This window comes from Macaca mulatta, chromosome 3 (assembly GCF_049350105.2).
Source record: "Macaca mulatta isolate MMU2019108-1 chromosome 3, T2T-MMU8v2.0, whole genome shotgun sequence".
NCBI lineage: Eukaryota > Metazoa > Chordata > Mammalia > Primates > Cercopithecidae > Macaca > Macaca mulatta.
Genome location: NC_133408.1, coordinates 128,060,897 through 129,214,329, shown reverse-complemented (window position 1 = coordinate 129,214,329; position 1,153,433 = coordinate 128,060,897). Strand labels below are relative to the sequence as shown.

The window sequence follows — 1,153,433 nt, the reverse complement described above, 5'->3', positions numbered from 1 at the left end:
AGACTCTATCTCTCGATGCAGTGTCACATTGCCAGGGAATTTATAGAAAAGGAAAAACAATCTCTGGCTATTTTTATAATCCTTCACAATGTGTACATCTTATCTACCCACAGCTTTCCCCCATCTCAATGGATGGCAACTCTATCTTTCCATATACTCAGACCAAAATTTTATAGTCATCTTTGAATACTTTCGTTTTCTCATATGAAATTTCAAGCTATCAGAAAATCTTGTGGGCTCTGCCTTTAAAGTATATCCAGAATCTAGCATTTCTCATGACCATCACTGCTAGCATTCTGGCCTAAGCCACCATTATCTCTCACCTGGATTACTACAATAACTTCCCAGTAAGCCTATCTGCTTCTACTTTCACCTTCCTACCACCTGTTATTTTCATCACAACATCCAGAGTAATACTTTTAAAACATATATCAGATCATATCACCCTTCTGCTTAAAACCCTAAAAGTTGAATACTCAGAATAAAAGCAAAGACGTTGAAATGGTCCACAAGACCTCACACAATCTGGCTGCCCTTTTCTTCCCTGACCTCATCACCTCCTCTCCACCTCACTTACCCCATTCCAGCCACACTAGCCTTTTCATTGTCCTTTGAACAAGTCACATATTAGGGGCTCTGTTTTAACTACTCTCTCCAACCAGAACATCTTGTCCCATGTATTCGTTTACTAACTCCCTCATCTCCTTTGTGTCTTTGCTCAAATATCACCTTCTCTGAGACCTTACCTGGACCATGCTAATACTCCACCCTGCCCTCCCCAACCCAGAACTTCAATCCCATTTACACTGCTCTCTTTATTCCTTTTTCCATAGCACTTAAAACCTTCTATACCTTTATTCATTAGTTTTATTGTGTATTGTCTATTTTTCTCAACAAAAATTCAAGTTCCACAAAGGCATGAATTTCCGTCAGTTTTGTTCACTAATATTTCTCAATGTCAGAAGAAATTGTCATAGAATTGGAAAAGGGTGAGAGAAGATTACTAAGTGTCCTTTCAGTGGAATCCTGGACATGGTCTAGTAAACTCTCCGGGGATTTTCAGATTCCATACATATGTGCACCTTTGATTGTCTTTAACTGATTCTGTTGAGATAGAAGTTAGCTTAGAAAGAAACAGATGGTAAAGCAAGTTTCTCTTTCCATAGGAATGCAAGTGATTTATGTTCAAAGCAATGTAAATGTATTTTGTTCTTTACATCTTGTTGATCCCATCATTAATGGAGTTAAATACAATATTTGACATGTGTTTAAATCTTATGCCTATCAATGTCATATTTTTACCTTTTTGATAATTATTTTCCAGCACTGTTGCAAGTCACACACTGGGATCACCAACTGTACAGACCTGACAGAGCCATGGAAACTGTCTTGCCAGAGAAGCATACTCCATGGGCTATTTAAACCCAAGCACATCTTTTCTTGGCTTCCACAGTGAATCCCAGGGGGCAACAGAAGCTCATCTTTGCTGATAATTTCTCTAGGATTTTTGTTTCCTCTCTACTGATTTTGTGTTTTGTTTTTGTTACTGGTGTGTAGACAGCTAAAAAGAGATTGTCCATTCATGGAAGCAATGATTGAGAATTTGGTTTATAGTCTAACCCTTGGTGAATTATCTAAACCAATGAGAGCAATCTGTTTTCTTAGGTGGATTGCTGTCATTCCAAGCACGCAAGTTGGGTGAAAGATAAGAGAAAATCTGATTTGTTAGTCATATTTGCCTGCTTGTTTGTATGTCTACTTGTAAGCACAAATCAGTTAGGAATTCATACCCACTAAGAATAAGAAATGCTTTGAGATCTGGACCAGGGATTTCTTTTTTTTTTTTTCTCTGTTCACTTTCAACCCATAGCTGAAGTTGTACAACTTAGGATATTGAGCTCGCTGTGTGCCTCTGTGTCTAATATGTCTGTGTATCTGTAATTGAGATAAGTCTTGACCTCTTGTTATATAAATACAAAATGTTTTTCTCTCTCCAGAGAGTACAGAGTTAATCATATAAATTATAATGTCTCTTAAATGAGTGTCATTCTAATTAGTCTATAGAGATAGCTATCAACATGGTCTAAGCAACCACTATCTCTAATATTCCCATAATTCACAAAACAATAAGGAAACTGAATTTCTAATAAGTCGAATATGCTAAGCATTTAAGAAAAAATTCCTTTTATAGAAGCTGCTAGCTCAGAAATACTTAAGAATCCAAGATCACATTACTAAGATTTGATTACATGGATTTGATAGTTTAGATTTTTTTTAAAAGAGCTATGTCTTTTCTCTAATTTTCAGTTAAATTTAACAGAAATTTGCTTTTTATTTTTTAGACGAGCTAAATTGTCTCTTCACGAAGAAACTAGTTAATATAAACTTCCTAACATGACTCCAACATCATATTTAAGCTTCCAAAAAATACAAATTTGTGTAAAACTAATTTGAATCAGTGTGACAAACTTTATATCAACAGTAATTATGATACAATGTTTCAGCTTAAACATAATTTCTAAGATCTTAGGTAACTTAAAATCTTAAATTAATATTAAATTGAGTTAGCTAACAGGTAATTCTACATAATTTCTAAGTAAGATAGAATACTTAAATATTGGTTACCCACCATAATTTTGTTTGTATGTTATTCTTATGTACTGTAAAGTGACTGTTTTTTGTGTCATGTTAATGTGCACATTCATTTTTGGTACTTTATCATGTAAAGATATTACATGTGGCTAAAAAAAAGTTGGGTAATATGTATTCATAGTCACGCTCTGCTAAAATATTTGTATGATGATTTTCAGTTGCCTATCTCTCAGCTTTCTCTGTAAAATAGAAGTACTTTTACCAATCTGTATATGCATTCAATATATTTATAGGTGAATTTTTTATTTTAAATTAAAAGGAAAAAAGACCAGCTGAAGTAATCAATATATTATCCAGTTAAAACCTCTATTTAGGCACCCCATTACAAATGGGGCACATAGCAAATGGAATAAACATGTGGTGAGTCACAATAAAAAAATTAATGAGCACTTTCAATGTTACAAGTGATTAACTGAGGCTCACGTAAAATAGAAATGCAAATTAAGTGTAAAGAGTATTCATGAGTTAGAAATTAAGGTGGTATAAAAACAAGGTGGCAGACATGAAATGGTAGAAGAGGCTAAATCACAGAGAAGGCTGACCACAGTGGCCACGAGAGAGGGTTTCTAGATGAAGGTCTCTGGATAGTCTCCACAAAGAGATGTGGAAGAAAGGAAAATACCCAAAAACTCTAATCCTCAAACCCCCTATTGAGTAAATCCTCCTATAATCATTTAGCTGTCCAGTTCATCCTTCATAGTGCCTATATGCTATAGCCAGAAATCATGAAACACTATAAGTGTCGATTGCAGCTAAACATCAAAGGGAAACACACACACACTCATGAAGAGACATGGTAACCACATGCATAAAACTTCTAACTAAATAGTCCCCTGCAAGTTTAAAGTATCTGAGTTGGGTAAGCCAATAAAGTCAGACTTTCCTTGGTTGCCTCTTCACTGAGAACATACATATAACTTCCACTTGGCTTAACTGTTTCTGAAACTGATTCCATTTCAGATGATGTAAGGAAAGGGCTCCTTCATTTGCATTTCATCCCTGAGACAATGTGATAGAGCTTAGAACTCAAATCAGAGATAATTGGGTTTAACTCTGGTTCCACTTACCAGCTCTGTGACCTTGAGACAATTACTATGTATTTTACATCCCAGTTAGGTGAAGAAGAACAAAATAATACCCACATCAATAGGTTGTGGTGAGAACTAAACATGATAACCTATTTAGAACTTAGCCACAAAGCACCTGCCACAAAGAACTTGCTCAACAAATATTCTCATTCCTTTCTCTTCTTCTTACAAAGTGTCACCATTTGGGGAATAATTGGAGGATCCACTACAGCATTTTAAATATCAGATTTCAAAGACAACAAGTTGTGCCTACTGAATTTTTTCCCAATACAATCAATCACCGGAATCCTTAAAGTTCTATAATTGATTGCACCCCCATCTTTATCATGTCATGGCACATTCAGAAAATAATAGTATTAACATAGCACACAGAGATAAACAGACAAGGCTCATCTCGGCTGCAGGCAACAGACTTTGCTCCAGCCTCCCTGTGATCCCCTTGCTACCCCTCAAAACGAGGTAGTTCCTGTTTCAGTTCATTTGAAACTCATTTGAGGCATACAAGTGAGTCGCAGCTCACCTACTAGAACTCTAGGGTGGTTCTTAAAGTGTGTTCTGCAGACGAGCAACAGGAGCTACCTCGGAACTTGTTAGAAATTCAGTCTCTTCCCACACCCCATTCCTACTGAATCAGCAGTTCTGGGATTGAAGTTTAGCAATTTGTTCTAACAAACCCTGCAAGTGATTCCCGTGCACAGTTGTTTGAGAACTGCTCTGTATCAACCTCTGAAGTTCTTCAGTGACAAAGAACCTTTTTGTCCCCTATTGAACATACTATTTTTTTTTAAAAATTGTGGCTTTAGGGATAGAGAGACATGTGACTCTGTGGTAGGACCAACTCCCTGATGACCTCTTCCCACAGGAAAATTTAGTTAACAGCTAAACACCCTAATCAACTGGCTTCAATCTACTTCTCCCACTAATCTTCCTTTTCATGCATGGTATGTTTCAAGACAAAATAGTAGAGTTCTGTCACCCCAAAACCCAGAAGGAAAATGTGCCCTCACGGGTTGGAGGGTTAGTATATGGCAAGGGGAAGGGGAAGAAAATAAAGAGTCATGATGGAAAATATTTAATTCCTGGAAAACCTTTCCAAAGGGCCTTAGGTCCTTTGCTGCCTCCTAGAACCTATTTCCTTGAGCAGCTATGAAACTTGGTATTTTGTTACAGCCACTCTTGCCTAGAAGATTAATGAAATTTTCTACTTGGGTTTTAGGAGGGGAACCTTTAACCTTTCCTACTCCATTACATTAAGAAAATTAAAGTTAAATAGCCTAATGGGGAAAAGGGGGAATTTATTCCATATTTCATAATTAAAGTGATCAAGATGATCAGTTGAAACTGTGCAGCATATCAAGTAACAAATGTGAAAAGGAATTGTTCTTCAGATTAAAGTGCTGTCTTTATTATAAAGAAAGCATTTTTAAAAGGACTTTTACATTTTAAATAGCATTTCTCTTATTCCCTTATGGCCACAAAAAATGAGAGACTTGTCCTTTTGTTGTAACTAATTTCCCAGTGAAAGAGTCACTGTAGGGGTGAGAATAGCACAGCTCCGAAAGATCTGAAAAGAGAAGATTGATTTATCTTTTGACATTTTGGTTTCTTGTGTATTTGTTAAAAATTATACCATTTTAGTGGAATACGTTTTAACAAATGTCAACCTCAAGCATTTTCACATTTTTAAAAAACCAATTCCACATGTTAGCTGGTTCCTTATTCACACCTCCAGTCCCAATACAGCCTGAGGAGCATGTACTTAAGAGGGATTGGTCTCCACTGAACTTGTGTAAAAGAAAATTTAATGTCTCCCAGTGCTCCGATTAAAGATTTCTTTTTATTGCTTCACTACTTTATATCATGTGTTCTCTTCCTCTCACAAGGAATGTTACTCGTTTCTATTTTTATCTTTCTTGTTCTATACTTATATTTTTATGGTATTTATTTCTTTAAAATGTCTTCTAAATTATATAGCGTTCTCTACCAATAGTCTTTAAATTTGCCACAATCGATAAACAATTTATTCTCCTAAATTTTTTGCAGAATGTGTCAATCTCAAAAGGGTTTTTATTTCATCCAAATGTGAAAATGAGATTCTACCTCTCGTTCATATGCATAGCAATGTCACTATTACTGGATCTCAAAAGATATCATTTATTTATAATATTTAAAAGCTACATTTTTTTTCACTTCTCTGTTCTATTTGTGTGTTTTCTATTTGGTTGTCTGTTGTTTGTATGCTAATTGCCACCTCTACAAAGAAATTATTTCAAAACTCTGGATCAGAGTCTAACATATGTTTCTTAGATTTTATAGGTTATCAGAATACACATAAAGAATGGTAGCCTCTCTTTGCTGATTTTTCTATGTAGTTCTAATTTGGCATAGCAGCAGGCAATAAAATATAGAGATTTTGAAATCAGAGATTCCTGGGTTCTAATTCTAGCTCTACCTCTTACATACTTTAATGACAATGAGAAAAGTGCTTGATTTCAGTGCATGCAGATAGCAAGCCTTACGGAGACATATCACCCATTGACCTGCAGAGAGATTCACCTGATCTGGCAGACAAGTGTCCCATTTTTTCCTCACCACTCAGAAGCTGCACTCCAGGTTAACATTAGAGAAAAACTATAAAGATATCCTCCCCTGATTAGAAGGAATTATTTTTACAGAAGAATGTAAGAATAACCATATGCCATCATTAGAAGATCTAAGATCAACAGTGGCAAGTACTTTATCAGTATTTTAAGAATCAATTTCTTAAAGAGGTGTACTTCATTTTCTATAATGAGCATGGACTTTAAGGTCACAGAGTTCTTGAAATCATAATTTTAAAATTTATTGGAATAGAAAAAAATTAAGGAAAGAGAGAGGGAAAGAAACAGGGACAGATGAAGAAGAAAAGAAAGAAAATAAGAAGAAAAGAATGAGTTAAATGACATTAAATAAAGAGACCTAATATGAAAATCAGGTATTTAGAACAAACTAAACATTATTTTTAAAACACTTAAAACATCATAGCCAAAAATTCACATTGGACGATTAACTCATTATACTAACTAGCATAGTAAAGGCTCTGAAAAGTCCGGCTTTTGTCTAGGTTGTTTTAGCCTAAGATTTCCAAAACTTCTTTATTTATGGAACCATATATTTTTAGAACACCTCCAGACACTTTATTGAACTAGTTTTTTAAATAGAAAAATTGGAGACTGCTAATCTAGGCTAATCACTCAGTGTACCTAAAAACTCAGAGCCAAGTATTGAAACATCTGAATTACCACAGATTAATACAGTTGGGGCTTTATTGCCTGTCTCCATATATTGTGGCCCAAACAGATCCTATGCCATTGACTGGCTGTATTAGACATTTACACACTTTTGTTTACATGGTCCTTTCTCTATTAATCAAAATCCTGGTTATCCTCGGGACCCAGCTAAAATACCTTTCTCTGGGTAAAATTCATATAATATTTTCATTCTCTGGGATCCCACAATACTCCGAATTTTTACCTCTATTGCATTCTTTGACTCCTGGTATTCTCTTTTTAGAATTAGGTCATAATATACACACTACATAAATTAATATGGCTCTTACATCATATTGCCTTATATCATAGTTACATATAATTTGCCCTCAAAAGGAGGCTTCAAATCCTTTTGAATATTTAACTTTTCGATTAAATTCTACAGAATGGTTTACATAGAATAGACACTCAAATATACTTCCCATTTGAATGAAATGAAGACCAAGAATTGAGACATTATTTGACATTAGGAAAGAGGAAATTATGTTCATTTCTTATATTCCCTTCATTCCCCACTGAGACCCACATTTATGAAACTTAAGAAGATAAAACAACATGTTTTACCCTCTGACATGAAAATATCATGGAGAAAGATCCATTTGGAGTTTAATAATTTTTGAGAACTGGGTCATATGCATCTTATTACCACATAATTTGGGTATTTCAGTATAGCCAGATTGAAGATTGCAGCAGAGCTAATAAATGCATTCAAATAAAAGTAAAAAGTCAGTGTGCATGATTCAAATCCAAAATACATTCACAGCAAGTTTTACTGGTCTGTATCTCTCATCAGGAGAATTTCTTTTCCACTTGGTTTACTTGCATTGGCACAGTTTTAGGGAAACTAATCTATAGATAATCCTTTATTTTAAATAAAGCAATGATGGAATTCTACGTTTCTCATTTATTACCTTTATTGTGTTACATTCCATTTCATAGGAAAAATATTTCCCAATAAATGGAGTTAAAACTTTGGTGAGATGGGATCTAACCAAAGAGCTCGTTAAACACCATAGTTTTCCTACAGACACATAAATGTCAGAAACTAATGTTCTTCTCATTACTTGAAGAACATTGACATTTAACCCCTTTCCATTGCTGGCCACAATCCTAATCCTCAACAAGTTATCCAACTTGTGGGAATTACTTAATTTTCTTCTTGCAGCTCCTAAAACTGTGGTTCCTACCTGATTTAGTCTAAATATTTACCAAATACAGTAGAATTAAGCTATATTTTACTATCTTGTAAGTGCCAATTTGGTACTTTATACATAAGAAATATCATAAACCTCAAAATTCCTTATGTGTGAGATTTTATCTCTACTTCCTTAAATCTATACATAGAGTTCATTAACAAAGAATTTAAGAGTGAAGGCTAGTGTGTATCCATATTGCCATCCTTGGTGTCTTTTTTTCCATCGGCTTAGAGAAAATAATTTGAATGATGCATTATTGCTAATGGTAGTTAACATTTATCAGGCACTCTTGTAAGTTCTTTATGTGAATTAGTTCATTTAATCTTTGTAACAATCTCATCAGGCAGGTACTATTATTATCCCATTTCATAGAAAAGGAAATTAAGCCACATAAGGTTAGTTAACTTGTCCCAGATTAATGAGTGACAGGTATGGTATTTGAACCCAGGTTGTCTGACTTCAGTATCCACACTTTCAACTACGTCACTACATAACCTCTTTTGCAAGTCTGAACAAGAAAGTAAATTATCTAAAATGCTAGGCCAAAGATGACACAATTAGCATTGTGTTAAGCACCTTTCAAGCATGTCATTAGAAATATTTTTTTCAAAGGTGGCTTCTTCACTCACATGTCTAGATCTTTGGCCTCTCTCTTTACATGTCACTTCATCTTCTAGGGCCTGGGGCTGTCAGACTTCTTACGTGGTGGCTCAGGGCTCCAAGAACCACTGTTCCAAAAGAAGAAATTAGAAGATATCATTCTTTTTAGGCCTAAACCTGGAACTGGAAGATGCCATTGTTTTTAGGCCTAAACCTGGAACATCACCTCTGCTACATTCTGTTGGTGAAAGCAGTCACAGAGCTTGCCCAGGTCCAAGACAAAGGTTCATAGTTGCCCACCTCTTGATAGCAGGAGTGTCAAGAAATTCATGGCCATTTTTAATCTGCCACACCAAAATTAATGTATCTTAAGCACTCTTTCAAACATGTCTCTAGACATACAGTATATGTATGTGTGTATATATTGTAAATTTTAAATAAATGGAATGGTATGACAAATGCTGTCTTTGTAGACTCCTTCCTTTAGTTTGCTTTTCTTTTACTTGCCTCCTTTCTCTACTCTACTTTCTCCTCCCAAGCACATGCCTCCTTTCCCCAGCCAGAAAACCAATGTTAATCAGCTAGAGTGTATCCTTTCCTGTAGTCATATAGTCATGTTTAACAAATACACGTGCATACACACCCACACACACGTTTATTAAGTCATTTAACAGTTGACAAAGACTCTTTCCTTGACCACTCTTTCCTTGACTAACCATCTTAGTCAGGTTTCTCTAAGCTGTCTTCTCAACTAGACTTTGGCCTTGGTCTTCAGTGTCCATCCTTGTCAGGCTTGCGTCACTCAGCTTTAGAAGAATCCTGTCAAGTCATTTTAGCCAGAATCCCCCTTATCCTTGATGTTTCCTCTTAGTAAGTTCTATCTACCTAACAGAAAATACCTCTTAGTAATTTTCCTGCTTCTTGGCTATAAATCTCCACTTGTCCCTGCTGTATTTGGAATTGATTTCATTTCTATAGTAAAATCTCTTTTTTCCTACAGCAATAATTCCTGTATAAGATCTGTTTTTACCACTCTAACTACTGTCAAGCTCTATTTTTTTTAACACAATACATTGGACATCCCTTTAAGTTGCTTGGAAAGGAGTTACATTATTTTTATCGGATGCATATCTATGCTGCTACTAACATATCAAAATATATTCAAACATTTCCTCTAAAGATGAAAAGTTATTCCAATAAAATTATGAAAAGTCCCAAGGGTAAAAAGACATTGGATTAAACACATGTAATAACCCCTTTTTTTCCCCTAAAGTCTTACTAAAATGATTTCACAGGGAATTTTTTGTAAGTCACAAACCCACAATGACAGAGAAAACAGAAGAGTGCACAGTAGCAACAAAATTGGGGAAATTAAAAAACAGATGGATGTTTTGCAAATCATCTATCAGACCTGAGGAAACTAAAACCTAAATCAGCATTGTGGAAAGCCAAGACAAACAAATTTACACTGCAAAAGCCCCCAAAAATTGGAATTGCAATATCAAACATATCTCTGGAAGAATAGGAAACTAGAGCAAAGACTGAAGGTCTAGTCGCTAGACTGGTTAGATTGGTTGAGGATCTATTTAAGAACCAGTTAGATCCTAAATCTCAACTCCACTCAGAACAGGCAGAAAACTGCCCTTCTCCAACCCTGACAGGAGACTGAAGGTTTAGTCTCTAAAGAGGCTAACACAAAAGATGTGGCAGCTACTGCTACATGTTCACCAAAATCAGTTTCCTTTTCCTTCTGGTCACACAGCTAGGCCACACTCGTCAGCCTCCCTTGCAATGAAGAATGACCATGTGACTGAATTCTAGCCATTAAGATGTGGATGAGAGTGATGTGTTTCATCAAAACTTCCTATAAGTAAATATCTTATTTTCCCCTTTTAGCCAATCAGATGCAAAGGATCCAGTATAAATTCTGATGCCACAAAACCGAAAGAACTTTGTTCCCTAAATAACTGTATAGAAGGCTGTCTGCTGAATATCACACTAGACTTTGGGTAAGCAAGGTATAAGCTTTGACTGTATTAAGCCATTATGATTTGAGAATGTATCACAACAGCTATTTCATATTTTAACTTACATAGAACCTATTACCCCGATATAGGATGGTATTATAGTAAAACTGAACTAAAATATGCAGAGTTGAGATGGCATCTAAGTGAACAAACAAGACAGGCTGGAAGGCTGTAGATCCCTGTAATGCCAGGCAAAACATTTGATAAAACTGCCTCTGTGATAACTTGAAGACAGGCCACAGTTTACTGAGTCTATAGCCCTAGAGGTAGTGTTCAGAAAGTGTCAGAGAAATCACACATATTGGCTACTATTACGCTGCCTTCAGCAAAGTATGGCATGAAAGACAGGAGTTCAGGCAAGAATTTGCCTGTTTTTCAAGCAATAACAGAAGAGAATAGAAAAAGCTCAAAGTCCAAGGACTTTACAGGGTTTGAAAAATCTGACTTTTCTTTACCCAAATAGTAAGACAGATTTTTTTAACACTTTGAGGGACAAAGTCCAGTGAGCTTTTTCTGCTAAGTGACTCAGCTTTGCAACAGAAATCAGAAGAAAGATACCACCTTCCCAATAAGCCACAACTCAGAGGAGCCATGTTTAAGTAGAGAGATGTAAAAGTGAAGAAATAAACAGGGAAACCTTAATAATTACATCTAGGAAAAAATCTATGTGACTGGTGACCAGCACACAACTTTCTAAAATCAAATAGATCAAAAACTATCAAAATATTGGTGGAATTGCCAAAGAAATCATGAGGCTGGTTTGGAAAATCCTGGCTTGGAAAAGCCTTAATATAACACTTCAGAAGGAAGGGACAATGAGCACCACATACACTCCCAAAAAAAGGCATCATTGTCAAAGTCTGTTTCTGATGTGAGCATAAAGGATAATAGGCAAGAAAGGACCTCCCAAAAGATCCAAGGGCCATGAAGAGTGATCAAAGCAGTGCCTTTCCAAAAGAAGAATCAGGGAAAACCAAGGAATCTCTTCCACCTCCAGGATAGGCAGGCTTTTGAATGCTTGTTTAACAGAATTTCAGAAGTCATAAGCCAGAGATTGCTGTATCTCTCTCATCCTTTTCTTTTCCATATAGGAGTTTTCCTTGTCCCTGTACCATCATCACTGAAGGGGCAAGGAGAGCAGACAATTTTTCCTCCTGGTTCATATGTTAATAGTTCACAAGTAGACACATCCAGCCCTCATAGAGAAGACGGCATATCTCCCAGAAATCCACAAGTTGTAACAGGATGCAGTGACCAGATGGGTTATCTGCCTTTGGGATGGACCGGGGTAGTATGTTCTATGTGTGGAAAGAATGTGAGACAGATCCTAAGTGACCAGCAGGGCAAACAGTAGCAGAGACGGCTTTATGTTCATCAAAGTCCTTTTTTCTCCTCCTCCTGGGCACATGCTAGACTACATTTTCCCAACTTGCCTTACATTTGGGTCTGATTAAGTATAACTGTGTTTGCCCCATAGGGTATAAATGTAATGCTGTATACTGGTTCTAGACCTGGTCAATAAAAACCTTCCAAAGTGACTCTCCCTCTCTTTTCCTATCTGCTGGCCAGATTCGGAGATTTAGATGAGAATTCCAAGGCCCTCAGAAATGGCAGAGCCACAGGATAAAACTAATAATGAAAAGCCTAGGTACCTGTGTGAACATGAAAGAATAAGGAAAATAGTGAAGAGAGAACCACCAACAAAGAATTAAGAACATTTTCTAGAACCAAAAGACCTAAACTCTGTCAAAGCAAAAGTTGTACCAGAGTCAGACAGAAAAAGAAGGCAATCAAGACTGTCCCAGTAGAGAAGAAAGGTCAAAACTAAGTCTGAGTTCAATGTCACTGAAACAAAGGGAGGGAGAAGTTTCAAGATCTGGGGTGGGTGATTTCAGACCACCAGTATATGCTAATTGGCTTCACCCAAAGAAAAAGTAAACTTTCTTGTACGCTATCTTCACGACAGGAAGTAGTTTTACAATTCTCCTCCCACGGAGAATGAGTGATAGGGGGCCCAGCTTCCTTGATGATTATAATACAGTTCAAAGGCTTGGCAGCCAAGTCCCTGAGAAAGAAAATCATGGGTTGTAAAACCATGAAGAGGCCTTTCAAAAGATTTACATCTCGAAGGCGCAGAGAAAGAATTTATAATTCCAAATTTTCTAAAGCAAATGCTCTTAGAAAAGAGAGGTCAGAAGAAGCTTGTAATCCAGAAGAAAACTGTCTAAAGTTTAGTCAAAGTGAGGAGAATGTTAACACCCTCTTGGTCAGCCCCCAGACTGCAAATGCACAACAACTTCTCAGGAGACTAGATAAAAACAGGCCCACAAGAAGGCACACAATTGTGAAATTTCAGCATAGTGGGAGTAATTAAAGATCAAGTTTCTACAGAGAAAAAACAGATAAAAAACAAAACATGAGAAATTTGGATGACTTTGGACCTCTCGAAGCAACACTGGAAGCTAGAAAGCAATGGCACAATGCCTGCAAAATTCTGAAGGAAAATAATATCCAACATAGAATTCTATCTGCAGCCAAACAATCTATCAAGTGTGAGGATAAAATAAAGATTTTCATACATGCAAAGTGTCAATTGTTTCTCATGCTCCATTTTTCAGAGTCCATCGAAGGGTGTGTTCAACCTCAACAAAGTTATTAACCAAGAAATAAGAAACCTTGGCATACAGGAAAGAGGAGATTAAATACAAGAAAAAGAGAAAAAGAACCTCCAGGTAGTGGCAAAGGGAGACCTCAGGGAAACACCTGTGCATCACGCACAGCAGGCAACCAATCCAGACAGGAGCCTAATAGGAAACATTTAGATTTCTCTAAAATGGAGAAATTAATAGAATACCTAAGGCATCAGAATATCTTGGGAGGAGATTAAGACAAGTTGATGCTAAGTTTTGAAGTGAATGAATGGTAAGTATATTTAAAATTGAGTAAGCAAGCAAACAACAACAAAAAAAATCATTATAAATCCTTAAGAAAATAAAAAGTATGAGAATGGAGCCGGGTGTGGTGGCTCACACCTGAAATCCCAGCACTTTGAGAGGCTGAGACGGGCGGATCACTTGAGGTCAGGGGTTCAAGACTAGCCTGGTGTCAGGTTCACGACTATGCCAAAGGTCGTGTTGAGGAGGGAGTGGGTGAATGAGCAGAAAGAACACTTGCGGGGCCATAGGCAGGTGAATGATTTTATTCAGCAGCAGCTCTCATCAACAGTTTTCTTACACTAGCTCTCTACACTGTTCTCCTTTATTTTGCTTGCTTAGTCCGGCGGCCCACACACACAGCTGCGTGGCCTGCTCTCCCTTACCTTAAAGGTCAGCAGCTTAACTCTTTCTCTCTCCAGGCATGAGCAAGCCCAGCTGTGTCCCGGCTACCCCCATCTTTCTGCAAAGACGGACAGCTCTGGCTTTCTCTCGGCACCAGCTCCTGCACAGTGTCAACAGGGCAGTTATACCTTTTACAGACAATAGTGTCTTAGAGCCGAGTGATGGCCTTCTCTTTGTTATGTCTACATGGCTATGATAACAATACACCTATGCTCTAGACTTGCTGAGTCATGCAGGATGTAAACGTCCTACCTTGGCCTATCCTTGGCAAAAGTACAGCCATGTTCCTTACACCTGGCCAACATGGTCAAATCCGTCTCTCCTAAAAATACAAAAATTAGCTGGGCATAGTGGTGTGTGCCTGCAGTCCCAGCTACTTTGGAGCTGAGGCAGGAGAATCCCTTGAACCCCAGAGGTGGAGGTTGCAGTGAGCCGAGATCACGCCACTGCACTCCAGCCTGGACAACAGAGTGAGACTCTGTCTCAAAAGAATAAAAAAAGAAAAAAAAAAGAATGGAGAATGATCATAGTATGCTAAATACCTCATCTGTGAAGAGGGTGTCAGAGTTATAATAATATAATAGTGAATAGTTATCTAACCAAAATGACATTGAGAGGGTGGGGGATAGGTACGTTGCATGTATGGTGGGGATAGGGAACAAAAGAGAGCTGAATTCTTATCTACCATAGTAGGATATCAATGTAAAATTCAACCTAAAATAGGAATCTATCAGTTATTTGATTATTGCCTCTGAAAGAGGGAAAGCAGGGCAGAGGAGCCAACAAGAACTGCTAGTTTTTAAAGGGGAAAAAAGCCATATAAAACTATTTGACTATTAAACTGTGTTATACCTGATGTAAATGACGAGTTGAGGGGTGCTGATGAGTTGATGGGGGCAGCACACCAACATGGCACAAGTATACATATGTAACAAACCTGCACATTATGCACATGTACCCTAGAACTTAAAGTATAATAATAATAATAAATAAATAAATTTTAAAAAAATAAAAAATAAACTGTGTGCAAATATAGCTTCATTAAAATCACAACTAAATAAATAGAGTAAAAGTAAGAGACAATTTTCCTTACCAGATATCAAAGTGTGCTATTAAGCCATTGCATTCAAATCAATTTGTCATTGCATGGCAAAGGACAAATAGTGAAACACAAAAAAAAGCTAAATCCAAAGAGATTCCACTATGTATGAGGATTTATTTCTGAAAAATGTGACATTGAAATTCTTTAGAAAGACAGACAGTAGAATGGTGGTTGCCAGAGTTGGGAAGGGAAGTGGGTGGGAGGATAAGGAGAAGTTGGTTAATGGGTAAAAAATCTAGTTAGATAGATAAGTTCTAGTGTTTGGTAGTACGATAGGGAAATTATAGTTAACAATAATTTATTGTATATTTCAAAATAACTAGAAGAGAAGAATTATAATGTTCTCGACACAAAGAAAAGATAAATGTTTGTGGTGATATCCCAATTACCCTGATTTAATTACTATATATTATATGGAAGTATCAAAATATCACATGTACTTCCAAGTATATATAACTATTACATATCAAATTTTCAAAAAATAAAAATAAATAACTTCTGTAGGGAAAACAGATTGGAATAAGTGACCACCCATCTGGAGGAAAATAAAATTATATCCCTATCTTCCACAATACAGAGAACTAAATTTGAGAAGCATTAAAGACAAATATTAAATTAAGCCACAAAAAACAACTTGAGAAAACATCTGGAAGACTATATATATACACATATATATAACTTTAAATAATTCTTTGAAAAAAAAAGCAGACCTACTTAACTTTATAGAAATAAATCATTATATGGCAAAAGATGCCCTAACAAAATCAGTAAATACCAAGTTGAGGCCAGGCACATTGACTCATGTGCTTTGAGAGGCTAGGGTGGGAGAGGGGGATCTCTTGACTCATGTGCTTTGAGAGGCTAGGGTGGGAGAGGGGGATCTCTTGAGCCCAGCAATTTAAAGCAGACTACAGTGAGCAATGATCACACCACTGCACGCCAGCTTGAGTGACAGAGCAAGACCCTGTCTCGAAGACGAGAAAGAAGAAGAAGCAGCAGAAGCAGAAGAAGAAGGAGGAGGAGGAATAGCAAGTTGAGTAAAAATATTTCTGACGTATATGTCAGATAAACCGTTAATCCCTCTAATATCAGAAGTTCTCCAAATTGTTAACTAAATCACAAACCAATATGAACTTCAAGCAGGAATTGATAATTTACAGAAAGGCAACTCCAAATGGCCAATTAATCGATGAAGATATACTTGAACTTTCAGGTAGTCAGAGGAAAAACAAATTAAACTAGCTATATTATGAGATTACATATTCATCAGATTAGCAAATTCTTTGTTCAGTAAAGCCCACTATCAGTGGGGCTGCAGGAAAAGGCATTGCTAGACAAAATGTTAGATGTTACAAGTATTTTTAAAAAGGGATCTGGACACAAGTAAGAAAGTATCCTCTACCTTCTTCCCTTTTCTTCCTGTCCTGTCCATCCATTGCCTGGTGAGCTCTGAGTTTTCCTTCTGAGAGGATGCAGAGCTCTTCATAATTGTACCCAGATGTGACTGGGTCTCCAGGCCCAGCCAGTTAATTTACTAATGGATCAAAAGCTTGATCCTTCGAAGGGCTTAAAATTGGGTGATTAGAAGCATCTGGTACTCACCTCCTCCACAAAGAACAGAAATAGTAGATAATCACACTTTGAGTAAATCACCTAAGAGGGAATGCTACAAGGCAGCAGAGAATTGACAATTAACAACTGAGGCAAGGAAGGAGAGAGTACTGAGGCAGCCTGCTCAGACTGGATCAGCTAGGAGGCTGGAGAGGTTCCCCACTGTGAGGAGAGAGTGAGTGTGACCCTTAGCTGTCCACATTCCCATCAAGGGCTCCTGAAATCCTAGCCACAGGAAAGTCCCTTGACCCACCAGGCCCTGAGACTAACATAGGGAGCTGCTGGAGACCATGTGATGGCATTGCTGCAGGAAGGGAAGTCACACCAGGTTCCACACACTCCCCAAGTCCTAGGCAGCTACAGCAAGGCACTATTTTATAAAGCCAGTCCCCACCAGACTGCATCCTGCCCTGAGGCCCAATAGCCCCTGCATATCCACAACCCTGGCATCCCATTGACATCCCCTATCCACACCTGCTGCCACCAGAGCCAAAGCATAAACTGTTGGCAGCAACTGTGCAGCCCCCAGTAGCAGGGCCACCACACATTTAAAAGCACCCTGAAGAAAGGTCACCCCACCTATAGCCACCACCTGAGGCCAAAGCTATGTCACCAGCCACCTGTGTATGACTGCTGCCAGCGAAAACAACCCCACTCTCCCCAGCAGCAGGGCCATAGCACAGCCACTGCTACCCCTACCCAAGCATTCCACTGAGGACCTAGGGATCACCCTGTCCCTGCCCACCACAGCCAGTGCCTACACACACCACCAGAGGGCCTGAGGACAGGCCCACTCAGCCCAGCTTCATCCACGCCAGTACCTGAGCACTCCACCTGGGAACCCGAGGACAGACCCACCCAACCTGCCACTACCATCATGCTGGCACTTACCTGCACATACCACCTGTGGGCACTCACCTGCACACAGTACCAGCATGGACCATTTGGGAGCCAGAGGATTGGTGCACCACTATTACTGCCATAGCCCATACCATGCCTGCTGCCCAAGGGCCCAAGGACCCACCTACCTGCACAGCCCACTGCAGCCACTGCTGGCACCTGAGTAAGCCACCTGAAGGCCCAAGAGTCAGCCATCCTAGACCTGCTAACATCAGTGCCAGTTAATAACTCTACACTAACAAACTGGAAAATCTGGAGAAAATTGATAAATTCCTGGACAAATACAACCCAACAAGATTGGACCAGGAAGATATACAAAACCTGAGCAGACCAGTAATGAGTAATGAGATTGTATCAGTAATAAAAAGTCTCCCAACAACAAAAAAAATCAGGACCAGATGGCTTCACTGACAAATTATACCAAATTTACAAATAAAAACTAACAACAATTATCCTCAAACTATTCCAAAAAATTGAAGAGGATGGATTTCCCCCTAACTCACTCTATAAGGACAGCATTACTCTGTTACCAAAACCAGACAAGGACACAACAACAATTAAAAAAGAAAACTATAGACCAATATCCCTGATAAACATAGACACAAAAATCCTCAAAAAAATACTAGAAAATAAATCCAACAGTACATCAAAAAGCTACTACACCATTATTAAGTGGAATTTATCCAGTGGATGCAAGGATGATTCAATATATGCAAACCAACAAGCATGATATATCACATCAACAGAATGAAAGACAAAAGCCGTATGATCATCTCAATAGATGCAAAAAAGGAATTTGATAAATTTCAACAGTCCCTTATGACAATAATTCTCAAGAAACTAGGCATAGAAGGAACAAAATTTAACATAATAAAGACCATTGTGATAAACCCACAGCTAACATTATCCTGAATAAGGAAAAGTTCAGTCTTTCCTCTAAGAACTGGAACAAAGCAAAAATGCCTACTTTCACCACTCCTATTCAACATAGTACTGGTAGTCATATCCAGAGCAATCGGGCATGAGAAAGGAATAAAAGGCACCCAGATTGGAAAGAGGAAGGTCTAATTGTCCTTCTTTGCAGACAACATGATCTTAAATTTAGAAAAAACTAAAGACTTCACCAGAAAGTTTTTAGATCTGATACACAAATTTAGTAAAGTTTCAAGATACAAAATCAACATATAAAAATCAATACCATCTCTGTACACCAATAATGAATTAGTTGAAAAAGACATCAAGAAGGCAATCCCATTTATAATAGCTATTTTAAAAATAGTAGGAATAAATTTAACCAAGGAGGTAAAACAACCTCTACAAGGAAAAACACAAAACCCTGATGAAAGAAATTGAAGAGGACACAAATGGAAAGACATCCCATGCTCATGGATTGGAAGAATTAACATCATTAAAATGACCTCACTACCCAAAGCAATCTACAGATTCAATGCAATCTATATCAAAATGCCAATGTCATTTTTCACAGAAATAGAAAAATACATATGAAATTCATATGGAACCCCCAAAAAATTTCAAATAGAGTAATCCTGAGCAAAAAGGATAAAGCTAGAAATATCACGGCACCTGACTTCAAAATATATTACTAGGCATAGTAATGAAAACAGCATGGTATCAGATAAAACCAGACAAATAGACCAGTTCAACAGCTTAGAGAATCCAGAAATAAATTCATATACTTACAGCCAACTGATTTTTGACAAAGGCACCAAGAACTTACATTGGAAAATAGTGTAATGATGTTAAGAAAATTAGATACTTATATGCAGAAGAATGAAACTGAACCCCTATCTCTCACCATATTCAAAAAAACTCTATATATGTTATACAAAAATCTCTCACCAAATACAAAAATCAAGTCAAAAAGTCACTACATACAAAAGTAGATTAAATACGTAAACATAAGACCCCAAACTATAAAACTATTAGAAGAAAATAAAAGGGATACACTTTAGGACACTGATTTAGACAAAGACTTTTTGGGTAAGACCTCAAAGGCACAGGTAACAAAAATGAATATAGACATGGGACTATATTAAACTAAAAAGCTTCTGCACAGCAAAGGAAACAACCAATAGAGTTTGGAGAGACAATCTGTTGAATGTGAAAAAAATATTTGCAAACTATTCATCCAACTGAGGACTAATATTCAGAATAACAAGGAACTCAAACAACTCAGCAGTAACAAAATAATAATAATCCTATTAAAAAGTGAACAAAGGACATGAATAGACATTGCTCAAAAGAAGACATACAAATGGCCAACAGTTAAGTGTTGGCCCAGTGTCACTAGTCACTGGGGAAATATGTATCAAAACCACAATGAGATATCACCTTAACTCAGTTAGATGGCTATTACTAAGAGACAAAAAAAAAAAAAAAAAAAAAAAAAAAAAAAAAAAAAAACAGATGTTGGCAAGGATGCAGAGAAAAAGGAACTCTTATACACTGTTGGTGGAAATGTAAATTGGTACAGTCACTATGGAAACCAGCATGGAGATCTCTCAAAAGCTAAAAATATAAGTAAAATACAATCCAGCAATCCCACTACTAGATATTTATCAAAAAGAAAAGAAATTGATATCTCACAAAGATATTTGCACTTCTATGTTTACTGCAGCACTATTCACAATAGGAAAGATATGGAAGCAACCTAAGTAGTCCATCAACAGATGAGTGGATAAAGTAAATGTGGCATATATATACAATGGAATACTATTTGGCCTTAAAAAAGAATGAAGTCATGTTATGTGCAGCAGTATGGATGGAATTACAAGTCATTATGTTAAGTGAAATAACACAGGGACAAAAAAGACAAATGTTGCATGTTCTCAGTCATACATAGGAGCTAAAAAAGCTGATCTTATAGAGGTAGAGATAGATACCGGAGGTCGGGAACGGTATGTGGGTGCAGAGGCAGGAGGATGAAGAGATGTTGTTTAGTGGGTACAAACATATAGATCGATAAAGGAATCAGTTCTGATATTTGATAGCTGAGTAGGGTGAATATAGTTAACAACAAATGTATACTTCAAAATAGCTAGAAGAGAGGGCTTGAAATGTTCCCAACACATAGATATGATTAAATACTCACGGTAATAGATATCCTAAATACCCTGAGTTGATCATTACACATTCTGTGCATGAAACAAAATTTCAGATATACTCCATAAATATGTACAAATATTATGTATCAATAAAAAGTTAAATTAAATTTTTAAAAAGCAATCTGGCATTATCAATTAAACTTAAAATTCATACAACCACAGACTCAGCAATCTCTTGCTTGGATATCTATCACATAGTGATAAAAAACACAAATGAGTATGGATATTGGTACAAGAATGTTTATTGCAGCATTATTTGAGGTGACAAAAATTGGCAACCTAGAGGGTTTTTTAATGGTGCCACTGATGAAAATAGCTGCTTCAATAGATTAAATCACAGAAACGGAATCAACACACTCAGCTCCATTTAAACACTGTCCTTGATTTATCAAGAAAATTAGTATTTTCCTCCTTCTTCCTTCTTTACAACCTGTCTCTTGATTTTATCTATCCCAAACACTCAAATTTCTGAGACCCATGTCAGCAAAATACCTGGTACTCACAGAGACAGTCACAAAGCTTTTCATCAGAAGAAATTACTTTATTTTTGTTTTCCACACTCACCATTGTTCTCTGTGGATGTATTGCTTCCCATTAGATCACACCTCCTTTACTAATATTCTGCTTTCAGAGATCAGCAAATTGAGTGACAATTATATGGCAAAAAGCAGCAACATCTAGTATAATCCCAGATACATAAAACAATATTATCTAACTGTCTACCTTTCTCTGGAATGACATATCAAATTATCAACAGGTAAACTCCAGTTGGTTGGTGAAATCACCACTAATTATTTTTGTTTCTGTTCACGTTTTATTCAACTAACATATACTTTCATAACTGGAAGCCCCAATAAAAATAATTTTTAAAGTATTATCACAGTTCCAATTTTCTTCTTTACTTATGTTGATGTGTGTATATGAGAGTGGGAGGAAAGGTATAATCTTTTCAAAAACATATTTATTTGAATAGTGGAATGAATAACATAAAGAATTAAAAATATAAAACATACAAAGTAATGAAACAGGAATGATAGAGCTACTTTACACATAGGATTACAAACGAAATTTTTAAATGTAATATTTGAAGAAAGATTCCTTCCATTTTTGCAGCCTCTAAAACCTGAGAAACCATTCAATGGATTACTCTTCACTTGCCTTTGTCCAATAGCCGGGCATATAAAAGACAGATGCTAATACACCTACATAAGTAAGATTTTTCTCTAAAGAAGGCTCTGAAAGCGTAACTCCATCGAAAATATGTTAGCCCATAAAATCAAGCGACTGCCATTTTTATTTGGGAGCTTACTAAGAAATAAATCTCTATAAGGTTATATCATAAGTAAAAATAATAGAAAGAATCTTGAAGAGATGACACACAAAAGAAGCCATATTTCTTTCATGATGGAGAAAATCACATTATGTGTAGCCTTTCTAAGAAGAGATGTATTGAATGCACCATGAACTTGAGGATACTATGTCAAGGAGAACTAAAACTCCATGTAAGTTGTCCTTTTGATTTAAAGTTATAATGCTGTGCCCTCCCTCAGTTCCATGTGGCATTATGTTTCAGCAACTCAGTGCTCTAAAGGGAGTTCATACAATAGAAACAAAAATTATCTCAGTCTCATGATAGCAAATGTCCTGATTAACATAACACAATGTAAACAGTGGTAAAACAAAACCAGAATCAAAGTCAGGAGACTTGAATTCTATACCTGAAACTGTCACTGGCTGATCTTGAATAAGTCCCAGAACTTGTTTTCTCTCCTATAACATGGTTAAATTAGGTGATCACTAAGTCTCCAGCAATAAATGTTATGGCTTTGCAGTTGGTTATAATTAGGACTGAGGAACTAATGAACAGTTATTTCAGCCTAGTTGGATATAACTAAGGGCCTCCTCTCCTATTCTCTTCAGTACCTTAGTACACATGGTCTTCTTTCATTCTTCATTGCCCTTTCCTTTCTCCTTCTGCCAGTTCTTTCATTCAGTGCTACCATCCATTATTCTCCAATAATAATAATGGCATTCATTGAACACCTTCTATGTGCCAGACTCTATGTAGAGCATTTTATATTTATTTTCTCATTTAATCTTGACAACCACCTTATGAAATAGATTAAATTGCTTTCTCATTTTACATATCATAGGCCTCAGATTTAGAAAGACAGTTTTTCCTTCACTCTACCTATGACTTCTAAACTAAGTATATACAATAGAGCAATCATTCCAACACCTTGAATGAATGAAGTCCTTGGCCATGGTGACAGGAATAAAAGGATCAAATAAGTAATCTTCTCACAATGTCTCAGATCACTGCTGCTGTTCATGATTCTTGAGCCAATCACTGAAATAATGTCCAAGATTTAAGTGGGGCTGTTAAAGCTGTTTGGAGAAGAGAATGATTTCTCTAACTGCCTTTCTACAATCACCTGCATAGGTCGTAAGGTGTTTCAGTGATAGAGTTTGGCTGTGATATGTCTACTTTGATCAAGGACAAGATTTCATCACTCACAAAAAAAATAAAAACTAATAATTAACAGGTCAGGAGCCAGAGACAAACATTTTTGTCAGTCACTTTCTTCTCTTTCTAATCAATTGACTATTATTGCTCTTATAATTGCCTATAAACTGTTCTTGCAAATATTTTAAACTCACAAAGACGTGAAAGTTAAGGAAACTATGATATGCATTATATTGTGGTTATAAAGAGTAAAAAGGCTTTTTATCCTTGAGATTATTTATCTTCTCTAAGCTTCAATTTCCTCATTAGTAAAATGATGAAAGTACCTAGTTTTAAGGATTTTTATAAGGATTAAATAACATAATGTATGTGACATGCTTGAAATGGTAAGCATTTAATCAATATTACATACAGATGTAGACATATAGAAAACGAATGATTATTATATAAAGATACAAACATATATACAATAAGTAAACAGATGTTAGAGATAGATAATAGATGATAGATAGATAGATAGATAGATAGATAGATAGATAGATAGATACACAAACACACACAGAGAAAGAGAGCGAGAGAGAGAGATGGAAGTGAGCCTAAACATACATAGCTTAATGCTTTCTCTAAACTTCATGAAAACTATTTAGACCACAGAATATGCTCAGATAGCATAACACCAACCCAACCACGCAAAATATCATCCTTTCTTTTTCTACTAAGTTTGAGAAAGTCTGGTGGTAAAACCACATAAGGAGAAAGCAGCAGCACCAGAGGCCCTTGATGGCATTTGTTTTTAATGCAAAAGGCTCTGGAGCCACCTTGCGGCCACATAACACAGCAGGCCCCACCACATCAAGCTCTATGGGAAGTAGAAGTCTTCGCTTTCCAAAGCCCCTTTGTGATACTAGTAAGATGAGTTGTTTCCTTGACTGGTAATTAGAAGAAGAACCCTGTCCCCCTCAAATGGAAATGGTGCATACAGCTCGCTCTGTTGCCCACAAATCTGTCTCTGTAGTTTTGACTGCATTAACTCAACCAGCCATTTTCCCTGTGAAGCTTGCAGTGGGTTCTTAAGGATCCTGCAGTAGCCAGTCCCTAGGAGAGACAGGCATGTTATACAACTGACTAGAATATGATGAGAAAAGAGTTATAATAGAGATGTGTACAAATGAAGTAGGCAGAGACGATGGCTTTGGGGAAGCTAACCAGAATTTTCAAAGCAGAACTGAAGAGAGGCCTAGAGCAAAAGCTGAGTGGGAGAATTCAATTCGATAAATGTTTTTGAGCTCCAGCTGCTATGAGTTAAGCTCTCTGCTAAGGAGTAGAGATCTGAAGATGGCTAACACCTTAAGGAGCTCATGTCCTTAAGTGCTTCCTTCCAGAAACACTAAAGAATCTTCTTTCAGGAAGCACTAAAGAAACACGACCAGTACCCTGTGTTAGAAATTGCCTGGTTATCCCACACATGCAGTAGGTCTAGGGGAGGAATGCTACTAAATGTATAAAGTAAGTTCCTGGACATAAAAATATTTCTAGGCCAAAGGAATACTTAATCCTTATACATCATTTCTGGTTTGAGAGGGAAAACAAAACCATTCTTTTTCTTCTTTCCAGTGAAAAATCTTTCACTCTTCTGGGGCCAAGTTCAAATCATCATATCTTCCATAATCAGATAAATTCCAAATCACTGCACTGTCACTTAGAGGAATTTTAAGTACTTTAGCTCTTATCTTATTACCCACCACTTCCTTCTCAGTGATTATGAAATTTTCCCAGTAAACCCAATTATTTGCATAGCTTGTCTCTTCATTTCACCCAAATAAATGTGGAAGGCAGAGAACAAGTCCTCAATTTTTGCAGTTCCAAAGTCCATACACTCCATCCCCTTCAACTGCTCTTGACTACCATCAGTCATGAGCTCACTTACTAACCTTCACCTCTCCCCACAAAGTTGTGAACGTTTCAACTCATATTTATCTTCTTTCTTCTAATTCCTGAGAAAAAGGCGTCTCTGCTTCTGTTGAAAGATAATCTTTCCACTATTTTCTGGATTGTTCTCTCTTTTTCATGTATCTTCAATCTCTTTTTTATGTTGTTCTCTTTCTCTCTGTCTATAGGAAGAATCTAATGTCTCTTACCCTCAAAAGACCATTCTCCAGCCGCTTCCCCAGCTCTCTCCTTTTTTTTTTAATGCAACCTTATTGGAAGCTACAGTCTTTGTCTTCACTCTTTCTTTCCCCAGTTCTTCCTTGATGCACTGCTATCTGGTTTCCACCCTCAAAGACTGTTCTCATACAGTTAGCAGAGTCCTCTGAAATGATGAGCCCAGCAGACTCTTTTTTTATGTCCTATCTTATTTTTGCCTTTTTATAGCTCTTGAAACTGTGGACCACTTGTTTCTCCTTGGAATTCTCCCCGAGGTACCCTTCACTCAATAATTATTTATCAACTACTCACTACATACCATACTTCATATTAAGCCTGAGGAGCCAAATGGAAGGTAGTCATTCCTGTCCCTCTTAGTTTTCATTCTAACAGAGAAGGCTGAGTACAAGGTAAGTAGGGTGCAGAAGAAAAATTATCTCAGTCTCCTGATTCTTTTACTGAACCTTTCCACATTCCCCTTTTCCCTACAACAAAGATCTCTCTAACTTTTGGTCACACCCCCTATCCATGTATGCATTCCCAATATATTTATAGCTAGATACATATACACACATATGTATTCTCTCTCTTTCTCTCTCTTTTCTCTTTCTCTCTCATTAGCTAATACCCCATGATAAGACTACTTGTCATTAACATTAACTATGCTGTACATAAATCCACATTTCAGATAGTTTTCTGGATGGCTTCCAGAAAATTACTTTGTAATGAAGCTGATAAAGAGATTAAACTTGGATAAGAAAAATGCCAACTCCGCCACCTTTTGTTTGCTTATGTTTTCATTATGGATACTTATCTTCAAACTGAAATTTCTTTGCAGAAGTCTTTTAAGTAACTGTTTAAGTTGGACTTATCTAACAGGATTTAGCACAATATTGTATATATACAATGCACTTAATAAATTTTTATGAATAGATCGAATATGCATGAGGGCTTAGGTATTTTCTGTGCTAAGAAAAGATAAAACCTGCTTCGGGTGGCCAGAAGGACAGAAATCCAAGGTCCTGTGAGAAACTGGAAAAGCTGCTCTGGCATGGTTCTAGATTGCTGCACACAGATGTCTCACTCTTGGGAATATAATCACCCTGATTAGTCAGAAATGACAGAAATGGGTAGGCACCACCTAGAGCAGAATAGATGCCAAAAGAAGATGATTATTATGGGTAATTGGCTTAAAATAAGAGAAAACAAATATATAATAGATTTGTCTTCTTAATGCCCCTAGTATTGGTTTTCAATTATGGCACCTGCTTATTTCTCTATAAATAAAAAGAAGAACAGATTTTATGATAGTGTTTTAGTATGTTTTCACACTGCTGATAAAGATATACTTGAGACTGGGTAATTTATTTTTAAAAAAGAGATTTAGTGGGCTCACAGTACCATATGGCTGGAGAGGCCTCACAATCATGGCAGAAGTCAAAAGGCACATCTTACATGGCGGCAGAGAAGAGAGAAAGAGGACCAAGCAACAGGATTTCCTGTTATAAAACCATCAGATCTCATGAGACTTATTCACTACCATGAGAACAGCATGGGGGAAACTGCCCCCATGATTCAATTATCTCCCACCAGGTCCCTCCCACAAAATGTGAGAATTATGGGAGCTACAATTCAAGATGAGATTCGGGTGGGGACACAGAACCAAACCATATCATTCTGCCCCTGGCCCCTCCCAAATCTCACGTCCTCACATTTCAAAACCAATCATGTCTTCCAAACAGTCCCCAAAGTTTTAAGTCATTTCAGCATTAACTCAAAAGTTCACAGTCCAAAGTCTCACTTGAGAGAAGGCAAGTCCCTTCCACCTATAAGCCCGTAAAATCAAAAGCAAGTTAATTACTTTCTAGATACAATGGGGGTACAGGCATTGGATAAATACACCCATTCTAAATGGGAGACATTGGCCAAAATGAAGGGACTAAAGGCCCGGTGCAAGTTCAAAATCCAGCACGGCGGTCAAATCTTAAAGCTCCAAAATGATCTCCTGTGACTCCACGTCTCACATCCAAGTCACACTGATGCAAGAGTTGTGTTCCCATGGTCTTGGGAAGTTCCACCCCTGTGGCTTTGCAGGGTACAGCCTTCCACCTGGCTGCTTTCACAGGCAGGCATTGAGTGTCTGTGCCTTTTCCAGGCACAAAGCGCAAGCTGTCAGTGGGTCTACCATTCTGAGGTCTGGAGGACAGTGGCATGCTACTAACAGCTCCACTAGGCAGTGCCCCAGTGGGGACTCTGTATGGGGTCTCCAACTCCACAATTCCCTTCTGCACTGCCCTAGCAGAGGTTCTCATGAGGGACCTGCCCCTGCAGCAAACTTCTGCCTGGACATCCAGGCATTTCCATGCATCTTCTGAAGTCTAGGTAGAGGTTCCCAAACCTTAATTTTTGACTTCTGTGGAAACACAGGTTCAACACCATGTAGAAGCTGCCAAGGCTTGGGGCTTGCACCCTCTGAAGCCATGGCTGGAGCCACACCCTGGGACCTCCTAACCATGACTAAAGCATCTGGGATGCAGGGCACCAAGTCCCTAGGCTTCGCACAGCAGAGGTCCCTGGTCCTGGGCCAGGAAACCAAACCTTCCTCCTAGGCCTGTGCTGGGAGGGACTGCCACAAAGGTCTCTGACATGCCCTGGAGACATTTTCCCCATTGTCTTGGCAATTAACATTTGGCTCCTTGTTACTTATGCAAATTTCTGCAGCAGGCTTGAATTTCTCCTCAGAAAATGGGTTTTGCTTTTCTATTCCATAGCCAGGCTACAAATTTTCCAAACTTTTATGCTCTGTTTCCCTTTTAAAACTAAATGCTTTTAACAGCACCCAAGTCATCTCTTGAATGTTTTGCTGCTTAGAAATTTCTTCCTCCAGGTACCTGAAATCATCTCTCTCAAGTTCAAGGTTCCACAAATCTCTAGGGCAGGGGCAAAATGTCACCAGCCTCTTCACTAAAACATAGCAAAAGTCACCTTTACTCTAGTTCCCAACAAGTTTCTCATCTCCATCTGGGACCACTTTAGCCTGGATTTTATTGTCCATATCATTATCAGCATTTTGGTCAAAGCCATTCAACAAGTCTCTAGGAAGTTCCATACTTTCCCACATTTTTCTGTCTTCTTCTGAGCCCTCCAAACTGTTTCAACTTCTGCCTGTTACCCAGTTCCAAAGTCGCTTCCACATTTTCAGGTATCTTTACAGCAACACCCCACTCTACCAGTACCAATTTACCGTATTAGTCCATTTTCACACTGATAATAAAGACATACCCAAGACTAGGTAATTTATAAAGAAAAAGGGGTTTAATGGACTCAAAGTTCCATGTGGCTGAGGAGACCTCACAATCATGGCAGAAGGCAAAAAGCATGTCTACATGGCAGCAAAAAAAGAGAAAGAGGACCAAACAACAGGGGTTTCCCCTTATAAAACCATCAGCTCTCATGACACTTATTCACCACCACAAGAACAGTATGGGGGAAATCATCCCCATGATTCAATTATTTCCCACTGGGCCCCTCCCACAACACATGAGAATTATGGGAGATACAATACAAGATGAGATTTGGGTGGGGACAGAGCTAAACCATATAAGATAGGAAGGAACCAAGGTTCCACAGATGGTGGAACCAAGCAGTGCTCCCACTGAACATTCCCCATGTCCAGGCATAAATGGAGGGCCAACAGGAAGGCCATGTGAGAAAACCTCTACACGAGAATGTTGGTGGTCAGGACACATAAGAGGTCTCCACTGTAAGACACACTGCTGACTAACAAGTTTACCCCCTGAATCCTCAGAAGGACTCCAGAATAAAGAAACCATTCAACCTAACAAAGAAAGAAATCAAAGCGCCCAATCTAGTACGAACATAGAGATCAGAATTGTAGGTTAAAATGTAGTAGAGGCTTCCAGTTGTTCATCAAAATTTGCTATCCCTGCTTCCATAGTGGTGGACCTTAAAAACTGGCCACCTGGTGAGAGACTACTTTCCGTGCCTATCTTGCCATATAAGTAAATTATCAATGGAAAATGAGAGGAAGCAATTGGACAGTTTCTATCTTAATTATTTTAATAAAATAACTTGTCTTGGTCTCATACTTATTCCTTTCTTGCAATCTAGATCACAGTTGTACCCATGCCACAATTTCAATCACAGTGCCAAGATCAGTGCACTTGGAGACAGCAGAGCAACAAGATGGAACAATCTGGGAATCCCTGAATGACCTCATAGAGCAGACTAACTCTACTAAATTGGAATACTCACTGCAGTACTGTTACATGATGGTGAAACCATCTTCTTAGAATCACTCTACATTATTTTGGTACTCTTTGTTGCAGTAGCTTAGCCCACACCCTAACTGATACGAAAGAAAAACTGAATGTATCATAAGATAATTCCTGTTAACTGTTACCTCCCTGAATCCTCCCAACTTTGTGTAGCCTGAGGAAATTTTGATTGACTATATGTGGTCGCAGAGGTAGTCCAGTACAGTGGAAAGAGCACTGAAGTCAAAGGGACTTTGACTGAAGTCTCAGCTTGACCTCTAAACACTTTGATCAAGTTACTTAAATGTTCCAAGCTAACGTTCACCTATAAACTGAGGATAATAACTCTACAGAAGGGATATTGGGAGAATTAAATGAGGTAATATAGAAAGCCACATAACACAGTCTTAGGAAAGAGTAGTATTTTCATAAGTGACAGTATCCCTCCTTTCATCCTTTCTTCTGGAAGCTCAAATCTGGGAAAAAGTAAACATGTTGTGACTCCTAAGGCAGAACCCATTACTAAAAATGTTAGGTCAAGCCAGTCATGATGGCTCATGCCTGTAATCTCAGCACTTTGGGAGTCTAAGGCAAGAGGATCATTTGAGGCCAAGAGTTCAAGACCAGCCTGGGCAATATAGCAAGACCCTGTCTCTACAAAACATTTAAAAAGTAGCCAAGGAAGGTGATGTACACCTGTAGTCCTGGCTACTTGCAAGGCTAAGGCAGAACAACAGCTTGAGTCCAGGTGTTTGAAGCTGCAATGAGCTATGATCACACCACTGCACTCCAGCCTGGGCAACACAGTGAGACCCTGTCTCTAAAAATAAATAAATAAATAAATAATTTTAGCTCCAACGCTACAAATCAGCATTCTTCACCTATCCATTGGACCACCTTCCCTGTCGAATATTCTCCAGCTCCCTATCTCCTACTACTCAAGATATCCAAGACCTGTAGTTCCTGTGACAGTGGCATCCCTGGACCCACATGTTCCTGTAACAGAAAGCAAGGAGGAGGAGGATGTGGACTACAGTAGATAAGAAAATGTTCCCTATAAAACATAAAACAAATGGATGTGTGCCCATAGCTTTGATCTAAGTGATGCCTAGACATTCATGGGTTCCATATCCATGTGCTTTATATGACTTCACTGGAGCCTAGGGCTAAACTTACATTCCACAAGCATTTACTTTGAGTCTCTTCCATCAACCTCTAATTTACAAGAGATGCAAAGATAAAAATGGCAAAGTCTCTGCTCTTTTAGAGCTCACAATTTAATGAGGGAAATATAAACACATATAAAAATCTCTAATATGGATAGACTCTGAAAAGTGCTATAATATTAGATCAAACAAGGTAGTGTATGAGCTAAGCTACTATAACAAAGAGAACCAAGATAGAGAGGTTTAAAGATAGTTGATTTCACTATCATGGAATGTTTGATATGGACATGTGGGGCAGGGAGAAGTTGCCTAGAATAAGTAATATTATAAAGGTGGTAAAATTTGTCCTTGTGGTCCTAACCCTTCTTTTTTCTCTAAGGTACAACCCCTTCATAACCTTGTAGTATAAGTGTTCGATATCCTGATATTTCTTTCTCCATGCCAGAACGTACTTTCAGAAAAAGCTGAAACATTCTTTACAGTAGGATGTAAATAACTGATAAGGCTTAATATGGTACCATTGCCAGGAACTTTAGTCTTTTCATAGATCACTACATATTTAAAGCCAATAGAATATATCACAGCATTTTGAACATCATTGAGCAGTACTCAGGCAGAGATCTGTGAGCTTTGAAATGAAGCGCCTACTCTTACAACCTACCTGAAAATATGTTTACTGTTGCCTGTCTTGGTGAAAGAGCAACAAGGGACTTGGAGTTTGGGAGAAAGAATTCAGAAGAATAGTTAAAACCTCCAGTCCCAAGAGCAGACCTTCCCTCTACCCCCAACCACTTTTAAATGCAGACACTAGGGACAAACTGACCACATACTTTGAAGATTACAGTAGATCTTGAACTAGTAAAAAGAATGTATCACAGGAGGTTAACAGAATCAGAAATTTTGGTCAGTGAAGCTTTATCATGTCTGTCTTAAAACAATTATTTTGACAAAATATTTCTCCTTGAACTCTAGGTAATTTTTACTGTCGTTTCAAATAAAAGTCTGACCATTCTTCTTTCATAAGAGGCAGACTTGGAAATAGCGTTGGTCATTATTTGAATCGCTGTCCCCTCAGGAGTTAGTTTGATTTCCAAAGGAAAAAGCTTAACATAATTCTTGTCATTCACTTAAAATTTACTGTCTATTTCTCATTGTGATTCTCTTTAGTAGTATGATTTATTTTATTTTATCTCTCACACCGTAGTATTTCATTTACTTTTAAAATGGTCGTCTCATCAGGTTCTAAGATTAGGTTGCTTATTTGTCAGACAAAAATACTCATAGATTCTAAATTATATGTTCTCCACAGCATGTTACTATGAAGTCACCAATTTAGTATTTGACCTCAAATAACACCGAGGTCCAATTTGTTAATACGCACTCTCACTATAGTTTAAGTTTATTACAGAATATTCTGAAAGATCCAAATTTATTTGTAACTCATGGTTGAATCCCATTTGAAATCCTCTAGTTGTTTAGAGTCACAGCAAAACTAGCAACTTGCCTTTCAACATTTGTAATAGCATAATGTGGCTTTCCACAAGCCACACTTGTTTTTAGAAGTATGTGCTAAACAGGCTGACTCAGCATTCTGAGATGCTCTGGCATTGTATTACCCGCCCCCCAACAAACATTATTTTTCTTTATCTCATACCTCAAATTACAGGTTATTTGTATGCAAAAATTGCAGATAGTTCATCTATGATACTAACTCCTGGCAACTCAATAAAAGCTTTTTAGTAACATTTTTTTCTTAATCGAATATTGTGTTGCTTTTATAACATCTACAAACTAATTGGTAAATTATCTTACACTTTTAATCATTTTACTTTGGAACATACTGTATTTATTCTCCACACTAAAATATTGGACAAAAAAAAATACTTTTATAAGAAGTGCAGAAATAAAATTGCTAAAGTCTAATTATAAAAAAAAAATATTTGGGGTTTGATCTTAAATGTTTTAATTAGAAAAGGAAAAGCAGTTTTAAGTGCAGCTTGCTTTATAACCATATTAATATCAACATATATTATTATGTTAACACAATAACTCTTTTCCCTTTTCATACGGAAAATAGATTGTGAAAAAGAGAATGACCTTTGTTCTACCAAATGTTAAACAATGAAAGCATATCGTTTTGTCTGACCATTTAAGACCCATGATCACTTTTAAAACTCAACAATGCTTAGACACAGTTAAAAAGTCTTAATTCTTTGTAGTCTGTGCTACATATACAAAGATTACACAGATTTTTTTTCTAAAACTTAAATTATTTTCTAGTTTCACTAGAAACAACAGGTGTAAGATTCTATTTCCACCACAAGGGGTCAGTCCACGGTAATTTAATCTTCAAAGGGTTTTAAAATAATCCATGGAAAGTCAGTGACTACAGAAAATACTTCTATCAAAACATGAACAGTCTTCGGTGCCCTAGCAGTTGAATAAAAAACAATCATGGAAAATGTGGTTGAGCGTTTATTTTCCTTTGCGTTTTCTACTCAGCTTAGTCCTGAGAATGTTGTATACCAAATCCCCGGAATTTTGCAATTCATGTCTCAGACACTACCCTGAGGCTGGTTCCAACGGAGAGAAGTAAATCCCCTGCTCAAGTTGTCTTTTTCCAAAACTTTGGAATATTAACAGTTAACTTTACTTTAGGTTTGGAATACTTTGTTGAGCTAGGATATGGGAAGCTGCACTTAAAAGTTGAGGCAAGGAAGGGAGGGACAGAGTAAACGTGGGGTTTAAGGTTTTTTTCCAGCTGGGGAGCAGGGTTTGTGCTATTAAAGGTACACAATTTGAACAATTTAGGGAGCAAGGCACTCTCAGAAAATCAGCTTCGGATTCCTCAAACTGTCAGTCACAGCCATTTCAGGACGGGCTGTTAGGTTTTAAATAAGCAGGCTGGGCTTGGTGGCTCACGCCTGTAATCCCAGCACTTTGGGAGGCCGAGGCGGGTGGATCACGAGGTCAGGAGTTCAGGACCAGCCTGGCCAAGATGGTGAAACCCCGTCTCTACTAAAAATACAAAAATTAGACGGGCGAGGTGGCAGGCGCCTGTAATCCCAGCTACTCGGGAGGCTGAGGCAGGAGAATCGCTTGAACCCGGGTCCGGAGGTTGCAGTGAGCCGAGATCGCGCCACTGCACTCCAGTCTGGGCGACAGACTGAGACTCCGTTTCAAAAAATAAAATAAAATAAAAATAAATAAGCTAACGTGTGGGAAGGGTTTGTAAGCTCTAAACGGTCTATCTCAAAGTGTGATCTGGGAATGCTTCCATATCTCATGTGAACTTGTTGGAAATGAGAGTCTCAGGCCCCATCCCAGACATACTGAACCGGAAACTGTGGGTGGACAGCCCAACATTCGGTGTTTTAATAAGCCCCCGGGTAAATTCTTATACACGCTAAAGTTTGAGAACCACTGCTCTAGAGAAATGCACAACGTTCCTTAGTGGAGATCAAACAAAAGGCGAAGGGTTGGAGGGCGCGGAACAGACCTCAAGGGCAGGGCACAGGGCGTTTGAGAGGAAACGGAGAGGTCGGAGTGCGACTTGGGGAGTCTTAGCCTCCAGGACGGTCCCGAACCCTGAGGACGCCGGGCGCCAGCAGGTGGCGCTGGACGCTCAACTGACAAGGAGGCGGGGCCTGCAGCAGGCGTGGAGGCTCCGCGCTCTGGAGGCTTAGGCGCCGCGTGGGGCCGGCACCTCCGGGCAGCAGCGGCAGCCGAGACTCACGGTCAAGCTACGGCGAGGAGTGGGTGAGTCCCTTGAATCGTTCTCACTGGCCGCTTGCTCCTCGAGTCTGCCCGCGTGTCCCTGCAAGGCTGGGCGCCGGCTTCCAGTCTTGGGAGGGGTGTAGTGGGTCGCACGCCTTCTCGGGACCCGGACGGTGGCCCTCCTGGGTGAGCGTTGCTCAATTCTCCCCTTATGCGCGGCTCCGGGACGCGCTGCCTTCCAGCCCAGCTGGGTTGTGGCCGGGCCGGGGGTTGCGGGGAGCCAGGGACTCACAGGAAGCCTTTTCGCTAGGGGCTTAAGGTTGTGATAGATTATTAAGTTTGTGCTCAGGTTGCATTTTGATGGCAAGTTTTTTAACGTGGCAAAGTCGCCAGAGTTTGCTGGGCATTGACGAATGATTGGTGCACAGTACTTAAAATCGTGCTACTTCTTGTCTTCGGGTTTCCTGGTAACAGAGTTTTCATTTTTAGTCCTTAGAACACTGGCCCTACTCTTTTAGGATCTGGGTGGGGTTCAGGTTCCCTCCAAAATAGTCAAGGCTTTAAGTATGTAATTCTGGTCAAATCCACTGGAAGGAGTTTGTAGACAAATTTTTGTACACTTCCAAATTTCTTAACTTTGTTACTTTTGTAAAATACATTTCCCTCCACATCCTGACACGTAATAAAAGGTTATTCATTTAACATGAATGTTAAGCATAGAGAGAAAGCAATGCTTAAAAAGAAAAACAGCGCAGTGGAAAAAAAAAAAAAAACTCCACTTAGTTAAATGTAAAACAAGTGTGCACTTGAAAGTATGAAAGGTTGGAAATGCAATGCAACCCACAGTGTATTCTAGTCATTGGGCTTCTTCATATTCTCAACTGTGGGACATAAACATGAGTCAGTTGGTCTGTGCCAACATTTAGGAACACCAGGGCAGCCATCCTGGTACAGCAAAACAGCAGTCGCTTTAGAAATATGCTTCACTTTTTTAAAAGGGGGTGGAAGAGAACTTTGGGTCGACTTCTGGAGTTCCTAACATTTTAACACTAGGTTTTCCGTTATTTTTCTTTTTATGAAAAGATTTTACTGTAGAACTTAAATTACATTTTGGTTAATGTCTGATGGAAACTAACAAATTTATTTGACTCATAGTTTATTTTCCTGGTTTATGGGCATAGAACTGACTGTGGACCACCCAGTCAACAAGCTCCCTCACTGTCATGGGCTTTTCCTTGGCTTTGCTCTTGAGTGTGGTCTCCTTACCATGCAGACAAATGACTGGGTAACTCTCCAGGGCCACTCTGGTTTTCCACCCAGACTCCGTTTGCAGTGGCCAGCAGTCAGCAAACACTGCCAACCTGCTAGCTACCCCAGGACTGGGTCTAGAAGACAGCCCTCAGCCTTTTCCTCTGCTTCCCTTCCCATGCCACTATCTGCCTATAAAACTTTATCCTCCTCTAGGATACATCGCTCTACCATGCAGTTACTTGTTGAAATGCCTACCTTCTCTTCTAGACCTCAGGGTTTTTCGGAAGAGGCTTTATCTCATTTAACTTTGTATTTCTCCTGCCTTACATTGTTGTTCACAATATAGTTAATGAATTCATATTGAATAAATGTAGATTAATTTGTTACCATCCTGCAACTCTCAAAGTTAAAACATCTTCTAAACATAGTGAATTATTTCTTACATTTGATTATAGTAGGTGACACTTCCATTCCTAGCACCTCCCTCCCTGACCCCACAAACTATTGTGTTGGTGATATGGTTTGGAGCTGTGTCGACCTCTCAGATCTCATGTTGAAATATAACCCCCAGTGCTGGAGCTGGGGTCTGGTGGGAGGTGATTGGACCATGGGAGCAGTTTCTCATGGTTTAACACCATCCCGCCCTTGGTGGTGGTGTCACGTTAGTGCAGGGGTGCCCAACCCCCTGGCCGTAGACTGGTATCAGTGGCCTGTTAGGAACTGGGCTGCACAGCAGGAGGTGAGCAGCAGGCCAGCGAGCATTACTGCCTGAGCTCCACCTCCTGTCAGATGAACGGTGGCATTAGATTCTCATTAAGTGCACGAACCCTATTGCAAACTGCACATGCAAGGGATCTAGGTTGTGCGCTCCTTACGAGAATCTAACTATTGCCTGATGATCTGAGGTAGAACAGTTTCACCTCGAAACCCTATCCCCCTTCCCCCACTTGGAAGAATTATCTTCCACGAAACCAGTCTCCGGTGCCAAAAGGGTTGGGGACCGCTGTGATAATGTAAGACGCCTGCTCCCACTTCACCTTCCGCCATGAATATAATACCTCTGAGGCCTCCCCTGAAGCAGATGTTGCCATGCTTCCTGTACGGCCTATGGAACCATGAGCCAATTAAATCTCCTTTCTTTATCATCATTACCCAGTCTCGGGTATTTCTTTCTCGCAGTGCGAGAACAGCCAGATACACTTGGTTAAGTCACCAAATCACTTGGAATAATGCTTCTTAAGGAGACAGAGTGTCATTTCCTCCAGAGCAGGCATGAGTGTCATTTCTGTTTTCCTCTTTAATGTTGATCACAGAGTTGGGTTCATAAATACTTGATGACTGGCATATGCTTTACTCAGAATTCTTTTGCGTGCCAGTGGTGAACACCCAAATCACACTAACTTAAACAACCAAAAAAAGGGAATGTGTTGACTGTCTAACTGAAAAATTCAGGATCTAGTCTCAGGGACTGTAAACACTGAAATATGCCAGCAGGACTCTTCTATGTCTTCCTCCACTTGTTCTGCTTCCGTGTTGGCTTTCTTCTTTTCTAATGAAAACATCTTCCTTCTTAGAGCATGGAGAAAAAAGCATGGCAGGCTCATACTGTCCTATCTTAACAAAATGTTAAAAACATCTCATCTCTCTCTTCCACTTCCACATATAAATATCACAGAATGACCATGGTTTAAGTAGGATTCTGTGCCATCCCTAAGCCAATCAGTGGGAGAATAGGAAACTGATTGCCCAGGCCTGACTCATATACCCACTTCTGTGACCAGGGGATGGGCGTTACTATTTTGTGCAACCTCCCAAAATCATATTGGAGGGAGGGACGGGCATTTCTCCAAATGGAGGAAATGTTTTAAATCAGAAAGGAATGTGGGCAAACTAAAACAACAAATATCTTCATCATGAATGTTCTGTAATTTGGAAATAGATAATATCTGGAAAATATTCCACGAGTACCTCAACAAAGAAAATGCCGGCATATGTAAAAGCAACTCTTTATTCTTTGTTATGGTTAAACCTTTCAAACTTGGAGAATGTTTTGAGAACAGTCATGTCTCTTTATGACAGGATACATTCTGAGAAATTCATTGTAAGGCAGGATTTCATTGTTGAGGAAACATCATAGAGTGTACTTGATACCGCCTCCTGCCTACTTAGGCTAGATGGTATAGTCTATTGTTTCTAGGCTACTAATCTGTATAGGGTGTTACTGTGCTAAGTACTGTGGGCAGCTGAAACACAATGGTAAGTATTTGTGTATCTGAACATAGAAAAGGTATAGTAAACATACATATATAGTATAAAAGATAAAAAATTGTTTATTTTGTACAGGACACTTACTGTTAATGGAACTTGCAGAACTGGAAGTTGCTCTGGGAGAGTCAGTGAGTGAGTAGTGAGTGAATGTGAAGGCCTGGGACATTACTGTACACTACTATAGACTTTATAAATGCTGTACACTTAGGCTACCCTACATTTATGGAAAAATTATTTTCTTTAATAATAAATTAGCTTACTGTAACTTTTTTACTTTATTAACTTTTTTTTACTCTTTTGTAATAACACTTAGCTTAAAACATAGTCACATTGTACAGCCATACAAAATATTTTCTTTGTTTATGTACTTATTCTTTAAGCTTTTTTTCTATTTCTAATTTTTTTTTTTCTTTTTAGACTTTTTGTTGAAACTAAGACACACACACACACATTAGCCTAGGCCTACCGGGGTCAGGATCATCAGTATCACTGTCTTCCACTTCTACATTTTGTCCCACTGGAAGGTCTTCAGGGGGAGTAACAGGCAGTGAGCTGCCATCTTCTATGGTAACAATGCCTTCTTCTGGAAGACCTGAAGGAACTGCCTAGGGCTGTTTACAGTTAGCTCTTTTTTTGTAAGTAGAAGGAGTATACTTCACAATAATGATAAAAAGTATAGTATTGTAAATAGTAGGCAATAGGAATTTTTTTGCTCCATTATAATCTTATGGGACCACTGTTACATATACAGTCATTGACCAAAATGTTATGTGACACATCACTGTATTTTAAACTATTCCTGGAAACAGCTTTCCACCTAAAACAGTACTACACGTGTTCTAAAATTCAGAAACATTTGGAATGTTTTCTGTCAATCAAATTGTTGTATATCTAATCTGTTTTTCTCATTGAATTTCATAAAGTGTAAATTGAAGATGTATTCCTCTGGAAACAAATTCAGAACTAATAAAAACAATGAATAATACTGTGACATATGTTTACTTTCCCTAAAAAATGTTACACCAATCCTGGATGAGGATCTGTGAGTTTGCTAAGGAAAAGATTCTTTTATCAAGTGAGAAATTTGAAAAGTTGTTTTCCACAGGGTTGGCCAGAAGACTGGGCACATCATTAATGCAGCACAACTCACCACTTCCACTGGAAACATACTAGCAATTCACATCTTCACATCTTCACATCTTCCAAACAAAGACCAACCTCTTACTCCAAAGGAAAAGTGGTACTCTGAAAATACTGTTTCAGACTCCAGTGTCAACCCCAAAATTCTGTTAAACATAAATCTTACATCAGCTACCTCCAACCTCCATTGATGACATTATTACTCTCAATATAATGCATTCCTAATTATATTTGCCATTGAAAGGAGTTGGCTTTCCTCCAGATGGAAACCTGAAGTTAAATCTTCCTAAAGTAAAGGGCAACATCTGATCCTTTGTAATCCATACAGGCACCTGGGTTATTCATGGAACAAATAAGTGGATAAAAAAGAGCAGGTACCATTGATAAGAGGGCATTGGTTTGAAACTCTTACAGATTATAATATGAAGTTAAATGTATAAATCAGTCACTATTTGAATTTTTATTGTACTTTATCTGCCACTCTAGTCTTTAAGCAAGTAAATTTTTATATTGTTCCATCAAACATTCACATTTTCATAAGTAGAATAGACATGAAAGTAATTATTTTTATTTTTACAGGTGACTGAAGCCATACTATTTTATAGAATTAATGGAAAGCAGAAAAGACATCACAAACGAAGAAGAACTTTGGAAAATGAAGCCTAGGAGAAATTTAGAAGAAGATGATTATTTGGTAAAATATTAATAATAACAATAATAAATAAAAATTTACATCTTTAAACATAATTGAGATGCCATTCTGTATCTCCTAGTGTTATGAAAGTGATTTTTCACCCTAGTCTGCTGATATCTGGACTTGTATTATTGTCACTGATACTGTGCAGGACAGAGTAGCATGTGTGAGAGAAATAGTACCTTCACTGATTTTCAGGGACTTAGCTGAATAACCTTGAATAAGTTACTGAAAATCTGGGGTCTTGGTTTGTCTATACCATGCAAGCCTTGGACCAGATCATCCCCAAGTCCCTTCCAATTCTTTCTAACAGTCTATAGTTCTAAGTTTTAAAAAAGTCATCAATGCCCATTTAACAGTAATTTTGTAAGCAAGCATTTTTGTCATAGATACAATGGCAGCTTGCCAAGAGATCATCTAGTAAATTGACAAATCACTGTATAACCAAATAAATCTACTTTTGGATAAGAATCACTTTTTTCACTTTTGGTTAAACACAGGATTAAGTGTTTCTTACTACATTTTTTGACTGAAAAAGTGGCAGAAAATTTTGGTTCCAAACTCTTCCAAATTATCTCAGTGTAAGTCTTAGTGGAAATTATTTATTTAATCAATAATTTTAATAGGGAAAAGTAATAAATTATAAGCATATACTTTATAAAAGTAACAGTGTGCATAAAATGAAATAATTTCATTTTTCAAGTTAACTGTCTTACCTATCTGAAGCATGTATTTCTTTTGTGCAAAAGACAAAAGTCTTTCAGTGCTCCATAGACTATGCTATCTTCAACTAACCAGTGTTCAAAAGCAAGATTCTGAATGCCCTTATTCAATGAGAAGCACAATGATTGAGCAATAAGTAATTAGTTCAAGGGATCCCATTGTTTTGTTCAATTTTAAGATGTTTATTTTCTTTCCTTTATAGCATAAGGACACAGGAGAGACCAGCATGCTAAAAAGACCTGTGCTTTTGCATTTGCACCAAACAGCCCATGCTGATGAATTTGACTGCCCTTCAGAACTTCAGCACACACAGGAACTCTTTCCACAATGGCACTTGCCAATTAAAATAGCTGCTATTATAGCATCTCTGACTTTTCTTTACACTCTTCTGAGGGAAGTAATTCACCCTTTAGCAACTTCCCATCAACAATATTTTTATAAAATTCCAATCCTGGTCATCAACAAAGTCTTGCCAATGGTTTCCATCACTCTCTTGGCATTGGTTTACCTGCCAGGTGTGATAGCAGCAATTGTCCAACTTCATAATGGAACCAAGTATAAGAAGTTTCCACATTGGTTGGATAAGTGGATGTTAACAAGAAAGCAGTTTGGGCTTCTCAGTTTCTTTTTTGCTGTACTGCATGCAATTTATAGTCTGTCTTACCCAATGAGGCGATCCTACAGATACAAGTTGCTAAACTGGGCATATCAACAGGTAAGATGACAATGCTGACACTGTTACTAATAAAAAGTCTAAGTCACCTAACAAATTAATCATTTCTCATTGTAATATCAATACCCCAACCCTGTTGAAACTCTGTTGAAAAGTCATCTATTTTAAAATTTTTATTATAATTTCACTAGGGCTTGGTTGTCAGACTGTTTTATATTGAGAAATGTTTTTTAAACTGAAAATAAGGTACAACTTTAGCAACATAAGAAACATTTTGTTCATGGACAAGGCCACATTTCAAACTTCTACCACCCTCACAAGATTACTTTTTAATACTGTTGTTCTTCTTGTTTACCACATATGCATGCACATTGCAGTTCTATTCAAGTAAACCGTCAAATAATTATTAGAAAATTAACAGATTATGGAAATATTGCATTCAAGAAAAAAAGTGATAGCTCCTATGTCATTTGTCTTAGAGGAGTGCAAAAAAAAAGAAAGAAAAAGTCATAAATTTGTAGAGACCTGTTATCAGGGCTTCATAGTAGACACAGAGAAGAGTATAGAAGGAGATTCATATTCAGGAAATAACTGTTGTTTGCATTTCTTTTTTCTTTATTTACCTTCTGGTAGGTCCAACAAAATAAAGAAGATGCCTGGATTGAGCATGATGTTTGGAGAATGGAGATTTATGTGTCTCTGGGGATTGTGGGACTGGCAATACTGGCTCTGTTGGCTGTGACATCAATTCCATCTGTGAGTGACTCTTTGACATGGAGAGAATTTCACTATATTCAGGTAAATAATATATAAAATAACCCTAAGAGGTGAATCTTCTTTTTGTGCTTATGATATTGAATATGTTGACTTTATCCCATAAAAAATAACAAATGTTTTTCAATAGCAAAGATCTTGTACTTGTTCCAATTAGTAATGTGCTCTCCTGTTGTTTTCCCTATTGCTTCAATTAGGACAAATGTTTCCTAGACATAAATAAAAGGCATTAAAATATTCTTTTTTTTTTTTTTTTTTTTTTTTGAGATGAAGTCTTGCTCTGTTGCCCATGCTGGAATACAGTGGCACGATCTCGGCTCCCTGTAACCTGCACCTCCTGGGTTCAGGTGATTCTCCTGCCTCAGCCTCCTGAGTAGCTGGGATTACAGGCACCCATCACTATGCCCAGCTAATTTTTGTATTTTTAGTAGAGACAGGGTTTCCCCATGTTGGCCAGGCTGGTCTCGATCTCCTGACCTCAAATGATCCTCCCACCTCGGCCTCCCAAAGTGCTGGGATGACAGTCGTAAGCCACCACGCTCAGCCTGCTCATTCTAATATTTGAAACTTGTTAGACAATTTGCTACCCATCTAATGTGACATTTTAGGAATCCAATATGCATGGTTTATTAGTTCTTTAAAAATAAAAATATTCTTTTACTTGTCACCTGAATTTAGTAATGCCTTTTATGTTACACAACTTAGCACTTTCCAGAAACAAAAACTCTCCTTGAAATAATAGAGTTTTATCTACCAAAGACATTCTAGTATCTCATTTCAATGGCTGCTTTTTCCAGCTTACATTTTATATAGCTTACTCACTTGAAGTTTATAAATATTCTTGGAATTTTAAAACTATCTCAGATTTACTGAAGTTTATATTCTGGTGGTAGATTATCCATAAAAACAGTGATGCACCAGAATTCACTCGGGGATCCTTGTGTGACAAGGTTCAAAGGACTAAATTTAATTCAGTCATAAACACTGCCAGTTACCTTTTATGGGTAGACATCTTTGGAAATTTCCACAAGGTCAGACATTCCCAACTAACTATCCCTTCTACATGTCCACACGTATACTCCAACACTTTATTAGGCATCTGATTAGGCTGGAAAGTATGCCTCCATCTGAATGATTCCAGTGTGGCTTAGAGTTGATACCACATTCTCACAGAGTTTCCTAATTTTATAGGTTCAGCCTGATAGCCATTGGATTTCTCTGGTCCTCATTAAATAGCTTTCTTCATACATTGCTCTGCCTGTTACACATATGATGAACACTGCTTTTTAGACTTACTTAGGAATTTAAGACTGCATCTTGACAACTGAGCCTATTCTACTATATGCACAATACCTAGCCCATAATAAGTATACAATACACATTTGGTAAAATTAATTTTCAACCAATGACATGTGTTTTTCAACTAGTTACCTAGAAATGTTTCACTTAAAATCTGAAAACTGGTTACACTACAAGTTACCTTGGAGATTCATATCTGAAAACATAAACTTAGCTATTTGATGGTATTCATTGGGACTTAAGAATGCGCCTGAATAATTGTGAGTTAGATTTGTTCTGGCAGGCTAATGACATTTCCAGTAAAGTGAATAGAGGTCAGAAGTCATATAAAAGAGCTGTTGTCAGAACACTGTTAAGATTACATAGGTGAACAACTATTTGTAAGCAACTTTATCTCCGTAGTGACAAAGCAACCCAATGCAAGCTGAAATGTTTCATCACATCTCTGGATCTCTCTATTTTGTGCAGACATTGAAAAAATTGTTCATATATTTCCATGTTATCAGAATATTTGATTTCTTAAAAACATAGGCCAAGTTCATTCAATTCATTATTCATTTATCAAAATCAGAGTGAATCACATTAGTCGCCTTCACAATTGATAAAGATCACTGAAGTCAAATTGATTTTTGCTATAATCTTCAGTCAGTCTACCTATATTTAATTGAGCATCAAAATGTGCAAATCATTGTGTTGATTCTGCAGGGATCCTGTTGTAAGTAAGACTCAGTCCCTGATTTTAGGTGTCTTGTGATAGCAGAATTAAGACAAATACACAAGAGACAAAGCACAGAAAGTAAATATCATAAGGGGATGTACAAAATGGTGGAGAAAGAGTAGACAGAGTTTTTGATCACCTGCCTTCAAAGAAAGGCTGTGAATTTTGTTCACTTAAATAGCCTGGAGACAAGAAATTACCCAAAAGTAAGGTGAGGAGGACAGGCAAAAAGAGTATAAAGATGTGAATGGACATTGTTGAGAAATGTGATAGGAAAACAATCATAGATAAAGGATTTCCAAGCAACAGAGTATATCCAGATGAGGTAGGATGGGATAAACTCTTATTGAACCAATCTTCACCAATTTTGTTTTTCTCTTGCAGAGCAAGCTAGGAATTGTTTCCCTTCTACTGGCCACAATACACGCATTGATTTTTGCCTGGAATAAGTGGATAGATATAAAACAATTTGTATGGTATACACCTCCAACTTTTATGATAGCTGTTTTCCTTCCAGTTGTTGTCCTGATATTTAAAAGCATACTATTCCTGCCATGCTTGAGGAAGAAGATACTGAAGATTAGACATGGTTGGGAAGACGTCACCAAAATTAACAAAATGGAGATATCTTCCCAGTTGTAGAATTACTGTTTACACACATTTTTATTCAGTATTGATATATTTTATCACCAACATTTCAAGTTTGTATTTGTTAATAAAATGATTATTCAAGGATCTTGATGTTTCTCTTTGTATATGTGTGATGAGTTTGAAATATGTATATTTCCTTGCAGATTTGATTCAACGCAAAAAAAATCTTTTAATATGAATCTCTTCCACTTTCTCTATGATAAGAGTAAGCATGACAAAAAAAATCATATCTGATTTGTCAGATTATGTAGCATTATAAATAATCAGGGGCTTTGAAATACCACTTGTTGCTACCCATTATACAGGTATCATTAGCTATGAAAAGTTTATTTTATCTGAATCTACAACAAAAGCATAATAAGCATTTATTTACTATTGTTAAAGAACTTTCCTTTGTCTGTACCCAGGTTTTACTAATGGAACACCTATCTCCAAAAACACTCAGACTATATCTATGCAAGTAAAGCAGCAGAGTAATATCAGATACACAGCCAGGCAAAATGAAACTCAGGCTATCCAGGAGAAAAAGTAAATTCAATAATTTCCACCTGAGTCATGTACAATTCAGTTTTACTTTAGTGCATTGGTAAAAGCATAACATAAAACATTTCCTGAAAGAACAAACTATACATTAACTGTCAGGACTTGCTAACGCAACTGTTAGCTTCAGAGGTTTTTCATAATTAGCAAAAGTAATCACAAGCTTTATCTTTCATAGTGGTGAGCCATTTATTATTAAAGACAATACAGCTAATGGTGCAAATTAGGAAAAACAATTAGGTGATTCAGTAAGTGGAGTCCAGTGTTTTGTTTTTTGTTCTATTGCAAAGGATGATTATTCATTATTAGATGGGGGATAAGGAACCTCCTTGGGCACAAATTTGAACTTTGCATTATTGGAGTTCAGACATACAAAGATATGTTTGCAAGTAGTGAAGAAAGGATTTGAGAGCAGCAATTCTGAACTGGAACCAGGGCAGACAAGAGTGCCCTTGAGAAAAAAGTCAGCGTAAAAGAAAAAGAAATCTAGGACTCTAGAATTGCAAACCAGATTCATCAAGGGAACAACATACTATGGGACCACTTAACTAAGCATGACGTCATTCTATAATCAACCAGCTCTGAGATGCAGCAGTCAAGTACCATAGTCTCACCTGCATGGCAAAGTGTCAGCATCTCTAGTACTGAGAAGGAGAAATCAAGTTTCAGCCTTCCTAGTACCAACACATAATAGAGGCTGCAGCTTGGAACCGTTTGCAGGTGAAGTGGCACCTCAGTGAAGCTTTCATGGACAACAGCCGAGTTCTGGCTTGATTATTGGAGCCCTGTCTTGTCAGCCATGGTAACAAGCAACAACAGGCCATTCAGAAACACAGAATATACCTTTTTGAGAATTCCTAGTTATAGGAGAAAGGGAATCAACAAGGGCCTTAAAAGCAAGGCACAAAACATCTAGATTCCACTTTTACTCATAGATTGGTAAGAACTAAACCATTCACTCTTTGTAGCTTTTCTGAAATTTTTACAATGATTGGGTAATATTATGAGCCAAATAAAACAATAAAAATTGTCTTTAAAATAACAATTACAATGTTCTGGTATAAACTTGGATTTTCTTCTGCTCACTCCACTAACATCTATAGAGCATATTCCATATGCCAGATCAGTGCTAAACAGAGGATATAGCCAGATAGAAATGATCTAGTCTCTACTCACAGTCATGGGGAAGAAAAATTTTAGTACGCCAAAGGAGTCTAAGTGTACTGGTATCACTTAGGAAGGAATGACCAGTTCTGTTTACAAGAACAAAGTCAAGAAAGTATAAGGTTGAGCCAGAAAAATAAACTATTTGAGCTGGATATTGTGTATGTAAAAGTTCCTCAGAATGGGAGTGCAGGGTGTAATGTGATGTGTTGGAAGACCTAGCTTAGAGTGGCTGCAACAGAATATGTGAAAGAAATACCAGATTACATATAGACAAAGGATAGATAGGTCAAGGTCATTGTATGACATGAAACTAAGTTTGGGTTTTGCCCTTTAGGGAGTAGGGAAGCCACTAAAAACTTTAAACAGGAACTAAACATTATTTGGGAGCTCCTAAACATTATTATTTTAGGCATTAAACATTATTAGATTTGCATTCTAGAAAGATCTACCTGTAGACTATCCAGGAGATTAATTTGATGCTGAGGGGCAAAGGGTGAAGGCAAGTTATAAAACAAAAAAAAATATTTAAGGAGACAACCGTAATATTCCAGGGCAGCAACAATAAATTCCCAAATGAAGGTCATTACAGAGAAGAAGATAAAAGAAGAGAGCTAATGAAATATGATAGGAAGATAGAAATTCTAGTCATTCATGAACAATAGAATATGAGGAACAAGGGGGAGGAAGATATTTAAGGTAGAGCTTCTAGGATTCTTTTAAATTGGATGACTTAAGAATGACACCATTAAACAGGATAGAAAAATTCCACAGAAGGAACAGGTATTTTAACCGAAACAAAAACAGAGTGTGTGCTGTGTACATTGTGTGCTGTTTACAATCATCTCAGTTGTTAAGGAACACAGTGTGTTTTTTTAGTTTCAGGGTACACAAATATAACTATGAAAGACATATAGTTTGGGATGCAGAAAGGAAAAGGTATTTTTCCTGCTCCTTTGAAAGGGTGCTTTATAAATAAAACTTTTTATATAGTCAACACACTTATATCTGGATAATTATAGATATGAATATAGATATGAGTGTCACTGCTATAACACGCACAGGGTCCTCCTGGAGTAGAAGGAACAGCACCTGGAAAACAGCTGGCTGTGAGCCCAGTGCCTTCCTTCTCCAAGCAGAGCTCTCCTTCCTGATCAAAGTGAGTCCACCTGGAGTTTATTTTCTTTAAAGATTTGCTCAATAGAGATTTTATTATCTTTGGTTTTTAAAAAAAAGTTAAAATGATATATTTACTATTTTAATAATGAGTTACATTTAATGTTTTATGGCAACAAAAAAGAAATATCTGATTCTGATGAGGAGAAACCAGCGCAAAAAGGCTGCAAATACCAAAAACCAGAAGCCCTCTTCTACTCCAAAGGATCAAAACTCCTTGCCAGCTTCTGAATTTAAATTCAGGAATCTCTGGACAGAGAATGAGTTTGACGAATTGACAGAAGTAGGCTTCAGAAAGTGGGAAATAACAAACTCCTCCAAGCTAAAGGAGCATGTTCTAACCCAATGCAAGGAAGCTAAGAACCTTGAAAAAAGCTTAGACAAATTACTAACTACAATAACCAGTTTAAAGAAGAACAGAAATGACCTGATGGAGCTGAAAAACACAGCACGAGAACTTTGTGAAGCATACACAAATATCAATAGCCGAATCAATCAAGCAAAAGAAAGTCTGTCACATATTGAAGATCAACTCAATGAAATAAAGTGAGAAGATAAGATGAGAGAAAAAAGAGTGAAAAGAAATAAACAAAGCCGCCACGAAATATGGGACTATGTGAAAAAACCAAATCTACATTTCATTGGTGTATCTGAAAGTGATGGGAAGAATGGAACCAAATTGGAAACACTCTTCAGGATATTATCCAGGAGAACTTCCCCAACCTAGCAAGGCAGGCCAACATTTAAATTCAGGAAATACAGAGAACACCACAAAGATATTCTTCAATAAGAGCAACCCCAAGACACGTAATCATCAGATTCACCAAGGTTGAAATGAAGGAAAAAATGTCAAGGGCAACCAGAGAGAAAGGATGGGTTACCCACAAAAGGAAGCCCATCAGACTAACAGCAGATCTCTCAGCAGAAAACCCTAGAAGTCAGAAGAGATTGGGAGCCAATATTCAATATTCTTAAAAAAAATTTTCAACTCAGAATTTCATATCCAGCCATAATAAGCTTCATAAATGAAGGAGAAATAAAATTCTTTACAGACAAGCAAATGCTGAGAGATTTTGTCATTACCAGGCCTGTCTTATAAGAGCTCCTGAAGGAAGCACTAAACATGGAAAGGAACAACCAGTACCAGCCACTGAAAAAACATACCAATTGTAAAGACCATTGACACTATGAAGAAACTGCATCAGCTAACGGGCAAAATAACCAGCTAGCATCATAATGGTAGGATCAAATTGACATATAACAATATTAACCTTAAATGTAACAATATTAACCTTAAATGTAAATGGGCTAAATGCCCCAATTAAAAGACACAGACTGGCAAATTAGACGATGAGTCAAGACCCATCGGTGTGCTGTATTCAGGAGACCCATCTGACATATAAAGACACACATAGGCTCAAAATAAAGGGATGGAGAATATATTTACCAAGCAAATGGAAAGAAAAAAAAGAAGCGGGGGTTGCAATCCTAGTCTCTGATAAAACAGACTTTCAAGGGCATTACATAATGGTAAAGGGATCAATGCTACAAGAGGAGCTAACTATCCTAAATATACATGTACCAAATAGAGGAGCACCCAGATTCATAAAGCAAGTTCTTAGAGACCTCAAAGAGACTTAGTCTCCCACACAGTAATAGTGGGAGACTTTAACACCCCACTGTCAATATTAGAAATATTGACGAGACAGAAAATTAACAAGGATATCCAGGAATTAAACTCAGTTCTGGACCAAGCAGACCTAATAGACATTGACAAAACTCTCCACCCCAAATCAACAAAATATACATTATTCTGAGCACCACATCGCACTTATTCTAAAGTTGATCACGTAATTGGAAGTAAAACACTCCCCAGCAAATGTAAAAGAACAGAAATCATAACACTCTCTCAGAACACAGTGCAATCAAATTAGAACTCAGGATTAAGAAACTCACTCAAAACCACACAACTACATGGAAATTGAACAACCTGTTTCTGAATGACTACTGGGTAAATAACAAAATGAAGGCAGAAATAAAGATGTTCTTTGAAACCAATTAGAACAAAGACACAATGTACCAGAATCTCTGGGACACATTTGAAGCAGTGTGTAGAGGGAAATTTATAGCGCTAAATGCCCACAAGAGAAAGCAGGAAAGATCTAAAATTAACACCCTAAAATCACAATTAAAAGAACTAGATAAGCAAGAGCAAACAAATTCAAAAAGTAGCAGAACACAAGAAATAACTAAGATTAGAGCAGAACTGAAGGAGATAGAGACATGAAAAACCCTTCAAAAAAATCAATCAATCCAGGAGCTGCTTTTTTGAAAAGATCAACAAAATAGATGGACTGCTAGCCAGACTAATAAAGAGGAAAAGACAGAAGAATCAAATAGATGCAATAAAAAAATGATAAAGGGGATATCACCACTGATCACACAGAAATCCAAACTACCATCAGAGAATACTATAAACACTTCTAAGTAAATAAACCAGAAAATCTAGAAGAAATGGATAAGTTCCTGGACACATACACCCTCCCAAGACTAAATCAGGAAGAAGTCAAATCCCTGAATAGACCAATAACAAGTTCTGAAATTGAGGCAGCAATCAATAGCCTACCAACCAAAAGAAGTCCAGGACCAGACAGATTCACAGCCAAATTCTACCAGAGGTACAAAGAGGAGCTGGTACCATTCCTTCTGAGACTATTCCAAACAATAGAAAAAGAGGGAATCCTCCCTAACTCATTTTATGAGGCCAGCATCATCCTGATACCAAAACCTGGCAGAGACAAAACAAAAAAAGAAAATTTCAGGCCAATATCCCTGATGTTCATCAATGCAAAAATCCTCAATAAAATACTGGCAAACCAAATCCAGCAGCACATCAAAAAGCTTATCCACCGCAATCAAGTTGGCTTCATCTCTGGGACGCAAGGCTGGTTCAACATACGCAAATCGATAAATGTAATCCCTCACATAAACAGAACCAATGGCAAAAACCACATGATTATCTCATTAGATGCAGAAAAGGCCTTTGACAAAATTCAACAGCCCTTCATGCTAAAAACTCTCAATAAACTGGGTATTGATGGGAAGTATCTCAAAATAATAAGAGCTATTTATGACAAACCCACAGTCAATATCATACTGAATGGGCAAAAGCTGGAAGCATTCTCTTTGAAAACCGGCACAAGACAAGGATGCCCTCTCTTACCACTCCTGTTCAACATGGTATTGGAAATTCTGGCCAGGGCAATCAGGCAAGAGAAAGAAATAAAGCGTATTCAATTAGGAAAAGAGGAAGTCAAATTGTCTCTGTTTGCAGATGATATGATTGTATATTTAGAAAACCCCATCATCTCAGCCCCAAATCTCCTTAAGCTGATAAGCAACTTCAGCAAACTCTTAGGATACAAAATCAATGTGCAAAAACCACAAACATTCCTATATGCCAATAACAGACAAATAGAGAGCCAAACCATGAGTGAACTCCCATTCACAATTGCTACAAAGAGAATAAAATATCTAGGAATCCAACTTACAAGGGATGTGAAGGACCTCTTCAAAGAGAACTACAAACCATTGCTTGAGAAAATAAGAGAGGACACAAACAAATGGAAGAATATTCCATGCTCATGGATAGGGAGAATCAATATCATGAAAATTGCCATACTTTCCAAGGTAATTTATAGATTCAATGCTATTCCCATCAAGCTACCATTGACTTTCTTCACAGAATTGGAAAAAACTACTTTAAATTTCATATGGAACCAAAAAAGAGCCCACATAGCCAAGACAATTCTAAACCAAAACAGCAAAGCTGGAGGCATCACACTACCTGACTTCAAACCATACTGCAAGGCTATAGTAACCATAACAGCATGGTACTTGTACCAAAACAGATATATAGACTAATTGAACAGAGCAGAGGCCTCAGAAATAATGGCGCACATCTACAACCATCTGATCTTTGACAAACTCGACAAAAACAAGCAATGTGGAAAGGATTCCTATTTAATAAATGGTGTTTGGAAAACTGGCTAGCCATATGCAGAAAGCTGAAACTGGATCCCTTCCTCTTGCCTTATAAAAAATTAACTCAAGATGGATTAAAAACTTAAACATAAGACCTAAAACCATAAAAACCCTAGAAGAAAACCTAGGCAATACCATTCAGGACACAGGCGTGGGCATGGACTTCATGACTAAAATACCAAAAGCAATGGCAACAAAGGCCAAAATAGACAAATGGGATCCAATTAAACCAAAGAGATTCTGCACAGCGAAAGAAGCTATCATCAGAGTGAACAGGCAACCTACAGAATGAGAGAAACTTTTTTGCAATCTATCCATCTAACAAAGGGCTAATATCCAGAATCGACAAAGAACTTAAACAAATTTACAAGAAAACAAACAACCCCACCAAAAAGCGGGCAAAGGATATGAGCAGACACTTCTCAACAGAAGACATTTATGCAGCCAACAAACATACGAAAAAAGACTCATCATCACTGGTCACTGGAGACATGTAAATCAAAACCACAATGAGATACCATCTCATGCCAGTTAGAATGGCGATCCTTAAAAAGTCAGGAAACAACAGACTCTGGAGAGGATGTGGAGAAATAGGAACGCTTTTACACTGTTGGTGGGAGTGTAAATTAGTTCAGCCATTGTGGAAAACAGTGTGGCGATTCCTCAAGGATCTAGAACTAAAAATATCATTTGACCTAGCAATCCCATTACTGGGTATATACCCAAAGGATTATAAATCATTCTACTATAAAGACACATGCACACGTATGTTTATTGCAGCACTGTTCACAATAGCAAATACTTGGAACCAACCAAAATGCCCATCAATGATAGATTGGATAAAGAAAATGTGGCACACATACACCATGGAATACTATGCAGCCATAGAAAAGGATGAGTTCATGTTCTTTGCAGGGACATAGCTGAAGCTGGAAACCATCATTCTCAGCAAACTAACACAAGAACAGAAAACCAAACACCTCATATTCTCACTCATAAGTGGGAGTTGAACAATAAGAATACATGCACACAGAGAGGGGAACATCACACACAAGGGCCTGTCAGGAGGTGGGGGGCTGGGGGAGGGATAGCATTAGGAGAAATACCTAATGTAGATTACAGGTTGATAGGTGCAGCAAACCACTATGGCACGTGTATACCTATGTAATAAACCTGCACGTTCCACACATGTACCCCAGAGCTTAAAGTATAAATATATATATGGTTATATATATATATATGGTTACATATATATGGTTTTATATATATATATATATATGGTTTTATATATATATATATCTCCAGAATCAAAGAAAACTAATAAAAATTATGTAAAATAAAAAAAGAGATCAAGACCACCTGGTCAACATGGTGAAAACCCATCTCTACTAAAAATACAAAAATTAGCTGGGCATGGTGGGATGTGCCTGTAGTCCCAGTTACTTGGGAGGCTGAGGCAGGAGAATCGCTTGAACCCGGAAGTCGGAAGTTGCAGTGAGCTGAGATCACGCCACTACACTCCAGCCTGGCGACAGAACAAGACTCTGTCTCAAGAAAAAAAAAGTAAAGTAATGTGTAATAATTTTCATATTTTGCTAAACAAGACAGTTCATACTCAAAGAGGAACTCCTCCTAAGAACAATGGAATTTTTTAAAAAATGGTTTTGTCTATCTGAATTGACTGCAGAACTGCCACATCAGTCAGAGTGCTTTTTTGTTTTGGTTTGGTTTTAACTGAACATTTTATAACGTGATAGCAAGCACTCCTTACCTTAACAAAACTCAGATGTGTAGTTCACATCTTAGCTCATCACACACGACTTCAAAGCCATGGTGAACTGACTGGGCCAGGAGCTGAGCGAAGAGCTGGTTGTTGAAGAGCTTGAGGCTGCAGTCGCTGGGGATCTCGCGGACAGTGGCTGAGTGGAAGCCGTGTTGATAGTTGCAGTTCCAACTCTGCACAAAGATGCTGCTGTCACTCGCACACTCGGCATAAACCTCTCCCCCAACATAGTACAAGTGCATACCTGCAGACACAAAAACACAGCCTTCCTTCACATGCCCTTTCATAGCATGCCTCTCCCACTGATTCTTGAAACCCTAAAAGATGTGACTCTTCCCTGTCAGGTTGGTTGTCAGATCACTGATCAGATGAATGAGATGTGTGACCTAAATGCCGCTTAGTTTAATTATAATCAGTACTTTTTCCATAAATCCATTTAAAAGTGGATTGTGGTCAGGCGGGGTGGCTCATGCCTGTAATCTCAACACTTCGGAAAGCTGAAGTGGGCAGACCATTTGAGGTCGGGAGTTCAAGACTAGCCTGTCCAACACGGTGAAACCTCTTCTCTACTAAAAATACAAAAATTCGCCAGACATGGTGGCAGGCACCTGTAATCCCAGCTACTCAGGAGGCTGAGGCAGGAGAATTGCTTAAACCTGGGAGGCAGAGGTTGCAGTGATCCAAGGTAGTGCCACTGAACTCCAGCCTGGGTGCCAGATCGAGATGTAATCTCAAAAAAGTAAATAAATAAAAATTCTAAAGAAAGAGTACTGCAACCCATGTTAACAGTCACTCCCAAGAACCAGTCAGTAAGGTCTCAAATACTATTCCTCCCATCACTCCTCTTTATTTGTTCCAAAAATATGGTATTATAATATTAGAAATGAAGTGAATATATGACACAAAAAATCAAATAACCTTCTTGTACCTATACAAATTTTAAAATTTAAAACTGGACACAGTTAATATCATGAAAACGTTACTTAGTGCACACGTTAACATTAAACCCACTTCAGAGAAAACCACAAATGACGCTTAAAAAATTTACCAACACTTATAAATTTGTTTCTCTTAACAAACACCTCAGAGACCTATTTCATTTAAAAGTTTTTCATCCATTAATATAAATCATATAAATAATGTCTACTTTTTATTTGTGAACAGCGAAATTTCTACCACATTTTCAGATACAATAATATAAAAACTCATAAGCAAAATGTAGACTATATCACTTTATCTAACATTCTTGGAATTAATGTTCAAAAGAGCATCCTAAGGCTGGGCACTCAAACCTGTAATCCCAGCACTTTCGGAGGCCAAGGTAGGTGAATCACTTGAGGTCAGGAGTTCGAGACCAGCCTGACCAACATGGCGAAACCCTGTCTTTACTAAAAAATACAAAAATTAGCTGGGCATGGTGAAACACGCTTGTAATCCCAGCTATTAAGGAGGCAGAGGCTGCAGTGAAATGAGATCACGCCACTACTGCACTCCAAACTGGGCAACAGAGTGAGAGTTCATCCCCCACCCCCGCAAAAAAGAAAAGCATCCTGAGAATGTTGCTGCTCATGCTAATTTCAATTCCAAACTATATTTTAATTGATTAATTCCCTCCAAATGTCTGGGTTTGAGATTTAATATAAATGTATAGCAAGGGACTGATGTTAGAAAAAATGAAGAAATTCTAGTCTAGTGAATATTAAGTATCAGAACAATTTTACTCCAACTTTTGATGGGAGAAAAAGTCTTCAGCACTAGAAGTCAGTACGATTATACATACAATCACTATGCAGTTAAAAGGTGTAGAAACAATCCAGAATATACTTATATATTTGGGTGTCCTCAAAATGAAATTGCAAAACTTTTAAAGAACAGATCTTACAGGCTTCCAGGGCTGCTCAGGGTCCGGTGTGCATAACTTTGAAATTCGGAAACGTTACTGATATAGCTGCTGGGAGTTTCTGTGGCAGGTCCTAAGTAGCACGTGAGGCAGTTCTGCATTATATGTGATTACATCCCACCATATTTATTGTTTCCTTTTCCCTTAATAAAATTTTAGAAAAGGAAAAAAAAGTATGGAATCTATAAAATTCAACATACAAATTAATAACAAAATTATGTGATTTTCATTAGTAACACTAACTGTACAATTTTCTTCCAAGAAAATGAACAACATGTAGTAGTAGCTCCTTTTTTCTAAAACCTGTTTTCAAAGTAGAAGGGTTAACATTTTTCCAGTTTGGACTTAATGTAAAGTTTAACTCCGTTAATTACAAGTCCTTTTTTTCATGTAATTTTTTCCAGGTGTTTTTAAGAGGCCCTTTGAAGAAGTAATATATTATTTGATCTTTGATTTATGAAAAATAATCCTGTGCTTTAATAAATTAATGAATCACTCACTTGTGACCATTACACACGACCCAAAGCTAAAGTTCAGTACCTTCTTATTCTCAGCTAGTTTTACTTCTTCAGCTGAGGTCCTCACATTTATTGCTATTGAGTATATTATATTCTGAGAATTATTATTGGGTATCCATTTTAACTGTGCCAACAACAAGCTGCCAGTTCCTGCAGCTATAAAATTATTGAGCTGGAAGAAACTGATGAGGTCACCTGAACACTCTAATCCCTTGCCCAGAGGCATGACCCCACTGAAATGAGGCCTCCCTCAGCAAAATGTTCCTATTGCTGAACAACATTAAACAGGAAGAAGAGGGGAACAAAACATAGGTGCCAAAATTGTAATGGTAAGAAACTTGTTGCTTTTCTTAGGATCAAAATCCCCTCCTGTACCTCCACTGGACCAGGGAATAACTGACTGGACAAGATCTCAGTGTTGAAGAGCTAGGATGTTATGCTTAGGGCTGCTGATGAGCATGTTATAATGATTGACACATGCCAAAGCACATGACCCTGAGAAATAATTTCAAATCTACCCTTGTCTTGTAACTTAAAGTTGTACTATAACAAAAGTATTCATGGGTTTAAACACAGTGGAGTTAAACACTGTAAGAGCTGGAAAATGGGTTTTATTTTCATTATTTTTTTAATAAAAAGAAACTTGTTGAGCAAATCTCTAACAAAAGCCCAGCATGTAACAGAGGTCAGAGTTGAAGTGGACTAGCAGGACCAAGAGCCCTGCTCTTTTGTTGCCTCTTCCATTCTGCTCACCAGCCCTTGTGACAATTTGGGCTCCATGGTACACAATTTGAAAACCCCTCCTTATTGACACAGATGAGGAAATTGAGCCCCAGAGTGTTTAAGTTACTCCAACTTTCTCAATTACTAATTGGCAAATGTATATCATCAAGCCTTGTTGAATTAAATACAATAATTTTGACTAGCCATCTCTTTCTGTCAGGGATTGCTTATTTGAAAGGCAGAGAATTATACTCAAACTTGCTCAAGTAAAGGAGGAGATATTGACAACATAGAAGGGGATGCTGATAAAGTGAAGAGTGACAGCTTCATAAGCCCTGAAGCAGGGATCCTACAAGACAGAAATTAAATTCATTTGCTTGTTCTGTCTCCGTAGATGGGCATTGCAATGCTTTGAAGTTCAAAGTGGGTTATTTCCCATTTTTCCCTAATTTGGCAACTAGATCAACAGCTGAGAAACAAAGGTGCTAAATAAGATTCATTCTAATTTCAGAAAACATCCAACTGTGAAGTCCAAGGGGGCTTGTTGAGAGCTGCTTCCAGCAAAACTAGCACTACAAAGACTCACCACCTCACTACCCATACATAATAAAGAGAGAGGACAGAGGGAGTGTGATGGTGTCCTTTGGTCTGGGAAGTATAGTGTTGATGAAGACAAACTATGTTGGTGTCTTCACCTGTGAGGGAAGGGAGCACAGTTTAAACTCTTTACCTACTCTATACCTATTGGGGGAACCTGCCCCCAATATTTCAACATAGGTTCTTTCTATTTTCACTAAGTGTCAGCCAGCTGAGAAATAAAGAGAAAGAGTACAAAGAGAGGAATTTTACAGCTGGGCCTTTGGGGGTGACATCACATATCGGTAGGACCGTGATGGCCACCTGAGCCACAAAACCAGCAAGTTTTTATTAGGGATTTCAAAATGGGAGGGGGTGTATGAACAGGGAGTAGGTCACAAAGATCACATGCTTCAAAGGGCAAAAGGCAGAGCAAAGATCACATGCTTCTGAGGAAACAGGGCAAGGACAAAAGCAAAGATCACAAGGCAAAGGGCAAAATTAGAATTACTGATGAGGGTCTATGTCAGCTGTGCACATATTGTCTTGATAAATATCTTAAACAACAGAAAACAGGGTTCAAGAGCAGAGAACCAGTCTGATCTCAAATTCACCAGGGTGGGGTTTCTTCCCCACCCTAAAAAGCCTGAGGGTGTATTTCAGTCCTTATCTCAACCGCATAAGACAGACACTCCCAGAGCGGCCGTTTATAGACCTCTCCCCAGGAATGCATTCCTTCCCCAGGGTATTAATTATTAGTATTCCTTGCTGGGAAAAGAATTCAGTGATATCTCTCCTACTTGCACGTCTGTTTATAGGCTCTCTGCAAGAAGAAAAATATGGCTCTATTCTGCCTGATCTCACAGACAGACCTTATGGTTGTTTTCCCTTGTTCCCTAAAATCGCTGTTATTCTGTTCTTTTTCAAGGTGCACTGATTTCATATTGTTCAAACATACATGTTTTACAATCAGTTTGTACAGTAGTGGTCCTGAGGTGCTGGACATTTTCAGCTTACGAAGATAACAGAATTAAGAGATTAAAGTAAAGACAGGCAGGCTGGGCACGGTGGCTTATGCCTGTAAACCCAGCACTTTGGGAGGCCGAGGCAGGCAGATCATGAGGTCAGGAGATCAAGACCATCCTGGCTAACATGGTGAAACCCTGTCTCTACCAAAAATACAAAAAATTAGCCAAGTGTGGTGGCAGGCACCTGTAGTCCCAGCTACTTGGGAGGCTGAGGCAGGAGAATGGCATGAACCCAGGAGGCAGAGCTTGCAGTGAGCATAGATCACACCACAGCACTCCAGCCTGGGCAACAGAGCAAGATTCCATCTCAAAAAAAAAAAAAGACAGGCATAAGAAATTATAAGAGTATTGTTTGGGAACTGATAAGTGTCCATGAAATCTTCACAATTTATGTTCCTCTGCCGTGGCTCCAACTGGTCCCTCCGTTCGGGGTCCCTGACTTCCCACAACATACACCCTTACTGAAGAAGATGAATGTGACCAGAAAATAGCATACAACTACCACACTGACTAGTCTCACTTTAAATTTTTGATCACGACGTTAAGTGAACTTTCAGTACTGGCTTATCCTCATATATTTCTATAAGAACTCTGTTTTCTCTCCTATTAAAACTGCTGTTACACATCTTCCTTCCACTAAAATCGACAATAGCCTCTCCACTTATACCCAATTGGTAGATTTTCCTTAGGAAATAGATGCAATCAAAAGAGAATGAGTTCATCTTCTCACCAACAAAATCTATTGATCAATGCATCTGGTACCCACGTCTTCTGCCTATTACAACAGAAAAATTATCCCTCTCCCAGTCTATGTCCAACTCAAAGAGTTTTGGTCTTAAATTGCACTCATCTCTCCTGTGTCATCAATTTACCCCTTTCTGCTGGATTATTCCCATTAATACTCAAGCATTAGATTAAATAAATAAATAAATAAAACTTCAGACCAACATGTCCCTGTAGTTTCTACCCATTTCTCTGCTAACCTTTAAAACAAAATTACTATAGATACTTGTCACTTTGATATTAATTTACCTATTCAGCTTTCTTTTAGTTAGTATTTGCATGACATATGTTTTCTCGTCCTATTATTTACAACCTTTCTATTTTCCTATGTTTTTAGATGTCTTTGGAGAACCATATATAGTTTAGTTTTTTAAAAAGAATTCAGTCAGGCAATCTTTGCTTTTAATTGCAACCTATAGGCCTACATATTTAATGTCATAATTGATGTATTTGGACTTAATTATACCACCTCACTATTCGCTTTCCATTTCCTCATTGGTTCTATGCTTTTTTTTCTTTCTCTCTTATATGGCCTTATTTCAGATTGATTGAGATTATTTATTATTTCAGTTTTCCCTTCTCAAGCAAGCATACTTCATCTTACCATTTTTAGAAGTTACTCTAGAGATTATAATATCATCAACATAGCAGTCTAATATTTATCGGCACTTTTACCTCTTCTTGTTCAATGTCAGGAACTTCTACCCTTTAACTTCATTTAACCCCCTTTTGACATATATGCTATTGTTATCATGTATTTTAATTCTATATATATTTAAACTCAATAGAAATTGTAATTATGGTTTTATATTTATTGAGATTTATACACAGTTACCCTTTTGGTTAAAAACAAAAAACAAAAAACTTTAGTGTTCCTTTTAGTGTATAATGCATGCCTGCTGGAAAAAAATTTTTTTCCAAGTTTTTGTTTTGAAAATATCTTTATTTTATCTTCATTGTTAAAGAATACATTTTTAGATGTTTAGAAATCTAGGAGGGCAGTTATTTTCTTTCGGAACTTTGTAGGAAGTTTCATTGTTTCTGATGAAAGACAAAAAATCTCATTCTTTTTTTTTTTTTTTTTTTTTTTTGAGACGGAGTCTCGCTCTGTCGCCCAGGCTGGAGTGCAGTGGCCGGATCTCAGCTCACTGCAAGCTCCGCCTCCCGGGTTTACGCCATTCTCCCACCTCAGCCTCCCGAGTAGCTGGGACTACAGGCGCCCGCCACCTCGCCCGGCTAGTTTTTTGTACTTCTTTTTAGTAGAGACGGGGTTTCACCGTGTTAGGCAGGATGGTCTCGATCTCCTGACCTCGTGATCCGCCCATCTCGGCCTCCCAAAGTGCTGGGATTACAGGCGTGAGCCACCGCGCCCGGCCAAAAAATCTCATTCTAACCATAGCTTCATGAGATCCCTATGGCTACTTTATAATTTTTTTTTTTTTTTTTTGCCTTAGTTTTCAGTACTTTTGCTACAGTGAGGTTAAGTTTTGTTTTCCTATTAGTTATCTTAGATAGGGTTTACAGGCAGGCATTCTTGAACCTGGAGTTTGATACCATTATCAGATTTGGAAAATTCTCAGCCATTATCTTTTCAAATACTGCTGATGTCCCATTTTTCTCTCAACATTTTTAGGGTTTCAATTACCCACGCTAGATGTTCTCACTATATCTCCTATTTTATAACTCTCTCTTTTTATTTTCTTTTTTTTTTTTTTTCTATGCTTCATCCTGGGTAATCCTACCTATTTCCTAATTCTCTCTTCAATTGTGTCTAATCGGTTATTAAATCTATCCACTGAGTTTTTAGTTTTAGCTCTGAGGTAAACTCAGTTTTAGAATTTTAATTTGTTTTCATAGCTTCCAATTTTCTGTCAAATTTCCTACTCTTGTCCTTAATCTCCTTCAGCAGAACAAGAATCCTAAAGGTGAATCTATCATCTGAAGTTCATGTGAGTCTCTTTCTATTGTCAGGTTTTTTTCTCCTTATTTTTCATTAATTCATTTTATGTACTAACATGAACTGGTTATTTTTACTGAGTGCTGGACATTATTTTTTTTAATCATACAAATAATTTGAAGCGATGATGACATTATGTTACTCCAGAGAGAATTTGTGTTTTCTTCAGACAGGCAGTTAGGGGCTCTAATAATGTGGGAATCTCTTAATCCAATTTTAAGAATTGAGTTTACCTAAAATTGGGTTTAAGCCCCTGCCAAACTTGAACTACTTCTGGTTCACATTTATTCCTAAGAGTAAGTTCCCTGAGATTCCGACCCAGAGCTTGATGGAGAGTGGCTCCAACGGCTTTCCTCCTTGGCATACTCTGGATTACAGATTTAGTTCCATTAGTCTCTTGAGGCTACTAAAAGTGCTCTTTAAGTCTTTCAACCTCTCTGTTACCTCTTCTAGAATCCCCTAATGGAAAAGTAAACTTCAGTGCTGAGTTTACCTCTCTTGGTTTCTTTCTTCCTCCAAGACTTATTACCCATCGCCATTTTGTTGGCTACTCAACATCTTCAGGCACAGAGTTTTTATAATTGGTCTTGCTTTTCTAGTTGATCCCAGGGTTGGTACATATAACCCAGGAATGACCAGCAGCAGAAATCACTAGAGAGAGTTGATTACATTTGTTATCTCTACGTCCCCCTTTTCCATTTTCTGTCTTCTATTCTGTCCAGTGTTATCCCTCACTGTTGCACTACACCTCTCTTGTCAAGATGACCAAGTGATAAAATCTCAGTCCTCATTTTACTTGCTCATCCAGTAACATTTGACAAGTTTTATTCCTCTCTTTCTTGAAACATTTTATTTTCTTGGCTTCTGGAAAAATCTACTCCCTGAGTGATTTTTCTGTGTCCTCTGCTGGCTCCTCTTCCCTTTCCTATCATCTCAGTGTTAGCAAATTGATTCCTTGATGTCCTTTTCTTCCCTTTCTACAAACACAATAGAAGTAATCATCTCCTTTAGTCTCATGGTCTTAAATATTAAGCTGGTGTAAAAGTAATCGCTTTTTCCCCATTACTTTCAATGGCAAAAATCTCAATTACTTTTGCACCACCCTAATAAAAAACATTAAAAGTATGTTGATGAGTACCAAATTTATATCCCTAGGCTTTCATCTGAGCTGCAGCCTATTACATCTGCCTTTTTGACAACTTCTCTTGAGTATCTAAAAAGCATCTCAAACATAAGATTCTAAAGGTAAAATCTTAATTTCTTTCCCATTTTCACCCAGTTGCTCAAGACAGACACTCAGGATTTATGTTTGGTACTTTTTTTTACTTCATACCCATATCCAATTTACCAGTAAATTCTACAGGTTTGACCACCAAAATATGTTCTGCATCCGACTGCAACCTCACTAAACTCATCGAGGTCCAAGTTGCTGCAATCTCTCTCCTAGGATTCTTTCAACAAGCTTCCCAAATGGTCTTCCTGTTCCCACTCTTGCCCTCATCCCCTGCTACCACTAGCAGAATATTTTCCACCCACCAACCAGTGTAATTCTTCAAAAATGTAAATGCTATCCGGTCACTCCTATGCACAAAACTCTCCAATGTTTTCACATAAATTTAGAAATAAAAGCCAGGCTCTCTACCATGGTCTACAAATCCCCAAAACATCTGGACCTTGCTTGCTTTTCTGAACTCATCTCCTGCCACTCTTTACCTCACTCAAGCCACTCACATTCCACTGGTATTCTTGCTTGTCTTCAAAACTAAGCTCATTCCTACCTTAGGCCCTTCATATTCTCTATATCCTCTGTCTAGAATGTTCTACCTATGCCTCAGTTTTTACATGATTAGTTTTTTTTTCATCATTCATATCTATGTTGAGATGTCACCTCTTCAGAGTGCCTTTTCCTGACTATTCTACGTAAAATAGCTCCCTTCCTGTATCCTTTTCCTGGGCTTTATAGTTTTTATTACTCTGCATATTATGTCTTTTATAGGTGTACTTGCATTTCCTGGTTGTCTGTTTCTCCTACTCAAGAGAACAGAGATTTTTATCTTATTTGTGATAGTATTCTCATGACTTAGAGCCTGGTACATCATAGAAGCTCAATAAATACTTGTTAGATGAATGAATGAATGGGGAACATGGTTGTGTTATCAACAAATGGTTGAGACACTGGTGTTTAGAAAACAAAAATGACTTAGATAAGTGATTCTCAAAGTATGCTCCACAGACCAGGAGTACCACCATCATCTGGGAGCTTATTAGAAATGCAAATTCGGGGCCCCCTCAGCCTAGACCTACTAAATTAGAAACTGTAGATAAACAGAGTGATCTGTTTTTTATCAAGACCTTCCAAAGATTCTGATATATGGTAAGTTTGAGAACCACTGGTTTCAGGGATAGGCCAAACCTAGCTTACTACCTATTTTATAATAAAATTTTACTGGAACACAGCCACTTCCATTCATTTACATGTTATCTATGGCTGCTTTTGCACAACAACAGCAGTACTGAATACTTGCAACACAAACATTATGGCCCACAAAGCCTATAATATTTACTATCCACTCCATTATAAAACAAGTTTGATTACCTCTAATTTAGATCAACACCTTATACCATGTAATTATGGTAAAGTAAACACACACTATTTATCTTCTTTTTTACCCAAATCCCACTGAAACTAAAGAAAAGCTATGACTAAAGAAGGCACCATAACAGACTGAAAAATAGAAAAGGGTAGCATCAGTGGACCAGATTATTTGAGGAATTTCCAGGACACAAAAAACATCTGGGGGAGAGGAGACACCAATGAGATCAGATTAACAGAAGCAAGTATAGAGACTGCACCACAAGATTCAAATAGAGGCTATTGCAAAAAGCAGCAATAGTTTCTAAGAAAACCGCAGATGAGTATTTTTTTCCAAGTAAGCAAGCTAAATCAACCCCAGAGAAAACATTTGGTGAATCATTAAAGGACTACCATCAGAAGATCTGCCCAGTGACCCTTCTCCCCAAAGACCTGCACAGCTAGCTACAGATCTCATTTATAAACAAAGCTGAAAGGCTTTGGGAAAGGCTCGTGGCTTCAGTACTGGAGTCTGAGAAGCAGAGTCCAGCAAGAGTTCCACAGTGACAGCAGAGGCACAGAAAGAAAAGGGAAGTCTGACTACAGCATTTGCCACCAAGATAAAGTGTCATGTACAGGTCTCTAAAGTAAGAGTTCTGAAATAGGAGACTTCCAGAATAGCTTCAGGAAAAAGTACAAGGTAAGGACAGGAAACCCATGTTTACCCAGTAAACAAACGACTTCCCAGTACTTATGGATTAAATTATGCCCCCCAAAAGATATGTTAAAGTCCTAATCCCTGGTACCTCAGAATGTGACCTTATTTGGAAATAGGTCATTGCAGATGTAATTAGTTAAAATGAGGTCACAAGGGAGTATGGTGGTCTCTCAATCCAATATGACTTGTGCCCTTGTAAGAAGAGAGAGATGGCCGAGTGCAGTGGCTCAAGCCTGTAATCCCAGCACTTTGGGATGCCGAGATGGGTAGATCACCTGAGGTCAGGAGTTTGGGACCAGCCTGACCAATATGGTCAAACCCTGTCTCTACTAAAAACACAAAAATTAGCTAGGTGTGATGTCAGGCACCTATAGTCCTAGCTACTCAGGAGGCTGAAACAGGGGAATTGCTTGAACCCGGGAGGAGGAGGTTGCAGTGAGCCGAGATCATGCCATTGCGCTCCATCCTGGGTGACAGAGCAAGACTCCATCTCAAAAAAAAAAAAAAGAAGAGAGAGACACAGAGAGGAGAACACCATGTGAAGACATAAAGACACACAGACACAGAGAGAAGACGATCATGTGAAAAGAGAGACAGAGGGCCAGGCATGGTGACTCACATCTGTAATCTCAACAATTTTGGAGTCCTGGGTAGCTCAAGACCAGACTGAGCAACATAGTAAGTCCCTGTCTCTACAAAAATAAAAATAAAAAATTAGCCAGGCATAATGGCATGTACTTGTAGTCCTAGCAACTTGGGAAGCTGAGGCAGGAGGATCACTTAAGCCCAGGAGTTTGAGGCTACAGTAAGCTATAATGCACTTCAGCCTGGGTGACAGAGCAAGACCCCGTCTCTTAATAATAATAATAAAAAGACAGAGGCAGAGAAGCTGGAAGAAGAAAATAATCTCCTAGAGGCTTTGGAGGTTGCATGGCCTGACACTACTTTGATTTTGGACTTTTAGCCTCCAGTACTGTGAAAAAATGAATTTCTATTAGGCCACTTAGTTTTTGATTTGTTAGGGCAACCCTAGAAAACTAATACACTAGACCTCTGGCCATACATTCTACTGCTCCCTCTTCATCACCAAAAGTGGAACCTGAATTAACAGACAATCAAATTATCACCAAATACTTGGGAAAATTAACATCATTAGAAAGGATCATCTGATTCAAATAACAGAATAACTAAAACTTGAAGAAAATTAATGGCAGCAACAGAATAAGACTTTTTAAGTACAATTTATTTGAATGTATTAGAGAGTATATTACTTTAATTAGCAAAAATATGACAGCTATGAAAAACAGAAACAATTGGGATTCTTGGGAATTAAGACTATTATTACTATTTTTTTTTTCTTAGGGATGAGATCTCACTATGTTGCTCAGGCTGGACTCTGACTCCTGGGCTCAAGTGATCCTCCTGCCTCTGGCTCCTGAGTAGCTAGGACTACAGACCAGCACCACTACACCCAGTTTAGTTACCAAATATTTTTTAAACTATAAAAAACTATCCTGCATAGTAAAACACTGTTTATTAACTTAAAAAAAGAAAAATACTCATGGAAAACAACAAAATACCTTTTGGCATGCAAAAAGGCATGCATATTTAAGAACACATATGAAATATCTTAAATAGAAACAATGGTGGGGAGAATGGGAACAGACATCAAGGATGAAAGTTTTGAAAATAAACAAATGAGCTGGGCATGGTGGCTCTCGCCTGTAGTCCCAGCACTTTGAGAGGCCAAGGCAGGCAGATCACCCAAGGTAGGGAGTTCAAGACCAGCCTGACCAACATGGAGAAATCCTGTCTCTACTAAAAATACAAAGTTAGCTGGGTGTGGTGGTGCATACCTGTAATCCCAGCTACTCAGGAGGCTGACGCAGGAGAATCACTTGAACTCAGGAGGCAGAGGTTGTGGTGAGCCAAGATTGCACCATTGCACTCCAGCCTGGGCAACAAGAGCGAAACTCCATTTCAAAAATAAATAAATAAGTAAAATAAACAAATGAGCAATCCTAAGCCAAAAGAACAAAGCTAGAGGCATCACATTGTCAAGAGATCCTTGGGGTGTTGCTTTGCCAGCCAGAAATCTCTGTGGCTGGTGACACCTTTTCTCAGGATTTTTACTCAGGCCTGCTGGGCTCATTACACCCACTTGGCCTGGCAGGCTGTGCTTGGCTCACACCTCCGGCCCAAATCTCATGCCTCCCAAGGATGAGCCAGGCACAGAGTAGAAAGGGGTGTGTGAGTGAGAATGGAGTTCAGCCACTGGGCACAGCCAGGCACATGGACTGTGGCAAGGTGGGCAGCTCCAGGTGCCAGCATGGGTACCAGCTCCCTATGAAGCTGCGTCTGGACCAGGCATACCTCAAGCAGCTTCCACAGCTGACACCAGGGAATGTGGTAGTACCCAGAAGCTTGGAGATGCCAGGAATCTGCAGAGCCACCAAGAGGGTGGCACAGCCCTGACTTGGGGAGCTCCTAGGTCTGGGATCCCCAAAGGGCCACAGCTGTCTCTCCTTCTCTCTTCTTTCTTGTTGCCTGCAACGTGGGGGCATATTTCATCCCTGTTTGTGTTACAGCTTTTTTAGCCCTCCCATTCTGCAAGTCCTGAGTTCTTCTCTTGCATCCAGGAAGAAAGAGGTATGCAAACATGTGGAGGTGAGCAAGGTGAAGAGGAGATTTATTGAGTGACAGAGGAGACCCTGGAGTGGGTAGCTCTTCTCCACAGGCAGTCATCTGATCATCTCCTTGATCTGACTGAGCCCAGGGGTTTTTATGGGCTTCAGAGGGGAGCCCATAGAAAGCATCATAAGTTCCCATCCTGGTTCCTCAGTCAGGCCTCTGGATTCAGGCCATCCCTGGCTCAAACGTGGGGCTTCACTAGGGACCTGCCTCTTCCTGCCCAAGAGCCTGCCTGCCTCCTGCTGTCATCCACAGCACCCAGGCTGTTTGTGCCAAGAGGCAACTGCAGGCCAGTGCCAAGCTGCCTTCAGTAACCCCCCTCACCCTCTCCCATGCTTGTTGATACCCAAAGTCTGAAGGGGGCCGAGGCAGCAGGGGGCTGGTGTGTCAGCACTGCTCCAAGCATGTGCACCCAGCCAGGTTGTGACAGCATCTGGGCTCAGCCTCAACTTTGCTTCAAGATCAGAGCAGGCACCAAGAGTGGGGAGAAGCCAGGCAGTGGGAGCAGACATCTCCAAGCCTGAGGGAGCAGAGGGGCTTCCTGGGCCCCCAAGAACACAGGTATGCCCAGGTCCACAGCTGTGGCTTGAGTGGCTGTAGCTGTGCCTGGGAAGCTTGAGGTTTCTGCACTGCCAATTCGGAGGGGCATGGGGCTTCTGCCTGTTCCCAGCTCCCACTGGCTCCATGGAGCTCAAAGCCCAGGCCATGCCTCCCCAACTGCAGCTGGTGTCTTTGCAGCCACCACTCCAGGTGGGTGGCTGCTGCCATCAACATTACCTCACTTAAAATTATATTACAAGGCTTTTTATCAGGGTAAACTGTCAGTCAAAAAAAGAACAAAAAAGAAATAGAAAAAAATTATACTACAAAAATATAGTAATCAAAATAGCATGGTACTAGCATAAAAATGGACACATAGATAAACAGAACAAAATAGAAAACTCAGAAGTAAAGCCATGTACCTCCAGTCAACTCATTTTTAACAAAGTTGACAAAGGTAGAAGAATGAAATTGAACCCCTATCTCTAGCCATATACAAAAATTAACTCAAGATAGGTTAAAGACTTTAAGACCCAAAACTATAAAAATCCTAGAAGAACACCTGTGAAAAACTCTTCTGGACATTGGCCTAGACAAAGAATTCATGACTAAGGCCTCAAAAGCAAATGCAACAAAAACAAAACTAGACAAATGTGACTTAATTAAACTGAAAAAGCTGCATTGCAAAAAAAAAAAAAAAAAAAACAAAACAAAACAAAAAACAAAAAACTTAACAGAGTAAACAGACAACATACAGAATTGGAGATAATATTTGCAAACTACATATCCAACAATGGACTAATATCCAGAATATACAAGGAGATCAGCTAAAAAAACAAAAAACAAAAAATAACAACAAAAATAAAACCATTAAACATTAAAAAGTGGGCAAAGGACATGAGCAGACATTTTTCAAAAGAAGACATACAAGTGGCCAAAAAGCATATGAAAAAAATGCTCACATCACTAATCATCTAATCATCAAAAAAAGGCAAATAAAAACCAAAATGAGATATCATCTTGCACCAGTCAGAATGGCTGTTATTGAAAAGACAAAAAATAACAGATGTTGTCAAGAATGTGGAGAAAAGGGAACACATACACACTGTTGGTAGGAATGTAAATGAGTACCTCTATGTAAATCAATACAGAGATTTCTCAAACAACTAAAAATAAAACTACCTACCATTCAATCCAGCAATCCCACACTGCATATATACCCACAGGAAAAGTAATCATTATATTAAAAAATACTTGCACTCAGATGTTTACAACAGTGCAATTCACAATAGCAAAAATATGAAATCAACCAAAGTGTTCATCAGTGGATGCTTGGATAATGAAAACGTGGTATCTATATACCATGGAATACTACTCAGCCATAAAATTATATCTTTAGCAGCAATATAGATGAAACTGGAAGCCATTATATTAAGCAAAATAACTCAGAAAGTCAAATACCACATGTTGTCATCTATACCTGGGAGCTAAATTATGTGTACACAGGGACATAGACTGTGGAGAAATAGACTCTGGAGATTCAGAGGAGTAGGAGGAGAGTAAAAGATGAGAAATTAATAAGTACAATGTACATTATTTGGATGGTGGTTATACTAAAAGCCCAGACTTCACCTTTATGTAACATATCCATTTAAGAAAACTAACTTGTATTTCCTAAATTTATACAAATTAAAAATGAATGAATGAAGGAATGAAACAAGACACATGGGCAAATTATAAAACTGTGCTATGAATTAAGATGGTGTGATTAACTATTTACACCCAGGATCCAAAAAGGAAAAAACTTTACATATTAATAGGGAAACTAATTTCCAAAATACATATAGCTGAAGATTAATTTACAGAACTAAATGTCTAAACTGAGAGATTCTCCCAGAACACAATGTAAAATTTAAAAAATCATAAAATGGAAAATGTTGAAGAGTTCAGGGGCATGAAAAGAGACCCAAATGATCTCAAATACCCATTGTGTAAGTTTCAGAGGGATGCAATAGAAGCAATAAAATAAGAAAACAAATAAATAATGAAGTGAAATTTCTTGGAGCTAGAGAAAGACACTAGACTTCAGAGCAAAAGCTCTGTAAGATGAAGGGGCTGAGGAGGAAGGGGAGGAATGCATGCCTTTGCAAGCTTGATGGAACTTCAGGCCACCAAGGATAAGGAGAAAAATCCCAAAAACTTTCATAGAGAAGAAACAGACTTTTTTCTTTGAAAAGAAGAATCTGATTCCAAATAATTGAGGAGACTAAGTAGGTGACTATGCTCATTGCTAAGATTTGGCTCTAGAAAAAGCTGGGCAGTATATGGTATTGCTAGAAGGGATGTCATCAATAGTGAGTTAAGTGTACTAAAATTACCATTTTTCTCACAAAGCTTCATGTTCTGAAGGGAAAGAGGCAATTATAATTCTGGTCCCAGCTATACATGGGCTGGTGCCAGTGTATCATCACCCAACTGCTTCTCTAAAATCCAGCTAACATCCATCTCTCATAAGAAGCAGCATTTATACAAAGACATTCTAATGTCTACACATCTATAATCCAATATCTGTAATATAATCTATAATCCAATATCTGTAATCCAATATAATATATATAAACGCTAACTAGCATCATTTCTAATTATAAATCCCTATGAAGTCTCCTTTATAAATGACAGCGAGGCCAGCATACGGAGACTTTTCCAGAGTCATGCGCTTGTGGGTGGCAGAACAAGGGCTGAGAGCCAGGCCTCCTGACTTTGTAGCCAGTAGTACTGGTACCACCATGTCATGCTGACAGCTCAGCACCAATCCTGCTATACTCTTGTGTTTTCTCATGTTTGTGATGAAGTATGTACATCTGCGTCATTGGAAGGCTTGGAGAAGAGTCCAGAGGTGCAAAACAAAGCAAATCTCCCCACCCCTGGCAGAATCTTCAGTCCCAGCCTAATGAGCTCACCAGCTCAGTAAGCTCTGCAACTGCTTCAGGTTACCAGAAGAATAGAGTATGTAACAGTGCTAGGAAAAGAGACACTTAAAAACCCACATCCAGGCATTGTTCAATGACTGCTTGTAAATACTTTATGGCAAAATTCTTTCTGGTGGCACAGAAGGCCATGAACAGTCTGACACCTCCATTAGTCACCTCCATTAGTCACCACTACGACTTCCTGACCCATCTCTGGGTTTCACTTCAGTTTTTAGATCCCCAGCCCTAACATTTAAGCAAAATTTCATCGATAGTTCCTCTTCAAAAGCATTTCCAGAATAACTATTAAAATCCCATGGACTAGTCAAGATAATGAGATATGCTTTCGAGTGAACAGATTTATTTTTTTAGAATTTATTTCTTCCTTTTAGAGATTTATTTTTTAGCTTACCAAAAAACAAATCTAATGTGAAACTTATTGAAAATTGTTTTAAAAACTTGAAATGCTACTACAAAATAGCCCATTATTGCCTAAGCTTTCTATACCTACTAGAGTTTTCTAAATCTCTACTACATAGGCTAGAGAATTAACATTTTTTTATATGTACGATGCAAATCTAGCCTCTCTGAATTTTCTTTAAGGCCAACTATTTTAATATAGGCCAGTATTTTACTCTCTCTATTATTCAATCGCAAACCATGTTTCTTTCCTCACAGTAGTCCATTTTGACAAAACCCATCTTTTCATTCTTTTCAGCAAATACAAAAATTGGGATTCATTCATGAGAAGTCAGTGAAAATAAAAATTATTTCAGATTTTCTTTACATTTGTATAATATCACTAGTAGAGGAGGAATGGCTTTCCAGATAACTTGTTGGGAAAAAAATATAAGTGGGAAATTACACTAAGCCTATATAAACAATTCCAAAATAGAATTCTCTTTTCTCCTTGGTAAACAAATGCTTGATTTTCATAATTCAACATATAATTTTAAACTAGGGCAACCAAACTTGTGACATGTAAAGAGGAATTTTATTGTTAAGTTACACTAGTATACTGCAAAGTCATACAAAATACAAAGGAGTAAAATATATTTTTTAATAATCTTGCACAAAAATGCTCAGGAATCTTCTACCTGAGGTAACTATAGGAAAAAGAACACTAGGTCAGCTGAAGGCTGAACTAAATTTTGTTCCATAAAAGTTGGTGAGTTTCATTTTTCACTTCTAAGGGGATAAAGGAAAAAGAATGTACATTTTATTTAAGAAAACCCAGAATACTGCCAAAAGTTTGCCACCCACTTTGGCATTCTGCCTTTATCCTGAAAGATAATTTCTTCTCCATTATAAACAGCCTATGTGAGATGAACTGTCAACAAGAGGGAAGCTAGAGTGAGAAAAGGAGAAAAAGAACAGCATCATGCAAGGAAAGTTATGAAGTAAATTGACTCATGATTCTCTCTTGGCTTGCATTTATTTATGCAAATAGAATTAAAAAGTCAGATAGCCCTAACGTTAGCCAGATGAAGTGCGGTTAGAAATGGTTGACTGGAAATTCTCTTGCTTTCATCAAACAATTGGTATGTGAATATTGCATCAGCTTGGTCCTTTTGATGTTCCTACATGACTTAAGAAAACTTTATATGTCCAATAGTGTATTTCCAATGACAAAAACTCTGCTGTGTGATTTTAGAAAATCACTAAAATTACCAGTACTTCTGCTAGATCTTTCACAGTTGCAAAAACAAATGATTTTGAACAAGGTTCTATTTTTCAAGAAAATATTCAACTAAATGCAGGGAAAGTAAGTGCAAAATATGTAGGGAAGGCACCAACCAAATCATGCAAGGAGAGATTTTTCTAGACTTCAAAGAAAAAGTATTCAGTGACTCCAAGGTGTGGGGCAAGGGAGGCAGGGGAATAATGAATTTGTTTCCTTTGCATTGTTCTACTTCCTTGTTTGCTGTGTTGCACAAACTCTATTGAATATCAAGATTTGGCCTCTTATGAATAAGACACTTAATAGAGAAGAATGTCAGTTTTTTCAAGCCCATAAATAACTTTTAAATGTTCTTAGAATTTTACAATTGGATGAAAAAGCATCAAAAAACAGAGTTTGTATAATTGTATCATTAAAAATATTTTCAATTACTATTCAAGGAGTTAATTGATGCTGAATACAAAATGTCTAAGATTTATTATTTAAGTTTATGAGCTAAAGGAAATCTTAGTGGTTATCGAGCCTAACTTCATTGTTCTACATTTCTGTTTTGTTTTTTCCAAATAATGTATCTTGTTTGCTTCACGATTATGTTAAAGAAAGAGGTTTTTTCAGAAATAAGAAATAGATTATAAATTTTTAAAAAGGAAAGAAAATTGAGGAAAGAGGGAATTAAAGGATATTGGATAATATAGAGAAAGACATTTACAGGGCATAAAATCATTTCTAGTGGAAGGAGGACACATGGATTTGTCATTGCCAGAGTACCTTTTGTTTTTCTGAGCATTTTGTGAGATGGCCAATTTTACCCAGCATAGAATCAAGTAAGAATGAAACTGAAGTAATTTGCAAAGTTGAAAGTTGAGTATGACCATAAGCCTCCAATCCCAGTTCCAGCCTGCACACGATGCTGGGAATATAGTTTGAGTATTTGTCTCTGCCCCAATCTCATGTTGAAATATAATCTCCAATGTTGGAGGTGGGACCTTGTGGGAGGTGTTTGGAACATGGGAGCAGATCTCTAGAAGCTGAGTAAATGCCAGCACCATGCTTCCTGTAAAACCTGCAGAACCATGAGCCACTTAATCCTCTTTTCTTTATAAATTACCCAGTCTCAGGTATTGCTTTACAGCAAGGGAAAAATGGCTTAATACCTTGGGCATGCTCCAGTAGAGATTAGAATTCACATGAAACAACAAGTGAGAAACAGGGAGAAAACTATTAAGAGATCTATGGTAGGGAAGATTGTGGCTGTTGTCTCCATTTACTTTTAGAATTTCTTCGTGTGTGTGTGTGTGTGTGTGTGTGTGTGTGTGTGTGACAACTAGTAGAAACAGAATAACCAAATCTCTTAGCTAGAAATGACTTTATATGTTGTATTACTAAAGACGTCCAATTTCCAACATCCTCAATATATACAGTGACAGAGGACAGATAACTCACTATTTTGTGGGGTAGTTTATTCATTTGTGTAAATACCAGCCATTGTTCCTAATATTGTTATCAAGGGTCTCAACCTGAAAATAAATTCATCTCCCCCACCCATCTTTCACAACAACAAAGCAAAAAATTCCCCTTCCAGACTTTGTCACATCTGTTAATAACATAGCCATTTTATCAAACTCAAAAACTGTGTGCTCCCTTACATTTAAAAATCCAGTTATCAAGTCTTGCTAATTCCAGTTTGGACTCGGTAGCATCCATTCCTACCCAGTTTCGTTTACAGCATACCATCACTTCTGCTGTACATTTATTCATCACACAGACAAACTCTGATACAATATGGAGGAAGATTATGCAAGGGCATGAATATTAGGAGGAACCATTGAGGAATATTGTGGAGGCTGGCCACCACACAAGGTAACAGAAAAGATGACCACCTACAATGTTAGGATCACTGGGAAGAGGACATCTTTCTCCGTAGGTCTAGAAGGAAAAGTTCTAGAGATAACTCTAACTGGCTTAGTTTAGATCATGTGCCCATCCCTGAACCAATAATTATGAAATGGACTCCCTTAGCTGACCAGACTCCAGACTTGGGTCATGTGCTCTGCCTATGGTTTTTCTTTTTTTCTTTCTTTCTTTCTTTTTTTTTTTTTTTTTTTTTGAGACCGAGTCTCACTCTGTCGCCCAGGCTGGAGTGCAGTGGCGCCATCTCGGCTCACTGCAAGCTCCGCCTCCCGGGTTCGCGCCATTCTCCTGCCTCAGCCTCCCAACTAGCTGGGACTACTGGCACCTGCCACCATGCCAGGCTAATTTTTTTGTATTTTTAGTAGAGATGGGGTTTCACCATGTTAGCCAGGATGGTCTCGATCTCCTGACCTCACGATCCGCCCGCCTCAGCCTCCCAAAGTGCTGGGATTAAAGGCATGAGTCGCCGTGCCCGGCCTACCTATGGCTTTTGAGGGCAAATGGTGTCATCTCCACCTGAACCACTGAATCATAAAAGAGGGGTTGCTGAACGGAAATACTACATATATCCTCTATTCTGCCTCACACTTCAACTGCTTTCTTGGTCCTCTAAACATCCTCATATTACTCTGTCTCTATCTTCCTTTTCAAATGGTACATAGCCGACAAATTAACTTTCCTAAAACTCAACTTGGATCATATGTTTCCTTTTCTCAAAATCTTCCCTAAATGGGTCCTCACACTTAAAAGGTAAGTCCGTAGTCCTTACCTGGCATTCACACTGTTCTATAATCTGATCCCAGATTATTCTAGTCTAATCTACACTTTTGCACCTCCAAAAAATGTCAATTTACTCACTTTCTTCCTAAAATGACTTTGACTCCATGGCCTTGTTCACATTGTTCACATTCTTTATTCACCAAGAATACCTTTTTTCTCTCTTCTTCCCTGTTCAAAGTCTACCCATTCTTCAAGTGCAAGTCAGAGTTTACTTCCATATAGATTTCTATAGTCATCCTAGCCTGAAGGAACTCCTTTCTCTCCCTTTCGCTCTCATGATATTTTTGATGTATCATTCTTAAATAATGATGAACTGCTTTATTCTATTATGAATTCATATTTCAATAAGTAACACATATTATCTAGCCACCCATATTGCAAATATCTTAAAGGCAAGAACAATGGCTTATATTTCTTTTCATCCCGTGAGAGGCATAGCTTGCATTTAATAAACATTTATTTATATCTCTGGATAATTATAAATATGAATATAGATATGAGTGTTACTATACTACGGCACTCACTTTTAAAAAGAAGACTTAAACACACTAGCTTCAGCCAAAGTCCACACCAGACAAAAGCTGTTCAGTAATTAGAAAGATACTCCAATTCTAAAACGATGTGCACTTACTACTACATACCTGCAGAAAATGAGTTGCTACTTTTCAAAATGAATGGGATTGCTGAAGCAATAATCTAGATTATTTTAGCCAACAGTTATATATATATACTCCTACTTCAAGTTAGCTATCTACAATGGTTAGATATACCACATACTGCTATTTTGCTCCTAAAGGAGTTTGTTTGAACTGAAGCATAGTCAGCACAAATTACTTCTAGGAAACCATTTCTGAGAGAATTTGGCTCTTTACATTTTTGGCCAGAATTCCTTGAGTTTTGGCTTCCAGTGTGTATTTTGCTTTCCTGGTAGAAATGTGTACTCCTAGTATCTTGTTGGCAAGGATGCCTTGCCAGAAGGAAATACACACTACTTTCTTCATAAAAGGATGGGAACACTCTTAGGTAGACTATTGGCATGTAGTCTAAGTGAAATGAGCCCACCCATCATTACAACCTTACCAAATATGTAAGACACTTCCAAGTATTGTGGATAAACACTCCTAGGTGTTTTGCATATACAAAATCATCCAGAAGTTACTCTAGAAAGGATGGCAATACAAAATATTATGCATGTTCCAAGAGAATAATAATGACTGTCATAAATAATTATAGAAGGTAGAATTTTTTGTGAGTTTGGAAAGCTCAGGAAAGGTTTCAAAAGGAAACGGATCTAACCAATGGATCACTTAGTAGAGATGGACCATTTAGTAGAGTCCCACAAGAGACAGGACTAAAAATGACATATTCTAAGCCAATAGTATAGAAAAAGGGGGCTTACATAGAGGCCTAATAAGTAAAATAAGGTAGGCAATTTGGAAATACACTAGAGAAAAGCTTTAAGATTCTGTATTTTATACTATAGACAATGGAGATTTTTGAGTTTTCAAGCACCAGCAAAATAGTGTTTTAATACCAAATTGAGATATAATTGTCAGTTTTAAAAATATATATGTTTTCTAAAAAAATAAAATCACTAAAATAATTTTGAAGAAAAAGATAAATCAAAAAAGATCTTTTTGATTGTTTTCAAAAAAATCAAAAACATTCTTTTGGAATAGAAAATACACATAGCATTGGATGGAATTAATAAAGTTCAAAGTCAAGATCATGAGTAGGAAGTATAGAATTCAAGCAGTTTAGAGGCTGGACCATGAAAGGTAATATTATAACTAAAATGATTCAGCACTTCATTCACATTTTGTGCTTTTTCCCTGATTATAAAATAACCCAGATATAGCAATTTCACTTCTGGGTACTTACCCAAAATATTTGCCATTAGTATCTCAAAAAGATGTCTGCACTCCCATGTTCATTGCAGCATTACTCACGATAGCCAAGATATGGAATTCATCTAAGTCTTCATCAGTGGATACATGTATAAAGAAAATGTGGTGTATATACACAATGGAATATTATTTAGCCATAAAAAGAACGAAATCCTGACATTTATGACAACATGGATAAACCTGGAAGATATGATGCTAAGTGAAATAAGCCAGGCACAGAAAAAACAAATATGGCATGTTCTCCCTTGCATGTGGTATCTAAAACAACTGAACTCAAAGAAGCAGAGAGTAGAATGGCAGCTGCCAGAGGCAGGAGAGACAGGGGAATAGAGAGATGATAGGTAAATGATACAAAGCCTCAATTAGACAACAGAAATAAGGGTTTTTATTCTTTCAGATATATTGTACACCATAGTAAATACCATAAATAATAATATATATTTCAAAATCACTGAGTAAATTTCAAATGTTCTCACAAAAAAAAGATAAGTATTTGAGGTGATGGATATGTTAATTAGCTTGATTTAATTATTCCACATTGTATTCATCAATCATAACATCACTTTGTACCCCATAAATATATACAAATATAATTTGTCAATGTAGAGTTAAAAATAGAAATTACAGAAAAAATAAAATAACTCATTATCCTTGTTTTAAAAACTTTGTTAAAAATTTTAACTATATAAAATACAACTGGGCCAGGGACAGGGCTTACACCTGTAATCTCAGCACTTTGGGACTCCAAGGTGGGAGGATCTCTTGAGATCAGGAGTTTGAGACGAGTCTGGGCAACATAGTGAGACCCTGTCTACAAAACAAAAACAAACTGCTGGACATGTGGTGCATGCTTATCGTCCTAGATACTCAGGAGGCCGAGGTAGTGAGCCCAGGAGTGTGAGGCTGCAGTGAGCTATGATCACACCACTGCATTACAGCCTGGGTGATGAAGTGAGATCCTGTCTCTAAAAATATAAAATAAAATAAAACTGGCATATTGGTAAAAAGTTTACCAGAAAAGAAAGAAATATAATTAAAAATGTAAATACAACTGTGATACGAAAGTGATATCAAAAATCTTTGCATTGAAATTTAAATACTTTGATTTTTAGTGAGAATTTCACTCAGAACCTACTTACAGATACTTTTAACATGTTTATAGCAATGTTTAACTAGTGTATCAGTTTATAGCAGCTAAGATACAACTTAGAAGAGTTTTGCTGCTAGGTGCTGTGATATTAATAACATTAGAAAGTTAAAACCAACATTGAGAGTAGAGACAAAAAAAGATGTGAAAAAATTAATTCACCAGTTAAGAGTAGTTCCCTTAAGTATATAAGCAAACAGCTACTTGCATCACAAATTATTGTAATTATAACAAAGTAATTTACATTTCTAATGACCCTGCATCATGAAGAAAACATAAAATTAAATGGCACTTAATCTATTTAAGAGGACTTAAACAAATAATTATCACGAATAATTTTTTTTTTTTTGAGACGGAGTCTCACCTTGTTGCCCAGGCTGGAGTGCAGTGACTGGATCTCAGCTCACTGCAAGCTCCGCCTCCCAGGTTTACGCCATTCTCCTGCCTCAGCCTCCCGAGTAGCTGGGACTACAGGCGCCCGCCACCTCGCCCGGCTAGTTTTTTTTTCTGTACTTTTTTTTAGTAGAGACAGAGTTTCAACTTGTTAGCCAGGATGGTCTCGATCTCCTGACCTCGTGATCCGCCTGCCTCAGCCTCCCAAAGTGCTGGGATTACAGGCGTTAGCCACCGCGCCCGGCCTATCATGAATAATTTTTTAAAACTATTGGACAATTATCTAAATAATTCCATAATTATTCTGAATAAATGATAAGCTGTGATCATCCTAATTGGCTTGGGAAAGGATTTATATTACAATAACATTCAAAAACTGAAAAATATGAAAAATTAAGGTAATAATAAAGTAACATAAAATAAATTAAAAGTTGCAATTACATTAAAAATCACTGTGGCCATAATTATGACCTGTAGACACATCTGGAATACAAGAACACAGGCACAGAAGTCACTTAACAAATTTTTCTTTTTATGAGTGATCAGCAATGAGTATTTTAACAGCTTTTAACACTACATTCAAACATCATCACACTTTAAAAAAGGGTTTATTATTGAATCAAAATATCTTTTTGGCAAAAAGTTAAAGCATAAGTTGAAATGTGATGAGTACAAAATGATTAGGGGGTATAATAAAATCATTATTCATCTTAATGCTTCATACCAGCTAGCACTCCAAGTTAGCAAAAGTCAAACAGGAAAAACAAGGATTTTAAAAGTTGATTATAAGATGAAAAATACTAACAACTATTTTTGGCACCTGTTTAATGCTTTGTGGCTCTATACATTTCTTAACTTGTCCTGCTTAGACTCTTTCAGTGCTTCTTTATTCTAGTATTCATCCTTTCCCAATTCAGTCTATGTGCTCTGAAGGAAAATTACCTCTTCCCTAGATATAGGGGTGGACTCTGGATCAAACCACATCTGAAGCTTCTTTATCACTGGATCTTTCAATTATGAAAGCTAATACCCTTCTTTTATTGGTCAAGTCATTTGGAATTAAATTTTATTTCATTAGAAAATTAAATTATATCACATATAATGTATATGAAATATGTATACACAATTAAAATAATAATAATAAAATGAACACTCATGTACCAGACCAGCTTAAGAAATAAAACAGTGTTCAGAGCTCTCCTAAGTGCCCTGCCTTATTATAACTGGCTTCCCAACCCAACCCTGAGAGGTACACACCATCATGAACTTTTGGTTTATGATATATAACAAATATATTTTCACAACGTGACTAACCTTTTTTAGTTCCTCTATGGTTTCCATTCATTATAGAGGGTTTTTAATTTTAATGTCAAATGGATACATTTTTTCCTCTGCTAGTTCATATTATTATATGTGTCTTATTTAATAGACCTATCCTGGCTAGGTACAGTGGCTCATGCCTGTAATCCCAGCACTGAGAGAGGCCCAAGTGAGAGGATCACTTGAGCCCAGGAGTTCCAGGCTGCAGGAAACCATGATTGTGACACTTGAAAGATATATTTCTATGTTTTCAAGTTTTCCTTTTCATAATAAGTATTTTATTTTCTTAGAATTGATTTTGTGGGGTAAAGTACAATTTCACATTTTTCATAAAATTATTTTTCACAAAGTAACATAATGTAACCAAACTCAGGTTTGGCTGGTAGCTGCCTGAAAAGCCAAGTACACAAGAGGCAAGGTGTGGTGGAAGGAAAGCAGCTTTATTCAAATGCCAGCAGTTGAGGAGACGGCTGGGTTCAAGCTGCAAAGAAACCATCTGAAATTTTTAAGCTAAGTGAAGGAGTTTATGAGGAAAAACACATGGGAGTAGTGCAGGGTGCAGGTCTGCATGTGTTGTTCCCATGGCTATCTTGAGCTATTGCCCATCTGGGTGTGGCTGGCCCCATCTAGGTTACCAGATGAGTTGTAAATTAACCACCTAAAGAGGGAGAAGTCTGCAGCTAGGTCTCCATACCTGGTTTGTTTTGAGATTAGCTGGTGGAATTTCTAAGCAAGCATATAGTCAGATAAGCATGCACGGTGCAAGGAAGTTTCTACTGGGAAAGAGGGAAAAACAAAGAGCTTCACAGTACATTTTAAAGGTATATTCTGAGATTAGAGAAAGTCTAAAATGCATTTTAAAGCTAAGATACTCAGTTACAAAAACAATAGTTCTTCCTTCCCACTGACATACAAGGCCTGCTCTATCATAAATCAAGTTTTGTTTTCCTCTATGCCTGCACCAGTCTTTTTTAATTGAGGAAATATATACATATATAATTCACCATATTTACCATTTTTAAGCTTGCAGTTCAGTGTAATAAATACATTCATATTCTTTATTTTCCCTCTTCATCCCCCACACCCTCTTCTTAACCTCTGGTAACCCACAGTCTACTCTCTACTTCATGAAATTCACAATTTTAGTGCCCACATATGAGTGAGAATGTGAGATATTTGTATTTTACTTAACATAATGGCCTCCAGTTCTATCCATGTTGATGCAAACAACAGGAGTCTGAATAATAATCCATAGTGTATATATAACACATTTCTTTATCCATTTATACATTAGTGGACATTTAGGCTGATTCCATATTTTGGCTATTGTAAATGGTGCAGCAAAAAACAGTGAAGTGTACCTATCTCTTTTATATATTGATTTCCTTTCTTTTGGATATATACCCAGTAGTGGAATTGCTGTATCATATGGTAAATTCATTTTTAGTTTTCTGAGGAACCCCCATGCTGTTCTCCATAGTGGCTATACTAATTTGCATCCCCACCAACAGTTTATGAGTGTTCCCCTTTCCCCACATTCTTGCCAGCATGTTATTGTGCCTGGATCAATTTTAATGCAACCTATTCTATTCCCTTAGTCTGTCTAACCCTATAATATAGAATTTTGTAGCTATATAATTATACTCGTTATCTAGGAGGGCAAATCATACTATATTGCTCTTCTTCTCTGGGAATTTTGTGACTATTCTTACCTCTTGCTCATCCATATTGATTTTTGAATAAACATATCTAGTTCCATAAAAAATCTTGATGGGATTTTGACAGAAACTACCCTGAATTGTTAGGCATATTTGGAAAGAGCAGCATTTTCACAATACTGAGTCTTTGTACACAAGATTATGAAAGATCTTTACATTTGGATATTCTTTAATGTCTTTTTCCATATGGTTTATACTTTTCTCCATGAAGTGCTTACATATCTTTTATTAGATCTATTAATGGGTACTTGGTATTTTCAATTGCCATAATAAATGGTATCTTTCTTAACTGCATTATTAAACTGCTCATAGCTGATGTATTGACATGCAATTAATTTATGTTAATGCTTTAAATTGAGCAATCGTGTTAAACTCTCTTATTAAATCTCATAATTTTTCTGCAGACCCTTGGGTTTTCTATGTAAAGTCATTTCATTTATGAATGACAATGTTTCCCCCTCCTTTTCAATCATTATACTTTGTTTCTTTTTCTTTCCTCACTGCACAAGCCAGGACTACAAGTAAAATGTTGAACAGTGATGGTGATAGAGAGCATCCTTGCCCTGTTTCTTATTTAAGAACATGCATTCAACGTTACCTCAGGGAGTGTCATAAATCCTGATGGGATGCTGAAGGGGGATGGTCTTTATCCTGCACCAGTTTCCTGCTGGCTTTCAGTGGTGACCCTGCCTAATAGGGGAACTCATATGGGCAAGATGATTGTTGGTAGCCAATTTTAAAATAAGATAACAAGCTTTTGAGCCAGGTTGTCTGGCTCCAGCTTATTCCCTTAGCCTGTCAATGCAGTTAGAACCAGAGGAACAAAGTTATAGGAGCTGACCAAAAAGCTGAAGGAAAGAGTTATTTCTTGGTCCTTCTCAAGGGGAGGAAAAAAAATACTGAAAGCAGTGACACACAGCAAAAGTTTAATTTTTGAGATATGATTGAGAACTTTTTTTTAAAAGAAACAGGTCATAAACTTAAAACTAAATTTTTTAACATTTTAGTGAGAGAAAAACAATACTTTAAGGAAACTTTATTTTAACATAGTTTAAGATAGGGGACCAATCTTAGAAAGATTATTATAAATAATCTCTTTTTAATAATAACCAACTTAATCTCCTACAAAATTCCTTTTATAAAGTCCACTTCATGAACCTTATGATGACTTGCACAGACCATCTATGATATGCTTGGACTTTCTGACTTGTCCTAAACGTTTCTCTTTCTTAAATAATCAGTCATTTTACTTTAGGACAAAAGTTGACCACACAAGATGCTTTTTTATATAAAATTATATAAAATTATTCTCTTTTTAAATCTTCCTTACCAAAAAATACATCTTCATATCTACATGTTTCTTCATATCTCTCTTTTTCCTACTTACTGATTTCTTTCTAGCTTACTTCATAATTAACCATTTGTAGTCCATAGTTTGAGCTGACCGTTAGATAACCCCTGAATTACATAAAATTATTCTTTTCTTTTTAAATAAGACTAGAAACTGGGAGGCTTCTGGCCTCCAATGCTTCCCAGAGAGATGCAGAATTAAACAACCCAACGAACAAAAATCATTAAGAGCAGAAGGAAAATGATAAGTGTGAAGTTCAGGGAATGCAAGCATAGGGCTATGTGCATCAGAAGCTGCTGCCACAATAGCACACAGGACTCTCTATTTTACTGGCATGTTGCAAATAGGCCTAGTTTCCACATAGGAAAGAGAATGCTGTTCCCACCAGGGAAATCCCTGTGGTAGGTCCTTGTAGAACTACATGAGGCTTATTAGTGTTTATCCCAGATTTATTAGCTGGTATGCTTGGATCCCACTCTCCCCAAGGGTCAAAGTTCTTAGGCCTCATAGCTGAATAACAGTCATCTGCACATAAGGCCCCATTTCCAACTTTTGAAGCTTGCATGTAATATTAAGGGCAGACTGACTTATGAAGTGCTGAGCTATAACAGTGCTTCAACAGCACTGTTATGGGAGTGATTAACATAATGTATTTTAGAATATCAAAGTCATAATATTCCATTTTATCAAGAATTCCAGTTTTGGCCCCTTGACCCCATGCTTCCCTTCCTTCCCTTTCTCTATGTCAGGATTGTTGTATACCATAAAAGCAGTATCCAGAAGCTGTGTCTGAGGTGTCTGAGGCCCCATTTCCAACTTTTGAAGCTTGCTTCTAATATTAAGGGCAGACTGACTTATGAAGTGCTGAGCTATAACAGTGCTTCATCAGCACTGTTACAGGAGTGATTAGATTGACATAACATATTTTGGAATATCAAAGTCATAATATTCCATTTTATCAAGAATCCAGTTTTGGGCCCTAGACCCCATGGTTCCTTTCCTCTTCTGAATCTGTTAACTGGGTTTTGAATTGCAGTTGCACCCCTATTTTGACCATAATATCATTCCTAGCAGGGAAACTGGGCAACTTGGCACTACCAGAAATTCTTGTTGAAATATTTGGGTTCTTTGTTTTAAATTGACAAATCAGAGAAGCAGTAAAAAATCTAGTTTGTGGCTTTTCTTCCATTCTGATAACACTCATAGACCAAGAGGAAAGTTTTCCTGCATAAGCAGTAAGGACATAGTAGTTTGCCCCTGTATTGAAAAGAAACTGAATTTGGGTGTCCATGCTGTCCAGAGTTACCTGGGGTTCGTCAATGGTAATTATGATATTCCTGGACTAAGGGTGGTGAGGGAGACCCTGGGCCCCTTCAGTCTTCATCCAGTTCCTCCCTTTGCATTGCTAGAGTTCTGACTGGCCAAGCCCCTATATGGGAGTGGGGCAGTCAATCCTCTAGTGTCAGAGATCATAACTGGTATCTTTGCACTGATGGCAGGGGCCTGGTGGGGGTCTGGATATAATCCTTCATCCAATGTCCGTTCTTTTTGCACTTTAAGCAAGGGTTCCTACCTTTGGGCCCTCACAGATTTCCTTTGACATCTTTTGGGCCTTTAGGGCATTGCCAGTGACAGCAGCCATAATTTCAGCTTGCCATTTATTTTCCCTCCCTTTCTCTAGGTCACGATTGTTGTATACCATAAAAGCAGTATCCAGAAGCTGTGTCTGAGGTGTCTGAGGCCCCATTTCCAACTTTTGAAGCTTGCATCTAATATTCAGGGCAGACTGACTTATGAAGTGCTGAGCTATAAGTGCTTTCCCTTGTTGAGAGGCTGGGTCTAGGTTAGTGTACAGTTAGTTTAACCAGCTGTAAAACATAGCCATGATTTTTCTCCTTTTCCTGGGTGACTTCCCTCAGTCATTCCTTTTCTCATTCTTCCATGAAAGGTCAAAAACCCAAAGACAAGGTTTGAAAACCATTTGCAAACTTCTTAGGATTTTCAGAGTAACTCTCTAGTTTTTCTTTACATTGCTGTGTATCTGTTACCTAAAAAGGGGCTTGGACTAGCATTGGGCACACTGGCCCTGCCACCTCTCTGAGAGGAAATAGGATTGGGAGGTAGAGTATGGAGTATCTTTCTATTGTGCAGAGGACTCAGCAGAATTTCTGTTGACTCTTGTGGTTTTTCTTCCAGTGTGCTAAGTGAAGAGTTACGTGGAGGCAGCAGTGGTTCCCTCTGAGAGACTGGTGACCCCTATAGCAGAGAATTATTTATGAAGTCTACATGTGTCTTAGAACTCTCCTCTTGAGTACGTTTTCTTGAAACTTTGCATATAGATGGGTTCTACTAACGGACGTATTTTATCTCCTGGGTTGTTAAATGCACGCAGTGAACAGGTTTGACAATCAGCTTAGCCACTGAAGCCAGATTATATCTGATAGTGTTTGTTTACCATGGCTAGTATGGCATCCCTCCCCTTGTGGAAGGAGTCATGCAAGGTTTTTATAGCTTTCTACTGGGCTGCTTGAGGGAGATATAATTTTGGCCATATATGTCACCAGAGTCTTTGTTTTTGACCCCCTTGCTCTTTTGATTAGTTGTTTTTCTTGTACTGTGTAGTTAGGTTTTACAGGGGAATTACGATAAGGAAACAAAGCTAAAACTGGTTGGTATTGTATTCTGAGGGTTGCCACTTTGGCTTTCTTATCAGCCTTCCTGTTTTCCAGCACTATGGGCTTAAGTGTTTCTCATGCCCCCTACAATAAATTATAGCTATAGCCTTTGGTAGATATATGGCTTCTAATAATTGAAGAATTTCAGCCCCATGTTTTATGGGGAAATGCCTGCCAGTTAGTAATTCTTTTTCTTTCCAGATTGTGGCATGAACATGAACCACAAGGAATGTATATTTGGGAACTGAATAGATGTTAAGCTTTTTCTCTTTTTCTAGTATTAGAGTCCAAGTAAGAGCAATGGTCTCAACTTTTCATGCTGATGTGCCTGGGGACAGCAGCTGGACCTCAATATGGTATTGTAATTTACTATTGCATACCCAGTCTAGCATTCTCCATTTGACACAAAATTACTGCCGTCTGTGAACCAGTCATCTTCAGGGTCTGGGAGAGGCTGATCTTTTAGATCAGGCCAGCTCACATATGTGTGTACAATTATCTGCTTGCAGGAATGATCATTGGGTCTGTGGGCAGTAGTGAAGCTGGATTCAGGGTGTTACAAGTTTTAAGGATAACTTCTGGATTACTTTAAAAACATAGCCTTATATTTGGTTAACTTTTCTCCTGCCATCCAAATGTGTTCTTTTGCCTCCAGTATTGATTTAAGCTGGCATGGGGTTAGTACTTCCAGTGGTTGACCCAGAGTAATCATAGTGGCTTCCTCTACTAAAATAGCAGTGACTGCTATTGCCCACAAGGAGCTTGGACATCCCAAGGACACCCAGTCCAATTTCTTTGAAAAGTAAGAGATTGGTCGAGGTTCTAATCCTAATTTGGTGGTTAGGAAACCCACCACTATACCTTTTTTTTTCTTTTTTTTTGAGATGGAGTCCCCGCTCTGTCGCCCAGGCTGGAGTGCAGTGGCACCATCTCGGCTCACTGCAAGCTTTGCCTCCTGGATTCACACCATACTCCTGCCTCAGCCTTCCCAGTAGCTGGGACTACAGGTGCCCACCGCTTCGCCTGGCTAATTTTTTGTATTTTTAGTAGGGACAGGGTTTCACCGTGTTAGCTAGGACGGTCTCGATCTCCTGACCTCGTGTTCCACCCGCCTCGGCCTCCCAAAGCATACATTGCCTTTTAGCTTCATGTAAAGAAAAAGGCTTAGTGAAGTCTGGGGTGCCTAGTGCAGGAGACTTGCTGACAGCTTGTTTTAACTTAGTGAAGGCCTCCCTTATTTTTGGTGTGCATTCAATTGACTCATTCTCTGGCCCCCACATGACTTCATAAAGGGGCTTTGCTATAAATCCAAAATTGGGAGTTCATATTCTGCAAAATCCAGCCATCCCCAGAAAAGAACAAATTTGTTTGGTGTGGGGTGGGTCTAATCCACATATGGCTTGCACTTGCTCTAGGGATATCTGTTGGGATTGAACCGTCCCCCAGTGATTGAGGATGCAGCCAAGGGGGAAGCTGGGTGAGACTGAAACTGAGTTTCTTATCTTCTATCTGTAGACAACAAGGAAAACTTGAAATTTAGAACATTCTGGCCTAAGGCCACACATTGGGGCGTCCCCCATGGAAGGGCCTATGCTGGGGTTGAGGGCCAAGAGGGCATCCCCTGCTTGGGCCTCTTCATGACATGCCATATGTCTCTGGCCTAAGATGGGCATCAGGACCACTTGAAGAAGGATTCCAGCATACTTGGTGACCTATGATTAAGCTTCCCTTTAGTCCCCAGGTGCAGCCCTTGGCTTTTGGCATCCCTGTAGCTGCCCTAAATAGTTTTTTTTTCCCAAATGGTTTCCTTAACTATTGTGGTAACTGTAGTTTGAAGGGCAAGGAATTGCAGACTGCCTAGCTTGAATTTGTTAAAATTGGCCTCTTGATAAGGGAAGAGAATGCCCTCTGACCAGATAAACTACGTGCAGTGATTTCCCCATGGATCCACTGTACAATTTATGCAATGATCCAAGAGTCTCCACCAGGATTTTTCTCTTAGCACCAGGTCTGCTAAACTAAAACGATCCAGATCTGGTCCCTCACAAAAGAAGCAGGGTTTTTTTTTTCCTTATTTAGCTATTGCCTTGGTCCTTTGGGTCAGGGTACACCAATTACTTGTTTCAACATTACAAAAGTAAAAACCAAAATATTATGTCTTGCCACACACACAAATACCTCACAGGCACAGGGATTTGTCTTGCACCTGGCGAAGCCTAATTGCTCCATTCCCCACCAGGTTATCCTGTCCCGAGTCTTCCATCAGAGGGGCACCCTAGTGGCTCTTAACTGCCCATCTTGTGCACCCAAAGAGCGCCATCAGAGGAAAGAAACAGAAAGCAAAACCAAAAATAAAAACCCCAAATTGGCGCTTACCTCCTGGCTGGCTTACCAAAAATACTACATTACCAGCTGATGTTGCAAAGTCCCAGGTTCTTCACTGAACAAAGAACTGGACATGACATACAAACAGCACAGCAGCAAAAGATTTATTAAGCACAGTACAATTGTCAACGGACTGGGCTGACCCGCAAGTGGTGTCAGCCCCGATTTGTTACATTTCATGGCCTTTTATATGTCTTTTTACTCTAACTTACTATATTTTTTGTGTGACCAATTGCTCATCCTTTCCTTTCCCTTATTGCACCTTAACCTTACTTTACCTCTTGTAGGCTAATTGCTTATCCTTGCCTTTCCCTTATTGTGCCAACTTACTGTTTGCCTCTTTTTATCTAGTATGCTCTGCTTTTGTTTATGTTTTGCTTTTGTTTTTGTTTTGAGATGGAGTCTCACTCTTTGCCCAGGCTGGAGTGCAATGGTACGATCTCAGCTCACTGCAACCCCTACCTCCCAGGTTCAAGCGATTCTCCTAACTCAGCCTCCAGACTAGCTGGTAATATAGGTATGTGCCACCATGCCTGGTTAATTTTTGTATTTTTAGTAGAGACTGGGTTTCACCATGTTAGCCAGGCTGATCTCGAACTCTTGACCTCAAGTGATCCACCCACCTCAGCCTCTCAAAGTGCTGGGATTACAGGTGTGAGCCACCACACAGCCCTCTGCTTTTGTTATCTTGCATGCTCTCCTTAATCTAGCCTACATCCAACAGGTCCCCCTCACCCCCAGCTTCCTCTGCTATTCACTTACCTCAATAGTGATACACTTATATTGTATTTATTTTCGTTGATATTGGCCTGGTTTCTCTTTTGAATCTGTAATTTTTAGTTGTTCTGTGCTCTTGAGCTTTATGCTTAACTTTTATAAATAGCATATGTATGTATTTGTTTTAACGTAGTCTGAAAATTCTCTTTTAACTGAATAGCTTATTCCATTCATATTTCTGGTGATTACTGATACATTTGGATTATTGCTACCTTCTTTTTCTTTTTTTAGAGAGATAGGGTCTCTTCTGCCACCCCAGCTGGAGTGCAGTGGCGCCATCATAGGTCACTGTAACTTTGAACTCCTAGGCTCAAGCGATCCTCCTGCTTCAGCCTCCTGAGCAGGTGGGACTACAGTTGTGTGCCACCATACCCAGCTAATGTTTTATTTTTTGTGGAGACGAGGGGGTCTTGCTGTGTTGCCCAGGCTAGTCTCAAACTCCTGGCTTCAAATAACCCCCCATCTTGGCTACCCAAAGCACTAGGTTTACAAACATGAGCCACTGTGCCCAGCCTATTTCCACCTTCTTATTAACTGATTTTTATTTGCTTCATTTTTTATGCCTTTTCCTCTTTCCCTAAATTTCCCTTCTTTTTCCTCACTCCCAGCAGACAACTTTGCATCTCATTTCACAGAGATAAAAGAAGCAATCAGAAGAGAACTTCCACATGCCCCCCACATCTAGCCACTTCACTGTATGAGGGACCCATCTATAACCCTTTCTTCTATTGAGGATAAACTGTTCATTCTCCTAGCCAAGGCCAGCTTCACTATTTATCCACTAAATACCATCTCTTCTTGCCTACCCAGTGACCTTGCTCAATTCTCTACTCTTTCAAATCATCAGTCTTTCAATCTCTGCTGGATCATTCCCATAACTATACATATATAGGATTGTTTTTCCATTTTAAAATATCTTTTTTTTCTGGACTCTATCTTCTCCTTCAGCTACCACAATTTCTCTTCTTCAGCTTACAACAAAACTCTTAAGAAGAGTTGCTTATACTTGCTCTCTCCAGTTTCTGTTTTCCCATTCTCTGAACCAATTCCTATCAGGTAAGTTACCAATAACCTTCTTCTTCTTTTTTTTTTTGAGGCCAAAGTGCAGTGGTGTAATCATAGCTCACTGCTGCAGCCTCAAACTCTTGGACTCAAGTGATCCTCCCGCCTCAGCCACCCAAAGTACTGGGATTATAGGTATGTGCTACTGGGCCCCCGACCTGCACATTTTAAATCTTGTTCTCATTTCTCATTCTACTTGATCACTCAAAGGCCAAGCTGCTCAGGAGGCTGAGGTGGGAGGTTCACTTGAGGCCAGCATTTCAAGTCTTGACTGGGCAACATAGCAAGAACTCGTTTCTAAAAAAAGGAAAAAAAAAAAAGGATTTGACACAGCTGATTATTCCCCTTTCCTTGAAATATTCTTTTCACGTGGTTTCAGGACACTCAATTGTCCTGCTTTTTCTCTTACCTCATTAGTGCCATCTTCTTAGTTTCCTTTATCCTTACTCCTTATCTCTCTCATTACTAAACACTGGAATACTCCAAAACTCAATCCTTCAAACAAAAGAGGGGTTCTCCTCTTTTCTAACTACTCTCATTCCATTGGTGATTTCAAGGTTTGTATATCTTATATGCCAATAACTGCAATTAATATCTCTAGACTAGTCTTTTCCTCTGAACCCCAGACTCAGATATCCAACTCTTCACTTATCATCTCTAACATAACATTCCCAAAACTGAATTCCTGATCTATTTGCCATCCTAATTTGTTTGACACAATCTCTACCTTTTCAGTGAATGGCAACTCCAAGTCCTCCTGTTAATCAGGCCTAAAATCTTGCCATTATCTTTGACTCTTTTCTTTTCTCAGACCCCACATTCAATCTACCATCAAGTTCTGTTGGTTTTACTTTTAGAATACATTTGAGAATCCTACATTTCCCCTAACTCCACTCCTGCCACCTTCATCTGTTCCACTCTCACCTTCCACGTGCATTATTACAATAGCCCCCTAACTAGTTTCCCTGCTTCCATTCTTGTCTCCCTTCAATCTATTTACCACACTGTAGCCAGAGTTAGTCTGTTAAAATGTAAATCAAATCCTATCACATCTACTTAAAATCCTCCATGGCTTCGCATCTCATTCTTTTAAATTTCTTACTTAGCCTGCAACACCTTAAACAATCTCAGCCCAACTGCATCCCCACATCCTACCTTCTGTCCAAGCTCTCTCACCTCATCTCCCTCTAGTTGGTCTCATTCAGTCTCTTCTAGACAATCTGACTGTTCTGTGGACACAGCTCCTGTCTGGCCTCTGGGTCTTTCCACTTGATTTCACACCTACTAGGACATTTTCCCCTAGCTGTCTACATGGCTCACCTACTTATCTCTCACTTCCCACTAAAATGTCACCTTGAAGGCCATTCCTGGCCATATTCCTTATTTACTTCCCTTCCTTACTTTATTTTTCCTGTAGCATTTATCATCAAACATGCTTATATTTTTATTTATACAACTTATGTATTGTCTGTCTTTCTTCAATAGAATTGATGCCTCATCTTTGGCATCTTGGTGCAAATTAGAAAATGATTCAGGCATGTGCATGTTTGCACAAACACACACACACGCCCATCCCACCCCATGCACAGGATTTGGTTAGCAACTACATTTGTGCAAAGAAAAAGGCATGGGTGGGAGCAGAGTAAAAGATGAATTTTATTCACCTCTAGTGCCCCCCTCCGCATTCAACTCCTCAGTCAGGTACCTTTGGGCAGAACATGATGCACACGATTGACAGCCCTAAGTAGAATGTAAGCTTCATGAAGACAGGGATATTTTTTGTCTTATTGCTTGTTGTTCTGTCCCCAGTCCCTTAGAGAGTGGCACACAAACAATAAATATTTGAAACATAAATTAATAGTGTGGAAAAAAAAAAAGGGTAAAAGTTATCAGTTGTTATTTTAAAATAAAAAACTAAATGACATAATCCTGGAAAAGAGGGCCTCAGAACATTGATGATGTTCATAAAATGGGTAAAGTGACTGCTATAAAATAACCTAGGAATTAAGATAATAAGACTTAGAATACGTACCAAATATTGGAAAGCATGGGAATTATTTTATTATGTAACTGTATAATAAAAACAAGAACAGGAGAATGTTGTTCTTGGCACTTTTAAGTCAATGACCTACCTCTTACTTTTTGCCTTGACTAAAATGCACCGCAAATTTTAAAGTCCTTTGAATGGTACATTCTTTGTTGATTTACTTTTAGAGAGAAATACTGGATTGTTCAAAATTAATAAACAGGAAAAAATAAAGACTATGGAAAGTCTGTACACAGTACCTATCCCAGTGTCTCTTTTATTAAAGTTTTATTTCCTCTTTATTAAAATGTTTGCTCAATTCTCTCGCCCATTTATTGAAACATAAACTGTTGCTTCTCATCTGAATTTGTGTGAGCTATTTTGAAATATTTAAGACATTAATCTTTCATTAAGTTTAGAGTAAACATTTTCACTCAGTTTATGTTTTGGAAAAAATAAATAGAACTTTAAATTTTGTTTAGTCAAATTTGTAAATCTTTATCTTTGAGATTGCTGTCATCTATTCAAGCTTAAGTAGTCCACCAGCAATATGACAAACATTCATTTCTGCTTTTTCTGATTTTCTTTTCCATGTGACTTTGAAATTTTAAAACTTAAATATCTGATAGAAATTAGTTTGGTGTATTGTATGAAACTGGTACTATAAAGCAATTTGTTGCTTAAAAACCCTGTATCAATTCTGGTAACATTTGTTTAGAAATAAATAGCAATCTCTTTTCAGAGATAGCTGGATTTAGAGTCATAAAATTCCAACGTTACAAAGGACATTTTTCTTTTACTTAAATTTGTTTTAAAAATAAGTTAACTATGTTAAATGTATTTTAAAAGATAATAAAAGACAGATTAAAATCAGCTCCTGCTTTAATATCTCCTCCATTACTAATCCTCTGATCTCTTTACAGTCATGAAGATCAAACATTTATGTTTCTAGAAACAGAAGTTGTATTTGTTTCTTAAAGCTGGTTTCTTTTATCAGGTATTAACAATGGGCATCAAAAAGGTGATGAAATGGTATGAAACCATGAAATAATGTATTTGTGATTTTTTTAAAAGAATAAAGCCATGCTTGTGTCTGTAGTCGCAGCTACTTGGGAGGCTGATGAGGGAGGATTGCTTAAGCTTGGGAGTTTGAGGCTGCAGTGAGGTGTGATCACACCACTGCTATATCAACTTACTTAATAGTATATAGTATACACTGTACTATACTATACTATATACTATACTATACATACTATATATAGTATTCCATATATATGCTCTCTCTATATAATATATGCATATATAGTATACTATATATGTAGAACTTTGATCACAGAACTGATCAGTGTTTTTAAGTAACTATATATTTATACATTTATATTTATACTATATATAGTATACTATATATTTATACATTTATGCATATTTATACATTTAGATTTATACTATGTATTTATACATTTATATATGTATACATTCATATTTATACTATATACAGTATAGTATTTATACAGCATAGTATTTATATTTATAATATATATAGTAGACTAGTGTTTCCCAACTTTGAAAAAAATATATCTCATTTTAAAGAAAAAAGAAGGGAAAAAAACCCAGTGACTACACTGTTGACTTAAAACTTTTAAATTAAAAATTGCATAAATATATTCAAATATAAAATGAATTATAAATTTCTTATGATTAGAGCTTACACACAACTATAAAACCAAAACAAATTGCAAAATTGTTAAATTATAAAATCTGGGCACTTTGCATATATCAACTTACTTAATATTCACAACCCAATGAGGTGGACATGATTATTATCGCCATTTAATAGATGAGGAAACCAAAACTGGAAGAAGTTAAACAACTTGTCCAATGTCTCAAAACTGATAACAGAGCTGGATTTCACAGAAAAGTTAACAGACAAGCAAATGTGAAGAATGATATTGTTTTACAGAAATTAAATTGCTCCTTGTAATGTGAATATGGTATTGACTTTAACTGTAGATCTTCTGGCTTTAACATACATAAATTAAAATGAGTTGGATAGTGACTAATTTTTCCCACCACTTGTTTTTCTCGTCTGTCAATTTCTAAATATATATTGGTGCATCACAAATTAATGTCATTTGGTCTTCATTTTAAGGGAATGGCTTGTTACAAATTAAGTCTACATCTGTTCTCTCAAGTTTTTTCTTACAATTCCTGGTTACTATTTTTATTTATTATTGGGATTTAATTCACATACTACACAATTTATCCTTTTGAAGAGTACAGTTCAGTGGCTTTTACTATATTCACAAACTTGTGCAGCCATCGTCACTAATTCCAGAATATTTTCATCATATCAAAAAGAAATCCCACACCCATTAAGCAGTTAATATAGTTTAGATATTCCTGCCTTCGAAATCTCATGTTAAAATTTGATCACCAGTGTTGGAGGTGAGGCCTAGTAGGAGGTGTTTTAGTCATGGAGGGGCAGACCCCGAATGGTTTGGTGCCATTCTTATTAGAGTCAGTGAGTTCTCACTCTTCATCCCATGAGAATTGGTTGTTAAAGACAGCCTGGCACCTCCCTCCTCTCTTTCCTTCCTTCTTGCCATGGGAAATCTGCTCCCCTTCGCCTTCTGCCATGAATGGAAGCTTCCTGAAGCCCTCACCAGAAGCAGATGCTGGCACCATGGCCATGCTTCTTGTATAGCCTGTAGAACCGAGTCAAAAAAGTTCTTCTCTTCATAAACTACCCAGCCTAGGCATTCCTTTATAGCAATGCCCCACACTCTTCCCCACCAGCCAGTAGGTTGGCAATTATTCAACTATTTTCTGTGGTGATTTTCCTATTCAAAACATTTTATATAAATGGAATCATAAAATATGTGGATCTTTGGGTCTGGCACCTTTCACTTAGCATAATTTTTCAAGGTTTATGTTGTAATCCATGCCAGCACTGAATCCCTTTTTATACCTGAATAATGTTTCATTTGTGGATGGGATCATATACATTTCATTTATACTTTAATCAATTAATGGACATTTGGGTTGTTTCTACCTTTGAGCTATTATAATAATGCTGTGATGAATATTCGAGAGCAAGTTTTTGTCTAAAAATGTTTTCAGTTCCCTTGAGTATATAGCTAGGATTGAAATTGCCCAACTGTTTTCCAAAATAGTTGCACATTTTACATTCCCACCGGCGATGTATGAGGATACTAATTTCTCCACTTTCTCACCAAGACTTGATATTGTGATACTGATTTTCTGATTATAGCCATCCCAGTGGGTGTGAATGGTATCTCAGGTGGTTTTGATTTGCATTTATCTAAGGATTAAGGATATTGAGCAGCTTTTTACTTGTGTATTAGCCATGCATATCTTCTTTGAAGAAATGTGTATTCAAATTCTTTGGCCATTTTGTAATTCAGTTATTTGTCTTTTTATTCAGCTGAAAGAGTTCTCTCATTAAGATGTGACAGGTTAATACAACACCAATGCAATGATAAATGCAAAAAAACAGGGGCTCTGAAATTGCATGGTTGTACTCAGTTATAAGGTGGTCATCCATGAGATCCAGAATCAAATTTGATGAAATGTTTAAGATTATAATGTTTTATAATTTGTTTTTTTGAAAATATGCATTTTAAATATTTGCTAGAGAGCTCTAATATCCTCAAGAATACCTACAATGTAAACACTGTTCTATGCATAGACTAAATCCTTAGCAACAGACAGAAGGAGCTGAGTGCTCTTTGAGTGAGGGAATGGGCTGGACCAGTGTTTGAAGATTTAAAAACCAATATGAAGACATATTTTGACACTAGGACATGATTATATGTTTATATTTAAGGAGAGTCTGATTATCATCAGAAAAACTCTATAATTTTAAAATCTATAGCCGGCAATATCCATGAATTCAGCCCAGGTCATCAAATGCTGGAAGCACATGGGTCAGATTGACTGTCTCCATTTTTTCTTGCTAACTTCAAAGCTATGAAGAAATCCAAAGCCCTGCTGATAGTCTGCCATGATATATTGTTTTAAATGCCTGAAAAGTTTTCCCTTCCTACGGGGATCCCCCAAACACAACTATCCTTACACCAAGCCTCTATTCAAATTTTGGTTCCTCTTTCTAACACTGGTTGTCAGTCAACTTTGCAGGTCTATACCAACTGCAGATCTAGAGCCAATGCTTATAGCTGAAATTTTCTGAAAATTCCTTTAACTTTAGATAAATTTTTTAAATTACCACAAAATTAGTTTAGAAGAATTCGCAGAGAGGTACATTGGGAGGGAAATAGCTTTGACGCCTTTTATGGATTTATGACCGAAGCTATCCAGTCAAATTCCTCCAGGTATTTTTGCTATTTCCTAGGGATATATTGAAATTATACACATTTTGAAGCTTCCTTAATCAATTTAAACAAATACAAATAATAAAATTCAGTGTCAATGAGATACTGAATGTAAAAGATAAAAGTACATCCATATTTTTATAATGATTTTTCAATTGTTATGGAAAGAAATATGAGACTATGTAAACAGAAAAATAAAATTTCTTTTAATTAAAGAAACCCACATTTAAAAATATATCCCAAGAAAATATTCCCATCACTTATTACCCCAAAGAGTAATTTGCTCAAGGAGGTTAAAGTGGTGTTACTTATAATAGTTAAAGAATCAGAAAATGTACTTTCCTAAAATTTAGGGTTCAGAAAACTAATCTAGGCCAAACACAGTGGCTCAAACATGTAATCCCAGCACTTTGTGAGGGGGATGGGTGATGTGGGAAGATCACTTGAGCCTAGGAGTTTAAGATCAGCTTGGGCAACCTAGGGAGATCCCCTCTCTATAAGTAATAAATAATTATCCAGGTATGGTGGCGTGTGCCCATAGTCCAGCTTCTGGGAGGCTGAGGCAGGAGAACCACTTGAGCTCAAGAGGTTGAGGCTGCAGTGAACCTTGATCATGCCACTGCACTCTAGCTTGGATTGCAGATTCAGACCCTGTCTCAAAAAAAAAAAAAAAAGAAAGAAAGAAAGAAAGAAAGAAAGAAAGAAAGAAAGAAAGAAAGAAAGAAAGAAAGAAAGAAAAGAAAAAGAAAACTAGTCTATACTAATATATAAATTATATGGACATTAAGAATTATAAGACTTTAGACCACGTTGATCTCTGGAAATATGTTCATGAAATAATGTTAATTATAAATATGTGTTTTGTACAGATGTACATTCGGGCATTTTAATAGATTTATAAATCCTTCTGTATCATTTTGTGTTCAAAGACAGTGTATTTCTTTTTTTTGTCGTACTTAAACAATTCATTTTTTATTTTAATAGTTTCTGGGGAAAACGTAGTTTTTGGTTACATGGACAAATTCTTTTCTAGTAATTTCTGATATTTTGGTGTACCCATCACCAGAGTAGTGTACACTGTACTCAATATGTAGTATTTTACCCCTCACCCCACTTCCCCCTGAGTCTCCAAACTCCATTATACCATTCTGATGCTTTTGCATCCTCATAGCTTAGCTCCAGCTTATGAATGAGAACATATGATGTTTGGTTTTCCACTCTGAGTTAGTTCACTTAGAATAATCTTCTCCAATTCCATCCAGGTTGCTGAGAATGCCATTATTTCATTCCTTTTTATGGCTGAGTAGTATTCTGTGGTGTATATATACTACATTGTCTTTATCCACTCGGTTGATGGGCATTTAGGCTGGTTCCGTATTTTTTGCAATTGTGAATTGTGCTGCTATAAACATGTGCAAACACAGTCTATTTCAAACAGATTGTATTTATATGTATAAATCTATTGAAGTATATGAATGTACACTGACAAATAAATGTAAGGGGATGTTAACAGAATTTTATGTTTATTAAATTCTTTGGTTTCAAAACAAAGCAACATTTCACAAAAATTATTCTATTTTATTATAAGCGCTGCTTACAAACAAATTTGTTCAAAACAAATTTGGGGTTTTGGGGAATAGCTTAAGTTAAATGTTTTTACTATAGGAATTTTCAGAGCCTTTATTAACATACATTGTGGATCTCTAAAATGAGATTCCTCTTATTGTTTATCTCAAAATCTATTTACATCACGACTTACATTTATTTTGTGTAAATAAATCTGTATAAATCTTTTTTGCACTTGTTATTAATTTATCGTTTTCACCAAACTGTAACTTCTATCAGGACAGGTAAATATATCTGTCTTCTTCACCACTGTTCCTAGAGTGCCAGCCAGGGCATATAGAAGTGGCTCAATAAATATTTTTGTAGTGAATGAGTTTCTAGAGCAGCATTTAGGCAAACTAGTGCCTAAAGTCACACATTTGGGGAACTACCACTCTAAAGTCATTCAGTTGCATAATAACTTCAAAGGAAAAAAATGTGTTAATACCTCTAGGCCACTAGAGATCCATTTAATAATTATTGCTTCACTTCAGTTGAGTCACTTACTACTTTAGGGAACAGAAGAGATTTCTCAGAGAGCACCTCATGACCTGGAAAAGTCTTGCAAAATCATTTTCATACTCTCCGTCTCCAACTGAAAAACAATGATAAAATTAGTTACCATGGAAGTTAAAGGAATCGTGCTGTGTATTAACACCAACAGTCTTCTGGAACACATTTGGTAACATTAGATTTTCCATCAAAGATATTTGCTTATTTTAGTAGTTCAAGCATGTAAAAGAGATATCCCTTCTGGAAACTGCAAATTGTTGACTCACTGATTCTCATTTGGGAAAAGGGATTTCACATTACTTTATTTTCTAAATAGTCAAAGCCCATATTAAGACAGCTTTTAAAAATATTTAAAATCTATGGCTTACCTACATGTTTTACACTATAATTTATGGTTGTAGAAGTTAGAAAGTGCAATTCGTTTTAATAACCCTGTGGGCGGCCGGGCGCGGTGGCTCAAGCCTGTAATCCCAGCACTTTGGGAGGCCGAGACGGGTGGATCACGAGGTCAGGAGATCGAGACCATCCTGGCTAACACGGTGAAACCCCATCTCTACTAAAAAATACAAAAAAAACTAGCCGGGCGAAGTGGTGGGCGCCTGTAGTCCCAGCTACTCGGGAGGCTGAGGCAGGAGAATGGCGTGAACCCGAGAGGAGGAGCTTGCAGTGAGCTGAGATCCGGCCACTGCACTCCAGCCTGGGTGACAGAGCAAGACTCCGTCTCAAAAAAAAAATAAAAATAAAAAAATAAAAAAATAACCCTGTGGGGAAGTTATATAATTCTATGGCTTTTAAAAATATATGGAAAAGCTATATACTTTTCGTTAACTGCTAAGATTCATGAATTTTCTCCACAAGTTCTCCAGAAGAACTACTAGAAAAAACTCCATGAATCTCATTATTTGACAGTTTTGTTGAAGCGAAATTATTAAAATTGATATTAGATTTAATGACTTGTTTCCAGTAACCAAAATGGAAAGTATTCTACCAGCTGTCGATGGTTCCACACTCTGACACATCGTTAAAACCTTAGCTTCTGCCTAAACTTTAAACCTTAATAATATTTGGTGGTAGGGGAGGGGTTACATTTCAAGTCAAACAAAGGATGTATTTCCAAAGCAGCATTTGCAAAGGTTAATCTGTATATGGACTACAAAGGGGAAAGTGCAGTGCCCCAGTGATCGATCTAAGACCCCCTCTCGTTGTTGTTGTTGTTGTTATTGTTTGTCTGGTTAATAAACCACCTAGAGGGAAAATTTTTAAACCTAATTTGTTGAAATGGTACTTTACTAATGTAAGAAAAAAAATTTCCCCAAATTGCAGAATTTTTGGTAAATTGATTTTACATTTGGGAACAAAGATTTCTTGCTTCTTCTACTGACAACTTTTACACAAAAGATAAAAGGTACTTTTACTTGGTAATCTGCAGGGAGAAAATGTACAGAAACCCAGAGCCAAAGGTGCTCTCAGGGGATTCCCTGAAACATTCAAAGCCATAGCTGCCCCAGAAGGTAAGTGGCTTTCGCAGGAACACAGGTCTCCTGACTCAAGGCCTAACCTTCCTTTCCCCCACACCAAAGCTCGCGCGCGGGGCACCAGCTAGAGTGAAGGTCAAAGTCAACAGAATAATCTCTGCAGTTCATGGTCTGTGAGGGTCCTCCTATCCGAGGGAGTGTTCATGAAAGGGTATTTCGGAACATTTTATTCCAAGGACACAGTCTAGTCAAAAGACGTTTGGGGTGGGGCAAACATGGGGCAAAAGAACACCTACAAAAGAAAAAAGCGCAGTTTCTTGGAGGCTTGTCAGAAGCTAAGACTGGGGAGGTGGGAACCAGGGCCCTTTGGCGAGAGTTGGTGTAGGAATCGCGTCAGAAAAGCAATTTCTAGAGCGGAAAGGTGACCCCACATTACAAAAAGAAACGGAGTAGAAAAATGGGCTTTACTCTTCTAGAGCTGCTTCAGAATCTCCTGAAGACCAGGGAGGAACCCTGCAGGCGAGCCAGGCGGATACTCAGCCGCTCCCGATAGAGGGGTGCGCAAAGCTGCCGAGCCGTGTGTATGTGGCTCCCTAGTGCACTCACTGCTGGCTCCCTCTCGGTGCTCTGGGCCCTCCCCAGCTCCCCCAACACACCCCCGCCCCCTCCGAGCTCCCCGACTCCTCCCCGGCTCTCCACTGCTCTTCCCGACTCCTGTCGGCGTTCCTCGGGCCCTGGGTGCCACGAGCTGTCCAGAAGCGCAGCCCCTAGCGGCGCGTCACTGCCAAGCCGGCCTCCGCGCGCCTCCCTCCTGCCTCTTCCCTGGCTGTACACGATCCAGCTTGGGTAGGCGGGGAAGCAGCTGGAGCGGGACCGCAGCCGCAGCCACCCTGCAGCCGCCAGTCGGAGGTGCAGTCCGTAGGCCCTGGTCCCCGGGTGGGCCCTGGGGAGTCGGAGCCGCTCCCGGGGAGCTGCAAGGCTCGCGCCCGCCCGGCGTGGAGGGCGCGGGGGGCGCTGAGGTGAGCGGGTCGGGGAGGAGCGTGAAAGGAGGTGGCGGCGGCGGAGTTGAGGGTCAAGATGCAGTCGGCGCCACGAGCTGCATCCATTCTCCCCGATTCCGCGCCCTCAGCAGGCGTCCGCCCTGAGCTGCGGGGTCCCTGATCTCCTGGCACCTTGAGATGGAAAGTGAGAAGGGTGGAGAAGGGTGTCTGTTCCACTGATTCCCCCTCCTCCTCCTCTTGGTCTCCTAGAGCTAAGGGCAAGTCCTAGAGGTTGGGCCCAGGAGAAAGAAGGCCAGGAGACATTGTCTCAGGTAGGATGGGTCCCAGCAGGAAAGGACAGGCAGGTTACTTTCGCCCCCTTGGTAGTCTCCCTGCTACTTTTGGTTGATGCAGGGAATTTCATGGAAGATCGTGCAGTGCTGCTTGTGAACAGGTATTTCTAGCAGTCATTTTGTTTATTTCCGAGTAATGTAATCGTGGTGTGTTTAGGCCATTTCTGTTAGAAAGTAATTGGCCTCTTCTTTGACTGTCCTAAATTATCTTTGAGCCCTGTGTTCAGCCTCAGCCAAAACTTGTTGAAAATTATGCCCTAAAAATCTTGCTCTTAAAATAGAGCAGAGAGATAAAGAGCATTTTTGTTGGGAGATTTCCATTTATTATCTCTGCCACCCCGTGGAGAAGGATTGGTGTCAGTTTTTACTCCTCGGGCAGTTAGTTTTTTAGATGGAAAGACAGTCCAGGCCATAGTTAATTGTCGCTCATCACTATAGGAGAAACAGAATTCAGACTCCTGCCCCACCCCCACCCCCAACCTCCTGACTTAGATTCTAGTCCTTTTAACAGCCCCGCTGTTTGGAACCGTTTTTGTTTTCTAAAGCACCTCCCCATCCTTCCTTTCCTCCACTTTATTATTTCTTCATTTTATTGATCTCTGTTTATTTTTTTCTTTCTTTAACCCTATAATTTTTTTTTACTCCGATTCTCTCTCGGTTGCTTCAAAGCTTGAGGCTATTTAATGGAAAAACAAAACAAAACAAAACACCCGTCCTAAATAATTTGCAGGATGTTTAGAAACATAAGAGTAACTGTATATGCTGCCATTGGGGTAGCTGCACTTTCTGCCTCTTAGCTAGTCACTCTGTCAGGGTATGGGGAAATGAGACAATGTTGAGAATGATAACTTGAGCAAATTTGCAGTAAGGAAATGAAAAGCTTTATCCAAGTCACTTTTTATTGTACTGGTGCTATGGAAAATGTGGTGAATGAGCATAGTTGTATTTTAATACTGAAAAAAAATAGGACAGGTGAAGACAAATTTTTAAAGAAAGGATTGTAAATGAGTTAGAAAAGTGAGAAAGAGGATACACCAAAAATGCGAAAGAGTAAGACTGCAGGTGTGATAGAGGACATAGGACATCAGGAGATGTATTTATTCCTGCTGGGCCAGAAACCAGGACGTTGAGGTAACTGAGACTTTAACATAACATTTAACATAACATAATATTTAACATAATATTTAACATAACATTTTAACATAACATAATATCAACATTGATAAATCACCTACCCCTTCAGGGCCCACATGTCTTTTCAACAAAAAGAGAAGTCTGATCTAGAGAATTATTCGCTTTTTGTCCTGAATTTTTTTGATGCATTACATAACAAAGAATTTTTATGGCATCCTAAGTTACACTGCCAGACAATGTGGAGGCAGTGATCACGGACAAGACAAACATGGTTCTTCCCTCATGCAGCTTATTGTTCAATGAGAGAAATAGTAAACAGAAAAGAAACAATTATATAAAATATTACAAAATAAATTTAACAAGGGCTGAGTGAATTATTCTGCTATGGAGATGGAACAGTATATGAAAAGTTCCCAAGGTACATAAAGTGGTTGTTCTTTTCTCCTTCTAGAAGAGGATGCTGTGGGTGAACAATACAGATTAAGGTTAGAGAGGGGAAGCGGGGGCAAACTCATTCGGGACCTTCTATGTGATAGGAAGGTGGCTGTAGTTCTAAGTAAAGGAGCACTGATTTTAAGGAGAGACTTTTTATGATGATTTACATTTTAAGATGATCTTAGCTGCTGTGGAGATGGTTTGGAAAGGGTCCAAAGAGAAAGTAGGCTGACCCATTAGGAAATGTTTGCAGAGTCCAGGTGAGATGATAGAAACCTGAACTAGCCTGGTATTGGTGGAGAGGGATTTATGAAACATGTTGGAGAACAAGAGTTGGTGCAGGATTTTATGTCAAAACTGAGAGACAGCAAGGACTCAAGAATGACTCACAATTTTCTGATTGGAGCAACTGGTGGGTAATGGTGGCATTTACACATTTCCAGGCAAATGGGACCAGGTCTGGGTGGAAAAAGTTCAGGTTTGAACCTGTGAAGTTTGAGATGTCACAGAAAGAGGTCATAACCATATTCCCTGGGGAGGCAAAAAAGGGAGGCTCTCCAGGACATAAGTGGATAGACTGGTCTTTGATAGGTAAAGTTGGTGATTGTTAATTTAAGGTGAAACTAATGAGCTCAGTTTTCTGGTTTTTCTCCAGCAACCTTCACCAACGTGGATACAGATACAGAGAAAATGGATAGCTGGGTTCTTCCAGGACTAGAGTTTTGCCAAGCAGATATGATGGAGAGTAAGAGAGTTAAGGATCTTTTCAAGGGAGTGACTATAAATCTAGTCTCGGTTTAAAGAGATACCAGAGCAGGCTGATGGAGAGTACAGGATATTAAGCAATTAGAGAGGTCGAGGTCAACAGATCAGATTTCTTTTGCTGTCTAGAATTATCAGTGTGGATATTTAAACTAAGATTATTGGAAGTCCTGCAGATAGTGCTTGGAGATTTCAGGAAGTGAATGACTGAGGTGGGGTAGAGGCAAAAATTCATTACCTCCAATGAATAAGTCAAGGAAATAGCCCCTGAAGTTGAATGGTTCATCCACTTGCATGATAAAGTCCAGGAAAAACGTGATAGTTATTGGGGTAGAGAGGATGACCATGTGTATACTGGGAGCCAGAGTCTGCAGTCATAAGGAATAAACTAGAAGTCAGTAGAGGACAGCAGTGAGGACAGCATTAAGGGCAGGGAGAGGGTATGGTGAAGTACCATGAGTGGGTGTTTGCAGGAGAGACGATGAAGAAGAGATGTTCAGATGTGGGCCCACAAAGTGAAGGTTACGCCACCCCACCTCATGACCCTGGAGAGTTAGGTTTTCTTGATGGCCTCTCCAAATCAGCAGGTTGTGAAATATCATCAAAACCTCTGCGGACAGCCCTTTCAGAGCTGCTGTCATCCAATAATAAATGTCCTATTTATGTGTGAAACAAATTAGGTTCTATTTTTCAAAATTAACATAGCACAACAGCTGCCATTCAGCTTCAGGAATGTTCAGGAAATCCTTCTAAACTGAAAACCTTAAGAGGCTGTCTAGCTGAGTGTAACTGAATTCCCTATCATAATAATACATTCTCAAGTATTAAATGTGTACAGCAAGTCAAATGCCCATTCAAGAAAACTATGTCCTTGACACACACTTTTAGATTGAGCTCCCGAAGTTGAAGTGTTAAATACAGGGTGGTGATATTACCATTATCACACAGCTTCAAGACTTATTTAGTGTTGGAAACTACCACCAGAGTCAAGTATAACCTATTTGTTTGCCATTTAACAAAGGAAATCGAGACTCAAAGGATCAAAGTGATTGCAGAAACTTAGGCCTGCCCTTTTACCCCTACACCATGAAAACACAACTTTCTATAAATGACATAGTTGTTTTTTGGTTTTGTTTGTTTTTGTTTTTGTTTTGAGGCTGAGTCTCACTCTGTTGCCCAGGCTGGGGTCCAGTGGTGCGATCTCAGCTCACTGCAACCTCTGCTTCCCTGGTTCAAGCGATTCTCCTTCCTCAGCCTCCCAAGTAGCTGGGCACCTGCCACCACCCCTGGCTAATTTTTGTGCATTTTTAGTAAAGATGGGGTTTCATCGTGTTGGCCAGTCTGATCTCGAACTCCTAACCTCAAGTGATCCACCTGCCTTGGCTTCCCAAACTGCTGGGAGTACAGGCGTGAGCCACCACACCAAGCCTATAAATGACAGTTTTATCAGTTATTTAATTTGGATTCCTTATGAATAACATCAAAAGAAAAGGTAGAGACACTATGGGCATCACCTGGGAGCTTGTGAGAAATGCAGAATGTCTAACCTCCCTCTAGACCTAGAGAATCTTAGTGTGCATTTAAAAAAGATCCCCAGGTGATAATATTTGCATTAAAGTTTGACAAGTGCCTTTCTAGTGAGTCATTCCCTTAGAAACACCGGTCTGCTCAGGTCAGCAGGATCGTGATGTCTGGAGAACCGGGGAGGGGATCCCCTTATAGAACAGAAAGAAGATATATAGTCATAGAAACATTCTGAATTTTGAATATTATGAAACAACAGGAACAAAGTGTGCTGTGCAAGGAGTGACGCATTTTAAGGAATGGCATTGCCCTTCCCAGAAAGTGGAGAGAGGAAATTGCAAAATAGTGAGTGGACCTTCTGATACTGCTCCTCCTTGAGTGGAAAAGGGGAAAGAACTGCATGCGTATTCAGCGTCCTGTATTCAAAGGTAACTGCTTGCTACTCTTTCACAATTGTAATTTTTCATTACTACAAACAACAATGTAAAAATTAACATAAGTGAAGGTCAAAAAGCCACATCTACTATCGCCAAATGATTATTAGAATAAGTATTAGATTGAATTCTGAATCTTTTAGTAGAATGATTTTCAATCTTGGTTGCATAATAAAACATCTGCTAATCTTTTTTTAAAAATGTTGTGGCTTAGGATGAACCCCAGACCAATTAAACGAAAACTGGATGGTGGGGGTGACCTGTGATCACTGTGTTTTAAAACTCCCTGGATCATTAGAGCATGCACCTAGGGTTGAGAAACACTGCTTCAGTAGCTACATTCAGAAGCAACTCTGAGATTGCAGTTCTGCCTCTCCATGTGCCAAAACAGTGTGACTCTCCCTTGCTACCATAAGCATAGTGCCAAGCCAGGTCAGCAATATTCAGGTCACACTCACTGGCCAGTAGGGTTTTCAGAACCTTGAGGGAAGTAGGATTTATTTCTTGAAGAAGCCTGCTTACACTAACTTTTAAGACAAATTGATACATGTTACATATTTATGGGGTTCACATGAGTATTTGTCATATCCGTACAATGTGTAATGATCTGGTTGGGATTTGGGGGGAATTCATCACCTTGAGTACTTATCATGTCTATGTGTTAAGAACATTTCAAGTCATCTCATCTGGCCACTTTGAAACACACAGTACATTGTTACTAACTATAGGCAACCTACTTTGCTATTGAACATTAGAACTTATTTCTTCTAACTGTACATTTGTATCCATGAACCAACATCTCTTCATCCCCTCCTCCCATCAACACATCCTTCCAGCCTCTGATATCTCTTATGCTAATCTTTACCTCCATGGGATCCACTTTTTTAGCTCCCACACACGAGTGAAAACATGCGATATTTGCCTTTCTGTGCCTGGGTTATTTCACTTAACATAGTGGCCTCCACTCCTATCCATGTTGCTGCAAATGACGTGATTTCATTTTTTTAAGGCTGAATAATATTTCATTGTGTATACATAACACATTTTCTTTATCCTTTTGTTGATGGACATGTAGATTGATTCCATATCTTTGCTAGTGTGAATAGTGCGCAAAGAAAACAAACAAACAAACAAACAAAAAACCCTGAGGACGGGTATCTCTTTGATATACTAATTTCTTTTCCTGTGGATAATACCCAGTAGTGAGATTATTGGATTGTATGGTAGTTCTATTTTTAGTCTTTTGAGAAACAACCCCCATACTGTTGTCCACAGTGGCTGTACTAATTTACATTTCCACCAACAGCGTATAAGGGTTCCCTTTTCTCTGAATCCTTGTCAGCATCTGTTGTTTTTGTCTTTTCATAATAACAGTTCTAATTGGGATAAATTGAAGTCTCATTGTGGTTTCGATATGCATTTCCCTGGTGATTAGTGATGCTGAGTATTTTTTCATATACCTCTTGACCATTTGTCTTCTTCAGAAAAATGTCTATTCATGACCTTTACCCATGTTTATGGGATTATTTGTTTTTTATTGTTGAATTTTTTTAGTTCATTGTATATTCTGGATATTAGTCCCTTGTCAGATTAATCGTTTGCAAATATTTTCTCCTATTCAATAGGTTGTCTCTTCATTCTGTTGATGTTTCCTCTGCTGCACAGAAGTCTTTTAGTTTAATATAGTCCCATTTGTCTGTTTTGTTGTTGTTGTTGTTGCTGTGCTTTTGAGGTCCTAGCCATAAAATCTTTGCCTAGACCAGTGTCTTCAAATATTTCCCCAATGTTTTCTTCTTGAAATTATATAGTTTTGGGTCCTATGTTTAAGTCTTTAGTTGACCTTGAGTTGATTTTTGTATATGGTGAGGGACAGGAGTTCAGTTTTATTCTTCTGCATACAGATATCCAGTTCTCCAAGTACCATGTATTTGAAGAGGATATCCTTTCCCCAGTGTATATTCCTGGTGCCTTGGTTGACAATCAGTTGGCTGTAAATGTGTGGATTTTTTTTTTTTGTGGATTCTCTTAATCTGTTGCATTCATTGGTCTGTGTGTCTGTTTTTATACCGGTACCATGTTTTTTTGGTTACTATTGCCTTGTAACACATTTTGAAGTCAGGTAGTGTGATGCCTTCAGCTTTGTTCTTTTTGCTTGGGATTGCTGTAGCTATTCAGGATATTTTTTGGTTCTATATGAATTTTAGGATTGCTTTTTCTAATTCTATGAAAAATGACATTAGTATTTTGATAGGGATTGCATTGAATCTGTATATTGCTTTTGGCAGTATGGCCATTTTAATGATATTAATTCTTCCAATCCATAAGCATGCAATATTTTTCCATTTGTTTATGTCATCTTTAATTTCTTTCTACAGTGCTTTGTAGTTTTCCTTGTAGCAAACTTTCACCTCCTTGGTTAAATATATTCCTAGTTTTTTGTTTTGTTTCGTTTTGTTTTTAATAGCTATCGTAAATGGGATTGCCTTCTTGGTGTCCTTTTCAGCAAGTTCATTGTTGGTGTATAGAAATGGTACTGATTTTTGTATGTCGATTTTGTATCCTGCAACTTTATTGAATTTATTTATCAGATCTAAGAGTTTTTTTGTGAAATCTTTAAGTGTATCTAGATCTAAGATCGTATCATCAGCAAAGAGGGACAATTTGACCTTCCTGTTTTCCAATTTGGGTACCTTATATTCTTTCTCTTTCCTGGTTGCTCTGGCTAGGACTTCCAATACGATGTTGATTAGAAGCGGTGAAAGTGGCATCCTTGTCTTATTTCTGTTCATAGGGGAAAGGCTTTGAGCTTTTCCCTATTTCAAAATAATGATAGCTATTGTTATTATTATATAGATCATATAAGCCCTTATTATGTTGAAGCATATTTTTCCTATGCCTAGTTTGTTGAAAGTTTTATCATGAGGGGATGCTAAATTTTCTCAAATGCTTTTTCTGCATCTATTGAGATGATCATATGGTTATTGTCCTTCATTCTCTTTAGGTGATGTATCACAGTTATTGATTTGCATATGTTGAACCATCCTTGTATCCCTGGGATGTGTCCCTGGAATAAATCCCCTTTGATCATGATGTGTTTTTTTTATGAGTTGTTAGATTTGGTTTGCTTCTACAGACACACACACACACACACACACACACACTTTTTAGGAGACAGGGTCTTGCTCTGTTGCCCAGGAGGGAGTGCGGTTATGTAATCATAAATCACTGCAGGCTTCAACTTGTAGGCTCAAGTGATTCTCCTGCCTCAGCTCCCGAGTAGCTAGGACTTCAGGTGTGTGCCACCACGCCTAGCTAATTTTTAAATTTTTTGTAGAGATGAGGGTCTCATTATGTTGCCCAGGCTGGGCTTAAACTCCTAGCTTCAATCGATCCTCCTGCATTGGCCTCCCAAAGTGCTGGGATTACAGGCATGAGCCATCATGTCTGGCCCTTGGTTTGCTAGTATTTTATTGAGAATTTTTGTATTTGTGCTCATCAGGAATATTAGTATGTAGTTTTCTTTTTTGTTGAGGCTTGTTTGCATTTGGTATGAAGCTAATGCTGATCTCATAGAATGAGTTAGGCAGAATTCCCTACTGTTCAATGTTTCGGAATAGTTTGAAGAGAATTGGTGTTAGGTCTATTTTGAAAGTTTGGTAGAATTCGGCAGTGAAGCCATGTGGCCCTGGACTTTTCTTTATTGGGAGTTTTAAAATTACTGCCTCAACTTTTTTGTTATTGGTCTGTCCAGGTTTTCCGTTTCTACCTGTTTCAATCTTGGTAGGTTGTATGTGTGTAGCAATTTATCCATTTCCTCTAGGTTTTCCAGTTTGTTGGTGTGTAGTTGTTCATAATAACTTCTCACGATTTTATGTATTTCTGTGGTATCAATTGTAATGTTTCCTTTTCCATTTCTGATTTTTTATTGGAGTATTTCCTCATTTTTTCTTGGTTAGTCTAGCAAGTGCTTTATCGATTTTATCTTTTCAAAAAACAAAACTTTTTGTTTCATCCATCCTTTGTGTTGTTTTTTAAGTCCCAATTTGTCTAGTTCTGCTCGGATCTTTATTATTACCTTCCTTTTACCAATATGGGGTTTGGCTTGTTTTTGCTTTTCTAGTTCCTTGAGGTACATCATTACGTTGTTTATTTGAAATTGTTATGATTTTTTGGTGTAGGTGCTTATTGCTATAAACTTCCATCTTAGCACTGCTTTTGCTGTATCTCATAGGTTTTGGTGTGTTGCATTTTTATTTGTATTTGTTAAGGGAGATTTTTTGATTTCTTCCTTAATTTATTCTTTGCCACCGTAGTCATTTAGAAGCATGTTGTTTAATCATTTATTTTTACAGTTTCAAAAGGTCCTCATGTTATTGACTTCTAGTTTTATTCCATTGTGGTCTGAGGAAATACTTGATATGACTTTGATTTTTTAAAAATTTGTCAAGTCTTATTTTGTGTTCTAACATGGTCATTCTTAGAGAATGTCCATGTGCTGATGAAAATTTGTATTCTGTAAGTGTTTTATAAAATGTTCTGTGAATGTTTGTTAGGTCCATTTGTTCTAACGTATAGTTTAAATCTAATGTTTCTTTGTTAATTTTCTGTCTAGATTATCTGTCAGATGCTGGCAGGGGGTGTTGAAGTCCCCAACCGTTGTTGTATTGGAGTCTGTCTCTCCTTTTAGATCTGATAACATTTTATTTATATTAATATATCTGAGTGGTCTGTTGCTGGGTGTATATATGTTTAGAATTGTGATATCCTCTGGCTAGAATTGATCCATTATCATTATTTAATGACCTTCATTGTCTCTTTATACTGTTTTTGACTCAAACTCTGTTTTATTTGATATAAGTATAGTGACTTTTGGTTTCCATTTGCATGGAATATCTTTCTCCATCCCTTTGCTTTCAGTCTTATATGTGTTTTTATAGGTTAGATGGGTTTCTTGTACCCAGCATACAGTTGGGTCATGATTTTTTATCTATTGCTAGTCTATATCTTTTAAGTGGAAAATTTAATCCATTTGCATTTGAAGTTATTCAACAATGAAAACTTCCCAAGTCTAGTGAGAGATGTAGACACCCAGATACAGGTAACTTAGAGATCTCCAAAAAGATACAATACAAAAAGGTCTTCCCCACAGCACATTATAGCCACATTGTCAAAAGTAAAAGACAAAGAGTGAATTCTAAAAACAGCAAGAGAAGAAAGACTAGTCAACTATAAAGGAACCCCCAGCAAATTAAAATTTTTACCTGTTCACATTCTGATTTACAGAAGGGGTTTGAGCTTGCTTTGTAAAATAAACAGATAATTAATGTTGTTTTGTTTTTGTTTCTGTTTGAAAAAGTCTTGATCATCATGATTGTTAGATTTAAAGATTTTGCAATTCTTATATTTTGGGAGATGCTACGGTATATACTCAGAAGAACTCCGGGCTGGGATATAGGAAACTTGGATTCCCTTGTGTGAATCTAGCAACCTTTTTTACCCTTAGATAATGCACATGATTACCATTAACTTTTGAATGAAGTGAGCATGGATTTCATTACTTCTGGTTTCTCTAACCGCTCTTGATGCCCAGCATTGCCAGTGACATCTCCAAATGGATATTGACAGTTTTTTTCCTACCCTGGTACCTCTGACTCCTGCCTGCCCTTCTGGGTGCATGGACCACGCCAAGGGAGTGGTCTGTCTTGAAAGGTGTGAAATGAAACATGTAATTGATTTAAAAATAGTAAAAGTTCTTCTTTCCCAGGATTGGTTACTCCTAGGTAACGCTGAGGAGGAATGAAATGACCAAAGAAAAAGGAATAACATACTAATTTGAGTACAACTATAATTGTTACACCTTGATACTTATAACCCCAAGAAAACACCCTTTCCTAAACTCCATACATACACCTGAATAACACATGTCTCAGCTGGACTGACTACCTGGGTTCAAATCCTGGCTCCCCTGTTTTCTGTCTTTATGTCCTTGGATAAATTAATTATCTTCTGCAGGTCTCAGTTTCCTCATCTACAAAGTGGGTGTGACAGTATTAGCATCTGTCTCTTAGGGTGGTTGTGGGGATTCAATCAGTTAATACGTAAAAACCACAAGAGAGCTGAAATACATTATGTCCTATATAAACATTAAGTAATATTATGATAATTATTGTCTTTCTAAAGTTTAACATACTGATGTATTTGGAGTTACTGGATGTGACTCATTTCTAGGGTAAAAAGTTGAATTTTCCTGGCTCTAGTCATTTCAAATTTCATTTAGTAAACCAACATATTTTTGAAACATTCCACCTGTGCCTGTAAAGTCCATTAAATCCTCTGAAGTGGTCCACATCTGCTATGAGCATAAAAGAAATTGTGCAATGAGGGTAGAATGGAAGAGTATTTTTCTTTCAGACCCAATTTTGACACTAATTCATGGCAACCTGATTTGTATTCTTGAGCAAATTATTCCAAATATGAACATTTCAGATGTTAGTCTCTCAACTAAAAAATAACTTGAGATATTTTTCCAGGAAGAATAACTGCATCATAGTTTATGCAGCCAACAAATAAAACGGCGTCATGTTGAGGTCCAAAGGGCGTGGGTGGATGAGCAGAAAGAATACTCCAACAGCTGTAGGCAGGTGAAAGATGATTTTATTCAACAGCAACTCTCATCAACAACTTTCTCACACTGTCCATCCTGTCTCGGCTGCTTAGTCTGGTGGCTCCCACACACAGCTGCGGGGCCTGCTCTCCCTTGGCTTTGGAGTCAGCACCTTAACTATTTCAATTTCTCTCTCTGGGCATGGGCAAGCCAAGCTGTGTCCTGGCTCCCCCTGTCCGTCTGCAAAGACAGACAGCTCTGACTCTTTCTTTCTCTGGGCCCAAGAGTGCCTGTACAGTGTCAGCAGGGCAATTATACCTTTTACAGACAATAGTGGCTTAGAGCCAAGTGATGAGTTTTCCCTATGTTATAACGATGGTGGTGAGCTTCTCTGTTATGTCTACATGGCTATGATAACAAGTGAAGTTATATGCCTGTGCTGTAAACTCACTCTGGATGCTTACCTCTGCCTGTCCTTGACCAAAGCACCGCCATGTTTCTTACAAAGGGGAAGAAAAAGATTTCATAAATATTATATAATTTAAGACCATAAGCATATTACTAATCCCTTTTTCCATAGGTAAGCTATCTTTCTTAATGATACATTGTAAGATCTAGAGTGAATGATAGAAGTCCATGGTATTTACTCTTTTGTTATATTTTGATGCCTATTTTTCTTAAGATATTATTTAAGTGCCAGGGTTCATTGTTAGCTGATTTATCTAGCTCTCATTTAATGATAAAGTCACTAGCTACTGAAGTATATAGGGAACTTTATAACCTCCACCTCAAATGACTCTAGACAGTTTTGGTTTAAATGGCTTTTTAAAAAATGGTTTTTCTTTCTTCTCTTGTCTTGTGATCCATCACTTAGTATCACAGTCCTCTCTGCCTCTAGCAGCATTTGTGATTTGCTGCCTCTGATCTGCTCAGAAGCTGGGTAATCATGCTTGTTACAAGTGTGTTTTTCAAAAAAGTTCTGAGTGAAAACCTCAGTCTCTTTTCTCATGTGCTCTAGTGAGGTAGGAGGCAGATCTTGACTCCAGAGGCAAGGTTCAGACACTGGACCAAACTGAGGTCAGGGCAGAAGCACCTCCCCATAAGACATGCCCACCAGTGTGCCATGTCAGTTTACTATTGCCATGGCAATGCCCAGAAGTTACCACCCCTTTCCATGGCAACAGCCCAACAACCCAGAAGTTACAACCCTCATCCTAGAAATTTCTGCATAAATCACCCCTTAATTTGCATATAAATAAACTAGGTTTAAATATGAGTGCAGAGCTGCCGCTGAACTGCTACTCTAGGCACACTGCCTACGGGGTAGGCCTACTCTGTAAGGAGCAGTACCTCTGCTGCTGCTGTAAACTGCTGCTTCAGTAAACGTTGCTGTTTAACACCACCAGCTTGTCCTTTAATTCTTTCCCAGGCAAAGCCAAGTACCCTCCTGAGCTAAACCCCAATTTGGGGACTTTCCTGTCCTGCGTCACTAGTGCCTTGCTGCTCAAAGAGGGGTCTTCAGACCAGCACTGGTATTGCTTTCATTAGAAATGCAGAATGTCGCGCCTCCCTCCAGACCTACTCAATCAGAATCTATATTTTAACAAGATTCCCAAGTGATCTGTGTGCACATTAAAATTTGAGAAGCCCCACTTTAGCACATCACCTTTGTGACAGTTAATTTTCCTATTGAGATGCTTTTTTAAAACACGAAAGATTTATATGATATGAAGAGAAACCAGAATAGTGATCCTTTTTTAGCTTACAAATTGTGTCTTACTGTGCTCTATGTTAAAGTGTGGTGAAATATTTTACCTCTAGAAATACACAGTATTACAATGTCTAGAAGTGTTTTAATGTTCAGTAATAGGTAACTGATGAACATTTTATTTTCTCTCCCCTAGGATATTTTTGGTGATCTTGGAAGTTCTGTATCATGGAATCAATCTCTATGATGGGAAGCCCTAAGAGCCTTAGTGAAACTTTTTTACCTAATGGCATAAATGGTATCAAAGATGCAAGGAAAGTCACTGTAGGTGTGATTGGAAGTGGAGATTTTGCCAAATCCTTGACGATTCGACTTATTAGATGTGGCTATCATGTGGTCATAGGAAGTAGAAATCCTAAGTTTGCTTCTGAATTTTTTCCTCATGTGGTAGATGTCACCCATCATGAAGATGCTCTCACAAAAACAAATATAATATTTGTTGCTATACATAGAGAACATTATACCTCCCTGTGGGACCTAAGACATCTGCTTGTGGGTAAAATCCTGATTGATGTGAGCAATAACATGAGGATAAACCAGTACCCAGAATCCAATGCTGAATATTTGGCGTCATTATTCCCAGATTCTTTGATTGTCAAAGGATTTAATGTTGTCTCAGCTTGGGCACTTCAGTTAGGACCTAAGGATGCCAGCCGGCAGGTATGTATTTTACATTTTTATTCTTATGTATCTGGTATTTTGTAGTTAAACAGCTAAACAAATATCAAACATTTTAAAACTAAATTCTGACACTTTCCAATGATTATCATTTGAAAATTAATTATGAGCACCTGAAGATTAATGTCCTGACCTTGTAAGGGCACATTCCCATTCCCAAAATGATGTGGAAATCTGGGAAAATAATGTGAACTTCATCCAGTTCAACTTGAGAATAAAGCAGATGGGGAGCTCGGTCAACACCATTGTGGAATGAGCTTTTATAAGTAAACACATAAAATATGTTAAAAATTTTTTTTAAATGTGCTTATGCATTATAATTAAGCATGATTATAAAACACTTTTATTGTTTTTGTCCGTAAAGACAATTGATTCGATTCCTTAGAAAATAAGTTTAAGTATTATATCATTGTATGCTGTATATCAGAGTCATGATAACCATTTACTTTCCAGTCTTTATTTTAATGACTAAAAGAACATATGCTTTTCTACAGGCTATTTCTGAATCTTTTTTTTCTTTTGCATATCCACCAAAGTTTAGCAGTAGATATAGAATAAGCAAATTAGAACCAGGACCTGTGAGACAAACCTGAATTTAATCATATACCCATATTTATACCAAATTTAAATTTTTAACAGAAAAAAATGTGGAACAGTGATGAAATTCAAAATAAGCTACAAAATAGTCTAAATTTGTATTTTGTAGTGTTTGTGCCTTTATTTTGAATGTTTGGTTTATTTTTAGACTTATTATATCATATTATGTCATATTATAATTTATACAAAATTTTTTCCAAATGAGTTTTTAAAAAAATTTATTCCACCATTGTCACGACTGTAATGAATTAATTTAGAATACTTTTTTCTTACTTCTGTTATAAAAGGACCTCTATTTTAAAAGTTCATAAATGATTATATAATATTCATTCAAATAGGATTTGTCCTTCATCTGGCTAATGTTATCTGAGATTAATAATCCAAAGAGTGTTATATTGTCACCATTACATAAATAGAAACATGCAAATATTTCTATGTGGTCTATTTTAGAGTCCTTATACAAACATCTTTAGGGATATATTTAGGAATTTGTTTTCCCCAAACATTATTTGGAGACTTTATAGCAATATTTTTCTAGCCTTGAATGAAGTGGCCTACCCATTAGTAATAGCAGCTCACTTCAGTAATGAACTTGGGGCTCAATAAACACTTGTTGAATTTTCAACTATATTATAGTATCTAACAGATTTCGATAGTTTGAAAGCCTACCCTTGCCTCCACCCATCACGTCATTAGAGTTTCTGTAAAAGTAGTATCTTTGTCTTAGAAAAGGACAGTTGCTTTTCTATTTAAATTAACTAAGCCTTATAATTTTTTTACTTGCCAGGTATATCATCATTATTTAGAGATGAAAGAATTTAATATACTGACCAATGAAATAGTATACCTGAGATTATTATGGTTTTTCTGAGATACTTGGTGTATTGGTTTCTAAACCTAAATTTTATTTAAAATCTTATTAAATTTTATTTAAAAATATAGCATCATGACATAATTTAAAGGTTTTAATTGCAGATGGCCATCCAAAGTGCATGCCCACTTCCAGTCATGCTAAATATCTGTAAAGGGCAGTGTTTGCACTCATACTACTAGACAGAACTGCTACAGTGCTAAAACTACATATTGTTCATGACAGCAGGGAGTGCCAGCCCCACACTGTCCTCTGTGGGAATTAGGGAAGTGGAGTGGGGCAGGGGCATGACCAGCAGCTCAAAGTCCACCTAAACCCCTGGAGAGGAGGCCTTACCCGGCTGCTGCTACTGAACTATGCCTAGAAGAGTACACTTTTCTTTCCACCTGCCCCCCCCCGCCACCTGGGGGATCCCCTCTGACGCTCGAGGTTGCAGCTACATTTTCCTGCATTTTATTGTCCTGTTATCATAAGTGGCAAGGACTTTTTTGTTCTCATGACACTGTTTAAAACCTATTAGTAATAGGTTAATACATTCATAAATGCCTTATCTCCTGAACTTTAACCATTTGCATCACTCAGGTTCATTACAGGTGATGCTCCATAAGTGGAGCATGCGATTGCTACCATTTTTATAAACAACGGTGATAATGCTGAGTCTTTTTATTTTTCCCACAGGTTCATATATGCAGCAACAATATTCAAGCCCGACAACAGGTTATTGAACTTGCCCGCCAGTTGAATTTCATTCCCGTTGACTTGGGATCCTTATCATCAGCCAGAGAGATTGAAAATTTACCCCTACGACTCTTTACTCTCTGGAGAGGGCCAGTGGTGGTAGCTATAAGCTTGGCCACATTTTTTTTCCTTTATTCCTTTGTCAGAGATGTGATTCATCCATATGCTAGAAACCAACAGAGTGACTTTTACAAAATTCCTATTGAGATTGTGAATAAAACCTTACCTATAGTTGCCATTACTTTGCTCTCCCTGGTATACCTAGCAGGTCTCCTGGCAGCTGCTTATCAACTTTATTACGGCACCAAGTATAGGAGATTTCCACCTTGGTTGGAAACCTGGTTGCAGTGTAGAAAACAGCTCGGATTACTAAGTTTTTTCTTCACTGTGGTCCATGTTGCCTACAGCCTCTGCTTACCAATGAGAAGGTCAGAGAGATATTTGTTTCTCAACATGGCTTATCAGCAGGTACTGAACATGCTTGTTATTTATCTGATGCTAGTAAAATACTTTTTATTAGTATAAATTATAAAACATAAAATTTTGCATGCCTTTTAATGGAAATTTGATTTTTGTATACTATGGGAGGGGAAATAATTGTTCTTTAAACAATGTTTTCACGTAAGAATTATGTGGCTAATTCAAAATTATTTCAAGTAAAGGCTGCTACCATCCTTTTCCTTACAGAATAAAAGCAGAAACGTAGAGGGTTGGGTTCTCCCCTTTTTTCAATGTTATAATTGCAATGAGTGCTTTCAATATTCAACAATTCATTGTTTTAATGTTTTATAATTGGTCGTGCTCCACAAAATGATGAGGCAACTCTCAGTAAATATATACGATAAAATTAGAACTGGTAAAAATACAAAGCAGAACAGGAAGACAAGATCAGGAGAAAAAAGTCGAATACACCTCTGCTGAGAGTGTCTGCACAGCTTCTCTTTTGGCTTTGAGATTTTCAACACGATGAGAAAGGAGACCCTATTATTTACAAAGCTCTTGTTATCAAAAACTAGAAAACAATAGTTCCACGGGTGAAGCTTTTCTAGCACTTAGCTCTCAAAAAAAAAAAAATCTTAGGGAGCATTTCATGGAAGGGGCTTGATGATGAGCTAGACTATGGTTTTCCTCCATAATTCCCAATCCACAAATGTAATTTAAGGGGTTTCCCTGAAGCTGTTTGGTATAACATTTCTCAATGAAAGCCAAGAACATTGCACCAAAACAAATGTGTAAAAGCATGTGCGTTTTGTAAGGATCGAAGGCATCATAGTCCAAGTATGTGGCATCTAGTAATTAAGCTTGTTTCAACAATAAAACCTAAAATAATATTTTTCTAATTAGTAGATTGATAACCTTTAAGCCATTCACTTTCTGGGGGAAAAAAACACTTCTCTTAATGAGATACTAAGGCTTTTATAGTTGCTCAGTTGGCTCCCTTACCTCCTTCCAGTCATTTGCCCAGATCTCACCTTTTCAGTGAGTCCTACGCTGGATACCATTTTAAATGCTGCTGCCTCCACCCCAACCAGTATTCCGAATCCCGCTGACTTACCCTGCTCTACCTTTCTTTTTTTAATAACGCTTACCATCTTCTAACACACTTGACTTCCATGTTAAAAATACATTTACCAGTGTTTGCCTTCCCCCCTCAGAATGTAAGTTCATGAGAAGAGGGATCTTTGTCCATCTTTTTCACTGATACATACCCAGTGCCTAGATCTGAGCCTAGACATTGTGGACACTCCAACAGCCCATTTGTGGGATGAATGAATGAACTGGGAGAGCAGGTAGATCCAGGTTGTAGTCTCTGAGTACACTGGGTAATGCTGTTATTCTGTATTGTATAGATATCAAATAAGAAGATGGTAGCAACTCTGGGGCCTCTTTTAAGATAATGGTATGATTGCCTCAGGGAACTAATGGTTAAGAAGCAGCTTTTTGTTGTTGTTAAATTTTAAGTATGTTTTGTTAACTGGAATTGGACAAAGTTAAACTGTTGTTAAGTTAGAATCTGTTTTCCATTAATAGATACTTATTTAAATAAAAAATTTCAGCTGATGGAGTCCAATACTTGATTTATACTCTAATTATATTCTGAGTGTAAATAGAACTTCTAAAGGTAGTCCCTACACAGAATACCACAAATTCAGAGTTAACTGTCTGACTTGATTATACACACATTATCAATGTAAGTAAAAGATGTTTGGAAAAATACTGCATATAAATGACACAGTCAGAGAGTTGGGAATCATATTAAATTAGGCAGTTCAAGTGGAGAAATATTTGAGCTCCATTGGCCTTTATAGCCAGGGAAATCATAGCTTTCTAGGAAGAGAAGATGAGAAGAAAGACAAAACAGAGATATATTATTCATGTGATGGAAGAAGATACTGACGTAGTTTAGAAATTCCCTGCCTGGATCCAAGTTGAACTAAGGCCAGACTGTATCCCAGATATTCAACCAAGTTTAAACCAGCTTGTAAAAGTACTTCGAAACTAAGTTTAACTCCAGTAACTTCTTTTGTGTCACCCTAGAACCAACCACTAGGCATTTTATGGTGTTGGACTCCAGAGTCCCTGTAATGATGATGTATTACAAATGTGATGGCAAAGCTTTGCCCCTTTATTCTAGCACGTATACAAGGAAAGAGAAAGTTTTGTCCTCCTTTTGTTTAATTCTCTTTTCCCCTACACCTGGAGCAGTATCATCCAGTAACATGTTCTCTATAATGGTTTGTTAGACTGAATTAGTGCAACTTAAATATGTCTATATATGACCAGGTTCTTCTTATGCCAAGAGTGAACTCTGCTGAATCAGTTAATGTTCTACTAAACAAAGGAAGTTCACATTTGCTTTCTTGTTAGGTTCATGCAAATATTGAAAACTCTTGGAACGAGGAAGAAGTTTGGAGAATTGAAATGTATATCTCCTTTGGCATAATGAGCCTTGGCTTACTTTCCCTCCTGGCAGTCACTTCTATCCCTTCAGTGAGCAATGCTTTAAACTGGAGAGAATTCAGTTTTATTCAGGTATGTGGGGTTTTGTTTGGTCAAGGACTGTGCAGGATAGGATTTCCTTGTTAAGAACAACTGAATTTTAAATCTTTTCCTTATAAAAAGGGTGCCTTTGAGAGTGTATTTATGCATCTAGATACATTATGCTGGAAGGCAGCTTAGGACTGCTCTGGTTGAGTAAGTGAAACACCAGTCAGTATATGATTGTACTGGAAGACTTTGACAGCACTGCCTTCCTATGTTAAGAATGAAAAGTTACCTTAAAAGAGAAAAAAAAAATGAAAGTGGGGAAGGATGAGCTTAGATCAAATTTAATGTTGCAAGTCAATTTATTATTAGCCAAGTTAACGAAAATTTATTTTATGTTTTGAGTCATCTTGATCTGTCCAGAAAAATCTTATTAATTTGAACTCAAGTGGGAGTGTCAATCTGAATATTTTAAAGAAATGTGTGTGTATATACACACACATACAAACACAAGCAGTGGCAAACTAGGTAACTAGATTAATGGATTATAACATGCAGCCAGCCTTAAGAATTTTGTTAGTACAGGTATTTAGTGTATCAGTAGTACACTAATATGTATGGATGTCTGTAAAGGGATTTCAAACCACCATGGTATTTAATAAGTTAAACATTCACCCTCTCCAATAATATCTAAATAATAAGGTTGCATATTTTAAAAATACATGACTGAAACATGGACCCTTCTTGTATTTTTACAAAATCTGTACTGGTTGTATCCAAATGGTTTACAGCACAGTAGACAAATTCATGTCCTTTGGTGGTACACTTAAGTTTTGTTTCGTTTCATTGCTTATTTGCTTGTTTTTTTTAAGGTCATGTAAAAATCTCATTCAAAGCAAGGCCATAATGCTTATCTGAATTTATTTTTCCTTTTCAAAGAAAAGGGAGAGTACTTTCCCAACAGCTAGTTTAAACATACCTGAAAAGAAATAGAAGGTTCTAGACAGATGCAAATTATCATTATAAATTTAGATGAGTAATTGCAAATATTTTGCCTGCCGGAGGGTTGATATTTTCTCAGTAAAGTTAGACATTACATCATTATACGGATGTAATATTACTTTTCTATAACAGACTATTTTTCAAAGTAAGCAGTCTTAAACATAATAATTTAGCAAACTAAAGAATGGTGATCTTTTAGAATTTAACCTGTAAAGTGCCTAACTGAAGTATTCTTATTAAACTCTGTATTTGAATTCTTGTTTATATTAATACTGCAGGATTTTTCATACTTGCCTATTAACCAGTGTGTATATGTGTGTGTGTGCCCATGAGGATGCTCATTTAATTTTAATTTAATTAATTTTAATAATTTTAAATGAGTTTATTTAATTTTATCATATATCTGTTTATGTATTAACAGGTATGTGTCACCTAACAATGGGGAACATTCTGAGCAATGAGGCAATTTTGTCACGTGAACATCATAGAGCATATTTATACAAACCGTGACCTATTGCTCCCAGGCTACAAACCTGTACAGCATGTTACTGTACTGAATACTATATGCACTTGTAACACAATGGTAAATATTTGTGTACCTAAACATATCTAAACATAGAAAAGGTACAGTAAAAATAGGGTATATAATCTTGTGGGACCACTGTTGTATATGCAGTCCATAGTTGACCAAAATGCCCTTATGTGGCACATGACTGTATTTATGTGTATGTGTACACACACACTCACACACACACATATATACACACACACATTTCTTTAATACACAACTGGTGGAAATGTGAATAATTTTTATAAAGAAGAGTTTAGCAGTATGTATCAGTACCCTTAAGGAAAAGCTAGATGTTTTGACCAATAATCCTACTATTAGAAACCAGTCCTAAGAAAATAAATCAAAATATGGAAAATGGCCTAACATGACATTTATAGTTGAGGAAAATTGGAAACAGTAAATTATCAACAAAAAGGAATGGTTGAATAAATTATGCACATCCATTCAATAGAATATTATACAGTATTAATTCATCTTCATACTTAATGACATGAGGAAAATGTTCTTGATAAAATAAATGAAGTAGTAAGAATATTGAAGTGTGTGCAATCGCGCCTCATTTGTGTAACATAAGGTGTGCATATAAATAATACATATATATGCATATATAAAAATATTAATATTGTTTAATTCAGTAGAGGACAAAGGTTAACTTGATAATTTAAGACAAAATAGTTTTATCAAAATATAAACACGGTATATCTTGAACTTAATTTATGGGTTTCAGTCATTTGTTTCTTATTCTTTGTTTCTTTTCCTTTCTCTCCTGGCCCAAGTCTACGCTTGGATATGTCGCTCTGCTCATAAGTACTTTCCACGTTTTAATTTATGGATGGAAACGAGCTTTTGAAGAAGAGTACTACAGATTTTATACACCGCCAAACTTTGTTCTTGCTCTTGTTTTGCCCTCAGTTGTAATTCTGGGTAAGATCATTTTATTCCTTCCATGTATAAGCCGAAAGCTAAAACGAATTAAAAAAGGCTGGGAAAAGAGCCAATTTCTGGAAGAAGGTATTGGAGGAACAATTCCTCATGTCTCCCCAGAGAGGGTCACAGTAATGTGATGATAAATGGTGTTCACAGCTGCCATATAAAATTCTACTCATGCCATTATTTTTATGACTTCTACATTCAGTTACAAGTATGCTGTCAAATTATTGTGGGTTGAAACTTGTTAAATGAGATTTCAACTGAATTAGTGATAGAGTTTTCTTCAAATTAATTTTCACAAATGTCATGTTTGCCAATATGAATTTTTCTAGTCAATATATTATTGTAATTTAGGTATGTTTTGTTTTGCCCAACTGTAACCCTATTGTTACTTTATATTTCATAATCAGGCAAAAATACTTACAGTTAATAATATAGATACAATTTTAAAAACAATTTGCAAACCAACAGAATTTTAAGCTTTTAAAATAATTTAATGGATATACATTTTTTTCTGAAGATTAAGATTTTAATATTCAACTTAAAAAGTAGAAATGCATTATCATATGTTATTTTTAAGAAAGGACATATTATATTAGCATCTAGGTAAGGGTGCATGATAGCATTCCTATATTTCTCTCATAAAATAGGATTTGAAGGATGAAATTAATTATATGAAGCAATGTGATTATATGAACAGACACAAATTAAAAAGACAAATTAAACCTGAAATTATATTTAAAATATATTGGAGACATGAAATACATACTGATAATACATACCTCATGAAAGCTTTTATTCTTTATTGTGCTACAGAGCAGTTTCATTTTCATATTAATATACTGATCAGGAAGAGGATTCAGTAACATTTGGCCTCCAAAAGTGCTATCTCTTAATACAGTACCAATCCTGGGAATTGTATAATAGTTCATACTTAGAACAAAAGTATCAAGTTTGCACACAAGTAGTCTGTCAGCTGACCTTTGTCGCACCTTAACCAGTCACCACTTGCTATGGTATGGGATTATACTGATGTTCTTTGAGGGATTGTGATGTGCCAGGCATGGTTCTAAGTACTTTACTTGTATTATCTCATTTAATACTTAGAACAACCCCGTAAGATAAGTAGTTATTATCTTCATTTTACATATGAGGGACCAAAGGATAGAAAAGTTATTTTCCAAAGGTCATGCAGTTAATAAATGGTGGAGTGAGCACTCAAGTCCAGGTAGTCATATTCCAGAGGCCACGGTTTTAACCACTAGGCTCTAGAGCTCCCGCCGCAGCCCTGTGCATTGTGTTCACAATGCCAATCTAGATGCTTCCTCTTTTGTATAAAGTCACTGACATTCTTTAGAGTGGGTTGGGTGCATCCAAAAATTGTATAAAAATATTATTATAATAAACTTATGACTGCTTGTAGGGTAATTCACAGTTACCCTATTCTTGGTTGTAACATGAGCCTTGAGACCCGTGGCAGTCCATATGCCTCCCTATGCAGTGAAGGGCCCTAGCAGTGTTAACAAATTGCTGAGATCCCATAGAGTCTTTCAAAAATCTCTGTAGACCTGGTTTTCTCCTTTTCTCTTCCTGAGAAGTTCTCCTGCCTGCATAACCATTCATTAGGTAGCAATTTACAAGCATGAAGGATATTAGGGCAAGTGGCTAATTATAAATCTACTCTAGAGACATGTAATCATACAGATTATTCATAAAATTTTTCAGTGCTGTCCTTCCACATTTAATTGCATTTTGCTCAAACCGTAGAATGTCCTACATTTCCCCCACCCCCATTTGCTATTTCTTTATTAAAATAGAAAATTATAGACAAGATACAATTATATGCATTCCTCTTCCTGAAATTATAACATTTCTAAACTTACCCACATAAGTACTACTGAATCCAGCTGCCAACAATAAAAAGACTTTTATTTAGTAGAGACTACCTTTCCCACCAGTGGCTCTTTTCCTACAACTGCATTGTCAGTTTGGTAATTCACTCATGATTCTCTAATGTTCTCCTCTTGGTGAATTTTATTATCTTGTACTTTCTAACTGAGCTCTCTCTTTTCTTTATTTTAATTATATTTCTCCCCACTTGATAATCACTTGTTAGTTCTTGGTGGGAATTCAGTTGGGCAATGATAACTTTTATGGGCAAATACCTAAACATTCTATTATAGTGAACTAATGAAAATAACAGCATATTTTCAGTATTTTCTTGTTCCTTAAATTCCAGTTAACACTATGCTTAACCGTTTAATGTGAAAACGAAATGAAATATTCCTAAAAGTTAGATGACTATTAAAGCATATATTGTTGCATGTATGTATTAAGTAGCCAATACTCTAAAAATATCACTGTTACAGATAAATGAGGCCTTTAAAAATATGAAAAACAAACTTTTGTGAAAATGTATAAAAGATACATCTGTTGTTTCGAATGGCACTATCTTCTTTTCAGTACTACAAAAACTGAATAATTTTGAAGTTTTAGAATAAATGTAACATATTTACTATAATTCTAAATGTTTAAATGCTTTTCTAAAAATGCAAAACTATGATGTTTAGTTGCTTTATTTTAATTCTATGTGATTATTTTTCTTAATTGTTATTTTTTTATAATCATTATTTTTCTGAACCATTCTTCTGGCCTCAGAAGTAGGACTGAATTCTACTATTGCTAGATGTGAGAAAGTGGTGGTGAGAACCTTAGAGCAGTGGAGATTTGCTACCTGGTCTGTGTTTTGAGAAGTGCCCTTTAGAAAATTAAAAGAATGTAGAAAAGATACTCAGTCTTAATCCTATGCAAAAAGAAAAAAAATCAAGTAACTTTTTTCCTATGAGGAAAATAACCATGAGCTGTATCATGCTACTTAGCTTTTATGTATATATTTCATATGTCTCCTGTATTAAGAACATTTAAAATCATATTTAAATAGGAATATATTCATGCTAACATTATTTTTCAAAATATACATGGAAATTTAGCCCAGATTGTCTACATGTAAGGTTTTTATTTAAACTGTAAAATATTTAAAAGTATGAATAAAATATATTTATAGGTATTTATCAGAGATGATTATTTTGTGCTACATACAGGTTGGCTAATGAGCTCTAGTGTTAAACTACCTGATTAATTTCTTATAAAGCAGCATAACCTTGGCTTGATTAAGGAATTTTTCTTTCAAAAATTAATCTGATAATAGTAACTTAAAGTATATTATACTTTCATTACAATCAAATTATAGAAATTACTTGTATAAAAGGGCTACAAGAATATACACAATTTTAAAATATTTTCATATATCTCCTATCTAATATGATAACTTAATTCTTCTAAATTACCACTTGCCATTAAGCTATTTCATAATAAATTCTGTACAGAGTTTCCCCCCAAAAAAGAGATTTATTTATGAAATATTTAAAGTTTCTAATGTGATATTTTAAATAAAGTATCATAAATGTAGTAAGTAAATATTTATTTAGGAATACTGTGAACAATGAACTAATTATACCTGTGTCAGTCTATGAAATCCCTGTTTTGAAATAAGTAAACAGCCTAAAATGTGTTGAAATTATTTTGTAAATCCATGACTTAAAGCAGGATACATACATAGTTTAACACACCTCACAGTGTTAAGATTTATATTATGAAATGAGATGCCCTACCTTCAATTGTTCATCAATCAGTAAAACAAATTCTGATATATATTCAGTACAAATGATTAGCCCTGAATGAAATGTAATAATTTCAGTGGAAACTCAATCTGTTTTTACCTTTAAACAGTGAATTTTACATGAATGAATGGGTTCTTCACTTTTTTTTTAGTATGAGAAAATTATACAGTGCTTAATTTTCAGAGATTCTGTCCATATACTAAAAATGTTTTGTTCAGCCTAACATACTGAGTTTTTTTAACTTTCTAAATTATTGAATTTCCATCGTGCATTCATCCAAAATTAAGGCAAACTGTATGGATTCTTCCAGTGGCCAGATGAGCTAAATTAAATCACAAAAGCAGATGCTTTTGTATGATCTCCAAATTGCCAACTTTAAGGAAATATTCTCTTGCAATTGTCTTTAAAGATCTTTTGCAGCTTTGCAGATATTCAGACTGAGCTGGAACTGGAATTTGTCTTCCTATTGACTCCTTTAAAAGCTGCTGCCCATTGCATTCCTGAACTGTCCTTGCAGTTAGGTGTACATGTGACTGAGTGTTGGCCAGTGAGATGAAGTCTCCTCAAAGGAAGGCAGCATGTGTTCTTTTTCATCCCTTCATCTTGCTGCTGGCATTGTGGATATAACAGGAGCCCTGGCAGCTGTCCCCAGAAGATCAAGGCCACACCCAAAGAGGAAGGCAGATTAGAGACCAGAAAGACCTTGACTACTTCCCTACTTCCACTGCTTTTTCCTGCATTTCAGCCATTGTAAATCTGGGTTTGTTACATGACGTGAAAATTAATCCTTTCTGCCCTACAGTTCTTTATCCTGATACTGTTTAACACTGTCTGAATTAACTAGACTGCAATAATTCTTACTTTTGAAAGCTTTTAAAGGATAATGTGCAATTCACATTAAAAGTGATTTTCCATTGTCAATTAGTTATACTCATTTTCTTGCCTTGATCTTTCACTAGATATTTTGTATCTGCTTGGAATATATTGTCTTCTTTTTAACTGTGTAATTGGTAATTACTAAAACTCTGTAATCTCCAAAATATTGCTATCAAATTACACATGTTTTCTATCATTCTCATACTGCCTTATAAACATTTAAATAAAAAGTAATTTAATGCTTTAACTTCTGTTTTGAAATGTTGTATACACGTGGATTTTTTTTCTTACTGAATAATAATTCCAGTATTTGATGGAGGCCTTCTAATAATTTTCTGAGTTATTTCTTTTCAGAAGCATCCAGAAAGCAATACACGTGATAGTTTTGGAGGGATTTTGTTTGTTTTTACTGAAGTAGTCATTTAGAAAAACCTCCATTTACATTGATTTTATTATATTATTTCATTTTACTAGCATTCATTAAGCATCTTTAAATCAGAACACACACAATATTCAAGCTATTCTGTAAACCCCCTGCTAGCAGAAATTTTATCTTATTTACTACTAAATCCCCAGTATCTAGTATAATATGGTCTATGATGGATACTAAAGAGATTTTATAATAAATCATTACTCATTTTTATAGAAAATTATGTTTTTTATTACCCCACATCCGTGCAGCCATGCCTAAAACCTTTTGCCTCTTCCTCATGCCCTTCCCATCACTGCTTCTGCCTCATGCCTTGCCTCCTGGCCAGTGGCCTAGCGCTACCCTATTGTCCTAAAGAGGAGTTTCTGCTGCTGCTGCCACTACCACCACCGCCACACTGCTATATGTTGATGAGTCCTGTACACGGTGCCATTGACAAGGAGAAACTGACCTTTGTACCTGTGCACCAGATCTGTCCGTGGAGGTTCTGGCTTCCCCAGCTGCTGCCTGGAAATGCTTAGGTGCTAATATCCTGAGAGTAGGATTGTCAGGTAAAATACAGGACTCTCAGTTAAATTTGAATTGCAGACAAACAAGAAATTACTTTTTATTATAAGCATGGACTTTTTTAAATTTTTCTAAATCTGGCAACCCTACTTAAGGAGTGAACTTTGAACAAGGAGATACAGCACAAAATGAAGCTAGCAGATAAATTCTCCCTTCCTTTCCCCCAGATAGGCTGTTCTAAAGTGCAGTAATTCAGAAGACCTTCATGAAAATCTCCTCAAAGACCGAGCAATTAACTGCACTTGTTGCCACCTATAACCAGCTCAGTAACACCTGCGTTTGTGTTCCCTTCTCCTAGTGCCTCACTTCCATTTTTTTCCTCACTTCTGTTTCTCAGAGATAGTACTCCCCACAGAGTGGCAGCAGGTGAATGTTGGTGTTTATTTATGGCAGGCTTGGGGAACCTAGACTAGTACAGTACTTTAGGTAGTGGATTCTTCCAATGGGAAGTGAAACAAGAGACAAATGATGACTTTGAGAAAGTCAGGCACAGGACCCTGCAGACTCAAAATCCAGATTTGTTAAGACCCCTGAGAGTAGAGAAACCCCTCATGGGCAGATTCACATTGATCAAATGTACAGTGATACACTGTTAAATCAGAATAGTAACTTAGTACTACTGTGTGAAATATCAGTGTCCTGTAGTCAAGAATACCATTTGTGCCTTAATTAAACATACTCTTTTCTTGAATCTGCTGTTTATAAGAATTCAAGTTATAATTCAAAATATATTGGGATCTGTTATGAGCTGAATTGAATTTCCTCAAAATTGCTACATTGAAATCCTAACTCCCACACTACCTCAGAATGTATTTGGTGACAGGATCTTTAAAGAGGTAAAGTGAGGTCATACAGTTGGGCCCTAATCCAATATGATTGGTGTCCTCATAGGAAGAGGAGATTAGGAATCAGGCATGCACAGAGGGAAGAACACGTGAAGTAAAAGGGAGAAGACGGCACGCCAAGGAGAGATGCCTCAAGATGAAATCAATCCTGCCAGCACCTTAGTCTTCAACTTCTAGCCTCCAGAACTGTAACAAAATAAATTTCTGTTGTTAAAGCCACCCAGTCTGTGGTATTTGTTACAGCAGTCCTCAAAAACTAACACAAGGTTCACAGAATCAGAACAAGTCAATTTAGATATAGAACTCAAATAATTAATGTCATTAGAACAAACTTGTCTGATTAATCTTGCTCCACAATAAAGACAGTTCCATCCTGGGATAATTGCACTATAACCACCCACCATTTAAACACAATAATAGTTATTCTAAAATCTCAGGAACATTTTTTTCATATAATTATTCCCATGTCATGGAACTGAAGCTTTGATTGGGTAAAAGTAGCGCTTTATAAATTCTTCTTTTCATTTATTATAATCTGTTTACTTTTCCACTAAACATGAGTAGTTCCTGCAGCTTCCTACTTAAAAATCACTTGCAGTTTGGGTTATTGTTGGTATAATTTTCATCAGAATGGTTGACTTCAGGGGTGACTATTCTTTTACTTTCGTTTTCTGTTCCACGTACTTATTCTTCCCAAATGTGCATTAATGATTCTGTTGGAAAGACGTAATTACTTTTGTTTTGTTTTTAGGCCTTGTTTCTATGCTGTCAACCTGAAAAAATTTTTTAAAACAGTGAAGTATAGGCTGGGAGTGGTGGCTCACGCCTGTGATCCTAGCACTTTGGGAGGCAAAAGTGGGCAGATCATTTGAACTCAGGAGTTCAAGACCAACCTGGACAACATGGTGAAACCCCATCTCTACAAAAAATAACAAAAATTAGCCAGACATGGTGGCATGCACTTGTAGTTCCAGCTGCTCGGGAGGCTAAGGTGGGAGGTGAGAGGTGGGAGGTGGGAGGATCACCTGAGCCCAGGGAGGTTGGGGCTGCAGCGAGCAGAGATCATGTCACTGCATCCCAGCCTGGGTGACACAGTGAGCCCTGTCTCAAAAAAAAAAAAAAAAAAAAATTAAGTGTAATAAACTCTAGTTTTGTATGCATTTCTTCTGTTACAGAATTTCCCTAAAGCTATCCTATTAAAAACTATGATTAGATTTCATATGTGCTATAAACATTCTTTATTTAAAATAAATTACTCTAATTAAGAAAGGAATAACATTTGCTTGAACATTTAGAACATCTGTAGAACATCTGGCATTAGAGACTACCAAATTCATATGTAGTCTAAAATACTTATTAAACACATTCTTAATTCAAGAATATATAATTATTCATATAATTAGAAATAATTATAATTTTACTAAACACTGCTAATTAGGCAGAGTATAAACAAGAAAAAATCAGAAGGAAAATAGAACCACAATTTGTAATATATTTATTTTAAAACATATTTAGCTTTCTTTGTTACTTCTAAAAGTAAAAATTGTAAGTCAATATATTATTAAAACTTCCAGTTAATCTTTAAGTCTACAGGTGCTACTAAGAAATTGCAATTTGTAACTTAACAGAGATACTAAATTCTGCAGAATTGTTACCAGATTCAAGCATTTCTCTTCTCTAGGTATAACTCATTTCTCATGTTTCTCTATCTTTTTGCTGAAATAATTTACTCCTTCAGTAGTCATTTCACCCTTTCACCCTTCTGCGTTTTTGTGTCATAACAGAAGAATCAATGAATAATGATTAAAATTAAGTCAACATACCTAATATAAACAGTTAAAGCTTTCATGAAGCTTAATCTTTGTGCACTTACCAAGAAGAAAAGTAAACCCAGTATTATTTAGGAACAAAGGACTTGGAAAATCCACAAATGGAATAATTAGTGAAAGCCAATTTTATGGAGGCCATTAAAACTACTCCAAAGCAATAATAGTGACAACACACACACACAAGTACACACACACACACGAGCAATGCTTCTCAAATTTTGATGTGTGTACTGATCACCTGATGATCTTGTTAAAATGGAGATTCTGAGTCAGTAGGTCCACCACGGGGCAAGAGAGTCTCCATTCCTAACAGAGCCCCTAGTAATGCCAGTGCAGGTAACCCAAGGACCCCATTTTGAGTAGCAAGGACGTGGAGTATTTACCTTACTTTGGAAAACTTACAAAATGCTTTAATTTGGCTTCAAATCAAAATAAAAAGTAATTTATAATCCTTGAAATCTTTTAATGAACATTTTTTGAGTAACTAGTATGATATGGACCAGGAAGTCCCAAAGTATGTTCTCTAGACCAATAGCATCAACATTGTTTGGGAACTGGTTAAAAACGCATATCCTTGGGCCTCACCCAGACTTATTGAAGCAGAGACTCTGCAGGTAGGGCTCAAGATTCTGTTTTAACTATTTCTCCAGATGATTCTGATACACTTTAGGTTTTGAAAACTACTGCTCTAGACAGTATGCTGAGGGTCTGGGGTGCATATCACAGTAACTGTCAAGAATCTCAGTACAGTAGGAAGGGATCCAGTTGCTGAACCAGTTGATACCATTAAGTATGTGATGAGTACAAAAACAGAATGACAGACAAGGTGGCACCCAACACAGAGGATGTAAAGATTTCCTAGAAAATGTCATGTGAACTGAATTTCATAGGGATTAGCCATCTGAAGACAGTGGCATGTACAACATAAAGCAAATGTTATGCAGGAGGAATCCTGCTGGCACCTTTGGAAAACTGCAGTAATTCACCCAAGATGGCTGGCTGTGGGGTGTTTGAAGACCTCTCTATCCTTGTCCTTCTCACCTGTCCATGAGTAAAACAAATACCATTAGAGCTAGAAAAAAAAAAAATTACAAAGCTGAGTCTATTAACTTGCCAAGCAAGAGAACTTACTCCGTGAAGAATTTCACTGAGGAGGGAAAGTCAGGGGTTTTGAAATGTTAGAAGTGGGGAGCTCATGGGGCTTATGCTAATTAAGCATTGGAAACTGGCACTCTGGATATAGGGCAGAATGAATATATAGGTCTCTACGCCGTTGGTTAAATAAAATAAATATCTCATTGTTCACTAGTCAGGAAAGTCTCTTCAGTTAGGTCCAGTGAGGAAGGTGCCTGTCTAAGGTCACTGAGGCTTAAAGACCCTTATCAGCTTCAGCCTGTGGTGTTAAAATACAAGAATCAGTTGCTGTCTCCTAGGCAAGCTCTACTTTAAGTGGAAATTTTTCCTTTCCCCTCCCTCCTCTTCATCTTTCCTGATCCTGAGATGCTAGGATGACCACACAAAAGATATGCAAATAATCCAGTTGTCAGCTCTCTGCCACCATCTTGGTCTGGGATGCCATTCTCACAGGACTCCATTGTGTTCATCCAAGTAGTTTTGGTCTCCTTTTGATGTGGTTTACTTGGACTGTGTAACAGCAATTAAGGTCATATGAATAAAACACTTAACACAGTTTGCACTTTCCCTAGGTGGAAGCAACCTTAGACCTACTAAACTGCCCTCTAGATGTAAGGCCTAAGAGTGGTTCTAAAGAGATATCGATCAGTAGCTAGGTAGCAGAGTGGTGCAGCAGAAGTGTGTTGGGCCCATAGATACCAATGAGTAGCTGTAGAGATGAAAGAAAAACAAAAAGAATGTGGAAGCCTAGGCAAGGGGGTTGGAAAAAGAGGAGAGGGGTCAACAATGTAAAATACTACAGATTAGTACAACAGGATGAGAAATGGAAAGTGTTAATAGACTTTGACCCCAAGTGTCAGTGATCTCAGTTTCAGAAGGCTGAGAATGAGAAAAGTGGAAGAATGACTAGAAGTGTGGAAACAGGTGCTAGAAGTGCTCACTACTCTCTCAACAAAACTCGGTCTCTTTGGCTAGGATTTACAATCAAGTGCTGCCAGTCCCAATCTAGTGTTCCCATTTTTCTTTTAGGGCCAGAAATATTCAACGTCTGAGGTAGAAGGAACCTTCAAAATCACTTATCAACCTCATTCTAGAAATGAGAAGTCCTGAGAAATGAAGTAATATTTATTTTCATTGAGTTTATACGTGATTTTAAATTCATAAATTCTATGGACGATACAAAAATGTACATTTAAATCTTGAATAATTTTTGAAAGTTTAAAAAACAGATTAAAAGAGTCAAAGTTTTTCTTAATTTTCACAGTTACGGTGTTTGAGTTATTAAATTATACTGATGATCATCATGAGAAGCTTTCTATTATAGTCGTGACCCTTCTTGTATTATTATTCAGGCTACAATGGATAGGCAACAACATGTCAACTGAAAAATCATGAGATCTATAAATTTAGAAAGGAGACTTTATTTCTTATAATGAGTTACAACCTGCAGGCTGGCCATTCTGCAGGCTGGGAAGCCCATGCTCCCACAGAGACAGTCAACAGGCACTTTGAAGGAGGTGGGGTTGGAACAGAAGCTTTATGCCAAATGAGTTGGCTAAACAGACATATTCAACAGATTTAAGAGGAGCTGTGAATCTTCACTAAGAGGGGTACTGAATAAACATGCATGTGACATGCATCCTGTGCTCACTGTGGAGTGGAAACTTAACATTTAAATGCATTAAGTCCCTATACATCAAAAGGAGAAGCAGAGACGTGAATGTACTAGTACTTGGTCTCTGTAAACCTGCCAGAACCAGTCCATGGTGGGTGGTCTTTTATCAGGGGAAAGGTACTGAATCAGTCCCTTGTCCAATCAAACCTGCAGTTATGACTTGTGGAACAGGAGGATCTTGTTAGTCAACATCTGGCCATGGATGAGCTGCAATTACTTCAATATTGCTTATGTCGAGAGCAGTTCTTATTTAGCAGCTAGAGAAAAAGAAAAACATTGCAGCAGTTAAAACATAGGTTATTCTTTAAGTGTAGGTGTGAGTGACTTAACTCTTGCCTGGCATGGCCTTAGGTCTTGCCTATAATTTGTTATTGCCACAGAGTCCATTCTGTTAGCCTTCTGATCTCTATTTTAACATTAATGCTCGTCAGTTGTTGAGTCTAAGCCCTCAAAGGGACGGGGAGCCGAGCTTGGTGGCATGTGCACCTGTAGTCCCAGCTATTCCCGAGGCTGAAGCGGGAGGATCATTTGAGCCAGGGGTTGGAGGTTGCAGAGCTACGATCCTGCCACTGCACTCCAGCCTGGGGCACACAGTAGACCATGTCTCAAAAACGAGGAGTGTGTGGGGGCGTGAAAAGGGAGGAGGTTGGCGGTTATAGCGAGGCGTGTCCGTCCTTCCGTCCTGTCAGGGCCAGGAATTCAGCTTTTAAGGTTTATCGGGGGTCCCCTTGGCCAAAAGGGGGTCCGTTCAGTTGGTCGGGGGGCTTAGGATTTAATTTTTAGTTCTCAAGCAGTAATAAAGATAATGATAATCTTGACCATAAGGGGTGCTATGCCAAGCACCACTTAACAAACACTGTCATCTCATTCAATCCTCACAACAGTCCTTTTACAGATGAGAAAAGTGGGACTTCCAGGGATAACTCGCTCTACATTCAATAATCTGACTCAAAAGCCTTTTTAACATTTTGTACAATACCTTTTATGTTTGTTTAACTATCTAGTTGGGCCACTAAAGTACAGACAAAAGCTGGGGAATGTAAGCAAAACTGGTCATTTCCCTGGGGTGAGAGAAACGCTTTCAACACTATCCGTCCATCGTATCACGCCTAAGGTATGCCATAGACATCCCTCACCCCTCCACCCACTCATGCCTGTTTGAAGCAAGACTATCAAGACCGAAACACACTGGGCGCCTAAGGCACCACTCCCCGCTGCCTACCAAGGTGCCTCCTGCAGGCTCCTTACCGCAACCCTGCAAACCCGCCCTGCCAGGAGCGGAGTGCAATTAGGCTTTCAGGTGGTTTGGCTCTCCGGCTGTCCGTAGCCTCTGGCCCCGCCCCCTAGCAACGCGCTGGCTTGTGTTAACAACCGGCCGGATATCAGACGCCTGCGACAGCTGAGGGGCGGCCGCGGCGCTAAGCGGACTGTATGGCGGTGGCCTAGGCCCCTGGCGGAATTTTGGGACCTTTCGCGACTCTAGCGACTCTCAGGCTGCCTTCCCTTCTCAGTGGCGGGGCCTCTTTGGGCCCAGCGGCTGCAGGCGCGCTGTAGGACAGGAAGATCCCACAACTCTCCACCCCGCCGCCACAGGCCATGTGGACGAAGGAAGCCGCGGCGACTGCCGAGGCCCGGGAATCCGGCATCAGGAACAAGTCTAGCAGTTCCAGTCAAATCCCGGTGGTTGGGGTGGTGACGGAGGACAATGAGGCGCAGGTATGAGCAGGTGTCTGGGCTTTCAGAGGTGGAGGGGGTGGGGATGAGGTCTCGAGACGGGGTCCAGACCTGGGGGTGGCAAGGGCGGAATTGGGGACAGGAGTGAAAATGGGGGAAGCCGCGAGATGGAGATTCCAAGCGCAGAGCTAATCCCGATCCCCCACCCCCTGCGAACTGCACCGGTTGTAAGGGGCTGGTTGTTGTCAACCGTCCTGTCCGGGGACCAGCGCTGTGTGGTCCTCCTGGAGGGTCCCAGCAAACTAAGCGGGGCTTTGCCGCACTTCTTCGAAAAGTGGTCACAGAACTTCTGGGAGGAAAGGAATCATTCTTAGCAAAATCTGATTTGATGGCCTGATCAGTTTGCACTGAACTTTTTAATATGTAGATTCCTGTTATCCAGTGATGTTCTTGATATAGGTGTAAATTTTCCCATGCTTAAATTTGCTGCGACTAAAGCCTGCCCAGAGGGGAGGAAAACGCTGTTAAAATTAGAAATTAAGCATTTTTAAAATTTGAAATTGGGAGCTGGTTGTTATAGGTTGGGTCGGAGAGAACTGGGAGAGAATAGAGTTGATTTGTTTTATTGTGCTTGTACTGTATTTGGTTTTGGGTTTGCTTTTGTTATGAATACAAAATTCACTCTTGCAAGTTGATCTGTTGAGAAATTCCACTTGAGGGCCTTGGATCTCCATTCGAGGCGGAGGTGTTTAGAAACCCCAAGTTGTTTGTATCCTACTAGGATTCCATTGCTCCCCCAGAGAGCCTTGATCGTGCCTTAAAAGCCGCGAATTCCTGGAGGAACCCTGTACTGCCTCACACTAATGGTGTGGGGCCACTGTGGGAATTCCTGTTGAGGCTCCTCAAATCTCAGGCTGCGTCAGGAACCCTGTCTCTTGCGTTCACATCCTGGAGCCTTGTAGAGTTCCTTGGGAGTGGTCAGTTGACTGGGGACCTCTTCTACCATGGGAACAGAGTTGAGCTCTCCGAGGTCTGACATTTACGCAGTAAGCTGCGGAGCAACAGCACTTTGCATGAGGAGAAATAGGTGTTAGGGGAATTTGCCTAATCCATTTTGTTGACCTATTCCCATCTGGGCGGAGAGAATTTTGAGGAACAATAGCTCTCCACTCCCTGGACTGCAAGAAAGATCAACAGTACAGCCATACTCCCAGGCACCGGGCAAAACTGGAAAGTATGTGAATTTGATAACTGATGGCTCTCAGTCTTCCTTTACTTGCTCCAAGAAAAATTGGGCAATGCTCTACAAGGCAAGCAAGAGTAGCTCTTTTTTTTTTTTTTTAAGGAGAAATACTTTTTAAAAGCCATTGCCAAAATAGTCCAAAACATACCAAATAAAACAAGTATACTTGTGTATATGTGTATGCATTTTCTCCCCTTTTTAATTTTCTTTCTTTTCTTTCATTACTATGGCTCTTTCCAGGGCCTAGGATTCTCTTCCAAGAAGAAATCAATCAATTTGCATTAATTCATGTTTCCGACTTGTTAATAACTAATTCTAGGAGTAGTAACATTTTCGAAGTACTGAGGAGAATTAGAAGAGGAACTTTTTAAAGCTGGGAGAAATCTTAGTGATCCTCAGCCTTCTTGTTTTTTGCCTGTGGTTGTTTTTACAAACGAGAACCCTAAGTTCACGAGAAGTTAACTGAGTTACTCAGTTTCTTTACTCATGGAATGGGAGTCTAGAGACCCTAGAATGAAAAAATGATAACCTTTTAGACCTCTGCCTTAGGCCAGTTTAGGAAAGATCCTCAGAACTGTTTCCAGTTTTTTTCAACCACTGCACATTTGCAAACTTCTCTTCTGCCTGTGTGTGCTTCCGAGACAGTATATCCTAGTGGCTAAAGATGAGAGTATCACATCTACTTCAGTTCATTGTCAGATCATCACTTACCAGCTATGTGACCAAAGGCAAGTATCTTAACCTTTCTATCAAATGGAGATAATGATAGTACTCATGTCCATTGTAAAGATTAAATGAAATAATATATATAGGCCGGGCATGGTGGCTCACGCCTGTAATCTCAGCACTTTGGGAGGCCGGGGAGGGCAGATCACGAGGTCAGGAGATCAAGACCATCCTGGCCAACATGGTGAAACCCTGTCTCTACTAAAAATACAAAAATTAGATGGGCAGGGTAACACACGCCTGTAGTCCCAGCTACTGGGGAGGCTGAGGCAGGAGAATCACTTGAACATGGGAGGCAGAGGTTGAAGTGAGCCAAGATTGCGCCACTGCACTCCAGCCTGGCAAGAGAGTGAGACTCCGTCTCAAAAAAAAAAAAACAAAACAAACAAAAAAAAGAGATAATATATATAGCAAACTTATATAATAATATAGAGAACTTATACAGTGACCTATATATTGAAAACAAGCAGTTATCAACATCATCCTTTATCCAGGGAACTAGAGCTCCTAAAATTATTTGGGCCTTAAAGCTAAGGGATTCTCTAGAATTCTGATTGTACCCACTGGCTTCCAGGATGTGAGAGTGAGACTGGATGCCCCTGACATCTTATTTGCTTTAATGCAGATTTTGGTCTGCTCACTTTATCCCTTGAGAGATGTTTCTCAGTTGCAGCTGGATTTCCTAATATAGAAATGCTACTTTGGCTACCTAGGCTTTTGATAGCTGTTTTGTATCATTTTCTTTATTACAGACCTAAATTGAACCTTTCAGTTACCCTAACCTTAGTTTATGTAATTAAGGAAATAGGCTTGAATATTACTGCCTAAGGCAGCAGGTAAAATGTACGGGTTATTTTGCTGATTTTTCCGTGTGTATGATTTACTTCTGCATTAAGTGGTATTTTTTTCCTGCATCTTTCACAAAAATAACTTTCATAAAAGGCAATAGCTCTTATAAATTCTATCTAAGCTACTACAAATGGTATTCCTAGAGTATTAGATTTTTCTAACTTTAGTAACTTTGAAATGTTTTTTGATGGAATTATGGAAAATGTAAATATAGGTTATGAGTAAAGTTATTAGTAAATAGGGAAACAATAGTTTAGGAATCTGGGATTTTGAATTGTTATTTTTGTTCCATGTTGTGAATTTCTCATAGACATATTCTATGTAAGTATTCTATCTTCAGATTTTCTCCCTATAAAAATTTTGATAATCCCTACTGTAGTGATTCCAGCGTCTTCTTTTTTAAAGTGATTTATCATATCTTTCCAGTTTTGAAACAATAAAATAGTACCAGAATTTTGGTGGCCATTTTCTAATTGTGAGGAACTTAGGACACATTGCTTGCCCTTTCTGTGTCTGTTTCCTCATCTGTAAAAGATATTTTTAGAAATGCCTACCTCATTGAATTATTGTGAGAATTAAAGTATTTGTAAGGCATTTAGCACAGTGCCCAGCACATGCATTCCAAGTGCCCCACAAATGGCAACTTTCTGTTATTATTAATGACTCTTGTCATAACAGCTTTATTAAATTATTAAATAAATTCAGATGATATTTACAGGGTGATATGGTTTGGCTTTGTGTCCCCACCCAAATCTCATCTCAAATTGTAATCCCCAGGTGTTGAGGGAGGGACCTGGTGGGAGGTGACTGGATCATAGGTGTGATTTCCCCCATGCTGTTCTTGTGATAGTGAGTTCTCAGGAGATCTGATGGTTTTATAAGGGGCTCTTCCTCTTTACTCTCTCTCTCTCTGTCTTTCCTGCCACCTGTAAAGGTGCTTCCCCTTTGCCTTCCACCATGATTGTTTTTCCTGAGGCCTCCCTAGCCAGGTGGAACTGTGAGTCAATTAAACCTCTTTCCTTTATAAATTACCCAGCCTCGGGTGTGTCTTTATAGCAGTGTGAAAACAGACTAATACATTGGGTATCAAAACCTACCAAATAGGAAGATAGTTCTCGGATTGTTTTTCTAGTATTAATCCCAGTGTTTATGTGTGTCTGGCTTCCTACAGGAAGGTAGAGGTAATGTGGTTTAACAAGTGCTTCATCCCTTGGAGAGTGATGGGATTGGCAGTGAAATTCACCTTAATCATATGTTGAAATCACAAGATATCTAATTGGTTACCCTTTATTTTCTATTTAATGTTGTTCCCCTCATTCTAAAGAATCCCAACCCCCTTTAGAGCAGTGCTTCTCAAACTTTAATGTGCATATGGAGCACATGGGGATCTTATTAAAATGTGGATTCTGATTCTGTCGGTCTTAGATGAACCCCAGTACTCCGCTTTTCTAACAGGTTTCCAGGTGATGCTCATGCAGCTAGTTGGAGGACCTCATTTCCCACTCTGAGTAACAATTTATATAGTGATTAGTTGACTGGCATAGGTATCATGCCTGAACTTCCTTGCTCAAATTTGCTTTCCCTCTGAGAACCTGTGAGAACTTCCACAATCTTTTAGTCGATGTCATATCCTGTCACTGTCTGTAATACTTCCATGAACTGTGTGCTTAAAATTGTCTAGCCTTGTTTAAGGGTTTTTGCAAGAAATAACCTGTGTAGTTGGTTGCATGTGTCTATAGTGCCAGCTACTTGAGAGGCTGAAGGAGGAAGATCGCTTGAGCCTAGGAATTCGAAGCCAGCCTGGGCAAACATAGGGAGACTCCCATCTCTTGAGAGAGAGAGAGAGAAATTGAGAGAGACTCCTTGGTTGTCCATTGAGGAGTCAGGCAGAGAACTAAGGAACAAAGAACCAGAGTTTCTACATCAGACAGACCTGCTGGCCGATTTATTATTAATAGCTATGTGGCTTTAACAAGTTAGGTCCCAGGGCCTCAGTTTCATTAAGAGGGATAATAGTACTACCTTTACTTGGTAGATTAATTGAGATGAAAAATGCCAGACATATAAAAGGACCACTATAAGTGTTAGTCTCTTTCCCTGTAACTGAGTATCAAATGAGCAGGTTTCTCCCCTCTGAAATGTCCCTGGGTAAAGTGGGAAATAAGTTCATCCTATAATTTGAATGAAGTCAAGTCTAATTTTCTTCAAAGCAATTTATTAAACTTTTGATCTTAAAAGGTTTTGTGAATGCTTTTACAATTTCTCCATAAACATCTTAAGATGACAGTATTTTGATATTTACATATGTATGTTCTGTTTTGTTTCTACTCTCTGCTTGTATGATCTCATTTACCCCAAATCTTCAATTATCATGTTAAGCCTATGATTCAGAAACCTCTGCCCCAAATTTTTCTCATCTCCAACCGCCAACACAAACCTCTTCCTCCAGCTTTCCCTGTCTCAGGAAATAGTGAAATCATTTATATACTTCCTCAAGCCAGGGATTATCTTCAGCTTTTCCCTTCTTTCTCCCACTGCATCCAGTCACTTATTAGGTCTTGCTGAATCTACCTCTTTAGATGTTTTTAATTCCATTTGATGTTGTTTATACCAGTTGCTGCTACCTATTCAAGGCCCAAAGTTATAGTCTACCTCCAACCCAGTCTTCTCCAGTTCAGTCTCACACAGCATACAAGATGATCTTTTCATAATTAAATTCTTCTGGTTAAATATTGTGGAAATAAATGAAGACTACCACGATAAACAGAGACTGTTTATTCAGCAGTTGCTATAGGGAGGGAGTCAGCCACTCTCACTTTTTGGCAAAGACTCCAATGCAGCCTGGAAAGCTTTAAAGTGGAACAACAACAAGAAAAAAGATGTGGGGGAGACTTCAGGTCTACTCTAATTGTAGGTTGCTGACATGGGAAACCTGGAGGTGGGCTAGCTAGAAGCAGGGTATCCTCTGTGATTGAATTGGAAGGCATATTTGGCTTTCTCTGGTTGGTCTTAAGTTGGAAACAGAGGAACAAAAACCAGGAAAGCTGGCAGTCATTGACCAAATCCTGACTTTTCTGAGCCAATTGCTGCAGAGGTTGTCGGCCAGAGTTATTTTGTCACATATAGTCTGGCCAGTTTTGTTTATATGTTCAGTCCCAAACCGTTCAATGGCTTTTTAAGATCCTTGTGTTACATACAAATCCTTCTGTAAAATCCCATGCCAGACCAATAGCTGCATGAGATGAGGACATTGTTATTCCCCACATCTCGCACAATTCCTGAAACAACAACAACAACAACAAAAAATTACTAATAAATAGTTATAGAAGGAGGAAAAGTCTAGGGAAGCTAGAGGGAGAGAGAGAAATCTTTAAAAATCTGCCAAGCAGGTAAAACCTAGAGTAACATCAAATGGGTAATGCAAGATAAATCTAAGAGGAATCTATGCTTTAATCTTTACTACTCCCTGTTCTTTTAAAAATTATACCTGGTCATTTGGAGAAAAAAATATGAAAATACACACAAATATTAGAAAGAAAATCCTGCATTGGGCTGGCCCAAGTGCAGTGCTGTTTACAGCTAATTGATTACAACCAGTTACAGATTTCTTCCTTCTCCATTCCCACTACTTCCCTTGATTAGTCTTAAAAATATATATATATATATATATATATTCCTGCATTGACATTTCATTCCAATATCCCAGTCTAACCCTCTAAGCAAATATTTCAGAAAACCAGAAAAGAAAAACCCACTATGTGTGTGTGTGTGTGTGTGTGTGTGTGTATGTATAATTTGAGAGTGTAGGAGGAAAAGAAAAAAGACAGCTGAGGTGTAGTGGTGGATATCACTGCCAAATCCCCAAATCTTAAAAGGCAGAAGTCTATTTACCAAAATTTTTGGTAACAGTAAATTTAACTATTTAACAGTAATATTTAACAATTTTTAATGGTAACATAAGACCAGGTATAGATTAGTATTTAGTAAATCCTTTTTAAAATTATTTTTAAAAGTAAAAATGGCTGGGCATGTTGGCTCATGCCTGTAATTTCAAAACTTTGGGAGGCTGAGGCTGGCACATGGCTTGAGCCCAGGCATTCCAGAACAGCCTGGGCAACATGGCGACACTCTATCTCTACAAAAAAAAAAAACAAAAATTAGCAAAGTGTGGGCTGATGTGCCTCTGCAGTCCCAGCTCCTCCACCCAGGAGGCTGAGGTGGAAGGATTACCTGAGCCCAGGGAGGTTGGGATATGCAGTGAGCCATGATTGCACCACTGCACTCCAGCCTGGGCAACAGAGTAAGACTCCATGTCAAAAATAAATAAAAATCCATATAATTTTGAGTAAATGAGCTCATTCAGATACTCCACAGACTTAAAGTTAGTATGTTTCATTACAAATTGTTTTTGATGCCATGACATCTCAGTTAGGATTAATTTTTTTTAACTGCTTTTGAGAGAAATGTTTTAAGATCAGAATATATGAATTTGTAATTTTTAAGGGCAAGGAAATACTAAAACTAAGACAATGTAATAATGATTATGTAGAAGTATGGAAAAGTATGTACTGCAGATTTAAAACTCAGAAGCTGCCATGGTATTAATTAAGTGAAATTATGTGAAATACTTATGCATGTAAGGAAAAACAAAATATATAAAAATAAAAATAGATGTCATTTACTACATGATAGGAATAAGTAGGATTTTTTCCCTTTTGTATATCTTTTATATCATCATTACATCATCTTTTCCACCATTTATTTTAAAGTAGAAGTAAGCGTGAAAGCAGGACAGAGGATACAAAGAAAACTGGGAGAGCTTAACTCCTGTAATGGGGGTAAGAACTGTGACATAACACTGAATTAAGAATAAAATGTCAGGTAGCAAGGCATTAACCCCCAAGATAAATATAGTCAAAACCACACTTAGAATTTGTAGATCTCTGTATCATCATACTTTACCTTTGATCGGATCATTTCTTTTTTGTTGTTGTTGGGGTTTTTTGTTTTGTTTTGTTTTGCTATTTGTATTTGTTTGTTTGTTTTTTGAGATGGGCTCACTCTGTCACCCAGGCTGGAGTGCAGTGACGCAATCTTGGCTCACTTCAACTTCCACCTCCCAGGTTTAAGCAATTCTTCTGCCTCAGCCTCCCGAGTATCTGGATTACAGGTGCCCGCCATCACACCCGGCTAATTTTTTTTGTATTTTTAGTAGAGACAGGGTTTCACCATGTTTGTTAGGCTGGTCTCGAACTCCTGACCTCAGGTGATCCACCCGCCTCTGCCTCCCAAGGTGCTGGGATTGCAGGCGGGAGCCACCGCGGCCAGCCTTGTTTTGCTATTGAGTTGTTTGTGTTCCTTGTATATTCTTATTATTAATCCCTTGTCAGATGGATAGATTGCAAATATTTTCTCCCATATTTTAGGTTGTCTCTTCACTCTATTAACTGTTTTCTTTCCTGTGGGTACACTTTTTAGCTTGGTGTAATCCTGTTTGTCTATTTTTGCTTTTAGGCCTGCACTTTTGAGGTCCTACCCAGAAAAACCTGTGCCTAGACCAGTGTCCTAAAGTGTTTCCCCAATGTTTTATTCTAGTGACTTCATAGTTTAGGGTCTTATATTTAAGTCTTTAATCCATTTTGGTTTGATTTTTTTGTTTGGTGAGACATAGGAGTCTACTTTCATGCTTCTGCATATGTCTATCCAGTTTTCTCAACACCATTTATTGAAGAAACTGTTCTTTCCCCACTGTATGTTCTTGGTACCTTTGTCGAAAATGATTTGGCTATCAATACAGGGACTTATTTCTGGGTTCTCTGTTCTGTTCCATTATCCTATGTATCTGGTTTTATGCCAGTACCATGCTGTGTTGGTTACTATAATTTTGCAGTATATTTTGAAGTCAGGTAGTGTGGTGCCTCCAGCTCTTTTCTTTTTGCTCAGGATTGCTTTGGGTGCTCGGGGTCTACTACTTAAATTTTGGATGATAGTACCCATTTCCTTCCCCGTTTACCAATGAATAACTTTATTATAATATAGCCTCTTCTTGGTTGCATTTTCCAAGTATTTATTAAGCAACTAACAATATTATATGTCAGGCCCAGTGTTGGATTCTGGGAGTGCCTGAAAGCAAAAATTTTTGCGTTTTTTTTTTTAAATTTATTTATTATTATTATACTTTAAGTTGTAGGGTACATGTGCATAACGTGCAGGTTTGTTACATATGTATACTTGTGCCATGTTGGTGTGCTGCACCCATCAACTCATCATTTACATCAGGTATAACTCCCAATGCAATCCCTCCCCCCGCCCCCCTCCCCATGATAGGCCCCGGTGTGTGATGTTCCCCTTTCTGAGTCCAAGTGATCTCATTGTTCAGTTCCTACCTATGAGTGAGAACATGCGGTGTTTGGTTTTCTGTTCTTGTGATAGTTTGCTAAGAATTTTTGCTCTTAAGAGAACTTTGGGGCAGAGAGTGTTGGGGAACGAACATGTAGACCCTTTCAGAACAATGCAATGGTAATTTTAATGGATATAAACTTAGGGTGCTATGAGAGCACAGCATTTTTCTAGCATTTTTTCATCCTTTGGGAAGGTAATATCTGAGCTTCGTCTTGAAGGACCTGTGGGAATTAACCAAGGAGAGGAATAGGAATGTAACAACATGAGTGAAAACAGAGGAGATGTGAGAGGCATTAATGGGGAGTCATTGAATAGTTTAGATGGGTCATGTTCAGATTTGAGTTTTATTGTTCTGATGGTAGAATAGAAGATGGTGTTGAAGGGTGCAAGAGTGGAGTCAGAGAGAACAGCAGGAACCACCTGAAATTAAGTAAGAGCTAAGAACTGAATAAATCAGTAAGATGGAATAGGCTCAAGAAATATTTAAGATGTAAAATCTGTAGAACTTGGAAGTTCCTGTTTTTTTTTAAAATGTGGATGACTGGAAGAATGCTGGTACTAATTGAGATAAGGGGATACCTAGTTGAGAAAAGCAATCTCCTACCTGTAGTTTAGAAGCTGCTCTTACCATGTATCTGCATAGGCAAACTTAGTGTAATGTGTATACAAGTACAAGATAATTTTATTTCTCAACGTGTGGAAGTACTATTATTCTAAATATTTTCTTGGACCCTTCAGGGCTGATGAAATTTTAAAACGTCAAGATTATATGAAATACTAGAATTCAGGAGGGGTCTTTTCCCTCAAAAATCTATTTATTCCTGTAAGTTTTCATCTACTTTTCATTCTCCCCTTACTATCTTAGTGTCATAAAATGTTTTTTAAGTTACCAAGGGAAAGTATCATATAAATTAGTGTGTTAGATATGACTTATTGATATAGAAGATGATATAGAATAGTAAGAGTTGTGTGTTTTTTAGGGTGTTTTCAAGCCTATGGACCTTAATCGTGTCATCAAACTCCTTGAAGAGACTGATAAAGTGAGTAAGCTTTGAGAGAAAATTACTCCGCTGCATTACTTACAAACTGTTTCCCTGAAAGGTAACATATATCCCTTCAAATGTAAGTCTCATTTATGTCCTTTTGTTGAAAACATTTTAAATAGTACATACCTTATATTCAAGGACTGTTTAAATTTAGTATGAATATATTTAATGAAGTGGGGAGACTGGAGGAAGACAGTAGATTTGCTTTTATGAGATGGACACACCCATGGTGGCTGTACCAGAAGGAATCCTAAGAGTAGAGAAAGGATCATCTAGCGTCTGTTAAGTGCTTGTTACCTAGTAGGATTGGAGGAGGGGAATGGTAGAAAACAAGGTACTGTGGTGTACTAATTATGAAATCAGGATAGATACACACAAGCATGTACACATAGATAATTTATTTTGAGAACAATCGTATATAGGATATAATGGAAATTAAGTTATTTTAGACACAAGACTCAAAATTGGGAAAGTAGGCGTTGAGAGAAAAGATAACAAATGTATATGCACACATGCTCGTATGCCACCTGATGTTATCAAGAATCGACTGAATGCCTAAAAGCCAGCACACACTAGGAACTTATGTGGTGATTTCCAAAAAGGAATACATATTGTGAGTAAACAGAAAATGATTTGACCCCAAATGTCCATCAATGATAGACTGGATAAAGAAAATGTGGCACATATACACCATGGAATACTATGGAGCCATAAAAAAGGATGAGTTCCTGTCCTTTCCAGGGACATGGATGAAGCTGGAAACCATCATTCTCAGCAAACTAACACAGGAACAGGAAACCAAACACCCGCATGTTCTCACTCATAAGTGGGAGGTGAACAATGAGAACACATGGACACAGGGAGGGGAACATCACACACCAGGGCCTGTCAGGGGATGGGGGCCTAGGGGAGGGATAGCGTTAGGAAAAATACCTAATGTAGATGATGGGTTGATGGGTGCAGCAAACCACATGGCACGTGTATACCTATGTAACAAACCTTCACATTCTTCATGTGTATCCCAGAACTTAAATTACAATAAAAAAAATTTTTTAAAGAAGAAAATGGGTTGACCATAGTATAGCCTATCAAAAGAAAACAATGTCCCATGAATAGGAGTCACAAACATTTGGTCACTGTTTTCACATTTTTTATTCTCTGTTTTTTTACATAGAAAGGAGAAAAAAATGACTATTGGAATAATTTATCTTTTGCTGGCTATCATTGTTGTGAAAAGTATTTTTATTGTAACTATATCTACATTTCCTTAAAAAACAACAACTACATAGAGTGCCTATTAGCTGTTTAATAAGGCTACAGAGAAAAAGTATAGACAATATCACAGCTTTTCAGGAACATTTAAGATTAAAAGGACAGACAGAATTCAGTCATGGAAACCACTGTGTAGAAGTTTTGCTTGCTTATTTTCATTTTTAATTGACTTAAGATGTTTGGCTTGCACAGAACACTGAGCATATTTTAGAGGTTAAAAATACAATTTCTACAGACAGCTTTCCAAACTTGACTTCTAATACCACCACTTTTTAGCTGTGTATTTTGGACACATTACTTTAAAATGTTTCAGCTTGTGTTTCCTATTCTGGAAAACAGAGATCATAGTAGTATCTTCCTAATAGGGTCATTTTGGAAATTAATGAAGTGATAAGTATATATGGTGCCCATGTGGTACATGCCATAGAAAAAATATTCAATGTACTTCAGCTGTTGTTAATATTATCTCTGGAAACAATTACTGCTTTTATATTAACCTAATTTTGATTCCCAATTTCCTAATCAAATTTAAATGATAGTTTATTTTTGATACATAATGTCTGTAAATGTTTATGATGTTATGATAATAAAATGTGATATTTTGTTACATGCATAAAATGTATAATGATCAAGTCAGAGTATTTAGGATATCTACCACCTCTAGCATTTATCATTTCTATGTTGGGAGCATTTCAAATCCCCTCTTCTAGCTAGTTTGAAATATACAATACATTATTGTTAACTTTAGTCACCCTACTTTGCTAACAAATATTTGCTACCACAGTCTTCCTACCTTTTGTAACTATCATTCTAGTCTGTATCTCCATGAGAACAACTTTTTAGCTTCCGCACATGAGTGAAAATATGTGATATTTGTCTTTCTAAACCTGGCTTATTTCACTTAATATCTTGTAGTTCCATCCATGCTGCTACAAATGACAGGATTTCATTCTTTTTTATGGCTTAATAGTATTCCATTGTATACATGGACCATATTTTCTTTATGCATTCATCCATTGATGGACACTTAAGTTGATTCCATATCTTTGCTATTGTGAGTAGTGCTGCAATAAACATGGGACTGTAGGTATCTCATTGATATACTGATTTCCTTTCCTTTGGATAAATACCCAGTAGCGAGATTGCTAGATCATACAATAGTTCTGATAGTTTATTTTTACCTTCACTGTTTCAGAAAACATTTTTTAACACTTACATTATAATATAGCAACTTAAGAATTACTTGATAATTTTAAAGTGTCTACTTTTTATGTTGAAGAATTTTTTTAAATCTCAACAGATTTAATAGCACAGAAGAACTAAAATAGGTCATTTGTTTTAGGATGGCTTAGAAGAAAAACAACTTAAATTTGTCAAGAAACTGGTACAGTGTTTTCAGAATGGACTTGTATCCTTTATGTTTGTATGTATGTTCATTTCATTTATTCTGAAACAAGAGAATTTCTATTAGAAAATGTATTAGTTGGCCGGGTGCGGTGGCTCAAGCCTGTAATCCCAGCACTTTGGGAGGCCGAGACGGGCGGATCACGAGGTCAGGAGATCGAGACTATCCTGGCTAACACGGTGAAACCCCATCTCTACTAAAAATACAAAAAACTAGCCGGGCGAGGTGGCGGGCACCTGTAGTCCCAGCTACTTGGGACTACTCTCCTGCTGAGGCAGGAGAATGGCGTAAACCCGGGAGGCGGAGCTTGCAGTGAGCTGAGATCCTGCCACTGTACTCCAGCCTGGGCGGCAGAGCGAGACTCCGTCTCAAAACAAAAAAAAAAAAAAAGAAAATTTATTAGTTTTCTATTGCTGTTGTAACAAATTACCACAAATTTGATGGCTTAAAACAACATAAAGTTTTTATCTTACAATTTTGGAGGTTAGAAGTCCAAAATCAGCCTCACTGGACTAAAGTCAAGATGTTGGCAGGGCTGATTTCTCCTTAAGACTCTAGAGAAGAATCATTTCCTTGCCTGCCCCAGCTTCTGGAGGCTGCCTACATTCCTTGCCTCATGCCCTCTTCCCCCCACTGGCATCACTGTCACCTCTGTTCCTGTCATCACATCATCTTCTCTCTGACCCTCCCTTCCTCCCTCTTTCCTTTATGAGGATCCCTGTGATTACGGTGGGCCCACCTGGATAATCTAGTATAATTTTCTTATCTCAAAATTCTTAATCATATGTGCCTTTGCTATGTAACATAGTTACAGGTTCCGGGAATTAGGACATGGACATCTTGGGGAAGGCCATTAATCTGTCTACCACAGAAAAACTGGAGAGGCCATTATTCTGTCTACCACAGAGAATATCTAAGGTTTTATGTTCTTTACAAAACTGTATTTTGTATCAGAGAATGTAAATAAAATTGAAGAAACAATGTAACACAAGTAACTGTGGATAATATCAGTTTTTGTAGATTCAGAAAGACAATAGATATAGTTAGAGGGCCAAGTCAAAGTCATTGTTTCTATTAATTTACATGGGCAGTTGTACCTTTGATAAACTTCTTAACTTCTTCATCCTTGTAAAGTAATAGAAGCTCATGAGGTTGTTAGGAAGATTAGATGAGATCATGTACATGCAAGTGCTTGATAATCTGTAAAATATTATATAAATATACTATCCCTACTAAGTATACCACCCTGATCAGAATACATGAAAACCAGTGTGTCTTAAAACTATCTGTACATAAAAGCCGAGTGTGATGGCTTACACTTATAATCCCAGCAGTTTGGGAGGCCAAGACAGGAGGATTGCTTGAGGCTAGGAGTTCAAGACCAGACTGGTCAACATACCAAGACCCTGCCTCTACAAAAAAACAAATAACCAGGTGTGGTGGTGTGTGCTAGCTACTGGGGAGGCTGAGGCAGGAGGATTGCTGAAACCCAGGAATTCAAGGTTACAGTGATTTAAGACTGTGACACTATACTCCAGTGTGGGCAACTGAGTGAGACCCTGTCTCAAAAACAAACAAACAAACAAATACTACCTGTGGATAAGAATCAGTTTGTTGTTAGGTTGTGTTTTGTTTTCGGGGGTTTGTTTGTTTCTTTGTTTTTGAGACAGAGTCTCCATCCAGCCTTAGCTGCCCAGACTGGAGTACAGTGGTGCAGTCATAGCTCGCTGCAACTTCAAACTCCTGGGCTTCAGCGACCCTCCTACCTCAGCCTCCCAAGTAACTGGGACTACAGGAATGCACCCACCACGCCTGGTTAATTTTTATTTTTTTGTGAAGTCTCATTATGTTGTACAGGTTGGTCTCGAATTCCTGAGCTCAAACAATCCTCTTGCCTCGGCCTCCCAAAGTGCTGGGATTACTGGTGTGAGCCACTGCAGCTGGCCATTTTTTTTTTTAACATTTACATATATATGCTGTTGTAAAATACAATAGAAGTATCCCACAAGTATTAGATTGTTATAAAAGTTTTTATATGCCCACTCTCGCTTTCTGTATTCATTTTGTCACAGACTGGTAAATACACTTTCAGAACTGATAGTGGTCCATAGACCACACTTTGAATAGTATTCATCTAAATCAAGCTTGACCAACCCTCAGCCTATGGGCTGCATGCTGCCCAGGATGGCTTTAAATGCGGCCCAACACAAATTTGTAAACTTCATTAAAACATGATGAGATTTTTTTTGACAATTTTTTTTTAGCTCATCAGCTATCATTAGTATTTGAGTATTTAATGTGTGACCCAAGAGAATTCTTCTTCTTCCAGTGTGGGCCAGGGAAGCCAAAAGACTGGACACCCCCGAAAATGATCTTGAACAGTTGTCTGACTTGGTCTAAAGAAGTTATTAAGCCCATGCATTGTGGCTCATGCCTGTAATCTCAGCACCTTAGGAGTCTGGGGCAGGAGGATCATTTGAGGCCAGGAGTTTAAAACCAGCCTGGGCAACATAGCAAGACCCCACCTCTACAGAAAAAAATAGCCATGTATGGCGATGCACACTTGTAGTTGTATCTTCTCCAGAGGCTGAGGCTGAGGTGGAAGGGTCATTTGAGCCCAGAAATTTGAGGCTGCAGTGAGCTATGTTTGCTCCACTGCACTCCAACCTCGGTATGGGTGACTGAGAGAGACCCCATCTCTAAAAAAAAGAAAAAAAAGTTATCAAGCTCTAATATTAGCTCGTTCTAGTTCAAAACCTCTTAAGACTTCCATTCAGAAAAATGTTTCTTATAATTTTATCTAAATCTTTTATTATATTTTATTCTTGGTTTTATTTGGACCTGTTCAATCTTAGGGCTTGTGTATATCAAGCCCTATTTACTGGTAGCTGAAAATGTCTACTAGCAGGTGATTTCTTTTCCTATTTTAACCTGATACCTCAACACCTCCATTTTTTTTTTTTTTTCTTCATGTAAACCGTTGGTGGCAATTGGCTCTATTTCTGATTCCCTTTCATAGGCTGGCTATATAAATTGTAAAACTTAGCAAAGTTGGAGAAGTATCTTGGTCACTTCTGTAGGAAGTTAACAGAGCTTTCTATTTCCAGTGTACCCTGCTCTCCCATCTTTTCCTAAAAGGTCCTAGAAAAAGGCTAGAAGTAATAAGATTCAACCAAGAAGTGTAAGTCACATCTACCATAATTTCTTAGCTATAAAACAAAATCAATGAAATGTGTTTATGTGCCAATGGGATTTTTTTTTTTTTTTTGAGACGGAGTCTCACTGTGTCACTCAGGCTTCAGTGCAATGGTGTGATCTCAGCTCACTGCAACCTCAGCCTCCTGGGTTCAAGCGATTCTCCTGCCTCAGCCTCCTAAATAGCTGGGATTACAGGTATGCACCACCACGCCCAGCGAATTTTTGTATTTTTAGTAGAGACGGGGTTTCACCATGTTGGTCAGACTGGTCTCTAACTCCTGACCTCGTGATCCGCCTGCCTCGGCCTCCCAAAGTGCTGGGATTACAGGCATGAGCCACCACGCCCAGCCAGCAGGATTTTTTAATAGATAAAATAAAAGATGCTTTTGTTTAAAGATCTAGAAAGCCTATATTTTGCTTTCATATTAGTTTCAGATAAAATCCTAACCAATTTAAGCCTTAAACACAGGAAAATGCATCTCAGTTTAATATTAATAAAATAGTAGAGTAAAGTAAGGTTTGGATTGCTTATTCTGAGACAGCATATGTTTGTGTGGGTGGGGGTTGGGGGTGAAGATGAAGGGTATAATTGACCCTAATCAATATGTTAATGTTTCCAATGTGCTATTACTCATTGCCAGTGGAAAGTTATTGATCAACTGAATCTGTGTTGTAGCAGTTGGTAATCCAATTCTAAAGTTGTGAGAGGAAAAAAATTTTGAGTAGGTGTTTTTCTGAGGCAAAAATGAAATTTTTTTTTTTAAAAAAATGGTTCTAAATTTCCTTTTTTAGACTTCAAAATAAGAAAAATTAAAACAGTATCTACCACATTTGGCAAAGTAGTTGGAATTCTATATACTTTCTTCACAGAAATACTATAAAGAATATGTTAATAAAGAATCTTAACTTTATTAATTTTATTTCTTAACTAAAAATATTAAAGCCATTAAGGGATTTAGCACAGATATTTAAAATTCTGAATCTGTGTGCAGGAAAGATAAAAAACCAGCCTCGTTTTGTAGAATCTGCATATGATATCATAAAACTGTGTGGGTAAGTTATCTTTCTTTAACTTTATTTTGCATTAACATGGAGTGTGTTGTTATGTTTCTTGTATCACAAACATACTATGCATTATAGTGTAGCAGATTGCTACAGAACTCAAGAAAACTTCAGTTCATCACTTGATTCCAGCAGTTGGTATTTCAGGTAATCGGTTTGCTGTGGTCTGAGACTGCTAACCACAAGAGATTAAATTCTAAGTATATTGAAATGCTGTCTTGTAATTAGTTACTCTGAAGTAAATGATGAATATTAGATGTAACCAAGGAATTATAGTATTTTCAGAGAATCTTTGAGTGAACTTATGGATATGCTTGTAGTTTCAGTCTAGTTTTTTTCTCTGTCTTTAGAAAATTTGGGTCTCAAAGATATATTAGGTTATATGTCATGTTTTATCTGATTTTTGAAATTTGAGTGAAGAATAAAATATCATCAGTTACATTTGATATATATTTTAAAAATGTAAGTTAGAGGTAAGAATTGTAAAATTAACGTGCCTTATTCTTTCTACTGTTGGTTCTTTAACAAGCTCTAGGAACTGAATATATGGTGCTCCCTTGGTGCCACATGGTGGCTAATCTAGGTATATATTAAAATATCCATTTTTAGTTGCTTAATGTAATGTAGTAGGGAGGAATAAACCTTTCTGACAATTTTAGCTTCTGAACCTTTCTACCAATTTAACTTTTTAGATAACAATTATTTAATATACAAATAATATATAAATAATTGAAAGGTTTAGTGGAATTATGCATACATGGTAGGTTCTAACTCTCACTTTTAGATTTAGCAGCAATATTTAAAATGTTTGTAACCACTTAAATTTATTTTTTTGATATCTGAATAAAATAACCAAAATAATATATTGAATGCCTATACCATGCCTTGCTTTTTAATAGATAGGGACAATGGAAAATAAATGGTTGCTCTGGTGTTTTCAAGGAACAGGTTGGAAATTATTATTATATTGACATATGATTATATAATGTAAAACTTTTAAATCTCAAGGCTTTGCAAGTCCTAGAATACCAAGTTTATAAGCATTACTTTCAATGTCTATGCTCCTACAGAGCTCTGCACAAAGTTCATTCTCTATGAAAACTTGTGACTGAATGTTTAATTGTATAGCTGCAGTCTTCATTTTCCCTCATATTTCATAATTATTCACATTGTTAATTTTTTCTACTTTTCTAATTTCAGCTTATGTCTAGATAACTTCTCTACGCCTCACCCTCACTTGTTTCTCTTTTCAAGACATTTTTGGAAGATAAAAACAATAAAAATAAAATAATATTTCCATTTTGGCCTCCAAGTAGTATGGTTTTCTCACTGCATCAGAAGTATAATGCTAATTTTTTCATAAACTTTTTGGTTGAAAACTCTTCTGATGCTTTATCTTATAGGTTGTCTCCTTTGCTAGAAAAGGAAAAAGTTTGGGAACAAAAAGTACTAGTTTTAGAGTCCTTTACTTTAGAGATCCAACAAGCAGCTGGATAACAAATATAATACGTTATTTGTTTCAAATGACAAATTTAGACAAACACTAGAAATGAACTTCTGTGGCATTTATAAAATTATACTTTTTGTAGCTTGCTCTTCAGCTATCTTTAAACTCAAATTGGCCTGTATATTGCTATTAATACATCCTCATGTGATAGTTCTCAATGCCATTTTCAACCACTTCTTTAATTTTTCTTGAAAAATATGAATGAAAAGTCCTCTCTATATAGGATATATTGTACTTTAAATAGTACAGGAAGTTCAAATTTTGAACTCATGAAATGTCAAGATAGTTTATATATTTAAAAAATAACTTTTATATTATCTTTGAAATTTAGACTGACCCAGGTTTATGTGCCAGATCTTTTAAGATTTATAAAGAAGTTACTTTCAAATAACTTTGGTTATAGTAGTTGTGAAATGCAATTCTAATATAATTAATATTTCTTAACTTGAATGCCTTAATGTCTGCAAAAGCATTCTGTTACTTTGTGGATAGTTACTAACCCAGCTAATAAGGAAAAATGCACTAATCTCTAAGAATGAATAAACTATTGATTTTGCCTAGAGTTTTGAAAATTTCAGGAAAAGCTCTTAACCAGTTTTTAAGTCATTGGTGAGCTTAGATCTATGGTTTGTATCAGATTATCCAATGTCGTACTAACTTTGATAGAATTAAAGCTATAGTTTATTATTATTTTGGCCTCAAAGATAAAGAGTGTTCCTAAGTTTTTTATTCATGAAGTGATGCAAAATGACTTTCTTAACCTATGCCTTTTACATCCATTTCTTAATTTTTATAATTACCATAATATTTTCTTTTTGGTCAGTTCATTAGAAACATTTCTTTTCTTTTCTTTTTTGATGGAGGCTCGCTCGCTCTGTCACTTCTTTTGTTTTATTTTTTGATGGAGGCTCGCTCGCTCGGGCTGGAATACAGTGGTGCAATCTCAGCTTACTGCAACCTCCGCCTCCCAGGTTCTAGCGATTCTCCTGCTTCAGCCTCTCGAGTAGCTGGGACTACTGGCGCATGCCACCACGCCCAGTGAATTTTTGTATTTTTAGAAGAGACAGAATTCACCATGTTGGCCAGGATGATCTCAATCTCTTGACCTCGTGATCCACCCACCTCGGCCTCCCAAAGTGCTGGGATTACAGGTGTGAGCCACTGCACCTGGCCCCAGAAACATTTTTAATAGTTACAATAGTATTAAACTATAATACTATGTATTACAACTGGTAGTTAATACTTGTCAATTCCCCAGGGCTAAAGAATAGAATATTATTATTAATTTATTCTTTAGAAACGAACTCTCCCCCATTTACAAATGATGCTTCAATCAAAGACTTTATTAAAAATTACTCTTACGATTCTTCACTCTTATTGAAGCTTGCCATTTTTGAAAAAGAAAGTATCGGATGAAATAACTTATGCTGAAGATACTGCTAATTCAATTGCGCTTCTGGGTAAGTTAAGATTTCCTTAAGGTATATGGATGTAACATATGATAGGTCCTACTAACAAGGAAGTATCTATTTTCCCCAAGTTTCACTAAGAGGACTCCTTCTCCATGTCTAGGATCTTCTGTTGTTTCCTGGTAGTGAATTAATCACAGTGTGCTTGCTGATAATTCTGGTATGGTATTCTGCTCAGGTTGTTTCATGATACCAATAAAAGTCCGTCTTCTAAGTACAAGGACAGGCTGGTTATGTAGTTTGATGAATTGTTATTTAGTTTGATGAAGTGTTTGTTCACTATTTTTATAAATCAGAAAGTATACATCCCCCTTTTTAAGTAATCATGAAAACATTTCAACTTTGAACTCTAATATTTAATTGCTACAATCATAGAATTATTCATTAAATGATCTAAAATTTTAAATCAAATCATAAAATGATAGCATATTAAGAACTTCAGCATAATGCACATAAAGATGCAGATGCCTGTATTTTATACACAAAAATATGAAAAGTATCATAAAAGGGTAGGTATTTACATACGGGTTATCACTTGATTTTCTAAAGAAAGAAAACAATTTCCAGGGAAATTAGATCAGGGAAACACTGGCTCTTTGAGTCAGCTCCTGGGACATGACAACATGTTCTCAAAACAAATCGTACATTAAATCAATACTTACTAGTTTAGGTCTTTATTTGTACAGGAGGAACAAAAGATACACAATTGATCCAATGCATCTTTAAAAATATTTGCTGAGTAGTGATGTTCCCAGCATTACACTCCATATAGAAAGATGTTAGAGATTCAACTGGAATGAAGAAAAAAAAGGATTTTTATTTTTAACATAGACACTAACCCTTTTATATCTCAGTAGGTTTTATAGTTTTTAATTTTAGTTACTTTGGGAAAACTACCTAGGGTTCACCTACTCTACAGCCCAGAGTAGGTGAAGGTGTTGTGGAGATTAGGTTAAACATGAGGGGGGCAGTTTAAAGAAAAACACCTTAGGGAGCAGGCAGGTTCAGAAATATGGGAATTTTTAATTATGTGAATCTCTATCATCAGTGGAAATTTACAACGAGAAGCCAACTCAAAAGAGGACATGGTAGTATTAACAGAGAAAAAGTGTAGTTTTTGTTGGTAACATTTTTTAAAATACCCCTGTTGCCATTATTTTTAAATATTGCTTCCAAAAGTGTTGACAGTCACTTGTATTATAAATACAGGCCAATTTTTTACTGAGTGTCAGCTTGTTCTTTGCTCAATGACTGGTACCCTGCCTGCACAACATGTTACTATCTCATGTGACAACAGTATGAACTCTTAACTTTAAATGAGTTTCCTTTGCTGATTACTGACTGCAAGTACTGCTCTTCTGTCTCTTGGTTTTTTTTAATGGCTGGAAACATTAGTTTAAACTAAAATAATTGTATAGAAGATGAAATGTTGAACAAAAACTCTTCATGATTTTAGTAAGAACTTCCAGTTTCTACTGTGTGCTAATAAGTTATATTACATTTTCCTCCAAATGATACATAGATATTTCTGACTCAGAAGCAAGATTCTGGAAATGGATGAGGGAAGAAGTTGGTACTCTGCCCTGAGATTATGAAACAGGAAGCTATGATAAATTATCTAAATTTACAGGAACTAAAACAGTGGAAAAGCAGACGAAAGACCCTAGAATTTCCCATAAGCCTGCATATTTGGATAGTCTTGTTGGAAAAGCTTAGTTGTTCCTGTTGTGTAAAATTTTTAAAACCTAAGTAGTGATTTTGCAACTCCAAAAGAACAGTCCAAAAAATAAAATTTAGAGTTAGAATAATCTTAAAACTGTCGTTTTTAAGTGATGTCTTTTGCAGAGATTCTCCTGAAGCTAGGGTCAGGCTTTCCTTTGTGCTTTCTCATTCTGTCCACCTGCCACCCCACTTGCTAACCACCTCCAGAGATGAGCATCTTGCAAGGGCTAATGCAAAAGAGGAATTGCTAATTATTCTTTTACCCTCAGAGAGTCCAACCAGTTCTAGTTTAGTTCTAAGGTCGATATCACTGACTACAGCTGTCCTCGGGCATTCAGAGAACCTGGATCATTTCCATAGTCCCACAGATCATTTTCAGATACCCTTGAGGATCATGTTTATAGGACTTCAACAGAGTAGATGCAAATCCAGTTTGAAATACAGGCTGAAGCCAATTTAATTGTAGTTTAGATATGACTGAAAAGGAAACTTCCTATTCGCCAACCCCACGCAGACAGCTTGAACATAAAACTATTATCCTTGCCTGTGGGGCAGCTGCCTAAAAACTCACTCTCTTCCAGTCTGCCAACAAATTGAAGAGCAAAGTTCACCTGAAACTTCTCTAAGCAAAGAACGCATTAGTAAAGGCAAAAAATTACTGACCCTCTAGTTAGGGAGAAAAATGCTAACCCATATCTTGTCAAAGTAATAATAGTATCTAATACATGTAGAACTTACAATATGCTAGATGCTTTTCTCAGCTCTTTTCTCATATTAGCTAATTTAATCCTCACAACAATCTTAAATGTGGTAACTATTGTTATACCTGTTTAATAGATGAGAAAAGTAAGACACAAGTTTACATGGGTAGTAAATGGCAGAGCCAGGATTTAATCTTAGACAGTCTGGTTCTAGCATTTGTGTTAATAATCATCATTCTTTTCTCCCTAGAAAGGAGAGGTTGAATTGATTGAGGGGCCAAATGTATAAGGATGGATTCAGGGTACTGTTTATATGTATATGTATGTATATGTGTGAGCATATGTATAAAAATATGTATATAAATTGAACATGATCCAGTTTGAATCTCTGAGAATATTGTTAATAATCATCATATTATTAACATTTTATGCCTAAATTCTACAAATAAGCTTATGACAGTGTTGTTAAGTAGCACCTGTTTATCTTTCTGGCAGGTGACTTAATGAAAATACCAAGTTCTGAATTGAGGATACAAATTTGTAAGTGTATTGTTGATTTTTATCATGCAGAACCACCAAAGAAGCATATTCCAGGTGAAGTTTACAATGGTCTTTCAGTGATAACTTGTGTATTTAGAAAACAGAACATTCTCATTTCTCTTTGAATTTGACAGACACAGTGGGCTCATAAATGTAACACATTAAAAAGAAAACTTTTTTTGTAGTCTTGATCTCTTCGGTCATCTTTTAAAAGTTATATATGTATTTTTCAGTTTTTGATTTGCATATTTTTATTCTGATGCTAAATATGAACAAATTTGTAAAGTGATGCCCAATTTAGTTTATTAATAATCATAAATGTTACTATTATGTAATACTATTGATAAAATTATTTTTTAAACACTTTATAATTATTTATAATATCTGCCCCCACTCAGTTAAATGTTAAACTACCAATACCAGGGCCATTCTCCATCATGTTTGGGAAAATAGTTCTGTGTGTTATAGCTAAGGGACCTTAATATATAGTGATAAGTGAACCACACTGAATTGGGCAGGAACACGACAGTGGCACGTGCACTGTGAGGATATAATGTTAAGATGTACTTCTTACCTTCATAGTTTCCATAATTTCTAATCGATCCAGGAAGGGAGAGAAGATATAAACAATAACTTCTTAAGTTATATGATTCTTAATATAGGTGGAAATAAGAGTCTATGGTAGTTCAAAAGAAAGATTATTTAAGACTAAGGAAAAATGGGAACCAGAAGTCAATTTAAAAAGGACAATTTAAAAAAAGAAAAAAGAAATTCAGGGAAAACAGAAGTAAGTCAAAAAGTAAAACACAAAAATGGAACAACAGCTAAACTAGAGAAATGAATAAGGAGATTCTTAAATGTCCAATTTGAACTACTGATGAGATAGATGGGTAGGAGTGTCTTGGTAGATAAAGGATATTGGATACTAAAAGCAACAGGGACCAGAAATACAGGTTTGGAATCCACCCAAATAGAGTTGAAAAGCCACCAGAATGGTTGAGTTTGCCAAGAGATAAAACAGATAAGCAGCAAGGCATGAAAAATGACATGGAGAGTGTCCATACTGAGGTTTGGAAAAAATGATTAAAAGAAATTGGCAGTGAAGGGAGGTTCAAAGAGGAGGAAGAAAACCTAAAGACTGCCATGTCTTGTGTGCCAATGAATGAAATATTTGACAAAGGAGGAGGAAGTTGTCTCAGTGTCAAATGCTGCAGAGTTTTCTGTAATCGAAGAGTTAAAAGGCCAAGTCAATGTGACACCTGAAAAGTTGTAGTTAATCTTTGACAGATCTATTGATACACAGTGGTCGGGGCAGAGGCAGGATTAAAGAATCAAGAGGATTGGCCGGGCGCGGTGGCCCAGCCTGTAATCCCAGCACTTTGGGAGGCCAAGGCGGGCGGATCACGAGGTCAGGAAATCGAGACCATCCTGGCTAACAAGGTGAAAGCCCGTCTGTACTAAAAAGAATACAAAAAATTAGCCGGGCGTGGTGGCGGGCGCCTGTAGTCCCAGCTGCTCGGGAGGCTGAGGCAGGAGAATGGCGTGAACCCGGGAGGCGGAGCTTGCAGAGAGCCGAGATTGCACCACTACACTCCAGCCTCGAGCCAGACTCCGCCTCAAAAAACAAACAAACAAAAACAACAACAACGTAAAAGAATCAGAGAATTGTGAGAGTAGAGGCACTGGATTTGAGACTGAGAGAGTAGTGGTAGTTCATGAATGCAGATATATCTTAAGATGAGATGGTGAAGAAAAAGAAAAGATGGAGAACAGCTCAACTAGTGCAGTCAGAGAAAGGTTATTTGGGTTTTTAGGATAGGAAGAAATCACATTTGTAGGCAGAAGAGCTAGAAGCTGGTAAGAAAGAAATGGGAAGGCGAAATAGCACAAGAGGATGGAATTAAGAGCACAAGCTTAGAGTTAACCTTGGCAAAATACAGACGCCCTTAAAAGAAAGGGAGACAAGTGGTGTAGGACTTAAGACAGAGGAGTATTATGGGGCAAAGACGTGAGGTTGATTTGGTCAGGCTCTGAAAATTAGGAGTCAGTGCTCTCACTATCACACAGTTGGTTTCAAGTAATGGGTATGGCCAGACATCTGGGACTACAGCTGAAAAGTCCTCAGTACAGTAGTTGAAAGAGACACAGCCCTGGAGACAGGAATTAAGTCCATGAGCTTTAGTAGTGTTGTATCCCTCTATTAAAATGTACCAGCAATAGAAAAACATACAGTAAATATAAAGTACATTTTGGTCCATCCATATGATAGACTATTATGCACTTAAAAATCATGATTTTAGAAAATATTTTATAGGATGGGGAAAAGCTTACAATAAAAGTTTAATGAGTACAGTAGAATATAAAATTCTGTATACTAGTATGTTGTTAAAATTGTATGCATACATTAAAAATATCACAAATATATGAAAATGTTAATGTTATCTCTAGATGATGAAAATATAGGCAATTTTTATCTTCCTCTTCTTACTTTTTAAATGCTTTTTAAAATTCATGTGGTGAGTAGCTAGAGCATATCATAGAAAGCTCATCACTGCATTGGACAGGGTCTTGTCCACAGCCAGAGATCATATTTAGAAAGATAAGACAAACTGACAGATACCTCAGAACTAGGGCAAAGTTAAGGAATCTAGTTGGACTCAAAAATCAAAAGTCAAGGAATTAGATAAGTGAGATCACTAAGAAAAAATAAAGCATCATCTCAGTAAATGAGGACCCTTTGGTGTTTATTTAATCCCTCTAGTTGAATGTAGTTAGGTAAGCACCTGTATACCTGCATCAAAAGGAGAGTTAGTATTTCTCACAGGTGCTAAGACAGAAGGAATTTTTATAAAATGTGTCACCAAGAATCAAATTTCCCTAAAATACCATTAAATTCATTCACAATTATCAGAGTAGCATTACATTTTTCACCTCTTATTTTATTGCGGACACTACATAATTGTTGTCCCTTGAAAGTACTGAAGTAATGCATTGGACCCGAACAGTGAAACTGACTAGTGAAAACATTCAGTATTTGTAATCAAATCATTTTCCATTATAGAAAGTCATATCTACTGACAAGAAATATTGTTCTTTTTTAGAATTTAGGGTGTTTCCAAAATTCATGGTCCTATTTTAAATACTACACCAGGGATCAGCAAACCCTGGGTCCCAGGTCAAACTAGGCCCACTGAAAACAAAATTGTGTTAGAACACAGCCATGCCCATTTATATTTGTACTGTTTATTACTGCTTTCTTGCCACAATGTGCTATAGAGCTGAGTAGTTGACAAGAAACCTTATAACCTGCAAAGCTTAAAATACTGTATGCCCCTTTACAGAAAAAGGTATGGCTCATCCCTATGCTGCACAATTCATAAATTCCATACACTTTTGAAAAGTTGTTCTTGCTGTTGCTTAATAATAAATTACTCATTCTTTTGTCTTAATGATCATTCTATGAGATAACTGTTTGTATTTATTAACTAATTGTTGTTAGGTTACCAGCAAGCAAGTTCATCATACAAGATTCAAATGGCTGAAGTTGGAGGATTAGCAAAAACAATGGTCCAGTCAATCACCTTGCTTGAACATCAACTTGTTGAGAAACTTTGGGTACTTAAAGTTCTGCAGCATCTCTCGACTTCTGGTTTGTATATTATTAAGTTTAAACACTTCATTGTCAACTACTTTTGTTTCTGTCTAAAAATGTCAATATTGTAAAGCAAAAATAATGTTTAAAATTTATTTTCAGAAGTTAATTGTACTATAATGATGAAAGCACAAGCAGCCAGTGGAATCTGTACTCACCTCAATGACCCAGATCCCTCTGGACAGCTTTTATTTCGTTCATCAGAAATACTTTGGAACTTGTTGGAAAAGTCTTCAAAAGAAGAAGTCATACAACAGCTTAGTAACTTGGAATGTTTGCTGTAAGTGTATGTGGTTAGATAGGAATGTTCTTTTAATCTTAAAATGATAGCCAGTGACATAACTAACATATTTGTTTGAATCTGTGTTCAATTATGTTTTAGATTCATGTAATGGCTATGTTTCAGGATATCTTCTTTGTGCCATGGTATAAATGAATCTGCACAATAACAAGCCACACTTTTCTATGTGGAAGGCTCTTGAAGTAGCTTCTTAACACTAAATTATACCTTAGAATATACATAAAGTAAAATTAGACTTTAGAAGAACAATTTCATTTATTTATCCAGTGAATCTATTATTGAGTGCTTACTATCTTCCAGATATTGCAGTAAGCATTAGCAACAAAATGTAAGCCTTCAAGTTGCTTCTTCACTTATTCAACAAATAATTGTCTGCTCTATGCCAGCTTCAGTATTAAGCCATAGAAATACCACTGAAAACAATACAGATATTGTCTTTGCATTCGTGGAATTTACATTGTGCTAGGAGGGATGGACAAGTAAATAGACAACTAAAAGAGAACATACTAAATGTTATGAAACAGATTATTGTAAGATGTACATGTTCTTCAGAAGAAGGTCAATCAGCACATTTTTGTTTGCAAGTGACTAAAAACCCAACTGATCAAAGCAATATAGAAAATTTATGGCTTATTTAACTACAAAGTCAAGGATAAAACTGGTTTGATGTACAGCTTTATTCAGGGATCAGCAGATATTAGGACTTGGTCCCCCCTCTCTCTACATTGTCTTCCATGGTGTTGGCTTCATACCCAAGCCTATGTGGTAAGACCTAAGAAGTCTAGGATCACATCATCTCAACCTCAAATCAAGCAGAAGAGAAACCTTGCTATCCTGAAGGCTCAGAGAAAAGTCTTTGAATTGAGTCCAGTTTGGCCCTGAATGGTCTAATATTGGTCAAATGCCCATTCCACAGTGACTTATTAATGCCAAAAGAAAAAATGCTCTGACTGGTGAAAAGGCAGCTGAAGGCAGCCTCACAGGAGCAAAAGTCAGGAAGGACTAAATGCCTAAATAAAAATAAGAATGCTGTTCTTATAAAAAGGGCAAGTAGGTCCCAGGAGGCAAAGCAACAAACGTCTACTATTAATACAAGGGAACCTAACTCAGAGTTGGAGAATTCATAACTGCTTCCTAATGAACTCAAGTCTAGTAACTGAATGACAAACAGGACTTGGTAACACAGAGAAGTTTTGCATGCAGAGAGCGTCCTAGACAGGGAAAAAAAGTGAAAATATAATTAGCAAAATCGGAAAACTAAAATTCAGTATGGTGAGAGCAGAAGGAACAGGCTACAATGGTGAGAGATGAGGCTAACAATGTTATCAGGGCCCATAACATGAAAGGCCTAATAAGCCTTGCTTGTTAAGGAGGTAGGACTTAATCCGAAGAACAAAGAATAGTCTTTAAATGGTTTTACAAAGGAAAATGACATGATTGAATGTATTATAGAGCTGTCACTTTGACCACCATGTGTAATAGACTGGTTTAGTGGATTCTTATCTGGTACATAGAGAATTAGAGGCAGATTTCGAAGTGTAAAAAATGTTAAAGATACGTTCAAATCAATAGTATAATATAAAAAGGGAGATTTTGTTGATAGACATTCAGGTAGTATTTCCATAAAAGTATGTGTCTTAGTTTGAGCTGCTATAACAAAGTACCATAAACTGGGTGGTTTGTAAACAACAGAAAGTTATTTTTCATAGTTTTGGAGGCTAGAATTCTGAGATCAGGGTGCCAGTGTGGTTGGGTTCTGATGAGGGTCCTTGTCTGGGTTGCATACTGCTGATATCTTGTATCCTTTCATGGAGGCAAGAGAGCGAGACAGCTCTCTGGAGTCCCTTTTATAAGGGCACTAATTCCATTCACGAGGGCTCATTACCTCCCTAAGACCTCACTCCTAAGACCGTCACATTGAGGGTTAGGATTTCAAAATATGAATTTTGGAAGGACGCAAACATTTAGTGCATAACAATATAGTTTTTAAAATATGATTTTACTTTCTAGGGCTTTGAAGGAAGTATTTACAAATCTGTTTATGAGAGGTTTCAGTCATTATGACCGTCAGCTTAGAAATGACATATTAGTGATCACTACAATTATAGCTCAAAATCCTGAAGCACCAATGATTGTAAGTATGAATCAAATTGCATTAATTTTAATTGTGGAAGTGGTGGGCATGGGTGAAAGAAGTCCTATATTATGTTGTAATATTTGTGTATTTTGTTGTAATGCTAAGTTATGCTGTAATATCATGATGGTCACCAGTATGCTTATCACTCTGCCAATTCTTCTTTGCAATCCTTTGGAAATTTGGAATCTTCTTCATATTGTGTGATTTATACACGTATTTACCACTTATGCTTTTCTTTCCTTCTTGATGATTTGAGTTTCCATCTGGCATCATTTCTCTTTCACTGGAAGAACTTTGTTTACAATTCCTTGTGGTGCAAACCTGCTGGCTGCTGGCAACAAATTATCTTAGTTTTCTTTTTATCTGAAAATATATTTAATTCATCTTAATTCTTAAAGTCTGTGCTCATTGAATATAGAACTCTAGGCTGAAAAGTTTTTGTTTAGCATTTCAAAGATAAAGTTCTACTGTCTTCTGGAGTCTGTTGTTTCTGATGAGAAATATTCAGTGTGAGGTTCTATGGTGTAATGGTGAGTACCCTGGACTCTGATGAGAAGTATTCATAATTTCAAATCATTATTCCCCTATGTATAATGTATCATCTTTTTCTCTCACTGTTTTCAAGATTTTCACTCTATCTTTGGTTTTTAGCAGTTTCGAAATGATGTGCTAAGGTGAGATCTCCTTTGTATTTGTTCTGCTTAGGTTTCATAGAGCTTCTTGGAGATATAAATTTAAGTCTTTAATAAGATTTGGAGAACTCTTGGCCATTATTTCTTCAAATATTTTTTCAGTCCCATTCTCCCTACTTCTTCAGGGACTCTGATTACTTTTATGTTTGACTTTTTGATATTGTCCCACAGGTTTGTGAGGCACTGCTCACTTTTTTCAATCATTTCTCTCTCTATTCTTCAGGTTGGATAATTTGTATTAGTCTATATATTTAAATTCATCGACTTTTTTATTTCTGTCATCTCCATTCTGCTGTTAATCTCATCCATCGCCTTTTTACTTCAGATATATTTTTCAGTTTTAGAATTTATTTTGATTCCTTTTTACAGTGTCTCTCCTAAGAGTTCTTGTCTTTCTATTCATTATGAGCATCTTTACTGTAGATTCTGGTATACTCCTCTGATGAGTTTTTAATAACAAATAACTATACATTTAACTTGGCTGTACTTATCCCTTTGAGGTATGACATTCCAAATCTCAATTCAGTTCTTGCCTGGGATGCTTGAGTATTCTCTGCACTTGTGTGGTTCAGACATCAGCCAGATATTTGGGAAGAGTTTGTACACAGAATTTAGCATTCTCTCTCTCTGGCTCTCTCCTTTATGGGATTTCTCCCTTCACTTTCTAGTGTTGGTGGTTGCCTCTGTCTTCTGGTTCTTCAGGCCACTAAGACCACAGGGTTACTCTGAGTTTTAGCATTCCCACGAGGTATAGAATATGGCCTGCTCTCAGGTCAAAAGCCTTTTTTTTTTCCTGAGACGGAGTCTTGCTCTGTCACCCAGGCTGGAGTGCAGTGGTGTGATCTCAGCTCACTGCAAGCTCCGCCTCCTGGGTTCACACCATTCTCCTGCCTCAGCCTCCTGAGTAGCTGGGACTACAGGCGCCCTCCACCACATCGGGCTATTTTTTTTGTATTTTTAGTAGAGACAGGGTTTCACTGTGTTAGCCAGATGGTCTCGATCTCCTGACCTCATGATCTGCCCACCTTGGCCACCCAAAGTGCTGGGATTACAGGCGTGAGCCACCGCCCAGCCCCAAAAGCCTTTTTTTAAATGGGAAACTCATTTAGTACCATTCCCTTCTACAAAATTCTGACATCCCTCCAGTGTCCGCTTACTCTTGGTCACACGATAGTTTTATTTGTCACCAGCAGGAGAATTTCTCTCGGAGCTACTACTCATCTGTACCAGAAGCTGAGCCTTCACATATTTTTTAATTAAAAATCATTGAATGATTGAAATTATTTAATAGAGATCCTTGGCAACAAGATTCACAAGTCAGGCACGTAAGTTCTAGTTGTGCTACAAAGAACTGGCTATGAAGACCTCAGCCCACTAACAGTGGACATCAAGTAGTCCCCATATAAGAGTCATGGAATTCATACTGTGCAAATAGGGAAACAGTCCTACATAGTATCCTAGTTAAAGCTGCGACTTATAGGTGAAACTTTGTTTCTCTAGAAGCCCCTGTTCAGTTAGTAATTTCTCATTAGTGTCCTTGCAAACATTCAGATGAATTTCACGAATGCGAGTCAAAGGAAATAATATTATCAGCATCTAAAGAAACCATATAGATCCTAAAGTAATGGGGCTATAAAACTACAAGCTCATAAGCCCAGGGTTTGCCCCTGTAAACTCTCCCTAATGTGCAAAGTCCAACTAGGATATCTCTGTCAGGAATGCTGACATGCTAAAATGTTTGCAACTCTGGTGATTCTTCGGGGCTTTTCATGCTAAGTAGGAACTACTTTATTATCTCTTGACCAAACGTTTGACATAGCAAGAATGACTGGGGTAGAAGTGGAGGTGTTTAAGAGGAAAGACTGTTGAGAATAACTGGATTTTCCTCCCTTACTCTGTCATTTGAAGTATAGATAATGAATTATAGAAGTAACTATGAAGACCTAATATACTTTGGATCCTTAACAATTTTAAACAGACTATTCATAGAATAATATAAAATATTTCTTAGAACCTACAGAAGTAAGTTTAAAATTAAATAAATCTGGCTTATTTAATTTTAAATAAGCTTATCTGGCTATATGTTTTTATTTTTTGCTTCACCCTTTATTACTATTCATGCTTTATGAATTCAAATGAATGACAGTAGGATAATTTGATAAATGTACATAAGTAGTAAATGTGAGTGTGTGCATCATAACTTGCATCTTATTCATTCATCTTTCTGCTTATTTTATGTATTTATATTAGGAATGTGGCTTTACCAAGGATTTGATACTGTTTGCCACCTTTAATGAAGGTAAAAAACATAAAACTTTCAACTTCTTATAATTATCTTGATGAGTCTTGTACAACATTTAAGCTTTCATTTTACTTTTTTTCCCTCACAGTTAAAAGTCAAAATCTTTTGGTAAAAGGACTTAAGCTTTCTAATTCCTATGAAGATTTTGAGTTGAAGAAATTACTATTCAATGTAATTGTGATCTTATGTAAAGATTTACCTACTGTACAGGTAAAGAGTAATCAAGGCAGGAAAATCAATAAAAATTGTCTCACTTTATAGTATAACTATTTTAAAGTCCTGACTGTAAATCTTTTATCAATTCATATATTTACCATAGAAAGTAGTAAAATTTTACTAACCTGAATTTTAGCTTTAAAATTTTTTCTTTGCTTATCTGTTAGTAAACAGTGAAGTACTTAAATTTAAACTACATAAACCAAAGAAAAATAGTAGAACCTAAGAGATTTAATGATACAGTTAGATCTCTTGAATTAGACAGCATAAAATGAAAGAAGCTTCACATAGGCCTGTCCAGCCTAATAATCTGTCTCTGACCATAGTAACAAGGGCTGATTTAATGCTGGAGAAAATTATTAACCTCTGTGATGCCAATCTCAAACTCTTATGAACCTGTTTTTTCAACACACAAGTTTAGTGTCTTTAATTACTTTTACTCTCTATGAATTCATCTTAATACTTTGTTTCCTGCATAACAGCGTGATGTAATTTGAAGAACATTGGAATTGAATTTCACTTCTGGCTTATCACCTACTAGCTACGTGGCCTTAGCAAAATTACCTCATCTATCTGTGGTTCATTTCCTCCTTCTGTAAAGGAAAGATTATAATGCTTCGGCCCTGCTCACAGGTCTATTGTGAAGTTTGGATGAAGGTTTTTTTAACTATAAAGTGATAGTAAATGTATTATTAACAATTCTGTTAGTTTAGTTAGTTGCTGCATTAAGTGAAATTTCCTTCTAGTCTAAAACTCTACCAAACTCCAAGGATTACCATAAAAAAGAAGTAGGAATTCAGTCTATCAACTTCACCACCAATAATATAAAGATGGGATAGTCTAGCAGTAAAGGCTTTATAGTCAGACAGAATCTCAGTGCTACCACTTTCTAGCTATGTGGCATTGAATGGGTTGTTTGATTTCTCTAAATCCCAGGTAGCTCAACTTCAACATGGGGATAACACCTACCTCGAGATTATTATTAGGATTTAACCGAGCTGAGCATTTTCTTAGTAATGCAACTTTAAGGAATATATATATTTTCAAATGCTCAGGAAAAGAAAAATTGTCTTTACAATTATAACTTTGTTATTTGTGACCAAAAAAATACATACTGTGTAGAACCTAAATGCATTTTCCAAAATGCAAATGGAAAATCATTTGGAAAATTATTCCATAAAGTATGGTTTATTATTCCAATAGAGTATTATATAAATTTTAAAAATTAGACCTATAAAGATAATAAAATTTACACTACAGTTTATAAATCAATTCTAATTGATTGAACAACATTTTATAGACAACACAGCCAAGTAGCACAGATTATGGTGACGAACTTCTTAAAACACTTTGTGAGCAGTGAAATCAATAATTTTTATGTGTCACATAATTTGTGGTCCAGTAATATTGCTAGTAATGATAATGAATATGTACACTATCATTTGCAATACACAGGATTTTTTTTTTGAAACATCATATACTTAATTCTAACAATAATGTTAGAACTAGTAGTTATTCCTGTTTTCTCAACCCTAAATCTTGCATTCTTTTCACATGGAGTAGTAGGGAATTAGAAAAATTAACTATTTTTGTGAAAATCTTTCTAGAACAATGCTAAATTAAAAGAAAATTAAATATAATATAGCATATGGGGTTTTATTCTCTTGTGAATCATAAATATGCATCCATCAGAATTAGCTGTATTAATTCTGTTGTCATAATAGCTATGCATTTTAATCTCATTTTTATTAAAATGATAGGTTCAATAAAATTTTAAAATACTAGGCATGTAATGAAGCATGGCTTGTGACCTAACTGACATTTATTTGGCAGAATGTTTATGTAAGTTCTGTTGCATGTGGTTAAATATTCACTTAGTCATTACCTCAGACAAAGTTGTTTTTTATGGTACACAACTGAGTCTGTGAGATATTTCCTTTTTAAAAAGAGAGTGAGGAAAGAAATGTCAGCACTTGCCCCAAAATATTCTACTCCTGTGGTTTTATTATAAGCAGGAACTAAATTACATATATGAGCAGCAAAAACAAAAAATTAACACATATTTTATGTTATTGTCAGAGAGTACATACCTCAGAAAAGAGGATTATAACCGTTATTAAATTTTTGTTTTTTTATTATCATTTTTTTGCTGCCTATCATAGATTGGGATTATTTTATAAAGGAATTATTTTGAAATAATCCTCAATAAAACATCAAAATGTAAATTTTTAATTTAATTGCCTTAAAGTATTTTTAGCTATGTTTCTAACAAAGTATCCTTTGTTCTTTCTCACAGCTATTAATTGATGGCAAAGTTATTTTGGCTTTGTTTACCTATGTTAAGAAGCCTGAGAAACAAAAGATAATGGACTGGTCTGCAGCACAGCATGAAGAATTACAACTGCATGCAATTGCCACTTTGTCATCAGTGGCTCCTTTATTAATAGAAGAATACATGTCATGCCAGGGAAATGCTCGAGTCCTTGCATTTCTAGAATGGTGTGAGAGTGAAGGTGAGTGGCCCTTCAAGATTCTTGTCAAAATTTTAATCTTCATATTTCAACTGAATGCTCAATATATGCATAGAAATAACAATGAAATCAGTTAAAGCTATGAGAAGTAAAAACATATAGACCTGTCTTCTTAATGTATTTATATGTTGTTTTAAGAAAAACACAGATTTGATTTAAAGTCAGACATTAGTAAACCTCATAGTTGATGCACACCTGAAAGAAATCATACATATAATTTAAATTTTTGTATTATTAGACCTATCTAAAAATTATATTTTGGAAGAAAATAAATCCTGGGAATGTTTTATTTGCTTTGTTTGTTTGTTGAGACGGGGTCTCACCCTGTCACCCAGGCTACAGTGCAATGGCATGCTGATGGCTCACTGCAGCCTCAACCTCCTAGGCTCTAGCGATCCTCCCACCCCAGCCTTCCCAGTAGCTGGGACTACAAGTGCATGCCACCATGCGAAGCTAATTTTTGTATTTTCTGTAGACAGGATTTTGCCATGTTGCCCAGGCTGGTCTCAAACTCCTGGGTTCAAGCCATCTGCCTACTTCGGCCTCTCACAGTGTTGCGATTACAGGCATGAGCCTGAAATCAATTACAATATTGCCCAGTCTGTCAGTATTATAATACATTCATTCAACAAATATTTATGACTGCCTACTGGATACTAGATACTGTCTTAACTACTGAAAATACAGTTAGGCTTTAAATAAATAAACATCATTTTCTCTATGGAGCTTAAAATCTAGACCTCTAGCCAGAAGTAATGACTCCAATGTGGTCTACCAAATTAGTAGAGCCCCAATTTGTTTGTATTTTGTTTCAGTTCTTAGAAAGGAAATAAGAAATACATTCATTTTTAAATAAAGTTTTATAAGGAGGATATTGCATCTTTTCTGGTAGTAAATTTGCTCTGGAAATAATTTTGTATGATGCATTTTCATTAGATCAAGAGTATCGCCCATTTATGCATGAAGGAGGAAAAAAAAGATAGCCTTTTTATTCTCATTTCTAATATACTGAGCTACTAAATTTAGTCTTGTAAAATTATTTACCACTAAATGAAGCAAGTCGTCAGTCTATCCTTTATATCATTTATGTTCATAGAAAACTTTAAGGCAAAAGGGGAAATGCTGGCTAATAAGAGAAAGACTGATAGCTAATAGTTTTTCAGAACCTACTATCTGGTGAGCCTTAAACACCTTCCAAGTATTAAGTCATTTTAATCCTCTCAACAAACCTAGGAGATATAGGTACTATTATTATCCCTGTGTATCAGATGGGTAGAACTCAGTCTAAGAAGCTAAATAATTATTCCTGGCCACAAGTGGCAGAGCAAAAATTTAACCGAGGTTCTATAATAGAACCCACAATTGTAACCAACATTCAATACTTAGAACAGTATTTTCAACTTTTTTTTTTAGCTGGAAATATAAAGCTACTTCTAAAAGAAGCTTTTAAAGAAAGCATAGCATGAAGAAGGGAGGATTTGCCTTGCTACTTATCAAGACCTACCATAAAGCTATAGTAATTAAAATTATGTGGTACTGGGTCATGGATAGACCAATGGCATGGAATATATGGAAGGTTGGCATTATGAGAGATGATACTGCCAATCAGTGAGGGAAGGGTGGTGTTGGGGCAGTTGGTCCTCCATGTGAAAAAATAAAAATTAGACCTCTTCACTTTGTTTTTTCTAAAAATCAATTGCAAAAGTAATAAAGACGTAAATATGAAAAGTCATACAGTGAAACTCTTAGAAGAAAACATGGGAAAATATCTTTTTGCTAGATATCAGCGTAGGAAAGGTTTCTTTAAAAATACTCATGAGTTTAAGGTATAAGAAAAGATCGATGCATTTAACGACTGTAAAATGTACAAATGTCTGTTTGACAAAATCTAAGTGAAATACTAATTTACAAATTGAGAGATGACATTTACTACCCCTGTGACTGGTAGTAGATTATAATCCAGGTTCATAAATAACTCCTATATATCAACAAGAAAACAACTCAGTAGAGAAGTATACAAAGACTAAGAACTGCCATGTCACAGAGAAAACCCTACATTTTCAAAAACCATTTTAAAACTCTCAATCCCAAGGCAATCAGGTAAGTGCAAATTAACAACAATGAACTACCATTTCACATTTAGCAGATTTCATGGGAGAAAATCAAGGCCAGGTGCAGTAGCTCACACCTATAATCCCGACACTTTGAGAGGTCAAGGCAGGAGGATCACTTGAGGTCAGAAGTTCAAGACCAGCGTGGGCAACATGGTGAGACCCTATATCTTAAAAAAAAAAAAGTCAGCTGGTCATAGTGGCACACATCTGTAGTCCTAGCTTCTTGGGAGGCTGAGGTGGGAGTATCACTTGAACCCAGGAGATTGAGGCTGCAATGAGCTGTTATCATACTGTTGCCCTCTAGCCTGGGCAACACAGCAAGACCCTGTCTCTTAAAAAAGAAAAATTAACTCATCTTATACATTGTATCTTTAGTAAAATTCAGTGTGGATGTATCCTATATTATTCTGGTCACATGGAAAAATTCTTCTCAATGAATATAAGAGGACATGAACCAGAATGTTTATTGTAACAATTTATACTAGTGAATGGATAAACTATAATTCATTTATTAAAATGAACGCTGAAACCAATTAAAATGAATAATCTAGATCTACTTGTGAAAATGTGAATAATTTTTAAAATAAACATGTTGAGTAACAAAAGCAAATTGCAAAAGATACATATAATATGATACATTTGAGTAAAATTCTAAAACACCTACTTCTAAGAATAAGAGGGAAAAGGGATAATATTTTATTTCTCTAAAAAAACTAAAGCAAATATAACAAAATTTTAACATTTGTTTAAAGTTTTGATAGATGTATAAGATATCTGATATATTTGTTTTATTTGAAATGTTTTTGTTTTAAATTATCAATTTTTCTCCACAGATCCGTTTTTCAGTCATGGTAACAGTTTTCATGGTACAGGTGGCCGAGGCAACAAGTTTGCCCAGATGCGTTACAGTTTAAGACTCCTGAGAGCTATGGTCTACCTCGAAGATGAGACTGTAAACACAGATCTTTGTGAAAAGGGAACAATTCAGCAAATGATAGGTAAAATATAATGTGATGGTTTACTGATGAAAGAGAAATATTTTTAATAGTAGTAGTTTTGTTTGAAATATTTTTCCAAAATTTATTTTGTCTTTATGACTGAGAAACTCCTGAATATTTTCTTGATTTTTGTTTCATATTGTTGCTATAAATCAGTGTGTCTTCTTATTGAAATATCATACTCATTAACCCTTTAAACATTTATTTCTTCAACTCAGATATCATTTCATTTAGGATTATCTTTAACTTGTTTTAAAATGGGCTATTGTTATGGTTTATTCTTTTTGTAATAAAGGTCACCACTTTTGGCCAAGTCTTTTGGAACTATTTTAAAACAGGGTAACATGGCATGTTCCAATGCATGTGTCATAACAGAACATTGGTACATTGGTATTTACAGAAATGTACAGAGGAGTTTCTTTTCTGATATGAAATATCAGAATATCCTTGACTTTCAACTTAACACTTGGCTATGCTAGATGAGAAAATAGAAACTATGTATATCATAGAAAGATAGCGTGTGTTACCCTATATGTCATCAATTAAACACTTAATGAGTTTCCCCTAAAATAAGTACACATAAACTCAGTGTAAAATTCAGAACCCCTAAACAAAAGCTGCTTTGTCTTTTGTTGTTTAAAAAACAAATAGTTCTCTGGATCATACCTTTCCTTGACTTTGAAAAGAGCTATTTCATTCATATTCAGGCTTTGCTTCACTAGTCAATTATATAATCTGCTAGATGTCCATTAATTATAAATGTCTACTCAAAAACTCTTCTACTTGTTAAATTAAGATGATTACTCTTCCATCATTAGTGGAGTGGTGCTCTCCAATAATAATAATACAGGAAATAACAGGAAATCGAAGTATATTAAAAAGGTGAAACATTTACCTTTTTGCCCAGTTTGTTTGTGATGAACAAACCTGAAAGTACGTTTTATCATTCCTGTGCACATTCTGTTGTACAAAACTCAGTCTAACCAGAGGAAATCCAGGACATGTAATCTTTCATATGTCTAGGAAGAATTCTTAATCCTACCTGCACTAGAGAATGGGGTAGGGAAAAGGGAAAACAAATAGCAATGGTTTTTTTCTTCTTAAAATCTTTTCCCTTTAACTGGAAAGAAGCTGATCTTTATGTTAAGTTCTTAGAGGCAGAGACCTTGTCTTATTGAGTCTAACGTGGCTTTGTAGTAGTAACGTGCTCAATAAGTAGTAACTAGATTTTAAATGTAAATGTTTATATCCTTCCTGGGTACAGTGTACACTGCAGTGATGGGTGCACCAATGTCTCAGAAACCACCAATAAAGAACTTATCCATGTAACCACAAACCACCTGTTCCCCCAAAAACTATTGAAATAAAATATAAATGTTTTATTTCCTGTATAGACACTGGTGTTACAAACATGTATAGAGCAGGACACTGAGGATCTTTTCCTTAATGAGAAAACAGAAACTATGTATATCATAGAAAGATAGCATGTGTTGTCCTACACGTCATCAATTAGACACTTAATGAGTAGTACAGAGTAAATGTTACAGAAACTAAGAGTCTTGGGTAGTTTTCAAGGCTGGGAAGTCTTAGGATTCTGTGAGATCAGGGTAGTTTAGAGGTGGAAAAGAAGAGATGGCCCTCAAGCAAGGAAATACCATGAACAGAGAGACATGGTCCTGAAATATGCATGGTGATGTGTTCAGAGCTAGTTTAAGAGGAGCCAAAGTGTTATGAAGGTAACACAAGACAGGTTAACTGTATAGTCAGAGGCCAAGACGGAATGAGTTTTGAGTGATTGACAGTAGTTCGAACTTCATCCTCTTAAGGCATGGAGAGCCTCAAAGGGTTTTGATTAGTGAGGATATATGTACAATGTTGTGTTTTAGGAAGAAGAATCTGGGAGAAATAGAATGATCTATAACAAGGAGAGAATAAAGGCAAGGAGTTGAAAGGTACATAAATATGAGCATTATACTATGTGTTACAGGCAGCAGGGAAAGTTTCTCCCTGCACTCAGGTCAGAAGAAGAATGAGATGATCTAGAAAGAAGAAGCAGACATATGGCCAGTCAAATTGGATTCCCAGAAGATGTTCCTGATAAAGCGATATAGGCCCCTCTATCCGTGGCATACCCCAGCACTGGGTATCCAGCAGGCTCAACTAGCCTCTCTTAGGGTCTGATCCCCCACCTGTAATTCATCTAATGGGACCTAGAATAGTCGCTAAGGCCAGTTATGGAGATAGGCTGTGATTTCTGTGGCCCTTCTGCTTTGGAACATAGCTCCATACTTTCCCGCTAATGCCAGTTACCCTTTTAACAGAGAAAAAGTGACTTTTTTTCTTTATTTAAAGCTTAAAAAATCCTTTTTGGGGCAAAAGTGTATCATGAATATCATTTCATCGGTGTTAGTGGCCATCTTCAGTCCTTTTCAATTTCAATTACAAGCAAAAGAGGGATTTTAAAGGACATGGAATACTGTTACCTAAAGTTGTTTAAAACACCTTCAGTTAGACATCAAGGAAAGATGCAGAAAGCAATAACAGGAGTAGAAAATGCACCTAAAGAGATCTGCCGCCTTTGCCTAGAATTGACCCTGTTAACCATGAGGAGAAGAAGAGATGAGGCAAACCACAGTCAGGAAATTTGGTCATATATTTGCAAAGGCCCTCATTTCCTACCTCTTGAAACGCTGCATATTTTTAAACACAGTTTGCTGAGCAAAGTATCCGGTTATTGGGGCATCCTTTAATGACATACTATTAATTCTGTACTAGAATTTCTGTATATGTGAGGCTATGGATTATACTGAGAAATTCTGTATATGTAGGTAGGGCTACTGATTGCATTGAAAGCTCTAGGAATTCATTTATCATCTTTTCACAGCCTCTAGGTTACTGTGCAATGAAAATATCCTCTTCGAAAATAGTTTTTCTAGGCTGGGCATGGTGGTGCACACCCGTAATCCCAACACTAAGCCACTCTGTAACTTCCTGGGGTCTGTTCACATGAAGAACTATATCTACTCCTTCGGTTCCGAAAATTTCCTGTTTAAGATAATTTGTTTTAAATTATTTCTTAAATAAATAATTCCTCCCTTTCCTACTTTATCTGTCCCCTAAAATTGCTTTTTTACCAGAGAAATACAGCAACATTGTTAGAAAAATACTATTTTTACTACAATTTAAAAAACTGTACTTACTTATTTTCAGGAATTTAAAATAAATTATTATAAAACTAATCATTTTAAGAGGGGGCATCAATCAACATGCCAGCTTAATAATATCCCTTGATACTTTTTGTTTTATTCCCTTTCTCCTAAAAAAAGTCATAAAACTTGCACTTTGATTTTCTTCAACAATATAATGACTGCAGTCTAGCATTATGTCAGATTAATTCTTAGATTAAGATTTAGAAGAGATTTCCTAAAAGTAATTGATCAAAATAAAAGTAGTATCCAATAACTATATATACTTTGAACATTTTCATACCAGGAATCTTTAAAAATATAATAAGCAAGCCTAATGAAAAGGAAGAAGCCATTGTTTTGGAAATCCAGTCTGATATTTTACTTATCCTATCTGGTCTTTGTGAGAATCACATTCAAAGGAAGGTATGTATGCCTGTGAAAGTTTTGTTCAGGTCTCCCAGTCACCTAACACTATAAACTATTTTTGGAAGTTTCTATAATTGTATTTAAATTTGTGAAAATTTAATATTTTTGTTAATAATTAGAGCATAATTATATAAAGTAAAAGGTAAAAAATATACAACAGTATACACCCATTTAACTAACACCCCCAATTAAAACAGAGAATATTTCTATGTCTATAAAATTTCCTCAACCCATTAGAAGCCATGCCCCCGCTCACTTCCAGACAAACTACTATTCTGTTTTCTATTCCTAAAGGTTGGTTTTGCCTATTCTTTAAGTTTATATGAATGGAATCGCACCATATTTACTCTTTTATTCTGGATTCTGTCATCCAGCATCGTATTTTAGAAATATATCCATGTTGACCGGGCATGGTGGCTCAGGCCTGTAATCTCAGCACTTTGGGAGGCTGAGGCAGGTGGATTGCCTGAGGTCAGGAATTCGAGACCAGCCTAGCCAACATGGCGAAACCTCATATCTACTAAAAATACAAAAATTAGCCAGGCGTTGTGGTGCGTGCCTGTAATCCCAGTTACTCAGGAGGCTGAGGCACGAGAATTGCTTGAACCTAGGAGGTTACAGTGAGCCCAGCTCTCACCACTGCACTCCAGCCTGGGTGACAGAGCGAGACTCTAAAGCAAAAAAAAAAAAGAAAGAAAGAGAGAAAGAGAGGGACAAAAAGAAATTCATGTCATTGCATGTATCAATAATTCATTTCTTTTTATTGCTAAATTGTATTCCATTGTGTGAATATACCAAAATTTGTTTATCTGTTCCCCTATTGATAGGTAGGCACTTGGGTTGTTTTTATTTACGCTATAATGAATAAAGCCTGAGTGAATATTCTTGTGCTAGTCTTGTACTACTGGGTATAATGCTTTCATTTATCTTGGGTAAGTATCTACAATTGGAACTGATGTATCATAAAGTAGGTGTATCTTTATAAGAAGCTGCCAAAGAGTTTTCCAAAGTGGGCTATACCATTTTAAATGTTGTTTGGGGTTTGAATTGGGATCAAGCCTAAAGCCAAAAGTTAGAACAAGATCTTAATCCCCTTTTATCTTTTGTAGCTCCATAGTGAACTCTGAGGCTCAGAGATTGATAATTTAAATATTAAATAGCAAGGGATGGAATTGTAAATATAAAAACAAAAAAAAAAAAAACGATGGTTTCAGTAGATAGATTTTAAGTGAATGTTTAGCTCCAAGCTTTGAGGCAACTTCTCATTGTATTCCACCACCCTGTGCCTGGGCTCCTCTGGAAAAATAATCATAATCTTGCTTACTGGGAACCAGAACTGAACATCAAGGCAATGAGAAAGGTAATTAGTAAGAGAAAAATATTAGGTGGTTAAAACTTCGCATAAATTATTAAAGGTTTTAACTACATTTATATCCTATTTCTCTCTTGGGGTCATTAGAAAATCTTGCATGATAATTCTTACTATCTAAGAATTAATCTGACATAATGCTAGACTGCAGTCATTATAATGTTGAAGAAAATCAAAGTGCAAGTTTTATGACTTTTTTTGGGAGAAAGGGAATAAAACAAAAAGTATCAAGGGATATTATTAAGCTGGCATGTTGATTGATGCCCCCTCTTAAAATGATTAGTTTTATAATAATTTATTTTAAATTCCTGAAAATAAGTAAGTACAGTTTTTTTAATTGTAGTAAAAATAGTATTTTTCTAACAATGTTGCTGTATTTCTCTGGTAAAAAAGTAATTTTAGGGGACAGATAAAGTAGGAAAGGGAGGAATTATTTATTTAAGAAATAATTTAAAACAAATTATCTTAAACAGGAAATTTTCGGAACTGAAGGAGTAGATATAGTTCTTCATGTGATGAAAACAGACCCCAGGAAGTTACAGAGTGGCTTAGGCTATAATCTACTTCTTTTTAGTACATTGGACAGCATTTGGTGAGTATTACTGTACTCAAATTAAGTAGACTCACAGCAGTCATGCATCACTTTACAACAGTGAGGATACATTCTGAGAAATGTTTCCTTAGGCAATTTCATCTTATGCAAACATTATAGGGTGTAGTTACACAAACATAGATGGTATAGCCTACTACACACTTAGGCTAGATGGTATAGCCTACTACATACTTAGGCTAGATGGTATAACCTAAAGGCTACAAACTGTATGTCATGTTACTGTACTGAAAATTGTAGGCAACTGTAACACAATGGTAAGTATTTGTGTATCTAAACATGCCTAAACATTTAAAAAGGTACAGTAAGACTATAGACTAAAAGATTTTTAAAAATTCATATACTCGTATAGGGCACTTATAAATGGAGCTTGCAGTACCAGTTGCTATGAGTGAGTCAGCGAGTGAATAGTGAATGAATGTGAAGGCCTAGGACCTTATTATACATTGCTATAGACTTTATCAACACTCTACACTTAGATTACACTAAACTTATTTTTAAAATATTTTTCTTTTCTCAATAAGTTAACCTTAGATTACTGTAATTTTTTTTACTTTATAGATGTTTTAATTTTCTTTAAGTTTTTGGCTCTTTTGTAATAGCATTTAGCTTAAAATACAAATACATTGTATAGCCATACAAAAAATATTTTGTTTCTTTATATTTTTTATTCTGTAAGTTTCTTCTGTTTTTAAAAACATTGCATTGTTTCTACTTGTTAAATATTTTGTTAAAAACTAAGATTCAAACACAAATTAGTCTAGGCTTATGAAAAAATTATTTCTGTGCATATATTTTATTAAACATGCATAGATATTTCTGTCCACTATACACCTAGATGTAAAAATGGCTAGATCTGGGCATTTTTATGTCTGTTCAACTTTAGGAGATAATACCAAAAAATTTTCCAAAGTACTTACATCAATTACACCTTTCCCAGTAGCGTGGAAGTTTCTCCTTGCTCCACACCCTTACCAACACATTGCATTATATCTTTCATTGCAGCCATTCTTGTGGACTTGTGCCAGTGTCTCTTTGTAGTTTTAATTTTCACATTTCTGATTGCTAGTGAGTCATTTGCCATTTGAATAGCCTCTTTTTTGTGAAATCCCTACTCAAGTCTCTTGCTCACTTTTCTACTGAATTACCTATTGTTCTTTACAGAGTTCTTTATATGTCCTGGACATGAGCCTTTTTCTGTTATATGTTTGTCAAATATATTCTGCCACTCTGAGGCTTACATTTTTCACTCTCTTCACTCTCTTTTTGTTGAACCAATAGTCTTAATTTCAGTATGGTCTAATTTGCCAGTCTTTTTTTATTGTCAGTACTTATAGTGCCCTGTTTAAACAGTCTTTCCTTACCCCATAGTTATGGAGATCACTGCCTATATTTCTTCTAGAAGCTTTATTGTTTTTGCCCTTTACATTTAGACCTACAATCTACCTGGAATTGATTGGTATGTATGGTGTAAGGTGAGGTACAAGTTTTCCTTTTTTTGTGTGGATGTAATTCAATGCTGTTTTTGGATAAACCATCCTTTACCCACTGCTTTGCAGTACCTTCTTTGTACAAATCAAATGTCCATATATATCTGGATCTATTTCTAGGCTTTCTGTACTGTTCTACTGTCTTTTGTCTATCCTTTTGTAATGTGCTATTTTAATAATTAGGTCTTTTTAATAAGTCTAGACATCTGGTAGAGTAAGTCTTTCTACTTTTTCCTTCTCCATTAAAATTGTCTTAGCTTTTGCTGACCCCTTGCATTTGGATATTATATTAGTCAAGGTTCCCCAGAGAGACAGAACCAGTAGGAAAAAACATAGAGAGAGATTGAGATTTATTATAAGGAATTGGCTCACACAATTATGAAGACTGAAAAGTCCCAAGAACTACCGTTGGCAAGTGGAATACCCAGGAGTACCGATGGTGTAGTTCCAGTCTGAGACGGAAGGCCCAAAGACCAGAAAACCCGGTGGTCTAAGTGCCAATCTGAAAGCTGGATGCTTGAAGCACAAGAAGAGCAAATATATCCGTATGCATCTGAAAGCCTGAGTCCCAGCTCAGCAGTCAGGCAGAGGAGTTCCTTCTTACTCAGCCTTTACATTCTGTTTATATCTTCAGTTGCTTGCATAAGGCCCACCCACATTAGTAAGGGCAGGCTACCTTATTCAGTTTACTGATTAAAATGTTAATTACATACAGAAACAGTTTCACAGACACATCCAGAATAATGTTTGCCCAAATCTCTGGCCACCCCAGGGATAAAACCTGGGACCACCTGAATGGGAGGAGCAAAGCTGATGGCATTTTATATACCAGCCTCTACCCCACTCCTACTGTCTACACACCATGATGAAACAGGCAGTAGAAACAATGTCTTTTCTTTTTTTTCAAGAGGAAGCTATGTTTAGAAAGGGGACACAGGAAAGTGACCACAGCAGGCTTGCAATTTCTGGGAGGAACTAAGAATAGTATCTGTTGCTACCACCAATGATAGCTTGTTCAGTCCACATTCCCTATCAGGAAAAAAAGTGTAAGTAGCCCCAGCAGCAGCTTTAACCCCTGATTCCATGTGAGCTGCACAAACCAAAGTAGGCACTTTAGCAAATTGTTACAGGAAAGGGGTCCTGATCCAGACCAAAGAGAGGGTTCTTGGATCACACACAGGAAAGAATTCAGGGTGAGTCCAAAGGATAAAGGGAAAGCAAGTTAATTAGGAAAGTAAAGCAATAAAAGAATGGTTACTCCATAATCAGAGCAGTGCTGAGGGCTGCTGGTTTCCCATTTGAATGGTTATTTCTTGATGACATGCCAAACACAGGGTGGATTATTCATGCCTCCCCTTTATAGACCATATAAGGTAACTTCCGGATGTTGCTGTGGCATTTGTAAACTGCCATTGCACTGGTGGGAATGTAGCACTGAGAACAAGCAGAGGTCACTTGCGTCACCATCTTGGTTTTGGTGAGTTTTACCTGGCTTATTCACTGCAACCTGTTTTATCCCCAAGGTCTTCATGACCAATATTTTTTGTGACCTCCTATCTCATCCTGTGACTTAGAATGCCTTAACCATCTGGGAATGCAGCATAGCAGGTCTCAGCTTCATTTTACCCAGCCCCTATTCAAGTTGGAGTTGCTCTTGTTCAAATGCATCTAACATTTTCCCCATCCCTTTCATAAGAGAAGCCTTAATCCTAAGGGTTGCAGAGGGTTGAAGATCCATCTTCTGTAACACCTTCAGGCTGAAGAGGGGTGATAATATTCCTGCCTATCTATTACGGTCTCTTGTGTTCAGGGTACAGGGAGCTCAGTCAGAAAGCATCGGTATGTCGAGGATCATTCATAACTCCTGAGTTCTGACAAAAGTGATATCTGAAAGATTAATAATTGAATATTAGTTGTTGATTAATATTGACAAAATTGAATAGAATATTGATTCAGGTTTTCACATTATCTAGCCCTCTTGTTTCTTCTGAGCAGCAGTCAGAGATCACTGGTGGGTTCCCAGGAATGAGCAACGTTAGTCTAAATTGTGGAAACAAACTTGAAAACAGCTGATGAGACTAGAATCTTACAACAGGTGCACCATAGTTCTTGAAACATATTTCTCTCTCCAGTTTCCCATTTATCCTAAAGACAAATGATGGCAAGACCAATTTGCTTTATTATACTTGGCCTGATTATTTGTATAAGGTGCAGCAAGAATAATTATTTGCCATATGGGCTATTTGAATTGGCTTTGATGGACCTCTGTTCCATAAGGAATCTCAGATAAGACTTTTTTAAAGCCAAGCCCAGCCATGGTTTGTACCCTCACATACCTAAGAGTTGGGTAATTTCCTCTTCTCATGAGGTCCCAAGATAACTTGGGGCTCCTGTGCCTGTCAGAAAGTGACATTCTTTATTTATCACAGGTCAGGAACCCTATACAGAGACTGTGTAGATAAAGTATCCAGTTTTCCCAAAGGACTTTTATTGGCTTTACACATCAAGTCTGATTCCTCAAAGCACACCATTCCGGTCAAAGCCTTAGTAAAATAACCAGTGTCTCCAATTGTGTCCTGTTGCAAAAGAAAATAGATTCTTATTGCATTTCTTGTTGCAAATATCTATAGTGCCATAAATTAAGAATACTCACGAATAGTTGTCAAATTCTGGTGAAATTGGGTAGAGAAAAACAAATATACTCCAAATTCTGTTCACAGGAGCATACTTTACCTAATTGTTAAAAGCTGTAAATAGCTCCAAAGATGAATTGTCTTGACTCTGGGGGGAAAAAAAGGATCAGCAGTGTTTTAAGCAACAAATTAAAAGGATTAGTTTAGTTTAGTCTACACAATTAATTTCTGTTTGATATTCTTGAACATTTCAGCTCTCTATGAGAGTTCTGAAAGGTTTTTTCCTCTATTCAGAAGTCACAATCTCCAAAGTTATCAGAAACCTGCATTTAAGAATGCCTGTTACAGTTCTATAGCTGACTATAAATGACCTTTTGAAGAGGATCAAAACAAAACAATTGTTTATGGATGACAAAACATCACACAGTCAAAAACACAATTGACAAAGCAGTTTAGTCACCTCGGTGGCATACAATGATTTTATGTAGCAATTATAACTATTAATGACCTATACTAAGTCATATCAGAATTGTAGGAGTTTCCCATCGTTTTGGAACACATGCCAGTAACACATTTATGCAAATATAGCCCAAAGAAAGCTAAATACTGTTTCACATTTGACAATGCTTCCTATATGATGTTTATACCAAATAAGCCAAATTTTACCTTTACATTAGTGTACTATTTTAAACTCAATTCTTAATAAAACCTTATAGACATATCTACCCAATTTTAATGTTTGAATAATAGCCCTTTAATTTTAGCCAATGGCCACACACAGAATTTCTTTTACAATTTTTCACAAACCTGCCCCAACTTGCTTAAACCTTCAGCTTTATCTTATCTAATTGTAAAACATCCTTTAACCCTTTAATCTAGGCAAAAAAAAAAAAAAAAAATCCACATTCCCATGACTTCTTATAATCTTTTGACAAAAACATTTCACTTTCTTTATACACCTTACATATAAAATTGTTTCTTTAGTAGTCTCAAATACATGTTACACTGTTAACTCTTTGCGACTTTTGCTTTTGGCAAAAAGCTCGGTAAGTTCAGCATTCTAATTATATACTAGGCATGGAGCCTAGGACCCAGACAGAAGTACAGATAAGGTTTGACTCTTTCTAGCATCTTATTCCATGTGTCCCAGGCCTTACCTAGCCATAAAGCAGGCAAGTTACAGTAACAGTCATAGTGGCATTTTATGAAGCATTAAGGGGGCCTAACGACCTTCAAATTGTACAACATTTCTTGCACAAATTCCCTTTCACTAATCCTTTCACAACTTACATAGACTATGACATGCTTAGACTTTCTAACGTGTCCTAAACATCCCTCTTTTTAAACAACCAGTTGTTTTACCTTAGGACAAGAATCTACTCTACAAGATTGTTTTTTATATAAAATCTGTTTTCTTTATAACCTTCTTTGCATAGCTGGGGGCATGGCTAATTTCACATGTCCCCAGGCCCTATCTACAATCTAATGCTCCTAAATAAATTGAACAATTTTCAAAAGTCAAAGAAGCCACTTATGACCTTAAAGCATTTGGAAAACCTGATACCTGACCTGCATAATTTACACCAAATATTTACATTTTTGAAGATATTTTTGTTTTACCAATCATCTTTATTAAAACTGTTTTGATTTCCCGAAGATTACTAAAGTCACATGAACTAAAAGGCATTCTACTTTTTACTTTTTATTTTTTTAACCAAAAAAATGTTTGATTTAAGCTCTTATTATTAATAAACTAATTAGAGCTCTTTCATATATAAACATCACACACATAATACATTTAAATACAGAGACACGCAGAAGATAAAGGACTCCTTCCCTAAGCCAGGAATTGAACCCTGAACCTGGGCCGCCATTGTGGAAACAGAAAGCATGGCCACATGGTTAAACAAGGTCAATCTCCCAAAGACATACAAGGCAAAAGGGAAATCGTGTCCAGTTTTAGATTTTTGGGGGACCTGCAGCAAAATTTGTAACTGACCAGTTTGCTGGGCCATTTTGAAAGCAGGCTTACAGGTGCCCTATGATCTCTCCTAAGGTACCCCTCTTTATGACAGAACAATACAGAAAGACAAAGTACACCAGATTGACTACAGCTTAAGATTAGGCTTGCAAATCATTTCTTCCATTAGTCAAAACTTTACAGAGGAGACAGTGATTTTACCATTCATTCAACTGGTTTGCACAGAGGGGAAGGGAAGGGATGAAGGGAAGGGAGCATTTCTTGTGGCAGTGTGAGAAAGGTAAGGTGCTCAGGGAGGCCAGAGAAAGACCTGCCCATTGGTGCCAACACTGAATCAAAAGTGCAGCCAGTCGCTTTTAAGTCGAGAAGGGATCCTTTCCAGCATTCCCATTTGCTCTCAAGTTTCCCCTTTTAGGGAGGAAAAAGCTCCCTATGTCCCACAATTCTGTACGTGCCTAATCCTCTCACCTGTAACCATAAGCAAAAAGTGCAAGGCAGATTGTTCCAAAGAGAATAGCAGTTAACATCACATAGTGCCAAACCCATTTTAGCCCAAAGGGACTTTACTGAGAGGGGCCTCTAACCCCCTAACTCTTATAAGGGATTCTAACCCTCCTATATTGGCCTTCAAACCAGGGTCAGTCAAGTTTCCTTGCTTTTTAATAAGAGGGGCTTTTACCCACTTTGACTTAAGGAGAGACTCTAACTCCCCTAAGTTGACCTCTAACCCAATGCCATCCTTTAGCTGAGTACCCCACCACTTACCCAAGGTCAGCCAACCAGGGCTGCCATCTCTTTCCTTTGGATTGGGGCTGAGGGCTTTCTTCAGTATTGTCCCTTCGGGGCTTGCCAAAAAGATGTCACGAGACCCCAACACTTACCCAATATTAGCCTTTGGGTCAGGGTTTTCTCATTATCGTCCCTCCCATGATTGCCAGAAGGATGTTACAGGAAAGGGGTCCCAATCTAGACCCCAAGGGAAGGTTCTTGGATCAGGTGCAGGAAAGAATTCAAGGCGAGTTCACAGGGTAAAGTGAAAGCAAGTTTATTAGGAAAGTAAAGGAATGAAAGAATGGCTACTCCATAATCAGAGCAGCCCTGAGGACTGCTGGTTGCCCATTCGGATGGTTATTTCTTGATGATATACCAAACATGGGGTGGATTATTTGTGCATCCCCTTTATAGTCCATATAGGGTAACGTCCTCATGTTGCCATGGCATTTGTAAACTGTCATTGTGCTGGTGGGAGTGTAGCAGTGAGGATGACCGGAAGTCACTTTTGTCAGCATCTTGGTTTTGGTGGGTTTTAGCTGGCTTCTTTACTGCAACCTATTTTATCCGCAAGGCCTTGATAACCTGTATCTTGTGCTGCACTCCTGTTTCATCTTTTGATTTAGAGTGCCTTAACCTTCTGGAAATGCAGCCCAGTAGGTCTCAGCCTTATTTCACCCAGTCCCTATTCAAGATGGAGTTGCTCTCGTTCAAACACCTCTGACAAAATAATCTCAACTGCAAAGATGAGATATAATCATTATCCAGTGTTTGAAGTGCACCAACATCTTGAAACAGCAATGTCGACAAGGCCTGTAAATATTTTACAGAGTTTCATTCTGAGCCCAATATGATTGACCAAGGCCTGAGGCACAGTTTGTTGTTTGTTTGTTTGTTTGTTTTTTAGACAGAGTCTCATTCTGTCACCCAGCCAGTGGCGTGATCTCAGCTCACTGCAACCTCCACCTCCTGGGTTCAAGCTGTTCTCCTGCTTCAGGCTCCTGAGTAACTGGGATTACAGGCGCCCACCACCATGCCCGGCTGATTCTTGTATTTTTAGTAGAGACCTCGTTTTGCCATGTTGGCCAGGCTGATCTCAATCTCCTGACCTTAGGTGATCCACCCCCCTCAGCCTCCCAAAGTGCTGGTATTACAGGCGTGATCACCACGCACAGCCTGAGGCACAGTTTTAAGAGGTCCTGAGAAAATGTGCCTGAGGTGACTGGGCTACAGCTTGGTTTTATACGTTTTGTGGAGATATAAGGCATCAATCAGTACACATAAGGTATGCATTGGTTTGGTTCGGAAAGGAAAGGCAACTCAAAGCGGGAGTTTACAGGTCAGAGGTGGATTAAAAAATTTCCTGATTGCTATCTGTTGAAATGGGTAAGTTATTATTTAAAAACTGGGGATCAATAGAAAGGAGTATCTGGGTTAAAATAAGGGATTGTTGAGGCCAAGTTTCTTATTATGTAGAATAGTTGGTAAATGTCTCTTATCAGACCTTAAAAGGTGCGGGACTTAGTTAAATCACTCCTGGATCAGGAAAATACTTGGACAGGAGAGGGGATTCTGTACGGAATGTAGATTTTCCCCAGTAGAGACTGCTTTGAAGGGCCATTTAAAAATAAGTCAAAGGAATATATTGTGGGGCAAAATACTTCGATTTCTTTGAGAGCCAAATGTCATGTGATGCTATACCAGAGTCAAGTTGGAATTTGGTATCTCATTGCTGTGAAGTCTGATTTTTCATTCTTAAGATCTCTGTTTTAATGTTAATACTCACTGGTCGGTTGTGCCTGAATTCCAAAGGGAGGAAGGTATAATGAGGCATGTCCAACCCCTGCTTCCCATCATGGCCTGACCTAGTTTTCCAAGTTTACTTTGGAATGCCTTGGCTGAGAGAAGGGTTCGTTCAGTTGGTTGGGGGGCTTAGAATTTTATTTTTGGTTTACAGCAATAATAAATGGATATATCTTGCAAAAAAGTTACGAGACCAGCCAGAGAAGATCACTAAGAATAATTAATATCACAAAAGCGAAGGAGAATGTTTTATCTGTAGGAAAGAAATAAGCAGTTATGAAAAAGAATTGATATTGGTTTTTAAAAATGTTGAAACTAAACAATGCTGGTAAAGTTTCTTCGAAGTTCTATTTTTTTAGGTAAAAACATTAGCTACTTGATTTAAGAAAATGAAGAAAACATATTCTTTGAAAATGCTTTGATAAAAATAAAGCTGTACAAATTGAGTTTAAGGATAAATATTTATCAAATGAATAACTTTCTTTTAATTTAAGGTGCTGTATTTTGGGATGTTATCCTTCAGAGGATTATTTTCTTGAAAAGGAAGGCATTTTTCTCCTTTTGGATGTGTTGGCAGTAAGTATGGCTATAACAATTGTAAGACAAAAGACAAATATGTCTAATAAAGACCTCTTCCAAATTGAATGCCACAGAGCACTATTCTATGAATAAATGTGCCCCAAATCATGTTCAAAGGCACGGTCTTAAACAAAATTGCTCCTAGAGATTCATAATACACAGTGTATTAAAGGCTCTGAAAATTCCTCTGGTTGGAAAATCATTTTACCCGTATTTTTTCAATATTTTCAAATACATGGGAATAAAGAATCTGTTTTTTCTTTGTACTCCATCAGCCTACTAAGAAACAGCTTGTGAAGAGCTCGACCATATCAAAACCCATAGTCATTTATTAATAACTTCTAGTTTCTTCCCCTGATATTAAAATATAAGGGCCACGTTAGACAAGGAGCAAAGATAAGCATTTTTAAAGAACTATGTATTATTTGGAGGTAATGTGAAGAAGTCTAGTGAGTCATAGATCATTGTTTTGCAGAATGAGCAGGTGTGAGCAAGCTAGGCCTTCCAATAGAGATGGTGCCATATAGGAGCTGTGAAGAATATGGCCCCTTAATAGCCTCAATTCTAACTGGAGTCCATAGTCAGGATGATATGGGAGGAAACGTACAATTTCGCTTCAATAAAACTTTGAGATTCTCACACAGGGATCTAGCCAGATCCCTGTGATTCTGTGATTGCCACCATTCTTGATTTTATTAACAGAATAACAAACCTACTTTGATTTAGCAAAGGTGCTAAAATTATTTGTGCCCCTTAACCTCCCTGAAAGTTAGTTCATTTCTCTCTTTTCAATTTCTTTACCTGTAAAACAGAGATAACAACATTATATATCTTGTTGTATTGTTGGAAGGATTAAATGAGTGATTATATGTGTGCATGTGCATCTGAGTGTGCATGCATACATATATATTATGGATTAAATATAGTGCCTAACACATTAGTCCTGTGTTTACTGTTATTATGAACATTATTATTAGAGTATGTTTAATGCTGATTCAACCAAATTAATTGCAAATTACAAATATTATTTAATGAAATTTTTATATCAATTTCAATCTTTCACATTTGCCTGTCTCCTGAAGTAGAGAAATAAAAAACTCATTTCCTTGAGTGTTTTGCTTAATACAATTCTGCTGAAATAAAAAGTATGCAATGATAACTGCTAATCATGGTTAAATAATAATGAGAGCTTACTATGTGCCAGGCAGTCTCATATAACTCATAATAACCCTTTGCAGGTAATATTATTATCCTTTCATTTTATAAAAGGAAACTGATGATGTTTGCAATTGAAACAAAAGCTTACATATTTCCTTTGCTATATTCCAATAGCAGTATACTATAAAAGTTAATCAACAAAAAGTATTTCACATAGAAGAATTAGATTATGGAGGCCATTGCTTTGGATGGAATTTTCTATACCTAAATTTTGGTGTGCTGAAAACTACTTGTAGCAAAATAAAGGGAATATGCTTTATAATAGGAGAATTTTTTTGAATCCTTAAATACTCTTTTATGGATGATGATTGCCACAAAACCAAATTACATCTTGTTTTATTTTCATATGTGATTGTCATTTGCAGTTACCATCAGTTACTCTCTTAATAACAAAGAGATTACAGTTAGTATGAATCTACAAGCCTTGATAAAGCATATAAATTGGAAAGATCCTGTAATTACAGTGAACTCTGTATAACACTGTTGAGCTTCACCACTTAAAACCAACATCTTCACTTATTTTTGCAAATCTCCTTTTTCCAACTCAACGACATCAGTCACATTTTGGTCATGATATATGTTTATAATGACTTCAGAATTACATTAAATCTTTTTCTTTTTATCCTTTTAAATTTCTAATGTTTGAAAATATAGTCATTACAATGGATGTCCATTTTAACAGATTTTCCTGACTCTGAGTTTAGAAGAAACTTAATGATAATACAAGTGTTTCTCTCTCTTTTTTTGTTTTTGAAGACAATAATTCTTAATATTGATTGCAACTTTTTTCCTTTTCTGTTTCCTTGCTAAAGTTGAACCAAAAAAAATTCTGTAATCTAATACTTGGAATAATGGTTGAATTTTGTGATAATCCCAAAACTGCAGCTCATGTCAATGCTTGGCAAGGGAAGAAGGATCAAACAGCTGCTAGTCTTTTAATTAAATTGTGGAGAAAGGAGGAAAAAGAACTAGGAGTAAAACGTGATAAAAATGGGAAGATCATTGGTGAGTATATTTATAATTGTTAGTAGAAGCAATTAATGTCTATATTTTAAAAGATCTTTAAATGGTATTAGGAAAGCATCAGGCCTTTCACCCCTTTGTCTAATTTTTTTTTTTTTTTTTAACAAAGGTTTGAAAATTTTGCTATCATAAGTGATTGGAAGAAAACTAAGTAAGTTAGTAGTAGGTTCATATTATTAGAGAATATTTTTAGGAAATGGTATTTAATTATATTCTTTAACTAAAAAAAATTAAAGTAGTTCCTAAAGATGCTTCTTTGGGTTTTCTGCTTTTACAGATAGATTTGGTAATATTTCATTGAGATGTAAATAGATTGCTTCAAAATAATATTTTGGCATTTTATACATTTCTGTTCATTTTTCCTTTTTTTAAATCCATTAGGCATTATCCATAAAAAATCCATAAAAAATGGATTTTTTAAATCCATTTTTCCTTTTTTTAAATCCGTTTAATCCATGATCTGATTAATGTTTACAGAGTTTACTTTTTATATGAAAGAAGATATTGTTTCCTAAATAAGAATAGTCCAAATGTTCAAAAATGTTAATTACTAGATTCTAAATTAATGATACTTACAGTATCATAATTTTTAGTTCATTTACATATTCCATACTGCTATATTACTTTTTTTTTTTTTTTTTTGTGAGACAGGGTTTCACTCAAGTCACCCAGACTGGAGTGTGATGGTACAATCTTGGCTCACTGAAACCTCTGCCACCCAGGCTCAAGCAATTTTCCTGCCTTAGCCTCCCAAGTAGCTGGGACTACAGGCGTGCGCTACCACACCCAGCTAATTTTTGTATTTTTTGTAGACATGAGGTTTCACCATGTTGCCCAGGCTGATCTCAAGCTCCTGGGCTCAAGCAATCCACTCACCTCAGCCTCCGCAAGTGTTGGGATTATAGGCATGAGCCACCACACCTTTCAATATATTACATTTTCTTTTTTTCTTTTTTTTTTTTTTTTTTGGAGACAGAGTCTTGCTCTGTTGCCCAGGCTGGAGTGCAGTGGCACGATCTCAGCTCACTGCCACTTCTGCCTCCCTGGTTCAAATGATTCTTCTGCCTCAGCCTCCCAAGTAGCTGGGTCTATAGGCACATGCCACCATACCCAGCTAATTTTTGTATTTTTTTATTAGGGTTTCACCATGTTGGCTAGGCTGGTCTCGAACTCCTGACCTCAGGGGATCTGCCCGCCACCACTTGCCAAAGTGCTGGGATTACAGATGTGAGCCACTGCACCCCGCCTACATTTTCTTTTTTTTTTTTTTTTTTTTTTTTTTTTTTTTTTTTTTTTTTTTTTGAGACGGAGTCTCGCTCTGTCGCCCAGGCTGGAGTGCAGTGGCCAGATCTCAGCTCACTGCAAGCTCCGCCTCCCGGGTCTACGCCATTCTCCTGCCTCAGCCTCCCGAGTAGCTGGGACTACAGGTGCCTGCCACCTCGCCCAGCTAGTTTTTTGTATTTTTTAGTAGAGACGGGGTTTCACCGTGTTAGCCAGGATGGTCTTGATCTCCTGACCTCGTGATCCGCCCGTCTCGGCCTCCCGAGTGCTGGGATTACAGGCGTGAGCCACCACGCCCGGACCCCGCCTACATTTTCTAAGCCTTTTAAGATTCTTATGGTTTCATCTAAATGGTTCACATTTTTATTTATTTTATTTTAGGTTCAGGGGTACACATGCAGGTTTGTTATATGGGTAAACTCATGTCACAGGGGTTTGTTGTACAGATTATTTTGTCACCCAGGTACTAAGCCTAGTGCCCAATAGTTATTTTTTTCTGACCCTCTCCCTCCTCCCACTCTCCACCCTCTAATAGGCCTCAGTGTGTGTTGCTCTCCTCTATGTGTCTATGAATTCTCATCATTTAGATCGCACTTATAAGTGAGGACATGCGGTGTTTGGTTTTCTGTTCCTGTGTTAGTTCGCTAAGGATAATGGCCTCCACCTCCATCCATGTTCCCTCAAAATACATGATCTCATTGTTTTTATGGCTGTATAGCATTCCATGGTGTACATGGACCACATTTTCTTTATCCAGTCCATCATCATGGACATTTAGGTTGAATCCAGGTCTTTGCTATTGTGAACAGTGCTGCAGTGAACATTCATGTGCGTGTGTCTTTATGGTAGAATGATTTATATTCCTCTGAGCATATACTCAGTCATGGGATTGCTGGGTCGAATAGTAGTTCTGTTTTTAGCTCTTTGGGGAATTGCCCCACTGCTTTCCAGAATGGTTGAATTAATTTACACTCCCAGCAACAGTGTATAAGCATCCCGTGTTCTCCACAACCTTGCCAGCATGTTATTTTTTTGACTTTTTAATAACAGCCATTCTGACTGATGTGAGATGCTATTTCATTGTGATTTCAATTTGCATTTTTCTAATAATCAGTGATATTGAGCTTTTTTCATATGCTTGTTGGCTGCATGTATGACTTCTTTTGAAAAGTGTCTGTTCATGTCCTTTGCCCACTTTTTAATGGGGTTGTGTTTTTTCTTATAAATTTGTTTAAGTTTCTTATAGATGCTGGATATTAGACCTTTGTCAGATGCATAGTTTGCAAAAATTTTCTCCCATTCTACTGGATGGTTTTTCATCCTGTTGATAATTTCTTTTACTGTGCAGAAGTTCTTAAGTTTAATTAGATCCCATTTGTCAATTTTTGCTTGTGTTCCAATTCCTTTTGGCATCTTTGTCATGAAATCTTTGCCCATTCCTAAGTCCAGGTTGGTATTGCCTAGGTTGTCTTCCAGGGTCCTTATAGTTTTGGGTTTTACATTTAAGTCTTTAATCCAACTTGAGTTGATTTTTGTATATGGCATAAGGAAGAGGTCCAGTTTCAATTTTCTGCATATGCCTGGCCAGTTATCCCATCACCATTTATTAAATAGGGAGTTCTTTCCCCATTGCTTGTTTCTGTCAGCTTTGTTGAAGATCAAATAGTTGTAGGTGTGTAGCCTTGTTTCTGGGCTCTCTATTCTGTTCCATTGAACTGTGTCTGTTTTCGTACCAGTACTATGCTGTTTTGGTTACTGTAGTCTCGTAGTTTAGTTTGCACTTAGGTAATATGATGCCTCTAGTGTTGCTCTTTTTGTTTAGAATTTCCTTGGCTATTGGGGCTCTTTCTGGTTCCATAGGATTTTTTTAATAGTTTTCTCTAGTTGCTGGGCACGGTGGCTGAAGCCTGTAATCCCAGCACTTTGGGAGGCCGAGACGGGCGGATCACAAGGTCAGGAGATCGAGACCACCCTGGCTAACCCAGTGAAACCCCATCTCAACTAAAAAATACAAAAAACTAGCCGGGCGAGGTGGCGGGCGCCTGTAGTCCCAGCTACTCGGGAGGCTGAGGCAGGAGAATGGCGTAGACCCGGGAGGCGGAGCTTGCAGTGAGCTGAGATCTGGCCACTGCACTCCAGCCTGGGCGACAGAGCGAGACACCGTCTCAAAAAAAAAAAAAAAAAAATTTTCTCTAGTTATGTGAAGATTGTTGTTGATAGTTTTATAGAAATAGTATTGAATCTGTAAATTGCTTTGGGCAGTATAACCATTTTAATGATACTGATTCTTCCTATCCTTGAGCATGGGATGTCTCTCCATTTGTTTGTGTCATCTCTGATTTCTTTAAGCAGTATTTTGTAATGCTCATGGTAGAGATCTTTTGGCTGCCTGGTTAGCTGTATTCCTAGGTATTTTATTATTTTTATGGCAATTGTGAATGGGATTGTGTTTCTGACTTGGTTGTTGGCTTGGCTGTTGTTGGTGTGTAGGAATGCTAGTGACTTTTGTACATTGATTTCATATCCCAAAACTTTGCTAAAGTTGTTTGTCCGCTAAAGGAGCTTTTGGGCTGAGACTATGGAGTTTTCTAGATACAGACTCATGTCATCTGCAAACAGGGACAGTTTGACTTCCTCTCTTCCTGTTTGGATGCCTTTTTTTTTTCTTTCTCTTGCTTGATTGCTCTGGCCAAGATTTCCAATACTATGTGGTGAAAGAGCGCATGCCTGTCTTCTGCCAGTTTACGAAGGGAATGCTTCCAGCTTTTCTCCATTCCATATAATGTTGGCTGTGGGTTTGTCATAGATGGCTCTCATTATTTTTAGATATGTTTCTTTAAGTATTGTTTGTTTTTAAATGAAAATACTTCACTTCTGATGACTTGTATCTTCCTTCAATCCATTTTTATTGTTTCTGAATTTTGACCTATAGCATCATAAAATAGTTTTTATATTTATAGCATAATATATAGAAACCAAAAGTAAAGAAGGTTACATCACTGTTAAACTGACATTACTCAAGTTCTGGATTTCAAAATTTTTAAAATTAGTTACATAGAAGTTTTACTTTTAAAAGGTAATTTTTTTAAATTTTAATATTTTACATAAGCAATAAAAATGAAAGCTCTAAGTTTTGCCACAGAGTGGGGAAGAAATAGCTGCTAAATTATTATTTCAAAAGTGTAACCATGTAATAGGCACTATTTTTTTTTGCTACAATATTTTTATGTATTTTATGTTATCTAGAGTAAAATCTCAAAATTAAGTATTTGTTTACTATGGTTTTGATCTGTCCCTTTTCTATTTTCATGCTATCCAATGGTTAGATACAAAAAAACCTCTATTTACTAGCTTTCAAGAAGAGCACAAAATCATCCCACTGCCTGCTAACTGCCCATCTATTGCGGTTATGGATGTTTCTGAGAATATTAGAGCAAAAATTTATGCTATATTGGGCAAACTAGGTAAGAAGTTCTCTTCAAATTTGCAAGAGTCTATCTGTTTTGCTAAGTATACACACTGATTTTACTTTGGAGTCAGTTTTTCAAATATAATGAGCAAAAGTCTCTTTACACAGAGAAATGCATTTTCCATTGTTACCCCAATTCCCAAACTACACCCCTCACCAGTTAAATCAGAATCTCTGTGTGTGGGATCCAGGCAACAGTATTTTTTAAAGCTCCCCAGGCAATTCCAATGTGCAGATAGGATTAAGGATAGTTAGTTTAGATGATTAAGCTTAAAATACTAACATTCTGAGTCACTTGAGTTTTTTTTTAAGTCTTTGCTTTCTATTAAGGAAAAAGTTATCAAACACTTTTCAGCTTCTGAAGTAAGATATTATTGTCTGACTACAACACAGAAACTATTCCTATATATTGGATGACCTGGCAGAAATTTATTATAGAAGGAAGCCTACTCACAAGCTACTCACAGAATTAACTTTATCATAAAGCAAGGTGAAATCAAAAGTAACTTTGCATTTGTTTTAAGATAGATAAGATAGATAGATAGATAGATAGATAGATAGATAGATAGATAGATAGATAGATTCTTTTAATCACTTGCCCTGCTAAAGTAATTCTGTCTTTATAAACTTTATTTTAGATTTTGAAAATTTACCTGGCCTCTCCGCTGAAGATTTTGTCACCCTCTGTATCATACATAGATATCTTGATTTTAAAGTAAGTATCTTTTTAATAACCTGATTATTAAAATCTAGATAGCAAAAAACTAACTGGAAAATAAAAGTTCTATTCATGGTTGTAAGCAATCATCTACATACTGTATAGTTTTTATTTTTCATTTTGCATCTGATGCTGTTGAAGAAATACAGCATACACCCATCCCATGATTGGGTGTTTTTCATGGGATAAGATCTCATCCAACTTAGTTTGTGAAAGAAGATGTACAAAACTGATATAAGCCGGGCGCGGTGGCTCACGCCTATAATCCCAGCACTTTGGGAGGCCGAGGCAGGCGGATCATGAGGTCAGGAGATCGAGACCATCCTGGCTAACACGGTAAAACCCTGTCTACTAAAAATACAAAAATTAGCCAGGCATGGTGGAGGGTGCCTGTATTCCCAGCTACTTGGGAGGCTGAGGCAGGAGAATGGTGTGAACCCGGGAGGCAGAGCTTGCAGTGAGCCGAGATCACACCACTGCACTCCAGCCTGGGCGACAGAGCGAGACTCTGTCTCAAAAACAACAACAAAAAAAACTGATATAAAACTATTCAGAAGCCTACCAAAATATATATATATATTTTTTTTTTTTTTTTGAGATGGAGATTTTGCTCTTGTCACCAGGCTGGAGTACAATGGCATGATCTTGGCTCACTGCAACCTCTGCCTCCCAGGTTCAAGTGATTCTTCTGCCTCAGCCTCCCAAGTAGCTGGAATTACAGGCACCTGCCACCACGCCTGGCTAATTTTTGTATTTTTAAGTTTTTGTATTCTCATGCTTGTAATCCCAGCACCTTGGGAGGCTGAGGTGGGTAGATCATACGAGGTCAGGGGTTCGGGACCAGCCTGGCCATACAGTTTCTTCTCTTTGGAGTTGGAATTAAATAAGTTATTACTTATTAAAACAAATTATTAATACTTATTAAAGTATTATTTTATCATTATATTATGATCCAATCTTGATTAAAAGATAGTAGGTTACTTACCTTGCTAGTTATAATTTTGTCAGTAAATACTTTTGAAGTCTCAAGAAAGTCTTTTTAACATTCTCCTACTAATATTAGTGCTGTGTATTTGAATGTTGTAAATGAGTAAACATCTATCATCTTTCTTTCTTTCTTCCTTTTTTTTTTTTTTTTGAGGCAGAGTCTCACCCTGTCACCTAGCCTAAAGTGCAGTTGCATGATCACCACTCACTGCAGCCTCAACCTCCCAGGCTCAAGTGATCCTCCAGCCTCATCCTCCCAAGTAGCTGGGACTACAAGTGTGTACCACCATACCCAGCTTTTTTTTTTTTTTTTGGATAGAGACAAGGTCTCACTGTGTTGCTCAGGCTGCCCTCAAACTCCTAGGCTCTAGTGATCTATCCACTCCACTCAGCCCAAAGATGAATTTTTTCCTTATCATAGATTTTTTTTTCTTTAATTTTATGGGTCCAGCACACTTCTGCTGCACAACTCTGCTCTTTTTTCTCTAATTCTAAATACACTCAAGAACATTAATTTCTAGACAGCCTAGAATATGAAATGGAGCCACTGGCATGACAGAACCATGGAGTTAAAAGCTTGAGATTCCATTATAATTTTCCTTAGCTAGAAGGTGAGGGGCAGGGCCCCTTTTCTCAGGGTGGCTGGGTTCTAGGGTCCTAGTAATCCCCATGTTCATTCTCCTACAAGTTCATCTTGACCTAGCCTTCAATACATAGCTTTAGGGAGGAAAGTAACAGTAGTTCAAAAAGATGAGAATAAATCAGCAGTTTCTGCAGCTGTGAAATCAAGGTAACCATAAACTAGAAGGCAGTAATGATGGTGATGATGGCAGTGAACTAGGCATAGGAGAGCCTTATCCATGAATAAGGCTCCATTGAAAAACATTTGGTAAATTCCTACTGAGTACTCAAATGTAGCTGGTACCCTCAATCATTCCCAATGCACTTATTCCCAAGAAGTAATTTAGGAAAAGTTTAAGTGTTAACAGGAGTAACTAACCATTTAAAAGATTGTATAATTGTACAATTGCATCATTTATTTTTGGTTAATTTAACTTTGTTAAACTTTGTTGTAACAGATTGGAGAAATATGGAATGAAATATATGAAGAAATAAAATTAGAAAAATTAAGACCAGTCACTATAGATAAAAAAGCTTTGGAAGCTATTACAACAGCATCAGAAAATGTTGGAAAGATGGTTGCTTCTCTGCAAAGTGAGATAATTGAAAGCCAAGCACGCCAAGATGTGCAAAATGAACAAAAAGTATATGCAAAAGTAAGCTACATAGGTAGTGAGGAGGGAGAACGAAGATAGGTTGGTTAATGGGTACAAAAATACAGTTAGATAGAATAAGTTCTGCTGTTCAATAGCACAGTAGGGCAACTATAGTAACAATAATTTATTGTATATTTCAAAATACCCAGAAGACTTGGAATGCTTCTAACACAAAGAAATGATAAGCGTTTGAGGGGATGGATATCCCAATCACCCTGATCATTACACATTGTATGCACATATCAAAATATTGCATGTATGCCATAGATATGTACAACTAGTATATATCAATAAAAAAGTAAGCCACAGATACCATGAAGGCACAAGATATTAATTTCAATGTATAAACCCAGATGAAGTTATCCATAGCATATATTTTTCTTTCTTGTGTTTCAGCCTTGAGTTATTTTGTGATTTTCTGTTAGAGTCATTTTCAGTGTCTCTGTGCAGTTTTAAAAGAAACTATGAAGTTTGAGATTCAGTTACTGTATTCAGTGCTGTTTTTTTGCATTATAATTTTATTTCTACAGTCTTAAATTTTTAAAAGGCAGAGAGATACTTGAGACATGCCACTGCACTCCAGCCTGGGTGACAGAGTGAGATTCTGTCTCAAAAAAAAAAAAAAAGAAACTGATCTTTCTCATTTCAGATACAGGCCACACACAAGCAAAGAGAGCTGGCTAATAAATCATGGGAAAATTTCTTGGCTAGAACATCAAATGCAAAAACGTTAAAGGTAGGATTTTTAATATATTACAGTATCCACAACAAATAGCCAACTCTTAACAGACAGACTTTTTCAGGAACAAATATTCATTCATTTTTTCCTAGTGACCTTTCTATATACTACCAACACTATTAGATGCTCATAGGCAATTTAGAGTGATAACTGAAACTGCATTTCACAGTTACAGAAGGTGCTGCTTTGAGTTTCATTTGGTGTATCAGGGAGAAGCAAGGCTGATGTTCTTGACCTACATAAAGAAGAAGATGATAGCCAGGAATGAGCAGGAAAAATGTGTTCTGCTTTCCATTCTGAACTTGCTTATTCATTGATTTCTTTTCTGTGAGAGGCAAAGTAAAGGACACAAAGAGCAGCTATCTTGTATTGCTTTCTCCCCCATAGAGCTTTCCCCTCTGTGATCACCAAAAGAAGCATTATGTTAAAACTTAAATGTGAACTGGGGATAAATATGCCTTTGTAGAAAAATGTAGTAAGCTACTTCAACTGTAAGCTAGAAACTCATCTAAAAAATGTATAGTGCTAATCATTCACTTGAAATATGTGAGAAACACCATGGATTTCCAGAATTTCATTACTTTCCCCAACCTATTTCCATTAATATATTGGATACACTTTTTAAAAAATCTCTCCTTCATTTCTGATACTTTGGATACACTTTACCTAATGTTCCAATTCTTCCTGTAGATATAAAATTGCTAAATGTTAGTCCACAAAGACAGTGGAACCATATTAAGATAGCAAAACCAAAGTTAAGAACAAGCTCACTCAAGGTACCAAGTTACCTTCCTTTTCACTGATAGTTCTTCTCAACTCTATTTATAAAATATCTTCATGACTGCCTGTATTTTTAGCACTAGTTAATGAAAATCAGCTCCTTTCCTGCAGATGGTTTATTACTTCACATTTCACTTGTTTAGTGTCGCAAATAACTTGAAAATAACTTCAAATAGCTTAAATATAACTGCAATGAATTACATAATTTATATTATTCTGAATGCTTAATATGTAAGTATACTTAATTAGTTGGTAATTTATGCAACATATTTTGCAACATGCATCACCTGATATAAATTTAATAGCTTATTAAATTATGTGCTAAAAATTGAACCTGATTTCTTTAGGACCTGCTTGACTCCTTGGTCATGTATGACCAATACTTCCGGAAATCTCTGGAAGACTTTTAGGTGACAGGAGTCTTCTTCAATGTGCAAAGTATCTAACTTACTAATAACTGTCTTTTTAGTCTAAATGAGTAAATGTAGATTTCAGCGCTATCTAATAAACAGCCAAAGCATAAGCTAGACACAATTAAATATATTTTTCATTGTAAGTACCATCATTACTGATTTAATAGCAATTAATGTTTTCTTTCTAATTAAAAAATCCTCAGAAAGCAAAAAGGCTTCAAGAAAAAGCTATAGAAGCCTCCAGATACCATAAACGACCACAAAATGCAGTATTTCACGGAACAGATATTAAAGGCCTTAACACAACGGTAAGATTCTTTTTCTCCATAACATTTTCTTAATAGACATTAAATTTAGGGTGTTTGTACAACTGTGCAAATGTACTGAAAACCACTCTAAAAATTTAGAGTTATCACTCTAAATTTTACACTTTAAATGGGTGGATTATATGGTATTTAATTATATCTCAATAAAACTGTTCAAAAAAGAAAAAAAATTAAAATTTAAAAATTAGAAGTTAAAAAATCTAATTAAAAAAAAAACTTAGGTTCCCAAAATTTTATTTATATGGGATTTTCATCTCACATTTTTTCTTTTTGCTGTTCAAATTTCACATCATTAACACATGTTTATCTCCAAGGTATATCCACTCTTGCCCAGTTCTGGTTTAGAGTAGGCCCAGTCCTCCAGGCTTTCTAAGAAACTGCTATAAACACTAGTCAGCTTATAACTGTCCTTATCTCTCTTTGACAGAAAAGACGCAGTGCTTCATTTTCCTGGCAAATAGATCCCAAGTGTTCCTGGTATCCTCTGCTAGACTTAATTTGCCCCCAGTTACAAAGCTGATAAGCAATAGAAATAGAATTCAAACCTACTTTTCCTGGCTCCGATGCCCTTATGTTTCTATTATACCATAACTACCTCCTCGTTACTCATATGTACATTTGTGTCTTTTCAAAAGTAAGTTGAAGGATGAATTTTTCTCTTGTTGAAAATTGTGTAAATGGACTTTTGACATTTACCTTTTGCCTTTTTTAGGTGCCCTCTGGTGGGGTAGTAACAGTGGAAAGCACTCCTGCCCGATTAGTAGGAGGACCTCTGGCTGATACGGATATTGCTCTTAAAAAACTGCCCATTCGAGGAGGAGCCTTGCGGAGGGTGAAAGCAGTTGAAATTGTGGATGCACCAAAAAAGAGTATTCCTACGTAATATATTCTAGAGACTTTTTGAAATAAAATCAGCTCGTAATTTTTTAGTTGAATATATCTTTATACATATGTAAAGCCAATATTTTAGAATAAGTATTTGAGTATAAATATTTTAGTAAAATACTATAAAAATAAAAGGACATATAATTTATTTTTATGGAAAACATCAACATGTAATATCAGAAGAGTTGTCATCAGTTTCTTTGGAAAGGCTCCCAGTTTTATTAAGTGAAATTGTAAAACATCAGTTAGGACTCTGTTGGTTGCATATGAACTATTCTAACTAGTTTAAGCCAGAAAAAAATTTCTTACAGGCTCTGTATCTATCAAACCTAGGAGGAATTTAAACTACAGGCATTGCTGAATCTAAGGACTAAAACTATATGAGTAGGATCTTCTCCTTCCCTAGCAGCTCCTGGCTTATATTCTCTTAGGTTCATGCCTGTGTCTCCGTGGTTTCTGCAAATGCCTATGCATCTCAGGACCCCGATTGCCCACATGCCTACTTCTGAGCCATTCACCATGACTTTGGCCATGGCTGAGTACTGCCTATTCCTGGAGCCAGAAGCAGGGCAACTCCATCCAAAACATATGGATAGAGTGGGGAATCAGGGTACTATTACCAGAAGCACGTATATATGAATATTGGACAGCAAGATAAACAATAACTCTGCAACAAATATGTTGGTCAAAATAAAATTATGTTTTCTCTGCTATAAAAGCTAATGTTAGTCATGAGCTAAATGGTAAAAAAGAAAAATATAGCTGGTTTTACTCTTAATGTATAAATATGCAAAGCAAACTCTAATGCTGCTTCTCTTCTTTGATGGGGAAGAGAAAGGTGTAATGGGGGAAGTGTTTTCCCTCATTTGGTAGTAGAGGTATCTTGTCAAAGAATAGGAGATAAATGCCTTTATGCTAGACATAGAGCAAATCTGTGTCCCTGGATGCCGTTATGAAGTCTCCCTCTCCTGCCTTCATTCCCTTCACACTCCTCCTCCAGCCTGGAAGCCATAAAGTTGAGTTCGTGTCCAGGGATCAGAGAAACAAGGACCTGTTTCTTAGGAAAATAAATGAATTTGAGTCTCGATTCTGGGCCCATGGGGCACACTCAGCAGTGTACTGGTAAATGTATAACTACTGCCTCTCCAGGAGGGAAAAGCCCTGATTTACATCATGTTCTCACCAATTCACACGGTATAAATACTGCCACTATTACCAATCTCAAGCTACCAACGTGATGCCATTGAATACAGCATTGGGAAAACATAGATAGCGTCTTTCATTATTAGATAAGAGCAGGCTGTATCACCTCAATGGACCCACATTTTCCTCCCTCTTCTTTCTTCCTCCTCCCCCTCCTCCTCCTCCTCCTCCTCCTCCTCTTCCCTCAACTCACATTCTTCTAGGGATTTTCCATTATCCTGTCTGTGAAGATAGTAACGTCTTCATTGAGGGGTAGAGGTTGCAGCTGTTGTTATTGTTCTAATTAGAATGAGTTGCCAGTTCACCTCTGATTGGCGGCCTCTCACCCTGGCCCAGATGCCCATCTTCTTGTGCCCCATAGGAGTAGATAACATGCATCACTTTATCAGTGAGCTTTGTTCTCTCCTGAATCCCTTCCTCTAGTCTACCACCCTCAAGAAGATATTAGAAGGCATAATTTGTTTCTTTCCTTCACAGGAAACCCTAAGCATGGGTAGGAGCATACAACAATGAGATGCCCATACAAAAAGCACCAGATACATCTTAGGTACACGTCAGTAAACCCAGAATTGATGTAAAGTGTCCATGGCTAAGAACAACGAACCTTCGCTCCATTTTGTAGACTATAAGCTCTCTAAGAACAAGATAGACACCATATCTCATTAATTATTGTACTCAGTATCTCAGGAAATAAATTATTAGATAATGTGATGGTGGCCTCAGCTCCTGGCAGCCTTTCCCTTGAGCTCTGCAAATGCAGCAAAGTACTGAGCTCAAAGGGAAGATTCAGCCAACAAAATACTATACAAGTAATGCTCAACACAGACAACATGTTAGTTTAAATGTATTTACTTCATAGCCGGGCGTGGTGGCTCATGCCTATAATCCCAGCACTTTGGGAGGCCGAGGCGGGCAGATCACGAGGTCAGGAGATCGAGACCATCCTGGCTAACACGGTGAAACCCCGTCTCTACTAAAAATACAAAAAATTAGCCAGGTGTGATGGCAGGCACCTGTAGTCCCAGCTACTCGGGAGGCTGAAGCAGGAGAATGGCGTGAACCCGGCAGGTGGAGCTTGCAGTGAGCCGAGATTGCGCCACTGTACTCCAGCCTGGGTGAAAAAGCAAGACTCCATCTCAAAAAAAAAAAAAAAAAAAAATGTATTTACTTCATAACATGATAGATTTTTGAAAATCTACTACATGAATATAACTAAGGTGTGGAAATAGTACTACTTGCTTGAGAATCATTTTTGTATGTAGTACAACTAAATGTCTCAGATTGATTAGGACTGACTCTAGATAATTTGTGATGTCTGTGGACCTTTCTTCTTCCATGTAGGTTTCGTCCATCAGCAAGAAGAAAGGTAAAACAGGGCAGATTATTATGTAACAGCTATTTAATAGACAAATAAGTTAAAGTTGATGGAGAGCAGTAATGTTCCTTAATGCAGACACTTGTACTTGGTAGACAGATTCACCCAAGTTTGCATATTATAATTCCAGCCACCACACAATGAGTGAGTGAATCTTTCTCACAATGTCACTAACTCTAAGTCTCTGTCTCTCATCACATCCTATACTCTCACACCACCCCTGAGCCCTAGGGGACATGATGCCTACCCGATCCTGCCTGGCTGAGAGAAGGATGGTATATTTTCTTACACTAGTCAAGTGAGACAAAATTTCAAGCTTTCAAACTGAAATTTTTACTAACCAACTGAATGAAAAGAAAGTCAAAAGAATAAAAGTGTGGAATTCAGTGAGCACAGATAAAAGTAGCTTCAACAATCTCAGTAATGAGACTTTGACCACATGGGGGAGCTCAATCTAGCATGGTTAAACTAATTGTCAGACAGTGCTTACTTAACATTGGGTGAAAAATCAGTGAATAATTAGGTGAATAACTTTCATCCATCTGGCATCCTCAGTCTGCCTCATGGAACATAAAGTATATTTTACATACAACTATATTATCCACCTTAAGTCTTTTCAGGTCAAATATCCAGTTTCTTTCATCATTCTTCTAATAATATAATTTCTAGAATGTATGAATCTGGTCAGCTCCATCTGAAGTGCTACAATTTGTTAATATTCCTCTAAACTGTGACCAAACGGAACAAAGATTTTTCAGGTGAGCAGGATCAATGTAGTCCCTCTCATTTTTAACATGCATTCTGCCAACACAACCTTAACTTCATTAGTTTCATTATCAACCATTTTTCTTTGTTGCTTATATTTAGTTGCCTTTCAAGGAAAATGTCAGGGATGCTTTCTGAAAAAGAATAGCAGATCCTGACATCCAGGAACTATCCTGGTACTATCAGGTCAAAATTCTATAGATAGACCCAATACCCCAACTTTGGTTTCTAATATCATTCTCCAGTAAAACGAGCCAGGGCTTCTTGGAGAAATGGCTAATTCTAAGGCTGGGGCAGAAATATATGAGTCTGGAGCATCTTACTGAGCTCCCAGTGGCCAAAGCTGGAATGATTTGAACAAATCAATAATGTAGGTTTGGATTATAAACCAAAGTATAAACAAATGTTCAAACTCCATACTGATATAAATAAATGATGAAAGGAAGGAAAAAAGGAAGGAAGGGAGAGAGAAAGTGGGGGAAGCCTCCATACAAAGAATTCTAAATGATTTATGTAGATATTCCCTCCTCAAGAAGGTAGAAGATAACTACCCATTCTCAAGTATGGGTTATGCTTAGTGACTTCTTTCCAGAGGATATAATATAGAAAGAAAGTGGAAAGAAACTTTACAATGGAGAAAATTGGCAAACACTACCTTAGCCAAGATTAAACACCATCAATGGCAAGTCACGTCAATGACATGTGCCTTTGATATGACGTGTTGAGTATGATTTGCCTCTGTGGTCTTCATCCCAAAAGCCTATAATACCAGTCTAACAAATACATCAGGCAAACCCAAATTGAGGGGCATTTTGCAATATACCTGACCAGTACTCAAAATTGTCAAGGTCATCAAAAACATGGTCTGAGACATTGTCACAACCCACAGAAGCCTGAGAAGACATGGCAACTCAGTGTAACATGGGATCCTGGAACAACAATAACAAAAAAGGAGCTTAGGGGAAAACTACTGAAATCTGAATAAAATGGGAAGTTTAGTTAATATTGTATTGGGTTCAGCCTATTAGTTGTGACATATATAATATAAGATATTAACAATAAGAATAAACATGGGGCCAGCACAGTGTCTCAGGCCTGTAATCCCAGCACTTGGGAGGCTGACTTAGGCAGATCACTTGAGTCCAGGAGTTGGAGACCAGCTTGGGCAATGGAGTGCAATCCTGAAATACAAAAATTATCTGGGAGTGGTGGTGTACACCACACCTGTAGTTCCAGCTATTTGGGAGGCTGAGGTAGGAGGATCAATTGAGCCTAGGAGGTTGAAGCTGCAGTGAACCGTGATTGCATTACTGACACAGCAAGACCCTGCCAAAAAAAGAAAAAAGAAAGAAAAAGAAAAAAAATGGTGAGAAGTATATAGGAACTCTGTACCATCTTGCAGCTTTTCTTCAAATTTAAAACTATTTTAAAATGAAAAGTTTATCAAATGTACAAGAAGAAAACATTAAAAAGTGGGCAAAGGACATGAACAGACACTTTTCAAAAGAAGTCATACATGCAGCCAACAAGCATATGAAAAAAAAGCTCAATATCACTAATCATTAGAGAAATGCTATCAAACCACAATGAGATACCATCTCACACCAGTCAGAATGGCTGTTATTAAAAAGTCAAAAAAATAACAGATGCTGGCAAGGTTGCAGAGAAAAGAGAATACACTGTTGCTGGGAGTGTGAATTAGTTCAACCATTGTGGAAAGCAGTGGGGCAATTCCCCAAAGAGCTAAAAACAGAACTACTATTCGACCCAGCAATCCCATGACTGAGTATATGCTCAGAGGAATATAAATCATTCTACCATAAAGACACACGCACATGAATGTTCACTGCAGCACTGTTCACAATAGCAAAGACACGGAATCAACCTTGTCTTTGAACATGCCCATGATGACAGACTGGATAAAGAAAATGTGGTCCATGTACACCATGGAATGCTATACAGCCATAAAAACAATGAGATCATGTATTTTGAGGGAACATGGATGGAGGTGGAGGCCATTATCCTTACCAAACCAACACAGGAACAGAAAACCGAATACCGCATGTTCTCACTTAAGTGGGAGCTAAATGATGAGAACTCATGGACACAAAACGGGGAACAACAGACACTGGGGCCTACTTGAGAGTGGAGAGTGGGAAGAGGGAGAGGATCAGGAAAAATAACTATTGAGCACTAGGCTTAGTACCTGGGTGATGAAATAATCTGTGCAACAAACCCCTGTGACATGAGTTTACCTATAGAACAAACCTGCATGTGTACCCCGAACCTAAAATAAAAGTTTAAAAAATAAACAAAAGTTTACTTAAAGTTCAAAAAAGAGTCTGGCCAGGCTTGGTGGCTTATGCCTGTAATTCCAGCACTTTGGGAGGCAGAGGCAGGTGGATCACCTGAGGTCAGGAGTTTGAGACCAGCCTGGTGAACATGGTGAAACCAATCTCTACTAAAAATACAAAAAATTAGCCAGGCATGGTGGCAGGTGCCTGTAATCCCACCTACCCGGGAGGCTGAGGCAGGATAATCACTTGAACCCGGGAGGCGGAGGCTGCAGTGAGCCAAGATCATGACGTTGCACTCCAGCCTGAGCAACAAGAGCGAAACTCCATCTCAAAAAAAAAAAAAAAGAAAAAATAAAGATTTGATAGAAACAGCAGAGGAACTTTAGGCATAGATAATTATTAGCCCTTGTATCATCTTATGAAGAAATATTTGTGGGGTCAATATTAGATCCTTTGCCACCTTTTTTCTCCTCAGCCTTAAGCTCTCTGAAAAATAACTGGTTATGAGCTAAGCCAAATGAGCTCAGCATAAACCCAAAGCTGTGAAACTGAGTCTTTACCATGGTACCACTACAAGAATTGGTGGTTGGTTTGTTTTTTAAAATGATCTCTTGACTGATCTAGTCAAATGATTTTGGATAGGACAAAAGAGAAGTACATATTGTCCCCATTCAACTTCATTTTGACCACCCTCTTTTTTATCTTCTATTCTGATATCATAAAATTGCTTTTGAATTAGATATTTCAGTCTATCCCCTGCATTGTCCCACTTCAGTGTCAACTCTGTGAGTCAAGGATTACGTCTGGATTGTTCACTAATGTACCCTAAAGCTTAATGAATATTTGTTGAATGAATGAATAATGAACAGAAAGAATAAGTTTTTTTATATGCAGATGACACTATTTGTGCCAAAAACTGGGAGGAATTTACGTTATGTAATCACCATCAAAAAGCTTAAGATAAACTGTTTTAAAACCAGATTGCCCAGTTTAGCAAATGTTCTTATTTTTAACCCAATGTAGTATGTGAATTCAATTAAAAGAACTAGAAAACCATTTTGGCATTAACTGGAAGACTAATTTTATTGATTTAAGCTAAAATGTTTATCATCACTGAAATAAAATTGTCATGACAACTATGAGTGATTGAGGACAACTGGTTGAATAAGTTTTTAGACTAAAATTACATGGTCTTGCTTTACAGCATTGAACTTTTGATCTTCAATCAGTTGCCCAGATTGTAAAAGAGAACTGTTTTTTAAGGAAAACCGTAACACTGCTTCTAGGTACCACTTCAGCTCCTCTGCAGGAAACGAATTCTAGGATAGCTGTCTGGTCATTTTTATGAGAACATTAGCCCTACCCTCCAACCAGTTGATTTTCTGAGCTTAGGGATCCACCCTTAATTGGCAAGATAAGAAGTTTTCAATCTAGGCAAGTATTAGCCCTACAATCTCATATTATCTGCTACTCATGCAAAACTGTTTATATGATATATTACTGAATGCTATGAGGTCCTTCTTTAATATTGAAAATTCCTAACCTGGGGTTTATGCAGCCCCCTGAAATTACATGCAAAATGTAATTTTATGAGTGTTTATATATAAAATCCCTAATAAATTATCTATATGTCATCAGAATTTGAAAGTGGCCCATAATGTAAATAATGACCCTCCTTTAATTCAGTTTATTCTTGGATCAAGTCAAACCACCAGACAGCTCGTTACTTGTTCAGTATTATTTTAGCCGATTTTATAAACTTTTTATATTTTACTGGAACCGGATTGTATAAGAGAGAACCCGTCATTGTAAGGATACTTGAAACCAGTGCTGTAAACCGTGGTAGCCACTGTGAAAACCTATGGGTCAGATTTTTATTGATTCTTTGTCCTGGAAAAGTCTGGGCCTCTATTGAACATGTGGTTTGGTTTTTCTTATAAGCATGTGAATCTTGAAACTGTTCATGTGTCCCTCTTCACTATGAGAAGTGGGAAACAGACCAAATTTATAGGCACCCTTTATCAAAGGTATAGGCATTTACAACATGCATTCAAAAAGTATTAATCTAAACCATAACTCCATTGTGTTACTTCCCTGTCTTCATGTCCCATTGTTCCAATTTCCTCCACTACTTCATGTTTTCCTTTTCTTCTTTATATGTCTTTAAAGCTTCACATCTTTTTTGAAATAAGATGTGAGATATAAATTGGCAATATAAAAAACAACTCATCTAACACAAAATTTCCATCAAATTGTACTTTACTAAAACGAAGTTTCTTACTTTTTGTTTATTGTTCCTTTTCCAAAACAAAGACAATAAAAATGAGAACATAAAAAGATTTTAGTCCTTAATGCATAGAAAAATACTTTAATATAGAAGATGGCTTGGTAATGAAATGTACATTTCAGAAACCACACAATATACTACATTAAATATTACTTTTTAGGATAATACTGCCATTAATTTTGGCACAGTTTAAAAGTCAATATTAATGTATAAGATACCTTATAAAATTGGTTACAATTTTATTCCATTGACTATTGTATTAAAAATATATATCACATTTGCCTTTCAATTGATGTTTTCTTTAAAACAAAGACAGCTTCTAAGTAAAATATTATTGAGAAATTACCTGAAAATGTTGGAATAATTCAATAGCAATAAAGCAATTACAACAAAAAATGACCAGTATTAAAGAAATAATTTGGATAACTAATACAAGAAATATTTGACCTCATAAATACAAGTTTTCAGGTCGCTGTCATCTTGCTTGAGGTATTTTCCATGTTTTCTCTTAATGTAATACTCTCATTTTGTAAAATCTAGTCCTGTAAGATTTAAAAGAAGAATTGTTAATATTCATTCCAATATGACTCTTAAGATTTTCTGCTTTTATATAGCCCTATTGAAAAAATGAATTTCAAAAGCCTAAATACATGTCTGATGTTTAAAATTTCTTCAACAAATGTAATATGAATAATTACAGGGTTAAATGGCTTTCTTACAAACTATTCATGGGGAAGCAAGGATAATTTTAATTATCTACCAAAGTGTATTATATTCCAAGATCATTTAGAATTGTTTGTATATCAGAGCTTGTGTGGTTTGTAAATAATATAAAATGAGTAAAAATGAAAACATTTTTACTTTTCATAAAAACATTTTTACTTTTAACATTTTAGGGAAAAAAACTAAATATGGCAAATTTGCTACTTTGTTGGATAACTTGAAAAAATCAGAAGAATTAAATAGTGACTTTTAAAGAAAAGTAAACTGCTATTCTCTTACATACACATTTAAATTACCTCCTGTTATTTTCTGTGGAAAATTATATTTGGGGGGCATCACCTGTCTTCTGCCCATTCCATGAGACCTTGAAAGCAAGCAGTCTACATACATGTCCCAGAAATCCTGAGCTATGTTTAAGAAGAGATTATAATGTCCAGGCCGCTGAGATTTTTGCAAGAACAACATGAAATTCCAAAAAGCATCCACATTGTGCTCTATCTTGAGTTCCTTGAGATCTATCAATGTCAAAGAGCAAGCTTTCCAGCACTGGAGATCAATGTCTTCGGTGATTCCTGGGCTAATGCTGGCAAGCACTCCTTTTTGAAACTCAAAGTCAGCGTTAACCAGATTGATCAGTATCATGCAGCCCAGCTGTAGAGAGAACCATCTTCTTGTAGCAAAACACATATTCTATACAGAAGAAAAATGAGGGAGGATATATTTAACTTAAAAAAGTTATGCAATCACTTGATCTAAAAAACTATAAATACACATATATTTGCTTTTGATCGAGCCAAATTTGCTTACTAGGTATTTGTTAGTTTTTTCTAAGCCACTGATTCTCTCACACCTTCCTTTAGGATGTTGCAGTTCCAGTTTGATTTACAACGTTCTGATGAAGAGACTTCGGGAGTCATTGAAATCCAACACATTTATGAAAATGCAAAGGTTCATTTCATCACAGACCTTTAAAACTGGCAGAAACCTTAAAGAGCTTGCGCTCCAACCTTCTCCCTTTACCAATTAGAACAGGGTTCCACAAGTCTTCAGACTCCTGACTGCCTATCCAAGACTCCTGTCTACCACAACACATTTCAACTAAGTGGATCGAAATGTAGTCCTTTCTACATGTAACCATAAGAAGTATTTTGTTGTTGTTAATTGAGATATTATTAACCCAAATGGTACTAGATCTCACAAGCATCGTTTAAGTTTCAAAGTTACTGCTGTTTCCATTTTCATGTATTGAAAAATACTTGTTACGCACTAATGTCCGGTGTATTCCTGGCTTCCCTCAGTTTGTTCAGGAGCTGGCTGGAGAAGATGAACATAGACATACATGAAGTGGCACGAAAACAAAGGCGATAAAAATCTTTCTAATGCCTCTTTGCATGTTTCCTTGCCAACTGATTGTTCGGTAAAATCGGCCCAAAGCACATAAGAGGAAGTTAAGGACTAAGTTGGCATTGAATTGCCACACACCGACTGTTCAAGACTGCTGTTGGAAATGTCCCTTTTACAACATTGACAGCCAACGGGGAGGGATAGGGGGAGAACAGATCCAGAACACAGGACTCACCTTTTCTCCCCGTACACCGCCGTCTGCCACCTCCCCAAAAAAAGTTGGGCTGAAGAGAGAAATCACACGAAACAAATCTAAACAGTACATTCAAGTCGTTTCACATCGTCGAAAATTGTGCAAATTCCCCAGACAAAGCTGAAAGCCGGCAGTTTATGACACGTGTTGTATCGGAGGGGCTAGGGTAGTAGAACCAGGGAATTTCTTCCCCCTCAATTTCAGGTTAGCGCCTCGCCCAGTGTCCCCCGCACCAGGTCAGGTCACCTGGGCGCAAAAGAGGGAGCCCACGCGTGAGTCGAGGACCTCGGGTCGACGGCCGACGCGCGCGTCGCGGAGCGGTGTCCTGGGTGTGCTGCGCTCGCTGGGAGGAGGACCGGGCGCCTCCTGCTCAGGAGGACCCCTGCCCTCCCTGGGTCCCGACTCCTGCCAAGGGCGCCCCTGCCCAGCGGACCCACTCCCCGAGGCAGGCGAACTGGGCGAGGCAGCCCTGTGACACCCACCCCGAGCGCTCACCGGGCGTCCGAGCTCGCCCAGCGGAACCGTCTCAGCCGCGTTGCGGTCCGGCGCTGGGAGGCTCTGGCTGGCACTGGCTAACCGCGGGTGGCGCTGCCGGTTCTGCTGCGGCCGGGCGGGGTTCCCGAGACAGACCTGCTGATGGGACCGCGATCCTTTTCTAGAGGCTGATTGAGGGGACAGAGCGTGGGTGGCCGCGCTCTCGAGGCCCCTCCCTGAGCTCCCCCAACTTCCCAGCCTCCAGACCTCCGGGCCCTCTGTGCCCTGCGCCCCTGCCTTGGCGGCTGCTCTTGCCTCTCCTGCCCTCCTCCGACTTTCTTGCTATCCCAAAGGGTGAGGGTCTTCTTCGGTCTCTCCTTCTTACTTTGTTCCTTCTTTTTTCCTAGCTGAGAATGCCCATCTCGGCGGTAGTCAGTCCACATACCCAAGTCATCTTCCTCCGCCCACCTATGCTCCACACCGTATTCTCCTACCCAGAGAAAAATTCTCTTAAGGCTGTGGACTCTATAAAAATCTTAAACCTCCCTGAACGGTTCTAATCTCTAGCTAAACACCGTTTATTATTAACACTAACACATACACACGAACAACCATATCCTTGTTCTACCTAAATACACACTCTGGGGGAAAAGTTTCCTTTAGCCCTTCGTGGATGAAGACCCCAGCAAGTACCTTGAATTTCACATATGTATGTTGTCCATCAATATCAGCCCGAACACATCACTTGGACTATATATGAGTTTAAGTCTATCTGCTCTGCCCAGCAGCGATGATCAGATGGGGCTAGGGAAATCAATCCAAAGCCAGCTGCCTTATCCCCATTTCCCCTCACACAGGCCACCCTTCTCACAGGTTCTTGAGCTGGGGTGGTGAAATCATGGGGTGAGATGAGTGCCAAACCGAACAGCCCAGTTCCCCAGTCATTGTCTCCGCTAAAGTTCACTTCTCCCAGGACCCACTATTATTCAGAGCTCCACCCTGTTCTCATCATGTCGGTGAAGCTAACGTGGTCAATCATTCGTTCTGCCCTGGCAATGCCTTTCTGCGCCCCTTCTATCTGCAGGACCACCTACTGCACAAAAGAGAACTGAGAAAAGGAGAAGACGTGCTTACTCGGATTAGGTGGGATACACACGAATTCATCTCACACCAGATATTCTTCTGCTCTAGACTTCCAAGTGTTTCAGTCCACCATTAAACATGGACTCTCACAATTAGCAGAGACTCAGAGTGACCTAATCCAACATCCTAGCTGAAACTTGAACAAACCACCCTCCCAAGGAATGTGTCCACCCACCAAAGCCACCCTCCCAAGGAATTTGTCCACCCACCAAAGCTGTTGTCCAATGTGACTTAACCTTGGGCACACGTCTCCACCCCCAAAGGAAGCAACCCCTTCCATCTTTGGGATAATGTTGGCCCTTCAATGCTTCCTTCTAAAATGAATTGGCTCCATTTCTCTGTTGAATAACCATGTAGTTCCTGTCTGTCTTTTTTTGCAAGATATACTTTATTTTTCATAAAACTTTTTTATCTGTATACAAGTATTGCAAAGCCTATTGAAAAGTTGTAAAATATAGAAAAATATAAGGAGACAGGTAATAGTTGTCATTAAAATGCATTTTTAAAGAATATTCTAATATTAGAATTAGAGTAATGTACTAAATAGGAGTACATATTTGGGTTTGATTATTATAACACACACACAGGAATGGTATTCTGAATATAGAACTTATATAGATCAATAATAGAAAAATAAGGGTAATTCACAGAAAAGTAGACCTTAATATTCAGTAAACATGACAAAAAATACTGAAATATTTTAAATTTAGATAGACTTAGTAACAAAGCCATTTCAAGGAAATGATATATTGTCTTCCCCAAATAAAGCTTAACAAAAATTAATTTGATAAAATATAATCTCAGCAATCTTTTGAGAAAATGAACACTTCTTATGCTTTTGATGAGACTATCAGCTGATATAATCACCATGGAAGAAAACTGGCATTATCTATTTAATCTGAAAGTGATCCAGAAATTATACTCTTGATGTCTACCCCCAAGTCAGTGAGAGAAGATATTCTTTATGTGACTGATTTTTCTGAAGAGTCTACTTGCTACATTCAAACAGAATCTGGCAAAATGATGACAAACATAATTTTTAAATCATCATTGGGTAATCAAGAAAGTGAAATCTCCAGGGAAAAAGGGGGTGGAGGGGAAGCATAAATAATCAGAGTAAGGAAAAGAAGGAAGAGAAAGAGAGAAGGAGGAGAGGAAAGTGAGATGTAGATAGTAAATTTAGGCTTTATTAAAACTAGTAAGTATCTACAGTAAAGACTGAGATATAGATATTGAATTTAGACTTCGTAAAGTTGTTAAATATGTATGCTAAAATTTCTTGGGCAATTTCTAAATGACAGAAATAGAGAACAATACTCTTGAACCAGGGAGAATAAAAAATGAATAAGAAAAACAGATTGACAAATAAAAAAACTAATTGAAAAAGCAAGAAGAGAGAAAAAAGCACAGCAAAAGTGACAAGTAGAAAGTGCATTTATAAGATTCAAGTCAACAATCATGATAAATAGTCTGAACTTGTCGATTAAAGGATGGAAGATGTGGTTGGATTTTAAATTCTGCTATGTGCTTTTACAAAAGATACACACACAAGAAATGAGGACAGAGAAACTTGAAAAGAATGGAAATAAATATACCATGAAAATGTTAATTGTATTTTAAACTGACAACTTTATTAATACAAAAAAGCATGATAAAGGAGAAAGGGGAACACTACATAATGATAAAATACTCAGTTCAGAAGAAGATAAAAATATTCTAAATTTAGATACACCTAATAACAAAGCCACCGAATACATAAAGCAAAAACTGACAGAAGTAGAGGGAAATTTTGACAAACTGACTATCATAGTGGGAGAGTTCAACAAGCCTTTAGGTTAAGACGACAAATAATTACTAAATGTGTAGATGATTTGAACCATCAAGTTTATAAGGAACCATGAAACTTGAAGAACACATTCCTCCCATTAGAAAATGAAGCAAGTCTCATGAAATTTAAAGCAAGTCTCAACAAATTTCAAAAACTAGTATCACTCAAACTTTGTTGCCTGACCACAACACAGAAAGTTTAAAAGTCTAAAAAGTGTTTTAAGAAATATAAAAACAAGAACGTAGTTTTTCATGTTTTGAAATTTAAGCAATAAATGTACCTATTTATGCAATAACTTTAAATAATAGATTTTAAAATAAAATACAATGGAAATTATAAAATACTTCAAACTGTGTGACTAAAAAACATTGCATATCAAAACTTGTGAGAAGCCAGTAAGAGAGTCCTTTAAAGGACATTAACAGCTTTAAACACTTGTGCCAAAAGAAGAGAGGCTGAAAATCTGACATGAGCGACAAATGCAATCAAATTTAACAGCTGGTAAAATAGAAAAACAAGGCTCTCAAAAGTTAAGAGATTTTTACAAAAACACACATTAGTGAACTAGGGCAAAAAGTTGATTCTTTGAATAAAATAAAGCAACCTCTGATGAGGCTGATAAAGAAAGAATATGAAAGGTAGAAAATGATATATATCTACAGATAGCTAAAAAAAAAAGATTAAAATTAGATACACGAATACTAAGAACCAACATATACCACGTATTTGAAATTTTAAACGAAATTAATAAATTCCTAGAAAAATATGTATACAACTTGGCTGGGCGTGGTGGCTTACGCCTATAATCCTAGCACTTTGGGAGGCTGAGGTAGGTGGATCATCTAAGATCAGGAGTTAGAGACCAGCCTGGTGAACCTGGTGAAACCCCATCTCTTCTAAAAATACAAAAATTAGCCAGGCATGGTGGCGCATGCCTGTAAGTAGAGTAAAATTTCTGGATCACTTTCAGATTAAACAGATAATGCCAGTTTTCTTCCATGGGAGGCTGAGGCAGGAGAATCACTGGAAACCGGGAGACAGAGGCTGCAGTGAGCCGAGACTGTGCCACTGCATTCTAGCCTGGGCGACAGAGAAAGACTACAGGAAAAAAAAGAAAGAAAGAAAGAAAAAAAAAATCTGTAAAACTCATGTAAGAATAACTACAAAGCCAGAATAGTAATGCTGTTTAAAGACCCTAAGTAAGTAGTTCAAAATCTTCCCACTGGAAAAACAAAAAATCAAGCCCATATGATTTTGCAGGGCTACTTTGAAGAATCAAGTACTTCCTGAAAATTAGAAAAGAAGGAAATCTCCCAGACTCATTCTAACAAAATGAGACAAGGACAATCTGAAAAAGAGTAAAGTCACAGGCCACCTTATTAATGATTACAGATAAAAAGTTCTGAACAAAATGTTGACATACCAAATTCAGTAGGACTTACAAAAACACAGCAGTATCAAGCTTGGATTATCCTCTGGATGCACAGGTAGTTTAACACAGGGGTGCCCAGGCCATAGACTGGTACCAGTCTTGGTCTGTTAAGGACCCAGCCGTACAGCAGGAGGTGAGCTGTGGACCAGCGAGCATTATCACCTGAGTTTCCCTCCTGTCAGATCAGCAGCAGCATTATTCTCATAAGAGCATGAACCTTAGTGTGAACTGCACATGCAAGGGATCTAGGTTGCTGCTCCTTATGAGAATCTAATGCCTGATGATCTGAGGTGGAAAAGTTTCATTCCGAAACATTCCTCCCTGCCCTCCCCACCCACCCCATCTGTGGAAAACTTGTCCTCCACAAAACCTGTCCCCCGTGCCAAAAAGGTCGGGGACTATCGATTTAACATATTAAAATCAATGACTATATTTACCACGTACACAAATTAAATGGGAGGCTGGGCACAGTGGCTCATGCCTGTAATCCTAGCACTTTGGGAGGCCAAGATAGGCAAATTGCTTGAGTTCGGGAGTTCAAGACCAGCCTGGGCAACATGGCAAAAACCTGTCTCTACAAAAAATACTAAAATTAGCCAGGCACAGGGGCACATGCCTATAGTCCCAGCTACTTGAGAGGCTGAGTCCAGGAGGTAGAGGCTGCAGTGAGCTAAGATCATGCCATTGCACTCCAGTCTAGGTAACAGAGCAAGACTCTGTCTCAAAAAAAAAAAAAAAAAAAAAAAAATAAAGGAAAATAAATTGATAAAATTCAACACCCATTCATGATTAAAGAACAAAAAACACTGTTAGCAAACTAAGACTAAAGGAAATTTTCTTAACCTCATAAATGTTACCCACCAGAACCCTACAGCAAACATCTTTCTTATTGTAAAATATTAAAAGAATTCTCTTTTAAATTAGGAGAAAAGACGTGCATCATCTGTGCTAACATTTAAAATAATACCTGCAAAGAAAGGTTTAGAAAAAAAGTGGGGAGCGGTATAAGCAAAAGAAAGAAAGAAAAAGCAAGAGCAAGAGAAAGGAAGAAAGGGAGAGGAGGGGAGGTGATGGGAGGGGAGGGAAAGGAAAGGGAGGAGAGGGCAGGACAGGGGAGGGCAGGGAAGGGGAGGGCAGGGAAGGGAAGGGAAGGGAAGGATCAGAACTGTATAGCCTAGCAGAGAGGCAGCAAAGCTCTTGGTGGGCACGGAGCTTGGAAATCAACTGCCTGGGTTTAAGTCCTGCCTTCTGCATTCAGATGATAATTTGTGATTTTGGGCAAGTGATTTAATCTCTTCGTGGTTAATTTCTTTGTGAGTAAAATGGAGATGAAAAATGAACCTGCTTAAAAGGGCTGTTGTGATAAATATTTAGCGTTCTGAACAGTGCCTAGCACAGCATGCTATATGGAATCATTTGTTTAGAAATAATAATAACATAAATTATATTGACAAATTAACAAGTTTTGTTAGGTGGTTGAATATAAGATCAATCTACAAAATCTATTGCATCAACTATATACGAGCAAAAGACCAGAACATATAAATTAGAAAAGAGATACCATTTACAATAGCAATAAGATGTATAAGGAAACTAGGAATATATTTAACATAGGTATATGAATTCTTAGTGGAGGTTTTAAAAATTTTTATTGAAAGACATTAAAGACAATCTAAATAAAAATAATGCTAATATATGATCTATAAAGATATCTGCCCAAAGTAATATATGCATTTTCAATCAAAATCACAATAGGGTTAATGAAAATGTGATGCTAAAAGTTAAATGGTAAAGCAAAGTCTCAAGATAGCCAAAATTCTCCTAAAGAAGGCCAGGCACAGTGGTTTATGCCTGTAATCCCAGCATTTGGGGAGGCCAAAGAAAGAGGATTGCTTGAGCCCAGGAGTTCAAGACCAACGTGGGCAACACAGTGGGACTTAGTAAAAAATTAAAAAATCAGCCAGGCATTGTGGTGTATGCCTGTAGTCCCAGCTACTTGGGAGGCTGAGGTGGGAGGATCACCTGAGCCAGGGAGGTTGAGGCTACAGTGAGCCATGATCACACCACTGCATGCCAACCTGGGCAACAGAGTGAAACCCTGTCTCAAAAAATAAAATTCTCCTGAAGAAGAACAGTAAGGAGCACTAGTTATTAAACAGGAGGTTATTGGCTCAGGAATAAAGAAATTAAACAATGGACCAAATTACAGACCCTAAAAATAAACCTATCCATTTATAGAAACCCTATATAAGACTCACATTGGATTTTCTTATTTTTTTTAAATTACACTTTAAGTTTTAGGGTACATGTGCACAACGTGCAGGTTTGTTACACAAGTATACATGTGCCATGTTGGTGTACTCTGCACCCATTAACTCATCATTTACGTTAGATATATCTCCTAATACTATCCTTCCCTGCTACCCCCACCCCACAACAGGCCCCGGTGTGTGATGTTCCCCACCCTGTGTCCAAGTGTTCTCATTAGAACAGTAGATTTTCAGTAAATAAAGCTGGGAAAACTGGTTATCCATATGGAAAATGAAATTAGATTCCTATGTTATACCATCATAAAAATCAATCCCATGTATATTATTAATTTAAATATGAAAAGCAAAGCATTTGTACTTTAAAAAGAACATCAGAAGAATATCTTTCTGATCTTGGGGTTGAGAGGGACTTCTTACACCAGACACAAATAGTGCTGACCATAAAAGAATAATTAATACATTTGACTACATTAAAATTAATGTCCTGTTAATCACAAGACACTATAAAGATAAAAAATAATTATACTCGGCCGGGCGCAGTGGCTCAAGCCTGTAATCCCAACACTTTGGGAGGCCGAGGCGGGTGGATCACGAGGTGAGAAGATCGAGACTATCCTGGCTAACATGGTGAAACCCCGTCTCTACTAAAAATACAAAAAATTAGCCGGGCACGGTGGTGGGCGCCTGTAGTCCCAGCTACTTGGGAGGCTGAGGCGGGAGAATGGCGTGAACCCGGGAGGCGGAGCTTGCAGTGAGCCGAGATCACGCCACTGCACTCCAGCCTGGGAGACACAGCGAGACTCCGTCTCAAAAAAAAAAAAAAAAAAAAAAAAAAAAAAAAAAAAAATTATACTCTGAGAGAAGATATGTTCAGCACTTATAATCACAAATGAATTAAGAGTCAAGATAGAAGACCCTTCCATTGAATCGACAAGAAAAGATAAACACAATAATAGAAATCTTGGCAATAGGCATAAAGAGGCATTTCACAGATTAGGAAACATAAATTATGAATAAATACACATACACATTCATTATTTAATTGCAAGCAGGAAAGTGCAACAGCGTTAATGAAAATGTGACTCTAAGGGTTACATGATAAAGCAAAAGCCTAAGATAGCTAAAATTCTCCAAAAGAAGGCCAGACTCAGTGGCTGATGCCTGTAATCCCAACATTGGGGAGGCTGAGGCAAGAGGACTGTATGAGCCCAGGAGTTCAAGAACAATCTGGGCAACATAGTGGGGCCATGAGATGTGAACTTGTACCTATCAGGTCAAACATTAAGAAGTCTGACAATATCAAGTGTTGGGGCCTGGGTGTGGTGGCTCATGCCTGTAATCCTAGTGCTTTGGGAGACTGAGGCAGGAAGATCACTTGAGGCTAGGAGTTCAAGACCAGCCTGGGAAAGGCCCCTACTCCACAATTTTTTCTTTTTAACTGGGCTGAGTATGGTGTCATGTGCCTGTAGTTCCAGCTACTTGGGAGGCTGAGGTGGCCAGATCACTTGAGCTCAGGAGTTTGAGGTTACAGTGAGCTATGATCCCACCACTGCACTCCAGCCTGGGTGATGTGAGACCCCGACTCAAAAAATATCAAGTGTCAAGTGTTGGTGAACGTATGAAGAATATTAATCAGGGTTCTCCAAAGAAACAGAACCAATAGGATCTAGCTAGCATATGTATATATTATATTTTATATAAAGATATATATATATATATGAAGAGATGTATTATAAAAAATTGGTTCAAGTGATTATGGAGGCTGAGAAGCCCCACAATCTGCCATCTGCAAGCTAGAGACTTAGGAAAGTCAGTGGTATAGCTCCAGCCTGAGTCCAAAGGCCTTAAAATGAGGAAAGCTGACAGTGTAAATTCAAGTCTGGGCCTAAAAGCTTGAGAACCCGGACAGCCAATGGTGTAAGTTCAGTGTGAGAGCTGAAGAAGATTGATGTCACAGCTCAATCAGTCAGGAAGAATCAGTAAATTCTCCCTTCCTCCACCTTTTTGTTCTATTCACATCCTGAGTGAACTGGATGATGCCTATACAATGAATTGGCTGATGGGGAGGGCAATCTGCTTTATTCAGCCTGCCAATTCAAATGCTAGTATCATCCAGAAACACACTCATAGACATACCCAGAAATAATATTTAAACAAATATCTGGGTAACCCATGGCCAGTCAAGTTGATACATATAACTAACCATCACATGAGGCAGTAGGACTCTTGCAGAGTGCTACGAGGAGCATAAATTGGTACAATTCAACTAGAACACAAACTGGTTCCATATTCTAAGTCTGAACAAGTATGTAACTTGCAATAAGTTTTTCAATCTCAGGAATATATCTTGAAGAAATTCTGGCAAATAGGTGACAAGCGACATACCCTAAAGTGGAATATTCATGGCAGCATTGTTCACAAAAGCAAAAACGTGGAAAAAATAAAAATGATCACTAACATAATAGATAAATTAACTGTGATATAACCAACATTGCAAGATGTTATTTGGCAGTGAAAAGGAATAGAGTACAGCTATATGAGTTACAGATTTTAAATAAATGAATTGCTGAAGATATCATTTTTATAAAGTTAAAAGACAAGCAAAATTAAACCATATATTCTTTACAAATACATACATTTGATAAAGCAGTTTTAATAGTAAAGAAGTAATTCACACAAATTCAGGAGAGTGGTTAGGTTTGGATGTACAAGGAAACAAGATCTGGAAAGAATTCATAGAGAGCCTCTACAGATAGTGATTTCATTAGTCTTCTCATGCCTATGGTTTCTAACTATATATGTTAGAATATTTAGAATATGTATAACATGTATAGGATCTGTTAGAATATATTTTTTCTATTATCAAATAATGCATAATAAAACATTTAGAACAATGATAGAAATGACATATTTCAAAGATAGAAAGATAAAACATGGGCCGGGTGTGGTGGCTCACACCTGTAATCCCAGCACTTTGGGAGGCCGAGGTGGGCGGATCACGAGGTCAAGAGATCAAGAGCATCCTGGCCAACATGTTGAAACTCCGTCCCTACTAAAAATACAAAAATTAGCTGGGCGTGGTGGTGCGTGCCTGTAGTCCTAGCTACTTGGCAGGCTGAGGCAGGAGAATCGCTTGAACCTGGGAGGCGGAAGTTGCAGTGAGCTGAAATTGCGTCTCTGCACTTCAGCATGGGGACAGAGTGAGACTTTGTCTCAAAAAAAAAAAAAAAAAAAAAAAAGAGAAAAGAAAGAAAGATAAAACATGGTGATTTATCGCATTGATATGAGATGGAGCTAAAAAAAAAAGAATGAATGCTTTCAACATACCTGCTTATGGAGTGACATTGACAAATATGAAAGATTGAAAGGAAGATGATTAGTAGGGAGAATGAATTTGATTTAGGATGTGTTGTATTAGAGTTGATTCTGGATCTTCTGGAGTATGTAAAATTTATCTAGAAATATAACTAGCTTGAGAGGTCTCTGTTTTGACAGAAAATTAGTGCCGCAGTTCGAGATTAGCCTGGCCAACATGGTGAAACCCCATCTCTACTAAAAATACAAAAATTACCCGGGCATGATGGTGTGCACTCGTAATCCCATCTACTCAGGAGGCTGAGGCACGAGAATTGCTTGAACCCGGGAGGCAGAGGTTGCAGTGAGCTGAGATTGTGCCACTGCACTACAGCCTGGGCAACAGAGTGTGACTCTGTCTCAAAAGAAAAAGAAAAAAGAAGATTAGTGCCACCATGACAGTATACATTGATAAAAGAAAGTTCAGATGAATATGAGGACCTATGCCCAAATTTAGGGGCTCATAAACTACAAATGGAATCAATGAAGGAAGAAGGGAAAGAATAATCAGCCTATGCAAACTCCAGGGTGATATAATGTCACAGAACCAAAGAGAGGATGTAGTTGAAGAACCAGAAGACTGCTGTAGGGTCAAACACTTTTGAGAGGGGTAGGAGAATTGAATTTGATATAGATTTTTCATTTGGCAAAATGGAAGAGAAGCAGCAAAACTCAGAAGCATACAACACAAGTTAAAAGAGCCATGATAAATTGATGTAAATGTTCAGATTTTACAGTTGGTTATTTATAAAGTCAAGTGTATTATGTAACAAATCCACCTAATTTATCACCATGGTCCAAACAAGGCATCTAACTAAGCAAATATGTTTTCCAAGCCATGCATTTTTTAATTAGAATTGCCTTCACGAGCAGCAATGTATTCACCATCATCACATTCCTAGAATATTTCTATTATCCCCAGACATCATCTATGAGTTATATCATAGAGCATCTTTTTATCTCTGTCACCTGACCCAACTCTAAAGCTCATTCTACATAATTCAGATTTACCTCTGCAATTGGGTGTCTATATTCACTATATTACTTGACATCAATTTTTGAATGACTATAATATGTTGTCTTTCTTCCATGAGAGCATATAATGCTATCCTACAAGCTTATAAAAATAATGTCTTTATTTCACGTTTTTAAGGACTGGTATATAGTACAAAGGACACAATAAATATTTTTAGCTGATTTCTATTTCATATCCATGCTATTGCCCCCTCTGATGGAGTTTTGTCAGCTTTCCACCAGCCACACCCCTTAATTCTTTCAGAACTCCAGTGTTGCCTGAGATTTCCAGGTTTAATCAGACCAGTAGCCTATTCATTTGTCCACATGCTTCCTACTTTCCAATCACTTAGTGCAGTTTTGTCACATTTGTGTTAATCCAACTTCTCCTTTATTGAGCATGCTTCTCCAGGAAATATTGCCATCATCACTCCCCACTAACTCTAGAAGGTCACTCCACACACCATCAGAACATGTTGACTGACTAACGCTGCTGAATACCTACAAAAAGAATAATTTTTCAATTCATTAACTTTTTGACTCAGTATAATGAAAGACATTAATTTGAAACATCGACAATTGCAATTGCCTCTAGTAAACTTTAATAACAATGCATTTATCAAAGTGTGATTCAATCACCTTGGGGAGAAAGCAAGCAGGAAATGAAGTTGAAACAAGTAAGTACCCTTCAGAGAAAACAAGCACTTATTGACAGCTGACTAATTGAAGAGAAAGAGGGCATTCTTTTTTCAGGAACACAGGAGACAAAGATAAACAAAAGACTGTCTCAGAGACAGGAAAAACATAGTTCAGGAGGGAAGTGAAAAAGAGATCACTAGTCCTTACCTCTTCCAAAAAGGATGATTAGTAGAAAATATTTTGTCATTGTTTAAGAACAAGAAATAAAAGTTTATCCTAGGACATAAAAACAAACACAAAAGATTGTATATTCCAGGATCATCATTTTCCTTCTTTGCATAATTTTTAGCGGTTGTTCCAAGGATTGCAATATATATCCTTAATATTTCAGACTACTTAGAGTTAATATTGAATCAATTCATTTAAAATGTAGAAATTTTGCAAGGTATGAGTTCATTTACTCACCTTTTCATCCTTTTTGCTATAGTTGCCAAATGCATTACATTTATACACATTATAAATCCCATGATGCAATGTTATCATTTTCAGTGCTCTTTATTTTTTGCTCCTGGACCTGATTTTCCATCTGGTTGTATTTCTCTTCAACCTGAAGAACTTCTTTGGTATTTCTTGTAGTACGTGTCCACTGGCTACATATACTTTTAGTTTTCTTTATCTGGAAATGTATTTTACTTCACCATCATTCTTTTAGAATTATTTTCACTGGATATAGAATTTAATGTAGTTTTTGGTTTTGTTTCATTCTTTAAAGGTGCTGTTTCACTGTCTTCTGGTCTCCATTATTTCTCTGATGAGAAGACATCAGTCATTCAAATCACAATTCCCTTTATATGTAATGTGTCATTTTACTCTGACAGCTTTCAAAATATCTTTAGTTTTCTGCAATTGCTGACAATGTGCCAGTTGTGTGCAACGAAATTCTGACATTACCTAGAGTTAGGTCAAATTTCACAAGTTAAGGGTACAGTTTTCCATAAGAGCTCCCTTATTTTGTTACAGGTAGATAGGCATGAGCAGGGCAGGTGAGGGCTCTTCCCTAGCCACTAGGAATGTCAGGTGATGGTTCAGCAATTATCACATTGACTCTCTAAAAGCGATACATTGGTAGCCAGTGCAAGGGAGAGGCCATTTCCTGATGTTCCACAGCTACTCCACTGAAGTATTCACTGAATATAGATGCCAGAGAGAAGGAACTTCCTGGGCGTGCACATTAAGGTTTGCTGAGCTTCTTGTTATTTTATTCTTTTTTAAGACAGGGTTTACTCTGTTGCCAGGTGGGACCGCAGTGGCATAATCAGAGCTCACTGTAGCCTCGAACTCCTGGACTCAAGCAATCCTCCTGCCATAGACTTCCAAGTAGCTGGGCGCACAGGCGTGCACCACTACACCTAATTATTTTTAAATTTTTGTAGAAACAGGGTCTTGCTTTGTTGCTCAGGCTTGTCGCGAACCCCCATTGTGTCTTGGAAGTAACTAACTTGTTTTGTCTTTTACTTAGGTGGAAGAGACTTGCCTTGTCTCAGATAAGACTTTGGACTTGGACTTTTGAGTTAATGAGAGAATGAGTTAAGACTTTGGGGGACTGTTGGGAAGGCACGATTGTGTTCCAAAAGTGAGAAGGACATGAGATTTGGGAGGGGCCAGGGACAGAATGAGCTTTGGAAGGGGCTGGGGCAGAATAATATGGTCCGGTCCTGTGTCCCCAAGTAAATCTCATGTTGAATTATAGTCCTCAGTGTTGAAGGAGGGGCCTCGTGGGAGATAACTGGATCATGGGGGCAGACTTCTCCCTTACTGTTCCTGTAATAGTGAGTGAATTCTCCTGAGAGCTGGTTGTTTAAGGTGTGTAGCACTTCCTCCTTTGCTCGCGCTCTCTCCTGCTCCACCATGTGAAGATTTGTCTGTTTCCCTTCACCTTCCACCATGATTGTAAGTTTCCTGAGACCTCCGCAGCCATGCTTTCTATACAGCCTATGGAACTATAAGTCAATTAAATCTCTTTTATTCCTAACTTACCCGGTTTCAGGTAGTTCTTTACAGCAACGTGAAAATGGACTAATACAGGAAGGAAATTCTGGGGAGCACAGTTGCAGCTGAATTGGAACGGTACAAAATTGCCACAGTCCTGATCTTTACTAAACATACCATGATAAAAAAGAGAGTGAGTAACCCTGACGCCACCATGGACCTATTTAAAAAGATACGAAGTGAGGTTTCAGGAATTTTAAGACCTACAGAATGTAATAGGACAAAATAATTCAATAAACTCAATTTTCTGGTTCTGACCACTTAACAACTCCACCTGAAATTCTCAGACATTATGACTAGTACTAGCACGGCAGTTTTCTTTTCTTTTTTTTCTTTTTTTTTTTTTTGGTGGGGCGAGGTGACTACTGTTTTTAATAAAATGCTAGGCTGGATGGCTTTGACTCTGGTAGTTCCTATGTGACTTTGTAAATAAAATGGGCAAGATTGCTCAATTTTATGTCTTAATTCTGCTATAGCCTTTTATATTTAGCCTCATAGTAATGTTCTCTAAGTAACCTTTGTTTGCTTTCTGTTTTAATACTTTAATATCTTGGAAGGGATACGAAATTGATGTAATTATTGGTTTTTCTCCTGTGTGAACTGTAAGTTAATTTCCATACATTGTTTTAATGTCGCTTTCTTTTAACAAAAGAGTTGAGCTTCAAGTCAGTGACAAGTAAATATAGAATATAAAATTTTAAAAAATAACAAAAAGAGTTCATCAGCTAATAAGACACCTTTTTTCTTTGTTAAAAGATAAAACTATATTTCGTCTATGAAAGAATTTTCTGTCAGAAATCTTACATGGCAAGATTGACAACAATAATATTTTTTCTAAGATGAAAAACATTTTCAAATGAGAGATGAACTCCTTAATAAAGACGCAATCAGTCTTGTCAGGGAGAGGATTTACACAGTAAATAAAGAGAAGTTCAAATGTGATATTAATGGCACACAAGAGAGCAGTTCTCATAGTCCAAGATCAGTCCTCAGACATTTACGTGAAGAATTATTATTTCCTTTACATTTTGGAAGCAAAAAGTATAGAAGAGGTAGGAATAAATATCAGTTATTATAATAGAAACGTTATAAAGAGAAAAAAATTCATACTAACATCTTCTCCAGCTCGCCTATACTAAATTATTAACTAAAAAGAGAAATGACGAGTTTCAGATCATGCAGAGAAGCAAGAAAGTACAGAAAATAATGTATCACATTCAATTTCAGCCTCTAATTTCCTATTTCCCCTAAAAGGAAGTATCTCAGGATACTGAATTACAAGTTCTAGCTAACACATCAAGATGAAGCAGATGCTTTATACCAAGTAAGGTGCCAGACCCAAACTCAAATTTTTAAAGGAAATAATCACAGAATTCTTAGACCTCTTACGTTTTCCACTCCCAATGAGAATGGAATAGAGGGTGCCTGATCTCTTTCTTCATGCTCATTAGGATGGGCTGGGACCTCCACCAAGTCTACTGATACTGCTTATTATGTTATTCCTTCAGTGGTAAGGCATAATAACTGCATTCTGATTCATATCCAGGGAAATCAAGAGATGGAGAAATTGGTCCACCAACCACTTTGGTGGTAAAGGAGGAGAGTTTCCTTTGTGATTGGCCCGCACTCCTAAATTTGCCCAAGTAAAATCTACATGAGTGTTTCCCATGACTTGGAGGTGGATTGCGTATGAGGTGAGTTCACCTAGGATTCAGTCCAATAGTGCTACTGAAAGAGATCAAGTGGGCCCTATTCACAAGGATGAAATCTAGGTGTATGCTGGATTGCTGGAGGTAGTAAGAGTGGAGAGATTCTAAAGGCACCACTCAAATAGAGACCTGTTCACTAGGGAACCAGAGGCGAGAGACTTCAATGATGGAACTTAAGTGCCCACAAAAGCACTATGAGAGAGTTAGCCCTAAATATCTGCCAGTTCCAGGAACTCAAATCTGGCCCACCAAAGACAAGTTAAAGTAAGCATTTCCATATTACCTTTCTCTTCTTCCCTCCAATGCTCCAAATCTAGAGTGCCCTGAAGCTATGGTAAACTGGCATCTAAAATCAGCACTAGCTGAAGAAACGACGTAACTTTAAATTGAGAATTTCAATTATTATACAGAAACCAACACTCTAATTTCTGAATCTAGACAGTGTTTTGGGCCTTAAAAGGTCCTTAGGACTGCTCATTATCTAAATGTGAGCAGAAAATCTTGGAACTCAAATTCAATGATAGGTAAAACCTTCCACCACTGAAAAGATTTAAGACATAATGAGAGACCAAAAAAAAAAAAAAAGTTTTATTAGGATTTATGCTTAGGGGTTCTTCAATGTAAAAGTAATATAAAAATCACCTTCACATAAACCTTCTAGCAACTCCATCCTATCAGGCTCCCTAGAGAAAACAACTTGTTCTTTACTCTCTCTAAATAAGGACTTACCCTCTCCTTTGTTCATCAGAAACCTTATTGACATTTTGTTAGACCTCAGTGGTGATTGGGAGGTGATGCTTAGGTATAGGCATTTGTATAGGAATACATGCTTGGAGGCCTTTTCCTCCCCAACATTTGTTACATACTGAGGTTTTGGTCTATTTTTTTTTCTTACCAAGAATTAGACTTAAAATTTATATAAAATCAAAAGTTACAGGGATTATACTATCTTTTGATATCTTCATTTTTTCTCCTTTGTTAGCATTTAGGGCATACCCCATCACTCCAATTGCCTCACAAGTAGACATTTCCCAGTCAAATAAGATATGGCCTAAGGAAATGGCACATAAGTATAATTTTAGTGAAATAACAGAAACAAAGTTCTAGTGGGTTGAAGACTAAATGGGAAATACAGAAATGGATATAAGAAATGAATACCAAAATTTCTGGAAGCTCCACAGTAACCAAATGAGGAATTCAGTGCTGTTGCAAGAACTAGATTGAATGAAAAAAATAAAGTTAAAGGCCAAATATAATTATTACAGACCTAATTTTTAAAAATTATGACTCTTTTAAGCACTTATGATGCTTAAAAAATATTTTTAAAATCTGTATTTTTATGTTCTATGTAACTCACGTAAAATGAATTCTCATTAAACTTCATTTTTACTTATACAACCATGTCTTCCAATAAGTATATGTTCTATACCTTCTCAGAGTATACTCTCTGTTCTGTGTTGTATGTAGAATATACAATGGGAATAATTGTGCTCAATTACTATTCTGTCCAAAGCTGTAGTTTTCTGTCCAACGCTGTAGTTTACCATGTCTAGAGTGATAGTCTATAATACATGCATAGGACAATGACTGACATATTCTTACAATATCTTCTTTGAAGGGGAATATTTTGATTAATTTATGATGTGGTAGTAATAAATACTTAAAATAACACACGAACACACTAATATAAGCACTGATTTCATTATTTTATTTTATTTATTTATTTAAAGACAGAGTCTCACTCTGTCACCCAGACTGGAGTGCATTGGCATCATCATGGCTTGCTGCAACCTCAACCTCTTGGGCTCAGGTGATCTTCCCATCGCAGCCTCACAGGTAGCTTAGACTACAAGTGTGTGCCACCATGCCCAGCTCATTTGTTGTGATTTTTGTAGGGTTTTGCCATGTTGCCCAGGCTGGTCTCAAACTCCTGGACTCGAGAGATCCACCTGCCTTGGCCTCCCAACGTGCTGGGATTACAGCTGTGAGCCATGATGCCTGTCTTTTGTTTCTTATTCATAATATCTAAGAATTCTAATTTGCTGTCAATGGTTATTGCTTTATGAAATCTCAGTAACAAGAAGCAAAGAAAATGAGTTTGGTAAATGAGAATTCTCAATACATTACCAACTTTTCTGCTCAGAAGTCCTCTTGTTTGAACAAACGGGAAGCATTATCATGAAAGTCTCTTCTGATGATAATTCCACTGTCATTCTAACATCTATCAATGATTGAAATAAAGTATAAAAAATGAGAGTAACCGATGACTAACAAGATAGTAGAAGACCCTTAAAATATTTTTATTCCTGTAGTACAGGTGGTTGACAATGGGGGTCTTAAAAAAATGATTCTACTAATTCTCAAGATTTCTAGAAATGCTTCTTAAGAAGTAACCTTTACATTATATCCTTCAAATTAAAAGCAAAGTGCCTTAAGAACAAAGCAAAATCGTGTTCCATAGGAATAAGTTTCCTCCATTCACCTGTATGAATACAGGTATCAGAAAGATTAAAATTTGCTTCTTTCTGTCATTGACACAACTACTCTGCTTATTCTTGCTTAGTTATTTCAGTACCCATGACAGTGTTCCAGCACATAGCTGAGTATGTGGGACAAATTAAGAACACAGAAATTACTATATTAATGAATGAATAAATGAATGAAAAGTTGAAGTGTAAGTTCCTAGGAAGAAAGGCAATAAGATAAATCCACTTTTTTTTCCCTCACATAGGCCTTGTTTGAAGACAATAATTACATGGCCTGAGGCCCTCTCTTTGACAATACTTCATTGTTACTTAAAGAGGTCTTACCTAGTATGTAAACTTCATTTGTCTGATCCATTTAACCTCATAATTTGGGAGATACAATGGTTCTCAGAATCGTAATATTTTGATGGCATGAAACAGTATTTGATACATCTGAAGGATTATAAGGCTAATGAGTAAGAATAACTATGCTCCACTTCAGGTGGTTTGTATGATATAGGAGTTAGCAATCTAGTTCTTGTCTTTTGTTTGAATAAGTTAACAAATATTCCTACAGTATCTACTGAGTACAAGGCCTGAGCCAGATGGACCCTGTTAAGGACTCCTGAACAAGCAGAACCAAAAGCATGATAGAAAAAAGGTAGAAATCTAAGAGCAATTGAGATGGTGACACAAGATCAATTGAAATATTCTTGGCCGGTACGGTGGCTCAAGCCTGTAATCCCAGCACTTTGGCAGGCCGAGACTGGCGGATCATGAGGTCAGGAGATCGAGACCATCCTAGCTAACACGGTGAAACCCCATCTCTACTAAAAAATACAAAAAAACTAGCCAGGAGAGGTGGCAGGCGCCTGTAGTCCCAGCTACTCCGGAGGCTGAGGCAGGAGAATGGCGTAAACCCGGGAGGCGGAGCTTGCCGTGAGCCGAGATCCGCCCACTGCACTCCAGCCTGGGAGACAGAGCGAGACTCCGTCTCAAAAAAAAAAAAAAAAAAGAAATATTCTGCAAAGCCGAGAATGAAGTTAGACACTTTTCATTTTAGTCTGCTGACAAAATTAAGCAATATAACGTCACAAAATATTAGATTTGTTAATTATATATTTGTCTATTTTATGCTTAAGTGTATCTACACTAAATGTTAGATTAAATGCAACGTGGTGTTAGTATTAGACCGTAAAGTCATAGCTGAAAAACCAGTGAAAGCAAATAAAGTCTATAGTTTAGTTAATAATATTCTAGCAATATTAACTTTTCTTCGTTTTGAAAAATGGTTATAAAAGATGCTAACATTCGGGCAAACTGGATAAAGGTTACATGGGATCCCTTTTGGCTATTTTGTAACTTTTCTGTAAATTAAAAATTTCTTCAAAATAAAATTATTTAAAACTCTAATTAGAACAACTCTATATTAAACTTTTTTTCGTAACCCTCATTACTTTGTATTAAAATATTTTTAAAACCAAATTGTGAGTCATGTCAGTGGCTTATTTGGGACTTTATTCAAGACTCTTTAATGCCACTGACTTTAATGGTTTGCCCATATATCAAACTGAGCAACCCTGAGAAGACATCCTTTCCTCGTCATGGCAGAAGTACTAGTATTTTCCCACAATGACTTCTGCCTTAGGTCTGAATAGTGTCCTAAACATTTTGCCTCATGTTCATTTTAGCTGCACATTTTAAAGGCAACAGTTTCCAGTTACACAATGTTTCTTTTACTATCTGGTAATGAGATTTATCATAAATACTTCAGGCTCTGACCACATTTTGTCAGAGGTAAATATTATGCTTTCTTCTTTGTTTACAGTACACAATGATCCTCATCATTTTGAGATATTTCTATATCAATCTCTCTTTTTTTTAGTTGCTGTGATCATTTCTCCATGTATATGTTACATGAAAGAAAAGTATTTGAGATTGTGTTCACTAACAAGAAATAGGCATTGGAAAATAAGTACATTGGGCTCAACACTATTCTGACACAATAGGAAGACCTAGTAAGATAGTAATCTTAATGGCAGCAAATGTTATTAACATTAAATTAAAAACATCTACACAGCAACAACCTAATGTTCTGATTAATGAGAGGTATGAACACTGATGGAAATCAGTATCTGTTGCTGGTGTTACTATTCAATGTTAATACACAGAGGGAAAATACAACTATTGCAGGTTAAATGATAACTACAGCTTTTCTGATTGGTGATTGTAAGCAGGAGGTCCAGTAGCAGCAAAGTAATCAAGACAGGGGTTTTCATATCATATCTTTCCAAATAATCACTGTCCTAAGTGAGGGGTGGAAGACACTGTCACATTGAGGTATTGTAGCAGGACGAACTGCAGGCAAAACTTCTCAGACACCAAGATGTAGAAGGAAGGGCTTTATTCAGCTGGGATCATCAGCAAGCTACTGCCTTAAAATCCGAGCTCCCCAAGTGCACAATTTCTGTCCCTTTTAAGGGCTCACAACACTAAATATTTCATATGAAAGGGTTGTGATTGATTAAGCAATTTAGGGGATACTGAAAGGGGTTTCATGCACTGGTAGAGAGAAACAGAACAGGGCAGGGAGTTTCACAGTGTTCTTCTATACAATGTCAGGAACATCAGTTTCTAAGTCATAAGTTGATTTTTAACTACTGGGTTTAGGCCAGGCAGACCCAGGCCTGGGGCTGGGCTGCCTGTCTTTGGTTTTACTTCATTGTTTGTTTTTTAAAAGAGGTACTGAGTATAAAACAATACAAGAGGGTCTCTCTCTTTCCTCAGTATTAGTTTTCACGGTGCTATGAAGAACTGTGCAGACTCGGTAATGTATAAAGGAAAGAGGCTTAATTGACTCACAGTTCCATATGGCTGGGGAGGCCTTAGAAAACTTACAGTCATGGGGGAAGGGGAAGCAGAAACAAGCACCTTTTTCCCCATGGCAGCAGAAGAGAGAACAAAGGAGTGACTTCCAAACACTTATAAAACCATCAGCTCTTGTGTGAACTCCCTATTAGGAGAGCAGCATGGAAGAAACCGCCCCCCATGATCCAATCACTTCCCTACCTCCACGGTGGAGGTTACAAATTAAGATGAGATTCGGGTGGGGACACAGAGCCATATCATATCAGGATGTGAAAGGATTCTAGGAATTACTCGTTTTGGTTGTTAAGAATTATACAGCTAGCAGCCTTGTGCAGGGCCGTTTACTTCAGCTGCATACGTTTTTTCGCTGCATGAGGGGCTGGGGAGAGCTACTCTCTTCCGGTCCTGAAAAATAATCAAGACAGTGAGGGGTTTTCACATCGTGTCTTAGTTCTCACAAAGGCACGCTTCAAATGACGGATAAAAACCCGTCTTCCCGACTCCAAGAAGCTTCTTTCTCTTACTGCACAGGAGTCCTCTTAAAGAACTCAGATCCTGACATTATTTTCAATAAAATTTTGTGCCGCCGCAAGTTTTAAATTTATTGTCTCCTGGAAGCTTTGGCTGAAGACTACTCAGCTCGTCACTGAACTAATGGCTTTTGGGGGTTCTTTTTCCTCAGTTGAGTTTCTGTGTCTTTTACGCGTTTGGTTTTATGGTCCGTTGGAGGTTTTTTCACGCTGAGGGTGAAGATTCTTAGTTTCTTCAATTAGCATAAAAGCTGTTCCAAGGCCGCTGGGTCTTCAGTTCCATTCTATTCAAAATGTTAATTCCTGAGGCACGCAACCTGCGCCCTACTGTCCTTTGTCCCACCGCTTCTCGAGATTATCTTCGTGTTTTAAGAGAGAGAACGCCTTCCCGCCACACCCGTGGGCTGCACCGCACAGCGCATGCGGCTGTTCGCTCTGGAGAGCACCACAAAACGCACGCGACAGTCCGCCGGCGTGGGCGGAGGAGAAACGCGTCGGCGCCCGGCGGTGACGTCAAAAGGCTGCGCTGTACTTCGGCTTGTGCGGCTTCGGCAAGAAGGTTTCCTGGCCTGTTGCAGCCATGGTCCATTGCGGTTGCGTGTTGTTCAGAAAGGTCCGTGCGGGTCCCCTCAACCTGGTCCCCTTAGCGCTGACGGCTGTAGTTCTCCCTTGCTCTCCTGTCTCTCCACTACTTTCTTTGTGGCGGCCTCTTGCTTGCTTGGTTTTCCCATAAACTTCTCCGCCCCTCCTGTAGTCGCGCTTTGCCAGTAAGCGGTGACAATGGTGTGTGTACCTGGCGTGGTTAGGACGGTTGTTTGGGGGCAGGGTTTGAAGTTCTTTAGAGACATCGTGTGCACGTGGCATGAGGAACTGGGATACCTGCCTGCTGTGGCCCAAATGTTGTGGTTTTTTCTTCCTTTAAGTAATGTCTACAGTGTGTTTTTATATATTTCTCCTTGAGTGTACTGTTTGTTTTTCTAATGGATTTTTATGAAGACACGAGAGCGTTTAATTGATGTGCCTTCTTGCAGAACATTTAGGTCGATTTTTGTGTAGTGTCGGTCTTAAGAATCGTTTCCATAAAAATTTACAACAGCTTTGAATTAAAAAAAAACAAAAAACAAAACTTACCTACTAGTAATGTTTTGTGAAACGTTGCCTGCGTCATGTTTTGGCCATTACTTTATTTCTAACGACCGGAGTAAAAATGCTCCTTTTAAAATAAGGCTCCTAAGCCCCTGAATCTGATTTATCTAGAGCAGGAAAAAAGTGTTATATATTTAATGGAACTGTAGAAACTCTCCTCGAGTATATCAGAATGGTCAATATTTCAACTTTTTTGAAAAAAAAAAAAATCCCAGATGTTTTTGGTAATTGCTATCTTAAATGACTAGAGATGTGGATTATGAATTTAAGAAATTGCTCCGTAAGTTATTTTAACAGCCTAAGAAGTTAATACATAAGTCCTTTACCTACAAGAAATTCTTGAGTCAGTGAAGGAAGCAGGTAAACACTAAATGCAGCGTAAGATTTATAAAGGTGTAAGATAGAGATTTAATCAAATTGCTGGGAGAGCCAGCAAAGTCAGAGAATTGATTAGAGGAATTTAGAAAGACATTAGTAAATATGACATTTAGGTGGATTTATGATAGGAAAAAGAAATGACATTCTAAGTAGAGGAAAAGCGTGAGCAGAATGGCATGTAGAAATGGCAGTATTTCATGTAGTACAGAGCAAAGAGGAAGAGGGAAGGGTTGAGCAAAAGAAAAGGATACAGGAAGGAGCTAGGCATGGTAGGTGAGCCTGCTGTTCTAGCTGTTTGGGAGGCTGAGGTGGGAGGATCCCATAAGGCCAGGAGTTCAAGACCAGTCTGGGCAACATAGCAAGACCCTATCTTTAAAATAGTTGGGTTGGTGGTGTGGTACCTGTAGTCCCAGCCATTCCGGAGGCTGAAGTGGGGGAATTGCTTGACCCCAGGAGTTTGAGGCTGCAGTGAGCTATGACAGTGCCACAGCACTCCAGCCCAAGCAACAGAACCAGATCCTGTTTCAAAAAAAAAAAAAAAGATAACCAGAAGGGTATTTTAGTAGCTTTGGATATACAGTTGACCCTTCAAGAACATGGGGGTTAGAGGTGCCCCCCCCAGTTGAAAATCTTCATATAACTTTCAACTCCCCCCAAAAACAACTACTAATAATCTTTTGGCTGGAAGCCTTACTGATAACATAAGCAGTTAGTTGACACATATAGGTTATATATATAGTATATACTGTATTCTTACAATAAAGCTAGAGAAAAGAAATTGTTACTAAGAAAGTCATAAGGAAGGGAAAATATATTTACTGTTCATTAAGTGGAAGTGAATTGTAAAGGTCTTCATCCTTATAGTCTTCATGTTCAGTAGACTGAGGAGGAAGAGGGGGAGTTGGTCTTGCTATATTGGGTGGCAGAGGCAGAAGACGTGGAGGTGGAGGAGGTGGAAGGGGAGGCAAGAGAGGCAGACACACTATGTATAACTTTATGGAAGTACATCGCAATTTCTGTCATGCTTTTGCTTTTCTCTTTCCCCCCCAAAAATGTTTCTATAGGGTACCAGTACCTCTTCCACCATTTGCTTTAGTTTCAGTGCCTGTTTCACAGACGGATCCACGTCATGAAAGAAGTCAAAAGCAGTCCTGAATAATAGGAGCCCTCCTGCCAGATTGTCTAATGTTAGTTTTTCTGATAGTTTATTCTGTGTTTTCTTCCTTGTTATCTGGTACTGGATCTGAAGCACTCATCAAGCTGTCTTCTTTTAATTCCTCTGGTTTGTTATCTGTTAGCTCTTGAGTTTCTTCAAGATCCATGTCGTGAAGTCCTTTACCCACTCTCCTGCCGTTTTTGGCATATCCACAGTCTCTTTCATGATTTCCTTAATTGACTCTGTTGTAAATCCTGTGACGTTACAACACAACACCTAGACGAAGTTTTCCCCAGCACGAACTTACTGTTTTGGGCTTATGGCTTTCATGGCTTTTTCAATAACAATGACATTTTCAATGATGTAATACTTCCAGACTTTCCTGAAGTTTTCTCTGTCGGTGTTCTTTTCCATAGCTGACAATCCTTTCCGTAGAATATCATGTTTCACGAGCCTTAAAGGTCCTTGCGACCCCCTGATCTAGAGGCTGATTTAGAGACATTGTGTTTGGGGGCAAGGACACCACTTCGGTGCCTTTGGTGTTGAACTCATGGGGTTCTGGGTAGCAGGGAGGGGAGGCACTGAGAACTTTGTAAGTCAGTCTCGTATTGGGAAGGTACTTCCTGACTTCAGGGAGAAAGCATCCATGGAACCAATCCAGAGAAAAGGTTTTTTGTTCTCTAGGCCTTCTTGTCCAACAAAGACTGGCAGCTGATGTTTATCTTTCCCTTTCGAGATTGAGGGGTTAGCAGCTTCATAGATAAGGACAGTCCTGATTATAAACACAACTGCATTTGCACAATACAATAGGGTTAGCCTATCCCTTCCTGGGTTAAATCCTGGTGCTCACTGCTCTTCCTTACTAATGTCTTTTGTAGCATGTTTTCCAGAATAGGGTACTTTTGTCAGCATTAACAACCTGATTTGGGAGATGCTCTTTCTCAGTGATTTTCTCAATGGCGTCTGGGAACTCATCTGCTGCCTGTTGGTTGGCAGAACCTGCTTCTCCTGTTATCTTGATATTTCTAAAGCCAAAGCCAAACCGATTTCTTCTTCTTTTTTTTTTTTTTAAATTGTACTTCAAGTTCTAGGGTACATGTACACAACGTGCAGGTTTGTTATATAGGTATACATGTGCCATGTTGGTTTGCTGCTCCCATTAACTTGTCATTTACATTGGGTATTTCTCCTAATGCTATCTCTCCCACAGCCCCCCACCCCATGACAGGCCCTGGTGGATGATGTTCCCCTCCCTGTGTCCAAGCATTCTCATTGTTCAGTTCCCACCTATGAGTGAGAACATGTGGTGTTTGGTTTCTGTCCTTGTGTTAGTTTGCTCAGAATGATGGTTTCCAGCTGTATCTATGCCCCTGCAAAGGACATGAACTCATCCTTCTTTATGGCCACATAGTATTCCATGGTGTATATGTGCCACATTTTCTTAATCCAGTCTGTTGTTGATGGATTGGTTCCAAGTCTTTGCTATCATGAATAGTGTCACAATAAACATACATGTGCTTGTGTCTTTATAATGGCATGATTTATAATCCTTTGGGTATATACCCAGTAATGAGATTGCTGGGTCAAATGGTGTTTCTAGTTCTAGATCCTTGAGTAATTCCCGCACTGTCTTCCACAGTCAAAAGTCTTTCGAAAATTATCAAATCATCCTTTGCTGGCAATTATTTAGCTTTAGATCCTTCACATTACTTTTGCTTTTAAATTGTCATATAGTAACTTTACTTTTTCTTGAATTGTATTAGTCTATGTTTTTAAAATAGCAATCCTGCATCTGCATAAAAGTTGCATATTCAATACAAGATAAAAAGTTAATTTACAAAAAGTGCAAGGTTTTCACACCTCTTGGCACAGCTGCAGCAGTGGGTTATGAAGTTTTTTTCTTTTTTACATTGATTTTTATTCTGGATTCATTTATCTTGAAATAGCAGGCCATCGCAGCTACAGATTTTAATCTGTGGTATGTATCAAGCAATTCGTCTTGTTATTGTAATGTCATGACTTGACTTCTTGGGAGCACTGCCAGCATCACTAGTGGCACTTTGTATGGGTTCCATGGTGTTGTTCGAGGTTTACAGTGTAACACTGAACAGGATGAAAAATGCAAGAGAACTGTGAGAGATCACTTTTTACTGACTTACAAAATTTACTGGCAAGATGAACTGCCCATGGAGAGATGAGTAGTATCACATGGCCTTTTTGGTGGCAATTTGGGACACTTGAGCTCACTGAAATAGCTACAGGAGGTAACTATGAAATTATTACAGTATTCCAGGATGTACTACAGTTAATTTTATGCAGTTATGATTTAATACTGCATTTTTACATTTGCTGACATTTCTCTTGACTGCAAATGCTGCCATGTAAGGTCTGCAAGTGTGTGTGTAAGTTGTGATAAATTTTAATTTTTTTTTTTTTTTTCCAGACGGACTCTCGCTCTGTCGCCCAGGCTGGAGCGCAGTGGCCGGATCTCAGCTCACTGCAAGCTCCACCTCCCAGGTTTACGCCATTCTCCTGCCTCAGCCTCCCGAGTAACTGGGACTACAGGCGCCCACCACCTCGCCCGGCTAGTTTTTTGTATTTTTTAGTAGAGACGGGGTTTCACCGTGTTAACCAGGATGGTCTCGATCTCCTGACCTCTTGATCTGCCCGTCTCGGCCTCCCAAAGTGCTGGGATTACAGGCTTGAGCCACCGCGCCCGGCCAGTTTTAACTTTTTATAATAGATGTGTGGCCAGGTGCAGTAGCTCATGCCTATAATTCCAACACTTTGGGAGGCCAAGGCAAGAGGATTATTTGTGGCCAGGAGTTTGAGACCAGCCTGGGCAACACAGCAAGACCCCATCTCTCGTTTTTTTAAAAATTAAAATAGGTATTTGTATATTTTATGGAAGTAAATGACAAAATAGATTAGTATCTGTGTATATTTTTTGCACTCATGACACAACCTTTCTTAACTTTTTTCAGGATTTCCCATCTATGTGGTTTGCAAGTTTTTTCAAATTGTTGCAAAGCTCAAAATTTTCTAATGTATTTATTGAAAAAAATCTGTGTATAAATGGACACACACAGTTCAAACCAGTGTTGTTCAAGGGTCAACTGTAGTACTAAGAATTTTTTGCTTTATTTTGTAAGCATTTTTTTAAATGCATGGTTTTTGAGTAAAGGAGAAACGTGATTAGAGATCAGATCAATTTCAGAAAAATACTTCGGGCAACAAATTGGAGAATGCAATAAGGAAAAAATGATTAGACACTGAAAGGAGCTCATGTGGTGCAGGTACTAGGGCAGTGGTACTGGAGAGAAGAGAGTAGGGCTTTGGGACAAGAAACAGGTGTATTCTGAAAGACTTCCATTTGTGTAGTCTCAATAGATAAACCATAGTTCCATTATTTGAGAGAACATTGGAGGAACAGATTTTACCTGGCGAAGAGTTTGGTGGTGTTATGTTAACATTTATTTTTGAGGTGGCTATTATTTATTCAACTGATATGTAAGAACAAGTTACATATTAGGGGATTTCACATATAAATTAGATACACATTCTGCTCACATTGCTTTATCCTATTAAAAGATTTCATCCTGATGGAAATGTCTGACAGATTAGACATAGAAAATATCTCACCTAGGTGATGGTTATTGGTACAAGCAGAAATTACCCAGGGGAGAAAGTGTAGAATGAAAACAGGGCCAAGTCAGAAACCCTCAGGATGGGTGGGACAATAGTTGATAACTGAAAAAACTAAAAGGGACTTAAGAGAAATAATCAAATGGGAAAGGGGGTCAGATCAGAGATGTGGAGGTGAGCTAAGAAGATGTTACAGAATTGGCATATAAAAAGCTATTAACGATTTTTTAAAAAGAAGTTTTGGTGGAAGAAAGAACTAGAAAGCGGTTCCAAGTTGATACGCTTGGTATACAAATGTTTTTTCTCTTTTTTTTTAAGTATGGAAATTTCATCGATAACCTAAGACTCTTCACCAAGGGAGGATCCGGTGGAATGGGTTATCCTCGTTTAGGTGGAGAAGGTGGAAAAGGTGGTGACGTCTGGGTTGTAGCCCGGAACAGAATGACTTTAAAACGACTTAAAGACAAGTATCCTCAGAAACGGTTTGTGGCTGGAGTAGGAGCAAACAGCAAGTAAGTAATTACTGAGTGACTTAAAATTTAGAAAATCAAACCCTTCTGGAAATTTTTTTTTAAGTTATAAAATAAAAACTTAATTGTTCATTTGAAGTAAATTATTTCCTGTATTTATAACTGAGCAAAAGCCTAAAATGTCTCAACTCATGAAAGACTGATACTAAAGAATATTTCAGAGTTTTAAAACTTTTTGTCCGTTTCTTTTCCCAATGTCTATCTGTATTCTTTTTGCACTTTCCCTGTTGAAACCGAAAATTATCTGAGTTCCCACTGTTTTTTTCTAAAATTATCTTTGACAACCTTTAAGAAAACTTTCTCAGTCTTAACCATGCTACTCCACCCCACTACCATTAGAAGGCAAGATAGCCACTGTTAACCTTTTCTTGACTTTTCTAAGACTTTCTGTGTGTTTACACAAATGCAATTATGTGCATAAAATTTTAGAATACAAAAATGAGAGTACAATATTTTACAATCTGCTATTTTTACTTTTTTTCGCATGTCAAAATTATTCAGAATACCTGCGTAATAACTAACAATTTATTTTGTCGTTTGTCTATTTAGGTTATTGTTGATTTTTTTTTTTTTCCGATTATACCTATAGTACAGCATCCTGTGTAGATACTATTTTACATGTTTGTTCAATTATTATTTTGATAAATTCCCAGAAGTAGAATTACTAAAACGTTTGTACTAATTTTTTCTTTTATGAGCAGTTTAAGAGTAGCTAGATTTGCCTTCTTTAATGTAAGTACCTTCCTTCGAGGTTAGTTTTTTAGAAGCTTTGCTATTTGGTGGATTTTTTGTTTTTTTATAGATTCATTTTTTCTTTTTTTTTTTTTGAGACAGAGTCTCATTCTGTTGCCTAGGCTGAGTGTAGTAGGCACTATCACAGCTCACTGCAGCCTCTACCTTTCAGGCTCAAGTGATCCTCCCACCTCTGCCTCCCAAGTAGCTGAGACTACAGGTGTGTGCCACCATGCCCAACTAATTTTTAAATTTTCTTTTTTTTTTTTAATAGAAATGGGGTTATGCTTGGTGTTCAGGCTGGTTTTGACCTCCTGGACTCGAGATCCTCCTGCCTCAGCCTCCCAAAGTGCTGAGATTATAGGCGTGAGCCACCATGCCTGGCTTTTTCTACCTTATTTGTATTGTAGCAATAATCTCTTCATTTCATGGTTGCAATATTTTAGTTTCAGGTTAAAATGACCTTTGGTGGTTAGCTTAGTGACTTAAATCATTACCCAGTGCCATTTTAGTGGGATATAATGTCTAAAATGCAAAGAAATAATTAGGGATAATTTTAGTTTTTTTAAACCTTGTGTTTGACCATTTAACATCTGCATTAACCAGAGAATTGATTGCTACTGTTCTTTGTAACCATTTTGTGTGTGTGTGTGTGTACATACACAAGCATACATATATATATGTATACTTTTTTTGGTAGAGTTAGTGCACTGAAAGGCTCCAAAGGAGAAGACTGTGAAATCCCTGTGCCTGTGGGTATTTCAGTAACTGATGAAAACGGTAAAATTATAGGTGAGTGTACTATAACTTCGAAGGTTGTAAAAATGTGCACATTTTCTAAAATTAAACAATGGAATAGCTGCTCTTGAGTTTCAGAAGTTTTTTAACTAACAATTTTAGTTACTACTCTATAAGAGAGCATTTTTAAAACTTACAAAAGTTAAAATGACTACTAGATTTAAGATTGTTTTAAAGATGTTAGAGTTCTTGCTTGGTCTTAAAATATATAACTAGGCTCTTTTCAATTGCTTACTGAAGTGTTTTTCTGGGGTCAAACTTTCAATAGATTTGTAAAATTGGAATTTCCTGGACTGTTTTTCTGAAAGAACAACATTCCCTTAATGATTCTACTTATTATAGATTTGTAATTGAGAATTTCCTGGCATGTATTTTTGAAAGTAAAATATTACATTAGTGATTCCACTTACTAATCTATAGATTTGTAATTTTGAATTTCCTTGCCTGTATTTCTGAAAGAAATAGATTACATTAGTGATTTCACTTATTGATCTTTAATGTAAATATTTCTCTCTCTCTTTTTAAGGAGAACTCAATAAGGAGAATGACAGAATTTTGGTAGCTGAAGGAGGTCTTGGTGGTAAATTACTTACAAATTTCTTACCATTGAAAGGCCAGAGACGAATAATTCACCTTGATCTAAAAGTTATAGCTGATGTAGGCCTAGTAGGGTAAGTATCATTCATTTTTTATTATTATACTTTCAGAGAGATAGTTCTTAAATAGGAAATAAACGTAAATGGTAATTTGGGGCCATAATTATTTCAAATTTATGGAATTTGGTTGTTGTGTATGTACTAGAAAAATATGCTGCTAAATACTGTTTTCAAATTACCAACATAGAGTTTCATAGTTATTGCTTATTTGTAAAATTAAGACCAGAGCAATTGAATAGATCAGTGGGAATGTTAGAGAATGCGTAAAGAAAAATCAATCAAATGCAATAGTATAAGAAGGTTAAATAATGTTACCGGATATTAAAGAATAATAAATCCAAACAAACCATATTATTATTAAAAGTATATAGAAGGAAATAAAAAGGGAAAAATGATTGACATAACTCTTTTGGGTCTTTTTTTTTTTTTTTTTTTTTTTTGATACAGAGTCTCACTCTGTCACCCAGGCTAGAGTGCAGTGGCGTGATATTGGCTCACTGCAAGCTCGGCCTCCTGGGTTCACGCCATTCTCCTGCCTCAGCCTTCGGAGTAGCTGGGACTACAGGCACCCGCCACCATGCCCGGCTATTTTTTTTTTTTTTGTATGTTTAGTAGAGACGCGGTTTCACCATGTTGGCCAGGATGGTCTCGATCTCCTGACCTCGTGATCCGCCTGCCTCGGCCTCCCAAAGTGCTGGGATTACAGGCGTGAGCCACCGCGTCCGGCCTCTTTTGGGTCTTTATAATAGAGACATTAAAGTATCATTAGTCAAATGGTTAAAGACCAATACAGACAATCTCAATCCTCAGACTTATGCACTGTTGCTGCCAAATTGAATCCTGCTATGACTGTTTGTATATCCTTCTTGCCTCTGCTTAGTATCTATCTAGTCCCAGTACTATAGACCTCAGAAGAGTGTCCTCTTCCACCAGCCTCCATTCTTTCATGAAATAATGCTGTTTAGCTGTGGAGTTGCAGTGTGGCTACTACACTGGAAGGGGATAGATAGCAGGATACAGAATACATAAAGGGGCTGGGTGCGGTGGCTCACTCCTGTAATCCGAGCACTTTGGGATGCCAAGGTGGGCAGATCACGAGGTCAGGAGATCAAGACCATTCTGGCTAACCCAGTGAAATCCCGTCTCTAGCTGGGCGTGGTGGCGGGCGCCTGTAGTCCCAGCTACTCAGGAGGCTGAGGCAGGAGAGTGGCGTGAACCCTGGAGGCAGAACTTGCAGTGAGCCGAGATCGTGCCACTGCACTCCAGCCTGGGCGACAGAGCGAGACTCCGTCTCAGAAAAAACAAAAAAAACAAAAAACAAAGGAAGAGAAAAACTTAAATTTGCATTTGCTCTCTCTCCCCCATCCCGCCTCCCTCCTGCCCTCTCCCTCCGGCCCTATCACAGTATTACACAGTTACTCAGATGGAAAGTTTAAGAGCAAGATAAGGAAAACTGCCTTGTTACTGTCCTACTTCAAATTCCTAGTTCTATTTTTTGCTTCCCCGTAGCTTCTTTCTAAGTTCTTTTCATCTTCCTCTTCAGGCATCTTACTGCTTCTTTACCAGACTCTTAAGTCTGAATCCCTCGCCTTTTGCCCTGCCTGACCAGCCACTAGAGCTTACCACCATTGGTTTAGGGTTCACAGAGGCCCCGTTCGTGCTAAAATTATAACAAGAAAGATGTGATCCTGGCTTTCCATTCACATTTATTTTTTTTCAATAAAGCACAGTTATGAGAGTTATTAGATAGAAGTTCTGTAATCCTCTATATTTTCAGGAACGTTATGGGCTTAATAGGGTTTTGTGGGCAAGCCTGGCAGTCCAGCGAATCACAGTTGCATTTGGCATGAAAATGGGTTTCAAGTTCTGAAGAGAAAACTTTACAGTCTAAGAAGAGCCTAGCACGGCTTAGTCATAAAAGTGGAGTGGCATGGAGGACTCAGCTTAGACTATTTAGGTTAGGATCTCAAATCCTCTGGAGGCTAGCCAGCTGGTCTTGGGTAAATTATACAGCCTCTCTAAGCCTTTGTTTTCTCTTCTTTTTTTCCTTTTCTTTTCTCTCGTTCTTCCTTCACTGTAGTTTTTTTTTTTCTTTTTTCCACCACGTCATTTGTTTTCTCATCTTTAATAGTGTATCGAGATAGGTCTTTCCTTAAAACGTTGGTGGGTAAGATAATACATTTACAGCAGAAGACATGGTTTGCATTTTTGTACGTTCAATGAATTGTAGCTGCTGTCTTCATCATAATTATATTGCCAACTTACTGGAATACTGCATATAGTGATATACAAAGCTTTTCAGAAGTAGGTTTGAAATTTGTCAGTAATTAAAGCATCAGGATTCTTAAGCATATGAAAAGAGAATGGGGGGAAAAGATTTTTAAATGGAATGTTTAACATGTTTTCTAGTGTTTTTAAATTAGGCAACTATTCTTGAAGAGTTACTACTATGAATACTGGCATAAGTAGATATCCTTTTAGCTGGTTTTGGAAATGGACTGAATGAATCATAGAAGAAAGTTATTGTACAACTAACAGATTTGTGCTGCTGTTGTCAAATCTGATCTTTGCATAGGCTGCATTTTAGCCTCTAAAATTTTCACTGGGTATTTTTCAAGAAAAATTTCAAGTATCTGTTCTTCAATCATTAGCATCATCTTTCTATTCATACTTTGATCTTCTTGGAAATAGTTGCTTGCATTATGTGTTCAATCATTATGAAAATATGAGGATGCTGGAAACCAGCAAGTCCAGCTAGTAATAATTGTGGATAAAAATGGCTGCAGTTTGCTTTTCAAAAGCTCTAAGAACCTGGATAAAACAGGGTATTAAAAAAACATATGTTCCAAGAGAAACAAGTAATTAAGAAACCTCACATAATTTTATTTTAAATTCATTACAGAAAGATTTTTTTTTATGAGGGAAATTGTTGAAATACTTTCAGCTTATAATTTTATAGAATTCTAAATTAATATTTGCAGAATATTTCACCATTATTCCAAGTGAAAGTTTGGCAGAGTTTTTGAAATACCTTCTTCAAATTTGAATTAAGAACTCTGTGAAGGCAGGAATCATTTTGTCTCATTGCTTAGTATGTTGCCTGATACAAAGTCAGTGCTCAATAAATATTTGTTGGATAAATTTAATGAAAATATATGAATGAGATTTAGGAATGAATGTTTTAATTAACCCCCATTCCTAGTACTGTCTTTCATACATGGTGGGCCTTTCTTGAGGGAAATTTAGCAGTATAATCAAAAGCCTTTAAAATGAGCTTATATTTTATCCAGTATTTCTTCATGTAGACATTTATTCCAAGAAAGAAGTCAAAGATGTGTGCAGAGAAGTCCTAGCCAGAAAAATCAGGCAAGAGAAAAAAAGGGCATTCAAATAGGAAAGAAGGAAGTCAAACTATCTGTTTGCCAACCATATGATCTTATACCTTGAAAACCCTAGAGACTCCTTCAAAAGACTCCTAGATTTGATAAATGAATTCAGTAAACTCTCAGGTTACCAAATCAGTATACACAAATCAATAGCACTGCTATACACCACCAACAACCAAGCTGAGAATTAAATCAAGAACTCAATCCCTTTTACAACAGCTACAAAAAATAAAATACCTAAGAATATACCTAACCAAGGTCATGAAAGATCTCTACAAGGAGAACTGCAGACACTGCTGAAAGAAATCGTAGATGACGCAGACAAATGGAAATACATCCCATGTTCATGGATTGGAAGAATCAGTACTGTGAAAATGACCATACTGCCCAGAGAATCTACAGATTCAATGCAATTTCTGTTAAAATACCAGTATTATTTTTCACAGTATTAGAAAAAACCCTAAAATTCATATGGAATCAAAAAAGCCCGAATAGCCAAAGCAATCCTAAGCAAAATGAACAAATCTAGAGGAATCATATTACCTGACTTCAAATTATATTACAAAGTTATAGTAACCAAAACAGCATGGTATTAGTATAGAATTAGGTACATAGACCAATGGAAGAGAATAGAGAACCCAGAAATAAAGCCGAATACTTAAGACCAACTGATCGTTAACAAAGCACACAAAAACATAAACTGGGGAAAGGATACCCTATTCAAAAAATGATGCTGGGAAAATTGGATATCCAAATGTAGAATAATGAAACTGGATTCATATCTCTCATTATATACAAAAATTAACTCAAGATAGATTAGGTTTTAGTCTAAGACCTGAAACTATAAAAATTCTAGAAACGTAGGAAAAACCCTTCTGGACATTGGCCTAGACAAAGAATTTGTGACTAAGTTCTCAAACCAAATGCAACATAAATAAATAAATGGGACCTAATTAAAGTAAAAATCCTCTGCACAGCAAAAGAAAGAATCAACAGAATAAACAGCCTACAGAATGGGAGAAAATATTTGCAAACTATGCATCTAACAGAGGACTAATATACAGAGTCTACAAGGAACTTAAATCAGCAAGGAAAAAACAATTCCATTAAAAAGTGGACGAATGACATGGGCATTTCTCAAAAGAAGGTAGGCATACAAATGGCCAAGAAGCATATAAGAAAATGTTCAGCATCACTAATACTCAGGGAAATGCATACTAAAACTACAGTGATTTACCAACTTAGCCAGAATGGTCATTATGGAAAAGTCAAAAAACAATAGGTGTTGACATAGATGTGGTGAAAAGAGAACTCTTATACCTTTTTTTTTTTTTTTTAATTTTTTTTTTTATTACACTTTAAGTTCTAGGGTATGCACCACATGCAGGTTTGTTGCATAGGTATACATGTGCCATGTTGGTTTGCTGCACCCATCAACTTGTCATTTACATTACGTATTTCTCCTAATGCTATCCCTCCCCCAGACCCCCACACCCTCACAGGCCCCGTTGTGTGGTGTTCCCCACCCTCTGTCTATATGTTCATTGTTCAGCTCCCACTTACGAGTGACAACATGCAGTGTTTGATTTTCTATCCTTGTGGTAGTTTACTGAGAATGATGGTTTCCAGCTGCATCCATGTCCCTGCAAAGGACATGAACTCATCCTTTTTTATGGCTGCATAGCATTCCATGGTATATATGTGCCATATTTTCTTAATTCAGTCTATCATTGATGGACATTTGGGTTGATTCCAAGTCTTTGCTATCGTGAATAGTGCCACAATAAACATACGCGGGCATATGTCTTTATAATGGCATGATTTATAATCCTTTGGGTGTATACCCAGTAATGGGATTGCTGGGTCAAGTGATGTTTCTAGTTTTAGATCCTTGAGGAATTGCCACACTGTCTTCCACAATGGTTGAACTAATTTATACTCCCACCAACAGTGTAAAAGCGGTCCCATTCTCCACATCCTCTCCAGCATCTGTTGTTTCCTGACTTTTTAATGATTGCCATTCTAACTGGCATGAAATGGTATCTCATTGTGGTTTTGATTTGCATTTTTCTGATGACCAGTGATGATGAGCATTTTTTCGTATGTCTGTTGGCTGCATGAATGTCTTCTTTTCAGAAGTATCTGTTCATATCCTTTGCCCACTTTTTGATGGGGTTGTTTTTTTCTTGTAAATTTGTTTAAGTTCTTTGTAGATTCTGGATATTAGCCCTTTGTCAGATGGGTAGATTGCAAAAATTTTCTCCCATTCTGTAGGTTGCCTCTTCACTCTGATGATAGTTTCTTATGCTGTGCAGAAGCTCTTTAGTTTAATTAGATTTCATTTGTTAATTTTGGCTTTTGTTGCCCTTGCTTTTGGTGTTTTAGTCATGAAGTCATTGCCCATGCCTATGTCCTGAATGGTATTGCCTAGGTTTTCTTCCAGGGTTTTTATGGTTTTAGGTCTTACATTTAAGTCTTTAATCCATCTTGAGTTAGTTTTTGTATGACGTGTAAGGAAGGGATCCAGTTTCAGCTTTTTACATATTGCTAGCCAGTTTTCCCAGCACCATTTATTAAATAGGGAACCCTTTCCCCATTGCTTGTTTTTGTCAGGTTTGTCAAAGATCAGATGGTTGTAGATGTGTGGGGGTATTTCTGAGGCCTCTGTTCTGTTCCATTGGTCTATATATCTGTTTTGGTATCAGTACCATGCTGTTTTGGTTACTGTAGCCTTGTAGTATAGTTTGAAGTCAGGTAGCATCATGCCTCTAACTTTGTTCTTTTTGCTTAGGATTGTCTTAGCAATGCAGGTTCTTTTTTGGTTCCATATGAACTTTAAAGTAGTTTTTTCCAATTCTGTGAAGAAAGCCAGTGGTAGCTTGATGGGGATGGCGTTGAATCTATAAATTACCTTGGGCAGTATGGCCATTTTCACGATATTGATTCTTCCTCTTCATGAGCGTGGAATGTTCTTCCATTTGTTTGTGTCCTCTTTTATTTCATTGAGCAGTGGTTTGTAGTTCTCCTTGAAGAGGTCCTTCACATTCCTTGTAAGTTGGATTCCTAGGTATTTTATTATCTTTGTAGTAATTGCAAATGGGCGTTCACTCATGATTTGGCTCTCTGTGTGTCTGTTATTGGTGTATAGGAATGTTTGTGATTTTTGCACATTGATTTTGTATCCTGAGACTTTGCTGAAGTTGCTTATCAGCTTAAGGTGATTTTGGGCTGAGATGATGGGGTTTTCTAAATATACAGTCATGTCATCTGCAAACAGGACAATTTGACTTCCTCTTTTCCTAATTGAATACCCTTTATTTCTTTCTCTTGCCTGACTGCCCTGGCCAGAATTTCCAACACTGTGTTGAATAGGAGTGGGGAGAGAGGGCATCCTTGTCTTATGCTGGTTTTCAAAGGGAATGCTTCCAGTTTTTGCCTGTTCAGTATGAGATTGGCTGTGGGTTAGTCATAAATAACTCTTATTATTTTGAGATACATTCTGTTGATACCTAGTTTCTTGAGAGTTTTTAGCATGAAGGGGTGTTGAATTTTGTCAAAGGCCTTTTCTGCATCTATTCAGATAATCATGTGGTTTTTGTCTTTGCTTCTGTTTATGTGATGGATTAGGTTTATTGATTTGTGTGTGTTGAACCAGCCTTGCATCCCAGGGATGAAGCCAGCTTAATTGTAGTGAATATGCTTTTTGAAGTGCTGCTGGATTCGGTTTTGCCAGTATTTTATTGAGGATTTTCGCATCGATGTTCGTCAGGATTATTGGCCTAAAATTCTTTCTCTTTTTTTTTTTTCTTTTTGTATCTCTTCCAGGCTTTGGTATCAGGATGATGCTAGCCTCATAGAATGAGTTAGGGAGGATTCCCTCTTTTTCTATTGATTGGAATCATTTCAGAAGGAATGGTACCAGCTCCTCTTTGTACCTCTGATAGATTCGACTGTGAATCCGCCTGGTCCTGGATTTTTTTTGGTTGGTAGGCTATTAGTTACTGCCTCAATTTCAGAGCCTGTTACTGGTCTATTCAGAGATTCAACTTCTTCCTGGTTTAATCTTGGGAGGGTGTATGTGTCCAGGAATTTATCCATTTCTTGTAGATTTTTTAGTTTATTTGCGTAGAATTATTTATAGTATTCTCTGATGGTAGTTTGTATTTTTGTGGAATCAGTAGTGATATCCCCTTTATCATTTTTTATTGCATCTATTTGATTCTTTTCTCATTTCTTCTTTATTAGTCTTGCTAGTGGTCTATCTGTGTTGCTAATTAAAAAAAAAAAAAAACAGCTCCTTGATTCAATTTTTTAAGGGTATTTTGTGTCTCTGTCTCTATCAATTTTGCTCTGATCTTAGTTATTTCTTGCGTTCTGCTAGCTTTTGAATTTGTTTGTTCTTGCTTCTCTAGTTCTTTTAATTGTGATGTTAGGGTGTCAATTTTAGATCCTACCTGCTTTCTCTTGTGGGCATTTAGTGCTATAATTTCCCTCTACACACTATTTTAAATGTGTCCCAGAGATTCTGATACATTATATCTGTGTTCTCATTGGTTTCAAAGAACATCCGTGTTTCTGCCTTCATTTCATTATTTACACAGGAGTCATTCAGGAGCAGGTTGTTCGGTTTCCATGTAGTTGTATGGTTTTGAGTGAGTCTCTTAATCCTGAGTTCTAATTTGATTGCACTGGTCTGAGAGACAGTTTCTTGTGTTTTCTGTTGCTTTGCATTTGCTGAGGAGTGTTTTACTTCTCATTATGTGGTCAATTTTAGAATAAGTGCAGTGTGCTGAGAAGAATGTATATTCTTTTTTTTTCTTTTTTTTTTTTTTGAGACAGAGTCTCGCTCTGTCACCCAGGCTGGAGTGCAGTGGCGTGATCGCGGCTCACTGCAAGCTCCGCATCCCAGGTTCACACCATTCTGCTGCCTCAGCCTCCCGAGCAGCTGGGACTACAGGTGCCCGCCACCATGCCTGGCAAATTTTTTGTATTTTTAGTAGAGACGGGGTTTCACCGTGTTAACCAGGATGGTCTCGATCTCCTGACCTCGTGATCCGCTCACCTTGGCCTCCCAAAGTGCTGGGATTACAGACCTGAGCCACTGTGCCCTGCCAAAGAATGTATATTCTGTTGATTTGTGGTAGAGAGTTCTGTAGATGTCTGTTAGGTCCAATTTGTCCAGAGCTGAGTTCAAGTCCTTGATATCCTTGTTACCCTTCTGTCTCATTGATATAATATTGACAGTGGGGTGTTAACGTCTCCCATTATTATTGTGTGGGAGTCTAAGTCTCTTTGTAGCTCTCTAAGGACTTGCTTTATGAATCTGGGTGCTGTTGTATTGGGTGCATACATATTTAGGATAGTTAGCTCTTCTTGTTGAATTGATCCTTTTACCATTATGTAATGGCCTTCTTTGTCTCTTTTGATCTTTATTGGTTTAAAGTCTGCTTTATCAGAGACCGGGATTGCAACCCCTGCTTTTTTTGTTTTTGCTTTCCATTTGCTTGGTAGATCTTCCTCCATCCCTTTATTTTGAGCCTATGTGTGTCTTTAAACATGAGATGGGTCTCCTGAATACAGCACACCAATAGGTCTTGACTCTTTATCCAATTTGCCAGTCTGTGTCTTTTAATTTGGGCATTTAGCCCATTTACATTTAAGGTTAATATTGTTATGTGTGAATTTGATCTTGCCATTATGATATTAACTGGTTATTTTGCCCGTTAATTGATGCAATTTCTTTGTAGCGTCAATGGTGTGTACATTTTGGTATGTTTTTGCAGTGTCTGGTACCGGTTGTTCCTTTCCATGTTTACTGCTTCCTTCAGGAACTCTTGCAAGGCAGGCCTGGTGGTGACAAAATCTCTCAGCATTTGCTTGTCTGTAAAGGATTTTATTTCTCCTTCACTTATGAAGCTTAGTGTGGCTGGATAGGAAATTCTGGGTTGAAAATTCTTTTCTTTAAGAATATTGAATATCGGCCCCCACTCTCTTCTGGCTTGTAGGGTTTCTGCCGAGAGATCCACTGTTAGTCTGATGGACTTCCCTTTGTCGGTAACCCAACCTTTCTCTCTGGCTGCCCTTAACATTTTTTCCTTCATTTCAAACTTGGTGAATCTGACAATTGTGTGTCTTGGGGTTGCTCTTCTCAAGGAGTATCTTTGTGGTGTTCTCTGTATTTCCTGAATGTGAATGTTGGCCTGTCTTGCTAGGTTGGGGAATTTCTCTTCGATAATGTCCTGCAGAGTGTTTTCTCACTTGAATCCATTCTCGCACTTTCAGGTACCGAACACCAATCAGACGTAGATTTGGTCTTTTCACATAGTCCCATATTTCTTGGAGGCTTTGTTTGTTTCTTTTACTTTTTTTGGTCTAATCTTGTCTTCTCACTTTATTTCATTAATTTGATCTTCGATCACTGATATCCTTTCTTCTACTTGATCGAATCGGCTATTGAAGCTTGTGCATGCATCACGAAGTTCTCGTGTTGTGGTTTTCAACTCCATCAGGTCATTTAAGGTCTTCTCTACACTGTTTATTCTAGTTTGCCATTCATCTAACCTTTTTTCAAGGTTTTTAGCTTCTTTGCGATGGGTTAGAACATTCTCCCTTAGCTCAGTGAAGTTTGTTATTACCGACCTTCCGAAGCCTACTTCTGTCAATTCATCAAACTCATTCTCCGTCCTGTTTTGTGCCCTTGCTAGCGATCAGCTGCAGTCCTTTGGAGGAGAAGAGGCTTTCTGGTGTTTGGAATTTTCAGCTTTTCTGCTCTGGTTTCCCCCACATCTTTGTGTTTTTATCTACCTTTGGTCTCTGATGTTGGTGACCTACAGATGGGGTTTTGGTGTGGATGTGCTTTTTGTTGATGTTGATGTTGATGTTGATGCTAATCCTTTCTGTTTGTTAGTTTTCTTTCTAACAGTTGGGCTTCTTAGCTGCAGGTCTGTTGGAGTTTGCTAGAGGTCCACTCCAGACCCCATTTGCCTGGGAATCACCAGTGGAGGCTGCAGAACAACCAATATTGCTGCCTGATTCTTCCTTTGGAAGCTTCATCCTAGAGGGGCACCCACCTGTATGAGGTGTCTGTTGGCCCCTACTGGGAGGTATCTCCCAGTCAGGCTTCACGGGTGTCAGGGACCCACTTAAGAGGCAGTCTGTCCTTTCTTAGAGCTTGAACGCCATGCTGGGAGAACCACTGCTCTCTTCAGAGCTCTCAGACTAGGACGTTTAGGTCTGCCAAAGCTGTCTGCTGCTTTTTGTTCTGATATGCCCTGCCCAGAGAGGTTGTCTCTAGAGAGGCAGTAGGCCTTGCTGAGCTGTGGTGGGCTCCACCCAGTTTGAGCTTCCAGGCCTCTTTGTTTACACTGTGAGCACAAAACCTCCTACTCAAGCCTCAGCAATTGCGGATACCCCTCCACCTGCGAAACTGCAGCTCATGACAGGTCAGTCTTAGACTGCTGCACTAGCAGTGAGCAAGGCTCCACTGGCTTGGGACCCGCTGAGCCAGGCACAGGAGGGTATTTCCTGGTCTGCCGGTTGCGAAGACTGGGGGAAAAGCGCAGTATTTAGGCAGGAGTGTACGATTCCTCCAGTACAGACTGTCACGACTTCTCTTGGTTAGGAAAGGGAAATCCCCCAACCCCTTGCACATCCCGGGTGAGGCGACGCCCCACCCTGCTTCGGTTCGGCCTCCGTGCACTGCACCCACTGTGCCACCAGTCTCAATGAGATGAACCAGGTACCTCAGTTGGAAATGCAGAAATCACCCATCTTCTGCGTCAGTCTCGCTGGGAGCTGCAGACCGGAGCTGTTCCTGTTTGGCCATCTTGTAACTTAACTTTTACGCTCATAAAGTCATACGGAGTGGTATAATGGACGTTGGAGACTTGGAGGGAGGGAGGATAGGAGACTCAATGGGAGGGAGGATAGAAGGGCAGTGAGGGATGCAAAATTACCTATTGCGTACAGTATACACTGCTTGGGTGATGGGTACACTAAAATTCACTGGTGAGTGAGAATGTAAATTAGTACAACCTATATGGAAAACAGTATGGAGATTTCTCAAAGAACTGAAAGTAGAAATATCATTTCATCCAGCAATCCCATTACAGGATATCTACCCAAAGGAGAAGAAGTCATTATATCAAAAAGATACCTGCACACGTGTTTATCACAGTATCATTCAGAATTGCAAAGACATGGAGTCAACCTGAGTGCCCATCAACCAGTGAATGAAGAAAATTAATTGTGTGTGTGTGTGTGTGTGTATCTAGATATACACACACCATAGAATACTACTCAGCCATAAGAAAGAATGAGGATATCTTCCTAAGGAAGTAACTCAGGAATGGAAAACCAAGTGCCACATATTGTCACTTATAAGTGGGAGCTAAGCTGTGGGTACACAGAGGCATTCTGAGTGATATAATGGACATTGGAGACTTAGAGGCAGGGAGGATAGGAGGACTGTGAGGGATGAAAAACTACCTATTAGGTACAATGTACATTACTTGGGTGATGCGTACACTAAAATCCCAACTTTGCCAGTACACAATCTGTCCATGTAACAACAACAAAAATATCACTTTTACCCGTAAAGCTATTGAAATAACAACATTAAAAGAAATAGGCCGGGTTCAGTGGCTTATGCCTGTAATCCCAGCACTTTGGGAGGCCGAGGCGGGCAGATCATGAGGTCAGGAGATTGAGACCATCCTGGCTAACATGGTGAAACCCCGTCTCTACTAAAAATACAAAAAAAGTTAGCCAGGCATGGTGGTGGGCGCCTGTAGTCCCAGCTACTCAGGAGGCTGAGGCAGGAGAATGGCGGGAACCTGGGAGGCGGAGCTTGCAGTAAGCTAAGATGACGCCACTGCACTCCAGCCTGGGCAACAGAGCGAGATTCCGTCTCAAAAGAAAAAAAAAAGATATGAACCATTAAGCCATGAAAAGATGAAAAAAAGTTGCAAAGGTTTAAACATAGTCATTGCATTGTTTAAAGTTGTTTAGAAAAAAAGCAAATAATACACACTTGTTTGCATAAAGAAAAAGGTGTCTATGAGTTCCACCACCCAGAAATGACTATTAACAGTGTCTACCTGTATACGTATTTTTTACAGTGTTATTTAGAGTGAAAAATTGTAGACAACGTAAATGTCTGTCAATAGGAAATTAGTTAAGTAAATTACACTTCACCACTGAAAAGTGTTCACCTTATATTATTCAGTTTAGAGAGTAGGCCAACCAACTATAAAGTAGTTTTCCCCTGCTTCCTTCAAAAAAATATTAAAACTTGAACATGGTGAAGACTCTGTAACAACTGCAAATTTTTTACAGAAAATACAGGGAAAAAGAGCATGTTAAGTGTCCATGTAGGTGCCAGTAGAAAAATGAAGACTTCGGAAAAGAAACTCTAGGACAAATGACCCAGTTTCTTTAAAAATAAAATTGCAGATGGGAAACAAGATGGAAGGGGGAGCTTGAAAAGAGATTTGAGACACATCAGGTATTTGTAATGTACAGACCTTATTTGGGTTTCTATTCAAATCAAATTTTAAGAAGTGTATTGCCAATGTATTAATATTTGTTGAAGCTGGGTGATAGCTAAATGGAATTCATTACACCTCTCTACTTTTGTATATATATGTTTGAAAATTTCTGTAAAAATTTATTTTTAAAGCAGTTTACAAAACAGTTTAATATTTTGTCAGTGTTTAGCTTGAGATAGTAAGTTGCAGGTGTATTTCTTTTTTTTCTTTAATTTCTTTCTGTTTTTCTATGACTTCCAACAGGTTTTTATTTTTAAATCATAATTAGAATAATTATTATACACTTTCAGTACTGAAACATCTTCAGTGTCCAGCATGAATTTATCTTTACCTTTTTTGTAAGTGTATGTTCTCAAGTTTTTCAAGATTATTTATAATACATTTATATTCTACTTTTAATCCCAAATATATTCAAGAAGACTACTTGAATTGTTAGGAATTCAGAGATAATAATATTGACATTTGTGTATAATTTTATATTCTTGTTTCAGATTCCCAAATGCTGGAAAATCCTCTTTGCTAAGTTGTGTTTCTCATGCAAAACCTGCAATCGCAGATTACGCATGTAAGTATAATTTGATTGTATATTTTAATGAGTGGAGGTAAACTTTTAAAGACTAATACTTCTCTGAGAATGAATAAAATGACAACTCTGAGGGTATCCTTAGTTGGAAAACTTTTGGCAGATAGAGTGCTGTTGCACAGGCCAAAGTGCAGTTGCATGATCATGGCTCATTGCAGCCCAGGCTAAAGCCATCCCCCTGCCCCAGCCTCCCATGTAGCTGGGACTACAGGTGTGTGCCCCCATGCTTAGCTAATTTTGTATGTGTGTGTGTGGTGGGGGGGGCAGGGCAGGGACAGGGGTTTCCTTATGTTGCCCAGGCTGGTCTTGAACTCCTGGGCTGAAGTGATCTCCCACCTTGGCCTTCTAAATTGCTGGGATTATAGGCGTGAGCCATCCTCCCCAGCCATATTTTCCATTGATCTTTGAAACCTCTGTACCCCTCAGCAAAGTTTCTTAAACATGTTAGACACTTTATTGCATTTATTTTTCTGTTGCGTAGTAGTTTATTTGGTTTAGTTAGGATTTTATGAACCACTTACCCTTTATCAGGCACTGTGATAAGTACCAGGAAGACTGCGTTGAGTACTTCCATTCATTTAGCAGATACTTATTTTTAGGAGCCATATTAGGTTCTGGGATTACAAAGACTGATAAACAGAAACAGCTCCTATTTTGACTTTTATTGAGTTTGTAGACTAGTGGAGTAAGGCATATATATCACTGATAAATATAAGGGAATATAAAAGGATACTATGAAAGAGTGTAGATGACTGCTTTAGGCTTCCTTAAGGATGTGTGATTTTGGACTGATACATGAGGAATAATTACGAGTTAATTAGTAAAATAGAGTGGAGGGTGAAGGATCTTTAATCAGAGGAAATAGATTTGTGTGTCTAGAGAACATGAAGTAAGGGAAAGAATCGAGATGAGCCTGGAGGTGTAAGAGAGCATATCACATAGACCGTTTAGGCTGTATTTGATTTTTGTATCTTAAGAGCAATTGGAAGCATTTAAGCAAGGGATAAAATGCTTAAGTTTGCTTCTCACAGAGATCTCCGCCTATAATATAGAAAATGGATTGGCGTGGGACATGAAGGGGTCTGAGAAAACCAGTTAGTAGGCTCTTGTGGTAGCTAGATGAGATATAAAAGAAGCTTTGGTTAAAAGTAATGAGTATGATAAGATCTCTGCCATCATTAAAAGGATAGAGAATGCCATTAACTTGGAAAATAAAATCAAGCCGTTCTAAAATTAGACTGACGAAGTAGAGTGAAGTTTGGGCTAATTGCTATAAATCACAAGGCCAATATTTGTTATAATATGTAGGACTTGAGAAGGGAAAGCTTTTAGTCATAGGAAAGAGGCTAGTGTGGGATTGATGAGGCTTAAGGATAACAGTGAGAAGGAACTAGAGGATAACTGAATGAGAAGGAACTAGAAAAATTTCACCCACAGATCCAGTGATAGAAACCTAATATCTGACCCTCCTGAACATCTATCACACACCTTAAAGTGCAATAGAAGAACGTTGAGGTTCAGTAATTACATTAGGCCTATGCAGATTATAAAAATCTGTATTTGTCTTTTTCCAAATACTATTTATTTATTTGTTTGTTTGTTTATTTTAGAGACAGGGTCTAGCTCTGTCACCCAGGCAGGAGTACAGTGGCATGATCATCATACCTCACTGCAACTTTGAACTCCTGGGCTCAAGCAGTCCTCTCACCTCAGCCTCTGGAGTAGCTAGGACTACAGGTGCACTGCCATGTCTGCCTAATTTTAAATTTTTTGTAGAAACAGGGTCTCACTATGCTGCCCAGGCTCATCTTGAACTCCTAGCTTCAAATGATCCTCCTGCCTTGACTTCCCAAAGCATTGAGATTACAGACATGAGCCACAACACTTGGCCCTCCAAGTACATGTTAAATAGCAAAGATAATAATAGTTTCCATTTTAGCAAATTAGAGCAAAATCTGAATTGAAGTATTGTTTATTCCACGCATAATGCCAAGACAGTTTTGAGAGTACCAGCCCTAAAATAAATTCTACTCTTAATTTATTGCTGTGTTTTCTTTTAGTTACAACATTAAAGCCTGAACTTGGAAAGATTATGTACCGTGATTTCAAACAGGTAGGTGTTTTTAAATTAAAACACTATATTAGAAGTCAGAGTACTTGGTTTTGGTACTTACTTGGATTTTATAGTATTTGCCTGTTTCTGTGGTGTTAGGGGAGAAAAGGTAACAAGATTTTGTTTATAAGTGAAACTGGTCAGATTAATTCTGAGCACTATCATAATAAAATATTTAATTTCTTCTTGCAAAGGTTAGGTCCAGTTTATCCCTACAACATTATGTCTTCTTGGTCTTGGTTTCTTCTTATTGCAAGTCTTCCTTTTACTACTATATTGGATTATTTTTCTTCATTTTTTAAAAATACTCTCTAAAGTTCGTGGTAATAATTTTATTCCAACTTTCTTTTTTTGAAAAAAAAAAAAGTTTTAATGGAGTTTTGATCTCAACCAGCTATTAAAATTCATTTTTCCTTCATAAGTAACAACTGTGGATCTTCTGCATAATTAGAATAAAATTAAAAAAAGGAAAGTAACAATATTTAAAATATAATGTACAATCTGGTAGGTGTGCTCCTTAGCATTTACCCTTGTACATTGAAAAGTTATGCACACACAGAAGTCTGCACATGGATGCTTATAGCAGCGTTATTTATAATTACCAAACCTTGGCCAAGATATCTTTCAGTAGGTGGATGGGTAAATAAACTGTGGTATATATTTAGACAGTGGATTATTATTCAACTCTAAAAAGAACTGGGGTATCAAGCCTCTAAAAGATCTAGGAGAACCTTAAATGCATACTAACTGAGAGAAGCCAATCTGAAAAGACTGTATGATTCCAACTATATGACATTCTGGATAAGGCAAAGCTGTGGAGACAGTAAAATCAATGACTGCCAGGGTTAGGGAGGAAGGAGAGATGAATACGCAGAGTACGGAGAACTTTTAGGATATACTATAAAGTATGATACGTATAGTAAAGTATGATACTGTATAATATTACAGCAACAGAATGTTGCTGTAATGGTAGACACAGTATACGTTTGTTAAAATCCATAGAATGTATAGCATCAAGAATCAAACAATGTAAAGTATAGACTTTGGGTGCTAACGATGCATCAAGATAGGTTCATATAGTTTTATGACGTAATTTAAAGAAACATTAAAAAATTATATGCTGTTGTAATAGTGATATAACATTAAAATATAAAACTTCAGTTATAGAATGTTAAATGTAAGTAAAATTGTATTAAATATAGGATAATATGAATAGAGAGAACAATATTTAGAGGAAAAGAGAACATCGTTTATACCTAATTTTTAAGAGAAATCAGTAGAGGAAATTTCAGGACATGAGACTTCTGTTATGCATGCTGCTTTGTCAGCTTCCTTTAAAACCCTGAATTCTTTATCTACACTGGGCAGGGGATGTCGAGTACTGCCTCTCATTCTTGATTGCACTTCAGAATTATCTGGGTGGTCTAAGAACAGCAATGATAAGTGATGCTTAGGCCCCAGAGATTTGAAACTAAATCTCTTGGGGGTAGGGCCTGGGCATTTGTAGCTTCTAAGAGTTCCCTACATGATTATGATGCCCAGTGAAGTTTGAAAAGCACAAGTGTGGCCGGGCGTGGTGGCTCACACCTGTAATCCCAGCACTTTGGGAGGCTGAGGTGGGCAGATCACGAGGTCAGGAGATCGAGAGCATCCTGGCTAACATGGTGAAACCCCATCTCTACTAAAAATACAAAAATACAAAAAAAAAAAAAATCAGCCGGGTATGGTGGCAAGTGCCTGTAGTCCCAGCTACTCCAGAGGCTAAGGCAGGAGAATGGCATGAACCCGGGAGGTGGAGCTTGCAGTGAACTGAGATTGAACCACTACACTCCAGCCTGGGCGACAGAGCGAGACTCTCTCTCAAAAAAAAAAAAAAAAAAGAAAAAAAAACCCCGCAAATGTAGAATGATGGTTAATAATTATTATTCCCTCTAAAAGGAGTCTAGGCAACTGTATTCTTCTATTAAGTTGGTGCAAAAGTAACTGTGGTTTTGGCCATTAAAAGTAATGGCCAAAAGTAGAAGAAAGTAGGAGAGCCACAACTACAACTCGGGTTTGTCGAATACTGTTTCACCTGACTGATCTTACCTGAATACTGGAACAAGATGAGATGATGACTAGGTGACAAGGAAGCATGCTCAGGTGAATGAACTTCTAGATGATAGAGCTCTGCTCCTCATGTAATGCCATGAGATTTGCTTAAGTAAAAACAATAATGACCTACAAAAATGTGAAGCATTAACAAACATGGCACTACAAAGAACAGGTGAGGAGAATCACACCTCTATTAATATAGTAAAGTCTGTTAAAAGTAATGCCAAAACCACAGTTACTTTTACACCAACCTAATACTTGGTGAGAATGGTTGATCATCCTGCTAGTATAATATGAACAGAAAAGGAACAATGGTGCCAGATCATTACAAATTGAATTTAAAATGCAGAGCTGTACCTGGTAAATGTCTGCTGAATTAATATCTTTGTAAACTTGTATGAATTCAGAGTGTAAAGGTTGAAATTCTATGAAAAGTTCATATTGGACAATACCATTTAGGACATTATAAATAAATTTTAAACTAGGGATTAGTGTGGTGGCTCACGCCTGTAATCCCAGCACTTTGGGAGGCTAAGGTGAGAGGATCACTTGAGGATAGGAGTTTGAGAGCAGCCTGTGCGAGATAGCGAGACCCTGTTTCTACAAAAATTTTTTTTGTTAACTGGGCATGGCGGTGTGCACCTGGCATCTTAGCTGCTTGGGAGACTGAGGTGGGAACATGGCTTGAGCCCAGGAGCTCGAGGCTACAGTGAGTTATGGTCACACCACTGCACTCCAACCTGGGTGACAGCAAGATCCTGTCTCTAAAATAATAATAAATAAATGTTAAACTAATCTGTAAAATTCCTCGATTATTAGATTGATAGTAAATATGGGACTCTAATATCTGATAACAAGATTTTAATTCTTAATACTGTACATTAATTTTGCTTTTATAGTATCTTGACTTTTCAAAGATTTAGTGGTAATCATAAGTTAGGAACTGTTTATATTTGAAATATCTTGAGAATTTTTGGATGTAATTGAACTTGTGGTTTTCATACATTTTCCTTTTTCATTAACCATGTAACTTTGTATTAGATATCAGTAGCTGATCTTCCGGGTTTAATAGAAGGAGCACATATGAACAAAGGAATGGGCCACAAATTCCTCAAGCATATAGAAAGAACTAGACAACTACTTTTTGTTGTAAGTCATATGCATACTAATGTGGTGATGTTCAAATAAATTGAAAACCAATGAATTTAGTTTTTCTAAGAATTTTTTTATAAATAAGAAAGTGGTAGCATATGTTACTCCACTAAGTCTTTTATAATACGGGGATGGAAGTGACATTGTTTACTATATCATATGTAAGTTTGGCCATACTTGCCAACATGTATTTCCTTAAGATTTCCAACATACTACTGTATTATATAGTATTATAGTATCTCTTTCATTCTTCATTGATGGTGCTAGAGTTATATATGAGATTGTCTTTATTCATACAAATTGTCTTATCCTAGTTTTTTATTAATGACTAATTTTATCAGCATAATTAAAGTTATCTTAACATCTCTGTTTCCGTTACTTATTTTGAATTACTAAATAACAAGTAGAGTACAGAGAAATTGTTTTTAGCTTGAGAGAGTAAAACATTTTAAAATATAGAAATGTATAGCTATTCTTATGTTAAAGGCTGTCTCTTTCCTTCTCTTTTTTTAGGTTGATATTTCTGGATTTCAGCTTTCTTCTCACACTCAATACAGAACTGCTTTTGAAACCATAATACTGCTTACAAAAGTAGGTTTTCTGTTTTACTGTGTTCTGTATTTGGTCAAATATGTAGGAATATAAGACTATATGAAATAACATAATTACAGTCTACACATACTCTGCCTTTAAAGCTTTGATGTCAGTTAAAGAATTACTTAAACTTGTTGTCTCCAGTTCCTCTACATTTGTTTACTCCTCAAACTACTGCAATGGACAAAATACTCCTGGGCTTCCAAATCCCTATTACATACTTTCCCAGACTTTTATCTTGCTTCAGCTTTGGCACGTTGTCTAATTCTTCTTGTTTCTCATTCTTAGTTTTGTGACCTGTAATCTTCTGGTTCTATTTCTACTCTTAACAGTATTTCTCAGTCTACTTTTTAGGCTCTTTTTTTCCCTCATCCTTTAAGTAACATTATTCAAAGTTCTGTCCTAACCTTATTTTGCAATCTTACCCACTCTCATTGCTTTAGTTACGATTAATAATACTGATAACTGCCAGATCTGTAGCTGATACCTAGATCTTTTCATTGTTCTTTTTTTTATTTGAAACAGTCTTGCTTTGTCTGCCAGGCTGGAGTGCAGTGGTATGATCTCAGCTCTCTCTGTCTCCCGGGCTCAAGTGATTCTCCTGCCTCAGCCTCCCAAGTAGCTGGGATTACAAGGGTGTGCCACCACGCCTGGCTAATTTTTGTATTTTTAGTAGAGACGGGGTTTCACCGTGTTGGCCAGGCTGGTCTCGAACTCCTGACCTCAGGTAATCCACTTGCCTCAGCCTCCCAAAGTGCTGGGATTACAGGTGTGGGCCGCCGCACCCAGCTTTTGTTGTTCTTTATACCAGATGCCCATTGGACATCTTCTTTGTTTGGATGTCCCATTAGTCACTTAAACTTAATATGGATAAAAGTAAACTTTTAAAAAACTTTTCAGCCATCCCCATAACTTAGTGAATGTATGAGCTATGTGATACACTGATTCTTCTCACCACCTACACAAGTGCTGTCAGTTTTTAATCCTAAATCTCTCTGAAGTCCATCCTCTTGTCTTCATCTACACTGTTACAATCATCAGTCCTTCTTACTGGAATATTGAATCTGGTCATGTCCAGTCTCCCTGTGTCCTGCCTTGCTTCTCTCTAGTCCATTTTTTATATGGCAGCTAGAGTGATCTTCGTAAAAGCACCAAGCTGATGCTGATGTTCCCTGCCTAAAACACTTTGATGGACCCCCATAGCTGTTAGGTTAAAGTCTAACCTGAGCATGATTTATGAAATCTGCAAATTTGGGCCCCTGCCTAGCAGTCCTCCATAACCCTGTCCCCTAGATGCTATATTTCAGCCATGTGATTTCTCTCATGGCTGACAACATGATGTTGCTTACCTCCAGGACTTTATAGATCCTATTTGATTTGCCACTTCTTGTCTATAATGATTAATACTGCTGTGAACATTTGTGTGCAGGTTTTTGTATAGACGTGTTTTCATTTCTCTTGGATATATACTTAGGAGTGGAATTGCTGGATCAGATGGTAATTATTTGTTTAACATTTTGAGGAACTGCCAAACTATTCCGAATTGGTAGCACCATTGTGCCATTTTACAGTCCCACCATCAATGTATGAGAGTTCCAATTTTTCCACATAAATGTCAACACTTGTTATTGTCTGTCGTTTTTACTTTAGTCATCCTAGTGGGAGTGCAGTGGTATTTTGTTATAGTTCTTATTTGCATTTCTCTTAAGATTACTGATGCTAAGAATGTTTTCATGTGCTTATTAGCCATTTTTGTGTCTTTGGAGAAAAGTCTGTTCAGATTCTGTGTGCATTACTATTTGTATTATTTGTCTTTTAATTGTTGAGTTGTAAGCATGTTTTATATTTTTGGAGATAAGTCCCTTCTTTTTTGGGATGTCGCCTGGGCTGGAGTGCAGTGGCACGATCTTGGCTCAGTGCAACCTCCGCCTCCTGAGTTCAAGTGATTCTGCAGCCTCAGCCTCCTGAGTAGCTGGGATTACAAGCACGTGCCACCATACCTGTCTAATTTTTTATTTTTAGTAGAAACAGGGTTTCACCATGTTGGCCAGGGTGGTCTTGAACTCCGGACCTCAGGTGATCTGCCACCTCGGCTTCCCAAAGTGCTGGGATTGCAGATGTGAGCCACCATGCCTGGCTGGAAATAAGATACATAATTTGAAAATATTTTCTCCCCTTCTGTGACTTGTCTTTTCACTTTTTCAGTGTATTTTTTGTGTCTTCTTTGTGGCAAAAAACATTTATTTATTTAATTTTCCAGTTTTATTAAAGTGTAATTGACATAAATTGTGTGTACTTAAAGTGTACAATTGATATTTGGATATATGTGTACATCGTGAAATGATTAAATCAAGCTAATTAACACGATTCGTCATCTTACATTTTTGTGTGTGTGCTGAGAACATTTAAAATGTGTTTTAGCAATTTTCAAATATATAATACATTAACTATAGTCATCATACTGTACAATAGATATCCAGAGCTTATTCATCCTATTTAACTGAATCTTTGTTCCATTTGACCAACACCCCTCCATCCTTCCTCCCCCAAACACCTTGGCAACCACCATTTTCTCTGCTACTATGAATTCAACCTTTTAAGATTCCACGTATAAGTGGGATTATGCAGTTTATTTGTTTTTCTGTGCTTGGCTTATTTCACTTAGCATAGTGTTCTCCAGGTTCATCCATGTTGTTGTAAATGACAAGTTTCTTTTTTTAAGGCTGAAGAGTATTCAGTTGTGTGTGTGTATATCACATTTTCATTATTCATCCATTGATGGACACTGAGGTTGATTCCATGTCTTGGCTATTATGAATAATGCTTCAGTAAAAATGGGAGTGCAGAGATCTGTTTGACATACTGATTTTATTTCCTTTGGATATATATCCAGAAGTGGGATTGCTGGATCATTTGGTAGTTCTATTTTTAATTTTTTGAGAAATCTTTATACTGCTTTTTATAATGGCTGTACTAATTTACATTCCCACCCAACAGTGTTCAAGCGTTCTTCTTTCTCTATATCCTTGATAACACTTGTTTTCTTTTGTCTTTTTGATAATAGCCATCCTTCCAAATGTGAGGAGCTATCTCATTGTGGTTTTCCTTTTCATTCCCTAATGATCCGTGATGTTGAACATTTTTTCATACACATATTCACATGTTGGTTATTTTTATGTTGTTGAGAAATGTCAATTCAGGTTCATTATCCATTTTTAAATCAGGTTTCTATTACCCAAAGTGATCTGCGGATTCAGCACAATCTGTATCAAAATTCTAATGACATTTTTCACAGAAATAGAAAACAAATCTTAAAATTTGTATGGAACCACAAAAGACCCTGAATAGCCAAAGCAATCTTGAGCAAAAAGAACAAAGCTGGAAGCTTCACATTACCTAATTTCAAAACCTACTACAAAGCTATAGTAATCAAAACAGCGTGTTACTGGCATAACAATAGACACATAAACCTATGGAACAGAATCCAGAGCTCAGAATTAAATCCATGCATTTACAGTTAATTTTCAACAAAGGAACCTAGAACACACAGTAAGAAAAGGGCAGTTTTCTTTTTCAATAAGTGATATTGAGAAAACTGAATTTCCACATGCAGAAAAGTGAAATTAGACCCTTATTTCACACCATGTGAAAAATCAGTTCAAAGTTGATTAAAGACATAAACTCAAAGCCTGAAACCATAAAACCACTAGAAGAAAACAGAGAAGTTCCATGACATTTGTCTGAGCAATTATTTTTTTTAATGTGACCTCAAAGCATAGGCAACAAGAAGAAAAATAGACAAGTAGGATTGCATCAAACTAAAAAGCTTCTGCACAGCAAAAGGAATAATCAGCAGAGTGAAGAGGCAACCAAGGGAATGGGAGAAAATACCTGTAAATCATATAACTGATAAGTGGTTGCTATCCAAAACATAAGGAAGCAAAACAACTCTCAATAGCAAGAAAACAACCCAAAATTTTTAATTTTGATGAAATTCCATTTGTTTCATTCTTTTCTTTCCTTTTTTTAAATTAAACTAAAGTTTTTTGTAGAGATGGGGTCTTACTAAGTTGTCAAGGCTTGTCTTGAACTCCTGGGCCCAAGTGATGCTCCTACCTCAGCCTCCTAAAGTGCTGAGATTACAGGCATGAGCCACCATGCCCAGCCTTATTTATTTATTTATTTTTATTACAAACAGGGCCTCATTCTGTCATGTAGGCTAGAGTGCAGGCATGATCCTAGCTCACTGCAGCCTCAAACTCCTGGTTGGTAGCCTTAAGCAGGCTTCCGCCTTTTATCTACTCTTTTACTTGTGCTTTTCATGTTGTATCTAAGAAACGGTTGTTTAATCCAAGGCGACAGAGATTTATTCCTAAGTACATTTACTTTTTCCAAGAATACTACAGGTATAACATTCAGTGATCATTACTGACTTCTGAATTTTATCTGTGTGAAGTCCAGATACCCATATTTGACTCCAGACACAAAATTACAACTGTCACTAGGATATCATTTAAGCTAAAACACACTAACACTTGATCTAACTAGAATCATTTTTTGAAATTCTTCCTTTTGTTTTCTGTTGTTGGGATTTATTGCATTTCAGTGACGTGAATGGGCTTTAGATCACCTAGGTCATTAATTACCAAATAAGTAGTTTATACAGAAACCAATACTAAAATTATTGGGTTTTCTCTTTTGATTTAAAGGAGTTGGAATTGTACAAAGAGGAACTTCAGACAAAACCTGCACTCTTGGCAGTTAATAAAATGGACTTGCCAGATGCCCAAAGTAAGTTCCATGAATTGATGAACCAGCTCCAGAATCCTAAAGGTAAGCCTATTTATTCATTTAATTCTAATTTAAAGAATAATTACAATGTACAGAGAATGCTGTTATAATCAGTGGAAAAGAAAACTGACAGTTTCTGCTCTTAAAAGTCATATTTGAAGAAAGAATGTACAAAACATATAAATAACATTGTAACATAATTATCAAATTCTAGAATGTTCGATATGGACAGTAAATTAAAGGAGACAAAAGAAAGATTAATTTGAACTAAAAAGGTAGGCTTCATGAAGAATAAAACTTAACTTGGGCCCATAAAGCGTATGTGGGATTTGAATAAAAGGAGGAAAAAGTCAGCATCTACCCTGTGAAGTCTTTCATTTTCATTAACATACTTCACAAGCTCTTCATTCCCCTAGTACTATACATCATAAAATTAAAAACAGAACTAAGAAGTTCTAAAGAAGTATGTTTCTTGGCAAAACTAACTCTATAGATAGTTTCTGAAGAGGATGAGTCTTCTGAAAAGAACTGCATTTTTCCTGTGTATGTGTGACACAGAAAAATAGAAGCTGTGACTCCAAAATGATTTATTTGTCTGGAATTTACTTCTTGGACTATATGTAAAGTAACTTAAAGGGATTCTCCACAGTTTTGAATATTGACATTTTCAGAACACCTTGTATCCTGTGGCAATGATGATTTCATTCAGAGTCTAGTAAAGAACCTCATGCACAAATGAGGAAAAGTAGGGTGTATGGTATGTGGCTAACATGTTTTTCAGTAATATGTCTCTTTTTATTCTTGGTAACAATTGTGGGAAAATAGATTATAGTGTGCTAAGACTGTCAAACGGCACCAGAAGGTCCTTTCCTCTCAAAAATCTTTCCACTGTGTAATTTACATGTTGGAGCTGTCCTTGAGTTAATAAATTACTCATGGGATATAAATAATCCCTAATAGTAAATAGTCTTCATTCCTAATGACATTTGCTTTATAAGGTCATTAGTTCTGTTTGCTAGTTGATCTTGCAGAGAAGGGAATTTTCAGAGGAAGTACCAAAAGTGGGGGTGACTCAGGAGTCCATAGTTGTTCTGATCTATTGTGAAATAAAATATAGGCCCTTTAGTGATAATCCTGAGTTAGCCTCTCTGGACTTTCTTGGGGACCTTTGAATCTCAGAAAGCAAGCTCCATGTTGTCTTTTCCACCAATCTGTTTCAGTTCAGCCTTTCTAGTTCATATCAGTTAATCCATCCAATCAGTATGCCATCTCCCCAGCCAATCAGTATGCCATGGTGACAGGGTAAAGGTAAAAGTAATATAACAGTTGTTAGCCCATGTGGGGTGATAGATTGGACTCATCTGAAATTACCTTCCCTTGAATTCTCTATAATACCTCTTCAGTTTTTGTATGGATCCTAGCATCATTGATGATAAACCTATACTTTCAGGAAGTTAAAGGTCTCCAGTGTCCTGAGGCCAAGTAGAATGTCTCAAATTATAAATGATGTTACTATTTTTACAGAAAATGTCTTTCAGAGAATCAGTGCTGCCTTGCCTTATTTAACCCCCTACACAAAATTTATTACTTCCTTAAGTAAGTCGTTTTTGTGATTCATCTTCTATTCATACTTAGTTTGGTTTAAAATATATTCATCTAACAAGTATATTTTGTGCCAAGAACCTTACCATAATCAATAGTAAAATCCAAAGCTCTGAGAACTTTAATTAGAGAAAAAAGGGGAAAAAAGGCATGAAAAATGCTAAGTTTTTGGTTCCCTGCTTCACAAATCAAACCAAAGTTTTAACTAGCTTTCAAAAACAATGAAAATCTGCTTAGTTTATGTTCTTTCTTTTAGATTTTCTGCATTTATTTGGAAAAAACATGACTCCAGAGAGGACTGTAGAGTTCCAACATATCATCCCCATATCTGCAGTTACTGGAGAAGGTATCGAAGAATTAAAGAACTGTATAAGAAAGTCACTGGATGAACAGGCCAACCAGGAAAATGATGCGCATCATAAGAAACAATTGCTTAATTTGTGGATTTCTGATACAGTGTCTTCTAGTGAGCCACCATCAAAGCATGCTGTTACTACTTCCAAAATGGATATAATTTAAATATATTAAAAATGGTATTAATGGAATAGTTATTTAATGCTTAAAAACAAGGAAATCCTTTCGTCTGTGATAACCTGGAGGACATGTTAAGTAAAATAAGCAAGGCTTAGAAAGACAAATACTGCATAATCTCACTTACATGTGGAATCTTAAAAAGTTGAACTCATAGAAGGAGAGAACAGAATTTGGTTATCAAGGGCTGGTGGGGCAGTGGAGGATTGAGGAGATCGTCAAAATATGCAAAATTTCGGTTAGACAAGGAAACTGAGTTCAAGAGATCTATTGTACAGCTTGGTGACTATAACAACAATGCATTTTGAAACTTACTGAGTACATGTTAAGTGGTTTTTCCAAAAAGCACGTAAGGTAATGCACATTAATTGGCTGTATTGAGCCATTCCACAATGTATAGATATTTCAAACATGTTACACATGATAAATCCATAGTTTTTCTATGTCATTTTTTAAAATTATATTTAAATTTTTTATTTTGAAAGCTTTTTCACAGATCTTTTTTTTGGTATTATTACCTTCTGATATATGTGTCATTGTTAAAGAACCATACCTTTTAAAGTTATCATTTTGTAATTAAGTACATCAACAGTAAAAAGTAACTAGTGGCCAGGCATGGTGGCTCACGCCTGTAAACCCAGCACTTTTGGAGGCCGAGAAGGGCAGATCACTTGAGGTCAGGAGTTCAAGACCAGCTTGGCCAACATGGCTAAACCCTGTCTCTACTAAAAATATGAAAAATTACCCAGGCGTAGTGGCACATGCCTGTTGTAGTCCCAGCTAGTCTAGAGGCTGAGGCGAGAGAATCGATTGAATGCAGGAGGTGGAGGATACAGTGAGCCCGAAATCGTGCCACTACTCCAGCCTGGGTGACAGAGCTAGACTCCATCTCATAAAAAAAAGAGCTAAAAAATTACATTTTACAAGTTTATGGCCAGCCCACCTATAATAACATTCTCTGATATTCCTTTACTTAGGATGTCCCTATTGAGATCATTTTTTAAATTTATGTAGAAGGATTCTGTAGATTATTATTAGAATGAACAATTCAGTTTTTTTTTGTTTTTGAGCCTGTCTTGTACCTGGTTGCACTAAATGTATAATAGTTAACTTTGGTGGAGACCTTAAAACCCTAAATTTGAACACGTGTTCAATGATAATAAAGATATAACAGAAACTAACAGATAGGTGTTTGTGATTTGAGCTTTTGGAAAATTTTCTTTTCTTGAGTATAATATTTTTTCCTGAATTGGAGGAGGCAGATCTATATGTTTTGTTTTTCTTTTTGTCCTAGTCTGTTTCACTTTCTTTTGTCCTAATCTATTTAATTTCCCACTTTGTTATTTTAGTAAAGAGAGAATAAATAGAAAGTGCAGGCCAGCCATGGTAGTTTGGGCCAGACATAGTGATACATGCCTGTAATCCTAGCACTTTGGGAGGCCAAGGTGGAAGTATTGCTTGAGCCCAGGAGTTCATGCCTGAGCAACATAGCGAGACCCTGGCTTTCTATAAAACAGAATGCAAACTTTAATATTATCGACAATCAATATAAGAGATTGCAATTTCTGAATTTCTGCCTGTTTCACAAATACAAATTGGACATTTTCCTTTTAAATGAGTTTTATTATAAAATGTACATATTGATAGTAAAAACAAAAAATTCAAACAGTACAAAAGCATATAAGTAAATGATAAAAGCTCCCTTCTTTGTGCATTAGGCCCCTCAGTTCTTCCCAGGGAAAATGATTGTTAATAGTTTACGTTCTTGCAGAAATTTTTTATGCATAAATTTGTACCCAAAAAATTAATTATATAAATTTTTTCCAACTTAATTTTTTTTTACAAAATAGTAACAAGTTAATGAGCTTTAAAAAAATTGTACTTCAGGCCAGGCATGGTGGGTTCATACCTGTAATCCCAGCACTTTGGGAGGCTGAGGCAGGAAGACCACTTGAGATCAGGAGTTCAAGACCAGCCTGGCCAACATGGCAAAAACCCATCTCTACTAAAATACAAAAATCAGCTGGGCATGGTGGTGCATGCCTGTAATCCCAGCTACTTGGGAGGCTGAGGCAGGAGAATCACTTGAACCCAGGAGGCGGAGGTTGCAGTGAGCTGAGATCGCGCCATTGCACTCCAGCCTGGAGGACAAGAGGGAGACTTCTGAAAACAAACAAGAAAGTACTTCAAAAATTATTCTTCAATACTGTTTTTAAATTAGAAATTATTTTGGAATTTAATGTTGCATACAGCCTGAGATAGGGCTATTCATCCTCTTGTAAAGTATTAAAGAAAAATAATGCATTGTTCTCAGCTTAAATTTATTTCTGATTTGACAACATGAGTGACATTTTCCCAGTATTATTTCACTTATATTTGTTTTATTTTCTGTTCCTGACTCCTACCTCCCATTCCAGTCCCCAGACTGTCTTTTGTATTTCTTTTTTCTTCATTGCTCACGTATTTATTGAGTGTCTCTCCTGTACCAGGCACTATCCAAGGTGCTGTATGTAACATGTTGACGAGAACAGACAGGACCTACTGCCCTTGTATATCTTGCATTTGATAACAGAAACTGCAGGGGATTGGAATAGCCTCTTTCCTTAACAAGAAAAGAATAAGAGTGAGGAAAAATGTTTGGAATTTGTAGTGATCACAGTGACCAAGTTTTGTATTGGGTATGTTTTACATTTGTAACTTCAGTGCTATTTTTTTAAGCTCCATTATTTTCTAAATGTAAACAAGTAGCAATATAAGGATAGTTTCATCAGGTGAATGTGTGGCAAAGGGTAGTAGATGTGTGTTCAGCATTATTTGCCCTGTCAGTGCCCAGGGTGCCACTCCATGACTAACTGAAACATTTTATTATGTGACTCACTAAGATGTTCAATTCGTTAGTATTTTCTGGTCACTGAAAGTGTACTCTATGTACCTTTTTTTGACCTTTGATTTTTATTCTGATGGAGAAAATCAGATTCCTTTTTTATATTATAAAAAATAATTTTGAAACATAAGGACTTATTTTGAAGTAAGTCTTTTAACATTATCTCAGATGCATTTTATTTTGTCCTTAAGACTTTCATTTTTACGTTTCAAAATGCAATTTTCAAAATACGTACTTTTTTGAAACACTTATTATATTACTGAATAACCAGAGTATTAAATTCAATGTATAGCAAATTTTTACAAAGTCCCAGTAGTTCTTGCAGAGCTTTCTATAATATCAGATTTATTTACCATCATGAAATAGAAGTTTATACAGTATTAAGTATATTGTACTATGAAGTTGGACCTGTGCACTGAAAAATTCCAAAATACCTATTACATTGTGCTTTTTGTGATATATATTCATATTATTTATTATAGCAAGATGAACTTTTTTAAAAATGGTAAACATGTATTAGTTACATAATCAGGAAAAAAGTCATCTTTTATAATGAGAAAAATTACGTCAAGGATATTTCGTTTCAAGTTTTGTCCAATTAGTTTTCTTGTAAAGTTATGTGTTTTCTTTTATCTCAGTGCTTATTTGCTCTGCAAGGATGGAGGTTAGAGATTCTTTTCAGTAGTGAAAGCTACAGACTTTTCTTGCCGGAAAATGTACATAAACACATAAAATATTGTCCAAGCAGTTTCACAGTGTTTGCAAAGTTCAGATTGAAAACCCAGTTTTACAAATCCCATCTAGAAATTTGCAGTGTCATTAAGGTATATTAAAAATAATTTTTCAAAGCAGTAGCATACGTGCACTTTAAAATTGTAGCTTAATAAAAATTAGCAATAATATAACTTGTGTAAACCTACACAAAAGATATCTTATTGCAAAAATATGGCAACATTTTGCTTAAAGACCAAATAGTGAATCGAATTTAATGCATATCTTTAAATCCTTAACAGTATCTCAAATTTGGTTTAAATCTGTCTCTCCGTACAGAATAGAAAGTGAAACAAATCCAGAAATCTTGTTTGAGTACATGCTCTGTGCTAGTAATCATATCTAAAGTGGTAATGTTACCATATGCTGAGTACTGTGCCGAGTAAATCACATATTTTAACTTATTTAAACACTGCCCTGTATTGCCTGCTAGCCATGTAATTTTTTTTAAGTTTGGTGGTGAATACATGAGTTGTTTTTTAAACTCTTTTGGGAGCCTAAAAAATTTGAATTTTATTTTATTTTATTTTATTTTATTTTATTTATTTATTTATTTATTTTTATTTTGGAGATGGAGTCTCGCTCTGTTGCCAGGCTGGAGTGCAGTGACATTATCTTGGCTCACTGCAGCCTCCCACTCCCTGGTTCAAGCAATTCTCCTGCCTCAGCCTCCCAAGTAGCTGGGATTACAGGCATGCACCACCATGCCCAGCTCATTTTTGTATTTTTAGTAGAGACGGGGTTTCACCATGTTGGCTAGGATGGGAAAATTTTTTTAAAGACATTTATTTAAAAAAAGTCTATGCCTTACAAAGTTTATAACTCAAGAATTAATGAAATAAACAGTGGACAAAAAGTGTTGGCAGACAACATGTATAATTTTAATTGCAAAGTTAAGCAGTGAAAAATAAACGTATTTTTTTCTTAAAGAGATTTCATATCTGTTTTATTTGTTTAGTTTTATTTTTTATTCTTTTTAAAGACAGGTTCTCTCTCTGGAGTGTGGTGGCATGATTGTAGCTCTCTGCAGCCTCAATCTCCTGGGCTCAAGTTATCCTCCTGCTTCATCCTCCCAAGTAGCTGGGACTACAGGTGTGTGCCACCATTCCTGGCTAATTTTTAAAAATTATTTTGTAGAGACAGGGTCTTACAATATTTCCCAGAGTGGTCTTGAACTCCCTGCCTCATGGAATCATCCTGCTTCAGCCTCTGAAAGTGCTAGGATTATAGGCATGAGCCATTTATGCCCAGCCAGTTTTCTTTTTTCTAATTGGAGCTTGGCAAGTAGAGGGAAAGATACTAGGGAAATAGCTTTAGTTTTGAGTAGGTGTCAGTAGCTAACTGAAGAAAAAGCAAAATGAAATAGGTAGTAGAAATGAGAAAGGGAGAGAGGGAAGAAGAAAAAAATATGGATGTTGGAAAGTAGTTGTATGTCTCTCTGGATAGCTCAGAAGTATCAGGTGTGGTTATTGCCTCAGTTGGCTTTTGTAAGCATTAAAAAGCCAGGGGCGATTTCAACTACCATTTCTGACCATCATCAACCACAAATTTTAGGCAATTTGTTAAAATTGTTTAAAAATGTTGTTAATAGTTGTTGGGTACCTGGAAGACTTCAGAGAAAGTAATCACTTTTGTATATATTATTAATTGTATATAATAGAAATTAAATTCTTTGGGATGTACAGATAAGATACCAAGCTATGTGAAGCATAGATGTTACCCAAGTCATGTCCCTTTGAAATACGTGGAATTTGAAGAACAGGACAAGCAGCTTATGTTATAACTAATTTGCGAGCAATATATGGCAAGATAGTCTTTTCCTATTTTCTAAATTCTGAGTGCATTGAAAGTTGAAAGCAAAAGACAAAAGCTTCCTTTGTTCATGGCCCATATTCCAGTATATTTTTCTGAAACTGCCAATATCTTCTGATTAGTACTTTCATTTTTTTATTTGGTTACCAAACACTATTGTTGGTATTATTTCTATATAAAAGGTTTTAAGAAAACTGTAGTATGATTTTCTTAAGAAAAAAGACATGATTGTAAGCTAAAATATGCCTTCAGTTTTGTGTGCTACAAATTGAGGGAGATTGAGAATATTTTAAATCAAGGGCATACATTGAGTAAAAGCTTATGACTTTGGATGGATTTGAAACATGATTAAATGACACAGTACATAAAAGTCCTGAGTCAAGTGAATTCTAATGGGAGAAATAAAGACTATATAAAAATTGAACCTCTGTTTTGAAAACAAATCTTTCCAGGAAGTGGTAGTGGGGTCAAGAGAAATTGTTAGAACAATAAAATGAGCACACATGACCTTCCTTTCCTATAAAAATATGAACCAGAAAACTCCCTCATGATTTCCTCATGTTACTTAGAATAGTGTGTATTTCAGAACTTTTCCATTTAATATTTTTGGATCACAGTTGTCTTTAAGTAACTGAAACTGAGGATGGGGGGAAGGGATGCTTAAAACCTTAGATAGTACCAAACCCTATATATATTATGTTTTTTTCTATCTATATACAGCTATGATAAAGTTCATAAATTAGGCACAGTAAGAGATTAATAATGTTAAATTGGACCAATTATAACAATATATTGTAATAAAAGCTATGTTAAATATGGTCTCCCTCTCAAAATATCTTTACTGTACTGATTATGTGAGATGATAAAATGCCTACATGATAAGATCATGTGAGGTGAATGACATAGGCATTGTAACGTACCTGGTATTAGGCTACTGCTGACCTTCTGCCAATACCTCAGGAGAATATTTTGCTTGGGGTGATCCTGGATCATCGAGCCATGATGTCAGGATCAGATGATATCTATCCATGGTGAATGGGAGAGTAGCATATACAGCGTGGATACACTGGACGAAGAGATGATTCACTGCCTGGCAGGATGGAATGAGATTTCCTCATGTTATTTAGAATAGTGTGTATTTCTGAACTTTTCCATTTAATATTTTTGGGCCACAGTTGACTGTAAGTAACAAACTGAGGATGGGGGAGAAGGAAGGACTACAGTAAATACAAGTTTATAATACCTCATCAAAAACTCAACAAAAAATTTCTATTTAAAACTGAAAAAAATTAGTGGTGATGGTAGGAGCAGGTGGTAGGCATGGTAAGAGACAAAGATTTAAAGCACCTTAAGGCAGTTATGGGCAAAAGCCTTTATTCTATTAATTGGCCAATTCTTCTGTAAATCCTCTTCACTCTCTTCCTCCTTCTCCCTCTTCACTAAGTAGCTTTATTCAAGAATCTTAGAAGCAGATGTGCTATCCAATTTGATGGTGCACTACAAATTTCTAACAGTTTGTAAAGTGACATCTCACTGTTTAATTTACTCAGAACCTTCTTCCCTTCCTTTATTACTTTGCTAGGGCTGCTGTAACAAAGTATAGCACACTAGGTGGCTTAAACAATGAAATTTATTATCTCACATTTCTTGAGCCTGGAAGTCCAAGCTCAAGGTGTTGGCAGAGCTGGTTGCATCTGAAGGCCATGAGAGAGAATCTGGCTCATGCCTCTAGCCTAGCTTCTGGTGATTTGGGGCCAGTTTTTGGCATTTCTTGTCTTGTAGAAGCATCATTCCAATCTCTGCCTTTATCTATACATGGCGTTCTCTTTGTGTGTGTGGTTGTCACCAAATTTACCCTTTTTATAAGGACATCAGTCAGATTACGGCCTACCCTAATGACATCATTTTAACTTGATTACCTCTATAAAGACATTATCTCCAAATAAGGTTGGATTCTGAGGCAATGTTGATTAGGACTTCAACATACAATTTTTGAGGGATACATAAAACTTAACACTTCCCTATTTGATGTGGTTTGAATGCTCCCTCCAAATCTCATGTTGAAATGTGATTCCCAGTGTTGGAGGTGGGCCCTGGTGGGAGGTGATTGGATCATGGGGGCAAATCCTTCATGAATTAAGGTTTAGCACTATCCCCTTGGTGATGAGTGAGTTCTTGCTCAGTTTACATGAGATCTGGTTGTTTAAAAGAATCCGGGACCTCCCCCTTCTATCTCTTCTTCCCACTCTCACCATGCGACATACTTGCTCCCCATCACCTTCCAGCATGATTGTAAGCTTCCCGAGGTCTCACCAGAAGCAGATGCCAGCACTGTGCTTCATATAAAGCCTGCAGAAGCCCAGCCTCAGATTTTTTATAGTAATTCAAAAACAAACTGTTTTCCCCTTTTCACTTCTCAACTAGCAGTGATAATATACTTTGCAATTACATTTTCCAATTTTGCAATTAATCGATAGGTTTTTTTTTAATTTGACAGGCTTTTTTAAAAAAAAGTATAAGGGGAGTAATTTTTATTAATCTGTATTTGTTGAATTACAGTCATGGACTTGGAAATGCTCTGGTGAGATATGACTAACAGAAAGGGAACAGTATCTGCAAGTTAGTTTACATTTTGGAGTTTATGAATTGTATAAAGCTTAGAGAAGACAAATATTCAGAGAAGGGTGAATGTACGTAAGATCTGGGTTAAAAAAATAGTGTAAGGCCATTCCAAGTTCAGGAATACCTGACATGAGCATTTAGAGTAAATCTTAGAGACGGAAATCTAAAATAAGGAGATGGGCCTGAGTTTATAGAGTTCTGAGCAATGACAGCAACCTTTTAGGAAGTCCACCACTTAATACTTCTTGATTTGGGGCATATTAATTACTCTGTATCTCAGTTTCTCTGCTGGTAATGTGGGGTTGTTGGAATTAAATAATCTGTGAAAAAGAGCCCACTGCTTAGTATGTAATAGGGTTTTCTGTTTTAAATTTAAAATAATAGGCTGGACGCGATGGCTCACACCTACAACTGCAGCACTTTGGGAGGCCAAGGTGGGCAGATCACTTGAGGTCAGGAGTTTGAGACCAGCCTGGCCAACATGGTAAAATCTTATCTCTACTAAAAATACAAAAATTAGCCAGGCATGGTGGCACACACCTGTAATCCCGGCTACTCAGGAGACTGAGGCAGGAGAATCGCTTGAACCCAGGAGGCGAAGGTTGCTGTGAGCCAAGTTTGCGCCACTAAACTCCAGCCTGGGTGACAGAGCAAGTCTGTCTCAAAAAAACAAAACAAAAATGTTGAATAATAATAAATTACTGGATTTTCTATTATTTTAAATTCACCATTACCTATGGAAATTGTTGCACCTATCTTGATCTAAGGAGGTGAGGCCTTGAATAAAATTGTGGTAATTATTTGTAGTGAATAAAGGGCAAGTGGATATTTCAAAGGAAGAATCAAAAGAAATGTTTCCTCAGTAACTGACCCTAATGAGTTGGAGATATGTGAGCTCTCTGACCAAGAATTAAAAGTAGTAAAGAGATTCAGGGAACTCCAAGATAACACAGAAAAGCAATTCAGAAACTTATTAGATAAATGTAACAAATATTTAAATGTTAAACAAATCTTGGAACTGAGAAATACATTTGCTAAACTGAAAAATTCAGCAGAGTGGATCAAGCAGAATAATCAGAGAACTCGGACCATTTGAAAATACACAGAGGAGAAAAAAGAAAAGAGTGAAAATCATTGAAGATCACCTTTTGGGAGTAAAGATATCTGAGGGGAACAAATCACCTAGAAGATACAGAAAATTACCTCCAAAGACCAAATCTAAGAATTATTGGTGTTCCAGAGGGAGTTGAGCAAGAGCAGGGGTAGAAAACTTATTCGAATAAATAATAACAAAACTTGAGAAAGAGATAAATATCCAGGTACTGGAAGGTTAGGGATCACCAAACAGATTCAGTGCAAAAAAGATTACCACAAGGCATGTAATAATCAAACTCTCAAAGGTCAGGGACAAAGAGAATACTAAAAGCAGCAAAATAAGCAAATAACATAAAGGAGTTCCAGTTCATCTGGCAACAGACTTCTCAACAGAAACCATATAGGCCAGGAGGGGTGCAATGACATTTTCAAAGTGCTGAATGAAAAAAAAATCTGTCATCCAAGTATACTGGAACCAGAAGTAATCCTTCAAATATAAAGGAGAGATATGTCCTTTCCCAGACTACCACCAAATCCATCTTACAAGAAATGCTGAAGGAAGTTCTGCAATCTGCAAGAAAAAAAACACTAACCATGCAGAAAAAAACCCTGATACATTTGAAGATATAAAATCCACTGGTAAAATTAAGTACACAGACAAATCCAGAATATGCTAGTATTGTAATTTTGGTGGGCAGTTTATTTATAACTCTAGTATAAAGCCCAAAAGTCAACTCTATCAAAAACAGTAATAGCTACAGCAACCTGTTAAGAGGTAGGCAATAAAAAATACGTAAATTGAGATAACTAAAAGTCAAAATATGTGGGACATGGAGTTAAAGTATACAAGTTTTGTGGGGTTTTTTTCCACTTTTTTTGTGATCTAAGTTGTCATCTTAAAATAACATTTTTTTGTAAACCTCATGGTAATCTTACACAACAGTCTGTAATAGATTTATTAAAAATGAAAAGCAACTAATTAAAACATACAATGAGAAAAAATCATTAACCCATAAAGGAAGACAGGAAGAAAGAGAGGACTTACAAAACAACCATAAAACAAGCAAAAAAATGGCAGTACTTATCAAATAACAACTCTGAATGTAAACAGATTCAGTTTTCCAGTGAAAAGGCATAGAATGGCTGAATGGATATGAAACAAAGTATATTCTGCCACTTCACCTATGAGGATGCACATGGTGAAAGTGATGGGGTGGAAAAAGATATTCCATGTAGCTGGAAACCAAAAAAGAACAGAAGTAGCTATACTTAGATCAGATAAAATTGACTACAAATCAGACTGAAAAGAGACAAAGAAGGTCACTATATAATGATAAACAGATCAATTCAGAAAGAGGATATAACATTACAAATATCTCTGCATCCAACACCGGAGGTCCCAAACACATAAAGCAAACATTAATAGATCTAAAGGGAGAAATGGACAATAATATGGTAATAGTAGGGTACTGGAACTCCCTGTGCTCGGTAATGAACAGATCATCCAGAGAGAGAATCAACGAAGAAGCATTGGAGTGAAACTGAAAATTAGGCCGAAAAATGTATCTGATGGAGCAATATTGGTTGCTCTGGAGCCTCCAGAACTGAAAAAGAGCTGCAAGTGTGTGCTGCTACGAACATCTTTCCAGAGCCTTTTCTGCACAGCTGGTATTGGCATCATACCAAAAGCAGTGTTTATCAAACTAGAGATTAAAAATCAAAATTCATTTTTGCGATAATGACAAATGCCCTGGACCTAACACACATGCACTCGTGTGAGACAAGGCCCATAGGTATCCTCACCTTCCCTCTCCCAGCTCTAGTTAATTTTGAATAATTGTGTATTGTCAGAAAAGTGATCAGTATTAGTTTTTGTTTTGTTGTCCCAAAAAATTTTTTTATTTTTTAATTTTTTGTTTAAAAGCAAGGCATGCTGTGTTGACTGTATAACAGACTAATTTGAATTGTTAAAACTGCTCCCTGGTTCTATTCTGGAGAGTAATCTGGGACATTTTAGTGAGTTTTTCCCCCTCTTTTTTGGGAGGGGGAGTATGGGAGGGGTTTGATTTTTAGTCTTGTTTATTTAAATTAACCAATGGATAGCCCTTAAGGGGAGGAGGACAGATTGATTCCACATTTCCACTTCTTAGATCTCATTTAGAAAACATGTTCTCAATCTAGTGCCCTTAGGAAGAAGTATAGTAAATGCTTCATTTAATAAAGTGCTACTTTTTGAAAGTTTCTCTCTACCCTTGAATAGATCCAGTATTTGATGATACTCATGAAAGTGTGTGGAACCTGTCTTGTCCCTCCTCTTTTCTAGTATGCACTATATATGTGACTGTGACTTTCAAAGACATTTGTTTGCCATTTCCTGATTTGGGGGGAAATTAATTCCTAACTTCGTTCATTAATAAATGAAGAAAAGTATTGCATCTTTGAAATACACTAACTGGATTGAATATGTAATTTTTTTTTTGAGATGGAGTCTCGCTCTGTCACCAGGTTGGAGTGCAGTGGCACCATCTTGGCTCACTGCAACCTCCACCTCCCGGGTTCAAGCAATTCTCCTGCCTCAGCCTCCCCAGTAGCTGGGACTACAGGTGCATGCCACCACACCTGGCTAATTTTTCTATTTTTAGTAGAGATGGGGTTGCACCATGTTGGCCAGGATGGTCTCAATCTCTTGACCTCATGATCCGCCTGCCTCGGCCTCCCAGAATATGTAATTTAAAATAAATTTTTCTGTCAGTCATTGTCTTATATCCTTAGCATAGATTTGCAACTCAGTAATATATTTTATTCCTAGAATGAAGGTGGAGACCTGGTATGTACAGAAAATATGAGAGGTGGTGCTAGAAGACATCTATGGAATGATCCACATCCTTTCAAGTTATGAGACTGAAGGCCTAATCCATTAAGAAGCTGGGGGTGAGGTGAGGGTGAGGAGAACACTTAACAACATTGGGAATAGTCAGGGAATCCCCTTATTTCTGTTTCGCATATGAGGAACCCTAGAGCAGCCAGATGGGGCTCTCTAGTTTAATAAAATCATGGAAAGAGTCTTAAGAAGGCTCTTCTTAAGTGTTAATAGGGATTTATCAGCTTGTTTTTGTTTCAGTTCCCAATTTCTAAAAATGTTTAGGTAATCTTTTCCTTTCCCCAATCCTAATTCTTATAGATTCGTTAGTGTTGAACCAATGATTTCTCATGTCTCAACTCTTTATATATGCATTCTTTCCAGATGTATTACATTTAAAAAGCCCTATGCATACACACATACACACACACCAGACTGAACCATGAAGAAATAGAAAGCCTCAATAAACCAATAATGAGTTAAAGAAAAAAAAGTCTCCCATCAATAAATAAAAAATAAGCCCAGGACCTGATCACTGCTGAATTCTACTCAGCATTTCAAGAACTAACACCAGTTCTACTCAAACTGTTCAAAAAGATTGAAGAGGAGAGAAAACATCCAAACCCATTTATGAAGCCAGAATTCCCCTGATACCAAAACCAGACAAGGACAGAATGAAACAAGAAAACTATATAGGCCACTATCACTATATAGGCCAATATCACTAATGAACATACATGTAAAAATTCTCAACAAATTTTGAGATACTGGCAAACCAAATTCAACAATATGTTAAAGGCTGGGTTCAGTGATTCATGCCTGTAATCCCAGCACTTTGGGAGGCTGAAGCAGGAAGACCACTTGAGGTCAGGAGTTCAAGACCAGCCTGGCCAACTTGGCGAAAACCCATCTCTACTAAAATACAAAAATCAGCTGGGCATGGTGGTTCATGCCTATAATCCCAGCTACTTGGGAGGCTGAGGCAGGAGAATCGCTTAAACCCGGGAGGTGGAGGTTGCAGTGAGCCAAGATCACGCCATTGCACTCTAGCCTGGGTGACAGAGCAAAACCCTCAAAACAAAACATTATAAAGATCACTCACCATAATCAAGTGGGATTCATTACAGGGATGCAAGGATGGTTCAATACATGCAAATCAATAAATGTGATACACCACATTAACAGAACCAAGAACAAAAACCATATGATTATTTAAATAGATACTAAACAAGCACTTGATAAAATTCACATCCCCTTTTGATTAAAAAAAAAAAAAACCTCATCAAATTGGGTATAGAAGGAACATACCTCAAAATAATAAAGGCCATATATGACAAACCCATAGCTAACATCATACTGAACAGGGAGATACCGAAGGCCTTTCCTCTAAGATCTAGAACATGACAAGGATTCCCACTTTCACCACTTTTATTCTATATAGTACTGGAAGTCCTAGCCAGTACAATTACACAAAGGAAGGAAAGAGCATCTAAATTGGAAAAGAAGAAGTTGAATTAGCCTTGTTTACAGATGATATGATGTTTTACTTAGAAAAATCCACCAAAAAACTATTAGAACTAATAAACAAATTTAGTAAAGATGCAATATACAAAGTTAACATACAAAAATCAGTAGCATGTATATATGCCAAAAGCAAATGATTGAAAAAGAAATGAAGAATGGAATTTTATTTATAATAGCTCCAAAGAATATAAAACACCTAGCAATTAATTTAACTGAAGATGTGAAAGATCCATACAAGGAAAACTATAAAACACTGATGAAAGAAATTGAAGAGGACACACAAAAAAATTGGAAAGATATTCCATGTTCATGGATTGAAAAATTAATATTGTGAACATGAGACTAACCACCGCTATTGACAGATTTAGTGCAATCCCTATCAAAATACTAGTGGCATTTTTCACAGAAATTTAAAAAAATTCTGAAATTTATATGAAACCACAAAAGACCCTGAATAGCCAAAGCAATCCTGAGCAAAAAGACCACAGCTGGAGACATCACACTACCTGACTTCAAAATTTACTATAAAGGCATAGTAACCAAAACAGCATGGTACTGGCTTAAAAAACAGACACAGAGGCCAATGGAACAGAATCAAGAACCCAGATATAAACCCACGCATTTACAGCCAATTCATCTTTGACAAAGGCACCAAGAACATATAATGGGGAAAGGACAGTCTTTTCAATAAATGATGCCGGAAAATTGGATATTCATATGTTGAAGAATGAAACTAGACCTGTATCTCTCACAATATACAAAAATCAAATATAAATGGATTAAAGACTTAAACCTAAAACGTGAAACTATGAAACTACTAGAAGAAAACATTGGAGAAACCCTCCAGGACATTGGTCTTGGACACAAGGATTTTTTGTGTAAGACCTTAAAAGCACAATCAATGAAAGCAAAAATAAATAGGATTATATCAAGCTAAAATGCTCTGCACAGCAAGGGAAACAATCAACAAAGTGAAGAGACAACCCACAGAGTGGGAGAAAATATTTGCGATCTACCCATCTGACAAGGGATTAATAACAAGAACATATAAGGAGCTCAAACAACAGCAAACACACATACACACACACACAAATAACCTGATTAAAATATGGGCAAAAGATCTGAATAATTTCTCAAAAGAAGACATACAAATGGCCAACAGGTATACGAAAAAATGCTGAACATCACTACTCATTAGAGAAATGCAAATCAAAACTACAATATCTCTTCCCAGTTAAAATGACTTTTATCTAAAAGGCAATAATAGATGCTGGCAAGGATGAGGCAAAAGGGAAACTCTTGTACATTGTTGATGGGGATACAAATTAGTACAGCCACTATGGAGAATAGTATAGAGTTTCCAAAAAAGCTAAAAATAGTACTACCATATGATCCAGCAGTTTCACTACTGGGTGTATATCCAAAAGAAAGGAAATCAATATATTGGAAAAACATCAATACACTTATGTGTATTGTAGCACTATTCACAATGGTCAAAATATGAAATCAACCTAAATGCCCATCAGTGGATGAATGGATAAGGAAAATGTGCTATATTTACACAATGGAACATTATTCAACTATTACAAAAGAATGAAATCCTCATTTGCAGCAACATGGATGGAACTAGAAGCCATTATGTGAAATAAGCCAAGCACAGAAAGACAAATAACACATGTTTTCACTCATGCGGGACATAAAAAAAAAAAATCTCATGAAAATAGAGAGTAGGCTGGTGGTCACCAGAGACCGGGAAGGGTAGGATGGAAGAGGGGTTTGAAAAGAAGTTGATTGGTGGGTACAAATATATGGTTTGATAGAAGAACTGAAAGCTAATGTTAGATCAGTATGGTGACTATAGTTTACAGTAATGTGTTGTATATCTCAAAATAGCTAGAAGAGAATTCAAATGGTTCTAGCATAAAGACAAATATTTAAGGTGATGAATATCCCAAGTACACTGATTTGATCTTTACAAATTATATGAATATATTATATGATCATATCTACTTCTAAACACTATGTACATCTATCACACATCAGTAAAAAAGGAAAAAAAAAAAAAGCCCTGCTGACATCCTGATTTTAGCCCAGTGTCAGACTTTTGACCTCCAGAATTGTAAGATAATAAATTTATTGTGTTTTAAGCCTTTCAGTTTGTGATAATTTGTCACAGCAGCAATAGAAAGCTAACGCAGTGACCAAATGGGAATATCTGTAGAATTTTGGTGGTGAATGGTACACGGCAGTGAATTTAAGATTTGACTTTCTCCTTAAAGAATCTCTAATGAGAAAAACAGGAAAGACAGGATTGTTAATTGCAGATCTAAATTCTTTTTTTTTTTTTTTTTTTTTTTGAGACGGAGTCTCGCTCTGTCACCCAGGCTGGAGTGCAGTGGCCGGATCTCAGCTCACTGCAAGCTCCGCCTCCCGGGTTCACGCCATTCTCCTGCCTCAGCCTCCCGAGTAGCTGGGACTACAGGCGCCTGCCACCTCGCCCGGCTAAGTTTTTGTATTTTTAGTAGAGACGGGGTTTCACTGTGTTAGCCAGGATGGTCTCGATCTCCTGACCTCGTGATCCGCCCGTCTCGGCCTCCCAAAGTGCTGGGATTACAGGCTTGAGCCACCTTGCCCGGCCTGCAGATCTAAATTCTTATCTAAAGTATTTTTGAGAATTATATTCCAATTATTTAACTACTGAACTCCAACAGGGTATTTAAGTATTCTGTTCCATCTTTGCTATGCCAGAGGCAGGCATTTTAGACCCCAGCTTGAACAGTAAGTCTAGGAATAGGGTTGTCTTTCCTTCCTTTTTGTGCTGTGATTTTTTAAATTATTGTAATCAATTGTCTGTACCTCCCAGCTCAAGTCCTCTAATCAGGCAGCATTCATCAGTGATTGGGAAATAAGTTATAAAATGATTTTGTACATAGTTATTTGATTCAATTCAGCTTTATAGATGAGAGAACTGAAGTTCAGAGGAAATAAGTGATTATCCTTTGTCACATTGCTATTATCCATCTGCTATTGCCAGAGCTGGCCTGGAGCCCAGAAATCTTTTCACCACCCAGTGCTATCTTTCTTCCTCATTATTACATTTCCCGGTCTGGCCTTGGGATTGGATTGCTTCTGGCCTTAGATAACCTTATCTATCCTCTAAAGCAGTATCACACATAAGAAGGAGGTAGCAGTGGAGTGATAGTAGCCTCTCTACCCTCCCTTTTAAAAAAGTCTCTGACAAATAGTCTCATTGTTACTAGAGCAACACAAAATGGAAAATGCTAATAGCAAACATATAGTCATTATGTGTCAGACACTGTTGTAGCCATCTCTATAGTAATTCATTTAATCCTCATCACAATTTTCTGATGTAGATATACTGTTACGGATGAGACCTTGAGGCACAAAGGGGTTACCTCACTTGCCCAAGGTTATACTTACTTGGGATGGGTGCCATCCTTTTGTATAAACTATGATACTTTTTCTCCTTTTTATTTTGAAAAATTTCTAAGATACAGAGAATTTGAAGGAATAGTACAAGAAACACCCATAAACGTATTTTTCATGAATCAGTTATACACTTTGCCACATTTTATATCCATTTGTGTGTGTGTGTGTGTGTGTGTGTGTGTGTGTGTGTGATCATTTCGAAGTAGTAGGCATCACAACACTTCAGCATCTTTTATTTTTTAAAAACTCAGATCATTGCTATTTAGGACTTTGGAATCCTTTAGTTTAATTCAAATATTCATTCACTAATGCAGGACTTCACATTCGAGAGAAGCCAACAGAGAAAGGGACAGGACAGTAGAAATTGTGTGGGAGAGTAAAATTAGTTCAAATATCTAATAGCTAGCTATATATTCCGTACTTTAGCTATATTAGGTCCCTCAATTTTCAAGACAACAGTATGATGTGGGTGATCTTATCTCCATTTTAACAGATAACCTCCAGACATAGAGAGATAACTTGCCCAGGGCCACCCAATCAATACACAGCAAAGCCCCATACAAATCTGGGCTGTTTGGTTCTAGACTTTGAGCTCTTTTCTACTTTGTGCCTAGATAAACCTTTGAGAGGAAAAAAAAATCCAGATTTAAGAATTTTTGCTAACCTTCTTACGGGCAAGTCACCTTCACTGGGGAATATTTACTTAGGTACCCAACTCAAAACTACTTTTAGTTTTGTTTCGTTTGGCCTTTTTTTTTCTTTAACCGATAACCCAATTCTAGACAGAACATAAGGTGCAAGAGAAATCCGGGGAGGTGGAGGGGGAAAAAGGGAAAGGCAGGAGGTGGTCGCAGGATGTTGCCTGCGGCTGGCGGCCCAGTGGATTCTGGGAATTGTAGTCCCAGCCATCCAGGGCATTACCGTTCAGGGCCACGGGAGAACCTGACTGCGCTCCCAGAAGCCTCCGGTGTGCCTCTCTGGGAACGCACTTCCTGGGACGCTGAGAGGGAGACGCTCCAAGAGGCTCCTCAGTGTGGGCGAGTAAAATGCCCTGCGTGTGAGAAGCAGGTAGGTGTGGTCAAGATGTTCCGATTTCTGGGTCTTTTGCATAAGTAACTGAGGATTTTATGTAAAATAGCTAAATCCAGGGGAATCGGGAGCATTGGAAAACGCTCACCACATCTGTGGATGTGAAAATTGAGTAGGTATTTGATAAGGCTTTAAAAAATTATTTTGTACACAGGAGTATGGAAATGTCGAGGTGTGTTGCCGGAACCGCCAAGGGCTGGGAGCTTTGCTGGCGCGGGTTTGTGGGGGAGCCCAAGCTGCTATTTTTGAATAACCAGCTGATGCTGGTTGTGTAATGATGACCTGCTTGCGGTTCAAACCCACTCAGTGTTGCAGGGATGGGCTAGCTCTGAGAGCGTTAACAGTCGCTGTTGCGGTCTCTCTCCATTGGCTGTAAATAGTAGGGCATTTTTTTCTTTCTGCCAGGTCTGCGTCTACTAAGCACAGGGCTCTTCGAAAAGAGGGAGGAGGAGAGGAGGCGGAGGGGGGCGGAGGGGGGCGGAGGGGGGCGGAGGGGGATGCGGATTGCCCTGGGAGCTTGTTTTGCTTTTCTGTAAGTTCTATGTTCCCGGCCTTGTGAGGGGCCCATAGCCACGGGAAAGGTCAGACTTGGTGACCTCACTTAAAATGATTGCCCAAGGAGTCTATGTGTGTTATTTAATTGTAAAGCGATTTCCTCTGACTTTGGAGTGAGGAATTATGCTTGATATCAACTCAAGAAACACATTTGGGGTGGGGGAGGGGTTGGGACTGGACCCCACGGGACTGGACTGAAATCTCCGAGCAGCCAGCTGTAGAGAGCATTCTACATAATGATCATAATAGGGCTAGTGATGAACGCCTCAATCCAGGAAACTCTCAGGCGCACATAATAATGAGTTTCCATTCTCATCTTACCTGTTTGAGATAAATGGTATTTGAAGAGTAAGTGACTAATGTTTAAAGTAGATATATAGAAGCATCTTCAAATGGCAGGTTGAGCCATTGGTGAAACTATTTTTTTTAAGCATTCTAGTTGCAAATTTCAGGATGCAGAATTCAGATCAATTTTGTCTGGTCTTGTTGTCAGTGTCCTTTTTTAAAATTTAAAAGAAAATTTCTTTTGCTTCCAAGACAACTGCACAATCTTCCCCACCTTATCCTTTCACCATAGTCATGAAAATGATCTAAAGCATTCATTAAATATCAATCATATATTCCCAAGACAGCAAAGTGTTTTTCATCCCCATTTCTCCTATATTCTCGTCACAAAATGAGTTATTTTTTTCCTTCTATTTCTATGTATTTTTCTATATTCTATATATTTCTCATATATAATGCATGAATTAAGGAATAAACAGCCTTTTAATTTTTATTTTTGTATTATTTGAGACAGATCATTGCTGTCATCCAGGCTGGAGTGCAGTGGCATGATCATGACTCACTGTGGCCTCAAACTCCTGGGCTCAAGTGATCCTCCCAGGTCAGCCTCCCAAGAAGCTGGGACAACAGGTGTGCACCATCACACCTGGCTAATTATTATTATTATTATTTATTTTATTTATTTTTTTTTTGAGCCAGAGTCTCCCTCTGTCGCCCATGCTGGAGTGCAGTGGTGCAATCTCGGCTCACTGTAACCTCCGCCTCCCAGGTTCAAGCAGTTCTTGTGCCTTAGCCTCCCAAGTAACTGGGACTATAGGCATGAGCCACCATGCCCGGCTAATTTTTGTATTTTTAGGACAGATGGGGTTTTGCCATGTTGGCCAGGCTGGTCTTGAACTCCAGCTCAAGTGATCATCCTGCCTCAGCTTCCGAAAGTGTTGGAATTACAGGTGTAAGCCGCTGCACCCCTGCTCAACTGCCTTTTTAAAAAATTTACTATCTGCCGTTTTTAGTATAACATTTCATTGGTTTTAGGTGATTACTAATCATTTCTTCTAATTCATGGGAATTCAAGCAGAGCTTTTAGAGAAGTACTGTGTTAATTTGAAGTATTTTTCCTATTTCTTTAGGCTCAGATTATTGCTACTGTGTATTCAGATCTGCATGTTTATCTTCTAAGCTGAATAAAGTTGTTTTGGAACTGTCGGGTACCTCAAAGGGTAAGTACGTCCTTTAATTATATCTTATTTCCCTCCCTCCTGCTACCATGTCTGCCAACAATGACTCTTTTTTTTCCTCTCGTTCAACAAAATAAATGTATAGGACAGACCTCTCTTGTGAGTGCAATGATTGATGACTTACAGTTTCTCAGAAAACCCAAATTATAGGTAGAAGGAACTCTCAATGTTACCATCAAGAATTAAGTTAGGGCTGAGCATGGTGGCTCAGCCCTGTAATCCCAGCACTTTAAGAGGCTGAGGTGGAAGGATCCCTTGAGCCTGGGAGTTTGAGACCATCCTGGGCAACATAACGAGATCCTGTTTGTATGAGAAAATTTTAAAAAATACCTCACACCAGTTAGAATGGCAATCATAAAAAAGTCAGGAAACAACAGATGCTGGAGAGGATGTGGAGAAATAGGAACACTTTTACACTGTTGGTGGGATTGTAAACTAGTTCAACCATTATGGAAAACAGTATGGCGATTCCTTAAGGATCTAGAACTAGAAGTACCATATGACCCAGCCATACCATTACTGGGTATATACCCAAAGGATTATAAATCATGCTGCTATAAAGACACATGCACACGTATGTTCATTGCAGCACTATTCACAATAGCAAAGACTTGGAATCAACCCAAATGTCCATCAGTGACAGACAGGATTAAGAAAATGTGGCACATATACACCATGGAATACTATGCAGCCATAAAAAAGGATGAGTTTGGGTCCTTTGTAGGGACATGGATGCAGATGGAAACCATCATTCTCAGCAAACTATTGCAAGAACAGAAAACCAAACACTGCATGTTCTCACTCATAGGTGGGAACTGAACAATGAGATCACTTGGACTCGGGAACGGGAACATCACACACTGGGGCCTATTATGGGGAGGGGGGAGAAGGGAGGGATTGCATTAGGAGTTATACCTGAGGTAAATGACGAATTGATGGGTGCTAACGAGTTGATGGGTGCAGCACACCAACATGGCACAAGTATACATGTGTAACAAACCTGCACGTTATGCACATGTACCCTAGAACTTAAAGTATAATAATAATTAAAAAAAAAAAAAATTAGCCAGGTGTGGTTGCACATGCCTATAGCCCCAGCTACTCTGGAAGCTGAGGTGGGAGGATTGCTTGAGCCTGGGTGGTCGAGGCTGCAGTGAGCCATGATTGCACCACTGCACTCCAGCCTGGGTAAGAAAGCAAGACCCTGTCTCAAAAAAATAGAAGCCAGCTGCTATTAGACATATGTACTCTTGTAACTCTCTTGTAACTATAACTCAGAATTGTGCCTGGAAAAAATAGTGCAGGGTCTATGAGATCTGTGACTTCCTAAAGCTCTCAGCCACTGTTCCTGCTCCAGCCTTCTTTAAATTCTATTCAAAACCACAGAAAATATATACTTTGAAAATATTTTTATTTGAAATTATGTCTTTGTTAACATTTAATTGTGTACCAAATTTTATCTTCTTTTCTAAAAGTCATGGTGGAACAGAGGGTCAAATGACAAATCTGAAGTGGTTATTTGAAATAGAGTCTATATTTGATTTAGTCAGTGTCTCCAAAGAGAATGTTCTGTCCTTCTTATTATATGACTATAACCTATAACCATCTGTGGTCATTTGCTGAGGGTCCAGAAGAAAAGTATGTTTCTAGTTGAAAAAAGTAAATAAGCCTGCTAATAATCATTACTGACTTACATTTCTGACCGTATTCTGGTTTACAAAGGACTTTGCTATTCATGATTTTACTACTTTGTGGTATACTTTGAAAAATTTGAGGTTCAGAGGACATAAGTGACTTGTCCAGTTTGTAAATGATAGGTTCTGAGTGGTATTCAGGTCTTTGGTCTCCTGGACAACAATACCAAGCAGCTTCCTAGATGGAAACAACAAACACACTTAGGTGTATGTACGACGTAGCTCAAAGCTGTCATCCAGCTAGTACTCATGACTGCTTGTCAGATTTGTTAAAGTGTTCTTAGCCTGGCACATTTTCCACAGTCCCTAATTAGGGATTTTCACATGGCAAAAAGATGTTTTTTTCTCCATTAAAAAATATATATATTGTTTAGCTTTACTAAATATTAATTTGATATATTAACCACTCTTAAGAGAAATATGTCTAATTCATGACATACCTGTTAAGTTGAAAACAGAAGAATCAACACCGGAACAATGGACTTTTTGTTTTTGAAATGGAGTCTTGGGGTTTCATCATATTGGCCAGGCTGGTCTGGAACTCCTGACCTTGTGATCTGCCTGCCTCGGCCTCCTAAAGTTCTGGGATTACAGGCATGAGCCACCGCGCCCGGCCAGGAATAATTGACTTTCAAAGCATTGTTGAAGTTAGCCAGCGTTGCTAAACCTAGATATGTATTCCTAGAAGCATAGTCTGCATGTAGGTACCTAAGGATGGCCTTGTCTTTGCTAAGCACAGGTTTCTGGGGGAAGAAAATGAATGTTGTTTTGTAAAATGGGAGAGTCTTTTGGCCAAAAAGGAGAAGGCAGGGGCACAGTCTAGAAGCAGTCTGGATGTATCAGAATGCAGGGTGGTGTGAATTGTCCCAAATGAAGCGAATGGAACTGAGACTAAATTTCTGTGTATATTCTGACTAGAGTTATACAGAACCTCCATTTGTTTGCTCATTCATTCAGAAAATAATTGAGTGCCTTTTATGTGCCAGTATAGGACACAGTGAACAAAACAAAGGGATCTCTGTCCTGGAATTCACAGTCTGATGGGAAAGAAAACAACACTGAACAAGGAATTATAAGAACGATCACTGCTACAGAAGAAAAAGTGCAAAAATGCTACCACAGCATATAACCAGGGGTGGGGGGAGGTTTAGGGCAAGCCTCCCTGGATACTAGAAGAATGAGTAAATATTAGCCAAGCAAATAATAGGTTGGAATTAAGAAAGTTCTAGGAGAAAGACCATGAGGGAAGGCCCTTAACCGAATTAGAAAGCGAAAAATTTGGGAAGTTAAAAGAAAGGTGGTGTGGCTGCATAGACTGTAGTGTGTAGGGTGGAAGAGTGGCACATAAGAAGGTTGAGAATTTGGTAGGAATCAGGTGGTGTAAGCTATGGGGAGGATTGGAAACTTTAGAGACTTTATTCTGTGGGAAATGGGAACTTATTGAATGGTAAGAAATGGAATGGCGGATGAGGTTTGCATTTGAAAAAAATTATTGTGGATTAAAACTAAATGACACAGGACAAGAGTAGTCTTTTTACCCTTGCAAGTATGAACAAATCCTAATCTGGAAGTCAGCATTATCTTTGTTTTAAAACATCAAACGTATTCTTTCCCCAAACTATCCTATAAAATTTTACTTTAGGCATGCTGGCTTACTTTTGTAATCCCAGCCCTTTGAAAGGCTGAGGTTGGGGGATTGCTTGAGCCCAAGAAGTCAAGACCAGCCTGGGCAACATAGCAAGACCCCATCTCTACAGAAAACCTAAAAGTTAGCCTGGCATGGTGGCATGCACCTGTAATCCCAGCTACTCAGGAGGCTGAGGCAGGAGGATTACTTGAGCCCAGGATCTCAGCTCACTGAAATCTAGTGAGCTGTGATCATGCCCTGCACTCCAGCTTGGGTGATAGAGTAAGACCCTGTCTTAAAATAAATTACTTTCTCTTTCTCGTTGGATATATAACTTATCAAACCATAAGCATGTGAAATTAAGAACAGGGCATAAAAGCGAAGTAGCCAAAAGAAGCTACAAGGAGCTAGACATTAATTCCAGCATCAGGCCAAAATTTAGCTTAAGAATTAAGCTAAAGGTTAATAGTACTTCCCTTCTGAGAAAGTGCCATGGTATCCTTGTTGACTCTGTATAGATAGGCCTTTGTCCATCCCTGAGATCTGAGCTAAAAATGCTTCATCAAAGGCAATTTCAGAGAACCAATATAATATTTGTATTGATTTGATGCAGATTACAGTTAAAAGCACTTCATACTGAAATATATATTGCCCCACCTCTCTTCATTAATGTCATTTGATAGTCTATAGGCTAAGAATTATAGGAATTTATTTTTCTTAATAATTAATTTTCTTTTTTTTTTGGTAGAGATTGGGTCTTGCTATGTTGCCCAAGCTGGTCTCAAACTCCTGGGCTCAAGCTATCCTCCCACCTTAGCCTCCCCAAGTGCTGGGATTACAGGCATGAGCCACAGCACCTGGCCTGGAATTTATTAATAATAGAGTTATACATCCTGATCTTGTTTCTCCATTTACATTTCAGGAATCAGTGTTACAGGGCAGTTTGATTGGAGAAATCTCAATTACATTGAAATTCCAATTATTTCTATACTACTTCTGTTTTTTGTTGCTGTTTGTTTTGAGACAGAGTCTCGTGCTCTGTCGCCCAGGCTGGAGTGCAGTGGTGTGATCTAGGCTCACTGCAACCGCTACCTCCCGGGTTCAAGCGATTCTCCTGCCTCAGCCTCTTGAGTAGCTGGGATTATAGGCACGTGCCACCATGCCTGGCTAGTTTTTGTGTTTTTATTAGAGACGGGGTTTTACCATGTTGACCAGGCTGGTCTCAAACTCCTGACCTTAAGTAACCTGCCCGCCTTGGCCTCCCAAAGTGCTGGGATTACAGGCATGAGCCAATTCGCCCAGGCAGTATACTGCTTCTGAAAGCAAGAAGGAATTGTGATTGCATTAGGACTTTGAGTGGGTTATCTGAAGACTTCTGAAGCTTGAGAGAAACAGAGGGAACCTTTTTCTTATGTCTTCACAACTTTAATCAAATCCTTATTCTCCTTCATTTCTCAGTCTTTAACTCCTGGCTGATAAATTTTTATGAATAGGTACCTTATTCACTTTGCTTAACACCTAACAATAATCACTTGATATGTAGTAATTATACAGTTGATTCACCACCAGCACTTTAAGTTTACATAAAACAGCTGTTTCTTTCCACAAGCCTGTCTGTAGACACATTGGGGGCAAGGTTCAGGTCTCAGTGGTCTTGGTATTTTTCCAGGGCCTAAGTTTACATAAAACAACTGTTTTTTTCCACAAGTCTGTCTATAGACACATTGGGAGCAAGGTCCAGGTCTCAGTGGTCTTGGTGTTTTTCCAGGGCCTAACAGAGTGTTTTGTGTATGCTAGACACTCAGCACGATGTAAGTACTTGTTGAATAAATGATTGCTTCTTACTAATAACTACTTCCTTGTACAGTTCTTCATTACCAGTGGCCCACCTTTGTGAGTTACTGGGGTCTTTGTACAGAGCCCACTACTCGTTTATTCAAATAATCCTAGAATCACTTGTGTGCCAGGCACACAAGTTGTATGGGGGCGATAGGTGAATAAGCAAAGACCACCAGAGAGCTGTATCCTAGACTTTGGCATCTCTAGTAGCTTTTTCCAGTGCAAACATTCTCAAATCTGTACTAGTTTCCATTGCTGTACTGAGGTGTTTGGTTGCCACAATTAAGCAAGACAACTTTTTCCCAGTTTGCATGGAAAAAAATACTGTAATTTGTCTCTCCCTTTCATAAAATTTTCTTAAACAATTGCTACTTCTAATAATATTGACAGAAGGTAACATAATAAATAGTAAACTAATACTAATGGAAAAACTTAGAACTAACCATGTTTAACTTGAGAGCTTTAAAAATGGTTACTTGTGGTTAAACTCTGATTTTATATTGTACATTTATATATGCTTTGTATATATTTGAATATATATGTATGTACACATAGGCATTTTTTTGGTTAGTAAAATTATTCTGGCTGGGCGCAGTTGCTGATACCTATAATCCCAGGTTGTCATTTCAGCACTTTTGGAGGCCAAGGCAGGAAGATTGCTTGAGGCCAGGAGTTAGAGACCAGCCTGGCCAACATGGTGAAACCAGTTCTCTAAAAGAAGGAAAAAAAGAATGGGAAGAAGAATTGGGGGGGGTGGAAGGAGGGAGGAGGGCTGGTTCACACCTGTAATCTCAGTACTTTGGGAGGCTGACGCTGGTGGATTGCTTGAGCACAGTTTGAGACCAGCCTAGGCAACATGACAAAACCCTGCCTCTACAAAAAAACAAAAAACAAAAATTAACATAGTGACATGTGCCTATGGTCCCAGCTACTCAGGAGGCTGAGGTCGGAGGATCGCTTGAGCCTGGGGGGTCAAGGCTGCAGTGAGCCATGATTGTGTCACTGCACTCTAGCCTGGGCAACAGGGTAAGACTTGTTTCAAAAAAAAAAAAAAAAAGAAGAAAAAAAAGAAAAAATTATTCCTGTATTATATGACTAGATTAAATATGCAAATAACATTGTTTTCTAAAGAACATTGTGCCCTTCCACTGGAATTCATGAGAATCACATTCTAAGCCAGCTTCCTAGCATTTTGGTCATAATTGTCTTTCTGATCCTAAAAACTTAGAAACAAACTTCACCATCCCAGCAGATAATACTTGATTCTGCAAAGGATGATGGAACTGTATACAGAAATAAAAATTATTCTCAACCTTGCCCCTTCATCATGCTCTGACCAAAAAAAGTAAACCTTATTGAAGTAGTCTGCTCTATTTCCTCATAGTAGATATTATAGAAGGCAGAGAAAAAACATTTGAGTCGTGCTTCGAGAGTGAATATCAGACCCTTGAGGAAATTAAAGCTGAATATAATGCAAGCTTTTTATAGTTTGTCATATACAGAAAAAGAACATGGCCTTTTAATTTGTAATGAAAGTCCTGGTGACTGTTTTTCTTATAATAGCATTAATAGAAATAGGTTGTCATTACTTGAAAAACGTTTGCATTCATCTTATATGAACAGTAGTAGTAATAACAAACAAGTGCTGTAGATTTCCCTGAAAAGCACTTGGGTCATCTTGAATCAACAAGGAAGTAATTAAGCAGAATAATTTCAGGTACCAATGTTCTCATCTTTTCATTTGACTGACTCATTGGAGATGAGCTCATTTACTTTTTATAATTTCCTCGTGTGCCTAGTACATAGGAATGAGATCAGTTTGATTTTTCTTATTTAACATTCATTCAATGAATGTTCTTTGAACTGCTCTGATGTGCTTGGCATCACATCAGATGCAAAGTGATGAGCTGGGTCACTGAACGCTAAGAAGTAGTTAACACTTGGCGTAGCATTTATTATGTCCTAGACATGTTTTAAGCACTCAACATTATATTATCTCATTGAACCCATAGAACAACCCTGCGAGGTTGGCACTGTTATTCTTTCCATTTCACAGATGAAGAAAATGAGGCACAGGGAAGTTCTGAATCTGGCCCAAGGTCAGTGAGCTAGTAAGTGAGGAGATGGGGATTAGAATTCAAGCAGCCTTGCTAAGAGTTGACTCTCAACCATTCCCCTGTTCTGTACTGCTTCTTTCCCTACACCTTTGCCTTTTATGAGCCACCTTCACCCCTGCTGCATGAGCATTTGAGGCTGAATTTGTGGTGTTTGTAGCTAACTGATGATTGATGAGTGCGCCCTTGCTATATGAGTGCCTGACATATACAGAGTGCTTGATATATGTGTTTTGAAAGAACGATTATTGACAAACAAGAAGATTGAAGGTGTAATTGTAAGAGATTTTAACATTATCTTGGTTGTTTTTTAATTCTGAAGAAAAATACTGATGACTAAAGATTTTAGTTGCTCCATTACCCAGTCAGTAATAACCAAATGTGTGTGTACCTGTGCTCTGAGGTCACACACACCTGCATGTATATACATTTGTATTGTACGGAGAGGAAACGGGAGAGACTTTCCCTCTTTGCATTGACATTTCATCATTAAATGTTTTGCCAGTTGGCACCACCCTTCCTGCTCTGTTCTGCTATTGTCCCCTCACGATTTATCCTCTTGTGTGTCACCCCCTAGTCTGACTGACAGCACTCCACAAGCTTGCCTGCCATGGGCTGTCGGGATGTCCACGCAGCCACAGTCCTTTCCTTCCTATGTGGAATCGCCTCAGTAGCAGGCCTCTTTGCAGGGACTCTGCTTCCCAACTGGAGAAAATTACGATTGATCACATTCAACAGAAACGAGAAGAACCTGACTGTTTACACAGGCCTGTGGGTGAAATGTGCCCGGTATGACGGGAGCAGTGACTGCCTGATGTACGACACTACTTGGTACTCATCAGTTGACCAGCTGGACCTGCGTGTCCTCCAGTTTGCCCTACCCCTCAGCATGTTGATCGCCATGGGTGCCCTGCTGCTCTGCCTGATTGGAATGTGCAACACTGCCTTCAGGTCCTCGGTGCCCAACATCAAACTGGCCAAGTGTCTGGTCAATAGTGCAGGTTGCCACCTGGTGGCTGGGCTGCTATTTTTCCTGGCAGGTACTGTGAGCCTCTCCCCATCTATCTGGGTCATCTTTTATAACATCCATCTGAACAAGAAGTTTGAGCCAGTCTTTTCATTTGACTATGCAGTGTATGTCACTATTGCTAGTGCTGGGGGCCTGTTTATGACTTCCCTTATACTGTTTATTTGGTATTGTACATGCAAATCTTTGCCTTCTCCTTTCTGGCAACCACTGTACTCCCATCCACCCAGTATGCATACTTACTCACAGCCCTATTCAGCACGCTCTCGCCTCTCTGCCATTGAAATTGACATTCCAGTAGTTTCACACACCACTTAATGGGGAAATAGTTAATTGTTAAAGAAAACTTCTTGTAGCCTCACATTCCCCTTGTGCAAGGAGCTCTTTTGGACCTATATACATTTTCCTTTGTTTTTGACCAATCAATGAAGCCAAATTTGTATGTCCTGGTAGAATGAAGTGCTGCTAGTTTTTATGAGAAGTACATTATATTAAATGTGAATTTTTTTATTTTGCTTCTTATACTGGAAGGAATTTTAGCCTTCATATTGATATCTAATTAATTATTTAAGTGGAAGAGGCCTGCATCACAATTGAGGTAATTTAGAGCAACATGTTAAAGAATCATGGTTAGCAGAAGCTGTTGCATACAATCTTCATGAATATTTCAGTGTATATTTTTCTTTTTCTATAATACCTTTAACTGCAAAGAAAAGGCAGTTTCAAATATAAGAAATTTATTTCAGGTAAGGGTAATATTTTAATAGTAGTCAATAATCTAGCTTAAGGCTGTAACTCTTCTCTCTCGGGGCTAATTGTATGAATAGGTGTCAGTATATTGAAGATTACTTTCTTTTGTGACTTTCTTCTACCTCATGCCAGTGTTTAAAAGTAAAATGTATTTTAAATGATGTTAGACTAAGACCACCATTCTAAATATCACCTACTTATGAATAACATATAATACTTTTTAACATTAATGATTCCATAAATTGTGTTATTGGGATTAGAATGTGCTTTATGACAGGTTAGTGTTTCCTCTGAGGCAGAAAACCCTTTTTTGGAGATATCATCCATCAAGCAGTACTCATGCCCGTATACAATCTCTTAGTGGCTAAGAGAAGTAAATAAAAGGGCCATAATCATTTGTTCTCTTTCAGACATAATTTAGTAGGGGACAAGAAGTCTGTTCTTCAGTGACTACAATAGAGATTTACTCTGGTGACTGCCTTTTGAGTTATGGGTGATGTAAGGTATGGCTTTACCATAACCTTGATTCATTCACCCTTGATTCATTTCCCACCCCTGTCACTGATTATTTCCTTGAGCATATATCTCTGCCTAACACTTTAGTAGGTGCTATAGAGGATATATGAAAAGTATGAGATCTGGTCCCATCCAGTAAGACATTTTAATAGAGAAGATCAAAATGTTACCTGATGGTTGGGGAATAGTCTGACTTCATTGGCAGTTGGCCTTAACTTCTTAATCATTGATCCAGGAATATTTCAACCAGAGGCACAACTTTCTGGCAGACAGACAAATTGTACAACACCAACAATATCCTGGACCTTGAAATTCTGTTTACTTCAGTCCATTGTATCCTTAAGGCACCTGTGCTAGCCTAGATTTTGTAATAGCATTGATTTATGAGAATGGGCAAAAGTGGTAGAGAAATTGTTCCCTCTCCACTTCTGAAAGTATGATGATGTATTAAGGATGGAGGAGTTATTTTTGATGAAGTAACAATTAGATGAAAACCATGTTAAAACTGAGATGAACACTTAGAAATTCAGGGATATTGGGTCTTTAGCCTTATGAATTTGAGCTGCTTATTTAATTAGTGTGATTTGCTACATATTAGTACTATATTCATAAGGATTTTTTATTAACCATTACAGATTTTACAAACAGCTAGTTATATGGTAAACAGATTATTATGCCTTTTTGCAATTCTGAATATGATTCTAGTATTTGTGTAGATGTATTTGGTACTTTTTCCCCTAATTCCAACACTAGTTTATATATATATAGCAAATAAATCTAGTTGTATACATTTTTAAATGCTGTCAGTAGAAAGCACACAAGGTTATGATTTTTTAAATTACTAGCTTCTGATTTCTTTCACTTCTGATCCTTTTCATTTTTCTTAGCTGTAGCTGAGTCTTGATCATTTTAAGACAACGATGAGTAGAATTTTGAGATTAATATTAATTTTCCCTTTTTGTTAATTTCAGTCCCCTCTCACTATGCTTTTGTCCAGAATGATCAAGAATTCTACCATCCCTTGGGTCGTTGTGTATAAACAATGTTAAATAAAGGTAGACTCAGTCATTAACATATTAGACAAGTTTTTTTAGTCCATGAGATTGTAAATATAAACGTTAACTTTCCTATAAGAATCTTTTGGCTTTGTATTCTATAGCCTCAAATTGGTATTTATTATGGATTCACTAGACAAACAGCTGTTTCCTTATCGTCTTTTTTCTTTAGTGTTTCTGATTTGCTATCAGTAGCTATTTTTAAAGCCATCAAAGGAAAATAATTATTTACAGTTTTTGAAGTCACTTTTGAGCCCTCATCAAGCTCTCATTGTGATGGGAGGGATACCTTTTTGTTGTTAAAAGCCTATTAATGTTAAAGGCCTTTTATGGAAACCAACTTGGAAAACCACCTTAAATGTGGATGTATCAGATTTGGTTTATCCAGCCATGGGAGAGAAAACCTAAGTTTACTTTACTTGTACATACACACTACAATGGATAGTATGTTTGCTGTAAACTACAATGTAAAACCTCAATAAAAGTGCACTGTACTTCTTGATGTTTATTAAAAGATGTATTTTTACAAGTTTCTGCTTCTGTTTTTTTCCTCAGTGTTTTAAGGTGAAATATTTTGAGAAATGTTTCTCAGATGTATGTAAATTGAAAAAGACATTTCCATTTAAAGCCCTAAAATGTATGAACTCGAAGGCCGGGTGCAGTGGCTCACGCCTGTAATCCCAGCACTTTTGGAGGCCAAGGCAGGCGGATCACTTGAGGTCAGACACTTGAGAGCATCCTGGCCAACGTGGTAAAACGCTGTCTCTACTAAAAATACAAAAAATTAGCCAGGCATGGTGGTGTGCACCTGTAATCCCAGCTACTCAAGTGGCTGAGGCACGAAAATTGCTTGAACATGGGAGATGAAGGTTGCAGTGAGTTGAGATCATGCCACTGCATTCCAGCCTGGGTGACAGGGAGTTTGTTTCAGAAAAGGAACTAGAAAGGAATTGGAAAACATGGAACTATTATTCCACAAGTGCCAAGACACTGTATCCATTTCTAAGAGTAGTCCGAATGGTCCTGTGGTCCTAATAGTTCACTGGGCTTTTTTTTTTTTTTTCTTCTTTTCTTTCTTTTTTTTTTAAGCAGTCCGCAAAGAAACAATTTGTGGGCCAGACTGCCTCATCAATGGAGTTTTCTCAGCCTATGATCTTAGAGACTGGGAGTTCAGTTCTCAAACAGTTAAGTAGAGGGAACTTTCCATACTCATCAAAGCTCGAGGTTACCAGGAGAAGTGACAGTCATGTCACCTCAACATTTCTGAAACCTGTGATGAACGTATAGTTTTGGATTACACCTGTGTTGGGGCATTTCTTACATACACTTCTCACTGAAACCTGTGGCTCTATTGGTTAGATGGCCGAGCCATATGTTGCACTGGAAATGAGAAGCTACTTCAAGCTGGGTTACACTAAAGCACAACAGTCCAGAGTGGACTTATTCTGCCAAAAAGTGAGGAAATGCTCAAAGAATTGTGGGAGCTTATCAAATTTCACAGGCTCCAGATTGAAGGTGCTCCCATTAGCCAAATCTGGGACAATCTGAATATCAAAATAAATGATAGTAATGGGTTATAACTCATTGAATAAAATACAAATCCACATGTCCATGCTGATATAAATATGGAAGAAAGAAAAGTTCTTTCTTATAGTAAAATACCAAATAAGAAGTAGAGAAAAAAATGAGAAAAACATCAATGGGGTTAAAACTAATTGACTGAATTTTGTATGAGAGGCAAGATATTTACTTAGTCTCAAAGTACAAAATGGCTTATTAATTTCAGAGAGGAAAATAACTTCATAGTGGATAAACTTGGCAACCTTAGCTGAGTGATCAAGTTTGTCGCCAATAATAAGAAAAAGCAACAACATGCACTTCCTTATATGATGCAAGGAGAAGGCCACCATATTTCTGAGGTCTTGCCTGAGTCTAATCTTGAAACATGCAGCTCACTGGTCCCATTTTTGCTTTTCGTTTCCTTCTCTATCCTGATCTCGTATCTCTTCATTTTTAGAAAAATGCATAAAAATGTAGTCCTATCTCCAAAATATTTTATAAAATAAACTATTTTAGGAGAGATTTTTTTAAAGAATTTGTCGGATCATCTGTCCTGAAAAACCAAAAAGTCCCTGCAGAAGAGTTGTACATCAAAGTCACAGAAATACAGGACTGGATGGGAACTTAATTAGCTGTTCCATTTCTGTTGGTTAGCAGTGTCTTCAATCTGAAAGCATATTCATGTTACCCCACACACACTAGAGGACCCTTTCCAGGAGAGGCTCATTCACCTTGTACCTGCTGGGTGGCTCATTACCCCTCCAGCCCAGCCAGCTTCTGTGTCAGTGCCATAGCATGCAAGAAAGCCCTTTAAACCTCACTGCAGGATTGTGGGACTTGGGGAGAAAAAGCACATCTATATCCTGCCTAGTGTTCATATCCAAGTCTGCTATTAAAGGGAGATTTAGGTCGGTTTGTTGTATTTTGTTTCAAAATAGGCCAACTTTTCGGACTGTTCTATAGAAAATTGTATTCAGCAAAATTTCGGGAAGATAGCAAGATGGGGGATGAGAAGAAAAGACAAGAACCTTTTTCTTATATGAAAAACCCAGTGTGACTGGACCTCTTAGCAAAAGTCTAGTAATCATGATTTTGGGGTGGTCTTATTAACCAAAATCCTCTTTAGAAAGATAGAATATGTGCTCATATCTCCAGGATTTTGCTTTATAGAAAAAAAGGCACCGCTTCTCATTAAGAGAAAAGACATTATTGATACTTTACATTATATAATACCTAGTGGCCTTGTTCCCAAGGTTCACTCTCAAATTGTTGAAAGTGAATCTAGTAAATAAATCTAGGTAACTCACTTAAATTTTTAAGTAACTTTTGCCTTTCTCTCCATGCCCCCTTTCTTGACCTCACTTTCAAAAGATAATCTTGTGGTGTGGAAGATCCAGGTGGCAGTTTAGCACCAGGAGGCTGCTGCAGGGAACCCCCAGGCCCTGGTAGCCCTTCTCTGGGGTGAGCCCATCTTCACCTTTGCTGGCCATGTGGATGAGGGCGGAGACTCAACTGCTCCCTTGTGTTCCAGAACTGCTAACCTGCTTCTCCTGCTGCTTCTGCTTTAAGAGCTCAAAGGTATTAGTGGAGTGCTGGAGCCAAGTGGTACTGGCCCCCAAGAACCAGTGTGTACATCTCTTCCCAATCCCCCAACCTGTGACATCATATTGGTTGCTTGGAATTGGTCAGGGTGAAAGTACTTATGCTCTAGAAATTGTTAAATGCTACAAGTTAGGGCTTTGCTTTGCCTTTTCCTGAGAGCTGACTGTTAAACATTTACTGGCACACCACTGCTTAGGCAAGACACGTTTGCTGAGATTCAGGTTAGCTAATGAGGAAATGAGAAATCATAGGAATGCTGAGAGTTGTAAAACTTTATCTGTGATAAAGGGGCTATCTGAATAGCCTCTTAACAGGTCTCTCTGTCTCCAATATTGCTCTCCTACCCTACCACAAATTTATCCTATACACAAGGCTGCAGAACGATCCTAATAATATGCAACTGAGGCCAGGCGCAGTGACTCATGCCTGTAATCCCAGCACTTTGGGAGGCTGAGGCAGGTGGATCACCTAAGGTCAGGAGTTCAAGACCAGCCTGGCCAACATGGCAAAACCCCGTCTCTACTAAAAAATACAAAACCGGGTGTGATGGCATGTGCCAATAGTCCCAGCTACTCAGGAGGCAGAGGACAGGAGAATCGCCTGAACCCGGGAGGCAGAGGTTGCAGTGAGCCGAGATCGCACCACTGCACTCCAGCCTGAGTGACAGAGCAAGCCCATCTCAAAAAAGAAAAAAAAATGCAACTGATACCTAGTTTCTCCCATACTTAAAATAAAATTTGGCAGCTATATCTTAGAACAGTCTAAGCACAGAGACATGAGTTGTCTAGGAGAAGAATTTTTTCACTGTGCCCAGAGATGATAAGACTGTTGGTGATTATTGACACTAACAATATCTCACAAGACAAACGTGTAAAAAAAAAGTGAATTTAATAATAAATAACGGGAAATATCCCTTTTCTGTGACTAAATTGGTCACATTCCTTATTCAAGGAATATCTGTTTCCTATATTATTCCAAGAATATCTGTTTTCTCTTTTATTCATTATTATAGAAAGAGTGGCATGATGAATGTGGTAGCTAGCCTCCAAGATGGACCCAGTGCTCTTGCTTCCTGATATTCATACCCTGTGTATTTTCTTCTCCCATTGAGCAGGCTGTGTTACCAGTAGGATTTTGCAGAAATTATGGTGTGTGACTTCTGAGGTTACAGATCATAAAAGACATAGCTTCTGTTTTGTTCTCTCTTGGATCACTTACTCTGGGGTAAACCAGCCACAATGTTGTGAGGACACACACAGCTGTAGGATTAACATAGGAAGAGCTGAGGCCTTCTGCCAACAATCTGTACCAATTTGCCACCCATGTAAGAAAGCCATTTTGGAAGTGAATTTCCCTAACCCCAACCAAACCTTTAGATAACTGCAACCCTGGCCAATGTCTTGAATGCAACCAGAGTGAGAGACTGAAAACCAGCATCACTCAGCTAAGCCCTCCCACCTTCTTGACCCACACAAATTGGATGAAACAATTCTTATTGTTGTTTTAAGCTGCTAAATTTGGGGGAGGTTGTTATGCAGCAGTAGATAACTAATGCAAAGAGCATAGAGCAGTTGCAGGGGATCAATCCTGAGGAGTATTTATGCTATAAGTACTGTGAGCTTTCCTTGCTGCATATCAGAAAAGCTCTTTCTCATGATCTCAGATTCCCTTGGAAGGTGCTGACTATTGCTATAATGTGGTGAAACAACTTAATCTGAAGGTAGGGAGAAGGGAAGATCTGAGCTTAGATTGGGAGCAGAGTTCTTCCTAATTTTGGTTAGGTATGAATGGCTGCTATTGTTACCAAAGCAATAAACTGAACACTGGTCATACCTGAGGTTTGGAATAGAAGATAAACACATTTGCAATCAAATCAATCTGATACACATAGTGGTTATGTTGTCATATGGTTAGTAGGAACGAATAAACCAATTCTATAAAAAATACATCATCTGTTAGTTTTTATCCAACTAGCCAGTTGTATCTAGGGCCAACCCTTTAAGAAGATACAACTGATAGTTTCTCAGCTGGGAGCGGAAATAGCTGATTCCAAGATTTTAGGCAGTTGAATTGAAGTGATGCCTCCCTCCAGTAGCAGCAGAACACTACAGCTTATTCCTCCTGCTATAGCACTGCAGGGTAACCAGAGTTAACAATAATTTTATTGTATATTTTCAAATAGTGAGGAGAGGATTTTGAATCTTCCCAACCCAAAGAAATGATAAATGTTTGAGGTGATAGATATGCTAATTGCCCTGATTTGATCATTACACATTGTACACATGTTCAAAATATCCCACTGTATCCCATAAATATGCACAATTATTATATGTCAATTAAAATAATAATAATAAATAGCAAGATAAAAGCCCATAGCAGTGGTTGTGAGATAAGGGTTGGGAGAAGGAAGCTGAATTGTACTGACATTTCAGTATAGTGAATTTAATCTGATTGTTTTCCCAACATTTGGCTGAATCTGATGGCTTTAGACTTTTCAAAGGAAGCAGCCTAAGGACAGTTGAGCTCCTTGGTTGGGAATAAAAGAAGTTCATGGAAGAAAATGTGACTGAAGTGAAGGAATGGATACCTCTTGCCCTTCTGCTGTTTTCAGGCTGCTTCTCTCCCCTCTCAGCCTGTACAACTTGTCAGGCACTAAGGTTGAGAAAGCCATAAAATGCTAGTGAAATACGGAGAGACTGTTAGTTTTCCCCCACAATGCCAATGGACTTAAGCTAGCTTTGGCAGGGAACAGAGCAGGAATTAAGGAAATCCCAACACCTTGTGGCAAATGAGAATTATCTAGTTCGGCTCCAAATGAAATTCTGTGCCCTTAGGAGTGATATTGTGAAAGAATGATGAACAAAAAATCAATTTATTCACAGAACAAAAGCATATCAGTGTTAAAGAAATAAAGGAATTAATTTTTTTTTTTTTGAGACGGAGTCTCCTTCTGTCCCCCAGGCTGGAGTGCAGTGGCACAATCTCGGCTCACTGCAAGCTCCGCCTCCCGGGTTCACGCCATTCTCCTGCCCCAGCCTTCCGAGTAGCTGGGACTACAGGCACCTGCCACCCAAGCCCGGCTAATTTTTTTTTTTTTTTTTTTTTTTTTTTTTTTAGTAGAGAAGGGGTTTCACCATGTTAGCCAGGATGGTCTTGATCTCTTGACCTCGTGATCCGCCCACCTCGGCCTCCCAAAATGCTGGGATTACAGGCGTGAGCCACTGCGCCCGGCCAGGAATTAAAATTTTAAAAATGTTTCAGAAAGAAAAAAATGGCCAAAAAAAAAAAAAAATTGTCTTATCCTGATTTTTTACTTAAAATCCCTGCCGTTGTCAGTCACCTATCAAGAGACTGGCAGCCTGTCTTTCTATGTTTATGTGTTTGTTTTGTTTCTGCAGATGCCTCTGAAATCTTTGTTAGAGGCAAAGGCACTCAGACTGCCAAGAGAAATTAGCAATGTTTCCACTGTGGCATAGACACAGATCACACCAAGGGCAAATAGAATCATTCCCCTGCATACAGCCCCAACTCCTGCAGGATCTGTGCTTTTGGCTGGTATGGTGACATGAGGGCAGGGTCGGCTTCATGGGCATGTGGCCTTTGCAGTCACAGAGAACCCAGCACTCAGAAGGGCTCTGCTCTTGTTTTAATATTCTGTGGTGGGTTTCTTGAAATTCTTAATTTTTGAACAAGTGATCCTGCATTTTCATTTTACAGTGGGCTCCACAAATTATGTAGCTCATCCTGTGTCAGTGTGCTCTGGGGAAGGCAACACACCAGCTTTGGAGGTAGGCAGGCTTGGAATTCCATCTAAACTGCCTCTTACTACACAATGGGAAAATTATCCTCTGAACTTCAGATGTTCATCTGCAATTAGGACAATGCCGTCTACCTCTTGGTGTTATTGTGAGGATTAGACACTGTTGTGAAGGAATGCAGGTAAAGTGTCTAGAACAGTACACCTGGCTTCACTGCAATTATTCATAAAAGCCAAGTCTGTATATTGAATCCCAGTTGATGTTAGTGCTGGTCATAAAAATAAGAAAAATATGTTTTCTTTAGAAAAGCAGCTCTCTCTTTTACATCTTACAGGAAGCTGTGGACTTACATTGCCACAGCTATCACTGTTGCCAGGATTCTCATGGCTTCTTATTGCAGTTGCAGCCAAAGTAGAGACCAAGAAAATTAACAATCCTCTTAAATATTAGCTGCTTCTTGTAAGATAGTTGTTTTTCATGATTCCATATCAGAAACAAGTAAGTCAATGAATTTTCCCAATTCTTTTAAGAAGATATTAATGTGACTAAAATACACAATTTAAAATACATGATGCCCTTTCTGACAGCCTGGAGAAAAGGATGTTTCCACTGTTCCCACTGTCAAAGCAGCGGGTCTATTCCAGCCCCCAAATAGCTGCAGTCAGAGAAACTTACTTCCTTGTTTATTACTTCCAAAGGTAGAGTGATATTGGAGCACCAATTTACCAAACCCAAACTCTAAGTACTACCTTGATGGGCTGAAGTAGTCCCTATTGTGGGGAGAGGATAGGGAGCTAAGACAGGCCCTGACATTACACAGGGTTGAGATGATGTACCTCAAAACCAATGCCCATGACACCGTGTCTAAATATAGCCTATTCTTGTTATTCATTGTCATTCATTGTCGTTATTTTCTGTAAAGTAGCTATACATACTGAATAAGCAAGCACTGAACCATTGTTCTTAGAGGAGATTCAGGGTTAAGTCACAATCTTTGGTCACAACATTTTCATCAGTTGGCCAGTACATAATCTTGTTTTATGAGTGTTTCTGTTTAAAGATGCTTTATTTAATGTATATTCTTGAGTCATTATTATTGAACTCATAACCAATGGCACTATAACTCATGCCTGAAGGAAGCTTATGTAATACACACATTTTCCCTGTAAGGCACGTCACAGTCTTCTCCTGCTTAGGAACACTAAGACGGCACTTCCAAACTGTGCTTGGGGGCCATTTTAAACAAAATCACCAACCAAAAGTACAAAAACATGAAAAATGTGGCACTTGTTTTTGGTATGAGAGCTGAAGTGAAGACAGACTATCACCATCTTAGGCCTCAACTGGGAACATGCACATCAGGCCATTCAAGTTTTCTGTGGCTCTGCACATGTCCAAGAGTGGCCGTGAAAGTACAGTGAGTATTGATTTGGGAGCTACGAATACATTTTAGTGAGTAGGTAAATTTGCAAATGTGGAATGCACACATAGTGAAGATTAATTGTACATGGAAATGTACATGGTGGAGGAAGTGATTCTACTACCTTAGTAGACTTGAAGAGAAAACACATCTGTTGGTTGAGAGATGCACATACATGTGACATCGGGCAGTATCTCTCACATCATTTTCAAGTAGGATGCAGCAGAGATCACATGAAGTCAGAAGAACTGAGATTTCTGTGGTTTCAGGTCTTTGTCTTACTAGCTGGGCAACTTTGAGTAGGTGTCTGAAAACTTCGTTTCTCGGTTTCCACAACTGTCAGTTGAGAACAATAATCATCTTCTTTCAAAGTGTGATTGTGAGGGTGCAGTGGGTTTTTCTTTAAGTTCTGGCTTACTGTGACCTAATTTAGGGGCTAGGATTGAAGATGGTGAATCAGGTGTCATATTGTGTTTTAGAATATTCCTTTGTATATGGTTTGTCTCCCCAGAAAGAAAAGCAGGTGCCAAGTCCATACTAATATTTGGATTAGGGTAATGAGTACGTTTTCATTCAAAATGCATTATGAATCCAAGGGAATAGAATATAACAATAAGCATTTTCTGGTTAAACTGGCCATGCTAATTAAGATAAAGTAATTGAATCAATAGTTTTAAGGCCTACACCAACTTCTAGGATTTTAAGAGCAAAATAGGAATGAGAATTAACAACTTCTGATATGACAGCCTCAAAGGAAGAGCCCAACAAAAAGTTGGCTCCACTGTGTTGGACAGCAGTTGGGGTAGGTGGAGGAGACACATTAAAAAGAACCAACCCTCATCCCAGCCTGGAACTACTGCACTGTTCTTCCATCATGTTGAAGACACACCCCAACCTTTCAATTCTAGGACAGGAAATATGAAATGTACACATGTGAGTCATGGGCCAGGAAGAACCTTTATATTTCATCAGTTACCCTCCGTGTCCACCCTATAGAGATGTATGCCAGAGCTGTAAGTGTTCTGCTCCCAGGTCAGGGATCGGGGAGAGGACACTGGGCACTTATGCCATTCTATCTTTTTAGATAAAAATTTGTCCAAAACTCAATAGTCAGACTTACTTTCCTCATCTTGAAATTCCTAAGGCTAAAGACTATGTAATTTAGTTCATTAAGATAGACTAGAAAAAAATTTTATGTCAACACAAAAATAATTCTTCATGAAAAAATAAAATAACATATAAACCTGCTTTAAAAATTGTAGAATTCTCCATGGACAGAAAATATTAGGAATTGACTGGTATCTATAAATAACATACATATATACTCAGTGGAATACTATTCAGCCACAAAAAGGATGAAGTGTCTTTTGCAGCAATGTTGATGGAACTGGAGGTCATTATCTTAAGTGAAACAAGTCAGACACAGAAAGTTAAATCCCACATGTTCTCACTTACAAGTGGGAGCTAAATAATGTGTATACATGGATATAGAATGTGGAATAGTAGACAATAGAGACTTAGAAGGGTGGGGGAGTGGAAGGGGGTTGAATGGTGAGAAATTACTTAATGGGTACAATATACATCATTTGGGTGGTGGATACCCTAAAAGCCCTGACTTTACCACTGCAACATCTATCTGTGTAACGAAATTACACTTGTACCTCATAAATTCATACGAATAAAAAAATAAATACTGTTATACATGTTACTCTGTTCATACAATTTCTTTCAAATGGAAGATGTCTAAAAAACAGCTGTGTCTTCAAGTTTGGTATTCCACATCATCATTTGCCAAGATGAGGACTTTTCCCCCCTGTTCATTGTCATTATTTTATTTTATCTCGATATAAAACTAAGTTAATGAGCAACTGCTGCTAAATGTTATCACCTAACACTATTGATTCACTTTCCTGTTTAATCTATATCACCTACTTTTTTCTTTAAAAAACTTATTTTATGGCCAAATATTTATTTAGCCCTACGTCTACATGCAATTCTTATATTTAGAACTTCTTAATCAGAAACTAAATGTGGATTTGGTTTGAATGCTTGCTTTAATGACTAGTTTATTATGAGTACAGGAGCAAATAAGTGATATCTGTTTCCTCATATGTTTGTGATGATTTGTTTTACATCAACATAAAGTATGCAACTCTATATGAGAGCATTGGGAAGTATCTGTAATGATATGAATTTTGATAAGCTGAATGTTATCTAGAGCCTTAGGTTTTCTCATGTTTTTACATTTCTCAGTAGTAAGGTCACACTGAGTTTTGTCATATTTAGCTTAAGGGACACCAGAGGGGACACCAGAGCCCAGGCCAAAGCCACCTCTTCCTAGTGCACTGTCACCCACCCTGTCCCTTTTCATGGGCATCTGTCTTATATTTTATTCACCGTGGGCCTCGTTCTTGTTTAAAACCCAACGAATCTTTAAAACGATTCAGCAGTAGTACTTGAGGGGGTCACTCCACCCAGATATATTTTACAGTTTAAAATTCCACTCCTATAGGGATGGTTGAAGCCAAAGTTTTTTTAAAGCTATATAAAAATGTAAAAAAAAATGCCACTTCTAAAGATTGGAAACTTTAACCTCCCCACGATGAATCTACAGTGGTGGAATTTCAGGTGACAAACATGTTAGAGGTGAGACTTTCTGAAACCTGAGTTCCCCCTGAAAGCCCCCAGATCACACCATATGAACCTACCCAATTTTAGCGTTTTTAAGAGCCTCATGCAAGCATATGAAAACTCACTTAAGATTTCTTTATGATATCTAAAAGACATTTTGAAGATCATTTTGTGATGTGGCAAACTGTTCTTGTTTTAGAGTTGTGCTGGGTGGCATGTATAAGCACCAATTATTTTAAAGTGAAGGACTACACAACAAAAGTTCTTTCCAGTTTCCCAATTTGATTTATACACCTGGCTATAGCTTTATTTCTGTGGAACTATCATGACATCTAGTGGCTAACCTAAGTAAGGCCAAAGAATGGTTTCATATGCTATTTTCCTTAGCTAAATTCACTTAAATATGAGAACTTGCTATTCAAATACTGTAATAAATATCCTTGTACATATATTTTTATATACTTAATTATATGAGATAAAGATGGAGAAGTAGAGTTTCTGAGTGAAAGGATATGTGTACTTCGAATGCTGATACTGCCAATTCACCCTCCCAAGAAGGTTGCACCAGTTGGAACTTCTATAATATTTCTTCTCATCATCCCAATGATGAGTATTATCAAATATGTTAATTTTTGTTTTAGTTTTTATTTCTTAATGAATGAGAAAGCTTATCTTTTTATGGCTCCCACACTCCCCAACCTCTGCTCCGCCATTTTTCTCCTTCTTTCTTTCTTTGTTTTTTATTTTCTTTGGCCATTTGTATTTATTTATCAGTAAAGTGCCAACATACATATTCATCCCATTTTTTAAAGATTTACTGGTCATAAGCATCTTTTTTGTTTGTAAAAGGGTATTGCATATTGAAGAAATTTACTGTCATTTGCATTGAAAATATTTTTCTTAGTTTGCTTTGTGATTATTTTTTGCTTTGTAAAGATTTTAATGTTTATGCAGTCAGGTATATCAGGATTTTACTTTTTTGTTGTTGTTGAGACAGAGCCTCACTCAGCTGCTCAGGCTGGAGTGCAGTGGCATGATAATAGCTTACTGCAGCCTCAATCTCCCAGGCTTAATCGATCCTCCAACCTCAGCCTCCCAAGTAGTTGGGACTACAGGTGTGTGCCACCACACCCAGCTATTTTTTTTTTTTTAATTTTTAGTAGAGATAAGATCTCACTATGATATCCAGGCTGGTCTCGAATTCCTGGGCGCAAGTAATCCTCCTGCCTCCAAATTGCTGGAATTACAGGTGTGAGCCACTGTGTCCAGTGGTATTTTCCTTTATAGTTTTAGTTTCATGTCATATTTAAAATGTCCATCTCCTCTGATATGGTTTCGCTGTGTCCTCACCCAAAACTCACCTTGAATTGTAATAATCTCCACGTGGCTAGGACAGAACCAGGTGAGATAATTGAATCATGGGGGTGGTTTCTCCCATACTGTTCTCATGGTCATGAATAAGTCTCATGAGATCTGATGGTTGCTGTCTTGCCTACTGCCATATAAGACGTGACTTTGCTCTTCCTTCACCTTCTGCCATGATTGTGAGGCCTCCCCAGCCATGTGAACTGTGAGTCCAGTAAACCTCTTTCCTTTGTAAATTACCCAGTCTCGAGTATGTCTTTATTAGCAGCATCAGAAGGGACTAATACATCCTCTCCCAGACACAAAAATTAAAAATAATGTATGTTTATTTATGTAACATAATCATGTATGTTATTTAGTTTTAGTTTTTACATTTAAGTCTTTCATCTATCTATTAATAGGATTTTAGTGAAATAGGGTAGGCAGGGATTTGACTTTATTCTTACCCTAGCAATGTAAAGGAGATTGGTAAATATAAGTGTAGCTATTAAAAACATTGAGTGTAGGTATCTGTACTGACGAGAAAAGATGTCAAAAATATGCAAAGGATAAGAAGACATTAGGAAAATGGCCGATAGGAGACAGAACTAACATGCAGCTACCACTTGAATGGAAAAAGCAGGTGTGGAGACTCATATTGTGAACTTTTGCTCCAAGACCCACTGCAGGAACATACCAGGAAAACAAAGAATTCACAGACCCTTTGAAAGAAGCGACTTTGGCTGGGCACGGTGGCTCACACCTGTAATCCCAGCACTTTGGGAGGCCGAGGTGGACGGATCACAAGGTCAGGAGTTTGAGACCAGCCTGGCCAACATGGTGAAACCCTGCCTCCACTAAAGATACAACAAATTCGCCAGGTGTGGTGGCACATGCCTGTAATCCCAGCTACTAGGGAGGCTGAGGCAGGAGAATCACTTGAACCTGGGAGGCAGAGGTAGCAGTGAGCTGAGATTGCATCATTGCACTCCAGCCTGAGCGACAAGAAAGGGAGGAAGAAAAGGAAGGGAGGGAGGGAGGGAGGAAGGAAGGAAGGAAGGAAGGAAGGAAGGAAGGAAGGAAGGAAGGAAGGAAGGGGCTTGCCGCTGCAAACTCTGCAAGATAACTGAAAATGGAAGGAAGGAAGGAAGGAAGGAAGGAAGGAAGGAAGGAAGGAAGGAAGGAAGGAAGGAAGGAAGGGAGGGAGGGAGGGAGGGAGGGAGGGAGGGAGGGAGGGAGGGAGGGAGGGAGGGAGGGAGGGAGGGAGGGAGGGAGGAAGGGGCTTGCCGCTGCAAACTCTGCAAGATAACTGAAAATGGTAAGTTCCCAAAATGTGAGAGGGGAAAACTCTGCCTCTGAATATACATCCCCACTGGGGAACCTGAATATCCAGATCATGGGAGGATTTAACCTTACCTAGAGCTGAAAGGCAGCTAGCAGAACTGGGGACGGGTCACAGGATGAAGGAAGCTTTTAGCTGAACTTTGTAATAATTTCGAATGAGCACAAATTTTCCTAAGCAGAATCCAGGGGTACAGACGGGAAGTACAGATACAAACACAGGAGGCACAACCAAAGGAATAGGCAGGCAGGGAGGGCAAGGCCTGAGAGCCCTGCTTGCTTTCTCAGCAGGGAGGCTTGTAGCCTTGGGGCAAGATCTCAGCCCTGCTCGCTAACTGCCTGGATATAAATTCAGTGCTGTTGGCCAGGCACAATGGGAGTAAGATTAGCCTTGCTGGCTGTGTGGAGGTTGGGTGAAGTCTGTCACTACCGACTTTTTCTCACTTCCTTGGCTACCTGTATAACACAGCAGAGGCAGCTATAATCTCTCTGAGAACATAACTCCATTGTCCTGAAAACCACCCTTCTATCCCCTACAGTGGCTGCAGCAAGCCTCGCCCAAGAAGATCCTAAGCTCAGACCTGGCTAACTCTGCCCCAACCTGATGGTATTTCTTTACTGACCCTGCTAGCTGAAGACAAAAGACATAAACTGGTGGGAGCTCTATTGCCTTGCTCATGGCCTGAGAAACCGGAGTACTTATCCTAGGCAATGTAGGGGAAGCTTGTATCCACCTCCTACTACTGCAACTGGTGCTGTCTTGAAAGAGCCACCTCCTGGCTGGAGGCCAACCAACTCAAGCCACTACAACTCATAACAGAACAACCCCACTCCAAAGAAGGAGAAAACAACAGCTAATTCCACCACGTGCAACACCCTGGCTAACCGGAAGTCCTGAGTCTGTCCACATGACAGCTTCACTGCTAGCATAACAAGCATTTGAGAAAGCCAGCACACTACACATATCTACAACCAAGGACTCTCACAGAGTCTACTTTACTCCCCTGCCACCTCCACTGGAGCAAGTATGCATGGCTAGGAGACCTGAAGACAGATCACATCACAGGACTCTTTGCTGACAACCCTAGCACCAACCTGGAGTCCGGTAGCCCTCCTGGGGGGTTAGACCCAGAAGAGCAATAACAATAACTGCAGTCCAGCTCTTTGGAAGCCCCATTCCTAGGGGACTGGGGAGAGCTTCACATCAAGGGATCACCCTCTAGGACAAAAGAATCTGAACAGAAGCCCTTGAGCTCTAGATCTTTCTACTGAAACTGTCTACCCAAATAAGAAGGAACCAGAAAAGTAATTCTGGTAGTATGACAAAACAAGGTTCTATAACACCCCCAAAAGATCACAATAGCTCTCCAGCAATGGATTCAAGGCAAGAAGAAATCTCCGAATTACAGGATAAGGAATTTAGAAGGTTTATTATTAAGCTACTCAAGGAGGTACCAGAGAAAGGTGAAAACCAACTTAAACAAATTAAAAAAAAAAATACAGAATATGGATGAGAAAGTCTCCAGAGAAATAGATATCATAAAGAAAAGACAATCACAACTTTTAGATATGAAAGACATACTTAGAGAAATTCAAAATACCCTGGAAAGTTTCAACACTAGGATCAAACAAGTAGAAGAAAGGACTTCAGCACTTAAAGACAAGGCATTTGAGTTAACCCAATCTGACAAAGATAAAGAAAAATAATTTTAAAAATGAACACAGCCTCCAAGAAATTTGGGATTATGTTAAATGACCTAACCTAAGGATAATTGGCGTTCCTGAGGAAGAAGAGAAATCTAAAGTTTGGAAAACTTATTTAAGGGAATAATTGAGAATAATAGAGATCTAGACATCCACATGCAAGAAGCACAAAGAACACCTGGGAAATTCATCGCAAAAAGATCATCACTTAGGCACAGAGTCATCAGGTTATCTAAAGTCAAAGGAAAGAATCTTAAGAGCTATAAGGCAAAAATATCAGGTAACCTATAAAGGAAAACCTTTCAGATTAACAGCAGATTTCTCAGCAGAAACCCTACAAGTCAGAAGGAATTGGGATCCTATCTTTAGCCTCCTTAAACAAAATAATTATCAGCCAAGAATTTTGTATTGAGTAAAAGTAAGCTTCATAAATGAAGGAGAGATAAGTCTTTTTCAGACAAATCCTGGGGGAATTCACCACTACCAAGCCAGCAGTAAAGGAAATGCTAAAAGGAGTTCTAAATATTGAAACAAAACCTCAAAATACACCCAAAATAAACTGTTACAAGATCCTTAGGGTGTCACTTCACCAGCCAGAAACCTCTGTGGCTGGTGTTGCTTCTGCTTGAGTTTTGCTCATGCCTTTTTGGCTCAGCAGGCTGCAATCAGCTCACGCTACTGGCTCAGATCCCAAGCCTCCCAAGGGCGAGCCAGGCATGGAGCAGGGAGGAGTGTGTGAGTGAATGAGCACAGGTTCCAGCCACTGCCCACAACCAGGTGCACTGGCTGCTGTAGTGGGGTGAACAGCTTCAGGTGCTGGCACAGACACTGGCTCCATGTGAGGCTGTGGCTGGACCAGATGTACTGCAAGTGGCATCTGCTCTGGGCGCCAGTATCTAGACAAGGGGAACACAGTGGGACCTGAAACCTCAGAGACGCCAAAAACCACAGAGCTCCAAAGAGGGTGTTACAGCATGTCACAACCCTGACTTAAGAAGCCCTGAGGTCTGGGCTCCCAGAAGGGCTGCATTTCTTCTCTCCTTCTTGTTATGCACAGCATAGTGAGCAGGGAGATGTTTTGCGGGGGCATGCTTCAGCCTATTTGTGTTACAGCTCTTTCAGTCCTACCATCTCCCTCTAGCCCATGACTCCTGGACTGGCCCAGCCCTGCTGCTGCTTCCCATTGTGTGGGGCGCCACCTGGCGTTGGCAGAGAGTGGGAGGGCTATAGTGTTACAGCAGCTCTGGCTCAGGGAATGCAGAAGGGTTGCCACTCTTCATTCCCATAATTCAGGAGCATGTCACTGCCTGCAGCTCATTGAGCCAGGCAGGAATGTGTTACCGCTCCTTTCACTTCCACTGTTTGGCAGGTCCTGAGTTCTTGTCTCATATCCAGGAAGAATTAGGTTACATGGACTACTGGAAGGTGAGCAAGGCAGAGAGGAGCTTTATTGAGCAACAAAACAGCTCTCAGGAGACCCAAAGTTGGTAGCTCCTATTCACAGGCAAATTGTCTCAACCAGTGTTTGAGTCTGGTTGAGTCTGGGGTTTTTATCTGCTCAGAATGGAGGAAGTGCATGCTGATTGGTCCATGTGCAGCCATGGGCAGGCCATCTTATTGGCTGAAGGGTATCAATGAAGTTCTCACTCTGGGTCATGAACTCCACCCAGAACTGGCAGCCTAACCCCCAGGCTTCAGACTGTCCCTAACTTAAGGATGGGGTTTCACTAGCGACCTGCCCCTTCTCACCTAGGAAACTGTCTACATCTTGCCACCATTAACATACCACCCACAGCACTCAGGCTGTCTATGCCCAGGGGTGCCTGCAGGCCTGCGCCAAGCTTCCCTCAGCCCCCTGACCTTCCTTCTGTGCTCTTTAGCACCCAAAGTTTGGACAGGGCCAAGGTAGCAGGGGGCTGGCATGTCAGCACCACCCTGAGTGCACACATACCTGGCGGGGTTGCAACAGTACCTGGGTTTGTCTGCAACTTTGCTTCACACCAGGATTGGCACCGTCTGTGGGGAGAGGCTAGGGAGTGGGATCAGGCACTTCTGAGCCTGCAGAGGCAGGGGCTTCCCAGGCCCCTGAGAATGCAATGATGCCTAGGTCTGGAGCCGTGGCTGGATGGATACAGCTGCACCCAGGAGCATGGGCTCTAATCTTGCCAACTCAGTAAGGTGCAGGGCTCCTGCTGGGATCACCTGTTCCTGGTTCCCACCAGCTCTGCAGAGTGTGCAGCCCTGGCCATACCTCCCCCACTGCAGCTGGTGTCCTCGCAGTGGCCACTCCAGATAGGCTGCCACCACCATCAGAACTCCCTTAAAGCATAAATCTCACAGGGCCTATAAAACAATAACACAATGATAAAACAAACAAACAAACAAACAAGATGTTCAGGCAACAGCTAGCACGATGAATAGAACATTACCTCACATCTCAATACTAACATTTAAGGTAAATGGCCTAAATGCTCCACTTAAAAGATTCAGAATGGCAGAATGGATAAAAATTCACCAACCAAGCATCTGCTTTCTTCAAGAAACCTGCCTAACAAATAAGGACACACATAAACTTAAGGTTAAAAAGGTGGAAAAAGGTATTTCATGCAAATGGAAACCAAAAATGAGCAGGAGAAGCTATTTTTATATCAGACAAAACACACTTTAAAGCAACAACAGTTAAAAAAAGACAAAGAGGGACATTATATAAAGATAAAAGGATCAGTCCAACAGGAAAATATCACAATCTTAAATATATATGCTCCTAACACTGGAGCTCCCACATTTATAAAACAATTACTACTAGACTTAAGAAATAAGACAGATAGCAACATAATAATGGTGGGGGACTTCAGTACTCCACTGACAACACTAGACAGATCATCAAGACAGAAAGTCAACAAAGAAACAGTGAACTTAAACTACAAATGGACTTAACAGATATTTACAGAACATTCTACCCAACAACTGCAGAATATACATTCTATTCATCAGCACAGGGAACATTCTCCAAGATTGTCCATGTGATAGGCAACAAAACAAGTCTCGTTAAATTTAAGAAAATCAAAATTATATCAACTACTCTCTGAGAACACAGTGGAATGAAATAAATTAACTCCAAAAGGGACCCTCAAAACTATGTAAATACATGGAAATTAAATAATATGCTCCTGAATAATCTTTGGGTCAACAATGAAATCAAAAGGGAAATTTAAAAATTCTTCGAACTGAACGATAATAGTGACACAACCTATCAATACCTCTGGGATACAGCAAAAGTGGTGCTAAGAGGAAAGTTCATAGCATTAAATGCCTACATCAAAAAGTCTGAAAGAGCACAAATATACAATCTAAGCTCACACCTCAAGGAACTAGAGAAATGAGAACAAACCAAACCCAAACCCACAGAAGAAAGGAAATAACAAGATCAGAGCAGAACTAAATGAAATTGAAACAAACAAACAAACAAAAAAACAAAATACAAAAGATAAATGAAACAAAAAGCTAGCTCTTTGAAAAGATAAACAAAATAAGGCCGCGTACGGTGGCTCATGCCTATAATCCCAGCACTTTGAGAGGCTGAGGTGGGCGGATCACAAGGTCAGGAGATCGAGACCATCCTGGCTAACACGGTGAAACCCCGTCTCTACTAAAAAATACAAAAAAATAGCCGGGCGAGGTGGCGGGCACCTGTGGTCCCAGCTACTCGGGAGGCTGAGGCAGGAGAATGGCGTGAACCTGGGAGGCGGAGCTTGCAGTGAGCTGGGATCCGGCCACTGCACTCCAGCCTGGGTGACAGAGCCAGACTCCGTCTCAAAAAAAAAAAGGAAAAAAAAAAAAAAAAAAAAGAAAAGAATAGAGAAGATCCACATAAGCTCAAGTAGAAATGAAATGGGAGATATTACTACCAATACCACAGAAATACAAAAGATCATTCAAGGCTATGAACACCTTTATATATATAACAAACTAGAAACCCCAGAGGAGATGGATAAATTTCTGGAAATATACAGCCTTTCTAGATTAAATGAGGAAGAAATGGAAAGTCTGAATAGACTAATAACATTTAGCAAGACTGAAGCAGTAACAAAAAATTGCCAACAAAAAAGTTCAGGACCAGATGGATTCACAGCTGAATTATATTAGACATTCAAAGAAGAATTGGCACCAATTTTACTAAAAGTATTTGAAAAGATAGAGAAACAGGGTATCCTCCCTAAATCATTCTATGAAGCCAGTATCACCCTAATACCAAAACCAGGAAAGAACATAACAAAAAAGAAAACTAGATACCAATATTCCTGATGAACATGATGCAAAAATCCTCAATAAAATACTAGCTAACTGAATCCACAGAATGTCAAAAAAATAATACGCCATGATCAAATGGGTTTCATACCAGGGAAGCAGTGTTGGTTTAACATATGCAAGTCAATAAATGTGATACACCACATTAACAGAATTAATATCAGAAATCATATAATCATCTCAATAGATGCAGAAAAAGCATTTGACAAAATCCAGCATCGCTTTATGATTAAAACTCAACAAAATTAGCATAGAAGAGACATACGTTAAGGTAATAAAGGCCATCTATGACAAACCCACAGCTAACCTTATGCTGAATAAGGAAAGGTTGAAAGCATTCCCCCTGAAAACTGGAAGAACACAAGGATGTCCACCTTCACACTTCTATTCAACATATTACTGGAAGTCCTAGTCAGAGCAATCAGAAAAGAGAAAGAAGGGCATCCAAATCGGTAGGGAGGTAGTCATATTGTTGCTGTTTGCCAATGATATGATCATATTACTAGAAAACCCTAAAGACTCATCCAAAAAGCTCCTAAATATGATAAATTAATTCAGGAAAGTTTCAGGATACAAAATCAATGTACACAAATCAGTAGCACTGCTATACACCAACAGCAACCAAGCTGAGGATCAAATCAAGAACTCAATCCCTTTTACAATAGCTGCAAAAAATATATAAAATACTTATGAATCTACCTAACCAAGGAGTTGAAAGACCTCTACAAGGAAAACTACAAAATGCTGCCGACAGAAGTCATTGACAAAACAAATGGAAACCCACCCCATGCTCATGGATAGATAGAATCAATACTGCCAACAGCATTCTATAAATTCAATGCAATTCCCATCAAAATACCTTCATCATTCTTCACAGAACTAGAAAAAAATACTAAAATTTAGATGCAACCAAAAAAAGAGTCCACATAGCCAAAGCAAGAATAAGCAAAAAGAAAAAATCTGGAGGGATTCCAATTTCAAACTATACTACAAGGCTATAATTACCAAACCAGCATGGTGCTGGTATAAAAATAAGCACGTAGACCAATGGAATAGAGTAAATAACTCAGAAATAAAGCTGAATACTTACAGCCAACTGATCTTTGACAAAGCAAACGAAACCATAAAATGGGAAAAGGACACCCTATTCAACAAATGGTGCTGGGATAATTGGCAAGCCACATGTAAAAGAATGAAATGATCCTCATTTCTCATCTTATACAAAAACCAACTCAAGATAAATCAAATACTTACATCTAAGACCCAAAACTCTAAAAATTCTAGAAGATAACATCGAAAAAGCTCTTCTAGATATTGGCTAACACTTCTACACAGCAAAAGAAATAATCAGCTAAGTAAATAGACAACCCACAGAGTGGAAAAGAATCTTCACAAATTTTGCATTTCACAAAGGACTAATATCCAGAATCTATAAGGAACTCAAACAACTTGGCAAGGAAAAAACAAATAATCCCATCAAAAAGTGGGCTAAGGACATGAATAGATAATTCTCAAAAGAAGATACACAAATGGCCAACAAACATGAAAAAATGCTCAACATCACTAATCATCAGGGAAATGCAAATCAAAACCACAATGCAATACACCCTTACTCCTGCAAGAATGGCCATAATTTAAAAAAATCAAAAAATAATACATGTTGGCATGGATGTGGTGAAAAGGGAAAATTTTTACACTACTGGTGGGAATGTAAACTAATATAACTGCTATGGAAAACAGCGTGAAGATTCCTAAAAGAACTAAAAGTAGAACGATTATTTGATCCAGCAATCTCACTACTGGATATCTACCCAGAGGAAAAGAAGTCATTATAAGAAAAAGACTCTTGTACTCACGTTTATAGCAGCACAACTCACAACTGCAAAAATACAGAACCAGCCTAAATGCCCATCAATCAATGAGTGGATAAAGAAAATGTGGTATGTATACAACATGGAACACTACTCAGCCATAAAAAGGAATGAAATAATGGTATTCACAGCAACCTTGATGGAGTTGGAGATCATTATTCTAAGTAAAGTAATTCAGGAATGGAAAACCAAACATCATATGTTCTCACTTATAAGTGGGAGCTAAGCTATGAAGACACAAAGGCATAAGAATGATATAATGGACTCTGGGGACTCAAGGGAAAGGGTGAAAGTGGGGTGAGGGATAAAAGAATACACATGGGTACAGTGTACACTGCTTGGGTGATGGGTGCATCAATATCTCAGAAATCGCCACTAACAAACTTATCCATGTAACCAAACACCACCTGTTCCCCAAAAACTATTGAAATGGTTTTAAAAAATAGAAAAAATAAGCTTAGATGAAAAAAATATTCAAAGAGTAGAACAATACTGAGAATATAATTCCATGTACGTAGAAAAACTATTTCTCTGCAAAGGCACAGAAAATATCTGAAAGGACACACACACACACCCACACACACACAAATGCTTGTGCACACACAATTATTAACAGTGGGTACTTTTAGGGAATTCATATAGGATACTGGCAAGATAAGCAGAATTTTACTTTTACCTCTATACAGATACGGTTCTCTACTATTTGAATGTATTACCACAAACACACATTTCTTCTTCTGTTATAAAAATTATTTTAAAAATAATATTTAATATCATGGGAAGATATTTAATATCTATAGTAAACTGAAAGGTCAAGGTATAAAACAATAAGTAAAATACGATCTTGTTTTAGAAAAAAATATTGTTTTTTGAGATGGAGTTTCACTCTTGTCACCCAGGCTGGAGTGCAGTGGCGTAATCTTGGCCCACTACAACCTCTGACTCCTGGGTTCAAGCGATTCTTCTGCCTCAGACTTCCCAGTAACTGGAATTACAGGTGCCCACAACCATACCAGACTAATTTTTGGTATTTTTAGTAGAGATGGGGTTTTGCCATGTTGAGCAGGCTGGTCTCGAACTGTTGACCTCAGGGGATTCACCCACCTTTACCTCCCAAAGTGCTGGGATTACAGGCGTGAGCCACCATGCCAGCCTAGAAAATACTTATGCAAAGAAGTAAGATTGGGTGGGTATACACCAAAATGTGAACAATTATCTCAGAGTGTGTATTAGTCTGTTCTCATGCTGCTAATAGAGACATACTCGAGACTGGGTAATTTATAAAGGAGAGAGGTTTAATGGACTCATATTTCTACATGGCTGGGGAGGCCTCACAATCATGGCAGAGATGAAGGAAGAGCAGAGGGACATCTTACATGACAGCAGGCAAGAGAGTTTGTGCAGGGGAACTCCCATTTATAAAACCATCAGATCTTGTGAGACTTATTCACTACTATGAGAACAGTATGGGGGAAACCATCCCCATGATTCAATTATCTGCACCTGGGCCTGCCCTTGACACGTGGGGATTATTACAATTCAAGGTGACATTTGAATGAGGACACAGCCAAACCATATCGAAGTGGATGAATTTGGATGATTTTTATTGTTTTCTTTTGCACTAATCTTGATTTTCTAAACACTTTTTATCCTTTAAGAGTTTGATTCATCAGGCATTTCTTACAAAATGATATACTTAATTAGTACTCTTGAAAAGATAGATCTCTGATTCATGGAACCAGAAGATAATTGGATACAAAACTATCTGATGTGAAAGTTATTTCTTCCACCAAATTTCAGTCATGTAAGATCTCTTAATTTTTGGATTTATTCTCTATACATGGTGGACTTCATCTATATTTTATGTGGAATAAGTAGCAAATACTTCTGAGCTTCTTCAAAATGAAGTGGAAAATAAAATATAAAATGAGTGAAGAAATCAGAAAAAGAAAATATGACAGAAGGAGAGAGAAAATGAAATCACAAGATGAACTCTACCCCTTAAGGGCCAGCACTTTTTTTGAGGGTGATCTAGTCATGCATCACTTAATGGCAGGGATACGTTCTGAGAAATGCATCCTTAAGCAATTTTGTTACTGTGCGAACATCATGGAGTGTACCTACACAAACCTAGCTGGTGTAGCCTACTACCCACCTAGGCTAGATGGTATAGCCTATTGCTCCTAGACTAGAAACCTGTACAGCATGTTACAATACTAAATGCCACAGGCAATTGTAATACGACAGTAAGTATTTGTGTATCTAAATATATCCAAACATAGAAAAGGTACAGAAAAAATATAAAAAATAAAAAATGGTACACCTCTATAGGACACTTACCATGAATGGAGCTTGCACAACTGGAAGTTGCTCTGGGTGAATCAGTGAGTGGGTGGTAAGTGAGTGTGAGGGCCTCACACATTATCATACACTATCATAGACTTTATAAATGCTGTACACTTAGGCTTCACTAAATTTATAAGAATAAATTTTATTTCTTCAATAATAAACTTAGCCTACTGTAACTTTTTTACTTTAAACATTTAAAATTTTTCTTTTTGACTCTTTTGTAATAACACCTACCAAATTGTATAAAATATTTTCTTTCCTTTTCTATAAGCGCTTTTCTTTTCTCTTTTTTTACTTTTTCATTTTATTTTATTATTATTTTTCTTTTTATTATACTTTAAGTTCTAGGGTACATGTGCACAACGTGCAGGTTTGTTACATATGTATACATGTGCTATGTTAGTGTGCTGTACCCATTAACTCTTCATTTACATTAGGTATATCTCCTAATGCTATCCCTCCCCCCTCCCCCCACCCCACAACAGGCCCCTGTGTGTGATGTTCCCCTTCCTGTGTCCAAGTGTTCTCGTTATTCAATTCCCATCTATGATTGAGTACATGCAGTGTTTGGTTTTCTGTTCTTGCAATAGTTTGCTGAGAATGATGGTTTCCAGCTGCATCCACGTCCCTACAAAGGACATGAACTTATCCTTTTTTATGGCTGCATAGTATTCCATGGTGTGTATGTGCCACATTTTCTTAATCGAGTCAGTCATTGATGGACATTTGGGTTGGTTCCAAGTCTTTGCTATTGTGAATAGTGCTGCCATAAACATACGTGTGCATGTGTCTTTATAGCAGCATGATTTATAATCCTTTGGGTATATACCCAGTAATGGGATGGCTGGGTCAAATGGTATTTCTAGTTCTAGATCCTTGAGGAATTGCCACACTGTCTTCCACAATGGTAGAACTAATTTACACTCCCACCAACAGTGTAAAAGTGTTCCTATTTCTCCACATCCTCCCCAGTACCTCTGGTTTCCTGACTTTTTAATGATTGCCATTCTAACTGGTGTGAGATGGTATCTCATTGTGGTTTTGATTTGCATTTCTCTGATGGCCAGTGATGATGAGCAGTTTTTCATGTGTCTGTTGGCTGCATAAATGTCTTCTTTTGAGAACTGTCTGTTCATATCCTTTGCCCACTTTTTAATGGGGTTGTTTGTTTTTTTCTTGTATATTTGTTTGAGTTCTTTGTAGATTCTGGATATTAGCCCTTTGTCATTTGGGTAGATTGCAAAAATTTTCTCCCATTCTGTAGGTTGCCTGTTCACTCTGATGGTAGTTTCTTTTGCTGTGCAGAAGCTCTTTAGTTTAATTAGATTCCATTTGTCTATTTTGGCCTTTGTTGCCATTGCTTTTGGTGTTTTAGACACGAAGTCCTTGCCCATGCCTATGTCCTGAATGGTACTGCCTAGGTTTTCTTCTAGGGTTTTTATGGTTTTAGGTCTAACATTTAAGTCTCTAATCCATCTTGAATTAATTTTTGTATAAGGTGTAAGGAAGGGATCCAGTTTCAGCTTTCTACTTATGGCTAGCCAGTTTTCCCATCACCATTTATTAAATAGGGAATCCTTTCCCCATTTCTTGTTTTTCTCAGGTTTGTCAAAGATCAGATGGTTGTAGATGTGTGGTGTTATTTCTGAGGGCTCTGTTCTGTTTCATTGGTCTATATCTCTGTTTTGGTACCAGTACCATGCTGCTTTTATTACTCTCCCCTTGTAGTATAGTTTGAAGTCAGGTAGCGTGATGCCTCCAGCTTTGTTCTTTAGGCTTAGGATTGTCTTGGCAATGCAGGCTCTTTTTTGGTTCCATATGAACGTTAAAGTAGTTTTTTCCAATTCTGTGAAGAAACTCATTGGTAGCTTGATGGGGATGGCATTGAATCTATAAATTACTTTGGGCACTATGGCCATTTTCATGATATTGATTCTTCCTATCCATGAGCATGGAATGTTCTTCCATTTGCTTTTGTCCTCTTTTTTTTCATTGAGCAGTGGTTTGTAGTTCTCTTTGAAGAGGTCTTTTACATCCCTTGTAAGTTGGATTCCTAGGTATTTTATTCTCTTTGAAGCAATTGTGAATGGGAGTTCACTCATGATTTGGCTCTCTGTTATTGGTGTATAAGAATGCTAGTGACTTTTGCACATTGATTTTGTATCCTGAGACTATGCTGAAGTTGCTTATCAGCTTAAGGAGACTTTGGGCTGAGACGATGGGGTTTTCTAAATATGCAATCATGTCATCTGCAAACAGGGACAATTTGACTTCCTGTTTTCCTAATTGAATACCCTTTATTTCTTTCTCTTGCCTGACTGCCCTGGCCAGAACTTCCAACACTATGTTGAATAGGAGTGGTGAGAGAGGGCATCCCTGTCTTGTGCCAGTTTTCAAGGGGAATGCTTTCAGTTTTTGCCCTTCAGTATGATATTGGCTGTGGGTTTGTCATAAATAGCTCTTATTATTTTGAGATATGTTCCATCAATACCGAATTTATTGAGAGTTTTTATCATGAAGGGCTGTTGAATTTTGTCAAAGGCCTTTTCTGCATCTATTGAGATAATCATGTGGTTTTTGTCTTCGGTTCTGTTTATATGCTGGATTATGTTTATTGATTTGTGTATGTTGAACCAGCCTTGCATCCCAGGGATGAAGCCCTCTTGATCATAGTGGATAAGCTTTTTGATGTTTGCCAGTATTTTATTGAGGATTTTTGCATTGATGTTCATCAGGGATATTGGTCTAAAATTCTGTTTTTTTGTGTGTGTCTCTGCCAGTCTTTGGTATCAGGATGATGTTGGCCTCATAAAATGAGTTAGGGAGGATTCCCTCTTTTTCTATTGATTGGAATAATTTCAGAAGCAATGGTACCAGCTCCTCCTTGTACCTCTGGTAGAATTTGGCTGTGAATCTGTCTGGTCCTGGACTTTTTTTGGTTGGTAGGCTATTAATTATTGCCTCAATTTCAGAGCCTGTTATTGGTCTATTCAGGGATTCAACTTCTTCCTGGTTTAGTCTTGGAAGAGTGTATGTGTCCAGGAATATATCCATTTCTTCTGGGTTTTCTAGTTTATTTGCGTAGAGGTGTTTATAGTATTCTCTGATGGTAGTTTGTATTTCTGTGGGATCGGTGGTGATATCCCCTTTATCATTTTTTATTGCATCTATTTGATTCTTCTCTCTTTTCTTCTCTTTTATTCGTCTTGCTAGTGGTCTATCAATTTTGTTGATCTTTTCGAAAAACCAGCTCCTGGATTCAATGATTTTTTGAAGGGCTTTTTGTGTCTCTATCTCCTTCAGTTCTGCTCTGATCTTACTTATTTCTTGCCTTCTGCTAGCTTTTGAATGTATTTGCTCTTGCTTCTCCAGTTCTTTTAATTGTGATGTTAGGGTGTCAATTTTAGATCTTTCCTGCTTTCTCTTGTAGGCATTTAGTGCTATAAATTTCCTTCTACACACTGCTTTAAATGTGTCCCAGAGATTCTGGTATGTTGTATCTTTGTTCTCATTGGTTTCAAACAGCATCTTTATTTCTGACTTCTTTTCGTTATGTACCCAGTAGTCATTCAGGAGCAGGTTGTTCAGTATCCATGTATTTGAGCGGTTTTGATTGAGTTTCTTAATCCCGTGTTCTAGTTTGATTGCACTGTGGTCTGAGAGACAGTTTGTTATAATTTCTGATCTTTTACATTTGCTGAGGAGTGCTTTACTTCCAACTATGTGATCAATTTTGGAATAAGTGCAATGTGGTGCTGAGAAGAATACATATTCTGTTGATTTGGGGTGGAGAGTTCTGTAGATGTCTATTAGGTCTGCTTGGTGCAGAGCTGAGTTCAATTCCTGGATATCCTTGTTAACTTTCTGTCTCGTTGATCTGTCTAATGTTGACAGTGGGGTATTAAAGTCTCCCATTATTATTGTATGGGAATCTAAGTCTCTTTGTAAGTCTCTAAGGACTTGCTTTATGAATCTGGGTGCTCCTATATTGGGTGCATATATATTTAGGATAGTTAGCTCTTGTTGTTGAATTAATCCCTTTCCTATTATGTAGTGGCCTTCTTTGTCTCTTTTGATCTTTGTTGGTTTAAAGTCTGTTTTATCAGAGACTAGGATTGCAACCCCTGCCTTTTTCTGTTTTCCATTTGCTTGGTAGATCTTCCTCCATCCCTTTATTTTGAGCCTATGTGTGTCTCTGTATGTGAGGTGGGTCTCCTGGATACAGCAAATTGATGGGTCTTGACTCCTTATCCAATTTGCCAGTCTGTGTCTTTTAATTGGAGCATTTAGCCCATTTACATTTAAGGTTAATATTGTTATGTGTGAATTTGATCCTGTCATTATAAAGTTAGCTGGTTATTTTGCTCGTTAGTTGATGCAGTTTCTTCCTAGCATCGATGGTCTTTACATTTTGGCATGTTTTTGCAGTGGCTGGTACCGGTTGTTCCTTTCCACGTTTACTGCTTCCTTCAGGAATTCTTGCAAGGCAGGCCTGGTGGTGACAAAATCTCCCAGCATTTGCTTGTCTGTAAAGGATTTTATTTCTCCTTCACTTAAGAAACTTAGTTTGGCTGGATATGAAATTTTGGGTTGAAAATTCTTTTCTTTAAGAATGTTGAATATGGCCCCCACTCTCTTCTGGCTTGTAGAGTTTCTGCCGAGAGATCTGCTGTTAGTCTGATGGACTTCCCTTTGTGGGAAACCTGACCTTTCTCTCTGGCTGCCCTTAACATTTTTTCCTTCATTTCAAGTTTGGTGAATCTGACAATTATGTGTCTTGGAGTTGCTCTTCTTGAGGAGTATCTTTGTGGCATTCTCTGTATTTCCTGAATTTGAATGTTGGCCTGCCTTGCTAGGTTGGGGAACTTCTCCTGGATAATATCCTGCATAGTGTTTTCCAATTTGGTTCCATTTCCCCCCTCACTTTCAGGTACACCATTCAGACGTAGATTTGGTTTTTCACATAGTCCCATATTTCTTGGAGGCTTTGTTCATTTCTTTTTACTCTTTTTTCTCTAAACTTCTCTTCTCGCTTCATTTCATTCATTTAATCTTCAATCACTGATACACTTTCTTCCAGTTGATTGAGTCAGTTACTGAAGCTTGTGCATTTGTCATGTAGTTCTCGTGTATGGTTTTCATCTCTATCAGGTCATTTAAGGACTTCTCTCCATTGGTTATTCTAGTTAGCTGTTCGTCAAATCTTTTTTCAAGGTTTTTAGTTTCTTTGCGCTGGGTTTGTAATTCCTCCTTTAGCTCGGAGAAGTTTGATTGTCTGAAATCTTCTTCTCTCAACTTGTAAAGTCATTGTCCGTCCTGCTTTGTTCTGTTGCTGGCGAGAAGCTGTGTTCCTTCAGAGGGGGAGAGGTGCTCTGATTTTTAGAATTTCCAGCTTTTCTGTACTGCTTTTTCCCCATCTTTGTGGTTTTATCTACCTTTGGTCTTTGATGATGGTGATGTACAGATGGCGTTTTGGTGTGGATGTCCTTTCTGTTTGTTATTTTTCCTTCTAACAGTCAGGACCCTCAGCTGCAGGTCTGTTGGAGTTTGCTCGAGGTCCACTCCAGACCCTGTTTGCCTGGGTATCAGCAGCAGAGGCTGCAGAAGAGTGAATATTGCTGAACAGCAAATGTTGCTATCTGATCGTTCCTCTGGAAGCTTCGTCTCAGAGGTGTACCCAGCCATATGAGGTGTAAGGTGTCAGTCTGCCCCTAGTGGGGGATGTCTCCCAGTTAGGCTACTAGGGGGTCAGGGACCCACTTGAACAGACAGTCTGTCCATTCGCAGATCTCAAACTCTGTGCTGGGAAAACTACTACTCTCTTCAAAGCTGCCAGACAGGGACATTTATATCTGCAGAGGTTCCTGTTGCCTTTTGTTTGGCTATGCCCTGTCCCCAGAGATGGAGTCTACAAAGGCAGGCAGGCCTCCTTGAGCTGCAGTGGACTCCACCCTATTCGAGCTTCCTGGCTGCTTTGTTTACCTATGTAAGCCTCAGCAATGATGGGCACCCCTCCCCCAGCCTCGCTTCTGCCTTGCAGTTAGATCTCAGAATGCTGTGCTAGCAATGAGGGAGGCTCTGTGGGCGTGGGTCCCTCCAAGCCAGGTGCGGGATATAATCTCCTGGTGTGCCGTTTGCTGAGACCCTTGGTAAAGCGCAGTATTGGAGTGGGAGTGACCCAATTTTCCAGGTGTTGTGTGTCACAGTTTCCCTTGGCTAGGAAAGGGAATTCCCTTCCCACTTGTGCTTCCCAGGTGAGGTGATGCCTCGCCCTGCTTTGGCTCTCTCTCATTGAGCTGCACCCACTGTCCAACACACCCCAGTGAGATGAACTCAGTACCTCAGTTGGAAATGCAGAAATCACCCGTCTTCTGTGTCACTCACGCTGGGAGCTGGAGGCTGGAGCTGTTCCTATTCGGTCATCTTGGTGCAGAGGCCCCCACCCTTTTTTTTTAAAATAATTTTTTTAAACTTTTTAAAAGTTTTTGTAAAAAATAGGACACAAACACATACATTAGCCTAGGCATACACAGGGTCAAAAGCATCAACATCACTACCTTCAACTTCTACATCTTGTCCCACTGGAAGGTCTTCAGGGGCAATAACAGGCATGGAGTGGTCATGTCGGATGATAACAATGCCTTCTTCTGGAATGCCCCCTCAAGACCCTGCCTAAGGCTGGTTTATAGTTAACTTTTTAATATACATGAATAGAATGACTACACTCTAAAATAGCAATAAAAAGCAGAGTACAGTAAATACATAAATCAGTAACATGGTTGTTTATTATCATTATCAAGTATTACATTGTATTTCGTCTGTTTTCACACTGGTACAAAGAACTACCTGAGGCTGGGCACAGCAGCTCACGCCTGTAATCCCAGCACTTTAGGGGGCTGAGGCAGGCAGATCATGAGGTCAAGAGATAGAGACCATCCTGGTCAACATGGTGAAACCCTGTCTCTACTAAAAACACAAAAAATAGCCAGGCATGGTGCTGTGAACCTGTAGTCCCAGCTCCTCAGGAGGCTGAGGCAAGAGAATCGCTTGAACCCAGGAGGTGGTGGTTGCAATGAGCCGAGATCATGCCATTGCACTCCAGCCTGGTGAAAAAGTGAGACTCTATCTCAAAACAAAAAACAAAAAAAGAACTACCTGAGACTAGGTAATTTATAAAGAAAAGAGGTTTAATTGACTCACAGCTCTGCAGGAAGCAGGTTTGGAGGCCTCAAGAAACTTACAGTCCAGTGGAAGGAGAAGGGAAAGCAAGCACATCTTAGCATGGGAAAGCAGGAGAGAGAACAAGAGAGCAAAAGGGGAGGTGCTACACACTTTTAAACCATCAGATTTTGTGAGAACTCACTCACTATCATAAGAACAGCAAAGGGGAAATCTGCCTCTGTGATTCAATCACATCCCACCAGACCTCTCTCTGACATGTGGGGATTACAATTCCACATCAGATTTGAGTAGGGACACAGAGCCAAACTATATCATACATAGTATACAGAATTATATGTGTGTTAGTTGTATATGACTGGCAGCCAATAGGTTTAGGTACACCAGCATTACCACAAATACTTAAGTCATGTGTTGTGCTACAATATTACAAAGTCTAGGACATCACCAGGTTATAGGAATTTTTCAGTGTCATTATAATCTTACGGGTCCACTGTTGTACACATGGTCTGTTATTGACTGAAACATTATGTATTGCATTACTGTACTAACTCCTCTAAGCAACCCCCTAACTCTTACCCAACCCCAAAAGAGAGCAGAGCTGGGGAGGGTCAAACTGTCCTGAGACAGAGGCCAGAGAGAAATTACTCCAGTGCATGAGCTATATGCAGACAGTAACAACAATGACAGCAACAGCTCCTGAGGCTTCCTATGGGTCAAGTTCTATGCTAAATCATGATTTTATTCAAATAAACAATTTTATTTAATCTTCACAAGAACCCCATTCTTAGTAGGGAACATTTATTCCTCCTAAATTCCACAAGGTGGGGAACATCACACACCAGGGCCTGTTGTGGGATGGGGAGTGAGGGAGGGATAGCATTAGTAGAAATACCTAATGTAAATGACGAGTTAATGGGTGCAGCAAACCAACATGGCCCATGTATACATATGTAACAAGCCAGCATGTTGTGCATATGTACCCTAGTACTTAAAGTATAATAAATAAACAAACAAACAAACAAGAGATGGGGTCTTGCTATGTTGCCTAGGCTGGTCTCCAACTTCTGAACTCAAGTGATCCTCCCACCTCAGTCTCCCGAGTAACTGAGGACTATAGATGCAAGCCACCATGCCCACCTTCATGTGTTATAAAAAGTGTAAGACAATATCCCATTGTGGCTTTAATTTGCATTTCTGTGATGATTAGTGATGCTGAGCATTATTTTCATATAGCTATTGGCCATTTGTATGCCTTCTTTTGAGAGCTGTCTATTTAGATTCTTTGCTCATTTGGTAATAGGGTTGTTTTCTTGCTATTGAGTTCCTTATATATTCTGGATATTTACTTCTCATTAGATGTATGGTTTGCAAATATTTTCTCCCATTTTGTAGTTTGTGTCTTCACTCTGTCAATTGTTTCCTTTGCTGTGCAAAAGTTTTTAGTTTGATAAAATCACATTTGTCTATTTTTGCTTTTGTTGTCTGTGCTTTGGGGTCATATAAAAAAAATCCATCCCCCAGACCAATGTCGTGAAACTTTCCTCCTATATTTTCTTCTAGTAGTTTTACAGTTTCAGGCCTTATGTTTAAGTCTTTAATCTATTTTGAATTGATTTTTACATATGGTGTAATGTAAGAGTCTAATTTCATATTTATGCATATGGATATCCAATTTTTTCATTATCATCTATTGAAGGAACTGTCCTTTCTCCATTGTGTGTTATTGGTACCTTTGTTGAAAATCAACTAACTGTAAAATGCCTGGGTTTATTTCTGGGCTTTCTATATTGTTCCATTGATCTGTGTGTCTGTTTTATGCCAGTTAAAATTGTTTTGGTTACTATAGCTTTGTAGTATATTTTGAAGTCAGGTAGTGTGATGCCTTAAACTCTGTTCTTTTTGTTTAAGATTGCTTTGGTTATTTAGGGTCTTCAAGAGTTCCACGCAAATTTTAGGATTGTTTTTTCTATTTCTGTGAAAAATGTCATTGAAATTTTGATAGGTATGCATTTAATCTGTAGATTGCTTTGAGTAATATGGACAGGTTAACAATATTAATTCTTCCAATGTGTGAACATGGGATATCTTTCCATTTATTTGTGTCTTCTTTATTTTTTTCCATCAATGTTTATAGTTTCAGTGTACAAGTCTTTCACTTCTTGGTTAAATTTATTTTTAACTTTTTAAATTTTTTGTAGCTATTGTGAATGGGATTTTAAAAACTTCTTTTTCAGCTAGTTCATTGTTAGTATATGGAAATGCTACTAATTTTTGTATGTTATTTTTCTTTCCTACAACTTTGTTGAATTTCTGTATTAGTTTTAACAGTTTTTTGGTAGAGTTTTTATTTTTTAAAATATATTATAATATTATGTTTTCTTCAAACAGAGAGACATATTTTCACTACTTCTTTTCTAATTTGAATGCCTTTTACTTCTTGCTCTTGTCTAATTGCTCTGGCTAAAAGTTCCAGTACTATGTTGAATAGATGTGGCAAGAATGGGCATCTTTGTCTTGTTCCTGATCTTGGAGAAAGTGCTTTCAACTTTTCATTGTTGAGTTTGATGTTAGCCATGGTTTTGTCATATATGGCCTTTGTTGTGTTGAGGCACATTCCTTCCATACTTAATTTGTTGAGAGTTTTTAATATGAAAGAATTTTGAATTTTGTCAAATGCTTTTTCTCCATCTATTGAAATGATCATATGGTTTTGTCTTTCATTCTGTTAATGTTGTGTATCATATTTATAGATTTGCATATGTTGAGCCATCCTTGCATACCAGGAATAACTCCCACTTGATCATGGCGAATGATTCTTCTAATGTGCTGCTGAATTCGGCTTGCTAGTATTTTGTTGAGGGTTTTTGATTCTATGTTCATCAGGAATATTGGCCTATAATTTTCTTTTTTTTGTAGTGTCCTTGTCTGACTTTGGTTTCAGGATAATTCTGGGCTCATAAAATGAGTTTGGAATTATTCACTCTTCTTCAATTTTTTGGAAGAATTTGAGAAAGATTGCTATTACCTCTTCTTTAAATGTTTGGTAGACTATGAAGTGAAGCCATCAGGTCCTGAGCTTTTCTTTGATGGGAGATTTTTGACTACTGATTCAGTCACCTTACACATTATTGGTTTGTTCAGATTTTCTGTTTCTTCATAATTCAATCAGGGTAGGTTTTATGTTTCTGGAATATATCCATTTATTCTACATCATTCTATTTCTGGCATATAATTGTTTATAGTAGTCTTTTATAATCCTTTGTATTTCTGTGATATCAGTTATAATGTCTCCTCTCTCATTTCTGATATTTATGAGTCCTTTTTCCAAAGTCTAGCTAAAGGTTTGGTGATTTTGGCTATTTTTTCAAAAGTTTTCTTGATCTTTTCTATTGTTTTTCTAGTGTCTATTTTGTTTATTTCTGCTCCAATCTTTATTATTTCTTTCTTTCTGCTTAAATTTCTTTTTTTTTCTAGTTCCTTGAGGTATAATATTGGGCTGTTTATTTGAGATCTTCTTTTTTGATGTAGGCATTTATTGCTACAAACTTTCCTCTTAGAACTGTTTTTGCTTCATGACATAAGTTTTGGTATGTTGTGTGTCCTTTTTCATTTGTCTCAAGATATATTTTGGTTTCCCTTTTAATTTCATCTTTAAACCATTAGTTGCTCAGGAGCATGTTGTTTAATCTCTGTTTTTGTGAAAGTTTCAAATTTCTCCTGCAATTCATTTCTAGTTTCATAGTATTTGGGTTGGAAAAGATACTTGATATGACTTCAATCTTCTTACATTTGTTAAGTCTTGTTTTGTGACCTAACATATGATCTATCCTGGATTATGTTCCATACACACCTCAGAAGAATGTGCATTTTGCTGCTGTTTGAATGGAATGTTCTGTTTATGTCTATTAGGTCCATTTGGTCTAAAGTGTTGTTTAAGTCATGTTTCCTTATTTTTTTCCATCTGGATGATCTGTCCATTGTTAAAAGTGGGTTATTGAAGTCCGCTCCTATTATTGTATTATTGCCTATCTCTCCTTTTATAACTATTAATATTTGCTTTCCATATTTAGGTGCTTGGATGTCTCTTGCTGTCTTCCTTTGTGATTAGGTGATTTTTCTCTATGGTATGCTTTGATTCCTTTTGTTGTTGTTGTTGTTGTTGCTGCTGTTGTTGTTGTTGTTGTTGTTGTTGAGACAGGGTTTCGCTTTGTCATCCAGGTTGGAGTGCAGTGGCATGATCTTGGCTCACTGAAACCTCTGCCTCCCAGGTTCAACCAATTCTCCTGCCTCAGCCTCCCGAGTAGCTGGGATTACAGGTGTGCACCACCATGCCTGGATAACTTTTGTATTTTTAGTAGAGATGGGGTTTTACCATGTTGGCCAGGCTGATCTTGCACTCCTGACCTCAAGTGATCTACCTGCCTCGGCCTCCCAAAGTGCTGAGATTACAGGCATGAGCCACCATGCCCGGCCTGATTCCTTGCTTTTTGTCTTTTATGTATCTACTATAGGGTTTTACTTTATTGTTACCATGATGCTTACATAAAATATTTTATAGTTTTAACAGTCTATTTTAAGCTGATAATTTAACTTTGATTGCATACAGAAACTATATTTTTACCCCACATCATCCACATTTTATGTTTTTAATGTCACAATGTACATCTTTTTATATTTGTATCCCTTAAGAAATAATTATAGACATTATTATTTTTTAGTAGTTTTGTCTGTTAACCTTCATCTCCTGTGAAGGTATTTTTGTGCATGGGTAGTTATTCAAATTGATGTTTCTGTGGATGGACAAGCACTAGAAAGTCCTATTCTGCCATGTTGCTGATGTCACTTGCTCAATATTTTTTATTATTATTAGCTCAGTTATATTATTTTCTTCATCTAAAAACATATGAATTCGAAACTTTGTATTTGTTGTTGCTTTTTAAAGAATTGTTGAACTATCCTTGATTTCATTCCACTTGTTCTTGCAAAATCACATAAACACGAATTCCAGTGTATGCATGTGAATGCATGCACACATGCATTTGGTAAAGGGAGGAGAGGAGGGCCTAACATTTATTAAACATTACATGCCAGACACCTTGCCAGTATTGTTTATTTTTATTAGTGGAAAAAGCTACAGAGACTATTTCTGAAAATGTTTTTGAGGCTAGATATGAAAATTTTCAACAGCACTACAAACAATTCTGCTGAAAGAAAGAGCCATCCTCCTGAGGAATTCAAGACTGACTTAAGTCTGGATTTAGATTTAACTTTAAATTCTCTGCTAAAGACATGACCTTCAATTTTTTTTCCAAGAAATGTTTTTGACAGCCTGTAAAACAAATTCGACTCACATGAGAATGTAAATCGAGTTAGGATATAAAAATCACATATGTTACTTTCTGGCTCCCTAGAAGTTTGACAGCAGAGTTTAGGTTGCAACAAGCTTCAAGATACCCGAGAAGACCTTTCATTTCAAGGTCTGAAATGATTAAATGATTAAAATTGCTCTTTAATAATTAAACATACCATCTGTATAAGGCAGAGGGTGACCTTTCACCTACGGTCTCTCAGGCTGTTCTAGAATTTCTGCAGTTGGCACATATGGTATCAGAAATCCATTGCTATTCTTCCTTTGAAATATTAGAAGAGCGGACTTAGAGCAGCTGTTTTTGTGCTGCCAGATTTCATTGAAATGTAGATTTTAAAAGCCCTTGGCTTGTCATTTTGAGTTAGCTTACCTTAATCACAAATCTCACCATAATGTAATTCAAGTGATGCCTGAAACTCAATATAGCAGAACATTTGCTGAACAATGCACTTAGCAATAATAACCAAGCAAAATGTATATTTTTCACTGAAATATCCTTTTCATGTTATTTGTGCCCTCGAAAATGTCTAATAGATTATAAATACTCCTTTTTCCAAAACAACAAAATACCAAGGAAACAATCTTGAGTCATCATGCTCTCTTTCCCCAAGTTGGAAATATATAAGGGAATACGACATTTGGAGATTTGCTAGACTATCTGCTTTAGGATTTCAAGATTGATAGGACTACTAAAAAATTGATGCAACCCTGTCATTAAGCCAACTGTAGTAATTAGACTGCAGTTGATGAGTACACTTGTATGTTTGTCTTAAATGTCATATCAGACAACTCCACAGTTTAGTGATTGACAGTTATAATGGTCAGAACAAAGGAATACCAGTCACCATAAACATAATTTCTCTGTGTTTGGGGGAAGGAGGTATAGACCTAGCTGTAACAGTACTTGCTAATTAACCTGTAGTATACTGGAGACTTTTAATGTGCCTGCCTTCAACAGGCTGTTTGTTTATTAAAGTTCAACTGTTGGACTACATTCAAGGGCTTTCAGTGTTGACTTTAGTACTTCTTTTGGAGATAAACATAATTCCTCACTTTCGTTTAAAGACTTTGTAAGAACTTTTAACGCTGAAAGCAAAGATAAGTGAGCTATTCTTATTCTTAAAATATACTTCAAATTTTATTTTTAAAAGGCAAACTGTGGGGATTTTTCTCTTATTATTTAAATTTGTTTCTCATATAAACATATAGCCAGGAATCAGGAAAAATGATCTTGTTTGCTTTATTGTTGTATTTATTGTATTCAGGATTGGAATTTAATGTACTGAATTTTAGATGGAATTCATTGGGCATAAGGCATAACATAAAATAGAGTACAGTTGCCATTTTTTCCTCCAGCAAAATTTTAAGTCATGGAGATAAATAATGAGTATTCATTTATTTATTACAAAATATGTATTTATTAGTTCCTCTTAAATACATTCTTTTTTGTGTTGGAATACTTACCACCATGGATGAGACATTTAAGAACTCAATCTATACATAAAATAGAAGAGAGGGCAATTCATTTTGTGAAGGCAAGTTATGCTAATTATTCACTAGCTGCCATGATTTTGTCATGTCCCCCAAAGTTCATGTGTTGAAAATTTAATTTCCAATGCAACAATGTTGAGAGGTGGGACCTTTAAGTGGTGATTAGGTCACGAGGGGTCTGCCCTCATGAATGGATTAATGCCATTATCTAGGGAGTGGTTAGTTATCATGGGAGTAGGTTCCTAATAAAAAGGATGAGTTTGGTTCCCCTTCCTCTCTCACATGTGTGCTTTCTTCTCCTTCTGCCTTCTACCATGGGATGATACAGCAAGAAGGCCCTTTGGACTTTCTAGCCCCCAGAACTGTGAGCCAAATAAATTTCTGTTCATTATAAATTACCCAGCCTCAGGTGTTTCTCTACAGCAGTACAAAACAGACCAAGACACTGGCTAACCCTCCAAATTCATTCTCCATCCTTCTCTGCCCTACACTGACCTACAGATTGTATTATCTGAGTTTCTTTATTCCTCTGACTTTGGGAGAATAGATAGTAGGAGAAGAGAAAGATTTAGATATTTATTCCCTCTACTCACTCAGCCAAACTATGTTTCCTTTACCTTATGAGCACAGTTTCTATTGGGCAATTCTTCAGTTCTCTCTGATTTCAGCCCCTCCACTCCCTGCTCTGTCTCTTCAGTTGCAGGGATGGTAATAGCTTCTCTTCGTTGTTAGTCGCTGGGTGCTTCACCATCTTTGGTTATTGTTACTCTTGACACCCCTCTGTATTTAGTCCCTTCATTGAATTATCTTCAATTTAACCATCCTGCTGGACTGCTTACTGTCACAGACAGGAATATGGAAGGTAAAGGAAAAGAATACAGGGATTTCTTTACCTTCAAATTTTCAGCACGGAGACCGTGATAGATCTGAACAAAGCTACTATCCAGATTAAAAACATGCAATTTCTGTTGCTGCCAACAGATGGCATTAGTAGTCATACTTGGTTATTTGGGGCCATGAAGTGTTCTGTTCTTGACTCTTAGCTGCTGTTCTCTATTTTTAAAAAATGTTTTACAAATATTAACTCCATCCACACCTGATAAATGCAAAACAGTAAGAGTATTGGTAAAAACTATTTTAGCAGGCATACATTTGTTTATGATAAAGCCAAGAATAGAGATTATTCAAAACAGATGGAAAATAGAAAGAAAAGAACAAAGTTCGCATATGCACAAGGAATGAACTTTTGAAAACAGGGATAATTTTAAAGGGACAGAAAAATGTTGTGTCTAATTGTTATGGACTGAATTTTTTTCCTCCCAAAATTCATTTATTGATGGCCTAACCCCTAATGTGGCTATATTTGGAGATAGGGCTTTGAGGAGTTAATTAAGGTTAAATGAAGTCACAAGAATGGGGCCCTAACCCAATAGGACTGGTGTCCTTATGGGAAGAGGAAAAGACAACGGAAGTGTATGTGCACAGAAGAAAGACGACGTGAGGACCCAGCAAAATGGTGGCCCTCTGTGAGCCAAGGAGAGAATCCTCAGGAGAAACCAACCCTGCCAGCAATTTGATCTTGGACTTTTAGTCTCCAGAGAAGTAAATTTGTGAAAAATAAATTTCTGTTATTGAAGCCACCCAATCTGTTGGATTTTGTTATGGCACCCCTAGCAGACTAATACACAAACCCGTGGACAATAATCCCCAAGAGACTAAGTGGCAAAAGCAATGAGAAACATAGTGTTTGCATGTGTGGCTAAAGGCTCAGTATTAATATCAAATGCCCGTTAGCATTAGGAGAGGGCTAGGAACTTGTTCCAAAACTGAAAATGCCAAATGACCCTGTGGCTTCTCCCATAGGTGACTGGATGGTTATTGATGCTATGAATCCAATTAGGAAAACTGAAGAAAGAACGAATTTGATGGGGGAAAATGAGTCTGACTTTGGGCACACTGAGTTTGAGGTGTCTTAAGGACATTCAAGTAGAGACATCTGAAAGAACTTGGAATATTAGACTAGAACTAAGGTGATAAATGATTTGGGGATAAAAATTCAATTAACACATATGATTGGGTTTTAGTTTTAGTTTTAGTTTTTTTGAGACAGGGTCCCACTCTGTCACACAGTCTGGAGTGCAGTGTTGTGGTCTCGGCTCACTGTAACCTCGGCCTCCCGGGCTCAAGCAATCCTCTCTCCTCAGCCCCCCAAGTAGTTGGGATTACGGGCACCCACCATCATGCCTGGCTACTTTTTATGTATTTTTTGTAGAGATGGGGTTTTGCCATGTTGCCCAGGCTGGTCTTGAACTCCTGGACTCAAGTGACCCACCTGCCTTGGCCTCCCAAAGTGCTGGGTTTACAGGCATGAGCCACAGTGCCTGACCTAAAACATATGTATTGAGCACTTACTGTGTGCTAGGCACTGTCTAATGCTTAGGTTACATCAGTGAACAAAAGAGGCAAAAACACATATCTCATGGAGCTGAAGTTCTGGACAGGAGAAAGAAAAAAACAAAAAGCAATAACATAATGAGTACATTATACAGTATTTAGGAGGCAATTCAATGTCTTAGGGCAACACAGCATGCCAAGGGAATTGGAGATGCTGGTGTGAGGAGGTGCAGGTTGCAATATTCTCTAAGGTCATTCAGGTTAGGTCTCATTGAGAAGATGGCATTTGAACAAAGACTTGAAGGTGAAGGAGGTAGCTAAGGGGCTATCTGAAAAAAGTGTGGTCCAGGAGAGGGAATAACCACTGAAAAGGCCCTAGGGTGACAGCATGCCTGGTGTATCAGAGAGACAGCAAAGATTCCAGCAAGGTTGTAGACTAATGAAAGAAGAGAAGAGTAATAGATGATGACAGAGCTACAAGGTGGAGGAAGTATCAGGTCACGCAGGCTAGGTCTTTTGTAAGGAGTTTGGGTATTACTCTGAGTGATATGGAAGCTTCCAAATAGAGTTGTTACCTGGTCCTTCATTTTAAAATAATTACTGGCTGCAGTATTACCAATAAGCAGTGAGAAGAAGGAAGGTCAAGGGTGGGAGCAAGGAGACCAGTTGGGGCACAATTGCAGTAACAGAAGAGGAGGTAGAAGTTTGCTAATTTGAAGGTAGAGGTGATTTACTAATGAACTATATGTGGAGTTTCAGAGAATTAAAGGAATCAAGGATGACTTCAAGAGTTTTGGATTGAGAAACAAGAAGGATAAGAAAATGGATTGAAGAAAAGATCATAACTTTCAAATGTATTGAAATGTTTGTTGCCATCTATTTGCATATGTTGAATAGGCATTCTGATATGTTTGACTGGATATGAGGAGTGAGGTTCAAGCTAAAAATATAAATTTGGGAGTGAGCAGCACGTGGATGGTATTTACAGCCATGCTATTGATTGAGATTACCAAGATAATGAATGTACTTAGAAAAGAAAATCAAGAATTCAGTCGAGTTCACACCAATAGTAACAGTTCTTGGAGAAAAGGAGCATCCAAAAAACAAGACTGAGTAGGAGCAACCAGAGAGGTAGGAGGGAATTTAAGAGAGCATGGTGAACTGGAAGCCAAGTGAAAAAGATACCAAGGAAGATGGTATGACAAATTGCACCAGATGGTGTTAATAAGTCAAGGAAGATGATGACTGAGATTTGATCTCCATGTGCTACACTGAGGTTAGCACATGGAGGTCTTTAATGTCCTTGACAAGAGCCATTTTGTTTTTTGTGTATCCATTGTATGTTTTTTGGTTTGAGGTTACCATGAGGCTTGCAAATCCTATCTCATAACCCTTTATTTTAACCTGATAACAACTTTACACTATTTGCGTAAATAAACAAGCAAAACGAACACTGATAAAAACTCTACACCTTAACTTCCTCTGCTTTTTAACTTTTTGTTGTTTCTTTTATATCTTATTGTACTGACTATATCTTGAAGTGTTGTAGTTTTTTTTTGTTTTTTTTTTTAATTGTTTCATCATTTAGTCTTCCTACTTGGTTGGGATAAGAGTAGTTTACAAACCACAGTTACAGTGTTATGATATTCTGTGTTTTTCTGTGTTCTTACTTTTACCAGTGAGTTTTGTATCTTCAGGTGATGATTTATTGCTTATTAATGCCTTTCTTTCTGATTGAAGTACTACTCCCTTTAGCATTTCTTGTAGTACAGGTCTGGTATTGATGAAATCCCTCAGCTTTTGTTTGTATTAGAAAGTCTTTATTTCTCCTTCATGTTTGAAGGATATTTTCACTGTATATACTATTCTAGGATAAAAGGTTATTTTCCTTTAGTACTTTAAATATGTCGGCCAGGCGCAATGCCTCACGCCTGTAATCCCAGCACTTTGGGAGGCTGAGGCAGGCGGATCACGAGGTCAGGAGATCGAGACCATCCTGGCTAACACGGTGAAACCCTGTCTCTACTTAAAAAAAAAAAATACAGAAAAAAATTAGCCAGGCATAGTGGCGGGTGCCTGTAGTCCCAGCTACTTGGGAGGCTGAGGCAGGAGAATGGCGTGAACCCAGGAGGAGGAGCTTGCAGTGAGCAGAGTTCACGCCCCTGCACTCTGGCCTGGGCAACAGAGCGAGACTCCATCTTAAATAAATAAATAAATAAATAAATAAATAAATAAATAAGTCATGCCAATCTCTCCTGGCCTGTAAGGTTTCCACTGAAAAAGTTTTGACTTAGAAAAGTCTGTTGCCAAGCGTATTAGAGCTCCATTGTAGGTCATTTATTTCTTTTCCTTTGCTGCTTTTAGGATCCTTTGTTTATCCAAGAGCCATTTTGGTGGAGTGTGGGGTTAAAGTCTGATTGGAGAGGGTTTAAGAGACAGATGGAGCCAGGTGTGGTGGCTCATGCCTGTAATTCCAGAACTCTGGGAAGCCGAGGTGGGTGGATCACTTGAGGTCAGGAGTTTGAGACCAACCTGGTCAACATGGTAAAACCCCATCTCCATTAAAAATACAAAAATTAACTGGGCATGGTGGCACACACCTGTAGTTCCAGCTACTCAGGAAGCTGAGGCAGGAGAATCACTTGAACTTGGAAGGTGGAGGCTGCAGTGAACCAAGATCCACCACTGCAGTCCAGCTGGGTGACAGAGCGTGACTCCGTCTCAAACAAACAAACAAAAAAAGAGAGAGAGAGAAAGAGACAATTGGATGAGCACTGAAGTAAATAATCAAGAATTCTCTTGAAAAATTTTCTGCCAGGGGGAACAATGAAGTGATTGCTAGTTAAGGAAGTGGCATTAGGACAAGGTATATGAGTGTTTTTAAAGACAGGATTAACAACAGCATATTGACATATTGTGGGGAATGATCCTATAGAGACTGAAAAATGAGGGATGCAGAAGAGCAAGAAGAAAGTTGCTGGAGCAGTATTGTTGGGAAGATGAGTAGGGTGAGATCTAGTGCCCTCAGGCAGTGTGTAGGGAACACTCTCTCTGTGTTTTTCCTCTACTCACGGCACTCATCAACAATCATCAACACAGAAGAAGATTTTGTGACCAAATATGTGGGGCTTTATTCTCCACACACCAAGCAGTGGACACCAGCTCAGTGTCCTCTAATTCAGTTCGGACACTATCTACCCAGAGACAATGTCAGATCCTACAGGTTGAGGGCCCAGTCCCCAAGACTACCCTACCCCCCTCCACCACATACCAGTTGCAAGTATGGGCCTTTGGAACTTCTGACCAACCAGTTTCAAGGTTTTTGTTTTTGTTTTGATTTTTGTTGAGACCGAGTCTTCCTCTGTTGCCCAGGCCAGAGAGCAGTGGCATGCTCTTGGCTCTGTAACCTCCACCTCCTGGGTTCAAGCAATTCTCCGGCCTCAGCCTCCTGGGTAGCTGGGACTACAGGCAGGCACCACCATGCCTCGCTAATTTTTGTTTGTTTGTTTTTTTGTATTTTTAGTAGAGATGGGGTTTCACCATGTTGGCCAGGCTGGTCTCACACTCCTGACCTCAAGTGATCCACCTGCCTTAGCCTCCCAAAGTGCTGGGATTATAGGCGTGTGCCACTATGCCTGACCTCAAGTTGGAGTACTCATAACCCCCTCCTTGGGTTCAATTAATTTGCTAGAGTGGCTCACAAAACTCTGGGAAACACTTACTTACATTTACTGGTTTATTATAAAGGATATTATGAGGGATACAGATGAAGAGACACATACATAGGACAAGGTATGGGGGAAGGGGCATGGAGATTCCATGCCCTCCCTGGTGCACCACCCTCCAGGAACCTCCACATGTTCAGTTATCTGGAAGCTCACTGTACCCTTTCCTCTTGAGTTTTTATGGAAGCTTCATGATGTCAGCATTCCTTCTCCCAGGATATAGGGTCAGACCCTCTCATGGGAGGGTCTTAAGACCCACAATCAGAAAGTCAGGGAAGCATTGGAGTCCTGCCTTGAAGCAGGAGAAGGTCGGAGTCCCACCCATGAGGCCTCACACACCCAACATTATCACAAAAGACTGTAACAAGGGCAATGGGAGTTAGGAACCAGGAATTGTAGATGAAAACCAATATATAACATGACACCACAGGCAGGTTTGGCTTTGAAATGGAGTATGAAGGAAAGCAGAAATGTGAGTGCAAACATGGGTAAATATTGAGGTGGAGGCTGGGGAAATTTCCTTCTGGCTGGTTTCATTTTTTCTGAGGAAGCATAAACAGGTCATCAGCTAAGAGTGGTTTGGAAGTGTGACAAGTGGCACTTGTTATGTTGGGGGGTGTGTGAGATTGCTGATTCCAAGTTGGCCAGAGTTGGGGCTACCTTCCTTCTCTGGGCAGGATGGTACTTTTGATGAGGCAATGAAACCTCAGTCACAAGGCACTAAGACACTGAGGCCAGCTCAAGGGTTTCAGGCATCATGGGTTGTGATGTCACTTTCTCAACCCTCTGCCTAAGGTGGGATGTTGCAACTCCCTGAATAGATTCAGGAACCCAGAGCTGGTGAGATACACATTTGGGCCAGGGGAGGAAGCAGTAGGCATACCAAGGTGATGCTCTGATGGAGGGGATGTCCTGATATTTTTTTTTTCTTTTTTTTCTTTTTTTTTTTTTATTATACTTTAAGTTCTAGGGTACATGTGCATAACGTGCAGGTTTGTTACATATGTATACCTGTGCCATGTTGGTGTGCTGCACCCATCAACCTGTCAGCACCCATCAACTCGTCATTTACATCAGGTATAACTCCCAATGCAATCCCTCCCCCGACTCCCCATAATAGGCCCTGTGTATGATGTGCCCCTTCTGGAGTCCAAGTGATCTCATTGTTCAGTTCCCACCTATGAGTGAGAACATGCAGTGTTTGGTTTTCTGTTCTTGCAATAGTTTGCTGAGAATGATGGTTTCCAGCTGCATCTATATCCCTACAAAGGACATGAACTCCTCCTTTTTTATGGCTGCATAGTATTCCATGGTGTATATGTGCCCATATTTTCTTAATCCAGTCTGTCACTGATGGACATTTGGGTTGATTCCAAGTCTTTGCTATTGTGAATAGTGCCGCAATGAACATACGTGTGCATGTGTCTTTATAGCAGCATGATTTATAATCCTTTGGGTATACCCAGTAATGGGATGTCTGGGTCCTATGGTACTTCTAGTTCTAGATCCTTGAGGAATTGTCATACTGTTTTCCATAATGGTTGAACTAGTTTACAATCCCACCAACAGTGTAAAAGTGTTCCTATTTCTCCACATTCTCTCCAGCACCTGTTGTTTCCTTTTTAATGATTGCCATTCTAACTGGTGTGAGACGGTATCTCATGGTGGTTTGATTTGCATTTCTCTGATGGCCAGTGATGACGGGCATTTTTTTATGTGTCTTTTGGCTGTATGAATGTCTTCTTTTGAGAAAGGTTTGTTCATACCCTTAGCCCACTTTTTGATGGGGTTGTTTTTTTCTTGTAAATTTGAGTTCTTCGTAGGTTCTGGATATTAGCTCTTTGTCAGATGAGTAGATTGCACAAATTTTCTCCCATTCTGTAGGTTGCCTGTTCACTCTGATGGTAGTTTCTTTTGCTGTGCAGAAGCTCTGTAGTTTAATTAGATCCCATTTGTCAATTTTGGCTTTTGTTGTCATTGCTTTTGGTGTTTTAGACATGAAGTCCTTGCCCATGCCTATGTCCTGAATGGTATTACCTAGGTTTTCTTCTAGGGTTTTTATGGTATTAGGTCTAACATTTAAGTCTCTAATACTTCTTGAATTAATTTTCATATAAGGAGTAAGGAAAAGATCCAGTTTCAGCTTTCTACTTATGGCTAACCAATTTTCCCATCACCATTTATTAAATAGGGAATCCTTTCCCCATTTCTTGTTTTTCTCAGGTTTGTCAAAGACCAGATGATTGTAGATGTGTGGTGTTATTTCTGAGGGCTCTGTTCAGTTCCATTGGTCTATATCTCTGTTTTGGTACCAGTACCATGCTGCTTTTGTTACTCTACCCTTGTAGTATAGTTTGAAGTCAGGTAGCGTGATGCCTCCAGCTTTGTTCTTTAGGCTTAGGATTGTCTTGGCAATGCAGGCTCTTTTCTGGTTCCATATGAACTTTAAAGTAGTTTTTTCCAATTCTGTGAAGAAACTCATTGGTAGCTTGATGGGGATGGCATTGAATCTATAAATTACCTTGGGCACTATGGCCATTTTCATGATATTGATTCTTCCTATCCATGAGCATGGAATGTTCTTCCATTTGTTTGTGTCCTCTTTTATTTCACTGAGCAGTGGTTTGTAGTTCTCTTTGAAGAGGTCCTTTACATCCCTTGTAAGTTGGATTCCTAGGTATTTTATTCTCTTTGAAGCCATTGTGGAAAGTTCATTCATGATTTGGCTCTCTGTTTGTCTGTTACTGGTATATAAGAATGCTTGTGATTTTTGCACATTAATTTTGTATCCTGAGACTTTGCTGAAGTTGCTTATCAGCTTAAGGAGATTTTGGGCTGAGACAATGGGGTTTTCTAAATATTAAAAATTTCTTGTTAACTTTCTGTCTCGTTGATCTGTCTAATGTTGACAGTGGGGTGTTGAAGTCTCCCATTATTATTGTATGGGAGTCTAAGTCTCTTTGTAAGTCTCTAATGTCTTGCTTTATGAATCTGGGTGCTCCTGTATTGGGTGCATATATATTTAGGATAGTTAGCTCTTCCTATTGAATTGATCCCTTCACCATTATGTAGTGGCCTTCTTTATCTCTTCTGATCTTTGATGGTTTCAAGTCTGTTTTATCAGAGACTAGAATTGCAACCCCTGCTTTTTTTTGTTCTCCATTTGCTTGGTAGATCTTCCTCCATCCCTTTATTTTGAGCCTATGTGTGTCTCTGCATGTGAGATGGGTCTCCTGAATACAGCAAAGTGATGGGTCTTGACTCTTTATCCAGTTTGCCAGTCTGTGTCTTTTAATTGGAGCATTTAGTCCATTTACATTTAAGGTTAATATGGTTATGTGTGAACTTGATCCTGTCATTATGATATTAACTGGTTATTTTGCTCGTTAGTTGATGCAGTTTCTTCCTAGCATTGATGGTCTTTACATTTTGGCATGTTTTTGCAATGGCTGGTACCGGTTGTTCCTTTCCATGTTTAGTGCTTCCTTCAGGGTCTCTTGTAAGGCAGGCCTGGTGGTGACAAAATCTCTAAGCATTTGCTTATCTGTAAAGGATTTTATTTCTCCTTCACTTATGAAACTTAGTTTGGCTGCATATGAAATTCTGGGTTGAAAATTCTTTTCTTTAAGAATGTTGAATATTGGCGCCCACTGTCTTCTGGCTTATAGAGTTTCTGCTGAGAGATCTGCTGTTAGTCTGATCAGCTTCCCTTTGTGGGAAACCTGACCTTTCTCTCTGGCTTCCCTTAACATTTTTTCCTTCATTTCAAGTTTGGTGAATCTGACAATTATGTGTCTTGGAGTTGCTCTTCTCGAGGAGTATCTTTGTGGCGTTCTCTGTATTTCCTGAATTTGAATGTTGGCCTGCCTTACCAGGTTGGGGAAGTTCTCCTGGATGATATCCTGAAGAGTGTTTTCCAACTTGGTTCCATTTTCCCCCTCACTTTCAGGCATAGACGTAGATTTGGTCTTTTCACATAATCCCATACTTCTTGAAGGCTTTCTTTTTCCTCTTTTTTCTTTAGACTTCTCTTCTCGCTTCATTTCATTCATTTGATCCTCAATCGCTGATACTCTTTCTTCCAGTTGATCGAGATGGTTACTGAAGCTTGTGCATTTGTCACCTATTTCTCGTGTCATGGTTTTTATCTCTGTCAGTTCGTTTATGGCCTTCTCTGCATTGATTATTCTAGTTATCCATTCTTCCATTCTTTTTTCAAGATTTTTAGTTTCTTTGCGCTGGGTACATAATCCCTCTTTTAGCTCTGAGAAGTTTGATGGACTGAAACCTTCTTCTCTCAACTCGTCAAAGTCATTCTCCGTCCAGCTTTGATCAGTTGCTGGCGATGAGCTGCGTTCATTTAGAGGGGGAGATGCGCTCTTATTTTTTGAATTTCCAGCTTTTCTGCCCTGCTTTTTCCCCATCTTTGTGATTTTAACTGCCTTTGGTCTTTGATGATGGTGACGTACTGATGGGGTTTTGTGTCCTTCCTGTTTGTTAGTTTTCCTTCTAACAGTCAGGACTCTCAGCTGTAGGTCTGTTGGAGATTGCTTGAGGTCCACTCCAGACCCTGTTTGCCTGGGTATCAGCAGCAGAGACTGCAGAAGATAGAATATTGCTGAACAGCAAGTGTACCTGTCTGATTCTCCCTTTGGAAGCTTTGTCTCAGGGGTATACCCCACCGTGTGAGGTGTGGAGTGTTGGTCTGCCCCTAGTGGGGGATGTCTACCAGTTAGGCTACTCATGGGTCAGGGACCCACTTGAGCAGGCAGTCTGTCCGTTCTCAGATCTCACCCTCCATGTTGGGAGATCCACTGCTCTCTTCAAAGCTGTCAGACAGGGTCGTTTGCATCTGCAGAGGTTTCTGCTGCTTTTTTTTGTTTGTTTGTTTAGCTGTGCCCTGTCCCCAGAGGTGGAATCTACAGAGACAGGCAGGCCTCCTTGAGCTGCTGTGGGCTCCACCCAGTTCGAGCTTCCCAGCAGCTTTGTTTACCCACTTAAGCCTCAGCAATGGCAGGCGCCCCTCCCCCAGCCTTGCTGCTGCCTTGCTGTTAGATCGCAGACTGCTGTGCTAGCAATGAGGGAGGCTCCGTGGGCATGGGACCCTCCTGGCCAGGTGTGGGATATAATCTCTAGGTGTGCCGTTTGCTAAGACCCTTGGTAAAGTGCAGTATTGGGGTGGGAGTTACCCGATTTTCCAGGTGTTGTGTGTCTCAGTTCCCCTGGCTATGAAAAGCGATTCCCTTCCCGCTTGCGCTTCCCAAGTGAGGCGATGCCTCGCCCTGCTTCAGTTCTCGCTGGTCGGGCTGCAGCAGCTGACCAGCACTGATTGTCCCACACTCCCTAGTGAGATGAACCTGGTACCTCAGTTGAAAATGCAGAAATCACCCGTCTTCTGTGTTGCTCATGCTAGGAGCAATCTTTTCTACTATTCTACTCTAGAAATTAAGGATCTCTGGTAGCAGACAATAATCACAATTTTCTGTTCTTAATTTAGGACAATGTCAGAAAACTTTCCATATATCTATATCGATATTATTTTATTTTATTTTATTTTATGTTTTGAGAAGGAGTTTCGCTGTTGTTGCCCAGGCAACAAGATTTTGCAATGGCACAATCTCAACTCACCGCAACCTCTACCTCCCAGGTTCAAGTGATTCTCCTGCCTCAGCCTCCAGAGTAGCTGGGATTACAGGCATGCGCTACCATGCCTGGCTAATTTTGCATTTTTAGTAGAGACAGGGTTTCTCCGTGTTGGTCAGACTTGTCTCAAACTCCCAACCTCAGGTGATCCACTCGCCTCAACCTTCCAAAGTGCTGGGATTACAGGCATAAGCCACCGTGCCTGGTTCCCTTATATTTTAGATAGATAGATAGATAGATAGATAGATAGATAGATAGATAGATAGATAATGTTTGTATATTTTGCAAATGTGTGTATGTGTATGTTTGTATATATAAATACAAAACATACATATGTGGAAATGTACTTGTAGATAGGAGAAGCAAGAGAGCAAACATGATTTATGAACAAAAGGAGCTTTATACATGGGATCTGTAGACTCACATTGTCCCCTTCCTCATTGCGGATATTGAGATCAACTCCAGGAAAGGGCATGAGAACCTTCCTTAAGAACAATAATTGCAAATCTGTTACCATCATCTTTCCTGCCTATCAGGAGTCTTTATATGTTACTGTCAAGGGATGCTCAAGAGACAGAAACCATAACTCAAACTGGCTTAAGCAAAAGGTGAATTTATTGACTTGGATAGTGGTAATGGAACAACCTGACTCCAGGCACAATCTGATCCAGTGTCCAGATGGATCACCAGAACCTGTTTCTTTTTCTGAAGCAACTCCATTTTCATGCTGGCTCTCTCCTTATGAAGTGGAGTTTTCTGAGAAGCAGTTGCCAAGACAGGATTAGATATGGTTATGGTTTGGGTCTCCATGTATCAATGCAACTCAGGCCCTGTGTCCAGTAATTTTTAAAATGTTAGGTATTCCACTTTTCCTAGTGTACAGACCCCTTAGTAAGTGGTGGTAATTTCCTTTGGGGAAGCACTGGGAGAATTATAATATATATTTCTAGCAATGTTGCAGAGTCCCTTCTAGGAACCTGGCCACCTCTTCATTCAATGGGTCTGGATCTGAAAATTAACTAAAGTTTGGGAAGTGAGTGATGTGGTTTGGCTGTATCCCCACCTAAATCTCATCTTGACTTGTAGCTCCCATAATCCCCACATGTTGTGGGAGGGACCCAGTGGGAGGTAATTAAATCGTGTGGTGGTTATCCCAATGCTGCTGTTCTCATGATATTGAGTAAGTTATCACAAGATCTGATGATTTTATAAAGGGCTTTTCCTTCTTTGCTCAGCATTTCTTCCTGCTGCCATGTGAAGAAGAACATATTTGCTTCCGCTTCTGCCATGACTGGAAGTTTCCTGAGGCTTCCTCAGCCATATGGAACTGTGAGTCAATTAAACCACTTTCCTTTATCAATTACCCATTCTCAGATATGTCCTTATAGCAGGGTGAGAATGGACTAATATAGTAAATTGGTACCGGGTAGTGACGTACTCCTGTAAAGATACCTGAAAATGTGAAAGTGACTTTGGAACTAGGTAACAGGCAGAGGTTGGAACAGTTTGGAGGCTTAGAAGAAGAGAGGAAGATGTTGGAAAGTTTGGAACTTCCTAGAGACTCGTTGAATGCCTTTGACCAAAATGCTGATAGTCATATGGACAATGGAGTCCAGGCTGAGGTGGTCTCAGATGGAGATGAGGAACTTGTTGGGAACTGGCATAAAGGTGACTCTTGCTATGTTTTAGCAAAGAAACTCTTGGCATTTTGCCCCTGCCCTAGAGATCTGTGGAATTTTAACTTGAGAGAAATAATTTAGAGTATCCAGTAGATGAAATTTCTAAGCAGCAAAGCATTCAAGAGGTGTCTTTGGCGCTGTTAAATGCATTCAGTTTTATGTATTCACAAAGATATGGTTCGGAATTGAAACATATGTATAAAAGGGAAGCAGAGCATGAAAGTTCAAAATATTTGCAGCCTGACAATGTGATAGAAAAGAAAAACCCGTGTTCATTCGGAGGAGAAATTCAAGCTGGCTGCAGAAATTTGCATAAGTAATGAGGAGCCAAATGTTGATCACCAAGATGATGGGGGGAAATGTCTCCACAACATATCAGATGTCTTCATGGCAGCCCCTCCCATCACAGGCCCAGAGGCCTAGGAGGAAAAAGTGGCTTTGTTGGCTAGGCCTGGGGTCTTGCTGCTTTGTGCAGTCTAGAGGCATAGTGCCTGCATCCCAGCTGTGGCTAAAAGGGGCCAACATAGAGCTCAGGCTGTTGCTTCAGAGGGTGCAAGCCCCAAGCCTTGGCAGCTCCCACATAGTGTTGGGCCTGTGGGTGCACAGAAATCAAGAATTCAGGGTTGGAACCTCAGCCTAGATGTCAGAGGATGTATGGTAATCCCTGGATGAGCAGGCAGAAGTTTGCACAGGGGTGGACCCTTCATAGTGAACCTCTGCTAGGCCAGTGCAGAAGGGAAATGTGCAGTCAGAGCCCCCACACAGAGTCCCCACTAGGGCACTGCCTAGTGGAGCTGCAAGAAGAGGGTGGCCATCTTCCAGACCCCAGAATGGTAGCTCCACCAACAATTTGCATCATGCACCTGGAATAGCTGCAGACACTCAACACCAACCCATGAAGGCAACCAAGAAGGGGGCTGTACCCTGCAAAGCCACAGGGGTGGAGCTGCCCAAGGCTGTGGGAGCCCACCTCTTGCATCAGCATGATCTGGTTGTGAGACATACAGTCAAAGGAGATCATTTGGTGCTTTAAGATTTGACTGCCCTGCTGGATTTCAGACTTGCATGGGCCTGTAGCCCCTTCATTTTGGCTAATTTCTCCCATTTGGAACTGGTGTATTTACCCAGTATCCATATTCCCATTGTATCTAAGAAGTAACTAACTTTCTTTTGATTTTACAGGCTCATAGACAAAAGTGACTTGGCTTGTCTCAGATGAGACTTTGGACTTGGACTTTTGAGTTAATGCTGAAATGAGTTAAGACTTTGGGTGACAGTTGGGAAAGGATAAATGTGTTTTGAAATGTGAGGACATGAGGTTTGGAAGGGTTCAGGGGCAGAATGATATGCTTTGGCTGTGTCCCACCCAAATCTCATCTTGAATTGTTGTTCTCATAATCCCCACATGTCATGGGAGGAACCTGGTGGGAGGTGATTGAATCATGGGGCTGGTTACCCCCATGCTGCTGTTCTTGTGATAGTGAGTGAGTTCTCATGAGATCTGATGGTTTTATAGGGGCTTTTCCCTCTTAGTTTGGCACTTCTCCTTCCTGCCACCATGTGAAGCAGGATGTGTTTGCTTTCCCTTCTGCCATGATTGTAAGTTTCCTGAGGCCTCCCCATCCATGCTGAACTGTAAATCAATTAAACCTTTCCTTTATAAATTACCGAGTCTTATACATGTCCTTATAGCAGTGTGAGAATGGACTAATACAGTGAGCAAGGGATCATGACTGTTTATCAGGGTCATTGTCATCAGCTTCCTACTCCTCCGTCATTGCCCTTTTCTGGTTGTGGATGTTAAACATCTCCCTTGCTGGCTACTCCCCTGTTTTGCCCCTAGAGGTGCCATGGTCTCTTAACCATCTCTATACCTTGCTGTAGGCCAGGCTTCCATTGACCACCCCTCTGATCTTGGTGGTTGTGAGATTCTGGCTTCTTTCATTTACGTGCCATGACCTGATCACTATTACTTTGGAGGCCCCAGTATTCCCATTGGATATTAACAATTGCAGCTCTGTGACTGCCTCTATTGTCAGTCTTGGCCTGCAGAAGAAAGCTACTGAACTTCTCAGTGATGCAAGTGCCCTTCTTACCAGCACATTCCCGATTTCCTTGGTGAATGGTGTTTCCTCTGAACTCTCCCCTGGAACATAGTTATCTTGTAATTTTTCTGACCTCACATAATATAGCCACTCCAGCAAGCCTACTTCTCCTTCTCAGCCTTTTTATTCCTTCCTCTTCCTCCTGCCTAGGCAACTCAGGCATTTCCACTTTGCTCAGTGTTGGATCACTTTCTTAGGCTTCTAAAAGCCATTCTAACAATGAGTTAGCACTGTCCCCTGGGTATTACCAGGCCATTAAATTTCATGTCCTACAAAAGTACTTCCAAGTCAAAGAAACCTTGCTTGTTCAGTTTCATATTCTAGCCCCCTGTTCAAACACCCTCAAAATTCAGTATTGATGGCCCTCATTGGCTAGTTTATACCTTGGAATATAATTTCTTTCCTCCCTTATTAGGCTCAGCATGCCCCCCACTGGATTTAACCCTAGTTATTGGCCTAGCAGCCAAGAGAAGAGGTAGGGGTTCTCCTGAGAGGACACCTGTTAAGATACACTTACTGCGTTTTCCAGCAGAAGAGTTGGCCACTCCTGCAAGTTCTTAGATTCCTGGAGGATCTGCAGAGTCAACCTTAGCAGTATCTATCCATTCACCAAGGCCATCAGGAATGTGCTGGTAAAAAGGGCACCAACATCATTAAAAAATTCAGCAGCTCCCCTCTGCAAGCCAAAACTGACAGTAGAGGCAGTCACAGAGCTGAACTCATTAACATCCATGGGGATAGTGGGGTTCTTAAAGTAATAGAGTAATAATGTTTCACCACAGAAGCTGTTTCAGGATTCCGTTTTCCCAACCCAAGCTCTTACCTTTAGCATACAGACCTGCCTGGCTGGTATAATCTAAGTGCCTCTGGAGCTCTGTAACTATCATATCCTCAATCTGCTGCTAGCTTTCTCCATTCTTCCACTACTGGAGATAAGGGCTGCTAAAGATACCTTCTAGCTTTCATACTTAACCTTTAACTGCCAGTCAAAGGCATGTGGTTTATGATTGTCCCTCTGCAAGGCATCAGTACTACTCTGTAACCAACCAACTCTGTTGTCCTTGCAGGCACTGTCCCGCTATATCTTTCAAATGCTTCAATTATTACACTAACCAGGGGATTCCCAATTACTAGTTTGTTTTCCTAGGTAGAAAACCTTTCATCACCATGAAGTCTTTAACAATGCAGCTGCCATCTCTTCCTAGGAGTTATCCATACTCCACATACTGCTCAATATGGTATCTTCTTTGTCCATCGGAGAGTAAGTAAACACATCTCAAAATTTTATCTTACCACTGGTTCTGTCAGAACACTCAGTAGCATTTGTATTAGCTCAAGTCCTTCAAGATCTGCTAAGATGGGATTAGAAGTCCAAGAGTTTTACTTGGGAAACAAAAAAAATAAAGGGGAGGCCAGGCACAGTAGCTCATGCCTGTAATCCCAGCACTTTGGGAGGCCGAGGTGGGCGGATCACCTGAGGTCAGGAGTTTGAGACCAGCCTGACCAACATGGAGAAACCCCGTCTCTACTAAAAAAAAAAATACAGAATTAGCCAGGTGTTGGGGCACATGCCTGTAATCCCAGCTATTCAGGAGGCTGGGAGAGGAGAATTGCTTGAACCCAGGAGGTGGAGGTTGCGGTGAGCTGAGATCATGCCATTGCACTCCAGCCTGGGCAGCAAGAGAGAGCAAAACTCCATCTTAAAAAAAAAGAAAGTAAAAAATAAGAGGGAAGGAGCTAGTACAGGTGAGAACCTTCAAACAGCAATGCAGGTCTGACACTGGTGAAGAAGAGAGAGGAAAAGAGGAAGGAGAATTTGGTTGGTAGAGTTTCAAAGTGCAGCACAGTTCTAAGAAAGTTTCAACTACCTTGATGGGGAATTTTCCAGCCAAGATCTCCCACTAAAAGTATCCCATATTAGTATCCCTTCTATGTTTAGTCTTGGCTGAAAGTAGCTTGTAGGAAGCATGACCTTGGGATAAATATGGTGGATACATCTGAGGGACAGCAGCTGAGTCCATCAGTCACTTTTACTTTGATATGGGCATTTTTATGGCCATATTTCACATAGTCTTTTTCTTTTTATCATTATTATCATTGTCAGACAGGGTCTTGTTCTGTTGCCTAGGCTGGGGTGTAGTGGTGCAATCTCCGTTCACTGCAACTTCTGTCTCCTGGGCTCAAGTGATCCTTGTACCTCAGCCTCATGAGTAGCTGGGACTCTAGGTGCACACCACCATGCTGGCTAACTTTTTGTATTTTTTTTTGTAGAGACAGGGTTTCACAATGTTGTTCAGGCTGGTCTTGAACTCCTGGATTCAAGCAATCTACCTGCTTCAGCCTCCCAAAGTGCTAGGATTATAGGCATAAGCCAACATGCCTGGTTCCCACATAGACTTATAAGGGCTTTTAGCAGTTACACAGAATAAGTCCTTCCAAGTTTGAATCCAGAGGAAGACAGGCATCTTTATCCTAGCATTCCTAGCAAAAGCTCTGAGATTGAGTTGGATTAGACCAGCCTAGGTCATGTGCCCACTCCTGAGCCCACTCCTGAGCCAGCATGGTGGCCAGGGAAGTTTTATGACCTGCTTTGCTCAGATGTAGTTTTCATGTCCTGCTTCCAAGGTAGGAGTTGGAACTCCACCCACACTGTGAGAACTGAGAGGCAGTGAGGGGCAGGTCTCCAAGAAGCAATATGCACATAGAATATATGTATTTTTCATTTTAATGGCTGCTGCAGTGATGCTTTCTAAAGACACTGTAACAATTTACAGTTCCACCAAAAAGTATAATAGTACTTTTTCCCCCACAACTTCACCAATGATATCTTAGTTTTCTTTATAAATGCTTGCCTACCTGATGTTTACATTATTAGTTTTAATTTATAATTTCCTAGTTCCTAGTACTAGTGTTGCTAAACAATTTTTTTCATGTATTCATTGGCTACTTGGATTTACTTTTCTGTCAATGGATTCTCCACATCTCTTGTCCATTTTCCTATTGTTTATCTTTTGTCCTTTTTTTGGTCAGTTTATAAAAGCACTTTTTTTATGTTATAGCTAATAACCCTCTGTCTGTCAGCTGCATTGCAAATGGGTAAAGAAAAAGTAGCCTGGAACTCTGCACATCTTCTCCTCCTCCATCTTTATTGTCCATACTTGACCCATAGTCCTCAGGATGCAGTCGAGATCAATATGCCAGGAATACTATGGGAAAACTCCATCTTTTTTTTTTCTAATTTTTTAAAATAATTTTTTTAGAGACAAGGTCTTGCTCTGCTGCCTAGACTGGAGTGTGCTGATGCAATCATAGCTCACTGCAGCCTCGAACGTCTTGGCTCAAGCGATCTTCCCACCTCATTTTTTTTTTTTTTTTTTTTTGAGACGGAGTCTGGCTCTGTGGCCCAGGCTGGAGGTGCAGTGGCCAGATCTCAGCTCACTGCAAGCTCCGCCTCCCGAGTTTACGCCATTCTCCTGCCTCAGCCTCCCGAGTAGCTGGGACTACAGGCGCCCACCACCTCGCCCGGCTAGTTTTTTGTATTTTTTAGTAGAGGCGGGGTTTCACCGTGTTAGCCAGGATGATCTCGATCTCCTGACCTTGTGATCCGCCCGTCTCGGCCTCCCAAAGTGCTGGGATTACAGGCTTCAGCCACCGCGCCCAGCCCCCACCTCATCATTTTTGAAAAACAGAATGAGATAATTCCTGGTCAAGGACAAGTTTTCATCACCCACCTCTACCCCTCCCCCGCCACACACACTGGGGCAAGATTGCTCAAATTTCAGTCATTCTGGAACCACTTCCCCAAGTTTTGCCATATCCTTTAAGTTGTGTACTATTTATATTTATGAAAATTGTCCTTTTTTGCATAGATTCATTTTAAAAGCGTATATTGTTGCTATTACATCATTGTAACTACTGGTTATATTTTTCCAATACACATTAAAATAAATTCATAACTATGAAAATAAAAGACATTTATGTACTACCCAAACATAACCTTCAGGAAACTGCATTAGAGCACGTCAAGAGGATCACCAGGCTAGTCAAGGACAAGACCAAGGCTTTACAGAGCTGTGAGTTTCACGGCCTCACCACTCATTGATCGCACAACCACTCCCATGGAATGCGGTGGGTGGTAGGTTCATTTACATCAGAGAAAAGCCAGCATGGAAGAGTGCAACCGCTGTACACATATTCATGTAGTGGAAATTAGAATCAAGGTCTCCAAAAAACAACAATGTAGTAGGGAAAAGTGTTGATTTGGGGGAAATAGACCTCAGTCAAGTCCAATGGACTGACTGTACATGGTATTCAGGGCCCAGGAAGCTGGACTCAGTGCGGACCAGGATTGCACTATGAACATTCCACATTCTGGCTAGAACATTAGGGATTCTAAGGTTCTGCTGATTATGCTGGCATCCAGGGCTTACAAGTGGCAGCCTAAGGACCCGGGGCTGTGGTAGGTCACAGTCCCTGAGTGGGTCTCAGTGTCCAACACTGTAGCTGGTGCCTGCCAGGTTCCCAGTGGCTGGGGTCACCAGGTCTGAAGAGAGATGTGCTGGCTGCGGGCATGGGGCCAGATCCTCCTGCCAGTTTTTCTCTCCCTCTTTCTTATCCAATTGCTTATCAGCTTCTCAGAGAATGGTTTTTTCCACAGCCCCAGGAACAATCAGAAACCAAGAGATAAGACTGAAGAGGGTGAGTGATCCGGAGTCCTGAGGCGGGTGCCCCATATGCTCCAGCGTAGTTTTTCCTTTTAATTGTGCCATCCTGGTGCACTGGAATTTTCATCTCAAAAGTTGTCATTTGGTGTTGGTGGGAAGACATTTTAAAGGCTCTAGGTGGTTTTGGTGAAACTCGGTTAAATTGGAGTCAGATTAATTTGGTTTATCTGAAATATGAAAGGTGGATTCAAACAGTTTTAAATTTGAGGAAAAGCATAGTTTCTCCCTCATCATTTTTTGCATGACCTATGGCATATAAGCTTTTTGTTGTGATTAAATCGTTGGGTTTTGTTCTAATCAAACCCACTCAATGGTCATAGTTCCTTTTTCTTAAGTTTTTAAAGATAGTTAATAAAATGCTTTATTTGTTCTTTTTCATAAAAAAAAAATTACTTCAGTTTGGAGGCATCTCTTGGTTTCCCTTCCCAATTGAAAAAAAATTGAAATGTTAAAAGTCATGCTGAGTTAAATTCATGAACCTGGAAATAAGGTTTTTAGTATCCTAAATTGGAACTGTATAGACAAAATAAGAGACAGAATTTGAATTACTTGGAAAGTGCCCTGTAAAGCCGAGATTGCCATTTTTACAAAGACTATGAGACAGAATAATTACTGCTGTCTGGTTTCCAGAGTAGAAAAGAATGTTAGTATCTGTAAGTAAATCAGTCTTCCTTACTAAAACCAAACCCACAGTTCTCAGCGTTGCACTGAAATAAGAATCTCCTTTGAGGGGGTAGGGTTGGGGGGATGCTGAATTAAAATACCTAGCTTGTTTTCTTTGGTTTCATCTTTCCCACAGATTTCTCTTTTTTAACCTCTTGGTCACCCCTATACATACTCTAAGAGAAATAGAGTTCCAGTGCCATCCTGGCCCCTTCTCCCAACAAACAGCACCTAAAAGCATAGGCCCAAACATAGAAACAAATTATTCATTTTGTTCCCTTGCAAACTTGGACTCATACTGGAAATTTTTCACAAGACTTTATCAAAATACTGATGAAGAACAAAAAAAAATAAAAATAAAAAAAAGCAAACAAATAAAATAAATAAAAAATCACAGATAAAGATAATCTCCAAAGATGGAAGTTTCTGTTGCTAGCTAACTCACTTTTAGGGCTGGCCAGCTGGAGTTCATGTTTCTAAGGAAACAGCTTGCCTGCCAAGGGCCTCCCCTGAATGCTTGCATCTTAGTCTTGGGCCAGTTCCCCTTAGTGCTTGCATTTAATCTTCCCATCTAACAAGGATATGGTTTCTTAGACATCATGACACTTTTCACTTCCAAAACTGAGAAGGGGCTTCTAAGTCTTCACGAGATCCTCATCTATGTCCCAGATTACGCCCTGAGTGACAGGCAACAGACAGGACTTTGTGAAGGATCGCACATCAAGTGAGACCTCCCGCTAAGCAGGTTGTTTTGATCCCCAGGGCTTCTAACTCTGATGTTCATTTACATTTGAGAGCTTAGTAATCAATATTTCAAGAAAGTATAGTAAGCACTTGATGGAACTTTAGGTTAATCTTCTAGAATCTAATGAATGGATGAAAAAATGTACTGAAACCTAGAGAATTTTATTCACTAGAAGTAACCAGACAACAAAGGGTCATAGTGCAAAAAATAAGTGGCAACTAAGGAAAGAACTGGAAGATTCTGGATCAGAACAGAATAGCACAGCATGGCAAGACTCCAAATGTTACCACCCTCTCTTAGAGGTAACTAATGAGTTACTATAATACAAGAACTTTTATTGATTCTCCCAAATCTGGAGAGAAACAAGTTGAGTGGGTATCCTATTCTTTATCTTATTCTGAAGATGAGAAGAGGAAATGGCTACTGAAGAGAAATAAGTGGAATGAGGACCTGAGAGAGAGGGCCTGACTCTCTGATGGAAACTCAGGTTCCTGAGTTACAAGCTGGATTTGAGGGCAGATCTAGAGTCCAAAGAAACCCCTTCATGGAAACGGGAAAAACCTCTGATAAGCTTTAGCAAACCTTGACATTGAAAAATGACAAACCTCAAAAAAGAGAGCACAGTCAGACATTCTAACAAAGCCTGGCACAGCCTCATTTGCGTTCTCCCCCCTGTCTAATGCTGAAAACAGTGGGGTGAATAGAACATAAAATGCCATAAAACTGTAGGTTCTTGAAAAAAAATCTCAAGGATCGTGGTAAGGTGGTTAAGATCTCACCTACACTATATCAGAACAAATGGAAGGTCTGAATAGAGCTATGCAATCATTAGTAGAATGAAAACAATAGAGCAACTGTGTAAATCCTGCACAGCAAAATAAAGAAACAAAGGACTATATGATAGCATGCAAACACACACACACACACACACACACACACACACCCCAAATAATCTACCCTAGAAGAGAACACAACTCAAGAAACATGAAAATTTCCCACAAGTGCTTTGAGCTAGAGAACAATCAAACAAGAAATATTCAGTGAAACAAGCCTCGAAGTCAATAGCAAGATATCAGAATGAAATTAAAAGGCAGATACCTCCAAGGAAATAAACTGAAGGTCAAATAATTTGAATATAAAGCAAGGCTTCTGAGTTTTCTCTCTTCATTTGTTTATTTCTGCTAATGGTGAACACACCAAGAATATCTGTCACATACTCTAAGCTTACTGTAGTGGTCTCTGGTAGCTGCCTCATTCCTCTGTCCTCTAGCCTGGGGGGTGCTGTTATCTGGGAGGAGGTGGGACTTTGCTTTCTTTCCCCTGGAAAACTTCTCAGCCTCTTTCATCACCTGCATACCCAACCTCGATACTAAGTTCCCAGTGTTATGTATACACAAAGTGATTTCTGTTTTCCTGGTTGGATCCTAACTTCATATAGCCATCTTTAAGACAAAAAGCGCTTTCAGATTTTGACCAGCAAGCAGGTATTAGGAGGATTAGAGCATTGACACAAGGTTTAAATGCTGATAGGGAACCAGGAGAGAAACCTGGTATACCACTTCTGGCTGAGGTAAAGGAAGGGTGAGATAATAAAAATGTCATATGGGTTGAAGGGGAATCTGAAAACATTAGGAACTTGTGACTCACTTTCTAGAGTTTACTCTGAATCCACTGGTCTCACAGATAACATGAGGCTAACATGGCTCCCAAACAGTAGGTAATAGTAGCAGGAAGAAGTATCTTAGCAAATGGACTCAAGGACTGCATGTCAGAATCCCTTGGACATAAGAATTTTGTAGGGAAAAGAGTAGAGAGCCCTAAAATTCCCAATATAGTGGGTGGGGTACAGGCAAGGCAGTTCTTGCAAGAGCTGGCAAAATTGAAGAGGGAAAGGTCTTTCCCAGAGAATACTGGACCTCATGTCTAGAAACCACAGCAGGACCACAGCAGGACCACAGATACTAGACATGACACTCCCTAAGAAGTGGACAGGTGAGATTCACACAGTGAGGCTAGTAAGGAAGGAGGAGGGGACTCAGTCCAGTCACACCCTAGTACCCGGGCAACACATAGCCTTTGCTCCCAGAAAAGTATAGCATCCCCAAGGTAAAGGGGGAAGGAGCAAACCCTACATTTAGCTAAACGTTTATTCAAAGGAGGATGAATTAATTGACTGAGATTGCAAGTTTATGGTTTTCTGCCACTAGCAGAAATGGGGGATTTGACATTATGCTGAATTGTGATGTAAAACTGAATTCTGATATTGATAGGCCTAGATCAAATTCTACCTCTTCTATGATGCCTTCCTTTAGTCCACCTAATCTGAATGAATAGTTGCTCCTATACTTAGCTGTGCCTCTCTGACAGTACTTGTTTCACCAGAGAGGCAGAAGAACACAGTTATCACAGGCAGCAGCTCACACTGGCTGGACTCTCCTCCCAGCTCTGTTGCTTACTAGGCCCATGCTTTCTGTGTCACAATTTCCTTATCAGTAAAATAAGAATAAAATAGTATCTTCCGTAAATTGTTGTTGTGAGGATCAAATGAGTTAATCTATGTTATGCACTCAGAACGTTTTCTAGTACATGGTAAGTTTTCAATAAACATTATGCAGTCATGTGTTGCTTAATGACAGAGGTGTATCCTGAGAAATGCATAGTTTAGGCAATTTCATCATTGTGTGAATGTCATAGAGTGTACTTACACAAACCTCGATAGTATAGTCTACTGTACACCTAGGCTAGATTAGCCTATTGCTCTTAGGGTACAAACCTATACAGCATGTTACTATGCTGAATACTGCAGGCAATTGTAACACAATGGTAAGTATTTGTGTATCTAAACTTACCTAAACATAGAAATGGAATAGTAAAAATATACAGTATTATAATCTGAAGGGATCACCGTCCTATATGCAGTCTGTTGACCAAGATAATGTTATGCAACACATGACTAGATACAGAGATAGAGACATATATTATGACAGTGCTGGAAAACAAGATGAGAGCTGGAAAATGTTAAGAATCCCTGAGAAACAGAAAGCAATTGAGATCAGACTAATGGAGAAAGCCACAGCCTAAAACACACATAAGAGAAGACTAATGTAAGAGTGGTTTCTGGGGTTGCTCCAAGTTCAGCAGCAGTGAATACAAAGAGCACGAGGGAGTTGTGCAGCAGCTTCCTGGGAACTGATCTTAAAGCACTATAGCTGGTTGCCTCTCCACCTTCTCAACTGTCTCAAGAAGCAGGCAGCAGAGGCAGCAGAGGCAACTGCTCCAGGTTAACAATGAATGTGAATTATTGGCCTGGAAAGGCAGGAAAAGATATACTACCAACACACTGAACTTGGCAGCATGTCCCAATCCTCGCCCACACCACAGAGGTGGAAATAGCCTATATACATACACCTAACTCCTAACTTGATTGTGCTAACACAATCAAGAATCATGAAACCCCATAAAGGAAAGAACCAATTTATTAAAACACATTTAATAGAGGGGAAAAAACACCTTGGAATTAGAAACTTCTCCTACAGAAAATGGCAAGGACTAACAAGATTCCAAAGGAAATGACTAAGCTAGCAAGTAGATTGGCTTGCCACAACTCCATAGGCGCTAAAAGTAGACAGTGAGACTCAATGGATCAGTGCCAGACGGTTTATTACTCATAGCACAGCCAACAGCAGGAACGTCAGTATGGCAGCACCAAATCTCCTGCCCCCGAGTCCCATAGAGCAATGCAGTGTATCCAGATTGTGCTTACGAATGCAGCCAGTTGCACTGGAGCTAAGGAACCCAGGACTAAGAGCTTATGAACTTTTATGGCAAGCAGTAAAAAATCTAGTCCCTGGGGAGTAATCGTGACTATAGTCACACTGTGGTTGCCTTGACCTATTTAATTGACTATGTTACCAGATACAGAATAAGTGCAGGGTCAGAGGATAATTAGGCCAAGAAGTTTGGCACACTTAGCTAGGAAATCCAGAGATGCTCAGGGTTTAGGATGGATGCCTCTCTCAGCACTATGATTAGTATTCTCATGGAGATATCCATGAACAGGCTATTCTGGAAAAGATTACGAATCTTGGAAATTAAAAATATAATAAACACAAACGTAGTTGAAGAGTGAATTAGCAAGCTCAATAATTGAGCCATGGAATTCTTACAGAATGCAGTACAAAAGAACAAGAGATAACCTGTAGAAAAAAGAGACAAGAGTTCATGCCAACATTAATGTAATAGGAGTTTCAGGAGGAGAGGAATGGAAGAGAGGAACTAAAGAAAAATATCCAAAAAAAATCTTTGGCCGGGGCATGGTGGCTCATGCCTATAATCCCAGCACTTTGGGGGGCCAAGGCGGGCGGATCACGAGGTCAGGAGATGGCCAACATGACGAGACCCTGTCTCTACTAAAAATATAAAAATGAGCCAGGTGTGGTGGCACACACTTGTAGTCCCAGCTACTTGGGAGGCCGAGGCAGAAGAATTGTTTGAACCCAGGAGGTGGAGGTTGCAGTGAGCCGAGATCACGCTACTGTACTCCAGCCTGGTGACAGAATGAGACTCTGTCAAAAAAAAATAATAAAATAAAGAAGAAGAAGAAAAAATATCTTTAAAGTTTTGAAAAAAATGGCGTTGAAACTAGAACATATTAACAGACTAAGCCAGCTGTGCTCTAGAAGGTATACAAAATAAAAACATTTGGACACTTGAAGAGTCAAAGAGTTTATCATTCACAGACATCTGAAAAGAATACTCAAGAATATAATCCAGCAAAATGAAAAATGAATCCAAGGGGAAAATGTGGGATTCAAGAAAGAGTAGTAAGCAAAGAAACTAGTAAAATGAAGAGTTAATTCTAAATAATTTATTGTAAGTCAACAGCAATTTAAATATGTCTAATAATCATTAATAACTTTAATAGTAGTTAAAATTCCATTTGATTTCTGAAATCCATATGATACAGAAATCATATGGAAGTTTAACTGCTATTAAGTAGTTAAATTATTTAATTGGGAAGTGGTATGGTGAGAAAGAGAAGAGTAAAAATATATTAGGATCTTTGTCTAGGTTGAGAATGTAGATCCTGATTAAATGATGATAGAAAGATGCATATAAAATATCTCCCCAAATTTTTAAAATAACAGCTCAGGAATAGAAATAGAATGTGTATTTTGAAGCCACTAGAGAAAATAAAGGAATAAAGAATAAATTGATAGAATAGGATAGACCTTACAAATGCTACTGAAAAAGAAAGCAAGTGTAGCAATATTATATAAAACTGAATTCAAGTAAAAGAAATCATTAAGTCGGCTGGGCGCGGTGGCTCAAGCCTGTAATCCCAGCACTTTGGGAGGCCGAGACGGGTGGATCACAAGGTCAGGAGATCGAGACCATCCTGGCTAACACGGTGAAACCCCGTCTCTACTAAAAAATAGAAAAAACTAGCCGGGTGAGGTGGTGGGTGCCTGTAGTCCCAGCTACTCGGGAGGCTGAGGCAGGAGAATGGTGGGAACCCGGGAGGCGGAGCTTGCAGTGAGCCGAGATCATCGCGCCACTGCACTCCAGCCTGGGCGACAGAGCGAGACTCCGTCTCAAAAAAAAAAAAAAAAAAAAAAAGAAATCATTAAGTCAAAGAAAAAGTGATATTCCATATTGACATGTAGTACAGCACACCAAGATGACATATGACAAACCTTTATTCACCTAACAGCATAGTTTTAAAATAGATGTAACAGGTAAATAAAATATAAGAAGAAATGTAATATATAAAATCTTATTATTTTACGTATACTCCCCATTGTTTTTTTCTCTTAGATGCTCTTGAAAAATTTTCCCTTGCAGATAAACTTTATTTTTGTATTATTAATGTATTGCAATGCCAATAAAAAATTTTGTTTTGATATTTGGCATAATATATTTTGATGCCAGGTATGTCTAGGCATTTGAAATTATGATTCTTCATGGGAGAAGAGGATCACGGATGGAACTTTATGGAACAGCAACATTTCAGACATTGATAGGAGTGGAACCGGTCAAAGAAACTGAAAAAGAAAGGCCAGTGATGTTCTAAGAGAACTAGGAGAAATGATACAGAAATCATGAAAAATGTAATCAAGAGCGAAGAAGTAACCAGATAGAAAACATATATGCAAACATCAGGCCTTTAGGGTGAAAGAATCTGGTACCTGATAATGCCATGGAGATAGCTAGAACCTTGTTCTTTAGGACTAGAACAGAAGAAAGAACCTACTGATTCACGTAACACATAGGTCAGTTGTACCCTCATTAGTTTTCCAATAAGGGCAAAAATGAATATTAAAGAGATGGCTGGTTAGTTATACAAATGCTCAATCTAAACCTCAACCATGGAGGTTGAGCAGGCCATTTACTGACATAGTGTGTTGAGGAGGGAACTTCATCTCTTCGCTCTTCGCCAAAACTCATTTCCCATCTAATCAGGAGAAAAGCATCAGACAAATCCTAGTTGAGGGGCATTCTACAAAATATCTGAAAGGAGTGAGGATAGTAGTCCTCAAAACTGTCAATGTCATGAGAAACAAGGCAAGAGTGAGACATTGTCACAGACCAGAGGAGATATGATGACTAAAGGCAATGTGGTATTCTGGATGGGATCTTGGAAAAGAAAAACGACATTAGTGTAAAGACTGGTGAAATCCTGATAAAACCTGGAGTTTAGTTAAAAGTCAAGTGCCAATGTTAGTTTCTTGGTTTCGATTAATGTACCATGGTAGTGTAAGGTATTAACAATAGGAGGGCCAGCGCAGTGGCTCACGCCTGTAATCCTAGCACTTTGGGAGGCCGAGGTTGGCGGATCACAGGTCAGGAGATCAAGACCATCCTGGCTAACCCGGTGAAACCCTGTCTCTACTAAAAATTAGCCGGGCATGGTGGTGGGTGCCTGTAGTACTAGCTACTCGGGAGGCTGAGTCAGGAGAATGGCGTGAATCTGGGAGGTAGAGCTTGCAGTGAGTGGAGATCATGCCACTGCACTCCAGCCTGGGCAACAGAGTGACTCCGTCTCAAAAAAAAAAAAAAAAAAATTTGGAAAACTGGATGAAAGGTATACAGAAACTCCCTGTAGAATCTTCACAGTTTTTCTGTAAATCTGAAATTATTCCAAAATAAAAACTTTCGTTTACAAAAAAGCTGTGGGAAACACGTAGAGCTCTGAGAACAGTGGCCAAGTCATGAGTCCTCTGTTTCCCTGCTTCTGCCTCCTGAAAGGAGCCTGAGGCCAGCTGTCCTTCACATAGCTAAGGCAGCAGAATCTTTACCATTCACCTTGCCTTTTCTTTCACTCAACTTTCCCATGGGTATTTCAAGGACACTTTTGGCTAGGAGGAAGTAACATTCAATAGGACTTAATTTGAAAACTGAACTGTAAAATTTTTTCCCCAGCCAAATCAGATCTGCATCCAATCAAACAATTTGAAATTAAATAGAAAGGTCTGACCTTTCCCACAGAGCCTGTGAACTCTGCCCCCAAAATAATAGAGAGAGCAACTTTATTGTTGCTGTATCACAAAACAACTAGTACATTAATTCCAGACCCTTTCTTTAAGGAGATGTTGCAGTAATAAAATGAGGCATTGAAATGCTTTTTTCCAAATTCATAGTTTTTATTCTAGAACTTTCAAATGTAAATCGTACTGTTTGTTTTTCCATAAAACTAGAGGAATGAAAATCCTCATTTGGGAGAAGTTTTTAAAGCTTTGTGGCAAAAAAAGATGGGGAATTAATTTTTTTTAACTATTTAAAGGGTTAGTTAAGTAGGAATATCTTGGCAATACCATCCTGAATAACACTTGATATTTTAAAATACAATGGACTTGCCAATTTGTTTTTCCTTACAGTGTTTTGGGGGTTGTTTTTTAGAACTTGGCTCATCAAAGTTGGATGATGCCATTTCATGTGTTTCCAAGAAATAGGAGAAAAGACTTAAGATTAAGAGGATTTATACAGTACCAGTGGGGGTCTAAATACATTAAAATAATGAAGTAAAATGCTGGGGTATGGATGAATATGGCTTAAAACAGGAATGACTAAGTGAAATGCACTTTTACGTAAAACTGAGCAATAAAAAGGATTTGTATTAATTTTGGACTTAATTTTTTTTTTCTTGTAGAATGTGCTGTAAAGAAGAGTTGTCAATTGTGCACAAAAGATAAGAAAGTAAGTTAACTTTCTTATGAGGAAATTGTTCTGGGAACGTTATAAAGTCACAATTTACAGTTGTCATTTAAAAGATATGCTAAACTTTGTTTTACACAATTTTTTAATAACAGGAATAACCCATAACAGTTATTAAGATCTATTTATGTATTTCAAACCATTCTTTGAGGATCTAGAAATAAACAATGGAGATAATTAAGTACAAACATGTACTTCCTTCTGGAAAATTATACTTCAAAAAGAAAAGAATTATTTGCTTGAAAAAATTGTACTGAAATTTTGGAATAATTTTTGCAAGTAAAAGAAAAGATATATCTTTTGAGATGTGGTGACAATTTCCTTCCCACTTCTATTTCCTAAAGACTAGAAAGAATGACATACCATTCCTTAACCACAAAGTAGCTAGATTCCTCTTCTTTGATGATTAAATGTCTGAAATCATTGCTCTTCACTTCAGATTTGGAAGAAAGCAGAAATGCTATAAGTTATGAGGGAAATGACCACTTTGTGTCACAGACAGGTTTGCAGCAAGCTGCATAAAAACCACTGTAGTCTAACTTGTGTTGGATAACTGACAACATCAAAAACAGAAGCTTGAAGTCACTACTTAGAAAAGGGCACACTCTAGTAGTTGCTGTCTCTCATAGTGATCTGGATACACACCCTCTGCCCTGTCTTATCTTCCCCTAAGAAGATAAACATCTATCACTCGTCTACTTTAATGAGGACCTGGGCTTCTGGCTCATGGCATTCTCCACCCAGTTTGTACTACCATTGCCTTACATGCTTTCCACAGCCAGCGATGACCCAGACATACTCTGTCTCAGTGTCCTGCCTTCCTCAACCCTGTGTAGTAAGACGTCACTTCTGTGGCATCTCTGAACCCTGCACAATCTACACTGGCTTTTACATTCTCACTCCCTTATACTGTACCTACTCTTTAGCCTCAACAAGACAAGAACATCCTCCAGTCCCTTAACGCTCTTCTTTTCCCTTCAGTTTATTGGCCCTCTCCAATGGACTTCCTTCCCTCCTGTGAATTCTCATGGCTGTTCACCTGAATGCAATATTCTTCCCGTTTTTGTTGTTAAATGTTTTATAATGGAAAATTTCATATATACCAATAAAGAAAAGTAAGCAATATAATAAAGCTTTATACCCCAAAGAACCATCTTGACCAACTTTTTTCAATGTATGCTCTTCCCCGCTAAATGTATTATTTTGAAGCAAATGATGATATGGATACCATATCATTTTGCTTAAAAATATTTAAGCATATGTTTCTAATTGATATTTTACTTTAAATGTTACAAGTTCATCCATGATCATACCTAAAAGTTAACAATATAATCTTAATATCATCAGGCACACAGAAAATAATAAATTTGTCTTGTTGAGTCATTTTTTTTTGTTTGTTTGAATCACATTTGTACATTGCAATTGGCTGATATATACCTTAAGTATCTTTTAATCTATATGTTCCTTCTCCCTTTTTATTTTCTTTTTTGCAACTTATTTGTTGGAGAAACTAGATTGTCCTATTTGGTTTCTCATAGTCTGGATTTTGCTGATCACATCCCAAAAGGATTTGGATTAATTTTGGACTGAATTCGAAAAGGATTTGGACTAATTTTGGACTTTTATCATGTTCGTCTTTTCCCTGTTCTTTTGCTCTTATAAACTGATAATTAGATATAAAGGCTTTATCAGATTCTGTTTAAATTTTGGTAGGAATGCTTCATGCTGAGAGGCCCTTCATTAGGAGGTAGATAAGATTTATTGTCTAGCATTTGATGATATTAGCAACCAACAATGATCCTTGCCTAGATCAATTATTTCCCTAGGAGTTGTAAAAACTACTTCTACTTTAATGGCTTTGCTCTCTTTTTTTTAAATTTTAAATTTTATTTTTTTATGAGTACATAGTAGGTGTACTTATTTATGGGGAACATGAGATGTTTTGATACAGTCATACAATGCGTACACCCTCTTAGTTTTAACGGCATATACCCTCATATTTTTAATGGCACTGGACCCACATTCCACAGCTCCAGTTGGTCCTCTGGTTTATATTTTCGTTTGTTATGCATCACTAGCTGATTGCTGCTTGAACATATTTCATCAACATCTGGATGAATAAAGCTACAAAGTCACAATTTCTGGTCTCACCTGAGCCCAAATACCACCTATCACTTGCTTTTGGTTAGGGATATTGCCTAAAATTTCCCACAGCAGCAATTCCCCCATCCCATCAATATCAACAGATGCATTAATCTCCAATTTTATGGGAAAAATTGAGGCCTTAGGTATAAACTTCATTCCCTGACTGATAACATTGCTGTCATTTTTCCCATCATTACCTGTTCTTATCCCTCCTTTTAGAGGAAGAATACCTTCTGCACTTCCCCTATACCTCTCTTTTGGATTTGAACATGTACATTTTTGAATTGTAACTCATATCATTTAAATTGTTTTTATGTTCACCTTTCCCTTGTTCTCAGCTCCTTAAGGACACAATTCATGTTTTATTCATCTTTGTATCTCTAACACCTCACACATTTCCCACACATGGCAAGCATTCTATAACTATTGAATTAACTCTTGAGCCATTCAAAGAAGGGTAAATTAATTCAGTATACTCTACAGTGTAACACGGTAGAGAATTTTTAAAATTTTTCTAAATATCATTCATTATGGAAATACTGGGAATATGTGAATTTGAGTGTAATTTTAAAAATATTTCCTGTACCTCATAGGAATGAACTAAGAGATAATTCCACATGTTCAACACAGAATTAGGAGGATGAACAGATGTCTTAGTTGGTATATTGTGCTACTTTATGTCCACTTCTCCATGGACCTGGAGAATATATATATACCAACTCCTTTTCATTTCCCAAAATATTCCAATTTGTATGATAAATGACATGCTTATTCTTCTTAACTGTAAGGCAATCTTCCTTAGATTCTATCTGAAACATTTCCTGATGATTTCATAGTATAGGACTAGCCTTCCTAGAGTTAGAAAACATTCTTACCAAAAACCCATCCATAAAAATCACTTTTACAACCCCCCGATACACACACAACTCATAAACATAGCATATGAAAAACATATTATATTTTTGTTGATATTTTATATTAGAAATAAAATTTCAAAAATCAGGCTAATTAAAAAAGGTGAAGCATCTTGTAATCTGTGCTTTTATTGCTATTCAGAGTCATTATGCATCCCTGTTGAATGCTTGGAACGAAAGTTCTCAATCATGGTGTCACAATGGTGAGACTTGTCAAAATTACATTTTTTTTTTTTTTTTGCTTTTTGCTAATGAGCATCATAAGATTGTGGCCAACTGACTTAAATAAAATCAGAGTAGATTCTAAGTTTTCTCCATAATCACATCTTTCTCACTAATTGTGACCTGATATGGATGGTTGGTTGAGACAAAAAGGAGTCAAGTTATAGTAAGCCCAGTGGGATTTTTGAATCTCCCACAGCCTCACAGTTCATAGGAAAGGACCGTTACTCACATGCTTGTAAAATGCATTTATAAATGTTGTACCTTACAACTCACAAAGAGATGCCCACTTTGATATTTATTTTTCTGAAAAATTGTGTGTGTGTGTTTGTGTGTGTGTGTGGTAGGGCATGGAGTCGAGGAGAGTGGACAAGGTGATGGATCCGAATTTGGATATGCCAGTAAACATGTGGACATCACCTGTTGGGAGTCCTTCAGTTGGAAAAAATATATGGACTACCAGTATCATGGATTATTTCCCATGGCAACTATTCCCAGCCCTTTACCACTGTTGGCATGATCCTCCTTTCAGGGTTTGACTTTCCTTGAGAATTTTAAGACCATCTGGCAGGTTCAAGTTTCCTCATTTTTCACCAGAACCAATTCAATATCTTTTCTCTTACATTAACTTTCCCCTTGAGAAATCTGTTCTCATTTCTGAGGTGAATTCCTTAGTCCTCACCTCTATCTATGTGTCATACTCAGAAACGCATGCACATTCACAAACTCAAAGCCTTTCTCATTTCCTTGTTCCCTCTATGACAAATCCAGCCTATTTCTGTGCATTGGCTTCCTTCTGAGTTCTGATAAAATGGAAAAAAACAAACAAAACCAAATCTTCTCTTTGTTTCTTTCTAGAAGCTGAAGTACTTATTCTGTGCTTATTCTACCATTGCTTCCGTATCACACAGTGTGATTTAATCCTTAGCAACCTGATTTAGAGGTTACAAAAGACTCAATAACCAAATGCAACAACCTTTCAAATTAATCACTCATTCTTTTTGGAAACTTGCTCCTTCCTTGGCGATCTTGGCTTTATACAGGCCCTATTTCTTCCCTCACCATTTTGTTTCCTTTACCAATTCCTCTTCTTCATTTTCCTAAAGGAGTTCATTCCTTCATCTCCTAAATGAGCGCATTTCTTCACACTGTGTCCTCACCCTTGTGCCATGTCTTTCACAGTCCTGGTCTCTGCCACAACCTGCGTATAAAGAAATCCCAAATTCACATCCTTAAATCTAACGATCACCAACAGTGATGCTCACAGCTGCTTGATTGCCATTTCTTTCTGGATAGTTTTTTTTTTTTTTTAATCACATCATGGTCAAAATTTCTTTAACTTAGTTTATAATTTTGCCTTCCCCAAAGAAGCTCATGTTCTTTACTTGTTTATTTCTGGTACCATTATCCCATAATTTTAGAAATCATTGGCTTTTTTTTTTCTTTATTTTCCCCCATCTGCTCTCCATTCTTTTCTTTCACCTGGAACAATCTTGGATTTTCTACACACCCCATTCCCCAACCACTGGTATAATATTAAGCCATTTGCTTTATACAATCTTAAATCACTAAATATTATTATGTACCTTCCCACTTTCTGCATGTTTTAATTTTAATGATATTGTTATTAAAATAGCAATTGAGATGTCCATATAAGCTTAATAAACCAGCTCTACCCTAAAATGAGTACTATAATTTTGCCATGAGAACATAATAACCATCACTCTAAAGCCTTTTAGCTGGCTCCTCAGTTGTCACACTCCAAAGAGGCTGATGGCTTCATATTTACATGGGTTATTTTCCTTAGCTATAAGAGAAAAATCATGTAATTTACCTTAAATTATACATTACCAATTTAGGAATGTTGACTATATTATAGTGTTCTTGGGGGCAATGTGAAGTTCTGGTCTTTGATAACTTTCTAGATTAAGTTAAGGTATTAGTCACATATTTTTGTGGTAAGGGACAGCAGCCAAACTCAAACTAATTTAATAAAAAGGGGAATTCATTGGCTCACAATATTGGGAAGACCAGGTGTGGCCTTGCCTTCTTGCACAACTGAACCAAAAGATGTCCTTCTCATTTTCCTCTTTTCTTCCATCTCTCAGCTCTGCCTCCCTCTGGGAATTGACTTTATTTTCTCTTGTGGTAAATGGACATTCTGCATACAGCTGGGCAAGGGGCTGGCTGCCAGCAGATCTAACCCAACGTCTGTAACTCAAAGAGTTGTAACTTAAAGAAGATTCTGATTGGCCCTATTGGGGTTTTATGTCTGGTCCAGCATTTGTTACTAGGCTACTGCCTGGGTCAAAAGACCACTCCAATAGTAGGAATAGGGTAAGGGAAAATGATTGGCAGCCCCCGGATCACACAGGGTTTGGGGAAGAGGTCCTCAGTAGAAGAGGGTGTGATTACCAGAAAAAGAAGAATGGGGACACAAAGTAGCAGAGAGATTTTTAAAATAAAAGACCTCAGTCTGTTATTTTTCCCCCTTGACCTTTCAGGACAGATATATTCTATTTTCTCCATCCCCATATTTTTAAAAATGCTCCTGGCAAAATAATACAACTAAATCTCAACTGCAATTGGACTTACCCAAGGTCACTATCAGCTACTGCACCCAGTTCTAAGTCTGAAATCTCTGAGACATGTGCATTACTCTTGACTGTGTTTGAATACAGCTCCACCCACTCCTTCAAGTTAGCTATATAATCAGTTAAACCAACTCCCAAAGACTCACTATTCAACAGAAGAGAGAAAGTAGGATGACAACAGTAAACACTCCTATTTAGAAGGAGGATAGTGGCCAATAGTCCTATAATATGTTCCAAGTCTGTAATACATTGTTGAATTTCCCTGGCTGCACAGTGAGTTGTTGGTCACCAGTCTAGCTGCTATCGAAGGAGTCCACTTTCCATTATTCTCTGAGCTCCAACCAGAGAGAGACATAGGGGAGATTGTCTCTTCCGGGGATTGCACTTCTTTAGGAGCTTGCTTGCGGTGGACTTGGTTACTGGAGCCTGGGAATCAGCTTAGCACTTAAGTGCGCATAGCTCTTAGCTGTAGGTTCAGGTTTTTTTCTGGCAATTCATTTCCCTTAAAACCCTACTAGATCTTGGACTTGATTCCTAGAGACTCTGAATACTAATAACCAAGGCCAGAAGTCTCTGTGGGCTGTAATTTTTGAATCTAGACCTTATCTTTGCAGTTCCAGTCTTTTGGCAACCGTCCAGGAGGACAAGACTCATTCAGTGAAAGTGGCTTCAATCTTAGATTTGACTGAATGGCTTGATTTAACCTTTAGTCTTGTCCAGCATGAAACAAAAGCTGGCCTGTGATACACCCTTGGTATTCAGGCAGTGTCTAAGGGGTGGTTCTTTACTTTGGAGTGAATCATTACCTCTGCTGGTCCCAGGATGTACAGCAAGAAGTGATCGGGCAGTGTCTGGGTTCAATCTTACAGGATTGGTTACCAGCACGGAACCATGCTACTTAGGTTAGAACCCAGGCTCCCCTATTTACTAGGTATGCCATCTTATGTAAGTCATTTAACTTCTCTGCGCCTTCTTGTTCTCATCTATAAAGTGGACATAATAGTAGCTAGATCACCGGGTTGTCATCAGTATGAAGTGAGTGGATATATACAAAGGACTTAGAATGTAGTACCTGTCACATGGTAGGCCCTATGTAAGTGACAGCCGTTTTTACCGTTTTGTCTTTTTTTTTTTTTCACTTTTCCAGGTTATTCTGGTTTTACCTCCCATAATATTTTTCACCTTTATGCCTTGCTTAAGGGACTTAGAATTCCATTTTCCTATTTCTGCGTGATTATCTGAGCACCAGTGAGCAGTGTGGGGAGAGGGGTGAGGTAAGGCTTGTTGACAGCACCGCCAGGGCCACATGTAACAGAGGAGCAATCCCAAAGGAAAGAGTCGGGGATGCAGGCAAGAGGAATGGAAAGAGTGATAGAGACATTTTAAAAACCATTTACCGCAGTTCTTATTACTACTTTGTGAAATAATATCTTTGGTTTTGTTTCCTAAATGTAGAGTCTGAGAAAGGGGTTCAAGTGCATGTGATTTTTGAGTGACTGCTCTTCAGCAAAAATCCTATAGAGTGAGAGACTCAGGGAAGATAAGGGGAAGAGCGAAGAAAAGATGAGGTCTTGGCTAAAGCTCACTCTTGGCCTGAATCATGGGCAGCCCTTGGGCAAAAAAAGTCACAAGGTAGAGTTGTCCCTGACTTGAGGCAAGGATGCCCACTGTTTGGAACCCTATGTCAGTCAGTCACTGGCCTGGGGAAATAGTAACCTCATGGGTTAGGTGGTCCCCATCGTCATCCAAGAAAAGGAGAAGCTGTGAGCCATTGGGAGCCAAAACTTTTTGCAGCTGAGGTTTGGATGCGTGGGTCTGACAAAGGAGATCTCAAGAAGTTACCAAAGGCATCTACTACAAATAATAATAATGGCTATTATTTATTGAATACTTATTGAATTAGTACTAAAAACTTCCTGGGATTGTGGTTCTTATACTTGGACACCACTTTTATTTTTCTCTTTCCAAATATAGTGTATTTGGTGTAGTGAAGAAAAAACATGCAAAAAATATTGTTTTCCATATTTCGGGTGTAAATTCAGTTCTATATATTGGTTAAACTGTGCAGGTGAGTTGTCCTTATTTAAATTTTTATATTCTTTATTTCGATTGACTTTCAAATGCTAGTAATTTGCTACATTTGAAGGATTATAAATTATTACATTTGCTTTACATATTAAAATATAGCAAGTCCAAACCACCATGGCACATGTATACCTATGTAATAAACCTGCACGTTCTGCACATGTATCCCAGAACTTTAAGTAAAATAAAAATAAAAATATAGCAAGTCCAGGGATGTTCATTGGTCTTTCCTCCTGATATAGGCTTATTGGTTGTTTGCAGCAAAGTATTCATTCAAATTAAGTGAACATTCATTTTGATTGGAGGATGCTTTGCCATACTAGTAGCTGAATACTTTAAATTTCCATTTCTAAAATCTCCAGTGTATGATATCCATAACCCACTTAAAGGATGTTTATATTCTTATGTCATTTTAGAAATTCCAGGATTTTTAAAATAAGCTAGTCCTGGTCTGAGGATATGTTGTATCTAGAAACATTGCTATAACTTATATTTTTTCAGCTAATGTATTCTACACTGAGAATTGCTTAACTAGTTAATTGATTAACTAGGAGTGAACAAATATTAATCATCAAAGAATCTTTAAGTTATACTGAAATGTTGGACTTTCGGTATGTTATACAATACTTACCAAGGCAGGAAAATGTACCAGCACCATTTAAGAAGTTTTCTTAAAGAATGGAAACAAAAAGCTTTCTAGGTAAATCCTAGCTATGTGAAAAAATCCAGTCTAGAACAACCAGTTGTCTTCTTTTTCCTTCACTGAAGTAAAAAGATATAAATTTTGCCCTCAGATCTCTGTTTCTTTCAGGTACTATTAGGTATATTTAAATCACACATGTTTTTGCCTTATAAAGAAGTTACACTTTGTGTAACTGGTATGAACACAAACTCTAGTCTCCTATTTCATGTTTGCCCTTCTAGTTTCATTTTATAACACACCAAGCTAATAAACTACATTGTGCTTACTGAGGTAAGAAAAAAAAGTTTACAAGGGGTAGAAATCTGATTTCTCAGCAAGCATTGATTGTCTTTTTGGTAATGGACTGCTGAAATTCAAACAATAAACCATTCCCTGCTATCTAGATGTATCTTTAGAGATACAACAGCCTGAGGGATTTGTTGTTTTATCTATTAAGATAGTACCAGAAATGAGTTTAGAGGTAAAATAAAGAAAAATTAAGCCAGTAGCCTAATAGTTCACCAATTTAAAAATAAGTAAATCAAATGTTACCTCCTTTAGCAACCCAGATTATTTTTAAATGTTAGTGATTGTTGTGTTAATGGTAGTTTTATTGGAATATGTAATGTATGTTATTGTATCATTACTTTCAATAATCATTTATTAAAGAATCACATTGCATGATATTAGAAAAGATGAAAATAGCAGAAATTGCTGATGTTTTGTTAACTTAAAATGTATTTCTTTTTATACATTTCAGTTGACATGTTTGGAATCATGATGCTTCTACTCATTGCAATACTAATTACAGGATTCATTTGGTACTGCTGCGCCTATCTCTTTTACCTGCAGGAGTATGCTCATTTTATTCTTATTAAGAATGCACTTTGGGGTAATATCATTGAAGAGAATACTAAGCTAGTCATCAGGAAGTGTTTTGCCTTTTTTATGTAATAAAAATAATACATTCACATGGTAAGGAAAAAAAGTCCAAAAAGTACGGAATTGTAAAATAAAATAAAAAAAAAGTTTTACTTTCTCATCCCCCACCCCACCTCTAACACTGTCTTCCCAGAAGCAATCCTTTTAGTATGGTTCTATTTGTAGTTCTTCTGTAGTTACCTCCATATGTTTGATTTGGATGGTTATGTTTTCTTTTCATGATTTATTGATTTTAGATGTTATTTATTGACCCCCAATCATTAAAGCAGAAAAATTTATCTTACACTATACACATTTTTTTTTTTGCTATTAGTAGTTATTATCATTGTGTTATTTTTGGGTTGTTACTATCTTTTTCATTATTTTTAGCTATTAGATCTTAATATTACTAATATTTCTCCTGTTGACTTTGAGTAATCAATTTAATTCTTTGTTTCTATATCTCAATCCTTCTCCTGTTAAAGATAAGAAAATTTGGATCCCTATACTTCCTTCCATTTATCCTCTCTTCCCTCTTATCTCCTAAATTCTATAAGCTTTCTCATTAATTTGACCTTGTCAAATGTGTAATATTTACATTCTGTTCTGTGGCTATAATTATATCTTGAAATGCTTACTCTATAATTTGAGTCTAAAATTTGTTAACTACTAAAAAGGATAACATATTTATACATGATTGTATAAATAGTGTTTAATAAACAACCAAAGTGGAGTAAGAAATATAATTCTATGCCACTAACCTATATTGCTTGAAAAAGAATTATCAAGTGCCAAGATCAAATAGATTCTCTTTTCTTACTCTTTATTTCACAAAATCATGCTACATTTCAGCTTACTTCATGTTACTTAATTGTGACTTTCCTATACAGCTTTTGCACTTTCTAGAGTTTTAAATTATCTTCATTATTTCTCGTTAACAAAAACACATGTATCTTTATTCTCATCACTGTGATCATTCATCTTTGTATTTGCTAAAATACATTCATTTTCTTCTTATAAATATTCTTCTTAAAGTCTTCTGACTTCCTGCTTTAACATGCAAAAATTAGTTTCTTTTTACTGCCGTACTGAATTAGGAGAATTTGGGGGGTCCCATATCTTCTTCTTTTTAGGGTTTATTTTTTCCTTTTGGTGGAGTACCTCCTCAAGTAAATTTTTCAAAGGGAGTTCACAGAAGGTTTGGAGAGTATTTGCATAGTCCATTACATATCAACAAATTAGTTTTTTCTCCTTCATCCCAATATGATATTATTTTCTTTCTTCAGATTATACCCTTTTTATAAGAAGGAACTGTAGACAAGATAGACAGGACCCAAAAATAAGATAAATGCACATTTATAGGTCAATCTGGAAGTAAAATGTGCTTATAAAAAGATAAGGTAAGTCAACATAGTGCTTGCAGAAAAAAAAAAAAAAAAGAAAAGGTAAGCGTTGGCCAATGTTCCATTTGCTCGTTTAGGACCTCAACTTGGTCAAGAACTTTGTATTTTTCTGGCTTAGAGATGGTGTTTTCCTTATTAACATACAAAGACAAGGTAGGATAGAATGGAAGGTATTCCTTATTTTTCCCCTGTGAAACAAGCATACACATATACACATACAAATCAGAAAGAAGAACCAATAGGGCACATTACATATGTGGCAAGGGTCTGTTTTATAATTTTTTAAATATATATTTTCTTCTTAGGATCCTGGCTCCTTGTAAGTGTCATCACTTTTTTATATAGTATTTATGAGTAAAGTGGCAAATTCTGCCCATAAGAGTAGGGGCCTGAGCAAATATCCATCAGTGAAGCTTCTTTTATCTACATTTTAAATGAAAAACCCTGAAGCCTCTCTGCAAATATGGTCCAACAACTGTACTCAGTTCAGGTTTAACTCTGCTGTATATCCACCATCTCTTCTTTCTGAATTTCTTCAAGAGATCTTCTAGACCTTGTTAATTCAATGAGTTCTGTATTCTGTAGAGGAATTTATCTTCTTAAGGACTTACTGCACTTCATAAACCAAAGATCCTGGTTAGGTTTTAGAAACATGACTCTGTTTAAATATATCCTAGAATGACCAATGAAATATCAAAATACTTATAGGTACATTTGATCTAATATTATTATTCAGCAGTTATGCTTATAAAAATTAAAGCACTTTAAAAAGTTCCAAATGTTAGAGAATACAAGTGTTTCACTGTCCATGTACTTGATGCCTCCTTCATTGTCATCTATTCTTTTAGCAAATATTTATTGAGTATTTATTATCTACTAAACAATGTCATTGTCATAAGGATATAACAATAAGCAAGAAAGATCAGGCGGGGCGTGCTGGCTCACATCTGTAATCCCAGCACTTTGAGAGACCAAGGTGGGCGGATCACCTGAGGTCAGGAATTTGAGACCAGCCTGGCCAACATGGTGAAACCCCATCTCTACTAAAATTACAAAACTTAGCTGGGCATGATGGCACGCACCTGTGGTCCCAGCTACTCAGGAGGCCGAGGCAGGAGAATCGCTTGAATTCGGGAGGCAGAGGTTGCAGTGAGCTGAGATCATATACCACTGCACTCCAGCCTAAGTGACATAGTGAGACTCCATCTACGAAAAAAAAGAAAAAAAAAAAAGAAATATCAAACCCTTGCCTTCATGGAGCTTATAACTAAGGGGACACAGACAAGTAAACAAGCAATTGTTAATTCTATTGCTAGTTTATGGATATTTTAAATGATATTCCATTTATTTTAATTGCTTTTCTTAATTAAATGTTTTAATTCTCCTGGTGGAGGGATAAAAGCAGAATTTAATAAAGCAATGATAGAATATTGCATAAGACCAGGTGCAGTGGCTCACGCCTGCAATCCTAACACTTTGGGAGGCCGAGGTGGGTGGATCACTTGAGGCCAGGAGTTCAAGACCAGCCTGGCCAACATGGTAAAACCCTGTCTCTACTAAAAATACAAAAATTAGCTGGGTGTGGTGGTGAGTGCCTGTAATCCCAGCTACTCACGTGGCTGAGGCACAAGAATTGCTTGAACCCAGGAGGTGGAGGTTGCAGTGAGCTGAGATCGTGCCACTGTACTTCCAGCCTGGGTGATAGAGCAAGACTCTGTCTCAAAAATAATTAAAAAATAAAAAAAGGAGTCTAATGAAAAAAATAGTTCCAACTATAACTTTTACTGTTCTGAAAATAAGCCTAATTCTAAATTCACCATCATTTTGAACAGAAATCGCGTCTATTTTTATGGAAGACGAGAAACAGTTCCTGTTCCCAACTACAGTGCTACTGGCAAGTGTTTTCATTTTTTGATGGAGCGTCCCAGACTCCTTCAGTAACAGCTTGTTCCCTTGTTCCAAACATCAAAATTAAAGTATGAGTGGGGGCCAGGTACAGTGACTGACACCTGTAATCTCAATGCTTTGAAAGGCCAAGGTGGGAGGATTTGCTTGAGGCTAGAAATTCGAGGTTATGATGAACACCTTGCATTGCATACATATTGCACCATTGCATTCCAGCTTGGGCTCAGAGGAAGACCCTGTCTCTGAAAACAACAACAAAAAAAATCAAAGTATGGTAGGACTCATAACAACAGATTTCATTTTTCCCATTTCCATGATACATTTTGGTAACCTCAATAGCTAGACCGGGATTGGTAAAATCACAATATTGACAGAGAAGGGCTAAAATTTTCCAGCCCAGCTGGGGATATTCATAGCTTCCCCTGCTACCCCAACTCCCACTCCACAAAAGCAACCCAACAAAAGATGACCTTTATCTTCAGGAATTCTTGCAGGCTTTCCCAGATTAATTCACTTCATCTTACCTAGTTCCTTGGCTAGCCTACTATCCACTCTCCTCAACTCGATTCCAAACTTTCCCTCACTTACAAAGCTTTCCCTTATCCAGGACTCAAATCTCGGCTTCCTTTGGCTGATCACCCACAGTTCCTGGGCAGGCACTCCCAATCCTCTACCCAGGTCTGGATCCTGAAAGCCCAACTGGAGTCAAAATCATGATTCCCCTGTTCACTTAATTGGACTACAAAAAAAAATTTTACATCATAATAATATATGACTGAGGAAAGAGTACTGCATAGTCCTTTATAATTACTATTAAAAAATAACTTTGCGGGGTGGGGGTCTCCAGATTATTTTAGTGCTTTGGGCTGCAGGGGCATAATAATAGGAAATGTAGAAAAACCTGGGACCCATACTTTTAGGTTGCAAAATCTGGATGGGAAGCAGGGTAAACCTTTTAGGGTAAGAATGAAATGGCAAACACATACACACTCCTTTGTCAACTCCTAGACCTTGTTATGTAGAAATTGTTTGGTTGATAACGGGATCATGAAATGTTTCAAAAAGCTATTTTAGGACAGGAGCCAAAGTGTAGGGTAAATGCTGCTTCTTCTGAAGGTTGAAATTAAACCAGGGGGCTGCAGAGAATAATGCTGCATTTCAATTTTTCCCCATCCATTTTAAATTCCACAGCACATTGACCCAGGGAAAACACTGAAAAGAGCACAAGATTAGGTATTTATTTAGTTTAGGTAGACACAGTTATCTTTTCACAGATTGAGAACTGTCAGATTCATTGTAGGGAATAAAGTATAGTCAAATTCACAAGGCAGGATGATTTTTTACCCATGAGAGAGCCCAGTGGGAATGCCTACATTAAAGGCTTGAGTAAGCAAAACAGGGTTCTAAAAAGAAATTGAGAAGAAGATGAAAAAGTGGGAGACTGTGGTGTCATAGACATCAAGAGAAAGGGGTCTGAAGATGGAGGGAGAGAGATTCATGAGTGTCCTCTGGACTTACACATTAGGAGATAATTGGTAATATATTTGCATATGGTAGTTTTCAGAGTATTTATGCAAGACATAGAATAAGCAGGCTTCTGACTGTGGAATAGGAAAATATGGAGCCTATAAAATGTTATGTACACTGCGATACTCCTCACCTGTGAAGACAGTTATTTTTCAGGATTGGTGGTAATAGTGCCCTTCTTGGTCCACACTTCTTTCCTAGAAAATGAATTCAGAAGATGGTTTGCTGGTATTAGGGATTCATTAAGCATTCATTAAGCATCCACAGCTTTTCGGTAACTGGAGACAACTAGTCTTGTGGTCACCATCAAACATCTGATCTTTCCCTTTTTGTCAATTACAAGTGGATAGTACCTTAAGTCACTTGAGCCCTAAATATTAAAATAGCAACAATATTAAAATCTCAGAAATCTTTTTATTATTCATGAATGTTTCATGTTTAACATTTTAAAAATTACGTAAGTTTTTATTTACTTTTCCTAGAAAGAATTTGAAAAGATAAATTTATTTTCTTTTATAGTATATGCTGAATAGATAATTGAAAATAGATCTTCCAGAAAGAGCAGAAGGAAGTTTCTTCAATGGTAAGGTTTCAAATTATATTGCATGAATTTTCTGCATGCCATTTTCTCCCTTCTATTAAGCAACTTTCAGGAATATCATTAGAATTATTAAGAAAGAAAATGGGAATCAAATCTGCAAAATGTAGGCAGATTTTCAGTGCCCGAAACATGAAGTAGAAGGCAGCAGAAGGCCAGGCACAGTGGCTGATCTCTGTAATCCCAGCACTCTGGGAGGCGGAGGAGGGAGGATCTCTTGAGGCCAGGAGTTCGAGACTAGCCAGGACAATATAGCGAGATTCCATGTCTACAAAAAAATTTAAAAGTAAGCCAGTGTGGTGCCTCACACCTGTAGTCCTAACTACTTGGTAGACCAAGGTGAGATCATTTAAGCTAACTTCAAGACCAGCCTGGGCAATACAGCAAGACCCCATCACTACAAACAATAAAAGAAAATTAGCTGGGCATGGTTGCATGTGTCTGTAGTCCCAGCTCCCCAGGAGGCTGAGGTGGGAGGATTGCTTGAGCTCAAGAGTTGGAGGTTGTAGTGAGTTATGATTGCGCCGCTGCATTTCAGCCTGGGTGACAAAGAGACCCCCATCAACCCCTCCCCGCCCAACCCCTGCTATGAAAAGGGAAGGCAGCAGAAAGTGGAGATATAACAGGTCAGACTGCCTTTGTTGAAATCTGGTCTTTCCGTTTACTAAGTATGCCACGTTAGACAACTAACTTAATCTGTTTGTGCCTTAGTTCCTAATTTGTTAATATTACCTAAAAACAGTGACTAAATTACTGTTTTGGTAACTTTGAGGACAAAATGAGATTTTATAGCTCAAATTTCTAGAACTACCCTGACACTCAGTAAGTCCTTAATAAGCGTCAATTGTTACTACTGTAATCACAGAATCTCAACACTGAAGGCACCTAAAGTTCATCCTACCCAACACCGCTTCCAGTGCTGGAATCCTCTTATCAACATCTATGTCATGTCAAATGATGGACAGCTAGGGACTATCCTTTGGATTACAACATAGTTACAAATTTGGCTTTGTGTGTGTATGTATGTGTGTGCACATTTGCCTTTCAGCAAGTTTAAACATACAGGCATACTTTCATTGCCACCTCCTACTTCCATCTGCACAGAAAGGAGGTCCCTAGCTAGAGGCACATTCCATAATTCTATGGCTTTTGAAGGAGTCAGTGCAGGTTAATAGGAGAGAGAGGGAAGAGAATGCAAGTCCTTCCAGAAGCCTACAGAGCCTCCTGGAGAATCTCTAGGGAAGAGACAATATGTATCAGTTTTAAAGTTTAGTAGAGTGACCATGTATCTTCCAAACTGGGCCCATTTTAAGAGTGAAAGGGCCACTGTTAAGAATTATGCTAGGAGAGCAGGTGAAAACCAAGGCTGCCCTGGGCAAACAACAGCAAGAAATGATGGTTAACACCCAATGTTGCAAGGGAAATGTGCACATTTATTTGTTGTTGTTGGGATTGGGCATTTATACAAACTTTTTATAAGACAGTCTCTCAGTATCTATTAAAATTTGGGGTTGGGGGGAGTACTCTTTGACCTGGTAATTCCATTATTAGAGGTTTTCCCCACTGACATAAATGATCCTTTTAGTGTGATGCTGAATTCAGTTTGCTGGTATTTTGTGAAGAATTTTGCACTTATATTCATTAGGGATATTAGCCCACAATTTTCTTTTCTCATAGTGTCTTTGTCTGGCTTGGGTTTCAGGATAGTACTGGCCCCATTAAATGCATTGAGAAGGATTCCCTTTTCAATTTTTCAGAAGAGTTGAGAAGGATTGGTATTAGTTATTTAAATGGTAGAATTCAGCAGTGAAGCCATGAGATTGTGGGGTTTTCTTTTATGGGAGACCATTTATTACTGATTCAATCTTGTTACTCATTATTTGTCTGTTCAGATTTTCTATTTCTTAATAATTCAATCTGGGTGTGTTGTATTTGTCTAGGAATGTATTCATTTCTTCTAGGCTATCCCATTTGTTGGTGTATGATTCTTCATAGTATCTCGTAATCTTTCATATTTCTGTGGTATCAGTTGTAATGTCTTGTCTTTCATTTCTGATTTTATTTAAGTCTCTCTCTTCTTTTGTAGTTTATCTAAAGGGCTGGCCATTTTGTTTATCTTTTCAAAACACCAACCATCAGTTTTGTTAATTTTTTAATTTTAATTTTAATTTTTTAACTATTCTTACTATAATAGTATAATTTTCAGTTTTGTTGATTCTTTCTATTGTTTTTCTAGTGTCTATCTTATTTCTGCCCTTATCTTTATTATTTCCTTCCTTTTATTAACTTTGGGCATAGTTTGTTCTTTTTCTAGTTCTTTGATGTGTAACGTAAGGTTATTAATTTGAGATCTTTCTTTTTTTATGTAAGCGTGATTGTTATTAACTTCCCTCTAAGAATTACTTTTGCTGCATCCCATAAATTTTGGTATGTTGTGTTTTTATTTTCATTTGTCTCAATATACTTTTTGCTTTCCATTTGTTGTTGTTGTTGTTGTTTTTGACACCTTGGTTATTCAGAGAATGTTGTTTAATTTCCATGTTTTGTGAATTTTCCAAATTTCTTCTTGTTAATTGATTTCTAGTTTCATACCATCATGGTGAGAAAAGATACTTGATATGATTTAAATCTTCTTACATTTGTAAAAACTTGTTTTGTGGCCTAACATATGGTCTATCTTAGATAGTGTTCCATGTGTGCTGAAGAAGAATGTCAGTCAGGTGCAGTGGCTCATATCTGTAATCCCAATACTTTGTGATGTCAAGGCAGGAGGATTGCTTAAGGCCAGGAGTTTGAAACCAGCCTGGTCAACAGAGCAAGATCTCATCTCTACAAAATAAAAGTTAAAAAGTTAGCCAGCCTACTAGGAAGCGTGAGGCAGGAGGATCCCTTGAGCCCAAGAGGTTGAGGTTGCAGTGAGCCATGATCCTACCGCTGTACTGTAGCCTAAGTGACAGAGCAAGACTCTGTTAAAAAAAAGAAGAGGAAAAAGAAGAAAGAAGAAGAAGAAGAAAAAAGGAGAAGAAGAAGGAGGAGGAGGAGGAGGAGGAGGAGAAGAAGAAGAAGAAGAAGAAGAAGAAGAAGAAGAAGAAGAAGAAGAAGAAGAAGAAGAAGAAGGAAGAAGAAGAAGAAGGAGGAGGAGGAGGAGGAGGAAGAAGAAGAAGAAGAAGAAGAAGAATTCTGCTGCCACTGAATAGAACCCTATGGATATGTCTGTTATGTCCATTTGTCCAAAGTGTAGTTCAAGTCTTATGTCTCCTTGTTGATTTTTTTGTCTAGATGTTATGTCCATTGTTGACAGTGGGTTATTGAAGTCCCCTAGTATTACTGCATTATTGCCTATCTCTTCCTTCAGATCTATTAATATTTACTTTATATATTTAGGTGCTCCAATGTTGAGTGCATGTATATTTATAATTGTTATATCCTCTTGATGAATGAACCCCTTTATTACTATATTAGAACCATAAAATAGTAGCAGTAGGTTCTTACCTATCAATAATCATCTTGAATATAAATAGGCTAAATTCTCCAATGAATAAAAAGGGGCTGCATGGATTAAAAAATAAGACCCAACTATATACTGCCTGTAGGAGACTGTCTTCATCATTTTTAAGGACACACATAAACTGAAAGTGAAGAGATGGAAGAAGATACTCCATACAAATGGAAACCAAAATAGAGCAGGGGTAGCTATATTCATATCAAACAAAATAGACTTTAAGTCCAAAACTATAAAAAGAGACAAAGAATGTCATTATATAATGAAAACTACACCAATACAGTTTATTGTGAAAGCCTTTTTTACACCAGTGATATAAGATGATACTTTTTTCATAAATTTCCATTCACATTTGAGTATATTTTTGTGCATCTGTTCACTGCTATTGGTCTATCCAGATAATAGTTTCCTAATACCATAATGTTTTAATTATGGAGGATATATAAGCTATTTTAATATCTGGTAATGGTATTTAACTTCTCTCCACCTCATATTACTCTTTCTGTTTCCTTTTTAAATTTTTTAAAAAATTTTCATTTCTTTGAGACAGGGTCTCGCTCTGTCAGCCAGGCTGGGGTGCAGTGGCATGATCATGGCTCACTGTAGCCTCTACCTCCTGGGCTCAATTGATCCTCTGGCCTAAGCCTCTCAAGCAGCCAAGCCTACAGATGTTCACTACCATGCCTGGCTAATTTTTGTGATTTTTGTAGAGATGGGATTTCACTATTTTGCCCAGGCTGGTCTTGAACCCCTGGGCTCAAGCAATCCACTCACCTCAGCCTTCCAAAGTGCTGGGATTACAGGCATGAGCCACTGCACATGACCCTTTTTAACAATTTTTAAGTTTAAGCAGAATAAAGATGAGTTATTTATTTTAACTTGTGCCAATGGTAGGAATTTCACAAAATTAAACATTTAGCTGTGGAAAAGATAATGAGTCTAGAGCTTGCAGAGGTGCTGCATGCAATGGAAATTCATGGATTTACTATAGTTTTGTTTGCTTTGTTTCATCTTAGTTTCCTTTCTCCTCTTTCTTTCTCTGTTAATTTTTTCTCTTCTTATGTGTCCTTGTTTTCCAACTTTTGTACCAGAACATTTCATTTTGAATCAAGATGCTATTGTATGGGGACAGTGTAACTGCAGAACAGCATTCACTCTACAGTTGGCCATATAATAATCATATAAAGACTTTTAAATGCATAATGTAAAAAGGTACAATTTTAAATGCTTTTTGATCAGTGTTCTTTTTTTTATTTTATTATTTTTATTTTTTTGAGACAGAGTCTTGCTCTGTTGCCAGAGCCACTGTGCCTGGCCAGTGTTCTTTTAAAAATAAAACTGTAAAACATTAAAAACAGTTAGTCCTCACTGGGTTCAGTGGCTCAGGCCTATAATCCCAGCACTTTGGAAGGCCAAGGGGGGCAGATCACTTGAGATCAGGAGTTCAAGACTAGCCTGGGCAACATGGTGAAACCCCATCTCTACTAAAAGTCAAAAAATTAGCCAGACTTGATGGCGTGCACCTGTAGTTCCAGCTACTCAGAGGCTGAGGTGGGAGGATCACCTGACCTGGGGAGTTCAAGCTAAGATTGTGCCTCTGCACTCTAGCCTGGGCGACAGAGGGAGACTCTGTCTCAAAAACAAACAAGCAAAACAAACAATTCATCCTGATAATCCAAAACTACCTTCTATAAGGGAATACTTTGAAAGGTTAAAATATTATTGCCTGTGTGTTGACCTTTATGGTGTCAATTCCTATGTTGCCTTTAGTGTTAACAGATGAAATATAAGACATTGTATATTGACTGTATTTCAAATTGAAAGCTTGAGATAACCTTATTACTATTGTGCATTTATCTAATTTTAGGATGGATGGATAGATAAATGAAGAGATAGATAGACATAGGCATACATATATGTATATAAGACAGTACAAAAAAAAAGTGTGAAAGACTGGAAATACTTTTTCTTCACAAAAAATCATTAGGAAGCCAAAGAGCTCTAATATCATTATAATAAAGACTGTTTAATAGAAAAAAAAATAAGACATTGAAACACACTAGCACAAATTATAAATTTAAATAATAGATGGTTAACTCTATTGTGAGAAAAGGAATTGATTTGGGAACGTGAGGAAAGAAGACAGTGAGGAGGAAGGAATAAAGAGCTAGAAAGACTGGGATTGGGGGAGAATGGGATGAGAGAAAGAATTTGAAGAGAACAGCTGTCTTAAGTTGGGAACCCTGAGGACTAGGCTCCAAGGCAGAGACTTGCCTGCAGGAGTTAATTGGGGAATTCCTTCAGGAGTAACACATGTAAGGGACAGAGAGAAGCAGACTTGGGTAGAAGGAACAGTTAAAGTATCATGTAGTCACAAGGGAGGCCTCAGTCAATCTTATGGGGCACTCTGGAACTGGGATCACCTTTTAGAGTTGTCCCAAATTATGGCCCAATATCAACCAACATTAGATGTGGGATGTCCTCCAAAAGGAGATTTAACCTCAAGTGAGGTGGCTGGCTGCACTGGGTAGGGCAATTCCCAAAGAGGGCATTCACCACAACCTCTGTCATTGATTTAGGGGAATATTGAGAGTAATGATTCTGGGAAGATAGGGTTTTGAAATGTTCATTTATTCATTAAGAGCATACTCCTCCTTTACCTCATTAGCATTTTCTTTAGACCCTAAGTAAACACTTAAATTTATTTCAATTATGTATTTTCATTGTTTTTGAATTGATTTTAATTTGGATTGACCCAAAGCAGAGACTGGGCCACATATGACCACTTTTAAATTCAGGTTAAGTGAATTTTGGAATGAAATTAACTGTGATAGTAACTGAAAAAGGAAAGATATATAAACGTAATATTTACTAGAAAAAGGAGATACAGGCAGGGTTGGTTCCAGAATGCCACAATAAAGCAAATATCACAATAAAACAAGTCACACATTTTTTTTTCCAGTGCATATAAAAATTTTGTTTACACTATACTCTAGTCTATTAAGTGTACAATAGTATTATGTCTAAAAAACAATGTACTTACCTTTATTAAAATACATGGCTAGACATAGTAGTTTACACCTGTAATCCCAGAACTTTTGGAAGTGAGGCAGAAGGGTCACTTGAGGCCAGGAGTTTGAGACCAGCCTGTGCAACATAGCGAGACCTCATTTCTACAGAAACATTTAAAAAATTAGCCAGACATGGTGGTGTGCACCTGTGGTACTTGCTACTTGGGAGGCTGGGGTGAGAGGATCACTTGAGTCCAGGAGTTTGAGGCTGCATGAGCTCTGATCCTCCACAGCACTACAGCCTGGGTATCAGAGTGAGACCTTGTCTCAAGAAACCCCCACAAAACTTTATTGTTAAAAACTGCTAACAATCATCTGAACATTCAGAAAGTCACAACATTTTTTCTAGTGAGGGTCTTCCCTTGGTCTTGATGGTTGCTGCCTGATCAGGGTGGTGGTTGCTGAAGTTTGGGTTTGCTGTGGCAATGAGGTTTGCCACATGATTCATTCTTCCTTTCATGAAAGATTTCTTTGCAGTGTGTGATGCCGTTTGATAGCATTTTACCCACAGTAAAACTTCTTTCAAGATTGTAATCAATTCAAACCATGATATTGGTTTATCAGTTACATTTATGTAATATTCTAAACCCTTTGTAGTCATTTCAACAATGTTCACGGCATCTTCACCAGAAGTAGATTACATTTCAAGAAACTACTTTCTTTGCTCATCCATAACAAGCTCCTCATCCATTCAAGTTTTATCATGTGATTGCAGCAATTCTATCACATCTTCAGGCTCCACTTTAAATTCTAATATCTTGCTATTTCCACAACATCTGCAGTGACTTCTTCCACTGAAGTCCTTCTCTCCAAGTGATCCTCCCACCTCAAATGATCCTCAAGTGATCCTCCCACCACAGCTTCCCAAGTAGCTGGGATTACAGGCATGTGCCACCACATCAGTCTTCACAGAAGTCTTGAACCTTTTCAAAGTCATCCATTAGAGTTGGAATAAACTTCTTCCAAACTCCTATTAATGTTGACATTTTGACATCCTCCCATGAATCATGAATGTTTTTAATGGCATCTATAATGGTGGATTCTTTCCAGAAGGTTTTCAATTAATTTTACCCAGATCCATCAGAGGAATCACTATTTATGACAACTATAGCCTTAAGAAATGTGTTTCTTAAATAAGACTTGAAAGTGAAAATGACTTCTTCATCCACGGGCTGCAGAATGGATGTTGTCTTAGCAGACATGAAAACATTATTAATCTCTGTGTACATCTCCATCAGAACTCTTGAGTGACCAGGCACATTGTCAATGAGCATTAACATTTTGAAAGGAATCTTTTTTCTGAGTAGTAAGTCTCAACAGTGGGCTTAATATATTCAGTAAGCCATTCTATAAACAGATGTGCTGTCATCTAGGCTTTGGCATTCCATTTACAGAGTGCGGGCAAGTAGATTTAGCATAATTCTTAAGTGTCCTTAGATTTTTGGAATAGCAAGTGAGCATTGGCTTCAACGTAAAGTCACCAGTTCCATTAACCCCTAACAAGAAAATCAGCCTGTCCTTTTGAAGTTTTGAAGCCAGGCATTGACTTTTTCCTCTCTGGCCATGAAAGTCCTGGATGGCATCTCTTTCCAACAGAAGGGTGCTTTGTCTATATTGGGAATCTATTTTTTAGTGTAGCCACCTTCACCAATGATCTTAGGTAGATCTTCTGGATAACTTGCTATGGCTTCTACATTAGCACTTGCTGCTTCACCTTGCCCTTTTATGTTATGGAGATGGCTTCTTTCCTTCAACTTCATGAACCAGTCTCTGCTAGATTCCAACGTTTCTTCTGCACCTTCCTTGCCTCTCTCAGGCTTCATAGAATTAAAGAGAGTTAGGGCCTTGCTCTGTATTAGACTTTGACTTAATGGAATTTTGTGGCTGGTTTGATCTTCCATCCAAACTATTAAAACTTTTTTCATATCAGCAATAAGGCTGTTTTGCTCTTTCATCATTTTTGGGTTCACTGGAGTAGCAGTTTTAATTTCCTTCAAGGATTTTTTCCTTTGCATGTACAATTTGGCTGTTTGGCACCAGAGACCCAGTTTTCAGCCTCTCTTCGCTTTTGGCATGCCTTCCTCACTAAGTTTAATCATTTCTCACTTTTGATTGAAAGTGAGAGATGTGCAACTCTTCCTTTCACTTGAACACTTAGAGGTCATTGTCAGATTATTAACTGGCCTCATTTCAATGTTGTTGTGTCTCACTGAACAGGGAGGCCTGAGAAGAGAAAGATGGGGGAACGGCCAGTCAGTGCAGCAGTCAGAACACATACAACATGTAGTGATTAAGTCCACTGTCTCCTATGGGTGTGGCACCCCCATGACAATTACAATAGTAACATCAAAGATCACCATCATGGATCATCATAACAGATATAATCAGAATGAACAACTTTGAAATATCGTGAGGATTACCGAAATGTGATACAGAGACACAAAGTGAGCACATACTATTGGAAAAATGGTGCCAACACATTTGCCTGACACCAAGCTGCCATAAACCTTAAATTTGTAAAAAGCACAGTATTTGTGAGGTACGTTAAAATGAAGTGCAATAAAACAAGATAGGCCTGCCTATAATTGAAAAATGGGATGGTTTGGTGAAGTAGAAAAAAAGCACATCTGCTGGGCACAGTGGCTCACACCTGTAATACCAACACTTTGGGAGGCTGAGGCAGGTAGATCACGAGGTCAGGAGTTCAAGAGCAACTGGCTAAGATGGTGAAACCCTATCTCTACTAAAAATACAAAATAGTTAGCCAGGCGTGGTGGCCGGCACCTGTAATCTCTGCTATTTAGGAGGCTGAGGCAGATAATTGCTTGAACCTGGGAACTGGAGGTTGCAGTGAGCCCAGATGGCACCACTGCACTCCAGCCCGGGCGACAGAGTGAGACTCCATCTCGGGGGGCGGGGGGCGGGGAGAAGCACGTCTAATGGGACAGAGTGGGATAGAGTAGAAGGTTATATCAGAGAGTATAATTTTCACCTAGAACAGTAAGAGATAACTTTAAATCAAGGATTGGCAAATTTTCTTTATAAAGGTCCAGGTAGTAAGTATTTTAGGCTTTTGGGGCCTTATCATACCTGTTACAACAACTTTGCTGTTGTGGTGTGAAAACAGCTTTAGACCATATATAAATGAATGTATGTGGCTGTGTTTTGATGAAGTTTTATTTACAAAAACATGCAGAGAGCCAGATTTGGTCTGGGAGTCACAGTTTGTGGACCTGTTAGTTTAGATAATCAGAAAGATCACTGAATGACTTGGAAGGGTCTACCTAACTTGTTTCACTGACTTGCAACAGATTTTCAAAAGATATCAAATAAAACAGCCAAAAGAAGATACAAAGGGAAAGCTAGAATAAAGTAGCCCTATGAAACCCACAACCCCATCACTTTTGTCTGATGGCTGATTATGTGTGCAGTCTTCTTTTTCATGATTTATCAATCTTGTCATGCTTGACATTTATATTCTTACTTCAGAAATACTCAGGGTTGGTTGGTTGTTTGGTAGAAGCAACAATTAATCCAACCAACATAAGCCACACCAATAAACCCCAACTGGTTTTGCCAAACACATCACAAGACTTGGCTAATCTCATGCTAGCAGCAACCCAAAAGGAATAGATTTGACTTCTGAAACACATGTGGCAGGGAGAGGGGTCTCTCCAGTTAATTTGTGTGTTTTTGACAAATCTTTTACACTCTATACTTCATTATGCACCTATTCAATAAGAACACATTTGATAGTTTTCTAGTTTTGAAATCTATGTGATAACTTCTAACCACATTTGAAAAGGGTATTCAATGCCTTTTCAGAAAAAGGCAATAATATTTTCTACATCCAACTTGCTGCCCAGCCAAATCCACAAAGAGGGATGTTAGTAGGGAAGCTTTTGTTGGACTGCAGGTGAGATTAAATGATTCTTAACCATCATGATTGTACAACCAATAGGAATTTACTCTGACATTTTGTTTACTTTTACAATCTGGATGCCCAAATAATTAAAAAGGTAGAATTAAAGAGAAGACTTTATGTCTGTTGGCTGTCTTTTGGTATACATATGCTGTTAAATTACGTATTAGGCAGGCCAGAGCCTAATGAGTAAATTGTGACTGAAAATCATAGACAAAGACTTAACCTACTGTTTCCTTCTAGTAGGGAAGAGTGTCAGTTAAGAGTGAGTATGAGTGGCAGAATGACAATAGCTTTGTTAACCAGACTGTAGATTAGATGATTGTCGCCTGAAATGTCAGTTCCTGCTTGGCTGTAAGAAAATGCCTGTTTCTCATTTCACTCACCAGCTTTTCTCTTTTCATTTAAATGGTAATTACACACTTATAACGCACTGCAAGTATCTGTAGTTTTACTGAGTCCTCTGGGAGCTCTAGAAACCCTAGCACTTTCATAATGAGGGATACTTTTTTGGAGTTATTTTTTTGCTTGGGAAGATTTTGGTTCTATTACATTTTTTTCTATTTTCACTTGCACTTTTTTTTCACTGAAAGCCAATAAAATTTTTTCCAATTAAATAGGGAGCACTGGTAAAATGGAATAATGACATTCAAGTCATGTAATTTTCAATTATATTTGTATCTTAAGTATTTTAATTACCTTGGTAGTTACTGCATACATGCCAGTTTGGTATTGAGTGCTATTTTCTCATAAATAAGTCAGATTAATTTCCATTAATTCTTCCCCCATTTTTTCCCTTTTAAAAACTGTATTTTTAAGCTGGGCATGGAGACTCACACCTGTGATCCCAGCACTTTGGGAGGCCGATGAGGGAGGATTACTTGAGCTCAGAGGTTCAAAACCAGTCTGAGCAACATAATGAGACCCTGTCTCTACTAAAAATTTTTTTTAACTAGCCGGATGTGGTAGCATGCCCTATAGTCCTAGCTACTGGGGAGGCTGAGGCAGAAGGATGGCTTGAGCCAGAGAGATGAAGGCTGCAGCGAGCTATGATTATGCCACTGCACTCTAGCCTCGGTGACAGAGTGAGACCCTGTCTCGAAAAAAAATTATTTTCTTATTTTATTTTAAAATCTGATGGGTAATTCTAATCCTTCATCTTTCCTTTTTCCTTCTGCTTTGTGTGCATTGCATTAAGTTCAAGATTCATTTTGGTATTCTGTTTCAGTAACTACTTATTTCTCTTGGTGTGGTGTTTTATCCTGATTTTCTAGAAGTTTCAGTCAAAACTTAATGGTCTGGTGAAATTAACAATGATCAGTACTAAATATGGATCCCTCGATATATTCCTGACCTATTGTTTGTATAAACAATTTTTATTCTTTCAATATCAAGATCACTTTGATGTAAAACTTCATCAAATTCTTAGGAGGACCAGCACTTTTTTTTTTTTTTTTTTGCGAAGTTAGTTATAATAATTAGGCAGTCCATGTATAAAGACAAAAGGTGATCAAAATACAGTATAGGGATAACATTTTTTTCTGTAAGAGTATGCAATGATGATTTCTGTGAAAAGCTATCTAAATAAAATAAAACCACATAAATGAAACCCTGATAATAGTAAAGGCAATACATTTTTCTCAAGGGACTTCTAAAATGTGACAAGAGCATTTTTGAGGAGTAGGGGTGGAGTGGGCAGGAGGCTTCTGGAGTTAGGCTCAAAGTTGCATCTGGAGTTTACTAGCTGTAAAACCTAAGGTAAATTGTTTAATGTCTCTGAGACTTGATTTCCTCGTCTGGAATATAGGAAAAATAATAACTGTTTTTCAAGGAAGCTTAGGAATAATTTAGGAAAAACTCCTAGAATATAATACATAATCACTAAATGGTGACTCTTGGCTCTTGGGCAAGGGAAGGAGCCAGGTAAGATAGGGCCATGAAGTAGAAGGAGCTCAATCTCAGGGCCAGAAATATCTTGGATTCTCATCTCTGCCCCAACAGTTTTTCACTGTTTAACACTAAGCAAATTATTTAAATTACTTAAGTATTCCTGTATAAAAGGAAACAATGCTACAAAAGTTCTGTGAGATGTAATTTTAAATACTATGTATAAAGCACTTTTTATAGTACCTGACACATAGTAGATGCTCAATAAATGGTTATATTATTACCTATTATGGGCCTATTATGTCACTGTAATTCTAGAGGCACTGTGAGAACATAAAGAGGAACTTTACAGGGTACCATAAGGCACTTGAGATCTTTCAAGGAAGACAAGCCCTTCAGATAAGTATACATTTAGATACTATAAAGTATCAGACTGGGCGCAATAGCTCACACCTGTAATCCCAGTACTGTAGGAGGCTGAGGCAGGTGGATAGCCTGAGCTCAGGAGTTCAAGATCAGCCTGGACAACATGGTGAAACCCTGTCTCTATCAAAAAATACAAAAAAATAAAATAAATTAGCCAGGCATGGTGGTGGCACACGCCTGTAGTCCCAGTGACTCGGGAGGCTGAGGTGGGACGACTGCTTCAGCACAAGAAGCAGAGATTGCAGTGAGCTGAGATTGTGCCACTGCCTCCAGTCTGGGCAACTGTGAAAACTTGTCTCAAAAAAAAAAAAAAAAAAAGAAGAAAAGAAAAAATATTTCTACAGTAAGTTCCATGTTAGGCACCTAAGAGTTGAGTTAAAACCTAAAGAACTCATGTAGTACATGGAGATCAAGTAAGGCTTAATGGAGGTATCATGGTCTCCCAGCTGAGCCTCAGGAATGGACATTTATCAACAGGCAGATTGGAGCTGCTAGGGGAGGAAATTTTCAGGGAGGACATTTTCAGGGGAGGAAGCAGAATAAACGATAGACATGCAGGTGAAAAAGCACAGATTATACCTGAGCAATAGTAAATAAATTCTACTATTTCCTCACAGTATAAGGAACAGGTAAGGTGAGAACATAACAGCTGACACTTATTGGGCATTTATAATATTCTGGGCACCGTTCTAAGGACTTTACATGTGTTAACTCATTGAAACCTTACAACAATCCCTTGAGGTAAATCCTAATATTAGCCATACTTTAAGACAGGGAAACTAAGCCTTTATATTGCCTTTATGTGAGATAGACAATGGTGCCATTGACTTTGAGCCTGTAGAAGCCCTGGGCTGAAACGTAGTGTGGTGAATGGTATGTAGACTATGCTTCCACACTCACTCGTCCCTCAGCCAGACTTGTGCCGGGACCCTCAGCCTAGACAGGTGTGCGCAGTGGCCCTGCTCAACGTCGCACAGGTGAGGTTAGCAATCTGACTTCAGAGGCTGAGCTTTCAATCATGACACTTGGGCCTTATTTGTGGGGAACCTTGAAATCTCCACATAGGGATGTGGACTTTATTTTAAAGGTGACGTGGAAATATAGCCTTTATTTTGAAGGAATGTGAAGCCTTTTTTTTGTTTGTTTTTGTTTTTGTTTGGTTTTTTTTTGTTTTTTGTTTGTTTGTTTGTTTGTTTGTTTTTGGAGGGGTGGACAAGAGCATAATCACATTTTTAAGGAAACATACCTTGATGGTGTTATTGAGGGGATGGGGAGGTGGGTTGGGTGAGTGATTTAAAGAAGGAAAGATTCAGGCAGGAAAACCAGTCAGGAGGAAAGCTAGGCATTAAAGTGAGCACAGATGAAAGCCCAAACAAGGGTGGTAGCACTGAAAACTGGGAAGAAGTGACAGACTTGAATGACATTCAAGTTAGAATTAGCAAGTCCTAGTGATCATTTAGAAGTAGAGAGTGAAAAAGAGTACCTGGAAGAGACCCCAAAGTCTCCACTGTGGGTGGCTGGAAGATAGGGATGCTATTAATATAAAGGAGGAAAACAGGAGGAAGGGCAAGAAAGTTTTGGCAAGAAGGATGAAGTCTGCATGTTGAATTTGTAGTGATAGCAAGACATGTATGTAGTAACTCCAACCAGAAGTTGGAATTGTGAATCTGGAGCTGGGGATATTTGGGCTGGAGACCTAGTGAGGAAACAGTCTGCAAACATGAAGCCAGGGGTGTGGTTGAGAGTGACTTTGGAGTGGACCCTTCAAGATAGCCTTAATATAAAGTGTGGATAGAAGTTGTGATTTCCCCCAAGAAGCTGGAGGTGGGGACTCACAGGGCAAGTGGGCTAGGACACACAGTGCTGAGGTGCCATATAAGGGTGGTCAGGAGCACCAAATGCAAGTGCAAACAAACGTTGTTCATATGCATAACCTATTAACATTTGTAAAGGTATAGTAATGCTTTTAAAATCTTAGGATGTTTCAAGGTACTAAGAAGCACTTTACTAAATAATAGGTCCTATGGTAGCTGAAAATAGATGGTAGCTTTTCAAAGTGCCTTGAATTGCAGGATGCATTTTATATACTACGAGAAGAATCATATACCATAAATGTTTTCTTTTACAAGATGGTGGCTACCTGGAACATCATGTGGAGACATCATCTGAGCAATGAATGCCCAGGCTCAGTGGGAAGGAGCACTGGGATCTGTAGGAATATCTGCCCTGGGTGGAAGGGTGGGGACCACTGTGCCTAAATTGACTTTCCCTCAATTAAATGCTTTCCAAGGTACTGTTAAAATTAAATTTCTATGATTGTCAGTGCCTCGTTTATCACACATATTTACATATTATCTGAAAAGGAAAAACAAAAGAAAAAAGTGCAAATTAACTCCTTATAATTTTGTGGTAGCACAGCTCTGCAGTAGCCTAGATTTATAAAATGCTAAATGTCAGGCTCTCTAGAGTGAATGAATGAAAAAAAATGATGTACCTTCAATAGGATAAATAAGGGAGAATCATGCATACACCTTTAACTCAGCCCTTTCCTAATACGAGCTTTATTTGTGTGTGTGTGTGCGCGCACGTGCATGCATGCGTGTGTGTCTGTCTGTGTCTGTCTGTGTGTCTTTAGTTGTTTGGGACTTTGGATATTCTAATGGAAGTATGGTAGGAATGTGTGAAGAAAATTGAAGGTAATTGCTTCTTAATGAAAGAGGAAAAAACGTTATTTAAGTTTCTCCAGTTCAAGAACTTTTATTATAGAAAGCCACAGGCAGGCAATGTAAAAAAGCAAATGCTGTGTGGAATTATTCACCAAGGAGATGGTAACCGTATCAATAAAGTTTTGGAGGAAACTTTCCACTGTTCTATGTAAATAACTGTGTAGCAGCTTTTGTTTTATGGGTACTCATTATCATAGAAATTTATTGTTTTTAGTCTTGAAAAATGTGGTGCTTAAAAACTTGGAAAATACCACTGTAATTAAACATCTATTGGAGTTAACTTTGGAATACCATAATTTTGTTTTGCAGACATTGGAGCTGTAATCTTTTGTATTTCTTCTATTCACTCTGTTGTGAGTACTTACACCAGTTATCATCTCTGTGACAATACAAGCCCCTTGAGGGCAAGGACACTATTTTTTTTTTTTTAATCACTGTGCCATTGGCACCACCTGGTATAGTGTCTGGCCTCTCTTTAGTCTCCTCTAACTTTTCTTCTTCTTGTCCACTGACATTTTCAAGAGTCAACTTTCATAACCCCTCTTATGAAAGTGTAAGATATAGTACCTGCCATCAAAAAGCTTAAAATCTAGTTGCTGAGAGGATAGCCACCAGAAACAGATAAAAAAAAAAGAAGTATTACTAATAACTTAGATAACAGATATTCTGTAATTTTCACAGTAATTTTTAAATCTTGATTGCATCTTCATTCCTTTTTCAGTCACGGCTAAATTCCTTAGTGATATAGGAAAGGACATTCACAATTTGGGCTCAAGAGATAGGACAATGGATAATGACCCTGCCATTACTATTTTCTGTGCAGTTAATATCTCTTTTTTCTGTATGGTTGGTCTCACCATTTTCTTTCTGATGAGAGGCTCTTGCACCAATTCCAGGTATTTATTTATAATGTAGTTAAAACTCTCAACTTTTTTTCAAAGCTTATTTCCACTGCCATCTCCAAACAATTTTTGCTGGTTTTCCTTAAGCAAATGTTGTCTCTTTCCTCTTAAATTTCCAGCTCACTTTATTTTTCCCTCTCTCCTCATACTCATCTTAAGAGGGAAATTGTGTTTTACTCAATAGAGTATAGAATCCCAGCTCTATCGCTTACTGTTTGTGATATCTTGGGCATATTATTAACCTCTCTATATCTCGGTTTCTTCATCTGTAAAATAGGGATTAAAAATAATTGGTTGTTAACATGGTTGTGGTGATACAGTGAGATAACATATTGCTACGGATCACTGTGCTCCTTCCACTCAGCCTGGGCATCGTTCAGAATACTTCTCTATATGATACTTTGCACACAATAAACACTCAGTAAATAGCAGCTGCAATAGCAGCAGCACCTTATAGTTCTTAACATACGGTCGTTATACATGTTGACTTGAATAGTAATGATAACATTGAGTAACTGATAAGATTATTTTTCTCTGGATCAGATAAGAATAAAGGGACTCAGAAAAAGATAACTCCAAGTAGAATGGAGTTGATTAAATAAACATTTATTGAGCTTTTGCCTTGTGCCAGGCATTGGGAATATAAGTTGTACAACACAGGCAATGCTCTCTGCCCTTGTGGAGCTTATATTCCCAGGTAGATCCAAAAAAAAAAAAAGTGAAGCGCAAAGCCAATAATTTAAAATTGTAGCACTACTGGGAAGAAAAGAAGGGACTAAAATTAGGGGAAATAAGGGTGGAGAATGTACTTGTGATAAATAGGAAAGTCCTATGTATTGAAGGAGTAGGGTTTCAGCAAAGACAAAAATAGAATAAGGAGTCAGCTAGAAATCGAGTGGGAGAAGATACGAACTGGGTGGAGACTCTAAGGTGAGACAGAGCTTGGGGTGTTAGAGAAACTGGAAGTTCTTTGTGGCTATAGAAATATGCAGGGATAAGATTATGTCAGGATTTATTGGCCATTATAAAGAGTTGGGGTTGCAATAGACTGACTGAGAGGTGTGATGTTCAGCTGAGCTTAAGATTATAAAAATGTAGAGAAATATTTGGAAGTAGACATTTGAGATGGAAGAGCAAAGACATGGGGTTGTGACTAATAATGGTGTCAAGGAAGACAAGAAATTGTTGAAGTGGAGGAGTTGTACTGGGGAATAAGAGAAGCAGTTGTCTTTTGGACGATATTATTCTACAGAACAGCTGCTGCTTTACAGTAACAGACTTTGACAGAACTTTTTTCTTAGCAGATGAAAAGTTGAACTGATGTGGTGACCTTTTGGAATAGATGGTTTCTTTACTGCCAAGTTGAACCCTTTCTGGGAATATTTGTGCTGAGTGAGCTTTCTAACCTTAGTGCAGGGTGAGTCAAAGAGATCCTTCATGAACATTCCCTTTCATGTTGGCAGAAGGAAATAAATCATTTATGTTAGTTTGGGTAATTGAAGAAGCTTTTCATTTCCAGTTAACTCTGGTGTATGTGACTAATTTAAGTTGATAATCATTACCCATGTACAGCTTTTCAAGGGATGAATCAGGAGTTGGAAAACATTGCATTTCTCTAAAAATTGGTGTAATGGCCTTGAACTTAAGCTTTCTAGTCTGAATGTGAAACTTGAGAGTTAGCATTGTATTATATTTCCAATAATGAATGTGTCTTTTTTCTTTCAGGCTTCCTTCAGGATTTTAAGCATCCTTACAGCCTCTTTGAGAATGATTGAACTTCCAAATTTCCTAGTCAAAATTTTAAATTCTATTAAACATTTTTTTTTAGTATTTCATTACTTTTACATTATGACTTGCACAGTAATTTGAAATCATAAGGGTTGAAAAATATCTTCAAATAAGATTTTACAGTTAACATTTTTTTGACTTTTCAAATATTCTTCCTAGCTCATTTCACAATCTTCAAATGTAGATTCTCTTTGAACATAAAATGGTATAAATATAGAATGTTCAGGCATCTGACATATAAATTTACATATGGTTTGAAGATTGGAGGTACACCCTGTAATAGTGTCTGACATTGTTATTTTCTCATCAGTGTTACCAGACAGTAAATAAATACTTCAATTCTGCCGGGGGAGGTGGCTCACGCCTGTAATCCCAGCACTTTGGGCGGCTGAGGTGGGCAGATCACATGGTCAGGAGTTTGAAACCAGCCTGGCCAACATTGTGAAACCCCGTCTCTACTAAAAATATAAAAATTAGCTGGGCGTGGTGGCACACGCGTGTAATCCCAGCTACTTGGGGAGCTGAGGCAGGAGAATTGCTTAAACCTGGAAGGCGGAGGTTGCAGTGAGCCAAGACTGTACCACTGCACTCCAGCCTGGGTGACAGAGCAAGACTCCATCTCGGAAAAAAAAAAAATCAGTTCTAATTTTGTTTACATGTATTATTACACAAAATGGTCCACTATTCAAAAGCCTCCCATTTGAGATGATGATTGATATTATTAGAATGTTTTGATGAAATCTTGATTGAATTGATAATACGTTTTTAAAATATATAGATGTTTTTATTTTCCAAATAAAAGAAATAAAGACTCTTTACAATTTAAGGAGAATATTAGATAATTTTTTAAATAGGCCAGGCATGGTGGCTCACGCCTGTAATCTCAGCAGTTTGGGAGACTGAGGCAGACAGATCAATTGAGGTCAGGAGTCCAAGACCAGCCTGGCCAACATGGTGAAACTCCATCTCTACTAAAAACTACAAAAATTAGCCAGGTGTGATAGTGGGTACCTGTAGTCCCAGCTACCTGGGAGGCTGAGGCAGGAGAATCGCTTGAACTCGGGAAGTGGAGGTTGCAGTGAGCCAAGATCCCACTGCTGCACTCCAGCCTGGGTGACAGAGCAAGACTCCGTCTCAAAGAAAGAAACAAAAAATAAAAATAAAATAAAATTATGCCAGACTTGTTTCAATATCAATAGTTCTTCATTAAAATTCAGTAATGTTCTGATGTATTCATTAATAATTGTTTCACCAACTTCTTTTTCATAACTTCCACCTGTTAGGGAAAATTTGGAAGAAGAAAATTTAAAAGTATATTTTATATTTTTGCTATTTGCAGTACTTTAATATAAAATAAACATGGCTTCAGGTGATCTTGAGCATACAGGGCACGTGATATTAAAAACTGAAAGAAAAAAAGTGATCCACTTTCATAGTGGTGGTGAATGAAGCTGGATTTTATATATATTAAAAGTATTCCTTAAAGATATCAAGGCTGGAATTGCTTGAGCTAGGAAAAACTAAATTTTTCTAAGTTTGTAACTCCAGCAAGACAGATCTTACATTGGATCAAAGATTGATTTCTCTACTAGACAGAAATTTTGACTTTGGTTAAGGAGCTGAAATAGCAATGTGGAAATAAGTGATCTCTTTTGTTCCACCAGAATCTCAGAACTTCCTCTGTCTTTGCCCCCATTAAGTAAGGCCATCTAGACAACTAAGTTTGTTTCTCCTGTCTCAAGTTTCCCCTTGGTTGTTTCCGGGAGTTTGTCCTCACTTAAGAGTGGATGCTGAACCTCACTGTGAATGGAGGATGTCTTATAGTACTATCAGTTTGCCTTTATGGTTATCTTGGTGATAGTCTTTTTCAGTAGCATTCCTGGGGGTTATGCACGCTGGGTAAATCCAGTCTGTCTCATTCTTCAGTTGGAAATACGGTTCTGGCACTAAGATATGGTGAACAGACAGATGGAGGCCACAACATTCAAACTTTATTAAACTTGCCACAGGTTAGAGCTTTAATCTCCTAATTCTAGATAAAGGTGGGATGCTAATATGTAGAAAAATTAGGAAGAATAACTGGAGGTTGTACTTATTTTGACTATTCATAAGATTACCAGCCAGGCATGGTGGCTCACACCTGTAATCTCAGCACTTTGGGAGGCCCAGGTGGGAGGATTGCTTGAGGCCAGTAGTTTAAGACCAACCTGGGCAACAAAGTGAGGCCCCTTAAAATATATATACAAAAAAAAAAAAAGGTCGTTGCCAGATTTAAGTATATCTTATTTTTTATTAGAGTGATTAATATCTCAAAAGCATGTTAACTTTTAGAATATTAAAAGTATATCTAGTTTTTCTTAATTCCCTATTTGTAGACATTTTCACATACTTTTAAATATCTCATTAATTGATGGTTTGGGGAGAGTTTCATTTTTTTTCTCTTTTCACTGTAGGAAATTCTGATTTGGTTTCTTGGCTCAAAACAATTCAGATAGACTGTGTTATCCTCTGTAGAATATCATGTCACCCTCAATAAATCATGAAAAAAAATCGTCCTTCAATTCCACAACCTGAGTATGGCCTTTAATTTCTAATCATCTGAAAAATGCATAATCATCTTTAAGTAAAATAAATGAAAAACATTAAGCCACAGTAAGAACTTTTTCCATTACAATAGAAGTTTTTAAATTAATTTCTTCATGACTGGCTCTAATGAATTCCCTTTAGAATCTACCACAATTCTATTTACAAAAATTATTTAGTTTTTCAAGTTTTTAAATATTATTTTATATAGCCATATTTAGTAATTATTGATACATCCTAATTACAAAATGCACAATACTATATCCAAATGATTAAATTTTGGATTTTTTGTGGTGTTAAATGAAATTATTAATAACTTTTTTTGTGTGTTTTGGGTGTCTTTTATCACCTATCAATCAGTGAATCTAAGAAAGTAAAGTGCAAATCAGCTGACTGCCTTTGAAGAAAAATAATTTGAGATGAGAATAAGTTGATAGTGTAGTAATAAGGTCTAGTGATAGCTTTCCCAGGAGATAACTTATGCAAAAATGATGGAAGTCTGCCCATCATTGCATATAGAATGCTGACATTCTTGACTTTAATAGGAAAGCGTTTATCTTTTGCACCTGCTCCAGTATATGAATAGCTGTCATGTACTTCAACAAAAGAGAGGAAAAACTGTCACTATGATTTAAGAAATATGCATTGGTGTAAGAAGTAAAATATTTTGAGCAGCTAGAATTTATTTTTCTTGCTCTATTATGCCTCATTTCTACAATGAATTATTTAAGCTTTGTTTAACCATATTAGTATTTTCCTATTGAGTTCATCAGTATGACTTCATCATTATAGAAAGGTCCTTGAATTATTAAAGAGTGCCTGTGTGCATGTTTTAGGAGTAAAAGGTTAGTACATTTATGATTTCTGAGTTTTCAGTGATATGCAACAAAACGAAGCATCTGGCTAAAATGTAAATGCCATCTTTGGGAGTATTACATCATAAAGACATAAAATTTAAAGTTAATAACATTAAAATTTATTCCTAAAATTTCACTAATTAAAATAAAACAACCAAAATAATAGAATAAAATGCATTTTGAAATTGGTATTAAAAAACAAAAGTTTATTACAGGTTTTTAGATTCTCGATATGTTGACCATGGAGCCGAGCCTTTTATAAATGTGTTAAAAACATTGAAATGCTACTGCATTTTCACATTTTTATTTCTAAATATTACCACTTTTCTGGGTAAAATTATGAAGGAAGCCTGTTAGATCTTTTTCACATTTATGTTTTCCCAGCAGGTGTTTCCCTCCATGGCATTTTACATGCTGATTTTTCTTCTGCTTCCTTTCAGTTTTAATTTTCATTTTAAAAATATGCAGGAGATTTTATGATTATATACACCCAAACCCATGCATGGGGTTTATACATGTATAAAGTATAGCTGTAATTTAATTTGGCTCATCTTTTAACATACTAAAATGAAGTACCAAAAGTAAATTTTCCCCTTGAGAGTGTTCACTATTGGACATTATTCACTTATTTTGGCATTGATAATATTATTTAAAATGTCTTTGGACCTCTTCCTTTGCAATATCCTTAACAATCTACAGAACATTTAAAAGATGTACATCTTCATGGTGGCAGTTCATCATTCTGTAAGGAAGACTGAGAAATGGAAACAAAAAATTTGTTTTTGAAATAGCAGAAAGGCATTGAGAGCCATATGTGATGAACAGGTAATTGATTGTTTTAGAGCACCCAGTTTTGGTCAAAGTCAGAGCTAGGCTATAAAGAACTAGTTGTGTGCATGGGAGAGGAAAAATGAAAATGCCACAAGGAAAAGGAGGGGACAAACTGACTATGATAACAATTTAAAAAGAAAAATCTGAAATGGCTTCAGCAGTTGTTCAAAAAACATAGGGCTTTCCATGGTGACTATTTTGAAAGCATAGCAAACATTTGGAAGTACTGGCAACCCATGAAGCACTGCCATTTTGTGATTTTCATTTATACTTCTGAGTCCATTATATCCATATTAAGATTTAAAGTGAACAGCATATAAATTAAAGCTGACTCTGATGAATTCTTCCTAAGGCCCTTCTATCTACCTAGCAACAGTCTGGCCAAAAACCTTACTTCCCACCAGGTACCATTCTTTTTGGTTCTTACCAGGGAGACACTTCTTAGCTTTGTTGAGTTACTGGAAACTCTTCAGTTGCATAAATAATGCTGAATCAAGAAAATCCAGAAAAGGTGAGCTTTGGACAGAGGGAACAAAGTAAATTTAGAAAAGAGAAAGGAGCCTAATTTCAGAGATAGTCACCATTCTAACCAGAATTTTGGGTGGTGTTTACACCCAAGCTACCATCTGGTGAGGGATCAAAAATGACCTATTTAATAACAGCTGCTAGCATGTCTTACCTCAGGTGATTGAGTGATATATTTGGAATAGAAGATTGAGTTTTAGATTTAGGAGACCTTAGTTCAACATAGTGTCCTTAGTTCAACTTTGACATTGTTATTGGTGATCGTGACAAGTTACTTCAAGAAAATGGTGGTTTTCTCATTTTTTAAATGAATCATTTGAGATAGACAGATACTAGCACGTTTATTTTATAGATAAGAAAATTTTAAAACAAGGCAAAATAAACTGCCCAAGATTATATGATTTTCAGAGTGGAAATAGGATTTCAAGACACAGCTTTTGTCTCATAAGAAGCTGCTTCTTTGTGAGATAGCAGCTCAACCTTTTCCTTTGAATATGTATAAAATCATTCAATAATTGGTTGTTGTGCCAAAAAAGACTTCCCTGTCAGTGAAACTGAATAGTTTTGGAGAAAAAATGCTTTCTCAACTACACACCCATCAACCAGAGGAACCCATGCTTGGTTTTAAAGTTAAGGATAGGTCTACTTTTTATTACCCTTTTGTTTGGTTCGAATACTTCCAGTGATTTCCAGCTCAAATGTTTACTTTGTTCATCACCATAAAAAAATCCCAAAACACATAGATTATTTTAAGGACAGTCTTCTAGTCATCTAGAAATCAAATACTGAAACCCTAGGGAATCTGGTTCCATTCTTAGGCTTTATGTCCCATGTTGAATCCTAACAACAGTTGAAAGCCTACTGTGTGCAAAACATTATAGGTTGTTGATAATAATTGCAATAGCAACATTGCATGTAAAAATATTATGAAACCTCAGTGGACATCATGCACTATGCATACATATTCTACTAGAAGGAAGGATGTTTTCATATTCTCTTGCATAGACTTGCTGCTCTAGCCTATAGACAGAGATTATTTCATCTTAAAAGATAATTAAAACAGAAAAAAATTAATGGAATGTTTACAAACATCTGCAATTGCCAATATGGTTTTTTGTTTTATTTTACTTTTTTTTTGCCACAGGAGAGCAGAGGAAAAAACTTATCGTTCAAAAATGCTTAGTCGAGTGTCGTTGATTCTCTAAAATTTCTTCTCAAAGATGCCTGGCAAAATATCTCCAAAAGAGCTTTTAGCATTCTATAATCATGCATTCTGATTTGTTGCACTAAGGCAAAAAAGAAAACCTAGAATGACTTAGATGGTAGAACAACTTACAATATTTTATAAAATTGAGCCATATTAAGTACAGTGTTACAAGATGGTTACTATATTGTACTATTTAGTAAATACTTTCTGATATCTTATAGTATATACCATTTGGTTTAAAGATAAGTATATTTTGAATATATTAATTATAAACATAGCATTTTGCTAACTATTAAAATGTTGACCCTCAGATCCTTAGTCAAGATATAACTTTTACCATATTTTTCCTTTGAGGATAAAAGAACAAACTTACATTATTATTATTAGCTTATGTAATAAAAAGAATAAAATTTTATGTAACTTTATATTAACAAGTTATTGTCACATTATAATTCAATGAGTTAGGCTTTTTTCTTTCTCCATATCCTTCTTACTTCACCTCCTTCATTCTTCTTTGGGTAACCATATGCCCCAAGTTGCATAAGAATGTCTCAATTTATGCCTGTTGTCGTAGTGTAATTAAAAATACAACATCCTCAAGTAAACATGTGAAAACATATGTACCATCGTTAGTCATCAGTAAAATGCAAAATAAAACCAAGTTCAGATACTCACTAGAATGGCTAAAATTTATAAAACTGTCCATACCAGTTGTTGACAAAGATGTAGAGAAACTTTAATTTCACCCATTTCTGTAAAGAACCTAAAATCGTGCAACCACTTTGCAAAATCGACAGTTTCTCAAAAACTTAAATACAGCTACCAGTGGTAACTCAGCCATTCTACTCCTAGATATTTACATAAGAAAAATGATTACATATGTCCATACCAAAACTTTTCCATGAATGTTTATAGAAGCTTTATTTATAATAACCCAGAACTGGAAGTCCAAATGTACATCACCAGGAGAATGGATAAACAAATTATAGTATATCTATACAAAGGAATACTACTCAGAAATAAATAGGACCAAACTATTGATACACATGACATGTAAGAATCTCTAATTGTGTGAAAGAAGTCAAATGAAAAAGGACATAGTGTATAATTCTGTTTGTATAAAATTCTAGATAAGGCAAACTATAGTGACAGAAACCAGATCAGTGGTTGCCTGGAGATAGGAAGTAGGGAATGAAAGGAGAGATTACAAATAGGCACAAGGGATGGTGAATATGTTTATCATCTTGACTGTGGCAACAGTTTCACGGGTGTATGTCAGAACTCATCAAACTGTGTGACTTAAATTTGCAGTTTATTGTATGTTGTTTATGTCTCATTCAGGCTGTTAAAATAGCGCCACCTTTCGCTTTCAAAAGTATCTCAGTTTAAATGTTGGTAGAAGTCTATTTCTTGATTTAAATGCTGGTTCAATAGATTTTTAAATCTGGGTGTTAATTTCATCGTTTACTCGATTTGCAAATATCCACTTAAAATATGTGCACTTTTCTATACATATATTAACTTCAACTCAACTTTCTCCTCCAAAAAGTCTAAAAGATTCCCTGAGGGGGATATGCAGAAAATGTCCCAACTAGACAATAAATTACAGGGAGACCCTATTGTTTTTCATTTTCAACTTCAGAAACAAGAAAACTAAGATGTAGAAATGACTTTCAAAAAGCCACAAAAATAGGAAATATGTCAGTGGAGACTTCAACTAGGGAATTTTTTGCTTAAAAACCAGTGTACTTTCCTGTGTTTCTTAGGTCAGTGAAAGAACTGGCCTATCTTTAATAAAGGTTTGTTATGTTAAAAACCAATCATCCTTCTGTAATCCCAGCACTTTAGGAGGCCAAGGCGGGTGGATCACTTGAGGCCAGGAGTTCAAGACTGGCCTGGCCAACATGGCAAAACCCCATCTCTACTAAAAATACAAAAAATTAGTTGGGGCATGGTGGCACATACCTGTAATCCCAGCTACTTGGGTGGCTGAGTCATGAGAATCACTTCAACCCTGGAGGCAGAGGTTGCAGTGAGCTGAGATCGCACCACTGTACTCCAGCCTGGATGACAGAATGAGACTCTACCTTAAAAAAAAAAATCCTTATTCCTTATGATCACCTCTGTACATTCATATAATTCCTGACGATTCACATCACATTCCTTCTGCGTTAAAGAATAACATTGATTTCCATAATTACAGCACGTTTTGGGACACAAAGCAACTGATCCTTGTCAGTTATCGCAATGGTGGAGATACGGTCTTTGGGATAAGGAACTATAATAGGAAGTGTTTTATGGAAACAAAAGACTTCCCACTAATGGAGAGAATATAATTCTGACCGTAGAATAAAATGACCAGTAGGAGGAAATGATACATTCATTGGTATTTTGAGATACGGTGAACACAAAGAAAAACCCATGCGTCAATGGAGAGTTTTATGTATTTTGGTGGCAATACTCGGCAGAAAATCTTTTCTCTGTGGAAGATCATTGATTACCATAATAAAAAGAAAGACACAAATGAGCTTTTGATATTATATAGTAATTTGATTAAGAAATAGACATAAAACAATGAATTGATTTTAAAGTAATAAGGCTCAAATAATTCCCACCCCAAATATTAAGTTGTATTATTAGGGTTCTTTGCATGCAGTGAACCTTCAAAGCAGTGTAGACTAATTCCAGTTCATGGCCAGTTTAGCGTAAGGAGAGGGAGGGAGAGGGTAATAAGGCAGGCAGGGAAGAAAAAGAAAACGATAGCCACAGTAGAGCAAGAGACAGCTGAGTAATGCTCTGCAGGTTTCTGAAATGTTATTCCCAGTGATCTTCAGCTGTTGCTTAAGGCTTTGGGCCCCTTATACAATGTAGAAGGTTCTTTTGGTTGGCTACCCAATATCTATTTCTTTACACACAGGTGCTAAAATGCCCCTGATTTTGTTTAAGTAGCTACCCTTCTCCATGTGGCCATATATTTGAGGGAGACTGGCCTGATTCTCAGTAGATAAATCCTAATTGTTCTATGGCACTCTCACTTTACTTCCAGTCACTGTTCTAGACAGGACACATAACTCAATTCTGACCATCCAGAAATGAGAAATCTGCTGGAAGCTTCTAGAAAACATTCTCCCACTCTTAAAATACAAGGAAGACACCTTCCTCTTCCTCAGCTGGACATTATTGTGTCTGAATGTGATTTCCAGATTTGCTGTAGTTACTTTCTGATCATGAGATAAGTGAGTCTATGGGAAAAGCTGATATGTTAAGGACAGAACTGAAAACTATGTCCTTGATGATGTCATTGAGCCACAAAATTCTCTAATTCTAGAGTTGCTAGTAGACAACCAAGTAACCTTGAAGGACTGTTGTGAGCCTACATTTCCTATGAAATGAGAAGGATAAATTATTTCCTTGATCCATCTAAGACCCTTCAGCTCTATCATCATTCCATGGTTCTCACAATGTACAAACCATTTCACTGAAGTTACTGAATACTTCTTGTTGGCGAAAATATATAATCCAGAGAACGCAAACATCAGTGAGCTCGTAACATGAATTTGTCAGTGTAATTTCTGGGAATATGAGTTTTAAAAGTTGCCTGAGGCCATGCTGTTAAAAGATTTCTAGGCATTCTAAATATCACAAGCTAATATGTGCTTACTGTTCATATAGTGTGAAAAATAATTGGTAAGAAGCTGGAGTAAGTGCTGAGCTGCAGAGTCTAGGCTGGAACTCTCAATGTTCTTGTTATATTTATTACAATATAAAAGAAGAGATGGGCTACTCCAGGTAAGCTCACCTCACTCATTTTTCTTTGGGCCATTATGCCTTCATATTGAGGTATTTTATAAGTTAGTGATTTTCACACTACTCTGACTTTATGATTTTGAAGTTTCAGATTAAATGAGATGAAATGAATTTATTCTTTGTGCCAGGAGCTAATAGGGACTATTCTCTTTTGCTTTCAGTGGTGTTGCTGCTACTACCTAACTGTTACCTTATATCCAGTGTTTTAAAATCATTTTATCTTGGTCCGGTTTTGTTGGTGGTGTTTCAGAATTGCTGAACTTTTCAATAGTTTACTGACATTTGTTTTCAAAGCCAATAAAGGAGGGGGCTGGTTCTTGCATCAAGTGGGATTTTAAGCTAAATGATCTCCAAGGCCTCATCCCACTGTTGAGAATTCCTCAGAAGTAAACATTTTCCTCAGTGGATTATTTATTTATTTATTGAGATGGCGTTTCCCTCTTGTCACCCAGGCTGGGGTGCAGTGACGCGATCTTGGCTCACTACAACCTCCATCTCCCGAGTTCAAGTGATTCTCCGGCCTCAGCCTCCCAAATACCTGGGATTACAGGTGCCCGCTACCATGCCTGGATAATTTTTGTATTTTTAGTAGAGACGGGGTTTCACCATATTGGCCAGGCTGATCTCGAACTCCTGACCTCAGGTGATCCACCTGTCTCAGCCTCCCAAACTGCTGGGATTACAGGCATGAGTCACCACATCTGAACTTTTTTTTTTCTATTTAATAAAATAACTATTAATGTTTCAAAATTATTGATAGAAAAGGAAGTGGTTTTTTAGTCTATCTCTAAAGCCAGGCTTATGTGTAGGCAGAATAGGAAGCAATGATTTTCAGGTGTCCTGAGGTTCAGGTTCTTCATTAACCCAGCTTCTGTGTTTGAGGTGACCATATAAGGTAGTTAATAACCCTCTGAGATAGAATTCTCCTCTATGAAGAAGAGAAAAGATGGACAACAATGCTCTCCAAATATTCTTCCAGGTTCAAATTTCTATTAATAAGATATAAATTGGGAAATTTGTAAAGGCCATTTCACTTTCTTCCATAAAAATATAATGTTTGGTGAGTCCCTATAATATACAAAGTACTATGCTTCTATTTCACACAAAATTTAAAAGTTACAGCCAGAAAGCTAATAGAAGTGTAAACACCATGCAGAAAACATGGACAAACAAAAGCAAGTGGTAGGCTGGATGTGTTGGCTTATACCTGTAATCCCAGAGCTTTGGGAGGCCAAGGCAGGAGGATCTCCTGAGGCCAGGAGTAGGCTGCAGTGAGCCACAAGTGCCACAGCACTCCAGCCTCCAACGGTGACAGAGCAAGACCCTGTCTCTAAAAAAACAACAAAAAAAAGCAAGTGATATAGTGGATCTATATAATGGAGGTAAATTGAATGCTCTTGACTATTAATAAAAGTCACTTGTTTACAGAGGGCTTATAATTTTATGAATTATGGTAGAGCAAATGTAAACATGATTTGGAAATCTTTAACAAAACTAATAATACTCTCACCTAATGCAGTTTGAAAAGTGTATAAACTCTATTTTGATCATAATGTTTCTAACATGGCAAACATGACAGTCAAGAGTCTGGCTCTTCTCCAAACACAGAGTCTGCTCTTTGGAAGTAATGTTAGGGAAAGCCAGTGCCTATTTTCATTCTTTTGCCTTTGTCTTTTCTATGGATGCCCCGTAGCCACACACACAATTCCACTCCTATTTCTGTCTAGTCTTAAGTTCCTCAGCCTATCTGCAAGCTTTTCAGATTTAACACATCATTCATGGCTTGAATCACCCAGACTCTTCTCTTGAGTCTCTAATTCTGGCAAACCTGGAATCTCTGGTATGTCTTGGGTACGTGGGCACTCCTGAGCTATAATGTTCTTTCTCCTCTTCTTCTCTTCCCCTAGTTGGCATGTCTATGCATACAGTGTCTGCCTCAGTTGTCCCATCTGTAGTCTCATTTTCCTAACTAATAATAATGTCTCTCCTCCTGGGATCAACCAGGTCCTTCCAGGCCATTCCATAAAACAAGACATCAATACCATAGAGCTGAATACCGGACAAAATTGATCGGCACTATGCCTGGCCATCGAGCTTAAAAATCCACTCCTCTTCCTCCCAGCAGCAGTCCCAACTTATGTTTGGGATCTTCCCCCAATTTTAGTCTGGGTAGGCTAGGTGGACCTCCATCCTTGTTATAGTTTGGATCTGTGTCTCCACCAAATCTCCTGTTAAATTGTAATCTCCAGTGCTGGAGGTGGGGCCTGGTAAGAAGTGATGAAGCCATAGGGACAGGTTCTCATGAATAGTTTAGTACCATCCTCTTGGTACTGTTCTTGTGATAGTGGGTGAGTTCTTGTGAGATCTGGTTGTTTAAAAGTGTGTGGTACCTGCCATTTCTCTCTCTCCCTCCTGTTACAGCCATCTGAAGTGCTGGCTTTTTGTTTGCCTTCTGCCATGATTTAAGTTCTCTGAGGTCTCCCCAGAAGCTGAGAAAATGCTGCCATGTTTCCTGCACAGCCTGTGGAACCATGAGCCAATTAAACCTCTTTTCTTTATAAATTACCCAGTCTCAGGTATTTATAGCAGTGTAAGAACAAAGTAATACAATCCTAAACCCTAGGGGATAAAATTTGGGACTCAAAATATTCTTATTCCCATAGTGATTGGTTCAGAAGTGGGAATGTGACCTTAAATTATCCCATCAGAGAAAATGTTAAGACTTCTCCTGGGAGTTCTGGAGTAGTTGCTCCCTCTTCTTTGGTTAAATTTGAACCTGGAAAGTTCAAAGGTAAGCTCAGCTTTAGGTGTGACTTATGTGGAAACTCATATGATGTACAAAATTAACTTTTGGTTAAATTTGTAACTAAGCAGTTTTGACCCTGACACTGCAGGTCACATAGCAAGTGAAGAAATGGAGGCCCTATATTCTAAACATAGAACTATATGCCTACATATGTGAAAATTATAAATTCAAGCATAATGTTAAAAACAACTGTTCTTTTCTCCTAGTGTATTGCGTGGACACAATACACTTTCGTAATGACCTGGAAGGTCAGGTTCAAGTTCTTAGAATCCTTAGATTTCAGCTCTGGAACATGGCTGGATGGAATGATCACATATTCTTCTCACACATTGTCCCATCTCCTTCTTACTCTTGCCTCAATTCTGCACAACAAGAGGACTCATAATCATTTGTGAAAGCCTAGCCTGGTCATTCAAATTCCGTCTACACCCTCTGCAAACAACTAACACCTGCACCCAAAGGTATACACATTGACAGTTTGGCTCATCCTCAAAAGGATGAACTTGAGGAAGAGACCTACACCTACTCCAAGTCAAGAACTAGCTTGTAGATTTGGGGCAGGGAATCCTTGTGTCCATGATATCCAGAGTATGGTCTAAAAGGATGTGAGAAGGTTCCAGGAGCATATGTCCCATTGGCCCCAGAGGCTGTTTTGTCCCATGGGGAGGGACTGACCTGGAGAAGAGCTCTCTATAATGCAGAGTCTAGGGGAGGGGCCTTTTTGCCTGGATTTAAAGATGTTACATAGCTTCAGGCAACCATCTCAATTGTGAGGGTAGAATCTATGTTAGAATAAATCCAAGATAATAGAGGACGACCAAGGCAAACCAAGAAATGGTGAGAACTGGGTTATGGTTACATCATATGAGTTTCCACATAAGCCACACCTAAAGCTGAGCTTACCCTTGAATTTTCCAGTTATATAAGCTAATTCATTTGGTTTTTGTTCAAGCCCATTTAGGGTAAGGCTTCTGTCATTTGCAGGCTGAAAGAATATGTCTGATAGGTTTCTCATGGTGTTGTGTGAATGACTCATGTCTGGGCTGCTCTGCTTCCTGAAACAGTGGGGTTGCCCTTAATCCCTGCAAGTGAGAGAGTTGTCCTAATTCCCTGCCCTATTCCCTGGTGTGGAGGAGGTTGTACGTCTGGTGCTAAGTCTATTCTTTGTCAGACCCATTTTGCCTAAGTATCAGTCTGCCTCATAGCTGCACCCTCCTAGTTTACAGGGTGAAGAAACTATCAACTGCCAAAAAATAAGCCACTTAGAAAAGTACAGTCATCCATAGGTATCCATGGAGAAACTGATTCCAGGACGCCCCTCAGATACCAAAATCCTTGGATACTCAAGACCTTGATATGAGATGATGTATTTCCACATGACCTACATATATCCGAAATATCCTCCCATATACTTTTTTTTTTCTTTTTTTGAGATGGAGTCTCACTCTGTCACCAGGTTGGAGTGCAGTGGTGTGATCTCGGTTCACTGCAACCTCTACCTCCCAGGTTCAAGCAATTTTTCTGCCTCAGCCTCTCAAGTAGCTGGGACTACAGGTGTGTACCACCATACCCAGCTAATTTTTGTATTTTTAGTAGAGACGGGATTTCACCATGTTGGCCAGGATGGTCTCGATCTCTTGACCTCATGATCTGCCCGCCTTGGCTTCCCAAAGTTCTGGGATTATAGTGAGCCACCACGCTCAGCCCCTCCCATATACTTTAAACCATCTCTAGATTACCTATAATACCCAATACAATGTAGATGCTATATAAATAGTTGTTATTCTATATTGTTTTATAAATACATATTGTTTTTTATTATTGTATTGTAATTTTTTTTCCTAAATTTTTTTTTTTTTTGAGACAGAGTCTCACACTGTCGCCTAGGCTGGAGTGCAGTGGCCTGATCTCAGCTCACTGCAACCTCGGCCTCCTGGCTTCAAGCGATTCTCCTGCCTCAGCAAGTAGCTGGGATTACAGGCACCTGCTACCATGCCCAGCTAATTTTTTGTATTTTTAGTATAGACGGGGTTTCACTATGTTGGCCAAGCTGGTCTCAAACTCCTGACCTCGTGATCTTCCCGCCTTGACCTCCCAAAGTGCTGGGATTACAGGCATGAGAAACTGCGCCCGGCCCCAAATATTTTTTATCTGTGGCTGGTTGAATCCACAGACACCCAAGCATTCACAAAACTAACTGTAATGCTATGCTGAGCCGATTTAAAATATGCAACAATGGGATAAACCACAAAGAAAAGACTTCCACAACTCAGTGAATTCTATCATCTTGGAAGCATCAATTCTTTATCACCAGATTCTTCAGTAAAGGCAGTTCAAACATGGCTTTACTGTGAAGGAAATAGATATTCCTACTTTGAAAACTGGTTCTTATGTTCCTTTGCAGGTTGCCTTCAAAATTTAAGAAGATGTATATGTGTGTATAAACAATTTTGTTTCTTATTCCCCATCTTGAATGACTGCAGTTTTAGTGCCAGTTAATAAAGGTTCAGTTTTGAATTCTGGCCCCCTAGCAGAGACCCTAAAACCTAGAAATTAACTTCCTGAGGTCCATAGAACACTACTTTATAATAAAGGGGGAAACAAAATACATCACCAATTTCAATTGGTATATCACCATTTTCCCCATGAAATCATACCCTTATGAAATGTGTGGCTTTTTAATCAAAAAAGTGTTGAGGATGAAAAGTTATACATACACTTTTTTTTCTTTTTGAGATGGAGTCTCGCTCTGTCACCCAGGCTGGAGTGCAGTGGCGTGATCTCGGCTCACTGCAAGCTCCACCTCCTGGGTTCACACCATTCTCCTGCCTCAGCCTCCTGAGTAGCTGGGACTACAGGCACCCGCCACGACGCCTGGCTAATTTTTTGTGTTTTTAGTGGACATGGGGTTTCACCGTGTTAGCCAGGATGGTCTCAATCTCCTGACCTCATGATCCGCCTGCCTCAGCCTCCCAAAGTGCTGGGATTACAGGCATGAGCCACCATGCCCAGCCTACATGTGGATTTTTTTTTTTTTTAAATGAAAATTATGGCCAGGCACAGTGGCTCACGCCTGTAATCCCAACACTTTTGGAGACTGAGTGGGGAGGATTGCTTGAGCTCAGGAGTTGGAGATCAACCTGAGCAACATAGCAAGACCTCATCAGTACAAAACATCAAAAAAATTAGCTGGGCCTAGTAGTGGCTGATGTCCCAGCTATTCAGTAGGCTGAGGTGGGAGGATCACTTGAGTGCAGGAAGTCGAGGCTGCAGTGAGCCCTGATTACACCACTGCACTCCAGCCTGGGTGACAGACTAAGACACTGTCTCAAAGATAAGTAAATACAATAAAATGAAATGAAAATCATAATATAAATGTTCAGAGTATTAGCCCAAGGAAGACATCTCCAGTTCTCTAATAAATGACTTCCCCAGCTCCTGTAGATGGTGAGTATGTCTGCTCTGTTTATACAACATGCCCTGACACCACTCCTTTTACCTTTGGCCACAGAGGGGAAGAGAGAAAGTGGGGGTGAGGGGACAGGAATAAAGCTGATGAACAAAGGAACAGAAATGAGAGATTAAGAGGACCCAGAAAGACACACACAAAGTAGGGGTGGTGGGCAAGGATGTTGACTGCTTTCCAGTTCCTGGTGCCAACCTCTCTCTTGAGGGCCACTGCCCATTGATTTGGAAAGAGACTCACCATGGCTTTTCAATAAATTACAGAGTTTTTTTTTCTGTTTCCATTAAAATGGAAATTCTTAAGTAAAACACATACTTTCAAAAAGTTTATCTTCTAACTTGCGTACAGTCATGGATTTTTAGCTCACTAAACTTTAAAGAAAACCTTAAGAGTGACTCTTTTTGGTCTGGGCATATCCTGAAATTCTGTGATTACTGCCACTTGAGCAAGAATTTTCTCTTCTGCTACATAAGAAAGTTGTATTTAAAGCAGTCAATTTACTAGCAGTCAATGTAAGTGGTGCAATTTGCAATGTTCTTGGGATTTTAAAGTACAGATTTCCCCTGAAATCCTCAGCAATAATTAGGTTTTGAATCAATTGCTGAAGTCCTTAATGACTCAAATCATCAGCACATTTGAAAATTTTGAACTTTACCTCTTGGTTTCAGTGGTCTCTATTTACTCTATATTTAAATGATTCTAGCAGGCATTGATGTTTGTCCTCAAGTAAAAGAAAAGAAATATTTTCTATCTGCCTGTTTTTTTCTAACCTTGATTAATTTTCCAGGTCAGTCTTTTTTTTTTATTAAAAAGAAATAACATCCATAAAAACCTCTCTGCCATTTATATATTTGTATTAGTTTGCTAGGGCTACCATAACAAAGGACCATGTACTGTAGTGATTTAAAACACAGAAATTTATTTTCTCACAATTCTGGAGGCTGAAAGCCTGAAAACAAGGTGTGATCAGGTTTGGTTTCTTGTGAAGCCTCTCTTCTTTGCTCGTAGATGGCCATCTTCTCCCTGTGTCTTCACCTGGTCTCCCCTCTGTGCCTGTCTGTGTCCAAATGTCCTCCTACAAGGACACCGGTCATACTGGATTAGGGCCCACCTTAGTGACCTCGTTTAACCTTAATTAGCTCTTTAAAGACTCTGTCTCCAAATACAGTCACATTTTGAGATACTGGGAGTTGGGACTTCAGCATATGAATTTTGAGGGGCCACAATGCAGCCCATAACAATATTCAAGCAATATTTTGAGTGCCTAATAGGAGCTGTTCTAAAGACTGAGAACAACTATGCAATAAAAAGGTCCTCTCACTCACCTTCATAAAGATTCAAATCTTGAAGAATATATTTTATTTAGAATGCTGTTTAAGCCTCTGTGACAGAGACCACAGAGTAGAATAGGTGGAAGCTTCATTCCCACATGAGAGTCCCAAGGTAGACAGCCCAGGCCTGCAGGACAGCTGTGCCAGCCCACGACCGGCTTCCTTTCTGGGCCCAGGGTAGCTTCTCTGGCTCTCATCATCTCCTCCACATCACAACCAGCAGGAAGGAGGAAAGGAAAATGCCCGTTCCTTTTAAGGGCATGGCCTGGAAGTCCCACCTATTATTTCTGTTCACATCACTTCGGTCAAAAGAGAGTCATACACGTACAGCTGGCTGCCAGGAAGACTGAAAAATGTAGTATTTAGCTAAGTAGTCATGGGCCTAGATAAATCAAAATTTACTGTAGATAAAAGGGCAAATGGATATTAGTGGACAATTAGTGGGGACAGAGACCATAACAGGCAATGTTTCTATTTGCTATATAGTAAGTGAGACAGAGTAGACTATTTTCAGAAGCACCATAGCTGGAGTAGAAAAAGCGATGGAAAAAGATGGAGATGTACAGAAAAATGGAAACCAGAGACCAGAGAGAGAGCAAGTAAGAAAGGAGCTGCCTTATTCCCTAAAGCTTTTTAGATCCTGATCCTAATCCCTCATGTTATGGCAGTACTTTTTTATTGCTTTTAAAAAATCTTAAATTGTTTATAAATTCAGATTTCAATTTCTTTTTAAAGTGACTTTTCTATTTACAATGCCCTCTTGCCTGCAAAGCAAGTACTTGGTTTCAACCAACAGTTCAGAAAACTGGGTCCTACTGCTTATTCTTATGGAAAAATAATTGCCATAATTGCAACTGGGAAAGAAGTCAGCTCCACAGTTGCTTAATAGTATACATTGATATTTTAACTGTGTAACCACAAAAGAAGGAATGTATGAAAAAAGGAAATGATGTGTAAAAGATGCTGAAAGTTATTAATAGGGTTTGCCAAACCTGTTAATCTCTTATATTTTTGTGTAAAATGTACTTTTAGAGAAATAGTGTTCATAGAAGAGGCTGTACACATATTAGAAATTGCTACCACAAGGACTGCACAGTTTTCTAGCAATAAGGTTTTCCTACATAGTGTAATAAATACATGCAAAGCATTCCAGTCAAAAGTATTGATCTACTAGTGGTTATGAAAGCTATAAAGCTGAGATAAACTCATAAAAGTTTAAAAGGGAGCTTTTCTAAAGACTGGAAATTCATTTATTTTATATATTTCCTAGATAAATTTCTAAATGATGGTTCATAAAATATTGTAGTTTTTAAAAAAAAAGATATTCCAAAATTAGTTCACTCTGCAATCAATGAACCAGTGAAAATTCACCTGAAACTGCTGCAAATTAGACTTACAAATGTTTGGACCACCCAACATTCATTCCCTCTTCTTAACAGTATCCCAGTTTCCTTTGGGAAAGTACTTCTTCCGCTTGGAAATACTCTTTGTAAAATGGTGAATTCAGGTGCCTTCATTTCTGCTATGGATGAGAACGAGGCCTCTGGAGGCTCCTTCCACCAGAACCTTCCACTCAACAACCAGATGGAACTAGAGGGCTGGCACCTGGTGTAAGCTAGCTCAATTTAAAGTTCACTCCTGGGAATTTAAATCTTAAATAATGTGAAAAAGAACCTTACATCGGTAGCATTTACTCATTCCAGAACTGGTACTCTGCTTGTTGAGTATATGCCTAAGTCTCCAGAGATTTGCATAAATTCCACCAGTTCCTATATAATTCCATTTTCCTTAGATTCAGCAGATTTGGTTTCCATTGTTTTCAATCCTCAAGCCCTAACTGTTCCACCTTCTATCTACTCATTTATAAACTGACCAAATTACAACTAAAAATAAATAAGTAAAATAAACAACAAAACCGAACAACCTTACAACAGATTAAGAAATTTCGGCAGGAACTGCCAACAAGGAAAAAGATGGACAGGCTGGGCGCGGTGGCTCACGCCTGTAATCCCAGCACTTTGGGAGGCCGAGGTGGGCGGATCATGAGGTCAGGAGATTGAGACCATCCTGGCTAACACGGTGAAACCCTGTCTCTACTAAAAATACAAAAAATTATCCAGGCGTGGTGGTGGGCACCTGTAGTCCCAGCTACTCAGGAGGCTGAGGCAGGAGAATGGCATGAACCCGGGAGGTGGAGCTTGCAGTGAGCCAAGATCGCGCCACTGCACGCCAGCCTGGATGACAGAGCGAGACTCTGTCTCAAAAAAAAAAAAAAAAAAAAAGACAAAAGATGGACAAAAAGGTGGAAGTCTGAATAAAGTTGCTACAAAGTTTTCTCGAATTTTTCAAAAATCTTAATAAATATGGTAATCATATGGTAATTGTTCCCAATAGAAAAGATAAAGGAAAATATCAAAAGTATCACAGGTCTGGGTGCAATGGATCATGCCTGTAATCCCAGCATTTTGTGAGGCTGAGGCAGGCAGATTGCTTGAGCTCAGAAGTTTGAGACCAGCCTGGGCAACATAGCGAAACCCCGCCTCTACAAACAATACAAAAATTAGCAGTGTGTGGTAGCACACACCTGTAGTCCCAGCTACTCGGGTGGCTGAGGCAGGAGGATCACTTGGTCCTGGGATGTGGAGGTTGCAGTGAGCTGAGATTGCACCATTGCACTCCAGCCTGGGCAACAGAAGGAGAACCTTTCTTAAAACAAAAACCAAAAAATGTATCATACACACAAAAAAGTTCAGCTTCATTAGTAATAAAATAAATATAAATTAAAACTTGATATAAACTTATCCACCATAAAATTGAAAGTGGTTTACAATGTAAATACTGTTGAGAGGGTATATTGTACTCTGGCAATATGTGATAAGAACCATCAAAATACTCATATTGATGTATTAGTCAGAAAACAAGGACTACTATAAAGATTATAGAATAAAAGATGAGTTGTATGAATAGACCTTACACAATTGTGGGAAAAGCTGGGGAAGTGAAAGCCTAGATAAGGGCAAGTTTGAGAATCAGAAAAAGAATCATTAACCAATCCTTAGCAACTGGGGTGGGAGGAGAACCAGTGTTTAAGGAAACAATCTGAGATATTGGCATGGACAGTGAGGGGATTTTTAGGGGGTCTTTGGGAATCCATTGCCTCTGGAGATCTGCAGCCAGGCATATGGTGGCAGGTCTGGGGCCACTGTCCATCAGCAGGGCCAGGAATAGGAAGAAGGGCTAGCCACCAAGAGAAGAGCAAGGACTACCCGGAACTTTTCGTGTACTCACAACAAAGACCTTCAAAGAGAAAAGGAAGCCACTGCCTAACTTCCACTGTTCAAACCACACATGAGTTCCTCCTTTGGCCAACTCTGCCTCCTAGCCTGTAGGGAAAGAAATTCTGGGAAATTCCAGACCCAACCAAACTGACAATAGTACAATCCAGTACTCATATATTTTTGACCCTGTCGCTCCATTCCACATCTAGGAATGGATTATAATGAGGCGGGAAATGTCATCAAATATTAAATAAAATACAACTATGGCTGTCATAGTTAAAACAGGCAAGGGTCAGGCACGGTGGCTCATGCCTGTAATCCCAGCACTTTGGGAGGCTGAGGTGGGTGGATCACCTGAGGTCAGGAGTTCGAGACCAGCCTGGCCAACATGGTGAAACCTTGCCTCTACTAAAAATCAGCCAGGCATAGTGGTGCGTGCCTGCAATCCCAGCTACTCAGGAGGTTGAGGCAGGAGAATCGCTTGAACCTGGGAGGCAGAGGATGCAGTAAGCCAAGATTGCACCACTGCACTCCAGCCTGGGCAACCAGAGCAAAACAACAAAACAAAACAAAACAAAACAAAACAAAAAACCACGCTAAAGTGGAAATAAGTTGATAGCTCCACAACAGGGGAAAGGTGAAACAGGCTAGGGTAAGACACAAACAAGACTTTTCCTCTTACCTGAATAAGAAGAGAGAGAAAAAAATGAAGACTTTTTGCATGTTCATTAAAAAAATTACTTTGAATGACTTTTAATGATATGGTTATGTCTTCATAATATAGAATATAAAAAGGGTAAGTATACACAAAATTCTACCTACATTAGAATTACAATTTTGGAAACATAGTCATAGATTTTGTTTTCTTTTTACATTTCCTTACACTTTTTACACTTCTTCCATTCCCAAAGTCATCATTTAAAAACCCAAATATTTTAAAAATGTGCATCCTTTGGCTAAAATCCCAACGAGGCTTTTCACTGCACCTAGAATAAAGTGCAAATCCTTCCCACTGTCTGCAAGGCCCCTCATGGTCCTGCCTGTGTTGGCTGCTCTAACTGCATCTCAGATAGCTCTTTGCTTGGCTCATTGAGCTCCAGCCCCACTGGACTTTGGTAGGTTCCTAGCATAGGCTAAGGTCTCTCCTATTGTAAGGATTTGGCAGTCATTGTTAGTCAGTTGAGATGCTGTTCCCCAGATCTCTTTTTTCAGATCTGAGTTCAAGCGTTACCTCCTCAAAGAGATCTTTCTCTGAAGACCCCATCTAATGTGTCTCTGTTCCCCACCCCACCCAGCAGTCTTTCTCCCTCTTATTGCCCTGTTCATCTTGTCTTCATTAACTAAAATTATGCTTTTCCTTAGCAATGGCCCTCACTAGGAAGTAGGGTCCACTACTCAGAGGAGGGACCTTATCTGTCTTATTTATTATTGTACCCCTGTGACTCCAACAAAGTCACCAAAGCTCTCTATGCTGCTGAATGAATGGATTAATGGATGAATTAATTTTTTTGAATTTTTTACAATGAAAAAGTTTCCTTTTATAAGGAAAAAATATTTGGAAGGGATATGTTGCTTGAAGGGCAATCTTGTGTCAGGAGGGATTTTCACATGTTATGTAACTTAAGCTTTCTTGGTTGTCTTATCTAGTGATTACCCAGGCCTATTTTTGCTGCTGTGTTCCTCTTGCAAGATCTAGCTAGCAGTCTCCCTTCTACAGAAGGGTAAGGAATTAAATGTTTGTAGAAGCATGGGAATCTGGAAAGCATTCTCCCCTACGGTATGAATCATGTAATTCATAACAGTTAGTAGGCAAAGTGAGTTTTGCCCACAAATCATGAAGACACTGTAAAATTTCCAGAGATCATGAATTCAAACCCTATTTTATGACCACACCTGCCTCCCTTTCTAGCTCAGCGCACCAGGCACTCTCAACACCTCTGGTCTGCGACCCCAGTCCCCCCATTGACAATTCTGCTCTCTTCACGTTGCTTGGCTTCTCCTGTTTTCATGTCATTCTATTATGGCCAATGCGTCAGCTGCTCTTCCTCGTTAATCCTAAACTCCTAAAGTTACTTATTTCTCTGTCCTTCAGAACCTCCTCTCTGAGAAAAATCTCAGCTAAGGAGAAATGCAACTGCCTATCTTCTCCACGTCTGTGCCTTGGTTTTGAGCTGTCTTGGGAGCAGCAAAATTATATCTGCTTTTGCTTTAGAAGAACTTATAATGTTCCAATCTTTGGATGCCCTTTAAATAGGCAAGTCTCAGTGAAGTCAGGTTACAGTGCCTGAATAGCTTTACCCTCCTGATCCAACAGCACATACACACAAGGATGGAAGATAGTACAGGATATGTGAGTACTTGTTAAGCCCCTCCCTTCACTGCAGTGGGCAAGTGGTCGTCCAGGCAGTGATTAGCTCACTTGGTGGACAGCCAACAACAAAACAGTACCACCTACCCACTGTACTAGCTAGGTCTCCCTCCAGTCTGGGGAAGCTGTCTCATTCTTTTGGGGGTAGGGAGAAATTTTATGTACAGAAAATAAAAGCATCAAAGTGGAGTTTTCATTAGGTTTTAGTCAGAAGGTAGAATAAACAGGTGGACCTATTTCTGAAAATTTTATTTTGGGAATTTTCATACGATAATCTTTTCCACAATAACCAATGAAAAACTTCTAGTGCTTTCCTGTGGTTGATGGGTTTTATTTCTTTGGCAAACATGAACTCTAGTGAGGGCAGCTAAATAGAAAACTTTATGCAAGGAACTTAGCATCCTGGCCTATTTTGTGCTAACCTAATTTTCTGTGAACTTTGTAGCAAATGAAGCTCTCTGTGTGACAGGTTCCTTTTTTAGATTCCAAAACCAGCAGCTACGTTGTTAAATTTTATGGTTCCATGAATTTTGGAATCAGCCTCAGCAATTTTTCATGCTTTCCATGCCCCCCTAAGGGAAAGTGGGCAGCCATTAGAAAGTAGCCATGGAAAACTTTCTTTTACCCATTAACTAAGTGCTTCTGGAGAAAAAAAATCACCCTGTGGAGCAGATTTCTTTCACTACAAACTTATGGATACTCACTTCACCTGGGCCCACAACACTCCCTGTCAGTCATCCTCTGTTTCCCAACTCACCTCTTTCTCTTCTCAACAATAATTTTTCAAACCTTCCCTATTATTTTCACACCCCTTGCCACTTTTCCACTATCAAAACTCCAGTTGCTTCAATTCTCTATTCACTCTTAGAAAGACTGTCTTTGCATAAAAAATAGAAGCCATCTGAGGCCGGGCGCGGTGGCTCAAGCCTGTAATCCCAGCACTTTGGGAGGCCGAGACGGGCGGATCACAAGGTCAGGAGATCAAGACCATCCTGGCTAACACGGTGAAACCCCGTCTCTACTAAAAAATACAAAAAAACTAGCCAGGCGAGGTGGCGGGCGCCTGTAGTCCCAGCTACTCGGGAGGCTGAGGCAGGAGAATGGCGTAAACCCGGGAGGTGGAGCTTGCAGTGAGCTGAGATCCGGCCACTGCACTCCAGCCTGGGTGACAGAGCGAGACTCCGTCTCAAAAAAAAAGAAAAGAAAAGAAAATAGAAGCCATCTGAAAGGTATTCCTTCCATTCCTACCACAATTACACACAGCTACTCTAATCCAGACCCAACTCTTCCCCCTTTCTTTCTATTACCATAGAGGTCTCCCTGTTCTGTTTAAAGCTTACCTCTCTGTGGTAGGCACCTGGAAGATGATGGTTCCCAGCGTTCCCCACTTCTTAGTTCTTCATGCCCTTGTGTAATCCCCTCCTCTTGAAGAAGGTTGGACATGGTGACTTGCTCTTAATAAATAGAATACAGAAAAGTGATAGAATGTCACTTCCAAAGTTAGGTTACCAAAAGATTGTGACTCCTGTCTTGGGCATCCTCTAGGTCTCTCTCACTCTCTCATGCACCCTGGAAGAAGCTAGCTCTATTGTGAGTTGTCCTATAGAGAGTTTCGTGTGCCACGGGAGGCATCTGGCTGACAGCCAGCAAGGAACTACCCAACAGTCTGTGAGGCATTGAATGCTGACAACAACCATGTGAGCAAACTCAGAGGCAGGTCCTCCCACTATGTGAGTCTCGACAGATTAGACCACAACCCAAGCAAGTAGCCTGATGGCAACCTCTTGAGAGCCCTTGAGCCAGATGCACCCAGTGAAACTAAACCCTGGTTTCTAACCCATGAGAACTGTTGAGAATAATAAATGTTTGCTGTTTCATGCAGCTACATTTTTGTGTAATTTCTAGCAATACATAAATAATACAACCTTCATCTATCCTCTGTATCCTTCTCACCTGCTTTTCTCTTTCCCACATCTTCAAATCTTCTCTGTACCCATTCCTTCTAATTAGTAGTTAAACATGGGGGTCAGGGGCAATCTATCTAAAAGAAGGAAATCTTCAATTCTAATTCCTCTTTTAGCTACTGCTACTTTTCTCCCCACCTCTTTAGAGCCAAACTTAAGTTATCCACATTTACTGTCTCCATTTCCCTTCCATTAGAATGACCTATAGGGCTTGTTAAGCCACAGATTTCTGGGCTTCTCCTTCAGAGTTTTTAATACAGAATTTTTCAAGTGAGGTCTGAGAATTTGCATTCCAAACCATGGCCTGAGAATTTGCATTCTAACCTGTTTCCAGATGGTACTGGCTCTGCTGGTCTGTTGATCACACTTTGAGAATTGCTGCTCTACACTTGTTAGAAATGTAGCCTCTCAGGTCTCATATGAGTTCTACCAAATTAGAATCTACATTTTAACAAAATCATCAGGTTATTTGGATGAACACTAGAGTTCGAGAAGCACTCAGATGGCCTTATGTGTCATTCAATTCCAAATTCATTCCATGAAAACAGCTTTTATGCTATAGCTGTCATTCACCTTTTACCTTTCAAACTGGTTTAAAACAAAAGAGCTAAATCATGTATGTGCCCCTACTCTTTGTCTCATCAACTGATCCTTCTCTGGATTGGAATTTTCTTCTTGAATACACATAAAGTCTAACAACAAATACATGGTGCTTTAGATAAGACAAACTACAATGCTACATCTAAACTAAAAGTGGTTTGTATTCTGCCTGCCAAGTTTTTCAATTTGTTCTTTAGGCTTTTCATAGGGTGCCTTTTTGAGGTTATTGCCCCCTACCTTTTCAATTTTACTCCAAGCTGAAACACAGCCTCTCATTTTCCTAAAGCAGGACCTGGTTATAACTTTACCAAAGACTTGGGGTTCATGGAATGGAAACACATGCAAAAAAAGCAGCCAGTGGATACGAGTGCTTCACGGGTTCATAAGCCACACTTTTCCCAAGGATGTTCGGACCTCTCTATTTCTTGATGTGTTGCTAAGATGCAGCTTACCTGCCTTGCTCTTGACCTCTGCCTTCTACCTCGTGTTATGCCTTCTTCCAAACTCCTGCCTACCCAGAACACAAACCCCTATCTCATCTGAGTACCAGACTGGGAAAAATCTAGTTTTCCCTCCTTGCCCCAGTCTGAAGCCTACCCCAGCCAACAATGTATCATCATTTGCAGTTTAATTCCTTGGAGTCCTTAAAACACTCCAATCTACAAGAGATTTTGGCTTTATCTTTGTATAGTTTAAAAAGTTCACTAGGCTGGGCGCAGTGGCTTATGCCTGTAATCCCAGCACTTTGGGAGACTGAAGCGGACAGCTAATGAAGTCAGGAGTTTGAGACCAGCCTGGCCAACATGGTGAAACCCCGTCTCTACTAAAAATACAAAAAAGTAGCTGGGCATGGTGGTGCGTGCCTGTAAACCCAGCTACTCAGGAAGCTGAGGCAGAAGAATCGCTTGAACCCGGGAGGCAGAGGTTGCAGTGAGTCAAGATTGCACCATTGCGCTCCAGCCTGGGTGACAGAGCAAGACTCTGTCTCGAAAAAAAAAAAAAAAAAAAAGAGTTCACTAAAAGTTTCCAGTTACCACCCTTTCACCCCTCAAAAAAGATTTATCTGACTTCAAAGGCACTTAGTCAAAGAGATAAATGCTTCAAGATTTCAAAAAAGTTAGAATTCTACTGCAGGATCCAGCAATTACACTTCTGGGTATAGCCATATAAATTGAAATCAATTTGCTGAAGAGATAGCTGCACTACTATGTTCACTGCAGTATATTCACAGTAGCCAAGATATAGAATCAACCTGTGTCCATCAATGGATGAATGGATTAAAAATGTAGTGTGTATGTGTACATATATATGTGTGTGTGTATATACACTTTATATATGTATAGATGCTCTCTTTCTCTCTCTCTCTACACACACACACACACACACACACACACACACACACACACACACACACACACAAATGGGTTACAATTCAGCCATAAAGAAGAAGGAAATTCTGTCATTTGTGACAACATGGATGAATCTGGAGACAGTGTGCTAAATGAAATAAGCCAGGCACAGAAAGATAAATACCACATCATCTCACTTATATGTGGAATCTAAAAAAAGCCTGACTCATAGAAATAGAGAGTAGAGTGGTAGCTACCAGAGGCTGGAGTGGGCAGGGTTTGTGGGGGGCTGGGGAGAGAGGGAATGAAGAGTTCTTGATCAAAGGGTACAAAGTTTCAGTTAGAGAGGAGAAATACGTTTTTGAGATCTATTGAACTGAAGAGTGACTACAGTCAATAATAATGTATTATATATTTCAAAATAGGTAAGAGAATAAATTTCAAAGGACTCACCACAAAAATAATGATTGAGGTAATGGATATGTTAGTTAGCTAGACTTAATGATTCCACATTGTATACATATATTAAAACATTGCATTGTGCCCCATAAATATATACAATTATGATTTTTCAGTTAAAATAATAATACTAATTATTATTATTATTCAAAAATAATTCTACTACAGATAGAGCACTTTTTCCATATAAATTAGTTTTATTAGCTCATTCAGGCAATAGATCTTGCTGTCAGAAGTTCATACATGTGATGGCTGTATTTAAAAACAATACTAACAGTTACTTGTGTATGCTTTCTGTATGGGTACAAAGAATTATTCAGGCACATCAAGTATAATTTTTAACTCCTGATTTCTTTTTGTCAGCAATCTTTCAAAAATCTTCTGTTTCTTGACATAAGTTTGGTGAATTAAACTGGAACAAATTCATTTAATTAGATGGTGCTGGAACAACTAGATGTTCATATGAGAAAAAAATGAACCTCTGAAATTTACACCTCAAACATGCACAAAAAATAATTTGACATGGATTATAGGCCTAAACATAAAACTGTAAAGCTTCTAGAATAAATCGTAGACAAACATCTTTGCAACCTTGGGGTAGGCAAAGATTTCTTAAGGAAAATACAGCAAGCACTAACACTCCCCTCCCAGCCACACACACACACATTAGTAAAATAGACGTCATCAAAATTTAAAACTTTCAAAAGACACAGTTAAAAGAAGGAAGATGAGCCACAGGCTGCAAGAGTATGTTTGCAAGACACATATCTGACCAAATACTTGCACACGGAATATATAAGTAATACGTACAACTTAATGATGTTTTAATAAACACAATTTTAAAAATAGGCAAAAGATTTGAACAGACACCTCACAAAAAAAGATGCATAAATGGCCAATAAGCATTTGAAAAATACTCAATGTTAAATTCTCATAAAAACACAGTTTTAAGCCACAATGAGTGGGTTTTAACCCACAAAACCCACTAGAATGGCTAAAACTAAGGAGAATAAAACTCCACGTTTTCATGTTACTTCTCATATATTGAACTATAAAATAATTTAGCTACCCTGGAAAATTATTTGGCAGTTTCTTGTAAAGTTAAACATTCACTTACCACCCAATTGTGGAATTCAGAAATTCCACTCCTAAGTATATACCCGAGTCAAATGAAATGATGACTACACAAAGATCTACATGCAAATATTCACAGCAGCTTTATTCCTAATAGCCACCACTGGAACCAGCCCAGGTATCCATCACCAGGATAATGGATAAACAAACTGCAATATAGTCATACAATGGAATGCAGCTGAGCAATAAAAAGGAACTAACTACTGATATACCCAACAAGGATAAATCTCAGAAGCATTGTGCTGCGTGAAAGAAGTTGGATTCAAAACACTACATGTGTGATTTTTACTGCATACATGAACTTCATGTCAGAAGTTCAAGAACAAGTAATCCAGGATTTAAAAAGGTACAACACACCCAAATACAGGAGGATAGTTGATATAACCAACAGAGATGTCAATTGTCACCTTGTTTATGATGGTAGAGAAGGGGATATGATAGTCTGCACAGCACATGCTCATAAACTCCCAAAGTATGGTGTGAATTTGGCCAGACAAATTATACTGCAGCACAGTGAAACGGCCCACTGAAAATGTCTTCAGCACTTCACTCCTTGCCACCCAATTCTATGAATTCATCACCACCCAACTCAGATGTCATTTCCTCCATGAAGTTTTTATTCTCTCTTATAGCTAACACAGTTTTAAATTATTTTCTGAACTACTGAAGCACTTTTATTCTTCCAAACTCTAGTTCTCATGATACAATGGCTGAAAATATATTTGCAGCTTCTTTTCTGAAATATCATATATATATATATATTTTTTTTTTTTTTTTTTTTTTTTTGAGACGGAGTCTCGCTCTGTCATCCAGGCTGGAGTGCGGTGGCCGGATCTCAGCTCACTGCAAGCTCCGCCTCCCGGGTTCACGCCATTCTCCTGCCTCAGCCTCCCGAGTAGCTGGGACTACAGGCACCCGCCACCTCGCCCGGCTAGTTTTTTTTTTGTATTTTTTAGTAGAGACGGGGTTTCACCGTGTTAGCCAGGATGGTCTCGATCTCCTGACCTCGTGATCCGCCCGTCTCGGCCTCCCAAAGTGCTGGGATTACAGGCGTGAGCCACCGCGCCCGGCCAATATCATATATTTTTTATAGTGTGAGCCACACAGGGTTAGGCACACAGAAGGTATTTGAATGCCTAAATAAATATTTGAATTTCAAAAATGTTTAATCTCATATAATGTGGATCTCCTTCCCCTGAACTCAGAGCATACACATGATAAGATAAATAATTTAAATTTTTCCAAATAGATCTTGCCTTGGCCAAAAAGAATAATTGGAAAAGTTGGATAATACCCTAACTTTTTTTAAAAAAACTATACTTTAAGTTCTAGGGTACATGTTCACAATGTGCAGGTTTGTTACATAGGTATACATGTGCCATGTTGGTTTGCTGCACCCATCAACTCATCATTTACATTAGGTATTTCTCCTAATGCTATCCTTCCCCCAGTACCCCACCCCTTGACATGCCCCAGCATGTGATGTTCTCCGCCCTGTGTCCATGTGTTCTCATTATTCAACTCCCACCTATGAGTGAGAACATGTGGTGTTTGGTTTTCTGTCCTTGTGATAGTGTGCTGAGAAAGATGGTTTCCAGCTTCATCCATGTCCCTGAAAAGGATATGAACTCATCCTTTTTTATGGCTGCATAGTGTTCGATGGTGTATATGTGTCACATTTTCTTAATCCGGTCTATCATTGATGGACATTTGGGTTGATTCCAAGTCTTCGCTATTGTGAATAATGCTGCAATAGACATGCGTGTGCATGTGTCTTTATAGTAGCATGATTTATAGTCCTTTGAGTATATACCCAGTAATGGGATCGCTGGGTCAAGGATTTCTAGTTCTAGATCCTTGAGGAATCGCCACACTGTCTTCCACAATAACTGAACAAATTTACACTCCCACCAACAGTGTAAAAGTGTTCCTACTTCTCCACATCCTCTCCAGCATCTGTTGTTTCCTGACTTTTTAATGATTGCCATTCTAACTGGCATGAGATGGTATCTCATTGTGGCTTTAATTTACATTTCTCTGATGACCAGTGATGATGAGTATTTTTTCATATGTCTGTTGCCTGCATAAATGTCATCTTTTGAGAAGTATCTGTTCATATCCTTTGCCCACTTTTTGATGGGGTTGTTTTTTTCTTGTAAATTTGTTTAAGTTCTTTGTAGATTCTGGATATTAGCCTTTATCAGATGGATAGATTGCAAGAATTTTCTCCCATTCTGTAGGTTGCCTGTTCGCTCTGATGATAATTTCTTTTGCTGTGCAGAAGCTGTTTAGTTTAATTAGATCCCATTTGTCTATTTTGGCTTTTGTTGCCATTGCTTTTAGTGTTATAGTCACGAAATCTTTGCCCATGCCTATGTCCTGAATGGTATTGCCTAGATTTTCTTCTAGAGTTTTTATGGTGTTAGGTCTTACATTTAAGTCTTTAATCCATCTTGAGTTAAATTTTGTGTATGGTGTAAGGAAGGGATGCAGTTTCAACTTTCTACATATGGCCAGCCAGTTTTCCCAGCACCATTTATTAAATAGGGAATCCTTTCCCCACTTCTTGTTTTTGTCAGATTTGTCAAAAATCAAATGGTTGTAGATGTGTGGTGTTATTTCTCAGGCCTTTGTTCTATTCCATTACTCTATATATCTGTTTTGGTACCAGTACCATGCTGTTTTTGTTACTGTAGGCTTGTAGTATAGTTTGAAGTCAGGTAATGTGATGCCTCCAGCTTTGCTCTTTTTGCTTAGGATTGTCTTGGCTATGTGGGCTCTTTTTTGGTTCTATATGAACTTTAAAGTAGTTTTTTTCCAATTCTGTGAAGAAAGTCAGTAGTAGCATGATGGGGATAGCATTGAATCTATAAATTACCTTGGGCAGTATGGCCATTTTCACAATATTGATTCTTCCTATCCATGAGCATGGAATGTTCTTCCATTGGTTTGTGTCCCCTTTTATTTCATTGAGCAATGGTTTGTAGTTCTCCTTGAAAAGGTCCTTCACATCCCTTGTAAGTTGGATTCCTAGGCATTTTATTTTCTTTGTAGTAATTGCGAATGGGCGTTCACTCATGATTTGGATCTCAGTTTGCCTATTATTGATGTATAGGAATGCTTGTGATTTTTGCACATTGATTTTGTATCCTGAGACTTTGCTGAAGTTGCTTATCAGCTTAAGGAGATTTTGGGCTGAGATGGTGGGGTTTTCTAAATATACAATCATGTCATCTGCAAACAGAGACAATTTGACTTCCTCTTTTCCTAATTGAATACACTTTATTTCTTTCTCTTGCCTGATTGCCCTAGCCAGAACTTCCAAGAGTACATTGAATAGGAGTGGTGAGAGAGGGCATCCTTGTCTTGTGCTGGTTTTCAAAGGGAATGTTTCCAGTTTTTGCCCATTCAGTATGATATTGGCTGTGGGTTTGTCATCAACAGCTCTTATTATTTTGAAATATGTTCCATCAATACCTAGTTTCTTGAGAGTTTTTAGCATGAAGTGCTGTTGAATTTTGTCAAAGGCCTTTTCTGCATCTATTGAGATAATCATGTGGTTTTTGTCGTTGCTTCTGTTTATGTGATGTATTATGTTTATTAATTTGCATATGTTGAACCAGCCTTGCATCCCAGGAATGACGCCAACTTGATTGTGGTGGATAAGCTTTTTGATGTGCTGCTGGATTCAGTTTGCCAATATTGTATTGAAGATTTTCACATTGATTTCATCAAGGATATTGGCCTAAAGTCCTCTTTTTTTGTTGTGTCTCTGCAGGCTTTGGTATCAGGATGACGCTGGCCTCATAAAATGAGTTAGGGAGGATACCCTCTTTTTCTATTAACTGGAATCGTTTCAAAAGGAATAGTACCAGCTCTTCTGTGTACCTCTGGTAGAATTCGGCTGTGAATCCGTCTGGTCCTGAACTTTTGTTTGTTTGTTTGTTTGGTAGGCTGTTAATTATTGCCTCAATTTCATAACCTGTTATTGGTCTATTGAGAGATTCAACTTCTTCCTGATTTAGTGTTGTGAGGGTGTGTGTGTCCAGGAATTTATCCATTTCTTCTAGATTTTCTAGTTTATTTGCATAGAGGTGTTTATAGTATTCTCTGATGGTAGTTTGTATTTCTGTGGGATCAGTGGTGATATCCCCTTTATCATTTTTTATTGTGTGTATTAGATTCTTCTCTCTTTTCTTCTTTATTAGTCTTGCTAGCGGTCTATCTATTTTGTGGATCTTTTCAAAAAACGAGCTCCTGGATTCATGGATTTTTTTTCAAGGGTTTTTTGTATCTCTATCCCCTTCAGGTCTGCTCTGATCTTAGTTGTTTCTTGCCTTCTGCTAGCCTTTGAATTTGTTTGCTCTTGTTTCTCTAGTTCTTTTAATTGTGGTGTTAGGGTGTTGATTTTAGATCTTTTCTGCGTTCTCTTGTGGGCATTTAGTGCTAGAAATTTCCATCTACATACTGCTTTAAATGTGTCCCAGAGATTCTGATACATTGTGTCTTTGTTCTCATTGGTTTCAAAGAACATCTTTATTTCTTCCTTTATTTCATTATTTACCCAGTAGTCATTCAAGAGCAAGTTGTTCAGTTTTCATATAGTTGTGCGATTTTGAGTGAGTTTATGAATCCTGAGTTCTAATTTGATTGCACTGTGGTCTGAGAGACAGTTTCTTGTGATTTCTGTTCTTTCATATTTGCTCAGGAGTATTTTGCTTCCAATTATGTGGTCAATTTTACAGTAAGTGCAATGTGGTGCTGGGAATGTATATTCTGTTGATTTGAGGTATAGGGTTCTTTAGATGTCTATTAGGTATGCTTGGTCCAGAGCTGACTTCAAGTCCTGGATATCCTTATTAACCTTCTGTCTCATTGATCTGTCTAATATTGACAGTGGGGTGTTAAGTCTCCCATTATTATTGTGTGGGATTCTAAGTCTCATTGTAGGTCTCTAAGTACTTGCTTTATGAATCTGGGGGCTCCTGTACTGGGTGCATATATATTTAGGATAGTTAGCTCTTCCTGTTGAATAGACTCTTTTACCATTATGTAATGGTCTTCTTTGTCTCTTTTGATCTTTGTTGGTTTAAAGTCTGTTTTATCAGAGACTAGGATTGGAACCCCTGCATTTTTTTTTTTCATTTGCTTAGTAGATCTTCCTCCATCCCTTGATTTTGAGCCTATGTGAGTCTTTGCACATGGGATGGCTCTCCTGAATACAGCACACCTGTAGGTCTTTACTCTTTATCCAATTTGCCAGTCTGTGTCTCTTAATTGGGGCATTTAGCCCATTTACATTTAAGGTTAATATTGTTATGTTTGAATTTAATCCTGTCATTACAATGTTAGCTGGTTATTTTGCCCATTAATTGATGTAGTTTCTTCATAGCATCAATGGTCTTTACAATGGGTATGTTTTCGCAGTACCTGGTACCAGTGGTTCCTTTCCATGTTTAGTTCTTCCTTCAGGAGCTCTTGTAAGGCAGGCCTGGCGGTGATAAAATCTCTCAGCATTTGCTTGTCTCTAAAGGATTTTATTTCTTCTTCACTTATGAAGCTTAGTTTGGCTGGATATGAGATTCTGGGTTGAAAATCCTTTTCTTTAAGAATGTTGAATATTGGCCCCCACTCTCTTCTGGCTTGTAGTGTTTCTGCAATGAGATCTGCTGTTAGCTGATGGGCTTTCCTTTGTGGGTTACCCGACCTTTCTCTCTGGCTGCCCTTAACATTTTTTCCTTCATTTCAACCTTGGTAAATCTGACAATTATGTGTCTTGGGGTTACTCTTCTTGAGGAGAATCTTTGTGGTATTCTCTGTATTTCCTGGATTTTTTTTTATTATACTTTAAGTTCTAGGGTACATGTGCACAACGTGCAGGTTTGTTACATATGTATACATGTGCCATGTTGATGTGCTTCACCCATTAACTCATCATCTACATTAGGTATATCTCCTAATGCTATCCCTCCCCGCTTGTATTTCCTGAATTTGAATGTTGGCCTACCTTGCTAGGTTAGGGAAGTTCTCCTGGATAATATCCTGAAGCGTGTTTTCTAACTTGGTTCCATTCTTCCCGTCACTTTCCAGAACACCTATCAAACCTATATTTGGTCTTTTCACATAGTCCCACAATTCTTGGAGACTTTGTTCGTTTCTTTTCACTCTTTTTTCTCTAATCTTGTCTTCTCCCTTTATTTCATTAATTTGATCTTCCATCACTGATATTCTTTCTTCCACTTGATCGAATTGGCTATTGAAACTTGTGTATGCATCACGAATTTCTTGTGCTGTGGTTTTCAGTTCCATCAGATCATTTAAGATCTTCTCTACACTGTTTATTCTAGTTAGCCATTTGTCTAACCTTTTTTCAAGGTTCTTAGCTTCCCTGAAATGGATTAGAACATGCTCCTTTAGTTCGGAGAGGTTTGTTATTACCGACCTTCTGAAGCCTACTTCTGTCAAGTCATCAAACTCATTCTCCATCCAGTTTTGTTCCCTTGCTGGTGAGGAGCTGTGATCCTTTGGAGGAGAAGAGGAGCTATGGTTTTTGGAATTTTCTGCTTTTCTGCTCTGGTTTCTCCCCATCTTTGTGTTTTTATCTACCTTTGGTCTTTGATGTTCGTGACCTACAGATGGGGTTTTGATGTGGATGTCCTTTGTGTTGATGCTGATGCTATTCCTTTCTGTTTGTTAGTTTTCCTTCTAACAGGCCCCTTGGCTGTAGGTCTGTTGGAGTTTGCTGGAGGTCCACTCCAGACCCTGTTTGCCTGGGTATCAACAGCAGAGGTTGCAGAACAGTAAATACTGCTGCCTGATCCTTCCTGTGGAAGCTTCGTCCCAGAGGGGTGCCCATCTGTTTGAGTGTCTGTTGGCTCTTACTGGGAGGTATCTCCCTGTCAGGCTACATGGGGGTTAGGGACCCGCTTGAGGAGGCAGTCTGTCCATTCTCAGAGCTTGAACACCGTGCTGAGAGAACCACTGCTCTCTTCAGAGCTATCAGACAGGGAAGTTTAAGTCTGCAGAAACTGTTTATTGCCTTTTGTTCTGCTATGCCCTAACCCCAGAGGTGGAATCTAGGGAGGCAGTAGGCCTTGCTTAAACTGTGGTGTGTTCTGCCCATTTTGAGCTTCCTGACAACTTTGTTTACACTGAGCTATTCAAGCTTCAGCAATGGCAGATGCCCCTCCCCATGTCACGCTGCAGTATCACAGGTTGATCTCAGATTACTGCGCTAGCAGTGAGCAAGGCTCCATGGGTGTGGGACCTGCTGAACCAGGCAAGGGAGGGTATTTTCTGGTCTGCCAGTTGGTAAGACCATGGGAAAAGTGCAGTATTTAGTCAGAAGTGTACTGTTTCTTCAGGTACAGTCTGTCTCAGATTCCCTTGGCTGGGAAAGGGAAATCCCCCGACCCCTTGCACTTCCTGGGTGAGTTGATGCTCTGCCCTGCTTCAGCTCATCCTCCATGGGCTGCACCTACTATCCAACCAGTCCCAGTGAGATGAACCAGGTACCTCAGTTGGAAATGCAGAAATCACCCATCTTCTGTGTCAGTCTCACTGAGAGCTGCAGACTGGAGCTGTTCCTATTTGGCCATCTTGGAAACGACCGATAATACCCTAACTTTTAACCTTTTATGGTTAAAAAATATTGTTCTCATAATCAAGTCATTTTATACATGACAACCAATATACCAGAGAAAGTTTGACAAAATAAAACAAAAGATTTTACTATCAAATCTTTACCATTTTACTATCAAAAGATCAAGAGACTGGTTTGATGAAAGGTATCTATTTTCAACAGGTCTCTCTATCTTTGAAGGAAAGTTAAAAAAGACAGTTCTATATTTCAAATTATTTGGAGTAGTGACAAACATTTCATACTTTTATTGAAAAGGTTAATTACATGGTTTTGTGTGATGTAAGAGCTTTTAATACATACTAGGGACAAACATTTAAAAAGTATATTTTAGAGGCCAGGCATGGTGGCTCTTGCCTGTAATCCCAGCACTTTGGGAGGCTGAGGCAGGCAGATCATGAGGTCAGGAGATCGAGACCATCCTGGCTAACACGGTGAAACCCCATCTCTACTAAAAATACAAAAAATTAGCTGGGCGTGGTGGCGGGCACCTGTAGTCACAGCAACTCAGGAGGCTGAGGCAGGAGAATGGCGTGAACCCAGGAGGCAGAGCTTGCAGTGAGCCAAGATGGCGCCAGTGAGCCTGGGCGACAGAGTGAGACTTCATCTCAAAAAAAAAAAAGAAAAAAGAAAAAAGAAAAAAGTATATTTTAATTTTCAGGTGTGTTTAGTTGTTACATTCTGTACTTTATTACTGAGGCTCTCATCAATTAGTTCTGTACTATAATGACATTAATAGAAATAATGTTCATAACTGATGATTCATTACACTGGAGGTACAAACCCTCTTGCTTGAATTTATTGTTTTTCCCTGTTTTGAATATTAGCCAATGTCCATTCTTATTAAATGAATGTATCTCAAGGCCCTACCAAATAAGTACATATAAAAAGTAGGAAAAAATACAATATTAAACAATCTACAATACCTTAAACATAATACACATCAGACATAAGGTAGGTAGTTACAGATTTTACCAAATTAAAAACCACCAGAGGGCAGCTCAATATAATAGTGATGAAATACTTAAAACAGTATGGTAGGTATAGTATTTTGAAGTAATTATACGTTAGGTATTATAGAGGATAGAGAGTGAAAAGAGACACATTTAATAAAATACTTAAAATACTTATATTTGTATTAATACATGTTTTTTAGTTGGCCTTCAAATGTAAATACATATTTTAATTTTGCCTCTTTTTTTTTTTTTTGGCAGCAGCAAAATTGGCCAGGAGGCAAGCAACCTGGCTAATATTAAATTTTATTTTATTTTATTTTAAGTTATTGTAGAGAGAGGGTCTTGCTATGTTGACCAGGTTGGCCTTGAACTCCTGGCCTCAAGCGATCCTCCTGCTTCTGCCTCCTGAAGTGCTAGGATTACAGGCACAAGCCACCATGCCCAGCCACAGTATTAAATTTTTTAAAATGTGATCTTGGATCCTTAGAGACTATTATGAATACCTCTATACACACAGACTAGAAAATCTAGAGGAAATGGACACATTCCTGGAAACACATAACCTCCTAAGATTGAATTAGGGAGAAACTGAAACCCTGACCAGACCAATATCAAGTTCCAATACTGAATTAGCAATAAAAACTTATGAAACAAAAAAGCCCCACACCAGATGGATTCACAGCTAAATTCGACTGGTCATATGAAGAAGAGCTGGTGCCAATTCTACTGAAACTATTCCCAAAAAATGAGGAGAAGGAACTCCCCCCTGACTCATTCTATGAAGGCAGCATCACCCTAAACCAAAACTTGGAAAAGACACAATAAAGAAAGAAAACTATAGGCCCATATCCCTGATGAACATAGACACAAAATCTTCAACAAAATACTAGCAAACTGAATCCAGTAGCACATCAAAAGTTAATTACTTCACTATGATCAAGTAGGCATTCCTGATATTCAAGGTTGGTTCAACATTCACAAATCAATAAATGTGATTCACCACATAAACAGAACTAAAGACAAAAACCACGCTGGGTACAGTGGCTCACACCTGTAATCCCAGCCTTTGGGAGGCCGAGGTGGGCAGATTGCCTGAGCTCAGGAGTTTGAGACCAGCCTGGGCAATATGGCAAAACTCTATCTCTACTGAATTTTTTTAAAAAGCCAGGCATGATGGTTAATGCCTGTGGTCCCAGCTACTTGGGAGGCTGACGTGGGAGGATCATTTGAACCTGGAAGGCAGAGGTTGTGGTGAGCCAATATTACACCATTGCACTCCAGCCTGGGTGCAAGATCCTGTCCCCCCAAAAAAAGGAAAAAGAAAAAACCATATGATTATCTCAATAGACATGGAAAAAGCTTTTGATAAATCCTATATCCCCTCGTTATAAAAGAAAAAATACCCCAAAAAACTAGGGATCAAAGAAACATACCATCTATGACAAACTCACAGCCAATATTCTATTGGATGGGCAAAAGCTGGAAGCATTCCCCTTGTGAACTGGAACAAGACAAGGCTGCCCTCTCACCACTCCTATTTAACATAGTGCTGAAAAGTCCTAGCCAGAGCAATCAGGCAAGAGAAAGAAATAAAAGGTATCCAAATAGGAAAAGAAGAACTCATATTAACTCTCTTCACTGACAATATAATTCTGTACCTAGAAAATCCTAAAGATTCCACCAAAATGCTCCTAGAACTGATAAATGACTTCAGTAAAGTTCCAGGATACAAAATCAACATACAAAAATCAGTAGAATTTCTATACATCAATAATGTTCAAGCTAAGCTCCAAATCAAGAATGCAATCCCATTTACAAGAGCCACACACACAAAATAAAATACCTAGGAATACATCTAACAAGGACGTGAAAGATCTCTTCAAAGAGAACTACAAAACATTGTTGAAGGAAATCATAGATGACACAAACTAATGGAAAAACATTCCATGCTCATGGATTGGAAGAATCAGTATCATGAAAATGGCCATACTGCCCAAAGCAATCTATAGGTTCAATGCTATTCCTATCAAACTACAAATGTCATTTTTCATAGAATTAGAAAAAACTATTCTTAAATTCACGTGAACCAAAAAAGAGCTTGAATATCTAAAGCAATCTTAAGGGAAAGAAACAAAGCCAGTGGCATCACACTACCCAACTTTAAATTATGCTATAAAGCTACAATAACCAAAACATAATGGCACTGGTATAAAAACAGACACACAGACCAGTGGAACAAAATAGAAAATCCAGAGATAAAGCCACACACCTACAACCACCTGATCTTTGACAAAGTCAACAAAAATAAACAATGGGGAAAGAATCCCCCTGTTCAATATATGGTGCTGGGATTGCTGGCTAGCCATATGACGAAAAACGAAACTGGACCCTTACCTTTCACTATATTATAAAAAATAACTCAAGATGGATTAAAGATTTAATTGTAAGACCTCAAACTATAGGAATCCTAGGAGAAAGCCTAGGAAATACCATCCTGGACATTGACCTTGGGAAATAATTTATGACCAAGTTCTTAAAAGCAATTGCAACAAAAATTGATAAGTGGGACTTAATTAAACTAAAGAGCTTCTGCACAGAAAAATAGAAAAACAAACCAACAATCATCAGAGTAAAAAGACAACCTACAGAGTGGGAGAAAATATTTGCACACTATGCATTTGACAAAAGCCTAATATCCATAATCATAATGTGTAAGGAACTTACACAATTCAACAAGCGAAAAACAAATAACCCCATTAAAAAGTGGGCAAAAGATATGAATAGACACTTCTCAAAAGAAGATATACAAGCAGCCAACAAACGTATGAAAAAATGCCCAACATTTTTCATCAGCATTAATCATCAGCAAAACGCAAATCAAAATGCAAATCAAAACCACAACAATCAGAATGGCTGTTATTAAAAAGTCAAAAAACAACAAATGCTTGCAAGGCTGTGGAGAAAGGGGAATGCTTATACACTGTTGGTGGGAATGTAAATTATTTCAGCCACTGTGGAAAGCAGTTTGGAGATTTCTCGAAGAACTTAAAACAGAACTACCATTCAACCCATTACTGAGTCTATATCCAAAGGAAAATAAATCATTCTACCAGATAGGCACATGCATTCTTATGTTCATTGCAGCATTATTACAGTAGCAAGACAAGGAATCAATCTAGATGCCCATCAGTGATGGAATGGATAAAGAAAATGTGTTGCATATACACATGGAATATTATACAGCCGTAAAAAGAATGAAATCATGTCCTCTGCAGCAACATGGATGCAGCTGGAAGCCATTATCCTAAGCAAATTAATTCCAGAACAGAAAACCAAATATTGCATGTTCTCACTTATAAGTTGGAGCTAAACACTGGGTACACATGGATGCAAAGATGGTAGCAGTAGACACTGGGGACTACTAGAGGTGGGAGGGAAGGGACAAGGGTTCAAAGACTATTGGATACTAAGCTCACTATCTGGGTGGTGGGATCAATCATACCACAAACCTCAGCATCACACAATATAGCCATGTAACAAACCTGCACATGTGTCACCTGAATCTAAAATAAAATTTGATATTATTAAAAAGTAAAAATGTGATCTTGGATTTTCCCTAATTTGTGGTGGTCAGTGCTCCTCTTGTGAGAAGGAATTAGCAGCACTAACTTGTTTCTAATTTAGTGAAATACAAATAAAAATTAGAATGATAATGATAATCCTTTTTAAAGTACTTTTCAAAATGCACAATAACTTGATTTATTTGTTCATTTGTTCTTTGTCCCTTTTTCTAGTTTGAAAGCTCCGTGAGGTCAAGAGCATTTACTTCAGGGAGCTTGCCAAACACCATAACTAGAGTTGACTTTCAATAAGTATTTGTTAACTCCATTAAGTAATTAACTGTAAATTCTTAAGGGAGTAACGCTTCTAGAGATTATTCTGTGTTTTCACGTAGTCAGCAGTAATACCTTCCATGGACCCATCCATCTATCTACTCACCCACCCATCCATCTACCCATCCATCTATTCAGCCAGCCATCAACCCGTTCATACTTTAGATCACCGCTCCTTCCATCCCTAAAGACCTAACACCTAAGGACAATCTTTAGAAAGGGATCCTTTCTTATTGGTAATTAAAAAGAAAGTTCTTCATGAAGGAATTCCCAATTCAAAGACTTTCCTTCCAGATCATATAAAGTTGCTTGAATAGGTTTCACAACAATAATGGCCCAATTTTCAAAATATGAACAGTCTTCCTCATCTCCTCTCCTTGGCCACTTCAATGGTGAAAGAGTACATTAGGGTTCATTATGCTCCATTTCCCTCCCTAAAGCCCTGGTTTTTGGTTAGAAACTACTTTTTGACAAAGTAAAAGACGAAGTCCTTCCTCTTCCACAAAATTTACATTATTTGTCTTGTAATATGACCAGAGGTTTTGAAGAAAATTCATTGCCATTCCTGTAACTTCTTAATTGTAAGTATGACCCCTAAGATTTTCTACCTATCATGATCTCATTCATAAGCCCCACGGCTTCAACTATCACTTTTATATTGAAGCCTCTGTGTTAGACTGTTTTCACTTTGTATAGCAGAATACCTGAGACTGGGTAATTTACAAAGAACAGGGATTTATTTCTTAAAGTTCTAGAGATTGTGAAGTTCAAGATCAAGGGGCTGGCATCTGTTGAAGGCCTTCTTGCTGTGTCATCTGGCAGAGGGCAGAAGGGCAAAAGAACACATACATGCCAGAGAAGAAGGGGGCTGAACTCGGTTTTTAAATCAGGATCCCAATCCTGAGATAACAAATTCAAAAAAGAAAAACAAAGAAGGAGAGAGTGAGTGGAGAGGAAGGGAGGTAAAAAACAAAACAAAACAAAAACAAGTTCACTCCAATGACATCGATCCATTTATGAGGGCAGAGCCCTCATTACCTAATGACCTCTTTAAGATCTCATCTCTCAACAACGTTGGATTGGGGATTAGGTTTACAGCACATGAACTTGAGAGGACACATTCAAACCACAGCACCTGCCAAATATGTACCTTGACCCCTGACTGCTTCCCCAAACTTCAGAGTTTTGTACCCACCTGGATGACCCACAGCCACCATCCACACACAGTGGGAGGGCAAGGAAAGGAAAGAAGATGTAAGAGAAAGAAGAAAGAGAGGAGAGAGAAAAGAGAGATTGGCTGTTTTTGTAGATTACTCCCCACCTTCCCTTCTGAGAACAGACTTCCAGAGAGTTTTCAGTATCTGTCAACAGCAGGGTCATGGGGCCCTTCCATCCAGAATTCCGGGAGGAGAATGCCATGTAGAGCCTCAAGACAGCATGGGGCAGTCTAGGTATAGTTTTATTGTCTCATTTTTAGGCAGAAACAGAGGCTGGAGAAGATACCCCACTCTCCAGTACCTCAAAGTCTGCATGAGGCAGAGAGAAGATACAAAAGTTCCATATCCTGGGGATTGGGGCTGCCAAGGATTGAGTCAGTGGTTTGCCAGGAGTCACTGAGGTGGTTGGGGGAGAGTCATCTAGACCTGAGGGCTCCATGGCAGAGGAAGATCAATCCCCACTAGGAGGGCTGAGGTGAGGCAAGTCAAGGGCATGGTGGAGTGATGGGGCAGGAAGGGGGATCAGGGATGGGGACAGATAGGACAACCACAGGGCTTTAACCATGTGTGCCAAGACAAGTGACCAAGAGTCACTTTCCAGACCCTCAAAGAGCACATGCAGTGAAGGTGGGCCAACAAGCCCTCCTCACCTGGGGTCAGTAGGAGCCCCAAGCAAGGACCAGGGGCCAAAGCCCCACAACCAATGGTGTTCTAAAAACTACTCCCTCCTCAGACATCCCAAGAAGTGAGGGAAGGGATGAAATTTTGAGAAATGAGGACAGAGCTCAAACTTTGAAATCATAAAATAGTAAGCCAACTCTGACTGAATATTCATGAAAAGGAGCTCAATTTTATGCTGAAAGTAACTAAGCTAGCTGTAATTGGCATAATTATTTTCACTGTCAAAAATGGGATCTCATAGAAATTGAGCTCAGTTTAGCATAATTAAGTAATATTTCTATAGTTTGGATCTATGACTCTCAAATGATTGGCACCTACACAAAATTTTACTTCAAGATTTCTTACCAAGAAATAAATTTTACAAAAGTTTTCTCTTTTCTCTTTTCTATACATAACACCAAATTTTTATAACTTTGAGATAATATTTAATACTGTTCTCTAGTCAATTTTTTTTCACTTAGCCAAAAGTTGTGAACATTTTCCTAAGTAACCAAATGTTCTTCCTCAATATCATTTTTAATAACAGAATGGTAATTGATCACATGGCTGTTTCATAAGTTAATTAATTTATCCTTTTTTTGTTTTAACTATATTTAGATTGTTTCCTATTTTCTGCTATATGAATAGCAATGAGATAATGAACAACCTATACGTATATATCTTCCAGGGCTCTTAAGATAATTTCTTTTTCTTTGTTTTCTTTTTTGAGACAGAGTCTCGCTCTGTTGCCCAGGCTGGAGTGCAGTGGCGCGATCTCCGCTCACTGCAAGCTCCACCTCCCGGGTTCCCGCCATTCTCCTGCCTCAGCCTCCTGAGTAGCTGGGACTACAGGCGCCCACACCACACCCAGCTAATTTTTTGTATTTTTAGTAGAGATGGGGTTTCACCGTGTTAGCCAGGATGGTCTCCATCTCCTGACCTTGTGATCTGCCCACCTCAGCCTCCCAAAGTGCTGGGATTACAGGCATGAGCCACCGTGCCTGGCCAAGATAATTTATTTAGAGTAAATTCCTTGAAGTGGAGTTTCTGGACCAAACAGTATACATATTCTTAAAGTTTTGATCCATGTGACCAAATTGGCCTTGACAGATGTTATGCTACTTAAAATTCCAACTGAGTGCCTCTTTTCTTACCTCCTCAGCAACAATGGGTATTAGAAGAGTGTTTAATTCTCTTTAAAAAAAAATCTTTTTGGGCTGGGCGCATTGGTTCATGCCAATCCCAGCATATTGGGAGGCCGAGAGAGGTGGACCATTTGAGGTCAGGAGTTGGAGAACAGCCTGGCCAACATGGTGAAACCCTGTGTCTATTAAAAATACAAAAAAGTTAGCTGGGCGTGGTGGCACATGCGGCTGTAATCCCAGCTACTCGGGAGGCCGAGACAAGAGAATTGCTTGAACTCGAGAGGTGGAGGTTGCAGTGAGCACCACTGCACTCCCCTGCGTGGCACAGCAAGACTCTGTCTCAAAAAGAGGAAAAAGAAAAAAAGAAAAAATATTTTTGATTAAAAATTATCTTGTTGGCTGGGCACGGTGGCTCACACCTATAATCCCAGCACTTTCGGTGGTAGAGGCAGGAGGATCGCTTGAACCAAAGAAGGCTGCAGTGAGCTATGATCACACCACTGCATTCTAGCCTGGGTGACAGAGTGAGACCCTGTCTCAGAAAAAAAAAAAAATTATCTTGTTTTAGTTTGTAATTATTTGATTATAGGGAAGTGAGACACTTCTTATTGATGGGTAAATCTCTCTCTCTACCAAGAATATCAATGCTTTACTGCCAGTATTTTTCCCCCCTTGGTATTTTAACAGGTATTGAGCTTCTCTGTGAAGAAGGTAAAGTGACATGGAGGTGTGAAAATGTCAGTGATGACAAAAGCATTAGGGATGTGTGTATGTGTGTGTGTATGTGTGTGTGTGCCCAAATGATTTATGTTTGGAAGAAGTGGTTAATGGACAATGTCCTGTTACCATCTTTAACTTCGTGCAAAGTAAAAAAATTCCTTTTTATTCCTCAAAAGATTAAACATAGTTTAGAATAGGCAAATCCATAAAGGCAGAAAGTAGACTGGGGTTGCTAAAGGTTGTGGGAAGGAGGGAATGGGGAGTGACTGCTAATGGGTATAGGGTTTCATTTTTGGCATGATGAAAATGTTCTGGAATTAGACAGTGGTAATGATTGCACAACTTTGTGAATGTACTAGAAAACCACTAAATTATACACTTTAAAAGGGTGAATTTTATGGTATGTGAATTATATCTCAATAAACCCACTATTTAAAAAAGTCAATGTGCTTATTTTTCAAATACACAGATGATATTTCCCTTTGAATAAAAAGGACAAGATGTTTTAAATGATTTTCTCAAGGCAGGAAGAATAGAGGACTCTAGCCTTACTGATCCAATACTAATTCAAGGCTAATGGGCACAGAGTTTGTATTTGGGGTGCTGAAAATTTTCTGGAATGCGATGATGATGATGGTTGTGTAGCCTTGTGACTATACTGAACTCCAGTAAAGTGTACACTTTAAAATGATGAATTTTATGGTATATGAATGGTTAAATCTCAGCTTTTAAAAAGTGAAATAAAAAGTTAGGTACAGATGCTCCTCAGCTTATGATGAGGTTATATCCCAATAAACCCATCAAAAGTTGAAAATATCCTGTCAAAAATGCATATAATACCCCAATAAACCCATTGTAAAGTCATAAAATTATTAAGTCAAGCCATCATTAAGTCAGGGGCTGTCTGTATATTTACATAAAAATTTATATACATGAATGTTCATAACAGCATTATTTATAATAGACTCCAGACAACCCAAATGTCTATCAACTGATGAAAGAATAAGGTGTGAGATACTCATACAATGGAAAATTGCTCGGCAGTAAAAAGGAATGAAATACTGATACATGCTACGACAAGGATGAACCTTGAAAACATGCTAAGAGAAAGAAATATAATGGCCCAAAAGACTACGTTATATTACACCATTTATGTGAAATGTCTAGAATAGTCAAATTTGTAGAGATAGAAAGTAAATTAAACAGCTTTATTGAGCTCTGGGTTGCTCTGGGTGAAGAGAAAAATGGGGAATGACTATTTGGTAGGGGCTCCTTTTAGAGGTGATGAAAATGTTCTCAAGTTCAGCAGTGATGATAATTCACCTTGTAAATATAATAAAAATCATTGAATTGTCCACTTTATTTATTTATTTATTTAGACAGAGTCTTTCTCTGTTGCCCAGGCTGGAGTGCAGTGGCATAATCTCAGCTCACGTAACCTCCACCTCCCAGGTTCAAGTGGTTCTCCTGCTTCAGCCCTCCTTGTGAGTGGCTGGAATTACAGTTATGTGCCACCATGCCTGGCTAATTTTTGTATTTTTATTAAAGACAAGGTTTCCCCATGTTGACCAAGTGGGTCTTGAACTCCTGACCTCAGGTGATCCGCCTGCCTTGGCCTCTCAGAGTGCTGGGATTACAGGTGTGAGCCACTGCACCCAGCCAAATTGTCCTCTTTAAATGGGTGAATTATATGGTATGTGAATTACTTCTCAATAAAGCTGTTTAAAAATGAAAAAAATTACTGACAAATAGATAAAAAATGTTGAGACACAGGTTGAAGAGAGACAAATGGATGGTGGAAGATGGCCTCTGCTAATATGATGTAAAAAAAGAAATCCTTGATCTTTGAGGAATTGCTACACTGTCTTCCACAATGATCTAGAACCAGAAATACCATTTGATCCTGCAATCCCATTACTGGGTATATATCCAAAGGAATATAAATCTTTCTATTATAAAGACACATGTGTGCCTATGTTCACTGCAGCACTATGCACAATGGCAAAGACATGGAATCAACCTAATGCCCATCAATGATAGACTGTATAAAGAAAATGTGGTACATATACACCACGGAATATTATACAGCCAAAAAGGAATGAGATCATGTCCTTTACAGGGGCATGGATGGAGCTGGAAGCCATTGTCCTCAGCAAACTAACACAGGAATAGAAAACCAAACACTGCATGTTCCCACTTATAAGTGGGAGCTGAACAATGAGAACACATGGACACAGGGAGGGGAACGACACACACTGGGGCCTGTCAGTGGGGTGGCAGGACAGAGAGCATCAGGATCAATAGCTAATGCATGTGGGGCTTAATACCTAGGTGATGGGTTGACAGGTGCAGCAAACCACCATGACACACGTTTACCTGTGTAATAAACCTGTACGTCCTGCACATGTAGCCCAGAACTTAAAACAAAATTAAATTAAATTTACAAAAAGAAAAAAAAAGCCCTCTTTTTTCTTCCCAAGCTTTTCTCAATTATAGCCAGCATTTACCTATTTCTTGAATCTATAATGATTCCTTTAACACTTTTCTAGATCTTGAGTTATTTGTTCAAATTATTTGTCTCCTCTCCAAGACTCATTGTTCTGTACTTGTACACATTGCAAATACTATGCTTACTTGCAGAGTTTATGAAATTGCATGCATTTTTTGCTCAATGTTACGATGTATTATGTTACAATGAAGAGTCTAATGCCATCTTTAAATGCTTACTTTTGCCTTGTACCCTTTTAAAAATATAAAAGTGCTAGATTAAGCATTCATGCCAGTTACCACAATTGTTGATTCTGCCAGAAGAGCATTCACCAGTAGGCACTGGTTCTTGTTACCTAACTCCTTCCCTGTGAAAATTATGTCTCCCTAGTAACTAGGTTGTTTTGGCCATTGTTTTGATTTTAACAGCCCTGGGAGTGGAATCTTGTCAAATGTTTTAAATTATAGCACTTCCGAATTCATTCAACAAACATTGATTGACTACCTACTATTGGCCAGATACTGTTTTGTTGTTTTTTTAAATCAACGTTAAAGAACTCTAGCTGGTTAATTGAGCATGATTTTTCTCTTAAAGATACCAGTAACAGCAATTCAAAGATGTGAATGGGATTAATTCAGGGAGGGCTGTTGCTTCTGACAGACAAGTCAGTCTACCTGTTGTTGAATGACATGCAGAAAAGAACTTTGGTAAGAAGAAAGTGATTTGAGTAAATTTTTTTTGAATTTACAGAATGTTTTTGTTTTTCAGTATTTAAATGACATTTGATATTAAATCCTTACAAGAACGTTGGGAGTCGGGCTGGGCAACCCTTTCCCCATGATTCTTCTGTGTATGAGGACATGGAAGTCAGGGAGGTTAGCTGATGTGCTTGCTCAGAGGTGCACAGGAACCCAGAAAGTCCATCTTATTTCATCTTACCCTCTAGGTAAAACATCTAGGATCAAACAAGACTGATAATACAGTCTCCTAACCTTTTCCAAACTATTTTAATCAAACTTGATTCTAATGTGAAGTTGTCTTTAATAAGGAAAGAATCCCACTTAGCTATTCGCTCAGCGAGGTCTGGGATTCTTTCTAATCTCTATATGTCAGCATATAATTTGAGCAAGGTTAAAAAGAAAACTAAACCTTTCCTCAATATCTGGAGATGGTGGAGTCTGTCTATTTGTCTGTAAGAGATAAAAAGGTAAAGTGTACCCCTGTTTTGGTGAGGAAAGTTCAGAAACAACTGTGTTTTGTTTATGAAAACTTCGGAATACTTATCTTTGGCTAAATATCAAATATAAAAAATCCATAAAAAGTTATCCTATGATAATTTTTGCTGGCCTCACGTTATGGCCCATGCCTATAATCCCAGAACTTTAGGAGGCTGAGGCAGGAGGATCACTTGAGGTCAGGAGTTCGAGATCAGCCTGGCCAACATGGTGAAATCCCATCTTTGCTAAAAATACAAAAATTAGCTGGACATGGTGGCATGCTCCTGTAATCCCAGATATTTGGGAAGGTGAGGCAAGAGAATCGCTTGAACCCAGGAGGCAAAGATTACAGTGAGCTGTGATTGCATTACCATATTCCAGCCTGGGCGACAGAGCAATACTGTCTCAAAAAAAAAATTGATAATTTTTGTAAAATTATACATAGTAAAAATAAAAGGATCAGATTTTCCATCTGTTGCAAAAATTTTATAGCCTTAAATATTGTGCAAATGCATGGTGGCTCATGCCTGTAATCCCAGCACTTTGGGAGGCCGAGGCAGGTGGATCACCTGAGGTCAGGAGTTTGAGACCAGCCTGGTCAACGTGACAAAACTTTGTCTCTACTAAAAATATAAAAATTAGCCAGGCATGGTGGCAGGCACCTGTAATCCCAGCTACTTGGGAGGCTGAGGCAGGAGAATCACTTGAACCCCGGAGGCAGAGGTTGCAGTGATCTGACATCATGCTACTGCACTCCAGCCTGGGCTACAAGAGTGAGACTCCATCTCAAAAACAAAAACAAAAACAAATTAATTAAAAAATGTATATTGCCCAAATGTGTATAAATGCTGTATTTGGAGTCATTTTCGTAATAATTTCTCATTTTTATTGAGTACTCATTGTTTTCCGAGAACTATTAGAAATTGTAAGTATTAACTTATTTAATCTCACACACTGTGAGGTGAACTCCATATAACATAACATAACATAACATAACATAACGTAACATAACATAATGTGGTATGACATGGTATGATGTGACATAACATACCCCCATCTTATAGATTAGGAAACTGAGGCACAGAGTGAATTAGTTTCTTTTTTTTGTTTTGTTTTGTTTTTTTTGAGATGGAGTCTTACTCTGTTGCCCAGGATGGAGTGCAATGGTGCGATCTCAGCTCACTGCAACCTCCACCTCCTGGGTTCAAGTGATTCTCCTGCCTCAGCCTCCCGAGTAGCTGGGATTACAGGTGCCCGCCACCATGCCCAGCTAATTTTTGTATTTTTAGTAGAGACAGGGTTTCGCCAGGTTGGCCAGGCTGGTCTTGAACTCCAACCTCAGATGATGCACCCGCCTCACTCTCCCAAAGTGCTGGGATTACAGGCGTGAGTCACCATGCCTGGCTGAGAATCAGTTTCTTGATCAAAGTGTTTTTTAAGGAATAAGGGCAAGATTTGAACCCATGCATTTAAGCACTATCCTCTTCTATCTTAGGTTAATGCTCTTGTGCTAAGCAAGGTTCTATCTGAGTCCCTTCAGAATTCATAGGTTGAAATCCCAACCTCCAAGGTGATGGTATTAGGAGGTGAGGCCTTTGAGAAGTGATTAGGTCATGAGGGTGGAGCCCTAGCGTATGGCATTAGTGCCCTTATAAAAGAGACCTTAGAAAACTCACTTACCCTTTCCACCATATGAGGTCACAGCAAGAAGACAGCTGTCTGCAAACCAGAAGAGGTCCCTCACCACACACCAGGGTCTCACTCCATTGCCCAAGCTGGGTGCAGTGGTGTGATCTCGGCTTACTGCAGCCTCAACCTCCCTGGGTTCAGGTGATCCTCCCACCTCAGCCTCCCAAGTAGCTGGGACCACAGGCACATACCACCATGCCCAGCTAATTTTTGTATTTTTTGTAGAGATGTGTTTTCACCAGGTTGCTCAGGCTGGTCTCAAACTCCTGGTCTCAAGTGATCCTTCCGCCTCAGCCTCCCAAAGTGCTGGGATTACAGGCATGAGCCATGTGCCTGGCCGGATCTGCTGGTATCTTAATCTTGGACTTCACAGCCTCTAGAACTGTGAGAAACAGATGCCTGTAGTTTTAGCCACCCAGTCTATGGTATTGTTATAGCAGCCCAAATAGACTAAGACATGTTCTTAGTTCAGATACCAGCAGCTCTCCCACATTTATCAAAAGCAAGTAGTGAGTTCACCAACACTAGGGCCTTGGGCAAAGTTTGAAGTCTTTATTTAACATCTTTCCATTTCCCTGTACATATCTGTCATCCCCTTCTTTTGTCTCTGTCCACCATTTTCCCTCCTCTCATGGGCTGTGGCTCTGGTGTCTGGGGCTCCTAAGACCTATCATGGAACTCCATCCAGGGCAGCCCTTCTGTCTAACTGACCTGTTCCTTCTTTTTTCCGAATCTAAACTGCCTCCACTGTGCCCCAGCTATTCTGAGATAAGCTCAGTCGTATTTTATGTCTAAATAGAAACCTGTTGATTAGGCCAGAGCACAAAATCTGGCCAGGATTTGAGGGTGAATGAGAACAATGACTTCTAAGGTAGCTTGCCTTTTGCCTGATTCCAACCCAGCAAACAATGTAGGGAATAGACAAGACATCAAGAATGCAAAGGAGTGGCCATGACTATCCATTACCTTCCCAGTTCCCTATGTAGTGAAATTCAGTGGAACTTCCTAACTACAGTGAAACAATGCTAGGTTAGAAGAGCTGGAGATGTGGGTTCACTGCCTTTAGTATGCACAGTAGAGAAAGGAGGCACATCATAACCTGTCAGGGAATGCCTGCTTCTCCACAGTTACTTAACACTATGTTCTTATGTTCTTAGTTTTTGGGTCCACAGAAGAATTTACCATAAAGCTAATAACATTTCAGCTTCAGGACTCCTCACTTCCCCAGGCCTTTTTGAGTGGTGGCAGTTGCTTGGAGTTGTAAGTTATTCCAGGTGAGGAGGGGAAGCCAGCAGGCAATTAGAAAACAGAACTGTATAGGCATTTCTGTTAAATTTCCTGGAGTCCTCAGAAGAAAGAGACTTACTGATTTCTTTTCTCATTCTAAATTAACAATCAGTTTCATGCCTAATTTATATTTGTGGTTTAATTTATTTATGTATTGATTTTTTTGAAGTGGCTCGTAACTGCATATGCACCAGGCCCCACTCCTGAGGTCCACCTGCCCCTTATTATCCTAGCTGGATTACAAAGAAATATAATTTGTTGGAAAAAGATTTGGGGGCTAGCAGTCTGTGCTGCATATTCTGTTTGCCCCTCCAGACCTACTCTCCACCCTTCTCTCCCTGGTCTGTAGCCCAGGTGGTTACTCTCTGTGGATGCTTCCCTGGCTCCCTTGCTATCACTTGGAGTCCATCAGTGAGATCATCTGCAGGGGATGGGAGGACTGGAGAAGAGTGTTGATTTCTCTGACAATGGATTGGCAGCAGGGTGGGCCTCATGTGTATGCAAACTGTGGAGTCAGTAGGACCCCTTCTTAAGAAGGGCCCTGTACTTGGTTTAATGCTTTTCTTTCACTGTCTTAAAATTCTTAATTTTATTTTTTTTAAAAAATTTCAACTGTTATTTTAGATTTAGGGGGTACACATACAGGTTCATTATAAGGGTATATTGCGTGATGCTGAGGTACGTCATTTTATCTTTGAATGTGTGTTTTGTAAGTGAAATCAAAGGGAAAGTGGAGCATATATGTGAACAGAGGGGTTACATGCAATATATGTGTCTGCAATTTCCAGTTGCTCTGCTTGAATATAGTATTTACGGCGTCCCCATGATCATAGAATTCCTATGTACCCATACACTACATATAGGAATTCAGGGAGACTCAAAGCAAGTACAAGGTACAACTGACAAAACCCTGAGATGTCATGCTTTCTATTTCAACCACAACTTGCTTAAAATTCAGACAAAAGGCAATGCAATTTGAGAAACACATACAACCAAGGAGCCTCATCATATCATTTCTTACTCATGTTACTTCTGTTACTTCCTAACCACTTACACTAAAAATGATGTCATAGAAGGAAAGGGGAAGACAGGGCAAGCCATAGTTCCTTTTCCTTTCAGTCCTTCCTTCCTCATCCGTAAGCTGAAAGTAGAGTATTGGAATACTGTATGAGTATAAGAAAGTGAAATGAAACACTCAAGTTAGTTTTGTGCACTATTTCCACTGTTTCAGTAGGAACAAAATATGTATATATGTACAAACTATGAAATATAAGTGTATAATTTTCATGATTCTTTATGAGAGTTAAATGCCCTTATAATGGCATTTAAAATTGGCATTGCACAAGATAAATGGTAAAATTCAGGCTAATAATTTAAAATTGTAATGTTTTCTCTTTTTAAAAAATTTTTTCCGCCAGCAGTTTCAATGTTTTCTTTATTTAGAATAGTGTTAGATACAAAATTTTAGAAACATGACAAGTTGAGGAACGAGAAAGAGACTGCAGAAGGAAAGCAAAACTTTATACTTTAGTACCTTTACCACACTTTTTTCTTGCTTTTTTTCAACTTGCACTGGGCTGCTCAAATTATGTAGTGGGCTTTGGTTAATAGTGACACTGTCTTCCACCGAAGTCCACAATTCCTGATGGGTGGCCCTGTCCTGCAACTACAGGTCTCCCTGGGCTCCAGGGATTGCCCCTTTTTCCTTTGTTCTTCAAGCCTACTCCTGGTAGCACTCCATACTGTGCTACCCTGAGGGTAGGTGGGGCATGGGGGGCGTCACCAGAGAAGGGAAGTAGATTTCACCTTCCCCTGTTATTTTCCTTTAACCTCTGTCCACATTTGTGTAAGTCATTCTTTCTTTAGTCTTTCTTTTATACTCTTCTGTTTGTTTGTATATATTTTATTATGGACAATTTCAAACATAAATAGAGAATAGTATAACGGATGTCCACGTACCCAGTATCTAGCTTCAACAATAATTCTTTTACCCCTTTGGAGTGTGCCATTTGCTTCCTGCTGGGATCTTGGCTGATAGAAGGCCTTCTTATGCGTTTTGGCTATTCATCATACCCCCATCTTCAACAGGGAGCAGCAACTGGACAGCTTGTTTCTAAAAAGAAATTGATGAACATTGACCCACAGATTAAAATGGCAGAGGTAGCCTTAAACATATTCCCTGCCTGGTCAGTGAAGCTTGGTTCCCTAACTTCCTCCTGGGCATCTAAGCTCATCTCAAACTATGCTTTGTTTTGTATACAAAGCTACAAAAAGAGGGATGCTTGGTACCCTCTAAAGTAAGTGAATCACATTAATCAACAGCATTTATTCCCACCAATTGATAAATGCTTTATCTTTTCACTTGTAGGAGAAAAGGAAACATGTAGGAAGAATTATTTTTTGTGTGTGAGGAGGTCCTCTTTGTGAGAGGAATGATCACATGGTCATAGATCAGCAACATATTTGTCTTCCTCAATTTCATGAAAATAATTTTGTCATTGATGAGATTTGCTAGTAAAGCAGAAAGGTCATATCTACAAGGATAGATTCACTTTTAGTATGAGACCCTCACCACTTGTCTCATCAAAAATAATCATTTCGGGTTTAGTCTTTTTCCTAGTAAACATAATAAAAGTAATATACTATTCTATAAATAGGCATTTGGAATTAGTCTCTTTTTCATCATATCCCATCAAGGATACCACAGAATTGTCCAAATCAATAGGAAAATAGAGAAGGAAGGGGTTGGGGAAAGAACTAATATTTTTTTATTTGAGACGGAGTCTTGCTTTGTCACCCAGGCTGGAGTGCAGTGGCCCGATCTTGGCTCACTGCAACCTCCATCTCCTGGGTTGAAGCAAGTCGCCTGCCTCAGCCTCCTGAGTAGCTGGAATTACAGGCATGCACCACCACGCCTGGCTAATTTTTTTGTATTTTTAGTAGAGACAGGGTTTCACCATATTGGCCAGGCTGGTCTCAAACTCCTGACTTTGTGATCCTCCCACCTTGGCCTCCCAAAGTGCTGGGATTACAGGCATGAGCCACCTTGCTTGGCCAGAACTAATATTTATTGAATGCCTTTTTTGTGTTATAAATATTTATTGTCAATTTAATCCTCACAGTAATCCTAGGAGGTAGATGTTATTATTCCTGCATTATAGAGGAAGAAGGTGAAGCTCAAGGAGGTTAAATTGCTCCAAAGTCTACAGCTACATGATAATTACAACAACCACTATTTATGTTTTGCAGAGCTTGACCTTATGCAAAGCACTTTAGATACATTAGGAAATTTTATCCTCCGTAGTAAATCACATTATGTCCATAATACAGATGAGGTGAGTGAAGCATCTTGTCCAGGGGCACGTAGATATTAACTGGCAGTGTCAGAATTCTGAGTCAATTCTGTCTGACTCAAATCCTTGCTATTCTCACTTCCCTCTGCTGGTTCCCAAGGGAGATGAGTACAATTTCTGTTACAATTTCTTTTTCCGTCTTGAACTTCTCTTCCCTTTTGCCAATGTTCATTCAATCATTCTGATCTTTCTCTTTGATAAAGGACACAAAAGCAAATGTGAGTAGACAGCTCCTTTGTCATCATATTACATTGTACAGTCAATGTCAACAGTGGGCCTGTTCTTTCTTTGATTGTTTTCTTGTCTAATGTTTAATTTTCTCTGTTCATTGTCTCCAGATATTTTCACACTTGCAGTCCTAAAATATCTTAAAAAGTAACTTAAGAAGTCCTTAAAATATCTCAAAAAGTAATATGCTCTTCACTATATTTTAAAATTGATGTATAAAATTTTTATCATGGGTAAAAGAGTTGTATATACATACACATAATAATTTCTGATATAACTAAAGACATTTAAAAAATAAATGGTCACATTATTAGTTGATATCTGTACAGTGAGATCTAAATAGTATAGCAATTTGGTGCCTTATCCTGCTCTCCAATTTATTTTTTATTGTATATATTTATGGTATATAGCATGATGTTTGCACATACATATATCCAGTGAAATGATTACTACAGTCAAACAAATTAACATATCCATCACCTTCCATAGTTACCTTTCGCGTGTGTCTGTTTGTTTGTATGTGTGTTGTGTGCCTGATAGGAGCACCTAAATTCAACTCTTAACAAATTCTCAGTGTATAATATTAAGTATAGCCCTCAGGCTATCCATTATATACTTTTAAAATATACATCATAAAGTTCTTTACCTGCCGGACATTTCTTTTGTTTATTTACTCGTTGGAATTATATTTCCATTCCACTTCCTATTATTTTTTCTACTTTAAAGAATTTCATAAGTACATACTTCTCTACAACAAAAATATGTAAAAAAATGGAAATAATTTAAAATTTCCTGTGACTATTCAATTCTGTTAGAAAATTCTACATGATTTCTTAAAACAACATAAATATATTACAAATATTGATTGGTAATTACTAAACATAAAATGTAAGACTGCATTGGAATTGCAGTTCTTACTGAGATGGGTAGTATTTTCCCCCCATATACCCATGGTAAATATACCAGGAATAGCATCAGTGCTATGATTTGGTTGCTATAGGTGCTGAGAAGCTTTTCAACTAAATAAGTAAATGGGAATGAGAGTTTCATTATGGCAATGGGGCTCAGTTCTTTGAATTCTTCTTCAGTTACATACCAAAAATTACATGGTAATCTGTCATCAAGATGGTTTTTAGTGATCTCTCCTCTGTGGACTTGATTAGATGTCTTTCACTTTGGTGAAAAGCAGATAATTAGAATCCATCTAACTTGCAACAGGATTAATTATCCCATTACTGCAATCATTTTTTCCCCTTTCTTGAGTGTTCTAGAGGTTTTTGCACCTGAGAAAATGCATTCGTAGGCTTGGGATGAGTGTGAGGTATGCCTTTCTATATTATCAAGTGATAAAAGCAAGATGATTGGGCAGGGGAGATAGGAAAGGAGAACAGCCCGATGACTTGACCACAGGACAAGCTTATCAGAAAACATATTCCTTTGAAACAATCCATGCCCACTTACCCCTTAGGAAGACTCTACATACCTTCCCTCCGCTGCCTGAAGACTGCTGATCTGTAGGCTTCACTCACTTGGTGCTATAGCACCTTGGCACTGTAGATAAATGTTGAGGCTGATCTCCTACATTGTCCTGTGGAATGACATTTTTTCTACTCCCATTTTTAGCACATATTTTCTTAAACTTTCAACTCTTTCAAAAGCTTCTTTAGTTAGCCTTGTGTGGTGATGTGTGCCTATAGTCCCAGCTACGATGGAAGCTGAGGCAGGAATGATCACTTGAGTCTAGAAGGTCGAGGCTACAGTAAGCCATGATAATGTTACTGCACTCCAGCCTGGGTAACAGAGTGAGACCCTGTCTCAAGAAATCAAGTAAAATAAAATAAAATAAAATAAAATAAAATAAAATAAAAATAAAGTTTCTTTGGGGCACTGTAAATAAAACAGCAACATTTGTGCACAGATGTTTTATAATCCTGGCCAATTCATTTTAAAAAAAGAAATAAAAAGAGAAAGAAATAAGGAGAGAAAGGATGAAGAAGAAAGAAAAAGAAAGACCATAAGGAGTAAAGAAAGAAAGAAAGAAAGATCACAAATACTCTTGAAGATAGAGAGGAGATTTTAAGTTACAAAAGGCTGATTCTGTATGGAGGGGCTGCACATGGTATATCAGGCATGTGGGGATTCAGTTTTCTCTTTCCACGCGTATACAGACATTGACTGGTTACCTCTGTTTCTTGCTTCCCTCAGCAAGAGTACCCCCCAGCTCATCCCCAATTATCTGACTTTTGTGACTGAGCCCATGTCAGCTCCATGAACAAGACCTGATTGTTAACCTAGGCCAATCAGTATATCCCATACTCCTGGCTATAGGAATTGATTGGTTCAATTAAGCAAATAGTCCAGTCGCAGAGATTATGCTTATGCTTCTGTGGAGAAAGAAAGCATACAAGCATTACATATATCCGTTATTGGCAGAGATGTTTTCTTTGCCGCTGGACATGAATGTGGAGATATAGCACCAGAAGCCTCTGGTAGCCATCTTGCAACCATAAAGGCAAAAGTGTCTTAAATTTTTTTTTGTTTTAAATTTGTGTGGGTACATAGTAGGTATATATATTTATAGGATACTTGAGATGTTTTGATATAGGCATACAATGTGAAACAAGCATATCGTGGAGAATGGGGTATGCATCCTTTCAAGCATTTATCCTTTTAGTTACAAATAGTCCAATTACATTATCTAAGTGATCCAACGCTATTGGTTTCTACTACGATTTTTTTTTTTTCCATCTTGAGCTTCTCAGCATTCCTGGCAGGACCAAGAAAGAAAGAAACTGCATGCCAGTCATGGTCATTTGACCAAATCAACCTCTATCTGATCCAGATAAGTCCCCAAATACTCTGTTATGTGAACCAATGAAATTTCCTTATTGTTTTTCAGTTTTAATGGGATTTCAGTGACTTGCAGAAAGAATGATAAATTATGTAAAAAGTAATAATATAGTCACTCACTGTAATCAGAATATCTCTGCATTTAGTTTTACTCTTTTTTTTTTTTTCTGCACATATTGGGATTCACAGACACATGTTTTGACGAAAGCATACCATTGCTTAAAAACAATGAAAAGCCACAGATCTAAAAAGAAAACAGAAAAGAAAAGCTATAGACCTAGATCTTGATTCATGTCAGGAAAGATACTGTTGTTTATGGGGGTCAATATACAGCACCCTTCTTTTCTCTACCTCATCTCCAAAGCCACTGAGATCTAGATCAAAATGTGAGTATTCTTCTGATGGAGCTGCTGTAGTCATGGTGAGCTTCCTAATACTTCAGACCTAGCTGGACTTTCTCACCCAGCCACAGGCAGCACTGAGCCAGCACAGGCCTGTTCTTGGGAAACTAATGATAAGGGTGCATAAACAAATGAAGACTCCATAGACAGGCTGACTTTTAAGAGAAGAGAGAAAGGAGGGGCATGGCTACAGTACCAGTGTCTTATCTCAGCCAGTATGTCAATCCTCTTACCCAGAATGAGATAAGAATAGGCAGGCGCTGAGAGTCAAGAAAGCAAATGTACAAAAATATGTAAAGAGAATTGTGGCAAATACTAGAAAGGAAACAAACAAGGCCTTGTGAGAAAATAACTGGGCAGGGCTGTTTTAAAAGAGGTAGCCCGGCAAGGCTCTATGAGAGGACATTTAAACTGAAGCCCGAAGCATGAAAAGGAAACTGTCATTCAAATGGGGGAGGATATTAGAGACAGGAGAGCATTCCAGGTTGAAAGATCTGGCAGATACAAAGTCCCCAGGGTGAGGATGAGTATAGGTTGGTGGTGCACAAGGTGAAGGCTTTAGGCAAGGCTGAACCATGCCTTAAGTGGGGATCAGGTGTTTGGATTTTGTTCCAAGTGCAATGGGGAGTTGTTGAACCATCAAACAGGAGAGTGACATAAACTGATACATGGTTTCAAAAGATACCTTTGGCTGTTCTGAAAATGAGCTGGGCAGGTTTCAGAGCAGAGACAGGGAGGTCAGTTGGGAGAATATTGTAGTAGCCCAGATAAGAGATAGTGTTCTAAAGCAGTGGCAGTGGACATACACAGAGGGTAATGGGTCTGAGACATAATTTGGAGCTAGGCTAGACACAGTTTGCTGATGGATTAAATACAGTTGACTAATGAGTGCCTAAATTTTTTTCCTAGAGCAAAAACATATACTATTTCCTCCCTCCCTTCCTTTCTTCCTTTATTCTTTCTGCAAATAAAATATACAGGAGGCCATTGGTTTGGACTAAACTCCTGTACTAAACCCAGCAGACCAAACCAAATGGAGTTCCTCATGCTGAAGTTCCAAGCCACCAAGCTGAAATTAAGCTGTTTATCTGAACTTCAGAGAAATCAGGGGAAAGAGAGATAATAGCCAAATTCCCAAACAGGCCAGTTTTAGCCAGCATGATAAAGAAGTCACTCCTGCTTTAACCTTTACAAAGAAAGTAACTTTGAAATGACCAATCCACTTTTTGTTCTCAGTTTCTGTTTCTTCAGCCTATAAAGTCAATCTCTTCTGCTCAGCTCCTCGGAATACTGATTCTATTTTGTAGGGATTGCCTGATTCTGGAATCACAAATAAAAGCCAATTAGATCTTTAAACTAAACTTGTGATTTTGTTTTTGACCCTTCCTTCTTTCCTCTTTTTCTTCTTTCTTTCTCTTCCTCTTTTATTCTTCTTTGCCTTATTCTTTTTTTTTGTATAAGAAGAGTACATCAATATTTCATGTACAGACACGTTAAGTTTGAGATATATAGTTGAGATTCAACTATAAGGATAAGAGATTCTGGAGTTTAAAGGAAATGTTTAGTTTGGATATATATATTTGGGAATTATCAGCAATTACATGGCATTTAAAGCCACAGGAATAATTGAGAGCATCTAGGGAGAGGGTAAACAAACAGAAGAGGTTCAAGTAATCAGAAGATCCCCAACATTTTGAAGTCTACTAGAAGCAAAGGAGCTAGAAAGGAAATTGAAAATGCATAGCCAGTTGGGTAGATGGAAAACTAGAATATAGCCTCATGGAAGTCAAGGGAAGAGCACTTTAAAGCAGGGGGTGGCCAATTGCATCATATGCACAACAAGAACACTGTAAAATGAAGACAGAAAGATCTCTTGCATTTTGTCCCATGGAAGTCTTAGGTTGCCCTTAACAAGAACAATTTCAGTAGGGGAAAGAAAGATATTCATAAAGAGTTGAGGAATGAATGGGACGGGGAAAGGACGGTCTCATCAACAAATACTTTTAGGATATTTTGATATCCATTGCAGAAGAAAAAAATTAGACCCTTATCTCACACCATATACAAAAATCAACTCAAAATGGATTGAAGATTAAACATAAGACCTGAAAATGTAAGACTGCTAGAAGAAAACGTAGGGAGTTAGCTCCATGACATTGGTTTGGGCAATTACTTTTTGGATATGACCCCCAAAGTACAAGCAACAAAAGTGAAAATGAACAAATGGGATTACATCAAACTAAAAACCTTTTGCACAGCAAAGGAAACAATCAACAGCATGAAAAGACAACCTATGTAATGGGAGAAAATATTTTCAAACCATACATCAGCTAAGGGGTTAATATTCAAAATACATAAGGAACTCAAAAACTTATTAGAAAGAAAAAAAACCCTCTATTTAAAAAATGGGCAAAGGACCTGAATAGGCATTTCTCAAAAGAGGACATACAAATGGTCAACAGGTATATAGGGGAAAAAAAGCTCAACATCACTAATCATTAGAGAAATGCAAATGAAAACCACAGTAACATATGACCTCACAACTATTAGAATAGCTATTATAAAAACAACAAACGATAACAAGTGTTGGTGAGGATGTGGAGAAAAGAGAACCCTAGCACACTGTTTGTGGGAATGTAAATTAGCACAGCCATTATGGAAAACAGCATGGACGTTCCTCTTAAAAATAAAACTGTCGGCCGGGCGCGGTGGCTCAAGCCTGTAATCCTAGCACTTTGGGAGGCCGAGACGGGCGGATCACGAGGTCAGGAGATAGAGACCATCCTGGCTAACACGGTGAAACCCCGTCTCTACTAAAAAAAAATACAAAAAACTAGCCGGGCAAGGTGGCGGGCGCCTGTAGTCCCAGCTACTCGGGAGGCTGAGGCAGGAGAATGGCGTGAACCCGGGAGGCGGAGCTTGTAGTGAGCTGAGATCCCGCCACTGCGCTCCAGCCTGGGCGACAGAGCGAGACTCCGTCTCAAAATAAATAAATAAATAAATAAATAAATAAATAAATAAATAAAAACTGCCATATGACCCAGCAATTCCTTCTGGGTACATATACAAAGGAAATGAAATCAGTATGTAGAAGAGATATCTGCATTCTCATGATCACTGCAGCACTATTCACAATAGCCAAGATATGGAATCAACCTGTGTTCATCAATGAATGAATGGATAAAATAAATGTGGTATATATACACAATGAAAAACTATTCAGCCTTAATAAAGAAGGAAATCCTCTCATTTATGACAACATGGATGAACCTGGAGAACATTATGTTAAGTACAGTAAGACAGGCACAGAGAGGAATGCCGTATGACCTCACTCATGTATAGAATCTGAAAATTTCAACTTATGGAAGCAGAGAGTAGAATGGTGGTTACCGAGGGTTGGGGAGGGAGAGAGGTTGGGGAGTTGTTGATCAAAGGACACAAAACCTGAGTTATATACGAAGAATAAGTTAAAGAGATCTATTGTATAGTATGGTGACTACAGTTAATAACAATGTACTGCATACTCGAACGTTGCTAAGAGTAGATTGTAAGTACTCTCACCACAAAAAAAGTGAGATAATGCATATGTTAATTTACTTTATTTAGCCATTCCACAAAATATACATATTTCAAAACATCATGCTGTACACTAAAATTTTTAAAAAATCATTAAAGCACCCAAAAAGTCTATAAAATAAAAATAAATAAACAATAATTTAAATGAAGAATAACAATGAATGGGAGGTGAAGAAATGGAAACAGAACTCTAGAAAACTTTTTTTGATAGATTTTACTGTGAAGGGGGAGTAGAAAAGCTGTAAATAGAAGGAAATGCTGGGCCAAAGGAGGTGTTTGTGTGTTTGTTTGTTTGTTTAAAGATGGGAGATTCTATGGCTGTCTGTTCGCTGATGGATCTAGTAAGGTGGGATGTAGTGACATGCAGGAGAGAAAAGGGTAAAGCAAAGCAGTGAGGTCTTGGAGGAGAAGGGAGGAAATAGTCCAAAGCACGAAGATTGAGACTGAAAATTGAGAGTGAAGGCTGTCCTTCACCTAACTGGAGAGAAAAAGAAGGTAGAAGCAGAAATGAGGCTGGGCATGGTGGCTCATGCCTGTAATCCCAGCACTTTGGGAGGCTCAGACAGGAGGATAACTTGAGGCTAGGAGTTCAAGACCAGCCTGGGCAACATTAACAAGACCGCATCTCTACAAACAAATTAAAAATTAGCCAGGCATAGCTGAGTAGCTGGAGCTACAGGCATGCACCATCTGTGTGCCACCTGGTCTACAGATGGCGCACACCTATAGTCCCAGCTATTTAAGAGACTGAGGCAGGAGGATCACTGCGGTTTGAGACCGCGGTGAGCCATGATCGCATCACTGCACTCCAGCCTGGGCCACAGAGCGAGCCCCGTCTCAAAAAAATAAAAAGAAGGCCAGGCACGGTGACTCATGCCTGTAATCCCAGCACTTTGGGAGGCCAAGGCGGGCAGATCACCTGAGGTCAGGAGTTTGAGAACAGCCTGGCCAACATGGTGAAACCCCATCTCTACTAAAATACAAAAATTAGCTGAGTGTGGTGGTGTGTGCTTGTAATCCCAGCTACTCAGGAGGCTGAGGCAGGAGAACTGCTTGAACTGGGAGGCAGGGGTTGCAGTGAGATGAGATCACGCCACTGCACTCCAGCCTGGGCGACAGAGTAAGACTTCGTCTCCAAAAAATAAAATAAAATAAAATAAAATAAAATAAAATAAAATAAAACGAACCAGACATGAGCAGGCAAAGAAGATGAGTGAGGTTCCATCTGATTTTCTATTTTCTTACTGCTACCCAAGGCCTAGGATAGAGTAATATAGCTATATCACCCTCAATAATTACAGTGTCTTATAATTATATTTTAAATGCTGCCATGTGTAAATCAAAATATGACTTAATTGGTAATGTTATAAAACTTTCCATAGGTATAAATTTACAAAGAATAACAACTTTCTTGGTTAGAGCATGTGTGTGATTTTTTCAATATAAGTACAGTCTAATTGACCACATTTAGAATTAAGTATGAGAACCAAGAGTATTCTATGATTATGATTATAGATATAATTACTGACAGTTGAGATTTGCTTGCTTGAGTAGACCAGATAATTAAGCTATCATGTTAAATAGGCCTAGGATCAAACCTATACAGAGCTGAGGGCTTTGCAAAGAGAAAAATTTCCATGGCTGGAGAACTGCATTCTTAACCTGGGCCAGGTATTTCAAAAATATGCTGTTTTGGTCATGAGGGAATACAGGGAGGGAGGAGAGTGGGTGGGGACAGAAATGTTACAGATGACTTTGTGCAAACTCATCACCACTGTAGGAAAAATAACACAAAACCACGACCCAGTCAGTAACATTATCTTAGGCCTATAGAGAACTGGCACACTTTTTGGCTGACTGTCATCCTCAATAATTTATCTTGTAGTTACACCATGTGTTTCCTTAAGAAAACTCAAAGAGCCCTATACAAGTTATTTCATTGTCTCTGTAAGATTCTGAAGCTAAAAGCAGAAGGGAAGTTGTCTAGACCAATGCTAGTCAATAGAAATATTACTCAAGCCACACATGTAATTTAACATGTTCTAGAAGTTACTTTTCTTTTTTTTTTGAGACAGTTTCCCTCTGCTGTCCAGGCTGAAGTGCACTGATGTAATCATGGCTCACTGTAGCCTTGACCTCTTGGGCTCAAGCAATCCTTCCCACCTCTGCCTCCCAAAGTGGTGGGACTACAGGCGTGTGCCATCATGCCCGGCTAATTTTTGTATTTTTTGTATAGACAGAGTCTCACCATGTTGCTCTGGCTGGTCCCAAACTCTGGACTTAAGTGATCCTCCTGCTTGGCCTCCCAAAGTGTTGGAGTTACGGACATGAGCCACCATACGCTGCCTTAAAAGCTACATTTTTTAAGACATAAAAAGCAACAGATGAAATTAAGATGAATACTATATTTAATTTAACTCACCACATCTAAACTATTATCATTTCACCGTAATGAATATAAACAATTGTTCATGAAATCTGTTACATTCTTTTGTTTGTACTAAGTCTTTGGGTTTTTTTTTTTTTCAGCTTTTATTTTTAGATTTAGGGGGTACAGTACTAAGTACTTGGAAATCTAGTGTGCATTTTACACTTCCAGCAAACCTCAATTCAGACAGGCCACATTTCACATGCTCAGTAGCCACATGACAGCACAATTCTAGAGAATAAAAGAAAGGGTGACGGTCACAAAACCTGAAGTCTGGGCTCTATTGCAAGCTAACATACTGTGAGTCACAGTTTGTCACTGGCCTGCTTAAAATCCTCCATGGGTTTCCTGTCACACCTATCACAATAGCTAACATCTTACCTGTAAGGCTGCACATGGAACAGCCCCTGCCTTCCTTACTGATTTCGTAGCCTGCTAATTTCCCCCTCATTCTGTCCCCATCCTAGGCCTTCTCCTTTGCTGAGTCCAGTTCATTCCTGTGTCAGGTTGGTGGCGCTTCCTCCTTCTTCAGCCTCAAATACATCTTCTCGTGGCTCAAACTGTGACTTAATTCATTCTTTTTGCTGAAAAGTCATCTTATAAAGCCTTGCCTATGATCAGAAATAGCTCCTTCGCTAGCCACTCTCCAGCTACTTACCCTGCTTTCTTAATGTTTAATTAATTAACTTTTGAGATGAAGGCTTGCTCTGTCTCATAGGCTGGAGTGCAGTGGCGTGATTACAGCACACTGCAACCTCTGCCTCCCAGGTTCAAGCAATTCTCCTGACTCAGCTTCCTGAGTAGCTGGGACTACAGGCACATATCACCATGCCTGGCTAATTTTTGTATTTTTAGTAGAGATGAGGTTTCATCTTGTTGGCAAGGCTGATCTCGAACTCCTGACCTCAAGTGATCTGCCCTCCTTGGCCTCCCAAAGTGCTTGGATTATAGGCATGAGCCACTATATACATATATATATAAACATATATATATACACACATATATATATATATTTAATTTGAGACAGGATCTTACTCTGTCGCCCAGGCCAGAGTGCAGTGGTAGGATCACAGCTCATTACAGCCTCAACCTACCGTGCGCAAGAGATCCTTCTGTCCCTGACCCCAGTAAATGGGACTACAGGCATGTGCCACCATGACTGGCTAATTTTTAATTTTTTATAGAGACAAGGTCTTGCTATATTGCCCAGGTGGGTCTTGAACTCTTGGGCTCCAGCCATCTTCCTGCCTTGGCTGCCAAAGTGCTATGATTACAGGCATGAGCCACGGCTCCTAGCCTGAATTTTTTTTTGTTTGTTTACTATCATCTCCTCCACTGGAAAGTAAGTTTTATGAGGGCAGGGGCTTTGGTTTGGTTTATACACTGTTAGATTACCAGCACCTGGCACACAGTAGGCTTGCTGAATGGATGAGTCATTTTGGGCAGGTCATTTGGAGGGTGCAGTACAACATTTAGGAGCTTGCACTCTGAAGTGAGACTCCTTGAGTTTGTACTGTAGCCTGTCTGCTGACTAGCTCTGTTCCTTTGAGTAACTGCTTAACCTCTTGCAACGTCAGGTTCTTCATCTGAAAAATTGGGATGTTAATAATATCTACTTCATAGAGATGATGTTATTTTGAGGATTAAATAAGATAAACTAGGTCAGGTACTTAATACAGTATCTAGCTCATAATAAACTTGAGAAAAATTGCTATTATCTATTAAACAGAGATGAAAATGAATGCTTCTGCTTAGACATACTTCACCTACTCCAGTGCTCCATAGCCTTGGCTCTGGTCAAGGTTCCTAACAGATGTTCCTCGATGTGATCCATCCCTATCTCAGTTACCCTTTTGGCACCACTGGGTAGATTGAACGTTCTCCTCCCTGATTCCCACAGTACACAGACTTTCCTACTACTTTTCTGCCTGCCTCTGCTCATCCCCCTTTGCAGGCTCCTCATCCTCTTCCCTTTTTATATTTGTTCAGGCTCTGCCTTTGACACTGATTATTCTTTTCTTTTTCTTCAATTTTTCAATTCCATTAGTATACACATACACAAAATTTACTATGTTTAAGTATATACAATTCAGCGGTATTAAATATTCATAATGTTGGGCAATCATCACCACCATCCATCTTTTTTTTTTTTTTTTTTTGAGACGGAGTCTTGCTCTGTCGCCCAGGCTGGAGTGCAGTGGCCGGATCTCAGCTCACTGCAAGCTCCACCTCCCGGTTTTACGCCATTCTCCTGCCTCAGCCTCCCGAGTAGCTGGGACTACAGGCGTCCGCCACCTTGCCCGGCTGGTTTTTGTGTGTGTGTGTATTTTTTTGTATTTTTTAGTAGAGACGGGGTTTCACCGTGTTAGCCAGGATGGTCTCTATCTCCTGACCTCGCGATCCACCCGTCTCGGCCTCCCAAAGTGCTGGAATTACAGGCTTGAGCCACCGCGCCCGGCCACCACCATCCATCTTAATGACTCTTCTTCTTTTATAAAACTGAAACTCTGTGCCCATTAAACAATAACTCCCCATTTCCTCCTTGCTTCAACCCCTGGCAAGTACCATCCTACTGTCTGTGTCTATGATTTTGACTACTCTTAAATACCTCATGTAAGTGGAATCATACAATATCTGTCTTTTTGTAATTGGCTTATTTTTCAATTAGCATAATGTAAAGGTTCATCCATGTTGTAACATGTGTCAGAATTTCCTTCCTTTTTAAGGTTGAGTAATATCCCATTGTGTGTCTACATCACACTTTGCTTAACCATTTATCTGTCAATAGGTACTTGAACTACTTCCACATTTTAGCCATTGTGAATAATGCTGTTATAAACGTGGGTGTGCAAATATGTCTTTGAGACCCTATTTTCAATTCTTTTGGGCATATACCTAGCCACTGATTACTCTTTATACCTTCTACCTGAACAATCTCATCCACCCCCAGGCCTTCAATTGCTATTTCTTTTCTTTCTGCTTTTTTTTTTTTTTTTTTTTTGGAGGGGGATGGATCTCGCTCTGTTGCCCAGGCTGGAGTGCAGTGGCATGATCTCAGCTCACTGCAATCTCTGCCTCCTGGGTTCAAGCTATTCTCCTGCCTCAGCCTGCTGAGTAGCTGGGATTACAGGTATGTGCCACCATGCCTGCCTAATTTTTGTATTTTTAGTAGAGACAGGGTTTCACCATGTTGGACAGGCTGGTCTCAAACTCCTGACCTCAGGTGATCTGCCCGCCTTGGCGTCCCTAAGTGCTGGAATTACAGGCATGAGCCACTGCGCCTGGCCTTCAATTGCCACTTCTATGCTGATAATTCTAAATCTACATCTCTAGTCCAGCTTTCCTGTGCTCCAGGCCCATGCCTGTGATGCCCTGACAGCCATTCTGCTTGGATATCCAATATTGAAATTATTCTATTTCCTCCAAACCTTCTCCCCTTCAGTATTTCTTGTCTAAATGAATGGCATCTCCATGCACCCATCGTCCAAACCAGAAAATGTAGTACTAATCTGTAGTCCTCCCTCTCCAATCCCACAATCCAATCAACCTCAAAGTACTCACACATCTACTTCTACATACTCCTATAGTCATACCTGAATTCAGGTCAATATCACTTCCTGTTTACCTTCCAGGGTACTGGTAACTAATAGCTTCCTAGAGACACCTCTGTATCCATTCTTTCCTCCCTCAAATTCTTTTCCATAAAGTAACTAGAATAATTTTAATAAAATGAAAATCTGATATCATTATCAGATGCTCAGAGCCTCATTGCTTAGAGCTTCAAGGTGATGGGTAGCTCTCCCTTGCCTTTAGGACAAAGTCAATGTTTTTAGTCATTTAATAGTTAGTTATACATATTTTAAGTTTTATACCCACACCTGTTACAAACAAACAAAACAGTGGCCCGACAACATACCCTCTCCCATATCACTGTCCACGATTTCTTATGGTTCAGTTCCCTAGGGGCAACCACTTCCAGCTATTCTACCCAATTCCTTTGAAATTATCTCCATATCTCTAAATAACGTATTTAAAGGGCTATTAAAGTTTTCTCTCAGTAACTTCTAACTTTAGAAGTGAAGATTTAATTTCACCAAACCCTATAGGTACCCATACACATGTACACCTTCCATTCCTTTTCTTCCCAACATGATCATGATTTAATAATATTGCATTCAGTATTTGCACTGATAGGACTTTCTACATATTTATTTCTGTATATTTTATTTATATCTGAGCCATATACTATGCTATGGAGCACTCTTCTTTTCTTGTACTGCTTTTCGTTTTTTTTCTGGAGTTAATAACCCTCTTTTTCCTCCCCTGTAACTTCATTTTTGTGATGAAGATGCTGATTCCATTTTTGTTGTTTGACTGTTGATAGCTTTCTTCTTTTATCTTTTCTTTCCTTGTTTTTTTGAGACAAGGTCTCACTCTGTTGCCTAGGCTGGAGTGCAGTGGTGTGAAGACAGCTCACTGCAGCCTCAACCTCCTGGGCTCAAGCAATTCTCCTTGACCACAGGTGCCTGTCACGACACCAGGCTTGCTTTGTTTACTTATTTATTTGTTTGTTTGTTTATTTATTTATGAGAAGAGGTCTTGGCCATGTTGCCCAGGCTGGTCTTGAACTATTGGGCTCAAGTGATTCTCCTGCCTTGGCTTCCCAAAATATTGGGATTATACGTATGAGCTACTATGCCTGGCCTGTTGACAGTTTTCAATTACTACCCCTTTTTCCTGTCTCCTCTACATCTCTGGGAATCAAGATTAAAAAAAACCTGTGTAGGCCCTTGCCTTTGAAATCCAATGAGAATGTAAAATGACACTCTGGCCCATTATAGGAGAATTTTCTTCCGTGCTAAGTCTACCCTTAAACCACAATAAAATCCCCAAATCACTTCCAGCCCTTTGCGCATCTTCTTTCCCTGTTAGGAATCCCCAATTACTGTACTAAATCTAGTTTATTCATATTCACTGGTAAGTGCATTGTGTCGTCTGTCTGGACACCTAAATAAATTTCTGGGTGGGCAATCATGCCCATCTCTGTGCAGACTGATCAAAACAGCTTTCAGCTTTCCATGTTCTTATTAACATGTCTCCAAACTGTCCCCACCTCCAGTTTTGTAAATCTTCCCTCAACATGCTTTAAAAAATTTTTTAATTAAAATTCAGTCTTAAAGTTTTCTTTTTTGTCAACCTATCTTCACATTGATCAATGTGATTTAAAAACCAGTTGTTCTTTCAGTGTAATTTTCTTGATGAACTTTCTCCTAGAGTCTTCTGCCCTGCTCCAGTCCACCAGATTGGTTGACGTGCATCCATCTGCACTGTGGTCTTAGGTTCTCCCTCCATCATCATCCTGCTCTTCTCACGTATTGGAACCCTGTTACATGGATTCCATTTCCCCTTTTCTTGTTCTGGTTGAACAAATCTTCTGATGGCTTACTGAGAAGTGAAACTGGGAGGTGGCATTTTTGACCTTTCATATCTGAAAGCATTTATTCTCTGCTCTCCCACCCAATTAGTAATTTGGCTGAAAATAGAATTCTAGAGTAGAAATCACTCTCTTCTACTATTTTCTAGTATCCAGCGTTTCTGTTGAGAAGTCTAAAACCATTCTGATACTGGATTCTTTTTAGAATCCTGATTTTGTTTTCTGAAAGTTTTTCAAATAGTCTCTTGGTTCACAGGATTATGCAATTTCACAATGAAGTGTCTCAGTGTAGATTTATTTTCATTTGCTGTCTTGAGAACTTGATAGACCCTTTCAATTTGGCAAGTCGTTTTCCTTTATTAAAATAAATTTTCTTGAATTATTTCTTTGATAATTTCCTCTCTTCTATTTTCTTTGTTCTTGCTTTCTGTAAACTCCCATTATTCAGATATTGAACTTCCTGAACTAGTCTATACTTTCTCATCTTTTTTTCTCCAATTTCCTTCTCTTTATCTTTTTGTTTTACCTGCTGGGGAATTTCATCACCTTTAAATTTTAAAACTTTACCTGAAATTTTCTTTTATCTTATTTTTTATTTTTATTTTTTTTGAATGACTGAGTCTCACTATGTTACTGAGGCTAGAGTGCAGTGGTGTGATCACAGCTCACTGAAGCCTCAACCTCCAGGGCTCAAGCTATTCTACCGCCTCAGTCTCCTGAGTAGCTGGGACTACTGGTGCACACCACCACACTTAGCTAATTTTAAAACAATTATTATTTGTGGAGACAAGGTCTTGCTATGTTACCCAAGCCGGTCTCGAACTGCCGGACTCAGTTATTTTCCTGCTTTGGCCTCCCAAAGTGCTTGGATTCCAGGTGTTTGCCACTGTGCCCAGCCTATAAAATTTCCTTTTAAACTATGATATTTTTAATATCCAGCAATTTATTTTTGGCCTTTGTTACTTTTTAACAAAATTTGTAGTACCCAATTCTTGTTTAATGGCTGTAATATGTTACAATATTTCACTATCTTTTTTTGAAGATATTACTTTTTTTTCTTCTTCATAGTCTTTATTTCTTCCTAGCTGTTTTTCTATTAGTTTGTTTTGGCCTCTACTTTTCTTATTATATTCTATCAACTATTTGGAGATCCTTGGCTGCCTGCCCATATCTGGGAGAAAAGCACTGAAAAGTTTTTGGAAAGCTTGATTTATATGGTTCACCCTGTCAACTGTGGTTTTCACTGCAGGATAATCTGTTGGCCAGAACTACGTGAAGGAAGTGAGGAAAGATGGCTAGGGTCCTTGACATTCAGTTATAAATTTTCAGTAGGTTGCTTCTCAGCCTTGCCAATGGCTGGCTTAGGAATCAACTTTCTTGGGACTGACAACTATAATTTTTCCAGTTTCCAAAATTGTGTTGCTGCTTTTTCCTCTTCCATTACCTGTGTGCTTATGGACTTATGCTTTTAAAAATTTCATTCGTCATAGTTTTGGTGAGTTTTCAGGAGGAACAGAAACTACCATGAATGTTGTCTGCCATTTCTAATAGGAATTAAAGCATACATACCTTTTACTGTGTAAGTATTAAAGTGTCTCCCTTTTGGCCCTTGCCAAATTTGCCAACCTCATCTGATGTCTGTTGTATACTCCAACTGCTTTTCAGATTCTTGAACCCGCTGTGTTCTGCCTTTGCCATCTGGCCTCCACAAATGTTGATCCCTCTGTAAAGAACTTCTGCTTGTTGGGTGACTACCTCTTTGGATCCTTCAGATCTCAGTTTAGGTGTGATTGCTCAGAGAGGATGTGTCTCATCCTCAAATTATGGTGAAATGTCCCTGCTGTGGCATTCAGTCTTTTCTCTATTTTAAAATGGGTCACGTTTTATTGTAAATGGTGGTTTTAACATCATTTTTGTTCACTAGTCTGTAAGCTTTGTGCAGGCAGGGATTATGACCATGCTCCATCTCATCCGCTGCAGTATAACCAAATCTTAGCACAGTACCTGAGACATAGTAGGTGCTCAATATGTGTTTGATCAATAAACAAATGAAGACAAGTAAGATTACTTTTTTACAATAAGGAAATACAGTACTGAAAATGGATCCTCCCAGTGCTTTCTGGTTAACTACATCATCTGTCCCTCTTTTCTTGGTTTGTAATTAAAAGGTGGCTGGCTCATGCCTGTAATCCCAGCACTTTGGGAGGCCGAGGCGGGTGGATCACGAGGTCAGGAAATCGAGACCACCCTGGCTAACACGGTGAAACCCCATCTCTACTAAAAATACAAAAAATTAGCTGGGCGTGGTGGCGGGCGCCTGTAGTCCCAGCTACTCAGGAGGCTGAGGCAGGAGAATGGCGTGAACCTGGAAGGCAGAGCTTGCAGTGAGCCAAGATTGTGCCACTGCACTCCGGCCTGGGTGACAGAGCGAGACTCCTTCTAAAAAAAAAATAAAATGAATAAAATAAAATAAAATAAAAACCAAATATACTTGATTAGGAGCCCCAAAATTGGGGAAATGAGATAACAACTTAAATTTGTAGGTAGTAGGGCCAGGATAATTGTCCATCCCTAATTTACAGTCAAGGAAGCAGAGGATTGGTAATACTACACAGATTATGAGAGAAGATTCTAGAACTAAGAATATCTTCTGCTTCTAGCCCTGCTTTTTCACCGTTCGAAACACACCTAGGATGTTTATCTCTCCAACTTGTCCTTCATGTTCTGTAGGTGCCTCCATGTTATCCTCTCTATCTGACTTTCATCAAATAACTACCATCATGTTGCTATTCCAGGAAGTGAATCATTGGTTCTCACTTGATGGGGGCAGTGCAATAATCATCTTAGAGTCTTTTTCAATCTACACATGGCTCTTCCTTCTCCTGCCTTTCTGGTCCCTGCCTAGAATGTCCTAGAGCAGTCCTTTAAATGTGTACCCTAATAACTTTGGTATGACTGTCTTCATAGGTAAGGAATGTTGGTTTAAATATTAATTATGACTAAGTTGTATTTTATTAATGCTACCGACATTAGTACTTTTCTTTTCTCAGATGTGGAGGTGGTGGTATAATGTGAATCAAATACCAGCTTCAGAACTTTTTAAATTTATCTTTTAATTTTTAGTTTTTACTCACAACATGGCTGCTTACTTATAGACAGCTTTAGAACTTGATTGACCTGCTGACCTGCCACTCACCAGCTGAGTTGGTTTGTTCCATTTTACCTTTTTATTTTGAAAATTTAAAAACCTAGAGAAAGTTAAAAAAAATGCAATGGAAACTGTATATTCCTCACCTACATTCACCAATTTTTATCATTTTTGTCACTACCCTCTCCCGTGTGTGTGTACATATGCATATATACATATGGAGATAGATCTATATGTATGCATATGTTGCTATTAAATCATTTGAACATAATTTTTGTTGTTGAGCCATTTAAAAATAATTTGTATATATCATGACATTTTATCCATAAATACCTGTCACACCTAAGAAAATTAACTTGAATCCAACATCAAATACACTGTCAATATTTTAATTTCTAAGCTGTGTGTTATGAAATACTGTGCGGTTTCACATTATTTTTTAATCCAGGAGTTAGATAAAGTTTGTGCATTACTTGTGGTTGCTATGTCTCTTTAATATAGAACAATACCCTTGCCTTGTTTTGCTTTGTTTTTCATGAACAAACATGAATATTGATACCCTTTCAAAAGCCCTGATCAATAATCTTCTAGAAGTTCCCACATTCTGGACCTGTGTGATTGTTGAACATTTTTGGCAAGAATACAACATAGGTGGTGTGGGTACCTCTTGTTGCCTTACATTAGGAAGCACATGGCATTCAGGATGTCCCCTATTGGTGAGTCTATGTTTGATCACTTGGGCAAGGGCGTAACAGCCAACCAATCCATTGTGAATGTAATCTGTAGAGGGTTACATTGTAGAGGATTATTACTGCTATGGTTTGGATGTTTATGTTCCCCCTAAATTCATACATTGAAATCTAACCTCCAATGTGATAATATCAAGAGGTGGGGACTTTTGCCGGTGATTGGATCATAAGAGTGGGGCCCTCATGAATGGGATTAGTGCCTTGATGAAAGAGGCCCCAGGAAGCTTGTTTGGCCCCTTCTACCATGTGAGAACAAAGCAAGAAGGCACCATCTATGAGAAATGGGTCGTTACCAGACACTGGATCTGCTTACACCTTGATTTGGACTTCCCAGCCTCCAGAACTGTGAGAAATAAACATTTGTTGTTTATAAAACATATAGTTTATGGTATTTTTGCTAAAGCAGCTCAGATAGACTAAGAAAATTACCATGTGGGTATTCTTTTTTTTTTTTTTTTTTTTTGAGACAGAGTCTTCCTCTGTTGCCCAGGCTGGAGTACAGTGGCACAATCGTGGCTCACTGCAACCTCTGTCTCTGGGGTTCAAGCAATTCTCCTGCCTCAGTCTCCCAAGTAGCTGAGAATACAAGCATACACCACCATATCCAGCTCATTTTTGTATTTTTGGTAGAGACACGGTTTCACCATGTTGGCCAGGCTGGTCTCGAACTCCTGACCTCAAATGATCCCACCCACCTCAGCCTCCCAAGGTGCTGGGATTACAGGCATGAGCCACCATGCCTGGCTGATATTCTTTACTCAACAAAAATATATCCAGTGATTTATTTGCCTCAATCAATTATTACATCGGGGTTGCAAAATCGTGACTTTCTAATTCTGCTGTAACTTTGACACTTACTCAGCTGAGTAGTGTTTCTCATTTTTTATTTTTCAGAGAAAGGGTCTCACTCTTGCCCAGACTGGAGTGCAGTGGTGTGATCACAGCTCATGTAGCCTCAACGTGCTGGACTAAAGCCATCCTCCCACCTCAGGCTCAGGAACAGCTGGGACTACAGGTGCATGCCACCACACCTGGCTAATTTTTAAATTTTTTTGTACAGATGGGGTCTCCCTATGTTGCCCAGGGCTGGTCTCGAATTCCTGGGCTCAAGCAATCCTCCTGCCTAGGCCTCCCAAAGTGCTGAGATTACAGGTGTGAGCCACTGTGCCTGGTCAGCTGTGTAGTTTTAGGAAATTAATTTGATTTCAGGCCGGGCGTGGAGGCTCATGCCTGTAATCCCAGCACTTTGGGAGGCTGAAGTGGGTGGACTGCTTGAGGTCAGGAGTCTTAGACCAGCCTGACCAACATGGTGAAATCCGTCTCTACTAAAAAATACCAAAAATTAGGCGGGTGGTGGCGGGCGCCTGTAATCCCAGCTACTGGGGAGGCTGAGGCAGGAGAATCGCTTGAATCCAGGGTGGAGGTTGCAGTGAGCTGAGATCCCGCCACTGCACTCCAGCCTGGGTGACAAAGTGAGAATCTGTCTCAAAAAAAAAAAAATTAATTTGATTTCAATGAATGTTAGTTTTTTCACCTGTAAAACAGGATAATAAAAGACAACTCATAGGGTGATGGTGAAAGTGGAAGCAATGTCTTCAACTGCCTAGTATGTAGCAATGACTCCACAAATGATAGTTTAAAAATGTTTATTTAGATCACTTACAAACACCAATTAGAGAGGAACCCTTTTTCCAAAGTCAGTTGTACATCTTTCAATACCACACTTTTTAATTTCTTTCCTATAACGTAGGAAAAAGCAAAATACAGTGTTGTAATTTAAAAGTTTGGATGTATTTATTAACCTGAGTATGGCCACTTTCTTAAACTCTCTTTGCTTCAGAATAGTTCCTTTTTATACAATAAGGACAATCGTGATTATACCCAAAGTATATCAAAAGAAAAAGAAGTGACCACCATCATGCGATAAAAATGCTTTATAAAAGGAAACTTTTTGGCAAACAAGTGTGTGTCAATCTAGAACTGGAAACTGTGTAATGATCTTGGGCATACTTTTGGCATTTCTAGGCCCATTTTCTTGTGTAACCTCGTGATAATAATAATGCCTCTTGGGGTAGTATAAGATAAAATGAGATCATTAATTCATAGCCTATTATAAAACCATAAGTTATGATAGTAACATTTTATAATTACAAATATTGAATTATTTTAGCTAGAGAATGTCATACGTGCAATGATGCTATCAATATGACTTCTATAGATACTTTTTCTTTTTGGTTTGTAAGTGCTTGATTAGAATAGACATGTGAATGCAGATGAACTGTCAAAAGGCCTGGGAGGAAAGACTAGGATGTTTTTGATAGAAAAGGTGCATTTCTGAACTTAATTGCCCTTAACAGGACTTGTCTGGACCACACAAAAGCCATAAAGTTTTAGTTCACTAAGGTATTAATTTCTGTCCACTTTCACATCCATGTCCAGGGTTCAATTACAGGGCTGGTCTCGGAAGTTTCGTTTTGATGGATACAACATGATACATTGAAATTGATGCCATTCATGGGGACCTATAGTTAATGGCACATCTGTAACACAAATACAAGTAATACCAAAAATCATTATTAAGTGAACTGTATCTTAGAAATGGTGGTAGATGTTTTCTCATATAAACGTCTATAGTACAAGTTATGTAACAATAAAAAACATGAATGATATGCAATATAATATTTAAGCATGGTTTAATGGGAGAGGGGAACTTACCAGTTTTTATTGCATGCTTTGACCCTGGTAGTTTTCCTTCTTCAAACCTATTCTGAGCTAATTTATGTTTAACATCATTTAGATGTTTTTACAACTTCTTTGTCCTTATAGTCATTGGCAAGTAGATCAATTTACTTATGTCCCTCGGTCTCTTGAGATGTAGGATGAAAAAATGCACAATTACCTATAAAATAAACAAATGTAGGTCTCATTCTTGAACAAGCCTAGAGGTTTTGTGTCAGCAGACAGTGATTTCTGTAAACCTGAAAAGGATCTGAATTAGGAAGGAGTAGGCAATGGATGGGTGATGGAACAAGGAGGAGAGATGAAGGAAGTCTTCATTGACCTGAGTTGTGAATACGCTGGTTTCTGGAACCTTCCATTTTACTCCCATTTCTGATTTCAATTTGCTCTTTGTCAAAGAAAAAAAAAAAAAAAGGAATCCTTAAGTTTGGATACTGGTCAATAGTTGGAACATAAGAGTTGGTGACAAGAGTTTTAGAGTCAATGTGCCAATTTCACTGATAAGTCACTGAGAACTTTGTACAAGTCATTTAACCTTGTGTTACTTCAGTTCCTGATGTGTTCAAAAAGTATACTTTTGATCTTAAAACTAGTTAAATAGGTTGACTATTTAGAGTTCTAAGAGGATATTTATTTATGTAAATGTCTACCACTTTAATAATTACACTCTGGCAGTATGTCTTAATCTTTAACTTTCTATGCTTTGGCTAAATTTTAAAACTTTACATTATAAACATATCTTTTTTAAACTTCATTTTCCAACTCTATTCTTCACGTCCTTGGTATCCTTGTTTCATGGATTTCTTTTCTCTCAGAATATTTTAAAAACTGTTTCAGATCAATAAGTCTGCTTTTGCTGGTATTTTGGATTCTAATCAAATCTTTTATATTTTATCTTACTTGAATTAGGATTCTTTCCCTTATAATCTACTGCCAGCATATTAGCCTGATATTTTTCTTGTATGGAAAATATCTACATTTTATTTTACAGTAAAAGCATAATGTATATGTAATGTGACTAGAAATGTTGTATCTTAAATTTCACATAACTTTTGTCAACGAATCCTTGTCTATCTTATTTGTGTATGACTTACTCTTCATGTATATATATATATCTATAGTATATAAGATGGAAGAGGGAAAATTTCATCATTACATTTTATTTATCTATTAGAGATAGCGTCTTGCTGTGTTGCCCAGGCTTGTCTTAAACTCCTGGGCTCAAGAGATCCTCCCACTTTAGCTACCTGAGTAGCTGGGACTGTAGGTATGGGCCATTGCTTCTGGCTCACCATTAAATTTAGAATTAGAATTTTGCAGCTATGAATGGACCTAGAGGTTATCTAGTTCAAGCCCCTCATTTTAAATATAAGAAAATGGGTAAATCACTTACTTGTCTAAGGCTACAAAGCACTTAGTGATAGACAGTAGGGACTAGAACTCATCAGTCCTGGGTCCCCAGCCACTGTTGTTACTACTGAACTCCTAATACACTTGTATCCTTTAATTGGTGAATTTGGTTAAGGTCAACACATGTTGGGTTCAGCCTCTAGATAAGCTTATCTCTTTGTACTTGAACACTGCACCTTTAATTCAGGCCATCCAAAACTATAACCTTGTAAATCAGAAGCTGAGATGGAGAACTGGCACAGATCCATTCTCCTACTGAAAAAACATATGCTCCACAGATGCTGGATAGTCATCTTTGTTTCCAAGGACAACACATCACTTCTCAGTGATAACAATCCATTCTATATTTATTTGACAAACATTAATTTACATTCTGTATGCAACAGGCACTATGTGTTTCATATCTTAGGGTCCCTGAACTTACACTGTTAAGATGAAGGCAAATGTGAAACAAATAATAGAAAGAGTTGAATCTATAAGTATACATATCTTAAAAGTATGAAATTAAAAATGTCCTTCTTTGCATTGCAGTTTCTTGCAAAATTTGCCCTTTTAAAACATAATCACGAAAGGGAGCAAGATGAGCATATAATGAAAAGTTGGTTACTCATAATTGCCAAGCTTTATTTGGCCCATGCTTAACAGGTGTTTCTCCTGCCAGGTATACTGTTGTAACTACAGGAAGTTGTTCTGGAGTTGGGAGAGCTGAAGTTTCGAAGTGGGGTAGGGAAAAGGAATATATTCATTATGTTTATATTAGTATTTTTATTACTATAAAAGTAAAGCATTCTTGGATAAAACATTCAAACTATACTTAAAGGTATAAATTGCAAAGGGAAAAGTTATCTCTATTCTGGATATACAATCAACAGTTTTCTGTTCTTTTTTCCAGGAATATTCTATGCATATAGAAACACATAGATGTGTATATATTTTTTCCACAAATGGTTTAAAATACTAAACATGCTTTTCCCCACACTTAGCCTTTACATATTCACACATCAGTACACACTGATCTTATTTAAGAAAATTGGTGCATACTTTTGTATGCTTTTACCATAATTTAAGAAGAAGCTGACTACTTTTTTAAAGTCAGAAATACTGGAAAGGGGACGGGCATGGTGCTGCACGCCTGTAATCCCAGAACTTTGGGAGGTCAAGGCGGGCGGGTTGCTTGATCTCAGGAGTTGGAGACCAGTTTGGGTAACATGATGAAACCCCTTTTCTACAAAAAACACAAAAATTAGCCAGGCATGGTGGTGCGCACCCGTAGTCCCAGCTATTTAGGAGGCTGAGGTCGGAGGATGGCTTGAGCCCAGGAGCGGGTTGCAGTGAGCCAAAATCGCGCCACCGCACTCCAGCCTGGGCGACAGACCCTGTCTCGAAAAAATTAAAAAAAAAAAATACTGGGAAGGTAAAAAAATATATATTTAACATATTATATATTTGAAACAGCCATTGTCACAGTGGATAACAGTCACAGGTGTATAATAGTGAAAGTTCGTTAAATTAATCTTTCTTCGTATTTGTTGACTCGTACAACCTATTAGTGTTTTGATTGGTTGAATTTGTCTTTTCATTCATAACTGCTGAAAACTTTCTACCTAACTAACCTGAGGAAGTGGTAAAAGTCAAACTTTTTTCCGGTATGAGGCCACCCTTGGTGCTGTCTGTAATTATCTAGATATGGCAGCCAGGATCCAACAGCTTTGCGTTTTAACTCATATGGACTTTCCTGGCGAATTCCTTGCCCCCCTCTGCTCCCCACTTAGCTTGACTTCCTGTCTTTTATCATCCGCAATCTATCAAGATCCTACAATGTGCTCAGTGTAGGGCAGAACAAATCACTGTTTTACCTCACAATTTAAGGAAGGCAGAGGGCTAGTTTTTAAGATAAAAAATCTTTTAACAAAATATAAACTCCCCAATTTCCTTCAAACCAAACAGCATTGTCACACCCTCACAAGCTCTTATTACTTACACAGCCAGATGACTCAAGATTACTAACGTTTCTATTCATAAGGAGTTTGCTGGCCCCAAATCAACACAATCAAGCCCTCCCCCACCTTCCTTCTCTCTCCCCTGAGAGACTGACGTTTGGAACTCACGCCGCACCAGGTTTTTTCAGAATGAAGACGATGTGTGTTGCTGCTGGAACTCTTTGTCCTGGGATTTTATAAACACCTCCCCCACTCCTTTTTAAAGTTCTGTTTTTGAGGTGGGGAAAAAGAAGTCGGAATCTGTTTAGCCTCTAAATCTCCCAATTCAGAAATATATTCTAAGAATTTAATAGAAAAAGACCAAGGGCTGTATCTGCTATTTACTGCAGAACCGGGTATTCCTATCAGAAATCTCCTACATGTGTCACCAAGATCAGAGACAAGGAGGGAAACAGCATGATCCCTGCCTTCTGGAGGGTTACAGTTGAAGCTTCCGCTGCTTCTGCACTTGACCTCAAAACAAACAAAAAACCCACCGCAAACAACAAAAAAATCTGGGCCCACCTTTCCCCTTGGATCTTCCACTTGACAGCTTTCTCGGCCAAAAATAAGGCACCCTACATCTGAATGCATCCCTAAGGCCTTACCGCACCCAGTCCAGGAGGCAGTCCTTCCAGCTGCCCTCCACCCAACTCCGCTCTTTTTCACACGCGCTCGTGGAAGGAGAAAACCACTTAAACAACTGGACTCGGCCCGTTTCCTTTCGGTAGCCTCCCCATAGCCCAAGACGCTGTCCCCAGACGCTGCCCGCTCCCACCCCGGCCCCTTCGTGATCCTCCGGCGCGCGGGCGGGGCGGGGGAGGAGGCGGGGGCGGCCGGGAGGGGGCGCGGCCGGGACTGGGCGCCGCCGGGGTGCGAGGCAGACGCAGAGGGCCGCGGAGGACGCGGGAGGCTAGCAGGGAGCCGAGGTCGTGCTAGGTTCCCGCGCCCGGGGGCCTTCGTCGAGGGAGAGGCGTGGCGGCGGCAGCAGGAGGACTGCAGGAGAGGTGGGGCTGGCGGTTCCGCGCCGCGGCTCCTTCTGCCCAGCGCCCGCAACTCTGGGCTCAGAACTTCTCCTGCCGGCCCACTCGCCCTCGCCCCGCGCACTGGGCGCCAGGCGACTCCCGCACCTTGTCCCCGGCCCGCCCCCGCCTCCTCCTTCGGCCGCACCACTCCCCCTGCCGGCCGCGCTTCTCTCCGTTACAAAGGAGGGAAAATGAGCCGGGCGGCGGCGGCGCGGCGCGGGGCCACCACGGCGGCGGCGAGCGCGGCCGCCCCCGGCACCACGTAAACCGCCCCCGCCCGCCCAGCCGCGGCCCAGGCCGGAGCGGAGCCTGCTGCCCGCCGCCTGCTTGCTGCTCGCCTCCCTAGCCCTGCGCGTCGCCTCCCGGCCGGCCGAGGAGGTGGAAGAGGAGGAGGCGCCGCTTTCCCCGCGGCGCGCGCCCTCGCCGTTGTCTGAGCTGTGGTCTGGACCAGTTTAGGGAAGTTGCCGGGGCCCGGCGTCGCCCAGATGTGCGACTTCATTGAGCCGCAGCCAGCCGAGAAGATCGGCAAGATGAAGAAGTTGCGGAGAACTTTGTCGGAGAGTTTCAGCCGCATTGGTGAGTAGCGCGCTGCCCCCGGCACCCCCAGCGCCCGGTCCCCTCGGCCCGCGCCCTGGCACCAGCCATGCAGCTGCCAGCGGGGCTGGCGTGGGGTGCGTTGCGAGCGGGGGTCGAGGGCACAGTGCTAGGGACCCCGGGGAGGGCGAGGACGCAAAGGAAAGAGATCCCTCTCCCTCAGGATCTGGGGGTTCATTTGTAGTCTCTCTCAAGCCTACAATATGGGTTCCCCCCTCCTCCGCCACTAGTGCTCGCCCTTTCGCGCGCGTGGGGGACGGACGAGGGAACCCCTCGGCTCCCACCGCGCCAGGGGTTGCGCGGCTGCTTGGGCCACTTGTTATTTTTTGCGCACAGACTTTGATATTGGGCGTTTAGTCAGTAATTTAGCTTTGGAAATTGGTGAAACGTTAGACTGTGCCCTGGTATTGTTTAACATATTCATCCTGAAGGGAAGTGGGACAGTTACCTTGGGACCTATTGTTCGGTACTTCGGGTCCTGGAAAGCGAGATTTGGGTGTTCAGTCTCGAGGTCTCAGAATCTTCCCGCGACTGGAGAGAAATGCGCGCTGTGGAGTTGTCTGGACATTTAGGAATGTCTCCGGAACTTGTTCCATTTACTAGAGCTCATGGGCTATTGTCTTTAAACCAACCAACCAACTGACCAACAGTGTTTAGGACAGTGAGGAATAAATGCATGTCACAGGTTGTAATAGGGTGACAGCAGTGTCACGTGGAATGGGTTTGTTAGATTTTGAGTATGGGGCATAGAAAACCCCTTTTAACCTGAAGAGGTAGCTGCCCCCCCCCCCCCACTGTCACAACTTTCACTGATACACGTAACTACCCTGAGCAAGAGAATGCTATAGCCACAAAAAATAATCCCTGCGAGTCCCTAGGAAGCTGCCTAGTCTTTGTTTCACTTGTTTAAAATGTCGTCCATGTTAACAAAGGTGTTAATGGAAATTAAGCATAAAGGTACGTAGTTCCTTAAAATAAAACCCTGGGATGCACATGAGTGTTACAGATATTCTTCCACCCATTCATTGTGAGATATACAAACTTTCTTCAAGTGAGAGAGAGCAATGGATCGAAATGTAGCCAAGTGTTTTTTGTTTTTTGTTTTTTTTGGTCTTTCAACTTAAAATTTTGTGTTGGTATGCAAAATATTTCCCAAGATGACTGTAAAGTTATGGTATGAAACCAATCTTTAGTTTTATTTATTGCATGTATTGGATATTAATTTCACTCTTCAGAGTTGGAGATACATATGGAGAGTCCCTGCATTCATATGAAGTTTGAAGCCAAGAAGAGTGTGAGAGAGGGAAATGTTGAGTCGTGTGCATTATTAACGAGGATGTTTCAGCCCTGACCCAAACCTTCACAGACGCGGGTTCTGGAGTCCATTAAGCCCTGTTTTAAAACACATTAACTATATGTTTACTAATGCTAATGATTCTGTTGGATCCCCTCCAGTTTTGTGTTAAATAATTCATTGCAATTGAGTCTCAGTAAGAAACCAAGGACATTAATATAAAAATTCCTTATGTTTAAATAATTTCAAGGTTTTGATCGACAATCAGTAAAATTTGGATTAAGTACAATACTGGCAAATGGGGGTATTATAGTTAATTGGATTTTCTAGCTTACTGAGATTTAGTGATGTGAAACTCCTTTTGAATCCAACTCTTGTTAAAATGTCTTCTAAGATCTGGTGGATTTTATATCCTCCCTTTAGGACACAGAATACAGTGCAGTGAGCACAGCTGATTATTTCTTGTATTGATGGAAGGTATGATTCTGAATTGCAGATCTCATTGTGGAATACTGTAAAAGTAGATACTGAAGTGATTATAGTTGTATACCAAGCCAAGGACATTCATTAAAAGTAGCATTACAGAAACAAAATCTGTATTTTCTTATTTTCTTGGTGTTTTATATTGTATTTGCAAAATTAAAACCAGTGGACTCATTCTGATTATCTAAGGATTTTTAAGGTGCTAGAGGTGGTTGAGTTGAGGGCTTACTGTGGGATTATATAGTGCATGAGTTAAGAATGTGGACTGTGTGTCACACAGACTGGGTGTTTCCGGTGTTGCCATGCCTAGCCGAGGTCCCTCAACTTCTCTCAGCTTCAGTTTTTCATGTATAACTCAGTTTTGTTGTTGGCTTTAGTGAAATAATGCATACCATGTCCTGTGTGGCACATTAAATAAAGACTCAGTAAACGTTCAGGATATATTATCATTGTTTTTGTTATTATTAGGGATTCCATCATACTGACTTAACTGATCTTATAGATAGAAAGCAAGAGAAGAGGGAAGTGGCCATTGACTTTGTAGTGTAGCCAGCCTTAAAACAGCATGTGGTTTTGAGTTAGGCAGGCCTGGATTTGAACTTGGTTTTCCCTGCTTGCTCTGTGCCTTTGGCAGCCAGTGGAATTTCTCTAAAGCCCAGAGTCCTCATCTGTAAATATTCATATAAGTTGAATATATGTGAAGACTAAAACGGATAAAATACATGAAAAATCTAGTGCAGTATCTATCACAAGGTGAAGGTCATACCGTAGGCTGTCGTTATTCCTTCCAATTTCTGTTTATACCCCATCATCCTCCTTTCTTCACTGGTACTTCAAGAGGAGATCAAAGAGCGAATGGTTTATTCTTGTTGAATAATCCACACTGCAACATACTCATTCTCCTTAACCAATCTAAGATGGCTTTTGAAATAGACATACTGACTTTATTTTGCTGCTTTAGTATGATCCAAAAGTGTAGCTTGTTGTACGGTGAAATGTACAATATTATTGTTTAGCTGAAAGAAATTATTAATCAGTCATTTATTGAAAATGAGGAAATGTTTGAAAGTATCTGATATCCGATCAGTGTTTATCATTAATAATAATAATTCTGAATACATAAAGCAATGCTAATGTTTAATTTGTTTACACATCAGAGATCATGCTGAGTTTGTCACTGTCCACCCCAAATACAGCTGATCTGAGATTACTATATTATAAAACACATTGGCTTTCAAGCCATAGCACTCTAATTTACGATATCTGCCAGGGAATGACTATGATATAGTTATGGTTCTTTTATAAGATGGGTGTAATTGAATTTTAAAGGCACCCATCAATTTCGGTAGTATTTATGGTTTTCTACTAAATAGTGTCAATATGGTCACCTATTTAGGAATTACTACAGTTGTCTCACACTTTTTTTTTTTTTTTAAATTTAGGCTAACAAAGACAAATGGGAACTTAATTATTGAATAGTTTAAGTATATTAAGGTTCATTTCCTCTTTTCTTTCTTGTTTCTTTTTTATTTTTGAATGTTAGCCTAGAAGAAGAAAGGCTTTATGTAATATCCGGTTTATGATTAAGGTCAAACTGACATTTTTTCGTACTTATTTGAATACATTTCTTCATACTTATTTGGACTATCTCCTAGAGAAAGGAAGTTTATACTCTGCGATATTTGAGATGAACCCCGTGTATACTATTTCTTTAAAGGATATGGTTTGTGAGGGAACTAAATAAAAAGAAGAGGCTGTGATTACACTGAACTTTGGGGTTTGTTACCTTGTGCTGTAAGTGTGTAATTCTAGAGTCCAGTTGTCATTTGATGAATTCATTATGTCAGAAAAGAGAAATGTAAGGTTAAATGTTCAGACACAAAATTTAACTATTGTACCATATTTTCCCCAATGCAATTTCAAAATATTTTAATTTGAAAACTACAAAATAGAATTTATATCTATGATCTTTTAAGAGAGAACCAATGTATCATTTTCATACACCAAAACTTAAGTGTGTCTCAAAAGATACTCTCCTTTTGCCATTGAGGTAGGGCTCATTAATTCAACAAATAATTACTGAGTAACTCCTTTCCACTGTAGACATTGTTCTGACAGTCAGATTGGCTGACCAATGTGGCTGATCGCTGTCCTCAAGGATTTTAAGGGAAAACAGGCCAATGAATAGGCATTTACAATACAAAGTAACAAATTCTGCCATGAAGATTAGCAAAATTTGCTGTTGGAGAACACAGGAGGAGCGCCACTTTCATCTAAGTGAAATCATGAGAAGCTTTCTAGAGGAAGCAATGTGTGAGCAGAAGACTGAATAGAATATCTGCTGATCTGAAATATTTTGATATGCCCCTTGGCTATTCCAGAATTGTGTAATATGCCTGTTACTCCATGAAATCCTTCAAGATAATTGTGGATTTACATTTACATGAATGACTACGGCCATCAGGGAATGTAATCAATAATGAGATGTTGTATTCTTGTTTGGGTCAGAATTTACTTATCAGTGACCTGATGAATATCTGGCAAACACATCTTAAGTTGGTGTTTATTGTCACTGTTAACTGCTGTTCAGGACAAGGACTCAGTATTTAGAAGAAACCCTGTAAGGTGTGAATGTAGCAGCGAATGACTTCAGTGAAGTAATGGTGTTCTGTGGTAACCTTGAGCTTGAGAGTATTGTGCAGATGAGAGAATCTGGCTTCCTATTCTTTATGTCATAGCAAATACACTTGCAGTTTCTTCTGTTTTCTCCTCTTGGTACCTCCAGACCCCGCCTCTTTGTCCAGAATGTTGGAGAATTGTCAGGACTAGGAGATAAGAAGGAAATAGTCCAGTCTCGCTGTTCAAGACAGTTTAGTTTTCTGCTGTCTTCATTTCTCAACTTGAGGGTCTTCATTCCATATTTACATTTCCCTAAGGGATAGTATCTTGTTTTTTGGCAGCAGAGGAACAGGGTCTCACTCTGTCGCCCAGACTGGAGTGCAGTGGTGCAATCTTGGCTCACTGCAACCTCTGCCTCCCAGGCTCATGTGATCCTCCCACCTCAGCCTCCCGAATAGCTGGAACCACAGGGCACCACCTCAATGCCTGGCTCATTTTATGTATGTATGTATGTATGTATGTGTGTATGTATGTATTTGGTATTGTTTTTGTAGAGACGGGGTTTCCCCCTGTTGCCCAGGCTGATCTCAAACTCCTGAGCTCAGGCGATCCATCCGCCTCAGCCTTCCAAAGTGCTGGGATTACAGGTGTGAGCCACTGCACCTGGTGGGGTAGTATCAACTGTAGTTAAAAAGAACCACTGGATGCTTTGCTTAAGAAAACACATGGCTAAATTTCCAGAACTTTTATAAGGTCCAAAATAAAGACAGTATATTTAAAAGTTTGTGCCGTGAATTACAAGTTTACTGCTGTAGCTTTGCATCTTGCATGGCAACCACATAGTGCGTGTGTTCCATTAATCTTTGTTAAATGAGCTAGGTATGAGGCTGTATGGTAATTTGCTTATGTTGGACTTTGTATGTGAAATCAATGGGCTATTAATTTCTTATTCCAAAGAATTTTGTTTTTCAGATGGAGCAACTTGTCTATATTTAGAATTACATTACTAATGTTTTGTAAAGGACTCATTAGTCAAGTATGTTAATTAAAGGACACGCCTTGGGTTGAGGGAGTAGACAGTATAGTAATATTGTTGACTGGTATTTATACAGAGCCTTGTAGCTTAGAAGTTAAATTCTAGTGAAAACGCAGTCATTAGAAGTTAGCTGGGATCTTAATATGGTTCTTTCAAAACAGATTATTTTAGATTTAATGTAGGTTATTTTAGATTTAATGTAGGTTAAGTTAAATACATAATTAAAACATGTGCAGGTAATTGAATGCAAGATAAGCCATTCACAACAAAGGACTGTCTTTTTATTTTCCATTCACTTTCAGAAGAAATGGTTATCCAATAAAGAAAGATTAGTTTATTAGGCAAAAGGGAAAAATAAGAAACTTTTAGAAACGTTTTATTTCCCTCAGCCTACCTGCATCCATCCCTTAATTCACCACAGTCACATTCTTGAAAACACAAATATATGAAACAGAGAAAATAACCTTTTCACGAGTGTTAGAGTATGTATCCTAAGCTTTTCTATGATAGCTTCAGTTTAGGCACATTACTTTTCTCAGAGCTTAATTGCCAGAATAATTTGCTTTTCATTGCTTTTGTCAGAACAAAGCTTTCCAAGTAATAGCTACCCAAGTGCTTCTATCCAGACTAAATCAGGTTTAAAGCAGCAAACACCTATGCACAGTTCTGTAAATTTGAAACATTTCTCCAGCTAGTAAGATAAATTAGCTATTTAATGCATTCTTCTTAATATGAAACATTCTAAGTAATTGTAAAATGTAAGGAACTAGATGTTTGCCAACTGTAGGTGAAATTCTTCTCTTTCTATGTTGGGTGAAAAAATTCCAGTTCTAAAGCTATGGACAGTCATACTTATATGATAGTGGTCCCACAAGATTATAATACTGTATTTTTACTGTACATTTTTCTATATTTAGATACACAAATACTTGCCATTGTGTTACAGTTGCCTACAGTTTTCAGTACAGTAACATGCCGTATAGGTTTGTAGCCTAGGAGTAATAGGCTATACCATATAGCCTAGGTATGTAGTAGGTGATACCATCTAGGTTTGTGTAAGTACACTGTGTGACATTTGCACAATGAAATTGCCTAACGGTGCATTTCTCAGAATGTATCCCAGTTGTTAAGTGACACATGACCATATTTAAAATAAATCTGAAGTATTTGCTGGTTCCTATAAAATATTCTGAATGTATATTCATTTGAAATACTTTGTTATGAAATTTATCATGTTGAAATGTTTAAATTATGTCTCTCACTCTGCAATGCTTATTTTAACAGGCTTAGTCTTTCATCAACATACCTACTCTTTACTCAGTATGAAAGTGTCATTCAGGGCTCTATGCAAAGTAGGTGTCATCCTAACAATTGGTGATATCTTCTCAAAACCCAGGAGTTTAAGGGGAAATTTCTTCAAGATTACTTTGTGATTCTTTTATACTTTCATTAAAACATGTTCCAACTAAAGAAGACATAGGGAACAGTTATGTGTGCTTCTTTCTTAGATCTGGGAGGATAGTTCTATTTGTGTATTTATGAAAAATATTTCAAAAAGATTCATGCTGTGCAGTTCTCTCTCTTTGATTTGCAGTTTTCGTATTTGTATCATAACATTGTTATTCAGGTTCGGGTACAATTTACTTTCTGAAATGAAAACACCATACTGCCTTGTTTTTTTTTTTTTCTGTTTTCTATAACTTAGTCTCTTTGGAATTTTTCATAATAACTGTTTCCTTTTCCTTCTTATTTTATAGCTTTGAAGAAAGATGACACCACCTTTGATGAGGTAGGTTACATTTCTTCATCTAATGTTAGTACCAGGTAGTCAGTAGGTGCCAACTTTGTACTTAGAAACAGAAAAAAATGCCTTTAAAACACACACACAAGATGACATCTGTTTATTTCATTGCATTATGATATTTTCAAATTTTAAAATAATCGTTCAAATGAGTTTTGGTAGCAAGTAACAAATATGTCTTTTTCAATTAATAAACTAATTAGAAGACACATGCAGGCCTTTGTGTTGTTGCCTTCTTGCTAGTGGTAGTGCTTTAGACATGCAGCGTGATGTATGTGCTTAAGGCAAGTCTGGAACTGTTGGTAAGTTGGGCACCATGGCTCATTGCAGACCTCAGCTGAATCAGGGTGTGATGTGTTGTTGATGCCATATATTGTCTGTCAGTCTCCCAAAGGAGAAGGTGACTTTTCATGTTCTGGTTTTCCTATTCTTTGTATATCAGATCTGTCTTGATCTATTTGCCACAAAGCAGTATAAAATACTGTTCAAGTAAGGCAGAGAGTTCATGTGTAATTAATAGCATCCTGAATGTGATTTTAAAATTGCAATCATTCCTGAATTTTTGTAGTAAAAGTGGGAATCACTAGAGAAATAATGAATGTTTACAAAATGTTTTCACAGTGCTAAAGAGTGAAGTGTTTCGTTGTAACCATCGTGAGCCACACTCATTGATCTGTGTTGTAAACTGGGCCACATGTATATATAGATTGTGTTTTTTTGTTTGTTTGTTTGTTTTTTTGAGATGGAGTCTTGCTCTGTTGACCAGGCTGGAGTGTAGTGGCATGATTCCGGCTCTCTGCAAGCTCCGCCTCCTGGGTTCACGCCGTTTTCCTGCCTCAGCCTCCCGAGTAACTGAGACTACAGGTGCCCACCACCACACCCGGCTAATTTTTTGTATTTTTAGTAGAGGCGGTGTTTCACCATGATAACCAGGATAGTGTCGATCTCCTGACCTTGTGATCCACCCGCCTTGGCCTCCCAAAGTGCTGGGATTACAGGTGCGAGCCACTGCACCCGGCCTACATTGTGTTTTTATATAGGAACATGGGTGTTATCTATACAGTGTGCTTACTCTAAGGCCTGATGAAAGCATAAATTAGTTTGGTTTGGTGGTTTGTTTTAATAGTTACATATTCCGTGAAATATGCTACCTGGCTTCCCTCTGCTGCAGTACTTCAGTGAGGAAAGGGCATTTGTGCTCATGGAAAGTCCCCTTGGCCATGTGGCTGGCTGTGGTGCATGGCAGGTCTGCTCAGGGAGAACCTGCTCCAGGCTGGGATTTCTGGATGGGGCCAGCGTCATTTGGCTGATACGGTCTGCTGCTTCATCTGCTGCACCTGTTCTCTTTTTCCTGGGCTGAGCTTTACAAACCTGTGTGTCCCTGGACTCTGAAGCAACTTTCCCTGCCAATGTTCCTGTGACATCCTCTACAAAACTTAATTCTTGTAGACTTGAAGCAATAGAGGAGTCTTTTCTTCTCCCTTCATAGTGTGCAATAGTGGAGTTTTCTTCTAAACCTGTATTTCTGGAATTTCTGTAGTGTTGTTATTGAGATGTTTTTCAGGAGAGTATTTTCTTTCTTTTCGGGAGAAATCAATATGAGAATATTTGGCACCATTTTTCTCTTTGTAAAGAAAGTTTCCCCTCTAATTATGGCGATAATTTAAGCTTACATAAAAAAGAGAGAAATAAGGAAAAGGAGAAAGAAAAAAATCTCATAAATCCTGTTACCCCGATACAACAACTGTTGAATGTTCTTGCTGCTTTCCCCGTGTTTTGAAAAAGCAGCCCATTATTATATCCTGCTTTTTTCTTTGGTACAATAACATTATATTTTCCCATGTTTTTACAAACTCTTCCTAATAATCATTAGGAATTTTGAAAACCTTTTTTCTTGCTTAAACACTATTGTTAGTGATTAGCTTTAAAAAACACCTGAGGCTGGTAACAGCTCCCTCTCTCTGTTATTCTGAAACCTCTGCATAGTCAAAGGTTTGGAGTTTGTAACTTGGGTCAAAATCATCCTTAGGTTTTGCAAAGTGGTTTCCTTCCTCTGCCACAAGAGATTGGTAACTATCACAAATCAGTAAATCACAGAATGCTCGACTTGGAAGATCCATTGGAAATAATAATTTTCCCACTCCATCATTTCACAGATAAAGAAATTGAGATCCAGAAGGGGCAGGTAATTTCCAGCTAATGAAGGAAAGACTCAAGGCCAGAAAAGCTTGGGAGATAGTAGTAATGAAGCCATGCTGGGGTATAATTCCTAATTCAACTATCCCCTGTTTGGGCGTTTGACTTATTCATTTCATATCCTTTGTAAAATAGAGATAATAATAGTATCTTCCCTTTAAGGTAGTTGAGAGAATGAAATAAGCTAACGCACATAAAGGTTTCAGAATAATGGCTCACAAAAAGGGAATATCTCATAATTGGTGTTATCTTCATTGCCTTCATGATCATCATCATCAATGCTCTCACTCTGGCATCCACCTTCTGTAGTTGGAAGGGCTACAGAGTAGATGGAAGGATTAAAAATGAAGAATTACAGCTATGAGGAAAGTTAATTTCAGATATTCCTCTTAACATTTCACATAAAGCTTCATGTGATGACTTGCATATTAAAACTGAGAAAGTATTATCTAAAGCCCACCCTTGTTTAGATTCCACATGGGGATGATTGCATTCAAGTTTTTAATCCCTGGGTGTGTTGCACATAGTTAACATTCAGTAAGTATCTATTGAATGCGAGTAAATATCTATTGTAGAGGAGTAGAGAGAGTGATGAATTAGGTGTCAGGTAGTGTGGATTCTCATCTGCCACTTTCTAGTTATTTGGGCAGGTCGTTTAACTTACCCTGGCCTCGACATTCTCATTTGTAAAATCAGTTGAACTGTGATCTTCAGGTTGCCTCTTAGCTCTAAATGTAGGATTCTAAATAATGTAACAACCAACATAAGATTACAACTTCTTTTTCATGTTTTCATGTCAGACAGGTAATGTGCTGACCTTGTAATAAGGTTTGAGGGAGGCACGTCTTACACATGAGGTGAAACCCTAGTCATCACGCTTATGAACTATACAAAAGGATCAAAATGACAACTTTATCACATCAGAAAAAAGCACTGAAACTCTGGTTGTTTGGTACATAGGAACTGAGTTTTCTGTGATCGGATTATAATGGTAGAAATTTTCTTGAACGCTTATTTTTCTCTTTCTCTTTCTCTCTCCTGGAGCTGAGGGACTCTACAGTACATTGGAATCAATTCAGATTTGAGTCTTAAAACTTTGAGGGTTGGGTCAGCTTCTTAGGTATGCAATAAGGTGTGGCAACTCTCCTTATTCAGTATTTATGAGCTGGAAGGCTCCTTATCTCAAGGAGTGGCCTCTTCCAGAGAGTGCCTGAGCAGGAGTTTGGTAGCAACTCCCTGATTCATGTAGAGGATGCTTCTAGAGTGTGTGTCAAATGTTTGACCTTGAACACAGGAGAAAAAGAAATACAGACTTACTTAATCATAGACTGAAATGCCCAAACCAGACTGGAATTATATTCAGGAACTATGCTTGTTGTAAACTGGGCTGTGTTTGTGTGCGCATGCATGTGCTTGTGTGTGTGTTTATATTGAACAGTTTGGAATTATTGAAGCCTTCAGGTATTTACAATAAGCAAACAATAGGGAATTTTGCTGAAGCCGGTCATAGTTGGAGACGGGACATTCTATGAATGATCATTTTGTTTTTCATTTCATTATTTGGTCCCTGACTACAATATTAGTCATTTAATGTTCTGTGGGCTAAATCTGCACGTTTTACTTGGGTGGACTAATCATTTCTAAAGACATCCCAAGTAAAATTTTATTAGTTTCAGTCCTTTTCCCCTCCCAACTTCTCGATGTTTGGAAGGGTTTGGCATAGTACTTGGCCATAATGAAGGGGCTAAATAATTATTGGAGAAACACATGGTTAAGCTAGATTGAAGATGAAAGAAGATTGGTATTTTGTGTCATAGTTTTTAGTGGACGTGATGTTTCCGGTGACATTGTGATGAGAGTCTTGGGTAAAGCATCAACTTCATATCTGTGAAATGACTGCAGAACTTTCCAAATGTCTTTTTACCTTTTGTCTCCAATAAATGCCCAGACCATGTCCCTAAGTGGCCCCATTTTTCCTGAAGTGATGAACAATAACTACACTATGACTTCTGGTGAATTTTTGAATTTTATTTTTGATTTAATGATTTATTTTAGAATATTAATGATACCTAATATATGAAAGGTCAGAAAATACAGATAATCTCCACCAGTGTAAAATTACCACACATAAAACCTTTTGAACTTTGGAGACAAAAGTTCTAATTAAGTGTATATGTATGTGTATGGAAATAGTTGGAAATGGTGATAGCTACAGCAATTCATGAATTGTTCTCATGGGTAGATTAAAAGGTTAACTCATGCGGTTCTGCTTTATCCCTCTGTTTTTTAGCTTTGATGATTTCCAGAACAAAGTATTGACTCTGCCTGGCTCTTTGGTGAGAAATACAAAATTTTTAGCAATTGGAATAAACCTTTGAAATGCAGAGAGTTTCATATATTTATGGCATATAATCCAGATAATTAAGCACTTAGTTTGTTTTATAAAAATGGGTGATCATGTATGAGTTTTCTCATTCTTCTCTGCTTTGGTCAGTTATTTTATGTTTGTGAGGTAGAAGGCTGCCAGCACTTATTTTGTCATTTTCCAGCTATTTTAGTTTTTCAAATCCTAGGAAAATGTGTACAAAGCATATAAAATTAAAAAAAGTTCTACATCTGGTCTGTGAGTGCCCCAAGCACATTTTTATAGGGTTTCTTGCTTACTTTACATTTAATATAACGATTCTGTTAGTTAGAGACTGTGTATATTGATCTTAGCTTCTAGTCCATGTCCCTCTTTGTTATTTTATATAAAGATATAATACCAGAGCTAATAAAGGTGGTAGTTCTTATTATTACTATTATTATTTTTTGAGACATGGTGTCCCTTGGTCATCCAGGTTGGAGTACAGTGGTGCCATCATGGCTCACTGCAGCCTCCACCTCCAAGGCCCAGCCTATCCTCCCACCTCAGCCTTCTAAGTAGCTGGGACCACAGGCATATGCCACCACCTGGCTAATTTTTTAGTTTTTGTAGAGATGGAGTCTCACCATGTTGTTCATGCTGGTCTCGAAGGCCTGGTCTCAGGTAATCCTCCCATGTCAGCCTCCTAGTGTTGGGATTACCGTTGTGAGCCACCACATCCAGCCATGCATTGATTTTTATGAGAACCAGAATCGAGGGATGATATGGTTTGGATCGTGTCCCTGCCAAATCTCATGTTGGAGGTGGGGCCTGGTGGGAGGTGACTGGATCATGGGGGTGGATCCTTCATGAATGGTTTAGAACCATCCCCTTGGTGCTGTTCTGGTGATAGTGAGGGAATTCTTGTGAGACCTGCTTGTTTAAAAGTGTGTAGCACCTCCCCCTTTGCTCTCTTGCTCTTGGCTTCTGCCATGTAAGAAGCTGGCTCTGCCTTTGCCTACTGCCATGATTGGAAGCTTCCTGAGGCCTCCTTGGAAGCAGAAGTCACTAGGATTCCTGTACATCCTGCATGTCTGAGCCAATTCAACCTCATTTCTTTATAAATTACCTGGTCTTGGGTATTTCTTCATAGCAATGTGAAAATGGACTAGTATAAGTGGTTAGATACAAATATGATTTGTGGATATTTCTGGTCATTCTTTTCCATTTATTGAGCATGGTGGAAGCTGGTTCACTCTTTTCTCTACCCTGTTACCGTCAGGGGATGTCTCAGTGTCCATAAGGATGATGTATACTCTGTAATACAACATTCTAGCATTCCTGACTTTCTCATCTCATACCTGCTTTACCCTTATTTGGTTTCTGCAGGAGCTGCGTCTTACTGGGACTGTCCTAGGTTTAAAATATTAAATCCCACTAACAATCTTTCCTGTTTAGCTCTTTTACTGCTGATGTATTCCCTGTATCTCTTCTTTGCTGGCTTCCAGTTTCTAGATGATCCCTTCTCTGCCTATCCCATCCCATTCTCATAGTCCACAACCCATCCTCCCCCTTTAGTTCCTTTCCTGTTCACTCAGGGCACATCACTGTCTTGCCAGTATCCTTAATGGCCTTACCCTTTTGTACTTCATTTGTAATATATGCTGCCAGCCCTTGATTTTGACCTGGCATCTTTTCCTGTCTTACCTAGTGGCTGCCAAGAGCTGCTTGAGGAAATCACTCTGTAAATAAATTTATCATTTCCATCCTTAGCTGGAACGTCAGGCAACTGTGGACCATCTTGCATTTGTGTCCTTATGTAACTGACTTGTTTCCTGCTGAACTCTTTTCACTCACCCTAAGCCTTCTTGCAACCCTCCTCCACCCTTTCTTCTTTTAGTAGAAGGCTTTCTCTCTGTTAGTTTCCTAGGGCTACCCTAGCAAAGTACCACAAACTGGGTGACTTAAATAACAGAATTTTTATTGTCTCACAGTTCTGGGGACCAGAAGTCTGACATTAAATGGTAGCAGAGTTGGTTCTTTCAGAGGACTGTTAGAGAAGGATCCATTCGAGGCCTCTCCCCTTAGCTCTAGATGACCACCGTCTCCCTGTGTCTTTTTACATTGTTTTCCCTTAATGCATCTCTGTCTATCTAAATTTCCCTTTTTACAAGGATATAAGTCATATTAGATTAGGGGCTCACCCTACTTCAGTATGACCTCCTCTTAATTTAATTACATCTGTACGAACCCCTTTTCAAAATAAGATCACTTTAGAAGGTACTGGGGATTAAGACTTTGACATGAATTTTTGGTGGACACAATTCAACTTGTAACACCCTCCAACTTCTAAGAGCTCTTAATACCATTAGGTGTTCACTCTGTTAACACCCTGCCCATTCATGTACCCTTATTTGCTCCAGTCTTACTTCCTTTTTTCTCCGTCGATCTCAGGGTTTTGTCCTTTGTTTTGTTCCAGGCTAGTTCTTCCTCCTGTCCTCTCAATTCCTTTCCCTCCTTTCTACTCCAGAAGCTTATATAATTGATTATTGTCTTTCTTTACTATGTTTTCTTCCCTCTCCTTTTAATAGATACTTTCACCGTAGGCTCTGAACATGCTTAAGTCTTCCCCATCTCATCCATAACTTCAGCCTTCTGTCCTCTGTGATCAGTTGTCGTGCTCTGGTTGAGTGGTTGGTGTACACTTGACGTCAGTGTAGCTGACTCAGCTTTCTATTCTAACCTCCACATCCAGATGTCCAGCTGCCCGCTAGAGGTTTCTGCCTCTGTGTCTCACAGTCACCTCGATCTTAGCACATATTATTAATTCTTGTATTTCCCCAAACATGCACCTTCTCGTTCCTCTCTCTGCTGTTGACTCTACCAGCCACATGATTTTCCAAGCTAAAAACTTGATGCTATCCTAACCTTTTCTCCAACCCCACATCCAGGTGTTGGCTTGGTTTTTGTTCCTTGCTGTCATATCCATTCCCACTGCTGATGTGCACATTCAGCCTCATCATCTGTTCCTGGACAGGGAGTAGTTGTATAACTGACTTCCCTGCCTACGACTTGCCTCCCACTCCAACAGAATGATGGGTCTGAAATACAAATTTGCTCTTCCCCTGCTTACTACTTTAAGATGTGCAGGTTTAACTCCGAACTCCTGGCTTATCTTTCAAGGCCTTTCACGATCTATCTCTTTCCTACCTTTTGACTCTTATCAAACAGTTATCTTTATTTATTTATTTATTTATTTATTTATTTATTTATTTATTGAGATGGAGTCTCACTCTTGTCACCCAGGCTGGAGTGCAATGGCGTGACCTTGGCTTACTGCAACCTCCACCTCCAGGGTTCAAGTGATTCTCCTGCCTCAGCCTCCCAAGTGGCTGGGATTACAGACGCCCGCCACAACGCCCAGCTAACTTTTGTATTTTTAGTAGAGACGGGGTTTCACCAGGTTGGCCAGGTTGGTCCCGAACTCCAGACCTCAGATGATCCACCCATCTCGGCCTCCCAAAGTGCTGGAATTACAGACATGAGCCACCGCACCCAGCTTCAAACAGTTATCTTTTATTTTTGTGACTTCATTATCATTGCAGCTGATGCCATCTCAACTCAGAACCTTTTCACTTTTACCTACTTTAGTTCAATAAACTCTTCATTGGTATCACTGCTCCATCTTATTCCTCCACTCAGCCTTCCTGAAATATCTTTCTTGTCATAGTACTCACCTATTCAAAGATTCATATATCAAGTGATGTTTATTTTATGTCATGCTGGATGTGGTCTCAGCCTGACTCTTGATCTAGTTCAGCCTCACAGGCATTTATGGGTTGACCATCTCTCAGCATCTTACAGGGCTGGGCCTGGGTAGAGATTCAATCTCACTCTCTCTTGTCATAAGATTTTATAGACCAGGTGCGGTGGCTCATGCCTGTAATCCCAGCACTATGGGAGGCTGAGACAGGTGGATCACTTGAGGTCAGGAGTTCGAGACCAGCCTGGCCAACACGCTGAAACCCTGTCTCTACCAAAAATATAAAAATTAGCGCGGTGGCTCAAGCCTGTAATCCCAGCACTTTGGGAGGCCGAGACGGGCGGATCACGAGGTCAGGAGATCGAGACCATCCTGGCTAACACAATGAAACCCCGTCTCTACTAAAAATACAAAAAAATTAGCCGGGCGAGGTGGCGGGCGCCTGTAGTCCCAGCTACTCGGGAGGCTGAGGCAGGAGAATGGCGTAAACCCGGGAGGCGGAGCTTGCAGTGAGCCGAGATAGCGCCACTGCACTCCAGCCTGGGCGACAGAGCGAGACTCCGTCTCAAAAAAAAAAAAAAAAAAAAAAAAAAAAAAAAAATTAGCCAGGTGTGGTGGTGGGCACCTGTAATCCCAGCTACTCAGGAGGCTGAGGCAGGAGAATCGCTTGAACCCTGGAGGCGGAAGTTGCAGTGAGCTGAGATTGCACCACTGCAGTCCAGTCTGGGGGATAGAGTGAGACTCCATCTCCAAAAAAAAGAAAAAAAAGATTTTATATTACTTTCTGTCCTGTTTTATTTTCACTATGGTCATGTCTGCCAGTCCTAGATGCTATGAAACTATTCTATGCAAGAGGTCTAAAAGTTAGACTGTTCTTTAATTATGCCAGTAATCCAGGAAGTCATTATATTTCAAATTCAACCTTTTAGATAGCTGAAAAAGAACATCACTACCTTCTTAATTCTCTCATTGGAAATTTAGTTTTAATTTTCTGATGCTTAAAACTTTCTGTGCTTCAGTTTTTTCCTTTTTATAAGTGTTTGATCATATTTACCATCTCCCTAATGATGGTAGACATAATTATCGTAATTAGGTCTAGTCCCAGACAGTGGCTCAAATGTCTGGTTAGTACTGTAAAGATTCAGAGAGGAAGTACATGTCTGTCACAAAGTGTAAGATGTATGACATTTGGGAGAATTAGTCACATTCAATTTGTAATTCTCAAAAGGCAGAATGTTACAGAAATGGAAAACATGAGTAGTGTCCTCTTTCTGTCGTGAGCACCCTGCATCCTGGTGGCAGGCTGTATGGCCTGTAGGAAGTCTCTGCTGTAAGGAGTGGTTAGTGTTCCCTCTTGGGCAGTGCTCTGATTTGCATGTTTGAATTCATTTGTTGAAAGCTGACCTTTGGGCCAGGCCTGGTGGCAATCCCAGCACCTTGGGAGAGATCACTTGAGGTCAGGAGTTTGAGACCAGCCTGGTCAACATAGTGAAACCCTGTGTCTACTAAAAATACAAAAATTAGCCGGGCGTGGTGGCGGGTGCCCGTAGTCCCAGCTACTTGGGAGGCTGAGGCAGGAGAATTGCTTGAACCTGGGAGGCAGAGGTTGCAGTGAGCTGAGATTGTGCCACTGGACACCAGCCTGGGTGACAGAGCAGGACTCTGTCTCAAAAAAAAAAAAAAAAAAAAAAAAAGATGACGATGACCCTGACCTTTGACGTAGAAAGTCTTTCTGTACAGCCTAACTACTGTATTTTCTTCAACAAATGCAAAATGGGCTCAGCTGCAGTACACTATGCCTATTTTCCTTCTGACTGGAATTTGAGCCATTAATTTAGAAATCTTTATATTGCTGGGTTGTGATTGAGACGGCTTCTCCTATTCAGAACCATAGCAATCATTGAAATCAGTGAGGCCAAGGTGGGTCAGAGTTTTCTCAGGACTGGACCATAGATTCCAGTCCTGAGTGTTTGAGACAAATTTTTTATAGTCCCAAACACTCTTTTTATTTTTTTTTTTGAGGTGGAGTTTCGCTCTTGTTGCCCAAGCTGGAGTGCAGTGGTGTGATCTTGGGTCACTGCAACCTCTGCTTCCTGGGTTCAAGTGATTCTCCTGCCTCAGCCTCCCAAGTAGCTGGGATTGCAGGCATGCGCCACCCGCCTTGCTAATTTTGTATTTTTCGTAGAGACAGTGTTTCACCATGTTGGTCAGGCTGGTCTCAAACTCCTGACCTCAAGTGATCCACCCACCTTGGCTTCCCAAAGTGCTGGAATTACAGGCATAAGCCACCGTCCCCAGCCTAGTTCCAAACACTCTTAACTCTTATTATTCTTGCTGTCATGAAATTTATAAAAGGCATAATTACAAGATATTGGAACCAGCAGTTTGCTTTCAGTTTTGCAAGCTCAATTTCTTCAGGACTCATCAGTGTCTTAAAGGAGCTCTTTCATCATTTTAAGGGAGTGATTGAAGTAATATTTACTTTTCCCTTTTGAATCTATTGTATTTTCAGTATGTAAAGTTCTGGTTATTTTTCCAATTTACTGTTTATTTTTTAAGTTTTCCTTCTTTCTTAGTAACTTTTAGTTTTCTTAAATTTCTTTTTAAAATCCATTTTTTTAAAAAATAATAAAAGAGATGGCATCTCGTTATATTGCCCAGGCTGGTCTTGAGCTCCTGGGCTCAAGCGGTCCACCAGTTTCAGCCTCTCAAAATGCTAGAATTACAAACATGAGCCACCCTACCTGGCTGTCTTTTAGTTTTATTTTATTAACTCTTTTGAAATGAACTGTCCTTTCTTTTAGGCGTATGAGCCTGGGAATTTTCTTAAAATTAATTAATTAATTTTGCCTTGGTAACTTTATTGTGACCTGAGTGTTGCATGAGCATCCTAAACTTAGGCTGGGGATATGGAAAATTATTTTACAGTGGTTTTAGGAAAAAGCCAGGTATTAGCAAAATATTATAAGATTCTGAAATCATCTGCAAGTATGGCATGTCTTATAGTGTAACATTATATGATTAATTTTTTAATACGGAAATTAATGGTTTTCTTGCTTTTCAATAGCTACTCTAAATTCTATGATACTGATGAATCTTATGTGTATAAGGAATGTGTTGAAAAAAAAATTTAAGGTTTTTATGACCCATATAGTCATAATACAGTAGAAAAAAAGTTTTCAATCTGTGCTTTTATACCTAGATGAAAATGCATCAGGCAAGTACTTATTTGACCTTTCACTGATTAAAAATACCTTTCTCCAGTCTTGCAAGTTATACTTTGAAAGACATTTGGAATTGCATAGAGAACCCAGGGAGTCCTGGATTCTACAATTCTGTGTGCTCTTTTGTGTTTTCTCAGTCTCTGGCTACCCTCATGTAAGATGTCTATAATGAAGTGTGGTATTTAGAATAAAACTATGATGTTTTTCAGAGTTTGGGAATTATTCTAGTCTAGCAGATCTTGAACATGTTATAATTCTGTGTTCTGATCAGCTGAAATATTGAAGTACGTAAATACTTTTCTTTAAAAAATGAGTATATTGAAGTCAGTCTTTCAATTATGTTTTGATGTATTTTTTTTTAGTGGGAAAGAAGGGGACTGTGTTGCAGTTAGGAATTTGACTTATTTCAGATTTGCCCATGGGATTGTGCCAAATATGAAATTATAACCTATGACATATCTCTTGGATAACTTAGTTGTCTTGGATTATTAGTTTTTCTATTTTAACGGTTTTTCAAAAAAGGAGATTGCACCCATTCTATAAAGCAGTGATGGGCTGTGGTAGAGGTGGAGGGTGAGAGTTTTCTAAGTGCTCCTTAAAGATTTTGGTGCAGGCCTCTTCACTTCCCCTATCAAAATATTCACACACCTTGAAAATTTTGCTGCTGTAGTTAGCAAGGGTTATTCTTGGGGGTGTGTCATATCCCTCAAATGAGTTCAGAGTTTGAGAGCCTTTCTTTTAAAATACCTGTTGCTGAATTATTAGGAGTTGAAGATGGATATTGCTACAATAATATGCAATCTTATTTTTTTTGGAACAGCTCTTGGTTTTAGATAATGCTTTCTGATTTTTGATTCAGAAAATATAGTCATCTTAGTCCTATAATTGTGTATTTATTAATATCAAATTCATAATCCAGAAATTTTAGCCTAAAGAAAAACTAAAGCAGTGATACAGAAATGTCCAACAAAGAAACCGGTAAGTAAGCATTATTCTACAACAGAGAAAAATGAGTGAGAATAACTTATGGTTACTTTTGATTTGAATGAAAACATTTTTTTATTAATTAAAACATACAGGTAAAGAAGAGATATGTTAGTTACAGTCTTTCAGGACATGAATTACAAATTCTTTCGTGTCATAGGTGCTCGTTTATTTTAAATCTTCAGCTATATAGCTCTCTTTGTATTGTCTTCAAGTGAATATGATGGAGAATGTCCTGCTGTTTCTCTTCTCTTAAAAGGCAGACTATTTAATCTTACAAATGAGCATCCTTGGGTCATTACATATTGGGGTTCAGGTGTGGAAAAGGCTTGGTAACATATGGCTTGTCCCCAGATGCCCTAATTGAGTTCAAAACTTTCCCCAAGAGGTTTGCATTACTTTATCTAAATGATGTGTTACATGTGCAACACAAAAGGTGTTTTAGTCATGAAAGGAAAAAAAAAATGTGTACTTGCAAGATACAATGCAAATTGTGCAGTGTGCATTGCACTAATTTCTATATAGTTATTAGAAGATAAAAAAGATTAAAAACCCGTAAAAGTGACATTAATTGGATGACCACAGTTTTGGATGACTCACTTTGATGATCTTCAGCATTCCCTTTAGTTCCCTTATATCATCATCATACATATATATATGTATGATGATGAGATATATATATACATACGTGTGTGTGTGTGCGCGTGTATATCTATACACACATTTTCCTCCGTTTTGATTTTTTTTTTCAGGCAAGATGGTTAGGCATATTAAACTCAACGGTGGACTTTTTTCAGCTTCAAAACCTTACCTGTTATCACAATTATGTGTTTCATTGAGTAAGTTTAATATTTGCTATTAAGAAAAGTAATTATGTTCATGGCAGAACATGTATAAAATAAAAATTGCTATTTTACAGTGAAACAGCCATTGTATGTAGTGTATGCTCTCAGTTTTGTAAGATTGTAAGTATCCTCTGCGTGGGGAAAACATTTGAAAAAAAGGAAATGCAACAAATGGATAATGGGGAAATTGGGGTTTATTGAAATTGTGACTTGCTCAGAGTCCCTCAGCTAGAAGGTGGTTTAATCTAGTATTCTAATGTAGTCTCTCTGCATCCAAAGTGTATGTGTGTAACTGGGCTGCCTCCCAGGAGAAGGGAGAAAAGGGCGAAATAACATCTAGGTACTACTACTACTGGCGCAGCATATAGTTGGGAAAACAAAGTTCTCACAAAGAAACAACTGATTTTGGTAGTAATTCTAGCAGATGAATGGTTTTTCCTAAAAAAGGCCTAAGAGTAAGTGAACCTTAAGGATTCCTGCTGTAGATCTATGTCATTTTTGAACCGAGTTACACGCATTTTACAGAGAGGAAACTGAGACCCGGGGAGATTAAATCATTGTTACTAAATAGTGTTGCATGGTTGATTTGTTGTTGTGAAATCAAGGGGGTTTCTCTGCTGAATTACTCTTTACGTTTTAGATTTCAGTTTCAAGGTTACATTAAAACTAAGCTTGTATTGCCATTTTTATGTGGATTTAGGTGGGGAGTGGGTGGTGGATTGTTTGGTGAGATGTAAACTTGATCCTTCTGGTAGTAATTTGTGTAGTAAAAATTTCCTGCTAAACGTGAGGGGTCTGTAGTCCATGAAGATTATGGAAGGTTAACTGTTGGTTGAGGTACCATGGACCACCTTGTGATAGGCAGACTGGTTTGAGCTGGAAGGCATGATGAGAAAACTGCTGTGTTTTTACTAGCATGTTCCAAAAAAAGTGTCAGAACGTCTTTCAATGGGTGTAAATTGCCTTCATTGAATGAGGCAAATGGTTAATATTGAACAGAAAATGTCAGATAATAAATTCATTCATTTTCTTCGAGTCCTGAATATATACACTTGGATTATTAGCTTGTACATGTGAAGCCACTCTAGCTTCATTTTTAATTCATATTATGACAGCTAAAATCTTTGTGAAGATTAAAAGTATAGAGGAAACAGGTTTTTAATATTTACATCTTAGAAAGATGAAGACTTTAGGTGGGTATAGGGAGAAACACTCAATACTTTGGATTCGTTTTAATTGGTAGGGTGAGTGCTAAGAAAAGGGATAGACCAATTTTTTTCTTTCTTTCTCTCCTTCTCCTTTACATAAACATAAAATGCTTCCAATTCACTGGATTTTCTTCTGTGCTTCCAGTATCATTGCATTTTCTTCTTTCCCTTTTCTTTGTTCTTTCTGAAAATACCTTGCTTTTGGTGGTTTAGTTGCCAGCCACTGGGCTCCACCTTGCTCTGAACCCTCTCATGACCCAGGCTCTGGGTCCAGTGAATGACCTTTTGGTTGCCTTTGCCATCTTTGTACCAGACATAATACTTTTCTGATGCGCGACTGGTGCAGGCAAGGGAAGAAGAGTGGGGAAGTCTCAGGCAGGAGTTAAGAGGTGTTTTATAATGATTGGCCATATTCTGCTATTAGAGCACAGAATTATGGCTCCTGAAAAAAGACTTGGCCTTTCTGATGCTCCCCACTGCATTTAATGGACTAGTTCTGCCAGTATTTACATTGTTTGATTTACTTTATCTTCCCTTTTTACCATCAGTTGAGTTGGAAAGATTTGAGGACACATACAGAAAGAGTGATTTAAGATCCTTTCTGATCCCATTTGGACTCAGAAGTAGGAGAATTTGTGTCTTATTGTGTCTTTTTCTTTTGCTTTTTGATGAGAAGGAGCAGGGAAGTAAAAATCTCAAGAGAGCAGAATCAGTTTTCCGGTCACCAACCTCATTAAGTTAATATTTACTTTTAAAATGAATGTATTTGCCAGCCCTTCCCACTGTTTGTTTGGGAAGCGTTTAACATACATTTGAGAGCCTCTAACTAGTTTCTACCTCCATTGGGTATTTCACCTCTCAGACTGGTGGTAGTGAGTGTGATGTGTGGATCCCAGTTGGAACATCTATTTCTGTCACTTCAATATTACATTTATGTTGAGGGTAAAGGAAGGGAAAGAAATAAAGCTAAGGCAATTTTTCCCTGTTTTTCTGTGTCTACTGCACAATGTTGATTGAATGATATTTAACATCTCTAGTGCTTTTAAACCCATTTCAAATAACACAGTTGACACATATGCAGGGGTTTCAGGAAACTGGACATTTAAATAAAAGATGCAGCCTGAAAACTCAAAGATTACATTTGAAAATCTCTTTCCAGTATTCCATAAAATGATTTTAACAGTTTTTTTGTCTCTTGATACCTGTAACTTTCTAGATGAAAGCTGTTATTTTTCTTTAGGCCTCAGATGAGTATTTCTTCACTATTAAAAATTTTAATGAACATAAAATACTGATTACTTTAACTTCTCTAAATATTTAATAACCACGGTCTTCAGGTACATTGTGTAGTAATTTCTGTTGGTTTTTTAAAGCTTGCCGTGTGAGAGATTTGACCATTATGTTTAGTTATTTGAAGGCTGTTCTGGGGAATGTAAAAATTGATACTGAAGGAAAAAAAGAACTGGGTGCGGTGGCTCACACCTGTAATCCCAGCATTTTGGGAGGACGAGGTGGGTGCATTGCTTGAGGCCGGGAGTTTGAGATCAGCCTGGCCAACATGGTGGAACCCTGTCTCTACTAAAAATACAAACATTAGCCAGTGTGGGGGCCCAAGCCCGTAGTCCCAGCTACTTGGGAGGCTGAAGCAGGAGAATTGCTTGAACCCGGGAGACAGAGGTTGCAGTGAGCAGAGATTGTGACACTGCACTCCAGCCTGGGTGACAGAGCAAGACTTTTGAAACAACAACAACAAAAACAGAGAGGAGTATGACTATTCATGATCTAGTTGACATCCCCTTGCTGTTATAAGTATGTATATTAAATGTTTCTGTAATGTATATCCTACAGGATGATGTATCAGTGTGTAGTATTTTTGTCTAGTTGGCAGCCTGAGAAATATCTGTGAACTTTGAGTGGGACATCTGCCACTTCAAGGATCAGCAAGGCACAGACAAGCCACAGGAATTATTAACTCAACAAATTATTACCTTATCAAATTAATTATCTAATTTACTCCGTTGACTAGGCTGGGTATTTTTCTTTGAGTTTTCTTTTCTTTTTGGTGGATCGATTGATTGGCACTGGCATGTCAGGGGCAGTGACAATGCTGTTTCTAGCTGAAACTCTGTGCTCTCCAGACTGCAGTGAGTGACGCTTCTCCGCCTGAACAACCTCAGAATCTGGGTGCGGGTGGAAAGTGCAAGAGCGCTGGAATCTCCTCCACCCATCTTCCAGCTTGTCACCACGTCCACATTAGTAATCTGTGTGAGGCCGCCTAGTAGTCTCCTTTTCCTTATCTGTACAACAGAGGTAACCATCTCTGCCTGGCAAAATCATAAAAACTAATAAGATAATGCTTGTAATTCCTGTAAAGGGTCTTGGCATAGAGCAGGCACCACTGTTTCATAGAGCTGGGCTGTGCCCCGCAAAGCATCGGCACATGCAGCGTGGTACTGCACGTGACATTTGGGCCATCCTCCACACAAGTCCTCACATCTGTGGGCACAAGCTGTGGGGCACATGAAGCCTCCTGGCTTTATGATGGGAACACCAGCAATCTAATTTTAGGAACCTCCACATTTTAAAGAGGGGGAAACTGAGTCTGTAAAGTCCAAATTTAGGCTTCCTCCTGTTGTTGCCCCACTTCTGCCCATCACAGTGGCCTTGCCATGACCACATGTTAGTGGATCTGGCAGAAGGGAATGCCCACTGGTGGGGTTTGTATGCCAGGTGGTTTTTGTTGGATGGGATTTTGCATCCCACAAGACAGTCAGGGGCTCTGCATATGTGAGCACTACTAACTCATGTTTTAGAATGAAACAGTGTTCACATATGTCACATCTACAGTGTGCATCTGGTCACAGGATTTCCAGAAGGTCTATGATGATTACCCCAGATATAGAGGGAGGGAGAATTTTCCTGTACCTCCTCATTTTTGGGTTGGTGCCTCCCCAGAGGTTCTCCTGATTCTACTTGGTTCCCTTTCTTGTTTGCCAGCTTTTGTAATGGCACGTGTTTATTGTCTGGCAGGGGAAGCCCCTTTGTCTCTACTCCATGTGTCGTGTGTTCATGTGTTGAGTAACTGGTACATTTTCTCCATTGTAGACACTTATCAAAGTCTTGGGACCTGTTGTCTGAGCAGATGTTCACATCCTCAAAATACTCTATTCCCCCTACAAGACTGTGTAAGGTTCCTGAGGGCAGAAACAGCATTTCTACCTCTCTCTAAATCTCATTCATTCAGAACAGTCCTTTGCACCTAGTAGATGCTGAATAAAAGTTGCTTGAGAGAATAAACAGATAATACTTTTGGAGTCTTTTAGGTGAATTTGTTGTCATAATTCAGTCCTCCCTTCCCCTTCCCCTTCCCCTCCCTTTCCCTTTCCCCTCCCCTTCCCCTTCCCATTCCCCTCCCCTTCCTTTCCCCCCTCCCCTCCCCTCCCCTCCCCTTCCCTTCACCATAGGAATTCACCAACTGTTTATTCATGGGGATGGGATTTATCTTAAATGTTTTTTTCTGTAGGGACCTTATTTAATTTTCCCGGTAATGTTGGCACTATTATTTCTGTTTTTACAGATGGGGAAACGGAAGTTTAGAGAAGTTAAGCAACTAGCACAGGGTCACAGGGCTAGTGAAACTCCAGAAGTGGTGATGACCCAGACAGGGCCCTCATACCAGCTTAAGTAGCAGCTGGAGAGACCTGCTGGATTGTTGGCCTTTTAAAGGGAACATTGAAAGTTTCTTGCATTTGGTGATGATTGGGTTACATTTACTAGAATTGTATAACTTTTAAGTTGCAAATTAATGCTAAAAGTGTATTAGGGTAGCCCTAGGCTGTGGGACTAATTGAGAAATGAAGTACAATGGAAGTGCTGCAAGCAAATGGGTTTTCCTGCTTAGAGTAGGTACTTACTATTAATCCTGCAGCATTTGCTTTAAGGAGTTGGAGTCTTTCTTATCTAATTAAAAAGTACAGGTCAGATGTTGAGTGTTGTCAATAATTTAGCGCCTGCATCTTTTTGTCCCTGTTGTTTGTTTGGAAACTACAATTTGGAATCTTCTGTGCACATTTTAAAAAGTAAATGACTGTGTGGTAATATTTTTGCTTAGTAAATGTATGCATTATCATCTTGAGCTTAGGAGTTTTCTGTACTTTTCTTGAAACCTTTGTTAATAGAAAAACTGTCAATCTAGTGCAGTGATCTTTCCCTGAAGTCCTCAGCATTCAATTGGGTATAAAAGTTGTGATCCCAGAGCACATGTTTTGAGGTTAATCCTATTCATATTTTTGGTTTTCTTCTTCATTCCCAAGATATATAAAAATGACGAACATTTGAGATTGCACATTAGTGCATTGGATTTTTATCTGGGGTGGTCCCTTCTCTAAGTGGGTAGTGGGAGTGTGGGAAGGTGAAGCAATACCTACTAACCTTATTCGTGATTTGGGAGCTTGATTATCCTTTTTCCAAACATCCTAAGCAAAGACTGCCCTGACTGTGTTTTTACTGAAAGCTCTTCCTGTCATTCTGGGTAGTTTATGCTCTTTATTTACTTTGTGTAAGGAAATTCCTTCTTTACTGCCCCATCTTATCTTAGATCAAAGTTTCTACCCAGGGACCCTACTTAAAAAGTATTGTCTGAGACTGCATGTGTTTTCTTTCTTTTTTTTAGCACTCTGAGATTTTGCTCCATCTGCACTCTCTGGTTTTCCTTCCTTCTATTTATGGCAATTGTGTAATGAATATTCATAGTTTCCATTATTAATGTAATAGCATGCCATTTGTCAGCTCTCTGTCTTTCTCGTATTTTATATATATATATATATATATATATTTTAAAAATTATTTTTATTTTAAAATTTTTGTTGTCTTTGTCTTCCGTAATCTTTTTTCTTTCTAGAGTTTGTGATCATGTGTTTTTCCTCTAACCCAGACATATGTGTAGGTCTAAAACTGCACAGTGCAGGATGTCAAATGGCTTAAAAGGATTTCTGCTGTGACTGAAAGAGTGGATCTGTGCCCTTCTGAGGGTGTAGGCTGACCACATGAATACCAATAATTAGACATCTTTTATTTTAAGAGATGGGCAGCTGTTTCCTTAGTTGAATTTGGAGATCTTTAGTTATTTTGCTTTCTTTAAAGGGCTTTTCTTTGTATATATGCATCTCTTTGACAGGGTTGATGGCAGACTGGGAGACTGGCATGGCAATAGTGGGAAAGACAGAAGGGAAAAAAAGCACAACTGAAAAGGAAAACCTAAAGTGTTCTGAATATTAGATTTTAAGGTATTAGGTTTTTTTTTTTAAGTTTTCTTTTTCAATTTATTAAAAAGTAGAATATGTAAGTATTATGAATATCAGTTTATTTTTCAGTGATTTTAAGGTAAAATTTTCACCATCTCACACTTGATCAGAAAGTCTAGCAATTAACTTTCCCCTTGAGCATCCTGAGCCATCCCTCAGAGATTTGATTAGGATGGCAGTTACAGTGGTGATAATGCCTTCCTGGAGTTTTCAAGCCTTTTATTTAAATCAGTGCTTATTATCTCTCACTGTTGTTTTAAGACACAGCTCCTGAACCTGAAAGTCCAGTGAAGATTTCATCTGGAAGGTTGGGTTACTGGGTGTGTGGGATTAGAGGCACAGGCTACTGTCTTCCTCTTTGTCATCATCAGAAGCCCTGAAACCCCTTCTCATGCTTGCTAAGATTAGGCAGGAGTGTCACTGCATATTTATAATATATTTTACAGGGCTTCATAGTTTACAAAACAGTTTCATATGGTATTTCAGTGAATTTTTGCAACAAAACAGCCCTGTGAAGGAGTGGACATATAGTTTCATCTGTTTTGTAGAGGTGGAAATTGTACTCAGGGAAGGTAAGTGCTGTTCCCCAGGCCACAGTCTTCTGTTCTCACAGTGGAGCTTTGTCTGGGACTCAGGTTTCATGCCCTCTCACCCTCCCCTTATTCTGCTTCTCCTGAAAAGGTCAGGATTTAAGGAATTGCATTCAGCATCAGACTAGGGGAGGTATGTGACCTAGAAACACTAGTGATACGGATTTCAAAAAGGTAGTTATTTATTCTACTTCATAAGATTAATGACAAATAATGAGTCACTTTCTAATTTGTCTATTCAGACAAACGCATTTTGTTCTCTATGTTCTTTCTGTGTTCTAGATTTATGGACCCGAATGCTTAATTTTACATAGCAGTGAAAAACATAAATCCTATTTTGTATTCTTTAGGTGCCTCAAGAGCCAACAGCTCAAACTGTGGACGCAGTATTGGCAGTTTGGCTAAGAGGAAAGAGAGAGAAGTGGCTAGCAACCATCCCCCTGAGAATAGGAGAAAATGAGATATTTCTGACAGCATTACAAACTGGAGCAGAGGTTTGGTGATAACAGGAAGCTGCTTATGAGAAGGATTTAGCATTAGATATGGATTTGAAACTCTGCCCCACCACTTAGTAGCTTTGTTACCATGAACAGACAGTTGCTTAATCTCCCTGAGCTTCAGCGTCCTCATCTGTGAGTGAAGGCTGTGAGGCAGTCTCATATATTATAAGGCGATAAGTCAGGATGCTGGAACGAGCTGCCTGGTGTCATAAACCTGTAGTCAGTCATAGCCAGGCTCCAGCACGCCTTGGCTGTGTGATACTTAACATCTCCATGCCTCAGCTTCCTCATCTCAAACAGGAGGATTCTAATAATACTTAGCTCATAGGATTGATAGGATCACCACAGTTTCCAAACATGTAAAACATTTAAAACAGTAAATGGCTCATAGTAAATTCTCTACTAAAAGTTAATTGTGTCTGGGCACAGTGGCTCATAATCTCAGTGCTTTGGGAGATCGAGGAAGGAGGATTGCTTGAGACAAGCCTGGGCAATACAACAAGACCCCAGTTTTAAAAAATAAAAAAAACCTGGCCAGGCGTGGTGACACACGCCCATTGTCTTAGCTCCTCAGGAGGCTGAGGCAGGAGGATGGTTTGAGTCCAGGAGTGCAAGGCTAAAGTGAGCTGCACTGGCTTCACTGCCCTCCAGCCGGGGCAACATAGGGAGACTCTGTCTCTAAAAGAAGTTATTTTTAAGTGGAATAAGTTAGGGTGGTACTTGCCACATACATTAAGCTTTCAATAGACTAGTTTCTTCCTCCCCTATTTAGATGTTTTGAGGTTAAGCCTAATGAAAGCAATTCAAAAACCACTAAAATACAATTATTTTAATATTTGCATCACATTTAATTAATGTAACTATTGATCTCTTACACCTTGGACATTCATTTTTTGAATGTAGTATTTTAAAATGTAATATTTTTGCACTATTAATCACTTAAAATATTGCCTTATATCATGTCTAGGAAATTCATTATAGGCCTTTCTAAGAGAGAAGGCTTTGTGATAAAAGCCAGCTGCCTAGACATTTCCACCCTCCTCACCCATCCCCCAGCAGGCTACAGAAGCAGCAGGCTGGCAGAGGTCCAGATTTCCTAAGTGATGGGATTGTTCCCGGGGCCAGGAATGAGAGGAATCTGCCTAGATTGGAGATGGCTTTAGCTACTTTGCTTTGCTTCATACTCGTAGTCTTATTCCCAAACTAAATCTGACCCAGCACCATTTTCCATTATTGGAGATGTTTTAACACTGTGTGTGGAGGTCTTGCTATTTAAACAATGATTTCTGAATCCACTTTTTAATCCCATGGCAGCTTTTCTGTTTTTTCTTTGTACTATGGAAGAACTATGAGTTAATTTTAATTTGTAGTTACACCTCTGCAAACCAATACAGTCTTTCTGTGACTTCCCCTGGTAGCGCCGTTCTTGATCTGAGGCAACTATTGGGATTGTGGTTTTACTTTCCCATTTACTTAGAAGCGGGAAGGTTTAGTTGTTTAAATGCCTTAGACCAGGAAATTATTGGCTTTTGTCAGTGGAATTTGTTTATCTTTTCCACCCCTACATTCCTAGGCTGTGAGAGAACTGGTCATCACTGTGATTGCTCTTCAGTTTTTATCAGTTCCTCCCCCAGTGCTATTTTTATTAAATACTTGATGTTTCTCTCTTCTTTGGGTATAAATTTAGAGACCCTTAGGCAGACATTTCTGAAAGGGCTCTCTTACTCAGCTGCTGTTAAAATGAAAAGATCAATACTGCCAAGCACCTCTTTTTGTTTGGCTACCTCCAAAATTCATGTTTTCTGCAGTTACTCTCTAGGATTATCTGTAGATTATCTGTAATTTCTATAATTTATAGATTGTAATCTAAACTGAAGATTGGTGCATGTATAATTCTAATGAGCTTCTTGACCAGCACTGTTCAGTAGATACATAATGCAAACTTCATGTCATTAAAATTTTTCTTGTAGTTACGTTAAAAAAGTTAAAGAAGCCGGATGTTGTGGCTCAGCCCTGTAATCCTAGGTCTTTCAGAGGCTAAGGTGAGAGGATGGCTTGAGGCCAGGAGTTGGAGACCAGCCTGGGCAATATAGTGAGACCTCATCTCTACAAAAAAAAAAAAAAAAAAAAAAAGTAAAAGACCCAGATGACTTTACTTTTATTAAAAACAAATTTATCAAAAATATACTTTACTTTTATAAAAAATATAATTTGGACATAAAAATTATTATTGAGATATTTTACTCTTTTTGTATTGCTTTAAAAATCTGCTTGTGTACTTTATTATATATCTCAATTTAGACTAGCCACATTTCAGGGGCTCATTAGCCACATGTGGCTAGTGGCTACTTTATTGGTCAGCACAGATTTTTTTTTTTTGACAGGGTTTCCTTTTTTGCCCAGGTTGGTGTGCAGTGGTACAATCACGGCTCACTGTAGCCTCACCCTCCCAAGCTCAAGTGATTTTCCCACCTCAGCCTCCCAAGTAGCTGTGATTACAGGTGCATGCCACCACACCTGGCTAAGTTTTAAACATTTTTTGTAGAGACAGAGGTCTCACTGTGTCTCCTAGGCTGGACTCAAACTCCTGGGCTCAAGCAATCCTCCTGTTTTGGCCTCCCAAAGTGCTGGGATTACAGGTATGAGCCACTGTGCCTGGCTAGCACAGATCTTTACTGTAACTTTTCTTCTTACTATAAAAGGCATTATGTTGTACTGGCAATTATTTTCTCATCAAAGTGGCCTAGAAAGGAGACATGAATCTGGCCTCATGTCTTTGCTCATAATTAACACATTTCTTTTTTTTTTTTTTTTTTTTTTTTGAGACGGAGTCTCGCTCTGCCACCCAGGCTGGAGTGCAGTGGCCGGATCTCAGCTCACTGCAAGCTCCGCCTCCCGGGTTCACGCCATTCTCCTGCCTCAGCCTCCCGAGTAGCTGGGACTACAGGCGCCCGCCACCTCGCCTGGCTAGTTTTTTGTAGTTTTTAGTTGAGACGGGGTTTCACAGTGTCAGCCAGGATGGTCTCGATCTCCTGACCTCGTGATCCGCCCGTCTCGGCCTCCCAAAGTGCTGGGATTACAGGCTTGAGCCACCGCGCCCGGCCAATTAACACATTTCTAGAGAGATTTCCTTTGTTAGAAGAACAAATTGTGGGACTAATGATCTCAAAACGTGAATTCAACTGTAGCACCTAAACAGCAGGCTGCATTATTGACCAATACTGATAAAAATTGCTTTGTCTTATGGCAGGAGTAGCAGTCAGGACAAGACTCAGCATTTAGCAAAATCCATGGAGGCATTCTCCCACATAGGAGCCGTGCAACTCAGTTGTATGCTCCTAAAATCTACTGCAAAGCTGTCAGTGCTTTTTGTTTGTGATTAGCACTTCATTTTTTTTTTCTTCTCAATTATTATTATTTTTTGAGACAGGGTCTTGCTCCACTGGTCCAGAGTACAGTGGTGCAATCATGGCTCACTACAGCCTTGACTCCCAGGCTTCAGTGATCCTCCCACCTTGGCCTCCCGAGTAGTTGGGACCACAGGTGTGTGCCACTATGCCTGGCAATTTTTAATATTTTTGTAGACATGGGGTTCTGCTGTGTTGCCCAGGTTGGTCTTGAACTCCTGGACTCAAGTGATCTACCTGCCTTATCCTCCCAAAGTGTTGGGATTACAAGTGTGAGCCACCGTGCCTGATCAGAAAGATGACTTTTTAGGATTCTAGCTTGTTTGCTTTTCTTCCCACCTGAAGATACTTTTGTTATAGCAGCTTTTCTGCTTTCTGTCTCATTTTTCCCCCCTAATTTTCCCAGAAGTCCTCAATCACTTTCAAGTGTTAAAGGCCATTACTGATTCTTAAATGTATATGGCTATGACTGAATTTTAGCCATTGAGGGTTCATATGATCTATTCTGCCACAGTCCTTCTCAAACTTTAATGTGGATGTGAATCACCTGGGCCAGGCATGGTGGCTCGTGTCTGCAATTCCAGTGACTGGGGAGGTTGAAGTAGGAGGATCAGTAGAGGCCAGGAGTTTGAGACCAGCCTAGGCAACGTAGTGAGATATCCTGTCTCTAAAAAAATATGTATTACAAAAAACAACTTAGACAGGCATGGGATTGCATGGCTGTGGTCCCAATTACTCAGGAGACTCAAGACGGGAGAATCATTTGAATCCAGATGTTTCAGGCTGCAGTGAGTTATGACCACCACCACTGCACTCCAGCCTTGCTGACAGAGTGAGACCCTGACTCTTAAGGAGAAAGAGAGAGAGAGAGGGAGAGAGAGAGAGATTGATTTGATGCAGTAGGTCTGAGATGAGGCCTGAAAGTTTGCATTTTTCACAGACTCTCAGGTCATGTTGATGCCTCTGGTCCAGAGACCACATATAGATCTAGTATATGATAGCAAAATGCTGCTGTCTTATCCCAGCCTGCAGCAAAGACATTTAAAAAAATGTAGTGAGGTTTTCCACCACGCTAAAAGTACTTTTTTGTTTTATATATTTTTTAAAATTCAGAGATGATTTCATTACTGCCTTCTTGCTACTGCGGTGATTACAAATGCTAGTTATTATTAATATTTTTAAATGACCTTTCATGACAGAATTATACGGCGCTAACCCTACTTACGTCTCCAAGTTAATAAAAGAATTTTAGTAGTTCACAAACTCCTCAAGTCTGATGCCACCCCACTATCTAAATCAGCAGTTTATAGCTTTCCTTCATGACATTTATAGTATTTTGTATTGATATAATTACTTGGACAGTTGTTTAATGTCACTTTCCCCACTGTGCTCTAAGCTCTCGCTCTGTATTTTTAATCACTTTGTCCCTCGTGTCTCAATAGCACTGGGTCTGGTGTCTGTCCGTCCCTATTCAATACTTTTAGGGTGGCTTTATTCAGTGGGTCTCAGTAGGAGTGGTACTGCCCCCTAATGGAGTGTTTTGGAAATTGATGGGAACTAACTGGTTGTCCCAAAGAATGAAGTGTGCTACTGGTGTTTGGTGGGCGGGGGTTAAAGGTTGCTAGACATTCTGTAGTGTACACAACAGCTAACTAAGTGAATGCTTATTTGATGCATTTTGCAAAATCTTTGAATGTCCCTGTTGGAGATTCAGTTAATGAAAAACCTATTTGTAATTGACTGAACCAAAAACCTAACTCAGCTGGGTGCAGTGGCTCACACCAGTAATCTCAGGACTTTGGGAGGCCAAGGTGGGTGGATCACTTGAGGCCAGGAGTTGGAGACCTGCTTGGCTAACATGTTGAAACCCCATTTCTATTAAAAATATGAAAATTAGCCAGGCGTGGTGGCGTGCGCCTGTAATCACATCTACTTGGGAGGATGAGGCACAGGAATCACTTAAGCCTGGGAGGCAGAGGTTGCAGTGAGCCAAGATAGCGCTATTGCACTCCAGCCTGGGCAACAGAACGAGACTGTCTCAAAAAAACCCCCCCCAAAAAAACCCAAAAACAAAAAACCACACACAGAAACAGAAAAAACAAAACAAAATCCCACTCCATTTAACATTTAAAGACAATTATATGTATGTATGTCCAGTTTTAATATACAGTCATACATCACTAGTGATGGGGGCACATTCTGAGAAATGTGTCATGAGGCAGCTTTGTTGTTGTACAGACGTCATAGAGTATATTTATACACACCTAGATGGTATAGCCTGTTGCACACCTAAGCTATATGGTATAGCCGATTGTTCCAGGGCTGCCTGTATAGTATGTTACTGTAGGTAGTTGTAACACAATGGTAAATACTTGTGTATCTAAACATAAGAAAGGTACAGCAAAAATATGATTCTATACTCTTATGGGACCAGAATTATATATGAAGTTTTTGTTGCCTGAAATGTCGTTATGCAACACATGACTGTATTCTGAAATTTTCAGAAATGCAGCTGCTGAGTACTTCAAAAGTTGTACTTTGACTTATTAGCAACATTACAAAGTAACGTCTGCCATTCTGGGAAATCCCATCCGTAGTAGCAGTGATGTTTGTGGTATTTGAATTATTATATATATACCCGCACTAATACACGTTTATAGGAAATATGATGGTTATGTATATATATGTGTGTGTGTGCATACAAATTTAGCCCTTATGCTAATTTATACAATAAAAATTGTTGAGAATATTCAAGTGAACGTTTCTTTTTTAAAATCCAAATTTACCCATTAGAAGTGGTTGCAAGCATCTTACTACATCATTAAATCATTTGGTGGTGTTATCTCTGAGTATTTACATCTTGGGGTGTGTGTGTCTGTGTGTGTGTCTGTGTATCTAAATCACACATATGAAAGACAATAAAAGTTAATCTCTTTTATTTTCTTTTTATATTACATTTTGGACTTTATATTGTTTTTCTTTCTCTGTGTACATACTATCTCTGTAGATTACAAACATTTGCTATCAAAAGGTGGTGCTACTCTGATAGGATTAAGAACACCCCTTTCTCATGGAAACAGCATGGAATCAAGGATTTCTGCCTTCTGGTCTTGGTTTATTTCTCTAAACTGCTCACATAACTTTTCTGAATTTGTTGGTTGATCTGCATTATCACTGATAAGGTAAGTCATGATGTGATAAGTCACAGCAGATGTTTCATGAATGACTAGACATGTGGCAAATCTTACCTGTGGCTCCTCAGAAAGGCAAACTGTCCACCTGACACCCACTGTTCTGCTTCACTTGCATTTTCATTTAGGGAGAGCAGACCACCTTGGAGGAAGTGATTTGGCTAATGATAAGGTATGAAGTAGAGTGGGGAATTGTGGTAGTGGAGGGTAGTATTAATAAGTGAATAAAAGCAGAGTATGTTTTACCTTTCTGGGAAGCAGTTAAGATCCTTAGACTAGGGGCCACTCTTGTAAGGATTTTTTTTAACAGTTCCATGTTTATCTGTTTCTGAGTGATTAACAATCAAACCCATGAAGACTTATAGGCTGGGGACACTTTTGTGTCTTGTTCAGCAGTTGGCTTGGAGTGGACCACAGAGCTCAAAGGCAAAAGAGTAGTGCACAGTGACACAGTTGGTGCTAAGAAGGGCTCTCGGGGACTGGGTTACCAGGTTTCACAGCAGAAAGTCCCTTCAAGCACATGATTTTAGTCTGCCTAGATCTGGCTAGAATGTTGCTCATTAATTGTAACTAGAAAGATACAGGAAACTCAAGGGTAAATGGCACTGGAAAAAGTTCACTGAAGGTGAATCCATTTAAGATGAAGATCAAGGGGCTAGTGCATGGCTGCCATGTTGCAACAGGACAGTAATGATGACACGGAAGATGTTTCACCCTTCAATGCAGAAGAGAAGACAACTGAATAGACCAAAAATGCTTCTCAGAATAGGGGATTAAAAACAATAGACCAAAAAAAAAAAAAAAATTAGACACCCCCCCCAAAAAAAAAAAATCGGACACCCAATAGCATAATTTTTCTGTTTGCTCTTTTGAGTCTATGCAGTTATAATCCATCTTCTCTGTGAATTCCTCAGCAGCAGTTTTACTGCCTAGATGGTGACAGTTCTTTTGTTGCCATGTGATTTGGGGGAGTGAAGACTGTCACAGGTAGGCTAATGGTGGGCCTGCATTGGTGGAATCATACTGATGAAGATGACAAGAACCACTGAGTGTCCAGGAAGAGCCATTGGGAGTCCAGGAAGGCATCCCCTCAAGATAACAAAACTGACTCAGAGGCTGAATCAAGAATCTTTTGGTATTTATTGCCTGTTCAGTGCTGTGGGTGGTAATTGCCTTTAGTGCCCTCTTCTTTTTTGGAGTGAAGTGATTGACAGTGGTTATCATGGGTGTGGTACTGCAAGATGCCAACCTATATGGTTACATCAGGTGTACAGTGGGCAGTAGAAGGAATTTAACTAGCATGGCTATCTTGTACCCTGGAAAGCAGTTTTTAAGACAAAGCAGTAGAGATAATCTGACTTCCAGACTAGAGAAAATGCTCTTGTATCTTTTATTATATTGGGGAATGAAGACATTTTTGACTCTGAACCTTTTAGTGCCCAGTCCATGTTATAATGAGGAGTATTGGCTCTATTTTTCCACTTAAAAGCTTTACTTGTTTTAAAAAAGGAAAGTTAGTTTTTATATTTTTTATTTTCTTTCCAGCAGTTGGGGCTAGAAAGTATGTTGTCACTAGAAACGTTGTGAAAATTTATCTTACAGGCTGGGCACTGTGACTCACACCTGTGATCCCAGCACTTTGGGAAGCTGAGGTCGGCAGATCATCTGAGGTCAGGAGTTCGAGACCAGCCTGGTCAACATGACAAAACCCCATCTCTACTAAAAATACAAAAATTAGCTGGGTGTGGTGGCGCATGCCTGTGTAGTCTTAGCTACTCGGGAGACTGAGTCAGGAGAATTGCTTGAATCTGGGAGGCGGAGATTGTATTGAGCCGAGATTGTGCTGTTGTACTCCAGCCTGGGCTACAAAGCAAGACTCTGTCTCAAAAAAAAAAAAAAATTGTTTTACAGTGTACATAGGTATGCACATAGTCATATAATATCAATATGTTCCAAATTAATGAAAATGTGTTCATTTATGTAAGTATGGAGACTTTTGCATTTGGATTCATAGAACATAAGAAGATGTAAGTCTGTATCAAAACTCTATATGTTTATATATTATTTATGTAGACTATTTTCAGAAGTAAATTTTGCTTCCATGGTAAAAGTGAACATTTTGGCTTATGCATAAGTTAGAAATAATTGTTAATTTTTAATATGTACCTCACGGTAAAATTTCTTAGATATATGCAAACAATTAAAACCAAATTTGGGTCAGTGGTGTTAACTAGTTTCCAAAATTTTGTTTATTTGCAACAATTCATTTACATAAGGCCCAGTTAATACAAATGGAATCAGCATAGTTTATGTTTAAGGAATACACAGAGATTGCTACTGTTTCATTTATTTTACAGCAAGGATAGGCAAATTTTACTTTGGAACTTCTTACAGGCTGTTCAGTGGTCCTTGAGCTAACAAAATCTATCTGTTATCACTAAAAGAGCATTATTCTTATGTCATAATGACAGTAATCATTTAAATACTTGGCATAATGAATGCGTAAAAGACATTTTATTTTATAAATCTCTTTTTTTCTTGCTATAACGGGTATATTGTAAATCATGCATTTGTATTAATGGTATTTCTTAAAGCAGTAGATGAAACTGTAAACTAAAGCAATCTATAAACTATTGTAGGCATCCGTAGATTCTGTTGTAGGTACTGTAAACTTTGTTGGAGACTTTAGTCAGCAGATTATGTTGTGAATATATTTGTACTTTGTTAAAATATTTTAAAAGATATTTTGTTTAACTGAATAAGTATCTTTTTTGGACTAGTAGCTATGAAGGTATAAAACTTTGTATAAAACTGCTGTTTATAGAGCAAAAGAAAGCGAAGGTCAAAAATTTATGGTTAATATGCATAGAAAGTTTGATTAGGATTGAGTCTTTTAGAAAACAAATGGATAATCATCAAAAGAAAGTTTGTCCCAGTGTTTATTTGCAAGTATGTGCTAATTATTAGGAAAAAACAAATGAATTTAGTAAGTTTTTTTGGGGAATAAGTTTTCTGACAGTTTATATGGTAAAACAACACACTATCCTTTACATAAGCATAATCATAAAGAGGGTCCATTTTAATTTTTCCAATTTTTTTTTACATTTGATATACATTTTATTCTCTTTTAAAGCATCTATAAAATTGTAGTTTTCTTCTTCTTTGGTTATTAATTATGAAGAGGATCCTGAAAGCCTCATTTTTTGTGGTCTTGTTATTTAAGCAGGTTTCCAGAATTGCTTTCATCAGTCTTATGGAATACTGTCTATTTTGCAAGATTTGTAGTTGATTTGTTTGCATTTTAATGCCATTGGTGGTAAGGGCAGGCAGGGAGGACTGTTTAAGTGCTAAGCTGATTTTATAAGTGATTGGTTTCCTAGAGAGTATTTTTGAATTATGACAACTAAGTTTGGGGATAAATACTTAAATAACGAGTCCCCTTATAAATTCTTTGTGTATTTGTTGGTGCCAGGTTGGCAATCAGAATCTTTTCAAGAGCTAAATTGTGTTTATTCTCCACAGTTTCTATCACAGGGTCTTATTCAAGATTAGTTTTTATTAAATGCTTGTTGGATGGAATTGATGACTATTATGAATTTATATTCTTCCATGATTTCATATTTGCAAAGTTTCTCAGAGTCACTCAAGATTGCTATTGTAAAATTTAGTGTAACATCATTTTTTAATGTTATTCTTTATAAGGTAACATTTTAATCTAAAATTTAGATCATTGCCGTTAATTATTTGTTCCAAAGAGAACACTTTGTTCTTTGAAATAGATACTAATTTAAAAAAACCACACTGGCTAGCATCTGTGCAGAGATCTTTCCCTTTAATGTTATGAGCAATTATAAATCAAGACCTAAGAGAGGCCTTGTAAATTATGAATATTCTGAAAACAATGAAGCATCTTCTTCTGCTTCTAACAAAGATAACACTGGAGTTAATGGAAGTGCCATATGCCTAGGGGAAGATGTCATCAAGACAAACATTTAGTTTGTCAAAGTGACATTTAGATGACTGTAAGCAATATTAATCCAGTCATGAGCTCTTGTCAAGCTTAAGTCTGATTTTAAAAGTAATTATTTTAGGCTTATTTATATATCACTGTCTAGTGTAGCAAGTGATTGGAAGCCATCAAACTTTTAGGGTAAAAAGTAGAAAAGAACATAAAATTAATCAGCATTTGGGTGTATTTTTTATCAAGTGCTTAATACAACCCTACTTGGTTATTTGAGTTTGCCTTGACTGCTTTGACCCACCCTATTTCATTATGATTTATTAGAGAATGTAAGCTCCTTTCTCTACATAGGGTACCACTTCTATCCTGTATAGAAAGAGGTGTTAGCAAATGAGACATTATGTAATATAACAAGAATTATGCATAATGAAGGGAGCACAACCATCTCCAAGATCCTCTATAGCAGGAGTCCCAACCCCTGGGCCACCGACTGGTACCATGGCCTGTTAGAAACTGGGCCGCATAGCCAAAGGTGAGCAGTCGGCGAACAAGCATTACTGCCTGAGTTCCGCCTCCTGTCAGACCAGTGGGGGCATTAGATTTTCATAGGATCACAAATACTACTGTGAACTGAGCATGCAGGGGATCTCGGTTACACGCTGTTTATGAGAATCTAATGCCTGGTGATCAGTCACTGTCACACATCCCCAGATGGGACTGTCTAGTTGCAGGAAACAAGCTCAGGGCTCCCACTGATTCTATATTACGGTGAGTTGTATAATTATTTTATTACATATTACGATGTAATAATAATAGAAAAAAAGTACACAATAAATGTATTGCAGTTGAATCATCCCAAAACCAATTCCGCCCTTCCAGCCCCCCGTTTGTGGAAAAATTGTCTTCCACGAAACTGGTCCTTGGTGTCAAAAAGGTTGGGGACTGCTGCTCCATAGCAACTGTCTTCCGCCTGGGGAACCTGTACACTTAAGAAAACTTTCCAAGAGGTATGTACACCTCAAAAGTTAGAAGAGAGTTGATTTCCAGATCCTTACCTTGTGATGTATTCTTTCTGAAAATTGATATCCCTTGAAAACCCACCCATGGTTTGGGTATCTCCTACCTTTTCTTCTGCCATGTCCTTTACTTTTATTATTTATTTATTTATTTATTTATTTATTTATTTATTTATTTGTGGCAGTCAAAAGCAGTGGGAGTGGAGAAGGAACAAAGAAATCTGTAATTGGTTGTAATCAATTAGTTGTAAACACCACTGCACTCAGACCAGCCTGCCATATCCTTTTCTGTTTTAGAAAAAACCACTCTCCTCCATCTGTGATCTTACCATGGTATATTGACCCAAGCAAGGTTTTCAAAGTCCTGATCATCAAAGGACTCGTTTATAGTTTTGATGTCAGGCAAATCTTCAGACTCTTAACCGTCTCTCACCCTGTTAAGCAATTCATTACCAATGAAATTTTTTCCTTGTATTTAATAACTATCACAATAAACATGCTTTTTGTTTAATATTAATAATTATAATTAATCTAGAAGAAAAATATTAAAGCCCAGAGTTTTGTGGTCACAGGAAATCAAAGCCATTTAAAAATTTTGAAGTATGTATGAAATTTTATGTTGCAGAGAAGTATGGTAGAGTATTTGTAAGTCGGTAAAAGACTTTAAGCATTAATGTATTTATTTCATTAGGTTGAAATTCGGATGGAGAGGAGGAATGAAATATGATTTCAAGGAGGAAAGCATACAATGTAAATTTTTAAAGTCTTGTTAATGTATGTTTTATATGGATTATGGTGGAAATAAAATATGATCTTTAGGTTTCTCTGGATACATTTAAAAGAATAATATTAAGAAAGTGAAAAGACAAGCCTCTGTGGTTTGATCTCTTTGAGATCATCAGAGTGTTCTAAAATTGATTTTGTGAATGTTTGGCACAACTCTAAAAATACTAAAAACCATTGAAAGCCTCTGTGACTTGTCTTTTCACTTTCTTAATATTATTCTTTTAAATGTATCCAGAGAAATAAAAATTTTACAAATCACATACCTGATAAGGGACTAGTATCCAGAGTATATAAAGAACTCTTACAACTCAATAATAAAAGACAACCCAATTAAAATTCTTGGCAAAGGATCTGAACAGATGTTTCTTCAAAGAGGATATACAAATGGCCAATAAACATATGAAAAGGTGCTGAACTTTATTAGCCATCAGGGAAATTCAAATCAAAATCATGATGAGCTACCACTTCACAGGGAAATTAAAATCAAAACCATGGCGAGCTACCTAGGATGGCCTGAATAAAACAACAACAACAACAACAACAACAATAACAGGTAATTGCAAATGTTGGTGAGGATGTGAATAATTGGAACTCTCATACCCTGGGACTGCAAAATGATTCACCTGCTTTGGAAAACAGTCTGTAGTTCCTCAAATAGTTAAACATAGAATTATGACATGATCCAGTAATTCCACTCCTAGGTATATACCAGAGAGAAATGAAAATGTGTGTCAATGCAGAAACTTTTGCATGAAAGGACAGAGCAGCATTATTCATAATAGCCAAAATGTGGGAACAATCCCAGTGTCCATCATCTGATGAATGGATAAAGTGCAGCATATCTGTACAATGAAATGTTATTCATTAATAAAAAGAAATGAAGTACTGATAGATGCTGCAACGTGAGTGAACTTTGATAACATTGTGCTAAATGAAAGAAGCTAGTCACAAAGGAGCACATATTGTATGATTCTGTTTATATGAAATGTCCAAAATAGGTAAATCTATAGAGACAGAAAGTAGATTAATGGCTGCTTAGGGCCAAGGTGGAAGTGGTGGTGGGGAGTAGATAATGGGACAGGGTGGGGGATTGACAGCTATGGCTCTCTTTGAGATCATTAAAGTATTCTAAAATGGATTTTGTTGATGCTTGGTACAACTCTGTAAATATACTGAAAACCATTTGTACTAGTTCATTTTCACACTGCTGATGAAGATATACCCTAGACTGGGCAATTTACAAAAGAAAAAGGTTTAATGGACTTAGAGTTCCACATGGCTGGGGGGGCCTCACAATCATGGTAGAAGGTGAAAGGCACATCTCACATGGTGGCAGACGAGAGAGAGCTTGTGCAGAAAACTCCCATTTTAAAAACCATCACATCTTGTGAGACTTACTGTCACAAGAACAGCAAGGGAAAGACCTGCCTCCCTGATTCAGTCATGTCCCACTGACTCCCTCCCACAACACATGGGAATTATGGGAGCTACAAGATGAGATTTGAGTGGAGATACAGAGCCAAACCATATTACCATTGAATTGTACACTTTAAATGAGTGAATTGTATAGTATGTAAATTATACCTCAAGCTGTTTAAAGAAATAATGTAATAGTTTCATTTTTAAAAGTCTGTGTTTACATATTTCTGTGTATGCCAGAAATGACACACTTTGCATTCTCAAATACATGTGTGATGAACTGTTGCACATATCACCTTAAACATTTTAAAAAATGCAGTCTTAAATTACCAGTTTTAATGGTTGCATAGTATTTCAGTAAGTTGATGTGGGATACTTTGCTCATTTTCCTCCTATATAAGTAATTTCTCAGATTTTGATGTTTTAAATACAAATTTCTATACCTGCTAATTTTCTTCTTTTGCTGCTTTCTTTGGATAAAATTCTGACTGACACTCAGAAAAAATGAATAGATTGCTGAGTTTTTTTTAAATTAAATTTTTGTTTATTGATTTTTTATAGAGACAGGGTTTTGTCTTGTTGGCCAGGCTGATCTCAAACTCCTGGCCTCAAGTGATCTGCCCGCCTTGGCCTCCGAAAGTGCTGGGATTACAGGCATGAGCCACTGTGCCTAGCATGAATTGGGATTGCTGAGATTTCTTACACAGGTATGCCATGTTACTTTTCTGAAGGGTTGAAACAATTTTTATCATTTACATTTTTTTTTTTTACTTTTTTGTTAAGTATATAATTTGTTCCATAGTAAACGTTTAAAAGTATATTTCTTTGAGTAAGTACATTATTATAAACCTCCATTTGTTTCCTATTACTGCCTTGAGAGTGATGAAAGTTATTTATTAAATGACCTCGTACTGAATACCCACTCTGTGTCAGAACTTGTGCTAGATACTAGAGACTGGAAATGCAAAGTGAGAAAGGCTTAGTTTTGCAGTCAGAAAAGTTCCCCATCTCATGGGGAAAATAATTACAGTAGGTAACATGAAGTCTTCAAGTATAAAAAGGTGTTTGAGGAGGTACCTGGAGGATGTGGCCAGCATAGGAGGGCAGGTGATATGTATGTACAGCTCAAAATATGAGCAGGTCTTTGCCTGGAGGCAAGATGAGAACAAAGAGAGGGCATTCCTAGTGCAGTTACATACACAGCCTCCAAACACCATGATGTGGGCAAGCAGTTCCCACAGGTTCCCTTTGACTGAAGAGTTATCGGCTCTTTTGTGTTTCTAATTTATTCATTAGTACATTTGGTTGTTTTCGATAATATGCTCTGTTCTTTGCATTCCATACACGTATTAATAGTAATGTTAAATGTCACTTTTAGGACAAATATTTCCTTTTAGTCTGTCCTTTGACTTTTTAATTTATTTTTCATCATATTTTTACATTCTGGTCACATGGGATTATGATGATTTGTTTTGATATACACCATGTGGAAATTTCTTAATTTATAGCATTATGGATTTAGCTGGTCCAGTAGTAGCAAAACCTTGTTTCTTCAGGTGGTTTTCCTGCTAAGTATGAGAAGAGTTGTAAAATATATGTGGGGCCCTTATTTCTCATGCCCAAGCTCTTTCTGTGTCGAACCCCTTTATGATAGTACAGCGTGGTGTTTACTTGATGGCTGGGTTAGGAAGCCAGATGACAACTTCTCTTTATTTACCATCTTCTCGGGGTAGAATGGCTTCATTCACTTGATCTGAAGAGCCAAGCCAGCAACCCTACTCTGGGCCCCCACAGGTGCTGTGGCAGCAGTAAATTGACAAACCTGTTCACATCTCAACTGCCTCAAATTTTTATTGTTTTAGCAATATAGTAGATAGTAAGGAGTGAAAGGATATAAATCAGATGGAAAGGGAATTGGTATGGACTGAATTGTGTCTCCCTTCAAAATTCATATATTAAAGCCCCAGCCTCCAATGTGACTGTATTTGTGGATAAGGCCTTTATGGAAGCAGTTAAAATTAGATGAGATCATAAGAGTAGGGCCCTGATCTAATTGGGTTAATGTCCTTATGTTGAAGAGATAACAGAGAACTCTCTCTCCCCCTCCACCATGTGAGTATACAGCAAGAAGGCAGACATCTGCAAGCTAGGAAAAGGGTCCTGACCAGGAACCAAACCCTGCTGGACCTTGATCTTGGACTTTCCAGTCCCCAAAACTAAGAAAATCAGTTTCGGTTGTTGAAGTCAACCAGTCCATGATATTTTATTACTTCAGCCTGAGCAGATGAAAACAGACATAATGATAATAATCAAAACAATTATTTATTACCTAACATATATCCATTTTGGATTCCCTTAAAGCCAGGTATGAGTTAAGCATATCTTTATCTCCATTTTCTTGATGGGTAATCTAATCATTAAGTAACTTCCCTCAGGTCTCAGTGCTGGGAAGGTGAGTCTGTGGATCGTAACAGCTCTATGTAATTCATTTATATATTTTAGAGGAAAAGAGACTCAACGGCAACCACAAGTGGAGTGTAAACTCCTGCACAAATACGTTCCCAAACGTTCCCAAACGTATTTGTGCAGGAGTTTGTACTTAGTGGATATGCATTTAATATTCAAGACTCTGTGAAATACGACAGTGAAGAAACCTGTTTAACTTTACTTTCGTGTTTCTCAGAATCCTTCCTAGGGACATCTCTGGTGATACCATGGGTAGCAATGTTTCATGGACATCAGTTTGGGAAGTGCAGCCCAGAGTGGTCATTAGATTCCTGCACTGGCCACGATAGGCCTATTCAATTTAAAACATACTTAAATGTTGATAAGCATGCACGCTTATTACCATTTATTGAACTAAAAATGTAATGAGAATATATGTTACTTCAAGAAATTAAGTTGATTATGGCTTTTCTTTTTGCATGAAGATTAGACAAAACCTTAAGGTAGATGGTTATGAATTTTAGACATCTTACCACTAAGAAAATAGGTGCCTCTATAAAAGTAAGCTTTATTATTATTATTATTTTAGTGAGCACCAAATCCGGCAGGCATTTCTGTAGGGCAGAAAGGATAAGAGTTCCAGTCTCATGGAATTTACATTGTACAGAGATGTGGAGATTAAGGGTTACATGTGTTCTTCTCAACATGTTTATATTTGTATATATATTCTTACAAATTATTATAGTTGGAAGGTTTTCTGCACATTCTGGCCTTGGCCAATTGGTATTTTCTTCATAAATACATCTTCAGTTTTTTTCAGGTATTAATATTTTGATTATAGAAACGGACTTTGGGCCTATGCTTGGCTTACAATGTTTCAGTCCACAAATGAATCTTATTTGTAATTGTTAAAGGAATGATTTCTATTTAAGTAAACCTAAAATGATTTAAAACCTCTAAAGAGACTGGTTAGTTTTATCCTTTGTTTTTTTTTCTGTAACTCAAAAGCAGTTTTAAAAATCTACACATATGCCAGGTTTGAATTGAAAACATTTGAGCATCTGAGTGAAGGTGTTGGTGAAGTTGTTTGACATTTTTTTCTTTAATCTAATGATAACATCACTTAAATAATTTATAAGAAAAACCCCGGGTATTTTCCTCCTTTTTTTTTTTTTTAGAGATGGGATCTCACTCTGTCACCAGTGTTTTAAAAGTAGGTCCTACTACATAGTTGATAACACTTAAAATGAATGTTTTTAGACAGTTATAATTTATTTATAGTTAGATGAACCAAACAGCTTTTAACTTCTGTTGCTAAAGCAAGCCCACTTCAAGATACAAAAGATCTTCCATCTTTAGCATATTAGCCAAAAGAGAAAAAGAGAAGAACGTTGAAAGTGTGTTGCCCTACTTCATTTTCCCTTCTGTGTCACACACAGTGAGAATAATTAACAGCCACTTAATAGATTTCTTTTAAGCAGATCACTGATCTGGGAAGTGCTCACTGAGTCTCAGAAAGGGTTTGGTCAGTGGAGAAGAAAATCACAACTGACATTTATGGGTGGAGTCCGTGGGCAGGAGCAGCCAGCTTTTTGACAGCAGTTGTGAGCTCTGGGTAACTCCCACCAGTTAGTGAAATTAATACCAACTTCTTTTTATTTCTTTAACCTTGCCACTGTTTGCCTAAACAGTCAAAGAAAGGCACTAGTTCCATCATATTTCCTGATTCACAAAGCTTAAGGGCAGGCAGGAGGATGTTCATCTTATGGAAGCCTCCGGTTGTTGAGTTAGTGGTTTGCATTAAGAAGGCAAGAGAAAGCTCTTGTTCCTTAATTAGTGAGAGGCATACTGACGGTGTGAAGCAGTTTTTTTTTTTTTTTTTTTTTTTTCCTGCTGGAGGTCATTTTTAATGGTTGAGCATGCATGTGAGTATTCTAAGCCCAAAACCAGACCCTGGTTCCTTTGATGGACTGCTTACAAATTAGTTGAGTAGTAGCTATAACTTATGCCTTTATTTTTTTCTCTTGTTCTTTTTCCCCATTTAGCTTTCCCCCTTACTTAAAAAATTAAAATATAATATATACATATCATACAAAAGAGCATACAATAAGAACTTTTCCTCCTGCTCCCAAGTCTCTGGTTACCCTTTTTAGAGGTAACTACGAACATCATTTTAAAAACTGCTTCCAGACATTTTCTTTGCTTATAGGTCTCTTCTCCACCTTGGGCTCCACACTAGTGGAGCGTATTTTGTTTTTCTTCTTTAACAGTGTATGTTGAAGAGTGTTTTATATCAGCACGTATATAGATCCCACTCATTCTGTTTATAGGTTGCGTGCTGTTCATCATATGAATGTACTATATTTACCTGTTTCTAAAAGTTGGTGAACATTTAGGTTGTTTATTGAGTTTTGTTCTTACAAACAGAGATGAATGGATAGTTTTGTTAACAGCTAAATATTGAGTCACATATGGTAATATACATTTAAAATTATAATACTGTATATATTGCCAAAATTGCCTGATGAACGGACTCGTACCCTCATCTGAAATGTCTGTTTTTCCACCTTTACCCTTGTTAAGCATTTTCTGAAGCTTGCAATCTGGAACATAAAAATTTGTTTTACTAGTTATTTTCAATTTGCATTACTTTAATTATTAGTGAAGCTGAGCACATTTTCTTTTTATGTTTATAACCCATTTAAATTCTTTTTTTCTTGTGAACTATAGGCTGCTTTCAACACTAAGTTATACCTGATGAGAATTACTGTACAGGTTCGGGAGGACATCCAGAGACTTGTATTGTAGAACTTTCTTAGTGTATTAGGAACCTTGAAGACGATCTAGTCCCACCTTCCAGTTGGTATAAAAAATATTTTCATAACCTCTGTAACTGGTTCGTTGATTATCTGCTTAAATGCTTTCGATATTAGAACAATCTTAGGGGGCCTGACTTTGCTTGGCTATGCTTGATTTACAATGTTTCAGTCTATAAATGAATCTAATTTCTAATTATTAAAAGAATGATTTCACTTTAAGAACGTTAAAATGATTTAAAATTTCTAAAGAGACTGGTTAGTTTTATCTTTTTTTTTTTTTTTTTCCTGTAACTCAAAAGCAGTTTTGAGTGAAGGTGTTGGTAAAGTTGTTTGGCGAGTTAAAACTTCATGGGCAACTAATTCCTCTTTTGGCTTTAGTTGACAGAAATTTCAAGATATGTTAAAAGAGTACTTGAATAGATAGAGAAGACGGGAGCAGCTGAACTCTTTAAATCGCTACATTAAGCTGGGCGCAGTAGCTCATGCCTGTAATCCCAATTACTTGGGAGGCTGAGGCTGGATGATCACATGAGCCCAGGAGTTCGAGGCTGCAGTGAGCTATGATTGCACCACTGCACTCCAGCCAGGACAACAGAGTGAGATCCTGTATCTTAAAAACTAGATAATAAATAAATACATGACATTTATGAAGCTAGAAGATTGTTTCAGGCCCAATCAAGGGATCAGGAGCAATGCATGTGTAGTGAATCTTGTTCTTTTGACTAAGAATGAGAGAATTTATAATTAAGGAGGGTGCTTTGAGGGTATGTTAGTTATCTATTGCTGCATAATAACTCCTAAACTTTGTGCTGTAGTGCCTAAACAACAGTAAACATCTGTTCTCTCACAGAGTTTCTGTGGGTTAGCAATTTGGGAGCAACCTAGCTGGGTGGGTTAGGCTCTGGGTGTTTTGGAGGTTGCGGTCAAGATGGTGGTTGGAGCTGCATTCATTTGAAGACTTGACTGGGCCACAAGAGTCTGCTTGCACAGTGCCTCACTCACATGACTGTTGGGAGAAGGTTAAGGAATGAGGTTCCTTGCCTCATGGACCTCTCTGTAGGGCTGCCTGAGTGTCTTCACATTCTGGTGGCTGGCATTTTCTAGAGTGAGTAATCCAAGCAAAAGCAAAATGGAAACCCTCATGTCTTTTATGACCTCAGAAATCACACATTGTCATTTCTGCAACATCATATTGCTGGTGCATATCCACACAGGTCAGTCCTATTGGTATGAGAGGGGACTACACAGGAGAGTGAATACTAGGAGGCAAGGATCAGTGGACCCTTTCTTAGAGAATGACAACCTTCTGGCCCCTAGAGATTCAGATCTCACCCACCTGTGAAACAAAACATACTCACTTCTCTCAGGGCCCCTAAACCTCATCCCAGACTGAGGCCAACTCTGTGGAGGAGAATTTGAGGATCTTTAAACAGATTTGGGGAAGCTCGGAATCTATTAAGAATTTTTCTTTGTTGGAAGAAATGGTTGGATTTGGGCAGTGTTATAAAAGCATTTCTTTATGCTCTATCCTATGAAACTTCTGGCCCAAATAAATAGGAGATAGATAGATTTATAATCCTGACAGACGAATGGTATTCTAGTGAAATATTCCAACTTATTTTTATTCAGAAAAGCTTCATAGCATTCGCTAGTTCTCAAATATGAGGGTTAGGTTCTTGGAACACCCATAGTGGAGAGTTCTCAGTTGAGGGACTTGAAACCTAATAGGGAAAATATGGATAGCAAACTGTGCTGGCTATTTAGTTGTGGTTTCAACTTCAATCTCTCCATTTTATACTTTGTTTTGTGAGGCTGGGGTTGGAACTCTATAAATTACATTTCCCAGATTTGCTGGATTTACAGTTTGTTCCTGGCAGTAGGAGACACTGGTGGAGAACTGAAATGCAGGAGGGAGAAAAGACTTTGCTGTTTTCAGCTCCTGTCACTATTTCTCCTAGGGCCAGCAACAGCTCTAGCCTATAGTTTCTTTCTTTCTTTCTTTTTAAATTATACTTTAAGTTCTAGGGTACATGTGCGCAACGTGCGGGTTTGTTATATAAGTATACATGTGCCATGTTGGTTTGATGCACCCATTAACTCGTCATTTACATTAGGTGTTTCTCCTAATGCTATCCCTCCCCCTGCACCCCACCCCCTGACAGGCCCCGGTGAGTGATATCCCCCGCCCTGTGTCCAGGTGTTCTCATTGTTCAGTTACCACCTATGAGTGAGAACATGCAGTGTGGTTTTTCTGTCCTTGTGATAGTTTGCTGAGAATGATGGTTTCCAGCTTCATCCATGTCCCTGCAAAGGACATGAACTCATCCTTTTTTATGGCTGTGTACTATTCCATGGCATATATGTGCCACATTTTCTTAATCCAGTCTATCATTGATGGGACATTTGGATTGGTTCCAAGTCTTTGCTATTGTGAATAGTGCCACAATAAACATGTGTGCATGTGTCTTTATAGTAGCATGATTTATAATCCTTTGGGTATATACCCAGTAATGAGATCGCTGGATCAAATGGTATTTCTAGTTCTAGATCCTTGAGGAATTGCCACACTGTCTTCCACAATGGTTGAACTAATTTACACTCCCACCAACAGTGTAAAAGTGTACCTATTTCTCCACAGCCTCTACAGCACCTGTTGTTTCCTGACGTTTTAATGATCACCATTCTAACTGGCATGAGATAGTATCTCATTGTGATTTTGATTTGCATTTCTCTAATGACCGGTGATGATGAGCATTTTTTCATGTGTCTGTTGACTGCATGAATGTCTTCTTTTGAGAAGTGCCTGTTCATATCCTTCACCCACTTTTTAATGGGGTTGTTTGTTTTTTTCTTGTAAATTTGTTTAAGTTCTTTGTAGATTCTGAATATTAGCCCTTTGTCAAATGGGTAGACTGCAAAATTTTTCTCCCATTGTGTAGGTTGCCTTTTCACTCTGATGGTAGTTTCTTTTGTTGTGCAGAAGCTCTTCAGTTTAATTAGATCCCATTTGTCTATTTTGGCTTTTGTTGCTATTGCTTTTGGTGTTTTAGTCATGAAGTCTTTGCCTATGCCTATGTCCTGAATGGTAGTGCCTAGGTATTCTTCTAGGGCTTTTATGGTTTTCAGTTTAACATTTAAGTCTTTATTCCATCTTGAATTAATTTTTGTATAAGGTGAAAGGAAGGGATTAGTTTCAGCTTTCTACATATGGCTAGCCAGTTTTTCCAAGACCATTTATTAAATTGGGAATCCTTTCCCCACTGCTTATTTTTGTCAGGTGTGTCAAAGATCAAATGGTTGTAGATGTGTGGTGTTATTTCTGAGTGCTCTGTTCTGTTCCATGGGTCTATATATCTGTTTTGGTACTAGTACCATGCTGTTTTTGTTACTGTAGCCTTGTATAGTTTGGAGTTAGGTAGCGTGATGCCTCTAGTTTTGTTCTTTTTGCTTAGGATTGTCTTGGCAATGCGGACTCTTTTTTGGTTCCATGAGAACTTTAAAGTAGTTTTCTCCAATTCTGTGAAGAAAGTCATTGGTAGCTTGATGGGAATGGCATTGAATCTATAAGTTACCTTGGGCAGTATGGCCATTTTCACAATATTGATTCTTCCTATGCATGAGCATGAAATGTTCTTCCATTGGTTTGTTTCCTCTTTTATTTCGTTGAACCGTGGTTTGTAGTTCTCCTTGAAGAGGTCCTTCACATTCTTTGTAAGTTGTATTCTTAGGTATTTTATTGTCTTTGTAGCAATTGTGAATGGAATTTTACTCATGATTTGTCTAGCCTATAGTTTCTTTAGGAACTCACCATGCCAACTTTACCATGGCCCCTAACCAGGGTCTAAGTGGCAATTACACTGTGTGCCCCACCGTCCAACCCCAGCTCCACTTAAAGTTCTAGTACCGATCCCTCCTTTGAACACCCAGGTTCTGGTAACTCCACATCTCCCTTTGTGTTTCTTCAGCTCTAAGGTTGGTTGCTGCTTCTAGCAGTTACTAATATTGGGGTTGCCTCTGTCACCTCTTTTTATTTTTTAAAGTCTCTTGGCCGGGCGCGGTGGCTCACGCCTGTAATCCCAGCACTTTGGGAGGCCGAGGCGGGCGGATCACAAGGTCAGGAGATCCAGACCACGGTGAAACCCCGTCTCTACTAAAAATACAAAAAATTAGCCGGGCGCGGTTGTGGGCGCCTGTAGTCCCAGCTACTCGGGAGGCTGAGGCAGGAGAATGGCGTGAACCCGGGAGGCGGAGCTTGCAGTGAGCCGAGATCGCGCCACTGCACTCCAGCCTGGGTGACAGAGCGAGACTCCGTCTCAAAAAAAAAAAAAAAAAAAAAAAAAAAAAAAAAAAAAAAAAAGTCTCTTAACACCTATATAATCAGCTTCCTGTATTAAATTCTTTGCATTTAAAATACATAATATGTGAGGTTTCTGCTTTCCCATTGACTGGAACAGTTATTAAGGTTTCTAGATGTGTCACCCCTCATAATTACAGTGACATGTTTGTAGTTAATTTTTCTTTCTTGACAGGTAACAGTCATACCAAGAGGCCATAGTCTTCTCCATCTGGTCCTTTGTTCAAATGTTTAGTGATTTTTTTTTTTCGTTTTTTAATGCTCATAACCATTGACTTCATTTCATGGATCTGGCCTCTTAGAGCAGGCCTCCAGGATCCTAATTCCTTAGTCCGCAGTGGTCCTAGAGATCCAGGTTATCTGGGATGTTGAGTAGTTCTGTTCAATCTATTTAACAAAAGTACTTATTCCTATGTATTTTCCAATACAAAGGAGCATACACTGTATAATTTTGGCTCTACCAGTTCCTGCCTGCCTGAGTGCCTGCTGTTTGAGCCTCCTTTACACACTTCCCAGTGGCCTCCATCTACACAGACTCTGCTCACCAGCGGGCACCTGCGGGACCAGCACTTACTTCCTCTCATCTTTCTTTATTTTTCCCAAGACTTTTACTACTGCTCTGTCATCTGCTTTGTTTCCCTTTTCTGTTTCCAAACCCAAATTCCCTCTTTTTCTTATTATCCCCAATTGGAGTGACTGATAGTTTGTGTATATTAAAATTTGAAGCACTTGCTGAGAAGGTATATCTGCTGAATTACTTGAATTTTACATAAGAAGAACCTCCTGCATGAGGAAGCATAATTATATCAACTTATGAATCAAGTGAACATTTTCTAGACCAGAGAAAAATAGCTAGTGATTTCATTAATGGTACTTCAGTTCTTCAGGTTAATAAATTCGTTAAGCCTTTCTACTTTTATTAGAGGAGTTACATGTTTCTTTAGTAAACATTTATTGTGTTGCCATGTTTACACAGCTTTATATCAGGTAGGTGCATTGAGGGATAGCAAAGGAGTAAAATTATCCAGCTCTTGCCTGCCTTGAAAGACTTTGCTCTGTACTTGGGATATAGAAAACTTACATTAAATAGTGAAAGGATCAAAATAAGTGTAAGACAATGTTCTAGAAACTGTATTTAAGTGTGTGCTGTGGGGCAGATGATAATGGTACTTCCTGTACACAGGCTTACTAAGCACTTTATTTATGTTGTCTTCTTTAATCCTCACAACTCTGAAATAGTTACTCTAGTTAGTTGTAATTTGTTAGTGATAAACCTGAGGCTTAAAGGTTAAATCATTTGCCCAAAGACACACATCTACAAAGTGACAGAAGTTAGGATTCAAACCTTAGGTTGGCCTGAGTCTAATGATCATAATAGATAGAAGTGAAGGTTGCTTAGAGCTGTGTCTTTGCTTGTTTGCTTGTGTGTTTTCAAGTATGCTAGGTATCTTACATTTGCTCCCCTGGATTTCTTTTCCATCCTGCTTTGTACCCTGGGTGACTGACCTGTGTGGGTTACGCCAGTGAACACTCTTGCCTTTGGGTTCTAGCCAGGTTTGACCAATGTGAAGAACTCAGGAGATCTGAGGGCAGACTGAGAATGATGTTGGGTGTTTTTAATTTTGGCTCTACCAGCTCCTGCCCCAGCTCCTGCCCCTCAGTACTCCTTGATTAGGTGTACTTATACACTGTACACCTCCTGTTCCTCCAGCCCCACTTAGACTTCTAGAACCAACCCCTCCTTTGAGCACCCAGATTCTGGTAACTCCACACCCCCCCTCTGTTTCTTAAGCTCTGAGGATAGTAGTTGCTTCTAACAGTTACTAATATTGGAATTACCTCTGTGACCCCTTTTAATTTCTTTCAGTCTATTAACAGCTGTATAATCAGATTTATTATTCCCCTAGCTCTTCTCCATTAGATTTCCACCTGCTGGCTCCATTTCTCTGTGTCTCCTTCTATCCTTCCCCACGTTTCCTCCTTTCTCTGGATCCTAGGAAACACTCCTCCACCTTTGCAGCACCGAAAGGGGTAACCATTCCTTGTCATGAACACTAACCCTCACCATGACTTTAAAAGTTGTCCCTTGATCAAATTCCATTTGAATGCATCATGCCCAATTTGAGTGTTGTATGTATTTCCTGCTGAGGCTGATTGGTATGCAGAAATTCTTATAAGGCATGCCTTCCTTTCTTCTTCGCTTTCCCACTCCTGTCCTTTCTCAGTATGTTCAACGTTGAAGATAAGAATTAGCTGAAGCGTGGTCTCTGCCCTGAGGAATTTATAATAAAGGTGAAAATTTGATTAATAATAATGGAAATAAAAACTAGTAATGTACTTGAGAAGCAGAGTGACAGAGAGAGAATCTAGCAAATGAAGTTAGTTGATTACTTAGTGGAAAATGCTGACAGCAGTTCACAAATCAGTTGCTAATTCTTTCTACTATGTATATTAACTCTGTCCCTTGGCCAGAATTTTGTAAAGTTCTTTTCTTTATTTAGCTTAATAAAACAACATCAAGGAGAGTGTAAAGTCTTTTTAAATGTAAAGTGACTGAAACGTTGCTTTTTAGAACTCATCATTTCATGAAAAAATAAGTTCACCGTAAGAACTCTCCATCAGATAAAATTCCTGATGGATGTCCCAGGATTTAGGATGCATTTGAAGTTTGGGAAGGCCTATCAGTTTTGTAAAAAAATTAATAGGCTTTTTTTGGGTGGGAGGGGGAGCAATTTTCAGTTTACAGGAAAATGGAGTGGAAAGTACAGAGAGTTCCCATGTTACTTCTCACCCTCTATTCCAGTTTCCCTTGTTAATATTTTGCATGAATATGGTACATTTATTATAATTCATGAACCAAGGTTGACTCACTATTATTAACTAAAGTCCATGGTTCACATTAGGGTTCACTCTGTGTTGTACCATTCTCTGGGTTTTGACAAATGAATGACATATGTTTACCATTACTGTATCATACAGCATAGTTTCACTACCCTAAAAAATTCCCTGTGCTTCACCTGTTATTCATTTCTCCTTCCCTGTCCCGAGCTCTTGCCAACCACTGATCCTTTTACTGTCTCCGTAGTTTTGCCTTTTCCAGATGTTATATGGTTGAAGTCAAATAGTCTGTAGCCTTTTCAAACTGGCTTCTTTAACTTAGCAATATACACTTAAGGTTCCTCTATGTCTTTCCATGGCTTGACAGCTCCTTTCATTTTATCACTGAATAGTATTCCATTGTATGGATGTACCATAGTTTGTTTCTCCTTTTACCTATTGATGTAACATAGTTTGTTTTTCCATTTACCTATCTTGATTGTTTCCAAGTTTTGGCAATTATGAATAAAGCTTCTGTAAGTATTTTGTGCAGGATTTTATTTGGATGTAAATTTTGTACTGGTGCCCCAGGATTTAAGATGCATATGAGGTTCAAGATGGTCTATCGGTTAAAAAAAAAAAAAGCCTGGAAAAATGTGGTTTCTGAAAAGGGGTTTCTTTAAACTAGTCACAGTTAAGGGCAGATACTGACTTCCTTGCCAGACATACTTAAGCTAGATTAATCACTTAATCACGTACTTAAGTATGATCTGAGAATTAGAGTTGAAATACAAACTGAATATCTAACAGAAATCAAGTGTAAAATTGTTATCTGTTTTATAATTGCACATGAACAATGTAGTCAAACACTTTTATTTCAAATGGAGGGCCTAAACACATTACAAATGCATATCCAGGGTGTGAACACTTCTTTGGGATGTTAATATAGCTCTTACTTCCTTTTGAGTAAGCAGAGAGCCATTCTTTCAAGACTTCCTGTGGCCACCAATATTCTGCCAAGGGGTCTGACATCTTGGGAATTTGCCACCCTTTCATCAGAGACTTTGACTCATGCTGAAACATCCTTCATTTCTAGTGGTCTGTTTCAATCTTCTGGTTCAGTGTTGAGCCAGAACATACAAATTCCCATCTGAAAACCTAACTTCAGGAAAATCACTTGAACTTTTTTGTGTCTCACCGAGTATGAGGCCTGTCTCTGCAGCCTGGGGATGTTATAAAGGTGGATTAGCCCATGTTTTTAAAGCACTTATGGCTCCCATGGGGAAAGCCTTTTGCAACTTCCAGGCATAATTACCGGTGTATTCCAGCTGGAATAAGGCAAACAGAGTGCACTCACTTTAAAGCCAAATGCTCATCCTTTTCTTACAGGGACTCCATTTGACTTCCTCAAATGGGATATATTAATATCTTGAATGTGAAAGCATTTGAGTTACAATGGGGAATGTTTCACTTATTATTCAACATTTCATCGTAAATTTGGACTCATTATTATTTTGATACCTGAAACTAAATACATCATGCATGGTAGCCCAGAATCTTCCTTAACCTAAATTAGAGTGGACTGGTGCTTCTCCTTTTTTCTTTCTTTCTTTTTTTTTTTTTTTTGAAACAGAATCTTGCTCTGTCGCCCAGGCTGGAGTGCAGTAGAGCAATCTTGGCTCACTGCAACCTCTGCCTCCCAGGTTCAAGCGATTTCTGCCTCAGCCTCCTGAGTAGCTGGGACTACAGGTGCGTGCCACCATGCCTGGCTAATTTATGTATTTTTAGTAGAAACGGGGTTTCACTATATTAGCCAGGCTGGTCGTGATCTTCTGACCTCGTGATCTGCCTGCCTCGGCCTCCCCAAGTTCTGGGATTACAGGCGTGAGTCACCGGGTCCCACCTTCTCCTTTTTTCTGAAGACTGTAGAGCTTCTTGATCTGCTTGTGCCCACTTAATGGAAGCATTCCAGTCTGCATTATTCTCCATGTAGTTATAGCATCTTGTGTGACAATAAAAATGAGAAACAACTTTATAATTTTTTTGCAATTATTTATAAAAATCATAAAAATGAAGTTTTTTTATAACTGAAAAACAGACACAACTAACAATGGTGGAAAAAACTGGTTTGTTTCATAGAAAATGACTTAGGCTAAAATATGACACATCTTTTGAGATTTATGCCTCCCTTTGCGGACACCAACAAGATCGTGTGAACTGGAAATAGTTGCAGAGAAATATTTAAAAATATTTTCTAAAAAATATAATTTATCAATAAAAAATTGATGTCACAAACATTTGGTTGATTAGAAATTCCTGTTTCTCATTTATGTAACTCCTTCTTCCTTTCATTTTTCAATAATAAGAGACTATCATAGTTTTACATTTTGGAGGTGCAGATGTGATAAGGACTTTGAATACAGTTTGATTTATTTTTGTTTCCTTGCTTGAAATATATTTTGCAAATGTTTTCAGTGGACATTCATCAACTTAGTTCATTCTCCATTTTTTTTTTGCCTTGACAGAGCTCTCAATAGCTGATGCTAAATTTATTAAAGTAGATGTAAAAATTTAAAGCTGGATGTAAAATTTAGCATGTGATAATTTTAATATTTTTCGTTTTCTGGCACAGTGTTGGCAGAGATGTTCTAGATCTATATAAATTTATCTTTTGATGTTTTTCTAGATCCGTGCTGTTGAATGTGGTAGGCACTAGACACTTAGGACTTTTAAGCACGTGAAATGTGGCTCATGGGTCTGAGGAACTGAATTTTTACATTTAATGAATTCAAATAACCACATATGGCTACTGGCTACTCTATTGGACAGCACAGCTCAAGCGAGTCATTTGGTTGCCAAAGGCTTAAACTTTATCTTAATGACCTGGCCGACTTAATAACGACAGCAAAAATAAAAATTTCATGGGCATCTGTTTGCTTCATGCTAGGGATATCACAGAATGTTTAATTTTTACTGTATGCAACAACCCTGTAAGCTCCTATTTTACCACGAGGCGACCAAGGCCCAGTGAGCATAAGTAACTTGATCAAGGTCATAGAGCTAGTCCACATTTTTGCTGCTTCTGTTTTGCCATAAGATCTAATTTTGGTTCAGACTGTAGGATCGATTATTATGTTGAATGCCTCTGAATTTAGATTTGTCTGATGTTTTCTTCTGATTAAGTTGAGGACTCCCAATATTTTCATCACCCTAAAATGAAATCCTGTACCTGCTAGCAGTCGCTGCTCCTCCCACAACCCTGGCAACCACTTACCTACTGTCTGTCTCTAAAGATTTTTCTGTTCCGGAGATTTCACCTAAATGGAATCGCACACTATCTTAGTCTCTTTGGGCTAGTGTAACAAAATATCTTAGACTGGGTGACTTATAAACAACAGAAATTTATTTCTCACAGTCCTGGAGGCTGAAAGTTCAAGATCCGGATGCCAGCATGATTCTGGTGAGGACCCTCTTCTAGGTTGCACACTTACGAAGTCTACTGTATCCTCAGATGGTAGAAGGGATACTCTGATCTCTTCAGCCATTTTTTGAGAGCACTCATCTCATTCATAAGGGCTCCACCCTCATGATCTAATCACCTCCCTAAGGCCCACCTCATAATACCATCATATTGGGGATTAGATTACAACATATGGATTTTGGAGGGAGGAGCATAAATGTTCAGATCTTAGCATCCACTGTATGGTCTTTTGTGAGTGTGTTCTTTCATTTAACATGTTTTCAAGATACATACTTGTTGTAGCATGTATCAGTGCTTTCTTTTTATGGTTTACTAATATTCCATCATATGGATAGGCCACATTTTGCTTATTCATTTGGTTGCTGGAGATAGGGGTTGTTATCATTTTTTCATTACAGTGAATAGTGCTGCTATAAACACCCATGCGTAGTTTTTTTTATGGAGAAATAAGGTTTCATTTTGTTTGGGTATATACCTAAGAGTGGAATTGATGTGTCATATGGTAGCTATAATACGTTTTGCATTTCTGAATCAGGGGTAGTTTCTTTTTGATAAATGAGATTGGTTCTTCATTCTTTCTGGTAGTAGTGAATTCTTTCTGTCTAGTAGTGAATTAGAGTTACAATGGAGTATAGATTTGGATGATAATAATTAAAGAACAATGTGTGTCTGATACTCTCCCTAAATTCTGGGTTAAACATTTAAAAAATGACTAATACTTGTTTTTGGATTTTGGGACATAGTGTTAAAAACATTGGGGAATAAAAGAATGCCTGACAGTCTTTCTTCTTATGTCTTTCTTCATTATTTGTTCTAAAAACCTATACATTAGTTGGTCTTTATATATAAAGTGGCATTCCCAGTATAATCTAGACAATGGGAATCCACAGACTGTTGGTAGAATATTGGTTTAAATAACAGTCTGCACTTTGAGAGTTAAGGGTATCTGGGGGAGAATTCATGAACCCAAAGCAAGACAATAATCCTTGTGAGTTTATAGCATTTTTACAGGCCTCATATTATGTTCAGACCCCAAAGGGTTAGATTATATGCTTCCTGCTGATTTGTCTGCAAGAAACAGCAGAATTTTAAGGCAGTACAGCTTCATTTTGTTCAATAAATAGACATTTCTTGCTGAAATGACAGAAATCTGAAACTACTTTTAAAAAATATACATAGTTTAATAATTCCATGAATGTTGCCAGAAATGATCTTATTAAAATAGGGATATGATGAATTTGGCCCGCAAGAATATTATCCTGAAACAGTACCTTTGGTTAAAAAAGAAAAAAAAATTCTGGTATAAAAATCTTCACTCTTTTGATAGTCTCCTGATTTCCCCTGTTTTGTCAAGCTTATACAAATAATGATATAAGGTAGAAATGAAGGAAAGCGTCCAAGAATGGTACAAAGGGCTGTGGGAAAGTTCCAAGTAATTCAGAAAGAGCTCAGCAGTCTGAGGTTTTTGGAGGGGGTAGAATCCTGGAGCCAGGAAATGTTTCTCTCTCTCTCTCTCTCTCTCTCTCTCTCTCTTTCTCTGTGTGTGCACGTGCGCATGGGTGCAGATTTTTTGGACTGGCTCTGACAGTGAAAGCGCGACCTTATTAATTTGGACTCCACTAATTAGAAAATTATTGTGAAGTGGATAAGGATTGAGCTTAAAGTTAAATAGCATTTCCTGAGAAATTAATTGCATAGATACAAAGTAAATGTTTGACCTATTTTGGAGAAGATAATGGTTTACAGTGCTTCTGTAATGAAGGATCCATGCATAATCATTTTAGTAACAGTTATTGAATGTGTGGAATGTTGAGAAAGAATAGCGTGATGGCTAAGAGCATAGATTGGAGCATCACACCCCCTGGGGTCAAATATTGGCTCTACGATTTACTAATTCTACTATTTACTAACTCAAATATTGGCTAACTCAAATATCTGTTTACTAACTCAAGTATCTGTTTACTAACTCAGATATTGGTTCTACCATTTACTAACCTGGGCAAGTTACTTAATTTCTCTCAGCCCCAGTTTCTTCCTCTGTAAGATGGGAATAATAATATTGCCTACCTCCTAGCTTTGCTATAAAGATTAAATGTATTAATATAAAAATGCTTAGATCTATACTTGGTACCTGATAAATGCAACATTAAGTGGTAACTATCATTAATGTGTTCCTGGCACCCTGCTAAGTGCAGTGGGAAGATAAAAGAGAATTTCTGGTGTCAAAAATGTGATAGACTAACAGATAAAATAATGTATATTGATATATACATATAATATCAGTATCATACAGTACAAATAGGTACATATTTTCTGTGTAGTTTGCTGTTTATAAACTGTATTCAATTCAGTGATCTTTCAGAAATCTAGTTTGGATCTCTTCAAATGGTGGAAAAGTAAGCATTTCCTGTAACATGCTCTGTAGCTCTGACTTTTCCATAAGTTCTGAATGACTTTCTCCTGGTTGGATTGGTTTAGTGAAGTGTGACTGTTTGGCCCTCCCGTGGAAATCATATACTGACTACATGTCTCAGGTGAATGGATCCATCAGGAGGGAATGGTCTTGTTTCTTGAATACCTTTTCATGGCCCAACTGCAAAGCAGGGGCTCCTGAGTCAGAGGAGGTAGAAACTGACAAAACCATGGAGTGCAGCCACTGTGTGAGTTGCCTTCAACCATGACTGCTTGGCTTTTAGAGATGGAACAGACATTCGTCATATGGTTATTTCCCAGTGATTCTGAAACCTTTTCTGGCAAAATGTTAAGGCACAAGTGAATTGAGTTCTATGTCTGCCGCAGGAGTCCCGTGGAAATGCTTGAGAGTCTGAAATTTGCCTAATGTTTTTTCTCAAACTGAAATTAAAAGCCAAAACAAACCATCTTTTGCAAAATATCTATTGCTGCTCTTTTTACTAGCTTCATTTCTATTTTAGAAGTGTGTTGAGCAGGGCCACTGAAGTATACAACTCCAAGGGACGCTGTTCATAGACAGCTTACATAAATTGCACCCTCTGGAATTTTGAGTACATGATCTACACAGCCACACGTGGAGGTCCTTGTGCCAAATTGTTTGTTAGTTATATTCATAGAACCTGTTGTTACAAGTTCTTTGGAATATGTGCTAGTCTTAATGATGAAATTGGGCAGTGATTGGGTAGGGTCTTTAAGTCTACATATTTAGATAACCCGATATTTAACCACATGCCTTCTGTGTCTGGTGGCATTAACCCAAATTCTCACTGTTATCACCAAGATTATTATGACATGCCTTGTCACTGTAGGTCATCTGGTGACTAGTTTAAAGCATTTCTAATCCTTGTGTGCTGGGACCTCACTAAGCATTCTTCACTTTTAAGCCTGGCTTGTGTTATTACAGCCACTGTTGCTAGGACTGATTCTTCTGTTGTCACTTGAAGGTCTAGGAAGTTATAAATGTATTGATGCTTGTGTGCAAGAGGTTGCTCTATCTCATACAGCAAGGCTGGCCTAACTCATGCAGTACCCTACCCATATAGCAAGGGTCTAGAGCAACTGTAACAGCTGCTTAAAGTGGCAGTCAAAGAACTCCCTGCATTACAAAAGGATTAAATATGCTGCATGCTAGAGCTGTGTCTGGCAGGAGTTTCAGAGTCCTTCCAATAAATAAAAACAATTATATTTCAACAAAGGAGTAAGAAAAATTGGCACGTCTCTCCATGAGGTCACTTCACGTTGGAAAAAGCATTTGGCGGGGCGCGGTGGCTCAAGCCTGTAATCCCAGTATTTTGGGAGGCCGAGATGGGTGGATCACGAGGTCAGGAGATCGAGACCATCCTGGCTAACACGGTGAAACCCGGTCTCTACTAAAAAATACAAAAAACCAGCCGGGTGAGGTGGCGGGCGCCTGTAGTCCTAGCTACTCGGGAGTCTGAGGCAGGAGAATAGCATGAACCCGGGAGGCGGAGCTTGCAGTGAGCCGAGATCCGGCCACTGCACTCCAGCCTGGGCAAGAGAGCGAGACTCTGCCTCAAAAGAAAAGAAAAAAAAAAAAGCATTTGTGTGCTTTGTTTTAAACAATGTTGTCGATACTTTGAGGAACACTTTCACATGTTTGCAACTTAGGAAAACTGGTATACAGCAAGTCCGTCAGTTTAAACCACAGACATTTGGAGCTGAAAGAAATTCTGGTATCATTTGTCATGAGCTCCTTATTTTACAGGTGACAGAGTCTGAGGCCCTGAGAAGCTAAGTAACTTGTGGGAAGTCACAGAGCCCGTGGTTGATAAGAAGTGAACCAGCACCCAAGTTATGCTGTGCCAGTGAAATACAAGTCCTGCTTTGCTCTCTTGGTTTTCTCTCCTGAAGAAAGTGCCCTTGGCAAAATCAGAGAACTACTGGGGATGTCTAAATAATCCATTGCCTTTGGGGTGATTTTCATTTGAATACTTCATTGGCATGGTAGTGGAATAATGCTTATAAAGTAATGCTTATAAAATAATGCTTATATTCCTCTAATAAGAGGAATAACCTTGGGCAGTTAGTTAACCTCTCTGTGCTTCACTTTTGTCCTTTGTAAAATCACATTTACTTCCTCATAGAAATGCAAGGATGCTATGAGCTCACACTTGTAAAGTACTTGTAACAGTGTTTGGCACAGGGTAGGTGCTATGCACCATGAGCTGTTAGGATTATGAACTGGAAGTTGCCTTTTAATTTTTTATAGCCCGTTTATGCGAGAGGAAATATTTTTAGAAAGGTTTAAACAGTCATCATCTTGCTTGTATTGCTTTTTCTCAAGAGGAACCAAAGTATGAAAAGAGCAGAGACTTTGGTATCAGATAAACATGGGTTTGAATCTGGGCTCTTCCACTTTCTAGCTATGCAACCTTCCACTTTCTAGCTATGCAACCTGATCACCTCACGCCCCTGTTCAGTTTACTCATCTGTAAAGTGGAGACGTGAGCATGTACGTTACTGTGAAGGCTAGGGGAAATGGATGTGGAACCTAGCCGTAGCACACAAGTGCTTTTTTTGTTGTTGTTCCCTTTGCATTGAGTGGAATGTCTACACATACTTTGGGGTTATTGGAACTAGGATGGAAACACACACACACACACACACACACACACACACACACACACACACACACACACACACATTCTGTTACCTCCATGTGGGCCACCCCCTTCTTTCTTACCAACTTTGGGAAATCTCTCTCCCTATAAACAATTGCACATCACTTCACTTCCTGTATATTGCTTTGAACTATTTAAAATTGTTTATTACATGTTCACGCTCTCTCTCAGAAATAGAGTGCTTGGGAAAACGTTAAGATATATTTATCTTGGATCACCCTGTCTTTCATACGGAGGGTGTCGTAGGTACTTAGTAAGGAACTGCTGATGTTAATGGATGAGTCTTATCACAGTAAGCAGGGAGAGTGGGGCTCCTGCCAGTGTGTTCACAAACTTCATTCTCCAATTCTTCCCCTCCATCAGTTTTTAATCTCAGTACCTTTTTGTTAGTAGTTTATGCCTTTGAGCTCTAAGGAGAAATCATTGTTTTCTTGTCTCCATTTTTCTAGTGTGAGAAACTAGAAATATTCCCACGCACTGAATTGTTATTAGCAAAATTTCTGCTGAAATAATTTGGTCATACTCTTCTGTTTAGTGTCTCTCTCAAAATTCATTGCAACCTTCAGCCACCTTTGCTTTTAGTAAAACAAAAACAAATTTTTCTTCCTTTTAATGGTTCAAGAGCTCCTTGATAATGCTTGCATTTTAATAGTACCTTTACTTTGCAAAATAGAAATTGCTTTGCAAAAAATACTGAGTTTCCAGTGAAAATTATTTACGCTATAAATCTGGAAGTAATTATTTTCTAATACATTTTCTGTAACTAAATTTTACACTTCTCACATATTTTACATTTTCCTTAAAAACTTTACAAATTGATTTTTTTTTCTGAATGTTGCTTAAAAATCATGTTTTTGCTAATAGTATTTAAAAAGCACTCATTTGGCCAGGTGAGGTGGCTCACACCTGTAATCCCAGCACTTTGGGAGGCTGAGGCGGGTGAATCACTGGTCAGGAGTTTGAGACCAGCTTGGCCAACACAGTGAAACTCTGTCTCTACTAAAAATAATAAAAGAAATTTAGCTGGGCATAGTGGCAGGCGCCTGTAATCCTACCTACTTGGAAGATTGAGGCAGAATTGCTTGAACCCGGGAGGCGGAGGTTGCAGTGAGCCGAGATTGCGTCACTGCACTCCAGCCCGGGGCCAGAGTGAGACTCTGTCTCATAAATAAATAAATAATACAAATATAAAAAGTAAAAAGCACTCATTCATTCTTTAATTACTTTGCCCTCTATGGCAGGTACTGTGCTGGGGTCTGTGAATATAGTGGTGAATGATACACAGTTGGTTTTTGCCCTTGAGGAGTTTAGTAGAAAGCAGGAAAAAAAAAGTGCAATAGATAGCAAATAAACCAATTAAAAAGCAAATCCCCAGTAAGGCTGTGAGGGTACAATTTTTAACCTCAGTTGCAGTCCGGGTTATTAATTGAAAGTGCAATAGGAGAAATGACGATAGAGTAGCTTTTAAGTAATAAGGGGAAGTTCTTTCAGATGGTAGCAGATCCTTGAAGCCTTCTGTCCTCTCTAGAAATTCAGGTATCAGGGAAAAAGAAGATTTTGGAAAGGAATTTTCTAGTGTGTGTAATACAGGAGAATTACACATTTAGAAATTTCTGCATTTGCAGCCCATAGTAGCAATAGTTAGAGGAGTGTTAGTATTGCATAAGTGAATTATACCTTGGCTGAAGTTTGAGTAATTACAAATGTAGACTGGGAAGTTGCTTCATTTAGAAAATCAGTTCTGATATAGACACAGGACTTATCCCAATAAAATCATCATGCTTCAGGATGGATGTACATCTATTTTGGGATACCAAAAGGAACTGTAGGTGTGACCATAGCACTCTGTTTAGTCCTTCAGTGGCCTTTTCCACTGCTCTTACATCCAACTCAGTAGCCCAGCAGAGTTCCCTGCCTGGTCCCTGCCTTCTCCTGTAGCCTCATCTTCTGCCAGCCCTCGTCCTGTGATGTACTTTCATTGACCATGATAGGTGGTTACTCTTGGTTTCCAAGTGCCTAATGGGACCTTATGTCTGCATGCCTGTACTTGCTATTCCTGTTGCCTTGAATACAACGTTGCTTGGTTAACTTCTTGTTTTGTTTCCAGGTCCAGCTCAGATATCTTTTCTTAAGCAAAAACTTTAAGACAGTATTTCATAAACGCTGGATCAGAGTTAATCTTAAGAAATAGATAAAAATTTTATTTATATCAGACTGTGGAAGTGATTCTGATTGTCTGCCAGGGGTGTGACCCTGCGACTTTCCATGAAGTACTTCACAAGTAGGTATGCTGTAGAAATAGGTGGATTCACACCAGTTTCCCAAATGAGACGTACTGTAGCCCTTTTTGGATGACTTGTTGCACATGTGGGCATATTAACAGCTTTGAGAGTTAGTGTAGCAAATACTTTAACTTTGATGCAGTGCTTCTCAAATTTATTTGACCGTGGAACACTTTGGTTTGAAGGTATCTGTTAATATCTTGAGAAATGTCTATTGTTTCACAGAACATAGTTTGGGAAAATGTTGCCTAAAAACGTGGTTTTGGTTAAGAAGAGGAGGTATCTTAGGAAGGAATGTCCTGGAAGTAATGGAAACACCAGACAGGTTTTGTTCCTCTTTGAATGGATTCCATACATTGTTTTGGTATTTCACTGTTCACTTCATTTTCAGTGGAGAGTCATTAAAGCCATTGCTGGCCTGATTGCCACATAGTCCAAACACAAGAAATGCACATTTTTTTTTATCGCAATCTCTTTCAATAATTTTTTATTTGAAAATTTTCAAACACATGCAAATGTAGAGAGAAGAGGACAGTGAATCTACATATGCCTATTACCCAGATTCAACACTTAGCAAGTTTTTGCCATATTCTTTCTTTATCATCTAACTTTTTCTTGTTGAACCATTTTGTTTTATTTATTTATTTATTTACTTATTGATTGGTATACGATAGTTGCACATAATAGTTGTACATATTTTGGGGGTACATGTGATGCCAAACTGTTTTAAAGCATATCCAAGAAATCATGTCATTTCACTCTTCTAGTCATCATTGTGTATCTTTATAAAAAGGGACATTGCCTGGTATTACCTCAATAGTATTTTTGCAGCTACCAAATTATAGCAATTCCTTGGCTAATACCCAGCCCATATTCAAGTTAAAAAATTGATATAGAAATAATATACTGTGAAATTTATTCTTTTAATGTACAGTTGGGCTTTTAGTGTATAGTTGTGCAGCCATCACCACTAATTCCAGAACATTTTTATTATTCTAAAAGGTACCTGTACTCATTAGCAGTCACTCCCCATTTTTTTCTCCCTCCACTAATATAATTTCTGCATTTGGATTTTGCCTCGTCTGGACACTATATAGTTTTTCTTTACTGGCCTCTTTCATTTAGCTTAATGTTTTCAAAGTTCATCCATGTTGTAGCATGTATCAGTACTTTTTTTGTCTTTTTTGAGATGGAGTCTCACTGTCACCCAGGCTGGAGCGCAGTGGCGCCATCTCAGCTCACTGCAAGCTCCGCCTCCCAGGTTCACACTGTTCTCCTGCCTCCTGAGTAGCTGGGACTACAGGCGCCCGCCACCACGCCTGGTTAATTTTTTGTATTTTTAATAGAGATGGGGTTTCACCGTGTTATGCAGGATGGTCTTGATCTCCTGACCTTGTGATCCGCCTGCCTCAGCCTCCAAAAGTGCTAGGATTACAGGCGTGAGCCACTGTGCACGGCCAGGACTTTCTTTTTATAGCTTTATATTCTATAATTTCTTTTTATAGCTTTATATTCCATGGTACGGATAGGTCACATTTTGTTTATCCATCCATTGGTTGATGGACATCTGGATTTTTTCCACTTTTTGGCTATTATTAATAATATTCTTAGGAAATTCACATACAAATTTTCATGTTGATGTACGTTTTCATTTTTCTTAGTGGATTTGCTGGGTCATATAGTAACTATAAATATAACTTTTTGAGAAACTGCACGATCATTTTCCAAAGGATTGCAACATGTTACGTTTCTACCAGCAACTTACAAGGCTTCCAGTTTCTCCTTATCCTTACCAATACCTGTTCTGTTTGATTTTGGCCATCTTAGTGGATGTGAAGTGACATGTCTTTGTGATTTTTATTTGCATTTCCCTACTGACTAGTGATGTTAAGCACTGTTTCATTGGGGTATTAGCTATTTGCATGTCTTCTTTGGAGAAATGTCTATTCAAATCCTTGCTTAGTTTTTAAGTAGGTTATTTGTCTTTTTACTATTGGAGTTGTGAAAGTTCCTTATAAATTCTGGTTGTTAGTCCCATATCAGATAAATGAGGTGCAAATATTTCTCTTTGGGTTGTCTTTTTATTTTCTTAATGTTATACTTTGAAGCACAAAAGTGTTAAATTTTGATTATGTCCAATTTGTCTGTTTTTTCTTTTGTTTGTATTTTTGGTGTCTAATCTAAATTGTTGTCTAATCTGAGATCAGATAGATTTATCTCTTTATTTTCTTCTGAGAGTTTTATAGTTTTAGGTCTTACCTTTAGGTCTTTATGTTGAGTTAATTTTTTTCTATGGTGTAAGGAAGGACACATTCTTTTTTTTTTTTTTTCAACTGGGGCCTTGCTCTGTTGTCCAGGCTGGAGTGCAATGGTGTGATCATGGCTCACTGCAGCCTTGGTCTTCTGGGCCTAAGCAATCTTCATGCCTCAGCCTCCTGAGTAACTGGGACCACAGGTGCGTGCCACCATGCCTGGCTAATTTTTTTTTTTTTTTTTACAGTTGTTATTAGAGACAGGGTCTCACTGTGTTGCCCACACTGGACTCAAATGATCCCCCCTCCTTGGCCTCCAAGGCCTCCCATACCTAGGATCACAGGCATGAGCCACTGCCTGGCCTCACACACTTAAAAGTAGAATTTTAGCTTGAGTTTTCAGGGTGATCTAGAAAGATTGCTGTTTTCTCTTTGCCTGCATCCACTTGTGTACCTCATCTGCCATCCCAACTCCTCCTCTTCCATTCTTAACTAATCATGATATAATTTATTAGAATCTGTTTGTGTAGTAGGTAGTAGTGCAGTCAGAGTCTATGAAAGCACAAAGTCTCTATTATAAACATAATTACAATCAATTAAGTAAACAACCAAGTTGTAATGGACATCTGCTGTTTCTGCCTTCTGTGCCCCCTCTATTTTTCTGGAAATGGGACTTGGTTTGCTCTTTGTGAAACTCCCTACCCACAGTTTAGTCTACAGACCGACCTTGCTCAAGGAGTGGGCAAATTGCAGTGATTTGGCCAATGAGGATTGTGTCTCTAGAGCTACAGTGATTGTTTCGGAGATGGACACAGACCCAAAAAGGGTCATGAGAGAGATACCTATAATTAGTGAGAAAGAAAACTGCTGTGGCCTGGAATGTTGCTGCCTTACCACCAGAAAGTGGTGTCTATTTATAAAACCAACATGAAGAAACGTGAGCCAAGAGATGGAGAGAGACAGATTCTTAACTATCAATTAAACAGCTGGATCTAGCTGTGCCTGAAGCTTAGACTGTTTCTGGACCTTTTAGATACATAAGCCTGTACATTCCTTTTTAGGTTTGCAGCTGAAATAGTTGTGACTGTTATACAGATCTAGTGCTTGGAACTGAGGACACAAGATGTAAGAAGATACTTTCTGCTTTCGTGGACTTGACAACCTAAAAGAGAGAGACAGATATGAATAAATGAATAAATGGCAAATGCAAGAATTGATACAGATTGACAACACAGGGGAAGGAGTGGGTAACTATTGAGGAGGGTTTAAGGAACTGGAAAAGGTCCTCAAAAAAGATAAATTCTGATTTGGGGTTGAAAGATAAATTTGCATTTACTTGGTTTTTCCATAAACAACAAAACTGATTTTTCCACAGTAGCCTGTGGGAGTTATTTTCACTATTTTATAGTAGTTGGATGTGTTGTTACACTTTACCACTGGTATGACCATACCATGGCACTTTTCTACTAGTTATGCAGAGGCTGTAGGAAGTAAGTGTAGCAGGTTATATAATTTGGGAAGTGGCATTAAGTGCTTTAGAACCTTATTTTATTCAGTGTATTTTTGAATGAGTGTCCAGTATGGTATTGTGCTTTAAGTTGACTTAACTCTATATAGACTTGGGATCATTTAGTTCAATTAATTTATTTCATGGAGAAAGTATTTTAGCCCAGATAGGCTAAAGAATGTGCCCCAAGTCACGTAGGACTGGAACTATAATCTTGGTTTGTTTATCCTTGGTGCAGTCTTTATACAATTTCGTATCTTCTCCTATTTGAGGCTTGTGTTAGACTATTCTTGTATTGCTATAAAGGAATACCTGAGACTGAGTCATTTATAAAGAAAAGAGGTTTAATTGGCTCACGATTTTGCAGGCTGTATGAGCATGATGCCAGCATCTCCTTGTCTTCTGGGGAGGCCTCAGGGAAGTTTTACTAATGGCAGAAGGCAAAGTGGAAGCTGGAGCAGACACGTCACATGGCAGGAGCGGGAACAAGAGAGAGTGATGGGACGTGTTGCATCCTTAAACAGCCAGATCCTGTGAGAACTCACTGTCATGAGGACAGCACCAAAACATAAGGAATCCACCCCATGACCCAAAGACCTCCTCCCACAGGCCCAGCCTCCAACATTGAGTCTTACATTTCAACATGAGATTCGAGTGGGACAGATATCCAAATCGTGTCATTCTACCCTAGCCCTCCCCAAATCTCATATCCTTCTCACATCTCAAAATACAATCATCCCTTCTTAGTAGTCTCCCAAAGTCTTAACTCATTCCAGCATTAACTTTCTTAAGAACAAAAACTGGTGGGCTTTACAGTAAAATTGCTGAGGAAAAAAAATAATAGGAGAGGTTTTTATGTGGATGAGCTCTCTGTTTAGCAGGTTGCCAGCTGGATGTTTTCATCATTGTGAGTTTGGTACCCAGGCTCTCCTGGAATGGCTAGATGCCTCCTGTTTCCCACCCAGATGGTGCTCTCTGTGTCTGTTCACTCAGGTAAGAAGTTGTGATCCTCATGCGGATTGTCGGCACACCTATTTCCAGCATTCACAATTTCCACCATACTGAATTTGAGATCAAGTAATCCTTAGAAGCCATAGATTCTTCCTAACTCTCAGGAGATGACTTTTTTTTTTTTGGATGTTCATTACTGAGCCAGCATCTCCCCTCTGCAACCTCGATAAGAAGTTTATATAGGTTCACTGTAGCTTGAATAAGGTTATCAGAAGCAATTGAGAAAATGTTAAGAAGTAAACAAATAAAAGAAAAAAAGAAAACAAAAGAAATAAAGAAGAAAGAATTTTTTTTTCCCTAAGGCAAAGCCAATGTTTGGCTCTTTGCAGTGGCACTCAAAATCTTTATATAGGACAGCACAGAAGGGAAATCTGTGTGGCTGTCGAGATGGCTTGTCTTGATGTTTCATTTTGATAGCAAGCTCATATATTTTTATCTTGTATGTTACTTGGGGTGGCTCAATAGGGGGCAATTGGTGGCATTGTGGGAGAAAGGGTAATGCCCTCCACTTTAGCTTGTATATCACCACTAGGCATTTCTTTTTCTCTCTCCTGATGCTCAATGGAATTGTTTCTAATGAATTTTATGACTGTTGTGGTTATGAAACTTGCATAAAAAATAAGCAGTTCCTTCAGCACATTTACTAGATGATATGTAGAAACAGAAACTATATCAATATGGTGTAAACCCACTAAAATTTGCTGTTTAAAACTGAGGATGCCTTAAAAAAGACAACAGTGTTTAAGCCCAGTTACAAATTATTCTGCTCCATTTGGAGTCCAGGAACCATTTGCCAGAACTTCAGGAATTGAGTTTCTGGCCAGTTATCTTCACGGTAGTGAATGTAGTTTATTTGGGAAATGAGTGAAGCAGGAAGAGTAACTTTTGGAGTTACCTGGAGCTAATATGGAAAAGTGACTGGACAGGGGTGAAATCTGAGTAAAGCTAAGAGAGGAGAATATAGAATATGAAGATACTGTATTCTTTTTCTTCGGTAATACCTTTATTGTTATATAATTCATATACCATCTAATTCACCCATTTCAGGTATACAATTCAGCAGTTTTTAGGATATTCACAGTGTTGTACAACCATTACCACAGTTGTAGAATATTTTCATCATTTCAGAAAGAATCCTTATACCCTTTAGCTGTCACCCACTTACATGCCCTCCTTGCCTCCCAGCTGTGAGCAACTACTAACAGCTTTTCTGTTTGGACCTTTTTAAAAAACACATGGAGTCGTACAATTATATATGTGATTTTCATCTCTGGCTTCTTTTACTTAGCATCATATTTACAAAGTTCATTCATGGCCTATGCATCAGCGCTGCTGCTTTTTTTTTTTTTTTTTTTTTAAATTTGGTCTCACTTTCTTGCCCAGGCTGGAGTGCCATGGTGTGATCATAGCTCACTGTAGCCTCAAACTCCTGGGCTCAAGCGATCCTCCTTCCTCAGCCTCCTGAGTAGCTTGGACTATAGGTGTGTACCACAATATCTGGCTAATTTTTTATTTTTATTTTTGTAGAGATGGGGGTCTTACTATGTTCACCAGGTTGGCCTTGAACTCCTGGGTCATCCACCTGCCTCAGCCTCCCAAAGTGCTGGGATTACAGGCCTGAGTCACCTCACCTGGGTCATATTTTAAAAATACATTTATCTAGTTGATGGGCATTTGGGTTGTTTTTACCTTTTGGCTATTATGACTAATGTAACTATAATCATTTGTATATATGTTTTACTATTACAGAGGAATAGGTCAGTGGGGAAATTATTCTAAGATTCTGGATACATTTTAGGTTGCCATAATTTAAATGCTGGTTGATTATTTTTTCTTTTAATATAGAACAGTATATTTACTAGCAGGGAGTGGAGAAAAAATGATTTCACTTCAGTTTGTGGAGCTGGAACTTTTCAACTGGTTCCATTCTAAGGAATTATTAAATTAGTTTCCTCTACACTGTCCAAGACAGTTGTTCTCACATTGTTAATAGTTTTCCATGCCTGAGGGATAGGACTTCTCCCTTCAGGCTGTAGGGCTCTATGGCAGTGTTTCTTAAGGGTCAGGGAGGAGCAGTAGTAGAGGAAACAAAGTATATGGATATACTTTGATGTGTTAGGTGCCGTTATAAGGGTACCAAGGATTGGGAAAGGAAGAGAGAGTGATGCTTTCATCCTAGAAGGGTCAGGAAAGGCATCACTTCACAGATGTGGCTACATTCAAAACTGAATGGGAACCTGCATTTCCTCCCTCCCTCCCTCCCTCTGTTGCCCAGGCTGGAGTGCAGTGGCACAATCACAGCCCTCCCAGTGGCACAGTCATGGCTCACTGCAGCCTCAACCCCCTGGGCTCAAGCAGTCCTCCCACCTCAGCTTAAAATTGGTTAAGTCTATTAAGCAGTTTAAAATTGGTTGAGTCTATTGCCCAGAGACAAAATAGATGGTGCTTGTTAACAATATTTTTTCTAGGAGTCTTTTGACTTCAGTATGATAAATATTCCAATACACATCATTACCCTAAGAAAAGTTTGTAAGTGAATAATCACAAACCTATGGTTTTATAAATCACAAAAGTATAATTTCATGCCTTATTTGTTGTGCAACACATCCTTACTTTGCTTTCATAGTTACTGCTGATTGTACCATTAAGGTAATGGAGTACTGCGACTGATGCATTTTTAAGTATTCTCACATCCACTGACTTGTATCAAGGTTAAAACTTATTTTTCATAGATACCAAGGACCTAATAAGCTGAGTTAACAACTTGTTTATCACTCCATATATACACACCACTTACAGCTTTTGTAGAGTGTTCAGTTGTGCTGATTGCATTGGGATGAATGTATTATTATGGAAACACTATTTGACATTTGGGAGCTTAACTAAGTTGTCTTGGACTCTGGTTCTATAGTGAGATAGTCTATTGTTCATAAAGAAAGGGACGTCAAATTGCACGGACATTCTGAATGAGTCTTAATGAGTGGGCTGCTTTTAAGGATAAAACACTATTTTTAAGAATATGTTTGTCTATAGCAAGAAAAAAATGTAGCCTTTGAAGTAAAGCCTTGTATTAATTACTGGGATAGGAGTCAGCTAGAGTAGGATCAGATCAGGAGAATCTGTATTGTTGAACCTCTACCTGGTGGAGGTGGCTGGGGACCACTTGATGGGATTGTCAGAGTTTAGATGGGAAGTTTCAGCTTCAATAAATCTTATCAGTCTTGAGAGAGGATAGCCATAGCTAAAGACAATCAGTTAGGGAAGGTGAGAACACAAATTCCTCTAGAAGAGTATTAAAATATATACAGATGTAGATGTGTTCATTGTGAGAAGAGAAATGAGCTGTAGACTAACCTTAGTGCTTAATTTGCTTCCATGATTATATTGGAAATGGAAATGTAAAAACAAAACAAACTTAGACTTTTAGATTTAGATGTTTTAGGGGAAGATTCCCTTCTTAGAGGGCTAAAAAAAAATCATAAAATGCAAAATTATGGTTGGTGTAAGCATCTTTTTCCAAAACAGTTTGGTCTAGGCAGTTTAAAAAATGGCAAGTGGAAACCACAGTGACACACTTGCCTCCCCCTGCAAACTGGCCACTCCAGACCTCCTGGGACAGGCCAGGACACCACCCCAATGCACCCAGTCTGGCTTAGCCACCAAACAGGCACTTTTCTCACCTCTCCTTCCCTGCCTGGATGGGAACATCACACCCCAAACTGAAGGTGGAGCTCAGCTCTGTCCATCTGGAATATTTTGACATACGGTATAGAATAAGATCTAAATAGTTTTTATTTCCCCAAATCATCAATTTCAGTAGCCCATCTATTGATAATAGTTTTTTTCTTATTATGTGGTATTTGGCCATAGTTAAGACAGAGGGCTGGTTTGCATGGCTTATCAGCAACCTGGATCTCATTAGTGCTGAGATGGCTTAGGATTGGGAATGGTTTTGAGGATAAGAGAGCCTGGAATTTTGCCCACTCAACCTTTCTTTTCCATACATTTAACCTTTCCTATACAGTAGGGATTTTTTTTTCCTTCTTCTAGGCATTATTTTTCATTTATCTGCATATCTATTCTTGTGCCACAACTGTTGTTTTATTTGTTGTAGCCATATTATAACACTCTCTTATACCTGGTATAGTCTGGCCTTTATTCTGCTTTCAAAGTATTTTCATTTGTTTGAATGTTTTGCTTTTAAGATCTGAATATAGGATTTTTTTTCCCTAAATGAATGCTGTCATAGATCATGTAGAGCTTGTTTTTTTTTGAAATACAAATTTGGTAATTGCTAGCAAAGTATCATCAACAGTTAACTTTGGCTATTTTAAAGTTGATAGCACGGAATGTGCTCTATAACTTTTAAATAACCAGCTAACTCTAACTCTGTAAGGCTTTATAAAACTTTAAAACACCACCTTCTTAAATCTCCTTTAGAAACAGAAACAATTTAATGCATCTATGTAGTAATAATTTGTTCTCTTTTCTGTATATATGCAAACAGATGTACAAATGGGCTGTTTTCTAAGTCAGTTAAGTATTGGCCTCCTTTCCATGATCTTACAGTAATATGATTCAAGGGTTGCAAAAACATGCAAAACTGAGAGAAAACCTTTAATGGCAACTAAAATCTTGCTTCTGCTTATTGATTTCTTTACATTTTGCTTACTTTTACAAGTTATTTCAGATTGCTTATAAAAGTCTATTTTAATAAGACCTAAAACAGTCAAGGCAGGAAAGAAGAAAACTATTATAGAAGAGGAGGGGATGGAGGTACATTAAGAATGTTTGAGTAGGCAGAGGGCCTTCAAGGTGGAGTTAGCAAACTACAGTTCATGAAGAAGGCAGTCGGGAGACCATCCTAAGAATAGTAATTGTGTAGATTCATTCATTTGTTCAGTAAATATTTATTGAGTACATACTATATGCCCGTAATTCTCGTAAGCCTTGAAAATGCAGTAATGAGCAAATCAGACACAAATCCCTGCTTTCATAGTCATAGGGGTTGCATTTTAGCGGAGATAGTAAGCAAAATGTTTAGTCTAAATAGTATGTTAGATGGTAGTAGTTGCTAAGGAGAACACATTAAAGCAGGAAAAGGAGACAGGAGGTATTGAGGGAGGCTTTACATTCTTGTTGGAGTTGTCAGGAGGGGCCTCCCTGAGAAACCCACTTTGGAAAATGACCAGAAGGCTGTGAGGGAGCTGTAAGGGTGTCAAGGGAACTGTGTACCTGGCAGAAGGAATAGCAAGTGCAAAGAACCTGGTGCACTTATAGGAGGAAGTTGCAGGGGAGGGGTTGGGTGGAGTGAGGGAGGAGAGGGTTGTAGGAGGTGGGTCATGGTTGGCATCTGCAACTCCAGGATCAATCTTAGATGTTTTTTTTTTTTTTTTATTTTTTTGAGCCAGGGTCTCACTCTGTCATCCAGGCTGGAGTGCAGTGGCGTGATCTCGGCTCACTGCGGCCTCAATCTTTTGAGCTCAAGTGATCCTCCCACCTCAGCCTGGGGAGTAGCTGGGATTATAGGTGGATACCACCACACTTGGTTAGTTTTGCTCATTTTTTGTTAAAGATAGGGTCTCACTATGTTGCCCAGGCTCATCTCGGACTCCTGGACTCAAGGGATCTTCCTGCCTCGGCCTCCCAAAATGCTGAAATTACAGGCATGAAGCACTGCACCTGGCTCAGTCCCAGATGTTTCAAGGCTCTTCAGAGAAGAAAGAGCAGGGTCACAGCTAAAACCAAAGAAACTAGCCTTGCCATACTTTCTACATGTTTATTCAGTTGTATATCAAGTTTTTTTTGTTTTGTTTTGTTTTTAATGTATTTGGAGTTTCTGATGGCTTGAAGAATGAAGGGAAGTCATGATGTATGCAAGTTTGCCATGTCTGTTATATTTAACTTTGACATAGACCATTTTGAAATCTTAGCAGATATTTTAGGATATTCTTCAAAATTTGATACATCACTGTTTATTTTGGAAGCAAATAAGAAAAGACTTCCCTAGATCGACTTGGCATTACAAATGCTTAGAAAAATACCCACTCACAGAGTATTGTACTATATAGGCTGGTAAGTTCTGTGGTTCGTAGTCTTGTTTAAGCAATCAGAGTGATAAATCCTGAAATACAATTTTCTGACATTCACCTACCTACCAATTCCCTCCTAAATTTATTGGTTCCTATAAAACTTACTGTGAAACTTGAGCTACTTGTAATAGTTTCATACTAGTTTTTACTTTTTCCAAACAAAGGTGTCTTAAAGTTACGCTGCCAAAGTCTTGTAGTAATTTTCTCACTTTCTTATTGTGTTGCAGACTGTTAATCTGCTTATTTGAAGAAAATAGAGAGATGTCTGTAAAATGTTGGTTTCAGTTATGTTCTTAAAATCTAACCTGAGAGTGATTTTACTGAGGCCTCTTTTGTGTATTCACTAAAAGAAGAAAACTCCAAATCACTTTGCCTTTTGGAGGTGATGAAGAAGAATACATAATATGTTTTCCTGGAAGCTGTTTTTTTTTCCTTGTGAATAGGAGGAAAGCCTACCAGCTGTGCCTGATGCATTTATAATTAAGCCTCTCTTCTCCGAAGTTGATGTTTTGGTGCCTAAAATGACTTGATTTTTTCCATTTTAGTGACATTTATGAATCTTATCCCTTTGTTTACTGGAAGGGGGAAATGGGAGCAAGTGTTACAATTGTAAGGTTCTCTGTGATTGATGCCTTAGTGCCCTGCTCTAGGGCACGTCGTTTCTTTAGGCTGTCAGGGGAATGGGTTAGGACGATGCCCAGTGGTGCCAGCTGTGTGACTGGCAGGAGCTGGGCCACTGAGTTACCTCTTTGGCAGAGTCAACATTTGGGCCAGAGAGACTGTGACTCAGCGATGAGTGTAAACATTTGTTTAGTTTGAATGATTAGGAGCAGAGCTGATCTTTGGTTATTAGCTGATTGTAAGAATCAAGTGGAGCAAAGCCACAGCCTTTGTTGAGGAACAGTAGTGTTAGAAGCATACAACATAGGGGCTTTAAGGGAAGCCCTGCTTACGCTCAAAATTTCAAATGAAGCCACAGCGTTGGAGGATGGGCGGTTGGTGGGTTCTCCAAGACTAAGCAGAGGGAACATCAAACGGGGAGAGAGTGGAAGTGCTTTATCTGGCCCCCTTGGCTGATGCTTGGGGTGAAGGCAAAGTGTTTGGTCACTGAGACCCTTCCCAGTCACATCAGCTGGCACATGAGGGAATAAACCTGACCCAAAGCTTTAGTGGAGAAGAAACAGAGGAAAAAATTACAACTTGTATTATGATTTGTTTGTGTTCATCTCTCCCGCTAGACTGTGGATGCCCTGAAGGTGATGTCTGTGCTTATTCATTTTATGTCATCAGTGTTTATTGAAATGAACTGAAAGATGAGATGAATTCCTCTTTCAAATGTGCCATTTTTTTTCAAGACAGGGATGCGCTCTCTCACCACTCCTGTTCAGTGTACTCTTGGAAGTTCTGGCCAGGGCAATCAGGCAGGAGAAAGAAATAACGGGTATTCAGTTAGGAAAAGAGGAAGTCAAATTGTCCCTATTTGCAGATGACATGATTGTATATTTAGAAAACCCCATCGTCTCAGCCCAGAATCTCCTTAAACTGATAAGCAACTTCAGCAAAGTCTCAGGATACAAAATCAATATGCAAAAAATCACAAGCATTCTTATACACCAATAACAGATAGCCGAATCATGAGTGGACTCCCATTCACAATTGCTTCAAAGAGAATAAAATACCTAGGAATCCAACTTGTAAGGGATGTGAAGGACCTCTTCAAGGAGAACTACAAACCACTGCTCAATGAAATAAAAGAGGACACAAACAAATGGAAGAACATTCCATGCTTATGGATAGGAAGAATCAATATTGTGAAAATGACCATACTGCCCAAGGTAATTTATAGATTCAATGCCATCCCCATTAAGCTACCAATGAGTTTCTTCACAGAATTGGAAAAAACAACTTGAAAGTTCATATGGAACCAAAAAAGAGCCCTCATTGCCAAGACAATCCTAAGTCACGCTACCTGACTTCAAACTATACTACAAGCCTACAGTAACCAAAACAGCATGGTACTGGTACCAAAACAGAGATATACACCAATGGAACAGAACAGAGTCCTCAGAAATAATGCCACACATGTGCAGCCATCTGATCTTTGACAAACCTGAGAAAAACAAGAAACGGGGAAAGGATTCCCTATTTAATAAATGGTGCTGGGAAAATTGGCTAGCCGTATGTAGAAAGCTGAAACTGGATCCCTTCCTTACACCTTATACAAAAATTAATTCAAGATGGATTAGAGACTTAAAAGTTAGACCTAAAACCATAAAAACTCTAGAAGAAAACCTAGGCAATACCATTCAGAACATAGGCATGGGCAAGGACTTCATGTCCAGAACACCAAAAGCAATGGCAACAAAAGCCAAAATAGACAAATGGGACCTAATTAAACTAAAGAGCTTCTGCACAGCAAAAGAAACTACCATCAGAGTGAACAGGCAACCTACAGGATGGGAGAAAATTTTTGCAACCTACTCATCTGATAAAGGGCTAATATCCACAATCTACAAAGAACTTAAAGAAATTTACAAGAAAAAAAAACCTCATCAAAAAGTGGGCAAAGGATGTGAACAGACACTTCTCAAAAGAAGACATTTATGCAGTCAACAGACACATGAAAAAATGCTCATCATCACTGGTCATCAGAGAAATGCAAATCAAAACCTCAGTGAGATACCATCTCACACCAGTTAGAATGGCAATCATTAAAAAATCAGGAAACAACAGGTGCTGGAGAGGATGTGGAGAAGTAGGAACACTTTTACACTGTTGGTGGGAGTGTAAATTAGTTCAACCATTGTGGAAAACAGTGTGGCGATTCCTCAAGGATCTAGAACTAGAAATACCATTTGACCCAGCCATCCCATTACTGGGTATTATAAGGATTATATTAAAAGGATTATAGGTATTAAAAGGATTATAAATCATGCTTCTATAAAGACCCATGCACACGTATGTTTATCGTGGCACTATTCACAATAGCAACGACTTGAAACCAACCCAAATGTCCATCAATGATAGACTGGATTAAGAAAATGTGGCACATATACACCATGGAATACTATGCAGTCATAAAAAAGGATGAGTTCATGTCCTTTGTAGGGACATGGATGCAGCTGGAAACCATCATTCTCGGCAAACTATCGCAAGAACAGAAAACCAAACACCTCATGTTCTCACTCATAGGTGGGAATTGAACAATGAGAACTCTTTGACACAGGAAGGGGGACATCACACACCAGGGCCTGTCTTGGGGTGGGGGGAGTGGGGAGGGACAGCATTAGGAGATACACCTAATGTAAATGATGAGTTAATGGTTGCAGCACACCAATGTGGCACATGTATACATATGTAAGAAACCTGCACGTTGTGCACATGTGCTCTAGAACTTAAAGTATAATAAAAATAAATAAATAAATGTGCCATTTTTAGCCTCTTCAGGTTAAGGGTAACTTGTTATTCCGGTATGTTGTGAGAAGCCTTGGTGTATAACCTTTTCATTTTTTCAAAAATACAGGGTTTAATGAAGAAGGATTGCACAAGAGCAGAATGTAGGCTAATCCCCATATAAACTCAGAAATCATAATTGGTTCATTGTTCATTCGTTCATTCATTCATCAGCACTAGCTATTATTTGCTTGGTACTGGGGATGCAAATCATGACATAAAGAGTTCTTTAAGAAGGTGCTCACATAGTTCTGTATTTGAGATAAGAACAAGAAAATAATTATCCACCTAAATTCAGTAACCTACAAAGGAATCATATCAGGAAGAGTTGCAAAGAGAGTTGGAAACAGTTTTGTTTTTGTTTTTGTTTGTTTGTTTTTTTTCGTTTTGAGACAGGGTCTCACTCTGTTGCCTAGGCCGGAGTGCAGTAGCACAAACAAGGCTCACTTCAGCCTCAGTCTCCCAGGCTCAAGCAATCCTCCCACCTCAGCCCCCCAAGTAGTTGGGACTACAGGCACATGCCACCTTGCCTGACTAATTTTTAATCATTTTTCATAGAGAAGAGGTCTTGGTATGTTGCCCAGGCTGGTGACAAATTCCTGGGCTCAAGTAATCCTCCTGTGTCTGCCTCTCAAATGCTAGGATCACAGATATTAGCTACTCTACCCAGCAGAAACAGTTCTTAAATCTAGCTCAGTGATAATATTGTGTGATTGGCTTAAATTGTATTAACTGATTGCAACTTGAATTAACACAGTAATCTGAGTTGCATGTTCAAATATTTTAAAGCTAGTTACTTAAGTTTTTAAAAATAATTTACCCAAAGTATTTCTATGTGTGTTTGATAGTAATATTAATGACTCATTAGTGTAGGTAATATACTGTCTCTTTAATAGCCTGTAATGAAAATTATCCCTCACCAAATAAATATATATTTTGTCAAGTTGTCTATCATATATTCCTTCCAAGACCCTCTAGATGCACCAGTCCCCAAAGCAGCTTATTTTAAAAGAGAGTTACAAGTAATAGTACAGAGAAATGGAGAGTCTACTGGTACATTTTTTTTAACCTCTTAAAATATTCTGCACATTGTGAATATGCTGGAAGTGCTCTTAGTGACTCCAGTAGTTTTATTGAATCAAGAGTAGTTTACTTTCTTAGCAAATCGATCAATTTTTGCTGGCATAGTACAGCTATGCTGTATGATTTGTTGTATGTCATTGACTCTGTCATTTTTAAGAATGAATTTAAAAAAATGATCTTTTGCTATATAGATTTATAGTCAGCATAGGCTGTTAAAGAAACTATCTCAGAGCATGGAGGATGGATGTCTCCAGCTGGAAAATGTGTTGTGGCTCTCGGAGACTGTTGTCTTCATTATTTTTTTCTGGTGCTTTAGAGGTAATTAAAAAGTATTATGTGTAATCAAGTATAAAGTAGTTATAGTAGTATTCCCTTTTTGTTTATATAGAAATAGAATTTTTGTTTATATATATATATATTTAGTTTATATATATTTTTTGTTTGTATGTATATCCCTGTAAAACCTTTATGGTAGTTTGAGGACTAAGTAAGACAATGTCTGCAGTAAGATAGGAGTGTTTTGAAGGATCTGAATTTCTTTATATTGTGAAATATTAGCTCAGCTAATGATATTAGAAGGACATCAGTTTCTATCTGCCTTGGACTTACTGACAACCTCTTTGAGATGGATTTACATTTTGTTGTATCATTAGACATAACTTCTAGTATCTGATTTAAAGTTACTCAGTTTAATTTAATGTTATATTGAGTCTTCAAATATTATTTGCTATAATTAAATTTTTGCATTCATAGCACAATTTGAATAGAAGAGCACCAGTTTTTCATTGATTGGAGATATAAAATATAGCATGAATAATAAATTTAAAATTATGATGTAAAAGAAGCCAGCTGAGACCCTCAGGTCAGACAGAATGAGTTTCTATTTGTCTTGCTCTAAAAAAACTGTGTTGGAAAAATCTATTGGGCGAATTAGTCAGTTTCCCTCTGCAGACTCTTCATAACTTAAGGCAGTGCATTAAGTTGCATGTCTCATTGTCATCACATATCAGATATGCATAATATGTAGCGATTCAGATCAGCTGCAGGAGTGTTTGGGTGCTTTTGTTCCTTTGAGTCTTTTAGAGTGGGAAAGAAGTGGCGGTGCATAAAAGTTAGCTCCAGCTATTATTATTTTATTGACATGTTTCTTCCTAATGGAAACGCCATTGTGATCACAAATTAGAAAACAAAAGAACTCACTTTAAATGGTTTGAAACTTTGTAGGGCAAACCAGATTTTGGCCATACCTAGATGTACTTTAGGACATGGGTATGTTTACGTTTTCCAAAAACTCTGTTGGAAAACTAAAGTATTTTTTTAATGGATTCTGTAAAGAGACAGATAGTACATTGTGGAGTATATATGTATTTGAAAATATGGATACTTTGATTTATTTTACAAGAGTGCATCAAGGCCAGAGTTTTAATTCTTCTCTTGTCTTATGTTCTTCTATTATTCCCTTTTGATTTGCATATTTCTGTTTTTTATGAAATACTTTAATTTAGACTTAACTACTTGGGACACATGTTTCAAACTATTATATATCGCCTGGCACCAGATGTTTTTGCTTTTCCCCTATTGTTCGTCTGTTGGAAAACAGGGAGGCTCTTAACTGAGGTTGCCTATAAACTTGATTAAATGTCACTTTCATCCATGTGTACTTTTGGCAAACTGAGAGCTATTCAGGAAGTACTTAGTTCACTTGTTTGAAGCAATATTTTCATTACAGACTTGGTAGAGGTGACTCCATTTAGGTGTCTTCCAGACACCGTAACTGACCTCCACTTAACAGACTCATGGGATGAACGGGTTCTTTTCATTCTGTCTGAGAACATACTGACTGGTGGTGCTCAGCTGTTCTCTGGGATGCCTATGCACTGCTGCTTGCACTGTCAAGCTGAATATTTATGCCCATTGTACTTGTGTTTGTAATAATATAACAATTAACTGATGAAATATAAGTGCATAAAAAAGAATGTGGTTGTTTCTATGAAAAAATAAGGTAATTGCATTAAACATAGGATACAGGTATGTTACTAAACTTTTTTTCTTTTATTGACTCAAATGTAGGAGAGACAATTCTAAAGACTGCACAGATTTAGAAGACTTCAGCCCTAGTGTCTTTAAATCCTCCCCTTATGAAATCTGATACTGGAATTTGTGATAATGCTTTGGTTATGGTTAATGTGGGAAAAAAATAGCTCAATTCCTGGACCATCTTCAAAGAAAAATTCTTCACTGCACTTCAAAAGATACTTTAGTGAATGTCCATTTGTAAGAATTAACTAAAAATTTTAAGGCGTATTTTATAATTTATTTTTATGATTCACCATTTTAAGTAACATTTTTGCTTTGTCCGTTTGCTAGTGGTATCCACTGCATTAATAGTGGTAGAGTATTACTTCACATTCTTTATTAATTACCTGTATCTATGCACTGAGGTTGTATTTGAGCCTCATTACTTTGTTATTTTCAATAACCTAGTTAGAGGTCCTGAATATTAAAGTTTACCTTTTCACTGTCTAGTAAGAATGTATCCAGAAAACAGTAATAACCTAGAAAAGTCTTTAAGGGAAAATGTATAAATGTCTACAAAAAGACTTGACCTGTTTGTGTAGAAGTAAGCTAAGGACATTTTCAAACTTTTTCTTTGGAAATAATTTAAACTTGAAAACCTGTAAGAAGAACACAGAGAATACTAAAATATCCTTTACCACTAGGTTTGTTATTTTTTATCAATCAGTCAATCATCTATCGGTCTAATGTGTATGTATGTAGATAGGTAGACATATAATCTCTTTTTTGAACTGTTTGAAAGTAAGTTGCATATAAGATAGTATATATTTCTTAGGGATAAAGATACCACTTACATTATGCAGTGCAGTTATCACCTTCAGTGTGTTTATACCTATTATATACTTATTATCTTTTATATGGTTTGTTTTCCAATTCTGTCAGTTAACCCAATACCACTTTTTATGGCTTCTTTTCACCTCAGTGCAGAACCAAGTCTAGAATCGTACATTACATTTACTTGTCATATCTTTTCGGTCTCCTTTAATTTGGCGTAGTTCTTCAGCCTTCTTCTATATCTGTGAATTGACATTTTAAAATATGGGTCTTTTTAAAAAATGGAACGTCCCTCATGTTATGTTTATGTAATGTTTCCTCTTGTTTGGTTTTAGGTTATGTGTTCCCAGCAGGAATGTTACATAACTGACATTGTGCCCTCAGGGTTTCACATCTGGAGGCACATGGTATCCATCTGCTTCTCAGTTTTGATGCTAATTTTGATCATCTAGTCAAGGTGTTAGTCGATTTCTTTATGCTATTTTTTTCCCCTTGCTACTGTGGGCAGTCTGTGAGGAGATATTTTAATTCCATACAGATACCTTGCTTCTCATTAAAATATTTCCCCTAGATTTAGCATTCATTGATTTGTCTTTACTGTGGTGGTTACAAAATGATGACATTTCCCTCCAACTTGACCCTTGGCCTTCTCACGTACAAGATCCCTTTATTTTCTTTCTTTCTTTATTCATTTATTTCTGGTGTGAACTTACAGATATCCTTTTTCCTGTAATGGTTTATAATTAACTACTGTTTTTAAAGATAATTTTGGTACTCAGATTATTTGAATGGGCAGATAGGAGCCTCTTCAAGTTGCTTCCAATGTCTTTGTGGTATGCCCAACTATTTTAGCACTTTCCTACTTTGTGACAGAACTAGATTTTACAGGCTTTTATTTTATGTCTTTGTGCTCCAGCATTTCCCCATGGACCCTGATTCCTCTGCATGGGGAATGCTATTAGAAACCAAATTCTGGACTGGGCGCAGTGGCTCACACCTGTAATCCCAGCACTTTGGGAGGCCGAGGCGGGCGGATCACCTAAGGTCAGGAGTTTGAGACCAGCCTGACCAACATGGTGAAACCCCATCTCTACTAAACATACAAAAAATGACTGGGCGTGGTGGCACATGCCTGTAATCCTGGCTACTCAGGAGACGGAGGCAGGAGAATTGCTTGAATCTGGGAGGCAGAGGTTGCAGTGATTGTGATATTGCACTCCAGCCTGGGCGACAGAGTGAGACTCTGTCTCCAAAAAAAACACAAAAGACCAAATTCTGGTTAGATGTGTTCCTTGGTACTGGGAATCTGCTTTTAGGGCCTTTCAGCAGATAGAGCTAGAAAATGTATGCGTGTGTGTGTGTGTATATATATGCATTCATATATACATTCACGTGCATGTATATGTCTATATGCACATGCATGTACACATACATATTTTAGAATTGTGTCCACTTATAACCTTAATTTGAATCCATCCCTATAGAGGTTTTTTATTTTTCCCATGGTAAGAACCCTAACTCGCAACAACTTCAATATATTTACTTATTTGCTAAAATCTATAGTATATCTAAAGTAGTTTCAGAATTGTTGTGCTGTAGCACTACAAAATCAAACTTAATAAAAAGAGTTTAGGGTTATTTATAGTTCTCTTCCCATTTTGACCAAGAATATCCTCCAATCAAGAATACTGTGTTCATAAACTTTGCATAAGTTGTTCTTTTATTGTGTATATTTAATGTGTACAACATGACGTTTTTATATACCTATAGATAGTGAGAAATGATTACTACAATCAAACCAGGTAACATACCCATCACTTCACAGTTATCCTCCTTCTTCATGGCAGTGGGCTATATTACACATTTGAAATACAATTTGGATTTGTTTGTTTACTTTCAGTTTTATTCCTTCTTCCCCATCCTTCTTGGTTTAACTTTATTTTTCGAATGTCAATAACATTAACATGCTTCAAAAAGTCAAAACTATTCAAAAATATATACTCAGAGAAGTGTCACTTCATCTAGTGTCCTGTTCAGCCTGTTCCTACTTCTCTACCCTCCATATAGGAAACCAACTTCAACAGTTTCCTGTTGCAGCCCATACCAAAGGGGAAGGGAATTAAGATCTGCCTTTTGAAGTGAGGCACATCAAATAATTTGGGTACATAGTTTAAAACCATCACACCATGTTTAAGGTTCTTTCAAACTTATCTATCTGTCCGTCCCATCTATCCATCAATCTATCCATCCGTCCATCCATCCATCTCTCCACCCACCCATGTATCTAGTGCACATATATATGGGTTTCCTTGTTTTTCAGAGCTGATTGTATTGCTAGGGACAGTAATCTTTGCTTTTCATATATATATATATATTCATATTTTCATATGTATAGCAAATAATATTTTTCCAATTTTCTGTCTTTTAAATATATATGTTTTTATGCATATATATATATTTTTTCATTTTTAGGGAATCCTCTATCCTATTATGGTTTCTGGTTTTGGGGTATGTTTATAAAAGTTTTCACCATACTAATATGAGAAAAATATTCACCTATAGTTTCATCTTTTATATTTACATGTTTTAATTACCTGAAATTTATTTTAGTATAAAGATTGAGTAGGGAATTCATCCTTCCTTTTCTTTCACATTGCTTTCCAGCTGTCTCAGTAGCATTTATTGAATAATCCATCTTTTCCCCACTTCTTCAAAGTGTTGCCGTTATCATAAATTATTCTTAATATATGCTTGGGCCTGTATCTCAATGATGGTATTATATTATTTGTTTTTTCCTGTGTCAGTACCACCCTCTTTTGTTTACTGAAGCATGATAATGTATTTATCATGCAGTTAGTTTTCCAGTAAACATTAGAATTATTTGTTTCAAAATTTAAAACATTTTCTATTGAGATTTTGATTAGCACAGCATTGAATTTATTTAATTTATTATATTTCTTTAGAGATAGAGTCTTGCTCTGTCACCCAGGCTGGAATGTTAGGGGCACTGTCATAGCTCACTGTAGCATCAAATTCCTGGACTCAGGTGATCCTCCTGTCTCAGCCTCCCAACTAACTAGGACTACAAGTGCATGCCACCTTGCCCAGCCAATTATTATTATTATTTTTTTTAGAGATGAGGTCTTGCTTTGTTGCCCAGTCTGCCCTTGAACTCCTGGCTTCAAGTGTGTGAGCCACAATGCCCAGCCAGCATTGAATTTAGAAATTAGGAAGAAGTGATATGTTTAAAATATTCAAGTCTTACTGTTCAAATACAAGTTATCTCTCTAGTTTCCTTCTGTTTCTTATTTACATTTTCTAGTTTTTCTCATATAGGTACTGTGTATTTCTTATTAATATTTATTACCTGATGTTTCATGTTTCTTTTTGTTGATATTTTGATTGTACTTTTTATTTAACTCAATTTTCTCTTTTAATATTGGTACATAAGAAAGCTGTCTTATTCTACATATTGATTTTAACAAACAGCATGCATAGTGTGTTTTTGGACAAATTATTTCCTTTAATATTTTCATCTTTAAGATGATATTGTAGCTACTTCATAAGAATTGTTTAATGAGACGATCTTTTAAAGGGATTAGAACATAGTTCTCAACAAATATTAATTCTTATTATGATGAATTTTAGTTTTCTATAAGTTAGTCTACTGAATTTTCTTTTGTTTTCAGTAGTTTTTTCAGTTAATTTCTTTGGTCTCCAAATATCCAATCATTTATCTCTAAATAAATATGTTACCTTCTTTTCCAATTAGGTAAGATTTTACAGTGCCTCTCAAAAGGCAGTTTAATTCAGCGAGAAGTCTTGGATCATTACCATTTCAGCTGCTTTTGACTTACTGATCAAAATGTCAGCCATGTTCTAATGAGAATGAATTTGGGGAATTAACTTATGAAAAATGAATTATACAATATAGTTTTATTTATTTCATTGAGAAGCTCCTGGAAGACATGGTCTGTATTATTCCTGATGACCTTGTTGAAAATTGAAGGACACTATTAGTAAAAGAAAAGGACTCTGTCTTATTCCTTACTGTGTCACATTCCCTATCATAAGTACTGGCAAATATTGTCAACTAAATGAATTAACCAGAAAACATAATATAGAGTATATAAGATGAAATAGGGGTATTTCTGTGATTTTCTAAAAGTAAGATTGGCGGAAAGTGGTTAAGTCCAAATTCCTACCAGTGGCCATTAATCCTGAGATAAAGATTTGTTGGGAGAATCAATGGAATTTTTTTTGTCTTTGATTAAAAGTTTTCATATGTTAAACATTCCAATGTGCTTAAAGTGAATTTTAAGTGAATAATGTGGTTCAATTATATTGTATGACCAAGAGAAGATGAAAACCTCTAACCAAATAGCAGATTGTTTGTGAACTGAAGACCAGAGAGGAATAAAAGACTTAAAAACTTATTCATATGACTGCCTCTAATGTGTGAATACACGATCTAGTGGTGATTGAATTTTTTTTTAAGCAGCAGCTGTGACTTATGCAACTTAGAAATGTTAACTTTCAACTAGATCAAATCACATCAGAACAGAGGGGTAATTTATTCAAAAAAGGTTTCCCTGTTTTCTAACCCATGATTTAAGTGGGCTGTAAAATGTAAACATTAGAAGTAGGGAGATTTGAGGGATGTGTGGAGTAGCCAAATATGTTCTTTTTTCTTAAACCTAAAAACCATCCTTAACATGAATCTGTTACATTAACCGACCAGAGTTAAGGGTTTAGGGCTGTTCTAAAAATTAGGCTAAGAAGCAGCTCTGAACTTCTGGACTTTTGGGTTGAGGAAGGCTAATTAAAGCAAGAACTGTGAGAAAAAGCTTTATTTAGAAGGCTATGAAGGGTGAGTAGGGTTTTGGTTTGATAGAAGATGGAAAAGGAAGGCTTTTTGAACAAGGGAAAAAGATTGAAACAGTAGTACTGAAAGGAGAAATAATTAAAGGATATGAGGGTAATAATGGATCTAGATACATATTAATGACTAAATGTCTAATGAGATGGGAAAATGGGGAAGTGATATGCTAGATTTTCAGAGGGTCTTGAAAACAAGGCAGAAAGTTTTCATCTGTGATACTTTGGGTAAGAGTCTCTCTCTTACCCCCCAAGAAGGATTTCATTTATTTAAAACATAGTATTTTACCTTTAAAACCTGTTTACATAGTTTGAAAGACATTTGAAAGAGAAAGACATATTAATCTTGGGAAACAACTTGTAGTATAAAAGCAATTTCTGAGGTACCCTGATAAATAAAATTGTGGAACGGTGGCCTCTTTCTTTTGATGATGATCTAAAGCAAATAGGAACGGTTGCTGCAGCTAAAAGTGTTGATAACTGCAGAAGGACGGAGAAGACAGCCAATAAATACTCGATTTAAACCGCCAGATTTGACAAGTGAGAAATGTGACTTAGAATTATGATTTCTTTTTTCCTTGGTGTCACCTAAATCAATACGAATAATATTAGAATGACAAAGTATAAGTAAAAGGCTCAGGCTCTAAGGGAGGTATTAGGAGGGAAGTTCAGGAGATCCAGGTTGGACTGTGGTTACCACAGCAGTCAGAACACACATTCCTATGACCTGTTCCTGCATCTAATAAATAAAATTATTGTTTCAGAGATTTCCGGTGGACACTCAGTATCTGGTTTTGGTGCCTGAGATCAGTCATAGACCAGTGAATACAGATTTCTAATGGCAGTCAGTATTGACACCTGAGAAAATAAATAAGAAATGGAAATATAAATGGAAAAGCCTGTCATCTTATGATCATATCGAAGCAACTTAACTTGATGATTTAATCTTTTTCTCTTAGGTCATAATTAGCCTTTGCTATATGTCACAATTTTAAATTATATTATTCAAAATATCTTGAATAATTTCTGCTTTATAAAATATTGTTTTTTGTTATTTATAGAACAAATGGAAATGACTTAAGTATGCACATTAAAGCACCTAGGCAGTAATTAATGGGCAATGACAGTAAGAGGTGTTAACAAAAAACTGCTGCTAATAGATTATTACAAAAATAAACTAGAAAAGATATTCCATGATATATTGAAAGTTTATTATAGTAATGTAATAAAAGCTGTCATACTTAGTGACCTAGTGGGAGAATGTCCCAAAACAGGGTATTTCTGATATAGCGGGCATTATAATCTCCATTGGTGTAGTCAGTGCTGACTTCAGAGACAGTTTGGAACAGCATTCATATGTAGAAACAATATTTACAATGTGATTATATTACTCTGACCACCCACAAGCCATAATGAATTTTCAGAGTCCCTGCCTTCCCTTTTCTCTCTCCTTTCATCTCTCCCACCTAGCAAAATAATTGTGCTCTATGAGACATCTGTGAGACCTTGTGTTCAGCGTTGGGTTGCGGTGGTTAGTAAACCAGAGAGAACAGTCCCTGGCCCTCCCACAGTGTTTGCCTTTGTGGAGCTTGAGCTGTACCCTCCACCACTCCTCCACTGTCAGTACCCTCAGTTTTCAGTCAAATCAGCAGGCAGTTAGAATACAGTATCCGTACTGCAGTTGTAGTTATCTTGAATTCTGGTGCTCAAGAATAAGCAGATACGGCTGAATGCGGTTGAAGAGGTGAAAAGAGACTTGTGAAGCTTTTTAAAGGGATTTGTGTTTACTTTCAGGAGCCATAGAAAGAAGATAATTGTGCTGGTTTTAATGATTAATTTAGCCTATTTTTGATTTTCTTTTTATTTGGTACAGGTTAGATACTATTAATACCTTTATTTTTATCTGTTATCACCAGGGTCCTTTGTTGTTTTATGTGTGGACTGAAGGGCTGTTCAGGGAGGCTGGATGTGGGTAGGGAACATCTTTAGATTGAGCAAGAATGGCAGAAAATGGAGGAGAAGAATAAAAGAGGAAGGGCATGAATGAGTGAAAATGAAGATGTTTAATTGAACTGTGTAGTCTGTGAGCCCTTGGCCTCCTTTGAGGAGAAAAAGACTGAAGGCATTTTTAACATTAGATCTTCTCATACTACCCCAGGGAAAACCATTAGCCCAGACTAGTTTAGCTGCTGACTAGAAATGTGTTCCTTGGGGAAAGGTAAGAAATACATGACGGTTGTGAACAGACTGCTTTTTATATTTAATGTTTATAAAATGAGTTTCCATAATCCTATATTTTTCCATAATTCCAGGGAATTTTGACCTCAAAATAGCATTCGAAAAATTTATGGAACTTAAATACTTTGAAGACATGAAACACATCTAGGTACTTAATAATTGTTTGCTGAATAGGCGAGGAATTTGAAAGTTTCTAATAAATTGCAAATTATTTGGAAATCATTCTTTGATGATATAACAGGAAGGGAAATTATTGGGCTTTGAGAAAAATTTTATAGAATTTCAGGCTTTGTGATTAATGTAAGACACTTATGGAGTCTAACTACTATATTGATACTCAAACTTATATTTTAGTTTTTGTTTACCTTTTTAAAAAGTAAATATTTTCTTCTGGATACTTATGAAACTGCATTAGAAAAATCTGATCATCTGTCCCAGGCATAATTTTTGATAAAGTAGTATACCGTCAAAAATTGAGGGTCCAAGTCTTTAGACTGCAAACCCTATAAAGCAGATCTCAATCTATTTTTAATGCTCTGAAAGGCATATTAGGTGAGTTTGCTTGATGTTTGCTGTCTTAGAAGAGGCAGATTGTGTGACACTTAAGTGTGTGGGTTCTGGAGCCAGGCTGCCTATATTTGAATTCCAGCTTTACTAGGATTCTGTTTGGTGGCCTATCTTTTTAGTGCCCTAGGTTTCACATCTGTAAAGTGGGATTAAAAATAGTACCTGCCTCCCTCAAAGGATTCTGGTACAGATTAAATATGGCAATACCTGTTAAATACTTAGAACTACCCATTTATGGTCAATATTTTACTTTTAACTTCTTTCACTATGTCTGTGTAATTTTTGTTTATAAAGTATTATTAAATAAAATACCACAACTTAATTTATTTTGTCTTAGCAGTAAGTTTCTTTGGAAGCACGAACGATTGCATTTATAACAGTATTCAGTATAATAGTGTGGTTTCTCTCATATTGAGCCAGATGGCGTTCTCTAACTACAGAATGAGGAATCCTTTAGTTGTGTGTCATTTTATGAGCCACATTTATAAGTACTTTAAAATAAAATTATTATGGAATTTAAAAATTGATATATGGCAAATGTAGAGAATTTTCCACATAGTTGTAATAAAATCATTTTTGTATCATGATATGTAAGAACAAAAGAAAAAGAATTAAAAAAATTATATTTCTAAGCATTCATTTTGACAGAGATTACTTTAGAAAGTAAGCAAATTAAAGTAAAACAGAACAAACAGGGATAAGTTTAATTAGAAATGTGACCACCATTCCCTTGGTGCTCAGTTCAGACTTAAGTCCTCCATGTATTGTGATTTTTTTTTTTCTTTCTTTCTTTTTTTTTTTTTTTTGAGACGGAGTCTTGCTCTGCAGCCCAGGCTGGAGTGCAGTGGCCGGATCTCAGCTCACTGCAAACTCCGCCTCCCGGGTTTACGCCATTCTCCTGCCTCAGCCTCCCGAGTAGCTGGGACTACAGGCGCCCGCCACCTCGCCCGGCTAGTTTTTTTGTATTTTTTTAGTAGAGACAGGGTTTCACCATGTTAGCCAGGATGGTCTCGATCTCCTGACCTCGTGATCCTCCCGTCTCGGCCTCCCAAAGTGCTGGGATTACAGGCTTGAGCCACCATGCCCGGCCTGTATTGTGATTTTCTATTTTATTCTTACTCATAGTAATAATTACCTGAAAATATTTTATAAAAATGTTAAAATATACTCCCTGTTTGATCACACAATTTGGCGGTTTATGGAGAGAAATAATTTTATTCACAAATGTTTATTGAACATCTAGTGTGTGTTTATCTCAGTTATGGACCATGAGGGTACAACCGTGGACAAAATAGTCCTGCCCTCCTGGAACTTAGCCGTGAAAGGAGGCAGATAATAAAGACATAGGTAAAATTTGTTTGTATGAGGGTGGTAAGTACTGTGGAAAAAAATAAAGGAAGGGTAAAGGAAAGTTTGTCATTTTAAATAGGATGGTCAGGGAAGACTTCACAGAAAAAGTGACTTGTGTGCGTAGACTTGGAGGCCATGAAGAAGTGTACCATGTGGCTGCACAGGAGAATGGTGTTTCAGGCAGAGAGAATGGCAAGAAGGCTGTTGTGGATGGAGAAGAGTAAGGGGAGAGTAGCAGGAATTTTTCAGAAACATGAGCTACATTGCACAGGGCCTTGTAGGCTCCTGTAAAATTGGCCTTTATTCTGAATGAGGTGAGAAACCACTGGAAGTTTTCAGGCGGAGTGAAGCGACGTGGCTTCCATTTCAAAAAGATGACTATCTCAGCTATGCTGAGAAAAAGACAGTTGGCAGTAGTGTAGCAGGAAACCAGTGAGAGGCACCTACAATAATCTGTAAGATGATTGTAGATCACCACCATCCAACTACGGTGGCTGCACTGGAGACGTTGAGAAATGGTTGGATTTTTAATTCATTTTGAAGGTAGAGCCAGAAGTATTTGCTAACAGATTGGATATCAAATTAGAGTTATTAAGGCATTGGGTCTGAATAATTTGGAGGATGTAATTCCCGTAAGTGAGGTTTGGGAGTGCCATGCAGGAGTTGATTTCGTGATTGTTGTGGGGCGGGAGATAAGCAGTTTTATTTCAGATGAGTGAGTTTGAGAGGAAGGGTGCATTTTCTACATACATAAGTTGTCCTATTACAAGTGTGTGCTATACTTAAAGGTATAAAAAATAAAGAGAAATGAAATATGGTGTGCTCCAATCTGCAAAATATATATATTTTGCATCTGGAATTGTTTTAAAGATACATTTGATTGCAAATATTTGACAACCAGTATTTCTGGCTTTTCTTCTTATGTCATTGGTCCATCGAATGCTTCTTTTTCTGTAAGAAAAGAGCTTATTTTTTTGTGTGTTATGTTGGTGTGGTTTTCAGACAGATATACCCAGACATTCCATTACATTTCTATATTCCAATGACTTATTTTTCAAGTATTACCAACTTTGGATGGCTGTGTGTTTATTTCAAAATGATGCCACAATTGTCCAAATATTTTTGAAATTCTATTTCTGTGTTAATTAAAGATTTAGCTTGTAAGTCACTCAGGAAAATCAGTCTTGTAGAAGCTTTTAATTTTTATATATTGACTTCTATACAGCCCTTGCTTTGACATACTGTACACCGATATCCCTTAAGAGCCCAGAACCATTTACATGCCACGTTTGGTTTTTCAGCTGTCAGCAGACTAATGATGTGGACTAAGAAGAATGCATGAGGGCTCTGCCTGGTGGAGACTATGCTGGCAGGCCATGATGGGGTCTTACTGTTCTCTGCTTCCTGCCCCAGGACTAGGGCAGGAATACATTATATATATAATTTATTTATTTCCAAAGGATAGTTTTAAAGTAAATGACACATATTGTTATATTTGCTAAAATGGGCTATTCTAGTTGGGTGCGGTGGCTCATGCCTGTAATCCCAGCACTTTGGGAGGCTGGGGCAGGTGACTTCCACTTTTCATTATATTTTGCATAGAAGTTACTGCATTGTTCTGGTGAGAACGAAAAACAGCTTTAAATTCAGGCCATTTCTTCTATCAAGTAAAAAAAGAAAATTCTCCCCGGAGTAAAGCATGTTGCCAGTAGGGTTCTGTAGCTTGTGGGATGTACTAGGAAAAGGTGCATAAAAATGTGAAGCAGATGAATGAAAGAATTGATCTTTTATCCTGTGTGTGAAAAGCCTGGTTTCTTTTTCATACTGTTATAGGAAGTACTTCAGAGTTTGTACATATTTGCTGTTTTCCATTTTGAAATGGTTGCTCTGTGTATTCTTCCCAAAGGTTTTTAAAATGAGAATACTTCTGTGGAATGTAAATATTAAGATTGATGTCTAAAGGTCATTTTTAAAATTTAAAACATCTGCTCTCCTTCATACTTAAATATTTATTGAACAGAAGTTGTATAAGCTGATGATGAGTCCTGACCTGGAATAGACCCTAGTTTGTGATACCAACACAGATTTGAATGAAGCTTGCCAAGGTTAGCACCTACTAGGTAAGTTCTCCCAGCTGGGGACAGACATCATCAGAGGTTTCCTCATTTTTCCATAACTTGTGTCTTTATAATGAATAGCTTATGCAGACATCTTTGTTTTTGGCTTTCCCTGTAATACCACGCATGCACGGCTGTGTTGGGAACTTCCAGGAAAAGCTTGTTCAGGTAAATAGACTGGGAGAGCAGAAATTGAACTAATTTGTACAACGAAGTAACTGTGCCGTGTTGCTTCTTTGTCCCTAGATCCAATTCATTGGCCTCAGTGGATTCTGTGCTCCTAAGTCCTAGCGACAGAACATCTACTTAGTCATTGATATTGGGTCTTCTGCCTTTGTTGGAAATGGTTGCTTTGTGTATTTATATTCTTTGTTCATTCATCATAATGATCCTCTTTCTAGATCCTCTCTGATTTGGTATTAATTGTAAACTTGCTGAGCAGAGAAGTTGTTTAAGATGGCTCTAATATGACACCTTGGTCCTTGATTTATTTTTCTTCCTTTTAAAATAGACTTATAGTATAAAGAGGCTAGTGTAAGAAATATCATTGAGGAGGAACAAGTATGTTGTTGGAATTAAGTCATTTGGGTGAGGAGATAAAAGTAGATGTAGGTAGGTCATGTAATTAAAGGGATAGTCCGTGACATGTGGATGTTCAAGAGGTGGGAAGGAAGACTGGACGACTATGATTAGAGTCTGCTTCAGGGTAGAGGGCTTACCTTTTATTATCTTTGTGCCACAGGGCTTGGCACTATGCCTGATGTGTAGGTGTTCATTATATGATTTTGTGAAGCAAAGATGGAATAACTATCAAATAGGATGTTAAGAGTAAGCTCTAAGGTTAAGAGGGAAAAGTAATGATTATGTTATAAATACTAAGGATACAGAGGAAGCGAAGAGGAATAGAAGGCAAATAAGGATTTTAAAAAAACTGGTAAAACATACCCATTTAACTTTAATTGAATGTCATTTGATTACAAATTAAACGTAGTAAACTGACAATATGTATTTGATATTAAACTTCTTTATGCTAGTAAATATTAGGTATTGAAATCAAACCTACTTTTTAACCATAAAAATATAGGACTTTTAACATGCCCCTTGTCTAGACCAACTGAACTTTATTTTACTTTAATTTGAAATTTGCATTGGATAAACTCTGTTATGGTATCTTAATAATCAGATACCAGATTTTTACTGATTAAAATAACTATAATTGGATATTCTTTTTGAATATTTTACTATTCATTGTAGTATTAACATTTAATAGTGTAAGTTAACTGATACATTGCATGCATAGGGATTTGTGTGCATTAATTAAGGACTGTCATGTAAGTGTTCTTAAACTGAAGAGCTAATTGATTAAAAATTGAAAATATTCAAATGAGAACGTGCTGAGAAAATATTTCATGGGAAAATGGATCAGGTGAAGATTTGTGAGCAGAAACTATGAATGCCTTTTAGGTATGAATGATAAGGGGTTGAATAAGCATTTAAGACTTGTATGCTTATATGTCCTATCTCTGTGTGGATCTGGAACGGCTAAGCTGCTACGACAACTAAGAACAGACATGATTATGTGAGTTATATAATCTTATGTGATCAGAATAATTCTTCCCAAATGAAATTTTGATTGCTGTTTCTCTGCTTATGACACCCTGTTGCCTACAAGATGACACTCAACACAGGCAGGCACACAAGACCCTTCATGATTGCCCTTTGTCTTGCTTTCCGCCTTATCTACACTTCATTTTTCACCTGTGCTCCTTCCTTCTCCTCCACTTTCCCCAGATTTCTTGTAGGGAATTTTCTGTATTCCCTTAAGTATGTTGCAATATTTTCTACCTCATTTATTTGCTCAGGCTGCTCTTTCTGCCTAGAAATCCCCTGACATTACGAGGTCCTTAAAATATAACATGAAAAATATTTAATGGTTTCTTTGGCATCATACCATGTGTATTAAAAGTAATAAACAATTGAAATGTATATTCTCTACCTTGGTAACAATGGGTAAGAGTATAGAAATGATTCATTCATATGTTCATTCAACAAATGTTTACTGAGCGTCGTCTATTTACCAGACACAGTTCTTGACTCTGGAGATTTGAGATTGAGCAAGATAGACAAATCTCTGCCACCAGAGAACTTTTACACAAGTGGGGATGGCAGGTAGAAAATAAACAGATATGACCCGGCTGAATTTTTGAGGAATATAAACAAAAGCAAGGAAAGGGGAAGAAACGGATGGGAAGTAGGTATTGATAAATGTTCAGGGAGGGCATTTCTGAGAAGATGACATGTGAGTGTAGATGTGAAAGAAGGGAGGAAGCAAACTATGGGAATATCTGGAGGAAGAATATTTCAGGAGAAGGGTGCAACAGCCTTGAGTATAGAGAGCTTAGTGTTCTTAAGGAAAAGGAAGGAGTTCAGGGTGGCTGGAGTGGAATGAGCAAAGGGTCTAGGGGAGAACGTCAGAGAGGTCGTACCTTGCTGGTCATGGTTGAGATGTAGCAGTTTACTCCGAGTCAGAAGCTGTTTGAGGTTTTGAGCAGGATGGTGATAATTTAAAAAACCCTGCCTGTTGTGTAGAATGTAGACTGCATCGGGAGGAAGAATGTGAGAATAGCAGCAGAAAGACCAGTTAGGAGGCTGTTGTCATCATCTAGGTGAGATGTGATGGTCGCCTATACTAGGATAGGAGCAGTGGAGCAGCTGAGTAGTGGGATTTGAATATGTTCTGAAAGGAGAGCCAAGGGAACTAGCTGCTGGAGTGGATATAGGGTAACAGAGTACAATCAAGGTTTCTCAAGTTTTCGACTAGAGAAATTTGAGTGACTTAAAGGTAGGATCATATTGAGATGGGGGAATGTTGGGAAGAGGAGCAGTGTTTTTGAGAGGTTATGGAATGAGGAATTTGATTGGGTTTTTCCTTTTTTTTAAAAAAAAAAACAGAGACGGGCTCTGTTGCCCAGACTGGATTGCAGTGGCACAACCTCGGCTCACTGCAACCTCCGCCTCTCAGGTTCAAGCGATTCTTGTGCCTTAGCCTCCCTAGTAGCTGGGATTACAGGCATGCACCACCATGCCTGGCTAATTTTTGTATTTTGGCCAGGCTGGTCTCAAACTCCTGGCCTCAAGTGATCCCCCACCTCAGCTGTTTTGTACAGCTTAAGTTTAAGATTCCTTTTATATATCCTAAAGGAGTTGTCACGTAAGTATTTGGATATGTGAGTCTGAGGATGAGGGAAAGGTAGGACCTGGAGATACGAAATTGGGAACCCTCAGTTTACTGATGGTACTTAAGCAAGAGGATAGGATAAGAGTCACCTAAAGAGGGAGTATAGGCAGAGATGGCAAGAGGCCCAAGGTCCCCATCCTAGGACACATGCCTTTATAGGTTGGGAAGGGAAGAGTGTCCAGCAAAGGATTCTGAGGAGGCAGAGCCGGTGAAGTAGGAGGAAAACTACGGGGTTATGGTATTTGGAGTCAAAGTGAAGAAAGTGTTTCAGGAAGGAGGAGGTGATCAATTGTGTCACATGCTGCTGAGAGGTTCAGATGAGGTCTGGGAATTGCCCACTGCTATTGCCATTGAGGAGGCTTGCTGACCTTTAGTGGAGTGGAGAGGACAGAAGTATGATTAAAATGAGTTTAAGAATGAATGGACGGAGGAAGTGGAACCAGTTGGGATCCTCTTTTTGAGGAATTTTGGTATGAAGAGGAACAGAGAAATGGAGTTGCAGCTGAGAAGAGTTCCGAATCAAGGGAGATTTAAAGTTGGAGACAACTTTGGGAATAATGACAGTTTTATTCCCCTTTTCTTCTTTGTTAAAAAGGAGACATGCCTTACCTGCAGAAATTCTTAGCTTTAATCTTTACAGTCGCTATAAACATGAGAAAATTGTCATTTAAAGAGATAGCACTTTTTGCATTGTGGTGTTTAAAAAATCTTTATTTTTCTATTTTTTTTTTGTAGAGAAGGGGTCTTGCTGTGTTGGCCAGCCTAGTCTTGAACTCCTGGCCTCAAGCAGTTCTCCTGCCTTGGCCTCCCAAAGTGCTGGAATTACAGATGTGAGCTACTGCACTTTGCCTAAAAAATCTTTTTATAAAGCATCAGATTTCAGTGCAGTTACAGTGTGCTTTCTTCCTTTAGCTTTTTGGATGTTACATAGTACCTTTGAATTATATGGAGCTGACCTGCCCCGTGTAAGATTTTCTATAAACCTAGAAGTAATTTCAGAATAAAAATTTTACACAATTATGTGTAATTGGTGAAAGTTCTGTTACTCTAATTCTTTTAGAATATCTAAATAGTATTAAAAGAATCAAACAACTTTTCCAAGTAATTACTTGCACTTAAAAAGAAGTGTTGTGGCTGGGCATGGTGGCTCATGCCTGTAATCCCAGCACTTGGGAGGCCGAGGCAGGCAGATCAGGAGGTCAGGAGATCGAGACCGTCCTGGCTAACACGGTGAAACCCCTGTCTCTACTAAAAGTACAAAAAATTAGCTGGGTGCAGTGGCTGGTGCCTGTAGCTACTCAGGAGGTAGAGGCAGGAGAATGGCGTGAACCCAGGAGTTGGAGCTTGCAGTGAGCTGAGATCACACCACTGCACTCCGGCCTGGGCGATAGAGCAAGACTCCGTCTCAAAAAAAAAAAAAAAAGACGTGTTGCGTGGGTATGCCAATTAAAAAAAAAAGTACTTAAATACTTAAAGAAAATTAGCTGATTCATGGTACTTGATGTTTTACTCGATGTTTGTTCTGATAGGATTAATTCTAGTTAAAATTATATTGTTCTGATGCTACATTTTATATAGTATGGTGATGGGTTTTTCTGAGTGGTATTTAACATGTGGATAGATTCTTTATACATAGATAATATGCATCATGGGTGATTCACCAAATTTTAATAAGAAAACCAATTATCTGTGCATGTTTTGAAAGCTGATGCCTCAGAATTTTATTCCTTCTTTGATCAGATAGAACATTTTGTTTAGTAAAATTTCGGAAGACAAATTCCTGCTTCCTGATTGGCATCAGTTATCTTACAACACCCCCATTTTTTTTGGAAATATATGCCTGCCAACTGTGTATTTGAAGAGGTATTTGCTTGGTTTGGCAAAATTGACTCTTGATGAGTGTTCCCCTCTTCTAGCATTTGCTACTCACTAAATTTTCCTTGTGTGTGCTGATGGTGATAAAATCTCTTGTCATCTTTCTAATCCATTTGGTAAACCTTATCTTTGATATTTCATTATGTAGCCATGGGTTCTCAGTTCTGTCTTGACTCTTACCCTGCAGCTTTGTAGTTACAAGGGGAAATATGACAGTGAGAAAGGAAGAAAATCCACAGAGAGAGAAGAGAGGCTGTGTGCTAAACTTTCTCATTAAAACTTTTAAATAGCTCCTTCCACCTTTAGTCAAAGGAAATATCAAGAAGTCCTGTGGGGTAACTCCTATGGCTGTTTAAGAAGTGTTTGAATTTTATGGAATAGTGCAAAAGCAAATTGCAATGCCAATAGAAACAGAAATACTGGAGAAGACTCAATAGGAACTGATAAAATTAGGGGGTGACTGGGAAAATGAGCCTGACAGCCCATGGCTGATACAGAAGAAAGTGCCAGACTGATCTGAACCAAGAGAACCAAGACAAGTATAAGCCCTCCTGCAGAAGTACAGGACACAGGATGGGAGTCTGTGGTTCCTAACAGCTTAGTGCCTGATCACACTTGAACACACATTATGCTTATCACTGGATTGCAATAGCCCTTTCTTTACTGAGCACTATTCTAAGTAGTTTGTACATCATTTAGCCCCACAGCAACCCTATTAGGTATAGGAACTATTCTAAGTATTCTCATAAGATTGGTAGCTTGCCCAAGGCCTGGATCAGGAACACAAATCTGTCTGATCCTTGAACTTAACATTCGTCTTCATCTAGCTGTTCTGCATCTGCCTTTATGTTGAAGTTAGTGCCCCAGTGCACCTTTTTTATATGGCTTCATCTATGATGTTTTCTTTTTCCTCCTTATCAAACCTGTTTTAACACTTAAGAGTTCTGAGTTAAATAACCTTGGTGGGTGTGGCAGGAAATCTCTGAAACAAAGTGGATCCATGCTACATTGTGATTGCTTGCAATCAGGTGGTCTTGCCAGGGCTGCAATTACTAGGTGCCCTTAGAAGGAACTAGTTATGATGGGGCCAGGCAGAAAGTACCTCTATGTTTTATGTGAGCTGAATTTTCCCTAAATGATTAAGAGAAACAGTGGTTATTGAGGGAATCAGGTGCTTCAGGGGAGGATTGATAAAACTAAGTTAATCTATTAGGTTTTTGTATTGTGATGAGTAAAACTTTACTTTCCCTAAATTACAATAAATATTGGGGAGATGATGAGAGAGGTGTAAAGATGGTCTCCAAGTTCCTGGTGACTAGCTGTTGTAACAGTCCCCAAAGCTATATTTTTCTTAACATAGGTGGGAAAAAAGTTTGGTTGTCTGTGTCCAGGGCAACTAGGAAAAAACACGTCTTTTTTTTTTTTTTTTTTTTGAGACGGTGTCTGGCTCTGTTGCCAGGCTGTAGTGCAGTTGTGCAATCTCGGCTCACTGCCACCTCTGACTCCCTGGTTCAAGCGATTCTCCTGCCTTAGCCTCCCGAGTAGCTGGGATTTTAGGCATGCACCACCACACCCAGCTGATTTTTGTATTTTTAGTAGAGACGGGGTTTCATCATGTTGGCCAGGATGATCTCAATCTTTTGACCTCATGGTCCGCCTACCTCAGCCTCCCAAAGTGCTGGGATTACAGGCGTGAGCCACTGTGCCTGGCCCGATAAAACACATCTTTGAACCGTATGTTCAAAGTGTACTTGGAGTACTTGGCAGTGTACTTGGAGACCCTGGAGTCCATCCAGATAATCTTCTACCAGAGAGAAGAAAAGAACCCTTATTCATAAAGGTTCAAATTACAGAAATCGTTCAAATCTTCTAGGCTATGCTCCTATGATATTACAAAAGTTCTTTGTTAAATTATCAAATTACATCCATATATAGATAATAACTCTGGTGCTAAGAGTGATCATTGACAGTCTGTGGATATACATGTACCTCCAACCCCCAGCATTTTACTTATTGAATTCTCTGTGACTCTGGTATTCAGAATTTGATTACCTAAAGTGAAAATCTGCCAATTTTGCTTGATCTGTCATTCTGAGGCCTCCTCAACTTGAACTCCCATAGTATGACAATTATTTTCATATTATTTTTATTTGTATAAGTATCTGTGAGAACAGCAGTTGTGTCTCATTCATCTTTATACCTCCTATAGTGATTAATACAAAGCTCAATAAATGGTTGGTAAATGAATAGAACATGGAAAAAATCCCTTAGCAGTAAAATACAGAAAATGTAGTTTACTTTACAATGTCTTATTAGCACTTTCTTTACATATTCCACAAATCCCTAGTGTATTTCTGTGGCTTTTTCCAAAATCCCCTCGATATTACTTCTTTAATTTTTAATAACCCTTTTTCCTTCATGGCCAGAAGCCTTTAAAGGTCAGGATCGGTACAACAAACCACTCTCAGTTTCATATTTTTTTATGACATTTCTTAGCTACTTGTGTGTGGTAGTATGTACCAACAATTTATAGATCGTATCAATAAGGATAGTCAGTTTATTTCCCTTTAGGTACTGTGCCTAAAATTTGAGCATGTGCTACCACAGCAACTTGGATATCTGGTTAAACTAATTGGTCAAAGCATTCAGGCTTCCTCTAGGCTCAGATAACTGATCAGTAGCTAATATTCTATGGCTTTCCCCTAAAAATTATAAGAATAAAAAATTTTAATGATATTCAATTTAGTACAAATTTTTATATAGTTAGGTGTGTAAAGTAGCTTTGTAAAAACCTTGGCTGCTATTAAACCCATCCTTTCCTACCATTATATAAATATCTACCTTATATTTCCCTTTCCTAGAGTTTAAAACAAGACATCTATTAAGTTATTTTCTTTACTTCTGGTGTTAGTGGTTCACAGTAGCTCCATATCCTTTCTGTACATGTATCCCCATGTGTACTAGCACTCTTGATTATAAGGAGCTGAAAATCAACTTGAAGTGGCTAAAGAAAGAAAGAGATTTATTGGGAGAAGTATTGCAGAATAGAAACAAGAGCTGAGCAACTATGCTTTAGAAAGTCAGGCAACCAGCAGAGCTAGAACCTCAGCGGGTGCTACCTCCATGTTATCAGTGCTGTCTGTCTCTATGCTACCCTCATCTCTAATTTTACTACTTGATGGCTTTAGGATCTGAGTTGAGCTTCTTCACAGGTCGAGAGACACTGCCACTGGCTGCTTCTAAGCGGATGCTTTCTCTGCTTTGCTACCGTCAAGCAAAGGTAGCACAACTGAGGGGAGGGGCACAACTGAGCTCTGGCTGAAAAAGTCCCAGGGAAGGATTACTGTAAGTTGGATTCCTTGTCTGTTCCTGGATAAGGTGCAACCCTCCCTAGACTGCAGTGGATGGCATGGGGTGGAAAAACCATTCCCCAGGAAGGAGAAAAAATGTGCTGGCCATTCCAAACAATTCGATTCTACTTCTTTTTAAGAAACAGGAACCTATACTGTTTTAATAACCACTCAGGGAAAGCATTCCACAAGGAATGGCAAAAAGGATTCAACTAATATTTGGGTGCTGCTGTTGTCATGATGTTACTGAATACAAAAGGGTTGCAGAGTAGGTTAAAGCATTTCAGAGTTGTTAATATCCCTGTGACTTATGCATGTTTGTAAGGAACCTGATTTCACTGTCACCCCAGTGATACTGAACTGTTAAATGATCATATGATGAATCTTCCTTAGCCAAAAAGCCTTTTTGGGTTTTCTTTCTGTTGTTGGAGAGTGATGCACACATGGTTTTGGAATCTGAATTGTATCAGTATTAGCTTGAAAAGGCAAATACTAAAACAATGCCACAGGAAAGTGAGTTAAATTATATAGGGATACACATTTTAATTTCAATTTTTAGTATCTTCAGTTGGTTATCCTTTGCTTGTCCTAAGTATTTGTTGTTGAATGTCCAGCACTGTTAACCGTTCTTTCCCAAGGGCCTGCTTCCTATTTTATTAGGTGTATGTAGAATGAGACAAAAGAAGTATATTACTTAACAAATACTTTTTATTTGAGTATTTTCAAGTACATACTACATAAGTGACAAAGGTTTTCTAGATTTAAAACTGTCAAATGTAATTAAAAATTATTTCTGTATGTTTATTTGACAGGCTCGTTTAAGAGGGTTTTCTTCCTTTTGAGGTTTTCCTGATTTTTCAAACTAAGTGAAATTTTGGAAAGCTGGGACAAAGTCTCTAAAAGCAATAAAGCTCACTTATACCCCTGAACTAGAATTTATTTTTTTTCCTTTTCAGAGTTGATACAAAAACTTAGGTCTAAGTTTTTACAAATGAGACTTAGCTTCTTAAGCAGTTTTTTGATAGTCATGGGATTGTAGCCTCTGTCCTCATGGCATTTTGACATCAGGAAGAGAGAAAATCCTCACATCTTTTCTCAGTGCCATTTGCCTTTCTTCTTGATGCTACCCCAAGGATTTTGTGTCTGCCGTTGAGGTCTTATAATTTAATTCACATTTCTGAGATCATATTAGTGCTATACATTTGGAACTCTGTGATACTGTTATTTCGTGGATGTGGTCATAATAAAATCACTTTTACATCCAGATCTTCTCCATACTCACACTTAAGGCGTGACACCACATGAGAACTCCAGTTGTGTTTCTGCTTAGGGTGTAAAAATGAAAAACTGTGCCATGTCCCATGTGAATGCCCATGCATTTTAGATATCACCTGAATAAATAATAAATAATAAATACATAAATGTGCATGTGTATGTATGTATGTAGAAACCATATGTATGGTTGGTATATAGAAAACCAATATCTGTTTAATGCAGATATAATTGGGTTTGTAATTGAACTAATGGGGAAGCAAAAACTGAGATGCAGACAAATTATCATCCAGGGTAATTGAGGGCATACAACCAGGAAACACAACATGTAGGGAGGAGGAAATTTATTTCATGGAAAGGAGTAGACTGAGCCAGGAGCAGTGGTGCACACCTGTAATCCCAGCTCTTTGGGAGGCCAAGGAGGGTGGATCACTTGAGCCCACGAGTTTGAGACCAACCTGGGAAATATGGCAAAACCCTGTCTCTACAAAAAATACAAAAATTAGTTGGGCATGGTGGCATGCACCTGTGGTTCCAACTACTCGGGAGGCTGAGGTGCTGAGTGGGAGGATCACTTGAAGCTGGGAGGTCCAGGCTGCAGTAACTCATAATCGTGCTGCTGTACTTCAGCTTGGGCAACAGAGTGAGACCCTGTCTCAAAAAGAAAGCAGTGCCCTGAAATCAGATTTTTTTGAAAGCCAGGCAAAAATAAGATTTTTTTTTTTTAAATGATAGTCTGCATCTACCAGTTTCTGTTATAGAGTCATAATTGTCAACTTTCCATGCTGCTTCTTGACAACCTTAACAATCTGAAGTTCCCTTGCTATAGCTCTAGCTTTGGATTTTTAATTTCCAACTTAGATGAAGTTCATAACAAAACATTTTTCACCTTCTGCAGTTCATAGGGATCAGTACAGGATTTATCTTTAGCCAAGACATATGATAGCATCCATTGTATGCAAAATTGTATCAGCAACGTAGGGAATGCAGAGATGAAGAAAATATGGCATGTTTGTGTGTTTGTTAGGATTGTTTTGTTTTATTAGTGTTCTTGATGTATAGGTTTTGAATGATCTTCCTCAATATCATTTTCCACATAAGTTCTTTGGTTTTTAGGGTGTAATTTAACAGAATGTAAAGTTTTGCTGGGAACAGATTTATTGGGTTGTGATAGAATCACCTATGTTTACTGATTAAATTAGTTCCTTTTTTCCCCTACAGAATCAAGAAAACACTCAAAGTTGTATAATATTAGGAGGAAAATCTCAACATTGCCATGCAATGTCATGCATGACATATGGATAGGTTTGGTGTTGTGGTTAAGAAATGGCTGTTAAATGTTCAGTTCAGATTCCTCCAGAATTTCACGGTGTTTTGGGAAAGTATTTTAGATAAGTGACATTTCTTCAAATATATGAAATTGTAAGTAATGAATGACAGGAGAGAATTAAGTCATAAAGTTTTTAGGGTTCACAAAAAGGTTGGGGTTTAGGCTTACTAAGAAAATGAACATTTAAAAATCAATAACATGAAATTTTACTATAAAAATTTACAACATAAAATAGATTGCTAATATATTACTAAATATAATCTATTTTAAAAAAGAAAGAAGTTGCTAGGGTTATATGGAATTGTAATCATTTGAAAACCAGCTTATTTTTGGAAAATTTCTATTTCCTTTATTACTTTTGAAAATAAATTTACAGTTTTTTTTTTTTTTTTTTTTTTTGAGACGGAGTCTTGCTCTGTAGCCCGGGCTGGAGTGCAGTGGCCGGATCTCAGCTCACTGCAAGCTCCGCCTCCCGGGTTTACGCCATTCTCCTGCCTCAGCCTCCGGAGTAGCTGGGACTACAGGCGCCCGCCACCTCGCCCGGCTAGTTTTTTTTTGTGTTTTTAGTAGAGACGGGGTTTCACGGTGTTAGCCAGGATGGTCTCGATCTCCTGACCTCGTGGTCCGCCCGTCTCGGCCTCCCAAAGTGCTGGGATTACAGGCTTGAGCCACCGCGCCCGGCCAATAAATTTACAGTTTTTTTCCTTTCTTTTAGACTTAAATTTTAATGAAACTAATTCATAAAGTAGCTGATTATTATAGTTAGATTCGTATATATAAAGTACTCTTTTCTTCCCTCATATTTAAAATTTTCTCAGTGTTTCTTTTTCTTTGTTCAGTTAAAAAAAAGTGTTTTCCCTTCACAGGCTTTTGGTAGGAAAGAAAAAGAAAAAAAAAGATAAAGACAGAATAAAAGTAATTCTCTGTCCCTTTCTTCAATTCTTTTTTCCAGGCTTTAAAAAATTTTTTGTTTGGCCCCACCTGTCCGTCAGACCCTGTTTATGTGAAGATCAGTCCTCTGGCAGCCTCTTGTGTCTGAGATAGCTCCAGGAAGGTTGACATGAAACAAGGGTTTCTGAGTACTGCAGAGCCTGTGGAGTAAGAGCTACATGTTTTCCACTCAGGAGAAAGCTCCTGGTTCTGCTTTGAACCCACCTGTTGACTCAAGCCATTCACACACTGTTCCAATAAGCCTGATTATCTAGTTGCCCAATACGGGGATGGCTGAGGAAGCCTGTAGCAAGACTGAGGAGTGTGTGGTGATATTAGAAGGAGAAGCACATGTAGGGTCATAATAAGGCAATTTTGATGGTAAAAAGAGAATGAATCATAAAAATGAAGCAGAAGAACACTTAGGTGTCAGGTTATTGAGATTAGGAGCCAGTTGGCCCTGTATACCCACTGTTAAACCCTGAGGGCTGCCACTGATGTTTATAATTGGCCCCATTATCAGTTGAAGATTAGATTGTGTTTATTATAATCTATTTTAAAAGTCAGGGAAGTGCATACTACTTTTTAGAATTTAAAAAAGTCTCATATAAAGGCAGGCATTTCAAGGGATCAATTTTCATTTACTCACAAAAATGACCTAGTAGATGTTAGTCTTGTTTTTCTCTCTGTCCACTGAGATTGTTTTTACAAGCCTTTTTGTCTCTTCTCTTTGAAGCTATAATTTTTATTTTAAGCTCTACTGTTGTTCTTTTATGGTATAGTTTCAGACACATCTCAATGGCCTCTAATAAAGATATTCTTAACACCATAGATTGTGAATCCTGTATGACATAATGATTAATTTCCTGCAGCTTTGCCCTCTCGCTGCTCTCTTCTGCTTTATAGTCAGACTTGTTGTCTACACGCTTGTTGACACTATTATTGTCCCCTACCCATTCCTCAAGCTCCCCATCCATTTCCACTCTATGTCTGTCCACAGAATTTGTTTGAACTTCTGTCATCAGCAACTCCACTTACTATTTATTTATTCAGCAAGTACTGCGTACTGTCCTAGGGGCTGGGGAAACACAGGAGAACAAATGAGAAGTCCATGCTCTTGAGCAGTTTACATTCTAGTGGGGGAGGAAGACAAACAAAGTAAATTAATGAACAAAAACAGTGTAATGTGATAGGGGAGGGAGGAGCAACAGCAGAGAAAAGCCAGAGAAGGACTCTGAAAAGGCAATACCTGAGGTCCAACTGAATAATGGGAGGGAGTCAGCCAAGGGGTTATCTGGGAAGAACATTCTAGGCAGAGAGAACAGCAAACATAAACATTCCTGAGGAACCAGCTTTGAGGAAAATAAAAATTGTCCATTGTGACCGAATCATAGTTGGATGGGTGCTGTGGTCAGAGCCACGTGGTAGTGGGTGTGTAGGGTGAACAGAAGTCCTTCCTCTCCAGGTCTCAGTGACTGATCAGCCCAGGGATACAAAAGCCTGGCCCTCTTGTTTCAGGGGAGACTAGTGCTGGGTGTAGTTTTTGTCTGAGGCCACATTCTTCCTTGGCTTTTCCCCTCCCTGTCCTGCCTCCTCATTTCTTTTCACTGAGAGCATGCCCTCAATAAATTGTAAGATCCAAGCCCAGCTCTGTTTCCAGGAAACCCTGACCTAGGCGTATAAGCAAACTTTTGATCTGTCATCTGAGCTCCAGACCCTTAGACAGCTGCCTATGCAACATGTCCACTTGGATGTTCAGAAATACCTAAAACTCAGTATGTAAAAAATTGAATTTATGATAGTTTCCTCTTTTGCTCAAGTTTGTATTCTTCTTGTGTTCACTCGTTTCTTTATGAACCAGCCTTTCACTAGTTATATGAGAGAATTCAGTATAGATTTTCCCTTTCCATTAGACTTCATGTCCAGTCTCTCAGCAGGTAACTTATGGTAAATGCCTCTTACCTCTGTTGTCTTTCCACCCACATTTTCATGGCTTTAGTTCAGGGCCTTGTCTGAAACACTAGCTTAGCTTTCCAAGTGGCCTCTCTGCTTCCCTTCCTTCATCTCTCCAATCCATTTCTACACCATTACCCTGTCGTAAAACGAAAAACCTCATCCAGCTACTGTTCTGCCTCTAGTCTTGTAGGGCCTTTCTATTGGATTAAATGGCAACTTCCTATAGGATAAAATTCCCAACTTTTTAGCATGGCTTACAGGGCCGTTTCTGCCTGGGCATTGAGCCACCTTTCCTCTGAGCCTTCACAATGGTGACCACTGTGGGTACGGCTTGGTTATTTCCTCATACAGCTTCCAGTTTCAGGCTTCATGCTGTTCTCCAAATGTCCTTCTTCTCCTGGGTAGTACTGGAAGCTTCAGCTTTAGGTACCTCCTCTGTGAAATCTTTTTTGAGCCACCTAAGGAATATTGTTTATCCTTAATAAAGCACTCTCAAAATACTCATTTCAGTGTATTATAATCACTTGCTTTATTTCTAATCACTCAAGGCATTCATTGAAGGCAGAGAATATGACTCTTCACATTGCTGGGCACATTAACGTGTTTGCTGAATGAATAGATGAAAGAATAAAGGAGAAATGTTATTGTGTTTATTGGTTTTTATACAAGATGTCTTAGTGAACACAAACATTTTACGAATGATAGGGGAAAGGGGATAGCCTAAGAAGAACTTTTAGCCCTAAAATATGGAGTTGGGAAATTCATTAATTTTTTAATGTTAATTTAATATTTGCTAGATGCCTAGCATTGTATTATGTGGTATTTAAATAAATTTTGAAAAATGCAATTGGTGTGATTTATCAAGGGCCTTAAAATGGAGAAAATGCCAACAATACAAGAGAGTTTTATGAGGTGACATATGATTAAATCTTGAATGACTCAATAAGAAGTGCTGTTGGTTCTGAAAAAGGTGTCTTTTTGGGCTGGAGGGATAATCACAAAAATACCTCAGGTTCTTGAAAGACCTGTTGAAGTCTGTTCTGCAGCAATGATGCTCATATAATTCAATAGTTTTCAGATATTAAGGAGATAGCTTTCTCTTTTGGCTTTGTTGAAGATGAAAGTATGTAATATTTGTGTTTGAACAATAACTTTTTAAAAAGATTTTAAAGCTTTTGTGTTGCAGGAAAACAAAGTTGAATATCTTCATAGTGTCATTCAAAATAATGAAGGTGAAGATGGTTTGCAAGTGGGAGAAAGAAGAGATGATTCATTTAAACCAATTAGGATGTGAAGGGAAAACACTTTGCCTGAGGTTTCTCCTCATCATGGTATACCCCAGTTTGGGGAGCTTTGGGAGTATCAACCGCTTATCATTGACACGGTAGTTACCTCCTCGTGTACTTTAATTTTTTAAATAAGTGAATATTTACAAGGTTAGATTTCATGCCTTTTTTTTATTTCTTACCTAAGGTATTTCTCAGTTGTGTTGTTGTATCTTAATCTAATTTATATCCTTTCGTGATTCTGTGTACGGAGGACAGGAACTCCTTTAAAAAAGAATAGATCAACCACTTTCCTGTAGGGGTCGCTGTGAGAGTAGCAGTCTGGCATCCTTCCTTTGCCGCCTAGCACCTTGTGGCATGACTTGGCACAATTTGCCTAAGGATTGTGAGATCTGGCTTGTTTTGGTATTTTATTTTTCAGAGTGGTATGAGCTCTAAGTCCACCAAAAATTCTGCAAGCTCTTAACTATGCATTCTTTTACTTTGGTTCTGTGTATGTTGCACCTGTGTTGTTGTTGTTTTTTTTTTTAACCATGTATTTGATGTATGGTTATTTTAGAGTTCTTATTATGCTCCATTTGCATATGACAAATATATACACATAGACACCATTTTAGCAGCTTTTGCAACATGCATGATGGTGGCTGAAACTTGGCCTTCTATAGGATCCCAGATTATTATTTAATGGGGTTGTCACTCAGGACACTTACTGGCTTTCTCCAGTGCTCTTAAAAAAATTGAATTGAGCATGATGAGGTGCATCCCCTTGATTAAATGTTTTTCCTCCTATGCAATCACCATTAGCTGTTTGGCTCCCATTCTGCATTCTTTTGAAGCAGCCCTGCATTGCAAATCAATATCTTTCTGAAAAGGCAGTGTGTTGTGAATTGCCTGGACAGCATATGCACGGATACTTTGGCTGCAATGCTGCTGCAGAGCCCGGTTACTCTGCCTTCCTGGGAACTCCACAGGCAAGTCCATCGTGTTTGGAAAAAAAAAAAATTAGATTTTTTGGAGAAAATAATTGAGCTGTTAAAGCTATTGATAGTGAATGTTAGCATGTCCTTTGACATGTTTCTTCTGAACTGTTTTTGGTCTTATTCCACTGAGATTAGCTTCTCTTAGGAGATTTCTGGGCTTTTTTTTTTTTTTTTTCTTGCTTATGCATCCCCCTCTCTTGGTTGTAGTACGGCCGTACCATTTCAGCTTGCTAGTGCAGAAAGATGTGAATTCAGTTGCTGTTATGAGCCTGGCCTGGTGCAAACACATTGCTAGAGACATGTTAAAGAGTTCCAGGTGAATCAAGCCTGAGGGAGACAACAGCAGAACGGTAAGACAGAGCATGCTTAAAATTATAGCAGGGGTTTTAATTTGGAGCATCTCGGCAAGTCTGAATCCTGACTCACTCATTTACAACTTAAAAAGGATTCATTTTATGCATGTCATTTTACTCACTTCCTTCTATTTAACTGCCAGAAACATCACAGATTGATAAAGAGGGTATTTAAATTAGGGATCTGACTGGAGGTTACTCATGGGAGAGTCTTTTGAGGCTCCCGAGGCTACTGTTCCTAGTTTGTAAACACCAGTAGCAGAGATAAGATGGGGAAAAGGTTTTACGACTGCTTCTTTGCCATATCTGAGTCTTATTCCTTCTGAAACTAGTCTTTATTTATTATAGCTGAAAGAGATCTTACAGATTGTTTTTGCCTGGCTATGCTTGGCTGAATGCCCTCTGAGTCAAGCAAGTGAAGGACGAGAGACTACTTTTTCCATTTGAGTAAACTGATGTCCATGAATTTAGCTGGATTGGATCTGAGTAGAATAAATATCTCTAATATATTAGGGACCTGGGGCTTCCTCCCTGCTCATCCTACCTCCTTCCCTTTTGGATCACAGAAATGCACCTGCTTTAAGTGTGTGCTGCTGAGCAGAGGTCAGTGTGCTGGTATTTTGCATCATTGCACCTGTAGTGGTTATGCTTTCATGTACAGAAGTGATGATTCTTCATGCAGTTCTGCTTGAAGTGCTGGCTCTGATAGTAGACTATTAGCATTTTGGATGCTAATGGAGAACCCCTGCATTCATGAAGGACCATGGTAGCAGACAGCCTACTCCAATGATGCTTACCTGCTTGTAAAGCAGATAAAATTGAGAGATAGGAATGTAAACCTTGACGTCTTCAGAGACTGAATTTTTGTTTCCTTTGTTAATTGTCACACAGTTGACATATTTGATGTGGTGGGGGTTTGAACTTGAAGGACGTGTTTTAATAGTGTTCGGAGTGAGACTAATAACATTACTTAGCCCTAGTGACTTTATGTGGATTCACCTGTTATTATATACATGCTGAATGTTAAGGATGTCAGCATTTGATTTTTTGCTTTAAAAATATTCCACTTATGTCTAGTTTAATTAACTTAGTCCTTTATGTAAAATGTAAATGTGTAGTTGGTGAATATTAAGAAAATCATCAGGAGCTTGCATGTTGGCTATAAGCCAGTTCTGTATAATTTGTGACATAAGTAAATGTAAGAAAGATCACCTGATTAGTTGATAGGCTAATTGACAGAAATACTGGTAACTGTTGTGGTTCACTGTGAGTGAATTTCTTTAATGGTGCGGTGCTTCTATATTCACTCAACTATTTACTGTTGAGGTTGGACATTGATTTTTGGGAGTGAATATTTGGATTTTCTTCCAAAGATAGATCAAATTTACCTCTCTTTTTTAAAAACTTTTTTTTTTCTGTTTAGAAGACGTTGCGCCCTGTGTTTACTGTTTCTTTTTCTGAGAATAATGTGTTTTAGCTATTTATATTTTTACTTTTATTTTGTGTGAGTTGTGAGGATTTTTTTTCATCCTGTGACAGAAGGAATTGTAAATTTACAAAAAGTAATTTTTAAAAAGTAGAGCAATAATATGACTGCTTTTACAATCATGTGATATTTCTCTCATTCTGCAAATATTGATTAGCCACCTACTATGTGTAAAACATTGTAAGACCTGCTATATAAAGGAAGTATGGATGAAACAGTACCTTTTCCTGAAGGAGCTTAGAAATAGTTATATTGGTATTTTCCCCTGGAATATGCCCTATTATGCTTTCTCATGGATAGTCAGTTTGGTGCTTTTTAATCCTCTCCTTTTAAAAAAGCATTTGTTTGTTAAACAAACATTTATGGAATCTATTGTGTAATAGTGGTGAGTAAAACAGATGTGGTCATGGTTCTTATGGAACTTACAGTCTACTACTTTTTTCTTTTTTTCAATTGAGCCGAGGGTCTCACTGTGTTGGCCAGGTTTGTCTTGAGCTCCTGGACTCAAGTGACCCTCCTGCTTTGGCCTTCCAAAGTACTGGGATTACAGGCATTAGCCACTACTGCCAGCTACAGTCTACTTTTAAAAATATTTCAAAGAGAAAATATGTGGCAAGTTTTTTTTTTTCTTTCATTTTGGTGATTATGAAGGAGATACTGTATGCGTTGATATTTTTTATTGTGGTAAAATATATATAACACAAATCTTGCCATTATTACCATTTTTAAGTTTATATTTCAGTGGCATTAAATATATTCACATTGTTTGCAACCATCACCACTATCCATTTCCAGAACTTTTTCATCAACCCAAACAGAAACCTTACCCTGCTCTCATTAAATAGTAACTACCCATTCCCCTTCCCCCTGCCCCTGGTAATCTTATTCTGTTTTCTGTGTCTATGAGTTTGGTATTCTAAGTACCTCATAGTATATTAAATGGAGTTGTATGTATTTTTCCTTTTGTCTCTGCCCTGTTTTACTTAGCATGTTTTCAAAGTTCATCCATGTTGTAGCATGTATCAGAATTTCATTCCTTCTTAATGCATTCCTTGATTTTTATATAGGATAGACAGCAGTTTTTCCTCATCTGATGACATGAATCAAGTTCCTGTATGGACATCATAATAGATACTTTAAATATACTAAAATAGCCTATGGGAAAGGGCAAGGAATAAGGAATAGAAATGCACTGAGAGAAAGAGTTATGGATATATTATATATTATTTTCATATATTTATCTATGGGTGTATTATAATTGAGATGCTAAGATTTTCACATCAATTCTTTGCTGATAGCAGCAATCAGCTGAAATAATTGGAAGCTGGGCCATAGCTTTTGTCATTATTAACGTTTGAGTTTCACCCACTGTACTTCCATCTTCTTACTCTATTTTACTTCATAAACAAAGACTGATCATGTTGAGGTCTTCTTACAGAGTCAGAGACTCTTAGAGCTGGCAGGTACTTTAGAAATTGTTATTTAATTGGTTCATTATCATTCACTAGCCAGTGTGAGAGGAAAACTCAGTCTTCTGCTGCCCACTGTGGGCCTTCTTTCACTCCCCACCCCATTTTCAGTGGAAACAACCAGAAAACCCCAAGTATCCTCTGAGTTTGACAGAAATCGTAGAGGGTGTAAACTTGATGCTGTATTAAGAAGTTTTCCACTGGATGAGGTAAGCCTAGCTTCATGAATACAGCTTTCTGTTTCTCAGATTTCTTCCTGATACTGCTTCCATAAATCCAGACGGTTTTTCTGAGGGGACCTTTTTTAGAAAGCCAAGTTAAGGCCTCAGTGCTGTTCATTTGTTTTCTATCGACCATTTTGACAGTTCTTAGACTGGGTCAGTCAGCAGTTTATATCCATGCTTTTAACTCACTATCCAGGGGACCCAACCATTTATAGAGGAGGAAGATTCAACATAGCAATATCTAATACCTGAGCCTTCCAGCTAAGCCTGCTCCTTCTTAATGAGTCTTGCTTTCTGTTCCCCTATTTTTCTGTTATGGCCTGACTTTTATTATGAGACTAATTCAGAATCAGATTAATCAAATATATGTTAAATTTGAGTGGTAGGTTTGTGGGGAGAGAGGGAAGATGGGTCAGAAAACCTTAAACCAGTGAGCAGTTATTTTACACAGCTTTGGAAGTACTTTCTTTTTCTTTCTTTTTCTTTTTTTTCCATCAGGAGAGATAAGAGAGAATGAAGAGAAATTGAGAGAATTGTAGTTAAAGTTGTTTTTTGTTTATTTCTGTCAGGATGTAAGTCCCAGGGGACGTGTATGAAAGCCAACACAGTGGTCAAGAGCTTGAGCTTTGTATTCGGAGTCCTGTAATCAATCCCATCTCCTGTGTTTATTTTCTGTGGCCTTGGACATGTTACTTAATTCATGTGTGCCTCAATTTAACCATCTGCGAAATTGAGATAATATTATTACCTTTCTTATGAGGTTGTTGTGGAGATTAATTGGGAAGCTATTTTAAAGCATTTTTAATAGTAACTTACATAATAAGAGCTCAACAAAAGTTAGCCATCATCATCATTGTCATCTCATCTAGAAATCCTTAATTTCCATCTCTTTTCTATCAGCTGCATTATATCTTGCCCAAGATCCTTCTGTAGTTTGATTATAGAGCATATATAATTATTTCTTAGTGTTACTGAGTTTGAGTGGATAAAAGGAGTATGTAATAGAAAGCTCCAATATCCTATTTATCATCTGGCAGACTTTGGAAGGGTGAATGTTCTTTAGACTTACTTTTCTGCCCAGTTGATAACACGTTTGCCCCAGCAGCTTATTCCTCAGGTAAATGAAATCTTGGTAAAAATACAAAGTTGACAGTGAAATGCTTCTGGAAGCACTGGAGTTTGTTTCCAGGTGACAGACAAACAGCAGGATGTGTGTATCCCACTAGTTTTCTTTATTCACCTTGCATCTCTTAGGCAAGATTTGGTATTGATTTTTCTCAGCTATAGGAAAGGTTTGCAGAACCAGTCTTCATGAAATCGGTTAGGAGTATTACTAATGGGTTACTGTCAAATTTATTATCACTGAGATTTTAGCTCTTTACAATAGATGAATCAATTGTTAAAGCAACATTGAAAGATACTTCCATTTTCTCCTCAAAGGTTCATTGTTCCCAGTGTTTCTCTTCATAAGCTCTGTGTGGTTAGTGACCCATATATGATTCTCTGAAAATGTTAAGAGCTTCGAAAGTCAATTCTATATTGAGTGATGCCCTGTATTTTCCTGAACTCTTTGATGGAGTTTGCAATCTAGATTTATTTTATAAGAAGAAAAACATTAAACTTTTCAACTTTATAACATCACTCTTGACATCAACCACTAAATTATTATCCAAACACTAATAATACATTTATATTTTATTAAAAAGGTGGTTATTGTAGTTTTGGAGATGTATGTTGTATTTATATAGCCATCTGTTTCAGAGTAAGAAGATAGTACACAATTTTATTTCTCCTTTAGAGAAGGAATTTAAAAATATTTATACTCTTTATTTTAAAATGCCGTTCATATGGTTACCAGGGGGAAAGAATTCAGATCCTAAAGGATCAGTCATATCTCCAGTAGTGTTTTCTCTTCAGTTTTCATTTTTTAATGTTACTGCACCTTCTGGATGCTGTATCTTACATGAGGGACAGAATAGTGAGCTACAGATATTTGAAAGGTAGAGACATGAAGGAAGAACTGGCCTGGTTTAGTACAAAGAAGCCAGGGGTGGTTTAGTGAAACCAAACAGAATTCAGAAGGCACTTGAGACTGTCTTTTGCACGGCCTTTGAGACAAGTGAGCTTCTGCAGTCCCTGTGATGTTTAAAAATACCTCTCAAACACTAAGCATATATGTATAGGTAGAAAGCGTCCTGGACCATATTATTGATTTCAAGTCTATGAATCTGAGATCAGCCTCTTCTGTTTATTAGTAGTTAGTGCTTCTGACGTGGTAGACATTTTTAGTTTTTAAATCGGGGTGGTTAACAGTCAGCCCCCTTTGCCAGCTTAGTTCACACTGCTACATGTTATGGGGTCCTTTGGAAATACACTCTGGTTTTCCATTCTCAGGTAGAACCCAAGGCAAAACCTAAAAAAGAAAAGCTATGTTTAAACCTGTAAATCCTGTGGGAGAGGGAGGAAAAGTTTTTATTTGAAGGAACAGACCTTTTTTTTTTTTTTTTTTTCCCTAGAATAAGAGCTTTAAGGGAATAGTGTCTTGATGAAGAAACTAATTAGCCATGCAGTGTGAGCCACTTTGTGTAGCTTGATTTTTCTATTTTGTAGAGAATAGGTATTCCATTTCCCCAATGCAGCTATAGGAATTTTGTAGATTGGAAAACGCTGTGCTTTGTGGAATCTCAAAACAAAGTCACCCGCTTGCTGTGCTTGGAGCTTCTCATCTCCTGTGTCCCATTTCTGAGCCCTTTGGCTATAAATGTTTTGGTGAGGGGTGGGGTGAATATAGATATCAATTTTAATATTTCACCTCTTAACACATGTCATTTGGTCATATACTATGAATTCTGCACTCCTGACTCTGTCTTTTTTCCATGATGGCATTTTAACCAGCATATAATTGTGGATGTCAACTGGAAGTCAGAAAATGTACATACTTTCTTCTTTCTCTTGTTGACCTTTTTGGAATATTTAATGTTTTTAGTGGAAACAGTGTCTGAAAGACATCTCATCTGGCTTTCCACATAATCAGAGTAGGATTTAATCTGGAGCGGGAAATGTTCAGTTATGCCGTTTGGGCCAAAGGTTCCCTCACACGCCGACCCCAAAGGAGGACCTGTTTTAGGATACATGGTACTCTTCACAAATGTAAGTTCCTTTTCAAATTTCTTTTCTGGATCCTGAGGTGACTTCCCTCTAAGTTTTATCTCCAAATCTACCAAATAAACCCTAGTAAGTAGTAAGCAAAGCTAGATTCTGAATTCAATTCTGCTCAGGATAATTTTATAGTAATTGTTTTTATAGATATGATGGCCAGCAGCAAAACAATGTTCCTATATTAGAGACACATACATCTATAAATTTCTATGCAGGAAGTAATGTCATATATGCTGCTATAACCCATGTATATTCTTTCTTTTCTACCTGTCACTCATTCCAATCCCATGGCTATTTAAATTCATAAACATATTGGATGTATATTATTGCAAATTTTATTTCAGAGCTCAAAATATATTGAGTTATCTGATAACTACCATGAACTTTTGCGATGTTTGAGTAAATTTTTATCACTCATTATACACAGAGACTGAAATAAATTTTCCCTCTAAATTTGCCCTCTCTCACAATCACAATCTCTTATTTGACCATAACAACAGAATATATCATTACATGGTTTACAGCACCATGTCTCAAACTTCAAGGTGCACAGAAATCAACCAGGGATCTTGTTAAAATTCAGATTCTGACTCGGTAGAACTGCAATCGGTCTGGGATCCCAGGTGATGCCAGTGCTGCCAGTCTGCAAGCAGCAAGGGGTTAACTTTTCCAGATGAAATTCTGGTCTGCAAAGCTGACTACATTCTGAAAAACTTATACAGACAACTAACAATAGGGCTGGTAATTCTACCCTTGCTATGAGTGTTCATTAAAACTTTAGGTTAAATTTATCATTATGATTTGGACAAAATGAAGAACCTAGAGGTCAGAAAATATAGGCATCTACCTATGTGAGCCTTAAAAAAAACTGTATCTCATCTGAAATGTGTAATTATCACAGAAGAGAAAGCGACTAAATAAAATTATTTTAGCAACATATACCAAAGGTTAAGCTTCTGGAAGGACTACCTAACATTCCATAATAGAATTAGGAAAACGGTTATCAAGCCTATTAATGGCAAGGATTGAAGTCCAGTAAGGGATGTAACAAAACTATAGTCACTGAAGCAGCATAAATGAATGTAGTGTCCTCAAGAGTTCTCCATTCAGTTGTGTCCACTAGCTGATGAATTCAGGATTTAAGTGAAATTAGGTCAGATGCCAAAGAAATCATGTAGTAGAAAAATAAGCATTTTAAAACTAAATTGCAATATTAGACATTGAATTCTGATGAATGGAAACATCTGGTAAAGTGTTTTCATGACTGGAAAACATCTCAACACAGAAGGTACCTTGTTTTTAGTGTAGTTTCTCAGGACTAATTTTTTTTTAATGACCTATTTTTAGTTAAAGGGGAAAGCTTATAATTAGCAAAACAGTTCATCATTGAGTAAATTTTAACAGAACTATTTCATGCCCAGTCTTTTGTGCTTGGGGAACACTAAAGAAACAGAAGATATGGTTTGTGTGCTCAAGGTGTTTACAGTCTGGTCATGGAAATACAAATACGTGAGAAACAGTGCTCAGCAAAGACAGAGCTCCCCCCACCCACCAAAATAAACCGAACACATGAAAACAAATTCTACAGTAACTTATATAAGAATATATGATAACGTATGTTTCAGTAACAAATTATAAAGTACAATCTAAAAATGATGTAGTTGGTAGTGAGGGCATTTTTGGTTGTGACAGTGACAGTGATATAAGGGCAGGACTAGCATTTAGTAAGAACCATGGTTGCCAGATGTTCTACAATGTGTACTGCTGTGCAAATGCTGCACCCAAATAATTTTCAGCCACAATGCCCAGGATGCCACCACTGAGAAACAGTTTCAGGATGTCAAAGTTAAGTAAAATCTGAAAAGACTGGAGACATCAAGAGAAGTGTATTCATAGTATGTACCTGTCTTTGTCCTTTCTACATCTTAAAATTCTAACAAAGTGGAACACAAAGGAAGCACAAAGAAATGAATTTATGTGTGAGACTTTACTAGTTAGTCTATCTAAAATTATTTACCAGCTGCAAACTGCTGCCTAGAGTTCATAGTAGAACATTAGAGCTAAAACTGATCTGTATCATTTTACAGATGAGAAGACTGAGATCTGGGGAGTTTAAGTGGCTTGTTTTGAGGCACTTAGTTCTGACTTCCATGGGCAGTATGCTTGCATGTATGTTAGGTAATGTTCTGAAGGTGATTTTAGGCAAGATCTTGGTTCTCATAAAACAAAGCTGTAAGTAAAACACATTCTTGCATATATCATTCTATATGCCTATATATCTTTGCTCTATGTAGCCACTGTTACTGCCATCTCTGTGCATATGCACATACTGTTAGGGAGAAAATAGAGAAGACAGCAAGCAAAGAGAGGAAAGCATACTTTTAGACTTGACAGATTTAAGTTATAGATGAAGGCAGTTATCATTGGTTATGATTCTAGTGGCAATGATTCTAATTCTTCCTACCCCTCTCTTCTACCCAAAACTCTTGCACATCTATCCTTACTAGCTGAAATTACTTTTATAAGGGAGGAAACTTCTTGTTCTGTAATGCGTAAAGTTCAGATAATACTGGGAGACATAGTGCTATGATTTAAGTGCTCAAAAACTTATAAATGACTGATGATTTTTTAATATTGGGAGCAGATTTTAAGTAGGATAAAGCCATCAGGCCCTCCTGGGGTATTGGACAAAGGGAAAAAAACAAATGAAAGAGGTTGTCAAGATTTTTGCTTGTTTCTTTTTTTTTTTTTTGAGACGGAGTCTCGCTCTGTCGCCCAGGCTGGAGTGCAGTGGCCGGATCTCAGCTCACTGCAAGCTCTGCCTCCCGGGTTTACGCCATTCTCTTGCCTCAGCCTCCCGAGTAGCTGGGACTACAGGTGCCCGCCACCTCACCCGGCTAGTTTTTTGTATTTTTTAGTAGAGACGGGGTTTCACCGGTTTAGCCAGGATGGTCTCGATCTCCTGACCTCGTGATCCGCCCATCTCGGCCTCCCAAAGTGCTGGGATTACAGGCTTGAGCCACCGCGCCCGGCCGATTTTTGCTTGTTTCATAGTTTTGCACTGGACCTGTGATGGACATTCCTTTCATGAATGTCAAAAGAGCATGACCTAGCTACAGCCTAATGCATGATACATATTTGCTGTGGGTTGACCTGGAGTCTTTTAAACCGATTCTTTTCCAGTGTCTGCCTTCAACTAAGAGTGTGGAGTAGAGCAGTGGAGAAGATCACACTCTGAACCCAGTAAAATGCTTATCACCAGAAAAAGGGTGATTCAAAGGGACAATTTTCAGCCCGAATGAATTCACTTGAAATGAATGCCAAGCTTAACTGAATTAAGTTGTGCGCTTTCAAATCCACTGCTGTGAGTTCAGTAGACAGTTGTCTGGATCTTACATAGCTCTAAGCTAAAATCGTAGGTCAAACTGTGACTTTTGGAGCCTCATACACGGTTTGAATTTCTACTCAGTTTTGAGTTTGCCAGCAAATGAACAAGTTCCTGTTAATAATGAGTAGACCAAATTAATCACTTCAGATGAATATCCATATGTATGGGTGCATCTCAAAGCAAGTTTGAAATTCTAGCTTCTATTTAATTTACTGGAAAAAAAGAAGTTTATTTTGGTATTTGTGATGATTTCTTCCTTTTATCTGTTTTTGAATACCAGGAGACATCCCTGCTTATGTGATTTTTTGTTACTTCAGTTTCTAAATGGAACAAGTAGTATGAAAAAGTACAGTCATGGAGAAAACTATTCTTAGTTCTCATTGATATTTGAATGTCTTGTTTTCACACGATACTGATAGCATAGCTGTCTACTGGAATTTGCCTTGGGCAGAGGTGCCAAAGATGTTTTCTTCTGGCCCCATGATTTGTGAAAACCACTTTTAACCTGTGGAAGTTCCTTATTTTCCACGAGTTAATGAACAAATCTTTACTGTACTCTTCAAGAGGAGATTTTAAGGGAAAGGTACTTTAGGGGGCTATAAAATGAATATAAGACATAGTCCTTGCCCTGTGGAAGAGATAATTAGGTTGTTGACATTAAAGTATCACAAAAAGAATAATTACAGTCCAAGGTATGCAAAAATATTGGAGCAGACTAAATTTGCTGAAGTGAATTATTAATAAAGGATTGGTCTGAGTGGGTGGGATTTAATCAACAAGTGCATTTAGGCAAAGGCAATTTTGGAGACAAGTCATGGCTTGGTAGGAGGAAGGTTTTCAGGCTGAGGACACTAAAAGCATGGGTGAAGGACAGTGAAGCTGATGGACAGTGCGTAGAATGTCCGAGGGTCTCCTGTGTCCAGAATGTTCACAGCTCATGGCCTTTGTATTTGGCCAAGTACCCACATCTTTAAGAATATGTGTAGCTAAGAAATGTAATTTTGAAAACCAATTTGTCTCCATTTAAGCATTGATTACTGACCTAATTAAATTCCCTTAATGTCATATACTAATTTAGTGTAACTGATTATTTTGCCATATTCTAGATACTTTTAAACAAAGAAGACATACCTAAATGTAATTATTACAAATTATTAATATATTACTATACTTAACAGTGTAGTTTTAAGTAATCTTACTATTATTTCTCTGTTCTTTTTTTATAGCTTTCTGGGGTTATAGATCCACTTATTTAGATTTCTTCCAGGGGGTTCAGTAATAATATTTTTTGTGTCTTTTTGGGATTGTGTAATCTTTACAGGGCCACAAGTAAAAGAATCCCTTCTCAGAACAGCCATGGTTATAGGATCTGAGTTGTTGACTGTTGGGGTCCTGGATGCTTTTTTCAAGTCAGAGATTCACATCTGAGTCACGGGTTGGCAGTCAAGCTGAGTTTTCTTTTTAAGGGTTAAATTTCATATGTGTTATTAAAATTTAACTTACTTAAAAAAATGCTTTCCACACTGGTTCACATAGGTTTTCTTTTTAATCTTGTTTCTCTCCACCAGATGTGTACTTTGTAATACGTTGCTTAGGAAACATCATCTGCCCTTTAGCCTGTTGCATTACATCCACCCACCTGGTCTGCTGTCATTGGAACATGCTGTCTTGCTTTTCTTTCTACACTCATGCTACTTGGACCCTCCCCACAGGCCCTGATCATTCATTCCTGCCCTTGATACAGTTCCTTGCTACTTTTTTTTCTAGCACTTCTTGGCTTACTCAGAGTTCTGTATCTTAAAATCAACCATATCGTGTTATATTCATTCTTTTATATTATAGCTGCCATTTGGCCTTTATAGTAACTTTTTTCTTTTGAAATCATAATGAACTCATGGTCTTTCAACAGCTCAGCTTGTTCTATTTAACCATACTTTTATTTTTCCTTTTGATGCTCAAATAATCAGTTTGGTCAGTGGGAACCCCTTTCGGCAGATTCCTTTGTCCTTCTAGCATGATCCCTGACATTTTTGAAAGGGTGCTAGTTTTCTGGTAACAGCTGGATGTTTCCTGGCTCTTTCACACTTCCTGCACCGTGAACTGGAATCTATTACTTTCCAAAGAGTTCTTCCTTTCCTTACTGGAGAATTGGAATGTAGGCCAAAATCTGGGCACTAGGGGTGCACATGAAAGTTAGTAGTGGATAAAAGGGCTACTGTTTGGTGGTTGGAAGAATCTATGTTTTTGAGGTTTGGGTTCTCAGTGATTTTTTCCGATTTGACATTCCATACTTCTGTCTCTGAGTTTTTTAATATATGAGGTTTTATCTTTTACTAAGACCTTTTACTGCACTGACCATAAGCATTTTGCTATGGGCAGAAAGATTCTATTTGGGGTAGGAAGCATTTATTCAGATTGCTGACAAGTTAATATAAGCATTCAACTGAAGACATACGCGGGGGAGTAGCACCAGTGTATACTCTGTCTTTAGGAACCCTCTTTCATTGCTAAGACCCAGACTACTCGCTTTTCTCTTCATGCACCCTGGATACTTAAATAATTTTATTCTAAGAACTCTCCTCCCCTCCCTTCTTCTCCCCTCTTACCCCTCTTCCCCCTTCTTCCCTCTTATCCCTCTTCCCCTTTCTCCCCTCTTATTCCTCTTCCCCCTTCTCCCCTCTTGCCCCTCTTCCCCCTTCTCCCCTCTTACCCCTCTTCCCCCTTTCCCCTTTCCTCTTTTTCTTTCTCTTTCCCTCCCCACCACTCCTTTCCCTTTTCCCTTTTTGAGACAGGGTCTCACTATGTTGCCCAGGCTGGAGTACATGGAGTATAGTGGCACGGACTCTGCAGCTCACTGCAGCTTTGCCCTTCCTGGCTCAAGAGATCTGTCCAACTCAGCCTCCTGAGTAGGTGGGACTGCAGGTGTGCACTACCACACCTGGCTAATTTTTGTATTTGTTTTGTAGAGACAGGGTTTTTGCATGTTGCCCAGGTTGGTCTCGAACTCCTGAGCTCAAATGATCCACCTGCCGCAGCTTCCCAAAGGCTGGGACTACAGGTGTGCATCACCATGCCCAGCCAAGCTGATTGTTTTCTACTTTCATTTTGTCATTTGCTAGTAGTTAGCAAAAATAGTAAACATGAAATGTTTAAGAATATTTATGGGAAATATTTTAAGTTGAGAACTTTGTTAATTTTTTTTTCTCAAAAAGTAGGAAAAGGCTGCCACTCTTCTGTCTTAATGATAGAATAGAGACGTTGGTTTTCTACAGGTGCATAGTTTTCACTGATTTTTATAATTATCAACTGTGCCATAGTCAGATCCATTAAATGAGAGGCTACCTGACTCAAAATATGTATTGTAAGGCCATTAAGGCATGAAGATGGAGAGAAAGCTGTACTTGCGGTAGATTTCATAACAGTTTCTCTTGCTTAAATTGTATAGGCTCAGAGAGCCATCAAAATTTCTAATTGGAGTTCCTCTCTTTCCTGAAGCCAACAAATGACTTTTTTGCTTTATTGTATTTTCTAGAACTTAAAATACAATATTAAATCAAAGTGATGAAAGTGGATGTTCTTGAATTGTTCCTGTTTTTACGTGAAAAGCATTTAGTTTCTCACCATTAAGTATGATGTTACATGTAATGTTTTGGTAGATGCTCTCTATCAGGTTGAGGAAGTTTTACTCTGTTTTTAGTTGGTTGAGAGTTTTTATCATGAATGGATGCTGAATTTATCAAATGCCTTTTCTGAGTCTATTGAGATGATCATATGAGTTTTAAAATATTGTGCATTAGTTATCTGTTGCTTCATAACAAATTATCCCATAACTTAACATCTTAAAACAACAAACATTTTTTAAAAAATCTTAGTTCCTATGGGTCTCCTGCAGATGCTCCTTAGCTGGCTCAGGGTCTCTTAGGAGATTCCAGTCAAGCAGGAAGCTGGAACTGTGGTTGGCCCTGAAACTTGACTCACAAGGTTGTTTGCAGGCCCTAGTGTTTCTGCACATGTGTCTCTCCACAGGGCTGCCTCATGGCATGGCAGTCGACTTTCCCGAGGTCTAGTGATCTAAGAGGGGAAACTCAAGGCAGAGAGAGAGCACCAACATAGAAGAAACATTTTTCTTATAATGTTTTCTGAGAAGTGGTATCCTATGATTTTTGCCATATTATATTTATGGGATACAAGTCAACAAATGCAGCCCACACTGAAGAGCTGGGGATTACATAAAAGTGTGAATACTTAGAAGTGGGTGTTACTGGGAGCCATGTTAGAGACTACCTACCACTGTATGTTAAACTGGTGAATTACACATTTGTGAATGTTAAGCCAACCTTGCATTCGTGGGATTAGTGTGACATTGTCATGGTTTACTATCTTTTTTATATATTATTGCATTCAATTTGTTGAAGATGTACCAGTAATTTTTCGCATCTGTGTTGGTGAGAGAGATTGATCTATAATTTCCTTACAATGTTTTTGTGCGATTTTTGATCTTGGAATGACACTGGCCTTATAAAATGAATTGGGAAATATATCCTCCTCATCTATATTTTGAAAGGGTTTCCGTACAATTGATGTTATTTCTTCCATTAATGTTTGGTTTAACTTCACCAGTGGTGCCATCTGGCCCTGGCGTTATCTTTGTGGTAATGTTTTTGACCACAGATTCAATTCCTGTCATAGACACAGGCCTATTCAGGTTATCTATTTTTTTTACTGAGTGATCTTTGATTAGTTTTTGTCTTTCAAAGAATTGGTTTCATCTAACTTGCAGAATTTATTGGCATAATGTTGTTTATAATATTTGTAGAAAATCTGTAGTGATGTCACCGCTCTCATTCCTGATAGTAATACTGGCAATGTATATTTTCTACTTTTTCTTCCCCCTGATCTGTATGGCTAAATGTTCAGCATTTAAAAAAAAAAAAAAATTTCTGAAAACCAGCTTTTGGTTTTATTGATTTTTCTTTATTGTTTTCTGTTTTCTATTTTATTTATATCCACTTTCTTATTTATTATTTCAGTCTTATTTTGTTTTTTATTTGCTTTTTTTCTTTCCTTCTTTTTTTTTTTTTGTGTGTGTGTTTTTAGGTGGACGCTGAGGTCATTGCTTTGAGACCTTTCTTCTTTTCTCTAGTCATTTAGTATTACAAATTTTCCTACAGCTAAAGTACTACTTTAGCTGAATCTCACCATTTTCATGTTTTGTGTTACCATTTTTATTTAGTCCGAGATGCTTTCTAATTGCCTTTCTGTATTAATTTAGTCATGAACTATTTTCTGTCATTCTTATCTTTTACTTTCTCTCTCTGTTTTAGGTAATTTGATTTCAATGTGCCCTTACATCTTTTTTTTTCTTTCAAATTTTCTGTGTTTGCAGTTCATTGACTTCTCAGGCCCATGTATTTATGATTTAATTGCCTTAGTGTCGTGGGTGGTTTCTTTTCTACTGCCTTCACATCCTTAAGAAGAGCACAAAAATCCTTAAAAATATCGCATGCTCCAACATACTTGTAATAATTTTTTACTTTTTAATCATGACTAGAGGACTCTGCCTTGAGTCTTTTAAAAATATCTTCAGCTGTTTTCTCGTATGCTAAAAAGCATGATAATATTCTTCTCATTTGACTTAGTTAGAATTCAGCCTGTGCTTAGTAGTTGAGACATACTTTTAGGGTTGATGTTTAAAAATTAAAAACTTTTGTTTCAAAAACTTGAAATGGTTTATTTTAGTTACATACTTTTCTACTTTAGTGGTTTTAAAAACATTATGTATGTTGGCATATTTATTATAAAATTCACACGAGTGTACAAAAAATTGCTGATCTTACCCATTCAATTCCACATGTCTGGAGATATCTGATGTTAATAGTTTGGTGTGTTTTCCTATATACTTTTCATTATGCTCATGCACTCACAGATATCTATATCTATGCATCTGTGTCTGTATTTATATCTGTATCTGTCTACTTCTATCCATATACATAGCTGCATTTATCCCCCACATACAATCATTCTTTACATATTAGCTCTGTGTATCTGTGGGTTCTGTATTCACATACTCAACCAACCACGGATCCAAAGTATGTGTTCAAAAACTTTATATTTTTACCTTAACAATGTGGGCTTTTCATAAATATCTTCTGTTTTTCTGCTTTTGATAGCACATAGGGATGTGGGAACTTTTTATAAGAAGAAAAACATTCTATAAACAATTTTATTTAGAATTATATTTTCTTTAGAGAGAACAATTAAATTAGCTGGCTTTACAGACAAGCCAGAGGCCATCAAATTATCTAATAAGGACAACAAAGTCTCCAGAGTATAGGGAGAATGGCAGGCTTAGAACATAAAGTAAAAAGCAAGGAGCAAAAGTCACAGAGACTAAAATAAAATGAGAGGGTAGGGCAGGCTAGGCAGGAAGAGAATGGGTAAAGAAGGAAGAAGAATGGAAGGAAGTGGAGGTCTAGTGGAGTAATGTAAACCAAATTTTGAAATGAATGCTTTTCAGTGTTTTTCTTTTACCATGTTATTTCTTTTAATCCATTAGCTTTGAAATAAAGAAAACCCCCGCCGTTGTCCTCAGTTCTTTAATATCTCTAACCATTAGCTCCATTCATTCCAACTGGGAGATGAAATCAAGATGGGGACAGATTTTAAGTATACATATTCATGCCTAAAACTTTTAAACAACATAATGTGCTCTCCGTCTCTAGCCTAGGTTAGCTGCTTGTACGATGACCCATCAGTTAGTGTGCATCTGATTTGCCTATTTTTTAAATTAAGGCCAGTTACCCAACCTCTTAATGATTCAGAAATAAACCACTTCCAGTCAGATGGTAAAACATGTGACAGAGTTCAAGAATCATCTTAGGGTACTACTAGCAGCCTGGGCCTTAAGTTTCTCATTTTAGAGGTAGATTTTTTAGTGTAAGCTCTAAGTGAGTATAAACAGAATGATTGTGAGGAATTTTTTGTACTGTAATTTATGCTGATGCAGCTTTTAGAATGTGGGCTTTTTGGGTATTTCCTGAAACTGAAATTGGCATGCTTTCTAGAGTAATATATTGCCATGTTTAGTGATATTAAAGTTGCAGTGAAGAGTTCTGAATTTAATTTCTTCTTTTCTCAGATATGTGTCACAAAGATGTCTACACGGAACTGCCAGGGAATGGACTCAGTGATCAAACCCCTGGACACAATTCCTGAGGATAAAAAAGTCAGAGTTCAGAGGACACAGAGCACTTTTGACCCATTTGAGAAACCAGCTAATCAAGTAAAGAGGGTGCATTCTGAGAACAATGCTTGCATTAACTTTAAGACCTCCTCCACTGGCAAAGAGTCACCTAAAGTTAGGCGGCACTCCAGCCCCAGCTCGGTAAGTGCAATCTTTTTGTTTATCACTGGGTAAACAGAAGGAATAGCCCTCTTACAATAATAGCATGCTGTGCTGGAAGACAGCATGAAACTTTATCAGTGCCTTATTATGCATTCTCTCCCAGGGTGGTTGAATGTTTTGGAAGAGAGAGAGCAAACTATATATGGACTCCTTATTTATAAGCACTGAGCAAGCAAATGAATGAAATGATTCAACTTATTTTTGGAAAAATCATTTTTCCCCCTTAATTGTTTCTAGTTAGAGGAATTTATAATTAAATGTCTTTTGTATTTCAAACCCTTGGAGAGGTTATTGAACTTTACTGTGTAGGCAGTAAGGATAGTTTTGAAATTAGCAAATTCACAAAGAATTTCATTGCAGAATAAATGTCAAAATTTGTTCACTTGTGTTAATCCAATCTTTTTGTGGGGGTAGTCCACCAGTCTTGCTCATGTGACTTCCCTAAAATGACAAATTGAAGTTCTTTTCCAGGACAAAGCCCTGTACTGAATGGAAAATGCTGGAGTAGAAATCTGTGTAGGGTAGATTCAATAGGACCAAAGGAAAGAGAATGTCCAGAAAGAAGTGTTAGAGGGAAACAGACTTTAGATATAACTAGTGATTTACAAGTTAGAAAGGAACACACCAAGAGAGAATGTTCTCTGTTATGTTTCTATTCTCAAATACATTTTTTCCTATTTTTTTGGCTTAAATTAATATACATTATTTACAGTTGTATGATAATATAAATTTTGGTCATAGAGAAACCACAAGTGTGCTATGAGTAAATTTCCTTCCTTACACAACTTTTTGATTTTCTTAGTTGTCATTGTCTGCTTTTCCTTTGTTCAAATTAGCATAATTTTAAACACAATTTGAGGCCTGCAACTATTTGCCAAAACTGTAAAATGCCTCCAAAACAAATCAGATAATCTATCAGTTTTTCTCCCCCACTGAGATTGTCCTGGCAGTTCTTTATAGTCATAATTTAATATAGATTGGTTAATCTCTAATCCTATAGTCATAAGGCTTCCTCTTCTGAGAATTTTTTCCTCCTTTTTTAATGTTAGATACCCATTCTCTGGGTTACATGTCTTACTTGTTCTTGGTTTATTTCATTGTTTTAAAGTATATCCTCCAGTAGCTTCTTGAGAAAGGGTGATGGGGGATTTGCCATATGACTATGTTTTTATCTGTCATTGATTACTTCGTTAATAATCTGGTCAAGTATATGATTCTAGTTTAGAAAATAATTTTTTCTTAGACTTTTGAATACCTTATTTTATTGTTTTCTAGGTGCCTAGATTGCACTGACATCCCTAGACTATTCTGATTTCCCAATTCATTCTTTATCTGCTTTTTTCTTTGTGGAACTTTCTAGGACTTTCTTTTTATCCCTGGTGTCATCCTTTTTCTTGGTGTTCAATGGGTGTTTTCAGTTTTCAAGTTAATTTCTTTCAGTTTCAACAAGTTTTCTTATATGTTTAATTTTTTTAATCTTCTCTCTTTTTTAAAAGAACGTTTTATTAGATGGATGTTGGCATTATTGGATTGATCTTCTAGTTACCTTACCTTTTCCCTGTTATTTTAAATCTTTTTTTCCTACCTTCTTGGTTTTTTTAACTTTAATTTTTAACCCTTTAATTACATTTTTAATTATACTAACATTTATTTCCACAAACTCTTTCTTATTCTTTGAATGCTCTTTTAAAAATTATCCTGTTTTATTTCAACGAATAACATACCACTTCATATGTTTCTGAGGATACAAAATGTAGCTTGGGAAATTTTCTTTCCTTTTATATATTCTCTGAATTGTTTCTGGATTTCCTTTGAGTTTCTTGTTTCTGTTTATTTGTTTTGGTCTCTGCCTTACCTGTTGAGATTTTTGGTGGGTCTGTGTCATGCCTCTTGGAGAGAAACTGTTGGCTCTCAGTTTATGTTATGAGTAATGTACTCAGAAGCTGATTGGAAGCTTTGTGCCTGGGTGGCTGGTCAGTTGGTGGCCTTCAGCATAGGAACTATTGGTGAAAACCTAGTCGTCTTATTTAAGTACTCTCAAATGTTACTATCTCTTGATCTTGTTTTTGTTACTGGGTGTTTCTCCCAAAATGGACTTTCCTAATTTATTTTTTTTAGGACATATAAACCTAGCTGTCACTATTCTGAGATGATCAAGAAGGGACTGAGGACCTTTCAGTTCTCTATGCAGACTTTCTCATGATTTTTTTTTTTTCATTCAGTATGATTCTTCAATCTGATATCCACTCTGCCTGGTATCCAAGCCCCAGCTGAATTCTCTGATTCAACCTCTTCAGGGGATACAACTCTGGCGGGACTAGGAAGGGATAGAGGGCTGGCCGAGGGAGACTAGGGGCAAAGACCTCCAGCTTAAATTCACTCCAACTAATCATATCATTTGTAGCCCCAATTTGAACTTCAGCTCCAGTTTGTGAGTATTTTGGGGACTCTGAAGTATGAATTGACTTATTTCTTACTGGCTTAAGCCTTGGATCATGTAGGTATCAAGGTTTTTTGTTTGTTTGTTTGTTTTCACTCATCCTAGGCAATGTGACCTCTCAACTATTTGTGTTCTGTCTTTACATTTTTATTTCTGTCTTGTCTCTAGTGTTTTCTATACTAATTTTGATTGCCCTTATGGGTTTTAATTTTCCTATTGTTTTAGTATGGATTTGTAAGGGGGAGAGATAAATACATGTGTTCAAGTCATCAAGCTTTCTGGAAATTTTCACTGTTTCTCTGTTGTATTTTTAAATTTCTTTAGATTCTCTTGGGCTTACCCTTTCCTGGTTCACCCTGGGATAACTTTTTAAAATATATATTAGGGCATTTATATTACTTTGTGTGGGAACTGCATTGCTTTCTTTTTATTTTAGGAATTTTTGCTTCAATTCAATGTGCCCTGGAAAAGTGTCTTTTACCTTATCAAACTGGAAATGGCTTCGTTTTCTCTTTTAGCAGGATACTATAATATCCTATGTTTTTCCTGAGTCCTTTCTATTTGCTACCCTTTTAAAACATTTTTTTTCTTTTTTTTAAATTATACTTTGAGTTCTGGGGTGCATGTGCAGAATGTGTAGGTTTGTTACATAGGTATACACGTGCCATGGTGGACTGCTGCACCCATCAACCTGTCATCTACATTAGGTATTTCTCCTAATGCCATCCCTCCTGTAGTCCCCTACATCCGGACAGGCCCTGGTGTGTGATGTTCCCCTCCCCGTGTCCATGTGTTCTCATTGTTCAACTCCCACTTATGAGTGAGAACATGTCGTGTTTGGTTTTCTGTTCTTCTGTTAGTTTGCTGAGAATGATGGTTTCCAGCTTCATCCATGTCCTTGCAAAGGACATGAACTCGTCCTTTTTTGTGGCTGCATGGTATTCCATGGTGTATATGTGCCACATTTTCTTAATTCAGTCTATCATTGATGGGCATTTGGGTTGGTTCCAAATCTTTGCTATTGTGAACAGTGCCACAGTAAACATATGTGTGCATGTGTCTTTATAGCAGAATGATTTACAATCCTTTGGGTGTATACCCAGTAATGGGATTGCTGGGTCAAATGGTGTTTCTAGTTCTAGATCCTTGAGGAATCGCCACACTGTCTTCCACAATGGTTGAACTAATTTACACCCCCACCAACAGTGTAAAAGTGTACCTATTTCTCCACAGCCTTTCCAGCATCTGTTGTTTCTTGATGTTTTAATGATCGCCATTCTAACTGGCATGAGATGGTATCTCATTGTGGTTTTGATTTGCATTTATCTAATGACCAGTGATGATGAGCTTTTTTTCATATGTTTGTTGGCTACATAATGTCGTCTTTTGAGAATTGTCTGTTCATATCCTTTGCCTATTTTTGATGTTTGTTTTTTTTCTCTTGTAAATTTGTTTAAGTTCTTCATAGATTCTGGATATTAGCCCTTTGTCAGATGGATAGATTATAAAAATTTTCTCCCATTCTGGAGGTTGCCTGTTCGCTCTGATGATAATTTCTTTTGCAGTGCAGAAGCTCTTTAGTTTAATTAGATCCCATTTGTCAATTTTGGCTTTTGTTGCCATTGCTTTTGGTGTTTTAGTCATGAAGTGTTTACCCATGCTTATATCCTGAATGGTATTGCCTAGGTTTTCCTCTAGGGTTTTTATGGTTTTAGGTCTTATGTTTAAGTCTATAAGCCATCTTGAGTTAACTTTGTATAAGGTGTAAGGAAAGGATCCAGTTTCAGCTTTCTGCATATGGCTAGCCAGTTTTCCCAACACCACTTATTAAATAGGGAAACCTTTTCCCATTTCTTGTTTTTGTCAGGTTTGTCAGAGATCAGATGGTTGTAGATGTGTGGTGTTATTTCTCAGGTCTCTGTTCTGTTCATTGGTCTATATATCTGTTTTGGTATCAGTACCATGCTGTTTTGGTTACTGTAGCCTTGTAGTATAGTCTGAAGTCAGGTAGTGTGATGCCTCCAGCTTTGTTCTTTCTGCTTAGGATTGTCTTGGCTATGCAGGCTCCATATGAACTTTAAAGTAGTTTTTTCCAGTTCTGTGAAGAAAGTCAGTGGTAGCTTGATGGGGATAGCATTGAATCTATAAATTACTTTAGGCAGTATGGCCATTTTCACAATATTGATTCTTCGTATCCATGACCATGGAATGTTTTTCCATTTGTTTGTCCTCTTACTTCGTTCAGCAGTGGTTTGTAGTTCTCCTTGAAGAGGTCCTTCATATCCCTTGTAAGTTGTATTCCTAGGTATTTTATTCTCTTAGTAGCAATTGTGAATGGGAATTCACTCATGATTTGGCTCTCTGTTTGTCTGTTACTGGTGTATAGGAATGCTTGTGATTTTTGCACATTGATTTTGTATCCTGAGACTTTGCTGAAGTTGCATATCAGCGTAAGGAGATTTTGGGTGGAGATGATGGTGTTTTCTAAATATACAATCATGTTATCTGCAAACAGAGACAATTTGACTTCCTCTTTTCCTAATTGAATATCCCTTATTTCTTTGTCTTGCCTGATTGCCCTGGCCAGAACTTCCAATTACTATTTTGAATAGGAGTGGTGAGAGAGGGCATCCTTGTCTTATGTTGGTTTTCAAAGGGAATGCTTCCAGTTTTTGCTTATTCAGTATGATATTAGTTGTGGGTTTGTCATAAATAGCTCTTATTATTTTGAGATACGTCCCATCAATACCTAGTTTCTTGAGACTTTTTAGCATGAAAGGCTGTTGAATTTTGTCGAAGGTCTTTTCTGCATCTTTTGAGATAATCATGTGGTTTTTGTCCTTGGTTCTGTTTATGTGATGGATTACATTTATTGATTTCCAGAAGTTGAACTAGCCTTGCATTCCAGGGATGAAGCCGACTTGATTGTGGTGGATAAGCTTTTTGATGTGCTGCTGGATTTGGTTTGCCAGTATTTTATTGAGGATTTTTGAATCAATGTTCATCAGGGATATTGGCCTGAAATTTTCTTTTTTTGTTGTGTCTCTGCCAGGTTTTGGTATCAGGATGATGCTGGCCTCATAAAATGAATTAGGGAGGACTCTCCCTTTTTCTATTGTTTGGAATTGTTTCAGAAGGAATGGTACCAGCTCCCCTTTGTACCTCTGGTAGAATTTGGCTGTGAATCCTTCTGGTCCTGGACTTTTTTTGGTTGGTAGGCTATTAATTATTGCTTCAATTTCAGAACTTATTGATCTATTCAGGGATTCGACTTCTTCCTAGTTTAGTTTTAGGAGAGTGTATGTGTCCAGGAATTTATCCATTTCTTCTAGATTCTTTAGTTTATTTGTGTAGAGGTATTTATAGTATTCTCTAATGGTAGTTTGTATTTCTGTGGGATTGGTGGTGACATCCCCTTAATAATTTCTTATTGCATCTATTTGATTCTTCTCTCTTTTCTTCTTTATTAATCTGACTAGTGGCCTATCTATTTTGTTGATCTTTCAAAAAACCAGCTCCTGGATTCATTGATGTTTTGAAGAGTTTTTCCTGTCTCTATCTCCTTCAGTTCTGCTCTCATCTTAGTTATTTCTTGTCTTCTGCTAGATTTTGAATTTGTTTGCTCTTGCTTCTCTAGTGCTTTTAATCGTGATATTAGGGTGTCAATTTTAGATCTTTCCTGCTTTCTCTTGTGGGCATTTAGTGCTCTAAATTTCCCTCTACACACTGCTTTAAATGTGTCCCAGAGATTCTGGTATGTTGTGTCTTTGTTTTCATTGGTTTCAAAGAACATCTTTATTTCTGCCTTAATTTCCTTATTTACCCAGTAGTCTTTGAGGAGCAGGTTGTTCCATTTCCATGTACTTATGTGGTTTTGAGTGAGTGTCTTAATCCTGCGTTCTAATTTGATTTCACTATGGTCTGAGAGACTGTTATGATTTCCATTCTTTTGTGTTTGCTGAGGAGTGTTTTACTTCCAGTTATGTGTAAGTGTGATGTGGTGCTGAGAAGAATGTATACTCTGTTGATTTGAGGTGGAGAGAGTTCTGTAGATGTCTATTAGTTCTGGTTGGTCCAGAGCTGAGTTCAAGTCCTTGATATTTTTGTTAATTTTCTGTCTAATTGATCTGTCTAATATTGACAGTGGGGTGTTAAAGTTTCCAACTATTATTGTTTGGGAGTCTAAGTCTTTGTAGGTCTCTAAGAACTCGCTTTATGAGTCAATGTGCTCCTGTATTGGGTGCATATATGTTTAGGATAGTTAACTCTTCTTGTTGCATTGATCCCTTTACCATTAGTGGTGTCCTTCTTTGTCTCTTTTTATCTTTGCTGGTTTAAAGTCTGTTTTATTGATTGCAACCCTTGCTTTTCTTGCTTTCTGTTTGGTTGGTAAATATTCTTCCATCCCTTTATTTTGAGTGTATGTGTGTCTTTGCATGTGAGATGGATCTCCTTAATACAGCACACTGATGGGTCTTGACTCTTTATCCAGTTTGCCAGTCTGTGTCTTTTAATTGGGACATTTGGCCTGTTTATATTTAAGGTTAATATTGTTAGGTGTGAATTCCGTCCTGTCATTATGATGCTAGCTGGTTATTTTGCCCATTAGTTGATGCAGTTTCTTCATAGTGTTGATGGCCTTTACAATTTGGTATGTTTTTGCAGTGGCTGGTCCTGCTTGTTCCTTTTCATGTTTAGTGCTTCCTTCAGGAGCTCTTGTAAGGCAGGCCTGGTGGCGACAGTGTCTCTCAGCATTTGCTTGTCTGTAAAGAATTTTATTTCTCCTTCCCTTATGAAGCTTAGTTTGGCTGGATATGAAATTCTGTGTAAAATACTTTCCTTTAAGAATGTTGAATATTGGTGTCCCCTCTCTTCTGGCTTGTAGGGTTTCTGCTGAGAGATCTGCTGTTAGTCTGATGGGCTTCCCTTTGTGGGTAACTCAACCCTTCTCTCTGGCTGCCCTTACATTTTTTCGTTCATTTCAACCTTGGTGAATCTAATGATTATGTGTCTTGAGGTTGCTCTTCTTGAGGAGTATCTTTGTGGTGTTCTCTGTATTTCCTGAATTTGAATGTTGTCCTGCCTTGCTAGGTTGGGGAAGATCTCCTGGATGATATCCTGAAGAGTGTTTTCCAACTTGGTTCCATTCTCCCCGTCACTTTCAGGTACAACAATCAAATGTAGATTTTTGTCTTTTCTCATAGTCCCGTATTTCTTGGAGGCTTTGTTTGTTTCTTTTCACTCTTTTTTCTGCAGTCTTATCTTCTTGCTTTTTTTCATTGAGTTGATCTTTAATCTCTGATATCCTTTCTTCCCTTGATTGATTGAACTATTGATAATTGTGTATGCTTCACGAAGTTCTCGTGCGGTGTTTTTCAGCTCCATCAGGTCATTTATATTCTTCTCTAAACTGGTTATTCTAGTTAGCAATTCATCTAACCTTTTTTCAAGGTTTTTAGCTTCATTGCATTGGGTTAGAACATGCTCCTTTAGCTCAGAGAAGTTTGTTATTACCCACTTTCTGAAGCCTGCTTCTGTCAGTTCGTCAGACTCATTCTCCATCTGGTTTTGTTCCCTTGCTGGCGAGGAGTTGTGATCCTTTGGAGGAGAAGAGGTGTTCTGGTTTTTGTAATTTTAAGCTTTTTTTGTGCTGGTTTCTCCCCATCTTCGTGGATTTATCTACTGTTGGTCTTTGATGTTGGTGACCTTTGGGTGGGGTATCTGAGTGGACATCCTTTTTGTTGATGTTGATGCTATTCCTTTCTCTTTGTTAGTTTTCCTTCTAACAGTCAGATGCCTCTGCTTCAGGTCTGATGGAGTTTGCTGGAGGTCCAATCTAGACCCTGTTTGCTGGGTATCACCAGCCGAGGCTGCACAACAGCAAAGATTGCTGCCTGTTCCTTCCTCTGGAAGCTTCATCTCAGAAGGGCACCCACCAGATGCCAGCCACAGTTATCCTGTATGAGTGTCTGTTGGCCCCCACTGAGAGGTGTCTCCTAGTTAGGATTACATGGGGTTCAGGGACCCACTTGAGGAGGCAGTCTGTCCCTTATCAGAGCTTGAACACCATGCTGGGAGATCCACTGCTCTCTTTAGAGCTGTCAGGCAGGGATGTTTAAGTCTGCTGAAGCTGTGCCCACTGCCACACCGTTCCTTGGTTGCTCTGTCCCAGGGAGATGGGGGTTTTATCTCTAAGTACCTGACTTGGGGCAGCTGCCTTTCTTTCAGAGATGCCCTGCCCAGAGAGGAGGAATCTAGAGGAGTCTGGCCACAGTGGCCTTCGGCCTGGGCTTACTGAACTGCAGTGGGCTCTGCCCATTTCAACCTTCCCGGCAGCTTTGTTGACACTGTGAGGGTAAAACCACCTACTCAAGCCTCAGCAAAGGTGATGCCCCTCCCCCCACCTAGCTTAAGCTTCCCAGGTCGACTTTAGACTGCTAAGCTGGCAACGAGAATTTCAAGCCAGTGGATCTTAGCTTGCTGGGCACCATGGAGGTGAGACCTGCTCAGCCAGACCACTTGGATCCCTGGCTTCAGCCCCCTTTCCAAGGGAGTGAACGGTTCTGTCTCCCTGGGATTCCAGGTGCCACTGGGGTATGAAAAATAAACTGCTGCAGCTAGCTCGGTGTCTGCCCAAATGGCTGCCCAGTTTTGTTTTGTGCTTGAAACCCAGGGCCCTGGTGGCCTAGGCACTGGAGGGAATCTCCTGGTCTTTCGGTTGTGAACACCATGGTAGAATAACAGTATCTGGGCCAGAGTGCACCGTCCTCCTGGTACAATCTCTCATGGCTTCCCTTGGCTGGGGGAGGGAAATCCCTCGACCCATTGCGCTTCCTGGGTGAGGGATTTCCTACCCGGGTTTGGCTAGCCCTCTGTGGGCTGCACCACCTGTCCAACCAGTCCCAGTGAGATGAACCGGGTACCTAAGTTGGAAATGCCGAAATCACTTGCCTTCTGTGTCAATCTCGCTGGGAGCTGCAGATGGGAGCTGTTCCTATTTGGCCATCTTGCCAGCAAATCCTGTCTGCTGCCTATTTGTTCTCTGCCCTGTTGTGATAAGAAGGGGCACTTTATTATGTTTTTTTGTTTGTTTGTTTGTTTTGGTGGAAAGGTTAATTTCCACTGGATTCTGAATTGGGCAGAAAATGGAGACAGTAACACTTTCTGCATAACGCCATTTTCCATCCCCTGCAGCAGTGTAAAGGATTGATCGGTTAATACCCATGGGAAGCATGGGAAAGCAAGGGAGCCTTATAGACACGGGTGTTACTTTTTTACAGTGCTTAGAGGATGTAACAGTGGCTGATAAGCATCAAAGGAAGACCCTCTTTCCTTAAGGGTCACCATGATTTATGTCATACTTTTATCATTTTTAAAAAAAAAATATTAGTTATCTTTTATAAGCTCCAAGAGTAGAGCTGAAAAGGAAGGAGAACATGATAAAAGTATGGCATTGCAGCTACTGTTTTAATGAGGAAAGCATTGTTTTTTGGAAATACTGTGTTAGAAACTATTTTAAAATACCGTGCCTTCCCAACTGTATACATCTATATGCTCTTCACATACAGGCCATTATATATTAGAAGCCTTGATGGAAATCAAGGAACCAAGAATGCCTTGACCTCAGTGGCCATCATGCTAATGTAACTGGCTGATTGTTCTTTTTTCTTCAGATAGTGGCACTTTAAAATTCACGCAAAATATAAAGAATGTGATTTTATTTATAGTGGTATATTTTAAGAGGGTGTTTGACAGGGTTTTTAAATTTGTTTCAGACATATATTCAGTGCCCACTTTTCCTAGGACTAGTCCCTGTGTAGTGTTTAATACTGTCATTGATATGACAAACCTTCCCTCCCCTATTCCTGCCACCTCCCCTAACCCAGCTGTGCTCCTCAGTAGCTGCAATTCTTGGGAGTACTACGGGAGATTTCCTGTCTTGCTGGACCAATTTAGAAGGGATTTCATTGAGTTGTGCTGTCATAAGCTGATCTTAAAGAGGGCATATTTTCAGAAACTCATATTTAGGTTAAGGTCCTCTATATTCCACAAATTGCTCCAAATTTACCTCTTTTCATCACCATAAAAATCTATATCCCATGATAGGCAGGCCTAATCTGGGAGATGTGGGAGGAGGGTGCAAACCTGCAAATGAGAGTTTCACTTCAGTTTTTAGATACTTGTTCTTGGGGTGTGGTGGATGTCTCATCTTGGCATTACTTCCTCTTCTGGGGAGTGGAAAATTCCCAGATTAGAACCAAGCCCCATTGACAGGTTGTTACCATATGTGATGTTTGGATCCATACCTCTGTGCAGCACCTAGATCTATTTTATAACCAAGTTACCTATCAATGATGCATTACCTTAGTGTGGCTGTAATAGGGCTGTCAATGCTGGGTGATAAAGCTTGTTCTGGAGATCAAAGGCAAAATAAAAATTAGCCCAATCAGGTTTGACTTTAAATCCTTATTTAATGGGGCCACGTGGTTCTGATTGAATCCTTCCTCTTTCACCCTCATATCCACTCTCACAGTTACAGTGTAATGTACTGGAGAAGTGATTCTCTATTATGGTTTTCCTCAATTCAAGGGGTACTCAGCAATCTTAAGCAAGGAGTTATGTGTGAGGGTTAAAATCAATTTTCAGTGAAGTCAGTATGAGGCTATGGACATTCTTACTGGATATCATGGTATCATTACAGTGAACACTGAAGTATACTCATGAAGTTTATAAAAATGCAGTTCAGACACCCATGCTTGCTTTTGCGAGTGGGGTTTCAATAGAAAACAGACCGAAGCATGTTTAATATTTCCTCCGTGTGGGTGAGAGTTAGGACTCTGTGGGAATATTCCACCAGTATAATAGTAACAAAGAAAATCATTTTCAATTCTGATCATCTTGGTTTGAATTCCAGTTCTGCCAGTAACTATAAGATTTTAGATGAGTTACTTTATTTTTTCAATCTGTAAATTATTCATGTTCAAATGGGGATAGTAATAGAACCAACCTTATGGTGGTATTATAGAGATTAAGTTTATGTAATGCATGTAAAATGATTAGCTTAAGGCCTGGTACGTAATCACTTGATATTAGCTAGTTGTTGTTATTATTATTATACAGACAATGAACTAGAGCTGTCAAGGGTTAAGAACACCTTTATGGCAGAGTGGCAAACATTGTTCAGCTGGAACATTGTGTACACGTTTCATTATCCATGTCAGTGTTCCCCTCCGCTGGCCCAGATAATTGACGGTTCTCTATACTTTTATTCGTTTTTTTTAAAAAAAGTATTGACATCATCTCATTAAATTTCACATCTCTATGCAGTTAGTGTCTGTTAGAAATTGCTGATTAGCCTTGTATTTCCACGTGTCTAAAGTGGTATCTCAAGGCTACACTCTAAGTAGGGAAGTCATAAGCAGAGAAGAGTTGTCCCATAAAGCTGTTTCTCATCCGTCCACACATCTGACATCAAAAAGCCAAAGATAATGTTTAAGGTTGACTACACCTTGGTTTGATCCAGCATCTTTATTTAAATGTGATGATTTAATAAAGTTGCAAGGAAAAAAAGACAAAGGCCTCAACTTTAATTATAAAAATCTCTCCTTCTGAATTATTCTTTTTTTATTCATTTGATAGGAAGAATTTTATCATTGACCTCTTTAAAGATTTGGCATTTGGATTCCTTATTTATATATATAGTAATTATAGACCAGACCATTTCTGCATACTTAATATAGGAGACTCACTTTATAAGACTCTAACTGTCAAAGTGGAGACTGTCTCTTGGATGCATCCTATTCCATAGGCCTATTCTTTTGTAGACTAGGAAAAGTTTTAGATAGGAATTACATGCCTTTGATTCTTCCTATGGAGTCAGCATGATTGATTTGTAAGTTACAGAGTATTTCCACAATGTCTATCTATCAGTTTCACAGGGCAAATAATGTTGGTTGTTTTACCACAAAATATGGGAAAATATTAATTTTCTGCCATTGTAGTGTTAACAGAATATAGAATACAACCACAGCAGTTAATGCATCCAAATCCAGTTAATTAGATAGACTACTTTGTACCACTAGCATCTTCCTTTACTAAATCTTTCTTGTGAATGAATGATTTTCATTAAAAAAATTTTGTTTTCTAATTTCTTCAGTACAGTTTTTTCAAGTAGTAAGTTTAATATGGTCTGTCTTAAAAACAATTACATTAACTCTTTTATACAAAGCTATCTATGTAGAGTGAATATATCATTTCTTGAAAATTATTTGTGCCTTTCCAGAAAGAGAAAATTTTGGCTTCCTATTCTCTTGCCAAGTGGTGACTGTGTCTTATACTTACTTTAAGTAGTCATTAGCAGTTTATCTCCTAATAAGAATAAAAAGGTAATTTTCCGCTGCTACATTTTTAGATTGGATTCATTCTTAAAGGAGCACAAAAGCAAACACACAGACCTCTCATTCTGATTTTAAATAATTTAGAGTGGAACTGTGAACACAATATTTTCCCCATTGAAGATCATTTTATACTGAAGTTTAATATAGGTTTTTAAATTTCTATTTAAAACTTAGGCTCAGGAGGGTGATGGTAAAGTGTGACATTCACAAGCTGTTTCCTGGTGATGAAAAATGCATGAGAACATAACCCACACAGGACTAGTCAGGCGACTTTGAATGTAATTTTCCATTAAATTTTACTTGATTTAACTCAACACATGGTTTGTATCTTACAAATTTCTTGAAGAAAAAAATAGGTGGTCCTAAGGGAATATAATGCTTAAAGAGCTCATCATTGTAATCATAGTTTAAATTACATGGAACCGAGTTAAATTCCTAAAAAATATCTTATACCCTCCCCCCCTTCTTCTCCTCCCTCCATTCCTTTCTATATTATTTTTTGAAATATCTTTGTCCTTCATATATCTATATACACACACATATATATATTTATATTTTATGCTATCTGCATAAATATATATATGGTGGGGGGCAGAGAGAGAGAGAGAGTGTGTGTGTGTGTTATGGACTGCATGCTGTTCCCTTAAAATTCCTATGTTGATGTCCCAGCCCCCAGTACCTGAAAATGTAACTGTATTTGAAGGTAAGGTTTTAAAAGAGGTGACTAAATTAAATTTTGGTCATTGGGTGTGACCCTAATATAATATGACTGGTGTCGTTGCAAGAAGTGTAGAGACACCAGGGATCCCGTCAGCCAGAGGGAAGGCCATGTGAGGACACATGAGAAGGTGGCCATCTGCAAACCAAGGAGAGAGGACTCAGGAGAAACAAACCCTGCCAAAACCTTGATCTTGGACTTCTAGCTTCCAAAACTGTGAAAAAATAAATTTTTGTTGTTGAAGCCACCAAGTATGTGGTGTTTTGTTATGACACCTCTAGCAATCCATACATATGTATAAAATAAACCCTTGTTATTTGATTAGGATTTTTTCTTTAAACACTGTTAATTTGTGTTGCTAGTTTTGTTTTGTCGTACTGAGTGCTAGCAAAATTTGTGCTGCTAGTTTTGTTTTCGCATACTGAATGCTAAAAGGGAGCAGATTACTTAGATGGCTTTACTTTAAGGAAAAATATTTAATTGAAATTCAGTGTATGGTCTTGGGCAAATCGGTGTTTCTGGGAAGTTTTCATTTTTATATATTTGTATTAGAGTAAATGATGCCTACAGTGTTATGTAGCTCTAGGAGCTCTGATTTTGTGAAGGCAGGAATTCTATTTTTGATCTATATTTCATTATAAAATTAGTAATCATGGAGCTTGAGGAGGAATTGACCCCATATTGAATGCTTGGTCAGGAAATGGGTTACTGTTGTGTCCAGCAGTGCAGATTGAGTACTTGACCCTGGAAGCTTTCTTGCAGCACTTACTAATTTTCCAGCAGTTCTCTCAGCATTTGCCACAGTCATTCTTCCATTGAAGGTGCCACTGTCTAGAGATAGGCTGGATTAATAGTTGGGACTCTCAAAGATGAATTTGTTTCTTCTCTTTTTATTGGCATTAATGATGAGTAACAGTAGTTGCCTGATAATACCTCCTCAGTCTACACAGCTTTAGGTAACCTGGTGCTATATACACCTGGATAAATCTGACTTTAGATTTTGCAAAAATATGTTTAGTTCCACACATAAATTAAGTTCTTTTTCATTACACAGAATGAGGAAACAACCTCATGGAAGTTTATGTGTAGTGGGTTGACTTCAACCATTGAGCCTTTACTCTATTTATAGGTGAATTGGATAGTAGAAAATTTTAATATGTGCCTGTTTTCTACAATCTCTGTGGCTTTAATTTTAAGCCCCTAACGTTTGGACATATTTAGAGATATATTTGTTATTGTAAGGATTAACATAATAGGTTCCTATTTTATGGAAGAGATTAGTATCTAAAGCACAAATACTCGTTAATAACCGCCAAATAGTGGAAGTTGGTGGTTTCCTGTCTTGTTCTTGCATTTAAAAGTAATGGATCAAATATTTCACCATTTAATGTGAGGTTTGTTACAGGTTTCTATAAAAATAATATTGAATTTGGAACCTTTCCTTTGTTACTAGATTACATAATTCTATGATTTTATTTCAGATACACAGTATACTGAATTTTAAAAATTATTTTTCAGCATTTTTCTTTTATGTAGGGAAATATATTAGTAAATTTTTTGAGGTTGAATCATTTTTGAATTAATGAGATAAATCTCATTTGGCCATGGTATATTATTCTTGTAGCACATTTGCAGAAATTAATTTTTAAAAATTTTCTTAGAATTTTTGCTCCTATGTTTGTGATACTTGGCCTTTTGTTTAATTAGTTAGTTAATTTTGGTAATAGGGTTTTGCTGGTTAGAAGCATTTTATATTTTTATGCTATCTGCTTCATACAACTTAGTGTATCTGTTTCTTAAATTTTAGTAGAAGTTGCCCTTAGAAGATTATATTTTTAAGATTAACTCTTTAAATTTATTCTGTTTATTGTGTCTTAGTTTTTGTATTTTGCTGAGGTCAATTTGGGTAATTAATTTTTTCTAGAAAGTATGTACTAAATTTTGAATATTTTGGAATAAAGCTGTTCATAGTATTCCAGGTTAATTAACGACAACAAAAACATTCGTTCTTAAACTGAGTTATGTTCTCTTTGTATTTACAGTGTTTGTTTAGTTCTCTTTTTAATGAGACTTTCCAGATAATTATCTGTTTTAATGGTCATTACAAATAGCATTTGGTTTTATTAATCATGTTTACAATACTTTTGTCTTATATTTTACAAATATCTTTCATTGTCTTTATTAATCTCATCCTACTGTGTTCTTTGTTGCTTCTTTTCTAGCTGCCATTAAAAGTCTAAATCATACTGCTTTATTGTTTTCTATTATATGCATATATTTAAATTTTATTTTATGTGTTGATTTGGCTGCATGCCATAGGTCTTAAATGGTCATGCTCTCATTGTCATATATTTATGAATTTTAAGTTTTTATTTTTTTAAACCCATGTTGTTAAACTATTCAGCTTTAATTTTTTTATTTCAACAAGATAACATTTGTTGTATATATTTAAGATACATAGATTGAGCATCCTCTATCTGAAATGCTTGGTACAGAGGTATTTGGGCTTTAAGATTTTTTTGGATTCTGGAATATACATGAGATATCTTAGGAAGGGGACCCCAAGTCTAAACATGAAGTTTACTCATGTTTCATATGTAGCTTATATGCATAGTCTGAATGTAATTTTATACAATATTTTAAATAATTTTGTGCACCTGTCACATGAGGTCAGGTGTGGAATTTTCCACTTGTGGCATCATGCTGGTGTTCAAAAAGTTTCAGATTTTTGGAACATTTTGGTTTTAAGGTTTTTGGATTAGGGATTCTGATCTATATAGTGTGGTGTTATGGGATACATATAGATAGTAAAATGATTACTGTAGTGAAGCAAATTAACATATCTATCATCTCATATAGTTACCCATTTTTTTTGTTGTGGCAAGAACAGCTAAAATCTACTCATTTAGCAGGAATCCCAAATACAGTATGGTTTTGTTAATTATAGTCTTAATTTCTAATTTAATTGCATTGTGTTCAGAAAAAGCAACTTGAAATGTTTTTGCAGTTTTCAATATTGAGATCATCTTTGTGACTGAATCTATGATCATTTTTTGGTGAATTTTAAATGTGTGCTTGAAAGAATATAAATATATGAATATGTATATTAATTAAGCCATTGTTTCTAATATTTGAGCCCCATAGATCCCTTAATTATTAGTTACTTGCTTGCTCTGTCAATGTGTATGCTTGTCTTTCATTATCACCAACAGTTTCTCACTTTATTGCTACCAACAATTGTTTGATACATTTCAAAACTATGTTATTTGGCCTTTACTAGTTTACTAGTTTATTAGACTTCTTGGTGGATTTTTAACATTCATTTTTTATGGGAGATACTAATTTAATCTATTTATTGTTTTGTAAATTCTGTCTTGTCTGCTATCAATACTACTATTGGTATTATTTTTTAAAAATGCTTATTGAGCTATATTTTTCCCTTACTCCTTTATTTTCAGATTTACTCTCGTTAAATCTCTTCTTAATAGCATATTGCTATATTTTCTTTGTTTTTTTAATCGGAGAGCTTTTCCTTTAATAGGGGAAGTTGATTCATTTATGTTTATTGTAATCATTGATATGTTTGGACTTTATTCTTATTTTATAAAATTTATTCTTGTTTTATAAAACTTTGCATGCTTTCTTACTGAATATGCCTCCTCCTCTAACCTCTCACTCCTTACCCTCTTTCTCTTTCATTGCATTTTTTTCCCATTCCTCCCTCCCCAATTTGTTTGGGATTTGTACACCTTATTTATATCAATTTACTGATTCCCTTTTAAAGGTTAAGAAACATTCTAAAAGGTATGCATTTGGAGTTTCAGTCTGTATCTGCAATATATTCTGATTTATTCAAGAAAGCTCAGTGTGGTTTTATTTCTTCTTTCCTACTCTTCCTTGCCTTGTCCCCCCATCACTCCAGCTACATCTTACATTGAGATAATTTTATATCTAGATTTTTTTCTGTGGGTAGTAAAATTGTGTTTCCATATTTCACTTGAGGGACTGTCTTGAGTATAGTATTAATTATGCAAAATTATTTTTCCTTTTAATTTTGAAAATATTGCTTAACTGTCTTTTTGCAGCTATTACAATCTGTGACAATATGTTTGCTGAATAAATTTTCTATTTAGATGCAACCTCTCCCTGAAGTTTTCTGGGAGAATTCTGTTCAGCCATTGAGCTTATTACTTTTTTAGCCTCTAGGGTTCAAGCAATTCTCCTGCCTCAGCCTCCCCAGTAGCTGGGACTACAGATGTGCACCACCACGCCCAGCTAATTTTTGTATTTTTAGTAGAGATGGGGTTTCACCATGTTGGGCAGGATGGTCTCGATCTCCTGACCTCGTGATCCGCCTTCCTCTGCCTCCCAAAATGCTGGGATTACAGGTGTGAGCCACCGCGCCTGGCCTATTTAAAGTTATCCTTACCTTTGCAACGTCAACCTGCCTTCCAAGGTTTTAGCTTATCTGCCCACTGAATTTTATCCTTCTCTTTTAGGATGTTGATTTTCCTAAAATGATTTGTGATTTTTGGTTGTATATTCATATTTGTACTTGAGAATCACTGTTAGCTTATTTTATTTTCTGTAAATTGTCTCTGCTGATTGTGTGAAAGGGATTACAGCTTGGGGGATGGGGAGACATTGCTTTTTCTCTTGTAGGGTATTGGCTACTTGAGTTCTTGCTCTGCTCAGATACCACACTCTAAGCCGTCTCCTGCACAGATGCCTCTGCAGCTTGCTTGGGAGGACACTGCAGTCTCAACTGTTTATGTGTTGGTTGGTCTCATGTTCACTTAGAGTTCCTGCTTCTTTTCTTTAATAGTCTTCTACATGGTCAGGCTTTCCCCTGAAGTTTTGATTCTGATTACCTTCTTTCAGAATTCTTCAAAATTTCTGATTAGATATTGGCACTCTGTTTTCTGTTTCTAATTCTGATTTATTATTTTTGAAAAATAACTTTTCAGTCATGATGGGGTATTTTGGGTGGGAAGGAAGTAAGAAATGTATATTCAACTGGCCGCATAAAATCCTAATAAATAGTAGGAGTCAGAATCGTTGCCCACATGTGTGTTTTTTGGTAAGTGGTACAGGAGTATACTCAAAAGTAGTGTTCAAGCCCAACTTCAAGAATACAAGTTCTAAACTTCTGAAGTTGGTTATTTATGAAGTACTACAAATATTAGCCACCTTTTATGAATTATGTATATGTATGTATATATTTATATTGGAATAAATCTCTTTAATAAGATATTTTTCATTCCTTGTGTAATTATCATTTTCTAATATGCTTTGGTATTACCCTTTTATTTAATAACAACAGTATAATAATAGATCATTTCTTATTGAAATAAAAGGTGAATGCTTCTCCACCACGGAGGACAACACTCCCCTTTTCTTGCTCCATAGTTATTTAAAGTTGAGGTGGGAGTTGAGCACAATAAGAGTGATGAGGTCACTCCCTCTTAGCATGTTTTTTGGTCCTGTTGGGATGTGACCTGTCTTAAGGAAGAGTTATTTGGTGGCAGCTATGCCTTAAGGATTGATTTATGTGTATGTAAGAGAGTTCCATTTTGTATTAGTGATAGCTGAGTGATAACATCTTCTGATTATCTGTTTGAATTATCACTAAAAGGTATCAGAGGAGTACCTTTATATGGCTGAATATTATACCATCATGATTTACAACGGGATACACTAAATATTTTTGGCTTTGTCAGCCATGTGATCCATATTGGAACTACAGCTCTGTAGTAGTTTGAAAACCATGAAAAAATATACAAGTGAATGACCACGACTGTGTTTCAGTAAAACTTTATGAACACTAAAATTTAATTTTCATATTATTTTCACATATCATGAAATTTTATTCTTATTTTGCTTTGTTTCCTTCAACCATTAAAAAAGTAAAAACTATTCTAAACTTATGGGATATACAAAAACAGGTAGTGGGCTGGATTTGACCCATGGGCCACAGTTTACCAGCTCATAATTTAGAAGATTTAGAAGATTGTATAATAACATGTAAAGTATTCACAATTTATTGAATAAAAAAGGGAGGGTCAGGTTAAAAAACAGTAGATGTAGTGCAGTTTCATTTATGTAAGAAAGCAGTCATCAGCTTACAGATAGCACTGGAAGAGCAGATACCAAAATATTAACAGTGGTTCCCTGGTTAGATTATGGGAATAATTTCATTCTTCATTGTGTTTATTTGCATTTTTTGAGTTTTGTACCCTGTTTATTATGTTGCTTTGAAAAATAAATATATATGCCAGAAAAAACAGTTATTTAAAAAGTGACAGATAATCTGTACATTCTCAGCAAAATCATGGTATTTGTTGTTAATTAATTTGATATAATCTGTTTTGCTTACCCTGTGCTTCATTTTTAGCCAACAAGTCCCAAATTTGGAAAAGCTGACTCATATGAAAAGCTGGAAAAACTAGGGGAAGGATCTTATGCTACAGTATACAAAGGGAAAAGCAAGTAAGTTCATTATTTTTGGAATATTTCACATGTGCAGTGTATCACGCCTCTTATTACTAAATAGCATTTTATTTAATTCTTATTTAATATACAATAGATTTTCCTCCCTTAGGGTATCTTTTTTCTTTTGGCAAGTGTGTAAAACTCATTGAAATTGGTGTGCCCTGCTAGTAAACAGTTTTTCAGACTGTTCAATTTATTTTTCTGTTTAACACTCCTCCCCACAACATTGTTTTCTCTTTCTTTCGAAGGAGTTGGAACCGTCTAATGAGAATTCATTTCCAGGTGAATTATGTGATTAATTTTTCATACAGATTTAGTGTTGGGAATAGGAGTATTGATTTGACAGTGCCAAATGTATTGGCCATTCTTGGGGTCTTTTTAAATTAAGCTTTTACTTCATCTTCCAGAAGTCTCCTACTTTAAAAAAAAGGCAAACTTTTTCTTTTTCTTTCTGTCTGCTTTGGCATCATGCTGCATATATTTTCATATAGAGAAACAACTCTCGCCTCTTTTTCTTCTTTCTCTCCATTGTTCTCTGGCGGTCAGGGCATAGATTTGGATTCTTAAAAAGCTTGTCCTCATGTGTTTCTGATTGACCTCCTTCCTCTCCCTTATTGATTAAGGACAGAGTTAGTGACATGTAGTTGTAGATAAATTAATGCTATCTCTGCAACAACCACAGAAGTCACAAGCTTTGTTTTAACTTTATAACTCTACCAAATGATGTTGCAAAATAATTTTCTATACTGGCCCTGTTACCTCTTTTTAAAATCTTTATAGAAGATAGGACTTTTTTTTTTTTCTGAGACAGCGTTTCGCCCTGTTGCCCAGGCTACAGTGGCCTGATAACGGCTCATTGCATTCTCAACCTCCTGGGCTCAAACAGTCCTCTTGCCTTAGCCTCCTGAGTAACTGGGACTACAAGCATATGCCATCATGTCTGGCTATTTTTTAAAAAATTCTTTTGTAGAAACAGAATTTTCTTGTGTTGCCCAGGCTGGTTTTAAATTCCTGGGCTTAAGTGATCCTCTGACCTCGGACATCCAAAGTGTTGGGATTACAGGCATGAACCACTGCACCCAACCAGATTAGGACATTGTAACTTAAGTAATTAGAAGATGTAGAAGAGAACAATTCTCTGAAGGATCATTCTAAAGACATAGTTGAAAATTTTGATTATGTGCTAATTTAGGTAATCTTAGGATTTTCAGGAGTGTGGTCTTATACCTGTTTGTTCATGTTTCTTAAGTTTAGAAGATGAAATAGTCCTTATCAAGAAAGATATGTAAGGCAAAAATACTGTGAAGTAAAAGTAGTAGTATTAATTTTGAGAGTTATAAAAAAAAGTTTGCAAAAATTGTGCAGGGAGCCATCTTCATTCCACACCCAGGCAGATTGGAGCACCCGCTTGCCTGGTTCTGCATCCTGAACTGCTCCACCCCCTCTGTCCAGAGATCCTGGTATAGCGGAGCCCTCTTCACTCCATGCCCAGGCAGATCTCCAGGCATTCAAAGCACCTGCCCACTTCACCTGGATTGGCAGCCTGAGTTGCCCCACCCTTCCTTTGCAGACATCCAGGTGCAGGAGGGGCCCTTTCTGCTTCACATCCAGGCAGATCTCCAGGCAGTTAGAGCACCTGCTCACCTGATTCAGCATCCTGAGTCACTCACTGTTTCCTGTGCAGAGACCATGGTGCAGCTGGGCCTTCTGTGCTCCACACCCAGGCAGATCTCCGGGCATTTGGAGCACCAGTTCACCTGGAATGGCAATCTAAGCTGCCTCACCCTTTTTACACAAAACTCTGGTGTAGCAGGGTCCTCTTTCCTCCATGCCCTGGCAAATCTCCAGGGTTCTGGAGTACTTACGCTCCTGGGTTAGGAATTTAGGCTGCCTCCACTTCCTCTGCATAGGCTTGGGGCTGCGGATGTTTCCCAGCTTCATGCTTAGGCACACCTCTGGGTGCTTGTTGGTTTTCCACTGGATTCTCCAGTGCTGGTGCTTGTTGCCTGTCATCAGGGGATGACCATCTTGCCTCCTGCCCCCCAGGACTGAGAAGGGAAATCAGAACACTGTGGACTCCACAGATCAGCCCATTGCCTAAGGCAACAGAGAGCATCTCCCCATAAATAAGGATCAAGTATATATCCAGCCACGTTGGCTGCAGTAGGTTCTTACCCATAAGTGCCATCCACTGGCTGTGGGTCAAACCGAACAGCCCTATGTAAAAGCTGCTGATAGAAATGCATAGGGCTATAGAAGCAAAGCCAAAAGATCCTACCTAGCATCCTCTGCAGTCACAACACAGAGGGACTGGGGAGAAGGGAAAGGGAAAGGAAAAAAAAAAACCAAAAAAACCATCAATAATATTACAGAGAAAGAAAGAAAAGGAAAAAATCCAATCTGTACAAAAATAATTACAAAAATTATAGTGCCAGTATCTCCAGATGAGAAGGAACCAGCACAATTCTGTTATTGTGAAAAATCTGAATGTCATGACACCACTGAAGGATCGCAGTAACTCTCCAGCAATAATTCATGACCAAAGTGGAAACTCAGAAATGACAGATAAATAATTCAAAGCATGAATTACAAGGAAACTCAGTGAGATCCAAGACATGATTCAAAATCTACACAAAGAAACTTCTAAATCAATCCAGAAAATGAAGAAAGAGTTCTAACATCTTAAAAGGAAATCAGTCAGCATTTGTAGAATTGAAAATCTCACTTAAGGAATTTCAGTACAATTGAGACCAGACACAGTGACACGCCTGTAATCCCAGCACTTTGGGAGGCCAAGGCGAGCAGATCATCTGAGGTCAGGAGTTTGAAACCAGCCTGGACAACATGATGAAACCCCGTCTCTACTAAAAATATAAAAATTAGCTGGGTGGGGTGGTGCATGCCTATAATCTCAGCTACTGCAGAGGCTGAGGCATGAGAATAGCTTGAACTTGGGAGGCGGAGGTTGCAGTGAGCCGAGATCACGCCACTGCACTCCAGCCTGGGCAACAGAGCAAGACTGTTTCAAAAAAAAAAAAAAAAAAAAGAGAGAAAAGAAAACAGTTGAAAGCTTCAATAGTTTAGACCAAGTGGAAGAAATAATTTCAGAGCTTGAAGACCAATCTTTTTAACTAACCCAGACAAAAACAACCATATTTTTTAATGAACAAAGTCTTTGAGAAATATGGGATAATGTAAAGTGATCAAACCTACAAATTATTGGCATTCCTGAGTGAGACAGAGAAAAGGTAAACAACCTGGAAAACATATTTGAGGGAATAATCCCAGAAAAATCCCCTAATCTTGCTAGAGAGGTAGATATCCAGATTCAAAAAGTCTGGAGAACATCTGTGAGATACTATGTAAAATGAACATCACCAAGACATACTCATCAGGATATCTTAAGGTCAATGCTGAAGCAAAAATGTTACAGAGAAAAAGGCAAGATCATATATAAAAGGAACACCATTAAGCTGACAGTGGATTTCTCAGCAGAAATCTTATAAGCCAGGAGAGTTTGGGGGCCTGTTTTCAGCATTCTTAAAGAAAAGAAATCTCAGCCAAGAATTTCATATCCCACCAAGCTAAGCCTCATAAGCAAAGGAGAAATAAAATGTTTTCCAGACAAGCAAGCACTAAGGGAATTTCTTACCACTAGATCAGCCTTACAAGAGATCCTTAAGGGTGTTCTAAACATGCAAATATAAGAACAATACCCACTACCACAAAAACACACGTAAGCACATGACCCACAGATTCTGTAAAGCCACCACAAAATAGAAACTGTAATGCAACCAAGTAACAACTTCATGATAGGCTCAAAACACTATATATCAATATTAACTTTGAATATAGACTGACTAAACCTCACACTTTTAAAGGGCACAGAATTGTAAGTTGGATTAAGAAAAACAAACAAGACTTATCTCTCTGCTGCTTTCAAGAGGACCCATCTCACGTGTGATTACACCAGTAGGCTCAGAGTAAAGGACTGGAGAAAGATCTATCACTCAAATGGAAAACAAACAAGAGCAGGAGTCACTATTTTTATATCAGATAAAAGAGTTTAAGCCAACAACAATAAAATAGAAAGAAGGGTGTTACATAATGATAAAGTGTTCAATTCAACAAGAAGACTTAACTATCCTAAATTTCTATGCATGCAACAATGGAACAACCAAATTCCTGAAACAATTACTTGTAGACCTACAAAAGGACTTAGCCACACAATAATAGTAGGGGCTTCAACAACCCACTGACAGCATTAGACAGATCATCAAGGCAGAAAACTAACAAGGAAATTCTGGACTTAAATTCTACCTCTGACCAACTGGACCTAATAGGCATCTACAGAATATGCCACCCCCATTAACCACAGAATATACGTTCTTCTTATTTGCATTTAGGACAGATGACCACATACTCAGTCATAAAGCAAATCTGAATAAATATATAAAAAAAGTGATACCATTGATACTCTTAGACCAGAGTGGAATAAAAATAGGAATCAATACCAAGAAGGTTTCCCCAAACTTCGCAATTACATGGAAATTAAACAACTTGCTCCTGAATGACTTTTGATACAACTAAAGCAGAAGTCAAAAAATTCTTAGACATAAATGAAAACAGAGACAAATCATACCAAAATCTCTGGGATACAGGAAAAGCAGTGTTAAGAGGAAAGTTTACAGCACTAAATGCCTACTTAAAATAGTTAGAAAGATCTTAACTTAACTAACATCACACCTAGAGGAACTAGAAAAACAAGAACAACCTAACCCCAAAACCAGAAGAAGAAAAGACATAACTAAAATCAGTGCAGAACGGACTGGAATTGAGACCTAAAAATATATTAAAAATCGTTGAAACCAAAAGGTGGTTCTTTGAAAGGGTAAAGATCAATAGAACACTAACTAAAGGAAGAGAGAAGATCCAAATTAGCACAATGAGAAATGGCAAAGGTGACATTACAACTGATCCCATGGAAATACAAAAGATTGTCAGAGACTATTAGGAACAACTCTGCGTATACAAAGTAGAAAATCTAGAGGAAATTGATAGATTTCTGGAACACATAACCTCCCAAGATTGAATCAGTAAGAAATGGAAACTCTGAACAGACCAATATCAAGTTCCACAATTGAATTAGTAGTAAAAACCTACCAACCAAAAAAAAGCCCAGGACTAGATGGATTCATAGCCAAGTTCTACCAGAAGTACAGAAAAGAGACCGTATCAATTCTACTGAAACTATTGCAAAAAACTGAGAAAGATGGACGCTGCCCTATCATCGAGGATGATGAAGCCAGCATCATCCTGATATGAACAACTAGACACAAAAATCCTCAACAAAATACCAGCAAACCAAATCCAGCAGCGCATCAAAAAGATAATTCACCACAATCAAGTAGGCTTCATTCCGGAGATGCAGGGTTGGTTCAGAATTCACAAATCAATACATGTGTTTCATCACACAACAGAATTAAGAACAAAAACCATTTGATCATCTCAGTCGATTTGCAAAAAGCCTTTGATAAAATCCAATATCCCTTCATGATAAAGACCCTCAATAAGCTAGGCACTGAAGGAACATAGCTCAAAATAATAAGAGCCACCTATGACAAACCCACAGCTAGCATCATACTGAACTGATGACAGCTGGAAGCATTCCCCTAGAGAACTGGAAAAAGACAGGGATACCCACTCTCGCCACTCCTATTAAAACATAGTACCAGAAGTCCTAGCCAGAGCAATCAGGCAAGAGAAAGAAATAAAAGGCATCCAAATAAGAAAACAAGTCAAATTATCCATCTTTGCTGACAATATGATTCTATACTTGGGAAACCCTAAAGATTCTGCCAAAAAGCTCCTGGAATTGAAGAATGAGTTCAGTACAGTTTCAAGCCTCCTGGTCACATGTAGTACTTAATTTCCTCCAAGTGGAGATGAAAGCCATTGCCTACTGACCTGCTTTAAGAGATGACAGGCTGTCTGGCTTTGCTTGCATTAAGGTGGCTAAGTCAGGCTGAAGAATAACAGCTACATGTCATATTGCAGGACTTGAGAGCTAAGTTTGGAGTGTCCCTATAGTGCTACATAATTTAAATAGCCAACTAATTGTTGGGATCCCTGTTCCAATACTCCTCACCATTCTCCCATAAATGTGTGCATCCCAACTGCTGTCTTTAAACATAATCTTTAGCATCCTCCCCAAGAACAGCTCTCATTATCTTGCAGTGAAGCTGTCTGGCATTTGTAGAGATACTTGTGATTTTCAGTTTGTGAGCATTTTACACATATGTGTTGGTTTACAGGTGTCATGTTTGGATTTTACCATAAGCCTCATATTAGTTTGCTAGGGCTTGCAATAACAATGTCCTACAATCTGGGTGGCTTAAACTACACGTATTTTCTCAGTTCTAGAGGCTAGAAGTCTGAAATCAAGGTGTCTGCAGGGTGGGTTCCTTCTGAGGGTTGTTAGGGAGAATCTGTTCCATGCCTCTCTCCTAGCTTCTGGTGGTGTGCTAGCAATCTTGGGCTTTCCTGGCTTCCAGGTGCATCACCCCTGTTGTTGCCTTCTTCTCCACATGGCATTCTTCTAGTGTGTATATGTGTGTGTGGGTGTGTGTGTGTGTCCGTCTGTCTCTGTGTCCAAGTTTTTCCCTTCTGTTAGGACATGAGTTATATTTAAGGCCCACCCTAATGACCTCATTTTGATTGCCTCCATAAAGGCCTCAGTTCAAAAAAAATTGTGTTCTGAGGTACTGAGGTGCTTGGGGTCAGAACCTCAACATACCTTTCTGAACAGTTCAATCCATAACACTTACTAGTGTCAAACCTCACTAACTTGGCATTTCTTTCATGACAGTGTTGTTCTTTTTCTGCCTGTAATATGTGTCATTCATCCTTTACCTATTGGTTCTTTTTAAAGCAATATAAGCAAAGGATATCTGTTACCCCCATCAAGAGATTTTGTAATTTTTTTTTTTTTTTTTTTTTTTAGACAGGGCCTCACTCTGTCACCTAGGCTGGAGTCGGGTAGTGCGTGCAATCTTGGCTTACTGCAACCTCTGCCTCCCAGGCTCAGGCGATTCTCCCACCTCAGCCCCTGCAAGTAGCTGGGACTACAGACAGATGCCACCACACCCAGCTAATTTTTGTATTTTTTTTATTGAGATGGGGTTTTGCCATGTTGCCAAGACTGGTCTTGAACTCCTGAGCTAAGGTGATCCACCCACCTCGGCTTCCCAAAATGTTGGGATTACAGACATGAGCAATCATGCCCAGCTGGTGTGTGTTAATTCTTGATTGTGGAGTAGTTGCTATTAGGCATAGTTTAGAAACTTGAAGAGGAATAGAAAGGGTTTTTAATTATTCTTGATTCTTTTGGATGTCTTATCCATGTAGGAACACAGACACTGGGGAGAAGTTAACTGAGATTCCTATATAGGTAGTCTGCTTTGTAATGAGCTTGGCTTCTAACAAATGGCTGGTTGACCCTGTTCATATCAACATACAAAACTCACAAATATGCCTTTTTTTTTTTTTTTTGAGACCGAGTTTCGCTCTTGTTGCCCAGGCTGGAGTGCAGTGGTGTGACGTTGGCTCACCGCAACCTCTGCCTCCTGCGTTCAAGCGATTCTCCTGCCTCTGCCTCCTGAGTAGCTGAGATTACAGGCATGTGCCACCATGTCTGGCTGATTTTTTTGTATTCTTAATAGAGACGGGATTTCTCCATGTTGGTCAAGCTGGTCTCAAACTCCTGACCTCAGGTGATCCGCCCGCCTGGGCCTCTCAAAGTGCTGGGATTACAGGCGTGAGCCACCGTACCTGGCCACAAATATGCTTTTAAGAAAAAACTTTGAACTTACCACATTCTCCTATTTGAGTAGGAAGTTTTTGGTTTTTGATCAGTGTTCTCCAGATTTCTTCTGTCTCTCTATCTCTTTGTCTTTCACTGTCTTTTTGTCTCTCCCTCTCCTTCTTTCTCTCTCTCTGTTTTTATGTTTAGATGGGGGGTGGCAATTATCATTCTGACTGCTAATCTCTCTTCTGGTTTGGTTTTCTGATTATGTTCTCTCTTCTAAATTCCTGTAGCATTTAATATAGGATTAAAAATTATGCATTATGTAATACTTTGAAAAATTAAAATATATGGCATTTTAAAATGTCTTTAATTCAGCACCTTGAAATCATCTTTTTACCTCTCAGTTTACCAAGGACTTCTATATATTCAGGGACATGTTAATATTTTTTGAACTTATTCAACTAATGATGAATATTCATTATATTGTTTATAATTATGCCTTTTTTTGCTGTCGGTGAAAAAGAGGTGACTCAGATGAGGATTCTGCCCTCGGGAAACTTAATCTTGAAGGGCGATGGTACAAATACATAAGTAATTCTATATAAATGAGGATGTATTAATACTAGATTCAATATAAGCTAGAATGTAGTGAGAAAGGCCCAAGTAACGCAGTGGCTCATGCCTGCAATCCCAGCACTTTGCAAGGGCAAGGCGAGTGGATCATCTGAGGCCAGGAGTTTGAGACCAGGCTGTCTACCATGGTGAAACCCCGTCTCTACTAAAAATACAAAAGTCGGCTTGGTGTGGTGGCATGCACTTATAATCCCAGCTACTCGGAAGGCTGAGGCATGAGAATCACTTGAACCTGGGAGGCAGAGGTTGCAGTGAGTTGAGAACACGCCATTGCACTCCAGCCTGGGTGACAGAGTGAGACTCTGTCTAAGAAAAAAAAAATGCCCAGGTAAAATGGTGTGGGGTTTCAAAAGGAGTGAAGAGAGATGATGTCGACTCAAGTATTTTAAATGTGTTCTCTCCAGTGGTCACTGATTGAGTTAGAAGCCACATCTTTGTGTGCTTTCAAATCAAGCCTCCCTTATCACTATGTGTCTTTGTGGAATCCTTGGCACTGTTGCCTTTTGAAGCTTGCTCCTTCTCCCCAAGCAAATATATTGAGATTTTCACTCATTGGTTATCAGACTCTCCACTAAATTTGTTGAACTCTGAGGGTCATAAAGTAAAAGTAAACAGATTCACTTTGATTATTGTGGTAGTTTTGGTTAGACAAAAGTGTTTTGTTTGAGTATTGAAGTGGAATTGGCTTTAAGCAGTATAATCTGGGAGGATTGGTGGTTTGCTTATGCATGGGCACCCGTGAATACCTGGTTGTTGCAAATAAGAGCTACTACCTCTCACAACCTCAAGACCTAAAGTTGAGACATAGTGGCGCCCATGTTCTCCTCAATGTACTTTGATCTGCTGGTAGATCACACCTGAGTCCCCCAGGTTCTGCACCCTACCTCAAGTAGTGAGTAGGTATGAGTCTTTCCTCTCCCTGGGACAGGGTCCCCTCTTTTCTTTGCTACTGAATCTAGGGGGTATGCGAGTCTGTAGCTGCTTTTGATTTTCTCAGACTTCACATACCATTGAGAGGAAAAACAGCTTGCTCTTTGTTCTGCTTCTAGAACTGGAGTATTCAGACTAAGTTGTCCCACAGATGATCCTGATCTCTGGTCACTTTCTCTATTTATGTTTAGTTCCTGTTGAGGTGAAGATGCCAAAGCCTTACTTTTGCAGGAGCCTGCTAAAGAAAAGCCTTCCCACACTGGTTTGTGCCAGCCATAAATTGTTATCTCAGAGGTCAGTGAGAACAATGAAGGAATTTGCTCACTTTATGTAACATGAGATTTATGTGATTGAAAGTGCCAATCTTCTTTTAGCATTTCATCCTGCCAATTTGTACTGAATAATTGAACTTGAATTAAATGACCTCATAAATTGAGAGACTACACCAAACCAAGACTGAAATATACTAAATACAGTTCAAAGAGCTCTTCAAATCCCCAGGAGAAATAGGGAGAAGAAATGCTATTAATTAAAACAAGCAGAAGTGCAAGAAGAAAGGCAGCAGCAGTTAACCACCTTTTCAGAATATGTGAGATTAAAGATGCAGTTCTTACTGCTTGCACTGAAGATCAACTTCATTGAAACACTATCAGGAGGAGTTTGAAGAATTCTAGAAGTCAGTAATCCCCAGATGGAAAACGCTAGACTCCTGGGTCATTGAAGCTGCCATCTTAAGTATTGACACCTAGACTGTCATGTGGACTTCAGAGTCCTGAGAGGTTAACTGCCCACAAATGGGAGCTTCCTGCAAAGAGACACTGGTCTGATTACATTTTACAAGCTCTGCTGTAGGATGCTGCCGAGGCCCACTCTGTTTCTCATTAGGTCTGCTCTGACTTCTTTTAGACTTTGGGCTCATGGGCCAAGGCTTATTATTAAAACTCACTTCAAAGATCAAGCCTGTAATCACACTGTTGAATCAAGGGTATGAAAATAACATCACAGTATAATACAATCAGTGTTAGTTTTATACTTTAATGAACAAAATACAGCGTTACAATGTATAACAGGAGAAACTGAGGGAAGAAAAGCTAACAGAGTAAATGCAGTTTGCTATGTGGGATTTTCTGATCTGTGTTCCTTCAGATCTGTGTATAGGTGGAAGTTTGAAAAGTAGGGTTCCTATCCTTACCTAGTCCAAGGAGGATAATAGCCCACCCACCAACATCTGCTAATTTTATTTTATTTTTAAACCCTAAAGCCTACTCAAATTGCAGATTCATCCTTGACTTCCTTTAGAAGAAGAATGCAGACGTTAGAGTCTGGTTCATTGGTACAGCTGGTTTCATTTAGCTTGCAGCAGATAAACAAACAGTGCTTAATCTTTTTGATGAAAGTGACAGTGGGGATATTGTTTAAGCAAGAAGCTGATTTTAATTATTAGACTAAATTGTACTGGAATAACTTGCCTATTAGACAGTGTTTAAACGTATTGGCTGCTCTTAGCCATGTGTATTATCAGGGTTCTTTGATCATTTGGACAGGAGACCCTCAATACAGTCAGTGATATTTGCTGTTAGCATTGTAGTCATGTGTCAGCTATGCCCATCTGGTGGAAATGGAGGCATTCTTTGGAATTTTTTTCTTTAAAGAATTAGTGTAGAAATGTTCAATTACTGAAATAATTGAAAGTCATAATGTGAGGACTCCTGAAACCTCTCTCCCAAAGTGGTTTTTGAGGTGGACTTGGGGAAGGATATGACTGACTGCAGGTTAAAGCATACCCGTGTTCCTGAGGTGCTTTATTGTTACTGTCGTCCTTTTGTTTAAACCAGGACGGTAGGGAAGCAGCATTTCTAGTCTAAACCAGTGGTTCTCAACTAAAGATAATTTTGTTTGCCAGGATATATTTGATGGTGTCTGGAGACATTTTTGGCTTTCACAACTTGAGGAGTGGTGGTGTCACTGGCAAGTAGTGGGTAGAGGCCAGAGATGCTGGGAAATATCCTACGAATGAACAGGACAGTCTTCTGCAACAAAGAATTATTCGGCCCAAAATGACATTAGTGCTGAGATTGAGAAACCCTGGTCTTAACAAGAAATGCTTGGAGGCAGTGTCTATTTAAAATAGTGCATTCCTTTTGAGGTTGTAGTAACTCTACTGTGTTCTGTGGGCTGAGTGGGCCAGGCAATAGGTGTGTAGTGGTGAACAAAACTGACATAGTGGTGAACAGAACTGACAGGGCCCCAATTTTTATTAAGCATGTTATCCGGTTGGGGAGACAGAAATTAATTAAGTCAGCAGACACATCTGTAATTGTAAATTATGTAAAGGAAAAGAGAGCTGAGGAAGAACTAAGACAGAGAGTAGTGGGTTATGTGTATTTGCATAAGAGAGGGGTATAGGTAGTAAATATATGTTAGATGGATAGAAATGGAAGCCTTGTTGAGGAGAGGACGTTTATGCATAGATCTGAAGGAAGAGATGTCACCAAGCAGGTAAAGAGCAGGCACAAGAGTGTTTCATGCCAGGCCCTGAGGTGAGAAAGAGCTTGGTGTGTTTTACACCAAATGAAGGAGCTAATTTTATCTTATTTTAGAGGTGTGGTAGGACCCATAGTTGTCTCATTTTACTGGGATCTGCTGGTGGGTCACACCTGAGTCCCCCCAGGGTTTGGCACCTTCCCTCAAGTTTAGTAGGTATGAATTTTTGCTCTCTCTGGGATAGGGTCCTCTCCTTTCCTTCCTACTGAATCAAGGGGGTATGTGAAAAGTGAGAGAGCACAAAAACAATGAACAGATAAGTTACAAACATGACAGATATTAATATAGGTATATAAAAATCACTTAAAATGTAATTGGTCTAAATACACCAATTAAAAGACAGAGATTGTCAGGATGGATAAAAAAATAAGACCCAACTATATTTTATCTATGAACTATCCTTTAAATATAAAGATGCAGATTAAAAGCAAAAAGATAGGGAAATATATACCATGTTAATGCAAATTAAAAGATAGCTGGAAGGCCGGGTGTGGTGGCTTATCCCTATAATCCCAGCACTTTGGGAGGCTGAGGCGGGCAGATTACTTGAGATCAGGAGTTCGAGACCAGCCTGGGCAACATGGGGAAACCCTGTCTCTAACAAAAAATACAAAAATTAGCCAGCCATGGTGGCGCATGTACCTGTAGTCCCAGATACTCAAGAGGCTGAGGCATGAGAATCGCTTGAACCTGGAGGCAGAGGTTGCAGTGAGCCGAGATCCTGCCCCACCACACTCCAGCCTGGGCAACAGAGTGAGACACTGTCTTAAATTAACATAGCTGCAGTAGCTGTGTTAATTTCAGACAAAGCAAGTACTTCTGATGATTCAGAAGAACATCAAGGTTAAAGAGAGGCATTAGATAATGATAAAGAGCTCAGTTCTCCAAGAAGACAACCGACTTTATTGTGTACACACCAAACAACAGAGTGTCAAAATACATGAGGCAAAAATTGATAGAACCGAAAGGTGAAATGGACAAATCCACTGTGGTGGTTGTGACTTCAACACCACTTTGTCAGTAATTGATAGATCAAGCAGGCAGAAATATCACTAAGGATTAGATGATCTCATCAGTACTGCCAAAATAAACAGAGTGGAAGCTGCCAATATTTCAAGGCCTGGGCCCAAAACTGGCACAGCGCTGCTTTCACCTACTCTTGATCAAGTGTTCAAAGAGACCAGATTCAAGAGCAGGAGACGTAGACCACACCTCTTAATGAGGAGCATCAATGAATCTGGGGGCCATGTTTTAAAACCCCATATAGAGTTTGGTTTTTATTCTAGTCTGAATTAAATCTGTGCTCTCATCTTTGTACAGAGTTCTCTCAGCTATCCTTTCTGAACATGTATTCACTGACTCCTTTATGGGTTAATTTCATTAGATTTTAGATCTCTCCTTGAGAAGAACAAAGACATAGGGTGGGGAACATCACACACTGGGGACTGTTGTGGGGTGGGGGGATGGGGGAGGGATAGCATTAGGAGAAATACCTGATGTAAACCACGAGTTAATGGGTGCAGCAAACCAACAGGGCACATGTATAAATACGTAACAAACCTGCACGTTGTGCACATGTACCCTAGAACTTTGTATGTGTATATATATACACACATATATGTGTGTGTGTGTATATATATGTGTGTATATATATATAAAAGATTCTGTTTAGTGTAAATGGCTTTGTATAGAGGGGGACCTTCTGTCCTAGTGTACCTGGCACAGTTCTGGTTTATGCTTGTCATTTTTGTGTGATTAATAGTGCTCTTTTTACTCTGAATACTGTCCCATTTGGATGATAAATTATATGATCATATTATATAATGTTTTATTTTTCTGGAAACTTGGTAAAATATTTTGCCCAAAACCAAAATTTGATTAAAGTATGTTATTGTGGGATCCAACTGAGTATTTAGAGGCATTAATGTCAGCGAATCTGTGGTAGCATTTTTGAATAGTTTATGAGTGCTATTGAATCTGTAATGCAGATTTGTGAATTGATTTTAAAAGTTTCATGGGAGGTTAATGAACTTTATGTACAGTTCTTAGATGGCAAGGTATGGCAATTAGACATGATTTTTATGAAATAAGAACTAATCAATCTAAAATTCAAATGACCTACTCAGATCCCTTACTACTCATAATATAAATGTTAGGCTTAGAGTAATTCAGGATAGCTGAAATGCTGGAAATGTGAAAGAATTAACAAGCTGGGGTTTGGGTGAAATTAGGTGCTGTTAGAGCTCAAAGCTAACAGGTTGCAGTGTCAGTGAGTTTTAGTTAAATGCTCCGAGTCTATTTAGCACTGGCTTGTACAAAAGAAGTATACTATACCACTAGTAGGAATTATAACAATGGAGAGATGGCAGATACCTTAAAAATCTAGGACTGCAATTTGCATAGAGTAATCAGTGCAAGATTGTATGGTAGACACTGTTGATGTTGGGGAGGTTATCAGACAGAAAGGAAATTATTTTAAAGATTTCAGGTGTAAGACTTTTTTTTTTATGCTTAATGGTTGATTCTTGAGCAAATATGTTTTCCCTTCCTTCTAGAGTTCTGAGGAAACAGACATAACATTTCCCTGTATAAACAAATTCTTTGAAATTTCAAAAGATAATTCTGTCTCTAGTTCAGAATGGTCTCTTTGGGATTGTTGTGTTTTTAACTCTCTGTTTTCAGGGATTTAAATCAATGATCCTAGAGATTTGCAAGCATTGTCTGAGCTGAGGGAAAATTGTAAACATCAGGCACTTTGGTTAATAGTTGAAAGACCTGTTGTAACCCAACAGAGAATAAGGTAGAAGTCATTCCTAATTGGCCTGATGGATGAGACAGGAGAGTGAATTCTGACGGCTTAGCAGTCAGCATAGGTATTGACAAGACAAGCCCCTGAGGATGCAAAAGAGGAACCAAGGGCTTTTGTTGTGTGTCTGGTCAAACCTCTTAGGAGAAAGAAGAGGGAAATTGAGATATTGAGAAACCAAATAAGTAGTGTTACAAATGAGGCCTATTGGGAATCCTGAAGGAAGGCAAATTCCTAATGAGAAAGCAATGGTCTAGGTTAAACAGTGACTTTTTATTTAAAAAAAAAAGTTAATTTTTTTTACTGCTTGTTCTTGGGAAGATTTCTCTGCTAAGTGCTGGAGAGTTAAGGGCACCTGGAACTGTGCCCAAAGTAGAGCATAAAGGATTATTAAATTAAAAGAATGTGTATCATCTCAGTGAAATAGAAGGGATGAAATAACAGACCACCAATATTTAGAGCTGGGCAAAGAGAGAAACAAAGAACAGAGGAGAGATTATCTAGAGAGGTGGCGAGAAAACCAGCAAAGTACCAAGGAAGAAAGAGAGTTTCAAAGAGCATGGATGATAATGGCAAATATTCAGAAAAGTCAAATCAATGAATCCTGAAAGGAATTTATTACATTTTGCCACTAGGAAGATTTTTTTTTTTTTTTTAAAGAATGTTAAGGGACTGGTGGGGATGGATACTAATTGTTTTGTGTTGAAGAGAGAATCGGGGATGAAAAAGGTAGGGTGAAATACATATAAGCTACTCTTTTTAGCAGTGAGGCAGGGAAAGAAAAGAGAATGAGAAGAAAGGGGAGAAGTGTTTTGTGTTGTTTCAGTTTTAAACTAAATGGGAAATAATCGAGTATGTATATAGACTATGACAAAGGAGTGAGTAGAAAGAGAAAACGCTATTAAGGAAACACTTGAAGTATATTCTTGACGAAGAAATCTGAGAAGCTCTATTTTCTCTGTCACTTGAACTTTATTTCATTTGCTCCATGTAATTGGTCTTCCTCGTTCTTTTTCTGATAATGTGTAGATATGAAATAGCTTTTTATTGTCAGCTTCATCTCATTTAGAATCTAGACCTGTAAGAAAATTATCCTTCTTAAATATCTCTTATTTTTATTCATGTTCTTTTGAAATTCAAATATATCATGGAACTCTCTGTGTAGCACATTTGTTTTTCTTCTTTGCTCCATTTTCTTCATTGATGCTAGTTGTGATTTTTTTTAATGACATCTCTTTTTTTTTGTGAATTTTCTTCCTTGATACCACCTCTCTCTTTGTAATTTAGAGTTATGAAATAAAGCTACTATTTATTGAACACTCCATTTTTTTCAACTGTAAAAATAGGGTTAATAGAATTGATTTCATGCAGCGGTGAAGAATATATATAAGCAAATACATTTAATATTTAGAACATTGTCTCACATAAATGTTCAATGAATATCAGCTACTTCTTTTTCATTTCTTATAACAGTCCTAGAAGAGATTTGAGATAATACAATTTCCCTTATTTTACAGGTGAAGAAACTGAGACCCAGAAAGTTTGAACAATTTGCCTGTAATCACACAGCTAAGTGCCAGGGCCAGAATTCAGATCCAGTTAGTCCAACTTCAGAGCTGAGTTCTTAACTTTTATCATTTTTTCTAAAATTTCAAAATCTGCTTTCTTGAAATCTATTGTTATCCTACCCTTCTGTCATGCCATGACTATGCCAATTGTAAGGTCCAGGGTCAGGTTTGAGCCCCAGCCAAGGTCCGAGGGGAGTGGGTAGATGGGCAGATAGCTGAAAGAACACTCGGCGGGGGCATAGGCAGGTGAATGTGGTTTTATTCAGCATCTCTGTCATCGACAGCTTTTTTACACTGTCCGCCTTTATCTTGGCTGGCTGCTCCAGCTCCACAGCTCCTCTCAGCAGCCAGCTCTGGTGCTCTGGCTGCTCCCACACACCGCCGCACGGCCAGCGCTCTCTTGTCTTCAGCGTCAGCAGCTTGACTCCTTCCCTCTGGGCATGAATGTGAGCCATGTCGAGCCATGCAGTACCCTGGCTCCCCTCTATTCGTCTGCAAGATGGACAACTCTGGTACCTCTTTTTCTCTAGGTGCAAGAGCCAAGCCATGCTGTGCCATGCTGACCCGTGCTGAACTGAGCCCCCAATGCACAGCATCAGCCGGGCAATTATACCTTTAACAGATAGTAATGGCTTAGAGCCAAGTATGAACTTACACAAACAGGTTATTTAACAAGTGGAGTATGTGCCTATGTCCTAAACGCGCTGAGTCATGAAGGTCTGGATGTCTGCCTCAGCCTTTTTCTTGACCAAAGCATGTCCGTGTACCTTATACCTTCCTTTTTAATAATTAACTCTAGGGTGTGTAGCCAGTTTCTTAGATAATTCTCTTATTTTCCCTCTGTATCAATGCTGTTTTTTCTCTCTAGTCATTTATTATTAGTATTCTCCACTGTTCTAGGCAATTCCACAGTGACATCATAGCTATTTCCCCCCTTTTTTCACCCAAGTGATTTGTGAGTTTTGATATAGCAGGTGCCTGCATGAAATAGAGCGCTCACTGCTCACCTTCCCTGTCAGATAGGTTTATTTTGGACAAGATTTTCTATTCCTTTGCTGCCTTCTCATGTGGACTTCAGCCCAAGATTTGATGGGATCCATTTCTCTTACTACCTTTTTATTCATTGCCATATAAGCATATGACAAATATAACTTCTGACTTGCCAGCACCTTTCAACCCTTTTATCCTTCTCACAAATAACATAGGAACTAATATTATAGTAAGAACTATACCTGAAAAAATAAAAATTTTTCTAACAGGTTTTGGAGTAAATCAGAATCTCAGCCCTCTTGAGCCTCTACCCGAAGTATACCCCAGTTCTTGCTGTGAATGTAGTTGAGTTTTCAAAATTGAGTTAAGAGGAGACATTGATTCTCTGTACCTGTTGTGTCCTTTGAAACTCTTGCCAATTTTTCATTATCTTTGTTCTTATTTTTTAAGTCACTTCCTTGTACATGTGTATCTACGTCGGTGTATTTATATTGTTTACATGTATTTATTCATATAAACTGTCAGATACAACTTTCTTAAATTGTTAATCACTTTTGTGATGATTGATGTGACCTAGACTAACTTACCATTGACCCTCTGTTAAAAAAGGGCTCGTTTAATTAATAAGACCTGGAGAGAACCACTGTATTTAAGGTTATTTCATCCAATAGACGTGGTTTTGTAGAGGATGTTTATAGTTGTAGATTTAATTATTGTAGCTGGCACAGCCAGATCTCTATTTAGAGATAATGTCAGGAGACACTTAATGATCAGCCTGTGTAGTTATGTTTCCCTTTCTATTTTTGAAAAACTTTTCCTGGATTTATATGCATTTGTGCGCATGTGTGTGAATGTGGGTGTGTGTATATTACAAAGAAAGTTCAGAGAGGTAGCAGAGATTATTTTTGAAAGTTGGAGAAAGCAGAGTTGGCAGGATGAATGATGGGCCTGTGTTTACATATCTCATTGTTAATAGCTGCACTGAAAAGTTGGGCGTCTCAGTTTCTCATCTGCCACTTTCTTACTGTACTTCAGAGTTGGAGCCATTCCATTACCTGAAATTAGTGAATTGTCCTCTTTTTTTGAATATCTGGTATAATTTATATTTTCTTTTTCTTTTTTTTTTTTTTTTTTGAGAGACAGATTCTCACTCTGTCGTCCAGGCTGGAGCGCAATGGTGCATTCTCAGCTCACTACAAGCTCTGCCTCCTGGGTTCACACCATTCTCCTGCCTCAGCCTCCTGAATAACTGGGACTACAGGCGCCTGCCACCACGCCCGGCTAATTTTTTGTGTTTTTAGTAGAGACGGGGTTTCACCGTGTTACCGTGTTAGCCAGGATGATCTTGATCTCCTCACCTTATGATCCACCCACCTTGGCCTCCCAAAGTGCTGGGATTACAGGCGTGAGCCACCGCACCTGGCCAATTTGTATTTTCTTTTTAGTCACTCAAAATTGGTGATTTTTATAGCATACCGATTGGATGCATTATTTGACACTTAAGCAGTTGTGTTCCCTCACTTTCTTAGATTCAAAATCCGTGACTTCAGCTGACTAATCAGTGGTCTGGATTTTTAAAATCATGGTAAAACGAAGACAATAAATGATATGTTTCCTTTAAAAATTTGTGTATTTGAAAACAAAGATAAAAGGAAAGATAATCCTATGTATTATAAGCAGACTAAGTTGCTTATCTACCATGGACACAGGACATTACTTTTATAGTGTCAATTTTTGATAGTAATTTTTATATAGCTACATTCCAGGCTTTTTTGAACAAAAGAATTGAAATTAATCTTAAGAGACAAATGGTAGACAGTTACTAATCAGTGATTAAAACCTTTGTTTGCAGGTATTTTACATACAAAAATTTAGATATTTATATTCAATTTACCTAATTTACAGATATGCTACTCTTAAAAAAACTTCTTTTTATAAGCTAATGTATTACACAAGCCAAAGTCCTGTTTATTTTCTGGGCTAGCATTTGTATCTAAGGTGCTGTTATGGAAGGATGACTACTGATTTCCCATCTGTTTCAGTTGGAGAAGAGTCATGCCAGTTGTATTCATTGCTCATTTTGGGTGAAAACTGAGCACATATCTACCTGCTTTTGAATATATGTTGCCCCTGAAACTAGGTACTGTATTCTTCTAACACTCATTTTCAACTTAAGTGAAAAACATATCAGAATGCTTTCTATTAGTGACTGTGAGGACTGACATACACACAAAGGAGAAACATTTAGGAAAGCTGACTTCTGTGATTACTTCCTCTCCTCCCCCTCCCCCTCCCCCTTCCCTCCCCTCCCCCTCCCCCTTCCCTCCCCTCCCCTCTCCTCTTTCTTTCTTTCTTTTTTTTTTTTTTTTTGTTTGACTGAGCCCTCACTCTGTTACCTAGGCTGGAATACAGTGGCACGATCTTGGCTCACTGCAACCTCCGCCTCCTGGGTTTAAGCGATTCTCCTGTCTCAGCCTTCCAAGTAGCTGGAATTACAGGCATGTGCCGCCACACCTAGCTAATTTTTGTACTTTTAGTAGAAAAGGTTTTGCTGTGTTGGCCAGGCTGGTCTTGGACTCCTGATCTCAGGTGATTCATCTGCCTCGGCCTCCCGAAGTGCTGGGATTACAGGCATGAGCCACTGCCCCTGGCCGACTTAGGTGATCGCTTACTTATTTTATAAATGGTCCTATGAACAGAGAAAGCTGATGTAGTTGTTTGCTGTTTTATTCCTTATTTGTGATAGTTGGACTTCATTCACTCCTGAAGTGTTTATTGAAGCCAACTTGTGTGAAAGGCATCTATCCAAGGAAAAGCCATATAAACATGAATTATCCTCAAAGTGGCCAAATTCTTTTTTCTCACGTAAAAGGAAATTAGATTTTTTTACTAGATGCTAGATTTGGTAGCTGAGGTTTAACATTACTGAATCGCTTCTTGTTTAAGACCTTGCCAGTTTGCCTTACTTTGTGGCACTAAACCCAGCAAAGCAGATTGCTCTGTAGAAAAGGGATGCTAATGTCCTGTTTGGTGGTGATGAACACACATGTAATTGCTTGTAAAGCCCTGAAAGTAGCTTAGATGTTTTTAAGAAATTGTGTATTCAGGTTTTCAAATAATTACAATGAAGATTTGCTACCAGATTTTATAGTATGTATGTATAACTACAGTAGTGAAGTCTTGGTCTTGGAAATTTATTAACTTTTTCGTATATTTATCTTATAAGTACATTAACGTTATAGTCTGTTTTGAGGTTTATATAGTGGACTTACAAACTCAGTTAATTGACTTTTATTGGGTAGGATTAAAATATATTTTTAACTTCTTAAGGTGAACGTTGTTGATTATGTTAGCTTTTACTTCACTGGTTCTTATTTATCTTCATTCAAAGCTCTACTTTAAAAAAATGTAGTAATACAAAGTTGATTAACGTCCAGCAAGATCAACTATCATGTTACTTAACTGGATTAATCTTGCAGTAGACCCAGCATCCACATCCCTCTGGAGTCTGCTGTCTTTCTCCATATCCCTACCGCTTCCTTTGTTTCTGCTCTCCAGGCTTTAAATATGCTTTGCTGTCCCATTTCTGCATCTTTGTTCATGATAGACCCCTTCAGGCTTAAGTGGCTTGTGTCTCCTTTTTACATGCCTACTACCAATCCCATCTGCAAGGTTTAACTCAAGCTCCATCTATACCAGGAAACTTTTCTGACTTCTGACAAGACTCTCTCTCTGACCGAACTTTGTCAGGTTCCTCCAGGCCCTCTTCTCAGCTAGGTGTCACCCTTGGCCCGCATCCTTGACAGGGCTTCACAGACCAGTTTTAGCGAGAGTCTTGCTTAGTCAGTCTAGAGAGAATCCCCTCACCCTGATGTCTGTCTGATCACCCTGCCTGCCCTCAGTAAGAATCATGTTATGTCAGCTTAGCAAGAATTCCTTCTAGCCTGATGTCTCCTGTTAGTAATTTTCCATACACCAATTCCCCAGCCTGCTTCTGGCTATAAGTCCTCACTTGTTCTTTGTATCCTGAGTTGACCCTAATCTTTATTTCCCCATGCAATTGTCTTGACACCTATCACAATAGTCTCTTTTACTATTGAAACAAGGATCAGAATAATTTTTTCTTTAACACTTCTTGCATGATTCAGTTACTGCCTTGCTTGGTATCTCTTTTAGTTCCTCATATATATCAACTTACTCTTCAGTACCTGTTGAAATGTTGCAGCTTCTTCACTCCCAGAGTTTGGCGAGCAGGAGGGAGTATTACAGCTCTTACTCTCACAGTTTGGTGAGTTCTGAGTTCTTGTCTCATGACCAAGAGGAATGAGGTACACAGACATTGGAGAATGAGTAAGTCAGAGTTGAATTTTATTGAGTAACAGAAGGAAAGCTCTCAGCAGCGAGAGGGGACCCAAATGTGGGTTGCTGGCTGCAAGCCTGAGTCCTGGGTTTTTATGGGCTTAGAATGGTCAAATGTGTGTCAGTTGGTTTATGGATAGACTTGGGAAAAGCAACATTCAGAAAGAGGTATGATAGTGTAAAGAACCAATCGGGGGCTGAAGTGAAGGCTTGGCCTGGGACCAGTCAGGGGCTGAAATGAAGGCTTGGCCTGGGACCGATCAGGGGCTGAGTGTACTGAATGAGAATGGAAGTTCTCACTCTGGTCAGTGGACTCTATCTGGAACTGATAGTTTGGTGTTCAGACTTCAAAATGTCCTTTGCTTGAAGGTCGAGTTTTACTGGGAACCCGTTCCTGTCTGCCTAGGAATTTGTCTGCCTCCTGTCGCTATCAACAGTACTGTAAATAGATGCTCAATTAATAAGTTACCTGTGTGATGATTGGAACGTGTTTTGGAACATTCCAATCAGGCTAAGGTTGATGAGACAAGACGAACAAATGGACTTTTGGGATAGAGATTTGTTGTCAGGACATAGGAAGGTCTTCAACTGAACATTTGGGTATAGCCTCTGTACCTGGGTTCATAGAGTAACATCTGCTAGCAGAATTCTCCTGGAGATGATTTGATTGGTTGTCTTGATGATTTGATTGGTTGTCTTCTGTCACTATAAATAGAGCACTCCCACTGGACTGAATTCCAGCCAGGCCATCTCGGAGGTATTGTGCCCCATAGGTTCTGCCTCCATGTGCCTGCGAGGCCTCTACACCACTTTCTCACTCAGTCTTCTGTTGCCTAGCTAGCAAGATTGCTTTCACCAATAAATCAAAATGCAAGAGTCATGAAACATTATGAAAGAAAAGTGTTGGAGTCATTTTCCTTATGAGGAAAGTGTGACCTTATTGGAACTTGAGGCTTCCTGGGTGATGTGGTTTGGCTGTGTGTTCCCACCCAAATTTAATGTTGAATTGTAATTCCCAGTGTTTGGGGAGGGACCTTGTGGGAGGTGATTGGATCATGTGGGCGGATTTCCCTGTTGCTGTTCTCATGATAGTGAGTGAGTTCTCAGGAGATCTGGTTATTTTGAAAGTGTGTAGCACTTCCCCCTTCGCTCTCTCTTCTTCTTGCTCCACCAAGTGAGGAAAGTGCTTGCTTCCCTTTTGCCCTACTACCATGATTGTAAGTTTCTTGAGGCCTTCCCAACCATGTTTCCTGAACAGCCGGTGGAACTGTGAGTCAATTAAACCTCTTTTCTTATAAACGACCCAGTTTCAGATGTCTTTATAGCAGTGCAAGAACAGACTAATACACTGGGTTTCTACTTAAGCCCATCCACTAAAAGGATATATTATTAAACCACAGCAAAATAGATGACCAACTATAAAAGTTCTGTAGAATGTTGTTTTTGGGGAAAAAAAAGTCTACATCTGAAAAAATCCTGGAAAATATACATACACGTTGAAGAATTTAACTCTGAATAGTGAGATTACTGTTGGTGAAAAATTTTTCTGTACTGACCAAGTATTCTTCCATAAATATGTATCAATCAGTGTTATAATTAAGATAGGACTTATTAATGTCTTTCTAAAATATATTGGTTTATTTTGACGTTTGTAAAGAATGATTAGTTGAAAACCACCAAGAATAATGACACTACTTTCAGATTAAATAATTTCATCATGAGTGTCTTGAAAAAAAAACAAAAACAAAACACTGTTATAAGCAGAGTGCCTTTAATGAATGAAGGAGTAATATAAGAGTGTGGACTACACATGTTTCTTCTGTGGTTCATACTTTAATTATTGCAACCCCACAGATAACTTAGAAAGTCTGACCACCTAGATCCCAATTGTGAACCTGCCTCTTCTAGTTGTATGACTTACAACAAATTATTTAGCTATCCTGTGTCTCAGTTTCTTTATAAAGTGAAGATAATGATAGTATCCATCACACAGAGGTATTAGAGTGATTAAATGAGACAATGTAAATGAAGTCCTTGGCCCAGGGCCTGCCACGTAGTGGATACTTGAACATCAGTGCTAGTTTTGCTTTTACTTTATTTTTAGAGACAGGGTTTCACTCTGTCACCTATTCTAGAGTGCGGTGGCAAAATTATAGCTCACTACAGCCTTGAACTCTTGGGCTCAAGCAATCCTCCTGCCTCAGCTTCCCAACTAGCTGAAATTAAGGGTGTGAGCCACCTCGCCTGGCTCTATTTTTGAATTAAAGACTATTATCTTGATATTAAATTTATTGACTGTGTATAAAACCAGTTCATTCCAAATCAGGCTAATTTATACTTCGGCTTGCTTGCTAGGTTTTAGAAGTAACACTGGCATAGGTCTTTTATTTTCTTTTTGTTTTTCCTCCTCTCCTCTCCTCTCCTCTCTTTTCTTTTTTTGAGATGGAGTCTCACTCTGTTGCCCAGGTTGGAGTGAAGTGGTATGATGCCAGCTCAATGGAACTTCTGCCTCCTGTGTTCAAATGATTCTCCTGCTGCAGACTTCAGAACAGCTGAAATTACAGACACTTGCCACCAAGCCTGGCTAATTTTTGTATCATCTTAGCCAGGCTGGTCACGAGCTTCTGACTGCAAGTGATCTGCCTGCCTTGGCCTCCCAAAGTGCTGGGTTTACAGGTGTGAGCCACCACGCCTGGCCAGCGTAGGTCTTTCTTATACCAGTTATATATAACTCTTAGAATTTTTTCTTTTTAAAATCTGTTTAGCTCTTCAGTTATATATGAAGTAATATAAAACCTGATCTTCAACATGTGTAGGTAGTTCTTTTTCAACTTTATATTTAATTGAATAACTTTTTAATTTGATAATGGTCTTGCCTGTAAGACAGTCCATTTTAAGTGACACCCTTATTTTTAGAATAAGAGTCCTTTAGATTCAGGTAATCAGTGATGCCACATAGCATTGTTCTCTAATCCTTTTTTTGTCATAAAAACGTTAAAGTACATAAATTTGGCTTTTCTTGATATTATTTTTAATTTCCTTTTGAATATATTCAACAGTAACATTTCCTATAAGTATGAAAGTAATACATTTTTATTGGGGAAAATAAAAATCACTCATAATCCTCTTGTCTTAATATCTCTCTATTACTTTCACCAGGCTACTGTGAAATTTTCTTTATTTGTTCTCCAAGGGCCTTTGCAGGCAACCAGAAAAAGAAAATACTAGCTTAAAATTGTGTTTATAACTTAAACTGGAGGGGTGTGTGTGTGTGTTTTGGTCTCTATTAGAATGGGTGGGGAAGAGTCTGAACTCTGAATACCCCTGCCTTAATGACTCTCAAGGGCTGTTTTAATTGTTTTCTCCTGCTGTTCTAAGCTTCACTTAATTTCATATGACTATTTTTGGACGCGACATGCAAAATCTCTGGTTAATACTATTTGGCAGTGAATACTTGGGGACTCCTCAGAGCCTCATAGTGGTGAATCAGTGATGTGATTTTTTTTTTGTGCATCTCATTTCACTTCTTTGGAGATGCTTTTTTTCATGAGAGTGGAAACTTGACTTTTCTTGCATGATCCTGGACGTGTATGTCTCTGTTAGAGAAAGGGGGGGCATTTATGACTCTGTTTAAGAAACAGGAACAGAACGCTTTAAACACATCTTTGGACCAGGAGGCTTGAAATGCTGTAAAGTTGAGCATCAGATTTATCTGCTTTTCTTTAATTCTAGCTCATGTAATGATTCACTCTCATCGTGATGGTGTATTTGGCTTTTAAAACAAAATTATGAATGAATGGATTTGACTTTGATTTTTAGATACAGTATGAGATGTAGTATGTAAGAATTAGCAAGAGTGTAATAAGTAATCAAAGATTGAGGACAAGTGATAATATCAAGAAGTATATCCATTTCTTTTCTGCTTTTCTAAGACAGTTTCTGTGGGAAAATAAAAGGCTACTACAGATAAAAATCTATTTGAAATGGCAACTTGACCTCAGAAGGAGAAAATTTGATTTCTCTAGAAATGTAAAATACAGCCTTTTCAAAGACCTCAGTAATGTGTTTCTCCAGACAAGTATTCTTGAAAGTAGGATCAGAGAAAAACGAAAATACCTCTTCCTCCTCCCCCTCCCCCCTCCTCCTCTTCTCCTTTTCCTCCTCTCCTTCTCCTCTTCCTCCTCCACCCTCCTCCTACCTGGTTTCTCCTTCCCCCTTTCTTCCTTCTTCTTCATTTTTGTTATTTGGTGCTGGTTTGCCTTCACAGAATTCCTTTCTTCATAGTTTTCAGTGTATGTGGGTATTATATGGTACATGTGGGTATTATGTTTATGTATAAACTTACAGAACTAATTAACATAGTAGGTTTCAAATCTCAGTATGTGAGAAAAATCAATCTGAAAAAGTCCTCATAAGGAACTACATTCACTTATTTTTTATGAAACTATCCCATCTCATCAAACACGGCCCTTCTCTAGTAATTTCAAGAGTATATGCAAACAACTACTTTTTACCTCTGTGGATGACTTGGGGATTTTTCCTGTGCTTTGCCTTCTTTTGATGTGTTTGCGGTTCTTCCATTCCTGGTCCTTGATAACTTTGCCTTACTTTTCTTTAGAATTTTTCCTTCTTTCATCATTCATTTTGGTACTTTCCTGTCTTCTCTGTTAGCCGGTAATCTCCTCAAGGGCTCTATGCATGTTACTTCTTGCTCCACCTGGAATAGTTCCTTGCATCTAGGAAATATTTCTCTTCAAGGTCCTGAGAAGTATACAACCCACAGCCCTAAAACTCCAGAAGGTTAATGTATTAAAATGGATGATTAAAGTCTCTCAAAATTGAATAATCAAACATCAAAGCAGATAAGCACAAGTCATCTCAATGAGAAGAGTGGAAGAATTAGAAACCGAGTGTGAACTCTGCTTTGAAGTTCACACACACAGGGGTTGTGGGGGTAGAAAGGTCACAGAAGAAGTGCAAGCACTCACCTCCTGACATCATTGTTTCCAAGGAGAGTTCGTTTCAAGCATGAAAGCACAGAACAAATATAGATGTGAATTAAATTGACAAATGTCTTAGGACATTTGATAGTACTTTGGTTCTCTATGGAGTTCTGATTGAAGACTTGAGATGACTGTTTCACAGAATTTTAAAGAAATTTGGAGTTGAAATTGTTTCATCATTGTCAGTGACCTTTGAGGAACTATGAAAAATTGGAGAGACGTTAGCAGTCTTGAGATGTCCAGACCTTTACAGAAGATAAATCTATTAACCAGAACCGAAGGAAATGGTGTCACATTCCCCTTTCATGCTCTTCTTCTTCCCCCTTCTCTGGTTTCTGAACAATTAGAAAGCAAAATAGTGACAAGAAGTTAGTAAAAAAAAAAAAAAGTCATACTTAAATAACCTTAATTCCTTGTTTGGATCAGATTTTTAAGCTAGTAGACTTGCAGAACACTGAAGCTATTATATATCTGCTTATTTTTAAAATGTTGCTAAATGTTCCCAGTTATGTTCTGGTAGATAGCAGGATTATAGGCAGTTGAATGATGTGCTGTTGCTGATGGTGGATCTAAAACAGGCTGTTCAGCTGTACCTCAGAGTGTAGTACGTTTTCCAGTAAGGTGCCATTTCAGTATTTCTTTTACGTGGTAAGGACTTGACTCATTTGTTCACCACTGAGCTTTCAACTATGAGGATACTCAAAATAGTTGAAAAACTTTTGAATGTTTATAATAAAAAGGAGACTTCAGTTTTGGAGAGACCAGGCAAAGGAAGAGAAGCAGTGAGAAGCTGGTGTTGGAACCTGAAGGTTTAACACAATGATTTTCAGTCCTGGTTGCATATTAGAATCACTGCAGGTGTTTTTATAAATACAGATGCTAGGATTCCACCCCACACCAGTTAAATCATGGGCGGGGCTAGGCATTGTTGTTTCAAATTTCCTCAGGTGATTCTGATATGCAGCCAAGGTTGAGGACCTGTACCTTGTCATCTGCACAGCTGCAAAAGCTCAGCCCATTCCTCTACAGGCTTTGCCTAATGCACACAGGGGCGGCTGTGCTGAGCAGCAGCCAAAACAGTAGCCGCTATTCCACTGCTTCCAAGAGACTGCCACGATGGAATCCTCTCTGCCTCACATCACTATGTCATATCCCAGGCGCTACCCAAAGTATAAAACTCCCTGATCATCCACTATCCCTCAGACTGCATCCTCATATTCTTCTTCCTTTTTGTTTTAAACCATCTGAAAGTATCATGTTTCTTAATATATGCCCCATACTGTCCCTTTCCTCCATCCTTTAGGCTCTTTCCATGTGTTCTAGATACAGAACATCATTCTCTGATCAGGAAATTCCTACATATTCTCTACCTCTTTTCAGAGTGTTTAACAGAAAACTTTAACAGAAAACTGGCTGTCTCTTGCCAGTCCCCCAAGTAACTCATAAATTTATATGTCTGGCCTAGATTTTTCTATTGAGATTCAGATTCATAAATACCAATGCTTCCTTTATGTTTCCAGTTGGATGTTCCCAGACTAAGATCTTCTTCTCAGACAGAACTCTTGATACTTTTTGTCTAAATCTTTCCTCCTTTAATTTCAATCATTTCAATAAATGATACCTCCATCCACTTAGATGCTAAAATCAGGAAGTTATGGAGTCATCCTTTATAATTTCCCTAATCCAATTCAGTTTCTCCTGACAGCCTGTTTCTTCTGTCTTCAAAATATCATTTTCCTTTTTTTTCCATTGCTCTTACCAGTACCCTGGTAATATTAGCCACCAAGTTTCACCCAGAGCCCCACAACAGCTTTCTGACTGCCCTTCCGTTTCCCACTGTGTGCTCCTTCAGGAATTCTCCACACCATAGTGAGTGAGCTACAGGTACAGAAGTTAATCATGCTGTTACCCTTCTTAAGATCTTTCAGTGTTTTTTGTATCAGTCCTTTATGCAGCCCAGAAGGCCCTTTGTGATCTGGCTACTGTCCTTCTCTCTAGCTCTTCCACCCACAACTCACTAGCTCTATCCTTCCTCCCCAGTTTTTTCTTTCCCTCCCTCCTTCCCTTCTTCATTTTTGTTTAACACATCACATTCTCTCCCTCTGAGCTTTTGTGCAGGTTGTTCCATCTGCCTGGAATGTTCTTGGCTTATTCTTTTATCTTCCTTTTTTCAGCTTAATCCTTTCCTGTGGAATGTAAAAACAGACCCTTCCCTTCCCTTCCCTTCCCTTCCCTTCCCTTCCCTTCCCTTCCCTTCCCTTCCCTTCCCTTCCCTTCCCTTCCCTTCCCTCCCCTCCCCTCCCCTCCCCTCCCCTCCCCTCCCCTCCCTTCCCCTCCTCTCCCCTCCCCTCCCCTCCCCTCCCCTCCCCTCCCCTCCCCTCCCCTCCCCTCCCCTCCCTTCCTCCCCTCTCTTTTGCCTCTTATTTTCTCTCTCTCTTCTTTTCTCTTTTTTAAGAGATGGGAAGCCGGGTGCAGTAGCTCACGCCTGTATGGACTAAAAGATTGACATATAACTGCATTTCACTGCAATGTATAGACTCAATTTTTCTGGATTCAAACAAAGTGTATTTTAATACTGTATAGTTGATGTTAGGGAACCATTTAATTTTTTACATGTTATCATATAGTACTATCATGTGTTTTAAAACACAATGCTTATCTTTCAAAAAATAAAACTAATATAAAATAATATAAGGTCTGGGGCTTCTTTCAGAATAATTTCAGCGAATGAATATAGCACTGAGGCGGGCAGATCACGAGTTCAGTTGTTCGAGACCAGCCTGGCCAACATGGCGAAACCCCATCTCTACAAACGATACAGAAAATTAGCTGGGCATGGTGGTGCATACCTGTAATCTCAGCTACTCAGGAGGCTAAGGCAGGATAATTGCTTGAACCCAGGAGGCAGAGGTTGCAGTGAGCCGAGATTGCACCATTGCACTCCAGCCTGGGCAAAAGGGTGAGACTCCATCTCAAAAAATAAAAAATAAAAAAAATAAAAAGACATGGGCATGCTCTGTTGCCTACGCTGAAGTGCATGGTACATTCATAGCTCACTACAAGCTTGAACTCATGGGCTCTAGTGGTTCCCCCACCTCAGCATCCTAAGTAGCTGGGACTACAGGCATGTGCCACCATGCTCAGCTATTTTTAAAATTTTTGTAGAGAGAAAGGGTCTTGCTGTGTTGCCCAGGCATGTCTCAAACTCCTGGTCAGAAGTGATCTTCCTTCCCCAGCCTCCCTATTTCTTTTATATAGTGTGCTGTGATTTTCTCTTATCACGTTTATACCAATTCATATTGTACTCTTTAAAAAAGAACTTATTATAGAAAATAACTAGTAGAGAGCATAGTCATAATAAAGTTCCATTAAGCCATCACCCATCTTCAAACATTGGCAACTCATGACTGACCATATTTCATCTATATTCATTCGCTGAAATTATTCTGAAAGAAGCCCCAGACCTTATATTATTTTATATTAGTTTTATTTTTTGAAAGATAAGCATTGTGTTTTAAAACACATGATAGTACTATATGATAACATGTAAAAAATTAAATGGTTCCCTAACATCAACTATACAGTATTAAAATACACTTTGTTTGAATCCAGAAAAATTGAGTCTATACATTGCAGTGAATTGCAGTTATATGTCAATCTTTTAGTCCATAGGTTACCCCTACCCTGCCTTTTTTCCCCCTTGAAATTGATTTGTTGAAGAAACAGATTCATTTCTCCTATAGAACTTTATGAAGTCTGGGTTTTCCTTGTTGTTTCCTAATGGTGTTATTTATAACTTGTTCCCTTTTGCCCTTTAAATAAGTAGGTAGATTTAGACTTGGTCAGAATCTAACTGTCGATAATCTACTAAGTGATTATGGTTAGCAAAATGGTGATATTCAAATTCTGTCTTTCCTTCCTCATTTGTTACATGCAGTATATCTGTAGAGAAACTTCCTAAAATCAACTACAATATTTAATTATACTGAGGTATAGTATATATGAAAGAGTATGAAAGGGAAGGAAAATGCTTGATATATTCTGTATTAAAACGTTTTAAGTAATGAAATGATTCTATAATGACCTCCAAAATGACCAATTAAGTTTTTTTGTTTCATTTTAAAACTTATAAATTTAGACATACTTTATATCTTTAAATTGCAGGTATTATTTTACTAATGCACAAATTGTTTCATTTTACAAATGAGAGCCTCCGGAATCTCTTTGACATGCCTCAGTCATTTTTGTACTTAGGTGTTCTGTGTCTGTTTTCTTGGCTAGACTATTGGCTCTAGTCAATAGTATAGGGGACTAGACTGTATTGGGGGGATTTGCCTGTATTGTTTATCCTTTATCCCACACACAGACTCATAGTCTCTCAGTTAACATTTATTGAATAAGGGGTGGGATATTAAAATTTCATTAAGTGGAAGGCTGTCTTATAGAAGAGGACCTAGTTTATTTAGTCTTTGTGGATTCAGATCTTGAATCAGAGTAAAACTCACTGGAAGCATTTTTGTCTCAACTTAGGGAAGAACTAAATAATTTGAATTTTTGTAGAGGAGTTGGGGTTCCATCAAAATCTTTTAGGGACTGCTTTGTTCCAGGCAGTGAGAGTACAAGGATAGACCATCAAGCCAGTGAGCATCTTTTTGTCCCTTTGGGAGCCTGGATGATTACTGAGGTTACTTTTAATTGCAAAGTGATAATGTTGACAGATTTCATTTTTAGAAAGGTGCAAATTTGGGTGGCTCAAAATTGCTGAAATGAACGTAATTTAATTTTTTCCTATGAACATTATATGCTACTCTAATATTATGTTTCTAAGTATTACGAGTTTGTGTATAAAGCATTGATAATGATGAATCATGCTTAGTAGCAATCAATTCTTTTTATAGGTAATAATTGTTGATTGAATATGCCCTTTCCTCATTGCATTAAATCTTTTTGCATTGTTAGTCACATCCTAATAAATAGCCATTCTACTATTGTTTTATTAATCTTTGAATTTTATTCAAAAAGAAATTAATGTGTCCATTTTTGCTTTGCTTGGTTGTATTTTTGAGGTTTTACTGAAGAACTATTTGCCCAACCAATGTCCTGAAGCATTTCCCAATGTTTTCTTTTAGTAGTAAGCTTCCACAAGCAAACAATCAACAAAGTGAAGATACAGCCTATAGAATGGGAGAAAATATTTGCAAACTGTTCAACAGACAAGGGATTAATAACCAGAATACATAAGGAACTCAAATAGCAAACAACAACAACAACAAAAAACCCAAAAAAAATCCCCCCCCACTCCTAAAGATCGATTAAAAAATGGGCAAAACATTTGAATAGACATTTCTCAAAAGTAGAGATATGCATGTCCAACAGGTGTATGAAAAAGTGCTCAGCATCATTAAAAATATGAGAAATACAAATCAAAACCACAGTGAGATATCACCTCACTCCAGTTAAAATGGCTTTTATCCGAAAGACAGTCTATAACAAATAGTGATGAGAGTATGGAGAAAGGGGAATGCTTGTATGCTGTTGGTGGGAATGTAAATTAGTCTAGCCACTATAGACAACAGTTTGGAGGATCCTCAAAAAACTAGAACTGCTATATGATCCAGCAATCCCACTCCCAGGTGTATCTATCCAAGAAAGGAAATCAGTATGTTGAAGAGATACCTGCACTTCCATGTTTATTGCAGAACTGTTCACGATAGTCAAGGTATTGAATCAGCCTAAGTGTCCATCAGTGGATGAACGGATGAGGAAAATGTGATAGAATATTATTCAGCCATAAAAACGAATTAGATATGGTCATTTGCTACAACATGGGTGGAACTGGAGAACATTAAGTTGGCAAATAAGCCAAGCGCTAAAGACAAATAGCACATGTTCTCACTCATATATGGGAACTAAAAAATTTTTCTCATGGAGGTAGAGTAGAATGATGGTTACTAGAGGTTGGCAAGGGTAGTGGAGAGATGGAAGATAAAGAGGGGTTGATTAATAGGCACAAAAATATAGTTACGTAGAAGGAATAAGACCGTTTGGTAGCACAATAGGATGACTATAGTTAACAATAATTTATTGCATATTTCAGAATAGCTAGAGGAGTGGATTTGGAAAGTTCCCAACAAAAAGAAATGATAAATAATTGAGGTGGTGGATGCCTAAGTTACCATAATTTGCTCATTACACATTGTATGCTTATATCAGAATATCACACGTACCCTGTAAATATGTACAACTATAATGTATCCGTAAGTTTTTTAAAAAAGAAATTAAGACAAACTAGTTTTAGTCTTCTTCCACTTCTCTCTGTATTACTTTGATATAGATTATGACAAGGTGTAATTACTGACAGTTTACCTTGAAATTCTAATTTATTTTTCTAGAATAAAATATAGTAGTTAGCACTTTTGGGATATTCCTAAAGAGTAAATGTTAAAACAGTATTGAGATGACTTCTTATTCACACCTGAATAGGAATTGAATTTAGATGACAATAACAATGTCATGAATATTTAAGCTTAATTTTTGAAATATGTATGTAATAAATACAGTATAGTGAGCATTTTAACTAGCATATAAAGAGGGAATTAAATGAAACACTATTAGTATAACTTTAAAAATATTTTTAATAATTTTGCCAAAAATATGTAAATTCTTCTGAAAATATTGTCCTTGCCCTACTCCAGCTTTCTACTGTCCCTGCTTCCGTAGTATCTACATTTCCTTCTATTGCCTCTTGACCAATACGGCAAGGAAACAAGAGCATTGTATCTATCTGTACTTGGTCTTATTTTCCTTTGCAGTTTCTCTTGATACAAAATCATAATGGAAGAGAGAAGCAGAATATATTAAATTTCCCAGAGTATATTAAATTTATTTTGGGTATACTGCTTTAATTTCCTTCATATCCTCTAGACATAATTTCTTCTAGGTGTTAGCACATGGACACTATTTTCAAAGATGACCCAGATAATATTTGTAATTTTGTTTTCTTGTGCTAAGTTACTCTATTAATTTGAAGTAACTAATGGAATAGAAGACCTTTAGGCTTTCCTTTGAGAATTTTTTTTCCTTAAGAAAGTTCTCTTTGAGCTTCATAACCAGTTTCTTTTGAAACTGGAAAATGTACTTTGAGCTAAGTGGGAGTTTTCCTTTATTGTTTTTGCAAAACATTAAATGAACAAATTAAATGAACAAATGGGCGAGAAAATAAATAGGCTGTTTTCTTTACTGAAAACTTCTATGCAGGGGCCTTGGTTTTTTTTTTTTTTTTTTTTTTTTTGAGACGGAGTCTCGCTCTGTCGCCCAGGCTGGAGTGCAGTGGCCGGATCTCAGCTCACTGCAAGCTCCGCCTCCTGGGTTCACGCCATTCTTCCACCTCAGTCTCCCGCGTAGCTGGGACTACAGGCACCCGCCACCTCGCCCGGCTAATTTTTTGTATTTTTTAGTAGAGACAGGGTTTCACTGGGTTAGCCAGGATGGTCTCGATCTCCTGACCTCATGATCCACCCGTCTCGGCCTCCCAAAGTGCAGGGGCCTTTGAAAACAGTATGCTGAGAATAGATAGGGCTCAAGGACAATATCTCCAACTGAACTTTTAATGAACTCCCGTAGGCGCCAAGAAGGCGGGTAGATAAGAAAGAATATAGAAACAAGGTACTGAGTAGAAGGTTACATGTGGGAAAAGAAAGTTTGTTTTGCATTGCATTCTTTCTGCTGAGGTGAGGTTTATGGAGTATAAATAAAGTGAGGCGAAGGCTCTGAGTGCGGCCGCCATGTTCTCTGTGTGTCTTTGTCTTTGTGTGTGTTCTTTCATTCTCCACCACCCCCGGTGGGGCCCCCAACATTCTAGACCTTGCTTTACTCCCACAAGAAAATTTTATATTTACACGTTTAGGGCACACAGACGTATGGACAAAGTTTCTGAAATTGATGGATTTGGATTTGTGCTTTGTGCTTAGAAACAGTTTGAAAGTTAGATCCCCTTTCAGCCTGGCTCTACCTGGCTACCCAGTGTCCCCATGTCCTGTGCATGGAGATACTCTCCCCACTCCTGCCCAATTCTGTTTTTCTTGGTACAGCACTTTGGAACTCATGCTGCATGATGGGTAGAATAAAGCAGTGAGTCACGGCTCCTTTGGGCCAAGCTGGGAATGACAGTTACTGGAAAAATAAGAGAATAAGCATAAAGAATCTCTGAAATAAAATGGCTCTCTATACAGCTTAAAGCAACTACAGGCAAATTTGGCAGTAACTGCAGTAGAACATTTTGTGGTAATATTAGCACAATTTAGAGCCCTTTTTTCATCATGTTATTTACCTGAATTAACATCTCCACTGGTAATCAAGCCCTGATTGCCTTCTGTTCATTAGCCTTTGATTTAATTAATAAGACTTGTTGAAGAGGGATCTTCAATGTTTTTCTGTAAACAGCTCTAATTTATTGATTCAATTTGAATTTTGTGATTATTTCAAGTTATTTAAATCGATGTTTGAATTATATGTTTTAAGTTTTCATAAAATAGGTTAAATCCTCACAATAATTAGAAGACAAAATGTTTGTTTTGTTTTTCGTACAGTAATATATCTTTTTTGATATCTTTAAAAATTTCCATTTTGTAAATGAGTTAGTAACTTACACTTTCAAATATTTCAGGTCATACTAAACTTTAAAATAAGACTGGGTGCGGTGACTCACGACCTGTAATCCCAGCACTTTAGGAGAGTGAGGCAGTAGGATCACTTGAGCCCAGGAGTTCAAAACTAGCCTGGGCAACATAATGAGACCCTTTCTCTAATTTTTTTTTTATTTTATTTTAATTAGCCTGGTGTGGTGGCATGGCTTTGTAGTCTCAGCTACTCTGGAGGCTGTGGTAGGAGAATCTCTTGAGCCGAGGAGATGGAGGCTGGAGGCTGCAGTGAGCCATAATCATGCCATTGCACTTCGGCCTGGGCAACAGAGTGAGACCCTGTCTCAAAAAAAAAAAAAAAAAAAAAAAGATTTAAAATACACGTGCACAAAAGGTAGACTATTAAAAAATTTCTTAATGTTATTTTTTTCCACAGGTACTTTTTCTAAAAGTGGACCCAGTGACTTAACATTTTTACTAGGCTTTAAAACAGAGATTCAGTAGTTGCTGAGTGTTGAGACATGTAGATAAAAACTAATTAAGAAAGGAGAAAGTCACAATGACTCTTAGGTTAAAGAGCAATTTGATAATCAATATGATTCTTAATGAGAAATCAGTGAAGCAATAGTAGAAAAGATTAGTGGTCTGGGCTCAGATTATTAAAGGTTAGTGAGTGTTTTGAAACATGTCTGCTGGGTGCAAAAACAATTAACAAAGCATTCTACAAATTCTAAAACTTAAAGGAAATAAAAACTTTTCCATATGTAGATGCAGTAAATATAGAGACCACATCTTTTATTTGTAGAAAGAAAATAAACACTTAAAACTAACATGAAAGATGTTGAAAACTTTATAAAATTTTGGTATTTTTGAAATTTTTTGGAAATAATACTTTTAGTAATTTATTCTGGACTTATTTTGCAGGTATGTTGAGGAAAATGTCGGTATACTATTATAACAGCATCAATATTCATCCAGTGAAATATTTTGAGAATCTACTCTGTGCCCTGAAGGTCCTAGATACTGGGCACATATCAGTTGATAAAACAGAAAAGGTCCCCTTCATTTCTGGAACTTATGATGTAGTATATATTTTAAGGACATTTTAGTTTCAAATGATGTAATACATAAAATCTCAGTGTCGTGAACTGCTGATATGATCATAACTTATTAAAAACAAACACTTGGAGGTTCAATTCATGGAGAATTCAGAATATGAATTCCATGAACCTAGGTCTTGTTTTTTTATGCAGTTATCATAGAAAATCTTTTCAAAGACCCTTTTCACCATGAAAATAATACAAATTAGTCAATGAAGTTACTTAGGGGGAATCCATCTTTAGTTGCACTTAAAAAATGAGTGTTGATTCAATTAAAGGCTGGTGTCCTTTCATTGTGTTACAAGGCAATCATAGTTTCATGCCTGAGAATGTGCTTTAAGTATACGACCTACAGAAGCATGTGGTCCCTATATTCCAGAACTCAGTTCACAATACGTGATCCATACAAGTTAATGCTCTCAAGAGAAATGGAAAGCTTTGCGGGAAAAAGGTTGTGTGTGTGTTTTATGAGTGAGGGGAAAATATCTGTAAATGAGGGGAAAATTCCAAGCAGTTCCTGGAATCAGTTACTGCCTCCTCAGGGAGCCAGTGATGAGCTCAACTGGGCTGAGAAAAATTCATGCAGAGGTCAGCACTAACTGCATCCCAGCGTCAAGCCCCGCCAAAGTGCTTAGTCCTAAAAGACGAAGTGAAGAGTACCAGGTACAGTCTCCAGCTGAACCCCATGTGCATAGTAATTTTTTTTTGCCTGTACCTAGAGCACAAACAGGATTAGAAAAATCAAGAAAAATATATCCAGGAGAAGAGGTTGCAGAACAGAAAAGCAGCAGGCCTGTCCTCTCTGCTAAAGCAGGAGGAAAAAGAAACAACTCCTAACCTTGAGGAGATGGTATGATGTGGAGCCTTATAATCAGGTCTCCCTATCCCATTACTGTAACCAGTAATAATGTATGTCTGTAATCCACTCAATGACAAATGCCACTAGGATGGTTCGACTATGATGAATTCCTTGTTCTTTTGGGTTTTATGTCTATGGCAGTTTTTTTTTTTTTTTTTGAGCAAAAACAGACCAAATAGATGTAGGTTTGAAAAAGAGACATTCAAATTCTTCCAAACTCAGACACTGGATTCTCTGGCCCACATAAGTTCTCCTTTGCTAGTTCTTTAACCTCTAGAGATCTTTGGTAGCCATTTAACTTGCAACAAGAAACCATTTTTGACCTATTAGATTGGCAAAATCAGACACTGAGAACATATAGCATAGGTGAAAGAGGAGAAGCAGATGAGCTCTATTTGCTATAGGAAAGGATACCAAATATTTATATTGGTATCCTCTATGTAGGATGATTCTCCAATATTCATCAAAATTGGAAATTAGAAATGCATGTACCTTTGACCTTGCAATTGCACTTTTAGGAATTTATCTTACAGACATATTTTTACATAGATGTAATTACACATACAAGAATATTTATTGCATCCTTGTAGTAGCAAAATTTGGGAACAAGCTACATAGCTATCAATAGAGGACTGGGATTAAATATAGTATGATATACTCATACATAAGAACACCCTGTGGTTTTCAAAAGCAAAAGGCAGTTTTCTCTGAATTTATGTCACCCAAATATGTTGTTAAGTGACATAAACAATATAGAGTGTACTCTGCATAATACTGTTTGTGTATGTGTGTATATGTGTATATATATGTGTGATACATATATATGGAAGTCTATATATCTTGTACCTTTTACATTTTTAATACAGTTGTCTCTCCATATTCGAGGTTTCTGCATCTGGATTCAACCAACTTTGGACTGAAAATGTTTGAGAGAAAAGACAGATAATATAACAATTAAAATGATATGTGTAAAAAATACAGTATAACAACTATTTACATAGTGTTTATAATGTATTAGGTATTATAAGTAATCTGGAGATGATTTAAAGTGTATGGGTGGTGTACACAGGTTTTATGCAAACACTACAGCATTTTATGTAATAGACTTGCACATCCTCAGATTTGGTATCAGAGGGGATCCTGGAACCAATCCACTGAGGATTATATATGTGCTTTTGTTTTTTCCTATTTTAATTAACAAACAAACCAAATAAAGTATGGTTCTAGGCCCAGTGTAGGTAGAAAATAGAACACTGAAGGAGGGTACTAATATAGATAGTCATATCTTTGATTGATGACAGAATTGACTGAATAAAAAGTTATCTCCATAGCACAATCTTACTTTTAATTGGCGCCAACACATATTTAGAATGTGTCTGGAAGGACCATCTGCTTTGGATAGGTCTTGTGTAATCTTGTAATGGTAAAATATTCATAACTTTTTTGATGACATACTATAATATAAAACACAACTAGACCAAATATAATTTTAGGACGTTGTAGTAAAAAAGAAAAAAAAAAAGGAAAAAATGGGAATGGGTGTTGTTGAGAGAGAGAGAAGAATGTCAAGTTTCTGTCCTTGGGAATTGAATGACCTCAACTAAAGACTGAAAATGAAGACATTTCAGCAGAAGGAACAAAGAGGGAGCTATTGGAGAAACAAAGAAACAGAGTTATTTTTGATTGCATGATTTTTAATTAATCTGAGAATAATTATCAAGTGTGATGATTTGGTTAAATACCAGTTTCATTCTGGAAGGAACACAGTGAATCATAGAAAACTTCAGTTAAATCTTGGCCTGTGCAAGTATGAATATTTAAAATGTGAATATTTATGATGATGATATAGAATTACCAGCCTTATTGAAACTAACCTTGCTTTGGCGGTATAGTTGAGTCACTGACATTTTTAGCATAAAAGCGAATTTATTTAGTTTTATAAATTATAAGGAAGACAATTATAATGAGCACATATATTCATGGATTCACTTATCTTTCATTTCTCACAGGGTAAATGGGAAGTTGGTAGCTCTGAAGGTGATCAGGCTGCAGGAAGAAGAAGGGACACCTTTCACGGCTATCAGGGAAGGTAGGCACTTTTCCTTGTTGATTTGCTTTTGTGTTTCTGTGGTCCCCATAGCTATTTTAATATTATACACCTCTAAATATGCTGAGTTTTAAAATTACATGATTGTATCTTTCATTAAAATGTGTAAACTGAAATTTAAAAATCAGCATCTCTTGCAGTCATATCAAATCATGTTAAATGAAACAAGATTATCTGCTGTATGCTCAGATGTGGAATAAAATGCTGTGCATTGATGGTGAAGTTATCTAGGTAATTGAGGAAATTTGTATGTCTGCTATTATTTTTAGAGTTCCTTAGATATTAGTTTAACATTATTCTGTATTGATGATTTTTAAGGAAAGTCCTTAAAAATGGGGATTTGTCATGCCGTCTTACTAGTCATTTGAATTTCTTTTCTTTCTTTGTTTCTATCCTTTACTGTACTTTTATTGGTTTTCCTGATTGGAAAGAAGATAATATAGACATTCTTTATATATTAGGGTCATTTATGTTGTGATATTTTCCTCTAGTCTGTTATTTTCTAAAATTTCTTTTATAATGTAGTTATTTGCTACATATAAGATTTTAATTTTTATGAAATTAAATAGCTCTATCTTTACTTTGTTACCTGCATAGAAAGGCTTTTATATTCCAATAAAATAAAATATCTTTTTTTTTTTATTAGTGGGAACTTTTCAGTTCAGTTTAATGACTTTTAGGATAAGTAGGTTTACCTCTACTACATTTTTAAAAGTGCAGATTATCTTGACATAGGACTTCAGTTTATTTTTGCATTGAAGGGATCACAGCTATTATTCTGTTTGTCCATAACAAGATAAATTGGTGGTTTGCTGCAATAATTTATCAATGTATTGATGAACTAACTGTAGTCTGTCACTGGTTTGGTTTGTTTCCCACAATTATTGATATGATTTACGTGTATCATTTTTGAAAATATTGTTTCTATTTCTACTCTCTCACCTCTTATTCTTCTTTTAATTCAGTTTTAATTTTGTTTCCATCATTGATCTTTAGCAGAAACTGTTCTTATAAAGTTCATCAGTCACTTGCTTCTTGTCAAGTCAAATGTATACCTCTGTCTTATTTTACTCAACCTTTCAGCAGATTGCATGGTTGAAACAGTCTCTTCTGTGACATTAGATTTTCGAAGTGGGTAGATTTTTCTCTTAGGCTGACCCTTTCTCTAAGTTAGGGGGAGTTTCAGGACAGGAAAGGGCCTCTTTTTTTTTTTTTTTTCTAATAAGCACCCTGTCCTGAGTGATATTATTTATTTTGTGAATTTAAAGAGCAGCCCTAAGTTGATATCCTACACATGCATCTCTTTAGCTAAGACCTTGTCTTCATCTCCATTTCATATACCCACCTGCCTATTTGGCATCTTCTCTTGAATACAGCAGTATATAAAAAGGATAATACATCACTACCAACTGAGATTCATTTCAGGAATACAAGGCTAGTTTAACCTTTAAAAATCAATCATTGTATAACAGTCATCTCAGACTTAACACATCTGAATGGAACTCATGATCCTCCCACTATAACTGAAACCATGTTCTCCCTGTATTAGTAATAGCAGCATCCAGTGTTCCCTCTACCCAAATCTAGCCATGAACAAGCCCTGTTGATTACCTCTCTAAGTGATACCTGAAATCTGTCCACGTTCTCTTTCTCCGCTGCTACCCCCAGTCCAAGATATCATCAGTTCTTCCTTGGACTTCTGTAAGAGCTTCTTAATTATACACCTTACTTCTCTTGCCTTATTACTATCCCTTCTCTACTCTGTTATCCGTATAATCTTTTTGAAAACTAAAATCATATTATGTCAATCCCCTTATTTAAAATTGTTTCAAGTCCTGTATGACGTATTTTCTTCAAACACGCTACAGAGTTTCCTGTCTAAGGAATTTTACACATGTTCTTCCCCATGGCTGGAATGCTGCTCCCTGGCTCTTTTTAGATTTAGGGGTCAATTTAAACATCCCATTTCAGAGAGGGTTTCTTTGTCCATTTATCTAAATTAGTGGCTGACCATCATTTTATGCTTCTTTACTCTCCACATCACACCCTATTTTTATTTCCATTATAATTCTTATTGGAATCTGAAATTTTCTTTCCACTCTATAAAGTATATAATCTTAGTGAGGGTGGAGACCTTGTCTGATTGTTCACTGCTGTACCCTCAACATCTAGCATGGTAATCCCTCTACAATAGTAAGTGACTTAAGGAAAATCATTAAGTTAGAATCTATAAACATGACAGATTATTAGATAACAGTTTGTTCCCACAAGGAACCTGCCTTGCAGCTGGGAGGTAGAACATATAAATCATAAGTTGAAGAATAATATATGGTAGTATATTAATGCCAAATTATTTATAAAGGATTGTGAAATCTAAAAGATTGTGAAATTATTTCTAAAAGATTGTGATTTTTAAGGAAATTCTTCTTTTAGTGATGGGAGGTAAAGTGTTAGCTGGGACTTGAATTAGGCATAAGATAGAAAAGCAGTAAAGAGTAGATTGAGGAGAAGTGTTCCAGACAGGTATAGAAAAGGAGCTGAGACCAGAAAGCTCAATGCCTTTGCCAAGTGCAGCAAACAGGAGGAATAGTTAAGATCAGGAGTTCTCAACTGATAGGGTGGGAGGGATGGGTAATTATTGCTCCATAGAAGTGGCTGTTGTCGTCACAATAATTGAACAATGCAACCCGTGTTTAGTGGATGAGAGCTTGGCATTTACGTGAGAAACTCTAATGCAGAGGGAGGCAAACTATGGCTTGGGGCCTCCTGTCTGTTTTGGTAAATAAAGTTTATTTGAACACAGCACTCCCACTCATTTATGTATTGTCTATGGCTGCTTTCTTAGACAGAGTTGAGTACTTTTGACAAACTGTATGGTCCCCCAAACTTAAAAGTATATGCTATTTGGCCATTTCAATAAAAGTTTGTCGATCTCTGCTCTAATATAATAAACAATTGTCTCATGTCCCACAGACTTTTTTTAAATGTCCTACTGGGCATTCATGCCGGTGAAAAATCTGTTTATATTTCTAAGCCGAAACCCAACTATTTTGCATATAGACAAAATATGCTCTACACAGATTTAATATATACTAAACTATCCAGGAGTACAACTACAGTGTAAAACATGGGAAAATTGTATTTTGTTTTATTTAAAACTTTACAACTTATTCATACTTTGGAAAAACTCCTTAGTGGTAGTACTGCTTATGTTATTTAATTCAATAATGCAGTACCCCACAGTTTGCATTTGTAGTGGTTGTGCTTATGCTGATTCTGTACATAGATGTGGGCACCACTCTTCAATGTTTTCCAGTATAGTTGTGTCTACTTACATATTTAAATACTTTGTTTTATTATAAATTAATTTTTATTTTTTGTATTAGTTACATATAGATATAAATTAATATATTTGAAGTTATATTTATATATAAATATTTGAAATTATGTGTGTGTATCTTGTTATATATGAATTCCATTTCATAATAGTAAAGACAAAAAAGATAGTAAAATATTTGTTATATAAAGAGGGTATTGGGTTTGATGGGATTGAAAATGATTGACTGAGGTAGAACAATGGGTTTCTGTTAAGCTGTGGAGGAAGATAAGGTTAAAAGCGCTACTGAATTAATTACACAATAGGCCCTGAATATGAGAGACGAGAGGGACAGGGATTCTGGGCCAACAAGGAAGCAGAAGAAAAATGAAACTGGCCAGCAGGCAGGATTCCTGGTATGCAGGGTGTGCACTAGAATTAATCAACCTAACCTTACTGTTGGTGCTTGGACCAAAGTCTTGGTCCAAGGTGACAAGAAAGTTCTTAATGGTATTGAAGGATCCAGTGTGACAAGCAGGCCCATCAGTGGGAGGTTCAAGGGAAGAAGCCAGTAGGATCACATTGAAGTTGTTGATGATCTACTTATTCACATTGGCTGGGTGTGAGGCAAGCTCCTGAGGCACATTAAAGGTTAGGTTCTGGAAACACAGAGAAGCAGGGCATGCAATGAATCCTTAGCACACTGAGACCTGGCTTTGACTGGCAACATAACTTCATTTTAAGCCTTGAGATGAGCTTAGGAACTGGCCCTCAGTTGCAGTTGTGTTGTAGAATGCAGGGCTGTGTAGGTGGGATCTTGTGCTGTGGGTTAGAGACCCTCTGAAGACTTTTGAGCTGGGCATATTAGGAAGAAAAATCTGATATTTGGATATGATATTGATTAGAAAAAGAAGAAACTGGAAGCTGATAAGTCAGTCATTCAACGTAGTGCAGATTTGAAATTATGGGTTTGTTAGACATTAACAACAAAAAATAATATTCTATAGAAAGAGATGTCAGAGCTAGATGAAGTATTGATTATAGAATGAGAGGGAAATGTCAATGGTTTTGAGTTTGAATGAGTGAAAAAATGGTGCCAGAGATAGAAATAGTTTGTGATTGCATGGAGAATTGCTTTTAAGACTTTACAGTTTTGAAAGGCTGTTATCCAATGTAATCTTCACATTCTAGTCCTTTGAAAGAGTTTTGAATTTTTATTTTGTAGAATTTATATTGTTTATGGAATCTGTATTATAAATATGGAATTAAGGCTCAGAGGGGTTAGATGACTTGTCTAAGGAGCAGGGTCTTGTACCAGCCAAGACCTTGTTAGATTTCAAAACAGGGTCATTACTGACATTTTGGAGTTATCGATTTGGGTTTTAGAGATTTTGGGCTCATGAGGCATCTGTATGAAAATGTCTTGTTGGGAATGCGGGAGTGTAGCTCAGAAGAGTTTAGCATAAGTAATATATATGTACCATGGTCGTTAAGAAGTTGAACCAAGTATAACATTTTTGTGGAAGAGAATATTGAGTGAAAATGGAGTCAGTTACAAGGCAAGGTAGAAACTCTCATGGGAAGCTGGAGGTGATTTCTTTTATGTTGTACAGTGATGAAAAACAAAGTCAGAATCAAAACCTACTGATTTGTGTATGTTGATTTTGTATTCTGCAACTTTACTGAATCAATATACACAAATCAGTAGGTTTTGATCCTGACTTTGTTTTTCATCACTGTACAGTAAAAGACAAGCCACCTCAATTAGTTTGCTGGGGCTGCTGAAACAAAGTACCACAGCCTGGGTAGCTTAAACAACAGAAACTTATTGTCTTACAGTCCTGGAAGCTGGAAATTAGAGAGCAAGGTGTCATGACCCTCCCAATGAGGGCTATGAGGAAGGCTCTGTGCCAGCCACTCTCCTTAACTTGTAGATGGCAGTCTTCTCCCTGTGTCTTCACATCATTTTTCCTATATATCTGTCTGCATCCAAATTTTCTCTTCTTGTAAGAACAATAATCACATTGGTTTAGGGTCCACTCAGATGACATCATTTCACCTTAATTACCTTTTTGAAGATAAACACAGTCCTATTCTAAGGCACTAAGGGTCAGGACTTCAATATGAATTTTTTGGGGGGACACAGTTCAGCCCATAACAGCACTTAATGGCTTTGGGCCTTAGTAACCCTGTGTATTAATCCATGCTTGCACTGCTGTAAAGAAGTACCTGAGACTGACTAATATCTAAAGAAAAGAGGTTTAATTGGCTCATGGTTCTACAGGCTGTACCAGAAGCACAGCATCTTCTGGAGAGGCCTCAGGAAACTTTCAATCATCCTATAAGGTGAAGGGGAAGCAGACACATCTTACATGCCGAAGCAGGAAGAATATAGAGAGGGAGGAGGGTCTATATACTCTTAAACAACCAGATTTCATGGCAACTCACTGGCTCACTATTGATATGACAACATGAAGGGGCATGGTGTTAAACCATGAGAAACCACCCCCAGATCCAATCACCTCCCACCAGGCCCCAGCTCCAATATTGGGGATTACAATTCAACATGAGATTTAGGTGAGGGCACAGAGTCAAACCATGTCACCCTACTTGCAAAAAATAGCAGTTGGATCATGCCATCTCTTAAGAACTACCTTGGCATTTGTGGTTTTGATTTCCCAAGGAATCTTTAAACTCAGAATTTGGAATGTTCTGGAGATCAGGGAATGATAGAAGAATAGTTGAGGCCTTGATCACAAAATGACATTTTATTTTCCATTGAATAAAATATTTTAATGTCTTTTTAATAAAGTCTGACTTCAGGGTGATTTTTTTTTTTTTTTTTTGTAGAGGTAAATGACTCTAAGGCAGAGAAATTAAACTCTGGGTTAGTTTTTGTTACTTGTTTTTTTCTTGTCTTCTCATTCTGCCTTTCATAGTCTTATTTTTCTGCTGTTTATATCTGGAAGCAAAAGCCATCATCATTGCTTAGCTTTCCCCATTTATCCTTCTGGAAGTCCAGACACAATAACTCCTCTGTGTATCTGGTGGTAGAATTTGAAATATTTAGGGTAATGTGGGAGACATTTGGGATATGTTCAGTTTTGCATTGGCGAGGAAGCAGCATGGTGTGTTCAACTGAGATAGAACACCTGAATTTGAATTTACCCCTCTTCTGCTGTTTTGATCAATTTCTCATTTACAAAATATCAACAGCAGGAAGATTTCAGAATAAGAAAGCACCATGCACAGTAAAGTAGTTTGTAAGTGGCTACTTGCCACTCACAGGCTTACCTAGAAACTTGGATTTTAAGGCGTAATTTTCACCTCAAGTGGAAATACTTGAAGCAACTCTAATCTAACTTGGATTTATGTCCAAAGATGTACTTTGAATTTTATTTGTCATTGAGTAGAGTGTGTAATGGATTAATTCAAGTTCAGGCACTTTGAAACTCATTTTGTCCTCCATGGCAGCTTGGAGAAATCAAGTCGTAGGGCTCAGGGTCAGCTTTTCTGTTTTACTTTAGAATCATTATATGGCATCATCCTGGTTTATGTGGAACAGATAAAGAGCTGGGAGATACAGGAGAGGTTTGAAAGGGAGTGAGTAAAATGTCTTAGGATATTCCATCTTTCAAACAACTTTTAAGTGTGTATGTTCTTACTCTCTGATACTATATTCTAGACTTCCACATTTTTTGTTGTCTTAAGATTTTCTTAGACAAGGTATGAGGTAAGCAAGCCAGCTGTCTCCTTTCGTAGATTCTTGAATATGTGATGGTTTTCTTAGGTGAAAATTATGCTTAAAGAGAAATCAATAGGGAACAACTTTAAATTAAAATGGTATCAGTATCAATAGACAGTATTCGGTATGTACTTGCACAGCCAGAGCCTAGTCTCACTTAACACTCACAAAACCCTCTAAGGTAGGTACTATCATTATTGCTATTTTGAGGTTAGGAAAGTTAGGAATGGAGAGGTTCAGTCACTCACCTAAGGTTAACGCTAGCATGTGGTAGAGCTAAAAGCTGAAGTTGGCTAGGTGCGGGGGATCACGCCTGTAATCCCAGCACTTTGGGAGGCAGAGGTGGGCGGATCACCTGAGTTCAGCAGTTTGAGACCACCCTGCTCAACGTGGCAAAACCCCGTGTCCACTAAAAATACAAAAAATTAGCAGGGCGTGGTGGCAGGCAACTGTAATCCCAGCTACTTGGGAGGCTGAGGCAGAAGAATTGCTTGAACCCAGGAGGCAGAGGTTGCAGTGAGCCAAGATGGCGCCACTGCACTCCAGGCTGGGCAACAAGAGTGGAACTCCGTCTCAAAAAAAAAAAAAAAAAAAAAAAAAAAGCTGAACCTGAGCAATCATCCTGCAGAGCCTACACTTAAACATTATTTTCTGATAGATTTTATCTAGAAATTTTGAGTTCGTACTGCGTTTTCATTTCATACAGAGGGTTGTCTTATTGCCATTAAATCAAGGTTAGCAAAAAAGATAGGGATTTTGCAGGGGAACACGGACAAAATTTATTTTTAAAAGTGATAACACATTTTTCAATAAAGAAAGGAAGGCAGCATCCATATAGGACAAGGAAGGGTCAAAAAGAGGAAAGGAACAAATACTTTCAACACAGTGTAACTCAAGGAAAGTAGAAACATGTAGAGGAAAAGGGGACCTCTCATGGTAAACTCTGTAGTATTGAACTTTTTGTTTGAGTACATTCTTTTAATACATGTCTGAGTCTTTCCATGTGGTTTATCTACCTTCTCACTCTTCCTTTCTCCACCCTTCTTTATGTATTTTTTCATTATTCATTCTATTAGAATTCTATGGAAACATTTTAGATTTTTAATAAAAAATGTGGTACTAGGAAGGCAGAGGTGGATATAAACTGAAAAACAGATAAAGGAAAAAAGGCAACTTCTTTTATTTCAAATGTTTGGAATTAGTTAACCTGCTGGTAAAATAAATAATTTTATAGCTTAATTGTAAAATTTGTACTGTATAATTAAAATATTCTAACAGTACAGTAAATGTTATATGAATTATTGATATTTTATAAATTTGTTAAAGTTTTAAAATGGAAAATAATTTCCATTATTTTAATTGAGTCATTAAAAATTTTGGTGTTTGACTGATAATTTGATTCTCTACCTTACATTTTTCTCTTTTATGTTAATAGCCTCTTTATTTATTTTTGTTGTTTTTCGTTAACCATACCATTTTTCCTTGTAACTGTATGGTACAATTGCTTGTGAAGTTTGTATATGAAATCGAGTTATAATTCAATTGATAATTAACTAGTCTAGGTTTCATTTCTTGCTTTTCATGTTTGGGGTATTGTGTTACTTTTCTAGGGCTTCTGTGATAAATTACCACAAATCTGCTGGCTTATTCTCTTGCAGTTCTGGAGAGTAGAAGTTCAAAATCAGGATACTGGCAGGACCATGCTTCTTTTAGAGGTTGTAGGGCAGAAATCCTTACTAGCTTTTTCCTAGCCCCTGGTGGCTTCCTACAATCTTTGGTGTTCTTTGGCTTATAGTTACTCCAATCTCTGCCTCCATCTTCACATGGTCTTCTCTGCCTGTCTCTATGTGTCTTCTTCTCTTCTTATAGGGACATCAGTCGTTGGATTTAGAGCCCACACTAATCTAGTATGGCTTCATCTTAACTTAGCTAATTATGTCTGCAAAGGCCCCATTTGCAAATAAGGCCACCTTCTGAGGTTCTGGGCTGACATAAATTTCTGGGAGACACTATTCAACCTGCTGCCAGTGTTTATTTTTCTCAGTTTCACAGGGAGATTTGTAGGTAAGAATGGACTGGGACCCGCATTGCACCTTTGAAAGCTTAGGAGAAAAATGTACTACATGGTGGTTTTGATAACAGTCTTCTTTGTTTTTTTTTACTGAAGTTTGCATGTAATAGACAATGAATGAATATAGATAACTTTCTCCAACGTGATTTGTTTTTGTTTCTCTCTATATAGGCTCTTTTGTTATTGTTATTCATTTATTTGTGTTTTCAAGCAAAATATCATTCTCCATGGATGATTGGATGACTTATGAATGTGGCTTGTGTAAAGATAGATTACATCTGTCAAGTTAGTGAGTATGATTGAGACATTGGTAGTTAGTCTGGGATTGGAAGCATGGAGAACTGACATAATGGAGACCTCCAAAGCTACTGAGTTGCTGTGAAATTATAAAGGTCTACTTCCACATTTCTATACGTTGGCCATTGGGATTTCAGACACATTTACACAAAGACAAAATGTTCCAGGCTGTTCTGTTGGAGTCTTTTTTATCCAGATATGCTTTTTATCCAAGTATATGGACGTGTTTTTTATCTAGATATATCTTTTTTATCCTTGAGTAGATTCCAGGGCTGTCCTCTAAGAGCCTTTTTTGTCCAAATATATAGCTTTGATGATCAAATACAACCTAAATGATAAGTAAATAATCATCTTTGGTTGTAACTGAAATTATCTTGTCAATATTTGCATGCCTAGATACTTCTGACCCCTATCACCTTCCCAGTGGAGAGAGGACATCTGCCAAAAGAGAACTGAGGTCCTCTGTTCCCTCCCTCTTCCCCTCTTCCCTGACCTGGAGTCTCTTGCACTCAGGCTCCTGGAAGTTAGTTAAGAGTGTGGGCACAGATGGGAAGAGAGGCTCCTGGGACGTAACCGCCTTCTTTAATAGACTGGAGGGCTGTAGTAGGGAGAGGAAGAACAGACAAACATTTGTTTTCATTTGTGTTTTGTCAATATTGGTGTTTGGAATTGTTCATCCTCTTGTAATGATTTCTAAATTAACAAGTTGATTATAAATGGAATTTTTAGTGAAACATTATGTTAATGCAACATCTGACCCTATGTAGTAGGTGACAGGTTAAATTAGGTTTCTTCATGGGGCTTAATAACTTTTTTTAAAAACTCAGGTATTCTTTGCTCATTCTAGACATTTCTGAATTCAGCTGTTTTATTGGCAAGTGTTTTTTAAGACACTGTTTGTAGCATCATTGTTGGAAGTACATGAATCCTATATAAGCTAATTAGGAATCTAAATCAGACTTTAGAGATTACCTTGTCCAGGGGTTCCTCAGTTGCATCCTGGTGGTCTTCAAGCTGTGTGTTTGGTCTTACAGTAAATTTTGATAAACAGTATTAGTGACCAGAAAGAGGTCCAGGGCCTGGTTTCTGAAGCCTGACTGCCTGGATTCCAGTTTGGACTTCATTCCCATCTAAGTGTATGATTTTGAGCAAGTCTTAAACTTGCTGTGTTTCATTTTCCATTTCTTAAAGAGAATGAAAATACTACTAAACTTATAGTCTTGTTGGGATATTATATCCATTGAATATGAACATGAGGCCATAAAATAGAAACAATCAAGGAATAATGAAAAATTCTTCAATATAAAAATACCTTAACAGGTATTAAACTTTCAGAAGAACACTTGGATTGTGAACTCAGAGAAATCTCCCAAAAGGAGATCAAGAAGAGTTATCATCTCTTATGTCTTTGAGAATAAATAATACAGTTATTTGAATTTTCTTCTATATTGTCTCTTTCATTTATTTCTGCTTGTCTGTTTGGTCTCTTTCTTATTGGAAGCATCCTTCAGCTACCTGGATATCTTGTTAATTGTCAGCTCATATTTTAAAGTCAGACTTTAATATGCTGTTTGGGAGCTCTGGGTGCTTAGATAGGGAATGTTGGTTGGCAGGTTTCACTGTAGTGTGATGGGGTGAGTGAACCAGTTTTTTTTTTTTTTTCTTGCAGTATCTAAGATGTCAGCATTTGGGGGTCTTTTCTTGGAAGGAAGCTTCAGTTTCTACAGAAAAGGATTATTTTATCTCCTGCCTGGAGGATTTCAGTTTGCTGCCTACATTGTGGGGATTGAGTAAGAGATAGGGGTTACAGAGTAGTCTCAACCTTCAACATGCAGATTTTTATTGAATTTACCTATTTTCAGTTCAGATTATGCAGTAAGTGTGAGAGAGACTAAAAGACACCCAAGTATCTAAGGCAAAAAATAATGGGCCTCTAAAAAGGCTTTGGCAGTAGGAATAGATAGGAGATATATATGTTTGGAAGGGACTTAAGAGGGACACTTGGTAAGACTTTTTATTTGACTAGACATGGAGCTTGATGGAGGTGGGGTTAGTCAGTGTGACTTCCAGGATTTTGGATTGGGTAATTAGGTAGATAGTGGAACCAGTAATGAGTAACTGTGGTTGGGGACAGGGGAGGGAGGTGGAGTACAAGAAAGACAATGAGTTCAATTAGTGAGTTTGAAGTCTGGCATTCATGTGGCAATTGTGTGACATGGTGGTGCAGTTTAGGTAGCAGGTGTTTGTTGTATCTAAATTGAGAACTTTACAAGTCATATTCGAGTATATGATCTAGTTTAATTTTCTATTCCTTGAGGAAGGTTGATATTATCATCTTCATTTTACTAATCAAGAGGCTGAGGTCTAACGAGATTGTTTTTGTGCAAAGTCACACAAATAATTAAGTGGTGGATATGGAGTTCACCTTGAATCTTCTAACCAGTGCCTGGAGCAGTGCCTGGCACATGGTAGGCACTCAGGGTATGTTGAATGACTGAGTGAATGAATGAATAAACTCTCATGTTCTTTCTTTGTATTCTGTTATATGGCCTTACTATTGGGACAGAAACCCATATGATGAAAATTGTACAGAGATTCCTCTCAGGCTGCCCCAAAGCAAAAAGGCGAAATTGAGAAAGCTCCATAAGCAAGGAGCTAGCAATTTTTCAGTCTTGGTGGAGACTGTGCCTCTAGCTGTGTGATCATAAACAATTACTTAACATATTTTGTCTTTAGGTTTTTCATTTTTGAAATGAAGTGGAGACCATATTATTTTCGAGCTTTATAATTAAAATAATATTACCAACATGAATCTTTTACCTGGAAAAAAGATCTATAATTGTATCACTATTATTCTTCATGCATACATGCAGTAATATGATGCACATTTATTGGGTTAAAATATTTTTAAGCCCTCTAATAATCACCCTTTATGTCTGTCACTGAAAAAATTAACATGAATTGCTTGAAGCATTTTTATAATTGACAGGCAAAAATTTTGTAAATGGAAGATAAAAATCCATGAGTCTAGACGGTAAGTATGCTTATGTAAATTGCCACAATTGTTATTCTAAGTCTGAGTAATCTGATGGGTGTCTGCCAACTGATATCAACAAAAACTTGTCAAGTGTTAAATCATGCGATTAAAAACTATGAAAATCATATGTTTTCTTTTTTCTGTTAATAATTTTAAAGGATAAAGTTTGTTTTTTAAAATCAAGTAACTGAATTCTTGGCTACTTTAAATTTGTAAAAAATTTATATGACATTTTGTCCTATTTTGTCAACTAGAAATATAAATTGAGATATGATACTTTTATATTTAAGACATTTTAGGAGGATTACATAACCAGTTCTAATCTGAATTCATGTATAACTTCTAAAAATCCCATGGACTTTTTCAGTTCCTACTTTGCCAATCTTTAAAAAATACTATCTCATTTGATTTTCACCAAATCTTGTGTTATATGTAGGTTTTAATATATCCAAGTTACAGATGAGGAAATTGAGGCCTAGATACAAATAAAATGTCCTGTGTTACAAAACCTGCCAGTAAATGGCTGTTACGATTTACACTGGGATTTTTTAAGTGAGGTGTTTGTTCAAAGATAATACCTTCCTCCATTCAAAATTTCTGGGCTAATGTTAAAAAATGATGAGAATTAATAATGTACTTGTAAACGTCTTGTCATGCTAGTAATTAACATAGCTACTATAAGTTGCTTTAAAAAAATGTAACCCATGACCAAGGGGGTGTATCTAAAGTTCAGTTTGACATCTCAAAATCGTTTAATGTAATACCATGTTAATAGAATAAAGTTAAAAAATCACACTATTATTCCAATAGATGTAAAAAAATGTTTGTTATAAAATCTAACACCTATTTATGCTAAAGGCTTAACAAACTTTGAATAGAAAAGAATTTTCCCAACATACACACACACAGTCATATTTGTGTATACTATCAATGAACATGTGGAAAACCAAATTTAGAATACAATACCACTTAAAATCACTTTAAATACTTACAATAAAAAAGAAATACCAAGGGTAATCTAACAAATCATATTTAGAATTTTTGTACTGAAAATTACAAAATCTTGATGGAAAGAAATAAAGGAAGATTAAAATAAATGAAAAGGGGTACCACATTTATGGATTGAAGATGCCGTATTGTTAAGATGAAACCTCACCCCACATTTCTCTGTTGATTTAATGTCACACCTGTCAAAATCCTAGCCAGCTTTTTGTAGAAATTGGCCATCTGAGCTACAATTATATTTCATATATTACATTATATGAAAATGTAATGAACTAGAATTGCCAGAACAGGTTTGAAAATGAACAAAGTAGGAAGACTTACACTACGCAATTTCAGAAACTTTGTATAAAGCTACAGAGATCAAGACCGTATGTTATTGTTGTAAAAATAAACATATTGATTCATGGCATAGAATAGAAAGTTCAAAAATGAACCCTGACATTTGTGGGCAGTTGATTTTTAGTAAGTTGCAAGGCAATTCAATGGAGAAATGATAACTTTTTCAATAAATGATGCTGTGACAATTGGGTATTTAAATGCAAAAAGATATACACCCTTATGTAATAACATACACAAATGTCAACTCAAAATTGATCCAAGACCTCAGTGTAGGAGATAAAAGTTTAAACTTCTGGAAGGAAATCTGGTAGAACATTTTGTGTCCTTGGATTACACAAAGATTTCATAGATATGATAGCAAAAAAACAATATATAAATGAAAATCGATAAATTGGAATTGTCCTCTTAAAAAGACACCATTAAAGAAATGAAAAGGCAAGTCACAAATCGGTAGAAAATATTTCCAAACAATATATTGGATAAAGGATTTATATTGAAAATATATAAAGAAGTCCAAAACTCCACGATGAAAGGACCCCCACAATTTTTTTAAATGGGGAATTTATTTGAATAGATATTTGAGCAAAGAAATATATGAATGGCTAAGACCATGCAATGGTTTTCACAGTTGTTAATCATAAACGACATGAAAATTAGAAACCACAGTGAGCTATTACTGCACACCCAATATAATGGTTATAATTGAGGAGAACAACAATACCAAGTGTTGCATATGGAATAACTGGAACCCTTAAATATTGCTGTTGGGAATATCTGCTTATGGTACACCCACTTTGGAAAACAGTTTGGCAGTTTTTAAAAAGTTAAATATTAAATTACCATATGACCCAGTGACTTCACTCCTGGGTATTGTCTACCCAAGAGAAATGAAAACATACTTCCACATGAAGACATTTACCTAAATGTTTCCAGTATTATTAATGCAGAATAGCCAAAATCCAGAAACAAGTTAAGTGTCCATCAACTGTTGAGATGATAAATAAAATATGGTATATTTGTACAGCAGTAAAAAGGAACTAACTACTGATAACATGTTTGAACCTCATAAACACTATGCTAAGTTAAATACGCTTGGTTGTATATACATACGTTTGTATATGAATACGCTTGCTTGTAGTCCCAGCTACTCGGGAGGCTGAGACAGAAGAATTGCTTGAGCCCAGGAGGCAGAGGTTGCAGTGAGCTGAGTCGCGCCACTACACTCCAGCCTGGGCAACAAAGCGAGACTCTGTCTCAAAAAAAGAAAAAGAAAAAAAAGAAAAGAAAAGAAAAGAAAAAAGACTGATCTTAATGTAGTATAAATAATAGTTAGGGTCCGAAGAATGTAAAACAAACAAACAAATCTGAGTTATGGCACCGGTTGCAAAACTCTGTATATTAAAAAGCACTGAATTTTATACTTACAGTTGATATATTTTATGGTTTGTAAATTATACCTCAACTACATTTTCTCCTGATTTTATTAAAATATATATTCATAGGTTTAGCTGAAAAAGAAGAAAATTGAAGTATTAACATTAGTGATTTAATATCTTTATTTCTCTTTCTTCCAAATTCTCTAAATATGTGTTGTTTTTATTAACAGAAATAAAACTTTTGTTGACTATAACCTTCTGTAACTGATACCTCCTATTCTCAAATATCTTCAAATTTATTAGTAAAGAAATATGTGTAATTGGTTGAATTATAGGACTATAATTACCGAAGTCTGTTGAAGGGAAAGAGTGAGATAGAAACCATGGGTAAATTAAAAGAGCTTTGAAACTGATGGAAGTGGTGGCCCTTGAGTACTGTTACGATCAGTTGGAAGGAAAGTTTCAGGGGTCTCCTGTTGATGCTATGGAGCCTGTCCTGTCATTACAAAAAACATGAGCCACACTTTACATCAGAGCTTTTTTTTTTTTTTTTAAAAAAATTATCATTGCTGTCGATTTTTGACAAACAATTTTAATCACAAAACACTTGTTTAGCGAGAGAAAATAACCCAATATGAGCAAAAAACCAAAATAAAAACCACATTGTGGCCAGGCGTGGTGGCTCAATCCTGTAATCCCAGCACTTTGGGAGGCTGAGGCAGGCAGATCACTGAGGTTAGGAGTTCGAGACCAGCCTGGCCAACGTGGTGAAACCCCATCTCTACTAAAAATACAAAAATTAGCCAGACATGGTGGCACACAATCCCAGCTACTGGGGAGGCAGGAGAATTGCTTGAACCTGTGAGGCGGAGGTTGCAGTGAGCCAAGATCGTGCCACTGCACTCCAGCCTGGGTGACAGAGCAAGATTCTGTCTCATAAGAAACAAACAAGCAAAACATATTGAGTAACTTATGCAGCCAAGAAGCTGATTGTAAATGGCAACTGACAAGTTGAACTTTTATGATTCCATAATGGAGAAGCGGCCAGAGAAGCTACATCTCAGAAGAAGGACTCTCTTGCCTTTTTAAAGTTTTAGTCTTCCCATGCCTTCCTCAGCTCTGCTTTGACCATCCTTTAAGGTCATGTTAGTGCTGCCTCTTCCCTGAAATCTTTCTGGCTTTCACAGAAACAGTCTTTTTCCTTCTGTATACTTTTTGTTTGTTTTTGTTGTTGTTGTTTTGCTTGTGTACACTTACCTTTTAGCACTTACTACATTGTACTTTATGATACAGTCAATTGTGTTCAATTATAAACTATTGCCAACTTCTTAGGGCTTTATGTTCTTAGGGTTGTGGTATGAATCAAGCACTGACTAGTCATATCCCAGCTGTTTCCCTATTGCCATCTAAATGGAACTAACCCAGAGTGCAGTTTGTGTTTCAATAGAATTTAAGCAATAATGAAAAGGGCCATACCAACAAACATATGAAAAAAAAAACTCATCATCACTGGTCAATAGATAAATGCAAATCAAAACCGCAATGAGATATCATCTCTCGCCAGTTAGAATAACGATCATTAAAAAGTCAGGAAACAATAGATGCTGATGAGGCTGTGGAGAAATAGGAACACTTTTACGCTGTTGGTGGGAATGTAAATGAGTTCAACCATTCTGGAAGACAGTATGGCAATTCCTAAAGGACCTAGAACCAGATATACCATTTGACCCAGCAATCCCATTACTGGATATATACCCAAAGGATTATAAATCATTCTACTATAAAGACACATATACACAGATGTTTATTGTGGCACTATTCACAATAGCAAAGACTTAGAACCAACCCAAATGCCCATCAGTGATAGACTGGATAAAGAAAATGTGGCACATATATACCATGCAATACTATGCAGCCATAAAAAAGAATGAGTTCATGTCCTTTGCAGGGACAAGGATGAAGCTGGAAGCCACCATTCTCAGCAAACTAACACGGGAACAGAAAACCAAACACTGCATGTTCTCGCTGATAACTGGGAGTTGAACAATGAGAACACATGGACACAGGGAGAGGAACTTCACACACTGGGGCCTTTCGGGGGATGCGGGGCAAGGGGAGGGAGAGAATCAGGACAAACACCTAATGTATGTGGGGCTTAAAACCTAGATAACAGGTTGATAGGTGTGGCAAACCACCATGGCACATGTATACCTATGGAACAAACTTGCATGTTCTGCACATGTATCCCAGAACTTAAAAAAAAGAAAAAAGGGCCATAGTGGTTTCTGAATGAAAAGAGTTAGAGATCACTGGTGTGGTCATGGAAGAAATGGGATTTGGACTGAGGCTTCGAACGCAGGTAGAATTCCTATAAGCATAAATAAACAGAGGAAGACATAACTGTTAGGGCAGCTGGCTGGAGTAGGACTAATACTTCCACTCCGCACCACCCAACACCACCACCAGTTTTGCTGGCATAGAGAGAATTAAATCTCTTGCTAGTAGGGTGTGTGGGTTGCTCCTGAAAGTTTTCTAATGAAAACTCTAGCTGCTAAGGTGTTCACTGTTATTCTAACAAAAAGATAATCTGGGTATTGTTCTGTGCAGTGCCAGTTTCTAGGACTTATTTTCTTTTTTTTTTTTTTTTTTTTTTTTTTTGGTGAATTTGTTTTTATTGGAGAACAGGGCACAGGGTGGAAGATGTCACCTTGGGCTATGGTATGTCCCACCTCCCAGAGAATGTCCGTTTGCATTCTGATCTTCCTGGGATGCTTTATGGAACTTTTTCTTCTTCTTGGAGCTGCTCTTGCCAGCTGCCTCTTCAGGCCCACTGCTGATTGGCTCCTCTTTGGAGAATTTCCTCTTTTTCTTGGAGCCATTTCTGTGGCCTGCCTTTTTGGGGTCATTAACTGTTTCCTCCTTGGGTGAAGACTTCTTCCTCTTGGGAAGACTGGTGCTGCCAGCGGTCTCTTCAAGATCACTACTCATCAACTCCTCCTTGGAAAAAGATTTCTTTTTCTTGGGTTTGGAGAAAGAGATAGATGGGTCTTCCATTCCATTCTCCTGAGGAACCTCCTGGGGCTTTTGCTTTTTCTTCTTTTTGGGTTTTTCACTCGTCTCCTCACACTCCTCTGGAGTACTACTGCTGTTTTCTGAAGATGCGAGGGCAAGTGCAGCCAGCCGTTTCTTTTCCTTCTTTAAGCGTTTCTTCTGTTTCTCCAGCTTCCTAGTAATCTCAGCAGCCACTTCCTCTGCCTGAACCATTGCTTCCTTCATGACATCCAGATTCTTTCGTGGTATCTCTCCAGTCTCATAGAAGGACAGTCGCTCTTCAACTTGTTCTCGAAGCTTCTCCCCAAATACACTCGTGGGCACCTCAGAGAAGCAATCGATTCGTGAGGCAGTACTGCATTTGTTTGCCAGGTATCAGGAGATGCGGCCTTTGTTCTTGGCAGCTGCTCGGCCAATGAAGGTGGAGTGGAAAATGAGTCCATATTTTGGTGTGTTACCCCTTGTCTTCAGGGCTCTGGAGACTTGGTCCCTTTGCTGGGCCCTGGGAATCACTCAGACACCAGGACTGGCCATCAAGACTTATTTTCTTTATACTTGTTGTTTGTTACTATTCCTTTTGTTCTTTGGGCATGAGTTTAATTATTGACACTGGATCATTAATGTTGCCAGGGCATTTGAGATGATTGGTCAGGAGACCCAGGGATCTCTAAGAAAATGTCATCCTGGGAAAGAGGAGATAGAACAAGATATTGAAGACTGTCCAGTTCAGGGATATTAGTAAATTCTGAGAAAGATTTGAGTATCTTCAGCGAGGGTGAGTTTGAGGTTGATAGGACTGCATACAGAAACAGGGAAGTCAGAAGTGGCTACAGTTTTAGGTCCAAAGTGACTGAATTCATGTGATATGTACGGAAACTGAGGTGATAACCATTTATCCCAGTAAATCACTGAATCAGAGGATATAAAAGCTGAAAAGAGCATTAGTGATATAATCTGTTCCCACCATTTTACAAGAGAACAACTGAGTCCTAGAGAGAGTAGGTAGTTTGAACTACCAAGATCAGGAGTGAAAGTCGTGTGAGTCATCAATGTAGAGAAGATGTTCAGAGATCTGGCAGTGAATCACTTCTTTAAAATACAGCTCTCACTGCAGATTATATCTGATCTTGGTGTGAAGCGCCAAAAAAACCCCACATCATTCAGATCTCTATGTATTTTATATTTTCTCCTGACATTTTGGAATGTGGTGGAACTCTTCAAAAGACCATCAGATAATTCCTATTTTAATTTTATAAAAGGAAAATTAATAGCATATGTGGGAAAAATGTGCCATATAGTATATTATGGGAAAAGTGTAGAAGTAGAGAGTTAAGGGAAATTTTAGTATGGGTCATTTATATATTTTGGACACGTGCCATTTCAGTCAAGTCCCTGAGTATACCCGTAAGAATCGAATTGATAATCGTACTTTTAAAAACCCTAGCAACTTGAACAGGACCCAAGAAAAACAATTAAAGAAAATAATAAGCCAGAACTTGGCAGTGGTTCTGTTATCTGTGAGCTTGACACTCTTTCCTTTTTGTCCTAAAGTTTCAGACTGGAATGGGCAGGAATCAGCAGCAGGGGTCAGTTTTAATGATGCTAACTTGGTTTCACAAAAGTATTTAGGATTATAAAATTTTCTTAATAGAGACTGAGATTAGTTTTTCTGTAGGGTTTTTTGTTTGTTTGTTTTAAGAATTGATCCAGTTTCTATGATGAACAGTAGATTGGTGGAGCTGACTTATTTAGAATGACCTGTGTAATATTTTTTTTAAAGTTCTAAATGCATAGTAGTCACTTAGTAAGTGGTTGTCTCTGTTGTTACTTTCTAAATGCCTTTAATTAAATTGTAAGATTGTAAGCCATTAGGAAGCAGTTCAACATTTCTACTCTCTCAGGGACTTCCAAGGTTTATTTGGATCTGGAGTAGCTCTTCTCCTCTGCCTGTTTTATGTTAACACATTTGGGTTATTCCAGATGGTTCATGGTGGGTAAGAGAACCAATCTCCCACCATCTACCCTTTCTAACCAGCAGACTGTAAACCCACAGAATTGATTATCAGACAGAATCATACCTAAGTCCATCTGACTTTTGAAGCACAGCTCTTAACACTAGGAAGTGCCACTTCCCAGAGGCAGGATTTTAGAGGTTAAGACTTAACTCTAAAGTGATTTGCTAGTTGATTGGCCAGAGCTGCAGACCAGTACCCCAACTCCTGCTGCAGATTTCCTTTCTTAGTCAAATGCACACAGTCCTCTCTAGCATAACTGTGAATGTGTTAGAAAACAATCAAAACTTGTCTGGCAGTGATTCACACATAACCAATTAAATCCTGGAAAAATGGATTAACCAGATATTAAACATTTTGCTGTTTCATAGGCAATTAATATAGTGGAACTTATTTACATCACACGTGATGGAAAAATTAGTGCAAAAGAAAATATTTTTAAGTTGTTACCTTATCGGGAGAGCTAAATCAAACTGAAAATGAGAAAACATGAAAGTTCAACTGTCAACCACACACATTTGTTTACGTATGGATGCTTAAATGTTTTCAGAATTGGGGAATCACTGGCAGTTTAGCTACAACTTGAATAACTGTACTTCTAGATACTTCTTATATTCCCAGAAGATTTCTGCCTCACTAATAGCTTATGGAAAATACTTGGCCAATAAGCCCATGCTATTATAATTTCAGATTTACTGAAACTATTAAAAATGAAGTCAAAAATATTCTGAATAAGCAATGAGTGATAGTAAATTTGGTTTATTAGGAATAATTTCCTCTCAACTTTGAAATTTATGTATGTTATGGAAAATTACTGGCATTGAATTTGCAGTGTTTAATAGGAAGTCCCGCCTTCTTTAAGTAAAACATTCATTAATCTGAAATGTTTTCCATAAAACAAAGTCTTAAAACCCACAAAGAGCAAATGACCAATATTTTCTCTCTCTCTGTGTGTGTGTGTGTGTGTGTGTATACATATATGTATATAAAATTTGTTACTGAAACTTTTTATTTGCTGCCATAATATTATACATATTTGCTGTATTTGGAGTAAAAATATGACTTGAGAAATATATGGGCATTTTTTTTTTAGTGATTTGATAAACCCGTGTATTGCTTTTGGGCTTCATAAAGCATCTAGACAAATTCTTTAAGTACAGTGTTATATTGTTGTGGTCTGTGCGTGGAGTTGTTACTGGAAACTTTATGTGTCATTGGAGAGCAATACATAGCCTTTTCTATTTCAGAGATGAAGTATAATACAAAAGCAGATTTGAGATGACAGTCAAGAACTGAAATTTTCAAACCTCTAGACTTTTTGAATGAAGAATGTGTATTTTTCTTTGTTTACAGTGAAGTAACTGACATAATTTGTTATGCATATGTGATCCAGAAGGTATCTAGCAAGTGTTCTTTAATGCTAATATTTCCAGGTTACAGTTCCTTTCTGTTTACATGCACATAAATATGCACATTGACACATTTCTGCAAATGAAATGCCTATTTTAGGTAACTCATGTTTACTAACTGCAATTTGTGTTTTACATTTCCCTTTGGAGATTTTTTTTTAAATTTCATGGAAAGAAACATGTAGAAAATTGTGTTCTTTTTAATTACTGTAGGCCCGATTGAGTTCATGGAATGACCCTAAGCAATTTGTATTCTTTAGAGAAAAGAGAGAAGACATTTCTTGAAGATTTTAAATGGTCATGTAAAAATGCATATATTAATGTAGAAAACCAGTTTTTTGATAGCTTTCAGTTTTGTGAGAAATGTTAACCTTCCTCCAGTAGGAAGAGGAGGATTTGCAGTACTTAACATTTCCTTTTCTCTGAATGGGCAACAGAGTTATCATCTTTTAGACAATTTTGGTAAAATAATTTAATCAGGACTCAATAAGTTAAGAAAGTAACAGTAATTCAAGCCTAGGAATTAATCGTCTGTAGAATAGTTCAAATAAATACTAGAATGTTTTAAAGGTTATCAGTGACCTTTCCAAATTTTTGGTGATCCTTAACATCATTTTGTCATTTGACACCATTTGCTACTACCACTGAACAATGGTCTCTTTCCGTAGTTTCATTATGCCACACGTTCCTGAGGTTTTTGCATCCCCACCCCCACTTTTTTGTATTTGAAGTTCCAAGGGTTGCCAGATTAGATTTTGTATGCCCATTTAAATTTGAATTTCATATAAGAAGTTAATAATTTTTTTAGTATAAGTATGACCCTGGCAGCATTTAACTGGGCATCCTGTATTTTTATTTGCTAAATATGGCATCTTGAAGTCCTTTCTCTTCTCTAAGAAGGTTTTCCCCTCTTTCTGCTTCCTTGGGCATCCCACCAATCCATAACCTTGATTTTCTTTACCTCCTCATGAGAGTGCATTGATGTGGGTTGGCTCTATGTCCCCACCCAAATCTCATCTCAAATTGTAATCCCCACATATCAGAGGAGGGGTCTGGTGGGAGATGATTGGATCATGGAGTGGATTTCTCCCTTGCTCTTCTTGTGATAATGAGTGACTTCTTATGAGAGCTTTTGGTTTAAAAGTGTGACATTTCCTTGCCTTGCTCTGTCTCTTCTGCCACCATGTAAGATATGCCTTGCTTCTCCTTCACCTTCTGCTGTGACTGTAAGTTTCCTGAGGCCTCCCCAGCTGTGTGGAACTGTGAGTCAATTAAACTTCTTCTCTTTACAAATTACCCAGTCTAATATAGTTCTTTATAGCAGTGTGAAAACAGACTAGTACATGCATCTAACCTTATGGAACAAGTTGTCACCTCTTTGTGCTGATTTCCAGCCCACATCTCTAACCTTGACTGATTTAGCCCCAAATTTCAGAAAACCTCCTACAACTCTAGTTGCATGTGGTGCTGCTGTCTCCAACTAAACCATGACCAAACCGAACTCTGTTTTGAATGCTCCAGACCAAGTATCCCATTGCCTTCAGGGTTAACATTGTTTTCATTAACTGAAAGATATCAGTTTCTCAGGTTGATGTGCCAGGGTCATGTTAGACCCTCCTCACAAGACGTCTCTCAACATGTTTGTAGAGTTTTCATCAAAATGGCTACCACTTCAATGTGTGCCTTTTCAGCTTCATTGCTGTTATCCTATTCAGTTATAAAGTAGTGATGGTTCTTGGAATAGGTTTGTTTCTGGGCCCTTCTGATTATATGTCCCTTCTTTCACATTCCTCTACATTCTACTGCTAGATTAGTCTTCTTTCAACACAGTCTCTTAGATCATGTTCCCTGGAAACCTATGCTGCATGCAGGTTTATTGGAGAATGATTCAGGAGACACAGCTGTAAGGAAGTGAGGAAGGCAGGGTTGGGCAGAGAGAGTTGATCCACATGAAGTTGTACCTAAGACCTCAGGTGATCCTACAGAGTGTTCCACAGCTGGGATTAACTTTTAGATTTGACAAAAATTGAGGCCAAGCGCCAGGCCATTATACCACACCATGCTCTCCTGAGTGACCTCTGAGGTCCATTTCAGAGGCCCTCTAATTTCTTTGCTCATGTGGTTGTCCTTTGCTCTGTAACTGCCCTATGAGTCTCCTCCTCTCTGCCTCCTCAAGGGCCTGGCTATGAGCAACTCACCCCATGAGAGGAGGCAGAAATTGGGGGAGGCTTCCGCAGCTAAGATCTCTTTCCACCAAATGATACAACTGTGAAGTAGCTGAAGAATGGGTCTGTTGGCACCAAAGAGGGTTGTGAGCTGAGCTCCACGATGTTTACCACAATCACTGTCGACATTTCACTTTCCTGCTTAGAGACCTTTGGTGGATTCTCTACACTGCTTTATCAAGGTAAATGTTACTATTAGATTTCAAGGGTCCCTTCATTATCTGACCCCACCTTGCCTTGTCACTGAACCCAATTTCTCTCTATATTCAGTGTCTCCTTCTAGTCTATTAAGGGTTACTCCAACCTGGAAGGTCTGCTCTTTAGCTTCCTTGAGACACCTGTCCACTCATTGTCCATGCTGTACCTTCGTTCAGACCTCAAGCCTTTGCTTCTGCTATCCTTTCTTCTGGAATGTCCCCTCTTCTCTAAGTCTTCTGTTCATCTTTAATCCCCTGTGGGTGAATCAATCCTGCTTATTATTAATACTGTGCAATTCTATTGTTCATTGTATACTAGCGCTTACTTTTTCATTAGCTCCATGTATGCTGTTCTTGTCTTCAGTAGTTATTTTGGAAGGTGAGACTTTTTTTTTGGTATTTTTGGCAGCATCTAGCAGAATTTTAGGCTCATAGTAGTGAATCAATGACTATTTTACTCCTTGATTATATTTGTATGTGGCACGTCCAAAATATTAATACTGAGAGTGGTGAGATAAGATGGAGAGAGTTTTCTAGTAAGATTGTATTTGAGCTCAATTGGTGAACTTCCCTGAAAGAATTGCAGAGTTTCATGTGTGTGTCGGTTTGGGTGGCTCCTACATGGACAATCTGAAATAAGAGCATGAATTAACAGCTGCTGTTTCCCTCTCCTCTTATCTCAGTTTAGTCTCCCACATCGTGCTGGGACCTTTGCAGACTTGGAGTCTCTACTATGTGATTCCAGCCCACCTTTGGGAGTTCACTTCCTGTCCTGTTGCCCAGTGCTGTGCTCCTCTCCACTCCTTGCCTCCCTTTGCTGCCCAGTAACTCTCTTCCCTTACCTGCAGAGCAGCCTTTGCCCTGGACATTAGTGCTGTGCTCTGACTCTTCTTGGCCAATTCTCCCCTTCAAAACTTAGGTGGATTAATGAATGAACTACATTTACATACAGCAAAACATAATGTTGGCTGAAAAAAGGCAGACACAAAAGAGCACATAATGATTGTTGCTAAAATGGACAAAACTAATATCTGGTGTTATAATCAGGATAGTAGTAACTCGTGGAAGGGGCAGTCTTTAGAAGGGACTATGAAAAGGCTTCTAGAATGCTAGGAATCTTTTATTTCTTGACCAGGTGCAGATTCCATGGATGTGTAATGCTTGCACTGTGTACTTATGATTTGTGCTTCCTTGTATGTGTGTTATACTCTGACAAAAAGTTTTAAAATCATTTCTCGGCTTGGTAAACTGATCACTTTATAAACTCTCCAGTGAACAGGGGCTAGTGTGTACTAATTGGGAGGTAATAGAAATAGAGGAATCATAAAGTTGGCCCTCTGTGTCCACCCTCTTTATGGTGATTCTGGGGAGGACTTGGAGGCTGTCAAGCTCATCCAGATGCTTCTGGATATTAGCATACAGTAATTACATTCATGTTCAAAGTCTTACATTTTTCTTCTAATAGAGCCAAGCTACCAGATTATTTTTCTTTATGTCATGTTAATTCCTTCTCCCCAAAGGAGATATCTACTCTTTATCTTCAGAAATAAAGAATAGTTGATTTTGCATTTTGTTAAGTATTCTAGATAGAATGACAATTTCTGTTTTGAGAAGTAATTTCCCATTGAATCTTCAAACTGACTGGGAAAGAAAGATTGAGGTAGAGGTAACAATTCTGATTGTTATTTCTCACTACATCCCTCAATTTGAGGGACAAAGGCTTCCAGCACAGAAAGAAGAAGCCCTGTTGGGTTTTTTTCACTTTGACATGGGTGGTGTAAATTAATGTGATCAAATTGGAAATGTGCAGGAACAGAAGTGCATGCAGCAAGTTGTAGTAGGAGGGAGTAGGTATTTTGGATCAACCAAACCTAGTCTCCAGGCTGGGCGCTGACACTTAGTCAGTGTGTGAACTTAGGTATACTGTCTAACCTTTCCTCGAACAGAGTGGTAACATGCCCTCTCCCTGTGCCAGGTTCTTGTGCAGACTAGACACCCTGAGTATGAAGCTGCAGATTTGGACTGTGATGGTTACTGCCATTGTGACATGGGACTAGAACAGAGAGGACACACATTTTTACATTGTTGTTTTGAATGCACAGTATTTCGATATTCTATATAGATGGCACATAGTAGGCACTTTTCATATGTCTGGGAAGTAAAAATAAATACAAGGAAACAATTCCTGCTCTCCAAAAAATAACTCAAAATTTTGGGAAAGAAAACAATTTTAGGGCCATATATTGGCAAGTAGTACAAAATCTTTCATAAATACAAAGGGACTCTGAAGCGAATGAAGATGCTTGTGATGTGAACTTTGTCAGGAAGGGCTAACAGATGTAGGTGTGACTGAAGCTTAATTTTGGAAAATCAGTCATAATGACAATAGACAATGTTGATTCTACATGGTCTACATTCGAGCTGGGCACTTGACTTCCTGCTTTACATGTGTTATATCCTCTAATCCACACAACTACTCTGGGAAGAGTAGCTGCCAGCGTGATCTCCATTATAGGTGAGAAAACCAAAGCTTCAGGAGAAGAATGTCACTTACCAAGAGCCACACAGTTAGTGGAATGGGGCAGGTGTCTGTATCCAAAAGACCTTGTAGCCATCTGCATCATCCTAAGAGTGAACATGGTGTTTGTAGGGTATGGTACCAAAGTGGTTTTGGAAACAGTTGCTCTCAGGAAGCTGTGACTCAGTTGGAGAATTAATAATTCTACCTCTGTAGTCTTAAATCTCAGCAGAAGAGTAGCTCACAAATGGTTATATCAAGGAGGGGGAATAATGTGGATGTGGAGTGAGAACTGGTTTTAAGTTGCTGCTACTCATTATGTGTTGTGCAGCCCTGGATAAGTTACTCAACAAAACTGAGCATCTGTTTCCTTAAAATATCCTTAAACAGGGGAGAGAGATAATATACTTTACTATTTTTGCTCTATGGGGCTATTGTAATGATCTGGTGGATTTATGAAATTGTCAAGTGCTGCAAGGCAAGTTATTTTTGTTAATAGTTTAAGTAATAGATGTGGTGATGCTAATACTAATATGATGATATAGCATTATTTTAATAACTTAAAATAATAATAAAAATAGACAATACTCGCTTGGAGTCAGATGGCCACAGGGATTTGAATTGCCTTTTGCTGGCAATATTTCAAATACTTGCTGATGAAGTTGTTGTGGTAGATTCGTAGTTTGTGTCCTTGGCTCAGACAAGCAATTAAATTCTCCTCAGGAAATTATGAAAGGTTGCCTTTGGTTGTACAGCCTATGCTGTTGAAATTTTGGCTTCAGTTCAGGATTCATGGACAAATTAACATCTGAATCACTTGAGACCTTTTCATGAAGAATAGGATTATGCATATAACTAAAGCTTATGTGCATAGCTAAAGTGACTTGAGTTTCACAATGAAGCCGGGAGATGGAGACTGTACTCCCGTACTCTGAGTCACCTGCTGCAGGGCAGCCATCTATGGGGCTGTGATGGTGTTTATATGTAAGTGAGCATCTGACTTGGTTGGAGCTTGCTGATTTAATGGAGGATGCCTCCAGTCTAGCAAGTGAGGTTTGTAAAGGGCCCCGTAGGACCCTCCAGGAAAACTTATGTATAAAGGAGAATTATACTCATTTGCAAATCATTTAAGTAAAATGCCCATGAAAATCAGTAATACCATAGTTTGTTTCTAAAAAGTAAACCTGAATACTTTTAGAGGGACTTCAGTGCTAGAAAACATTTATTTCCTACTTAGAGTGGTCATTACCTTTGTCTGCCTTGCTGTGGTATAAGTAATGTAATTGTATATACAAACTGTTATCGTGATGGGGATTATTATTAATTTCTTTGTATAACCTTAAAAATATGGCTTATTATACAAATTATACCAAATATAGTTCTTACTAACATGATTTCAGGGTAGTGTGAAGCTGAATTTTAGGGATTTGGGAAATAAATGTGAATTATTTTTATTAAGCTGTTTTGCTAAGATGACTAATTCTGGTTGACAATTTCTGTATCATAGATCTACTTATTATTTAAAACTTTTATTACTCATGTTTTTGAAAAGATTCTTTGAGGATAGATTAAGTGAAAATGACCACACAGAGTAGTGTGGTAGTTGTGTCTTTTTTAGTCAAAAATTTCTAGCAGTTTTAGTTTTAAAGATTTGATTAGTCATCTGGATAGAAATTTCAATAAATTGCGTTTGCAATTATAGCTATCTTAGAAGAATTTCTTCCAGAGAAATTGAGTAAGAATGCCAATTAATTCCAGCTGTTGGAGTGAATTGTATGTAGAATATCTATGAGTTCAACCATCAGTAAACTAGGAGAAAACTCTTAAATGTTATAATTTCACAATCAAAAACCTTTGTAACCATTAGTCCACTCATTAGACTGAATTACTGAACGAAGCATTAGTTTCTTCAGTATTTATTTATTTATTTATTTATATTTATTTTTTTGAGATGGAGTCTCACTCCTGTTACCCAGGCTGGAGTGCAGTGGAGTGATCTTGGCTCATTGCAACCTCCGCCTCCCAGGTTCAAGAAATTCTCCTGCCTCAGCCTTGCGAGTAGATGGGACTACTGGTGCCCACCCCCACTCCTGAGTAATTTTTGTATTTTTATTAGAGACAGGGTTTCACCACATTGGCCAGGCTGGTCTTGATCTCCTGACCTCGTGATTCGCCCGCCTTGGGTTTCCAAAGTGCTGGGATTACAGGCATGAGCCACTGCGCTCGGCCTCTTCAGTTTATTTTTCAAGAGCTCAGTATCCCTGGCACTGTTGGCCATCTCTGTGGAGATACTAGTTCTAGTAGGAAGGCAAGGTTGGGGGAGTTTTTTGTTTTTATAAAAAGGCTTAATTTTTAATTAAAAAAAATTTTAAATTATGTTTTTTTCATTACACTTGCATAGTCAGTTATGTGTGTGTGTTTTAATTGACTTTATTTTTTAGAATTGTTTTAGGTTTACAGAGAAATTGAGTAGAAAGTCCAGGGATACCATATACTTCTTTTCCCTGGCACACAGTTCCCTTTATTATTAACATCTTGTATTATTGTGGTACATTCATTACAACTGATGAACAAAATTTATGGATTAATATTATCTAAAGTGCAGAGCTTACATTAGGGTTCACTCTGTTGTATAGTTCTTTGGGTTTTGACAAATGCATAATGTGTGTATCTACCATTACAGTATCATGCAGAATACTTCCATTGCTGCCCAAACCCCCCACCCCGGCTGCCTGTCCCTGTCTTCCACCTATTTACACCCTTCTTATACCCATCCCAATCCCTGTCAACCACTGATGTTTCTGTCTCAATAGTTTTGTCTTTTCTAGAATGTCATACAGTGGAACCATAGACCGTATAGCCTTTTCCTATTGGCTTCTTCCACTCAGCAATTTGCATTTAAATTTCCTGTATGTGTTTTTATGAATTGATATCTTTTTTCTTTTTGTCATGGAATAATATTCTATTGTGTGGATGTACCACAGTTTATTTATTTATTTACCTGTGGAAGGACATCTTGGTTGCTCCCAAGTTTTGCTAATTATGAATAAAGCAGCTATACACATTCATGTGCAAGTTTTTGTGGGAATGTACATTTTCAACTCATTTGAATACTTAATTTCTATTTACCTATCGTTGAGAACAAGTAGACACTGAATATATAGATGAGGGTCAAGAAAAACACACCATTCCTGTGAGAGTAAGAGGTAGTGGAAGATAGAACATGGAGGGTTTAAAGTGTGGGTCCTGCAGAAATGCCAACCTGTCTCCTGCCAGGACCATGGGGAGAAACTGGGAGGACATTTTTCTTCTTGGTTACATTTCAGAATAATCTAGAGGAGTACCAATTAAACAGCCTTAATCAGTTCCAATTTTTGAGCTAGTTAGTTCAATTCTCAGAAACACTTTTAAAATACATTTATAAATTTAATATATTTGGTTTTTTAAAAACCTTCAAATGCCTTGATCTAACAACCAGAACTTCTCTATGTAATAGCTTAAATCGCTCTTCTTGTAAACCCAATAAAACAAAGTTTATAAATGTAGTTTCTCTTAAGTATTCTAGTATTAGTGGGAACCTAGTAAAATTCTTTTATGTCTTTCAATTTAAAAATCACAACTGAAAATAAAAGATATTGAAATTACGTACATAGTCTATTACTATATCAAACTGTCTAAACGTAATACTTTATCAACTAAATATGAAACCTGTCCAGATGATTACACATTGATTCCTAAACTTAACCTCAGAGGTTTAAATACTGTGCGTTTGCTTTAAAATCATCATGTCTGTATTTAAAACTAAATATTTCCAGAGTCCTTGTCACCCAGAGTGATTTATTGTTCTCATTTCTGGAAGTGGTATTGTTTTATACAGTGGGTTAGGTAACTTACCAGCCAGTGATCTGAGACCTGGTGGAGATCTGCCATGTGGACCCAGCAGTAATCTCTCTCCCAGCCATTGACAGATGCCCGACACCATTTTGTATAGCCAATATCACTATCAGAGGATTCTAAGTCTCTACCTTTAAGCAAATTATTTTATCTCATTTGAATCTGCTTTCTTCTGAATCTGGAGGCACCTAACTTCTTTCAGCTAATCTCTTTAACTTCTCATTGAATTCTCTATTTGTTTAATATTTTTTTCCCTATTGGTTAGGTTACAACTCTTAAAACTTTTGAAATCTAATATTACTGAATTCTCCAGATCTCTCACACCTCTGTCTCTGTAGCTATACTGCTAAGATCTTGCTAATGACAGCTATGTCTAACTGAGTTTCCTATGGAGACACTCATCTGCTTGTTGAATTACTTACTGACAGAACAGTAACCATGAATCATACGTATTAAGGAAAAGTAAAAAAATTATACTCTTTTACAATTCAGATGTTTGAGGTCTCTGTTGACATATTCTATATGAATGTATCCTGTATGTGGCAGAATGAGTTTCAAATACAACTAAAGGCTTTTAACAAAAGTTTCATTATGAAGTACTGTATTAGTCCGGTTTCATACTGCTATAAAGAACTACTGGAGATTGGGCAATTTATAAACAAAGGAGGTTTGATTGACTCACAGATCTGCATGACTAGGGGAGGCCTCAGGAAACTTATAATTATGACAGAAGGGGAAGCAAGTCACATCTTACATGGCAGCAGGAGAGAGAAACAGAGAGTGAAGCGGGAAGTGCTACACTCTTAAACCATCAGCTCTTGTGAGAATTCACTCACTATCATGAGCACAGCATGAGGGAAACTACCCCCATGATCCAGTAACCTCCAGTGACCAGGTCCCTCCAGTGACAATGTAGGTATTACAATCTGAGATGGGATTTGGGTGGGGAGACAGCCAAACCATGTCATTCTGCCCCTGGCCCCTCTCAAATCTCTTGTCTTTCTTGCATTTCAGAACCCATCATGCCTTCCCAACAGTCCCCCAAAGTCTTAACTCATTCCAGTACTAACTCAAAAGTCAAAGTCCAAAGTCCCATCTGACACAAGCAAATCCCTTCTGACTATGAGCCTGTAAAATTGAAAACAACTTAGTTACTTCCAAGATACAATGGGGGTACAGGTGTTGGGTAAATGTTCCCATTCCAACAGGGAGAAATTGGCCAAAACCTAGGGGCTACAGGCCCCATGAAAATCTGAAACTCAGCAGGGCAGTCATTAAATCCTTTTTTTTTTTTTTGAGATGGAGTCTCACTCTGTCTCCTAAACTGGAGTGCAGTGGTATGATTTTGGCTCACTGCAACCTCCACCTTCCAGGTTCAAGCAATTCTCCTGACTCAGCCTCCCAAGTAGCTGGGACTACAGGTGCATGCCACCACAACCAGCTAATTTTTGTATTTTTAGTAGAAACGGGTTTTGCCATGTTGATCAGGCTGGTCTCGAACTCCTGACCTCAGATGATACACCCACCTCGGCCTCCCAAAATGCTGGGATTACAGGCATGAGACACTGTGCCCAGCTAATCATTAAATCTTAAAGCTCCAAAAACAATCACTTTTGACTCCATATCTCACATCCAGGGAACTCTCATGCAAAGGGTGGGCTCCTGAGGCCTTGGGCATCTCTGCCTGTGTGGGTTTGCCAGGTAGAGCCCCCATGGCTGCTTTCATGGGCTGGTGTTGAATGTCTGTGGCTTTTCCAGGCATATTGTGTAAGCTGTTGGTGGATCTACCATTCTGGGGTCTGGAGGACAGTGGCCTTCTTACAGCTCCACTAGGCAGTGCCCTAGTGGTGACTCTGTGTGGGGGCTCCAACCCCACATTTTCCCTCTACATTGCCCTGGTAGAGTTTCTCCATAAGGACTCCTCCCCTGCAGCAGACTTCTGCCTGGACATTCAGGCATTTCCATACATCGTCTGAAATCTAGGTGGAGGTTTCCGATCCTCAACTCTTGTTGTCTGCATATCCATAAGCCCAACACCACATGGAAGCCTCCGAGGCTTGGGGCTTACACCCTCTGAAGCAAAGGCCCAAGTTGTAACTTGGTACCTTTTAGCCGTGGCTGGAGCTGGAGTGGCCAGGATGCAAGGCGCACCATGTCCCAAGGCTGCACGGAGCAGCGGGGCCCTGGGCCTGGCCCATGAAGCCATTTTCCCCTCCTAGGCTCTGGGCTTGTGATGGGAGGGGCTGCTGCAAAGATCTCTGAAATGCCCTGGACACATTTTCCACATTGTTGTGGCTATTACCATTCGACTTCTTTTTTCTTATGCTGATCTCTGCAGCTGGCTTGAGTTTCTCCCCAGAAAATGGGTTTTTCTTTTCTACCACATGGTCCGGCTGGAAATTTTCCAAACTTATTTTCTGCCTCCCTCTTAAACGTAAGTTCCAATGTCAGGCCATCTCTTTGTGAACGCATATGACTCTACACTGTTAAGAGCATTCAGGCCATTGCTTTAATGCTTTGCTGCTTAGAAATTTCTTCTGCCAGACACCCTAATTCATCTCTCTCAAGTTCAAATTTCCACAGATCTCTAGGGCAGGAGCAAAATAAAACTAATCTTCTTGCTAAAGCATAGCAAGAGTGAGCTTTACTCTAGTTCCCAATAAGTTCCTCATCTCCATCTGAGACGATTTGAACCTGGACTTCATTGTCCATATCACTGTCAGCATTTTGGTCAAAACCATTCAATAAGTCTTTAGGAAATTCCTAAATTTCGCACAACTCTCTGTCTTCTGAGCCCTCCAAACTGTTTCAGCCTCTGCCCATTACCCAGTTCCAAAGTCACTTCCACATTTTCAAGTATCTTTATAGCAGTACCCCACTCTCAGTACCACTTCTCTATATTAGTTCATTTTCACACTGCTATAAATAACTACCTGAGACTTGGTAATTTGTAAACAAAAGAAGTTTAATTGACTCACAGTTCAGCATGGGTGGGGAGGCCTCAGAAAACATATAATCATTGCAGAAGGTGAAGGGGAAACAAGGCTCATCTTACGTGGTGGGAGGAGAGAGAGAGAATGATAGGGGAGGTGCCACAGTTTTAACCTGCCAGATCTTGTGAGAACTCAACATTATGAGAGCAGGATGGGGGAACCTCCCTATGATCCAGCCATCTCCCACCAGGACCCTCGCCTTGACACATGGAGATTACAATTTGAGGTGAGATTTGGGTGGGGACACAGAGCCGAACTGTATTAAGTACAATTTTTAGATTAGATTTTTGGGACTGACTTGGCTCTTCAGCCCCTGTATCTAGTCCATCAGTACATTTAATGGCTCCACCTGTAGAATTGATCTGGAATCTGACAGCTTCTTGCCACTTCCTTGGCTGCCATTCTCTCTCACTTGGGCTCTCTTGTTACATTGACACTTGACTTTTTTTTTTTTCCCACCCTTTTCCCCATAATATGTCTTCCACATAGCAGTTAGCAGATTGTCATTCTACCACTATCAACACTCCAGTAGCATTAGTCATAATAGACTAATAGGCAGATTCTTTACCTGTATGTTGTAGATCCTGGCTTGTCCTCAAACTCATGTCCCATCAGTATTCTTAGCCACACTGGTCTCCTTGTTTTTCTTTGACCTCATGGCACATGAGGTTCCCCCTCAGAACCTTTGGACTTACTGTGCCTCATCTAGTAACTCTCTGCCCTCTAGTATTATTAGCATGTCCCTCTCCCTTGTCCAATCAGGTCTCTGCTCAAGAGATTACCTCCTCAAGGATGTCTTCAGAGACTACATCTGACCATTTTTTCTGATTTAAACTCCCTCTCCGCCCCTCCACACATCCTACCCTAGTTCCAGTCATTCTATGGCCTCTTCACTGACTATTTTTATTTATAATACTTAAAAATAGCTGGCATTGTTATGTATGTGTATTTGTTTGTTGTTATAAATTTAGTGGTATAACCCCAGCACCTAGAAAAATTATTGGCACCAGTAAGTGTTCAGAAACACTTGCAGGAGTAATCTTCTGTAGGAGTAGAAGGCGTAATCTCCCCACCATTCCTGCTGCTTGTAGCCCTCCCCAGTGATGGAGGGGCCCAAGGAAAAGTTACACATAAGAGAGCCTGATGAGAACACTGTTATTGGACCCACAGCTGATTGACTTAGGCTTCCTAAAGTAGCTTGTCATTTTCAGCATGGAATTTACATTAGACGTTGCCAGTTACTTTTTTTGTAAAGCCACTGTACTTACAGTTTACAGTAAAATACCTACTTGTTAAAAGAAGATATGTTTAAAAGGAAAATACCTGAAAATCCCTTACATAAATTTGAAATTTTAAAAGAGCCAATGAGCATGGAAAAAATGAACATATTGTTAAATATTGAAGTATCATTGATAAGTCTTATGGTTGAAAGTGCTATACAGTGCAGGAAACACATTTCCTCTACATTATCTTAAGCATGGGTGTGGGCTGGAGGTCAGGTTTAATACAAACACTTTAGCTTAAGAACATAGGTCATGAAAGGAGCTTATGTAAAAGGCTTTGAAGTTCTTATAGAGGAAGTCACTCAGGGTAGTGGGTTACAATGCCTTGAGTAGGTCAGTGGAGATGAGAAAGTCACATGGCTAGGGCCTTGGTGAATGTTTCTGGGACCATCAGTGGTATCTGCACGATCTCTTCTCATTCTAGTAGCCATTTCCCACATCCAGCCATCACCTTGTCACCCACCATGTCAGCTCTTAGCCCTCGACTCTGTTTGCCATTGTCTTTTCTTCAGAGAATTAGCAGAGTAGTGAGATTGGGTTATTCAGAATCACCAGGTCTGGGCATAGCTTCAGCATTTCCACTTATGGTTTCATGAGCTCATTTTGTTTTAAGTCTCATTCATGTTCTATAAAGATGGGGATGCTTCCAACTATTAGTTGATTGATATTGAACACCACTTCATTTCTAAAATTTGTGAAACCATTAGTCACACAATGGCTATAATATGAACACCATGTAAGGGCTCTATGATGGTAATTCTACAATGTATTTGCATGTCAGAATCCCTTGGGGAGCATTGGGAGCATTAATAAATGCACACACCAGATATACTGAATCAGAATCTTTGAGGCTGAGGTACAACAACCACATTTTTAAAGTTTCCTAGGGACTTTGATATGTTTTCCTGTTTGCAGCCACTCATCTGGGGGCACAAGAAAAGTTTTAAGGTGTATTTTCTGTCTTCAAGACTCTTGTGTCTAGTTTGAAAATGAAAATGAAAACAAATGGCCCAGTTAGACAATGCATTGGAGGTGGTTTTCTGTTTGTGTGTTTGATTGGTGTGAATGAAGAGTAGTCTAGATAAGGCAGCATGTGGTTGGTGTCCTTGATTTATTGTTGGATAAAGCACCAGATAGTCTGACTAGTATTACAAGGTTTATTTTAGTGTATCAATCATTAGTATGGCTTCAAAAAATGTATAATGTTAAATAGCCTTTTATGTAGCTGATATCTCCCCTTCTACTTTCAAAGCTGGCAAGATTTTTAAGAAAGGACTTAAAAATAGACCCACCCATTTTGGTCAAATTTGTTTTTAGGGTGAAAATGAACAAACCCCTCATACCTTTTATAAGTTGACTTTCATTTCCTTTCAAATTCCTGTAAGAATGTAAACTTTGGATATTGCATAATAGCTCTAATAATTCTAACAACAATTTAAAACCATTTAGACCAATTTACTCAATTGCCTTGTTAAAAGTCTGTTCTGGCAGTGACTAAAAGACCCCTTGGTGGTGATTAAATAAATTATTAGCTCTTGATGTTTGTCATCATATGGTCTTAGGCTCAAAAGATCAGTGGCTTTCTGAAACTTTATTGTAAGGATATTCAGAAGTAAATGATCTGAAAATAAGATGGAAGCAATTAGAGGAAATTATGTCTCTACTTTGTGTGTCTCATTTAGCATATGTAAAATTACTATATTTTCCTACAAATTACTTTGAAAGATATATTAATCAACAGTGGTAGTAGGTATTATTAGAGAACAAAGCCATGATTATCAAATAAATTTCTTTTATTAAAGCAATGGGAATATGTCAGACGTATAGATTGACTTCCTTGAAGAAGAGTGAAAAGCGAGTAAGGCTGGAAGCTGACATGTGGAGACTGAGAGGGGAGTGATCAGATAAAGTAGGGCCTTGTGTATGAAAAGATGGGATTTTATTATGACTGTAATGAGAAGCCACTGGAGTAATTGGGAAGAAATTAGAGATTTTGTTTGTTTGCAGCATAAGTTTTAAAAGAGTACTCTGCATTTGGGCTTTTAGTAGACTGGGAAGAAAGGTGTCAGTAGTTTAAATTAGGTTTATAACCTGGAGATGGGGAAAAGTAAATGGAGACTGGACATTTTTTGATGGTACTGCTAATGGGACTTTCTGCTGGATTGATCGGGGGGTAAGAGGAAATAGGAATCAAGGCCAACTTCTGGGTTTTATTTATTTGGCATTTACTGGAATATATTATTTTGTGGGAATAACAGGTTTGGGGCAGATCTGGGGAAAATCAAGGATTCTTTGAAATGGCTATCCTCCATGCAGTTCATGATGCCTAGTTGGCAGCTGATGTATGAGGCTGGTGCTCAAGGATACACTCAGACTAGAGGGAAAAACTGGAGATTTATCAGTGAACAGATGGTCTTTAAAACCACAGAAATAGATGAGATTATCCATTCAGTGAATGTAGACAGAAAAAAGGGCTTAAGACACAGCCCAGTGTTTACATGTTAGGAGGATGAGGCAGCAGGAATGAGGGTGACTGACAAGGAACAAAGGAAGACAAAGTAAACAAGAGGATAAAGGCATTGAAGAAGGAGAAAATAATCTGTCAGAGGTTTCTGCGAGACAGAAATTGACTAGAAAGAATGAAAGACATGGATGCCAGATTAGAGTAGTTTATGGATAAAGTGGGAGATGGTGGAGGAATTTGTAAAGATTGGCATCTTTAGAAAGAGTAACTGAGAATCGTGATTGTTAAGGGTTGGTAAAGGTGGCAGGTGGGGAGTGGAGAACTTGAAGTCAAGGGAGAACTTTATAAGATGGTGCTCTAGGGTATGTTTAAAGGTAATGTTCTAGCAGAAAGAGAGGAAAACTAGCCAGAGAGAACAGATAATTGCTGGAAGGAAGGGGAAGGAGAGATGGTTGAGTTTGCCCTTTATAGGAGCAATGGATGCCAGGCTGTGCATACAAATGCACTTAATATATATAAGTCTCTGTGCAAGACAATGATAATGAAAATCAAAGTGTGTTGTTGATAACGAAGTGCTAGGTAAATATGACATGATCCAATCACTCTGTAATTACTTCTATTACTTCTTGCCTTCCTCACCTCCTTCTCCTGCTCCTCTCTCACTTCCTACCAAGTCACATATAGTAGTACAGTGTATAGTACTACTACAGTACAGTTTGTGGATATATATTAAGTCCTGCATCACTTAATGACAGAGTGTATTCTGATAAATGTACCATTAGGTGATTCCATCTTTGTGCAAACATCACAGAGTGCTTATATACAAATCTAGATGGTGCAGCCTTGTACATACCTAGGGTATATGGTATAGCCCATTGCTCCTAGGTTACAAACCTCTACAGCATTCAATCCCTATTGAATATTGTAGGCAATTGTAATACAATGGTAAGTATTTGTATATCTAAATGTAGAAAAGGTACAGTGAAAATACAGTATAAGAGATAAAAATGGTACACCTGTATAGAGCACTTACCATGAATGGAGCTTGCAGGACTAGAAGTTTCATGGGTGAGTCAATGAGTGAGTAGTGAGGGAATATGAAGGCCTACTACACTACTGTAGACTTTATAAGTACTGTATACTTAGGCTACACTAAATTTATTTTAAAAACTTTTTCTTCAATAATAACCTTAGCTTACCATTAATTTTTTAACTTTATAAACTTTGTAATTAGAAACACTTTTAGACTCTTTCATAATAACCCTTAAGTATAAGATGCAGACACATTGCCTAGATGTACAAAAAATATCTTTTTTCTTCATATCCTTATTCCATAAGCTATTTTTAAAATTTCAATTTTTTTTTCTTTTTTACTTTTTAAATGTTTTTCTTAAAAACCAATACACAAACACACACATTAGTCTTGGATACGTAGGGTCAGGATTATCAATATCTCTGTCTTCCACCTTGATGTCTTGTCCCACTGGAAAGACTTCAGGAGGAATAACACACTTGGAGCTGTCATGTCCTATTATAACAAGGCCTTCTTCTAGGATACCTCCCAAAGAACCTGCCTAAGGCTGTTTTACAGTGAACTTTTTTTTTAATAAGTAAAAGGGTTAAAGGCGTACACTAAAATAATGATAAAAATGGTATACATAAACCAGGAACATAGTCATTTATTATCATTATCAAGTGTATTATTCTGTACCTAATTGTCTATGCAACCCTTTTATACAGCTGCCAGTACGGTAGGTTTGTTTGCACCAGCATCACACAAACACAGGAGTAATGCATTGCCCTTCAGTGTTATCATGGCCACGACATTAGTAGGTGCTAGACATTTTTAAACTCCATAATAATCTTATGTGACCATCGTCATATGTACAGTACACCATTGACCAAAATGTCATTATGCAGCATGTAACTGTATATTGTTTCTGTACCTGCTGAACAGCAGGTAGAATGTTCACCTCGTTTGCATCACAGATTCTTTTGAAATATGAGTTAAGCAGCCAGTCTCCTCCTCAGGAAAATACAAAATCATAAAAGCATGTAAATCAAGGGTTTCTTGGACACCTGGCACTTGCTCCAGAGTACGAGTTAGTTTTAGAGTTTAATGGGATAGCTGGCCATTTTCCCTCAGGCCTTTGGACCGTATGGCAATGATTATTCCTGGGCATTGTGATCACGTGCAAAGGTTGTATGAGAGAAAGAATCTTTGCTATGGAGAGTTTGTTAGGCTTGCTACACTTCTGCAAAATATTTTAAATAATATTTTTTTCTTTTTCTTTTCTTTTTTTTTTTTTTTTTTTTTTTTTTTTTTTTTGAGATGGAATCTCACTCTGTTACCCAGGCTGGAGTGCAGTGGTGCAATCTTGGCTCACTGCAACCTCCACCTCCCAGTTCAAGCAGTTCTCCTGCCTCAGCCTCCCACGTAGCTGGGACTGCAGGGGCCCACCACCACACCCAGCTAATTAAATGATATTTCCAAGTGAAATAAAATTCTAGACAGCAGAATGATAAGCTTTGTGTATTATAACATGATTTCAGAGTCATTCCATATTACACAGAGAAAGATAGGCCAAACTGTCATTGCCCTCTGCTTTTATAATCAAAGGCTGGAGATATTATCTCTGTGGAGAGAAAGACATGTTGGGCCTAGAGAAGCCTGGCCAGAGTATCAGAGATGGACTTAGAAGGCTGGCAGAGCCTGTTCTTCTTTGTTTTTTTACTACTGGATTCTGCCTTCTTGGCTCTGACTTGTCCTGGTCAGGGGAAGGTGGGCAGGCAGATTCAGAGGGGTGTATGGGCACCATCTCTGGTGTGAGGGTGTGCCTGGTTTTTGTAGGATGAACCTTAAAGATTCTTACAACATTAGTGTTAGAAGACATATTGAACATCTAGAGTAGTGATTTTCAAGGTTGGGGTGGGTTGCAGATCAGGATCGTGGTGAGGAGGGGAAAAGATGTATTGTTTGGTAAAACGTGTAGGATGCCTGTTGTTTCCATAATACAAATTACAAAACACATACTGACCAAAGTTCCCTCTGCTGCAACGGGTGTGATGGTGGTCGAGTGTTGCGGGAAGTCAGGGACCCTGAACGGAGGGACCGACTGAAGCTGCGGCAGAAGAACATAAATTGTGAAGATTTCATGGACATTTATTAGTTCACAAAATTAATACTTTTGTAATTTCTTATGCCTGTCTTTACTGCAGTCTCTGAACATAAACTGGGAAGATTTCATGGACATTTATTAGTTTCCAAAATTAATACTTTTATGATTTCCTATGTGTGTCTTTAATCTCTTAATCCTGTTATCTTCATAAGCTGAGGATGTATGTCACCTCAGGACCCTGTGATGATTGCGTTAACTGTACAAATTGTTTGTAAAACATGTGTTTGAACAATATGAAATCAGTGCACCCTGAAAAAGAGCAGAATAACAGCAATTTTCAGGGAACAAGGAAAGATAACCATAAGGTCTGACTGCCTGCAGGGTTGGGCAGAATAGAGCCATATTTTTCTTCTTGCGGGGAGCCTATAAATGGATGTGTGAGTAGGAGAAGTATCACTGAATTCTTTTTCCCAGCAAGGAATATTAATGATTAATACCCTGGGAAAGGAATGCATTGCCAGGGGTAGGTCCATAGACAGCCGCTCTGGGAGTGTCCGATGTGGTTGAGATAAGGGATGAAATATGCCCGGGTCTCCTGCAGTGCCCTCAGGCTTACTAGGATTGGGAAATTTCAGCCTGGTAGATTCTAGTCAGACCAGTTGTCTGCTCTCGAACCCTGTTTCCTGTTAAGATATTTATCAAGACAATGTGTGCCCAGCGGGACGTGGACCCTCATCAGTAATTGTGATTTTGCCCTTGCCCTGTGATCTTGCTCTACCCTTTGCCTTGTGATCTTTTATTGCCCTTTGAAGCATGTGATGTCTGTGACCCACTCCCTATTTGTACACCCCCTCCCCTTTTGAAATCCCTAATAAAAACTTGCTGGTTTTGCAGCTCGGGGTCGCCATCACGGTCCTACCAATATGTGATGGCACCGCCGGAGGCCCAGCTGTAAAATTTCTCTCTTTGTTCTCTTTCTCTTTATTTCTCAGACCGGCCAACACTTAGAGAAAATAGAAAAGAACCTACATTGAAATACTGGGGGCTGGTTCCCCTAGTAGTCGAGCAAGAAAGTTTTGTAGAAAATTTGGGTGAAAGAAATGCAGAGATCTGGTTCCAAACATTCATTTAAGAGTGAAGAAATGAATCAAGTCTCAGAGGTTGATCGACCTGCCTAGGGATTCATAGCTAATAGTGTAGAACTGAGACTATGGCTTGGTCTCCAGGGTTCTAGCTGTATGCCTTTTTGTACTCTGCTTATGCCCCTTGCCTCTATTCAAGTAAGTCATTAGCTGTAATGAACGGTTTTGCTGTTCCAGTGTGGTGGAATCCACAGCAAGATAGCTTTCTAGTGACGAAGGTTGTATGCAGGGAAGCCCATTTGCTCACTTCCCCCCACCCCATCTGTTCTTTTCCTTAGAATACAGTGCTTTAATGATCTCTACTTGCTACAATGTGTCTCTCAAGATTTAAAAACAAATGGCAAATTTGTGCCTCAGGAGTCTTGTGAAAACAACATATTACATGTAAGAAACAAATAATTGTATTTTCTGGTTATTTTTCATACTTCTTCCAAATGAAGTCATAGGATGCTGTGCCTAGTTTCCCTTTCTAGTATAGATGATTGGTTTTAATGAAATATCATTTATTACAGATAGTAGGGTTTTATGGATTTTTTTCATTCAGAATCAAAGTGGAATGTGTTCCAAGTGCTTGTTTGCTTAGTGAAGTTTTTTTTTTTTCCTTTTTGAAATTGTTTCTTGCATTATGTTGTTGCCTCATGCCTCCATCCTGTACTGACACACAGGTTTGCTTGCTGGGATGTTTCCTTTAATGCAGCCAACGTATACTGCATGCCTACTGTGTAGTCATCTAGAAGGATGTAAAACGAATGAAGGATGTGAGTTAAGCTGACTATCATTTAAACTTTGGAATGATGGGATGCGAGACCGGAAATAACTTGCTTCAGATGACAGGCTACATCTATTTTCCTTCTAAGAGGACTGCCCTATTACCTTGTCACTGTTACCAGAAGCTTTCAGACTTTCAAGCCAAGATGTTCTCTACTCCTGTCTTTTCTAGCCTGACAACTGCCCGTCTTCCTTTCAACGCCCTGTTTAATTTTAAAGAAGTGAAAAAGATAGTGGTGGGTGCATGTTGGAGAGATTGGCAGAGTGATCTTCCAGAACCAAGGGCTGAGTGGAGCTGAAGTCTGACTTATTATTTGATCCATAAAGTTTGGAAAGTTCACAATCCTTAAAAAGAACTATATAAGAAGGCTTTTAGTTTTCTTTCAAGCCATAGTGATTTGCCAAAAATATATCCAAAAGAATAACCAGAACAGGATATTCTTCTGTAATTAACTATAAAACCCCTTTATATATTAAGTTAGGTAAGCAGGGAGAACAAGAGTTAAAATAATTCTTTATCTTTTAACTGTTACCTTTCCCATCCCTTCCTTTGCTAGGGTAGGACTGGTGGTTGGAGAATTGGATACATAAGGGAAGTTTGTGGCCTGAGTCCAAGATAGGACAAGATAGTAGTTCTGGAAGAGATGTAGGAATTCTGAGTAATAATCCAAGATACCTTCCTCTTTATCCTTTTTCCTGTTTTATTCACTTCCACTTTGATGCATTCCCGTTCCACAATCAGTATGCGTTACCTTTACAATAGAAGGTGATACAGACTGCTTACCATAGTTTCTCTTATACCAAAGGGCTACAACTGTTCTCCATTGAGAAGTTTAGCCAATATTGCATTAGTATAAATTCTGAGGGATTTTCTTTTACTTTTTCATTAACATTGTGTCTGTTTAAAGTGCAAGTGAATGAAGGAAAAATACAAGAGAGTACACACTCATATGCACGTACAGGTACATATATGGTGGCATGTGAATAGAAAAAGAAATTGGAGGAAATGTATCAAACTGGTTTTCTACAGCTGTAATTTTGATGGATTTTTGTGTTTTTTGTTTCATACCTTTAGAAATTGTTAAACTTTTTTTGAGGTCAATAAATTTTACTTTAATAATCAGGGTAAAAAAAATTCCTATTTGAAAAATAAAAGTTGCAGGAAACTTTTGGAACATTGCAACTATTCTATGTCTTATTGTAATGGTGGAAATATTTCATTTGTCCAAATCCATACAATATACAACACAAACAGTGAACATGAACCATGGACCTCAGTGAATAAAAAAGTGATCAATATTAGCTCATCAGCTGTAAAAAATGTAGCCTCCTATGTTAATACTAGGGGAAACCTGGGAAATGGGAGAGGAGGGGACTATATGGGAACCCTCTGAACTTTCTGCTTAGTTTTTTTTGTGGACATAAAACTGTTCTAAAAATAAAGCCTATTATTTAAAAATAAAAGTAATATACAATGTTGTTAAATTTGGGGTGGTAACTAAGCATGTTGCTTAATTGCCTCCTTTTATGTTAGTTGCCCGTGACAGAGCAGTTACTTACAAAGCAGCACTTACCTACAGCAGCACTTCCTTATGAAGTTGCTGATAATAATGATATTTTCATCATATATATATATATACACACACACACACACACATACACATACACACAGTTGTCAGCTTTCCTGGTGGAACAAAAGGAGCTGGGAAGATTCAAGTAACTGTGGTTGCTTGAGGGTCTTTCTTATATTCTTAGTAGTTCCAGACACTTGCTTATGGAAAGGATTAAACTCGTTTTCATGGAGCTCCCACTCTGTGTTGGGCACTGTGGTAGGTATTTCGCATGTCCTCATGCAGCCTTTAATACAGGTACCATCCTTACATTGTAGATGAGGAAGCAGCTGAGCAAGCTCACAAGCTAGCAGAGACAAAGCCTGAATTCAAATCCTATGTAATTTTAAAAAATATAATCATAACACCTTGGAGTGCCCTTAGCAACAGGCATATAACAAAGCAACAGAGCAATAACAGCCCCTGCAAGTTTAGTCAGAAAGGTTTTGAAAAATGAGAAAAGTACTTTAATAGCTAATTGCATCTTTGAATTTATTATACTCAAAATGATGACACAGGTTAGTTTGTTACGTACTAGGCAAATTTAGTATCTTATTTTATACATTTTCTTACAAGATGCCATTTTGATCCTATGAAGCAATCATTAGGCATCTAACTTTACTTTCTTTATTCCTGTCAGAGTACAGGAACAAGTACAGAGTCCCCTGTGAGACTCATGTGAAGACTTTGAAGAGTTTGAAAGAAGCCAGCTTAAAGTGGGAAATGTTCACTTATTAGTGATTGGTGTGAAAAAAGGCAGTGAGAATGTGCACCAGAAAGTGATCTGGTACTGCAGCCTAGGAAAATAAAGGCAGAAAGGAAGGGTGTTAGGAACAAGTGGCACAGATTGGAGAAAGCAGAAGCTGCTAGAAAAGACTTTTGAAACAAAAAGACGTCTTTCTCTCAGAAGAACCAGAGTGTGTCAGACACAATCTGGAAGTAAAACCCACACATCTATGTGCGTCTGTGCATGCATACACATACACACGAATGGCAGTTTGTTGTAAAAGTTTGTTGCAAAATGTCAAATGATGGCTTCATAGGATAAAAATAGCATCTTATAAGAAAATACATAAAATAAGGTATTAAATTTGCCTAGTGCATAACAAACTAAGCTGTGTCATAGTTTTTGCACCATTGCAGAAGTTGGTACCTGGACTCCTAATTTGTAAAATTTATTAATCCTTCTGTTAGTGTCTCAGTTGAATGAGGGCCTGAATTTACAAGTGAAGAGGTAAAACGTTTCCTAAGTTGTTGTGTGGATCTTTCATAGGAGTGCCAAACAACCTTATTGCTAACATTGCTTTGATTGGGGAGGTTTGCACAGTGACAGTATTTTTCCTGCTTGATTTTATTGAGACCAAAGCATCATTATTGTGCTTATAAAAAATGTTCTGCTGTTAACTGTTTACCTTGCTTGATTTAGGTAGATGAGATAAATTTTGATAGTTCCTTAAATTTACATTTTCTTCACTAAGAATGGGAACTAATGTTTGGCTTGAGGTCATATGAAGTTGATACAACCAAAATTTTGCACCCAATACTGCTAGTTCGCTTCTAGCTTTAATATTTTGGTTCACTAGTTCATTAGTCTCAGTCCCTTTTTCCTTAAAAAAATTCACAATTACACTTTAATGTAACTCATATATACTTGTCACACAAGAAATGCATATTTAAAAGTAGTGATTTATCTTAATTTTAAAAAAATTTTGCAGCTTTATTAGAGAATTAATGACTTGATTATTTTATTCATTAAAATTAATTGATGATGATATTCTTAAGCACTGCGAATTAGCTGTGTCCATCTCAGTAGGTTAACCTTGTATATATTAGATATATTAGTAAAGCTCTAAATTTTAAGGATTAATGCTTGTTAGAAAAAACAATACATCTAATCATATTTCTCAATAAAAACATCCTGGAAAGTGATTGATCTAGTCTCTTTAGTGCTGGGACTGTGGCAGGGAATTCTTTGGCTTGAGACCCATGGTAAAGCTGCCTGGGGCAGAGACCTGGTTCTCTAGAAATGAAGACCCATTATCTGTGCATAGCAGAGCCAGGAGCAGTGTCTTGGGAATTTTCTGAACTGGAAGTGAAAGTTCACCTGATGATTAGAGGGAGGAAAATGCTTGTAAAGGCATGGTGTAGGGAAGTTCAATAGCCTGGAAGAAATTCAGATGCTTTTTATGCTATTCCTGCCTCAGATAATGGAGTTTTTGACTATGATCTATATAATGTAGTGTAATTTTTACTGATATATATCTCATTGTCAAGCTTCCATTTATATAGCATCTTTAAATTTTTACGAGGGAAAAGGTAAACATTTTCACCCTATTTTCATAGAGCTGCCAAGTTATGACTTTGGTTTTATAATTTAAAATAAAATAGATTTTAAAAAATAAATTATCATTATTCCTTGGAGTGCCCTTGGTAACAGGCATATAACAGAGCAACAGAGCAATAACATGCCCTGCAAGTTTAGCCAGAAAGATTTTGAAAAATTAGAAAAGCACTTTAATAGCTAATTGCATAGGCACATAAAATACTGGAGCCTGGAGGGAGGTGACCTGTGGAAGTACAGTTAGGATTGGGAATTAGGAGAGGTGAATTCTAATCTGCTTTTGATAAACCCTGACTTTTGTCAAGGAATTTAACTTCCCATCATCTCAGGTGGCTTTGATTGGGGGTGGGGTAAGGAGGAATCCACTTTTTAGTTTACAAAGTGAAGGGTTTGGCCTAATGATATATAAACTTCCTTTCAACTAATACTATGTTCATCTAGAACAGATGGTAGAAAGAGCACTGGCCTTAGAGTCATGAGGTGGGACTTCTAAATTCCTGTGCTGGGCTGTTGGTCTCTTCTACTCTAAAATGAAATATGAAGCTAGATTATTATCTCAGAATTTCTAGATAGAAAATTATCTGTTTTCTGGCTGTGTTCCTGTTGTATTTGCATAGATTTGCAAAAAGCTGTTAGGAATGATCAGGTTTAATTTCTAAGTTCCAGATCTGTTCATGTGATCTTAGCCCTCTCTGCAGTCAACAAATGGGGGATAAGAAAATCCCAGTTTTTAAATCGTATTAGAAAGTTCTTTCTTAAACTTCTGGTATTAGAAAGTTTTTGACTGCAAATCATAGATAGCCTTTATTCAGATGGTGTAAACAAATATACAAACAAGAATGTATTGTCTCACGCAGTAAGTCCAGAGGAAAGGTGAAGCTTCAGATGGTGTAGATAACCTTCCCCATCTCTGTGGAGCTCTTTCCTTAGCTCTGGCTTCATTCTGAAGAAGTGACCCTTAGGTTAGTCACAAGATGGCAGTTTGTGGCAAAATATCTAGCGGGAGAGAGCGAGAAACTTTTTCTCCTTAGCACTTACCACACTCTAACACAATACTTATTTTTCACGTTCCCTTTTTGTGATTGTCTCTCTCCACCAGATAAACATCAGGTAGGCAGGATTTTTACTTATTTTTTTTCTCTTTTGTTTCACTGTTGTGTCTCCAGTACCTAGCACAGTGCCTTGCACAGAATAGTCACTCAGTAAACATTTATTGAATGAATGAATGAGTTCTCTTAACTCATTACATAAGCAAGTATTACATTGCATATATTCCTGAGTCTTAAAACTTTGCTTTCTATGTTTTTGAAGGCATTTAATGATAGATACTACATTATGTAAATCTGGTTAAACATTTTTGGACATCATTGTTTTTATTCCACTTGTTTTAAATGTTTAATTACATCATTGTTTTTATTCCACTTGTTTTAAATGTTTAATTTTACTTTTCGTCTTCTAAAACTATTATATAGGAATATTATTTTCTGGGGGAAATTTACATTAGAAAATTGACTAACTCCCTTATTTGAACTTATTTGAATTACTCGTTTTGTTTTTTTATTTTTTTCTTTAAGATGAAGTGGTAGTTTAAAACTAGAAGAAAATGTCCAAGTTTACATGTACAGCATATAGGCAGATAGAAATTGTTTTTGCTAGCTCACTTTTCTGGTGTCACTTATGTTTGAATATATTCCCAGCAGACCTTCTCATAAGACTTGTTGTAGTACATTGCATTTATTCATATCACAGGTAATAGGCACTACTCAATGATAACCTTTTAATAGGCATGTACATTTTTATTTCAGGTAATCTAATGTCTGTACGAGGTTTTCTGAAAAAATAAAAGGAGAATTCTTTTGTCCCCTTGGTGACACTATTATGTCACTAAGTTAGGATGGCAGTTAGTTTCTAGCCATTAATAGCTGTTCTATTAAGCTCTGCTAGAATAGTGCATTCAGTTAGTTTTATGTGAAAGGACACCATCTTTTCCAACAGTAATCTATTGTGTGTATTCCTGCTGGATGAACCTTACAACCTTACAGAGGCCCACCTTTTATTGAACTCTCCTGTCTTTTTTTGTATAAAATAATAATAAAACTCCCTAAAAACCTGAGGAATGAGGACCCAAACCTTTGTCTCCAACTTTGTCCCCATTACTTTACTTCAAACATTTTGGTTTTCAACCAAAATAAACTACTTATTTTCCCATCCGTGACTCTTGTTCTTCCCCCAAGCTCAAGTTCCTTGAGCTCAGAATGCTGCATCTTGTTATAGCATATCCATAGGTTCTTCCAGAGCAGCTCATGTGGCACCTGTACTATAAGGTTCCCCACTTGGTTCCATTGGGAGTTCTCTCTCCTATTTCTCCATTGGTCTAATATTTTTTAATTGTTTGGTTGTTACACTCTCATGCTCTTACAAAGACCTGCTGTAGTAAAGTTATTTATGGCTCTTCTCACCCACTTAAGAGGAGTAGTTTTGCCTTAAGATCCTTCTTTGAGCTGTGCTGTTGCTGAACATGTTCTTGACTAGTTTCAGGAATGTTTGGATGGAGACAGACTCATTTTGTTAGAAGTAGCTGATCTGCATTTCCATCACACTAAGCAGTACCCCAGATTCTAAAATGGGAAAAACATATCTATTTATTTATTGAGGTACTAGGAACAAAAGGAAAAATATAAAAAACCGTTTCACCCAATGCCCCATGCCAGAGTAGGTTAAGACCAGGATCAGGGAAATGGGTACATGTTGCCAGCCATAGGTGTCATCAGTCACCACCTGGTTGTGGGCCCATCACTTCCCTCGGTTTTAGGAGGTAATTCACTTGGAAAGAATGAAAATCGCCTGAATAACCAAAGTGGCACCCGGCATTCTAATGTTGGGGCTTGGCCTCTGTATAGGCTCCTGCCCTACCGTCACCCCACTCTCCTTCCTCCCTTCACCCTCATCAGGAGCAGTTTGCTTTCTGGTTTGTCCAGTCCATTTCCCCAAAGCTCTCCTGTGTGGAGTAGGGTCAAGCAGGGTCTGATTGCTCATTATTCTCTTTCCTTTTAAGATCCCAGTAGAAGAGTTTTTGGGTGGCAAGAATACTTACTTATTTTGTTTCAACTGCTTTATCTTACTTAGGGAAGGAGAGTTCATAATTGTATGTATCAAAACGTTTCTCTAGGCAGGTTATGCCAAGCAATCTGGAGGTGTTCTTGGATGCTTGTCTACTCCAGAGCTAACCTACACATAGTATGAATTTTGCTTATATTCCAGAAGGAGCCAAATCTTAAAAGTTTTTGGCATTTGCTGTATCTTTCCATGTCTTCTGAGATTAGATAATCACAAACAGAAATAGGTGGTCAATATATGTTAGCTGAATATATCAATAAGTATGTTGTTAAATAAACACCTGCTTAAGAGAGTAGAAAACAAAGGAATTAAAAAATATTTTAATTAATTTTTATTAGCTACATTTATAATATAAAAGAATAGATTATCCAGGTAAAAAATTAAACTAAATAATTAATATGAAATAAACAGTAAACCACCAATCTACCCATACTTTATCCCCTGAGCTCTGTGTTCTTCCACACAGGTAATTTCTCTTCATAGCTTGAGTATGTCCACCACCTCTACTTTCTTGTTAAATACGTAGTTCTCAACTTGATGTTTTTTCCCCATAGATACGTTACAATATTGGTAGTTACAGAACTATTGTATATTTTTAAATGTCTACACGATTTTTATGTTATATAAATGTACCATATTTTATTTAACCAGAATAAATTTTATTTAACACAATGAATGACAGTTTAGGTTATTTATAGTCTTTTACTCTTTATGAAGAACATTGAAATGACCATTCTTATTAATGTGTCTGTGCTTATTTCTGCCCCTGTTTCTTAAAAGATAAATTCTCAGGAGAAATGCAGGTTCAAGGGCTATGAAAAATGTAATTTTTGTTAGATGTTTATCAGTCTTCCTTCCCACCACAATAAGTCCGACTCAAACAGTGTACAAGTATATTTATTTGTTCACATCCTTGTCAGTGTTATCATTGGATTAATGTTATTCTGAGTTTCATGCATTAATTAGGATTTCTCTCTGTCTTCCTCCCATTCTGTTTGTTTTGTGTGTCTGTTGTGGGTGGGGTCTGTCAGGCCATAAGCATGTTCTGTTTTTTTTTGAGACAGAGTCTTGATCTGTCACCCAGGCTGGTGTGCAGTGACATGATCTCAGTGCGCTGCAACCTCTGCCTCCTGGGTTCAAGCAATCCTCCCACCTCAGCCTCCCAAATAGCTGGGACTGCAGACTCGCGTCATCATGTCCCGCTAAGTGTTTTTGGATTTTTAGAAGAGATGGGGTTTCACCATGTTGGCCAGGCTGGTCTTGAACTCCTTACCTCAAGTTATTTTCCCGCCTTGGTCTCCCAAAGTGCTGGGATTACAGGTGTGAGCCACTGCACCCGGCCTGAGCCACAGTGCCCAGCCAGTTTTCTCAGACTTCGAACTCTGCAGTGTTTCAAGTAGAAGCCTGGCAGTATGGCCTGGGAACCAGACCTGACTCTTGGCCCAGCTTGGCTGTCAGCTCTCTGTTGCTGCCTTGATTAAGTGCATTTTATTTCTTTATTCCTCATTTTCCTAGGGGGTAAATATCAGAAGTTTAATGCCTACTTGACTTTTTTTCTAAGCCTCTGAGATTGAATTAGAGTAGCAGAGGGCTAGTGAGGGGACGACACATCCCAGACTGGATGATTTTCAACACTTTGAGCCACATTATTCTTATCCGAAAAAGTGCATCAAATGGGCTAAATGTCTTTCAGTGTCTGATTAAATCTGTCAGTCAGTAACTCTATATTCAAAGTGATATGAAAGAAACAAATGTCCCATGCTAATAACACTAAGAGGTTCCTATTCCATCCAGTGGGTTTCATTGGGGCTTTTAAATAAATAATTGAAAATTGATATAATTTTATTTTTGCCTATTCTTTGGCTGAAATTACAACCATTCACAAATACCTTCTTATGTGTTCTTCTTTTGCCTTTTCTTACTCTGTTTATTGATTTGTGGGACATGTAAAACCCACTTTAAATTGGCTCCTTCCAGTTTCCTCATTGATAGAATTTGTATGTTTGTCCTTGACAAATCTCATGTTGAAATGTGATTCCCAGTGTTGGAGGGGGGCCTGTTGGGAGGTGTTTGGGTCATGGGGGCGGATCCCTCATGAATAGGTTGGTGCTCCCATGGGGCAGTGAGTTCACTTCAGATCTGCTTGTTTAAAAAGGAGCCTGACATCTCCCCAAATCCCCTTGCTTCCGGAGCCCTTGCTTCCTCTCTCATCATGTGATATGCTGATTGCCCTTCACCTCCTGCCATGACGAAAATCTTCCTGAGGCCTCACAAGAAGCGGAGCAGATGTGAGTGCCATGCTTATATAGCCTGCAGAATTGTGAGCCACATAAACCTCTTTTCTTTATGAATTACCCAGCCTCAGTATTTCTTTACAGCAGCACAAGATGGACTAATATACTTATAATTGTTATCTTATCAAGGACAAAGTGATGTTACATTTTTACACATGATGTTCAAACATTAATTTAGGGATCACAAACTTAGAGGTCCAGCAATAATGGAGTATAAGAGCTCTGCCCTCTTGGGGATTGGAGAGGATGGGGAGCCATAGCAGTGATGCTTGATGAAGGGGCCAGTTGTGTAGCTCCCGCCACATAACTTTTACCCACATTGTGAAGCACAGGATGGCAGAGATTCTGATTTTTATAGAAAAGCCAGAGTGTTTATTTATGTGAAACTTTCTGATCTTTAAATACTTGACAGACATTAAAAAATACTGCATAGGCTACATAAACCAAGTCTGTGGGTTGGATCTGGTTCTACTGTAAATCTATGCATGGTTAGAACATTGTCTTCCTTTTCTTATTGATACTGTCTTATTGTTAACAAACTTATCTCATGCTGAATAAAATGTTGGTATACAATTTCAGTTTCTGACATGAGCTTTTAGAAATAAATTATACTTTCAAAGCAAATCTTTTACCATCTTTCCATAATCTGAAAGGTATGTGGAAATAAAATAATGCCTTTTTAGTTATAGCATTAATATATAACATTTCACCCACTTATGAAGGGAAAACTCCTAATGACATCCTATAGGATATTTCTTTGCTTCTTTTTAAAATTCTGTGACATCTGCAGTCTCCCTGTGTTTGTCAGTTAATATGAAAATGAGAATGGATTTATTTTTGATCAATATATTCAGGGTGAACTAAACACGTTTTAGTAAGATAACCAATCTACAGCAGAGTGCAATGCTAGATACTGTGCTCCTTGCAGTGATTTATGGAAGATCCTGTAATGATTTTATTTTTCTTGTTCATGCATGCATTATTCAATCAGCACTTAATAGGCATTTTCTCTAAACTCAGCACTGAATTGAGTGCTATGGGCACAGCAGGAGTAGGTGTAAATAATGAGTGAGTGGGGGATATAGACAGGTGGAAATAGGTCATCAGGTTATTATAATACTGTGACAGGACAACACTGCTGAGGGAGGGTTAGAAAAGGCACCTCACTTAACCTTGGGGGTCAGGGAACACTTCCAAAGAAAATGATAACTAAGTTAAAATCTGAAGAGATGGTGGGAATTGGTGAGGACCAGAAGCTATGGAAGAGGGAACAGAAAGGGCAATGTCTCCTCATTCTGAAAGATCATCGGGGATTGAAGATCTGAGAAAAGCACCATATGGCTGGAGTTCCAAGTGTGATAGGGAGTGGGGGAGCTGCTTGGAGACCTCTCCATCAAGAGCCTGTTGTGTGGGCTCTTGTAAGTCCTGTTAAGCGGCTGTTGAGAGGTTTTAAGAAGAGAATTGACTAGATCAGATAAAGGCAATTTTCAAAAGCCGCTTTGAGCAGCAGTTACCTCTTTAGTCCAGGTGGTGATGCTGCAAGTGAATGGTTTTCACCACAATCAGAATATGTCTGATGTCCTTTTAGTCTTCGTAGCTTCAGTTTTTTCTGCCTTCAACACCTGGAAAGATATGAAGACAAAGGTAAACCATGACCACAGCAAAACACTAGGAATGGATGCAAGAAAAGTAAGACAAAAGGAAAAGCAGAAAATACTTATTTTATTATGAAAATGGAATTGTACTGTATCAGGAATCAGGAGGCCAGAATTTGAGACCTATGGCCAAAGTCTTTTATATTTTAGTGTCCTCAGTTGTCAAATGAAGGGTTGGATGGGTGTTCTTGAAGGTGACCCTGAGTTTTACAATTCTGTGAGGGTTATTTCATTGTGCATTATGAATCAATCACTCTGTATATCAGTCAAATTACAAATGTATTCAGTGCACTAAGATTTTATATATATGTGTGTGTATGGATGTGTGTGTGGGTAATGTACATGAAACAAGATGAAATCTTATTAGAAAAGGAAGCATGAGTCAGTAGAAGGTTGAATGCATTTGAGAAGATGATGGTAATGCTAATAATAGGGGGATGTTTGCCATAGCACTCAGGAGCTGCCTGTCTCTTATGGAAAGGCAGGTTGCATGAGCAGGAGCTATTGTCAATACCAGTCACAAGTGTACGTTGCAGAGACTGTCCCCTCAACTCTTTGTAACCCAAACTGTGCAGGAATCAGATAGTTTCTTACCTAGAGGAATGTATGATAAGATCACCTCTTTCTACAGTTCCTTGGTTTGACAGTGCATACAAAGATGCAAAATTTCTGGGAAATTTGAGACCATAATAAAGAAACCTGTTTTTCTTCCCTTTTGTCATTTTCTTGAGTGCCTGTTTTTTTTTTTTAATTATCATGACAATTTGAAGTTACCTTGCTAATTTATTTATTTATTATTATTATTATTTTTAGAGACAGAGTTTCCCTCTTCTGCCTAGGGCGAAGTGCAGTGGTGTGATCATAATCATAGTGTAACCTCAAATTATTGGACTTAACTCTCGCTCTGTCACCCAGGCTGGAATGTCGTGGCATAATCACAGCTCACTGCAGCCTCAAACTCAAAATCCTGGGCTCAAGTGATTCTCTTGCTTCCACCTCCTGAGTAGCTGGGACTACAGGCATGTGCCATCATGCCCAGCTCATTTTTATTTGTTATAGATGTGGAGTCTTGCTATGTCACCCAGGCTGGCCCTGAACTCCTAAGCTCAAGTCATCTTCCTGCCTCCACCTTTCAAAATGCTGGGGTTGCAGGTGTGAGCCACTGTGTCTGGCAAATCTTTTAACATTATTAGTTTTTTGTATTGTAGTAGTTTCCCTAGTATCAAGGAGATTTAGGATGTCTTTATTTTCAGAAAAAGTTGGAAGGAGAATATTATCAAGCTTATTAAATAACATTTTGCCGTATGTAACTTTGCATAAACAATTTTATTATCACAGACTTTTAAATGCTAAACACTTGTGATAAGTCACTCTACCCTTTATAGGTGTGTTTGTATTCCTGTCTTGCTTTCATGTATTTCCAGATGTAGAATAGCCTCTCTTAAATGCTGCATTAGCTGGAATAATATGAAGCAGGAAGTTAAATAGTTAAAATGAAAGAAATGAGCCCACTCAGAGGCTGGGATTTCTCATTCTTTATGATTGGAAGGCCTTAATGCCTTTTCTTAGATTAAATATCTCATAAACATCCTGAACATTTGAGTGATGCTAGCATTCGCCAAGCACAGTTATTAGCAGCTGAACATTACTGAATACTGACAAGGAGGACAGGTACAAGTGGTAGAGAAGCAAACTGGGACTCAGTGTATTAGTGACCTTCATGTAAGTGGCAGAGCTCGCTCAAGCTGAGATGAACTTAGGTGCTCACAAGGCCAGTGCTGAGCAGAGTCAGCCTGAAGGATTTTAAGGCTTGTCCACGTGTAGGAGGATGACTGCCTGTAGGTGGACTGATGCTTTGGGTAACACAGGCTCTGGTACTGTGGGCCTTCCAATGAACTATGCTGTACTTTGTAGTTTTTTTAGCTTTGACTTTGTTTCAGTCAAATGAAGTAGTGGTATGTTTGAAATTTTAATTCAGCTCCAACCAAAATCTGTAGTTATCTTTTATGGTCTTTTCTGTCTCTTCCTTCTGTGCTCATAATCAGTTTTCATTATGATCAGACCTACTGATTGTATATATTTATCAAAGCACTGATTCTAAAGCAATTTACAGCAAATCTTACTCTTTCGCAGATTTCAGAATTGTTGTGGGATTGGAAAGGCCACATAATTATGACCTTATCAACAGTTCATTAATAATGAAAAACTTCGTTGGCTGACATTTTTTGGGCTTTTCATCTCAACAGGAAAAAACTGCACACATCAGAATACCATCAAATTCTCGGAATAAAGAATTTCCTTTGCCTTCTAGCTCAAGACTATAACTTTCAGTAGAATCTACCTCAGTAGCTTTGTGTGTGTGAGAGAGGGAGTGCAAGAAAGAAAAGACAAAGATAGACACTAGGCAAATGAACTGAGCGACTGACTTCGCTTCTGTTGATATGCTTGTAGAGCAGCAAGTAGGTTGAAGTGCAACTAAATACATAAACACACATACACACACACACACACGCAATAAACATGCTACCCGTCTCCCTCTGTGAGAGCCATAGCACAGTGATTTTTAAACTTTAGGATGCATAAATATTAAATGGACAATTTGGTCGAAATACAGAATATAAGCTTCATGAGAATAAGAGTTTTTTGTCTGTGTTTCCTCTGTTTTATCTCCAGTGCCTTGTGATTGGCATGTAGTAGATGTTAAATAAATATGTGTTGGGTGATTTGTGGGTTCCATCCTTATAAACGTATATTTGGTAGCTTTGGAATAGGACTCCATGAATCTGCATTGATATCAGGCACACCAGTTGACTTTGATGTAGTTGGTTGGTGGGCCACACTTTGAGAAGCACTGCATGCTGGGCTTGGGGCTGTGGCTGTTGTGAATGGTCTACTTCTCCACAAAGGTAGCTGGGTTCTAATTTGCTTAAGAATGTGCTGCAGAACTACTTTGTTTTGTGGAGGAGTCTGACAATACTTTTCTTCTTGACTACAGTCTTACAAAGTTGAGTGTCTTCTGTGCCTTTGGGTGCTGGGACTTGTAGCCATGCCAAAGGAGACATTTTCTGACTTTAAACTTATCTGTAAAGGATACAGATGTGTAAATCTTATGTGTAAAAGCATACAACAATAGCTATTCACATACATTCATTTAAAGAGATGTTGATTTAAATCTATTCAGACAGCAAGATCAGGCACAGTGGCTCATGCCTATAATCCCAGCACTTTAGGAGGCCAAGGTGGAAGAATCACTTGAGCCCAGGCATTCGAGACCAGCCTAAACAACATAGCAAAGCCTCATCTCTACATATAATTAAAAACAAGCAAAAACATTAGCCAGGGGTGGTGGCAGGTGCCTGTGGTCCCAGCTGCTCGGGAGGATCACTTGAGCCTGGGCGGTTGAGGCTGCAGTGAGCTGTGATTACACTTTGCACTCCAGCCTGGGCAATAGAGCGAGACCCTGCCTCTAAATAAATAAGTAAGTAAATAAATAAATAAATAAATAAATAAACAACACATACGTAAATACAAACCTAGTCAAACAGTAATAGCTAACATGATATGAATGGTTATTCTTAACCAGAAAACATAAGGGGCTTGGTGCAAAACCACTCATCTTTTTTTTTTTTAATCACATACTTTGTAGTGTTCTTGTTAACTGTACATGTAACCCGTGTGTGATAAAGTATAAAATGGTTAAAATGAAGCAAACTGCCTAATGGCTTTTAAACCTAGTTTTTATGGCCAGACCAAGATTAAAAAATAAAAAACCTGTTATCAGGTCTTGCAGAAACCCTCAGTCCCTAAATTGTCTCTTCCTCCCGAAGACAGTACCTGGATTATAATCAACACCATTCCCACCCTTGTTGCTAAGTAAGTTTCCTTTCTCCAGAAGTTACTAGCAAGATGTTTGCATTTGAGAAGAACCACATGTCTAGCATTTATGTAGTACCTGCATTTGTTTGGATCCTTCCCATCACAAATAGCACCAAGATTAACTGGAGCATGGAACAGCAGAAGAGGGTCATTTACAGGTTGTACTAGCAGTAAATGGAGACAGATTGAGAATGTTTTGCACTGAGTACATTTTAATGCAGGAAAGTAACTATTTAGAAAAGAAACATTTAACATGTTGGATTAATATGTGATACGAGAACAAATTACGAACAAAATACGAGGGTCTGCAGTGTACCAGGATAGAAAAAGAGATCCTTAATATACATATTTCCACCAGTACCCAAGTGAGGAGGGATTAGAAGTGAAGAATATTATTGCAGTTATAATGATTCATTATTGTATTGTAGTTCCATATTGTGTAATTAAACACCTGTATGCTTTTTATTTGATAGTGTTGTTTCAGTTCTTTAGCAAATTCACTTCTAATAAAAAACTTTTCCAGGTATCTCCTTTTTAGTATAAAAGCAATATATCTTTATCACAAACAATTCAAATGATACAGAAAGATACATGTAGGATATTAAATTGTTTCTATATCTCTCTTCTCAGCTATAACTATAATTTGATGAATAGATTCTTCCTTTTTAAAAACGCAGTTGATTGGTGGTGATTTGGTAGCAGATTGACTGGTTTGAATATTAATGGTAGTAAAAATAACAATGCATTTGTGAAAAAATTTAAATGCTTTGAACCAGGTATATTCTACTAGGTTGGACCATATACAATTGCTGTGTTAGTAGGTAAAAAATGTCAAATATTGGCAGTTTCGTGTGGTCAAGCTATAGTATTAGAGGACTGTGTTCTTTATAGTGATTTAGTAACCAGTTGATGTGGGCATGTGAGGCTGCAATGTGAAAATAGCCCGTATCTCACTGCACTTTGCCAGTAGTCAGGTGATGGATAAATAGGTATTGATGCTAAGGGAGAAATGGTTGAGGCTGTAATTTCCAGTATCACATTTCAGTTCTGTGATGTTGGGGAAATTAGAGAGAAGCAGAGCAGGAGAAATATGTAGTGGGATTGAACTTTTGCCCATCTCCAAACTGGAAAACTATAAGAAGCAAGTGAAAACAGTATACCTTTTCATAGATATAAAACAACTTACATGGTATTTTAAAAGTATTCCTAACCTTTTGTATTACCTTTCCAATTTTGGATGACATCTGGTGAACGAAAAACATGTGTCTAAATCCTGAATGTGATTTTAGCTAAATTAAGATTGCATGACACTACATTTATTTTAACCTTATGTTTAGACTTGGCTATGACCTCTTTCCTCCATAACCCACAGTTGACTCTTTGTACACATGTGTGTATAAAGAATAAAAAGCAAATATGGGGTCAAACATTTAATTCTATTTTTTAGCCTGATTCCTTTATTTTTTCATTTATTAGTTTATGGTTCTGTGTGTGGAGTGTTTATTGTATTAGATATCACTAAGGAGGATGTCCAGATTGATCACAACCACAGTGTTTATCATTGCTCTCCCAGTGTTGAGACCAAGCAAGCAGCATGCATTATAGAACCATGAACGCGCTAACCTGGAGCTGCGCATCAGTGCTCAGTGTACGCACATGTTCTTTCTCTGCTAGACTGTGTCCTCATTACAGGCAGTTAAACAAGCAATCCTGTCTCTTTTGTGCATGCAGTTTTTTAGTCCACCCTTTATATTTCCCCTCAGAATTTTAGCTATGAAAATATTCAGACTCCACTGGCAAGTAAGGGAGATGGAACTTAGTAGTTAAAAGTAGTTTTACTATTTGTAGTAAAAGTGAATTTCAACAGCCTTAGATCTGTCAAGCTGTGGGCTTGAAGAAAAAGTTGATGTTTGTTGTGGTTGTGGCTTGAGATATAGTTGGCTCCTTAGGTTTCATGGGTAGTCATTCTGGAAAAGTCAGGCAGCAATCCCTGTATTCCTCTCTGCTGAGAAAGAACACAAAAGATGAAAGGAGCCTGTAAATGTCTTTTTTTTCCGCAGAGGCTAAAGGCGAAGTGATAGAGAATGGGCTGTGTGTCTTTGTAATCTCTTTTTTCCTACTAGGACATCAAATAATGACCTAGAAAATTTTCTCAAATATTAAAGGGTTTTTTTTTCCCTTTATTAACATTTGTTTTTTGTTTTTGTTTTTGTTTTTGTTTTTTAAAAAACAAACAAACAAAAAACACCACTACAGTGGGTATCTGATAAAATGAACTTATTCTGATTTTCTGTATTATTTCAAAATTTATTTTAATCATGATGGGACTAGAGTTTAGATGAAATTCATTTCTTCCAAGTTGGAGTGAAAAATGAAGATGTTTATTCTCAAAGTGGGATGCCAAGCTTTGAATATGGCTGCTGAATCTGAATCTGAATCCTTCTGCCAACCCAAGGGAAGGCTCTCCCTGCATCCCTCTATTCTACTGGGACTTTGTCAGAGCACAGCTACCTCTATGAGCAAATGTTTTTCTGTTTTTGTATGGTTTTGACACCACAGTCCCCAAACTATTGTTATAATTTTCACCCTTTACTGTAATTACAAGTCTTTTGCATCATGTGCAATTTTACCTTTTCAAATCTCACTGGTGAAATAAATTTAAAACATTGCAGTATGTTTACCTACAATTTATGACGAAACCAAGAGTGCTTGAATTACTAATGCTAATGTTACAGGATTTTTGTAGGTAAACAATGACAGAATAACATGTCCTGTGTTTATGTTATTATTAGGATTACAAGGAGTATGATTTTGACAGTGTTTGTCTTGATGAGGGAGACACATTGGCTCTAGAACTTGTAGGTGTTAATCTCTGGACTGACTTGGCAGCTAGGAGACTCCCTTGCCTTGCTAACAGCAGGAACTGTAGTATCTGGCACCTCGCTGGGACCAGTGGCTGCTGCCTTTGGCAGCCTCAAAGTTAGTCATGTCTGTCACCTACTGTGATGTTGGTACATATCGTAGGCTGTTTTCTATCCATTAATGCCATTTTTCTGCCATCAGCTTTGAAATTAGTGACTCTGTCCTTTTCCCAGTATGAATTCATTATGTTAATCTCAAAGCAAGAGGGTTTGTTTCAAATTCAGATATTGATATTTATTTAACTGACAGTGTGTTTCGAAAGTTTATATAAATATATTCTGAAATCTAAAATCTGTCATAATTATTGAGATTTATTAGGATGTAATGTGGAGGCTTTGAGGTTTCATGTAAGTGGTCAAAAATATAATATGAAAAATGACATGATACTTTTCTATAATATTTAGCCACTTTCAGGAAAAAACATTTTCTTTCCAAGATGAATGTTGGCAGGAATTTGATTTTACTGAAATTGTGGGACAAACACAGTAGGAAATAATGGGTGTGAAGATACTACTTTGAGAAACGAGAAACAATTTAGGTGTAAGTGGTAAGAGAAGAAGGACAATAATTGGGGAAAAACGTTGAAAAAAGTCCTGTGTCAAAGTGTCCTCTGGGTATGAGATTCTCACTGAAGTGAAAGCTTTAATACCTTTATGGAGTTGTTGCCAATAAGGATGGCTCATCTCTGAATTTGACAACCTGAGGTATTAACTAGAAAAATGGAACTGGATGAGATTACAAATAATGTTCAATAATATGTTTCCAAAACTCGCCTCACAAAGCCATTGCCCTTCTTACAACATGATATTCAGAGGCCCTTAATTCATTTGATCTGAAAAGTTCCTGTGCAGGCTAGGTGTTATGTACCATACTTTGCCATCATTTAAAAATACCCTGCTGTGGTTTGAAATAATGATCTCGGAGGATGTGTGCACCTCAGAAGACTGGTGCTGAAGCAAGTATTCCTTTTAAAATGAGCCTATGTGATCCCCAGATTAATATCTGAAAGCTAGCTACCAAATAAAGTTTTAATTGCCTAAAGCTACTGGCTAGTTGAATAATTAAAAGAAGGAAGAAAGTAAATTATTAGAATTAACAATACTAAACTCTATGGTAAATCTGCACTCCTTCCTCAGTGCAAGCCTCCTTTCCATAGTGATTGTTTCTTCAAAGTTAATGTGCTGTGATTTTACTGTGTTATTGTAATTACTTTTTCACTTGAGTGCTGGTTTATAAAACTCAGATAAAATAAGCCTGTAGATATTTTTACAATAAGGTTTTTAATGTGCAAAACTAAGTTTCCCTTGACAGATATGTGTAGGGCAGAAGAGAAGACCTCTCTACCATAGTTAGCATCTACTTCTCTTGCCTGGGAATATATGTTGATGCTCCAGATTCAGTTCCAGAGGGAACACACTTCTTATTGCCTTCCACACTGATTGGTTATCAGACTGAATGGCCTTCTTTTGACCAATATGTGTTTATATAAGTTTATATTGGGATTAAGGATTTAGTATATTGTTGTGAAACAGGTTTGCTTAGGGAAGACGATGGGAATTCATAGCAATAACAATAATTCTGGTAACACGAGCTCACATTCGTGGAGGTAATACTCGAACTTAATGTACTACTAAGTCCTAAGTACTTTATTTCTGCCTTCTCTGATGACTGTCTAGTGTAGACTCATTTGCATGGTATTTGTATATCTAAAATGTTATTTTATTTGAGTGAAATATTAAATAATTGAAATTTATTTTAATATGTTAAAACATGGGTAAATTTCTTAATTTTATTTTTTTAACAGACTTTACATTTTAGAGCAGTTTTAGGTTCATAGCAAAGTTGATTGGAAAGTACAGAGAGTTTCCACATATTTTCCATCCTCCACATATACACAGCCTCCCCAGCTATCAGAATCCCCAGCCAGAGTGATACATTTGTTGCAGTTAATGAACTTATAATATTAACACATCATTACCCAGATTTCATTGTTTACATGAAAGTTCACTCTTGGTGTTGTAAATCTCTCTTTAAAGATATGGCCTTGCTGTATTATTATTTGCCAAGGGATCAAGGACCTGCTGAGGGCCACCAGTGTCAGCAACTAGATTCTGAATAAATATTTGATTAATAAATGAATTACTACAAGTTATTGATAGAATATAGGCAGAATATTTTTTGTTTTTTTTCTCTTCAGATTTTATAGATTCTTAAACAAAAACCAAAATGAAGACATAGTGTTTTTAATTAACGGTAAAGAGGCAACTTCTGTGTTTTGAGTACTCTACTTGAATTGTCATTGCTGTAGAGAGAAATTATTTTGATTATTTTTGTTTTTACTCAGGTATGAAGAATTTATTCTTAAATTAATACTCATGCTTATGAGTGTATAAATGCTCATATATTAATTTAATAAAGGTTTCAGTTACTTAATTGGATGGGCTACTTGCAGTGTACAATTTTTTTTGACATCTTTTCCCCTGCCTTTCACAGTTCTTTTATTCTTACATGGAGTTAGAAAGATGTAAGACTAAATTCACCACCTAAGTTTAATAAATAATGTTTTGTAAATATATTTGTGTCATTTGACCCTGTAATTCTATTTTTCACAATTTATTATAAGGAGATAATCCAAAAGGAGGAAAACAAAGTGCCCAGTGATATCTTTTGTGGTATTATTTATAAACATAAATCTTAATCTAAGATTTCTTTGGGATGAGCAGTGTTGCAAAGAATCTGATTATGGGGATGTGGTATGTCTCATTCCTTTTTTTTTTTTTTTTTTTTTTTGAGACAGAGTCTCGCTATGTTGCCAGGGTGGAGTGCGGTGGTGCGATCTCAGCTCACTGCAACCTCCACCTCCCAGGTTCAATTGATTCTCCTGTCTCAGCCTTCCGAGTAGCTGGGATTACAGGCACGCGCCACCATGCTCGGCTAATTTTTGTATTTTTAGTAGAGATGGAGTTTCACCATGTTGGCCAGGATAGTCTCAATCTCTTGACCTTGTGATCTGCCTGCCTAGGCCTCCCAAAGTACTGGGATTACAGGCATGAGCCACTGTGCTCCTTTCGAAGGAAAGGAGACTTGCATTGAGGAAGGAGTGCAGTTTAAGAGGTAAAGCCAGCTATTCCTTGCCAATGTCTTGAAATTGCTAGCATTAGCTGCTGGTCTTCTCTGGGTTTTTAGAGGAGTAGATACCCGGAGGCCCTATGTGGAAACTGAGTTTTATCAGCCTGAGGTTTGGGCCTAGTGCTAGTCTCAGACTCAAAGGAAGATTGGTCAAACTTGAGGAAGAGCTGCTAGGTGGCAGCAGGCTCTTCTTATTCAGAATAGCCACCCCAACCCCTGAGGACCCCAGATGCATGACATTCAGTAAATTTGTTGAGTTCTTACTATGCTTTAGACCATGATCCAGGAGCAGAAATATATCAATGGGAGGGGAAAAAAGTTTCCTGTTCCTATGAGAGAAGGGGTTTGGAGGACAGTTAATGATGGTTTTCTGATCTTGAATCTTCCCACTCTTACTCCTCCAAAAGTCATAAATCGAATAAGGAGAACAAATAAAAACAGACCACTCATACCTTCAAGAGCATTAGGAGACAGCAACAAGCCTGTGATAGCAAAGAATGACACAGGGGAAGCCGACAGGTTTAAGAAGCTGTGAAAAACAGTACAGGGGTGTGGAGTGTGGAGGACTTAATCAAATCACAAGCAAAATTATTCCAGAAAGAGCTGGAATTCTGGGTAGTTCATTCACAGCACTGGATGCAGGAAAGGAGGCTGAAAGTGCCTGGAATTGGCAGCTGTTGGAAAGCATTACTTCTAGGGGAGAGTCATATATAGAGAGAAAGGGTGGTTCCCCTTAAGACAGGATAGTGAAAGTAAACAAGGAAGGGAAAGGGAGAAATTAAGGATCCTGTGGAAATGAAAAAGAAACAAGACAACCCAAACCTTTTTTCTTTCGCTTCCCAGTGCCAGCTGTAAAAACTACATAGAAGAAGACAAAGGTGACAGAAAATAAGACTCTCAGATTAGGAACCAGTCCATCAAATAAATAGGAATAAAGTATCCCACCTGTACCCAAAACTACTCTCAAAAATTGAAAATAGCAATTAGTGCATTTAAGTTGCAAGAACTCTTGCAAAAAGTCAACCATAAAATTAAAACTGTGCATAACACTGAAATATGAATTGGATATTTGAATTCATGCTTTTTGGTATATGAAACAAACAACCAAGCCTACCTTTAGTTGGAAGTACAAAAGCTAAGTAGAGAAATGGACAAAAAATAAAATGAAATAAAATTAGAGTTAATTGAACTTCTGGCAAGTATAGAAGAAAAGGAAAAATCAAATCAGAAGTGAAGACTAAATTGCAAGGTACCTAAAGGAAAAACAGATTCAAATGGCAGGTGGTAACCCAACATATTAATATTTACATTAAATGTAAATGGTCTAAACATCAAAATGAAAAGTCAGAGATTGGCAAAATGTATTTAAAAATATGACCAAACCGTATACTATCTACAAGAAACTTCAACTGTGTGATATCAGTAGGACTGAAAAGAAAAGGATGGGAAAAGATACACCAGGTAAATGCTAAATCAAGAGAATGGTGGATGGCTATACAAAGAGAACTTCAGAGCAAAGAAATTTACTAGGAGTAAAGAGGACATTACGTATTGATAAAATGATCAATTCGCAAAGAAGACATAGCAATCCTAAACATGTATTCAGTAAACAACGGAGCTTCATAATACAAAAAGTAAAAACAGGCAGTCAAATGACTAATTGACAGATCCACCATTACAGTTGAGGATGCCAGTATGCCTCTCTCAGTAGTTCATAGAACCACTATTCAGAAAATTAGTAAGGGTATATTAATAGAAGAACTCAATGATACTATTAAATAATAGGATCAAATTGACATTTATAGAACTCCCCACCCAACATCAGCAGAATACAGGTTCCATACCTATGGAATGTATACCACGATAAACCATATTCTGGATAATAAACTATACAAATTTAAAGAATTGAAACCATACCAAGTATTTTCCCTGACCATAATGAAACCTAAGAGAGATTAGTAACAGATGACAGGTAAAATAACTGAAGGAAGTTTTATCTAAATGAAAACCTTGTTTTTCTGGCCAGGCACTGTGTTCTACACCTGTAATCCCAGCTTGTTAGGAGGCTGAAGAACGAGGATCACTTGAACCCAGGGGTTTGAGACCAGCCTGGGCAACATAGTGAGACCCCATCTCAAAGAAAGTCTTGTTTTTCTACCCTTCATTTTGAATTGTTATTTACTTGGAACATGTGAAAATAGATATCTCTCATCTGATAGTGTGCCAAAATTATAATGATACATATTAGTTGATTGTTATGCATGATAAATTGTTTCTCTGTCCATTTTATTTTACAGCTTCTCTGTTGAAAGGACTAAAACATGCTAACATAGTGCTACTTCATGACATCATCCATACCAAGGAGACGCTGACACTTGTGTTTGAATATGTGGTAAGTAAAATAAGACTTTTAAATTTAGACATTTAAAATATGAATGAAATTCGTGTGGTGTTATAGAGTTTTGTTTTTAGACTGCTGTACTGAAGTTAATATTTTATCTGAATACATGAGAATTGTAATTTTATATAAAATAATGGCCCTATAAGAGATTATTGAATGATATGTATCTTAAAAGAAAAACTCAGAAAAATGTTAACTAGAATTTTTATCAGATATGTTATCTGTTTATAACCTATTTGTTACTAGGATACATTGTAGTTTTTAGGTTTATTACGTAGGATTCAACAGCCTGATGGTGATCATTATCAAAGAAAGCTCATAGGCAATAAGAATGGTTTTTTGTTTTTGGACTTATAACTTGGTTTCTCAAAAGCATGCTTATTAAGATCTGTATGTGTACCTGTGTGTGTGTGTGTGTGTGTGTGTGTGTGTGTTTAAGAAAGCCTGATACTTACAATTTAGACTTCAAAGTTTTCCCCCTCAGTTGGTATTTCAGCTATTAATTAAAACTTCCAGTTGCATCCACACAATGTAATGATCTTATTGTGTGAGACTATTACTGCTAGAAGACTTGGACTTGAACTCATAATTAATCCTTCTCCATTTCTCTTAAAAAACATATAGTATTTGTGTAGCACTACTTCAGCATTTAACTGTGGAATCGTGAAATGTAACCATGATAATTAACATCCCAATTTTCACAGATGGATCTAAGAACATGTAATTTATAGGACACAAATGACATCGGTGCATTTATTTAGAAGAAGAGCTGTTGGTATTGTCAGTGTATTAGGACCCCATTTTGTAATTACCACACCACTTTTTAAAAAATTTGAAGTACTTTCCATTTTTCCTTAAAAAAAAAAAGAATGAATATTTGCAACATTTTTATTTTGCTAATGTCTGCCTGTGTCTGTTTGCCATTTGAAAATTGTTGTCTTATGAAGAAGCCATTTATCTTGTCTATTTACATATAAATGATAGATACATTTGAATAATATGGTAATGTGACTGCAAGGACAGCTAGAGCTGAGCAGTTGCATATATTATGTGGTACCAAGAATGGATGCAGATTCACACATCAATGCAAACATAATTTCTTTTGTTTAATCCATGATTTTGGAGGTAATAATGTATTCCAGCTGATTTAGACTTGGAACTTTTGATTCGTACTTTTGAGAATGTCTAGTTTACATATTTCAGTTAAATCTAGATTTTCCTTACAATGCTTGACTTTTGCAATGTTCTGTAGAAAAGAGATTTCAAAAATGTACTTATTCTGTCCCTCAAATTAGATAATTAAATTAAAAGGAAGGAAAGTAGCTTGTGTACCAAAATCAGTAACATTGGTAAAGAAACTAATAAAAATAATGTGAAAATATGTCCTCTAAATCTTAAAAAATAATGAAATATATTTATGGGGCTAAAATGTACATATTGGATCAAGTGTCATTTGATGATTTTGTATTTGTGTTGTTGCCAAATAAAAGGAAGTAAATTCACTGTCCTGCATTATTTACTGATTAAGACTGACTTTTAAACATAATCACTTTTCTTTGTGTGAGTAAAATTTTCCCTAGTCCCAGTTGTTATGGAGACATCCCATGTCCTTTTAAAATCAACCACTTAATAATATGGGCACATGCAGTATCTACAGTAACATTTTGTTCCCAACTTCTCCATGGAGTTCAGACATCATATAGATTACTCCTGTCTCTTTTAGAGAATGAGGCCAGCATGGGTCATTTTTGGCTTATGATTGCCCTGCCTCTGCTTCTGCTGTCCTCTCTACCTGTCTTGCCTTACTTTTACACTGCTTCTTTGCCTTTCTCCTTTCTGCCTTTCTTTTTCTATCTTTTCCGATTCTCATCATTTTGTTTTTTGCTGCTATATGTGAAGTTTGTTTTGTTTTTGTGCATTTTTAGTAAAAGATGTTTGGTTGAATTCCTGAAATCAGCCTTTGGTGAAAAGAACAGCTTCAGCTTGTAGAAATTTCTTAGGATAGTCTTCTCATTTAGGGTGGGAAGGTGTAGATTTCTCAGCAGAATTAGTCTATTTGGCAATTGCCCAGTTGAAAAATAACTTCCCTGAATATTACCTAAAGTTTTTATTTCCTTAACACAAGTTTCCTATTGATTGTTCTTTGTAAATATTTGGATATCTCAAGAAAAATTAAGGTTCTTATATACCTTAATGGATTGTTTTAATCAGATTGCTTTCCTCACAGTATCTAGCAGAAAGAAACTCTACTCTTCTTTCATGTTTTGAAGCAGTGGGAAGGCAATAATAATTTTTAAACATTAAGTGCCTCGGAAATTAGAGCAGATATTAGTGAGCGGTGTAAGGTAGGAAACAGGAGAGCACCGTGGGCTTGGGATGAATGAGGGAGGGCCATAGAAAGAGAGGTGAAATAATGCTTAAGATAAATATGGTCACAATAATAAAACCCAACAGCTGAAATTTACAGAGTTTTATGCTGAGCACTGTGCGGAGGGCTTTACATTCATTGTCACTTTTGGTGTTCTCAACAGCCTCATGGAACTGTAAATATCACCATTTTGCAAAGGAGAAACCTAAAGGTTAGGGAGATGAAGCAGTTATTTCTAAGTTTTTGTAGTTTGTAAGATAGACCCAGGCCCATCCTAACTAGACTGTTTTAGCTCCTGTTTATTTTTATAAATTTTAGTTAGCCTAAGTCTTTGGTCAGAAGAGGAAAAGGAAACTTTCCTCTTTCTTTCCATAACCTTCCTTTATTCTACACTTAATATCCTGAGTGCAGATAAGTCCTAAAAACAGTGAAACTGCTTTATAGTTTGAATAAGTTTTGTAGACTGGCCAAAATCCTATCCATTTAAACTTTTACTTCAATTACAAAATGTGTTTTTAGTTTCCATAAAGCAAACTTGTAAGTCATAGTATTGCCGCATATATGCTGCTAGGGTCTTCTGAAATGTGCGCGCACACACACAACTTTGTTAGCAAGTTCTAAAATCAGTATCAAACAATTTAATTTAAAATTTCTAAAACTTAATGATAACGTTGCTGTATTTCAGAATTATTAATATCAAAGCAATTTTCTAAACAATGTTGATTTTGTAGTTCCGTGTAATTCATTGTACCCTTTTTTGAGGGACGTACCAGTGTAAGTTAAACAGTAGGAAAAACTAATACCCCATGCCCTTTAAAACCCTGGATATGAAGGGAAAGTAAAATAATTTAAGATTTATTAGGTACTATTGTATTTTTCCTTTTGATTTCACAATTAAGTTTTCAAGGGCTGTTTGAGATACCTATGTCATTCAAGTTTTACCAAATGAAGGATTCTTATTTATGATAATGTATACATACTACAAATGTATTTTTTTTGCCTTTAAAGGAGAACTGTAAGCCTAGTTGCTTTATATTATTGCTATGAATGGCATTTTAGGTTTTATAAAAGCCTTCTGAGGGCTAGAATAATGAAATAAGTGATAAAAATTTAGTGATATGAAAGAATACTCAAGGAAATGACTTTGAAGGTCATTATTTAAGTGGTTTAGTGGCTAATAGGATATTGTTGGTGTAGGCTTTCTTTTGAGTAATAGGAAAAGCTTTACAGACCTAAAGTGTTCTGTAATTTAGATTCTTATACAGTTACAAAGTCTGTAGATACTACGATCTGGAAGCCGCAAGGTTGGGAACCCCTTAGGAAATGGGCTCCTTAAGTTGCTCATGTTGCCACTGGGTAACATGTAGGCCCCTCTGATGCATGGCTTTGAGTACAGTTATTTCCAAGGTCTTGTAAGTTTGTAAGATATACCTAGGCAGTTGGGTCTAATATGTCAAATATGAAGGAACACCTTAAACCAAGGAGTGGCTCAGTTAGCTTGAAAAGGAATCTCGTTCACAGTGGTCTAAAATATTATTATAGCTGTCTTTTTTCCATATACAGGTTTAAGACTTGGAAGAGAAAGATAGAAAATGTAGTTCAGAATCATTGACTCCAGAATATATTTAGTTGTGAAAGTTCTAACAAATTTTTCTTCTACTTAAACAGAAAGTTAAGCAATTTAGTTTTTATTTTCTTTGCCAAAGACAAATAAGTGCCACATTATCCTATTTAACACCATGCTGAGAAATTTAAAACAGATCCCATGAGTGAAAATGAGAATGATAATAGTAAACATGATTATGTAAATATATTGCCATTAAGCTAATAACTATTCTATTTTAAATTACATAAGAGCAAAGCATGTGTAGCAGCATTTTTCATTACATATTTAATAATTACGTACAAGTAGAAATCAAAATAGAATTATTATTACCAGGGAATAAGGAGGAGGGGAAAATAGGGAGTTGTTCAATGGGTGTAAAGTTTCAGGTTTTTCTTTTTTTTTTTTTTGGATACAAGATGGATGATAAAAATTCCAGTCATAATTTCCGGAGAGCTACCACACACCATAGTGCATATGGTTTAACAATATGATATTGTGCACTTACAATTTTGGTAGGAGAGTAAATTTTTATGTTAAGTATTCTTACCATCAGAAATATAAAAGCAAGGTTGGACACAGTGGCTCAAGCCTGTGATCCCAGCACTTTGGAAGGTGGAGGTGGGAGGATTGATTGCTTGAGGCCAGGAATTTGAGACCAGCCTGGGGCAACATAATGAGACCTTGTCTCTACATAAAATTAAAAAAAATAATAATAATTAGCCAGGCTGGTGGCATGTGCCTACAGTCCTAGCTGCTCTGGAGGCTGAGGTGGAAGGATGCTTGAATCCAAGAGTGCAAGGCTGTAATGAGCTATAATTGTACCACTAGACTTGACTCTGGATGACAGAGCAAGACCTTGTCCCTAAAAAACAAACTATATATATATATGCATACACCCATAATACCATCACCACAATCAAGGCAGTTAAGGTAATAAACATGTCTGTTACTCCACAAGTTTCCTTGTGTCATTTTGCCTTTTTATATATATATATGTGTATATATATATATATATATACACACACACACACACACACAAATGAAGTAATGGATATATTTATTAACTTGACTGCCTTTATTGTGGTGATGGTATTATAGGTACATGCATGTGTCCAAACTCCTCAGATTGTATACATTAAGTATGTACAGTCATTTGCATATTAGTCATACCTCAATAAAACTGTGAAACAAAAAAAGCAACAAACTCAAAGCTAATCATGATATTGTTAGGGATAATCATTTTTTTTCCTATTGTGCTATAAACTAGTGAAATAGCCTAATGTATAACATTATATAAAACAAAAATCTTGTATTTCACATGGAAACAAAGCTGTATCGATAGAAATCATAAAGCCCATAAAACGTTTTTATAGTGTTGTACGTTCTACAAGCACTCTCATAGATGTTACTTTATTAGATGCTACCCTCAGCCCTTTGAGTTATAGGTAGCATGTTATGTTTATGCAGTATTTTATTGAAGAAAAATAATGCTTAGAGAATTTAAAGCAGATTCACTGAAATTATTTAGCCAAGTTAAAATGGTAAAGATATGACTTTAGCTCAAGTCTTCTGTGCCTAAAGATGCCAGTTACTCCATTTTACCCTGCAACTTACCTGTGCTAACTGCCTTCCTAGAGTTTTATATGATGGTCTAAGGTATGTATGATGTTAGAAGATGGGACAGGAAGCTGAAAATTACATTCTGTCTTTTCAACTTGCTACACAATTTGCTTAATTATTTGGTTTCTCTGCCTTATACATTTTGATGTTTAAATCTGTGAAGAATGCTGTGATTTGCATGATTTTATGCCACATCTGTTCTTGAAAAACTGTAGCTCTCTATCAATATTTTGCTTTCCAGATTAAACAGTCCTTGAGCAATTGAACATTTTTCTGCTTTCCTCTGAGATAGATGTATGTGCATATGTATGCACACATGCAACTTTAGTTGAGGGTGATCAGGGAGGGCTTGCTGAGAAGTGTTTAGGTAAAAATCTGAAGGAGATGAAAGAGGGAGATGCATATATTTTTAGAGGAAGAACATTCTGGGCAGAAAGCTTGTCTGAGGAACAGCAGGGCTGTGGCTTGAAGGGAGCTAGCAAGGATGACAATAGGAAGAGACAAGGTTTGAGATGCAGTGGCATTCAGATTGTGTTGGCCTTGAAAGGTTTGGCTGTATTGAGTTTGGCTTTGACTCAGAATGAGGTGGGAAGCCTCCAAAGGGTGTTGAGCAGAGAAATTATTTGATCTGACTTATTTTTATTGGATCTCTCTGGCTGCTTTCTTAAGAATGGACCAAGGATGGGCACGTTCTGAATCAGAGAGACCAGTCAGGAGGCTGTTGCAATAAGATCTAAGCATGGGATGATATCTACAGAAGAGGTGGAGAGAAATGGTTGGTTTCTGGATATACATAGTGTGGCTGACACACCTGTTGGGAAGACTTTAAAAGTGGGCAGGAACAACATGAGACTGGATAGCCAGACCAGAGCCAAAATCATGCCATGGCACTGTCCTCTAAGCACCCTGCTGCTACCATGAGTGTTGGCGCCAGACATTGTCTCTTGCTTTGCTGGCCTTGCTATCTTTGCAATGTTGTCAGAATGGCAACATTCCACATTATCATTGCTTCTTTGGACTGTTAGCTCATAATGATAAGCCAGGATTGATTGTGTTTGTTGCCTGAGATGAAGTTTCAAGCCCATGTTTTGACTGCACAGGATTATAAGAAAGTGAGTATCTAGCATTTTCGCTATTCTAATGGCAGGTGGGTCCTGTTTCCTGTCAAGATTCATAAAATACCATTGACTGCAGAAAGAAAATGTGATACGTATACTATGGAATATGTATCATATACTGCATGGAATACTATGCAGTCATAACAAAGAAAGAGATCATGTCCTTTGCAGGAACGTGGATGGAGCTGGAGGCCTTTATCCTTAGCAAACTAACACAGGAATAGAAAACCAAATACTCCATGTTCTGACCTATAAGTGAGAGCTAAATGATGAGAACACATGGACACATAGAGGGGAACAACACACACTGGGGTGTGCCGGAGGGTGGAGGCTGGGAGAAGCGAAAGGATGAGGAAAAATAACTAACGGATACTAGGCTTAACACCTAGGTGATGAAATAATTTGTATAGTAAACCCCCATTACACAAGCTTACCTGTATAAACAAGCTTGCTTATGTACCCCAAGCTTAAAATAAAAGTATTAAAAAATTCATAAAATCAGAATTTTTCTTAACTTAGGGAATACATTCGGATACAGGGCATGCTTCCCTTTTTCCCTGCTCTTCAACCATGCCCTAAGGAGAAAAAGACACCTCACAAATGTCCGTTAGATTTATTATCTAGTCCCAGATAAGGTAAATCTAGAATGTGAAAAGAATTGGCAGGTGGCATAGTCATGGAACCATTATTTATAATCTTTGGGAAATCATCACGAAGTCCCAGATAAGGTAAATCTAGAATGTGAAAACAATTGGCAGGTGGCATAGTCATGGAACCATTATTTATAATCTTTGGGAAATCATCACGAATGCAGATGGATGAAACTCATGCTGGTTTTTAAAGGATGATAAGAAACAAATCTGAATCTATAGAAATATAAGCTTAATATAGAACACTGGTGAAATTTAAAATAAAGTTTTAGACATTAGGGTCTAATAATCTTCCTTCTCTTTGTTATTTGCTGATTTCAGCAAACTACTGACAGGGACTTTTATGAGATATTTAAAACAAGAATAGAAATGAAATCTGGTTAGAAGATCAGTATTTTTTTTTTCAGTTTTATCTCTGGTTGAACCACTTTATCCAAAGCCTATTGATCAATGAATTGACATCATCATGGAGAAAAGTCTGTCGGGGTGTGCTGGAGGGCATTGTCCTTGTCCTTGTTCTGTTTGATATTTTTATTAATGACTCGGATAGTGGTGGTGATATGCTGGACCTATTTGTGTGTGTGTCATAGCTGGGAAGTATAATTAACACTTAGGGTGATGGAATCAAGGGTCAAAAAAGAATCTAATAAAATGATGAGCCTAACCTACAAGCTGAATTATCATGGGGATAAGTAAAACAGTATATCTGGTTTTAAAAAAAGAAAGCATCCCAACCTAATACAGAAAAATGGGGTGGAGGAAAGGTCACTTAAAAAACAATTCATGTAAAAAAAGCCTAGTGATTTCTTTGGTGTATGGGAGTATGCACAGAGGAGCTCTAATAAGATGCCAAAATTGTTCAGGAGAATTAAAGACATACCAAGAGAGGAGAGAAAAAGGTAGTGTATATATTCTAGATGGGGTAAGGAAGTCAAGTGTGAGAATTTTGAGAAGGCTGGCTTTGGCTTAATTCTTAGAAGAATGCTCACTTACGTGTTTTCTGTAAATTATGTTCAGTTCTTTGAAATGTAACGAGCACCTTATTGCTAAAAGCATTCAAATAGAGGATGACTAGATTCACATCAGGAATACTGTAGAAAGGATTCCTAAACTGTATTACGTGCATGACATTGAGATATGTAATTTAGATTATGTGCTCCCAACTGATACCATGACGTAGATGTAAGGTCCCTCCATTTTGCAGATGAGGAAATTTAGGCTAAGATGTCAGATACTTCATGCGTGTCCTCTCCAGTGGCTACATCATATCATCTCCTGAGTTGAGTGTGAGTCCAGGTAACTACAAGTTTCCATAGCAAATGATTGCCCAAGGTTTTACAATTGGTATATAAGTGTGTCCCATTTGACATAATTTTGGGGAACAGAAACACAGCTCATTATGGTCATTCACTGAATAATTTATGTATTCATTCATTTTTTTTCCCTCCAACATATACGGACTGTCTTCTCTGTGCCAGGGAGTATCATTAAGTTCTAGAGATGTAAATATATAGCCCTTGTTTTTAAAGAGATTGAAGTCATATGGAGAACTATGATCTTAGACGAGGTAAACCTCCATAAGCCATTTGAGGTATAAATTGCTGTCACAGATCTATATGTGTCATGGTACTAGAACATATTTGTGTTTTAGTATAAGCAATAGGAAAACTAGATTCGTCTCATAGGCTTTTCTTTATGGAAGGATCTTTGTTTCATATATGGAGAACTAGTTATGCTGTATAATACTGTGATTCTATATTCTGAAGGGAAGGTTGTCATTCAGAACCAAGTACAGAATGTGAACAGATGTAAACACTGTGGATGACTGAGTGTGCAGGCAGTGTAAGATGGAGGAATTTTGAACCATAAGGAGAAATTAAAGAAATGAAAAGGAAACAAACTAGCTTTCAATCAGTGCTCTCTTACGAACTTCTCATTTTCTGTAATTGGTAGGACAAAGTCAATTAACTTCTTTTCTGTCCTTTTCCCTAATGGCTTTTTCTCATCTAATAATAAGGAATGATGGTTACTTTTAGTCACTTTTAACTGTCCACAATCATGTTGGGTGTTGAGATTTCAATTTTTTTTTTCTTGTTTACATCATGTCTGTCATCTCTATATTTTAGTTTTATTTTATGTGATTGCTGTCCTTATTAGATACTTATAATCATGACTTGGTATTTATTTCATATGGTCGAAGATAGAAGTGTTTCTGATTTCCAACTGTTGCTATGGTAAATGCCTGCCTGTCCACAAAAACACACAGTTCTGAGTACATTCCACTATAGATCAAACTATTTTAATGAGAATACAGTATGCATCTGATTTTTGTAAAATTTTAATTCTTGTTCCTCAGTTTATCTTAGAATATCACCACTTAAACTATGATATTTAATGGTGGAGAAATGACAGATAAGATAAAACAGTAATAAAAAGATAATTTCTTTGGAAAGAAAAGTATATATTTCTCATGTTAATGTTTTTTTATAAAAAAATTTCTCACCGGAATTATGGCCATATGTCTTAAGAAAACAATACTCCTGGAAAACTGCATGATTCAGGGGGTGGGTGGAAGCAGGAGACCAATACATTAAATGCAATAAGACTGACAATAATTATCAGCTTGGAGAGATTAGAGAAAGCTCCAGCTAAGGTACAAAAGTTGCGGCCCAATGTAAGTACCCAAGATCAGGATGAAGATGGTCAATAATTCCAGTTACCTTCACATTAAGTTTGAATAGGTCATTAAGTAACTGAAGAAAAAGTCACTAGCAAATTCAGTTTTAAGTGTGAAGGTATGCATTATTATATACCATACAAAATTGGGGGCTATAACTTCACCAATTTTTAAAGTAAGTTAGTAAATGCCTGTCATGATAATGACCACTTCTTGCATTCTGTTTAGTTATTTTTAATTTTACTTTTTCTTGCATTTTATGAATACTTAGTTAATATCACATAATGGTTTGGTTTAATGTGTACTCTATACTTTGGTAAAGGAATATTAGACCACTCTATAAATTATTCATTTTTGTTGATGTGATTTTTGCTTTTATGCAAGTTATATGTGCATTTAGATTAAGTCAGTCAGTTTCAGGTTTCTTATGAAAAACAGCAGTTTTCACCTTTAACTTTCCACTTTTTCAGCTGATTCTTTCAGATTTCTCTTTAAATATCTAATAAAACTCATTTATTTTCACTTATTGATTATTCATCTTTGGCATAATCTACAGATTCCTACAATGCAAAGTGAGAATTTAGTTTTTTTCTCATTCTTCCACTTCAGAACAAACGTACTCATCTTTTCCTGCTGCCCTCCTAGTCTCCCATCCTCCCAGTATAGTCATAATTTTAATTAGCTCAGAATTCAGAATTTGATATTTATATTAGCATGTTAATATAAATCTTTGTAGCCAAGACACATAGTGTACTGTGACTACTTTTTCCTCTGTTTCCCCGGAATTAATATTAATTTTCTGTTTTTCATTTCTGTTATTAATTCATAGCCTCCCAGAGCCTCTGCCTGGTGCATCTTTCCTGATTTCCTGGCATGCCCTTCCCCTCTTCCCTGAGCTGGAACTCTTGTTTCTTCATCTTATGTGGTTTTGTCTTGAGGAAGACAATTTCTAATAGCTTCCTGGGAAAGAGTGTGTGCAAGATTTTTGTTGTGGTTGAGGCATTGTATTTTTGAAAATCTCTTTATTCAGTACTCATGCTTGATTGACATTTTGGCTAGATGTAGAATTCTTGCTTGGAAATAATTCCATTCGAATTTCAGTAAGATCGCTCCATTTTTCAGTTCTGTTGTTTCTGTTAAGCTATTTCTCTTTATTTCTAGTGTCCTGACATTTTATGATAAAGTGGAAAAGAAACCAAGGTACAGCTTTTTTATGTTCATTGGGTGCACTTTTTCAATCTGTCCTTTCCTCCTTTTTTTTCGCACGTGTGTGTCCGTGTGTGTGACGCGGTAGTTTTATTATGATACAATTCATGTAACAAAGTTTGCCTTTTAAAAGTATGCAATTCAGCGGTTTTGAGCCTATTCACAACGTTGTGGAACCATCACTACAACCTAATTTTACAATTCATTACCCTAAAAAGAATCCCATATCCATTAGCATTCACTTTGAATTCACCACTAACCCCCCACTCCTGAACCACCGATCTACCATATGTCTCAACAGATTTGACTGACATCTCATATAAATGGAATCATAATAATATGTGACCCTTTGTCATTGTCTTCTTTCACTTAACATAATGTTTTTGAAGTTCATTCATGTTGTAGCTTTTCTCAGTACTTCATACTTTCTTGAGACTGAGTAATATTCCATAGCTTGGATACACCACATTTTATTTATTTATTCATCAATTCATCAAGAAACATGGGGGGTTTCTTTTCGCCTTTTGGCTGTTGTGAGTAGTGCTGCTGTGAACATTTGTGTACATGTATTTGTTTATCTTCTTTCAATTCTTTTGTGCATATACTGAGGAGTGGTATTGCTGGTCATCTTATAACTCTATCTTTCACCTTTTGAGGGACTGCCAAACTATTTTCCAAAGTGGATGCACCATTTTACAATCCAACCAGCAGTGTATAGGAGTGCCAATTTTATTCACACTTGGCAACACTTGTTGTTTTCTGCCTTTTTAAAATTATATTGGATGTTTAGTTGTATCTGATAGTGATTTTGACTTGTGTTTTCCTGACTTACAATGTTGAACATCTTTAATGTATTTACTTGTATTCAAGAACTCAAATTATTTTGTTACTTTTTCCTTCCTTTATTTTCTCTTTTCTTTATTTTCAGATATTTTATTATTTGAATGTTGAACCTCCTGGATTGTTCTTCTAATTTTCTTGCCTTTTTTCTCCCGTTTTCTAATTCGTTTTTCTTTAGCTCAGTATTAAAGATCAAATTTCCTCAACTTTGTGTTTCACATATTCTATTGAAATTTTTAAATTTAAATTTTATTATTATTTCTAAGGTAACTTTGCTCTGAATATTTCATTTGTAATATATTATTTCTTGTTTCAAGGTTGCAATATCTTTTGTTACTAATATTTTCTCACTGAAAATATTAATAATAGCCTTTGTGAAGTTTTCTAATAGTTAAACTATGTTTCCACCACATTGTTATTTTTTTCTTTTAGTTTGTTTTGGGCTCTCTCTTTAATATTTGAGGCTTTGGTCAGATAGCTGGTACAGAAGCAATATGATTGGGAATTGCAGGTGTGTGGGTATCTGGGTCATCATGAATTTCACTGTAGGTACTGACTAAGTCATTTTGTTGAGAAACCGTCAATGCCAGTATCCATCTTTCCTGTGGTGCTATAAGATTCCCAGTGAAAATTCTTCCAAACTTTGCCTGGCTGCCAATCTTGTGGAAACTGAGTGGGGTTCAGGCCCTCACCTAATCCCCCGCTTTAGGATGGTGTCACTGTCCCTAACTGGTTGGATTTTCTAGTTTGGACACCCTCTGTTTTTCTTTCTCTGGGTTTAAGAGGGGCAGTTATCTGTATAAGCAGAGAGGGGAAACAAATCTAAATTAAATAGCTACTAAAAAGATTTTCAACCAATATTCCATGTTTTCGACTTCCATATGTAGACTTTCTACTCATGCCCACTTCCTGGTGCCACCAATTTCTGAGCCTTTTGGTTGTTCTCCACATAAGCAGTGCTGCTTCTAGGCTTTCCTCACTGCCAGTTTAGTATTCCATTTGGTTGGTTGGGTGTATTTTGTATGCAAAACTTGCTACCATCTGTTTTGGAGCTTCAAAATTTGGTGAGTGGGAATTCAGGAGAGTACAAGGTGGATCAATATGTTCTATTTGTCATCTTTACTTTGGAATATCATCCATTCTTAATAAGTTTAAATATGAATAAATGTTAAAGCATGCCATTGTGTAAACCAATGTATAATTAGATAACTTTTTCACATCAATTGTTGTGAAGTATATAAGTTTTTCTCTTTATCAATTGTCAGAGTTTATCAAATATGACAAGGCCAGTGGGAGTGAAGGTATTTTAATTAACTGTTATTAGATTATTGTCCATTCAAGAACATTTTAGGCACAAGAGCAGTGTCTGAAGTTTGAGTGGGATTTTATTAGAATGTGCTATCTTAATAGAAAATAATTATGATTGTCAATTGGTTGGTTAATTGTTGGTTTGTTTTTTGTTATAATTTGTTATGATTTTCAGATGTTGACACATGTATAGATACACATTCATACATTTGACAGTATTTTAAAGTCAATGAGAACATTTACAGTCTGTGTATAAAGGAATATACAGGAGTGAAAGGTTCTGATTTTAAAATTTAATTATTCAGAATATATAGACTTAATTTTTCAGTTTCATTATGTTTTGATTGCTGTGTATTATTAAAGATGAGATGGAGTCTTGCTTGGTCGCCCAGACTGGAGTGCAGTGGCACAGTCTTGGCTCACTGCAACTTCCGCCTCCCGGGTTCAAGCGATTCTCCTGCCTCAGCCTCCAGAGTAGCTGGGATTACAGGGGCCTGCCACCATGCCTGGCTAATTTTTGTATTTTTAGGAGAGACGGGGTTTCACCATGTTGGTCAGGCTGGTTTCAAACTGCTAACCTCGTGATCCATCCACCTCAGCCTCCCAAAGTGCTGGGATTACAGGCATGAGCGACCACGCCCGGTCTAAAGATATCATTTTTAGTAAATGAACTTCAGTGTTCTGAGTTAACATTCAACTTCTAGTGAGTAATTTACTCCTTTCTCACTGGTATATTCAAGCCTGGTTATAAATCCCCAACAGATGCTTATATCTCATTTCTATTTCATAAATTGGAAACTGAGAAACTAATTTGTGGTGGCAGCTATTTGCTAAGTAAGAATTTTCCATCTTTGGGCTTTTTCCTTTCTTCTCAAATATGTGATCTTGGTTTTAAAGCTTTGGATCTCAATTATTAGTTTTTCTTTCAGCCCTTGTTACAGACATTTGGAAGAATGGATTGATTGATTTTTCTTCCCCTTCTATTTTATTACCCTTTTTACTTGGATAAGGAAGTTAGAACCAGTCAGGAAAGACAAATGTTGAGTATTCTAGCTAGAATCTTAAGAAATATGTGAGGAAAGCTGTCTAAATCCAACAAGAAGATAAAAAGTCAACAATGCTATGGCCAAGCAATATGGGGAGAATATGATTAGTAATATAATATTTATTCGAGAGAAAGAAAGGACCAGGGATCTTTAAAAGAAATCAGATTTAGACTGACTAAAAATACATTGAACTGAGTGGTATATTGTAAAGGGTTCAAAGGGCAACATGATCATTCTTGTTTGTCATCATGACACCTGTGTAAGATGAATGAGCAGCCAGTCTCTGTGAGAGCAGGGACTAATTTCTCATGTTACCAACTGCAGTGGGCACCCTATAAATCTTTGCCAACTTGATATGGTTATTTTCATAGAATGGATGCGTGGGACACATTGTGTGGGTGTGTGTGGATGTGTGCCTGTATGCGTGTGTGTGTGTGTGTGTGTGTGTGTGTGAGAGAGAGAGAGAGAGAGAGAGAGACTTGAGAGTTATTTTTCAAGGTTTTCATTAAAACTCTCTTATGGAGTATATCAGACACAGAGATAAAGTGGTTGGTTTCTCCTTCAAAGGAGGACTTACTACAGGAAGTAATATCAGCTGAATGCCTCCATTTGTCAGCTCCTCCAGCATCTGTTTCAGCTGCAGAAACCCATTCCGAATGAGGTCACGCCTTTCCTCAGGCTTCTTATATCTGGTGACTGTAAAACATGAAGGTATAAAGGTCTAGCCATTTCTGCACAACACAGGGCAACCCTGGTGCTAGGTTGGCCACAGATTTATTTGTCAGCATAATAGTTTGACTTCCTTTGTCCAGTCTTGCTCTCTTTTCCTACATTTCAGCTAGTAAATATAATGTATTTCTTTTACCTAACAAACGTACTGTACATCAGCCTTCATCTGGAAGATCCATCCTGTGTCCAAGACTTAAAGAGATTAATTTATAAATGTAGTTAACCCTTCAGTTTAACATGAATTTGTTATCTTTTAGAGAAGCCACTGACACAATATGGGTTTTGATTTAAGTATCCAAGTATATGAGACATTATACCAGAAAATCAGACTTTCAGAGTCCAGAGGGAAAAAGTTAATGTAGTATAGCAAGAATTTCTAGAAAAGTTAACTTTAGATGGAAGTAATTTTAAAAAAAGAGAGAAGTAATTGAGTGAGTTGGTAAAATTGTAACTTTTTTTTTAAGGCTACTAAATCCTTGACAAAGGGTTCTGTTAAAATTCAATAAAAATTTATATATATTTGTGTATGTATTTAAAGTTCTTACTGTATTGACAGTGAAGAAATAAATGAGTAGGATTTGCCTAATGTAGAAGACCATATTGCTATTTCCAAATATTTGTATGTCAGTCTTTGTAAAAAGAATATGTCTGTCTTCCCTATTGAAGTTAGGCATGGCCAGGTGACTTGCTTTGGCCAATGAATTGAACAAAAGTTACTTGTTATTGCAGCATGACTTGGCTTATCTTGACTAAAGTATCCCAAATTACTTACTATCCAACCACCCCAGAGAGAGCCGATGCTACCATGTATTATTCTTGAAGACTTCTTACATGATTTATACTCACATGTATGTTATATGTATATGTGTATGTTTATATGTATACCGACCATATACAACACTGTTTTTTTTAACCTTTTATACCCATTCTAGTTAGTGTTGTCATCATTCCATATCATTAAATGCAGTTATGTATTGCTTATTCACATTTAAAAATTTACACACTCTTTGTATCATTAACAAAAAAAATCCATGCTCATCTTTGATGTCATTTAAAATTCTGGATAGTGGGGAGAGGCCAAGATGGCCTACTAGAAGCTGCAGTGATTATGGTTTTTCTCTCATGAGAAAAACCATAATAAGTGTGTGAATCCTTCCCTGGCAGCCACAGTATCCAGATTCCCTCATCAAAATTGACAAGAAGGTTTGTCAAAGATCAGATGGTTGTAGATGTGTGGTGTTATTTCTGAGGCCTCTATTCTGTTCCTAATGTAAATGAAGAGTTGATGGGTGCAGCAAACCAACATGACACATGTATACCTATGTAACAAACCTGCACGTTGTGCACATGTACCCTAGAACTTAAAGTATAATAATAAAAAATAAATAAGTCACTGCTATTGTAAAAAAAAAAAAAATTGACTAGAAGGTGGGCGTTACCCATCGAGAGAAGGAAGAGCAGTGTGGTATGGTGGCCCACCTGAAAGCAACACGGGGAAGAGGAGCCCCCACTCCCCAGCGAAGGGAGACTGTGAGTGGCGTACTACCCAGCTGGGGAAACTGTGCTTTTTCCACAGAACTGTGCAACCCACCAATTGGAATACCCGCCTTGTGAACCCATGCCACCAGGGCCTAGCATCCCAACTCTAGAACAAGCAGATTCTTACAGCCTCTCAGTTGGAATCTGCTTAAGCCTATCACACTCCCATGGGGAGGGGCAACCAGCATTGGCTGCAGCTGCCTGCTGTCTAAGCCATTTGAGCTCCTTGGGGGAGGGGCAGCAGCCAGCACTGGGACTCACAACTGCCAAACATGCTAAGCACCCTGGCCAGGGAAGGGCGGCTCTCCTTTCTATAGCTCCAGGCTGCAGTTTTCCCCTGCTGGAGGCAGGGAGGCTGAACAGCTTGGTCCCAAGGCTTGTCCTGACAGCCAAACCTACCACCTGTGGCAGTCTGCGGCCATAGTGCTTCTTCAGGCCTAAGCTAACCCATCCTTCCTCAGTGGACGGGGCTTCCCTACAGGATCTCCAGCAACTCCAACCAGAGGCTCAGGAACAGAATTCGGATCTCCCTAGGCCTGAAACCCTAGGGGGAGGAATGCCCGCCATCTCTGCGGACCAGCAGATTTAGCCTTTCCTCCTGGTAGTTCTGAGGAATACAGGCAGCTGAGATTAGTGGGTTTTCCTACAGCAAAACATACCCCCTCCACCAAAGGACGAAGTGCTTCCTTAAATAGGTCCTGTTCCCCATGCCACCCAACTGGGTGAGACCATCCAACAGGGATAGTCAGACACCCTCTACAGGAGTGGTCCTACTGGCATCAGTTTGGTTCCCCTCTAAGACAGAGGTCACAGAAGAAGGAGCAGGCAACCAACTTTGCTGCTCTGCAGCCTCCTTGAGTGACATCTCCAGGGACGGGAGCGAATCAGATGAATAGGACCTGAAGTGAACCCCTAGCAAACTGTGGCAGCCCTACAGAAGAGAGATATGACTACTGAAAGAAGAACAAGCAGAAAGCGACAGCAGCATCAACAACAGCAACAAAAAGACCTCCACAAAAACCCCATTCAAGTTTCAGCAGCCTTGCAGACGAAAACTAGACAAACTCGTGAAGATGAGAAAGAATCAATGAAAAAATGCTAAAAACCCAAAAGGCCAGAGAGCCTCTTCTCTGCCAAATGTTTGCAAAGTCTCTCCATCAAGGACACAGAACTGGGCAGAGGAGCAAATGGACGAACTGACAGAAGTAGGCTTCAGAAGATGGGTAATAAAAAACTACGGTAAACTAAAGGAGCATGTTCTAACCTAATGCAAAGAATGCTAAGAACCTTGATAAAAGGTTAGAAGAATTGCTAACTAAAATAATCTGGTTAGAGAGGAACATAAACGATCTGATGGAGCCGAAAAGCACAGCACGAGAACTTCGTGAAGCATACGGAGTATCAATAGCTGAATAGACAAAGCAGAACGAAGAAAGGATATCGAATTTGAAGACCACCTTACTGAAATAAGACATGCAGACAAGAATAGAGAAAAAAGAATGAAAATGAATGAAAAAAGCCTCTAAGAAATATGGGACTTCATAAAAATACCAAACCCATGATTGATTGGCGTATCAGAAGGAGATGGGGAGAATGGAAACAAATGGGAAAACACATTTCAGGATATTATCCAGAAGAACCTCCCCAACCTAGCAAGACAGGCCAGCATACAAATTCAGGAAATACAGAAAACACCATTAAGGTAAAATACCATTAAGATACTCCATGAGAAGATCAACCCTAAGACACATAATCAGATTCTCTAAGGTAGAAATGAAGGAAAAACTGTTAAGGGCAGCCAGGGAGAAAGGCCAGGTCACTATAAAGGGAAGCCCATAAGACTAACACTAGAACTCTCAGCAGAAACTCTACCAACCAGAAGAGATTGGGGGCCAATATTCAATATTCTTAAAGAAAATAATTTCCAACCCACAATTTCATATCCAGCCAGACTAAACTTCATAAGCAAAGAAGAAATAAAATCGTTTCCAGACAAGCAAATGCTGAGAGATTTTGTTACCACCAGGTGTGCCCTGCAGGAGCTCCTGAAAGAAGCACTAAATATGGAAAGGAAAAACCAGTACCAGCCACTGCAAGAACACACCAAAATATAAAGACCAATGACACTATGAAGAAACTGCATCAACTAGTGTGCAAAATAACCAAATAGCAGCATGATGACAGGATCAAATTCACACATAACATTACTAATCTTAAATGTAAATGGGCTGAACACCTCAATTAAAAGACACAGACTGGCAAATTGGATAAGGAATCAAGACCCATCAGTGTGCTGTATTCAGGAGACCCATCTCATGTGCAAAGACACACATAGACTCAAAATAAAGGTATGGAGGAAATTTACCAAGCAAATGGAAACCAAAAAAAAAAAAAAAAAAAAAACCAAAACAAACAAACAAACAAAAAACAACAACAAACAAAAACAAAAAGCAGGGGTTGCAGTCCTAGTCTCTGGCAAAATAGACTTTAAACCAACAAAGATCAAAGAAGACAAAGAAAAGCATTACATAATGGTAAAGGGAACAATTCAAAAAGAACAGCTAACTGTTCTAAATATATATGTGCCTAATACAGGAGCACCCAGATTCATAAAACAAGTTTTTAGATACCTAAAAGGAGACTTACACTCCCACAAAATAGTAGTGGGAAACTTTAACACCCATTGTCAATATTAGATCAGCGAGACAGAAAATTAACAAGGATATTCAGGACTTGAACTTAGCTCTGGATCAAGCAGACCTAGTAGATATCTACAGAACTCTCTACCCCAAATCAACAGAACATACATTCTTCTCAGTGCCACGTGGCACTTATTCTAGAATCAACCAAATAATTGGAAGTAAATCACTCCCCAGCAAATGCAAAAGGACTGAAATCATAACAGTCTCTCAGACCACAGTGCAATCAAATTAGAACTCAGGATTAAGAAACTCACTGAAAACCACACAATTTCCTGGAAATTGAACAACCTGCTTCCTGAATGACTCCTGGGTAAATAATAAAATTAAGGCAGAAATCAAGAAGTTCTTTGAAACCAGTGAGAACAAAGAAACAACGTACCAGAATCTCTGGAACACAGCTAAACCAGTCTTGAGAGGAAAATTTATAGCACTAAATGCTCACATCAGAAAGCTAGAAAAATTTCAAATTGACACCCTAACATCACAATTAAAAGAGCTAGAGAGGCAATAGCAAACGAATCCAAAAGCTAGCAGAAGACAAGAAATAACTAAGATCAGAGAAGAAATGAAGGAGATAGAGACACACACAAAAAACCTCCAAAAAATCAATGAATCCCGGAACTGGTGTTTTGAAGAAATTAACAAAATAGACCACTAGCTAGACTAATAAAGAAGAAGAGCCGGGCGTGGTGGCTCACGCCTGTAATCCCAGCACTTTGGGAGGCCGAGGCGGGCGGATCACAAGGTCAGGAGATCGAGACCACGGTGAAACCCCGTCTCTACTAAAAATACAAAAAAAAAAAAAAAAATTAGCCGGGCGCGGTTTGTGGGCGCCTGTAGTCCCAGCTACTCGGGAGGCTGAGGCAGGAGAATGGCGTGAACCCGGGAGGCGGAGCTTGCAGTGAGCCGAGATCGCGCCACTGCACTCCAGCCTGGGCGACAGAGCGAGACTCCGTCTCAAAAAAAAAAAAAAAAGAAGAGAGAGAAGAATCAAATAGTCATAATAAAAAATGATAGAGGGGATATCACCACTGACCCCACAGAAATACAGACTACCATGAGAGAATACTATAAACACCTCTATGCAAATAAACTTAGAAAATGTAGAAGAAATGGAAAGTCTAGAAGAAATGGATAAATCCCTGGATGCATATACCCTACCAAGACTAAACCAGGAAGACATCGAATCCTTGCGTAGACCAGTAACAAGTTCTGAAATTGAGGCAGTAAACAAGCAAAGCCCAGGACCAGATGGATTCACACCTGAATTCTACCAGAAATACAAAGAGGAGCTAGTACCATTCCTTTTGAAATTATTCCAAACAATTGAAAAAGAGGGATTCCTTAACTCATTTTATGAAGCCAGCATCATCCTAATGACAAAACTGGGAAGATAAACCACAAACACAGAAAACTTCAGGCTAATATCCCTGATGAACATCAATGCAAAAATCCTCAACAAAACTGGCAAACCAAATCCAGTAGCACATCAAAAATCTTATCCTCCACACTCAAATCGGCTTCATCCCTGGGATGCAAGTCTGACTTAACATATGCAAATCAATAAACACAATCCATCACATAATCAGAACCAGTGACAAAAACCACATGATTATCTCAATAGATGCAGAAAAGGCCTTTGATAAAATTCAATGTTCTTTCAAGTTAAAACTCTCAATAGACTAGGTATTGATAGAACATATCTCAAAATAGTAAGAGCTATTTATGACATACCCACAGCCAATATCATATTGAATGGGCAAAAGCTGGAAGCATTCCCTTTGAAAATTGGTACAAGGCAAAGATGTCCTCTCTCACCACTCCTATTCAACATAGTATTGGAAATTCTGGCCAGGGCAGTCAGGCAAGAGAAAGAAATAAAGGGTATTCAAATAGGAAGAGAGGAAGTCAAGTTGTCTCTGTTTGCAGATGACATGATTTTGTATTTAGAAAACACCATCACCTCAGCCCAAAAACTTCTTGAACTGAAAGGCAACTTCAGCATAGTCTCAGGATACAAAATCAGTGTTCAAAAATCACAAGCACTCCTTTATACCAACAATAGGCAAGCAAAGAGCCAAATCATGAATGAACACTCATTCACAATTACTAGAAAGAGAATAAAATACCTAGGAATGCAGCTAACAAGGGATTTGAAGAACCTCTTCAAGGAGAACTACAAACCACTGCTCAAGGAAATAAGAAAGGACACAAACAAATGGGAAAACATTCCACGCTCATGGATAGGAAGAATCAGTATCATGAAAATACTGCCCAAAGTAATTTATAGATTCAGTGCTATGCCCATTAAGCTACCATTGACATTCTTCACAGTATTAGAATAAAACTATTTTAAATTTCATATGGAATCAAATAACACTCTGTTTAGCCAGGACAATCTTAAGCAAAAAGAACAAAGCTGGAGGCATCACACTACCTGACTTCAGACTATACTACAGGGTTACAGTAACCAAAACAGCATGGTAGTGGTACCAAAACAGACATAGATCAATGGAGCAGAACATAGATCTCAGAAATAAAACACCACACATCTACAACTATCTGATCTTTGACAAACCTGACAAAAACAAGCAATGGGGAAAGGATCTCCTATTTAGTAAATGGTGCTGGGACAACTGGCTAGCCATATGCAGAAAACAGAAACTGGAACCCTTCCTTACACCTTATACAAAATTTAGCTCAAGATGGATTAAAGACTTAAATGTAAAACCCCAAATCATGAAAACCCTAGAGGAAAACCTAGGCTATACTATCCAGTACATAGGCATGGGCAAAGACATCATGACAAAAAAGCCAAAAGCAATTGCAACAAAAGCCAAAATTGACAAATGGGAGCTAATTAAACTTAAGATCTTCTGCACAGCAAAAGAAACTATCATCAGAATGAACAGGCAACCTACAGAATAGGAGAAAATTTTTACAAGCTACCCATCTGACAAAGGTCTAATATCCAGAATTTACAAGGAATTTAAACATATTTACAAGAAAAACACAAACAACCCTCCCAAAAAAGTGGGCAAAGGCTATGAACAGACGCTTCTCAAAAGAAGACATTTACATGGCCAACAAACATAGGAAAAAAATCTCAAATCACTGATCATCAGAGAAATGCAAATCAAAATCATGAGATACCATCTCACGCCAGTCAGAATGGCACTTATTAAAAAGTCAGGAAACAATAGATGGTGGCGAGGCTGTGGAGAAATAGAAATGCTTTTACTTGTTGGTGGGATTGTCAGCCTTTATGGAGGACAGTGATTTAGCGATTTCTCAGGGATCTAGAACCAGAAGTACTGTTTGACCCAGCAATCCCATTACTGGGTATATACCCAAAGGATTATAAATCATTCTACTATAAAGACACATGCACACATATGTTTATTGCAGCACTATTTACAATAGCAAAGACAGGGAAGCAACCCAAATGCCCATCAATGATAGACTGGATAAAGAAAATGTAGCACATATACACCATGGAAGGCTATGCAGCCATAAAAAGGAATGAGATAACGCCCTTTGCAGGGACATGGATGAAACTGGAAGCCATCATCCTCAGCAAACACAGGAACAGAAAACCAAATACTGCATGTTCTCACTCATGAGTGGGAGTTGAACATTGAGAACACATGCACACAGAGAGGGGAACAAAACACACCAGGGCCTTTTGGCGGTGGAGGGTGGAGGGAGGGAACTTAGAGTATGGGTCAGTAGGTGTAGCAAACCACAATGGCATACGTATACCTATGGAACAAACCTGCACGTTCTGTACATATATCCCATTTTTCTTTAGAAGAAATAGAAAATAATTTTTGGATAAATTTAAAATTATTAAATTCCATCAATGATTATTTTAACAGATTTTATTAAGCTGTTGAATCTAGCTTTTTAATATTTAAAAACCATGTGTTTTCTCTATAAGGGCACTGAGTCGGTTTGCTTAACACCAGCCTTTTTGTCACAATATCGAGGGTTGAGCACAAGTATGTTGTCTTTTTTTGCCAAATAGGATTTCTACTGTGTTTTCCTTGATAAAAATCATTTCAAGAAACTTTATATGTTGATTATGATAATTACATGCCAAGCCTACTAATTTGTTTTGAAGTAAATATTGAAAGATATTTTACCCAAAATTCTTAAGTATAATTTTCTCAAGTGATTTTTGGTAATTGATTCAAATTGGAGCACCAATAACTTCTTTTAACATTTTGCTAAGACTGACTTTCAAATGGTATTTTCAGCCCTTGCATTGGGAAATCATTACCTGAATTCATCCCAAACAGACTAGAGGAGATTTTGTTCTTTCCCTTGAAATCTTTTTTAAGTAACCTTCTAATGGCAAATGGCACCAAGTCAAGAGAATGAAGGGATATTTTTAGCTCTGATTCACTGACTACCCAACAAGATTTTGGCATAAAAGTGTAAAACATATGAGGAGCAATGATGTTGGTCTTTGCTGCTTGAAGTTTCAGGATTTTTATTCAAAACATCAGTGATGTTTGCCAAATATATCAACGTCCTGAGAAAGTCATTATTTTTGAAAGTTTGCAAGTGTCCAATGATTGAAAAAAAATTCTTTTTTTCCAGAGTATCTTTAATTTCATACCCATGCACAGCAAGAGATTAAGTACATTTTCTTTATCCACGGATTGAGCAAAGCTAGTAGTAGAAAAGAAGATAAAGAGTGATGAGTTGATCATTGGCTATTTTTTTCATTTGACAGACAAGTCAAGAATTTGACTTTTGCTCATAGGTACTGACAAATAGTTTGGAATTTCTACTCCATTTTAACTTTTGGCAGTACTCCAGATAGAAGAATTCGTGAGTTTTTTTCCCCTAGCTGTATCTGAGGGATTTTTGTTTTTTTTACTGTTAAGAGAGCTACCTGGAACAAATTTTTTCCAATTTTGTGGATTCTTAACAGTGTATTTTACTACTGTTCATTTTCTCATGTTTCAGAGCATCATACTCTGTAGATAACTTGAATTTTTAAAAATAATGTTCGTGTGATCCTTTTCTCATTGAGTTTGAGAAACCTAATTACTTTGCCCTTTCATATACATGATATTGAAATAATTTTAGAATACAGTTTTACTTAAATCACAGAGATCTTACCTAAAGATGCTGTGCTTCAGGCCAGCCATAAGAATAGTAATATAACTTGCCTCTTTCATCATATGTACCAAACAGATAGCTCATATACTTCATTGTTTACCATTACTTTCTCTGAAAGCATTGTTATTCTACATTGTATATAATATACATCTAGCCAGGAAGATTTAGATATACTCTATTTGTAACATAAATTTGTTTTTCAAACTATTTCTCCCATTTGAGAGATTTTTAGTTTGCCTTGACAGTCTTGGAGTCTATCTCACAACTTTTGCCCCATAAGTAATCAGATATTCATGACCATGTTTAAGAGTTTTTCTGTATTTTGCATTGTAAAATCTTAATAACATTGCTTCTAATACATTCTTCTGAATTTTCTCTTGGAGTAAGTCTCCCTAAAATTGTTACCACTGGGTCAAATTATATGAACAAAGTTATAAATACTTCATTTTTAATTAAGAAGAGGAAGATTATATATTGTCATTTATTTGATTGCCATTATTCCTTTCCTCATAGTCATAAGTAAACTCCTAAATTGTGAATACTTTTTTATTCATCTTTATACATTTTATAATACTTCACTTATTATAAGAGTTTGAAAATATTGATTTTTCATTGTCATGCCAAAAAATGGGGTGACCAAATTAGCAAATTGTTTAGTATTTTATTTTTGATTATGTGTTCCAGAATTACTGTTTTGAGAATTAAAAGTAGGCCAGGCGTGATGGCTCACACTTGTAATCCTAGCACTTTAGGAGGCTGAGGCGGGCAGATCGTGAGGTGAAGAGATTAAGACTCTCCTGGCCAGCATGGTGAAACCCCATCTCTACTAAAAATACAAAAATTAGCTGGGTGTGGTGGCTCGTGCCTGTATTCCCAGCTACTTGAGAGGCTGAGGCAGAAGAATCACTTGAACCCGGAAGGCAGAGTTTGCTCAGTGAGCTGAGGTAGCACCACTGCCCTCCAGCCTGGTGACAGAGCAAGACTCCATCTTAAAAAAAAAAAGAAAAAAAAATTAAAAGTAGCAGGTACCTGAAGCTCATTACAATATGGTTCAGTTTCCTGAGTCATGCACTTAGTACCTTTTAGAACCAATATTATTTTTAAAAAGACGCCATTATTCACCCGTGAAGTCAGCAGAAGTTATTTCAGGATGGCTGTGTTTGATTCCTCTGTCTTCCTTCCCTTTATCTGTTCTCTCTTCCATTAGTTCTTTGTTTCTAACTCTGTTCATTCATGTTGCTTTCACCCTGTGATTTTGAGATCTTCCATATTCCTATCAGAGTGGCTCCAGAAAGTGTTGAGAGTTAAGATATTCCTGAGTCCTATTTCAGTTCCTTTTTTCTTTCTTTCTTCTCTGACTTGGACTCCAGAATATTTTGTGTGGCCCACTTTGTCAGCCTGTTTTTTTCTTCCTTTTTAAACAATTCTTGAGCATATTCAGTGATCACAGCATTTCATTCTCATTCCTCTAAAAAATCAGCCTGGCTTCAAAATAGCATGAATGTCCTTTTCAAGGGACTGTTTGACTCCATTAAAATTTCTTTTATGATTTAGGCTTGTGAATGGTTTGCCAGAGGGCATATAAATCATATTGCTTAACCCTTTCCTCCACTATTGGAAGAGAGCACATTTTACACATTCTTCTAATGCTGGAATAGCATATGGTTCTGTAGAATAGATTACTTCTAGCAAATTTTTCTTAATTTTTTGAAACATCCCAAAACTATACACTGAGTTTATTTAGTTTACAAAAAGAAAATCATTTATACCTCATAAGTTTTATGAGGTAAATTATATGGATATAGAAATATATTTGGATTTAAGAATTAGCTCCTACAAGATTGAAACCACTTCAGATACTTGAACTATTAAAGCATGAATACCTGCATTCCTTTTATCAAAGAAGTATGGCTTGCAACAGTCTTACTGCCTGGACAGAGCTATATAATCTGTCTATCCATGATGTCATTGCCAGAAGCCAAATAGTAAGTTTTTTTTTTTTTTTTTTTAAATGGAAGGAATTTTTTAGGTTGCTGGTTTACATGATGGGAATGCATTTGGAAATGCTTCCTGTTCCAGTCACCAGCCCCAGGCTGCCCATATGTTTTGGATTCAGAAATGGCAGCTGAAATCATTTAGGCAGAATTATGGGATGTCTAAGACACGTACAGGTTTATTATGACCGAAAAGAAGAAAGAGAATACATGATATGACTAAAAAGAAATGGCTAATTTAATTAGGCTTAAACTATTGCACTATGATTGCTATGAAAGGACTTTTATTTATAAAATAATATGCACGATAACTACTTTTACCTTCTTTAGGGAATATGTGTGTGGTATACTGGTAGAATTTTAAACATTTCCTAAATGGCTTAAAACCAGGTAAAAATAAAACAAAACATAAACAGGCATTGTAATATGTCAAATCAGTCTATACAGGAGCAGTGGAATACTTGAGAATAACATATCTGATTGTTTGATGATGAAATAGTTTGAAGACCATGTTGTCTCTATCATCATACCATGTCTTATGATGTAACTTGAGGCATAATAATCTAGTTGTAATTATAATCTTGTCTTCAGAGTAGAGAGACAGCGCTTTCATACTGGTTCATGTGAATGGCTTGTTTTTGTTGTTAAAGATGATATGGAATTTTAATATAGCATTAAACCTGAATAACATTTGATAAAATGCTTGCAATGTTTTGTTTTTTAATCACTGTTTTAAAAATGGACCCCTCTAGGCCAGGCATGATGGCTCAAGCCTGTCATCCTAGTGCTTTGGGAGGCCAAGGTGGAAGGATCGCCTGAGGCCAGGAGTTCAAGACCAGCCTGGACAACATAGTGAGAGCCTGTCTCTGTAAAAAATAAGAAAATTAGTCAGATGTAGTGGCACATGCCTGTAGTCCTAGCTACTTGGGAAGCTAAAGAGGGAAGTTCCCTTGAGTCTAGGACCGTGAAGTTATGGTGAGCTATGATCACACCACTGCACTCCAGTGTGGGTGACAGAGAGAGACCCTGTCTCAATAGATAGGTAAGTAGGTAGGTAGGTAGATAGAGCCCCTTTGATATATAATGTATAGTGGGTACAAACTTCCTCTGTTAAACACCCTGAATGCCTGTGATTTCATTTTAAAGGATAAGTTGGTTAAAGTTTCCTTTTCCTTTTATCTCATTAATGAATGATTCTCATGTGTTGGAACTCACATTATAATTTTATTTATTATAATTTGGAAGTGAAGTAGATAAGTACTCTAAAGCATAACAGGGAAAATGCAATTTCAAAGTCAGTCTAATCTTGTGGATTGCATGTAAGACCAGTTTGAACCTAACTGCTCAGTAATATGATGTTTTAATTCTTACAGCAATGTAGGCTGAATAAAATAGAGATTATACCTAGAGGAAAATGGCATTGATTGCTATAGAAGAAAGGAGGGTTCAACTTCTGTAATTTTCTTCAGTTGCCTCTAGCAGTAACAATTTCCCAATAAATTACATGACTGTAATAAGGTACAAGTGAAATAGTTGAAAAACTATTAATGAAAGGATAGTGAGTTATTTCAAAGTTCAGAACCACCTTTAAGTGTGGTTGTAGTGAAATGTGTGTGGTTTGTGCACTGTATCTCAGACATGGGACACTGGTAATGAAGATGACATTAGCCAGTGGGAAAATAAGCATCAAGGCATCCACCCTTGCTTCCTTGGCCACACTAATAATTACTGTCATTGCCATAAATTTTTAGACCACATGGGGTACCACAGAAGAGTAGAAATTATTGCCCTTTTTTTTCAGAAAATTGTGAATTTCTGATATTTCCTCTTACCATTGAAAGAGTGGCTTAAAGTTTTTCATAATGGGTTCATTCACCTGGAAGAGGTTGGAGTGTCTATCATCAGATGGTATGTGGACCCCAGGGAGCTTCTTAAACAAGCAGAGATCAATCAGGGAATTTTTATGCTTCCATTTTGCACTGTATTGACTAGTTTGTAACATATCCCATTTTTAAAGCAATGTGTTCACTTAAAGTTTTCATCAATTTCAAAAGAAAATATAATTGAAATTTGGTGTTTACACATAAACTATGCCTACCTATTTAAGATTAAATTCAGAACTATTTTTTGTAGTCTTTCCTATCCTTATGCCAGTGAAACTATTTTCATTTGCGTGTATGTTATCAAATCTATACAAAGCTTGAGTATATTGACTGTCCTCTCACTGTCAAACAGAAAATTAAATGAAACAGAAGTTTAAGGATATAGAGTCTGTGTTTAATGTAACTTTCAAGAGAGGATTTCTGTTGGTCATCTCCATGGAATGGCTTCCTTATTTTTAGCCTAGATACAAAAACTAGGGCTATGCTATTTTCAATGTCACATTTTGGCAGTGCTCCTGAAGAACATCGAAATTAGCTTACAAATATTGTGTACACCAGGCTTGACATTATAGGAGAATGGAAACAAATGCATGTGTTCAGGAAGGGGCTTTATTTGGATTTTTGCTTGAAGGGAAAAGTCTAGTTTGAAAGCCAATGCTAATGCAAAAGCAGAATTTCTCTGAGGAACTTGGTATCTCATGAATAGGAGGTCTGATGATTTGAAGAGTCAACAATTGGAAAACCTCACTTTATGAATAATAAGTTAGGTAAAAAGAAACATAAGCACTTACTGAAAGAGGAAGTCTATTAACAATTCTCCTATACTTGTTTCTGCCCTGGAAATGGTAAAATTTCATGTCCAAGAGGTCATCTGAGTTTCAAATAGCTTTCTTACCAGTGGCTTTACATGGAGGGATATTGCTTCTTTCCGTTGACCCAAGATCAGATTCAAAACAGGGTAAGGGATGGAGAGAGGAAAATATGCAAAGGTGAGTGTTGTTTTCTAGCTTGTTTTTTACCTTTTCTTTGATCTGGCCTCTCTGTCCTCCTCTTTCAAGAAGGGCAGTTCTCCCCTCACACCTGTTTTAAAATGGTCATTATATACATAATTAATCTTTCTAGTTTACTTCGGTGTCTTTCCTTTTGAGCCTCATGGCTGTTGTTGCAGCACATGACTAAGATGAGTCAGTATAGTTCTCGGATCTGCGTATGACTGCAATTAACTGAGACTCAACTGTGAAAATGCCTACAAGTAAAATGTCTTTTCAATTTTCTGTCGTCTTTCCATGTTCTGTCTTTTTACAAGGGGATATTTTTCTCTTGCTTTTTAAATTGATCCAGCCACAGAGAAATCAAATCAATATGAGAAACCTACACTCTAAACCTCATAAATGCTTTTACAGAAAACATTTCACCTCCAGTGGGTTATGATTTCAGATACCCTCCTTGGGTTCTTTCCCTTGGAGTTAGTCCTCCACCTATGTAAATAGCCAGATAAATGCTACCTGATGGGTATTCAACAGCAGGGAAAGAGGATGCTGACTTTTTTTTTTTTTTTTTATGGTCTTGCTCTGTTACCCAGGCTGGAGTGCAGTGGCACGATCTCAGCTCACTGTAGCCTCCGCCTTTTGGGTTCAAGCAGTTCTCCTGCCTCAGCCGGCCAATTAGCTGGGACTACAGACATGCATCACCACACCTGGCTAATTTTTTGTATTTTTAGTAGACATGGGTTTTCACTGTGTTAGCCGGGATGGTCTCTATCTCCTGAGCTTGTGATCTGCCCACCTCAGCCTCCCAGAGGGTACTAATTTTGAAAGGAATATATGCTCGTGTGGGGCTTGAGCCTTCAGAGCCTCTTTCTGCACTCATTCTGTCTTCTGCTTGGTTTCTAAGTCTAGCCACACTTGGTAGCTTCCTTTTAAACCACCTACTTCATGGAAGCCATTCAGTGTACCTTGTCAGGCAGAAGTATATCTGGTAGCATTATCCTAAGGCATAGCAATGGTGATGCAGTAAAGGGGAAAGTGTGGGAAGAAGAAGTGAGGCATAATATAGTGAGGGAAAGACGAGATGTTAGCCCATAGCCATGGTAGAGATTGGAGAGAAGCGATCTTTTTGATATGTGTAGTCACCAGTGGTCTACTCTATAGGTGGTCCTCTTGGTATTAGAATAAGAAATAGCCAGAGATCAAGCCAGATGCGTCTGAGCTTATTAGTATGTCATCATAGGAGAGTGATCTGTTGGTCATATGCCATAGTGGTGGGTGTTCTGTTCAGAACTTTTGTACCCAGAAGTGCCTTTTGGCATCATTCTTAAGTGTAGTTCTGTATTTCTGGATAAGCGCAAATCATAAGGGTCACATAATCCAATGAGTAAAACTAAGGAAAGAATGTATAAAGGAAAAAAAGATATGTACAATATAATGAAATTTGTAATTCAGGCACATGTAATGCAGTCCCTGGCACAGTACTATGTATTTAAAAAGAGAGAGGGGAAACAAACTGTTTTTAGTTTAGGTGAAATAGACGTTTGTGAAACATCAATTTTAAGGTGCAAAATGTGACGTTGTACTACCTCTTGTTCCCTCTTCCATATGAGATTCTCCATATTCTTGCCTCTAATCACTCAGAGCACTCTGAGGTTAGTGATATGATGCTGAATGTAGTTTCAGTGATTGTGTATAGAGAGTGGTGGCATGGGAATGGGAATGTTTGGGCATGCACATAGGAAGAACACATATGTAAAGATTAAATGCAACTCCTAGAAGTTCCGGGGGAACTTTTGACTGTATGTATCATTCCTGTTTTTATTGCAATCCCTTCCAACAATTCTTCCCTACTTCCCTACCTCTAAACACACTACAGAAAATCACCGTCATCATCATCATCATCATGAATCATCATCACCTATAGTATCCACAATGTGCTGGGCAGTGTTCTGAAACTGTTATGGATATTTGCCAGTTAATTTTCACAGTGACCATATGAGGTTAATATGAAAATTGAACTAGGATTATCCTCATTACAGAGGTTATGTAACCTGCTCAACGTTATGTAATACTGATTTATAGAGATTATGTAACTTGCTGAAGGTTATGCAGCTAAGGATATATGTGATATGTGCACATACACATACCACATTTCCATGCCCTACATCTAAAAAAAAAAAACTTAAATTTTAAAGGTTTGGAAAAGTCTTTAAGTTTTCCCAGATCTCATTTCTGGAGATGATCTTTTTCCTGCAATTCTTGATGCTAATGTCATTGGACTTGGAGGATCAGGATTTTTTTTTCTCCAGTCCTAGTGTATTTCCATAGTTTTGTTGTTTCATTTTTTAACAAGAAGCTTGAATACTTTATTCTTAGAAAGGTTTAAGATAATTCACAAACATATAATATACACAGAATGTTAGCTCTGTGAGTGTAGAGTTCGTCTTATTTATGCAAAGTTGGCATTCTATAAATACATGCCATATATATAACACCATAAATGTTCTTTTGTACCTACCACTATTTCACTTCTTTAATTTGTTAATTTTAGAGGATCATATTAACATATGTTTTTATATTGAACTATTTCTCATTTCTAAGATTAGCCTTGTTTGGTCTTGATGTGTTAGTTTTTTAATGCCATATTGAATTTTAGCACCTACTGTTATTATTTTTAGAATATATACATCTGTGACTGTGATCATAGAGAGATTGTTTTAGTTCCCTCCATCCCTTTCTTGTCCTTGCCTGGTTTGACATTGTGTTTTAAAGGAGTAGGAAGCATTCTTATCTTTTTCTGTACTCTGGAATAACTCGTATATGTTATTTGAAGATTCGGAACATTTTTAATTAAAACTGTCTGAATTCAGTACCTTTTTAGTTATAGCCTTTCCTATCTCTTACAAATTTTGTAACTTATGTTTTATTTAGAAAAACTTTTTTTTTCTAGATATCAAATGTACTGGTTTAAAGATGTGCATTGCTGTATTTTAAAATCTTCACAATTTTAGTTGTCACGTTTCGTTTCCTTTCCTTTTCTTTTCTTTTCTTTTCTTTTCTTTTGAGACAGAGTCTCACTCTGTCTCCTAGGCTGCAGTGCAGTGGCTTGATCACGGCTCACTGCAACCTCCCTGTCTTGGGTTCAAGCAATTCTCCTGCCTCAGCCTCCCTAGTAGCTGGGATTGTATGCACTCGCCATTGCACTTGGCTAATGTTGTTTTGGATTTTTAGTAGAGATGGGGTTTTGCCATGTTGCTCAGGCTGGTCTTGAACTTCTGACCTCAAGTGATCTGCCTGCCTCAGCCTCCCAAAGTGCTGGAATTACAGGCATAAGCCACCACGCCGACCCTCATTTTTCTCATTCTTAATGTTGATTATGTCTTGGCAAACCCCTCACTTAAGAAAAAAAATCAGACTTGCCAAAGGTTGGTTTCATTAGGCTTTTCAAAGAAGTGCATTTTTGTTTAATTGTTCAAACTTATTGTTTTCTAGTTTTTCTATTTAATGTCTGCTATTAACTGCATTGATCCCTTCTCTCTTTTTTTTCTTGTCTCTTTTGTTTTCTCTAGCTTTACTTTATTGGTTGTTTTATTTATTTTTAGTCATTTTTATGTTAAAATGAATACATTTAAAGATCTAAATTTTCTTGTTGATGCTCTGACCAAATTTAATTGCTTTGGAATGTAGTGTATTTATTTTTCATTTTTTACTGATTTAAGTATTTTTAGGCTTTTTAACTTTTTGTAAATTTTTAGGAAAATAGATTTTTCTATTCATTCCTCCCTTTCTCATTCTCTGTCTTCAGCTGATTTTCTTTCTTCCTTATTTTCCTCCTGCTGCCTTTGAACTTAAAACACCATTTATTGGAGGAAACCTTATTTATATACTACTAAAAAAATTCACTGAATTAAACTATGATTAAATGCTTTCTTATTCAGAATTTTTATTTTATGCTTATTGAAAGAGCTGTAGAAGTTTTAATTCTGGTACTTAAAAAAAAAATCTTACCTGAAAATTTCAGTTAATGGTTTCCAGATAACAATTAGGGCTCATCCTTCACTATTTCTTCTTCAGATGGTCCTTAAGTTGTTGGTTGGTGACTCATGCCGTTGAGTAAACTCTGCAAATTGAAAGCAAATAAAAAGTTTGCTCAGACACAGGCAATAAGAACTATATTGCATTCACTGCCTGGGTAATCATAAATGAATGCTATTGTTCCAATATTGAAGATGAAAAGAATTATATGTTTTAGAGTTGATGAAATATAATATACTCTGATGTTAACTTTATTCAGTTTTGAGGAGAGGATGTAGTATTATTTCAGCTTTCTGGAAATTTTTGAGATTTTTTCTTTTTCTCTAGGCCATTTGTGTTTAAAAAGCATGTGTAGCCTGAGTTTATTGGGCATGCTATTTAATTGTGTTATATCCTTTATAGCTTTACTTTTTTGGCCAATTCCATTTGTTAATTTTTGAAAGGAGTAAGCAAAACTCTTCAAGATTTTGTCAAATTTTCCGTTTCTTCTTTCATGTTTGTCAATTTTTGCTTTTAATAATGTATCCTGTTCTTAGGTATGCAAATATTGAATACATGTTTCTTGAATTCTGTTAAACGTGATTTTACATTGATATATCTGATTCCTTTTTATTGATATTTACAATTATAAGTAACAAAATATCAAAAGTATAAATAAACTTTTATTTTCAGAGTTTCTGGATTTTTGGTATTTATTGTTCTTAGTTTGTATTTGGGAAGCAGTATGAATTTGATTTTCTTTGTTTTAAAAGCTGAGATTTTACATTTTTAATAAGCATTTCAACTCATCATGTATATGTGATTATTATCTATTATACTATAAGTAGAAAGTACTTATCATATACTGGCTTCAAAAACAAATGTTCTCACATTCTTTATTTGTCCTTCTCTGAGGATGGTGTTATCCTTATTTAAGGATGGGGAAGTTAACAATATGAAGTTACAAAATGGCAGTTTGGGGTCCAGAGTCATTCCTCATTTCACTAAATGCATGAAATAAAACTTTTTATATAGTTACTCAGGGAAAACTCCATTGAACCTATTTTAATCATGTTTTAGGTTTGTTTTTAGTGTGCTATCCTATATGTAAAAGTATTCCCATCTGTACTTAGTTTCTTTTTCTCTTTGTCTGACATTTTGCCTGGACCAGAGTGAGAATAATTTCCAAATTAATCATAGTTTCTACCCTCATGGAGTTTGACTTTGATTTAGAAGCTAAATCAAAGCTTGGGTGTTGCCCAAGATAAAGGCAATTTCATCTCAGAACATATCTAAGAGCATTTTCTCTGACCCATTTTCTTTGCCTTTGCCCTTCAATTGGCTAACTTCTTTCATTCTCTACTCATGTCTTACTTAGAGGTAACTTCTTCCAGAGACCTTTCTGAAATCTCTAGACCTCATTAGGTTTCCCCTGCTGTGCCCTTCAATATCATCCAGTACTATTCTTAAAATAATACACAGCTGACTTTACTGTAATCAGTGGCATGTCTGTTTTTTCTCCATTTGCATCTGTTTCATTTACTCCTATGTTCTTAGTGACTAGTGTTGTGCCTGGAACATACGGGCTCAAAAAGTACATGATGAATGATGAAGGCTAATTTCTGCTTTGTATCCTCAGCAATTATCACCTGGCATGCAATAAAAGCTTGATAACAGAATCTGAACTGTTGTTATAAATGACTACAGCAAGGCTCTTGAATGTATTGTAAAACTTGTACTTCCTCAGTAATTCAAGCCTGATAGTGGGGCACAAATGCTCATATTCATTGGCTTTTACAGAAGGATTAAATGTTTCAGTCTTATAAATCTTATAGTACACTCCAATAAAAGAAGAAAAATGTGAATAGTAACTACATGCTTTTAAAAAATTTTATCTAGTTTATAATATAAGCAGAAAAAGCATTAAGAAGAATATATATATTTGTGGACAAATCAAGCTTTGCATATTTAAAAGAATAACAGCATGAGATGTTGAATATTCTTTTAAACTTATATCTGGATATATTTATCTTAATTTTTAGTTTTGAAGATGTTTCTGTTAAGTTATGAAGCATATTTGCTGAAATATATTCAGGAGTTGTAAAAACCTGAAAATTATTTTTTCTGAATATTGACATAAAGATAAATCCAGTGATTAATTTTACTAGCAGAATGTATTTGTTGTATTTTCATCTCATGTAAAATAAATATTTTTTATTTGCATTTGGAAAATATGGGATAATTGATGTTATAATTGCATTGGTTAATTATGTGTGGTTTTCTAAGTTAAGGCATAAGGATATATTCAATGAAGAGGAAATGAGACACTTAATAAATTATGGACATGTATTCTTTTTAATACATAGAAATGTTTAACATAAAACAGAGCCGAGAGGGAAAAATAATCATTCAATTGTGGTTAAAATTAGGGGGTGGGGAGGCATGCCACTACATAACACTGAAAAATCCACCCACTTGTCTTTTATTTGCTCTGTTCAGAAGGTAATGGTGACATTGAAGTAGGAAGATACTGATTTATCATGTTATAGCCAGAGGGTTATTAATACATTTTTCCTTTTCTCTTCTAGCACACTGATTTATGTCAGTACATGGACAAGCACCCTGGGGGCCTGCATCCAGATAATGTGAAGGTAGGAAAAGATCTTTTTGAGACAAGGGTTAACATTCTTGATGTGTATTTTTTGAACTGAAGTCTAGCATCTCTACCATAACATATTTAAATTTTTAAAACTTTTTGTGTAAAGAGAAGTGATATTGAGGTGAACCATAGTCATTGCTTCAGTTGAGTTATTGGAAGCCATGTTTTAACATTAAATATTTTTACTGGGGTATTAATATTTAGATCTTCTCTTATATTTTCTTACTGGAGAAACATTCGCTAATAATGAGTGAAAACCATTGGAATCCTTCTTTTTAACACTTCATAGTAGAGAGGAGTCTCAGTTCTAGCTTGGAACCCATACTGATGTACCAGTTGTTTTCAACATAAGGCATCATTATGATCCAAAACAATGTTATGGTGGGTTCACAGTGCATGTCTTTTTATTTGTATGTACAGGCATATTCTACTTCCTGCTACTGTTTTTCCTTTCTTTTACTAGAAATTTTAGTACCGAGTATCAAAAGAACTACAATTTCCTAAGACTTGACCTCACAATCATCTTGGGAAATTATTCCAAAATTTCAAGTTTCAAACAGGAACTCTTTCTTCATATATGCAATAGAATTAGAAGAGATCAAAGTTATATCTGATACTGCTTAATTATGTTCTTATATTGTGTAATTCAAATGACATTTCATAATCCTGAGAACCCATTGAGTATTACAGATATATTTGAAGTAAAATTATTCATCTCCATTTCTTCTCATTTGTTACGAGAAACCTTAATAATAAACTGAGAAGTCTTCACTTTATTCCATAGTCGAATCACCTGGGAAACTTTATATGTGTATGTATAAATGTGACAAATTAATAATGAGGGTTTTATGGTGGTCAGTTACACTGTATAATTTTAAAATGTAGGAACTTATAGGAACTCTGTCAAAACATTGTTTGTTAAATAAATAATGGAATCGATATAGAAATTATAGTCTGATTTTTTCATATGTTTTCTTTTTGTTGTGTTTTATTAGATTGCCTTTCCTTGAAGTTTTTTGACTGTTCATTTTTCTTAAAAATCTGTAACCATTAACGTATAGTTTATTAGTAGTTAGATTAGGTTAGAAATTTTAACGGATGAAAATACCTGTTTTATTAATCTTGTCCATGTTCAGTTCCAACTCTAAATATTAGTATTATAACATGAACATAATTTTTTAACATTAAAGTCTCAAATTCTCTCATTTATACTTTTGCATGTTCTCTTCTTAGGGTTTATTGACTTTGAAATCAGTAGTACAATACATCTTCATTCTTGTTTCCCACTCTATCCCTGAGAATGTGTCGATCACCCAGCTAGTGAGACCATTGGCCCTGGGGAGCTCAGAAGTTCACCAGCCCCAGTGGAAATGAGCAAATCCTCTGAGCTAACTTTGATTTCCTGACTTTCACATTCAGTGATTCAATTGAGATTAAAGAACTGATTGAATCTTTCCCACAGTCATGACATCGCTGGGCTTTTATTATTCCTGTCTAGTTTCTCACCAATCATCTGTGTGTCATTAGTTATCAGCAACTGTTGGTGGAAAATTTTGTTCATGAAAAAAAGAAAACCTCTTTCCACAAAGCATCGCTGTGTTCTCTGTCCCCAGGCCAGTGACTGATGAATTTTGTCCCATTTTTACTGTACATTCTGTTGCTTCCATTACATTTTATTTTCCCTTATCTCCTAATGGTCATGGAGAGATGGGTCTCAAGGTTACTGTTTCTCAGTAACTGGGCTGTACCTCTAGAAACTGTCTCACCAGCTCTTATTCAAGCTTTGTGTGCTTTTCTTTCATCACGCGGTCATTCGTCATACTTCAAATACTTTACTGTTTGCTCCTCATTCCAAGTCCAGGTTGCACTGTGGTGATAAACAAGGTTTAACACTACAGGACTCGGTACCTCCTAGGACATGGTGAGAGACTTAATGATGAGGGAAATGTGTAGTCAGTGTAGAAATAATGTCACAGGAATTATATGTGATACAGCCAGCCTGGGTATTTATATCAGCAGGAACTTTTCCTACTTGGAAGTTGTTTAACATGGTCACAGATAGATGCCTTACTACATTTTTGTTTTTAAAAGAATGTGATGTGATTTACCTCTTCTTATTTTTTAAAATACCTTAAAAGCAGCAAAATGTATTAATCTATGGGGATTCCTTCCCCCATAACTAGTGAAATCTTTGATTTGTTGATGATCTTCTGAAATGTCCTTGACAGTCTCAGTTCTTGGCATATTTGTGGATACAAGAAACCTCAGTAATAAACTAACAGGTCTTCACTTTATTCCGCAATAGAGTCTCCTGGCAAGCTTTATATGTATATATGTACACACACACACACACACACACACACACATACATACATACATACATATATTCTTACCTCCCAGAATCAGGATGTCTGCATAGTATAATACTGGGAATTTTAGCCAGAGTAATCAGCCAAGAAAAAAAAAAATGAAAAAAAAAAATCCAAATTGGAAAAGAGGAAGTCCTCTGATCATCTCTCCTTGCAGACAAAGTAATCTTATATAGAGAAAAATCTAAAGACTCCACCAAAAAAAGTTACAAAACTGATAAACTAACTCAGTAAAATTGCAGGATAAAAAGTCGACATATAAAAATTAGTAGTGTTTCTTCCCCAATAATGAACTATATGAAAAAGAGATAAAACAATTTAATTGATAATAGTTACCAAAAATTATGTAGGAATCAGTTTAACCAAGGAAGGTGAAAGACCTGTATGAGAAAACTGCAAAACAGTGATCAAAGAAATTGAAGAAGCTACAAATGGAAAGACATCCTATGACCATGGATCAGAAAAAATAATATTATTAAAATACCATACTACCAAAAGAAATGTACAGATTCAATACAATTCCTATCAAAATACCAATGACATTCTTCATGGCAGTAGATAAACAATCCTAAAATTTATATGGAACCACAAAAGAACCCAAATAGCCAAAACAATACTGCACAAAAAGAACAAAGCTGGAGACTTCATACTATGTGGCTTCAAAATACACTACAAAGCTGTAGTAACCAAAACAAAATGTTATGGGTATAAAAAAGAGACACATGGACAAAGGGAGCAGAAAAATGCTCAGAATAGCGAATCCCCAAATTAATCCGCAAACCTATAGTCAACTGATATTTGACAGAGGTGTCAAGGACATACTTTCGGGAAATAACATTCTCTTCAATAACTGGTGCTGGAAAACCTGGAAATCCATGTGCAGAAGAATGAACCAAGACCTCTATTTTTCACCATATACAAAAATCAACTTCAGATGGATTAAAGGCTTAAACATAAGACCCAAAACTGTTAAACTCAGGCAAGAAAACATGGGAGAAACACTTCAGGACTTTGGTCTAGGAAAAGATTCTATGGCTAAGACCTCAAAAGCACAGGCAACAAAAATAAAAATAATAGATAAATGGGACTATATTAAACTCATAGGCTTCTGCAAAGCAAAGGAAACGAGCAAAGATACAACCTGTTGAATGGGAGAAAATATTTGTAAACTCTTCATCTGACAAGGGACTAATATTTAGATTATACAAGGAATTCAAACAGCTCAACAGCAAAAGAAACAAACTCGTTAAAATGTAGGCAAAGGACCTGAAAAAACCTGTCTCAGAAGAAGACATACAAATGGTGCATAGGTAGTAAGACATGCTCAACATCACTAATTATCAGAGAAGTAAAAATCAAAACCATAATGAAATTCCATCTTACCCCAATTAGAATGGCTATCATAAAAAAGACAAAATATAACAAATGTTAGTGAAGATGTGGAGAAAAGGGAAGTCATACACTGTTTGTGGGAATATAAATTAGTGCAGTTATTATGGAGAACCTATGAAGGTTTCTTAAAAAACTAGAAATTGAACTACCATATGATCCTGCAGTTCTATTAATGGGTGTTTATCCAAAAGAAAGGAAATTTCTGCACCACCATGTTCATTGAAGCACTGTTCACAGTAGCAAATATATAGAATCAATCTAAGTGTCCATCAACAAATTGATAAAGAAAATGCAGTACATACATACAATGGAAGGTTTTTCAGCCATAAAAATGAATGAAATCCTGTCATTTGCAGCAGTATGGATGGAACTGAAGGTTATTATGCTAAGTGAAATAAGCCCCTCACAGAAAGACAAATAGTATGTATTTATATTCATATATGAGAGCTAAAAAAGTTGATCTTGTGGAGGTAGAAAGTAGAATGATAGTTACCACAGGCTGGGAAGGATTTGGGGGTGGGGGATGAAGAGAGATTGATTAACGAGTACAGACATACTGTTCGATAGAAGAATATGTTCTAGTGTTGACAGCACAGTAGTCTAACAGTAGTTAACAACAATACATTGCATATTTCAAAATAACTAAAAGATTTGAAATGTTCCCAAGACGAAGAAATTATAAATATTTGAGGTCAGGGATATCCTAAATACCCATCATTATACATTGTATGATTGTATAAAAATACCCTGTGCTCCCCAAAATAGGTACAAATATTATGTATCAATAAAAATTTACTTTAAAAAGTAGCTTTGGGTAGGAAATGTGGGCATTTGCTCAGACTCAAGGATGAGAGGCCAAGGTATCTCCCATGATCTACAGCATCTCCTAACTCCCCTGTATCCCTGCATCGCTTTACTCCCCAGCCTTGGGGACATGTATACTTGCCAGCAATCCTAGCCTCTTGTTCTTCCACAGCCCTGCAGCCTGCTGGCTTCCATTGCTCCTCACTCTGCCAGCAGGGGAGCGGGTGGTGACCCAGAATAAGGTGGGGGCTGTGTAGGTCAGAGAGAGGCAGGAGAGAGCTTGAGAGACAGGGCTTGGCATGGAGAGCCCTCAGACAGCAAGAGTTGTGCCTCAAGGGAGAAGATATTAAGAGTATTCCGGGAAGGATCTGATCTTTCCAAGACAACAAACCTGAAGAATCCAAGAAACTCTCCAGTGAAGACCCCAGTTGACAAATGAGTAACTTGGAGGAAGCCAAGTTGCTTTCACTGATTGGATAGGGATAGGTAGAGAAGGAAACTTTAAAAAATTATCATTAATAGTCTCAGAGAGAGAAAAGAAGATAATTCATCCATAAAACAAGAATGTCATATTATTTTTGAGAAGCAGAATTTAGTCAACACAGAGGAACTCTTGGAAATTAAAAATATAACAAATTAAAAACAACAATAAAATCATGGAAGATAAAATTGAAGAAATTTGCCAGAAAATAAACCAAAAAATACAAAGATGAAAAATGGGAAAGAAAGTATCAAAAAATCAGAGGTCTAATATAGGGGATCCCACATCTGAATAACTGAGGAATAAAGAAAGGAGGGAATCATTAAAGTAATATCTATGAAACCATAATTTTTTCAAATGTATAGGCTTGAGTTTTTAGATTAATGCCTAGAACATTTTTAAAAAACTGAAAATAATGTTCATTATTGCAAAATTTCAGAACACTGGGTTCAAAGAAAAATCCGTAAAAAAGGAAACAGGTTTACTCCACGGGATCAAGAATTACAATGGCATCAGATATTCAGCAGTAACACTGAAAGGGGGATGGCAGTGAGACAATAGCTTGAAAATTTGGACACAGAAGTGTTTTAAGCCTAGAATTCTGTGCAAACTGTCAATGAAGTATGAAGGTAAAATTACCATTTTTAGATACACAAGGAGTTGAAAATTTTGTCTGTTACATTCTTTCTCAGGAAGATACTTGAGGATATACTCCACTGTTACTTAAAAGATGGGAAAAGAATTTGGTGTTGAATTAGTAGTGACCACAAAGAAAACTAAACAAAGGGAAACAAACTGACAAACAAAAGAACTAGATTATTACTAACACCAAGAAAAACAAATTTTTATGCAGGAGAAGGAAAGATATTCATAGTAAACGTTATAGCTCAGCTGTAAATAACATTTACATGGTAATAATAATTTAAACATTGAATGTTGATATAATTTAAAACAAAACAAAACAAAAAATACCTCTTTAAGTGATAATGCTGTAGCCAAGCGCATTCCAGGACCAGCGTCCTGGATCAATGGTTCATTCCAGCCCCCGACATTTCATAGAAAATAAACATCAGGATCACTGAGATGATGGAGTGTGTTAAAGGGCTTTTTAACTCTTTGTCCAATGTTCTTTTCCCTGAGCTACATGATTAATACATTAAATTACTGTAGTTAGCTTGATTATTTGTGACTTTAGAAACACTAAGTCACATAGGTTCCTCATCATTTTCATATTGAAGATAATGGTGATACTTTCTCCAAGGGTATGGAAAGTTAAAAAATAGATGTAGCTTGTTAAAGCCTTGTGTTTTGGCATCTGAATTGCAGTGCATGGAAGCAGACAACCCTTATTACAATGTTTGTTTCTATGAGAGGCCACTCATCTAATTATGCATTGGGATTTCCTCACTGTTTGCTTGGAGACAAGGGTCTTCTCCAGAGTTGCTTTAGGATCTGAACTGCGGGTGAAATTATTCTCAAAAAATTCTGACTATGACATAGTGACAGATGTCTCATGGGTATTTCTGTTTGGTATATAAACATATTTTTTCATGTGGTGATATTTATTGTCACTTAAATCTATGAATATAAAAATGAAGAACATAAATATAATATTTACTAAGTTAACAGCTGTTTATAATGCTGTGCTAGATATTAATTTTTTTTAAAAGTTGATCTTCCCATCATCTTAGATTGTTAGGGAAAAAACACCAAAAAGCCTCAGCTGAACTAAAATAAGACATTGTAATAGTTCTTTATAAATTTATGGAGATAGGAAAACCAGGAGAGATAAGCTATTATCTTTAAAAGAGCATGTCCTTTCAGTAACACAGAAGCTCTATGTTTGCTAAACACTTCACAGATTATTAAATGTTCAGAATGTGATAAATACTTGATTTTTATTATGGTGAACAACAGGAAAACAAAGTGATCAAATCATGTTGCTTCTAAAGTTAGCAATTTCGACTTTTAGTTTCATCATTCTTCAGCATGACAGTATATATAACATTTTAAACATTTATCTAGGATTCTAAAAATATACATATTTTTCTTTGTTTATATTTTATATGTAATTGTATATTGTAAAAATGTGGATATTCTGCATTTAAGAATTGTGGAGATTGTTCCTTAGTGAGACTTGGGTAGAATTTCAGGCATTACAATGGTAATGTATCCTGGAAGAATGAAGGGGAGAAAAAAGAACAACTGGAACTACACATAGCTCCTGATTTCATAGTAAAGCAAGATAAGATAATTTTGTACTAATTCCCAGCAAAATATTTGTGAAAGTTTTATTTTTCTTGATGTGTATTTCTTGTAAGCACTGGAATAGACTCATTTTTAAAAGCCAGTGTTAACTAAATTTCTAGACTCACTTTGCTACTTTAATTGCCTATAAAAGTTGTCTGTTATCAATATGGCATTATGAAATAAATATTCACTAATAATCAGTGGTTTATTTCTAAGCATAGTATCAATTTTTGACAAATGGGTAATTTTAGCAATTAATTAGTGGACGATTTAAAACCTGGATCAAAAGCCTGAGGACATTAGCCTTGTTATAAATACTTATGATGATTAAAGGCATTGCTGCCAGTTTGTAGATGGTGAAAACTGGTATGTGGGAAACTGGTTAGAGTATTTTTAGAAAGGTAGTTAAATTCCCCACCCCCTTTAAAGACCATTCACTATGAGTTATATTGGGTTTGAGCTATCATAGTTGAATATAGAACTTGTATTAATTCTTGATTTTATAATTCTCAGTGGTTTACAGATTGACCATTGCATTTTCACAAATGACTATAATGGTCTAAATTTCATCCTTTATTCAGTTTTTCATTTGTTCTTTAAAAATTGATAAGCATGAGAGACTGAAAATTAAGATTCATGAAAAAAAGATTAATTGATGCTTTCTCCAGCTGATACTCAGAAATGTAGATGTTTGAATCTTATTACCATGATGAGATTGAATCTTCCTGTGTTTTTATGTAATGTAATTCCATTTCTGTTATCATAATGACTTTTCTAGAAGATTCCCTGCAAAAACACATTTGCCCCTTTTTTTTATGAACAATTGAAAATGACCAAAGTAATTTTGAACTTCCTGACTTATTCTCTGAAGTATCTGAAATCCTATTGGCATAAAGCTGATTCTTATTTTTCATTTCAATAGATATATTAATGAAAAGGATAGGAGATTTATTATGGTTGAAAACTTGCTATTTTTCTTTAATAGACCAGAGAATAAGCAGGTGTATAAAAGACAGAATAATGCTATGCCAAATTAAGATTGTCTTATACAGATGGCACTGAGAATTGATTTCTAAATGAGACTTTCTAATGTTCAGATAGAAAACCAAGTGGGCCGGGCACGGTGGCTCAAGCCTGTAATCCCAGCACTTTGGGAGGCCGAGACGGGCGGATCACGAGGTCAGGAGATCGAGACCATCCTGGCTAACACGGTGAAACCCCGTCTCTACTAAAAAATACAAAAAAAAAAAAAAAACTAGCCAGGCGAGGTGGCGGGTGCCTGTAGTCCCAGCTACTCGGGAGGCTGAGGCAGGAGAATGGCGTAAACCCGGGAGGCGGAGCTTGCAGTGAGCTGAGATCCGGCCACTGCACTCTAGCCTGGACCACAAAGCGAGACTCCGTCTCAAAAAAAAAAAAAAAAAAAAAAAAAAAAAGAAAACCAAGTGACACCTGATTTTCTCAGTATTCTTCATTAGATCTTCTCATTTAGCGCCTAATAATTTCCTACTACACATTACTGTGAATATTATAGAGCCTTTCCTCATTCTGTATTTTAAGAAATATGATTATTTCATGAGGCCATTAAAGAATGTTTTAAAAATTTGACACTAAGTCTCCGTGTCCAGGCTTTTTTTTTTTTTCTTTTTGGATGTTTTCATCTTATTTTTATAATAATAAAATAATCTTCCATATCTAGAAAGTGGAGGACTAACGATAAAAGAAAATGAAATTCCACATGTCAGCTCATATTGTTTTGGACATTCAGAGGGGATCTGAGTAGTGAATTTTCTGGTTAAGATGTGGGGCGTACATTTAGTTGTTTAGAACATGTCTTTTGCATCCTCGGGATCATCTGCTGATTTGCTTGTAACAATTTGGATACAGCAAAGGAATTAAGGCCAGCTAATTAAATAGTACACTGTTTCCTAGAGATCCTTTAAAAACCAGATTGAAAAGAAATCACCCCAAAAAACGATGAAATGCAGACAGTGATTGGAAGTGTTACATGATTCTTTAATTGTTAGTTACCCAACTTGGGAGTTCCCATTAAGAACAGGGGAAACACCCTCCTGGGCTTTACACCCATCGCCTTGCCTCTCTCCAGTTTAAGATGGATCTACACACGACCTGTTTGTTTTCATGTTTTCCAGGACAGACATGAGACCCTGAAGGGAAATAAGCTCAAGTAGTAGAGTATACACATATTGTCTTGGATAGGCACAGCATTCATGTGTCCAGCCAGTACAGTTCATAGGTATTTTCTCATTCCTGTATAAATTTCTGTTACTTCAGACCCCTCTGAGAGGATGGAGAAAGAGGTTTGTTGATCATACGTATCTAAATTCACAAGTTGTTAAATGTCACGTCCCATTTGAAATTAGTTTTTCTTTGATATAGCTTGTTTTTGTGACTTACTCCAAGGCCTTTAAACTTAAGATCTATCACCTTTGTCAATTTTTCAATCCACATCTCTCTCTTTTTAGTTATACTAGCCTTCTCAGTTGATATTAAGTTAATTTATTTTGATTTAGTATCTAAGATGTTACTTTAGTCAGAAAAACCATTTAAACTCTGAATATTGATTTGTTTTCATTGTGTATAAAAAAGAATGGCCCTGTAGTTGGGAGAGAGTAGCATATGTTCCCAAATGAAGTTGAATAGGAAGAACCACTGACTCTCCATTTCCCAATTTGGATTTTGTGCTATTTCTGTATAGTTCAGAAAAGCGCTTATTAGTCAGGTCAGTCCTATAATTCTGACAGACAGAAACTTGACAGTGACAGAATAAGATTATGTTATTTGAATTTCTTAGAACACTTCTTTCAGCTTTTCTCTTGGAAAATTACGTTAGATAGCTATTAAATCCAACAGCTTGTCTTTAACAGTTTCTACTCAGCTAGGGAATATTTCTAATACTAATTTTAGGCAGATGCCCACCTTTATTAAAGAGAAGACCCAGCCCCCACCCCCCCTCCATCCACATGCTTCACAGTATATACAAAGTCCAATAACTTGGAAACCTGCTTACTGTACTAGATCTTCTTTTACAGAACTTGACAAAACCAAGATCAGTCACACTAGCCTCACTTCACTCATTATAAGTCTCCCAGCTCTAGATCCCATGGCTTTAAACTGCCTGCTCATTGTGGGCACCTGGATACCGGAAACACCACCTTGCTTGGTATCCGCCATTGCCTTGAAGTAGAGAGTGTGCAATGGAAGGCCAACTTACTTGGTAAGCTAAGCAGTTATTTCCCCGGAAGGTTGCCCATGAACCTGAAATTCTCATTTTTTGAGTTATTTCTCTCCAGAAAGTTCTCATCTTTAGGAAAAGCATATTAATGTTCAAAGATCTTAAAGAATGTAAATTAAATTGTTACATTATCTGGAAATGACAAAACATGTTATTTATGTCAGAGCCTTAGAGAGTGTAACTAAAAAAGCAGAAAGAAGAATGGAAGAACTCAGACAGGGCAGAGAAGTGGCAAGACAGACTCCTTTTGCTACTCAGATTTTCCAGGAAATGGATCTGTAAAATATATATTGCAAAAAAATACACATGAAAGGCCTGATGCCTTATCATGAATGCTTGTGTCTTATACCAGTCCAGTAGCACACTTAACGCTGTCAAGTATGTCCAAAGTGACACATAAATTATACTTAATGTTGAATAGCTAGGGTTTTATTTCTGTCTTTTTTTAATATCTCTGTATAATCCTCTGAGTATTCTCTAAAAATTCGGGAAGGGGAACATCACACACCAGGGCCTATCACAGGGAGGGGGTAGGGGGGAGGGATTGCACTGGGAGTTGTACCTGATGTAAATGACGAGTTGATGGGTGCTGATGAGTTGATGGGTGCAGCACGCCAACATGGCACAGGTATACATATGTAACAAACCTGCACGTTATCCACATGTACCCTAGAACTTAAAGTATAATAAAAATAAATAAATAAATAAATTCAATACTTTGAATTGCAATGATGCTTTGTAAAATTATTTGGGTGTACATTGCATTACAAATTAGGATTTAATATTTGCATTAGCTGTTTTGAAACTTAACTAAATGGAATGAATCATGATGAATCATTTTGTGGCTTTTAAAACTGAAGACCTAGTATTACAGTTAAACCATTATCTGATGCATATTAAAAAATATTTTGACATTGACTGCATATTATTGGGATTTTAACTAATTATTTTTAACTTCTAGAAAGTTGGATATATGGATAGTTTAAGGTTTGTGCATTAAAAACCTATGGGTTTTTAAATGATACAGTGTTAAATATGGAACATAGTATTTGAAGTATTTATTATTCAAATATAACTTTCATTTATCTACCAATATCATATTTTGTAGCTTTAGATTCACATAGTATATAGCTGTTTTAATTAAATAGTATGCACACCTTTTTGGATAGCAGCCTTCTTAATTATAGTGTCAGAGTAAGACAAAAATGGGTTCAAGTATCAGCACTGTCTCTTACTTACTATGTGTTCCTTTGACCAATTCACTTAATTCCTCTTTTTTTTTTTTAAAAACATTTAAGTTCAGGGGTACATGTGCAGGATGTGCGGGTTTGTTACCTAGGTAAAGGCATGTCATGGGGGTTGGTTGTACAGATTATTTTATCACCCAGGTATTAAGCCTTGTATCCATTGGTTATTTTTCCTGATCCTCTCCCTTCCCCCACCCTCCACCCTCTGATAGGCCGCAATGTGTGTTGTTCCCATGTGTTCATGTGTGCTATGTGCTATGTGTTCTCTATGTGCCCATGTGTTCTCATCATTTACCTCCCAAGTATAAGTGAGAATATGTGGTATTTAGTTTTTTCTTGCTATGTTACTTTGCTAAGGCAATTCACTTAATTTATCTGTGACTTTATTTCTTTTTCTGTGAAATAGGGATAGTAATATCTACCTGGTAGAGGTGTTGTAAGGGTTAAATTATCGAATGTATATAATACACTTAGCAAAATATCTATCATAATAAGCACTCAATAAATGGTAGTGATTCAACTCCAGTTGTTTATCTTATAAAATCCCTTCCATTTCTGTTATTCATAAAATAATGGAATGATGTAATTTAACAATGTGAAATGGTTAACAAAGATATCTAAGGCTCAAATCAACCATGTTTAAGATGAGAAACCTGAGTTACAGAGATGACAAAAGAGTAGCATAATTATCTTAGTAAGACGTTACTGCTGTGTTGTAAATGGTAGGGCCCATTGCTAATGACTCCCATTAGTAGATTTCTTAGTCTCCTGTAAGCCCTGAGAGACCCTGCACATTCCTTAAAAGAAGTTGACACATGCCCTGAAAAATCTACAAGATATTCACTGTGCTTCATCTCAGATTAAAGTGAATTGCATATATTAAATAATCTATGTATTTCTAACCATTCACGGAGCCTGACACCTCTAGACACTGAGAAAAAGAGCATCTGACCTCACCTATTTAGACTTTGGTGAGAGGGATTGGTTATAATGCTTCTTTCTTACTGCAAGTGTCAGTAGTTCTGAGCAATAAACATAACATTGAATCCAATAGTGTGTGCTTTATATAAACTTACTTTAAAAATTGTGATAAAATACCATTTATTTATTTATTTATTTATTTATTTATTTTACCTACTTAAATTGTGAAGAGTTTCAGAAGGAAATAGAGGAAGTGTTAAGAGATACTCCCAAGAAGTAAATGCAGTGGTGCTGAGAATATGCTGTTTCCTGCTGGGGATGTCAAGACAACTGGCTAAAGATAGATCTGCTGCTAGTGAAAGTGTCCCTGTTCATCATTTCATTACTATTTAAGACATTTTCTCATTGGATTTTTATTACAGAAAATGAACATATTCAAACTGGAATATAAATCTTCAGTGATCCTACTGATGGATTTGGGATGAGTCTCCTATATAAAGGAATAGAATATCCTGAGATGGCAAAATATTCTTAGGAAGATCTTATGGCTACTATAATAGAAAGATAAAGAGTTTCAGATACGTTAATTTATCTAGTTCAGCACATGAAGCTGTCTTCTCTCATGTTATCTATTTCTAAGATTTTGAACAGCAAAAACAAATTCAAGAATCATGTGCTCATTATATTGTATGCTAATTGAGGCTTTTACAAACTTCAGTTCACTTAATAATAAAAGCACTTTGACTGTATTGGGTGTATAACTATTCATCCATGCATTTATTCAGCATCAACCTTATTTAAGTTAATGAGGTGTGGTGGAAAGTTCACAAGAGCTGTGTGATGGTTGGATGACTATGTTTCTTATGTCTTTAGAGCTTTAGTTTTCTCATTTGTTTAAACAAAGGGAAAAATACAGGATGGTAGATGGAAAGGATTAAGTAATTTGTTGGGGGGTTTTTGTTTTGTTTTGTTTTTTGTTTGTTTGTTTTTGAGGCAGAGTCTCACTCGGTCGCTCAGACTGGAATGCAGTGGTGTAATCTCAGTTCACTGCAGTCTCCGCCTCTTGGGCTCAAGCAGTCTTCCCACCTCAGCCTCCCAAGTAGCTAGGACTACAGGCACACGCCACCATGCCTGGCTAATTTTTTGTATTTTTTTTTAGCAGAGACATAGTTTTGCCATGTTGTCTAGGCTGGTCTCAAACTCTTGGACTCAAGTGATCCATCTACCTCTGCCTCCCAAAGTGTTGGGATTACAGTTGTGAGCCACCACCCCGGGCCTGATTAAGTTATTTGTATAACATTACTTAAAATAACCTTTAAATAAGAATAAACTTTCAGTAAGTATTAGTCACCCTTCTTTTCTTTTTAGTGCCTGAGATTCCATTGGTGTTTACCAGGTTTTATTAGCAAAGCTGATTTGTATGCTTTAGAAAAAGAGTGTGTGTGGCCCGCCCCTTGGTGGCCCTTCTTGTTCTCACAGGGTCTCCTGGTTTTTCACAGGAGATCAAGTATAGCTTGCTGTGTGTTTTATACAACAACCAAGTGAAGTGATTTTCTCAAAAATTTAAATTAGAAGGGGACTTGCCTATTTGTCTAGAAGAAGAGCTCTCTAAGGCTTGAGTTTTAAAGACATTCCAAGAGTAGTCCATGGGGCATTCCATTGAACTTAGTAGGTCAGCTGCTTCCTTAGAGCCTTCTCACCCCTATCTGCCAGTGTATATTTTGTTAAGGATGTTAAAATGTTTTTTGTAAATGTAGGGATCAAGGGAAAACTACCCCTTCACCCTCTAAAGGTTCACAGAAAAATTAACTCGCAAAATGCACATTGATTTGAGAAAAGGCACAAACTTATTTTAATGTGCATAGCACAAGGTCATCATAGAAGAATAATTACCCAGTAACCCAATGTGAATAGATGTTTATATATTCTTATTAGGAGAAAGGGAGATGGGGAGGTATGGATGCTTTTAGGGGTGTGGTAAGTGATTTTTAAGGAAATTCAATGGGATTGAAAACTATACAAGAATACACGTCTGTTGGGCCTGCAGAGCAGACAGTGGTTTGTGACAAAAGTCTGTCCAGGTGTGTTGACAGACTTCCGTCTTTCTTCCTAGGATAAGAGTTCAGTTAATGGAAACTCAGGAAAGGGATCAGAGGTAATTGTTTTCTTCTTTGGCAGGTCCAGATTTTAGGCAGTTAAGGGGATTCAGAGAACAACTTCATCCTGTGCTTTGGGAGAGACAGAGAATTGAGAGACAGGGGCAGAGATGGGAAGTGGGGCAGAAGGTCAAGGAGACCTTCAGACTTCTTCAGTTCAGTGTGTCAAAGTGCCATTCTGAGGGTATCAGTTTCTTTGAGCTCCACCGTAAAAGTTTTCTAATGGTTTTCAGAAAGTTGATGGTCCCCTTGCCACAGTTAATTTTATGAGGTCGAGTTGGTAGGTTTACAGCTTCATATATTGTCTTTCTCGGAATTTATAATACACCTGCTTGCTTGGTCTTCTCAGTGTTTTCCCTCAGAATGTTAAGGGGTTTGTCATAACATTTTAACTTCTGCATCTACTGAATGCTCAACTCAGTTTCCTTTTGAAATTTTACACGTAATGAATTCTGTTTTCAGAGTGGCAAGTTTCTTGTGATTCGTTCCCTTCTCCCAGGCTATTCTTCTTGTAACAACTGAATCAATTCTACTGCTTTATTATTATTATTATTATTGTAGTTAGATCCACCGTCTTCTGTGCTTTCAATATGCTCAGTTTGCGTTGCTGTTAAAATACAGATCTCTAAGTCACAATGATCTGTTTGTGTGTCTGTCATACCAAGTTAGCTGTGAGTTCCTCGAGTCCAGGGACCACATCTTATATCTTATTCCTCTTGGCATCCCTCTTGCATAACAGCACCTAGCACATATGGTTGGCACTTAATAAACCCTAAGTGAATTTATGCTGTGGAGATCTGTTCTGACATTTGTTTGGGGCTGTATTTGTCATGTTTGGGGCTTCATTTGTCATGTATACACTTGGAATTTGAGTGTATAGTGGCATTTTTTCTCTGGTACTGCTTTTTAAATCTCCTTTAATATGGCATTCTATTTGAATAGCTTCTAGATTAGCATGAGGATTATATATTTTCACTAATTACTAAAGGTATTAAGGAAGAGTTCTTTGGAACTGCTTGATTTACCTACGTCTGCCCCTAGTTTCTAGAGAATTCCATTCCAAGGTGCCCGTTATTTGTGTTTATCTGCTGCCATCCAGATGTCTCTAAATTCAGGTCAGTACTCACATTACTGGTTTCAATACCTATTACCCGAGTTATAAAGATAGTTAAAGCAGACAGCCTATGGGTGCTAGGATTAGTATCATACTGTGATAGACATATGCAGACAGGGCAGAGACTGCCCTGGGAGCACGGAGAAGGAGCACCTCACACAGACCTGTAGGGGTACAAGGGCTTGCAGGGGTGGTCAGGGAAACTCTAGGGAGGAACAGTTCCTGAGGAGAGACCTAAGGAATGCATGGAAAATAGTAGGCAAAGGGAAGAGAAGGCCTTTCCGGCCGAGGAGAGGCGAGGATAATAGCTCACGCCTGTAATCCCAGCACTTTGGGAGGCCAAGGAGGGCAGATCACGAGGTCAGGAGATCAAGACCATCCTGGCTAAAGTGGTGAAACCCCGTCTCTACTAAAAATACAAAAAATTAGCCGGGTGTGGTGGCGGGTGCCTGTAGTCCTGGCTGAGCCAGGAGAATGGCGTGAACCTGGGAGGTGGAGGTTGCAGTGAGCCGAGATCGCACCACTGCACTCCAGCCTGGGTGACAGAGTGAGACTCCATCTCAAAAAAAAAAAAAAAAGAAAAGAAAAAATACAAGGTTGGAGAACAGCGTGCTGAGTGTTGAGGTGGGCAAGGTTTCTTGGAGCTGGGGAATATAGGTAACAATGCCTGAGCCCGCACCCCCCAAAAAATAATGCCTGAGCCCCTCAGTTGGAATCAGTGTTCAGCTCAGTGGCCTTGGAGGCCATGTGATTAGATGCCCAGATTTTATTCTGTTCATTGGAGGAAGCAGTTCTCTAGCAATCCTTTGCTTGCTGATGTTGATTTCTGGCCAAGATGATGAGTGAGATGGTGAGATGGTTAAGAGCATAGAATTTGGAATCAGACTCTGGGTTTGAGTCCTAGCTCTGCCACTTAATTGCTGTGTGATCTTGAGAAACTACTCTCAGTTTCCTCATTACTAATATGGAGGTTAATAGTAGTACCTACTTCATTAAAATTAAATGAAGTAATAGTCTATAAACTGTATAGAATAGCAGTTGGCACGTAGTGTTATGTATTCATTAAATTAAAATACATTGCCATGGTTAAACAGTTGCGTTCTGATAAGACTCTGCTAGGTCCCAAAGATCAGGTAGCATTTTGCAGAATGGCTGTTTCCATTCAAAATCAACTTATTTTTAAAATTAAGTTTGTTATGTGGTTTGCCTTCGTGTTTTTGTTTCGGGTTTTTAAAAGACTTTGATAACACAAAGTGGCTTTATTTTTCCCTCTTTCCTTCTAAACTAAAGGAGTATGAATTTTCTTAGAAGTTGTAAGCTTTAAGCTTCAGGACGCAGGGAGTATCGGAAGTGAAGAATGAGGCTGGCAGCTGCTAGTGATGGTGTGAACTCAAGTCTTTCTGTTTGTTGTACAGGAAGGGTTGAGAGGACAAATCCAGAGAGATATTTGCATCCTGGGATTCTTGAGCTAGTCTTTTAATCTTGACCAACACAGAACAGACTTCTATTTTCTGCTGCTTAGACTCTGGAAATAATCATCTCAATTTACTGCCCCATACATATTGTCACATACAAAGATTTTGAGATAAGTTAGCTTTACTGTTATTTCAAGGTATCCCCTGTAATGAAATTCACTTGGCTTTCAAAGCCCCTGCTTAGTCAGAACATTGCAGAAATGCCATCTTCCAGGGCCCTCAGGAAGCTGCCAATCTTTTCTATTCAATATTTCAGAATCTTTCTATCATTCATCTTTTACAATTCATTTTAAATTGCCCTGAAACTGCCTTTGGTTACTAACTGGTTATATAGACTAGAATATTGGTGGTACTTAAACGTAAGAACATTTGTTTTTGTTTTAGGAGATGGATTAAAAAATGTCTATTAGGATTATTTTGGCAAGTAAATTGTTTAAAAATATTCTCTTTTTTCAGAAGAAGAATATTGGGAAGCCTAGTGAATCACACTTTTTTGCTATCGAAATAGAAACATTTGGTATGACCCAATATGAAACTTCACAGACAAGGCTATTAATCACTTCTGAAATTATTTCTTGCAAAAGTATCACTCTCGAGTTCTTGACTTTCCTGTTTTCTGTGTTTCCTTTCCCTTTAGGATGGGTTTGCTCTGAAATTAGTGAAAGTGGTACATGCCTGTCTTTAAGCAGCAGCCTAATCTCTATGACCATATGTGCAAAAGCAGTATAATTATAATGCAGTATTAATTAGACAATATGACTGTTTTTGTTTTAATTATTTCAAATCATCTTATCTTTCCCTTCCTTAAAGCATGTTAATGGGTGAATTTATGGGTACCATGTTCATGTTATTTCTATGGGATTAAATATGTGCATATTGATATAAACTTGGTAAACAGTTCTTTTTTAAATTTCTATAATATTTTGAATAAATTTCCTTTCCTTTCAAACATCATTTTAGTCCTGAAGACTAAATCAGTTTTAAAAAAACCGATTATTTACATTTTGCTTAAAGAACAGTAGTTGGAGTATAGATCTCTCTGGCTGAGGAAGTATCACTCTGGGGTTGGTATAATAGGTTGTTAGAAATTCCTAGATTTACTTCTAAATGAATTAGGAATTCACATTCTAAAATCTCACATTCTGTTGAAATAATTTGGTAGAAAATTTGGTGATGGTTATCCATTTTCACTAAATATTAATACAAGTACTTAGGAGACTGTATGTAGAAACTGGCGTTTGTCTGTGTTTTGATTTTAACCTTTGTCTCCTTATTTTTTCAGTTGTTTTTATTTCAGTTGCTGCGAGGGCTGTCTTACATCCACCAGCGTTATATTTTGCACAGAGACCTGAAACCACAGAACCTTCTGATCAGTGACACGGGGGAGTTAAAGCTGGCAGATTTCGGTAGGAAAGCAGTTAATTACCAGTCTATTTTGTCTCACTGTGAGAATGCCAGGCAGATGGTGGCACTGCATTTGTTTAGGTGCACTTCTTCTGTCATCATAGATCATGGTAATTTTTTTTCTCTGGAATGAAGAATTTTTTTTCTTTTTTTATGATAGCATAAAATATAATGCTTTGTGGAGTTTTATAAAATTCAGACTGCTTGTTAGAGTCTTTAATAATAAATGTAAATCAGATCTTGTTAATACATATTTCCAAAGGAAAAGTCAGTAAAATTTTTAACATAAAATATATGCTCCTTGAGTGAAAATTTATTTTTTGAAACTTTTATTATGAAAATGTCAAATATACTCAAAAGTAGAAAAAAATAATATAATGAACTTCAGTTACTCACCACCCAGCTTCAACAATTACTAATATTTTACCAAACTTGGAGAAACCTAAATTTAAACATCTGGACCTTTTCAGAGGATTGCAGGATATATACAATAATGTACGTTGCCCTGAGGCTTTAGTAACTAGAAATCTAGATGTAGTGTTAACCTTCCCAGAATTGACTGTTGTTTCAAGTATTTTCAATATTAATGCAAAAATAGACACTTATTACTATTTAAAAGTTGAGGTTCTGGAGTGAGCATTATAAGTCATTCCTTCCTTAGAAGTGTTGAGATTGTCTTCCTCCAGCATAGAAGCTTTCCTCCAAACACCACGTTTGAGCATCCAAAGGGAAGCAAAACCATTGCATGCTCCTTGCTAGCTCCCCTTCCCTTGATCAAGTCTGACGTTTCTGCTTTGCCCAGGCTCTCTGTCACACTAGAGATTGTGTTGAGTTGATTCTGAGCACCGCGGGATACCTGATGGAAGCATAACATGTTGACATTGCATTGCCTCAATTATTTTTGAATACATATTCTGATTAGAAATTTGTTCCATTAAGAATGGAATGAAAATATTACCCTTGGGACATAAAGATGCCTGAGGTTGAGATGGGCTTTTGCTGGAATATGATTATCTTTTCCCTCTCCACTCCCCCATTAAATAAAAGAAAAGGCAGGAAATATTTGTTTCTTATTTCAAGGTTAGCAGACTGTTGAATACCTTTGGAATGAATCTACTTTGTTGGGTTTTATGAATTCTTTTATTCGAAAAATGAAATAAAACAAAAGTTAGTATGACTAGTGGAGTAGTGATATATTATAAAACTTTATCATTTTCTACTTTGATAAAAATGAAATTCTGTACACATTAGTGTATATCATTTATTAGTGTGTATCATTTATTGCCAGATTTTAGCATTAGAATTACACTAGGCGGCTGGGTATAAAATCTTTTTATAATAGGGTAGACAATAATGGGAGAGTAGTGGGGATGGAGTAGAGAAGGTTTGCAGTTTCTCAAATTCCATATTATTGGCTTACTGTGAATATATTTTGTAGTTGGTCGATGTCAGGAAATGAAAAAGTATTTATAATGATTTTCTTATGGTATGCTAATATACTATAAGGTATATGTTGAAATACATTATTGTATTGAGCATTTAATTGTATGAACACGCATTTGTTGTATATTTATAAGATACATTTTTATACATTTTGTCTGTATAACCAAGGATACAATAGGATTGTATGTTTGCGCTTACTAGGGACTCTTTTTAAATTTTATGCTGATGTTTTCATTGTAGTAGGTCAGTTTATCTTAAAAGATTCTTATGGATCTTTATTTTAAAACTGACATTTTAAAATATCAGATTCAAAAACAAATTGAAATATATTTTTTAAAAATGTAGATGATTTTTTTTAGAAAATTAGAAAAACTACAAAGTATAAACAACTCAGAGATGACAAACGTTAACATTTTTATTGTTTATTTTCCCAGTAGCTTTCTCCTGTTCCTTTCTCTTTTTTCTTGCTTCACTTGCATAACACATTGCCTCAAAAATAGAAATACACTATTTTGTAAGCATTTTTCAAATAGTATGTCATGAATATTTTCTTATGTTATTAAGATTGACAAAATCATTTGTAACAGTTTAGATTTTTTCCATTAATGGCCAAACATAGTCTCTATTCAGTCCCTTATTAATGAGCATTTTAGCTCTTTCTAATTTTTTACTATTATCCTCAGTCCTGTATTGAACATCCTTGTAGAGATAACTATTGACTCAGCAATTGCAATGTTGAGTGTTTTAAAGCATTTGATTCTTATGACCAGACGGCTGTGCAGAAGGATCGTGCCCATGCACCTCTCCTCAGAGGCATGGACTGAATCGCCCAGCTTGGAACATGCACTTGGCTTGCATCCTGTGCACAGAGTGTAGTAAGCAAGATTCATGCACCAACTGACAAGTTCCCCCAATTAATTGTGCGATTTTTTTGTCTTTTAATTTAAGACGTGCAATTAACTGTGATTTACTGTGTTTGGGCATGTTTGTGTGTCTGAGATGAAGGAAACGCACTGGAAACTGTAGAGAAGTTAGGCAGTCAGAATAGGATGGTTCCAGGCAGCAAACCAATTAAAAACACAGGGTCTTAATTCAGTGTTTGATATGTGAGGAGCTTTAAAAATGGTTTCTTTGTCTTACCTTTTTTCCTTATGTGAACAAAACCATAAAATTTTGACTAAAAGAGAGAAATACAATGCATGATTATAGTTCTCATATTGTACATGATACTACTTTTATTAGAAAAATATATGAGGTGAAAAGACTAAAATTTATTGAGTTTATTCTATGTGCTAGACACTTAGAAATTCTTGCTTCATTGTCTCTTCAAGCTAGGAATGTATACTAACCTATATTTGTGAGAGAGAGGAGATTCAGAGAGGGTTAGAATCTTGCCCAGGCTTGGACATACAGGTTGCTGGTTGCAAACCTGGAATTCAGATGCTTGATTCATATCCTTCAATCTCAGGTGGCCAGGGCCTTTGTATTTATACATATAGATATTTTCTCTTACAGGGCTGCCTAAGCTAGGAAATTATTGATCATTTTTGTATGCTGTTTTCTATATATAACAAAGATGACACCCATGCTATGTAAATAGATTACACTAGTGCAAAAATCTGCATCACGTGAAGAACACTTTGTCATTTGACTAATTCAGTAGTAATGAGTGAGTTCAACCTTAATAGACTTTACCTGCTGGATGAGGTAAACCAGATGATAGTGAATTTGGAGACCCTTCAGCTTTAAACAGTATACAGCTCTGAATTCCAGGTGGTCAAAATGCTGTAACTATTCTTTTTTCTTGTAAGCAAAGTCGTATTTAAACCCTTACCCTGAGCCTTATTTTCTATATGCATTTTGAATAAGCAAATTACACATGATTTAGAAACACTATGGCTTTCCTAATGCAGAGGTTTGCTCTGCCTGGGTATTATAAAATGATAAATTATATGGAGGCATTCAGACTCATTTCCTAAAAGATGGTTCATCTTTACATAATTTACCAGAAAAATATTTCAAATCCCTTGTATAGCCTGTGTCTTTACCACCTTGTTGCTCCTTGTATACCGTGGTGCAGCCAAACCCCAAACTTGTTTCCACTAGAGGCTTTCAGTGTGCCTTTCCTTTTGCTTAGGATGCTTGTGCTTCTGCTTCTCATGCGGCTGCCTTTTTCTCACCATAGAGGTTGTAGTTCATGTCACCTCTTCAAAGGGGCCCCCTTTCTGAAAATAAAATCTTTCCCATTCTTATTGTCTAGTCTAATTTCTTCAATAACACTTCTCAAGCTCTGAAATTATTTTGTTCATTTGTTTATCTATTTAGTTTTTGCTTACACTGCTTAACTGGAAGTTCCATGAAGGCAGGAACTTGACCTGTTTTGCTCACTGTTGTTTGCACTATCTCTAGAATCATGCTCAGCACATGGATGTTCAGTAAATATTGATTGAATGAATAAAAAATATACATGACTAAGTTGAGTATTAGTCTAAAGACCAAGACCCACCTGAATTTACTAACTTCTATCTGATTAGTTTTGGCAAACTAATAGTTTATAAAATAATTTTCTTTTCCTCAGTGCTGTCCTGGCCATGCATGATGAAGAGTGTAGATGGAATTAGATGGCCTTAGATAGTGTTAAAGCCTCAGGATTGCTCTGAGGCTCTTACACATAGACCCTACACACTCACTTGGTATTTACTATGTAATCTTAGTCTGCCAAAATAAACACCACTAAGTGAATGTAAACATATATAAGATGCATAGGATTTGAAGTTTCTACTCTGTAACCTCTGATTGTCTAAATGTACTGTTCTTGAGAGCAAAGTATGTTAACATTGAGTTCAGAGAACTTAACCCTGTCCCTAACTATCTTGTGACTTTCAAGCCATCATTTATCCCCCTCTGAGCCTTATACTCCTTGACTGAAAAATAAGAGCTTGAACATATACTTTCTAAGGTCCTTTTATGGCTGGCTTTTTATGTTGTACATTTCTGAAATTATCAACTTGTTTTCTAATGACCAGATATTTGCTGGTGGGTAAAAAAAAACAATCTGTCCATTAAACCTGGGATCAATGCTTTAACATCCCTCCCTAGAATCTAATTTTTGATTCAATCTTTTGGAAATTTAAATGAGAACTTTGCTTCTATAATAAGCATTGAGAGCACATTAAAAGAAAATTATTGAAGCAAGACAAGTAAATGCATAAATAAATTCACCAAGAAATTAAGGTCATTTGCAGTATAATAGTATGAAAACTTAAAAGATATTTTTCCATATAAATGAGATTGAAGCAAAATGGATGAGTCCATAGAATTTCTGCAAGATGATATTGGTGTTATTCATATTTCTCAGTCATTCTTTCACTATTTTCAAGGGTTATGGTCTAACTATTCCAAAAGACAATGAGATTAAAGTTGCCCCGAGAATAAGAGACAGCAAGAATTCTATAATATAAGCATTTAAGGACTTAGCTTATTTTATTGACTATCCTGGTGGAGAAACAAAGTTAAAAAACTCTGTGGTTATGATAGAATAAAATCACATTAGTTTCTTTCCCATCAGAGGTCTAAAATTTTACCTTCCTAATGTTGATAGTTTCCTCTTCCAGGCTGGTCCTTCTCTAAATTTGAGAGAGGAAATCATTGTAAATCATGTTTTAGATTAATTTGAGAAACACACCAGAAATGTGACTCTGTAGAGGACATGGTAAGTTCATGGCTTGTCATGTGCTTCTCTGAATTCACATAGGTATAGTAGTAAACAGAAATAAATCACCTTCTTTCAGATGCAGAGTAGTCTGTCAGTTTGATAAATACAGTCTCTGGATAAAAGCCTGTTAGTCCCAAAGGTACAGACCTTTACCTATGTTTTAAATCATTTACACACGAAATTCACCACTGAAGTTATAGTCATAAATTTAAGGTTAGATATAACTTAGCTCATTTGTTATGGCCTGCAGGATTCAATTTTACTGTATGTTTCTTTTAGAATATATTTTAACAGCAAAAAACCCTTTATTACCCAATGAAGCATCAATCTACTTCTAAAAGATCCTTTCAACATCTTAACACCTAAACAGTTTTAAGGCAAAGTTTAGGCAGTTGCTTTCATGTAGATCTGAAAGCAAAGAATGTATTTAGAATAACTGATACAATATGAGCCAAAGAAACAGCTTTTTTTCTACGTAATTTCTCTAGGGAATGTCATTAAAACTCTAAATGCAAGTATACATATTTTAAAATCTATTGAACAGACTGTTAAGATTACATGTTAGATATAATTTTTATTTGACATGTGAACTAGATAAAGTTATCTCCCCTTGACACATTACTTTAAAGATGTAGTAACTCTTTTGAAAAGGAATGTTGATACTTGAAATTGTCTTTTCCCTGATCTTGAAACATCAGTTACCTTAATCATTTACATCTTGTTTAATATCCTGCTCATCTCTTCACAAGTTTTTATTTTCTATTCAAGAGGAATGATAATGACATCTAATTATATTGGATCTTTTTGTTTTGTGTTAATCACAACATAACATTGTCCCAAGCATATTAAAATGATGAATATTTGAGAGCATTTTTCCTTTTAGATAAACTTTACTTTTTAGAAGAGTCTTAGGTTCACAGCAACATTAAGCAGAAAATACGGAGAGTTCCTATATACCCACTTCCCATATGCACAGCCTTCCCCACTATCAACATCTGGCGCCAGGGTGGTACATGTGTTACAGTCGATAAACCTGTGTTAACCCAGCAGTATCATCCAAACTCCAGACTTTACATTAGGGTGACATTTGTCAATTACTATGGTATCATTGGGAATAATTTCACTGCCCTGAACATCTTTTTTTTTTTTTTTTTTGAGACAGAGTCTCACTCTGTCGCCAAGGCTGGAGTTCAGTGGCTCAATCTCAGCTCACTGCAAGCTCTGCCTCCTGCCTCAGCCACCCGAGTAGCTGGGACTACAGGCGCCCGCCACCACACCTGCTATTTTTTGTATTTTTAGTAGAGACGGGTTTCACCACGTTAGCCAGAATGGTCTCGATCTCCTGACCTCGTGATCCTCCCGTCTCGGCCTCCCAAAGTGCTGGGATTACAGGCGTGAGCCACCGCTCCTGGCCCAACATCTTTTTAAAAACTCATATAGATTAGTTTTTTTAAACTGTAAATGGGAACAAGAAGGATGTATATGAACTGCGACTGATATGCATATACTATTCTATCTATGAGAAATCTCTCTGTTCAGTCACCATAAGCCAGATTGAAGCAGTGTAGATAGGGTTTGATTGCTAAGAATGGCAGCTTCAAACCCATGGAAATGAGGAAATTTGAAAGAGAGTTCAGTTTCAGACAAATCATGCATGTGAGGTAACGAGACATCTTTAAATGTGGAACAAATTGCTACGCATAGGACTGATCATCTTATTCTCCACTGTTGATGGAAACTTAGGCAGAGGGATTTCAGTATGCAAAAACATTATGTATTTTTTTTTCCAGTACAATTTGAGTGCAGAATTGTTGGCAGTAAATCAAATAAGTCTTACTGGATGTAAGTTAAAATATAGCCACGTATCCTTAGAAAATATTTGCATATGTAGAAAGACTGGAACCTTAAGTAGCAGGCATGATGACTACAGGGTAAGAATTAATAGATGTTGTTAACAGTAGCAGCACTGAAATGAATCACAGTTTTAAGTAATGCATGTGCTATTGAAGGCAACAGTGATTACACTTGAACATTGTTAACATATAGATAAGTGTCTTAGTCTGTTTCTTATTACTTGTAACAGAATAACTAAATCTGGGTAATTTATAAATACAAAAAATTATTTCTTATAGAGGCTAAGTCCAAGGTTGAGGGGCTCCTTTTGTGAGGGCCTTCTTGTTAGTGGAGACTCTCTGCAGAGTCCTGAGGCAGTGCAGGGCATCACATGGCAAGGGGGTTGAACATGCTCGTGTAAAGCCACTAATGCCACTTCTATGATAACCCATTAATACCCGTGAATGGATGAATCCATTCATGAGGAGAGAACCCTCAAGACCCAAGCATCTCTTAAAGGCGCCCCACCTTGCAGTACTGCCATATTTGGGATTAAGTTTCAACTTGAGTTTTGGCGGGGACAGTCAGTACGTATAAAAGTTAGCTTAAGAGTTTGGCAATTCCCTCATATTCCTGCTTTACAGATCCTGACCCATCTCTTTTTCTTCTACCTTCTAAAAAGCTCGTGTTAAAATTCAGCCCAAACCAGACTCCACTACCACATGTCAATATGCCTGATTTATACTAAAATCTTGGATGACAGTAAATGAATTATTGCAATCTAAAGCACATGTTTTCTAAAATCTTTACTGGAAACAAGAAAAACTGACCAGCTACTATGGGAAATGTAAGATGCTGTAAATTCTGGTTAGACATTGTTTTTTTAATTTGTGATTTTAAATCTTTGTTTCTCACTTTAATACCACCAGTTCAATATTAGTGTTCTTTCTTCCTTTTTTCCCTAGTTTCTTTTTAAAAAACCTTGCCATATGTTGGTTTATGTAGCTTTGAAATAGTACATATTTATGCATATTAATATTTTAAAATGTCCTTTTCATCTTGAATAATTTCTTCTGTGGTAATAGATAAACTTAGGATATTAGGACTTTTTTCATTTTAATGAAAGAAGAAAGCACTGGAAAATTAAAATAAAAACCAATTAAGAACTAATGATCTGTGCTGTGTATTAACTTTAAATACATGTCTACCATTTTTTTTTTTATTTTTACCACATACTAGAAAGGAATCTTGGTGCAAATAATCAAGTTTACAGACCTAAAATAATACAACTTTTTGCAAAAGTTCGAACTTTAAAAATGGAACATCTCTCTATGAAATATCTGTCAAGTTATTTGGCACTCTAGTTTTTAATCAGAAAGGATACTGATATAAAAATGCATATTGAAGTGTTCGTTCCTGTTACGGAGTAGAGTTGTCAGCTGTGGAAATCCGCCCTGCGAAACAATAACCAGCTCATATTGGATGTAGAAACTGTGTTTTGATCTCATATTGGATGTAGAAACTGTGCTTTGATCCAGCCGTAGAGTTGGGAGCAGTAGATGAAATGGGTCAATGAGTTGGCTAAATTAAGTGCCCACATCATGTGAATGGAACAACTGAGGCATAAGCAGAGGATGGAAAAACATTGCAAGATTTCAAGATAAAATGTTTAGTATGGTTTCTGAAAAGTTACCATAAGGTCTCAACATGCTTATAATCAATTGAGAGAATATTGTTATAAAAATCACTGATACCAGAATTACAAGAACAGTATAAAATAAACTGGATATAGTGGTGCATGCCTGTGGTTCCAGCTACTTGGGAGGCTGAAGCAGTAGGATTGCTTGAGGCTGGGAGTCCAAGTCCAGCCTGAGCAATATAGCAAGACCTTGTCTGTAAAAAAAATAATGAAAATAAATAATGACATGCGAGCACTTTGCTCAAAGAATTGAAAGCAGGAGATGGTGTTATTTTTGAAATCATCCAGTTGTTGATAGAATCATATCATTGGGAACATTTTGTTACAGTTTGTTTTTCAGAATAAAGGCAGAAAATATATGTAGGGAAATTAAATCACTCATAATTATATAAAAGAAAAGGAAATCCTTTTATATTGACATTTTCAGACTTTTTAAACTGAGATTTTCTCTAGATTTTGAAGGAACCTGAGAGATTATATAATCCAGACCCCTCATCTGAAAAATATGTATACCTTGGGCCAGAGATGGAAAGTAAGTTAACATTGTGACTGTTACTTAGTAAGTGTTAAATTATTATTCCTAATATTATTGTTACCGGTGTCTTTAGAGCCCCATTGTAATACCCTGTAGAATATTAATAACTTAGTTGGCACATGCATGGCTAGTTCCCCAAACATGTGAGAAGGTAGGAGTGCTAACTGGATGTTCAGTTCAAAGTAAGCCATGCTGGTCTGATGACCTGTGTCACCTGAGCACTGGGATCCTGTCAGGAAGATGGGACCCAGAATACTAGATGTCACTCTGTTCCAAACCTCACAAGTCTTGAGGAAACTTTAAGAAATGATATAAAGAATGTTTCTCGCAGTAGACTAGTAGGAAACCTTGTTGGAATATACATTTGAATAGAGCTTTGGTAATTTAAGGAATCACCCTCTTTAATTATATTCCTGGGCAAATTAAAGCATTGAAAAGCCTTGTGGACAGATGAAGACTGAATTGGCTTTAACAGTGTTCCTGTTAGGGCTCAGCCGTGCCGGGCAGTAGCTCAAAAAAATGTCATGATGTTTCCAGTGGGAGTAAATTTTCTTTTCAGATTTCACCTTTTCCATGGTACTGTGCTGTTTCTTACTCATAACACTTTCAAATTAACTTTTTGGGTTATTTCCCCACACCAATAACCAATTCACCAACACCTCAGACAGACACCAACTGGGTGTCTAAAGATTCTATTTATTTCTGACACTAACTACCCAGTAGCACAGACCCCATAGGTTAAGGGCTCAGTCCTGCAAGATTGCCTCCACTTTGAATGCCAGTTGCAAGTCCTGGACTGTCTGTATTTCTGACTGACCTGCTACAAATTGGGTGTCCCCACGCCCCCTTCCTTGGGTTCCATAGTTTGCTAGAATGGCTCACAGCACTCAGTAACACATTTGCTTATATTTACTGGTTGATTATAAAGGATATGACTGGGGAACAGCCAGATGGAAGAGATGCATAGGGCAAGGTAGGAAGGAAGAGCTTCCAGACTTTCTCCAGGGGCACCACCTTCCCAGCACTTCAGTGTGTCCACAGCCTGGAAGCTCTCTGAACCCCATCATTTAGGGGTTTTGTAGAGGTTCCATTACCTAGATGATTGGCCAGTGGTAACTAACTCATCTTTAGCCCCTTGCCCCTCCCTGGTGGCCCACTGGTGGAGCTGCAAATTACAACCCTGTAATCATGCTTTGGTTCTTCTGGCAACCAATCCCCATCATGAACCTATCTAGGGGCCCCTAGCCATCAGTCATTTTTCTTAGCATTCAGAAAATATACTCTTATCACTAAGATTCTAAGGGTCTTAGGAGCTCTGTGTCAGGAACTGAGGACTAAGACCAAATACTATAAAAAAAGATGCTCTTATCACCCCTGTTACTCAGAAAATTACAAGGAGTTTAGGAACTCTATGCCAGGATGAATACCTGGGTTGAAGACCAAATATATATTTCTTACTAAATCACAGTGTCACACAAAATTTGGAAATAGACAGCACACAGCTCTATCGCAAGTGGAAGTGTAACAGAAGTACTAAAGTACATATATAAATATAAACATAAATAAAAAGTAAAATATCCCCAAATGGGTAGGGTGTCAATTCTGGAGCTACATGCCTGAGTTTGAATCCTGCCTCTGCTGCTTGCAAGTTGTGTGCCTTTGGGTGAGTTACTGAAATTCTCTGTAACTTAATTTACTCATTTTAAAATGGAGATGATAATAGTAATACTGTATACCTCATAAAATTATTAAAATAATTTTAAATTTAATACAAATAATTTCAGGAAAATGCCTGGCTGATATACAGTTACATACATTTTATGTTAATTATGATCAAAGTACTATTTATTTTTAATATGATTTTTTTCTGAAATGTATAACATACCTTCTTGCCTTCTTATGTGGTAAGGAATAGAATTCAATAGATTTTTCATTCAACAAATTTTTAATGAGTGCATACTATTAAAATAGTATGTACTAGTGACCGAGTGTACAATGGTGCATCAAGGAGACATGGTTTCTGCATTCCTGCTCTATTATTTCCTTACAGTCTTGGGATCACCATTCTGAGTATCTGTTATTGTATTATACAAGGATGACCCTGGGGGAGCCTTTTTTAAATGGACTAATTTTTAAATCATTGTCTTGCATCTTTCATGGTGATGGTTATTTGACTATTTTAAAGTATAATTACTTTATACTTTAATGGGCAAGGGACGATTTTAAAAATAGTTATTTACATATCAATGTTAACAACTTTCTGTGGTTTGTAGTTCAGATTTTAAAGTATCTCTTTATCACAGTGCTATTCAGTTTAGCTTTCCTGGCCAAAGAAGTGACAATAATTTAATAAAAGGGAATTATTCTTGCAATAAACAGTTTTTATGATAAATTTATATTATTCACGCCATGCTTTGAGAATACAATTATACTTCGTGTTAATTCCTTTAAGAGACAGAACACTTTGTTTGCTAAGCAGGAATCCGTTGGTGTACTTTTGTTTCTCATAAACAGCTGAGTATTTTTGCCAAATATTTTCATTCAGAGAGACCTGTGAGATAAGAAATTTTGTGGATCACGAGAAAATTCAGTCCTGAAGAAATGCATAATTACACCTTAGTGTATACTTTAAAGAAGAGTAAGCTCTCATCTGGAATGAACACTACTACAGCTGTCCAATTTCAATGTTTGTTGTCTCTTAAGGGTAGTTCTTGCTGCAAGTATTACTTTTTAGATTAGCAGGTAACACAGCAATCTACATATAAAATGGCATATTGATTTATTGAAGTTTTTAGAGATTTGATGCTCTGCAACAACAGTAAAATTAGTTTGTAAGAAAACAATATACAGATCATTATATTAATAGCTTGTTTTCTAGGATATTTTGGTAGTTTTTTTTTCTTTCTTAGATTGTTACCAAAGTTCATTTGGCCAGTCTTTAAATCTCAAGAGTAAATATATATAAGTGGAAATATGCATAAATGAGAAGTATTCTTGTAGTCGTCAATGAAAAAATGCATAGATTGCCAAAATGAATGATTTGAAATAATGGTAGATTGTGGATTCCTTAGCAGATTGATAAATCAAGCACGTTGTCACATGTATCCTTCATTACAATAAAAATATCAGTTCCCTACATTTTGCCAGCCTTGGCTATAGACAGCAAATGGATTCAATTCTTAAAGTTTGAAAGTTGCCTGTGGATTTGACCTTCTATGTGAATGACATGTCTGTGGTCTGCTTTGGATATGAGTGATATGGGCATCTGTACTGTGCAGTGTTACAACACAGGATAAGCTTTGCTTGCTTTTTTTTTTTTTTTTTTTTGGTCAAGCTCAAGATGTAGACTTCAGTGTCTGAGGGCATTCTTGTTTTTGAACACTGAATTCAACATTTGTAAGCATTCTGGTTTTTGAATCATAGAAATGTTTGATCTGCAGCACTTGACATTAGATTGCTTTTAGGAAGCGAAATTGACTCAAACTTCAGTCATTTCTAATAATAGTAATAGCCTATTACAGTTTATGAAGTGCTTTCATGGCTCTTACTTTGTTTCATCCTTATAATCCTGTGGAGTAGAGAGTGCAGGTCTCATTACCCCCTCTTTAATGTGAGAGCATTGATTTGTGCTTGTAATATTAGCTTTACCTGGGCATTAGAATGACCAATATTTTAACATGGGCATTTCTGTTGAGTCTTCAGACTTGAAGATAATTCATTTGAAATAATCTTATAAGATCATATATGACTTCTTGTACATCTTTTAAATAACAGCATGAAGAGTTTTCAAGTAGTTCTGATTTTTATTATGATCAGTGATTTTTTAAATAGGAATATCATAGATAAGTAAGTTTTGCTATCTACCACTTTATCAAAGAATAGCTATAAATGAGCTCCTTGATCTCCCTCAATAATAAAATTTAGACTAGTAATTGGAATTAGCGCTATTAAAATTCAGACATAGTATCACTTTACTTTGAAATGTACGTAAGTTGAGAAATTGTAATGCAAATTTGAAATTGCCTTTAAATCGCCGAGTGCCAGATTAAACATAGCACTTTTACCCACCAGTTCTAGAGGGCTGTCTGTAAATTGAAAGCACAAATGTTGAAGGTAGTAAAACATTCTAGAATGTGCCAGTTTGCCTTTTCATTGCCAAAGAAGTAAAGTTTCTGGAAAGCAGGAAGATATTAAAAAACAAAAACAGAACTCAACACCTTTTCAAGTGATAGATGTGATGTCAAACAGGGTGCTCATTGGACTTTACTCCATTTCCCTTCCTCTCCAAGCTGCCCTGTCCCTCTGCCTCCAGCCTGCTGACAGTTCCTGTCATTGCTGGTGAGAGGTGATATGTATGGCTGATGTGATGGGAGAAGGAAGGGATAAGAGAGGAAAATTACTCTTTTGCCTTCTTCATAGCTAAAAATTATGTTCTTGAGAAACACAATTGCATAATTTGTTCATAAAAATATAATGCTTGGTTGGTTTAGAGAAATAAAAGGTCAGGAAGGACTAGAGAAATATTTGAAGTGAAACTTTCATCTTTGGATATCTTTAGGAAGAGTCAGATAATTTCCCTCAATTCGTGGGATGGCTGTTGTCCACTTTTGCACATGTTCCGCCTCCTGTCTAAGGCATTCACAGCTGGCTTTGGATTTCTGTGTCTCCTACAGCTTCTGTGAATCTGAAAAGTCATTTCTAAAACTGTGGTCTGCAGCTGGGAGCAGTGGCTCATGCCTGTAACTTTGGGAGGCTGAGACGGGCAGAGTGCTTGAGTCCAGGAGTTGGAGATCATCCTGGCCAACATAGTGAGACTATGTCTCTATTTTGTAAAAACAAAGAAAAGAAAAATAAAATTATGGTCCATGGAATATACATTAATGAAAAATAATTGTTAAAATTAGGAAAAATGTCCTTGGTCAAATCTGTTTGGGGTGAGCTGCATATGTGCATCTCTCCCATCTCCCCCTAACCAGTAGAATCTCAATGTTCATTTGCTAATGATTAAAAGCTCTTGGTCCTTTGCTGTTAAAATTAAATCTGTCATTACATCTCCCAGATTTACTAGATTAAGAACAAATTTTGGACTCCGTGGAACATAAGTTGGGGAAATGTTGGTATATTAGCTGTCTGTTGTGTAAAAAATTACCGCAAAATAAGCTGCTTAAAACAGCACTCGTTTATTATCTCCGTTTCTGTGTGGTAAGAGTCTGGGTATGGCTTAGCTGGGTGCCTCTGCTTCCAGGTCTCTCTTCAGTCCGCACAGCCAGCCAGGCCTTCTCTTGTTTCATCTGAATGCTCCACTGGGAAGGGATCTACTCTGAGCTCACGTGGCTGTTGGCAACATTCTGTTTTTTGAGTCTCTTAGACTGAGAGCCTGTCACAGACACTCAAGGGAAGAAGATTCCACAACAAAGTAAATATGAATAGGCAAGGGAGTCATGGGAACCACCTTAGAGTTTGCCAACCATTGTTGGTATCAAACTTAATGTCCAATTATGTCATGGTGATTAAACTATGTGATATGGTTTTCCATAAAGAATAACAGTTGGCTGGGCATGATGGCTCATGTCTGTAATCCCAGCACTTTGAGAGACTAAGGCAGGCAGATCACTTGAGCTCAGGAGTTCAAGACCAGCCTGAGAAACATGGTGAAACCCCAACTCTACAAAAAATACAAAAAAATTAGCCAGGATTGCCTGAGCCTAGGAGGTCGAGATTGTGGTGAACCATGATCTTGCCACTGCATGCCAGCCCAGGTGACAGAGTGAAAACCTGTCTCAAAAAAAAAAAAAAAAAAAAAATCGTGAACTTAGCATGTAGTGCATGTCAACAGCTACCTTAGGGTATAAAGATTTATAAACAGTATTGATAATGATGATGATTAATGATAGTACATGGCGATGATAAGCAAGCCTTATTGGTTGTTGCTCATGTGAGACACTGGAGTAAGCACTTCGCCTGTAGTATCTTTTCAAATCTTCACATAAGTCTCCTTTTCTATATAACAGGTCGAGAAGTTATGTAAACAGAGCGCTGTAGATTGTTTTCAAACAGCTCACTAGAAAATAGACAATTTATATCACTGATTATATTTTATGACAAGTAACTTCTTTATATAGAATGGGAGACCAGAAAAGGACACTGCACTTTTTGCTTGGGAGATTTAGAGAGGAAGACCTAAAGAATTCTTTTCAAAGTCCGAATAGGATTTCATGAAGTTTTAAGACAAGGACAGAGACAGGGCTCAGTATAAGTAAAGGTAGGTAGTCAGGTTTATGTAATGGTAATATTTCATAATCCTCTACTAGTAACATTCCAGAAGACAGAGCTTTTGCTGCCTAGCCATGAGCAGAGATGTTGATGTTCATGTGAACAGCAAAGCTGGAGAGTAGATTGTCAATAAGGTGGTAGCAACAGTAACAGATGGCAATTATTTGGTTATATTTTTTATTATTTATTTATTCCCGGCATCTTTCCAAAATGGCTCTGAAGCAGCTGCTGATCTGACGCTCCACTTGCTTTATTCTTATTTAGCCTGCAGGCTGTGCTAGGCAGACTTGTTTCCATCCAGCACTTGCTCTCACTCCAGTTGCAGTCTCCAAGCTCCACCCTTAATCATGTGCCCCTGGAAAGGCAGTCAGTGCCCAGGAGGCCTTGGGGCGTGAGGGCGGTGGCACAAGAGGGTTTCAGCATGTGTTTCTCTGGCCTCCTATCAGCTGGAACCTGCTGCCAGTCAGGTGGGACTTAGGCCAGGACCAGTCTTTGCCCAGATATGCCCCTGGGACTATGGCAGAGCCCTGAGCCAGGTGCCAGCAATGTACGGTTTCCCACACACAGGGCCAGTTGATAGATCAAAGGAGGTCAAGCTGAGTGAATAAGTCTGGTCCCATTTACTGGTTCTCTGGGATAGGAGAATGATATCCAAGGCTCACAGCAAAGACTGGGGCTGAAAAACTAGGAACTTTATGTCTTTTTGGAAGTCCTTCCCTTGAGCAGAGATGGCAGCAAAAAGGCAGGGTCCTTTTGCAGTGAAATTTAGTTTAAAAAGCATGATATCAAGGAATTGGAAGTCCAGTATTTCTCCTAACTTTGTCACTAGTTTGCTTTTGTATTTTGGACAAGTCACTTACATGGACAGTTTTGTTTTCTGTAAACTAAAAAAATAAGAATGGATTCAGTGATCTATATTATCTTTAAGTTTTAGATTTTAATATTTTTAAATGTTCCTTCAAAACTATTATTTTAGGTAAGTTATTCCATTCCCTACCAGGTACAGATGTAAATATATAGATACATACACAAAATTTGTAGTTATTTCTTTGAAAATACTTTTGCTAACTTCAAAGTAAACTGCTTGGCTCATGAAAAATTAAAGAAATTCAACAAATACAGAGTTATTTGGACTGCCAGCCTTATATGGAATGGAGATTTTATTGTCTTTCTTCATGTATTGTCTTGTCCATTTTGTGATACTATCACAGGATAGTGAAGACTAGGTAATTTATAAAGGATAGAAATTTATTTCCTCAATCCCCTGGAAGCTGACATGTCCAAGAGCAAGAGGCCAGCATCTGGTGAAGGCCTTCTTGCTGTGTCATCCAAGGGCAGCAGGTAGAAGGACAAGAGTGGGCAAGAAAGAGAGACAAAAGGGGCCCAAACTCAGTTTTTTATAAGTAATCCACTCCCAAGATGATGAACCCACTCCTGCCATAATGCCATTAATCCATTCATGAGGGCGGAGCTCTCATAACCTGATCAGTTTTTAAATGTCTCTCTTCTTAATACCACTAAAATGGCAAGTAAATTTCAACATGAATTTGAGAGGTGATAAACATTCAGACCATAGCAGTCATCATTCCAGTGACTGAAACTAGGTAATTAGGGAAAGGAATGGCAAATTTTAATGCTTCCAGAAAGTGTTATTTTTAAAAGTAAATGCAAGGCAAATTTTTAAATATGTCTTTACATTATACAAAAGGAGAATGCACAGTTATTTTCAAGATGTATTCATTGTTAAAACATTGGGAAGAAGATATTACCTAAGAGAACTCTTGAAACATTTGCTTATTATCTTATGATTATGGTAGCTATAAATTCCTTAATTGCATCTATACCTATCTTTGCATGCTGGGCAATTATACCAACAATATCATGCATTCCGTTTTTTTTTTTCCCCACTAATATATCTATCAGTAGATTTTTCATGTATTTGCTTTTACAATTATAAGGAATATATGTGCCTTGTTTTAAAATAGACGTCACAGATAGTCATAAAGAAGAACATAGGCTGGCCATGGTGCCTCTCACCTGTAATCCCTGTGCTTTGGGAGGCTGAGGTGGGAGGATCGCTTGACTTCAGGAGTTTAGGATCAGCCTGGACAACATAGCGAGACCCTGTTTCTACAAAAAATTAAAAATTAGCCACATGTGGCGACATGCAGCTGAGTCCCAGCTACTCAGCAGGCTGAAGCAGGAGGATCAATAGAGGGAGGATGAGGCTGCAGTGAGTCATGATTGTGCCACTGCACTCCAGCATGGGCAACAAAGTGAGACCCTGTCAAAAAAAAAAAAAAAAGAAAGAAAAGAAAAGAAAGGAAAAAAAAACATTCCTATCTTCTTTCTCTAATTTAGCCATGTTAACGTATTTCTTACCCTTTTCTGTGTGTTTACATAACAATATTTTTTTCTTTTTTTTTTAAAAATGTTGCTTTATTTTTTTTTAACAATACATAAATGCATTTTAAGGCCATGTGATTTTATTAATTTGTTGAGTCTTTTCAACAGGCAATGACCAGTTTATTTGTTGTCCCAAATGAAGTTCATAGAAAAGTGGATATTTATGTGAGATACCAGAAATGCAGTAGAAAACAGACAAATATTTTTCCATGAAATGGTCACAGATTTTATATCAAAATCTAGTAACATCATATTCCAACATGAATCAGTCATTTGCCTCCTTTTATCACAAAATATTCATAAAATCTTATCTACTAAGATTTTTAATGAAGAGAAAACTTTTGTGTAGAAAACTGAGTGGTCTCCTATAGCTTTTTGTCTCTTTTTTCTTTCGAACTCACTGTGGTCATGAGATTGTTAGTAGATAATGGGTTTGTTCAGCCTTGTTACATATCATTGTTTTAATTTTCGATATATATCTAAAGCTGAATAATTCCTTAAACCTTTTGATTCTGAAACCTCAGCTTGGGTGCCCTCAGGAAGAGAATACTCTCCATCACAAAATAATTAACTGCTCCCTGATCTACCACTTACTTCCTGGTACACGAATGAATACACACGCTGTGTCTGGCATCTAAATTAAAATATTTTAGGCCAGGAATGGTGGCTCACGCCTGTGTTCCTAAAACTTTGGGAGGTCAACAAGGGAGGATAACTTGAGGCCAAGAGTTTGAGACTAGCCTGGACAATGTTGTGATACGCTGTCTCTACAATTTTTTTTTTTTTTTAATTAGCTGGTCATGGTGGTGCACACCTGTAGTCCTAGCTGTTTGGGAGGCTGAGGCAGGAGAATCACTTAAGTCCAGGATTTCAAGGCTTCAGTGAGGTATGATCGTACCACAGCACTCCAGCCTGGATGACAGAGTAAGACCTTGCCTCTTAAAAAATAAATAAATAAGCAAACACATAAATAAATAATTCAAAGTATAGGACACTGTAAATAATATTTAGGAATATGTTTTCAAAATTCTACATTGTTGTGTATTATATAATTTATATGGTAAACTGTAGAAACACTCCTATCAGAAGTCACATAGCTCAAATCGTTAGCTGATTTTCCTTTTCGTCTTTTTTTGTTTTGGTATTTTTATTATCCAACTATAAAAATGAGGTGAACTTATCCTCAAATATTTTCATTTTTATTATATTTTACATAAAATCAAATTTCCAGTTACAGTTTGATGAATTTGGTAAATGTATGTAGTGTGAAAACCACCTCCACAATCAAGATGTAGAACACTTTCATCATCTCAGAAAGTACCCTGGTTTCCTATAGCAGTCAAGTAAACATTTTATTTCTTACTCTTAATTGTTGTTTTTTCACACCTTAGTCAATCTAGAATATTAGGATTTCAAATAATAAAATGCTGCATAGAAAACAAAATTTCTATCTTAGGAGATATTCTAGACTAGAGGTTGGTAAACTTTTTCTGTAAAGGGCTAGATAATAAATATTTTTGCCCATGAAGTCTCTGTTGCAACTATACAAATCTATTGTTTCAATGAAAAATCAGCCACAGACACCATTTCAACGAATGGATGTGGCCAGATTTGGTTCATGGAGCACAATTTGCCAACCCCTGTTCTAGACCTTTGCGGTTCAGTTATTCTTACTAATAACCAATGAGCTGTAATAAAGCATTTGGTTCAGTAAGATTTTCAAAGGAAAAATAGATAATGAAATAATTTGTAATATTATAATTTAGTATACTTGTCTTTAAAGTTATTATTTCTGAAAGTATCTGATGTATAATATTCTAAAACCTACAAAGTGTAGCTAGAGTAAGTTCATGTTACACGATTTTTATAGTAGTTGCAAAGAGATAACGAAAGAATAGTTTGGAATTTTTGTGTGTATTGCAATTTGTAATAAAGCGCAAATTGTAGATCCTAAGTCATACCACTATCTGATAAAATGTTTACAAATTGTTGACTTCTGTCACCCTGTATTTTCTTTTCATGTAATATTGCTAAATACAGATTTCTTTTTCTTGTACTAAATGGCAATCCTTTCTTAAATGAATAATCCATCTTTGTTTTGTGAGTCTTTTAAAACCATCTGAACAACTCTACTAAATCCTGTAGGTTTGAGAGTTTGTGGAATAAGATTGTCAGTCCTTGGGCTAATTTAGCACACGTACAGACTAGGCTTTTACATATTGGAAGGCTACCTTCTGAACATGTATCCTTTCTCATAGGCATTTCTTCCCTACTTAAAAGCCCAACTTGCTAATGTTATATTGTTTTTATTAAACTTTAGGGGGGTTAAAATCTAGTAATCTAGTAAAAACTCAACCTAAATTTATTACTTCACACATTGCCAACAAATGACCTCATCATAGGAACTACATGAAGTCAACAATTTTTTTAAAAACTGAGTCATTTGTGATTTTATGGTAATAATAGTGTAAAAATGAATGCTAATGTAAGAAAACTATTTTTAGAATAAGTGTTATGTTAAATGGCTTACCTTTTGACTTAAAAGTTAGCAATGTGTAAATTTGCCAATAATTGAAACAAAACAAGGTTTACAGAAAATAATTGATACTATAAAGGATATCTTTTTAAAGTTCCATTTGTGTTTGCTTTGATTTTGAACACAAATTCCCTTGAAATTTGTTTTGAGACATGTATACTGTATTTGTTTACAACATTTGATGCATTGTCATCTTTAAATTTATATAATAGATTGAGAGTAATTTTGTGCCCATAATTTATTGTTTCATACTTTGGGATTTTAACATATAATCATAATTTTCAAGATTAATCAGTCCACATGTACCAAATTTTATTTCTATATTTATATTTCAAATATAGTTTCCCCTTTTGGCTCCTTTAACAAAATATTCAATGAAGGAAATAGGAATATCAGTACAAGAGTGGATAGCAAAATAGCACTTTATGATTCCATAACTCAAATTTTTTTGAAGAAGGTTTCTAAATTTCAAGTGTCTTCAGCCATATTGTAAGATTTCAAATAAAGCTTTATTGGAGAAGATAAAGGTATTGAAGGACAAGTTATTTGGGCTGACAAGATGGGAATATTTCAAGTATACGTAACAGATTCTGAAAAACGAGGACATGTGCTTCAGATGTTAGGTTTCTGTCTGTAATTCTTGAAGGCTAAGACATTTGTCTAGTATAGCACAAGATAAGTTTGAGTTTCATTGCTGCCAACTCTTTAAAAACCATGGCAGTCTTCTGTGAACACTCCTGGTCCTCTAAAATGCAGCATGTGTAATGTTTACTGACAAGTGAGTATACATAGATTGTCGGGTTGCGGACAATAAGTTCAAACTTATCAAAATCTATCCAACTGTATTCTTGCATTCATTTGTACTGGTTATTAGTACAGTCTTCTTGGATGTAGAAATGCAACATTCATTGCATTCATTTTATGAATTATATAATTTTGTTTTAAAAGTCCTAGATGCTTGGCCGGTTTTGAAACATTCCTCATCTTGTAGAAATCTATTACAGGATATATTCTGCAAGTTTCCCTTCAAGGAAGATTTTATTTTTTAACTTCTAAATTGTTTGATGATTCAGATTGTTCATGCAAGCCTATCCCAGGTTTTAGTAGCTAAACGAGCTATTATGTAGACAAGCCTGAGCTTTGGAAGGCAACTTGGTTGTACTAGTGAGAACATTTAAATAGTAGTTTATTTCTGCTTGTTCCACCCAGTCTTTAACTCACTCCTGCCAGCCACCAGTTTTCCTGCCATGCCATGAAAGCTTGTCATTTACAACCAGTGACTATTTTAGGAACCACACCGTAATGAAATAAGGCTGGAGTCTTGGGGGATGTAGGGAGCTGAGACTGCCCAGGGCTGTTTGAGGACTTATTAGACCCTTTTTCTTTCTCTCTTTAAAAACATTTTTTTTTTCTGTAGGTAACATGTGCATCCAGTAATAGACATTGCAAAGAGTATAAAATGGGAGTATAGTGAAAGTTAAATTTTCTTCTCTCCTGTTTCTTTGTTCCTTTCCCCACAGGCAATTGCCTTTACCAGTTTCTTATGCATCTTTCCAGAGAGCCAATATACAAGTAGAAGCACTCATTTTTTATGCAAATAATACCTAATATGCCCTCTGTTATTTATTTTGTCTTTTCCATTAACAATATGTTATGGTTGGTTCCATATTAGTACCTAGCGATTTATTAGCCTTATTGGTGCATTTTGTATCTGTACTGTAATTCCAGTTCTTTCCTGGAGTTTGAAGTTATTTTTAGTCATTTGCTACCAACAATATCACAATGAATCTCCATGTTCATAAGTCTTTGTATGTATAAATATACAATAAGGTTGGGTGCCGTGGCTCATGCCTCTAATCCCAGCACTTTGGGAGGCTGAGGGAGGTGGATCACTTGAGTCCAGGAATTCTAGACTAGCCTGGACAACATGGCACACCTCCGTCTCTACAAAAAATATAAAAATCAGCCAGATATGGTAGCATGTGCCTGTAGTCCCAGCTACTTAGGGGGCTGAAGTGGGAGGGTCGCTTGAGTCCGGGAGGTAGAGGCTGCAGTGAGCTGTGATTGTGCCGCTGCACTCCAGTCTGGGTGATAGAGCCAGATCTTGTCTCAAAAAAAAAAGTGTATATCTTTATCGATATATATATGATAAACACCCAGAATAAAGTTGCCATTGGTCACTCTCTGAAACTTCTGAAAAATAACCAATGGCTTCCAAGTTCAGTTCAACCAGTTAACTCAACACATTACTCATGTATTGATCCTGGGGACTTTCACCACTCAGACATGGCCTCTGCCTTAAATAGGTTAGGGCCACTTTCATGTGATGGCGATGCTTCAAGCCAAAATGCTGGGTGACAAATCAGAGGTGCCGTTGAATCTTGAGAAAGTCCACAACAGGAGAAATAACTTGTAACTTCAGTAATCAAGGAAAAATTAGAGGATGGGTTGAGATTAGAATTAGATACGGGAAGTGGCAAAGAAGGGCATGTGGGGAGGGTGCCTGGAAGCATGGATGCACCAAAGTGCATGAAGGACATACTACATTCTGTCACATGGACCTCCTCACCATACCCATGACAGGTCAGGCCCACCCTGTCTCAAAACGTGAGCATCGGCTGTACCCACTGCCTGAATCACTTTCCACAGATTTCTTTATGGCTTGCTCTCTTTCCAGGACATTGGGACTCCTCAGCATGGGCCTGGTTATTTGCTTAGTTTGTTTGTCTGTTTGTTTTCAGAGACAGGGTCCTGCAGGAGAGCGAGACAGGGTAAAGAGCAGTGGTGCAATCATAGCTCACTGCAGCCTTAAATTCCTGGGTTCAAGTGATCCTCCTGCCTCTTGAGTAGCTGGAACTATAGGTGCACACCACCAAACCCGGCTATTTTTTTTTTTAATTTTTTGTAGACATGACGTTTTGCTATGTTGCCCAGGCTGGACTCAAACTCTTGGGTGCCAGCGATCTTCCTGCCTTAGTCTCCCAGGTAGCTGAGAATACAGGTGCATACCACGGCACCCAGCATGGACTCTGCAAGTTTGCACCAGTGCAGCAAGTGTTGTTCTGTTGAGTCTGAAGCAAGTGCCTCATGTTCTTGTACCTTGCTATTCCTTTTCATGCCACCATAAAAGTACCTCTAATGTTGACACTTAGGGCACACCTGGCTCCTCCCTGGTGTCTTCCACTGCAATGGCTATTCTGACTCTTTTGCCATCTGCCCAAGGGCAAAGCTGACCCGTTTCTTAGCTACAATGCAGCTGATATCTGGCTGTTATTTCCAACATGATTTTATGAAGGCTGGACATTTGGGCATAGGCAGGACAGAACAGAGGCATCACACATTTCTCTTCAAAGTGCTCTGCTCAGAGCTCAGAGGATCAGTCTCAGTGTGGGGGAAAGGGATCCTTTATCTTTATTTCCTGTGCATCTGTCTCTGACTAGGGCTGGATTCTCTGTTTCCCTAGTGATTATACCCCAGGGTTGCTACCTGGAATTCAGGCCCTACAACCCCAGGGCTCAGGAAGGAAAGTTTTCTCCCTGTGAGGATCTAAGGTGCCTGGGAAGTCTCATCTTATGTCTTGGAGTCAACCTTCCATCCCCCAGCCACAGGACTGGGGACTCTGCCCTCCAGCCCCAGTAGACAATCACAGCATATGACGTTTATACAAGGTAGAGCTCTGGGTGACAAATCAGAGGCACATTTGAATCTTGAGAAATTTCACATTAAGAAGAAATGACTTGAGAAATTTCACAATAAGGAGAAATGACTTGTGGCTTCAGGGATTAAGGATCTGATCACGACCAACAGTCCAATATCAGTAATCCTTGTGAGATTTAGACTTAAATGTTACTGCAAGTTGGGCTTTATTGGTCCATTCCTTTGGAGGGTGAAGAATAGCTTTCAGCACACACCCTTTCTTCAGTTCTCTGAGTTCCTAAAAACCGCTAATCAAGAACAGGGGGAAGCTTCATTGTGCAGTCTCTATGTTCCCTGAATCAATAAACATCTTCCTCAAAGAAGCCACAGAGCCTCAGAAACATGGCTCTGCTAAAACATGCACCCAGCTTACATTAAACCCTTTCTCCTTTTTGAAACATCAAGATGCAGGTTAATTTCATTGCTTGCCCCAGAACAGTGGGTAGGGACTTGCTTTATATTTATATAACAGAATTTGCCATTAAGTTGATTTTCCAAGAATAAAGAAACAGCCTCAAAGGTAAATTCAGGTCTCTTCCTTCAGTAAAGCTGAACAGCTGGAAGCTTTGAAAAGAGTATTTTTATACTTCTGCCCGTCAAACTTTTTTTTAAAAAAATTGTTGAGTCTGGACATACCTATTTCTGTGGCTCAAGTTAACTCGTTGAGAGGCAGCTGAAGTGTCATGCTGAATCAGAGAAGCCTGATCTTTCTATGGTTGGGCTCTAAGCTGGTTTAACACATCTAAGTATAATAATTCATAGCCTGGAATCCTAGTAAGCGAAGGAAGAATCAATCCCCTTTCCAAGTGTGTTTTACACAGACTTTGCGTTGTCTAAATTGTACATTTTACGTAAGACCCAGTGTTACATAGAGATGCAGAAGGGGTGGGGAGTGGTGGTAAAAAATTGAGACAATCATAAGAAATGATCCTTGCTCTTAGGGCATACATTTTGTATAGTAAGAGAGGTAAACCGAGATAAAAATATAAATAATAACATATTTATGTGCTGTCTGCCAAGTGAGCTGAATAGAGATTGAGATGCAATATAAAAGTTCAGAGGAAAGATTAATTCTTGAGGTTTTATTTATCTAAAATTTAAATATTATATTAGATAAAATTTGAGAAAAATTGATTAGTCAGGAAAGTGGTTCCCTTACTTGTATTTAAGGGCTGGTAGCTTGTATATCAATAGCCTTATGGTATAAATAAGAATATTAATAGCTTTGTTTTTTCATTTACAATATTCGTGTGCATCATAAACAGATTAAAGTATTTTATGTATGTTTTGGGGTTTACCATGATTCAGCTTTACTCATATTAAGTTCTTCAGCATTTTGAAATCCAAGGATAGGTTTTCTATTGAAGTCTCAAGGTGAAAACAGAGCTGTTCTGAATGAGTTGGGGTGGGTCCTGCTATAGTTTGAGTGTTTCCCCCAGAATATGTTTCAGAACTTTGGTCCCTAGTGTGGCAGTGTTGGGAGGTGGGTCCCTTAAGGGGTGATGAGGTTGTTAAGAGAATTAATGCTGCTCTTGCAAGACTGGATTAATCCTCAAAGGAGTGAGTTCTTGCTCTCAGGGAACTGGATTAGTTACCAAGAGAGTGGATTGTTATAAACTGAGGTTGCCCGTCATGTTTTGCCCTTTTTGTACATGCCCACTTCATCCTTCCTCTTCTCCACAACACGATGACCCAATACCAAACTCTATCCAGATGTCAAGCAGATGCAGCTGCCTGATCTTGGACTTCCAAGCCTCCAAAACCATCAGCCAAAATAAACTTTTTTGTTTTATAAATGACTCACTTTCAAGTATTCTTTGATAGCAACAAAAAATAGACTAAGACAGGTCCATCCCTATAGGCTGGGATGACACACAGGTGCCATCTGCCAAAGGAAACTCTGCTTCAGGTGTTCATACTAGGTGGTGGCTCTTGCTAGAAATGTCAGTTTATCAGTAGACATACTGCAGGCCAGATGTCACGCCAGAAACTGGAGATAGATACAAAGGCAGGTGATATGTGGCCATGTCCAGGTGCAGTGGCCCACGCCTGTAATCCCAGCATTTTGGGAAGCTGAGGCGGGAGGATTACTTGAGCTCAGGAATTTGAGACCAACCTGTGCAACATGGCAAGATCCTGTTTCTACAAAAAATTTAAAAATTAGCCAGGCATGGTGGTGCACGCCTGTAGCCCTAGCTACTTGGAGGCTGAGCTGAGAGGACCCCTTGAGCCCAGGAGTATGAGGCTGCAGTGAGCTGTCATTGTACCACTGCTCTCTAGCCTGGGTGACAGAGTAAGATCCTTTCTCAAAAAGGGAAAAAAATGTGGCCCTATTTTGAGAAAATTGGTCTGCCCCACCTGTGTGGGGCAGGTGGCAGCTGTCATGTAAATGAAAGACTTTGCTATGTTTATTTGTTAAGTGCAGTGCTGAGGTAAATCAGAGAACAGAGGAACCATTCATTACCTGGACCGGGAAGGGGAGGGCAAGTCAGGGAAGCTTCTGGAGGCCTTGGCCCTGAGTATAGTTTTGAAGGATATGTAGGAGTCATCTGCTGAATAAGTATTAATAATTACAGGATATGAGACCATGTTGTTCCAATGAACTGAAATAAGAAAAAAAAAAAAAAACTACCAGTAATTTGATTGGCTGCTAACAGTTGACTAGAACATAGAAAGGGATGGGAAGAAATAAGATAGTCACATGTTCTTTTATTCCTTGGAATTTGGACTTCAGGATAAAGCCCAGAGGATCTAACAGAAAACCAAACACCGCATGTTCTCACTCATAGGTGGGAACTGAACAATGAGATCACTTGGACTCGGGAAGGGGAACATCACACACCGGGGCCTATCATGGGGAGGGGGGAGGGGGGAGGGATTGCATTGGGAGTTATACCTGATGTAAATGACGAGTTGATGGGTGCTGACGAGTTGATGGGTGCAGCACAGCAACATGGCACAAGTATACATATGTAACAAACCTGCACGTTATGCACATGTAGCCTAGAACTTAAAGTATAATAATAATAAAAAAAATAAATAAATAAAAAAGATTTTTAGCAGAGAACTGGTTTAGATAATCAGATGGTGTTTTAGTTCCTGGTAATAGCCAGTATGAATTAAGTGCTGCTGTAGGCCAGATGTATGATTAAGCATTTTTCATGCATTATCTCATTTAATTCACACAAATACCTTTCGAGTTAGGTGTGGCTATTGTATCAGGGTTCTAGAAGGAAACAAGTGGCAATACAAATGGGGCAATTGAGGGGTGTTCGATGAAGGGACTGTTTATGAAACTCTGGGCAGGGTTAAGTATGTGAAACCCCTTCAGGCTAGCAATAGTGTGGAAAATTTCACTACTCCTCCTGGGAAAATTCATTGAAATTGGTTCTGGAACTGCCTGAGCAAGAGCTATAGCCTTCTAAGGAAGAACTTAGCCAATACCATTTCCTTGTCCAGTTGGGAAGAAGCCAGGAGAACAAATATACTGAGCTCACTTTTCTCCTTCCTCATGATCATTTGGTCAGTTTGCTCCCCATTGGCCAAACCCAACTTGAGGCCAGGGGACAAGGATGTTGTAATTATGCGCTCATTAAGGACAGCCTGTGGGGAGCAAAGAACAGGGTGAAGGAGAGTCAAGAATGCATCAGAAGAGGCAAATTCAGAGTATCTATCTAGCAGAGTTTTACTACATGCATTTCACAGACAAAGCCACTGAAGATGAGCCCCAAATCACACATCTTGTAAGTGGCGGTCATAGCTGACCCCAAAGAGGAAGCTCTTACATACTACATGAAACTGTCTCTTCATCAGAATATGGAAGAGGAATAGGAAGGGCAACCTTTGCAGCTAGGGGACCAGTTAATAGGTTCAAGACCCAGACGTGTTTAAGTCTGAGGGCTTGATGTGGCAGTAGCAGTGGGGACAAAGAAGGGAATGAATTAGAAGCAGTGGAGGCAGAATGGACAGAACTTTGGGCCTCAATTTATTTTCTGTTTAAAAATAAATAAGAATATTATAGAAGATACAGACTGTCTTAGATCCTTGCCTGCTCGAAAGCTCTGTGATGACTCTTCTCTGTAGTGATTGTGGTATGTATTTATTTCATGGAATTAATGTATTTTTGAAAATATTCCCCAAATACTTCTTTTGGAGATTCAAAGTTGTGACGCTTATTTACTACATTAGCAATGACCAACTCCAATTTCAGGACAACCAAGATTGTCACCAGGTGTCACAAAGTGTCTTTAAAATTATCAAAATACAGATGTGCATGTCTTTTAATAGGCTTCTCCTCAAATAGAATGATGAGAGAAAAGAAAATACCAAAAGCATAGTGAAAATGATTCAGAGAACCTGGGCAGCAACCATAAAATTTAAAAGTATTACAATAATTCAATATGACCCAAAGCTTTTTTTTCTTGAATTTGTTCAATAATCGCCTCATTAATTTGCACTGATTCATAAGGGCTTTTATTATTGAAGAAACATAAAATCGTCTTAGTTCATGTTTGAAAGTAATTGCCTATTTTTATCTCATGAAATGTTTTAAAAATTCACTTTAGTCAGGGCATTTCAGAAGAGCCTTTTCTTTCGGTGTTATTTATTACATGCCCTTAAGATTGGCTTTGACCACACCCCAGTTTGAGGTTTCTGAAAAAAGAAAAAAAAAGAGTCCTTAGGATCCTGTAAGATAAATAGGCCATTCCCTTTTCACGGTCCCCCTCTCCCAACAGTTTCCATTTCCCGCTGTTACCCTGCAAGCCATCACAGCCTTCTAGCTAACTGCTCCATTTATGTGGCTACTGCCTTCCACCCTTTCCGTTTTAAAACAAAACAAACCAACAAACAAAGCAGATAAGAGTTATTCTCATTTCAGCAACCAGACCCTAGCTTAAAGTTTCCTGAGCTTTTCTCTGCAGTATTTCCTTATCAATTTTCTCTTTTCTTCACAGGCTTTTTGTCTGATTATGTGGAGGCTCTCTAGACAGCATCAATCATTCTCTCTAATTTACTCAATGTTTTTGGAAACTTTTTCCAGAACAACCAGCCTTGTGTTTTCAGTTTACTTCCTATTCCTATCTTTGCTGTCATCCATCCCCCAACCTTATCCCTTTCAGTCTCCCTCACCAGGCTAACCAGTCACCATTCTGGACTTTGGACCTGCTGGTCTAGGCTACCATCCAATGCTAGCCCAACCAACACTTGCCAGGCAACCTGTTCCCAAGTTCCCAGTCTTCTTGGGGAGGTGGTAGCACTACCTGCATTTTCCTGGCCACTTATTACAGTATGTCCTGGGGTAAATTAGTTTCTCTAGACATTAGTTTTCTTTCTGTTATATGGGGATATGAATAATCTTACAACATTCTAAGTTGTGTAACCATTAAATGATATAATACATTTAAAACCATTAGAGTACCTAACTAATTATAACTGCTCAATAAATTGTGTGTTTTGCCTCTGTATAATGAACACTGTACATCCACTGATTTTCATGATTTTCTATTATCTAGAATAAGACCAGGTAAGGATATTGCCTCCTCCTACTACTTAAAAAAGAAAGAAAGAAAAAGAGAGAGAGAGAGAGAGAAAGAAAGGAAGAAAGAAAGAGAAAGAAAGAAAGAAAGAAAGACAGACAGACAAAGAAAGAAAGAGAGAGAGAGAGAGAAAGGAAGGAAGGACGGACGGACGGACGGACGGAAGGAAGGAAGGAAGGAGGAAAGGAAGGAAGGAAGGGAGAGAAACCTAGCTGGTTTAGGAAGGAATGGGAAGAGTTTTCTCAGAAGCCTCTCATACAAACACTCATACTAATTTTTTCTTTCAAAAAGTAAAGAAATTAATACACTAACAAGAGCATATGTTGTCATTTTAAATATGTATGTATAATAATTTTTAACTTTATAGATTGACTTCTTTCCCAGCAAGTGCAAAGTATTTCTCTGGCCTAAATCACAGTTAGTCTTACCTTACTTGACCTAATTATGGTTGTAATTATGTCAACAAATATTTTCTCTTTAACACATATAGGTACATACGTGTATAATGTTTTGAGTATATATTAATACAAACAAATGCCTTAAAAGTTCTGAATATTATACCTTGACTTAAAACAGATTCTTATAATGAATCAATGGGTTTTACCTTTAAGTTTTGAAAATTGGTAATAAATCAGTGTGGTTATGGAAATTCATCAAAATTGCCGATTTAGTCAGGCTTTGAAATTCATGTTTTATATTGTGTTGTCATCTAGCATTGGAATAATAACTACAAGTTTCATTAACTGAGAAGCAGAAACTAGCAAATGAAATGTAAACCAGTGAACTGTGAAAATGATATATTCACATATACTCTATTGAAAATGATTTAAATCATTCACTGCTAATGCAGATGTGATGTGATGGGATCATTGAGGTGGAATTATTTAAAGGGCTGTTTAAGAATTTGAGCACATGTGATCTTCATACATTGAGTGAAGATTTTAGTGAAAAATATTTTCTTAGAATCACTGAGCATTAGTACTTGAATGAATTAGTACTTGAAGTTAGCCTAGTCTGTCCCAGGAGTCAGCAAACTTTCTTACAGGGCCAGGTACTAAATATCATAGGCTATGGGTCACATGGTTTAATGCAACAGCAGCTGTGGGCAATACATGAGTGAATGGATGTAGCTGTTTACCACCAAAATTTAATTACAAAGACAAATGACCAGCTCTCAGGCCATAGTTTACTGACCCCATATCTCAGGCCCCTCATCACACACATAGTGAAACCAAAGCTAGAAAGCTTAAGTCACTTAATCAAGGAGAAATAACAAACTAGATAGTGCCAGAACCACTACTAGGCATTTAGTTTTGCCATATCACAAGTCTTCCAATACGCATGCTAATGCTCTAAGAACAAAAGCATGTTTCTCATATAGTATTTAGCCAAAGAATTCTAACTAGTTTGTTTACCACATCTATTAATTTCACTTAAAGTTGTTATTTCCCAGAGAACCATATTGTTTTTATTTTCTATGCAAAAAGAGAAAAAATAGAAAAAAAATAAATTGGTACTGTACCTGAAAGTTAATTATTTGAATATTTTATGTCTTCTGTGGAATGCTTATATTAAAATGTTATTATTTCTGTTATTTAAAAATTATATATATGTGAGTGTGTGTGTGTATAGTTTTTTTGTTTGTTTGTTTTGTTTTGTTTTTTTAGATGGAGTGTCGTTATTGTTGCCCAGGCTGAAGTTCAGTGGTGCCATCTCGGCTCACTGCAATTGCCCCACCGGGATTTAAGTGATTCTCTGTCTCGGCTTCCCGAGTAGCTGGGACTACAGGCACCCGCCACCATGCTTGGCTAATTTTTTGTATTTTTAGTAGAGACGGGGTTTCACCATGTTGGCCAGGCTGGTCTTGACTTCCTAACCGCAGGTGATCTACCTGCCTCAGCCTCCCAAAATGCTGGGATTACAGGCATGAGCCACTGCACCCGGCCAAATGAAATATATATTTAAAAAAAAAATCTGTACCCTTTAGGATATATACAAGTTAGGCATAATTTATTGAACTTAAAAAATTCGGCAGGAAGACTACTGAATAAATCTAAACATTTTTAAGGGATTTTGGTTTCTTGTAAAAAGTAGCACTGTTGAAAGTCTAGACAGAAACCAAAACAAATATATTACATTCAAAGGAAAGAAAAGCATATTTTAATTGTAATCTTGAAACTACTTTTCCACTTTAAACAACACCATAGGATGGCAAATGTATTTAAAAAACAAACAAACAAAAAACAGGCCTTTCCTTAAGATGCCCAATTTTCTGGAAAGGATACACTTCCTAGTAAGTCAAATAAGAGGGAGGGAGTTGGCGGGTACCCACATCTCATAGTGATTCTATGAGTAGATTGGGCATTTAAGTCTTTTGTTGTTATTGTTACTGTTATTCGCATTGAGGAATGTTCCATTAAACAATAAAATTAATTTTTGTTTTTATTTATGTTTTTTGAGACGGAGTTTTGTTCTTTTGCCCAGGCGTGATCTCAACTTACTGCAACCTCCACCTCCTGGGTTCAAGCGATTCTCGTACCTTAGCCTCCCGAGTACCTGGGATTATAGGCACGTGCCACCATACCCAGCTAATTTTTTGTTTTCAATAGAGACGGGGTGTCACCATGTTGGCCAGGCTGGTCTTGATCTCCTGCCTTCAGGTGACCCACCTGCCTTGGCTTCCCAAAGTGCAGGGATTACAGGTGTTAGCCACTGCGCCTGGCCAACAATAAAAATAATTTTAATAAATGTACATCATTTATTGTCTACATTTTGAAGATAATATTGTGCCATGGTCAGACTTGCTAGTGTAATAATCCAGCAAGAGGTGATATGAGGACCTAAGGAGGAGGAAGAAAAGAGGGAAAATTATAAAGTAAAATCCACTGGGTTTTGTGATTTTGTAAGTAGAGGGAGACTACACCAAAACAAGACTTACAGCTTTGGTGAATGGATGGATGGTGATGTATAGCAGTCAGTTGGAAATGCTAAAGGATGTAGTACTGGTTGGAAAATTGGAGACAGGAAAAATGTTTAATTGAGATACCTGTGGACTATCATGGAAGATCTAAGTGGACATTTTTGATATAGAAACTTGAAGCTTTAGGGGAAGGTTGATGCTAGCAATATGTGTTTGGGATCATCAGTATGTATAGATGGTAACTTAAGCCATGGGAGTAAATAAAGTCATTCAGGGAAACCTTGTCAAGTACAGAGAGAAAAGATTAAAGGCTAGAACACCGTAAGAAAATATTTGTTGGTTGTTTATTGATACTCTATAATAGCAGCAATAGAGTATCTTCAAATAGTGTTACCACATCATAAGATATTTAATATAGTAAAAATCCTGTAGGAGGGAGAATACTCCATTTAAAAATTATATCAAAAAAAATTCTTGGCCAGTCTTTGGCTGTGGAATGTGAATGAAGTCCAAAAGCCTTCACCCCATGGACTGATTCGTGGAATAGAGAAGGCCTCAAGTCTTTCCCTTCCCAGTGTAACTATCTTGTGGTAAAATATTATCCAAGCATTTTATGTCTGTCTGGAGTCAAGTGATAAAGAAAGGAACCTTTCTCCTAGAAATTTTGATTTTGTGATTAACTAGGAGCAAGACTTTTTTTTTCTGATTGTTTAATTTGGGGAGTAAGGTGTGTTGAGAGAGAGGTGTGGGAGTTACTCCATAATATAATATGAAACCACTGACCAACACAAAGCGTTTGTCCATTTTCTGGAAAGACTCTGAAGTAATGAAAGGTACTATTTCTGTACTGCATTTTAGTTGACTGAAAATTCAGCTAGATTTGCTGTTATTAATTTCACTTAGTTAGAAAGGAGTAAGTCAGTGTTGCCAGTTCCTTCTCAATTCCTTAGTCAAAGCAAAGGAATGGGAGTTATCATTTCTGAACCTCATCCTAGGTTGAGCAATTTTCTCCACAGAGTTAAAGAGATTGCTCAAATCCCCAGCCAATTTTACCACCTACAAAGAAGAGGATGCACTGGAATTTGAAGGAATAATTAAATGTACATGGAATATAAGTTCTAGTTTACATCTGTGTACAGCTAAAAGAAAAGAACCTTGGCTCTTTTTGGAACTTAAAATAATTACTAGTAAAATGCATTTGCTCCTGGACTCTTTTGGTGTATTCTCTGTATTACTTCTGGCTGGAATTATATTGAGTGCCTGTAGGACATCTAGCACCTATGCCTAGTAGGGAAATACATAGAACCAGGTCTGAAGTCCAAGGACAAGTATAAGCTGGAGATAAAATCTTGGGCGAAATCATCTATGGATGACAGTTAAAAAACTTGACATAAGGCCCAGTGACCTATAAAGTGTATATGTTTGAGAAAGCACTGGTTTGAGCATATGTATATATAGCTATAGACAAAACCAGCATTTAAGGGGCAAAAAGGGGAAGGTCCCAGAAGGAGACCAAGTCATTCCGGTTAACTATCCTCTATCTGAGAAATAAAGTGAGAAAATGTAGAAGAAAGAGAGTGGTCAGCAGAGTCTAATGCAGCAGAGAGAGCTATTATGATGAGGCCTGAGGAGTTTTCATTGTTTGGTGCTGAATGGCTGGTCTGCTTAGGGAAAATGTTGGGAGCACTATCCCGTGATTTATTCTGTGTCCATGCCAGAGGGTAGAACCAGGCTCAGGGTAGCAGCAGATATTATCTATAAGATAACCATCATAGAGATGTGAGGAGGAATTTTGTTATCGGATAAGAGGTTAGCTGTAAAGCTTCTTAACTCCTCCAGAAATCCAAGATTCTGCTATGCTAGTATCAGGGCAGCTCAACTTTGAATCATTGGCAGTAGGGCTTGAATAGCAGGATTATCCCCTTTACTCTGGGGTCTTTCATTAGTTAGAAATGTCAGCACCTTGAAGTTGGATACACTGAATTTTATGCAAGCCATTTTAGGTGCCCATCGGAAATTGTACCCCTTCTTGAGCACACACTCAGCCAAAGCAGCAACGTGCATATAACCTGCACTTGTCTGGTTAGCACTTTGCTTTTTGACTTTTAAATCAAACTAAACATTAATATAAGAAGTTTTGATAGTAATCCATGAACTGCATCTTTTTTAAAAGGTAGTGTAGCTCTCTTCCTGTAGTGTAACCATAGCAACTGACAAGGAACAGAGAAAGAAGGCTTTCACACATGCTGTGCTAATTAATCCTGTCCTACAGTTTTCTTTCAACTGAAGAATGTAGTTTAATAAATTTTGCATGAGTAAGCATATTTTGATGCATGAACTATGTAAACACATATCAATATCTTTACCAAAAATATTTGTTAAAAATGTATATATTTATACTTCAAAGTATCTTTCTTTCCTCTTTTGTTCATTCTTTTCTTTCTCTTACTTTGCTTCTTTTTGTCTTTCTTTTATTTTTGTTTTTTGAGTCATTGTTTTAATGATTTTCTCCCTTCCTGAAAAGTTTTGGGATTTTCTTATCTTATTAACCAAACAGACATTTTTAGGGTAAAAACTTTTTGTCAATCAATATAGAGGACACTTTCTACAATAAGTTGTTTTAATTGACTAACTATATTCAAATGAGATAAGAGAATTTTTGTCAAGCAATGTAGAATAATGTAGCTTAAAAATGTAATAACATTCTTCACTCTATCTGACACATTTACCTGCAAACCATTTTAAGAGACTCAGTCTTAAGCTTTGGAAAGTTAGATATTGAAAGCTATTTTTACTGTTGTTTTGGGACGTTATGTGGCTCATCTGAATAAAATTCGAGTAGTCTTTGGCCTAAACGTGGGAAAAAAGTGTAGATAAAGCACTTTTTTCTATTTGTACTTTCCAAAAATATTTAACCAGTCTAGCAGACTCATATTCAAAGTGAGCATAGTTGATCTGAAATTACACGTGGTTGTTTTGATTTATACTACTTCTAGGTTATTTTGTGGTCTTATTTTCCCCTTTACAACTGAGGACATCGCAATTTTTTTTATAACTAGCCTGGTCTGAGCTGTCAATGAAAATCTTCAACTTTTTTCATTCTCTCATCCTTCTGGCTTAGCTTTCTGACAACAGGGCCTCAGGAAAACCAAGAGAATCAAGCCCGAATGTTTTTAGCATCCCATTTGACTTGACAACAGCATATGGAACAAGTCAGAACCTATTTCAGGACTTGTGCCTGGCTCTTTAGTCTCCATATGGAACCATAGTCATTGGAGGAACCAACCCTTTTAATGGGGTTACCAAGTTCTGGCCACACTTTATCATCTTGATTGTCCCATCTATTGTTCAATTTTGTGTGAATTAAGGTGGCATAAAACCTTGCAGAGGAAAGAAGGAAGATATTGTTATAGAAATCTGTTATCAAAAATAGTTACTCCATTCATGTGCAGAAAAGTTGGGGACCATGAATGTGTAGGTATGTCTGTGTGTGTGTAATCTGTATATTTTAATATGGAATACTTATAAATATTAACCAATTTATAGTATACCATTGCATTATTATTAAAACTGACTTGTAGAAAAAAATTGGGGCACTGTAACCGTAGCTGAATTAATTAGAAATTCTTTGTCTTACCAGCTGTCTTATTAATTTTAAAATTTACATATAATACTGAAAATGGAATGCTACATTTAATAAATAAGAAAAAGTCATTTCCTTACTACTACATAAAAAATTTTAAATAGAACATTAAAATGAATATGTTATGGTGGGTTCACTGTAAAAATATTTTAAGTGCTACAAACATCGTAACAATAAATAGCACTTTATTCTTGGACTCGGGAAGGGGAACCTCACACACCGGGGCCTATCACGGGGACGGGGGAGGGGGGGATTGCATTGGGAGTTATACCTGATGTAAATGACGAGTTGATGGGTGCTGACGTGTTGATGGGTGCAGCACACCAACATGGCACAAGTATACATATGTAACAAACCTGCACGTTATGCATATGTACCCTAGAACTTAAAGTATAATAAAAAATAAAATAAAATAAAATAAAATACAAACCAACAGAAAAAAAAATATTCTTGTCACTAATGAATACAGCTAGATGAAAAACTGTCACACAGGTTTTTTTCTTTTAAAAAATGACTTCTGTAGATTTTGTGATTTTTAAAATAATTGCACATTCATTCCACAAATCTTGGGAAAACACTCAGAAAAAGTTACTAAAAAATATGGATAATCCCATATTCCAGAGGTAACCACTGAAGACATTTAAATGTATTTTCTGCCAAACTTTTTTCTTTTTTTTCTTTTTTAGAGGGAAAAAAAACCCCAGACCTGCCAATCTTTATTCTATGCATGAGTATTTATAGTTATGAGGTCAAATTGCATATACCTTTTCACTTAACACCTTTCCAGTTTAAAAAAATTCTTAGAGGACATTTTAATTTATCATATATAATCTCATCAATGTATGTACCAGATTTGACTATTCCTTTATAGTTATTTATTTAGATGTTTTTTCAGAAGAGCTTCTGCAATAAGCATTTCCTAGTGAGTATTTGACAGAACACTGAAACCACAAGAAATTGTAGGACAATTCTTTGAGGAAAGTGTTATACTCTCATCTTGCAGATTCACGATACGCATTAGAACAATTAAGAAAACTGAGAAGTTTCACAATTTAAGTATTCTTTAACTTTCTAAATCTACTTTTTTCTCAGAGTTATTTGACCAAGGAACCCTTTCTCACAATACTTATAAATCTAAAAAATTCAAGAGATTTCTAAGCTCCTGTGTTATTAATAGTTTATGAATTATTTGTGTACTCTGCTGATATTTTATTAGATTCATGACATCAGTGCTTTATTAGGAAATATAAATGTTTTAATGGTTATTAGCATGTGTTAAAAACAGAAACCACAATATGCTTTCCCCAGCTTTTTATTAACTTTGACATTGCACTCCTGATTCTGTATTAAAAGATCAGGTTTGACCTTTAAAACTGTGAACATTCAAATTTTAATTCCCTTGTTTTGCTAATGCCTCTTAAACTTCTTTATGTTTCATGTAACCCACAGGTCTTGCAAGAGCAAAATCCGTCCCTAGCCACACATACTCCAACGAAGTGGTTACCTTGTGGTACAGACCTCCAGATGTCCTTCTAGGCTCAACAGAATATTCCACCTGCCTTGACATGTGGTGAGAAATGGAAGCTTTACTCTAGCTAATCTATCTGTAGTGCTTGGTCTGGGTCAAGCCTAGACAAACATCCTAACAGTTTGAATGAAGATTAATGGTATAGGAGTGTTTGCCTGCATGTGCCCATGCTGCTGGATGTTTAAAAACATGATTGGGAATGTTCTCTAATTAGAGTCTCCTTTGCAGATGGTGTGTGATAATGGTTCTTGATGGACAGGGGCAGAGACATTTTTCTAACTGTCAGTATCATGATTTTTCTCTTAAGAGTCTTAATTTGTGACCATATCTTATAATAAGGGAAGTATATATCTCCAGACAGCAACAGGATTGAAGTAGCAGGGAGTATGTTTAAATTTGCAACAAAGCTCTAATGAGTGGTCTGAAAATTTTGGTGTAACTGTTAGGCACCAATTTGACTCACAGTATGTACCTGAAAACTTCTGACACTAGTTATCCAAAATGAAATAAAATGACTACTTAAAAAAATATTATATGTTTAATTTTAGGTCTCACTTTCACACATGCTTTAGCAAAGCTTTAAAAATCTATTTTATGAGGTCCAGTGACTGTCAAGATTTAATTCATAATTAGTATTAATGGTAAACTATGCTGAGTTCCCTATTAAGTGTGAGCCAAATCAAACAATCAAATAAGGGAATAATCTAATTTTTGGCATGAAGGACAGACTGTTGAACATGTCTTTTATTAATAGAAAAATTTCTTTTCTAGACTCACAGTTGTGTCCAAAGTAAAACAATTTACATAGCACATGGCTGTTTTATAATAGGAGTCATCTTCCCTGAATGATTATGCCCCCATATGTAGAATTCCGTGTGTTCATGTAAGTTTATGACCTCAGTAAAACTGCAGTATGTGTTGTTTATCTTATTGTTATATACTTACTTCAGTCCTCTATCCCCGGTAATCTTCCCTTTTCATAAATTGGCCTGTGATGAGGCCTGCCTCTTTCCTGATGTTTTTGATCCAAAAATGTTATGGTGAGAAAACAAGTTTCTCATTATCTAGGGCACAGTGCAGATTTTTTTATGTTCCAGCAGCCCTCGCTAGGAATGAGACTTGGGGATTTCTAAAGCCACAGAGGATACCTGCAACATTTTGTGTACATGAGAACACATTTATTTTTATTGAAGTGTAGCTCAAAAGCTTTCAATAGAGCTACAAGAAAATCAGACAATCATACAGCTTAAGATCTGTTGTCATAAATTTTGTAATGCGTTATACTAAATCTAATAGCATTTTAGTGATATTCTAAACCACTGAGAATAAAGATGATCATCTGTCATTAAGGGGCTGAGCTAATCTTTATTTTATCACACTTCCTGGCTTTTTTGGGGGGACAGTTGTTTACACAGTTATATTTTTTTTCCCAACACAGGGATTTGGGTAAAACAGATATTTAGATAATTAGTGTAATGGCAGAAAAAGTTGAAAATAAAGGCCAATGAATGAATGAGGATATTACTTACTTTCTTATCCCTTTCCTACTTCCTGACTTATAGTTGGCTATGCAAATAGTGATTACTTAAGATTCTTGTGTTATGGGGCTTCTCTATTTTTGGGGTATAGAAATTATAGGTTGTCTTTCAGTGAGGTCAGTTAGGGACTCTGCTAGTAAAACATTGGTTGGAAACATCTGTGGCTTGGAGCCAGTTTTGTGTTAGTTGCTTGGCAGTTCAGTTAAGACTCTACCCTCAAGAACATTTTTTTACATACTAGTGGCTAATGTTTCCCAAACCTTTAAAATCACCAAGAACCAAATGGACTGTGACATAATATGTGTGTTTCTGAGGTGTAGCTCCGTATTTGATTTCCAGCGTGTGTCACTTTTTCTTCCACGTGTGTGTGTTCATTCTCTCAAGGAAGACAGTTTGGACACTTTCTGCCAGTTTGCTTTGAACAGAGACATAATGGAAGCACAAGAAGAAGACTTATTTAAGTGGAAAGGAGGAAAACTGATAGAAAATAGTAGACCCCAAATGCCCTTTTGTCTATATGCCAAGATTATTCATCGCCAGAACCAAATAGCAAATGTGTTATGTCTGAATAGCTTCCCATGCTTACTGGCTCTTCACTTACAAGCCTTAAAATCTGTGTTATATCTATGGTACACCTGCCTGTCTGAATCTGATTTCATTTCAAGCCATTTTCTAAAAGCTGTCTTGTTATTATCCTATATGTCAAATAAAATGTATTTTTCCAGTTAGAGAGAAGTTCACAGGCACTGATTGCTGCATAATTGATGACATCGATGGTGGGTTTTCAGAGAACTAGAAATGGGACTATAATTGAGTCATGGCTCAGCTGTAGCAAAGAGAAGTGCAAATATTAACCCATGGAGAATAGCAGGGAGGCAGGTGGCAGTAGTTTCAGGCCTTTTTACAGTTCATTTATCAGCATGGGGCAGTAAGGTCGTAACTAAAAACTAACGATCCCTATACAGTGTTACATTTTCCAGTTTTCTCTTTAAATAGCCACAGGAAATAAAAATATTAATGAAGACACATATGCATTATCATTTGCCAGCAAGTGATGGAAATCAGAGGTGGCCGTGTTACGATTTCCTCCTCCAGGTCTCCAACACTTGCAATAAACAAACAACCCTGTGTGATTTGGGAACTCATCAAGATAGCTAGTTTTTGATGCTTTTATCAATATGGATAGTTTCTGATACTTCTATCTCCCTCTGTAAAGGAAATTTTAAGCAGAGGAATCAAATTGAACATTTCCTCTGTATAACTTCTCTTAATTTTTGGATTTATAACTCTTTGAAAGTCAAGGCATAGGAAATCATTGCTAAGCTTTTCTAAACCAAAAATGCTTACTAAGTTCTGAAAGCTACATTAAGAGAAGTGCAGATGTAACAAGCAGCTTCTCTGTGTAGTTCTTCCCTTGCTAGGAAGCTCTGCTCAGTTGAGGTCATTGTTCCAAATAAGCTGTATATTCCTCTATAGAAGTTCATAAATATGTTTAGAGCTGCATTTATTTTTTGAAAGCAGAAAAGCAGAAGGTCACTTGGGATTATTTTAAGGGCTTAATTTTTAAAATAGGGTGACTAAGTCATTTTCTGCTAATAAATGATTATCTCATCAAGACGACAGTGCTCTGGGGGTGGGTAAAATATATAGTAGCACTACCCTGAGGTATCAACTACAGTACTCCCCAACACCCCAACAGTATATGAAGAATGATAGCATGACAGTCTCTTCCTTTCATCATCTTTTAAGAAGCTAATTAACATATTAACTATGCTTGTCAAAATGCGGGGCAAGTCATTTATAAATAAGCCTGTCAAATGTAATGAGATTGCATATTAAATCATCCATTTCTCTATTACATCTCTGATTTAAGATTAAAATTAATTTATTTAACATTGTAGCAGGTGGGTGGTTAGAAAAAATTTCCATACCACTCTTGATATATAGAAAAATGTCCACATCAAAATTGATTTTGCATATATTAGAAAAGAAATTGCCTGTTTATTAAGTATTAAAAGGCCATTTAGCTTTGCTTTTTTTATTAAATAAGTCTAATCACCATACATACTGGCAGTATACAAAATTCTGCCATCATCTTTAATGATCTTTCTTGAACCAAGGAAGTGTATATAATAAAATAATGTTTCTTAGGATTTAGGTTTATTTACTAATGTTTTAAGGTAAAGAATCACAAATTAGCTCTAGCATAGCCCCTACTCTGAAAATCAATTTGTTCTATATGAGGCCCTGTGGTTTGATTTGAGACTTGAGTAATAATAATAGTAACAACAATAGGTACTTCTATTGAACACAAACTGTATTCTGAGCCCTGTTATGCATTTTAATTACTTACCTATTTTACCATGATACAGTTTGAGAAAACCAAACCCAGAGAGACTAAATAATATGGGTAAGGTCATGCAGTTAGTAAATAGAGTACACATTCAAACTCAAGGATAACCTACTCAAAGCCCTTTCTTTTTACAAGATACTACATAATCTCTTAAGATGATTTGTTTACAAATTGATCTTTATTTTACCACTAGAGCAACTCCAAAACACAAATACAGCAAAACATAGATATTATAATTTAGGTTATATTCTGAGTCATGTCCTTTGTATAGCTCAAATATAGTGGGTGTCTTTCACTGTCTCTCAACAGCTTGTGGACTCTTTTTCTCTCCTGCCATCAACTTTTTAAGACATTTTACTATATAGTTTTACGCAAGGAAGAGTTTTTTGTTTTTTGGTTTTTTTTAATAAACCACAACAGGAATCATTGGATTGAATACATTTTCACAAGACTAGTACTTATGCTGGCATGTATTAATATTTTCCCAATTCCTAGCCATTACTCATTTATTACTTTCGCTAAAATGAATGAGTTCATTTTAAACCAAAGGATAGTAAGAATGAGAATTTGAGTTCATGAGTTATACTGAATCATCTGTCTGTCAGCACTGTTTGTACTATTTCTAATTAATCAGGTCATAAGACCAAGGAACATATGAATTAGTTACTGTCAAATGTAACACCTCTTTAAGAGTTCTTGAGAACTGCTCAAATAATGCATGATTCAAGTGACTTATTGGTGTAGCCACCGAAATGCAATACAACATAACAACAGAACTGGGGACAGTCAGAAGGACATCCAGGAGATTGCAGCTGATCTCATGGTGGTAGCCATGGTTTCTAAGCCTACTCCCACTACAGAAGTCCCTTAAAATTAGTATGACCCTATAGTTTATTATTATACCAGGACACCATTGAGAGTTAATAATTCTGCCGGGATAATAGATGTAAAACAGAGATAACTGTGACATGTGGTCACCTTTCTCATAATGCACTAGAGCAATAATTTGCTAAATACTACTAAACAGAAGAGACTTAACACATTCAAGTATTTAATTCACACTAAAGACTGCTGACTACAAACTCAAATTCCTTGCAACAAACTTAATGTTACATTGCCTAATACAAATTATCTCTGTAAGTACAGTTCTCTCATATTAGGTTATTGTGGCATTTTAGAGTGGCTACCAAAGTGCCAAATTTAGTGATAGCTTTGGGATGCTGAAGGGAAGCACCTCTATTTTTCTGTCAAAAATCCAGTGTGGGGCTGGGCACGATGGCTTACAACTGTAATACCAGCACTTGGGGAGGCCGAGGCAGGTGGATCACCGGAGAGCAGGAGTTCAAGACCAGCCCCACCAACATGGTAAAACTGCGTCTCTACTAAAAATACAAAATTAGCTCGGCATGGTGGCATGTGCCTGTAATCCCAGCTACTTGGGAGACTGAGACAGAAGAATCTCTTGAACCTGGGAGGCAGAGGTTACAGTGAGCCAAGATCGTACCATTGCACTCCAGCCTGAGTGACAGAGTGAGACTCCGTCTCCAAAAAAAAAAAAAAAAAAAAGTCTAGTGTGGTTATAGTTTTTATATTCCATTGTTGTTTATTGGTGTGTATGTCTGTGAGAGAAAGAGTATATGTGTGTGCGTATGTTTGGTCATTTATTGTCAATAAATTAGATGAATGATAATATGTAAAATGAGGCATTGATCTACCAAATCTCTTTAAGAATAAATAAAAATTTCCCCATTTTAAATCAACATTTGCACAATAATTGGCAATCCACAAACTGGTTTTTGGGTGATTTTTAAATAGCCAATCACAGAGACTCAGTTTCATGACATTATTATAACCCTTGGTATACTCAGCTGCCTCACTGGTTTGTGAGAATAACAAGAGATGGTTACATGTAAAATTTTTTAAGAAATATAAAACTCCACAAATGTTTTGAATAGTGTTCTTATCAACTCTTAGAATGTCAATCAGCCAAGCTAAAAATACTGCATTTCTATTGGGGTGTAGCATCCAAGGGTGCTATGGGATATATAAAAGCTGCTCTATTTGGTTTTAGGGAAATTAATACACTGTCTATGTCTTGAGAATCAAAAATAATTTTTGGCCCAGGATATTCTCATCTTAAGAGAGAGAGAGACAGTGTGTGTGTGTGTGTGTGTCTGTGTGTGTGTGTTTTAATTTAGAAATATGTAGTCAGGAGTGTTGGCTTACACCTGTAATCCCAGCACTTTGGGGGCCAACGTGGGAGGATGGCATGAGGCTAGGCATTTGAGACCAGCCTGGGCAACATGCTGAGATCCCATCTCAGCAAAATATAAAAATTCTGTTAGCATGGTAGAGGATGCCTATAGTCCCATAGGAGGCTGACGTGGGAAGACGGCTTGAGCCTTGGATTTCAAGGCTGCAGTGAGCTATGATCACACCACTGCACTCCAGCCTGGCCCCAAGAGTGAGACCTACAAAAATGGGAATATTGAGGAAGGTGATGGAAGACAAAGGTTTTTTTTTTTGGTTTATTTTTATTTTTATTTTTTTTTTTGAGACAGAGTCTTGCTCGGTCACCCAGACTGGAGTGCAATGGCGCGATCTCAGCTCACTGCAACCTTCGCCTCCCAGGTTCGAGAGATTCTCCTGCCTCAACCTCCTGAGTAGCTGGGATTACAGGCGCCCACTACCATGCCCAGCTAATTTTTGTATTTTTAGTAGAGATAGGGTTTCACCATGTTGGTCAGGCTGGTCTTGAACTCCTGACCTTGAGATCCACCTGCCTGGGCCTCCCAAAATGCTGGAATTACAGGCATGAGCCACCGCGCCCGGCCGACAATGGTTTTTAAAGGAAAATGAGAAGAACTACATAATTTTTTATGATAATTATCCTTGACTACAAAGATCAGTAACAAGGGTGGCAGCATCTGACATTGGGCAGGCAGATGTCTTCATAGAAGTATTTTTGTGTGTGTGTAAGGTTGCAGTGGCCTTTGTGCCAGGCTGTGTTTTTTGCAGCCTTTTGTGATAGTTTTCATTCATGAAAACACTTCCTTCGTGTCCTTCCCCAGCTCTGTTTTTCAGGGGTTTTAACACAAGTGACTCCATTTTGATTGTGACAACTTTCACAAAATGTAACTAGCAGTGTTTTGCTGTGTAAAGGAGAGGCATTGTTACAGTAGAAAGCACATTGAAAACCTAGCTTTAGCTTCCCTCTGCCACTTCTTAGCTGTAGCTACTCCTAGCTTCAGTTTCCGAACCAGAAAACTGTAACAATAAAACCTATTGCAAGTATAACCCATAACGAATACATACCACAACAATAACAATAGAAAAACAGTGATCTTCTGCCTCATCCATACCCACCCTTTAATCCTATTTTCCAGAAGCAACTACTTTTAACTCTGTTTGCTTTTAATTATTTTTTATTTATTTTTACTTTTAACTCTTTTAGACATAGTACTTTACTTCTGTCTGTCTTAAATTGCTTATATTGCTATTCATTGATTTACTATTTTCGACACTGTCTACTAAGTAGGTATTATGGTAGATGAGGATTTAACTTGCTTCTGTCAACCTTCATTATACTAATTTATAATCTATATCTCATCTTAGAACATTTATAAATATTATTCATGCTTAAAGTCAAGTAGTATTTATGATTATATATTTTCTTGTATAACCTTTTGCTTTTCCTGGACTTAATAACTGTCTGTGATTCTTATTAGTTGTCTTTGCTCTTATGGCTAATTGTGAAGAATTTGTCAATTACCTATGAAAACGTATTTTTCAAATTCTCAAACACAACAGCAGATCTGTCAGTTCCATTTACTTTTTTTACATCTCCTTTCCTCAACCATTTTCTTGAAACTTTCCTCTCTCGGCTTTCTGATTTCTTGCCTTAGCACAATGTAGCACTTCTTATCTCAGACTTCATTTGCTCCCCACTCATCCCCATCCCCACTTTGTCTCTGCATGGTGTTGTAGGTCCTAAGCCGGTTATTCTCTGTTCTCTTCCCAGTCTGTTCCCCACCGTCTTCTGTCCTGCCCTGTGTCTTACTTGGCTGACCCCTAGGGAATTGCATCCTCTGAGCTGCCATCACTTACTGGTTTCCAGCTGGGTTCAGGCAAAAACAAGTGGGAGGAGAGAGTGACTGTATATGTTTCCCTAATTCTTCCCCATGTTAGACCATGTTTCTGGAAATGACTAACTACAACTTCTTCGGGGAAGCTTCTCTCCCATGGCTCTAGCTCTCAGTACACACTAATCACACTTAGTTCTTAGTTGGAGAGGGAGTCATGGATTCCTGCTGTTGCTAGACTCGGAGTATTTCAGTATGTCTTATTGGTTCTCTTATAGCTCTATTTGTAGTCACTTCTGGGTTGGATCCATTTTCCTTCTGGAGTGTCACTGACTGCAGATTCCCTTTATCTGGATTCCATGTCTTCCTCCTTTAGGTGCATTAGAAGAATGCATACATTAGAGATACAGTTTTCAAATTCTTAGTATTTTGAAAATGCCTTTATTCTGCTTTCACAAATGATTGATATTTGGCTAAGTGTACATCATTAATGATCATGTATAACTTGAATACTAATTTTTTCCTCAGAATTTTCAGTACATTATTTTATTTCCCTAGAGCTTCTGGTATTGCTGCTGAGAAGTGTGATTCCATTCTCGATCATTTGTGTGCCCCCTCATACTTCCTCTCTGGAGGGAATTAGGTTCTTCTCTCTATCCCTGGTATTCCAGAATTTCATGATGATATTGCTTTGGTAGTGTCTTTTTCTATTGGTGCTGGGTAAGTTTCCTTCAAGATAAAGACTAATGTGTTCTAGTTCTTAGAAAACTTCTTGAATTTCTTTTAAAAAAATGATTTCTTCCATCCTCTCTGTCTTCACTTTCTAGAAAATTTGTATTACTTTGATATTGGAGCTCCTTTCTTAATCCTCTATTTTCTAAAGTCTTTTATATAACTTTTTATCTTACAAACCTTCTATTTTTAAAAAAAATTCAGCTTCCATATATAAAATTGTTCTTGCTTCCTTTCCTTCTGATCTCTATTTCTTAAACATGGGGATGGGGACATTTTTTTTTTTTGCTTTTCATTTACTTTTGTACATTAAGCACTATAAATCTATACACTTAGAAGGGCCCAATTAACTAGTCAGTTCAATGTATATTGTTCAGGCAAAGAGCTAAACTTCTGTTTGGGAGGTCCTCAGATGTCAGTATCTTAAGGCTTATTCTTTGTTCCTCTTCACATGCTGATTACAAGCAGCTGACATCCTCAAAGCAGAGTGGAAAGGGGAGCTGATGGTCACATACATCAGTAAACGCATTTTTCACTTGATTTCCCTTTTTTTTTCAGCTCAGTGCCTCGCCCTGCTCTCTACTGCAACTTTTGTCTTCAATTTGAGGCCTCCTGGGTTTAATGTCATGTACCCTGCTGGTGTGTGTTTAGGGTGAGATAAGTGATAGTCAGAGAAGACCTATGAGGCAAAAGTTTGCTCTTCATACAAATTTTCATTTCTCCCCTCTGTCTCCAGCTGTCAGACTCAGCTTCACACTTTTTTCATACTGAACTTTTTCCAAGTTGTTGTAGGTAAATAATCTGACTATAACTTGAAGCTGTAACTGCCTGTGGTCTGCCTAGATTGTCATGTCTTCATCTACATCTTCTCAAAACAGGTTACCTCTCATGGACTTGTGCCTTCTCCTAGAGTCCTTTTATCCTTGTTTGAAATTTATTTCCTAACTGACACTTTGGTCACTTTGGAGAAGACAAATGCAGCCATGTTAGTGGGTGCTGCTTGAGGGCAAGAACCAGGTCTTTCTCACCTTGAATGTCTTCATATTATGTAAGGTTGTCCAGAAGGGGTGAAAAGAGGGAAGGAGGGAGGTGGGAGGGAAGGGAGAGAGGTAGGGGGAGAGGGAGGGAATGAGGGAGGGAGGGAGGGAGGGAGGGAGGGAGGGAGGGAGGGAGGAAGGAAGGAAGAAAGGAAGGAAAGGAAGGAAGGAAGGAAGGAAGGAAGGAAGGAAGGAAGGAAGGAAGGAAGGAAGGAAGGAAGGAAGGAAAAGGAAAGGAAAGGAAAGGAAAGGAAAGGAAAGGAAAGGAAAGGAAAGGAAAGGAAAGGAAAGGAAAGGAAAGGAAAGGAAAGGAAAGGAAAGGAAAGGAAAGGAAAGGAAAGGAAAGGAAAGGAAAGGAAAGGAAAGGAAAGGAAAGGAAAGGAAAGGAAAGGAAAGGAAAGGAAAGGAAAGGAAAGGAAAGGAAAGGAAAGGAAAGGAAAGGAAAGGAAAGGAAAGGAAAGGAAAGGAAAGGAAAGGAAAGGAAAGGAAAGGAAAGGAAAGGAAAGGAAAGGAAAGGAAAGGAAAGGAAAGGAAAGGAAAGGAAAGGAAAGGAAAGGAAAGGAAAGGAAAGGAAAGGAAAGGAAAGGAAAGGAAAGGAAAGGAAAGGAAAGGAAAGGAAAGGAAAGGAAAGGAAAGGAAAGGAAAGGAAAGGAAAGGAAAGGAAAGGAAAGGAAAGGAAAGGAAAGGAAAGGAAAGGAAAGGAAAGGAAAGGAAAGGAAAGGAAAGGAAAGGAAAGGAAAGGAAAGGAAAGGAAAGGAAAGGAAAGGAAAGGAAAGGAAAGGAAAGGAAAGGAAAGGAAAGGAAAGGAAAGGAAAGGAAAGGAAGGAAGGCTGCTCATATTATATAAGGAGGGAATTAGGTTCGTATTGTATAAGGATCTTTGTGGGAAGGGAGCTGCCCTAATTCCAGAGGTGTCCAGACAGGGAGATCTGTGCACGTTTTACCACATGCCCTGCTTTTGTTGATTATTTAATATTGGTGACTTTAACTGTGCACATTGACTACTAAGGGTCTTTGCCATGTAGACATTTGTGATTTTCCTAGGGCACACATTTAACTTGCCTATGCTGATGAGTGGGAGCCGATTAAATAGCATAATGCAGGCAGGAAATTCATGACTGCTGGCATCTTAGTGTGGTGGTGGTTTATAATCCCTACCATTTAACTCTTAGTGAAATAACAAATTTATGAAAACCAACCTGAAAAGAAAGCCATTCACTGGTTGATGAGAAAGTGATGCAAGTTAATAAAATATGAGGTCATAATTCTTAAAGAGATAATAATTTTATATGAGTGCATTACAGAAAGTAGTTCTTTGGATCTGTGGGCTGTATGAATCCAAAAAAAAGCTTGCTGTTAAAAACCAGCAAAAGTAGTGAAGCATTTTCAACAAGTGTTTAGGCAATAGAAAATTTCTAATTCAGTGAAGGTGAAAAAGTGGATTAACTTGTATGCACAGGAAAGACATGATTGAATGGAAATGTGATTGGAGAGAAACTAGGGGCCTCTATAAATGTCATTGTGTGACAATAGTTACTAAAGATGCCTACTAGAATGTTACTAGGATGTCTACTTCGTATTGCTTATTGAAGGATGGAAATGGAGAATTCTGTGCTTGTTATTACAATTGTGAGTTAATTCCTCAGTACTGCATTACCTGGAGTGTATTTTAATTAAGAATCCCATTTTCGTTTGCTGGTATTTTGTTGTATGAATTACTATAACTTAAATGTTCTGGTGGGTTTCTTAATTTTAGATGCTATATTATGTAATTGATAAACTTAGATATTTGTGGGTCTTTTAAAAAATTTATTCTTCAAATGTTGTATCCTTAGATTCCTGTTGGTAGATGTCATTAAAAAAAAAAAAAAAGAAAATAAATAAAGCAATAGTTGAAAAATAACTAAACTTGAATTCAACTAAAACAACCTATCAGTGTCCAAGAAACAGCCTGCTAAATTTCAATAAAAATAAAACAAAACGTATTCATAGTATGTGACAGTCGCTTAGTAATTACTAATGACCGAATCTGAGTAGCTTCCTATTTTCCTACACCCATGTGGGTAGCTCATCTTTTACTGTGGCATTTTCTAGTTCTCTGTATTTCTGTGTGAGACAATAGATTCCAAGAGTGGGATGTTTATATAATTGAATTTTCAGTTGAGCTTGGCAAAGCTTTTCTCATTTTTTTCTGATTGATGATTTAAATGGTTCTTCCTTTATTGTTAGCTTTTGCCATATTGGTTTTTGAATACTTAATATATTCATAGCCTAATGGAAACTCCAACAGATGAAAAACTTTATTATAGAAATAAATAAATTTCCATCTATTTGTGACCATTTTATAACACCTGAAATTAGAGGTGCTTGTTTTTGTTTGTTTTTTCTCACACACTGCGTGTGGTTGCTGGTAACACAGAAAAAAACAAAACAAAACAAAATACAGCTCTAGAATCTCAGGGTAGCTCCCTTCCCACAAAAATCTCCCTTTTACCTTGTTAGTCACTTCATTCATTTATTCATTCAGCAAAACATTACAGAATGTCGAGAGGCTCAAGGTGAGAAAGACCTGGTTCCTGCCTCGAGCCTCGCCCACTAGCACTACTGCATTGTACAACCCCAAAGGCATCATTCAAGTTGTAATCTATGTGCAGTGGCCAGACTGCAAAGCTACATTCCAGGGCAAATATTTGGGAATATTCCAAGAAGCCCACAGACATCACCAAAAAAATGGGCCCTGATACTCTGTACTGGAAAGGTTTTTGCCTTTAGGTCTTGCATCTATTATCTAACATATTAGGTGGTTGTCAAGTATTTTACTGTAAAATATCAATCATCCAGTCATATATCTTAGTAGTGCCCATTTCAGCATTCTTATCCATAGTCCATCAAAGTCTAGCTATGCCATTTGATGACTGGAACTAAATATATCAACTTAACATAGTGTAAATTGAAGTTCAGAATTCTCCTTATAGTAAGATAATTTACATGGTTTTAGCAGTGATTTCTCTTCACAATATGCCACATGAAGTTTCTTGAAATAGATTGCTTGATGTGTCTTTTGCTTTGATTTTTAAGATAATTACCCATGAATAAATTTTTCCTAATTTCCTACATTATTGCATAAGGATTAATACATTTGCAGAGACAAGCCTTAAAATATGACTTCCTTATTTTGCATCAGCTGTCATATAAACAGAAATTAAAGATGTGCAAGGCTTATTAATTTTCTTTTTTACTCGTTCTGCCTGATCTATGCTTATTCCTTAGAGAAGGGCCGTCATTGGTAGAGTTTTAAATGAATTATCAAATGGAACTTCTTTCATTGTTCCATAATATAAGAAATAATATTTCTCTCCTATTTCTTGTAATATTTTTCATTTTTTTCTTATAGTAGTCCTCAGTGAGGGCATTTCCTATTTATATTTTTATATTAATTGTGACTGGTTGCTGGATGTAAACAGTCCAAATATTCCCTATTATCTATGTAACCTAGAGTTATTACTTTAAGACTCCATCTCTAGAGTCTTCATTATCCGTGGGAGTCTGGGTTGAATTTTTAAGCTTTTTTTTTTTTTTTTTGAGACCAAGTCTCACCCTGTCACCCAGGCTGGAGTGTCGTGGTGCAATCTCGGCTCACTGCAACCTCTGCCTCCCAGGTTCAAGCAATTCTCCTGCCTCAGCCTCCTGAGTAGCTGGGATTACAGATATGCGTCACCATGCCCAGCTAATTTTTGTATTTTTAGTAGAGACAAGACTTCACCATGTTGGCCAGGCTGTTCTTGAACTCCTGACCTCAGGTGATCCACCCGCCTCAGCTTCTCAAAGTGCTGGGATTAAAGGTGTGAGCCACCGCGCCCAGCCAAATTTTTAAGCATTTTTTAAACACAGCCAACATCTTATTTTCAGTGCATTAGGAATGATGGTAGACTTCAGTTTTCTAGGGTAGTTTTACTGTGTTCTCTGCCAAACCCTCTAATTTTGAAGATTTGGTTTTGATTTTAACTTTATCTTTGCTGGCATTTGTGTCACCTGGGAAGGAATCAAAGTTGCCATCTCTGTTTCGTCTTTTTTAACCTGACCAGGCTGACCAAATAAAGACAGGTTGTTCTGACTGCGGAGGCAGCATAGCATAATGAAGAGATTGCTAACCCTGGATTCAGGAGATGCAGTTTCTGATTCTGCGACCAACACTAAGACACTTAAACATATAATACAGCTTCCTTACATGTAAAAATCAAAACATTGTCTGAAGCCTTCTCAAAGGTGCCTCTATCTCTAAATGTTAGCATTTGAGTAAATTGTACAGTGGAGGAAAAGGTTTCCATGGAGACTGCTGGAGTTCCTTTGGAGTCTCTTAGAAATGAAGTTAGAGTTTAGATATTTTGGTGAAATTACTGAGTTGATTTTTTTTAGTGTTTAATTTCATATGATAATATTAGCTCTAAATCAAATGACTTTTTCTGTTGCAGTATCTTGTGTGTACTCCTCAGACTAGTTTATGCAATTCATTCATTTATTCCCTCATTTTAAAGATACTTACTGAACACCTATTTTGTACAAAGCAGTTTGTGAGATCTTGGAGCTGAAAAGATGAGAAAGATCTATTCATGCCTTCAAGGTCACAGGGAAAGACAGTGTGATGAGCCATAGCACAGGTATATGGTTAAGACAGTGGCAGCTCAGAGGTGAAGGTGATAAATTTGTCCTTGGTGAATGATTAAGGGGGTCAGGAGAGGCTTCACCCAGTGGTAATTACTCTGCCTGACTTCTCAAAGCCATGTTTCCAAGCTGACAAAGCTAGGTTTGAAGGACATGTAGATCATGCCATGGACAAAGATGAACAGGTGAAATATCTGGTGTTTTGTGGATAGAGATGGAGGATAGGATTTCAGAAGCTTTCGAAAAGGACAGTAAGGAGGAAGAGAGAAAGCGGTTGGAGATCAGATTGTAGAAGTATTTAGGAATACTTAGGATGTGGACAACTTGATGACTGTATACACATAGTGAAGAAAAAAAAAAAAGGCAAAAGATTTTAGATGATTCCTGGATCTGGTAAATGAACCAGACAGCAAAAATACAACTTTGCCATTTCATTAGAAAAAAATAATAATAAATGTACATAGTACTTAAAGTGTATAAGCAAAAATTATCATTGGAACATAAGGAACATTTATGCTGGTTGGTACTTTTAGATGGTTGGGCTTCTCAGTCTTCCCTGTTAGTTTTATTGCTGATGTAGATCCTAGTAAGAGGATTCTAATCACTTGCCTGGTGCCTCCCTCCAAGTCAGCAGCAGGCCATCCTGCGCCTTGAGTCTACCGAACTATATTAGCTTCCTGTACTTTATTTTTTACTTTTGTTTTTATTCTGATATGCTTAATTTGTAAGTAGAACTTCTTAAAGATATAATTTTATTTCATAGTTGAAAAATAAATGTTACAGTTTCTCGTTATATTAAAAGTTTATTGTTTTGAATCAAATGTTTTCTAAGATGGGCTTTTACCCACAATCTAGGGTTATATTTTCATTCCTTGAGAGTAAAATACTCCATAGAAGTATTTGACTAAGATATATTGTGCCTATCTGTGCCTAATGAAGCACTAACCACAGTAAATGATGAGTGGCAGTTTAATCAATTCGGTTCCTTCAGTAGTCACCAAGGGCATGCAGAATGTAATTTTTTAATCTTTCACTTTTCAAATACTGCAAATGCCAAAATGAAAAGATTAAGTCTGTTATATGTAATAAATTTTCTTTCAGAATATAAAAAAAAGTCACTTTTTAATTTTCATCTTTTTGAAGCTGACCTCCTAGGGAAGAAAGTTCTTTGGTCTATTTTACAAATATATACATTCCTTCAGAGAAGAGTAAGATAAATAAATGGCTACTCTGGTGCATCAAATAGTTCTAGCTTTAATTCCTTAATGGTTTATTTCAGTGAACCATGGCTAAATAAAATTACCTATTAGGTTAATTAATGTGGAAGCATTCTGAGCTTGTATTGCATCCCTGTGTGTTAAATTTAGATTATGTTTTGCATTTAATCTAACTCATTTCAGTGATCTCCTCTTTCTATGTTATTCCTTTGGCTGGAGCTTGAATATATGTTCAGAGAATTGATCTGAGTTATAAAACTCCATTCAAAACAGAATTACCCAAATTCCTTTACATTCTTTCCCCTTGGTATCTGATTTTGAGAACAGCAGCATCAACATGGCTTGGAAGCTTGTTAGAAATGCAGGATCTCAGGCCTCAACCCATACCCAGTAATTAGAATCTGAATTCTAAGAAGATCCCCACGTGGTTAGCATACACATTAAAGGATGAGAAGCACTGCTTCAAGTACTATTTTTGGAAGGATACATAGGATTCGAGGAAATTTCTGATGCCAGCATAATGTCAAAAGGCAGAAAGGCAAGAGAACTAACCTGTAGTGAGTTATGGTTCTGTTCATCTGCTTGCCTCCTGTCAGAATCAGAAACAGCTTGACACTCCCTTTTTTCATATCCTTCTTTCCAAAGGTTTTGACAATTTAGATGGCTCTGAATGGCTCTAAATAATTTTCTAAACTTGAGAAGAGGCCTCTTACCACTTTCAGTTAGGAAATTGTGTATAAGAAGGGGCAGGTCTCCCCCCACCATAATAGTCTAAGTTTGATGAGTCATTGTTCCTGCTGCACATATGGCAGTGCACGGGCAGTGCTGTGTCATGATCCCTCTAGAACTGAAACTGTCACTCTGCTTGAAGCTTTCAGTCCTAAGGAATCCCAAGCCTTTCCTAACACATGGATGAAATAAAAAACTAAAATCTAGGCAATGTTTTCTGACATTTTCATTGCACCATATTTTAAAATATTAGAGTCTTTCTACATTATCTGCTGAGATTGAGCCAAACATTTGCCTTGAGAATTAGGGAAGAAGGAGAACAATGTTTTATTTTTTTGATATCTTAATCTAACCAAAATTAGATTAATGTCAACTAGAGAAATAATAACCTTTAGGTCTTATTCTGCTTCCTCATGTGATATAATTATTTATTGAGTTAATTACCATCTAGTTAACAATATCTTTTTGAGAAAATTGACTGAGTATAGTCCACTGAAAATATCATGGATCAAATGCAGATTTTTTATTATGCATGCTGATGGATGTAATTAATCCATATTTTAGTTGAAAGATATAAAGTTATCCTACACCATAAAATCCCAACAGGACTATGATGAACAGATACATACATGACAAGGCATATTAGCTGGTGCCTTTTTGACCTAACCCTATTTCATTCAGGTCTGGTTATGTTGCCATATCTCCAAAACCCCTATCAGTCATTTGGATTATATTTTTAAAAGTAAAAGACCAAATCTTTGTTCTAAGAAAGGTGATGATGGCTACTACATTTACAAGTAAATAAATAAATTGCAGTTGTAGAAAGTATCATGGAGAGCACAGAGTTAGGGGACCTAACATAGTCTAAGAGATCCAGGAGGCATTCCCACAGAAGTAACCCTGAACTTGTCTTTCCCTGTTCTAATGGAGGAAAGTTCTTACTCCTTCCCTATGAATTCCATTTTTTTCTATGTATTACACACTCCACCCCACCATTTCCCCAAATATAGTATTTTAAATAAATCTTTTCACCTTGAATTCCTTTGCCATAGAGTATATGTATATATACATTTTCAAATACTTTCATATGAAATTTTTAATTTAATTTTTTAATTGACAATAATTTACATATTTATGGGGTACATAGTGATGTTTTGATACGTATAATATATAGTGATAAGATCAGGGTAATTAGCCCATCCCTCATATAAACTCATATAAAACATTTATCATTTCTTTGTGTTGGAAACATTCAATATCTTCTAGCCATTTGAAACTATATAATATAGTATTATTGTTATAGTCTTAATAATATATATAGTATATGTTACATATAATATAGTCTTATTTTCTTAACTATAGTCATCCTGCAATGGTATAAGACACTGGAACTTATTGCTTCCTTCTGGCCGTAATTTTGTATCTTTTAATAAATCTCTCCCTATACTTTCCTTCCCTACCCTTACCAGCCTCTAGTATCTTCTGTTCTACTTTTTACTTCTACGACATTGACTTTTTTTAGCTTCCATATATGAGTGAGAACATGCGGTGTTTAACTTTCTGTTCCTGGCTTATTTCACTTAACATAATGTCCTCCATTTCTATGTTGTCACAAATGACAAGATTTCATTCTTTTTTATGGCTGAATAGTATTCATTGTGCTTGTAGACCACATTTTCTTCATACATTTATCTGTTGTTGAACACCTAGCTTCATTTCCTATCTTGGCTATTGTGAATAGTTCTGCAGTAAACATGGGGGTGCAAATGTCTCTTCAATATACTGATTTTCTTTCCTTTGGATAAATTCCCAGTAGTGGGATGGCTAGCTCATATGGTAGTTCTATTTGTAGTTTTTTGAGAAACCTCCATACAGTTCTCCATAGAACATTCCCACCAACAGTATATAAGAGTTCCCTTTTCTCCACATCCTCATCAGCATTTGTTATTTTTTTATCTTTTTCATAATGGCCATCATAATTGGAGTGAAATGTCTTACCGTGATTTTGATGAGAATTTCCCTGATGATTAGTGATGTTGAGCACTTTTTCATGTTTCTTGGCCATTTGTGTGTCTTCTTTTGGAAAATGTCTGTTCAGATCATTTGTCCCCCCTTTTTTTTTCTTTTAAAGAGACAGGGTCCTTCTCTGTCACTCAGGGTGGAGTGCAGTAGTACAATCATAGCTCACTGCAGCCTCAGTCTCCTGGGTTCCAGCAATCCTCCCACCTCAGCCTCTTGAGCCGCTGAGACTACAGGTGCAGTCCCACCATGCCTGGCAATTTTTTTTTTTAATTTTTTGTGGAGACAGTCTTGCTATGTTACCCAGATTGGTCTGGAACTCCCTAGTCTCAAGCGATTCTCCCACCTCAGCTTCCAAACTGCTGGGATTACAGGCATCGACCATGGCCCCTGGCCTCATCGACCCATTTTTAAATAAGATTGTTTTTTCAATGTTGAGATATTTGAGTTCCTTATATATTCTAGATATTAATCCCCTGTCATATAAATAGTTTGCAAATATTTACTCTCATTTTGTGGGTTGTTCTTTCACTCTGTTGATTGTTTCACTCTGTTTTCCTGCATGTAGCTACATTCCTACCCCACTGTATAAAAACTCAGTTTAAGTCAGTTGGGGAGAAGGATTTGAGACTTATCTCCTGTCCGTACAGAAGCTTTAAGTGTAGAAGCTTTTGGTGTGATATAATCCCATTTGTTTATTTTTGCTTTTGTTGCCTGTGCTTTTCATGTTTTATTCATAAAATCTTTTCCCAGATCAATGTCCTGAAGTGTTTCCCCTATGTTTTCTTCTAGTAGTTTTATAGTTTTGGGCCTTATGTTTAAGTCTTTAATCATTTTGAGGTGATTTTGTATACTGTGAGGCGTGGAAGTCTAGTTTTGTTCTTCTGGATAAGAATATCCAATTTTCCCAGCAGCACTGATTGAAGAGCTTGTCATTGTCCTGTGAGTGTTCTTGGCACTGTTAGCAAAACACCAGGGGTTCAGCCTAGGTCCCATTTGCCTGCTGCACAGAAAGCCACTGACTGAGACAATGAGTTTTGCCAGGGAAGAAGCCTTTGTTTGGGTGCTGCAACTGAAGAGACAAGAGAAAAGTCTCAAATCCATCTCCCCAGCTGACTAAAATTGGGGGTTTATATAGTGGAGAAGGAATGTAGCTACATGCGGGGAAACAGGAATTAGGCAGAAATAAGGAAGAGAAGTTTCAGTTCTGTAATACTGTTGTAGTTCTGAGTGTGGGTTTCCTGAGAAACAAACTCAGATAAGACAAATATGTTTCAAGCTTTAAGACCAGGAGATCAATTTCTATGTTTATTCTTTTAAAAAGCCCATAAACATCAGACTTATGGGAAATCATGACATACCACTTGTGATGTTAACCTTTGTCACATGGCTGAGATAGTGTTTGCCAGTTTTCTCCATTGTAAATTTGCCGTCCACACCCACTCTCCACTCCTACTTCCTTACTATACTCTTTGGAAACAAGTCACTAAGCTCAGCTCACACAGAATAGCCAGGGGAACGAGGGTTGCATTGCTTTTGATTCATTCAGCAAATATTTTTGAGCCCTTATTATGTGCCTGACACTCTGCTATGTCCTGGGAATAAGGTGATGTCCACAACCTTGTCCCTGATCTTGTAGATGTTCCATCTAGAGGAGACACACAGCCAAAAGCCAAATGCAATTGAACATTTTTAAGTGTTTTGAAGGGGACAAACTAGGAAAAGCAGGGTGAGACACTGGGGCTGGGGCTGTAAGGAGGAACTGCCTTACAGGTGGTCACTGGGAAAGACATTTCTAAGTGGAGCTATTTGCACTAACCCCTGAACAGCAAAAAGCAATTAACCAGGTACAGAGAAGGCAAAGGGAACAACAATCCGTGCAGAGATCCTGGGATGGGAAGGAGTGTGGCAAGTTTTATGAGAGGACAGTGGAACAGCATGGCTGGAGCAGAGAAAATCTAATGTGGATACAGACGTGATGTAAATTTGGAGATAGAAGTCAGTTGCACAGCATGTGGAGGCTTCACTGCCTGCAGCCTCTACTGTTGATTTTAAGGAAGAAAAAAGTTCAAGGGATAATTTTAAAAACTGGATTCCTCTCCTGTTGTCAATATAGGGGCACGCATGTAGGGTATGAGTAGAAAGAAAACAGGTGGAAAGAAAATCCTCTGAAATCAGGATAGAACCAGCATAATTTTGGAAACCCCTTATGTTTATAAAATTAAAGTTAACAGGTAAAATTTTCTAATGTTTATAAAATAAAAGGTAGTACTTCCAAGCATGATATAATGCTTCCCTATCTTCTAAATATAAAATAGAAACTTTTTTAAAGTTAGTAAAATAAACTGTCCTTCTTCTCCCTCTCATGATACATATCAGCTCACCAAATTCTCTATTTTGGGAAAAAGTTAGATGGCACCTTATTTAAAAACATCACTACACATATTTTCTCCCAATTTATTTCTCAGTTCAAAACACTTCAGAGATTAAAATATCTATCTTCAAGTTTAAAATATCTACTAATTTTTGACAAAATGCAGGAAACTTCTAAGGCATATTTTATTACAGGAAAACTGCTAAAGAGAGTAGTGAAAAAACAGATCATAATTAAGAGATTATTTCTACTAATTACTTACAAATAATCATGACATATTATACTTTCTTTATTTGTTTTTCCATAACTGATTAGGATGACTTCTTCTATTACTGTATTTTTTTGCAAGTGGAGCATAACATAGGTCAAGATTTCACAAACTTTGTAAAGGGCCTGATGGTAAAAATTTAGGTTTTGCAGGACATGTGGTTTCTGTAGCAACTACTTACCTTTGTCATTTCAATGAGAAAAGCAACCATACATGGTACCTAAATGAATGAGTGTGGTTGTTTTTCATTAAAGCTTATTTATAGATACTGAAATTAGAATTTCATATGTCACCAAATATTCTTCTTTTGATATTTTTCAAGCATTTAAAAATGTAGAAGCCATTCTTAGAATGGAATATGGACTTCTGCTCTCTTTTTAGATTTTTCTTCTCTTGTCCACATAGAGCCATAACAACAGCAGTTAGCTCTCTAAAGTTTCTTCAGTTTATTAGACCCTTTTTTCTCAACCTGGAATATTTCCATTCCCAGTGCCATCACTCTGTAATCCAACCAGCTTGCACTTGTCTAGCCCTTTCAGGCATTAAGCATCCTTGCTAACCCTACACTCTGAGCTAAGCATGTCCTCTCATGCTGAAGGAACTGTGTAAACTGAAATACGTTCGAATTACTGTGTTTATACCATACAGATCTGCTAAACAGAATCTTTATGGAGGTTTTCCCAAAATTAACAACAGTCCTAAAAGTTTACTGACCTCACCAACAATGAGAAGTGAAGCTGAGAAAAAAAAATTCTGAACTATTAGACATACCCCCAAACCAATGTTCACTGCCATGCTAGAGGAAAGTCTAAGTTATCTCTACATTCTCGTTACAAAAAATGTTACTATAGAATTGTCATAAGAAGAATTAATTAAGATTATATAGCCAAAATTATAGAAAGAAATGTATTAGAGATTTATCAGATAAAGATAAATGTCAGATAGTTAATTTTACACTGTTTTCCTAAATGTCAGATTCTTTATTGCATTTGTTACCTTTTAAAATTTTGTGATTGCTTTTGACTGATTTGCTCATTCTAAATGCACTTTTATGGCCAATTTTTAGTTATAATTTTATAATCTTTTTAATAACAAAAACTCCCAGATTATGTAAGTTTCAATACTAAAAGATTGTCTGTCTCTGGTTGTACTGACAACAAATTGTCAATTCTGCTTAAAATTTTGTTTTGAATTGTGATGAAAAAAATCATTCATATACCTGAGACAGAAATTAAATTGGGAAATGTTTAGTTCAAAAAAATTGAAGAATCTGTGAGCCTCGGTGGGTGTTTATATATTACCTTACTGGGGAACTAATCCTAAAATAAGAGTTTGAGCATACTGCATCCTGTGACACCTTTGATTGTAAGCTTTTGTGACCAGTTCTTATTCTTGAAAAATTTAGACTAAGTAGGTGATAATTACATAATTATTCAAATTCTCAAAAGAAGGAACAAAGGAGACATTTCCTGATATAAGATTATGTATCATAAATTATAGTGCTTAAGTGGATGAATTTTTCTCAGTAAACCATTCAGTGCAGTCAATTTAATCCATTGAGAGAGGGAGCATGGGGCTAATGGAGGGTAGAAAGAGGTGTGGGGAAAACAGACACTAGTTCTTTCATATTAAATTGAAGAACTCTTATTGCTGTATGGCAATAAGGCAGTCCAGTAATAAGGAATTCTGTTATATTCATATGTTGATATGTTTTATACATGTACTTTTTATTTTCTTTTACATTTTATCTCTTTTTGTGAGTCCTTTAAGTGTAATTCCCTCAGCTTCTTTAGTACATCCTCAAGCATCTTTGAAAAAGATGATGTCATAGGAAACATCCACTAGAAACGAAAATCCAAGTCTTAGCCAGCTAAGCAGATAAGCGCCTATAAAAATGCTACATCATTCCATTCCAGCTGAATAGAATTGCAGCATAGATTTGTCTTTTAATCGTTCTAAGTAACATATTATGGAGATGATATAGACTAAACACAAGTAGTGCTAAAATAAGTTCTATAAGTAGTTCTGGCAATGTAATAGTTACTTTCCTAGCCAGCCTAGCTGTGTACATAATGGGGGTGGCTATGGCTTCTGCTAAGGCTCTTCACACTCTGAGCTGCAGCTTATGGTGGGAAAAAATGAAGACCGAAAAGTAAAGAGCAGAGAGGATACGCTGAGTGTAAAAAAGGAAGGTGCAGGTAGCTATTTAAGATCCAAGGTGTTTTATTGTGTAAACTTAAATAAGAAGAAAATAGTCTTAGAAAAGAATTCCTGACAGAAAAATTTGGAAAGCCACCATACTGAAAATTTAAGTAGACTTAACCAGACATCTGAAGCCCTAATATTTATAAGCACATCATTGTTTTTTAATATCCTAATAAAATAATTCTCTTGATACCTATGTTGTCTTTCAAATCTAAAATGAAAACATGTTGTGTAAAAACCCATCTACCTAGAACACTGGTTTGAAATTATTTACTACTTAAATAAAATTACATCCTATGATATAAAATGGCATTTGTTTGTTTTGAGTCATTTTAACACTGTATATTATTGGTGTTTACTTTGAATAAGAATCATGTGGTACAATAGGGAAGCAATTTCTGCAAATACATCACTTCTTTAATTCAAAACACTGTTTATATACAACTGTGATAACAACTGGAGTAGCTTTAGAGAAGTAGGTCACTTGGTCTTAACCCCTAGGTTTCTGAAATAAAGACTCAAGGGTTTGCTTGCCCTAAATTGAGTATGGGGGTGCAGCAGTGGAAGAAGTGTCCCAATATGTTCATGGTTTTATTAGAATACTTGCAGGAAACATAAACCCATTCAAATACAGCCAATGTAAAAATCTGGAGAATTTCCAGGAGGTAGAGAGTTCTAAAAAACAAAACGAAACAAAACAAAACTGGATCATCTGAACATCTAAGCCTGCAGAAGTCAAGAACCTAGTCAGTTCAGGGGATTTCATCTGCAGGAATGTGTAGCCATTCATGCTACTTCCCTGACACTAATGTGACTTAGCCATCTACATATGCTAGTTTCTTACCATACTGCCCTATTCTCCAGAGGAGCAGAAGTATCTAAGTGGCTCCCTGTCCATACTATGGATTGGTTATTCCTGTTGGGCTAGGTGCAAGATGCAGCAGTCTGGGAGGCAAGGCCTTTTGATTTACTGGACTAACTTGCTAGGTGGGAACTGTGAGATTGGCAGGTCAAGCTGCGAAAGAATGTCAAGCATAGTAGATGGCGGCTGATATACTGAGTAAGGGCTTAATCCATAAGCTCATAAGGGGAGCAATTCTGTCTGCTGAAAGATCCATGAAAGGCATCACAGAGGAGATGCATTTAAATAGGATTATAGTGGTTGAGTTGGAATTCGCTATCAAGAGCAAATAGGCAAAGAAGGAGGGTACTCTAGGTAGTGAAGCAATTTGAGTAAAATGGTATAGGTTTATGCTTGGCACTCAGGTACATCAGTCTGGCTCAGCGATTCTCACTGTAGCTGCCCTGAATCATCTGAGCAGCCCATGTGGATGCCTGGGCTCCAACCTAGATAAATTGAAACAGGATCTCTGGGGTTTGTGGTCAGAGATATGCAGTTTCTTAACCTTCTCCAGGTGATTCTAATGCAAAGAGGATTGAGAACCACTGAATATCTAGAGGCTACAATACTTTATGAGTTTGTGAAATATAGTTGGAAAAGGATGTTTGAACATGACTGTGAGGACTCATATATCAAGCTAAGGACTTAACTGTATTCTGTAAGTAATAGCACTAGAATGCACTATTTGATCGGTTTCCACCCTTTTCTGAGCCCAGTATAGTTGCATCTGTTTAGAGTTATTTCAGGGCAGTAGATGGGGGCAGGAGGAGTGGGTAGGTTATGGGATCTAGGTGTACGTCACCTAGATAGCTCATGGTGCTCATTAAAAATACTGTTTATCAAATAACTCCATTAAAAATGGGCAAAAGACGTGAACAGGCATTCTCAAAAGAAGACATACAAGCAGCCAACAAACATACTAAAAAATGCTCCACATCGCTAATCATCAGAGAAATGCAAATCAAAACCACAGTGAGATACTATCTCACACCAGTTAGAATGGTTATTATTAAAAAGTCAAAAAACAACAGATGCTGGCAAGGCTACAGAGAAAACGGAATGCTCATACACTGTTGGTGAAAATGTATAATAAATTAATTCAGCCACCATGGAAAGCAATTTGGAGATTTCTCAAAGAACTTAAAACAGAACTATCATACAACCCAGCAATCTCATAACTAGGTATATATCTGAAAGAAAACAAATCATTCTAAAAAAAAAGATACATGCACTCACGTATTCACCACAGCACTATTCACAATAGCAATGACATGGACTCAACCTAGGTGCCCACCAACAATGGACTGGAGAAAGAAAATGTGATACATACATACCATGGAATACCATGCAGCCATGAAAAAGAATGAAATAGTGTTGTTTGCAGCAACATGGATGCAGCTGGAGGCCATTATGCTAAGTGAATTAACACAGGAACAGGAAACCAAATACTGCATGTTGTCATTCATAAGTGGGAGCTAAGCATCAGGTACTCATAGCATAAAAATGACAACAATAGAAACTAGAGACTACTAGAAGGAGGAGGAAGGGAGGGAGACAAGGGTTGACAAACTATTGGGTACTATGTATGCTCAGTACCTGGGTGATGGGATCATTCATACCTCAGACCTCAGAGTCACACAGTATACCCATGTAACAAACCTGCACGTGTACCCCTGAATCTAAAAAGTTAGAAGGAAAAAGAAAACTGTTTACCCGCTGCTTCTCTTCTGTAGGAGTGGATGTTCTAATTCCAGATTTAGTTTTCCTAAGCAGAATGTATTGAAGTTTTGTAATTATTCTTTCTTCTCTCTTTAGGGGAGTAGGTTGCATCTTTGTTGAAATGATCCAAGGAGTTGCTGCTTTTCCAGGAATGAAAGACATTCAGGATCAACTTGAACGAATATTTCTGGTAAGTCCTTTACAGAGTATTTCTGAGAAAAAATGGTTTCTAATTAGTCACTTAATGACAAATTTTACAGCAGTCTGTGGAAAATAATTTAAAACAAATTTATTGTCACATTTGGTTCTAACATATTTTGGACCTTTGAAAAAGCAAGAAATCAGTTAAGAATTATGTTTTTATACTACTGTACATGAATAACATGTCAAAGTGGTAAGAAGGAACAGGGCGGGAGAGGCAATATAGAGAAAGTAATGGGTTAAAAATGACAGAAGAATTCCAAATAATTAATATAGATACTCCCTCCCCTTCATGTAGGTGGAGCTTAACTCCCCCGTCCCCCTTGACTGTGAGCTTTGATAACTTCCTTCCATAAAGCAGAGCATGGACAGTGGGAAGACGGTGACTTTACAATAGAGACACCAGTTAAACAGTACTTCAGTCAGGTTTTCCAAGGCTATCATCATCAAAGATAAGTCATGTTAGTGGGGTGTACCCTTGATATGATGTGTTGATAATGGCAGCTCACCTCTGTGGTCTTCCTCCCCAAACCATAGCCCCAGTTAAATCGTAAAAAATACATCACACGAGCCAAAACTGACAGACATTCTACAAAATACATGACTAGTAGTCTTCAAAACTGTCAAAGTCATCAAAAACAAGGAAAGTTTGAGAAACTGTCATAAATCACAGGAGGCTAGGGGAGACATGACAACTCAATGTAATGTGGTCTCCTGGATGAAATACTTGAAAGGAAGAACATTATTAAGTATGTTGTTCAGTTAATATCAGTGTACCAATGTGAGTTTCTTAGCTGTGACAAATGTACCATATTATGTAAGATTTTCACTAGAGAGGGAAACTGGGCGAGGGGTATACATGAGCTCTCTGTATTATGTTTTGTAACTTTTCTGTAAATCTAAAACTATTCTAAAATTAAAAGCTTATTTAAACTTTTGAAAGTCTGCAAAAAGTAAGTGTTCTGGAGCCAGACTATCTGGACTTATCACCCTTCTCTGTCACTTTTTAGCCATGGGACTTTCAGCAAGGGGCTTATTAGTTCTCTGAGCTTTAGTTTTCTCATGGTTGAAAGGTATAATAATAGCACCTTCTTCATAGGTGGCTTTGAAGAATAATTGACTAATATATAAGTTCTTTTCGGACTCTGCTTGGCACATAGTAAATACTTTACATATATATAAATCATTGTTATTTTTATTACATCATTTTATGCCAGATACTTTTATTCAGTAGAGTTTCCACATTAGCTAATATTCATATAAACCTGTAATTTAGAACATGAAATCAGAGTTAGACAAATTAAGTGCAACATTAAAATATAGCTATCATATTAAGAATAAAATCTGCAATAGAGCGTAGTGATACAAACTGAGGCTCCATCACTATTGTGTTCACCTTAATGTCAGCAATAAAATGGTAAGAAAAGAAGACTAGAAACTAGGAAATTAAAGCACATCTGATTCCTCTATGCAGCAGCCTATATCCCTGTGAGTCGCTGTGCGCTAACAACAAATGGACAATCAACAAAGTACCTAACATAGAAACCGTCCTCAAAGTGTTGTCCTGTTGGTTTTGTTCTTTCAGAAACCATCTGTATCCACTTCCTTTCAATTTTATTTTATTCGATATCTATAAATTCCCAAAAATGTTAACATGATTATAAAAATAGTGTATCTTTATAATGGAAAATTCCTACAGTGTTAAAATGAATAAAAGCTGAAAAAATCACCCTTTGTCCTACCATGCAGAGAAAATCACATCTAGTACTTGGACATATACCTTCCATAGAGTTTTTCTATACATATTTGAAAAGATTGAATCATATCTTGTATATGCTTTTGGAACCAGCTATTTTCACTAAACAATTTGTAATTAGCACCTTTCAATGAAAAATAAATTCAGAAACCTATCATTCTTAATGACTGGGGAGTGTTTCGTTGTATGGATGAGACATTATTTACTTAACCAGCCCAATATTGATAGCTTGTCTTCAGTTTTTCACTATAATAAAATGCTGCACAATCATCCTGTTAGTTAAGAATAATTATTAGAATAAGAAGTCCTTATTTCAATAAAATTTAATTTATATAGATGTATTGACCATTTCTTCATATCCATCCCTTCATTTAAACTCATGAAGCCCTTTTTTCTCCCTGCTCCCAAGAACGTCTCTTATTCACTTTACTGAGATTGTACTGAGTCTATAAAAATAATATAAAATAGTACTTTCCTATCCAAGATTAAATTACTCAATTTTATGGCCATTAGCATAAATGTGCAGCTTTTATAAACATGTTTGTTTTTTCGTTCTACTCAATACTTTACTTTTATTCAATTATTTTAAATAACTTTTTCACAATAATTTTCTTAAAAATATAAACTTTTCCATATATTTTGTATTGACAAAAATGGCCTAGAAGGAACTTCAATGGGCTGTAGTGTATATACATTTTTATGCAAAAACATATCTCCAAATATTTAGCATTTTTATTTACATAAAGCTCATGTATAATAATAATAGTATCACTAAATTATATGCTGATAATTTTCTAAACTTTAGACTCCACTTTTCACTCTCTGATAGCTGTTGAACAATAATTATGTAACTTGTCAAATTACTGATATCTGGTAGAATTATTACTATACTGTATTTGAAAGCAGAAAACTTTAAAAAGGGAATTGTACTGAAAGACATAGCTCCACTTATATATTACTTTAGCTTGAATTATAAAAGAAAAGAAATTGTTATATAAGTGAGATATACAGCAACAGAACAAAAAAGTGAGTTTCATAAAAGCGTAATTTATTGACATAGCTTAGTCAAAGCTTTCATTTGAAATCTTTGTTTAACAGAAGTAATTTCCATTGGGTAATGTCTTATTGGATTACTTCCTGTATGAAATTTTGCTATTATTTATTAATATTATGGCATTAGTTTCCTAATTTTATGGGTATTCGGAGACCTTTGAGCTATGACTAGGCTTTTAATAAGTCAGAGATATAAATCATTTTAAATTTCCCATGGGATTATTGATACACTAAACTACCATTGCTCTTGTTGGAGCACAGAGACCCACAAATGCAGATAAGCATCATGATTTATGGCAATAGTGCTTTCATTTACTGTAGTTATTTTACACATCTAATGCCTCTTACAATAAAATGTCCTTTGATAATTAGGAAATGAAGATCATCCTCTATATAAAATTACTGCTGTAGAATTAAATGATGCTATGTTTTGCCCTGAAGAATTAGACAAAGCCAGATAAAGAGAAATCTAAAGAATTCTTTCAACATTAAATGTTATCATTTTAAATATTTTATTTTCTCTACTGAATTGTTTAAATTTGCAAGTATTAGCTATATTATCACACAAGTAGACTCTCTCAAGACTGGTGTGATCCTTGGAGGAGGAAATTTTATAAACCCAGTATGGTTAAATCACTGAGAAAAAATAAATGCTTTTCCTCTGTGACCTTTTATGTCTAATCTTGGAAGGAATGACTATTAAATAGTGATTAAATCCACTTTAACAGGCCTCTAATATAAACTGCCAGAGACTCTTTTCTAAAGTGGCAGTTGGATATCTAGCCTCTGGTAAAGCATTGCCAAGGAGATAATCAACTTTGAAAAGTCATGAAACATGGGATTATTTGGTTTGTTTTGTGTTTTAATACGTGGATTAAGTTCATTCATTTGCCTGTGAACTGTACATAGAAAGGTGGTTAATAACTTTGAAGCACAAAATTAATAGCGTGTTACCCAAGACAGCTAATCTAATTAGTTCCCACACACTGAGTCTTTATAAAATATGTGAAAGGAAATAAAGACCGGTTAGTAAAAGTCTTTACATTTTTCTTTCTAAGGTTCTTTTTTCCCTATTCTCTTTTTTTCTTCCTTTGGTTGAAGGGAGCAGTTCACAGTTTTAACAAGTTCAATGAATTCATTTCTGGAACATAATAACCATGTTCATATATATAAGGTGAGCTGGGGTATGTTACAATCTGAAATTTCACCATTAAATCATTTTCCTTGACATTGTGATATGCAAGAAAGGAAGGAAGATGATGGAATTTTGATAAATTATATTCAAGACATTTTGAATTGGCAGGTAAATAGGCACCTAATTCTCCAAGCAGTAACTCTGCTCTTAGGTGGAAAGAGTATTTATTTTCACTTCTTTAGCATTACCCGGTTTCTAATATGGCATGGTGTATTCTATTCACCTCCATTAGTTGCAGAATACGCAGCAAATGCATTCATCCAGGTGAATATATATTCGGAGTGACAAAATCACAACTAATAAAAATTTTGTATTCTAAACATATTATTCTGAATTGAAAAAGAAGGGTACTTGGTGCAACCCTGGGAATATGTGTCTCTCTCGCTTCAAAACAGCTGAACAAATGGCAGGGAATGCTTGCACAGCTGTCTGAAACCTTTGGCAGATGCTTCTGGGTCTCTGTGGCTCATGGCCCGTTGTGTAACAGTCACGACAAAGGAGCTGGCATGATTCCGTTTTTCAGATCTGTTCTTTTTCTGTCTTTGAATGTTGATAACCCTGATAAATCACACCTTTCCTCGTCTCCTGGGTCTCCTGGCTTACAATGAAATTTCATCCACTGGTTTTTAAACTATTGTACATTATTTGATTGATGCGATTGTTAAAATATTCCTCTTCATCAATATGTGCCATTCAGAATTTGAGTGAGTGCATGTGTGTGTGTAACGATCCACTTGCAACTTTGAAAGCTACTATAGTACTCAGTCTGGCTTTTGAGTCGGATTATTCCTTAAGCCACTGCACTTTGCATTAAACTGACTGTAGAGATACAGTTTACAGATTCAGTTCCTGTACTTGTTTTCCTCCACATGGCTCTGATTCCAGGATCTTTAGAACTGGAACCATAATCCTACAGCTTCATGCTTGGTTAGGAAAGACTTATAGAATGTAAGGGAAAGCTGATACCACCTCCTTGATGGTTATTACCATTCAGGTGGATGTATTGTAACAGCCACATGGTTAGGATGGAATATTGCTATCACAGATTTGTATCATCATTACCATTACTGGATTTGTTTTAGGTCATTTCTGCCATACTACTTCAGCAGTTACTCTGCCATATTAGGTACAATGAAAACATAGAAGAATTATGTGTCATGATGTCAGCCTGGAGTAATGACCATGAAAATCAGGGCAGGTGGGCAAGGCATACTTTAGGAATGGAGTCATGAATAATTGCTGAGCAATTGATCAGCAGATGTGAGACCCAGCAATAACAGTGGATTCTCTATTAGTTAAAATACTGAACTCTAAGGGTTAAATGTTGTGCTCTAATCCAAGGTTTTTGTTTTCTGCCCCTGCTCACCCACTACCCCAGCAAGCCACCTTTTCAAATTGGACAGTAGTTTCTGCATTGTAAAGGAGGAAGTTAAACTAAGTGATTTCAATATTGTCTTGTAGCTCGAACCATTTTTTATTTTTTAAAAATGCTTGATGTTACTGTATTATGTGTAAGTTATGGGTGTTTAAAGAAAAATTGCTAAGAAAATTTTTGTTAAGCATTAAAGAAAGTATAATATTTGAAGTGAAAATAAAGGGGAAAAGGAGACATCAGGCAGTGGTATAGGAGTAGGTGAAAGGTGAGTTGAATGTTCAAGACTGCACTTTGATAGTTTAGCATTTTTAAACCTCATTTTATCCATAATGTAATAAAACAGCATAACAGGAGAGTAATGTAAGAGCATATTAACAAAAATAATACAATACAATGTGGTAGTACGTACCTATGATCCCAGCTACTTGGGAAGTTGAGGTGGGAAGATCACTTAGCCCAGGAGTTCAAGGCTGCAGTGAGCTATGATTTTGCCACTGCACTCCAGCCTGGGCGACAGAGTGAGACCCCGTCTCTGAAAAAGAAAAATGTGATAAAATGATAAATTCAACTATATAAATACTGGCAGAAGTAGAGAATTAAACAACTCTTATTGGGGTGAAGAATATTGAAAATATTAAGCTACAATTTTAAAATTAGTTTTAGAAAAACAAACAAGGACAATAGATTATAATACTCTACCTCCCACCCTGGAACAAGTACCTCTTAATTTGTACTTGTTTCCTTCAAGCCTCATCTATAGGCATAGTCATTTACATGGTGAAAAATCTTTTCAGAGAATCAACTGTATATAAGTAAAAGAAAAGTATGAGAAAAAATCACTGAGATATAACCAACATTAAACATTTTTGTATTCCCTTTTCTAGATTTTCACAATTGTGTTCATAATAAATTTATGGTTTTGTGTTTAGCTTCTCTTTAACATGAAATAGAGAGCCATTTCCAAGTCATTAATATATACTTGAAAATGTTATTTTAATTATACTATAATACCTTACAAATGTGCCCAAATAATAGAGAAACTCAAACATTTCTCTATTACTAGATAATTTGCTTGCAGTTTTTATGCTACAGTAAGAATTGCATATTTTTGCCCCATTTAATTATTCATTCATTCAGAAAGATTATTAGGCATCTTATGTGACAGTCACTGTGACTATGGTGGTAAACCAACAAACATAGCCCCTACTTGCTTCAAAAATACGGTCAGCTGAGCTACATTTGAATAGCTTTCAGGAAATCAGGTCAGAAAGATGTTGCAAAACTATTGTTACACATCTTGGATATAAATGATGTGAAAGAGGAAAGGGTCAAAGATAACTTAAAAGTTTCAAATCTGGGGAACTAAGTGATTAGTGAGGTCGTTGAAAATAGTGGGAACATTGAAAAGGACTACCACTGCAGGGAGAGGAAGAAGAGAGCTCAGGATACTGGACTTTATGTGATAGCAGGTGACCTCAGATGGACATGTCCAGTGTATAACTCATACACAACAAAATCAGGAAGATGGATGGGAATCAAGGAGCCATTCACCCAAAAGAGACAAGGTTGGCTCCCACATCATATTAGTTCTTGAATCATGAGAAGATAGAAGGAAATGCTGTGGACCACTGCCTACCCTGTAGGGGATGTTCATGTTTTGGGGGATTGGAGGGTTCGACTAGGGGAGAATCAGTACAGTGACACAAATCCAGGGAGGGTGACCAGAAGAGAAATAAAGGATAAGAACAGAAAAAGAAAATCACTCCCTGGAGCAAGATAATCCATCAGCTCAGGTCTGTTCAGTGGGTAGGGGTGGTGGGTTATAAAGCCAGAGCCCTTCCTTGCTTATTCCCAACGTGTTCTGCACACTGCTCATATAGTTTGTGGCACATTGTATGTGCCCAGTAAATGCTTTTAGCCCAGAGGAAAAGAAAGATTTCCTGCCCCAAAAGAGTCAATACAGAAAGCACATGTGGGTTTATTAAGAAAGGTTAGACTTTCCATGGTTTTTCAGAGGAGACCTGTGATTCTCTTTGATGTTTCAGTGATGCTGGAGTGAAGGTGGGTATAGCCTCAGAGGGAGGCATAGTTCTAGGTTTTCCACTCTTGGCTCTGCTTCTATTAAGATATTGCAGTGAAATAGATCCCACTACTGAAAGGAAGGTTGAAAAACCCTGGACTAATAACATCGTAAGGTCCTCCCTGGTCAATACTCTATGAGGAAAAAAAAAGTCTATGTAGAAGAAAAGTGTTCAGAAGAGATCCAGTGAAAATGAAGATGTTGGAAAAATAAACACTGAGTGGTTCATGTATGGAGACATTAGATGGATGTTCTAATAAAGAAAGTTCCATGCTTCTAAGCAAATAGAAATGTTGGTAGCAAACTCCAGTAAGGTCATTTGTGTTACATGAAAGCTAAGACAGTGGAATATCTATCTATAGAATAGCTAATCACATTACTTCTAACTAAGAAAATTCTATTAAAAGACAAGCTGTTTGTGACCCAGATATTGAATTAACTCATGTAGTAAAAGAACTTCTTTTTACTTCAGTGCTTTTGCATTAGAGTACCACAAACTTTCTATAAAATGGGAAATGAGAACACTTTAATTAAATCATTCATTTTCTAAGTTACTCATTTATTCAACAGATATTTATTATGTGCTTACTCTGGCCTAAATAATCTTTTCATGCTGTGAGGAGACAGCAGTACACAAAATAACATTCCTGCTCTCATAGAACTGATATTCCTGTAAGGAAAGATAGACATTGAGAAAATAAATATCTAATGTGTTTCTTAAGTGTTATTCTGTGAGATGCCACTTTATACATCATGTTCTGGGGAGTTTTCTCTCAGAGGTGATACTTGTTCACTGAAGGTTGTAAGGGCGCCAAACTCACAAATAACAGGGATCAGAGCATTTGAGGCAAAGGGAGTAGCAACTTGGGTGGGTTTAATGATAATAGTCTTAAATGGTAGTTCTCATGCCTGAATTTGTTAAATTAAGGATCATTCTCCCACTTATTGAGGTGATTTCTGATGCTCTTGTTGCTTTGACATCCTTTATATGAAACATTTTCTTATTTGGGAAGTGCTTGCTTTGTGTGGAACATTAAATTTCTGTATATGTTACAATTCAGGCATTAGATTGAGTGACCACAGAGTTTGAAGTCCAACTGAATACGTATTCCAAGTAGTAATTATTCTGGGGCTAGGGATTTGGACTTTCTGAGTCAGTTCACCATGAGAGTTAGTATAGACAGAAGAAAATGGAAATGTTTCTGTTTTGGAGAGTAGATGATAGTTCAGAGGGGAGAATGGAGGAAGAATGTCCAGAGGATGAAGAGACCCGGAGAGTGCTTTTTTTGAAAGTCAAAAGTAGAAGAATTTCAAGAAGGAACTATATACCAGCTGCATCAAACACTCAGAAAGCTGAAATAGGCCACTGGTTGGTAACTTTTGAGTGCTGAATATGTGAAGCTAGGTTACAATGGATTTAAAGGGTGAGTGGGTAGTGAAGAATTGGAAAACACTGAACCTGTAGACAACTTTGAGAATTGGGTTAATGAAGAGAATTGATGTCACCTTGAGGATATTTTTCAATCAATATGCCGTATATTTTATAATCTAAGTATTTTTAAAATAATGAAAACTAGTATATTTGTAAAGTAAAGGACACCAAAGATCCAAGAACGCATGATGGATCAAGGTATTGGAACAGTTAAGAGAGGATGTGTGGAGGAGACAGTGCCTTGAAATGTGGATGAAACATTTTTCCGAAAGAAAGGAAAGAAGGAGGGGAAGGATGGAGGGGGAGATTTGAATAAATGTTTTAGAGGAGAAAGAAGAAATTTGAAGATTTTATGATCTGCATGATCCCTACATGAAAGGGAGTGGGGTATGGCTGGCACAGTGATGTGCATATGGAAGGCAGATGATAAGGGAATGGATAATATTCATAATGCTGGTGAAATAATAAATGATTTGCAACTGATGTGATAGGAGGAAACAGTTACTGACTAGATTTTTAATCTATGTTTTATCTGAGACATTATTATGGAAATAGAAATGTTGTCTTTCCAATTTCTATGATTTGTGATCATTTACTTTCCTATTAACATAAGAATGCTTTTATATGTTTCTACTACCTATAAATACTTCCCCTTTGTAGTAATTTTTACCAAAGACTTTTCTGGAGGCTATGGCTTACCTCTGTGGTCTGTCTTAAATGTGTTGAAAAAATTTTAACTTAATGTATTGCTGCTTAATATTACTATCTTTTTAATATACATGACTTTATTGTCAACATATATGACTACTTCCTGGTTGTTCTGGTTATTTTTTCTTATGTAACCACCTCAAAATTCCCTAGTTTAAATCAACAATAATCATTTTTAAATTTTCTTTTATGGTTTCAGGGTCAGGAATTCAGTAAGGGCTTGGCTTGGCAGTTCTGGACTTGGGTTGTAGACACATGGTAGCTGGATCTCGACTAATCAGGGCTGGAGTAGTTGGGACTAGCCAAATATTCCTGTTTCTTTCTTCAGAGTCTTAGGGCTCTCCAAGGGTTCTTGCCATGTGGGCTGGTTTGGACTTCCTTATGTCATGGTGGTTGAGTTCCAAGAGTGGGTGGCCCAAGAGGACCAGATGGAAACTGTGTGGTTTCTCTTAATTTAGCTTCGGAAGTCACGCAGTAACTTTCTTCTGGTCATAGCAGTCACAAACCCTCACCCAAAGTCAAGGGAAGGAGACACAGATCCCATTTGTACATAAGAATGTCAAGAATGACAGGGCTGTGTTTTCAAGCTGCCACACTGACCATGTAAATTTCATTAGAGCATATCACCAAGTCAAGCTGATAAACAGCTTTGTAGGGAGAAACTCCAGGAAACAATTTTATCAAGTTCCTGATTTTTTTGTTTTTCCTGTACTCCTTATAGCCATTATATTACTGCTTCCCATGCTAAATATAAAGTGTGAATTGTCAAGAGTGTTACTTGGTGGGTCATAAGGTCCCTCATTTGCTCACCCTTTTTTCTTCCCTTTTTGACTAACAAGTTCACAGATGTGTCAGACTGAAAAAGATGGTGAAATACTTGGATAGTGTGACACATCTGAGGCAAGTGAGGAGGTGGTGACACTTCTTAGCAGATTCCCTGAATGTTATCCATAAAGCGTGTTTTCATAATTGACATTCTGCCTTTGAGTAAAATTTTCATTTGCAGACTGCTTCCCCACGTAAGTCTTATTCCTCAGAACATTACATATGTTATCTCTTGAGGTGGGCAGCATCTAAGATGGCTCCTAGTGTGCCCACCACCTGGTGTTTATGCCCTTGTGTAATGCTCTCCCCTTGAGTGTGGGCTGGACCTCATCACTTGCTTCTAATGGATAGAATATGGCAAAAGTGATGGGATATCACTTCTGAGACTAGGTGACAAAATGATTGTTACTTCTTGCTTACTTTCTCTTCCTCTCTTACCAGCTCACTGTGAGAGAAATCAGCTGCCATGTTATGAGTCGCTCTGAGGAGGGGCCCTCATATCAAGGAACTGATGTTTCTAGCCAATAGCCAGTGTAAACCTGAGGCTCGATAAGCCTTGTGAGTGAACTTAGAAGGGGATGCCTCCCCAGATGAGACCACAGCCATGGTTAATACCTTAATTGGCTCCTTGTGAAAGACTGAGCCAAAGGCACCTAGCCAAGATTCATTGGAATTCCTGACCAAAGAAAACTGTAAGATAATAAGTGTTTGTTACTTAAACACATTGGGTTTTGTAGTAACTTGTTCCACACCAGTAGATACCTAATATATCTCTTTTATAGAGATATACTAATAGATAACTATTATATACCATGACCAAGAAAGAGTAGATACTATTATTACTTTTATTTTATAGCAGAGAAAATTATCTTTAGAGATCATATGAACTTCCCTAAGAAGACATGTTTAGTGTGTGCCAGAACTGAGACTGAATGCCAAATCTGCTTATTCTTTCATCAAAATACGGTTTTGTCTTTTTGTTTGGTTGTTTGTGCTCTGATTCTTAATCAGAGCTATGTCTTAGAATGACTTAGAATTATTTGTTGAATGCACATTCCTAGATCCCACTCAGGACCTTCTGAATCAGAGTCTCAGGGGATGGGACATCTTTCTGTATTCAGATAAGCAGTCCCTGGTTGATGAGTTCTCTTAAGAATGCTGCTCTAAAAGATACGTGGAAGTCTTTGAAATGTTAAGCATGTTTTAAATTTCCTGGCCTTATGTGACAACCTTAAAACCTAGATAGTGTGGACATTCTATCTGGAATGTAGAAGTCATTCTTCAGTTAGACTGAGTCCTTTGTTTCGCACAGAGATACTTTTAATAGGACCTTAAGGGACCCTCCCTTATAATGAGTATATTCATGGCTTTGTGCTACTAGTATCAGGTGACTATTATTAATTGCATACACAAGCAAATGAAGATTTGTAATCATCATGTCCTAGCACTGTGATTTCTTATCTTGACTGGCCACTTGATTGACATTCTGTTTTCCACTCTCATTTTGCAACTTACCTTTTCTTATGCTTCAGAAGTCTTTACCTTCAAGGATAAATCTGTCCAGGATGTTAATCTTTTAGTGAGGCATGAGTTCATTTAAAACCTGACCTTGTATCATCTCCTGCCCAACCTCCTGCAAGAAAAAAGCCTCCTCAAAATATTCTATCCTAAATTGATTTCTTATGTCTCACTATTACATAACTTGATAAAAAGCTATGGCTGTTTGATTAAAATTTATTGTAAAATAATCTATCCAAGTCATTGAAGCATTTCCCTTAGAGAACAGTTTTATTCTAAGTCAAGTTAACAGATTATCTGACCTTGGAGCTGAATTTGTCCTCTATCTCATTTGTCTCTTTTGACAATGACAGTCATACACTTCCAGGTAATGTGTATGTATATAGGCTATGGCTTTCATATTCTTACTAAAATCTCTTTGTGGGTTTAGTTGTACTGGAAGTGTTGAAAACTGTATTTTAAATGTACCATTCAATGAAATTTTTCTTAGTATAATACCTAATATAAATTCAGGCTTCTATTAATTTTGAATAACTCTAGACATGAAAATTGTCAGTGAATCTGAGTCTCTGTGTGGGAATATATTCTTCTCCAGGACAAAAGCAAATGTCAGTATTGTCATATTTTACCTTTCATGTTGGTCAATCCCTGGTAAAGATGCAAGCATTGGTTTAGAGATGCATATGGTGCTATTAAACTTCTCTGCTTAAGTATCCGCCAGTTTTTCCTCTTCCTCTATCTCCAATGTCTACATATAACCCATCATTCAAAATATATGAAATATTCCCCCTCACCAGTGAATTCTTCTCTGATTTTTCAATTGGAAATTCTTTATTTCTCCTGGACCTCTTGGTCTCTTTGCCCAGACCTTCTGGTGTCTCTCTTCAGTGTCTGCCTTGCACTGCAGCTGTTTTGGTCTTATTCTCCTAATAGAGTTTAGGATTTGAGAGTAGAGGTAGGAAGATAAGGAGTACTTTGTGTGGAGCAAACACTATGTGCCCTGACACAGCTTAGATATTGACTTGTGATGACAGAATTATTACAGAGGCCAAGGAAATTTCTTGAACTTCTCTGTGTTTCTTTTTAAATACATCTTTTGGAGAATTCTGTGGGAATGAAGTTAGAACCAAAGTTTAAAAATTAAACATGGTTTTCCTTCTTTCATTTGTTTGTTTAAAAATAGATGCAAATTCATGCTTTTTGTTAGTTTCTCTTGTTGCAGTTCCTTGTTCTAATAATACCTAAATCACTAATGCAGATAACATTTAACATTCAGATGCAGAGTTCATTTTCTTGAAGCTCAAGAGAGCAAATTACTATCAATTTGCCTAAGTAAAATTTGGTATTAAAAATGTTTCATGTTTGCCAAGTAGAAAGTAAACAACTGAGAGGTGTTAATAAAACCTTTTTGGAAGAATAATATTAGGTTCTTTTCTTGGCTCTCATATTATTCATAATAAAATGAATATTGCTTATCTGTCATATAGAATAGTGATATATGCACATTTAATTTGATTATTGACTCTTGGGATGTGATTCAAGTCATTCAGCAGTTGTGTGTTTGATAAGCCTGGCAGTGGGCTTCAGTGAATTTCTATTTTGAAGAAGTTTGACAAAATTTTTGATGAATGTTCTTTCTACTACTTAATACAGGGAATGCCACTCTGAGGATATTATGAAGGTAAAATAATAAAGGAACTAAAATTGATTTTCAATTCCTTATTACTTTTCTACCTTATAGCAAAAATCTTTTTTAGGCATAAATAATCAGATAGTGCATAGAGTGGCTCATCTCATTATTTTGATCTTCCTAATATACCATGATGTCAAATTAGATGTGAAATGGAAAAGGATTAACTTGAGTGATATTTTAACCACCTTTCTAGCAAAATGTATTTTAGATGAATATAATGGGTTTTTTGTTTATCTTTCCAAATGTTAAGCTAATTTTTACAAGCAATAAAATATGCGATTATATGAGAAATCTCAGTACCTTCCACTTAATTTTGTTGTCAACCTAAAACTGCTTTAAAAAATAAAATCTATGAATAGAAAAAGAATGTTGTGGATAAATAGAAGCAGAATACTGTCCACAAAATCCATTCTTTTCTTTTGAGTTAATAGTAAGATTGTCCTTTCAGGAATTTCGTCTTCTGTCAGTGAGACACAGTGCAGAAGAGAATAGACACTTGGGCAATAAAAATATTTATTTCCTGACAGTTTTATGGACGCTGTGGCAGGTGGGATAGAGAAGTATCTTAGTCCATTTTCTATTGCTGTAATAGAATACCACAGACTGGGTAACTTGAAAAGAAAACAAATTTACTTCTTAGAGTTCTGGAGGCTGGGAAGTGCAAGGCTGAGGGACTGCATCTGGTGAGGGCCTTCTTATGTCCTAACATGGTGGAAAACATCAGATGGCTAGAGGGCAAGAGCATGTCAGCTCAGGTTCTCCGTTTCTCTTCTTATAAAGCGACCAGTTCCATCATGAGGGGCCCACCCTGCTGAGCTTATCTAGTTCTAATTACCTCCCAAAGGCCCCATCTCCAAATGTCATCAACACGTGAATTTGTGGATTAGGTTTCCAAAACTTAGATTTGGGGAAACACATTAAAACCATAGTAGGAAGTGCCAAAATAAGTAAATACCAGGCTATGAAGCAGAGGAATTAACAGTATAATAGGGAATCAAGCTGAAGCATTAAAAACTTGTCATCAGGGCTGGGTGACGTGGCTCACGCCTGTAATCCCAACACTTTGGGAGGTTGAGGTGGGCAGATCACGAGGTCAGGAGTTTGAGACCAGCCTGGCCAACATGATGAAACCCCGTCTCTACTAAAAAAAAAAAAAAAAAATTAGCCAGGCATGGTGGCATGTGCCTGTAGTCCCAGTTACTCGGGAGGCTGAGGCAGGAGAATCACTTGAACCTGGGAGGCAGAAGTTGCAGTGAGCCGAGATCATGCCACTGCTCTCCAGCCTGGGTGATAGAGCAAGACTCTGTCGCAAAACAAAACAAAAACCTGTCATCAGTACTCTGGGGTAGGAAAAACTGTTGGGGGACATTGCTGCTGCTGATCTTCTCCTTCCTGTGTATTTAAGTTGGTATGAATTGGTTAAAATGGCAGCATTCACTTACTTGAGCAGAGCTGTATCAACATTACTTCAAAAAAGGTAAGAAATGCAATACCGTATTATCCTTCACACAAAACTCAGTAACTTTTTTTTTTTTTTTTTTTTTTGAGATGGAGTCTTGCTCTGTCGCCCAAGCTGGAGTGTAGTGGCGTGATCTCAGCTCACTGCAAGCTCCACCTCCCGGGTTCACACCATTCTCCTGCCTCAGCTTCCTGAGTAGCTGGGACTATAGGCGCCCGCCACCACGCCTGGCTAATTTTTATTTTTATTTTTGTATTTTTAGTAGAGACGGGGTTTCACCGTGTTAGCCAGGATGGTCTCAATCTTCTGACCTCGTGATCCTCCCGCCTCGGCCTCCCAAAGTGCTGGGATTACAGGCGTGAGCCACCGCGCCCTGCCAAAACTCAGCAACTTTTAGTAGAAAATAATCAACCTTCTACTCTTGAGTTGTAAGAGTGGTCTGTTTGTTCAAACATAGATATTTTGTGATTTACAAACAAATATTATTATTTAGTGGTGTAACTGTTTCTGTAATTCCAATTTGAAAAAAGTAATGACTGAGCCATATGATGAAATAGTTTCATCTTCTCTAGAGATGTATATAATTATTTGACTCCTAGTTTGTAAAGTGGCGATTTTATTTATGAAAATACCACAATAAGCAAGCTGATTTTTTTTTTAAATAAACCAACTGCTTGGTATTTCTTTGCTTAGAAAGTTAGTGAGCTGAAAAATACACAGCAGAATGCTCACTTCCTCTTGCTTTTTGACTTACCATCCCCTGTAGGCCTGCAGCCCAAGAATGGAGTTTGACAAATGCCAGAAATCTAGCCTGTAATTTGTGTTTAGTGTTCAAAACCCTGTACTTAAGCAAAAACAACTACAAACCAGTCTTCTGTAGGCTACTTCCAATTCACTGCTCAATATTTTACCGTCTCTTTTTATATGATCCTGTGGTTATGGCTTACTTTTTGCCAAAAAACAGCTGTGGCTTACTTTTTGCTGATGTACACACTTATTCCACATTGTTTCCACCGATAGCCGGGCCTGACAAGCCACACCATATGTTTGTAACATTGGGATAGGATTCAAGAAAGTAATAGAAGGATATAGCCAGGTACATCTAAAGATACTGAGATTCGCGTTAGTAAAAGTAGTTTATTAAGGTATTGCTACAATGATAGATAGTACTATTTATTCCCTCCACATAACCCAGGCTGCTCTTTGAGAACTTTTCTTGCTTCAGGGCTACCTGTGACAATATGTAGGACAAGTTTTAGAAAACTGAAAAAGACAGACCAAGATGAGAATTTGTTTTAAGAGGTTCCTTCCCAAAGTCTTAAGAAAGGAGATTGTCTAAGTAAGGTCTTCACATTTAATGACATTCTCAAAAGAGCAGTTAGTGAAGCGAATCATCTAGAATGTTTATGCTTTGGGAAATTCAGGAGGTCAACTTAGTAACTGAGAGGATTACACATTTAAAAATCAGTGCATTTCTAAATGCCTTTATTCATATTTGTATGGTCTTCACAGGAATAAAATTTATGGGAGCAAGCTATTCATGTCAGATTAGTTTTCGGAAATACATAACTAAATTCAGAAATAGCAACTACAAATCAGCAGGCAAAAATATTAGTTTTTTTGTTATTGTTACTGATTTTTTTGTCTTAAACTCTGAAAACTCTTAAAATTAATCTCTACCTTTATGCTCTGAAGCAGCTCTTGGTTAGAGATGCTTTCTTTTCTTTTGTTCTAGTTCATCTGTTTATTATACAATGTTATCCCAATGAAATAGGCTTTTAAATATGGAGAGAAACAGTATACTGTCTAGGATGACAGATTAATTCCCTTCTTGTTCCCTTAAGGGAGACTGGTAAGAATTTGAAGAGTTATTGGTGTTGATAGCTTACCCCTAAGGTCTGTGTGTTCTACCAAAAATAATGAAAAAAGGAAATTTAGTCCTGCTACTGACTCTCGAAATACATAGCTTTGATAATAGCAGCCTGTCGCTTCAGATGGTAAGATTGAAAAATCACTCAGAAGAGAAAGAAGAAAGAAAATGAAGAGATTTTATCCATGGTGTGTTGCAGCTTAACCTGCTGGATAAATAATATAGTGATAATGGAAATACAATATGAAGCTTCCTTCAATAGTGGCTCTGTTTTTTATTTTTTATTTCATGGGAAAGGCAATACTTTTTTCGAATATGAATATAAAGAAACTTTCTTTTTATCCTCTTACTCTCTCCTTTACTTCTATTTAGTATTTCATTAATTCCACTGAAACCCAAAAGGGAAAATTAGGATATGTTGTAGTAATTTGTATATGCATCTCCTAGCAATGTCCCAGGAACAAAGTTGGTTGAGCTGAGCACCGCGTGCTACCTCCATTAAAATAACCGACACATAAACCTTTCATATAACCTCGGAACTTAAACCCAGTTGTTGTCTTTAAAGCTCTTTGTCTTTGCATTACACTATGGTTAAGCCCAGTATAAGTGATACAGCTTAACCATTTGTAATGAACTAATGGAATTTATGACTCAAGAGGTGATAGATAGTAAATATGGAAGTATATCAAGTTTTTTTAAAGGTAAATTCTGGAATGAAAGATAACCTCTGGACTGGTTGTTGGAAGACCCAACCTGTAGTCCTATTTGTAACTGGGTTTGTTGAAGGAGGATTCGATTTATTTACCTATAGAATGAAATTAAAGAATTGATAGCCTGCAAATAAAAAAATATTAGTGTAATTGTTTTTTACAATGAAATTTCACCAATAATGCCAAATTTTCCCCCAACCCCCTAAGAGTGTCTCCAAGAAAATATAGGACTCCAAGGAACGTACTATGAGAAGCACTAGACCAAATGATGTTTACAGTATCTCCAAAATTGGTTTTTTTTTCTCCACAGTAGTTATGTTTGATTTATGTTATCTCTTATATATTAAAAAATTAATGTCATAAATATTTCTTTATGCCTTTATGTTCTGAACGTATTACCTTCATTAAAATATTTATTTGTCTTCTCATTTTTCTTAGCTATTTAATTATTTTGATCACTTGTACAGTGTATTTTGATCCCACAGCAGTTTTTTCCATAACTCCTAGTATGAACTGCCTTTTAGTAAAACTAAGTATTCATAAACCAACTCAACAAATATGTATTGAATATCTACTTTTTGTCAGTTACTGTGTTAGAACCTAGGATATAAAATCAAACAAGACATTGTCTTTACCTTCAAGGATCTCACAGTCTGGCCGGGGAGAAAGACAAGAGGCAGACAGTCGTGACACCATGTGTTAAGTGCTGAGCCCCAGCCTCTTATATCTAGCCTCCTGGTTAATTTATCTACTTCGATGTCTAAAAAGAATGTCAGATGTGGCCGGGTGTGGTGGTTCACGCCTGTAATCCCAGCCCTTTGGGAGGCCAAGGCGGGTGGATCATGAGGTCAGGAGATGGAGACCATCCTGGCTAAAACGGTGAAACCTTGACTCTACTAAAAATCCAAAAAATTAGCTGGGCGAGGTGGCGGGCGCCTGTAGTCCTAGCTACTCGGGAGGCTGAGGCAGGAAAATGGCATGAACCCGGGAGGCGGAGCTTGCAGTGAGCCGAGATGGCGCCACTGCACTCCAGCCTGGGCGACACAGTGAGACTCCGTCCCAGCAGCAACAACAACAACAACAACAACAAAAATCATTCAAATTTGTTCTTCTCCAAGTTTTCCTATTTCAGTAAATGGCAGTATCCTTCACCCAGTGGCTCAAGCCCACAATTTAAGTCACTCTTAATTCTTATCCTGTCCTCATCCTATGGCTCAGATGTATCAGCTAGTTCTATTAATTCTAGTTCTAAAATAGATATTGATCCACAGTTTTCCTCCATACTAGTCCTAGTCACCATTATGTCTCACCTATGCTGCAGTCTCCATCTCACCTCCATCTGGCCCCCACCCCTTGACAACACTCCTATCGTCTTAAATGGCAGCTATGGTGTTAGCTAGCATATTGGTTTGCCTACTGCAAAAGAGGCAAAAATGACATGTCTTAGAAAAAAAATAAATCATTTGTTCCTTTCTCATGTGTAATGCAAGCTGGTGGGTGGTTGGGCTGTGCTGCGTGAAGTCCTCCAGGGTCCTGGGTTTCTTTTAACTGTGGTCTCTCTCCTTGGGTATTGCCATCATCTACCTGGTAGAAGCTGGGTAAGCACCACAGCATCATATTCCAGAAGTCCAGGAGCTTCTTCCTAAAAGTGTAACCTAGAAGTTGCACGCTTCCACCCATATAATTTTGTCCAGAACCCTGTTATATGGCCAGAACAAGATAATAAGGAGATTGGGAAATGTAATCTCTAGCTGGGTCACTGGGTGTTCATATAAAATTCAAGAAAATTGAGGTTTAATGGAGAAAATAGAAGATGGTTATGGCGGCAGGCAGTAAGTAAACTCCATCACCCAGGGTGGTTACTTTAAAATGTCAGATATGCTGGTCCCCCTGTATCACCCTTTGATAACTTGCAGTATACCTTGACTAAAAAGCCAGATGCCCCTAAACACACCATATAAAAATATGTGGAATAGAGCTAAAGCAGTGCTTAAAGGGAAATGTATAGCATTAAAATCTTATACTAGAAAACAAGAAAGATTTAAAATGAATGATCTATGCATTGATACTACAAAGTAGAAGTATAGAAGCAAGTTAAATTGAAAGCAAGCAGAAAGTACAAAATGATAAATATGAAAGAAGAGATATATGAAATTGAAACATAAAACCAGTAGATAACTGCGATGAAACCAATAGCTGTTTTTTTGAAATGATTAGTAAGTGTGATAAACATCTAGCCTGGCTTATTAAGAAAAAAAGAGGAGACACATTTTGACAGCTTTGGAAAAGAAAGAAGAGATGTCACTTTCAGTTCTGAAGACATTAAAAGGCTAATAAAGGAACATTATGAATAAATATGTGCTAATAAAGTTGATAACTTAGATGAAATGGACAAGTTCCTTCAAATATACAAACCTATTAAAGCTTATTTGAGGAGATACAAATAACCAATCTAGTGGGGAGTGGTACTGGTGAGGGACATTTCCAACTATTTTCTTTTAAGCTGAAAGGAATGTGAGCAAGGTCAATAGAAGGACAAAGTCAGTATTAAAATTTTGGATTTTGAAGGAGACTCCTATTTCCTTAAAGAATATCAATTGATGTCTTCTTCTGGTAGTAAGTTGTTGGTAAGTTGGATGACTTGGAACCTAAAGGACACAGGGAAAGGTTTGAAGTGAACTGGTGAGCAGTGTGCAGATCTGACCATGGGAAATGAATATTGAAGTTAATGAACAGCACTGAGGCCCAACTTGAGGTTTAAAGTTGTTATATTCATCAATGGATGGTTATCATAGAAGGCTCCTGTACCAATCAGGGTTCAGCCTGGTCAAAACCACACTATAATTTGAATAAGGATGACTTAATATACTTGTGAACTATTTACAAGGGATTCTTTACTAAGAGGATACGAAAGAATTCTGAAGAATACCCTGAGGCTGAAGGAGAGAACCCAAGAAAGAAACCAACTTGCGGCCGGGCGCGGTGGCTCACGCCTGTAATCCCAGCACTTTGGGAGGCCGAGACGGGCGGATCATGAGGTCAGGAGATCGAGACCATCCTGGCTAACACGGTGAAACCCCGTCTCTACTAAAAAATACAAAAAACTAGCCGGGCGAGGTGGCGGGTGCCTGTAGTCCCAGCTACTCGGGAGGCTGAGGCAGGAGAATGGCGTGAACCTGGGAGGCGGAGCTTGCAGTGAGCTGAGATCCGGCCACCGCACTCCAGCCTGGGTGACAGAGCGAGACTCCGTCTCAAAAAAAAAAAAAAAAAAAAAAAAAAAAGAAACCAACTTGGAAAGGCTCTCCCTCACCAAGTTCAGGTTCAGATCTCATTGGAGAAGGAGTGATGTGGCCCACTGGGTGGTGGAGTGGTTCATTGTGTTACCCGGCGCCAGACCTGGCCCACAGCAGCAGGACAGAGGCTGGTGGCATGGGATTCCAGGTCAGGATTAGCTTGCTGGTAGCTTCCCTCTGGAGTGCCGGTAGGCCCAGGTCGGTGGGCAGGGCATTGTGAACAGGAAATCCCCTCCTGGGTTCTAGCAGGCTGAGGCTGGTGGGCCAGAAGGGAACTGTTAACAAGGGCTGGAAACCTGGAAGGTGAACACCACTCCGTGGTGGGTGCACTGCTGGGATCGCAAGCCACTGGATCAAGATCCTTCCTTGTTCGGGGTCCCTCCAGTACCATCTACTGACAAAACTTAGCATCTTGTCAGCTGGCAGGGGAGAAATATTCCAGTATCTCAAGGAGGTAATGAAAGGTACCCTTGGAGTCGAGCAGCATTACACCTAAGCAGAAACTTCTTAAGGTCTACCCTGATCACTAATTAAAAACTTCAAAGGCTTTATTTTTTTAAATCACACATGAATATATATCATTTTATGATTAACCAAAGGAGAAGTAAATCAATCTTATACATTTTGGGTCAAAGGTTACGGCTCCAAGTCCAAGCAAGATGACGGCTGAATTCCAGTTCAGTTGACTTGTGGTCTGGGCAACCTGGAACATAAGCAATTTGAACTGAATTTTCTACACTTGGATAAAATAGCACATTTTGGCAGAATTTTAAGGTTTACAGTTTCACATTCCAAGGTGTGGCCATTGTACCATTCTGACACAGAATTGGCATTTCTAAATGATGTTATGTAAAACAGAGGCTTGTGAGGCAGAGCTGGAGGAGACCGTTCCTTGTGAGGCAAATAGTGGTATTTTTAGAACCAGACCGGATTTTTCTTTTGGGGTCCACATGGCACTTAACAGATGGTGATGTGGGCGGCTGTGGTTTAAGATCTGACTCGGTTCATAAAGACACCCAGTCTTGTCGTGGTCCCACCCTATAGGCGGTGATGGCTCCAGGCTCATCCAAACAACTCTGCAACAAGATGGTGTCAGCCATCCCCGTGGGTGGACACCGCTGGACCCTGCAGATAGGCAGCGCCTGGACTGCAAGGCATCTGGGAACTCAGCGTGCTTCAGCCTGCTGGCGATGTTCAGAATTAGCATAAGCATGCTTATTTTAATTTGGAAAAGAACTTGAAGTTTTTCCCCTCATGGCTCTCTTTAGTTCTTAAATAATATAACTTTTTCATTGAAACTATCCTTCCCCAAAGGCTACTACCCTTCTTTGAATTGTTCTTTAATATTCCATTCTGTCTGCTATGTAGGCTGCATTTATTAAGAAACCAATTCTGGCAAGTTAAGTAGAAAGAAGAGAGAAAGCCATTTAACATGTGCTCATTTTCTTTTTTCAGAAAACATTACACATAACTCCTGGATAGAAATTCCTTACTACCAACACACATGCTACTAAATTCATTCTTAATTTGATCACATTTTATTTTTTAAAATAATTTGTTCCCTATATCAATATCCTATTCCACTTATTTTAAATTTATTTGATCTTGTCTTTGTGATTTGTAAATTAGAAAGTACTCAGAATTCCACTAGATTTTGGAAATATGTAAATTTAAAAATTAAAATTGTCTCCAACCTCACTGTAATTCCCTGTCTGGTAAGGTTTATTAAAAATTTCATTTATGTCTTTTCTTTTATGCCCATGCAATCATTCACCTAAACAGTATGTGTTTGTGAGTGATGTGCGTTTCACCCAAAAATGATACAAACATGGTTTTCAACTTGACTTTATCACCTAAATCAGTTATGGATAGCTTTCTCAGCCATTTCATATAAATCTTCATTTTGCTTGAACAGTTGCACGATGATCCATTCTATGGCTGTTACAGATTTATCCCACCTATTCCTGAAAATTTAGGTTGTGCCGGTTTTGTTTTTGTTTTTGTTTTTACCATCATGGAACAGCAAGCCTGCTGCATCCTTGTTCATACTCAGAGCTTTATGTACTCATATGTTATCTTGGTAGAAACGAGTCCTAGAGGTGGACTGCTGAGTGCACCTTGAGCATTTTTATAAATTTTAAACAATATTGCTCCAAAAGTGTTGAACCAGTCTATGCTCCCATCAGCAGTGATACATGCGCCCTCCTATCCCACCTTAGTGCTGGTGTTACTGACTCCCCACTAGAAGCTGTCCTCTGCCTGGACTAGTTGGCACTTGAGTTAACATTTTTGTTCAACCATGATTTGCTCTCCTAAGACACAATAAACTCAACAAAACCTGGTTTTCAATCTTAGATAATTTGCCACAGTAGCATTATTTCCTAGAGAACAGTATCAGACCAGATTTTCCTGGGACTTACCAAAGCATACACTGTGCATAGTCACGTGTGGGCCACACCACTAAATTAACCAGGGTCAGTTTTCCACATCCCATGGAAAGGGAGATTAAGTTATGTTAGTTATTTTCTAAACCCTATACATTTCCAGACAGAACACTGCTAGACACATTTATAAAATGTATAACAATCAGATAACTGTTACCAGTAATTGGCAGCCAAACAAATCCACCCCAGCTACAACCACCCACCACAGGAGCAAAATAAATGTTATTTTTCCTTTTTCCCAGATGAATAGAACCCTCAGATTCATTTGAGTTGTATAGAATGAAAAAGCCTTCCATCTAGCAGCTGTCAGTAAACTGTTCTTTTTTGTCTGTATAGACAATGTAACATCAATAAAGATAGTTTGTGAAAACAGGAGGGTGGGGAAAAAAAAACCAAAAATCCTGACAAGTACTTTATTTTTATTTTTATTTTTACACATGTCCTTCTATTTTGTATCCATCTGTCAGTATCTTTATGCGCCTGAAATCTTTTTATGAATACATTTTTACATTATGTTTTCATTTTAAACACAGTATTTCGTTAGATACTCCATGTAAGAATTGCAGCCTTTGTGGTCAGCGTGTGTATGGTTCAGTGAGGGATGGTGGTGACCTCCCCAGAAAAGACTTTTGCCTCTTTAAATATTCCAGTATTGGGTTGGGATTGCTCATTCTGGGCACATCAGAGTCTTACAGGGCACCTAGAAATCGGAGCCAGTGCCGGTAGAAGGCCAAAAAAAGAACAGTGGATGGTGGAGGCAGCATTCATTGCAGTAATTCCACTCAGAAATTTGTTGTCTGACACTTCACAAAGCTCTGCTAACTCAAGGTGAAGCCAACTAGCAACCTGAAAATGTGAATTTAGTGTGGCTGGCGGGATAACCAGAATAATCAAGGGTGAGAGAAAGACAGGCAGGTGAGGAAAACGAACAAACAGCTACCTGAAAAAGCAGTGCAGCCTTTGACTTAGTTTAGAATAAAGACCAAATGTAAACTTTCTTAAATTCAGACTGCATTTGAGGTCGTTGTTTGAGGTTTCATGTGTTTTTGTTGTTCGTTGTTAACTTTGCACCTTCCTTCCCTCCCTCCTCTCTTGTATTTGTATTATGTCCCCCAAATGCCTATATATTTGGCAGTATTTTTTTTTCTAAAAGCCTTTAATATCAGAATCCTAAAAAGACTGGAGCATATCAAAGTGAGTGGGGGAGAATTTGCAGTTTGAATAAGCATATTCAGTTTACTTTTTTTTTTTTCTGTCAGGATACTTGATTACTTCTGAAATTTTAAATAACAGTCATGAAAGGCTTAAGGTTTTGTATTTAAAAGAGGGTATTGAGTTAACTAAAGTGTGGAAACGCTACTGTACAACAAGAGTACAAAGTTGTATTCCATGCTAAATTTTTACCTCTTTAAATCTATGTCATTCTTTTTAAAAATTTTAATTACCTTATCAGGGTATAATTGACATACTGTAAATTGCACGTTTAAGGTATACAGTTTGATAAGTTTTGACATGTGCATAATCCCATGAAATCATCACCACATTCAAGATAGTGATCTATCCATCATCCCCCACCCAATTTCTTTGAACCTCTTTGTAGTCCCCCATTTCCTTCCCTCTTTCTGCTTCCATCCCCAAGCGACTACTGATCTGCCTGCTGTTACTTTGGATTAGTTTGCATTTTCTTAAATTTTGTATAATTGGAAACATAAGGTATATACTTTTTTTTTCCCTGGCTTTTTTTCAGTGAGCATAACTATTTTGAGATCCATCCATGCTGCTGCTAATGTCAGTTGTTTATTCTTTTTTTATTGCTGAGTGGTATGCCATTGTATAGATATTTCACACATTTTTTAAACTCTTCACCTGTTGATGGACATTTTAGTTTCCAGTTTTGTTATACCTTTCTATTACAAGTAAAAAATGCTATGAACATTCGTGTCAAATTTTTATGGGACATGTTTTCTCTTCCCTTGGATACCCATAAGAGTGGAAAGGCTGAATCAATATAGGGGGTTTATGCTTAACTCTTAAAAACCAGTCTGTTCTCCAAAGTTGCTATACCATTTACATTGCCACCAGCAGTGTATGAGTTCCAGTTATTGTACATCTTTAATTTTAGACATTTTAATAGATATGAACTAATATTCCATAGTTGTTTTAATTTGCATTTCTCTAATGATTAATGATGAGCATCTTTTCATGTGCTTATTTTCTTCTATGTGTCTTCTTTGGTGAAGTGTTTGTTCAGATATTTTGTTCCTTTTTTATTGGGTTACTAATTTCTGATCATTGAGTTTTGAGACTGCTTTATTCTGGATAGAGAACTTTATCAGTTATTTGTAAATATTTTCTGTGAGTCTCTGGTTTGCCTTCTCATTGTCTTCACAGTTTCTTTTGAAGAGCAAAAGACATAATTTTGATGAAATCCCAAGAAATCTTGATCTACCCCATGGTCACAAAGATTTTCTTTGGTTTTCTTCCAGAGGTTTTATAGTTTTAGGTTTTATATTTAGGTATAGGATCGATTTTTAGTTAATTTTTGTTTATGATGCCAGGGATAGATTAAAATTCCTTCTATAATTTTGTTTTTGACATATGGTTTTTTAATTGTTCCATTGCCACTTGTGGAAAAGACTATCCTTTCTCCACCGAATTGCCTTTGCAACTTTATTGAAGGTCAATTGGCCGTGTGTGTATAAGTATTCATAGACTGATTCATCTTGATACCAGTGCCACACTGTCTTGATTACTGTGGCTCTATAATAAGTTTTGCAAGTTAGGTTGTATAAGTCCTTCAACTTACACAAAGACTTTTCTGAAGTTGCTTGGCTATTTTAGATCCTTTGTATTCCCAGATGAATTTTAGAATCTGCTGATCAGTTACTACAAAAAAACAAACAAACAAACAAACAAAAAAAGCCTGCTTGGTATTTAAATGGGATTATATTGAATTTATAAATCAATTTGGAGATAACTGGCATTTTAGTAATCTTGAGCCTTCCAATCAATGAACATAGTATATCTCTCAATGTATTTATTCTATATCTCAGCAATGTTTCATGGTTTTCAATGTATAGGTCTTGCCCATCTTTTCATATTCATAACTATTCATATTTTTATGCTATTGTATAAATGGTATTTTTGTTTAGCATTCTCATTTTTCATTACTAGTATATAAAAATGCAATTGGTTTTTGTATATTCATCTTATATCCTGCAACTTTGTTAAAATCAACTCATTCTAGTTGTTTTTGTGTAGATTACATAGATTTTCTATGTAAGTTATCTCTCTGTGCATGAAGGTAGTTTTTCTTTTTGTAGTCCTTATGTTTCTTTTTTCTCCCTTCCTTCTTTCCTTCCTTCCTTCCTTCCTTCCTTCCTTCCTTCCTTCCTTCCTTCCTTCCTTCCTTCCTTCCTTCCTTCTTCCCTCCCTCCCTCCCTCTCTCCCTCCCTCCCTCTCTCCCTCCTTCCCTCCCTCCCTCTCTGTCTCTCTCTTTCTTTCTTTCTTTTTGCCTTATTATACTGGCTAGAACCTCCAGTATAATATTAAATGAGGTGGTGAGAATGGACATTCTTGTGTTGTTCTTAAACTTAGGTGAAAAGCATTCCATCTTTAACTACTAAGGATGATGTTAGCTTTAGGTTTTTTGTCGATTCCCTTTATCAGGCTGAGAAGGTACCTTTTTGATACTGCTTTGCAGACAGTTTTTATTGGGAATGGATATTAGATTTTGTGAATCTTTTTTTCTCGCCTACTGAGATTGTGATATCATGTTGCATCATCTTGAACAACAACAACAAAAAGCTGCTGTTTTCCTTATCTGTATCCTGGAATAGGTATTGTCCCTACCTGAGACATGATACTAGGTGAGTTACTTAATAAATAGGGAAGAGGATCGGGAATCACGGTCCTTAGCACCTTGAGGGTTAGGTGTCCATTCTGTGCTGGCTAAATAATTGAATGAATGAAGAAACTGCTTTAAAGATATTCTCTTTATCACTGGTTTTAAGTAATTTGATTATAATGCATTTCAGTGTGCTTATTATATTTTTGTGCTTGGGGTTCAGTAAGTTTCTGGATGTTACTTTATAATTTTCAATTTTGGAAAATTTTAGGCTATTGTTTCCTAATATATTTTGTTTCTGCCTCCTATTCTTGCTCCTCTCCTTTAAGGTCTACAATTACATGTCTTTTGGGCAAGTTCATTCACTGATTATCACATGACTCACTGATTCTGTTTTCTTTTTTCTGTCTCTTTTCCCTGCTTGTTTCAGTTTGAAGCATTTCTGTTGCTACATCTGCAAGTTCACTAATCTGTTCTTCTTCAATATCTAATGTATCATTAATCTCATTCAGTGTATTTTTCATCTCATATATTGTAGGTTTTATCTCTAAAAGTTTTTTAAAAATCTCTTTCATACCACTACTTAACATGTATAGTCTTTCCTGTAACTTTCTTAACATATGGAATACCCATGTAATTTTCTTTTCTACAAAGTCTGTCATCTTTGTCATTTCTGGGTCACTGTGATTGATTCAGTTGATTTTTCGTCTCATTATGGGTTGTATTTTCTTTCTACTTCGTATGCCTGGTAATTTTTATTCAATGCCATATATCGTGAATTTTTTCTTGCCAGACTCTAGATATTTTTATATTCCTTAAAATATTCTTCAGCTTGTTCTGCGACATGCTCAAGTTACTTGAAACTGTTTCAGCCTTTTGGTCTTGCTTTTAGACTTTGATGGGCAAGATTATCAAAGCTGCTACATTTAGCCTAGGATAAATTTTTCTGCACTACTGAAACAAGATCCTTTTTAGCACTGTAAACAATGCCTGTGAATTTTGAGATTTCCTACTCTGGATGTGGGAATATGCATCATTGTCATCCCTGTGTGAGCTCTGTGCACTATTCCCTCAATATTTTGTGTAGTCCTTTCCCTAACTTTGGCTAGTTTCCTCAACTTTATGCACTGGTGGTACTTAACTGAATCATCAAGGGGACTTCTGCCGATCTTCATAGTTTTCTCTTGGTACAGATTTCTCCTCTCTGATCCTCTGCTTTGCATATTATAGTAGCCTTAACCTTCCTGGACTTCCAGCTATGTGTCTCCAACTCGGAGTTTTTCAGACTTCCTCTGGGTTTCTCCTCTCTGCAGATTTTCTTCAGGTAGTAAATTGGAGCAATCACAGATTCAACTTGTTTGTTTCGTGTCTCTGGAATCACTGTTCTTTATTACCTAATATTTAAGTTATTGAGGGCCATTATTTTATATGTTTTCTATGGTGTTGAGTTGCTTCAGGCAGGAAGGTAAGCTCAATGTCTCTTACTTGATCTTGACTGGAAGGGGAAGTTGTGACCGATTCTTTATGCCCCCTACATTTAGCATGCTGCTAGATATATAGTAAATACGCCTTCAAGGGTAAAGATAGTCACTTATATAGATTTGTATACAAATAAAGGGGTAGCGTGTAAGTGAAAGAAAAACGTGATTTTTTGAGAGGGCATAACATTGAATAGGAAATGTCAGACAACACAGCATTTCTGAGCAGGCTTCCTAGGATTGCACCATGTTCTGGCCAGTCACTTAGTGCACCAGTGGGGCAGAATTTTACCTTCTTCCAGCACTGCTGAATAACAACAATAACGTGGGCATGAAACTACTTAATTTACTACCTAACCTGATTGATCAAAGCCAGTGGGAAAGGCAACAGGTTATCACTACTCTAGAAGTTCCCAAAAACAGGCCTAGGTTTACATAGTAAACTGAACCCCAAATCTCTTTTTCCTTTGTTCTCTTCCTTTCTTCTTGGCAGCTTCCTGCCAAGGCCCTTCTCAGGGAGGTCTTACCAAGGCTTCTGATTTGTTCTTTAATAGGAGATAGACCAGCTAGTATTAAACTCATCTATTTTCACTTTCTACTTTGGATTCTGCTTTCTGGCAGCAGTTTGTTCTTTGCTTCTGTCTACTTGCTTCTACCAATTATTAAAACTTTGTATTTGACTTCATTACCTATGACTAACAATTTTATAAGCCCTGAAACTGAGTCAAGATTTTAAAGAAAGACATTCTAGAAATCATCAAAGGAAACTACCAGGTCATTTTCCACAGGGAGCTTTTTCTCCTTTCCTGTTAAAATGTCACTTTGGCACTGAGAAAATTTGAGCAATCTGGTTGAAAACCTACGTTCCTGTTCTGGCAGTTACCAGTGTTTTTAAGGAAAAATCTTTCTGTGGATCACACGGTCTCATTGCCTCTTTTTTTTTTTTTTTTTTTTTCTCTCTCTCTCTCTCTTGCTGCTTCTCCTTGATTTACCTTGAGTTAAGAAAGAGTGGTTCTGAGTTAGGAGAATCATAGTGTCTGACAATAATAATCGCAAGCTTTATATAACAGAATTAATTGAGGTAACATGTAATTAGGACTAAATCTAAAGAGGCTTTTTAGCTTTGCACAGGAGGGAATGCTAGAGAGCATTTTCAACCCTGCATGAGTCTGTGTGACTAGCGAAATAACAATTCAGAATTGGGAAATTGAACTGGAAAGTAGGTGACCTAATTTTTTTTCTTTTATAGTTACATATGTGGTGAGAGTACCTTACATAAACTCTTCTGGTATTTAAGCCGAGGACGTTTTTATTAGTTGTCAAGATATTAGAACCTTAAAACATCATACTAGATGACATCTCTTGTCTTTCTACTGGTCCTATTACCAGAATTCACATTCAGTTTATCATAATCCAGTGCTGATTTTTGAAGTCACACATTAGAAAAACCAAAATTTTAATACATACATTCCTGGTAATGAGGAGTTGGGGGTTGGGGAACAAAGGAACAGAATTTAACTGGAAAATTAAACTCCTTTGTTTATATTAAGCTGTTCACTAGTTGGCCCCCCTTGCTTTCTCAAATTAGCTTATATTTCAGGAATTTTTCTCTTTTGCAGCTCAACACTTTATTATAGACAAGGGAAATCTGAAACACAAAGGTAATCCAGAACAGAATTAGATATTACTTTGTGAACTTTTCGTTCCTTTCTTGGAGTCAAACATGAGATCATGTTTAGAATGATTTAGCCCATGTTCTTTTTCCAAGAGTTTTAATAAATGAGTTTAGAGTTACCAACTATAAAACATACAGTGATGATGATTTTTCCCTTATTTTTATTAGAAGACTATATTGTGACCAAGCTAAGTGGAATGTAGAGGTGGCAATAGTATTAAACAAGCATAGGGATTTTGAAAGCACTAAAAAAGCGAATATATCAAACAGCCATACCGTGGGTTCATTGTCATTAAAGTAGGTTAGCTGCCAGTAAAGGTTAGCTATGTGTGTTGTTACTAATAGAAGTTTCTTTGATTTCAGATATAACTATTAAATTCCATTATGGTGCACGCCCCAGCATGGGTGAGGAGCCTGAGTGCCCACCTGCCTAGCTGTATGGAATGACCATTCTAAAGATGCCTGGTTGATGGGGCAGGGGCAACTGTGAAAGCCCCTTTCAGTTTTTCAAAGTCTGTGATTAGTTCCTTGTTAATATGAAAATTCATATTGCTTGCTTGTAGCTAAGTCTTTGAAATCTCTATCCATTGTCACTAATTTTCCTTATTAGCATACTTAGTATGTTTCCCTTATAGGAGTCTATCTTTATCTAATAGATAATATTCTGTGTAGTGTGTCATTTGACTTTGCCTTAATCTATTTGTGTTCTTGCTAATCTTTTTTCTGCTTTATATGAAGTCCAGATACTGTAATCTCTTCTTATCTGTCTCAGCCTTACTTGCCCATTGTTCCTTTTTAAGAAATCGGATCAATTTTCTTACTAATCAAGGTTATTCTTACTTTTCTTTGCTCTTTCCTCAAGACACTGCCTGTTTTCACTCCCTTACCCAAGTTCTGTACATTCTTCACTGCTATGGGGTCTTTAGCCCCAGGACGCTCTTCCTTTTCCTAATTACTCTTCACTGGCAATTCAGATCAAACAGGTTGTACTTACCCTATATGCCATCTGCTCCCAGAATTGCTCACAATAATTGAAGATGTATCCTGTAACATTCATCTTCCCAATGAATAGGTTTGTTGTGTCTCACACCCTAGCAGGGCATGTCTTGGTTTTTTATACCTTATTACATGGAATATGGGTATGAATCAGTTCTGTGTTTATATACCCCCAAAAAAGCATGTGAACATTTCACAAAAATATTTGTTAGATTTTTAACAAGCATCCTAAAATGATAGTTGATGATTTACATATTAGCAGATTACTATGTTTTAATTACATTTTGGGAAGTTGATTGGGATTTGGGGGTTGACATGTACCATATCAAAATATTTCTCATTTAAAGTAATGGGAAATACGTTCTCAGCATTTTCATGGAGAACATTGACTTTTCACATATGGATAACTGACCTAAAGTGAACAATGCCTATATGAACCATCATTAAATAGATCCGGCCGGGCACGGTGGCTCACGCCTATAATCCCAGCACTTTGGGAGGCTGAGGCAGGCGGATTACGAGGTCAGGAGATCGAGACCATCCTGGCTAACACGGTGAAACCCTGTCTCTACTAAAAATATAAAAAATTAGCCAGGCGCAGTGGTGGGCGTCTGTAGTCCCAGCTACTCGGGAAGCTGAGGCAGGAGAATGGCGTGAACCCGGGAGGCGGAGCTTGCAGTGAGCCGAGATCGCACCACTGCACTCCAGCCTGGGTGACAGAGCGAGACTGCATCTCATAAATAAATAGATAGATAGATAGATAGATAGATAGATAGATAGATAGATAGATAGATAAATCCCTGCTGCTATCACCCTGGAGGATGTTGTGTGGAGCTACAGAGAACTGCCCACAAGAAAAGCAGCCCTACAGCCAGTACCTACCTTCAGAACAATGGCTGCAGGTTAGCGCTTCTTCCCTTGTGAATTTTTATTTGAAAATATTTGAAACCCAATGTGTTTTCTCTGCTGACAAAACATAATACTCTAACATGTTAGTTTCTGCCAATCACCCTTTACACACGCCTCTCATTTTACCATGATTTTTTATGGTCCTTCAGGAATCACAGACTGAATTTTGTGTTCCTCAGTTTAGACTGTCCCAAACATGCTCTCCTATATTGATGAAAAGCCATCAAGCCATTATCCTAGGTGATACAGTGAACTAGATGGATACTTACATTTAGACTATACTCTGTTTTATGGTACCTTATAGCTCCAGCTAGACTATCAACCTCTTTTGAAAGTGAGTTATGCATTTTAACTACCCCTCCTTAGCCCACCCAACCTAGTCTTCAATTATTTCAGATGTTCAGGGAGTACTTCTTGAGAGCTTTGCAGTTCAGGTCTTAAGCAGAATTGTAGGGTGCGTTTGAAATTTGAATAACATCTTTATCTCTGGCTTTGCTGTAGCAAATCCACTGCTACTATGTATGCTAGGTAGTTTTTATATTCATCATCTATAGCAAGTTTTAAGATTTCAGAACCTAGATTCTATTAGAGGAATCAGAGTTATATTTTTTCATTAGTCAAACTTTCAAACAAAACATTGTCTATAGTAACTTCTCATGCACCAATGGAGGCACAGAAGATGACCTAGAAGGTACCTTTGTGAAAGCCTCCCAAAAACTTCAGTGTGCCTATTTTTCCTATTAAGAAAAAGAAGAAAGGGAAATAAAAAACAAAATCATCATATTAAGGAAGAAGGCAGGCAAAATTCCTGTGGGGCTCTTTTTTGTCTGTTCTTGAGCCCCCAGTGGTGCTTCCTTTCTTCACTTTATCTGCTGGAATCTATTTGTAATAAGCAAAAGTAGTTTAAATACACGGGTCTATTTTCTATGAAGTTGATACTTCTTAGTGAGATATATTTCACTTTTTAAGAGTTGGTGACTTACGACTTTATTCCCCACTGTTTTCTCGAATAGAGGAAGCTCTTTAAGATATGAAAAAGAAAAAAGCTAAGTACAAACTAGGTCTAAGTGCACATTAGAGGAAGGAAGAGAAGGTGGCTAAACAGATGGACATGATACAATATCCAGGGCATGCAGGGAGGATTTCTAGCTGGTGGTTTCTTACAGTGCTCAGGACTGGGCCTATGCTAACGGACTCACTTTTTATTAAATACTCTCAAATACTGTTAATTATTATTTTGTTTTTCATATGTGATATTTTCCTAATAATTTTTAAAGTTGGAGTTTAAAATGCTTTTAGGGAGATGAACTCTTTTAAAACAAGATATCTCCAGGTCAGCTTTCATATAAACTTTAGGCTCAGCAGTAGGTACTTGGTACTGCTGCCTGAATGATGGACTTTTGGTCTGTGTATTGCTGTTATTGATTACTTCAGATGGCTGATAGGTGTTTGTGTTTGACATAGACAGAATAAATGGCACTGCTGTATGATGGATGAGTGTCACAGCATCTGGAAGGGCTTTGCATTCACATAATTCTTTTAGAAAGGGCTAACACGAATGTATTCTGATATTGCTTTTGTTCTCTGAGTAGGTGAATCTGCATAGAGATAACAAGGCCTTTTGAATTACAGGGCCACTAGGGTACAAATGCTATCCAGCCTTCCAGATTATTTTCATAACCAAAAATGGTGCTGCAAACCAGCTTCGTCCAATTTCGGGGGTTTGATGAAACCAAATTAGATCTACTTTGCATCAGACAGAGGTTGTGCTGGCAAACAGTAGACATATAAATGTGACCATGTTTCCTAAAAGAGGCATGGGGACAGTGGTATTTCTGAGTGAATTTATAATTGATGACATAAATGGTGAATACATACATACTGGATAAATTTGAAATTTTCAGTACAAAGGAAGCAAAAGAAACAGGAAGGAAAGGAAGCCGTCTTTGTTCCATAGACTGAGGAGCAGTGTGATCTTGTAGAAAGAACCTAGGCCTTTGGGTGTGAAATCCACATTCTTCTTCTTCCTCTTCCATTTACTAGCTATTTGTCCTCGTGCAATGAACTTCGCTTCCTGACCCTTGTCTGTATCATGAACATAAGAGAACTGTCTTGGTCTCTTTGAGTTGCCATAACAAAATACCATAAGCTGAACAAATTATAAACAATGGAAACTTACTTCTCATAGTTCTGGAGGCTGGGAAGGCCCTGGCATATTTGGTATCTGATGAGGACCCTCTTTCTCACATAAATGAATAAATAAATAAATAATGTCTTCTTGCAGAGTCTACACATAGTAGAAGGGGAAACTCTATCTCCCCAGCTCCTTACAAGGACATTGATATGGTTTGGCTCTGTGTCCCCACCCAAATCTCATGTCGAATTGTAATCCTCAGTGTGAGAGGAGGAGCCTGGCAGGAGGTGATTGGATCATGGGTGGGTTTCCCCCTTGATGTTTGCGTGATAGTGAGTGAGTTCTCCCAAAATCTGGTTGTTTAAAAGCATGCAGCACCTACCCTTCTCTCTCTCTCTTCCTCCTGCTCTGGTCACGTAAAACGTGCCTGCTTCCCCTTCATGTTCCACCATCATTGTAAATTTTCTGAGGCCTCCCCAGCCGTGCTTCCTGTACAGCCTGTGGAACAGTGAGCCAATTAAACCTCTTTTCTTTATAAATTACCCAGTTTCAGGTATTTCTTTATAGCAGTGCAAGAATGGACTAATACAAGTATTAATCCCATTCTTGAGGACTCCACCTTCACGGCTTAATCACCTCTCAAAGGCCACATCTCCTAATACCATCACATTGGGGATTAGGTTTTAACTTATGAATTCTGGGGGGATATAAACATTCAGACCACAGCAAGTACCTAACTTGTTAGGATCATTGTGATGATTGAAGATAATACATAGAAAGAGAGTTTTTAGCAGAGAAAGCCTGGCATATAGTAAACCCCAATAAATAAGAAGAATTTGCTGTTCTTGTTGGCAGAGATGCAGCAGCCACTGTGCTGAGCTGGCTTTCTCTTCATCATCCGCATCATCCCTGGTAGACTGGCTTGCTCCTATGAATGGACAGCTCCATTCAAATAATGGCTTCCTGGATCTACTTCTTTCATGTCTGTAACATTAAGCTTTAGCACTCCTACTGCATCCTTACCCAGGGAAAATTACACCACATAGATCTAGCTTTGATCTATTTTCAATTTTGACTGAATTATGGACAATAGTACATGATTTTAAAGTATAGCCAGAGACTCCAGGCTACAAAAATCCAAAATCTTTTTAGTCTTTTTTAGATTTTGAAAGTAGATGATTAACCATTGTCAGCTCTATATTGACTTGGGCTTTCTTGGCTATTGAAGTTCTGGCTCCAATTCACTCTCCCTTTAAACCTGTATAATTTTTTTTTTGCAATGCCTTAATTTCAGAAGTATATATTTATGCATTGGTTTTGTTGTTTTATCAGAATTATGATATTTGGTATGTTCTATCCTACAAGCTGCTTTTAGCATAGTGGTTGCAAAGCATCCTATCACCAACAAAGGGACTACTAAAGCATTGATTATACCTTTCTTTACTGCTTAGGACTTTCTTCCCCCAGAATGCCAGTGCTGTGAAATACCGTGCTAATAAGGCCTCTGGTAGAACAGAAATCCAAAGAACTCTTCCTATTCCGTGACCATGCTGCATAACAAACCACTTAAGAATTCAGCAGCTTAGAGCAATTGTTTATTTTTGCTCAAATGCTCATGGGTTTATCAAGGTTGGCTGACTCAAGCTCAGCTCATCAACTACAGGTTAAGTCCGGAGTTGCTCCACATGTTTTTCATCCCCCTTGGACCAGCAGGCTAATCAGAGCATGCTCTTCTCTGGTCATGGTAGAAAGGTAAGAAGGGTCAATAACCTGTGCTGCCTCCTAAGTCATATGCTTATAACTGCCCCCTTTTACTTCCAGCCCCGTTCCATTGGCCAATCAAGTCAAACCTCCATGGAGGGATTGCAAAATCCTATGGCAGAGGGTTTAGTTATGGAAAGGGTTAAAGAATCAAGATCAGTAATAAACTGACCACATCTAGCTTTACTATTAACCATCAAGGGACTTTGAGCAGTCTCCAAGCCTCAGATTCTCAATGATTACATTCATTCGTGCATACAACCAATATTTTTACCACCTATTCAATGCCAAGCGTTGTCCTAGGTGATGAGAATACAGCAGTGAACAAAATAAAAACCATTGCTCACATGGATCACATATTCCAGTCAGAGAGATAGACAGTAAATAATGTGTGTGTACATGCATGCATGAGTGTGTAATATGTCAGAGAGTGAAAATGCAATAAGGAAAAATTAAGATAAGCAAAATAATTCACCTTTCCCTGCCCTAGAGATTGCCAGTGTTAAGAGTTTGGTGCTTGAGGTTGAGGGGATGAAAAGTGGAGCCTGACCACTGGGATTTGAATCCCTGTTCTTCCTTTTAATAGTTTTGCAATCTTGGACATGCCTATTCTTTTTCCATGGTTGCATAACAAATTACCACAAACTTAGTGGCTTAATGCAACATACCTTTATTTTGTCACAGTTTCTATGGGTCAGGTGCCAGGCATAACTTAGCTAGGTCCTGGAATCAGGATCTTACAAGGCTACAGTGTGGGTGTTGGCTGAACTGCTTTCCTTTCTAGAACTTGGGATCCTCTTTCAATCTCATGCACTTGCTAGTAGAATTCAATCTCTTATGGCCATAGAACTGATGTCCCTAATTTCTCACTGTCAGCTACAGGCTGTTCTCAGCTCCTGGAAGTGCCACAGTTTCTTGCCACATGATTCCCTAGAAGGCTGTCTCACAGCATGGCAACTTGCTCCTTCAAAGCCAGTAGGAGGTTCTCTCTCTACACTCTACTAAGTCTCCTATGATTGTGCCTTGTATAACATAATGCAGTCATTGAAGTGACTCTGCCATCACCATTGCCATATACTGTCAACTAGAAGCAATGCCACAGTTTCTGCCTGCATTCAGTGGGAGGGGTTTGTACAAGGGCAAGACTAATGGATGCTCATCTTAGAGTTCTGTCTTCACAACTTGGAACTTAACCTCTGTGTCCCAGTTTTCTCCTCAGTAAAATAGGAATAATAATAACATCTGCCTGATAGGGTGGCTTTGAGGATTAAAGAATTATTAGTTAGAAGTAAAGCACTTAGGGCAATGCCTGGTACTTAGAAATTTCTATATATGATAGCTGTTTTTATTATCTATAAAATGTGAGGATTTTGTGAGATGATTTTTAAGATCCCTTCCAGCTCAAACATTATGGTTTTGTTGCCACACACTGTGATACAAAAATGAACAAGTACAAGAAATCTACTGACTAGAGAGATAGAAAAAGCATAATATAGAGATATGTTGAAATTAACCTAAATAGATTTTGCATTACAAGGAAGCAAGATTCATTCCTCTTTCATTTTGCCATCAGTGGACCCTCCATAAGTTCTTCCTGATTTGAAATTTTGTGGAACACCTTGTCAAGGGATCCCTTTGGGGGCCTGAATTCCTCCAAGTAAATACTGCTTTGTAAGAAACTTTCATTGGTCACCATACTCTCTCCTAAATTTATTGAAGCCTGTGACTCTTAAATATACTGTTGAATGATGCCATTGGATTGTAATATAACAGTTTGAATATAGGTGCCAGTGCTATGTTTAATATATGAAAGTGTGAGCAAATTTTAACCAAATATTTTGAAACATGAATAACTGGGACAGTTCAGCCCCTAAATGCCCTCTTAGACCCACAGAAGCCCACGAAGAGGAGGCCTGACAGTCATCTCTGCAAGACAACTGAGGCAACAGGATGGGTCCAGTCTTGCTGTTACGGCTACGTGTGCTGAGAGCTGCTGACGAGAGCTGTTCCTCCTCCACCAGGCAGGAAACTGCCAGAGGCTGAGGGACTATGTGTAGAATCGCTTCCATTCCCTGTCTCTTTGGGTGATATGTTCTGTTTGGAGTAGTGAGGAGCCAAGAGGCAGCTTCGGTAGTTATATAATTCATATTGTGTGTCTTTATGTTCCTTTTGTAAAGGCTTATCATTTAGAGTAAGGTTTCTCAACTACAGACAATAGTTTCTCACTATTGACCTTTTGAGCTGGTCCTGTGCGTTGTAGGATATTTAACAGCAACTCTGGTTTCTATCAACTAAATGCCAGTGGCACTACTCTCCTCCAAAAATGCCTACAGAAATTGTCAAATATCCTCAGTATATTTTATGTATTTATTTACTTGTATATTTCTCATGCATTTTTTAAATAAGTGAAATGTGCATGATTTTAATAAATCCAAACAGTACCAAAGAGTAATAGTAAAAAATATTTATCCTATGCCATTACCCCAGCAAAATGTTCTTCCTTTTAAAGGCAAACATGTTACCATTGTTATGACTACAGGAGATCTCCAGAGATTGCTCTGAATTTCATGTAAATGCAGATATGGGCATATACTTATAATACATGCAGTTGTGTATTACATTTTTATTAGCAACTTTTTTTTCATTTGTGTTCAAGGTGACAAGAAAATGACCAGAATGAATCTGCTTTAGTTTGTTTCCATTGTGTTGTTTAAAAACTTATTAGCTCTTTCTGAGCTGATATACTACATATAAGAAGAATTATTTCCTGCCCACTAGGAAGCTATGTCCTTTTAACTTATTTCCTCAGCCTCTGGAGCTTCTCACTATGGTCTGTGTAAAGACTGATGCTGTATGGCTAGAAGAAAAAACTCTTTAGGCACCAATATTTTACGCCTTTGAAGTACACCTTTTTTTTTTTTTTTTCATCTAATGAAACAACTGAATCCTTCAAAAGTACTAACAACTATTTTTCTAGGGGAAGCATGTGAACCTTGGTGTTTCTTGATTTCCTCATGCTACTGAGGATGTCCACTGTGATGATGTATTTTTCATTTTACAGCACTACCTTATTCCACAGTGGAATATGATGTTCATGTCAAGACTTGTCCGTTAATCAGTACACTGATTTACTGTTTTTCATAATAAATGCATTACTGTTCCTGCTACTCTGTAAATCTGTTTTCTGTATTCTAGTACCATAAACCCTAAGTTTGGTTTTTGTTGGTGATGGGGTGGTAGTGTTCTTGATTTTCATGTCTTCCATGATATATAATCACTCAGGGAAGATTCTTCAGAATGATAATTTCTACTCTAGACAAGGTGAAATAAGTACTTCTCAATACTCCTAATGGAGTTATAAACTGATATAATGATTCTACAGAATAGATTACAAAGAATTTTAAAATATTCATACCATTTGGCTCAGACTCTAGACTTCTCAGAGTTACTAAATAGTCACAAAAACGTAAAGATTTCTGAAAAGTTCAATTATAGGGAATAGATAGACAAATTATTTTAATTATTAACACTACTATTGTTGTCATTAGATGACAAAGTACTATGCTAAGTACTTTTATGCATTATTTCATGAACTCTCACAATGTTGGGAAATAGGTGTTATTATCCTATCTTCCATAAAAGGAAAGTGGGTTTTTTGTTTGTTTGTTTTTGTTTGTTTGTTTTTGAGACAGAGTCTCACTCTTTCACCCAGGCTGAAGTGCAGAGTGCAATGGCTCGATCTTAGCTCACTGCAACCTCTGCGTCCTGGATTCAAGTTATTCTCCTGCCTCAGCCTCCCAAGTAGCTGGAATTATAGGCACACGCCAACATGCCTGGCAAATTTTTGTATTTTTAGTGGAGACGGGGTTTCACCATGTTGGCCAGGCTGGTCTCAAACTCCTGACCTCAAGTGATCTGCCCGCCTCGGCCTCCCCAAGTGCGAGGATTACAGACGTGAGCCACCATACCCAGCCAGAAAGTGTATCTTAAAGAAGCTAAGCAACCCATCCAAAATGATGATGATGATGATGATGATGATGATGATTATGGTGGTGATAATGATGTCAGCTAACGTTTACTGAGTGCCACTGTATGTCATAATGGTATTTTTAGTACTTTTCATGTATTACCTTATTTAATCTTCTTACCAAGAATCCAGTGAGGTAGGTACTCATTGTTATCCCTGTTTTATCGAAGAGGAAACTGATGTCCAGGAAAGTTAACTAACTAGCATAAAAGAGTTTAAATTATTGGGTTCAAAATATTTAAGTTGGATGCTGGGCACGGTGGCTCATGCCTGTAATCCCAGCACTTTGGAAGGCCAAGGGGGCATATCACTTGAGGCCAGGAGTTCGAGACCAGCCTGGCCAACATGGAGAAACCCTGTCTCTACCAAAATACAAAAATTAGCTGGGTGTTGTGGCACACGCCTGTAGTCCCAGATACTCAGGAGGCTGAGGCAGAAGAATCACTTGACCCTGGGAGGCAGAGGTTGCAGTGAGCCGAGATTGTGCCATTGCCTTCCAGCCTGGGTGATAAAGTGAGATTTTGTCTCATAAATTAAAAAAAATAAATTAAATTAATTAATTAAATAAATAAGTTGGGATTTGAATGCAGATAGATTGATTTCGGCAGCCACACTCTTATCATAGTGCCTTTCCATGATCATGTGGCTGGTAAGTAAGTGGCAGACCTGGACCCAAACCTAGGTCTGGTAGACCTTCTCAATCACTGAGCAGTATAGCTAATTAGTTCAGCTAAGTCTATTTGACAGGTTGTCTTTAGTATGTGATGTGATTATTTACCCTCTTCAGAGCTATTCCCATGAACACACCTTGTACCCAACTAATAGTTTTCTGCTGGTTTTCTGCTAGCGATTCCCTTACTCCAAATGCAATCCACCCAGGTCTCAAATGCAAATAATGTTGAACAATTTTGAAGTAATTTAGGAATCAAGGATATAAGTCTTTAGGTATTTTGTTTGCTCAACTGTTTTGAAACACAGGCATCAAATGAAATGAATGAGGCCTTCTTGGTAAGAGGTGGGAGGGTCTGTGTAATTTTGAAGTGTTTATTTCTAATCTAGTAACAGAACTTTTCATGGCATGCATTAATAAAATAATCAAATTCTGTTTTATATTGTGAATGCACCATAACAAAACTGGATTGCTTTGCACTATACTGCAGTTGCATCTGGCACTTTGTTCTTCTGACCTCCTAATTCTAAAATCAGTCATAGATGAGCCTGTTAAGATAGAGAAGAGTTTCTGCCAAGGGATTGTCCAAAGATTGTCCAAAGAAATGTACATTTTAAAAGGCACCTTGGGGAAAACCTAGCTATTCTGTTCAAGCAGGAGGTAGTTTAAGGCCTTCTCCGTGAGTAATTTAGTAAAGGACAGTGCGTTTTATGATTTAAACCTCATCAAATTACATTAATGTAAGCATGGTTCATGGAATGAGAAAGTAATGAAAATGATGTTGATTGTTCTTGTACTCAAGTGTGGTACTTTAAGGTACTATGGGTTGGCCTTGATCATGTGGTTGCTGCCTTCTTCTGACAAAGCTGGCAGGAGAGAGAAAGACGCAGTGTCTCTGTTTGGGCATTACAGTGTAGCCTGGAAATGCTACATTATTGAGGATGATCTTTTGAAAGTAAGAATCTGAGCCAACTGCCTGTGTACTGCCTTTGCCTGTCTCCAGAGCAGTATAGGAAAAAAAGAGTAGCGTGAAGGTTTTCTTCCTTTTTCAGTTTAATTTTGTATATTCTAAAAGAATGAGTCCCCAGGTCTCAGGCAGGAGTTGCATTGTTGCCAGTCCTAATGTTTTATCTTTCAAAAATGCCCACTCACTGTCTATGTCTTTTCTTCAACTTGTTGCACTGTAAGCCTATTTTATTGATAAGAAAGAGCCAGACAAATGTGGCTGAAAATTAAAAATCTAGGTGACATCTTTTAGAGGACTAAGTTACCCGGGTTTTTTTTTTTTTTTTTTTTTTTTTTTTTTTTAGTGAACATAATCATTAGAAAACTTTGCACCTTAGTTGGACTGGCCCTTTGCTCCTTTTTCTTGACAGACAGCCTTCTAAGGCTGTCCTTTCTCCCTGTAACCTGTCAGCAGAAGAACAGAGGCACAGTGGAGAGACAGTGAGGAGAGCTGCCTTCTTGAGAGATCAGAGGAAGAGCAACTGCTGACAGTTTTAGCTCTGTAAGGAGGCCATGCCGTGTCTGCTGTCTAGATTCCTAACTTTTGGGAAACTTTATCTTTTACTGAAAACGATAAACCATCTTGGCAATGTTTTGTGATGTGTTGATAATCTGGAGTGAAAACAACTGTTAAAGTAATCACAAGACAGGATAGTCGTACAGAAGTAAGATGGAAAATAGGAAGAGATACCCACTGTTAGCCCAACCTCGGATGTGTTGGAGTATCTTTGATCTCCATTCGGTTCTTCATATGAGGGTAAAATTCTCCATCAAAGGTCAACATATGTGTTTAAATTAAATTTCTAATATAATCTTATGGGAAGATCACTAGGGTCCAGAGACCATCCCCTTTCTCCTCCCTCACTAGTCACCATTAGCTTCATGACCTTTGGCAAATTATGCAATCTGTTTCACACACCATTTCTATATGTCTGCATAAATCAGTGCTTCCCACTTGGGGTTTATTGTTCATTATATCACATTTCACAGTCATATATGATGAAGCCCCCTCCTCCTAACTCCTCTGACCATTATAAATTCCCTGCCCAAACTATCATGACCATTATAAATTCTCTGTCTAAACTATTGTGATGCTGGATAAATTAAAACTGCGTATGTTTCTTGCTGGAGCTCCTCTAGAACGTGTTCCCTGCTTTGTTTCCTTGGTACACTTAGGCAAGCAAAAGATCTCTTAGCCTGCCTACTCCTATTCTTTCCCACGTAACTGTGAAGATAACAGTATCAGTGTTCAAAAACAGCTGATTAAAGGGTGGGGAAGAATTAGATGTATGTCTGCTTCAGCATTAGTCTCTTAGTTAATTCGTGTATAACCCACAATGCATAACTGTCATAATTTCTAGATACTGGAAAATAATAGGCCAAATATATTACTGATGTAGAAATACGTTAAAGTATAATATGTAGGGCCGGGCGCGGTGGCTCAAGCCTGTAATCCCAGCACTTTGGGAGGCTGAGACAGGCGGATCACGAGGTCAGGAGATCGAGACCATCCTGGCGAACACGGTGAAACCCCATCTCTACTAAAAAATACAAAAAACTAGCCGGGCGAGGTGGCGGGCGCCTGTAGTCCCAGCTACTCGGGAGGCTGAGGCAGGAGAATGGCGGGAACCCGGGAGGCGGAGCTTGCAGTGAGCTGAGATCTGGCCACTGCATTCCAGCCTGGGCGACAGAGCGAGACTCCATCTCAAAAAAAAAAAAAAAAAAAAGTATAATATGTAGTTAACCGGGTAGCTCACAACGATCTAAGCTGGTGCTGAGGAAGCTAAATTAACACCAGTTTATAATTTGAACCAAAAACTAACAGCAATTGAGAGTTACAACCAATTCGTTGTAATACTGATGATGACCCCATATCTCAGTGTCATCCAAAGAACTGCAGACATCCACTGTTGTTGTGTGCCAGTGTTGTTAGGAGTGCCCCAAAGCTTCAGGACTTGCATGGCAGCCATACTTCCTGGGAAGATGCCTCATTTTCAACTCTATGTAATTTACTAATTTTAGATTATGCATACCACATTTTAGTATTGGGATTCTAAATACTGATTCTTGACCCACAGGCTTTTAGGAATAAGTAGCCCATTTGTAGGTGAAAGTCTGAACTATTGTATATCAGTTGCCAAAAGAGCATTGCATTGGGAATGGGAGCTGATTCTTTTGTTGTTGTTGTTGCTGTTGTTGTTTTTCAATAGCTTTAAGGGTACAAGTGGTTTTTGGTTACATGGGTAAATTGTATAGTGGTGAAGTCTGGGCTTTTAGTGTACCTGTCACCTGAATAGTGTGCAGTGTATCCAATAGGTAATTTTCTTTAATCCCTCACCCCCCTCTCATCCTCCCTGCTTCTGAGTCTCCAGTGTCCGTTATACCGTTCTTATGCTTTTGCATACCTATAGCTTAGCTCCCACTTATGAATTAGAACATGTGGTATTTGGTTTTCTGTTCCTGAGTTACTGCTCTTAGGATAATGGCCTCCAGTTCCATCCAAGTTGCTGCAAGACATTATTTTATTCTTTTTTATGGCTGAGTATCCCACGACACACACACACACACCACATTTTCTTTTTCTGCTCATCTGTTGATGGGCACTTAGGTTGAGTCTGTATTTTTCCATATATTGCATATTGCATAGTCCTACAGTAAACATGGGAGTGCAGGTATCTTTTTTATATGATTTATTTTCCTTTGGGTAGCTACCTACTAGTAGAATTACTGGATCGAATGGTAGATGTACTTTTAGTTCTTTAAGAAATCTCTATACTGTATTCCGTAGAGATTTTACAAATTTGCATTCCCACTAACAGAACAGTGTATAAGTGTTCTCTTTTCACCGCATTCAGGCCAACACCTATTTTTTGACTTTTTTAAAGTGGCCATTTTCACTGGGATAAAGTGGTATATATCACTGGGTTTTAATTTGCATTTCCCTAATGATTAGTTATGTTGAGCATTTTTTCATATGTTTGTTGGCCATTTGCATATCTTCTTTTGAGAAATGTCTGTTCATGTTGTTTGTCAACTTTTAATGGGATTATTTGTGTTTGTTTTTTTTTTCCTGCCTGTCTTGTTGAAGTTTCTTATAGATTCTGGATATTAGTCCTTTGTTGGATGTATAGTTTATGACTATTTTCTCCCATTCTGTAGGTGTCTTTTTAATTCTATTGATTATTAATGTTATTGTTGCTTTGTAAAAGATTTTTAGTTTAATTAAGTCTCATTTATTTATTTTTATTTTTGTTACATTTGCTTTTAGGGTCTTAGCCATAAATTCTTTGCCTAGACCAATGTCCAGGAGAGTTTTTCCTAAGCTTTCTTAGAGAATTTTTATGGTTTCCAGTCTTACATTTACATCAAGTCTTTAATCCATCTTGAATTGACTTTTGTATATGGTGATAGATAGGGGTCCAGTTTTGTTCCTCTGAATATGGCTCTAAATTTTCCACTCTTATACTTTTGGTCACTATGACCTTGCTGTATAATTTAAAGCCAGATAATGTGGTACCTCCACCTTTGGTCCTTTTCTCTTAGGATTGGTTTGACTATTTCCAGTCTTCTTTGGTTTCATATGAATTGTAGGATTTTTTTTTAACTCTATGAAAAATGATATTGGTCATTTGATAGGAATTGTACTGAGTCTATGGATTGCTTTGGGCAGTGTGGCCTTTTTCACAATATTGATGCTGTCAGTTCATGAGCATGGAATGATTTTCATTTGTTTGTGTCATTTCTGTTTTTGTTTGTTTGTTTTGTTTTTTTTTCAGTGTTTTATAGTTCTCCTTGTAGAAAATTTTCATCTCCTTGGTTAAGTATATTCCTGAGTAGCTTCTTTTCCTCTCCTCTCCTCTCCTCTCCTCTCCTCTCCTCTCCTCTCCCCTCCCCTCCCCCCTCCCCCCCCTCCCCTTCTGTTCCTTGCAGCTATTATAAATGGGAGTGAGTTCTTGATTTGATTTTCAGCTTGGTCATTATTGGTGTGTAGCAGTGCTACTGATTTGTGTATACTGATTTTTGTAACCTGAAACTTTGATTTTGTAACTGAACTCATTTATCAAATCTAGGAATCTTTTCAAAGAGTCTTTAGAGTTTTCAAGGTATAAGACCATATCATTGACAAAAAAAACATAGTTTGACTTCCTCTTTTCTAATTTGAATGCCCTTTGTTTCTTTCTCTTGCCTGATTGCTCTGGCTAGGATTTCCAGGGGAGTCTATTCTTGACCAGGAGTAGGCTTGTGACCCCAGAGACTGTGAGGAGGATCACCCTTTATCAGGGACTATATTTTTCCATACTTGTATCCTAGCTTTTCCTTGGCAAAAATAAGCTCTCAATAACTTTTGAAAATAAATGGATACATATGTAATAGTATACACATATTAAAATTTTGATTGTATATATCTAAATGCTATTATACAGTTGCAAAAACTATAGAAAAATATTGTGAGTGTAGTACATTTTTATAGAACTGTTTTGACCGAAATTTTTAAGTAGATTTCCTAACATTAAACTTACCAGAGGTTTAGTTGTAACTCACACATTCCTGCATACCTCATTCAAAGCCCTAAAAATAGCAGCATCTTTTTTTAGAACAGGTAAATGTATGGATTTTCTTTCAGTATACAGGCTCTGACCTAATATTCCCAATATAGGTCCAGTCCTTAGAGAGCAATAGTTACTGTGGGCATGGCACCAAGAGGCTCCATCCTGCTCTCCCTCCCAACCACTGCAGACACAAAAGCACAGAGGAGGTGGCACCTCCTTTCAGTATTCTCCACCTCTTCCAAGAGCCCCATATTCTGCCTCTCAAATGCCATCCTGAGTGCATGTAGGTGCCTCTGTGAAAGAGGAAGTAAGACTGAAAAAGAGAAAGAAAATGCAAGCCTGTCACCTGGTAGAGGCACCCTGCAGCTACCTCCGACCCCATCTTGCTGTTGATCCCCACTGACCAGTGCTAAAAATGCAGAGAAAGCTATTCATTTTTTGACCACCCCTCACTCCTTCCACTAGAGTTCTTGTCACTTCTCCTAAGTCACAGTTCCCTTTCAGTTCTTAGCCTTAGAGTCTCCACTCCAGTATCTCCCTGGGCTTAGAAGCCTCAGGCCAGCCTGTTCCTTCCCTTGGCTGGAGTTGCTGCCTCTGGCTAAGGCTAAGTGAGACTTGGGGAAAAGAAAACAGGAGCCTTGTCCTGCTCCCTGGTCTGCCTCTATAGGAGTGCTGTGATTTCCCTGGTGGATGCGTTTTCATCAGAAATGCTGTTGTAGCAGAATGGTTTGTCTCTGTCATGCTTTTTGGTTTATTATTAATTAAGCAGCCTTCTGTGCATCAGCCAATGAACTAACCACCATGTAGAGAATTAGTTCTTTGGGGAAATATATTGTGAGTCTCAGACAGCTCTCAATATGTTGGAATACAACTCCATTTTAGGTGCCAATATTTTGTTTTTGCACTGCGGAATTTTATAGTGGTAAAGGGACAATAAGATGATTGCTGCTAGGTTTTAATTGCCATTTTTGCATGATGTGATTTTCCTTCCTGTATCATGAACAGAAACCCATGAACAATGCAAATGTTCGTCAATAGGCAAGTAGATGAATAATATTCCCTTTAGATAATAGTCACACAGGAGTTTGGATGAATCTTAGCAATGTTATGTTAAGTGAAAAAAAAATCCCAAAATATTAGCTACAGCATTATATCCTGTATGTAAAATTTAAAATAATTAAAATTATTTTATAATTGTTGTAAGCACAACAAAGTTACATAACAAAGAAGTGTAGAGAATAGTGAACATGATTCAGGATGGAGCTTACTTCACTTGGGGGAGGTCAGGAGATTGCATGGGGCCTGAGCCAGACAATTAGATGTGGATTGTTGTTAAATGACGTAGTGAGTTCATGGGTACTTATTAAGTTCATTAAAATTCCCTGCATCAGGTCCAAAGCAAGAAAAAAAATAACAAATACATTATTTTCTCCTTAGTTTAAGGATAAACACTATTACATTTTCCAGGATGAAATAAGAATAAATCACAAACTTGGTTTTCATAGGAAATATCCATATGGGAATGTCATTCCTTGACTTTGAAACCAAACTAAGTACATCCAGTAGTTCAGCAGAAGTATAGCAGCACCTGCTGGGAGAAAAGGAGTCATTTAGCTAGTGAGGTCACCCAGCTGAGCACTCCCTGTCAGTCTGTCAGTCTTTGCTGGTCTTGCATACATAAGCCTCTCTTTGTGAGTCAACCGAGATAAATTAATAGTCCTATTAGTAGTGTTTTACCAGACAGCAGGGGGAAGGACACCTCACAAAGTGTCATACATCCAGGTTGCATCCTGGTTCTGTTCTTCTCTTCCAGGGCACCTAGGCAGGGTCCCCTCTTAGCTTTCATTATTATGTCCTATTTCATTGGGTTGATGCACACTCACAAAATAATAGGTGTAAAATTGCAAATAGTAAACCAGCTTGTGAGAAGTAATCATTCTGGCAAGTAGACATGTTTCCCCTGATTTTTCTATTTACTTCATACACCTTATATGTATAAAGTATCCCTGTTGAGTATCATTTACAAATAGTATCTTGTAAGTGGTAATTTTACTCTGTAGTAGGTTAAATAATGGATACCCAAAGATATTGAGTCCTTATACCTGGAGCCTATAATCCGATCTTATTTAGAAAAATGGGTCTTTGCAGGTGGGATTAAGTTGAGGATCATGAAATGGGGTAATTATCATTGAGTATCCAGGTGATCCATAAGTTCAGTCATTGATGTTCTTATAAAAGAGAGGCAGAAGGAGATTTGACACAGAAGAGAAAGCAGTGTGAAGAGGGAGGCAGAAATTGGAGTGATGCATCCACAAGCCAAGTAATGCCAGCACCCAGTAGAAGCTGGAAGAGGCAAGAAACCCTTCTCCCCTAAACCCTCCAGAGGGGACAAGGCCCTACTAACATCTTAGTTTCAGCCCATTGAAAACAGTTTTGGACCTCAGGCTCCAGAACTGTGAGAGAGTACATTTCTCGTTTTAAGCCACCAAGTTTGTGTTGTTACAGCAGTCACAGGAAATCAATACATTTATATTAACGTATTTTTGAAGATAATATAATTTTCTAAAACACAATTGAGGATGTCAAGCTTTCAAAGTGTTCTGGATCAATTCAATAACTGTCGTATTTAATTTAATTTCGATGTAACTGAAATGAATATTTAAATTAAATATTTAAAGCACTACATTTTTCAGGGTAAAAGTTGACAATCAGCACACAAAGATCAGTAAATAAATTACTTTCATTACAGAAAAACAAGATGGTGAGCAATTTGGGCATGCGTGTGTATCATTTTGACATAGGTATGAGGATTTTCAATGGCCTTAAGTTTGCAGCTGAAGTAAAAGCATCAGTGGATGAATTGAACATTTTTATTATTATGTCCTGACAGCTTCCAGAAATGATTCAAAACCTCTTGGAGCTACCTAGCCTATAAGGCTGTTAAAGGTAGAAGAGCAGGTGCCGAGGGGTGAGCTCTGACTTGCAGAGTGCCGAGCCAGTTCTCCATGCAGTCATTATCATCAGTGGTAGCTCCTGACACCACAGAACTTGAAATTGCCCTCAACCCTTCCTTTACAAATGCTAATTTAAAGAATAATCTTACATAGACACTCCAGATGAAGATGGAACTGTGGCCATAACTTCCTCTCCACTACTCATGCTTTATAAGTCTAAAAGTCTTAATTAGAATGCATCTTTTAAAGCAGAACTTCTCAAACTTCAGTACGCTTGTAAACCACCTGGGGCTCTTCATGAGCTGTAGATTCTGATTCAGCAGGGAGTGGGACCTGAGCTTCTGCAAGTGGTGGTGATGCTGCTAGTTCAAGGACCACACTTTGAGCAGCAGGGCTGTAGCATCTAGTGCTCCTGCCTGCAGGTTCCTGCCTGTTTTTCCCTATTTTGAGGCACAGTTTCAAGCAGTCAGGCTGGTTCTGCTGCATTCGCTTGGCAACATCACTTCCCTCCAGCCTCTGCTGCTTCCACCCTCCGGCCGCTGCATGTACATGTACATTTCCATTGCTGTGGCCCCCACAGTGCAGTCGGGCACTGAGTCTGAAGCTGTGTCACAATAACATCACTCAATCTGAAAAGAGAGAAAAGTTGTTGAGATGAGAGTGAAATTCATAAGGGAATCAGGGTTTAGGGAGACAGGGAATAAAAACAGTAGGAGAACAGGAAGAAGAAAAAGAATGAACATTTAGTTGGGGAAAAACATTTGAAATGTTCTACTTTCACTGCAGAATTTTCCAGGCACTAAGAGCATTTTCTGGAATAATTTTAAATTTATTTATTTGTTATCCTCGAATTTCTTTAGCAGCCACCTGCTTGTTTTGTTCATTCATCCACAAATATTTTGTGGCCTTCTGGATACAGGGTGAAAACTTAAAAAAAAATCTCTAAACCATATAACTAAGTGCTGCAGCCTCTGGGAGGTTGCCTAGTTAAATTGGGACAGTCTGGTCCCAACCGGGCTGATGTTAGAATCACTGGGGAGGTTTAGAAAATTCTGCCTATCTTGCTGCACCTTGGACCAGTTAAATAAGAATTTAGGGGCTAGGTCCCAGTCATTTTCTTTTTTTTAATCAGTATTTTAAAATATTCCTTAGATAATTCCTGTGTCCAGCCAAGCACCACTGAGACAGTAACCTTCTAGCAGATGAATTGAACTCATTTTTAAAAACCCTCTAAGAGCAGTATTTTTGTGTGTGTTGCTTCCTATATAAACCTTTGCAATGTTGAAAACTCTACGTAATATTTTGGAAACACCCTCTCCTTCAATCCATCACCTGCAGCCAAGCAGCTGATTAAATATTGAAGCTGCTTTCTGAAGCCCTGGCAGCTTTTCATTTTCTCAGTCCAGTGGCTCCCCCTGCTGTCTTTCCCAGGTAGAGCTCACTGCTCTACAGAACCTCACTACAGATTCTGCTGCTCCACAAAACACAACCCAGAATCATAGGATTTTAAGGAAAATTTTCTAATCCCACATCCAGCTTGTATGTCACTGCCAAAAATAAGCATTCAGAATACTCTAATCTCTTACATAGTGGTAGTTGAGGTAAGGCATAGGGAATGATGGAAGAAAGGAAGTATATATATGTAAATAGATAAATTCACAACTGTAACACACACACATATTGATAGCTTATCCTGCTACTAGAAAAATATTCTGTTAGCCATGTGATTGTGCTGTTTCCCTGCAAAATAATTAGCATCAACACTATAGAAAATGGGGAAGGAAAGCTTTCATGACTAACTTCTCTGCCCTCCTTCGTCTAATTATACCCTTCCTTATCAACCCACTTCTCCTGTCTATCCTCTAAGCTGTAATTGCAGCCACATGAAAACAAAAGTAAATATATGGGCATCTGTGTGACCTCATCTTGTCACCCAAACTCTGTTGTATATTACCTCAGGATTAAACTAGTGCACTGGGTCTGTGGAGGCAGAATTTGATCCTTATTATGTCTGAATGCAAAATGAATGCAAAATGCAACCCTTAATTCTGCTTAAACCTCATAAAAGTGCTGATTCCATTTTACACAGCTTTTATCTTTAGAATGCCCTTCTTTGCTATACATGAATGTTTTTACCCCATTGATCCTTGTTGTCACATGGCTCCGCATAAGTCAGTCTCCCATTCACAATGTAGCACTGAATCTATTCAACGTGATATCATATCCCAAACCATTTTTTTCTCAACAGCATTTCCAGTCAGCCCAATGGGACATGGGGCACACCCCTCCCCCCAACCCCAACCTGTCTGAATACACTCCACAGAAGACTATTTATTTGTGTCCCTTGTCACATTTAGCGTCTGGTACTGGCACAGCAATCCAGATGTATTCTGACTAGTATATGATTAAATGATTACATCTGTATTAATTGCTTATTGCTACATAACAACATTAACAGAAATGTAGTGACTAAGGCACATTTATCATCTCTCAGTTTCTGTGGGTTGGGATTCCTGGCATGACTTAGCTAGGCCCTCTGCTTCATGGTCTTAAAAGACTGTAATCAAGGTATCAGCTGGGGCAGCAGTCTGATGTGAGGGTCGGCTGGAGCTCATGTGGTTCTTGGCAACACTCAGTTTCTTGCAGGCTGTGGAACTAAAGACTCAGGTTCTTGCTGGCTGTTGGCTGAAGCCACCCCCAGTTCCTTGCCTTCAGGCCTTCCCAACGTGGCTGCTCACTTCCTCAAAGCCAGCAAGGGAGCAAGTCCTCTAGCACAATGGCTATTATCATTGTACACAATATACAGTTGACCTGTGAACAACACAGCTTTAGAATTCACAAGTCCACTTAGAACGTGGATTTTTTTCGATAAAAGTTACACCAAATGTGCCTGTCTCTGCTGCCTCCCCTTCCGTCTCCTCCATGTCTTCCACATCTGCCACCCTTGAGATAGCAGGACCAAGCCCTCTTCCTCCTGCTCAGCCTACTCAACGTGAAGATAAGGATGAAGATCTTTGTGGTGATTCACTTCCACTTAATAAATAGTAACTATATTTTTCTTCCTCTTGATTTTCCTAATATTCTTTTTTCTAGCTTACTTTATTGTAAGGATATAGTATATAATAAATATAACATATATAGTTGGTAAGACCTCTGTTCAACAGTAGGCTATTAGTAGTTAAGTTTTGGGAGCCGAGAGTTATATGGGAATTTTTGACTGTGCATGGGGTTGGTGCCCCAACCCCTGCATTGTTCAAGGGCCAATTGTAATCTCAGAAGTGACATCTCATCACTTGTCATATTCTGTTGGTTAGAAGTTGCTGCTCCCACCCACACTCAAGGAAAAGGTTGTGAACACCAGGAGGTGGGAATCACAGGGGCAAGCTTAGAGTCAACCCGCCTAATCTCTTTTGACTTCCAGTAGGTGGTCTTACAGAAGTTTTTATTCAGCTAAAAACCACGAGTCATTTTTTATGCAGCTTGCTGCATGCCAGGTGTTCCCATCTTGAACCATCAATTAATAGAATCTAAGTACTGGACTTTATGTTTATAGCTATCACATTTTCCTGGTGTTAGGTTTAGCCAGTTGTCCATGCCTGATTAAATATTTTTGAATCCTGGTTCAGCCATCAGAATGCTACACACCCCTTCTATTTCATGTCATCTGAAAAATATAATACATCTCTTCTGTCTTCCTTCAAGTCACTGATAAAAATGCTGAAGAGGATGATATCTAACATTATACAGAATATACATGTACACCTACATACATATGTCCTATAGACATATATAAATGTGCGTGTGTGTGTGTGCGCGCGTGCAGGCGTGTGTGTGTATTGAATGTGAGGGAGAGACAGAATGAAAAAAACCTTGTTCTAATACTCAAAACCTCCTTCTAGGGTCTGGTCAGGTGGATATAAATTGTTTAATGACATCTGAGCCACATTGCTCAGCTGTACTATCTCCTGGAAGCAGATAGTACAGCTCTTCGAAGCATGGTCTCTCTAGTCACACCAACCTGATTTAGAATTCCAGCTCCCCCACTTTCTAGCTGTGCAACCTTGAACAACCAGTTTGTCAGTAAACTGGTTGTAAACCTGATGTTGCACACATGATATCAATAAACAATAGCTTATTTTATTGATGCCTGGCTAAAATCAACATATGCTAGAGGAGCAAGGGTTACTGCCCAGCTGCTCTTCTTTGAATTCAGGACATCGACAAGTTTTGTTTGACCCAGCTCATTTAGTTTTTGTTTTAAATTTGAATTAAGTAATTTTTCTTAGAAATTTGAATTAGGTCATAGGATTAAGGTACTTTCACAGGAAATCCAGGTATCATCCAGTTCCCTTAGTGAAATGAAAGCTACAGCAATACTGGGGGCCTGCACTGTGCGGGGCAGCCTCCAGTGGAAGCTGAGTAGTCGCTGCTCTCTATGGACAGGGCCTTGTCACATTCAGTCCCCCTTCTTTCTCCCCAGCCCTCTCCCTCAGTCACCTGCTTGACTGGCTTCTAGAAGAATTTTAATTTGCATCACTGTTCTTCTCCAGGAAGGTAGAGTAAGGTAGGAGGAAAAGCATAAATATTGAAGCTGAAGACAACTGTCTTCTACTTTTTAAAAAGGTTAGTTTAACATGACTTTTATTAAATGAAGTCATGATAATTTGTCATTTACAAGGATCCTTCAGGTCTATATAGTTAAACAAATATTTAATGAGTGCCTACTTCATGTACTTTGATAAACAAAAGGAAGATAAAGTAAACAAAAATTTTTAAAAAGACATGATCTCTTTACTTATTACAGTTAGAGTCCAATGAAAGAAATAGACGTTTATCAAATATTCACAGAAATAAATGTAAAGTTTCAACTGTGACAGTTTTTACCAAGAAGCCTACAGTGCTATAATGGTATATTATGGGGATTTTGCCCCAATATGCAGGGGTTTGTCCTGAGAAAAGGATGTTTCAACTCAGAGATGAAAAATGAATTAGGAACCAGGTGGAATGGGCACAGATGTCCAGGCTTTGGAAATACATGTGTAAAGGCCCTGTGTGGGGATGGGGGAGCAGCATGGCAAATTTAAGGCACCAAAAGATCAGTGTGAGCAGAGCATGAGAGGAAAAGGAAGGGGTGGTGGTTCTAGGTAAGGGGAGAGAGGGGCAGGCCCAAGGCAGGTAGCAGCTTGAGGGTCATGTGTGCAATATCAGGTTTACCCAGGAACACTGGGAAGCCACTGAACCATTGAGAGATCTTATTCAGGGAGTGGAATTTGATCACATTTGACTTTGAAGATTACTCAGGAATATGCATGCATTAATTGGAAGAGTACAAGAATGGAGGCAAGTAGACTGGTTGGGAGGGCACTGGCTAGTGCCTTAGGACATGTTGGTAGCCTGCCATAGCATGGCATGGCAAGAGAGGGAGAAAATACATAGGAGGTAAAAATAAGAAGTTGATAATGGAAATACATTAATGTGGTGAGATGGTGGAGGCATGTATAAAAATAACAAACCTGAAGAAGTTACTCAAGAATGTTTGAGGAAATCCCATCCAGTCTTTGGATCTCTGGTCTGTCTCCCTGACCAGTTCTGAGGCAGTCGTGAGACACCCCCAGCCATCTGCCTTTCACTGTTAATCCTGATGGTGAATCCAGCAGGTCCTGCAGACTAGGCCAGAAGAGCGGAAGCCAGCGAGTGCCCTTTTGAGTGTCTACTTGGTGGTCTCCAATATTCCATCTTCATCTCTTCCTACTCTAGGACCATGAGTCTCCCAAATTGTCTGTCTTACTCTTCCTCTTAAATTTTGACTATAACATTATAGCATACTTTTAATGACTTAATATTTTTCTTCAGTCAACTCATTTCAAATAATTTTATGTATTTGTTTATAACACTATAGAAAGTAGAAAACCTTTATGTATCGCCATTAATAGGAGGTAAATGTGAAAATAAACTCAGTGAAAACCAGTTATTATTATTATGAAATTGACCTTCTTGACTGGCCACAATTCTGAACCTTTGGCTGCTTTCTCTATGGAGGATGTTAGCAAGTGTTTGAAAGGTTTTAAAAATAAGCACCAAGCTGAGATTTTTCTCCTTGATGTTCTCAAATAAATTGAAAGAAATTCAAAGCATGTGAGTAAATATAATTTAATGCTCTATTCATATCCTAAAATAATCTTCAGTGTGGGAGTACATATCCCACACCTTGGGAAAAGCTACTTTGGGCCAGTAGTTCCACCACTGGACTTACAATCACCTGTGGAACTTTTATAAAGAGCTGACTTAATTCATCTGGGCTGGGACGTAGTCAGAGATACTTATAAAACAATAATTTTCAGTGGAAGAAGTATTGGGGATTATTCTTGGTTTTCGTATTGATTAAGATGCTATTGCCTTTTCATGGGTGGTGGCCACAATGCTAGACTCGGCACTGTTGGTCAGTCTTGCTCAGTGAAAAACTAAATGACCCACCAGACACTTCTATTATGAAAAACTTTGTTATAATTATCCAAACCTTGAATTGCTTAGTATCTCTGTTTTATCTAGAAATACAATTACATGTAAGTAACACAGTAAACACAATATATAAATACAGTTGTACCTATAAGCAGAAGACATTTTTCTCAGTTTTAATACATAATAAATATTAATATACACTGAAATATCAGGTACGCAGCTAATCAGCAGTTTCAGAAAATCTTGACACACAGCAATGCTATTCAAGATTCGAGTCTCTAATGCATCACAGTTGAATGTGTCATCATTGATAGCTATGGCCTTCAAGGTAGTTTAGCGTATAGCTACAGGCACCCAATTATTTCATTTTGCCCATTGGTGACATCCTATTTGAGTTTTTTCCATTGGGCACATATTTTTTCATGAAATACTTTCATGTCTTCTTTATGCAATGGTTACAGTATTATACTGATTTTTTTAGTTGTGCATAGGTACCTTTTATGATCTATGAGTCCCATTTCTGGATAGTAGAAAGAATGTTTAAAAATATGTTTAAAAAGGGGGCATTTGACATGTGAGGGTTGAGCACCATGGCTTTAGAAGCTCCCAAATGGTTCTCATATGCCCCATAGATGAACCCTTGTGTTGGCCTTTCTGTGTGGCCTCTTCACTAACCTCTCAGCTTCTTGTCCCCCTTCTCCACCACCAACTCCAGGAGTTTTATGAGGTGCAGAGCTGGTCTTGTCATTCCTGCTCTTTGTCTATGTCCCTAAAATCTAAAAAGCCCTTGCTTATTATTTAATCTTATCAACTTGGCTGCAGCCTCCTCCCGTAGACCTCCACTTCCTTCCCTTCCTCCTGACTACACCTTGGAGGGGCTGAAAATACAAATCCGGATCTTGCAAGTGGAACTTCAGATACAGAAAAATACTTAGAACACTTCAGCGTGTATATGGTAGTGGAAAGCACATGCTAAAATATGATCTCTAAAATGTGAGCTATAAAAGCAATCCACATAGAGTTCCCAGAGGAATTGGTATGGTTTGGCTGTATCCACACAGAAATCTCATCTTGAATTGTAACTCCCACAATTCCCACGTGTCATGGGAGGAACCCAGTGTAGGTGATTGAATTATAGGAGTGGGTCCTTCCTGAGCTGTTCTCATAATAGTGAATTAGTCTTACGACATCTGATGGTTTAAAAAATGGGAATTTCTCTGCACAAGCTCTCTCTTTGCCGGCCACCATCCATAGAAGACGTGACTTGCTCCTCCTTGCTGTCCTCCATGATTGTGAGGCCTCCCCAGCCACGTGGAACTGTAAGTCCATTAAACCTCTTTTTCTTCCCAGTCTTGGGTATGTATTTATCAGCAGCCTGAAACCTGACTAATACAGGGGTGTTCCCAGAAGACAACACCAGATCACTTGGAGTTGGCACACACACATGCATACCTCTGTACCTTTATACACACTCTCTTCTTTCTGGAGTGTCCTTCTCCTACTCATTTGCTTGACAAGCCCCTGGTCACTTTTGAACTCTCAGTTTTAAGGCTTCATTTTCTTCAAGCCGTCCCTTCGCCTCTTTTCCTAGGCCCCCGCTGCACTCATCACACCCCTCATTGAGCAGCCTTGTCATGCTGACTTTCTGTTTCACATGCTTGTCTCTTTGTCTCTCTTTCCAGACTGAGCAACTCTAAGGCAGACACTTTTTAAAAAAATCTTTTATCTTCTACACATAGGAAAGGGGTGGTCATGTTGTCATCACTAGTACATTTCTGTTTATTACATGGATGGGAAAGCATAATTAATGGTTGAACACCACCAGTGAAAAGCGTGGGCCCCTTCCACCTCTGATTTCCAGCCACCCATTCCCCTTTCCAGAGACCACTGCTGTTACTAGTTTGTTTGTTTGGTTTTTAGGGATACCCTTGACCTACTCTAGAAGTTGTCTACATACAGAAAATGAATATTTGATTCAAGTGTGCAATTGGCATTTTTTAAGATTTCCATGCCGAAATTTGCTCTTTGGTCATTTCCATCTATCCTTGGCCACTCTTATAATCTCCTCTTACTTGCATCTTTCCCCTTCCCCTTAATGTACTCCATCCTTTCAACCTCTACTTCTTCTATCACTATATCCTCCTCTTAAAAAATTTCCTTCTTGGCCGGGTGCGGTGGCTCACACCTGTAGTCCTAGGACTTTGGGAGGCTGAGGCAGTTGGATCACTTGAGCCCAGGAGTATAAGCCTGGGCAACACAGTGGTACCCCATCTCTACAAAAAATAAAAAATTTAGTAGGATAGGGTGGAGTGTGCCTGTCATCCCAGCTACTTGAGAGGCTGAGATGGGAGGATCACTTGAGCCTGGGAGATTGAGGCTGCAGTGAGCCATGGTCACACCAGTGCTCACCAACCTGGACGACAGAATGAAATCCTATCTCGAAAAATAAAACAATTCCTTCTCACCATCACCCATGAGGCCACTGGATCCTGAAACCTTTCTCCTCGCCTTCCACCTGCCCTGTCTGCAGCACATTCATTGTGCTGTCGGAGGCAGTGCAAGCTCCAGGTGGTTCCTCTGCGTTTCCACCTGATCATCGTATTTCCGGGTGGAGAGTGCACAGTCAGGATCAGAATTAGGAAGTTCTGCTTTCTCTCTCTGGCTCTTCTGGGAACTTCATACCATCTGTTCCAGAGCAGGGTGTATAATATTGCAGCTGAGTTCTGCTGAGCCACTTCACAGGTTTCTTTTAGGGCTTCTCACTAAGGAGCCAGAAAAAAATCTTCCAGATCCAAAAGTAGTACAGCTGTGAAGCAATCATTATTTTAGAGATGTTATATGTGTGGACTTTCGGAGTTGCAGCTTAAAAATCATCAGTTCTGGATAGTAGAAAGAATGTTTAAAATGTGTTTAAAAAGCGGGCATTTGGCATGTGGTTTAAGATGGGATGACAGTCACACTCCGCCCTATCCTAAGGGACTGGTTGTTCTCCAGTCCCTCAGAATCCACAGCTGAGTCCGTTTAAAATCCTCATCGCCACTGTAGTCGTGCCCCTAAGATGTAAAGCCTTGAAGTGGGAATCTGGTGCTTTCCATATCACTTCATTAGGACACACTTCTGTGAGCCAGTTTTATTTGTGTCCCAGAGGCCAGAATTCCTCTGTGCTGTAGTCTCCGTTAGAGACCTCTCGGTCCCCTTGACCCAGGAAGAACCGTTAGCAGGTCTTGTTCTACTTAAATCACAGGTGTTCAGGAAAAGCCCATGGACTCCTGTTTAGCAGCCCCGAGGCCTGTGCAAAAGCAAAGACTAGAAAGTGAGATAATTTGTGGAATTAGTGATAGTTTAGAAAGATAAGTAAATATTTCTAACAAACACTAGTTTGTCAGAGTTACTCTGAGCTCTAGAAGTTTAGAATTTGCTTTTCTCCTGTTATTTGGAGTAGGTATTTTCACAGAGAGGCCCTCTTTTTCTCAGTATCTTCTCTGCTCAACAGAGGCTGACATAACGGGCAGAACCTTGGCCACACCTGCCAGGGCAGAGGCACACCTGGAGGAGTGAGTGTGGGGCCATCATTACCTCTTAGTTCCTCAGGGTCGGGGGTGTAGACCTCCACTGATAAGATGAGCTTGTCCTTTTTTTTTTTTTTTTTTTTAAACAGATGTTAAATAGTCTAATAAGAAATCACAGAAAAGACTTCTAGCAACTGTATATTTCTGAACAGTGGGACGTGAGACCATTTTGTAGCTTGCATTTTGGCATTTGCTATTTGTTACCATATGTGTGCTGAGGAGTGCCAAATGTTTTTCTCCCTCTGAAATTCCTCTCCCAAGATCCAGACGTGTATTTCCAGCTGCCCAATCTTGACCTGCAGGCGTTTCTAACATTTAATAGATCCAGAACGAAACCCTTTGCTCTCAGCCCCCAAACTTGCTTCATCTCTGGCATTCTTGATTTCAGCTAATAACTTCTTCCCTGTATGAGTGGATTTTAAACAGCAGAATATATATTTTACATCATGATTCACTATGTATACACACAAAGATGTAACTTGAACAGAAGTTTCATAAAACAATATGTATCTTTACATTTATGTTGCCCTCTGATATCTTCTCTTGAATTCCATCTTTTGAAAAGTGCCAATGTCAACTCCCTTGATGAATTTACAATCCCCCAACCAGTCATATGACCTGCAATTTGCAAAAACCTTAAACAGAGATAAAATGCAGTCTCCTTGAATTCAGCATCTGGCTTCTGCTTCCCATCCTGTAGCGCAACCTGCAGTCTAGCCACAGTGTTATCCAGACACACCATTCATTCACTCAGTCAGTCAACATTTACTGGGTGCATATCTGGTGCCAGGCACATGGTACACTAAGTATCCAGAGATCAACATTGTCGTCTCCACTCTGAGGACCACAATGCGGAGACAGGTGAGTAATCTAGCAATTACCAGGTAATGGCGAGGTTCTAAATAGAAGTTTGTATAAAGCACTCAGACATCACAAACAGGCAGCATATAACTTGGACCAGAGAGTCCAGAAGGTCTTTCAGGAAAAAGTGACCCTTGAACTGAAGCTACAAATAGAGGTAGGAGTTCAGCTGGCAGGATTAGGGCAGGGCGTTAGGGAAGAGTAATCCACTATGAGAAGACACAGGGGCTGAGCATTCTGTTAATTTGGAGAGCTGAAAGTGTTCTGACATAAGCCTCTCCTTATAACCATACACTCTACTGTCACTCCCACCCTTTCTTTACTTGGCAAACCGTGACTCAGTGTTCCCTCTCCCACTAAACCACCCTCTCCCAGTAGCCTTTCTCCCTGCCCCCAGGAAGACTCAAGCCTCCCTTCTTTAGGCTCTGACCTCACTCTCCCATACCATCAGCTCTGTTATGTTGAAGGCCATTCATCACCACCCCGGTTCATCTGCATCACTAGACCAGGGGCACCTCAAGGCAGAGTCCACGTTCTTACATCTTCTGTGAGGAGTACAATAAGTGTTAGCCGAATAAAGAGCTGAACCAATAAAGGAAACAGGAGATGGACAAACCACAGACACAAGTTTAGGGTAAATCTGCTTAAATGGATATGTAGAAGACTTTTCGGTGTATCATAGATGGAAAGGGGCTTCAAGTGTCATGAACCTGCTTATTTACAGAGCTGGGGACCACATTTTAAGTGTTGGTGGCACCTCAGGTGCAATTTTCATTTTCTTTGTGTTTCATTTGCAAAAGATTATTTTTGACTTTTAGAAAATACTCTTTTTCTTCTAACTTAAATATGTCTTGTTAATGGAACTTGTTAGTGAATTAATAGGAATGAAAATCTGGCATCAGAGACCACACATACTCTCCCTTAGCGCACAGGTAGCCAGTCGTTGCTAATCATACATTAAACCCAAACTGTTTTTTCCAAAATGGATTTTACAGGAAGCAAAATTAATTTTTAATTATTCTTTTCCTTTGCCCACCTTCTGCCCACTTTGCATTTTCTGTGTAAATGGTTCAGGGTTGTAAGCAGGACAGTTTGAGGTCTGGAATCTCAATAGTTAAACCTGTAATTGAAAAAGAAAAGTCTAATGTATTTGTTTCTTTCCTGGAAATTTTTATAATATGACCATAATATTTCATAATCACTTTGAAACAGAACACTGGATATGGATGACGATAATGCCTATAAAAAAGTTTTGCAAACGCAAGCATTGTCAAAACAGAGGCAGCCAGGAAAACAATTGTACTTTATTAGGAGCAAGAGAACAGGGCTCAGATTCTGGCTGGACTTTTCATTGTTTATAAAACTTCCATAGGGTCTAATTTTGCATGTGACAGATTGGCTGTGTTCAAGTTATGATTTTGAGCTGACATTTTCTCCCTTTTGTTGCTAAAGTTTAGTACTGTTGGACTCCTTTGTCCTTGATGCAAATTTTAGTGAGAACAAAGTGGAGCATTTCCAGATTAGCTGTATGTGCTGCCTGCAAACTTGATTGTCTCCTCTTGAAATAATGGTTGGGATTATTGAAAAGAAAGGGAGAAATGCCTTTTGCAGAGACACTGTTATCATAAGCGTTTATGTCAGAGACAATGCTTTTGTCTCTTTTATCGTGTTACAACTCTTCCAGCTCTCTTGCCTGCCTCCTTCCCCCTCATCATCCAGCCCATCAATAACGTGACCTAGTTTGTGTAGATCTGTCTATTGATGTTAGTATTAATTAGTGCATGAAAAAGTAACCAAGTATGAGTCTTAAAAGAATTTTTATTTTCTCATTTGCTGATGGTGGATTCATGTTTCAGCCAGGAGCATAAATACATGTATTTAATCCTGATTCACTAGAGTAGGAAGCAGGGAGTTTGGCACTTACTGTGTACGTGCCACTCTTTGACATCACTGCCATGTCACCCACTAGTAAATAAATGCATGAACAATTTGAGCCCTGTATTACCATTTGGCCTAGTAGTGCCTACAAATCCTCAGATAAAGTGAATATGCTTCATTTCTTCTGTTGACAAAGAGTCAAACTGTAAAATATTTGAAGAGATTTATTCTGAGCCAAATATGAGTGACCAATGGCCCATGACACAGCCCTCAGGAGATCTTGAGAACATGTGCCCAAGGTTGTCAGGCTACACTGGGTTTTATACATTTTAGTGAGACATACGACATCAATCAGTACATGTAAGATGTATATTGGTTCAGTCCAGAAAGGCAGGACAACTGGACGTGGGAGCTTCCAGGTCACAGGTGAATTCAAGGATTTTCTGATTGACAATTGGTTCAGAGAGTTATTACCTAAAGACTGGAATCAATAGAAAGGAATGTCTGGGTTACCAAAAGGGGTTACCAAAAGGGTGGAGGCCAAGGCTTTATCATGCAGATGAAGCCTCCAGGTAGCAGGCTTCAGAGACAATAGAGTGTAAATGTTTCTTATAGGACTTACAGAGTCTGTCCTATCAGTCTTAAGGCCTGTGTTGATGTTTCTGCCGGTCAGCTGTGCCTGAATTCCAAAAAGGAGACAGGTATAATGAGGCTCCTGTGTTATGCTCCCCTTCATCATGGCCTGAACTAGTTTTTCAGGTTAACTTTAGAATACCTTTGGCTGAGAGGAGGGGTCCATTCGGATGGTTGAGGGGCTTATAATTTTATTTTTGGTTTACACCTCTCATAATATCTAGTGGTCCTTTTCCTCCTCTGCTGGTTTCTAGCTTTATCTCTTGCCCTTTCTAACCTGTTGGTCTATCCATGTTTATCCAATATAGTTTGAATGACGCCATCTGGCATCATTCTTGGCAACATTATGATGCTCTGACTCCCTTGAACATAGAGTCCCTGTGGAAAAAGTGGGCAGTCTAAATTTTTCCACGTGGCTGGAGCCTCCCTGATCTGACTAGACCCAGTTTTCTGTGGGTTCTTTGAGTAATATCTAATACTGACATAGTGCTGACTGTGTGCTAGGTAGCATTCTCCTACCACATTGAGGTAGGTGCTGTCAACACCCTCCAGTTTACAGATGAGGAAATTCAAGCTCAGTGGGGTTATTTCTCAGCCCAAGCTTACATGGCTGGTAAATAGGGGAGCAAAGATTTGAACTCAAGGTGTCTTCAGAGCCTGGCCTCTTAACCCTGAATCTCCCCTTTCTAGGTGCTTAACCCTGAAACTCTGTTCTCAGTCAGTGATTTGCCATGATCATTGAGTATAAGAGCCATAGATCATGGAACAGAATATTCAAATGGAATGTGCCCAGTTACATGTGAGCTGGAATTGCCCATGAATTCCTTTCTCCAGATCAAACATTGTAGTGATAGAAAAGTAGATGGAGAAAGAAGGTAGACATACAGATAGAAAAAGGAAAACATGTGGGAAGAACAGTATTTTGGCAAAAGGAAACTGTAAATCACGTAATTACAAATTGTAACTGTAATGAGAGAATTTGAGCATTCTAAGCTGTCAACCCTGCCTTTTTGAAACATTATAATGCTCAGACAGAGGATGTGGGGTGGAAATGGCAGAATTGTTGGAACTGTTAAATGATGAGACTGGAGTGAAAGACAAAAGCTTATGAAGGAATCATGAGGGACACATACAAACTTCATTCGGCAGCATGAAAATGACAGCTTATTGTTTGTTTCATTAGCCTACTTATTAAGTTTGGACTTGATAAAATATAGCAGATTTAACTTGTCTTACCACATTCAGCTGTATTTGTTATAACACAGAGATTCATCTTGGGTGGCTCTTTAGCCGGGTTTGTTTTTACTGAAATAAAATCCCTGGCACACAATAATGGAAAAAAAAATACCAGAGTTTCATAATATGTAGTGTACTATTTTTCTACACTTGAGAATTTTGAGTGCTTTGGAAATAATAAGGCTGTTCCCCAATTTCCTGCTCTCCACTAGGTTCTTGGAACGCCAAATGAGGACACATGGCCTGGAGTTCATTCTTTACCACATTTTAAGCCAGGTATGTTTCGTTAATTACAGATGACTAGGTGCTTCCTATATGCAAAAGGTGAGTATATAAATGTTCCCGCTCAAGCAATATACCACCTTGAAAAATTTTGGTTACTTTTTCCATTGTGTACTTTATCTATTAATGGAATTTCCTTTTGTTTTCACAAATTATTTGTCTGATTTTCACCATATATACTTTATTTTATTTGACTGGTTGATTTTGCAGTAACCGTTAATTTCATCATCAGTTAGACTGGCATCCATGTCTACAAAAACAAAATTTAAATTGGGGTGCTGTAACTCATCTGTGTCACTTCTTGCAATAAGTGACCAGGAAAAGTATTGGATTGTAAAAAGGAAAAATCATATTTTTATTTCTTTACAAAACTAATAAATATATGGTCTATAATTTGAGTTTAAACATGTAAGATGTTCTGAATGTTCTATTGTACAGCATTCAATATGTTTTCATGTAAAATATTTAAACCTAAACACTGAAAAATCTGAAAGAAATGTGAACTTTTAAAATGAGTTGTCCTTTGTTTTCACCAGTAGGTGGCAGGCGTGAAACTTTGTTTTAATAATTACACTTAACAGACGAAAATCTCAAACATGGTCTAATTTTTATAAGAGAGGGGAAAGGTTTGGAATTGAAAATATAATAAAATCAGTGGAATGAATTATTGTAAAAATTATTCTCTTGGTGGTTGTGTTTTTTTTTTTTTTCTTTTCTCAGTTATAAAACATGGCTTACAAAATGCAGACCCACCATAAAATTACTGAAAGGGATTTTATAGAAGCTCTAATAGTCTATTATCCTATGAGGGAAAAGAGCTATGAATAATATCTATTAGAGGAGCCAAATATATTATTTTGCTTCTCTTCCCCTCTTTTGGGGAACCATCAGGAATAAATTATCAGTTCCAAAGAATGACTGAGTTGGGAAACTATTTTTACTCTTAATATTTTTCTTCTGAAAGTGTACAGTGTGTTCAGAATTATTTTATCTTCTTCAACTTCCCTGAAGACTCTCTGTACTTTTGCTGGAAATTCTAAATGAATTCTATGTTCTGAAAGACTATAGAAAACTAACAATTTTAAATGGACTGACTCTTTTTTTAAGCAACCAAGAGGCATCCTCTAACGGATCCACGTGTTCTTAATGGAGTGAAGAGCACAGTTCTTTATAGACGATCCAATTGTGGGCACTTCAAGAAGGTTAATTTCCCTGTGTTAGGACCTAAAATTTTAAATTGTAGGCAGATAAAACAAGAAAATTTGAAAAGATTTAAAATGAATAAAGTTACAGACAGAAAGGAGCAATTAAGATGAAATCATTTGGCCTGCCTAGTTTCTGGATTAGAAAACATGGAGTAATTTATGTGCTTTTGTGGGAATAGAATTTATCTTCATCAACAACATACAAAAGCATGTATTAGTTGTATTTTGGAAAGTACTAGGATGTGGTACCCATTAAGATAACAGATTGTGAACTTCAAGACACCAGGGACTGTTCATTGTACATATGTGGTGTTCAATAAATGTTTGTTGCACTTGATTGTATTGAATGTTAGAACAGACATTATGTATGTGACTCCTCTGGTGGGCATATACAAACTAGAATATTTATGTTTCAGTTATTAACATTAGGTGTAAGCCCCACAACAGACACATAACACATAGAAAGTAACAGGAAAACAGAAAAATAACATATGAAGATAGTGGAAAGCATGGGTGGTGATGAGCAAGAAGGTTATTCCAGGCAAAGCTCAGGGCTATGAACCATAGCACATAAGTATGATAAGCGTTTCCTGAGTTTGCTTGAAAGGAGTCAAGAGGAGACAAAACAACAGACTGAGTCAAAGGAAGCAAATCTCCGAGTCCTTCCCCAAGCAACACTTACCAGACCATCCAGGGGAGCCCCAGTCCCTGACCTCGTAGATCTCATAGTCCTGGAGAAGAAAATATACAATCCCAAATGAGGAAAATATCAGTGCTAGGGTCCGCCTGTCCCAACTCCACTCTCCAGCTCCTTGATCTACCCCAAAGAGTGCCCTAGAGAGTCTGGAAAAGATAATCTGAGACATAAGGACAAACTTTGTTTAATTTTCTAATACATAATAAATTTAAGCAATTTAAAATGTCAAGCAATAGGAAAAAGGAGCATAGTGCAGAGCCGCCTCCCCTCTGCCAACTTCCCTAGAACCACTGACCCCACTGCAGGCCCCCAGCGTATTCTTATGTTTCTTTCCTTTATGTAAATGTAAGAAATTAATATTAATTTTTACTTTTCTCATATTAAACACAATTCCTCATCTTGTTTTTCTCAGTAATGCATCTCATCGATCTTCTCATACCACTGCAAGGAGGAGACCAATGTAGTGTCCCTCTTGTCTCACAGAGCTGCATTGTTTTCTGGTGTATGGATTTAACCCATTCCCTAATTAGGGACAATTGGGTTGTTTCCATTGCTTTGCTATTACAAATATTAATGCACTGAGTAGCCTTGAGCCTATACATACACATACACATTGCACATATGCAAATATATCTGAAGGATAAATTAGGAGAAATAAGGTTAAAGAGCCAACAAGTATAGACAATTACGATTTCGACCACTTTCATCAAACTGTTGTCCAAAGGAGTAGTATCTGTTGTCTCTGTTGCCAGAATACAGGAGAATACTTCTTCCCACAGCTGCTTCTCCTCTCTATGCTATGTGACCAAACTTTTGGATTTTGCCAGTTAGATGACAAAAGGAATTTCAGTAAAATTTTAATTTGCATATGCCTTATGATGAGGTTGAGCATCTTTTGATATGTTTCAGGATCATTTCTATTTCCTTTTCTCTGAATTCTTTTTATCTTTTGGCCAATTTACAGTTGAGTTGTGTGGTTTTTAAAATCTATTTCTAGAAGTTCTTTGTATTTTATTTTATTATTTTATTATTTTATTTTTAGTGATGTTGCCCAGGTGGGAGTGCAGTGGTACGATTACAGCTCACTGCAGCCTCGACCTTCAAGTGATCCTCCCTGCTCAGCCTTTCAGGTAGCTGGGACTAACTATAGGTGCATGCCACTATGCCTGGCTAATTTTTTTTTTAATCTTTTGTAAAGATGAGGGTCTTGCTATGTTACCAGGAGTGGTCTCGAACTCCAGGCTCAAGCAATCCTCCCACCTCTGCCTCCCAAAGTGCTGGGATTACAGCATGAGCCACCATGCCTGGCTGAGTTCTTTATATTTAAGAGAAATCATCCCTTTGTCCATGAAAAAACTTTTGCTTCTTTAAAATTTGAAAAATGATCCTTTCTAATTTTTAAGCAATTTTGAAATAATCATTGTCTTATGTCTCTCATGTCTTCCTTGACTTGCCTAACTGAGTAAGTTTTGCCTTGAGAAAAAAGCCCATGGTGTTTTTAGAATAGTGGAGTTATGATTTAAAAAAAAAAATGGAGAGAGAGGAAGTCTTGTTATTTTGGCCAGGCCAGTCTTGAACTCTTGGTCTCAAGCAATTCTCCCACCTCAACCTCCTAAAGTGCTGGGATTACAGGTGTGAGCCACTGTGCCTGACCACAATTTTTTTAAAGACCAAATTTCTGTTATAGGTATATGTACAAATTCATATATGTGTATCTGTAAGAAAAACCAATTTGGGTTTTTAAGTGGATTACTTTATGGCTATGATCTAGGCCATGAATAAATCTTTTGGTTTTAACATATGCTAACCTAATTTCCTAGTAGTTGTTTTCTTAAATAACTTACTTTTTTAGTTAATGTCTACGAAATAAGTGAAATACACCTACTATTTCAGCAATATTTCCTGAGCACCACTTGTATGTCTAGGGACTGGAGATGTTGCATTGAACAAAATGCAAATGATCCTTATCGGGAGAGACATATAGTAAGTGAAATATATCATATATTGGGTGGTGATAAGTACTGTGGAGGAAAATAGAGCAAGAAACTGGTTCAGGAAGTTCTAGGAAGGGGGGTGATTTACAGTTTAAATAGGTTGATCAAGGAAGGCCTCCCTGAAAAGAAGACACTTGACTGAAGAATATGAGAGGCAGAGCCAAGATGATATTTGAGGGAAGAACTCTTCAGGCAGAGACAAAAGCAAGCACCAATGCCCTGAATGGGGAGGAGTGGAGGGCTGATAATGAAATCACAGATCACATAGGGCCTTGAGGGATACTCTGAGTCCTTTGCCATTGATCTGAGTGAGGTAGAAAGCTCTAGAAGATTTTGAACAAGGCAGCACAGGAGCTGGTTTATGTTTTAGTAAGACCACCCCATCTATTATACTGAGAATTGGGGGCCAGAGAAGAAGCAGGGGGGACCCCTTAGGTGGTTATAATGGGAATCCAGGGGAGATGCAATGAAATGTACTGTGAATAAAATGACCTTCCCTTTTCAACTCCTATGATTATCCCAGAACTCAATATGGTTTTCCCTTGGAAAAAAAATATATAACAAAAATGGAGAAATATTTTTAAAATAATTCCTGAAATAGTGAAAGAACAATTAGTTAAAAACTGAACTTTATTCTTTACTATATAACCTGTATATCTTCTTCTGTGCTTACACAAAACTTCTTAAACTCAGCATATTCCCATAGCAACCAGGCAACTATAACAGGTCCCAATGGTATTATATATTATAAAGTATGTGCGTGTTATATGCAATAAGGAGTCTGTGTAAGTCTCATTTGTGTTGCTATAAAGGAATACATGAGACTGGGTAATTTACAAAGAAAAGAGGTTTGGTTGGCTCCAGGATCTGCAGGCTGTGCAAGAAGCATGACACCTGCTTCTGGTGGGGGCCTCAAGAAACTTCCAATCATAGGAGAAGGTGAAGGGGAAGCATGCATGTCACATGGTAAGAGAGGGAGCAAAAGAGAAGAGAGGACTTCCCTAAAGTTAGTGTCAGAGGTGTAACTAGATCCCAGGTCTCCGTGGGTCTTAGTCGAGTGTGCTTTTGCTTTTGTTTTTGTTTTGCAGCCTCCGTTATGAAATAGAATTCTACTGAATGTGCATCACAATTTCTCATTGTCCTTCTAAAGAACAGTTTACTGACAATTAGACTATTTTAAAAAGCAGAAAAGTAGAGAAGATCTGATCTCTGTTTGGGAAAATATGTACACCAATACACATCAATATTACAATATTACACCAATACAAGACTCTTTTTAGCAACCAGATCTCTCATCTGAATTAATGGAACAAGAATTCACTCATTATCCTGTAGAAGACACTGAGTTATTCATGAGGGATCCGCCCCCATGACCCAAACACTTCCCTCCAACATTGGGGATCGCATTTCAACATGAGATTTGGAGGGGACAGACATCCAAACTATATCAGAGTCTGACCTTGGAAGCTGCTGTTTTTCTGTCATTTACTTCTATTTAAATTTCTCTTAAAAGAAATGGAAAATAGGCCTATTTCATTTTTGAACCCGATTACCTTCCTGTTTCTTTTCCCTTACCCTCAGGGTTCCGTGGTTAATGGTCTTTTAAAAGTAGGTCTCCTTGTCTACCCCTCCCTCTCTCATTCCAGAGTGTCTCCTTTTGTCACTGTGTTCAGGATGCTTGCTGTGGGAAAGTCTCGAGGTGAGAGGTTGTGCTGTGGTGCTCTCAGTACTTCAGTAATTCCATAACTTGGGGTGAGATTCATCACAGGCAAACCCCATGGTCTAACACAAAGTAAGAGTCCACTGTAAAAATAAGTCATACTCCTTTTCATGGGTTCATAGTTATTCGCTAACAGGAGGCTTTTGCATAAGGCTCTCTGCTATAAATTCCTTCTAGGATAATGAGAGGTTCCCCTGTGTGAGTCCCAGGATCACTTTCTCCTACCAGCTTTACCCCCTTTTTGTATCCCATAGACAGGTGGTGTGGTTCAGATGTCTCCGCTAAAGTGGCAGTGCCATTTTTGTTGTTGTTGTTGTAAGACAGACATCATTTTTAAAAGATGCATCTTGCATACATGTTTGAGGAGTTGTTTAAGCTTCATAGAATTGTGGTAACCCCAGATCAGGGCAGAATATGTGTAGACATTTGAGGTTCTCCAGACCGGTAGAATCAGAGTAATGGATGAAGAGTTCTGGCAAGGCTTTGTAATTTCCAGCTGTCAAGGAGTACCCCGGGGCTGCATGAGCTGAGAGTGCCAGTGGTGTTTGATTGTGCCTTAAGCAAAGTGAATGTTTGAGCCAGAGGAAGCCCCAGGGAGCATCTAGTCTGCCTTTCTTCTTGTGAGGTTAGGAACCTCAGGTCCAGAGATGCCAAAGAACTTCCCTAAAGTTAGTGTCAGAGGTGGAAGCAGATTCCAGGTCTCCCTGGGTCTCACTCCCTGAGTGTATTTGTGTTTTTGTTTTTGTTTTCCAGCTTTCATTATGAAATAGCATTCTACTGAATGTGTATTACAATTTCGCATTGCCCTTCTAAAGAGCAGTTTACTGACAATTAGACTATTTTAAAAAACAGAGAAGTAGAGAGGATCTGATCTCTGTATTTGGTAAAATATATACACAAAACCACCAATAACACTTGTATGAAATGGGTTAGCCCTGAAATAACATGTAGATTCCATGTATAAATGCTTCCAACAAAAGGGACATTCAAAAACTATTTAATGGCTGATTATTCAGGAGCTCAAAAAGGAAGGCACTGTGAAGTTCAGTGAGGAAAAAAATGCTGCTAGACCGGAAGCGATTAAAAGTAATGAAATTTAGAATAAAATAATTATATTTTCCAAAATCAAGCAAGAGAATAGAGCATTTCTAAAGTGGTTATATTATTTCTAAGGGAAAGTTATCCAATAGAAAAGGCTGTTTGATTCAGGAAACTTTGAAGAAAATGGACAGTCTCCCAACGAATGAAATAATGTAAAGAATTTGCCATTGGAGGCAATTGGGGAATGGTGATACTTTAAACACACTGTGCCGAAAACTAATTCTACAGACACGTTGACCTTAAAGGGAATATGTACATATGAACTTAGCTGTATCAAGGCTTTGTAATGAAGCAAAACAAACAAACAAACCAAAAAACAAACAAAAAAACTTCTCTTTAAGTCCTTCCTCTTCTCTGGCCTGACTGGGACCCCAAAACCAAACAGATCCACACGTTTTTGTTCCAGAGGGAGGAAGTAAATCATTTCAGAAATAGAATACTATGGTGATAACACCTTACATTTTATGCTATATTTTATTATTTGCAAAGCATTTTAATATATTATCTCATTTGATAGTTAGAATAACTGCATTATAATAATGCTTTTTTTCCTAATATTGTTATCCCATTTACAGATGAAGAAACTAGGAAATCGAGGCTCAGAGAGATAGTGTGACTTGCCTAGAGATCTCATCCCTCCAGGCTATAGCAGAGCCAAAACTCAAACCCAGGTCTTTCAACTCTAAGCCATTCTCAGTGATGCCTCCTCCTCTCTTTAAGAGAGCTTCGCTGCCCGTAGACCTAGACCTGTGAAGGAGAAATGTCAGGCTCTTCCCAACTCTGTCTTGTGGCATCTTGGAAAAGACCTCTGTCTTCCTGGACATTCCAGATCCACCCTCCACTTGCTGGGTATGGGCATATTCTTCCACCCTTTAAACCTATGCCTCCAATAAATCTTCAGCTCCAAAATGTCCTCTGCAGACGTTTAGTCTCAGATGTGTAGTCCTTAATACATAATGTCGGAACTGCCCACTTTCCTCATTTTCAGAAGTGAGGATGTTTGAACCCTTAGCCTTTACTGACATTCTTGGCTTTTCCTGAGTCTTTTAGAAGGTGATAGAAAAGCTGTGGATGCAGCAGAAATTGTTGTTGGGGTGGGATATTCCATGCAGGAAGACTAGAGGGGGGCGCCTCTTTGTGCCGTGATGTTGCCCTGCACAGACCACACCTGCAGTGAGGGGAGGCCTGTGAAGTGCTGAGATACCTTCCTTACTCTTCTAGAAGAATCATGTCCACTCCATCCAGCCTGCAGACTTCCTACTAAACTGTTTTTACATTCCCTTCAATATTTGTTATTTATACTCTACCTATTTTTAAGAAGATTTGAGCTAGCTGACATAATTGATATAAAAGTACTTTCAAACTGTAAGGGGCATGTAACTGCAAAATATTATTTTTTACTATTTATACCATGTCCTCTGCCTGCTATCTCCTTTCCCACTTACTCTTTACACTTTACCTCAGGAATTTTAAAATTTTTTTATGATTGATAGCAACTATAATGATTATGGGTTAGGTCTAGGCATATGGGCTGTAACTATGTGATGGTTATTAAAATGGACTTTAAAAATTATTATTTAAATATCTGGCTTTTATCTCAGGTTTTATTGCTAAAAGCCTTGTTGGTCTGCTTGACACAAGCCTTAGGGTATTTAGAGCTCTCTCCACTAACCATCAACTATCACCTTTGTGAACTTTGCTGTCCCTCCTCCCACAAATAAATGCTACTTTAATCACGTAGTGAAAAAGCCAATTAATTACTAAATTTATGAACTATGTGAACGTTATAAAGCTAAGGAAGTAAAATATGTAAACATGACAGAAAGGGCAGACTTCACTTTCTGATTGAGTCAGCCATACTGGGAGGTCGCTGGTGGTTGCTGGAGAGCAGGTGCTAAAGTTGAGAGTCGGTGTTTCCATCAGCAATAACTGCTTTACGTCTGCTCATGAGCTTGGATTCTTATTGAGTGCTTACTAGGTGCCAGGCAGTATTGTGGGTGCTAAAGATGCAGTCATGAACAAAGCAGATGAATCCTTTTTCTTGCAGAGCGTACATGCTAGAGAAGGGACTAATAATAGACAAATTACAACTTACTATGCCTGTGAGCACAGGGAGAGCGGCAAGAGACAATTCAGGGGGACAGGTCCTTGGAAAGTCAAGGTGAAGAGTCAGGATTTTACTTGAAATGTGAGTGGAATCATCGGAGGGTTTTCAAGAGAGGAAGAAATCAATGCTTTATGTTTTCAGAAAGACCTACAGGCTACAAAAAGTCACGGACTCATTTCAGAGCTGGAAAGAGGTTTCATTTGAAGTGTGAAATCCTCTTGATTGGTCATTTCTGCCTGCAACCCTGGGTCAAGAAGGGTCTATAAAGGCAAGTACTAACTCACAGGGAAATTATTCTCCTACCAGTTAGCAGTGATGCCACAGACACGAAGGATATTTTTCCTCACAGGTCCATAGCTGACCAGGGATTTGATATAAAATAAGTCAGAGATATGACCAATGATATGAAATAAAAATAAAAAAGAAACAACCAAAAACCTTGATAATCACTTAAAAATGCAGAATAGCAATTCATTTCCTCTACAATAGGTAGATTAAGGAGGGAAACCCCTGTAGGAATGTTATAAACCCATTTCAGTGCAAAGGAGGGACGATCTGTACTTTGTCTGGATGTACTTGAAGAATTTCACATTTATTTTCACTAGAGGGCATCAGTAATGATGGAGACTAGCAGAATGTCTAGAAAATGCCAGAAAAAAAAGTAATAAGATTAAATTTTCAAGGGAAAAGGAAGTTCTACTGATAGCCGACTTATTTTTTTAAATCCTAAATAAACTGGTTTTATTAGTTCTACTCCCTGGAATTTTGTAAAATTCATTTTGGGAGTTATTCACACCTCACATCGCTAAAGTTGATATGGAGGGCCAATCACCATATAAAGACTTCTTTACCTCTTCAGTAATTCCAACCCACCTAAGAGTATTGAAAGTCTTGTATACTGTCCAATTTGTATGATTTGGTTAAAGTCATATTGAAGAAAAGAATTAAACATTTAGCCTAAGAATTTATAGCAGAATTCGATGAAGACATGGATGATTTACTTGATACTGAAAGAACTGTCATCTCTTTTAAAATAAAACATTTGATTGAGTGGTTATATACCAGTGGCATTTCCATAAACTGGCCATACACTTTTAATTGCTTTCCTAAGTTTGTAACCTAATGTTTTATGTTTATCCTTCCCACACATGAATGCCAGCAAGTATATAACTAGGAATCTATGCATTGTGTAAAGTCCTCCATAACTCCTGACCCTGAGCTTTTAGGTACCTTTCCAAAAACTTTTTAAAAATCAAGATCTTAGGAAGGGAGATGAGGGGACAGGAAGTTTGGATGTAAAACAAGAAAATGTTACCCCTTGTTTTCAAGTTGGGTGTTGACCACAGTACCTTGTGTAGGACACTGTAGCTTTAGGGAAGAAATGGGACTTCAGCAAGCCAGAAGCTTGCACAGGTGTCCAATTTGAGCAGTGATTCCACACCACTATGAGAGATTCATGACTAAGTGGTTGAACCAAGGTTAGGATGAAGATTTTCTCTCTTAGGTGCCTGGAAATATTGGATGCACAGAGAACAGCATGGTGTTCGGTAATCTGAGTATTCATATAAATTTTTCAGCATTTGAAAATTCTTAGAAACACACAATAATGGCAAAAATTTTAAGTGTCACATAGTTGATGATGCTAGTTTGCATTGTATAGCTCTTTCCTGTGTATCAAGTGCTTTCATGGATGCTATCTCAGGAGGTCCTCCCACTAAGGAAGGTAGACATGGCAGATGGACAAAGCTGAAGCTCACTGAGGAAAATACTGTTTCATGACACAAAAACAAACCACCATAAAGGTGTACTATACCCCACTAAGTATCTGCCAATTACTACACCCGAGTGAGCTGGGTTTCAGCTCGTGTTGGCTGGGCCCTGCGTTTCTGGGCTTCTAGCTGAAGGTTTCGGGTATGTTCTACATCCCTTTAATCCTCTTCGGAGTGGCAACTATGGAAGAATGTCCTTCTTACAGTGAAAGGCAGGATACAAAAGAGCAGACCTAAGGCCACAGTCACATTTCAAATCTGTTTGTGTCATTACCACTGTTCACACAAACTGTCGGTGGGGCAGAGAAGTATCATCCATTCATGAAAGTTGGAAGAAAGGAGGGAGTGATTATTTGCTGAATAATCATCTCATCTCCCATAGTAGGTTCTGACTCCTAGGCTTGTCAGCTACTCCTAGCTAAAACAAGTGAGTTCATTTTTTGCTGTTTAAAAAATCCTTTTAGGCCATTATCACATGGCTCCTTCAAGACAAATGCATGACTATGGAATAATAACTCTTATTCTAATATACAGATGAAAGAAAAAACCTTCACTTCCGATACTTAAGATGCAAGCATCTTACCCCCAAAATGTTGAAGTCAGACCAACAGGATGATAAACTGACTACTAATTATTCGCTCTGGCATAAGATCTGATAAGATTTCCTTCATGTACGCTGTCCTTCATGCAGCACTGGCAGAGAGCACCTTTGTAGCTAACAGACAATAATACTCCCAATGGAGATTGTTTAAAAAGGATATAAGTATGTATGTAAACAGGTGCTTGTGCCTTTAGAGCCAGCTTTGTAAATCCATTTAATAATCTCTCAACTGTAAAAAAGGAGGACAATTGACATCCTCTCAGAATGCCAATCCTGACTCTCCACTAGTGCATTAGAATCACAGGAGTTAGAAGAGCATCAACGTATTTATGGATTTTATTAATTTAACTGTTGCCTCAAAATGAGTAATGTAGGGTAGATGAAGCATTTGCCCTCCCAGGAGTAATACTGCTTTCGATATACCATATGTCTCCTTCCGAAGTATATAACTGTACAAGATGGTCAGTTTTTTGAGTATATTATTATTAATAGTTGCAGTAGCAATATTAATAGCTAACAGATATTGAGTGTTTTATTTATGTGTCAGAACTAACCAGCGTTTGAGATGCATTTTCTTATTGAACATTTGTAGTAACTATGAAGTAGGTACTGCTATTATCCCAATTTGAGATATGGGGAAACTGAGGCACAGAATGATTAATCTGTTCAAGGTTTCTAGAATTTGAAAGACATATGTTTCTCATTCCCTATAAACACAAGACAGATTTATTCTCCTAGACTTAAAAAGGTAAGGCACTTTGACAGCAGGTGGAAAGGGAGTTGGGAGTGAGGAATGTTGCGAATCTTGTTTGTGTGAATGTTCTTATGCCTGTTTTTCATTACTGGTCAAGGAGTTTTGATCTGTTTGTTCTGCTACTAGCTTTGTGCATTATCGGGGTAGCACTTCAAGTCTCTGCCATTTAAGACCCAGAGGGGTGTCATGGTATAACGGCTAGAAGCATAGACTCCAGATCCACACTGTCTAGGTTCACATCTCTGCTCTGTCACTTATGAGCTGTGTAATGTGGACAAATTGGTCAATGTCTCTGTACCATTTCACCATGTAAAAAATGAAGATAATCATAGCCCCTACCAGTAGCATTATTGTGTGGATTACAGTGAGTTCATATTTGCAAACCACAGAGGATACAAGAAACATCTGTTAAATATCAAATAGGAATCGTGGGTATCCTAGCTCTTTGGTAATAGTAGACTGGGATTAGAGTCCTGGTTCAGTCTCTGTCACTATAGCCTGCATTAGGGCCTCAGGCAACTCAACCTTTCTAGCCTCAGTTTACCCATTTATAAATTAAGGGTTAGGCCACCGGGTTGTTTGGGTCCCATCTAGCACTGTCTGGAGCTGCTCTGTCTTCCCCTTTAGAGAGTTTGGATGGGGGATTTGGAAGGGGAAGGGGATGCACAGAGAGTGAGACACAACATCTTTCTCCTGCTGTCTTTTCTGGGAGCTGTAAATTTGTTCTTGTTTATGAATAGTATGCTTTAGACTTTAATAACTGCCTAACTGATTAAACTTAGTTCTCTAGAGAAAAATGTCTTGTGGAAAGAGAATTAGTCTATGACTTTTAGATAGAGGAAGGTGTAGATGGTTTGGAAACCTCATCTGGGAATATGCATTCACTAACCCCACAATGTTATTTGTATATTAGAAACACAAATGTTATCACAAGCAATAATGTTTAATGAATACGGTAGAACATTTGTTTCCAGAAGTTACTCAAAGATTACTCATTTAGAAAAGCACACTGTTAGTAATTGAAGGATGATTTGCTATAGCCAGGGCAAGTCAGGATGATTTTGCCTCACATGTAAAGGACTGAAGAGGCTGCTCAGCATTTTAAGGTAGCTCTACTGGGTGGCAGTGACAGGGCAGTGCAATTCTGTTCCGCATTGATGTGTTACATCAAAACCTCTCACTGATAATGCTGGGGCTGTGTCAAATCTGAGCCATTAAATATCGTAGGAATATCAAGTGTTTTAAAGGTGTGGATTGCAGTTTAGAGTAACATACATATTATTCTAAAATGACTGTTGGAATCACCATGCCCATTTGGAGTTAAGATATCTAAAATCCTAAGATTTTGGGAAAAGTCTGGCCCTCTTTATTTGAGGTAAACTCTTTTCTACTGTATACAAATACTGCTTTACTTCTGTTCCAAGAACTATAGATTCAGTGTTTAAAATATCTTGATCAGAATGTTGACTGCAATGTTCACTGATGGCTTGGTTTTCCTAACAGATATAAGAAAGTAAAACGTGCATAAAAATTCTTGTGAATAGTTGTGAGTGTAGCTTTCTTCTATTGAAGGCCTCTCAGTATTGGTTTGCATGATTTGTTGGAGGCTACTTGTGACCTTGTATGTTTGCTGCCCCACTGTATTCATAGTCTCTAGCAAATTGCAGACACACAGTAAGTATTTGTAGAATGAATGAATAAATACTGTGCCTTCTATCCAAAAGGATTTGAGTGTGTTATTTGTAACATAAAGAAATAATTAGGGTAATTGTTTGAAATATAACCAGAGTGATTTATGACAGTGTTAATTGTTCATCCTTATAAGAGACTGGAGCCTTTTGCCTTCACGAAAGCAACCCCCAGAAAGGCACTGGGCTCAGCATCTCCGCCAGATGATGACATGCCCTTCAGTGTGGCCACAGCCTTTTGCTTAAATCATTACTACTTTTTTACCAGCTCAGTAGGAGTAAATGCATATGTTACAATGACAAATAATCCTAAATTGAAATTGTGAGTAACTGAATGTATGATTTAGAAGAGTTAATTATGAAGAACAGCTAGAATTTCATATGGCATTTAAACATACTCATTTTTATATTGATTTATAAACTAATGCTTGTTCCATGGTATTGTCTATATTATATGATGTCAAAGCCATTTGCAAAAGATCTACTGAAGTTTGAGCCTTGTATAATCCTTCTGTGGATCCCCCTCCTTGTCTGCTCACTCCCCCTCCTCCCAAAAAAAGAAAGAAAAGTGTGAGCTACAAATCTAGTTTCAGCCTTTCAAGTCCTTTGAACATACTTGAAGTTTTTTATTGGTTGTTTGAACTTTTTATTCATATGTCTTTCTGTCATTGAAGTTAAAAACACAGCAGTATAAGATACAAAAACATTGGTGAGAAGAGAGTAAGGAAAATTAAAATTAATCTCCTGAAGTATACACTGCATGCTTGTATGCAAATGAGTAAAATCCAATTTGGGTTTTATCTTCCTGTGGGTTAAAGTTTGCTTTGTAGTGCCTCAAGACATTTCAGGTGTAGCTTTTTTAAGCCAAGAGACTTTACAATATGCAGCATTGTTCTCTAGTTGTTTTCCTGTGGAATGTCAACGAATTGCAGTGCTTACCTGCATGGCGGTTTGAGAGAAAACCTTTCCAATCTTCTGTTCCCTGCCCTGTCACTTAGCAAGTGATTTCTTCTCAGCAAGCTCTCCTCCCTGGTCTCCTGCTGTGTTGGGATCATCCTCTGCAATGTCCCTGCACTAAGAGGAGAAGGTGAAAATCAGCCTGCAGGTTCAAATTAATTGCACTTCTCAGTTATGCTATGAGTTAGCCAGTGCTTTAAATAATGACATTCTAAACTTCTAGTTTAAACATAATTGGAAAGAGAAAGTTGACATTAAAGTAATAAGTGAGAGTAAACTTAAGTGAAGGAGAACAGTGTAAAACGTTCATATGCAAATACTCAAATACTCTGATAAAATTATTCATAAACAGTTGACTATTTTATTAAATATGCTTGTTATCAACTTGGGGCACCAATTTCAGCACCTTTTTGTTTTCAAAACTTACATGGCTAATTATATTGTTTTAATCTATTGGAACATTACTTTTATTTATGATGGAAGTAGTTTGTAAAATAAAAATTTTTATTCTAATTATAAATGTCATGTTCATTGCAGAAAACATTAGAAATGGCTCCATTTGAAATTGTGTACTTTGGCAGTTATGATCTGAAAGCTGTGGGATATAAACGATGAGGCTCTGTGTGTTCCTGGAGCTAGCTTCTCGTGTTTGAGTTTGTCCTGTCTTCATTTGGAAAAGAAACAGATGCAGTTAGTGGCTCCAGCTGTAGTCTCTGGTGGGAACTCTGTATCCATACTGTAGCGTTTTTCATTCTGTATCTGTAATTCTATATTTTTTCGATGCCACCGAACTGCAACCAGGACTTAGTTATTTTTGTGTGCCTATTGCCCAGTGCAGCACCTGGCACACAGGCAAATGCCCAGGCAATATTTGCTAAAAAAGTTAAGGTTTTATGTGAATATTGATGGAAGGTAAACCTGAGAACGAGGCTTTATTCTTTTTTATTTTTTTTATTCTCATATGGCATGTTTCACTATCAATTTAGTCTCTTTTGTGCACAGCTAAAATTGACATTGTGTTTCTGGAAAAAAAATATATTAGCATATCCTGTTAAGCTCTAAAAGAGGCAATTCTTAGAACTAATATTTATGTGCAATTATTAATTGCTAAGAATAATAATTTACTTATAAATGCAAGATTGTATTAATTTTATCTGTAATAGAATTCCTATTCATCCTGAAGTCATAGCAAATTATTAAATTTGCTTTGTGGATAGTACAAAGTTAAGGAAATCAAATTTGTTTTATGAGGACATTTGACTTAATATTTAAAATGCCTCTTTCTTTCTTAATACCAGACTTTAGATAATTAAAAAAAAAAAAGAACTTCATATAAAGAACTATTCTTCCCATTTCTCCTTTGTCAGTTAATCCTCAGACCTAGACTATGCCCTTAAATTCCTGTTCTGCACCAACTGGCTGAATTATGTTGCATCTTATATAATGCAGCCTAGTAGAGAATAAACTCAGAAATTAGACATTCCTTTGAAACAAATAAATACACATTTGTTGGTAAGCCCTTTTGCCTGTGTCTTTAGAACAATGGATGTTTGTAATCCGGGCTGATCATCAGCTAGTGTACATCTTTATTGCATCATGGCTAGTTTCTGTTCTGATTGGTCAATGCCTATGCTTAACAGGTTATTAAATATTTTGTCAATTACCCCTGCTTGACTGATAACTCCAAAACTCCAGGGGAACTCCTCTTTATATACCTTCTGAATTACCACAGAAAGATTAACTTATCCAAATAGTAATTGAGTTGTGTGTGAAATTCCACATCTTTGTAACCTGGAAATTGGAGATCAGTCAGTGCTCTATGAATCATCCCTGACTCCTCCCTTTCTGTCCCACTTCATTTCTAACTCACCAGTAGATCTCACTTGTTCATCCTCCAAAGCATTTTCAAACTCTGATCCCCTTCTCACTGCATTCACTCAGTTCCCATACCCAAGTCATATTGTCTCTCTTCTGGACAGTAATAAGCTTTTGTTGGGCCCCCTGCTTCCAACCTTGCCTCTTGTAGTGAACTCTCCAAATAGAAGCCAGAGTGATACTTTTATATTAAAAAAAAAAAAAAAAGCCCATACCAGATCATATCTTAAAGGCCACAAACCCTTCTTCCTGTCTCTGTCTCAGCCTCCACCTCTCTCTCCTGGGTTCTATGTCAGCTGCAGCTATCCTGGCCTCCAGCACATTCCAGCCTAGCATACTCCTTATGGGAATGCAAGCTCCCTGCTAATAGGAAGGTTTTTTGCTTTGTTTCTCTCCTGTGTCTTCAGCCCTGAGAATTATATACCTGACACACAGTAGTTGCTCAATACATAGTAGTTGAAATGAATGAATAAATCATTGCATAATGTTTAAAGCTAGGAAGCTGAGTGTGTGTTTTTTCTTTTTGTTCTTCTTATCCAATGGTATTCTTGTACATGAAACATACCATAACAAAAGCAATATAAGTCATTTTTATTTTCTCCTTTAAAAACTTATAATTAAAAGCAGACAAGAAGTCAGGCACAGTGGCTTGTGCTTGTAATCTCAGCTACTCAGGAGGCTGAGGCAGGAGGATCACTTGAGGCCAGGGGTTTGTGACCAGCCTGAGCAACACAGTGAGATGCCATCTCTAAAAATAAATAAATACATAGTTAGTAAGGCATGGTGGTGAGTGCCTATAGTCTCAGATACTTGGGAGGCTGAGGTGGGAGGATCCCTTGAGCCCAAGAATTGAAGGCTACGGCGAGCTATGATTGTGTCACTGCACTCCATCTAGAGTGAGATGCCATCTCTAAAAAAATTTAAATTTAAATTTAAAAAAAGCAGACAACACTGAAAAAGGATACCAACCATTTTTAAGCAGAATTAAGCCTAATAAGTATTAAGTCATTAAAAAGAAATAAGATCAGTACTTTAAACAACTATTTAATGTTACCGAAGGATGTATACATGAATGCTGTCTAAATGGAAAGACACAAACGTTTTACATCATCCTTTTCAGATTAATATATATTTTAATAGAATGCAATCAGATTTCCAATGGAAACAATTTTTAAAATTTTTTGTTTGTTGTTTGTTAACACAGGGTCTTGCTCTGTCACTCAGGCTGGAGTACAGTGGCACGATCATGGCTTAGTGCAGCCTCAACCTTCCAAACTCAAGGGATCCTCCCACATTAGCCTCCTGAGTAGCTGGAACTACAGGCACACACCACCACGCCCAGCTGATTTTTCAATTTGTTTGTAGAGTTGGGTCTCCCTGTGTTGGCCAAGCTGGTTGCAAACTCCAGGGCCCAAGCAATCCTCCCGCCTCGGCCTCCCAAAATGCTGGGATTATAGCCATGAGCCACCACACCCAGCCTGTGTATTGTGTTGACTGACTGTTTTATTTTAAACTGGTCTGCCCTCATAAGAAGAACCTAAAGTGTTCTCACACTGGTCTACATCAAATCTCCTTGTTTTGCTTTGCTAGAACACTCACCACTTTCTAAAATTAACTCATTCATTTTGTTGTTGTTGTTGTTGCTGCTGCTGCTGCTGCTGCTGCTGCTGGTGATGGTGATGATGGTATTTATGTTTTTATTGTCTGTCTCATGTTTCTAGAATATGAGCTCCATGAGGAAAGAGACTTGTTCTGTTTTGTTCATGCCTATTCTCATCATGAAAAGAATGCTTAGCACATATTAGGTACCATTAACTATGTGTGGAATTAATGAAAAAGGAAATGTTCAGGCTGGGCTTAGTGACTCATGCCTACAATTCCAGCCTTTTGGGAGTCCGAGGCAGGAGGATTGCTTGAGCCCAGGAGTTTGAGACCAGCATGGGCAACATAGCAAAACCTCATCTCTACAAAAAAATTTTAAGTTAACCAGGCATGGTGGCATGCTCCTATAGTCCCAGCTACTTGGGAGGCTGAGGTGAGAGGATCAGTTGAGCTTGGGAGGTCAAGGCTGCAGTGAGCATGATTATGCCATTGCACTCCCGCCTGGGTGACAGAGCAAGACCTTGTCTTTAAAAATAAAAAAGGAAATGTTAACAAAAAGAAAGAAAGAAAGAGATGTTCAAAACTTGCCCCAATAATTTTTACCAAAAAAAAAAAAAAAAGAATACTAGTAAGAAAAGACATTTCCTGGATAACAAGAGGCACTCTAATGAAAATACTATGATAATGACATAAATAGGTGAGTATTAAAGAGTCCAGGCTCTTATATATTTTGGAATGTAATATAGGACAAAGGTGTCACTTCAAATTATCAGAGAAAGAGTGATCTATAATGATTGATTTTTACCGAATCCTGGCATAATCGTCTGTCCTCCTTGAACAAAGAAAATGTCATACCATATTTACAAAATAAATTCCAGATAGTAAAGCCAAGAAGTAACAATTTGTTTAAAAAAAAAAAAGTAGGAGAAAAATGAAGTTATTGTTTGTATAAAATCAAGATCAGGGTCTTCTTCTTTAAACAAGACAAGAAAACCAAAAGAAAAAGAGTAATTTGGGGCAGAGCCAAGGTGGCCGACTATGAAGCAGTGGCGATCCAAGGCTCCCATCAAAAAGAACTAAAACAGCTTGCGAATCCTGCACTGGCAACTGAGGTATCCAGGTTCTGTCATGCGGACAGACTAGGCAGCTGGCATGATCCACAGAGAGGAAGGAAGAGCGGTGTAGTGTGGCGGCCCACCTGAGAGCCACACAGGGCAGGGGACCCCTCACCCCCTAGTCAGGGGAGGCAGTGAGTGAGTGTGCTACCCAGCCTGGGAAACTGTGCTTTTTCCACGGAACTGTGTAACCCGCGAATTGGAAGATCCCACTCATGAGCCCACATCACCAGGGCCTAGGGTTCCAACCATGGAGCTGCTCAGATTTTCAACAGCCACTAAGCTAGAATCTGCTTAAGCATTCCAAGCTCCTGGTGGGAGGGCTGGCCATCACCACAGCTGCGGCTACCTGCTGTCTAAACCCTCAGAGCTCCTTCAGGGAGGGGCAGCAGCCAATACTGGAACTGCTAGCTGCCTAATACACTAAGCTCCCAGGGCAAGATAAGGGCAGCAGCCATCTCTATAGCTCTAGGCTATGCTCTTCCCCTGCTGAAGCCGGGGAAGCTGGGTGGCTTGGTCCCAAGAGGGATTCCCCACAGCCCAACACACCAGCTGTGGCAGACTGTGGCCAGAGTACCTCTTCAGACCTGACCCTGACTCATCTTTTCTCACGGGAATGGGGCGTCCCTGCAGAAACTCCAGCAACTCCAGCCAGGGGCTCAGGGGCAGAACTCTGATCTCTCTGGGCCTTACACCTAGGGGGAGGGGTGGCCATAGTCTCTGCAGACCAGCAGACTTCGTCTTTCCTCCTGCTAGTTCTGAGGAATCCAGGCAGCCCAGATGAGTGGGTTTCCCTCCAGCTCGGCACACCCCTCCACCAAGGGACAACCAAAGTACTTCATTAAATGGGTCCTGCTCCCCGTGCCACCCAACTGGGTGAGACCCTCTAACAGGGGTTGTCAGACACCCTACATAGAAGTGTTTCTATTGGCATCAGGTAGCTGCCCCTTGAGGTCAGAGATCCCAGAGAAAGGAGCAGGCACCCATCTTTGCTGTTCTCCAGCCTTCTCAAGTTCACTTCAGGCATGAGAGTGAAACAGATAAATAGGGCCTGAAGTAAATACCCAGCAAATGGCAGCAGCCATACAGAAGAGAGAACTGACCATTGAAAGAAAAAATAAACAAACAGAAAGCAACAGCAGCATCAACAAAAATGTTCGCAGAAAAACCTCCTCCAAGGGTCAGCAGCCTCAAAGATTGACACTAGACAAACTCATGAAGATAAGAAAGAATCAACAAAAATACGCTGAAAACCCAAAAGGCCAGAGTGCCTCTACTCCTTCAGATGATTGCAACGCCTCTCCAGCAAGGGCACAGAACTGGACAGAAGATGAGATGGATGAAGTAGGTTTCAGAAGGTGGGTAATAACAAACTCTGCTGTGCTAAAGGAGCATGCACTAACTCAATGCAAAGAAGCTAAGAACCTTGATAAAAACCTTACAGGAGCTGCTAATAGAATAACCAGTTTAGACAGGAACATAAATGACCTGATGGAGATGAAAAACACAGCATGAGACCTTCATGAAGCATACACAAGTATCAATAGCCAAATTGATCAAGCAGTAAAAAGACAGAACCTACAATCGATTGGAGTACCTGAAAGAGACAGGGAGAATGGAACCAAGTTGGAAAACACACTTCAGGATATTATCTAGGAGAACTTCCCCAACCTAGCAAGACAGGCCAACATTCAAATTCAGGAAATACAGAGAATACCATAAAGATACCAACCCCAAGACACACAATCAACAGATTCTCCAAGGTCAAAATGAAGGAAAAAATGTTAAGGGCGGCCAGAGAGAAAGGACAGGTCACCTACAAAGGGAAGCCCATCAGACTAAGAGCTGATCTCTCAGCAGAAACCCTGCAAGCCAGAAGACAGTGGGGGCCAATATTCAATGTTCTTAAAGAAAAGAATTTTCAAACAGAATTTCATATCCAGCCCAACTAAGCTTCATAAATGAAGGAGAAATAAAATCATTTTCAGACAAGCAAATGCTGAGGGATTTTGTCACCACCAGGCCTGCCTTGCAAGAGCTGCTGAAGGAAGCACTAAATATGGAAAGGAAAAGCTGGTACTAGCCACTGCGAAAAACACACCAAAATATAAAGACCAATGACATTGTGAAGAAACTGCATCAACTAGTGTGCAAAATAACCAGATAGCATCATGATGACAGGATCAAATTCACATGTAACAATATTAACCTTAAATGTAAATGGGCTGCATGCCCCAATTAAAAGACACACTGGTAAACTGGATAAAGAATCAAAACCCATCAGTGTGCTGTATTCAGAAGACCCATCTCATGTGCAAAGACACATATAGGGCCAAAATAAAGGGAGCAAAAGTTACCAAGCAAATGGAAAGAAAAAAAAAAAAAAAAAAAAGACTGTGGTTGCAGTCCTAGTCCCTTGACAAAACAGATTTTAAACCAACAAAGATTAAAAAAAAGACAAGGGCATTACATAATGGTAAATGGTACAATTGAAAAAGAACAACTAACTATCCAAAATATTTATATACCCAATACAGGAGCACCTAGATTCATAAAACAAGTTCTTAGAGACCTACAAAGAGTTTTAGACTCCCACAAAATGATAGTGGGAGATTTTAACACCCCACTGTCAATATTAGATTAATGAGACAGAAAATTAATAAGGATATTCAGAACCTGAACTCAGCTCTGGATCAAGTGGACCTTATAGACAGCCACAGAACTCTCCACCCCAAATCCACAGATTATACATTATTTTCAGTCCCACATGGCACTTATTATTCAGAAAACAACCAAATAATTAGAAATAAATCACTCCTCAGCAAGTGCAAAAGAACTGAAATCATAACAAAACATTCTCTCAGATCACAGTACAATCAAATTAGAGCTCAGGATTAAGAAACTCACTCAAAACCACACAACTACATGGAAATTGAACAGCCTGCCCCTGAATGACTCCTGGCTAAATAATGAAATTAAGGCAGAAATCAAGAAGTTCTTTGAAACCGATGAGAACAAAGAGACAATGTACCAGAATCTCTGGGATGCAGCTGAAGAAGTGTTAAGAGGGAAACTTATCACACTAAATGCTTACATGAGAAAGCTAGAAAGAGCTCAAATCGACACCCAAATATCACAATTAAAAGAACTAGAGAAGCAAGAGCAAACAAATCCAAAAGCTAGCAGAAGACAAGAAATAACTAAGATCAGAGGAGAACTGAAGGAGACAGAGACACAAAAAAACCCTTCAAAACATGAATGAATCCAGGAGCTGGGTTTTTTTTTTTTGAAAAAATTAACAAAATAGAGCAGTGGCTAGATTAATAAAGAAGAAGAGAGAGAAGAATCAAATAGATGCAATAACAAATGATAAATGGGATATCACCACTGACCCCAGAGAAATACAAACTACCATCAGAGAATACTGTAAACACCTCTACACAAGTAAACTAGAAAATCTTGAAGAAATGGATAAACTCATAACACATACACTTTCCCAAGATTAAACCAGGAAGAAGTTGAATCTCTGAATAGACCAATAACAAGTTCTGAAAATGGGGCAGTAATTCATAGGCTACAAACCAAAAAAAGCCCAGGACCAGATGGATTCACAGCTGAATTCTACCAGAGATACAGAGAGGAACTGGTACTATTCCTTCTGAAACTATCCCAAACAATCGAAAAGGAGGAACTCCTCCCTAACACATTTTATGAGGCCAGCATCATCCTGATACCAAAACCAGGTGGAAACACACACAAAAAAGAAAACTTCAGGCCAATATCCTTGATGAACATTGATACAAAAATCCTCAATAAAATACTGACAAACCAAATCCAGCAGCACATCAAAAAGCTTCATCCCCAGCATGCAAGGCTGCTTCAATATATGAAAATCAATAAACGTAATCCATCACATAAACAGAACCAATGACAAAAACCACATGATTATCTCAATAGATGCAGAAAAGGCCTTTGATAAAATTCAACATCCCTTCATTTTAAAAACTCTCAATGAACTAGGTATTGATGGAACTATCTCCAAATAGTAAGAGCTATTTATGACAAACCCATAGCCAATATCATACTCAATGGGCAAAAGCTGGAAGCATTCCCTTTGAAAACTGTCACAAGACCAGGATGCCCTCTCTCAACACTCCTATTCAACATAGTATTGGAAGTTCTGGCTAGGGCAATCAGGCAAGAGAAAGAAGAAATAAAGGGTATTCAGATAGGAAAAGAGGAAGTCAAATTGCCTCTGTTTGCAGATGACATGATTCTATATTTAGAAAACCCTATCGTATCAGCCCAAAAACTTTTTAAGTTGATGAGGAACTTCAGCAAAGTCTCAGCATACAAAATCAATATGCAGAAATCACAAGCATTCCTATGTACCAACAATAGACAAACAGAGCGCCAAATGATGAATGAACTCTTATTCACAATTGCCATAAAGAGAATAAAATACCTAGGAATACAGTTAGCAAGGGATGTGAAGGGCCTCTTCAAGGAGAACTACAAACCACTGCTCAAGAAAATAAGAGAGGACACAAACAAATGGAAAAACATTCCATGCTCATGGATAAGAAGAATCATTATCGTGAAAATGGCCATACCTCCCAAAGTAATTTATAGATTGAAAGCTATCCGCATCAAGCTATCATTGACATTCTTCACAGAATTAGAAAAAAAAAAAAAAAACTACTTTAAATTTTAGATAAAACCAAAAAAGAACCCGTATAGCCACGACAATCCTGAGCAAAAAGAACAAAGCTGGAGGCCTCATGCTACCTGACTTCAAACTATACTACAAAGCTATAGTAACCAAAAGAAAAAAAAAAAGGCATGGTACTGGCACCAAACAGACATATAGACCAATGGAATGGAACAGAGACCTCAGAAACAATGTCACACATCTATAACCATCTGATCTTCGACAAACCTGACAAAAACAAACTATGGGGAAAGGATTCCCTGTTTAATACATGGTGCTGGGAAAACTGGCTAGCCATATGCAGAAAACTGAAACTGGACCCCTTCCTTACACCTCATACAAAAATTAACTCAAAATGAATTAAAGAACTAAATATAAAGCCCCAAATCATAAAAACCCTAGAAAAAATCCCAAGTAATACCATTCAGGACTTAGGCATGGGCAAAGATTTCATGACAAAAATGCCAAAAGCAATTGCAACAAAAGCTAAAATTGACAAATGGGATCTAATTAAACTAAAGAGCTTCTGCACAGCAAAAGAATGAACAGAGTGAACAGAATAAACAGGCAACAGAATGGGAGAACATTTTTGCAGTCTACCCATCTGACAAAGGTTTAATACCCAGAATCTACAAGGAACTTAAACAGATTTACAAGGAAAAGAAAAACAACCCCATCAAAAAGTGTGCAAAGGATGTGAACAGAAATTTCTCAAAAGAAGACATTTATGCAGCCAATAGACATGTGAAAAAAAGTTCGACATCACTGATCATTAGAGAATTGCAAATCAAAACCATAGTGAGACCATCTCATGCCAGTCAGAATGGCAATTATTAAAAAGGAAACAACAGATGCTGGTGAGGCTGAGGAGAAATAGGAATGCTTTTACACTGTTAGTGGGAATGTGAATTAGTTCAATCATTGTGGAAGATAGTGTGGTGATTCCTCAAGGATCTAGAACCAGAAATACTATTTGACCCAGCAGTCCCATTACTCTGTATATACCCAAAGGAATATAAATAATTCTACTATAAAGACACATGCACATATATGTTTATTGCAGCACTATTTACAGTAGCAAAGACATGGAACCAATCCAAATGCCCATCAATGATAGACCAGATAAAGAAAATGTGGTACATATTAACTGTGGAATACTATGTAGCCATAAAAAGGAATGAGATCATGTCCTTTGCAGGGACGTGGATGAAGCTGGAAGCCATCATCCTCAGCAAACTAACACATAAACAGAAAACCAAGCGTGTTCTGACTCATAAGTGGGAATTTAACAATGCGAACACATGGATACAGCAAGGGAAATATCACACACAGGGGCCTGTTGGGGAGTCGGGGGGTGAGGGGAGGGAGAGCATCAGGACAAATAGCTAATGCATGCAGGGCTTAAAACCTAGATGATGGGCAGATAGGTGCAGCAAACCACCGCAGCACAAGTATACCTACATTAACAAACTTGCATGTCCTGCACATGTATCCTGGAACATAAAGTAAAATAAAAAAGAATAAGAATATTTTACTAAATAAAAATTTAAATTTCTATGTGGAAAAAAGTGCATACATATTTCACTTTTATACACACACATGCACACACACACGGGTCAACTTGATCATATACAAAAATACTTGTATAAACTGATTGATAAAAAACCAAGAATCCAATATTAAAATTGGTACCAGCTATGAAAAGTGAAATTTGAAACAGTAGAAGAAATGTAAATGGCCAGAAAGCATATGAAAAGAAGCCCAAGAATGTTTTATCAAGTGTAGCTTTGGCAACATGTAAACAACTGGTAACAACCAATGCTAGAAGACATATGGAGAAAGTGACATTCTTTTTCATCACTGGTGGGAAAATGAAAAGTACTCTGTCGGCATTTATTAAATTGTAAAATATGCATACCATTTGCCAAGCAATTCTATATTGGGGAATCCATCCAACAGAAATGAAAGCATCTGTATGTAGAGAGACATGTGCAAGGATATTTGCTTAAGTATTGTTTGTAAGGGAAAAGAAATTGGAAACTACTTAAAGGTTCATCAATGGGAGAAGAGTCAGATAAAATTATGGTACTTCTATTCTATGAAACGTTATACAATTTTAAAACAATCGTTACAGGCTGGGTGCGATGGCTCACTCGTGTAATCCCAGCACTTTGGGAGGCCAAGGCAGGTGGATCACCTGAGGTCAGGAATTCGAGACCAGCCTGACCAACATGATGACACCCTGTCTCTACTGAAAATACAAACATTAGCTGGGTGTGGTGGCACATGCCTGTAATTCTAGCTACTCGGGAGGCTGAGGCAGGAGAATCGTGTGAACCCAGGAGGTGGAGGTTGCAGTGAGCCAAGACTGGGCCATTGCACTACAGCCTGGGCAACAGAGCAAGACTCTGTCTCAAAAAAAAAAAAATTGTTACATATATTTCTTGATTTGAAGGACTATCCAGTATATATTGTTAAGTGCCAAAAAAGTTTCAAGGGTAATGTTTATTGTAAAATCCATTCAAAAAATCAGTGGTATATAAGTTTGCACATAAGGATGGGTGTATTCCATAAACAAAAAATATTGAAAAGGGACATATCAAATCATTAACAATTGCCATAGCATCAGAAGTGAAAGAATGAGATTCTGAAGAGATTATAATATCTATTCTCTATCACTTTATTGTTTAACTTGGTAAAACAAACATGTTCCTTTTTAAACTAAAACAAATCTAAAGATTGTTCACAGATAAATGTAAATATACAGTATAGGACTCTGGTACTTTGACTTTGAGCATGTATAAATACTATACAGTATAGGAAAGGAGACCCAACATTATCGTATTTGGTCAGAGAAATCATCATAGGAAAAAAACAGCAAGCCTCACTTGACAAAATGTATTGATATGCTTCTATAAATCTACTTACAGGTTAGAGGTTTGGAATTTGCATTTCTTTTTTCAACTCAATTAAAACTTAGTTATTCTAAGAAATAGTTACTATGAAACCAAATTATGAAATAAACCATCTTAGACAAAAGAAAACAATGCTTCACCGTTTAATATGTTGTAACCTTCCTGTTTTACTCTTTACAACTGCCCAGTATAAAAGTGAAGACCTTACTATGCTGGCCTAACTGACTGAATAGCCCACTGTCTTTTTTTAAAGTTGAAGTTTTTTCAACATGCTTGTAATATATACATTTGATACAAAGATTGTTTATCATTTTTCTCTTTTATTTCAGAACGCTTTACCCTGTACAGCTCTAAAAACCTTAGACAAGCATGGAATAAGTAAGTCTTTATACAGATTGTGCTCATTCTCTTTCTTTCTCTTTTAATATTTACAACTCTTCTTATATGTTTTTCATGACATTGTTCATTCATCCTGTTGTGTATTCTTTCATTTAACCATTAAACTGCTGTTAAACCTTAACTGTGTGCTAGCTACCGTGTTCAGCCTGAGCCAACACTGTATGAATTTGAGCTCCTAGAGAGATGTGGCATTGCTTCAGAACTGTAAATCCTAAAATTCCTTGTGGTCAGTCTCCTTGCAGCTAAATTCCAAGAAATATTTTTGTATTAGCAAAAAAGCATTTAGAAAATACAATATAGTGACTGACCTTCTAATATAAATGATGTTGGTGACAACTTTTGAGCTAAAGTTGATCTTTCAGATTTTTTCACTTTGCTTATTTTTCGCTTAAGCCTTATTGGGAAGCTAAATGCATTTATGTCTTGAAGTATGTGTTCTCCATTTATTTCATGTCTGTTCTCTCATCTGACCTTAGTTTTATTTATGGTTTTTGAAATTTCATAAAATCTGAAGATCTGGATTTTGTAGTTATTCAGGAGACTTTTATTGCAAGCCAAGGTGTTAGAAAATCATTGGAAGTTGGAAACAGTAATTTAGTCATTCCCATTTACTTGTGGGTGTCACATTTCAAGGATTATGCTGGAGAAAAGACAACTGGAACTGGGTTGATTAAATAAACTGCAATTTGTCATACAATTTTGTCTACTTGGAATTTAGTGTTATACTCACATTTTTCACTGTTATCACATGTTTAATTTTGGATACTCCCAGTTAGGAAAAAATAAGAAAAACTTTTTCATATTAAAATGCTGCTAATCCATGCTGTCAGTGGATACAGTGGACAGCTAATGGCAAGGAACTCATAAAATGAATACATTAAATTCTACGGTAGTTTAGGGATTTGGCCATTTATTTTTATTAAATTTGTAACTCGAACACATAGGTATAACCATTTTTGTCTAACATGGGGCTTTGCATGTGCCATTTGAAGAACCAGTTCTTGCTCTCAAGGCTCCCCTGGGAAGCATTCCCTCTCCTGGGAGCTTTCTGTGCATACTCCTCTTCTCTACCTCCCCATTTCCTGATCACTGGTCTAACATATTTTAATTAAGTACTTTTATACACCAAGTAATATATACAGTATACAGTTCCTACCTTAATTAAGTGATCAAACACCTTCCTGTCTCATAGGAATATGGCATCATTCCTTCCAACCAGATAACCACTTTATGAAACAATTCTTGATAAAGCCATTGAATCTGTAAACCTATATTTAAAGTAACAGGAAAATTTGAAACTATCAGATGTAGCATAGCAGCATTTCTGGAGAACAGGTAATTAGAATTAGAGAATTTATCATTAGAATTATAATTCAAAGGCATTTAATAAACTGAGTCTCACCATTAGATTATTTTTTAAATATTTTAAGGAAAATGATAAAAGCCGAGCTTGAGGTAAGATTTTAAAATTATGAACATGGCTTGTTTAGAAACTTGCTATTTTTAAGTCCTTGTAAGTCTTGCCTTAAGGGTTTATTTCAGAGACACTAAGTAACAAAATCATTACTAAAAATATTAAAATGCTACTTTCTGGTATTCTAATATTAAGTGCTGAATCTTTAGAGCCAAGCCGTAGCCTCTAGCCAATTCAAACCAATGCAATTTAAAGAGAACTAAGATGCAGAGATGTTAATTATATTATTGATTTTTCCTCCAAATGGTCCTTGCAACATCATCAACATTTCAGCATCTTTCAGTTAAGGAGTGAGATCAGAATTTGAAAGAACTACATTAAAAGACTATTACATGAGTGATGGTTTTCTCCATTGCCAACTAATTTGCTTGTCTATAGCACAATTACTAAACTGAAGTAACTGTTAAATTCTCTTGTACGGTGGTAATAGGTTTAAAATAAATTGAACTAATTTGCAAGAACTAATTTGAGTTCAGTTTAGATAGGTTAATATAAGATAGGTGGGTTAATATAAAGAAGTAGGTCACTGTTCAAAATTAAGTAACAATGCTTTTAAAAATATATATTAACCTAGGTATTGAAGCTAGTGGATATGTTAACCTGCCTAAGAGAGTAGAAATTTCTTGAGAAATGAATCCTTAAGTTTATTTGAATAGCTATAATAAAAGATCCAGTTTATTTTGGGGCCAACTCTAGGTAACACATAGGCAATTCCCTGCTGAATTCATTTATATCAGCAACCATGGACATAATTTCATCCTTTGAAAGGTTCTTTTACTGTTCTGTGAAAACAAAGCAGTGATGGGGGAAAATATCATAAGATCCAACAGATATCCAAATTCAAAAGAATAATAGAAAGAAGAAATCTTAATTATGTGATTGAGAATAATAAATGTATATTAATAAAGAAAAAAAGTCCTTTTATTCCCTCGTACTGGAAGTGCATAATCCATGTGGGCTCTTCCTCCGTAAAGGGGATTGTGGATTAAAGGGAGACAAATCTTAGTTTTGTAAAAACATGTACTGTTTTCTGATTACCTTCAAGACATTCCATTTTATTTCGTTGCAGTTATATTCTCCCTATTTCTCTTCCAAATCTCTCTATTTATAGTTGTCTGACATTGGCATGTATGTGCAATCAACCAAGAATTTTAGCCACTTAAAAGATCTTTTATTATTTTGGCTGGAGAAGAAGCCTTAGTATATCCTCTCCAGCAAAGTTAAGGGGAAGATTCCAGGAACACATTTGCTTGTTTTGGAACTTTTAAACAGCTGAACGATTTCAGAGGTTTGAAAGTACCAAAAAGAGAACTAAGGAAAAACCACTAAGTCACAGAAGACAGATCTGGAAAAGGCCACTTGTGGCTGGTAACAAGAAGCACGTCTACAGACTTGAGTAGGCACAGGTTAACCTTTTCCTGCTTGTTCCCACATATGCTATGGTTCTGCTTATAATCCTCTGTTAGTTAAGTAAAACTGGATTTCTCCTAAGAATTTGTAAGAATTGATATTTTAAATTGTGTAGTAAATACAGAGACATTTAAACAAAGGTACCTTTCTGGGAACACAAAAACAGAGAAGAAAAATCTTACCTGCTACAATTGAATGTTCCAGTGGAGTCACAAACCCGAATTTAAAAGATTTAGAAATGTTTCCTAACTTTGTGTTCTTGAACTTTCCTTGAGTATTTTATCTGATTTGATGTCTAACTTCCAAGACATATTTCAAAGGTGACTTGGAGTTACATATGCATAAAACATAATGTATTTAAAATAATATTCAGAGGAATAATGTAACTTTCACTCTGTATTTATGTTGGTGGTGCTTTATTGTATTTTTCTTGTCATTATAGATGATATGTCCCATTAAGATTTAAGTCAGAGACTTCACACGAAACTGAAAGACCCTGTTTTCCATTCTCCCTAATGTTCTAAGTTGATCTAAAATTTTCTTTTTTTTTTTTTTTTTTTTTTTTTGAGACGGAGTCTCGCTCTGTCGCCCGGGCTGGAGTGCAGTGGCGCGATCTCGGCTCACTGCAAGCTCCGCCTCCCGGGTTCACGCCATTCTCCGGCCTCAGCCTCCGGAGTAGCTGGGACTACAGGCGCCCGCCACCACGCCCGGCTAATTTCTTTTTGTATTTTTTTTAGTAGAGACGGGGTTTCACCGTGTTAGCCAGGATGGTCTCGATCTCCTGACCTCGTGATCCGCCCGCCTCGGCCTCCCAAAGTGCTGGGATTACAGGCTTGAGCCACCGCGCCCGGCCAGATCTAAAATTTTCTACCATAATAATATATTGCAAAGTAAGCTAGAGTTTTAAATGTCTTTCCCCGTTTAGAAATGTGAGAGGAAGGTAAGAACACTGTTATTGCACTAGGAGGAGCAGTTGAGTTGAGTGAGATCTGAAATCATCTTTCCCCACTTTCACATTTTTTTCATTGTTGATCGTTTTTGTTATAACTCTATTTACTTCAAAGTAACAATTTTAATTTATTTAGTGCCTGGAGACTTCTTCTCATAATATTTTCAAAGAAATTATTCTATACATCACTAATTCACTGTTTTGGGGATGGGTTTATTGGGCTGATAAGCTCTAAAGCAGACACTAAAGCAGACATTTTGGAATTCCAGTCTTTTAACTCAAAGGATGAGCTGCAGCTGTCCACTGCCCAGCTCTATGGATTCGAGTTCAGTATTAGAACACTGCATGAGGTGTAGTTCTTCACCACATGCCATACCCTTGAAAATGTACTGTTTTCAATACGCAGACAGTCCAATCCAAGCAGGTCTCTTGTCCTGACTCTTCACAGCCATACATATAGTATTGTTTCCAGGCCCCAAAGGCTCACCTGCTTGCTTGGAAGTTGCAGTTCGTAGCAATTTCTGGAGACATTTGTTTTCATGAGAATGAATCATTAGTTCAGTTACTGAAAGCATTACATAGACATGATGTTTATTAAGACCCCCTAAACCCTTTGCCATCTAACAGAGAGCAGCTCTTCTAGGAAATTGCAGATAGGATTCTTGAAAGGAAAAAGAGGACCTAAAATAGGAAATGCTTCCCAGGCCCTGGTGGGAGTCCTAGAGAGCCTTGGAAAAGACAATAAAGATCTGTCCAAAGATTCAGGTCGCAAGCAGGTGCCAGGAGGACAAAGAGAAAACTATCTGAGTGGAAGATGGTAAATTTACCAAAGGCCTAGCTCTGATCACTAGCAGTGGCAACAGTATAAATATGAAAGCATATGAAACAGACATAGTCAAAGGCCTGACATGCAACTCATCTCCACAGTTATAGTTGTGGTGGAACTAACAGTTAGACAGCCTTTTGCAATGTATATTGTCACATCCCCACATAGCTTATGGCAGTCTTTTGAGGTAGTCAGGGCAGATATTATCATCTTCATTTTATAGCCTAAAATTAAAAACAGGCTCATGAGGTCAAATGATCAGCACAATTGCAAATAACAACTAGGAATGTATGTACTCCAGTGAATCTTATGAAGGGAATATTATCAATTTGAAAACCCCATATTCATGGGAGCTTATCAATATCAATTTTATTTTGTTCTCACTGCAGCCATGAGTGGGGATGTCTCTTCTGGGACCTGATGCCATTCCCAATCTAGATTTCATGCAGCCAAGAGAGCTGAGACAGAACAGAAACATGACTTCTCTGTCCTGGGGAAAACAGTGTTTGCAGCTGGCTGACTGCCCGCACCACCAACTTGGGCCTCTCCTGCCTACTGCTGGGTAGTGCACCATGGGAAAAAGGCTGGCTTTGAGACACAGTCTAAGTGCCAGAGATGACAGGCCTGTCTGCTACCCACTCACACCCTACCAGTGAGGTTTGTCACCTCTTCCATACAGCTCCCACTGCCCCCAGGAGGTTAGCCCCTATCATTTTGTGTCAGTGCCAGATTTCTTATCCATGTCTCTTTTTGTTTGTAGCGAAGAATTCAGTGTCATTAGTAACCCCTGGTGATGGCCAAGGGCAGGCCCCATGCTGTTTGTTATCTGTTGGACACGCGTTTTTTGTTCCCCTTCTGATAGACAGAAAATACCCATCTTCTCTCTTCCTAATTGGCAGTATGTGCCAGGCTTGGGAGTTGGCAACAGCCATTGCTTTTCATCTTATCAGATTATGTGTTGGACTCCTCATCCAAAAAGTACGCGCTTATGGTGCGGCTAATACCTTCCTCCTGCCATCCAGCTCATTAAGGAATAAAACCCAACCCTACTTCTGAAGTGGCACAGAGCTTCTAGAGGCAGCTGGGCTGCTCATTTCCCTGAAAGGAGGAGATGGAATTAGGCTTTCTTGAACTCTTCTCCAAACAGATTCTAGAAGCATAAACTGTAGGAGTTCCTCTGCTTCTCCCAAATATACAGTGGGTGTTTGTATTCTGTGACTGCCATAACAAATTACCACACATGTATTGGTGTAGAATACTACAAACATTACCTTACAGTTCTGTCAGGCAGAAGTCTGGATGAGCTGAGCTGGTTTCTTTTCTCTGGGTCTCACAAGGCCAAAATCAAGATGTTGACCAACTTGGGCTCTTACCTGGAGGCTCTCGGGGAGAATCTTATCTGGAGGCTCTCGGGGAGAATTTCCTCCCATGCTCACGCAGGTTGTTGGCAGAATTCAGTTCCTTGTGGGGTAGGGCTGAGGTCTCACTTCCTTGCTCACTGTCTCCACCCATTCAATGCCTCCTGCATGCCTCATCACATAGCCACCTTCTCCATCAAACAAGCTTCTGATCTCTCTGACTTCCTCTCTGCCCCATCTCCTCTGCCTCCAGCAGGAGAAAGTTCTCTGCTTCCAAAGGTTCGTGTAATTAGATTGGGCCCACCTGGTTAATCCAGGTTACTCTCTTTGCACAGTCCCTTTTGCCATGAAAAGTTACCTGTTCACCAGCTTCAGGGGTTAACAGGTGGACATCTTTGGGGGCCATTTTGCTTATCACAAGTGGGTACTGGAGTTTCCCATTCAATCCCGAGTCATGGAGTGAAGCAGAGCACAGAGGAGGAGCAAACCCAGTCCCACCCAGGTCAGACACAGTCTGTTTTGCCTGGTCTCTGACCCATCAGGTAACAGGCATAGGCTTCTGACTTCAAGTTGCCTGGTTCACAACCGGTGTCTTCAAAATTATATGTAAGGAAGAAATCGGTTTTTAGCCCTAGCACAGAGAAAAAAGAGATTATGCTCAAGAAGGCTGCCGGCCTCTGAGGTAACCAAAAGTTTGGCCTGACATTTCTATGTCTGTGCTGACAAATGCAGTAGCTGTTAGGCCTCTGTGGTTCCAGGACACTTAAAATGTGACTACTGTGAATTAGGAACTGAATTTTTTATTATATTTAAATGTAATTAATAAGAGTTAAGGACCACATGTGGCTGGTGGCTGCCATATTGGGTGACACAATTCTACATCAACTTGTGCAATATTCATTTATTTTAAATGCTTGTCAGTGTAATACAAATGTGGATGTCTGCTCCTTTGGAAACGCTACACTAAAGAGTCATTGCATTTTGCACTCAAGTGTCCAGAGATCTTGCTTTTTATTTTTGCTTCTCACCCCTCTTTTATTTGTAAACACCCTGAGAATAATAGCTCTGGAGTACCCAATAAGCATAATAAATCTGCAGGGGGAATAGTGGAAATATCAAAGAACATCAAGCAGACTTTCCTTTCCCTGCCTCCTCCCCTCCAGGAGCCACGCTGTTCCCTCCTGAGGGGCGCAGCCTGTTGCAAGCGTCTCTATTCCTTTCTCCTTCTTGTGTTCTCTCTCTCTCTTTTCTGTTGATAACTGTTAGGGGTTAGACACACAGCTCTCTACCCTTTTTGAACTCCCTTAAGAATTCACCTCTCTGCTGTTGTTCCCGATCTCCTTGATCTCCCCTAACTCTACTCAGAAAACACCGTAAAGACTCAGCTTCCTGTTCATCACATATGAGATGCTGTTGAGAGGGGTTCCATTTTCTAAATAAGCCTTCCAAATCAAGGGCTGAGCCAGGTCTTCCTCACTGGGCCCCTGTGGGTATATATATACCTTAATTCTTAAGCTTTAGGACATTGAAAACTGCCACATTTGGGAAAGTGAAGCATGAATAAAATGCAATCATTTTTACTTCTCCTTATATAAAAGAAACACATGATATGTGATACTTTTCCTCAAACTTACTGATATCATTTTCATTTGATTAAGAAAATATTTACAAATTTAGTGAATGTTCAGCCTCAAAATGAAGATGAATATAAGAAGTCACTGGAGAAAGACACTATTTGTTTTTTAGCGTTTTTGTTTTTGTTTTGTTTTTTTGCAGCTTTGTTGCCCAGGCTGCAGTGGCAGGATCATGGCTCACTACAGCCTTGACCTCCAGGGCTCAAGCAATCCTCCCATCTCAGCCTCCCAAGTAGCTGGGACTAAAAGTACCTACCCCCATCCCTAGCTAAAAAAGAGATGATTTTAACAACAATGTCATCCCTAGTATCCACTGTTACCCAGTCCACCCTCTGGTTGTTTGATTTTCATGAAATAATATATCCCTCTCATCATTTGGGGAGACTCTATAAAACCGGGGCTCAATTTCTATTCATGGTGAGGATAGAGCTCCTACAGTATTCTTGTTAATACCTGCATCTAACATGTTGTGTACTTAGTGGTCTTACTGACCTAAGAATATATACCATCAGTAAATAGTATTGACATGAGCAAAGGAAAAAACAGAAGAGAGGGAGGAAGGTTGCACAAGCTAATTATTGACACAAATGACAAGAAAATGCCTGGAGCCAGCATCATCTTTGGTAGCATCGGAACCAGGTTCATCCCTAGTTCCACTACTGAAATGTGTGATATTCAGGAAGCTCTCTAACTTCTCTGAGCCTCAGCTTTTCAATTTGTATAACCTCTTGGCAGGATTATTGTTTAATCTTTAAGTAAGGTAAGAGTATCAATTACTGGGTACCTTACTAAACACAGTCCTTTGGCAAATATTAGTTTACCTCCCTTCTCTTTTTCAGTGCTCCCTGTCGTACCTCCCAGTGAGAGTGTTTCATTCAGCTCCAAATAAGCAATTACCCTTCAACATGGATACCACTCCTACATAGAGTCCCCAGACATCTTCTGGAATATTATTTCTGCCTTCTTAGGGGCACATGCTGAACTGCTTGGTCACCAAAACTTTTGTTTTAAAATACTTGTTGTGTAAAAACAAGATTTCCCCTTCCTCAACAGTTTCTTCCTAAGAGTGGTGTGTTAACCAATAGCATTGTACATAACCAATAGCATTGTACATAATTAATGCAATCCTTAGTCTCGAAACACATTTTATTAGACAGTTTTCCTAATTAGATTGAAAGAAACCCATAGACAGATCACTGTTACCAGGTTCAAATGTCTGTTAGACCTTTTCTTGTGATATAACCTGTACACAGACTGATGGATAACCCTAAGCCAGGAGTGTAGGGTCTGGGCATCCACTTGGCCCAGTGATTTCACTGGTGAGACTAAAAGTAATTATCCTTGCTGTTTACAGCATTTAGAGGGGGAGAGTAGATGAATTATCTCTCAAAACACAATGAATAAAGTCTGGGAGCATGGCCATGCCATATCTGTTATGGTGAGGAAAATGGGAAGGGGATTCCAAAGGTAACTGGCCTTTTTCTTTTAGACACTGAGCCACGTCCATATCCGAAGGCACAGATCCCATGTTAAATAGTTATTTCCATCATGGCAGTGACATTAACTTTAACAATAGGTTTCATTATGTCTTTAACAACAACAAAAATGCACTTTGAAAAGCCTTAAACACACACATATACAACTCCCAACACAATTATTTTTCTGTCTTCTCTGAGAGAATATTTTAAAATCATTTCAACATCTTTGGGATTTCAGAAAAATCTAGTGTTGGTTTACAGTGGAAGTCTCATAGAGTTTATATATATATATATGTGTGTGTGGTTATTATTACACAGACTATAAATGAGATAAATGAATAGAAATATTAACACAAAGGGATCAATATTCTGGCCCTCATTACGTTGTTGTACAGCATATCTTTGTGTATCTCTATGTGAATTCTCTGCTAGTCCTCAGCTGTATTTAATCCCTCAAGACTTGATATACAAACATAATGCCAAATAGAGAACTTCCCTTAAATTATTCAGATCTCCCCATAAGTGATTTCCCACTCTTCCTGCAATAGAAAACATTTGATCATAAATTCAATTAAATCAGCCATCATCTTTGTGATGTTTGTCCAGCTAAATCCTTTAGTGACTAAACCAATAAACATACCAGCTGTGAGTGCGCGCGTGTGTGTGTACGAGTGTGTGTTTATGGCACAACTATTGCCAAAGAATCGATTTGAAGTAAAGATGAAGGGTAGTTCTCATTTCTTAGGCCAGATTTTAACTACTTCACTAAAGCCAGGGCTTAAAAGATTAAACTCTTAGGGATAAAATCGTGTGTACTTCTCTAAATGCATTGGCTTTTATTTCCTAATTTAGAGCTGAGTTTTAATATATAAAGTTTTAGATAAAAACTGATGTACTTTGGAGATGTTAGGAAAAAGCATCAAACCACGTCAACCATTCTTACTTCTCTTTCTTCCCCAGCGTCTCCTCCCTAGTTAAAACAAAGGAAAAGTGACTGTCGACCTACTTTTAAGTTTCTCAGGGAAAATGGCATGATAGGACTATAGTACTATTTATAATTTCTTATGTCTGTTGGCTGAAGAGATAAAGTTTATTGGAGGCTTATAAATGTTGATTGCTTCTCATCTTGATTCTAAAGCCTTTTAGACACACAAGTATAACCAACCTCCTCCCTTCTTTTTTGTCTTACCTTTACTGTGATCCTGTTTGGATGTAACTGAACCTTGTTTATGCATCTTCACATATATGTATATCCATGTGGCCTGTAGAGGGCAGCATGCTCTGAGGGAAAAAACCAAAAAACAAAAAACAACAGTTACAGGGCAACTGTTTATCTCCGTAAAATATGAGATAAGCAGCTATATATATATATTTTCTGATAGCAAAAGAAGTAAAATGTCTCTGTTAGAGAAGCCAGAGCTGCCCCATGCTTTGTCTGACCCTGTCTGCCACTTTAGGTGTCTGTTTGGATGATGAACATTTTTTATGAATTGGATCAGCCTACCTTGTAGGCTACTTAGGGATTACACCAGGTTCCATGCCTTTGCCTCCACATGGGACAAAGCACATCGTTATATTTATAAAGATGAATACAAACGGAATTTTTTTCATTTGGCTCTCATTTCTTGTTACCCTTGACCGAAGTATAGAATTTGAGTCAAACTGTACCTATAGTTCTAATTTTATTTGGTAGTCAAGTGAGACTTTACCTTCCTATCTTAGAATTCTGCTATCTCACATCATTTGCTTTTAGGTTGTGACTGCCAAAGAATTCTAGCGCCTTTTATTTTTCCCAAGAAAATGAAAAACATTTCCACAGGGACATTTTCTGTTCAGAATAGACTTTGGACTTAAAGCTGGGCTCCTTCCCTTGCCTGCCTCGCACATCTTTGGAGTGAGTCCCTGATCAGGACCCCTTCTCTATTGCCACATTCATTGATTTTCTCAATCCAGTCTCTACCGTTCATCTGAAGAACCAAATCCTCCCACTGTGTGAACTACACTATTCCTTTATGAGAATTTAGAAATTTCTAGAAGCTGCATTAAATATTTTAAGGATATAGAATAGTACCGTCCAATAGATCTTTATGCATTGACAAGAATGTTCACTATCTTCACTTTCCAGTATGGTAACCACTAGCCATGTGTGGCTATTGAGTAACTTAATGTGGCTAGTGCAGTTGAGGAACTGAATTTTTAATTTCATTTAATTTATATTAGTTTAAATTCAAATAACCTCATGTGGCTACCGACTACCAAATTTCATAGTGCAAAGTAGAGCATAACTTCTGATCAGCTTAAAGCAAGTGTTTCACCAGAATATGTTGTGAGGTGAATTAGGTTTTTCAGCTAAAAACCTCCTGCCCAGATTTTTATTTTTGCACTTATTTCTTTATTATGTAGCTATAGACTTATATCCAAATCCTATGACTCTGCCTCAGGATTTGCTTTCTCTCAGAACATCTGAGAGATTTTTCATTTTCAGATTCTTCTATTTTGTTGAGTATTGAATGTATCTCTCTTGGGTATCCAGAATGGAGTTTCAAAGCATGGCATTTTGGCAGTACTGATTCTGTAGGCGCTGGCCGTTTCACAGTCTAAGCTCCGTCACTCTTCACCTGTTTATATCTAGTGTTCCTAAATATAGAAATACAACTTAGTAAATGTGCTAAAATGTGTCAGGCTACATAGAAGCTGGACACACAGCACATTAAGTAGGTTTTGTTTGTGTGTGGGTGTGTATGAGCAGCTATTTACATTGACTACAAATAAATATTAGGTTTGTATCATCCTTTTTGAAATGACCTCAACATTCTTTTGAAAATGTTCTTGTGGCCAGGTGTGGTGGCTCAAGCCTGTAATCCCAACAGTTTGAGAGGCCAAGGTGGGCAGATCACTTGAGTCCAGGAGTTTGAGACGAGACTGGGTGATATGACAAGACCCCAAATGTACAAAAAAAAATTATATATATATATATATATATATATATATAAAATTTAGCCAGGCATGGTGGCATATGCCTGTAGTCCCAGCTACTTGGGAGGCTGAGGCAGGAGAATCATTTGAGCCCGGGATGCAGAGGTTGCAGTCAGCCAAGATCACATCATTGCACTCTAGCCTGGGCAACAGAGCAAAACCCTGTCAAAAAAAGAAAAAGAAAAAGAGAAAGAGAAAAAAAAAGACAAGGAAAGAAGGGAGGAAAGGAGAGGAGATGGGAGGGGAGGGGAGGGGAGGGGAGGGGTTCTTTTAAGCTCCCAAGTAATCAGATGAGTTTTTTTTTTCTTTCTCTTTCATTTATTTAAACACTTCCGTATCTTTACGTATGATCTGCAAATGCCTGTCTTCAGTTTCCTACATTATGCTGATAGTTAGTTTTAAGACATCAGTAGACTTTTTTTTTTTTTTTTTTTGGCCGCCAGCTTCTGATTCATGTTAGAGATATACCTGAAAATGCCCTTACCTACATGTACCTGGAAGTTATAAGTAGTTGGACCCCAGATGATACTAAATGTGCAGCTTTTTAATCCTATTCATTTGTCTTTCTTTTATTTCAGTTGTAAAGGTGAAAATGCTGATCAAAAAGATAAAAAGCCTAGCAATCATGCCAATTTGAGTTTTCTTAAAGCCACAGATATGAAATGGCACCTTTCCATTATAAATCATTTTATATAAAGAGCCAGATGTAGAGTTAAAGTCAGGAATAAAGGACTGTGAAACTCAGAGGTTGTGCTCAGTTGCAGTAAAAGATAGCCTCAGCCTATTTTATGCTCATCATCAAATCCCACTTTGGAGCATCCGTGCCCCCAGATCTACAACCTCCTCCACATGAGAGACGAATGCAGGGTCTTCTGGGAGTCACACTATAAGAATAATTTGACCAGCCTCTTGGAAAAGCCTAGGCATCCTCTCACCACAGGGCATGACAGTAAAATAGAGGCCATGAAACTTTTAGCAGTGTTTTTTAGTAATGAACTTTAAGACTGGGCTCCCATGCACAAAGCAAGTTCCCTGCCTTTGTAAGACTGGTGGCCTTTCTGTTGATGAATTATTGCAGAAAATCGTTTCACTAAAGTTTCTACAATGTAGCAACTATTTCTGTGTTGGGAACAGCCAATTGCAAACTCCAGAAGCACTTTAGGCTGTTTGATAATAGCGTTTCAGTCAAATGCAGATTCAGATAAGCATAGAGAGAAAAAATGAAAAGTCAAAGGCAAGGACTTGGAACTAGAAGGAGAACACGAGGTACCACTACTTAACTCTTCCTCATAACATAGAGTTGAAATACATCCTGCAGATTTGTTGTTAAAAGTCACTCCTTAAATTATACATTCATATTCTAATGTAGGAGGAAGCAATCTTTTTGAAATAAGATCTGTTGAAAGAAATACATGAATTTTTGTTCTAATTATTTGAAAATCCCTCCTCCAATATATTCTCATATTTGTTGCGTACATCACAGAGTAAATTATTTCCCAGGACTTGAACTGCAAAACAAAAATGACAAACAAAAATGTTATGCATACTAACTTTAGCATCTGCCATGTAAGACTTTGCAGTATTTTCTCCCTAAACACACATCACAGTTATTCAGAATTCTAGCAGATGTCAGTTTGATACTCTGTCGCTCTGAGGGCTGGTTCAGATGTTTGTGTGTCACTCTATTTGGAAGTATTTGAACCTAAGGATTGAGAAGGGGAAAAGAAGAATAAGGATGACCAAGTAGAAAGAATGCTTTTGCACTGTTGTGTTGATCAATTTGGACTTGAGGCCAGCATCCTGGTGCCCACTAGGCAGGAGGAAATCAAGACACTTAAAACTAAGATAGGCCAGGGAAACAAGAACCAATCATGGTGGACCATAAAATTAGGAAGTCATTGGACATTTAGAAAAGGACAAACAGAGTGGGCCTGAAGGGGAGATTGGCAAAGAGAGGAGTATACTTTAATGTGTAACACAGCAAAACACAGTTACAAAATCTTCTTAAAATCTGGAGACAAATTCTGAAGCATATCTATCAAGAGAATGTTTCTATATCAAAGTATTTAAAAGAATATTGAAAATATTTGTACTTAAGGTACCTCACCGTTATCTTATTTTAGTAAGCATTTAAAAACAGAACTACCATTTGACTCAGCAATTCCATTACTGTTTATATACTGTTTTGGAAATACTGTGATAGTTGCACAGTATTTATATGTTTATATATCAAAAAAGAAAATAAATCATATTACCAAAATGGCATATGCACTCACATGTTCATCATAGCACTATTCACAATAGCAAATACGTGGAATCAACCTAGGTGCCCATCAGTGTTGAACTGGATAAGGAAAATGTGGCACATATACACCATGGAATACTATGCAACCATAAAAAAGAATGAAATCACATTCTTTGCAGCAACATGGATGCAGCTGGAGGCCATTAACCTAAGTATATTAACATAGGAACAGAAAAACCAAATATTGAATGTTCTCACTTGTAATTGGGAGCTAAACATTGAGTATGTATGGACACAATGATGGCAGCAATAGACACTGGAGACTATTGGGAGGAGAGGGAGGGATAAAGGGGTTGAACAGCACCTATTGGGTACTATGCTAACTACCTGGGTAATGGGATCATTCGTACTCCAAACCTCAGCAACATGCAATTTACGCATGTAACAAACCTGCACGTGAACCCCCCGAACCTAAAATAAATTTACAAGAAAGTAAAAATTAATAAAAATTATGAGACCTTTTTTGTATGAGTTCACTCATGATCTCAATCCTCTTTACTTCATGTTTTTTTCCATTAATTGTAAATCCTCCAATGAGGTTTCTCCTACCAAAATATTTTCAGGTATGTACTCTAATTTGGGAAAGAATATTGCAGTCCCAAGGGACTCTTTTAACTCCATTTAGTAAGGTCAGTTTAATTTTTTACAAGTGTAGCAGTAGGGGAGAAATGGCAATAGTGCCGTATGAAGTATCACCGGCTACACTGTTCACGGCACACGTCTGTGCCTCACAGCATGCCAGAATGCTTTGTCTGCATCATCTCATTTAATTCCGAAAACAACTCTCAAATGGTTTTCCTGATAGGATCATCTAAGTTTATTTTACAAATTTTATTTTCCTGTCTTCAGTTATTTTGTAATCTCAAGAGCAGATCTATAAATACCTGTCTCATTTGCCATTTTTATACAAAACAGGGCTGAGACTAGAGTGAGGCATGTAAGGTGCTCATTTTGGGTTCAGAATTTAGGTGGTGTCAAGAAAAATCTCAGCGATCAAGATAAATAACACTTTAATGCAATATTTCAAAAACTCAAAAGATAGCTTCAGTGTCTTCTATGCTCTCCATCAAACTACCCTTCATTTGCACCCAACCCCACATCCACAACCCACTTCTTCATAAACACCAATACTGGTGAGGTTGTAGAAAAATGAGCCCCTTCATTTACTGCTGATGTCCCTCTAAACTGGCAAATAATGCGAAAAACAATATGGAAACGTGTTTGTGGTCATAAAGGTATCATGGAACATTCAAGAAATTTAGTATCATCTAGATACTCTGAATGTTTGGGAATGCTAAGTTTCTGCTCTCATAGAACTTACCTTCTAGAGTAGCGAGGACGGTAAACAAAATATAAACAGTATAATCTCAAAGAGTGCTAAGTCCATAAAGACAATAAAACAGAGCAATGTGATGAAACGGAAGAGCACTGGCAGGCTCTAAGCATATGAAAGCTGGGATTTTTACTTTTTGCCCAGTTCCATGTCCTTAGCACCTACAACAGAGCCTGTCCCATACAAGGCACTCAGCTCGTATTTGTTGAATAATGAAAGTGCTTGGTGGTGAGAGTATGGTGAACGTGGGGAGAGAGAGAAGAGGAGACTGGCGAGTGAAAGCAGAGGCTAGCGAAGGAATGGCCCTGCAGGCCAGAGTTTGGGATTTTGCTTTACTTCTGATTGGAAACCAGAGGAATTATGTTTTGAACCTACCAATTTCACTTGTTAGTATTTCGCCCAAGGAAATAGCTCAACCAAGTAAAAACCAAGTTGCCCCAAAATTCTCATTACTGTATTGTAGTTTAAAAATTTTAAAAAGACTTGGTATCAACTTAACCAAGATTAAGGGAATGGGGAAAGGTTTAACAAATCATGATTCAGGAACTCAGTGGAATATTACACAACAACGTTAGGATATTATGTATGGAGATTTTAAAAACATAGGAAATGTTCCCTATGTTTCCTGAAAAAAGATGAATAAAAATATATATGTACTAACATATTACTGTAAAAAGTCTGTGGACTAGCTGTTACTGAAATGTAATATATAAGATGAAAATAGTTGTGATGCAGTAGTAGAATTTTGGGTGATTATTTTTCTTCTTTCCCAAAATTATCTTTAATATTGTCACATTATTTTAATAACGAAAATGTTGCTTAATTTGTGTAGAGTTTCTATTCAGGGTGATGACAGGGTTTTGGAAATACTGTGATGGTTGCACAATATTATGAATGTAATTAATGCCACTGAATTGTACACTTAAAATGATTAAAATGGCAAGTTTTCAGTTACTTATCTATATTACCACAATTTACCAAAAAGAAAAACAAAACAAAACAAAAAAAGCAGGTCTCTTCTGTAATCATCAGTGTGGCCAGCAGCCCCAAAGGTGGCTCCCAGCGATCCCACCTTCTAGTCTTCATCCCCTTCTCACATCATCCCAGGGTTGGTCTTGGTGACCAGTAGGATGTGGCAGAAGTTATTGCACATTACTTCCAAGGTTAGGTTATAAAAGATTGCATCTCCTGTCTTGGGCTCTGGCTCCTTCTGTCTCTGATCACTGGCTCTGGCAAAGCCAGCCAACATGCCTAGAGAGAGGCTCACGTGATGAGGAACTAAGACCTTTTGCCAACAGCCACATGAATGAATCACCTTGGAAGTGGATCCATCAGACCCAAACTTCAGATGAGTACAATACATCCCTGGCTATCAATTTGACTGCAACTTTGTCCCTGAGTCAGAACTATCCAGTTAAGCTTCTCCCAGATTCCTGATCCTTTGGAAACTATGAGATAATAAATATTTGTTGTTTAAAGAAAAAAGAAAAGAAAATATGAAAATTTTTATCTTGCTTTCACTGCAGCTATCCTCATGGGTATGCAATAGACACCAGCGGATTTTCCCCTAACTTTGAAGTCTTGTTTTCTGCTCTTGTAATGGAAGGCCTGTTCCAGCAGACTTTATTAATTAATGTTAAAAGGAGTGTTGTGTAGTAAAGTAAATTTATTTATTTCCATTATGACACCTCACAGTATCATGGTCACAAAGTTGAGTGCATCACTAGACCTTGGCCTGACATAAGAGGCCTATAACCATGTTTTTGCATGTGAAGGAGATTCGTAAAACTAGCTACATTACTAAGAGAATATTAAGTGGCAAAGTGAGAATTAAAGTAAACAGCCCAAGTAAAAGAAAAGTGTACACCCTCAACAGGATACAGCATTTATGGATGTCTAAAAATTTTTCTCTTCACAAGAGGGAAAATGAAAGCTAATACAACCTCAAAATGGACTCAAGTAAAATTCAGGTATTGAAAGGAAATTTTATTATATAAAAACATATTCAGGCCAGGCACATGACTCACACCTGTAATCCCAGCACTTTGGGAGCTCGAGGCAGGTGGATCACCTGAAGTCAGGAGTTTGAGACCAGCCTGGCCAACATGGTGAAAGCTTGTATCTACTAAAAATACAAAAATTAGCTGGGCATGGTGGCAGGTGCTTGTAATCCCAGCTACTTGGAAGGCTGAGGCAGGACAATTGCTTGAACCCAGGAGGCAGAGTTTGTAGTGAACCGAAATCACACCATTGCACTGCAGCCTGGGTGACAAGAGCGAAACTCTGTCTCCAGGAAAGAAAAAAAAAAAAAAAAAAAAAAAAAAAAAAAAACAGAAAAAAAAATTTCAGTGATTAAAAAATACAAAGAACTAAATGTATAAATTTTCTTGGACCTCTATACATGGCGTTTATATATCTAATTGATTTTTTAAAATTATATCTGGATTACATGCTATTAAGACTTTTTTATACATTCCAGGATTTTCTAAGTGCTCTAGAATCATCCTATCTTACTTTCATAATGAGAAAAAAACAAGCTATAATATAGCCTGTAGATGGAATGATACAGGGAAGAGAGTACCCATATTTGAGGCAAGTAATGAGCTCTGCCTCACTTTCTGTATGACTGAGGCTACGTTGCTCCTCCTATCCGAACCTCAGCTCCTTCCTCTGCAAGATGGGATGATGATGATCACCTCATAGGCTGGGTGTGTAGGATAAGGGAGATCACATGTGAAAAAAATCGCTAGCACATAGTAAACCATATGTTTCCTTCCCCTTTGTATATCTTCCCCCAGTATTTAGAACAAGGGTTCCATCTCCTGACTGGCCATGTCTTCTGTGTAATGGGAAGAGATGAGATCATTCACCAGGTCGTTGGTTCAGTGTGCAGTCGGAAAGACACTGTGGGTTAGAGAAGACAGATAGGAAACTCCTTGTAGGAGTGGAAAGCATTGAAAGGGATTCTGACATTTATTTCTTAGAGAACAGGGCCCATGTAAAGGATGCTCAACTGTTCAGCAGTCAGTCCAATTCTTGCTTTAGACATAAGCCGTTTCTCTTTCTTTCATAATGAAAGCGTATATTTTCAAATTTCAGATGCAATATCATAAGATAAAAAGCTGAAATTAGAGTGCCCAGCAAATAGATTCTTCATTTGCTTTGAACTAAACTTTAATAACCCATGACCTCTGACCTAACTGAATATTCTTTCATTTTGATATAACTGGGAACACTAGTTTTGGTGATTTTCTGCAGTCCTAACCATTTAATACGTTTAATCTACAAGATAATTTTTTAAGGGATGAGGAAACATTATCTCTTCTATATCAACATAGAGTGCTAAACTATATATTGCCTTTAAGAAAAGTTCTTTTTTACACTTTTCTTATTATCTTGGATCATGTCCAATGTGCAAGGAAATAAACATGTGAAGAAAGAGTTCTGTGGAATGTTAACTGCTCTGCTATTTTTCTTCTTTTTATCATGGCCCAAGATTCACCAAAGTTGAGATCAATTCACCATGCCTTCTTTAAAAAGCGTAACAGCAAGGCATTCTTCCTGTAGGAGTCAGATTGTAAAAGGTGATTTCCTTTTACTCCATTTGGTTTAAGCCTATAACAAGCATTAAGTGAAAAATCTGATATATTTGTTAGGGCATTTATTGCATTACTAAGTTATACTTTCAGTTCTCAGTGAAAGGTTTACTGAGAACATAAACTTTGAAGAGGTTTGTTCAGGATTAAAGATATATTTATATATTTTCTTCTCTCTTTGTGAAATAATATTATATAAAATTATGCCTTTCAGGGGCTATTTTTAGCACTATTTATAGTCAAAGGACATACCATTCCAAAACCTCCTTCTGATGATGAGATTTGTAACTTCTCTAGGGTTTCAGAAGAATGAAAGGCTAGGAAGCCACCATTTCTGTTAACTCCATTTACCATAATGCAGATGCACCAATAAGTTAAACTTTTTACCAGAGCCTTTGATGGTGAAAATGTTTTTCACACTGCTTGGATAATTTGGACTAAATATTTATAACCAATCTCTCTGAAACATAAGCCGTTCCTAAATTTTTACATAGATTGAATTTTTGGATAAATGAAGATTTGTATTTAAACTCCCATTCAATCTTTTATCATAAAAAATGAGAGTCATCTGTTTCAGTTGAAACAGTGCTTTAATCAACCACTTTGAATTCAGGAAAATTCGGCAATCTTTATACTCCAAATAGTATAAATATTAAAAGCATCACAGGAGTATAACATTCACTAACAGTTTACTTTGCTTCACTCTTGATTTCCTAAAAACATTTTAAAACCTGTGAAGTCAGTGAAATAATAAGATGCCTATAATCGATTTAAGCAAGTTATGGAAAGAAAAGGTCAATCTTCACAGCAGTCCTGTGAAGTAGGAGAGGGCTATTAACTTTATCCTGATCTTGTATCCAGAAATTGGAAAGGTCGTGAGTTACCTAATGTCTTTCAGGTACATTACAATGGGATTTCTTACAGGGCAGGTTTGTGTGGTTATGAAGGTCTAGTGCTTATGATAGATAGGTTATAACTGTAAATAAAATAACTGGGAAGCTGGAAATCAATTCTGTTGAATACACATCTTTGGGTTTGAGGATATTCTACGCTGACTTGTGAGGTTAGACTTTTAAGTATTCTGCAAACTTTATTCTTCTGATAATAAAGGTCAATTATTGTAAATGTATTTTTCTTCTATCAAGTCTTCTAGTCAGAGGATTGAAAAGTAATTATTGGTGCCTCTTTTGCTGTTTACTACTTTTTTGAAGTAAAATACTTAACAAAAATTACAAAATCATATAATCACTGGTTCACTAAATCTAGGGATCTTTTCTAAAATATAACTGAGATACAAGTATAATGACTGACAGGTTTGTACTATCCCATATATGAAAAATAATGTTTGGGGATCTCTGAAAAATCATAGGAAATTTTTTTAATTAGGCTATTTATTCATGCAAAATTATAGTTTAAGTGCACATGGGTTATAATGTTCTGTATAAATTATTAAAAATAAAACTTCACAACTGAAAACAGTCACTGCCAGTAGGCACTGGAGAAGATTGCAAAAGGAATTAAAGTGGAATCTCTGCAAAAGCAATGTAGCGAAGTAGTTACCCTGTTCTCTCCTGTAGACAGTAGGATGGAAACATGATCTACTTTTGTAGGAGTTAAATGAAAGTAAGTTTAAATAAATGAGGGCTCTTGTTGAAAAGAATATAACAAGTTCATATATATTAGTCTATGAATATTTTATGATAATGTCTATCAAGGTAAATATGAAAATAGTATCATATTAGTACATAGGAAAGGCTGCTATAATTATGTCATAAGTTAACAGATTTTTAAAAGCAGATCACCCTTTCTTTGGTTTTGGAATGAACTTAAACATTTGAAGACATCTCTTTTTTCCAGGAAGGGTAGAAAATAGTGATAAATAAAAATCAAGGCTGGGGAATTACTACCAAGCTAAGCTCTGAAATCCAAAGCAAGAATTTAATATTTTCCTTTTTCTGGCCCACTTTTGGCAGTTTAGAATAGCCTTAAGAATATCAGTGCTAGCGTTTTCAAAAACTTGATTTATTTCAGATCCTGCTGAGGGCTCTTCAACACTTTCTGTACTTTTCCATCGGGTATAGTTGACTGCAAGGGCAACTGTGTATTGAGTAAGGGTTAGATCTGATGGGGAGACCTAGCAGTGTGGATTCGTATGATTATTCATCTTGTTCACGTTAAGGCTGGACTCTCCCCATTGTCCTTATTTAGCATAGGACAGTGGAGGTGTTAACAAGAATATAGAAAGAATAGTCTCTATAGCAATAAAGTTCAAAATTAAAGGAAAAGGGATAAATGTGGAAAAATGTAATGTGTTCTTAAGGAAAACTTTAGGAATAATCTAATAACCCCTTTACCAACTGAGTAATGTACAGCTAGCAATAACTCTTTGGCATAGCATGCAATGGACACTAAGATGTAAGTATCAGAAGTCTGAATACTCTCCATTTTGTAAGCATGACCCTTTGATCATCTGGATCAAATAAAATAATACATGGGAAAGCATTTTGTGAACTGTAGAGCTGCCTGCAAATAGCATTATTCTAATATAGCATTGGCCGTCTAGTGAGCTGACCATTATGGGAATGAGTGTCTGCCAGGGAGATTGTGGCATTAAACAATTTCATTAGAATAAATGAATAAGAATTGAGTATTTTTATGTACTAAAACTACAACCTATTTACAGAAACTAATATAAAAATGTTATCAGTTTGTTTTGAGGGGAGGAATCTCATTAATTTTTTTTTTTTTACATTGAGTACAGTGAGAAAGGAAGTCCCAGTGTTAAACAACTCTGTGTCTCTATTATTAACGTAATTATGAGTCTTGCCTCTCATTTCATCACACAGCCCAGCACCTGGGGTTGAGAAGTACACTGCACAGGGCTGAATCTTTTCTTCTGTTAGTCTTTATTTTCCCCAAGAGTTCATTCCAATGTCAGAGATTCAATCATGTTCTGCTTGACCAATTCCTGTCCCCTCCTTGCAAAATGAATACATTTAAGCCTATTTGCTAAAACTAAGTCATTTTTTGAAAAACAAAAGCAGTGTTATGACCATAGTACTCCCTCTAAGACAAAAAGCTTTGATAAGAGGGGGTTACATGAGCATTTGAGCATTTTGCTTTTGATGTGTAGACAAGAAGACTGCTGCACCTGACAGTTCTGTTCAGTAGTTAAGGAAAACAGACAGACTTGTTTTTATTGGTGGGTGGACTTCTTCACAAATCACCCAGCTCATTTTCAAGCGATCAGATGTCGATTAATTCAGTGGCCAGCACCGGCATTGGCATCCTTGCCACAGAGATGTGTGCTGTCAAATGAAGGGATCCAGGCTCTGTGAAGAGTGTGACAGTGCATAAAGTATGAGTATAGACCCTCTGCATCACTCACTCCAGGTTGGTTGCTCTACTTCCAACTCTGTAAAACAAAGCACACTATTATGCTTCAGACATAGGCCCATAATGAGTGTAATAGTATCCCGTCACCATATAAAATGCAAGTGAGGAACATTCTAGAACTTTTTGTTCCCATTTAAGCTTTTTATATGGAATTTTCTATCTCTATTGCATGGTCTAATATGTAAATTACACATACCACATTTTTACTCTTTATATCCAGTTTTCATGAGCTAAAACATTAATAAATTCCAGTGGAGAGTTTTATAGAGATTTAGAAGCCACCCTTGGGAACAAAATGTAGCTTGCCTTAGTTGTTATACAGCAGGTGTATCATCTGTTTTAGAGGGAGTCTTTTAGAACTACAGTGTAAAAATAAAACCCTAAATCAAAACAAACATCCATGCAGTCCTAGTTTATAAGTTAACTTTAAAAAGGCAAGGGATCAACTTCCTCCCCACTTCAAAAACCAAACCAAAACCAGAGAAAAAAAAAAAAAGAAAAAAAAGAAAATGACATCCTCCGGGGGATGTATAGTTTGAAGAGGTTTTTTAAGGACCAGGACTTGAACATAAGATGTTTTTGCTCAAAAATGACTGTCGACTTTTTAAATTTTTGTTTCTCAGATATTGTGAAACCTCTATAGATACAACCATTGATATACTCAGTACTCAAACAAACATTCAGTCATTTAGCAGATGTTGTGTCTCCACATTGTATTAGAAATGCTGCCTTCCGGCTGGGTGCAGTAGTTCACACCTACAATCCCAGCACTTTGGGAGGCCGAGGCGGGCGGATCACCTGAGGTCAGAGTTCAAGACCAGTCTGGCCAACATGGTGAAACCCCGTCTCTACTAAAAATACAAAAATTAGCCAGGCGCGGTGGTGTGCACCTGTAATCCCAGCTACCCAGGAGGCTGAGGCAGGAGAACTGCTGGAACCCAGGAGGCAGAGGCTGTAGTGAGCCGAGGTCATGCCATTGCACTCCAGCCCAGGCAACAGAGCAAGACTCTTTTTTAAAAAAAGAAGGGAGGGAGGGAGGGAGGGAGGAAGGAAGGAAGGAAGGAAAATAAATGCTGTCTTCCAGGAAGTAGCTCTCTTCATCTTGCCACAACCAATGGACCTCCTCTTTTTGTTTTTTTTGTTTTTTTTTTTTAATTTATTTATTATTATTGTACTTTAAGTTGTAGGGTACATGTGCATAACGTGCAGGTTTGTTACATATGTATACTTGTGCCATGTTGGTGTGCTGCACCCATCAACTCATCATTTACATCAGGTATAACTCCCAATGCAATCCCTCCCCCCTCCCCCCTCCCCATGATAGGCCCCTGTGTGTGATGTTCCCCTTCCTGAGTCCAAGTGATCTCATTGTTCAGTTCTCACCTATGAGTGAGAACATGCGGTGTTTGGTTTTCTGTTCTTGTGATAGTTTGCTAAGAATGATGGTTTCCACCTGCATCCATGTCCCTACAAAGGACGCAAACTCATCCTTTTTGATGGCTGCATAGTATTCCATGGTGTATATGTGCCACATTTTCTTAATCCAATCTGTCACTGATGGACATTTGGGTTGATTCCAAGTCTTTGCTATTGTGAATAGTGCTGCAATAAACATACGTGTGCATGTGTCTTTATAGCAGCATAATTTATAATCCTTTGGGTATATACCCAGTAATGGGATGGCTGGGTCATATGGTACATCTAGTTCTAGATCCTTGAGGAATCGCCATACTGTTTTCCATAATGGTTGAACTAGTTTACAATCCCACCAACAGTGTAAAAGTGTTCCTATTTCTCCACATCCTCTCCAGCACCTGTTGTTTCCTGACTTTTTAATGATTGCCATTCTAACTGGTGTGAGATGGTATCTCATTGTGGTTTTGATTTGCATTTCTCTGATGGCCAGTGATGATGAGCATTTTTTCATGTGTCTGTTGGCTATAAGAATGTCTTCTTTTGAGAAATGTCTGTTCATATCCTTTGCCCACTTTTTGATGGGGTTGTTTGTTTTTTTCTTGTAAATTTGTTTGAGTTCTTTGTAGGTTCTGGATATTAGCCCTTTGTCAGATGAGTAGATTGCAAAAATTTTCTCCCATTCTGTAGGTTGCCTGTTCACTCTGATGGTAGTTTCTTTTGCTGTGCAGAAGCTCTTTAATTTAATGAGATCCCATTTGTCAATTTTGGCTTTTGCTGCCGTTGCTTTTGGTGTTTTAGACATGAAGTCTTTGCCCATGCCTATGTCCTGAATGGTACTACCTAGGTTTTCCTCTAGGATTTTTATGGTATTAGGTCTAACATTTAAGTCTCTAATCCATCTTGAATTAATTTTCGTATAAGGAGTAAGGAAAGGACCCAGTTTCAGCTTTCTACTTATGGCTAGCCAATTTTCCCAGCACCATTTATTAAATAGGGAATCCTTTCCCCATTTCTTGTTTCTCTCAGGTTTGTCAAAGATCAGATGGCTGTAGATGTGTGGTATTATTTCTGAGGACTCTGTTCTGTTCCATTGGTCTATATCTCTGTTTTGGTACCAGTACCATGCTGTTTTGGTTACTGTAGCCTTGTAGTATAGTTTGAAGTCAGGTAGCGTGATGCCTCCAGCTTTGTTCTTTTGACTTAGGATTGTCTTGGAGATGCGGGCTCTTTTTTGGTTCCATATGAACTTTAAAGCAGTTTTTTCCAATTCTGTGAAGAAACTCATTGGTAGCTTGATGGGGATGGCATTGAATCTATAAATTACCTTGGGCAGTATGGCCCTTTTCACGATATTGATTCTTCCTATCCATGAGCATGGTATGTTCTTCCATTGGTTTGTGTCCTCTTTTATTTCACTGAGCAGTGGTTTGTAGTTCTCCTTGAAGAGGTCCTTTACATCCCTTGTAAGTTGGATTCCTAGGTATTTGATTCTCTTTGAAGCAATTGTGAATGGAAGTTCATTCCTGATTTGGCTCTCTGTTTGTCTGTTACTGGTGTATAAGAATGCTTGTGATTTTTGCACATCAATTTTGTATCCTGAGACTTTGCTGAAGTTGCTTATCAGCTTAAGGAGATTTTGGGCTGAGACAATGGGGTTTTCTAAATATACAATCATGTCATCTGCAAACAGGGACAGTTTGACTTCTTCTTTTCCTAACTGAATACCCTTGATTTCTTTCTCTTGCCTAATTGCCCTAGCCAGAACTTCCAACACTATGTAGAATAGGAGTGGTGAGAGAGGGCATCCCTGTCTTGTGCCAGTTTTCAAAGGGAATTTTTCCAGTTTTTGCCCATTCAGTATGATATTGGCTGTGGGTTTGTCATAAATAGCTCTTATTATTTTGAGGTACGTTCCATCAATACCGAATTTATTGAGCGTTTTTAGCATGAAGGGCTGTTGAATTTTGTCAAAAGCCTTTTCTGCATCAATTGAGATAATCATGTGGTTCTTGTCTTTGGTTCTGTTTATATGCTGGATTATGTTTATTGATTTGCGAATGTTGAACCAGCCTTGCATCCCAGGGATGAAGCCCACTTGATCATGGTGGATAAGCTTTTTGATGTGTTGCTGAATCCGGTTTGCCAGTATTTTATTGAGGATTTTTGCATCGATGTTCATCAGGGATATTGGTCTAAAATTCTCTTTTTTTGTTGTGTCTCTGCCAGGCTTTGGTATCAGGATGATGTTGGCCTCATAAAATGAGTTAGGGAGGATTCCCTCTTTTTCTATTGATTGGAATAGTTTCAGAAGGAATGGTACCAACTCCTCCTTGTACCTCTGGTAGAATTCGGCTGTGAATCCATCTGGTCCTGGACTTTTTTTGGTTGGTAGGCTATTAATTATTGCCTCAATTTCAGAGCCTGCTATTGGTCTATTCAGGGATTCAACTTCTTCCTGGTTTAGTCTTGGAAGAGTGTAAGTGTCCAGGAAATTATCCATTTCTTCTAGATTTTCCAGTTTATTTGCGTAGAGGTGTTTATAGTATTCTCTGATGGTAGTTTGTATTTCTGTGGGATCGGTGGTGATATCCCCTTTATCATTTTTAATTGCGTCGATTTGATTTTTCTCTCTTTTCTTCTTTATTAGTCTTGCTAGTGGTCTGTCAATTTTGTTGATCTTTTCAAAAACCAACTCCTGGATTCATTGATTTTTTGGAGAGTTTTTTGTGTCTCTATCTCCTTCAGTTCTGCTCTGATCTTAGTTATTTCTAGCCTTCTGCTGGCTTTCGAATGTGTTTGCTCTTGCTTCTCTAGTTCTTTTAATTGTGATGTTAGAGTGTCAATTTTAGATCTTTCCTGCTTTCTCTTGTGGGCATTTAGTGCTATAAATTTCCCTCTACACACTGCTTTAAATGTGTCCCAGAGATTCTGGTATGTTGTATCTTTGTTCTCATTGGTTTCAAAGAACATCTTTATTTCTGCCTTCATTTCGTTATGTACCCAGTAGTCATTCAGGAGCAGGTTGTTCAGTTTCCATGTAGTTGAGCGGTTTTCATTGAGTTTCTTAGTCCTGAGTTCTAGTTTGATTGCACTGTGGTCTAAGAGACAGTTTGTTATAATTTCTGTTCTTGTACATTTGCTGAGGAGTGCTTTACTTCCAATTACGTGGTCGATTTTGGAGTAAGTACGATGTGGTGCTGAGAAGAATGTATATTCTGTTGATTTGGGGTGGAGAGTTCTATAGATGTCTATTAGGTCTGCTTGCTGCAGAGATGAGTTCAATTCCTGGATATCCTTGTTAACTTTCTGTCTCGTTGATCTGTCTAATGTTGACAGTGGAGTGTTGAAGTCTCCCATTATTATTGTATGGGAGTCTAAGTCTCTTTGTAAGTCTCTAAGGACTTGCTTTATGAATCTGGGTGCTCCTGTATTGGGTGCATATATATTTAGGATAGTTAGCTCTTCCTGTTGAATTGATCCCTTTACCATTATGTAATGGCCTTATTTGTCTCTTTTGATCTTTGATGGTTTAAAGTCTGTTTTATCAGAGACTAGTATTGCAACCCCCGCTTTTTTTTGTTCTCCATTTGCTTGGTAAATCTTCCTCCATCCCTTTATTTTGAGCCTATGTATGTCTCTGCGTGTGAGATGGGTCTCCTGAATACAGCAGACTGATGGGTCTTGACTCTTTATCCAGTTTGCCAGTCTGTGTCTTTTAATTGGAGCATTTAGTCCATTTACATTTAAGGTTAAGATTGTTATGTGTGAACTTGATCCTGCCATTATGATGTTCACTGGTTATTTTGCTCGTTAGTTGATGCAGTTTCTTCCTAGCCTCGATGGTCTTCACATTTTGGCATGTTTTTGCAATGGCTGGTACCAGTTGTTCCTTTCCATGTTTAGTGCTTCCTTCAGGGTCTCTTGTAAGGCAGGCCTAGTGGTGACAAAATCTCTAAGCATTTGCTTATCTGTAAAGGATTTTATTTCTCCTTCACTTATGAAACTTAGTTTGGCTGGATATGAAATTCTGGGTTGAAAATTCTTTTCTTTAAGAATGTTGAATATTGGCCCCCACTCTCTTCTGGCTTGGAGAATTTCTGCCGAGAGATCTGCTGTTAGTCTGATGGGCTTCCCTTTGTGGGTAACCCGACCTTTCTCTCTGGCTGCCCTTAAGATTTTTTCCTTCATTTCAACTTTGGTGAATCTGGCAATTATGTGTCTTGGAGTTGCTCTTCTCGAGGAGTATCTTTGTGGCGTTCTCTGTATTTCCTGGATTTGAATGTTGGCCTGCCCTACTAGGTTGGGGAAGTTCTCCTGGATGATATCCTGAAGAGTGTTTTCCAACTTGGTTCCATTTTCCCCCTCACTTTCAGGCACCCCAATCAGACGTAGATTTGGTCTTTTTACATAATCCCATACTTCTTGCAGGCTTTGTTCATTTCTTTTTGTTCTTTTTTCTTTTGGTTTCTCTTCTCGCTTCATTTCATTCATTTGATCCTCAATCGCAGATACTCTTTCTTCCAGTTGATCGAGTCGGTTACTGAAGCTTGTGCATTTGTCACGTATTTCTCGTGTCATGGTTTTCATCTCTTTCATTTCGTTTATGACCTTCTCTGCATTAATTACTCTAGCCATCAATTCTTCCACTTTTTTTCCAAGATTTTTAGTTTCTTTGCGCTGGGTACGTAATTCCTCCTTTAGCTCTGAGAAATTTGATGGACTGAAGCCTTCTTCTCTCATCTCGTCAAAGTCATTCTCCGTCCAGCTTTGATCCGTTGCTGGCGATGAGCTGCGCTCCTTTGCCGGGGGAGATGCGCTCTTATTTTTTGAATTTCCAGCTTTTCTGCCCTGCTTTTTCCCCATCTTTGTGGTTTTATCTGCCTCTGGTCTTTGATGATGGTGATGTACTGATGGGGTTTTGGTGTAGGTGTCCTTCCTGTTTGATAGTTTTCCTTCTAACAGTCAGGACCCTCAGCTGTAGGTCTGTTGGAGATTGCTTGAGGTCCACTCCAGACCCTGTTTGCCTGGGTATCAGCAGCAGAGGCAGCAGAAGATAGAATATTTCTGAACAGCGAGTGTACCTGTCTGATTCTTGCTTTGGAAGCTTCCTCTCAGGGGTGTACTCCACCCTGTGCGGTGTGGGGTGTCAGACTGCCCCTAGTGGGGGATGTCTCCCAGTTAGGCTACTCAGGGGTCAGGGACCCACTTGAGCAGGGAGTCTGTCCCTTCTCAGATCTCAACCTCCGTGTTGGGAGATCCACTGCTCTCTTCAAAGCTGTCAGACAGAGTCGTTTGTGTCTGCAGAGGTTTCGGCTGTGTTTGTTATTGCCCTGTCCCCAGAGGTGGAGTCTACAGAGACAGGCAGGTTTCCTTGAGCTGCTGTGAGCTCCACCCAGTTCGAGCTTCCCAGCAGCTTTGTTTACCTACTTAAACCTCAGCAATGGCGGGCGCCCCTCCCCCAGCCTCGCTGCTGCCTTGCCGGTAGATCACAGACTGCTGTGCTAGCAATGAGGGAGGCTCCGTGGGTGTGGGACCCTCCCGGCCAGGTGTGGGATATGATCTCCTGGTGTGCCTGTTTGCTTAAAGCGCAGTATTGGGGTGGGAGTTACCGGATTTTCCAGGTGTTGTGTGTCTCAGTTCCCCTGGCTAGGAAAAGGGATTCCCTTCCCCCTTGCGCTTCCCAGGTGACGCAATGCCTCGCCCTGCTTCAGCTCTCGCTGGTCGGGCTGCAGCAGCTGACCAGCACCGATCGTCCGGCACTCCCCAGTGAGATGAACCCAGTACCTCAGTTGAAAATGCAGAAATCACTGGTCTTCTGTGTCGCTCGCGCTGGGAGTTGGAGACTGGAGCTGTTCCTATTCGGCCATCTTGCTCCGCCCTCTTTTTCTTTTTTGCACTACCATTTTTGTCCTCCACTTTCCATTCTGTCTTTTCAACTTTGATGGTACTCTCTAGTCTGGCAGAGGACTCCAGGTTTACTTTTCTCTTTGTCTGTTTTCAGGAAGGCTTAGAAACTTAGGTTAGATTTTAAAGAAGCATTAGTTGCAAGGTTGACTGGAGAGAAGTGAGAAGCACTGTTTGTTCCTTTCATTGGTGGCAGAGCAGGAAATTCTGGTAGGTCAGCCCTGGCAGGCCACTGTGCTAACTCTCCCTGCCTCTAGTTCATAATCCGGTTCTTCTGAGATTGGAGGATATTGTTCTAGCGTTCGAGCTAGGACAACTCTTAAAGACAATCTATTCCATCTTCCTCATTTCTGAGGTACAAAAACTAACCTGTACAGGGAATAAGGAGAATATCCTGCTCTATATTCATGATCTAAGACCAGTTTTCACTATTCATGTTACCTTCTTTCATACATTTTTTTTAAAAAACTGCAAGGAGACAGAGAGAGAGAGGGGGAGAGAGAGAGAGAATTGCATGGATAAGGACTTTAAAAATCCAGAAAATTCTTTATAATTAGAAGAGCAGCACACGGTTATTTTCAACTGTATTAAAAACACTCGTTTCATAGTTATTCACAATATAAGATTCTCATACCACACATACTCTGATTTCAGTAGGGATTGTTTATGTCTTGTCATCCAGGTTTATAATTTGAAAATTCCTTAGTTTTTTTTTTTTTAAAGAGTTTCCATGAACAACAAACATGCTTTTACAGCATAAATGTGAAATGAACATAACAGTCTCTTGTCTGTTATGTTCCAGGTTTTTCTGACCCCTTGTGAACATGCAGGCTCACTGAGTACACCCCCACCAACCTGGTGGGCCCAGGTCCAGCAGCCTGAGGCAGATTTCCACTCAATGGCCTGGGATAGAACACTGAAATCGATAGGAGGGCCTCACCATTGGCAGCAACATCTCTGGGTAGGCTGGAGCATCTCTTGAGACATCATTGGGAATCCCCTCAAGACAAGGAAGTTCTAATTTCAGCCGCTCACAGGAGGGCAGCTTTCCATCCTTAATGCCTGAATGTTCTTTGTGAAAAATCTGCAGTATTCCATCTCTCTAAATGGCTCCATCTTCTGAATTTTTATTATAATCCCCCTGACCTGGCCCTCTCACATGGCCCAGTGTTCATCCTTCTTGATCACAATGTAGAACCATCCAAAAAGATTGTCCAGTTCTCTTTTGCTAAACCGTCTCACCTTCCCTCCAGCCTATGTCAAACACTGATCAGTTTTCTGTTTATATAATTTTGGCTTTTCCAGAATGTTGTATAAATGGAATTATATACCTATAAGAGGCCTCTTGCCTTTTCATTCTGGATAATGCATTTGAGATTCATCTAGACGTTGTGTGGTGAAAAATTGTCAGCCTCAATCAACTTCAGATAATTAGTTTTTGAGACTAAATAGAGGTGACCTAAGAGAATTAGTTTTAAAAGAGAGGGATGGAGCAATGAAAGAATACCAGGGAGAAAGACCTAAAAATTGTAAGTGTAGGTGATTATTTTGTGATTATTCCAGGGAGAAAGACTTAAAAATTGTAAGTATAGATGATTTTATAGTAATGAATTAAATTACGGGGATTATAAATATACACTTACAGGGAAAAAAATATCTCTTCTACTGCTCCTAGTACTAAAAGCCACCTAAAATGCTGGATAAAATACACCAAGCACGTGATTTCAGATGCACAGCTGAACCAAGAGGAAAATAGGTAAAATCTCTGGAAAGGCCAAGAATGAAGAAAGACAGGAAACCAGAAGGGTAATCAAATGCTGAAGTTGCAGCTGCCCTGAAGTTGTTGTCTAAAATAGAAACATGAAGCCACTTGGGGATCAGGAAACAAGGCCTTCGGCCTGAAAAAGGTAGGGAATCAGAACTGAGATTCTCCACATAGAGTGGGAACCCTCAAAGCACATTAATGGGCTTCAGTAATGTAATTCAGCCTCAGTAATGGATTCAGGAATAACTGCTTCCAACAAAGAAAGACCACAAGGACAATTGTTGGTGCCAGCCTTCACTCTGGATGGGGATGTAAAAGTCTGATATGAGAATTTCTACATATTTAGGTTTAAATTTACACAACTTGCATGCTCTTGGAAACCAACAGCAAGAACTTGGAGTACCCATGTGTTGGGAGAGTCTCAGGCCTTTTGACGGAAGCAAAAGAAAATCCTTATGGAGAAATACATTCTCAATCCAGGCCCCTCAGGTTTCCCATGGATTAACATTAGATAACCATGGGCTTACACTCCAAAATTATAAAGCATGTGAGGAAAAAGGTTTTGCAAGTGAGGATCAGTAGCAAAAGCAACAAAATTGAACTCTCCTCTCACCCAACATTTTAGGTATTAGGAGTTATCAGACCTACAACTATGTTTAAAACGTAAAGAAATAAGATCATATAAAAAACTTAAGAGACTATCAAAACTGAATAGGCAAATTTGTCAAAGAATTGAAAAGACCTTATAAAATCAAAATGAACAGGGGAAATAGCATATTAGATGCAATCGATTAGATAATTCATTGAACTGAACGATGGCTCTGAAGTAATTGCCCAGAATGGAAAACAGAGGGACAAACAGATGGAAAACCTGAAAGAGGAAAGACATGAACAATGTAATGAGATTGCATTGCATCCAAATTACAAAATGAGAGAAGAGACAGAGTTGGAGAAAGATAATATTTGAGGGGTAATGGCTGGAATTTTTTCTTGAATTGATGAAGATCATGAAACCTCAAATTCAGGAAACACAGTGAGTACCAAGCAGGTTAAATAAAAAGACCTAACATTGCAATTGCAGAACTCTGAAGAAGAAGAGAAGAGCACTAAGAGGCAGAAACAACAGACACCTATGGAGTAATGTATTCAGAGGGTTAAGAGAAAATGCCTTGAACCTGCATATAGAATTATTAAATATATACCCAGCCAACCCATTATCCTATATGTAAACAAAACGGAATTTACCACCAAATGATGCTCATTGAAATAACCGCTATCATTTGTATTTCTGGTACAAAAAATAATCTGAGAGGCAATGTCTGAAATGTGAAAAGAAAGGTGATTAAATAAATTAGTAAACATGGGTAAATAAAATAACAATAACAGTAATAATAATAATAATGTCTAATATGTGTCCTTAAAAAGCACAGAAAATAGAAATAAAATATTAGACAATAATAACATGATAGATGGGACTGTGTCATCAGAATTAAAGTATTGCAATATTCTTACACATGAGTGTAAAAATAAAATTGAACTCTAAATTTTAAGTTAAATAGAGTTAATTATTAAAAAGTTGAGGAGCCATCCGCTTGGAGAACTGAGAGTGAAGATATAAAGTATGGAAATTTTATTTTTATATCCTTGATGTTTACCATCAAGGATACTAAGACCCTAAGCCAACCTACCCCAAGAGAGGTCACTGCTAGCTGCAGGTTGGGCAGTTCTGTAGTGTTCTTGGTCATGCATTTGCAAAGTTTCTGAAGGGCAATGGAGATTACCAGGCATACAGCATGACTTCTGTGCAAACAGAGGAATTAAAGAATATTATTACTGTTTTACCAAGCAGCTCCATGAGAGGGGTTAACTAGGACACACGAGAATCAAATTAAAATCAGGAAAGCATTTTACAAGAGTTCTGACCTAGATGGGTAAACCTAGGGGAACTTCCTTTCTGTTGCCTCATTACTGGATTGAAGAATTGATCTTGCTTTTCTGGAGGTTCATTTCACGTCCTGTTACTCCCATCTTCATACTCCAAAGCACTGAAGATTTCAAGTGTAGTATAAAGTGTGGTACATTGAAGTAGACTTCAGTTATTTTTACATAATTTTTTACATCATTTCTCTATGCTTTATTCAAAAAGAAGTTTAAATTTTTAAATAACCCTATTGAGTATTTTTTTAAACTAACGTGACTCAAATGAATTGGTCAGGTCATGTGAAGTCACATACAGGATATTTCAGTCAGTATGACCTTAAATGAATGTTAAAGGAACTTTAAAGTATGTTCTTACCCAATAGTGATAATATGTGAAGCAACTTACAACACTGCTCTTGTGAGAAAGAAGGCATCCAGGTTCTGAATGATGGTACATTGCCATTTATCCAAGCCTGTTGATAACTGGTTATGTTTTGTAAAATAAAGTTTCTTGGAGAGGCTAGTTGTTGCTGGTTTTGGGAGAGCTCTAGTGTTCATTGTCCCAGCATTAAAGTGAAATGAAATATGAAGATGCAGTGAAGTTCATAAGACAAAAGTGAAATGGAAATGTTAGAAGCAAGCAGTTTTTCACTTTTGAAGCAGTATTGTCCTACACTGCAGCTGCACTTCCTAGACACCAGCAGTCAGAGAAACAACTCTTGCAATCAATAAAACCGGGCTACCTGATGCAATTGCCTTGGAAATGGAACTTTTGCAACAGGACCCAGTTTATCAAACATATTAGCCAACTTGTAGGCTTAGTGAATGATAAGTCTAATGAAGTATTGATGAGCATTTTTACCAGGCCTCAAGCTTGACAGAATTGAAACTTCTGTGTTTGGATTATGATCAGCTTGTTTGAACACTCAGCAAAAGATGCTTGTTTGTCCAGACACAGTGGCTCACACCTGTAATCCCAGCACTTTAGGAAGCCGAGGCGAGTGGTCACTTGAGGTCAGGAGTTCAAGACCAGCCTGGCCAACATGGTGAAACCCTGCCTTTACTAAAAATACAAAAATTAACCAGGCGTGGCGGCGCATGCCTGTACTCTCAGCCACTCTCAAGCTGAGGCATGAGAATCGCTTGAACCCAGGAAGTGGAGGTTGCAGTGAGCCAAGGTCATACCACTGCACTCCAGCCTGGGCAACAGAGTGAGACTCTGTCTCAAAAAAGACAAAGAAGAGAGAAGCTTGTTATTCAACACTTAAAGCATGTTTACCATTCGTATGAGTTGATCTTTCCTGAAATCATGCAGTATTATGTCTTCTTGAAGTCTATTCACATTCTTGAATCTTATCAGTATATAAGGAATATAGAGTTATTGGGTGCCAAAATACCCAGCACAATACTTGTATGTTTTTAATGTGCTACCGAATTAAAAACCTAAGAACTGTGTGCAGTCTAGGCCTTCTGTGATTTATTCCTTCAGTCATTTCAAACATTAATATTGGTGCCTATCTGGCTATTTGCCTGCTACTATATGTTTATAACTGCCACATTTAAAACAGTGTACATCAGATTTGTGTACCCATTGATTTTGTTGGCTTTCATCCAAGTCTAATGATGATTTCTTAATGTCTTTTTATAAATCTCATTTTGTGCTATTATGAAAATCTCCATTTTGAAAATCACAAACCTCTGGTTGAAAAGTTCATACAAAGTCAACATTGCACAGAAGCACATATCTTTAATGTCTGTCTCCAGACCAAAAAAGTATTAAAGTTAATTTAATGTCTGCATTTGAGGTGCAACTTAGAGGATCTGAAGGAAGAGTGGGAGAGCTGTTAAGGATTTTTAGCAAAATGTGTTTGTCTTGTTTAGGACATATGCTCTTTAGTAAATATTTTTAAGGTAGACATGCCTTATGATTGTAGCTGAAATAATTGTTAATAATACAATTTTTGAAAATCTTGTAATTTTTTTGCATATCTATTGGAAGTTGTTTACCAGCTGTTATTGTTTCAAATGTGATTTTTGTTCATCTCTTCCGAACCTCTCTTGCAAAAAGAGAAGTTAACTTCTGGTAGTGAATGGAGCAGAAATGTAATGTTTTTTAAGCCTGTTGAGCTGTATAACTTAATATTTGCATACTTAATAATTTGTTTTATTATACAATCAATGAAATGGTCATGTCTGTTGATGTCAGTTCAACCGTATACTTATACTGTCTGGATTGTGTGTTTCCTGTTTCGTGGGAGAAATAATTTGTCAGTGTTCACCAGCTTCCAAAAACTTGTGAAAGCTTAAACACCTAAATTGATAATGAATGCAAAAAAGAAGAAGAAAAATTAAGCGGATTTACTAATTACATGGAAATAGAATGCATAACTTCTTGAAGTTGTACTTCTAAAATAGTTCTATCTAAAATAAACTCTATCCAAAAGAAAACAGGCAAAGAGAAAAAAGATAAAGGAGGACAAAATAGGATGCAAAATTAATCTGGTAGCAGTAATTCCAAATATATCAATAATTGCAAAATGTAAATGGACTAAACTTACTCCTTGAGAGACGGGGATTATTTAATTGGATAAAAATTAAACTTAGCTAAGTAATATTTATGAAAGAGACACCCTAATATTACATGTATGAAACATTAAAAATAAGCAGGTAACAAAAGGTATGGCAGGCAAATACTAAACAAAAGAAGCTGAGGTCATTATATTGTATTAATGTAAGAATAAAATGAACTTTAGCCTAGAAAGCTTTATGAAAGATAAAAAGTGTCATGACATAAGGATTAAAGACTGAATTTACCAAGAAGAGATAATAGTGCTAGACTGCTATGCATTTAATTACCCAGCCTTATAATATAAAACAAAAATTGATGGAATTGCAAGGAAAGATTGAAAACGATCTACCATCACATGGGAGATTGAGAACCACCACTACCATTCTAACAATCTGATAAGGTATGCTTATGACTTCAGATAAAACTTCCAATTAAGATATCATACATGGATTGCCAAAAGTATCATGTCTTAACAACTTAGGTAGACCGAAAAAAGAGGTTCTAGCGGTGACAAAGGCTTTGATGTCGAAAATGCATGTGGAAACTTAGAATAAAATTTCTAAACTAAAATTTTATATAACAAATATTTATATATTAACTAAATATCACAAATGAAAATTTGATTATTGGCATATTAAAGTGTAGTCAATTTAGGGGGAAATGGGATTGTCTTATATTGATGAATTCCTTATATGAGGCATATACATTACATTTAAATATAGTCAACAGTTTACTGCAGACACAAAGATACAACCGTAAGTGTTTATAATTCTTCAAGATAATGAAACCATGCTTCAGATGTGATTTGTGGCTTTTTGGAACTGGAGGGACTGCAGACATAATATGGTTCATCACTATTTTTCAATAGATGGGAAAACCAAGATCAAAAATAGTATGTATTGCTTTGTATTTCATGTGTTTTACATTCTTGACTTCTGAGTTAAGTACCTGTACACCAAGTATTGCAATCACCTTTCTCTTCTTGTATTTACATGCAGTGTAACAACATACAGTTTGGGCAATTAATAATATTCCTTTTTTCTTTTAATAAAAGTTGTTTGTCTGAGTTTAGGAAAATGATAACAGTATTAAGCCTGAGACTCAGATCTAGTCCTAATCCGGTTGTTCTATTTTATCAAAACTATATAAAATTGATATGAAGGTACTGTTCACCATAATTAACTATGAACTGTACATTCAGTGTAAGTATAACTTTTAACCATGAAGCCTATCTCAAACTTTGCATATGATTTTTAAAAATATGAATGAAAAGTTGTACTAGTGATAAAGTCTTTGGAAGAGGAAGGAATAATATGGATGGCCCTGTGCCCTCTTAAAGGGGGAAAAATACCTGTTAAGAATTTTGAGAATGCTTTCTTTCCCTATGGACAAATTTCTCTCTTCCAGGGAGAGACAGTTACAACCAATCCATTGATCCATTTTTTTCATGAACAGCCTTTGCAGCAGTCACACATTGAACCCATTTGTGAGGCCTTCACATTAGATTTAGAGAGAAAGTCTCTTAGTTTGGATCTTTGTGGTAATATTTTTCTTTGCTTTTCCCCTTTTTCTTTCTCTACCCAAATCCATTACCTCGTATTCTCTTCCTACCCCCATCCCCAGCAATTTGAAATAAATACTAAAGAACTGGTTGAGAAGGGGAAGAAGGAGATTGTTGGTCATTGAGGAAACATGTTTTGTTGGCTAATTGTGTCTTGAGTAGCTTCAAGGATTTTTAAAGAAATACCTACTGGAAGGTGCAACCACTTCTGGCTCCCTCACCCACTTTTGGCTGCCTCTAAGAGTCACTGTACATACTGCACCGGGTGTCAGAAACTGGAGAATCCATTGGGAATGCCTTTAAAATAACCTGTGAGAGAAAGAAGAGCATGGCATATGCAAACCGCTTTAGAGTCAAGGAGTTCTGGGTGGATTTGAATCTCCTCTCAACCTGCTACCCGAGTGATCCACTGCCATCTCTGACTCCTACTTGTCTTCCACCACTACAAAATAGCAACTGTTAACCTTCTCAGACTATAATAACTATCAGTGTTAAAAGTACCTGGGAAAGTGCCTGACACATGTTCAACTATCCAGAAATGGTAGCCATTATCAGGAATACTTTTATTATCATTATTATATTAATTATCCAGACTTGATTGCTCTGAGTAGAGAAATAGAGGTTCCATGAAAAGCAAGGCTGAGCTGGACTGAGAAATGCTGCTACCCATTTGAAAGCTTATACCACATGAAAGACTATTGTTATGCTTTTTTCTGTAATCTTGAGACACATATTTTCTATCTACTGTTGTTTTAAAGGTCATCTTGAATTGATTCAGCCCTATATCATCTAAGCACATCCCCTTTGCTAACCTGTATTTTAATATTATGATAGTTGATATTTGACGGGGCACTGTTTCAATAATGTTATTTATATTCAATGCAAGAAAATGTAAGTTCTTAAAGGAAAAGAAACTTTAGTAGCTGGAGAGTTTAATAGCAGTTTTATTTTAATTCTCTTAGGTATTTATTATTAATTTTCTATAAATATATCCAGATGTGGGTGTAGTACATAGATTCTATGAACAAATTCTAGCAATTATTTGATACGTTGTCTTCTGAAATTTTCTACCTCTGGACCTAGTTTTATCTTTTCTGAAAGTATCAACCCTTTGCCTATAGTAGAAATATTTTAAATCAATTATACTGTGATACCTAGATTAAAAGTAAGTTTGAAGTAACAAATACTCTAAGAACTAGTGTGCATTTTGCTTCGTTTATTTTCAGCAGGTAATTTGTTTTTCTAGCCAAGAATAAATTGAAATCCAGAAAAATTAGGTAAGCTTTATGTCTTATTTAGTGGGTTTTCTTGTTTGGTCTGACGTCTCTTTTTTGCTCATGTTTTTAGGCTCAGCTATGTGAACCATGCAGAAGACCTGGCCTCCAAGCTCCTACAATGTTCCCCAAAGAACAGACTATCGGCACAGGCTGCCTTGAGCCACGAGTATTTTAGTGACCTGCCCCCACGGCTATGGGAACTCACCGATAGTGAGTATGACAAATCCACAACATCCAGTCCAAGCAGAGACATCATTTTATTTTAGCATCTGTATGTAACGTGTATACAGAGATTCACATATTTGTGTGTGCACAAACATAAGATAATGTATGTTTGTATGTGCATTACATGGGTGTGTGTGTTTGTGTGTGTGTGTGTATGGAGAGAGAGAGAGAGAGAGAGAACAGGGGAAGGGGGGCCATGTGTATATATATTTAGTGGAATCCTGCCATTCACTTGCTAGCTTACCAGACACAGGAAGAAAATGGATTCCTTTTTTGCTATCTCTGCTCTGCAGTCTGCAGCTGTGCATCTTTGTATTTGATTATGTGTGTGTCCAAAAAAATGATCTGAGCAGTCATAAAGGAAAAGGAAAATATGATTTACATATTTAGTGCTTTATGCATACAGTACTTTTTAACTGGCTGCAGTACACAGAGGAGAAGATGATTCATTTCTGTTTGATTCTCAGAGACCATCTTGGTTGTAACAATAACCTTAAAAAGGGCTGCTATGCAGCGAGCTGAGGAACAGAGTTGGCAATTGGCTAATGCACTGAATTGTCATGTACAGACTGAAGACGTGTAATTCATTTTAACTGCAAATGCTCTTGGTATTTGTATAGACAGCTCTTCTCTGAATCTTTTAAAAGAAAACACATTCCTGGGTGGGTTTTGTTTTGTTTTTATAAAAGTCTTCATATTTATACAGCCTTTAAAAATTACATTTTAAATATTTGGGGGAGGATTTATGGCTGGGAGGATCTCAGATTTCTTCCAAAGTGTGAAACAGAATTCTTGTGAAATTTTGTACAAACTGTTACCGTCAGAATATTTTTGTTCAATGGTGATATGTTCTTTCCAAAGAACAATTAGAGATATTTCTTCTATACTCTTTTCTGATTGCCTTAAAAATTAACATACTGCATATATTCATTAATATTTATCATGTGTTTATTAATCCTTGGTATACATCACTTACAGTAGACGTACGATTATTTCTTCGTTCTCTTGGATTTTAGACTTCTTTCACCCATCGTAATGTTGGATTCTCCTTGGTGGCAATAACCCATTATTTTGGAACTAAGTTCTAAGTACAACTCCTCTTGGGTATTTCTATCCTAAATCTTTTTTTGATATCCCACATTTATTTCTCATTACTTGTTTTTAACCCTAAAGTGACTATAGATATATTAATCTACTACTCCCCTTAATGCTTAGCAAATCCTCATTAACATTTCACATATTTCCAGCCCATATTTACTCAATACTCTGCCCTACTTCCTTTCTAAAGACTACTCACTGACTATTACAACAGCTACCCTCAAATTTTTTTAAAATAAAAATTAAATCCCTATGGGAAAATAATTTTTCTATACGGAAAACAAAAATGATGTAAATAGGCTCACTAGTTTATGGCTCATCACACTCAAACATATGATTTGTTTTCCTGTTTAGTGTAACTTGTAACTTGATATCACTCTTCCTTGGTGACATCTCAATCCCATCTGACTTGATGATTGAGTTTAAGCCAGGATTTTGATGGTCTATGAATTCTGAATTCTGTAGTAGTACTTTTCTGTTAATATGGACTTATTACCCACTTGCCACTTAGTTTATCAGCCAGTGGTTAAATCCAGTTTCTATCAGTGAGTAAATGCCTACACATTATCACTCGGCAGCAGACTGCCAAGGGAGATAGCCTTGTCCCCGTCATTAACAAGCACAATGTATGCAGAACACCAGAGGGGAATTAAAACCACAAAAAATACCTCAGGGTGGTATTTTTAATATGAGAATTTAATTTGTAATTTCACAGATTAAGAATTTTGGCTGCATTAATCCCTTTATCAGCTCACAGCAGGCTATTTGCAGAAGCATAACCATAAGGCGATATTCATTGGCAGAAACACGTCTTTGCATAACGTTAAACATCAGGAGCGGTGAAACCTTTTGAAGGGGGGAGAATAAAGATGAAAAATCATTATATTTTTAAAGCAAGATTCTACTAAATGCCTCCAGTAACAATTTTGAGTTATAGAAATGTATTTCTGTGTCTAGAAGATAATCATTATGAAGCATAAATCCAGTTACAAGAAAGGACAATCCCAGTATTAAATACTATAGTCATTTCCATTTAGAACAACGTGGCTGTACTTGTAAACATGTTTACAAAACAAAGAATTCCCAGACTTTGGAGACTTTGGGAATTAGTTTGTTTAAGTGAAATGACTGGTTTGGGTGACTTATTGTCTAGGTTAGTATTCTGCAGACTATATTTAGAAGTTTTTATATGTTTTTATAATTGAATTTCACATTAGCATAGAGTCTTGTAAAAGTTCACCATCTGGCAAAGGCAGCAGTGGCGGTGGCAGCAGTAGCAGCAGCACCTGTGATACCCTTACGTGCTGCTTTTTCAAGGAGATTTAGAAGGAGGTCCACCTGGAAAGAAGTGTTACAGAACCAATAAATGGATTGTCTTAGCAACCAAGCTGTAGTTTAGGAACCTTGCTGTCTCAGTCTGGTCACACTGCAATAACAAAATACTGTAGACTGGGTGGCTTAAACAGCAGACGTTTATTTCTGTTGGGAATGGGAGGTCCAAGATAAAGGTGCCAGCAGATTCGATTCCTGGTAAGGTCTTTCTTCTCAGCTTGTGAAGGGCACCTTGCTGTGTCTTCACAGGGTGGAGAGACCAATCTCTTCCTCTTCTCACAAAGCCATTAATCTCATCATGAGGGCTCCGCCCTTATGACTTCATCTAACCCTAATTACCCTCCTAAAGCCCCATCTCCAAATGCCATCGCATTAGGGGTTAGGGCTTCAACAGATGAATTTGGGGACGGACACAATTCAATCTCATTCCTAAAGCTGGCTCATAGCACCTTCTAAAGAATTTCCACAAGAGGAAAACACTTATGCAAGCAGGAAGCAAAATCAAGTTAAAAGGAGAAGATGGGAACAAAAATAAGTTACAAGTAGATTTAAGCCTTCTTGGCCTAGTGTAATATATCAGACCCCGAGAGAAGGGCATCAAGTGTTGTTGGAGCCTGAGTAACACAGAGCCCTGCAGTCATTTCATGGATTCGTATAAAAATGAAATTATGGGCTTATGTCAGACACATGCTTTGGAATAATACATAATAATGTAATATCTTTCTTTATTATACTATTCCTTAAAATCTCATCAGGTTACGTAGTACCAAAATTTAGAGGTAATCTATTAGTGTGCCACTGAAGCAGGAATTATAAAAGCAGAAAGCAAGAATAATGGTACAGTTATCTGGGGATCTGGCTGTTAAAGCTGGATAATTCTGGTGGCACCCTGTTATTCTCCCTCTGTCCTGAAACCCCAACAGCTTTGTCCCACTTCTTCTCAAATATTTGATTGCAGGGAAGTAAATGGAGGACTGATTTAGAAGAAATTCATTACTTTTCCCAAATACACACCACAGGGCATTCTCCTGGGTATACTATCAAGTTACATAAATAATTGAAGCTGTACTACCCTTGTCAAAGTAAATGAACAAAATACACTTCATAGCACAGAGTCCTTGATTTTATTACACTCATTTGCTAATTCACAAAACTCAAATTCAGTGAAAGAAGGCCAACAAATCGGTACAGTGTGAAGAGCACTGAACTGGGAATCAGACTACCTGGATTGCAGCTTCAGCTCCACTGTTAACTAGCCAGGGAACTTTGGACAAGTGCCTTAGTCTCTCTGGGCTTCCCATTTCTCACTTAAGGAGCGAGTAAGACGGACACAGTAGTCTCCAGGGACCTTTCTAGCTCTAGAGTTTGTCGATTTTCCCACATATTCCTGTATATGTTCTATATATCGTCCTAGAACAGCATAATGCTCTTAATGTAGCTCTGTGCCATCTTTTTAAAAATGAAACAGGTGCACCCATTTCAGATGTAAGATTTGCTGCCTTCAGTTCCTAGACTTTTGTTCTGTTTTGAATCCTTTCCAAACAGGCTTTTGTGTCCACAATGCCTGGCTTTCGAAGCCTCTATCCATTGGTCTTTTCCCAGCCTATCGAAGATTCAGTGCAATTGACAACCATCTCCTCCTACTAATACTTCTTTTGCTTGGTTTCCAGGACAGTATTCTCTCATTGCTTTCCTCTAGTTTAGAAAGCTAAAGTCTCCTCTTCACGCTCCTTTGCTGATTTCTCTTCATCTGCCAGACCTTTCACATTAGAGTGTCCTGGGGCTGAATCCTCAGATCTGTCTATCTGCATGGACTCCCTGGAGCCTAGATGATCTCATCCCATCTCATGATTTAAATATCATCTGTACACTGACAGTTTTCAAATTTCCATCTCCAGTCCTGTCTTCCCTGACTTGACTTGCATATCCAACTGACACTCAACATTTCCATTTGACCATTTAGTAGGCCTCTCACACTTAATCTTATCAAAACTGAACTCATCTTTCCCCTCAAACTTGCGCCTTCTCTAGTCTTACCCTTGTCAGTAAATAGCAGCATCATTCTTCCAGTTGATGGAAGCTATCCCTAACTCATCTTTTTTTGGTTCCACTCCACATTCAGTTCTTCCACAGACCCTGTTGTTGCTACCTTCACAGTATATCCAGGATCATGCCACTCCTCACTTCACTGCTATCACCCTGCCCTCAGTCACTCACCATCTTTCAACCACATTTTTACAGTTACCTCCTACCTGGTTTGCCTGCTTCTCTTCTTGCCTCCTTAAAGTCAGCTCTCGCTGTTTCCTCTTCTTATATGCGTGCTTGCTCTAGACATATACATGGCTTGCCCTCTTACCTCATTTGATTCTCTCCACCAGTGTCCCTTCTCAGGAGAGACTTCACTGACCTCCTTCCACCCTAAAACTTCCAGTTTCTCTTCCCTGCTTTATTTTTCTTCATAACATTTACCACTCTTTAATGTATTATATCTGCTTGGTTGCTTATTGCCTGTCTCCCCCAACTGGACTCTATAACAACAGGGATTTCCTTTCATTCTGATTTATTTAGTACAGGATTCTGAAATTCCCAGAACAGTGTGAGGTTCAATAAATATTTTTCCAGTGAATGAAAGAATGGAACAAAGGAAGGGCAAAATATGTTGTTTCCCAATCTAAGTTCATTGTTCTAGATCAGAGAAATGTGGGAGATAGTCTGAGCTGTGGTTCTGAGGGAAAGGCAGACCATCCTATCATATGTTTGCTTATGTGTATAAATGTGTGTGTGCCTGCGACCACCTGGCATTTCAAAGATCAAAACATACCATGATGTTCAGTGTACTGGGCATCCAAACTTGCATCTCAGTCTCCATTAAAAAAAAACAACATGATTATAAATGTTTATACGTATATAAATGAAAATTTCGTATTCTGTCCACAGTGTCTTCTATTTTTACTGTCCCAAATGTGAGATTGCAACCAGAAGCTGGAGAAAGCATGCGGGCCTTTGGGAAAAACAATAGTTATGGCAAAAGTCTATCAAACAGCAAGCACTGACAAGCAGCACATTCTCAAGAGCACACAGGTAAGATGACCTGCTTTACCAGGAAAGTAGTATTTAATGGATATTGAACAGATTCTTTAAGTGAAATATTTCAGACTCGTTTTTTCACCAACTATCCTATGAGTCTCTTGTGTGCATTATGGCGTTCATCAGACCTTCTATTGAGATAGAATGCTCTCAGTTATTTCCACATTTTCAGGCACCTACTAGACTCTAACTAAAATTATACTTTTTCTTATGCTTTTATTTATATTGTCATAGGCAAACCATTTTAGTTATAAGCAAGTCATTTTAACTACTCACATTGCTCACAGAGATTAGAAAAAGGTTCACTTTGGGCTGTTTCTAAGCCACAGACCTACTTTCTTTTGTCCACTCAATTTTTCTAATTAGTTGTTCTCATTTTAAAATGGGGAGATTATACACAAAAGTCTAGATTTCTGGTTTTCCTTGAAAAATAAGCAACTCCAGCAATATCACCTTCACATTCCTACCAGAAGTGTTTGTGTGAAACTAAATCATTGGCGCCTCCTTTGGAGGGGATGTAGACTCCCCAGTTTAGTTTAGCTCCCATCTGGGCCACTTCACCTATTTCTGATTCCTGTCTGGCTCCTGGTACGGACCTTATTGTGATGAAGCTTTTCTCTTTTACTATCAAATTCTTTGTCCTCTACTATTCTGCAGATAGGAAGCATAATCTAAACATGGCAACCTCTAGCCATGTCAGCCTGGCCCAGTCATCACATCACATGTGCTACATAATGACCAGCCTGGGATGGCAACTTCTGAAAAGGCCCTATTTCTTGATTGCCAGATGGAAGTGCCTAGTATTTTTGGAAAATTTTTAGTATATATGTAATTTACTTACATATTTTTATATATATAATTTACTTATATATATTTTACATATATATAATTTACATATATATAATTTACTTATATATAATTTACTTATATATATATGCACACACACACATAACTTAATGTAGCACAAGTCTCTGAAACAAATAGAGAACAAATGTTACTGTGGGGAAGGCTTTTTATGTGCTGATTTGTAGAGAAAAGTGTGTGTTTGTTCTGATATTCAGTAATTAAGTGTTCAGGCCAGGCATGGTGGCACATGCCTGTAATCCCAGCACTTTGGGAGGCCGAGGAAGGCAGACTGCTTGAGCTCAGGAGTTCAAGAGCAGCCTGGGCAACATGGTGAAAGCCCATCTTTACAAAACTACAAAAATTACCTGGGCATGGTAGTGGCATTTGCCTATAGTCCCAGCTACTTGGGAGGCTGAGGTGGGAGGATGGTTTGAGCCTGGGAGGCTGAGGTTGCACCACTGCACTCCAGCCTGAGTGATAGAGCCAGACCCTGTCTCAAAAAATAAATAAATAAAATAAAAAGTATTCAAGTAACTCAAAGGATATATGCAGCATTGCAGTAGTTCCTCTTCCTTCCTCCCTCTCTTAGTTTGAAATATGTTAACAGGCTAAATTGATAGCATGGTAAAGAGAAAATTTTAAACTATACACATTGTCTTGTGGGTAGTCTGCCAGTATCTTGAGCTACTCCTGGACTTAGCTTTTGAATACCCTCAACATAGGGGTCAGTTTTGGCCTATCAGGGGCATGGTGGCAATTTGTGAATGATTTGGAGATAAAAGGTTTCCAGATAAAATATGATGTATAAATGACAGTCAGAAGATGTTACTGTTAACTTGTCACTCCATAGGTAAGAGTCTTCATTCTTCGTGTTATTTCTCCCTGTAGAATAAAAAGCACAACTCTTGGTTGCATTTGTACTCCCACTCTGAATTTCAATTGGTCAGACAAAGAGTGGGGCTAAGTTTTTGACAAGCTACCTCCTGGTATTGAGAATGGTTTTGATTCATGAGGGTTATATCATATGCTTTTTAAAAGTATTTAACCTGCATTATCATAATGAGGGCCCTGGCTTTATAAATCCCTTAACCAATTCAGTGGAACAAAACAAAAAAGTGGACTTTATTTGTGCTGCTGCCTCATACACACATGCACACAAGCAAGCCTGAATTTCAATTGCAAGACTGTGTTCCTTCTTCTTGGCTCTTTTGAGATCCCCTGACCTGAGCCCAGGCAGTCAAAGCTGCTAGAACGTGTTTCAGCTCCGCTCCTCCTTGGGAAATCAAATCAAGCTCACAGGACAGACGTGTTGCTTGGAAAGTCTCAAAGGTTGCTAATTGAAAAGAGATTTTTTAAAAGGTGCTCAGAACTACAATCATCAGTATATAAAAGCCTTTACAAAAATGTAAAAATATATTTTCTTCACATATATTTTTTAAACTAGATATCAGTTATATCTACACAGTAGAAGCTTTCCTCTAGAATTATTTGATAGCAACACAAATATTTTTTCTGTGAGTTTTGCCTTTTTCACATCAACTTGTAAAGCTTTTTTTTTTTTTTTTTTTTTTTTTTTGAGATGCAGTTTTGCTCTTTTGCCCAGGCTAGAGTGAAGTGGCGCAATCTCAGCTCACTGCAACCTCTGCCTCCACCTGGGTTCAAGCAATTCTCCTGCATCAGGCTCCCTAGTAGCTGGGATTACACCACGCCCGGCTAGTTTTTGTATTTTTAGTAGACACGGGGTTTCGTCATGTTGGCCAGGCTGGTCTCGAACTCCTGACCTCGGTTGATCCACCCACCTCGGCCTCCCAAAGTGCTAGGATTACAGGCATGAGTCACCACGCCTGGCCAATAAAGCTTTAATATTATCGTTGGTGTAGTTTTCTTTCAATCCAAATGCCTCAGCTTGATTCAACATAATGCTGAGGAAACAACTCAATTTCTTTTTTCTCAGAAAAGCTATAGGGAAGATGGATTCTAAGAGTTTTCTGTCAGTCAGCAGAAAAATAAATTATTTTAATGTCTCACCTTTGCAGAGTTTTTAAATAAATGGGGCCATCTTAGAGATCAAATAATGTAGCCTATTTATTGGCCTATTTATATCTTGTGGAATGGCCTTACTCTGACCAATACTGAATATCATCTAGACATTATAGAGCAAAATGTCTACGTAGATAAGATATCCTTAGAGAAAAATCTGTAATTTCTTAGACTTTAATTTTGCTGTTGCTGTTGAATTCATCGACTGTTTAGAGAAGGCTTTGACATCTTGGGACATTTGAATTTCCTCAAATGTCCCAATTCTTTGTAATGCCTAGAGAGACTGGGAAGGAGAGGGAGGCCAAAGGGGTTGGGGGCTCAAGGAGACTAAGACTGTGGGCCGGCATTTTAACCACCTCTCTGTGGGGAGTTACAAAGAGGTAAATGTGGAAAATGCATTGTATTACTTTTGTCTTTGAAATAATAGAGGACTGAGTAGACAAGAATATTTCAAGTCCTAATTTTTCTTCCAAACCTCAATGCCAAATTATTTCTATCCTTGCATACCAAGGTCACTTCAATTATTCAGTTAATAATGCCAGATTTGCATAAATTGGTCTTAGTGGAAAATCTAATGAGATGCATTTGGCTTTGCAGCAGAAAGCAATTTTGGTTTCAGAGTCTTATATAACCAAATTAAATAAGAAGAAAACCATAAGCACCTAAGTTAAAAATGGGGTAAGTGCCACTGGATTATCAAAATACTGTGCTTCTTATATTTTGTTATCCTCTAAAGATATTAGTAAAGATTTCATAGGTTCTTCTTACTCATTTTTATCAGCACTGATGGGTAAGACCCTTCTAAAGTCTGAGAGAGCCTTAAATATACATAGAAATTTTCCCCAAGGAAAAGACTGGAAGCTGTATTGAATACCACATCCATTAGTATCACTTACATTTGCTTACAGTGATACCACCAAACACATCCCTCGGTGAGCTTAATTTTCCTCTTAATCTAAACTGGCATAGAAAGTGCATGGTCACTCTACTTCTCCTTTAGCTAAATATAAGGGATAAGAGAGGTCTCTACTCTTTTAGATATGTTTTGTAATTTTTCTGAAATAGTATGTGCTTATTATGGAATATCTATTTTCAATAAATTAGTTGGTTCACAGACCCCATTCCTAATAAATTTACAAATATTTGTCTAGTGCATGAAATAATTTTATTTGGTTCAATTGCAAGAAGTTAACTGCATGCATATTTTGGTGACCCTCTCCTTACCTTTTAGCCTCTTATTTCTGCAAATCCACATTATATAGGAATTACATGATAATGAAAAAAAATGTGTCGGACTTTCTACTTGGTCATTAAGCGGTAATCTCCTGTAAGTAGGCTGTTAGGTAAACAGAGTAGAATGCTCAAGGAAATTTAATTAAATGAGATGATTTTTTTTAGAAACCTGATTTTAGACAGAACACAATGCACTGGTGCTTAAGACTGTGGCAGCGCTGTCTGAAGAACGGTGTTTCTTACTCGGTAGGCCACCTAGAGCTGTCTGCCATCTCAACCGCCATCTCAACTCTGGAAACTGCTCCTAAAGAACAGCCACCTATTGCTCTCCTCCATGCTGTGACATTATGGCGGCTCACTTTTTCTGTCTCTGCATCAACTAACACAGCTTTCATGTTCCCTTCACTTCAGGGCTTCTGCTGACTTGTTTCTGCTTATTCATGGATCCCGCTTATTATCATTTCTCTTTGTCCCTCTACTTCTGGGGCAGTCTATTGCTGACCTCTTTTTGCCTCAGATTCAAACCCTCTCAGAGAGTGGCTCTGATTGATGTAGCCATCATCATGAAGTATAGAGTGAAGCTGTTGTGTCAGTCACCCCCGTAGAAACTGCTGGCTGACTGTAGGCTGCCTTGAGGTCAGGCTCTGAGCCCTGATCCAGTCAGCTGGGCCCAGAACTGGGTGGCCAACCTGTTTTTAAGGAAGTGTTTCGAAGAGACTGCTGAGCTTAGCCATTCAGAAACTTGGAGAAGCTTTTGGAAAGCAAGCAGTATAGCTGGAAAGTGCCTTGCCTGGCCTGTATACTACTGAGTGAAAAATCAGGCAAGTACAGAGAGAAACTCCAGTTCTGATGGTATGATATCTTCATTGTGTGATACTTTTGGCTATTGACAAAAGGTCCTTTTAAGGTATGTTGCATTTTCTCAACTATAGACACAAAAGGAGATAATATCCATCAGCACTTTTCAATATATAAGAAACACAAGTGTTAGATCTAGGTTTCTTTCAGTACCAGAAAGATTTCTGGGGTTTTTCCTGCAAAAACTGCCATTTTCTGCATGATCCTACAATTTTTTTTTCCTATTAAATGGCTACAGTTTTATTATTTCTGTTACTTCATATAATTGACAACAATTGTTGAAATGATGCTTGGAGGGGAAACAAACCTTACTTAGTGTTCTTCGCAGGTTTCATCTGAAAGATTCCCTAGTTGTTACCATTACCGCCACATGACTGCCAATTAAAAAATACATCTTACTTGGGAAATTGACAGCACTTTGAACCTCAAATGCATGAAGCATATTATGAATACCCATATGAGAAGAGGCTGGAATGCTATTAGTTCCCCCACCTCACCTTACCTCCACCCCACCTTACCTTAGCTCCCTCTCTACCCTGGGGAGTCTGTTCTGTCCTTTAAACGCTAATGCAAGTTTGTTTCTTCTCTCCTCCTCCTCATCCCTTCCCTGCCTCTCCATCCCTTCTTTTCTTTGGGTCAACTCTGATCTGTACTCTCCAGCACTACCACCCTAACCCCATGCAAGGGTAGGCAGAGGACTCGTAGGCTCTCACCACCTACTGGGATTGTCACAAAGCAGAATGAAAATAAAGTTGTATCATGCTTCCTTCAGAATGCATTTTTGTTTTGTTTTATTTTGTTACTTGTTTTTTTTTAAAGAGACAGGGTCTCGCTGTGTTGCTCAGGCTGAACTTCCTGTGTTCAAATGATCCTCCCACCTCAGCTTCCTGAGTAGCTAGGACTACAGGTGTGCACCACCACACCTGGATCATTTTTTAATTTTTTGTAAAGATAGAGTCTCACCATGTTGTCTAGGCTGGTCTCAAACTCCTGTCCTTAAGCGATCATCCTGCTTTGGCCTCACAAAGTGTTGGGATTACAGGCATGAGCAACTATGCCCAGCCTTCAAGCATTTAGTTTTTTTTTTTTATATTGACATGATTTCATGTCTACAGAAAAGTTGCAGGAATAGCACAAGGATTCCTGATACCCTTCACCCACTCTCCCCAAAGCGTTAACATTTTACTACATTAGCTACATTTGCTTTATCATATTAATTCTCTCCGCCATCACACACAAATTTGTGCACACATATATTGTTTCACTAAACCATGTATGTTACCCAAATGAAGCTCCATTATCTTTAAATATTTAACTGTTTTTCTTAAAAACAAAGAATTTAGAGTGATTTTTTTTAAACTAAAAATACTAATTTTTTGCCCTTTTTTTCCTTTTTTTTTTTCTTCTCTGATTGAAGGTTTTAAAAAGCAAAGTGGCTAAAAGAGAGGAAACTGGTTGATGCTTCACAAATTGGTTCATCAACCCATGGATCCTTAAAAATTGACTATATTTTTGTGATTCAGCATTTCCAGGTCAAATGAACTTTCAAAATGGTGAGGGGCGGGGGGAATAGCCCTTGCATCTTCTGACTTCTTAAAACCCAAATTAATTTCTTAGGGACTATTTAGCCAGCAGCAAAATATGAGTGAAGCTTTCTTATAAATAGTGGGCCCAAGCTGTGATGTGACTAGTAACCACAATATTTATTACAAGGAAGTTAGCAGTCACATATAGAAAATAGAAACAGTTCAGGTGCTCTATTTTTCCTTTTCATTTAATGTTGATTCTTATGAATTTGGGATACAGAAGGAATTGTCTATGCCCTAAGTGTACTGTATTGTATTATTAATACCAGTATAGCAGCTGAGTCCCACTAGACATTCTTTGTGGTCTGCTGATACTCTAAGAAGTGTCTAAGCATAAAAGGAGGCTGTTTGAGTTGAAGTGGGCTGATGGTCTGGGATGACATTTGAATGCACAGAGGACAATGTCTAAATGACAATGTCGAGAAGGGAAGGCAAAAAGAAGCTGGAAACTATTCCCGCTGTCCCACGGATGCTCATCACTCCTCCTGCGATATTCTTCACATGGGAGCTTTGTCTGGGTAGAAATGGGGACTGGGATCAGGGAGGGCTAGACACTGGGGCCTGGGGACAAGAGCCAGGGTTTCATGTCCTTAGACACATTAAAATTCTAGACAGATAGCAAATGTAGTGAAAATTCAACCCGAATGTGTTTTGATAGACAAAGTTAAACACTTTAGCTAAAGTATTACAAGTATAATTTACGAACAGTTTGCAATACTCTGAATTGCTTCCATGAATAAAGCTTTTAAGAGTATCAAATTGGTTGTGCAAATGAATGCTTTACTGAGCATCTTTTGGAATTTAGGATAGCTGCTTTCTCTACTAACCTACGCATGCACACACACACAAACACACACCCTTCATACAGCCAAAAAGAATAATTTTGCATCAGTCCTTGAGTTGTGAAGATAACATCAAAAGTTACTTTTCCATATAGGGAAATAATGTATACAATCTAGAACAAAAACAATACAAAAGTTAGAGTCCTTGGTGGAAATTTATCTCATTATAAAAATAACCTCCCCCCCCCAAAAAAAAATTTTTTTAAAACCCTGTATGCCAAGCGTGGAATCAAATACTGAACTGTCAACTTCAATATTTGGGTGAATTTTTTCCCTTTAAATTATCACCATTCTCTTAATGTAGTTTGCATTACGTATAGTGCCCTTGGATTTTTAATTGCTCTGGTTTATCATTTTCAATGCAATTAGTAAAATGCCCTCAATTACATATAATAATTACTGTAAATGGGGCTATTGGCCTAATTACTATAAGTGGGGAAAGATGTGTGATTATAATGTGCAATTAAATCATGTACAGTATTTATTTTACATTATCACATACAATGGTATAATGATAACACATAATTATATTGTATCTTTCCTTGGTCAACAAATCTCCTCCATATTAAGATACGTAGAGTTGTGATCCATCGCCAAATTAACCATCTCCCAGATCATTCTTCCTAAAGTAATAGGTTTATTCTGTGGGCCAAGGCACCACTAAGTTTAAATATAATTAAATAAACTGATTCTGCACAGGCAGGAAAAATCTGAAAGGAAAAAAATTATTTTACCTGTATTAGTTAAGAATGCCCAGATTATCCTCTTTTTGTCGGTGTCAAGACTTTAATCCTCCCTGGCTCCATACCAACCTCCACCATACCTGTTTGTTTTTATGTGAATATGTAAAAATTAACACCCCTAAATGGTGGTAACATTTAAAATATGCCTGAGAAAAAAGAGGTTCTTTCTTCACTGTGGCAAATATTATAATCATCCCTAGTTTACAAATGCACACTTAACGAGCTTATAGCACATGATTAATTCTGCAAAGGATGCTGTTTGACAGAGTGGGATTATGAGAATTGCATATTGATAGTGGCAGGAGAAATAAATCTATTTTCTCTACGTAAGGTAGGATATTCTTGTGTTCTTTAGAAACTGGCACATCTCAGAGGTGTTGCTCTCAAAATGATCTCAGGATGGAAAGAAATCAGTAATTACAGAGCCAGGCATTCAGTTGTGTCCTAATTTTCCCACCAGTTTTTCAGTGTTTCAGCTGCCTCAGAGACTTAAAGTATTCTCATTAGGTAGCTGCAGAGGCAGCCGCTTGCCTACTCCCTCATTCTCTCACTCGCTTTTCCTTTTTTTTTTTTTTTTTTTTTCCTTCCATTCCTGCCTTGGGAGTGACTGTGAAGATCATTTGCTGGAATGATTGGCAGGTTAGAGGATTCGATCAGATGAGTTCCTCTTAGTGCAGGTCAAAAAGGCTAGTTAGCAGGAGCTGTCGAAAAATGCCAGCAGCATTCGAAATGGGAAATGTCATGACTTCGAGGCAGGGGGTGCCACCTGGAACAGAAAGCTCTCAGCTCATTAGCAAGTTACAGGATGCGGGCTTAACTGGAGGGAGCAGGGAAGGAAAGATAATACCCAATAGGGAAAATGATTGTGAAGTGGAATTGATTTCATGTATAATTTGTTTATCACTAGAGGGGACAAATGCTGTCCTTCTGACATGAGCAGAGGAGTATGGACTATGAATGAAGCAACTTAGCATAATCTCCAGGTTGAGCTTTGGATTTAAAGAAAGCAAACTTCTTTATTCTTAACTGTGGAAATGATCAGGTCATGTTACATTAATTAAAGCTGACATACTCTCAAATGTTTTATCTGGGCAATTGTGGCAATTCGACAGAAACGGATAGAGATGGGCAACTTTAAAAAATAAGAGGGATTTTCCCCCCCCCTCCTAGTGTGGAAGACTAGCTCAGTTGCATACTGAATTATAACAGGGCTGGTGTTTATACTCACTGGTTAGCTGGGTTGCACAAATCAAACCAGGGTTCTGGATTCACGTGCAGTCTCATTGATAGAGACCACATGCCCTTTGGGAGATCTGAATCTAATCCATGTGAAAAAAATATATGTACATTTTAGAATGTGACTGTATCATATTTTGGTACAATGTTAGAATTTTAATTTATTTTTTTTTTAAAGGAGAAGTTCTCCAATTTCATTGCTTCTTAGATGTCAATTCATCTAGAATGTAATATTCTACTATAAAGTTAACAATTTACAGTAACCTTATTTACAAACAAAACTAAACTAAAAAGGTGCTGTTATAGAGGAAATTGATCTGCAGTTTATAAAAAGAGAACATAGTGGCAAAACAGAAAATAGTATTGCCTCACATGTATTCATACTAAACTCCAAATTAAAAGCTTCCAGTGTGTTTACAATGTATCAAATTTGTGTAAAGCCTTTTTTAAAACATCAATTCCATCCGAAAACATATTTTCTTTTGATAAGAAACTTTTATGGTATCATTTATCTTTTGGCATGGAGATCTTCATCTTGTTAAGTCACAAATGCCACAGCTGCAAATCTTTCTGGCTGAACACTAAAGGATGTTTACTTAGCATCCAGATTCTGGTTAAAATGTATATTTTCAAAATGTCTTTGCCTTGGGTTTCTCTTAAATATTGAGACATTTTATGAGGCAGTTGTTAATAAGCCAAGGCTTGTTTTATCAAGCAGCCTCAGACTGCTGTGTAATGTGAATAGGAATCTTAAAACCTCCTAGTCCAAAACACTGGTGCAAAATTCATTCCATTCTATATTCAGCATAAAAAGCTTAGCATTAAGCTACTGTATATAGCTGTCAAGATATACTGCATTAGTTCTGTCAGATATAAAAATTTAAACATCAGTGTGAATCCACTCATCCCCTCATTTGGGAATTGTATTGTGTGCTCCAGAAGCTGGCCTTGAAAACAAAATTTTTATAGAATACTATTTGAAATGGTTCACCTAACGTTAAGATTTTTTTTTCTTTCACAGAAACTCGATTTGTTAATAACTGACAGATTTATTAGATTAATAAATACACAAGTCACTTTGAGGGAAAACATTGTCAAAAAATGTTGTAATACAATAATTCGGTATAGTTGTCTATAAGTAGGTTTCCCTGTCTGTACCTTTAAGTAAGAAACCCTTACCACTCAAGACAGTCAAGCTGAAGGTGCCTGGCCCCACAGACTGCAGGGGTGAATTGGTGGTGTTTGTGCATGCCTGGGCTCATTGCCTACCCTTTTCTCCAGCCCCTCCTCTCAATTCCATGTTCCAAAGTCAGCTCTGCACTCCCTGACTTCTTAGAATCTCCACTGTTTTGCACTTTTCTCAATCCATCACCTCTCCATTAACTACTTGCAGGCACATATTGACATTCATATATTTATCATACTCTTTGGTAAACCTTTCCACAGCTCTGTGGATTGAGTAACCATGTGTTAAAAGTCTCACTTTCAGTTTTGTGGGTTCTCCTAAGAAAAGGTCCCTGGGTACTAAAGAAAAGAAATGGTAGTTTTATCATCATCCTTTATGTCAGCAGATCTCAAAGTGTGGTCCATATACTCTATGGATCCCCAGGGGCTTCATGGAGTCAAAACTGTTTTCATAATAACACTAAGATGTTCTTTGCCATTTTCACTTTGTTGACATTTGCACTAGTGGTGCAAAAGCAAGGGAGGGTAAAACTGCTGGCTCCTTATCATGAATCAAAACTGTGTTCCTGGGCACTGTATCTTCACAACCACATAATTCAATTTTGGGGGGGAAAAAAGCTTCACTTAATAATATTCTTGATGAAGAGGTTAAAAGTATTGATTTTATTAAACCTCGACTTTTAGGTAAATGTCTTATTAATATACTTTGTGACTAAATGGGAAGTTTGCATAAGTCATTTCCACTGGATACCTAGTTACCATGGTTGTCTCAAGGAAAAGCTCCTGTACAGTTGTTTGAGTTGCAAGCTGAACTAACTGCTTTTTTCCAGGCACATGGTTTTTACTTGAAAGGAAAAACTATAGTTATTCAAACTTGGGTATTTGGCAGACATTTTCTCAAAAAAGGAACCAAAAGTGAGTTCGTCACCAAAGCAAAACAAGCAATAGTAATTTGTTGATAAAATTAGAGCTTTCAATAGAAAATTTGAATTTCAGAACACTATGGATAGCTTTTATTTGCCACTGTGAACTGGACAGTGATAATGAGATTGGTGGTAATATAAACAAATGTGATTTTTTTGATATTGTATAATGAAATGTGTCAACATTTGAAATATCTGCATAACTCACTAAATGTTTTCCAAATGATCAATGCATGTTAGCAAAATAATGCATGGGTAAAATATTCACTGAAATTTTAAAATAAACCAATAAATATTAAGGTAATAGAATACGAAAAGTTCATTGATATAGTTTCAGATTCCCTGGTACAATTAACCCTTAAGAAACTACTACCTGTTGAGGTTTGTTGTACTGTAAAAGAAGAATATATCTGAAAGGGCTATTAAAATACTTATTTCTTTTCCAACTACTTATCTGTTGTAGTTCCATATTTTTGTCATTTGCTTCAACCAAAACAATGTATCATAATAGATTGAATGTAGAAACATATTTGTGAACCCAACTCTCTTCTATTCAGCCACTTATTTAAAAGATTTGCACAACTGTAGAGCACTGCCACTCCTCTCACTAATTCTCTTTGAAAAATAGTTATTTTTATTTAAATTATGTTTTCATGTTAAAATGTAATGAGTTCTTACATAAATATTTTTAATTAACAGTTTTAATTTTGAATATGGTAAATATCAGCAGCTACAATCCATAGAAGCAAAAGTTCTTAGGGGGGTTCCTTATAACTTTTAAGATTATTAAGGGATCCTAAGTTAAAAAATATGAGAAACACTGCTCTATTTCACAAGTGTCATGCATTAACTCTAACATACAAGTTATGTTGGTAACATTTTCCTTCTTGAAGAAATTACTATTCAGCACAAACCTTTTTTTTTGCTGTATGAAGTGATTCCGGATCTCTCAATTTAATATCTCAATTTTTCTAGTGTACAATAGATAAAAATCCCTATTCTTGTGTTCACACAGGTATCATCTGAAAATTACAATACAGCATCATTTACTATCCTCTTGATGACTAGTAGACCAAATCTTGAATGACTTTTACTGTATATTAATCCTAGGGGCTGTGACTTTCCTTTTTTATATGCATCAAGTTTGACCTTGCATGGAGAGCCTCTGGCCATATGATACTAAATCATCAGACTCAGAAAGGCTTTCGGATAGCGCCTATTAGACACAGCATAAATTCAACTTTATGTCAGTAAACGGGAGTTGGGTCTTTTCCTACCCAGCTCTCATGAAGTAACTCATGGAAATCTGGGTGCATTTGGGGTTTCAGAATCCAAAATATCCACTCAACCTGAGTAGCAGTCAGTCAGATTAGGGCTGTGTTTTTGTTTTTTGTTTTTTCATTTTTGTTTTTTGAACTCTATTTTGAAGTACTTTTAGATTTTTTAGGAGAGTTGTAAAACCAGTACAGAGGGTTATGTCCTTAACCCAACTTCTCCTAATACTAACTTTATTTTTTTATGACCTGGATGCTTTTGAAGAGTACTGTTCAGGTATTTTGCAGAATGTCCCTCATGATGCTTTCTCATGATTAGATGGGGGTTATGGGTTTTGGAGAAGAATACCACTAAGATGAGATGCCCTTTCACCACTTCATGTCAAGAAGTACATGATACCCACTTATCACTGGAGATGTTGACCTTGATCACTACATGAACACAGATGAGGTTTTAAAGCCTATGTGATATCCAGGATGCAAAGTCAGAGAAGCTGGAGGTCCGGGACAGGTTTTCAATCAAATGGAAGGAACTCTAAATGGTTAGTGAACTGACAACAAGGCTGCCTAATGTCAGAATCTGAAGAGAGAGAAATTACTCTGAAGGCTCCAACTGTCTAAATGAAAATGGGTGGAAATGGAGAGAGAGTCACCAACAAAGAGGGGAATGTCTGAGTTAAGAACCCTGAGCTGTTCCAGCCTTTGACTCAAGATCGGTGGTAGAATTTAGCAGGGCATCTGACAGAGTGTGGAATATATTTTGTAAACATGAATAAAATGTGGCTACTTTAGAGATGTTGGGAACACAGCAAGTGTTAGCTCTTCAGTATTGAAGTCACCTGTTCATTTGTCTTTCTTCCCCACTGGAATCTAAATATCAGAATACGGGAACTCATTTACTGTTTTATCCTCATTTCACCATTATATTTCCCATCTCCTCGCATGACACGTAATTTATGCCCATTAAATATTTTTCAAATATTGATTGACTTAGTGAATATCCAACCAACTCACCATATACCAACTTCCTGTTCTTTCAGGAAGTTTTTTTTTTTTTTTTTTAAGCAACCACTTTATTGGTGCTCTACTAGACAATAGTAAGAAGACAGTTCTAGCTTCAAGACACTCACAATTTAGGGACACAAATGCAGTCTTTTAAATTTCAAAATGATGAAGGGTACAGCAGAACTTTGCATGAAGCTGTGTGGGAGGGCAAATACGGGAAACATTAATTTTGCTCGAGGAGGTAGCAGAAGTTTTTCCAAAGGAAGAGATTTTGAACAAAAGAAGGTGTCGGATTTTGCATGGCCATACAGGAGGAGAGGGATGTTTTCAAAAAGAGGAAACAAACACCAAGAGCAAAGCTGTGTCACAAAGTGCAGCATCTTTAGAGACTGATCTGATAGAGCTAAGGGGCAGGGCAATATGGAGTGAGAAGACATGGACAGCGAAAGTCATTTGAAGCCCGATTCTCAGGGTCTTGAATGACATGCTAAAGAGTTTGGATTTTCATGTGCCCACGGAAAATATGTATGACTTCCTGGTCAGAGATAGAAGAACTAAAACATCTTTAAGCAAGGAGATCCTTTAGAAATCATTTAACAATGCTAAAGGAAGATGTATTTTTTTCCTCTTTGAACTTACTATGTTAGATCATGTCTTTAAGTAAAGAAAATAAACAAGATTCCATCCACATTTACGCCTAATTTGATGTTAGCAGTTTTAGCAACACTTACTCTTCTCCTTCTGTTCATCCTCCAGTCATGACATTTTCAATTTCAGGATGATAAAGGGTACAGCAGAACTTTGCATGAAGCTATATGGGAGAGCAAATGAGGGAAAAATTAATTTTGCTGGAGTAGGTTGCAAAAGTGACTGCAACTCTGTTGTGACTCTGTTATAGACATAATTTCTTGATTATACATTTATCAGCATGTTACGACATGTTTCTTAAAAGTAATATGTAAATTATTTTAGGTTAAAGAATATGCCTTTTCTATTCACATATCTTTTGTAAAATGAATAACAATCCCTTTAATTTAAATTTTGTGAATATATAAAATTTCATATATTAAGATACATTGGCATCATTTGGGGGAAATGCAAAAAATGGAAAAGTGAGTTTCTAGGGACAAAAATTTAAGACCATTTTCAAAGTTAAAAGAAATGTTTAAGAATTCAGTATCTTCATGGTCTTGTATACTCAGCAGTCAATTGGTGCACAAAAGTGTTTTTTTGAATAAATTCATACTCCCGTCTATGTACTTTTAAGTCCCTGTAAGGGGGTTAACTATAGTTTCAGGCCCAGTTTTACCTAAACTCAAATGCACTGTGAAGTATTTGACAGTATTAAAGTCTGTCTAACCAAATTCCTTAAACCACCTTAATGGTTAGTAACTAAAATTTTCAGTGATAATTATGATAACAATGGAAAAAATGTTGAAACAACTAATGTAAAACAGGTTAAACAAATTATTAAGAACAGAGTAGACCATTTAAATATTTTAAAAATAAATAAGTAAATTAAAGTTTACCAAAGCAGATGAAATATGATACAGTCTTGAAAATTAGGTATTAAGCCAAGTAACATGGAGAAATACATGGGATAAAATCAAAGTAGAATATTTTGCTTGTACATATAAAATTTATACATAAGAAATATCAGTGAAAGGAAGTAAGTACATTGAACTGCTGTGTCCTTACTTTAACAGAGAAAATGGTTTTACCGATTTTATTATATAATTAAGAAAGTTAGTTAATTTATATTTGTATAGCCATAGTAGGCTCTCGCTATATTCCAACCTCAGAGTCCCCTTGGATGGGTCCAAGTTCTTTGATGCTATCTCATTACCAGATTTTCCTCTGTAGATCTATGATGAAGAGTCAGATACTACGCAAGCTAAGCTCATTTTACAACCACAGGGCATTCCATGAGTTAACATTTAAAGTACCTTCTATTACCCTTAAGAAATGCTGATAAATTAATACTAGAAATAGCAGTATCCAGATGATTAAGAGATAGCATGGAAATATAATTTAGCCAAAAGCAAAAAGAGTAGCTAAAGGAATCCTATTGGCATAAGAATTTGGGACTCCAGCTTCTCCACCTGCTGCTAATCTCAATGGGCTTTACAAGAGGTGAGGGTTTTTTGTGGGGGGAGGGCTTTGAGTCTTTTTAATGAAACAATATGTACTTTCCTACGCCAAGACTAATTCTACAACATTGCTTTGTGAGTTGAGACGATGAGATGTTGCGAACAGCCATGACTATTTTCCAGTTTGATCCACTTGACTATAGCTCAACAGCTTGTAGCTAATGGAAAGTCTTTGAGGTAAATAATTTTTTTATCACTTCACCTCATCCCCTAAATATCTCCTGATCATGGCATTGTTGATCTACCTGCAAGAACATACTACAGAGGTCCACTGCCCACTTGCCCAGACCTGAACTATTTGCAAAAGGTCAGAAATTAAGATCCTTATTTATTTCTTATCTGTAGCTTAGGGGTAGAGAGGCTGGGAAGGCAAAATCATTATCTTTTGATTGTACTCTTTGTAGTGCAGAAAGCAAATAAATTTTGAGAAGAAAATTTCTATTAAGAAAATTAATTTAAGCCAGGCACTGTGGTTCATACCTGTAATCCCAGCAATTTGGGAGGCCGAGACAGGTGGATCATTTGAGATCAGGAGTTTGAGACCAGCGTAGCCAACATGGTGAAAACCTGTCTTTACTAAACATACAAAAATTAGCTGGGCAGTAATGGCACGTGCCTGTAATCCCAGCGACTTGGGAGGCTGAGGCAGGAGAATCACTTGAGCCTGAGAAGGAAGAGGTTACAGTGAGCCGAGATCGTGCCACTGCACTATAGTCTGGGCAACAGAGTGAGACCCTGTCTCAAAAAAATAATAATAATGTATAGAATTTTTTATTGTGCATATATACAAACATATCTTGAGACCCTAAACCAGCTTATTAAATTGGCCATTTTATGTAATATTCAAATATGTATGTATTTACATATTTGTATACATGTATATTTCTGTCAACAAAAGTAATGTTTCATTTTAAATTTTCTTTCACTTTCTTGTAACTTGCCATGCAGTGCTTCATCATTCAGTAAGCTCTGCCTTTTGAATTGTTTATTTTCCTATACTTTCCAATTTCCACCTTCATTTCATCTCTTTACTTGATATGTTACCAGGGAGGAACAAAAAGAGAAAATTGGGGGACAGAGGATTGGGAGTGAAAAGGAGGCGGAGGGAGGAAGACTGCTGAGGGAAAAAAAAAGATTTAAATGAGAACTAGAATGAATGCCTCACTTGTTGGCTTTTAGCACAATTACCATACCTTAGGAAATATGCAGGGAATAGTTAATTACAACTAAATGAGCCCCTTTTAGAGGCAGTGACAGGCCCAGGGATCTGACTGTCAGAGCTGTGAAAGATATTGAATTGGAAGGCTGGTCTCAGTGTCAGGAATAGATGGTCTGCAGGGGTGAGCCAGACAGAGAAAAGATAGCCGGCTAAGAGTGGCCTCAGACAAGGGAGCCATGTATAGCATTTGCATACTTTTCCTGCAAAGAGGGTTTAATCCAAAGAGGGAGATTTCAGTATTGTCAGTCAGGCTTTGTTCGGGGTGAAGAGCAGAAGGAAATCAGCTGAAGGGGCCTTTCTCAAAGCCTTGGTCTCAGCCTTGAGGTTGTCCTAGCTAAGTTACGTTCTTGAGGGTTGTTTGCACACTATTGTCTGTTTGAAGATCTTCTAAACCCAAAGGGCTCAAAGCATCCCCCTTTGCCAGCACAAAAGAAGGGAATTTGTGTGGTAAAAATGACTTGTGTTGCAAACTGAACCCAAGCACCCTTTGTTCTTACACAAAATACTCTGATGTTCCAAGGATGTCTTTTAGAGCTGGACTCAGTGAGTCATACCATCAAAGTGCTTGCAGGCTAGAAAACCAGGTAAAACCAACCTACACTTGTGTCTTTCTTTGCCAGCTCAAAAGAGACTTTGTGTACTTCCTAAAGAAGATGGCTCAAAAAATGAGGCAGATAAAAAATAATTTTTTACTGGCATGGGCCATTTTTGCCCCATTTCCTTAATGCATTTTCTGATACATAAGTGTTTATGTTTAAAATGGAGGCAAATTATTTTGACAGTTCAAGTTGTCTTAGCACCCGACTACCCTTATCTTTTAGCTGGCAGCGTTAGTTTCTGACTTCGATCTGTGTCCAGTTTTCAAAACCATGCCTTCTTTTCTAAAATATGATGTTCTATGTAGTATACGATGGTCTACTCTTCACTGTAAGTTATTCTAATAATCTACACATTTCCAAAGAGGAATGTTTAATCATCCAGATATTTATGGGTCAGAAGCCAGGGCTTGTTTCAACTTCACTAGTTGATTTGAGCGTTACTGCCTGTAATCTCTACAGTTCAAGAAAGTATGTACTGTAAAAACATAGACTCTGAATTTAAGAAACAGCAATGTACTTGTTTATAAGGATAATATGGGTATCTGTAAGTGCCTTTTAAATTTATAATCTTCCACATGAAGCTTAATGCTTTAAAAATGTGATATCTTAACACATTACATATATAATTATAAACATACAGACTAAACATTCCTTATAATGGATCAAGTAGGATATACAATTAAACTTGACATTGGAGTTTTGAAAAATATGTACGTTTACGGCCGGGCGCGGTGGCTCACGCCTGTAATCCCAGCACTTTGGGAGGCCGAGGCGGGCGGATCACAAGGTCAGGAGATCGAGACCACGGTGAAACCCCGTCTCTACTAAAAATACAAAAAATTAGCCGGGCGCGGTTGTGGGCGCCTGTAGTCCCAGCTACTCCGGAGGCTGAGGCAGGAGAATGGCGTGAACCCGGGAGGCGGAGCTTGCAGTGAGCCGAGATCGCGCCACTGCACTCCAGCCTGGGCGACAGAGCGAGACTCCGTCTCAAAAAAAAAAAAAAAAAAAAAAAAAAAAAAAAAAGAAAAATATGTACGTTTTTACATAGAGCAACTAATTCAGCTTGAGGTTTTCTAAATTGAAGATATTCCTTTATCACTGTTTTAATTGTTTTTTATTCTTTTGCTGGATTTTTGAAACTTTCTTAAAAGATGCTATACAAATGCAAAATAAAAATAGAGGTAATGAAAAATTTGTTTGAGAGTCTAAAAGACAAGGAAATGCCTATCTGGGTTTCAAAATAAAGGCACAACTTGCAGCCTATAAAAAGAAAGATAAAGCATACTTTGAAATTTGCATGAGCCATCTTCTAAGAGAAAAGTTATGCCCTCTTCATTGATAATTAGGAAATCTTTTATCAGGATAATAATATTTTGGGATTTCCACTGATATTATAATGCTAGTGGGTGTGGATCACAGGTGAGGTTGGAAGCTAAGACGTTGACAATGCCCAAAGTAGAGCTTTCTAAAGTTATAACTGTGGATAAAACTGTGCTTGCTGCTTTCCTAAATATGTTATTTTTTGTTATGGTTGAAATGCTTGTCTCTGATCTAAGTAAACTCTGCTTTGCTGGAAGTGGTGCATTTCTTTCTCCAGTTTTGCATTTTTCCCTGTGAGAAGCATGTCTGAATTGGGGGGACCTGAATATACCTCTTTGTTGCTGAGCTTGTGAAGCACAGTGCTGCGTTCTCTTTCCCACCAGGAAGGTCAGGCCGCTGGGGGCCAATCTGTTTTCTGAAATGAACCCTACTGTCTGTCCCTGGTGTCTGACAGATTGCAACAGTTATCTGAGTTACTGTTCTTTCAATGCTATTTAAATGCCTTGCTTTCTGGGGGAAAAAAGTAATATGTAGGCTACATTGAAAAAATAAAAAATTTTTAAAGGACTGTACTTTGGAATTTAATATTTATCTAAAAGGCAGATTTAATTAACTTTGTAAGAACATATATACAGATTCAGAAAGTTAACTACATGCACTGTGCACACACACACACCCTCACACCAAGATAAGCCCTCACTTATGAGCTCTACTCCTAAACACTTGGTGGGGAGGGGAGTTAATTAGAGTAATAAAATTATGAAGTATGGAACTGTTTCAGTTGTGGAGTTTTAGAGTAAGAAGCTTTTGTTCACTTAGATTTCAGTTTCATGTATTTTGATGAGAGGTATGTATAAAGCCTGAAGAAATTTGTACTGTGCTGAGCCTCACTTCAATACTCTCCAGATAATTGAGCTAATTAAATCTTTACCAACATTAACACAACTCTGGCATTCCTTGGACAGTGGATAATTATTGCATGAACATGGCAAGCTTAAACTAAACAGATGAAAATAGAGTTCTGTGGAATGGGTATTGAGTTTATTCTTTATTCATCTTTTGATAAGGTTTAATTAAAACTGCCTCTTTCCATTGTGGTGAGAATGAATGTGCTTGTTTTCTTAGTGAAAAGCAAATTATTCACTTCAGCCATGGTTCAATAATCAAAGCCTTTGCAAAGTTTTGGGTTATAGTGTAGCTGTGGGGATATAATTGCTGCAATTCTGTATGAAGGCTTTATCTTTTTTATTACTTTCTCTTATTTATTTTTGTAGAAAGAAATTTATAAAAGCCCATTTTTGTGATTTCGTGTGGAAGTGCATATGTTTGAAGCCTTGTTATAGGCTTGCTGTGGCTAGATTTTTTAAAAGGTGTATTTCTTAGAGCCTCTTGCTAAAATAAAAAGGTGAAAAGGGACACACACTTAAATAGATGGCATTTGAGATGGATTTTTTAAGTTAGTGAAGAAAGTTTAATAAAACCTTTAAATCCTGTGGTTGCCACTGTATTGACATACTGCATTGACAATCTTAAGGGTAAAAAAGCAATAGACCTTGAGAATTCTTTCTGCAAATATATATTTGCATTCTCTTTCACTTTCTTTAAATCTACCAGAAATATTTTCCTCGTTGTTCTTTTAAGTAGGGTGGAATTTTTTATGTTGGTGATAATTTTGTAGCATGAATAGATTTTATATATACTAATGACAGCTGATTGTTAAATGTATTGTCATGACTATCCTGTGATTTCTATTTCTTTCTTTCCTTCTTTTTTTCTTCATTTTTATAAAATGGGAGATTATACGGATATACAGGATATTTTATAGAACCAAGGACAAAAATAAAACTGGGCCTTGGGCAGAAATTGGAAACAGGGACTCCAGCAGAGATAAGATCTCTTTCTTTTTCCATCTTTTTGTTGCCTTGATTGCGGCTTTCCCTGCTTCTCTGGTCCATGTGATGGAAGCCAGGTTGACTTGCCTTACGATTTGCAATAACAAGCAGACATTACTCTAGGTCAGTGTTCTCAACTCCTTGCGAAGAGAATCTGTCCTTCTTGGACAAGTGAATCAGCCCTATGTCCAAATTCGAGTGCCTCCACTTACCACTTCTTACTGCATGTTTTCTTCATCAGTGTTCCTTCGAGAGGGAGGAAATGCAGACAGGAGCAAGTGTTTCTTAATCTATACAACTATTTTAAGGATTAAGTTACTGAATGCAGTGTTTTTTAACTCCCTTAGTGGATAGTGATATCAATGTAGTAGACTGGAAAAAGTACTTCTCAAGTGGAATAGACTAAATGGGAAAGGAAAATGAGATGATCGCATGTAGTAAAAATAATAAGTATCATTTCATGAAATTTTTATTTCAGCTGTATGTGTGCATGTGCATTTGTGTCTATACTGAGTCACTTAATAAAATGCTTTTTTTCCAGTGAGTTGTGGCCAAAACAAATTTCAAAGCAGTCACTACTCCTCAGATCCCCTTGAAGGTATCTCTTGGGAGGCAGTGGAAAGGGAGAAGAACACTGGGCAGGGCTTCAACCCCATCACTCTCCCCATCAAAGTAGCTCTACTTTAATCTGTTTTACACTTTATGTTTCCACCTAAGATATTTTTCAACAAAGGATGCAGTGGCCAAAAGTTTGAATGAATGATTTGCCATGTTCCTTGGGAATTTTAGAGCTAAGTACAGTAGCCTCCAGGACCAGAGCAAACATTATTTTGGTTTTCTTTACTAGGGAGAGATCAGGAAACAATTCAGAACCTCTCCTCTCCTCTCCTCTCCTCTCCGTTCCTTTCTTTTCCTTCCTTTCTTGCTCTTCCTTTCTTCCTTTCTTTTTTGTTTTGTTTTCCTTCTTTCTCTCCCTCTCTCTATCTTTCTCTGTCACCTTTCATTTTTTCCCTTCATTTCTTTCTTTCAAAATGAAGTAGTTTCCCTGCTTAAGCCCATTGAAAAAATCTCTGAGACTTAGCACACAACTGGGACAACACTGAATCAGATTGAACTTTTAACAGCCTTACAAATTTAAAAAGAGAAAAGCAGTGAATCCCTCTCCCTCCTCTTTTTCGTGTTTTTCTCTTTAGGAAGGGATGAAAGGCGAAAGTGAGCAACGGTGACACAAGTGAGAAGGATTTGGGCTGGGCAGCCTCGTCACATGCTCAGATAAGATCCTTTTAGAACCGAGGATCATGGAGAGAGGCAATCTCTTTAATATAAATAAATAGCAAGAGAACAAAGACTAAATAAGAAAACAAACTGACTTCCCTAAAAGTGCATTTTATGTGACTTCCTTTGGAAAGCTGAAATAAATGTAACAAGTGCTTTTTCTTCCCTTGACATTGTATGAGGGGATCTGTGTGACATACACTGTCCTGAAGCCAGAACCTTATGTTGAACTCATTTGTTTAATCCTGAGTTCTGTTGTGTCTGTTTGAGAAAAGATGTGAAGTGGTCATGGGCTTCCTTTACTTTGACCTTATGTTGGTGAGTCCTTTGTTAATCATTCATTGCACTAACATCAGTTTTGTTGGTGGTAGACTTGACTCTGTACCGGCAGCTCTCTCTAACTCGGGAAGCAATATAGAGTAGGGATTAATATCTTTGGCTAATACCAGCAGCCTGGGCTTTCAGACTGTGCTATGCTATTTACCAGCTCTGTGACCTGGGCTGAGCCTTAACCTTTCTCAGCCTCAGTTTTTCCATCTGTAAATCAGGAATGGGAATAGTTCCTCTCTTGTCAGCTTGTTGTGAAGATCTAAATACAAGGATAAAGTGTTTAACACAATACTTGCTTGCTCCATAACAAGTACTCAGTGACTGTTATGAATTCCAAATTTCATAAAGTCTGTGATAAAAGACAGACTTAATTGAGATCTTGTATGATAACCAGTTTTTGGTGTTTTTTTTTCCATTTCTTTCTTTTTTTTTTTTTTTTTTTTTGAGACGGAGTCTCGCTCTGTCGCCCAAGCTGGAGTGCTGTGGCCGGATCTCAGCTCACTGCAAGCTCCGCCTCCCGGGTTTACGCCATTCTCCTGCCTCAGCCTCCCGAGTAGCTGGGACTACAGGCGCCCCCCACCTCGCCCGGCTAGTTTTTTTGTATATTTTAGTAGAGATGGGGTTTCACCGTGTTAGCCAGAATGGTCTCGATCTCCTGACCTCGTGATCCACCTGTCTCGGCCTCCCAACGTGCTGGGATTACAGGCTTGAGCCACCGCGCCCGGCCTTTTTTCCATTTCTTTTACCTAAAATGAAAAAAAAAAAAAAAAAAAGAATCTAGACCAGCTTACAATGTAGCATATTACTTGTTTAAAATTGTACATAATGATGACAGAAGAAAGAGCAAACCAGGGCTTGGTTTGGCATGAGAACATGAAGAAAAGGGATTTGCGGAAATTGGGAAAAGAGATGCAAGAGATTTTTGTACATCAGCAAAAAGCACAAAAGTTGCACTGAGTGTGTCACATGCAGAGGATGGCCAGAATTTCCACTTGAGTGAAGCAAAGGAAGCAGGAAAGTAGAAACAGTCTTTGAGGACGGGTAAGTTTCATGACCCTCAATAGGGGGCCATTCCAAAAAATCATCAGTGTGACGTAGTCATGTAGTTAGAGTGGGGGGAGATGGTCAGAGAAGAATTAAAATTGTCTCCACTTTCTCAGACGAACTAATTGGCCAGATAGCACCTTCACTGACGACCTCAAAGAACTCAGAAGGGGCAAGCATTAGGTGAGGATAATTAGGCCAAGTCTGGTGGTGTAAAGTAGTGGTGTCCTTTCGTTTAGGTTGATATAGCAACAGAAAGAGAAAGAGAGATAGAAATTAAAAGCAGAACTGAAGATCTGGCATAATAGGACTTGATGGGATAAACAAAGATTCAAAAGCTGGGTCATTGTTACTGAGCTGTGAATAGAGGTCAGCACAGACAACAGAGAAAGTAAGGTCAGAAAAAAAAGAGAGAGAAATAAGTTACAGGTGCATCCCCGCTACCAGCTTCTCCATGATACCGAGCCAGGGCATTTCAACCTGCAGTTATAGTGTCTTTCTCTTATTTTTCCAAAACACTTGTGGAGGTTGTAACCTGGAAGCCTTTAACAGATGCTGCCCGTATGCCTAGCATTTACCTAAAACAGTGGGTTTTTTGTTGTTGTTGTTTTTGTTTGTTTGTTTGTTTGTTTTTGAGACGGAGTCTCGCTCTGTCACCCAGGCTGGAGTGCAGTGGCACGATCTCGGCTCACTGCAAGCTCCGCCTCCCGAGTTCACGCCACTCCCCTGCATCAGCCTCCTGAGTGGCTGGGACTACAGGCGCCCGCCACCACGCCCAGCTAAATTTTTGTATTTTTAGTAGTGATGGGATTTCACCATGTTAGCCAGGATAGTCTCGATCTCCTGACCTCGTGATCCGCCCGCCTCGGCCTCCCAAAGTGCTGGGATTACAGGCCTGAACCACCACACCCGGCTAACAGTGTATTTAAATATTTAAGATAATAGTCAATTTTTAAAACTGTGTAGATTTTACATGAAAATACATTTTGTTTCTGCATCTCATTTGTTGTTGTTGTTGTTGTTGTTGTTGTTGTTGTTGTTAGAAAAAGGAAGATTAGACCACTTTGAGCATTCTCTAACAGCAGTGATCAGTAGGGCTGAGTAGTGGCTGCGTTCTTTAGCAAAGGCTGTGGCCTGAAGTTTGCCACAGTCCCTGCCACTCCTTCTTATCCCCCTGTCACTCAGACTGAGAAGCAGTTGCTATTTACCTTCACCTTCTGTGTTGTTTAACTTTCAGTGGAGGAAAAGAAAAGTGAAATATTTCTTGTAGCCATATCTCTGTTGTCAATGTCAAATGTAAAAATAGCCCAGAGGAGCCTTTTTTTGGAAGAAGAATTGACAAGAGCCTATTTCTTTGTATAAATAATCTAGCCCGCTTCACTCGAGTTTCCTTCTTGGCCCTTATTGAGCTGCTGTCTGAGAATTCATAATAATCGTATGGCATTTAATCAGGTTTATTATTATATGTGTTTACCTTCCATTTCCAGGGGAATCATAAAGCTTTGTCAGGTAAAGTTGGTTTATTCCATAGCATATAACATAATGTTGTAAACAAAGTGAAATATCTGCATATAGTTTCAGGGGAACCAGGAACAAAAGGAAAAAACTGTAACAAGTTTCTAAAGAAGAAAGATTTCCTTGAAAATAAGTGACCCAACTGATTGAGAACGAGAAGTCAAATTAGCAAACATTTACTAAATGCCAGCAGATCTCAGATGGATTTTGTAAGAGATCCAAAGATGTAGCAGACATGGTCCCTATTGTCCAGCAGTTTACAGTGCAGTAGATGACATAACATACAGATGATTCACTCAAGGTAAAATGTGAAAATTACTGTTATACAAATATAAATAAAAGGCAATGAAAATAGAGCAGGGACAGACCTCATAAAGTTCAGGGAATGCTTCATGGAAAAGATAGCATCTGAGCTAAAACTTGAAGACTAGGTGGGATATTTATAGTCAGGATGGGCTTCCAGGAAGGGGCACCTTCAACACAACAGCTGAAAAGTCCAGGATATGTTTGAAGCTGGACAAGAAATGTAATCGCCTCAGAAACAGAGTAGGTGAGTGGGTACATGTGTCCTGCTTAAAGGTAGGAAAGAGAATGTAATAAAGACCATTCACTATAGCGTCAGAACAAGGACAAGCTACTTTTTTCTTTAACCTTTTCTCTTTGCCTCTTATTTCTAGAGATGGCTGTCATGCCATAAAGCACAGTTGTAAGGTTAATAATAGTAATAATGGATGGGTACAGTGGTTCATGTCTGTAATCAATCCCAGCACTTTGGGAGGCCAAAGAGGGAGGATCACTTGAGCCCAGGAGTTCAAGTCCAGCTTAGGCAACATAGCAAGACCCTGACTCTACAAAAAAATAAAACGTTAGCCGGGCGTGGTAGTGCACACCTGTAGTCCCAGCTACTTGGGGAGTTGAGGTGGGAGGATCACTTGATCCCAGGAATGCAGTGAACCAAGATCATGCCACTGCGCTCCAGCCTGGGTGACAGAGTGAGGCCCTATCTCTAAAATAATAATAATAGTAATAGTGAGAACATCTCACTTAATGAATGCTTACTGTGTGCAAGACATCATGTTGAGCATTTTACATGAGTAATTTCATTTTTTCCTCGTAACAATCCACTAAGGTCGGTGATCTTATCCCCATTTTGCAGAGGAGACTGAGACCTGAGCTGTTCCTTGGTGTCCTCAATGTCCTCCAGCTATAAAGTGGTAGAGCTCCATTTGTAAGCTGGAAAGATACCATGTTGTTGCACTTATCAGTTGGTCTTTTTATTCTGACTTCTGACAAGCCTGCATTATTTTAGATGTTTCAATCATAATCTAAGCCTATGCAGTTATTTAGTTGCTAATGTCTAGAGAAGCTTTGGCTACCTCTAAGGATAAAATTAGAGGTTCAAGAACCACAGTGCCCCCAAAACCCTGACCAGATCAAGTTAATTAACTTGAATACCCTAAAGGCTCCATTTAAATACAATTTCACTGTTAGTGAGAAGCTCCAGAACCTTGATTAAAACTGAATGCAGTAAGAAATAAAAAGTGTAAATATGTCTTTAGAATCATATTGTTCTGTTGGTTTTTCAAATACATGTCACAGTTATTAGTAACATGACAATGTTCTCTATAAATTTCATGAAGATGCAATTGGTCTGAAAACATTTGCAATTTCTACATAAGCATTTGTTTTTAAAAAAACATATGCTTGAGATTCTATTATTATGGGCCATATTTGGATGGTATTGGCATTTCATAAATATTTCTTTCAGGATGAAAAATGCAGTAGATGCAATAGAATTCAACTGCAGCTTTAGACTCTGACGATTTTTAATAGATTCAGACAGCTTTCCCTTATTTATGTTGACACAAGGGAGAAGTGACACAGATAACAGAAATCATTGAGTTTGAGGATGCAGTGTTTGGGCTACGACTGTATCATCATAGTAATTTTTGATAGTCTCATAGTAAAAGTAGTTTGGTGCCTTAAAATACCAACAATTTTGGAGCAGGATTTCTGAAGTGTCCTAATGCCTGAAGCAAGTCTCCAAAGAGGGGTAATCCACTGGTAGATATTTGCAGGCTTGGAAAAATTGTTAAAAACAATGTGAAGAATCAAAGGTAAAACATGCACGAGAGAGATGATTAAAAAGAAAAACATAAGCAATTTCTAACATTTTGTTGCTACTATGAGACTTTTGAGTTATATCCTTAGAATTAGAGGTATTCAGGACCTAAGGGCAGAGAAAAGAGAAATAAGGGAGACTATTCCTTCCTAAAGATTTGAACACTGAGATGGATCGCACTACTTTCCTTTCATTTTCACCTTTTTATTCTTACTCAACTAATTGCTGAAGCTTATGTGAGATAAGCCATGAGTGTTTCAGGTATCAACTACTCTTAAAAACAAAAAGAACTGGTAGTCAGGGTTCCTAAGAAAAACACTAACTGGATAAGACAGAGGGAGGAATGACCTATTCTCTTCAGTGTTTTAAATTTTCCTATTGATGTTGGTAACCAATGTATGTGAAGACCTGTTCCGATTGAGCAATCTCACTGCGATCCATATAGTGCCTTATTTCTTTAGACATACCTTTTTTTTAGAGGGCTGAAATTTAAATTAATAAACCAGCCAGGGCTGCATGCCGACATGACTTGAAAGTTAACTGGAATTTATTGATCTGCAGCCTACAAGCTGTTCTATGCTGCACTGCACATAAGAAAGCCAGTCTTTAAAGTCGCCAAAAAATTTTAATTACCTCAAAAAAGACATTTTGCATTTCTAGACAGTAACTGCTGTTTAACTGGAACCTTCTCCCCTCCACCCCTTCTCCCTCAAATTGGGTCATTAGTGACTAGTGTTGACAGCAATGATAGCTAATGTGACATTCACAATCCATGCTCAATTGTCTGTATTAATGGAGGAAATGGAAGAAATGGCTTGCCAGGCTGGCCACTCTTCAGCCCCTGTCCCTAAGGAAGTTCAGTGAGCAGGCATAACGGTCTTGATGATAATTTCAAAATACAGGGATGCAACTAGAAGCTGCTCATCTTCTTTATTAACTTGTTACGTTTCTAGCCTCTCTGAATTTCCCAAACTCCTTGAGTCTATTTCAATTTGTCACTAGATGCTTTCCCTTGAAGAACCACCTGTTGGGTAACTCTATGTCTTTCCTATCCTGTGTCCTAAACGAGCCCTTTAAACTTCAAAGGGATTAACCTGGCATTATTTTTCAGACAGTGAGTATGGTGATACCCCACTTTCGTCCTTTGCCATTCTACAAATTTTTCCAGTCATTCCTCTCAACTTGCATTTTTACATGCTGAACAACCCCCATTTTCTATCTTCTTCCATCTGCCTCCTTTTTTCTTTGGTTATACACATACCTATCAATGAAATCATTTCCCTCCACTTTTAAAGATAATATTTAGAATATTTTATTTCTCCAATTTTATGGGACTTTTCTAATCATGTATCTTGCAGGACATAGTCATCAAAGTCACACAAATTGGGTAGGTGTAGACAAGTCAGTTTGGTAAAAGGATAAGGAGCATCATTTGCTTCATCAGCATCATCTGATGATCACCTGTGTCATCACTTTCAGCGTTCCAACAGCCCACCTCCACCAGCACCTCTCTCTCTCTCTCTCACACACACACACACACACACACATACACACACACTCCTTCCCATGGTTTTAGGTATTTTATCACTTGGAAGAGGCAGATGTGTTCTGCAAGATGTGCATTTTTTTCTTTTTTGAGTGTACTCTCTCTCTTACTCAGAGATAATTTTCAATATTAGAAAGAAAATCCAACTAATGCTGGCTACTAGTTACTTGTAACACTTCTCTGATGGAAAATGTTGGTTTGAGTCGTTATTTCCCCTTTAATCAAGTTTTCTTTTCCGGAGAAAACATTCTCCCCAGCCCATGTTAACTCTATCTTTCTAAACTATCTTTGATGAAGAACCTTGTCAAGGGCTTTTTCAAAGTTTAAATAAATTATATCCCCTGCTTATTTGCTGTCTCAGATAACTCAAAATGATTGGCAAGACATGCCCTCTCTCCATATAAACCATGTTGCCTTTCTCCTAACAGATTATGTTTGCATATATGACAATTATATTGCACTTTATTATAGATAATGTCTACTTGCTATATTTGAAGTACAGCTGTGAGTCCCAGGATTCAAACCAAACTCTTCCCCCCACTCCTTCCCAATTAAAGTCTGGATGGGCACATGAAAAATTCAGGATAATGACCAACTCTGAAATTGTTCAACCCTTTGGTATGATAATACTTGATAACTTTTATTCTTGTCTTTGTTTTTAATTATGTTTGACTTTAAAATTAGCATGTTTAACATTAAAATCATCATCAGGGAATCAGTCAAGTAGTAAAAAGAGACCTTGGGTTAAATGCTTATATATCTATCTACACACATACTTACATGTATACACACATATGCATATATAATCAGTAGCTATCTCTGGATTCTGAGTGTGTTTGAATCCAGTTGTATCGTCTGAAAAAAAATGGAATTTTAAAGGGAATTTGCAGGCCACGTGTGGTGATTCACTCCTGTAATCTCAGCACTTTGAGAGGATAAGGCAGGAGGATCACTTGAACCCAGCAGTTCCACACCAGCTTGGGCAAGTGTAGAGAGACCCCGTCTCTACAAAAAAATTTTTAAAATTAGCCAGGTCCAGTGTGGTGGCATGTACCTGTGGTCCCAGCTGAGGTGGGGGAATCACTTGGGCTGTAGAGGTCAATGCTGCAGTGAACTATGATCATGCCACTGCACTCCAGCCTGGGCGATCAGCAAGACCCTCTCTCTAAAAAAAAAAAAAAGGAATTTGCAAATAGATAATGATGTGCATATAACTACATTTTACCCACATAGGAATCTTCCATTTCCTCTAATAAGGCATGACAGTAGCTTCCTGGGTGGGTATGAAGTTTGTGAGGTAATAGTTAGCATTGGTGCCTTAGGGTAAAAAGCGGAGTGCCTCTCTACGTACAGCCTGACCTAGATATTTAGGCTACAATGTCAGGTGAGCCATAATGTCCACTCCTAAGAACATTACATTCTTTTGGGAGAGATAGACAACAGTCAGTGAGTCTGGTCAGAGGAACAAAGACCATGGTCAGGCACACCTGGGAGTCCCTGGGGTCACCCAGGAACCCTGAGAGGGGTGAATAAATAGGTCACTGGTAGGATGTCTTCCTTTGCAGTATTATTTTTTTCATTTCCTTCATATTAGTACAAGTCAACAAATGTTTATTCAGTTCTTGCTATTTACCAGGCACTATGGGAGATATACCTACTGCCTGTGAGGGGCTGCAGACCAACAGCAACAGTTATTGAAATTTTATATAAAAACATGAGATGTCATATGTGAAAACCTGTGATCAAGGAAACTGTGCCCTGGAGTGGAGACCTAATGACTTTAGAGTACTTTGGATGGACCAGTAGTCCTGGCTTACTGTTAATAACAACATTTATTTAACACCTTGACTTTTGCCGTAAAACAATTTTGCCCTGTTGAGAAAGGAATCATTGCAATATATAAGCAAAATGTCCATATCAAGATACTGAGTACAAAGCCCTTGAAGAAGGAAACTAGTAATAGATATGAGATGTTATTTAGGTGGGAAGAAACATTGAACATGATTTTATTTCAGTATTTCAAAACATTTCTTCCCTCTTCTGAAACCATTTTCCGAACGTCATTCACTTTGAGAGCTTCAAAAAAAAAAAAAAAAAAAAAAAAAGGCACCACTTTCAGCACGTTACAGCCTAATTCTTCATGCTCTTTCCTTTTTGACTTTCCTTCTTTTCCCTTCCTGCCACTTTACTTGAGTACCCCATCCTCCATGCAGGCACACACGGAATTCCAAGTGTGGAAGCAAATTGCTGATGGACTGCAAATGACATTCTAATAGTTTTTAGCAGTTCAAGCTCTCTCTCCGTTAACATGTAGCTAATGCATAAAATGTTAATACTCCTTAAAAAGAACATATGTTACAATCTTAGTGCCTTGTCAGACACACTCTAATCTGTTAACAATTTTAGGCTGACAAAAGCTTGTTCTTGGCCCCATATCTGTCTCTACAGTTCTCTCCACTCTATATCCTGTGCAAGTTCAAAGCATGATGATGACATTAGATAGCACACATGTTGGTTTCATTAACTAGCTCTAAACTGTTTTATGTGAATGCACTAATTTCACTGTACAGAATTAACTAGGCCATATGGGTGTGTTCTGGTTGCCCTGATACATTCATTTTCTTCCACTGCACATTCCCCCTCTCTTTACTGACCCTGTGCATCCAAATCTGTAGTGGTGGGGGGAAATTGATTGACTCAGAAAGTAGGGGATTGCAATGTAGTGATTTCACGCTCAGTTGTTGGCTAACAAGGCACCATAGTTTTTATTTAGTGAGGCCTGGTGGCAGGAGATGAAGAATTGTATAGGGCCCAGCTGCCACGGTTACAGAGCAAGCAGCTTAAAGGGCTTCAGGGTTCCAAGTGTGAAGGGAATTGTCTCTTCTCAGCAGGTAAGGGATAGATCTAGGCAGAGTCTGTTGTGTTCAAGATGCTGACTGGCCTGGTCAATTCATAAATCCAAAAAATTACAACATCTTCTGGTCAGGAGGAAGTGGAAGGGACATTCAGTGGTGCCCTTAACCCTTTTAATGCCACGGTATAATACCTCCTGCTTGCTGACTGTTTACAAGGGCACATTTCGTGTTTAAAACACGTCTTTAAAATGTAATGTTCATTTCCAAGTCTCCTTTTAAATTAAAATAGATTAACCAATTAATTATCTATTTAGTGAAAGCTAGTTAGTCAATCCATTTACATTTGCTGCTCTCATATATTTACATATGTTTCAGACAATTGTGATTTTTGTTTTTTCCAGATTGGTCTAAGAGGACTAGAAAGTCCTAAGGTTTATGTTCTTCTTATGTATGTGTGTGTTTCTACGCGTGTTCACACATGCCCAAACATATATGGAATCATACTAAATTTACACAACTTTTTAAACACTTAAACTTTATTTAATATATAATCATTTTTAATAAGAATTTGGCCTTTACTCCATCTGTGAAAAATAGTTGCTAAATCAACAACAGTTCTGAAGAGAAACATAAAGGATAGGATTTGTCCTATTAGGAAAACTGTTTTCAAGCATGTTAGAATTGCTGTTAATATTGTGAGTCCAAGTGAGCCCAAGAAGGACCTTTAGTTGATGAAGTTAGTCTTCTTCTAGTTTCTATATATAATTAAGGATAATACAATTTTATCTCTTTAAAGAATATTAGAATTTAAATTTTGATTCAGATCAGGCCTTTTAGCCTGAAAGATAGATCTGAATCGAAATGAATAATTAGGTATTACTATAATAAATATAAGATTCCTATTTCTTATGTACCTCGTTAATGCATAAAGTATTTTTATTGTGTTTATGCGAAGAACTCTCTGCTGAAGGACACAGATGTCATTATTAATATTTTCTATTTAATGCCTGCAGTGTCCTGAGGATTATATATCCCATGAAGCAGACATAATTTATTCTTAAAACTGGAGTTCCCTTGGTGGGAATACTCCCTGTGTTTTTGCTTTAGTGTTCAGCCTCTTGCTCTTACCCCCCTCATTCCCACACCCCAGTCTTTAGGCTGTCTCATAATTTGGGACTGAGAACTCAAAGTCCCAGTTTCAAAGTGAGTCTGATTTGCTAACAGGTACGAGTCCAGTGGGAGCATCCTCATCACAGAATCCACTCATTTCAGATCATATCCCTGATACAGAATAGACCTATTGAAAGTGGCTTGTTGCTGTTCAAATCCAGACAACTATGAATTTAATCATGCTCTCATTCGTGCAAAACATAATTTCACCTGTTAAAAACCTGAGCAAATGTAGTTAGCCTATAAAGTTGGGGGCCGGACCTGAGTTTCTCTAACTCCGGAGTTATGGAGTTTCATTTAAAACCATACCTTTTTTATTTCCTGACTTTTGTTTCTCTGGTTGATTTCTTAACAATGCTATTTTAAATAATATTTGCCATGCTTTTACAACAATCTAAATAGAAGCTGGTTTGGAATGACATGGCGGTCCACGTTTAGTTCTAAAAGGTCACTTGTGTTCATTATGTCACCGATGCAGAAAAGAAAACATGCTTCCCTTTTCTCCGCATCTTCTGCCTTTGATCCATACTCATACCTAGATGGGTGACAGAATTTACTGGTAGCTAAATACCTACATTTCATGGTTACTAAGATGGAGAAAGGAGTCTCAGTTTTGCCCACCTATGATGTAATGTTATAGCCCATCAAGCCCAAAACAGAAAAGTGAGGTAGTCTAGAGCAATGGAAATTAAGGCCAACATGAGATGGAACAGTCCTCACAGTATGCAGACTCAGTTGGAGTTATACCCATGCATTATGTAAAACCGAACTTGTGTGTTTGGGATTATGGTGTTCTTAAATACTACCAATGGGCTTGGTTGGCTTTATAAACCAGTCATACTTTCCTCATGTGGTTACAACTTCTCCAAAGCCTCACAGAAAAATTATAGCTCCCCACATAGACCGCTTATTCATAGTGTTGTGTCTTGTGAATCGTGGTATGATCTTTTGGTCTCCATAGATACATAGCAACTTAAGAGTAATTTAGAATATAGTGGGGAAACATACCAACTAGAATTACTACTTGGGGATCACAATCAAAGTTCTGTTTTCTCTCCTTCACTTATTTCATTACTAAACCATATATTGTAATATCAGAGATTACTATAATGGGTAAGAATTTCATTATATTACATTTTCAGGTTTACTTCTATGCATCTCTTAGCTATCTGGCAAAGCTAAGTAGATACAGAACATATTCTTTAGCTTTAATATTTATCTAATTCGTTTCATTCATTGAATTATTTCTGGTGCTCATGTTGTGTTGCATTCATAAGTCATGTGAAAGTTGCTTCCAGAATTTTCTTCAAACAACTTGTACTTATTTTACATAAAGATTCACCTATTTCTTGTCACCTGTAATTGGTTCAGTAAATCTTTATTGACTACTATGTGCTATGTGCTGGGGCTATAAAGCTTAGAAATAATTAGATATTATCACAGTGCTTAAGGAACTGACAGATGAGCAAGAGAGACATACTTGTCAAGTTGATATAGGTGGGAAGTGCTGTAGCCCAAGTGTGAAAAAATGTGATGTAGGAGACAGAGAAGAGCAACTAATGTTAGCACGTAAGCATTAAAACTCAAGCGCATGAATGTGGGAAGCACCATTAACCCCATCTTCCTGATTTTCCTGGGGTAAGAATGATCTTCTATAATGACTATATGCCCACAGGTTGAGTACCATTTTCCATGTATGTCAAGAACAGGAAGAAGCCCCAAATAGTTTATATTATAAATAACTCAAAGCTATGCTGTGAAGAATTCAAGGGAGGGATTGATACATCTGTGTCAGTGAGGGGTTAGGGATGGAGTGGAGCTGTGGCCAGCTGTAGGGCTGGTGGGAATGGATCAGGGCAACATAGTTAGGCGACTGGTGTGGCAGGGGTCACAGATTATCTTGGAAAGATGCAGACATTCATTGAAAAACTAACAAGAAGCCCTAGACTCAGGAACTTGAATTCCAGGCAGAGAAACTTTCAACTTGATGCAGCAGACAGTAAGTATTTGTAATAACAGATGCTGGTGAGGTTATGGAGAAAAAGGAATGCCTATACAATGTTGGTGGGAGTGTAAATTAGTTCAACCATTGTAAATGACAGTGTGGTGATTCCTCAAGGAGCTAAAAGCAGAACTGTCATTTGACCCAGCAATCCCATTATGCTCAAAGGAATATAAATCATTCTCTTATAAAGACATATGCACGCATATGTTCACTGCAGCATTGTTCACATTAGCAAAAACATGGAATCAACCTAAATACCCACCAGATAGACTAAATAAAGAAAATATGGCACATATACACCATGGAATACCATGCAACCATAAAGAAGAATGAGATCATGTCCTTTGCAGGGACATGGATGGAGGTGGAGGCCATTTTCTCTGGCAAACTAATGCAGGAACAGAAAATCAAATACTGGATGTTCTCACAAGTGGGAAGTAAATGATGAGAACACATGGACACATAGAGGGAAACAACACATACTGGGGCCTATCAGAGGATGGAAGATGGGATGAGGGGGAGGATCAGGAAAAATAACTAATGGGTACTAGGCTTACTACCTGGGTAATGAAATAATCTGTACAAAAAAACCCATGACACGAGCTTACCTATGTAACAAACCTGCACATGTACCCCTGAACTTAAAAGTTTTAAAGAAAGAAAATTAATTTGACAAGAAAACAAAAAGGTATTTATAGTTGTGTCTCTGAGCAGGGAAATTACGCTATGGAAGTAGTGGGATTTGAATAACATTTACTATGGGAGGGAGTTCTGACTGCAGTGTGTAAATATGTTCATTGTAAAATTTTGCAAAAGCATGAAAATAAATCTCTTAAAGTCACCAAACCTCAGAAACAATTTTGATTAACGTTTTTCCATCTTAACATTTTAATATATTTCTAGGTGTTAGGAGTTTTATTATTTGTCTTTGCTTTTTTTTTTTTTTAACAGAATTGGGGTTATACTTAACTTTTATAATCTCCTTTTTTTTCCACTTAGTAAATCTTGAATATTTCCCCATGTCATCAAATCCTCTTCTGCTTGGTATATTTTCCTTAATATGAAGGTGCCACAGTTATGTTTAGCCAACCATTGAACATTAAAGTTGTTTCCAAGTTCTAACTATATGATTCATGTTGCCGTGAAGATCTCTGTATATAAATTTTTCCATACATTGCAAATTATATCCTTAAGATACAGTTTCAGAAATTTTAAGTCAAAATAAATTTCAAGTCAACAGATACGGATAATTAAGGTTGCTGGTACATATTGCCACCTTTAAAACACTATTTTAGAAAAATTAAGTGGATATAGTATGTAGCACATCTTGGAAGAGAAATTCTGTGAGAAGCAATTCAATCTCAGATGGCTGGGTTCAAATTCTGGCTCCTCTTACTGTGTCACCTCAGTCAAATAACTTAATCTTTGTGCCTTGGTTTCTTCCTGTGTAATGAGATAATTCATTTGAAGCAATTAGAGCACTGCTTGGCACATTCTAGCTGACATTATTGAGTTGTTGTTAGTATTATTATGGCAGTAACTTATCTTTGAAATGATGAGAGCCTAGGTCAAATTAATGAGAAGAAAGATACAGACAGAAATCTTTGACAAATCAGTCATACTTGGTGACTAATTGGCTATATTGGCCAAAGAAAAGAGAGAAGTGAAAAAATTAGCCCAACTTTTTAAGCCTAGGGAAGTGGATATTTCAGTGATGGAAGTGGCCTCTGGCTTAGGGCATCCTGAAGTGGACACAGTGGGAGATGGACACAGGCTAGTAACTATAGATTTCAGGGTAAAGAACGAGGAAGGGCATGTTGATTTGGGAATGATCAGAAGTGAACTATTGACATGAAAGTGGGTGGACTCCCAGGAATAGTGAGGATTGAGAGAACAGGGCTTAGGATCCTAGACTGCTGGAGGAAAGTAGAGAGAAGGAACAGCAGGAAGGAAGATCAGCTAGCCAAGGATACTGAGAAGATGCCATTGCAGTGGTGAACAGAGAATCATAGTTGTGGGAACCATACAAGGGTAAATGTCACAAAGGAGAGGGTAGTCAGCAATGCCAAATAGCAAAACGTTCAACGGTGATGGGGAAGTAAAAACAGTTACTAATTCTAGTTAATAAATTACAGGTAAGAGGGTTTGCATTTTCTTTGTGTATCTCATGATGGTTCTTTTGTTCATTTTTTTCCTAGCTTCTCAAAACTTTCTTTGTGAATTTTAGTCACTGTGTTTTATTGGTTGTTTTCAAACACAACTTAGAATTCTTTTTATTCCGTTAGCCACATTTTAAGAAAACTTGTGAAGCAATTAGTTCTCCAACTCACGGTGTAACAGATCTTTGTTTCTTATTCACTATCATCTTTGACACAGTTGCCTAAGCATTTGGTTCATGTAACCATTATAAACACATGAACAAAAATGCTAGAAAATAAACAAGATTGCAATGTTTTATGCAATAATAACTTGCAAAGTCTCCCCTTTGAAACTGAAGCCATTTTTGTGTCATTGAAGTGTAGTAGAATAACCCATAAGCAAGATTTCTGTTGAGTTTATATACTGAAACAGATGAAATCATTTCAAACAAAATGTTAAAAGCATTTACTTCCCAGCTCAGACTAAGCTTGATCCAAAAAACATTTATCATTTGTCAAAAATTTAAAAACAAAATAAAACTAAATTTTGACCCCTAATTCACTTCCTGGGTAAACCTGGAAAGACATTTTGAGATATAAAAACTCTATCACTAAATCATTTTTAATTTCATTCCACTTTGTACCAGTTGATTTCCCATAATCAGTTCACTGATTGTACATTTTAAGACCTAGCTTGTTGGCATTCATTTATCACCTTCTAACTTTCTAAGTAACTTTTGCTGGAATAGGCCGCCAGACCTGTCATTAACTAGTTGCCCACTACTGGTGTTACCCATCACCTTTAAAGTACAATTTGTTGTTTGTTTTTTAATTTAATTTGAAATATAATTTCCCTATAGTCCTGGTCAACCTGACTTTGAATTAAATCATTCTAACATTGATTTTTCCCCAAAATATGTGGTTGGGTAATTTAAATCTCTTCATTAAATTTGGCTTAAACTGTTCTTTCTCCTGTTTTCTATTACTTCTTGGGTGCCCAGCACAGCAATGAGCCCCAATGGATTCTTTAGAACGGCTATTTGACAACGATTTAAGGAGGCAGTGAGGAGATCCTTTTTGTTTTTTTTGTTTTGTTTTGTTTTGTGTTTTTTGGTTTTTTTGGGTTTTTTTTACTTCTAGTTCTCTTTTGCCTACAGCTGCTCTCAATATGGCTCGCCATGACTGAAAGGAAATGAATAAAGATGAGTTATCGGAACTGAAAATCAGCCAGAGCAGAAGCAATTCGTACTCCCCAACCCATCCCCAAATCCAGTGGGGAAAAGAAAGTCGTTGCCATTGTTTATTTATTCATATATTTTTAATGGTGGGAGGATTATTTTTTAAATCTTGTACCTTTAAGTGGTGGTCATTTGGAGCATTTATGAAAAGCCATATGGTTTCAAATGAGATTCCCATCACATTCTCTGCATTTGAAACCATTTTATGCTGAGCCTCTTGGCAGGGTCCACACTTGGAGCATGAGCAGCCCATAAAACACTGTAGACAAAACTGAAGAACATGCAAATAGCATTTAAGGAAATGTTGGGGGTTTGGAATGCCATTTTTGGATGGGCCTTCATTTGGATGATACAACTATATTTTATTTTAAGCAGCTATCATTTCCATATTTTGTGCATTACATGTCTCTAGGAATTAAATTCCATCCTTGTGACTTAGGTATCTTAAGTGCTCAAAGAGATTTCAAACAGGGAAACATGTGGAAAAAGAGTTTGGAACTTGGGTCAGAATTAGGATGCAAAATAAAGTTCATCAGAGAGGTTGCTGAATCACACGTTTCGTATTTTCTCTTTCTCTGTGAAAAGAAAGAATGTGTGTGTGAAAAGCAATTTCTTGCTAAAATTATCTCATGTCTCCTTAGATTTCAGAATATGAGCACCTAAACTCTGGCCACAATCAGCTTATCCATGAAGAGCAAGAGGCTCACTGTGGCTTGATCCTCAAAGGCCCCATAGTGTTTCTAGTCATTCTTCAGATTCATGGAGACCTGGGTTCAAATCCCAGCAACATCACTTCTTGCTAACTGTGTGTCCATGGACAAGTGACTGAATCTCTCCAGGGCTCATTTTCTTCATTTACAAGTATGGATGATACTGCTAGTCTTACAAAGCTGATGCTGTGAATTAGAGAGGACAGATGCGAAATGCCTCCTATTACCTGAGAGGCACTGGGTCATTGTAGCATGGCCATTAGGAGTTTCAGTTCCAGAGTTAACTGTCCTGGTTTGAAAGCTTCTCTGACATTTATTAACTTTGTGGCCTTGGGAAAGAAGCCTCCATTCCTCATCTAGAGAGTGATGGCAGTCATACTCACATCCCACAGATGTATGATGAGAAGTGACTGTAATGATACATGTAAAGCTCTTAGACTAGCTCCTGCATGGCACATGGAAAGTTCTCCAAACTCTCATTTGCTGACCTTGCAGGATGGTTGGGCAAATGGGCATTAGTATCTGTAATTCCTAGCATATCATGAATAAGCAGTATGTGGGAGCTGCTGTTCCTGTCATCCAGTGCAGAGTCCTACTTTACAGTGAGTACTCTTAGTCAGATACCCTGGTCTATCACGGCCACAGGAGCTTCTGGTCTGGCACATGCCATCTGTGATGCCACTGTATTTCTTAAAGCCATGATGAGCTTCGTAACTCCCAAGAAACTTTTTTCTCAATATCCATTTGCCAAACATAGATTTATAATATATAGATATATGTATTATATTACATATATTATAGATATAATATATCTATATATTATATATCTATTATATATTTGGCATATATATATATAAAAAAGCTCCCACTCTGTAGCCTAGGCTGGAGTGCAGTGGTGCAATCTTGACTCACTGCAGTCTCGACTTCCCGGGCTCAAGCATTCTGCCCACCTCAGCCTCCCTAGTAGCTAGAACTACAGGCACATGCTATCATGCCCAGCTAATTTTTCTTTTTATTTCTTATAGGCACAGGGTTTTGCCATGTTTCTCAAGCTAGTCTCAAACTCCTCGGCTCAAGTGATCTGCCTGCCTTGACCTCCCAAAGTGCTGAGATTACAGGCCAAACATAGAAATTTTTGACATCCATTAGGTTGTCGCACTTCCAGACTCATTACACTGGAGATGCAGAATTTGTCACAATTTACATATTAATGGAATATGAAATATTCTCTAGCTTCTGAGAAGTTTTTCTGTGAAGTAATGTGTGCTTTCCAAGATAAGTTACATTATAATGAAAATTGCCATAAAAAAGGAAGACTGTGAGAGGTTGTTCTAAGACAGGAATGTGAGTAAGTGGTCCCTCTACCCTGTCAGAGGTAAGGAATTGATGGGCAAAGGGTTGACATCTTTGTCCAGCTTAGATACAGTCAGGTCCCAGGTGGTATTTAATGCCCTGGCTGTCTAGAGGCAACCCCCCAAAAAGTTAGGTTCTTGAATTTTAAGGCTTGAAAAGAAAATGGGAATTATGTTGTATTTCAATAATGTGCTTTTCCCAGAAGGAAAAAACTTTTAATATCTGTGAACACTTTATTTAATAGCCAACAAATGTTATATGTTGCTGGTAGAAAAAAATGTCTATTTCAATGTTGTGCTTCATGGTAATAGAACAAATAGAACTACATGGTTGATATTGTAGTAACCAGGCTCCAAAAGTGCCATTCTAATGAAAAACAGCACTGTTTGGGCAAATATTTTCTGGCATCTTTATATTTCTTTTAACTGGAAACAGAGAACATGCTGGCTTGGTATCATGACTATGGGATACTGTGTTTTCTAACAAAAAAACAAATTGTGGAAATGATTTTGCCAAGAAAAATGAAGGTGGTTAGAAGCTATGGAACCAAGTACGTCTGGATACTCACATCTAACAACTTCATGGCCATAGATTGGCCTACTAACTAAGAGACTCAGCATGGTCATGCTGTTGCCTGCTGTTATTTTCTAAGATAACACTTAATCATTCTCTTTCTGCCTACTGCCTCCGTGGTGAAAGTAAGCATTCTGTAGATACGAATAACTTAGCATTGTGAGAATTATAAACACTTGGACATTTGGAAATGATATATGAAATCTAAAATAGATCTAATTATCAATTACCCACAGCCAGTTATTCAAAGTCCATATTATCTAAAGTGTTGTCCCAAGCTTGCTGTCTGGACCGGTGGAAGCAGAGGATGTGCCCAGCAGCAAGGCAAAGTGGAGCTGGCCAGTGGGCTCCAGACCACGGTAATCTCAATGAGCTGGGGAAGGAAACAACATTGGACAGAAGGCAGCAGTCTGAGTTGTGCATGACAACCAAGAGTCTGCCAGAAGTTAGGCAATGGGACCAAAACTGAGGTTACCAGCCCAGGACAGGAGGTTCCCAGTGCAAGCTGATGATGGGTTCTGGTGTATGGCCATGGGGGTGTTTACAGGACACCTGCACCCTCAGTCATGGTTGGTGAGGGAGCTGTAGTGGCACGGCAGTAGAGCTGCTGAGCTCTGGTGAGCTCTGGTTTTCCTCTTGTTTCCAGCTTCTTAACAATATACTACCTTTTCAATGCATGAGTGTGATGGGAAGACATTTTTACTGGTTAACAGCTAGGATTTGAATTTGTCTCAAGAAGCATACTACTTTTGTCTGAAGAAATATTGATTAGAGATTATACTTAGGAATGGAATCCACTAAGGTTGGGAAAATGAGATGATGCAAATATTTCCTTTAGAAAATCTGAATTACTTTGCTCAGGAGGGAGAAAATGAAGATGAAAGAAAATGAAAGATAATAGGGAGAAAAGAATCATCTGGGTGTCAAAAGGCCACATGCTCTCGGCTTTACCTTTCCCATCATCAGCAAATTGCAATGGAAGCATCTAATGTGAGCTACAATTTATTGTGCATGGCCCATTCCAGCCCAGGCCCCTGAGAGCATAAGTACCACCTCCACCCTGGAATATATAGAAACCTTGGGGACTGTGGACTTCCATGGGCTGTGGAATTGGCAGGGTCCCTACCAGTTTTACCCAGACTTAACGAGCAAGAAAGTCTGCCAGTCACCATCTGGATAATATATGTATAAAGATTATGTTATGATAGGGAGGGGATATAAATTCATATACATAGCCTGCAGTCTATAAATACTTGTACTGAAATGTTCTTTTCAACAGATGATTGAAACCTGTAGTCAAAATTTGATGTGTAGTTATCTATTGATTTTACTTGTCCAGGTTTACAGGTAATCAAATATTTACTGTATACTATATGTATTTTTAAATATTTTCTTTCTGTGTTTCAAAGTCCTTTTACTATATTCCACGCTTGCTATTTCCTTTTTATTTAGTTTATTATAATATATTTAACAAGCCTGTTTATGTACATGGATGTTATGGATTTTTCAGAATAATAAAATTGCTCTTACAACTCCATCCATTTAAAAATCCACATTTCTTTATTCTATAATTACATTATAAGCATTATATATTTATACAATTGTTTGTTTATCATGAGGCTGGAGGCAGCTCACAAATTTATATACAATACAAAAGATAAAATAAATTATTGACTATCTCCATAGTCACTGATCTCTGGGAGCTAGGAGTTTAGTTGGGGAGAGAAATGTGGAGACCCACATACACCTTCGAAAGGCATAACAGCAGAGAAGCAACGTGAAGAAGTATGGGCAACTGATGTCAAAATTCTGAACAGAGGGACACTGCCTCTGACTTGGAAGACTCATGGTGGAAGTACCTTTGATCTGGGTCTGGATGAGTCGATAGGATTATGGATATTGTGGTGTAGAGGTAGGGAGTAGATAGAGAGGATTCAGGCAGGAGCCGTCCTGGGCACAGAATCAGTGGTGGGACAGCCAGGACATGCCATGATGGCAACATGGGCCAGAGAATGGGTTTCTCAGAGTGAGATGTAAAGCCAAAAAACTGAATTTACTTCTTTTGGAAAGCAAGACATTTTCTGTATCATTCACAGTATAGCCTGAGAAAAATCTGAGTGGTGAGGTTACTAAAATGCAAGGTTTATTGTTTAGAGCAGTGTGTTTTTCTACACTACCAGAGCAGAGTGAGAAGTAATGTTATATTTCGATTACAAGTAACAGCACAAGTTGTTTTCATGATAGGCTAATTTTAAAAATGGCTGCGAAGTGAAGGTACAAAAATCATGCTTTTACAGTGAAGTCATCAATCTCTTCATTATTTTAGTTACATTCCCTTTTTAACAAATCCTTTCCTTTACTGTTCCAAAACATTTGAGGCAGACAACTTCTAATAGTAAATGAATTCAGATATACCTAAAATGGCTTAAAATCTAAGAAATGATTGCAAAATAAATAGTTAAACTGAATATTAAAACAACAAAGCTATAAGATACTGCTAAATCCTTCTTGACATTTGGCACATAGCTAGAACATAATAAATAAATTAGTCTTAGATTTCCCCTCAATTTGTGAATCAATAATTTCCAATAATAGTTCATAAAATGGCATGTCAACATGAAATTTAAGTACATTTTTAATACAACACAGAAGAAATAAAACCTCCACAGAAGTCGAGAAAGTAGATTAGCTATTCTGCCCTCTCCAAGCTTGACACTTAGGCAAGAGTAACTTTTCTCTTGATATCTTAAATGTTTGTTTTTTTAAAAAAAAACTAAGGAAGAGAGGCACATAAAAGTGTACAGTCACTGCCTTCCCTCACAGGCCAGTGGCATTAGCATGGACAGACTTTTGGAAAACCCTCAGTGGGGGACTTTATAACACATGGAAACATTAGATTACATAAATTCTGACAATTTTCCATTTTATGTAGTAAATATTTATTTTTCAGGTATTCTTAGTAATCATTTAAGCCTTGTATGAAAAGGAAGTGATTTTTGTGTATTTCTCTGCTATGTTTAAATTTCTTTCACTGTCACAGAAGGCTTCATGGCACAAGTAGAAGGAGCGTTTTTGGGAATGGGGAAGGTGGGAGGTAGGAGACCCACTGGGAAGCTCACACCTGGAGAGCGGTCAGTTCCGTGAAAGTGCCAGTGGAGGAACAAATGGGAGGAAGTGGCATTGAACTGGGCAGGAAACCGGGAAGGTTAGGGGAGGGAGAGGAGGCAGGCCCCAGGGCCAGCTGTTGGCCTATAGAACATCTGTAGTGACAAAGAGCAAAGACCCCAAAGTCAGACTACCAGAGTCAAGTCCCAGGCTTAGTACTTACTGACTCTGTAACTTAGGGAAGTCACTTACCCTCTCTACACTTCTGGTTCCTCATTTACCATATGAGGAAAATAATAGTAATAATAATCATATCTACCTCATAATGTTGTTGTGAGGATTACATTAAATAGATTGAATTAATACATGTAAAGTACATAGAATGGAGACAGGCACAAGGCACACAGTAAGCGATCCATAAACTTTAGCCATAATTATTAGAGTTATAGGTGTTGTTAGGGAAGGGCCGGTAGTTGGAGAGGGCAGCCTCAGCTTGGATGTGTGGTGTTGCCAGTGCCATCCCAGCTCCTTTTTCTGGGAAATGTTGGGGCCCTTAAGTGCACAGTAATACCAGTTGTGCAGGCAGCACACTTATAGAGTTGTTCCTCAGTTACCATCCCTATCTTCAAAATACCAAATGTATCTGTATGTTCCTAAAACTAGCACTTGTGTGATTTGTTCACACCACTCCCAATAGTGATGATGGGAGTTTCTTCATGACCCACAAGGTATTAGTCAGATTGTATTAAATGTGTTGTACAAGCTTGTAGTAGGTGAAAGCAGCAAAGAAGATCTTCTTGCTGGATCATAATTATATTATCCCCTCCAACCCCAGAAATTCTGTTCATGTCTATTCTGTGTCTTGCTGGTCCAGGCAGTTGGGAATAAATGGATGCAAGGAAGTGACTAGGTCCTTTAGAAGCCAGTGCAAGATTTGACAAAGCTGCTGACAGCGTTGCAATGTAAGCATTCCTAACAATAGGTCAGAGATTTTAAATTGAAGAGTTTGGGCTCAAGGGAAAAATGTCATTGCAGTTATTCTGAATTCCTTTTTGAATATTTTTAATTGACAAATTATAATTGTATAGATGTATGGGGTATAAGGTGATGATTTGATACATGCATACAATGTGGAATGATTAAATCAAGCTAATTGACATATCCATCACCTCACTTACTTACCATTGTTTGTGTTGGAAATTTGAAATTTACTCTTATTTTGAAATACACAATGCATTATTATTGACTGTAGTCACCCTACTTGTGCAGTAGATCTCAAAACTTATTTCTCTTGTCCAATTGAAACTTTGTACCCTTTGACCAACAACTTCCTTTCCTCCCTCATCCTACCCCACTCCCAGCCTCTGGTAATATTCAGAATTATTAAGGAATAAGATGATCCATATGAGAAAAATTCTGGAAAAATTGAGTTTGTAGCATTAGGTACACAAACGAATTGTTATTATAACCATTTAAGATAAGAAGATAGGTAGGCAATTGATTAAGGCTTTAGGGTCCAAGGCATGGGCTCAAGTTTTGCATATAACACCTATTAGTTGTGTGGTCATATTGGGTTCATATTGCCCAAGACATAGTGTCCTCATTTTGAAATTAGGAGTTGGATTTAAAATATCCACCTCGTAAGGAAGCTGTAAAGACAGATGCTTGACAGGGCCCGTTACCTTACAATATTACTTACATAGCAGAACGTTGGCAACACACTAAATGTCCAATAATAAGCGAATGGTTGAATAAATTATGGTATAGCTATATGATGTTCATTAGTTAACAAACCATTCTACCACTGATGAACAAGTGATTACAATCAGCTGAGATCCAAAACTATGAGGAAGTCTTAATTTTGTCTAATGGAAATAGTAATTATATTAATATTTATATAGTGCCTATATGCCAGGCCCTATTAAATTCCTGTACATGTTACTCATTAAATCCTTACAACAACCCGAAGAGAGAGCTAGTATTGTCAGCCCCATTTACCATGTGAGGCTACCATGGCAAAGTAAAGGTTAAGAAACATGTCCAGCTAGTAAGCGATCAGGCCAGAGTCAGGGTAAAGGAATTGGGGGATTCGTGTGCAGTTAGGAAGTAAGGAAGATGAAAGATGGCTCCTCCAGGTCTCATCAAGCTTTGTGATTTCCCAGACAAATGCAGGAAGACTTGGCTGTGTTACAGATGAATAAAACACACCGTTATTACATTGTTGGCATAATAGCAGCTGGCCCGAAATACAAATGGAAACTGTCATATGCAGAGTGGAAAGCCCTTCCAGTGTCCAGATTGGCAGCAGGTGATTCTGCACACCCAATATCCAGTTGCAGACTGTTTTCTGCCTGCCTGCTCTACACTGCCTTTCTTTATCAAACACAAACTGTGACGTACTGAAGGAATCCAAGATAAATTTGTAAAACATCATGTCGGGCCCTTTCTAGTCCCAGTATCCCCTGGTGATCGAAGGTTGGGGTCTAAAAAATAGAACAGAAGAGAGAAGAGGAAACAGACACTAACTTGCCACAGATACACGTAGAGTGAAGGAGATATTTTTGTTTAAAAGACAGACAGCTGAGAAACAGTTATTTGATCCCTGCTGCTTGAGGGACAGTAGGGAAAGAAAGGTATTTTTGTGATCGCTCTTCAGCGTTCCCTATGCGGCTTGGTTCATACAGTCACGACAAAAACCCACGCTCTAATAATACATTGCAACCAACCACAGATATGTTGCAAGCATTATGCACGGTAGTAACTAACATTCAGTTTCCTTTTGATTACTTCCAGGCCTGTGACATTTACATTGTTGCACATTTCTTCCAACCTCAGAGCATTCAGAGTCAACAGCATACATCTAGTAATCATGTGCTGACATAGAAACTGTAAGGAGTTTGTGCCATTTATCTGTCTTTCATCACACTAAGGGTAACAGAGCAAATGAGCACCATAGTAGGAGTCCAATACATGAGTTTTGGACTAAACCTTGTCACCAACTAGCTGTGGCCTTGAACATGCCACTTCATCTCCCTGGGGCCTCTGGTTCCCTTTTGTGAATTGAGGAGAGGTCTCCAGGACTCCTTTCAACTCCAGTGTTCTATACTAAGTCATCAGTGAGTTCTGGCTAATAATAGTTTCAAAGGTAACAGTGCTCATCACATTCCACTGAGTAAAATCAGAGAGCAGAAAGATCAAGAAAGTGGACATCCCAGATCCTTTTAACATTTACCCATCAACGGGGCTTGGCTCAAATAGTTCTGAAAGTAATCCATGCATAACATTTCTGAAAGGGGAAGTAAGAATGTCATCTTGCATTTTAACATTTTAAATGTCAAATCCTCTGCATTGCTAGTATTTATAAAGTTATCTCTATGGCATTATCGCTATCAAAGTAGTCAATCACGGATTTATTGAGAAATATAAACATGAATGTTTTTTATCTCACCTGAGTATTTTCTGTACTAAATTTTATTCTATTGCAGCATACTTGACAATTAGTGATTTGTGACTTGGTTAGCACATGCATACCTTTTAAGCAAACTAATGTAATGTGAGAGAACAGTTTTCAGTGTTTCCCTCTATTGGTATTTGTGGGTGCCCTTCACTGTTACCTACTACACCGAGCTACACAAACCAACTATCACAAGTGGACTGTTTGCCAAACGCCTGCTTCCCTAATAAGGAGGCAACGTGTTACTGACACCCTTATGTGTAGAAAGTCTTATGTAGAGAGACTTATGAAATGCATATCTGGATTCCTATATTTTTTTCACTAAAGTCTAACAAATTCATGTAGTCAACTCTTAGGAAAGGAAGTGTGTTTGGTAGCTTGAGCCTGGCTGTCCATACAGGCTCAGTGTGTCTTCTGTGAAAGACCAAATATCATCCCAGCGGACCTGACCTAGTTGAACATAAATACACCATTGAGGAGCTACTGGCTTCAGAATTAATAAAATGTATAAATAAATCAGATGGCCTTCTGAAGAGGCTAAACTTGAAGTGCCTATTAATTAATTTTTAAAAAAGCAAAACAGCAGCTTATAGCAGCTCTACTGATGCAGTAATCTGTGAAATGAAATTGTTCCATAGAAAGCATTCAGATTATTTATATTATTCATATTTTAAAATATTTTTAAATGTGTTTAACCTAGAAGAGCTCACAATGCAGAGCCTTATGTTTTTCATAAGATACTGATCGAGCCTAGAGGCATCTGAGTAATTTGGTGTTTTCGCTTTTTATTCATAAGGTCTCTGAGTTTGTGTGAATGTGTTTGTAAATATATCTCAATTTCAGTTTTTGTTATTCAGAGAATATACATCAGTTCTTCTGACTAGTCCCAACAACACAACCCAATGTGTGTCTGAATTGATCACTATTTTAAAATCTAGAGAGCTGGGCAGTCTCTGTGCTCTTGGGCCTGCAGGTGAAAGCTCATTAAAGAATCAATCACCAGTGAGGGCAACCACCCAGGCCCTCACTTCATTTGATAATATTATCCAGAAAAGAGGAATATTTTTCAGTTCTTTCTCACCTAGGCAGAATTTTGAGAAGTAACCATAAAAGATGAGACTGAGAGTTATAATTGGGTCTTCGGTATGGACAAATTGTACTCTGTCTTTTGAGTTTTTATTTTAAATCCCCCTCAAGGGTCACTGGATACAAAGACAATCTCTGAGTTTATTGAAGGGAAAGCCACAAAGCTGTTATACGCAGCTCTATCTATGCCTATTTGTATTTCACAGTCTTTTGTCACCCAACAACAAACAGACAAAATGGAATTCAATCTCTGAATTTCTTTACTGTCTTTTAAAGATTTTCTTCAAGGACTTGTTTCCAACCAATGTTGAAAAATAGTTCTAATTTTTTTAAAAAAAGAAGAAACAAAGGGCTCTCCACATTTGCCTTATCATATGATGTCTTTTCTGCACTCACAGTAGCAAATGTTAGAAGTACATTTCAAGTTGCAATTCACCTCGATAAATATCAACATGAGGCCTTAAGGTAGCTTTTCAGCTTCCTCTCCTGGAAAGTGCTTTGGACATAGCAGCCATTGCTGGATTCACACTGAAACAGCTAACTGCCCAGCTGATTGTTCTTATATAATATAGATAGGGCCATGGCTCCAATGTGAGCCAGTCTTAGTGCCACATTGCATGTTGGAGTTATTTTCTGGGTGACTAATTAGCTCTCAACCTGGTATCTTCATTTTGGATCCCAAATGATCCAAGTGGACATCATGATGTTGCCCCCAAATAATAGAATGGCTTCAGGCCCTCTGATGCAAAGAGAGGCCGTACAGCCGACTGCCTACCTGTGAATCCTAGGTTTGCCATTTGGTTGCTGTGCAAATAACCTGTTAGGAAATAATATTTTCATCTTAAAAAATGGGGAAAGAATAGTGTCTACCACATAGGGTAAAAACTGAAATCGTTGTGTAGAAGGCAGTTGACTGTTCACATTTTACAAAATTAGAAAATGTATTTAACCCAAAGTGAGATTATAATGCAGAGCCTTATGTTTTGGAAGAGGGTGCTATAACCTAAAAACTGATCATTGGGGCTGGGCACGGTGGCTCATGCCTGTAATCCCAGCACTGTGGGAGGCCAAGGCAGGCAGATCACAAGATCAAGAGATCGAGACCATCCTGGCCAACATGGTGAAGCCCCGTCTCTACTAAAAATACAAACATTAGCTGGGCGTGGTGGCGCATGTCTCTAATTCCAGCTACTCGGGACGCTGAGGCAGGAGAATCGCTTGAACCCGAGAGGCGGAGGTTGCAGTGAGCCGAGATCATGCCACTGCACTCCAGCCTGGCGACAGAGCAAGACTCTGTCTCAAAAAAAAAATAAAAACAAAAAACAACAACAACAAAAGAACTGGTAATTGGGCCCCTTTACATATGGTTATATGAATTAAATAAATTAACTTTTGTAATGTAGTTAGAACAGTGCCTGACACGTAGGAAATATTTTTTAGTATTACTTATCATTAACATAAATTCAGGTATATTTTTATTACAGTCAAGAAACCTCTTACAGAAGTTATAATTGAGAAATTAAAATATAACACAAAATTTTAAAGTTGTTTAAAGTTTCACCTTACTTGCCAGGCATGATACTATTCACCTTTTATCCATTATCTTGTTAAAGATTACATGATGCCTTGGGGAACATGAATTTTTCTCTCTTAAAAAGAAATTAAACAATAGGTAATAAAGGAGCAGATATTTTCTGTTTTACATGTAGACCAAATATCCACTAACACAAGTTACATTTTATTTCTCAATTAAGTATCACACTTGATACCATCATGCTTCATACCTGTCAACATTTTAAAAGTCTTTTCTCATTTAGGAATTCATTTTTTATTTACCGATTTTGAGATGTAGATAAGACAAGGGAGATTATTATTTTCAGTTCACAAATGAGGACATTAAAGTTTTGTGAAACTGAAGGGAAGTGACCATCCTGAGTCATAAAACAAGTTCATGGTCCAGGATCACAGCCATGATCTGGCCCCCTCCCCCTCCACTGTGCTGGGTCGTGGACTCATCTGCTTCATACACATCTGCTGAACAGTTATTTCCAAGCACTCAATAGAAACCATCAGCCTCGCATGTTTTCCAAAGCTATTGATTGTGCCCCTACTCTTCGTTCATCTTGTGGATAATAAATCCATCCATTTAAAGACAAGAAGAATTCAGTGTTCAGCTATGGTCTGCTACACACATGTCCACTTTCCTTACATTTTCTTTGAACAGAACACAGTAAAATCTATTGTACAGCTCACCGGCGTGATACCGCTTTGATAGACACTGAGTGACCTAATATACACACTCCAGTGTACTCTAATCTGTGGTCTCCCAGCTCCCACTCGGCAGGAATTCTGAGATGTTGATGGAACCCCATGATTTAACAGAGCAGCCGGGCTGCCCTTTCACCCCTCACACTGGTTCTGACAGCTGCCTGCCATGTGTAGAGAAAACCTCACAGACTGAAACCCTGTCACAGAGTAAAGGTCCCTGAATAAACATACAAGCATGATCATGCTACTACTCTAAAATTAAACTGTTTTTTTTAACTGAATTTGCAGTAGGGACATTTTACAGCTGAAGATCTAAAGCACCCCAAAGCGGGCCAAGTACCCTCTCCCTTTAAAAATAAAACAAAATAATACACACAGTAAGCCTGGTCTTGTTCACACTTATTTGAGTTACCAGTTTTTTCTCAAGTGGATTAAGCCAATTTACCAATGCCCGGGTTTTTCTACTCTGAAACAGTAACAAGCCTGCCAGAAATGATGTGCAGCATTTTCCTGGCTTAGTTAGGAAACTCGATTTGTGTTTAAGCTGTCAGTTTAATCCATACTGCCTTTTTACTTTTATCAGGGTATTCTTCAGGTAGAAAAGAATGGAAGGAGGCTTTAGGCATGACTACTGTCCTAAATATAAAGTTGGTTTAAAAAAAAAAAAAAAAAATCCCTACTCGGCCCAAATAGCATTGTGCTTTATAATTCATTCTTTTCACATACAGTACCCTGCGTTATCATGGCTAATGTTTTCCTGCTGAGCTGCCATCATCTTTTGTCAAGCTGTCAGGGTATTAAATTGATGTACCTTCCACATTTGGATAGAGGTCGTTATCCTGTTGCCTGGTTGCATTGCCTCTGCTGAGCAGGTTAACTGCTTGAGGTCTTTTATCTAGATAAATGTTTCGCCAGCACTTTTGCTCTGTGATGACACGAGCTGTTCCTTCGAGGTCAAATAGTGATGCTATGGTAAGTTGTTCCCTGTGTGTTCACAGATATGGAAAGGACTGGAGTCCAAACTTCATTAATAGTCCTAAAAATAATAATAAATGCTCATTTTAGCATATTTCTCCACAAGATACTGGATTTGGAGGCTCTTTTAAAATTCCCTACATGCTAATTTTATATACTGGGAAAAAGAGTGCCTTTTAACTGTTGTGTTGTTTCAGTATCATGAATGACTCCACCAAGTGTGTCAGAATCTACTGCTTAGTTCTGACGGTGGCAGAAATAAATGAATGTCGGTGCGTGTAATACATAAGAAATAATGTATATTGTTATTTGCATGGGTTACTAATAGTAAAATAATATTTAGAGTAAAGACCATGATATTTGACACCTTGGTACTCTTGTCCACATAGAAAGATTATTTTTAAAGTGGAGAGATAGAAATAAATCATTTCCCTTCAGTTAAAATTGATTTGTTAATTAAAAATAATTTTGATTAGCTTCTATTCAGTTATTTACAATGAAGAATACCAAATAAAAAGGAAAATAATTTTAAATGATTTTGTCATGACCAATTAACTTTTATGAAAAACTTGTTTGTAAATTCTGTTTTCAATCCTTTTTTTTGTTTGTTTGTTTGAGAGACAGTCTCACTCTGTCACCCAGGCTGGAGTTCAGTGGCATGATCTCAGCTCACTGCAATCTCTACCTCCCAGGTTCAAGTGATTCTCCCGCCTCAGCCTCCCCAGTAGCTGGGACTACAGGTATGTGCCACCACGCCCAGCTAATTTTTGTATTTTTAGTAGAGACAGGGTTTCACCATGTTGGCCAGGCTGGTCTCAAACTCCTGACCTCAGGTGATTTGTTGATCAACCCACCTCAGCCTCCCATCAGTCCAATTTTTAAAACTGACTTTTCTGGCCAGGCACGGTGGCTCACGCCTGTAATCCCAGCACTATGGGAGGCAGAGGCGGGCGGATCATGAGGTCAGGAGATCGAGACCATCTTGGCTAACACAGTGAAACCCCGTCTCTACTAAAAATACAAAAAAATTAGCCAGGCGTGGTGGCAGGCGCCTGTGGTCCCAGCTACGTGGGAGGCTGAGACAGGAGAATGGCATGAACCTGGGAGGCGGAGCTTGCAGTGAGCCGAGATTGCGCCACTGCACTCCAGCCTGGGCGAGAGAGCGGGACTTCATCTCAAAAAAAAAAAAAAAACTGACTTTTCCAGTTGAAGCAGACTTCATCTCCATATTTGCTATGACCAGTGTTGTTATATGAACTAAAAGATGCTTTTATTAGTAAGTAGAATTTTTTTTAATATTGGAGATAATACCACTTGAAACTATGGTCTCTTAAAATGTAAGTACATAAAAACACATGGAAATAACTTTCTTGACACTACATAATTTGAGGTCAAGCTGCTTAAATTTAATCTTTGAATAACTCATTTTCTAATGGATGGTGTATTTAGTGTTGTCTTTTGTTTTTTGTTTTTTGTTTTTCGAGATGGGGTCTCACTCTGTCACCCAGGCTGGAGTGCAGTGGCGTGATCTCAGCTCACTGCAACCTCTACCTCCTGGATTCAAGCAATTCTTCTGCCTCAGCCTCCCAAGTAGCTGCAACCACAGGGATGCGCCACCACACCCAGCTAATTTTTGTATTTTTAGCAGAGATGGGGTTTCACCATGTTGGTTAGGCTGGTCTTGAACTCCTGACCTCAAATGACCCACCCACCTCAGCCTCCCAAAGTACTGGGATTACAGTCATGAGCCACTGCACCCGGCCCATATTTAGTGTTGTCTTTTAAAAATGCATACTGTTATTTTCTACAGTTGACTAGATTTTTAAATTGTTTTATGATTGAGGGTCAGTTGTGTGCAGTCCACAAATTTTATCATAAAACAAAATTTAAATCCTGGCTAGAGGTAGGTAGCATCTTATTATTGTGCTTGGGTTTATGAGGTTAAATGCAGTGATAAATTTATTCACTTATCCAGTAAGATCTGTTAAGAGGTATAGAGACAAACATGAATGAGACAGAGTACCACCTTCACTGGAAGATTCTGTATTCTCTTTCATATCCATTACTTATTATCGGTGTAGTTGCCCAAGCTGGATAGCTCAGTATCCTCCATGACTTGCCCCATCTTTTAACCAGACATTAAGTGAGCCACCAGGACCTGTTAATTTGCCTTCTAAATAATTATCTTAAATTCACTTTTCTCTCCTCCACTCCCGATTGTCTTCCCACCTTAGCTGAGGCCCTCTTTATCCTTCATCTGCTTCCTAAATGGACTTCCTTCCTCTGGTATTCCTACTTCTTACCACTGCCCATTTTCCTCACTGCTAGAAGAGATTTACTTCCAAAACTCCAAATCTAAGCAGCCACTTCCTGATGAGAAATGTTCCAGTGGGTCACATAGGCTAGATGGTGAAGTAAAGAATTCAGAGGCCTGCATGATCTGTCCCTGATTGCTCTTTCTACCTAATCCCTAAAACTCACGCAGTGTTCCCCCCACAGAGTTGCTTGGGGTACAGAACATGCCTCACTCTCCCGTTCCGCCAGACCGAGCTCCGTACGTGTGGAAATGCCCTCCTTCCTTATTCTCTTAGACTTACTTCTCTAACAAGCCTTTTTTTTCACTTCTCCAGGAAGAGGTAGTTGTTCTTCCTCTTTGACCTTGTACCTTACTCTTTCACTCACATCAGATTTTATTAATTATAGGACTCCCTCATGAAATTATGAATTCCTGTTCAGTATGTTTCACATCCTATTCCTGTAGTTTTTGAATGAGGATAAATATACCCCTCATGCCCAAACTTTCTTAATTTTCCTATGTTGTTCTAAAATTCACCTGCCTGAGAACACCTGCTGCTCCTTCTTTTCTAATGACCTTTCTTCTCCTTTACCAAAGAAAATGTCATCTGTCCCCATTTTACTGGGTAGAATTGTCTTGAGCTGTACAAACTTCCATATAACAAACAAAAGATTACATTCACTTACTGGTGTCAGAAAAGCCTCCTCTAATCAAAGCCTCCTGTAATCAAACCGGGCTCATTCTAGCAAATAGTACATATGCTGTTCTTCCAGAGATGCATCAGCTAAGTTGGGGAGAAGGGAAGGCATCCTCATTAACCTCATTAAGAGATGCATTCCCAATTAAAGTCCAATTTTGGGGTGCGATGGCACACTCCTGTCATCCCAGCTTCTAGGGAGGTTGGAGCAATGGGATCACTTGAGCGCAGGAGTTCAAGACCAGCCTGGGCGAAAAAGTAAGACTGCGTCTCTTTAAAAAAAAAAAGTGGCTGGGCACAGTGACTCACGCCTGTAATGCTAGCCCTTTGGGAGGCCGAGGCGGGCTGATCACGAGGGCAGGAGATTGAGACCATCCTGGCTAACATGGTGAAACCCCATCTCTACTAAAAATACAAAAAATTAGCTGGGCATGGTGGCGGGTGCCTGTAGTCCCAGCTACTCAGGAGGCTGAGGCAGGAGAATGAGCCGAGATCGCGTCACTGCACTCCAGCCTAGGCGACAGAGCGAGACTCCATCTCAAAAAAAAAAAAAAGAAAAGTTTACTTTTATTTTTAATAATTATTTTCAAATTTGTCCTATTTTGTTAATTTGATCATTTATGTACCAATATAATTTTAATGATGATTCAATCCAGAAGAAAATCTTAAATGTTTTTAATCTTATCTTAGGAATTTATTAAAAATTAAATTCAAACTTATGTACATATTTACACTATGGAGTATTACAGAGTAATAGATCAAGACATTCCAGAAAAAGAACATATTATATTAGAATAAAATTCTATAAGGGAGGTGCACTGGACGTACTAAAGGAGAAAAACATATGATGTAAAATTTCCAACTGTTAGAGAACAATGTATTCATGTACTTTTTAAATGAAGGCTGTTACTATACATCTTTTGACCCATTTTTAAAGAATGAAATAAAATCTTTATTTTAAAATGCAAATACTTTTCATAAACCAAACATTACATTCTTTGTCACTAAATTCATGATTTTAAAAAATCCTATTTCAACTTCAAAATGTACAAAGAGGTTACATAGCACAACAGAAACTATTTATGGAGCAGCCAAGCAAAAAAGAGTGAAGACTAATAAAAGGATCAGATTCCAGTTCTAGAAATCCTGACCAAATGTGTGGAGTGTTTACATCTTGTATTTTTATTTGGTTTTTGTCTTGTTTGTTTATACTTTGGGGTTTTTTTTTTCGTATTATAGAGAAATACTTAAGTAAAATTACTTTCCTCTCAATTATACCAAACAGTAAATATTATCCAAAGGCGAATCAGTAGCCACCCAGGACACAGGACTTCTGCAGATCTCTATAGCCCAGCTAAGCCAACGGGCCTCCCTAATTTCTGTGGATAGATTAGTGGTGGGAGAATTTACTGGATTTCGTATGAAAGCACATGTCTCCTCTTCACACCTTTATTCCGGTCTTTGCTGCTGATCTAGCATGAAAGAAGCTGGGTCAAGAGGTCAGTGTTTTTATTTTGATTTGGAATTATATAGTTGAAAAATCCAATGACTGCCATTGCTGTCATTAAATGAGCAACTTTCTGTTTTTGAATTTTTTTGTTGCACTTAAATACCAGGAGATCATAGACATTGGGTTAAGTATGTCATAGGATCCTTTGCAATGGATTCAGTCTTCAGAATTCCCCTGGTCAGCCGAGGTACGGAAGCAGAGCCACATGATTAACGCAATCAGAGATCCCCACCTTGGGTATCACGATCATTAATGCTTATCATGAAAGATGCTTTGCTAGGGATACAAAATGCATCACAAATTCATATCCCTCTGCCTTCAAGGAGTTTACCTTTCCTAGTTTTGAAGAAGAGTTTAAATAATAATACAATTTGTGCTGGGTCTATTAAATAGTCATTAAAGTAATATTTAATGATCATGCCGAAATATGCTCTATGCCTATCATTAACTGAAAAAAGCTGGTTGCAAAACAGCTATGTATAGTACAACCCCATTTCTGTAACTAAAGTGTGCATATATACACATAGAAAGAAGACTGAAAAATATCAGCAGAATGTTAACATTAGTTCTCTCCTGATTGAGTAGGATTATGGATGAGTAGAATTGGTTTTTTTGCTCATTTATGACTTCTACATTAAAGATCAAGAAAAAGCTGTTGTTATTTTTAATTAAAATAAAACAACCTATGTGTGTCAGATGAATAATGGAATAGATGAGGGTCTCTCCACGAGGTCAGGGAGGAGAACCCATGCCAGGGGTGTTTTGGTCAGAAATGCCTTAAAAGCCAAAGTGGAACTTGCCTGGGATTTAGAGAAGGAGAAAGGAAAAGATGAACATTCAAGGACGCCAAATGGGCAGACATAGTGTTTTTACATTTTTTTTATTATGGAAGAGTTTAAACATATGCAAAAGTAGACAGAATGAACTGCCATGTACCCAGCTTCAACAATTGCCAACTTTCAGTTGTTTTTTTTCCTCTGATCTACACCCACTCTGCCCTTCCTACCCAAGTTACTTCACAACAAATCCAAGACAACATTATTTCCTCTTAAATATTTCAGAATGTAGTTCTATAAATACTATCCTTTTTAAACCTAATCACAACACCATGGTCACACTCCCCTGGCCAAAAAAAAAAAAAAATTTCAGCGCTTCCTTAATACCGTTAAGTATTCAGTTAATGTTTACATTTCTCTGATTGTCCTATCAACAATGTTTTTAAATTGATTTGAGTCTGAATTTCTTCCCTCCCTCCATCTCCCTCCATCCTCTCCCTTTCCCTCTATTCACCTTTCTCTCTTCATAAAATTTTGTGGAAGAAGCCAAATGACTTGTCCTTTAGAGTTTCCCACAGTCAGTTTTGCTGATTGCATTCCTGTGGTGTCCTTTAACATGTTCCTCTCTCTCCCATATTTTCTACAAGTTGGTACATAGATCAAGAATTTTGATCAGATTTAGGTTTAATTTTTTTAAAGGCAAAAGTATTTTGTGATGGTGATATATATTTCCATAGCTGTTAGTGATCATTGCCTAGATCCACTAATTCATTGAGGGTTACAAAATGATGATATTCTGTCTAATTCTATCAGTTCTTTATAGTTTATTAGCTGGAACAATTCTAAACAGAAAATCTTCCCCTTATTATGTTATTTTGTTGCCCTGAGGACCTTTTATATAGAAAAGACCAGATGAAGGCTTGGTTCTTTCTCTTTTCAAAATAATGAGTAGTTTCCTAATATCCTCCAAAGGTGATAGATGTGTTTTGATTTATTGCAGTTATTTTTTTGACCAATGGGAGACTCTTCAAGTTTCCTTCTGACCCCTTTTGACCAGATCCTAAGAATTTCTAATAGCTTCCTTTCTTTCTGGTATGGCAATATGTTCCAGACTCATCTAATGTTTTTCCTGCTTCAGACATGGAATCAGCCTTTTCTATCATTGTCAACAAATTGTCAGGTCACAATTTGAGTGCTAAGGGTATATATTGCTACTAGGTTGATCATTGTTCCTATACCTTTTTAATAGATTATGATATGTATGTTTCTTTTTAAGATGAAACACATTACAAATTTATATTGATTGATTCTGGAGTTTTCACTTAACCTTGCTGATCTTAAAATGGTATCTCTTTCTACACTCTGGAAATTATGGCTAACAGATTACTCATCTGCTTTATCCCACACTGCACGCACACTAGCCTCAGAATGGAAATATGATTAATGAAAATTGGTTCAGATTTTTTTCTTCCTTTTTTCTCTTTTTGCCGTTCTTTGTTTTTACTAGGGTATTCCAATGAGAAATATACTATATAATCTAATTATTGTATAGTACCATAGTCAAATTCCTATGTTTTAAAATCACTTGCTGTAATTACTCTCATATACCACCAACTACATAGATAGGTTTATTTTTTTTTATTTTTAGGATTGCCTTTTACATTTTTTTGTTTAATAATATTGTAAAATATATAGTTCCAAAGTCAGATTGATAAAATAAGATTTATTCAAAGTCTACCGTCTCTCCTTCTCCTTATGTAATTTTTTTTATTTTATAGTTTAATGAACAATAAAACATAAAATTTAATATGTATATGGAAACAAGTGACAGGCATAGAAGATAGACTTTATACTATAAGCAAGTATGTATCTATATTTATGAATTCCCCTCTCTTAGATAAATGGTGATGTGCTTCTCTTTATACCACTATATGTACTACCACCTGCCATGCTTCCTTTAATGAGAGCTGGAGAGAACAAAAGGAAAAAATGTGCATGGAAAGCACTTTTTCTTAAAGGAAAAGCCTATGCAAATATAAGAGATTCCTATTAGAAAACCTAATTTTCCAACGTGAGATTATTCAGAGACTCAGTTTTTATTAACATTTTAACCAGATCCTATTCCTTGTAAATTTTGAGGAATAAATTTTTCACCAGAGAGGGAAAGCCTGTGCTCATTACACTAGCTGAAGCAAAGCTTTCCAAGGCATATCCATTTATGTGCAACAAGTAAACACCAGCTCTGAGAGTCACGTTGCAAACTTCTAATGTTTAGTTGACTTCTAAGGGATTTAATCAACCTTCAGGATATATGATTCAAAGCTCCCAAAAAAAGTAATTAAGAAAAATCCTTTCTATGGCAAGGAAAAAAGCAGATTGTTTCCATTAATTTTATGAGTAATTTTGTTTTTGTTGGCTGAAAACTAAACCCAGGCTGGGGTGGTTCACAGTGGGAGGGAGGACTTATTAAAACAGCACAGAGTTTGTGTGTGTCACAGACATGCCTTACTACACAGTCATATAAGCACATGTGTGCACATAGATCTGCCACTGCAGCTCAGTGTATTCAAAGCTGGTCTCTTCTCCCCTTTCAAGTCAGTTTCTCCTCTCACCTTTTCTACCCTTACTTATTCATGGTCCCATTCTGCACCCAGTCACTCTAGCTCTCCTTTCTTCTGCATTTCCTATCAGCTTCCAAGACTGGCAGGTCTTTGCTTTTAAGTCTCTTGATTTCCTACCCTTTTCTTTATTCTCTCATCTCATGCCAATATATTTCTGTAAGAGTTTCTCCAGGCTTAACTAGTCAAACAACAAACACTTATTGAGTGCTTGCTATGACTACAGGCTCTCCCTCATTCCCTTCCCTTCTACATTGAATGGTGACACATGACATGTCATTCCCTTCTCTGAGATCTGAACTGACACCTTAGTTCTTTCCACCTCAAGTCTAAGTTCCTCTGTTTTAATTTCAATACCTCTTACAATCTGATTCCATCCTACTAGAATCTACCCCAAAAGGCTCAGTTTCTCTATTCACACTGGATTCTGTCTCCATGTTTCATTTATTCATTGTCTCTATACAAATTTATTGAACACCTGGCCTATGCCAAGCACAGTGCTGAGTGCCTAAAAATAAGAAATGGTTCTTGGCCCAGTGTGTTGGCTCACACCTGTAATATCAGCACTTTGGGAGGCCAAGGCAGGAGGATCACTTGAGGCCAGGAGTTCAGGAATAGCCTGAGCAACATAGTGAGACCTGTCTCTACTAAAAAATTTTTAAGGCAGGTGCTTAAAATTACATTTTTTAATAGACGTAATCCCAGCTACTCGGAAGGCTGAGGCAGGATAATCGCTTGAACTCAGGTGGCAGAGGTTGCAGTGAGCCAAGATTGCGCCACTGCACTCCAGCCTGGGCGACAGAGTGAGGCTCCATCTAAAAAAAAAAAAAAATTTAAATTAGCTGATTGTGCCACTGCACTCCAGCGTGGATGACAACGTGAGATCCTGTCAAGAAAGAAAGGAAGAGAGAGAGAGAGAGAGAAAGAGAGAGAGAGAGGACGGCTCCTTAAGAAGCTTCCACAGTCTTAAGGTAGAAATACAAGAAATATATAAGAAAACGACATAATATGATATGATCAAGGTTTTATTTGTAAAGGTTTTACAATGTGCTGGGTAAATTCAGAGAAAGAGTGCTTGTTGATTCCACCTGAGGAGGACTGAGGAGGCCGTCTGCCTGTTTCCTTTGAAGTCCAGTAAAATTGTCGAAAGGGGACCAAGGCCAAAATGAAGCTGAGGGTCAGAAACTGGTATATCTTGTTAGTCAAAGACAGGAAGAAAGAGAGTCTGAGTGGGAGAATGTGAGGACAAGAGGGAGCTTCTAGAGAGTCGCTGAGAACAATATTAGAATGGGGATGGCTCCTCTTTATTAAATGGTAGGTGTTTGGTGTAAAGTTGCTGAATTGGTGGGATGAAGGCAGTAGTGGGAACTCACACATTGGAGCTGAGGACTACTGTAGCATAAGCACGGAATCGATGCTGAAAATGGTTATGATGGAGCAGGAAAGTTGGGGTCAGATTGAGAAGGGCTTTGATTGCCAGCCCTGTATGTAGTTAGGGGCAGGGGCGTCAGAAGGAAGATTGGCCAGGCAGCAGGGTTGGGGCCAGTCATGGGTGAGGTGAACTCCTGATTGATTATCCTAGCCACAAATCCTAGAGAGGAAGGGCATCAACCTAGGGGAATGGGACACCTTTTTCTAATTTGCATAAAGGCATGCATACGTTGCAAGTGGTAGCCCCAGCTGTCACCTGTATTTTAGGAAAACGATTCTAGCAACAAATGTTTGTTCATGTATTCAATTATTGTTTATTGAGTATCCCCTATGCCCAGACATAATTCTAGGCCCTGGGGACTCAGTGGTGAATAAGACACACACATTTCAGCCCTGAGTTCAGAGAGAATAAACAATGATATAGAAATAAAAGAACTGTTTAGAAACCTGCTGCCCTTCCCTTGGCCTTTCTCTATCCAATTCTACTAATCCTACAGAACCCAGCTCAGTTCTAACCATCATCCCCTGCTTGGTTGATAGCCCCTATGAATCTCCTTTTCCAAAACTTCTATTTTTAAAACTTTGTTTAAAACTATACTTTATTCCTGATTACAGAAGTAACACATGTTCAATATATAAATGCAAAAACAACAGAATTACACAATATAAAGAGGACATACCTCATCATCTCACTTACCATATAGAACTACTTTCCATTGGTACATATTCCTATAATAATTTACTTCTATATAGCCACCAGTATATTATTGTCATCACCATCATTATTATGTTCATGAGCATCATTATAAAATGGGCAAATTACTCCTAAAACTATGGGAGACTTTTTCCTAGAGAGAGCATAGAATTATTTTATTTTTACAACTTCATTGAGATATTACCACATCCTAAAATCCACCCTTTAAATATACTTCAAATAGTGTGCAGTTCAGGGGTTTTTAGTGTATTCACAGAGTTGTGCAAATATCACCACAATCTAATTCCACAACATTTTCATCTACTTTAAAAAGAAACTGCATATCCATTGGCTGTCACTTTCTATTCCCACTTTCCCCAAACCCCCACAGCCTCAGGCAACTACTCATCTACATTCTGTTTATGTGGATTTGCCAATTCTGGACATTTCATATAAATGGAATCATACATATGTGGCCTTTTGTGACTGGCTTCTTTTAGTTAGCATAATGGTTTCAAGGTTCATCCATGTTGTGGCATGTGTCAGCACTGTCTGCCTGCCTGTCTTCCTTCTCCGCTCCCCACCCCTCCCCTTCCCTTTGCTTTCCTTCCCTAATAATATTCCATTTTATGGATATACCACATTTTATTTATCTGTTCTTCAGTTGATAGACCTCTGGTCATTTTCAGTTTGAGGCTATTATGAATAATGCTGCTATGAACATTAAAGTGACTGCATAGTTTTACATCCCAACCAGCAACATACAAGGATCCCAACTTCTCCCCATTATCATTAATCTTAGGTAGGCCAATTGGCTTCTGATGGTTCACTTATTGTTTATGTACAAATTACAAAAGCTTTGTCTTCCAAGTTTATGGTAAAGTCTGAAAAGCTACTTTTGAGTGAACCCTTCTCTTTGGGGAAAAGTATTTATTCAGGTTAATGTTCTTCACCAGAGGGATACAGTACACTCTAGTCTTTCTCTTTCAGCAATCACATGGATCCACGATGTAGGGTTTTTTGTTTGTTTGTTTGTTTGTTTCATTTTTTTTCTTTAAATTCTCAGACAAGGAAAAAGCCTGAACTTAACATCAAGTACTGGGCTATTGCTGACCCTATAAAATCTATGACAATTAAAATATTCTCTGCATGTTAGTCAGTTATAGCTTTTAAGAGGAGAATATGCACATGAAATGTTATATTTGGTAACAGAGCTACAATAAATCTGCAGGAAGAAATACCACCAAAATCAGGTTAAAGGGGACCTATTAGCTCAATTAAAGCACAAGAACAGGATTAAATAAAGCAGTGGTTGAGCATAAATTATTAAAAACAGTACATAATTATGTGCATATCATCACATTGCTTTTAAAATATTGCTTTAATTCATTTAAACATAATAATTACTCTTTGTGCTTGTAATAAAGTATTGTTTTATTTTAAAATATGGTTAAATACTGATGAATACTCATCTCGTAGTTCTTTGTCATGTGCCACAATCCAAACATGGTTCTCTTTTCATATTGCAGTCAAGACCCATGGGAATCAGTAGATAGCTGCTACAGTGTCAGCTTTAAACCAAAACTTTAGTGAGGGCATATATCATGGGGACTATATGGGAATTTCTTAAGACAGATGGTCAGCAACTTCTTCCAAACGTTTCTGAACACAGAGTATTCTTTTCACCATTAATCCCATAATTATCTTCCCTTTTATTATGAAGTATCACTTTTATTTGTTAAGAATTGTAGTAATTTTCAGATCAGGAAGAGTAAAGGAACCAATATTTATGAAGTGATGAAGTGATCCCTGAGTGCTAAGATTTACTGAAGCGGCATCTTTGTCTGGGGTAAATACCCAGGGTCCGTAGTATAATGCCAAGGAGATTAAGGACACAGACACACACGAGGAGTGAGTTTAGGAGTGGAGGTTTAACAGGCAAAAGAAAAAAAAAAAGGAGAACAGCTCTCTCTCTTGCGAGAGACAGAGGGGCTCCTGAAAAGGAAAAACCAGCCATACTGCACCGTATTTTATAGGCAGCCTTGAGGAGGCAGTGTCTGATTTATGTAAGGTCCACAGATTGGTTTAACCAGGTGTGGCATTTACATAGTGCATGGGGAAGGCTGGTCACCCCTGTAATCTTACTATGCAAATGGAGTCTTTGCCTGGCCAGTACCATACTGTTTTCTCCTTACAGTACACATGATTTAGCAAAAAGAAGGGAAGATGGAGCCGCCATTTTGAACATGCCTAGTCCCAGGTAGCCTTTTCGTATTGTCACAGCTGCCAGCATTCACCCATGCAAGCTTCCAGCTTGCTTGTCTATGGCTGCAGCTTGATTTTACAGGCTGTTCTTTATTAGAGAAGAAACTGATTTGGGGTCTGCTTTTCATTAAAAGGAAGACCTTACCAAGGACTCCTGTACCATCACTATCTGCCTAAGTAATTTCTTCTTCTGCATGATTACTGTGTGATTCAATTTTTTTTTTAAAGAACTTTGATTTCTTGTGATTTCCAGTAATTAAATGAAGATTTTTAGGGGTATCATTTAAACATTCCTCATACATGTTAACTCATACCCTTTATAACTGATAATGAACATTCTAATGAAATGCAAGTGTTTATAACCTCTCAGTGGAATTGAGGACAGAATAGAATCTAGTGCAAACTAAGCAATTGAAAGCAATATCCAGACAAAACAGAGCCCTCAATATCAGTGGAATTCCAGAGTTGGACTGAGTTTTCAACTTTTTCCACTGGATTCTGAGTCTACCAGTTAAGAGCTAGAAACTCAGGACCAAAGTGTAGTATACGTGTAGATGGATAGATGGACGGACAGATGGATGAATGGATGGATGGATGGATGGATGGATGGATGGATGGATGGATGGATGGATGGATACATACATACATAACTGTTTTTAAAATGTCACTACTGTGTTACATTTAGAGTAAGAATTTCAGAATCTCTAAAGTTTTAAATAATTGCCAAGCCCAAATCTTCTGTCTTGGTGATCGTTATAGAATATGATTATAGAGAAACTAGTCATTGGATTAAGAAAATAATTCCATTGCCTTATTACCAATGTTATACCTTAAAATAAGATGTGACTGTAGAGCAACAATGTATCACTACATTGTGTAATTGTTGATCAGTTTAGAAAAAAGAAACTCAAACCTAGTTTCTTTTCTGTAAATAAGAGGATAAAATAAAATCTTTTTAGATTTGAAGTGTTCCTGTTTAGTAACAACCAAGTGCCCAAAACTGTGTTGTTTATTTTCTTTCTTCAGACATGTGTCTTATGTGTTTGTAATTAACAAGATTAAGCAACGTTTGACATTCATGATTATTTTCAACTTAGCATATTATCTTTTTCCTCTTTGTCATTTCACTTCATCATTAATGATTTGAATAAATATCTTTACAAAAAAATCAACAAAATAATTTAATTTGGATGTACAGTGTGGATATTATCTTTTTCCTCTTCCTCATTTCACTTCATCATTAATGCTTTGAATAAATATCACTACAAAAAATCAACAAAATAATTTAATTTGGATGTACAGTGTGAAGCATGAAGCTTGTTTTACTTCTTCTTTCCTTTATGAATAATTTTATCTTAAACATAAGAAATTTATCACACCATTGAATAATGCTCATCAACTAAGCCAAGTGCCCAATAAGTCTAGTTTTTCATTGCAAGTACCAAATATTACTATCCCACAAATCCACAATTATGGGGTCACCAGTTCTTCATCACATTTAGTGTGTGTGTTCATTATACAAATAATAAATGCATGCATATTGTAAAGTATGCAGATAATATGTAAGAATATCTAGTAAAAGTTAAAATTCTCACCCTGCAGAAAATCTTGATCTCTTTACTATTGATAGTTTATGTGTATCTTTTCAGCTCACTTTTGATATGCATGACAATTTGCACTTAAAATTTCAAAGAATGTTATTACCTGAATTTTACTCAGATTCTAATTATATGAAATTCAGTTCACCTGATCTGAAAGTGATATTCATATGAGAATCCCAATTTTTTTTTTCAACCAGATATTTGGAAACTTTCCTATTGCTAGAAGAAATAAACACAAAAATAGAATGCTGTAAAGAGTGTCAGATGTATCCAATACAACTATTGATTTTTCAACATGAAAGCATGAAAATTCTTGTATGGCTTGTGGTATTTTTCTCACTACCTTATCAAAAATGTTCTACTGTTTTTCAAAAACAAACCTGTCCTTCCACCTACATAGCATAAGAGTTAACTGCCATCACAATACCATAGAGAGAGTATGGATTTTGGAGTAATAAAACCTGAGTGTGAGTTTCAACTTCACCCTTTAATAGCTGTGAGTCGTTAAGTAAATTATGTGTATTCTCCACCCCTCATTTTCCTCCTCACTGAATAAGGAATAACAAAGCTAACCATCTCCCTAGGATTGTTTTCAAGAACAGATAAGTTGCAGTTTTTGTTCAAGGACTTATGATCCAAAATAGACATGACAGACATTGTATCATTCAGGACTGACTAGGTTTTGTGCTTGCTTACTATAACAAACCTTTATTTCTACACCATATGTCCAAATGTAGACATGGAGGGGGTTCTGCTCATTGTTCACTCAGAGACACAGGCTGAGGCTCATCTTCACAAGGTGCTTGCTCAGTCACCTTGGGAAGGGAAAGAAATCTACCAAGATAAACACTGGCCTTTAAAGCAGCCACAAGGATGCACACATTTCATTGATCAGGGCAGGTCAAATGGCTATGCCTGACTTCCAGGGAAGCTGGGTAAGACATTCCATTGTGGTAGAGAGCTGAAAATTAGTAAATAAAACTGATGACCACCACGGAAGTGTTAGCAAACGTTAGAGATAATATAAAGTAGGAAAGGATGAAAAGTCATTCTTTGTTATTTTGTTTCTTGTTTTTGTCTGTTTTGTTTTTGTTTTTAAGTCCGAGTCTCACTCTATCACCCAGGCTGGGGTGCAGTGGCATGATCTCAGTGTCTCGGGTTCAAGCGATTCTCATGCCTCAGCTTCCTGAGTAGCTGGGACTACAGGCACGCACCACCATGCCTGGCTAATTTTTGTATTTTTAGTAGAGACAGGGTTTCACAGTGCTGGACAGGCTGATCTCAAACTCCTGACCTACAGTGATCCACCCACCTCAGCCTCCCAAAGTGCTAGGATTACAGGCGTGAGCCACCCTGCCCAGCCGATTCTTTTTTTAATCCCAGAGAGATGAAAAAAGATTTCCAAGGGAAGATAACAAGTCTGGGGACACAAATGGGAGACTTGGGTGGTATCAGGCATGGAAAGGAACATAGCTTGAAAACTTCAGTAAGAAGACAAAGTCAGGGAGGGATGGCATCAAAGTGAAATAAGCTGGGTCTCATACGTGTCTGACCAGAGATCAGCCCCACACTTTCAGATTTGAAGAGGGTTGCAAACTTCAGCCTAAGTTTACTCATCCTCAGTTGCCCCTATACATCATCAGATGGGGATCCCACAGAATGACCTCAAGGCCACACGACTCCACTTTCCTGTTCCATTCCTGATATGGCTTTTGGTGTCTGGTCTCACTGTAGCATTGTGGTGTTACTTTTGGCCTTTCTATAGCTCCTGGTGCTTCTTTATCATGAAAGATCACTTACCAAACCAGAGTTAGCAACACCGCAGCTTCATACACCGCTGAAACAATCACAGCAAAGTTTTCTGTCCCCTCAGAACCTCTAAAGAGCACTCTATTTTCTTGGTGCTTGAAAATAAAGGGAGTGAGCCTCCTTTACTATTTACAAGGAAGACATGTCAAATGAAAAAAGTTTAAATTGCATTACACCAAGTCCAGTTTTTTTCTTAAACTTCCTTAGCTTAGTTGTAGAAAGGTTACAAGTCTGCAAGATGCTTAGGGTTCCATATATATATGAATATATATATACACATAACTTATTTTCAGAGTATTTCTTCAAACATACCACAAACTGTGTTCAGATAGGGGGTGGGATGTGTTTATGTTTGCATGTATGTGAGTACACTGAGGGAAGGTAGAATAAGGAAAGGGGAAATGAGAAGCTTCAAGAAGGGAAAATGAGGAATTGCCTTCTTGCATTTGATCAGGTGGAGAACTGTGGTCAGAAAATGTATGTATGCTTTGATTTTAAACTCTTAGTGCCTCCTTTATTTGATGCTCAAGGGAAGCAATGGTACAAAATTAAGTGATATAAAATTAAAGTTATGTGGATCAGAGAACTGGAGCAATTCTGTGCAAATTACTTCGAACACCCAAGCCAGCAAGCAGATCAGCGGGAGGAGCAAAAACAGGCATGGTTGCTATGGCAACCTTATTCTGATTGAGGAATTGTGATTCATACCTGACCCCACATTTTCCTTTTCCCTTTTTAATTGGGTCCTGAAGATTTATAGTGCTACCAAACCCTCTCACAGAGAGATACCACATAACCAAAGATAGCTATCTCCTAGCAAGGAAGGCACAAGTAACTTGGGATGAACAAGGTTCAGGGTAGATAAGGCTTAGCCAGGGAAATAAAAGTGAGCAAGAATCATCAGAAGGCCAAGCTGCAGGCCATGTCCTGCTATACCACAGCCCTGAAATGACAAAACCAAAGTAAGACCATAGAAGACAGGTCAGTTCATGAAGAGCAGATAGAAAACCATGTGTTGTTCTTCTAATGATCGGAAAAACATTCATGGATAAAGGAACAAACCTCTGTCCAGAAAGTAGGAGTGAGAAGTACTTCTCCAACTTGCATTTCTGAGTTTCAGCTTTCTCAACTCTAGGACAGACTAAAAATATATACCTTGAAAGGTTGCTGTAAGGCCCAGAGACACAATAAATTATCTTCAACTACTCAGGTTAGTTTTCTGCAATCCCTTCTGAGAGGGAATTTATGGGGGGCCACACTAAGAATAATTGCAAGTTCTTGGCTGATGTTTTTACCTAAAAAGGGAAAATCAAAGTTCAGGGTCATTGGCAAAGCCATGAGAAGCTCTCACAATAATTTTTATTTTCATTTACTAAATAAAGTGATTATCAATGGTATTTAGTATCAGCAGTAAGAATGGGTACTGTAGAATTAATTTCCATTTATATTTAATCCTGTATTAATATTAGTACATCACTGGTGACATTAATAGAGAAGAAAAAGAATGGAGAGTGAGGGATTGTATTTAGGAAAAAGAATTTTCTACTCAGTTCTCCAAACTCTCGGGATCATCTAAATAGGGACCCACACTGCCAACGTGTGCTTCTCCTGTTGGCTGTCACATCCATCAAATAACCTGATCTGGGTTTCTCCTCTCTTGAAGGAAATATGATGCATAGAATGAGTGAGATACTTTGTTTATTTTGGTTTTGTTTGCTTGATTATATTTTTCTCATATGGGGGAGTGTAGGAAATCATGTTAGAGCATGCCACTTATTCAAAAGGAATTTCCTTCAAGCATTTAACTTTCCTAGAAGGTATTTCCTCTGCAATACGTTCTAAAATTATGGCTAGATGGTGGAAGTGCTGCTTGATGCTTCAACATTCTGACATCATAATCCTGAGGTTCTTGACCTCGGATCTGTGGGTCTTATTAATGGAAATCAGAAGGCCTATGCACCATCTGAAATTGTATGAAAAAAATCTGCATGTAGTTAAATATATGCGGTTTTCTGCAGTAAATTATCTTGGCATTCATCTGGTTCTTAAGTTTGGCAGAGACTCAGAAGGTTAAGAATTATCACAATCTGAGTTCTTTGTGTCTGTTCTCTTCTTGGCACTAGTGTTTATCGGTGGATTGTCCACCGAGGGTTTGGTGAGAGTAGGAAAGAGGGGCAACATTAAAGAAATGTTTATTGTCTTGGAAAAATATGTGATTATAACATTTAGAATCCATATAACTGTGTATGGCATAGCAGATTAAAGGAAGTGAATGGAAGTTGGTTTCAAATTACGTATTTATCAAATCAATTTGGAGGCATTTCTTAAGTACATAAAAGTAAATCTACATATGTTTGAAGTTCAGCTACAAAGAATTTATGGTCAAGAGAGATTACAGTTATATATATAACTATATATACTATATACAGTATGTACAGTAGTATATATAGTATATAGTATTATATATGTATGTATATAGTACTGATCAATGTAGCCCTCCAGTGACCATGATTGTATAGTACGTTTTGTCAGATTCGTTACCCACAGTTTTATTTGGAGGTTCTTCAAACATAAAGCTCTTCTTGCCATTAATTATTTTCTAAGCCTCTAAATATTTCTGTACTTGATTACACACACCATTAATCTGAGCAATTCTCCCCTACTATGGTTCAGTTTGTCTTATTTGAATCACCAATCTCTAGTATAGAGACAGTCCTGTCCATACCACATCCCAGAGAGCTAAAGAAGGAGTGACTTTGTTCTCCTGTGCATTTTACCAGACATACATCAGTCCCTACAAATCAGCCTGGTAGAATTTCTTTTAATAAGGAAGTACTGAGAGAGACAAGATTTAACTATATCATGTAAATCCAAGCATGAGTATTTTATATCGTGTTTGGACCCAAGTACTCAATAATTGATTATGAAAATTATATAAATTCTAGCACTAAAACTCAAGAGGTTAGTAATTAAAAAACAAAAGAGCTTTTTCATTTTAGCATTTCAGGCTCAGGCTCATCATACCTGACATCTCACACAGAGCAAGTGAATCTAACAATTACAAAAAGAATAAAACTAAAACAGCTTATTGGAGCTGATTGGGCTGATTTTTTTTTCAATTTGTATACTTTGCACAATATATGTTCTATTAAATTATTCGAAAATGGGCTGTGGGGGTTTTTCCCCCCAGGATAACATGAAACAACTAAATCACCAGATTTTTTTTTTAATTCCAAATGACACCAGTGTTGCAAAGTCAGAACTTTTTAAAAAGACCTAACAGAGGGCCATGAGACACGATAGGTGCTTAGGGTGCAATTTTAATACCAACAGACTGGAAAACAAACAGCATAACCCAGACAACACGTGACATTGTTCTTTAGCATCCATGTGAAGAGGAAATAAGATCTTTCTGGGATGTGCTCCCCAGTCACAGGTGTGGAAGAGAAATACGTTGCATTCTTGATTTACTGCACTGTGTGGGAGATTCTGGTTTGGGGCAAGGAAAGGGAGCATTTCATTGCTTCTTACAATGAAACTTCAGCTCAGTTAACTCGGCTGGTGCTTTTGTTTCAGTCTGCCACAAGTGAACAGTAAAAAAACATGAAGCATCCCTTAATCCTATGAGCCTGGGGTGTGCTGGCTCCTCTCACTGCATTCTCCAGCTCTGTTGCCAATGGAAGTGAGAGATTGACCCCAGGCCTGCAACCACTGTTCTTTGCTCTGCCACTAAACCACTGAGCTGTTGACACTTTAATTGTTTTATACCAGGAGGAAACCAGTTGTGTTGATGTGAATGTCTTATTCATCAGACATTACAGGCTTCACATTTTTAATGAGCTGACACTCCTAGTCCAATACATGCAACCACAGTGAATCAAGACAAGAGTACAGTAATGAAGTTTTCTAAATTATTGTAGTTGCTCTTTAAAAGATTTGATGGTATTTTGGAACTCCCAACGCTACAATTAGAAAGTCTGTCTGAATTGTGTATTAATCGAACATGTGCGAGTTATAAAGGACAGCAGTGTAGTAAAGATAGGAGTTAATAATGTGTATTTTTTCCTTTGCTTTTTTCATGCATAGACAAAAATAGAGACACGAGTGAACAAAATATTTATAAAGTACCTTTAGGCATCTTTCTGATGTATGAAAATGTCCAAATTATCTCCATGGGCTATGTTTTGAAAACTGCAATACTTGGGAAGAAGCTTAGTGTCTATGTCATCATTTGTCCAGAACATTGAACATTTCTCATGGGTGGAATAAAACATTTCAATACTAAATGTTACAAACTTGGTACATTGTGGGCAGTTGCAGCAGTCATTTGAAGAACCAGCTGCATTATCTGATTTGATGGCATCCTAAAGAAGACAATTCTTTACCCACAGACTTTACAGTGGCAGCTCAAGACTTCACGTATATGAAAACTGTATGACTGCCCTTGGGTTGGAACCTGGGACTCTCCACCCAAAGCCTCCAACACCTCCTCTCTGAATATAGAAGAAAGCCCAGACCCCTAAGCAGGGTATTTCAGGCCCTTTACTCCACCACCCTCGCCTACCTTTCAGCTTTTCCTGTGTCTCTATCTGCATCTGTATCCTCACAGGCAAACATATGCCTGTCCTATTGGCCAGCCTATGCTTCCCAGAGTCCTTGCCTGTGCAAGAATGCCCTTCTTCCTCCCTTTCTAGGCATTAAATTGTTACCTACCTTTCAGTTACTCCTCACTGCAGTGGCACCTCTAGGATAGCACTTATATTTTCCATGTTGACTTATAGTTAGCTGTTGTCCCAGCCACCTCCCCTTCCCAATCTTGAGCTCCTTAAAGACAACAGTGGCATGTTGGCAAATATTTAATGGTTGCCTCTCCAGAAAGACAGTAGAATAGTCCTGATTGATCACGCTTGTCTGTGTCCTGTCGTGTAGATACTCCCATGATGGGTGATTTCAAGAGTGACTGTGTTTAACAACTGTCAAAATTCCTGAAAAGTTTCACATTCCAGATTCCAGAACACCACTGGAATCCATTTTTAATAGTCCATGTAGTACTCTCCTCTTTCATCCTAAACACTTTTCTTTGCTTAAAATAGATGTTAAGTAAATGTTTCCTGAATTGATTTAGGCAAGTCGATTGATGCTGTTGCTCCTTCACCACCGATCTTACAGCGGGGGTTATTTCTGGCAGTGATTCAGGCAACATTTGTACTTCTTATCATTTCAGAGAGGTGGCCTTAGCCATCTCCGCCATGCCACACTGCACAGGCATGTGTGAATTTAAATAGATGGATTTATTCTGAATTGTGGTGAGGAACAAGTTGATGGTCTTAAGTTCAACAACCTCATTAGAGAAGAATGTGATTGACTGTGATTTCAACAAAAACCAGAGAAGAAAGCCTAAATCACAGAGTCAAAGTTGTGTCTCTTCCAAGGAGATAGGTAGAAAAACCCTGTACAGTCTGGAGAGTTGAGAGGAGAGAAGGCTGCTGGCTCAGTTCCCATTTTATTTTCACCTTTTACTATTCTCAGTGTCTCACATTTGTGAAACTTTTGTGACTCACATTTTCAGATTGCAGTGTCAGCATACTTTTCATTTTAGTTCATGTAATATAGTGCCAAACCTTGTTACCTCTGTTTTTATAATAAACTTGGAAGTTACGACTGTGCATTTTAATCCTGTTGTTCCTGTGATGACCAGCTTGTTCCATTTTGCACCCCGCCCCCTCCCATTTTAGAACCAAAAGTCCTAAATCCTCGGCCAGGTGTGGTGGCTCACTCCTGTAATCCGAGCACTTTGGGAGGCCAAGGTGGGTGGATCACTTGAGGCCAGCCTGGCCAACATGGTGAAACCCTGTCTCTACTGGAAACACAAAAATTAGCTGGGCATGGTGGCATGTGCCTGTAGTCCCAGCTACTCTGGAGGCTAGGACAGGAGAATCATGTGAACCCAGGAGGCAGAGATTGCAGTGAGCCGAGATCATGCCACTGAACTCTGGCCTGGGCAACAGAGTGAGACTCTGTCTCAAAAAAAATGTCCCAAATCCTGGAAACTTCCTCAGTTCAGACAGAGACAGCTGGTCACCCTAGTTCCTATAAAGGTTGTGAGTTGTATCATGACTGCTTTGATATTTAAATCTGCAGTATACCTCCTATGGCAGATGTTTCAGAAGACACTGAATCAGTGACTAAAAGGATTAGAACTTCTTAAAAATTTGAGTTCACAAAATCTGTTATCTTCCAAACAGAAGCTTTCTTCAAAGGTCCTATCTTTCAGGCACTTTTATTAAATGAAAGAATACATGGGAACGTACTTTGGATAGGAGAAAATGCCACATGAGCACAAAATGCTGGTATATATTTCTCATGATGGTACACATTCCGTTAATTATGTCTTTCACAACTCATCTTGGATTCTATAGAAATATAGCAACATGCTATGGTGGGATAACTAGTATCAAAATACTTTAACCAATTATAATTTTGTGTGGAGTGTGTATTGAAGGGCTTTACATGTAGTATGCAGAGTCTTGGCGTCCATGGATGAATATTCAGTGATTTGTCCTTGGTCGAGCAGTTGTTCATTGGCACTGTTGTGAAGCAGATTCGTGTTGTGAAGCAGATTCGTGTTGTGAAGCAGCTACATGGGAGCTAGTTGGCAGGCGGCTTAGCGAGCTGTCCAGCACCCACCATTCCTAGCTTGGAGTTGTTGGACCCTCCTCACTGTCCGCAGACATTTCCTGGTGGAAACGATGTGCTATAGTGGTGTCCACAATGTGTCACTTCATGTCACTGTCAGGATGTGTCCTCACAAAAATAGACATTTCTGCTGTAATGTGGCATCTGTGTTCATACCTGTGTTCAGCAGAATACTACATTAAAAGTTGCAGGGCTTTTGTGGTGGGGGAAGAAATAAAGTAAAGGGTAGTCCACTTCAAATATATTGAAATTGATAAGCGCTGCACTCAGAAAAGCAGTGAAAATAAAAATGCTAGTAGAGTTTACAGGTGAAATAAACTTGATGTAGGTTGCGGCTGCCCAATTTTGGATGCAAGGGCAAAATGCTCAAGGATCCAGGAAGATTGTACAATAAACAGTCAATTCTAAGACAGAGCATGTTGCCAACCAAACCAAAAGGAAGCATGTGGGGTAAATAGGCAGCATGTGCTGTGCAGTAGTGCAGGTCTCTTGGGCTTGCATGCACTGTATTTATGTATCTTTTTCATGGCTGCTGTTACTTGGTGACTCAAAATAACATTGGAAAGAAGTCTCCCATGAACCAATATGACTTCTGGTTCATGCTGACATCATTCTGTATTAACCAAAATTATATGTGATCTAATTTATGCTACAGAAATGCATATTTTGTTTTGCAAATTTCTGCTAAATAAGATGGTTCACAAAACAGGTTCAAAGTTGTAGGCGACTGTATGTTTGGAATTCAAAACCCTAAGCATGAAAAACTGCTTCAATACATTAGATAATAATACCAGACAAGTTTTAATTTGGAAAAAAAGTATCCACCCAAAGTGGAGTCATATCTTCTCTAAAATCTTTTAATTAAAATCAGACATGAACCCTTGTGTTTCTCTAACTATTAAATACTTGGTTTTTAGTCGTTTTATGAGATTTGTGTATATGCATTTTAAGTTGAGAAAAAATGCACACGCTGCTGAATGACTTTGTATTTGGTTTGTTTAAATATAGTTTAGTAGGACTGTAATATATAAGGAGGGTTAAGGGTCAGAATCCTATTTAATTAACTTATAACCACTTGGGAGTCAGTCACTTGTAAAGGTATGCTGAGCAAATAAGGTTTCAAATAACGTGAAATCTTTGAAAAGAATATGCCACCTTTGGTGAAGGCTTTTCTATTAACCTTGTCATTAAAACTGTTTCAATGAACTACTTCAAACCTCCCAGTTTTTATTTATTTATATGATATGTTTAATCTTTTTTAAAAATGATATATGTATACAATATTATATGATTGTTTACAAAAAAAGAAAAGATTAAATGTGTCTTAGTGTATCTAAGAAGACCTAAATCAGTACTTTTCCCTATGCTTGTTTTCCCATTGACTGAGAGAGGAATAAATCCCAGAATTGCCATTATTTTGTCCATATGTGTCTAAAATATGACCAGTGTTTTCCATTTGCATAAATCTGATTTAATAAACAGTCACACCATTAAAATAGAACATTCTTTTCAATGAAGGCTAATTACACATCATATAATGCCTGGTCTTTAATGAGGATTTCAATAAGTGTTCGTTGATAATGATGATTATTAAAGTGATATGTTAAGTCTGTCTCCTCATGTGAGAAATGCTTTGTTTTGAAATGTTAGACTTACAGCTTTGCCTAAAAAATTTTTAATTAAAATCACCACTTTGGCATGAAGCTTAAAATGTGCAAAGTTGCTGCAATTAGTGCATTGTGCATCCATATGGATGTTACCAAACAGCTTTCAACTTAAAGGATTTGGGCTATTTTGAATGATGGGCCTTCTGTTAAGCTTAAAACAAAGCCCGTCTATCTCTGCATTCATTTTAATTAATATTCTCTTGCTGGTCTCAAAGATGTGTTCTCTTCTAGGGAGAAGAAGCTGATTATCGTAAATCAGAAATAAGTTACAGAAGTAGGTTTGACTAATTTTCTACTTCCTTCTGTTTCATACCATTTCCTCTGACCCCTACCCCCTTCTCAAGAAGCCTCAATGCAGTGTCAGAGAAACTGGAAAACACTAATTTCAGATATTCTAAAAGAAAACCTGTATTTCTAGCCAAATTATAACACATTAAATTCACTCAAAGAATAAGGAAATTAAGCTGTCCCAGATTTTCTGAATTCAGTATAAAGTGTAAAATGTACCACTTTGAGTCCTGCATCCATATAAAATCTACAGTATAAAATTTGACTATGTTATATACAAATACGTGTATATATATGTATTTGATATTTTCACTTGAGAGAGATTTGTGCTTGCCTAGGTGCTTACAACCTTATGTGTGGACTTAATTCTCTATAATAGGAAACGCTACTTGAAGATGAATTAGATCCAAAGATTTGTTTGTTTTTCTTGGTATTTTAAGCAAAACCAAACTCAAAGTGGCACCGTCTTGTAAGTGTGTTTTTTTCTTTTTCCGGGACATTGTTCATGTGAAACCTTATTGACATAGTACTTGGGGAAGGGAAGCTTTCTGGACTTTGTTCTCGACAAAATCAGAATAAATTCTTTAAACAGTTACGTGCTTTAGTTAAGGCCCTGGTTTTCCGACTGTTCAAATATCTCCCCTACAACCAATCTCCATATACCTTTCAGAAGGATATTTACTCCAGTGGTCACTGGGATCCTCTGACTGCCTGGGTGCCCAAGTATGCCCAAGTAAGACCCATTTTGAATGCTTGTTTAAAAGGCATACAGCTAAAATGATTTTTTAAATTTTCATTAAACTCTTAAGAATAGGCTAAATGTGAAAAATTACAAAGCAGAATTGTAATTTACCAGAACATGTGGGTAGAATAATTCATCCAACATATGACTGGAAAGGCACAAAATCAGTAAGTCCACTATAGAACACCACCATGGTCCTGTTTTTCTCTTTCATTCTATCATTGTGGAAACCCATTACACATCCACCAAATTTGACACAAAGATATCCTAATTTTTTCATTATTACCTGGATTATTTATTTTTATTTCCTTTTTGAAAGCATGTAATTAATTGCATGCCTATCTTTAAATGCCTCCTTATATATCAATATTTTGAATTCTACATTTGAGAGGAGGTTGGAATGAGTTTTGTTCTAAAGCTAATACATAAAGCTAAATTTGGTCAAATCATAATTGTTTTTTTCTTGAAGAGAACCTAAACATGTTACAGTTTTATACTGTCTTTACTGTTTTGAGGTAGCTTTCTTTCTGTCAAATGTTAGTATTTTTTTTTCTTCTCTATTAGGCATATTTACAAAGAAGTCTCTTAAATAGAAATGAGCGGATTACCTCACAGCTTCACATACATCCTGGAGAATATCCTGTTCACAATTTAGGCGATGAAAGGAAAACCTACAGTTGTTTTAATTTGGAACCAAAATAATCACTTCTCTCCAGTGAGGCTTAGAGGGGGAAAAAATGTGCCAGAGTTGTCTTGTAGAAAAAAGAGTACTTTGAGGAAGGGCAATGCAGCAGAAAAAATAAAAATAATAAAACACAGTCAAACAAACGCAGAACCTTAGAGTGCATAAATAGGCCAGTGAAACGCAGACCACCTGATCACATTGAAGCACCCTGAGCGGGGGTCCTCAGCAATGTTGTCCCTCCGGCGTGTAAACTGCATGCATGTGTGTAGGGGTGTGTGTGTGTATGTACACACAGAGATTTAACAGGGAGCACAGAGGGAATTAGAAAGAGCCTGGCTCGTTTTTAATTTGGGTCTGTTTGCTTGCATTTAGCACTTAAGGGCTTCTACATTCAGTTCGCTCAAAAGAGTGATGAAGCACTCCTTGCTTATGCCTCAAATCAGAAATGCATGAAGTGCAGCTGCAGAGATAATACATTTTCCCCAAAGGCTTTGGCTGAGCAAATTAGGTGTCAATGGGGTGCCTGCGCAGGCAGTACTCTCTCTAATTAGTCTCTTGAGCCTAGTTGGTGGCGGGTATGAGATGATCTAATCAATTGGTGTGTGTCTGATGGCTCGTGTAAAAATCCTACCAGGCAGACTCTCTCCCACAGGTCACCCACCTGCACAGCGGGACTGCTCATTTTCATTTTTCATCTCCTCCATCACATGATGCTGACAGTTGGTTTTAAGAAAATTGAATCCAAAAAATATCTAGTTCATAGGGCACATGGGTCAGAACAAAGTTGCATTATGGGTACCAGCGATCCAATTAATTAATATTTATAGCCAAGAAGCTCTATGTAGATATTTCTGAATAAGGATTTTATCAATCAAATCCAATTTCTTGTTTAAAACATTCATTTCTAGAGAGAAAGAACATTGTAAAAGCTGAAAGCAAGATAAAAATGGCATCCATTAATCTTATGATTTATATACCTATGAGTGGCTATGCACATAGTTGAGCTTATAATTCATATTCACTGTTAATTTGTATTGCGCGTGCAACATATTTTAATAATAAAGGTAAGAGAAAGGTTTACATTGATATATTTTGCTTCCCTGTTATTCCCTCTCTCCTTCCACCTAAATCCCCACTCATCAAGTGCATGATTGCATTTAAATTTTCTTAAAAATTTTCCAGCAAAAACTGACCTACCTTATATGTACTCATTGAAAATTGAAGCTGATGCTGCCCAAGGAGGGAGAAGGGACATTCCATGCTGCTGGCTGACAGCACCAGGCAGGGTAGCTGGTACAATTTGGGCCATTCGGAGTCATCTCACAGAGATGTGAAAGAGTCTGCCTCTCATTGGCACCTCCCTTCTAAATGTCTAAGCCCAAACCTAAGTAATGGGCTTATCATAATCACTGTGTTCCCTGTTTATTATCCGTTTACTATTATTACATATTATCCTTTATTATGCAATTCTGTTTATGCCCTAGGTTAGGTACGTGTGATTCTCTTAGAGATTACACTCGAAGAATCAGGACAAGGCAAGAACAAGCATCATCGATGTCTAAAAAACATCTTAAGCCAACAGGATAGTAAATATGCCATTGACTGTGGTGACAACATAGTTTATTATTACATGAAATTAGATGTACTAGAAATCAAATCATTCCTTTCAAATATAATGTCATGGAGTTAAAAAAAAAAAGTAAGTTTTGCCTACAGGAAGGTGTTAATCCTACCAACCATCCTCAGGCTGGTGGTGTATCTGTGGATGGCCTGCTCTGTGTGCAGTACTGTGCTATTTCACAGGCATCACATTTGCCTTCAGTGAATGTGCCATAAGGAACTCTACATATGAGAACATATTTTACCCCCAAGTTTTCTGATTCTACAATTTCCCCTTTATTCATTCAGCAACTGTATATTGAGTGCCTGAGCCAGGCCTGGGCTGTGCTCTGGGGACACAGCAGTCAACAAAATCAAGCTTAAGAACATACTGATACCACCTGTCCCCTGACTTGCTCTTTCACAGGAAGTGTCTTCACACTTCAGGAGGGACTAAATGAAGTCTCTGGTTCAGGCGGTCATTGTGGGTACCAGGTCTCCATTCTGTTGATTAAAGTGGTGAAAGAGGGGAGAGCCAGGAAAGACCACATCATTTGGATATAGTTGTAGGAACGCCATGCCTGGGCAAGCAGATACCAGGACAGACCTAAAGCTCCCATTTAGCTGGGGTGGGCAGGCTTCCAGGAAGAGCTGGAATCTCAACTGCTGTTTAAAGTACATGGAAGAAGAAGGACAATTTTGTCATCTGCTTAATAAAAATATCAAGGCTGATAGTGGGGTTGAGGATTGGCTGAGGATGCCTGTGGATAAATGTGCTTGAAATACTGTGAGGATGAGTGCTCTCTCTTCTTCATATCATGGCCCTCAAGAAAGATGCCAGTGCCTAGATCAGAATGCATAGTTACATGGAGCAGCATGTAGAGCACGTTATTTCATTTCCCTGAAAGAACAAGGGTAGGCTGGGGACAAAGGAGGTTGTTCCCATGTAATTATTTTTGCTAGGGTGGTGAGTTCTTTAAGAAGAGGCTTGATAGAGGCATATCTGCACAATCAAGCAAGGATGAGGAGTGGTCAAGTGAGCCTCATGGAGAACCACCCACAGGCAGCAAGGATTTGAGATAATAACTGTTGGGATATAGAGGTAGCAAAGGTCCTATGTGTGGTATCCATCTACCCCCAGGCCTCTCCTAGAAACTTATTTATTTATTTATTTATTTTTTTGAGACTGAGTCTGGCTCTGTCGCCCAGGCTGGAGTGCAGTGGCCGGATCTCAGCTGACTGCAAGCTCCGCCTCCCGGGTTTACGCCATTCTCCTGCCTCAGCCTCCCGAGTAGCTGGGACCACAGGCGCCCGCCACTTCGCCCGGCTAGTTTTTTGTATTTTTTAGTAGAGATGGGGTTTCACCGTGTTAGCCAGGATGGTCTCGATCTCCTGACCTCGTGATCCGCCCGTCTCGGCCTCCCAAAGTGCTGGGATTACAGGCTTGAGCCACCGCGCCCGGCCTCCTAGAAACTTAAGAAAGGGCTTTTGTTTACATTTGGCTCAGTCACTGAGAACAGAACTCTCAAGAATAGATGGTTACCCCTACCTCATACCATTTACAAAACTTCACTCAAAATGGACCAAAGATCTAAATGCCAGGGCTAAAACTATAAGACTCTTAGAAGAAAACATAGGGGTAAATCTTCGAAACCTTGGATTTCACAATGGATTTTTAGATATAACACCAGAAGTATAAGCAACAAAGGAAAAAAAAGAATAAATTGGACTTTGCCAAAATTTAAAACTTTTGTACATCAAAGGACACAGTTAACAGAGTGAAAAGGCAACCTATGGACTCAGAGAAAAATCATACTATAAGGGATTAATATCCATAATTTATAAAGAACTCCTACAACTCAACAACAAAAATACAACCCAATTTAAAAATGAGCAAAGGACTTGAATAGATATTTCTCCAAAAAAGATACTGATATGGCCAACAACCACATGAAAGGGTCCCCAACAGCCTGGCCATGGTGGCTCATGCCTGTAATCCCAGCACTTTGGGAGGCCAAGGCAGGTAGATGGCTTGAGCCCAGGAGTTCAGGACCAGCCTGGACAACATGGTGAACCCCTGTCTCCACAAATACAAAAAATTAGCCAGGCATGGTGATGTGTGCCTGTAGTCCCAGCTACTTGGGAGGCTGTGATAGGAGGATCAGCTGAGCCCAGGAAAGTCAAGGCTGCAGTGAGCTAGTATTACATCACTGCACTCTAGCTTGGGTGACAGAGCAAGACTCTGTCAAAAAAAAAAAAAAAAAAAAAAAAAGGGCCCAACATCATCGATCATTAGGGAAATGCAAGTGCAAATCAGTTGATACCCACTAGGATGGCTATAATTTTTTTAAAACAAACAAATGTTTTGGCGAAATTGGAACCCTTGTACATTCCTGATGGGAATGTGAAATGGTACAGTCATGATGGAAAACAGTTTGGTAGTTCCTCAAAAAGTTAAACATAAAATTTCCATATGACTTGCCAATTCCACTCCTAGATATATACCCAAAAGAATGGAAAACAGTGTTTAAACAAATACTTGTACATGACTATTCAGAGCACCACTATTCACTGTTAGCCAAAAGTTGAAACAACACAAATGTACATCAACCAATGAATGGATAAACCAACTGTAGTATATTCATACAACAGAATATTATTCAACCCTAAAAAAAAATGAAGTACTGATTCATGCTACAACATGGATGAACTTCAAAAACATTATGCTAAGTGAAAAAAGCTAGACAAAGTGGGTAACATGTTGCGTGATTCCATTTGTGTAAAATGTTGAGAATGGGTAAATCCATAGAGACAGAAACATGAGTATTAATAGTTGTCAGGGATTGGGACAAGGAGAGAATGGGGAGTGACTGCTTAAAGGATATAGGATCTCCTTTGGGGGTGATGAAAATGTTTTGGAACTAAATAGAGATGATAATTGCACAACATTGTGAATGTACTAAATGCCACTAAATTATATTCTTTTAAATGGTTAATTTTGTTTTATGTAAATTTTGCTTCAATTTTAAAAAATAATGGAAAGTTAATATGCCAGAAACTCATCATAGTAAGTGGGGGAAATGGGCAGATGGTGGGGATGATGCTATTTCTTTCTTTCTTTCTTTCTTTCTTTCTTTCTTTTTTTTTTTTTTTTTTTTGAGAGGGAGTCTTGCTCTATTGCCCAGGCTGGGGTACGTGGCACAATATCAGCTCACTGCAACCTCCACCTTCTGGGTTCAAGCGATTGTCCTGCCTCAGCCTCCCGAGTAGCTGGGACTACAGGTGCACACCACCACTCCTGGCTAATTTTTGTATTTTTAGTAGAGATGGGGTTTCACCATGTTGGCCAGGATGGTCTCGATCTCCTGACGTCGTGATCCGCCCATCTCGGTCTCCCAAAGTGCTGGGATTACAGGCGTGAGCCACCGTGCCCGGCCACTATTCCAGTGGTTCCTGAGCGTAAGAGTGGAATTTCTGCTCTCTGGACAAGGTAATGCTAGGTTGCTGCTATGCAGGGGTGATGTCCTTGATGCCACAGCCTGTGTGGGCAGCAGCAGGACAGGTGCACTGTGAAGTCTCAAAAAAAAGGACAAAACCTTTGGGATCAGGCACCATCCAGGGTTCCCCCTGCATCTGGGAAGATGACTCTATGGCCCCGTAGCTGGGGACACGAAGGCTTCACCAGGCCTTAGTGACCAGCAGCTTCTAAACTTAGCTAAGGAACTGGTTCTGGGACTCAGTGCAGCTAATGAACCGATCCCTCAGCTATGCGCCTTGAACCTGGGAGTGTTCCCACCTATCCTGGCAAGGCATTCTTTTCCCATCCTGGAGACTCAATGAAAATGCTTACGGGCCAAAAAGAAGTATGGAAAGAGGCAGAGTGAAGCTTCCCTCTTTTTGCTTGAACCATTCACCCACAAGTTGTTATTGTTTTGAGCAGGCATTATTGGAAACATGCAGTCCTATACAGGATGTTGGGAAGAGGCTGCCAATTCAGGTCACACTGGCCAATTTTCTTTCTGCTGAAACTGAAATAATGATAATAGGCAACCAAGGAATTATATACAGCTGAATTATTTTAAAAGCATGTATGTGATCCATTTTTCTATTTCATGTTCATAAAAGTGAACATAGTGATATGTCCTTTTAATGGTCTGTATGATGCTACAGGCACTTAATTAAGACCAGTATTATTACTAATGATTTAGGGAAGGAAATTTGCTGAATTTCTTTTTCTCTAAATAATCTAAGGGGAAGATAGACCAATTCAATTGGTGGAGTTAAATGATTTTAAGAGAGGAAAGTGTAGTCAGAACATTTGTTCATCATATTAGAAGGATTTTTTTGGTTAAGGAAACTATTCTGCTTAATATTTATGTGTTTGGAGTGGCTGTAGGGAACATCAGTGGGCTCACTTTGGACTGACCAATTTTGATGTCTCATGTAATTTAGGAAAAATGAATGGTGTCGATTTTTTATATAACAATTTTCTATTTTCCTCCTTCCAGGATTAAGTTGTCATCATTCTGGGAAGAAAAAAAAAAACATTAATGAGGAGGCCAATAATATGAAGGGAATCATGGATCAGTTTTCTTTCGCTCCCTGTGGTGGATTTCACTTACAAGAAAATTGAAGCTGGCAAGACCCTGTTTTCTCTGCAATTTATTTAAAACCTTGCACGCATTTGGATACCTTGTGATTTCCAAGAACTATGTGAAGATTAAGCTTTGCTTACTGATACATGGCATGTATTCTTTTCAGTCTTTTGTGTTTGATTTTGTTTGATTTCCCTCTGCAGCACAGTGTCTCTGTAAAGGTTTTTATGCTTTCACCAGCCATGTCTTAAATACATTAAGACAACACATTTGGTGTTCACACTTCTTCAGTAATGTCTGTACTTGAAAGCCACAGAGTGGCATAAAACAACGTGTATTTTCTTTGAGAGCAGTGCACATTTTGCAACCACTAGGAGGGAAATTTTCTGCTAAAGCAAACCCCTGTTCTCTGACTTGACAACTTGGCCCCTGACTATGAGGCCCCACCTGTTGCTTACCTTTTGAGGTAATTTTGCAAATGTGGTTTTTTTACTTGGAAATAACTGCACATTTATATATAGGATATTGGACTCTGCTTAGCATTTGCAAGCCACATAGCATGACTGTTTTTTGAATAGGTTGGAACTGAAAAAACAATTATCAAATGTTAAGAACAAAGACAGGGATAAATTGCTTACATTTCAACCTCTGGAGATTGAGGTAACTTTTTGTGTCTGGGTCTTGTCAACATCTTATTTTTTCCATCCATTCTGTTACACTTTGTATTTTCTAACTGTAGAAAAGAGTGAGGAACAGAATGTTTTAAATCTGGTGCAAAAGAACTATATCTGTTGGATGAGTCTTGAAAGCAATCTTGGCCGTTAAGGCTTACAAAGTAAATTACAAAGTGATCCAGTTCAAAGTTTGCTCAGTTACAACAAAGCACCTTTAAAAAGAAAGTACATTTTAAAAAAACATTCCAAGCCAATTGGAAGACATCACTGGGTTCCTTACTTTAAGACATCTCCTGGAATAACTGTTCAAATGCAGGTTTTAGAAACAATGCAGGAATCTTGCTTTAAAGATGGAAAAGTGAATGGCTCAGCTTCCCTTACTCAAGGAGTTGAGGGACCTTGGAGGATGAAGACACCAGTATGTGACACTGGGGAAAAGTGGACCAGGCATGTCTTTTGCTTTGATCTGGAGGGAGGGCTGCCTGACGCAGGCCGGCTCCCGGTGGGGCAGGCCTCGCTGCAGAATGCCCAGCAGTACTGCGGCCAAGGGGGCAGTTAGGAGACTTCATCTAAAGCATGAAACTTGGATTCTCTGTACACAAATTCCTATGGAAATACCTTCGTGTACACTGTCTTACATTTTCCTATTAGTCAGAAAGAAGGAGAGAATGAGTGAGTTCTTGAAATGTGTCCCACTGTTTTAGGATCAAGACTAGGAATTAGGAGCCAGGTTGACAAGGACTTTTTCTGAGAGTTGGGTGAGGGTAAAGCTTTTGTATAATCAAGCTCAATACACCAAGGAAACTGGACCCAGAATTCCTAAACTTTAAAATGGTACTGTCTCCGGAGTGGAGTATGGGTGGTTATGTGATAGTCATAGTTCATCCTACCCAGATGTAGCATTCCTTGTAAACTTTTAAGTGCTAAGCAAGGAATTATTTACTGATTGGTTTTAAAGACAGCAGAAAATACCCAAGTGAAGAATGTCTACTGTTTGCTACCTAGAAATCTTTTCCATTCCTCTTTCATACATTCCAACCCACTGGAAGTCTTTAGAGGTATTTAGATTTAAAGTATACTTAAATTAGAATTTCTTAAAGAAAATATAGGGAGAAAACTTTACATGCTGTTAAAAATGACCTTTCCTGTGATTTGTTTTGAATCATTCATTTGGAGAAGACATGACTTTTGTATTTCACTAAGTTTAAAGCAAGAGCAACTGATGATTAAATGTTGCTTTTTAATAAGGTTTTTAACTTGAAAATATTTAATGTTGAAAGACTTCAATTAGGGCTATCAGAGTTATATGTCCCTGTCACAGGTAACTTCTTCGGAGAAGTGAAATATAACACTACTCAGTGGAGGGAGAAATCTGTTTTGTTACAGAGACATACCTCTCAGAAGGTCAGGAGGTTTTGAGTACTCTATCCTTGCCATCCATACAGGAAATCCGAAGTTTGGTGTGTGTGTGTGTGTGTCTCCCCCGTCTCTCTCTTTCTTTCTCCCTCCTCTCCTCTGTCTCTTTCTCCCCCAAATCCCTCTCGCTCCCTCCCTCCCTCTCTCCTTCCCCTATTTGCAATCATATTCTCCCTCTGCTTCTTTTCTCTTCTGCCCTCTTTGTGGACAGTCATGAAAATCAATTCAGACTGTGTTCATTAGCAGATTTATTATTCTATTGAGAAAGTGCTGGAATGTTTTGTGAGATTATTTTTGTATGAAGGAATAGCTTGAACTCAAACAGATGGTAAGAGTAGTACAAACACCTTTAGCACATCACTGCACGCACAGTATTCTGAAAGGAGATTTGACACTTAATTCCCATTTTCTTAAAAGAACAGTTTTGTTGACTTAAAAATATAAGATACATAGGATGTGAAAAAAAAATGTTTGCAGTGCTCAGCAAAAAATAGGGTACATAAAGCAGGGTGGCTGTCCACCCACTGATGCTGGGGTGAGAAGCGATTTCTACCTCCCGAGAGTGATTAGAAAGTTTCCAGGAGCACCTCCAGGCTTGCAAAGAAAGTGAGGCCTCTTGGTATCCTTTCGTTAGTGTGTATATGACAGCCAGTATAATCAATACCCTAGGTTATGTGTCTATATAAGATACTCATCTGTGAATATTATTGGTTTTGTAATCTTTGTTATATAAGAGGATGTTTAGGCTGTATATACCGGGGTAGATTACTGCCTGCCCCCTATACATAGGAATATGCTGCATAATTGCGCATAACTTCCATCTCCCTTACTGGCTTGTAGGCAGAGGAAACTGTATATGTTACTGCCTTGTAATTTTCTCATACACCAAAAACACAAAAAAAAAAATCAATAAAATAAGCAATCTTCTATTCTCATTCCTTTTCCCACAGCAGCATATTTTAGAGGCACATACAAAACCTACATTCTCTAGTTGGGAGTGGATTTTTTAAATTTTCCTTTTATCTTTTATTATTTTTTTGTATGATGCACTGAGATGTGTACTTTCTAACAGGGGATTGGTACCCAAGAAACGTGGTAGCATTATTCAGAAAACTATTATACTTTCAAATGACACATAGTAAGGAGAATGGAATAATACATGTTGCATATTTGTTACCAGTTGTAATTTGTCTGTATTATGAAAGATGTAATGGTTTGTCAGCTGTCACTGTTGTTTTCTTGTAACATGATATGGAATAAAGTATAGCAGAATCTCAGTACACGTTCTAGGTACATCTTCTTGGTGAATGCCTAGTAAGAGCATATACCATATCAAAGAAACATTGACTTAAAAACCTCTTGAACACAACCACTCTTACACAGTGAAATAAGAGAACAAATACACAATATGTGGGAAGGAATAAGTTAGATGGAGTGGTCCAGGAGTCTGTTAAACCCTCCTCTTTCCTTGATTTGCTGTGCCAAATTTATGTAAAGGAGTAGAGGCCATGTGAAACAGATCCACGAGCTGCAGGATCTTCACAGTTCCCCCGGCCTCTTCCTGATGTTCACACATGTCACATGTTCTGCGCATCTCAGATGCATCTGGAGCCTTTCTGGTTTTGTTTAATGGCAGCCCTATTTATCTTTTATTGCCTCCTCCTCTATTTTTTGCACATATTCAAAGATGGGGTGAGTAGGTTACCCTCCACTGAATACAAATCAAAGTTTCAGTGTACTGGGGTTCTGCCAGAAGCCTGACTGTTCTTTCTGAACTGAGCTTTCTTCCCTGAGCACCACGTAGGGGGCATCTGCACCTGAAACTGCAGGGCATTCTTGGGATCCCACGTTTGGATTGACAGTGCCAACCTGGGAGGCCAGTCCCTTTTCCATCATCACCTTTTCCTTCCTGTCAGATATGTCATAACCCCAAACAGGCCCTCGTGATTTGATAAATTGCTAATAATTTCATGCCAGGTATTTAGTGACTTAAAAGTGTTCACAGGCCGGGCGCAGTGGCTCACACCTATAATCCCAGCACTTTGGGAGGCTGAGATGGGTGGATCATCTGAGGCCAGGAGTACAAGACCAGCCTGGCCAACAAGGCAAAACCCCATCTCAACTAAAAATACAAAAATTAGCCAGGCATGGTGGTGGGCGCCTGTAATGCAGCTACTCAGGAGGCAGAGGCAAGAGACCCGCTGGAACCCGGGAGGCGGAGGCTTCAGTGAGCCGAGATAGCACCACTGCACTCCAGCCTGAGCAACAGAGAGACTCTGTCTAAAAAAGAAAAAATGTGTTCACAAGTTTCCGTTCCATGTTAAGAGGACCTGCAGGACTCCCAGCTTTCTTCTGGGCAGACCCTTACCCACCAGGACCAGCTACCTGATGTTTTCCTTCCCTTGCTCTTCTGTAACCTCTGTGATTTCAGTTTGTAAACCCTTCGCACAAAACCAAACATAGGTGTCCTCAGCCGATGCATATTTCTCTCCAGAAAGCTCATGAGAGTGACCGCATCTTCATCCCCCAAGTGCTTTTTCTGTTTCTCCTGAAGCAGTAAATTGTCTATGCACAGGCAAATGCATTTCCAGACAGTTGCTGCCGCCACTACTGAATTCTGGAACGGGAGAGTGCATGGAGGTAGACTTCATAGTAGCCAAAGTAGAGATAATAGGCACATTTCTTAGTTAAACGGGAGCCATAAGTTACCCTTGAAACTGATTAGAATTAATAGAAGTGTGAAAATAGTAACTTGTTCCAGGGAGTTGTTTCAAGGGAGCAAAATGTATGGCACTGCTTCACCTCCTAAGAGCTACAGTAGCCCGTAGGCCCATTGTTGAGGTCACTCCCAGCAGCCTTGTGGCAAGCTCACATTTTAGAGATGTAATCACATCAGCTCTTAATAGAAGAAAGAAGGGGATGGAGGAGGCCAAAGAAACAACTTTGAGAAATATTTTTAACTTTTTTAATGTGGCAGTAGAAATGTCAAGCGTCAACTCAGTTCCATAATCGCCCAGTGTTCCTGTCTTTCAGTGGGGCCTATTCCAACTCTGCCAGGTTGGAGGATGTGATGTGTGCTCACTGAGGCAAGCAGTTCGAGTCAGGAAGGCGGCACTCCTATAGTCGCTGTTGGCCTCCAGAGTAAAGAGAAACCAGAGGGGAAGGTGTTGGAGCAACCTTGTGCCACTGGGTTAACACGTACAGTTGCTGAATAATGGCGGGCATTGTAAATCTCTGCAATGAGAACCCCACAGTGGCCCAGCAGCCTGCTGCTACCAGTGGGTGGTGGCGTTATGGGCATTAGCTTTGAGAAGCTTGTGTAGCAGAGGGGGCTAGGATAAAGGACACAAATCAGGGAAAAACTGACAAGATTAAAAAAAAATCCAAGGCCTCGTATTTACTGTTCATCCCCCATGCTCTCGGTGTGCTATATTGTCTGCGTTGAGTCATGCTGAGAGAGAGCCAGGCACAATAATAGCTCAGAGCAGCCTTGCAGCCCCGGAGCCATCCTCTGCCAATGGTGCTGACTGTGCTAGTGGAGAATGGGATTCTGATAGAGCTGTCTTTTTTCTCCTTCCCTGCGAGACCACCAATAATTATGGAGGGCATGCTGCACAGATGGCGTAAGGGTTCCCCGTTGGGGTGTATCCTGAGAAGTGACCCAGCAGGGGTCCCTGCAAAGGTATGTGCTACATAGCCCAAGGTGTGCCTGCCTGCGAGATGCAGACAATGCCAGGCAAGTCCAGGGATACATGTTTGAAACAATGGTTCAAAGGTTTAGAGAGGTTAAAATGGAACTTAGCTTATAAATCATACTACAGTGAGAAACAATTAGTCTTTTGCCCCCTCTCCATCTTCAACCAGATCTCATCACTGGGTACCTTTCTTCCTCAAAAAAGGCTGTAATCCACTAAGATTCGCTGGGAAAAGCAGGCCAGTCCTGCAACCACCTTGCTTAACATTTGGGAAATTCAGACCTTCATGTATTCATTCCCTTAGCCCAGTGGTTCTTAGCCCTGACTCTTGTTTGAATCACCAGGAAGTTTAAAAATAACACCCCCACCCCAGACCATTCAAGAAATATTAGGGGTGGGGGTCTGCTTGGAGAAATCAACAGGTGATTCTATTGTGCAGCCAGCGTGAGAACCGCTAGACTCTTCCTTTCCTCCTGCCTGTCTGCTACTCTAGGGTGAGGGTCCGGAAACTGTTTCTATAAGGGCCAGATAGTGAATACTCTAGACTTTCCAGGCCTCACAGTCTCTTTCCCAGCTACTCACTTTGCTGCTGTAGTGTAAAAACAGCCATGCACAATACATATGTGTATTGTATTCCAGTACAGCAATTTGTGGACACTGAAATTTAGGTTTCATATAATTTTTACATGCCACAAAATTTTGTTTTTGATTTTTAAGAATGATTTTAAAATTAAAAAACTATTCTAAGCTCACATACCTCATTAAAAAAATGCAGTGGGCAGTAATTTGCCTGGGGGCTATAGTTTGCTTACCTTGGTTTAGAATACAGCCCTAGTAATGCGGTAGACAAGAACCACTCCTAACATTTGCAGGACCCAGGGTAAAAGCAAAAATGAAGGCCCATATACCATATATCTAAATATTTAAAGATATACATCCAACTAACAAAAAACTAAACCTATTCTATTCTCTTACTTTGAAATATGTCTTTATAATGAACTTGAAGGCCAGATTCACGGTTAGATTCTTGGACTCCTCAAAGTTCCTCACCAAAATGAGACAGTACAGAGGGAACCAGTTCAGCTTGAGACTGACCCACTTCTTTTCACTTCCCATCCCCAGCTCCATCCACGATGTAAGGGGCCGCAGGTGCATGTGTGTGGACATCCCAGCCCACACATCCCCATTATCCATAACTTCAGCAAGCAGCTCCTCCTTGGCCAGCCCTTGGGGATGAGGTACATGCCCTCAGGAGGGTGGTCTCAGGGAAGACTCCATTTGCAGAGAGTATTCCAGGGTCATGGACATCTGGAGTATGTGGAGAAGTGGGGGAGATAAGTACCTGTTGGGCATGGCACTATGGCTTCCTCATTCTGTGGAGAAGGGCTATGTCTACAGAAGGCTGTTTGATCATAGAAACCAAAATGGGGGCCCCTCTTGCCTGGGTCTAAGTGCACTACTGGTGAGTGGTAGGAGTCTAAGAAATAGCTCCAGTGAGTTTTCAGGTCCCTTGTGTGTTTCTTTGGCTTGGTCTACTCTGAACTCATTAAAACAAGCCTCATCATAATGCGAGGCACAACCAAGGCAAGGGAACACAGATTTTTTCAGAACATCTCTTAAAATTAAAGGATCTGGCCTCCTGCCAGTCATGTACTGGGAGTAGGTGCTACCAGTTCACAAAACCAGTTCTAAAATACTTAGGAATTTTGTAAGGCAGTCCTTAAATCATTGACAGTTTGAAATCAGATGGAAATATTTACACCACAGAAATTGGCAAACTCTGTAAATCATGTTTGGATTTTGTTGTTGTTGTTTTTGATAAGAAGTTTCCAGCACACCACTACCTCTCAACCCCTCTCTTTCCAGCCTCATCTCCTGTGCCTCCATGTGCACATCCTCTGCCCTCACCATGTCGAACTTCCCACAGATCCCTGGATGTTCCAGGCATTCTCATGCTGCTGTTCTTTTGCACACACTGTTCTCTCTGATTGGAATAACCTTTCCTGTGTTTTGATTAAATTCCTCTTGATCCTTTTAAGACCTTTTTCAAAGATCATCTCTGCTGTAAAACATTCCAGAAGTCCCCTGAAACAGTCTCTCCCTCTTCCATGTCCCCACATCACTTTCAAAATAGTACCATACAGGTCTTATTTTCCGTCTCTGTATCCTCAAGCCTGAAAATGGTGTCCAAGGTGTAGTAGATGTTTAGCCATTTCAAAACAAATTAATCAATTATTAAAAGATAATGCAGATTAAATAAGAGTGAAATGGGATTTTTTTTTTCCTTCTTTCTAAGAAAGAACTCTTTCTTAGGGTTTAGTTGAAAGACTTCAAACAATGTGAGTATACTGTATGTATACCACTTGTAATGATATGGGATTACATGCAAGGCAGGGCCTGGCTCTATGGGAGAAACCAAAGAGGAAAGATGTCTGCTTGTCCTCGCAGGAGCTCATGATGCACAGAGGCAGTGATTCCTACACCTGGCTGACTATCAGAATGGCCTGGGGAGCTTTCTAAACATTCCTGCTGAATTGCAGCGGCTGAGGCTGCAGCCCAAGTGTATATACACTTCAGATTTTCCTCAAGTGATCTTCTGTAGGGACCCCATATGGAAATTTAAATACATAACCTCCTAAGTGGTCTGTTTGCCTCCATCTCTGTCCTCCCTCTGTCCTCTCCACCTGAAGACTCTATTCAAATTGCAAATCATTTGTGCTGCATTCCTGCTTCAAACTTTCAGTGGCTCCTTCTATCCCCTATAGTGAGTTTCAAGCTCTGTGTAATAGCATTAAGCCCTCCACCTCACCCTCACCATCTCCCCTTCCTTTCTCTCCATTTTCATGTCCTCTCCCTGCCTCTCTGTCTTCTGGCCTCAGGGAATGGTGGGTAGTTTCCACTCCTTTGCTTAGTTTATACTTACCTTCTGGCTGGGATTCCTTCTCCTCCCTCCTCAGGTGGTCACATCCCACGGCTGCTTTAAGACTCATCTTTTGCATCACCTCCTCCACGAAGCCTTTACTGACAAGGCCCCTTCCCCTGAGTAGTTGACCCTTTTCTCCATTTTTCCCTCCCTCATTCATAGAATTCAACAGAGCCTACCTAAGTTTTTTTCTCCTGGACTAGACCAGCTAGACCACATTGCACAGCCCCCCTTACAGGTGGATGTGGCCAGGTGGCTGAGTTCTGACTCATGGAATATGAACAGAACTGAGTGCAGCACTCCAGGCCTGGCCTATGAAGCATGCGTCACATGATTCCCATAATCTTCCCCTTTCGCAGCAACTCCATGCAGGTGAACATGGAAGTCACACGCTTAAGAAGATGGAGCCACAGTATACAAGAATTACTGTTTGGAATTGAGCCACATTATAATCTTGAAGGGAATTCACATTAGCAAGATGTAAACTTCCATTGTAGATTAACTGTTAAAAAAAAAAAAAACTTTAAAAGTTATTCTACACTAATGTATTCAACAAATGATCATTGAGTACCTACCACATATCTGGGGTGTTCGGGGTGCTGGAGATATGATGGTGAACAACTCACAGAGGAAAAGAGAATTTTTTAAAAGTACAATGCGTAATTTCAAGTCATAAGAGCTGTAAAAAATGGAGTATTTCTACCATTGCACTTTTTTTTTTTTTTTTTTTTTTTTGAGACAGGGTCTCACTCTCACCCAGCCTGGAGTGCAGTAGCAGGATAATGGCTCACTGTACCCTCCACCTCCTGGGCTCAAGCGATTCTCCCACTTCAACCTCCCAAGTAGCTGGAACTAGAGGCATTCACCACTATGCCTAGCTAATTTTTGTACTTTTTGTAGAGACTGGGTTTTGCCATGTGGCCCAGGCTGCTGTCAAATTTGTGGGCTCAAGCCATCCACCCACCTCAGCCTCCCAAAGTGCTGGGATTACAGAGGTTAGCCATCGCGCCTAGCCACACTTTTAAAATTTGATAACTACCTTTTATGTGCCTGCACACTATAATCTGAGATTTTGAGGGAAAGTAGTGGATATTTTCATCTTTCTATCAATAGTTCAATAAATGTTGATTAAATGAGTGAAGTTACAAGGTGTAATGTGGCAGGGACAGTGAAACATAGTGCAAAGGAAGAAGAAAAAAAAGGAGGATGTTCCTTCTAGCTGAAAGTAACTAGGAAGACCTCATGGAGGAAATGGCATCTAAGTTGAGCTTTGGAAACTGATTACCATTTTAACCCATACCTTACTGAAGTAGGGGAGAACATCACACTAGGATAAAGGAAGAACACAAAAAAAGAGATAAATATGAGAAATGCTGGGTGTTTGGGGACATCAAGGCACTCTGCTTAGGCTGGTTCATAAGGTGTGTAAGAGAGACCAGTGAGGAATAAAACTGGGCCATGGAGACCCTAGAATCTAGACTCTAAAATGTTTGAATTTCACCCCGGATTGTCAAACAAAGAAATGACATAATCTTTGCTTTGGGACAAATCACTTTGGCCTAGGTGGCTTACCATTTTTCATTTCACCAAACATCTGTTAAGTGACTTCAATGTGTTAGACACTGAGCTAGACACTACAGGTCATGAACTGGTGAGACACTGCCCTTCCCTTACAGTCTAGTTGGGGAAGACAACTATGTAGACATGATTTCAATGCAATAAATATGTAAATACAATTTACAGAAGTACTACAGAAAAAGGTAGGATATTTTGCTTTGGTTCTGGGGCAGAGGTGGGAGTGGTGAGAATGTCTCGGAAGAACACATGTGAGTTTTCCAGAGAACATGGGCAGGCTTTCCAGACAGAGGAGCAAATGCAAGCACACAGGGGATGAGACACCATATATGCTCATCGTATTACTTTGATCATGGTTCCAAGATTGCACAGTAAAAACATCAATGTTCCAAATTTTCTCTATCAAATCTATTAATAAATAGTATAATTCAAGTTATCACTCAACTTTGAAATAACAAACACCTCGGAGGGAACTCTGCACACTCCTTCAGAGCTTGATCTCCTCCCCCTCATTTCCCCAGAGCAGGGCTTTTCTGATCCCCTTCAGCACCTGGAGCTCCCTAAGGAAGTAGAACACCTAGTCTTGCTCATGTCATTTCTGCAGCTTGCACGGCACAGTTCAAGGGTTCACCAGATATTTGAGGTACAAAGAGATCCACTTTATGCACACAGAAAGCACATAAAGAGGAACCTATTGACAAGTGAGTTTTCCAGTTTTCCATGTGTCCACAGAGCAAAACAAAATATGAAATTCCCAAGTCTTTCCCATTTTCTGTGAAGTAGTGGAAGGTGTATTGAATGAATGCACCTCTGATATGAATGCCACAATGACAACAAGTGTTCTGCTATGTTTTAAAAAGGCCCCAAAGGAAAGCCACACCTTGGGAGAGGTAGGCTGAATTATCCTTTAGTGTCTATGTTTATTATCTGCTAAGTGTACTAGATAATTCACAGTAGGTTGAAGAAAGCTTTGTTTTTTTCCTGATGTTGGTCATTAATTTTAGGTGAGGTTGCACGCTTTCAATTGTTGCCAAAATTGAGATCCCAACACAAATGTCATTTAAGATTCCTCATACGCTCATCCTATGTTATGTAAAGTTTTATTCATAACTTTATTATGGCAATCATATTTTTGGTCATCTCATTCTGTGAGCCAGTAAACAGACCCTGAGAGTACAGATAAGTCCTGAATAAAATGTTGTCGCCTTTCCACAGAGGTCATCAGCTGCTGTCTAAGGTCCTGACTGTCATTAGCTGACAGGTTGGGAGGGAGGGTTCACTGGGAAGCCTGGAGCTTGCACTACCATCTAAGCCTACACTTAGGTCTGAAAGATGAAGCAACATTTCCAAGATCACAATATTATAAGTGATAACATTGAGGCCTTAGTCCAATCATTTTTGCGGTTAGGCTGAACCCTAGAAGGGCAATGCAAATGCTGCCACTCCCGTTGCAAAGTAAATCCTTGAGCTAATATTTTTCCGTTTTTCATGACCTCAGCATGATATTTAAACTCTGTGACAGACTATGAATGGGCACCCTTGTGCTGGTGGCTCTAACTCAGGAAATTATCTGTCCTTAATAAGATCACTTCGAGCCTCCAGATCTTATTAGAACTGTAATTTTTTTCAGCAAGGACTCCACATTTAACAACAGCAACAAAAAGTAGACAGCAAGCGGAAATTTCTGGAAGTCGTAACAATGACTTAGGCTGGAGCATAATGTGTGTGAGAGGGACCAGTGAAGAATAAAACTGGGCCATGGAGATCCTAGGATCTAGACTCTAAAATGTGTGAATTTCACCCTGAATCATCTAGCAAAGAAATGACATAATCTAGCCTCTGCTTTGGGACCAATCACTTTTAGTTCTCCATCACACTAAAAGCAAGTCTCGGCATGGCGCAGTGACTCACACATGTAATCCCAGAACTTTAGGAGGCCAAGGTGGGAGGATTGCTTTAAGTCAGGAGTTCAAGACCAGCCTGGCCAACATAGCGAAACCTGTCTCTACTAAAAATACAAAAGTTACCCTGGTGTGGTGGTGCACACCTGTAATCCCAGCTACTCAGGAGGCTGAGGCAGAAGAATTGCTTGAACCTGAGAGGCAGAGGTTGCAGTGAGCTAAGATTGCACCACTGCACTCCAGCCTGGGCAACAGAGTGAAACTCTGTCTCAAAAAAAAAAAAAAAAAGCAAATCTCTGCCCATCCTCCTTGCTGGTGAGGACAGGAGATGGCTCTAGCTGAGCAGTCTTGCTGAATCCCAGGGAGGAGCAGCAGAGAGCACTAGACGTGTAACTTTCCCACAGCCTCAGGAGGTGGGGTGGGGCAGCACTGCCTTTAATGCAAGGCAGTTAGTGGCCCTGCCCAGGCCCTGTGCTTAGAGGGCCTTGATCTAGCCCCCTTCTGCCTGTCCCTCCACAGGGTGTGAGGAGTCTGAAGAGCAAGGGTGTGAGCCCTCTATAAACTGTGGATAGGGCCTGTATGGGCCTCTTCCCTGTTCTTCTGAAGGTGGACCATGACTGCCATTATGAGCACCTCTACGCCTGAGGAGTGGATGAGGTGCAGCTGTTTGCATAGGCTGAAAACAGAGCTTGGATGTGTGAACTGGGGTATCCTGCAGGTCCCCCACAGTTCAGGGAGGATCTGGGGATGGGATGAGAAGGGGCCTCCACATGTGGTCTTGGGAGCTACAAATGTGCTAGAGTGGACACTGGGGGTTATTGAGAGGAAATCCCAGGGTGAACTAGACTACAGTACCCAAAAGAGTTAGCAGAGCTGAAAAAGTTATTAGGGACTAGCCTTGAGGTTTGGTGTCAACAATTTCGTGTGATGACAAGGGAGCCAAACAGAATAGAAAACTAGGGAAGAGGAGAGAAAAAGTGAGAAACAGAGGAGTCCAGATGAAGTCTGCAGATGTCAACCAACACTTACAACTGGTGGATTTGCACAGCAACGTGTGATACCATCTTACTAAAGAACTCTGAGAATCATCATTCACACAGAACAAAATGTGAGTGGTGCTTCCTTGTTCCAAATATTGTAGAATAATATTTGCTATTATGATTGCTATTGCTATATAACAAATTGCTGTATTTATTGCAATATAATAAATTGTCCCAACATTTAGTGTCTTGCCAAGACAACCATTTATGATCTTTCACACTTCCTATGGCTCAAGAGTTCAGGAGCAGTTCAGCTGGTTGTAGGTTACAATTGCTCAATGTAGCTGCAATCAGATGGTGGCTGGGATGGGGTCTTTAAGCTTTGTTATTTGCATATATGGTACCACAGTTGGGAAGACTCAAAGAATTGAGAGCTGAAACACCTGGAGGGGAGCACCTCTAACTTAATATGGTCTTTCCACAAGGTTTCTTAAGCGTGATGGTTGCAAGTTAGCTGGACACCTTACATGCACCAAGAGACAGCCAGGTGGAAGCTGTACTGCAGGGGTCCCCAATCCCCAGAGCTGTGAACCTGTAACAGTCTGTGGCCTATTAGGAACCAGGCTGCACAGCAGGAGGTGAGCGGTTGGCAAGTGAGTCTTCCCACCTGAGCATCACCACCTATCAGATCAGCAGCAGCATTAGATTCTCATAGGAGCACAAACCCCATTGTGAACTGCACATGTGAGAGATCTAGGTTGCACAGTTCTTATGAGAATCTAGTGCCTGATGATCTGAGGTGGGACAGTTTCATCCTGAAACCACCCTGGCCCTTGTCCATGGAAATATTGTCTTCCATGAAACCGGTCCCTTGTACCAAAAAGCTGCGGGACCGCTGCTGTATTAACCTGGCATTCCATGTGGTAGAAATGCATCACTAAGGCCAGTCTATATTTAACGAAAGAGAATTAGACTCCACATTTTGATAGAAGGTGTCTCAAAGAACTGTGGACATGTTCTAAAATCATAACAGTCTGCCCTCTGATGCAAGTTATTTATGTTGATTCCATATGCAAAATACACTCACCGATCCCCCTCCTAAGAGCCATGGATATCTCAGCTGTTACAGCCCCAGTCTCAGGCTCACGGGCCAGTAGCTCATCATCTAAATCAGGTTCAGGTGCTGCAGCTGACAGTCTTCAACTTCAGATCCTCATTCACAGCTTCTTGAGGACTGCTCCTGATCTCAAGGTCTGTGAACTAAAGTGACAAGTTGTTTGCCTTCCACAAACCCAGCATATTTTGGTGGACTAGACATAGGACAGTCACTATAGACATTTCAAAAACAGAACACATATGGTAATCAGTAGTCCACAGCAGCTCTGAAATCCAGCCAGGAACAGGTTGCCAGTTCCTTGATTACAGCTCAGTAATCTCTCTAGGAATGATTATCCCTGGCTCTTGACTCCATTCTCTGGGCTATTGGTTTCTCCCTCTGAATTATCGTTCCTGTCCTATTAAATGTTCCCCATCTTTATGGTTGAATGGCTTTCTCAGTCTGCTTCTTTCCTGTAGAATTTCAGAGGTCCAAAAGCCTCTTTTCGTTTTGTACTACCTCTGTCTCTTTTAGTATAAATTGGCAATATTTTCATTAGTACACATCTCTTTAAAACTCTGTGTGTTACTTATAAATCTAACTGGGATTTACTTGCAACCTCAATGAGATAAACTTTTTTCTACTTAATGCTTTTATCTGGCTATTGTGGTACTTTGCCCTTAAGATTCTTGGAAGCATTTTTGTTTAGTAGAGATGGCTGAGAGGGATGCCCTTATAATCTTTAAGGGATTCTTTGACTGTTTGAAAAAAGCCCATGAAGTACTTCCTTAAATCTGAGTCTTAACAACAGATTCTAGAGTTACACTGTTGCCTTCATCTTTAAACTGTAGTCCCAGCTACTCGGGAGGCTGAGGCAGGAGAATGGCGTGAACCCGGAAGGTGGAGGTTGCAGTGAGCCGAGATCGCGCCACTGCACTCCAGCCCGGGCGACAGAGCGAGACTCCGTCTCAAAAAAAAAAAAAAAAAAAAAAAAAAAAAAATTACATATTATAACGTTAGCCTCAGTTGCCATCTGGAGAGGATAAGACTAAGAAATAGTTGTATTTTTTGGAAACCCACAGTCTTGGCTCTTTCATATTTAACAATTTTTTCCTCACTTCAGCTCTCTGCTCTCATATTTCACTACGGGCAGCTAGAAGAACCAGGCAGCACCTTCAACATTCTGCCTAGAAATGTCCTTACTAGATTGTGAGTGCCTTAGGTATATTTTCTGTTTTCTGTGCTACCACAGTATCTAGAGGATATTGCCAGGCATTCTGCCACCTCATAACCAGGGCCTCCTTTCCTCGAGCTGCTGATACATTTTGCTCACTTTTCTTTCATCTTTTACTGACAGCCTCTTCAAAACTCTTTCCACTTCCACCCTCTACTCAGGCCCCAAACCACTGTCACGTGTTTTAAGTTTTGTTATAAAAATGCCTCACATCTATCTATTGTTGTGAAACATATCACCCTCAAAATTGGTGACTAACCTAAAAATAAACAACTTAAAAAAATGTTTCATGGTTCCTGCAAATACAGTATTCTGGATCAGCCTGTCTGGGAGGGTCTGGCATAAGAACTCTTGACATCAGATGATTCTGGGATTGGGATCCACTCAAAGGCTGCTTCACTCCCATATCTGGCACTTGCATGGGGAAGACTTGAATAGCTGGGGCTGGAACTACTGGATCTCTTTAGGCATCTTTCTGTTTGTCTATATGGTCTTTCTCTCTCTCTTTATCTCTCTCTCTTTCTCTCTCTCTCTCTCTGGTGGCTCTAGCACATGGTTTCCATGTGCCAAAGGAGTATACTTCAAGGGAGAGAGCACCAGGCAGAAGCTTATCTTTTGTGAACTAACCTTGAAAACCATACAGAATCACTTCTGCTACCTTTGCGAAATGAGAAGCAAATCGCTAAGGCCAGCCCAATATTTAAAGGGAGGGCAACTAGACTCCACCTCTTGATGGGAAGTGTTTCCAAGAATTTTCAGACATGTGCTAAAATCATCACACCTCTGGCGTTGAACAACACAGAGGCCTCATCCTAATACACGTGTGCCTGCTAATCAGGAAGAGTTTTGTAGAAAATTCCAGACTGGGATATTCTTGGAATTCTGGGAGTTAGGTCTCCTGATTTTAAAATTACCTGCAACTGAATGTTATCCCTTGTAATCACTTGGGAAACCTTTGTCTACCCTATTGCTTTTGAATCCTGAGGTGATAACTGCCCAGAGTCCCATTTGCCTCACAGGAAACCACGTGTTACATAGAGGAGTGATGCTGTCTGTCTCTCATTAGCTTCCTGCTTCCCAAAGCCAGGCAGCCACTGTCCCAAAGGAAAAATAATCTGCATCAAGTAGCCAACAAGCACTCTCTACATCTCTAGTCTCACTAAGACTTGCTAATGCTTGGATTTGACTTAGCCTAGGTAAGTAGCTTTTTAATACTAATTTTTAAAAACCCTGCTGTGCCAAAGAATTAAATAAGCAGTCATCTAGCTTTAAACGTTTCACAAGGAACTAAAATAATACCTTTTGGGACAGGCAATCAAGTTTTCCACCCTACCTCAACAAAGGCCAAAAGAACTCTCTTGTCTACAAGGTTTTGATTGTTTTGTGGCCATAGCTAGGATAGTATACAATTTTCTAAATGTAAAGAAATGCTTGGGGAACAGGGATTTTTATTCACAGGCTAACAAATGAAAATGTGTATGTGGGTATGGGAGCTGGTGCAAGGAAGTGAGATATTCAACCCTTGGAGATGACAGGAGTCCCCTTTTCTGTATTTAGACTACGTCTTTCTGCAGTTCATGAAAATACATAGCTTGTCCTTTTCCCCTTTAAACTATTCTCTCTCTGACCTTCCTTTCCCCCAGCTTTATTTATTTATTTTTAAAAATAACTGAGTCACATGTGATTCATTTCTAAAGCTTAAGACTTATGCTCAAACACAAATTTCATTTTTCACCTCCTTAGGGAGAGTGAGTTACTCCAGAATAAGAAAGTAGAGATTTTGTATATGTTTTTGATTCTGTGAATTTATATTAAAATAAGTTGTGCAGAAAATGTGACAGACCTTTGGGTAATCTGAAGGAACTGTATTATGGACCAGAAGGGAAATGATTGAAATACACAAAGCTTTGGAGGAACCAAGGAGGAGAGATTTACATTCAAAGTTTTTTGCCTAATGCTCTTGTTGTTTTGAATGCTGAGAATGCATCTATTGTTCCAGGGGACTCCTGCAAAGCCACCTTGTTCACTTTCTCTTCCCCATTGTTAATGAGTGTTGTTTGGAGCCTATGTGGTTTTAATAGAGACTCAGCTAAGGTAAGCTTCAGAGATCATTTGTTTGGTATAGAGTAAGATGAGTGGGGAAAAGTCAGCAGAAGGGAGGGGTTGGAAGGACAGTAGGCTCTGATGACAAAATATCACATGGAATCAGTTCAACTTCCAGCTTTTAGCCTCTTAGTTTTAATCACATCTTTCCTTCCTGTGTATCAACAATGTTGCTGCCAAAACCCTACAGCTAAGAGTGACATAAACATTCAAATCTCCCAGAGACAGATGGCAACATAAATCTCCATTGTTGCTTTCTTAGAGGATTCCCAGCCTATTGCCATGTGTGGTGAATGGGACATTAGAGGTAACTATTTCCCACAAGAGTGTTTTTTAGATTCACCTTCAACAAGTAAAGATGCTTCATTGTTTCGGAGGAATTTTGCTGGCTAAAATCCTAGGGATTACAACAGCAAGAGAAAGCTAATGCTTGAATGAAAGTCATCAATTAGCAACTCCACAACTTCCTTTCTGTTTGGCCTCCCAGAATAACAGATGAGGTTGTTACAGCCACCGGCCATCCTCTACCCAAAAGTCTGTCATGATTATACAGACTGGTCAGGCTAACAGGTTGCTTTAATCATAGTGAGGGGAAAATGAATGGCCAAGCCCTGTTTTGTTTTGTTTGAAGCAGAGTCTCACTCTGTCCCCCAGACTGGAGTGCATTGGCACAGTCGTAGCTCACTGAAGCCTCAAACTCTGGGGTCGAAGCAATCCTCCCACCTCAACCTCCCAAGTAGCTGGGACTACAGGTGCATGCCACCACATATGGCTATTTTTTTATTTTATTTTTGTAGAGATGGAGGTCTCCCTATATTGCCCAAGCTGATCTCAAACTCCTGGGCTGTACTAATCCACCTGCCTGAAATCCCAAAGTGCTAGGATTTCAGGTGTGAGCCAACACACTTGACCTAAGCGCTGTTTTTGATCAGAAAATCTCAAACATATTTGAATCCGCAATCATGCACTTAACCAGACTATGGCCTTTTGCTGAATTGCCTTATTTTAAAGTCCCATTTTTCTGTTCTATGACAACCTTTAGCCAAGGCGGATTGCTCTTCACTAAATACATTGCAGCCTTAACACGTTTTTGGATATACCTAGATATTAGTCCCCTCTATCTGCAAATATGTCTTTGTTTGATTTTAGAAATCCAAATTTGCACATCTTCAGGTATTAATTATGGCTTTCATGGCAATTTGCATGACAGGAGGGGTCACTGAGTGTATCATTACTTTGAAGGGGATACCTGGTCCCTGGGATGTTCACATCTGTCTTCAGTGCCAGGGCAGAGCAAAATGAGCCCACATCAGTCTTAGGAGAGAGAACAGAGGAAATGTGAAACAGCCAATTTAAGAACCATACTGAGAACACTAAGAGACAGAATAGAGACCTGACATTTCATGAGACACATGGTACTAAGAAATAAAGATCTAGCTTTAGAAGACGAGATGGAATCCATAATCTCTGGTTAAAATCTCTTCCTCCATGAACATAAATGTTAAAACAAGCAACTTTTCACTGCCAAGGAACTCCAGCGGAATTTAAATACATCCAAAGAAGGATGTATTTAAGGAAGGACCCTAGCACAAAGATGTACCTAGCATGCAGAATCTTTTGTTTAGAAAGATAATTGAAGCTTTCTAGAGATTAAACCAATTAAAACAAAGCACCTGTGTCTCACAGAATACCTCGAGTACTGTAATGGGTAATTCTCAGGGTTTACTCAGCTCTGAACTTGATTGAACATGAGTGTCAGTATTTCCACTGCCTCTATGAAACCCAGGCCCTCAACATTTCCACCTGAACAGCCTCAAGTTTTTCTTCCTGCCTTCCACTCATCACCCTCCTAATCTTGCTCCATGATGAAGCTGAGGGAATCCTCAGAAGCCCTCACCTGCTGTACACGCTCCACTGGTTTCTCCTGCATTGGGAATCAGTCCATACCAGGCACCAGGGCCCTTCCTGACAGCACACACCTCCTCTATCTTGCTCCGCAGCCTGAAATTCAGTGCTCCCACCAGCCTGAACACTAGCCTGTTCTTTCTCTCACCTAGGGGCCTTTGTTGGGTACCCTCAACACTTCACTACACCACAATTCATACTCCATCTTGTAACTGTCCCCTCTGCACAATTTGAAGCTCTGCTTGCCCTACAGCAACGTAGGGTCTGGAAATGACAAGGACGTATCTCCCAGCTACATCCTGAGTTGTGGGGGTTTTTGTTGTGTTGTGTTTTGTTTTACTAGCTATTACTTGTTTTTAAACTATATTTCCACAAGATTTGTGACACACATACAGAAATGGTTTTTGAATATTACTGTTTATATAAAGGATAATCATGTAAACAAACAAGAGACTGAGAGGTGATTTTTCCCATTTCACCCTTCATTCTTTCTTTGTTCATTCCACAAGCCTTCTGTGTGCAAGGCACTGTGTACATAAAGAATGTTTGGGAGAGAAACAACCACCTGCGGCCACACTGTTTTATGGCCCTCTGCTTCAGGATTTTGTTTCTCCTACCTTCTAACTTATGTTCTTGTGCACATTTATTCATTTACTTAAGAAACATTTGTCAGGAACCAACTCTGAACTAGGACCTATGATGGGCATTGAGAACTCAATGATAAACAGAAGTTGTTTCAGCCTCTGTTTCCATGAAATTTGAAGTCCAATGGGGAGGACAGGCAGTATCAAACTGTCCCATAACTATACAATCAAACTGCAATTACTGCAACAAAGGAAAAAAGAGGGTACAATGAGAAGATATAGCAGGGGAGCCTGACGTGGGGACTTAGGAAATGTTTCCTTCAAGAAGTAACTTTTTCACTGAGATCTGAGGTTGGAGGAAGAGAAGGAGCAGGTGAATTGGAAGAAGCCAGTGTTGGGAGTGGAATGGGCTGGGGATCTGTGGTGAAGTTGGAGAGATGGGCAGGGACCAGGGAAATTCAGGTCATATTAAGACTTTTCAAGAATGTGAAGAAAGGATGTGATCTGCTCAGATTGAGATTTCTCAGTTTACTATCCACTAGATTGTAGATTCTTCATGTCCTGAGGCTGCATTAAACTCCAGCAGAGGGTTTTGAATGCAGTTGGTGCTAAATTGATGCTGATTGAGCATGGGGAAAGGATGTCAGTGCTGTGACCATGCAGTGGGATGTTAATGGTGACCTATCTACTTCAGTGGATACTTGTACCTCCAAACCAGGAGATGCTGCCAGAATCCACAGTGATTTCCCCTAGGCCACGCAGATCAGAGGTGAAGGGACCAGGACACTTTCTTTTCTTTTTTCTTTTTTCTCTTTGAGACAGGGTCTCGCTCTCACCCAGGCAGCATGCAGTGGTGCAATTTCAGTTCACAGCAACCTCCACTTCCTGGGACTTAAGCAATCCTCCAGCCTCAGCCTCCCGAGTAGCTGGGACCACAGGTGTGAGCCACCACACCCAGCTAAATTTTTTTTTTTTTTTTTTTTTTACTTTGTGTAGAGACAACGTTTCACCATGTAGCCCAGGCTGGTCTCAAACTCCTGAGCTCAAAGCAATCCACCTGCCTCAGCCTCCCAAAGTGCTGGGATTACAGGCATGAGCCATGGCTCCTGGCCCACTCTGTTTTTCACTTAAGAAATGTTTCAGTTTAGATAATTTTTCTAGAACAGAAAGAGGTCTGAGCTATCCCCTGTCTGGATGCTTACTATGAGGGTCACTATTTGGCTACTATCTCGACTGCAAAACATGTGCATTATTCCATGACTGCGGGGCAAGTGGGTTGGGAAGTGGATTCTCTTTCTCTGGTCCTTCCAGCTCTTCTGTTTCACTCAGAGTCTGTGATAAGCAACACATGGTTCCATATTCCCCGACTTTGCTCTTTCATATTCTGAAGGCTTTCGACACCCGTTAATTCATCACCACCCACAGGCTGGCCAGTGGGAATGTGGGTGTCCTAGTGGGATTCTGACTTCTGTGGGATTGACTTCTTTTATACCTTGGAATTGATGCTCAGCAAATATGGCAAATGCTCCCATTCTCTGCTAGAGAAAATGTCACCTTTGAGGTCATTAACAATACATTTGCCATCACCATCTTTAGATAGTAAGGAAAAGGCTTTTTGGAACAGAGAGAACAGATAGAGATAAATTTCAGAAGCCCTTTTCATGCAATAATGATTTTCTCAAAATGGAACCAGATTTCAAGGATCTTTGTCCCCTCCGGAGAGGCTTTTCTTCCCTGTGTGTGCACAGTATGTGAATATGATTATATAAATGCAGTGGGAAGACAAGCTCCTGATCACTCTTTAAATCACTTGATGTTATGATCTCATTTTTAAAGCCACTAGAAACCATGGTTGATGGCTAAATTACCGACATATTTTTAAACGGCTTCTGTATTTAGCTGTTTGGCTGTTTTCATCCCTTCCTCTCCCTCATGCCATTCTGTGATGCTGCCTCAGCCTCAGAGATTCAGCCTCAGAGATTCAGCGTGGCCGTCTGCTGAACACATGAATACTAAAGAATTGGTTTCCTTAGTAACAATAACCATGAGGCAGCTCACAGAACTTCCTGCCTTCTGTCTGTCCGAATTTGTTTTCTATTGGTCACATGGAAAAGACACCCAAACCCAGCCTGCCTATATAGGATGCACATAAATGTTGTGACCCATGAGCGGAAAGGAAGCTTGTCTCTGCTGATTTCCGATTTCTTTTCTCCACATGTTGCCCTATTCTGTGTGGATAAGGCTAAGCCAGGGCACCTGTGAAGGGCCATGGGCCATGTCGGAGCTCGTTGTCTTTCTTCTAATAAAAACCTGGAACCACAAAACCATAATGCAGGACATATAAACGAGATGACCCTTTGTCTGTGGGTCACCAGCGTGGAACTTTACAAAATAGAATACATCCCATTCACGATATTTTAAGTGCTAAAAAGAAAATATTAATCGAGTAGAGAAAGCTTTGCTGGTTTTCCAGGTTTGTTTTTCAAGCGTCCTTCTGTTGTGAGAAATTGCTAGAACCAGTACTGTGAAGCATATCATCCCACTTCACAAACTGAGGCTTAAGGAGGCAAAATGACTCCCGCATGGTGACAATGCTAGGCAGCTGCAGAGCCAGCAGGCAGACCCAGAGCTGTCTGAAGACAAAGTCCAGGGTCGCAAGCACAGGCAGAGGGAAAGTGGGTTGTCCAAAGTGCTCTGGTGTGATGGGCACACTGGCAGTTCGTTTTTGCCAGGGCATGAGATGTAGGGTGAAGTGCTGAGAGAGGCAGGCAGGCTAGCTCAGGGAGGCCTTGCCGATGAGCGTGGCTGTCAAGGGAACCTACAGAAGGGTTTTAAGCAATGTTGGCAGATGATCTGATTTGCATTTTGGGAAGACCGTTCTTGGGAATTTTGAGGAGGATGGATTCGAGGGGCTAGAACTGGGGGCAAGGAGATCTGTTAGCCCCTTATAGTCAGTAGGCCTGGTAAAGAGTAATATTGGCCTGAATCTGGGCAATAGGGATGGAAAGGAAGGGACTTCCCAAAACTTTCCCCACATGGATCCTTCTGCAGACACCTTCTCCATCATAACACCTGCAGTTGAGGCTTCAGGGTCATGGGGCTCTCTCTGAGACTCACATGCTCACAAGCGAGGGCTACTCTTGATTTTGTATTTTCAAACCTTTCTGATTTTACCCTACCCTTCCAGACCCCACACTGCATCTCATTTTCTTTTCAACTCCCAGAGTCTAGTACAGCGGGAGGCACTCAGCAAAACCATGTTGAATGAAAGGACGAATGAATTGGAACAGCCTCCAATTTCCCTCTGTTAATAAAACCTGTGGTCCTGACCATGGTAGTCCTGTTGCTGCCCTCATTCATAAGTGGTCCGGGAAGCTGGATGGATGCTCCCATCAAGCATGAGATATGAGCAACCTGGTTGTCACAATGCAAGCACTCACTGATAGATATATTGCATCATTTCCTCTCTTGGATTTGAAACTAAGTGACAGATATCAAACTTCATTTAGATCCTGTGGCTAGAAAAAAATAGAACTCCAACAAACCATCATGGCACACATTTACCTATGTAATGAGCCTGCCCATCTGCACAGGTACCCCAGAATAAAAATAAAAATTTAAAAAAAAATCAGGTTATCTGTGTAGTTTCATATTTCTTAGATAAAGAGGCAAGGATGGGCCCTCTCTCCACATTGTCCTACCAAAGGAAAATAAGGCCAAAGTGTAATGCGATAGTAACTGTTTGAATTGGACACCCACACAACGAGATAGCAGAGATGTTCCAATCAGTTGAGGACCTTCTGTGTAGCATTTTGAGGGCAGGCCAGTTCATAGCTAATAATTTTAATGGCCTCTTCCATCTGGTGGTATTAATTTGTCCTTGTCCTAAAATAAGTAAACATTTTAAAAACAAGACATAAAACCAGAACAAACAACTGTGAGGTAAGCTCAATGACATCACTCGCAATGGAATGAAGCACACAAACTATTCTGTGGCCCAGCACTTTAGCAAATAACCCAAGCCTTCCTAGTTTTTGTACTTGTTAACAAAAAATAGGTAAACCCCTCATCCACCTTTTCAGACAGCTTTACTGTTCATCTGTGTTAAGTGTACAACTCAGTGAATTTTTTTTTTTTTTTTTTTTTTTTTTTTTTTTTTTTTTTGAGACAGAGTCTTGGTCTGTCACCCTGGCTGGAGTGCAGTGGTGCAATCTCTATTCACTACAACCTCTGCCTCCCGGGTTCAAGTAATTCTCCTGCCTCAGCTCCCCAAGTAGCTGGGACTACAGGTGTGCACCACCACACCTAGCTAATTTTTTGTATTTTTAGGAGAGATGGGGTTTCACCATGTTGGCCAGGCTGGTCTCAAACTCCTGACCTCAAATGGGCTGCCCACCTCAGCCTCCCAAAGTGCTGAGCCCCAGGCGTGAGCCACCATGCCCAGACGAATTCAGTGATTTTTAGTAAATGTACAGGGTTGTGCCACTATCACCAGGATCCAGTTTTAAAACATTTCCATCACCCCAAGAAGATTCCTTATGATCATTTCTCCTGCACATCTTAGAGTTATGTAAAATTTTTCATCTGAATTTAAATAAGATTAATTTTTGTCAATAGGAAGTGGAAAAATATTAAACTTCTAATACGATGTGATAGATTGAAATTGGAGTAACTATTTAATGGCATGATTTGATGAAATAGACTTTCTCCTATTAAATAATATACCTCAAAACTGATAGAAATCATGTAAAATTTTATTAAAGATTTAGGACTGTGTCACTTGAAATCTGGTTCATAATAAGATAAGAAAATAAATAAATGAATATAAATTGAATACTCTCCAGTGCCAGGGGCTGTAGAAGCCCCTGCATTCATCTTCTCATTGAATCTTCACAACAAACTATAAAGTAGATACTATTAATAGCCACATTTTGCAGATGAGGAAATTGGGATTTAGAGAGATTAAATAACTTGCTGAAAGTTACAGAGTCAGTAAGTAGTGGAGGCATATTCAAACTCAGGCAATCTGACCCCAGAGCAGGAGCTCTTGGCAAATTTTGTATTTTCAAATACAAAATTTGAAATCTGATTTGCTGCCTGACCATCAAAGGCAGCACTGCAAGTGAGTTGGGGGAAAGAGTTGCTGAGGGATGAGAATTCAGGCTGATAACCTTGCTGTAACCCCTCCTTTCCCATTGGTTCCCTTTCCTGCACCTAGATCTACCACACAGCCTCTAGATCTACCACAGAGCCCTAGGTTTGGAATGTCTAAAGACAGCTATGCCCTCCCAAGGACTCCAGCTTGTGAGAACCGGCCACCATCCTTTAACCCAATGCTCCTTGGCATTTGCTGCACGATGGGTAGCCAGAAGCCCAACTCAGTACCCAGCATCCAGAAGAGTAGGACTGAAATGGGCAAAAGATTCAGGGACTAAACGCGTGTGGAACCCTATTCACCTTTTCTGTGACGAGATGTCTTCCTGTTAAAGAAACAAAAACCTGCAAATAAATGCAAAGGTGGGGAATGACTGTAGCTTTCATATTCTCTGATGAGGAGGCTTATGGCTTCTAAATCACTGACCAAAGGCAACAGATCACCATGAGGTCTCAGCAAAATACTGGAAAACACAACCAGCTCCTCAAAACGCACACAATTACCATATTTTAGCATCCGGACCCGCACTGAATTATTTCACAGTTATGATTAGGTTGTTAATGCAGTGCGGAATTGGACCATATAATAAGTTGGTATAGACTTTATCTAATCTGATAGAAATGCAACATTTAGAGGGCCTGGCTTTTTTTTCCCCCAGAAACAATTAAAAAGGTCTTTTTCAACTTAAGAACTTTAATATCACAGATTACATTCTTCTTTTTTTAATTGTGTTGGGATTTGGGGTGTGTGTATGTGTGAGAGAGAGAAAGAGAGAGAGAGACGGAGAAAGAGAGAGAGAGATTCCACCTAAATTATGGGCTCAAGTCATATACTTTTGTCTCTGATTTGTTTCCAGCAATCATTTATGATTTTTTTTTTCTTGTTTGCTTTCTTCCCCCCTTTTCTTTTTTGCCTTTGGTGAACTGAAACTGATTTTTTTTTTCTCCAGGACAATTCTCTGTTCCAGTCATAGTAAATACCAATTTCATTTCCATCTTATTATTTTTCTAATTAAACATTTGTCATGCAGAAGAAGATCTGAGGTGCCTGTACTTTCCATTATGTAAAATATTCAGTTATGATAATCACTCTGCAATGGTATTTTGAAGGTGTTATGGAAAGAAATCAAGGAAAATAAAATAAAATAAAATAAAATAAAATAAACTGTATTTTACCTTGGACTTTTGCCTGTCTATTTTTTCCCTAATTTGCCACAGTTGCAAATATTGACTGTCTCCTATCATGAGGGATATCAACATGCTTAGTATCCTTTAATGAGGAGAATTCTGTAAAATCTGTATCTAAACATTTTTAAAGGTTTAAAATCTGATCCTATTTCATACAACATTAGACTCCTTTCCCATTTTGTCTCTTCTATCCACACTTAGCAAAATGTATACTTCTATACCTGATGAAATGCGCTTGAGCTCAAATTGTTTCAGAACAAAGTAGGAACATGCCAGACATACAACCTGATATTTCTCGGACATTTTTTTTCTTCTTATGACAAAGCGCAAGGGGGTAGGCTCTGTGAAAGGAGAGTTTATTTTCTAAACCTTTTTTTTGTTTGGTTTTGTTTGTTTGTTTTTGTTTGTTTGTTTTTTGAGATGGCGTTTTGCTCTGTCGCCCAGGCTGGAGTGCAGTGGCGCGATCTCGGCTCACTGCAAGCTCCGCCTCCCGCGTTCACGCCATTCTCCTGCCTCAGCCTCCGGAGTAGTTGGGACTACAGGTGCCCGCCACCACGCCTGGCTAATTTTTTGTATTTTTAGTAGAGACAGGGTTTCACCGTGTTAGCCAGATGGTCTCCATCTTCTGACCTCGTGATCCATCCGCCTCGGCCTTCCAAAGTGCTGGGATTACAGGCGTGAGCAACCGCACCCGGCTATTTTCTAAATTCTTTAAACACAAAGCTTTTCCATGTTATGGGGCAAGATATTTTTTCCAGACAAACATAACAATCACATCTTACATCTATGTTTACATCTATACATTTATATCTATATATATGTTCCATATATGTGTGTATGCATATTGTATCTATATGTATACTTTTATTTTATCTATTACTCTATAAAATCTTAGACTTAATTTTTTTTTTTTTTTTTTTTTTTGAGACAGAGTCTCGCTCTGTCACCCAGGCTGGAGTGCAGTGGCACCATCTCGGCTCACTGTAAGCTCCGCCTCCTGGGTTCAAGCAATTCTCCTGCCTCAGCCTCCTGAGTAGCTGGGACTACAGGTACCTGCCACCACGCCCAAGTAATTTTTGTATTTTTAGTAGAGACTGGGTTTTGTCATGTTGGCCAGTCTGATCTCAAACTCCTGACCTCAGGTGATCCGCCCGCCTCAGACTCCCAAAGTGCTGGGATTACAGGCGTGAGCCACCATGCCCGGCCTATACTTTAATTTTTAATTATTTTCAGAGTTTGCACAGAATTATCTGTGAAATCCAGTTTTGTTTTTTTTTTTTAATTTTTTTTTGTTTTTTGTTTTTTGGTTTTTGGGTTTATTTTGAGAGGGAGTCTCGCTCTCTTGCCCAGACTGGAGTGCAGTGGAGCAATCTCGGCTCACTGCAAGCTCCGGCTGCAAGCTCCGCCTCACTGCAAGCTCCGCCTCACTGCAAGCTCCGCCTCACTGCAAGCTCCGCCTCACTGCAAGCTCCGCCTCACTGCAAGCTCCGCCTCCTGGGTTCACGCCATTCTCCTGCCTCAGCCCCCGGAGTAGCTGGGACTACAGGCCCCAGCCACCACGCCCGAAATTCAGTTTTATAAAGGTGGGACCATTTCCTCGCAAATTCTCAAAATGTATCCTGAGACCTTGCTGTTGTGGGAAGAAACGCTTGTGTATTTTCTGCAGTTGCCACCTCCTGAAACACTGTGTGTACGGTGTGTGTAGGTATGTGTGTGTGCTACGCTGCAATAGAGAGCGCTGTTATTTGGATCTCACTGTGAGTAACTGTGTGTTTGGTATTAGGAAAATGGAAGATTCTGCTGTAGTGACCCCTCCTAGATCCCATTTACTGAGCTAGTGACTCTGCTGCAGCTGCTTTGGGTGTTGGCTCCTGAAGGCCCACAAATGCCTCTACTTCTGAGGAAATTGCCCTGGGCTAATAGGGGAGCCACCTCACTCAGGAAGTTAGTGGGAGAAGGCCACAGCCAGTGACTGGTGGATAAGAGCATAGAAGACCAGCACCTTGGCCTCAAGAGGAATCAATTCTGTGGTATGGTCAATGTTTCAGGGCCCTGCCCCATGATCCAAGCCAAGAATGGAATTTCCATGAGACCACGTCCTTCCCCTTCCCTCTCTGGCTTCACTCTCTCCTTGCCAGGATTTTCCTGTGGAGCACTTCCTCAATAAATCACATACACCCAATCCCTGTCTCAGGCTCTGCTCCAAGCAATTTCTTTCAGTTTTGGATATCCAATATCCTAATCAGTAAAACACGGATAATAATTTTTGCTTAGTCTGTTTTTCAAAGTTTTGGTACAATTGGCAAATAATGTGCAAGAATTTTGTTAACAGCCAAAGGTATAAAAATATTTCATAGGCAACATGATAAATATTATTTATGTTAATATTTAGCTTCGATGAAAATATAGCTGAGTTCCCCCAGTTTGGGTTTTCACACTTCAGGTTAATGTCCACTGTGCTCATTTTGTTCCCCAGGAACAGCTGCTTTGTAAGAGTTGCTGCCCTGTCTGCTTTACTTTCTGCACCTGGGCTCTGCAGGGTGAGTGAGTGGAGATGTGAGTCCAGTGAAGGGCCATGTCAGACTAGAGAGCACACAGCTCTAGCCACAGGCTAAACAAACAGGAACCCAGACCTAGTCTTGCCTGATATTTAGAGGATTTTAAGTGAAGCTAGGCACCAGCTTTTTAAACAAAATCTCCAGATTCTTGAATATTAACTTTTTTTTGAGAACTCCACCCAGGCTGGAGTTCAGTGGCACAGTCATAGCTCACTACAGCCTCAAACTCCTAAGTTCAATCGATCCTCCCACCTCAGCCTCCTGAGTAGGTAGAACTACAGCTGTGTGCAACCACACCTGGCTCATTTTTATTTATTTTATCTTTTTGTGGAGACAGGGTCTTGCTATGTTGCCCAGACTGTCTTAAACTCCTGGGTTCAAGCAATCCTCCTGGCCTGGCCTCACAAAGTGCTGGGATCACAGGCATGAGCCACTGTGCCTAGCTTCTAACAATAGATTTTTAAACAATTTTAACACCCTACTATTCAAGCAACACGTGACTGGAGGCCTAGCTGAGCTAGCAGTGTGTTACTTCTGTCCGGATTTTGGCCCTGGAAAGAACAGACCAGATGATCCCCACTGAGGCCTCAATATTCAGCACAACACTCAGCATAAGGCAGATGAAAGACTCTGGATAAACAGGACCACCATTAGAAATGTGGGTTTCCAAGGAGTTAAATAAAGGACTGCTGGTTTCAGTAAATAGCTCTCTACTTTGTAAAAATCACTTAGCATATGATTCTTTTCCCTAAACAGTATTACAACATATGCAGATTTTTATTCAGTTGCCAGCTTGCTATTGCGCAACTTTTCAAGGACACTGAGTCTGTTTCCTCGTGTGTTAAACGGAAACAATTATGTCTGACCTGAAAATAAGTGAAAGCATGTAAAAGTGCTTTACAAAGAGTGGTGATCAATCCAGATGGAAGAAATCATTGTTCTCTAAATTCTGCCCTGGGAGCTAAATCCCATACTCAGAAATTTTAAAACAAGGAACAGAGGCTTTCATCTTTCCTCTAACATGGTGTTTCCTTAACTTTAGTTGAGATTTTTTGCTTTAAAAACAGCATTATTTTCTATTACTATTAATTACTTTTTCTTTAAGTCAAATATGTTCTTTTCCTCACTATCAACCATCTTTTTCAACTACCAATTTTGTCTTTTGTTGTTGTTTCTGGTTTTTTTTGTTTGTTTGTTTGTTTGTTGGAGGCAGAGTCTTACTTGCCCAGGCTGGAGTGCAGTGGTGCAATCTCGGTTCACTGCAACCTCTGCTTCCTGGGTTCAAGCGATCCTGCCTCAGTCAGTCACCCAAGTAGCTGGGATTACAGGTGGGTGCCACTATTTCCGGCTAATTTTTTAATTTTTAGTAGAGACAGGATTTCATCATGTTGGCCAGGCTGGTCTCAAACTCCTGACCTCAGGTGATACTAACACTTTTTTTTTTGAGGCCTCCTCAGCCTCCCAAAGTGCTGGGATTACAAGTGTGAGCCACTGCACCCAGCCTCAACTACGATTAATTTTTTTTTGTCTTTGGTGGAGACACAGCCTTGCTCTGTTGCCCAGGCTGGAGCGCAGTGGCACGATTTCAGCTCACTGCAACCCGCCTCCCAGGTTCAAGCAATTGTCCTGCCTCAGCCTCCCAAGTAGCTGGGATTAAGGCATGCGCCATGACACCCAGCTATTTTTTTGTATTTTTAGTAGAGATGGGATTTCACCATGTTGGCCAGGCTGGTCTTGAACTCTAGATCTCAGGTGTTCTGCCTGCCTTGGCCTCCCAAAGTGCTGGGATTACAGGTGTGAGTCACTGCTCCTGGCCCTCAACTATCAATTTTATCTTTGTCCTAAGCAATAATATCTATAAATCCACAGATTTCATGTCCTATATTTAACTTTTATACACTTACACACACACACATTTATACACACATATATGTATGTATTTACACACATATACACACATATATGTGTGTATATATGTGTGTGATACATATATGTGTGTATATGTATGTCTGTGTGTGTATAGAATACGCATCTATGTGCCACTTAAAATCACCTTGCTTATCACCAATTTTTTGATTCTCCCCTTTTGGTATATTCTGCCCCACTAGAAACTTTAGTAAAACTTCATAGAAAAATTTTCTGCCTCTCTGAGTTTATTAGTTTACTTATTGAACATTTGTCAGCTACTGTCTATCCCATGTAAACCTAGAACAGGCAGGACAGAATTAAAGTCATTGAGTTCCCCAACATTTTAAACTCCTCTAAAGAGCTTTGAAAGTCAATGTCGCTAATGAACTTGAAGTAGGAAACGCTCCAAATCTTCCTGATCCAGATTCCTACGGACTTGGTAATGCTAGTGAGTCACAAAGGGTAAGCCTTGGAGAGCTATATTTGCAAAGTGCCTAAGATCTCTCAGACTCTACCCTAGGGGACTCTAGGTAGTGTCACAAGTGAGTTTTATCACAGCAGAGTCTGGTGGCGCCTTCTCAACTGCTTTTATACAGGAAACTGTCTGCCAGTATGCTCCTGACTATCCAAGCCCCCCAACATTGTAATTTCTAAGATTGGCTTTAGTCATTTTATAAGATAATGGCATTCAAACCAGTCTCCAGTAGGATATGAGGCAATGTTAATAATTACAATCTGCATTTAGGTGGCGCCTCTCCTGGCAAGCACTAGAGTTTTAAAAACGTTATCTCATTTTCATCTTCATGACACCCTTGTGAAGCAAGCTTTTTTATTGCATTTCTACAGAGAGAGCAGCTGAGGCGTGAAGAGGTTAAATGGATTACCTAATCTGAAATCAGAGATCTTAAACCTGGTTTGTTGTTGTCTAAAGAAAATATTTGTAATGTGTTTGTGTGGGGGTTTAATGCTAAATGCTGAAAATGTCTCTGAAAATACATTTAGGTCTGTAAACTCATAGACTCTTTAAATCTTGTATTCAATGTGGCATCAATGGCATGCACCTTCTCTAATTAGCAAACGAACATTGAGGTTTAATTCCAGAATCTGACATACTATATACCATCTGCCAGATAACATATCTTTATGTAGCACTTGCATGCAGCAGGCACTGTTCAAAGTGCTCTCTAAATATTAACATATTTAATCCTCATAATGACTCTACAAAGGAGGTACCATTATACTACTCCTTGTACAGGTAAGGAAAATTAAGCACAGAGAAGTTAGTAACTTGCCTAAAATCCGACAGCTGGCAAGTGGTAGAGCAGGGATTTGAATCCACACAGTCTGATTCTTTTGATGAGAGCATTCTGCAGTCATTAGGCTTATAATAGTTATTTGCTGCAAATGTTCTGTTTCTCTTTTACTCAAGCCAAAGTTTTTTTTCTTTTTCCTATGTCAGTGGTTAGCCTCCTAACCCTATTTCAGGCAGAATCCTCCTATATAGGCCAATGATCCTGCCCCCTCTGATTGTATTTATAATCTAGGTGATGGCTAGCTGGTATTCTAGCAGAGTGAGTGGAAAAGGTGTCGGAAAAGGGTATCAGAGGCTCAGCGACTCAACCCATCTCATTCAGAGTCAACAAGGCACCTCTCAAAAGTATAGAAGAACAGAAATCCTTTCTTCGTTTGTGCTTTGGAAAAAGAAAAAGAGTAAAATTCTCCCACCAATTTGCTCCAGAATTGGGATGAGTTGTTATAGTAAGCAAAGATGTTTTTCACAGGTGATTTATGCAATAGACATTATGTTTGCTTTCAAAGTGCTATACACATTTATTATCTCATTTGATCCTTACACAACACCCCAGTGAGGTAATCAGGGAAGCTATTTTTATAATAGCCATTTTACAGATGAGAAAACTGAGGCTCGGCGTCATTGAATAAACTTGTCCAAAGTCACCCAGCTAATGAGCTGCAGGAGCAGAGTATGGCCAGTGTCACATGTATTAATTGTATTAATAAGCTCTGTAAATTATCTCACCTCATATTAAGCTTAATAGTTCTGGTGATATCACTGCTAAAATCAGACATTTAAACAAATAAATCAGAGCGATTCGTCCTCAGGGTTGCAGACATTCAGGACACTTTAGAACATTTAATGATTTCCAGCTTCAGCTCCCTTACTCGGTGAGAGAACATAAAACAGACTTTTCAGGGTCATGGAAAGGAGAAGGGCTTCCAGATGGCCACTTCTACCAAACCTGGGACATGTACTTGCTTGTTTGCCCAGACACTGCCCACTGCCTGAATGAAGGGGAGCTCTAGTCCTGAGAAAAGCCATCTCCCTTGTTCCAGAAATGTGTCCCCCCTCCATTGCAGACACTGCACTGAAGAATTCATTCCACTAAAGAAGGAATGAAAAGACAATTTGCTGGGATGAGTAACGTATGGGCTAGGAGTTGAACCCAGAAGGTCAAATCTGCTTTTACTTTCTCTATTACATGTTTTCTATAGAAAATTTATTTTTCTCTCCCAGTCACTGGAACAATTGCAGTGAATTACCTTTTGTGATTTAAGATATTTTGATACTTAGTCTGCCTATTTTTACACATGTGATTCAATATTTCACTAATGGGTAATGGGTCAGTATTCCAAGCATTGACTTTGTCCTTCCTCTGCATAAGATCTTTACCTCCAGTTGACAGGGACTCAATTGTCTGATATGCATCTGTTTGGTTTTTCCTCCCTGCTTCCTCAGGATCTCCTGGATTGTCTGCCCCAGACCCTCTTTCATAGGAGAGGTGGCCTCCTCCCTTCTCCTCAGCATTCTCTCTGCTGTCTAGAATTTCTCATTTGGTGATTTACCCACTCACACTATTATTACTTTGGTGTCTGATAGACTGTTTCCTATCAAGTATCCTGTAAAACCACTGACCAATTTCATTTATAAATTAAAATGCAGGCTGGGTATGGTGGCTCACACCTGTAATCCCAGCACTCTGGGAGGCCAAAGTGAGAGGATCACTTAAGGCTAGGAGTTCGAGACCAGCATCATGGTGAAACTCCAGCTCTACAAAAAATACAAAAATTAGCCAGGCATGGTGGCACATGCCTGTAGTCCCAGACACTTGGGAGACTGAGGCACAAGAATCACTTGAACCCAGGAGGTGAGACTGTAGTGAGCCGAGATCACACCATTGCACTCCAGCCTGGGTGACAGAGTGAGACTCTGTCTCAATAGATAGATAGATAGATAGATAGATAGATAGATAGATAGATAGATAGACAGATAGATAGATAGATAGATCCTAAATAAAAATTTGAGCAACGAGGAACCAGAAAAATATCAAGATTAATATACCATGTCCAAGTATACGAGGATTACTCTAAGAATGTAAGTATACTCCGACATCAGAAAACCTATTAATGTAACTCACCATATTCATGGATTGAAGGAAACAAAACTCATATGACTATTCCATAGATGTTGAAATTTGATAAAATGTAATATCCTTTCTTGATAACAGCTCTCAAAGATGGGAATAGATGGACACTGTTTCTTTAAAATGATAAAATAAATGTCTTATCTCAAATGTCAGCTTTATTTTTTTTCTCAGGTTTATTCTTAATGGGAAAACAGTAGAAGTGCTCTCATTCGAGGAAGAATAGGACAGTTGGCCAGGTGCAGTGGCTCATGCCTGTAATCTAATTCCAACACTCTGGGAGTCCATGGCAGGAGGATGGCTTGAGCCCAGGAGTTTGAGACCAGCCTGGGCAACATGGCGAGGCCCCACACCTACCAAAATAAATAAATAAATAAAATAACCAGAAATGGTAGCACATGCCTGTAGTCCCAGCTACTCAAGAGGCTGAGGTGGGAGAACTACTTGAGCCTGGGAGGTCAGGCTGCAGTGAGCCATGACAGTTCCACCGCATTCCAGCCTGAGTGACAGCACAAAGACCCTGTCTCAAAAAAAAAAAAGAAAAAGAAAAGAAAAGAATAGGACAGTTCCAGTATTATTTAATATTATTCTGAAAGTATGAGCCACTATAATTAGACAAGAGAAAGAAATAAAATACAAAACTGCAAAGGAAAAGAGGTAAAATTATAATTATCGGAAAATGTTAGCTAATCAACCATAGAACATAACAAACAATAGAAGAATTTGATCTAGATGTGTTATTCAATGTGTAGAGATACGGACATTCTCACCTTTTGCTGGTAAGAGCATAATTTGATACCACTTACATGGAGGTTAATTTGGTATCACCTATCAAATGTAAAATGTACATACCTTTTGGCTTAACAATTTCATTTCTAGGAATATATGCATGTACATGCACATATGCGAAATTATATAGTTACAAGGATATTTATTGCAGCTTTATTTTTAGTAAATGATCAGAAGCAAATGCCAATGAATAGGAGACTGGTTAAATTATATTATACCATGTAGTAGAATATTATATAGTCATTATAAAAGAGGGGGCTTTCAGGGTATTGAGTATTGGTGTTATCTGCTTCCACAATACATTGGTAAATGATGAGAGGGAGGTATAAAACCACATGTAAAGTAACTTTCCATCTGGATATAAAAAGAAAGGAATGAAAAAAAGACAATACATATGTTTGTGCTTATAAGTTTGTTCTTATACCTAAGAAGCTACCAAAAGTGGTTGCATCTGGGAGTGAAACTGGGTGACTGAAAAGTAAGAAAGATTAATTATTTTGCTATTGATTTTTGGTATAAATTGTTAGTAAAACAGTTTTTTAAGTATTAGTAAAATAAAAAATACTAAGAACCAAAATAAACAAGTAAGACCAAGAAATCCACTTTCTCCTAAAGAAATGGAAAAGAAATCCACATGGAACCAACTTCAGTATCTATTGCTGTATAACCAACCAACCCAAAACTGAATAGCTTAAAACAACAAAAATTTATTATGTGTTACAACACTGTGAGTTGACTTGGCTCAGCCGGGCAGTTCTGCTCCACAGGGTGTAGCTGAGATCACTCAGGAACTGCACTCAGTGGGGAGCTTGGCTGGCGCTGGTGCTCACAAGATGGTGCCTCAACCTCCAGAACCTTTCCATGCCTTCTCATGGTTCAGTAGTCTACTGGAGCTGCTTGACAGCATGGCAGCTGGCAGAGCACAAACATGGCAGCTGCCTGACGTTTGAAATCTTAGGCCTGGAGCCAGCACGGTATCACTCTTTCCTCATTCTACTAGTACTCAAAGACCAACCCAGATGCAATGGGTGGGGAAATAAACCTCGTATCTTTTGGAGAGGAATGGCAAGGAATTTGCAGCCATCTTTAATCCACCACAGACCTTCACATTTGCTCAGCTCAAATCACTACAAGTTATCACAATATTATTTGGAATTATTTCATGAAGTTAATAAATCTGGGTCAAAATCTCATCTTATGCAGCTTTTAATAGTTAACTGTTTCTCCAAAAGAACAAAACAGCTCAATTTCTGGCCTTAGGTTAACAGAAAAATACTATATAGAATCTTAAAATTCAAGACCTGCTTTAAAAACTGTTTAAAATTCAGTTCGAATTTATATAGGTCTGTTTTATAGATACAAAGATCAGGTGGCATATCTATGAAATCTAGAGAAAGTGGGTGAAGTGAATTTTAATCAACTTTTTTTTTTTTTTTTCAAAAAGAAAAGCCAACATGTTTCTGCAAAAAAGGATGAGTATTTCTGGAAGGCAAAAACAACCATTAGTCAGAAGTCTCAACTAGCATTATTACTAACACTAGAGACGAGCCTGCTCTGGATGCCCCGCCCAGAAACTCCTTGCTGACCACCAGGAGTCCCACTGACTTCCCAAGAAAGCTGATAAAAAGGATGTAGGGCTTGAGATAAATCCTCCAATCCACCAGAGTGAAAATGCCCTGTCGGCTGTAATCCAGCCTTCTCACCAGTCCTCAAATATGTCTTATATCTTCTTGCCTCTGAGTTTTCGCAGATACCATTTCTATATATCATTATGTCCCACTTTCTCCTTCCCATGATTTTTTCATTTCGACTTAGCTAACTCCTTCATCCTTCAGGTGATAGGATTATATTTCTCATCCACAGTGAAACTTTCTTTGATCCCATCCCCTTCCCAAAATTAAGTCAGATGCTCTTGGGACAATTCCTACCTCTATTGTATAGATAATTTTACAGAAACTGCCTGACCTCTTTTCTGGGGCCTTCACCTGTTGCCCAGGGGTGGCCTTCAACAGCTATGTCTGTCCTCTAACACCAACATCCCTAGCTCAGTCCAGTTAGTCCAAAGGCAGACACTAAAAGCAGGGTGAGCCAATGACATTCCCTTTTTAACTGAAATAATTACAGTTGCTGATAACTAAATCACACTAATGAAACATAATAGAAGGAAGATTCATAAACTGTTGCCAAAGAGGTAGAGCTATTTTGGTTCCTGCGCTTGTTTATCTCTTCCTTGGATCCTGTTAGACTTCTCCATGTCTCTCCCATGGATTCATTTCTTTCATGAAGTTATCCAGAGTTGTCTATAACTCCCGACCAAAAGATTTACTACAATTTATACCAACTGGCATGAACTTACACATGCATGCATGATTGAATGAATGGTTTAAGCATTTGCTGTGTCCTTTCTTGGAGCTAGAATGAAAGTTCTGTGAGGACAGGGAAGGTGTCTGCCTCATTTGGTGTTGCATCTTGAGTACCAAGCAGAGTGCCTGGCACACGGTCAGCACTTAACAAATACTTGTTGAATGAACGAATCAATGGAAAGAAAAGACTGATGCAACTCTTTGGGAAGTGCCTGGGAAAGAATGACTTCACTTTGGCTGGATGGGAGGTTTAAGGGACCATCGTGGATTTGGAGTTCATGTTGGTGAGAAATGCTTTGAATTGAAACTTTTGATTGAATTGCTCGGGTAGTCTCTTAGCTCAACTTTTGGAAAATATCCTATATTATTTTGTGGGAGAAGGAGTAAAGTACAAAGACCTTGTCTACATTTGAATGCCAAGACTGGCTGAAGGAGCTTTCTCACCATGGACAGGAAAATCGCTCAAAATTGGGTCCGTGCAGAAGGGGAAGATGCTCTGGGAAGCACAGGACACTGCAGGACTGTGTGGCCCATTATAGACCCATTTCTGAGAGGGCAGATGTGCAGCAGGAACAACCCTGATGTAGCCTCTGGTCGTTGCTGTGTAAGGGCAGAGCAGCCATGACAGCCATTTTCAGCTGGGAGAGCTCCTAGTGGGTGGATGGGAGTGAGGGGATAGGGGAAATCCCATTTCCTGTCTTCACCAGTCCCCACGTATGAGGCAAACTGGAAACAGGGCTGGCAGAGATGACATTTCAGTATCCAAATTGATTCTAAAGTCACAGAGCTCCGGGGTGGGCCCCTTCTCTCCAAGCCGTTAACACTTCATGGCTGGCATCCCAATGGTTACACTCTCAGCTGCATGCTGAGGTATTTTAGTAAAAAGCAGGGCTCCTGCAGGACACAGGTTTTTAATTCATCAGAGAAGTGCGTCTCTTTGTAATTTTATGTTTTTTGTAGCACATGAGCCCACCAGATAACTTGGTCTGATGTGTGAAATTTGACTTCAGGAAATGAGAACTTTGTCTTTTTTATGTTTTAGCTATCTACTTTCTAATTGTCCTGAAAGGTGAAACAACTTTACATTAGAATATGTCTTGATAAGAGCCAAATTGTGGATGAAAAACCATTTCTAAACTATGGAATGATATCCAACTAAGAGTCAAGGACAGGCTAGGGCAGGCACAGTGGCTCACACCTATAATCCCAGCACTTTGGGAGGCCGAGACAGGATGATCTCTTGGGGCCAGGATTTCAAGACCAGCCTGGGCAACATAGCAAGATCCTGTCTTTACAAAATTTTATAAAAATTAGCCAAATGTGGTGGTGTGTGCTTGTAGTCCTAGCTACTCTCTGGCCAAAGCCAGAGGATTGCTTGAGTCCAGCAGTTGGAGGCTGCAGTGGGCTATGATTACACCACTGCACTCCAGGCTGGGTGACAGAACGAGACCATGAGACCCTGTCTCTCTTAAAGAAAAAAAAAAAAAAAAAGAGCCAAGGATGAATGTCTGATTTCCCAACGGTCATGATCCAGTAACTCTCAGGCCTAGTGACTCAACTCATTCTTCGTGGGGAGGGCTCCAGCTCTGCCAGTTCAAGCTTGCCCAATCCTGCCGGGAAAATACTCTGCCAACATACAGGTGTCTATGCAGAGGTGAGACATTTTTGTCAATTGCCATGGGTTCAAGACCACCAAGTCAATTTTAGTAACGATTTTATTCAAAATATGTCTTAATATTTGGTGAGTGCCTATAGCTTTAAAATGTTTGTTTAACAGTTCTTAAAAGGCCTTACTCTAGTTAGCTGAAGGGGAATTCTATAGGCCAGTGGCTAAGGTCCTACATGCTGTAGTCAGACAGCCTTGGTTCAAATCTCCGTTCTCATGTTCATTAGGATGTGACCAGTTCCTTAACCTCTGTACACCTCATTTTCCTCTTCAGTGAGATGGAGATAATAATAGGACATCCCTCATAAAATTGATTAACAAGCACATAGTAGGTGTTTAATGAATGTTATTACTCCAGCAATCTTTAACCTTGATAATAGAAAATTATTGCATAAAGCTTTCTTTGTGCGGCAGTTTTAAAAGCTGCTACAAATTCTCTGACACTGTTCCCCTTGAGGCAGTGCCTGTGCCCTCCACTCACATCTGGTCAGGATTGTGACTGCTTTGATCATTAGAATCTATTGGAAGTGGCACTACGTAATGTCCAAGGATCAGTCATAAAAGAACACGCAGCTTGTGCCTTGTTTGTTGAAACACCGAGCCACTAGGAAGAGCCCTCAACTACCCTAAGGCTTCCACGCTGGAGAGGCCACTAGTAAGCACTGTGGCTTACAGTTCCATCAGAGTCTAGCCATCCAGAAGTGGATCTTCCAGCCCCAGCTATTTCAGCCCTCAACTGCTCTAGTTACCCCCACTCCGTATCAGCTGTCGGTGTCCTCCCAGCTGAGTTCTCAGACTGTGGAGTACAGACAAGTCATTCCCACTGACCCTGGACACATACCTGGCCCCATGAATCATAAGCATAATAGAATGGTTATAATTTTATGCTACTAAATTTGGGTTGGTTTGATGCACAACAGTAGGAATATGGAACATTTCAGAAATAATGGATATAGTGGTAAGAATGGGATAAAATGGAAAATTTAACCATATCAAAATCACCAGATCCAATCTTGATCTATGTGCACATTTTTCAAACACATATATAGTGTCTAATCATTGCAAAGTTCACTTTCGAAGCTAAAAGTTCCATGTTAATCTGCAGGACCTGCAGCAAACAGAATGCCATATGAACTCCACAGTCTGAAAAGGCCTAAGGGGAAGCACACTAACCCATGTAGACAGAGATTCCCCTTGCTTCTGTTCTTGAGAGAACTGAGGGGAAATGAAAGCTGAAAATAAAAGCCCTTGGTTTAAATGGATCCTGATTGCATTTCATGCTATCACATCAATAATGCAGATTCCTAAAATCAATGTGCTGGGGCAGTTTTAACAAATGCACTTGCCTGTTCATTAATATTCTGACTTTTAAATATAAACACACATACCTCTTTGTTGTGATCAGAATTACAGTATATTAAAGACAGCAAGATAAACACTACCCATTAGGTTATCAGTTTAATTTTATAAATGAGGAAACTGAGGTTCAGCAGAGCAAGAAAAACTTGCCATGATAAAAGACACAACGATGCCTTTTACCCAGCACCAAAGAATACGCCAATATCCAGGCCTTTCTTTGGATGCAGAAATAAATTTGAAAATGCTGAGTACATCCCCTAAAGTTCTACCCCTGGTTCAACTCAAATCACAGGAGAGCTACATATTGAATTTATGGTTTTACCTCCCTACATAAACACCTTCTCTCATCTAAAAAGGATTCACCATGCAGCCTAGGTTTTGTCATGGTTAGGTGTAAGAAATGGCCTTCTGTCATTGCCTGTATGGGGTTTGATATCTTTCACACTAAAAGATCCAAATGGCTGTCTTAGAGATAGGTCCATAGAAGAATTTTGTATTTCCTAATGACCTTGATTTAATTAGATTACAGAACTTCTGAAATGGATCTTGTTTCCCTTGGCATGCGGCTGTGTTCATACCTGTGGTAACCGCATGTGAATCCTCTTTCATCCATTGACAGGCTGTGTGAGCAAGTCACCTTCCTAAGACTCCATTTCTGTATCGTGAATGAGGGTGACTATCCTGCAACCTGCACCAGAGTTGTTGTGAAGATTAAATCAGGGCCGGGCGCGGTGGCTCAAGCCTGTAATCCCAGCACTTTGGGAGGCCGAGACGGGCAGATCACGAGGTCAGGAGATCGAGACCATCCTGGCTAACACAGTGAAACCCCGTCTCTACTAAAAAAATACAAAAAACTAGCTGGGCAAGGTGGCGGGCGCCTGTAGTCCCAGCTACTTGGGAGGCTGAGGCAGGAGAATGGCATAAACCCGGGAGGTGGAGCTTGCAGTGAGCTGAGATCCGGCCACTGCACTCCAGCCTGGGCGACAGAGCGAGACTCCGTCTCAACAACAAAAAAAAAGATTAAATCAGGTACTATGATATGATGGCAACTTCCACGCAGGAAAATGCTTTCTCTTTTGCTTTTTTCTTTTTTTAAAAAACAGCAAAAGGATCTTTTCAGCTAGATTTCTAATAAAGTACAAACAGCTGAGTGCTTTTTTTTATCCTGGCCAAAAAAATTATTGTCATATCTGAAGCAAAAATACCTGGGTACATGTCCCATTTGTTCTTTTTTGAGGCAGGGTCTCGCTTTGTCACCCAAGCTGGAGTGCAGTGGTGTAATCACAGCTCACCGTAGCCTCAAATTTTTGAGTTCAAGCAAAGCTCCAGCCTCAGCCTACCAAGTATCTGGAACTATAGGCATGTGCCACCACATCCAACTAATTTTTAATTTCTTTTTGTAGAGACAGGATCTATGTTGCCCAGGCTAGTCTTGAACTCCTGACTTCAAGTGATTCTCCCGCCTTGCCCTCCCGAAGTGCTGGGATACAGGAATGAATAATAGCACCCAGCTCATTTGTTTGTAATCATAATTCCAAAGATTTTTATTATTATTATTACACTTTAAGGTCTGGGATTCACGTGCAGAACGTGCAGGTTTGTTACATAAATATACATCTGCCATGGTGGTTTGCTGCACCCATCAACCTGTCATCTACATTAGGTATTTCTCCTAATGCTATCCCTCCTAGCCTAATGCTAGGCCCCCACCCCCTGACAGGTGCTGGCGTGTGATGTTCCCCTCCCTGTGTCCATGTGTTCTCATTGTTCAACTCCCACTTAAGAGTGAGAACATGCGGTGTTTGGTTTTCTGTTCCTGTGTTAGTTTGCTGAGAATGATGGTTACCAGCTTCATTCATGACCCTGAAAAGGACATGAACTCATCCTTTTTTATGGCTGCATAGTATTCCGTGGTGTATATGTGCCACAATTTCTTTATCCAGTCTATCATTGATGGGCATTTGGGTTGGTTCCAAGTCTTTGCTATTGTAACAGTGCTGCAGTAAACATACGTGTGCATGTGTCTTTAGAATATAATTATTTATAATTCTTTGGCTATGTACCCAGTAATGAGATTGCTGGGTCAAATGGTATTTCTGGTTCTAGATCTCTGAGGAATTGCTGCACTGTTTTCCACAATGGTTGAACTAATTTACCCTCCTACCAACAGTGTAAAAGCGTTCCTATTTCTCCACATCCTCACCAGCATCTGTTGCTTCCTGACGTTTTAATGATCACCATTCCAACTGGTGTGAGATGGTATCACATTGTGGTTTTGATTTGCATTTCTCTAATGACCAGTGATGATGAGCTTTTTTTTCATATGTTTGTTGGCTGCATAAATGTCTTCTTTTGAGAACTGTCTGTTCATATCCTTCATCCAATTTTTGGTGGTGTTGTTTGTTTTTCTCTTGTAAATTTGTTTAAGTTCTTTGTAGATTCTGGATATTAGCCCTTTGTCAGATGGGATAGATTGCAAAATTTTCTCCCGTTCCATAGATTTCCTGTTCATTCTGATGATAGTTTCTTTTGCTGTGCAGAAGCTCTTTAGTTTAATTAGATCCCACTTGTCAATTTTGGCTTTTGTTGCCATTGATTCTGGTGTTTTAGTCATGAAGTTTTTGCCCATGTATGTCCTGAATGTTATTGCCTAGATTTTCTTCTAGGGTTTTTATAGTTATAGGGTTCTTATAGTTTTAACTATTTAATCCATCTTGAATTAATTTTTGTAAAAGGTGTAAGGAAGGGGTCCAGATTTAGTTTTCTGAATATGGCTAGCTAGTTTTCCCAACACCATTTATTAAATAGGGAATCCTTTCCCCATTGCCTGTTTTTGTCAGGTTTGTCAAAGATCAAATGGTTGTAGACGTGTGGCATTATTTCTGAGGCCACTGTTCTGTTCTATTGGTCTATATATCTATTTTGGTACCAGTACCAAGCTGTTTTGGTTACTGTAGCCTTGTTAGTGTAGTTTGAAGTCAGATAGCATGATGTATCCACCTTTGTTCTTTTTGCTTAGAATTGTCTTGGCTATATAGGCTCTGTTTTGGTTCTATATGAAATTTAAAGTAGTTTTTTCTGATTTTGTGAAGAAAGTCAATGGTAGCTTGATGGAGATAGCACTGAATCTATAAATTACCTTGGGCACTATGGCCATTTTCACGATATTGATTCTTCTATCCATGAGCATAGAATGTTTTTCCATTTGTTTGTGTCCTCTCTTATTTCCTTGAGCAGTGGTTTGTAGTTCTCCTTGAAGAGGTCCTTTACATCTCTTGTAAGTTGTATTCCTGGGTATGTTATTCTCTTTGTAGCAATTATGAATGGGAGTTCACTCATGATTTGGCTCTGTGTTTGTCTATTATTGGTATACAGGAATGTTTGTGATTTTTGCACATTGATTTTGTATCTTGAGACTTTGCTGAAGTTGCTTATTAGCTTAAGGAGATTTCGGGCTGAGACGATGGGGTTTTCTAAATATTCAATCATGTTATTTGCAAACAGAGACCATTTGACTTCCTCTCTTGCTATTTGAATACTCTTTATTTTTTTCTCTTGCCTGAATGTCCTGGCCAGAACTTCCAATACTATGTTGAATAGGAATGGTGAGAGAGGGCATCCTTGTCTTGTGCTGGTTTTCAAAGGGAATGCTTCCACTTTGCCCATTCAGTATGATATTGACTGCGGGTTTGTCATAAATAACTCTTATTATTTTGAGATATGTTCTATCGATACCTGGTTTATTGAGGTTTTCAGCATGAAGGGGTGTTGAATTCAACAAAGGCCTTTTTTGCATCTAATGAGATAATCATGCGGTTTTTGTCATTGGTTCTGTTTGCGTGATGGACTATGTTTATTGATTTGCGTTTGTTGAACCAGCCTTGCATCCCAGGGATGAAGCCGACTTGATCATGGTGGGTAACCTTTTTGATGTGCTGCTGGGTTCACTTTGGCAATATTTTATTGAGAATTTTCGCCTTGATATTTATCAGGCATATTGGCCTGAAATTTTTTGTTGTTGTTGTGTCTCTCCCAGGTTTTGGTATCAGGTTGATGCTGGCCTCATAAAATGAGTTAGGGAGGATTCTCTCTTTTTCTATTGTTTGGAATAGTTTCAGAAGGACTGGTACCAGCTCCTCTTTGTACCTCTGGTAGAATTCAGCTATGAATCTGTCTGGTCCTGGGTTTCTTTTTTTTTTTTTTGGTTGGTAGGTTATTAATTACTGCCTCAATTTCAAAACTTCTTACTGGCCTATTCAGGGGTTCAACTACTTCCTGGTTTAGTCTTGGGAGGGTGTATGTGTCCAGGAATTTATCCATTTCTTTTAGATTTTCTAGATTATTTGTGTAGAGGTGTTTATAGTATTCTCTAATGGTAGTTTGTATTTCTCTGGGGTCAGTGGTGGTATCTCCTTTAACAGTTCTTATTGTGTCTATTTGATTCTTCTTTCTTTCTTCTTTACTAGTCTGGCTAGTGGTCTATGTATTTTGTTAATCTTTTCAAAAAACCAGCTCCTGGATTCATTGATTTTTTGAAGGGTTTTCCGTGTCTCTATCTCCTTCGGCACTGCTCTGATTTTAGTTATTTCTTGTCTTCTGCTATCTTTTGAATTTGTTTGCTCTTGCTTCTCTAGTTCTTTTAATTGTGATGTTAGGGTGTCAATTTTAGATCTTTCCTGCTTTCTCCTGTGGGCAGTTAGTGCTATAAATTTCCTTCTAAACGCTGCTTTAGGTCTGTCCCAGAGATTCTGGTACATTGTATCTTTGTTCTCATTGTTTTCAAAGAACTTATTTATTTCTGCCTTAATTTTATTATTTATCCATAGTCATTTAGGAGCAGGTTGTTCAGTTTTTATGTAGGTGGTTTTGAGTGAATTTCTTCATCCTGAGTTCTAATTTGATTGTGGTCTGAGAGATTGTTTGTTATGATTTCCATTATTTTGCATTTGCTGAGGAGTGTGTTACTTCCAGTTATGTGGTCAATTTTAGAATAAGTGTGATGTGGTGCTGAGAAGAAGGTATATTCTGTTGATTTAGGGTGGAAAGTTCTGTAAATGTCTATTAGGTCCACTTAGTTCAGAGCTGAGTTCATGTCCTGAATATCCTTGCTAATTTTCTGTCTCATTAATCTAGTATTGACAGTGGGGTGTTAAAGTCTCCCACTATTATTATGTGGGAGTCTAAGTCTCTTTGTAGGTCTCTAAGAATTTTATGAATCTCGATGATCTGGTATTGGGTACATATATATTTAGGATAGCACTTCTTGTTGCATTGATCCCTTTACCATTATATAATGCTCTTTTTTGTCTTTTTTGATCTTTGTTGGTTTAAAGTCTGTGTTATCAGAGACTAGGATTGCAACCCCTTCTACTTTTTTGCTTTCCATTTGCTTTGTAAATATTCTTCCATCCCTTTATTTTGAGCCTATATGTGTCTTTGCTTGTGAGATGGCTCTCCTGAAAACAGCACACTCATGGGTCTTGACTCTATCCCATTTGCCAGTCTGTGTCTTTTAATTGGAGCACTTAGCCCATTTACATTTAAGGTTAATATTGTTATGTGTGAATTTGATCCTGTCATTATGTTAGCTGGTTATTTGGCCCATTAGTTGACGCAGTTTCTTCATAATGTTGATGGTCTTTACAATTTGGTATGTTTTTACAGTGGCTGGTACTAGTGTTCCTGTCCATGTTTAATGCTTCCTTCAGGAGCTCTTGTAAGGCAGGCCTGTTGTGAAAAAGTCTCTCAGCATTTGCTGAGAGTATATGTCTGTAAATAATTTTATTTCTCCTTCACTTATGAAGCTTAGTTTGGCTGGATATGACATTCTGGGTTGAAAGCTTTCTGCTGAGAGATCCGCTGTTAGTCTGATGGGCTTCCCTTTGTGGGTAACCCGACCTTTCTCTCTGGCTGCCCTTAGCATTTTTTCCTTCTTTTCAACCTTGGCGAATCTGATGATTATGTGTCTTGGGGTTGCTCTTTTTGAGGAATATCTTTGTGGTGTTCTCTCTATTTCCTGAATTTGAATGGTAGCCTGCCTTGCTAGGTTGGTGAAGTTCTTCTGGATTATATCTTGAAGAGTGTTTTCCAACTTGGTTCCATTCTCCCTATCACTTTCAGGTACACCAATCAGACGTAGATTTGGTCTTTTCACATAGTTCTATATTTCTTGGAGGCTTTGTCCATTTCTTTTCACTCTGTTTCCTCTAATCTTGTCTTCTAACTTTATTTCATTGAGTTGATCTTCACTCTCTGTTATCCTTTCTTCTTCTTGATCAGTTTGGCTATTGATACTTGTGTATGCTTCACGAAGTTCTTGTGCTGTGTTTTTCAGCTCCATCACGTCATTTATGTTCTTCTCTAAACTGGTTATTCTAGTTAGCAATTCATGTAACCTTTTTTCAAGGTTCTTAGCTTCCTTGCATTGGGTTAGAACATACTCCTTTAGCTCGGAGGAGTTTGTTGGGCTCCACCAAGTTTGAACTTCCAGGCAGCTTTGTTTACACTGTGAGGGAAAAACTGCTACTCAAGCCTCAGTAATGGCTGACACCCCTCCCCCCGCCAAGCTCGAGCATCCCAGGTCAACTTCAGACTGCTGTTCTCGCAGTGAGAATTTCAAGCTAGTGGATCTTAGCTTGCTGGGCTCCATGGGGGTGAAATCCACTGAGCTAGAGTATTTGGCTTCCTGGATTCAGCCCCCTTTCCAGGGGAGTGAACGGTTCTGTCTTGCTGGCATTCCAGGTGCCACTGGGGTGTGAAAAAAAAAAAAAAAAAAAAAAACTCCACAGCTAGCTCAGTGTCTCAATGTCTGCCCAAACAGCCACCCAGTTTTGTGCTTGAATCCCAGGCCCCTGGTGTAGGCACACAAGGGAATCTCCTGGTGTGTGGGTTGTGAAGATTGTAGGAAAAGCACAGTGTCTGGGCCAGAATGCATGGTTCCTCATGGCATAGTCCTTCACGGCTTCCCTTGGCTAGGGGAGGGAGTTCCCTAACCCCTTGTGCTTCCCGGGTGAGGCAATGCCCCAGCCTGCTTTGGCTCGCCCTCTGTAGTCTGCACCCCCTGTCTAACCAGTCCCAAAGAGATCAGCCAGGTACCTCAGCTGGAAATGCAGAAATCACCCACCTTCTGCGCTGATCTCACTGGGAGCTGCAGAGCAGAGCTGTTCCTATTTGGTCATCTTGCCAGCCCCCGACCCCAAAGATGTTATTCTAAGAAATATTTGTACCCAAACTTTAGAAACATTAAATTGACTTCCCTGTCAATTTATGCAGCCAGGAGATTTCAGGTTAAAGCAAGAAACAAAAAAGAAGAAAACAATTTGATCAGACTATAATTTTAACAGATGCATAACATTATTTCCCCCATACACAAATCATCTAGAAGGGAGAATAGAAATGTTCACTTACAGAAGCACAAGTTTTACTTATTCTCCTAAAATTTATTTCTGCATCAAAATGATTGCAAACTCAGCACCCCACATCTTAGCCAATCAGGCCTCTTTAAGCGGATGAGGCATAAGGTTTTAATTTACAAGGAATCATCTATATTTCTTTCCCAGGGACTCGAAGAAGGACTACATTCTAAATCTAATACAAATGCCTGCATGTTTTGCAAAAGTTTTCCCAGATAGTATACACCATTTACAATTGCACAATGACATGACAACAGAACTAATTAAAGCAGAGTCATGAAATACTATTTATATGCACTTTTTTTGTGAAACTGATGTTTAAGTAATAATGTATTTAGCAAAATTTCCTATTATAGTTTAATTTTTTAATTACAAGAAAATTTGGGTTATTATCCTACCTTGATGAAAATTCAGTGATAGTGATTTGTTTCCTCTTTCATACTTCTTATCTTTTTTAAAAAATAAAAAATGTTTTGTGAGATTTGTGTACAAGTAATCCATGATTCATATTTAGAACTACAGAGCCACCCCTTTATATTAAATCTTTAAGTCTTGCCATGTTTAAAATGTAAATTATAACAAATTACGGCTGATTCTCAAATAATAAGTTAGTTCAGGATCTTAATATCAATTAGCTGTAAGTACCCTATAAGATAAAAGTCAAGGTAATCACACTGAAAATCTCTTTTGATAAGTGGTTTTAGGGAAATATATATATATGAGTCTGCAAATTGAGCTTCTGTATGTGAATGAATTCAAGAACTATTTTACCAATGTCGAGAGCAGATTTGTATGAGAAAGAAAGGAAAAACAAAGAAAGAAAAGACATTCATTTTTAGAATTGTTGCAGAAGAATACAGATGTTATGGAAGATAAGAAATAGCTTATGTAGTAATTTCTGGGTTGGAAATTCAAGAAGAAATGAAATAGAGAACTACGCTGAAAGCTTTAGTAGAGTTATACTTAATGTGTCTCTAAAAAGACGATATAATAGACTCCTAGGTGGTGCCACCCAGAAAGAAGGGAATAGTATGGTCTGAGTTTTCTCTATTACTATCAGCTCCTTAACCAATCAACTTCCCTTCACTAGGAATTCAAGAAGAGTCAGGAACTCAAAGCATAGCAGGCCGAGTTCTTACTTTCTACACCTGACATTCAAAAGTAATACAGGGGTGAGAGTCCAACCTTATAAAATAAAAATCCAAAATATATTAGGTCTAATTCAGCATTTTTCAAGTTGAATCTCACAGAGCATTAATGCCAAGCAAAATATTGATGCAGTATAATATATATGTGTGTCTATGTATGTGTATGTATGTACATGTGTGTATTCCAAGTGTGTGTTTGTATATGTATATTCCAAATGTGGGAAATACTAAATAAGACAAAAGTTTAAAAGGGTTCTTCAGCTCAGCACTTCTCAGAGATTATATTAGGCTAATGTGAATCTCCAATAAGGACACAGAGTATGGCCTTTTTTCCAAACTTATTTGAACAAATTTATCTCACAGTACACCTTTGGAGAGGGTGGTCTAATGCATCAGTGAATCCCAGCATTTAAGCCCCTAGCATATATATCCTGGTATAGAAAACTATGTTAAATACTGAGCAATCATCTGATGTGCTCCCAGAAACCACATTTTCTTCTGTGATTTTTTCACTGGACACAATCACATAGTGTTACTAACTGGAAGTCCATGGACCTTGGTCAGACACAAGCCCCATTCTGGCACTTACTGGCTATGGGATCTTGTACAAATTACTTAAGTGCTTTGAGCCTTCGACCCTTCATCTATTAAAAGGAGATAACATAGGGAGGCTGAGTGGGAGGATAGCTTGAGCCCAGGAGTTTGAGACCAGCCTGGGCAACACAGCAAGACCCTGTCTCAACAAAAATTTAAAAAATTAGATGGACATGATGGTGCATACCTGTAGTCCCAACAAGGAGTGAAGCTAAAGTGGGAGGATTGCTCAAGCCCAGGAGTTTGAGGCTGCAGCGAACTATGATCCTATGATCATGCCAGCTTGGGAGACAGAATGGGACCCTGCTTCTAAAAAAAAAGAAAAAGGCTAAAAAAAAAAAAAAAAAAAAAAAGGAGGGATAAGATAATTAGCACCGTCCTCAAAGTTTAAGCAACACAATGTATGGAAACATCGTGCAAAATAACACCAAGTATACACAGTAGGTTTTCAAAAATATAGTCTTAACCAATGTTAATCTCTATTCTTCAACAAAGACAATTCAAGTCTGCCACCCACAAGCCAGCAAAAATGCAACTCACCTAAAAGCTTAAGATCCTTCAGGTTGCACATGGAGCATTCACCTAACTGCCTGTGTGTCTGTGTACACTCAACTATATGTAATTGGAACTGGATCTCTATCCCTGCTAATTATCCACATTCAACCTGACATAAGCAGTCTGGAGAAACTTCAGAAGATTTGGGAAAGGCCTGATAAAACAAGATCTTTGATATAAGAAAACTTGACTGAGTATGATGCTTGACAAAGCAGTATCAAGGAGGAATTGGGTTGTTTATAGTTTTGACCTAACTGAAATATTTTTATTACCAAGTTCATAATAGTTCATACTTAGTAATTTTTATCTGTGGATCTCAAATTTTTCCACATCTTGAGAAAATAGTACATTTTATACTCTGTTAAAATACATTGCTCATATTTCTCTTCTAATATTTTGTTACCCATTGCTTTCATGACCTCCTCCAAAAGACCTCCTTTCATGACTCTGGTTATTACTGACTAAAACTCTGAATTGTTTCTGATTTTAGTACCTTCTTCTGTATTACATAGTTTTGATAAATTAAATATTTTATTTGTATAATAAATGAAAATGAAGTTTGTTGTTTTTTTTAAACTTTGGAAGACAACTCTCAGAAAATGATTTTTTAAAAATTTTATAAGGTTTTTTATTTACACATTCTATTGAGGGAGAACTTCCACAGAAAACTAACTTTTAAAAAAAGATTAAAAGTACTAGAGCTACTTAAAGGAACATAGAAGGATTAAAATAAGCTTCTAATGATATTCAAGCCAAATAGGGCCATTTAACTTGAGGCACATCCCTTAATATTTCTGGGTCCAATATTCTTAATTGTAGATTGCAGAAAATTAACTCATTTCTAGATGACATCTTTGGTTGCTTCCAGTTTCATAATCTGGTAAGAATGACATTTTCTCTCTCTCTCTGTCTCTTTTTTTTTTTTTTTTTTTTTTTTTTATACTTTAAGTTATAGGGTACATCTCTCTCTCTTTTTAACTCTGGCTGTACTTCTGAGCCTCGTAGTAAACTTCACTGTCAGGTGGAATATAAAACAAGTTCAAGAATTTCAGTAGAACAACTTTTGAAGCAAGACAGTGTCTTCTACTCTGAGAAACAGAACTGAGTGCTCTGCCATATTCTCTGTGCCCTAACCCCTTAGGGGAGAAGGAGAAGGATTTGGAGTGATGGTAGGGATGGATGCTTAACACATATGATGCTTCTTGGTAATTAACACATCAGAATAAATTCACTTTTCACTCAGCCTAGTCAGCTCGAATGACGTGAGAGAATAGAATACAAGACAGGTTAAGTCTTTCCAAGACAGGAGTGATAGGAGACAGATGGCTTGATAAAGTTCCTAAACACAGGATACCATCGGCAGAGGAATGAGCATCAGAGTGGAAAGGCTAGAGAAAAAGTGTCCCTGGGAGCCTGGGGACCAGGATCCTAGAGTGTAAAATGAACACTTACTGAACGGTTCAAAGGACCTCAGAAAGCTGTGCTTCCCAACCTCCTTTTCAATATCAAAATGTGTCATAAATTACAGTCAACACACATACACATGCTCACATAATTGTGCATTTAGTACCTGTTGCTTTAAAAAAATGCTAGCAATCAGAAATACATTAACGCAAATATGCATTTTATGAATGTACTGCTTATATAAACATTTGAAAAACAATAACATGTATCTGAGACAAATAGATGTCATTTTGCTTTGGTAGGTAAAGATGTGTAGACACCAACATGCTGAGTAGTGAAATTATCAGAGACTTGTTAGTATGTAGTACAAGTAACACCCATCTAACTAGTAACCTTTATGTGTAGATGAATGTTAAAGCTTCCTAATGACAGCCTGCCTCAAGAGCCCTCTTTCAGCCACCCTGAAATCATTCCTTGCTTATGTGGGGAAAGTGATCTTCCAATAGTTTTCTATTTTCTGTATAATTTGGCCCAAACCTTTCAGTCTGGACTAAAACCTTTCCTCCTGTCTCCCCTCAAAGTGCCTCAGCTACACTCATCTCTCTGGCCGCTTTCGGCAATTCAAGTGAATTTGAGATTTAATCTTTTGCACCTTGCACCTACCTCTCCGTCAGAACCCCATTTCATCTGAGCTGGTTGCTTTCCTTGTGCCCTTTTGGCTTTGGGATGGACACTGTGACAAGTGATTTGCATTTCTGTGCCCCATTGTATTATGCCCTCCTCTAGGGCTGGCACAAGTCTCCTTCATTTTATACTCTACGACTTAAGAGTGTATATTAAGAGTGTATTATAGCACAATGGGTGGTTGGTATCTATTAAACAAATGAATGTGTAAAGGAATGACAGTAATTGGCGAAAAGTACGCTGAGACAGAGTCTGATCACAGGCACAAAAAAAAAAAAAAATCGAAGAATTAATAGTCCAATGGCACTTTTCTGATAAAACTGAATCACATAGTCAAACCACCATTTAAAATAATCTTACAAGGAAAACAACATTAATGTGCGTCTGCTGAGACGGATTATATTGTTTTGGAATTAGGAAGAGAATGTGCAGTTCGCTGTTTGCTTTCAGACTGTTTGTTTTGTTTGTTAAACTGGCGTCTCCAGCTCTGTAGCCCAGCCTGTGGAACCTAAATGGCCCAGGTCCCAGGAGTTCCCATCAGAGCCGTGGGCGTCCCCAGGGTTTAGAAAGGCTCCCCAAGGGCCTAGGCTGCCGGCGAGTGCAGCTCCCGCCGGCGCCACCTCTGCGGTCTGGAGCGGCGAGGACGATCCCAGAGAGGCGCCCCCACCGCCTCGGTCGTCGGGTTCTCAAGTTTTCCTCTCCAAAAATTTAATGGATAGTTTTCTTTTGCTTCTGTTTCTGACTTGATTAAAGAGGCGGAAAAAAAGGAGTTTGACTACAAGAATGATATTAGCAGAAGGCGCATCTGGCTTTACTTTCCAAATTCCATCAAAGTTTGTGTTTTGTTTCATTTGACAGCAATCCCGTGAACGTCTCCTCTGGGGAAATGGCGCGACCAAAGCCCGCCAAGCCCAGTCAGTGAACTAGAGGATTTATTAATGTAATATTTTAAACAAAACCTCGACAGACAAACTCAGAGGAAACCGTGCGCTCCTTAAGTCAAAGGCATCTGTTTTGGAAGCAGCACCCGGTTTGCTGTTGGTAACCAGCGTTAAGAGCAGGATTTTTAAACATGATAATGGATACAAGAAAAGAAAAGCTAAGTCCCGCGGTCCTCTGACTCCTATTCATTATCTCCAGTAGCATATGGGACCATTCTCCTACTTGTCCTCGCCCTTTTCTTCTGAAAAAGCAAAAGCAACCAAGCCTGTCCCGCTTCATAGCAATCCTACTCTTTGTGCCTGAGTAGTGCCACCACCACTTCCTCCTCCTCCCGCCTCCTCCTACCCCGCCCGCCAGCCGCTGGCATTCGCTCAGGCTAGGAGGCGGCCGGCTCCCTTTGCGCCAGGAAGCCGGAGCCGCGATTGGGCGACGGTCCCTGAGCCTCCAGTTCTGCGTCGGTTTCAAGGCTCCTCCCTCCTGGTGAAAGACAGACTGCGGGGCGCCTGGAAACCGGTCCGAGGGCGCGCGAGGGAGAGGAGAGGGAGCGAGTTGAGGGATTGACACAAATGGTCAGGCGGCGGCGGCGGAGAAGGAGGCGGAGGCGCAGGGGGGAGCCGAGCCCGCTGGGCTGCGGAGAGTTGCGCTCTCTACGGGGCCGCGGCCACTAGCGCGGCGCCGCCAGCCGGGAGCCAGCGAGCCGAGGGCCAGGAAGGCGGGACACGACCCCGGCGCACCCGAGCCACCCGGGTTCTCCCCGCCGCCCGCGCTTCATGAATCGCAAGTTTCCGCGGCGGCGGCGGCTGCGGTACGCAGAGCAGGAGCCGGGGGAGCGGGCCGGACGCGGCTTGGGCTCGACGGAGGGCACCGGCGCAGAGGTCTCCCTGGCCGCAGGGGGTGCCACAGCCGGCCGTGCCCCTGCCAGCCCCAGCGCAGCGGCGCCAAGAGAGGAGCCGAGAAAGTATGGCTGAGGAGGAGGTGCCTAAGAAGTCCCGGGCCGCCGGCGGCGGCGTGAGCTGGGAACTTTGTGCCGGGGCGCTCTCGGCCCGGCTGGCGGAGGAGGGGAGCGGGGACGCCGGTGGCCGCCGCCGCCCCCCAGTTGACCCCCGGCGATTGGCGCGCCAGCTGCTGCTGCTGCTTTGGCTGCTGGAGGCTCCGCTGTTGCTGGGGGTCCGGGCGCAGGCGGCGGGCCAGGGGCCAGGCCAGGGGCCCGGGCCGGGGCAGCAACCGCCGCCGCCGCCGCCGCCTCAGCAGCAACAGAGCGGGCAGCAGTACAACGGTGAGCGGGGCATCTCCATCCCGGACCACGGCTATTGCCAGCCCATCTCCATCCCGCTGTGCACGGACATCGCGTACAACCAGACCATCATGCCCAACCTGCTGGGCCACACGAACCAGGAGGACGCGGGCCTCGAGGTGCACCAGTTCTACCCGCTAGTGAAAGTGCAGTGTTCCGCTGAGCTCAAGTTCTTCCTGTGCTCCATGTACGCGCCCGTGTGCACCGTGCTAGAGCAAGCGCTGCCGCCCTGCCGCTCCCTGTGCGAGCGCGCGCGCCAGGGCTGCGAGGCGCTCATGAACAAGTTCGGCTTCCAGTGGCCAGACACGCTCAAGTGCGAGAAGTTCCCGGTGCACGGCGCCGGCGAGCTGTGCGTGGGCCAGAACACGTCCGACAAGGGCACCCCGACGCCCTCGCTGCTTCCAGAGTTTTGGACAAGCAACCCTCAGCACGGCGGCGGAGGGCACCGTGGCGGCTTCCCGGGGGGCGCCAGCGCGTCGGAGCGAGGCAAGTTCTCCTGCCCGCGCGCCCTCAAGGTGCCCTCCTACCTCAACTACCACTTCCTGGGGGAGAAGGACTGCGGCGCACCCTGTGAGCCGACCAAGGTGTACGGGCTAATGTACTTCGGACCCGAGGAGCTGCGCTTCTCGCGCACCTGGATTGGCATCTGGTCAGTGCTGTGCTGCGCCTCCACGCTCTTCACGGTGCTTACGTACCTGGTGGACATGCGGCGCTTCAGCTACCCGGAGCGGCCCATCATCTTCTTGTCCGGCTGTTACACGGCCGTGGCCGTGGCCTACATCGCCGGCTTCCTCCTGGAGGACCGAGTGGTGTGTAACGACAAGTTCACCGAGGACGGGGCACGTACTGTGGCGCAGGGCACCAAGAAGGAGGGCTGCACCATCCTCTTCATGATGCTGTACTTCTTCAGCATGGCCAGCTCCATCTGGTGGGTGATCCTGTCGCTCACCTGGTTCCTGGCGGCTGGCATGAAGTGGGGCCACGAGGCCATCGAAGCCAACTCACAATATTTTCACCTGGCCGCCTGGGCTGTGCCGGCCATCAAGACCATCACCATCCTGGCGCTGGGCCAGGTGGACGGTGATGTGCTGAGCGGAGTGTGCTTCGTGGGGCTCAACAACGTGGACGCGCTGCGTGGCTTCGTGCTGGCACCCCTCTTCGTGTACCTGTTTATCGGCACGTCCTTTCTGCTGGCCGGCTTTGTGTCGCTCTTCCGCATTCGCACCATCATGAAGCACGATGGCACCAAGACCGAGAAGCTGGAGAAGCTCATGGTGCGCATTGGCGTCTTCAGCGTGCTGTACACTGTGCCAGCCACCATCGTCATCGCCTGCTACTTCTACGAGCAGGCCTTCCGGGACCAGTGGGAACGCAGCTGGGTGGCCCAGAGCTGCAAGAGCTACGCTATCCCCTGCCCTCACCTCCAGGCGGGCGGAGGCGCCCCGCCGCACCCGCCCATGAGCCCGGATTTCACGGTCTTCATGATCAAGTATCTTATGACGCTGATCGTGGGCATCACGTCGGGCTTCTGGATCTGGTCCGGCAAGACTCTCAACTCCTGGAGGAAGTTCTATACGAGGCTCACCAACAGCAAACAAGGGGAGACTACCGTCTGAGACCTGGGGCTCAGCCCATGCCCAGGCCTCGGCCGGGGCGCAGCCATTGCCCAAAGCCAGCCCCGTGGAGTTCGTGCCAATCCTGACATCTCGAGGCTTCCTCACTAGGTAACTCTCTTTCGCAGGCTCCTTTGAAGAACTCAGCTCCTGCAAAAGCTTCCGTCCCTGAGGCAAAAGGACACGAGGGCCCGACTGCCAGAGGGAGGATGGACAGACCTCTTGCCCTCACACTCTGGTACCAGGACTGTTCGCTTTTATGATTGTAAATAGCCTGTGTAAGATTTTTGTAAGTATATTTGTATTTAAATGACGACCGATCACGCGTTTTTCTTTTTCAAAAGTTTTTAATTATTTAGGGCGGTTTAACCATTTGAGGCTTTTCCTTCTTGCCCTTTTGGGAGTATTGCAAAGGAGCTAAGACTGGAGTGCAACCGCCCAGCGCTCCTGGTCGTCCTCGCGCGCCTCTCCCTGAAGCTAGTGCTCGGGGCCGGCTGGGCGCCAGCTCCGGAGCGAGTTCAGCACTGCGGGGTGCGACTAGGGCTGCGCTGCCAGGGTCAATTCCCGCCGCCTCCTTCTACCCCCTCCCCCTCCGTCTGACCCCTTCCTCCCTTTCCTGGCTTGAGGTAGGGGTCTTATGGTACAGTACTCCACAAAGTTTCCAAATCTGGAGGTGGGCCCCCGTACATTCCAATTCCTCCCTTGGTCAGCGGTGGATTGCGAAGGCCCATCGTTTCGACTTCCTGAAGCTGGATTTTTAACTGTCCAGAACTTTCCCCCAACTTCATGGGAGCCCACGAGTGTGGGCATTGGCAGTCTCAGCCTCCCTCCAAGGTCACCCTCAACGCCCAGACACTCCCTTCTCCCACCTTAGTTGGTTACAGGGTGAGTGAGAGAACCAATGCCAAACTTTTTGAAGTCTAATTTTTGAGGGGTGAGCTCATTTCATTCTCTAGTGTCTAAAACCTGGTATGGGTTTGGCCAGCGTCATGGAAAGATGTGGTTACTGAGATTTGGGAAGAAGCATGAAGCTTTGTGTGGGTTGGAAGAGACTGAAGATATGGGTTATAAAATGTTAATTCTAATTGCATACGGATGCCTGGCAACCTGCCTTTAGGAATGAGACAGCCTGCCCTTAGATTTTACCGGTCTGTAAAATGGAAATGTTGAGATCACCTGGAAAGCTTTGTTAAGGAGTTGATCTTTGCTTTCCTTAACAAGACAGTAAAATGTAAACAGAAATTGAAAACTTGAAGGATATTTCAGTGTAATGGACTTCCTCAAATTGAAGTGCTATTTTCTTATTTTTAATCAAATAACTAGACATATATCAGAAACATTAAAATGTAAAAGTTGAACACTTTCAACATTTTATTACGATTATTATTCAGCAACACATTCTGAGGGAGGAACAATCCACACCACCAATAATAACCTGGTAAGATTTCAGGAGCTAAAGAAGGTAGAATAATTGATGGGGAGATAGGGCCTGAAGTAAACAAGATATGGGCATGCATGCTAAAGGGAAAATGTGTGCAGGTCTACTGCATTAAATCCTGTGTGCTCCTCTTTTGGATTTACAGAAATGTGTCAAATGTAAATCTTACAAAGCCATTTAAAAATATTCACTTTAGTTCTCTGTGAAGAAGAGGATAAAAGCAGTCCTCCTGATTGTATTGTTTTAAACTTTAAGAATTTATCTAAATGCCGGTACTTAGGACCTAAATTTATCTATGTCTGTCATACGCTAAAATGATATTGGTCTTTGAATTTGGTATACATTTATTCTGTTCACTATCACAAAATCATCTATATTTATAGAGGAATAGAAGTTTATATATATAAAATACCGTATTTTTAATTTCGCAAATAAAAAATTCAAAGTTTTGTACAAAATTATATGGTTTTTGTGCCTGAAAATAATAGAGCTTGAGCTGTCTGAACTATTTTACATTTTATGGTGTCTCATAGCCAATCCCACAGTGTAAAAATTCAGGAATTCAATGAAAAAAGTCTACCCTTAAGCCCTCAGATCAGTCTTTCCAAAGAATTACTCTGTTTGCATTGTTGTGATTGACATTTGTGAAGTCCCAAGAAAAGACCTGTTTTCATGACAGTAGAAAATAGAAGTTTGCAAATTATTTCTTTACTCAGGATTAAAAGAGAACTCTAATTTTAATATTAAAGCTTTCTTTTCTTTCAGAAGGTAAATTTACATGACTTTTTATATTATGGAGGCTTATTTTAAAATCGTCACCTTTCTCATATTTTTTAGAGGTATTATCTTATCTCTTCTATAATCTTGGATATTACAAAACCATAAATAGGCAATCAATAAATGGTTAACTGGCTATGTGTTCATAAACATTTTAAACAGCAATTGGGTTTGTAAGGCTGTTTTGTTGTTTGCTTCTGAAGACCCCTTTTTTCAATTGTTCAAGGAACCTTCTCCAGATAAATTATCTAGTTGGTCTACTCTTAGTCAGAATTTATGCATGAGTGTATATATGTGTATATACAGATAAGGATACACATAAGTATATATGCATTAATTTTTATAAAATAGAGATGTAAAGTTTACTTAAATTTCGTAATATGGAAATATGGTTATGAGAAATGGAAAATGCTAGATGGAAAACCTCAAATACCTTTACAGGTTAAAAAAACCTTTACTAAATTTTCCCATGAAAACATTTTGTGATAAAATGACAAGGAACTAAAATGAAGATCATTGATACAATAGAGTTACTTTCCATGTTATAATGCAATTGTCTTATAAGTCATTATTCATTTTAAGGAAAATGAAAAAAATTAAATCTTACTAAAAATGTAGCATTTATTTTACGTAGCAAGATGCAATTTTGTGTTCCCTTTTTCTGTGTTACATTAACATAATATAGTAGACAGAAGGTTTTATTGTATAGACACACACACACACACAAATAGTATTCTTAGGCCAAATTCACACATATCTATCTCCTCACCAAGTAGTTCAATTAGATAATTTCTGGAAAAATATGTTTTTGGCATTAATTGCTATCCAAAAATATATTTTAAAGCAGTCTTATTGTAGGTGTCCTTAACATGGTGTAACTATGAATTTGATGCAGAAAGGTTTTACATGCTGTGGTTATATAGCTTTAGAAGACATTTTTAAGCCACCACCAGCCTTTGTTTTTAGAAAACAATTTATTTTAAATGATGTAGTATATAGAAAACCAGTGTATTCTTTTGTTTATTTTAATACTGGTGGCAAAATAGGACGTGTCTGGAAAACCATAAGGCTACTTGGGATACTGTTACATTAGCATGTTGTTTCCATGACAAACCCTATTTTCAGATGGTTCAATTTGCCTATTTTTTTTTTAAACCAGCTATAAATTGGGGTCAATTTCCCCCCTCACAATGTACTTAATTTAGCTTTTGGAGTAAATATATAAGTAGTATGAAAGACTTCTGAAGCTCTTTCTAAAAAGTAGTTTTTCACTTAAACTTTGTGGGGACAGAGAGTCATATTTTTAATTTCAGAGCCGGCCAGTGTCAAACATATGCAAAAGAGCCGGGCCAGATTTTTCAGCTTGTCCTATGGTAGTCACTTGTCAGCCTGAGTTTACTGGCCTGGTCCTTTTGTCTCCACTGTAAGTACTGGAGCCTTCTGATGTAGTTGTATCACTCTTAATGTCCAGCATTTAACTAGGAAAGGAGACTACAATGAAGAGTTGGTGGCCAATTAAGAAAAATAATAGACTATATCATAAGTCATTTCAGGACTTGAGTGGTGGCAGATCACCTTCCCTGTTAGCATGTTTCAACCTTGGTATACATTTTTTTTAAGATGCATATTTACTGTGTGTGCATTTGCGTTCAGTTTCAGCTACTTTTATTGCTTTCTAATCCATCTGTTGACTACTGGCCACAATTTATATAATGCACATGCAATTAATTGAAACCAGTATCATGGCATTGAATATCTCTGATACATTTCTTATTATAATAGTCTGTGTAACTGGGGTCTGAGAGATTAGAAGCAAAATGTAGTTGTACGTATGTCTAGAGGTGGACACTGGTGATATTGTCAATCAATACTTTGCAGAATACACTAATGTCAAAGGCTTGCAGGATTAATGTATAGGAACCAAAATAAGACATGGAATATATATTAGAATTCTCTAGTTACATGACTAAAAAGGAATTGCAATACTATCTTAAATTGAAGGCTTTTATTTCAATGTCCTTACATTTGAAATGGGATCTTACAAGGGAAGTACCAAAAAAGTAAAGTTTATTTTGATGACTCCCAAGATATATATCTTTGTTTTGAATCTTGGCAGATGCCAATAGCCCTTAAAATTTGAAAAATGGTACTTGAACGTCAATCATGTCTCAGAGTTCCCTTAAACTTTTTGGGCTTAAATATTTTTATTCACTTTGGTCATACCTTTGACGATGGATATGTTAAACTTTAACAAGTATAGTGACAAAACAGCTTGCTTAGAACCTGGAAATTAAAACACAATTTCTAGAGTAATTTTTCTAACTTGTATCATGTTTTTTGGAGACAAATGTCTCTACTCTATTACAGAATCAAGTTGCTATTCAGTTATAATACTTCCTCTGGGGATCTTTGTTTATAGGTTGGTTTGGGACCCTAATAACACATCAAACAAAAGGGTTTCTCAAAGAAATTTTTCTAATGTAATACAATGTATAAGTTCAAATACAGTTTATAAGTACATGTACTTATACATGTACGCATTGAACATATAATAAGTATTCTGTGGGTCATCGTCAGTTTTATGAGTCAAGCAGATCCTTAAATTGCTTGAAAGAATAAGATACAATTTTCCAAAAGAGATTACTTTAAATAAATTCTTTCATTGGTATTCTAAAGAGGTATATTTTTGAATGACAAAATTTAAGTAAGACTGCATTTTCCTGAGGTATCATTAATACACTAGTTGAATGGCATATTTGTATAATCATTCTAAAAGCAAAGTATTAAAATAGCACTGATTTGTACATCTTGCATACACATTTTTTTAAAAGATGAAATTGACTTACCTGAAAACAATAGTTTTGTTTTAAAATTTATATGTGTATTTTATAAAAAAGATCTCAATAAATTTCATTCATAGGATAGACTTTCAAAACATGTTCATAGCAATACAGTGATTAACATGAAAAGGAACCACTATTGCTGCTTTGATATAGTTCTCTGTGGCCTGGATTTTCTTTCTTTCCTTTTTAAAAACCAAGTATCCTCTAATTTGTGGATATCTCCATGTTTCAGATCTCAATACCTGTTTGAATTAAATTTGCAGGGGAATAACTGCAGGATCCCCCCATAGACAAAGTGTGGCCTTTATTTCCTTTCAAGTTGGCAGCATGTCCTTGCTTAAATGAAGCACTCTGAGACAGACTGTTCCCTTGCCCTTGGAAATGCTTGTCTTTACAATTGCAGTAGCAAATACCTGGAAGTCATACAGGCTAGTTAGATACATATTCTAAATGTCATGTGCTGCTTGATCATTATAAGGATTTTTTTTTTTTTCCTTAAAAAGTAGGTTTGGGGACTATTTTTGACCTTATCTTTCCAACTCTTGGAAATATTTTAGAAAGTTAACTTCACCAAATAGTCTGTCAAAAACTCTGGGCCCCTCAGATAGAATGACAAACTGTCTAGGTTTGCCCAGGGCTGGGAGATTTCTTGGCATGTGGGAATTTTAAGTAGTAAAACTGGGGAAGTCCTGGGCAAACTGGGATAATTGGAAACCCTATTCCATGGATTAAATTGTACTCTCACAAAATAGAGTAAAAGCTTACATGTTGGTCACTGCTCCAGCATTGAAAGTACTCCACGGTGGTCATAGCCTTTTTAATTACCAGATTAAAAGTCAATGAACACAACCCTTTGTAACTGGTCTTTATAGTGAGTACAGAAGCTGAGTAGAACATGAAGATAAAATGGAACAAACTACCTTGATTATCTTGGACATTCCACCTTTAGCCTTTGCCTCCCGAAGAAATGATACAGGCATAGATACAGGCTTCTAACTAGCCACTGAACCCTGTTCATGAAATCAGGTTAAACAGGTGCTTTTAGAAAAGGCTCTCAAAAAGTATTCCCTTGGAATAAATAATCGTTTTGTAAAAAATTGATGTTAAAGTTTACCAGATTGTAAGGAACTATCAGGCTTCTGCGCGTGCGCGCGCGTATTTGTATAATAAAGCAGTACATTAGGATGAGATTATAACTCAAGCAGAGATTTCCCCAAATGGTGTGTGTGTGTGTGTGTGTGTGTATTCGTATAATAAAGCAGTACATTAGGATGAGATTATAAACTCAAGCAGAGATTTCCCCAAATGGCGTGTGTGTGTGTGTGTGTGTGTATTTGTATAATAAAGCAGTACATTAGGATGAGATTATAAACTCAAGCTGAGATTTCCCCAAATGGCGTGTGTGTGTGTGTGTATGTGTGTATTTGTATAATAAAGCAGTACATTAGGATGAGATTATAAACTCAAGCAGAGATTTCCCCAAATGGTGTGTGTGTGTGTGTGTGTGTGTGTGTGTATTTGTATAATAAAGCAGTACATTAGGATGAGATTATAAACCCAAGCAGAGATTTTCCCAAATGGCATGTGTGTGTGTGTGTGTGTGTGTGTATTTGTATAATAAAGCAGTACATTAGGATGAGATTATAAACTCAAGCAGAGATTTCCCCAAATGGCTGTACATCAACAGTTTATTTAATTATTATACTTTTTGTCAAGGTAAGTAGGGTTAACACCCATATCTTTCCTCAAATTAAAAGTTGTATCTACAAAAAGGAAAAAGTAAGCTAAGTCTTAAAAATTATACTGTGATTATTGAAAATTGTAGAATACACAGTGTGGACCATGCAATCCTTCACAATGGATTTCACGATGGGTTTCCCTGGAAATGTGAATGTAGACCTTCACATTTCTATATGAAACTCCTCCATCACAATTGGTCCACTTCTTTTTTGAGCTTAATGTCATCCTTCTTGTAAACGCACGTGCAGTTTCACTGCCTTTATTGTTGAAACCACAATATTATTCTTGCTATCTCTTAATTAAACTCAATGTAAATGAATTTAAAAAGACACATAGATAATGTAATTGTTGCAAGAAGTACCTACACATTAGACTCTAGAGCTAATTCTTAATATGGGACAATTTTGTTCCCTAGGAGACATTTGGCAATATTGGGACACATATTTGACTGTCATAACTGAGCACTGAAGGGTGCTGTTTTAGTCTTTGCATAGCTTTGCATAGCTATAAAGAAATACCTTAGACCAGGTAATTTATAAAGAAAAGAGATTTATTTGGCTCACGTTTCTGCAGGCTGCATAAGAAGCATGGCGCCGACATCTGCTTCTAGTCCAGACCTCAGGAAGATTTTACTCATGGTGGAAGACAAAGGGGGTGCAGGCCTATCACCTGGCCAGAGAGGGAGCAAGAGAGAGGGAGGTGCCAAACTCTTTTAAACAGCCAGACCTCCTGGTAACTAACAGAGTGAGCACTGGCTCATTACCACAGAAGGGCACCAAGGCATTCATGAAGGATCCACCCCCATGACCCTAACACCACCCACTAGGCTCCACCTCTAACACTGGGGATCACATTTCAACATGAGATTTGGGGGGACAATCACCCAAACTATATCAGGTGCTATGGGCATTTAATGCGTAGAGGCCAAGGGTGCTGCTAAACATTCTAGAATGCACAGGACAGCCCATGACAATGAATTATCTTATCCAAAGTGCCAAAGTTGAGAGGCCCTGCTTTGGAGGAGTGATTAAAATTGCAAATATACTTTTTAAAATAGTGAAATATATTGAATTTATAAAATATAATTGAGAAAAATATGAATTTACTGTGTATACTACATGGGCTTTATTTTTATCTTTATGTTTTGAGACAGGGTCTCTCTCTGACCCTCAGGCTGGAGTGCAGTGGTTCGATCACAACTCACTGCAACCTGCCTCCCAGGCTCAGGGGATCCTCCCACTTTAGCCTTCTAAGTAGCTGTGTCTACAAGCATGCGCCACCACACTCGGCTAGTTTTTTAAACTTTTTGTAGAAATGAGGTATCACTGTATTGCCTAGGCTGGTCTTGAACTCGTGGTCTCAAGTGATCCTCCTGCCTTGGCCTCATAATGCTGATATTATAGGATTGAGCCACCACGCCTGGTGGGCTTTATTTTTGACTTGCAAATTTTCTTTTAGATTGATGAATAGCCTGATAATATTGCATAGTGTCTAAAGTCTTTTGGGCTGTTGTGACAAAATACTGTAGACTTGGTGGCTTAAACAACTGACACTTAATTTTCACAGTCCTTTCACAGATGGAGAATTCCAAGATCAAGATGCCAACAGATTCAGTTCCTCATGAGGGCCTGCTTCCTGGCTTGCAGACAGCTGTCTTGTGGCTTTGTGTTCCCATGGCCTTTCCTCAGTGCATGCAGGTGGAGAGAGAAGGAGACCATTGTCTTCCTTTCCTTATAAGAACACTAATCCCATCATGAGAGTCCCACCCTCATGATGCCATCTCAGCCTAATTACCTTCCAAAGGCTCCATCTCCAAGCACTATCATATTGAGGGTTAGGGTTTTAACATGCATTTGAGGGGACATAAATATTCAACTCATAGCAGGCAATGAAATAAAACTTTTATTATTCAAATCTAGACAGGGACATACAGTATCATAATTTCAGTGGAAAAAATCTGTAAATAACATTAAGCAAGTTTAATTTTTAAAAAAATATCTGAAAGGCATTTATTAGTATTGTGCTGTTATACTTCATATTTCACACTTCCGTTTTCTTTTACACATTTCCTGCATCATCACAGGTGTTGTGGTATGAGGAAAAACTCTGGCCTAGGAGACAAAAAACCTGGGTTCTAGTCTTGATTTATTTGCTTAAGGGACCTTGAGTGCGTCTGACCCACAGGACCTAATGAATCAAATAGAGACAATAATGAAGTAATAGATATAAAAGCCCCATTGTAAATGGTGAAGCTCTGTAAAAATGTGAGAATTATCATTCACGTTAAGCTAATTAAAGAGGAAGTTGAGGGTCTGAAGGCTTCTGCTCGGCATTGACTGCCTCCCCTTTAGAAAACCATGTTCCAGTCACTGAAGGGCCCCAGAATGACTGGAGGCCTTTCTGTTGTCTTCCTAGTCACCTCTTCTCTGATTTCATCACCACACTTGGGTTCTCCTGTGTACACCTAGGATATTTTCTGTTTAAATTTTTTCCAGACCTGGTAAATTTCATATGAATTAGTCTGCAGTACAGCTGCTATGACATTTGAGAGGGGGCTAAGTCCTAGTTAGGAGAAAGAAGGCCCTCTTCTGAAAGGGCTGGAATGGAGCAAGAATTGTTATAGGAGTGTTCTGAGGTCAGAGGAGAACGGAGCTTAAGAGTACGTTCCAGGGCCAAATGTGACAAATTCACTGACAGACCTTCTGGGTTGAGAGTCCTCACAGAGTGGGACAGTGCCCAGGAGCTGTGTTGCTTCATTTGTTCATTGACGAGTTGGGGCAGATGTGAGCATCTTGCCGGGAGACGGGAGGCTCATGTCCTACAGGTAGACAAGTTGGGGTCATTTTGCATTGGAGGGGGGAAAAAGGGAAGGGATATAATGAAAACCAAAATCAACTACTCTTTCCTGGGGCTAGCCCAGGTAGGTGTGAATAGAGGAACTGAATGAAAACATCTCTCAAATAGGGACATAACCCTGGATTTTAAATATGACCTTTCCTCCTCCTCCTCTAAAAAGGAAATAAATTTCAAGATAATAGAGAATTGGACAGAGAAGTCGAATGTCATCTTGGAAAGAATCTTGGACTTGCAAGAACTGGCTTGAATCCCAACCAGCTCTTAGCCTCAAAGCCATTTACCTAAAATAGTAATAATAATCATTTTTCACTAATTCACATCTGTTGGGGGAATCAAAGAAATGAAGTATGTAATTAGCACTAGAGTCAACTACACATCTTAGTCTTCTTCACCCTGCGTATTTCTTTTCTCTTTTCTTCTTCTACCTATTCGTCTCCCCTCTTCCTCCTTTCTGTCTCTTCTTTCCTCCACCTCCCTCTTTCCTCACTCCTCCTGCTTCTAGCACTCACCCTTACTGCTGATGGAAATTGAAAAGGCATCAAGCAAGCTAATGCCATATTTTTCCTGCATCTCTTTTCAGGCTAAGCACGTTTTACAAGACTTATTTACACAAAAGATTAAGATAATGGGCAACCTTAAGGTTAAATGACACAGATGTACTTTATTAATCAATTGGTGATGTTGCTCTTAAAGCATAAGTGCATTTCTATGCATTAATGTGTGCTTTGGGATATGCTATAGTCACGCGCTACATCGTGATGTTTCAGTCAACGACAGACCACATATATGATGGTGGGCCCATAAGATTTTAATATAGTATTTTTGCTGTTCCTTTTCTACTTTAAGATATACAAATACTTACCATTGTGTTATGGTATTCAGTACAGTACATGCTGTGCAGGCTCGTAGCCTAGGAGCAATAGGCTAGACCATATAGCCTAGGCGTGTAGGAGGGCTATGCCATCTAGGTTGAAGTAAGTACACTCGATGGTGTTCTCACCATTGAGTTGAAATTGCTAATGATGCATGTCACAGCACATATGTTGAAATTGCTAATGATGCATTTTACAGCACATATCCCCATCATTAAGTGATGCATGACTGTATAGTAGTTCCCTCCTTATCTGTGGTTTTGCTTTCTGAGGTTTCAGTTACCCCAAATCAACCACAGTCTTAAAATAGGTAAGTACTATACAATACACTAAGATATTTTGTGAGAGAGAGACCACATTCATGTAACTTGATAGTATAATGTCATAATTGTTCTATTTTATTATTAGTCATTGTTGAGCTCTTTGTGTGCCTAATTTATAAATTAAACTTTATCATAGATACATATAGAAAAGAACATAATATATACGGAGTTCAGTACTATACCATTTCAAGTATCCACTGGGAGCCTTGGAATGTATCCCCCGTGGATAAAGGGGAACTACTAATTAAATTTCAATTTAATTTCTTTACAGCCCCTAACAAATTGACCTAATTGGTAGGTTTTATACTTGGGTAACATGGAAACAGCCCTTTGAGGCCACTCTAAATCATGACCTGGAAGAGATTCATAATTTCCCTTTAGAAATATACTCCTCTACTGAATTGATAACAAATTGAACAATTATAAGGATCCTTTGTTTGTCCTTGTTGACTATATTACCAAAGGGAACTTACTTCACAGCAATTATGAAAATGTTCCTTTGATAAAACTGATATGGACTGAAGATATTTTGATGCATGAAGTTGAGCAGGATTGAGGGCTTATATCAAAGAGATTGATTAGTAATTATATTAATTCCTCATATAAGAGTAGCTAGCCATTTTAGTGCCTTGGTCACCTCTGTGATCTAGTATATTGGTTTTCAATTGCTGCTGCAACAAATTACTAAAAACTTGAAAAATACAAATTTATCATCTTACAGTTCTGTAGGTGAGAAGCCTGGCACCTGTCTCATTGGGCTAGAATCAAGGTGTTGCATTGTTATGTTTCTTTCTAGGGGCTCTAAGGGAGAATCTATTCCGTACTTTTTCTAGCTTTATTTCCTCTATTCTGGAGGCTTATTCCATAGCTCATGGCACACTTTTCCTATCTTCAAAGGCAGCACCATTGGGTAGAGTTCTTCCTGTCTGATTCTCTCCATTTGGAAATAGTTGCCTGCTTTTAAGAACTCATGATTAGATCAATACAGGATAATTCCCCATCTCAAGGTTCCTAGTCTTAATGACATCTGCAAAGTACCTCTTGCCATGTAAGGTAACATATGCACAGGTTCCAAGGATGAGGGCATACCCATTGCTGGGGCCATTATTCTACCTGCCACATCTATGTTTAGCTGTTGCAGCTAGACGATTTTTCTTTTACAAGTATTCCTTCCACATTCTCATTCTTTACAATTTCTTTTTTTTTTTAAGTGGATTCCTGAATTTCTTCAGTTCCCCATTTCATTCTCTCGAAGTATGTTTCTGTCAGTGGTCAATTCCCCATTGATTTCCCCTCTCCTTTTACCCCATTTTCTGTTAAGAGGTCTTCAGATCAGTCCTCATGCTCTAACTCTACCTGATTTCTTTGTATTTCAGATGTCATCTTTCTTCCTCGTCTTTGCACGTATTCTCTGGCTTGCTACCCTTTTTGTTACTCTATGTCTTTTCAATACACATTTCTCTAGATTCATATTTTGTGTCTGTCCCAGAAACAGATCAGAAAAAGATGGAGATTGACTAATGTCAACCCTTTTCTCCCAAGTGAACACATATAACCCCACTGTTTTTTTTTTTTCTTAAACTACAGATGATATAATTGTATGGCTTTCATCAGAAACACTTCTGTCAAGTGATTACATTTTTGCTCTTTAGTGAGGGGCTGGATGGGAGCGAGAGTCGATATAGTTCATCTCGTCTCCGATTAATCTAGTATGTATCTCTAGCTGTGATTATAGATTTTAATTATTTATGAAGTTACCATCGTATTTATAGAGACAATCTTTTTCTCATGATCTTTAATTTAAACATTTTATCAAAAAAGAAAAGAAATCTCGATTGCCTGGGTTGTATTTTATACAAATTCAGATAATGAATACACCTGCCCTAGTTTAAAATGTTATGTTGACATTTTTGGAGAAGAAATTTTCCTAGCTTTACAAATGCATCCTTAAAAATGTTCTCTAAAATATAATTTTTAATCTATACTAAAAACCAACTGCAAGATTTTTTCTTCTATCTATACTGTTATGAATAGAAGTGAATATTTTCTCCACATATAAAAATCTATATTTATATATATATAAATCTATCTGAAAATATATGCCTTTTAAAGCAATTATTTAAGAAGAAGATTCCAAATGTTCATAGTTCTCCCCAAATATACATTATTTTTAAGAATGTGAATTTGGGGAAATTATATAGAAATATATCAAAAATTTCTATAAATAAATAGTAAGTTAGCATATGCAGTTATCTTCTAATACCACCATCCTTTATATTCTTCTAAAATTTTACATCATTCATCATCTTTATAGCTTTTTTTCCCAAGGAGGGATAATTCAGGAAGAGACCAGAGGTCACTTGAATGTACTAATGGCTCTATAAATAAAGAACATGTATTTTAATAACATACAGCTTCATTAGAGACAAACTGAATTAATGTAGAAGTTGTAGGGTGTGTTTGAAGACCTCAGATAAGACCGAGTATGATGGGGATCCTTATTCAATGCTAACTAAAATAAAATCAGATGATCCTCAAAATATACAGTATTTATCAGAGGTGACAATGGGTTCTAGGAATTCCTAAAATTGAATGTGCATAAGAATCACTCAGAGAGCATATTAACAATGAGGATTTCTGGCCTCATCTTCAGAGGTGCTGATTTTGTTGGCCAGGGAAAAGGTTCAGGAACCTCTATTCCGGTGGCTCTAATGCTGGATGTTCTTGAGTTCTCTTTGAAACGCTGGATTAAAACACAACTTCAAGATAAACCCCTAGTGATTCATCTTACCAGCAAACTCCCTCATATAAACACGTTGTGGAACTTCACCAGTGAAGTGAAGCTTGAGAACCAGCTTTACAGAACCCTCAGTAGGGAGCAGACCTGTTCTGTCCACATAGTCTTTGTCCCTAGAGGGCTAAATCAGGAACAGTCAAGTGGCCAAGGCCACCGAGTGGTTTACTCAGGTCTAAAATTCTTTTAAAAGTATTAGTTGTTTTTTTTTTTTTTAAGGGGGGAAATTGAATTCCACAACTAGAGATTAACTTAAAGTTATCCCTTTTATAAGAAGACTTTCAGAGTAGGATCAGTTAACTGACCACTAAACAGTGAAAGAGAAGGATACAGATTCTCTCTTGCTTAGATAGGGCTTCTGACAACAGCCACAGAGAGGGAGATAGTGCAGCAGGTGGCAGCTTGATGGGCAGGCAGAGGAGGGACTTAAAAGGCTCCTGGTATTACCCAGGGTGGGCCTCTTTGCTTTCAGTGGGGCTGCCATTTGCAGAAGAAGCTGTGCATGGAGACTTCTCAGGCAGCTCAGCTTCCCAACCTTTCTGAGTATTTTGTTTGTTCAGGTTTTTAATACATCTGACTTCTTAAAAGGCCCTTCCTTCTCAGGGAATTCACTAATCAAGGTATTACTCTGTTTATTTCCATAAACAAATCCTTATGAAAGAACAATTCATTCATTAACCAAGAAATGTGATCATTTCCACTGTTGTACCAGAGAGCTTCAAAGCACCATTGTTGTTCACATCAATTAATCCAGGTAACTGGGAAATGTGAGTAAGACAGGACTAAAATATATCCCAACTGATTTTACAAGATTAAAAAAAAATCTAAGATATCTAAACTCATGTTGTCTTAAGCATGTTAAGAATGTAAAGAATGTTAATTCTTCACAGGAAAGAATCACAGCACAGAGGAAAAGACTGCCAAATCTTTTTAGAATAAAATAATTTTATTCTAGAACTTACTGTAGCTTGGAAAGTTTAAGCAGCCCCTTCCTTTGTACTGTGTAATATACTGGAAAGATATACCTCCTCCAGGTATGTAGGATGCCAGGTTAGACTCTAGCTAGGAACTCTAGCTAGGGAGTATGGAAAACAATTTTTGATTTTTTTGAATTAAAATGTTTATGTGAATAAACATTTTGCATAGTATTCATATAAATATTTTAATGTGTAAATTAGTCTATGAAAGATGATGTTGAATTTCAAAGATAAATATTTATTTGATGTAATTAATTACTTATACATAGTCTTAATACTTAATTCAGAGGGCAGTTCATGACTAATAAAAAAAGAGTTGGCTATTAGATGGTCATTTAGTAGCAATTCCTTCCAAATAGCAAATTATGCTAATTTCAAGGCTAAGGCACATGCATTTTTAAATGAGATTTTTAAAGAAAGTTAAAACAGCACTTGAATTAAGTAGAGGTGGTTGAAATGATAATCAAGTAAAACCTTTTCCAAGAAAATAAAATTGACCCATCCCCCACGCATTCCACCTACCCCAACTAATTTTTTTTGAATATTGTTTTTTACTGAGATACAATTCATACACCATAAAATTTTAAAATAAGATTTAGTAGTTTTTAGTATCCCAAAAAGTTGTACAATACTCACAACTACCTAACTCCAGAATATTTTATCACACTAAAAAGAAACCCTGACCCATTAGGACACACTCCTTATTTCTCCCTCCCCCAGCCTCTGGCAACTACTGATCTAGTTTTTGTCAGTGTGGATGTAACTATTCTGGACATATCACATAAAGAGAGTCATACATGTGGTTTTTGTGCCTGATTTCTTTCATTTATCAGAATGTTTTCCAGATTCACACAGGTTTTAGCATGTGTCAGTACTTCATTCCTTGTTATGGCTAAATGATACTCCATTGTATAAATACAGCACATTGCTTACCTACTTATTCCTACTTATTCATTAATAGATACTTGGGTCGTTGCCATTTTGAGCTATTATTAATAGTGCTGCCACGAACATTGTGTACAAGTTTTTGTGTGAATATATTATTTTAATTCTCTTGCATATACACTTAGGAGTGGTACTGGGTCATATAGTAACTTTGTGTTAAATTTTTTGAGGAACTGCTAAACTGTTTTAACAAAGTGGCTTCAATTATTTTGTATTCCCATCAACAATGTGTGAGGGTTCCAATTTCTCCACATCCTTGCCAACGCTTGTTATTGTCTGTCTTTTTGATTATAGCTGTTTTAACAAGCATGAAGTGGTATCTCACTGTGGTTTTGCTTTGCAGTTTGCTTCTCGTCAATATTCTGAAATTGATTCCATGGTAGAAAAGGAGGGAAGTTCATGTTGGTTTTTGTACCTCTGAATAAACTGAAAAAGGGATGATTCTAGAATTAGTTAGACTCATCACTTACCTATATATTTATATACCACTCCACTAAAAAAGCATTCGTATGGTTCATCATAATGCATAGCATAACATAAATGTAAAAATACATTAGAGTATTAGCTGAGTAGAAAATATAGATAAGATAACTTGTAATATGCAATGGGCATATTATAAGGTTTTGTTTACTAGCCAGAGGTGGGCTAAAATTTTGTCTCTCAACTTCCTAGGAGCCAAAGTGAAATGATAAATTGAAAACTCCATAGTGCTCCTAAGATTAAAAACAAGTTAGAATCCATTGCTGACTATTGTGGTGTCATTATCTATTCTCTGCGTGATCCCACCAATATCAAGGTGATCCTGGATCTTGATACATTCCTTTCCATTGCTGACTATTCTGGTTGATAGAAGGGATAAAATCAGCCTGTCACATTCATCTATTAGTACCATGTCTGCTCCTTGGAACCTTTCTCAACAGATATGTTCTCCTACTTTCTATCAGCAGCAGTGCAGTTATCTGAAGGTGTAAAGCACCTGTGAAACCTTGACTGGTCCTTCTCCAAGCTGAACACTCTTCATATGAGAAGCATCGGATGGCTCCCCATTTTCTAAATATTTAGATCCAAACTTGCCGGCCCCTGTTGGGTTCTTTAGCCCCATTTCCCCTCAGCCCCTGATGAAATCCAGGCACACTGGACTCACTGTTCATTTTACCTGGCAGGTCCTTGTCTCCTCCATTCCCTGTTCCGTTACCACTGAGGAAATTTGAACACCATGCTTCAAGGGCCAAATTCAGATGTTATCTTTTCCTGGTAGGTTCTTAATACCCCCAGGCAGAATTAATTTTCTTTTCTCTGTGTTCCCATAGCACTTTTAAAGCAGCAATTATATGAATACATCACAGTGATTTGTTCATGTGTCCATCTTCCCCAGCACACCGTGATCAATTTCACAGGAGGAAACTGTCTTTTTTATATCCTCAGTGCCCAGCACAAAGCAAATATTCAACAAAGTGTAGTTGCATCAAATTGACTTAATAAATCATTCCTGACTTCTCACTCTCCTGTAAACACGTGGGTTTGTCACTGTCTCTCTTTAAAAGTGACCCCCAGAAGGAAAAATCATCTTTCAGATGTTAGCCAATCAATGTGCTAAACACCCACCTGCTCTGGAAATTATATATTTCTATTAATGTCATCTCAGGCTGCATGGGTTTTGTTCATAGATACATTCACTATAGCATCCCAGAAAACTTTGCTGAATATTGTGATGTTTTTCCCCCTGGGCAAACCACGAACAGACCAGATTTTCCTTTGCTTCTACTTTCTCATCTAAATTTAAGTCCTTATATGTATCCTTGTTACATTTAATCTTGTTTCCCACTAAAAAAGGTAACTTCATCCTTTTGAATGAAAACAGTACATTTCAGTTTTAATTCCATCATCTGTTATATCCACTCTGTCTTCCAGTTTGATGTCACTTGTGTATGGAAAGATAATGTGAATATGTGCATTTGCCTTCTTAATGTAATTATTAAGTGTTTAGTAAACAAAGAAAAAATATCCAGTGCTTCTATTTATTGGAAAATTTTTGTTGTTCTTCTAGAATCCGAGATTCTAAAATATCATATTCGTCCGCCTGACCACCATCAAACCTTCCAAAGATGCATGGAGATATTCTTTAGATAGCTTTGGGGAAAACATGTCATCATTAAGTATATGTATCTCTGTCTGATATGTTTCTAACCCCCACAGAGCCTCTTATGTGCCCCTGCTATGCACTCATGTAGCATCCTGTACCTTCGTTATCATAAAACTTGTCACAGTTTATGTAACAGCTTATATAATTGTCTCTCCTCCTTTCTAGTCTACTAATCTCTGTTTTACTCAATATCCCAAAAGCTTAGTACATTGCCTGGTTAAAATTTTATTTGAGTCAAATCTACTTTAGATCAATAATGTAATATGTATAAATACTATACTATTTTGTGTGATTCAACACTGAATCGGTAAGTAAAAAGAGGGTTCCTGATATTTAAAAGTAGCCAGAGACATTATTTTAGGGACAGCTGAGGCAGTCAGAAGATTAAATTATCTATCTGATAGTACCGATTCAAGTTTACCATAAACTAATTGCCTTAGTGCACTTTGTATTGCTATAACAGAATACCTGAGGCTGATTAATTCATAAAGAAAAGGGGTTTATTTAGTTCACAGTCTGCAGCCTCGGAAGTTCAAGAAGCATGGCACCTGCATCTGCTCAGCTTCTGGTGAGGGCTTTTCATGCTGTAGGACAACATGGCAGAAAGTTAAAGAGGAAATGGACACATACAAAGAGGCAAAACCTTAGGGGCATCTTGACTTTATAACAACCCACTTTCTCAGGAAGTAATCCATTCCTGTGAGAAGTAATTCAGTCTCAAAAAAAGTGAGAACTCACCCCAAGAACAGCACCAAGCCATTCATGAGGGATCTGCCCCCATGACCCAAACCCCTCCCATCAGCCCCACCTCCTGACATCACTACACTGGACACCAAATTTCAACATGAGTTTTGGTGGGAACCAACCACATCCAAACCATAGCACTAATCAAATAATGACTTACATTTGGCAAAGTTTAAAATCTCCCAAAATATAGACTGTAATACTTTATCAATAAACCGTATTAATTTAATCATTCCAAGGTTTATTAGTATTTGTTGCCCTGAAACTTCTATAGAAATCTAGGCTGCAATGCTGAATCAGCTGGGGGATATTAGGCACTATTCAAGAGGTTTCATCCCTGAAGCACTGAAAAGATCTTTTTAGAAGCCACTTATACCATGAAGAAGGTCCCACAGCAGGAAGTCTAAGGAGAGTGTTATGGTGAGATTTCAGTATAATTTGGTTTTTAAAAATTCCACTCTGCAATACATCCCCATGATATAAATATTCCTAATTAGCACAGAATTTCAGTTCCTTCATACAAAATGCTGCAGTGCAATTTAGGGCTGCTTAAAATTATCTTAACTTGTCCCATTTGGCAAACTAAGCCAGGGTCTTAGGAAATGTGGAGCTGTAGTATGCAGGAATGTGGGCAGCTTTGAGAACTCCCTCCTTCCAGATCTGAGAGAGCCTTTTTTTTTTTTTTTTTTTTTGACCTTACACTGAATTCTTATGTTTGAATGTATCATCGGGATGCAACGGTTAGCTACTGGCTAAATGGCAAGAGAAACTTCTGAGACACCAAGACAGAAAAATGTAAGCAGTGAAAATTATCAAAACTAAAGGTTTTTCTGATATGGTTTGCTGTTTAATGTACATTCAGTTAAGCAGCTTCGATGAAAAGTAGGTTTTCTGTTAGCAAGTGCTGAAGAGACAAAAATACCATTCCTGTCTGCTTTCTTTCCTGTTGGTTAGCTATTGGATGCCATGAAAAACAAAATGTCTCTATTTCCTGAGCCCACCCAATATTTTAAATATCTTGACATCTGTATTTATCTTCTGTCGAAAAGGTAATAATATGAAGGATTTATTATAAGTCCTGAGCTTTCTTCTTTGAATCACAGCAGCAATTATTAAGGATTCACATGCACATGGCATTGAGTCTGTGCTATGACATAGTGTTGTTCGCCAGAAATTGACAGTTGAAAAGTGACACCATTAGGCAAGAAAGATTTTTCCTCCTTCTCCCACCACCATAAAAAATAAAGTACAAGAAGTAAGAAAATGAACAAACATTACGCTAATAAAACACCACAGAGACTGGAATACTGTGAAGAAAATGTGGAAGAGGGAGGGGAAAAGATAAAGAGGAAGGGGACCATTAATAGAAATAGATTTTTTAAATGATTGCATGTGGCAAATGAGATCACACTATGAGTCAAACATGCCTTTGTATATAGAATACTGCCAGAATTCTCTTTTAATGAGGACCAAGGCATCTCCTGGGGAATAACTTACCTTAGGCCAGAGTCAAATCCCTCCAGCTTGGTGGAAGATCAGTGCTCGACTTTCAGGACTGGGATGTACACCAATAGTACCCGTGGATCTACCCTTAAAGCCAACTAAGAAGGCAGCCTGAGAATGAACACTAAAAGGGCTGTTTTCATAAAAAATCTGTAAGAGATTTTCCTTTTTTCCTTTACTTTTTATTTTAATGAAAATCTTGGGCATGCTGTGCCACTACATTGACAAAGTGCACCATGAAAAGTGCCCTACTTCATTGGAGAATTCATTATGACTTTGTGGAGCAGAAAGAGTTGGTTCATTGGCAGCAATTTGAGTGGATTTGGTTCGCTGGAGCTATCATGTTACTGCATCATCAGTGCAGGTGGGGCTGACTGACTTTGACAGTAAAAGGAGGTGGCCCAGTGCCAACAGGGGCAGCAGAGGGGCTGCAGGAGTGCCTTCATAGATGCTGCACAGATGCTGCACACTGTCAAAGTAAATCTCAGGGAAGGGAAGATGGGGCGTCATACAATAATTGTGAAGATTATGCTCTTAAGCACATGTGAAACACCTTTCAGAGCTCCTGAATTTAGTAGGCAAGGGTGAATTTTGAAAATAGACTGAACGAGTTAACCATAGTTAAACCTGGGGTGTAGGTTATGAATAGAGTAACATTGTAATTTATTGTACAAACAGAGATGCCTTTGAAAATGAAGGGTTTGCTACTAATAATTACACCAAGACAACATATATAAACTATGACTGCCCTGGACAAACTGGAATGCATTGTCACGGTATGAGGGACTGTCACCTTCGATTGTTAGTTTTGCCATGCTTGCAGTTTTATTCTAACCATGTACCGTTTTAAAATCAGAAAAATATAAGATATTGTAATTTACAGGAAGAAATAAGAATTGAGTATGAGGGCAAAGATAGCAGCATAATGTTTACATTGTTAGGGTGACCCTAGTCCCCCACCATCAGCCCCCTCCTGACCCCACATCACAGTTTAGAAAATTGCATCTGCAAATTATTCAACGTCCGCTGGTGACCCCAGAGCAGCCTACCTTCCTTAGCAAGGCCATGCTGTCCCAGCAGTTCTGATGTGCCCTCACTTTAGTTATTTGATTTTCTGCTTTTTCTCTCTGAGATAGTAGCCTTCCAAGGTTCAAAGGGACGTCTGAATGTTAAAGGCCTGGAGGTAAAGTTTACAAAGACAGTGCTTCCTCATCACAGCTGGCCACATCAGTTCTGTCAAAATGCTAATGGTAGGCTGTTTCTTTATAAGTAGAGTACCCATGAGATCAAGATCTTAATTTGCTTTGTTCCTAATTCACAAAGGGAAGTTGCCTTCTTTTTTAAAACCAAGTTGAGGTTCTGTCTTTAGTAAATTCTTACATGTAGCTGGAAATTTCCATTGCAAAGTGTACTTGTTTTGTTTTAAGCTCTTTCCAAGTGACTTTATAACGTTTTTAACGTTTCGGCATCAGCACTCTTCCTCTGTCCACAGAGCTGGTAAAGACAGAATTATGAACTCTTCTGGCATTGTCCCAGACCACTTCTTGGAGTCTTTATGAGAGAAGAAGTTTGGCAACTCAGCTCCCAGTGCCCACAGGGGTGCAAATGAAGCTGGAGCTGAAGCCATCTATGAGAGCAGATGGGCTGCCAGTCCAATGACTATAACTCTGATAGCTCCACACAAGTTGAGAAGCAGCTTTTCAGCTGTGACAGGCAAGGCCCAGCAGGGGAAGTAGCTGACTGTCTGGTCTGATTTAAGATCACTGCCAAAAAATTTTCTTCATTAACCTTCACAGTTATCTAAGCTTTATGAAGGCAGGGGTTTTTGTGTTTTGCTTATAGGAGTATGCTCAGGGCCTAGAACAGTGCCTGGGTTATAGTAGGAGCTCAAAAATATTTGTTGAATAAAAGAATATTTCTTCATCTTCAAAATATCAAGATGGGATATTAATGATACCTGTATCCAGAATTGATATTCAGCTGATTTCCATTCTGATATACCATTTCAGTGTCACAGGATTGTTGTGATGATTGCATGAATTAAAACATGGAAAGCACTTACAATAAAACCTGACACATATCAAGTGGTTAATAAATGTCAGCTGCCATCAATTTCAAGGCACAGAGGTTGACACCCTGGAAGTTTGGGGAACAATGTAGGATTCCAGCAGGGGGCTCTCCTGAGTTCAAGAAGCAATAACTGGTTCCTGCTGAGTCCTACTTGACTATGGGGAAGGACAGTTGCCAATGATGCTGTAGTCCTTGCTTCATGGGCCCAGGCTTACACCTGGCCAGAGGTCATACATTAACCTGTCATCAATAAATGACATTTATGCCATCTGCACATGGATACTGTTCTCTTAGTGAGGAGATGGCAAAGTTCTGAAAGAATGGCTCACAGGGCAGATAAGGGTTGATTATCAGAGCATGGGACAGTGCCCAAGAAGTGATAGCCCAATCCTGCCAGGGTGGGGTGCTTTGGAGGAGAGCGGCTGGGTGGCTAAGAGTGAGTGGTGTGGGGAGCAGGTTGTAAGCAGAATAGGTAGGGGGGCCCTGCCACTAAAATATCTCTTGTGTACCCGGGAATAAAATGTGTTAGAATGATGAGCAGCTCAACAGTATTCTCAGAAGGCTTTTCAACTTAATTGCCCTGTTCCTTTTCCTAAGTAGAAACTTGATCAATTTAGGATACAGTACATGGTACTCTTTGGTTAGGTTTACATGTACGTAAGAATCGGGTCAATTGTAGAAGGTTAAACTGGATTGGAATGTATAGTATTTGTACATTTGGTAACAATAATTCTTATACTTCCCATTTGTATAATGCATGATATATATTATATACAGATAATTATATACAGATTATATTATATATAGGTTTCTATATATAATCTACTTTGTTACTATATATAATCTATATACATCACATATAAAATCTATTTTGTTACAAACTCTGTGAGGTTTATAGGGCCGTGTAGTATTAACTCTATTTAACATGTGAAGAAAATAAGGCACGAAGAATTAAGAGGCAAGGATAATGGTAGAAGCCCCTGGGGATGGGAAATGGCATTTTTGTTAGTGTTCTACTAATCGTCAGAGCATGGTTTTCTGACTTCAGATTCAAAAAAGATTTTTCTTTTTAAGCATACTTGGCTACCCCTCACCCACAGATTAATTGAAAAAGCTTCTGGGCTCCACCAGTTTGCTCCCTATTAAATATACTAATTGAAGAGCAAACTAATTCTATCTCTAAACCAGTCATTCTAGCGGGTATACAAGATGACCCACTGAAGTGTTGGAAGAAAATGCTAGGACTTACTTTATATATTTTGGATGTGTTCAAATGAACATAATTCATTACTGCAGTATAACTTAATACATATATATACACATATAGCAATACATGTGTAGAATTTATAAGTGTATTTACAAATATTGAGATGCGTACTTTTTTTTTTTTTTTTTTTTTTTTTTTTTTTTTTTTTTGGCACAGAGCTGCAGTTTCAAGAAAGACTGGCAATCATTGTGCTAAACTGGTAACTACTCTACCTAAAATGTCTGCATTGTTTTTAGCTAAGCACACTTC

The 1,153,433-nt window shown here is 38.1% G+C and overlaps 9 protein-coding genes, 2 long non-coding RNA genes, 1 other non-coding gene and 2 pseudogenes across 36 annotated transcripts; 9 read left to right on the top strand and 5 right to left on the bottom strand.

Moving 5' to 3' along the window:
* Positions 1-34,405: 34,405 nt before the first annotated feature.
* On the top strand, positions 34,406-44,994 carry STEAP1 (STEAP family member 1). 3 transcript variants are annotated; one of them, XM_028846095.2, is made up of 6 exons: positions 34,406-34,761; positions 38,314-38,370; positions 39,958-40,072; positions 40,998-41,510; positions 42,102-42,266; positions 44,644-44,994. In XM_028846095.2, exons 3-6 carry the CDS (start codon positions 39,989-39,991, stop codon positions 44,899-44,901), a joined length of 1,020 nt encoding a protein of 339 aa, XP_028701928.1. In that variant the 5' UTR covers positions 34,406-34,761; positions 38,314-38,370; positions 39,958-39,988; the 3' UTR covers positions 44,902-44,994. The 3 variants fall into 3 exon arrangements, with proteins under 3 accessions (XP_028701928.1, XP_014989631.1, XP_028701929.1); XM_015134145.2 differs by lacking the exon at positions 38,314-38,370 and having other exon boundaries at positions 34,634-34,761; XM_028846096.2 differs by lacking the exons at positions 34,406-34,761; positions 38,314-38,370 and adding an exon at positions 34,769-34,905.
* Positions 44,995-100,547: 55,553 nt separating this feature from the next.
* On the top strand, positions 100,548-128,653 carry STEAP2 (STEAP2 metalloreductase). 7 transcript variants are annotated; one of them, XM_077998083.1, is made up of 7 exons: positions 100,548-100,579; positions 105,118-105,286; positions 113,801-114,324; positions 116,489-117,016; positions 119,417-119,581; positions 121,883-122,030; positions 128,481-128,653. In XM_077998083.1, the coding sequence occupies exons 3-7, from the start codon at positions 113,833-113,835 to the stop codon at positions 128,492-128,494; spliced, it is 1,347 nt and encodes a 448-aa protein (XP_077854209.1). In that variant the 5' UTR covers positions 100,548-100,579; positions 105,118-105,286; positions 113,801-113,832; the 3' UTR covers positions 128,495-128,653. The 7 variants fall into 7 exon arrangements, with proteins under 7 accessions (XP_077854209.1, XP_014989630.2, XP_028701926.2 ...); XM_015134144.3 differs by having other exon boundaries at positions 100,548-100,689; XM_028846093.2 differs by lacking the exon at positions 128,481-128,653 and adding an exon at positions 126,126-126,853 and having other exon boundaries at positions 100,548-100,689.
* Positions 128,654-134,456: 5,803 nt separating this feature from the next.
* Positions 134,457-201,515, top strand: CFAP69 (cilia and flagella associated protein 69). Of its 5 annotated transcripts, XR_013415931.1 has the most exons (24): positions 134,457-134,788; positions 144,947-145,006; positions 147,627-147,692; positions 151,831-151,940; positions 154,840-154,916; positions 157,844-157,942; positions 161,388-161,537; positions 161,643-161,820; positions 163,852-163,975; positions 166,921-166,969; positions 167,061-167,182; positions 169,485-169,701; positions 172,667-172,831; positions 176,324-176,442; positions 178,288-178,406; positions 187,597-187,678; positions 189,712-189,904; positions 194,530-194,667; positions 195,311-195,387; positions 196,536-196,653; positions 197,457-197,654; positions 198,304-198,390; positions 199,790-199,894; positions 200,625-200,931. XR_013415931.1 is itself a non-coding variant. In XM_015134138.3 (23 exons), the coding sequence occupies exons 1-23, from the start codon at positions 134,669-134,671 to the stop codon at positions 200,793-200,795; spliced, it is 2,826 nt and encodes a 941-aa protein (XP_014989624.1). In that variant the 5' UTR covers positions 134,457-134,668; the 3' UTR covers positions 200,796-201,515. The 5 variants fall into 5 exon arrangements, 4 of the variants coding, with proteins under 4 accessions (XP_014989624.1, XP_028701922.1, XP_014989625.1 ...); XM_015134138.3 differs by lacking the exon at positions 196,536-196,653 and having other exon boundaries at positions 200,625-201,515; XM_028846089.2 differs by lacking the exons at positions 194,530-194,667; positions 196,536-196,653 and having other exon boundaries at positions 200,625-201,515.
* An 8,056-nt stretch (positions 201,516-209,571) lies between these two features.
* Positions 209,572-211,239, bottom strand: FAM237B (family with sequence similarity 237 member B). Its single transcript, XM_077998080.1, has 2 exons — positions 211,027-211,239; positions 209,572-210,137 (listed from the first exon to the last, which is right to left on the bottom strand). The coding sequence occupies exons 1-2, from the start codon at positions 211,114-211,116 to the stop codon at positions 209,715-209,717; spliced, it is 513 nt and encodes a 170-aa protein (XP_077854206.1). The 5' UTR covers positions 211,117-211,239; the 3' UTR covers positions 209,572-209,714.
* A 21,985-nt stretch (positions 211,240-233,224) lies between these two features.
* Positions 233,225-269,435, top strand: GTPBP10 (GTP binding protein 10). 3 transcript variants are annotated; one of them, XM_077998077.1, is made up of 11 exons: positions 233,225-233,432; positions 237,943-238,016; positions 239,463-239,656; positions 241,107-241,198; positions 241,731-241,875; positions 255,286-255,359; positions 257,438-257,490; positions 260,626-260,733; positions 261,250-261,327; positions 266,040-266,163; positions 267,980-269,435. In XM_077998077.1, exons 1-11 carry the CDS (start codon positions 233,240-233,242, stop codon positions 268,240-268,242), a joined length of 1,398 nt encoding a protein of 465 aa, XP_077854203.1. In that variant the 5' UTR covers positions 233,225-233,239; the 3' UTR covers positions 268,243-269,435. The 3 variants fall into 3 exon arrangements, with proteins under 3 accessions (XP_077854203.1, XP_001092504.3, XP_077854204.1); XM_001092504.5 differs by lacking the exon at positions 237,943-238,016 and having other exon boundaries at positions 233,345-233,432; XM_077998078.1 differs by lacking the exons at positions 233,225-233,432; positions 237,943-238,016 and adding an exon at positions 237,451-237,477.
* Positions 269,436-286,105: 16,670 nt separating this feature from the next.
* CLDN12 (claudin 12) lies at positions 286,106-299,590 on the top strand. Of its 4 annotated transcripts, none has more exons than XM_015134057.3 (3): positions 286,106-286,340; positions 288,332-288,421; positions 295,656-299,590. In XM_015134057.3, exons 1-2 carry the CDS (start codon positions 286,128-286,130, stop codon positions 288,383-288,385), a joined length of 267 nt encoding a protein of 88 aa, XP_014989543.2. In that variant the 5' UTR covers positions 286,106-286,127; the 3' UTR covers positions 288,386-288,421; positions 295,656-299,590.
* A 50,396-nt stretch (positions 299,591-349,986) lies between these two features.
* On the top strand, positions 349,987-1,077,102 carry CDK14 (cyclin dependent kinase 14). Of its 6 annotated transcripts, XM_077998072.1 has the most exons (17): positions 349,987-350,081; positions 381,800-381,863; positions 488,682-488,713; positions 493,212-493,257; positions 609,607-609,852; positions 629,823-629,917; positions 669,168-669,247; positions 734,768-734,862; positions 770,882-770,944; positions 789,697-789,820; positions 827,504-827,624; positions 853,515-853,608; positions 917,885-917,948; positions 945,095-945,143; positions 984,382-984,521; positions 989,904-990,047; positions 1,073,649-1,077,102. In XM_077998072.1, exons 3-16 carry the CDS (start codon positions 488,694-488,696, stop codon positions 990,017-990,019), a joined length of 1,353 nt encoding a protein of 450 aa, XP_077854198.1. In that variant the 5' UTR covers positions 349,987-350,081; positions 381,800-381,863; positions 488,682-488,693; the 3' UTR covers positions 990,020-990,047; positions 1,073,649-1,077,102. The 6 variants fall into 6 exon arrangements, with proteins under 6 accessions (XP_077854198.1, XP_028701918.1, XP_014989617.1 ...); XM_028846085.2 differs by lacking the exon at positions 493,212-493,257; XM_015134131.3 differs by lacking the exons at positions 349,987-350,081; positions 381,800-381,863 and adding an exon at positions 480,714-481,474.
* Positions 357,035-381,777, top strand: PTTG1IP2 (PTTG1IP family member 2). The gene is made up of 5 exons (XM_077998075.1): positions 357,035-357,234; positions 366,818-366,864; positions 374,732-374,825; positions 376,285-376,378; positions 379,672-381,777. Exons 1-5 carry the CDS (start codon positions 357,090-357,092, stop codon positions 379,787-379,789), a joined length of 498 nt encoding a protein of 165 aa, XP_077854201.1. The 5' UTR covers positions 357,035-357,089; the 3' UTR covers positions 379,790-381,777.
* LOC114676990 (uncharacterized) lies at positions 436,449-465,021 on the bottom strand. The gene is made up of 4 exons (XR_013415929.1): positions 464,796-465,021; positions 464,235-464,340; positions 453,538-453,691; positions 436,449-436,913 (listed from the first exon to the last, which is right to left on the bottom strand). It is a non-coding gene; the product is annotated as an uncharacterized LOC114676990 (long non-coding RNA).
* On the bottom strand, positions 491,716-491,820 carry LOC114677275 (small nucleolar RNA U13). The gene has a single exon (XR_003728561.1). It is a non-coding gene; the product is annotated as a small nucleolar RNA U13 (small nucleolar RNA).
* On the top strand, positions 514,199-518,220 carry LOC106997546 (Golgi apparatus membrane protein TVP23 homolog B pseudogene; annotated as a pseudogene). The gene has a single exon (XR_013415928.1). The product of XR_013415928.1 is annotated as a Golgi apparatus membrane protein TVP23 homolog B pseudogene (transcript).
* On the bottom strand, positions 687,111-691,634 carry LOC106997545 (nucleolar protein 56 pseudogene; annotated as a pseudogene). Its single transcript, XR_013415927.1, has one exon. The product of XR_013415927.1 is annotated as a nucleolar protein 56 pseudogene (transcript).
* On the bottom strand, positions 967,393-975,222 carry LOC144340163 (uncharacterized). The gene is made up of 2 exons (XR_013415930.1): positions 975,100-975,222; positions 967,393-967,918 (listed from the first exon to the last, which is right to left on the bottom strand). It is a non-coding gene; the product is annotated as an uncharacterized LOC144340163 (long non-coding RNA).
* Positions 1,077,103-1,124,755: 47,653 nt separating the features above from the next.
* Positions 1,124,756-1,131,788, top strand: FZD1 (frizzled class receptor 1). The gene has a single exon (XM_015134129.3). The coding sequence runs from the start codon at positions 1,127,946-1,127,948 to the stop codon at positions 1,129,893-1,129,895; it is 1,950 nt and encodes a 649-aa protein (XP_014989615.3). The 5' UTR covers positions 1,124,756-1,127,945; the 3' UTR covers positions 1,129,896-1,131,788.
* Positions 1,131,789-1,153,433: the final 21,645 nt, after the last annotated feature.

Bases quoted from the DNA above. Each gene is read 5' to 3' on its own strand.
- STEAP1 (XM_028846095.2), top strand. From the start codon at position 39,989: ATGGAAAGCAGAAAAGACATCACAAACGAAGAAGAACTTTGGAAAATG. The intron at 40,073-40,997 runs GTAAAATATTAA...TTTCCTTTATAG, and splicing joins TAGAAGAAGATGATTATTTG to CATAAGGACACAGGAGAGAC. The intron at 42,267-44,643 runs GTAAATAATATA...TTTCTCTTGCAG, and splicing joins GAGAATTTCACTATATTCAG to AGCAAGCTAGGAATTGTTTC.
- STEAP2 (XM_028846091.2), top strand. From the start codon at position 113,833: ATGGAATCAATCTCTATGATGGGAAGCCCTAAGAGCCTTAGTGAAACT. The intron at 114,325-116,488 runs GTATGTATTTTA...TTTTTCCCACAG, and splicing joins CTAAGGATGCCAGCCGGCAG to GTTCATATATGCAGCAACAA. The intron at 117,017-119,416 runs GTACTGAACATG...CTTTCTTGTTAG, and splicing joins TCAACATGGCTTATCAGCAG to GTTCATGCAAATATTGAAAA.
- CFAP69 (XM_015134138.3), top strand. From the start codon at position 134,669: ATGTGGACGAAGGAAGCCGCGGCGACTGCCGAGGCCCGGGAATCCGGC. The intron at 151,941-154,839 runs GTAAGTTATCTT...CTCTTATTGAAG, and splicing joins GATATCATAAAACTGTGTGG to CTTGCCATTTTTGAAAAAGA. The intron at 178,407-187,596 runs GTGAGTATTACT...TTTTAATTTAAG, and splicing joins AGTACATTGGACAGCATTTG to GTGCTGTATTTTGGGATGTT.
- FAM237B (XM_077998080.1), bottom strand. From the start codon at position 211,116: ATGTACTGTTTAGATTTGTTTCGTGTGATTTCTCTCTTCAGCCCAACT. The intron at 210,138-211,026 runs GTGAGTCCTGTG...TCTTCTGTATAG, and splicing joins GCGGTGTACGGGGAGAAAAG to AATATGTGTTTTGCTACAAG.
- GTPBP10 (XM_077998077.1), top strand. From the start codon at position 233,240: ATGCGGCTGTTCGCTCTGGAGAGCACCACAAAACGCACGCGACAGTCC. The intron at 255,360-257,437 runs GTAAGTATAATT...GTTTTCTTTTAG, and splicing joins TGCAATCGCAGATTACGCAT to TTACAACATTAAAGCCTGAA. The intron at 257,491-260,625 runs GTAGGTGTTTTT...ACTTTGTATTAG, and splicing joins TGTACCGTGATTTCAAACAG to ATATCAGTAGCTGATCTTCC.
- CLDN12 (XM_015134056.3), top strand. From the start codon at position 296,324: ATGGGCTGTCGGGATGTCCACGCAGCCACAGTCCTTTCCTTCCTATGT.
- PTTG1IP2 (XM_077998075.1), top strand. From the start codon at position 357,090: ATGTGCTGGCTGCGGGCATGGGGCCAGATCCTCCTGCCAGTTTTTCTC. The intron at 357,235-366,817 runs GTGAGTGATCCG...TTTTTCTTGTAG, and splicing joins AAGAGATAAGACTGAAGAGG to AATGTGCTGTAAAGAAGAGT. The intron at 366,865-374,731 runs GTAAGTTAACTT...TTCCAAATATAG, and splicing joins TGTGCACAAAAGATAAGAAA to TGTATTTGGTGTAGTGAAGA.
- CDK14 (XM_001102520.5), top strand. From the start codon at position 481,384: ATGTGCGACTTCATTGAGCCGCAGCCAGCCGAGAAGATCGGCAAGATG. The intron at 770,945-789,696 runs GTAGGAAAAGAT...TTATTTTTTCAG, and splicing joins TGCATCCAGATAATGTGAAG to TTGTTTTTATTTCAGTTGCT. The intron at 984,522-989,903 runs GTGAGTATGACA...TTCTGTCCACAG, and splicing joins GCTATGGGAACTCACCGATA to TGTCTTCTATTTTTACTGTC.
- FZD1 (XM_015134129.3), top strand. From the start codon at position 1,127,946: ATGGCTGAGGAGGAGGTGCCTAAGAAGTCCCGGGCCGCCGGCGGCGGC.